Source organism: Hordeum vulgare, chromosome 5H (genome assembly GCF_904849725.1).
Source record: "Hordeum vulgare subsp. vulgare chromosome 5H, MorexV3_pseudomolecules_assembly, whole genome shotgun sequence".
In the NCBI taxonomy this organism is placed as follows: Eukaryota; Viridiplantae; Streptophyta; class Magnoliopsida; order Poales; family Poaceae; genus Hordeum; species Hordeum vulgare.
In genome coordinates, this window is record NC_058522.1 from 315,892,942 (window position 1) to 317,046,374 (window position 1,153,433).

At 44.5% G+C, this 1,153,433-nt stretch overlaps 2 protein-coding genes across 2 annotated transcripts; one reads left to right on the forward strand and one right to left on the reverse strand.

Annotated features, from left to right (window-relative positions):
- Positions 1 to 139,910: 139,910 nt before the first annotated feature.
- LOC123396655 lies at positions 139,911 to 142,117 on the reverse strand. Its single transcript, XM_045091527.1, has 3 exons — positions 141,342 to 142,117; positions 140,487 to 140,528; positions 139,911 to 139,920 (listed from the first exon to the last, which is right to left on the reverse strand). Exons 1-3 carry the CDS (start codon positions 141,941 to 141,943, stop codon positions 139,911 to 139,913), a joined length of 654 nt encoding a protein of 217 aa, XP_044947462.1. The 5' UTR covers positions 141,944 to 142,117.
- A 74,814-nt stretch (positions 142,118 to 216,931) lies between these two features.
- On the forward strand, positions 216,932 to 219,504 carry LOC123395088 (basic leucine zipper 19-like). The gene is made up of 4 exons (XM_045090020.1): positions 216,932 to 217,345; positions 218,217 to 218,307; positions 218,724 to 218,850; positions 219,108 to 219,504. Exons 1-4 carry the CDS (start codon positions 216,996 to 216,998, stop codon positions 219,260 to 219,262), a joined length of 723 nt encoding a protein of 240 aa, XP_044945955.1. The 5' UTR covers positions 216,932 to 216,995; the 3' UTR covers positions 219,263 to 219,504.
- Positions 219,505 to 1,153,433: the final 933,929 nt, after the last annotated feature.

Below are 1,153,433 nucleotides of genomic sequence, written 5' to 3' on the forward strand. Positions count from 1 at the left end.
AATCGTCAATTTTAAGTAGTTTTTCCTGTATGGACGCATTGAAAATCTTTTGAGAGTTGATGAACTCTTTGATATTACTCTCTAGATCAGAGGGTAATCTATTGTAATTTTTATGAGTATTGTTGTAGGAGTTGCCAAAGTTATTAGAGGAGTTACTAGGAAAAGGCCTAGGAACATAGTTTCCTCTAAAGGCATTGTTGTTGCCAAAATTATTCCTACCAACAAAATTAACGTCCAAGCTAGCGTTGCTACTCTCAATCAAAGAAGACAAAGGCATATCATTAGGATCCAAAGGAGCACTTCTACTAGCAACCAAATTCATTAACTCATCCATCTTAGCACTCAATGAGTTAATTTTTCTATAGTGTGTACCTTCTTACTAGTAGGTGACCTTTGAGTGTGCCACTGAGAGTAGTTTGTCATGATGTTGTCTAAGAGCTTTGTGGCTTCTCCTAACGTGATTTCCATGAACGTTCCACCTGAGGCGGAGTCCAAGGTATTTCTAGAAGCGAAATTCAAGCCAGCGTAAAAGATTTGGATAATCATCCAAAGACTCAAGCCATGAGCGGGACAATTTTTAATCATTAATTTCATTCTCTCCCAAGCTTGTGCAACATGTCCACGATCAAGTTGCTTGAAATTCATGATATCATTATGGAGAGAGATGATCTTAGCCGGCGGAAAATACTTGGATATATAAGCATCTTTGCACTTATCCCAAGAATCGATACTATTTTGGGGCAAAGAAGAAAACCAAGTTTTTGCGCGATCTCGCAATGAGAAGGGAAAAAGCTTCAATTTAATCACGTCATTATCCACATCTTTTTTCTTTTGCATATCGCAAAGCTCAATGAAGGTATTGAGATGGGATGCGACATCTTCACTAGGAAGGGCAGAGAATTGCTCTTTCATAACAAGATTCAGCAAAGCGGCATTGATTTCGTATGACTCCGCACTAGTTGCGGGAGCAATCAGAGTACTAATAAAATTATTATTATTAGTTTTCGAGAAGTCACAAAGTTTTGTATTTTCGTTCATGGTGACTTTAGCAAGCAAGCAAGCACACAAGCAAACAAAAAGTAGGCGAGAAAAAGGGCGAACGAAAAGGCGAACGAAAAAGGCAAATTGGTGAAGTAGGGGAGAGGAAAACGAGAGGCAACTAGCAAACAAATTAAATTCAAGAGATGAGTTTGCGACACCTACTTGGATGAGTTCTTGACTTGATCTTCCTCCCCGGCAACGGCGCCAAAAATTCTTCTGCTATCCCACACACAACAGCGCCAGAAGTTGACACATTGACAGAGGCTGGGCTTGCGTTGGTTCTTCCCTTAAAGAGGAAAGGGTGATGCAGCACAGGAGCAGTAAGTATTTCCCTCAATTTGAGAACCAAGGTATCGATCCATAAGGAGGGTCTCGTCAAGTCCAGAGTACCTGCGGAAACACAAACAAGCTGGCACCCAACGCTTCAAAGGAGTTGTCAATCCCTTCAAGATTGTTTTCAAAGTGAGATCTGAAGGCGGAAAGTGCAACGAAGTAAAAAGTGTAAGGCTGAAAATATGGTGTGGAGTAGACCTTGGGGGCCATAGTGTTCACTAGAGGCTTCTCTCAAAATATAAGTATCACGGTGGGTGAACAAATTACTGTCGAGCAATTGATAGAACCGCGGAAAGTCATGACGATATCTAAGGCAATGATCATGCATATAGGCATCACGTCCGAGACAAGTAGACCGATACTTTCTGCATCTACTACTATTACTCCACACATCGACCGCTATCCAGCATGCATCTAGTGTTTTGAGTTCATGACGAATAGAGTAAAGGGATAATCTCAAACCAATGATGAAAACCCCATCTTTTTACCATTGATGGCAACAACACGATGCGTGCCTTGCTACCCCTTCTGTCACTGGGTGAGGTCACCACACGGTGTGAACCCAAAACGAAGCACTTCTCCCATTGCAAGAATCATTGATCTAGTTGGCCAGACAAAACCCACAACTCGAAGAGAATTACAAGGATATGAAATCATGCATAAGAGAGATCAGAAGAAACTCAAATAAGATTCATAGATAATCTGATCATAAATCCACAATTCATCGGATCTCGACAAACACACTGCAAAAGAAAATTACATCGGATAGATCTCCATGAAGATCATGGAGAACTTTGTATTGAAGATCCAAGAGAGAGAACAAGCCGTCTAGTTACTAGATGTGGACCCGTAGGTCTATGGTGAAGTACTCATGCATCATCGGAGAGGTCATGGTGTTGATGGAGAAGCCCTCCGTGTCCGAATCTCCCCTCTGGCAGGGCACCGGGACGTGCCCTAGATGGGATATTGCGGAGACAAAAGCTTGCGGCGGCGGAAAAGCGATTGCGATGATCTCCTGATTTTTTGTGGAATTTATGGGATTATATAGGCGAAAGATCTAGGTCAGGGGACTTCCAGGGGGCCCACAAGCCTGGATGGCGCGCCCCCTAGCCGCGGGGTGGGGGCTTGTGGGGCCCCTGGAGCTCCTCTGGCTTGGCTCCCAAGTTCTCCGATCTTCTTCTGTTCCAAAAAAAATCTTTTCGGGGATTTTCTTCCATTTGGACTCCGTTTCAAAATCTCCTCTGAAAGGGGTCAAAAACATGGAAAAAAACAGGAACTGGCACTTGGCACTAAGTTAATAAGTTAGTCCCAGAAAATAAATAAAAAGCATGCAAAACATCCAAAGTTTGACAAGATAATAGCATGAAACCATAAAAAATTATAGATACGTTGGAGACACATCACACATTTCCTGACCTTTGCTAATATTACCTATTCTTTGACATTCGTCACAAGACAAGACAAACTTACGGGCATCCTTGAAGAGAGTGGGCGAATAGAAACCTGACTGCAATACCTTGTGTGCAGTTCTATCTCCCGCATGTTGTCCTCCGTAGGCCTCGGAGTGACACTTCTGTAGGATCTATCCCTGTTCATGTTCAGGTACACAACGTCTAATAACACCATCTACTCCTTCCTTATAAAGGTCAGGATCATCCCAAAAGTAATGTCTCAAGTCAAAGAAGAATTTCTTCTTTTGCTGGTACGTGAAACTAGGTGGTATCTATTTGGCAACGATATAGTTTGCATAATCAGCATACCACGATGCACTACGTGAAGCATTGATGACATTCAGTTGCTCATTGGGAAATCTATCATCAATAGGTTGTGGGTCATCAAGAACGTTCTCCAACCTAGACAAGTTATCTGCTACGGGGTTATCAGCACCCTTCTTCTCCATGCAAATCAAATTCTTGTAGCACGAGAACCCATCTGATAAGTCTAGATTTAGCGTCCTTCTTCTCCATGAGGTATTTAATAGCCGCGTGATCAGTGTGAATAGTGACTTTGGAATCAACTATGTAAGACCTAAACTTTTCACATGCAAACACGACTGCTAAAAACTCCTTCTCCGTAGTAGCATAGTTTCTCTGAGCACTGTCTAGAGTTTTACTAGCGTAGTGAATAACATTCAACTTCTTGTCAACTCTTTGCCCTAGGACAACACCAACAACATGATCACTAGCATCACACATGATCTCAAAAGGTAAGTTCCAATCAGGTGCTTGAACAATAGGTGTAGTTATCAAAGCCCTCTTAAGTATTTTGAAGGCTTCCTCACAATCATCGTCAAAAATGAAAGGAATATCCTTTTGCAAGAGATTGGTAAGAGGCCTAGAAATTTTAGAGAAGTCTTTAATGAACCTTCTATAGAAACCAGCATGACCAAGGAAACTTCTTATACCTTTGACATCTGTGGGGTATGGCATTTTATCGATTGCATCAACCTTAGCCTTATCGACTTCAATACCTCTTTCAGAAATTTTATGTCCTAAGCGATGCCTTCATTAACCATAAAGTGGCACTTCTCCCAATTCAAGACAAGATTGGTGTCTTTACATCTCTGCAAGACTCGATCAAGGTTGCTGAGGCAATCATCAAAGGAAGACCCGTAAACGGAGAAGTCATCCATGAAAACCTCGACAATCTTTTCAAAAAAGTCAGAGAATATAGCCATCATACATCGTTCAAAGGTGGCAGGTGCATTACATAAGCCAAAAGGCATACATCTATAAGCAAAGGTACCGAAAGGGCAGGTGAAAGTGGTCTTCTCCTGATGAGATTGTGCAACTGGTATATGGGAGAAACCAGAATAACCGTCTAGAAAGAAGAAATGTGTGTGTTTGGACAGCCTTTCTAGCATTTGGTCGATAAAAGGCAAAGGGTAATGATCTTTCCTATTGGCTTTATTCAGTTTCCTAAAATTGATTACCATCCTATAGCCAGTAATAATCCTGTGTGGGATCAATTCATCCTTATCATTAGGGACAACGGTAATGCCTCCCTTCTTAGGGACGCAATGCACCGGACTCACCCAATCGCTATGAGCAACAGGATAAATGATACCTGCTTCCAGGAGCTTTAGTATTTCTTTTCTTACTACTTCTTTCATCTCAGGATTCAATCTCGTTTGATGATCAGCAACCGGTTTGAAATCAGGATCAATTTTAATCTTGTGCTGGCATAGAGTAGGACTAATGCCCTTAAGATCATCAAGAGTATATCCTATAGCAGCACGGTGCTTCCTCAGAGTTTTTAGCAACTTCTTTTCTTCATGCTCTGAGAGGCTAGCACTAATTATAACAGGATATATCTCTTTTTCATCAAGATAGGCATACTTAAGAGTATCAGGCAACTGTTTAAGCTCGAACATAGGATCACCCTTTGATGGGGGTGGATCCCCAAGCAGTTCAACATGCAGATTATTCTTAAGGATAGGATATTGTTCTAAGACAACTCTATCTATCTCATCCCTTTCATCCATATGCATATCATTTTCATGCTCAAGCAAGTATTGCTCTAAGGGATCAGTAGGAGGCACGGCAATAGAAGCTAAGGCAATAGTTTCATCCCTACTAGGCAACTCCTTTTCATGAGGTTGTCTACCAAACTTAGACAAATTGCACTCATGTGACACACCTTCAATGCCAAAAGTGATAGTCTGCTTCTCACAATCAATATGAGCATTGACGGTATTGAGGAAGGGTCTGCCAAATATGATGGGACAGAAGCTATCTTGTGCGGTAGCAAGAACGAGGAAATCAGCAGGATACTTTGGTTTACCACACAAGACTTCAATATCCCTAACAATTCTCACAGGGCAGATAGTATCTCTATTGGCAAGATGAATAGTGACATCAATAGGCTCTATCTCAACAGGTGCAATCTCATCTTTGATTTCATCGTATAAGGATTGAGGTATTGCACTAACACTAGCACCCACGTCACATAAACCATGATAAAAATGATCTCCTATCTTAACAGAAACCTCAGGCATGCCAACAACAGGCCTATGTTTGTCTCTAACGTGAGGTTTAGCAATTCTAGCAACATCTTCACAGAAATGAATATTATGTCCCTCAACTTCTTCAGACAGAAGATCTTTGATAGTAGCAATGCTAGGTTCAACTCTAATTTTCTCAGGCGGTGTAGGTGTTCTAATGTAGCCTCTACGTATCATAGTTGAAGCTTTAGAATGATCCTTTATCCTAACCGGGAAAGGTGGTTTCTCAATGTAAGCACTGGGAACCACAGGATCATTATAGGCAATGACTTTCTCTTCAACTGGAGTGGGTTTAACTACATTGACTTCTAAAGGAGGATGGTATTTAAACCACTTCTATTTGGGGAGATCAATATGAGCAGCAAAAGATTCACACAATGAAGCTACTATCTCAGAGTCAAGTCCATACTTAGCGCTAAAATCACTAAAGGTATTTGTCTCAACATAGGATTTAACACAATCAAACGTGAAATTCATACCTGACTCCTTACATTCTTCAAGCTCCCAATCTTCAGAGTTGCGTGTAATTCTCTCCAATAAATTCCACTTGAAGTCAATATCTCTCTTCATAAAACAACCGGTACAAGAAGTGTCAAGCATGGTGCGATCATCATGAGAAAGCCGAGCATAGAAGTTCTGAATGATAATTTCTCTCGAGAGCTCATGATTGGGGCATGAATATAGCATTGATTTAAGCCTCCCCCAAGATTGAGCGATGCTTTCTCTGTCACGAGCCCAAAAGTTATAAATATAATTCCGATCACGATGTACTAAATGCATAGGATAAAACTTTTGATGAAATTCCAATTTCAACCGATTGTAGTCCCATGATCCAGTATCATCACATAGCCTATACCATGTCAGCGCCTTATCCTTCAAAGATAAAGGAAAGACCTTCTTCTTGACCTCATCCTCGGGCAAACCTGCAAGCTTAAATAATCCACAAACTTCATCTACATAGATTAGATGCAAGTATGGATGTGATATTCCATCTCCTGTAAAAAGATTAGCGAGCAGTTCCTCAAGCATACCCGAAGGAAATTCAAAGCAAATATTTTCAGTAGGTGTAGCAGGTTGAGGAGCAACTCTTTGTGCTTCTGTTCGAGGTGAAGATACCCCGAACAAGCCCCTCAAAGGATTAGTATCCATAGTGACAAGTGACAACAAATTTCAGCACACTATATGAATGTTTCCTTACCAAGTTCCACTTACCAAAGGCGCTTCACTCCCCGGCAACGGCGCCTGAAAAGAGTCTTGATGACCCACAAGTATATGGGATCAATCGTAGTCCTTTCAATAAGTAACAGTGTCGAACCCAATGAGGAGCCGAAGGATCTGACAAGTGGTTTTCAGCAAGGAAATATCTGCAAGCACTAAAATTGTCGGTAACAAGTGATTGCGTGGTGAGATGATTCGTAGCAAGCAACAACTAACAAAAGTAGAAATTGTACAGAAAAGTGGCCCAATTCTTTTTGTAGCAAGGGACAAGCCTGGACAAAGTCTTATAGGAGGAAAAACGCTCCCGAGGACACACAGGAATTTCTGTCATGCTAGTTTCATCATGTTCATATGATTCGCGTTCGTTACTTTGATAGTTTGATATGTGGGTGGACCGAAACTTGGGTACTGCCCTTACTTGGACAAGAATCCCACTTATGATTAACCCCTCTTGCAAGCATCCGTAACTACGAAGGAAGAATTAAGAAAAGTCTAACCATAGCATTAAACTAGTGGATCCAAATCAGCCCCTTACGAAGCAACGCATAAACTAGGGTTTAAGCTTCTGTCACTCTAGCAACCCATCATCTACTTACTACTGCCCAATGCCTTCCTCTAGGCCGAAATAATGGTGAAGTGTTATGTAATCGATGTTCACATAACACCACTAGAGGAAAAGCAACATACAACATATCAAATTACTGAACGAATACCAAATTCACATGACTACTATTAGCATGACTCATCCCATGTCCTCAAGAAACAAAGTAACTACTCACAAAGCATAATCATATTCATGACCAGAGAGGTAATGAGTAGCATCAAGGATCTGAACATAAACTCTTCCACCAAGTAATCCAACTAGCATCAACTACAAAGAGTAATCAACACTACTAGCAACCTTACAAGTACCAATCGGAGTCGCGAGACGGAGATTGGTTACAAGAGATGAACTAGGGTTTGGATATGAGATGGTGCTGATGAAGAAGTTGATGGTGACGAGTCCCCTCCAACGAGAGGAGTGTTGGTGATGACGATGTCGACGATTTCCCCCTCCGGGAGGGAAGTTTCCCCGACAGGATCGTCCTGCCGGAGCTCTAGATTGGTTCTGCTCAAGTTCCGCCTCGTGGCGGCGGCGAATCCACGAAAAAGCTCCTCCCTGATTTTTTCCTGGATGAAACGATCCATATAGGAAAAGAGGGGAGCAAGTGGGCCAGTGGGCTGCTCACAAGCCCTCGCGGCGCGGCCTGGGGGGGGGGGTGGCCGTGCCGTGTAGGCTTGTGGGCACCCCCTGGTGCCCCTCTGGCACTTCTTCGGCCCAGTATTTTTGATAAATCGGGAAAAAAAATCCTCGTTTATTTATACGGCGTTTGGAGTTGCGCAGAATAGGAATCTCAACTTTGCTCCACTTTCATGCCAGAATTCCAATTGCCGGTATTCTCCCTCTTCATGTAAACCTTGCAAAATAAGAGAGAAAAGGCATAAGAATAGTACCATGAAGTGAAATAACAACCAAAGAAGCGATAAATATCAACATGAAAACATGATGCAAATTGGTCGTATCATTATGTTAGTCCATCTAGATCCAACTTGTTTGCTCTGTGCTGGAAGCTCCCCTCATGGCTGGAGCAGCCCCTAGCCGTGCTACCATGTAGCTCATGCTCGAAAGTCCCAGGTCTATGTGTCGCCAATGTGTTTTTAATGCTAGAGCACAATGAAAATGTGCTAAGTTGGAACGTAAGAGGATTAAATGACCAGAAGCGCCATGTCACTATTTCAGAACAAGTCCTGCATCTTCTTGCCACATTTGTGTCTCCAAGAGACCAAATTGGCCGAGGTTGACCAATTTTGTGCTGCTTTTCTCGAAGGCAGCAGACTTCGGGGTTATGCACAATGACATGCTATTGGAACCATGGGAGGGATGCTGATGTTGTGGAATGACTCTCTTATGGAAGTTAAAGACATCTCCATCACTGCCTACTTCATATCTGCCATGGTCTGCTTTCTTGCTTCTGGAGTGACTTTCAAGCTCACAACTGTGTACGGACCGACCTCCTCTCAACACAGAGATGCTTTCTTCACTGAAATTCTTGGATCGAAGCCTAATGATGGTGTGATGTGGTTAGTGACCAGAGATTTCAACCAAATATACCGCGCCAGGGACAACAATAAGAGAAGTGTCAACCAAAGTCGTATTGCTCACTTTCGCCCAAATCTCCATAGTTGTGACTTAAAGTAAATCCATCTTTAAAACCGACGCTTCACGTGGACCAATGCGAGGGCCAATCCCATGATGAGAAAATTAGACTCTTTCTTCTGTAACGTAGAATGGGACATTCATTTCAACACGCATATCCTTCATGCCCTCTCTTCGTCCCTGTCGGACCATTGCCCCCTCCTACTTGCGGAGGAACATGGACTTCGAAGGCCTCACAATTTCAAATTTGAAAACTTTTGTATCTCGATGTTGGGATTCACCAACGTGGTTGAGAAGGCTTGGGAAGAGCCAAGCACACACGCTTACCGTAAAAAGTGCTACACCACAAGCACAAAAAAATGGGTACCACACTATCCGAGTGGAGCAAGAAGCTTTTCTTCGAAGCAAAAGTCCATCTTCATGCCGCACTGTTGATCGTCCTTCATATGGACATAGCCCAAGAAAGCCAAGCTTTATCATTGGAGGAGATGGACCTACGTAAGTGTGTTAAGTGGAGGGTGATCTCCTTATCAGTCATTGAGAGAGACAGAAAGCGTCCGTGTGCAAAAATGACAAATCTGAAGGAGGGTGACGTGAACACCAGGATCTAATATTGGAAGATCATTGCAAGACACCAAAAAAATCATATTCATCGACTCAAATTCAATCAAGGGTGGATCACCAAGAATGAGAAAAAATAGGAGCTCATTTTTATCATTTAGTGCGGTGCTAAAAAAGGGAAGCCATGGTCCCTCGACCTAAACTGGGACAAACTCAACCCTGAAAACAATGAGGCTCATGACCTCTTAGAGCTGGATGACACAATCACCCAAGAGGAGGTGAAAGCACCGATCAATGATTTGCCTTCAGACAAGGCTCTGGGTCCTTACGGATTCACCGGTATGTTCTTTAGAAAAATGTTGGTCGATAATAAAGGGGGATATGATGAGGGTGATCCGACTCTTTGATGATCTTCAGTGTGCCAACCTGCATTGGTTAAACTCGGCCAACATAGTTCTTCTGCCAAAGAAGGACGATGCAAAGGGGATTTCTGACTACACGCCAATCAGCCTAATCCACGACATCACAAAGATCATTACGAAAATCCTTGCAAACAGATTGCGCCATCACATGAATGACCTTGTATCCAGTGCACAAAGCACATTCATCAAGAGAAGGAGCATCCATGACAACTTCATGTATGTCACAAACCTCGCTCGTAGACTACGCAAGAGCAAAACTCCATCACTCCTATTCAACTTGGACATTTGTTAAGCCTTCGACTCGGTCAAATGGGAATACATCATAGACCTTCTTTAGAAGCATGGCTTCCCCGTCAAGTTCAGAAACTGGATCATGGCCCTGCTTTGCACCTCTTCTTCTAGGTTCCTCCTTAATGGGGTGTTGGGGCCTCCGATAATTCATGGTTGTGGTCTTCGCTAAGGAGACCCTGTTTCTCCACTTCTGTTTGTCCTAGCCATTGATCCGCTCCAGCAGCTTATAAACAACGCCACCTCAGAGGGCATCCTACCCAAGAATCGTGGTCGTGGTGCTACTATACGCACCTCTCTCTATGTGGATGATGCGGCGGTCTTCTTGGCTCCCATCAAGAGTGATGTTGACCGTCTAGCGCACATTCTACACTGCTTTGGCGAGGTCACGAGTGTCGCAACCAACTTCCAAAAGAGCATTGTCATTCCAATTAGATGTGGTCACACAAACCTAAGGTCTGTCCTTCACAACTTGCCGGCCAAAAGGTCCTCCTTCCCAATGAGATATCTGGGCCTGCCCCTCTCATTGTGGAAGTTGAAAAAAGTAGACTTTCAATTCTTGGAGGACAAGGTCATGGCTAAGCTCACCCCCTAGGATGGTGGAAACATCACAACCATTGGATGCACCTCCCTCGTCAAATCAGTTCTTTCCTCACAGGTGCTTTATTACGTTACGCCTCTTGTGGTACCCCCAAGCATGCTCCATAGCACCGGAAAAATTGAGAGAGCTTTCCTAGACTTTTGTCAGGCTTGGACAAGATAAGGGAGTGAAATGCAAGCTGAATTGGGACATGGTGTGCATGCCATACGACCGTGGATGCCTTGGAGTTCTCAACACAAGCAAGGTTGCACGAACTTTGCGTCTTCCATGGCCTTGGTTCTAATGCAAAGAACCATCCAACTTGTGGGTTGGTATGGGCAACCCCTCTGATGTGAAAGATCTTGACTTCTTATACACATCAACCATCATCACAGTTGGAGATGGAGCAAAAAATCCTTTTGGGGAGGCTCCTTGTATCAATGACACGAATGTAGGGGAACGTTGCAGGGGAAACAAAAAAATTCCTACGCTCACCAATATTTATCTATGGATATTGACGTCTACATACCCTTGTAGATTGCTAAGCGGAAGCGTATATAACGCGGTTGATGTAGTCGAACGCCTTCACGATCCAATCATGATCCGTCCCGCGATCTCTGTTGGAAATATGCCCTAGAGGCAATAATAAATTGGTTATTATAATATTTCCTTGGTCATGATAATCGTTTATTATCCATGCTATAATTGTATTGATTGGAAACTCAAATACATGTGTGGATACATAGACAAAACATTTAACCATAAAGTGGCACTTCTCCCAATTCAAGACAAGATTGGTATCTTTACATCTCTGCAAAACTCGATCAATGTTGCTGAGGCAATCATCAAAAGAAGACCCGTAAACAGAGAAGTTATCCATGAAAACCTCAACAATCTTTTCACAAAAGTCTGAGAATATAGCCATCATACATCTTTGAAAGGTAGCATGTGCATTACATAAGCCAAAAGGCATACGTCTGTAAGCAAAGGTACCGAAAGGGCAGGTGAAAGTGGTTTTCTCCTGATCAGTTGTGCAACAGGTATTTCGGAGAAACCAGAATAACCATCTAGAAAGCAGAAGTGTGTGTGTTTAGACAATCTTTCTAGCATTTGGTCGATAAAAGGCATAGGGTAATGATCTTTCCGAGTGGCTTTAGTCAATTTCCTAAAATCAATCACCATCCTATAGCCAGTAATAATCCTCCGAGGGATCAATTCATCCTTATCATTAGGGACAATGGTAATATCTCCGTTCTTAGGGACGCAATGCACCGGACTTACCCAATCACTATGAGCAAAAGGATAGATAATACCTTCTTCGAGGAGCTTTAGTATTTCCTTTCTTACTACCTCTTTCATCTTAGGATTTAATCTCCGTTGATGATCGGCAACTGGTTTGGAATCAGGATCGGTTTTAATTTTGTGCTGACATAGAGTGGGACTAATGCCCTTAAGATCATCAAGAGTATATCCAATAGTAGCACGGTGCTTCCTCAGAGTTTTTAGTAACTTGTTTTCTTCATGCTCTGAAAGGCTAGCACTAATAATAACATGATATATCTCCTTTTCTTCAAGATAAGCATACTTAAGAGTATCAGGCAACTGTTTAAGCTCGAACGCAGGATCACCCATTGGTGGGGGTGGATCTCCAAGAAGTTCAAGAGGCAAATTATTCTGAAGGATAGGATGTTGTTCAAAAATAACTCTATCTATCTCATTCCTTTCATCCATATGCATATCATTTTCATGCTCAAGTAAGTATTGCTCTAAAGGATCAGTAGGAGGCACAACAACAGAAGCTAGAGCAATAATTTCATCTTTACTAGACAACTCTTTTTCATGAGGTTGTCTACCAAACTTGGAGAAACTGAACTCATGTGACACTCCCTCAAAGCCAACAGTGACAATTTGCTTCTCACAGTCAATATGAGCATTGACAGTATTGAGGAAAGGTCTGCCAAATATGATGGGACAAAAGCTATCTTGTGTGGTAGCTAGAACGAGAAAATCAGCAGGATACTTTGTTTTACCACATAAGACTTCGACATCTCTAACAATTCCCAAAGGGCAGATAGTATCTCTATTGACAAGCTGAATAGTGACATCAATAGGTTCCATCTCAACAGGTGCAATCTTGTCTTTAATTTCATCATATAAAGATTGAGGTATTGCACTAACACTAGCACCCACTTCACATAAAACATGATAAGAATGATCTCCTATCTTAACAGAAACAACAGGCGTGCCAACAAGAGGCCTATGTTTGTCTCTAGTATGTGGTTTATCAATTCTAGCACCATCTTCACAGAAGTGAATATCATGGCCATCAACATTGTCGGACAAGAGATCTTTGATAATAGCAATGTTAGGTTCAATTCTAATTTGCTTAGGGGGTGTAGGTGTTCTAATGTATCCCCTACGTATCACAGTTGAAACTAGAGAATGATCCTTTATCCTAACAGGGAAAGGTGGTTTCTCAATGTAAGCACTGGGAACAATAGGATCATTATAAGGAATGACTTTCTCTTCAACTGGATTGGGTTTAAATACATAGACTTCTATGGGAGGATGATATTTAAACCACTTCTCTTTAGGGAGATCAATATGAGCAGCAAATGATTCACAGAATGAAGCTACTATCTCAGAGTCAAGTCCATATTTAGCGCTAAAATCACAAAAAGTATTTGCTTTGACAAAGGATTTAACGCAATCAAACTTGAAATTCATACCTGACTCCTTACCTTCATCAAACTCCCAATCTTCAGAGTTGGATTTAATTCTTTCCAATAAATTCCATTTGAAGTCAATATCTCTCTTCATAAAAGAACCGGTACAAGAAGTGTCAAGCATGGTGCGATTATCATGAGAAAGCCGAGCATAGAAGTTCTGAATGATAATTTCTCTCGAGAGCTCATGGTTGGGGCATGAATATAACATTGATTAAGCCTCCCCCAAGCTTGAGCGATACTTTCTCTGTCACGAGGCCAAAATTATAAATATAATTCTGATCACGATGTACCAAATGCATAGGATAAAACTTTTGATGAAGTTCTAATTTCAATCGGTTGTAGTTCCATGATCCAGTATGATCGCATAGCCTATACCATGTCAATGCTTTATCCCCCAAAGATAAGGGAAATACCTTCTTCTTGACCTCATCCTCGGGGAAACCTGCAAGCTTAAATAAACCACAAACTACATAGATTAGATGCAAGTCTGGATGTGATGTTCCATCTCCTGTAAAAGGATTAGCCAACAGTTTCTCTAGCATACCTGAAGGAATTTCATAACAAGTATTTTCAGTAGGTGCAAGAGGTTGAGGAGCAAGTCCTTGTGCTTCCATTCGAGGTGAAGATACCCCGAACAAGCTCCTGAAAGGATTAGTTTCCATAGTGACAAGTGACAATAAATTTCAGCACACTATATAAATGTTTCCTTACCAAATTCCACTTACCAAAGGCGCTTCACTCCCCGGCAACAGCGCCAGAAAAGAGTCTTGATGACCCACAAGTTTAGGGGATCTATCATAGTCCTTTCGATAAGTAAGAGTGTCGAACCCAATGAGGAGCAGAAGGATCTGACAAGTGGTTTTCAGCAAGGTAATCTCTGCAAGCACTGAAATTGTCGGTAACAGATAGTTGTGTGATAAGGTGATTCGTAGCAAGTAGCAAGTAAAAATAGTAAAAAAGGTGCAGCAAGATGGCCCAATCCCTTTTGTAGCAAGGGACAAGCCTGGACAAACTCTTATAGGAAGTAAAGCGCTCCCGAAGACATATGGGAATTTCGGTCAAGCTAGTTTTCATCATGTTCATATGATTTGCGTTCGCTACTTTGATAGTTTGATATGTGGGTGAACCGGTGCTTGGGTGCTGCCCTTACTTGGAAAAGCATCCCACTTATGATTAACCCCTCTCGCAAGCATCCGCAACTACGAAAGAAGAATTAAGACAAAGTCTAACCATATCATTAAACTAGTGGATCCAAATCAGCCCCTTACGAAGCAACGCATAAACTAGGGTTTAAGCTTCTGTCACTCTAGATACCCATCATCTACTTACTACTTCCCAAATCCTTCCTCTAGGACCAAATAATGGTGAAGTGTTATGTAGTCGACGTTCACATAACACCACTAGAGGAAAAACAACATACAACGCATCAAAATATCGAACGAATACCAAATTCACATGACTACTTATAGCATGACTTATCCCATGTCCTCAGGAACAAAAGTAAGTACTCACGAAGCATAATTATGTTCATGACCAGAGAGGTATTGAATAGCATCAAGGATCTGAACATATAATCTTCCACTGAGTAATCCAACTAGCATCAACTACAAAGAGTAATTAACACTACTAGCAACATTGCAAGTACCAATCGGAGTTGCGAGATGGAGATTGGTTACAAGAGATGAACTAGGGTTTGGAGATGAGATGATGCTGATGAAGATGTTGATGGTGATGAGTCCCCTCCTATGAGAGGAGTGTTGGTGATGATGATGGCGATGATTTCCCCCTCCGGGAGGGAAGTTTCCCTGGCAGGACAACCCTGCCGGAGCTCTAGATTGGTTCTGCTCAAGTTCCGCCTCGTGGTGGCGGCGATTCCTCCCGAAAGCCTACTCTTTATTTTTTCTGGAACGAAACCCTCCTTATAGCAAAAGAGGGGAGCCAGAGGGCCAACATGGAGCCCACAAGCCCCCTAGGCGCGGCCAGGGGGGTAGGCCGCGCCTAGCACGCTTGTGGCCTCCTCGTGGCTCCCCTCTCCTACTTCTTCCGCCCAGTATTTTTTATAAATTCCAAAATAATTCCTCATTTATTTTCATGGCTTTTGCAGTTGCGCATAATAGGTATCTCAAACTTGCTCCCTTTTCAGGCCAGAATTCCTGCTGTCGGCATTCTCCCACTTCATGTAAACCTTGCAAAATAAGAGAGAAAAGGCTTAAGTATTGTACCGTAAAGTGTAATAACATCCCATAAAGCGATAAATATCAACATAAAAGCATGATGCAAAATGGACGTATCACCTCACCAGCCCACTAACGGATGGTGCGCCACCCTAGGGCTACTAGGCTCACTCCCGGGTGGGTGGGCCCCTCCCGGTGAATATCCGGAACCCATTCGTTACTCCTGGTACACTTCCGGTAATGCCCAAAACCTTTCCGGTGACCAAATGAAACCATCCTATATATCAATCTTCATTTCTGGACCATTCCCGAAACCCTCGTGACGTCCGCGATCTCATCCGGGACTCCGAACAACCTTCGGTCACCAACACATATAACTCAACTATACTAAAACGTCACCGAACCTTAAGTGTGGTGACCCTGCGGGTTCGAGAACTATGCAGACATGACCCGAGACACTCCTCGGTTAATATCCAATAGCAGGACCTAGATGTCCATATTGGATCCGACATATTCTACAAAGATCTTATCGGTTGAACCTCTGTGCCAAGGATTCATATAATCCCGTATAACATTCCCTTTGTCCTTCGGTATGTTACTTGCCCGAGATTTGATCGTCGGTATCCATATACCTATTTCAATCTCGTTACTGGAAAGTCTCTTTACTTGTTCCATAATACACTCCAGTCTTGATCCATGCTAACTCAAAGGACACCTTTGGAGATACCTGTAGAGCACCTTTATAGTTAGCCAATAATGTTGTGACGTTTGATACACACAAGGTATTCCTCCGGTGTCAGTAAGTTACATGATCTCATGGTCATAGGAATGAATTCTTGACACGCAGAAAACAATAGCAACAAAATGACACGATCACATGCTATGTTCATAGTTTGTGTCTAGTCTATCACATGATTCTCCTAATGATGTGACCCAGTTATCAAGTGACAACACTTGCATATGGTCAGAAAACCTTAACCATCCTTGATCAACTGGCTTGCCAAGTAGAGGCTTACTAGGGACATTGTTTTTCCTATATATCCACACATGTATCTATGCTTTCATTTAATATAATTATACCATGGATAATAAACGATTATCTTGAAATAGGAAATATAATAATAACTATATTATTATTGCCTCTTGGGCATATTTCCAACAGTGTCCCACTTGCACTAGAGTCAATAATCTAGTCTCACATCGCTATGTGATTTACATTGGAATGAATCTAACACCCATACAGTTCTGGTGTTGATCATGCTTCGCTCGTGGAAGATGTTTAGTCAGAGGATCTGCTATATTCAGATCCGTGTGCACTTTGCAAATATTTACGTCCTCTCCTTCGACGTAGTCGCGGATGAGGTTGAAACATTGTTTGATGTGTCAGGTCTTCTTGTGAAACCTTGGTTCCTTTGCTAAAGCAATGGCACCAGTGTTGTCAGAGAACATAGTTATTGGATTTAGTGCGCTCGGCACAACTCCAAGATCCGTCATGAACTGCTTCATCCAGACACCCTCCTTAGCTGCCTCCGAGGCAGCCATGTACAACGCCTCACATGTAGAATCTGCTACGACGCTTTGCTTGGAATTGCACCCCCATTAAGAATAAATACGTATCCGGTTTGAGACTTAGAGTCATCTGGATCAGTGTCAAAGCTTGCATCGACTTAACCCTTTACGACGAGCTCTTCGTCACCTCCATAAACGAGAAACATTTCCTTAGTCCTTTTCAGGTACTTTAGAATATTCTTCACCGCCGTCCAGTGATCCACTCTTGGATTACTTTGAAACCTGCCTGCTATACTTATGGCCAGGCTGACGCCGGTCTAGTGCACAACATTGCATACATGATAGAGCCTTTGGCTGAGGCATAGGCGACGGTACTCATCTTTTCTCTATCTTCTGCAGTTACTCGACACTGAGTCTTACTCAACTTTATACCTTGTAATATTGGCAAGAACCCCTTCATGGACTGCTCCATTTTGAACTTCTTCAAAACTTTATCAAGGTATGTGCTTTGTGAAAGTCCTATTAGGCGCCTCGATCTATCCCTATAGATATTAATGCCTAATATGTAAGCAGCTTCTCCTAGGTCTTTCATTGAAAACCATTTGTTCAAGTAATCTTTTACGCTCTCTAAAAACGACACATTGTTTCCAATCAGCAATATGTCATCCACATATAATATTAGAAATGCTACAGAGCTCCCGCTCACTTTCTTGTAAATACAAGATTCTCCAACAACTTGTATAAACCCAAATGCTTTGATCACCTCATCAAAGCATTTATTCCAACTCCGAGATGCTTGCACCAGTCCATAAATGGATCGCTGGAGCTTGAATACTTTGTTAGCATTCTTGGGATCGACAAAACCTTCGGGTTGCATCATATACAACTCTTCCTTAAGAAAACCGTTAAGGAACGCCGTTTTGACATCCATCTGCCAGATTTCATAATCGAAAAATGAAGCTATTGCTAACATGATTCGGACGGACTTAAGCATCGCTACCGGTGAGAACGTCTCATCGTAGTCAACTCCTTGAACTTGTGAAAAACCTTTTTGCACAAGTCGAGCTTTATAAACGGTCACATTACCGTTTGCGTTCGTCTTCTTCTTAAAGATCCATTTGTTCTCAATAGCCTTGAGACCTTTAGGTAATACTTCCAAAGTTCACACTTTGTTTTCATACATAGGTCCTCTCTCGGACTTCATGGCCTCCAGCCATTTGTTGGAATCCGGGCCACCATTGCTTATTCATAATTCGCAGGTTCATTGTTAACTAACAACATGATAGATAAGACAAGATTATCGTACCACTCACGAGCTGTACGTGATCTTGTTGACCTGCGAGGTCCGACAGTAACTTCATCCGAAGCTTGATGATCATCATCATTAGCTTCCTCCTCAACCGGTGTCGCTTCGACATAGGTTTCCCCTGCCCTGCGCCAACATCTAGAGGGAGCAGAGGTTCGACAACCTCATCAAGTTCTATCTTCTTCCCACTCAATTCTTTCGAGAGAAACTCCTTCTCAAGAAAAGCTCCGTTCTTAGCAACAAACACTTTGCCCTCGAATCTGAGATAGAAGGTATACCCAACTATCTCCTTTGGGTAACCTATGAAGACGCACTTTTCTGCTTTGGGCTCCAGCTTTTCAGGCTGAAGCTTTTTGACATAAGCATTGCATTCCCAAACTTTAAGAAACAACAACTTTGGCCTCTTGCCATACCATAGCTCATATGGTGTCATCTCAACGGATTTTGATGGTGCCCTATTTAAAGTGAATGTAGCTGTCTCTAATGCATAACCCCAAAATGATAACATAAAATCGGTAAGAGACATCATAGATCGCACCATATCTAACAAAGTATGATTACGACGTTCAGACACACCATTACGCTGTGGTGTTCCAGGCGGTGTCAACTATGAAACGTTTCCACATTGTATTAGGTGAGCACCAAACTCGAAACTCAGATATTCCCCCTCTCGATCAGAACGCAGGAACTTGGTCTTCTTGTTACGATGATTTTCAACTTCACACTAAAATTGCTTGAACTTCTCAAACGTTTCAGACTTGTGTTTCATCAAGTAGATACATCCATACCTACTAAAATCGTCAGTGAAGGTGAGAAAATAACGTTATCCGCCATGCGCCTCCACACTCATTGGACCACACACATCAGTATGTATGATCTCCAACAAGTCACTTGCACGATCCATTGTTCCGGAGAACGGAGTCTTAGTCATCTTGCCCATGAGACATGGTTCGCACGTGTCAAGTGATTCAAAATCAAGTGACTCCAAAAGCCCATCGGTATGGAGTTTCTTCATGCGCTTTACTCCAATATGACCTAATAGGCAGTGCCACAAAAACGTGGCGCTATCATTGTTAACTCTACATATTTTGGTCTCAATGTTATGTATATGTGTATCATCACAATCAAGATTCAATATGAACAAACCTCTCACATTGGGTGCATGACCATAAAAGATATTACTCATAGAAATCTAACAACCATTATTCTCAGACTTAAATGAGTAACCGTCTCGCAATAAACAAGATCCAGATATAATGTTTATGATTAACGCAGTTACTAAATAACAATTATTTAAGTTCATAACTAATCCTGAAGGTAACTGAAGTGAGACTGTGCCGACGGCGATTGCATCAACCTTGGAACCATTTCCCACGCGCATCGTCACTTCATCCTTCGCCAGCCTTCGTTTATTCCGCAGTTCCTGCTTCGAGTTGCAAATATGAGCAGAACCGGTATCAAATACCCATGCACTACTACGAGAGTTAGTTAAGTGCACATCAATAACATGTATATCACATATACCTGATTTTTCTTTGGCCGCCTTCTTATCAACCAAATACTTGGGGCAGTTGCGCTTCCAGTGACCCATCCCCTTGCAATAATAGCACTCCATTTCCGGCTTAGGTCCAGCCTTGGGTTTCTTCGTCGGATTGGCAACAGTTTTGCCGCTCTTCTTGGAGTTACCCTTCTTGCCTTTGCCGTTTCTCTTGAAACCAGTGGTCTTATTGACCATCTTCACTTGATGCTCTTTCCGTAGTTCTGACTCTGTGACTTTCAGCATCGCGAATAACTCGCCGGGTGACTTGTTCATCCCTTGCATGTTATAGTTCAACACAAAGCTCTTATTGCTAGGTGGCGGTGATTGAAGAATTCTGTCAGGGATAGCCTCTTGCGGGAGTTCAATCCCCAGCGCAGGTTGACGGTTTGAGTACCCAGACATTTTGAGCAAATGTTCACTGATAGACGAATTCTCCTCCATCTTGCAAGCATAGTATTTATCGGAGGACTCATACCTCCCGATCCGGGAGTTCTTCTGAAAGATAAAATTCAACTCGTGGAACATCGCATATGCTCCATGACGCTCAAAACATCATTGAAGTCCCGGTTCTAAGCCATACAAGACTGCACATTGAACTACTGAGTAGTCCTCCTTACGCGATTGCCAAGCGTTCAAAACATCTTGGTCAGATGTAGCGGGTGGTTCATCTCCTAGCGCAGCATCAAGGACATAATTCTTTTTGACATCTTGTAGGATGAGCCTAAGATTACGTGCCCAGTCTACAAAGTTTCTTCCATCATCTTTCAACTTAGCTTTCTCTAGGAACGTATTGAAATTCAGGGTTGCTACTGCGTGAGCCATTGATCTACAACATAAAACATTGCAAAGTGGACTTAGACTACGTTCAAGACAATTAGAGTTTAACTAATCAAATTACTAATAAACTCCCACTCAAATAGACATCCCTCTAGTTACTTGAGTGTGGCATGATCCAAATTCACTAATTCAAGTCTGATCATCACGTGAGTTGAGTATAGTTTCAGTGGTAAACATCTCTATGCTAATCATATCAACTATACGATTCATGCTCGACCTTTCGGTCTCTTGTGTTCCGAGGCCATGTATGCACATGCTAGGCTCGTCAAGTTTAACCCGAGTTTCCGTGTGTGCAACTGTTTTGCACCCTTTGTATGTGAACGTTGAGTCTATCACACCCGATCATCACATCGTGTCTCAAAACGACGAACTGTCGCAACGGTGCACAGTCGAGGAGAACACAATTTTATCTTGAAATTTTAGTGAGGGATCACCTTATGATGCTACCGTCGTTATAAGCAAGATAAGGTGCATAAAAGGATTAACATCACATGCAATTCATAAGTGACATGATATGTCCACGATCTTGTGCTTCTTCATCTCCATCACCAAAGCACCGGCATGATCTTCTTGTCACCGACGCCACACCATGATATCCATCATCATGATCTCCATCATCGTGCCTCCATCGAGGTTGTCGTGCTATCTATGCTATTACTACTAAAGCTACAACCTAGCAATATAGTAAACGCATCTGCAAACACAAATGTTAGTTTAAAGACAACCCCATGGCTCCTGCCGGTTGCAAGTCTATATTAACTATTACAACACGATCATCTCATACATCCAATATATCACATCATGTCTTTGTCCATATGACATCACAAGCATACCCTGCAAAAACAAGTTAGACGTCCTCTAATTTGTTGTTGCATGTTTTACGTGGCTGCTATGGGTATCTAGTATGATCGCATCTTACTTACGCAAAAACCATAACGGAGATGTGCAAATTGCTATCTAACCTCTCTCCAAGGACCGCCTCGGTCAAATCCAATTCAACTAAAGTTGAAGAAACCGACACCCGCCAGTCATCTTTATGCAATGAGTTGCATGTTCGTCGATGAAACTAGTCTCTCGTAAGCGTACGAGTAATGTCGGTCCGGGCCGCTTCAATCCAACAATACCGCCGAATCGAGAAAACAATAAGGAGGGCAGCAAATAGAACATCAACGCCCACAAAAACTTTTGTGTTCTACCCGAGATAACGTCTATGCATGAACCTAGCTCATGATGCCACTGTTGTGGAACGTTGCATGGGAAACAAAAAATTTCCTACGCACACGAAGACCTATCATGGTGATGTTGATCTACGAGAGGGAGATCGGATCCACATACCCTTGTAGATCCCTAAGCGGGAAGCGTTAAGAAACGCGGTTGATGTAGTGGTACAGCTTCGTGATTCAAATCACCGTCATCCCACGATCCGTCCTGATCTAGCACCGAACGGACAACACCTCCGCGTTCAGCACACGTACAACTCGATGACGATCTCCGCCTTCTTGATCCAGAAAGAGAGACGGGGAAGTAGATGAGTTCTCCGGCAGCGTGATGGGCGCCGGTGAAGGTGATGATCTATTCCTGCAGGGCTTCGCCCCGAGCTCCGCAGAAATCCGATCTAGAGGAAGAACTACAGGGTATAGGTTTGAGTTGCACGTGGCAAAGTTGTGTCTCAAAAGACCTAAAACCACCAATATATATAGGAGGAGGGGAGGGGCTAGCCTTGGGGCTCAAGGGAGCCCCAAGGGCGCCGGCCGAGAGGAGGAGGTGGACTCCCACCCCAATTCGGTTTGGGGAAGGAGGAGTCCACTCCTTCCTTCCCACCTCCCTCTTTCCTTTTTTTTCTTTTTTTGGATTTTTCTACTTGTGGCGCCATAGCCCACTTGGGCTGGCCTCACCTGCCCACTAAGGGTTGGTGCACCACCCTAGGGCTACTGGGCTCACTCCCAGGTGGGTGGGCCCCTCCCGGTGAATATCCGGAACCCATTCGTTACTCCTGGTACACTGCCGGTAATGCCGGAAACCTTTCCGGTGACCAAATGAAACCATCCTATATATATCAATCTTTGTTTACGGACCATTCCGGAAACCCTCGTGACGTCCATGACCTCAACCGGGACTCTGAACAACCTTCGGTCACCAACACATATAACTCAACTATACAAAAACATCACCGAACCTTAAGTGTGCAGACCTTGCGGGTTCGAGAACTATGCACACATGACCCGAGAATCTCCTCGGTCAATATCCAATAGCGGACCTGGATGTCCATATTGGATCCTACATATTCTACGAAGATCTTATCGGTTGAACCTCTGTGCCCGTATAACATTCCCATTGTCCTTTGGTATGTTACTTGCCCGAGATTTGATCGTAGGTATCCCTATACCTATTTTAATCTCGTTACCGGCAAGTCTCTTTACTTGGTCCGTAATACAAGATCCCATGACTAACACTTGAGTCACATTGCTTGCAAGGCTTATTTGTGATGCTGTATTACCGAGTGGTCCCCGAAATACCTCTCCGTCACACGGAGTGACAAATCCCAGTCTTGACCCATGCTAAATCAATGGGCACCTTTGGAGATACCTGTAGAGCACCTTTATAGTCACCCAGTAACGTTGTGACGTTTGATACACACAAAGTATTCCTCCGGTGTTAGTGAGTTACATGATCTCATGGTCATAGGAATGAATACTTGACACGCAGAAAACAATAGCAACAAAATGACACGATCACATGCTACGTTCATTGTTTGGGTATAGTCCATCACATGATTCTCCTAATGATGTGACCCAGTTATCAAGTGACAACACTTGCATATGGTCAGAAAACCTTAACCATCCTTGATCAACTGGCTAGCCAACTAGAGGCTTACTAGGGACATTGTTTTGTCTATATATCCACACATGTATCTATGCTTTCATTTAATACAATTATAACATGGATAATAAACGATTATCTTGAAACAGGAAATATAATAATAACTATTTTATTATTGCCGCTAGGGCATATTTCCAACAGAAAGGTAACTTTAAGAAGAGTGGAAAATATGTTGCATCTCCCGTGAAGAAACCCAAGGCTGGGCCCAAGCAAGAAACTGAGTGCTATCATTGCAAGGGGACTGGTCACTGGAAGCGGAATTGCCCCTAGTATCTGGCAGATAAAAAGGAGACCAACGCCAAACAAGGTATATATGATATACATGTTATTGATGTGTACCTCACCAACTCTCGTTGTAGTGCTTGGGGTATTTGATATCGGCTCGCTTGCTCACATTTGCAACTCAAAACAGGAACTGCGAAATAGATGAAGGTTGGCGAAGGATGAAGCGATGATGTGCATGGGAAATGGTTCCAAGGTTGATGCGTTCGACGTCGGCACGCTCTCACTTCAGTTACCATCAGGATTAGTGATGAACCTGAATAACTGTTATTTAGTGCTTGTGTTAAGCATGAACATTATATCTGGATCTTGTTTACTGCGAGACGGTTACTCATTTAAATCAGAGAATAATGGTTGTTCTATTTATATGAGTAATATATTTTATGATCATGCACCCAATGTGAGGGGTTTATTCTTATTTAATCTCGATAGTAATGACACGCATGCTCATAACATTGATGCCAAAAGATGTAGAGTAGATAATGATGCTACCACTTTCTTGTGCCACTGCCGCTTAGGTCATATTGGTGTAAAGCACATGATGAAACTACATGTTGATGGACTTTTGGAGTCACTTGATTTTGATTCACTTGACACATGTGAACCATGCCTCATGGGCAAGATGACCAGAACTCCGTTCTCTAGAACAATGGAGCGAGCAAGTGACTTGTTGGAAATTATACATACTAATGTGTGTGGTCCAATGAGCATTGAGGCGAGCGGTGGATACCGTTACTTTCTCACCTTCACCGATGACTTAAGTAGATATGGATATATTTACTTAATGAAACACAAGTCTGAAACATTTGAAAAGTTCAAGCAATTTAAGAGTGAAGTGGAGAATCATCGTAACAAGAAGATCAAATTCCTATGATCTAATCGAGGAGGAGAGTATATGATTTATGAGTTTGGAACTCACTTAAGACAATGTGGAATTGTTTCACAATTGACACCACGTGGAACACCACACCCTAATGGTGTGTCCGAATGTCGTGATCGTACTTTGTTGGATATGGTGTGTTCTATGATGTCTCTTGCCGATTTGCCATTATTATTTTGGGCTTATTCCTTAGAGAGAACTGCATTCACATTAAATAGGGCACCATCAAAATCCGTTGAGACGACACCTTATGAGTTGTGGTTTGGCAAGAAACCAAAGTTGTCGTTTCTTAAACTTTGGGGATGTGATGCTTATGTCAAAAAGATTCAGCCTGAAAAGCTGGAACCCAATGAGGAGAAGTGCATCTTCATAGGATACCAAAAGATACAGTTGGGTACACCTTCTATCTCGAAACATTTCTTGAGAAAGAGTTTCTCTCAAAAGAAATGAGTGGGAGGAAGATGGAACTTGATGAGGTTGTTGAACCTTCACTTCAACCAGAGAGTAGTGCAGCACAGAAAGTTGTTTCTGTGGAGCCTACATCAATTGAATAGGAAGCTAATGATGATGATCATGAAGCCTAGGATCAAGCTGCTATCGAACCTCGTAGGTCAACAAGGGCATGCACCGATCCTAAGTGGTATAGTAATCATGTCTTAACAGTCATGTTGTTGGACAACAATGAACCTACGAGCTATGGAGAAGCAATGGTGGGACCGGATTCCAACAAATGGTTAGAGGCCATGAAATCCGAGATAGGATCCATGTATGAAACAAAGTGTGGACTTTGGAAGAATTACCTGAAGGGCGAAAGACCATTCATAATAAATGGATCTTTAAGAAGAAGACGGATGCCGACGGTAATATCACCGTTTATAAAGCTCGACTTGTGGCAAAGGGTGCTTAAGTCTGTCAGACTCATGTTAGCAATAGGTGCATTTTTCGATTATGAAATTTGGCAGATGGATGTAAGAACAGTGTTCCTTAACGGTTTCCTTAAGGAAGAGTTGTATATGATGCAATCGGAAGGTTATGTCAATCCAGAGAATGGTAACAAAGTGTGCAAACTCCAGCGATCCATTTATGGACTAGTGCAAGCATCTCGGAGTTGGAATAAGCATTTTGATGAGGTGATCATGGCGTTTGGGTTTATACATGTTTATGGAGAAGCTTGCATTTACAAGAAAGTGAGTGGGAGATCTATTGCATTTCTAATATTATATGTGGATGACATATTGCTGATTGGAAACAATATAGAATTTTTGGGAAGCATAAAGGATTACTTGAACAAGAGTTTTCCAATGAAGGACCTAGGAGAGGCTTCTTCCATATTAGGCATCAAGATCTATAGAGATAGATCGAGACGTTTAATAGGACTTTTACAAAGCACATACCTTGATAAAGTTTTGAAGAAGTTCAAAATGGATCAGTCCAAGAAAGGGTTCTTGCCTGTGTTGCAAGGTTTGAAGTTGAGTAAGATTCAATGCCGAGTGACTGCAGAAGATAGAGAAAAGATGAGTGTCGTCCCATATGCTTCGACCATAGGCTCCATCATGTATGAAATGATGTGTAGAAGACCTGATGTCAGCCTTGCCATAAGTATGGCGGGAAGGTTTCAAAGTGATCCAGGAATGGAACACTGGACAACGGTCAAGATTATTCTGAAGTATCTGAAAAGGACTAAGGAAATGTTTCTCGAGTATGGAGGTGATTAAGAGCTCCTCGTAAAGGGTTATATCGATGCAAGCTTTGACACTGATCCGGATGACTAAGTCGCAAACCGGATATGTATATATTCTTAATGCGCGTGCGGTAAGCTGGTGCAGTTCCAAGCAAAGCATGGTAGCTGATTCGGAATGTGAAATAGAGTATATAGCTGCCTCGGAGGCAGCTCAAGAAGGTATGTGGATACAGGAGTTCATGACATATGTTGGAGTTGTGCCAAGTGCACTGGACCCAATGACTCTGTTCTATGACAACACTGGTGCCATTGCTCTAGCCAAGAAAAAGGTTTCACAAGAGGACCAGACACATAAAGAGACGCTTCAATTCCATATGCGATTACATCAAAGGGGAGGACATAAATATTTTCAAAGTGCACATGGATCTGAATGTTGTGGACCCTTTGACTAAACCTCTTCCACGAGCGAAACATGATCAACACCAGAATTATATGGGTGTTAGATTCATTACAATGTAAATCACATTGCGATGTGAGCTAGATTATTGACTCTACTACAAGTGGGAAACTCTTGGAAATATGACCCAGAGGAAATAATAAAATAGTTATTATTATATTTCCTTGTTCAAGATAATCGTTTATTATCCATGCTTTAATTGTATTGATCGGAAATTCAAATACATGTGTGGATACATAGATAACACACTGTCCCTAGTAAGCCTCTAATGGACTAGCTCGTTGATCAAAGATGGTCAGGGTTTCCTGACCATAGACATGAGTTGTCATTTGATATAGGGATCACATCATTAGGAGAATGATGTGATGGACAAGACTTAAGCTATAAACGTAGCATATGATCGTGTCAATTTACTACTACTGTTTTCTGCATGTCAAGTATATGTTCCTATGACCATGAGATCATGCAATTCCCGGACACCGGAGGAATACCTTGTGTGTATCAAACGTCACAACATAAATGGGTGACTATAAAGGTGCTCTACACATATCTCCGAGGGTATCTATTGGGTTGGCGTGAATCGAGACTGGGATTTGTCACTCCGTATGACGGAGAGGTATCTCTGGGGCCACGTGGTAATATAACATCACAATGAGCTTGCAAGCAATGTGACTAAGGAGTTGGTCACAATATTTTGTATTACAGAACGAGTAAAGAGACTCTCCGGTAACGAGATTGAGCTAGGTATGGAGATACCCACCATCGAATCTCGGACAAGTAACATATCGATGCACAAAGGGAATAGCATACGGGATTGATTGAATCCTTGACACTGAGGTTCAACCGATGAACGATCCTCGTAGAATATGTCAGAATCAATATGGGCAGCTAGGTCCTACTATTGGTTATTGACTGGATAGTGTATCGGTCATGTCTACATAGTTCTCGAACCCGCAGGGTCAATACACTTAAGGTTTGGTGACGATATAAGCATAATTGAGTCATTGTGTTGGTGACCGAAGGTTGTTCAAAGTCCTGGATGAGATCCCGGATGTGACAAGGAACTCCGGAATAGTCCGGAGGTGAAGACGTATATATAGGATGAAGGTCATCGGAATAAGGAAGTGTTCCGGGGTGTACCGAGGGAATAACGGAGTGCCGAAAGGGGTTTCGGGAGGCCCCGACAATTGTTTGGGGACTTCATGGGCCAAGGAGAGGGGGCATCGCAGCCCACCAGGGGGCTGGGCGCAGCCCCTCTCCCCAACCCAAATCGGCTGAAGGGGAGGAGGGATCCTCCTTGGGGCAACGCCATCCCAACTTAGGTGGGAAGGCACCCAAGTGGGAGGGGCCACCCAACCCTAGCTATCGCCCCTTCCTTGGTCGCCGGCCCCTAGGGGAAACCCGAGGACACCCTCCCATCTCCCTTCCACTAGTGACCTAGAGAGCGGGCAGCCACACGAGAATCTTGCCGCGGCGTAGCACTTCCTTTCCCTCGTAGTTCTCTCTTCCAAACACCCCACGACAAAGCCGTGTTGAGCTGTGACCACCAACACCTCACCACGCCATCCTGCTGCGGGAGGAGACGGGCTGCTACTTCACCATCGCTCGGTGCATCGAGGAGGTGAAGGCGTCATGAAGTTGTACATGTGTTGAACGTGGAGGTGTCATTCGTTTGGCAGTTGATCGGGTGATCGCGGGACGGTTCATGATTGGATCGCAAAGACGTACCCCTACATCAATCACGTTCTTGAACGCTTCCGCCTAGCGATCTACAAGGGTATGTAGATTCAATCTCTCCTCTCGTAGATGGTCATCACCATGGATAGATCGTGTTTGTGCATAGGATTTTTTTCCAGGCAACGTTCCCCAACAGATGCCTCTAGGGTCTTTGGAAAATTAGAGAATTTATAGACGGGAGAAGTGAGCATGAGGAGCCATAGGGAGTCGACAGGGCATCTGAGCGTGTCGACACCCCTAGGCACACCCTGTTGCCTACGGCCTCCTTGTGCAGATCCACGTCTCCTACCAAAGCTTCCACGACTTCTTTTGGTCCAAAAAAATCATCAAAAGGTTTCATGGCAATTGGACTTCGTTTGGTACTGAAAACCCGATAAAAACACGTAGAAAACAGCAACTGGCCCTAAGCAGTAGGTTAATAGGTTAGTGCTTAAAAATAATATAAATTGGTGCATTATGACCCAAAAAGTATCTTAAGATGATAATATAACCATATGGAACAATCAAAAACTATAAATACGTTGGAGACGTATCAAGCATACCCAAGCTTAACACCTACTCGTCCTCAATTAGGTAAATGATAAAAATATAATTTTTTATGTGACATGCTATACAATATGTACTATTTTTCATGTATGCTCATTGAAAAATTATGAATTAAGAAACATCAACATAGTAATAATTATAAGCACAAGGGGCAAACTCATCAATCTTTGAGAGTATACGATCCTAAAAGAATGTTTACCCCCATCAATCTCATCGTATGGCAAGGCATGACTCCGTCTCCAGCACATTAATACATATTTCAAGCACCACGGTGCTCAAGTCACGCAATTGGATCATACTTTTTAAAAGTGAATCAGCTTTTTATTCTTCACGCAATACATGAGTGTGAGCCATGGACAAAGCATATGGTGGTAGATATCAAAGGGGTAAAAGTGGATAAGATAGTCTCACGTCAACTAGGCTTACCAATGGGCTATGGAGATGCCCATCGGTAGATGTCAATAGAAGGGGTAGGGATTGCCATGCAAATGATGCACTAGAGCTATACGTGTATGAAAGCTCAAATGAAGCTAACTCGGGTGTGCATCCAACTTGCTTGCTCATGTAGACCTCGAGCATTTGAGGGAGCTCGTCGGAAGAATATGCAAGCCAAGTTTACAACAATGGTAATATGATTCCCAATAGAATATGAAAATGACATATCATGAGACTTTGTACATGAGGAACATGGTGCCTCTTTGAGGCACAAGTGTGGTAAAGGATAGTAGCAAAGTCCCTTCTCTTTCTCTCTCATTCATTTTTTTCATTTTTTATTGGTGGTCTCATTTGGCCTCCCCCATATTTAGTTCCCATCTGGAGTCGCTTCCCAGCTTGTGGGGGAATCATAGTCTCCATCTTCCTTTCATCACTGGGAGAATGCTCTAATAATGATGATCATCACACTTCTATTTACTTACAACTCATTAAAGCTTGATATGACTCAGTATTAATGCCTTTGGCAATGTACCAGGATGTGCAATGATCTAGCATGACATGTGTTCAGCAATATTATGAATGTTGGATTTCCCACAAATGCTATGTCAGCTCTATATGATTATGCAAGCAATATGATGATGGATTAACTAGTCATATGATGTAACGGTGGAATTTGCATGGTAATATATCTCGGAATGGCTTTCGAAATGCCATCATAGGTATGTATGGCGGCTGTTTTGAGGAAGATAAAGAAAGTTTTATGTGTTACATAGCATATCATAACACGGGGTTTGGATGCACCGACGAAGTTCGCATTGATCCTCGAGGTGAGAATGGGCAATAGACGGTATTGAAGAGGCTAGCAAACTATGAGGAGGTGAGATTGTGTATGTCCATGGTTTGACAATAGTCATGAAGAACTCATATACTTATTTCAAAGTTTTTATTAGTTTCATCATTAAGCAAAGCACTAGTCGCATGCCTCGAGGGATACGGTTCGGAGGAGTTAACCATCGCGCGACTCCGACTCGAAACAACACTAGGATTTCAACAAGGAATAGAAATGCTCACACATCCCATCCATGCCCTTTTAATATTCATATAATCAAGGAATTATCATCTCTTAGTATTGCTACTCCTATGGATCAACAATGATGCAATCACACCTTTTTCATATTACGACATCAATATCATTAACCATATTTCTCTTTTATGTGCTACATGATGATTTTGATTATCACCCATTGAATACCTATTATTATTGGACTAGATTTATGACCCATGAAAATTACCACTACTATTTATTAATTATCAATTATATATAAGTGAAGGATGAGAATTCAAATATTTCTATAAAATCTACACACCACCATGCTCGAAAAGATATAAGTGAAGCACTAGAGTAATTGTTTAGCTCAGAAGATATAAGTGAATCACAAAGAGTATTCTAACAAATCTTGATAGATGTGTATCTCTCTCAAGATGGTGTGTCCCGAAAAATATGATAGTTTCAAACTAAAAATGAAAATAAATGATGCTCCAAGCAAACTCATATCATGTGATGAATATAAATATAGCTTCAAGTGAAATACCGATGGATTGAGGTAAAAGAGGGGGTGCCTTCTGGGGCATACCCAAGCTTAGACACTTGATTCTTCCTAGAATTTTAACTTGGGGTGCCTTGGGAATCCACAAGATTAGGCTCTTGCTTGTCCTTATGCCATTGTCCATCGCGATAACACCCAAAACATGAAAACTTCAATCACAAAAAACTCAACAAAACTTCGTAAGATCCGTTAGTATAAGTAACGTAACAAATACTAAGGTACTAATGTAAATTGATTCATATTTAATCATTCCATAATAGATACTATATTCTATATTATCCATGGATTATACCCCCCGATACAATCCATAGCATCATCAAAACAAGCAAACTATGCAAGAAAAAACATAATATGTCTATAGCAGAACAATTTGTAGTAATCTGTAAAGAACCTATACTTCTGTAACTCCAAAAATTCTGAAAAAATAGGAAGATTTGAGGAATTTCTACAGTAGTACTGTTGAAACAATTCAGTTGAAAAATACATTGCAGTAAAATCAGAGAAATTCTACACTTGACATCAAAGTTTGTTTTTTGTACCGTATCAATTATACTAATCAGCCAAGTCATCCCAAAGGTTTAACTTGGCACAAACACTAATTTAAACACAAAAACACAATCATTACAAAGAAAATAATCATGTAATCATAGATAAGCAGAAAGTAAAAAGGGAAAAAATTAGATAACTATTGGGTTATGCCCCAACAAGCGGTGTTGTTTTACTTGCTTAGCTAGGCATAATGCATATAATCAAGTGTTGGACCACTTCGTGTCTTCCAGAATTAATTTCTACAAAATTTTACTTAATAAATCACCTTTTTTAAAACTATTTGGAGTGCTCAAGTGTTCAAAGGGACTCATAAAATCATTACTCAAATCACTATTACCTAATTGTTCCTCATATAAGATATGAATTTCACCACTAATAGGTTCCCTAATAGATTTTTCTTGCAGATCCTCACTAAGCCCTTCATTAATTCCTTTAGCAATCCATTCAAATTTATCACAAGTGTGGAGGAACAAAGATTGTGTGAATTCTTCAGGGACCACACTACTCCTCATATTCATATGAAATCCATGTTAGTCATTAGATTCCAAACTACGCATAACGTCTTTGTTATGGAGGATTGCTTCTATGGGAGGACGTTCAGATTTTATTCCATAGAAGGCAAAAGATTCTTTTGCTTCACGCAAAATATAGTCAAATTCATGCATAAGAATAGTGATAGCAAATTTCTTAATCTCAGGATCATGCAAGCTAGGGTGTCCCAAAAATATATTCTGAAGCATGGGATGGAGATGCACATTTTTTCCATTTACATTATAAGCATGGTGATAGAATCCACATAACATATCGTTTCATCAAGTATATATCCTCTAATGAGAGGGGAAGCTAACGTATATTCAAAGAATTCTTGAATGACATGCTTTGCAATAATGTTCCCACAGCCAACATGATAAATTTTAGAATTTAGCGTCATGTGAGTGTCAGTAGTATGGAAATTGATCCATAGGGGGATCATGAGTGGAAGCAATAATTTCTATTTTCTCTTTATCCAAGTCACTAGTGCTATCTTTACTAGGTCTTTCAATTGTAACCTTTTCAAATTCAGACATGATAGCAATGTTCAAGAAACTACAGAGCGAAGATGCAAACTAGTAACAAGCTAAGGAAGCAAAGGTAAATATTTTTGTATTTTCGATTTTTTGAATAAGGAAAGACAAAACAGCAAATAAAAAGGAGAACAAGTGAATGATAATTTGTGTGAAGTTACTTGATAGTTGGTGATGATATTCCCCGGCAACGGCGCCAGAAATCCTTCCTATTTTTCGTGAAGAGGATTTTTCGTTGGTGATGATCTACGTTGGATTTTTCGTGATAGTTGGTGATGATCTACGTTGGATTTTTCGTGAAGAGGAACGGGTTATTGCAACACAATGAGGGTAAGTATTACCCTAGATTAATAAACCAAGGTTTATCAAACCAATAGGAATATCTATCCTCAACCATCTTTAGTGTCTCCACATGGAAGATCAAACAACTTGCACCCAACGTGGGCAAGAGGGTTGTCAATCCCCTTGTTCTTGTTATTTGCAAGCCAGTTCTGTAGATAACTGTTGAGAATAGTAACTCAAATCAAAGATAAAAGAAGGCAGGAAGGAAAATATAAGTTTTCTGAGTATATAAGTGAATAGACCCGGGGCCATAGTGTTCTCTAGTGGCATCTCTCATGAAAGCAACATATGGCGGGTAAACAAATTACTGTTGGGCAATTGATAGGATAGCGGGTAGTTATGCGATTTTCACGGCAATTATCATGTGTATATAGGCATCACGTCCATAAGAAAATAGGTCAACTCGTGCCTACACCTACTATTATTACTTCACTTCAGGAGTACTTCTATGATTTCCTCTCTATGTATTAAGTTCATGACAAACGAAGTAATGCTTGGAGAATGATGACATGATGTAGACAAAGTAAACTCAATCAATATGAATAAACCCCATAGTTTTATCCTTAGTGGTAGCAACAAAAAGACGTGACTTGTCCCATTCTATCATTAGGATATAGAAATTCGTCAGGTTGAACCCACTACAACACACATCTACCACCAAAGAAATATCGAAGTACTTGGCCAAAGAAATTCAATAGATCAGATAGATTTACGAAGCTATGATGATCATGCAAATAAGAGAAATAATAATTCATAGAAGATTCAAATACTTTTCATGAATAATTTGAACATAAGCCCGCAATTCATCGGGTCCCAACAAACACACCATACAAAATAATTACATCGAATAGATCAATGCGAAGATGCGATGATCATTGTATTGAAGATGAATAGAGAGAGAGAGAGATTGGCATCTAGGTACTGACTACAAACCTGTAGGTCTGAGGTGAACTACTCACACAACATCATGAGGTCACCGAGGTTGATGAAGAGGCCCTCAAGGATTGATCTCCCCTCTGACAGAATGTCGGAACGGAGCTCCGTATGGAATCGCCATGGAACACAGACTTGCGGTGGCGTAAAAAGTGTTTCGTGCATGCGTCTAGTTTTTTTTGGAATATTATAGAATTTATAGGCCAGAGAACGGGGAAAGAGGGGCCACAAGGAATCGACAAGGCATCAGGGTGTGTCGCCCCCCTCGGCCCACCCTGTTGCCTTGTGGGCTGCTCGTGCAGCTCCAGGTCTCCTCCCAAAGCTTCAAGATCTTGTTTTGGTCCACAAAAAGTCATCAAAAAGTTTCATGGAAATCAGACTTCATTTGGTATCGAAAACCTGAAAAACAAAAATCACGCACAAAACAACAACTGGCACTTGGCACTGGGTTAATACGTTAGTGGTGAAAAATAATATAAATTGGTCCATTATGACCCAAAAAGTATATTAGTATGATAATATAACAACATGGAACAATAAAAAATGATAGATACATTGGAGACGTATCAATGTATCAGCATCCCCAAGCTTAAGTCCTACTCATCCTTGAGTAGGTAAATGATAAAAATATAAATTTTCATGTGACATATTACCCAACATGTAATCTATTGCAGATTTGATTATTGTGAAATGGTGAATTAATAATCATCAACATAGTAATATTTATAAACATAAATAATATAATTATCAAGTATCAAAATATAGGATACTTAAGGAGCGTTCACCCCTATTCCTTTTATCATATTTGCATGGCATGGCTCCGTCTTCAACACATAAATACAAATGTGAAGCACCACGACGTCAAGTCACGCAATTGGATCGTACTTTTTAACGCACTTTATCTTTTTATTACTCACGCAATATATGAGCGTGAACCATGGATATAGCATAAAGGTGGAATAGAATATGGTGGTAGATTTCAAAGGGGTAGAAGTGGAGAAGAAAGTCTCCCATCATCTACGCGTATCAACGGGCTAATGATATGCCCATCAATAGATATCAATGCAAGGAGTAGGGTTTACCATGGAACAGATGCACTAGAGCTATAAGTGTATGAAAGCTCAACAGAAGCTAAGTGGGTGGGCATGCAACTTTCTTGCTCATGAAGACATCGGGCATTTTAGAAATCCTGTCATCGGAATATACAATCCAAGTTCTATAATGAAAAATTACCACTACCATATGGAAATGACAAACATGAGACTCTCTATATGAAGAACATGGTGCCACTTTGAGGCACTAGTGTGGAAAAGGAGGCAGTAGCACTGTCCCTTCTCTCTTTACTCTCATTTATTTTTTTACTTTATTTATTTTCTCTTTTCTTCCTTCTTTTATATATTTTTTATTTTTTTCCGTCTTGAGTCTCATCCCGTCTTGTGGGGGAATAATTGTCTCCTCCATTCTTTCCTCACTCACACAGTGCCCTAATAATGAAGATCATCACACTTTTATTTACTTACAACTCAATATAAAGACTCTATATAAATGCCTCTCATAGTATACGAGGATGTGCAATGATGAAGTGTAACATGTATAAAAAATGATGAATGGTGTCTTTGCTACAAATACTATATCAGCTTATATGATCATTCAAAGCAATATGACAATGGAAGTACTAGTCATATGATGTGACGGTGGAAATTTTATGACAATATATCTCGGAATGGCTATGTAAATGCCATGAAAGGTAGGTATGGTGGCTGTTTTGAGGAAGATATAATGAGGCTTATGTGAAAAAAAGCGCATCATGTCACGGGGTTTGGATGCACCGGTCAAGGTTGCACCGATCGTGGAGGTGAGAATGGGCAATGCACGGTACCGAAGAGGGTAGCAAATATGTGGTTGTGAGAGTACGTATATCCATGGATTCACATTAGTCATAAAGAACTCACATACTTATTGCAAGATTTTATTAGATTTCTCGAAGAAAATTACTACTCGCATGCCCCTAGGGAAGAGGTTGGTAGGAGTTAACCATTGATATGTCTCAAACGTATCTATAAGTTTTGATGGTTTCACGCTGTTATCTTGTCATCTTTGGATGTTTTATGTAACTTTTATATCTTTTTTGGGACTAACTTATTAATTCAGTACCAAGTGCCAGTTCCTGTTTTTTCTGTGTTTTTGACTCTTTTCAGATCTGATTTTCGAATGGAGTCCAAACGGAATAAAAACCCCGAAATGATTTTTTCCCGAACGGAAGAAGATCAGGGGGCCTCTGGGCCAAGCCAGGTGGGCTCCAGGGAGCCCACAAGCTCCCACCACGCCACCAGGGGGAGGCGGCGGTGTCACGGCTTGTGGCCTCCCTGGCCGCCCCCTGACCTAGATCTTTGGCCTATATATTCCCAAAAATTCAGCAAAAAATGAGGGGAGCCTCGAAAATACTTTTCCGCCGCCGCAAGCTTCCGTTTCCGTGAGATCTCATATGGAGACCCTTCCCGGCGCCCTGCCGGAGGGGACTTTGGAGTTGGAGGGCTTCTTCATCATCATCATCGCCCCTCCAATGACTCGTGAGTAGTTCACTTCAGACCTACGGGTCCGTAGTTAGTAGCTAGATGACTTCTTCTCTCTCTTGGATCTTCAATACAAACTTCTCCATGATCTTCATGGAGATCTATCCGATGTAATCTTCTTTGGCGGCGTGTTTGTCGAGATTTGTTGAATTGTGGATTTGTGATCAGATTATCTATGATATATATTTGAGTCTTTCCTAATTTCTTATATGCATGATTTGATATCCTTGTAAGTCTCTCCGAGTCTTGGGTTTTGTTTGGCCAACTAGATCTATGATTCTTGCAATGGGAGAAGTGCTTGGTTTTGGGTTCTACCATGTGGTGACCTTTCCCAGTGACAGTAGGGGCAGCAAGGCACACATTAAGTAGTTGCTATCAAGGTTAAAAAGATGGGGTTTTCATCATTGGTTTGAGATTATCCCTCTACATCATGTCATCTTGCTTAAGGCGTTACTCTGTTCTTATGGACTTAATACATTAGATGCATGCTGGATAGCGGTTGATGTGTGGAGTAATAGTAGTAGATGCAGAAAGTATCGGTCTACTTGTTTTGGACGTGATGCCTATAGATATAATCATTGCCACAAATATCGTCACGACTTTGCGCAGTTCTATCAATTGCTCGACAGTAATTTGTTCACCCACCGTCTACTTGCTTTCATGAGAGAAGCCACTAGTAAACACTACGCCCCCCGGGTCTATTCACATCCATCGTTTACACCTCCGATTTTACTTTCCTTTGTTATTTTGTTGCTTTCAGTTCTCACTTGGCAAACAATCTATAAGGGATTGACAACCCCTTCATAGCGTTGGGAGCAAGCTGTTTGTGTTTGTGCAGGATCATGTGATACTCCTCCACTGGATTGATACCTTGGTTCTCAAACTGAGGGAAATACTTACCACCGCTGTGCTACATCACCCTTTCCGCTTCGAGGGAACACCAATGCAAGGCTCCAAGGCCACGGGGGAAATCGTTTGCATACTTGCCTAGGAAGTCCCTTAAGGCATAGCCGCAGCAGAAGGATTCCTGTTGCCGTTGCCGAGGAGTATCAAGTTAAGTATTCTTCCGTCAACGTGCCTATTTCTGGCGCCATTGGAAGGTCTTTTGTTGCAGTAGGAGAAGTATTTCTAGCGCCGTTGCCGGGGAAGCTCAGCTGCATCAGAAGTATTTCCGGCGCCGTTGCCGGGGAGGAGAAATCAAGATCTATCCAAGTAGGTCTCACAAACTCATCTCTTGCATTTACTTTTGTTGCCAGTTGCCTCTCGTTCTCCTCTCCCCCACTTCACATTTGCTGTTTTCATTTTCCTTTCTCTTTTGCTGATTTCTTTTGCCCGTTTCACTCTCTCTTCCTGCTTGTTTGTGGGTGAGATAGTCCATCAATGGCTAGACCCACCACTCCAAACGACACCCCTGAAAATGAAGTTCTCAATTTCAGGCAGAATTAGAAAGAAAATTTGAAGGACGCTTGGTACAGGATTTGCAATGCTCAAAGTAGATCTACTCGCAAGCAATCCACTACCGTCCTCCTTCACAGTTTATATGTTGGAATTTCTCCTTGGAATAGGTATATCCTTGATACCATTGTAGGCGGAAATTTTTGGGGAGCCATACTGTTGACTCCTATAGAGCTATCATTAATTTGGTAGGCTCACCCCCGCTCATGGTTAATGGAACTATCTTGACCTTGGAACACGTGATGCAAAGGCCTGGCGCTATTAAAAATAAAATTGCCATAGTTGAATTTATTGAGGGTTTGGATAGAAAGATCCACAATCAAATTACTCAGTACGGATCCAAAGTGAGAAACTTTTTGAAAAATTTAAAGGAGAAGGAACTTATAGTTAATGATTCTTCTGGAATTGGCAAATTAGAAGATGTCATAACCAACTTGGGTTCCGCTTTTGCCGTTGTGCAAAATACTCCAAATCTTACTCTCAAAAAGATGGTCAAACCTGTTTTTGTTCTTAAAGCTAGTGGTGAGTCATCCAATAAAGATGAAAATCTTAAGATGATAAATGATCACACTACCTATGGTTTGAGCACCAAAGATGACTATACGTGATTCCATCACTTTTTGCCGAGCTAAGGGCGTTAAACAAAAGCACTTGTTGGGAGGCAACCCAACGAATCTATCCCTTTTCTTTCTTTTTTGTGTTTTCCGCACTTTCATAATTCTGTTATGATTGTGTTTTTTGTGTTTCTTTTTGCGTTTGTGCCAAGCAAAACCGTTATGATTAGTCTTGGGGATGATCGTTTGGTCATGCTGGAAAAGACAGAAACTTTCTGCTCACGAAAATAATTTTCATTTTTTTTCTGTAAGAGATTTTGAGTTGATTCTTTTTTTTTCAGATTGCTACGCAAATTATTCAGACTGTCGTAATATTTCAGAAGTTTTGAAGTACCAGAGGTATACGAAATATACAGATTTCTACAGACTGTTCTGCTGTTAATAGATTCTGTTTTTGTTGTGTTGGTTGCTTATTTTGATGAAACTATGGATAGTATCGGGGGGTATTAGCCATGGAATATTGAAATTACAGTAACCCAACATCAGCACAAGTAGAATTTAAGTTTGCTACAGTACCTAAGGAAGTGGTGGTTTGCTTTCTTGTACTAATTTTATCACGAGTTTCTGTTTAAGTTTCATGTTGTGAAGTTTTCAAGTTTTGGGTGAAGTTCTTATGGACAAAGAGATAAAGAGTGGCAAGAGCTCAAGCTTTGGGATGCCCAAGGCACCCCAAGAGATTCAAGGATGTCGTAAAAGCTTAAGCTTGGGGATGCCCCGGGAAGGCATCCCCTCTCTCGTCTTCAATCCATCGGTAACGTTACTTGGGGCTATATTTTTATTCACCACATGTTATGTGTTTTGCTTGGAGCGTCTTGTATCGTAGGAGTCTTTTATTTTTGGTTGTGTCACAATCATCCTTGCTGCACACCTAGAGAGAGGGACATGCACTCACCGTGATTTTGTCGAGCTTCACTTATATCTTTTGGTAGACAATTCAGCTCACATGTGCTTCACTTATATCTTTTGAGCTTGATACTTTTGCTCTATATGCTTCACTTATATCCTTTGGAGAACAGCGGTGCGTGGCTTGGTAGTTGATCTATGCTTTGAAAGTAGTCTCAAAAGTGGTAGTTATCCAAAGGGATACGAAAACTTCCACCTTCATGTGCATTGAATAGTTAGAGAAGTTTGATTCATCTCAATTAGTTTTGAGTTGTGGTTATGGTAATATTGAAGTCATGCTAGTAAGGTGTTCTGAATCTAGAAATACTTGTGTTGAAGTTAGTGATTCCCGTAGCATGCACGTATGGTGAACCGCTATGTGATGAAATCTGAGCATGATTAGTATATTCATTGTCATCCTTTCTGTGGCGGTCGGGATTGCGCGATGGTTTATACCTACCAACCCTTCCCCTAGGAGTATGCGTTGAATGCTTTGTTTCGATTACTAATAAAACTTTTGCAACAAGTATATGAGTTCTTCATGACTAATGTTGAGTCCATGGTTTAGGTGCACTTTCACCTTCCACCATCACTATCTTCTTAGTGCCGTGCAACTTTCGTCGGTGCACAAAACCCACCATTAGCCTCCCTCAAAACAGCCACCATACCTACCTACTATGGCTTTTTTCAAAGTCATTCTGAAATATATTTCCATGCAACTACCACCATGACATGTGCCGCCACGTCTACATTGCCATTACATGATCGTAAGATAGCTAGCATGATGTTTCCATTAATGTCTTTGCCATGCTAGATCAGTGCCACGGTACACTACCGAAGGCATTCCATATATAGTCATAGTTGCTCTAAGTTTTGAGTTGAAAGTATGATGGTCATCATTAATGGAGCATTGTCCCATGTGAGGAAATAAAAGAGGCCAAAGAAGCCCACCAAAAAAAGAGAGGCCAAAAAGCCCACCAAATAAAAAAATGAGAGAAAAAGAGAGAAGGGACAATGCTACCACTTTTTCCACACTTGTGCATATTAAGCACCATGATCTTCATGATTGAGAGTCTCTCGTTTTGTCACCACCATATAGCTAGTGGGAAATTTTCATTATATAACTTGGCTTGTATATTACAATGATAGGCTTCCTCAAAATTGCCTTAGGTCTTCGTGAGCAAGCAAGTTGGATGCACACCCACTAGTTTTCTTTAAGAGCTTTTACATACTCGTAGCTCTAGTGCATCATTTGTATGGCAATCCCTACTCATTCGCATTGATATTTATTGATGAGCATCTCCACAGCTCATTGATATGCCTAGTTAATGTGACTATCTTCTCCTTTTTGTCTTGCAACCTCCACCACATTCCACACCATCTATAGTGCTATAACCATGGCTCACGCTCATGTATTGCGTGAGAGTTGAAAAGGTTTGAGAAAGTAAAGGTGTGAAACAATTACTTGGCCAATACCGGGGTTGTGCATGATTTAAATTCGTTGTGCAATGATAATAGAGCATAGCCAGACTATATGCTTTTGTAGGGATAACTTTCTTTTGGCCTTGTTATTTTGAAAGTTCATGATTACCTTGCTAGTTTGCTTGAATTATTATTGTTTCCACGTCAATAGAAAACTATTGTTTTGAATCTAATGGATCTGAACATTCACGTCACATAAGAGGAATTACAAAGGACACCAATGCTAGGTAGCATGAAAGCATCAAAAATTCATTTTTTATCACTTCCCTACTCGAGGACGAGCAGGAGTTAAGCTTGGGGATGCTTGATACGTCTCAAACGTATCTATAATTTTTGATGGTTTCACGCTGTTATCTTGTCATCTTTGGATGTTTTATGTACCTTTTATATCTTTTTTGGGACTAACTTATTAATTCACTACCAAGTGCTAGTTCCTGTTTTTTCTGTGTTTTTGACTCTTTTCAGATCTGATTTTGGAACGGAGTCCAAACTGAATAAAAACCCCGAAATGATTTTTTTCTGAACGGAAGAAGATCAGGGGCCTCTAGGCCAAGCCAGGTGGGCGCCAGGGAGCCCACAAGCTCCCACCACGCCACCAGGGGAGAGGCGGCGGTGTCAGGGCTTGTGGCCTCCCTGGCCGCCCCCTGACCTAGATCTTTGGCCTATATATTCCCAAAAATTCAGCAAAAAATGAGGGGAGCCTCGAAAATACTTTTCCGCCGCCGCAAGCTTCCGTTTCCGTGAGATCTCATATGGAGACCCTTCCCGGCGCCCTACCGGAGGGGACTTTGGAGTTGGAGGGCTTCTTCATCATCATCATCGCCCCTCCAATGACTCGTGAGTAGTTCACTTCAGACCTACGGGTCCGTAGTTAGTAGCTAGATGACTTCTTCTCTCTCTTGGATCTTCAATACAAACTTCTCCATGATCTTCATGGAGATCTATCCGATGTAATCTTCTTTGGCGGCGTGTTTGTCGAGATTTGTTGAATTGTGGATTTGTGATCAGATTATCTATGATATATATTTGAGTCTTTCCTGATTTCTTATATGCATGATTTGATATCCTTGTAAGTCTCTCCGAGTCTTGGGTTTTGTTTGGCCAACTAGATCTATGATTCTTGCAATGGGAGAAGTGCTTGGTTTTGGGTTCTACCATGTGGTGACCTTTCCCAGTGACAGTAGGGGCAGCAAGGCACACATTAAGTAGTTGCTATCAAGGTTAAAAAGATGGGGTTTTCATCATTGGTTTGAGATTATCCCTCTACATCATGTCATCTTGCTTAAGGCGTTACTCTGTTCTTATGGACTTAATACATTAGATGCATGCTGGATAGCGGTTGATGTGTGGAGTAATAGTAGTAGATGCAGAAAGTATCGGTCTACTTGTTTTGGACGTGATGCCTATAGATATAATCATTGCCACAAATATCGTCACGACTTTGCGCAGTTCTATCAATTGCTCGACAGTAATTTGTTCACCCACCGTCTACTTGCTTTCATGAGAGAAGCCACTAGTAAACACTACGGCCCCCGGGTCTATTCACATCCATCGTTTACACCTCCGCTTTTACTTTGCTTTGTTACTTTGTTGCTTTCAGTTCTCACTTGGCAAACAATCTATAAGGGATTGACAACCCCTTCATAGCGTTGGGAGCAAGCTGTTTGTGTTTGTGCAGGATCTTGTGATACTCCTCCACTGGATTGATACCTTGGTTCTCAAACTTAGGGAAATACTTACCACCGTTGTGCTACATCACCCTTTCCGCTTCGAGGGAACACCAACGCAAGGCTCCAAGGCCACTGGGGAAATCCTTTGCATACTTGCCTAGGAAGTCCCTTAAGGCGTAGCCGCAACAGAAGGATTCCTGGTGCCGTTGCTGAGGAGGATCAAGTTAAGTATTCTTCCGTCAACGTGCCTATTTCTGGCGCCATTGGAAGGTCTTTTGTTGTAGTAGGAGAAGTATTTCTGGCGCCGTTGCTGGGGAAGCTCAGCTGACATCAACCATCGTGCGCCCCCGACCTAAACATCACTAGGATTTCAACAAGGAATAAAAATGCTCACACATCATCACCATGCCATAAAAATATTTATATGAATGGAAATTTATCAACCTCTAATTTATGACATTCTTATTAACCAATGATCATGCATTCATCGCTTTCACATTACCACATTAATATCATTAACCCAAAGTTTCTCTTTTATGTGCTACATGAAGGTTTTGATTATGCAGTCATTGAATAGCTATTATTGTTGGACTAGTATTGTAACCCATGCAAATTACCGTCACTTTTTATTAACTCTCAAACAAATATAAGTGAAGAACAAGAGTGTAATTATTTCTTTAAAATATATACGCCATCATGCTCTAAAAGATATAAGTGAAGTACTAGAGCAAGTGCTAAGCTCAAAAGATATAAGTGAAGCACAAAGAGTATACTAATAAATCATGGCGATCTTGTGTCTATATCAAGTGGATGTGTCCAGCAACCAATTATTGTGAGAAACTAAAGAAAAAGTTTTTCGGGAGGCTCCTAGGGTTTTTGGTATATATTGTAATTTATAGGACACAAAGGGACGTTGGGAGATGCAAAGAGGGCCGAGCACACATCAGGATGTGGCCACCCCCCGGGAGCGCCCTGTTGTGTGTTGCCAATCTTGTGTAGCCTCCAGTCTCCCCCGAAGCATCGAGGTCTTCTTTTGGTCCAGAAAAAATTGTCAAAAAGTTTTGTGACAATTGAACTTTGTTTGGTACTGTAATTCTGAAAAGCCAAAAACATGCAGAAACAACCACTGGGACTAGGCACTGGGTTAATAGGTTGGTGCTACAAAATAATATTAATTGGTAAATAAGCACCCAAAAAGTAACCTAGAATGATAATATTATAGCATGGAACAATAATAAATTATAGATATGTTGGAGACATATCATTAATCGTTAGAAGTTTTATGAGAAATGAGATGTTGTTTATGATATATAATGATGATATAAAAAGTTATTAAATTTATCTTTGATCAAACTTATGCACTATTCTAGCATTCACACTTATAAATCATTTCTTTTATCATTTGTCTACTCGAGGACGAGTAGGAATTAAGCTTGGGGATCCTGATACGTGTCCAATGATCGATAATTTATGAAGTATTCATATCATGTTTGCCATGATTTTATATGTTTTTTGTGCACTTTTATATATAATTTTTGGGACTAACCTATTAACCTAGTGCCCTCTGCTAGTTCCTAATTTTTGTGCGTTTTTGGCTTTTCACAAAATCTATACAAACAGAGTCCAAACACGACGAATATTTTTGATGATTTTTTTGGAACATAAGAAACACCTAAAGCTTCGTAGGTGGACCAGATGACCCACAAGGTGACCACAAGGGTGGAGGGGCGCACATGTTGGAAATATGCCCTAGAGGCGATGATAAATAGTTATTATTATATTTCCTGTTTAAAGATAATCATTTATTATCCATGCTATAATTGTATTGAATGAAAACATAGATACATGTGTGGATACATAGACAAAACAATGTCCCTATCAAGCCTCTAGTTGGCTAGCCAGTTCATCCATGATAGTCAAGGTTTTCTGACTATATGCAAGTGTTGTCACTTGATAACTGGATCACATCATTAGGAGAATCATGTGATGGACTAGACCCAAACTATGAACGTAGCATATTGATCGTGTCGTTTTATTTCTATTGTTTTCTATGTGTCAAGTATTTGTTCCTATGACCATGAGATCATAGAACTCACTGGCACCGGAGGAATACCTTGGGTGCATCAAACGTCACAACGTAACTGGGTGACTATAAAGGTGCTCTATAGGTATCTCCGAAGGTGTCCGTTGAGTTAGTATGGATCAAGACTGGGATTTGTCACTCCGTGTGACGGAGAGGTATCTCGGGGCCCACTCGGTAATACAACATCACACATAAGCCTTGCAAGCAATGTGACTAAGTGTAAGTCACGGGATCTTGTATTACGGAACGAGTAACGAGACTTGCCGGTAACGAGACTGAAATAGGTATGCGGATACCGACGATCAAATCTCGGGCAAGTAACATACCGAAGGACAATGGGAATGACATACATGATTATATGAATCCTTAACACTGAGGTTCAATAGATAAGATCTTCGGAGAATATGTAGGATCCAATATGGACATAGAGGTCCCGCTATTGGATATTGACCGAGGAGTGCCTCGGGGCATGTCTACATAGTTCTCGAACCCGCAGGGTCTGCACACTTAATGTTCGATGATGTTTTAGTATAGTTGAGTTATATGTGTGGTTACCGAATTTTGTTCAGAGTCCCGGATGAGATCACCGACGTCAAGAGGGTTTCCGGAATGGTTCGGAATCAAAGATTGATATATAGGATGGTTTCATTTGGTCACCGAAAAGTTTCGGGCATTTCCGGTAGTGTACCGGGAGTGACGAATGGGTTCCGGGAGTTCACCGGGAGAGGCCAACCCACCCTAGAGTGAGCCCAAGGCATTAGGGTGGCGCCACAAGTATTTAGTGGGCTGGTGGAGTCAACCCAAGGGGCCCATGGCGACACATAAGAAAATACCAAAAGAAAATAAAAGGAAAAAGGAAAGAGGGAGGTGTGAAGGAAGAGGAGGACTCCTCCTTCCCAAACCGAATTGGAGGAGGGGTCCTCCTCCACCCTTAGCCGGCGCACCCTTGAGGCCTTGTGCCTCAAGGCTATCCCTCCCCCTCCCTCCTATATATATTGGTGGTTTAGGGCTGATTTGAGACACAACTTTTCCACGTGTAACTCAGACCTATACCACTTAGTTTTACCTCTAGATCGGATTTCTGCGGAGCTCGGGCGGAGCCTTGCAGGAGTAGATCATCACCACCACCGGAGTGCCGTCACTCTGCCGGAGAACTCATCTACATCTCCGTCTTGCTTGTTAGATCAAGAAGGCAGAGATTATCGTCGAGCTGTATGTGTGCTGAACGCAGAGGTGCCGTCCGTTCAGCACTAGATCGAAACGGATCGTGGGACGGATCGCGGGACGGTTCGTGGGACGGTTCAAGGGACGTGAAGACGTTCCACTACATCAACCGCGTTTCTTAATGCTTCCTGTTGTGCGATCTACAAGGGTACGTAGATCCAAATCTCCTCTCGTAGATGGACATCACCATGATAGGTCTTCGTGTGCGTAGGAAATTTTTTGTTTCCCATGCAACGTTCCCCAACAGTGGCATCATGAGCTTGGTTCATGCGTAGATGTTATCTCGAGTAGAACACAAAAGGTTTTGTGGACGGTGATGTTCGATTTGCTCCCCTCCTTAGTCTTTTCTCTATCCGGCGGTATTGTTGGATCGAAGTGGCCCGGACCGACATAGCTCGTACGCTTACGAGAGATTTGTTTCATCGATTGACATGCAACCTCGTTGCATAAAGATGACTGGCGGGTGTCGGTTTCTCCAACTTTAGTTGAATTTGTTTTGACCTAGGCGGTCCTTGGAGAGGTTAAATAGCAAGTTGCACATCTCCGTTGTGGTTTTGCGTAAGTAAGATGCGATCATTCTAGATACACATAGCAGCCACGCAAAACATGCAACAACAAATTAGAGGACGTCTAACTTGTTTTTGCAGGGTATGCTTGTGATGTCATATGGACAAAGACATGATGTGATATATTGGATGTATGAGATGATCGTGTTGTAATAGTTAATATAGACTCACTTATGAATTGCATGTGATGTTAATCCTTTTATGCACCTTATTTTGCTTAGAACGACGGTAGCATTAGATGGTGATCTCTCACTAAAATTTCAAGACGAAATTGTGTTCTCCCCGACTGTGCACCGTTGCTACAGTTCGTCCTTTCGAGACACCACGTGATGATCGGGTGTGATAGACTCAACGTTCACATACAACGAGTGCAAAACAGTTGCACACGCGGAACACTCGGGTTAAGCTTGACGAGCCTAGCATGTGCAGACATGCCCTCGGAACACCAGAGACCAAAAGGTCGAGCATGAATCGTATAGTTGATATGATTAGCATAGAGATGCTTGCCACTGAAACTATTCTCAACTCATGTGATGATCATACTTGAGTTAGTGAATTTGGATCATGAACCACTCAAATGACTAGAGAGATGTGCTTTTTGAGTGGGAGTTTAGCAAGTAATTTTATTGGTTAAACTCTAATTATCTTGAACATAGTATAAGTCCACTTTGAAATATTTGTGTTGTAGATCAATGGATCACGCGACAGTCACCCTTACTTTTTAATATGTTCCTAGAGAAAGCTAAGTTGAAAGATGATGGAAGCAACTTTGTAAACTAGGCTCGTAATCTTAAGTTGCTCCTGCAAGCTGGGAAGAAGGATTATGTCCTTAATGCTGCGCTAGGAGATGAAGCACCCGCTACGGCGGACCAAGATGTTAAGAATGCTTGGCTAACACATAAGGAGGACTACTCAGTAGTTCAATGTGCAGTCTTGTATGGCTTAGAGTCGGGACTTCAACGTCGCTTTGAGCGTCATGGAGCATTTGAGATGTTCCAGGAGTTGAAGTTTATCTTTCAGAAGAACGCCCGGATCGAGAGGTATGAGACCTCCGATAAATTCTATGCTTGCAAGGTGGAGGAGAATTCGTGTGTCAGTGAACATGTGCCCAAAATGTATGGGTACTCAAACCGTCTAGCTGAGCTGGGGATTGAACTCCCGCAAGAGGCTAGCAATGACAGAATTCTACAATCATTGCCACCAAGCTACAAGAGTTTTGTGTTGAACTATAACATGCAAGGGATGAACAAGTCACCCGGCGAGTTATTCGCGATGCTGAAAGTCGCAGTGTCAGAACTCCGGAAAGAGCATCAAGTGTTGATGGTCAATAAGACCACTAGTTTCGAGAGAAACGACAAAGGCAAGAAGGGTAACTCCAAGAAGAACGGCAAGCCTGTTGCCAATCCGATGAAGAAACCCAAGGCTGGACCTAAGCCTGAAACAGAGTGTTATTATTGCAAGGGACTAGGTCACTGGAAGCGCAACTGCCCCAAGTATCTAGCTGATAAGAAGGCGGACAAGGAAAAATTAGGGATATTCGATATAGATGTTATTGATGTGTACTTAACCAACTCTCGTAGTAGTGCCTGGGTATTCGATACCGGTTCTATTGCTCATATTTGCAACTCGAAACAGGAACTGCAGAATAAACGAAGGCTGGCAAAAGATGAAGTGACGATGCGCATGGGAAATGGTTCGAAGGTTGATGCAATCGCCGTCGGCATAGTTTTATTTCAGTTACCATCAAGAATAGTTATGAACATTACATCTGGATCTTGTTTATTGCGAGACGGTTACTCGTTTAAGTCAGAGAATAATGGTTGTTCTATTTCTATGAGTAATATCTTTTATGGTCATGCACCCAATGTGAGAGGATTGTTCATATTGAATCTTGATAGCCATGATACACATATACATAACCTTGAGACCAAAAGAGTTAGAGTTAACAATGATAGCGCCATGTTTTTGTGGCACTACCGCTTAGGTCATATTGGTGTAAAGCGCATGAAGAAACTCCATTCTGATGGACTTTTGGAGTCACTTGACTTTGATTCACTTCACATGTGTGAACCATGCCTCATGGGCACGATGACTAAGAATCCGTTCTCCGGAACAATGGAGTGTGCAAGTGACTTGTTGGAAATCATACATACTAATGTGTGCGGTCCGATGAGTGTGGAGGCGCGCAACGGATATCGTTATTTTATCACCTTCACTGACAATTTGAGTAGATATGGTTATGTCTACTTAACGAAGCACAAGTCTGAAATGTTTGAGAAGTTCAAGCAATTTCAGAGTGAAGTTGAAAATCATCGTAACAAGAAGATCAAGTTCCTACGGTCTGATCGTGGGGGTGAATATCCGAGTTTCGAGTTTGGTGCTCACTTAAGACAATGTGGAATTGTTTCACAGTTGACACCGCCTGGAGCACCATAGCGTAATGGTGTGTCCGAACGTCGTAATCGTACTTTATTAGAGATGGTGCTATCTATGATGTCTCTTACCGATTTGCCGTTATCGTTTTGAAGTTATGCATTAGAGACAGCTGCATTCACTTTAAATAGGGCACCATAAAAATCCGTTGAGACGACACCATACAAACTGTGGTATGGCAAAAGACCAAAGTTATCGTTTCTTAAAGTCTGGGGATGTGATGCTTATGTCAAAAAGCTTCAGCCTGAAAAGCTGGAACCCAAAGCGGAAAAGTGTGTCTTCATAGGTTACCCAAAAGAGATAGTTGGGTATACATTCTATCTCAAATCCGAGGGCAAAGTATTTGTAGCTAAAAACAGAGATTTTCTTGAGAAGGAGTTTCTCTCGAAAGAATTGAGTGGGAGGAAGATAGAACTTGATGAGGTTGTCGAACCACTAATCCCTCTGGATGGTGGCGCGGGGCAAGGGGAAACCCCTATCATTGCACCGCCGGTTGAGGAGGAAGTTTATAATGATGATCACGAAACTTCGGATCAAGTTCCTATAGGACCTCGCAGGTCAACAAGATCACATACTGCTCCTGAGTGGTACGGTAATCCTGTCTTATCAATTATGTTGTTAGAAAACAATGAACCTGCGAATTATGAAGAAGCAATGGTGGGCCCGGATTCCAAGAAATGGCTGGAGCCCATGAAGTCCGAGATAGGATCCATGTACTTACGAGAACAAACTTTGGACTTTGGAAGTACTACCTGAAGGCCGCAATGCTATTCAGAACAAATGGATCTTTAAGAAGAAGACGGACGCAGATGGTAATGTGATCGTTTATAAAGCTCGACTTGTGGCAAAAGGTTTTTCACAAGTTCAAGAAGTTGACTACAATGAGACGTTCTCACGTGTAGCGATGCTTAAGTCCGTCTGAATCATGTTAGCAATAGCTGCATTTTTCGATTATGAAATCTGCCAGATGGATGTCAAAACGGCGTTCCTTAACGGTTTTCTTAAGGAAGAGTTGTATATGATGCAACCCGAAGGTTTTGTTGATCCAAAGAATGCTGACAAAGTGTGCAAGCTCCAGCGATCCATTTATGGACTCGTGCAAGCATCTCGGAGGTGGAATAAACGCTTTGATGAGGTGATCAAAGCATTTGGGTTTATACAAGTGGTTGGAGAATCTTGTATTTACAAGGAAGTGAGTGGTAGCTCTGTGGCGTTTCTTATATTATATGTGGATGACATATTGCTGATTGGAAACAACATGGAGTTTTTGGAGAGCATAAAGAATTACTTGAATGAAAGTTTCTCTATGAAGGACCTAGGAGAAGCTGCTTACATTTTAGGCATTAAGATCTATAGGGATAGATCGACACGCATGATAGGAATTTCACAAAGCACATACATTGATAAAGTTTTGAAGAAGTTCAAAATGGATCAGTCCTAGAAAGGGTTCTTGCCAGTGTTACAAGGTATAAAATTGAGTAAGACTCAGTGCCCAGCAACTTCGGAAGATAGAGAACAAATGAGATCCGTCCCCTACGCTTCATCCATAGGTTCTATCATGTATGCAATGTTGTGCAATAGACCAGACGTTAGCTTGGCCATAAGTATGGAAGGAAGGTTTCAAAGTAATCCAGGAGAGGATCACTAGACGGCGGTCAAGAATATTTTGAAGTACCTGAAAAGGACTAAGGAAATGTTTCTCGTTTATGGAGGTGACGAAGAGCTCGTCGTAAAAGGTTACATCGACGCAAGCTTTGACACCAATCCGGATGACTCTAAGTCACAAACCGGATTCGTCTTTATTCTTAATGGGGGTGCGGTAAGCTAGTGCAGTTCCAAGCAAAGCGTCGTAGCAGATTCTACATGTGAAGCGGAGTACATGGCTGCGTTGGAGGCAGCAAAGGAGGTTGTGTGGATGAAGCAGTTCATGACAGATCTTGGAGTTGTGCCGAGCGCACTAAATACAATAACTCTGTCATGTGACAACACTGGTGCCATTGCCTTAGCAAAGGAACCAAGGTTTCACAAGAAGACCATACATATCAAACGACGCTTCAACCTCATCCGCGATTACGTCGAAGGAGAGGACGTGAATATTTGATAAGTGCACACGGATCTGAATGTAGCAGGCCCGCTGACTAAACCTCTTCCACGGGCAAAACATGATCAACACCAGAACTGTATGGGTGTTAGATTATTTCAATGTAAATCGCATGACGATGTGAGGACTAGATTATTGACTCTCGTGCAAGGGGGAGACTGTTGGAAATTTGCCCTAGAGGCAATGATAAATAGTTATTATTATATTTCATGTTTAAAGATAATCGTTTATTATCCGTGCTATAATTGTATTGAATGAAAACATAGATACATGTGTGGATATATAGACAAAACAATGTCCCTAGCAAGCCTCTAGTTGGCTAGCCAGTTGATCAATGCTAGTCAAGGTATTCTGAATATATGCAAGTGTTGTCACTTGATAACTGTATCACATCATTAGGAGAATCATGTGATGGACTAGACCCAAACTATGAATGTAGCATATTGATCGTGTCATTTTATTGCTATTGTTTTCTGTGAGTCAAGTATTTGTTCCTATGACCATGAGATCATATAACTCACTGGCACCGGAGGAATACCTTGTGTGCATCAAACGTCACAACGTAACTGGGTGACTATAAAGGTGCTTTACAAGTATCTCCTAAGGTGTCCGTTGAGTTAGTATGGATCAAGACTGGGATTTGTCACTCTGTGTGACGGAGAGGTATCTCGGGGCCCACTCGGTAATACAACATCACACATAAGCCTTGCAAGCAATGTGACTAAGTGTAAATCACAGGATCTTGTATTACGGAACAAGTAAAGAGACTTGCCGGTAACGAGATTGAAATAGGTATGTAGATACCGTCGATCATATCTCGGGCAAGTAACATACCAAAGGACAAAGGGAATGACATACGGGATTATATGAATCCTTGACACTGAGGTTCAACCAATAAGATCTTGGAAGAATATGTAGGATCCAATATGGGCATCGAGGTCCCGCTATTGGATATTGACCAAGGAGTGCCTCGGGGCATGTCTACATAGTTCTCCAACCCGCAGGGTCTGCACACTTAAGGTTCGATGATTTTTAATATAGTTTTGTTATATGTGTGGTTAACGAACATTGTTCAGAGTCCCGGATGACATCACAGACGTCATGAGGGTTTCTGGAATGGTACGGAAACGAAGGTTGATATATTCATTTGGTCACCGGAAAGTTTCGGGCATTTCCGGCAGTTTACCGGGAGTGACGAATGGGTTCCGGGAGTTAACCAGGAGGGGCCCACCCACCCAGGAGTGAGCCCAAGGCATTGGGGTGGCGCCACAAGTCCTTTGTGGGCTGCTGGAGTCATCCCAAGGGGCCCATGGCTCCACATAAGAAAATACCAAAAGAAAAGAAAAGGAAAAAGGAAAGAGGGAGGTGGGATGGAAGAGGAGGGCTCCTCCTTCCCAAACCGAATTGGAGGAGGAGTCCTCCTCCTCCCTTGGCCGGCGCACCCTTGAGGCCTTGTGCCTCAAGGCTATCCCTCCCCCTCCCTCCTATATATATTGGTGGTTTAGGGCTGATTTGAGACTCAACTTTGCCACGTGCAGCTCAAACCTATACCACGTAGTTTTACCTCTAGATCGTATTTCTGCGAAGCTCGGGCGGAGCCCCGCAGGAGTAGATCATCACCATCACCGGAGTGCCTTCACGCTACCGGAGAACTCATCTACTTCGTCGTCTTGCTTGCTGGATCAAGAAGGCCGAGATCATCGTCGAGCTGTATGTGTGCTGAACGCGGAGGTGCCGTCCGTTCGGCACTAGATCGGAAAGGATCGTGGGACGGATAGCGGGATGGTTCGAGGGATGTGAAGACGTTCCACTATATGAACCACGTTTCTTAACGCTTCCTGCTATGCGATCTACAAGGGTACAGGCATCCAAATCTCCTCTTGTAGATGGACATCACCATGATAGGTGTTCGTGTGCGTAGGAAAATTTTTGTTACCCATGCAACGTTCTCCAACAGCGCACTTGGAGGTAGGAGGGGGCCTCCGCCCTTGTGGGGCTCTCGTAACTCTTGTTGGTGTGATTCCAATATTGAAAATTCCTATAAATCCATAAACCCAAGAAAGATAAACTAGAACTTATACTCCGCCATCGCAAGTCTCTATTTCAAAGTGATGTCATTAGGAGCCCTTTTTCGGTGTCGTGACGGAGGGGGAAATCATCACCGGAGGCCATGTTCATCATCTTGTCGGTCTTCATGACAAGGAGTGAGTAGCTCACCCTCGGGGCTAAGATATGTAAGAATAACTATGTGTTTGATCTCTCTCTCTATCTCTCTCTATGTCTCTCTCTTGTGATCTTGATAGCGCAAAATCTTGATGTACCATGAGCTTTGTTAATATATGGATCATACGGTGTTCTTCCTTCACTATCTTTGTTGTGATGAGTTGAGTGTTTCCTTTTTAGGTTTCATTGTTATTGGATTGAACATTTAGGATTTCAGATCACTTGATGTATTTATTGTACGTGGATACCCATGGTGACAATGGGAATTTTGTTGAGTCACCTGATGTATGTTTTGGTAATCAACTTTCGAATTCTCGAGGCAACATTGGGGTAATCTGGGCATAGAAGTTGATACATGTTTTCATCCTACTTTATGTGAGAGAAACTTGGGGCAATCTTTCAAGTTCTTTGTGTTGGATTGAATATTGTGAATTTTAAATTGTTTGATGCATATCGAATAATTAACTCACAGATACTTGTGGTTACGTTGGAGTATATAGGTGACATTAGAGTTAATTGACTTGTATCATATGGTGTTGTTGTAACATGATCTGTATGGTTGTTTGTGAGACTTACAAGGATTACCATTAGATTGACTGGAAAGATAAATTAGAGGTGGATTTTCTACCTACAACAATTTCATCTTATGTTCTCCGGTATTGATATGAACTTTCGAGTGATTCTTTGTCGAATGTTGAGGGATTGCTATATGATTCAATTATGTTTATGATGTTGAGAGATTGCACTAGTGAAAGTATGAACACAAAGCCTTGTTTACAAGCATTGAATACATTTTGGTCTCACTTTTTGCACTTGCTAAATTGCTGTTTTTATAACTTCAGATTGCAAAACCTAAATCTACTATCCATACTACACTTGTATCACCATCTATTTGCCGAACTAGTCCACCTATACAATTTTCCATTGTACTAGGTGTGTTGGGGACATAAGAGATTTCTGGTATTTGCTTGCAGGATTGTTTGAGAGAGACCACCTATTGCCGTCACCTCTCGCGGATTGATAAACCTTAGGTCATCAACTTGAGGGAATTTTTTTGTTGTCCTAGAAAACACTACGCTTGGTGGCCCGACAAAGTCTACAAGAATAAAGTTGCATAGTAGACATCAGGGCATAGCATCCTCGGGCCATTTCCCCATGCAATAGGGGGATTTGAATGTACGTACATCGCCATTGACTAATTCACAAAGTGTCCCGAGGTTGCCCTTTCAGGAAAGTCATTTCTCAGTCTGCAATCAAGTTCTTCATGGGAGTAGTTTGCCATTGAGGTGAGCCCAATCTCATGAGTATCAGTAAAGGCACCCCATTGATGAGTGAAACCTTCACAACATATAGTGAACAACTCAATACTTGAATATGTTATGCGTCGATTGCTCATCCAAGGAGCTACGCTCAAGCGGAGAGGGCTTATGTCGAGGTGTTGCGCTGGCTTAGAACCAGAACTTTTGATAGATTCAAGAAATGTGTTAGACGCTAGACTGATAATATTTGTAGGAACGAAGTAGTTTACTAGAGGGGGAAGGGTGAATGGGAGATTTAAAATATATTTCGGAAACATCAAATCTCTTGGAACCCAGCAGCGGAATGATAACACATAGAACTTAGAACGAATAACAATAGTCAAATGACAACTCACACGAGCGTTCGACAGTCAACCACATGATCAAACATAATTCACAATAGATATCGAATGTAAATAGAGTGAAGGAGTGGCCAGTGGTGTTCGATGGCGATCAAGGATTTGATAGAACAGTTCACTCTTCTACAAAAGGAGCACGTCTGGTTGGTAGGACTTGTGTTTGAACACAAAGGATATAGCATTTTTTTGAACCAGGGCAAAATATTTGCTTCATATATTAATTAAGAAGAGGAATATGATTTGTGTTACAAGACCTATAATGTTGAGGCCTCAGTCTCTCGGTACAATAGTTCCTAGATGCTTTGCTCCAACCATAACCGATAGTTTTATCTCACATCTAATACTGTTGAACCTGATGGATGTTGGAGTGCATTTGTGCTCAAAAACACGAGCATTCCGCTCCTTCTAGATGGTCCATTACATAAGCATTGCCAGAGACGCCATGGCCTTCCTATTTGGTGAACGATCATCGGATCTCTTGGACCACCATTCATGTCAGGGGGATAACCCCGGGGTAGGCTCATCAAGCCTGCTCCTTCATTTCCTGCCCAAAGGATATGAAAAAATACAGTTTCCCAAGGCCCAAGTCTTCTGGCCGGCTAGGCTGCACCTGCCCGCTCGAGGACGAGGCGGCCAACTCTCTGGCCGACCAGGCAACCCTTGCTGGCTAGAGTCGAGACGTCTACCTCTTCCTGACTGGCCTGGCCAGGCCAACCGGCTAGGAACGAGGCGGCCGTGCCCAAGCCGGCTAGCCAAGCAGGCTAGCCGGCCGGGGATCACAAGTCACATCAGATCGTAGGTCAGGATGAGACCTTACGATTAAAGGTAGCTACGCGTCAGCAAAGGTACTGGATCGGAGTGTCCGGCTGGTACGAGCGTCGGCGGCCACGCCGCTAACCTACCCCGGCTCTGATCCATCACCTAGCATAGTGTCGGACCGTCACACTCCCACTCCATTACTGCACTCGGCGTGGGGAACAGTGGAGGCAGTCGTACTACCTGCCCATGAAGAATCTCGCTGGACGACGCTCGACGTACAGCGCGTGCTCGGCGTCAACCTTGCGCGAGAACTTCATTCGCGAGCCGGCGGGTCCCACAGCCAAACGAGACCATGCAGCCGGTGGGCCCCTCAAGCGACAAGACAAGACTCTCGTGGGCCCCTAGTCAGCCGGCGAGGCTGCCAGCCGGGTCCCACTCTTGTACCCTTTATCCATATTGTAGGCCGGCGGGTTCGTCTATAAAACCCCCGGTCACCCTCCATGCAGGAGGACGGTCGAACAACACATCACACCCACCAACAACATAGAGAGAGGCAGAGACGAGCCAGCTGCTCCCCTCTTCCTCCTCCCAACACAGCTCCACGAGCAACCTTGTAATCCATCCATATACATCAAACACTCTGGCAGGACTAGGGGTCTTATCTCTACGGAGAGCCCTGAACCGGGGTAGATTGTGCGTTCTATGCTTGTACCAACCTCGTTCCCAGCGCCCTCCTTTGTTCCTGCGATTCTCACCGACTTTAGCCTACCTATGGCAAATGTTGTGAGTATTCACTGACATTTGGCGCCCACCATTGGGCCGATCGCGGCATCGGCTGGCTTTACACGCTGGGTGGGGCCCCGCACTTACGCCACCGGATGCATCGCGTCCGGATCGGTCTGCATGCCCGTGGAGCCCACTTTCGACGAGGCAACACCAATGATGATCAACGTCCCCGTCCACCATGCGGATTCGGACGTAGATTTTGATGACGAGGCGCTTCCTAGCGTCGTCGTCGCTGCTATGGAGAACCACAACGTTTTCTTTAGCGACTTACGTCTCAACGATGGTCCTCGCTACTTCGACGAGGACATCGACGTTGAGGCGCTCTGCGCCAGCTTCAGCAGGCTCTCTATCGCTGAGACGCCTGCATATGACGTGTACCCCAACAACATACTCGTCTTCGACGGCCCTCCACTGTCAGTGGGGTTCTTCACCCCATACCATGTCATCGCCATCTCCAACGTCGTGGAGGTGATGGCTATCACCGCTGGCACCAGCGCGACTCATGGCAGGGCGTCAGCAGACGCTGGTGAGCCCGCTGTTGCCACCGCTGATACTCTTCAGGACGCCATCTCTGTCCTGAAGACACCCATCGCTGCCTCTGCGAACCCTAAGGACGCCCGAGCCTCACTGGAGGAGGCTAGCAAGCATATATTGGAGGAGGGCATTGCCGTCGCCTCGGGAAAACATCGGATGGAGGCCATGCAGCGCGAGTATAACTCCGCGTACGGCCGCACTCCGATTTCCGAGGCCCCTAGCCGGCTTGGATCGGTCCGCAGCCGTGGCCGGTTCATTGCTGAGATCCTAGGCGACGATCAGCCCACATACGAGATCCCTACGGCAAACATGCCGGCAGCACAGGCGGCCATGGAAGAGATGGAAAGCTTGGAGGGCGAGGAGCGCGCCTTCCATGAGAAGCGGGTCAAGGATGTCCTTGACGCCGCCAACTAACAGCACACTCGACTTGACCCCGGTCAGGCCCATTCAGAGTCTCCGGGACCCAACTCCGGAGCACGCCGCAACCCTAGCGGTCAGCATCACACGGAAGGATCTTCCTCGCATCGCACTTCCGGCCGGAGGGGCGAGGGAAGCCGAGACCGGCGCTCCCAGCGCCAGAGCGAGCACACTTCAAGCAAGCGTCGTGGAGGCGACGAGAGCGATTCGGCGTGTGAGCTCCCTCACGCAGGGAGGACCCATGTTTCTGGTTCGCGAGGTGCCTCCCCTCTCTCTACTCGGATTGGCGCTCACACTCCCCACGATGATCGGCATGCCCGCAGGCGTCTCATCGGCCTGGCCCAGTCAGCCCTCCTGGAGGAGGACGGCCCCATTGGTCCGGCTTGCTTCGGCCCCCGGATCTGAGGGGAGCCATTTCCCCGAGGTTTCACCTTGCCTCGGTACACGCCCAAGTACAAAGGCACGGCCAAGCCAGAGGACTAGCTGATCGACTACACCAGAACCGTCGGCATTGCCAGGGGCAACAAGCGCGTAGCGGTCCGCTACGTGCCACTCATGTTGGCCGGCTCGGCTGTTAACAGCCTTCTGGCCGGCAGCGTCAACTCCTGGGTGGACTTCGAGGAGGCGTTCGTCCGCAACTTCACTGGCACCTACAAGCGCCCTGGCCGGTCTCGCGAACTCGCCATGTGCGTCGAGAGGCCCGACGAACCCCTTCGCGACTACGTCACCCGGTGGACGGAGCTCCGCAACTCCTGCGAGGGGGTGCATGAGGTACAAGCCATCCAGTACTTCATCAACGGTTGCCGAGACGGCACCCTCCTCAAGCACAAGCTTATGTGCTCCGAACCCACCTCTCTGGCGGTGCTCATGGCCAAGGCGGACAAGTACGCCACGGCCGACTCGGCGATGCGCATCAAGGTGACCGCCTCGGACAAGGCTGTCCCCACACCGGCTACTCCCAAGCCGGCTGGAGATGGCCAAGGTGGCCAGAACAACAACAAGCGCAAGGCGGATCAGATGGATTCGCGCTCCAACAGCAAGTTGGTAGCCAGCGTGGAGGGCGAGATGTCGGCTCCTCAAGCCAGCCCTCCGCGGAAGCGTTCCAACAGGAACAACGCCAACTGGCTGCCCAAGCAGTCCTTCGAGCAACTGCTCGACGCCCTCTACAAGATACATTCTGGGGCGCAGCCGTCTAACCACACCCTTCGAGAGTGCAACTTCGTACGCTGGCTGTCGCAAGGGGATGGCCTGCCGGCTCCCCCGGGTGCGCATGCGGCGCCTCATGCACCGGCTCATGGTCCTGCTCCGGCTCCATCGCCGCCGCCTCGCATCGACGGCCACCTCCACAACGACTACCCCCATAAAGATGGAGCATTCGTCGTCTTCACCAGTGAAGGCGACGACAAGCACAACCTGCGCCGGAGACGGCGCAAGGTGAATGCCACGGTTCCCCCGGTTCCCCAGTACATGCATTGGTCTGACAAACCAATCACATGGAGCCGGGTGGACCATCCTGCGGTGATGCCCAACCCGGGCTCATACGCGCTCGTCCTCGACCCCACCTTCGCCTCCAAGAGGCTCACCTGCTGGTTCTCCCGGGTGCTGGTCGACGGTGGTAGCAGCATCAACATCCTCTACCTCGACACTCTTCTCAAGCTCAGGCTCAAGGAGACGGACGTCCTGCCGACCAACACTATCTTCCACGGCATCGTGCCTGGGCAGTCATGCTCGCCTATCGGCCAAATCCAGCTCGACGTCCACTTCGGTGACAAAGCTCACTTCGGCCGAGCGTCCATATGGTTCGAGGTAGTGGACCTCAGCAGCCCGTATCACGCGCTGCTGGGCAGACCGGCTCTTGCCAAATTCATGGCTATTCCACACTACGCCTACCTAAAGATGAAGATGCTAGGTCCAAAGGGCATCATCACTATTTCTGGCGACAACAAGAAGTCGCTCGAGTGCGCCCAAGATAGCAGCCGACGCCCTGGTGATCGCTAAGGAGAAGCGGCAGATCGACCGGCTCGTGGCCCAGGCTATCGAGCAGCTGGCGATTCCTTCTCCTCCATCCGAGTTGGCCGGCGAGGGCTCTTTCAAGCAGGCCAAAGAGACCAAGCAGGTCCCACTCGACCCTGCCAACCCCAAGCAATGTGTCACCATCGGGTCTGGCCTCAGCCCAAAATAGGAAGGCGAGCTTGTCGACTTCCTCTGTGAGAATCGGGACATCTTCGCATGGTCTCCCAAAGACATGCCGGGTGTTTCGAGGAAGTACGCCGAGCACAAAATTCACGTGCGACCGGATGCAAAGCCGGTGAAGCAACCTTTGCGCCGCTTCGCCGAGGGGAAGCGGCGCACAATCGGAGAAGAGATCACCCGGCTCCTTGCAGTCGGCTTCGTCATGGACGTTTTCCACCCGGACTGGTTCGCTAATCCAGTCCTGGTGCTGAAGAAGAACAACACCTGGTGAATGTGTATCGACTACACTAGCCTGAATAAGGCCTGTCCGAAAGACCCTTTCGCGTTGCCTAGGATAGATCAAGTGATCGACTCCACTGCAGGCTGCTGATACGTCTCCGTCGTATCTACTTTTCCGAACTCTTTTTCCCTTGTTTTGGACTCTAACTTGCATGATTTGAATGGAACTAACCCGGACTAGCGCTGTTTTCAGCAGAATTGCCATGGTGTTGTTTTTGTGCAGAAATAAAACTTCTCGGAATGTCCTGAAATTTACGGAGATTTTTTCTGGAATAAAAGAAAAATACCTGCACAAAGATCCATCGGAGGGGGCGTGCGAGTGGGCCACAAGCCCACAGGCCGCGGCCAACCCCCTTGGCCGCGCCGTGAGGGCTTGTGGGGCCCACGTGGCACCACCGCCCCCAAACTCAGCTCTATATCTTCCGTCTCGCCAGGAAAAAAATCAGAGAGAAGGTTTCATCGCGTTTTACGATACGGAGGCGCCGCCACCTCCTGTTCTTCATCTCGAGGGCAGACCTAGAGTCCATTTGGAGCTCCAGAGAGGGAAATCGTCGCCATCGTCATCATCAACCTTCCTCCATCGACAATTCCATGATGCTCTTCATCGTTCGTGAGTAATCTCATCGTAGGCTTGCTGGACGGTGATGAGTTGGATGAGATCTATCTTGTAATGGAGTTAGTTTTTGACGGGGATGGATCCCTAGTATCCACTATGTTCTAGATTGATGTTGCTACTACTTGGCTATGCTTGATGCTTGTCACTAGGGCCCGAGTGCCATGATTTTAGATCTGAACCTATTATGTTGTCGCCAATATATGTGTGTTTTAGATCCTATCTTTCAAGTTGTAGTCACCTACTATGTGTTATGACCCGGCAACCCTAGAGTGACAATAGGCGGAACCACTCCCGGAGATGACCACAGTATGAGGAGTTCATGTATTCACCGCGTGTTAAAAGGAGAACCTTAATATCCCGTAGTTTCCATTAGGACGCCACTGCCACGGGAGGGATCGACAATAGATGTCATGCAAGTTCTTTTCCCTAAGCACGTATGACTATGTACGGAATACATGCCTACATAAGATTGACGAACGGGAGCTAGTCACTTATATCTCCGTGTTATAGTTGTTACATGATGAATCACATCCGTTATACTCATCCATCACCGATCCACTACATACGATTCTTTTACTACTGGTCCTTGCTACGTTACTTTGTCTAGGCTTGTTCCTTGCTACAAAAGGGATTGGGCCACTTTGCTGCTACTGTTGTTACTCAGCTCCTACTGTTGTTCCTTGCCACTTTGCTGTCACTTGTTGCAAGACTTTTTCGACACCGTTGCCGGGGAAGAATAGTTCCCCGTCCACGTGCAACTTACTGGCGCCATTGATACAACAGTTAGGAATAGTCTGCCGTCAACAGATCTGTTTTTTGCACCGTTGCTATCATACTACTTTGCTACTGATACTTTGCTTGCAGACACTAATCTTTCAGGTGTGGTTGAATCTGACAAACTCAGCCGTTAATACTTGAGAATATTCTTTCGTTTCCCCTTGAGGCGAATCAACAAATTTGGATCGAATACTCTACCCTCGAAAACTGTTGCGATCCCCTACACTTGTGCGTTATCAGCTGCGAATTGCTGTCGTTTCTCGATGCTTATTCAGTCTACCGTCAAACCAAGCTGGATCCAGCTGATCGCCTGAAGACCTCCTTCATCACGCACTTCGAGGCCTGCTGCTACACCACCATGACGTTCGGTCTGAAGAACGTTGGTGCGACGTTCCAACGCTGCATGCAGCAGTGCCTACTGCCACAGATCGGCAGAAACATCCACGTCTATGTGGATGACATCGTCGTCAAGACGAAGCAGCACTTCAGCCTCCTCGACGATCCGCGGGAGATGTTCGCCAACCTGCGCGAGTACAAGATCCGGCTCAACCCAGAGAAGTGCGTCTTTGGGGTTCCAGGCGGCAAACTCTTGGGGTTCTTCGTGTTCGCTCGTGGCATCGAGGCGAACCCTGAGAAGATCGGCACCATCGAGCGGATGGTGTGGCTGGCTTGAATCCTAGACGTCCAGAAGTTCGCCGGCTGCCTGGCGTCCCTTAGCCGGTTCGTCAGCCGGCTTGGCGAGAAGGCCCTTCCACTCTACGAACTCATGAAGAAGACGACAAAATTTGAGTGGAACGACCAGGCGGACGAAGCCTTCCGGGACCTCAAGCGGGTCATCTCGAGCCTGCCAATCTTGGCAGCGCCGGCAGAAAGGGATCCCATACTCATATATATTGCCGCGACCACTCGCGTGGTTAGTGTAGTGTTGGTAGTTCAACGCAAGGAGGAGGGCAAGGTACTGTTAGTGCAGCACCCTGTCTACTACCTCAGCGAGGTCTTGTCCGCCTCCAAGCAGAACTATCCCCATTACCAAAAAAATATGTTATGGTGTTTACCTTGCCGCAAAGAAGTTGAAGCAATACTTCCAAGAGCATGCGATCACTGTGGTGAGCACTTCTCCACTTTAAGATATCATGGGCAACCGTGATGCAACGGGTAGGATTGCCAAGTGGACCATCGCCATGGCGGACCATGATATTCGTTACGAGCCTCGCACCGCCATCAAATCTCAGGTGGTGGCCGACTTCTTAGTCGACTGGGCCGAGACCCAGTTTGAGCCGCCACCTCCGAACTCTACGCATTGGCGGATGCACTTCGACGGCTCGAAGATGTGGACGGGTCTGGGAGCCGGCATTGTCTTGACGTCTCCGAAAGGAGACCAGCTTAAGTATGCTCTCCAGATCCACTTCGCTGCCTCCAACAACGTCGCCGAGTATGAGGCACTGGCTCATGGCCTTTGGCTAGCCAAGGAGATTGACATCCTGCGGCTCATATGCTTCGGCGACTCAGACTTGGTGGTACAGCAAGTTTCTTGCGAATGGGACGCCAGGGACGCCAACATGGCAAGCTACCGCTTCCTCATCCAGCAGCTCAGCGGCCCCTTCAAGGGCTGTGAGTTCCACCATGTTCCAAGAGCAGACAATGAGGCGGCTGATACACTGGCCAAAATTGGCTCCATGAGACAGGCTATCCCAGCCGGTGTCTCCCTCGAGCAACTCCATAAGCCGTCTATCAGGCCGTCTCCGGAGTCGGCATTGATCTTCGTGCTGGTTGATTCTACGGTGCAAACGTCGTCGGCTCCACCAGCTACGCCGGCTATAGTTCCTGTGCCAGCAACGCTGGCCACGCCGACTCCAATAGCGGCACCGGCTGAATCTACGGTGCAGCACCGTCGGCTCCACCAGCTATGCCGGCTACAACTCCTATGCCGGCTATGCTGGCCATGCCGACTCCAATAGCGGCACCGGCTACAACAACAACCCCGGCTCCGCCCTACCTCGAATCTTGTCGTCTCAACACCCAGTGGGTGGACGTCATGGAGGTAGATGACAAGCCAGCTGCCACAGCAGAACCAGAGACACCTCGTCTCGAATCCGCGACCGCTGCTCCACCAAGCACGGGGGTTGCAGAAGACCCTAATAGCCAGGTCGAGGCAGAACCAACCCTTGTGTCGGCTCCGTCATGGGCTCAGTCTATCATGGCCTTCCTCCTTCACGGCGAGATTCCTCAAGACGAGGCAGAGGCAAGGCAGATCCAAAGCAGGTATGCAGCCTACGCCATCATTAATCGCGAGCTGGTAAGGCGCAGTGTGACTGGCGTGTTCCAGCGCTGCATCGAATCAGAAAAGGGACAGGAGATCCTCAAAGACATTCACCAGGGGGAGTGTGGGCATCATGCCGCCTCTAGAACACTGGTGGCCAAGGCATTCTGCCACGGATTCTACTGGCCCACGGCCCTCGAGGAGGCCGTGGATCTGGTTGACAAATGTGAAGGCTGCCAGTTCTTCAGTGCAAAGAGCCACATGCCGCCTTCGGCCCTCAAAACCATCCCCCTTTCATGGTCGTTCGCCGTCTGGGGACTGGACATGGTAGGGCCCTTCAAGACGGCTCGTGGTGGCATGACCCATCTCTTGGTAGCCGTCGACAAATTCACCAAGTGGATCGAGGCCAGACCTATCAAGAAGCTTGATCGCCCCATGGCTGTCAAGTTCGTCATGGACATCTTTGTTCGATATGGCGTCCCCCACAGCATCATCACCGACAACAGCACCAACTTCGCCAAAGGCGCTCTGGTGCTCTACTACTCCAAGGTAGGCATCCGGCTCAACTTGGCATCTGTGGCACATCCCTAGTCGAATGGCCAAGCGGAGAGCGCCAACGGCCTGATCCTGGCCGGCATCAAGCCAAGACTGGTGGCACCACTTGCCAGGTCGACCGGCTGCTGGATCAAAGAACTGCCAGCTGTACTATGGAGCCTCCGCACCACGCCCAACCGGTCGACCGGCTTCACTCCGTTCTGCCTAGTATACGGGTCCGAGGCTATTATCCCTACAGATATCGAGTTCGACTCGCCTCGGGTCACCCTATACACGGAAACGGGGGCGAAGGAGGCAAGAGAAGATGGTGTGGATCTCCTCGAAGAAGCAAGGGACTTGGCCTTGAGCCGGACGCCCATCTATCAACAGAAGCTGAGATACTACCACAGCAAAAAGATCAAGCCTCTCTCTTTCAGAGAGGGAGACTTGGTCCTCAGAAGAATCCAGCGCACTGCCGGCCAGCACAAGCTCTCATCCCCATGGGAGGGACCCTTCATCATCAGTAGGGCATTGCACAACAACACATACTACTTGATCGATGCCCAAAAGCCAAGGAAGCGCAAGAGGGACGACTCCGGCCAGGAGACGGAACGTCCATGGAACGCGGTGTTGCTTCGCCCGTTCTACTGCTAGAAGGCATGTACCAAACACGGAAAGAGCATGCACACATGTATCTTTCTCCCTCTTCAGGGATTCTCAATGAATACAATGAAAAGAGCATGCCTCATGCTTGTTTTTAAAATTCATATCTAGATTGCTCACTCTGCGACGCCCCTTGCCGGCTCTAAAAAGCTCGGGGGCTCGCTAGCCGCCCGAACTCCTTCCTAATGGTGTAGAAGAACACATAGTGTAACCCGGACTGATCCCTGGTCACCTCGTAACAGCTAGCAGACCGGCTCCGGCCGTCCCACTTGCGAGGCAACGCCAGGTAAGGCCGGATGCATGCAAAGTTCGACTACAAAAAGGTTGTCGGCTCGGGTTGGCTCGATCAATTTTACGATCTCATTCAGGTCGACCTCTGCTGATTTATGTCCGAATCTTTAAGTCTTGATGGCTTCGAAAAATCTAAGTCTTGTGTTCTAAGGCCAGAAACCTCGACCCAGTCATAGACCGGCTTCCGGCTGTCGGGCTGGCGGGGTGGAAACTTGGGAATACAGGGATTGGAGAAAAAGATGTCAACCAGGAATCAAAAGATACATATATAAAACAACACGCATGGCAATACGAATATAATGCTGAATACATACATTCGAAATGCATTGGCCCACGGCCGAGGTACATTACACCCCCACTGGGTGGAACTGTTGGACTGACAAGAAAATTGCAGACAACAAACAGGACCCCGGCTACGGGGCTGCGGCCTCATCGGTTGCCCCGACTGCTGCTCCTGAAGTGGTGGCTTCACCATCCCCGGCTGCTCCCGAGGTGGTTGCGCCGTCTCCTTCGATAAGGCTCCCGGCTCCATCCGCACCGGAGTCGGCGTACGCCGCACCGCTGGAGGCGGCAGAAGTATCCACACCGTGGGCCATCTCGTCGGAGCTGCCATCGGGGTCAGAGGGCTGAAGACCGTGTAGATCTTCAGCGATCACACCGCCATCTTCACCCCGCTCCAAAACGAGCTCGTCCCAAGCGGTGTACTCAGCGATGCCACTGGCCCTCACGCGTAGCGCCTCCTCCACAGCCTACAGCTCCGCCTCTGAGCCGTCGTGCTGAGCGACGAGCTTGCCCAAGTCCAGGTTTCGATACCAGGACTTGGCCAAGCGCAGGGCCATGTAGGCTCCAGCGCGCGGCTGAGGTGCGCCATGCATCAAGGCAATCATCGCCAGCTGCAAGCCGGCGGGCGAGTCGACTCATCGACGCCGGCTCCATGCCAGCTGGCCACAGGGCCGCCACCATCGACGAGCCTGCGACCTGGAGCCGAGCCACAGAATCGCCCTGGGCGTGCAGGAGGGCCCTGAGACCCACTCCGATCTCGTCCACGCTCCAGCCGGAGGTAGCATCTACCTCCTACCCAGCCACGCGGCGCTCGTCACGGGTCACCTCGACGGCCGTGTCGGCTGCGCCCTGGGTCTCAGGAAAGAGGCCTGAGACAGGAAAAGGGGCGTAGAAACAAGTAAGAAGAGGAGACGGCCAAGAAATCTCAAGACGAATCAAAGAAAGAGACTCACGATGGAAGGCCCATCGGTCTCATGGGCGCTCTCCAGGACCTCGCGCTCCCTCACCTTGCTCACTTGAGTAAGGCGGGAAACTTCCTCAAGGAGAGTCGCCGCACACTCCAGGGCCTTGATCAGCTGCGCCTGCTTCTGGACAAGGGCCTCCTCCTTCTCCCTCAAGGCGGCATCCTTGAGCTTCATCTCCTCGAGATGAACCGACGCGAGGCATTCCACGTGAGCAGAATAGGAGGCTTCCTTCTCCTACAGCATGCCACGCAGCTGCTCTAGCTCGACTCGGCTGGCCACCTCGAGCTCCTTCTTCTCTGTCTGGAGAAGAGCCAGTTGCTCCTGGAGCCGGTCGCCTGCGTCACAAAGGGTGTCCCGCTCCACGGCGACTTCACCCAGCCAAGCTTGGAACCCGGCAACCTGGCCATCGGCCGCCTGGTACTGATCCCGCAGCTCATTGTAAGCCTGCACCTGGGCATCATAAATATCCTGCAAAAAGCAAAGAAGAAGCAGGAGTAAGATTCGGCCTGGTTAAGTCATAACCAGCCCGATTCTCGGGGGCTACACCCAGTGGGTGCGCTACTGCGCCCCCACTAAAGGAGCAAAACAAGAAAAGAGGTTCAAGGAGACTCGGCCCGGCCGATGATCGACCGGCTAGATTCTCGGGGGCTACACCCAGTGGGTGTGCTCGTGTGCCCCAATGAAGCAAGAGGAAAAATTCAAGACAGGGATGAAGCACTTACCCTGGTGCAGGCCTCCAGGTTCTCCAAGTCGCTGCCCACCACGCGGGGCGACTGCTCCACCTTGGACCGGCTGCTGGAAAACAGCGACACCAGCTCTGGGACACCGGTGAGCGCAATGCCGGCACGCAGTCGCGCGCGCGCCAAGTTGGCCGCCCGCCACGACTTCATAGGCCGGCTCCCGACCCGGCCACCACCTCCCGGTGCAGCTGGACCGTGGTGGGGAACGACGATGGCGCCGGCTCCAGGAGCAGGCATGGCGGCCGGCTCCGTCGATATCCCGGCCGGCGCTGCCTCCTCAACAGGAGGTGGATGGGCCACATCCGGCGCATCCATGGTCACCCCTGGTGCATCAGGGGCCTCGTCCGGCACGTCCAGGATCAGTTCCTGCGCGTCGGGCGCCGCCTCAGCCCTGGGGGAGTCAGGGATCGTCTCCAAGTCCACCGGCGCTTGGACTGATCCTCAAGCTCCCTCTAGGCAGCATCGACTGCTGTCCAGCCAGCCCGCTCGGCTGCGGAGGCGGTATTTTCCACCACATCCTCCGCCTCCCTATCGAGCAACATTCTTAAGGAACAAAGCTTCTTACAAGACGAATGAGCAAAAGGGGGAGGAAATCTTACCCTGTGACCATAGGCAGCTGCCTTCCGCCGGCACCACGACACTTCTTGGCACCGCCTGCCCATGCTCGCCTGGAGGACCCGGCGCCGGGCGCTTAGGAGCTGGCCTGGAAGCTGTGGCACCCTTGCCCTTCTTCCCGGACATCTCGTCAGCAACGGTTGCCCCGACCCTTTGACGCTGACCGCGCGTCAGAGGCGGGCTGGTAACCTCCTCCACCCCGGCGGAGTCTTCCTCGAAGGCTGCATCAGAGAGGAATGAGTGAGTCTCATCGTCATCCATCCAGTCTGCGACGGAGGGCCGTGGGTACTCACCAGACGAATCTGTCCCTTCCGACTCCAACGCGTTCTCCAAGCCTGCGGAGGAGTCCGAGCGGGACTCAATCACGCCCTCGTCCTCGATCTCCGAGGCGTCAGACATGGCCACGTCGGGAGCGGGCGGACAGAGAGACGCCTGCAGCTTCTTGAACATCTACGAAAAAGGATTCTACAGCCGGCTCTGCGAGACGGACAGTCGCAAGACAAACAACAAAGAACAAAGAAACCACTTACCACCGGAGGCAGACGGGACCTGTTGAAGGGGGTCATCCCCCACAACGAGTTCCCGCTGTCGTCCATGCGGGCGGTGGAGGTCAGGTTCACCCTTCGCGCTACCGCGCTGGGGGTCAACCTCTTGGTGGACATCCTGCAGGGATCATGCCGGCCGCTCATCTGGCAGACCAGGTGCTGTCGCTTCTGCAGCGGCAGGATCCTACGGGTCACCATGGTGGTGAGCAGGTTGCGGCCAAGGAGGCTGCTCTTCTCCAGGATCTCGAGGTGGGCGCAAATCTGCGCCACCTCGGGAATCGGCTTGGGGGTCCTCGCCACCCAGTTCAACTACGTCGGCGGGTCAATGTTGAACGGGGGCCTGTTGAGGGCGACCTCGGCGTGGTCGGCGTTCTTCACGTAGAAGAAGCCCCTCTGCCACTGCTTCATGGACTCCTGCAGCGGTAGCTGGGGGAAGCCGGACTTCGAGCGGTGATGCACCAGTGCGGCTCCGCACGGCGTCATCGGGCGCGGTCCGACGAGCTTCTCTACCTCGGACTTCTCCATCGCGATGGACTGCTGCTTGAAGAAGAACAAGTTGCACCAGAGATCGACGCGGGGCTCGATCCCCACAAAGCCCTCGCACAGAACCATGAAGGCCGACAGCTGCAATATGTCGTTCGGCGCCAGGTGATGCAGCTGCAGGCCGAAGAAGTGGAGCCACTCGGAGAAGAAGGCACTCGCCGGGAGACCGAAGCCCTGGTAGAAGTGCTCGTTGAAGACCACGACCTCTCCCACGGCAGGTGTGGGAGCGGTCTCGGAGTCTGGGACTCACACCAGCACCTAGGAGGCTGGGGGCAGCAGCCGGTGATGGTGGAGCGCCTCGATGTGGCCTTCGCAGATCTCGCTGCCCAGCGAGGCTCCCTGCGATGAGGACTTCTGTGACGAAGACTTTTTCAAGGTGGAGCCGGCGGCCATGGTTGTGGGCGACTAAAGCTCGAAAGGGTTGGTGGCTCAGCGGCGACGAAGGCGATGAAGACGAAGAGGACGGGCTCTTTCTCTCTAGGCTCAGGGAGGAAGAGAGTGTCGATGCGGGGTGAGAATGGGGGGCGAATGGCCTCCTCGGAACCCCCGCATCCCATTTAAACCCCACGAATCGTCGTGGGGAGGGGATCCGGTGCGCGCGGGACCCCCACTAACCCCGTGTATTACGGGTGGTAGCGCTTCCCTAAGCCCAATCGTCACGGAGTAAATCCGCAGAGGATCTCCCGCGCGGAGGTCGAGGGGGCGTTGTGAAGGGACCCAGGGCCGAGGCCCGGTCCCATCACCAGTAATCACCATCATTACGTCACACGGGGCCTGGCATGTGGCGCCTTCTGAGCGACCTACGACGAAGCCGAGGCGTCGCTCGAAGCCAGCCGGTTTCGGAGTCGGCGCTCCCTGTCGCGGATGGCGGCAGAAATACCAAGAAAAAACATCAAGCCGGTGAGGCTGCCCGTCCGCAGACGGCGGGCCTCTCCAGCTTCGGGGACTAGTGTCGGGGGGATAACCTCGGGGTAGGCTCATCAAGCCTACTCTTTCATTTCCTGCCCAAAGGATATGAACAAATACAGTTTCCCAAGGCCCAAGTCTTCTGGCCGGCTAGGCTGCGCCTGCTGGCTGGAGGACGAGGCGGCCAACTCTCTGGCCGGCTAGGCAACCCCTGCCGGCTAGAGTCGAGACGTCTACCTCTTCCTGACTGGCCTAGCCAGGCCAGCCGGCTAGGAACGAGGCGGCCATGCCCAAGCCGGCTAGCCAAGCAGGCTAGCCGGCCGGGGATCATAAGTCACATCAGATCGTAGGTTAGGATGAAACCTTGCGATTAAAGGTAGCTACGAGTCAGCAAAGGTACTGGATCGGATTGTCCGGCTGGTACGAGCGTTGGCGGCCACGTCGCTAACCTACCCCGGCTCTGATCCATCACCTAGCATAGTGTTGGACCGTCACAGTCCCACTCCATTACTGCACTCGGCATGGGGAACAGTGGAGGCGGTCGTACTACCTACCCATGACGAATCTCCTTGGACGACGCTTGACGTACAACGCATACTCGGCATCAACCTTATGCGAGAGCTTCATTGGCCAGCCGGCGGGTCCCACAGCCAAACGAGACCATGCAGCGAGCTGGCCCCTCAAGCGACAAGACAAGACTCTCGTGGGCCCCTAGTCAGCCGGCGAGGCTGCCAGCCGGGTCCCACTCTTGTACCCTTTATCCATATTGTAGGCCGGCGGGTTCGTCTATAAAACCCCCCGGTCACCCTCCATGCAGGAGGACGGTCGAACAAAACTTCACACCCACCAACCACATAGAGAGAGGCAGTGACGAGTCCGCTGCTCCCCTCTTCCTCCTCCCAACACAGCTCCACGAGCAACCTTGTAATCCATCCATATACATCAAACACTCTGGCAGGACTAGGGGTCTTATTTCTATGGAGAGCCCTGAACCTGGGTACATCGTGCGTTCCATGCTTGTACCAACCTCTTTCCCAGCGCCCTCCTTTGTCCCTTCGGTTCTCACCGACTTTAGCCTACCTGTGGCATATGTTGTGAGTATTCACCGACAATTCACTAGCGGAGTTCTGGAGGTGCCAATCTGAAGTATCAAAGTCGATCAAAAGAAGCCAGTCATTGAGCAATTTCCATAGTCTGAGCGTGAACCAACATTTGTAAAAGAGGTGTGGGCTGGATTCCCGAACTTGTTCGCATAGCAGACATAGATCATAGTTTGGCCATCCATGCTTGGCCAGCCTATCGGTTGTCCTAATCCGATCTTGAGTCGCCAGCCAGGAAAAGAACTGTTGGAAATATGCCCTAGAGGAAATAATAAAGTGGTTATTATTATATTTCCTAGTTCAAGATAATTGTCTATTATTCAGGCTATAATTGTATTAACCGAAAACCATAATACATGTGTGAATATATAGTGCAAGATTATTGACCCTAGTGCAAGTGGGAAGCTCTTGGAAATATGACCGAGAGGCACTAATAAAATAGTTATTATTATATTTCCTTGTTCAAGATAATTGTACCATGCTTTAATTTTATTGATTGGAAACTCAAATACATGTGTGGATACATAGACAACACACTATCCCTAGTAAGCCTCTAGTGGACTAGCTCGTTGATCAAAGATGGTCAGGGTTTCCTGACCATAGACATGAGTTGTCATTTGATATAGGTATCACATTATTAGGAGAATGATATGATGGACAAGACCCAAACTATAAACGTAGCATATGATCGTGTCAGTTTACGACTACTGTTTTCTGCATGTCAAGTATATGTTCCTATGACCATGAGATCATGCAATTCCCGGACACCGGAGGAATGCCTTATGTGTATCAAATGTCACAACATAACTGGGTGACTATAAAGGTGCTCTACACATATCTCCGAGGGTATCTATTGGGTTGGCGTGAATCGAGACTGGGATTTGTCACTCCGTGTGACCAAGATGTATCGCTGGGCCCTCATGGTAATACAACATCACAATGAGCTTGCAAGCAATGTGACTAAGGAGTTGGTCACGATATTTTGTATTACGGAATGAGTAAAGAGACTCTCCAGTAATGAGATTCAGCTAGGTTTGGAGATACCCACGATCAAATCTCGGACAAGTAACATACCGCTGCACAAAGGGAATAGCATACGGGATTGATTGAATCCTTGACACTGAGGTTCAACCGATGAACGATCCTCGTAGAATATGTAGGAATCAATATGTGCAGCTAGGTCCTGCTATTGGTTATTGACCGAATAGTGTATCGGTCATGTCTACATAGTTCTCGAACCCGCAGGGTCTACACACTTAAGGTTCGGTGATGATATAAGCATAATTGAGTCATTGTGTTGGTGACCGAAGGTTGTTCGGAGTCCCTGATGAGATCTCGGATGTGACGAGGAACTCCGGAATAGTCCGGAGGTGAAGATGTATATATAGGATGAAGGTCATCGGAATAAGGAAGTGTTCCGGGGTGTACCGAGGGAATAACGGAGTGCCGAATGGGGTTTCGGGAGGCCCCGACGATTGTTTGGGGACTTCATGGGCCAAGGAGAGGGGGCATCGCATCCCACAAGGGGGCTGCGCGCAGCCCCTCTCCCCAACCCAATTCGGTTGAAGGGGAGGAGGGATCCTCCTTGGGGCAATGCCAGCCCAACTTAGGTGCCAATGCTCCCAGGTGGGAGGGGCCACCCAACCCTAGCTGCCGCCCCTTCCTTGGTCGCCGGCCCCTAGGGGAAACCCTAGGACACCCTCCCATCTACCTTCCCCTAGTGAGGTAGAGAGAGGGCAGCCACACGAGAATCTTGCCGCGACACAGCACCCCCTCTCCCTCGTAGTTCTCTCCTCCAAACACCCCACGGCAAAGCCGTGCTCAGCTATCACCACCAACACCTCACCATGCCATCCTGCTGCGGGAGGAGTCGGGCTGCTACTTCACCATTGCTCGCTGGATCGAGGAGGTGAAGGCGTCACGAAGATGTACATGTGTTGAACGTGGAGGTGTCGTTCGTTTGGCACTTGATCGGGAGATCGCGGGACGGTTCATGATTGGATCGCAAAGACGTACCACTACATTAATCGCGTTCTTGAATGCTTCCGCCTAGTGATCTACAAGGGTATGTAGATTCAATCTCTCCTCTCGTAGATGATCATCACCATGTATAGATCGTATTTGTGCATAGGAATTTTTTCCCCATGCAACGTTCCCCAACAGATGCCTCTAGGGTCTTTGGAATATTAGAGAATTTATAGACGAGAGAAGTGGGCATGAGGAGCCATAGGGAGTCGACAGGGCATCTGAGCGTGTCGACACCCCTAGGCACGCCCTGTTGCCTATGGCCTCCTCGTGTAGATCCACGTCTCCTCCCAAAGCTTCCATGACTTCTTTTGGTCCAAAAAATCATCAAAAGTTTTCGTGGCAATTGGACTTCGATTGGTACTGAAAACCCGAAAAAACACGTAGAAAACAACAACTGGCCCTAAGGAGTGGGTTAATAGGTTAGTGCTTAAAAATAATATAAATTGGTGCATTATGACCCAAAAAGTATCTCAAGATGATAATATAACCACATGGAACAATCAAAAATTATAAATACGTTGGAGACGTATCAAGCATACCCAAGCTTAATTCTTACTCGTTCTCAATTAGGTAAATGATAAAAATATAATTTTTTATGTGACATGCTATACAATATGTAATATTTTGCATGTATGCTCATTGAAAAATTATGAATTAAGAAACATCAACATAGTAATAATTATAAGCACAAGGGGCAAACTCATCAATCTTTCAAAGTATACGATCCTAAAAGAATATTTACCTCCATCAATCTCATCATATGGCAAGGCATGACTCCGTATGCACCACATTAATACATATTTCAAGAACCACGGTGCTCAAGTCAGGCAATTGTATCATACTTTTTCAAAGTGAATCAGCTTTTTATTCTTCACGCAATACATGAGTGTGAGCCATGGACAAAGCATATGGTGGGATAGAATATGGTGGTAGATATCAAAGGGGTAAAAGTGGATAAGATAGTCTCATGTCAACTAGGCTTACCAATGGGCTATGGAGATGCCCATCGGTAGATGTCAATGGAAGGAGTAGGGATTGCCATGCAAATGATGCACTAGAGCTCTACTTGTATGAAAGCTCAAATGAAGCTAACTCGGGTGTGCATACAACTAGCGTGCTCATGTAGACCTCGAGAATTTGAAGGAGCTCGTCGTCGGAATATGCAAGCCAAGTTTACAATAATGGTAATATGATTCCCAATAGAATATGAAAATGACATATCATGAGACTTTGTACATGAGGAACATGGTGCCACTTTGAGGCAGAAGTGTGGTAAAGGATAGTAGCAAAGTCCCTTCTCTTTTTCTCTCATTCATTTTTTCATTTTTTATTGGTGGTCTCATTTGGCCTCCCCCATATTTGTTTTCCATCTGGAGTCTCTTCCCAACTTGTGGGGGAATCATAGTCTCCATTTTCCTTTCATCACTCGGACAATGATCTAATAATGATGATCATCACACTTCTATTTACTTACAACTCATTAAAGCTCGATATGATTCAGTATTAATGTCTTTGGCAATGTACCAGGATGTGCAATGATCTAGCGTGATATGTATTCAGCAATATTATGAATGTTGGATTTCCCACAAATGCTATGTCAGCTCTATATGATTATGCAAAGCAATATGATGATGAATGAACTTGTCATATGATGTAACGGTGGAATTTGCATGGTAATATATCTCAGAATGGCTTTCGAAATGCCATTATAGGTAGGTATGGCGGCTGTTTTGAGGAAGATAAATAAAGTTTTATGTGTTACATAGCATATCATGCCACGGGGTCTGGATGCACCGACGAAGTTCGCATTGATCCTCGAGGTGAGAATGGGCAATACACGATATTGAAGAGGCTAGCAAACTATGAGGAGGTGAGATTGTGTATGTCCATGGTTTGACAATAGTCATGAATAACTCATATAATTATTGCAAAGTTTTTATTAGTTTCATCATTAAGCAAAGCACTAGCCGCATGCCTCGAGGGATACGGTTGGGAGGAGTTAACCATCGCGCGACTCCGACTCGAAACAACACTAGGATTTCAACAAGGAATAGAAATGCTCACACATCCCATCCATGCCCTTTTAATATTCAGATAATCAAGGAATTTTCATCTCTTAGTATTGCTACTCCTACGGATCAACAATGATGCAATCACACCTTTTTCATATTACCACATCAATATCATTAACCACTATTTCTCTTTTATGTGCTACATGATGATTTTGATTATCACCCATTGAATACCTATTATTATTGGACTAGATTTATGACCCATGCAAATTAACACTACTATTTTTAATTATCAATTTGATATAAGTGAAGGATGAGAATTAAAATATTTCTTTAAAATCAACACACCACCATGCTCGAAAAGATATAAGTGAAGCACTAGAGTAATTGTTTAGCTCAAAAGATATAAGTGAATCACAAAGAGTATTCTAAAATCTTGATAGATGTGTATCTCTCTCAGGATGGCGCATCCATAAAAATATGATTTTTTCAAACTAAAAATGAAAACAAACGACGCTCCAAGCAAAGTCATATCATGTGATGAATATAAATATAGCTTCAAGTGAAATACCGATGGATTGAGACAAAAGAGGAGGTGCCTTCTGGGGCATACCCAAGCTTAGACATTTTATTCTTCCTAGAATTTTTCCTTGGGGTGCCTTGGGCATCCACAAGCTTAGGCTCTTGCTTGTCCCTATTCCATTGTCCATCGCGATAACACCCAAAACATGAAAACTTCAATCAAACAAAACTCAACAAAACTTTGTAAGATCCGTTAGTATAAGTAACATAACAAATGCTTAGGTACTGTTGTAAATTGGTTCATATTTAATCATTGCATAATAGATAATGTATTCTAAATTAGTCATAGCTTATACCCCCGATACAATCCATAGCATCATCAATACAAGCAAACTATGCAAGAAAAAACCGAATTTGTCTATAGCAGAACAGTCTGTAGTAATCTGTAATGAACCTATACTTCTGTAACTCCAAAAATTCTGAAAAATTAGGAAGATATGAGGAATTTCTACAGTATTACTATTGAAACAATTCAGTTGAAAAATACATTGCAGTAAAATCACGGAAATTATGCACTTGACATAAAAGTTTGTATTTTGTATCGTATCAATTATACTAATCAGCCAAGTCATCCCAAAGGTTTAACTTGCCACAAACACTAATTTAAACACAAGAACATAATCATTAGAAAGGAAATAATCATGTAATCATAGATAAGCAGAAAGTAAAAAAGAACAAAAAAATTAAGATAACTATTGGGTTATGCCCCAACAAGTGGTGTTGTTTTATGTGCTTAACTAGGCATAATGCATATAATCAAGTGTTGGACCACTTCGTGTCTTTCAGAATTAATTTCTACAAAAGTGTACTTAATAAATCACTTTTTCAAACCTATTTGGAGTGATCAAGTTTTCAAAGGGACTCATAAAATCATTACACAAATCACTATTACCTAAGTGTTCCTCATATAAGATATGAATTTCACCACTAATAGGTTCCCTAATAGATTTTTCTTGCAGATCCTCACTAACCCTTCATTAATTCCTTTAGAAATCCATTCAAATTTATCACAAGTGTGGAGGAACAAAGATTGTGTGAATTCTTCAGGGAGCACACTACTCCTCATATTCATATGAAATCCTTGTTAGTCATTAGATTCCAAACTACGCATAACGTGTTTGTTATGGAGGATTGCTTCTGTGGGAGGACATTCAGATTTTATTCCATAGAAGGCAAAAAATTATTTTGCTTCACCCAAAATATAGTCAAATTCATGCATAAGAATAGTGATAGAAAATTTCTTAATCTCGGGATCGTGCAAGCTAGGGAGTCCCAAAAATATATTCTGAAGCATAGGATGGAGATGCACATTTTTTTCATTTACATTATAAGCATGGTGATAGCATCCACATAACAATTTGTTTCATCAAGTATGTATCCTCTAATGAGAGGGGAAGCTAACGCATATTCAAAGAATTCTTGTATGACATGCTTTCTAATAATGTTCCCACACCCAACATGATAAATTTTACAATTTAGCGTCATGTGAGTGTCATTAGTATGGGAATTGATCCATAGGGGGATCATGAGTGGAAGCAATAATGTTCATTTTCTCTTCATCCAAGTCACTAGTGTTATATTTACTAGGTCTTTCAACTGTAACCTTTTCAAATTCAGACATGATAGCAACATTCAAGACACTAGAGAGCGAAGATGCAAATTAGTAACAAGCTAAGCAAGCAAAGGTAAATATTTTTGTATTTTCGATTTTTTAAATAAAGAAAGATAAAACAGCAAATAAAAAGGAGAACAAGTGAATGATAATTTGTGTGAAGTTACTTGATAGTTGGTGATGATATTCCCCCGCAACGGCGCTAGAAATCCTTCCTCGTGCTTGTGATCTACGTTGGGTATTCCGTGAAGAGGAACGGGTTATTGCAACACAATGAGGGTAAGTATTACCCTAGATTAAGAAATCAAGGTTTATCGAACCAATAGGAATATCTAACCTCAACCATCTTCAGTGTCTACACACAGAAGATCAAACAAATTGCACCCAACGCGGGCAAGAGGGTTGTCAATCCCCTTGTTCTTGTTATTTGCAAGCAAGTGAGTTTTGTAGATAATTGTTGAGAATAGTAACTCAAATAAAAGATAAAAGAAGGCAGCAAGGAAAATATAAGTTTTCTGAGTATATAAGTGAATAGACCCGGGGCCATAGTGTTATCTAGTGGCATCTCTTATGGAAGCAACATATGGCGGGTAAACAAATTACTGTTGGGTAATTGATAGGATAGCGGATAGTTATGCGATTTTCATGGCAATGATCATGTGTATATAGGCATCACGTCCATAAGAAAATAGCTCAACTCCTGCCTACACCTACTATTATTCTTCACGTCAGGAGCACTTCTATGCTTGCCTCTCTATGTATTAAGTTCATGACAAACAAAGTAATGCTTGGAGAACGATGACATTATGTAGACAAAGTAAACTCAATCAATATGAATAAACCCCATAGTTTTATCCATAGTGGCAGCAACACGAAGATGCGACTTGTCCCATTCTGTCATTAGGATATACAAATTCGTCAGGTTGAACCCAAGACAACACACATCTACCGCCGAAGAAAGATCGAAGTACTTGGCCAAAGCAATTCAATAGATCAGATAGATTTACGAAGCTATGATGATCATGCAAATAAGAGAAATAATAATTCATAGAATATTCAAATACTTTTCATGAATAATCTGAACATAAGCCCGCAATTCATAAGATCCCAACCAACACACCATACAAAATAATTACATTGAATAGATCAATGCGAAGATGCGATGATCATTGTATTGAATATGAACATAGAGAGAGAGGGAGATTGGCATCTAGGTACTGACTACGAACCTGTAGGTCTAAGGTGAACTACTTACACAACATCACAAGGTCACCGAGGTTGATGAAGATGTCCTCCATGATTGATCTCCGCTCTGACAGATTGCCAGAATGGAGCTCCGGATGGGATCGTCGTGGAACACAGACTTGCGGTGGCGTAAAAACTGTTTCGTGCATGTGTCTAGTTTTTTTGGAATATTATAGAATTTATAGTCCACAGAACGGGGAAAGAGGGGACACAAGGAATCGAAAAGGCATCAGGGTGTGCCGGCCCCTCGGCCCTCCCTGTTGCCTTGTGGGCTCCTCGTGCAGCTCCAGGTCTCCTCCCGAAGCTTCGAGATGTTCTTTTGGTCCAGAAAAAGTCATCAAAAAGTTTCATGGAAACTAGACTTCATTTGGTATTGAAAACCTGAAAAACAAAAATCACGCAGAAAACAAGAACTGGCACTCGGCACTGGGTTAATATGTTAGTGGTGAAGAATAATATAAATTGGTGCATTATGACCCAAAAAGTATATTAAGATGATAATATAACAACATGGAACAATAAAAAATGATATATACATTGGAGACGTATCAACGAATCAGCATCCTCAGGCTTAAGTCCTACTCATCCTCGAGTAGGTAAATGATAAAAATATAAATTTTGATGTGACATATTACCCAACATGTAATCTATTGCAGATTTGATTATTGAGAAATGGTCAATTAATAAACATCAACATAGTAATATTTATAAACATAAATAGCATAATTATCTAGTTTCAAAATATAGGATACTTAAGGAGCGTTCACCCCCTATTCCTTTTATCATATTAGCATGGCATGGCTTCGTCTTCAACACAAAAATACAAATGTGAAAAACCACGACTTCAAGTCACGCAATTGGATCGTACTTTTTAATGCGCTTCAGCTTTTTATTACTTAGGCAATATATGAGCGTGAACCATGGATATAGCATAAAGGTGGAATAGAATATGGTGGTAGATTTCAAAGGGGTAGAAGTGGAGAAGAAAGTATCCCATCATCTAGGCGTATCAACGGGCTAATGATATGCCCATGAATAGATATCAATGCGAGGAGTAGGGATTGTTGGGGAACGTCGCATGGGAAACAAAAATTTTCCTACGCGCACGAAGACCTATCATGGTGATGTCCATCTACGAGAGGGGATGAGTGATCTACGTACCCTTGTAGATCGTACAGCAGAAGCGTTAGTGAACGCGGTTGATGTAGTGGAACGTCCTCACATCCCTCAATCCGCCCCGCGAACAATCCCGCGATCAGTCCCACGATCTAGTACCGAACGGACGGCACCTCCGCGTTCAGCACAGGTACAGCTCGACGATGATCTCGTCCTTCTTGATCTAGCAAGAGAGACGGAGAGGTAGAAGAGTTCTCCGGCAGCGTGACAGCGCTCCGGAGGTTGGTGATGACCTTGTCTCAGCAGGGCTCCGCCCGAGCTCCGCAGAAACGCGATCTAGAGGAAAAACCGTGGAGGTATGTGGTCGGGCTGCCATGGAAAAGTCGTCTTAAATCAGCCCTAAAACCTCCGTATATATAGGTGGGAGGGAGGGGACCTTGCCTTGGGGCTCAAGGAGCCCCAATGGGGTCGGTCGAGTCCAAGAGCGAAGGCTCCCCCCCCCCAAAACCGAGTTGGACTTGGTTTGGTGGGTGGGAGTCCTTCCTTCCCTTCCCCACTCCTCTTTTTTTTCTCTTTGATTTTCTTTGCTAGGCGCATAGGGCCCTTTTGGGCTGTCCCACCAGCCCACTAAGGGCTGGTGTGCCACCCTCAAGGCCTATGGGCTTCCCCGGGGTGGGTTGCCCCCCCCCCCCCGGTGAACTCCCGGAACCCATTCGTCATTCCCGGTACATTCCCGGTAACTCCGAAAACCTTCCGGCAAACAAATGAGGTCATCCTATATATCAATCTTCGTTTCCGGACCATTCCGGAAACCCTCGTGACGTCCGTGATCTCATTCGGGACTCCGAACAACATTCGGTAACCAACCATATAACTCAAATACGCATAAAACAACGTCGAACCTTAAGTGTGCAGACCCTGCGGGTTCGAGAACTATCTAGACATGACCCGAGAGACTCCTCGGTCAATATCCAATAGCGGGACCTGGATACCCATATTGGATCCTACATATTCTACGAAGATCTTATCATTTGAACCTCAGTGCCAAGGATTCATATAATCCCGTATGTCATTCCCTTTGTCCTTCGGTATGTTACTTGCCCGAGATTCGATCGTCAGTATCCGCATACCTATTTCAATCTCCTTCACCGGCAAGTCTCTTTACTCGTTCCGTAATACAATATCCCGCAACTTTCACTAAGTCACATTGCTTGCAAGGCTTGTGTGTGATGTTGTATTACCGAGTGGGCCCCGAGATACCTCTCCGTCACACGGAGTGACAAATCTGTTGGAATTATGCCCTAGAGGAAATAATAAATGTATAGTTATTATTATACTTCCTGTATCAAGATAATAGTTTATTATCCATGCTATAATTGTATTGAATGAAGACTCATTTACATGTGTGGATACATAGACAAAACACCGTCCCTAGCATGCCTCTAGTTGGCTAGCCAGTTGATCAATGATAGTCAGTGTCTTCTGATTATGAACATGGTGTTGTTGCTTGATAACTGGATCACGTCATTGGGAGAATCACGTGATGGACTAGACCCAAACTAATAGACGTAGCATGTTGATCGTGTCATTTTGTTGCTACTGTTTTCTGCGTGTCAAGTATTTATTCCTATGACCATGAGATCATATAACTCACTGACACCAGAGGAATGCTTTGTGTGTATCAAACGTCGCAACCTAACTGGGTGACTATAAAGATGCTCTACAGGTATCTCAGAAGGTGTTCATTGAGTTAGTATGGATCGAGACTGGGATTTGTCACTCCGTGTGACGGAGAGGTATCTCGGGGCCCACTCGGTAATACAACATCACACACAAGCCTTGCAAGCAATGTAACTTAGTGTAAGTTGCGGGATCTTGTATTACGGAACGAGTAAAGAGACTTGCCGGTGAAGGAGATTGAAATAGGTATGCGGATACTGACGATCGAATCTCGGGCAAGTAACATACCGAAGGACAAAGGGAATGACATACGGGATTATATGAATCCTTGGCACTGAGGTTCAAACGATAAGATCTTCGTAGAATATGTAGGATCCAATATGGGCATCCAGGTCCCGCTATTGGATATTGACCGAGGAGTCTCTCGGGTCATGTCTACATAGTTCTCGAACCCGCAGGGTCTGCACACTTAAGGTTCGACGTTGTTTTATGCGTATTTGAGTTATATGGTTGGTTACCGAATGTTGTTCGAAGTCCCGTATGAGATCACGGACGTCACGAGGGTTTCCGGAATGTTCCGGAAACGAAGATAGATATATAGGATGACCTCATTTGATTACCGGAAGGTTTTCGGAGTTACCGGGAATGTACCGGGAATGACGAATGGGTTCCGGGAGTTCACCGGGGGGGGGGGGGGCAACCCACCCCAGGGAAGCCCATAGGCATTGGGGGAGCCACACCAGCCCTTAGTGGGCTGGTGGGACAGCCCACAAGTGCCCAATGCGCCAAGAGAAGAAAAATCAAGAGGAAAGAAAAAAAGGGAAGGAGGTGGGAAGGGAGGGGGACTCCTCCCACCAAACCAAGTCCAACTCGGTTTGGGGGGGGGGGAGTCCTCCCCCCCTTGGCTCGGCCGACTCCTTGGGGGGTCCTTGGACCCCAAGGCAAGGCCCCCCTCCCTCCTCCTATATATATGGAGATATTAGGGCTGATTTGAGACGACTTTCTCACGGCTGCCCGACCACATACCTCCACGGTTTTTCCTCTAGATCGCGTTTCTGCGGAGCTCGGGTGGAGCCCTGCTGAGACAAGGTCATCACCAACCTCCGGAGCGCCGTCACGCTGCCGGAGAACTCTTCTACCTCTCCGTCTCTCTTGCTGGATCAAGAAGGCCGAGATCATCGTCGAGCTGTACGTGTGCTGAACGCGGAGGTGCCGTCCGTTCGGTACTAGATCGTGGAACTGATCGCGGGATTGTTCGCGGGGCGGATCGAGGGACGTGAGGACGTTCCACTACATCAACCGCGTTCTCTAATGCTTCTGCGGTACGATCTACAAGGGTACGTAGATCACTCATCCCCTCTCGTAGATGGACATCACCATGATAGGTCTTCGTGCGCGTAGGAAATTTTTTGTTTCCCATGCGAAGTTCCCCAACAGCCCAGTCTTGATCCATACTAACTCAACTAACACCTTCGGAGATACCTGTAGAGCATCTTTATAGTCACCCAGTTACGTTGCGACGTTTGATACACACAAAGCATTCCTCCGGTGTCAGTGAGTTAATGATCTCATGGTCATAGGAATAAATACTTGACACGCAGAAAATAGTAGCAACAAAATGACACGATCAACATGCTACGTCTATTAGTTTGGGTCTAGTCCATCATGTGAATTACATTGTAATAAATCTAACACCCATACAGTTCTGGTGTTGATCATGCTTTGGCCGTGGAAGAGGTTTAGTCAGCGGGTCTGCTACATTCATATCCGTGTGCACTTTGCATATATTTACGTCCTCTCCCTCGACGTAGTCGCGGATGAGGTTGAAGCGTCGTTTGATGTGTCTGGTCTTCTTGTGAAACCGTGGTTCCTTTGCTAAGGCAATGGCACCCGTGTTGTCACAGAACAAGGTTATTGGATTCAGTGCGCTTGGCACCACTCCAAGATCCGTCATGAACTACTTCATCCAGACACCCTCCTTAGCCGCCTCCGAGGGAGCCATGTACTCCGCTTCACATGTAGAATCAGCTGCGACGCTTTTCTTGGAACTGCACCAGCTTACCGCACCCCCATTAAGAATAAATACGTATCCGGTTTGCGACTAAGAGTCGTCCGGATCTGTGTCAAAGCTTGCATCGACGTAACCTTTTACGGCGAGCTCTTCGTCACCTCCATACACGAGAAACATCTCCTTATTCCTTTTCAGGTACTTTAGGATATTCTTGACCGCTGTCCAGTGATCCACTCCTGGATTACTCTGGAACCTACCTGCCATACTTATGGCCAGGCTAACATCCGGTCTAGTGCACAACATTGCATACATGATAGAACCTATGGCTGAAGCATAGGGGACGGAGCGCATATGCTCTCTATCTTCATCAGTTGCTGGGCACTGAGTCTTACTCAATCTCGTACCTTGTAAAACTGGCAAGAACCCTTTCTTGGACTGTTCCATTTTGAACTTCTTTAAAACTTTATCAAGGTATGTGCTTTGTGAAAGTCCTATCAGTCCCTATAGATCTTAATGCCTAGAATGTAAGCAGCTTCATAGAGAAACTCTTATTCAAGTAGTCCTTTATGCTCTCTAAAAACTCCACGTTGCTTCCAATCAGCAATATGTCATCCACATATAATATTAGAAACGCCACAGAGCTCCCACTCACTTTCTTGTAAATACAAGATTCTCCAACCACTTGTATAAATCCAAATGCTTTGATCACCTCATCAAAGCATTTGTTCCAACTCCGAGATGCTTGCACCAGTCCATAAATGGATCGCTCGAGCTTGCACACCTTGTTAGCATTCTTAGGATCGACAAAACCTTGGGGTTGTATCATATACAACTCTTCCTTAAGGAAACCGTTAAGGAACGCCGTTTTGACATCCATCTGCCATATTTCATAATCGAAGAATGCAGCTATTGCTAACATGATGCTGACGGACTTAAGCATCGCTACGGGTGAGAATGTCTCATCGTAGTCAACTCCTTGAACTTGTGAAAAACCCTTTGCCACAAGTCGAGCTTTATAAACGGTCACATTGCCGTCAGCGTCCGTCTTCCTCTTAAAGATCCATTTGTTCTGAATAGCCTTGCGGCCCTCAGGTAGTACCTCCAAAGTCCACACATTGTTCTCATACATGGATCCTATCTCGGACTTCATGGCTTCTAGCCATTTGTTGGAATCTGGGCCCACCATTGCTTCTTCATAATTTGCAGGTTCATTGTTGTCTAACAACATGATTGATAAGACGGGATTACCGTACCACTCTGGAGCAGCACGTGGTCTCGTCGTCCTGCGTGGTTCAACAGAAACTTGAACTGGAGTTTCATGATCATCATCATTAACTTCCTCCTCACCCGGCGTCGCAACGATAGAGGTCTCCCCTTGCCCTGCGCCACCATCCAGAGGGATGAGAGGTTCGACAACCTGGTCAAGTTCTATCTTCCTCCCACTCAATTCTCTCGAGAGAAACTCCTTCTCGAGAAAAGCTCCGTTTTTAGCAACAAACACTTTGCCCTCGGATTTGAGATAGAAGGTGTACCCAACTGTCTCTTTTGGGTAACCTATGAAGATGTACTTTTCCGCTTTGGGTTCCAGCTTTTCAGGCTGAAGCTTTTTGACATAAGCATCACATCCCCAAACTTTAAGAAACGACAACTTTGGCCTTTTGCCATACCACAATTCGTATGGTGTCGTCTCAACGGATTTTGATGGTGCCCTATTTAAAGTGAATGCAACTGTTTCTAATGCATAACCCCAAAACGATAACGGCAAATCAGTAAGAGACATCATAGATCGCACCATCTCTAATAGAGTACAATTACGACGTTCGGACACACCATTACGCTATGGTGTTCCAGGCGGTGTTAACTGTGAAACAATTCCACATTGTCTTAAGTGAGTACCAAACTCGAAACTCAGATATTCACCCCCACGATCAGACCGTAGGAACTTGATCTTCTTGTTACGATGATTTTCCACTTCACTCTGAAATTGCTTGAACTTTTCAAATGTTTCAGACTTGTGCTTCATGAACTAGACATAACCATATCTACTCAAATCGTCAGTGAAGGTGAGAAAATAACGATATCCGCCGCGTGCCTCCACGCTCATCGGACCACACACATCGGTATGTATGATTTCCAACAAGTCACTTGCACGCTCCATTGTTCCGGAGAACGGAGTCTTAGTCATCTTCCCATGAGGCATGGTTCGCACGTGTCAAGTGAATCAAAGTCAAGTGACTCCAAAAGTCCATCAACATGGAGTTTCTTCATGCGCTTTACACCAATATGACCTAAGCGGCAGTGCCACAAAAATATGGCGCTATCATTGTTAACTCTAACTCTTTTGGTCTCAATGTTATGTATATGCGTATCGCTATCAAGATTCAATATGAACAATCCTCTTACATTAGGTGCATGACCATAAAAGATGTTACTCATAGAAATAGAACAACCATTATTCTCTGACTTAAAAGAGTAACCGTCTCGCAATAAACAAGATCCAGATATAATGTTCATGCTCAACGCAGGCACTAAATAACAATGCTTTAAGTTCATCACTAATCCTGATGGTAACTGAAGTGAAACTGTGCCGACGGCGATTGCATCAACCTTGGAACCATTTCCTACGCGCATCGTCACTTCATCTTTCGCCAGCCTTCGTCTATTCCGCAGTTCCTGTTTCGAGTTGCAAATATGAGCAACAGAACCGGTATCAAATACCCAGGCACTACTACGAGAGCCGGTTAAGTACACATCAATAACATGTATATCAAATATACCTGATTTTTCTTTGGCCGCCTTCTTATCTGCCAGATACTTGGGGCAATTGCGCTTCCAGTGACCCATACCCTTGCAATAGTAACACTCCGTTTCAGGCTTAGGTCCAGCTTTGGGTTTCTTCATCGGATTGGCAACAGGCTTGCCGCTCTTCTTCGAATTACCCTTCTTGCCTTTGTCGTTTCTCTTGAAACTAGTGGTCTTATTCACCATCAACACTTGATGCTCTTTACGGAGTTCAGACTCTGCGACTTTCAGCATCGCAAACAACTCGCCGGGAGACTTGTTCATCCCTTGCATGTTGTAGTTCAACACAAAGCCTTTATAGCTTGGCGGCAGTGATTGAAGGATTCTGTCAGTGATAGCCTCTTGCGGGAGTTCAATCCCCAGCTCAGCTAGACGGTTTGAGTACCCAGACATTTTGAGCACATGTTCACTGACAGACGAGTTTTCCTCCATCTTGCAAGCATAGAATTTATCGGAGGTCTCATACCTCTCGATTCGAGCGTTCTTCTGAAAGATAAACTTCAACTCCTGGAACATCTCAAATGCTCCATGACGCTCAAAGCGACGTTGAAGACCCGGTTCTAAGCCATACAAGACTGCACATTGAACTATTGAGTACTCCTCCTTACGTGCTAACCAAGCGTTCTTAACATCCTGATCAGCCGTAGCGGGTGGTTCATCTCCTAGCGCAGCATTAAGGACATAATCCTTCTTCCCTGCTTGTAAGATTAGCTTAAGATTACGAGCCCAGTCTACAAAGTTGATTCCATCATCTTTCAACTTAGCTTTCTCTAGGAACGTATTAAAATTTCAGGATGACTGTAGCGTGAGCCATGATCTACAACACAAATATATTCAAAGTGGACTTTAGACTATGTTCAAGATAATTAGAGTTTAACTTAATCAAATTATTCGCTAAACTCCCACTCAAAAAGTAAATCTCTCTAGTCATTTGAGTGGTTCATGATCCACTTATACTAGCTCAAGTCCGATCATCACGTGAGTTGAGTATAGTTTCAGTGGTAAGCATCCCTATGCTAATCATATCATCTATATGATTCATGATCGACCTTTCGGTCTCATGTGTTCCGAGGCCATGTCTGCACATGCTAGGCTCGTCAAGCTTAACCCGAGTGTTCCGCGTGCGCAACTGTTTTGCACCCGTTGTATGTGAACGTTGAGTCTATCACACCCGATCATCACGTGGTGTCTCGAAACGACGAACTGTAGCAACGGTGCACAGTCAGGGAGAACACAATTTCGTCTTGAAATTTTAGTGAGAGATCACCTCATAATGCTACCGTCGTTCTAAGCAAAATAAGGTGCATAAAAGGATTAACATCACATGCAATTCATAAGTGACATGATATGGCCATCATCACGTGCTTCTTGATCTCCATCACCAAAGCACCGGCACGATCTTCTTGTCACCGGCGCCACACCATGATCTCTATCAACGTGTTGCCATCGGGGTTGTCGTGCTACTCATGCTATTACTACTAAAGCTACATCCTAGCAAAATAGTAAACGCATCTGCAAGCACAAACGTTAGTATAAAGACAACCCTATGGCTCCTGCCGGTTGCCGTACCATCGACGTGCAAGTCGATATTTACTATTACAACATGATCATCTCATACATCCAATATATCACATCACATCGTTGGCCATATCACATCACAAGCATACCCTGCAAAAACAAGTTAGACGTCCTCTAATTTTGTTGTTGCATGTTTTACGTGGTGACCATGGGTATCTAGTAGGATCGCATCTTACTTACGCAAACACCACAACGGAGATATATGAGTTGCTATTTAACCTCATCCAAGGACCTCCTCGGTCAAATCCGATTCAACTAAAGTTGGAGAAACCGCACTTGCCAGTCATCTTTGAGCAACGGGGTTACTCGTAGCGATGAAACCAGTCTCTCGTAAGCGTACGAGTAATGTCGGTCCAAGCCGCTTCAATCCAACAATACCGCGGAATCAAGAAAAGACTAAGGAGGGCAGCAAAACGCACATCACCGCCCACAAAAACTTTTTTGATCTACTCGAGAAGACATCTACGCATGAACCTAGCTCATGATGCCACTGTTGGGGAACGTCGCATGGGAAACAAAAATTTTCCTACGCACACGAAGACCTATCATGGTGATGTCCATCTACGAGAGGGGATGAGTGATCTACGTACCCTTGTATATCGTATAGCAGAAGCGTTAGAGAAGTGGTTGATGTAGTGGAACGTCCTCACGTCCCTCGATCCGCCCCGCGAACAATCCCGCGATCAGTCCCACGATCTAGTACCGAACGGACGGCACCTCCGCGTTCAGCACACGTACAGCTCGACGATGATCTCGGCCTTCTTGATCCAGCAAGAGAGACGGAGAGGTAGAAGATTTCTCCGGCAGCGTGACGGTGCTCTGGAGGTTGGTGATGACCTTGTCTCAGCAGGGCTCCGCCCGAGCTCCGTAGAAACATGATCTAGAGGAAAAACCGTGGAGGTATGTGGTCGGGCTGCCGTGGAAAAGTCGTCTCAAATCAGCCCTAAAACCTCCGTATATATAGGTGGGAGGGAGGGGACCTTGCCTTGGGGCTCAAGGAGCCCCAAGGGGGTCGGCCGAGTCCAAGGCGGAAGGCTCCCCCCCCCCCCCCAAAACCGAGTTGGACTTGGTTTGGTGGGTGGGAGTCCTTCCTTCCCTTCCCACCTCCTCTTTTTTTTCTCTTTGATTTTCTTTCCTAGCCGCATAGGGCCCTTTTGGGCTGTCCCACCAGCCCACTAAGGGCTGGTGTGCCACCCTCAAGGCCTATGGGCTTCCCCGGGGTGGGTTGCCCCCCCCGGTGAACTCCCGGAACCCATTCGTCATTCCCGGTACATTCCCGGTAACTCCGAAAACCTTCCGGCAATCAAATGAGGTCATCCTATATATCAATCTTCGTTTCCGGACCATTCCGGAAACCCTCGTGACGTCCGTGATCTCATCCGGGACTCCGAACAACATTCGGTAACCAACCATATAACTCAAATACGCATAAAACAACGTCGAACCTTAAGTGTGCAGACCCTGCGGGTTCGAGAACTATGTAGACATGACCCGAGAGACTCCTCGATCAATATCCAATAGCGGGACCTGGATGCCCATATTGGATCCTACATATTCTACGAAGATCTTATCGTTTGGACCTCAGTGCCAAGGATTCATATAATCCCACATGTCATTCCCTTTGTCCTTCGGTATGTTACTTGCCCGAGATTCGATCGTCAGTATCCGCATACCTATTTCAATATCATTCACCGATAAGTCTCGTTACTCGTTCCGTAATACAAGATCCCGCAACTTTCACTAAGTCACATTGCTTGCAAGGCTTGTGTGTGATGTTGTATTACCGAGTGGGCCCCGAGATACCTCTCCGTCACACGGAGTGACAAATCCCAGTCTTGATCCATACTAACTCAACTAACACCTTCGGAGATACCTGTAGAGCATCTTTATAGTCACCCAGTTATGTTGCAACGTTTGATACACACAAAGCATTCCTCCGGTGTCAGTGAGTTATATGATCTCATGGTCATAGGAATAAATACTTGACACGCAGAAAACAGTAGCAACAAAATGACACGATCAACATGCTACGTCTATTAGTTTGGGTCTAGTCCATCACGTGATTCTTCTAATGACGTGATCCAGTTATCAAGCAACAACACTTTTTTCATAATCAGAAGACACTGACTATCTTTGATCAACTGGCTAGCCAACTAGAGGCTTGCTAGGGACGGTGTTTTGTCTATGTATCCACACATGTAAATGAGTCTTCATTCAATACAATTATAGCATGGATAATAAACGATTATCTTGATACAGGAATTATAATAATAACTATATTTATTATTGCCTCTAGGGCATAATTCCAACAGGGATTACCATGGAACAGATGCACTAGAGCTATAAGTGTATGAAAGCTCAACAGAAGCTAAGTGGGTGGGCATGCAACTTTCTTGCTCATGAAGACCTCGGGCATTTGAGAAATCTTTTCATCGGAATATACAATCCAAGTTCTATAATGAAAAATTACCACTACCATATGGAAATGACAAACATGAGACTCTCTATATGAAGAACATGGTGCCACTTTTGAGGCACTAGTGTGGAAAAGGAGGTAGTAGCACTGTCCCTTCTCTCTTTTCTCTCCTTTATTATTTTATTTTATTTATTTTATCTTTTTTCCTTCTTTTTTATGTTTTCATTTTTTCATTTTTTATCGTCTCGAGTCTCATTCCATCTTGTGGGGGAATAATTGTCTCCTCCATTCTTTCCTCACTAACACAGTGCCCTAATAATGAAGATCATCACACTTTTATTTACTTACAACTCGATATAAAGACTCTATATAAATGCCTCTCGTAGTATACGAGGATGTGCAATGATGAAGTGTAACATGTATAAAAAATGATGAATGGTGGCTTTGCTACAAATACTATGTCAGCTTATATGATCATTCAAAGCAATATGACGATGGAAGTACTAGTCGTATGATGTGACGGTGGAAGTTTTATGACAATATATCTTGGAATGGCTATGGAAATTCCATGAAAGGTAGGTATTATGTCTGTTTTGAGGAAGATATAATGAGGCTTATGTGCAAAAAAGAGCATCACGTCACGTGGTTTGGATGCACCGGTGAAGGTTGCACCGATCATGGAGGTGAGAATGGGCAATGCACGGTACCGAAGAGGGTAGAAAATATGTGGGTGTGAGAGTACGTATATCCATGGATTCACATTAGTCATAAAGAACTCACATACTTATTGCAAGATTTATTATATTCTCAAAGAACATTACTACTCGCATGCCCCTAGGGGGGAGGTTGGTAGGAGTTAACCATCGTGCGTCCCCGACCTAAACATCACTAGGATTTCAACAAAGAATAAGAATGCTCACACATCATCACCATGCCATAAAAATATTTATATGAATGGAAAGTTATCACCCTCTAATTTATGACATTCTTATTAACCAATGATCATGCATTCATCGCTTTCACATTACCACATTAATATCATTAACCCAAAGTTTCTCTTTTATGTGCTACATGAAGGTTTAGATTATGCACTCATTGAATAGCTATTATTGTTGGACTAGTGTTATAACCCATGCAAATTACCGTCACTATTAATTAACTCTCAAAAAAATATAAGTGAAGAACAAGAGTGCAATTATTTTTTTAAATCCATACGCCATCGTGCTCTAAAAGATATAAGTGAAGTACTAGAGCAAGTGCTAAGCTCAAAAGATATAAGTGAAGCACAAAGAGTATACTAATAAATCATGGTGATCTTGTGTCTCTATCAAGTGGATGTGTCCAGCAACAAATTATTGAGAGAAACTAAAGAAAAAGTTTTTCGGGAGGCTCCTACGGTTTTTGGTATATATTGCAATTTATAGGACACAGAGGGACGTCGCGAGATCAGGATGTGGCCATTCCCTGGGAGTGCCCTGTTCTGGGTTGCCTATCTTGTGCAGCCTCCAGTCTCCCCCGAAGCATCAGGTCTTCTTTTGGTCCAGAACAAATTGTCAAAAAGTTTCGTGACAATTGAACTTTGTTGGTAATGTAATTCTCAAAAGCCAAAAACATGCAAAAAAAACCACTGGGACTAGGCACCGTGTTAATAGCTTGGTGCTACAAAATAATATTTATTGGTAAATAAGCACCCAAAAAGTAACCTAGAATGACAATAAAAAATTATAGATATGGTGGAGACGTATCATTAATCGTTAGAACTTTTATGAGAAATGACATGTTGTTTATGATATATAATGATGCTATAAAAAGTTATTAGATTTATCTTTGATCAAACTTATGCCCTTTCTAGCATTCACACTTACAAATCATTTCTTTTATCATTTGCCTACTTGAGGATGAGCAGGAAATAAGCTTGGGGATCCTGATACGTGTCCAATGTATCGATAATTTGTGAAGTATTCATGTCATGTTTGCAATGATTTTATATTGTTTTTGTGCACTTTTATATATTATTTTTGGGGACTAACCTATTAACCTAATGCCCTCTGCTAGTTCCTGTTTTTGTGTGTTTTTGGCTTTTCACAAATTCTATACAAACAAAGTCCAAACACGACGAATCTTTTTGATGATATTTTTGGAACATAAGAGACACCTCAAGCTTCGTAGGTAGACCAGGTGACCCACGAGGTGATCACAAAGGTGGAGGGCGCACACTGGGAGGTAGGAGGGGGCTCCGCCCTTGTGGGGCTCTAGTAACTCTTTTTTGTGTGAGTCCAATATTGAAAATTCCTATAAATACATAAACCCAAGAAAGATAACTTGGAACTTGTACTCCGCCACTGCAAGTCTCTGTTTCAAAGTCATGTCATTAGGAGCCCTTTTTCGGTGTCGTGCCAGAGGGGGAAATCATCACCGGAGTCCATGTTCATCATCTTGTCGGTCTTCATGAAGAGGAGCGAGTAGCTCACCATCGGGGCTAAGATGTGCAAGACTAACTATGTGTTTGATCTCTTTCTCTCTCTCTCTCTTGTGATCTTGATAGTGCACAATCTTGATGTACCATGAGCTTTGTTAATATATGGATCATACGGTGTTCTTCCTTCACTATCTTTGTTGTGATGAGTTGAGTGTTGCCTTTTTAGGTTTCATTATTATTGGATTGAACATTTTGGATTCCAGATCACTTGATGTATTTATTGCACGTGGATACCCATGGTGACAATGGGGTATTCTGTTGAGTCACGTGATGTATGTTTTGGTAATCAACTTTTGAATTCTCGAGGTGACATTGGGGTAATCTGGGCATAGAGGTTGATACATGTTTTCATCCTACTTTATCTGAAAGAAACTTTGGGGCAATCTTTCAAGTTCTTTGTGTTGAATTGAATATTGTGAATATTAAATTTTTTGATGCATATCGAATAATTAACTCACAGATACTTGTGGTTACGTTGGAGTATATAGGTGACATTATAGTTAATTGACTTGTATCATATGGTGTTGTTGTAATATGATCTGTATGGTTGTTTGTGAGTCTTACAAGGATGACCATTAGATTGACTGGAAAGATAAATTTGATGTGGATTTTCTACCTACAACAATTTCATCTTATGTTCTCTGCTATTGATAAGAACTTTGGAGTGATTCTTTGTCGAATGTTGAGGGATTGCTATATGATTCAATTATGTTTATGATGTTGAGGGATTGCACTAGTGAAAGTATGAACACAAAGCCTTGTTTACAAGCATTGAATACATTTTGTGCTCACTTTTTGCACTTGCTAACTTGCTGTTTTTATAATTTCAGACTGCAAAAACCTAAATCTACTATCCATACTACACTTGTATCACCATCTCTTTGCCGAACTAGTGCACCTATACAATTTTCCTTTATATTAGGTGTCTTGGGGATGTAAGAGATTTCCTGTATTTGCATTCAGAATTGTTTGAGAGAGACCACCTATTGCCGGCACCTCTCGCGGATTGATAAACCTTAGGTCATCCACTTGAGGGAATATTTTGTTGTCCTACAAAACACTGCGCTTGGAGGCCCGACAAAGTCTACAAGAATAAAGTTGCATAGTAGACATTAGGGTTGAGCATCCTCGGGATTTTCCCCATGCAATAGGGGGATTTGAACGTACGTACATCGCCATTGACTAATTCACAAAGTGTCCCGAGGTTGACCTTTCAGGAAATTTATTTCTCAGTCTGCAATCAAGTTGTTCATGGGAGTAGTTTGCCATTGAGGTGTGCCCAATCTCATGAGTATCAGTAAAGGCACCCCATTGATGAGTGAAACCTTCACAACATAAAGTGAACAACCCAATACCTGAATATGTTATGCGTCGATTGCTCATCCAAGGAGCAACGCTCCAGCGGAGAGGGCTAATGCTGAGGTGTTGTGCTAGCTTAGAACCAGAACTTTTGATAGATTCAAGAAATGTGATAGACGCTAGACTAATAATGTTTGTAGGAACGAAGTAGTTTACTAGAGGGGGAAGGGTGAATGGGAGATTTTAAATTTATTTCGAAAACATCAAATCTCTTGGAACCCAGCAGCGGAATGAAACACATAGTGAACTTAGAACGAATAACAACAGTCAAATGAGAATTCACACGGGTGTTCGAGAGTCAACCACATGATCGAAACATAATTCACAATAGATATCGAATGTAAATAGAGTGAAGGAGTGGCCAGTGGTGTTCGATGGCGATCAAGGATTTGATAGAACAGTTCACTCTTCTGCAAAAGGACCACGTCTGGTTGGTAGGACTTGTGTTTGAACACATAAGATATAGCATTTTTTTGAATCGGGGCAAAATATTTTCTTCATATATTAATTAAGAAGAGGAATAGAATTTGTGTTAGAAGACCTACAATTTGAGGCCTCACTCTCTCGGTACAATAGTTCCTAGATGCTTCGCCCCAACCGTAACCCACAGTTTTACCTCACTTCTAATACTGTTGAACATGATGGATGTTGGAGTGCATTTGTGCTCAAAAACATGATCATTCTGCTCCTTCCAGATGGTCCATTCCATAAGCATTGCCACAGACGCCATGGCCTTCCTGTTTGGTGAACGATCATCGGATCTCTTTGACCACCATTCACTAACGGAGTTCTGGAGGTGCCAATCCGAAGTATCAAAGTCGATCGAAAGAAGCCAGTCATTGATAAATTTCCATAGTCTGAGCGTGAACCAACATCTGTAAAACAGGTGTGGGCTGGATTCCTGAACTTTCTCGCATAGCAGACATAGATCATAGTTCGTCCATCCACGCTTGGCCAGCCTATCGGCTGTCCAAAACCGATCTTGAGTCGCCAACGAGGAATTGAACCGTTGGAAATATGCCCTAGAGGAAATAATAAAGTGTTTATTATTATATTTCCTAGTTCATGATAATTGTATATTATTCATGCTATAATTGTATAAACTGGAAACCATAATACATGTGTGAATATATAGTGCAAGATTATTGACTCTAGTGCAAGTGGGAAACTCATGGAAGTATGACCCAAAGGCAATAATAAAATAGTTATTATTATATTTCCTTGTTCGAGATAATCGTTTATTATCCATGCTTTAATTGTATTGATTGGAAACTAAAATATATGTGTGGATACATAGACAACACATTGTCCCAAGTAAGCCTCTAATGAACTAGCTCGTTTATCAAAGATGGTCAGGGTTTCCCGACCATAGACATGAGTTGTCATTTGATATAGGGATCACATCATTAGGAGAATGATACGATGGACAAGACCCAAACTATAAAGGTAGCATATGATCGTGTCAGTTTACGACTACTGTTTTCTGCATGTCAAGTATATGTTCCTATGACCATGAGATTATGCAATTCCCGGACACTGGAGGAATGCCTTATGTGTATCGAACATCACAACATAACTGGGTGACTATAAAGGTGTTCTACACGTATATCCGAGGGTATCAATTGGGTTGGCATGAATCGAGACTGGGATTTGTCACTCTGTGTGATGGAGAGGTATCGCTGGGCCCTCGTGGTAATTGCTACTTCTCAAACAACAAAGCCAAAAATTGACACGTTGACGGAGACTTGCTTGCGTTGGTTTTTCCCTTGAAGAGGAAAGGGTGATGCAGCACAAGAGTAGTAAGTATTTCCCTCAGTTTGAGAACCAAGGTATCAATCCAGTAGGAGAATCTCGTCCAGTCCAGAGTACCTGCGCAAACACAAACGAGCTTGCACCCAACTATATAAAGGGGTTGTCAATCCCTTCAAGATTGATTGCAAAGTGAGATCTGAAGGCGGAAAGTGCAACGAAGTAAAAGAGTAAGGCTGAAAATATGGTGCGTAGTAGATCCGGGGGCCATAGTGTTCACTAGAGGCTTCTCTCAAAATAGCCAATATTACGGTGGGTGAACAAATTACTGTCGAGCAATTGATAGAACCGCATAAAGTCATGACGATATCTAAGGCAATGATCATACATATAGGCATCACGTCCGAGACAAGTAGACCGATACTTTCTGCATCTACTACTATTACTCCACACATCGACCGCTATCCAGCATGCATCTAGTGTATTGGGTTCATGACAAACAGAGTAACGCCTTAAGCAAGATGACTTGATGTAGAGGGGAAAATATAAACCAATGATGAAAACCCCATCTTTTTACCCTTGATGGCAACAACACGATACGTGCCTCGCTACCCCTTCTGTCACTGGGTGAGGTCACCGCACGGTATGAACCCAAAACCAAGCACTTCTCCCATTGCAAGAATCATAGATCAAGCTGGCCAAACAAAACCCACAACTCGAAGAGAATTACAAGGATATGAAATCATGCATATAAGAGATCAGAAGAAACTCAAATAATATTCATAGATAATTTGATCATAAATCCACAATTCATCGGATCTCGACAAACACACCGCAAAACAAGATTACATCAGATAGATCTCAATGAATATCATTGAGAACTTTGTATTGAAGATCCAAGAGAAAGAAGAAGCCATCTAGCTACTAGCTATGGACTCGTAGGTCTATGGTGAACTACTCACGCATCATCGGAGAGGTCATGGTGTTGATGAAGAAGCCCTCCGTATCCGAATCCCCCCTCCGGCAGGGCACCATAACGTGCCCAGATGGGATCTTGTAGAGACAGAAGCTTGCGGCGGCGGAAAAGTACTTTCGATGATCTCCTGATTTTTTCTGGAATTTATGGGAATATAGGCGGAAAACCTAGGGCAGAGGAGGCCGAGGGAGCCTACAAGCCTGGGAGGCGTGGGCCCCCCTGGCCACGGCTAGGGGGTTTGTGGGGTCCCTGGACACCCCCTGCCTTGGTTCTCAAGCTTCCCAATCTTCTTCTGTTTCGGAAAAAATCTTTTTGGAAGTTTCGTTCCATTTGGACTCCGTTTAAAATCCTCCTGTGAAAAGGGTTAAAAACACGGAAAAAACAAGAACTGGCACTTGGCACTGAGTTAATAAGTTTGTCCCAAAAAAGATATAAAAGGCATACAAAACATCCAAAGTTTGACAAGATAATAGCATGGAACCGTAAAAAATTAGAGATACGTTGGAGACGTATCAAGCATCCCCAAGCTTAACTCCTGCTAGCCCTCGAGTAGGGAAGTGATAAAGACTGAATTTTTGATGTGGAATGCTACCTAGCATAGTTGTCCTTTGCAGCTTCTTTCGTGTGACATGAATGTTCAGATCCGTAAGATTCGAGACAATAGTTTGCTATTGACATGAAAACAATAATACTTCAAGCAAACTAGCGAGGTAATCATGAACTTCCAAAATAACAAGGCCAAGGAAAGTTATCCCTACAAAATCGTATAATCTGGCTATGCTCCATCATCCTCACACAACTATGTAAATCATGCACAACCCTGGTATTGGCCAAGTACTTGTTTTCGCACTCTTACGATATAACATGAGCGTGAGCCATGGATATAGCACTATAGGTGGAATAGAGTGTGGTGGTGGTTGTGAGACAAAGAGGAGGAGATGCTCACATTGACTCGGCATACCAAAGGGCTATGGAGATGCCCATTAATAGATATCAATGTGAATGAGTAGGGATTACCATACAAAGGATGCACTAGAGCTATAAGTATGTGAAAGCTCAAAAGGAGAACTAGTGGGTGTGCATCCAACTTGCTTGCTCATGAAGACCTAGGGCAATTTGAGGAAGACCATCATTGGAATATACAAGCCAAGTTATGTAGTAAAGATTCCCACTAACATAAGGTGGTGACGAAGCAAGAGGCTCTCAATCATGAAGAACATGGTGCTATTATGAAGCACAAGTGTGGAAAAAGATAGTAGCATTGTCCCTTCTCTCTTTTTCTCTTTTTTTATTATTTGGGCACTTAGGCCTCCTTTTTTCCCTTTTTTATTTGGGCTGTTTGGCCTCTTTTTTTTATTTCCTCACATGGGACAATGCTCCAATAATGATGATCATCACACTTTTATTTACTCACAGCTCAAAGCTTAGAACGATGCTGACTCTATAGGAAATGCCTCCGGCAGTGTACCGGGATGTGCAACGATCTAGCTTGGCGTATGACGTTGAAACATCTCGCTAGCTATCTTACGATCATGCAATGGCAATATGAGAGTGACGGCACAAGTCATGATACGAAACAGTGGGAGTTGCATGGCAATATATCTCGGAATGGCTATGAAAATGCCATAGTAGGTAGGTATGGTGGCTGTTTTGAGGAAGACATATGGTGGTTTGTGCACCGGCGAAAGTTGACCGGCACAAGAGATGCTAGCAATGGTGGAAGGTGAAAGTGCATCTATACCATGGACTCACATTAGTCATGAAGAACTCATATGCTTGTTGTGAAAGTTTTTATTAGTAATTGAAACAAAGTGCTAAACGCATACTCCTAGGGGAAGGGTTGGTAGGTGTTAACCATCGCGCGATCCCGACATCAACACAAAGGATGACAATCAATAGATCAATTATGCTCCGACTTCCTAAAATAGCGGTTCACCATACGTGCATGCTACGGGAATCACTAACTTCAACACAAGTATTTCTAGATTCACAACACCCTACTAACATAACTTTTAATATTACTAAATCCACGTCTCAAAACTAATTGAGAGGAATCAAACTTTTCTTTCTACTCAATGCACATGAAGATGGAGTTTTTGTATCCTCTTTGGGTACCTATGACCTTTGGGACTACTTTCATAGCACAAACCAACTACCAAGTCACGCACTGAGCTCTAAAAGATCTAAGTGAAGCACATAGAGCAAAATTATCTAGCTCAAAAGATATAGGTGAAACACGATGAGCATTCTTGCAAAATCACGATGAGTGCATGTCTCTCTCAAAAGGTATGCAGCAAGGATGATTGTGACACAACAAAAAGAAAATACTCCTACGATACTAGACTCTCCAAGCAAAACACATATCATGTGGTGAATAAAAATATAGCTCCAAGTAATGTTACCGATGGATTGAAGACGAAAGAGGGGATGCCTTCCCGGGGAATACCCAAGCTAAGGCTTTTTGGTGTCCTTTAATTTGGCTTAGGATGCCTTGGGCATCCCCAAGCTTGAGCTCTTTCCACTCTTTCCATTTGTCCATGAGAACATCACCCAAAACTTGAAAACTTCACAACACAAAACTTAAACAGAAACTCGTGATAACATTAGCACAAGAAAACAAACTACCACCTCCTTAGGTACTGTAGCAATCTTGATTTCTATTTATATTGGTGTTAGATTACTGTATTCTCACTTTTCCATGGCTAGTACCCCCCGATACTATCCATAGTTTCATCAAGACAAGCAACCAACTCAACAAAAACAGAATCTGTCAAAAACAGACCAGTCTGTAGCAATCTATATACTTCGTATACTTCTAGTACCTCAACAATTCTGAAAAATTACGACTACCTGGGCAAAAGGAATATCAACCATAAGCAAAAAGAATCACCTCAAAAGCTCTTTCTGGATAAAAATGAAAAATAATATCGTGAGCAAAAGTTTCTGTCTTTTTCCAGCAGGATCAAACAACCATCACCAAGACTAGTCATAAAGGTTTTGCTTGGCTCAAACAGAAAAAGAAACACAAAAGACACAATCATAACAGAATTATGATAGTGTGGACGCAACAAAACAGAAAGAAAAAGATAAATTCATTGGGTTGCCTCCCAACAAGCGCTATTGTTTAACGCCCTTAGCTAGGCAATAATAAATCAATGATGCTCACACAAAAGACAAGAATTGAAGCACAACAAGAGCATCATAAAGCATGTGAAAATCACATCCAAGTCTAACATACTTCTTATGCAAAGGCATTTTATAGGAGAACAAATTGGCAAGACAACCAATAGTTACCATGTGCAAGGAAGAAGAAAGAGACAATATCAATCTCAACATAACGAGAGGTAAATTAGTGATATGAAAGTTTCTACCACAATATTTTCCTCTCTCATAACAATTGCATGTGGGATCATCATCAAATTCAACAATATAGCTATCACATAGGATATTCTTTTCATGATCCTCATGCATGCAAAGTTGATGCTCTTCAAAAATAGTGGGATTATCATCACCTAAAGTCATCACTTCTCCAAACCCACTTCCAATATTATTGCAAATATCATATTCATCATGAGGCTTAAACAAATTTTCAAGATCATAAGAAAAATCATCGCCCTACTCATGATCATTGCAAAAAGTAGTGGACATAGCAAAACTAGCATCCCCAAGCTTAGGGTTTTGCATATTTTTAGCATGATTGTCATTAATAGAATTTGTAATGAAATCATTGCAATCATGCTTTTCATTCAAGGAGCCCTCGTGAATCACTTCATAAATTTCTTCATCATGATTTTCAGATTCACGCATCTCAAGGAAAACTCCATAGAGAAACTCAAGTGCACTCAACTCACTAGCAAATGGTTCAACATAATTGGGTCTCTTAAAGAGATTAGCCGGTAGATGAGGATCCATATCAATAGATTTTCAGCAAGCAAAGATGCAAGCATATTGAAGGCACATAGCATACAAGCCACAGAAAGCAAGCGGAAGAAAAGAGCGAACGAAAAAGGCAAGTATTTTTTTGTAAATTTTTGGTTTTTCAGAAGTGGGGGAGAGGGAAATGAGAGGCAAAAATGTAAAAGCAAGAGATGAGTTTGCGACACTTACTTGGATGAATTCTTGACTTGATCCTCCCCGACAACGGCGCGAGAAATTCTTCTGCTACGGCAACAAAAACCCTTCCTCGGCAACGGCGCCAGAAATTCTTCTTGCTACTTCTCAAACAACAGTGCCAAAAAGTGACACGTTGACGAAGACTTGCTTGCGTCGGTTTTTCCCTTGAAGAGGAAAGGGTGATGCAACACAGGAGCAGTAAGTATTTCCCTTAGTTTGAGAACCAAGGTATCAATCCAGTAGGAGAATCTCATCAAGTCCAGAGTACCCGCGCAAACACAAACGAGCTTGCACCCAACGCTATAAAGGGGTTGTCAATCCCTTCAAGATTGATTGCAAAGTGAGATCTGAAGGCGGAAAGTGCAACGAAGTAAAAGAGTAAGGCTGAAAATATGGTGTGGAGTAGACCCCGGGGCCCTAGTGTTCACTAGAGGCTTCTCTCAAAATAGCAAATATTACGGTGGGTGAACAAATTACTGTCGAGCAATTGATAGAACTGCGCAAAGTCATGACGATATCTAAGGCAATGATCATACATATAGGCATCACGTCCGAGACAAGTAGACCGATCCTTTCTGCATCTACTACTATTACTCCACACATTGACCGCTATCTAGCATGCATCTAGTGTATTGAGTCCATGATGAATAGAGTAACGCCTTAAGCAAGATGACATGGTGTAGAGGGATAAACTCAAACCAATGATGAAAACCCCATCTTTTTACCTTTGATGGCAACAACACGATACGTGCCTCGCTACCCTTTCTGTCACTGGGTGAGGTCACCGCACGGTATGAACCCAAAACCAAGCACTTCTCCCATTGCAAGAATCATAGATCAAGCTGGCCAAACAAAACCCACAACTCGAAGAGGATTACAAGGATATGAAATCATGCATATAAGAGATCAGAAGAAACTCAAATAAGATTCATAGATAATCTGCTCATAAATCCACAATTCATCGGATCTCGACAAACACACCGCAAAATAAGATTACATCGGATAGATCGCCATGAAGATCAAGGAGAACTTTATATTGAAGATCCAAGAGAGAGAAGAAGCCATCTAGCTACTAGCTATGGACCCGTAGGTATATGGTGAACTACTCACGCATCATCGAAGAGGTCATGGTGTTGATGAAGAAGCCCTCCGTATCCGAATCCCCCCTCCGGCAGGGCACCAGAACGTGCCCCAGATGGGATCTTGCGGAGACAGAAGCTTGCGGTGGCGGAAAAGTACTTTCGATCATCTCCTGATTTTTTCTAGAATTTATGGGCATATATAGGCGGAAAACCTAGGGCAGAGGAGGCCCAGGGAGCCCACAAGCCTAGGAGGCACGGGCCCCCTGGCCACGGCTAGGGGGCTTGTGGGGTCCCTGGAGACCCCGTGCCTTGGTTCTCAAGCTTCCCGGTCTTCTTCTATTTCGGAAAAATTATTTTTGGAAGTTTTGTTCCGTTTGGACTCCGTTTAAAATCCTCCTCTGTAAAGGGTCAAAAACACGGGAAAGACAGGAACTGGCACTTGGCACAGAGTTAATAAGTTAGTCCCAAAAAAGATATAAAAGGCATACAAAACATCCAAAGTTTGACAAGATAATAGCCTGGAACCATCAAAAATTATAGATACGTTGGAGACGTATCAGTAATACAACATCACAATGAGCTTGCAAGCAATGTGACTAAGGAGTTGGTCATGATATTTTGTATTACGGAATGAGTAAAGAGACTCTCCGGTAACGAGATTCAGCTAGGTATGGAGATACCCACGATCGAACCTCGGACAAGTAACATACCGCTGCACAAAGGGAATAGCACACGGGATTGATTGAATCCTTGACAGTGAGTTTCAACCGATGAACGATACTCGTAGAATATGTAGGAATCAATATGGGCAGCTAGGTCCTGCTATTGTTTATTGACCGGATAGTGTATCGGTCATGTCTACATAGTTCTAGAACCCGTAGAGTCTACACACTTAAGGTTCAGTGACGATATAAGCATAATTGAGTCATTGTGTTGGTGATCGAAGGTTGTTCAGAGTCCCGGATGAGATCCCGGGTGTGACGAGGAACTCCGGAATAGTCTAGAGGTGATGTATATATAGCATGATGGTCATCGGAATAAGGCAGTGTTCTGGGTTCTACCGAGGGAATAACGGAATGCCGAAAGGGGTTTCGGGAGGCCCTGAGAATTGTTTGGGGACTTCATGGGCCAAGGAGAGGGGGCATCGCAGCCCACCAGGGGGCTGCGCGCAGCCCCTCTCCCCAACCCAATTTGGCTGAAGGGGAGGAGGGATCCTCCTTGGGGCAATGCCAGCCCAACTTAGGTGGCAAGGCACCCAAGTGGGAGGGGCCACCCAACCCTAGCTGTCGCCCCTTCCTTGGTCGCCGGCCCCTAGGGGAAACCCTAGGACACCCTCCCATCTCCCTCCCCCTAGTGAGGTAGAGAGAGGGCAGCCACACGAGAATCTTGCCGCGGCGCAGCACCTCCTCTCCCTCGTAGTTCTCTCCTCCAAACACCCCACGGCAAAGTCGTGCTGAACACATAAGATATAGCATTTTTTGAACCGGGGAAAATATTTGCTTCATATATTAATTAAGAAGAGGAATAGAATTTGTGCTAGAAGGCCTATAATGTCGAGGCCTCACTCTCGCGGTACAATACTTCCTAGATGCTTCGTTCCATCCATAACCCATACTTTTATCTCACTTCTAATACTGTTGAACATGATGGATGTTGGAGTGCGTTTGTGCTCAAAAACACGAGCATTCCGCTCCTTCCAGATGGCCAATTCCATAAGCATTGTCACACACACCATGGCCTTCCTGTTGGGTGAATGATCATCGGATCGCTTGGACCACCATTCACTAACGGAGTTTTGGAGGTGCCAAACCAAAGTATCAAAGCCGATCAAAAGAAGCCAGTCATTGATCAATTTCCATAGTGTGAGCGTGAACCAACATTTGTAAAAGAGGTGTGGGCTGGATTCCTGAACTTGCTCGCATAGTAGACATAGATGATAGTTGGGCCATCCACGCTTCGCGAGCCTATCGGCTGTCCAAATCCGATCTTGAGTCGCCAGCCAGGAAAAGAACTCTTGGAAATATGCCCCAGAGGCAATAATAAAGTGGTTATCATTATATTTCCAAGTTCATGATAATTGTCTATTATCCATGCTATAATTGTATTAACAGGAAACCATAATACATGTGTGAATATATAGATCACAATGTGTCCCTAGTGAGCCTCTAGTTGTCTAGCTCGTTGATCAATAGATGATCATGGTTTCCTCATCATGGACATTGGATGTCAATGATAACGGGATCACATCATTGGGGAATGATGTGATGGACAAGACCGAATCCAAATAAGAGCACTAGATCGTATTGTTCGTGTGCTAAAGCTTTTCCAATGTCAAGTATCATTTCCTTAGACCATGAGATTGTGCAACTCCCGGATACCGTAGGAGTGCTTCGGGTGTATCAAATCTCACAACGTAGCTGGGTAATTATAAAGGTGCACTACATGTATCTCCAAAAGTGTGTGTTGGGTTGTACGAATCGAGACTGAGATTTGTGACTCCCTGTGAAGGAGAGGTATCCGTGGGCCCACTCGGTAATCCATCATCATAATGGGCTCAATGTGACTAAGGAGTTAGCCACAGGATGATGTATTACGAAACGAGTAAAGAGACTTGTCGGCAACGAGATTGAACAAGGTATAGGGATACCGATGATCGAATCTCGGGCAAGTATCATACCGGTAGACAAAGGGATTTGCATACGAGATTGATTGAATCCCCAACACAGTGGTTCATCCTATGAGATCATCGTGGAACATGCGGGAAACAACATGGATATCCAGACCCCGCTGTTGGTTATTGACCGGAGAGGTGTCTCAGTCATGTATGCCTGGTTCCCGAACCCGTAGGGTCTACACACTTATGGTTCGATGACGCTAGGGTTGTTATGGGAATAGTATACGTGGTTACCGAAGGTTGTTCGGAGTCCCGGATGAGTTCCGGGACGTCAGGAGGAGTTCCGAAATGGTCTGGAGGTAAATATTCATATATAGGAAGTGGAGTTTTGATCGCCGGAAGAGATTCAAAGTTCGTCGGTATTGTACTGGGACCACCGGAAGGGTTCCAGGGGTCCACCGGGAAGGGCCACCAGCCCCAAATGGGTACATGGGCTGAAAGTGGATGGGAACCAGCCCCTAAGTGGGCTGGTGCGCCACCCAAGCCAGCCCAGGGTGCACAAGAGGGAAGGGTGGGCTAACCCTAGGCGTGTTGGGCTTGCCTTGGGTGGCAAGCCACCTTAGGGCGCAACCTCCTCCGCCCTTGACCGTTGCCCCCTTGCCCATCAAGGGCTGCCGCACCACCTAGGGTGGAAACCGTAGGGGTGGGCACCCTCCTCCCTCTCCTCCTATATATAGTGGAGGGTTTTGGGGTTGCACACAACACAATTCCACCTCTCCATGACACAGCCCTACTCCTCGTCCTCCTTGTCCTCCATAGAGCTTGGTGAAGCCCTATCGGAGTACCATGCAGCTCCACCGTCACCGCGCTGTTGTGCTGCCGGAGCTCTTCCTCAACCTCTCCTCTCTCCTTGTTGGATCAAGGCATTGGAGATGTCATCGGGTTACACGTGTGTTGGAGATGTTCGGCGCTTAGTTCGGAATCCACCGCGATTTGGATCGTTGCGAGTACAACTCCATCAACCTCGTTCTAGTAACGCTTCCGCTTAGCGATCTTCAAAGGTATGATTATGCTCTACACCTTTGCTTGTTGCTGGTTTCTACTAGATAGATCCTTGTGAAGCGTAGGATTTTTTTTGAAATTACTATGTTCCCCAACAGTGGCATCCGAGCCAGGTTCTATGTGTAGATTCTATGCACGAGTAGAACACAAAAGTTGTGGGCAATGATTTTGTCAATTGCTTGCCATTACTAGTCTTATCTTGATTCGGTGGCATCATGGGATGAAGCGGCCCGGACCGACTTTACATGTACTCTTACATGAGACTCGTTCCACCGACCGACATGCACTTATTGCATAAGGTGGCTAGCGGGTGTCTATCTCTCCCACTTTAGTCGGATCGGATTCGATGAAGAGGGTCCTTATGAAGGGTAAATAGCATTGGCATATCAACGTTGTGGCTGTCACGTAGGTAAGAAGTGTTCTTTCTAGAAACCCAAATCAGCCAAGTAAAACTTGCAACAACAATTAGAGGACGTCTAACTTGTTTTTGCACGGTATGCTATGTGATGTGATATGACCAAAAGGATGTGATGTTACATATGTGATGTATGAGATTGATCATGTTCTTGTAATACGATTCACGACTTGCATGTCGATGAGTATGACAACCGGTAGGAGCCATAGGAGTTGTCTTAATTTATTGTATGAGATGCAACGCCATGTGATTACTTTACTTTATCGCTAACCGTTAGCTATAGTAGTACAAGTAATAGTTGGCGAGACGACTTCATGATGACACAATGATGGATATCATGATGATGGAGATCATGGTGTCATGCCGGTGGCAATGATGATCATGGTGCCCCAAAGATGGACATCAAAGGAGCAACATGATATTGGCCATATCATGTCACTATATAATTGCATGTGATGTTTATCATGTTTTTCATCTTATTTCTTAGAATGGCGGTAGCAAAGATAAGATGATCCCTCAATAGTTTTTTTGAGATAAGTATTCCCCTAAGTGTGCACCATTGTGAAGGATCATTGTCTTGAAGTACCACGTGATATCAGGTGTGATATATTCTAATGTTCGCATACAACGGGTGCAAGTGAGTTTATACACGCAAAACACTTAGGTTGACTCGACGAGCCTAGCATGTACAGACATGGCCTCGAATACGGGGGACCGAAAGGTTGAACATGAGTCGTATGGATGATACGATCAACATGGAGATGCTCACCATTGATGACTAGTTCATCTCACGTGATGATCGGACACGGGCTAGTCGATGTGGATCTTGTAACACTTGGATGACTAGAGGGATGTCCATCTAAGTGGGATTTCATTAAATAGTTTGATTAGATGAACTTAATTATCATGAACTTAGTCTAAAATTGTCTTTACAAATATTGTAGATCCCATGGCCAATTCAAAGGTCTCATTCAACTTCAACGCGTTCCTAGAGAAAACCAAGCTGAAAGATGATGGCAGCAACTATGCGGACTGGGCTCCTAACTTAAAGCTCATCCTCACTTCTTCCAAGAAGGCATATGTCCTTAATGCGTCGCTAGGTGACCCTCCCATTCCCGCGGCAACCCAGGTCGTTAGGAACGCCTGGCAGTCGCGAAGTGATGACTAATCTCTGGTTCAGTGCGGCATGCTTTACAGTTTAGAACCGGGGCTCCAAAGTGTTTTGAGCAACACGGAGAATATGAGATGTTCGAGGAGCTGAAACTAGTTTTTCAAGCTCATTCCTGGGTCGAGAGATATAAGGTCTCCGACAAGTTCATTAGATGTAAGATGGAGGAGAATAGTTCTGTGAGTGAGCACATACTCAGAATGTCTGGGTTGCATAACCGCTTGACTCTGCTGGGAGTTGAACTTCCGAATGAAGCGGTCATTGAAAGAATCCTCGACTCGCTTCCACCTAGCTATAAAGGCTTTGTGATGAACTACGACATGTAAGGGATGGAGAAAACCATTCCGGAGTTGTATTCAATGCTGAAATCAGCTCAGGCAGAAATCAAGAAAGAACATCAAGTGTTGATGGTGAATAAGACCACCAGTTTCAAGAAAGGCAAAGGTAAAAAGAACTTCAAGAAAGAAGGGAAAGCAGTTCATGCGCCTGATAAACCAGTTGCCGGGAAGAAGCCAAAGAAAGGACCCAAGCCTGAGACTGAGTGCTATTATTGCAAGGGAACCGGTCACTGGAAGCAGAAGTGCCCCAAATACTTAGCAGATACGAAGGCTGACAATGTCAAAGGTATATATGATATACATGTTATTGATGTGTACATTACCAGCGCTCGTAGTAGCTCCTGAGTATTTGATACCGATGTTGTTGCTCACAATTGCAACTCAAAACAGGAACTGCGGAATAAGCGTAGGCTGGCAAAGGACGAGGTGACGATGCGCGTCGGGATTGGTTCCAAGGTCGATGTGATCGCCGTCGGCACGCTACCTCTACATCTACCTTCGGGATTAGTTTTAAACCTTAATAATTGTTATTTAGTACCAGCTTTGAGCGTGAACATTGTATCGGGATCTCGCTTGATGCAAGATGGCTACTCATTTAAATCTCAAAATAATGGTTGTTCTATTTATATGAGTGGTATGTTTTAAGGTCATGCACCGCTGGTCAATGGTTTATTCTTGATGAATCTTGATCGTGATGTTACACATATTCATAGTGTGAGTACCAAAAGATGTAAGGTTGATAATGATAGTACCACATACTTGTGGCACTGCCGCCTTGGTCATGTCGGTGTCAAGCGCATGAGGAAACTCCATACAGATGAACTTTTGGAGTCTCTTGATTTTGAATCATTTGACACATGCGAACCATGCCTCATGGGCAAGATGACCAAGACTCCGTTCTCCGGAACAATGTAGCGAGCAACCAACTTATTGGAAATAATACATACCTATGTATGTTGTCCAACGAGCGTTGAGGCTCGCGGTGGCTACCATTATGTTCTCACCCTCACTCATGACTTAAGTAGATATGGGTATGTCTACTTAAAGAAGCACAAGTCTGAAACTTTTGAAAGGTTCAAGAAATTTCAAGGTGAGGTGGAGAATCAACGTGACAATAAAATAAAGTTTCTACAATCTGATCGTGGAGGAGAATATTTCAGTCATGAGTTTGGCACACACCTAAGGAAATGTGGAATTGTTTCAAAACTCATGCCGCCTAGCACACTGCAGTGTAACGGTGTGTCTGAACGTCGTAATCACACTTTATTGGATATGGCACAATCTATGATGTCTCTTACTGATTTACCGCTATCAGTTTGGGGATATGCATTGGAAACTTCTGCATTCACTTTAAATAGGGCACCGTCTAAATCCGTTGAGACGACACCGTTTGAATTATGGTTTGGCAAGAAACCCAAGCTGTCGTTTCTAAAGGTTTGGGGCTGCGATGCTTATGTGAAGAAACTTCAACTAGAGAAGCTCGAACCCAAAGCGGAAAAATGCGTCTTCATAGGATACCCTAAGGTAACGATTGGGTACATCTTATATCTTACATCCGGAGGCGAAATCTTTGTAGCCAAGAACTGATACTTTCTAGAGAAAGAGTTTGTCTCGAAAGAAGTGGGACGAAAATAGAACTTGATGAGGTAATTGTACCTCCTCTCGAACCGAAGAGTAGCGCATCACAAGAAAATGTTTCTGAGGTGCCTGCATCGGCTAGAGAAGAAGTTAATGATGATGATCATGAAACTTCAGATCAAGATGCTTTTGAACCTCGAAGGTCCACAAGGACACGTTTTGCACCAGAGTGGTACGACAATCTTGTCATGGAAATCATGTTGTTCGACAACAGTGAACCTTCGAACTATGAAGAAGCGATGGCGGGCCCGGATTCCAATGAATGGCTTGAAGCCATGAAATCCGAGATAGGATCCATGTATGAGAACAAAGTATGGACTTTGGTGGACTTGCCCGATGATCGGCGAGCCATAGAGAATAAATGGATCTTTAAGAGGAAGGCTGATGCAAATGGTAACGTGACCATCTATAAGGCTCGATCTGTTGCTAAGGGTTATCGACAAGTTCAAGGGATTGACTACGATGAGACCTTCTCAACCGTAGCGATGCTGAAGTCGGACCGAATCATGTTAACAATTGTCGCCTTTTATGATTATGAAATCTGGCAAATGGACGTCAAAACGGCATTCCTGAACGGCTTTCTTAAGGAAGAATTGTATATGATACAGCCAGCAGGTTTTGTCGATCCTAATAATGCTGACAAGGTGTGCAAGCTCGAGTGCTCCATCTATGGGCTAGTGCAAGCATCTCGGAGTTGGAACATTCGCTTTGATGAGGTAATCAAAGCGTTTGGGTTTGTACAGACTTATGGAGAAGCCTGTATTTACAATAAAGTGAGTGGGAGCTCTATAGCATTTCTCATATTATATGTGGATGATATATTGTTGATGGTAAATGATATAGAACTATTGGAAAGCATAAAAGCCTATTTGAATAAGTGTTTTTCAATTAAGGACCTTGGAGAAGTTTCTTCCATATTAGGCATCAAGATCTATAGAGATAGATCAAGACGCCTCATTGGTCTTTCACAAAGCACATACCTTGAAAAGATATTGAAGAAGTTCAATATGGATAAGGCTAAGAAGAGGTTCTTGCATGTATTACAAGGTGTGAGGTTGAGTATGACTCAACGCCCGACCACGGTAGAAGATAGAGAAAAGATGAGTATCGTCCCCTATGCTTCGGCCATAGGCTCTATTATGTATGCCATGTTGTGTACCAGACCTTATGTGAACCTTGCCATAAGTTTGGTAGGCGTGTACCAAAGTGATCCAGGAGTGGATCACTGGACATCGGTCAAGAACATCCTTAAGTACCTGAAAAGTACTGCAGATATGTTTCTCGTTTATGGAGGTGCCGAAGAGCTCGTCGTAAAGGGTTACGTCGATGCTAGTTTTGACACAGATCCGGATGACTCCAAGTCTCAAACCGGATGCCTGTATATTTTGAATAATGGGGCAGTCAGCTGGTGCAGTTGCAAGCAAAGCATCGTGGCGCCATCTACATGTGAAGTGGAGTACATAGCTGCTTCGGAACCAGCACAGGAAGGAGTCTGGATGAAGGAGTTCATCATCGACCTAGGAGTGATTCCCAGCGCGTCGGGTCCAATGACTCTATTCTGTGACAACACTGGTGCTATTGACATTGCCAAGGAGCCCAGGTTTCACAAGAAGACCAAGCACATCAAGCGCCGCTTCAACTCCATTCCTGGATACATCCAGGATGGAGATATAGATATTTGTAAAGTGCATACACATCTGAATGTTGCAGAACCGTTGACTAAACCTCTTCCACGAGCGAAACATGACCAGCACCAGAACTCTATGGGTGTTCGATTCATCACAATGTAACCAGATTATTGACTCTAGTGCAACTGGAAGACTGTTGGAAAATGCCCTAGAGGCAATAATAAAGTGGTTATTATTATATTTCCTAGTTCATGATAATTGTCTATTATTCATGCTATAATTTTATTAACTAGAAACCGTAACACATGTGTGAATATATAGATCACAATGTGTCCCTAGTGAGTCTCTAGTTGTCTAGCTCGTTGATCAATAGATGATCAAGGTTTCTTGATCATGGACATTGGATGTCATTGATAATGGGATCACATCATTGGCGAATGATGTGATGGACAAGACCAATCCTAAGCATAGCACTATGTCATATTGTTCGTCTGCTAAAGCTTTTCCAATGTCAAGTATCATTTCCTTAGACCATGAGATTATGCAACTCCCGGATACCGTAGGAATGCTTTGGGTGTATCAAACGTCACAATGTACCTGGGTGATTATAAAGGTGCACTACACGTATCTCCGAAAGTGTCTGTTGGGTTGTACGAATCGAGACTGGGATTTGTCACTCCGTGTGACGGAGAGGTATCGCTGGGCCCACTCGGTAATCCATCATCATAATAAGCTCAGTGTGTAAGGAGTTAGGCATGGGATGATGTATTAGGGAACGAGTAAAGAGACTTGTCCGCAACGAGATTGAACAAGGTATAGGGATACCGACGATCGAATCACGAGCAAGTATCATACCGGTAGACAAAGGGATTTGCATACGGGATTGATTGAATCCCCGACATCGTGGTTCATCCGATGAGATCATCATGGAACATGCAGGAACCAACATGGATATCCATACCCCATTGTTGTTTATTGACCGGAGAGGTGTCTTGGTCATGTCTGCATGGTTCCCGAACCCGTAGGGTCTACACACTTAAGCTTCAATGACGCGAAGGTTGTTACGGGAATAGTATACATCGTTACCGAAGGTTATTCGGAGTCCCGGATGAGATCCCTGACGTCATGAGGAGTTCTGGAATGGTCCAGGGGTAAAGATTCATATATAGTAAGTGGAGTTTTAATCACCGAAAGAGTTTCGGAGTTCGTTGGTATTGTACCGGGACCACCGAAAGTGTTCCAGGGGTCCACCGGAAAGGGCCACCAATCTCGAAGGGGTACGTGGGCTGAAAGTGGATGGGAACCAGCCCCTAAGTGGGCTGGTGCGCCACCCAACCCAGCCCAAGTTACACAAGAGGGAAGGGTGGGCTAACCCTAGGCCTGGTGGGCTTGCCTTAGGTGGCAAGCGACCCTTGGCCGCCGCCCCCTAGGGTGGAAACCCTAGGGGTGGGCACCCTCCTCCCTCTCCTCCTATATATAGTGGAGGGTTTTGGGGCTGCACACAACACAATTCCACCTCTCCACGGCGCAGCCCTACTCCTCGTCCTCCTCGTCCTCCGTAGAGGTTGGCGAAGCCCCGCTGAAGTACCACGCAGCTCCACCGTCACCACGACGTCGTGTTGTCAGAGCTCTTCCTCAACCTCTCCTCTCTCCTTGTTGGATCAAGGCATTAGAGACGTCACCGGGCTTCATGTGTGTTGAACGCGGAGGCACCATTGTTCAGCGCTTAGATCGGAATCCATTGCAATAAAAATCGCTGCGAGTACGACTCCATCAACCGCGTTCTAGTAACGCTTCTGCTTAGGGATCTTCAAAGGTATGAAGATGGTCTACCCCTTTGCTTGTTGTTGGTTTCTCCTAGATAGATCCTTGTGAATCGTAGGAATTTTTTTGAAATTACTACGTTCCCCAACAAGAACATGACCTCGGGAGGGGCCCAAGCTTTCCATATCATGTGCTCCATGGGCGAGTGAACCATTCCAAAGAATTGGGCGGCGTAGGCAGAAGTCGTAGAGTAGTGCCTGCTGGGTGTGTGCTTCCAAACAATGTCATCCTCAGCATGGTCATCAAGGTGAAGGCCTTGGATGAACGTCCAGAGGATCACAAACTGACGCATATGCTCCAAAGTGAAGTTTGCAGAGAGCTTTACCTTGCCCACCTAAGGATTGTTCTTCAACGCTTCTCTAACCTTGCAGTTTTGCGGGATGAAGCTTGATACGTCTCCATCGTATCTACTTTTCCAAACTCTTTTGCCCTTCTTTTGGACTCTAATTTGCATGATTTGAATGGAACTAACCCAGACGGACGCTGTTTTCGGCAGAATTGCTATGGTGTTGTTTTTACGCAGAAATAAAAGTTGTCGGAATGACCTGGAAATTTACGAGGAGTTTTTGTGGAATATATAAAAAATACTGGCGCATGAATCAACTGGAGACGTGGAGCGAGGATCCCAAAAGCCCAGGAGGCGCGGGCCCGCCTGGCCGCGCCTAGCAGGCTTGTGGGGCCCTCGGGGCTCCACCGCCTCCAACTCCAGCTCTATTTAGTCCCTTTCGCCCGGAAAAAAATCAAGAAGAAGAGTTCATCACATTTTACGATACGGAGGCGCCGCCACGACCTGTTCTTCCTCTGGAGGGCTGATCTGGAGTCCGTTCTGGCTCCGGAGAGGGGAGATCGTCACCGTCGTCATCATCAACCTTCCTTCATCGACAATTCCATGATGCTCTTCACCATTCGTGAGTAATCTCATCGTAGGCTTGCTGGACGGTGATGGGTTGGATGAGATCTATCATGTAATCGAGTTAGTTTTGATCGGGATTGATCCCTAGTATCCACTATGTTCTAAGATTGATGTTGCTACAACTTTGCCATCCTTAATGCTTGTCACTAGGGCTCGAGTGCCTTGATTTCAGATCTGAACCTATTATGTTTTCATCAATATATGTGTGTTCTTGATCCTATCCTGCAAGTTGTAGTCACCTACTATGTGTTATGACCCGGCAACCCCGGAGTGACAATAGGCGGAACCACTCTCGGAGATGGCCATAGTATGAGGAGTTCATGTATTCACTAAGTGTTAATGCTTTGTTTCGGTTCTCTATTAAAAGGAGAGCCTTAATATACCATAGTTTCCATTAGGACCCCGCTGCCACGGGAGGGATGGACAATAGATGTCATGCAAGTTCTTTTCCTTAAGCACGTATGACTATATACGGAATACATGCCTACATTACATTGACGAACTCGAGCTACTTACATATCTCTCCATGTTATAAATGTTGCATGATGAATGTCAACCGGCATAATTATCCATCACCGATCTAATGCCTACGAGTCTTTTCCTACTGGTCCTTGCTACGTTACTTTGCCGCTACTGCTGTCATTGCTGCTATTGTTACCGCTATTGTTGTCACTGCTGCTACTGTTACCGTTGCTACTATTACTATCACGCTACTCTGTTACTAAAACTTTGCTGCAGATACTAAGTCTTTCAGGTGTGTTTGAATTGACAACTCAATTGCTAATACTCGAGAATATTCTTTGGCTTCCCCTTGTGTCGAATCAACAAATTTGGGTTAAATACTCTACCCTCGAAAATGGTTGCGATCCCCTATACTTGTGGGTTATCAAGACTATTTTCTGGCGCCGTTGCCGGGGAGGCATAACACTATTCTCTGAGTCACTTGGGATTTACGTCTGTTGATCACTATGAGGAATCCGAGAGATCCAAAAACTAAAGTATTGCCCTCAACTACGAGGACAGGTAAGGAACTGCCATCTAGCTCTGCACTTGATTCACCTTCAGTTATGAGTAAGTTTGCGACACCACCTCCTGCTAGAAATCCTGATATGTCGCATGTGCTTGATGATGCTACTTCTGCTATCCATGATGCTTGTGATGATGCTTTGCTTGATACTGCTTTGCCACTAGGTGCATTCCTTGATGCACAAATTGCTAGAGTTGCTGCTGAATGTGATGATACTTCTGAAACTGTTGAGATTATTGAAGTAGAACCTGCTATTTCACCTGTTAGTACTAGCTCTCCTATATATGAATTGCCTGATATACCTCAGGGTTATGTTATGGAGGGAGAGATAGCTGAGGACTTTCTTGCTTGTAAGGATAGCTATGATCTTGAGAAATTACTATGCAAGTGGAAAGAAAAATCTCTGAACGCTAGGATGAAATACGATCCTAAGTTTGCTACTTCGCCTATCTTTGTGACCGATAAGGATTATGAATTCTCCGTCGATCCTGAGTTAATCACTTTGGTCGAATCTGATCCTTTTCATTGTTAGGAGTCTAAAACGGTTGTAGCACATCTTACTAAGCTGCACGATATAGCCACCCTATTCACGAGTGAGGAAAAGATCTGCCACTACTATATCCTTAAGTTATTTCCTTTCTCGCTAAAGGGTGATGCTAAGACTTGGTTCACTTCTCTTGCTCCTGGTTGTGTGCGTAGTCCCCAGGATATGATCTACTACTTCTCTAAGAAATATTTTCCTGCCCATAAGAAACAAGCTGCCTTGCAGGATATATATAACTTTGTGCAAGTTGAAGAAGAGAGTCTCCCACAAGCTTGGGGAGGCTTGTCCAGCTACTGAATGCTTTGCCTGATCACCCTCTTCAGAAGAATGAAATACTTGATATCTTCTATAATGGACTAACCGATGCTTCTAGGGACCACCTAGATAGTTGTGCTTGTTATGTTTTTAGGGAACAAACTGTGGAACAAGCTGAGATTCTATTGAATAATATCTTGTGCAATGAGAATGCTTGGACTATTCCCGAACCACCTCCAAAGCCAACTCCGAAGAAAAGAGGTATCATATTCCTCAGTCCTAAAGATATGCAAGAAGCCAATAAATCTATGAAAGAGAAGGGCATTAAATCTGAAGATGTCAAGAATCAACCACCTATCGAAGAAATAGATGGTCTTGATAACCCGACAGAGGCAGTAGAGGTAAATTTTGTTCGTAGATTCAATAAGAGTTATATTCCTTTTGATAAACGTGCTAGCTTATGCTTAGATGAATTTGATAACTTTGTTGCCAAACAACAAAGTTTCAATGATTATGTTAGCAGACAATTGGAACAGAATGCTCGTATGCTTAGTCATTTAAGTGCTTGTGTGGATAGAAACATCAATTATCTTAATCTTTTGAGTAAACATGCCTCTATGGTTACTACTCAAGTAGAACAAGTACTTAAGGCTAAAAATGACTTGCTCAATGAGCTGAATGACAAGTCTGTTAGAGTTATCACTAGAGGTGGTAGAATGACCCAGGAACATTTGTATCCTGAGACTCATCCTAAGAGAATTGAACAAGATTCTCAAGGAGTTAGCATCGAGGCACCTAGTCATCCTAGGAAGAAAAAGAAAGATGATAGGAACTTTCATGCTAGCAACCCTGCCGCTGTTACACATGAGAATCCAAATGATATCTTTGTTTCTGATGACGAAACACAATCTGGTGATGAACCTGAGCCTAATGATAATATAGATAGTGGTGCTCATGATGATGCTCAACCTAGCAATGATATGGATGTGGAGATTGAACCTAGTGTTGATCTTGATAACCCACAACCTAAGAATAGGAGATACGATAAGAACGACTTCATTGCTAGGAGGCATGGTAAAGAAAGGGAACCATGGGTTCAGAAACCCATGCCCTTTCCTCCCAAACCATACAAGAAAAAGGACGATGAGGATTTTGAGCGATTTGTGGAAATGATTAGACCTGTCTTTTTGCAAATGCGTTTGACAGATATGCTCAAAATGTCTCCTTATGCTAAGTACATGAAGGATATTGTGACTAATAAGAGGAGGATACCTGAGGTTGAGATTCCCACCATGCTCTCTAATTACACCTTCAAGGGTGGAACTCCTAAGAAACTAGGTGATCCCAGAGTGCCCACTATACCTTGCTCCATTAAAGGAAACTACGTTAGAACTGCTTTATGCGACCTTGGAACCGGTGTTAGTGTTATGCATCTCTCTTTTTATCGTAGACTTGAATTGGATAAGTTGACACCCACTGAAATCTCCTTGCAAATGGCCGACAAATCAACTGCTTTCCCTATCGGCATTTACGAGGATGTGCCTGTTGTGGTTGCTAACGTTACTATCCTAACGGACTTTGTTATTCTGGATATTCCTGAGGATGATGCCATGGCGGTCATCCTTGGAAGACCATTTTTAAACACCGGAGGGGCTGTTATTGATTGCAACAAAGGCAATGTCACTTTCCATGTCAATGGTAATGAGCATACGGTGCACTTTCCGAAGAAACAATATCGAGTACATTGCATCAATGCTATTGAAAAAACTTCATCGATTCTTATTGGGAGCTTTGAATGCCCTATACCGACTGTTAAGATGAAGTATGATTTGCTTGTTGGGGATACGCACATCCCCATTCAGGTAACCTAGTGACTATTCGAAAATTCTCCGTTTTTATGCGATTCAAAAAAAGTTTGTCAAGGAGACTCGATCAACCTCATTGACGGATTTCTTTTGATGACCATGAGATGGATGAATCTGAGGGTCACAACCTTCTTCCCCCAACGTTTACTTTCCGTTGTTTAGAAGAAAAATAATAGAGTTAGCTTTAGTTTTTCCCGTTTTCTGCTTTTTGCGTCCCGTAGAAAAGTGTCCCGAAAATAAAAGTTTTTCAATTGCCCTGAAAATCAAGTATGATTTTTTCTGGAATTTTTGAAAAATTCTGAGACAAAGAGCTAGTTAGGGGGATGCACTAGTGGGCCACAAGCCCAGGAGGCACGGGCACCCCCCTGGCCGCGCCTACCAGACTTGTGGGGCCCACGTGGTCCCCCTCCAGTTATTCCAGCTCCCATCTCCTTCTCCTACCTACAGAAAAAATCATTCCGCATCTCAAACCCATGTTCTTGCTCTTCTTGCTGCGATTTACGATCTCCTTGTGCAAAGCCCCTTTCACCAAACTGTTTTGGGGGAATTGTTCGTTGGTATGTGACTCCTCCATTGGTCCAATTATTTTTTGCTCTAGTGCCTTATTCGTTGCATATTATTGCTGCCTTGGTGACCCTGTTCTTGAGCTGTGGATGTTAACTTTAGTTGGTCCCAAGTAGTTTTGATGCATGATATGGCCTCTAGGCACTTGTAGGAGTAGTTGCTATGAGTTTCGTTGAGCCTTGTTCACTTTTCCTTTGAGTCACTAAAAATTTCAGAAAAAGGAAGATGTTCAGGAAAAACTATCATGGTGGTTCTTCAATCAAGAGGGGTCCCCGTCTCGCGATTCGGGAGCCCGATCCTTACCAACCGAGGAACGCATAGGTACAACCATGTGAATGGTCTTCTGATGAATTCATGATTGATGCAGGTTTCAAAGACGAGTTTGATACACTTGTTCACAACGCCGGACTTGAAGAATTCATCTCCAATAAATGTGAACAGTATACTTCTCTCACTGCCTCTTTTGTTCGTAGATTCAAATTTTCAGTTGGCCGTGACACATCCATACTGTTTGATCTCTATGACAAATCGTATGCCATGGATTTAGAGGACTTCAATAGAATTTGCAAGATACCTGATTGGGGTAGTCTCAATGATCCTCCTAAGTCTTCAGTTAGAGATTTTATCTCTAGTATAATTGTCGGAGAAACTAGAGATATTACGCGGGCTACCATGGGGAGCATTCATTTTCCTGTCTTGCATTATTTTGCCCTCTTCATAGGTAGGTGCATTAACGGCAAGATTGAGCATTGTCACCTCTGCGCACCTGACCTTAGTATTCTTAAGAGCGTAGTAACGGGTGATAGAAGTTTCAACATGGGAGCTATAATCGCGAGGAGGCTAAATAATAATGCTAATGAAGGGGATTTATTTGGTGGGATCTATGCCACTCGGATAGCAAATTTTCTTGGAGTACCCATCTGCGAAGGAGATCCCCCGCTCCATACAACTTTCCTTGATTGCGCCGCTATGACACGTTATCAGTTTTTGAGAGAGATAATTAATCCCTCCTATACCAGTTAATATTTAACCGGCAGCGTGTTTTCCATATTACCCTTCCTGCTCCTGCCTTCTTTGACTTTCAGGTAAAACGGAGATATTACATAACCAGAGGAGAGGTAGAGGAGTATGAGAGGGAGGCAAAGGCTGCTCGCCTCCGTGAGGCAGCTATTCACGCAGTGGCTGCCGCGCTCCCTACAACCCCCATTATGATTTTGGATATCGCCCGGACCAGCCATGGGAGTAGACCAACTTAGGCCAAAAGCCTAATCTTGGGGGAGTACGTGTTTCTCGCGACTTTATATTCATGTTCACACTTTCACTTTGTTAGTCGGTGTTCACACCTTGCCACTGCATCATCCATGCTAGTTTATTTCTTTTTGTCGTTTTCTTCTTGTGTGTTTGTCTAGTTTGAGAAAACCCAAAAAGATTTCTCGTTCTTTTTTTGCTTGTTGGGAGCTTTCCCGTGTAAATAGTTTTCTTTTTCTTAGGGTCAAGGTAGAAGACCATGGTTAAAATGTTAAGTGGCTCTCGCATGCATATGTGTTTATCTGTCAAAGAGCCATATTACTTTGTCTTCTCCTTTGTGTTTGCTTGCAGATTCCAGCTTAGTCCATTGCACGAACACTCCTATTATTGTTCACATCATTCGGTCATGTAAGTGAAAGGCAATAATGACGATATATGCTGAAGTGACCGAGCCTGGAAAATCTGGTATGAACTCGATCTATTTTGTTTTTGTAAATATGACTAGATCATCGTTCCTAATTCAGCTTTGTTGTGAGAGAAACATGTTTGCAATGACAACTTAGATATCATAGTATCTAATGCCATGCTTAATTAGCTAGGAGCTTATAATGGTTTGTCTTGGAAGCCAACATGAATTTCAAGATGATTATGATGTAGTATGATAGGATGGTATCCTCCTTTGAATGATTCAAGTGGCTTGACTTGGTGCATGTTTACGCATGTAGTTGAAACAAAATCAACGTAGCCTCTATGATATTCATGTTTATGTTGATTTATATCCTACTCATGCTTGCACTCAATGTTGGTTAACTTCAATCCATATTGATGATTGTTGTCGCTCTCTAGTTGGTCGCTTCCCAGTCTTTTGCTAGCCTTCACTTGTACTAAGCAGGAATACTGCTTGTGCATCCACTTCCATAAACCCAGGTTGTTCCATATGAGTCCACCATACCTACCTATATGCGGTATCTACGTGTCGTTCCAAGTAAATTTGCATGTGCCACTCTCTAAACCTTCAAGAAATAATCTGTTTTGTATGCCCGAACCGCTCATGTGGTGACAAGGGGCGGTCGGTATCTTCCATGCTAGGCGTGTTATCCTCGATACGTGTTTATTCGCTATCATTCATGAGAAAGGGGCCGGTAATTTGAATGCCCAGTTCCATGCTCAAATCAAAAAGATAATTGAAAACAAAACTCCCTTGGATTGTTGTTGGTATGGACGGCACCCGAGTATTCGGCTAGTCGTGGAGTGTGATTGATCGGTGGTGGGGGAGTCAAAACTTTACTTTTCTGTTTGGGAACCGCCTATAATATGTATAGCATGGAAGATGGTGAAAACTCTTGGTCATTACGTTGACAATGAAAGCATGCCACCCAAAATTATTTATCTCTGTCTTCAAAGCTTGAGCTCTCGCACCTATGCAAATCAATGCTTCCCTCTGCGAAGGGCTTGTCTATTTATCTTCCTGTTGAGTCATCCTCTTCTTTCAAAAAGCACCAATTAGAGAGCACCTACGTCATTTTTATGCTTTGCTTTTAATTGTTATTGAGTATGACTGTGACTGGATCTTCGTTGCCATGAATTACAATGTTCAGTCAGCCCTTTGTCTTTGAAGGTGCTGTGCATTTATGTTTTGCGGTCTCAGAAAGAGCTAGCGAGATACCATCTGTTCATATTGCTTCATGATTGTTTTGATTGAAGCGTTGAAGTTTGAAACTTATTATTATTGCTCGCTAGTTGATTATGCCATTGATATGAGTTTGCCATGAGACCTAAATGTCATTGCTTATGTGGTTAGCTTATGATCTTGCTGAAAATCTGAATATGAGTTAGACATAATTACAGCAACAAGATCAAACAGAGTTTGTAAAAGTTTTTCTTTTGTCTCTTTCAGTTTCTCAACTGAATTGCTTGAGGATAAGCAAGGCTTTATGCGTGGGGGAGTTGATACGTCTCCATCAAATCTACTTTTCCAAAGTCTTTTGCCCTTGTTTTGGACTCTAATTTGCATGATTTGAATGGAACTAACCCGGACTGACGCTGTTTTCAGCAGAATTGCTATGGTGTTGTTTTTGCGCAGAAATAAAAGTTCTCGGAATGACCTGGAAATTTACGAGGATTTTTTGTGTAAAATATAAAAAATACTGGCGCAAGAATCAACCGGAGACGTGGAGCGATGAGCCCACAAGCCCAGGAGGCGCGGCCCCCCTGGTCGCGCCTAGCAGGCTTGTGGGGCCCCCGGGGCTCCGCCGCCTCCAACTCCAGGTCTATTTAGTCCCTTTCGCCCGAAAAAAAATCAACAAGAAGAGTTCATCGCGTTTTACGATACGGAGGCACCGCCACCACCTGTTCTTCCTTTGGAGGGCAGATCTGGAGTCCGTTCTGGGCTCCGGAGGAGGGAGATCGTCACTATCGTCATCATCAACCTTCCTTCATCGCCAATTCCATGATGCTCTTCACCGATCGTGAGTAATCTCATCGTAGGCTTGCTGGACGGTGATGGGTTGGATGAGATCTATCATGAAATCGAGTTACTTTCGATGGGGATTGATCCCTAGTATCTACTATGTTCTAAGATTGATGTTGCTACTACTTTGCCATGCTTAATGCTTGTCACTAGGGCCCGAGTGCCATGATTTCAGATCTGAACGTATTATGTTTTCGTTAATATATGTGTGTTCTTGATCCTATCGTGCAAGTTGTAGTCACCTACTATGTGTTATGACGAGGCAACCCCGGAGTGACAATAGCCAGAACTACTCCCGGAGATGACCATAGTATGAGGAGTTCATGTATTCACTAACTGCTAATGCTTTGTTCCGGTTCTCTATTAAAAGGAGAACCTTAATATCCCTTAGTTTCCATTAGGACCCCGCTGCCACGGGAGGGATGGAAAAGTCATGCAAGTTCTTTTCCTTCAGCACGTATGACTATATACGGAATACATGCGTACATTACATTGACGAACTGGAGCTAGTTACATATCTCTCCATGTTATAACTGTTGCATGATGAATGTCATCCGACATAATTATCCATCACTGATCCAATGCCAATGAGTCTTTTCCTACTGGTCCTTGCTACGTTACTTTGTCGCTACCGCTGTCACTGCTGCTACTGTTACCGCTACTACTGTCACTGCTGCTACTGTTACCATTGCTACTGTTACTATCACGCTACTCTGTTACTAAAACTTTGCTGCAGATACTAAGTCTTTCAGGTGTGGTTGAATTGACAACTCAACTGCTAATACTCGATAATTTTCTTTGGCTTCCCCTTGTGTCGAATCAACAAATTTGGGTTGAATACTCTACCCTCGAAAACTGTTGTGATCCCTTATACTTGTGGGTTATCAAAGCTGCAAAAATGAGTGCAGCAATCTCCTTAGGCTTCCTTGTTGGAAATATGACCTAGATCCAATAATAAATTAGGTATTATTATATTTCCGTGTTCATGATAATCGTTTATTACCCATGTTATAATTGTATTGATTGGAAACTCAAATACATGTGTGGGTACATAGACAACACACTGTTCCTAGTGAGCCTCTAAGGACTAACTCGTTGATCAAAGGTTTCCTGACCATATACATGAGTTTTCATTTGATAACTGGATCACATCATTAGGAGAATGATGTGATGACAAGCCCAACCAAAAGCATAGCATTTGATCTTGTCTGTTTATTGCTACTGCCTTATCCATGTAAAGTATTTGTTCCTACGACCATGAGATCATGCAACTCAGTGACACCGAAAGAAAGCCTTGTGTGTAACTGTTGGAAATATGCCCTAGAGGCAATAATAAAATGGTTATTATCATATTTCCTTGTTCATGATAATCGTCTATTGTTCATGCTATAATTGTATTAACACGAAACAGTAATACATGTGTGAATGAATAGATCACAATGTGTCCCTAGCAAGCCTCTAGTTGGCTAGCTCGTTAGTCAATAGATGATCATGGTTTCCTGATCATGGGCATTAGATGTCATTGATAATGGGATCACATCATTGGGAGAATGATGTGATGGACAAGACCCAATCCTAAGCATAGCACTAGATCGTATTGTTCGTATGCTAAAGCTTTTCTACTGTCAAGTGTCTTTTCCTTCGATCGTGAGATTGCGCAACTCCCGGATACCGTAGGAGTGCTTTAGGTGTATCAAACGTCACAACGTAACTGGGTGACTATAAAGGTGCACTACGGGTACCTCTGAAAGTGTCCGTTGGGTTGGCACGAATCGAGATCGGGATTTGTCACTCCGCATGACGGAGAGGTATCTCTGGGCCCACTCGGTAGAACATCATCATGAGCTCAATGTGACTAAGGAGTTAGTCACACGATGACGTGCTACGGAACGAGTAAAGAGACTTACCGGTAACGAGATTGAACAAGGTATAGGTATACCGACAATCGAATCTCGGGCAAGTTCTATACCGAGAGACAAAGGGAATTGTATACGGGATTGATTGAATCCTTGACATCGTGGTTCATCCGATGAGATCATCGTGGAGCAAGTGGGAACCACCATGGGTATCCAGACCCCGTTGATGGTTATTGGCTGGAGAGGTGTCTCGGTCATGTCTGCCTGTCTCCCGAACCCGTAGGGTCTACACACTTAAGGTTCGATGACGCTAGGGTTATAGGGAATTGTTATACGAGGTTATCGAAAGTTGTTCGGAGTACCGGATGAGATCCCGGACATCACGAGGAGCTCCGGAATGGTTCGGAGGTAAATATTTGATATATAGGACGGATGGTTTCAGACATTGGAAATGTTTCGGGCGTCGCTGGTAACGTACCGGGACCACTCGGACCACAGGAAGTGGCCCCGGGGGTCCAACGGATGGGGGCCACCACCCGGGAGGCTAGATGGGCCAAGTGCGGGAAGGAACCATCCCCTAGGTGGGCTGGTGTGCCCCCCCACACTCAGCCCATGGCGCAAGAAGAGGGGAGAGGGGGGAAACCCTAGCGCAGGTGGGCCTAAGGCCCACCACAAGGGTGCGCCACCCCTCCTCCCCTCGTGGCCGCCGCACCTCCTCCCATCTAGGGCTGCCGCCCCTCCCAGGAGAGGGAAACCCTCAAGGGGGCGCAGCCCCTCCCTCCCCCTATATATAGTGGGCACTCTGGGCTGATGGAGACACGAATCTTCCTCTCCCTCGGCCCAGCCCTGCTCTTCCTTCTCCTCCTCTCTGCCGGTGCTTGGCGAAGCCCTGCCGGGAGACCTCGTCTCTCCATTGACACCGCGCCGTCGTGTTGCAGGAGATCTTCCCCAACCTCTCCCTCCTCCTTGCTGGATCAAGGTGCAGGAGACGTCACCGGGCTGCACGTGTGTTGAACGCGGAGGTGTCGTGGTTCGGCACTAGATCGGAATCACACTGCGATCTGAATCGCCGCGAGTACGACTCCATCAACCGCGTTCTAGCAACGCTTCCGCTTAGCGATCTTCAAAGGTATGAAGATGCACTCACCCCTCTCTTGTTGCTGGTCTCTCCATAGGAAGATCTGAATATGCGTAGGAAAATTTTTGAATTTATTCTACGTTACCCAACAGTATCAAATGTCACAACGTAATTGGGTGACTATAAAGGTGCTCTACAAGTATCTCCAAAGGTGCCTGTTGGGTTGGCATGAATCGAGACTGGGATTTGTCACTCTGTATGACAAAGAGGTATCTCTAGGGCACACTCGGTAATACAACATCATAATGAGCTTGCAAGCAATGTGACTAATGAGTTAGTCATGGGATTTTGTATTACGGAACGAGTAAAGAGACTTGTCGATAACGCGATTGAACTAAGGTATGGAGATACTAACGATCAAATCTCGGGCAAGTAACATATCGATGGACAAAGGGAACATTATACGGGATTCATTGAATCCTTGACATCGTGGTTCGACCGATAACTATCTTTGTAGAATATGTAGGAGCCAATATGGGCATCTGGGTCCCGCTATTGGTTATTAACCGGAGAGTGTCTCAGGTCATGTCTGCATAGTTCTCGAACCCGCAGGATCTGCACACTTAAGGTTCGATGACATTTCGGTATAGATGAGTTATGTATGTTGGTGACCAAAGGTTGTTCGGAGTCCCGGATGAGATCCCTAACATCACGAGGAGTTCCAGAATGGTCTGGAGACGAAGATTGATATAGAGGAAAGAGGTATACGGGTTCCGAAAAGGTTTCGGGCACTATCGGTAAAGTATCGGGAGTGACGAATGGGTTCCGGGGGTTCACTGGGAGAGGCAACCCACCCCGGGGGGGCACGTAGGCCCAATAGGTGGCGCACCAGCCCCTGGTGGGCTGGGTGGCCATCCCCTATGGGCCTATGCGCTGAAGTGTGAGGTGGGGAGGGAGTCCGAATTGGAGGAGGACTTCTCCCTAGCGCCTCCACCTCCCAATTGGAGGATGACTCCTCCTCTTAAGCACCACCCCTTCCCTCCCTCCTATATATAGTGGAGAGGTTAGAGGTAGCCATACCCGAAAAGGTTATGGCGCATAGTCGCACCCAATTAGGCCATGGCGTGCAACCGCACCCAATTAGGTCATGGCGCAGCTTTCTCTCCCTCCACTAGTTCGTCCCACCTCTAGATCAATTCAGTAGCGCACGTCGCAACAATGCCGGATCAGCTCCACCAACATCGCGACAATGTCATCATGCTGGCGGAGAACTCATCTACCTCTCCAGCCTCGGTTGCTGGATCAAGGAGGTGGAGATCGTCATCGAGCTGTATGTGTGTTGAACAAGGAGGTGCCGTCTCTTCGGCACTAGATCGGAATGGATCGTGATGGGATCGTGGGACGCATCATGATGAGATCGCGGGATGGATCATGATTCGATCACGAAGGCGTTCGACTACATAAACCACTTTATATACGCTTCAGCTTAGCAATCTACAAGGGTATGTAGATGCACTCCCCCCTCTCGTAGATGTTGGTCTCCATAGATAGATCTTGGTGAGCGTAGGAAATTTTTTGTTTCCCATGCAACGTTCCCCTACAGTTGTTTGAGAGCCTGATTTATGCGTAAATGACATCTCGAGTATAAAACAAAGGAGTTTGTGGGCGTTGATATTCAGATTGCTGCCCTCAGTCTTTTTTTGATTCCGTGTACGAGAGACCGGTTCCATCGACTCACATGCAACTTGTTGCATAAAGATGGCTGGCAGGTGTCTGCCTCTTCTACTTTAGTTGAATCAGATTTGACATAGGCTGTCCTTGGAGAAGGTTAATAGCAACTTGTATATCACCTTGTGTTTTTGCGTAGGTAAGAATCGTTCTTGCTAGCTTCCCATAGCAGCCACGTAAAACATGCAACAACAAATTAGAGGACGTCTAACTTGTTTGTGCACGGTATGTTGTGATATGATATGGAAAAGAACATGATGTTATATATTTGATGTATAAGATGATCATGTTGTAATAGTTAAATGTCGACTTGCATGTTGATGCTACGGCAACTGGCAGGAGCCATAGGGTTGTCTTTAATTTATTTTGGCGGTTGGTGATGCTTTACTTTATCGCTAAATCAGTAGCAATAGTAGTACAAGCGTAGATGGCGCGACAACCTTGATGGCAGCACAATGATATATGGAGACCATGGTGTTGTGCCGGTGACGATGGAGATCATGTCGGTACTTTGGAGATGGAGATCAAAAGCACAAGATCATGGCCATATCATGTCACTTATGATTTCCATGAGATGTTAATACTTTTATGCACCTTATTTTGCTCAGGACGACGGTAGCATTATAAGGTGATCCCTCACTAAAATTTCATGATAAAATTGTGTTCCCCCCGAGTGTGCACCATTGCGAAAGTTCATAGTTTCAAGACACCACATGATGACCGGGTGTGATATACTCTACATTCACATACAACTGGGTGCAAGACAGTTTTGCACACTCGGAACACTCGGGTTAAACTTGACGAGCCTAGCATGTACAGACATGGCCTCGAACCACGCGAGACCGAATGGTCGAACATGAGTCATATAGTAGATATAATCAACATAGACATGTTCACCATTGAAGCCACCTCATCTTGCGTGATGATTGGGCATGGATTGGTGAATTTGGATCATGTTGCCACAAGATACAAAGTTAGTAATGATAGTACCACTTACTTGTGGCACTGCCGTTTAGGTCATATTGGTATAAAACGCACGAAGAAACTCCATGTTGATAGATCTTTGGACTCACTCGATTTTGAATCATTTTATTGGTGTAAACACATGAAGAAACTCCATGTTAATGGATCGTTTGGACTCACTTTATTTTGAATCGCTTAAGACATCCAAACCATGCCACATGGGCAAGATGACTGAAGGCCTTGTTTTCTAGTGAGATGGAACGGGCAAGTGACTTATTGGAAATAATAAACTTTGATGTATGTAACCCAATGTGTGTTGAAGCATGAAGTGGATATCGTTATGTTCTTACTTCACAGATGATTTGGTTAGATAAGGGTATATTTACTTGATGAATCACAAGTCTGAAATGTTGACAACTTGAAGCAATTTCAGAGTGAAGTTCAAGATCGTCGTGACAAGAGGATGAAATTGTTGGGAAACGTAGCATAAATTCAAAAAAATTCCTACGCATATTCAGATCTTCCTATGGAGAGACCAGCAATGAGAGAGGGGTGAGTGCATCTTCATACCTTTGAAGATCTCTAAGCGGAAGCGTTACTAGAACGCGGTTGATGGAGTCGTACTCGCGGTGATTCAGTTCGTGGTGTGATTCTGATCTAGTGTTGAACCACGGCACCTCCGCGTTCAACACACGTGCAGCCCCGTGACGTCCCCCGCACCTTGATCCAGCAAGGAGGAGGGAGAGGTTGGGGAAGATCTTCGGCAGCACGACGGCGTGGTGTCGATGGAGAGACGAGGTCTCCCGGCAGGGCTTCGCCAAGCACTGTGGGAGAGGACGAAGAAGGGGGGCAGGGCTGCGCCGAGGGAGATCGAAAACTGTGCGCAAAACAGCCCCCGAAACCCCCACTATATATAGGAGGAGGGGAGGGGGGTTCCACCCCTAGGGTTCCCACCCTAGGTGGTGCGGAAGCCCCCCCAGATGGGAGGTGCGGCGGCCAGGGCAAGGGGGAGGGGTGGCGCACCCCTAGGTAGGCCTTAGGCCCACCAGCGCCTAGGGTTCCCCCTCTCCCCTCTTGCGCCTTGGGCCTCCTTGTGGGGGGCGCACCAGCCCACTTTGGGCTGGTTTCCCTCCCTCTTTTGGCCCATGCTACCTCTTGGGGCTGGTGGCCCCTCCCAGTGGACCCCCGGGGCCACTTCCGGTGGTCCCGGTACGTTACCGGCGACTCCCGAAACACTTCCGGTGTCCAAAACCATCCGTCCTATATATCAATCTTTACCTCCGGACCATTCCGGAGCTCCTAGTGACGTCCGAGATCTCATCCGGGACTCCGAACAACTTTCGGTAACCTCGTATAACAATTCCCTACAACCCTAGCGTCATCAAACCTTAAGTGTGTAGACCCTACGGGTTCGGTACACTTGCAGACATGACCGAGACACCTCTCCGGCCAATAACCATCAGCGGGGTCTGGATACCCATGGTGGCTCACACTTGCTCCATGATGATCTCATCGGATGAACCATGATGTCAAGGATTCAATCAATCCCGTATACAATTCCATTTGTCTGTCGGTATAGAACTTTCCCGAGATTCGATCATCGGTATACCTATACCTTGTTCAATCTCGTTAGTGGTAAGTCTCTTTACTCGTTCCGTAGCACGTCATCGTGTGACTAACTCCTTAGTCACATTGAGATCATGATGATGTTCTACCGAGTGGGCCCAGAGATACCTCTCCGTCACACGGAGTGACAAATCCCGATCTCGATTCGTACCAAGCTAACACACACTTTCGGAGGTACCCGTAGTGCACCTTTATAGTCACCCAGTTACGTTGTGATGTTTGATACACACAAAGCACTCCTACGGTACCCAGGAGTTGCACAATCTCACGGTCGAAGGAAAAGACACTTGTCATTAGAAAAGCTTTAGCATACGAACAATACGATCTAGTGCTACGCTTAGGATTGCGTCTTGTCTATCACATCATTCTCCCAATGATGTGATCCCGTTATCAATGGCATCCAATGCCCATGACCAGGAAACCATGATCATCTATTGACTAACGAGCTAGCCAACTAGAGGCTTGCTAGGGACACATTTGATCTATTTATTCACACATGTATTACTGTTTCCTGTTAATACAATTATAGCATGAACAATAGACGATTATCATGAACAAGGAAATATGATAATAACCATTTTATTATTGCCTCTGGGGCATATTTCCAACAGTCTCCCACTTGCACTAGAGTCAATAATCTAGTTACATTGTGATGTATCGAACACCCATAACATTATGGTGTTGATCATGTTTTGCTCGTGGAAGAGGTTTAGTCAACGGGTCTACAACATTCAGATCCGTGTGTCCTTTACAAATCTCTATTACTCCACTCTGGACATGGTCCTGGATGGAGTTGTAGCGGTGTTTGATGTGCTTCGTCTTCCCGTGAAACCTGGGCTCCTTGGCTATGGCAATGGCCCCAGTGTTATCACAGAAGAGTGTCATTGGACCCGACGCGCTTGGAACCACTCCAAGGTCGGTGATGAGCTCCTTCATCCAAATTCCTTCATGAGCTGCTTCTGAAGCAGCTATGTACTCCGCTTCACATGTAGATGCTGCCACGACTTCTTGCTTGCTGCTGCACCAGCTCACTTCCCCACCATTCAAAACATATAAGTATCCGGTATGTGACTTAGAGTCATCCGGATCTGTGTCGAAGCTAGCGACAACATAACCCTTTACGACGAGCTCTTCGTCACCTCCATAAACGAGAAACATTTCCTTAGTCCTTTTCAGGTACTTAAGGATATTCTTGACCGATGTCCAGTGTTCCATACCGGGATCACTTTGGTACCTCCCTACCAAACTTATGGCAAGGTTTATATCATGTCTGGTACACAACATGGCATACATAAGAGAGCCTATGGCTGAAGCATAGGGGACAGAATTCATCTTCTCTCTATCTGCTGTCGTGGTCGGCGACTGAGTCTTACTCAATCTCATACCTTGCAAAACTGGCAAGAACCATTTCTTTGAGTTTTCCATGTTGAACTTATTCAATATCTTGTCAAGGTATGTACTTTGTGAAAGACTTATGAGGCGTCTCGATCTATCTCTATGGATCTTGATGCCTAATATGCATGCAGCTTCTCCAAGGTCCTTCATTGAAAAACTCTTGTTCAAATAGGCCTTTATGCTCTCCAACATCTCTATATTATTCCCCATTAATAATATTTCATCCACATACAATATGAGGAAAGCTACAGAGCTCCCACTCACTTTCTTGTACAGATAGGCTTCTCCATAAACCTGTATGAACCCAAATGCTTTAATCACCTCATTAAAGCGAATGTTCCAACTCTGAGATGCTTGCACCAGCCCATAGATGGAGCGCTGGAGCTTGCACACTTTGTTAGCACCCTTCGGGTCGACAAAACCTTCTGGTTGCATCATATACAACTCTTCCTTAAGGTTCCCGTTAAGGAACGTTGTTTTGACGTCCATTTGCCAAATTTCATAATCATAAAAGGCGGCAATTGCTAACATGATTCGGACTGATTTTAGCTTCGCTACGGGAGAGAAAGTCTCTTCGTAGTCACTTTCTTGAATTTGTCGAAAACCCTTTGCGACAAGTCGAGCTTTATGAACGGTTACATTACCGTTTGCATCAGTCTTCTTCTTGAAGATCCATTTATTTTCTATGGCTCGCCGGTCATCGGGCAAGTCCACCAAAGTCCATACTTTGTTCTCATACATCGATCCTATCTCGGATTTCATAGCTTCAAGCCATTTGTTGGAATCCGGGTCCGCCATTGCTTCTTCATAGTTCGAAGGTTCACCGTTGTCTAACAACATGATTTCCATTACAGGGTTGCCGTACCACTCAGGTGCGGAGCGTACCCTTGTGGACCTTCGCGGCTCAGTAGTAACTTGATCTGAAGCTTCATGATCATTATCATTAACTTCCTCTTCAGTTGGTGTACGCGCCACAGGAACAACTTCCCGCACTACGCTAGTATCCTATTCGAGAGGGGTGTAATTACCTCATCAAGTTCTACCTTCCTCCCACTTACTTCTTTCGAGAGAAAGCCTTTCCCTAGAAAGGATTCGTTCTTAGCAACAAAGGTTTTACCTTCGGATCTAAGATAGAAGGTATACCCAATAGTTTCCTTAGGGTATACTATGAATACGCATTTCTCCGCTTTGGGTTCGAGCTTTTCTGGTTGAAGTTTCTTCGCATAAGCATCGCAGCCCCAAACTTTAAGAAACGACAACTTAGGTTTCTTGCCAAACCATAATTCATATGGTGTCGTCTCAAAGGATTTAGACAGTGCCCTATTTAAAGTGAATGCTGCAGTTTTTAATGCCTATCCCCAAAATGATAGCGGTAAGTCGGTAAGAGACATCATAGATCATACCATGTCTAATAAAGTGTGATTACGACGTTCAGACACTCCGTTGCGTTGCGGTGTGCCAGGCGGCGTCAGTTGTGAAACGATTCCACACTTCCTTAGGTGTGTGTCAAACTCGTGACTCAAGTATTCTCCTCCACGATCAGATCGTAGACACTTAATTTTTCTGTCACGTTGATTCTCGACCTCACTCTGAAATTCCTTGAACTTTTCAAATGTCTCAGATTTGTGCTTCATCAAGTAGATATACCCATACCTACTCAAATCATCAGTGAGAGTGAGAACATAACGATAGCCACTGCGAGCTTCAACGTTCATTGGACCACACACATCAGTATGTATTATTTCCAATAAGACGGTTGCTCTCTCCATTATCCCTGAGAGTGGAGTCTTAGTCATCTTGCCCATGAGGCACGGTTCGGATGTGTCAAATGATTCAAAGTCAAGAGACTCTAATAGTCCATCAGTATGGAGCTTCTTCATGCGCTTAACGCCGATATGACCAAGGCGGCAGTGCCACAAGTATGTGGGAATATCATTATCAACTTTACATCTTTTGGTATTCACACTATGAATATGCGTAACATCACGATCGAGATTCATCAAGAATAAACCATTCACCAGCGGAGCATGACCATAAAACATATCACTCATGTAAATAGAACGACCATTATTCTATGACTTAAATGAGTAGCCGTCTCGCATTAAGCAAGACCCTGATAAAATATTCATGCTCAAAGCTGGTACTAAGTAAAAATTATTAAGGTTTAAACCTAATCCCGACGGTAGATGTAGAGGTAGCGTGCCGACGGCGATCACATCGACCTTGGAGCCATTCCCGACGCGCATCATCACCTCGTCCTTGGCCAGTCTCTGCTTATTCCGCAGTTCCTGCTTTGAGTTGCAAATGTGAGCAACAACACTGGTATCAAATACCCAGGAGCTACTATGAGTGCTGGTAAGGTACACATCAATAACATGTATATCACATATACCTTTAACGTTGCCGGCCTTCTTGTCCGCTAAGTATTTGGGGCAGTTCCGCTTCCAGTGACCCTTTCCCTTGCAATAGAAGCACTCAGTCTCAGGCTTGGGTCCATTCTTTTTCTCCTTCCCGGCATCTGGCTTACCGGGCGCGGCAACGGCTTTGCCGTGTTTCTTGAAGTTCTTCTTACCCTTGCCCTTCTTGAAACTAGTGGTCTTGTTGACCATCAACACATGATGCTCTTTCTTGATTTCTACTTCTGCATACTTGAGCATCGAGTACAACTCGGGAATGGTCTTCTCCATCCCTTGCATGTTGTAGTTCAGCACAAAATCTTTGTAGCTTTGTGGGAGAGACTGGAGGATTCTGTCAATTATAGCATCATCCGGAAGCTCGACTCGAAGTGAAGTCAGACGACCGTGTAACCCAGACATTTTGAGTATGAGCTCACTGACAGAACTGTTCTCCTCCATCTTACCTCTAAAGAACTTGTCGGAGACTTCATATCTCTCGACACGGGCATGAGCTTGAAAAACTAGCTTCAGCTCTTGGGACATCTCATATGCACCGTGTTGCTCAAAACGCCTTTGGAGCCCCGTTTCTAAACTGTATAACATGCCACACCTAACCAGAGAGTAGTCATCACTCCGCGTTTGCCAGACGTTCAGAATGTCCTGGGCTGCTGTGGGAGTGGGAGGGTCACCTACCGGCACATCAAGGAGATAAGCCTTTTTAGCTGCTTCAAGGATGAGCTTCAAGTTGCGAACCCAGTACGCATAGTTGCTACCATCATCTTTCAGCTTGTTTTTCTCTGGGAATGCGTTGAAATTGAGGTTGACGTTCGCCATCTACAATATTTATAAAGAAAACTTTTAGACTAAGTTCATGACAATTAAGTTCATTTAATCAAATTAAGTATGAACTCCCACTTAAATCGACATCCCTCTAGTCATCTAAGTGATACATGATCCATGTTGACTAACCCATGTCCGATCATCACGTGAGACGGACTAGTCACCATGGTGAGCAACTTCATGTTGATCGTATTCAACCATACGACTCATGTTCGACCATTCGGTCTCTTGTATTCGAGGTCATGTCTGTACATGTTAAGCTCGTCGAGTCAACCTAGGTGTTTCGCGTCTGTAAATCTGGCTTACCCCCGTTGTATGCGAATGTTAGAATCTATCACACCCGATCATCACGTGGTGCTTCGAGACAACGATCCTTCGCAACGGTGCACACTTAGGGGAATACGTTCTCGAAATTTTAAGAGGGATCATCTTATTATGCTACCGCCATTCTAAGCAATAAGATGAAAAACACGATAAACATCACAATGCAATCATATAGTGACATCATATGGCCATTATCATCTTTGCTCTTTCGATCTCCATCTTCAGGCATCGCATGATCATCATTGTCACCGGCGTGACACCATGATCTCCATCATCGTGTCTCCGTGAAGTCATCACGCCAACTACTACTATCACTACTACTATAGCTAACCGTTAGCAATGAAGTAAAAGTAGTAAGCACATGGCGTTGCATCTCATACAATAAATTAAGACAACTCCTATGGCTCCTGCCGGTTGTCATACTCATCGACATGCAAGTCGTGAAACCTATTACAATAACATGATCATATCATACATCATACATGCAACATCACAACTTTGGCCATATCACATCACATGTCAAACCTTGCAAAAACAAGTTAGACGTCCTCTAAGTTTTACGTGGCTGATTTGGGTTTCTAGCAAGAACGCCTTCTTACCTACGTGACAGCCACAACGATGATATACCAAAGCTATTTACCCTTCGTAAGGACCCTTTTCATCAAATCCAATCCGACTAGAGTGGGAGAGACACACATCCGCTAGCCACCTTTATGCACGGTGTGCATGTCTGTCGGTGGAACCAGTCTCACGTAAGCGTACGTGTAAGGTCGGTCCGGGCCGCTTCATCCCACAATACCTCCGGAAAATAATAAGACTAGTAGCGGCAAGCAATTGAAAAATCATCGCCCACAACCTTTTGTGTTCTACTCGTGCATAGAATCTACGCATAGAAAACCTAGCTCGGATGCCACCGTTGAGAAACGTAGCATAAATTCAAAAAATTTCCTACGCATATTCAGATCTTCCTATGGAGAGACCAGCAACGAGAGAGGGGTGAGTGCATCTTCATACCTTTGAAGATCGCTAAGCGGAAGTGTTACTAGAACGCGGTTGATGGAGTCGTACTCGAGGCGATTCAGATCGCGGTGTGATTCCGATCTAGTGCCGAACCACGGCACCTCCGCGTTGAAGACACGTGCAGCCCGGTGATGTCTCCCGCACCTTGATCCAGCAAGGAGGAGGGAGAGGTTGGGGAAGATCTCCGGCAGCACGACGGCATGGTGTCGATGGAGAGACGAGGTCTCCCGGCATGGCTTCGCCAAGCAACGTGGGAGAGGAGGAAGAAGGGAGGCAGGGCTGTGCCGAGGGAGATCGAAAACTGTGTGCAAAACAGCCCCCGAAACCCCCATTATATATAGGAGGAGGGGAGGGGTGCCACCCCTATGGTTCCCACCCTAGGTGGTGCGGCAGCCCCCCAGATGGGAGGTGCGGCGGCCAGGGCAAGGGGGAGGGGTGGTGCACCCCTAGGTGGGCCTTAGGCCCACCAGCGCCTAGGGTCCCCCCCCCTCTCGCCTCCTGCGCCTTGGGCCTCCTGGTGGGAGGCGCACCAGCCCACTTTGGGCTGGTTGCCCTCCCTGTTTTGGCGCATGCTACCTCTTGGGGCTGGTGGCCCCTCCCGATGGACCCCCGGGGCCACTTCCGGTGGTCCCGGTGGTCCCGGTGGTCCCGGTACGTTACCGGCGACGCGCGAAACACTTCCGATGTCCAAAACCATCTGTAGTATATATCAATCTTTACCTCCAGACCATTTCGGATCTCCTTGTGACGTCTGGGATCTCATCCAGGACTCTGAACAACTTTCGGTAACCTCTTATAACAATTCCCTATAACCCTAGCGTCATCAAACCTTAAGTGTGTAGACCCTACGGGTTCGGGAGACATACAGACATGACCGAGACACCTCTGCGGACAATAACCATCAGCGGGGTCTGGATACCCATGGTGGCTCCCACTTGCTCCAGGATTATCTCATTGGATGAACCACGATCTCAAGGATTCAATCAATCTCGTATACAATTCCCTTTGTCTGTCGGTATAGAACTTGCCCGAGATTCGATCGTTGGTATACCTATACCTTGTTCAATCTCGTTATCGGTAAGTCTCTTTACTCGTTCCGTAGAACGTCATCATGTGACTAACTCCTTAGTCACGTTAAGCTCATGATGATGTTCTCCTGAGTGGGCCCAAAGATACCTCTCCGTCACACGGAGTGACAAATCCCGATCTCGATTCGTACCAACCCAACAGACACTTTCGGAGGTACCCGTAGTGCACCTTTATAGTCACCCAGTTACGTTGTGACGTTTGATACACCCAAAGCACTCCTACAGTATCCGGGAGTTGCACAGTCTCATGGTTGAAGGAAAAGACACTTGTCATTAGAAAAGCTTTAGCATACGAACAATACGACCAGTGCTACGCTTAGGATTGGGTCTTGTCCGTGACATCATTCTCCCAATGATGTGATCCCGTTATCAATGACATCCAATGCCCATGACCAGGAAACCATGATCATCTATTGACTAACGAGCTAGCCAACTAGAGGCTTGCTAGGGACACATTGTGATCTACTTATTCACACATGTATTACTGTTTCTTATTAATACAATTATAGCATGAACAATAGACGATTATCATGAACAAGGAAATATGATAATAACCATTTTATTATTGCCTCTAGGGCATATTTCGAACAGAAATGTCTATGATGTGATCATAGAGGTGAATATATGAGTTACGAGTTTGGCATACATTTAAGACAATGTGGAAATTGTTTCACAACTCATGGCACCTCGAACACCATAGTGTGATGGTGTGTTTGAACATCGTAGTCGTGCCCTATTGGATATGGTGCGAACTATGATGTCTCTCAGCGATATGCCTCTATCGTTCTGGGGTTATGCATTAGAGACAACCACATTCACTTTAAATAGGGCACCATATAATTCCGTTGAGATGACACTATATGAACTATAGTTTGCCAAGAAACCTAAGCTATCATTTCTTAAAGTTTGGGGATGCGATGCTTATGTCAAAAGGCTTTAGGCTGATAAGCTCGAACCCAAAGCATTCATCTTCATGGGATACCCAAAGGAAACAGGTGCGTATACCTCCTATCTCAAATCCGAAGGCAAAGTGTTTTGTTGCTAAGAACGGGTCATTTTTTGAGAAAGAGTTTCTCTCGAAATAATTGAGTAGGAGGATGGTGGAACTTGATGAAGTTATTGAACCGTCACTTCAACTAGAGAGTAGCAGGGCTCGGGAAGATGTTCATGTGGCGCCTACACCAATTGAATAGGAAGCTAATGATGGTGATCATGAAGCTTCAGATCAAGTTACTACCAACCTTGTAGGTCGAGAAGGACACATACTTCTCTAGAGTGGTACGGTAATCCTGTCTTGGAGGTCATGTTATTAGACAACAATGTACCTACGAGCTATGGAGAAGCGATGGTGGGACTTGATTCCGACAAATGGCTGAAGGACATAAAATCTGAGAAAGGATCCATGTATGAAATTTAAGTTTGGACTTTCAAAGAACTACTTGATGGTCCTAAGGCTATTAAGTACAAATGGATCTTCAAAAGGAAGACAGACGATGATGGTAAATGCCAGCTTTTAAAAATCTCAACTTGTCACAAAGAGGTTTCCGACAAGTTCAAGAAGTTGACTATGATGAGATTTTCTCACCCATAGCGATGCTATAGTTCATTGGAATTATGTTAGCAGTTGTTGCATTTTTCGATTAGGAAATCTCCACATGGATGTCAAAACATTGTTTCCTTAACAGTTTCCTTGAGGGAAGATTGTATGTGATACACCTAAAAGGTTTTGTTGATCCTAAGGATGCTAAAATGCATGTGATCTCCAATGATCCATTTATGGACTCGTGCAAGCATCTCAGAGTTGGAATCATAGCTTTGATGAATGATCAAAGCTTTTGGTTCATAGAGGGTTTATGAAGAAACTTGTATTTACAAGAAAGTGAGTGGGAGCACTATAGAATTTTTGATAAGTATGTGTGGTTGACATATTGTTGATCAGAAATGATGTAGAATTTTTGGAAAGCATAAGGGTTGTTTGAAAGGAGTTTTTCAAAGGAAAACCTAGATTAAGCTACTTAAACATCTTTCATCAAGATCTATAGATATAGATCAAGAAGCTTGATAAAACTTTCAATGAATACATACATTGACAAGATTTTGAAGGAGTTCAAATGGATCATTCAAAGAAGGAGTTATTGCCTATATTTCAAGGTGTGAGTTTGAGTAAGACTCAAAGCCCGACCACGGCAGAAGTAAGAGAAAGGCCGAAGGTCGCCCCCTACGCCTTAGCCGTAGGCTCTATAGTATGCCATGTTCTGTACAACACCTGGTGTGTGCGTTGCCATGAGTCTGTTAAGGGGTAAAAGAGTGATCGAGGAGTGGATCACTGGACAACGGTCAAAATTATCCTTAGGAACTTGAGGACTAAGGAAATGTTTCTCGATTATGGAGGTGATAAAAGAGTTCATCATAAAGGGTTATGTCGATGCAAGCTTTGGCACCAATCCGGATAATTCCGAGTAGCAAACCAGATTCATATAGTGCAGCAGTCATTTGGAATAGTTACAAGTGGAGCGTGGTAGCAACATCTACAGTATGACATGGAGATTTTTAAAGTACACACGAATCTGAATGTTGCACACCCGTTGACCGAAACATCTCTCACAAGTAAAACATGATCAAACCCAAGAACTTATTGGATGTTAATCACATGGTGATGTGAAATAGATTATTGACTCTAGTGCAAGTGGGAGACTGTTGGAAATATGCCCCAGTGGCAATAATAAATTAGTTATTATCATATTTCCTTGTTCATGATAGTCGTTTATTATCCATGCTATAATTGTACTGATCGGAAAATCAAATACATGTGTAGATACATAAACAACACTGTGTCCCTAGTGAGCCTCTACTAGACTAACTCGTTGATCAAAGATGGCTAAGGTTTCCTAGCCATAGACATGAGTTGACATTTGATAACGGGATCACATCATTAGGAGAATGATGTGATGGACAAGACCCAACCAAAAGCATAGCATTTGATCGTGTCAGTTTATTGCTACTGCCTTATCCATGTAAAGTATCTGTTCGTACGACCATGAGATCATGCAACTCACTAACACCGGAGGAATGCCTTGTATGTATCAAACGTCAAAACATAACTGGGTGACTATAAAGGTACTCTACAGGTGTAACGCCCAAGATGCGGTCCTATCCTTATTTTGGCACGAGGGCCTCGACAGGGATAGAAACGCATCTCGTTGTTTCGCAAGAATGGATATCGTTACAAGTACATGTACTGAAAAGATGAGTATACAGAGTTGGCTTACACTCGCCATAAGCTACATCAGAGTCATACAGTACAATACATACAATCATCATGATGAAGAGCACGGTCCGACTATGGAAGAAAACAAACGATAAAAGAACAACGTCCATCCTTGCTATCCCATGCTGCCAGCCTGGAACCCATCCTAGATCAAAGAAGAAGAACAAGAAACTCCAAATGAACAATCAACGCGCTCGCGTCAATGTAACTCTTTACCTGTACCTGCAACTGGTGTTGTAGTAATCTGTGAGCCACAGGGACTCAGCAATCTCATTTCCGAAGGTATCAAGACTAGCAAAGCTTAATGGGCGAGGTGTGGTTAAGTGGTGAGGCTGCAGCAAGCGACTAAGCATTTATTGAGGTGGCTAACTTACGAGTATAAGAATAAAACACAGGGATGATCTACGCATAGCGGACGTGAACTATTGATGATCAAATGAATGATCCTGAACACCTACTTATGTCAGACATAACCCCACCGTGTCCTCAATCGGAGAAGGAGCTCACGAAAGAGACAGTGACGGTTACGCACTCAATTGGCATATTTTGATTAATATTACTTCAAGTTATCTAGAACCGGATGTTAAACAAAGTTTCCAAGTTGCGACATAACGGCGGGCACGGCTTTCTGAAAGATTTAACCCTGCTGGGTGCTTTGACTAGTCCATCACAAATTACCACACGCTGCGCCGGAATGACCTCGATCAGGGGAAACCCGTGAGCTCCACGGGTTCCTATTGGAATACCTCAACCTCGAGATAACCCAAAGCATCCTCGGAATCCCACGCACAAGACGCTCGAGAAAGGTAAAACAATTCCAGCAAGGCCGCCCGGCGTGTCGACGATCCCGATAGGAGCCGCGTATCTCGTTCTCAGGACACGGTGGATGAGCACTACGTATGGTGGCCAGATAGACATACCCTGAGTTGCCTCGGGTGGCCCCGCAAGTGGCTCTGATTTTGACTAGCACCATCAGCACTAGCCCTCCCTTTATTATGTTGAATTACTCCTCGGGTTCATGACATCCTATGTTTTCAATATTAACGGAATTATTATGTTGGGCAAGTATAGTACCAATGTTGGGCCTTGCCAGACGAGTTTTTATCCAAAAACGACAATCTAGGGGGTCCCCATAATAACCCCAAGCATGTTAGGAGCGCTCATTTATGGAACATAACAACGGTAGCCGAAACTAAGGCGGCAAAGGTGGAACAAAACACGAGGCTAGAAAGTCTGAGCCTTCCACCTTTTACCAAGTATATAGGTGCATTAAATTAATTAGCAATAATATGGTGATATAACAAGGAACTCATGTTTGCACATGGAAGCAACTACACCTGCAACTAGCAACACTATCCGATGGTTAAGCAAGTGGTAACATAGCCAATCAGTGGTTTGCTAGGTTGTAGAAGGTTGAAGGTTTTCGTGCCAATGTTGGGTGGCTGATATTTAACATGTGGTAGGCAGCGAGACATACCGATAGAAACAAAACAACTAGCATGACAATGATAGTAATGGTATCTAGGGAAATGATCATCTTGCCTGAGATCCCTCTTGGAAGAAGAACGACTCCGTGAAGTAGACGAGCCGACGTAGTCGAACGGTTCCTCACATGCCGACACGCTTGCGCAACTCTATCGAGATGAAGCAAACCAGAAAAAAGAATCAGCACACGATATTCACCACAATACATGCATGACATGATGCACACCCTAACATGATGCATGATCAGTTTCAAATATGCAAGGCATGGCATGGTAATTCACACAGTCAAACACTACACATTAAGTGAAGCTCAATATGCAACGAGTTTCACATTGACGGAATTCAACATTTAATTATTTAGTTCACTACCATTTAGGTACACGTCTATATTAAAATATTGTTAACATGGCAATGGGTGAAGCACAAATAAACTACCTAACTAGGCATTTTAAATCAGGCCGGAAACAACATATAGCATCTCCGGAATAACCCCGCGCATTACATTCTAATTTTATCCAGATTTGTCCTAACCACATTTTTGTTTGTTAGACGGCAAATCAAAGTGGTTCACGTGATTCTACTCGTCGTTCCAGTCCATTTACTTATATGACTCATCTCCAACGGAGCTACGGTTAATTAACCATGACCTAAACCGTTTCTATCACGTCGACACGCAAACCGATGCAAACAGCACATCTAACAGTTTTCAATATGCATGGGAGTTGGAAAATCTTAATCTACGCGAAATTCTAATCACTTTACGTATATAACTCGTCGCGATCCGACGCACGGATTAAAACTTACGGGCATTTGAAAATCAATACAATTTTTATAATTAATAAATTCGCCAGAATAATAATAAAAGTATGGGCCGAATCTGGCTCAACTGGGCCAACATGACATGGGCGCCAAATAGCTAAACGTTGCCTGGGGCGGGGGATAGTGGGCTCAGGGGTGCTTACCTCGGGCTCATGGGCCGACTCGTGGGGAAGGAGGTAGGCCGGCCTGGCGGTTGGTGGAGGAGGCCGGACCTGGGCCTGATGTGCCAGGTAGGTCGGCGGTGCGGGCTCTGGGCCTGGAGTGCGCAGTAGAGCAGCTGGGCCGTATCTGGCGCTCTGCACGCGAGCACCTCGCTCGCTCGGTCAGTGTTGGGAGGGATCGAGCGCCTCCAACCGTCCTCCGCTCGAGGAAGGGGCAATGGCGACAGTAGGCGGCGCGAAGGCGTAGGGCGGTGCGGCTGGGGCTGGGCGACGACGGATCTGGCGAGGGTGCGGTGGATCCGAGCGCAGCCTGCCCGGATCTGGGCAGGGCGATTGCGGCGGATGGCGGCCGGAGACGGTAAAACAGCGGCGCGGATCGGGGCCTGCGCGAAGCTCCATGGCTGCGGTTGCACGGTGCTGGAGAAGGGCAGGCCGGCGAGGCTGCTCCGGCAACGGCCGGTGTCCCAACGGCGTGGGACGATGGGAACGAGTGCTGCGGGAGCCGCTGCACGGTGGAGCTCGGGCTCATCCATGGTTGCGGGAGGCTCTGGACATCCGAGCATGTCCAAGTTAGCAACGGACATGTCCGGTAGGTGGGGAATTGGGCTAATATAAGCTTTCGGATCAGAATCTGATGGCTAAAAATGGCTGGAGAAGCTAGGGCTGCGGGATTTGGAGGTGTGGACTTGCAAGTGGGGTTTTCTAGGGGGTGGCTGCAAAAATTGCTAGGGGAAACCCTAGTGGAGTGATAGAGGTCTCTCCATGGGGTGGTTATTATATAGGGTTTGGTCTATGGTGGGATGGACCTCGTCCGTCCGATCGCGATCCGATGACCACGAACGGAGGAAGTGGCAAGATAGGTCTAATGGGCTAGGTAGTTGGGATATGTAGGGATGAAAGGGAAATGGTGCGGCCTGTGGTAGAGTTTTTAAACACCGAACGTCCGACAATTAAACCGGCTATAGTGCCGCTATATAATAAATGGTACGGTTATCAAACGAACTCTGATTGCGATGAAATTTGGCAGGCAACCTACCTACACTATAATAAGTCTGCACTCCAACTTTCAACCCAATCCGAGAATATTTGTCCGACACATTTAAAAGCAATAATTTATCGATCCCGTGGGTGCGAGCGTGTGTTGTCGGGCTGAAAACGGTCAATGAAGAAAACGGAGAGAACCGGCAACTACTAACGGATGTAGGTTTTGAAAACTGGTGGCAACAGAGTGCCGGTGCAATGCATATGATGCGATGATGAATGCGACAAACAAATAATCATAGGGCGGTGCTTCTGTGTCAACAGACCTTCCCCTGCAACGGCACCAGAGGAATGCTGCTAGCACTCCCCGGCAACGAAACTAGAAGAACGTTGTTGATGGCCCACCAGCGCGTGGGTTCGCGGCAGTTTTCGAGGGTAGAGTATTCGACCCAAATTTGTTGATTCGCCACGTAGGAGGTTAGAGGATACTCTCGAGTATTAACAGCTGAATGTATCAGATTCAACCACAGCTGAAAGATTAGTATCTGTAAGCAAAGTATCAGCAGCAAAGTAATATGATAACAACGGTGTCAGAAACGATATGTTGACGGCAGAATATTCCTAACTATCGTATCAATGGTGCCAGAAGTTTCCCGTTGACGGAAATTGTGTTTTCCCGTCAACGCCAAGCGAACCAGAATTGTAGCAGGTAGCAGCAGTGTAACGAGTAACAGGAGTGGCAAGGAACAACAGTAGTGACAGCAGTAGCAAGTACCAACAGTAGTAAGCGACAGTAGTAACAGCAGTAGCAGGTAGCAACAGTAGCAAGCGACAGTAGTAACAGCAGCACAGCAAAACAAGTAACAGCAGAAGTGGGACAAACTCGTAGGCAATGGATCGGTGATTCGTTTGGAAGATATTCATCATGCAGCAGTTATAACACGGAGAGATATGTGGCTAGCTCCCGTTCATCAATGTGATGTAGGCATGCATTCCGTGTGTAGTCATACGTCCTTAGGGAAAAGAACTTGCATGACATCTATTGTCCATCCCTCCCGTGGTAGCGGGGTCCAAAAGGATACTACAGGATATTAAGCTTCTCCTTTTAATAAAGAAACGGAACAACGCATTAGCACTTGGTGAACACATGAACTCCTCAAACTATGATCATCACCGGGAGTGGTTCCGGTTATTGTCACTCCGGGGTTGCGGGGTCATAACACATAGTAGGTAACTACAACTTGCAAGATCGGATCTAAAACACACATATATTGGTGACAACATAATAATTTCAGATCTGAAATCATAGCACTCGGGCCCTGGTGACAAGCATTAAGCATGGCAAAGTAGTAGCAACATCAATCTCAGAACATAGTGGATACTAGGGATCAATCCCCGTCAAACTAACTCGATTACATGATAGATCTCATCCTACTCATCACTGCCCAGCGAGCCTACGAATAGATTACTCACGAACGATGAAGAGCTTCAAGGAATTGGAGAGGGAAGAAGGTTGATGATGACGATGGCGACGATTTCCCCTCTCCGGAGCCCAAAACGGACTCCAGATCTGTCCTCCAGATGAAGAACAGGATGTGGCGGCGCCTCCGTATCGCAAACGCGACGAAATCTTCTCTCCTGATTTTTTTCTGGGCGAAAGTGAATTTATAGAGCTGAGATTTGGGGCTGCAGAGCCACGTGGGCCCCACAAGCTTGGTTGCCACGGCTAGGGGGGTGGCCGCGGCAACAGGGCTTGTGGCCCACTGGCCCAACCCCTCTGGTGGATCTTTGCGCAGGTATTTTTCAAATTTTCTAGAAAAATTGTTCATAAATTTTCAGGACGTTCTGAGAACTTTCATTTCTGCACAAAAACAAACACCATGGCAATTCTGCTGAAAACAGCGTCAGTCCGGGTTAGTTCCATTCAAATCATGCAAATTAGAGTCCAAAGCAAGGGCAAAAGAGTTTGGAAAAGTAGATACGATGGAGACGTATCAAACTCCCCCAAGCTTAAAACCTTGCTTGTCCTCAAGCAACTTAGTTGACAAACTAAGAGAGAAAGAAAAACTTTGACAAACTCTGTTTGATCTTGTTGTTGCAACTAATATCTAACTCATAACCAGAATTTCAGCAAGGTCACAAGTTAACCACATAAGCAAGTGACACAAAGGTCTCACGGTAAACTAATATCAATGGCATAATCAGCTAGCGAGCAAATAATAATGAGTTTCAGATACCAACAATTCAATCAAAACAAGCATGAAGCAATATGAATAGGTGGTATCTCACTAGCTCTTTCTGAGACCGCAAAACATAAATGCAGAGCACTTTCAAAGATCGAGGGCTGACTAAACATTGTAATTCATAGCAACGAAGATCCAGTCATAGTCATACTCAATATCAATCAAAAGCAAAGCATAAAAATGACAGAGGTGCTCTCTAATTGGTGCTTATATAAGAAGAGGATGACTTAACAGGAAAATAAATAGACACGCCCTTCGCAGAGGGAAGCATTGATTTGCAGAGGTGTCAAAGCTCAAGCTTTGAAAACAGAGATAATAATTTTGGGTGGCATGCTTTCATTGTCAATGCAATGACCAAAAGTTCTCAATATCTTCCACGCTACTCATGCTATAGGCGGTTCCCAAACAGAAAAGTAAAGTTTTAACTCCCCCACCACCAATCAATCACACTCCATGGCTAGCCGAATCCTCGGGTACCGTCCATACTAACATCAATCCAGGGGGAGTCTTGTTTTACAGTTATGTTTTCGATTTAAGCGTGGAACTGGGTATTCCAATTACCGGCCCCTTTCTCGTGAATGACAGTGAATAAACACATGTCGAGGATAACACGCCTAACATGGAAGACATCAATAGCCCCCTGTCACCACATGAGTGGTTCGGGCACGCAAAACAGATTATTTCTTGAAGGTTTAGAGAATGGCACATGCAAATTTACTTGGAACGGCAGGTAAATACCCCAAATTGGTAGGTATGGTGGACACTCATGGAAAAACTTTTGGGTTTATGGAAGTGGATGCACAAGCAGTATTCCCGCTTAGTACAAGTGAAGGCTAGCAAAAGACTGGGAAGCGACAAACTAGAGAGCGACAACAGTCATCAGAATGCAATAAGTTTGACTAACATGGAATGCAAGAATGAACAGGATATAAATCACCATGAACACGAACATCATAGAGGCTATGTTGATTTTGTTTCAACAACATGCATGAACATGCGCCAAGTCAAACCACTTGAATCATTCAAAGGAGAATACCATCCTATCATACTACATCATAGTCATTTCCAAATCTATGTTGGCATTCAAGACAAACCATTATAAGCTCCTAGCTAAATAAGCGTGGCATCAGAAACTATGATCTCTAAGTTGTCATTGCAAACATGGTTCTCTCACAACAAAGCTGAATCTGGGATGACAAGCTAGTCATATTTACAAAAACAAAATAGATAGAGTTCATACCAGCTTTTTCAGTCTCAGTGACTTCATCATACATCATCATTATTGCCTTTCACTTGCACGATCGAACGATGTGAACAATAATAAGTGTGCTCGTGCATTGGACTAAGCTGAAATCTGCAAGCAAACACAAAGGAGAAGACAAAGTAATATGGCTCTTTGAAAGCTAAACAGGTATGCATGCAAGAGCCACTAAACATTGTAACCAATATCTTCTACCTTGACCCAAAGAAAAAAAGGAAAACTATTTACACGGGAGAGCTCCCAACAAGCAAAAGAAGAAAGTAAAATCTTTTTGGGTTTTCTCAAAAGGACACAAAGCAAGAAAACAAGAAAACGAAAATAAACTAGCATGGATAATACAGTGGCAAAGTGTGAACACCGACGAACAAAGTAAAAGCATAAGCATGAATGTAAGGTCGGGGAGAACACGTACTCCCCCAAGCTTAGGCTTTTGGCCTAGCTTGGTCTACTCCCAGGAACGGTCCTCGCGAAACCCAAAATCATAATCGGGGTTATACAGGAGCGCTGCAGCCACTGCCTGAATAGCTGCCTCACGAAGACGAGCAGTCGTCGCCTCCGTCTCTTACTCATGTGCCTCTCCTATGGTTATGTAGTATCCCCGTTTTACCTGAAAGTCAAAGAAAGCAGGAGCAGGAAGGGTAATATGGAAGACACGCTGCCTGTTAAATATCAATCTGTATAGGAGGGATTCATCATCCCTCTCAAGAAACTGGTAGCATGTCAAAGCGACGCGGTCAAGGAAAGTTGTATGGAGCGGGGGATCTCCTGCGCGGATGGGTACTCCAAGAAAATTTGCAATGCGAGTGGCATAGATGCCGCCAAATAAATTTCCCTCAATAGCGTTTTTATTCAGCCTCCTTGCTATAATAGCTCCCATGTTGAAGATTTTGTCACCAGTAACTGCGCTCTTAAGGATAGTAAGGTCGGATGCGCACAGGTGACAATGTTCAACGTTACCGTTAATGCATCTACCTATAAAGAGGGCAAAGTAGTGCAAGGCAGGGAAATGAATGCTTTCTATGGTAGCTTGCATGACGTCTCTAGTTTCTCCAACAGATATACTAGAGAAAAAAATCTCTAACCGAAGATTTAGCAGGATCTTTAAGATTACCCCCATCGGGTATTTTGCAAATCCTATTGAAATCCCCCAAATCCATGGCATCGGATTTATCATACAGATCAAATAGTATGGATGAGTCACGACCAACTGAAAATTTAAATCTACGCACGAAAGAGGCAGTGAGCATAGCATACTGTTCACATTTATCTGAGAGGAATTCTTCTAACCCGGCATTGCGGACAAGTGTATCAAACTCATCCTTGAAGCCTGCTTCGATCATGAACTCATTGGAAGGCCATTCACATGGTTGTACCGGTGCGTCCCTTGGTTGATAAGGACCGGGCTCCTGAAAAGAAAGACGGGGACCCTTCTTACTTGAGGAACCACCATGAAACTTCCTCCTGAACAAAATTAATCTTTGCTGAAATTTTGAAGTTCAAGAGAAAAGTGAATAAAGACCAACCACACCTTGTAGCAACTACTCCAACTAGTGCCTAGAGACCGTATCACATGCTAAAACTACTTGGGACCAGCTAAAATCAACATTTCAAGCTCAAGAACAGGGTCACCAAGGTAGCAAGAATACGCGAAGGATAAAGCACTAGAGAAAAACTAATGGACCAATGGAGGAGTCACTTACCAAGGAGCAATTTCCCCAAAACGGTTCGGAGAATGATGCTTTGAGCAAGGAGATCGAAAATCACAGCCAAATGAGCAAGAACACGGGTTTGAGCTGTGAAACAATTTTTTCTGGATGAAGAAGAAGAGGATGGGAGCTGGAGTGAGTGGAGGGGGCCCATGTGGGCCCCAAAAGCTTGCTCCCCGCGGCCAGGGGTGGCCCGCGGTGACAGGGCTTGTGGCCCACTAGGGTGGCCCCCAGGCCAGCTCTCTGTCCTAGTATTTTTCAAATATTCCAGAAAAAATCATACTAGATTTTCAGGACCATCGGAGAACTTTTATTTTCGAGGTATTTTTCTCCGAGACGCTAAAAGAGAAAACAGGGAAAACTAAACTAAATTTATCATTTTTCTTCTAACCAAAAGAAAGTTAAAGCTTTAAAAGAGAGGTATGTGACTCTTTGATTCATCCATTCCATGGTCATCGAAAGAAATCCATCAATGGGGTTGATCAAATCCTTATGTCAAAACTTTCTCGAATCGCAAGAGAGAACGGAGAATTTCCGAATAGCCACTAAGTCACCTCAATGGGGATATGTATCTCCCCAACAAGCAATTCATACTTCATCTTGACACGAGGAATAGGGCATTCAAAGCTCCCAATAAGAATCGATGAAGTTTTTTCGATAGCATTGATGCAATGTACTTGGTATCGTTTCTTCGGAAAGTGCACGGTATGCTCATTACCGTTGACATGAAAAGTGACATTGCCTTTGTTGCAATCTATAACAGCCCCTGAAGTGTTTAAAAAGGGTCTTCCGAGGATGACAGCCATGGCATCATCCTCGGGAATATCCAGGATAACAAAGTCCGTGAAGATAGTAACGTTAGCAACCACAACAGGCACATCCTCGCAAATGCCGACAGGGAAAGCAGTTGATTTGTCGGCCATTTGCACAGAGATTTCAGTAGGTGTCAACTTATCTAGTTCAAGTCTACGATAAAGAGAGAGAGGCATAACACTAACTCTGGCTCCAAGGTCACATAAGGCAGTTCTTACGTAGTTTCCTTTAATGGAGCAAGGTGTAGTGGGCACTCCGGGATCACCAAGTTTCTTAGGAGTTCCACCTTTGAAAGTGTAATTGGCAAGCATGGTAGAGATCTCAAGATCTGGTATCTTCCATTTATTGGTCACGATATCTTTCATGTACATGGCATATGGAGACATTTTGATCATATCAACTAACCGCATCTGCAGAAAGACGGGTCTTATCATTTCAATAAAGCTCTCAAAATCCTCATCATCCTTTTTCTTGGATGGCTTAGGAGGAAAGGGCATAGGTCTCTGAACTCATGTCTCTCTTTCTTTACCATGCTTCCTAGCAGTGAAGTCATTCCTATCGTATCTCTTAGGTTGTGGGTTATCAGGATTAACCGTAGGTTCAATCTCCACATCCTTATCATTGCTAGGTTGAGCATTATTATGAACATCGCTGTCCATATTGTCACCAGGTTCATGTTCATCACCAGATTGCGTTTCTGCATCAGACGCAGAAATATCATTTGGTTCTTCAGATGTGATAGTATTTGGTGAACTAACATGCAGGTTTCTATCATCCTTCTTCTTCTCCTCAAGATGACTGGGTGCATCTGCATTAATTCCTTGAGAATCTTGATCAATTCTCTTAGGATGACCTTCAGGATACAAAGGTTCCTGAGTCATTTTGCCTCCTCTAGTAATGACTCTGACAGAGTTGTCATTTAATTCATTGAGCAGGTCATTCTGAGCTTTAAGTACTTGTTCTACCTGAGTAGTAATCATAAAGGCATGTTTACTCAGGAGCTTCAGATCATTGACATTTCTGTCTACACAAGCACTTAAATGACTAAGCATACGAGTACTTTGTTCCAAATGTCTGCTAACATAATCATTGAAACTCTATTGTTTGGCAACAAAGTTGTCAAATTCATCAAAGCATAGGCTAGCAGGTTTATCAAAAGGAATATCACTCTCATCAAACCTAGAGAGAGAATTTACTTCCACTACCTGTATCGGGTTATCGAGACCATGGATCTCTTCGATAGGTGGCAGATTTTTGACATCTTCGGATCTAATGCCTTTCTCTTGCATAGATTTCTTGGCTTCTTGCATATCTTCGGGATTGAGGAATAGAATACCTCTTTTCTTAGGAGTTGGCTTAGGACGTGGTCCGAGAATAGTCCAAGCGTTATCGTTGATCAAGATGTTATTCAGTAGAGTCTCACCTTGTTCTACAGTTCGTTCCCTAAAAACACAACCGGCACAACTATCTGGATGGTCTCTAGAAGCATCGGTAAGTCCGTTATAGAAGATATCAAGTATCTCGTTCTTCTTAAGAGGGTGATCAGGCAAATCATTTTGTAGCTGGACGAGCCTCCCCCAAGCTTGTGGGAGACTCTCTCCTTTGAGTTGAGCAAAGTTGTATATTTCCTGCAAGGCAGCTTGCTTCTTATGGGCAAGAAATATTTCTCACAGAAGTAATAGACCATATCCTGGGGACTACTCACACATCCAGGAGCAAGAGGAGCGAACCAGGCTTTGCATCATCCTTTAGAGAGAAAGGAAACAACTTAAGGATATAGTAGTGGCGGATCTTCTCCTCACTAGTAAAAAGGGTGGCTATATCGTGTAGTTTGGTAAGATGGGCTACGAACGTCTCAGACTCATAACCGTGGAAAGTATCATATTCGACTAGAGAGATTATCTCAGGATCGACAAAGAATTCATAATCCTTATTGGTGATAAAGATAGGTGAAGTGGCAAACTTCGGGTCGTATTTCATCCTAGCTTTCAGAGATTTTTCCTTCCACTTGAGAAGTAATTTCTCAGCGTCATAGGCATCCTTACATGCAAGAAAATCCTCAGCTATCTCTCCCTCCATAACGTAACCCTCAGGTATATCACGCAATTCATATCTAGGAGAGCTAGATCTAGCAGGAGCAAAAGCAGGTTCTATCTCAATAGTATCGGCAGTTTTAGAAGCATCACGAGCATTGGCAGTAACTCTAGCAATATGAGCATCAAGGAATACCCCTAGTGGTATATCAGGCAAAGTAGTAACTCTAGCAGTATCAAGCATAGCATCATCAGGCAAAATAGCATCTCTAGCATCATCAGGCAAAGTAGTATCAAGTATAGCATCATGAGGCATAGCATCTCTAGCAGTATCAGGCATAGCATCTCTAGAAGTATCAGGCAAAGTAGTATCAAGCATAGCATCATGGATAGCAGTATCAGGCATAGCATCTCTAGTAGTATCAAGCATAACATCTCTAGCAGTATCAGGCATAGCATCTCTAGCAGTAGCATCATAAGCATCATCAAGCACATGCGACATATCAAGATTTCTAGCGGGAGGTGATGTCGCAAACTTACTCACAACTGAAGGTGAATCAAGTGTAGAGCTAGATGGCAGTTCCTTACCTCCCCTCGTAGTTGAGGGAAAGACTTTGGTTTTCGGATCCTTCAGATTCTTCATAGTGATCAACAGATATAAATCCCAAGTGACTCAGAGAATATAGCAATACCTCCCCGGCAACGGCTCCTAAAATTCTTCTTGCTACGGCAACAAAAGACCTTCCAATGGCGCCAGAAACACGTGCTGACGGGAGACTGTTCTTGTCTTGATACTCCTCAGCAACGGCACCAGGAATCCTTCTGCTACGGCTACGCCTTTAGGGACTTCCTAGGCAAATATGCAAAGGATTCCCGGCGGACTTGGAGCCTTACGTTGGTGTTCCCTCAAAGCGGAAAGGGAGATGTAGCGCAGCAGTGGTAAGTATTTCCCTCAGTTTTGAGAACCAAGGTATCGATCCAGTGAAGGAATATCACAAGTGCCTGCACAAACACAAAGAGCTTGCTCCCAACGCTATGAAGGGGTTGTCAATCACTTATAGATTGTTTGCCAAGTGAGAACTGAAAGCAACAAAGAAACAAAGCAAAGTAAAAGCAAAAGTGGAAACGATAGGTGTGAATAGACCCGGGGGCCGTAGTGTTCACTAGAGGAGACTATGGAGAACTTTGTATTGAAGATCCAAGAGAGAGAAGAAGCCATCTAGCTACTAACTACGGACCCGTAGGTCTGAAGTGAACTACTCACGAGTCATTGGAGGGGTGATGATGTTGATGAAGAAGCCCTCCAACTCCATAGTCCCCTCCGGCAGGGCACCGGGAAGGGTCTCCAGATGAGATCTCGCGGAAACGGAAGCTTACAGTGGTGGAAAAGTGTTTTCATGGACGCCCTGATTTTTCTGGATTTTTAGGGAATTTATAGGCCAAAGACCTAGGGCAGGGGGCGCCAGGGAGGCCACAAGCTTGGTTGCCGCGGCCTCCCCCCTGGTTGCGGCAACAGGGCTTGTGGGCTCCCTGTGGGCCCACTTGCTTGGCCCTCAAGCCTCCCGATCTTCTTCCGTTCTGGAAAAAATCATTTTGGGGATTTTATTCCGTTTGGACTCCGTTCCAAAATCAGATCTGAAAAGAGTCAAAAACACAGAAAAAACAGGAACTGGCACTTGGCACTGAGTTAATAAGTTAGTCCCAAAAAATATATAAAAGGTAAACAAAACATCCAAAGTTGACAAGATAACAGTGTGAAATCATCAAAAATTATAGATACGTTTGAGACGTATCAAGCATCCCCAAGCTTAACTCCTACTCGTCCTCGAGTAGGGAAGTGATAAAGAATGAATTTTTGATGCTTTCATGCTACCTAGCATAGATGTCCTTTGTAACTCCTCTTATGTGACGTGAATGTTCAGATCCATTAGATTCAAAACAATAGTTTGCTATTGACGTGGAAACAGTAATACTTCAAGCAAACTAGCAAGGTAATCATGAACTTTCAAAATAACAAGGCCAAAAGAAAGTTATCCCTACAAAATCATATAGTCTGGCTATGCTCTATCATCATTGCACAACGAATTTAAATCATGCACAACCCCGGTATTGGCCAAGTAATTGTTTTCACACCTTTACTTTCTCAAACTTTTTCAACTCTCACGCAATACATGAGCGTGAGCCATGGTTTTAGCACTATAAGTGGTGTGGAGTGTGGTGGAGGTTGCAAGACAAACAAGGAGAAGATTGTCACATTAACTAGGCATATAAATGAGCTGTGGAGATGCTCATCAATAGATATCAATGTGAATGAGTAGGGATTTCCATACAGATGATGCACTAGAGCTAGGAGTATGTGAAAGCTCTTAAAGAAAACTAGTGGGTGTGCATCCAACTTGCTTGCTCACGAATACCTAAGGCAATTTTGAGGAAGCCTATCATTGAAATATACAAGCCAAGTTATATAATGAAAATTTCACACTAGCTATATGGTGGTGACAAAACGAGAGACTCTCAATCATGCAGATCATGGTGCTTAATATGCACAAGTGTGAATAGGTGGTAGCATTGTCCCTTCTCTCTTTTTCTCTACTTTTTTTTTGGATGGGCTCTTTGGCCAATTTTTTTTTGGTGGGCATCTTTGGCCTCTTTTATTTCCTCACATGGGACAATGCTCCATCAATGATGATCATCACACTTACAACTCAAAACTTAGAGCAACGATGACTCTATATGGAATGCCTTCGGTAGTGTACCGTGACAATGATCTAGCATGGCATGGACATTAATGGAAACACCATGCTAGCTATCTTACGATCATGCAATGGCAATGTAGACGTGGTGGCACATGTCATGGTGGTAGTTGCATGGCAATATATCTTGGAATGACTTTGAAAAAGCCATAGTAGGTAGGTATGGTGGCTGTTTTGAGGGAGGCTAATGGTGGGTTTTGTGCACAGGCAAAAGTTGCACGGCACTAAAGAAGATAATGATGGTGGAAGGTGAAAGTGCATCTAAACCATGGACTCAACATTAGTCATGAAGAACTCATATACTTGTTGCAAAAGTTTTATTAGTAATCGAAACAAAGCATTCAATGCATACTCCTAGGGGAAGGGTAGGTAGGTATAAACCATCGCGCGATCCCGACCGCCACACAAAGGATGACAATCAATAGACTAATCATGCTCAGACTTCATCACATAGCGGTTCACCATACGTGCATGCTACGGGAATCACTAACTTCAACACAAGTATTTCTAGATCCACAACACCTTACTAGCATAACTTCAATATTACCATAACCACAACTCAAAACTAGTTGAGATGAATCAAACTTCTCTAACTATTCAATGCACATGAAGGTGGAAGTTTTTGTATCCCTTTGGATAACTACCCCTTTTGAGACTACTTTCATAGCATAGATCAACTACCAAGCCACGCACCGCCATGCTCTAAAATATATAAGTGAAGCACATAGAGCAAAATCAACTAGCTCCAAAAGATATAAGTGAAGCACATGTGAGCTGAATTGTCTACCAAAGGATATAAGTGAAGCTTGATAAAATCACGGTGAGTGCATGTCTCTCTATCTAGGTGTGCGGCAAGGATGATTGTGACACAACAAAAATAAAAGACTCATACGATACAAGACGCTCCAAGCAAGACACATAACATGTGGTGAATTAAAATATAGCCCCAAGTAACGTTACCGATGGATTGAAGACGAAAGAGGGGATGCCTTCCCGGGGCATCCCCAAGCTTAGGCTTTTACGACATCCTTGAATTATCTTGGGGTGCCTTGGGCATCCCCAAGCTTGAGCTCTTGCCACTCTTTATCATTTTGTCCATAAGAACTTCACCCAAAACTTGAAAACTTCACAACACGAAACTTTAAAAGAAACTCGTGATAACATTAGTATAAGAAAGCAAACCACCACTTCCTTAGGTACTGTAGCAAACTTGAATTCTACTTATGTTGATGTTGGGTTACTGTATTTTCAATCTTCCATGGCTAATACCCCCCGATACTATCCATAGTTTCATCAAAATAAGCAGCCAACACAACAAAAACAGAATATGTTAACAGCGGACCAGTCTGTAGCAATCTGTATACTTCGTATACTTATGGTACTTCAACAATTCTGAAAAATTACGGAAGTCTGAAGAATTTGCGTAGCAATAAGCAGAAAAAAGAATCAACTCAAAAACTCTTGCAGAAAAAAAATGAAAATTCTTTTCGTGAGCAGAAAGTTTCTGTCTTTTCCAGCATGACCAAACGATCATCCCCAAGACTAATCATAACGGTTTTGCTTGGCACAAACACAAAAAAGAAACACAAAAAACACAATCATAACAGAATTATAAAAGTGTGGAAAACACAAAACAGAAATAAATCAATGATGCTCACACAAAAGACAAGAATTGAAGCACAACAAGAGCATCATAAAGCATGTGAAAATCACATCTAAGCCTAACATACTTCCTATGCATAGGCATTTTATAGGAAAACAGATTGTCAAGACAACCAATAGTTGCCATATGCAAGTAAGAAGAAAGAGACAATAGCAATCTCCTCATAACGAGAGGTAATTTGGTAACATGAAAGTTTCTACCAAAATATTTTCCTCTCTCATAGCAATTACATGTGGGATCATATTAGAATTCTACAATGTAACTATCACATAGGATATTCTTTTCATGATCCACATGCATGCAAAGTTGACGCTCTTGAAAAATAGTGTGATTATCATCAACTAAAGTCATGACTTCTCCAAACCCACTTTCAATCTTATTGCAAATATCGTATTCATCATGAGGCTTAAAAAAAATTTCAAGATAATAAGAAAAATCATCGCCCCACTCATGATCATTGCAACAAGTAGTGGACATAGCAAAACTAGCATCCCCAAGCTTAGGGTTTTGCATATTTTTAGCATGATTGTCACTAATAGAATTTATAATGAAACCATTGCAATCATGCTTTTCATTCAAGGAGCCCTCGTGAATCACTTCATAAATTTCTTCATCACGATTTTCAGATTCACGCATCTCAAGCAAAAATCCATAGAGAAAGTCAAGTGCACTCAACTCACTAGCAATTGGTTCCACATAAGTGGATCTCTTAAAGAGATTAGCAAGTGGGTGTGGATCCATATCACTAGATTTTCAGCAAGCGAAGATGCAAGCATATTGAAGGCACATAGCACACAAGCGAACATAAAGCAAGCGAGAAAAAGGGCGAATGAAAAGGCAAACGAGAAAGGCAAACGAAAAAGGCAAAGGAGAAAGGCAAAAGAAAATGGCAAATGTGAAGTGGGGGAGAGGAAAACGAGAGGCAACTCGCAAAAAAGTAAATGCAAGAGATGTGTTTGTGAGACCTACTTGGATAGATCTCTCCTTCCCCGAAAACTGCGCCAGAAAAATGATGCTTCTGTGTCAACAGACCTTCCCCTGCAACAGCACCAGAGGAATGCTGCTCGCACTCCCCGGCAATGAAACTAGAAGAATGTTGTTGATGGCCCACCAACGCGTGGATTCGCGGCAGTTTTCGAGGGTAGAGTATTCGACCCAAATTTGTTGATTCGCCAGGCAAGAGGTGAGAGGATACTCTCGAGTATTAGCAGCTGAATGTATCAGATTCAACCACACCTAAAAGATTAGTATCTCCAAGCAAAGTATCAGCACCAAAGTAATATGATAACAACGGTGTCAGAAACGATCTGTTGACGGCAGACTATTCCTAACTGTCGTATCAATGGCGCCAGAAGTTGCCCGTTGACGGAAATTTTCTTTTCCCGTCAACGCCGAGCGAACCAGAATTGTAGCAGGTAGCAGGAGTGTAACGAGTAACAGCAGTGGCAAGGAACAGCAGTAGTGACAGCAGTAGCAACTAGCAACAGTAGTAACAGCAGTAGCAAGTAGCAACAGTAGCAAGCGACAGTAGTAATAGGAGCACAGCAAAACAAGTAACAGCAGCAGTGGGACAAACTCGTAGGCAATGGGTCGGTCATTCGTTTGGATGATATTCATCATGCAACAGTTATAACACGGAGAGATATGTGGCTAGCTCCCGTTCGTTAATGTGATGTAGGCATGCATTCGATGTGTAGTCATACGTGCTTAGGGAAAAGAACTTGCATGACATCTATTGTCCATCCCTCCCGTGGCAGTGGGGTCGAAAAGGATACTACAGGATATTAAGGTTCTCCTTTAATAAAGAACCGGAACAACGCATTAGCACTTGGTGAACACATGAACTCCTCAAACTATGATCATCACCGGGAGTGGTTCCGGTTATTGTCACTCCGGGGTTGCCGGGTCATAACACATAGTAGGTAACTACAACTTGCAAGATCGGATCTAAAACACACATATATTGGTGACAACATAATAATTTCAGATCTGAAATCATGGCACTCGGGCCCTAGTGACAAGCATTAAGCATGGCAAAGTAGTAGCAATATCAATCTCAGAACATAGTGGATACTAGGGATCAATCCCCGTCAAAACTAACTCGATTACATGATAGATCTCATCCTACTCATCACCGCCCAGCGAGCCTACGAATAGATTACTCACGAACGATGAAGAGCTTCATGGAATTAGAGAGGGAAGAAGGTTGATGATGACGATGGCGACGATTTCCCCTCTCCGGAGCCCAAAACGGACTGCAGATTTGTCCTCCAGATGATGAACAGGATGTGGCGGCGCCTCCGTATCGCAAACGCGACGAAATCTTCTCTCCTGATTATTTTCTAGGCGAAAGTTAATTTATAGAGCTGAGATTGGGGGCGGCAGAGCCACGTGGGCCCCACAAGATTTGTTGCCGTGGCCAGGGGGGTGGCTGCGGCAACAGGGCTTGTGGCCCACTGGCCCAACCCCTCTGGTGGATCTTTGCGCAGGTATTTTTCATATTTTCAGGACGTTCCGAGAACTTTCATTTCTGCACAAAAACAACACCATGGCAATTCTGCTAAAAACAGCGTCAGTCCGGGTTAGTTCCATTCAAATCATGCAAATTAGAGTCCAAAACAAGGGCAAAAGAGTTTGGAAAAGTAGATACGATGGAGACGTATCAGGCAGCAATGAAATAAAAGGGGAATCTTCTGGAGCGTCGGTCTCGGGCTGTCACAGCAGGTATCTCCGAGGGTGTATGTTGAGTTAGCTTGGATCGAGACTGGGATTTGTCACTCCGTATAACGGAGATGTATCTATGGGCCCACTTGATAATACAACATCACAAGTAGATTGCAAGAAATGTGACTAAGGAGTTAGTCACGGGATCTTGTATTATGTAATGAGTAAAGAGACTTGCTGGTAGCAAGATTGAACTAGGTATGGTGATACCGATGATCGAATCTCGCGCACGTAACATACACATGGACAAAGGGAACTGCATACGAGATTGATTGAATCCTTGACATCGTGGTTCGATCGATAAAGATCTTCGTTGAATATGTAGGAGCCAATATGGGTATCCAGGTACCGCTATTGGTTCTTGACTATAGAGGTGTCTCGGTCATGTGTGCATAGTCCTCAAACTTGTAGCGTCTACACACTCAACGTTCAGTGACGATTTGGTATTGTTGAGTTATATATGCTGGTGACCGAAAGTTGTTCGGAGTCCACTTGGGCCTTCTTGGGCTGTCCCACCAGCCCACTAAGGGCTGGTGCGCCACCCCCAAGGCCTATGGGCTTCCACGGGTGGGTTGCCCCCCCCCCCCCCGGTGAACACCCGGAACCCATTCGTCATTCCCGGTACATTCCCGGTAACTCCAAAAACCTTCCGGTAATCAAATGAGGTCATCCTATATATCAATCTTCGTTTCTGGACCATTCCGGAAACCCTCGTGACGTCTGTGATCTCATCCGGGACTCCGAACAACATTCGGTAACCAACCATATAACTCAAATACGCATAAAACAACGTCGAACCTTAAGTGTGCAGACCCTGCGGGTTCGAGAACTATGTAGACATAACCCGAGAGACTCCTCGGTCAATATCCAATAGTGGGACCTGGATGCCCTTATTGGATCCTACATATTCTACGAAGATCTTATCGTTTGAACCTCAGTGCCAAGGATTCATATAATCCCGTATGTCATTCCCTTTGTTCTTCGGTATGTTACTTGCCCGAGATTCGATCGTCAGTATCCGCATACCTATTTCAATCTCGTTTACCGGCAAGTCTCTTTACTCGTTCCGTAATACAAGATCCCGCAACTTACACTAAGTCACATTGCTTGCAAGGCTTGTGTGTGATGTTGTATTACCGAGTGGTCCCCGAGATACCTCTCCGTCACACGGAGTGACAAATCCCAGTCTCGATCCATACTAACTCAACGAACACCTTCTGAGATACCTGTAGAGCATCTTTATAGTCACCCAGTTACGTTGCGACGTTCGATACACATAAAGCATTCCTCCGGTGTTAGTGAGTTATATGATCTCATGGTCATAGGAACAAATACTTGACACGCAGAAAACAGTAGCAACAAAATGACACGATCAATATGCTACGTCTATTAGTTTGGGTCTAGTCCATCACGTGATTCTCCTAATGACGTGATCCAGTTATCAAGCAACAACACCTTGTTCATAATCAGAAGACCCTGACTATCTTTGATCAACTGGCTAGCCAACTAGAGGCTTGCTAGGGATAGTGTTTTGTCTATCTATCCACACATGTATATAAGTCTTCATTCAATACAGTTATAGCATGGATAATAAACGATTATCTTGATACAGGAATTATAATAATAACTATATTTATTATTGCCTCTAGGGCATAATTCCAACAGTCTCCCACTTGCACTAGAGTCAATAATCTAGCCCTCACATCATCATGTGAATTACATTGTAATAAATCTAACACCCATACAGTTCTGGTGTTGATCATGCTTTGCCCGTGGAAGAGGTTTAGTCAGCGGGTCTGCTACATTCAGATCCGTGTGCACTTTGCATGTATTTACGTCCTCCCCTTCGACGTAGTCGCGGACGAGGTTGAAGTGTCATTTGATGTGTCTGGACTTCTTGTGAAACCGTGGTTCCTTTGCTAGGGCAATGGCACCCATGTTGTCACAGAACAAGGTTATTGGATTCAGTGCGCTTGGCACTACTCCAAGATCCGTCATGAACTGCTTCATCCAGACACCCTCCTTAGCCGCCTCCGAGGCAGCCATGTACTCCGCTTCACATGTAGAATCTGCTACGACGCTTTGCTTGGAACTGCACCAGCTTACCGCACCCCCATTAAGAATAAATACGTATCCGGTCTGCGACTTAGAGTCGTGCGGATCTGTGTCAAAGCTTGCATCGACGTAACCCTTTACGGCGAGCTCTTCGTCACCTCCATACACGAGAAACATCTCCTTAGTCCTTTTCAGGTACTTCAGGATATTCTTGACCGCCGTCCAGTGATCCACTCCTAGATTACTCTGGAACCTGCCTGCCATACTTATGGCCAAGCTAACGTCCGGTCTAGTGCACACCATTGCATACATGATAGAACCTATGGCTGAAGCATAGGGGACGGTGCTCATATGCTCTCTATCCTCATCAGTTGCTGGGCACTGAGTCTTACACAATCTTGTACCTTGTAAAACTGGCAAGAACCCTTTCTTGGACTGTTCCATTTTGAACCTCTTCAAAAATTTATCAAGGTATGTGCTTTGTGAAAGTCCTATCAGGCGTTTCGATCTATCCGTGTAGATCTTAATGCCTAGAATGTAAGCAGCTTCTCCTAGGTCCTTCATAGAGAAACTTTTATTCAAGTAATCCTTTATGCTCTCCAAAAACTCTAAGTTGTCTCCAATCAGCAATATGTCATCCACATATAATATTAGAAACGCCACAGAGCTCCCACTCATTTTCTTGTAAATACAAGATTCTCCAACCACTTGTATAAACCCAAATGCTTTGATCACCTCATCAAAGCGTTTGTTCCAACTCCGAGATGCTTGCACCAGCCCATAAATGGATCGCTGGAGCTTGCACACCTTGTTAGCATTCTTAGGATCGACAAAACCTTCGGGTTGCATCATATACAACTCTTCCTTAAGGAAACCGTTAAGGAACGCCGTTTTGACATCCATCCGCCAGATTTCATAATCGAAAAATGCAGCTATTGCTAACATGATTCTGACGGACTTAAGCATCACTACGAGTGAGAATGTCTCATCGTAGTCAACTCCTTGCACTTGTGAAAAACCCTTTGCCACAAGTCGAGCTTTATAAACGGTCACATTGCCGTCAGTGTCCGTCTTCTTCTTAAAGATCCATTTGTTCTGAATAGCCTTGCGGCCCTCAGGTAGTACTTCCAAAGTCCATACTTTGTTATCATACATGGATCCTATCTCAGACTTCATGGCCTCTAGCCATTTGTTGGAATCTGGGCCCACCATGTCTTCTTCATAATTTGCAGGTTCATTGTTGTCTAACAACATGATTGACATGACGGGATTACCGTACCACTTTGGAGCAGCACGTGGTCTCGTCGACCTGCGTGGTTCGACAGGAACTTGAACCGGAGTTTCATGATCATCATCATTAACTTCCTCCTCAACCGGCGTCGCAATGGCAGAGGTTTCCCCTTGCCCTGCGCCACCATCTAGAGGGATGAGAGGTTCGACAACCTCATCAAGTTCTATCTTCCTCCCACTCAATTCTCTCGAGAGAAACTCCTTCTCAAGAAAAGCTCCGTTTTTAGCAACAAACACTTTGCCCTCGGATTTGAGATAGAAGGTGTACCCAACTATCTCTTTTGGGTAACCTATGAAGATGCACTTTTCCGCTTTGGGTTCTAGCTTTTCAGGCTGAAGCTTTTTGACATAAGCATCACATCCCCAAACTTTAAGAAACGACAACTTTGGCCTTTTGCCATACCACAGTTCGTATGGTGTCGTCTCAACGGATTTTGATGGTGCCCTATTTAAAGTGAATGCAGCTGTTTCTAATGCATAACCCCAAAACGATAACGGCAAATCGGTAAGAGACATCATAGATCGCACCATCTCTAATAAAGTACGATTACGACGTTCGGACACACCATTACGCTGTGGTGTTCCAGGCGGTGTCAACTGTGAAACAATTCCACATTGTCTTAAGTGAGCACCAAACTCGAAACTCAGATATTCACCCCCATGATCAGACCGTAGGAACTTGATCTTCTTGTTACGATGATTTTCAACTTCACTCTTAAATTTCTTGAACTTTTCAAATGTTTCAGACTTATGCTTCATTAAGTAGACATAACCATATCTACTCAAATCGTCAGTGAAGGTGAGAAAATAACGATATCCGCCGCGTGCCTCTATGCTCATCGGACCGCACACATCGGTATGTATGATTTCCAACAAGTCACTTGCACGCTCCATTGTTCCGGAGAACGGAGTTTTAGTCATCTTGCCCATGAGGCATGGTTCGCACGTGTCAAGTGAATCAAAGTCAAGTGACTCCAAAAGTCCATCGACATGGAGTTTCTTCATGCGCTTTACACCAATATGACCTAAGCGGCAGTGCCACAAAAATATGGCGCTATCATTGTTAACTCTAACTCTTTTGGTCTCAACGTTATGTATGTGTGTATCACTATCAAGATTCTGTTGGAAATATGCCCTAGAGGCAATAATAAATTAGTTATTATTATATTTCTTAGTTCATGATAATCGCTTATTATCCATGCTATAATTGTATTGATTGGAAACACAATACTTGTGTGGATACATAGACAAAACACTGTCCCTAGTAAGCCTCTAGTTGACTAGCTCGTTAATCAAAGATGGTCAAGGTTTCCTGGCCATAGGCAAGTGTTGTCACTTGATAACGGGATCACATCATTAGGAGAATCATGTGATGGACTAGACCCAAACTAATAGACGTAGCATGTTGATCGTGTCATTTTGTTGCTACTGTTTTCTGCGTGTCAAGTATTTATTCCTATGACCATGAGATCATATAACTCACTGACACCGGAGGAATGCTTTGTGTGTATCAAACGTCGCAACGTAACTGGGTGACTATAAAGATGCTCTACAGGTATCTCTGAAGGTGTTAGTTGAGTTAGTATGGATCAAGACTGGGATTTGTCACTCCGTGTGAACGGAGAGGTATCTCGGGGCCCACTCGGTAATACAACATCACACACAAGCCTTGCAAGCAATGTAACTTTGTGTAAGTTGCGGGATCTTGTATTACGGAACGAGTAAAGAGACTTGCCAGTAAACGAGATTGAAATAGGTATACGGATACTGACGATCGAATCTCGGGCAAGTAACATACCGAAGGACAAAGGGAATGACATACGGGATTATATGAATCCTTGGCACTGAGGTTCAAACGATAAGATCTTCGTAGAATATGTAGGATCCAATATGGGCATCCAGGTCCCGCTATTGGATATTGACCGAGGAGTCTCTCGGGTCATGTCTACATAGTTCTCGAACCCGCAGGGTCTGCACACTTAAGGTTCGACGTTGTTTTATGCGTATTTGAGTTATATGGTTGGTTACCGAATGTTGTTCGGAGTCCCGTATGAGATCACGGACGTCACGAGGGTTTCCGGAATGGTCCGGAAACGAAGATTGATATATAGGATGACCTCATTTGGTTACCGGAAGGTTTTCGTGCATTACCAGAAAAGTTTCGGGCTCATCGGTAGTGTACCAGGAGTGCCGGGAGGGGTGCCGGGGACCATCGGGAGGGGTGTCACGCCCCAAGGGGTCTCATGGGCTATGGGAAGAGATAAACCAGCCCCTAATGGGCTGGAATAAGTTCCCACTAAGGCCCATAAGGTTTGAGAAGGAAAAAACACAAGGTGGAAAGAGTTTCCAAGTGGGAAGGTGGAATCCTACTCCAAGTAGGATTGGAGTAGGACTCCTCCACCTCCAATTTCGGCCAAACCTTTAGGTTTTGAGGCTGCCTCCTCCCCTCCCTCCCACCTATATATACGGAGGTTTTAGGGCTGATTTGAGACGACTTTCTCACGGCTGCCCGACCACATACCTCCATAGTTTTTCCTCTAGATCGCGTTTCTGCGGAGCTCGGGCGGAGCCCTGCTGAGACAAGATCATCACCAACCTCCGGAGCGCCGTCACGCTGCCGGAGAACTCTTCTACCTCTCCGTCTCTCTTGCTGGATCAAGAAGGCCGAGATCATCGTCGAGCTGTACGTGTGCTGAACGCGGAGGTGCCGTCCGTTCGGTACTAGATCGTGGGACTGATCGCGGGATTGTTCGCGGGGCGGATCGAGGGACGTGAGGACGTTCCACTACATCAACCGCGTTCACTAACGCTTCTGCTGTACGATCTACAAGGGTACGTAGATCACTCATCCCCTCTCGTAGATGGACATCACCATGATAGGTCTTCGTGCGCGTAGGAAAATTTTTGTTTCCCATGCGACATTCCCCAACAGTGGCATCATGAGCTAGGTTCATGCGTAGATGTCTTCTCGAGTAGAACACAAAAGGGTTTGTGGGCGGTGATGTGCGTTTTGCTGCCCTCCTTAGTCTTTTCTTGATTCCGCGGTATTGTTGGATTGAAGCGGCTTGGACCGACATTACTCGTACGCTTACGAGAGACTGGTTTCATCGTTACGAGTAACCCCCTTTGCTCAAAGATGACTGGCAAGTGTCGGTTTCTCCAACTTTAGTTGAATCGGATTTGACCGGGGAGGTCCTTGGATGAGGTTAAATAGCAACTCATATATCTCCGTTGTGGTGTTTGCGTAAGTAAGATGCGATCCTACTAGATACCCTTGGTCACCACGTAAAACATGCAACAACAAAATTAGAGGACGTCTAACTTGTTTTTGCAGGGTATGATTGTGATATGATGTGGCCAACGATGTGATGTGATATATTGGATGTATGAGATGATCATGTTGTAATAGAAATATCGACTTGCACGTCGATGGTACGGCAACCGGCAGGAGCCATAGGGTTGTCTTTATACTAACATATGTGCTTGCAGATGCGTTTACTATTTTGTTAGGCTGTAGCTTTAGTAGTGATAGCATAAGTAGCACGACAACCACGATGGCAACACGTTGATGGATGATCATGGTGTGGCGCCGGTGACAAGAAGATCGTGCCGGTGCTTTGGTGATGGAGATCAAGAAGCACGTGATGATGGCCATATCATGTCACTTATGAATTGCATGTGATGTTAATCCTTTTATGCACCTTATTTTGCTTAGAACGACGGTAGCATTATGAGGTGATCTCTCACTAAAATTTCAAGACGAAATTGTGTTCTCCCCGACTGTGCACCGTTGCGACAGTTCTTCGTTTCGAGACACCACGTGATGATCGGGTGTGATAGACTCAACGTTCACATACAACGGGTGCAAAACAGTTGCACACGCGGAACACTCGGGTTAAGCTTGACGAGCCTAGCATGTGCAGACATGGCCTCGGAACACATGAGACCGAAAGGTCGAGCATGAATCGTATAGTTGATATGATTAGCATAGGGATGCTTACCACTGAAACTATTCTCGACTCACGTGATGATCGGACTTGAGATAGCGGATTTGGATCATGTACCACTCAAATGACTAGAGAGATGTACTTTTTGAGTGGGAGTTCTTAAGTAATATGATTAATTGAACTAATTGTCATGAACATAGTCTAATGGTCTTTGCGAATTACGATGTAACTTGCGCTATAGCTCTACTGTTTTTATATGTTCCTAGAGAAAATTTAGTTGAAAATTGATAGTAGCAACCTTTGCAGACTGAGTCTGTAAAACCGAGGATTGTCCTCGTTGCTACGCAGAAGGCTTATGTCCTTAATGCACCACTCGGTGTGCTGCACCTCGAGCGTCGTCTGTGGATGCTATGAACATCCGACATACACATTACTGATGACTACACGATAGTTCAGTGCAAGATACTTGATGGCTTAGAAGCAAGGCGCCGAAAACGTTGTAAAACGTCACGGAACATAAGTGATGTTCCGAAGAGATGCAATTGTGATTTCATGCTTGTGCCCTTGTTAAGAGGTACTAGACCTCCAACAAGATTCTTTGACCACAAAGTAAAGGAGAAAAGCTCAATCGTTGAGCATGTGCTCAGATTGTCTGAGTACGACAATCACTTGAATCAAGTGGGAGCTAATCTTCCAGATGAGATAGTGATGGTTCTCCAAAAGTCACTGCCACCAAGCTTTGAGAGCTTCGTGATGAACTATGACATATCAAGGATAGATACAATGATCCTTGAGCGATTCGCGACGTTTGACACTGCGAAAGTAGAAATCAAGAAGGAGCATCAATAGTTGATGGTTTGGAAAACCACTAAGTTTCAAGAAAGGCGAGGGCTAGAAGGGATACTTCGTGAAACGGCAAAACAGTTGCTGCGCTAATGAAGAGACCCAAGATTAAACCCAAACCCGAGACTAAGTGCTTCTGTAATAAGGGGAACAGTCACTGAGGCGGAGCAACTCTAGATACTTGGTAGATAAGAAGGCTGGCAAAAGTCGAAAGAAGTATATTTGATATACATAATGTTGATGTGTACTTTACTAGTACTCCTAGTAGCATGAGGGTATTGGATACCGGTTCGGTTGCTAAGTGATTAATAACGCGAAATGAAAGCTACGACATAAACGGAGACTAGCTAAAGGCGAGGTGACGATACGTGTTGGAAGTGTTTCCAAGGTTGATATGATCAAACGTCACACGCCCCCTTTACCATCGGGATTGGTGTTGAACCTAAATAATTGTTATTCGGTGCTTGCGTTAAGCATGAACATGATTGGATCGTGTTTATTGCAATACAATTATTCATTCAAAAGAAATAATGGTTACTCTATTTGCTTGAATGATCACCTTCAATGGTTTATTGAATCTCGATTGTAGTGTTACACATTGGTGCCAAAAGATACGAGTTAAATGATGATAGTACCACTTACTTGTGGCACTGCCGCTTGAGTCATGTTAGTATAAATTGCATGAAGAGGCTCCATGCTGATGGATCTTTACTCACCTGATTTCGAATCACTAGTGACATGCAAATCATACCACATGAGCAAGGCCTTGTTTTCATTGAGATGAAACAAGATAGTAACTTGTTGGAAGTGATACATTTTGATGTATGCAGTCCAGTGAGTGTTGAGGCACGCAGTGGATATCATTATGTTCTTACTTCACTGACGACTTGAGTAGATACAGGAGTATTTACTTAATGAATCACAAGTCTGAAATATTGAAAAGTTCAATTCTGTTTCAGAGTGAAGTTCGTCGTAACAAGAGGATGAACTGTCTACGATATGATCATAGAAATGAATATCTGAGTTACGAATTTTTGGTACACAGTTAAGACAATGTGGAAATTGTTTCACAGTTCATGCCACCTGGAACATCATGGTGTGATGATGTGTCTGAACGTCATAGCCACGCACTATCTGGTATGGTGCATACTATGATGTCTCTTATCGAATTACCACTATCGTTTATGGGTTATGCATTAGAGACAACCGCACTCACTTTAAATAGGGCACCGCGTATTTCCGTTGAGATGACACAGTATAGACTGAGGTTTAGAGAAATCTAAACTGTCGTTTCTTGAAAGTTTGGGGCTTCGAAACTTATGTGAAAAAGGTTTTAGTCTGATAAGCTCGAACCCAAAGCGGATAAATGCATCTTCATAGGATATCCAAAACAGTTGGGTACATCTCCTATCTCAGATCCGAAAGCAAAGTGTTTGTTTCTAGAAACGGATCCTTTCTCGAGGAAAGGTTTCTCTCAAAAGAATTGAGTGGGAGGGTAGTAGAACTTCATGAGGTTATTGAACCATCACTTCAACCAGTGTGTAGCAGGGCGCAGGAAGTTGTTCATGTGGCGCCTACACCAATTGAAGTGGAAGCTGATGATGATGATCATTGAGCTTCGAATCAAGTTACTACAAACCTCGTAGGTCGACAAGGTCGCGTACTGCTGCAGAGTAGTACGGTAATCCTGTCTTGGAGGTCATGTTGTTGAGCAACAGTGAACCTACGAGTTATGGAGAAAGCGATGGTGGGCCCAGATTCCGACAAATGGCTGGAAGCCATAAAATCCGAGAGAGGATCCATGTGTGAAAACAAAGTGTAGACTTTGGTAGAACTACTTGATGGTCATGGGACTATTGGGTAAAATGGATCTTTAAAAGAAGACAGACGATGATGGTGATAAGTCACTATTAAGAAAAGCTCGACTTGTCGCAAAGATGTTTTCGACAAGATCAAACAGTTGACTATGATGAGTCTTTCTCACTCGTAGCGATGCTAAAGGTCTGTTAGAATTATGTTAGTAGTTGCTGCATTATTTATGAAATATTGCACGTAGGATGTCAAAACATTGTTTCCTCGACGGTTTCCTTGAGCAAACATTGTATGTGATACAACCAGAAGGTTTTGTCGATCCTAAAGATACTAGAAAGTATGCAAGCTCCAGTGATCCTTCAATGGACTGGTGCAAGCATCTCGGAGTTGGAATAAGCACTTTGATGAGATGATCAAAGATTTTGGGTGTGTACAAGGTTTATGAGAAACTTGTATTTCCAAAGAAGTGAGTGGGAGCACTATAGAATTTCTGATAGGTATATGTGGTTGACATATTGTGGATCAGAAGTAATGTAGAATTTCTGTAAAGCATACAAGGTTGTTTGAAAGAAGTTTTCAAAGGAGTACCTGGATTACGCTACTTGAACGTTGAGCATCAAAGATCTATGGAGATAGATCGAAAGCGCTTAATAGAAGTTTCAACAAGATGCATGCCTTGACAAGTTTTTGAAAGAGTTCAAAATAGACCAGCAAAGAAGGAGTTCTTGGTTGCGTTGTGAGGTGTGAATTTGAGTAAGACTCAAAACCCGACCACGGCAGAATAAAGAGAATAGACGAAGGTCGTCTTCTATGCCTTAGCCGTAGAATCTAAAGTATGCCATGCTGTGTACCGCACCTGAAGTGTGCCTTGACTCAAAGTATGTTGAGAGGTACAGAGAGTGATCCATGATTGAATCACTAGCAGCGGTCGAAATTTATCCTTAGTAACTAATGGACTAAGGAATTTTTCTCGATTATGGAGGTCGTTAAAGAGTTTGTCGTAAAGGGTTACGTCAATGCAAGCTTTGACACTAATCCGGATAACTATGAGTAGTGAAACGGATTCGTATAGTAGAGTAGATATTTGGAGCATTTCCGAATAGCACGTAGTAGCAGCATCTATAAGATGACATAAAGATTTGTAAAGAACGCACGAATCTGAAAGTTTCAGAACCGTTGACTAAAACCTCTCTCACGAGCAAGACGTGATCAGACCCCATGACTATATGGGTGTTGGATTCGTTGGAATCACATGGTGATGTGAACTAGATTATTGACTCTAGTGCAAGTGGGAGACTGTTGGAAATATGCCCTAGAGGCAATAATAAATTAGTTATTATTATATTTCTTAGTTCATGATAATCGCTTATTATCCATGCTATAATTGTATTGATTGGAAACACAATACTTGTGTGGATACATAGACAAAACACTGTCCCTAGTAAGCCTCTAGTTGACTAGCTCGTTAATCAAAGATGGTCAAGGTTTCCTGGCCATAGGCAAGTGTTGTCACTTGATAACGGGATCACATCATTAGGAGAATCATGTGATGGACTAGACCCAAACTAATAGACGTAGCATGTTGATCGTGTCATTTTGTTGCTACTGTTTTCTGCGTGTCAAGTATTTATTCCTATGACCATGAGATCATATAACTCACTGACACCGGAGGAATGCTTTGTGTGTATCAAACGTCGCAACGTAACTGGGTGACTATAAAGATGCTCTACAGGTATCTCCGAAGGTGTTAGTTGAGTTAGTATGGATCAAGAGTGGGATTTGTCACTCCGTGTGAACGGAGAGGTATCTCGGGGCCCACTCGGTAATACAACATCACACACAAGCCTTGCAAGCAATGTAACTTAGTGTAAGTTGCGGGATCTTGTATTACGGAACGAGTAAAGAGACTTGCCAGTAAACGAGATTGAAATAGGTATACGGATACTGACGATCGAATCTCGGGCAAGTAACATACCGAAGGACAAAGGGAATGACATACGGGATTATATGAATCCTTGGCACTGAGGTTCAAACGATAAGATCTTCGTAGAATATGTAGGATCCAATATGGGCATCCAGGTCCCGCTATTGGATATTGACCGAGGAGTCTCTCGGGTCATGTCTACATAGTTCTCGAACCCGCAGGGTCTGCACACTTAAGGTTCGACGTTGTTTTATGCGTATTTGAGTTATATGGTTGGTTACCGAATGTTGTTCGGAGTCCCGGATGAGATCACGGACGTCACGAGGGTTTCCGGAATGGTCCGGAAACGAAGATTGATATATAGGATGACCTCATTTGGTTACCGGAAGGTTTTCGTGCATTACCAGAAAAGTTTCGGGCTCATCGGTAGTGTACCAGGAGTGCCGGGAGGGGTGCCGGGGACCATCGGGAGGGGTGTCACGCCCCAAGGGGTCTCATGGGCTATGGGAAGAGATAAACCAGCCCCTAATGGGCTGGAATAAGTTCCCACTAAGGCCCATAAGGTTTGAGAAGGAAAAAACACAAGGTGGAAAGAGTTTCCAAGTGGGAAGGTGGAATCCTACTCCAAGTAGGATTGGAGTAGGACTCCTCCACCTCCAATTTCGGCCAAACCTTTAGGTTTTGAGGCTGCCTCCTCCCCTCCCTCCCACCTATATATACGGAGGTTTTAGGGCTGATTTGAGACGACTTTCTCACGGCTGCCCGACCACATACCTCCATAGTTTTTCCTCTAGATCGCGTTTCTGCGGAGCTCGGGCGGAGCCCTGCTGAGACAAGATCATCACCAACCTCCGGAGCGCCGTCACGCTGCCGGAGAACTCTTCTACCTCTCCGTCTCTCTTGCTGGATCAAGAAGGCCGAGATCATCGTCGAGCTGTACGTGTGCTGAACGCGGAGGTGCCGTCCGTTCGGTACTAGATCGTGGGACTGATCGCGGGATTGTTCGCGGGGCGGATCGAGGGACGTGAGGACGTTCCACTACATCAACCGCGTTCACTAACGCTTCTGCTGTACGATCTACAAGGGTACGTAGATCACTCATCCCCTCTCGTAGATGGACATCACCATGATAGGTCTTCGTGCGCGTAGGAAAATTTTTGTTTCCCATGCGACATTCCCCAACAGATTCAATATGAACAATCCTCTCACATTGGGTGCATGACCATAGAAGATGTTACTCATAGAAATAGAACAACCAGTATTCTCTGACTTAAAAGAGTAACCGTCTCGCAATAACAAGATCCAGATATAATGTTCATGATCAACGCAGGCACTAAATAACAATGATTCAAGTTCATAACTAATCCCGATGGTAACTGAAGTGAAACTGTGCCGACGGCGATTGCATCAACCTTGGAACCATTTCCCACGCGCATCGTCACTTCATCTTTCGCCAGCCTTCGTCTATTCCGCAGTTCCTGTTTCGAGTTGCAAATATGAGCAACAGAACCGGTATCGAATACCCAGGCACTACTACGAGAGCCGGTTAAGTACACATCAATAACATGTATATCAAATATACCTGATTTTTCTTTGGCCGCCTTCTTATCAGCCAGATACTTGGGGCAGTTGCGCTTCCAGTGACCCATACCCTTGCAATAGTAACACTCTGTTTCAGGCTTAGGTCCAGCTTTGGGTTTCTTCGTCGGATTGGCAACACGCTTGCCGCTCTTCTTTGAATTACCCTTCTTGCCTTTGTTGTTTCTCTTGAAACTAGTGGTCTTATTCACCATCAACACTTGATGCTCTTTACGGAGTTCAGACTCTGCGACTTTCAGCATCGCAAACAACTCGCCGGGTGACTTGTTCATCCCTTGCATGTTGTAGTTCAACACAAAGCCTTTATAGCTTGGCGGCAGTGATTGAAGGATTCTGTCAGTGATAGCCTCTTGCGGGAGTTCAATTCCCAGCTCAGCCAGACGGTTTGAGTACCCAGACATTTTGAGCACATGTTCACTGACAGACGAGTTCTCCTCCATCTTGCAAGCATAGAATTTATCGGAGGTCTCATACCTCTAGATCTGAGCGTTCTTCTGAAAGATGGACTTCAACTCCTGGAACATCTCAAATGCTCCATGACGCTCAAAGCAACGTTGAAGTCCCGGTTCTAAGCCATACAAGACTGCACATTGAACTACTGAGTAGTCCTCCTTACGTGTTAACCAAGCGTTCTTAACATCCTGGTCAGCCGTAGCGGGTGGTTCATCTCCTAGCGCAGCATTAAGGACATAATCCTTCTTCCCAGCTTGTAAGATTAGCTTAAGATTACGAGCCCAGTCTACAAAGTTGCTTCCATCATCTTTCAACTTAGCTTTCTCTAGGAACGTATTAAAATTCAGGGTGACTGTTGCGTGAGCCATGATCTACAACACAAATATATTCAAAGTGGACTTAGACTATGTTCAAGATAATTAGAGTTTAACTTAATCAAATTACTCGCTAAACTCCCAATCAAAAAGTACATCTCTCTAGTCATTTGAGTGGTTCGTGATCCACATACACTATCTCAATTCCGATCATCACGTGAGTTGAGTATAGTTTCAGTGGTAAGCATCCCTATGCTAATCATATCATCTACATGATTCATGATCGACCTTTCGGTCTCATGTGTTCCGAGGCCATGTCTGCACATGCTAGGCTCGTCAAGCTTAACCCGAGTGTTCCGCGTGTGCAACTGTTTTGCACCCGTTGTATGTGAACGTTGAGTCTATCACACCCGATCATCACGTGGTGTCTCGAAACGACGAACGGTAGCAACAGTGCACAGTCGGGGAGAACACAATTTTGTCTTGAAATTTTAGTGAGAGATCACCTTATAATGCTACCGTCGTTCTAAGCAAAATAAGGTGCATAAAAGGATTAACATCACATGCAATTCATAAGTGACATGATATGGCCATCATCACGTGCTTCTTGATCTCCATCACCAAAGCACCGGCATGATCTGCTTGTCACCGGCACCACACCATGATCATCCATCAACGTGTTGCCATCGGGGTTGTCGTGCTACTCATGCTATTACTACTAAAGCTACATCCTAGCAAAATAGTAAACGCATCTGCAAGCACAAACGTTAGTATAAACACAACCCTATGGCTCCTGCCGGTTGCCGTACCATCGACGTGCAAGTCGATATTTCTATTACAACATGATCATCTCATACATCCAATATATCACATCACATCGTTGGCCATATCACATCACAAGCATACCCTGCAAAAACAAGTTAGACGTCCTCTAATTTTGTTGTTGCATGTTTTACGTGGTGACCATGGGTATCTAGTAGGATCGCATCTTACTTACGCAAACACAACAACGGAGATATATGAATTGCTATTTAACCTTATACAAGGACCTACTTGTTGGGGAACGTCGCATGGGAAACAAAAATTTTCCTACGCGCACGAAGACCTATCATGGTGATGTCCATCTACGAGAAGGGATGAGTGATCTACATACCCTTGTAGACCGTACAGCAGAAGCGTTAGAGAACGCGGTTGATGTAGTGGAACGTCCTCACGTCCCTCGATCCACCCCGCGAACAATCCCGCGATCAGTCCCACGATCTAGTACCGAACGGCCGGCACCTCCGCGTTCAGCACACGTACAGCTCGACGATGATCTCGGCCTTCTTGATCCAGCAAGAGAGACGGAGAGGTAGAAGAGTTCTCCAGCAGTGTGATGGTGCTCCGGAGGTTGGTGATGACCTTGTCTCAGCAGGGCTCCGCCCGAGCTCCGCAGAAACGCGATCTAGAGGAAAAACCGTGGAGGTATGTGGTCGGGCTGCCGTGGAAAAGTCGTCTCAAATCAGCCCTAAAACCTCCGTATATATAGGTGGGAGGGAGGGGGCCTTGCCTTGGGGTCCAAGGACCCTCAAGGAGTTCGGCCGAGCCAAGGGGGAGGACTCTCCCCCCCCCCAAACCGAGTTGGACTAGGTTTGGTGGGAGGGAGTCCTCCTCCCTTCCCACCTCCTCCCTTTTTTTTCTTTTCCTCTTGATTTTTCTTCTCTTGGCGCAGAGAGCACTTGTGGGCTGTCCCACCAGCCCACTAAGGTCTGGTGTGTCTCCCCCAAGGCCTATGGGCTTCCCCGGGGTGGGTTGCCCCCCCCCCGGTGAACTCCCGGAACCCATTTTTCATTCCCGGTACATTCCCGGTAACTCCGAAAACCTTCCGGTAATCAAATGAAGTCATCCTATATATCAATCTTCGTTTCCGGACCATTCCGGAAACCCTCGTGACGCCCGTGATCTCATCCGGGACTCCGAACAACATTCGGTAACCAACCATATAACTCAAATACGCATAAAACAACGTCGAACCTTAAGTGTGCAGACACTGCGGGTTCGAGAACTACGTAGACATGACCCGAGAGACTCCTCGGTCAATATCCAATAGCAGGACCTGGATGCCCATATTGGATCCTACATATTCTACAAAGATCTTATCGTTTGAACCTCAGTGCCAAGGATTCGTATAATCCCGTATGTCATTCCCCTTGTCCTTCGGTATGTTACTTGCCCGAGATTCGATCGTCAGTATCCGCATACCTATTTTAATCTGGTTTACCGGCAAGTATCTTTACTCGTTCCGTAATACAAGATCCCGCAACTTACACTAAGTTACATTGCTTGCAAGGCTTGTGTGTGATGTTGTATTACCGAGTGGGCCCCGAGATACCTCTCCGTCACACGGAGTGACAAATCCCAGTCTTGATCCATACTAACTCAACTAACACCTTCGGAGATACCTGTAGAGCATCTTTATAGTCACCCAGTTACGTTGCGACGTTTGATACACACAAAGCATTCCTCCGGTGTCAGTGAGTTATATGATCTCATGGTCATAGGAATAAATACTTGACACGCAGAAAACAGTAGCAACAAAATGACACGATCAACATGCTACGTCTATTAGTTTGGGTCTAGTCCATCACGTGATTCTCCCAATGACGTGATCCAGTTATCAAGCAACAACACCTTGTTCATAATCAGAAGACACTGACTATCATCGATCAACTGGCTAGCCAACTAGAGGCATGCTAGGGACGGTGTTTTGTCTATGTATCCACACATGTATATGAGTCTTCATTCAATACAATTATAGCATGGATAATAAACTATTATCTTGATACAGGAATTATAATAATAACTATATATTTATTATTGCCTCTAGGGCATAATTCCAACAGTCTCCCACTTGCACTAGAGTCAATAATCTAGCCCTCACATCACCATGTGAATTACATTGTAATAAATCTAACACCCATACAGTTCTGGTGTCGATCATGTTTTGGCCGTGGAAGAGGTTTAGTCAGCGGGTCTGCTACATTCAGATCCGTGTGGACTTTGCATATATTTACGTCCTCTTCCTCGACGTAGTCGCGGATGAGGTTGAAGCGTCGTTTGATGTGTCTCGTCTTCTTGTGAAACCGTGGTTCCTTTGCTAAGGCAATGGCACCAGTGTTGTCACGGAACAAGGTTATTGGATTCAGTGCGCTTGGCACCACTCCAAGATCCGTCATGAACTGCTTCATCCAGAAACCCTCCTTAGCCGCCTCCGAGGCAGCCATGTACTCTGCTTCACATGTAGAACCTGCTACGACGCTTTGCTTGGAACTGCACCAGCTTACGGCACCCCCATTAAGAATAAATACGTATCCGGTCTGCGACTTAGAGTCGTCCGAATCTGCGTCAAAGCTTGCATCGACGTAACCTTTTACGGCGAGCTCTTCGTCACCTCCATATACGAGAAACATCTCCTTAGTACTTTTCAGGTACTTCAGGATATTCTTGCCCGCCGTCCAGTGATCCACTCCTGGATTACTCTGGAACCTACCTGCCATACTTATGGCCAGGCTAACATCCGGTCTAGTGCACAGCATCGCATACATGATAGAACCTATGGTTGAAGCATAGGGGACGGAGCGCATATGCTCTCTATCTTCATCAGTTGCTGGGCACTGAGTCTTACTCAATCTTTTACCTTGTAAAACTGGCAAGAACCCTTTCTTGGACTGTTCCATTTTGAACCTTTTCAAAACTTTATCAAGGTATGTGCTTTGTGAAAGTCCTATCAGGCGTTTCGATCTATCCCTATAGATCTTAATGCCTAGAATGTAAGCAGCTTCTCCTAGGTCCTTCATAGAGAAACTTTTATTCAAGTAACCTTTTATGCTCTCCAAAAGCTCTACGTTGTTTCCAATCAGTAATATGTCATCCACATATAATATTAGAAACGCCACAGAGCTCCCACTCACTTTCTTGTAAATACAAGATTCTCCAACCACTTGTATAAACCCAAATGCTTTGATCACCTCATCAAAGCGTTTGTTCCAACTCCGAGATGCTTGAACCAGTCCATAAATGGATCGCTGGAGCTTGCACACCTTGTCAGCATTTTTAGGATCGACAAAACCTTCGGGTTGCATCATATACAACTCTTCCTTAAGGAAACCGTTAAGGAACGCCGTTTTGACATCCATCTGCCAGATTTCATAATCGAAAAATGCAGCTATTGCTAACATGATTCTGACGGACTTAAGCATCGCTACAGGTGAGAAAGTCTCATCGTAGTCAACTCCTGGAACTTGTGAAAAACCCTTTGCCACAAGTCGAGCTTTATAAACGGTCACATTACCGTCAGCGTCCGTCTTCTTCTTAAAGATCCATTTATTCTGAATAGCCTTGCGGCCCTCAGGTAGTATCTCCAAAGTCCACACTTTGTTCTCATACATGGATCCTATCTCGGATTTCATGGCTTCTAGCCATTTGTTGGAATCTGGGCCCACCATTGCTTCTTCATAACTTGCAGGATCATTGTTGTCTAACAACATGATTGATAAGACGGGATTACCGTACCACTCTGGAGCAGCACGTGATCTCGTCGACCTGCGTGGTTCAACAGAAACTTGAACTGGAGTTTCATGATCATCATCATTAACTTCCTCCTCAACCGGCGTCGCAATGACAGAGGTTTCCCCTTGCCCTGCGCCACCATCCAGAGGGATGAGAGGTTCGACAACCTCGTCAAGTTCTATCTTCCTCCCACTCAATTCTCTCGAGAGAAACTCCTTCTCGAGAAAAGCTCCGTTCTTAGCAACAAACACTTTGCCCTCGGATTTGAGATAGAAGGTGTACCCAACTGTCTCTTTTGGGTAACCTATGAAGACGCATTTTTCCGCTTTGGGTTCCAGCTTTTCAGGCTGAAGCTTTTTGACATAAGCATCACATCCCCAAACTTTAATAAACGACAATTTTGGCCTCTTGCCATACCACAGTTCGTATGGTGTCGTCTCAACGGATTTTGATGGTGCCCTATTTAAAGTGAATGCAGCTGTTTCTAATGCATAACCCCAAAATGATAACGGCAAATCAGTAAGAGACATCATAGATCGCACCATCTCTAATAAAGTACGATTACGACGTTCGGACACACCATTACGCTGTGGTGTTCCAGGCGGTGTCAACTGCGAAACAATTCCACATTGTCTTAAGTGAGCACCAAACTCGAAACTCAGATATTCACCCCCACGATCAGACCGTAGGAACTTGATCTTCTTGTTACGATGATTTTCCACTTTACTCTGAAATTGTGTGAACTTTTCAAATGTTTCAGACTTGTGCTTCATCAAGTAGACATAACCATATCTACTTAAATCGTCAGTGAAGGTGAGAAAATAACGATATCCGCCGCGTGCCTCTACGCTCATTGGACCACACACATCGGTATGTATGATTTCCAACAACTCACTTGCACGCTCTATTGTTCCGGAGAACGGAGTCTTAGTCATCTTGCCCATGAGGAATGGTTCGCACGTGTCAAGTGAATCAAAGTCAAGTGACTCCAAAAGTCCATCAGCATGGAGTTTCTTCATGCGCTTTACACCAATATGACCCAAGCGGCAGTGCCACAAAAATATGGCGCTATCATTGTTTACTCTAACTCTTTTGGTCTCAATGTTATGTATATGCGTATCGCTATCAAGATTCAATATGAACAATCCTCTCACATTCGGTTTATGACCATAAAAGATGTTACTCATAGAAATAGAACAACCATTATTCTCAGACTTAAAAGAGTAACCGTCTCGCAATAAACAAGATCCATATATAATGTTCATGCTCAACGCAGGCACTAAATAACAATGATTTAAGTTCATCACTAATCCCGATGGTAGCCGAAGTGACACTGTGCCGACGGCGATTGCATCAACCTTGGAACCATTTCCTACGCGCATCGTCACTTCGTCTTTCGCCAGCCTTCGTCTATTCCGCAGTTCCTGCTTCGAGTTGCAAATGTGAGCAACAGAACAGGTATCGAATACCCGGGCACTACTACGAGAGCCGGTTAAGTACACATCAATAACATGTATATCAAATATACCTGATTTTTCTTTGCCCGCCTTCTTATCTGCCAGATACTTGGGGCAATTGCGCTTCCAGTGACCCATACCCTTGCAATAGAAGCACTCTGTTTCAGGCTTAGGTCCAGCCTTGGGTTTCTTCGGCGGATTGGCAACAGTCTTGCCGCTCTTCTTCGAATTGCCCTTCTTGCCTTTGCCGTTTCTCTTGAAACTAGTGGTCTTGCTCACCATCAACACTTGATGCTCTTTACGGAGTTCAGACTCTGCGACTTTCAGCATCGCAAACAACTCGCCGGGAGACTTGTTCATCCCTTGCATGTTGTAGTTCAACACAAAGCCTTTATAGCTTGGCGGCAGTGATTGAAGGATTCTGTCAGTGATAGCTTCTTGCGGGAGTTCAATCCCCAGCTCAGCTAGACGGTTTGAGTACCCAGACATTTTGAGCACATGTTCACTGACAGACGAGTTTTCCTCCATCTTGCAAGCATAGAATTTATCGGAGGTCTCATACCTCTCGATCCGGGCGTTCTTCTGAAAGATAAACTCCAACTCCTGGAACATCTCAAATGCTCCATGACGCTCAAAGCGACGTTGAAGTCCCGGTTCTAAGCCATACAAGACTGCACATTGAACTATTGAGTAGTCCTCCTTACGTGCTAACCAAGCGTTCTTAACATCCTGATCAGCCGTAGCGGGTGGTTCATCTCCTAGCGCAGCATTAAGGACATAATCCTTCTTCCCAGCTTGTAAGATTAGCTTAGGATTACGAGCCCAGTCTACAAAGTTGCTTCCATCATCTTTCAACTTAGCTTTCTCTAGGAACGTATTAAAATTCAGGATGACTGTCGCGTGAGCCATGATCTACAACACAAATATATTCAAAGTGGACTTAGACTATGTTCAAGATAATTAGAGTTCAACTTAATCAAATTATATGCTAAACTCCCACTCAAAAAGTACATCTCTCAAGTCATTTGAGTGGTTCATGATCCACTTACACTATCCCAAGTCCGATCATCACGTGAGTTGAGTATAGTTTCAGTGGTAAGCATCCCTATGCTAATCATATCAACTATATGATTCATGATCGACCTTTCGGTCTCATGTGTTCCGAGGCCATGTTTGCACATGCTAGGCTCGTCAAGCTTAATCCGAGTTTTCCGCGTGCGCAACTGTTTTCACCCGTTGTATGTGAACGTTGAGTCTATCACACCCGATCATCACGTGGTGTCTCGAAACGACGAACTGTAGCAACGGTGCACAGTCGGGGAGAACACAATTTCGTCTTGAAATTTTAGTGAGAGATCACCTCATAATGCTACCGTCGTTCTAAGCAAAATAAGGTGCATAAAAGGATTAACATCACATGCAATTCATAAGTGACATGATATGGCCATCATCACGTGCTTCTTGATCTCCATCACCAAAGCACAGGCACGATCTTCTTGTCACCGGCGCCACACCATGATCATCCATCAACGTGTTGCCATTGGGGTTGTCGTGCTACTTATGCTATTACTACTAAAGCTACATCCTAGCAAAATAGTAAACGCATCTGCAAGCACAAACGTTAGTATAAAGACAACCCTATGGCTCCTGCCGGTTGTCGTACCATCGACGTGCAAGTCGATATTTCTATTACAACATGATCATCTCATACATCCAATATATCACATCACATCGTTGGCCATATCACATCACAATCATACCCTGCAAAAACAAGTTAGACGTCCTCTAATTTTGTTGTTGCATGTTTTACGTGGTGACCAAGGGTATCTAGTAGGATCGCATCTTACTTACGCAAACACCACAACGGAGATATATGAGCTGCTATTTAACCTCATCCAAGGACCTCCTCGGTCAAATCTGATTCAACTAAAGTTGGAGAAACCGTCACTTGCCAGTCATCTTTGAGCAAAGGGGGTTACTCGTAACGATGAAACCAGTCTGTCGTAAGCGTACGAGTAATGTCGGTCCAAGCCGCTTCAATCCAACAATACCGCGGAGTCAAGAAAATACTAAGGAGGGCAGCAAAACGCACATCACCGCCCACAAAAACTTTTGCGTTCTACTCGAGAAGACATCTACGCATGAACCTAGCTCATTATGCCACTGTTGGGGAACGTCGCATGGGAAACAAAAAATTTCCTACGCGCACGAAGACCTATCATGGTGATGTCCATCTACGAGAGGGGATGAGTGATCTACATACCCTTGTAGACCGTACAGCAGAAGCGTTAGAGAACGCGGTTGATGTAGTGGAACGTCCTCACGTCCCTCGATCCGCCCCGCGAACAATCCCGCGATCAGTCCCACGATCTAGTACCGAACGGACGGCACCTCCGCGTTCAGCACACGTACAGCTCGACGATGATCTCGGCCTTCTTGATCCAGCAAGAGAGACGGAGAGGTAGAAGAGTTCTCCGGCAGCGTGACAGCGCTCCGGAGGTTGGTGATGACCTTGTCTCAGCAGGGCTCCGCCCGAGCTCCGCAGAAACGCGATCTAGAGGAAAAACCATGGAGGTATGTGGTCGGGCTGCCGTGGAAAAGTCGTCTCAAATCAGCCCTAAAACCTCCGTATATATAGGTGGGAGGGAGGGGGCCTTGCCTTAGGGTCCAAGGACCCTCAAGGGGTTCGGCCGAGCCAAGGGGGAGGACTCTCCCCCCCCCCCCCAAACCGAGTTGGACTAGGTTTGGTGGGAGGGAGTCCTCCTCCCTTCCCACCTCCTCCCTTTTTTTTCTTTTCCTCTTGATTTTTCTTCTCTTGGCGCAGACAGCACTTGTGGGCTGTCCCACCAGCCCACTAAGGGCTGGTGTGTCTCCCCCAAGGCCTATGGGCTTCCCCGGGGTAGGTTGCCCCCCCCCCCCCCGGTGAACTCCCGGAACCCATTCGTCATTCCCGGTACATTCCCGGTAACTCCGAAAACCTTCCGGTAATCAAATGAGGTCATCCTATATATCAATCTTCATTTCCGGACCATTCCGGAAACCCTCGTGACGTCCGTGATCTCATCCGGGACTCCGAACAACATTCGGTAACCAACCATATAACTCAAATACGCATAAAACAACGTCGAACCTTAAGTGTGCAGACCCTGCGGGTTCGAGAACTATGTAGACATGACCCGAGAGACTCCTCGGTCAATATCCAATAGCGGGACCTGGATGCCCATATTGGATCCTACATATTCTACGAAGATCTTATCGTTTGAACCTCAGTGCCAAGGATTCGTATAATCTCGAATGTCATTCCCCTTGTCCTTCGGTATGTTACTTGCCCGAGATTCGATCGTCAGTATCCGCATACCTATTTTAATCTCGTTTACCGGCAAGTCTCTTTACTCGTTCCGTAATACAAGATCCCGCAACTTACACTAAGTTACATTGCTTGCAAGGCTTGTGTGTGATGTTGTATTACCGAGTGGGCCCCGAGATACCTCTCCGTCACACGGAGTGACAAATCCCAGTCTTGATCCATACTAACTCAACTAACACCTTCGGAGATACCTGTAGAGCATCTTTATAGTCACCCAGTTACGTTGCGACGTTTGATACACACAAAGCATTCCTCCGGTGTCAGTGAGTTATATGATCTCATGGTCATAGGAATAAATACTTGACATGCAGAAAACAGTAGCAACAAAATGACACGATCAACATGCTACGTCTATTAGTTTGGGTCTAGTCCATCACGTGATTCTCCCGATGACGTGATCCAGTTATCAAGCAACAACACCTTGTTCATAATCAGAAGACACTGACTATCATCGATCAACTAGCTAGCCAACTAGAGGCATGCTAGGGACGGTGTTTTGTCTATGTATCCACACATGTATATGAGTCTTCATTCAATACAATTATAGCATGGATAATAAACTATTATCTTGATACAGGAATTATAATAATAACTATATATTTATTATTGCCTCTAGGGCATAATTCCAACACTACTCGGTCAAATCCGATTCAACTAAAGTTGGAGAAACTGACACTTGCCAGTCATCTTTGAGCAACGGGGTTACTCGTAGCGATGAAACCAGTCTCTCGTAAGCATACGAGTAATGTCGGTCCAAGCCGCTTCAATCCAACAATACCGCAGAATCAAGAAAAGACTAAGGAGGGCAGCAAAACGCACATCACCGCCCACAAAAACTTTTGTGTTCTACTCGAGAAGACATCTACGCATGAACCTGGCTCTGATACCACTGTTGGGGAACATCGCATGGGAAACAAAAATTTTCCTACGCGCACGAAGACCTATCATGGTGATGTCCATCTACGAGAGGGGATATTCGATCTACGTACCCTTGTAGATCGCACAGCAGAAGCGTTACTGAACGCGGTTGATGTAGTGGAACGTCCTCACGTCCCTCGATCCGCCCCGCGAACCGTCCCGCGATCAGTCCCACGATCTAGTGCTGAATGGGCGGCACCTCCGCGTTCAACACACGTACAGCTCGACGATGATCTCGGCCTTCTTGATCCAGCAAGAGAGACGGAGAGGTAGATGAGTTCTCCGGCAGCGTGACGGCGCTCCGGAGGTTGGTGATGATCTTATCTCGGCAGGGCTCCGGCTGAGCTCCACAGAAACGTGATCTAGAGGTGAAACCATGGAGATATGTGGTCGGGCTGCCGTGGCAAAAATTGTCTCAAATCAGCCCTGAAACCTCCCCATATATAGGGGGAAGAGGGGGAGCCTTGCCTTGGGGTCCAAGTGTTGGAATTATGCCCTAGAGGCAATAATAAATATAGTTATTATTATAATTCCTGTATCAAGATAATCGTTTATTATCCATGCTATAATTGTATTGAATGAAGACTCATTTACATGTGTGGATACATAGACAAAACACCGTCCCTAGCAAGCCTCTAGTTGGCTAGCCAGTTGATCAATGATAGTCAGTGTCTTCTGATTATGAACAAGGTGTTGTTGCTTGATAACTGGATCACGTCATTAGGAGAATCACGTGATGGACTAGACCCAAACTAATAGACGTAGCATGTTGATCGTGTCATTTTGTTGCTACTGTTTTCTGCGTGTCAAGTATTTATTCCTATGACCATGAGATCATATAACTCACTGACACCGGAGGAATGCTTTTTGTGTATCAAACATCGCAACGTAACTGGGTGACTATAAATATGCTCTACAGGTATCTCCGAAGGTGTTAGTTGAGTTAGTATGGATCAAGACTGGGATTTGTCACTCCGTGTGACGGAGAGGTATCTCGGGGCCCACCCGGTAATACAACATCACACACAAGCCTTGCAAGCAATGTAACTTTGTGTAAGTTGCGGGATCTTGTATTATGGAACGAGTAAAGAGACTCGCCGGTAAACGAGATTGAAATAGGTATGTGGATATTGACGATCGAATCTCGGGCAAGTAACATACCGAAGGACAAAGGGAATGACATACGGGATTATATGAATCCTTGGCACTGAGGTTCAAATGATAAGATCTTCGTAGAATATGTAGGATCCAATATGGGCATCCAGGTCCCGTTGTTGGATATTGACCGAGGAGTCTCTCGGGTCATGTCTACATAGTTCTCGAACCCGCAGGGTCTGCACACTTAAGGTTCGACGTTGTTTTATGCGTATTTGAGTTATATGGTTGGTTACCGAATATTGTTCGGAGTCCCGGATGAGATCACGGACGTCACGAGGGTTTCCGGAATGGTCCGGAAACGAAGATTGATATATAGGATTATCTCATTTGATTACCGGAAGGTTTTCGGAGTTACCGGGAATGTACCAGGAATGACGAATGGGTTCCGGGAGTTCACCGGGGGGGGGCAACCCACCCCGGGGAAGCCCATAGGCCTTGAGGGTGTCACACCAGCCCTTAGTGGGCTGGTGGAACAGCCCAAAAGGGCCCTATGCGCCAAGAAGAAAAAAATCAAGAGAAAAGAAAAAAAAAGAGGAGGAGGTGGGAAGGAAGGGGGACTCCCTCCCACCAAACCAAGTCCAACTCGGTTTGGGGGGGGAGTCCTCCCCCCTTGGACTCGGCCGACCCCCTTGGGGCTCCTTGAGCCCCAAGGCAAGGTCCCCTCCCTCCCACCTATATATATGGAGGTTTTAGGGCTGATTTGAGACGACTTTTCCACCGCAGCCCGACCACATACCTCCACGGTTTTTCCTCTAGATCGCGTTTCTACGGAGCTCGGGCGGAGCCCTGCTGAGACAAGGTCATCACCAACCTCCAGAGCGCCGTCACGCTGCCGGAGAACTCTTCTACCTCTCCGTCTCTCTTGCTGGATCAAGAAGGCTGAGATCATCGTCGAGCTGTACGTGTGCTGAACGCGAAGGTGCCGTCCGTTCGGTACTAGATCGTGGGACTGATCGCTGGATTGTTCGCGGGGCGGATCGAGGGACGTGAGGACGTTCCACTACATCAACCGCGTTCTCTAACGCTTCTACTGTACGATCTACAAGGGTACGTAGATCACTCATCCCCTCTCGTAGATGGACATCACCATGATAGGTCTTCGTGCGCGTAGGAAAATTTTTGTTTCCCATGCGATGTTCCCCAACAGTGGCATCATGAGCTAGGTTCATGCGTAGATGTCTTCTCGAGTAGAACACAAAATTTTTTGGGGGCGGTGATGTGCGTTTTGCTGCCCTCCTTAGTCTTTTCTTGATTCCGCGGTATTGTTGGATTGAAGCGGCTTGGACCGACATTACTCGTACGCTTACGAGAGACTGGTTTCATCGTTACGAGTAACTCCGTTGCTCAAAGATGACTGGCAAGTGTCGGTTTCTCCAACTTTAGTTGAATCGGATTTGACCGAGGAGGTCCTTGGATGAGGTTAAATAGCAACTCATATATCTCCGTTGTGGTGTTTGCGTAAGTAAGATGCAATCCTACTAGATACCCTTGGTCACCACGTAAAACATGCAACAACAAAATTAGAGGACGCCTAACTTGTTTTTGCAGGGTATGCTTGTGATGTGATATGGCCAACGATGTGTTGTGATATATTGGATGTATGAGATGATCATGTTGTAATAGAAATATCGACTTGCACGTCGATGGTACGGCAACCGGCAGGAGCCATAGGGTTGTCTTTATACTAACGTTTGTGCTTGCAGATGCGTTTACTATTTTGCTAGGATGTAGCTTTAGTAGTAATAGCATGAGTAGCACGACAACCCTGATGGCAACACATTGATGGATGATCATGGTGTGGCGCCGGTGACAAGCAGATCGTGCCGGTGCTTTGGTGATGGAGATCAAGAAGCACGTGATGATGGCCATATCATGTCACTTATGAATTGCATGTGATGTTAATCCTTTTATGCACCTTATTTTGCTTAGAACGACGGTAGCATTATGAGGTGATCTCTCACTAAAATTTCAAGACGAAATTGTGTTCTCCCCGACTGTGCACCGTTGCTACAGTTCGTCGTTTCGAGACACCACGTGATGATCGGGTGTGATAGACTCAACGTTCACATACAACGGGTGCAAAACTGTTGCGCTCGTGGAACACTCGGGTTAAGCTTGACGAGCCTAGCATGTGCAGACATGGCCTCGGAACACATGAGATCGAAAGGTCGATCATGAATCATATAGAAGATATGATTAGCATAGGGATGCTTACCACTGAAACTATACTCAACTCACGTGATGATCGGACTTGAGCTAGTGTAAGTGGATCATGAACCACTCAAATGACTAGAGAGATGTATTTTTTGAGTGGGAGTTTAGCGAATAATTTGATTAAGTTAAACTCTAATTATCTTGAACATAGTCTAAGTCCGCTTTGAATATATTTGTGTTGTAGATCATGGCTCACGCGACAGTCATCCTGAATTTTAATACGTTCCTAGAGAAAGCTAAGTTGAAAGATGATGGAAGCAACTTTGTAGACTGGGCTCGTAATCTTAAGCTAATCTTACAAGCTGGGAAGAAGGATTATGTCCTTAATGCTGCGCTAGGAGATGAACCACCCGCTACGGCTGATCAGGATGTTAAGAACGCTTGGTTAGCACGTAAGGAGGACTACTCAATAGTTCAATGTGCAGTCTTGTATGGCTTAGAACCGGGACTTCAACGTCGCTTTGAGCGTCATGGAGCATTTGAGATGTTCCAGGAGTTGGAGTTTATCTTTCAGAAGAACGCCCGGATCGAGAGGTATGAGACCTCCGATAAATTCTATGCTTGCAAGATGGAGGAAAACTCATCTGTCAGTGAACATGTGCTCAAAATGTCTGGGTACTCAAACCGTCTAGCTGAGCTGGGGATTGAACTTCCGCAAGAAGCTATCACTGACAGAATCCTTCAATCACTGCCGCCAAGCTATAAAGGCTTTGTGTTGAACTACAACATGCAAGGGATGAACAAGTCTCCCGGCGAGTTGTTTGCGATGCTAAAAGTCGCAAAGTCTAAACTCCGTAAAGAGCATCAAGTGTTGATGGTGAATAAGACCACTAGTTTCAAGAGAAACGGCAAAGGCAACAAGGACAATTCAAAGAAGAGCGGCAAGCCTGTTGCCAATCCGACGAAGAAACCCAAGGCTGGACCTAAGCCTGAAACGGAGTGTTACTATTGCAAGGGTATGGGTCGCTGGAAGCGCAATTGCCCCAAGTATCTGGCAGATAAGAAGGCGGGCAAAGAAAAATCAGGTATATTTGATATACAAGTTATTGATGTGTACTTAACCGGCTCTCGTAGTAGTGCCTGGGTATTCGATACCGGTTCTGTTGCTCATATTTGCAACTCGAAACAGGAACTGCGGAATAGGCGAAGGCTGGCGAAAGACGAAGTGACGATGCGCGTAGGAAATGGTTCCAAGGTTGATGCAATCGCCGTCGGCACAGTGTCACTTCATTTACCGTCAGGATTAGTGATGAACTTAAATCATTGTTATTTAGTGCCTGCGTTGAGCATGAACATTATATCTGGATCTTGTTTATTGCGAGACGGTTACTCTTTTAAGTCAGAGAATAATGGTTGTTCTATTTCTATGAGTAAAATCTTTTATGGTCATGCACCGAATGTGAGAGGATTGTTCATATTGAATCTTGATAGCGATACGCATATACATAACATTGAGACCAAAAGAGTTAGAGTTAACAATGATAGCGCCATATTTTTGTGGCACTGCCGCTTAGGTCATATTGGTGTAAAGCGCATGAAGAAACTCCATGCTGATGGACTTTTGGAGTCACTTGACTTTGATTCACTTGACACGTGCGAACCATGCCTCATGGGCAAGATGACTAAGACTCCGTTCTCCGGGACAATTGAGCGTGCAAGTGACTTGTTGGAAATCATACATACCGATGTATGTGGTCCGATGAGCGTGGAGGCACGCGGCGGATATCGTTATTTTCTCACCTTCACTGACGATTTGAGTAGATATGGTTATGTCTACTTCATGAAGCACAAGTCTGAAACATTTGAAAAGTTCAAGCAATTTCAGAGTGAAGTGGAAAATCATCGTAACAAGAAGATCAAGTTCCTACGGTCTGATCGTGGGGGTGAATATCTGAGTTTCGAGCTCACTTAAGACAATGTGGAATTGTTTCGCAGTTAACACCGCCTGGAACACCACAGCGTAATGGTGTGTCCGAACGTCGTAATCGTACTCTATTAGAGATGGTGCGATCTATGATGTCTCTTACTGATTTGCCGTTATCATTTTGGGGTTATGCATTAGAAACATCTGCATTCACTTTGAATAGGGTACCATCAAAATCCGTTGAGACGACACCATACGAACTGTGGTATGGAAAAAGGCCAAAGTTGTCGTTTCTTAAAGTTTGGGGATGTGATGCTTATGTCAAAAAGCTTCAGCCTGAAAAGCTGGAACCCAAAGCGGAAAAGTGCGTCTTCATAGGTTACCCAAAAGAGACAGTTGGGTACACCTTCTATCTCAAATCCGAGGGCAAAGTGTTTGTTGCTAAAAACGGAGCTTTTCTCGAGAAGGAGTTTCTCTCGAGAGAATTGAGTGGGAGGAAGATAGAACTTGACGAGGTTGTCGAACCTCTCATCCCTCTAGATGGTGGCGCAGGGCAAGGGGAAACCTCTGTCCATGCGACGCCGGTTGAGGAGGAAGTTAATGATGATGATCATGAAACTCCAGTTCAAGTTTCTGTTGAACCACGCAGGTCGACGAGATCACGTGCTGCTCCAGAGTGGTACGGTAATCCCGTATTGTCAATCATGTTGTTAGACAACAATGAACCTGCAAATTATGAAGAAGCAATGGTGGGCCCGGATTCCAACAAATGGATAGAAGCCATGAAGTCCGAGATAGGATCCATGTATGAGAACAAAGTGTGGACTTTGGAGGTACTACCTGAGGGCCGCAAGGCTATTCATAACAAATGGATCTTTAAGAGGAAGACGGACGCTGACGGCAATGTGACTGTTTATAAAGCTCGACTTGTGGCAAAGGGTTTTTCACAAGTTCAAGGAGTTGACTACGATGAGACATTCTCACCCGTAGCGATGCTTAAGTCCGTCAGAATCATGTTAGCAATAGCTGCATTTTTCGATTATGAAATCTGGCAGATGGATGTCAAAACGGCGTTCCTTAATGGTTTCCTTAAGGAAGAGTTGTATATGATACAACCCAAAGGTTTTGTCGATCCTAAGAATGCTAACAAGGTGTGCAAACTCCAGCGATCCATTTATGGACTGTTGCAAGCATCTCGGAGTTGGAACAAACGCTTTGATGAGGTGATCAAAGCATTTGGGTTTATACAAGTGGTTGGAGAATCTTTTATTTACAAGAAAGTGAGTGGGAGCTCCGTGGCGTTTCTAATATTATATGTGGATGACATATTACTGATTAGAAACAATGTAGAGTTTTTGGAGAGCATAAAAGGTTACTTGAATAAAAGTTTCTCTATGAAGGACCTAGGAGAAGCTGCTTACATTCTAGGCATTAAGATCTATAGGGATAGATCAAAACGCCTGATAGCACTTTCACAAAGCACATACCTTGATAAAGTTTTGAAGAGGTTCAAAATGGAACAGTCCAAGAAAGGGTTCTTGCCAGTTTTACAAGGTACGAGATTGAGTAAGACTCAGTGCCCAGCAACTGATGAAGATAGAGAGCATATGCGCTCCGTCCCCTATGCTTCAGCCATAGGTTCTATCATGTATGCGATGCTGTGCACTAGACCGGATGTTAGCCTGGCCATAAGTATGGCAGGTAGGTTCCAGAGTAATCCAGGAGTGGATCACTGGACAGCGGTCAAGAATGTCCTGAAGTACCTGAAAAGGAGTAAGGAGATGTTTCTCGTGTATGGAGGTGAGGAAGAGCTCACCGTAAAAGGTTACGTCGATGCAAGCTTTGACACAGATCCAGACGACTCTAAGTCGCAAACCGGATACGTATTTATTCTTACTGGGGGTGCAGTAAGCTGGTGCAGTTCCAAGCTGTTGGAGCATATATTGAGCATATATCTCCATATGTGGTTTTGGTACTTGATGACAATTCCTATGGACTAATGGTTGCCTTAAGTTACATTTATAGGATTTGTCCATAGGCACTTCTTGAAGTCCATCTGTTGGGTTCAAGGAGTTTATATGATGACCAAGATGGTATTCAAGGTATTATCCAAAAAATGATCATAGAGACGCATGGTTGATCAAGATCTCAGACAAAGAGTAAATCAAGATGATCAACACACAAAGCCTACAAGATGTACCGAGAGGGATCAAGTGATCCCATGGTATGGATTTGTCCATAGGCACTTCTTGAAGTCCATCTGTTGGGTTCAAGGAGTTTATATGATGACCAAGATGGTATCCAAGGTATTATCCAAAGAATGGTCATAGAGAGACATGGTTGATCAAGATCTCAGACAAAGAGTAAATCAAGATGATCAACACACAAAGCGTACAAGATGTACCGATAGGGATCAAGTGATCCCATGGTATGGTAAGCATTGTCCATTACGTGTTTGTGTACTAACCCATGATCTTCGTGAGAGTTCTATGTGGGGGTTAGGTGTGTTTACATGGGCTTGCGTCAAAAGGAAGATCTCATACAACCCATGGAGTATGACGTCAAGTTGTGATCATCATCAATGGTTGATCAAGAGCTCAGACAAAGTGTAAACCAAGATGATCAACACACAAAGCGTACAAGATGTACCGAGAGGGATCAAGTGATCCCATGGTATGGTAAGCATTGTCCATTACGTGTTTGTGTACTAACCCATGGTCTTCGTGAGAGTTCTATGTGGGGGTTAGGTGTGTTTCCATGAGCTTGCGTTAAAGGGAAGATCTCATACAACCCATGGAGTATGACGTCAAGTTGTGATCATCATCAAGATTGCGACGTGCAAGTTCAAGTGGATTAGCACGAAGATAGCATGCTTGAAGCTTGCCGTCCATTATGGTGGCAATGGACTTGTGAAGATATGCTGAAGAGTGGCTCACCCATAGTGAGTATGGGGGAGCAATCAACTAGTATTCATCCAGCCAACACAATCAAGAAAGGTGGTCCATCTTGAGGAAGCCAAGATCATCATCATCTAGCTCAAGAGGATGAGGTGCAAGGTATAGGTTTGCCCTTGATAGGTTTTCTGGTTAGGATAGATTGTTGTTCTATCAAGGGGGGCTCTCAAGTGAGTAGCTTGATCGTATCGTTCGTTGAGAGCTCAAACCATTTGCATCCTTGCATCATACTTCTTGGTTCTTAGTTGGTGTTTCTCTTTGTGAGTTTTAGAGCTTATGGTCATCTTCATGACAAGCTCGAGTTCATCGAAAACGGAGTCCATATGCATCTACTATGATGTTTTCGATGTTGGAGTTTTTGCCGGTTCTTCATTCATAGAGATCTCACATCTCTATATCTTTGGCATATTCATAACCGCTGTTTGGATAGCCCTTGTCGTCCTGAATCCAACAAGCTTGGGTTTGCTCGATTCGGAGCTCGTATGCGAAAGTTATGGCTGTTTCAGTGGCGAGCGGTAGTACCGCTGGACCTAGCGGTAGTACCGCTAGAGTTGGCGGTAGTACCGCTGGCCCTAGCGGTAGTACCGCTGGCTCGCGGTAGTACCGCCCCTGGTCAGCGGTACTACCGCCCCAGGAGCTTAGTACCGCCTGCCTAGCGGTTGTTCGTGGACGGACCTTTTTGCGAAGACTTTCTTGGCGGTGGTAGTGCCTTTGCACTACCAGGGGCCCAGCGGTAGTACCGCTGGTGCCAGCGGTAGTACCGCTGGAGTGCCAGCGGTAGTACCGCTGGGGTGCCAGCGGTAGTACCGCTGCAGCCAGCGGTAGTACCGCTGGAGCTCGGGCAGAGAGTGGGGGTAACGGTCTGATTCTTCCCCTCACTATATAAAGGGGGTCTTCTTCCCCCTTGCCTTATCCATCCGTTGAGCTCTTGTTCTATCTCCATTGTTGACATTCTTAGAGCTTGATTACTCTCTATACCTCCAATGATTCTTGCTTGTTCTTGAGGGAAAAGAGAGAGGAGATCTAGATCCACATCTCCACCAATCACTTTCTCCTCTATGTGAGGGGAACCCCTTGGATCTTGATCTTGGAGTTCTTTGTGAGCTCCTTGTTCTTCCTCTCATATTTCTCCATAGCTTTTGTTGTTGGGGAGGGATTTGAATGTGAGGGACTTGACCACTTCGTGTGTTCTTGCCATTGCATTAGTTGCATCGGTTTGAGTTCTCCACGGTGATACGTGGAAGTGAGAAGTTGAGAAGCTTACTACCTTCGGTACTTAGTACCCTTGATATTGTTCTTCGTGGATGCTTTGGCGTCCTAGAAGCTTGGTGGTGTCTCGGAGCTCAATCATTGTGGTGTGAAGCTCCGGGAAGCGTCGGGGTCTCCAATAAGGTTGTGGAGATTGCCCCGAGCAATTTGTACGGGTACCGGTAACCGCCCCCAAGGGTTGCCACGTGTACGGGTTCGGTGACCGCCCCCAAGGGTTATCACGTGTACGGGTTCGGTGACCGCCCCCAAGGGTTGCCATTTGTACGGGTTCGGTGACCGCCCCCAAGGGTTGCCATTTGTACGGGTTCGGTGACCGCCCTCAAGGGTCCCTTAGTGGAATCACGGCATCTTGCATTGTGCGAGGGCGTGAGGAGATTACGGTGGCCTTAGTGGCATCTTGGGGAGCATTGTGCCTCCACACCGCTCTAACGGAGATTAGCATCCGCAGGGGTGTGAACTTCGGGATACATCATCGTCTCCCCGTGCCTCGGTTATCTCTTACCCTAACCCTTTACTTATGCACTTTACTTTGTGATAGACATATTGTTTATTGTAATATAGCTTGCTATCACTTAGTTGTTTATCTTGCTTAGCATAAGTTGTTGGTGCACATAGGTGAGCCTAGTTGTTTGTAGGTTTTGTGCTTGACATATTAAACGTTAGTTTTATTCCGCATTTGTTCAAGCCTAAACCTTAACTATTTTAAAGCGCCTATTCACCCCCCCCTCTAGGCGACATCCACGTCCTTTTCAATTGGTATCAGAGCTAGGTCTCTCTTTATCAGGTTTAACCACCTAGAGAGTAAGGATGTCGACTAGGGGTTTAGGATTCACTGACACTCTTAGTTTCGATGGCACAAATTTTGATGTTTGGGTAATTCGCATGCTTAATCACTTTAGGGTCATGGACCCAAATTTAGAGCGAATTGTAGATATGGGTTTTTCTCCTCCAAAGTATTCTCAAAGTATATCTTTAGAGGATGAGAAAAACTCTTATCTCAATGCTCAAGCTTCTAATGTGCTTTTTGATGCTTTGAGCAATGTAGTTATATTTCAACTCATGCCATTCCGGGATGCTCATGAGTTGTGGACAAAGCTTCAAGACAAATATGGTGTGTCCAAGATTTGCAGGGATGATTGTTCTCCCTCCACCTCCGGTCGTGTGGTCTTCTCAACTTCATCTACTTCACCTACATGTGGATTGCCACAAGGTAATGATATGGTGAGTAGTGGTGACCATTGCAATAATGAAAGTGGGTTTATTGTTGATGATCCCTCATCACTATATTATTGCAATGCTTCATCTTTGGGCGTTAACACTTCGAGCACTCTAAATGTTTCACATGCTTGTGTTGATAGTCCGTGCATATCATGTAAAAACTGCCTGTCTAAATCTCATGATGATATGCCTCCTATATCTTGTTGCCATGATAAAAATGTATATATTTCCTCGAGTTGTTGTGCTAACAATGTAGAGGAAATTCATCACTCCATGGAACAAGATGTGGCCTTGAATGATGCTTCAAGGGATCCTACATCATCATCTATTGTGACTCACTTTTGCCTTATGGCTAAGGCTTCAAAGGTATCTCCTACTTTGAATTCCAATATATCTCATGATGATGATGTTGATGATAATGGGGATGAGGATAATGATAAAGAGAGTGATAATATTGCATCCTTAAAAATTAAGGGTGAAATGATTTTTAAATCTCTTTATAAGAATAAACTTGCTTGTTCCAACTTCTTGGAAGTCATGTCTATTGCCACTGAGGGCAAGAAATACATTGAGGAGTTGGAAGCTCATCTTGAGGAGCATGAGGCCACCATTGAGACAATGCAAGGTCATGAGCGTGATTACGCTAATGAGATCGCAGAGCTATCTCAAGCTCTTGATAATGAACAAACCACCAAGGAATCTCTTGAGGAAACCTTTGCTCTAGAATTATCTAGATTAAAGGGATCCTATGATAGAGCTCTCGTGGTGGCTAATGATTTTCGAACTAAAAATGATAAGCTTCAAGTTGCACATGCTAAACTCCTTGAGGACTATGAGCACCTCGGAAATGGCTCAAGGGCTATTAAGAGCTCGCTCATCGAACTCACCGAGTCTCATGCTCAACTTGAAGCTTCATATGCTAAAGAGCTTGCCAAGGTGCCTTCTCCTCTTATTGCTATTAATGATGCTTGTGCTACTAACTCTACTTCTTGTGAAGCATCCATTTTAAAGGAGAATGTTGAGCTAAGGGCTCAACTTGAGTTGCTATCTAGCAAATATGGGAAATTGGAAGAAAGCCATGTAATGCTCACAAGCTCTCATGATGATCTTCTAGCATCCCATAATGTGCTAAAATTAGCTCATGAGGCTATTCCTACCAAGGTAACATCGAGTGAGCCTCATGTGGACATTAGCACTACTTCTAGTCAAAAAGCTATATTGCCATGTGCTAGTCCTTGTAATTCATCTACTCATAATGTTGCTACATCTTGTGATGAATTACTTTCCATGCCTTGTTGCTCTAACAATGAGGCTTATACTTCCTCTAGTACTTGTGTCGATACTAACCATGTAGAGGAAATCAAAGAGCTGAAGGCCCAAGTCACTTCCTTGAAGAAAGACTTGGAAAAGAGTCATGAAGGGATGTCCACACTCAACAATGTCGTGTGTGGACAAAAATCCCCAAATGATAAAAATGGACTTGGATTCAACTCCAACAAGAAGAAAAAGTCCAAAAGCTTCAAGAAGAAGGGCCAAGAACAAGTCAAGAATTTGGCCAAGATTATTTGCTTCAAGTGCAAAATTGAAGGGCACCATGTTAGATCTTGCCCACTAAAGAAGAAGCCCCAAAGTCACAAGCAACAAGGGAAGAGGCCACAAGTGCACTCACATACTCAACTACAAGTTGAAGAAAGGCCCGTTCCCAAGAAGACCCAATCCAACACTCCTCATGTTGAGAAATCAATAGGGAAGAAATTAAAGGGTAGATGTTGCTACTTATGTCGTCAGAAGGGTCACTTTGCTTCTTCTTGCACGAGAGGTAATTTATCCAACCCAATCATTATTGATGATATCTATTCTCTTGGGAAGGATAAGGTTGGCAATGTGTTTGCCAAGTTTGTTGGTACTCAAAGTGGTGTCAAGAAAAGTACCATTTGGGTTGCCAAGCCTATTGTGACTAACCTCTTAGGACCCAACGTGGTTGGGGACCAACAAGCTCAAACTTGATCAATAGGTGAATATGGAGGACATTGGAGACTTGGATACATAATGAAGAATTAAGGGGTCTTCATCATTCACATTATCTCAAGCCAAGTCATTTGGATTATCGAGTTTCTATCTTATATCCAATGTGCCTCCTTACGGTAACTTGTACTTAAACTATTTACATTGTTAGTTACTTGCCCCTTTGCATGTTGTGGTTTTGTACCTTGCATGTGTTTGTACATGTTATGCTCCCAACTTGCTTATGTTCAATAGCCAAGTCTGTGTATGTTGGTTTGCATATCATGTACATGTGAGTCTTGTATTGAGCCTTGTTGCACCTTGTTTGTATCTTTGATTGGCTCTTGTGAGAGATTAATGGATTATTTCACTATGGGGGAGTGATGTGTGTTGCACACCTCATGATCCTATAAATGTGTATACATGGGGAATACCACTTAGTATTGATATTTCAAGATTATCTAGTTTCTATGTGGTATGTCTTACTCATGAGAAATTCAATTTCTAAATGGTCCATTAATTATCTCTTGTTGGTTTTTCGTTTGCCACTTGTTAATATTGTTGGGTTATCACATTATGGGGGAGTAATATGCTATGTGCATATTACAAGCCTAGAGAATGTGTACATTTGAGGTATTGCCACTTAGTGTTGATATTGGAAATTATCTTGTTCCTAGGTGGCATGTTTGCTCTACAAGTGTCATTTGCTTGCGTTTTATGGGTAAAGATGATCTTGGATATATTTGCGATCTACCAATGAGTATCATTTCCAAAATACTTCTTGTCCTTGACAATTTGTATTCCCATCATGTGGTAGGAATTGCTAATCGTCTTTACATTGGATTTTGTGTTTCGTTTGTCTTCCTTGCCTCTTGTGGATCTATTTTAACTTGTCTAGTGTTTTTATAGATATAGTGAAAGTGATGATCCCATCTTGTGCATTTTGTATTTAAATGCAAATTCTATATGACGTACAAGCCTTGGGGGAGCTATCCTATTTTCTTTAGAACACTCTCTTTATTCGTCCATCAGAAAATCTTTTGGTCCCCATCAAGTGGATGTTGATGGGAGGCAAGTCTTGCTCTTTATGATGCTTTGTGCCATCATGAAAATTTGTCGAGGGTTTGGTTTGTTGGAACCTAGCTCTCTTTTGGAAACTAGATACCTCGTGTTTGTTTTCCTTCAATTGGTATCTTGTTTCCTTTTTATTTGGCATGTGTCAATGGATATCTCATGCCTTGTTGAATATTTTAGTTGATATCCCTCAAGTGATAGTTTTTCATTTGCTATCTTATCATCACTTGATACCTTGTCTTTTGGTATCTTATCAACTATATGTTGATTGGATTCTTGAAAGCCTTGAGCATGCATATTTACTATATGTTTTTCCTTTGGCATGCTTTCCTTCTTTGACCCAATATATAGGGGAAACTTCACCTTGTCATAAAATGGCTAACGTGTGCATGAAATTCAAATTCATATCTTTATGCACATATGTATGTGGAGTTTGTCCTATGTATTGTTGGTTTTCTAACTCTTTGGTCCCAATGAGTTTGGGCACCATTTTGTTTGTTTTGTTGTTCCAGGAACAATTGGAGATGCATTGGATGCTCGGCTCACCTATGAGAAAGGTGTTGAGACCATGTTATTATTGGAGCCAAGTTAGGATGATCAAAGAACAACTATCTACTACATCAATCCAATGTTGTCTCGGTAACAAGTATCTACTTCATGCATTCTTTTCTTGCAAAGGCCCCTGTTTTTTTTTCTTTACAGGGTGCATCATGGCATGAATCTCTTGATTTGTTCTTGTAGTACTTGTTTCCTTTCTCAAAGCATCCTAACGATGATGTCTTATTACTAGTTGGGATGTTTTTGATGTTCGTATGTTGGAAGTTCATATTGTACAATAAGAAAATATTAGGCCATGTGCTATGCTTCCAAGCAAAAGATCTTATTGATATATTTATGACTTCCTTTTGGATATCTAGTTTGTTCCTTCTTGTAACCATTTCGTGTGTACATTCTTCTTTGTGGATATATATCATCATGATTGTCTTCTACTTAGAATCTTTTACACATGAGAGAAGTTACATCTCTAATTGATATCCTCTTTTCTTTTACGTCCACCGTTGTATTTCCTTTTTCAGTTTTTGGTGGCTTCGTGAAAGGATTTGTCTTGAGTGCGTATCTTATTTTCCTACATCTTGATGCACTCTTTGGCCGTGAAGATAATTTTTCCTCATGCCTGTCTTGATGAGGGTTTTGCCATTTCGATTGGTATCCCTCCTCTCTTGACAAGGTTCTTATTTCCTATCTTCACCATGGGTTGTCACAAGCGTTGGTTCTTATTTTGTTTATTTGTAAGCTTGTGAACCCATTTTCTAGTAGGTGTGTGTGGGAATGATATGTCTTGCACTTTGTGTCTCATTTCATCAAGACTATGTTGATGAGTAATGTTCATCCTTATCTTAGTCTCCTCAAGTGCCTTGCCATGACTCACACACATTATTTTGGTTGAGCCTAATCTTAAGTTGCTTCTTTTACATATTGCTCAACCACTTGGTTTGTGCAAGAGATTTGCTTATTGTCTCATCTTTCTTCTTGCACCCGTTGTGTGTCTTTATTAATTTTGGGGGAGCAACGATCCTATTTTGTGCACTTGTATATCATATACAAAAATCTCTTATTAGTGCACAAATCATGGGGAGCTTCTCTAGTTTTGATAAAACACTCCGTTGCTTTTATCATAATATCTTTTATTCATGTGGTTCGAAGGACCATATGATTGTTTGTTCCATCCGGTATCTTTTGATTGCTTGCCTCTATTTTGGTATGTCCTTGTGGCATACGATTCCTTTATTTGCAATCTTTGGGTCCTCAATATAGTTTGTTTTCCTCCAACTACTTATCATTGTATTTGTGTATTTCTTTGCACTCATTTGCTCAGAAGTACACACTTTTTGGAGGCTACCAAATATATTGGCTTTCTAAACTTTTCGTCCATTTTGGCAATCGATGCCAATGGGGGAGAAGTTTAGAGAGTTTAGTTTACTTTGGATAAGTTTAGAGGGGTTTGCTTTTATTGCGTAAGCATTTACATCTTGCACACATGCATTATTGTTTTGTATGTGTGCGGTTGGTTATGCTTATTTCCTTATATAAACTCTCTTGAAGTAGTTGTCATCAATTACCAAAATGGGGGAGATTGTTGGAGCATATATTGAGCATATATCTCCATATGTGGTTTTGGTACTTGATGACAATTCCTATGGACTAATGGTTGCCTTAAGTTACATTTATAGGATTTGTCCATAGGCACTTCTTGAAGTCCATCTGTTGGGTTCAAGGAGTTTATATGATGACCAAGATGGTATTCAAGGTATTATCCAAAAAATGATCATAGAGACGCATGGTTGATCAAGATCTCAGACAAAGAGTAAATCAAGATGATCAACACACAAAGCCTACAAGATGTACCGAGAGGGATCAAGTGATCCCATGGTATGGATTTGTCCATAGGCACTTCTTGAAGTCCATCTGTTGGGTTCAAGGAGTTTATATGATGACCAAGATGGTATCCAAGGTATTATCCAAAGAATGGTCATAGAGAGACATGGTTGATCAAGATCTCAGACAAAGAGTAAATCAAGATGATCAACACACAAAGCGTACAAGATGTACCGAGAGGGATCAAGTGATCCCATGGTATGGTAAGCATTGTCCATTACGTGTTTGTGTACTAACCCATGATCTTCGTGAGAGTTCTATGTGGGGGTTAGGTGTGTTTACATGGGCTTGCGTCAAAAGGAAGATCTCATACAACCCATGGAGTATGACGTCAAGTTGTGATCATCATCAATGGTTGATCAAGAGCTCAGACAAAGAGTAAACCAAGATGATCAACACACAAAGCGTACAAGATGTACCGAGAGGGATCAAGTGATCCCATGGTATGGTAAGCATTGTCCATTACGTGTTTGTGTACTAACCCATCGTCTTCGTGAGAGTTCTATGTGGGGGTTAGGTGTGTTTCCATGAGCTTGCGTTAAAGGGAAGATCTCATACAACCCATGGAGTATGACGTCAAGTTGTGATCATCATCAAGATTGCGACGTGCAAGTTCAAGTGGATTAGCACGAAGATAGCATGCTTGAAGCTTGCCGTCCATTATGGTGGCAATGGACTTGTGAAGATATGCTGAAGAGTGGCTCACCCATAGTGAGTATGGGGGAGCAATCAACTAGTATTCATCCAGCCAACACAATCAAGAAAGGTGGTCCATCTTGAGGAAGCCAAGATCATCATGATCTAGCTCAAGAGGATGAGGTGCAAGGTATAGGTTTGCCCTTGATAGGTTTTCTGGTTAGGATAGATTGTTGTTCTATCAAGGGGGGCTCTCAAGTGAGTAGCTTGATCGTATCGTTCGTTGAGAGCTCAAACCATTTGCATCCTTGCATCATACTTCTTGGTTCTTAGTTGGTGTTTCTCTTTGTGAGTTTTAGAGCTTATGGTCATCTTCATGACAAGCTCGAGTTCATCGAAAACGGAGTCCATATGCATCTACTATGATGTTTTCGATGTTGGAGTTTTTGCCGGTTCTTCATTCATAGAGATCTCACATCTCTATATCTTTGGCATATTCATAACCGCTGTTTGGATAGCCCTTGTCGTCCTGAATCCAACAAGCTTGGGTTTGCTCGATTCGGAGCTCGTATGCGATAGTTATGGCTGTTTCAGTGGCGAGCGGTAGTACCGCTGGACCTAGCGGTAGTACCGCTAGAGTTGGCGGTAGTACCGCTGGCCCTAGCGGTAGTACCGCTGGCTCGCGGTAGTACCGGCCCTGGTCAGCGGTACTACCGCCCCAGGAGCTTAGTACCGCCTGCCTAGCAGTTGTTCGTGGACGGACCTTTTTGCGAAGACTTTCTTGGCGGTGGTAGTGCCTTTGCACTACCAGGGGCCCAGCGGTAGTACCGCTGGAGTGCCAGCGGTAGTACCGCTGCAGCTAGCGGTAGTACCGCTAGCTGGCGGTAGTACCGCTGGAGTGACAGCGGTAGTACCGCTGGGGTGCCAGCGGTAGTACCGCTGCAGCCAGCGGTAGTACCGCTGGAGCTCGGGCAGAGAGTGGGGGTAACGGTCTGATTCTTCCCCTCACTATATAAAGGGGGTCTTCTTCCCCCTTGCCTTATCCATCCGTTGAGCTCTTGTTCTATCTCCATTGTTGACATTCTTAGAGCTTGATTACTCTCTATCCCTCCAATGATTCTTGCTTGTTCTTGAGGGAAAAGAGAGAGGAGATCTAGATCCACATCTCCACCAATCACTTTCTCCTCTATGTGAGGGGAACCCCTTGGATCTTGATCTTGGAGTTCTTTGTGAGCTCCTTGTTCTTCCTCTCATATTTCTCCATAGCTTTTGTTGTTGGGGAGGGATTTGAATGTGAGGGACTTGACCACTTCGTGTGTTCTTGCCATTGCATTAGTTGCATCGGTTTGAGTTCTCCACGGTGATACGTGGAAGTGAGAAGTTGAGAAGCTTACTACCTTCGGTACTTAGTACCCTTGATATTGTTCTTCGTGGATGCTTTGGCGTCCTAGAAGCTTGGTGGTGTCTCGGAGCTCAATCATTGTGGTGTGAAGCTCCGGGAAGCGTCGGGGTCTCCAATAAGGTTGTGGAGATTGCCCCGAGCAATTTGTACGGGTACCGGTAACCGCCCCCAAGGGTTGCCACGTGTACGGGTTCGGTGACCGCCCCCAAGGGTTATCACGTGTACGGGTTCGGTGACCGCCCCCAAGGGTTGCCATTTGTACGGGTTCGGTGACCGCCCCCAAGGGTTGCCATTTGTACGGGTTCGGTGACCGCCCTCAAGGGTCCCTTAGTGGAATCACGGCATCTTGCATTGTGCGAGGGCGTGAGGAGATTACGGTGGCCTTAGTGGCATCTTGGGGAGCATTGTGCCTCCACACCGCTCTAACGGAGATTAGCATCCGCAGGGGTGTGAACTTCGGGATACATCATCGTCTCCCCGTGCCTCGGTTATCTCTTACCCTAACCCTTTACTTATGCACTTTACTTTGTGATAGACATATTGTTTATTGTAATATAGCTTGCTATCACTTAGTTGTTTATCTTGCTTAGCATAAGTTGTTGGTGCACATAGGTGAGCCTAGTTGTTTGTAGGTTTTGTGCTTGACATATTAAACGTTAGTTTTATTCCGCATTTGTTCAAGCCTAAACCTTAACTATTTTAAAGCGCCTATTCACCCCCCCCTCTAGGCGACATCCACGTCCTTTTCAATTGGTATCAGAGCTAGGTCTCTCTTTATCAGGTTTAACCACCTAGAGAGTAAGGATGTCGACTAGGGGTTTAGGATTCACTGACACTCTTAGTTTCGATGGCACAAATTTTGATGTTTGGGTAATTCGCATGCTTAATCACTTTAGGGTCATGGACCCAAATTTAGAGCGAATTGTAGATATGGGTTTTTCTCCTCCAAAGTATTCTCAAAGTATATCTTTAGAGGATGAGAAAAACTCTTATCTCAATGCTCAAGCTTCTAATGTGCTTTTTGATGCTTTGAGCAATGTAGTTATATTTCAACTCATGCCATTCCGGGATGCTCATGAGTTGTGGACAAAGCTTCAAGACAAATATGGTGTGTCCAAGATTTGCAGGGATGATTGTTCTCCCTCCACCTCCGGTCGTGTGGTCTTCTCAACTTCATCTACTTCACCTACATGTGGATTGCCACAAGGTAATGATATGGTGAGTAGTGGTGACCATTGCAATAATGAAAGTGGGTTTATTGTTGATGATCCCTCATCACTATATTATTGCAATGCTTCATCTTTGGGCGTTAACACTTCGAGCACTCTAAATGTTTCACATGCTTGTGTTGATAGTCCGTGCATATCATGTAAAAACTGCCTGTCTAAATCTCATGATGATATGCCTCCTATATCTTGTTGCCATGATAAAAATGTATATATTTCCTCGAGTTGTTGTGCTAACAATGTAGAGGAAATTCATCACTCCATGGAACAAGATGTGGCCTTGAATGATGCTTCAAGGGATCCTACATCATCATCTATTGTGACTCACTTTTGCCTTATGGCTAAGGCTTCAAAGGTATCTCCTACTTTGAATTCCAATATATCTCATGATGATGATGTTGATGATAATGGGGATGAGGATAATGATAAAGAGAGTGATAATATTGCATCCTTAAAAATTAAGGGTGAAATGATTTTTAAATCTCTTTATAAGAATAAACTTGCTTGTTCCAACTTCTTGGAAGTCATGTCTATTGCCACTGAGGGCAAGAAATACATTGAGGAGTTGGAAGCTCATCTTGAGGAGCATGAGGCCACCATTGAGACAATGCAAGGTCATGAGCGTGATTACGCTAATGAGATCGCAGAGCTATCTCAAGCTCTTGATAATGAACAAACCACCAAGGAATCTCTTGAGGAAACCTTTGCTCTAGAATTATCTAGATTAAAGGGATCCTATGATAGAGCTCTCGTGGTGGCTAATGATTTTCGAACTAAAAATGATAAGCTTCAAGTTGCACATGCTAAACTCCTTGAGGACTATGAGCACCTCGGAAATGGCTCAAGGGCTATTAAGAGCTCGCTCATCGAACTCACCGAGTCTCATGCTCAACTTGAAGCTTCATATGCTAAAGAGCTTGCCAAGGTGCCTTCTCCTCTTATTGCTATTAATGATGCTTGTGCTACTAACTCTACTTCTTGTGAAGCATCCATTTTAAAGGAGAATGTTGAGCTAAGGGCTCAACTTGAGTTGCTATCTAGCAAATATGGGAAATTGGAAGAAAGCCATGTAATGCTCACAAGCTCTCATGATGATCTTCTAGCATCCCATAATGTGCTAAAATTAGCTCATGAGGCTATTCCTACCAAGGTAACATCGAGTGAGCCTCATGTGGACATTAGCACTACTTCTAGTCAAAAAGCTATATTGCCATGTGCTAGTCCTTGTAATTCATCTACTCATAATGTTGCTACATCTTGTGATGAATTACTTTCCATGCCTTGTTGCTCTAACAATGAGGCTTATACTTCCTCTAGTACTTGTGTCGATACTAACCATGTAGAGGAAATCAAAGAGCTGAAGGCCCAAGTCACTTCCTTGAAGAAAGACTTGGAAAAGAGTCATGAAGGGATGTCCACACTCAACAATGTCGTGTGTGGACAAAAATCCCCAAATGATAAAAATGGACTTGGATTCAACTCCAACAAGAAGAAAAAGTCCAAAAGCTTCAAGAAGAAGGGCCAAGAACAAGTCAAGAATTTGGCCAAGATTATTTGCTTCAAGTGCAAAATTGAAGGGCACCATGTTAGATCTTGCCCACTAAAGAAGAAGCCCCAAAGTCACAAGCAACAAGGGAAGAGGCCACAAGTGCACTCACATACTCAACTACAAGTTGAAGAAAGGCCCGTTCCCAAGAAGACCCAATCCAACACTCCTCATGTTGAGAAATCAATAGGGAAGAAATTAAAGGGTAGATGTTGCTACTTATGTCGTCAGAAGGGTCACTTTGCTTCTTCTTGCACGAGAGGTAATTTATCCAACCCAATCATTATTGATGATATCTATTCTCTTGGGAAGGATAAGGTTGGCAATGTGTTTGCCAAGTTTGTTGGTACTCAAAGTGGTGTCAAGAAAAGTACCATTTGGGTTGCCAAGCCTATTGTGACTAACCTCTTAGGACCCAACGTGGTTGGGGACCAACAAGCTCAAACTTGATCAATAGGTGAATATGGAGGACATTGGAGACTTGGATACATAATGAAGAATTAAGGGGTCTTCATCATTCACATTATCTCAAGCCAAGTCATTTGGATTATCGAGTTTCTATCTTATATCCAATGTGCCTCCTTACGGTAACTTGTACTTAAACTATTTACATTGTTAGTTACTTGCCCCTTTGCATGTTGTGGTTTTGTACCTTGCATGTGTTTGTACATGTTATGCTCCCAACTTGCTTATGTTCAATAGCCAAGTCTGTGTATGTTGGTTTGCATATCATGTACATGTGAGTCTTGTATTGAGCCTTGTTGCACCTTGTTTGTATCTTTGATTGGCTCTTGTGAGAGATTAATGGATTATTTCACTATGGGGGAGTGATGTGTGTTGCACACCTCATGATCCTATAAATGTGTATACATGGGGAATACCACTTAGTATTGATATTTCAAGATTATCTAGTTTCTATGTGGTATGTCTTACTCATGAGAAATTCAATTTCTAAATGGTCCATTAATTATCTCTTGTTGGTTTTTCGTTTGCCACTTGTTAATATTGTTGGGTTATCACATTATGGGGGAGTAATATGCTATGTGCATATTACAAGCCTAGAGAATGTGTACATTTGAGGTATTGCCACTTAGTGTTGATATTGGAAATTATCTTGTTCCTAGGTGGCATGTTTGCTCTACAAGTGTCATTTGCTTGCGTTTTATGGGTAAAGATGATCTTGGATATATTTGCGATCTACCAATGAGTATCATTTCCAAAATACTTCTTGTCCTTGACAATTTGTATTCCCATCATGTGGTAGGAATTGCTAATCGTCTTTACATTGGATTTTGTGTTTCGTTTGTCTTCCTTGCCTCTTGTGGATCTATTTTAACTTGTCTAGTGTTTTTATAGATATAGTGAAAGTGATGATCCCATCTTGTGCATTTTGTATTTAAATGCAAATTCTATATGACGTACAAGCCTTGGGGGAGCTATCCTATTTTCTTTAGAACACTCTCTTTATTCGTCCATCAGAAAATCTTTTGGTCCCCATCAAGTGGATGTTGATGGGAGGCAAGTCTTGCTCTTTATGATGCTTTGTGCCATCATGAAAATTTGTCGAGGGTTTGGTTTGTTGGAACCTAGCTCTCTTTTGGAAACTAGATACCTCGTGTTTGTTTTCCTTCAATTGGTATCTTGTTTCCTTTTTATTTGGCATGTGTCAATGGATATCTCATGCCTTGTTGAATATTTTAGTTGATATCCCTCAAGTGATAGTTTTTCATTTGCTATCTTATCATCACTTGATACCTTGTCTTTTGGTATCTTATCAACTATATGTTGATTGGATTCTTGAAAGCCTTGAGCATGCATATTTACTATATGTTTTTCCTTTGGCATGCTTTCCTTCTTTGACCCAATATATAGGGGAAACTTCACCTTGTCATAAAATGGCTAACGTGTGCATGAAATTCAAATTCATATCTTTATGCACATATGTATGTGGAGTTTGTCCTATGTATTGTTGGTTTTCTAACTCTTTGGTCCCAATGAGTTTGGGCACCATTTTGTTTGTTTTGTTGTTCCAGGAACAATTGGAGATGCATTGGATGCTCGGCTCACCTATGAGAAAGGTGTTGAGACCATGTTATTATTGGAGCCAAGTTAGGATGATCAAAGAACAACTATCTACTACATCAATCCAATGTTGTCTCGGTAACAAGTATCTACTTCATGCATTCTTTTCTTGCAAAGGCCCCTGTTTTTTTTTCTTTACAGGGTGCATCATGGCATGAATCTCTTGATTTGTTCTTGTAGTACTTGTTTCCTTTCTCAAAGCATCCTAACGATGATGTCTTATTACTAGTTGGGATGTTTTTGATGTTCGTATGTTGGAAGTTCATATTGTACAATAAGAAAATATTAGGCCATGTGCTATGCTTCCAAGCAAAAGATCTTATTGATATATTTATGACTTCCTTTTGGATATCTAGTTTGTTCCTTCTTGTAACCATTTCGTGTGTACATTCTTCTTTGTGGATATATATCATCATGATTGTCTTCTACTTAGAATCTTTTACACATGAGAGAAGTTACATCTCTAATTGATATCCTCTTTTCTTTTACGTCCACCGTTGTATTTCCTTTTTCAGTTTTTGGTGGCTTCGTGAAAGGATTTGTCTTGAGTGCGTATCTTATTTTCCTACATCTTGATGCACTCTTTGGCCGTGAAGATAATTTTTCCTCATGCCTGTCTTGATGAGGGTTTTGCCATTTCGATTGGTATCCCTCCTCTCTTGACAAGGTTCTTATTTCCTATCTTCACCATGGGTTGTCACAAGCGTTGGTTCTTATTTTGTTTATTTGTAAGCTTGTGAACCCATTTTCTAGTAGGTGTGTGTGGGAATGATATGTCTTGCACTTTGTGTCTCATTTCATCAAGACTATGTTGATGAGTAATGTTCATCCTTATCTTAGTCTCCTCAAGTGCCTTGCCATGACTCACACACATTATTTTGGTTGAGCCTAATCTTAAGTTGCTTCTTTTACATATTGCTCAACCACTTGGTTTGTGCAAGAGATTTGCTTATTGTCTCATCTTTCTTCTTGCACCCGTTGTGTGTCTTTATTAATTTTGGGGGAGCAACGATCCTATTTTGTGCACTTGTATATCATATACAAAAATCTCTTATTAGTGCACAAATCATGGGGAGCTTCTCTAGTTTTGATAAAACACTCCGTTGCTTTTATCATAATATCTTTTATTCATGTGGTTCGAAGGACCATATGATTGTTTGTTCCATCCGGTATCTTTTGATTGCTTGCCTCTATTTTGGTATGTCCTTGTGGCATACGATTCCTTTATTTGCAATCTTTGGGTCCTCAATATAGTTTGTTTTCCTCCAACTACTTATCATTGTATTTGTGTATTTCTTTGCACTCATTTGCTCAGAAGTACACACTTTTTGGAGGCTACCAAATATATTGGCTTTCTAAACTTTTCGTCCATTTTGGCAATCGATGCCAATGGGGGAGAAGTTTAGAGAGTTTAGTTTACTTTGGATAAGTTTAGAGGGGTTTTCTTTTATTGCGTAAGCATTTACATCTTGCACACATGCATTATTGTTTTGTATGTGTGCGGTTGGTTATGCTTATTTCCTTATATAAACTCTCTTGAAGTAGTTGTCATCAATTACCAAAATGGGGGAGATTGTTGGAGCATATATTGAGCATATATCTCCATATGTGGTTTTGGTACTTGATGACAATTCCTATGGACTAATGGTTGCCTTAAGTTACATTTATAGGATTTGTCCATAGGCACTTCTTGAAGTCCATCTGTTGGGTTCAAGGAGTTTATATGATGACCAAGATGGTATTCAAGGTATTATCCAAAAAATGATCATAGAGACGCATGGTTGATCAAGATCTCAGACAAAGAGTAAATCAAGATGATCAACACACAAAGCCTACAAGATGTACCGAGAGGGATCAAGTGATCCCATGGTATGGATTTGTCCATAGGCACTTCTTGAAGTCCATCTGTTGGGTTCAAGGAGTTTATATGATGACCAAGATGGTATCCAAGGTATTATCCAAAGAATGGTCATAGAGAGACATGGTTGATCAAGATCTCAGACAAAGAGTAAATCAAGATGATCAACACACAAAGCGTACAAGATGTACCGAGAGGGATCAAGTGATCCCATGGTATGGTAAGCATTGTCCATTACGTGTTTGTGTACTAACCCATGATCTTCGTGAGAGTTCTATGTGGGGGTTAGGTGTGTTTACATGGGCTTGCGTCAAAAGGAAGATCTCATACAACCCATGGAGTATGACGTCAAGTTGTGATCATCATCAATGGTTGATCAAGAGCTCAGACAAAGAGTAAACCAAGATGATCAACACACAAAGCGTACAAGATGTACCGAGAGGGATCAAGTGATCCCATGGTATGGTAAGCATTGTCCATTACGTGTTTGTGTACTAACCCATCGTCTTCGTGAGAGTTCTATGTGGGGGTTAGGTGTGTTTCCATGAGCTTGCGTTAAAGGGAAGATCTCATACAACCCATGGAGTATGACGTCAAGTTGTGATCATCATCAAGATTGCGACGTGCAAGTTCAAGTGGATTAGCACGAAGATAGCATGCTTGAAGCTTGCCGTCCATTATGGTGGCAATGGACTTGTGAAGATATGCTGAAGAGTGGCTCACCCATAGTGAGTATGGGGGAGCAATCAACTAGTATTCATCCAGCCAACACAATCAAGAAAGGTGGTCCATCTTGAGGAAGCCAAGATCATCATGATCTAGCTCAAGAGGATGAGGTGCAAGGTATAGGTTTGCCCTTGATAGGTTTTCTGGTTAGGATAGATTGTTGTTCTATCAAGGGGGGCTCTCAAGTGAGTAGCTTGATCATATCGTTCGTTGAGAGCTCAAACCATTTGCATCCTTGCATCATACTTCTTGGTTCTTAGTTGGTGTTTCTCTTTGTGAGTTTTAGAGCTTATGGTCATCTTCATGACAAGCTCGAGTTCATCGAAAACGGAGTCCATATGCATCTACTATGATGTTTTCGATGTTGGAGTTTTTGCCGGTTCTTCATTCATAGAGATCTCACATCTCTATATCTTTGGCATATTCATAACCGCTGTTTGGATAGCCCTTGTCGTCCTGAATCCAACAAGCTTGGGTTTGCTCGATTCGGAGCTCGTATGCGAAAGTTATGGTTGTTTCAGTGGCGAGCGGTAGTACCGCTGGACCTAGCGGTAGTACCGCTCGACCTAGCGGTAGTACCGCTAGAGTTGGCGGTAGTACCGCTGGCCCTAGCGGTAGTACCGCTGGCTCGCGGTAGTACCGCCCCTGGTCAGCGGTAGTACCGCCCCAGGAGCTTAGTACCGCCTGCCTAGCGGTTGTTCGTGGACGGACCTTTTTGCGAAGACTTTCTTGGCGGTGGTAGTGCCTTTGCACTACCAGGGGCCCAGCGGTAGTACCGCTGGTGCCAGCGGTAGTACCGCTGCAGCGAGCGGTAGTACCGCTAGCTGGCGGTAGTACCGCTGGAGTGACAACGGTAGTACCGCTGGGGTGCCAGCGGTAGTACCGCTGCAGCCAGCGGTAGTACCGCTGGAGCTCGGGCAGAGAGTGGGGGTAACGGTCTGATTCTTCCCCCCCCTATATAAAGGGGGTCTTCTTCCCCCTTGCCTTATCCATCCGTTGAGCTCTTGTTCTATCTCCATTGTTGACATTCTTAGAGCTTGATTACTCTCTATCCCTCCAATGATTCTTGCTTGTTCTTGAGGGAAAAGAGAGAGGAGATCTAGATCCACATCTCCACCAATCACTTTCTCCTCTATGTGAGGGGAACCCCTTGGATCTTGATCTTGGAGTTCTTTGTGAGCTCCTTGTTCTTCCTCTCATATTTCTCCATAGCTTTTGTTGTTGGGGAGGGATTTGAGTGTGAGGGACTTGACCACTTCGTGTGTTCTTGCCATTGCATTAGTTGCATCGGTTTGAGTTCTCCACGGTGATACGTGGAAGTGAGAAGTTGAGAAGTTTACTACCTTCGGTACTTAGTACCCTTGATATTGTTCTTCGTGGATGCTTTGGCGTCCTAGAAGCTTGGTGGTGTCTCAGAGCTCAATCATTGTGGTGTGAAGCTCCGGGAAGCGTCGGGGTCTCCAATAAGGTTTTGGAGATTGCCCCGAGCAATTTGTACGGGTACCGGTAACCGCCCCCAAGGGTTGCCACGTGTACGGGTTCGGTGACCGCCCCCAAGGGTTGCCACGTGTACGGGTTCGGTGACCGCCCCCAAGGGTTGCCATTTGTACGGGTTCGGTGACCGCCCCCAAGGGTTGCCATTTGTACGGGTTCGGTGACCGCCCTCAAGGGTCCCTTAGTGGAATCACGGCATCTTGCATTGTGCGAGGGCGTGAGGAGATTACGGTGGCCTTAGTGGCATCTTGGGGAGCATTGTGCCTCCACACCGCTCTAACGGAGATTAGCATCAGCAGGGGTGTGAACTTCGGGATACATCATCGTCTCCCCGTGCCTCGGTTATCTCTTACCCGAACCCTTTACTTATGCACTTTACTTTGTGATAGACATATTGTTTATTGTAATATATCTTGCTATCACTTAGTTGTTTATCTTGCTTAGCATAAGTTGTTGGTGCACATAGGTGAGCCTAGTTGTTTGTAGGTTTTGTGCTTGACATATTAAACGTTAGTTTTATTCCGCATTTGTTCAAGCCTAAACCTTAACTATTTTAAAGCGCCTATTCACCCCCCCCCTCTAGGCGACATCCACGTCCTTTTCACAAGCAAAGCGTCGTAGCAGATTCTACATGTGAAGCGGAGTACATGGCTGCCTCGGAGGCGGCTAAGGAGGGTGTCTGGATGAAGCAGTTCATGACGGATCTTGGAGTGGTGCCAAGCGCACTGAATCCAATAACCTTGTTATGTGACAACACTGGTGCCATTGCCTTAGCAAAGGAACCACGGTTTCACAAGAAGACGAGACACATCAAACGACGCTTCAACCTCATCCGCGACTACGTCGAGGGAGAGGACGTGAATATATGCAAAGTGCACACGGATCTGAATGTAGCAGACCCGCTGACTAAACCTCTTCCACGGCCAAAACATGATCAACACCAGAACTGTATGGGTGTTAGATTTATTACAATGTAATTCACATGGTGATGTGAGGGCTAGATTATTGACTCTAGTGCAAGTGGGAGACTGTTGGAATTATGCCCTAGAGGCAATAATAAATATAGTTATTATTATAATTCCTGTATCAAGATAATCGTTTATTATCCATGCTATAATTGTATTGAATGAAGACTCATTTACATGTGTGGATACATAGACAAAACACCGTCCCTAGCAAGCCTCTAGTTGGCTAGCCAGTTGATCAATGATAGTCAGTGTCTTCTGATTATGAACAAGGTGTTGTTGCTTGATAACTGGATCACGTCATTAGGAGAATCACGTGATGGACTAGACCCAAACTAATAGACGTAGCATGTTGATCGTGTCATTTTGTTGCTACTGTTTTCTGCGTGTCAAGTATTTATTCCTATGACCATGAGATCATATAACTCACTGACACCGGAGGAATGCTTTATGTGTATCAAACGTCGCAACGTAACTGGGTGACTATAAAGATGCTCTACAGGTATCTCCGAAGGTGTTAGTTGAGTTAGTATGGATCAAGACTGGGATTTGTCACTCCGTGTGACGGAGAGGTATCTCGGGGCCCACTCGGTAATACAACATCACACACAAGCCTTGCAAGCAATGTAACTTAGTGTAAGTTGCGGGATCTTGTATTACGGAACGAGTAAAGAGACTTGCCGGTAAACGAGATTGAAATAGGTATGTGGGTACTGACGATCGAATCTCGGGCAAGTAACATACCGAAGGACAAAGGGAATGACATACGGGATTATATGAATCCTTGGCACTGAGGTTCAAACGATAAGATCTTCGTAGAATATGTAGGATCCAATATGGGCATCCAGGTCCCGCTGTTGGATATTGACCGAGGAGTCTCTCGGGTCATGTCTACATAGTTCTCGAACCCGCAGGGTCTGCACACTTAAGGTTCGACGTTGTTTTATGCGTATTTGAGTTATATGGTTGGTTACCGAATGTTGTTCGGAGTCCCGGATGAGATCACGGACGTCACGAGGGTTTCCGGAATGGTCCGGAAACGAAGATTGATATATAGGATGACTTCATTTGATTACCGGAAGGTTTTCGGAGTTACCGGGAATGTACCGGGAATGACGAATGGGTTCCGGGAGTTCACTGGGGGGGGCAACCCACCCCGGGGAAGCCCATAGGCCTTGAGGGTGTCACACCAGCCCTTAGTGGGCTGGTGGGACAGCCCAAAAGGGCCCTATGCGCCAAGAAGAAAAAAATCAAGAGAAAACAAAAAAAAAGAGGAGGAGGTGGGAAGGAAGGGGGACTCCCTCCCACCAAACCAAGTCCAACTCGGTTTGGGGGGGGAGTCCTCCCCCCTTGGACTCGGCCGACCCCCTTGGGGCTCCTTGAGCCCCAAGGCAAGGTCCCCTCCCTCCCACCTATATATATGGAGGTTTTAGGGCTGATTTGAGACGACTTTTCCACGGCAGCCCGACCACATACCTCCACGGTTTTTCCTCTAGATCGCGTTTCTGCGGAGCTCGGGCGGAGCCCTGCTGAGACAAGGTCATCACCAACCTCCGGAGCGCCGTCACACTGCCGGAGAACTCTTCTACCTCTCCGTCTCTCTTGCTGGATCAAGAAGGCCGAGATCATCGTCGAGTTGTACGTGTGCTGAACGCGGAGGTGCCGTCCGTTCGGTACTAGATCGTGGGATTGATCGCGGGATTGTTCGCGGGGCGGATCGAGGGACGTGAGGACGTTCCACTACATCAACCGCGTTCTCTAACGCTTCTGCTGTACGATCTACAAGGGTACGTAGATCACTCATCCCCTCTCGTAGATGGACATCACCATGATAGGTCTTCGTGCGCGTAGGAAAATTTTTGTTTCCCATGCGACGTTCCCCAACACCAAGGACCCCCAAGGGGTTCGGCCGAGCCAAGGGGGGCAACCCTCCCCTTCCAAACCGAGTCCAACTAGGTTTGGAAGGAGGAGTCCTTCCCCCTTTTCCACCTCCTCTTTTTCTTTTCTTTTCTCTTTGATTTTCTTCCTATGGCGCATAGGGCCTTCTTGGGCTGTCCCACCAGCCCACTAAGGGCTGGTGCGCCACCCCCAAGGCCTATGGGCTTCCCGGGGGTGGGTTGCCCCCCCCCCCCCGGTGAACACCCGGAACCCATTCGTCATTCCTGTACATTCCCGGTAACTCCAAAAACCTTCCAGTAATAAAATGAGGTCATCCTATATATCAATCTTCGTTTCCGGACCATTTCGGAAACCCTCGTGACGTCCGTGATCTCATCCAGGACTCTGAACAACATTCAGTAACCAACCATATAACTCAAATACGCATAAAACAACGTCGAACCTTAAGTGTGCAGACCCTGCGGGTTCGAGAACTATGTAGACATGACCCGAGAGACTCCTCGGTCAATATCCAATAGCGGGACCTGGATGCCCATATTGGATCCTACATATTCTATGAAGATCTTATCGTTTGAACCTCAGTGCAAAGGATTCATATAATCCCATATGTCATTCCCTTTGTTCTTCGGTATGTTACTTGCCCGAGATTCGATCGTCGGTATCCGCATACCTGTTTCAATCTCGTTTACCGGCAAGTCTCTTTACTCGTTCCGTAATACAAGATCCCGCAACTTACACTAAGTCACATTGCTTGCAAGGCTTGTGTGTGATGTTGTATTACCGAGTGGGCCCCGAGATACCTCTCCGTCACACGGAGTGACAAATCCCAGTCTCGATCCATACTAACTCAATGAACACCTTCTGAGATACCTGTAGAGCATCTTTATAGTCACCCAGTTACGTTGCGACGTTTGATACACACAAAGCATTCCTCCGGTGTTAGTGAGTTATATGATCTCATGGTCATAGGAACAAATACTTGACACGCAGAAAACAGTAGCAACAAAATGACACGATCAATATGCTACGTCTATTAGTTTGGGTCTAGTCCATCACGTGATTCTCCTAATGACGTGATCCAGTTATCAAGCAACAACACCTTGTTCATAATCAGAAGACCCTGACTATCTTTGATCAACTAGCTAGCCAACTAGAGGCTTGCTAGGGACAGTGTTTTGTCTATGTATCCACACATGTATATACGTCTTCATTCAATACAATTATAGCATGGATAATAAACGATTATCTTGATACATGAATTATAATAATAACTATATTTATTATTGCCTCTAGGGCATAATTCCAACAACTATGTGGAGGCCGCTAACGACCAGGAGTAGTTCAGGAGGCTCCCAGGCAGGAGGCCGCGCCTCGTTCGATCTATGTAACTTTGTGCTAGCCTTCTCTAAGGTATAACTTTTTAATATGTGTGTACTCGGATATTGTTGCTTCCGCTAACTCGTGTGTTTCCCGAGCTTATGTATTCGAGCCCTCAAGGCCCGTGCCTTGTAATATGAAGCTTGTATGCTTTTATTTGTATCTGGAGATCTCTTGTGATATCTTCAAGTGAGTCCATAATCTTGGCAGTACGCATTGTGTGTATGTTTAGCGTACGATCAAAATCGATGTAGTCTGCTCTACATATATCCCATCTATTTTTCAGCAGCCGGCGGCTGGGAGTCAAAGGAGACACAGAGAAGGGAAGAGAAAAGGAGATGGGGAGGGGGTGAGAGGAGACAGAGAGAGTTCACCGGAGGCCAACGAGGTAGGACGGAGGCGACCGTAGAGCAGGGCGGAGTCAGGGGCGTGCGCCGGAGGAATTTTTCTCCAAAAGGACCACTAGCTGACTCGATTCACAAGAAAGGACCACCTACGGAGCACATTGCGAGAAATGACCATGTACCATTCTGGTGGCAGGCGCACGAGGTGACGCGTGGCACCTTCCGCCATCGGGCGAGGCGACTGGGGCCTACCGCCACCGATCGAGCGGCCGGCCTGGAATCCCGTTGCAGCGCTGTTCTACGATGGAACGGACAGGAGCTGCGTGCCCTACCGCCACCAACCGAGGCGGACGGCACTAGCAAGTCACACACCATAGTTAATGTGTAGCTCACACTACACTTACAACATGATTAAAACGTTTTACACAGGAGGCAACTGTAACTCTGTCGGTTTTAGCAAACGTCGAGCTAGCGATGCTGTCATCGACTGGCACCGCGGCCGGGATGGGTTCTCTTGGTCCGGGGTCAAGTTAGGCGGCGACGAGGAGAGGTCGAGTTGTGCGGCGACGGGATGGGGTCGGCGGCGAGAGGGCCGTAACCCAACGGCGACGCAAGTAGGGTCGGACAACCAGCGTGTGCAATCGCAGCGGCACACGGGATCGAGTAGTTGCAGAAGAGAGAGAGGGGGAGAGAGAGACAAGATCGTTCAACTCAATGGAATTCTCTCCATAAATATCCCTCCAAATAGGGGTATTGTGTCTAAACGAAACGTTTTGTTTGGGGGAACTTATCAGAATTGCCACAATCGACCATTTTGCTCGATTCTGAGATACACTGCCGGTTCTGCTGATTCTCGGATGATTTTGAAGAAGCAAATTAAGTTCATTTTAGCTTTTGATTTTTCCAACCTCAATTCTTCATAACCGGACGAAAAGAACTGGGCCTAAGGCATGATTAGTAATGATGGTACATCATTGGGTAATCCCAGAAGGCAAGATGATGGAAAATAGAGGTGTTGACGTCATATGGATCCATTCCAAATCTGTTGGATAAATATGTTTCATAAACACATGACTTGACGTTATATGAAGGCTCCCTTATGATTCATAATTAAAGTTGCAACTACAACAATGATGATTTAATCTGCTGAATAAATATGTTTGTCGTATACATTTAGTTCCGCTCTAAATAAAATATAAATGTGCAGGAAACAAAATGGTAGGTTATTTGTCTAGATATTTTACCTCCTAATCAGATTTTGGGTATTCCACTCCAAAGGATCAAATTCCTTGGTATATATTGGGAGGTTGCTAATCCAACCAGGAAACATTTTAAGCTAACAATTGAAGAACTAAATAGTTGAAGAAAAAGAAGGCACACATGTGGCTCATAGGAGGATTCTGTATATGCTCGCGACGGCAGGCAGAAACTCAAACCCAAGACAGTATGAAAGGCTTGCTGCTACCACCCTGTGCCGAACGGTAAATCGGCCGGCGTATGGGTCGTGTGCGGCCTATGCTCACCGCGGCTAGCCCTTATCAGTTGGGAACTGGGTGGGAACTCCTGGTCGGCCGGCGTCGGAGGCAGAGGGGCAGAGCGGAGGCGGCCTTTGTTTGGTGCGTGGCTATGCTAGGCGTAGGGGACGGCAACGCGCAAGGCCAGGTGGCGTGCAAGGGCCGGAGGCGATGGCGCGGCTCGCAGAGGGCAGGCGGCGGCGCTCGCGGCGGTGCGGCTGGTGGAGGCGATGAGGCGCAAGGGTGGGAGGCGGGGCTGGCGAGGCGCAAGGGCAGGCGACAGGGCTGGCGACGGTGTGGCTGGCGGAGGAGGCGAGGCGTATGGGCAGGCGACAGGCAAGGGCAGGAGGCGGGGCTGTCAGTGACGCCGCTCGCGGAGCCGACGAGGTGCAAAGGCAGGCGACGGTGGCACAGGCGGCAGGGCTGGCAATGACGTGGCTGGCGGAGGACGCGAGGCGCAAGGGGAAGCGACGGGGCTGGTGGCGGTGTGGTTGGGACTCGGACCGGCGGCGGGGTGTGACATGGACCGGCGGGGCAATGGGTGGCGGCGGGGGCGATCGAACGTGGGGGGGGGGGAGTCGCTGCATGGGGGAACGTGGGTGGCGGATGCGAGTCTAGAACGTGGCGATTGTGTTTATTAGCGTTTTGTTAACGATTAACAAAAGCAATTTCATTAACTATGTTTTTAGGTCTTTGATTGTGTGATTAGACGCTTCTGATTTTAATTTGGATCTGTTATTTTTTTTAGTGGTAGTAGATATACAATATAGGATTGTTTGTAGTACAGTGTAAGAAGTGGGTTTTTTAGCTGGAGAGTAGAAACTATGTTGGCCTTCCTTTACATCATCGAATGGCAAACACCCCAAAACTTGCAGACACGGCAACAAGCTCTGACACGTTCGTCCGTACGTATCGTCCATGAAAAGGGGTAAGAGAAAATGGGTTCCATTGCTCCAATCAGTTCCCCGCTGGATCCATATGTGGAAACAAAAGTTAAAAAGACCCACCAATGCAATATCCACTGGATCTGAAATGTGGAGAGAGGGGAACAGCATCATCTGTCTGTCAGGGCCACTGAGTGCAGCACGTGGTAGCGGAGACCCCATGAAGCAGTTGCCAGCTGAATTCTGAATTCTGAAATCCACAAGCGAGGATAACTTCTCCCTGCAACTCTGTGATTAACTACTGGATCTCAAAATAATATGCAATATAGTATAACTCTCCAATCTACAATACTAGCACTGTAGGAGGACAACAGCACTCTCTCACTTAGCTGTTGCTAGCTATCTCCTTTCCGCCCATCATGTGACCTCCATGCTTGTTCCTACCTAGCTGCCACCTTTTTCCCCTTTTAAAAATTGGGACCTCTAACTAAGTATACCAAGTACTACTTGCACTAACTAACCACCATATCTCCTGCATGTTATTGATGCCAAAGTCGTAAACACATGCATGTTGCCACGAATAATGGCCATCAAATCACCAACTTATGTATAGCATCCATCTATCTACACTAATGCAACATGCCCCCACCTTGCATGTGATGTGCACCTACACACATACCTTGCATGTGACGTGCACCGAGAAACACAATATATACACCTCCACCTACTTGTAACCCACACACATGGTACATAGAACCCAGTGGTGCTAAGACTGCTTAGCTCAGGAAATGGCGCAGCTGCCCCCGAGAGCGCCGAGCGGGGTGGAGCAGGACTGGCCGGTGGCAGGAGAGTTCCTCGGGTTCGCTGCGGCCCGGCGGGGCGTGCACCGGCGCTCGGCCAGCGATTCGGCGGCTTTCCTGGAGGCCGTGCCAATGGACCACATCCTCAGCGGCGGCGGCGGCGGCGACGACGAGTTTGACAGGCTCGACGACGAGCAGCTCATGTCCATGTTCTCCAATGTCGACGGCGGGTGCGACAGGCCGGGCTTCATGGACACGGGAGAGGCGGAGGAGGGGACGCCCAGCGCGGGCGCAATGGCCGCCACGGACGGCTTCGGTGACCCCAAGAGGGTTAAAAGGTACTGCAAATTTATTTTTTCTTTTGAAGAGCAAAGTTAAACTTTTTTAGGGGTTCATGTATTATATTATACCAGAGTAAACTGTAGAAACACACTTATGTTTACTTTGTTTAAACATGGAGCTCGATTTGGCTGGCGATTCTCATACAGCAACTACGTGCATTTGTTTACTTACTATATCGAGCCAATAATTACCCATTACGTTGTCAGTGAATCAGTAATTTTGGTTTTACCCCAGTGAAAAAAAAAACAATTTGGGTTTCGTAAATCAAGAGTAGCTGTTCAAATTAACAAGTCTGCAATAAGTTGCCACGGTAACAGATTGTTATAAAAATACTTACACGCCGATTTAAACTGGAAATCTTGGTTCGACTCTGCCTCCCGGGTCGCTCTCGCCTCCTAACCGCCAGACCCTGCCATCGCCGTTGCCGGAGGAGGTCGCTGTGCTAAGCTTTGCGCGACGGTGTACGGCAGCGAGGCCATGCCCTCTCGCGTGCGAGCTCCCCTCCCCTCGAGATCCGCTTCTTCGACTGTTGCCACAACCCCTGCCGGTGCTCCGGCGCATGCTGCGCTCAGGCCATGCCCTGTTTAGGCGGCTGCTCCTCCCGACGGCTCGGCCCAACCAACCCTCTTGTTGCGTTGGCTAAGCTGGCCGGCGGAGCACGGAGGCTGCCAGGAGTACATTCCAAGTTTGGATCTCAAATTTCAGAAAACAATTGTTCAGGCGTAAATATTACTCCTCAAATGTGCATGCTTCGTTGTAAAGCAATTACCGAAATGCGCTTTCGCATTATACATTCATACCGTATCCCCTAGTAAGCTGAATACACCAAACTCTGCGAATCAAATTAGTTGGCAATTTTGTTTTCAGGATATTGGCGAACAGGCAGTCAGCGCAGAGGTCAAGAGTACGTAAGTTGCAATACATCTCAGAGCTTGAACGCAGCGTCACCGGTCTCCAGGTATTCACTTTGCTTCTCTCGTGTACTCTCGAAAAAAAACTTTGCTTCTCTCGTAAACAGACCTCAACCAAGAACTACAAAAAGATATCAAAAGAATCAAGAAAATAGTCCTGCGCATTCCCAACAAATAGTCCCCAATTTTGTGTGTGTGAAGAAATACTACACCTAGAACACTTACGCATTTTCCACGCCCATCTTTTTTTTTCAATATTGTTTGCCATTTGTTTTCAAATTTATTACTCGTACTATTCATTCGGGAGTAGATGAGGTCAGTATCCAAGAGCAATTACCGAGTTTTTACTATTACTGAGATAGTTCAGAGACAACAAAAAGACAATTTTCCCTGCAAAAAAGAAACAAAAAGAGAATTTTAACTATTGAATCCCGAAATTTGATTGGCCGTTTACTTGATTCAGATGGAGGTGTCAGCACTCTCTCCTCGCGTGGCCTTTCTAGATCATCAGCGGTCACTACTGACCGTCGGCAACAGCCATCTCAGGCAAAGAATTGCCGCCCTTGCACAAGACAAGATCTTCAAAGATGGTACCCGAACATTCCTGCCCATTTTAGCTAATTTATCCGGTTCTTTATGATAAATATGGGCTCCCGTGCCATTTTTTTTCAGTCAGCAACCGGCACACCAAAAGCCTCTGTTAATTCGAACAAAATGCAAATAATATCTTGATGCAAACAGAATTACTTAATGAAATAGACATTCTGCAAAATATTTTTTTAATTGACTCCTAGTTAAGCATAGCCATCGGGCGTCTTGTTAAACTCATCGCAAAGTTGCAATGCAGCTCATCAAGAGGCACTCAAAGAGGAGATTGAGCGACTACGGCAACTGTTCCACCACCAGAAGATCAAGGCCACAGGCGGCACAGACATGGCCACGGCCACCTCAATGCAGGCCAAGCAAGAGCTCCTTATGTGTGAGGGAGCCGCGATGCGATAGCACAACAAGGCGCAACCAGCCTTTTTGTGGTGATTTTCTTCATTCACTCATCTCGATTCATCGTGTGGAAACACACCAATGTTACTAGATTATTTGTGCAGTTTGACATGTTCATTGTTTTTGTTCATGTGATGTTCACTCATCCCTATCGATAATTGTGTTGGGATGGGAAATTGTCGTAGATATATATTGTTTGGACCATCCTTACATTTGTGTTGGTAAAGATATTTTCATTGCATTTATTCGGTCTCCAGTTTGTGGGAAACATATTTTCTTATAGAGGGCGCTTTTATTCACTCAAAAAGTGGCATCAAGATAACAAACAGAATGAGCACACACCAACCCATGCATAATTATGATGGCACAAAGAAAGAACGAAACAAAACACGAAAAACAAAAAAAATATGAAAAGTTCGTCGAAGCGAACTACATCATGTGACTATGGGAAAATACTTCAACGACGACGTCTCCAAAAAGGCAACGATGTGCGAGCCTCGTCATCGTCAAATCCACCCACAGAGGCTAGATCATGGTTTTCAGTTTTCACTCAGAAGAGGACGTCCAAACAGCTCGATACAATGCCTCCACAAGGGGATGATGTGGAACACCACCATTGCCTGGTTCAACCACTTCAGATCAGCCCTAAAGTTTTCACACGAGAGATGGGGACTCACGGTGCAGATTTCCGTCAGTATCCTCGGTTGGGTTCTTTGTGTGGCCCGAAGTACCGAGACGGAGTCCACACACATAAGTTACCCAGGTACTGGCCTCCGAAGAGTATACCCTACGTCCTGCTTGTTATTGTTATTTATGGTGGAAGATACCTCGTGTGATACAATGGAGTTAGAGCATATTTCTTCATATGTGGTTTTGGTAATTGATTACAATCCCTATGGACTAAAGGTTGCCTTAAGTTATATTGTAGGTTTTTTCCATAGGCACTTCTCGAAGTCCATGTGTTGGTTTCAAGGAGTTTATATGATGACCAAGGTGGTATTCAAGGTTTTATCCAAAGGTTGGTCATAAAAACACAAGTTTGATCAAGACTAAGTCAAAGAGTGAATCAAGTTGATCAACACACAAAAGCTTACAAGATGTACCGAGATGGATCAAGTGATCTCATGGTATGGTAAGCATTGTCCATTACGCTTTGTGTACTAACCCATGGTCTTCGTGAGAGTTCTATGTGGGGTTAGGTGTGTTTCCATGGGCTTGCGTCAAGAGGAAGATCTCATACATCTCGTGGAGGATGGAGTCAAGTGGGGATCGTCATCAAGATTGCGGTGTGCAAGTTTCAGTGGAGCATCACGAAGATATCATGCTTGAAGCTTGCCATCCATTGTGGTGCCAATGAACTTGTGAAGATGTGCTGAAGAATGGCTCACCCATAGTGGAGTATGGAGGAGCAGTTTACAAGCCAACGCAATCAAGAAAGGTGGTCCATCTTGAGGAGGACAACATAGTCATCATCTAGCTCAAGTGAATGATGTGCAAGATATAGGTTTGTCCTTGATAGGTTTTCTATTTTAGGATAGATTGTCGTACTGTTAAGGGGGGGGATCTCAAGTGAGTAGCTTGATTGTATCGTGCGTTGAGAGCTCAAACCATTTGCATCCTTGCATCATCTTTCTTGGTTCTTGTTTGTTGTTTCTCTTTGTGAGTATTAGAGCTTATGGTCATATTTATGACAAGCTCGAGTTCATCAAAAACGGAGTTCATGTGCATCTTCTATGATGTTTTCGATGTTGGAGTTTTTGTCGTTCTTCATTCATAGAGGTCTCACATCTCTATATCATTGGAATTTTTCTACTACCTCTTCTTGCTATAACCATTCGTTGTTTGGATAGTACTTGTCGTCTGCTATCCAACAAGCTTGATTTTGCTCAGTTCGGAGTTCGTATGCGGAAGTTATGGATGTTTTTGTCTTACCTATTTTTCACTCACATGTTGTACCGCCCCTAAGAGAGGTTGTACATGTCGACCGGTACAACCGGTGTTTGGAGCGGTTGTACCGCTCCAGAATTGTTTTGGAGATTGTACCGGCCATTTGTCGCACTACCACCGGACTAGGTTCTGTTTTGGTGCGGTTCTTGTGTGGTGGTTGGGCGGTTGTACCGCTATATTATGTAGCCCAGTAGTACCGCCCGTATCACCGGTTGTACCGCTATATTATGTAGCCAGGTGTTTCCGCCCGCATCACCGGTTGTACCGCCCCTGTGTTATTCCGCACGTAACGGGCACATTTGTGGGAGCTATTTAAGGTGGTCTTCTTCCCCAATGGTTCCCTAACTATTGAGCTTGTTTCCCCCCCATTGTTGACCTTCTTAGAGCTTGCTAACTCTCGATCCCTTCAATGATTCTTGCTCCTTTTTGAGGGAAAAGAGAAAGGAGACCTAGATCCACATTTCCACCAATGACTTTCTCCTCTACGTGAGGGGAACCCCTTGGATCTAGTTCTTGGAGTTCTTGGTGTTCTTCTTTGTTCTTCCTCTCATTTTCCACCATAGCATTAGTTGTTGTGGTGGGATTTGCGAGAGAAGGACTTGGGCACTCCGTGTGCCCTTGCCATTGCATTTGGTGCATAGGTTTGAATTCTCCACGGTGACACGTGGAAGTGCAGTGTGAGAATCTTATCACTCATGGGTGCTTGGTACCATAATGCTTGTTCTTCTTGGGTGCATTTGCATCCTAAAAGCTTGGTGGTGCCTCGAAGCTCAATCATTGTGGTGTAAAGCTTCGGGCAAGCCTCGGGGTCTCCAATTAGGTTGTGGAGATTGCCCCGAGAATTTGAGGTTACCTCGAAGCCATATTCCATTGCGGTGAAACTTCGTGGTCTTGTTGGGAGCCTCCAATTAAGTTGTGGATATTTCACCAACCTTGTTTGTACGAGTTCGGTGACCGCCCTCAAGGGTCCCTTAGTGGAATCACAACATCTTGCATTGTGCGAGAGCGTGAGGAGATTACGGTGACCTTAGTGGATTCTTGGGGAGCATTGTGCCTCGAGACCGCTCCAAACAAAGATTAGTATCTACAAGGGTGTAAACTTCAGGATACATCATCGTGTCTGCGTGCCTCGGTTATCTCTTACCCAAGCTCTTTACTTATGCACTTTACTTTGTGATAGCCATATTGTTTCTTGTTATATATCTTGCTATCACTTAGTTGCTTATCTTGCTTAGCATAAGTTGTTGGTGAACATAGGTGAGCCTAATTGTTTTAGGTTTTGTGCTTGACAAATTAAACGTTAGTTTTATTCCGCATTTGTTCAAGCCCAAACCGTAATTATTTTAAAGCGCCTATTCACCCCATCCTCTAGGCAACATCCACGTCCTTTCAATTGGTATCAAAGCTTGGTCTCTCATTAATAGATTTTACCACCTAGAGAGTAAGAATGTCAACTAGGGGATTAGGATTCTCTGACACTCTTAGTTTCAATGACAGAAATTTTGATGTTTGTCTAATTCACATGCTTAACCTCTTTAGGGTCATGGACCCAAATTTAGAGCGAACTGTATATATGGGTTTTTCTCCTCCAAAAGGATTCTCAAAACATATCTTTAGAGGATGAGAAAATTTCTTATCTCAATGTTCAAGATTCTAATGTACTTTTTGATGCTTTGGGAAATGTAGTTATATTTCAACTCATGCCATTCTGGAATGCTCATGAGTTGTGGACAAAGCTTCAAGATAAATATGGTGTGTCCAAGATTTGTGGGAATGATTGTTCTCCCTCCACCTCCGGTCGTGTGGTCTTATCAACTTCATCTACTTCACCTACATGTGGATTGCCACAAGGTAATGATATGGTGAGTAGTGGTGATCATTGCAATGATGATAGTGGGCTTATTGTTGATGATACTTTACTATATTATTGCAATGCTTCATCTTTGGGTGTTAACACTTTGAGCACTCTAAATGTTTTACATGCTTGTGCTGATAGCCCTTACATATCATGTAAAAACTGCTTGACTGAATCTCATGATGATATGCTTTCTATATCTTGTTGCCATGATAAAAATGTATCTATTTCCTCGAGTTGTTGTACTAACAACGTAGAGGAAATCCATCAGTCCATGGAACAAGATGTGGCCTTGAATGATGCTTCAAGGAATCCTACATCATCATCTATTGTTTCTCACTTTTGCCTTATGGCTAAGGCTTCAAAGGTATCTCCTACTTTGAATGCCAATATATCTCATGATGATGATGTGGATGATAATGAGGATGAGGATAATTATGAAGAGAGTGATAATGTTTCGTCCTTAAAAGTTAAGGGTGAAATGAATTTTAAAGCTCTTCATAAGAATAATATTTCTTATTCCAACTTCATGAAAATCTTGTCTATTGCCATTGAGGGCAAGAAATATATTGAGGAGTTGGAAGCTCATCTCGAGGAGCATCAGGCCACCATTGAGACAATGGAAGGTCATGAGTGTGATTACGCTAATGAGATCGCAGAGCTATCTCAAGCTCTTGAAAAGGAACAAACCACCAAGGAATCTCTTGAGGATACCTTTTCTCTAGATTTATCTAGATTAAAGGAATCCCATGATAGAGATCTCTAGGTGGCTAAAGATTTTGGAACTAAAAGTGATAAGCTTGAAGTTGCTCATGCTAAACTCCTTGAGGACTATGAGCACCTTGAAAATGGCTCAAGAGCCATTAAGAGTTCGCTCATCGAACTCACCGAGTCTCATGCTCAACTTGAAACTTCTTATGCAAAAGAGCTTGCCAAGTTGCCTTCTCCTCTTATTGTTAATGATGATGCTTGTGCTACTAACTCTATTTCTTGTGAAGCATCCATATTAAAGGAGAATGTTGAGCCAAGGGCTCAACTTGTGTTGCTATCTAGCAATTATGGGAAATTGGAAGAAACTCATGCAATTATCACAAGCTCTTATGATGATCTTCTAGTATCCCATAATGTGCTAAAATTAGCTCATGAGGCTATTACTACCAAGGAAACATCAAGTGAGCCTTATGAGGACATTAGCACTACTTCTAGTCAAAATGATATATTGCCATGTGCTAGTCCTTGTAATTCATCTACTCATAATGTTGCTACATATTGTGATAAATTAACTTCCTTGCCTTGTTGCTCTCATAATGATGCTTATACTTCCTCTAGTACTTGTGTTGATACTAACCATGTAGAGGAAATCAAAGAGCTCAAGTCCCAAGTCACTTCTTTGAAGAAAGACTTGGGAAAGAGTCATGAAGGGATGTCCACACTCAACAATATCTTGTGTGGTCAAAAATCCCCAAATGACAAAGGTAGACTTGGATTCAACTCCAATAATAAGAAGAAGTCCAAGAGTAACAATAAGAAGGGCTAAGAACAAATCAAGAGCTCAGCCAAGATTGTTTGCTTCAAGTGCAAGATTGAAGGGCATCATGTTAGATCTTGCCCATTGAAGAAGAAGCTTCATAGTGACAAGAAACAAGGGAAGCGGCAACAAGTTCAATCACATACTCAACTACAAATTGAAGAAAGGCCTCTTCCCAACAAGACCCAAGCCAACGCTCAAGTTGAGAAATAAATTGGGAATAAAGGAAAGGGTAGATGTTGCTAGTTATGTCGTGATAAAGGTCACTTCGCTTCTTCATGAACAAAAGGTAACCTATCCAACCCAATCATCATTGATGATATATATTCTCCTCGGAAGTATAAGGTTGGCGATGTGTTTGCCAAGTTTGTTGGCACTCAAAGTGGTGTCAAGAAAAGAACCATTTGGGTAGCCAAGCCTATTGTGACTAACCTCTTAGTACCCAACTTGGTTGGGGACAAACAAGCTCAAACTTGATCAATAGGTGTTGTTCGAAGGCATTGGAGACTTTGCTAAATTATGAAGAATTGAGGGATCGTCATCATTCATATTTTTTTGTCAAGCCAAGTCATTTGGATTAACGAGTTTCTATTTATATCCAATGTCCCTCCTTTTGGTAACTTATACTTAAATTGGTTACAATGTTAGTTACTTGCCCCTTTGCTTGCTGTGTTTTTGTACCTTGCATGTGCTTGTATATGTTGTGCTTACAAGTTGCTTATATTGAGTAACCAAGTATGTGTATATTTGTTTGCACATCATGTACATGTGAGTCTTGTGTTGAGCCTTTTTGCATATTGTTGTATCTTTGTTGGCTCTTTTGAGAGACTAATGGATTATCCCACTTTGGTGGAGTGATGTGCTTTGTGCACTTCACGATCCTAAATATGTGTGTACATGAGGAATACCACTTAGTATTGATATTACAAGATTATCTAGTCTCTATGTGGCATGTCTTGCTCATGTGAAATTCAAATTCTAAATGGTCCATTAATTATCTCTTATTGGTTTTCGTTTGCCACTTGTTAATAAAGTTGGTTATCACATTATGGGGGAGTAATATGCTATGTGCACATAACAAGCCTAGAAAATGTGTACATTTGAGATATTGCCACTGAGTGTTGATATTGTAATTTATCTTGTTCTTAGGTGGCATGTTAGCTCTACGAGTGTCATTTGCTTGTGTTTTAGGAGTAAAGACGATGTTGGATATATTTGAAATCTACCAATGAGAATTATTTCCAAATACTTCTTGTCCTTGACAATTGGTATTCCCTTCATGTGGTAGAAATTGCTATTCATCTTTACATTGGATTTTGTGTATCATTTGTCTTTCTTGCCTCTTGTGGATATTTTTGAACATGTCTAGTGTTTTTATAGATATATAGAGAAAGTGATGATCCCAACTTGTGCATTTTTCATTTAAATTCAAATTCTATAATGCACATCTCTTGGGGGAGCTATCCTATACACTCTCTTTATGTGTTTATCATAAAATATTTTAATCCCCATCAAGAATGTGTTGATGGGAGGAAAGTTTTGATCTTTATGATGCGTTTTGCAATCATGAAAATTTGTCGAGGGTTTGCTTTGTTTGGAACCTTGTTCTCTTTTGGGAACTAGATACCTCGTGTTTGTTTTCCTTCAATTCGTATCTTGTTTTTTTTTATTTGGAATGTGTCAATGGATATCACATTCCTTGATTTATATTTTAATTGGTATAGTGATATTTTTTGTTTGGTATTTTATTCTCACTTGATACCTTGTCTTTTGGTTTCTTATCAACTATGTCTTGATTTGATTCTTGTAAACCGCGATCATGCATATTTACTATATGTACAATATTTGGCATGCTTTCTTTCTTTGTCCCAATATATAGGGGAAATTCCACCATGTCATAATTTGGATAAAGTGCGCATGAAATTCAATTTTATATCTATTTGCACATATTTATGTGGTGTTTGTCCTACATATTGTTGGTTTCTAACTCTTAGGCCCCAATGAGTTTGGGAACCTTTTTGTTTGTGTTGTTATTCTAGGAATAATTGGAGATGCATTGGATGCTCGGCTCACCTACATGGAAGGTGTTGAAACCATGGACTTATTGGAGCCAAGCTAGGATGATCGATGAACCATTATCTACTACATCAATCCATATGCTACCTCGGTAACAAGTATCTACTTCATTCATACATTTCTTGTATTCAACCTTTTGTAGGTTGCATCATGGCATGCATTTCTTGATTCATTCTTGTGGCACTTGTTTCCTTTCTCAAAGCATCCCAACGACGATGTCTTATTGCTAGTTGTGATGTCTTTGATGTTCGTACGTTGGAAGTTCATTTATGTACAATAAGAAAAATATTATGCCATGTGCTATGCTTTGAAGCAAAGATCTTATTGGTGTATTTATAACTTCCGTTTGGATATCTTCTTCGTTCTTTCTTGTAATTATTTCGTGTGTACATCCTTCTTTGTGGATATATATCATCATGATTGTCTTCTACCTAGAATCTTTTACACATGAGAGAAGTTACATCTCTAATTGATATCCTCTTTTGTGTCATGTCCACCGTTGCATTTCCTTTTTCAGTTTTTGCTGGTTTCGTGAAAGTATTTGTCTTGAGTGCGAATATTATATTGGTGCACTCTTTGTTGGTGAAGATTAATTTTTCCTCATGCTTGTCTTGACGAGGGCTTGCCATTTCGATTGGTATCTCTCCTCTTAACAAGGCTATTATTTCCTTTCTTCACCATGGGTTGTCACAAGCGTTGGTTCTTAATTTGTTTACTAGTAAGCTTGTGAACCCATTTCCTAGTAGCATGTGTGGGAAGGATATGTCTTGCACTTTGTGTCTCATTTCATCAAGACTATTTTGATGAGTAATGCTCATCCTTATCTTAGTCTTTTCAAGTGCTCTGCCATGACTCACACACATAATTTTGATTGAGCCTATTCTCAAGTTGCCACTTTTTAATGATTGCTCAACCATTTGTTTTGTGCAAGTGATATACTTATTGTCTTATCTACTTGGTTGCACTTGTTGTCTGTTTTAATTAATTTTTGGGGAGCAACGATCCTATTTTGTGTACTTGTATCAAATACATTTTTTTATTAGTGCACAAATCATGGGGAGCTTCTCTAGATATCATAATATCTTTTATTCATGTGGCTTGAAGGACCATGTGATTGTTTGTTCCTAATTGGTATCTTTTGATTGCTTGCTTCTCTCTTTTGTATGTCTTTGTGGCTTACGATCCTTTTTGCAATCTTTGGGTCCTCGATATAGTTTGTTTTCCTCAAACTACTTATCATTGTATATGTGTATTTCTTTGCACTCTATTGTTGAGAAGTACACACTTTTTAGAGGACCACCTATTATATTGGCTTTCTAATCTTTTCGTCCATTTTGGCAATCGATGCCAATGAGGAGAAGTTTAGATAGTTTAGTTTGGAGATGTTTAGAGAGTTTTGCTTTTATTGCTTAAGCATTTGCATCTCGGACACATGCATTATTGCTTGGTGATACGTCTCCAACGTATCTATAATTTTTGATGGTTTCATGCTATTATCTTGTCAAACTTTGGATGTTTTGTATGCCTTTTATATCTTTTTTGAGACTAACTTATTAACTCAGTGTCAAGTGTGAGTTCCTGTTTTTCCATGTTTTTGACCCCTTTCAGAGGAGGATTTTAAACGGAGTCCAAACGGAACGAAACTACCAAAGAGATTTTTTCCAAAACAGAAAAAGATCGGGAAGCCTGAGAATCAGGGCAGGGGGCCACCAGGGACCCCACAAGCCCCCTAGCCGTGGCCAGGGGGGCCCGCGCCTCCCAGGCTTGTGGGATCCCTGGGCCTCCTCTGCCCTAGGTCTTTCGCCTATAAATTCCCTAAAATCCCAGAAAAAATCAGGAGATCGTCGAAAGTACTTTTCCGCCGCCGCAAGCTTCTGTCTCCGCAATATCCCATCGAGGGCACATTCTGGTGCCCTGCCGGAGGGGGGATTAGAATATGGAGGGCTTCTTCATCAACACCATGACCTCTCCGATGATGCGTGAGTAGTTCACCATAGACCTACGGGTCCATAGCTAGTAGCTAGATGGCTTCTTCTCTCTCTTGGATCTTCCATACAAAGTTCTCCATGATCTTCATGGAGATCTATCCGATGTAATCTTCTTTCGCGGTGTGTTTGTCGAGATCCGATGAATTGTGGATTTATGATCAGATTATCTATGAATCTTATTTGAGTTTCTTCTGATCTCTCTTATGCATGATTTCATATCCTTGTAATTCTCTTCGAGTTGTGGGTTTTGTTTGGCCAACTAGATCTATGATTCTTGCAATGGGAGAAGTGCTTGGTTTTGGGTTCATACCATGCGGTGACCTCACCCAGTGACAGAAGGGGTAGCGAGGCACGCATCGTGTTGTTGCCATCAACGGTAAAAAGATGGGATTTTCATCATTGGTTTGAGTTTACCCCTCTACATCATGTGATCTTGCTTAAGGCGTTACTCTGTTCGTCATGAACTCAATACACTAGATGCATGCTGGATAGCGGTCGATGTGTGGAGTAATAGTAGTAGATGCAGAAAGTACCGATCTACTTGTCTCGGGCGTGATGCCTATATGTATGATCATTGCCTTAGATATCGTCATGACTTTGTGTGACGCCCTCGATTTAATCGTACGCTAACCATACACGCAAAGGCGTACGATCAAACCCAAGGACTCACGGGAAGATATCACAACACAACTCTAGACACAATTAAAATAACATCAGCTTCATATTAGAAGCCAGGAGCCTCGAGGGCCAGAATACGAAAGCTCGATAAACACACGAGTCAGCGGAAGCAACAAATATCTGAGTACAGACATGAAACATGGGGTGCCTTAGAGAAGGCTAGCACAAAAGATACAACGATCGAACGAGGCGAGGCCTCCTGTCTGGGAACCTCCTAACTACTCCTGATCATCAGCGGCCTCCACGTAGTAGTAGGCACCGTCGGGGTAGCAGTCGTCGGCGGCGGGGACCTCCATCTCTTGGGCTCCATCATCTGGTCGCAGCAACGGATCAAGGGGACAAGGGGGGAGCAAAGCAGCGGTGAGTACTCATCCAAAGTACTCGCAAGTCTTACATCAGAACTATTCTAATTATGCATCAGTATCAAAGAAGGGGGTTATATGTGGACTGACTGCAGCAATGCGAGAATAGAGAGAGAAGGCCTAGTCCTATCGAAGGCTAGCATCTTCAGGGTCTTGCAGCAATAGACGAGAGTAGAAGAGGGGTAAAGCATTAATAGTCATATTGTTGCAGCAATATTAAAGTGAGGTCACGCCTAAAGATCCTCCCTCGACTCCCTGCGAGGAAGAAATCCCAAGGCAAACTAATTCCAGTTAAGTAACAATTGTAGTTGTATAAGATCGGGGCACAACTCCAAGTCGTCCTGTAACCGTGGACACGGCTATCCAAATAGTTAATTTTCATCCCTGCAGGGGTGCACCACATGTCCCGTCACGCTCGATAACACTCTGGCCGGACATACTTTTCTAGGTCCTGCCCGGCCTCAGAATATCGACACGTCGCAGCCCCACCTAAGACTAATCAGAGAGGCCAGCCCGCCGGTCTAAATCCTAAGCGCAAAGGGTTCATGGGCCCAGTTCTCCTTCGCGCTCCTGCACGTGGCTTGGGCGGCCGAGGTCAGTCCTAGCATCCCTTAATCACAAGCGCGATGCATCTCGGGACCACTCGGGCGCGCGCCGCTACATTGCTGGCATCTGAAAAGCTTCGGCTGATACCGCGACGCCGAGTACCCATAATTCTTCCCGCGTAGCCGGATTGTGCGAAAAGGTCTCCGACCAACCCAGATCAAATACCCAAATCCATTAACATTTTAATTAGGCCAACAACACAATCTCACGGGAATCCACCCGTCTTGCAACTAATCACCGAAGATCCCAGTAACATGGTCGAGTAACTGTGTGGTTGTAACATCGGGGGGGAATCCGAGGTATCACCCTCGTTGGATTCCAAACGATGTACCCGTCAAGGTGGGTTTAGAGGAATCACCCTCGGGGGTCCCACACTTGAGGGGTTGCACGACAGAGGCGTCATCGGGAATGGTGAAAGAGGAATCACCCTCGATAACCACGACCGACTAGCTATACTATAGAGATATCATCAGGAGTACTTAGCGAGGTGTCACCCTCGGTACCTGATAGTATCCCTATAGCGTCGTACAACGAAGGGGGTGTATGTGCTGTGTCGGGTCTGGCTCCTCGATCAGAGATCGAGATTTGAAAACAAGCGGGGCAACTGAACTACGGGGTCAGAGGGGATGACTGCTCCACCTATACCAGGCATTTTAAAGGTACATGACGGAAAGTAGCAGTTCATCAAAAATAGGCTATGCATCAGATATAGGAGCTAACTACAACAGTAGCAAAATACTAATGCAAGCAGTAGGAAGAAAGACATAGGCGATATAGGAATGATCAAGGGGGGTTTGCTTGCCTGGTTGCTCTGCAGACAAAACGGATCCTCGACCGGGAAGTAATCGATCACCGGATCATCATCGGTCTCGGGGTCTACCGGAAAGGAAATAACGAAGGGGAAACACAATAAATAAGAGAGAAAGCAAACACACCACAAGGCATGACAAGGTAATACGTCGTGCTAGGGGTGTCCTAACACAGTTTAAACGTTACAGACGAAGCGGAAAAATATCTCACGATATTTCTCGGGCCTTTGACTATTACCGAGCAGATGATCCTAACGCAAAATGTCCATATTCATCAAGCTAGAGGTATGTTACGGATAAACGAACAACGTATTCGGATTCGTGAGATTTTTCTAAACAACTTTCATGTATAAAATATTATCATCCGAGTTACGGATTATTTTCTATTAATTTTCAAAGTTTTAATGATTTTCTAAAATTTCTGGATTTATTTTAATTCGAGTTGACCCAGTCAACTTGACTAGTCAAATAGGGAGGGTGTGGCCTACATGTCATAGACATCAATTAAATTATGCTAGTTAATTAAATTAATTAGTGTGAGTTTACTTGGCATAGGCTAGTAGTTAAACTAACTAGTAATTAAGACATAGTACTAATTAACCCACTAAGCTACTAGGCCGGCCACACTCTCCCACGCACACTTACAAGCTCACACACTCACGGACACACACACACGCACACACTCAGGCTCCCCATGGCTAGCAGCAGCGTAGGCACAACAAGCAGCAAGCAGCTAGCAGGCCAGCAGCAGCAAAGCAGCAGACGGTTGCGGCAGCTGCGAGCAGCACATCGAGCAATAGCATGGCAGTGGAGCATCAAGTAGCAGGACAGAGTAGCGGCGATAGAAAGCTGCACGGGCAGCAACAGCGACATCGAGCAAGCAGCGGTAGGTCGCTGCGAGGCCTCGCGCGAGCACCCATGCACAACAGCAATAGCACGCACGCACGTACGCGTACATTCGGACGAGTTCGGGATGGCAACTACGGCGACGAATCGAGCACGGGAACCAGGGGAATCGGCAGAGGAGCTCACCAGGAGGCTCGTGGACATGGTCCAAAGGCACGGGGCGGCCGGGATGCGAAGAACTTGACGGTGAGGTGTGGCGGCCGTGGGCGAAGATTGCTGCGATGGCGAGCTTCTCATGCGCCCCTACTCGAACCGATGCGCGCAGGCGAAGCAGCCGACGACGAGGGAGCTCCTAGACACCTTCAAGCGACGAGGGAAGACAGGTGGCCACGGGATCGACGCGACGACGACGACGACGACCAGTAGGTTCAGGCGACGGAAAACGGCGGGGCCAATAAAATAGATAACGGGGGAGCTAGGGTTTGTCTCAGCGCGTCGTGGGGCTCTGATTTATCTCGATGGCTTATTGGATGATCGACACGACGACAGGAGCGACCAGGACGGTGTGGATGAAGGCAGCTCACATGTCTCTGCCTCCTCTCGTGTACATAGGTTAGGGAAAACTGTTTGTGGGCTGGGCCATGCACTGTAGCAGTGGGCTACAAGTGCATGGTATTCTATTTTTTGTTTCTTTATCCTATCATTTAGCTAGTGTTTTCTATTTAGTCTTCTTCACAAATGAATTTTGTTTCAGTTCAAACTTTGCACATAAATCATGCATAATATTGTGGGGTGGCACAAAAAGTTTCACCTCATTTGCAAACATTTAAAATTGTGTATATATTTAAATGGCTTGAATAATCGTTGTTTGCTACCGTTTGCAATATTTTAGGGCATTTAAAATACCAAGCAAAAAAATTTGGTTCTTATTTGATAAGTACTATCTGTATATTTTTAACCCAAACATGATTTTTGTTTTCTGGTTTGCAAAACTTGTAAATCCACTTTTCAAATAAATTTGAATTGCAAAAAAAACGAATTGGAAAAATGATTTCGGAATTGACCACACATGGATTAGCCAAAGCATTAGTTTAATATCGGTTATCACTGTAGCTTAATTACAATGATTACTGTAGCAGCAAATCCAGGACGTCACAACTCTCCCCTACTAACAAGAAATCTCGTCCCGAGAATTTAGAGGTAGAAGGAAAGAGCTCGGGGTATTCATCACGAACATGAGCCTCGCGTTCCCAAGTGGTTTCATCTTTAGAATGATTTGACCACTGCACTTTAAGAAACTTGCTGACTTTGTGACGAGTCTTACATTCAGCCTGGTCAAGAATACAGATCAGATGCTCTTTATAAGAGAGGTCTTGTTGCAGCTCAAGCATATCATGGTGCACTCCTCGGGTAGGATCCTTGAAGCAACGACGGAACTAAGACACATGGAAGACATCGTGAACCTGAGAAAGGTTCGCCGACAGTTCCAATTGATAAGCCACTTTTCCACGCCTTTCGAGAACAGTGAAATGACCAATATAGCGAGGAGCTAACTTGCCCTTGATTCCGAAACGATGTGCACCTCTCATTGGTGTGATGTGAAGATAAGCATTTTCGCCAGGATGATAGAGCATATCCCGATGATGACGGTCATACTGACTCTGCTGACGAGACTGAGCAGCCTTCAGATTCGCATGAAAAATGCGGACTTGATCTTTAGTAGGTTGGATAATATTCGGACCGAAGAGTGATTGGTCCATTGAAGGTGGCTCTGGAATTTCATACGAAGCCAAGTGTAAATGGTACCTTGGAAGTAAAGATGTACAGGAGAGTCAGGTTTCAATCATGTGGATCTTTGGGCTATGGGTCCACCATGTGGGCCGGGAGTAGGCAGAGGGGTGACATATTATACGGTCTTGGTAGCAAGACATGTCAGGGGTTAACCTGTTAGTTATGCTGGCAACAACGTCGATACCAAGGGCGGGGAACGAATAGAACCATTTTCCTGCTCGTTGAAACGAGGCGGGCCAATAGGCAAGGTTCTCGTCCACCGGCGGCTACCGGAATGTTATCCACAATAGTAACACGGTCTTACCGACAGAGTTGTACACCAAGGTTTATACCTAAACAGGGAATTAACACTGCTTAGATAAGTTATGCCACAAGAAAGGTCAAAAAGGCTGATGGGAATGAGAATGTGTTAACACACACAAGTATTAAAGTATACCATTTCTGAGGAAAACATAGGGTATGGTATGCATGATAGGTCATCCAGTACATAACCATTTTGATAAAGAGACAAGAAGAATCATGATGTTTACCCATACCATATGGTTTGGATAATTGATCAGGAACAATTTAGCATTGCGCTTCCAATGTTCCTGTTCAAATTTGAGGTACCACATCCGTGCTCCGAGGTAGCATCGACATGGTCATCAGATAAAGGTTGGATTTGGTTACACAAAGGATCCATCAGGAATAACTTATAAAATAAATCATACAATTTCCCCATGGAAGAACGGTTAATCTTACCAAGGAGGATAATATAACAACAGATCCCGCGGCCCGGTGTGCCAAACAAGACATCACAGTACCGGGTTATATAAGACCAAAGCTATAATTATGGGAAAATGTTCCAACCACCATATCTGCTCGAGATTCGGATCCGATTGGTGTCGAGACACCTCAGACTCTAGATGCGTGAGAAGAAAAGATGAAGATGCAAGATTCTCATGATATGAGCTACACAAGCAATTCTTGAATCATGAGTTCGATTGTAAGACATACGAACACAATGTCAAGACATTCGTGCCCACATAGAATTCTTACGTCAAAATGCAACTGAGTTCTCATTTGGAAACCATCATCGAGGATAACAAGGTTCCATGTGCAAATCTCGATTAGCTCTTATGAAGGAACTTATTTTCCCTTGATCAAATCAGTCAGTGGCTTGTGGTGCTAAGAGAAATTATGTGGAGTGAAGATAGCAAATCATCAAAACATATAACACTTCACACATGCGTGAATGACTTGGGGTGGCCAGAGAGGAAGTGGAATAAAACTTCCTCGTATTCATGGCGGTAAGAACATACATGAACTTTGGGAAAACATTCCTGCTATCAAACATATTATTCGTGAGGTAGGCACGAAGATAATGCTTTCAAAAGCTTCATCACGAACCATGGAGAACTTGAGGGTGCGGCCGATGGGCTCAACAACAATCCCATAAGATTTAGATAGGGATGAATTTCCAAATTTTATAATATCAAGGAGATAGCATTTGTCAAATCAAATGGTATAATGTCGTATGTTCAAGGGAACAACAACAATTAAACATTGGTTGAATGGTGCGCTCGGAAATACGGACGGAGCAGCACAACCAATGTCAAAAATGATGAGCCTACACCCAACACACTAAGAATGAAACAATCAATTCTTAACCTCAAGGCAAAAGGGTTGCCAGAAGTATTGGAATCACACATCAGGGTTCACTTGTTGGTATTCCGGTTTGAAACAACACGGCACCAAGAAATGAATCGTGATGGCGAGAAGTATTACTATATCAAGAATTCTTAAGAGGTGCACAATTCTCACGACATCCTTGACATAAAGATGGTAATACTCCAAGGTAGAAGATAACATAAGATGAATAGCAAGGAACTTAAGGGACAACACCAAATACGAACATGTTTGTGTTGGAGGGAAGGCAAAAAGGTTGTTGATGAAAACAGAAATCATCGAGGGGCAAGGATGGCATTTCTCATCATGCATCCGATCGGTGCCCTGGAAGAGCTCAGAATGCTAATGATGATCACGACACAATTTTCGAGAACTTCATGAAGATGTAATCAATCAACGACGACATCAAGCAAGGGAATGGTGAAGCAAGAGGTTGTCGGAATCACAGATAAGACTGCTAGCTTACAATTGAGATTGCCTTTCAGGACAACCAACATGATGTGGAAAGCTCGATGCAAGCTTAACACACAGTTGGAATTGTGTTCGAGGGATGAAGGGTATAGATAGCATGGTCGAGCTCCAACATGACGATGATGATGTAGCTTAGCAACTTGGAATGACATGATCGAGTACAAACTCGTAAACGAGGAAGATTACTAAAAATTGTTGAATCGTAATGCGTACTCGATTTAGTTATCGATGTACTCACGTGTCCAACAACTCAAACACGAGGCAACTGGAATTAAGGAAAATATCATAGTTGATGAGGAGCTCACAAGAAGTCCCATAGCTCTGCGATATTCTCGAGCTACAAGGAATAATACTCGAAGGTAGATCAACTTTAAGGTTTGGACCGGCGTGTTGATCTGAAGAAGACAAGTACTTTAACTCGTCTGAGAATGAAATCAAGGTAGGACAACATGGTCGGAACCATGATTGTAAAGGACAAGGCCACCAATACCAGATTTAAACCACAGAATGAATGATTATTGATACGAGAAGTCTATATGATAGGATCAACGTCGTTTCCATGGGCATGAACACAAAGTTCAAGGTCGACTCCCACTTCATAAATGCATCACCTGCCATTTACTCCTCGCCTTTGATCAGGTTAAAGCTTTAAAAATATATTCGGCAAAGCTCCAGAAGAGTAAGACTCATGAAAACTTTTCGAGTCATATTGATTTAGGAAGGCATAGGTTTCAACCAGTCGGGGCATATTAGGAACATATACCGCAAACTTCAAGAGTAATTAACACATGCTTGACAACAGAGCATGGCCGACAAAAGTATAGGATACAATTTATGAAAGGGAGAAGACACAATTTTACCAATGGCATCATGCGTTAGGGGGAGCAATCACAAGAATTTCCTAAAGCAAAAGGATGTCGTCGGATAATAACTCAAATGAGTCTGGCAATCCACAAATGATCTGATGTGAGTATCGGTACTCAATCAGAGGGGGGAGGGTAAAACGCAAGGCATCGGATTATAGAACATCTGAAAATTATCGATACTTAACTACCAAAGGAATTAAGATTTCCAGGTTGGTGTATCATAATCAAATGCTCCGATCAAGCACAAGTAAGTTGAAGGGACTTAGATGGACAATCAATCAAAGTTGATTTGTCGCGAACCAGTTCTATCTGGAAGGACGTCTAAGCTAGAAGATAATTCATAAGTATCAACAAATGATTGTGCGTATTCACAAAAAAAAGTAGAAACGATAAGACCAGAGGAATTTCACAAAGGAATTTAATGAATGCGGCTAGACATATGGATTTAACCCTAACACAAGCAAGTGAAAAAGGTCAAAAGCAATAGGCTACAGGGGATTCCGAAAGATCAATTAGTAATTCGAAGAACTCTCGAAACCCAAGACAACTGATGACGGACGGATCCCCGATAAGATACTTTGTTGCATCTCATAAAACAAGAGCAACTGGAGAAGAAAGTAAGAGCGACGTTTGTACGTAGTCATCCATAGTGATTGACGGAGGAAGGGAAGTCGCAAGAGCGATGGGCACAAGTTCTCGAGAGAAACATCAGAGAGTATCTTCGAAGTCTTCTAACGGATCAAGCCATCGTCTGAAATACGAGACTCCCAGGGAGGAAATATTTACGCGAACCTAATGTTAGAGTTAGTAAAATCTTTAACCTGAAAGAGAAGAGAGAGTAGAGCCCAGTGTATAGGAAAGGAGTAAAAGATACTAATACCACCCAATTGAGATGTGGGCCCGTAAGCCACAACATCAGTGTTAGTAAAGTTTTTCAAACACTAGACTCAACTTCGGCCAAGGAGTTGGAAAGGGGGCTACCAACAGGCAGTCGGCTCTGATACCAACTTGTGACGCCCTCGATTTAATCGTACGCTAACCATACACACAAATGCGTACGATCAAACCCAAGGACTCACGGGAAGATATCACAACACAACTCTAGACACAATTAAAATAACATCAGCTTCATATTACAAGCCAGGGGCCTCGAGGGCCAGAATACGAAAGCTCGATAAACACACGAGTCAGCGGAAGCAACAAATATCTGAGTACAGACATGAAACATGGGGTGCCTTAGAGAAGGCTAGCACAAAAGATACAACGATCGAACGAGGCGAGGCCTCCTGTCTGGGAACCTCCTAACTACTCCTGATCATCAGCGGCCTCCACGTAGTAGTAGGCACCGTCGGGGTAGCAGTCGTCGGCGGCGGGGACCTCCATCTCTTGGGCTCCATCATCTGGTCGCAACAACGGATCAAGGGGACAAGGGGGGAGCAAAGCAGCGGTGAGTACTCATCCAAAGTACTCGCAAGTCTTACATCAGAACTATTCTAATTATGCATCAGTATCAAAGAAGGGGGTTATATGTGGACTGACTGCAGCAATGCGAGAATAGAGAGAGAAGGCCTAGTCCTATCGAAGGCTAGCATCTTCAGGGTCTTGCAGCAATAGACGAGAGTAGAAGAGGGGTAAAGCATTAATAGTCATATTGTTGCAGCAATATTAAAGTGAGGTCACGCCTAAAGATCCTCCCTCGACTCCCTACGAGGAAGAAATCCCAAGGCAAACTAATTCCAGTTAAGTAACAATTGTAGTTGTATAAGATCGGGGCACAACTCCAAGTCGTCCTGTAACCGTGGACACGGCTATCCGAATAGTTAATTTTCATCCCTGCAGGGGTGCACCACATGTCCCGTCACGCTCGATAACACTCTGGCCGGACATACTTTTCTGGGTCCTGCCCGGCCTTAGAATATCGACACGTCGCAGCCCCACCTAAGACTAATCAGAGAGGCCAGCCCGCCGGTCTAAATCCTAAGCGCAAAGGGTTCATGGGCCCAGTTCCCCTTCGCGCTCCTGCACGTGGCTTGGGCGGCCGAGGTTAGTCCTAGCATCCCTTAATCACAAGCGCGATGCATCTCGGGACCACTCGGGCGCGCGCCGCTACATTGCTGGCATCTGAAAAGCTTCGGCTGATACCGCGACGCCGAGTACCCATAATTCTTCCCGCGTAGCCGGATAGTGCGAAAAGGTCTCCGACCAACCCAGATCAAATACCCAAATCCATTAGCATTTTAATTAGGCCAACAACACAATCTCACGGGAATCCACCCGTCTTGCAACTAATCACCGAAGATCCCAGTAACATGGTCGAGTAACTGTGTGGTTGTAACATCGGGGGGGGAATCCGAGGTATCACCCTCGTTGGATTCCGAACGATGTACCCGTCAAGGTGGGTTTAGAGGAATCACCCTCGGGGGTCCCACACTTGAGGGGTTGCACGACAGAGGCGTCATCGGGAATGGTGAAAGAGGAATCACCCTCGATAACCACGACTGACTAGCTATACTACAGAGATATCATCAGGAGTACTTAGCGAGGTGTCACCCTCGGTACCCGATAGTATCCCTATAGCATCGTACAACGAAGGGGGTGTATGTGCTGTGTCGGGTCTGGCTCGTCGATCAGAGATCGAGATTTGAAAACAAGCGGGGCAACTGAACTACGGGGTCAGAGGGGATGACTGCTCCACCTATACTAGGCATTTTAAAGGTACATGACTGAAAGTAGCAGTTCATCAAAAATAGGCTATGCATCAGATATAGGAGCTAACTACAACAGTAGCAAAATACTAATGCAAGCAGTAGGAAGAAAGACATAGGCGATATAGGAATGATCAAGGGGGGTTTGCTTGCCTGGTTGCTCTGCAGACAAAACGGATCCTCGACCGGGAAGTAATCGATCACCGGATCATCATCGGTCTCGGGGTCTACCGAAAAGGAAATAACGAAGGGGAAACACAATAAATAAGAGAGAAAGCAAACACACCACAAGGCATGACAAGGTAATACGTCGTGCTAGGGGTGTCCTAACGCAGTATTAAACGTTACAGACGAAGCGGAAAAATATCTCACGATATTTCTCGGGCCTTTGACTATTACCGAGCAGATGATCCTAACGCAAAATGCCCATATTCATCAAGCTAGAGGTATGTTACGGATAAACGAACAACGTATTCGGATTCGTGAGATTTTTCTAAACAACTTTTATGTATAAAATATTATCATCCGAGTTACGGATTGTTTTCTATTAATTTTCAAAGTTTTAATGATTTTCTAAAATTTCTGGATTTATTTTAATTCGAGTTGACCCAGTCAACTTGACTAGTCAAATGGGGAGGGTGTGGCCTACATGTCATAGACATCAACTAAATTATGCTAGTTAATTAAATTAATTAGTGTGAGTTTACTTGGGATAGGCTAGTAGTTAAACTAACTAGTAATTAAGACATAGTACTAATTAACCCACTAAGCTACTAGGCCGGCCACACTCTCCCACGCACACTTACAAGCTCACACACTCACGGACACACACACACGCACACACTCAGGCTCCCCATGGCTAGCAGCAGCGTAGGCACAACAAGCAGCAAGCAGCTAGCAGGCCAGCAGCAGCAAAGCAGCAGACGGTTGCGGCAGCTGCGAGCAGCACATCGAGCAATAGCATGGCAGCGGAGCATCAAGCAGCAGGACAGAGTAGCGGCGATAGCAAGCTGCACGGGCAGCAACAGCGACATCGAGCGAGCAGCGGTAGGTCGCTGCGAGGCCTCGCGCGAGCACCCATGCACAACAGCAATAGCACGCACGCACGTACGCGTACATTCGGACGAGTTCGGGATGGCAACTACGGCGACGAATCGAGCACGGGAACCAGGGGAATCGGCAGAGGAGCTCACCAGGAGGCTCGTGGACATGGTCCAAAGGCACGGGGCGGCCGGGATGCGACGAACTTGACGGCGAGGTGTGGCGGCCGTGGGCGAAGATTGCTGCGATGGCAAGCTTCTCATGCGCCCCTACTCGAACCGATGTGCGCAGGCGAAGCAGCCGACGACGAGGGAGCTCCTAGACATCTTCAAGCGACGAGGGAAGACAGGTGGCCACGGGATCGACGCGACGACGACGACGACGACCAGTAGGTTCAGGCGACGAAAAACGGCGGGGCCAATAAAATAGAGAACGGGGGAGCTAGGGTTTGTCTCAGCGCGTGGTGGGGCTCTTATTTATCTCGGTGGCTTATTGGATGATCGACACGACGACAGGAGCGACCAGGACGGTGTGGATGAAGGCAGCTCACATGTCTCTGCCTCCTCTCGTGTACATAGGTTAGGGAAAACCGTTTGTGGGCTGGGCCATGCACTGTAGCAGTGGGCTACAAGTGCATGGTATTTTATTTTTTTGTTTCTTTATCCTATCATTTAGCTAGTGTTTTCTATTTAGTCTTCTTCACAAATGAATTTTGTTTCAGTTCAAACTTTGCACATAAATCATGCATAATATTGTGGGGTGGCACAAAAAGTTTCACCTCTTTTGCAAACATTTAAAATTGTGTATATATTTAAATGGCTTGAATAATCGTTGTTTGCTACCGTTTGCAATATTTTAGGGCATTTAAAATACCAAGCAAAAAAAGTTGGTTCTTATTTGATAATTACTATCTGTATATTTTTAACCCAAACATGATTTTTGTTTTCTGGTTTGCAAAACTTGTAAATCCACTTTTAAATAAATTTGAATTGCAAAAAAAAAACGAATTGGAAAAATGATTTCGGAACTGACCACACATGGATTAGCCAAAGCATTAGTTTAATATCGGTTATCACTGTAGCTTAATTACAATGATTACTGTAGCAGCAAATCCAGGACGTCACACTTTGCACGGTTCTATCAATTGCTCGACAGTAATTTGTTCACCCACCGTAATATTTGCTATTTTGAGAGAAGCCTCTAGTGAACACTATGGCCCCCGGGTCTACTTCACACCATATTTTCAGCCTTACACTTTTTCTTCGTTGCACTTTCCACCTTCAGATCTCACTTTGCAATCAATCTTGAAGGGATTGACAACCCCTTTATAGCGTTGGGTGCAAGCTCTTTTGTGTCTGTGCAGGTACTCTGGACTTGACGAGATTCTCCTACTGGATTGATACCTTGGTTCTCAAACTGAGGGAAATACTTACTGCTCCTGTGCTTCATCACCCTTTCCTCTTCAAGGGAAAACCAACGCAAGCTCAACAGATGACAGAAGGTTTCTACCGACGTAGCAGAAGGATTTCTGGCGCCGTTGCCGGGGAGGATCAAGTCAAGAGCTCATCCAAGTAAGTGTCGCAAACTCATCTCTTGCATTTACTTTTTTTGCCTCTCGTTTTCCTCTCCCCCACTTCTGAAAAAAAATTACAAAAAAATCTTTGCCTTTTTCGTTTGCGTTTTTCGTTCGCCCTTTTTCTCGCTTGCTCTTTGTTCGCTTGTGTGCTTGCTTGCTTGCCAAAGTCACCATGACTGAAAAAACCAAACTTTGTGACTTCTGGAATACTAATAATAATAATTTTATTAGTACTCCTATTGCTCCCGCCACTAGTGCGGAGTCATACGAAATCAATGCCGCTTTGCTGAATCTTGTTATGAAAGAGCAATTTTCCGGCATTCCTAGTGAAGATGCCGCATCCCATCTTAATACCTTCATAGAGCTTTGCGATATGCAAAATAAGAAAGATGTGGATAATTATGTGATTAAGTTGAAGCTTTTTCCTTTCTCGTTGCGAGATCGAGCAAAAACTTGGTTTTCGTCTTTGCCCAAAAATAGTATCGATTCTTGGGATAAGTGCAAAGATGCTTATATATCCAAGTATTTTCCGCGGGCTAAGATTATCTCTCTCCGTAATGATATCATGAATTTTAAGAAACTTTATCATGAACATGTTGCACAATCTTGGGAGAGAATGAAATTGTTGATTAGAAATTGTCCCGCTCATGGCTTGAGTCTTTGGATGATTATACAAATCTTCTACGCTGGCTTGAATTTCGCTTCTAGAAATATCTTGGACTCCGCCTCAGGTGGAACGTTCATGGAAATCACATTAGGGGAAGCCACAAAACTCCTAGACAATATCATGACGAACTACTCTAAGTGGCACACTGAAAGGTCACCTACTAGTAAGAAAGTACACGCTATAGAAGAAATTAACTCGTTGAGTGCTAAGATGGATGAGTTAATGAATTTGGTTGCTAGTAGAAGTGCTCCTTTAGATCCTAATGATATGCCCTTGTCTCCTTTGATTGAGAGTAGCAACGCTAGCTTGGACGTTAATTTTGTTGGTAGGAATAATTTTGGCAACAACAATGCTTTTAGAGGAAACTATGTTCCTAGGCCTTTTCCTAGTAACTCCTCTAATAACTTTGGCAACTCCTACAACAATACTCATGGAAATTATAATAGATCACCCTCTGATCTAGAGAGTAATATCAAAGAGTTTATCAACTCGCAAATTCTTCTCAATGCGTCCATGGAGGAAAAACTACTCAAAATTGACGATTTGGCTAAGAGCGTTGATAGAATGTCTAGTGATATTGATGCTTTGAAAGTTAGATGTGCTCCTCCCAAGATCAATATGGATGAAACTTTGAAAGCTATGCATGTTTCCATGATTGAGAGCAAAGAAAGAACTGCCCAAATTCGTGCTAGACATGAATGGCTTAAAAAGGCGTGTTCTCGTGATAAAAATCACGAAGATCTTAAAGTGTTTGGTGTGACTCCCATTGAATCTTTGTTTTCTTGTGTCAAACCCAATGATGATGGTGCTGGATATGAATCCACTTTGGTTGAAAAACGCCCCAATGATTCGGAGTCCATCTATCTTGATGCTAAAAGCATTGAAAGTGGAGTAGAAGATATTAAAACTTTGAGTAGTAATGAAATTACTACTTTGGATTTCAAGGAATTCAATTATGATAGTTGCTCCTTGATTGAATGCATTTCCTTGATGCAATCCATGCTAAACTCTCCACACGCTTATAGCCAAAAGAAGGCCTTTACCGATCATATCGTCGAAGCTATGATAAAATCTCTTGAAGAGAAACTTGAATTGGAAGTCTCTATCCCTAGAAAGCCTCATGATAAGTGGGAACCTACTATCAAAATCAAAATCAAAACTATGAATGCAATGCTTTGTGTGATTTGGGTGCTAGTGTTTCCGCGATTCCAAAGTCTTTATGTGATGTTCTCGGTTTTAATGAGATTGAAGAGTGTTCTCTTAATTTGCATCTTGCAGATTCTACTGTCAAGAAACCCATGGGAAGGATCAATGATGTTCTTATTTTTGCAAATAGGAACTATGTACCCGTGGATTTCATTGTGCCTGACATTGATTGCAATCCTACATGCCCTATTATTCTTGGTAGACCTTTCCTAAGGACTATCGGTGCTATCATCGATATGAAGGAAGGGAATATTAGATTTCAATTTCCTTTAAATAAGGGCATGGAGCACTTTCCTAGAAAGAAAATAAGATTGTCTTATGAATCCATGATGAGGGTCACTTATGGTTTGAGCACCAAAGACGACGATACGTGATTCTATCGCCTTATGCCTAGCTAAGGGCGTTAAACAATAGCGCTTGTTGGGAGGAAACCCAATGAATTTATTTCTTTTTATTTCTGTTTTGTTGCTTCCACACCATCATAATTCTGTTATGATTGTGTTTTTTGTGTTTCTTTTTGTGTTTGAGCCAAGCAAAACCTTTATGACTAGTCTTTGTGATGGTTGTTTAATCCTGCTGGAAAAAGACAGAAACTTTTCGCTCACGAGATGATTTTTCATTTTTATTCAGAAAGAGATTTTGAGTTGATTCTTTTTGCTGCTGGTTTATATGACTTTTTCCCAGGCAGTCATTATTTTTCAGAATTTTTTGAGGTACCAGAAGTATACGAAGTATACAGATTGCTACAGACTGGTCTGTTTTTGATAGATTCCAGTTTTTGTTGAGTTGGTTGCTTGTTTTCATGAAACTATGGTTAGTATCGGGGGTACTAGCCATGGAAAAGTGAGAATACAGTATCCCAACACCAATATAAATAGAAATCAAGCTTGCTACAGTACCTAAAGTGGTGGTAGTTTGTTTTCTTGTGCTAATGTTATCACGAGTTTCTGTTTAAGTTTTCTGTTGTGAAGTTTTCAAGTTTTGGGTGATGTTCTCATGGACAAAGAGATAAGGAGTGAAAAGAGCTAAAGCTTGGGGATGATCAAGGCATCCCAAGCCAAATTCAAGGACACCAAAAAGCCTAAGCTTGGGGATGCCCCGGGAAGGCATCCCCTCTTTCGTCTTCAATCCATCGGTAACGTTACTTCGAGCTATATTTTTATTTACCACATGATATGTGTTTTGCTTGGAGCGTCTTGTATCTTAGGAGTCTTTTATTTTTGTTGTGTCACAATCATCCTTGCTGCACAACTTTAGAGAGAGACATGCACTCATCATGATTTTGCTAGAATGCTCATAGTGCTTCACTTATATCTTTTGAGCTAGATAATTTTGCTCTATGTGCTCCACTTAGATCTTTTAGAGCACGGCGGCGCGTGACTTGGTAGTTGGCTTATGCTATGAAGTAGTCCCAAAGGTGATAGGTACCCAAAGAGGATACAAAAACCTCCATCTTCATGTGCATTGAGTAGAAAGAGAAGTCTTGATTCCTCTCAATTAATTTTGAGACGTGGATTTGGTAATATTAAGAGCTATGTTAGTAGGATGTTGTGAATCTAGAAATACTTGTGTTGAAGTTAGTGATTCCCATAGCATGCACATATGGTGAACCTCTATGTTAGGAAGTCGGAGCATAATTGATCTATTTATTATCATCCATTGTGTTGAGGTCGGGATCGCGCGATGGTTAACACCTACCAACCCTTCCCCTAGGAGTATGCGTTTAGCACTTTGTTTCGATTACTAATAAAAACTTTCGCAACAAGTATGTGAGTTCTTCATGACTAATGTGAGTCCATGGTATATATGCACTTTCACCTTCCACCATTGCTAGCCTCTCTAGTGCCGCGCAACTTTTGCCGGTACACAAACCCACCATATGCCTTCCTGAAAACAGCCACCATACCTACCTACTATGGCATTTTCATAGCCATTCCGAGATATATTGCCATGCAACTCCCATCGTTCCGTCTCATGACTTGTGCCGTCACTCTCATATTGCCATTGCATGATCGTAAGATAGCTAGCGAGATGTTTCAACGTCATACGCCAAGCTAGATTGTTGCACATCCCGGTACATTGCTGTAGGCATTTCCTAGAGTCATTTCTAAGCTTTGAGTTGTGAGTAAATAAAAGTGTGATGATCATCATTATTAGAGCATTGTCCCATGTGAGGAAATAAAAAAAGAGGCCAAAGAGCCCAAATAAAAAAAAAGAGGCCTAAGAGCCCAAATAAAAAAAGAAAAAAAGAGATAAAAAGAGAGAAGGGACAATGCTACTATCTTTTTCCACACTTGTGCTTCGTAATAGCATCATGTTCTTCATGTTTGAGAGCCTCTCGTTTCGTCACTACCATATGCTAGTGGGAATCTTCATTATATAACTTGGCTTGTATATTCCAATGATGGGCTTCCTCAAATTGCCCTAGGTCTTCGTGAGCAAGCAAGTTGGATGCACACCCACTAGTTCTCCTTTTGAGCTTTCACATACTTATAGCTCTAGTGCATCCTTTATATGTCAATCCCTACTCATTCACATTGATATCTATTAATGGGCATCTCCATAGCCCTTTGATATGCCGAGTCAACGTGACCATCTCCTCCTTTTTGTCTCACAACTAGCACCACACTCTATTCCACCTGTAGTGCTATATCCATGGCTCACGCTCATGTATTGCGTGATAGTTATAAAAAGTTTGAGAAAGTAAGAGTGCGAAAACAATTACTTGGCCAATACCGGGATTGTGCATGATTTACATTAGTTGTGTGAGGATGATGGAGCATAGCCACACTATATGATTTTGTAGGGATAACTTTCCTTGGCCTTGTTATTTTGAAAGTTCATGATTACCTTGCTAGTTTGCTTGAAGTATTATTGTTTTCATGTCAATAGCAAACTATTGTTTTGAATCTTACGGATATGAACATTCATGTCACACGAAATAAGTTGCAAAGGACAACTATGCTAGGTAGCATTCCACATCAAACATTCAGTCTTTATCACTTCCCTACTCGAGGACGAGCAGGAGTTAAGCTTGGGGATGCTTGATACGTCTCCAATGTATCTATAATTTTTGACGGTTTCATGCTATTATCTTGTCAAACTTTGGATGTTTTGTATGCCTTTTATATCTTTTTTTGAGACTAACTTATTAACTCAGTGCCAAGTGCCAGTTCCTATTTTTCCATGTTTTTGACCCCTTTCAGAGGAGGATTTTAAACGGAGTCCAAACAGAACGAAACTGCCAAAAAGTTTTTTTTCGAAACAGAAAAAGATCGGGAAGCCTGAGAATCAGGGCAGGGGCCACCAGGGACCCCACAAGCCCCCTAGCCGCGGCCAAGGGGGCCTCACCTACCAGGCTTGCGGGCTCCCTGGGCCTCCTCTGCCATAGGTCTTTCGCCTATAAATTCCCTAAAATCCTAGATAAAATCAGGAGATCGTCGAAAGTACTTTTCCGCCGCCGCAAGCTTCTGTCTCCGCAAGATCCCATCTGGGGCACGTTCTGGTGCCCTGCCGGAGGGGGGATTCAGATACGGAGGGCTTCTTCATCAACACCATGACCTCTCCGATGATGCGTGAGTAGTTCACCATAGACCTACGGGTCCATAGCTAGTAGCTAGATGACTTCTTCTCTCTCTTGGATCTTCCATACAAAGTTCTCCATGATCTTCATGGAGATCTATCCGATGTATTCTTCTTTTGCGGTGTGTTTGTCGAGATCCGACGAATTGTGGATTTATGATCAGATTATCTATGAATCTTATTTGAGTTTGTTCTGATCTCTCTTATGCATGATTTCATATCCTTGTAATTCTCTTCGAGTTGTGGGTTTTGTTTGGCCAACTAGATCTATGATTCTTGCAATGGGAGAAGTGCTTGGTTTTGGGTTCATACCGTGCGGTGGCCTCACCCAGTGACAAAAGGGGTAGCGAGGCACGCATCGTGTTGTTGCCATCAAGGGTAAAAAGATGGGGTTTTCATCATTGGTTTGAGTTTATCCCTCTACATCATGTCATCTTGTTTAAGGCGTTACTCTGTTCGTCATGAACTCAATACACTAGATGCATGCTGGATAGCGGTCGATGTGTGGAGTATTAGTAGTAGATGTAGAAAGTACCGGTCTACTTTTCTCGGACGTGATGCCTATATGTATGATCATTGCCTTAGATATCGTCATGACTTTGCGCGGTTCTATCAGTTGCTCGATAGTAATTTGTTCACCCACCGTAATATTTTCTATTTCGAGAGAAGCCTCTAGTGAACACTATGGCCCCCAGGTCTACTCCACACCATATTTTCAGCCTTACACTTGTTGTTCGTTGCACTTTGCGCCTTCAGATCTCACTTTGCAATCAATCTTGAAGGGATTGACAACCCCTTTATAGCGTTGGGTGCAAGCTCTTTTGTGTTTGTGCAGGTACTCTGTACTTGATGAGATTCTCCTACTGGATTGATACCTTGGTTCTCAAACTGAGGGAAATACTTACTGCTCCTGTGCTGCATCACCCTTTCCTCTTCAAGGGAAAACCAACGCAAGCTCAAGAGACGACAGAAGGTTTCTGTCAACGTAGCACTTGGCATGTCTTTGCATGTCTGTGCTTGGTTATGCTTATTTCCTTACATAAACTCTCTTGAAAGTTGTTGTCATCAATTACCAAAATGGGGGAGATTGTTAGAGCATATTTCTCCATATGTGGTTTTGGTAATTGATGACAATCCCTATGGACTAATGGTTGCCTCAAGTTATATTTGTAGGGTTTTTCCATAGGCACTTCTTGAAGTACATGTGTTGGTTTCAAGGAGTTTATATGATGACCAAGGAGGTATTCAAGGTTTTATCCAAAGATTGGTCATTAAAATATAAGGTTGATCAACACTAAGTTAAAGAGTGAATCAAGTTGATCAATACCCAAAAGCATACAAGATGTACCGAGATGGATCAAGTGATCTCATGGTATGGTAAGCATTGTCCATTACGCTTTGTGTACTAACCCATAGTCTTCGTGAGTGTTCTATATGGGATTAGGTGTGTTTCCATGTTCTTGCGTCAAGAGGAATATCTCATACATCCCGTGGAGGATGACGTCAACTGGTGATCGTCATCAAGATTCCAGTGTGCAGGTTCAAGTGGAGCATCACGAAGATATCTAGCTTGAAGCATTATGTCCATTGTGGTGGCAATGAACTTGTGAAGATGTTCTCAAGAATGGCTCATCCATAGTGGAGTATTAGGGAGCAGTTTACAAGTCTTAATCGAGTCAGCTCAATCAAGAAAGGTGGTCCATCTTGAGGAGGACAACATAATGATCATCTAGCTCAAGTGGATGATGCACAAGGTATAGGTTTGTCCTTGATAGGTTTTCCATTTTAGGATAGATTGCCATACTGTTAAGGGGGGATCTCAAGTGAGTAGCTTGATCGCATCGTTCGTTGAGAGCTCAAACCATTTTCATACTTGCATCATCTTTCTTGGTTCTTGTTTGGTGTTTCTCTTTGTGAGTGTTAGATCTTATGGTCATCTTTATCACAAGCCCGAGTTCATCGAAAACGGAGCTCATGTGCATCTTCTATGATGTTTTCGATGTTGGAGATTTTGTCGTTTCTTCATTCATAGAGGTTTCACATCTCTATATCATTGGCAATTTTCAACTACCTCTTCTTGCTATAACCATTCGTTGTTTGGATAGTACTTATCGTCTGCTATCCAACAAGCTTGAGTTTGCTTAATTAGAAGCTTGTTTGCGGAAGTAATGGCTGATTTTGTCTTACCTGTTTTTCACTCACAGGTTGTACCGCCCATAATAAAGGTTGTATCGGTGGACCAGTACAACCGGTGTTAGGAGTGGTTGCACTGCTCTAGAATTGATCCGGAGGTTGTGCCGCCATGTGCCACACTACCACCGGACTAGGTTCTGTTTTGGTGTGGTTCTTGGGCGGTGGTTGGGCGGTTGTACCGCTATCTTATGTAGCCCTGGTTGTACCGCCCGCATCACCGGTTGTCCGCCCTTGTGTTGTTCTGCGCATAACAGGCATATTTGTGGGGACCTGTTTAAGGGTGTCTCCTTCCCCAATGGTTCCCCAACTCTTGAGCTCACTTCCCCCCCATTGTTTACCTTCTTAGAGCTTGCTAGCTCTCAATCCCTCGAATGTTTCTTGCTCCTTTTTGAGGGAAAAGAGAGAGGAGATCTAGATCCACATTTCCACCTATCGCTTTCTCCTCTATGTGAGGGAACCCCTTGGATCTAGTTCTTGGTGTTCTTCTTCGTTCTTCCTCTCATTTTCCACCATAGCATTAGTTGTTGTGGTGGGATTTGGGAGAGAAGGACTTGGGCAACGCGTGTGTCCTTGCCATTGCATTTGGTGCATAGGTTTGAGTTCTCCACGGTGATACGTGATAGTGAAGTGTGAGAAGCTTATTACTCTCGGGTGCTTGGTACCCTAATACTTGTTCTTCTTGGGTGCATTGGCATCTTAGAAGCTTGGTGGAGCCTCATTGCTCAATCATTATGGTGTAAAGCTCCGGGCAAGCGTCGAGGTCTTCAATTTGGTTGTGGAGATTGCCCCGGGCATTTGAGGTTACCTCGTAGCCATATTCCATTGTGGTGAAGCTTGGTGTTGTTGTTGGGAGCCTCCAATTAAGTTTTGGAGATTGCCCCAACCTTGTTTGTACGGGTTCGGTGACCCCCTCAAGGGTGCCTTAGTGGAATCATGACATCTTGCATTGTGCCAGTGCGTGAGGAGAAGACGATGGCCTTAGTGGCTTCTTGGGGAGCATTGTGCCCCCACATCACTCCAAACGGAGATTAGCATCTGCAAGGGTGTGAACTTTGGGATACATCGTCGTCTCTGCGTGCCTCGGTTATGTCTTACCTGAGCTCTTTACTTATGCACTTTACTTTGTGATAGCCATATTGTTTCTTGTTATATATCTTGCTATCACTTAGTTGTTTAGCTTGCTTAGCATAAGTTGTTGGTGCACATAGGTCATCCTAGTTGTTTTAGGTTTTGTGCTTGACAAATCAAACGTTAGTTTTATTCCGCATTTGTTCAAGCCTAAACCATAATTATTTGAAAGAACCTATTCACCCCCACTCTAGGAGACATCCTCGTCCTTTCAAATGATGTATAGAGAGATTTGTACTCAGAGTTATTCTAGAGAGATTGGATCCGGATGAGAGCTCATAGCTCCCCCTTATATATATGGTAGAAGCTAGGGTTTACATGATGGATATGCGATCTGTCCTGTCGCCCTCCTTGGCCTGGATTCCACGAAGGTCCCACAGACATTTATGGGTCGGCCTGGAGCCCCTTGTGTCTTCATATTCTAGCTGGGGCTCAAGGGCCCATAGCCAGGTTGGTCGTCGTGCTCCCCTTGGAGAAGAAACCCCCGGTGCGTGGCACCTATAGTAACCCCCGAGCCTGTCTAGAGCTTGAATTCTTTGAGAGCTCGCATGGGCTCATAGTTCCATATTTTGGTCCACACAGAGCTTAAAACTAATGGCTTCATCGCTTTTTGGGGCCCCATGTTGTTGACTTGTATAGCGGAGCTTCTTTCTCCATGGACTCCACGCAACTTGAAGATGTTGTGCCGTTTTGACCGGCCCTCCGCATGGAACGATGAAGTGAGCCGCCGAGGGCGACTTATACTTGTGATATGCGTTGGGTTTTCCATGAAGAGGAACGGGTCATTGCAGCACACTACGGGTAAGTATTTCCCTCGGTTAAAAAACCAAGGTTTATCGAACCAATAGGAATATCAATCATCAATTGTCTTCACCCGCTGCACACAAAAGAACAAACAACTTGCACCCAACGCGGGCAAGAGGGGTGTCAATCCCCTTGATCTCGTTATTTGCAAGCGAATGAGATGTGTAGATAATTGTAGATAGTTTTGACTTGAAAAATTAATAAAATACAAATAATAACATCAAGGAAATTCTAAGATTTATGAATATATAAGTGAATAGACCCGGGGCCATAGTGTTCTCTAGTGGCATCTCTCATGAAAGCAACATATGATGGGTAAACAAATTACTGTTGGGTAATGGATAGAAGAACAGATAGTTATGCGATTTTTAAGGAAATGATCATGTGTATATTGGCACCACGTCCATAAGAAATAGGTCGACTCCTATCTGCACCTACTTCTATTACTCCACCCACGGACCGCCATCGAGCATGCATCTAGAGTATTAAGTAAAACAGAGTAATGCTTGGGGAACAATGACATGGTGTAGAAAAAGTAAACTCAACCAATATGAATAAACCCCATCGTTTTATCCTTAGTGGAAGCAACACAAAGACACATCTTGTCCCTTTCTGTCACTGTGATATAGAAATTCACTAGGTTGAACCCACTACAACGCACATCTCCTACTTAAGAAAGATCAAACTAGTTGGCCAAAGCAATTTGATATATCAGATAGATTTAGGAAGCTATGATGATAATGAAAATAAGAATCATAAAACTCAGAGAAGGTTCAAATAGTTTTTATGAATAACCTGAACACCAACCCACAATTTATCGAATCCCAACAAACACAGCATACAGAAGACTTACCTCGGATAGATCAAAGCGAAGAAGTGGTGTTCATTGTATTGAAGATCAAGAGAGAGAGAGAGAGAGAGAGAGAGACTACAGGAATCTGAGAATTTGCCGTCTGCCATTGCTGATGGCAAAGGGGGGAACCCCGGACGGCAAAGGCTTTGCCTCCGTCAGCTGACGGCAAAGTAGACGGTAAAAAATATATCCGGTGAAGAGGTTATTTTCCGTCTACTTTTGTAAGGCGGACGACAAAGAATCTTTGCCATGAGGGGGCAGACGACAAATAAAATGGGACGACAGATCCACATACTGTCCCGTCAAGTGCTCATGGAAGGCTTCTCCTCTTTGCCGTCTGCCCTACCCTCTTTGCCTTCATCCATGTTTGTGGCCGACGACAAAGGGGGCACCCAGCCCCTCTGTGCCCTACCCCCTTTGCCGTCTGCCCTCCTCCCTTTGCCGTCAGCCATGTTTGAGGCCGACGGCAAAGGGGGCACCCAGCGCCTCTCTCCCTCCCCTCTTTGCCGTCTGCCCTCCTCCCTTTGCCATCAGCCCCCTCATGGCAAAGGGGGCACTGAGCCCCTCTCCCTCCACCTTTGCACCCATCCCCTCCCCCTTTGTTGTTTGCCCTAAGTCCTTTGCTGCCTGCCCCTTCATGGCAAAGGCTCAAAACAGCCCCTGTTTATTTTATTTTCTATTATATCCAGAAATTTTCACAATAATCAGGATATATATATATATATATATATATATATATATATATTTGACAGAAATAAATTTGGTTCCGTACTCATAACCATATTAAAATAACTTTCATCCATACTACATACATATTATGCAAGTTGTATCTGTACAAAAGCATATATTACACCAGTTTCATCCATGCATACTAAGTTTCATATATATCCATATACTAGAATAGTTTCAATACAAGCTTCCATGAAGCCATGGTACAAGAAATCATATTCAAGCATTCCATCAATATAATCCAAGCTTCGTGTGAAGTGAATGTAATCTGCAAAATGACAAATAAGAAAGTTAGAAGAAGAATACTAGATGAAGAAGAGAAGTATATATAGGTTATTTCAGAGAGAACTTAGCTAAGTATAGGCCATTTAATAGCTAAGTTAGGTGTAATAGGTCATCTTGGAGCTACATAGCCTTATTATGTCATTTAGGAGAGAACTTAGCTAAGTATAGGTCATTCTAGAGCTAACTTGGATAAAATATGTCATTTTGTAGCCAACTATGATTATTAATCCATTTTGACCTTATTATGTCATTTTGGAGCTAAATTAGTTATTTTAATGAGCTAACCAAGGTTCTTATGATGTTTTTACCTAACTATGCTAATTATGTCATTTTGGAGGATAATTAGCTAAGTATGTATTTGTTGGGGAAAATAACCTACGTAGAAGAAGAAAGAGAAGAAGCAAGAAGAGAAGAAGAAGGAGAAGAAAAATAAGAAGAAGAAGGAGGAGGAGGAGGAGAAGGAGGAGGAGGAGGAGAAGGAAGAGGAGAAGAAGAAGAAAAGAAGAAGGACAAGAACAAGGAGAAGAAGGAGAAGGAGCTTCTCTCCTCCTTCTCCTTCTTCTCCTTCTTCTTCCTCCTTCTCCTTCTCCTTCTTCTTCTCTTCTTCTTCTTCTTCATCTTTCTTCTTCCTTCTTTTCATTTTTCCTCTTTCTTCTCCTCTTGTCCCCTTCTTCGGGCTAAATTAGCTAATTATGCCTTTTTGCAGCTAATTATGTCATTTTGGAGGATAATTAGCTAAGTATATGTCATTTTTTTTATTAAATAGGCCATTTTGGAGCTAACTAAGCTAATTATGTCATTTAGGTGGAAGCCAAGCTAAGTATAGGCTATTCTAGAGCTAACTTGGGTAAAATATGTCATTTTGGAGCCAACTATGATTATTAAGGCATTTTGGAGCTAAATTGGCTAATTATGTCATTTAGGTGGAAGCCAAGCTAGGTAGATAATATTCATGAGCTAACCAAGGTTCTTATGCCAAATTGAGCTTATTATTTCATTTTGGAGCTAAATTGGTCATTTTAATGAGGTAACCAAGATTCTTATGATTTTTTCACCTAACTAAGCTAATTATGTTATTTTGTAGGATAATTAGCCAATTTAGTGTTTGTTGGATGAGTCTAAGCTACGTAGAAGAAGAAAAAGAGAAGAAGCAAGAAGAGAAGAAGAAGGAGAAGTAAAAGAAGAAGGAAAAGGAGGAGGAGAAGGAGAAAGAAGAGGAGAAGAAGAAGAAAAGAAGAAGGACAAGAAGAAGGAGAAGAAGGAGAAGGAGCTTATCTTCTCCTTCTCCTTCTTCTCCTTCTTCTTCCTCCTTCTCCTTCTTATTCTCTTCTTCTTGTCTTCTTCTTCTTCCTTCTTTTGATTTTTCCTCTTTCTTCTCCTCTTGTCCCCTTCTTCGGGCTAAATTAGCTAATTATGCCTTTTTGGAGCTCATTCTGTTATTTTGGAGGATAATTAGCTAAGTATATGCCATTTTTTATTAAATAGGCCATTTTGGAGCTAACTAAGCTAATTATGTCATTTAGGTGGAAGCCAAGCTAAGTGTGGCCATTCTAGAGCTAACTTGGGTGAAATATGTCATTTTGGAGCCAACTATGATTATTAAGGTATTTTGGAGCTAAATTGGCTAATTGTGTCATTTAGGTGTAAGCCAAGATAAGTATATAATATTCAGGAGCTAACCAAGGTTTGTATTCCATTTTGAGCTTATTATTTCATTTTGGAGCTAAATTGGTCATTTTAATGAGCTAAGCAAGGTTCTTATGATGTTTTCACCTAACTAAGCTAATTATGTCATTTTGTAGGATAATTAGCCAATTTAGTCTTTGTTGGATGAGTCTAAGCTACGTAGAAGAAGAGAAAGAGTAGAAGCAAGAAGAGAAGAAGAAGGAGAAGTAGAAGAAGAAGGAGGAGGATGAGGAGAAGGAGGAGGAGAAGGAGAAGGAAGAGGAGAAGAAGAAGAAATCAAGAAGGATAAGAAGAAGGAGAAGAAGGAGCTTCTCTCCTCCTTCTCCTTCTTCTCCTTCTTCTTCCGCCTTTTCCTTCTCCTTCTTCTTCTCTTCTTCTTCTCTTCTTCTTCTTCTTCTTCCTTCTTTTCATTTTTCCTCTTTCTTCTCCTCTTGTCCCTTTCTTCAGGACAAATTAGCTAATTATGCCTTTTTGCAGCTAATTATGTCTTTTTGGAGGATGATTAGCTAAGTATATGTCATTTTTTTATTAAATAGGCCATTTTGGAGCTAACTAAGCTAATTATGTCATTTAGGTGGAAGCCAAGCTAAGTATAGGCCATTCTAGAGCTAACTTGGGTAAAATATGTCATTTTGGAGCCAACTATGATTATTAAGGCATTTTGGAGCTAAATTGGCTAATTATGTCATTTAGGTGGAAGCCAAGCTAAGTATATAATATTCAGGAGCAAACCAAGGTTCTTATGCCATTTTGAGTTATTATTTCATTTTGGATCTAAATTGGTCATTTTAATGAGCTAACCAAGGTTCTTATGATGTTTTCACCTAACTAAGCTAATTATGTCATTTTGTAGGATAATTAGCCAATTTAGTCTTTGTTGGATGAGCCTAAGCTATGTAGAAGGAGAGAAAGAGAAGAAGCAAGAAGAGAAGAATAAGGAGGAGAAGAAGAAGGAGTAGGATGAGGAGAAGGAGGAGGAGAAGGAGAAGGAAGAGGAGAAGAAGAAGAAAAGAAGAAGGACAAGAAGAAGGAGAAGAAGGAAGAGAAGAACGAGATGGAGCTTTTCTCCTCCTTCTCCTTCTTCTCCTTCTTCCTCCTCCTCCTTCCTCTCCGTCTTCTTCTCTTCTTCTTCTTCTTCCTTCTTTTCATTTTCCTCTTTCTTCTCCTCTTGTCCCCTTCTTCGGGCTAAATTAGCTAATTATGCCTTTTTGGAGCTAATTACGTCATTTTGGAGGATAATTAGCTAAGTATATGTCATTTTTTTTATTAAATTGGCCATTTTGGAGCTAACTAAGCTAATTATGTCATTTAGGTGGAAGCCAAGCTAAGTATAGGCCATTCTAGAGCTAACTTTGGTAAAATATGTCATTTTGGAGCCAACTATGATTATTAAGGCATTTTGGAGCTAAATTGGCTAATTATGTCATTTAGGTGGAAGCCAAGCTAAATATATAATATTCATGAGATAACCAAGGTTCTTATGCCATTTTGAGCTTATTAGTTCATTTTGGAGCTAAATTGGTCATTTTAATGAGCTAACCAAGGTTCTTATCATGTTTTCGCCTAACTAAGCTAATTATGTCATTTTGTAGGATAATTAGCCAATTTAGTCTTTGTTGGACGAGTCTGAGCTACGTAGAAGAAGAGAAAGAGAAGAAGCTAGAAGAGAAGAAGAAGGAGAAGTAAAAGAAGAAGGAGGAGGAGGAGGAGAAGGAGGAGAAGGAGAAGGAAGAGGAGAAGAAGAAGAAAAGAAGAAGGACAAGAAGAAGGAGAAGAAGGAGGAGAAGAAGGAGAAGGAGCTTCTCTCCTCCTTCTCCTTCTTCTTCTCTTCTTCTTCTCTTCTTCTTCTTCTTCCTTCTTTTCATTTTCCCTCTTTCTTCTCCTCTTGTCCCCTTCTTCGGGCTAAATTAGCTATTATGACTTTTTGGAGCTAATTATGTCATTTTGGAGGATAATTAGCTAAGTATAGGTCATTTTTTATTAAATAGACCATTTTGGAGCTAACTAAGCTAATTATGTCATTTATGTGGAAGAAGGAGAAGGAGCTTCATGTAATTGGAGCTAAGTATGCTTAATAAACCATATTGGACAATTATGCGGTTGTTAAGCAAAACGCTAGAAATAACATACCATTATCGTCATCACTGCGGTGAAGCACGATGGCTCTCGCTTGTTTCACGTGAAGAAGGCTGCCCTGGAGAAGGCTCCATTGTAGAAGGGTCGGGCGATGCGTTTCAGGAGATATTCTGCACCAAACATCGTTTGCAATGTGTCATTAGCATGATGACACTCTTAAGATCACTGCATTGAAATGAAACTCACCATCCCCACCATGTTAATGACTGGCATCGCCGGAGGGACTTGGCCGGTCTTCTCGCACATAGACTGTACATTTGGTTTCGACAAGTCAAACTTTTTAGTTATTAATGAAACCGACATTAAAATGCAAGATTTGAAATAATATGAAGAAGAAACTTACCACGAAGAGCTCATATATGGCCCTGTTAGACGCATCATTCCGTGCCCTCTCTGCCTCCAGCAATGCAATCATCCTTTCCTCTAGCTCCTTCATCTCCTTATCCTTCTCCGCCAAAACTGCCTGCATTGCCTCTCTCTCTTTCAGAATAGCAGCCTGCAACACAACTCATTGTTAGCATTGTAATCATATTGGTTCCCACGCACAACATAATGCGGAAAGATAGTTTAGTCCATTAAACTAACCTCGATGGCGAGCTCGAATGGCCGTGGACGAGGTGTTATCTCAGGACAGGAGCTCGTTTGGCGTGCCTTTATCTGTCGAAGATTGCTAGGACAACGTATAAGGCCATCTCCAATGGCGATCGAGCCATGGGGCCTCCCGTTGCCAGCTATCATCACCAGCTCTGGATCAATAGGCCCCTCGCTCGAGTTAAAGTCCTCCCCTTTCCTCGCCTTCCCGTGATCTTTCTACTTCACGAGCTTGTGGTGGGAGGAGATGTTGGTGAAGTTTTCTGGATGCTCGAGGTCAGACTCAGAGAATGCCTTGACCTTCTTGTACGAGGCAGTATGGGCCATCGCATACATGTCGTACATCTGTGGCACCTCCGTCTTATTGTGACGCGCCTAAAAGAGAGAGAGAGGAAAATGTATTAGTAAAGGGCTCAAGATAGCATTAAGAATGAATTGCATGAGGCATGAAGCAAACCACATACCCAGTTCTTGCCAAATTGGATTAAGTTAACGCTCCCTTGATGGTGTGGCACACCAACCATTTTGCCACGCCTCTCCTTGGTGTTGTTGTGGCTGGCCTCCCACGTTTTGGAGCACCACTGATCCACCAAGGCGTCCCAACAATCCATCTTATCCACACACCATCTCGGGGGCACCTAAGTTAATAAAGAGAAATTTGAGCGCGTAAGAACCAAATCAAGGATACTAACTACAAAGCCTTAATAATATGTAATTACCTTCATGTAATGCTCCTTCTCCATCTTAGAATCGCGGCACTTCGCCTTGTCCTTCCTAATACGCCGTGAGGCATACTAGTCTCGAACAGCCTGCACCCGAGCCTTGTGCCGAAAGTTTTGAAGTAGGCGGCAACATTCAGTTTCGAGAACCTTTGCCGCATCCTCCTCATATCCCTCCTCACACCTGTAGTAGGTCTGCAAACGAGACAACACCGATTAGTACAATAACTAGCTATGGTTGATTTATAATTGTGTAAAGGAGAAGTTACCCAAAACTATCGGATCACCATGTCGGCCCTCATGTGGCACAAAACACCGTCGATCTCCACCTCCGGCGGGGCCAGGTGTGACAGCCCGATGCCGACGTTCCAGAAGCTTCCCCTTTTCTTTCCGTTTCCGTCGTGTGGGTATTTTCAGTTGCCGCATCATCATCGCATCATGCGCATCATCTGCATTGCATCGGCATCCCGTTGCCGCCCGTTTTCAAAACTTGCATCCGTTAGTAGTTGCCGGTTCTCGTCCTCGTCCGTTCTGAGTCCGACCGCACACGCACGCACCCGCGGCACCGTCGAAACCCTGTTTTTAAAGTGCGTTTAAAACTTCCTCTGATCGAGGTGAAACTTGGCACGCGGTCGCGATTAGATGTAGCTAGGCCGCATGTCGAATCTCGTCGCGATCGGAGACCGTCTGGTACCCGAACGGTCGACCGTAGCGGCACCGTATTCGGGCTACCGTCGGACGTCTGTCGGTGTTCTAAAATTCGTGCCGCGCCGCCCGTTCTCCCTCTCGTCTCCGGATATTCCCTCTACACGGCCCGTACCCATACCCGCGTTCGGAATCGTCCGAATCCGACCCCGCGGTTGGATCCGGAACGAAATTCCGGTTAACCGAACCCCCTTTTTTCGCTATAAATACCCCCCATGCCATTATTTAGACAGCCCCTCTCATCTCTCCTCGAAATCCGTGCCAAAGCCTACCCCTACCCCTAACCCTAGCCTCTCTCTCCTCCCCCAGCCGCCATGGGCCCGCCGAGCCCAGATCGGGCCCGGGCAGGCCCATCCGGCCGCCGTCGCCCGAGCTCGCCGGCCGCCTCGCGTCAGATCCGCGTTGCGCCTCCCCTGCGCCTGCGCATGCCGCCAGCCACCGCCGATACCTCGTCGGGGCCCCGCGTCTTCCTCCGGCCGCCAGGCGAAGCCCTGCTGCGCCGCCGCCTCCTGAGCGTCCGGCCTTCCCCTGCGCCGCCGGCCGGAGCCCCGTCCTCGCCCAGCCGTCGTCGGGAGCAGCTGCGTCCGCCCCCTGCTGCCTCCGCGGCGAGAAGGTCCGGCCGCCCCGGCCCCGGCCGCCAGATCCCGCCGGTGTCCGCCTCGGTTGCCGCGGTGGCCTCGTCGCCAGCCACGTCAGGAGCGCCGCTCGGCCCCGTGCCGATCCAGGGAGGTCGGGATCCCGTTGACCCTGCGCCGCTCGTCGCTCGCCCTGGCCGGCGCCGTCCGCGGTGGCCCAGTGCCCCGAGCCGCGGCCCAGCTGGCTAGGCGCCTCGGCCCAGCTCTCTTCCAGGCCGGCTCGGCCTCGCCCCGGCCGCGTGGGCCGTAGCAGCGCCGCCTCGGCCAGCTCGGCCTACCCCACCGACCAGGCCGGCCTCCTCTCGCCGGCCCAAGCCTCCTCCAGGCCGCCTCCTCTCCTGGCCCGTAGGCCCAAGGTGAGGTCCAGTGTCCCCGTTATTTGCCGCTCGTGCGAGATGTAGTTGTCCAGCGCCCACCAGATTAGGCCCGATAGACATTTAGTTTTATTTTTCCTTTTCGGTTTAGTTAATTCCAGGTTTAGCTAATTATTTTAAACGCCCGTAACTTTTGTTCCGTTAGTCGGATCGAGGTGATCTTTATATCGTTTTGGTGTAGAATTTCACGTAGAATATGATTTTGAGACTTGCATATTTATTTGACGCCGTTTAGAGTGCCTAATGCGTGGATTTACATGCTGTCTCCATAAGTAGGTGCCCACATTTATTTTCCTCGCGTGTTTGTTTTACTCGTGTGACGTAGAATAAATGTCCATGCTCTAGGGAGCTATTTTCCATGTAGTTTAGAGCGGTCAAGTGTATTTTTTTGCATGTAGGGATTGCCCGTTAGAGTATTTTTCGTGTCTAGGTTTAATTCTCCCGCATTATTGTGTAGCGTTATTTTGTATTGCAAACCCCACATATTATATATGTTTCCGGGGTAGAAAAATCCCACGGATTTTTCTGTGCAATTAGTTTTAGCTTTTGAGGAAGTTAGTTTGCGAGTTATTTTGACGTGAAGCCCTTTTGTTTAACCCGTAGGTTTTATTCCGGGCCTCGTTTGAATTAGTTGTCAACTAGTGATTTGATCTTGGATGTTTTGTGTAGCCTCTGGTATTTTTGGTTGCAATAGAAATGCATGTTTAGGTGTTGTTTGACTGCCCTCTAGTTGCTTGAATAGTGCTGTTTCAGAGGAGCTGAAATATTTCTAAGTCTGGAATCTGGTATTATTTTGTTGCTGTCTTGTCTTGCTTGCATCTTGTGTTCTGTAGCTCTTTTGAGGTTGGTCCAATGGAGTTAGTTGTACCCCTTATGTTTCTTTAGCATGCTGTTAAGTTTCATGCCATTTGGAGTCCTGTAGCTATAGGTTTTGCTGCTGTCAATATCGTAGTTTTCTTGTTTTGCTATGTGGCTGATTTGGGCAGATTGTAGTGTTTTCTTGTTTTGCTCGTAGTTTTCGAACCGTAGCTCCGTCTTGATCGTGTCCTACATGAAACTTGCTTAGAATCTTGTGTAGTTTCTTTGTCTCTTGCTGGTTGTTTGTTTTGAAGTGCTCGTAGCCCTCGTTGCACACATATTGCATTCATGCCATCATATCTTGCGGTGCTTGTATCTTTTGATCCGTAGCTCCGTTGGAGATGTTCTTTACGTGTAGGTTGCTTGACTTGACGCGTAGAATCACGTGAACCTATTTGTTTTGCTGTTTAACAACCAATTAAATGCATTAGTTCAGATCTGGACAGAATTGTAAATTAACATGTGAGGTCGTTTCGGAGGTGCTATATGTCATTTCCGACCTCACTTAAAATGCCTAGATAGGTAGTTTAACTTCCGCTTCACCTATTGCATGTTTGACAACATTAATATTGCCGTGTATATAACCGGGAGTGAACTAAATAATTAACGTGGAGTTTCGTCAAGATGCAACTCGTGCATATTGAACTTCACTTAATGTGTAGTGTTTGATTGTGTGATTTGTCATGCCGTGACTTGCATGTATTCAGTAGCTCATGCATCATATGTGTTGTGCATCGTGTGGTGAATATCGTGTGTTGATGCTTGTTTCCGGTTTTCTCGTCTCGTTAGAGTTCCGCGAGCGTGTCGGATGTGAGGACCCGTTCGACTACGTCGGTTCGTCTGCTTCACGGAGGCATTCTTCTTCCAAGCGGGATCTCAGGCAAGATGATCATTTCCCTAGATACCATTACTATCATTGCCATGCTAGTTTTACCGTTGCTACCGTTTATGTCTCGTTGCCTACCACATGTTAAATATCAGCCTCTCAACAATGCCATGATTACCATCAACCTGTTCGACCTAGCAAACCACTGATTGGCTATGTTACTGCTTGCTTAACCCTGTGTAGCGTTGCTAGTTGCAGGTGCAGTTGCTTCCATGTGAAAACATGGGTTCCTTGTTATATCACCATATTTAAATGCTATTTATTTTAATGCACCTATATACCTGGTAAAAGGTGGAAGGCTCGGCCTTTCTAGCCTGGTGTCTTGTTCCACCTTTGCCCCCTTAGTTTCGGCTACCGGTGTTATGTTCCATAATTGAGCGCTCCTAACACGATCGGGGTTGTTATGGGGACCCCCTTGATAATTCGTTTTAGATTAAAGCTGGTCTGGCAAGGCCCAACTTTGGTACTACATTTGCCTAATCACCTAATAAAATTGCATAGGGACTTCCCGGGCCCCGAGGATAATTTAATCAACCCCCGGGCCAGTGCTCCTCATGAGTGTTGGCCCCACCTGAGAGATGTCCGGCGCCCCTCTGGTCACCCGGAGGTTTAGCGATCCCGACGTCTAGCTCATCCGCCGTGTCCTGAGAACGAGGTACGCGACTCCTATCGGGATCGTCGACACGTCGGGCGGCCTTGCTGGAATTAGTTTTACCTTTGACGAGATATCTTGTGCATCGGGATTCCGGTGATGCTTTGGGTAATCTCAGAGTTGAGGTTTTCCACTAGGGAATCCGACGAGATCGCGAGCTTCGTGATTGAGGATTTCTATGCGGCTTGTGGTAATTTGTGATGGACAAGTTGGAGCACCCCTGCAGGGTTAAATCTTTCGGAAAGCCGTGCCCGCGGTTATGTGGCAACGTGGAAACTTTGTTTAACACTGGTTCTAGATAACTTGAAGTTAACTTAATTAAAACATGCCAACTGTGTGCGTAACCGTGACTGTCTCTTTCGTGAGTTCCTTCTCCGATCGAGGACACGGTGGGGTTATGTCTGACGTAGGTAGGTGTTCAGGATCATTCATTTGATCAACAGTAGTTCACGTCCGCTATGCGTAGAACTTCCCCTCTTATTTCTGGTAATCGTAAGTTTAGCCACCAAATATATGCTTAGCCGCTGCTGCAACCTCACCACCTAACCATACCTCACCCATTAAGCTTTGCTAGTCTTGATACCTTTGGAAATGAGATTGCTGAGTCCCCTGTGGCTCACAGATTACTACAACACCAGTTGCAGGTACAGGTAAAGGTTACGTAACGCGAGCGCGTTGATTGTCCAATTGGAGTTGCTTCCTCTTCTTCTTCTTCATCGATCTAGGATGGGTTCCAGGCCGACAGCCTGGGATAGCAAGGATGGACGTCGTTCTTCTTTTGTCGTTTATTTTCGTCCATAGTCGGACCCTGCTCTTACTCTTGATGATTATGTAATGTCCTGATGTGACTCTGATGTAGCTTGTGGCAAGTGTAAGCCAACCCTTTACATATCTCATCTTTTCAGTACATGTATTTGTAACGATATCCATTCTTGCGACAGGACGAGATGCGCTTCTATCCCTGACGAGGCCCCCATGCCAAATTGAGGATAGGGTCGCATCTTGGGCGTGACAAGTTGGTATCAGAGCAAGGATCGACCTAGGAGCCCCCTTGATTGATCGAACTTGGCCGAGTCGAGTCTAGTGAAAAACCGATTTGAGTCTAGTTATATATCGGACTGTAGGACTCTTTTTTCTCCTCTTCTATGCTCTGGTGAGGAATCTTGACGTAATAATTTATTCTACTCCTCTTCTCACTCAATTTTTTTTAGGATCACGCGGATATTTTTGGAATCTATATGATGCCGATGTGATGGAGTTCTGTCTTGGTGCCTCCTGTCTGACTTGATCTTCTTCTGGGGAGTTGAGCTCCAGGGGATTCTTGAGGACATCGTTATCATTCAGATTTCTTAGTATCTCAGGACGAAGGATGTTCGTAATTGCTTCAAAACTAGTAGTGGCGAGATAACCCCGACGTCCCCAGTACTAGTGCAGATTGTTCGGGAGTACTGCCATACTTTGTATCGTTGTGATCACGAGGGTCTGTAGTAGATTAAGGTCCGAGATTCTGGTCGTGTGTTGACGGATGTGATACAAGTGACGGGTTAGTATAGGAGTTGTCTGATTATTACTCCTTGTATCCGTGTACCAGATTGCATGACCAGATATTTCGGGAATTCAAGTAGTTGCTTATTGGACAATCTTCCAACAAATACATGATGTTAGGTTGGGGTTCGACATCTAGTGGATTCGTTTGTTCACGGTCGACTTACAGCGGTACACGTTGTGTCTTAAAGAGTCCTTGTAGCTTGCTATGACTCGGGGACACTTCGTATGTCAGGTGCACTGCCTTGCACTTGATGGCTTCTGTAAATCGTGCCCGTGCGATCCTGTCCATGAAAATATCGAACGAAAATCTTTCTCATGAGTTTGTTCTGGCTAATTGCAAGCCGCACCCTTTGTTTTGTTGGAATTTGGTAATTCAAGTTGCTTCGATGTCAAGTGGTGATTTCAGATCTTTCCTAAGAGGTGTTCTTATATTTTTATGTGAGAATGCAAATTCTTTTGTTCGTTCAATTGTTATGTCAACTCTTGTCAACCGGAGTCGTCATGTAAATTCTTTTCCAACCGGTGTGCTTCTCCTCTAGTGAATTCTATCATCTGTAATTTTGCAAGATCGTTCTCTCATTTTATTCCGGAGTTCATCTCATCCGTCCCAAGTTGCCTTTGTTTTTCCCCGCCCTCCCGCCCTTTTTCTTCAGTGATTGGATTTCATCCAACTGCATTTCATTTCAGTGATGCTTCCGCTATCTCTTCTTTCTTTCGTAACCAGTGATTCATCGTGAAGATTCTCAGGAGCTTCATGTTGATCTTTATTCATTCTTGTCATCCTTACCGGTGAATTCATTTCAGTTATCCATGGTCATCATATCCTTTTCAACCATTAAATTCTTTCGACGTTGGAAATTCTTTCAGCCTATCTTGCTTATTAATTCCTCTCTTTTTCTATCCGGAGTGTTAAAGATATTTCAGTAGTTTCTCGTTTTCAATTCTTTTAATTATTTCGAGGGTTAACCTCATCTAGTTCTCTTCATACCGGTGCAATATCTCTCTTTCTAAGCAATCTTTTCTAACGGTGGTTTCTTTGAGTGGGCCCATAACCCACAGGTTCTTCCCAGGATCTTACCTGGCTCTTTGGTCTTTTCCGGAGATCTTTAATCCTTTTCAACTATGACGTAAGAATGATTTCCATCAGTCATATTACTTCTTCAAGATCTATTTGAGTTAATTATCATATTTGGCTCAACCTTGCATTCTTCTTTATTCCGGAGTGTCTCAGCTATTCTTGGTGTTGTTCCTCGTCATTATTCTTAGCTTGCAAATTCGAAGGAGTGTTTCTCTCAATGTTGGTTCATTCTCTTGGAGAGCCGTCATTTCAGCTCTGTGCCATCATCTTGAATTATTCCCAATCATGAGTATCCCTTTCTTGCGATCCGGTGCATTTCTGAGTTGTTTTTATTTTTCAATCCTCCGAAGGCCATCATTTCAGAAGATTCTTCGTTCTCAGCTTTCAGCTTTCATCCTCAATTCTTCTCCATTGTTGTCTCTTCGTCGTCTCTCATTTATTTGGTGCCTTGTTCAAGTTTTCTCTCAGGTGGCTTATGATCTCTTCATTCTCATGTATCTCCAGTAATTCGTGGTGTTCCCATTTATTTGTGAATTCTTACCGGTGCGTCCTTCAATCATGCCTCAAGTGGTGCTTATCTCTCTATCTCTTCAAGGTTCTTTCAAGAAGAATATGTTGTATGCTAAATCCATTGATTGTCATCAGTTTAACTTGATGAAGGATAAGCATAACATAATTCTTATTCTTGTTAATAATGATTTCAATTCTTCTTCTGGAGTGGCTCTTGATATCAGTTATTTTCTCTAGCGCTTATCTTTCTTTTCCGGAGTTTCAAGTTCTTTTAAGTATCTCTTTGTGAATCTTCATTTAAATTTTGGCAAGGTCATAATCTTATCCTTTCTACCTTGATATCTTCGCATCATTCATTCATACGGAGGTCCTTCATGGCGGTTCATCATCATATCAATTCATTCTCAAAGTGTTCTTCAAGATTCTTGTTGGAATACCTCAAGTATTCTTTCTCGTGCATCTCCAATGCAATTGTTCTTCCTTTATCCTTTGAGGTGGTATTATAGCCTTCTTGTTAGTGTAGGAGCCTCGAAGAGTTTTCCTTTCAAGAATGAGATAATTAAACCCACCGATTCTATGATCATGAGATATTTGCAACCCATGATTTCTTCATTGGGCTATCTTGGTTTGGACTTCACCTAAAGCTTTTCCTATGGATTATGCCATCATGGTGCTTGTCATTAATACCAGTTCTCAATGCACCCTCTTGGTGTAAGAAGTTTTGATATCTTTGCCTTCAGCTAATCGTTGTTCCTTTTAGTGGTTGTTTGTCACCTCATATATGTTGAGTTGGTCTTCGTAAGCCCACTTCTATCTTGTTCTTTTCATTGTTGTTTTTCTAACAACTTCGTCCAATTCTTCTTGCAAGGATGTTTGTCAAGTTCATTAGAGTTAGTAGTTGTCATTCTTTTCTTCATACTCTTCTTCCGTATGAGCTAGTTTCTATTCTCTTGTTCCGGAGGCATTGTGATGTTGCTCTTTTGGGTCTGTCTTGTTGTTCTATCAAGATCATGGTGTTCCCTTGCTCTATTTCCTTGTTTGTTGTGATTATTGTCTATTTCTTCCACCTTTCCGAATTTGTTGTCCCTTTTTCCTACCGAAGTGCTGCCGAAATTTTCCGTGAATTCTGGCTTCTTTCTCATTTCATTCATCATCGCCTTGCAACCTTCAAGGATCGTTGGTTTCACTCGTTTTTCAAAGAAGCAACTAAATTTTTACCTCTTGCTTTCTCATCCCTTCCCCTTTCAATCTTGGATCTCGGGGCGAGATCCTCTTGTAGTGTAGGAGAGTTGTGACAGCCCGATGCCGACGTTCCAGAGGCTTCCCCTTTTCTTTCCGTTTCCGTCGTGTGGGTATTTTCAGTTGCCGCATGATCATCGCATCATGCGCATCATCTGCATTGCATCGGCATCCCGTTGCCGCCCGTTTTCAAAACTTGCATCCGTTAGTAGTTGCCGGTTCTCGTCGTCGTCCGTTCTGAGTCCGACCGCACAGGCACGCGCCCGCGGCACCGTCGAAACCCTGTTTTTAAAGTGCGTTTAAAAATTCCTCTGATCGAGGTGAAACTTGGCACGCGGTCGCGATTAGATGTAGCTAGGCCGCATGTTGAATCTCGTCGCGATCGGAGACCGTCTGGTACCCGAACGGTCGACCGTAGCGGCACCGTATTCGGGCTACCGTCGGACGTCTGTCGGTGTTTTAAAATTCGTACCGCGCCGCCCGTTCTCCCTCTCGTCTCCGGATATTCCCTCTACACGGCCCGAATCCAACCCCGCGGTTGGATCCGGAACGAAATTCCGGTTAACCGAACCCCCTTTTTTCGCTATAAATACCCCCCATGCCATTATTTAGACAGCCCCTCTCATCTCTCCTCGAAATCCGTGCCAAAGCCTACCCCTAACCCTAACCGTAGCCTCTCTCTCCTCCCCCAGCCGCCACGGGCCCGCCGAGCCCAGATCGGGCCCGGGCAGGCCCATCCAGCCGCCGCCGCCCGAGCTCGCCGGCCGCCTCGCGTCAGATCCGCGTTGCGCCTCCCCTGCGCCTGCGCATGCCGCCAGCCGCCGCCGGTACCTCGGTGGGGCCCCGCGTCTTCCTCCGTCCGCCAAGCGAAGCCCCACTACGCCGCCGCCTCCTGAGCGTCCGGCCTTCCCCTGCGCCGCCGGCCGGAGCCCCGTCCTTGCCCAGCTGTCGTCGTGAGCAGCTGCGTCCGCCCCCTGCTGCCTCCGCGGCGAGAAGGTCCAGCCGCCCCGGCCCCTGCCGCCAGATCCCGCCCGTGTCCGCCTCGGTTGCCGCGGTGGCCTCGTCGCCAGCCACGTCAGGAGCGCCGCTCGGCCCCGTGCCGATCCAGGGAGGTCGGGATCCCGTTGACCCTGCGCCGCTCGTCGCTCGCCCTGGCCGGAGCCGTCCGCGGTGGCCAGTGCCCCGAGCCGCGGCCCAGCTGGCTAGGCACCTCGGCCCAGCTCTCTTCCAGGCCGGCTCGGCCTCGCCCCTGCCGCGTGGGCCGCAGCAACGCCGCCTCGGCCAGATCGGCCTACCCCACCGACCAGGCCGGCCTCCTCTCGCCGGCCCAAGCCTCCTCCAGGCCGCCTCCTCTCCTGGCCCGTAGGCCCAAGGTGAGGTCCAGTGTCCCCGTTATTTGCCGCTCGTGCGAGATGTAGTTGTCCAACGCCCACCAGATTCGGCCCGATAGACATTTAGTTTTATTTTTTCCTTTTCGGTTTAGTTAATTCCAGGTTTAGCTAATTATTTTAAACGCCCGTAACTTTTGTTCCGTTAGTCGGATCGAGGTGATCTTTATATCGTTTTGGTGTAGAATTTCACGTAGAATATGATTTTGAGACTTGCATATTTATTTGACACCGTTTAGAGTGCCTAATGCGTGGATTTACATGCTGTCTCCATAATAGGTGCCCACATTTATTTTCCTCGCGTGTTTGTTTTGCTCGTGTGACGTAGAATAAATGTCCATGCTCTAGGGAGCTATTTTCCATGTAGTTTAGAGCGGTCAAGTGTATTTTTTTGCGTGTAGGGATTGCCCGTTAGAGTATTTTTCGTGTCTAGGTTTAATTCTCCCGCATTATTGTGTAGCGTTATTTTGTATTGCAAACCCCACATATTATATATGTTTCCGGGGTAGAAAAATCCCACGGATTTTTCTGTGCAATTAGTTTTAGCTTTTGAGGAAGTTAGTTTGCGAGTTATTTTGACGTGAAGCCCTTTTGTTTAACTCGTAGGTTTTATTCCGGGCCTCGTTTGAATTAGTTGTCAACTAGTGATTTGATCTTGGATGTTTTGTGTAGCCTCTGGTATTTTTGGTTGCAATAGAAATGCATGTTTAGGTGTTGTTTGACTACCCTCTAGTTGCTTGAATAGTGCTGTTTCAGAGGAGCTGAAATATTTCTAAGTCTGGAATCTGGTATTATTTTGTTGCTGTCTTGTCTTGCTTGCATCTTGTGTTCTGTAGCTCTTTTGAGGTTGGTCCAATGGAGTTAGTTGTACCCCTTATGTTTCTTTAGCATGCTGTTAAGTTTCATGCCATTTGGAGTCCTGTAGCTATAGGTTTTGCTGCTGTCAATATGCCTTCAGGCTGAAAACTGCACCTTCAGGAGGTGTTATTTTCACTAAGTCTGAAATAGTGTGTGAGATGCCATTTTGTGTCTTCTTTTCCTAGTGATCCATGATGCCATGCTAGTTGTTCTTAGTTGTTTGTAGTAGTGCTTCTTGCCCTCTTCCGTGCCATGCCTTGCTTGAGCTTATCGGAGTTGAGTAGCCGTAGTTGTGGGGCGTAGTAAATGCTATGTGGCTGATTTGGGCAGATTGTAGTGTTTTCTTGTTTTGCTCGTAGTTTTCGAACCGTAGCTCCGTCTTGATCGTGTCCTACATGAAACTTGCTTAGAATATTGTGTAGTTTCTTTGTCTCTTGCTGGTTGTTTGTTTTGAAGTGCTCGTAGCCCTCGTTGCACACATATTGCATTCATGCCATCATATCTTGCGGTGCTTGTATCTTTTGATCCGTAGCTCCGTTGGAGATGTTCTTTACGTGTAGGTTGCTTGCCTTGACGCGTAGAATCACGTGAACCTATTTGTTTTGCTGTTTAACAACCAATTAAATGCATTAGTTCAGATCTGGACAGAATTGTAAATTAACATGTGAGGTCGTTTCGGAGGTGCTATATGTCATTTCCGACCTCACTTAAAATGCCTAGATAGGTAGTTTAACTTCCGCTTCACCTCTTGCATGTTTGACAACATTAATATTGCCGTGTATATAACCGGGAGTGAACTAAATAATTAACGTGGAGTTTCGTCAATATGCAACTCGTGCATATTGAACTTCACTTAATGTGTAGTGTTTGATTGTGTGATTTATCATGCCGTGACTTGCATGTATTCAGTAGCTCATGCATCATATGTGTTGTGCATCGTGTGGTGAATATCGTGTGTTGATGCTTGTTTCCGGTTTTCTCGTCTCGTTAGAGTTCCGCGAGCGTGTCGGATGTGAGGACCCGTTCGACTACGTCGGTTCGTCTGCTTCACGGAGGCATTCTTCTTCCAAGCGGGATCTCAGGCAAGATGATCATTTCCCTAGATACCATTACTATCATTGCCATGCTAGTTTTACCGTTGCTACCGTTTATGTCTCGTTGCCTACCACATGTTAAATATCAGCCTCTCAACAATGCCATGATTACCATCAACCTGTTCGACCTAGCAAACCACTGATTGGCTATGTTACTGCTTGCTTAACCCTGTGTAGCGTTGCTAGTTGCAGGTGCAGTTGCTTCCATGTGAAAACATGGGTTCCTTGTTATATCACCATATTTAAATGCTATTTATTTTAATGCACCTATATACCTGGTAAAAGGTGGAAGGCTCGGCCTTTCTAGCCTGGTGTCTTGTTCCACCTTTGCCCCCTTAGTTTCGGCTACCGGTGTTATGTTCCATAATTGAGCGCTCCTAACACGATCGGGGTTGTTATGGGGACCCCCTTGATAATTCGTTTTAGATTAAAGCTGGTCTGGCAAGGCCCAACTTTGGTACTACATTTGCCTAATCACCTAATAAAATTGCATAGGGACTTCCCGGGCCCCGAGGATAATTTAATCAACCCCCGGGCCAGTGCTCCTCATGAGTGTTGGCCCCACCTGAGAGATGTCCGGCGCCCCTCTGGTCACCCGGAGGTTTAGCGATCCCGACGTCTAGCTCATCCGCCGTGTCCTGAGAACGAGGTACGCGACTCCTATCGGGATCGTCGACACGTCGGGCGGCCTTGCTGGAATTAGTTTTACCTTTGACGAGATATCTTGTGCATCGGGATTCCGGTGATGCTTTGGGTAATCTCAGAGTTGAGGTTTTCCACTAGGGAATCCGACGAGATCGCGAGCTTCGTGATTGAGGATTTCTATGCGGCTTGTGGTAATTTGTGATGGACAAGTTGGAGCACCCCTGCAGGGTTAAATCTTTCGGAAAGCCGTGCCCGCGGTTATGTGGCAACGTGGAAACTTTGTTTAACACTGGTTCTAGATAACTTGAAGTTAACTTAATTAAAACATGCCAACTGTGTGCGTAACCGTGACTGTCTCTTTCGTGAGTTCCTTCTCCGATCGAGGACACGGTGGGGTTATGTCTGACGTAGGTAGGTGTTCAGGATCATTCATTTGATCAACAGTAGTTCACGTCCGCTATGCGTAGAACTTCCCCTCTTATTTCTGGTAATCGTAAGTTTAGCCACCAAATATATGCTTAGCCGCTGCTGCAACCTCACCACCTAACCATACCTCACCCATTAAGCTTTGCTAGTCTTGATACCTTTGGAAATGAGATTGCTGAGTCCCCTGTGGCTCACAGATTACTACAACACCAGTTGCAGGTACAGGTAAAGGTTACGTAACGCGAGCGCGTTGATTGTCCAATTGGAGTTGCTTCCTCTTCTTCTTCTTCATCGATCTAGGATGGGTTCCAGGCCGGCAGCTTGGGATAGCAAGGATGGACGTCGTTCTTCTTTTGTCGTTTATTTTCTTCCGTAGTCGGACCCTGCTCTTACTCTTGATGATTATGTAATGTTCTGATGTGACTCTGATGTAGCTTGTGGCGAGTGTAAGCCAACCCTTTATATATCTCATCTTTTCAGTACATGTACTTGTAACGATATCCATTCTTGCGACACGACGAGATGCGCTTCTATCCCTGACGAGGCCCCCATGCCAAATTGAGGATAGGGTCGCATCTTGGGCGTGACACCAGGGCACCCAAGTAGTGCTCCCAGGTCATTCCTACCTCTCGCTCCCGACTGGGCAACGTAACAAACCCCGGGAAGTTTTGACGGCAAAGCACACAAGGACGTTGTTGGGCTTGCGAACACCCTTGGCAACAATCCAACCCTTGCAGTATGACAAATTAAAGCCAAAACATTAGATATTTGAGAAAACATGAAGGCAAAAGGTTAAATAAGAGTAAATTAACTTACTTGTCCCCATTTGGCTTAATCGACCACCTCTGATCGCGGGTCGCCGACACGAGCGGGAGCCCCGAACTACCACGCTCGTAGACGGTAGCCCCCTCACCCAGCTCCTCGTCGCTATCAGCATGGCCACCTGGCTCAGGCTGGGTCTCTGGGGACGTACCCTCATCCATGCTTTGCTCCAGAGTCGCCTGGAAGGAAGCCTCTAGGACACGAGTCTCGTGGGTCGAAGGCTCATCGACCTGAGGCTCGTGAACCGGAGACCGTGTAGCCTCCACCTCAGACGAATCCACCCTAGAAGTCCCGTGCTCAGGTGAATCATCTTGGGGTGGCGGCGAGGAAGGCGTGGCAGCCACCGCCCTACCTCTTCCGCGGCCACGTGTACCTTTAGTACAACATAAATACCAAGATGAGTAATAAAATGTATATAAATACCAACATGACTACAACATAAATACCAACATGACTACAACATAAATACCAACATGAGTAATACCTTTAGTACCTCTCGGCTTCGCGGGGGGTCGACCTCCTCTCACGGGGGGCGCGAGAGTCGAAGAAGCGGCCACTCCATGCAGAGTAGAGACCAACGCTCTCCGAAGAGGCGAGTCAGGAATGGAAGTACCCATCCCACCACCCGTCGACGAAGAAGAAGCCGCGGAGTGCTTTCGACCCTTTCTCACCATCTTTCAACACCTGTCATGACAAAGAGTAAATGAAATTAGTACAACATAAATACCAACATGAGTAATAAAATGTATATAATTTCAGTGTATCATTGTCATAAATACAAACATGACTAATAAAAATTGAATACCTAACATGAACTCAAAATTTATATATAGCAATAGTTGAATACCTGACATGAACTAATAACAATCGTGCTCGTCTATATATGCTTCGGGGTCAATAAATGCATCATGATCATCACTATCATACATAAATGCATCATCATCATCACTATCAGGAAGAACATGTGGAAGGCCACCATTACGTAATCGGTCAAGAAGTGACAGGTCATCCGCAGCAGTAACCTCTTCTTCTTCCGGCTCTTCCTGTTCGGGATCAGGGGTTAAGACGGATTCACTGTCGCTGTCTACTTCAATGTTCTAGGGTGAAGTAGAGTGGTTCTTGAAACGTTTCTTGGCCATACGTGCTTCTTGGACGAATTCTCATTCATATGTGTCTGGGTTAATGTGAGGTTCGTAATCCTCTTCATTGAGGGTAGGTGGTCTAAAATGTGGTGGCACTTCATAAACGACATCCCAACCTTTCAGATTTGGATCAGTTTGGCAGGCCCACGGTAGATAGAAAACTTATGTCGTCTGTTGAGCCGTAATATAGACATCGGGAACATCTAAGTGGGTGTTTTGGTTGGTATCGACTAGTCCTATATGTTCATGAGTCCTTCTAGTCTCCCTCGGCTCAAACCAATAACATTTGAAGACTACGACGCTCGGTGGGTTTTCACCATAGAATAGAAGTTCATAAATTGCTTCAACTCTTCCATAAAACTCGGTGCCTCCTTCGCCGATAGCAGAGATAGAACAATTTGTAGTCTTTAGGTCGGGCATAGATAGCTCTTTGCCAAAGGTAGGAAAGTGATACCCGTTGATGTTGTATTTGTCAAATGAACGGACCTTATAGTCAAAACCATTAGCGATGTGTCTCAACTCGGTGTCCATAGACTCTGCATCAGCCTACAAGTTTAATACAAAACAATTAATGGTAATTAGACCAAGAAATCAAATGGACCATTAATGGTAATTAATTACCCTTTGTTTGAACCAAGAGATGAAACCGGGATAGTCGCCTCCATGCTTTGCGAGAAGCTCATACTCTTCGACGGAGTCCTTTTCGATGACCGCTCCATCCGAGAATTCGGCGACCTATCGACTATATCAAATATCCGGGAATAAGAGTAGTTGAAAGGAATTAGAAGTTGCGGAACAATAATTTACCGAGAACTTACTCGATGTACGGCCGCACTTCTGTTAGGTTGGTGAAGATATACAATGAAATGGTCCGTCATTCTTCGACATCCAATGATTTCCCTTTCGAAGCACCGGATGGTGCGAGCTTCACTTTGAATAGGCAGAGGTTGGATCGATCTTTTTTTGTATCACCATCATTGTACTCAGGCTTCGGGTTATGCAAATGATGATTTTTGGCTTCGTAGTGTGCTGTCACGAAGTTTGCCGCCTCCTCAGTAATGAATGCCTCAGCCATCGATGCTTCTATTCTACATTTATTTTTACCCTTAGCTCGAAGCGTCTTTTGCATCCTCTCAGTTGAGTAGCACCATCGATTTTGAACGCCCCCCCAATCTTGCCTCGGTCGGGAGATGCAAAATCAAATGCTGCATTGGATTAAAGAAGCCTGTTGGAAAGATCTTTTCTAATTTGTAGATCAACTCCGGCGCGAACTCTTCCATTTCATCTAGCATGCTAGGCGATAGTTCTTTCGCACAAAGAGAACGGAAGAAATAGCTCAGCTCTGCCAGTACTAGCCATTCATCCTCAGGGATAAAGCCACGCAACATCACCGACTGTCAGGACCCCGATCCTGAGTCATAAGAACCCAGCGTGTAACACATCACATCACTTTGCGGCCTCACACAAGGTAAACTCCACGGTTGCCACCTTACCTTGGCCGGGACCGTTTGCGTCTTTTGGCTCACGTATATGAATATGTTGCTAGCGTTCAAACGACGAAGAACCCGGGTCGACATGACTAGTTATAAACCCAAGTGGTACATCCCTACAGGGACACGCATACATAACCCAGCAAGGCAAGTGTCGATCAACAGCGTGTGTAGACGAGTCGTAGCAAGCTACAAGGACTCCATTACACCACGTGACATTTCCCCGAGGGGACAGACACAATAGCAAAGAAGGATACGCTGGTCAATCAATGTGTCTAGAGCAGTAGCAAGCTACCAAGGCTCGATGGAAGCACAAAGAGGCATTTCCCTGTAAAGAGTACTACTAAAGGCACACAACTAGGTGTCGAATCCCACACATATAATGCATTTCATAACATACACACAATATGCACGATATGTGTAGATACAACATGGCATCACAACATAACTCTATGACTCAAGCCTTTATTAAGGACTCATAAGAACCAACATAGTTCGATATTACAAACAGGGGCCTCGTGACCCATCACTCAAGTCATACAAACATCTAGCGGAAGAAAATCATGTCTGGGTACAGACATCTGCTAAAAGTGGCTGGAAGAGCCTGAAAAGCTACTACGACCCTACCAAAGGAGCCAGACCTCTGTCCGGGATTCCCAAGATATTCCGGTCAAAATCGAACACATCGTGTAGAAACCTTTAGTGAGACTAAATTCTTCTCTGCAAAAACATAAATAAAGCAACCGTGAGTACAAAGGTACTCAACAAGACTTACATCAGAACTATCTACATATGCATCCCGTTTCAATTAAAGGATTGTGTTGTTTGATTGCAGCAAGCCAACTTTGACTCTTGGCTAACCTGTACTATGACTACAAGCTCCTTCTTTGAGGTGGGATGGCGCACACGAGTCCACATATTCACCAATCAATACACCACTATGGATTCACTCTCGTCTCCCTACGAGAAAGCCTTCCATAGCACTCACACTTATCTTGCATGTTTTAGAGTATCCATTTAAATTGTCTATGTACCACATAATGCTTCCAAGTAGTCCATATCCGAGGACGCGGCTATTCGAACAGATTGATTCACCCTGTAGGGGTATACTTCTTCACACATGCTCTCACCACTTAGCACCATATGCACGTCATGCATCTCGGCAACCTTCAAGCGAAAGCACTGGCGTGGGTGTCGGCCACGACCGTTAACCACACAAGACCCTAGTCCAGGTTTATCGCCTATTTGAGACTGAACCTGCAAGGAAGTCCGACCGAGGTTTCCTCTACGACCCCAAACGATGTGCGCAGGGTTCCCAAGCCCACCATCCGGGTGCCACTTGGTACACCGTGCCACTGTGTATCTACCGCAGAGAAGCCTACCCCGTCGGGTAGAGCTAAACACGGCCGCCAACACTTTTCCTACAAACACCAGAAACTAGTTGCAACTCCTGGACAGAGATCTAGGCGATTAATAAGCCAAGAGGGTCAATTAAGTATCCCAATGTGTGGTAGTATCTTGTCTTGGATAACATACACAGAACTCAGTTCTTAAGGACAGTCCCAATGAGACAACCCACCATGTACTCCTACATGGCCTCTCATCGCTACCTTTACCAAATCAGATTCACACTTTTGCTCTCACACTGTAGGACATGAACACAACCATTTTGATTCATCATCCATATGGATCAGACCCGCCACGACTCTAAGCATAGCAGGCATTGTAAGCAATCATGGATGAGTAAGCACAACAAGGCTCAAGCAGTTGCTACTCATGCTAAGTGGTTTCAACTATTTACTGCGACAAAATCAGGTCATGCAGAGGAATGGGTTCAACTTCCGATAACATATACAGTTGAATCGTGTTTGTCCTAATGCAGTAAAAGAGAGCAGGAGCGAGAGAGTGGGTTTATATCAATATGCTCAAGGGGGTTTGCTTGCCTGACACGTCTGAAGATAGCAATGAGTCTTCATCAATGTCAACGATCACATCATCGGAACCATCGTCTACCGGGAGGGAACAACACCGGCAAACAAGAAAGAATAATATTTACTTCACGGAAATGCAACACCATGATGCATGCTCATGACATGAAAATGAACGGTGGTAGGGCTAAAGTGTTTATCATCTCTTAAGTTGAAGTTGATTTGAATAACGATTCAAATATCACTTCAATCAAGGTATTTTCCCGAATACCCTTATAATTGATTCGACCTGATGCTCATGGATAATTTGTTTTAACATGCATGAGGATGGTATTTTGAGGTATTGATTTTCCTTGATTAATGTTTGGTCATATCAATTGAAGTGGAATTCAAATAGGTATCGAATTCCAACTCCAAACTAATGATTAAATTTATCCTATTCACCATTTGTCCTATTTGGTGATGTTAACTTTCTCAAACATGCATGAAAATTCCATAATCAGATTCTTTGGATTTTTCTGATCATTTTTCATATATAAATTATTTTCATAAGACTTACAGATTATTTTCTATGATTTTCTAAAGTTTTAGGCATTTTCTAGACTTATATTAAAACGGAATTAGTGTTTACTGCGTCAACACTGCATCATCATGGTCAAATGTGCCTCGGCTGGTCAAATTGACCGGTGGGGGCCACTTGTCAGCGTCACTGGGGCTAATCCCGCGCCGACCAGCCCCTAAGTGGGTTTGACCCACTCCTGGGGCCCACCGTCAGTGGCTAGGGGGGTGTTAGTGAGTTAATTAGGCTGGCCACGTCAGGGGCTGCCGGAGCCTGGCCGGCGGCGACCACGGGCGCGGCGGAGGCTCGAAGGAGATGCCTAACCGAGGCTACAGGGCACCAAATTGGGCGCAGTTTGCGGCTATGTGAAGCTGGCGAAGCAGCCGATCTTCCAGAGGTAAGCAGGGGGGCTGGAGGTGGCCGGAGAGGCGCCAGCGACGAGTCGAGGCGGCTGCCGGAGCTCGGCTTTGACGGGGATCAGGCAAGGGCACGAGAGAGCGAGGGGAAGAAGAGGGGAAACGATCCGGAGCTCACTGCGATTCCATTTTTGGCAATGGGAAGGTCGGAGAGGCCCGGTGGCAGCGGATCGACGGCGACGGATCTCGGGAACCGGAGGTTGAAGAAGACGATGGCATCGGCGATATATGGGCTTCGGCTCGAATCCTTTGATGGGGAGGTGCTGCTCGAGGAGGCGGAGCCAGGGAGAAGCTCAGCGAGGTGAGAGGTGGACGGAGGCCAGGGTGGCGAGCTCGAGCTCTAGGTCGGCAATGGCGGCAGGAGAGGAGAGCAGAGCAGAGGAGAGAGGTAGAAATGGAGAGGAGGAGGAGGAGATCGGGACGGCTCTGGGGTCTCATCCTCGTCGTCTTCGTACGCGGATAGGGATGGAGGAGGCGCCTCTAGCGCGAAGCAGGAGGTGGAGGCCTGAGCGCATGCCACGCCTCTCCTCCTGACGAGAGGAAGAGGACGACTGGCACTTGGGCCAGATGGGCTCCAAGTGTTGGGCCAGGGGGTGGGCGACACGTAAACAGATCTGCTCTCTCTCTTTGCCTTCTCTGTTTTATTTATTATTCTGTTTTGTTTTATATTACTGACATTTTTTTTATTTATATTTGGCTTCAGGCATAAGTAAAAATATTGAAATTGTTTTTAGGGTTTTGTTTCGAATATTTCCAAACCCATATAAAGTTTTCAACATTTTATAAAACTAGGAAGTGTTTGAAATCAATTAATTAATTGATTTCAGTGGCTTTTGAGTTTAAAATAAAATGCCCAAAGTATTTTTTAAAAAAAATCGACCCGTGAATTGTGTTTTCCAAAATGTATCAAAAATGATGGACTTTTGTGAAGGCCATTTTGGGTTCTTTGATTAGTCACAAGTTTGAATTGTTTTTGATTATAGAGTTGTTGGAGTTTTGCTTTGATTTCACTTCTTTCTTGAGTTCAATTCATTTACTTAGAATGCAAAGAAAGAAAACATGAGCTCACACTTTCTAGGCTCTACTAGAGATTTCAGGGATGTGACACCGACATTACCCGCTCAATCCGTATGTGCCAATCATGACTCTTGAGACCAAATATTTTCAATTTCTCAAGACTCACTCCCTTCTTTAGATTCGCACCATACCCATCGGGGAACATCACCCGCATTTTCGCCCACAATAGCATTTCCCTCATAGCTTGCCTTTCAAGATTGAACCATGCCTTTGGCTTCGCTAAGCTTTGCTTTCCTTTCTGTTGTCGCAAGTTTTGCAACAATCTATCACATAGAGCCTCCAGGTCGATTCTAGCCTTAGGACTATCTTTTGACTTCCCCTCTATGCCGAACAATGTACAAAAAATGGCCTCCGCAATATTCTTTTCAATGTGCATCACGTCGATGTTGTGTGGGCAAAGGAGGTCTTTGAAGTAAGGCAGATCCCATAAGCATGCCTTGTGAGTCCAGGCGTGTTCCGTATTATACCCTTTGAAGTATCCTGGACACAAAGGACCAGGCTCGAGAGTGTTTAACTAATCAAGGGTCTGTTGGCCTGTCAACGCAGCTGGTGTAGTGTTTTTGACAACTCTACCTTTGATGAAATTCTTCTTGTCTTTTCTGAACTTATGGTCAGGATCCAGGAATTGTCTATGCATGTCGAAGCAAGAAAACTTGTGACCAGCGTGCAGCCAACGGAACTGAAGAGCTGCCTTGCATGTGGTGCACGGGAACCTTCCATGCACACACCAGCCAACGAATAGTGCAAACGCCGGATAATCATGCGTCGAGTACATGTACCACACGTGCATTTTGAAATTTCTTTTGGTAGCCGCGTCGTAGGTCTTGATCCCATTATCCCAGGCTTCTTGCAACTAACTCATCCTTAAGCGGCTGCAGGTACACGTCAGGAAAATGTTCTTTCTTTTCATAATCTCTCCGGGTGGTAAATTGATTGGAATGAAAAATACAGGCCAACAACTGTATTGTGTTGCCGTCATACCATACACATTGAACCCATCCGTGCTGATGGCAACTCTAGGATGCCTTGGATCTTCCGATTTAGCCTTATGTAATGCTCGAAGTGCCTCCATGCAAAACCATCTGAAGTGTGTACCAGCATCTTGTTCCCATCCGCATCTAGTTCAATTCTTTTTCCCAATTTGTGCCATGTCATCTGTCTGGCCGTCTCTTCGACCATGAAAAGACGTTGAAGTCTTGGTACGATTGGCAGATACCGAAGAACACTAATGGGGATTTTGGTCTGATTCTTCTCACCCATACCGTTGTCTACCACAATATACCTGGAAGAATTGCAAATGGGGCAATAGTTCAAGGCCGCATACTCAAGCCTAAATAAGGCACATCCATTCTCACAGGCATGTATCTTCTCATAGGGCATCTTAAGTACACGGAGGATTTTCTCTGACTGGTACATGTTTGCAGGCAGTACATGGCCTTTGGGTAGAAAGTGTCCAAATATCGTCATCATCACGTCGTAGCATTCTCTGCCTAGGTTGAATTGAGCCTTCAGATCCATTACTAGCGCGATGGCATCCAGCTGACAAAGCTCAGTCTGCTCGTGGAGAGGACGTTTTGAAGACTCCAACATTTCATAGAAGGCCTTTGTAGATTCCTCCATCTCATCGTCCGAATCCCGAGCATCATCAAAGTCTTGCACCATGTCTTCGATCCCGGTACCATGCTCTTCGGTGCGACGACGAATCACCTCAGCTCTGGCATGTTGGTCAGACTCACCATGAAAAGTCCACACCGTATAATTAGGCGTAAAACCCCACTTCTACAGGTGTTTATCCATTTGAAACTCTGTCTGCTTTTTCCATTTGTCGCAGTTGGGACAAGGGCACCATGTTTTTTGGTGGCCATTTGCAAATGCGGCTCTCACAAACCCCCTGGTTTTTGTTAACCTTTCATTGGTCATGTTTTTTTGACTAGGGTGACCAGTGTACATCCAAGCACGATCACTCATGTTTCCTAGCTACCTATGGGTGCACAAGAAATAAATATATAATTCATCATCTATATTCATACCCTAATCAAGTTTGTCAGTTTTATTACGTCCATGCAACCTACACGCTAATAGGTAAAGATAGGTCCTAATCCCACCCGAGTATGTGTAGATTGGGTTCGTTTTCCCATGCATTGCTCCAGATGCGACGCAGAATTTCGGTAGCACCTCCCCGCTGTTCTCCTGATACACGTGTCGGCAATAAGCAAAGAGGATGTGTACCCGGAGAACAACACGGAGGCACTGACGAAATTCTGCATCGGATCCAAAGCACAACATACGGGAAAGCAAACCCAATCTACACATACTCGGGCTGCCCATGGATAACGTTGGACAGTTCGAAAGGATGGCGGTTATAAATATGCAAAGACATGCATTTTTATAGATGTCGCCCTTTCGAACGGGAGACACATGCTGGTCACGCATACTCATGATTGAAGAAACCTATAGCTAGCAAGTTCCATCAGCACGAAGACCGGAACAGAGAAAATTAAGGGGGTAGGAGGAGAAGTCATTTGTGCTCACCAACAAACGCAGGGTGGAGCTCATCCAACGCACATGGAGGTCGTCGAACAACTGCACATTGAAATTCACACGATCAACACAAATATGATGTCTTTATAATTAACATAACTATGTGACCTAACTCATAATTTACAAAACTATGACCCCGTCGGCTTAGTGGCGTCGATGGTCGGTGGTGTCGGGTGTCGGTGGCGTTGATGGTCGGTGGTGTCGGGTATCGGTAGCGTCGGATGTCGAGGGTTAGTTGTGTCGGTGGTCGGGGGTCAGTGTCGTCGGGGGTCGAGGGTCACTAGCGTCGGGGGTTGGGGTCTTTTCGGTCAACGAGAGGCCGAAGAGGTGTCGGGGCTCAGGGGTTGGGGGCTAGTGGCTTCGGGGGTCGGGGTAGGGGGTCAGGGGTCGAGGGTGAGTGGCATCGGGGGTCGGGAGTCGGGGGTCGAGGGTCAGTGGCATCGGGAGTCAAGGGTCAGTGGCGTCGGGCGTCGTGGGTCGGGGGTCGAGGGTCAATGGCGTCTCGAGTCGAGGGTCAATGGCGTCGGGCGTCGGGGTTCGGGGGTTAGTGGAGTCGGGGGTCGGGGGTCGAGGGTCGGGGGTCAGTGGTGTCGGGCGTCGGTGGTCGGGACTCGGGTGTCAGTGGCGTCGGAGGCCGGGGGTTGGTGGCGTCGGGCGCCGGGGGTCGGGGGTCGGGGTCCTCTTCTTTCTTCTTCTCCTCTCTCCTCTTTTTCTTCTTCTTCTTCGTCTTGATCATCTTATTATTATTATTCTTCGTCTTTTTTCTCCTCCTCCTCGTCCTCCTCCTCCTCTTCTTCTTCTTCTTCTTTCTTTTATCTTTCTCCTCCTCTCCTCTTTCTTCTTCTTCTTCTTCTTGTTTTTTCTTCTAGTTTATTATTCTCTTACTTTCTTCTAAGTTTTTTCTATCTATTTTTTCTACCTAATAAACTAACTATCTAATTTAACATAAAAAACAGAAAAAAACTAAACCTACCACTAAACTACATATTGTTCTTCTACTTTTTCTACTTTTTCTTTTTATTATTCGGACATTAACTAAGTTTCTTTATCTAGCTAAATTTACAGAAAATTATTCAGATAAAACCTAAGAACACTAACCTAATATTATCTACACTACATACATAATCTAATCTATCAATTAAACAAGAAAAAGAAGAAGAAAAAACAGGAACAAAAACAAAAAAAATAAGAAAAACACTAACCGGAGCGGAGGGCGCACGGGTCGCCGGCATGGGGGAGGTGTGGCTGGGGCGGTGACCGGGAGGGAGGTGTGAGCGGGGCGGCGGCCGGGAGGGAGGTGGGAGGGGGGCGACGGCCGGTAGGGAGGTGGGAGGGGGGCGACGGTCGGGAGGGAGGTGGGAGGGGGGCGGCAGCCGGGAGGGAGGTGGGAGGCGGTAGGAGCGGCCGAGAGGAAGGTGGGAGGGGGGCGGCGGTTGGGCGGGAGGTGGGATGGGGGGGGTGGGCGACCGGGAGGGAGGTGGGAGGGGGCGGTGGCGGCCGGAAGGGAGGTGGGATGGGGGGGGGGGGTGGGCGACCGGGAGGGAGGTGGGAGGGGGCGGCGGCGGCCGGAAGGGAGGTGGGAGGGGGGCGGCATCCGGGAGGGAGGTGGGAGGGGGCGGCGGTCGGGAGGGAGGTGGGAGGGGGGCGATGGCCAAGAGGGCGGCGGCGCGGGTGGTTGGGGAGGGGAGCTACGGCGGCGGGGGGTCGGTAGATCGACGGCGCGCGCGCGCGAGAGAGAGGGGGTAGGCGGGCAGGGCGTGGGTGGGGGTGGGAGCCGTTAGGGGAGGCGTGGGAGCCGTTAGGGCCATGTCCCCTTTGCCGTCTGCAAAGGGAGGTTGGCGGACGGCAAAGGGTCGGGGTGGGGTTTCGGTCGTTTGAGGGGGGGGGGGGGGCTTTGCCATCCGCATAGGGCTCCTTTGCCGTCCGCCAGCAGACGGCAAAGAGGTGGCCGAAGGGAAATAAAACCTTTGCCTTGAGCCACCTCTTTGCCGTCAGCATTGTGCCAGCTGACGGCAAAGAGTACCTTTGCCATGCGTCAACAAACGACAAAGGCAAGGCACACGACAAAATTCTCAATTCAAGTAGGGAGTGAGTGAGTGAGAGAGAGAGATAGATCTAGATACTAACTACGAACCCGTAGGTGTGTGGTGAACTACTCACACATCATCACGAGGGCACCAAGGTTAATGAAGAGGCCCTCCGTGACCTATCCCCCCTCCGACAGAGTGATGGTACGGAGGTCCAGATGGGGTCGCCGTGGAAGAAAGACTTGCGGCGGCGTAAAATGTGTTTCATGGATATCTTTAGGGTTTGTGAAATATTTGGGAATTTATAGGCTAGAGAATGATGCAAGAGGAGCCAGAGGGAGGCAACAAGGGATCAGGGCGTGACCACCCCCTGTCTGCTCCCTGTTGTCTTGTGGGCTCCTCGTGTGGCTTCTAGTCTCCTCCGAAAGCTTCCACGCCTTCTTTTGTTCTAGAAAAAATCATAAAAAATCTCGTGGCAACTGGACTTCATTTGGTACTAAAAACCTGAAAAACAAAAAGCAGGGAGAAAACAACAACGGACACTGGGCACTTGGTTAATAGGTTAGTGCTCAAAACTAATATAAATTGGTGCATTATGACCCAAAATGTATCTTATGATGATAATATAACAACATGCAACAGTATAAAATTATAGATACGTTGGAGATGTATCAGCGACCCAAGTGTCGTTATTGTTGACTTCTTGTTTCAACCTTCCATGTGTTGCCCCTAGTTTTGGCGTATTTCTTGGAAACCAACAAATTGTACCATCGCCTAGAGCCTTCCTCTTTATATATTTAGAGGAAATGAACGCCTTGACTATCCTGCATTTCCCCCTCTCAATCTACCAGACTTTCACCTATTGCCGCCCAATTCAATGAGTTTGTGATGGAGCCTGAGCAAAGCGAGACCGGCTCAATCTCTCGTACACGGCGCGCCTGATGAATCCAATTTATGTGATAGTTTTACTGCATATATTGTGCCTACATAGTAGGCTTTGTGGAAGCTTACCCCTTCACGCACTTATTTTTGTTGATAATCCTCTAGGTAATGTCTTTTGGATCAATTATCATTTAATGGAGAAAATCCTCAGAAACGGTAGCGGAATCACATATTTAATCTGATCATCACTTTTGGTAAAAGAATCAAGCAAGAAGGCCAAAGGAAGGTGCATCATCGTGCTTTCAGAGCGAAAGACGGTGTTCCGTACGACCGCGAGCACCCGTATGAGTGATCGTATGGTGCACCGCCGCAACCGTCGGATCAACTATTTCCACCCATGTCGAATCGGATAATGGATCAGTCGCCCAGAGACACCAGAAACTCATCAAGAAGGGAGAACGCTAGCCTCCGGAGCTCATCTGAAAGGGGGATCAACCAGGAGAAGGAGGGGATTCTTCCCACCACACGGAGGAGGACAACATCATCAGCAGCGTCATCATCGCCATCATCCACTTCGTCATCATCAGTCGCATCCTTATCATCTGCGACATCAAGAACCCTATTGGATCCTTTGGTGTATAACTTGACTCATAAATCTATGTATGCCATTATCATTGCCATGATGTTTGTTGTTCCTAGATATGTCTGCATTGTATCTATAATTTTTGATTGTTCCATGCAAATATATTATCAGTCTAGAATACTTTTTGGGTATTTATTTACCAATTTATATTATTTTTGAGCACTAACCTATTGACCTGGTGCTATTTTCTGCGTGTTTTTCCTTTTGAGGTTTTCCAGACCAAACGAAACCCAATTGCCCTGAAACCTTTTGGTGATTTTTTCTGAACCAAAAGAAGATCGAGGAGTATCGGAAGAAGGTAGGAGGCCATACGTGTCACGCCCAAGATGCGACCCTATCCTCAATTTGGCATGGGGGCCTCGTCAGGGATAGAAGCGCATCTCGTCGTGTCGCAAGAATGGATATCGTTACAAGTACATGTACTTAAAAGAGGAGATATATAAAGGGTTGGCTTACACTCGCCACAAGCTACATCAGAGTCACATCAGAACATTACATAATCATCAAGAGTAAGAGCAGGGTCCGACTACGGACGAAAATAAACGACAAAAGAAGAACGACGTCCATCCTTGCTATCCCAGGCTGCCGGCCTGGAACCCATCCTAGATCGATGAAGAAGAAGAAGAAGAAGAAGAAGCAACTCCAATTGAACAATCAACGCGCTCGCGTCAAGTAACCTTTACCTGTACCTGCAACTGGTGTTGTAGTAATCTGTGAGCCACAGGGGACTCAGCAATCTCATTTCCAAAGGTATCAAGACTAGCAAAGCTTAATGGGTGAGGCATGGTTAAATGGTGAGGTTGCAGCAGTGACTAAGCATATATTTGGTGGCTAACTTACGAGTACAAGAAATAAGAGGGGGGAGATCTACGCATAATGGAAGTCACTACAGATGATCAAAAGAATGATCCTGAACACCTACCTATGTCAGACATAACCCCACCGTGTCCTCGATCGGAGAAGGAACTCACGAAAGAGACGATCACGGTTACGCACACAGTTGGCATGTTTTTAATTAAATTAACTTCAAGTTATCTAGAACCAGTGTTAAACAAAGCTTCCAGGTTGCCACATAACCGCGGGCACGGCTTTCCGAAAGATTTAACCCTGCAGGGGTGCTCCAACTAGTCCATCACAAATTACCACAAGCCGCATAGAAATCCTCAATCATGAAGCTCGCGATCTCGTCGGATTCCCTAGTGGAAAACCTCAACTCTGAGATTACCCAAAGCATCACCGGAATCCCGATGCACAAGATATCTCGTCAAAGGTAAAACTAATCCAGCAAGACCGCCCGGCGTGTCGACGATCCTGATAGGAGTCGCGTACCTCGTTCTCAGGACACGGCGGATGAGCTAGACGTCGGGATCGCTAAACCTCCGGGTGACCAGAGGGGCGCCGGACATCGCTCAGGTGGGACCAACACTCATGAGGAGCACTTGCCCGGGGGTTGATTAAATTATCCTCGGGGTCCGGAAAGTCCCTATGCAATTTTATTAGGTGTTTAGGCAAATGTAGTACCAATGTTGGGCCTTGCCAAACCAGCTTTAATCTAAAACGAATTATCAAGGGGGTCCCCATAACAACCCCGATCGTGTTAGGAGCGCTCAGTTATGGAACATCACACCGGTAGCCGAAACTAAGGGGGCAAAGGTGGAACAAAACACCAGGCTAGAAAGGCCGAGCCTTCCACCTTTTACCAGGTATATAGGTGCATTAAAATAAATAGCATTTAAATATGGTGATATAACAAGGAACCCATGTTTTCACATGGAAGCAACTGCACCTGCAACTAGCAACGCTACACAGGGTTAAGCAAGCAGTAACATAGCCAATCAGTGGTTTGCTAGGTCGAACAGGTTGATGGTAATCATGGCATTGTTGAGAGGCTGATATTTAACATGTGGTAGGCAACGAGACATAAACGGTAGCAACGGTAAAACTAGCATGGCAATGATAGTAATGGTATCTGGGGAAATGATCATCTTGCCTGAGATCCCGCTTGGAAGAAGAATGCCTCCGTGAAGCAGACGAACCGACGTAGTCGAACGGGTCCTCACATCCGACACGCTTGCGGAACTCTAACGAGATGGGAAATCCGGAAACAAGCATCAACACACGATATTCACCACACGATGCACAACACATATGATGCATGACCTACTTAATACATGCAAGTCACGGCATGACAAATCACACAATCAAACACTACACATTAAGTGAAGTTCAATATGCACGAGTTGCATATTGACGAAACTCCATGTTAATTATTTAGTTCACTCCCGGTTATATACACGGCAATATTAATGTTGTCCAACATGCAAGAGGTGAAGCGGAAGTTAAACTACCTATCTAGGCATTTTGAGTGAGGTCGGAAATGACATATAGCACCTCCGAAACGACCTCACATGTTAATTTACAATTCTGTCCAGATCTGAACTAATGCATTTAATTGGTTGTTAAAAAGCAAAACAAATAGGTTCACGTGATTCTACGCGTCAAGGAAAGCAACCTACACGTAAAGAACATCTCCAACGGAGCTACGGATCAAAAGATACAAGCACCGCAAGATATGATGGCATGAATGGAATATGTGTGCAACGACGGCTACGAGCACTTCAAAACAAACAACCAGCAAGAGACAAAGAAACTACACAAGATTCTAAGCAAGTTTCATGTAGGACACGATCAAGACGGAGCTACGGTTCGAAAACTACGAGCAAAACAAGAAAACACTACAATCTGCCCAAATCAGCCACATAGCATTTACTACGCCCCACAACTACGGCTACACAACTCCGATAAGCTCAAGCAAGGCATGGCACGGAAGAGGGCAAGAAGCACTACTACAAACAACTAACAACAACTAGCATGGCATCATGGATCACTAGGAAAAGAAGACACAAAATGGCATCTCACACACTATTTCAGACTTAGTGAAAATAACACCTCCTGAAGGTGCAGTTTTCAGCCTGAAGGCATATTGACAGCAGCAAAACCTATATCTACAGGACTCCAAATGGCATGAAACTTAACAGCATGCTAAAGAAACCTAAGGGGTACAACTAACTCCATTGGACCAACCTCAAAAGAGCTACAGAACACAAGATGCAAGCAAGACAAGACAGCAACAAAATAATACCAGATTCCACACTTAGAAATATTTCAGCTCCTCTGAAACAGCACTATTCAAGCAACTCGAGGGCAGTCAAACAACACCTAAACATGCATTTCTATTGCAACCAAAAATACCAGAGGCTATACAAAACATCCAAGATCAAATCACTAGTTGACAACTAATTCAAACGAGGCCCGGAATAAAACCTACGGGTTAAACAAAAGGGCTTCACGTCAAAATAACTCGCAAACTAACTTCCTCAAAAGCTAAAACAAATTGCACAGAAAAATCCGTGGGATTTTTATTCCCCGGAAACATATATAATATGTGGGGTTTGCAATACAAAATAACGCTACACAATAATGCGGGAGAATTAAACCTAGACACGAAAAATACTCTAACGGGCAATCCCTACACGCAAAAAAATACACTTGACTGCTCTAAACTACATGGAAAATAGATCCCTAGAGCATGGACATTTATTCTACGTCATACGAGCAAAACAAACACGCGAGGAAAATAAATGCGGGCACCTACTTATGGAGACATCACGTAAATCTACGCATTAGGCACTCTAAACGGCGTCAAATAAATATGCAAGTCTCAAAATCATATTCTACGTGAAATTCTACACCAAAACGATATAAAGATCACCTCGATCCAACTAACGGAACAAAAGTTACGGGCGTTTAAAATAATTAGCTAAACCTGGAATTAACTAAACCGAAAAGGAAAAATAAAACTAAATGTCTATCGGGCCGAATCTGGTGGGCGCTGGACAACTACATCTCGGACGAGCGGCAAATAACGGGGACACTGGACCTCACCTTGGGCCTACGGGCCAGGAGAGGAGGCGGCCTGGAGGAGGCTTGGGCCGGCGAGAGGAGGCCGGCCTGGTCGGTGGGGTTGGCCGAACTGGCCGAGGCGTCGCTGCTGCGGCCCACGCGGCCGGGGCGAGGCCGAGCCGGCCTGGAAGTGAGCTGGGCCGCGGCTCGGGGCACTGGGCCACCGCGGACGGCGCCGGCCAGAGCGAGCGACGAGCGGCGCAGGGTCAACGGGATCCCGACCTCCCTGGATCGGCACGGGGCCGAGCGGCGCTCCTGACGTGGCTGGCAACGAGGCCACCGCGGCAACCGAGGCGGACACCGGCGGGATCTGGCGGCAGGGGCCGGGGCGGCCGGACCTTCTTGCCGCGGAGGCAGCAGGGGGCGGACGCAGCTGCTCCCGACGACGGCTGGGCGAGGACGGGGCTCCGGCCGGCGGCGCAGGGGAAGGCCGGACGCTCAGGAGGCGGCGGCGCAGCGGGGCTTCGCCTGGTGGCCGGAGGAAGACGCGGGGCCCCGGCGAGGTACCGGCGGCGGCTGGCGGCATGCGCAGGCGCAGGGGAGGCGCAACGCGGATCTAACGCGAGGCGGCCGGCGAGCTCGGGCGGCGGCGGCCGGATGGGCCTGCCCGGGCCCGATCTGGGCTCGGCGGGCCCGTGGCGGCTGGGGGAGGAGAGAGAGGCTAGGGTTAGGGTTAGGGGTAGGCTTTGGCATGGATTTCGAGGTGAGATGAGAGGGGCTGTCTAAATAATGGCATGGGGGGTATTTATAGCGAAAAAAGGGGGTTCGGTTAACCGGAATTTCGTTCCGGATCCAACCGCGGGGTCGGATTCGGACGATTCCGAACGCGGGTATGGGTACGGGCCGTGTAGAGGGAATACCCGGAGACGAGAGGGAGAACGGGCGGCACGGCACGAATTTTAAAACACCGACACGCGTCCGACGGTAGCCCGAATACGGTGCCGCTACGGTCGACCGTTCGGGTACCAGACGGTCTCCGATCGCGACGAGATTCGACATGCGGCCTAGCTACATCTAATCGCGACTGCGTGCCAAGTTTCACCTCGATCAGAGGAAGTTTTAAATGCACTTTAAAAACAGGGTTTCGACGGTGCCGCAGGCGCGTGCGTGTGCGGTCGGACTCAGAACGGACGAGGACGAGAACCGGCAACTACTAACGGATGCAAGTTTTGAAAACAGGCAGCAACGGGATGCCGATGCAATGCAGATGATGCGCATGATGCGATGATGATGCGGCAACTGAAAATACCCACACGACGGAAACGGAAAGAAAAGGGGAAGCTTCTGGAACGTCGGCATCGGGATGTCACAATACGAAGGGCCCACAAGCCAACAGGGCATGGACTAGGGGGCGCACCCTAATGGCTTGTGCCTCCCTCATAGCCCTCCGACTCCATTCTCTGGCTTATAAATTCTCTTATAACCTAAAACATCTAAAGGAGTCCCGAAACACTTTTTACGCCACTCCAAGTCCATGTTCCAATGGGAGGGCATCTAGAGCTACGTTCTGACACCCTGTCGGATGGGGAATCGTTCATCGGGGTGTCTTCATCAACTTTGCTGCCCTCATGATGATGTGTGAGTAGTTCACCACACACCTACAGGTCCATAGCCAGTACCTAGATGGCAATCTTCTCTCTTTGATCTTCAATACAATGATCATCATTTCTTCGCTTTGATCCACATGATGTAATTCCTTTTGTGCGGTGCGTTTGTTGGGATCTGACGAATCATGGGTTTATGTTCAGATTACTCATGATAAATATTTGAGTCTCCTGTGAATACTTATATGATTCTAGTGTGCATGATTATGCTAGCTTCATAAATCTCTACGATTTATTGAAATAGTTTGGCCAACTAGATCAATATTTCTTCAGTGAGAGGGGTGCGTTGTGGTAGGTTCAACATGGCGAAGTTTTTATGTCTCAGTGATAGAAGGGGACAAGATGTGTCTTTGTGTTGCTGCTACTAAGGATAAAACAATGGGGTTTATTCATGTTGCTTGAGTTTACTTTGTCTACATCATGTCATTGTTCTCCATGCATTACTCTATTTTACTTAATACTCTAGATGCATGCTGGATAGCGGTAAATGAGTAGAGTAATAGTAATAGGTGCACGCAGGAGTCGGCTTATTTGTTTATGTGCGTGATGTGTATATACACATGATCATTTCCGTGAATATCGCAAAACTATCCGCTTTTCTATCAATTGGCCAACAGTAATTTTTTTACCCACCGTATGCTATTTTTCATGAGAGATGCCATTAGGGAAAACTATGGCACCCCGGGTCTATGCAAAACATATTGATAAAACGTTCAATACCTTGCTTCCATTTACTTATTTTTATTTTATCTCGTTGCCTATAATTATCTACACACCCACGTGCTTGCAAATAGCAAGATAAGAGGATTGAAAACCCTCTTGCCCACATTGGGTGCAAATTGTTTGTTCTTTTGTGTGCAGCCGCTGAAGATGGTTGTGGTTGATATTCCTATTGGTTCTATAAACCTTGGTTTCATAACTGAGGGAAATACTTACCCACATTGTCCTGCGATAACCCGTTCCTCTTCACGGCAAACCCAACGTCAGAACTACCAAGTAACTCCACACAAAATTTCATTCACTTGTTCCTCTTTTTTTCCTAGTATATTTAGTTCGTCCAATAAAAAAATTATGAAAATATTTACATTTGCTTGTCACTAGTTTTCATCTTTGCTCTCTAATTTACTTGCCTAGCTATCTAATCTTTATCTTTGTCACACCAAAATAGAAAGTAAAATGCAAAGATTAAGATAAATGGATCCTCATCCACTAGCTAGTCTTTTCATAAGACATGTTTATGTTGAAACAATAGCAAGTGAGAGTGCACTGGATTATGTTATGAGGTCTTGCTTGAAAATCATGAATCCAAAAATTATGAAATTTATAAAGTGATGCATGATAGTTCCTTGAATGAAAAGCAAGATTACTATATTGTTGAATTTTAATATGATCCTACAAGTAATCATTATGAGAGAGGGAAAAATGGTTATAGAAATTTTCATGTTACTCACTTACCTCTCTTGATAGTCAAATTGTTAATGCTTCATTCTTCCTACTTGCTTATGATAGACACTTCTTGTCTTGATAAATTGTTTGCTTATAAAATGCCTATGAAAAGGTAGTATGTTTGACTTAAATTTTCTTATCACATGTTTTATCATGCTCTCTTTGTGATTCAGTTCTTGTCTTTTATGTGAGCACCATTGAAATTTCAAGCCTATCTTAATGGCTATAAAGAAAGTGCTTATTGGGAGACAACCCAATAGTTATCATTTTTTTGTATGTTTGTGATAACATGATTATTGAATCTTTAATGATTGTGTTTTTATTTTTTAGTTAGTGTTTTTTCCAGGTAAAGCCTTTGGGATGACTTGCATGATGAGTAGAATTGATACAATGCAAAAATCGAAACTTTGACGTCTAGTGAAGAATTTCTCTGATTTTACTTGAACGTCTTTTTAAGCTGAAGTTTTGTTCAGTTTTATGTGATTGAAGTTTTGAAGTTTTGGGTATTATCCCAATGGACAAAGGATTGAGGAGCGGAAAAAGCCTAAGCTTGGGGATGCCCAAGGTACCGCAAGGTAATATTCTAGGAATACTCAAGCGTCTAAGCTTGGGTATGCCCCGGAATGCATCCCCTCTTTTCGTCTCAATCCATCGGTGTGTCACTTGGAGCTATATATTTATACATCACAAGATATGAGTTTTGCTTGGAGCATCATGTATCTTAGGTTGTATTTCTTTTTAGTTTTCCACAATCATTGTTTGCTGGACACACCCACTTAAGAGAGACACATGTTCCCCATGATTTGTTAGAATACTCTATGTGCTTCACTTATAGATTTGAGCTTAGTCGTTGCTCTAGTACTTCACTTATATCGTTTTGAGCATGGTGGTGTGTAGATTTTATAGTAATATTATGCTCTCACTCTTCACTTATATTTGTTTCATAGCTGCATAAATAGTTACAGTAATTTGCATGGGTCATAAGGCTTGATAAAAAATAATGTGTATTCAATGTGTGATAATTAAAACCATCATGTAGCACATATAGAGAAATTCTGGGTTAATAATATGGTGATATGAAAAAGGTGTGAGTGCATTATGATAAATTCAGAGAGGTGTCGATATTAAGAAATGTTAAACTTCTTCTTCATCTAAAAAATTAAAAGGGCATGGTGATGATGTGTGAGCATTTCTATTTCTTGTTGAAATTCTACTGTTGTTTTGAGTCGGAGTCGCGCGATTGTTAATTCCTACCAACCGTCTCCCTCAAGACATGCGAATAGTACTTTGATTTGTGATAAAACCAATAAAACTTTGCAGTAAGTACATGAGTTCTTCATGACTAATGTGACACCATGGACATACGCAATCTCACCTTCTCATATTCGCTAGCCTCTTCGGTACCGTGCATCGCCCGTTCTCACCTTGAGGATCGGTGCAACTTTCGCCGATGCATCCAAACCCCGTGACATGACATGCTGTGTTGGACATAAACCTTTTTATATCCTCCTCGAAACAGCTAACATAAATACCTATCATGGCATTTCCATAGCCATTCCGAGAAATATTTTCATGCAAATGCCATTGTCACTTCACATGACTAGTTTGTTCATCCTCATAATGCTTTGCATGACCATATAGGACTGACATAGTATTTGTGGCAAAGCCACCGTTCATCATACTTTTTATACGTGTTATGCTAGATCTTTGCACATCCTAGTACACTGCCAGAGGCATTCATACATAGTCATATTGTCCTATTAGTTTTCATATTGAGTTGTAAGTAAACAAAAGTGTGATGATCATCATTATTAGAGCATTGTCTCTCTGGGGAAATAAAAATAGGGGAGGCCAAATGAGCCCACCATAATAAAAAAATGAATGAGAGAAAGGAGGTAAGGGACTTTGCTACTATATTTTACCACACTTGTGCCTCGAAGTGGCGCCTTGTTATTCGTATAGAGAGTCTCATGTTATATCATTCATATGCTAGTGGGAATCACATTTTCATAAACTTGGCTTGTATATTTCGATGATGGTCTTCCTCAAATGCCCGAGGTCTTCATGAGCAAGGAAGTTGGATGCACCCCCCCCACATAGCTTCAGTGGAGCTTTCATACACTTACGGCTGTTTTGCATCAGTTGCATGATAATCCCTACTCCTTGCATCGATACCTATCGACGGGAATCTCCATAGCCCGTTGGTACGCCTAGTTGATGTGAGCCTATCTTCTCTACTTTTACCCCTTTAAAACCTACCACCATATTCTATTCCACCTTTATGCTATGTCCAATGGTTGACGCTCATGTATTGCGTGAAGAATAACAAGTTGATGCATACTGAAAAAGTATGATCGAATTGCGTGACTTGGACACCGTGGTGCTTAACATTTGTATTAATGTGGTGAAGATGGAGCCATGCCTTGCTAATATAATACTCCCTTCGTCCCAAAATTCTTGTCTTATATTTGTTTAGATATGAATGTATCTAGTCAAGTTTTAGTATTTAGATACATCCATTTCTAGACAAAGCTAAGACAAGAATTTTGGGACGGAGGGAGTAGATGGATAGGGGTAAAACTATCTTTGAGGATAGTATACTTTTGAAAGATTCATGATTTTGCTTCTTATACCTATAACTATTGATGTGTTAATATTTGTTAATTCACCGTTTCTCAATGAGCATACATGCATGCGGTTACATCATGGATAGCATTTCACATCAAAAATCTGTTTTTATCATTTACCTACTCAAAGGTGAGCAGGAATTAAGCTTGGGGATGTTTGATACGTCTCGAACGTATCTATAATTTTTGATAGTTCATGCTAATATATTATCATTCTAAAATACTTTTGGGGGTATTTACTTACCAATTTATACTATTTTTGAGCACTAACCAATTGACCCAGTGCCTGGTGCCAGTTGTTGTTTTCCGCTTGTTTTTTACTTTTCAGGTTTTCCATACCAAACGAAGCACAATTGCCTTGAAATTTTTTGGTGATTTTTTCTAGACCAAAAGAAGACCAAGGAGTATCGGAAGAAGGTTGGAGGCTGCACGAGGGGCCCACAAGCCAACAGGATGCTGCGTGGGGGCGCCATGATGGCTTGTGCCTCCCTTGTAGCCCTCCCGACTCCGTTCTCTTGATTATAAATTATTTTATACCCTAAAACATCAAAAGGAGTCCATAAGCACATTTTATGCTGCCACAAGCCTCTATTCTGATGGGAGGCCATACAAAGCTCCGTTTCGGCACCCTGCCGGAGGGGGATTAATCACGGAGGGCCTCCTCGTGAACCTTCCTGCCCTCAGTATGATGTGTTACTAGTTCACCATAGACCTACGGGTCCATAGATAGTACCTAGATGGCAACCTCTCTCTCTATGTCTCTCTCTTTGATCTTCAATACAATGATCACCTCATCTTTGCTTTGATCCACATGATGTAATTCCATTTGTGCGGTGCATTTGTTGGGATCCGATGAATTGCGGGTTTATGTTCAGATTATTCATGATAAATATTTGAGTCTCCTATGAATACTTATATGATTTTATGTGCATGATTATGATAGCTTTGCAATTCTCTTAGATCTATTGAAGTAGTTTGGCCAACTAAATCGATATTTCTTCGGTGAGAGAGATGCGTTGTGCTAGGTTCCACCTGGCGAATTTCTACATCCCAGTGACAGAAGGGGACAAGATGTGTCTTTGTGTTGATTCTACTAAGGATAAAACTACGGGGTTTATTCATATTGCTTGAGTTTACTTTGCCTATGTCATGCCATTGTTCTTCATGCATTACTCTGTTTTACTTAATACTCTAGATGCATGGTGGATAGTGGTTGATGAGTGGAGTAATAGTAATAGCTGCAGTCAGGAGTTGTCCTATTTGTTTATGGATGTGATGCATATATACAGATGATCATTGACGTGAATATCACATAACTATCCGTTTTTCTGTCAATTGCCCAACAATAATTTGTTTACACGTCGTATGCTATTTTTCATGAGAGATGCCATTAGGGAAAACTATGCCCCCCCGGGACTATTCACAACATACTGAAAAAACCTTCAATAACTTGCTGCCATTTACTTGTTTTTATTTTATCTTTCTATCTGCAATTATCTACAAACCTCACTTGCTTACAAATAACAAGACAAGAGGATTGACAACCCTCTTACGCGCGTTGGGTGCAAGTTGTTTGTTCTTTTGTGTGTAGCCGTTGAAGATGGTTGTGGTTGATATTTCTATTGGTTCGATAAACCTTGGTTTCATAACTGAGGGAAATACTTACCCACATTATGTTGCAATTACCCATTCCTCTTCACGGAAACCCCAACGCAAATCGCAAGTATCATTCCCATGTGTGAGTAGACCCCTAGTTCTCGGGGATATGGATGAACCTTGTTATGTGTAGGATGTGGAATATTATTCAGGATATGAGATCCTCCGTTGAATTCTTAGCTTAATAACTTTGTGAATGTTATGAACGGAGCACACTCAACATTTTAGCCTTATGGACACGAAGTATATCACTGTCCTTGCAGAGGTCTAGGTTGTTGAGGTAATTCGAGGTGACAGTAAAAGCCTACTACTCCTAGCCTTTACAATTGACTGGGGAATTATGTGGAACCCTTAGAGAGACTTCGTCCATGGGGTAACCCTAAATAATCATGAGTTGTAACCCTCAAGAGTACCTTTGAGTTAAATGGTCACACCATTCCGACAAAGAAGCCACATGGGAACGTCAGAACCTTCTCCATTCCGAGTACCCTAAATTCTTTCAGTCCTAGATCTCGGGTCAAGATCCTCTTGTAGTGTGGGAGAGTTGTAACATCCTGATACGTCTTTAATGTATATACTTTTCCTAATGCTTTTCCTCTTGTTTTGGACTCTAATTTGCATGATTTGAATGAAACTTACCGGGACTGACACTGCTTTCAGCAAACCCACCATGATGCTAGTTTTGTGCAAAATGAAACTTCTCGGAATTGGAAGAAACTTTCTGGAAATTTTTTATGGAATATATAAAAATACTAGAGAAAAGATCCACTTGAAGGGGTCCACCAGTTCCCCACAAGGAAACAGGGAGCGTCCACCTCCCCCCTCTTGTCGCACCGAGTTGCCTTGTAGGGCCCGCGTGGATCCACTGACCCTAATATCAAGCATATAAATTCCTTTTCCATGAGAAAAAATAAGGGAGAATTTTTCATGGCATTTTACGAGATGAAGCCGCCGACACCTCTTGTTCTTCCTCGGGAGGGATGATATGGAGTCTGTTTGGAGCTCCGGAGAGGGGGATTCATCACCGTCGTCATCACCAACCCTTCTCCATCAACAATTCCATTATACTCACCACCGGGAGTGTAACGACCAAGATGCGGTCCTTTCCGATCTGGGGGTCGAGGCCCCGAATAGGAAAGAAGCGCATCTAAGTGTTTTGCAAGCAAGTAAACATAGCACATAATAATAAATAAAGTAGACAATCTGGGATTCAACTGTCTTCTTATTAATAATACAGAGTACAACGCAGATACAATCAATGTAGTTCCGGTACGGACTACAAAACAAGGAAGATGCTATGCTACCCGCTGCAGGCCAACGATCACGACCACGGCTCAGTCCTCTGGATAGTTCACGTAAATGCGATCTGTCTCCTCGTCGTACTGCCACGCCAGATGGGTGCCATCGGGATCATCTGCCTCTGGGGTACCTGTACCAGCTGGGAGTTTCGGAGGAATCCGTGAGCCACGGGGACTCAACAATCCAAGACCTTGGTGCCAGGACTAGACATGTGATTGGGTAAAGAAGGGGTGAGGTGTTTCAGGCTGTTGCAACCTAAAATAGAATAAGTGGCTAACTTACGCGAGAAGGAAGTAAAAGTGGTCTACGCTAACGATCGAGAATGCTTGATCAGTAAGTGATCCTGAACACCTACCTACGGCATTCATAACCCCACCGTGTTCCCGATCGAAAAGAGGACTTCGAAGGGACAGTCGCGGTTACACACATAGTTGGCATATTTTATTAGTTTATGTTTAAGTTTTCTAATACCGGATGTTAGCAAAATATTCCAAGTTGCCACATAACCGCGGGCACGGCTTTCCGAAAGATTAAACCCTGCAGGGGTGCTCCAACTAGTCCATCACAAACGAACACAGGCCGCAAAGGCATCCTCTATCACGAATCTCGTGATCTCGTCGGATTCCTTAGAGGAAAACCTCAACTCTGGGAAAACCACAGCTTCACCGGGATTCCTATACGCAAGATATACCGCTAAGGCAAGACAAGGCTAGAAGGACCTCCCGTTGTGTCGACGACCCTGATAAGAGCCGCGTATCTCAGTATCAGGACACGACAGATGAGCTAGACGTCGGGATGGCTAAACCTCTGGGTGACCAGTGGGGCCCCGGACATCGCTCAGGTGGGGCCAACACTCATGGGGAGCACTGGCCTGGGTTGTTGATTAAATTCCTCGGGGTAGCTATTCCCTATGCAGATTATTATGTGATTAGCAGGTTAAAACCAAAGTTGGGTCCTGCCGGACAAGCCTTAACACTACGCGATTTATCAAGGGGGTCCCCATAACAACCCCGAACGTGTTAGGAGCGATCATTATGGAATCAAACACCGGTAACCGGTAACTAAGGCGGCAATAACGGAACAAGACACCCGGCAAAAGGCTAGGCCTCCCGTCATTTACCAAATATATAGGTACATTAATTAAATAACAGAAATTAACATAATGATATCAAGCTCATGGCAACTTATGAGTTATAAACACCTGCAACTAGCAATGCTAACATTAGTAGCTGAGCAAGCCTACCTAGCCATGCAAGTTTGCTAGGAAAGAGTAAGGTGTTTAGGCCCATGGCACATGAAGAGGCAATATATTTTCAGTGGTAGGCAGCGAGCAATATAACGTGGAATCGAAACTAGCATAACAAGTCTAGATATGGGATCAAGGTCATGTCATCTTGCCTGTGATATCCTCAGCTTGGAAAGGTTCTGGATCGTCCTGCACGTACTCTCCTAACTCCACGTATTCGGTCTCCGCTCCCGGTGCTACCCAACACACGAATAACAGCCAATGAACAGCATCACCACAAAATGCAACAATCACATGATGCATGAGATGAAAGTTGAGCATGCACCACTATTTCTAACACTAGCACAAGCAAGATAAACTACAACAAGTTCCTGGACAGAACTTTGCACTAAACTATTTGGACATGAATGGGAATGATATGAACAGATGCATCTCGTGAAAACGGTGCAAAACCATGTAAAGAAATTTGCAAACGGAGCTACGGATCAACGGGAATCAACGAAACACGATATGAAGCCCTACGTGAAAGATTCATCACTACACACACAATTGGCACAAATCTGGTGTTCCCAGGTTGCCAAGACATATATTAACCCAACATGAATGAAATGGAGCAAGTTAGAACACCCCAACAACAATTGAACACAAACTTTGAACAAAATGTCAAGACTACGCAATCTGCCAGTTTCTGCATCTTAGCTGTTTGTGAGCCACATGCAACATTGCTACAGGTCTTTAAATATGACAAATAATATATGTGGCTGTTGCCAACCAAGAACACTACAATCTCCAGCCAGAATCACAGAAAAAGGAATTAAAATCTAGAAGATACAAGGCCACAAACTTTCCCAAAACCATCAGTTCTCAAGGACTTAGTGAAAGTTCCTGCACCTGAGTTTCTGTTTCTGTTCTGAAGCCTTTTGACAGCAACCACAACACAAGCTACTGGACTCCAAATGACTTGAAAATTGACAGGAAGCTTCAAAAACATCCCCGGTTCAAAACACTAGCACTGAACTAAGTCCTGTTCTCAACATAATGACCAGAACAACCTTATCTACAGGGGAAGAAAATGTTTTCAGCATTCCAGACTTAGTGAAATATTCAGAGTGCAAAAATCTGGAATTTCCCAACCACATGCCCACTTTGTCTAGGCATAGTTTGCACACACAAGTTCCCAAGAGGTGTTTGACACCACTATGGTATTGAGCACAAACCCCTACAACTAACACACCAAGATCCATGCCTTTGGGCTCCATCTATATCATGGAAACAAAGCCCAAACTTTCAACAAAATGAAAATGCAAATCCATAAGGTATGCTTCTAAGATTACAATTACATAGGTGAATCTTATGTGCACAATGACAAAGTGACATGGGGGTTTGAACCCCATGTTTGTGTCATACACATCAACAACACCAACACACATGAGCCAACCCCACACACACAATATGCCCTCTCTCATGTTAAACATGAGGAGGTGCACCACTTGTAAAGGTGGGGAGGTCCACACCACCCACATATCTAGCATGACACAAATCTAGTCCTACTAGAACTAGTTATAGCATACAATAGCTACACTCCCTAAATGAATCCAACACCACCACACACTACTACTCATGAGCACATCAATGCTCTTCATGCCTTGCCATGGGTGAGGCTCTCACACACATATCTATACTAGAGCTACCACAAGCTAATGCACACACATCACAATCTACTAGCCCCACATGGTGCAAGAGCCCACTCCAAGCACAAGGGAAACACACTCACATGCACATCTCTCACAAGCACAACCACACACACTACATCACCTAGCACAACTATAACAGCAAGGGAAAAAAATACATAATTCCATGGCCACCTTTGGTAGGCACAAGATCAGCAATAGTAAGAAGGGTGTTTTAAAAAAATGTAGCAGAAGAAAAAAAACAATAGGGAAAGAACACAATAGCAAGAGGGGTCACGATTTGAACCTTGAACCTCCTGATGCTCTCTACTGCACCCACCCACTCTGCTATGCCCATGGGGCTCGAAAGAGAAGGACCCAAACAGAGGTTAAACTCTGTTGTGCTGCCCTACTGCAAATCAGAAAGGAAATAGGCAAGATAAAAAGGGGGGTGCAACGCATGGGATTCGAACCCTGCACCTGACGATAACACAAACACACATCTACCACTGCGCTGCTGTTACTAATGTTAACAGGAGAAGGGAAAAAGGCAAGGTAATCTACCAGCAACATAAATCAAAACAAAATATCAAAAGGGCGCCGAGGGGGGACTCGAAACCTGGACCTCTCATCAGGCGCATGCATATGACGGAGAGATACTACCATCAGGCTACGATTCGGAGTCTGGCTATAACAGGAAGGAATGACAGAACAACACTCTCCACCGCAGGGGAGAGCTCCGCCGGCGGCCGGACCAGAAGGAGCTGGCGGCGCCACTCCCGGCTGCCACCGGCAGGGGGGGCTAACGGCGGGGGACGCGGGATCCCTAGGGGTCCCATTCCCGCCCTGAGCACGGGAAAAGACCTCCGCCTGGCTGCCCGGAACGCAGCGGTGTGCTCTGCCGCTGCAGCTGCTAAGTTGCACCGGCTAGCTGCTGCTGCTACTACTAGCGCCTACTACCAGCTGCTGCTGCTGCTACTACGCGTCGAACTGCTACCAACACCCTGCTACACCACTACGCCTCACCTCTCCTCTCGACAACGCACGCACAAACTCGGCACAGAACAGCCGCTACTGCTCCTCTAACCTGCTGCTGCTACGAACAGAGGAAGCATGCGCCCGACGGGACCGAGCCGGTCCGCAGCGGAGGAAGGACGGGGAGGACGCGGCCTCACCTTGGGAGAAGATGGGGCGCCGAACGGGGAGGAGGACGCCGAAGAAGCTCCTCCGACGTAGACCGAAGCAGGGAAGGAGACTCCCGGTTCGCCCCGTTGACGAGGACGAGCTCGACGGGGGGGGGGGGGGTGCTCCACGGGGTCCTAACGCCGGGAACGGGACACGGGGAGCCGCCCCGAGCCCCCGGACATGGCGGCCGGTGCCGGAGACGATGGATCGGCGGGTTGACAAAGGAGGCGCTGCACTCTCTCTCTCTCTCTGCTTCCTCTCAGAAACTTACCAGGGAAGAACGAGGGCAGGAGGAAACTGGCGGCGCTGGGGGGGGAACGGAGAGGGTACCCTAGGGCGGAGGAGGAGGGTCCCGGGCTCCTTTTAACGCCTCGGGAGGCGAGCTCGAGCTGCTGGATCAAGAAGAGAGCGATCGAGAGGTGGAGCGCAGGTCGTACAGGAGTGACGTCGGGAGGAAGAAGGAAACGCTCGCCCGTGGGCTGTGTCGCCGGGGTGGAGTCCAACTGGGCCAGCACGGGAGAAGGCTTAATGGGCTAGGGAAAGAATTAGATACACAAGAAGTTATCCAATTAGGTGAACAGAGAAACAATTGCACCCAGGGAAGGAAAGAAAAATATATTACCCAAAATAACTACTGGGTTAGAAAAATAAAAGGAAAATCCTGCTAGACCTAAGAAATAATGGCCCAATAGGGAAAAATAGACAAGCAATATTTGGAGATGTTTGAAATAAATGCAAAACAGTAATTAAGCTACTGTTTTGAGTTTATTTGCACCACTTAAATCAAAGAATCAAATCAGAAAAATTGCACCCCCTCATAAACACATTTTATCTAACCACTAGACATTTTAGAATCATCTTTGGGAAGAAGGAATTTTGACAAGAATAAAAATAGGAGGGAAAAGGAGTTTAGAAGGCAAGAGCTTAAAAAGACTAGCACTCACTCCTACTTCACACACACCATTATCACATGCATCACAAGGTAGTGCAAAACCACCACTTAATCCTAGCAAGATCACATGCACTCACAACACCACAACACTACTCCTATTAAACTCAAATGCAACATGATCATGGCATGCAATCATAAGTATGGCAAGGAATGATATGTAATTCATGCATGCAAGGGAAGTAAGCACTAGGGAACACACATGAATTCATGGCACAAAATGATATCATCAAGATCTCTGACAAGGTGGCCCCACATGGAAGGTTACAAAAAGGGAAAGTCCTACACTTGGGGCATTACAAACTCTCCCACACTACAAAGAAGATCTCGACCCCGAGATCTAAGACTGAAAGAAATCAGGAAATTCGGAACGGAGGTGATCCTCGCGTTCCCACGTAGCCTCTTTATCGGAATGGTGTGACCACTGCACTTTGAGAAACTTGACAGACTTGTTACGGGTCTTGCGCTCAGTTGCCTCGAGAACCGCAACTGGATGCTCGCGATAAGAGAGGTCAGGCTGGAGATCAATATCCTGAAGATGCACGGTGCGCTCGGGGTTCTTGAAACACCTCCGAAGCTGAGAAACATGGAACACATCATGGACATTTGCAAAGGTTGACGGAAGATCGAGCTGGAATGCGAGGTCGCCCCTCTTGCCAACCACTCTGAACGGACCAACGAAACGAGGCGCAAGCTTGCCTTTGATGCCAAAACGCTGCATACCCTTCATAGGCGACACCTTGAGGTAGACAAAATCATCAAGCTCATACGACATGTCACGGTGCTTGCTATCGTAATAGCTCTTCTGACGGGACTGTGCTGCTCTGAGGTTGTCGCGAATGATCCGACACATCTCCTCAGCTTCTTCTATCATATCATTGCCAAGGATCTGACGCTCGTCTGTCTGGGACCAGTTGAGCGGAGTACGGCACTTCCTGCCATAGAGAATTTCAAACGGAGCCTTGCCAGAGCTAGCTTGATAACTGTTGTTATACGAGAACTCCGCGAAAGGCAGACAATCCTCCCACTTCATGCCAAACGAGATAACGCAGGCTCTCAGCATGTCCTCAAGAACTTGATTCACTCTCTCCACTTGACCACTAGTCTGAGGATGGAACGCTGTGCTGAAGCGGATCTTCGTGCCCATAGCAGACTGAAAAGAGTCCCAGAACTTGGAAGTGAAGATACTCCCGCGATCTGATGAGATCATCATGGGTACACCATGCAACGAGACAACCCTCGAGGTGTACAACTCTGCCAGCTGAGCTGCTAAAATGGACTCCTTGACTGGAAGGAAATGCGCCACTTTACTCAATTTGTCGATGACGACAAAGATAGCGTCATTGCCCTTCTTGGACTTCGGAAACCCTGTGACGAAGTCCATCTCAATGTGATCGAACTTCCACTCGGGAATCGACAAAGGCTGCAAGAGGCCCGCTGGTCTTTGATGTTCTGCTTTCACCCTTCGACAAACATCACACTCATTAACGAATTGAGCAATTTCACGCTTCATACGGGTCCACGAGAACGACTGCCTCAAATCATGGTACATCTTAGAACTTCCCGGATGAATAGAAAGCAGAGAATTATGAGCTTCTTCCATGATCACCTTCCTGAGATCACCTTTCGGGACGACAAGGCGGTCCTCGAAAAACAAAGTGTCCCTGGCATCCACAGTGAAACACTTATACTTGGGAAGGCTCTTTCCCACACCAATCTTGACCTTCTTCACCATAGTATCAAGTAGCTGAGCTGCTCTGACCTGATCTTCCAAGGTAGGAGAGATCTGAAGGTTCGCAATAAAACCCTGAGGAACCAGCTGAAGATTGAGCTTCCTGAAAGACTCAGAAAGACCCGGCTGGAGAGGTTGCAGAATCAGACTGTTGCAATATGCTTTCCTGCTCAATGCATCTGCCACAACATTTGCCTTGCCTGGCGTATACTCAACACTCGGATTAAAATCCTGGAGCATTTCCACCCAACGTGTTTGTCGAAGATTCAAGTTAGGCTGAGTGAAGATATACTTGAGGCTCTTGTGATCGGTGAAAACTTCAACCTTACGTTCCAACAAGAGATGTCTCCAAGTCATCAAGGCGTGCACAACAGCTGCTAGCTCGAGATCGTGCACAAGATAGTTCTTCTCCGCAGGCTTCAGCTGCCTGGAGGTATAAGCAACCACCTTCCTATCTTGCATCAAGACTGCACCAAAACCCTGAAGAGAAGCATCGCAAAAGACCTGGTACGGCTTGGAATCATCCGGAGGAGCCAATACCGGAGTGGAGGTAAGCTTCTCTTTGAGTGTATCAAAAGCCAGCTGACACTCTGGAGACCACACATACTTGACACCCTTCTGAAGAAGACTAGAGAGCGGCTTGGCGATTTTGGAGAAGTTCTCAACGAATCTTCTGCAATATCCGGCAAGACCGAGAAAGCTTCGAAGCTGCTTCACATTCTGTGGAGGTTCCCATTCAACAATGGCCTGAACCTTGGATGGATCAACCTTAATGCCCTCGGCAGAGATAATATGCCGAAGATACACCACTTCTTTCAGCCAGAACTCGCACTTGGAAAACTTGGCATAAAGCTTGTATTCTCTCAGTTTATCAAGCACCAACCTGAGATGTTTCTCATGTTCGTCCTCATCCTCAGAAAAGACCAGAATGTCATCGAGATAGAGCAAGACAAACTCATTCTTGAATGGCGAGAAAATATAGTTCATCAATCGGCGAAAAGTCGGAGGAGCATTAGCCAGACCAAAAGACATGACCGTATACTCATAAGAGCCAAAACTGGTCCTGAAAGCCGTCTTTGGAATGTCTTCCTCACGAATGCGAATCTGATGATAGCCCATTCTGAGATCAAGCTTGGAGAATACTTTAGCACCTTTCAACTGCTCGAACAACTCATTTATGTTTGGAAACGGATATTTGTTCTTGATTGCCTTCTTGTTCAATGGGCGGTAATCGACACACAGTCGTTCCGTACCATCCTTCTTCTTGACAAACAGAACACCACATCCCCACGGAGACGAGCTTGGTCTGATCAAACTCAAACGCTCCTGCTCATCGAGTTGCCTCTTGAGTTCCTTCAACTCCTCTGGACCCAGCTTGTATGGCCGCTTGCACACTAGCTCTGTGCCTGGCTCAAGCTCAATGATGAACTCCACTTCACGGTGCGGAGGCATCCCTGGCAGCTCTTCAGGAAACACGTCCTGATATTCGCAGACTACTGGAACTTGCTCAATGGGATTGATCTCACCCTTTTCATTCAAGGAGAACAAGCAGACTGTGTCATCGCGTGCCGCGAATATGATCACATCCTCTGAAGAGTGGGTCAGCTTCACTTCTTTAGCTGCGCAATCAATTGATGCTTTGTTCATGGCCAACCAGTCCATACCAAGGATCAAATCGATGTCGGACTTGCCCAAGACATAGGGAGAGGCCAGAAAAGCACAATTGTCCAACTTGATAGAAACACCCGGAGCACGGGTACTAGCATGCATGAACTTTCCTGGAGAAACTACTGACAACGGACTAGGAAGCTCTTCCACAGGAACACTATGCTTGGATGCAAATGGAATGGAGAGGAATGAATGCGAAGCACCAGAATCAAACAAGACTTTAGCAGGAAAATCATTGACTAAGAGATTACCCATGATCACATCCGAAGAATTTTCTGCCTCAGCTGCATTCACCATGTTGACTCGAGCTGATCTGGGGTTGAACTTCACAAGAGCGTTGCTAGGAGGTTTGCCTGGAGGAGGAGGCGGCAGACGGAGCTGAGAAGTGCATTTGTTGGCATAGTGACCCTTCTGCCCACATTTGTGACAAGTGACATCTGCTGGCTGCCGGAACTGAATCTGAGGAGGTCCCTGCTTCTGATGTTGATATCTCTGCTGGAATCCAGGGTTGGGTGGGCGGGAAGAACCACGTCCACCTGAGTGCTTCAGCTACTGAGAGTGCCGAGGAGGAGGAGGAGAAGAAACCCAAAACCTCTGTTGCTTCTGAACCACCTGAGTCGAGGAAGAGCTGGAATCTCTGAAACATTTCTTGGAGTTCTCCACCCTGAGCAAGGCTGCCTCTGCTCTGAGACCTAAGTTATAGAATTTGTCAAACTCCTCAGGATCGTGCAAAGCGAGTGCTAACTGCAAATCCTCCTTCAAGCCACCCCTGAACTGGTATATCTTGCTCTTCTGATCCGGAACATCCTGCAATGCGTAACGGGCCAGCTCGTGGAACTCCACATTGTACTTGTACACCGAATGGCTGCCCTGCTTCAAGCGCCTGAACTTCTCACGCATCTCCTCAACAAAACTGGAAGGAATGTAGTGGGACCTGAAGTCACGACAGAACTCGTCCCAAGACATCACCCTGCCACCTCTGGAGTCCTTAAGCTGCTGCCACCAAATAGAAGCCTGCCCCTTCAAATGGAATGTTGCAAACTTGACATAATCCTCTGGACGGACATTGCTACACTCGAAATGCTTGTTCATATCACGGATCCAATCTTCTGCGTCAAACGGCTGGTCGCAAGAAGTGAACGTCCTAGGCTGGTTTGACAGGAACTGACTCAGACTGGCGAAGTGATTGCCACCCTGCTGGAAATGCCTTGCTGATGATTGGCTCTCTCCTGGATCAACTGCAACAGCATCTGAGTATTTGCATTGGTAGCTGCCATCATCGCCTGCCAGGCCTCTGCAGGAGGAGGCGGCGGCGGTGGCGGAGGAGGAGGTGGAGGCGGCATATCCTCACGCGCTGGGGTCTGACGAGTTGGTGGAGCCATCCTGAAGACGGACAACATATTAGTCCATAGAATATTTGAAGATAAGCTGAATCAAAAGACAGAATATCTGAATAGAACTTAGCATTGCACTCGAACAACATAGCAAGAGTGCATTCTCAAAGTAACAGACGACAAAATTCCGATAAGGCCACAGCAAACAAGTGTGAGCTAGAACTGCTCGGAACAAACATAAGATCGAGATTTCCCAAACCTCAATCAAGCGTCTGTAGGAAGATAGTCCTATAAGATACTACCAGATATCCCACCTGTGAATTCCCGAAATAACTGGTCATGCAATCAGGCACCCGGATACAAGGAGTATTTCACACAACTCCTAATCTAGACCCTCGCCTGTATCACATCCTTCAACAGACAACCAGCATCTCGGACCTTCGACTACAACAGATCCTCGTGATCACAACGGTACAAAGTGTGGTAGTACCCCCGAACAATCTACACCAGTACTTGGGACGTCGGGGTTATCTCACCACTACCCGTATTGAAGCAATAACGAACACCCTCCGTTCTTAGGTACTCAGAAATCTGAATGATGGCGATGTGCGCGATAATCCCTGGAGCTCAACTCCCCTGATACTTAGAGCAGACAGGAGGCACCAGGACATGATTCCGTCACATCGAAATCATATAGATTTCGCAAACACCCGCGTGATCCTAAAAATTTTTTGATCGAGAAAAGGAGTAGAGTGAAAGATTTCCTAAGACGGAAGCCTCACCAGAGCAAAGAAGAGGAGAAAAAATGAAACCTACTCTGCGATATAACTAAGACTCAAAACATTTACTAGACTCGACTCGGCCAAATACGATCACACAAAGGCTCCTATGGTCGTAAGGCTCTGATTACCAACTTGTAACGACCAAGATGCGGTCCTTTTCGATCTGGGGGTCGAGGCCCCGAATAGGAAAGAAGCGCATCTAAGTGTTTTGCAAGCAAGTAAACATAGCACATAATAATAAATAAAGTAGACAATTTGGGATTCAACTGTCTTCTTATTAATAATACAGAGTACAACGCAGATACAATCAATGTAGTTCTGGTACGGACTACAAAACAAGGAAAATGTTATGCTACCCGCTGTAGGCCCACGATCACGACCACGGCTCAGTCCTCTGGATAGTTCACGTAATGGCTATCTGTCTCCTCGTCGTACTGCCACGCCAGATGGGTGCCATCGGGATCATCTGCCTCTGGGGTACCTGTACCTGTTGGGAGTTTCGGAGGAATCCGTGAGCCACGGGGACTCAGCAATCCAAGACCTTGGTGCCAGGACTAGACATGTTATTGGGTAAGGAAGGGGTGAGGTGTTTCAGGCTGTTGCAACCTAAAATTGAATAAGTGGCTAACTTACGCGAGAAGGAAGTAAAAGTGGTCTACGCTAACGATCGAGAATGCTTGATCAGTAAGTGATCCTGAACACCTACCTACGGCATTCATAACCCCACCGTGTTCCCGATCGAAGAGAGGACTTCGAAGGGACAGTCACGGTTACACACACAGTTGGCATATTTTATTAGTTTATGTTTAAGTTTTCTAATACCGGATGTTAGCAAAATATTCCAAGTTGCCACATAACCGCGGGCACGGCTTTCCGAAAGATTAAACCCTGCAGGGGTGCTCCAACTAGTCCATCACAAACGAACACAGGCCGCAAAGGCATCCTCTATCACGAATCTCGTGATCTCGTCGGTTTCCTTAGAGGAAAACCTCAACTCTGGGGAAAATCACAACTTCACCGGGATTCCTATACGCAAGATATACCGCTAAGGCAAGACAAGGCTAGCAGGACCTCCCGTTGTGTCGACGACCCTGATAAGAGCCGCGTATCTCAATCTCAGGACACGACAGATGAGCTAGACGTCGGGATGGCTAAACCTCTGGGTGACCAGTGGGGCCCCGGACATCGCTCAGGTGGGGCCAACACTCATGGGGAGCACTGGCCCGGGTTGTTGATTAAATTCCTCGGGGTAGCTATTCCCTATGCAGATTATTATGTGATTAGCAGGTTAAAACCAAAGTTGGGTCCTGCCGGACAAGCCTTAACACTACGCGATTTATCAAGGGGGTCCCCATAACAACCCCGAACGTGTTAGGAGCGATCATTATGGAATCAAACACCGGTAACCGGTAACTAAGGCGGCAATAACGGAACAAGACACCCGGCAAAAGGCTAGGCCTCCCGTCATTTACCAAATATATAGGTACATTAATTAAATAACAGAAATTAACATAATGATATCAAGCTCATGGCAACTCATGAGTTATAAACACCTGCAACTAGCAATGCTAACATTAGTAGCTGAGCAAGCCTACCTAGCCATGCAAGTTTGCTAGGAAAGAGTAAGGTGTTTAGGCCCATGGCACATGAAGAGGCAATATATTTTCAGTGGTAGGCAGCGAGCAATATAACGTGGATTCAAAACTAGCATAACAAGTCTAGATATGGGATCAAGGTCATGTCATCTTGCCTGTGATATCCTCAGCTTGGAAAGGTTCTGGATCGTCCTGCACGTACTCTCCTGACTCCACGTATTCGTTCTCCGCTCCTGGTGCTACCCAACACACGAATAACAGCCAATGAACAGCAGAACCACAAAATGCAACAATCACATGATGCATGAGATGAAAGTTGAGCATGCACCACTATTTCTAACACTAGCACAAGCAAGATAAACTACAACAAGTTCCTGGACAGAACTTTTCACTAAACTATTTGGACATGCATGGGAATGATATGAACAGATGCATCTCGTGAAAACGGTGCAAAACCATGTAAAGAACTTTGCAAACGGAGCTACGGATCAACGGGAATCAACGAAACACGATATGAAGCCCTACGTGAAAGATTCATCACTACACACACAATTGGCACAAATCTGGTGTTCCCAGGTTGCCAAGACATATATTAACCCAACATGAATGAATTGGAGCAAGGTAGAACACCCCAACAACAATTGAACACAAACTTTGAACAAAATGTCAAGACTACGCAATCTGCCAGTTTCTGCATCTTAGCTGTTTGTGAGCCACATGCAACATAGCTACAGGTCTTCAAATATGACAAATAATATATATGGCTGTTGCCAACCAAGAACACTACAATATCCAGCAAGAATCACAGCAAAAGGAATTAAACTGTAGAAGATACAAGGCCACAAACTTTCCCAAAACCATCAGTTCTCAGGGGCTTAGTGAAAATTCCTGCACCTGAGTTTCTGTTTCTGTTCTGAAGCCTTTTGACAGCAACCAAAACACAAGCTACTGGACTCCAAATGACTTGAAAATTGACAGGTATCTTCACAAGCATCCCAGGTTCAAAACAATAGCACTGAACTAAGTCCAGTTCTCAACATAATGACCAGAACAACCTTATCTACAGGGGAAGAAAATGTTTTCAGCATTCCAGACTTCGTGAAATTTACTAGCCCCACAAGCTAATGCACACACATCACAATCTACTAGCCCCACATGGTGCAAGAGCCCACTCCAAGCACAAGGGAAACACACTCACATGCACATCTCTCACAAGCACAACCACACACACTACATCACCTAGCACAACTATAACAGCAAGGGAAAAAAATACATAATTCCATGGCCACCTTTGGTAGGCACAAGATCAGCAATAGTAAGAAGGGTGTTTTAAAAAAAATGTAGCAGAAGAAAAAAAACAACAGGGAAAGAACACAATAGCAAGAGGGGTCAGGATTTGAACCCTGAACCTCCTAATGCTCTCTACTGCACCCACCCACTCTGCTATGCCCATGGGGCTCGAGAGAGAAGGACCCAAATAGAGGTTAAACTCTGTTGTGCTGCCCTACTGCAAATCAGAAAGGAAACAGGCAAGATAAAAAGGGGGGTGCAACGCATGGGATTCGAACCCTGCACCTGACGATAACACAAACACACATCTACCACTGCGCTGCTGTTACTGATGTTAACAGGAGAAGGGAAAAAGGCAAGGTAATCTACCAGCAACATAAATCAAAACAAAATATCAAAAGGGCGCCGAGGGGGGACTCGAAACCTGGACCTCTCATCAGGCGCATGCATATGACGGAGAGATACTACCATCAGGCTACGATTCGGAGTCTGGCTATAACAGGAAGGAATGACAGAACAACACTCTCCACCGCAGGGGAGAGCTCCGCCGGCGGCCGGACCAGAAGGAGCTGGCGGCGCCACTCCCGGCTGCCACCGGCAGGGGGGGCTAACGGCGGGGGACGCGGGATCCCTAGGGGTCCCATTCCCGCCCTGAGCACGGGAAAAGACCTCCGCCTGGCTGCCCGGAACGCAGCGGTGTGCTCTGCCGCTGCAGCTGCTAAGTTGCACCGGCTAGCTGCTGCTGCTACTACTAGCGCCTACTACCAGCTGCTGCTGCTGCTACTACGCGTCGAACTGCTACCAACACCCTGCTACACCACTACGCCTCACCTCTCCTCTCGACAACGCACGCACAAACTCGGCACAGAACAGCCGCTACTGCTCCTCTAACCTGCTGCTGCTACGAACAGAGGAAGCATGCGCCCGACGGGACCGAGCCGGTCCGCAGCGGAGGAAGGACGGGGAGGACGCGGCCTCACCTTGGGAGAAGATGGGGCGCCGAACGGGGAGGAGGACGCCGAAGAAGCTCCTCCGACGTAGACCGAAGCAGGGAAGGAGACTCCCGGTTCGCCCCGTTGACGAGGACGAGCTCGACGGGGGGGGGGGGGGGGGGTGCTCCACGGGGTCCTAACGCCGGGAACGGGACACGGGGAGCCGCCCCGAGCCCCCGGACATGGCGGCCGGTGCCGGAGACGATGGATCGGCGGGTTGACAAAGGAGGCGCTGCACTCTCTCTCTCTCTCTGCTTCCTCTCAGAAACTTACCAGGGAAGAACGAGGGCAGGAGGAAACTGGCGGCGCTGGGGGGGGGGGGGGAACGGAGAGGGAACCCTAGGGCGGAGGAGGAGGGTCCCGGGCTCCTTTTAACGCCTCGGGAGGCGAGCTCGAGCCGCTGGATCAAGAAGAGAGCGATCGAGAGGTGGAGCGCAGGTCGTACAGGAGTGACGTCGGGAGGAAGAAGGAAACGCTCGCCCGTGGGCTGTGTCGCCGGGGTGGAGTCCAACTAGGCCAGCACGGGAGAAGGCTTAATGGGCCAGGGAAAGAATTAGATACACAGGAAGTTATCCAATTAGGTGAACAGAGAAACAATTGCACCCAGGGAAGGAAAGAAAAATATATTACCCGAAATAACTACTGGGTTAGAAAAATAAAAGGAAAATCCTGCTAGACCTAAGAAATAATGGCCCAATAGGGAAAAATAGACAAGCAATATTTGGAGATGTTTGAAATAAATGCAAAACAGTAATTAAGCTACTGTTTTGAGTTTATTTGCACCACTTAAATCAAAGAATCAAATCAGAAAAATTGCACCCCCTCATAAACACATTTTATCTAACCACTAGACATTTTAGAATCATCTTTGGGAAGAAGGAATTTTGACAAGAATAAAAATAGGAGGGAAAAGGAGTTTAGAAGGCAAGAGCTTAAAAAGACTAGCACTCACTCCTACTTCACACACACCATTATCACATGCATCACAAGGTAGTGCAAAACCACCACTTAATCCTAGCAAGATCACATGCACTCACAACACCACAACACTACTCCTATTAAACTCAAATGCAACATGATCATGGCATGCAATCATAAGTATGGCAAGGAATGATATGTAATTCATGCATGCAAGGGAAGTAAGCACTAGGGAACACACATGAATTCATGGCACGAAATGATATCATCAAGATCTCTGACAAGGTGGCCCCACATGGAAGGTTACAAAAAGGGAAAGTCCTACACTTGGGGCATTACAGGGAGTGAGTAATTTCTTCGTAGGCTTGCTGGACGGTGATGGGATTGGATGGTACTTATCATGTAATCGAGTTATGTTGATAGGGCTTGATCCCTGGTATCCACTATGTTCTGAGATTGATATTGTTATGACTTTGCGATGCTTAATTGTAATGTCCAAGATGCGACACTTTCCTTATTTGGGGACGAGGCCTCAAAAGGGAAAATAGGCACATCTAAGCGTTTCGCAAGAACGGTAAACATTGCATTACATACAAGAAGGGATGAGTATATGAGTTAGCTTACACTCGCCACAAATTAAGTCACAAATACACTCAGCATTTATTCAAGCATTCGTAAGACAAAGTTCGACTGTGGACAAGATAAACAAAAAAATAGCAATGTTCCCATCTCGCTAGGCCCAAGAGACGACCAAGGTCCTCTAGTCGTCGGGGTACGTCACGTACATACGCCCACTGCCCTCGTCGAACTCCTACTGCAACTTAGTAGCATCGAAAGCATGAGCTAAATCTCCACACGAGACTTCGTTGTATCAATTTAACATGGCATGAAAATAATTCCAGATTCTCAGGCTTAGTGAAAATCATAATGTGAAACTAGCAACAATTTATATCAGCATAACAACTTTGACACTGAATAAATCTATGATGCTAGACCCTATTGATAAAGTTCTGGCACCAAATTGTAGAGGATATCAAGCAAAACAAATCATGTCATTTGAGCAAACTAAAAGGAGCAACATATCCATGGGAACCATCATCACAACATGGGAAGAAAATAATAGACTCCAACACTTGGAAAAATCTAGCATGTGATTTTGCAATATTTTCTTAACTACTTAATAGCAAGAAACCCACTCATCTACAAGATTATCATGGCAAACAAAAATACCAAGGCCTAATACCCACAAAACCCTAGCACTTTCATGCTGACACTTTCACCAACGCATGCCTAGATAAAATACTATAAAATCCACAAAATGCACATCACCTCAAAATAGCAGTTTTGTAACCTTGCTCAAAAGTCAAATCTAACACCACTATTGGATTCCTTGGGAAATTCTACCCCAAAACCATTTGTCACATGCCTATATTCCTATGGAGAAATTCCCCACAAAACTGAAATGAAAATTCACATACAATCTCAATCCATTCATAAGTTGAAACCTGCCCCTTTGGGCCACTGCCAAATTTGGCAGGTCCATATTTGGAGATATTTCCAAATCTGGTAATTTCATAATACAACAAAAAAATACAAAAAAAAATCAATACCAACGCGCGTGCGGGGGGGGGGGGGGGGGGGGGTGGTCCCACTGGTAGTGACACCAGGGCCCCCCTTGAGGATGACTGATACGTCCATTTTGCATCATGCTTTTTATGTTGATATTTATCGCTTTATGGGCTGTTATTACACTTCACGGTACAATACTTATTTTGCAAGGTTTACATGAAGAGGGAGAATGCCGACAGCTGGAATTCTGGCCTAGAAAAGGAGCAAGTTTGAGATACCTATTATGCACAACTCCAAAAGCAGTGAAAATCAACGAGGATTTATTTTGGAATTTATAAAAAAATACTAGGCAGAAGAAGTACCATAGGGGAGCCACCAGGAGGCCACAAGCCTGCTAGGCGCAACCTACCCCCCTGGTCGCGCCTAGGGGGCTTCTGGGCTCCCAGTTGGCCCTCTAGCCCCCCTCTTTTGCACGGTCGTCCTGCCGGGGAAACTTCCCTCCCAGAGGGGGAAATCGTCGGCATCGTCATCACCACAACTCCTCTCATCGGAGGGGACTTATCACCATCAACATCTTCATCAGCACCAACTCATATCCAAACCCTAGTTCATATCTTGTAACCAATTTCCGTCTCGTGACTCCGATTGGTACTTGTAAGGTTGCTAGTAGTGTTAATTACTCTTTGTAGTTGATGCTAGTTGGATTACTCAGTGGAAGATTATATGTTCAGATCCTTGATGCTATTCAATACCTCTCTGGTCATGAATATTATTATGCTTTGTGAGTAGTCACTTTTGTTCCTTAGGACATGGGATAAGTCTTGCTATAAGTAGTCATGTGAATTTGGTATTCGTTCGATATTTTGATGTGTTGTATGTTGTTTTTCCTCCAGTGGTGTTATGTGAACATCGACTACATAACACTTCACCATTATTTGGGCCTAGAGGAAGGCATTGGGAAGTAATAAGTAGATGATGTGTTGCTAGAGTGACAGAAGCTTAAACCCTAGTTTATGCGTTGCTTCGTAAGGGGCTGATTTGGATCCACTACTTTAATGCTATGGTTAGACTTTGTCTTAATTCTTCTTTCGTAGTTGCGGATGCTTGCGAGAGGGGTTAATCATAAGTGGGAGGTTTTTTCAAGTAAGGGCAGCACCCAAGCACCGGTCCACCCACATAGCAAACTACCAAAGTAGTGAAGGCGAATCATATGAACATGATGAAAACTAGCTTGACAGAAATTCCCATGTGTCCTCGGGAGCGCTTTAAATCCTATAAGAGTTTGTCCAGGCTTGTCCCTTGCTACAAAAGGGATTGGGCCACTTTACTGCACCTTTGTTACTATTGTTACTTGCTACGAATCATATTATCACACAACTATCTGTTACCGATAATTTCAGTGCTTGCAGAGATTACCTTGCTGAAAACCACTTGTGAGATCCTTCTACTCCTTGTTGGGTTTGACACTCTTACTTATTGAAAGGACTATGATAGATCCCCTACATTTGTGGGTAATCAAGACTCTTTTCTCGCGTCGTTGCCGGGGAGTGAAGCGCCTTTGGTAAGTGGAATTTGGTAAGGAAATATTTATATAGTGTGCTGAAATTTATTGTCACTTGTCACTATGGAAACTAATCCTTTGAGGATCTTGTTCTTGGTATATTCACCTCGAACGGAAGCACAAGGAGTTGATCCTCAACCTGCTGTACCTACTAAAAATACTAGTTATGAATTTCCTTCGGGTATGCTTGAGAAACTGCTGGCTAATCCTTTTACAGGAGATGGAACATCACATCTCGATTTGCATCTAATCTATGTAGATGAAGTTTGTGGTTTATTTAAGCTTGCAGGTTTGCCCGAGGATGAGGTCAGAAGAAGGTCTTTCCCTTATCTTTGAGGGATAAAGCATTGACATGGTATAGGCTATGTGATGATACTGGATCATGGAACTACAACCAGTTGAAATTGGAATTTCATCAAAAGTTTTATCCTATGCATCTAGTACATCGTGATCGAAATTATATTTATAATTTTTGGCCTCATGACACAGAAAGCATCGCTCAAGCTTGGGGGAGGCTTAAATCAATGTTATATTCATGCCCCAACCATGAGCTCTCGAGAGAAATTATCATTCAGAACTTCTATGCTCGGCTTTCTTATGATGATCGCACCATGCTTGACACTTCTTGTACTGGTTCTTTTATGAAGAGAGATATTGCCTTCGGATGGAATTTATTGGAAAGAATTAAACGCAACTCTGAAGATTGGGTGTTTGATGAAGGTAAGGAGTCAGTTATGAATTTCAAGTTTGATTGCGTTAAATCCTTTGTCGAAGCAAATACTTTTTGTGATTTTAGCGCTAAATAGGGACTTGACTCTGAGATAGTAGCTTCATTGTGTGAATCATTTGCTCCTCATATTGATCTCCCTAAAGAGAAGTGGTTTAAATATCATCCTCCCTTAGAAGTCAATGTAGTTAAACCCAATCCAGTTGAAGAGAAAGTCATCGCTTAGAATGACCCTATTGTTCCCAGTGCTTACATTGAGAAACCACCTTTCCCTGTTAGGATAAAGGATCACTCTAAAGTTTCAACTAAGATACGTAGGGGAGACATTAGAACACCTACCTGAGCAAATTAGAGTTGAACCTAGCATTTCTATTATCAAGGATCTCTTGTCCGACAATGTTGATGGCCATGATATTCACTTCTGTGAAGATGTTGCTAGAATTGCTAAACCACATGCTAGAGACAAACATAGGCCTGTTGTTGGCACGCCTTTTGTTTCTGTTAAGATATGAGATCATTTTTATCATGGTTTATGTGACGTGGGTGCTAGTGTTAGTGCAATACCTCAATCTTTATATGATGTAATTAAAGACGATATTGCACCTGTTGAGATGGAACCTATTGATGTCACTATTCAGCTTGCCCATAGAGATACTATCTGCCCTTTGGGAATTGTTAGGGATGTTGAAGTCTTGTGTGGTAAAATGAAGTATCCTGCTGATTTTCTCGTTCTTGCTACCACACAAGATAGCTTTTGTCCCATCTTACTGGGCAGACCTTTCCTCAGTACTGTCAATGCTCATATTGACTGTGAGAAGCAAACTGTCACTGTTGGCTTTGAAGGCGTGTCACATGAGTTCAATTTCTCCAAGTTTGGTAGACAACCTCATGAAAAAGAGTTGCCTAGTAAGGATGAAATTATTGATCTAGCTTCTATCGTTGTGCCTCCTACTGATCCTTTAGAGCAATACTTGCTTGAGCATGAAAATGATATGCATATGGATGAAAGGAATGAGATAGATAGTGTTATCTTTGAAAACCATCCTATCCTTAAGAATAATTTGCCTGTTGAACTGCTTGGAGATCCACCCCCACCAAAAGGTGATCCTGTGTTCGAGCTTAAACAGTTGCCTGATACTCTTAAGTAAGCTTATCTTGATGAAAAGAGATATATCCTATTATTATTAGTGCTAGCCTCTCAGAGCATGAAGGTTACTAAAAACTCTGAGGAAGCATCGTGCTGCTATTGGATATACTCTTGATGATCTTAAGGGCATTAGTCCCACTCTATGCCAGCACAAGATTAAAACCGATCCTGATTCCAAACCAGTTGTTGATCATCAACGGAGATTAAATCCTAAGATGAAAGAGGTAGTAAGAAAAGAAATACTAAAGCTCCTAGAAGCAGGTATTATCTATCCTGTTGCTCATAGTGATTGGGTGAGTCTGGTGCATTGCGTCCCTAAGAAGGGAGGTATTACCGTTGTCCCTAATGATAAGGATGAATTGATCCCACAGAGGATTATTACTGGCTATAGGATGGTGATCGATTTTAGGAAATTGAATAAAGCCACTAGGAAAGATCATTACCCTTTGCCTTTTATCGACCAAATGCTAGAAAGACTGTCTAAACACACACACTTCCGCTTTCTAGATGGTTATTCTGGTTTCTCCCAAATACCTGTTGAACAATCTGATCAGGAGAAAACCACTTTCACCTGCCCTTTCGGTACCTTTGCTTACATACGTATGCCTTTTGGCTTATGTAATGCACCTGCCACCTTTCAAAGATGTATGATGGCTATATTCTCTGAATTTTGTGAAAAGATTGTTGAGGTTTTCATGGATGACTTCTCCGTTTACGGGTCTTCTTTTGATGATTGCCTCAGCAACCTTGATCGAGTTTTGCAGAGATGTAAAGATACCAATCTTGTCTTGAATTGGGAGAAGTGCCACTTTATGGTTAATAAAGGCATCGTCTTAGGACATAAAATTTCTGAAAGAGGTATTGAAGTCGATAAGGCTAAGGTTGATGTGATTGAGAAAATGCCATGGCCTACAGATGTCAAAGGTATAAGAAGTTTCCTTGGTCATGCTCGTTTCTATAGAAGGTTCATTAAGGATTTTTCTATGATTTCTAGGCCTCTTACCAATCTCTTGCAAAAGGATATTCCTTTTTTTATGGTGATTGTGAGGAAGCCTTCGAAATACTTAAAAAGGCCTTGATAACTGCGCCTATTGTTCAACCACCTGATTAGAACTTACCTTTTGAAATCCTGTGTGATGCTAGTGATTATGCTGTTGGCGTTGTTCTAGGACAAAAAGTTGATAAGAAGTTGAATGTTATTCACTATGCTAGTAAAACTCTAGACAGTGCCCAAAGAAACTATGCTTCTACTGAAAAGGAATTTTAGCAGTCGTGTTTGCATGTGAAAAGTTCAGATCTTACATAGTTGATTCCAAAGTCACTATTCACACTAATCACGCTCCTATTAAGTACCTCATGGAAAAGAAAGATGCTAAACCTAGACTTATCAGATGGGTTATCTTGCTACAAGAATTTGATTTGCATGTTGTCGATAGGAAGGGTGTTGAGAACCCAGTAGCAGATAACTTGTCTAGGTTGGAGAATGTTCTTGATGACCCACAACCTATTGATGATAGCTTTCCTGATGAGCAATTGAATGTCATCAATACTTCACGCAGTACACCGTGGTATGTTGATTATGCAAATTATATCGTTGCCAAATATATACCACCTAGTTTGACATACCAGCAAAAGAAGAAATTCTTCTTTGATTTGAGACATTACTTTTGGGATGATCCTCACCTTTATAAGGAGGGAGTAGATGGTGTTATTAGATGTTGTGTACCTGAATATGAACAAGGACAGATCCTACAGAAGTGTCACTCCGAGGCTTACGGAGGACACCATGCGGGAGATAGAACTGCACGCAAGGTATGGCAATCACGTTTCTATTGGCCCACTCTCTTCAAGGATGCCCGTAAGTTTGTCTTGTCTTGTGAAAAATGTCAAAGAATAGGTAATATCAGTAAACGTCAGGAAATGCCTACGAATTATTCACTTGTCATTGAACCATTTGATCTTTGGGGTTTTGATTAAATGGGACCTTTTCCAAAATCCAACGGGTATACTCATATCCTAGTTGTCGTTGATTACGTTACTAAGTGGGTAGAAGCTATCCCAACTAGTAGTGCTGATCGCAACACCTCTATCAGGATGCTTAAAGAAGTTATTTTCCCTAGATTTGGAGTCCCTAGATATCTAATGACTGATGGTGGTTCACATTTCATTCATGGTGCTTTCCGTAAAACGCTTGCTAAGTATGATGTCTACCATAGAATTGCATCTCCCTATCATCCTCAGTCCAGCGGTCAAGTAGAGCTAAGTAATAGAGAGATTAAACTAATTCTGCAAAAGACTGTCAATAGGTCTAGAAAGAATTGGTCTAAGAAGCTCGATGATGCACTGTGGGCTTATAGAACTGCTTATAAGAATCCCATGGGCATGTCTCCGTACAAAATGGTTTACGGTAAAGCATGTCATTTACCTCTTGAGCTAGAGCATAAGGCTTATTGGGCAATAAAAGAGCTCAACTTTGATTTCAAACTTGCTGGTGAGAAGAGGTTATTTGATATTAGCTCACTTGATGAATGGAGAGCTCAGGCATATGAAAATGCCAAGTTGTTCAAAGAAAAGGTTAAGAGGTGGCATGATAAAAGGATACAAAAGCATGAGTTCAATGTAGGTGATTATGCCTTGCTATACAATTCTCGTTTAAGATTTGTTGGAGGCAAGCTTCTCTCTAAATGGGAAGGTCGTTACATTGTTGAGGAAGTATATTGTTCCGGTGCCATCAAGATCAACAACACGCAAGGTAATTTTTCGAGAGTGGTGAATGGGCAAAGAATCAAGCATTATATCTCAGGTACACCCATAAATGTTGAAAGCAATATTATCAATACCATAACTCTGGAGGAGTACATAAGGGATATTTATCTGCCTGTTTCAGACTCCAAAAACGAAGAGGTATGTGATTCGGTAAGTAAACCGACTCCAAAACTTTTCCAGTAGGAATTTTTCTCTCTTTTGGAACTTTTAGAAAAATAGAAAAAATTAAAGTAGTCCGGAAAGCGCACGAGGAGGCGACAAGCCTGCCAGGCGCAGGCCACCCCCCTGGCCGCGCCAGGGGGGGCTTGTGACCACCTCGTGTGCCTCCCGGACTCCGTTTTCTTGCGGAGTACTCCTTCTGGTCAGAAAAAATAATTATATATTCTCCTGAAAGGTCTGACCCTCGTATCACACAATTTTCCTCTGTTTTCGTTTCGAGCTGTTGTGCAGACAGATCTAGATCGCTATTGCATGCCCAAAAGCTCCGAAGGACAAGTTCTTCGAGAAGGTCATCAATCCCTACCTCGCGGGAGTGCTGCAACACCCTCAATCTATCGAGATGTGTGAGGGGGTGTTGCACATTTGTGATGTTGAGGGGCCCAAGAAGACCGGAAGCATGGAGGCAAGGCTCGAAGCAATGGAGCAACAAGTCTTCAAGTGCCAAGGGATGGTGGAACGCGGACTCAACGCCAACCACATGATGATCATAGAGTTCACCAACAAGCACAATGTCGATGCCAATGACATCGGGAAACACCTCTCCAGGCTCTATGCCAGAATTTATCACCTCCAAGCCCAGATCTATGACCTGCATAACCAAAACTGTGTGTATGAGTATAGATTTAAATCAATACGGTTGGCTGCAGATTTGACGATTCCGGACACTCGATCATCTTTCCATGATGGAGCACCCATGCCTTGGAAGACGGAGGATCAAACCCAGGTTACAACAACTCCACCACCATCACCTCCAAAGGAAGACAACTAAGCACGGGTATGGGCAATCACCTTGGTTTGTGCAAAGCTTGGGGCAGTTGCCCCGATATCGTATCATCGTCACATCTTTTGCCTTTACCTTTTCTTAGTTTGATCCTTTTTGGTTTTATCTTTTTCTAGTAGAATAAAGTCCTTAGTGTTTTAGGCTTGAGTTTTGCCTTGTGTCACCCCCGATGTATTCGAGTTCATGAGTCATATAATAAAGAGTGTTTTAGTTAACGGCCTTGCTTAATGCCATGATATGAAAGAAAAGAATGATGAAAGAACAAAAGCATGAAAGATCATGTAATGATCTTATGGGAAGTGATGGCTTCACATATAAAAAGAATGTTGATTGAAACTTGTTGTGGGTGGACAAACGTAGACCTTGGTCATTGTTGCAATTAATAGGAAGTAATATGGAAAGAGAGGTTCACATATAAATATATCATATTTGACACCATCTTTGATTGTGAACACTCACTAAACTATTGCATGCTTAGAAGTAGATGTTGAACAAGGAAGACAACATAATGAATTATGCTTGCTTGGTTCCGAACAATGATTATATGACTAGAGATCCATTAGCATGTGAAGATTGCTTCCAACTCATATCAGCCAAAACTTCCGCACTTAGTAGAGATACTACTTGTGCATCCACAGACCTTCAACCCAGTTTTTCCATGAGAGTCCACCATACCTACCTATGGATTGAATAAGATCCCTCAAGTAAGTTGTCATTGGTGCAAGCAATAAAAATTGCTCCCTAAATATGTATGATCTATTAGTGTGTGGAAAATAAGCTTTGGACGAACCTGTGATGAGGAATACATAAAAGCGACAGACTGCATAATAAAGTTATTTATCAAGGAGGCAATATAAAGTGACGTTCCTTCACACTAAGAGGTCACACATCCAACCTGAAAAGCGCATGAAAACCTCTGCTTCCCTCTGCGAAGGGCCTATCATGTACCTTTACTTTTTGCCCTTGAAAGAGTCATGGTGATCTACACCAATTCCTTATTTCGCCTTTATCTTGGCTAACGTCATATGCTAGGGAAAGATCTATATTCATATGTCAACTTGGAAGTAAGTATTCATGAGTTATTATTTTTGATATTACCCTTGAGGTAAATAGTTGGGAGGCGAAACTATAAGCCCCTATCTTTCTCTGTGTCCGACTGAAACTTTGATCTCATGAGTACCACGTGAGTTGTATCAATTGTAGAAGACAAAAGGATGATTGAGTATGTGGATTTGCTTTACAAGCTCTTATTTGACTCTTTCCGATGTTATGATAATTTGCAATTGCTTCAATGAGTAAAGGCTATTGGTTGTTGATTCTCAATAAAGTTCTTGATCCATACTTTACTTTGTGAAGGAATTATCACTTTAGCATAAGAGATTATATGATGATATTATTGTTCTAATTATGATCTTGATGCGTGCATGTCCATATCTTGTTTTGTCGACACCTCCCTCTCTAAACATGTGGGCATATTTATTGATCTTGGTTTTCGCTTGAGGACAAGCGAAGTCTAAGCTTGGGGAAGTTGATACGTCCATTTTCATCATGCTTTTATGTTGATATTTATCGCTTTATGGGCTGTTATTACACTTTACGGTACAATACTTATGCCTTTTCTCTCTTATTTTGCAAGGTTTACATGAAGAGGGAGAATGCGGGCAGCTGGAATTCTGGCCTGAAAAAGGAGCAAGTTTGAGATACCTATTCTACGCAACTCCAAAAGCCGTGAAAATCAACGAGGATTTATTTTGGAATTTATAAAAAATACTGGGCGGAAGAAGTACTAGAGGGGAGCCACCAGGAGGCCACAAGCCTGCTAGGCGCAGCCTACCCCCCTGGCCGCACCTAGGAGGCTTGTGGGCTCCCAGTTGGCCCTCTGGCCCCCTCTTTTTCTATAACGAGGTTTTTGTTCCAGAAAAAAATCAGGAGGAGGCTTTCCGGAGGAATCGCCGCCGCCACGAGGCGGAACTTGAGCAGAACCAATCTAGAGCTCCGGCAGGGTCGCCATGTCGGGGAAACTTCCCTCCCGGAGGCGGAAATTGTCGCCATCGTCATCCCCAACACTCCTCTCATCGGAGGGGACTCATCACCATCAACATTTTCATCAGCACCATCTCATCTCCAAACCCTAGTTCATGTCTTGTAACCAATCTCCGTCGCGTGACTCCGATTGGTACTTGTAAGGTTGCTAGTAGTGTTAATTACTCTTTGTAGTTGATGCTAGTTGGATTACTCGGTGGAAGATTATGTGTTCAGATCCTTGACGATATTCAATACCTCTCTGGTCATGAATATTATTATGCTTTGTGAGTAGTCACTTTTGTTCCTCAGGACATGGGATAAATCTTGCTATAAGTAGTCATATGAATTTGGTATTCGTTCGATACTTTGATGCGTTGTATGTTGTTTTTCCTCTAGTGGTGTTATGTGAACGTTGACTACATAACACTTCACCATTATTTGGGCTTGGAGGAAGGCATTGGGAAGTAATAAGTAGATGATGGGTTGCTAGAGTGATAGAAGCTTAAACCCTAGTTTATGCGTTGCTTCATAAGGGGCTGATTTGGATCCACTAGTTTAATGCTATGGTTAGACTTTGTCTTAATTTTTCTTTCGTAGTTGCGGATGCTTGCGAGAGGGGTTAATCATAAGTGGGAGGTTTGTCCAAGTAAGGGCAGCACCCAAGCACCGGTCCACCCACATATCAAACTATCAAAGTAGCGAACGTGAATCATATGAACATGATGAAAACTAGCTTGACAGAAATTCCCATGTGTCCTCGGGAGCGCTTTACCTCCTATAAGAGTTTGTCCAGGCTTGTCCCTTGCTACAAAAGGGATTGGGCTACTTTGTTGTACCTTTGCTACTATTGTTACTTGCTACTTGCTATGAATCATCTTATCACACAACTATCTGTTACTGATAATTTCAGTGCTTGCAGAAATTACCTTGCTGAAAACCACTTGTCACATCCTTTTGCTCCTCGTTGGGTTCGAAAGTCTTACTTATCGAAAGGACTACAATAGATCCCCTACACTTGTGGGTCATCAATGACATGAGGGTCGAGGGCCCACTATCATAGCCTCAGCACAATTAACACAAAAAATGGGGTATATTGTCCGGAGGGGGTCGAACCCGTGACCTGCTGCACACACGCACGCACGTTGATCACTGGGCTACAGCTTGAGATCACTGGGCACTAACCTACCTATTTTGCAAAAGGAGCCGCATTTGTCGTGATGCAACACAGGCGCGGCGGCAATGGTGCAACTAAGGCAATGTGGCGCAGGGCGATACATGGCAGCGCTAGGCGCGGCGTAGCGATGCACGGGGGAGGCGTACTTGCAGTCGGCTCTACATGCAAGGGGCGATGCACATGTGCACATCTACTGCCATGCTGCGCCGAGGCCAGCGGAGCGACAATGACACTACAGCGAGGGAGGCACGACGACGCAGCTGCATGTAGAGAGAGAGAGAGAGAGGAGAAGGATGCGGAGCATGGCTCATAGCGGAATGGAGAGGAGAGGCTCAACGAAGGCTAGGGCGATGAAAACGATGGCTACATCCGCTTCAACTCCTCCCAAGTGACCGGAGACGAGGTTGACGAAGACGACGCGGTGGCGCTCGGTTCCGTGGCATGGACGACGCCGGCGAGGAGGAAGAAGACGCCGACGAGTCTCCCGCTACGCTCCCACGACTGCTGATTTCACGCGGGAGAGGATATCGAGCACCCTCCGACCATGGCGACGGCGACGGGCGAGAGGTCCCTTACGGCGCGAGAGGGGAGGAGGAACCCTAGAGCGCCATGGGATGCCTAAATAGGGGTCCTGGACTGCTCCCGGCCATCAAATTAGAGCACCGACTGACGTGGCACCGGCCGACGAGGAGCCGTACACAGGAGGATGAAGCATGCTGCAGGTGTGATGGGCTACGATGCTTTCTGGGATGGGCTGCTCTTGTGATGGCTGCTAGTTGGGTTGTACAGGGGGGAAGGGCCCAAGGGACCAGCCCCTCTCAAATAAAACCAGCATCTATTTTTATATTTTTAAACCTCACCAACAAAAGGAAAAATAACAAAGAAGAATTAAGGAAGGTTTTAACAAAACTAAAAATACCCCAGGTTCATAGAAATTTAGCCCACTTAGTAAAAAATAGATTTGACAACTTTGAAGCAACAAAATAAAAAACCACTTTATTAGTTGAACCAATATGTTTTTGCAAAAACACAAAGTCAAAATACCCACGCATCGCAATGGCCATTTCCTACAATTTTTAACACAAAACAACAGAGAGGTGCGACATTTTTAATTGGCCAAAAGAGCAACTTTCACCACACATCCTAATAATTGAAAAGAAAGAAGTTTTTCCTCTAGTTTTGAATAAACAAGGGTTTATCATAGATTGGCAAGGAGTTGAACTAGGGTTACCCATCACTTGCAAGCACACAACACACTTGCACACACTTACACTAGCATCACCCCAAGAGGGAAGCATTGGTGCAAAAGAATGATGACGTGCCATGATGTAAAATGATGTCATGAGGCAAAACTTATTAGTACCAAAGCACATATGGCAAAGTGGGAAGGGTTCACACATGGAAAATATTACATATTAGGCAAGGGGTTCATTTGGGATGTGATAACCCACAAGTATAGGGGATCACAACAGTTTTCGAGGGTAGAGTATTCAACCCAAATTTGTAGATTCGACACAAGGGGAGCCAAAGAATATTTGAAGGTATTAGCAACTGAGTTTTCAATTTAACCACACCTGGAGATTGATTTTCTGCAGCAAAGTGATTAGTAGCACAGTAATATGATAGTTTTGATGATAGTAGCAGTAGCAATAATAACGGTAATAGTGATAGCAGTGATTTTGTAGCAGTAATGATAGCAGTAACAACAGTAGTGACTTAGAAAGAACAATATAAGGTAATTTCGTAGGCATTGGATCGGTGACTCGTTCGATGATATTCATCATGAGATATTTATAACCTAGAGCGATATGACACTAGCTCGAGTTCATAAATATAATGTAGGCATGTATTCCGTAAATAGTCATACATGCTTATGGAAAGAACTTGCATGACATCTTTTGTCCTACCCTCCCGTGGCAACGGGGTCCTATTGGAAACTAAGGGATATTAGGGCCTTCTTTTAATAGAGAACCGAAACAAAGCATTAACACATGGTGAATACATGAACTCCTCAAACTATGGTTATCAGCGGGAGTGGTCCCGACTATTGTCACTCCGGGGTTGCCACATCATAACACGTAGTAGGTGACTATAACTTGCAATATCGGATCTAGAACATGAATATAATGGTCATAACATAAACGGTTCTGATCTGAAATCATGGCATCCGGGCCCAAAGTGACGAGCATTAAGCATGGCAAAGTCATAGCAACATCAATCTCAGAATATAGTGGATACTAGGGATCAGGCCCTAAAAAACTAACTCGATTACATGATGAATATCATCCAACTCCTCGCCGAGCAGCAAGCCTATGAAGGAATTACTCACTCCCCGTGGGGAGCATCATTGAATTGGCGATGGAGATGTGTTGGTGATGACGAAGATCGAAGATCCCCCTCACCGGAGCCCCAAACGGACTCCAAATCTGGCCTCCCGATAAAGAATAGGAGACGACGGTAGCTCCATCTTGGGAAACTCGATAATAATTTCTCTCCCATTTTTTCTGGAATAATGGGATTTTATAGCGTCGGTTTCAGGGTCATAGGGGCCACCAGGTGGGGACAACCCACCGGGGCACGCCTGAGGGGCTGGCGCGTTGTGGTGGGTTGTGCTCACCCAGGTGCCCCCCTTAGGTGGCTCTTGGCTCCAGAAATTATCTTTATTGATATAAAAAAATCCCCGCAAAGTTCCATTTCAGTCCGAGAACTTTTATTTCTGCACAAAACAACACAATGGTAGTTCTGCTGAAAACAGTGTCTGTTCGGGGTTAGTTTCATTCAAATCATGCAAATTAGAGTCCAAAAAAGAGGAAAAGCATTAGGAAAAGTAGATATGTTAGAGACGTATCAGGATGTTACAACTCTCCCACACTACAAGAGGATCTTGACCCGAGATCTAGGACTGAAAGAATTCAGGGTACTCGGAACGGAGAAGGTTCTCACGTTCCCAAGTGGCTTCTTTGTCGGAATGGTGTGACCATTTAACTTTGAGGAACTTGATGGACTTGTTGCGGGTCTTGCACGCAGTCTCTTCAAGAATTGCAACTGGATACTCATGGTAGGATACAACTGGCTGTAGGTCAATGTCTTGGAGGTCAACTGGGAGCTCGGGGGTCTTGAAGCACCTCCGGATGTGAGAGACGTGAAACACATCATGCACATGTGAGAAATTGGATGGAAGCTCTAACTAATAAGCAAGGTCACCTCTCTTGCCAACAATCTTGAAAGGACCAACAAAGTGAGGTGCAAGCTTTCCTTAGATTCCAAACAATTGAGTGCCCTTCATAGGAGACACTTTGAGATACACAAAATCATCGATCTAAAAAGTCAGGCCATGATGCTTGCTATCATAGTAGCTCTTCTGACGGGACTGAGCTGCTTTGAGATTATCCCGATTGACACGGCACATTCATTCTGCTTCAGTGATTATGTCATTCCCAAGAATCTGATGCTCTCGAGTCTCAAACCAATTGAGTGGGGTACCACACTTCCTGCCATATAGAATCACGAATTGGGCCTTGCCTGAACTTGCTTGAAAGCTGTTGTTGTATGAGAACTCGGCAAATGGAAATCAGTCTTCCCACTTCATGCTAAAATAAATCACACAAGCTCTGAGCATATCTTCAAGGATTTGATTGACTCTTCCCACTTGTCAACTAGTCTGAGGATGGAAGGCAGTACTGAAACGGACCTTGGTGCCCATCGTAGTGTGAAAGGAATCCTAGAACTTGGAAGTAAAAATGCTTCCACGATCTGAAGAAATGAGAATTGGAACACCATGCAAAGAAACTAACCTTGAAGTGTATAGCTCTACCAGCTGTGCCGCCGAGATAGATTCTCTAACCAGAAGGAAATGAGCAACTTTTGTCAACTTGTCGATGACCTATGGCCCGAATGCCATGATTTTAGATCTCAACCTATTATGTTTTCATGAATATGAGAGTGTTTTGGATCCTATCTTGCAAGTTGTATGCACCTATTATGTGTTATGATCTTTAGACCCCAAAGTGACAACAGTTGGGATCATCTCGGATAATGACTATAGTATGAGGAGATCATGTATTCACCATGAGCTAATGCTGAAAGAACATGCTACCCCATGTGTGGTTTTGGTAATTGGCGACCTTCTCTATAGACTAATGGTTGCCTTGAGTTATATTCAAAGGATTTGTACGTAGGCATCTCTTGAAGTCCATTTGTTGGTTTCAAGGATATTATGTGATGACCAGTGTGTTATTCAAGGAATTATGCAAAGATTGGTCATAGGGAAGACATGATACAATGCTGATCATGACTAGGTCAAAGACTGAATCAAGTTGATCAACACATGAAGCGTACATGATGTACCGAGAGGGATCAAGTGATAAGATGGTAAGGTTAGCATTGTCCATTACACTTTGTGTACTAACCCATGGTCTACCTGAGAGTTCTATGTGGGGTTAGATATGTTTCCATGGGCTTGCGTCAAGAGGAAGATCTCATACAACTCATGAAGGATGACATCAAGTGGTGACTGTCATCAAGATTGCAGTGTGCAAGTTCTAGTGGAGCATCACAAATAGATCATGCTTGAAGCTTGTCGTCCATTATGGTGATAATGGACATGTGAAGATGCGCCGGAGAAAGGCTCACCCATACTGGAGCATGGGGGGGGGGTCAATCTACTAATCTTTATCGAGCCGACGCAATCAACAAAGATGGTCCATCTTGAGGAGGAGAAGATTGTCATCATCTAGATCAAGTGGACTATGTGCAAGGCAAAGGTTTGCCCTTGATAGGTTTTCTATTTTACCGGCCGCATGGTGATAGTTGGGAGACCGTGTTATAGGATCGATTACCATACTATCAAGGGGGGATCTCAAGTGAGTAGCTTGATCGTATCACTCGTAGAGAGCTCAAACCTTTACATTCTTGTATCATATTTCTTGGTTCTTGTTTGGTTTTTCGTTGTCTGAGTTTTAAATCTTATGGTCATCGTCTTGACAAGCTTGAGGTCATCAAAGTTCATATGCATCTTCTATGATGTTTTTGATGTTGGAGTTTTTGTCGGTTCTTATTTCATAGAGCTTTCACATCTCTATGTCATTGGCATTTTTCTACTTCTACTTATTAATATAACTAGTCACAGCACTTGTCGTCCTCCATTCAAAAAGCTTGAGTTTGCTCAATTCAGAGCTCTTTTGTAGAAGTTATGGTAGTTCCAGTTTTATTGTATCCATCTATTTTTCTTGGGCTTCTTTGCAGCTCTCCCATGGTAGTACCGCTCTGGGAAGCGGTATTACCTCTTATAAGTGGTACTTCCGCCGACCAGTTCCACGGCAAATACTACTTCTTTTGGGGACTCAACTTTTCATGTCGGATTGCATGGCAGTTGAACGGTAGTGTGAGAGATAGTACCGCTTACAAGAGGTAGTACCACCCGCCCACTACCGTTCCACTTCCGCTTATCTAGGTGCTACTAAATCTACCGCGCTCTAAGTGGTAGTACGGTGGCAATGGGTGCATGGTACGACAGCTTATAAGAGGTAGTACCACTCACACTGGCTGGTAGTGCCGTTGTTGTGGTACCACTGCACTCCACTAGCCTTCCCTGTCTCCATAGGCCCGTGAGTTGCAACCCCAGCGGTAGTACCGCTAGGGTGACAAGTAGTGCCGCTCCGGTGGCACTACCACCTCGTGGCCCCTCGCCATTGCACTGCTTTGTGGGTACTACCGTCCAAGCAGTAGTACCTCTCTATAGAGTGGTAATACCGCTTATGTGCAGGTTGTGGGCATAACGGTTGGATTTGGGAGGGCCTATTTAAGGTGGTCTTCGTCCCCAATAGTTTGTATCCTTTGGGCTCATGTTTTCCCCCATTGTTGACCTTGTTCTGTCTTTCTATCTCTCAATCCATCCAATGATTCCAGCTAGTTCCTCAGGGAAAAGAGAGAGGAGATCTAGATCTACATTTCCACCAATCACTCTCTCCTCTATGTGAGGACAACCCCTTAGATCTAGATCTTGGAGGTCTTTGTGTTCTCTTCCTCGTTCTTCCTCTCATTTTCCTCCATAGCATTAGTTGTTGTGGTGGGATGTCGGAGAGGAAGACTTGGGCACTCCATGTTCCCATCCATTGCATTTGGTGCATAGGAAGTGAAGGTGAGAAGCTTATTACTCTTGGGCGTTTGGTCACCCTAGAGCTTGATTCTCTTGGGTGCTTTGCTGCCCTAGACGGTTGGTGTTGTGAAGCTCAATCATTGTGGGCAAAGCTTTAGGGAAAGCTTTAGTGTCTCCAATTAAGTTGTGGATATTGCCCCGAGCAATTTGTACGGGTCCGGTGACCGCCCCCAAGGGTTTCCAGTGTACGGGTTTGGTGACCGGCCCCAAGGGTTACCATTTCTACGGGTTCGATGACCGCCCTCAAGGGTCCATTAGTGGAATCACGACAACTTGCATTATGCGGGGGAATGAGGAGATTACGGTAGCCCTGGTGGTTTCTAGGGGAGCATTGTGCCTCCACACTGCTCCAAACGGAGATTAGTAGCCGCAAGGGTGTGAACTTCGGGATACATCATCGTCTTTGTGTGCATCAATTATCACTTAACCGATCCCTTTATTTATGGACTTTACTTTGTGATAGCCATATTGTTTCATGGTATATATTTTGGTATCACTTAGTTGTTTATCTTGCTTACCATAAGTTGTTGGTGCAATTAGGTGAGCCTAATTGTATTATGTTTTGTGCTTGAAATATTAGACGCTAGTTTTATTCCGCATTTGTTCTAGCCTAAACTATAATTATTTTAAAACGCCTGTTCACCCACCCCCTAGGCGACATCCACGTCCTTTCAAATGCTTTGTTTTGATTCTCAATTAAAAGGAGGCCTTAATATCCCTTAGATTTCCTTATGGACCCTGCTGCCACAGGAGGGTGGGACAAAAGATGGCATGCAAGTTCTTACTATAAGCACATATGACTATATACAAAATACATGCCTACATTACATTGATGAATTGGAACTAGTTATGTGTCGCTGTAGTATGTAACTTTCATAATGTTATATGATGAGTGTCATCCAACACAATTAAACATCATCGATCCAATGCGTGTGCTTTTTGCATATTGATCTTCCCTGAGTTATTTTGTATTATTGATGTTGTTCCAACCATCATAATTGCTACTGTTCATATTGCTCTTGTTACTTTGTTACTAAGAGTTTGTTGCATAAGTCCCTGGTGTGCTTGAATTGAGAACTCAACTGCTAGAACCAATAAATATTATTTGGCTCCCCTTGTGTCCAGTCAATAAATTAAGGTGTAATACTACGAGTGAATATTGTTTCGATTCCCTATACTTTTGGGTTATCAAGTCATTTTTTGGTGCCGTTGTCAGGGATCTTAACTCTATTCATTGAGTTCACTCGGGATTTTCACTTATCGTGCTAAAGACACTAAAAGACCATAAGACTAAGATCATACCCTATAGGACAGGGGAGATAAGAAACTGCCATCTAGGTCCGCATTTGATTCACCTTCTATTTGAACCAACTTATGACACATCCATGTGTTATTTAATATGATACTAACTCTACTATGGAGGATGTTAATGATGATGCTAGTACTATGCTAGATGAAACTAAAACTATGCCACTTAATGAATTACTTGATGCTCATATTGCTTGATCTAGAGAAATTGAAAATGGTGATACTAATGAAAACAATGATTCACCTATTATGCCTAGCTCTCCTACTAGAATTACTATACCTCATTTACCGGATGGTTATGTTATGGATGGGGAGATAGCTAGACACTTCTCTACTTCTAATGATAGAGATGATTTAAGGAAATTGCTATATAAGCTAAAAGAAAAATCCATGATGGAGAAATTGAAATATGATCCTAAGTTTGCTACTTCTCCTATATGTGTTGTTGATAATGATTATGAATTCTCTATTGATTGTAAGTTCATTACTTTGGTAGAGTATGATCCTTTTCATGGTTATGAAATTGCAACTCTGTGGCACATCTTACCAAATTAAATGATAATGCTACCCCATTTTCTAATGAGGGAAAGATCCATTATTATTATATACATAAGTTTTTTTTTCCTTTCGCACTAAAGGGTGATGCTAAGAGTGGTTTCACACTCTTGCTCCTTGTTGTGTGTGTAGTCCCCGGGATATGATATATTACGTCTCTGAAGTATATTTTGCTGCTCATAGGAAACACGTTGCTTTATAGGAAATATTAAACTTTGTGCAAACTGAAGAAGAGAATCTCCCTCAAGCTGAGGGAGTCTTCTGCAACTACTTAAAGCTTTGCATGATCATCCTCTTAAGAAAAATGAAATACTTGATATCTTTTACAATGGACTAACTAATGCGTCTAAGGATTACCTAGATAGTTGTGCTTGTTGTCTTTACAGGGAACAGAGTCTTGGACAAGGTGAAAAACTATTAAATAATATATTGAAGAATGTTGATGATTGAACACTTCCTGAACCACGACACGAACCTAGTTGAAAGAAGAGAGGTATTCTATTTCTTAGTCTAGAAGATATGCAAGAAGCTAAGAGATCTATTAAAGAAAAAGGTATTAAATCTAAAGATGTCAAGAATTTACCACCTATTGAAGAAATGCATGTACTCTATATCCCTACACACGTAGTAGAGGTAGATTCTCTGCATATATTTGATGAGGGTGGTATAATTTATAATAAAACTATTGATCCATGCATGGATGAATTTCATTATTATATTGTTATGCACGAACATTTCAATATGCCTGTTAAAAATCAATACAACGATATGCCATGATGATTAATCGTTTGAGTGACTTAATTTTTAGAACTGGCAATAATGTTAAAGGTCTAGGTAAATATGTATCCATGATTCATACTCAATTAGACCTAGTTGCTAAGTCACAAAATGAGTTGCTTGCACAAATGAATGATAAACTCAATGATCATGCTCTTAGAGTGATGACTAGAGGGGGTAGAATGACTCAGGTACCTCTCTATCCTAAAGGTCACCCTAAAATAATTGAACACGATTCTCATAGAGATAATGATCATGCACCCAGTCCATCTATAAAGAAAAATAAAAATAAAAATGATAGGACTTTGCATGCTTCTAGAGAACCTGTTATAGAAAAACCTATTGAGAATCATATGATGTTTTTATTTGTGATGCAGAGATACAACGTGTTAGCGAACATTCACCAAGTGACAATGATAATGATAATAATGATGTTCATGTAGATGCTCACCCAAATAATGATAAAGAACTTGATAATGATGTGGAAATAGAACATGCGGTTGATCTTGATAACCCACATCCCAATAATAAAAGTTATGATGAGATGGACTTTATTTTTAGGAAACGTGGTAAAAAAGAGAGCCATTGGTTTAGAAACCCATGCGCTTCCCTTGTAACACTTCTAAGAATAAGTACAAGAAGCATCCAGTTTAGGACTGGAGTTCAGTCAAGTCTAGTGTGGAGATGAGGACTAAACTTTGTGTCTAGAAATCTTCTAGATTCTGCTGCAGGTGGTACCTTTGTGAATGTGATCTTAGGAGAGGCCGCAGAACTTCTGGACAACATCATGAACAATTATTCTCAATGGCATACCAAGAGAGCTCCAACCGGTAAGGAGGTAAATTCTGTTGAGGAAATCACTACTTTGAGTGAACAACTGGATGCTCTTATGAATTTGGTTGCTAATAAAAATACTCATGTTGATCCCAATGATATTCCCTTGTCTACATTGACTGAGAAAAATAATGATGCTATTGATGTGAACTTTGTCTCGCAAAACAATTTCAACAACAATGCTAATAGGGGTAGTTTCAATGTTAGGCCATATCCTCATAATGTTCCTAATGGTTATGGAAGCTCTTATGGCCATTATTATGGAAAATCTTCTACAAATTGTAATAGGATACCCTCTGACCTTTAGAATACAATTAAGGAATTCATTAACTCTCATTTTTTTTAATACTATGGTATAAGAAAAATTGCATGTTGTTAATACTTTGGCTAAAAAATGGATAAAATTGCTCTTGGCATAGAAACTCTTAAAAACGTTTTGCCTCCTAATCATGATTTTAATGCTACTATTAAATGTATTCAAGTTTCTTCTAATGAAAGTAACAAGAGGACCGCTAAGTTGAAAGCTAAGCGGGAATTCCTAGAAAGCTCTTCCTCCTGGTTTTTATCAGAATCATGATGAAGATCTTAAAATCATTGGTATTTCTCCTATCGAATCTTTATTTACTTCTCTGAATATTAATGATAAAGGAACTAGAGATGAGTCAACTCTAGTAAAGGAGAGTCCTGTTTGCTTAGAGTGTGATGATTTTAACGCTAAAGCTGAAGATAATGGGTTTGGAGAGGTCAAAATTTTAACTAGTGATGTGCCCAGTATCTTGGATTAGAAAGACTTTAAGTATGAAAATTCCTCTTTAGTAGAATGTATTTCCTTTCTTCAATGCATTATTATCTCACCCAATGCTTATGAACAAAACAAATCTTTTACTCAACATATAGTGGAAGCTATGGTAAAAGCTTATGATGAGAAACTTGATCTTGAAGTTTATATTCTTAGAAAGTTGCATGATGAGTGGGAACCTACTATAAAAATTAAGATAAATAAATATGAATGCAATGCTTTGTGTTACCTTGGTGCTAGCGTTTCAACTATACTTAAAACTTCATGTGATGTGCTTGGTCTCACTAATATTGAAGGGTGTTCCCTAAACTTGCATCTTGCGGATTCTACCATGAAGAAACCCTTGTGTAGAATGAATGATGTGCCGATAATTGCAAATAAAAATTATGTGCCTATATATTTCATTGTGATTGATATTTATTGCAACGCTACTTGTCCAATTATACTTGGAAGAACCTTCCTACGAACTATAGGTGCAATCATTGACATGAATGAGGGAAATATAAGGTTACAATTTCCATTAAATAAAGGAATGGAACAATTCCCTAGGAAGATAATTAGACCACCAGATGAATCAATCATGATATCCACTTACGTATGGAGTGTCACAGATGACAACACATCAAACTATTCAATATGCCTAGCTAGGGGCGTAAAACAATAACGCTTGTTAGGAGGCAACCCAATAGTTATCTCTATTTTTGCTTTTCACTTTCTGTTAGTTTGTGATAACATGGTTATTTCCTCTGTAATGATTGTATTTTGTGTTTTATTTAGTGTTTGTGGCAAGTAAAACCTTTGGGATGATTTGCATGATGAGTAGAACTGATACGGTGCAAAAACAGAAACTTTGACGTCTAGTGCATAATTTCTTTGATTATAATGAAACGTCTATTTAAGCTGAATATTTTACACAATATTCCTATACAAATTCCTGAGGTATTCCTCATTGTTAAGAATTTTTGGATTTACACAAGTATATGTTCATTACAGATTACTACATATTTTTCTATTTTAATTAGTCAGATTCTCTTTTTGCTTGCATAGTTTGCTCATTTTGATGATGCTATGGATTTTATAGGGGGGTATAAGCCAAGGAGAAGTTAGAATACAGTAACTTCTGCTAAAATAAAATAAGAATCAACTTATAATAGTACTTAAAAGAATTTGAAATGTTCCTTATATTAACGGATCTCACGAAGCTTTGTTGAGTTTTATGTGATTGAAGTTTGCAAGTTTTAGGTAATATCCCGATGGACAAAGGAATGAGGTGCAACTAAAGAGTAAGCTTTGGGATGACCAAGGCACCCCAAAGTAATATTCTAGGAAGACTCAAGCATGTAAGATTGGGGTTGCCCCGGAAGGCATCCCCTCTTTCGTCTCAATCCATCGGTGTGTCACTTGAAGCTACATTTTTATTCATCATATGATATGATTTTTTTGCTTGGAGTGTCGTTTTCTTTTGTTTGCTTTTACTTTCAATTTTCCAGAATCATCATTTGCTAGACTGATACTTCCAACATATCTATATTGTTTTATTGTTCCATGATGATATATTATCATTCTAGAATACTTTTGGGGTATTTATTTACCAATTTATGCCCAGTGCGGGTTGTTGTTTTCTCCGTGTTTTTCAATTTACATGTTTTCCATACCAAACGAGGTCCAATTGCCATGAAACTCTTTGCGAAATTTCTCTGGACCAAAAGAAGACCAACGAGCTTCAGAAGAAGGGTGGAGGCCTCACGAGAGGCCCACAAGCCAACATGGCGCGGCCTCGGGGGCGCACCCTGATGGCTTGTGCCTCCCTCATGGCCCTCCCGACTCCATTCTTTGTCTTGTAAATTATCATCTACCCTAAAAACACTAGGGGACTGCTGCAACACTTTTTACGCCGCTGCAAATCTATGTTCCGATGGGAGGCCATCTGGAGCTCCGTTTCGGCACCCTCTCAGAGGGGGGGGGGTCAATCCCGGAGGGCCTCTTCATCAACCTTGCTGCCTTTACGATGATGTGTGAGTAGTTCACCACAGACCTACGGGCCCATAGTCAGTACCTAGATGGAAATCTTTTTCACTTTGATCTTTAATACAATGATCATCACATCTTCACTTTGATCCATATGATGTTATTCATTTTGTGCGATGCGTTTGTCGGGATGCGATGAATTGAGGGTTTATGTTCAGATTATTCATGATAAATATTTGAGTCCTACAAATACATACATGTTTCTTATGTGCATGATTATGATAGCTTCGTAATTATCTCCGATCAATTGAAATAGTTTGGCCAACTAGATTGTTATTACTTGGGTGAGAGAGGTGCATTGTGGTAGGTTCAACCTGGCGAATTTATATATCCCAGTCGTAGAAGGGGACAAGATGCATATTTGTTTTGCTGCTACTAAGGATAACACGATGGGGTTTATTCATATTGCTTGAGTTTACTTTGTTCTCCATGCATTACTTTGTTTTACTTAATACTCTAGATGCATGGTGGATAGCGGTCGATGAGTGGAATAATAGTAATAGGTGCAGGCATGAGTCAGCCTATTTTTTTGTGGACGTTATGCATATATACACATGATCATTACCGTGAATATCGCATAACTATGTGCTTTTCTGCCAAGTGCCCAACAGTAATTTGTTCACCCACCATAATGCTATATTTCATGCATGATGCCAATAGGAAAAGCTATAGCCCATGAGTCTATTCACAACATATTGATAAAATCTTTATTACCTTGTTGTTATTTACTTGTTTTATTTTATCTTGCTATCTACAATTATCTACACACCTCACTTGATTGAAATAACAAGACAAGAGGATTGACAACCCTCTTGCCCGCATTGGGTGCTAGTTGTTTGTTCCTTCGTGTGCAACCGCTGAAGGTGATTGTGGTTGGTATTCCTATTGGTTTGATAAACCTTGGTTTTATAACTTAGATTAATACTTACCCACTTTGTGTTGTGATAACCCGTTCCTCTTCACAGAAAACCCAATGCAGCTCGCGAGTACCACGAAGGATTTCTGGCGCCGTTGTCGGGGAGTATCATCACCAACTACTAAGTAAATCTACACAAAATTTCATTCGCTTGTTCCTTTTTTTATTTTTTGGTATTTTTAGTTTGTATCATAAAAAATAAAAATACAAAATTTGTTACCTTTGCTGGCTTAGCTTGTCACTAGTTTGCATCTTCGCTCTCTAGTTTAATTGCCTAGCTATGCTATCTTTATCTTTGTCACACCAAAGGAAAAATTAAAATGCAAAGATTGATAAATGGATCCTCATCCACTAGCTAGTATTTTCAAAAGATATGTTTATGTTGAAACAATTGCTAGTGAGAGTACACTAGATTATCGGTATGAGGTCTTGCTTGAAAATCATGAATCCAAAAACTGTGAAATTTATAAAGTGATTCATGATAGTTCCTTGAATGAAAAGCATGATTGCTATATTGTTGAATTTCAATATTATCCTATATGTAATAATTATGAGAGAGGAAAATATGGTCTTAAAAATTTTCATGCTACTATATTACCTCTCTTGATATTCAAATTGCTAAAGCTTCATTCTTACTACTTGCTTATGCTAGACACTTCTTGTCTTGACAAATTGTTTGCTCATAAAATGCCTATGCATCGGAAGTATGTTAGACTTAAATGTGCTTATCACATGTTTTATGATGCCTTCTTTGTGCTTCAAGTCTTGTCTTTTATGTGAGAACCATTGAAATTTCAATCCTATCTTAATGGCTATAAAGAAAGCTTCTTGGGAGACAACCCAATAGTTATCATTTATTTATGTTAGTGTGTGATAACATAATTATTGCCTCTCTAATGATTTTGTTTTTATGTTTTAGTTAGTGTTTGTGCCAAGTAAAGCCTTTAGGATAATTTTCATGATGGGTAGAATTGATACGGTGCAAAAATATAAATGTTGGCATCCGATGCAGAATTTCTCTTATTTTACTGAAACATCTTTTTAAGCTGATTTTTTTAAAAGTACGTCTATACAAATACCTCAGGTCGTCCTAATTTTTCAATAATTTTGGATTTACACATTGTACTGCTATACATATTGTTTCACTCAGATTCTGTTTGCGTATGTGTAGTTTGCTTGTTTTGATGATGCTATGGATTGTGTCGGGGGGTATAAGCCATGGAGAAGTTAAGATACAGTACCCTATGCTAAAATAAAATAAGAATCAATTTGTAACGTCACCTAAAAGTATTTGATATGTTGCTTATACCAAGGGATCTCATAAAGTTTTGTTGAGGTTTATGTGATTGAAGTTTTCAAGTTTTGAGTATTGTCCCGGTGGAAAAAGGATTGAGGAGCAGCAAAATCTTAAGCTTGGGGATGCCGAAGGCACCCCAAGGTAATATTCTAGGAATACTAAAGCATCTAAGCTTGGGGATGCACCGGAAGGCATCCCTGATGACGAGTTGATGTATATACTTCTCGCCCCTCGTTGGTTACCCCAAGTGGAAGGTGGAGATGTAGTCAGCAGCAAATTTCCCTTACACGGAGACTTTAAGTTTTATCGAACCAGGAGGACTCCTAGGCTCAACAAGTAGGTGTCTTCCACCCTGACGCTAGCAGAAGACTTGGACCTGCACACACAACAAATAACTTTGCTCCCAACGAGTACACAGAGGTTGTCAATCTCTCCGGTCTTGTAGTTTGCAAAGGATCAAAACACAAGCGGGAAGGTAATAGTTATTGCAACGGAAAAGTAAATGAAAGCCGTAAATGATGCAGGTGTAAACGATGATGGTGATATGGACCAGAGTCACATGATGTTCACTAGTGATGTCTCTCTCCCAAAAGACGATAAACAACTATGCTAGGGTAAACAAATCACAGTTAGGCAATTGACAGAATTATGATCGCACCGCAATGCTAATTATGCTCCTTGATAGTTAGAGGTTCAATAGTAATGGGCAGTAGGCACATCCCTTAGTCTCACGTTTCTATCACTCAAGCTAGACATCAAGGGGCCCGAACCCACAATCATGCAAAACGGTCCCTCTTGGAGTTACGATCTACTACTTGGCCAAAGCAATAAAAAAGCAACGGAGAACATGCATGAATCACTAAGGTACAAAATATAAAAGGATAATCAAATATATAACTCATAAAAATCTGAACATAATCTCATAATCCATCGGATCCCAACAAACCGAGCATAGCAAAAGCAAGAGAATTACATAGATGCCTTGATCATGTAGGGCAGCTCGCAAGGACTAACAATTGAAGCACAAGATTGGAGAGAAGACATCACGTAGCTACTGGTCATGGACTCATGGTCCAAGGAGGACTACTCACAGCACGTCAGAGAAGCGTCCATGGCGGTGGAGAAGCTCCCGGAGGTCAATCCTCCCTCCGGCAGGGTGTCGAGAAGAGGTCTCGTGATGCTCCCGATCTTGGAGGCGCTGCGACGGTGGAGCGATGGAGAAATTTGCGATTCCTGAAAGTGTGCGAGGGTTTCCTCACGGAACTCTAAATATAGGCCAAAGGAGGGCACCGGAGAAGGTGGGACCCACCCAAGCGACCTCCTAGCACGACCTAGGGCCTGGACGCGCCAGCAGACCGCCTGGGAGGCCCCTGGCCCTCCTTCTATGATCCGGAAGCTTCTATTTCGCTAATTTTTTATACAATTCTCTGGATTTTTTCGAGCTTCGGAAAATTGGGTAAAACCCCATGCAAAATAGACATCAGCAGACAGAAGCTGGCACTGGGTATACTAAGTTAGTAGGTTAGTCCAAATATGTGTAAAATGATATAAAAGTGTAGCAAAACATATAACAGTGTCACCCAAAAGATCATGGAACAAGCAGAAATTACAGATACGTTTGGGACGTATCAATCCCCTCTTTTCATCTCAATCCATCGGTATGTTACTTGGAGATATATTCTAATTCGTCACATGATATGAGTTTTGCTTGGATCATCATTTGCTTTTGTTCGCTTTTACTTTCAGTTTGCCGCGATCATTGTTTGATGGACAATCCTATTTGAGGGAGATACCACATCATCACAATTTGTTAGAATACTCTATGTGCTTCACTTATATCTTTTGAGCTTAGTAGTTGCTCTAGCACTTCACTTATATCTTTTTGAGCATTGTGGCGTGTAGATTTTATAGAAATATTATGCTCTCATTTTTACTTATATTTGTTTGATAGCTAGACAAATAGTGACAGTAAATTGCATGGGTCATAAAACCATATCAAAAATAACGAGTATCCAATGAGTGATGATAAAAACCATCATGTAGCACATATATAGAAATTGTAGGTTAATGATATATGATGTGGTGACATGAAAAGGTGTAAGTGCATTATTATTAATTCAGATATGTGTTGATATTATAAGATGTTAAACTTCTTGTTCATCTAATTTTTTTAAAAGGCATGGTGAGGATGTGTTAGCATTTCTATTCCTCGTTGAAATCCTTGTGTTGTTTGAGTTGGAGTCGCGAGATGGTTAATTCCTACCAACCCTCTCCCTTTGGGCATGTGAGTAGTACTTTCAATTGTGATAAAACTAACAAAACTTTGCAATAAGTATATGAGTTCTTCATGACTAATGTGACACCATCGACATACACAATCTCACCTCCTCATGTTTGCTAGCCTCTTTTGTACCGTGCATTGCCCGTTCTCACCTTGAGGATAGGTGCAACTTTTGGTGGTGCATCAAAACCCCGTGACATGACACACTCTGTTGCTCATAAACCTATTTCTATATCCACCTCAAAACATCCACCACACCTACCTATCATGGCATTTCCATAGCCATTCCGAGATATATTGCCATGCAAATGCCATCATCACTTCACATGACTAGTTCATTCATTATCATAATGCTTTGCATGATCAAATAGTGCTGACATAGTATTTGTGGCAAAGCCACCGTTCATCATGTTTTTTATATATGTCATGCTAGATCTTTTCACATCCTCGTACACTACCAGAGGCATTCATCGAGAGTCATATCGTCCTATCAGTTTTCATGATGATTTGTAAGTAAATAAAAGTGTGATGATCATCATTGTTAGAGCATTATCCGAGTGAGAAAATAAAAATGAGGGAGGCCAAATGAGCCCACGATATTACTATCCTTTACCACACTTGTGCCTCAAAGTGGCACCTTGTTTTTCATATATATATATAGTCTCATGTTATATCGTTAATATGCTAGTGGGAATCACTTTTTCATAAACTTGGCTTGTATATTCCGATGATGGACGTCCTCAAATGCCCGAGGTCTTCATGAGCGAGCAAGTTGGATGCACACCCCACTTAGCTTCAATGGATCTTTCATACACTTATATCTCTTGTGCATCATTTGCATGGCAATCCCTACTCCTCGCATCGATATCTATTGACATAGGTCTCCATAGCTCGTTGGTACGCCTAGTTGATGTGAAACTATCTTCTCCACTTTTACCCCTTTGAAACCTACCATCATATTCTATTCAACCTTCATCCTATGTCCAACGGTTCACGCTCATGTATTGGATGAAGAATAAAATGTTGATGCATATTTAAATAGTATGATCCAATTGCCTCACTTGATCACAGTGGTGCTTGACATTTGTATTAATGTGGTGAACATGGATACATGCCTTGCTAATATAATAAATATGGATGGGGGGTAAAATAATCTTTGAGGATCGTATACTTTGAAATATTAATGATTTGCTGCTTATACCTATAAGTATTGCTATGTTAATGTTTGTTCATTCATCGTTTATCTATGAGTATACATGCATAAGGTTACATCATGGATAGCATGTCACATCAAAATTGTTTTTTTATCATTTAATTACTCAAGGACGAGCATGAATTAACCTCGGGGGTGATTGATACTTCTCCAACATATCTCTAATTTTTTAGTGTTCCATGCTGATATATTATCATACTAAAGTACTTTTGGATTATTTATTTACCAATTTACATTATTTTTGAGCACTAACCTATCGATGCATTGGCGATTGCGAGTTGCTGTGTTCTATATTTTTTTCAATTTGCAGGTTTTCCACACCAAACAAGGTCCAATTTCCCTAAAACTTTTTGGTGATTTTTTGTGGACCAAAAGAAGAGTATCGAACATTGGTAGAAGGCTGGAGGACTCACGAGGGGTCCACAAGCCAACAAGGCGCGGCCTAGGGGCACCCTGATGGCTTGGGACTCCCTCATGGCCCTCCCGACTTTGTTCTTTGGATTATAGATTATCATATACCCTAAAAACACCAGGGGAGTCCCAAAACACTTTTTACCCCGATCAAAGCCTATGTTCCAACAGGAGGCCATCTGGAGCTCCGTTCTGGCACCCTGTCGGAGGGGGATCAATCTGTAGGGCCTCTTCATCAACCTTGATACCCTCATGATGATGTGTGATTATTTCACCACAGACCTACGGATCCATAGTCACTACCTAGATGGAAATCTCTCCCCCTCTTTCATCTTCAATACAATGATCATCACATCTTCGCTTTGATCCATATGATGTAATTCCTTTTGTGTGGTGTGTTTGTTGGGATCCGATGAATTGTGGGTTTATGCTCAGATTATTCATGATAAATATTTGAGTCACCTCTGAATACTTATATGATTCTTATGTGCATTATTATGATAGCTTTGTAATTCTCTGTGATCTATTGAAATAGTTTCGCCAACTAGATCGATATTTCTTTGGTGAGAGAGGTGCGTTGTGATTGGTTCAACTTGGCGAATTTCTACATCCCAGTGACACAAGGGTCCAAGATGCGCCTTTGTGTTGCTTCTACTAAGGATAAAACGATGGGGTTTATTCATATTTCTTGATTTTAATTTGTCTGCATCATGTCATTGTTCTACATGCATTACTTTGTTTTACTTAATACTCTAGATGCATGCTGGATAGCGGTTGATGATTGGAGTAATAGTAATACGTGCACGCAGGAGTCGGTCTATTTGTTTATAGATGTGATTGCTATACGCACATGATCATTGTCGTGAAAATCACATAACTATCCGCTTTTCTTTCAATTTCCCAACTGTAATTTTTTCACCCACCGTATGCTAGTTTTCATGAGAGATGCGATTAGGGAATGCTATGGCCCCCGGTTCTATTCGCAACGTATTGATAAAACCTTTATTACCTTGCTGTTATTTACTTGTTTTTATTTTATCTTGATATCTACAATTATCTACACACCCCACTTGCTTGCAAATAACAAGACTAGAGGATTGACAACCCTCTTGCCCGCGGTGGGTGCAAGTTCTTTGTTCTTTTGAGTGCAGCGGGTGAATACGGTTGTGGTTGATATTCCTATTGGTTCGATAAACCATGGTTTCATAACTGAGGGAGATACTTACCCAGTTTGTGATGTGATAACCCGTTCCTCTTCACAGAAAAATGAACGCGGATCACAAGTATCATGGACACACCTATTTGAGAGAGATACACCATCATCATAATTTGTTAGAATACTCTATGTGCTTCACTTATATCTTTTGAGCCTAGCAGTTGCTCTAGTACTTCACTTGTATCTTTTTGAGTAGGGTGGTATGTAGATTTTATAGAAATGTTGTGCTCTCATTCTTTACTTATATTTGTTTGGGAGTTGGAGAAATAGTGACGGTAATTTGCATGGGTCATAAGACTAGATAAAAAATAATGGGTATTCAACGAGTGATAATTAAAACCATCATTTAGCACATATAGAGAAATTGTGAGTTAATGATATTGACATGGTGATAAGAAAAAGGTATGAGTGCACTATTATTAATTCACAAAGGTCTCGATATTAAGAGATGTTAAAATTCTTGTTCATCTATTTTTTTTAAAAAGGTACGGTGATGACGTGTGAGCATTTCAATTCCTCGTTGAAAATCTAGTGTTATTTCGGGTTAGAGTCGCGCGATGGTTAATTCCTACAAACCCTCTCCCTCGGTGCATGTTAGTAGTACCTTGATTTGTGATAAAACTAAGAAAACTTTGCAATAAGTATATGAGTTCTTCATGACTAATGTGAAACCATGGACATACGCAATCTCACCTGCTCATATTTCCTAGACTCTTCGGTACCGTGCATCGCCCATACTCACGTTGAGGATCGGTGCAACTTTCACCGGTGCATCCAATGCCCATGTCATGACACTGTGTGTTGCACATAATCCTTTTTTATATCCCCCTCAAAACAGCCACCATACCTACCTACCATGGAATTTCCATAGCCATTCTAAGATATAATGCCATGCAAATGCCATCGTCACTTCACATGACTAGTTCTTTCATCATCGTAATGCTTTGCATGATCATATAGAGATGACATAGTATTTGTTGCAAAGCCACCGTTAATCATATTTTTGATACATGTGATGCTAGATCTTTGCACATCCTAGTACACTGCCAGAGGCATTCATACATAGTCATATAGTCCTATCAGTTTTCATATTGAGTTGTAAGTAAATAGAAGTGTGATAATCATCATTATTAGAGCATTGTCCTAGTGAGGAAATAAAAATGGGGGAGGCCAAATGAGCATAGTATAATTAAAAAATGAAAAAAATGATTGAGAGAAAAAGAGAGAAGGGCCTTTGCTACTATCATTTACCACACGTGTGCCTCAAAGTGGCACCTTGTTCTTCATATAGAGAGTCTCAAATGCTAGTGGGAATCACTTTTTCATAAACTTGGCTTGTATATTCTGATGATGGGCCTCCTCAAATTCCCAAGGTCTTCATGAGCAAGCAAGTTGGATGCACACCCCACTTAGCTTCAGTGCGGCTTTCATACACTTATAGCTCTTGTGCATCATTTGCATGGAAATCCCTACTCCTTGCATCGATATTTATAGACGGGCATCTTCATAGCCCGTTCGTACTACTAGTTGATGTGAGACTATATTCTCCACTTTTACCCCTGTGAAATCTACCACTATATTCTATTACAACTTTATGCTATGTATGATGGTTCATGCTCATGTATTGCGCCAAAAATAAAAAGTTGATGAATATTCAAAAATTATGATCCAATTGCCTGACTTGGACCGTGTGGTGCTTAAAATTTGTATTAATGTGGTGAAGATGGAGCCACGCCTTTCTAATATAATTAAGATGGATAGGGGTAAAACAATCTTTGTGGATCATATACTTTGAAAGAATAATGATTTTGTTGCTTATACCTATAAGTATTGATGTGTTAATAAATGTTAATTCATCGTTTCTCAATGAGTATACATGCATAAGGTTACATCATGGATAGCATGTCGTATTAGAAATTCTGTTTTTCTCATTTACCTACTCAAGGACGAGAAGGAATTAAGCTTGGGGATGCTTCATACGTCTCCAATGTATCTATTTTTTTTTTGATTGTTCCATGTTGATATATTATTGTTCTAGAATACTTTTGGGGTATTTATTTACCAATTTATATTATTTTTCATCACTAAGCTTTTGACCTAGTGCCCAGTGCCAGTTGTTGTTTTCTACGTGTTATTTTGTACTTTTGAGGTTTTCCATACCAAACAAAGTCCAATTGCCCTGAAACTTTTTGGTGATTTTTCTGGACCAATAGAAGACCAACGAGCATCGAAAGAAGACTAGAGACCTCATGAGGGGCCCACCAGCCAACAGGGCGTGGACGGAGGACGCGCCCTGATGGCTTGTGCCTCCCTCATGGCCCTACCGACTACGCTCTCCCGCTTATAAATTCTAACCTACCCTAAAAATCAGAGGGAGTCACGAAACACTTTTTACGCTGCTACAAGTCTCCGTTTTGACGGCAGGCCATGTGGAGCTCCGTTTTAGCACCTTGGCGGGGGGGGGGGGGTCGATCACGGAGTGCCTCTTCATCAACCTTGCTGCCCTCATGATGATGTGTGAGTAGTTCACCACACACCTACGGGTCCATAGCCATTACCTAGATGTCAGTCTCTCTCCGTTTGATCTGCAATACAATGATCATTGCATCTTTGCTTTGATCCATATGATGTAATTCCATTTGTGTATTGCGTTTGTGGGTTTATGTTCAAATTATTCATGATAAATATTTGAGTCTCATGTGAATACTTAGATGATTCTTATGTGCATGATTATGATAGCTTCATAATTCTCTCTGATCTATTGAAATAATTTGGCCAATTAGATCGATATTTCTTCTGAAAACCCATTGTGCTACGATAATCCATTCCTCTTCACGGAAAACCCAACGCAGATCACAAGTATCAGGGGTGTGAATAGACCACTTGAATATTTAAAACCTAGCCTTTCCAAATTTCAATAGTTGGCAGATTTTAGAATTTAGAACAACTCAATGACACCCTACACATGAAAATATATGAGTATATCAGCGGAAAGTAAAGACATGAACATTTAGAGTAAGGAGTAGAGTTTATAAAGATCAAACACAAAGATGGACACGATGATTTTTGGCATGGTTCCGATAGATGGTTCTATCGTACGTCCACATTGATGGAGACTTCAACCCACGAAGGGTAACACCATGTGAGTCCACAAAGGGCTCAACCTACGAAGGGTCCATGGAGAAGCAACATTGTCTATTCTATCAAGGCTTACATCCACGAAGGACTAGCCTCACTCGGGGTAGATCTTCATGAAGTAGGTGATCTCCTTGCATGTAACAACTTCTTGGTTCAACTCCACAACATGAAGTAGGAGGCTCCCAAGTGTCCCCTAACCAATCTAGGAGACACCACTCTCCAAAAGGTAATAGATGTAGTAGTACGATGAATTCCTTGCCCTTGTGCTTCAAAAGATAGTCTCCTCAACACTCAATAACTCTCTCATAGATTTGGCTTGCGTGGAAGAGATTTATTGGGTGGAAAGAAACTTTGGGAGGCTAGAGATCAATTTCAAATGGATGGATTGTAATATCTTGATCTCAACACATTTGTAGGTGGCTATCTCTTACAAAAATGGATATGGAAAGTGTATGTGTGTTCTGAGTGCTTCCTGTACGAATGAAAGGTGGTGGATGGGTATATATAGGCATGTCCCAAAATCCTACTATTACAACATTATTTCCCAACTCGTTGAAACCGAAGTGAAACTCGGTGGCACCGGCTTGTACAAAATGTGGCAACTTTTGCATTATCAGTGAGACCGATATAGAGTTCTCGGTGGTACTGATATAGTGACCTATGACAGTTTCCAAATCTCAGTGAGACCGATTCCAAAACTCGAAATTTCCGATTCTTGAAAATGACATACCAGAAACTTGGTCATTGGTTTCGGTGGCACCAAAAGGAATATTGGTGGTACCGAGACTCTATGGTTTGTCATTGCTTGTGCCGGTGGAAAACCGGTATGGATGGATGGAAAATCTTGGTGGCATCGGTTTTGATGTTTAGGCTTTGGACAGATAATTTTGTGGGAGAATGGATGCGTATTTTTGGTGGGTATCTCTAAGCACTTGAGCAACCAATTCATCATAGATACCCCATCCCCTTCTAATAGTATTAGCTTTCGTATGGACTCAAATGTGATTTCTCACAAATATGAAATGTAGAGTCTTATAGCTTGAATCTTGGCCAATCATATTCCTTTCCTTGCATCAAGGGGTTCTCCTCACAATCCTGTGCCAACACTTTGTGTGGACTGTATCTGCAATAAGTTAGATAAAACTATTAGTCCAAGAGACAATGTATGTTGTCATGAATTATAAAAACCATCAAGGGAGCATATGTGCTTTCAGTCTCCCCTATTTTTGTCGGGACCCCGATCCTAAGCCATAGGAATCCAGCCCGTAACACATCACATCTCTTTACGGTCTCACGCACGGTTAGCCAGGACCGTTTGCGCCTTTTGACTCACGTATGGAATTGTGTTGCTAGCATTCCAATGTCAAAGAACCCGGATCGACATGTCTAGTCATAAACCAAAGCGACAGTTCCGCACAGGGACATGCATACATGACCCAGCAAAGCAGGTGTCGATCACCAGCGAATGTAGAAGAGTCGTAGCAAGCTACAAGGACTCCATTACATCGCGTGACATTTCCCAAAGGGACAGACACAACAGCTAATAACGACACATGCCGGTCAACCAATGTGTCCGGAGCAGTAGCGAACTACCATGGCTCAATGGAATCACAAAGGGGCATTTCCCTGTAAGGAGTGCTACTAAAGCATACGACTAGGTATTCGAACGCCATACATATCAAGTACAACACACATATGCATGGCATACCGATATGCATAGATACATCGATGGCATCACAACATAACCATAAACATACGAACTTTATTTAGAAGGCTCGGAAGAGCCACACACATAATATTACACAGGTAGGGGTCTCACGACCCATCATCATAATTCATACACACCATTCTTACAAGCCAGCGGAAGATTAAAACTGTCTGAGTACAGACAAATGGAAAGATAAAGGCACATGGCGTGACTATCTACAGACCCATCCTAGGGCCAGATCGTAGCTGGGATACCAGCTACTCGTCATCGTCGATGTCTAGGTAGAACCCTCCATTAGGGTCATTAACAACCTCTGCAACAATTTATTAAGTAAACGTGAGTACAAAGTACTCAACAAGACTTTAGGATAAACTATCTACTCATGGAATGTATCAACAAGGAGTTGTGGGGTTTCTTGCAGAAAGCCAGCATTTGACTCTTGGCTAGACAACTTGCATTTTTAAATACTTTTGAAAACTTTGTTTCTCTCACACGAGTCCACTAACGCCACAACAATACTCCATCGTGGAATCATTCCGTCTCCCTACGGAAATGTCGTCCACGACACTCACGCTTATCTTGACAGTTTTATGAGTAGCCATTATAGTTATCTATGAACAACATATGCTTCCAAGTAGTCCATATCCGTGGACGCGGCTATTCGAATAGATCATAACCCTGCAGGGGTGTACTTCTTCACACACGCTCTCGCCACTTATCGCCATGTGCACGTCATGCACCTTGGCAACCTTCAAGCGGAAGCTTAGCGAGGGAGTCGGTCACGACCGTTAACCACGCTAATACTTAGTCCAGGTCTATCGCCTATGTGAGGGTAACCCGCACGGAAGTCCGGCCGAGGTTTCCGCCACGGCCCCAAACGATGTGCGTAGGTTCCCAAGCACACCATCCGGGTGCTACTTGGTACACCGTGCCACTGTCTACCACATCATAGCCCACCTCTAAGGTCAGCTCTACGCACGGCCTCCAGCATGACTATAAAAACCAGAAACTACTTGCAACTCCAGGACCGAGTACTAAGCGATTAATAAGTCGAGAGGGTCAATTAAGTATCCCAACATGTGGTAGTATATAGTCTTGGATTACATACATGGTACTCAGTTCCTAAGGACGGTTCCAATGAAACAACCCGCCATGCACTCCTACATAGCCTTTCACCAGTACCTTTACCAAATCAGGTTCAACACACCACCTTTACTTACTGAACACATTCTCACAATTCTGTTCATCACCCAGATGGCAGACCATACACAACTCTAAGCATAGCATGCATAGCAGGATAAGGCACATCATGGCTCAAGCATCTACCACGTATGCTAGGTTGCAAGGTTCAGCTATTTACTATGACAAGGACAGGTCATGCAAAGGAAGCGGGTTCAACTAACGTGGTAAAAGCATGGAAAGTATTTTGACCTAATGCAGTAAATAAGAGCAAGAGCGAGAACATGGGATTTATCGGGATGATCCAAATGGTTGCTTGCCTTGTTGCTCACCAGAGGGGTGATATCCGTTAGTTGGATAATCAGACGTATCCGGAGGGGCGGTGCCTACCGGAATAACAACAATCAATCAATATCAAACATATGCAACAAAATGATGCATGAAATGCAATATAGCATGGTTTGAAATGACTAGCAGAACCCTTTGGGGTGATCCTGATTTGAAATCATAATTCAAATATCATTCGAATTATAATTTATCAAATTCTTTTAATTGATTTGACCTGATGCTGTTTCCTAACTTCGTTTTTCATGCATGAAAATAGCACCATTGGATTCCTTGGATTTTTCTGATCCGTGTACATATATTATTTGTCAAATTTGGAGTTATATTCAATTTTCTATGAATTTCCAAAGTTTTGAACTTATTCTGGAATTATTTTTAAACAGAAAAGTCTTTATTGCATCAGCGTGACATGAGCAGGTCCAACTGGCCGTTGAAAGTTAAACCTGACCAGTGGGACCCATTGGTCAGTGACTCTGGCCAGTTTTTAGTTTAAATTTAACTTAATTAGTTAATTATCAGGGTTGGACCCACATGTTAGTGTCTGTTTAAGTTTTTGTTTATTTAATTATTTTTATTAAATTAATCCTAATTAGCCAGGGGGCTGACTCCACCCGTCATAGGCTCAGGGCGGTCATCGAAACAGGGGGCATCGTGCACGGGGCTGGGCTCCTACAGCACCTACGCGACGCAGTGAAGCCATTGGTGGCCTTAGATGGACCAGCCGATCACCGGAGAGCTACTAGGGACGAGGTCCCGCGGCGGATCTCGTTGGGCTCCAGTGGAATCGGGGCCTAGAGGAAGGGATCGAGGGGGAAAACATAGGGGAAAGAACCCTGAGCTAACGGGGAGTGCAGAGGCGTCGAGAGTGTGTGCGGGGATGGCCTGAGGAAGCTGAACGACGGCGGCGAAGCTTCGGTGACCCGAGGAGGAAAATGACAGCGTCACGGCGTCTCAGGGGTTCTCGGCGTCGAGCGACTAGCTGGAGAGCTTCAGGGGGTCACGACGAAGCTGTTGCGCGGCTTAGGAGAGAGGGAGAGGGGCAGGAGCGACGTCGAGCTCAAGCTTGACCTTGCGGTCATGGCGGCCGAGAGGGGGAGAGAGAACAGAGCGAATGGGGAGGGATGAGCTCGGGGAGGCCTTCCGGGAGCTTATCCCCGTTGCGCAAGCGCGACGCGGCGGCCAGGCAGACGCACAGGTGCGTGGCCGCGCCGGAACGAGCGGCGGCCACCTCGTGTTGCTCGCTGGCAAGGAAGACGACGGGGAGCTGCTGGGCCTGGGCAAGGTGAGCGACAGGTAATGGTTTTCCATTTTTCTTCTTTTCTGTTTTCTGTTTACTCTTTCTATTATTTTTTTTGTTTTATTTTTGTCTCCAAACTATTCCTATAAATATTTTGAAAAATACGAGAGTGTTAGTTGGAATATTTCCAACCACTCATAAAGTTTTCAACATTTTTGGAAACTTTAAATTATTTGAAATCAAATATATAATTGATTTCAGTAGCTTTTAACTTAAAATTAAAATGCCAAAAGTGGTTTGAAAATAAGTTTCATCTCTGATATCTTGTTTTCTATATTTATCAGAAAAGATGAACTTTTCTTAAGGCCATTTTGGGTTCATTGATTTGACATCAATTTTGAAATGCTTTTGAATGAGGGGTTGCTAGGGTTTTGCTTTGGTTTTCTTGCTTTGCTTTTGGGTTTTCATTTCATTTCCTTGGATGCAATGAAAGGAAACATGAGCACATCTTACTAAACCTAATAGGAATCAGGGATGTCACAACTCACCCCCACTCAAAAGAATCTCATCCCGAGATTTGGAAGTCGTCGGGAATAGCGCGGAGTACTCAAGTCGGAGACGATCCTCTCTTTCCCATGTTGCCTCCTTTTCGGAATGATTTGACCATTGAACTTTATGAAACTTGAGGTTTCGATGTCGAGTGGTACGCTCAGCTTGATCAAGAATACGCACAGGGTATTCTCAGTATGAAAGGTTATCTTGGAGATCAAGCGTTTCGTGGTCCACTTCACGGATAGGATCCGAAAAGCAATGCCTGAGTTGCGAGACGTGGATAACATCATGAACCTTGGGAAGATGCGGAGGAAGTTCCAATTGGTATGCAACTTCTCCTCGTTTGGCAAGAATGTGAAAAGGACCAATGTAACGAGGAGCAAACTTGCCCTTGATACCGAAACGATGGGTTCCCTTCAAAGGTGTAACCCGAAGGTAAGCCTTCTTGTCAACTTCAAAGGTCACGGCCTTATGATGACGATCATATTGGCTCTTTTGATGAGACTGGGCTGTTTTCAACTTTTCACGAATAATGCAAATTGATCTTCTGCATCCTGGATCATATCCGGACCAAAGAGTTGCCTCTCTCCGGTTTCTGACCAATTAAGAGGTGTTCGACATCTTCGTCCATACAGAACTTCAAAAGGAGCTTTTCCCAAGCTTGATTAATAACTATTGTTATAAGCGAACTCGGCGAATGGAAGGCACTTCTACCAATTCATACCGAACGATATAACACAAGCTTGGAGCATATCTTCTAGGATTTGATTCACTCTTTCTACTTGACCACTTGATTGAGGATGGAAAGCAGTGCTAAAAGATAAGTGAGTCCCCATGGCATTCAAAAAACTCTCCCAGAAGCGAGAAGTAAAGATACTTCCACGGTCTAAGTTAATCTCCAGAGGAACACCATGAAGAGACACAATTCGAGAGATATATAACTCTGCTAGCTGGCTAGCTGTTATACTCTCACGAACAGGAAGAAAATGAGCTACTTTGGAAAGATGGTCAATGACCACAAAGATAGCATTATTTCCTTTCTTGGTCTTGGGAAATCTGGTGAAGAAATCCATACTGACTTTATCCCATTTCCATTCAGGAATAGCTAAAGGTTGAAGGGTGCCAGCAGTCCTTTGATGTTCTGCCTTAACTCGACGACAAACGTGGCAGTTAGCAACGAACTCAGCAATTTCTCTCTTCATCCTAGTCCACCAAAACCTCTAGCGTAGGTCCTCATACATCTTAGTACTACCAGGATGAATGGTGAGAGGAGAATCATGAGCCTCCTTAAGGATCAATTGCCGTAGACATTTTCTCTTTGGAACCACTAGACGGTTCTGAAAGAACACAACACCTTGCTCATGGATAGAGAAATCTCTAGCGTTTCCGCTAGCAATATTCTCCTTGATCCGGGATATACCCTTATCATATGCCTGCATGGCTATGACTTGATACCTAAGAGTAGGTTTCGCCACCAGGGTAGAAAGGAATCCTTGAGGAACAATGTGAAGATTTAACTTCCAAAATTCCTCATAGTGACGTGGTTAACCTTGTTGTAGCATCAGATTGTTACAATAAAACTTACGACTTAGTGCATCAGCCATAACATTGGCCTTCCCCGGGGTGTAAGTTATCCCTATGTAGTAATGCGTGATCGACTCAAGCCACCATCTTTGCCTGAGATTCAAATCCGGCTGGGTGAAGATATATTTCAGACTTTGGTGATTAGTGAATATTTCGCAACGATTACAAAGAAGGTAATGTCGCCAGGTTTTAAGTGCATGGACTACTGCTGCAAGCTCAAGATCATGTGTGGGATAATTATCCTCATGTGGACGTAACTGTCTAGATGCGTATGCAATCACATGACGATCTTGCATGAGAATGCAACCTAATCCTTGTCGCAAGGCGTCACAGTAGATATCAATGTCCTTAGAGAAATCTTGTGGTAGCAACACAGGTGTGGAAGTCAAGCGTCTTTTCAGTTCCCGAAAACTATGCTCACACTATGGTGTCCACTCGAACTTTTTATCTTTCTTGAGGAGTTCAGTTAGAGGCTTTGCAACCTTGGAGAAATTCTCGACAAAGCGGTGACAATAGCTCGCTAGACCAAGAAAACTCCTAACTTGCTTAACCAATTCAGGTTGAGTCCAATCAAGGACAACTTGAACTCTCTCGGGATTGAAAACAATACCCTTACCACAGATTACGTGACCTAGATAGGTCACTTCTGGTAACCAAAATTCACATTTTGAAAACTTGGCATACAGGCGGTGCTCTCGAAGCTTCATCAATACCAGCCTTAGATGCTCGGCATGTTCTTGTTCTTTCTTCGAGTAGATGAGAATATTGTCGAGGTATACTACGACGAATTTAACCAAATACTCCATGAAGATTGAATTCATCAAGCGAGAGAAGGTGGTTGGGGCATTGGTTAAACGGAAGGACATGACGGTGTACTCGTATTGGCCATAACGAGTGACAAAAGCCGTTTTTGGAATGTCCCCGTTCTTGATCTTGATTTGATGGTATCCCAACCTCAAATCCATTTTTGAGAAGACTGGGGATCCAACGAGCTTATCATACAGATCGTTGATCCTAGGGAGCGGATACTTGTTCTTTATGGTGACCACATTAACTGGTCGGTAATCTACAACCATCCGATCCGTTCCGTCTTTCTTCTTGACGAAGAGGACGGGGCAAGCCCAAGGAGAAGATCTAGGACGAATGAAACCTTTATTTAAGGCCTCATCTAATTGCTTCTTAAGTTCGGCTAGCTCCAGGGGTGCCATCTTATAGGGTCTTCTCGGTATTGGAACGGTTCCCGGAACAAGGTCTATCACAAACTCTACATCTTTGTCAGGTGGAATTCCTGGCAGTTCCTCTGGAAAAACATCCGAGAAGTCACGGACTACTGGAATGTCTTCAAGTTCCGGAAGAGGGGTGGCATTGAGGGAATAGAGTTGGCATTTGGCAACTCGAGTAGAGACATTGACTATCTCACCCGAGGGATGGGTAAGCTGAACATTTCTAGAATGAGTATCAATCTTGGCATAATGAGCTGACATCCAGTCCATACCCAAGATGATATTGATATTCAAAGATTTCAGGGCTATCAAAGATGCTAGAGAAACTAGCCTGTCTACTAGAATTTCATTGTTATAGGTTATCCTGGAGGTTTGCCACTTACTACCAGGGGTTTGGACGACCAATGGGATCGGCATATCACAGAAAGACATGTTATGCAACTGTCCATAACTTTCTGAAATGAAGGAATGAGAAGACCTAGTGTCAAAAAGAACAGACGATGGGTGATGATTAACAAGGAGCGTACCCAGTAAGACGTCGGGATCCTCTGCAGCTTCTTCTGCTGAAACATAGTTCACACGACCACGTGCAGGAGTTGGCTTCACATAGTAAGCTTTGCCCGACTTGCCTTGCCCAACGGACTTTCCGGGTTACTTGGCACCCATATTCTAAGGACACTCTCGGGAATAATGCCCTGGTTCTCCACACTTGTAACATATCACATGATTGGCAGGTGGTGCAGCATTGCTAGCTGGACCACCATAGGTTTTTGCTGGGGGTTGGTCTGATTCGTCTGAGGCGCCCCATAGGATGGCCTCGGTGTGTATCTTGGCGGCAGAGAACTATTTGGAACCCACAACCTGCGTTTTGGGAACGCGGAACCAGATGACGAGCCAGAGTCACGGGAGTGCTTATTTGTGGCTTCATAGTCGGTATGACTAGTCTCGGCACTGATCGCCTTGTTAACAAGAGCTTGAAATCTTGTACATTCGTGGAGGCGCAAATCACGACGAAGTTTAGGGCTCAGACCCGTACGGAATCTTGCTTGCTTCTTGGCGTCAGTTGACACCTCCTCTGTTGCATAGCGGGCGAGGTTACCGAACTCGCGGCTATAGGCATCCACGATCAACTTTCCTTGGGTGAATGCACAGAACTCCTCTCTCTTTCTGTCCATCAGGCCCTCTGGAATATGGTGCACACGGAAGGCCGCACTAATGTGGCTGCTGGTCCGGTAGGACGCATAGCTTCAAAGTTCTCCCACCACAAATTGGAGGGTCCTTCCAGAAAGTACACTCCAAGGTCACCTTGTCGGCCTCAAAAAATTTGCAGCACGAATCTTGCGCGATATACTACACAGCCAATCATCATCGTCGATGGGATCGAGGGAGTGATGGAACTTTGGAGGTTTCAGCTTCACAAAGTCATTGAGGGACACTGCATCAGTCCTAGGCTGACGAGCCGTATTATGCTCAATACGCTCTAACAGACGGTTGGTCTCCCTTTTGTTTCTCTCTGCCTCAAGCATAACTTCCGCCAGAGAGGGCGGGTGAGGCAGTTCCTCCTGCGACGCTTGACTACCCTCTCCTTGCTCATGAGCAGGGGCACGGTTCAACCTGGTGAACACCATCCCGACAAACAAACTCACAGCTTAGACCAATATCAACATCAACACTAACTATGGATTAAGAATGCACTGAACACATGGAATGCGAAATGAACATCCGAACAACATGGTAACAAGCAACTGCCATATATACACCATGGTTCATACACACTATTACATAGTTCAGTACAACCTTAACCGAAGAGCAAACTACTGAAAACATGAAACTACTCATCAGAGGCTTCCAAGCTTCCTATACATTATTTATCTATGCCTCCGGAATTCATCTCACGACACAAGCATAGTTCACAAGTCACATAAGACTGTGGAAGTACAACTACTACCATACTATCCTTCCACTCACGGTTCAGGCATCCGCATAGAACATCTCATAAAGATTGCCTCCATGGCATGGAAGCTCAACCTGCGGATCAGGAAACACTCGAGCCTGAGACCCCTAGGAACCGTAAGGACATGGGTGTGGCCTTGGTCCCCTGACTGGTGGTAGTAGAGGTCCCCGAAGAGGGGTGACTCCTCCCATAGCAGGCCAGTCAACATGAGCCTGAAGATGGGTCCTAACAGGGTTCAGCATCTCCATATCTCCATACCCTGTCTGGACTACAGGTGCCAGCTATGTCAAAGCCGTCCATAGACGGGCACGTGTAGCATAGAGCTCCATACGAAGGGAACGAGCATCCCTGTCTCTATTCTCTAGCATCTCAGCAGTGGACTACAACAGTAGATCCTCCATAGTCGAGTCAAAGTAGACCCCACTGAGGTATCCTTCTTCTCCTCGCTGAGAGGCAGGAACATAGCAGAACTCTGAATTCTGCAGCAGTGCATGTCTAGCCCTCATGATGGTCAGCATTGAATATGCAGCATCTTGTACTGCCATGTCAACAGTGACCCCCAATCCATAAGACCAATGGATCGCCTCCTCAGCTCCAGGGTAATCTAGGAATACCCTAATAGTGCAGAGGTACTGACTCTGATTAAAATCCCGGTACTGCTCCTCCACTGTGTACTCTGGGTACAGCGGTAACCGGATTCTGACATCATCCTGACTAGCATGGCCGTATGACCTGGCACATCAATGCACCTAGTCAGACGGACCACCTGACGAGAAGGACGGCCAAGCATCTAAAAATAGAGAGCAATGCAAAAGCATTAGAGCTCTGAAGGCAAAAATTGGGCAGCATAACGGCTGTAAATGCTGAAAAACAATTTTGAGACAACCCACAAAGATAGGATAGCATAACCACTCAACTATCAAGTTCAATTCCATGGTCATCAAAACTTACTTTCTTTTCCTTGGAATAAAAGAACCCTGAAGTAACTCTCAACTTGTTGTACTATAATCTGGCGATCAGAAACACGAGCCTAAGATAAAGATAAGTAACCTAGTCCTTAATCCCCGCAGAAAAGACGAGGATGACCATAATAGAATAACTTGAGAAGAGAAGCAAGAGTTTTACGTTCCCTTCCAAAAACAATTCCCTTATGTGTAACTAAAGCAATTCTAGACTCAACTTCGACCAGTTTGGCTTACTAATCCTACAGTCAGTCAGGCTCTGATACCAACATTGTCTGGAACCCGATCCTAAGCCATAGGAATCCAGCGTGTAACACATCACATCTCTTTGCGGTCTCGCGCACGGTTATCCCCATGGCTATGGCCTTACCTTAGCCGGGACCGTTTGCGCCTTTTGACTCACGTATGCAACTGTGTTGGTAGCATTCCAATGTCAAAGAACCCGGATCGACATGTCTAGTCATAAACCAAAGCGGCAGTTCTGCACAGGGACAGGCATTCATGACCCAGCAAAGCAGGTGTCGATCACCAGCAAATGTAGACGAGTCATAGCAAGCTACAAGGACTCCATTACATCGTGTGACATTTCCCAAAGGGACAGACACAACAGCTAAGAAGGACACATGCCGGTCAACCAATGTGTCCAGAACAGTAGCGAACTACCATGGCTCGATGGAATCACAAAGGGGCATTTCCCTGTAAGGAGTGCTACTAAAGCATACGACTAGGTATTCGAACCCCATACATATCAAGTACAACACACGTACGCATGGCATGCCCATATGCATAGATACATCGATGGCATCACAACATAACCATAAACATAAAACTTTATTTAGAAGGCTCAGAAGAGCCACACACATAATATTACACAGGTAGGGGTCTCACGACCCATCATCATAATTCATACACACCAGTCTTACAAGCCAGCGGAAGATTAAAACTGTCTGAGTACAGATAGATGGAAAGATAAAGGCACATGGCCTGACTATCTACAGACCCATCCTAGGGCCAGATCGTAGCTGGGATACCAGCTACTCGTCGTCGTTGATGTCTAGGTAGAACCCTCTGTTTGTGTCATTAACAATCTCTGCAACAATTTATTAAGCAAGTGTGAGTACAAAGTACTCAACAAGACTTTAGGATAAACTATCTACTCATGCAATTTATCAACAAGGAGTTGTGGGGTTTCATGCAGAAAGCCAACATTTGTCTCTTGGCTAGACAACTTGCATTTTCAAATAGTTTTGACAACTTCGTTTCTCGCACACGAGTCCACTAACACCACAACAATACTCCATCATGGAATCATTCCGTCTCCCTACAGAAATGCCGTCCACGACACTCACGCTTGTCTTGACAGTTTTATGAGTAGCCATTATAGTTATCTATGAACAACATATGCTTCCAAGTAGTCCATATCCGCGGACGCGGCTATTTGAATAGATCATAACCTTGTAGGGGTGTACTTATTCACACACGCTCTCGCCACTTATCTCCATGTGCACGTCATGCACCTCGGCAAACTTCAAGCAGAAGCCCAGCGAGGGAGTCGGCCACGACCGTTAATCACGCTAATACTTAGTCCAGGTCTATCCCCTATCTGAGGGTAACCCGCACGGATGTCCGGCCGAGGTTTCTGCCACGGCCCCAAATGATGTGTGCAGGGTTCCCAAGCCCACCATCCGGGTGCCACTAGGTACACCGTGCCACTTCCTACCGCATCATAGCCCACCTCTAAGGTCAGCGCTATGCACGGCCTCCAGCATGACTATAAACACCAGAAACTACTTGCAACTCCTCGACCGAGTACTAAGCGATTAATAAGTCGAGAGGGTCAATTAGGTATCCCAACGTGTGGTAGTATCTAGTCTTGGATTACATACACGGAACTCAGTTCCAAAGGACGGTTCCAATGAAACAACCCGCCATGTACTCCTACATAGCCTTTCACGGGTACCTTTACCAAATCTGGTTCAACAAACTACCTTTACTTACTGAACACATTCTCACAATTCTATTCATCACCCATATGACAGACCATACACAACTCTAAGCATATCATGCATAGCAGGATAAGGCACATCATGGCTCAAGCATCTACCAGGTATGCTAGGTTGCAAGGTTCAGGTATTTACTGTGACAAGGACAGGTCATGCAAAGGAAGTGGGTTCAACTAACGTGGTAAAAGCATGGAAAGCATTTTGACCTAATGCAGTAAATAAGAGCAAGAGCGAGAACATGGGATTTATCGGGATGATCAAAATGGTTGCTTGCCTTGTTGCTCAGCAGAGGGGTGATATCCATCAGTTGGATAATCAGACGTATCCGGAGGGGCGGAGCCTACCGAAATAACAACAATCAATCAATATCAAACATATGCAACAAAATGATGCATGAAATGCAATGTAGCATGGTTTGAAATGACTAGCAGAACCCTTTGGAGTGATCTTGATTTGAAATCGTAATTCAAATATCGTTTGAATTATAATTTATCAAATTCTTTTAATTGATTTGACCTGATGTTGTTTCCTAACTTTGTTTTTCATGCATGAAAATAGCAACATTGGATTCCTTGGATTTTTCTGATCCATTTACATATATTATTTGTCAAATTTGGAGTTATATTCAATTTTCTATGAATTTCCAAATTTTTGAACTTATTCTGGAATTATTTTTAAACAGAAAATTCTTTATTGCATCAACATGACATCAGCAGGTCCAACTGGCCGTTGAAAGTCAAACCTGACCAGTGGGACCCACTGGTCAGTGACTTTGGCCAATTTTTAGTTTAAATTTAACTTAATTGGTGAATTATCAGGTTTGGACCCACACGTTAGTGTCTGTTATCTTGTCACCTTTGGATGTTTGATGGTTTCATGCTGTTATCTTGTCAAACGTATGTCCAAACGTTAGTGTCTGTTATCTTGTCACCTTTGGATGTTTGATGGTTTCATGCTGTTATCTTGTCACCTTTGGATGTTTTATGTACCTTTTATATCTTTTTTGGGACTAACTTATTAATTCAGTGCCAAGTGTCAGTTCCTGTTTTTCTGTGTTTTTGGCTCTTTTTAGATCTGATTTTGGAACGGAGTCCAAACGGAATAAAATCCCCGAAATAAATTTTTCCCGAACGGAAGAAGATCAGGGGGCTTGAGGGCCAAGGCAGGAGAGCTACAGGGGGCCCACAAGCCCTGTAGCCGCCACCAGGGGGCAGGGGCTACCAGGCTTATGGCCTCCCTGGCGCCCCCTGACCTAGCTCCTTCGCCTATATATTCCCTAAAATACATAAAAAATAGGGGAATCCACGAAAACACTTTTCCGCCGCCGCAAGCTTCCGTTTCCGCGAGATCTCATATGGAGACCCTTCCCGGTGCCCTGCCGGAGGGGACTTTGGAGTTGTAGGGCTTCTACATCAACATCATCGCCCCTCCAATGACTCGTGAGTAGTTCACTTCGGAACTACGGGTTCGTAGTTAGTAGCTAGATGGCTTCTTCTCTCTCTTGGATCTTCAATACAAAGTTCTCCATGATCTTCATGGAGATCTATCCGATGTAACCTCTTTGGCGGTGTGTTTGTCGAGATCCGATGAATTGTGGTTTTGTGATCAGATTATCTATGTTATATATTTGAGTCTTTGCTGATTTCTTATATGCATGATTTGATATCCTTGTAAGTCTCTCCAAGTCTTGGGTTTTGTTTGGCCAACTAGATCTATGATTCTCGCAATGGGAGAAGTGCTTGGTTTTGGGTTCATACCGTGTGGTGACCTTTCCCAGTGACAGAAGGGGCAGCAAGGCACGCATCGTGTTGTTGCCATCAAGGGTAACAAGATGGGCTTTTATCGTAGATATGAGATTGTCCATCTACATTATGTCATCTTGCTTAAGGCGTTACTCTGTTCATTTGGACTTAATACACTAGATACATGCTGGATAGCGGTCGACGTGTGGAGTAATAGTAGTAGATGCAGAAAGTATCGGTCTATTTGTTTTGGACGTGATGCCTATAGATATAATCATTGCCATAGATGACGTCACGACTTTGCGTGGTTCTATCAATTGCACGACAGTAATTTGTTCACCCACCATCTACTTGCTTTCATGAGAGAAGCCACTAGTGAACACTACGGCCCCCGGGTCTATTCACACCTATCGTTTTCACTTTCGCTTTTACTTTGCTTTGTTACGTTGTTGCTTTCAGTTCTCACTTGGCAAACAATCTATAAGGGATTGACAACCCCTTCATAGTGTTGGGAGCAAGCTCTTTGTGTTTGTGCAGGTACTTGTCATATTCCTTCACTGGATCGATACCTTGGTTCTCAAAACTGAGAGAAATACTTACCGCCGCTGTGCTACATCACCCTTTCCGCTTCGAGGGAACACCAACATAAGGTTCCAAGGCCACGGGGGAAATCCTTTGCATATTTGCCTAGGAAGTCCCTAAAGGCGTAGCCGTAGCAGAAGGATTCCTCGTGCGGTTGCTGAGGAGTATCAAGACAAGAATAGTCTCCCGTCAGCACGTGTTTCTGGCGTCGTTGGAAGGGCTTTTGTTGCAGTAGCAGAAGTATTTCTGGCGCCGTTGCCGGGGAAGGAGAGATCTATCCAAGTAGGTCTCACAAACTCATCTCTTGCATTTACCTTCTATGCCAGTTGCCTCTCGTTTTCCTCTCCCCCACTTCACATTTGCCGTTTTCAGTTGCCTTTCTCCTTTGCCTTTTCTTTTGCCCATTTCACTCTCTCTTCCTGCTCGTTTGTGTGTGAGATAGTCCATCAATGGCTAGACCCACCACTCCAAACGATACCCCTGAGAATGAAGTTCTCAATTTTAGGCAGAATGAGGAAGAAAATTTAAAGGATGCTTGGTACAGGATTTGCAATGCTCAAAGTAGATCTACTCGTAAGCAATCCACTACTGTTCTTCTTCGCAGTTTTTATGTTGGAATTTCTCCTTGGAATAGGTATATCCTTGATACCATTGTAGGAGGGAATTTTTTTGGGGAGCCATACTGTTGACTCCTATGGAGCTATCATGAATTTGGTAGGCTCACCCCCGCTCATGGTTAATGGAACTACCTGAACCTTGGAATACGTGATGCAAAGGCTTGACGCTATTGAAAACAAAACTGCCACAGTTGAACTTATTTAGGGTTTGGATAGAAAGATCCACAATCAAATTACTCAGTACGGATCCAAAGTAGGAAATGTTTTGAAAAAATTAAGGGAGAAGGAACTCATATTTAATGATTCTTCTAGAATTGGCAACCTAGAAGATGTCATAACCAACTTGGGTTCTTCTTTTGCCGCTATGCAAAATACTCCAAATCTCACTCTCAAAAAGACCGTCAAGTCTGTTTTTGTTCCTAAAGCTAGAGGTGAGTCATCCAATAAAGGTGAAGATCTTAAGATGATAAATGATCACACTACTTATGGTTTGAGCACCAAAGATGACTATACGTGATTCCATCAACTTTTGCCTAGCTAAGGGCGTTAAACAAAAGCGCTTGTTGGGAGGCAACCCAACGAATTTATCCTTTTTCTTTCTTTTTTGTGTTTTCCACACTTTCATAATTCTGTTATGATTGTGTTTTTTGTGTTTCTTTTTGCGTTTGTGCCAAGCAAAACCACTATGATTAGTGCCGTGGGTATAAGTCTGACAGTAGAAGTATGGGGTACGAAAGTATATGGGCAGAGCCTTAGCTACGGCGAGGATGTATGAGTTCAGGCCCCTCTACGTTGGAGGTAAAAGCCCTACGTCTCAGTGCTCTTGGGAGCTTTGTGTCGAGTGTATTGTGGGATTACAGCAAGTGCCAACCCCCGTACCAGTGGTGAAGGGCGGCTTATATAGAGTGCGCTGCCCTTCATAATGGCCCGGTGGACAGGAGTGGAGTAGTGGCGAGTAAACGCTGGCGTTACTGGTAACGTAAGCCTTAAATGCTAGTTATGGTGTATGAAAATGTATGACAGTTGCCCTCCTGGGAGGTTACGACGTACAGAGTGGATTCCAGACGGTACGTTAGATATGCACCGAGTGGATCGTCGCCGACTGGATGATGGGGGTGTCCTTAGTTCAGTCGGAACTGTCGAAGGGCCTTGTCCTCTATGAAGGGTAGTCCTTGGGTAGGACCTATAGGGCAGACCTATGACCCTACCGTGGGGCTATAACCCCATCATTAGTCCCCGAATGGATCGGGGTTGGAACGATGAAGTGATGTCCGGAGTTTGGAACCGACTGGTATTGAGGTGATCTTAGCGTTGTCTGCCTCGATCCATTTTATCTTTGCGGCTAGTGATTCGAGTGAATATGCAAGCGAAACGAACCGTGAGGGACCGATTGCTTCCGTGGAATCTTTCGACGTGACCGATCATACTCACAGCGCCGGATTTTCCGGGATCCTCAAATTTCGGTTGCCACGCGCTCAGCGGGGATGACGACATCGCCATCGAGTAGATTTCGCCTCCTCGATTACGGCGCCGCGATCTTCTCCACTAATCTTGCAGCAGCCGGTTGGGAGGATAAGATCTTGGGCCTACCTGTAGGTGACTCAGTCGGAGGCTTATTAAAGCCTTCCCGGCGGACCTTCCTGTTGCGCTGCTCATCCTCCTCCCATTGATCTCCCCCCCCCCGCAACTCCCTGCACACCTCAAACCACCTCCTTCCCCTCCTCCTCTGCGGATCCGTCGCCCTCGCCATGACGAAGGGGCAGACCAACAAGCTTGAGGCGAAGAAGAAGAAGAAGGGGGCGGCCTCCACTCAGCGGCGGCAGCGGGCCTTGCCCGCGGGCTGGATCCAAGGGGACTTCCTCCCCTCCACGGTGAGGGAGAACGATGTGTTGGAGCTGGTGGAGCACGACATGGTCGTCAACAAGTCTTGGAGGCTGCCGGAAGGCGAGATGGAGCCGGCGCCGAAGGAGGGGGAGCGTGTTCTGCTGCTCAGCCACGTGGCCAGAGGTTTCTCCCTGCCTCCTCATCCTTTCTTCCGAGGTATCATGAATTACTTTGGGGCGCAGCTCCATCACTTTCCGCCGAATGCGATAGCTCATCTTTCCGCATTCATCACCCTCTGCGAGTGCTTCATAGGATGTCCTCCCCACTGGGGGCTCTTCAAATATGTTTTCTCCGCTAGATCTCAAATTGTTAAGAAGCTTAGCCAGTCTAATGATAAGACCCACATCCTCCATCTCTGCGGGGGTTTAGGATTTCAGAAGAAAACGAAAATAAGTTATCCCTCCCTTCAGCTATCCGAGTCGGTTAGGAACTAGCAATCGTCCTGGTTCAATTTCCAGGACATTGCCTGCCCGAATGCTTCGAGTGGGTTACCACCCTTCAGTTTAGACCGTCCGGGCCCTCCGAGGAAGCTAGCACTCTCTAAGGGAGAAAGAACTCAGATCCATCCTTTGGTCGACGCGCAGATAGCCGTCGTCCGGAAGGGAGTCACCGGCATGGACCTGTTGGAGACTTTTCTGGGTCGACGCATCCAGCCGCTCCTGGCCCGAGACCACGCAATGTGGCATTACACGGGGCCTTCGGATACCACTCGGTCCCATCCTGAAGACGTGAGCGAGGAGACCGTGAGTGCGTGGGTCCGCAGCATCTCGGGCACATGTGATAACCCGGTGGGAGCTCGACGGGTGAAGGCCTTCCGCACCGAAAATCCTCGTCCGAATGAGGTGAGTACATGTTGTCGAGTGCTTTTAACCTTGTCAGTTTTATTGCTTTTGTTGTCTCGTTGACTGGCGTTGCCGACTGTGTTTTGTGCAGGAGTGGATGAACTGGTATTCTACAGTCTCAAATGGGAATCCGGTCGAGGAAGAAGAAGGCAACATGGAGGGTAGCGCGGGTAGTGCCGAGTACGTCTCTGATAGTAGGGAGACGGAGGAGGAAACATAAGAGGAGGAGGAGGAGAGTGAAGAGCAGAGCTCGTCACCCTCACCACCAGAACACCGAACCAAGCACCGTCATGACCCCGCTGCTCCGCCGGCTCCTCCCGTGGCCCCGAGTGCTCGGAGTGTGAAGAGAACCAGGGGTGCTTCTGCCGAGCCCGTGGATCAGCCGTCCAAGGTGGCTAAACCCAGAGGGTCTAAACCTCGGAAAGCTTTGCCCCGGATGAGGATCGCTGTTCCGGTCGCCTCAGCGTAAGTATCTTTGCTCTCCCATCTTCCTTCAGTATCCGATTGGACTCTTCTTTTTGGGAATTCATGTTTACCCGTCGAATGGATTTCACTCAACAGAGCTTCTACCTCCGCCACCTCTCTGCCGCGTCAGGGTGACGATCCCATGGTCACTGATAACGCCGCCACGTCCCAGCAAGGTACGTTGTCACGACTCCGAGAGCTGTATTACCGTTTCGCGTGTGCTGTCTTTGATCTTGATCTTTTTCTGTATTTTTATTTTGTTCAGTCGGGCTTCCTTCGGAGGTGATCCATCTAGACGACGACGACCAAAGGAGGTCGGAACGAGCTTTGGCACCTGTCCCTGGGGTTATCCAACCTGCTGCCAACCCCGCCATGAGTGTGCCGCCGACAGAGACGGTGGCCTTCATGGCGGAACCGACTGGAGCGGAGCTCGGGATGCCTAGGGAGCTCGGGATACCTAGTGCGCCTTCTGCCACGATGGGTCCGTCGAATGTTCAATATGATGCCCGACGCCTCCCGGAAGATCAAGTAGGAGCCGCCAAGGACGCCATGGTACAAGTGGAGCTGATGGTGGGCGAAGCCAAGGGAGCATATGACTCCATTGCATCCCTGTACAAGAAGAGCTTGGAGCTTCGGGATGATATCCGAGTAAGTGCGCTAGTAAGTGTTTACATTCCTCTTGGTGCCCACTGGGGGTTTCAGCGCGATACTCGGATACAGTAGGTTGATTTTCCAATGGGTTCACTCCGAGTGAACCCGGTGGGTGTAGTCCCCGAGACTTCTGCCGAGTGCTTGCACCGGCAGTTGTCTTTATATGTATTTTCCATAATCTCTACAGATCAGAGATGATCTGCCCTAATGGTACCAGTGGGGGCACGCCGAGTGCACCCACTGGGTGTAGTCCCCGAGAGTAGTGTTACTCGGGTCGAGTAATAGTAATCTCATAGTGTTGTTGGTTTGCTATGGAGCTCAATGGGACCGACCTGTTCGAGCTTCATACCAGTGGGGTCACTCTCAGTGAACCCACTGGGTGTAGTCCCCGAGACCGCTGTCGATTGCTTGCATCGGCAGGGGTCTGAAGAATCTTGAGTTTGGTTGTTTTGTCATATCTCTCTAGAATTTTTCTTTGTTGAATCTGGATGATCCTCCCTTTGTGCCTTTTTGACAGAAGACTTGTGAAATGGGATCGACCTATAATGCTCTCAAGGCTGAGAAGACTCAACTTGCTGCCGACTTGGAGGTAGCTGCGAATGATCTGGCTGGCATGAAGAAGGCTCTCGCTGAACCAGAAAAATATTTGGAGGAATCTCGGGAGACTAACAAGGCACTACTAGCCGAGGTAGAAAAAATGAAGAAGGAGAGATCTGAATGGATGGGCCAGCTGAAGTTAATGAACACTCGGTGCAGAGCACAGGAGAACTACGTCGGCGACTGGGCGAAGATGATGGTCGCACTGCTTGGTGGTAAGTTGCTTGCCGAGTGCTCTTTGACTATGGAGTTTACTCCGCGCTTATTTTCTCCCTGTCTTTTCTTTGCAGATGTCTGTCGGGACGTTGAAGCCGAAATTGAACAGTCGCTTGGGCAACCGAATGTTCCACTTGGTGATGAAGCTAACCGGGACATGTTCTGAGTGAATTCCCGCCTTAACAAGGTGGGTCCTTTCATTGGTCGCCTGAGAGGAGTTGTCGGCCGAATTGACAAAGAGCCGTGGCCTGAAGATGACTCCCGGAATGAGATAGAGGGGTTGATGACTCGACTGGAGGATGTTCCAAGCAGAGTGCAGGCATGGAAGAAGTCTGCCGCTCTGTTTGGCGAGGACGTGGCGCTGTCTCTGGTCCGAGTGCATTGTAAGGAAGCCCGCGAAGACAAGCTGAAGAAGTTGCAGGTCGCCAACACCAAGAAGCTTCGATTTGAAGACTTTATGGAGACCTTCCTCGACACGGCCACTCGGATTGCAGATGGGATCGACCTCGACACCTTCGTGGAGCCTACCAGCCCCGGCGATGCTTGATTGACTTTATGTTGAACGCGCATTTACCTTGGTATGCCGAGTGGAGTTTGTATTGAACTTTGGTCACTGCTGTTGGCCGGTACATTCGTGGCTCATTATGGATAAACTTGATTCACACCGAGCCGACTGATCGTTGAACTCAATTTGAATTTGAACCGGATCTTTTGCTCTTCTTTCGCTGAGTTTTTTTTGACACGATTTTGGCTCGTGGTTTTTGTTTAGGCGACTCAGCTAAGGCTCCGAGTGCAACTTGTGTGCCCACTCGGAGGAAGTTTTTTACTTAGGCAACTCTGGTTCGCAGCTAAGTCTTCGAATGTGACTTGAAATGCACACTCGCAGCAAGTTGTTTACTTAGGCGACTCTAAGTCGCAGCTAAGTCTCCGAGTGTGACTTTTGGTGCACACTCGGAGTTAGTTTTTACTTCGGCGACTCTGAGTCGCGGCTAAGTCTCCGAGTGTGACTTTTGGTGCACACTCGGAGCAAGTTGTTTACTTAGGCGACTCTGGGTCGCAGCTAAGTCCCCGAGTGTGACTTTTGGTGCACACTCGGAGCGATTTTTTACTTAGGCGACTCCGGGTCGCAGCTAAGTCCCCGAGTGTGACTTTTGGTGCACACTTGGAGCTAGTTGTTACTTAGGCGACTCTGGGTCGCAGCTACGTCTCCGAGTGTGACTTTTGGTGCACACTCGGAGCAAGTTTTTACCTAGGTGACTCTGGGTCGCAGCTAAGTCCCCGAGTGTGACTTTTGGTGCACACTCGGAGCGAGTTTTTACTTAGGCGACTCTGGGTCGCAGCTGATGGGGTCATAGTCCTAGGGTAGGGTCATAGGCCTGTCGTACATATCCTACCAGAGGACTACCTCACTCAAAGGACAGGACCCTAAGTCTGCCCCGACTGAATTAAGGAGTCCCCATCGTCCAGTCGGTAACAGGCCCTGAATCATCCAGTCGGAGACTAGCATTCGGAGGACATCAGGCCAACCGACTGGATACACTCGGTATGTCGTAACCTCTTTGGAGGGAAACTGCCGTACGTTTCCGGGTGCATTTATTAGCATTTAGAGCATACGTTACCTGTAACGTCCGCATTCAATCGCCACTACTCCACCCTTGAATCAGAACCATTGTGGAGGGCAGCGCACTCTATATAAGCCGCCCTCCCCCACTGGTAAAAGGGTTAGCGAATCATTGTACTCCATATTACACTCGGTAACAAGTTCCGAGAGCACTGAGACATAGGGCTGTTACCTCCACCGTAGAGGGGCCCAAACTCATACAACCTCGCCGTAGCTAGGACTCTGCCCATCTCATTCGTACCCTACACATCTACTGTCAGGCTTATACCCACGACAGTTGGCGCCCACCGTGGGGCAGGTGTCTAAGCGACTTCCCGCGAGTTTGTGACTACTTCCTTTCGTCATGTCGACTGATGGAGATTCGAGCATGGGTCACCAGATCCTCTTCGACGCTCTCTCCTTCACTGTCGACGGTTCGGCGTGGCTTCAGGAGGCGCCACTCGACGTCGAGGCGCTTCCCTGTCGCGGGGCCACGCACTTCCGTGCCGGCGCTCGCGGCGTTCTTCTTCTCCAACAATCGGCTCCATTGTCGGCGGGCACCTCCGTCATATGCCGCAGCAAGCGATCCCGCAATCCGCGTCTCCAACGTTGGGTGCAACATGCCCGAGCGCGTCAGATCACGTCCTCTCAAGTGGCAGTTCTGGAGTCTGTTGTGGTTGCCCCGCGTTCCCAGTGCTCGGGCTCGGTTCCGACTGAGCTCCCTTCCGAGTGCACGGGCCGCGGGCCTGCAGCAGAAGTACACATGGCCAACACCCATGAAGATCCCCATCAGGCCGGCCGGAGCGAGCGCAAAATCGGTGAAGCATCCGGTGCACGTCGTCCGCCTCGTCGTTCTGCCAGTCGGCACACCCGACAGAGCAACGTGGAGTTGTTCCGCACACCTCTCCTCAACTTGGCTGCAGCTGCCAAGATCGCCGATTCCCTCTAGCCGACTCATTCAGAGGCAGGAAGGGGAATCGAGCAGATCCGTGCTTTGTTGCATACGGCGCAGCAGCAGAATTCGGCAGTCTCCCAGTCGCACAATCGGATCCACAATAGTTCCGTCCATGCAAACACGCATCGGTCGGTTCACAGCCCTGGTTCCCATCAGCACCACAGGGGAAGCAGCCGTTCCATGATCCGTGAAGATCGCTGCCGTTCGCGCACCCCTCCGCGGGGTGGACCCTATGGGTCCCGACATCATGATGATCAATGTTCAGTCGGCGACACTTACGACCCAAGACCCGATGCAAGAGGGCGAATCGCCCAACGAAGAGTTGACAGGGGTCGAGCCCACCGCGATGGTCACGATCTGGATCGTCCAAGTGGCAGCAGGGCCATCGTGTCCGGCCCCGAGTGTTTTAGTCGAGCCATCCGTTCGGCTGACATCCCGCCCAACTTCCGATTGGCAGCGGGAATCGGTAAATTCACGGGGGAATCCAAGCCCGAAACATGGCTAGACGACTACCGAGTGGCAGTCCAGATCGGAGGAGGGGACGACCATGTTGCTATGAAACACCTCCCTCTGATGCTCGACGGCTCGGCGCAAGCTTGGCTGAACCAGCTGGCCCCCTCAAGCATTTACTGTTGGGCAGATCTGGCCCGAGTTTTCATCAGGACCTTTGAAGGGACATGCAAACGCCCTGCAGGCCTTGTGGAGCTTCAGCACTGTGTCCAGAAGCCGAACGAGCCCTTGCGCGACTTCAACCAGCGATGGACAACTCTCTACCACACGGTGGAGAACATTACTGAGCATCAAGCGGTCTGCGCATTCAAGGCAGGCGTACGGTACAGGGAGCTGTACCTAAAGTTCAGCCGGACAGGCGACATCTCCATGAGCAAGATGATGGAGATAGCAGCTCGCTATGCAAATGGCGAGGAAGAGGACCGCATCCGGAGTGGCAAACACAAGACAGTCGGCGATGCCGACGGGGGTAACACTCGGAAGCAAAAACTGAAAGTTCCGCCCACACCACTGGCAGAGGCTGGAGCTGTGACCAGCACCAAGCTCAAGGGCAAAGGGAAAGCGCAGTCTGCCCCCAAGAAGAAGCCGTTCAACCATCGCATCCTGGATCAGCATTGTCCGGTTCACACGAAGATGGACGAAGAAGGCAACCCCATATACGCGAAGCACACCACTCGGCAGTGTTGTCTCCTGATCCAGGGGTTCAGCGAAGGGCAACCGAGTGAGAAGAATCCTGAACAAGATGAGGAGGATAAAGAGGATCCGCTCCCCCAAGTCCATGCAACCCTCATGATTTTTGCTGACGTCGAAAGCAAGAGTCGATTGAAGTTGGTGAACAGAGAAGTCAACATGGCCGTTCCGACTGTTCCCAAGTTCCTTAAATGGTCTCAGACTGCGATCACCTTTGATTAGTCAGATCATCCAACGCATGTCCCCACCCCAGGAAGACAGGCTCTGGTCGTCGACCCGATGGTGGAGGGAGTCCGACTGCGCAAAGTCCTCATGGACGGCGGTAGCGGACTGAACATCATGTACGATGACACTCTCAAAGGAATGGGCATTCCGATGTCCAGACTCAACGAGAGCAATATGCAGTTCCACGGAGTCGTCCCCGGACGAAAGGCCAAGTCACTCGGCCAGATCGCGTTGGACGTCGTTTTCGGCTCCGACAAGAACTTTCGCAAGGAGAAGCTCACATTTGAGGTGGTGGATTTCCAGAGCGCTTATCATGCAATTCTGGGTCGCCCGGCATACGTTAGCTTCATGGCACGTCCATGCTATGTGTTCTTGAAGTTGAAGATGCCGGGCCCGAAAGGCGTGATTACTATCACGGGCAACCGTCAGCGAGCCGAAGAGTGTCTGCAGCATGGATCAAGAATCACCTAAGTAATCACCTCCTCCGAGTGTGCACTACATGTCGCACTCGGGGACTTAGCTGCGATCCTGAATCGCCTAAGTACTAACCCCCTCCGAGTCTGCAATACATGCCGCACTCGGAGACTTAGCTGTGATCAAGAATCACATAAGTATTACCATCTTCCGAGTGGGCACTACGCGTCACACTCGGAGACTTAGTTGTGATCAAGAATCACCTAAGTAATCACCTCCTCCGAGTGTGCACTACATGTCGCACTTGGAGACTTAGCTGCGATCCTGAATCGCCTAAGTACTAACTTCCTCCGAGTGTGCAATACATGCCGCACTCGGGGACTTAGCTGTGATCAAGAATCACCTAAGTACTCACTTCTTCCGAGTGCACACTACATGTCGCACTCGGAGACTTAGTTGCGATCCTGAATCGTCTAAGTACTAACTTCCTCCGAGTGTGCACTACACGCCGCACTCGGGGACTTAGCTGTGATCAAGAATCACCTAAGTATTAACATCTACCGAGTGTGCCCTACGCGTCACACTCGGGGACTTAGCTGTGATCAAGAATCACCTAAGTACTAACATCTTCCGAGTGTGCACTACGCATCACACTTGGGGACTTTGCTGTGATCAAGAATCACTTAGGTATTAACATCTTCCGAGTGTGCACTACGCGCACACTCGGAGACTTAGCGGTGATCAAGAATCACCTAAGTCTTAATCTTCTCCGAGTACGCACTAAGCGTGGCACTCAAAACAGCGTTCAAACAAAAGACTAAATGTTTTCATTCCGATTCCAAAAGTCTAGAAACGATAGCTGACTCGGTGCGGATCAAGCTTACCCGCACCGATTTAAAAGTATGACAGCCAACAGAAGTGGCCAGGGTATCTTACAGGTAAACACTCGGCATACCGAGGATAAAGTTTTATCATGCGTCAGCTGGGCCGGCGTCAGGACTGGAGGGCTCCACAAAAGTATCCAAGTCGATTCCATGAGCGATGCAGGTAGCAGTCTCAAGGAATGTCTCCATGAAGTCTTCGAATCGAAGCTTCTTCGTGTTGGCGACCTTCAATGTCTTCAGCTTATCTTCCCGCACCTCCTTGCAATGGACTCGAACCAAGGACAGCGCAACATCAGCAACGCAATGCGCTGCCGATTTCTTCCACGATTGCACTCGGTTCGGATTCTCCTCCAATCGCGCCATCAGGGTCTCCATCTCCTACCGCGACTCGTCTTCTGGCCAAAGTTCCTTGTCATTTCGGCCGACGACTTCTCTCAGTCGGCCGATGAAAGGACCCACTTTTTCTACGCGGATATGCGCCCGGAGCAGGTCCCGGTTAGTGTCCTCACCGAGTGGCACATTGTCCTTAATGGACTGCTCCACAGCCGCCGTTTCAGCCTCAGCGTCACCGCAGAAGTCTGCAACAAACGGGCAAGCAGACAATAAAAAACGAGTGTAGAGCACACGGTACAAGCACTCGGGAAGACATCAGACTTACCAGCCAGACGAGTCATCATCTGCACAGCCCAGTCGTTGACATACTTCTCCTGAGCTGTCCATCGTCTGTTCCGAGCGGCCATCTGATTGTGCAGTTCAGTCCTCTGTTTCTTCAGTCTCTCCACCTCTTCTATCAACGCCTTGTTCGCCTCCCGAGCCTCCTCCAAGGCCTTCTCTCGTCCCTCCAGCGCATCCTTCATGCCGGCCATGGCGAGCATAGCAGCATCAAGTTCGCTAGCGACCTGGTTCCTCTCCGCCCTCAGGGCCTCATAGGCAGTTCCCATTTCACAAGTTTTCTGCCACCAAGAAACAAAGGGGAATCAACAAGTTTGTCAGTTCACAGTCTAAGTTCTTCAGACCCCTGCCGACGCAAGCAGTCGACAGCGGTCTCGGGGACTACACCCAGTGGGTTCACTAAGAGTGACCCCACCGGCATGCACCTCAAGCAGGCCTGCCCTATCGAGATGCATGTTTTCACCGACGCCTCAGAGGCCAATACTACCCGACCTGCGTGCAACTTACTCTCGGAGACTCTTACCGCAAGAGCACTCCGACTGCAACAAGTACTCGCACTCGGCAATCTTATCTACAGACACAACCAAACTAAAGGCAAAATGTGTAAAGACAACTGTCGGTGCAAGCACTCGACAGAAGTCTCGGGGACTACACCCACTGGGTTCACTCTGAGTGAACCCATTGCAGAAAAAACAACAACACCCAGTGGGTTACAGGAGAAAAGCAAATACTTACTAGACTACTTACTCGGATATCATCGCGCAGCTCCAAGCTCCACTGGTACAAGGCCACAACGGAGTCATAAGCCCTCTTGGCTTCTCCAGCCATCAACTCCACCTGCACCATGGCCCCCTTGGCCGCTCCCATCTGCTCCTCTGGAAGACGCCGGATGCTGAATTCAGCATTCGACGAACCGGGAATCGTGGGAGGCTCCTGGGGCATCCCAAGGTTCGCCCCAGTCGGTTCTTCCCTCACCGGCACCGGTTCAGTCGGTGGAGGCGCTTCAGTCGGCGGAGCGTCGGCGGCAGGGGTGTCGGCAGGAAGAGCAGCCTCGGAGACATGCTCCAGGACAGGTTCCACGGCGTGGTCTGCTCTCCCCTGGTCGTCCTCGTCCAGGCAAGTCGCCCGTGACAAGCTGAATGACATGACGCCTCAGAAAAAGAAAGAATGGCACAGTCCGCGGGGATAAAACACCCGACTCTCCTACGACTCACCTGGCTGGGACGAAACGACGTTGTCCGTGTCCATGGGATCGTCCCCTTGGCGGGCCGGAGAGGTTGCAGAGGTGGCGACCCTGTCGAGTGAAATCCATTCGACTTATAAAGCAGGAGTTCACTCGGATAACAGAAAGAGCCAAAAGTTAGATTCACTTACGGGGATAGCAACCCTCATTCGCGGCAGAGCCTTCCGAGGTTTGGGCCCACTCGGCTTGGGCGTCCTCGAGGACTAGACTGCAGGCTCGGCGGCGGCGTCCCTGGCCCTCTTGGTACCTCGAACACTCGGGACCACCGGAGCAGCAGGCGGAGCACTCGACGACGCAGGAGGAGCTGAAGGGGCGGCGGGCTCGTGTTGGCGCTTGCTCCGATGCTCTGGCCGCGGAGGTGGCGAGTCTTGCTCTTCGTCCTCTTCCTCTTCCTCGCTGTCCTCCTCCTCCGACTCCCCGTTGTCGGATACGTATTCAGCGCTCTCCACGCTACCCTCCTGACTGCCTTCCTCCTCTTCCTCCTCCGGATTCCCGTTCGAGATGGGGGAGAACCAGTTGGTCCAGGCCTGCATGAAGTTCAGTCGGGAACATAAGGCATCACATGGAGATATAAGTAAGCGACTGGAATTAAGACAGTTCAATGCACTCGGCTAATGCCACTCACCTGATTCGGTGGAGGGTGGTCCGCGCTGTAAGGCTTCACTCGGCGAGCTCCTTTGGGGTTCTCACAGGGGCCCGTGATTTGGAGCACCCACGTGGTCACTCTCTCCTCGGGTACGCCAACCACGTTGGTCCGAGTGGAATCCTCGGGCCCTGTGTAGTGCCACATCGCGTGATCGTGAGCCTGCAGCGGCTGGATCCACCGACCAAGGAAGATTTCCAGCAGGTCTATCCCGGTGACCCCCCTCCTGACGATATCGACGAGTGCCTCGACCAAAGGCTGGATGTCGTTCTTCTCGGCCTTCGAGAGCGCGAGCTGCTTAGGTGGAGCGGGTCGGTCTAAACTAAACGGAGGCAGCCCAGTCGACGCATTCGGGAAGGCGATGTCCTGGCAGTAGAACCACGTCGACTGCCAGTTCCTAACCGACTCACTCAACTGGAGAGCAGGGTAGCTGCTCCGACTCTTTTTCTGTTATCCTAAAGCTCCGCAGAGCTGGAGGAGGTGCGTCTTATCGTCCGACTGACTAAGACGTTTGATAGTTTGGGATCGGGCGAAGAAGATGTGTTTGAACAAACCCCAATGGGGAGGGCAACCAATGAAACACTCGCACAAAACAATAAAGGCAGATAGATGGGCGATGGCATTCGGAGGGAAGTGATGAAGTTAAGCCCCGAAGTGATTCAAGATACCCTTAAAGAAAGGATGCGGGGCCAAAGTAAAACCTCGGTGGACATGGCTGAGGAGCAGGACGCGCTCCCCCTCCCGAGGCGCTGGCTCGACCTCGTCCTCCGCCGGCAGTCTCCATGACTTGTGCGCGAGCATTCCGTGCTCAACCAGCTCCAACAGGTCTCCCTCCGTCACCGACGAAGGGAGGAAATCTCCCTGGATCCACCCCGCCGGCAGTGGCCGCTGCCGCCGCTGAGCAGGCGCCGCCTTGCCCTTCTTCTTCCTCGCCTCCATCTTGCTGGTTTGACCCTTGGTCATGGAGGCGACGGCGAACCCTCGAAGAGGGAGGAGAAGGAAGGGAAGTAGGAGCGCTGAAGGTGGCGGGGAAGACAGGGCAGGCGAGAGCGAAAGATTCGGCAAGGCGTAACGGGGAAGCCTCGCCGCCCAGATTTAAATAGAGTTCCGACTGAGTCGCTGGCGAGCGGGCCCGAAATCTTATCCGCCCGACCGGCCACGGCGATATCAGTGGAGGAGTTGAAGGCGCGTAAATCGAGGCGTCAGGCGCTACTCGAGCGCGCTGGCGTCATCCCTGCTGAGCGCGCGGAACCCGAAATTTAAGATCCCGGAAAATCCGCTGCTGTGAGTTGATCGGTCGCGTCAAAAGATGCCGCAGAAGCACTCGGTTCCTGACAGTCTGTTTTGCAAGCACTTCCACTCGGAGCGCTGGTCAGGAGAGATAAAATGGATAGAGGCAAGCAACGCCCAAGCTGAACCTAGTCCAGTCGGGTCTGAACCTCAAGTACCTCTTCGGCATTTCAACCCCTATCCATTCGGGGACTAATGATGGGGTCATAGTCCTAGGGTAGGGTCATAGGCCTGTCGTACATATCCTACCCGAGGACTACCCCACTCAAAGGACAGGACCCTAAGTCTGCCCCGACTGAATTAAGGAGTCCCCATCGTCCAGTCGGTAACAGGCCCTGAATCATCCAGTTGGAGACTAGCATTCGGAGGACATCAGGCCAACCGACTGGATACACTCGGTACGTCGTAACCTCTCTGGAGGGAAACTGCCGTACGTTTCCGGGTGCATTTATTAGCATTTAGATCATACGTTACGTGTAACGTACACATTCAATCGCCACTACTCCACCCCTGAATCAGAACCGTTGTGGAGGGCAACGCACTCTATATAAGCCGCCCTCCCCCACTGGTAAAAGGGTTAGCGAATCATTGTACTCCATATTACACTCGGTAACAAGTTCCGAGAACACTGAGAAGTAGGGTTGTTACCTCCACCGTAGAGGGGCCCGAACTCATACAACCTCGCCGTAGCTAGGACTCTACCCATCTCATTCGTACCCTACACATCTACTGTCAGGCTTATACCCACGATAGCAGCTAAGTCCCCGAGTGTGACTTTTGGTGGACACTCGGAGCGAGTTTTTACTTAGGTGACTCTGGGTCGCAGCTAAGTTCCCGAGTGTGACTTTTGGTGCACACTCGGAGCGAGTTTTTACTTAGGCGACTCTGGGTCACAGCTAAGTCCCCGAGTGTGACTTTTGGTGCACACTCGGAGCTAGTTTTTACTTAGGCGACTCTGGGTCACAGCTAAGTCCCTGAGTGTGACTTCTGGTGCACACTCGGAGCGAGGTTTTACTTAGACGACTCTGGGACGCAGCTAAGTCTCCGAGTGTGACTTTTAGTGCACACTCGGAGGGAGTTGTTTACTTAGGCGACTCTGGGTCGCAGCTAAGTCCCCGAGTGTGACTTTTAGTGCACACTCAGAGCGAGTTGTTTACTTAGGCGACTCTGGGTCGCAGCTAAGTCCCCGAGTGTGACTTTTGGTGCACACTCGGAGTTAGTTTTTTAGATCGGAGTCTGCAAACGCGGAAGAATTTTGAATCGGCAAGAAATTAATCGGCTTTGTACTACTTCGATGCCATTTGTTCTTTACATTGTCTCTATCGGTGATTATGTGTAGAAGCGCTTCAGTAGATCTCCATTCCATGCTCGCGGCTCGTCCGTCTCCCTGTCGAGGTTGTAGAGTCGATACGCTCCGTTGTTCAGCACCTTAGAAATGATGAACGGTCCTTCCCAGGCGGGAGCCAACTTGTGTGGTCTCTGTTGATCCACTCGGAGCACAAGGTCGCCTGCTTGGAACGAGCGGCTCCTGACGTGCCGCACATGAAATCACCACAGGTCTTGTTGATAAATTGTTGAACGGATTAATGCCATCTCGCGCTCCTCTTCTAAAAGGTCTACTCCGTCTTGCCTGGCTTGCTCTGCTTCGGCTTCGGAGAAGAGTTTGACTCATGGAGAGTTGTGAAGAAAGTCACTCGGAAGGACCGCCTCTGCTCCTTAAACGAGAAAAAACGGGGATCGCCCTGTCTATCTATTCGGAGTTGTTCGGAGGCCCCACAGCACCGAAGGTAGCTCGGTGACCCATCCGCCGGCGGCATGTCCAACTTCCCGCAGGAGTCGAGGCTTCAACCCTTGAAGAATGAGTCCATTCGCCCGCTCCTCTTGTCCATTTGTTTGGGGGTGCGCAACGGATGCAAAATCCACTCGGATACCTTTGCCTGCGCAAAAACCTTTGAACCTGTCCGAGTCAAAGTTCGTGCCATTGTCGGTGATTATGCTGTGTGGAACCCCGTATCTGGTGATGATGTCTCTGATAAATTTGATGGCCGTAAGGGCATCAAGCTTCTTGATAGGCTTGGCTTCAATCCACTTGGTAAATTTGTCGACTGCTACCAGCAGATGGGTGAATCCTCCTTGGCCTGTTCTGAATGGTCCAACTGTATCTAATCCCCACACGGCGAATGGCCAAGAAAGGGGAATTGTCTTCAGTGCGGACGTTGTCTTGTGGGACTTGTTTGAATAGAACTGGCAACCCTCGCAACAGTCGACTATATCTTTTGCCATTTCATTCGCCTGCAACCAGAAGAAACCAGCTCTGAACTCTTTGGCGACGATTGCCCTTGAGGAGGCATGATGGTCGCAGGTTCCCGAGTGAATTTCTTCCAAAATTAACTGTCCCTCCTCAGGAGAGATACAGTGCTGAAGGATGCGTGTAACACTTTCACTGTATAACTGGTCATCAATGATGGTGAAGGACTTCTACCTCCGAACGATCTGCCTAGCTTAGACCTCGTCTTCCGGTAACTCTTGCCTCAGGATGTACGCAATGAATGGCACAGTCCATTCGGGAATAACAGCTAGAATCTCCATGACCTGGTCAACCACAGCGGGAACTTCGACTTCAGTCTGATCTGTTGAGCTCTTCGGTTGCACAGGCTCCTCTGTAAAAGGATCTTCTTTTACCGAGGGGAGGTGTAGGTGCTCGAGGCAGACATCACTCGGGACAGGTCTCCATGTGGATCCAAGTTTTGCCAATTCATCTGCTGCTTCGTTTTTCAGCCGAGGAACATGGTGAAGTTCTAGACCTTCGAACTTCTTCTCGAGCTTTCTTATTGCGTTGCAGTATGCAGTCATGGTGGGGTTCCTTACATCCCATTCCTTCATTACCTGATTAACCACTAGATCTGAGTCGCCATAGACCATCAGGCGACGGATGCCGAGTGTGATGGCCATGAGCAACCCGTAAAGGAGAGCTTCGTACTCTGCATCGTTGTTGGAAGAATCAAAATGGATCTGCAACACATACTTGAGTTTATCACCTTTCGGGGATATGAGTACTACGCCGGCGCCGAAGCCATTCAACATCTTGGACCCATCGAAGAACATGGTCCAATGAGCCGAGTAGATGTGAGTCGGTTGCTGTTGTTCTACCCATTATGCTATGAAGTCAGCAAGAGCTTGAGACTTTATAGCTTTCTTGGCTTCGAACTTGATGTCGCAGTATAGCATCTCCATTGCCCACTTTGCCACTCGGCCTGATGCGTCCCGATTGTGGAGAATTTCCGACAACGGAGCATCAGATATGACAGATACCGAGTGGAAATAATGAGCCACCTTCTTTGCAATCATGTAGATACCATAAATAAGCTTCTGATAATGGGGATACCTCTGCTTGGAAGGAGTCAGGACTTCGGAAACATAATATACTGGCTGCTGAACCTTGTACGCTTTGCCTTCTTCTTCGCGTTCGACTGTCAGAACGGTGCTGACGACTTGATTTGTAGCCGCGATGTACAGAAGAAGGGGTCCTTTACTGAGTGGGGCAGTAAGAACCGGCTGGGTGGAGAGCAGGGCTTTGAGGTCGTCGAATGCGGTTTGGGCTTCGTCTGTCCACTCGAAGGTATCCGACTTCTTCATGAGTCGGTACACAGGTAACGCCTTCTCGCCGAGTCGAGCGATAAACCTGCTCAAAGCCGCTAGGCAACCTGTGAGCTTTTGTACGTCATGTACTCTTACCGGCCGCTCCATTCGAACAATGGTCCCGATCTTTTCGGGGTTGACGTCGATCACTCGTTCAGAAACGAAGAAACCGAGTAACTTCCCACTGGGAACGCCGAATGAACACTTGGCTGGGTTAAGCTTGATATCGTACCTGCGTAGGTTGGCGAATGTTTCTGCCAAGTCAGTCAGCAGGTCGGAACCTTTGCGTGACTTGACTACGATATCGTCCATATATGCCTCCACATTTCGACCAATCTGGTCTACGAGGCATTTTTGGATCATTCGCATAAAAGTTGCTCCTGCATTCTTCAAACCAAATGGCATAGTGATGTAACAGAAGCACCCAAATGGGGTGATGAAAGATGTTTTTAATTCATCTGGACCATACAAACGGATCTGATGATAGCCCGAATAGGCATCAAGGAAGGATAAGCGCTCGCAACCCGCAGTCGAATCAACAATTTGATCAATGCGGGGGAGCGGGAAGTGGTCTTTCGGACAGACCTTATTAAGGTGCTTGAAATCAATGCACATACGGAGAGACTTGTCCTTCTTGGGCACCATGACCACATTAGCAAGCCACTCGGAGAGGTGTACCTCGCGAATGAAGTTGGCCGCCAGAAGTTTAGCTACCTCCTCTCCGATTGCTTTTCTCTTGTGTGCGGCGGACCGACGCAGGCGTTCTCGGACGGGCCGAGCGGCAGGATCCACATGCAGTCGGTGCTCAGCCAACTCCCTGGGTACACCTGGCATGTCAGCAGGCTTCCATGCAAAAATGTCCTAGTTCTCACGGAGGAATTGGATGAGCTCGGCTTCCTATTTTGAATCAAGGGTGGTGGAGATGTTTTTTGGGGCGGCGGTGGCATCCGTCGGGTGGACGCTTACTTCCTTCGTGTCTCCCACCGACTGGAATGCGGACTCGGAAGCTGGCTTCTATGAACGCATCAGGTCGGCGGGGTCGGCAGTCTTCTTGTACTCATCCAACTCGAGTACAGCCATCTGCTGGTCTGCAATTCTCGACCCCTTCTGCAGAAACTCCTCGGCCCGCTGCCGATTGCCTGTGACAGTAATCACGCCTTTGGGGCCAGGCATCTTCAGCTTCAAATATACGTAACATGGACGGGTCATGAAACGTACGTATGCCGGACGGCCCAGAATGGCATGGTATGCACTCTGGAAGACTACCACCTCAAATGTTAACTTCTCTTTGCGGAAGTTCTTGTCAGAGCCGAAAACGGCATCCAACGCAATCTGGCCGAGTGATTTGGCCTTTCTTCCCGGGACGACTCCATGGAATTGCATACTGCTCTCGCTAAGTCTCGACATCGGAATGCCCATTCCCTTGAGAGTATCAGCGTACATGATATTCAAGCTGCTGCCGCCGTCCATGAGGACTTTGCACAGCCTAACTCCTTCCACCACTGGGTCGACGACCAGAGCTTGCCTCCCTGGGGTGGGTACGTGTGCTGGGTGGTCTGACTGATCAAAGGTGATTGCAGTCTGTGACCACTTGAGGAATGTGGGAGTGGATGGGGTTGCCTTGTTTACCTCCCTGTTGACCAGCTTCAGTCGACTTCAGCAAAAATTGTTAACGTTGCATGGACTTGAGGGAACGGATCCTCCTTGTCCTCATCATCTTACTCGGTGTCTTTCTCACTCGGCTGTCCTTCACCGAATCCTTGGATCAGGAGGCGATACTGCCAAGTGGTATGTTTCGGCAATATGACATTGCCTTCTTCATCTGTCTTCGTGTGGATTGGACACGGTTGATCTAGGATGGAATTTCCTGACTGTTTCTTCTTGGGGGTGTACTGTGCTTTCCCCTTGCCTTTGAACTTAGCGTTTGTAACGACTGCCGCCTCTGCTTGCGGAGTGGATTGAGCTTTCTGTTTCTGCTTCCGACTGCTGTTCCCATCTCCATTGGTGACTGACTTATGCTTGCCGCTACGTATGCGGTCCTCCTCTTCGCCATTTGGATAGCGTGCGGCTATCTCCATCATCTTGCTCATGGAGATGTCGCCTGTCCGACCAAACTTCAGGTATAGATCTCTGTACCGGACGCCTGCCTTGAAGGCGCAGACTGCTTGGTGCTCTGTAACATTCTCTACCGTGTGGTAGAGGGTCATCCAGCGCTAGATGAAATCACGCAAGGGCTCGTTTTGCTTCTGGACACAGTGCTGAAGCTCTATGAGACCAGCAGGTCATCCAGTACTGGACACAGTACCCTCAAAGGTCCTGATGAAGACTCGGGACAGACCTGCCCAACTGTAAATGCTTGATGGAGCTAACTGGTTTAGCCAAGCTCGAGCCGAACCGTTGAGCATAAGTGGGAGATGTTTCATGGCGACATGGTCATCTCCGCCACCGATCTGGACCACCACTCTGTAGTCGTCTAACCAAGTTTCTGGTTTGGACTCTCGTGTGAATTTGCTGATTCCCGTCGCCAATCGGAAGTTGGGAGGGATGTCAGCTGAGCGGATGGCCCGACTGAAGCACTCGGGACCAGAAACAAGGGTCCTGCTTCCACTCGGACGGTCTCTATCGTGACCATCACGGTGGGCTCGACTTCTATCGACCTTCTTCTGAGTGATATACCCTCTTGTATCAGGCCTTTGATCATGCGCGCCACCGCCCGAACAATGATCATCGTAATGCCGGGGTCTGTAAGGCCCACTCCGCGGAGGAGTACGTGAACGACGATGATCTTCGGGATGAGACCAAATGGAAAGCGGATTCCGACTCGGGTCCCTGGAACGGTTGCCCCCTCTACGTCGCTGGTGAGAGTCGGGACTGAAAACCGACTGTGTTCGCTTGAACGGAACTGTTGTGGATCTTGTTGTGCGACTAGGAGACCGCCGATTTTTGCTGCTGCACCGTATGTAACAAGGCACGGATCTGCTCGATTCCTCTACGAGCCTCCGAATCAGTCGGGTGGAGAGAATCAGCTATCTTGGCGGCTGCAGCCAAGTTGAGGATGGGTGTGCGGAACACCTCGACGTTGCTGTGGCGAGTGCATCGACTGGAAGAACGAAGGTTCTGACGACGAGCGCCGGATGATTCTCCTAACTCACACTCGTTCCGACCAGTCCCGAGGGGACTTTCGTGGGAATCGGCCATGAGTACTTCGGCTGCAGGCCCGTGACCCTGATACTCGGAAGGTAGTTCAGTCGGAACTGACTCCAAGCACTAGGATGACAGCGGGACCACAACCGATTCGAGCACCGCCACTTGAGAGGACATGTTTTGTCGCGCTAGGGCGTGTCGCACCCAACGCTGGAGCCGCGAATGACCGGATCGCTTGTCGCGGCGCGTGACGGGGGCGAAGATCGAAACCGGGGTCGATGGCTGGAGAAGAAGAACGCCGCAGGAACTGGCACAGAAGTGCGTAGCGCCGCGACTCGGAAGCGTCTCGATGTCGAGGGGCGCATCTTGAAGCCATGCCAAATCATCGGCGATGAAGGAGAGTGCACCGAAGAGGATCTCATGACCCATGCACAGATCTCCGCCGGATGACATGACGAAAAGATGAAATCGCAAACTCGCCGGAAGTCGCTTAGACGCCTGCCCCAAGGTGGGGGCCAACTGTCGTGGGTATAAGTCTGACAGTAGAAGTATGGGGTACAAAAGTATAAGGGCAGAGCCTTAGCTACGGCGAGGATGTATGAGTTCATGCCCCTCTACGGTGGAGGTAAAAGCCCTATGTGTCAGTGCTCTTGGGAGCTTTGTGTCGAGTGTATTGTGGGATTACAGCAAGTGCCAACCCCCGTACCAGTGGTGAAGGGCGGCTTATATAGAGTGCGTTGCCCTTCATAATGGCCCGGTGGACAGGAGTGGAGTAGTGGCGAGTAAAGGCTGGCGTTACTGGTAACGCAAGCCTTAAATGCTAGTTATGGTGTATGAAAATGTATGACAGTTGCCCTCCTGGGAGGTTACGACGTACAGAGTGGATTCCAGTCGGTACGTTAGATATGCTCCGAGTGGATCGTCGCCGACTGGATGATGGGGGCGTCCTTAGTTCAGTCAGAACTATCTAAGGGCCTTGTCCTCTATGAAGGGTAGTCCTTGGGTAGGACCTATAGGGCAGACCTATGACCGTACCCTGGGGTTATAACCCCATCAATTAGTCTTGGGGATGATCGTTTGGTCATGCTGGAAAAGACAAAAACTTTCTGCTTACGAAAAGAATTTTCATTTTTTTTGTAAGAGCTTTTGAGTTGATTCTTTTTTCTGCTGATTTCTATGCAAATTCTTCAGACTATCGTAATTGTTCAGAATTTTTGAAGTACCAGAAGTATACAGATTGCTACACACTGGTCTGCTGTTAACAGATTCTGTTTTTGTTGAGTTGGTTGCTTATTTTGATGAAACTATGGATAGTATCGGGGGGTATTAGCCATGGAAGATTGAAACTACAGTAACCCAACATCAACATAAGTAGAATTTAAGTTTTCTACAGTACCTAAGGAAGTGGTGGTTTGCTTTCTTATACCAATGCTATCACGAGTTTCTGTTTAAGTTTCGTGTTGTGAAGTTTTCAAGTTTTGGGTGAAGTTCTTATGGACGAAAAGATAAAGAGTGGCAAGATCTCAAGCTTGGGGATGCCCAAGGCACCCCAAGATGATTCAAGGATGTCGTAAAAGCCTAACCTTGGGGATGCCCCGGGAAGGCATCCCCTCTTTCGTCTTCAATCAATCGGTAACGTTACTTGGGGCTATATTCTTATTCACCACATGTTATGTGTTTTGCTTGGAGCATCTTGTATCGTAGGAGTCTTTTATTTTTGTTCTGTCACAATCATCCTTGCTGCACACCTAGAGAGAGACATGCACTCACCATGATTTTGTCGAGCTTCACTTATATCCTTTGGTAGACAATTCAGCTCACATGTGCTTCACTTATATCTTTTGAGTTAGTTGATTTTGCTCTACGTGCTTCACTTATATCTTTTAGAGCACAGCGGTGCGTGGCTTGGTAGTTGATCTATGCTTTGAAAGTAGTCTCAAAAGGGGTAGTTATCCAAAGGGGTATGAAAACTTGCACCTTCATGTGCATTGGATAGTTAGATAAGTTTGATTCATCTCAATTAGTTTTGAGTTGTGGTTGTGGTAATATTGAAGTTATGCTAGTAAGGTGTTGTGGATCTAGAAATACTTGTGTTGAAGTTAGTGATTCCCGTAGCATGCACGTATGGTGAACCGCTATGTGATGAAATCTGAGCATGATTAGTCTATTGATTGTCATCCTTTGTGTGACGGTCGGGATCGCGCGATGGTTTATACCTACCAACCCTTCCCCTAGGAGTATGCGTTGAATGCTTTATTTCGATTACTACTAAAATTTTTGCAACAAGTATATGAGTTCTTCGTGACTAATGTTGAGTCCATGGTTTAGATGCACTTTCACCTTCCACCATCACTATCTTCTTAGTGTCGTGCAACTTTCGTCGGTGCACAAAACCCACCATTAGCCTCCCTCAAAACAAACACCATACCTACCTACTATGGCTTTTTCAAAGTCATTCCAAGATATATTGCCATGCAACTACCACCATGACATGTGCCACCACTTCTACATTGCCATTGCATGATCGTAAGATAGCTAGCATGATGTTTCCATTAATGTCTATGCCATGTTAGATCATTGTCACGGTAAACTACCGAAGGCATTCCATATAGATTTATCGTTGCTCTAAGTTTTGAGTTGAAAGTGTGATGATCATCAATGATGGAGCATTGTCCCATGTGAGGAAATAAAAGAGGCCAAAGATGCCCACCAAAAAAAAAGAGGCCAAAGTGCCCACCCAAAAAAAATGATGAGAGAAAAAGAGAGAAGGGACAATGCTACTATCCTTCCACACTTGTGCTTATTAAGCACCATGATCTTCATGATTGAGAGTCTCTCATTTTGTCACCACCATATAGCTAGTGGGAAATTTTCATTACATAACTTGGCTTGTATATTCCAATGATAGGCTTCCTCAAATTTTCCTTAGGTCTTGGTGAGCAAGCAAGTTGGATGCACACCCACTAGTTCTCTTTAAGAGCTTTCACATACTCTTAGCTCTAGTGCATCATTTGTATGGCAATCCTTACTCATTCACATTGATATCTATTGATGAGCATCTCCACAGCTCATTGATATGCCTAGTTAATGTGGTCATCTTCTCCTTGTTTGTCTTGCAACCTCCACCACACTCCACACCACTTATAGTGCTAAAACCATGGCTCACGCTCATGTATTGCTTGAGAGTTGAAAAGGTTTGAGAAAGTAAAGGTGTGAAAACAATTACTTGGACAATACCGGGGTTGTGCATGATTTAAATTCGTTGTGCAATGATGATAGAGCATAGACAGACTATATGCTTTTGTAGGGATAACTTTCTTTTGGCCTTGTTATTTTGAAAGTTCATGATTACCTTGCTAGTTTGCTTGAAGTATTATTGTTTCCACGTCAATAGCAAACTATTGTTTTGAATCTAATGGATCTGAACATTCACGTCACATAAGAGGAGTTACGAAGGACATCTATGCTAGGTAGCATGAAAGCATCAAAAATTCATTCTTTATCACTTCCCTGCTCGAGGACGAGCAGGAGTTAAGCTTGGGGATGCTTGATACGTCTCAAACGTATCTATAATTTTTGATGGTTTCATGTTGTTATCTTGTCATCTTTGGATGTTTTATGTACCTTTTATATCTTTTTTGGGACTAACTTATTCATTCAGTGCCAAGTGCCAGTTCCTGTTTTTTCTGTGTTTTTGGCTCTTTTCAGATCTGATTTTGGAACGGAGTCCAAACGGAATAAAATCCCCGAAATAAATTTTTCCCGAACGGAAGAAGATCAGGGGGCTTGAGGGCCAAGGCAGGAGAGCTACAAGGGGCCCACAAGCCCTGTAGCCGCCACCAGGGGGCAGCGGCTACCAGGCTTATGGCCTCCCTGGCGCCCCCTGACCTAGCTCCTTCGCCTATATATTCCCTAAAATACAGAAAAAATAGGGGAATCCACGAAAACACTTTTCCGCCGCCGCAAGCTTCCGTTTCCGCGAGATCTCATCTGGAGACCCTTCCCGGTGCCCTGCCGGAGGGGACTTTGGAGTTGGAGGGCTTCTACATCAACATCATCGCCCTCCAATGACTCGTGAGTAGTTCACTTCAGAACTACGGGTTCGTAGTTAGTAGCTAGATGGCTTCTTCTCTCTCTTGGATCTTCAATACAAAGTTCTCCATGATCTTCATGGAGATCTATCCGATGTAACCTCTTTGGCGGTGTGTTTGTCGAGATCCGATGAATTGTGGTTTTGTGATCAGATTATCTATGTTATATATTGGAGTCTTTGCTGATTTCTTATATGCATGATTTGATATCCTTGTAAGTCTCTCCGAGTCTTGGGTTTTGTTTGGCCAACTAGATCTATGATTCTTGCAATGGGAGAAGTGCTTGGTTTTGGGTTCATACCGTGTGGTGACCTTTCCCAGTGACAGAAGGGGCAGCAAGGAACGCATCATGTTGTTGCCATCAAGGGTAACAAGATGGGCTTTTATCGTAGATATGAGATTGTCCATCTACATCATGTCATCTTGCTTAAGGCGTTACTCTGTTCTTTTGGACTTAATACACTAGATGCATGCTGGATAGCGGTCGACGTGTGGATTAATAGTAGTAGATGCAGAAAGTATCGGTCTACTCATTTTGGACGTGATGCCTATAGATATAATCATTGCCATAGATGACATCATGACTTTGCGCGGTTCTATCAATTGCTCGACAGTTATTTGTTCACCCACCGTCTACTTGCTTTCATGAGAGAAGCCACTAGTGAACACTACGGCCCCCGGGTCTATTCACACCTATCATTTCCCCTTTCGCTTTTACTTTGCTTTGTTACTTTGTTGCTTTCAGTTCTCACTTGGCAAACAATCTATAAGGGATTGACAACCCCTTCATAGCGTTGGGAGCAAGCTCTTTGTGTTTGTGCAGGTACTTGTGATATTCCTTCACTGGATCGATACCTTGGTTCTCAAAACTGAGGGAAATACTTACCGCCGCTGTGCTACATCACCCTTTCCGCTTCGAGGGAACACCAACGCAAGGCTCCAAGGCCACAGGGGAAATCCTTTGCATATTTTCCTAGGAAGTCCCTAAAGGCGTAGCCGTAGCAGAAGGATTCCTGGTGTCGTTGCTGAGGAGTATCAAGACAAGAATAGTCTCCCGTCATCACGTGTTTCTGGCGCCGTTGGAAGGTGTTTTGTTGCAGTAGCATGGCTCAGGAGAGAGGGAGTGGGGCAGGAGCGACGGCGAGCTCAAGCTTGAGCTTGCGGTCATGGCGGCCGGGAGGGGGAGAGAGAACAGAGCGAATGGGGAGGGGATGAGCTCGGGGAGGCCTTCGGGGACCTTATCCCTGTTGCGCTAGCGCGATGCAACGGCCAGGCAGACGCAGAGGCGCGTGGCCACGCCGGAATGAGCGGAGGCCACCTCCTGCTGCTCGCTCGCAAGGAAGACGATGGGGAGCAGCTAGGCCTGGGCCTGGTGAGCGACACGTAACGGTTTTCCATTTTTCTTCTTTTCTGTTTTCTGTTTATTCTTTCTGTTATTTGTTTTATTTTATTTTTGGCTCCAAACTATTCCTATAAATAGTTTGAAAAATACCAGAGTGTTAGTTGGAATACTTCCAACCACTCATAAAGTTTTCAACATTTTTGGAAACTTCAAATTATTTGAAATCAAATATATAATTGATTTCAGTAGCTTTTAACTTAAAATTAAAATGCGAAAAGTGGTTTGAAAATAAGTTTCGTCTCTGATATCTTGTTTTCTATATTTATTAAAAAAGATGAACTTTTCTCAAGGTCATTTTGGGTTCATTGATTTGACATCAATTTTGAAATGCTTTTGAATGAGGGGTTTCTAGGGTTTTGCTTTAGTTTTCTTGCTTTGCTTTTGGGTTTTCATTTCATTTCCTTGGATGCATTGAAAGAAAACATGAGCACATCTTACTAAACCTAATAGGGATCAGGGATGTGACAATTTTGGTAATGGCTGACAACATACAATCAAAGCTTCAAATAGATACAAGCATTAGAATGTGACGGCTTTGAAAGATACATGACTAATACAAGGTCCCCCTAAATGTATGCAATCCCCTTTTAAGATATGTTTTCTTTGGACTGCATGGGCACACACATGGTAGAAGGGACAAGAAAAGTCGTGTAAATCTTGGCTATATGCATTAAAAATATGTGAATGAATGGTTTCCATGGTCAAGACTCACTCTTGTAAACAATATGTGCAGGAAACAAGAGATGATCCTGAACATGGATATGATGCATATACTTACCTTGAGGTTCTCGATCATCTTATCAGTAGGAGTACACTTGGGAAAACCGTTGTTAGATAACACAAGAGTAATCTATTGTAAAGATACAAAGAGCTTCAATAGTACCAATACATGGAAGACATATTGGGAATATGATTTGATGATAGATATGTCTCCGAGAATATTTACAACTTTCTCCCCTAAGTATGAATATGTAATATTTCCGCTCCCCCTAAATCATAACATGTAGGTACTGGGAGTAGGTAGGGTGATACAAGTTCATTCCAAAATCGGCAATATAAGGTGCAAATAAAACTTTATCTCCCTTAGGGTAAACATAATCTAAAATAACTCTTTGATATCTCTCCCCCGGAGGGATTTCTCCTCCTTTTTCATCTCTCCCCCTTAATGGTATCTCTCCCCCTCTATGTGCAAGCTTTCATATATCTCCCCTTTGGTAGAGTCTTTTAAAAGCTTTGATATGTCTCCCCCTTTGGCACTAATTTCCAAAAAGGTCAGAGGGTAAGGGTTCATTGAGAATAAGGGATCCTGGATTCTTCTTCTTGATAAGGGTTCCTTGATTCTTCTCCCCCTTGAGTAGGGATCCTAGATGATTCTCCCGCTTATATTGTGGAATCATTTGAAGTTTCTCCCCCTTGACAAATTGAGGGATCACAATAATACATACCCATTGGGCATAAATTTAGTAAAACCACTAAGAACGCAAGTTGCATTAATTCGGAGTCTCCGAGGAAAAGTGGTTCGGTAGAATCGAGAATGAATATTGGGCCTCTAGGAAAAATTAGTAGGACCCATTTTCCCAACTCGGAGAGACCAAGTCATAAATGAATGCTTTGCTTCAAGAAAATATGGGATTCCAATTGTGAAATGATTTTAAAAAACTTGCATAAATCCTCATACATTTGGCTAAAGCTCTCATATAGGGTTCAAATGATTTTCAAGGAATTTTTCAAAAGATTTATAAAGAATTTTTCACAACTAGATGAGAGTTGAATGGCTCCAAGAAAGTTTGCAACAAAAATTTGAACTATACATGATTCTTAATCTAGATGTTGGGCGATGACTATGTCACCTATATTAGAGTATATTGACTTGAGGAGCCAAGCAAGATTGCTTGATCATAGGTCATACTCATCGTTAAGCAAAAAATGGGGTTACCATTTTTCCTTAAGAATTTGAATGACTTCATATCACTTTAGTAGCTTTACCTCATGACTTGGTGTAAAGCTTTATAAAGGATATGAGTACATACCTTCGAATGATGTTGATGATGTGGTGTGTCGGTGAACTTGTTATGGAGGCTCAGTGTTGATGATGTTCATCTTGAGTTGGGAGCTTTCCTTGTTGTTTTGTTTCACTTTTGACCTACATGGGTTAGTCATGCAAGGAAGAACATAATAGATCCATACGACAAGAGTGAATTTATTAATCAAATAGTTGTCAAGGATATAATTTTATTGTCTTCTTCCTGCATCTTCGAAGAAGGGGTCGTTGATACTTGGCCATGACAAGATTTCTTTTGATGTGAGTTGATGGAAATCTTGTGAAGTGTAGTTCTTCCAAGTACCTACAAAAGGTTAGGTGCAACACAAGGGAGCATCATTTTCCAAGATATAAGATAGTGTCATATCAATAGCATCATGGAATTATCAAGTAAGCGCATGCCCTTGCATGCATGCGAGTGAGTCTAGCTCAAGTCGAATCATCAGTGATGTTCAACTCATTCCTCAGGTGAGAAAACACTTTTTCATCTGGTGTCTTGGTAAAGATATCAACCAATTGTTTGTCGGTACGAACATGCTTGAGATTAATATCTCGTTTACCAACATGATCATGAATTAAATGATGTCGCACTTGAATATGTTTAGTCCAAGAAGTTGCACGATATTATGAGAAATTTTAATAGCACTTTCATTGTCATACAACAATGGAACATGTTTCACATGAATTCCATAATCCTTAAGAGTTTGCCTCTTCCATAGTAATTGCGCACAACATGATACAGCAGCAACGTATTCCGTTTTTGTGGTAGACAAAGATTCCGAGTTTTGTTTCTAGGATGACCAAGTCACAATATATCTCCCATGAAATTGACCTGTACCCAAGGTGGATTTTCTATCAACCTCGTTATCAGCATAGTCCGAGTCAGAATAGCCAACAACATTCAAGGAAGATCCTTTGGAAACCATATGCCAAAGTTTTGTGTGTGTATCAAGTATCTCACAATTCTCTTCATAGCCTTTAGATGACATTCCTTAGGTGCCACTTGATATCGGGAACACATGCAAACACTTAACATGATATCGGGACGGGAGACACACAGATATGCAAACACTCAACGGTCCCCTTTTGCTGGTTTAGCGGGGAGAGGGGTCACGGGAAGAGCAGAACCAACATTCCGGGCCCAGCAAGATCTTTTTACCCAGGTTCGGGCCGCGTGGTGCGTAAAACCCTACTCCTGCATGCGTTTAGTTATTTATTTTGGGTTAGTGTAGATCTGTCCCCTTTCACAGCCTTTCAATTTAATAAAAAGCCAAAAGGCCTTACTACTGAGCCTCGAGCCTCCTTTTATAGACGAAGGGGTCACCACAGTGGCTTAGTGGGTGAACGGTGGGTTCACAGGTGAAGCAGCGCCGACCGGCAATTACAGTGTTACTCCCTTGTCAAAGGTGCAATAAATGATTCGACAGACTTCCCTCACCTCGTCAGGGGGGTTGGACATGTGCCCACACGTGGCAACTCCGGGAGTTGCGCTGGCATGCGGGCAGACGCGTGGCGCATGCATCGTCAGTGACGTGCTCGTCGGTTGAGTCATTCGCACATCGCGAGGCCGCCCTGGGCCCGCGCCTCTCCTCGGGCCTTTCTCTTTCCTCCCGGCAGGGTTCCCTTGCCGGTTCTCCTCTTGTTCCTCTCGGCAGGGAGGTAACGTCCTGCCGAGGCCTTGTCAGGCTTCCCGGCAAGGGTGGCTTGCCAGGGCTCAGTCTTTCTTCCTCGGCGGGAGGGTCTCGCCGTGGCACTGTCTATTTCCCTGGGAGGGAACTCCTGTCGGGGTCTCTTCTTCCTTCCCAGCAAGCGAGTGCTTGTCGGGGCTTGCAATATGTACTTGGTGGTTTCCGAGCCTTGCCTTCCCCCTAAGCCTCAGTGATGTGCCTTGCTGCTGCGGAGGGGCTGCCGGTGTCCGCGCACAAGTTTGCGGCACTGGAGACCCAAGTCTTTAGTGCATCAACACATGGGAGTTTTCATACCTTTGTACTCTTTCATGTCGAACTTCTTGATTAAGTCATTGGTGTACTTGGTTTGAGAGATAAATGTACGTTATCTCATTTCTTTGATTTGCAAACCAAGGAAGAATTTCAGCTCACACATCATGGACATCTCATACTTCTCGGACATCCGCCTTCCAAACTTCTCGCTAAAATATGGGTTAGTAGATCCAAAGATAATAGCGTCCACATAAATTTGGCAGACGAATAGATCGCCATTAACTCTTTTAGTGAATAAGGTTGCATCAATTTTACCAATTTCAAAACCCTTTTCAATGAGAAACTTTGTTAGGCATTTTTACCATGCTCGAGGGGCTTGGTTAAGACCATATATAGCTTTATGAAGTTTATAAAAATGATTAGGTTTCTTAGGGTTCACGAAGCTGGGAGGTTGTTTGATGTAAACTTCCTCCTTAATTTCATTATTTAGAAAAGCACTTTTGATATCCATTTGGTAAATAGTAATATCATGGTGATTGGCATAAGCGAGAAGAATACTAATGGATTCAAGTCTAGCAATGGGGGCGTAGGTCTCACCATAGTCCATACCTTCGACTTGCGTGCAACCATGAGCTATGAGGCGTGCCTTGTTGCGTACTACTTGGCCATCTTCATATTCTTTTTAGTACCAATGATGTTGTGCTCGTCCTTGGGTTTCTCCACAAGTGTCCAAACTTCATTCCTCTCGAAGTTGTGTAGCTCTTCGCGCATGGATTTTACCCAATCCGAATCTTTAAGTGCTTCTTCTACCTTAGGCTCAATACATAAAAGATAAGCATGAAAACCTATGTTGTGTTCTAGGGTGGAGTGGAGCGTGTTTCTCTTCCAAACAAGGTAGTCTAGGTTCCGACTTGTTTTGAAAAGCAAGCAAAACTAAAACAAACTAAAAAGTAAAGAGCGGGACGCTCCAAGCATAGCACATAACATATGAAGTGGTAAAAATATAGCATGGAGATGGACGAACTGATGATTGTTGATAGAGAAGGGGATGCATGGGGGCATCCCCAAGATTAGACGCTTGAGTCTCCTTGAATATTTCTTGGGGGTGTATGGGGGCATCCCCAAGGTTGAGCACTTGATACTCCTGGATCTTCTTTCATCATCTTCCATCGCATACTTGAACTCCCTTCATACGAAACTCATCATAAGCTTATTAGAGTGGTTAGTACCAATGATAAAGTAATTCATTACCTACTGGAAATAAAGATTTTCATGAAAAGCAACTGTTTCTCATGATTGCCAAAAGGTTTTTGCAAAGGAAAAGCAAGCTTAAGATTTGCAAAATGATGAAAAAACAAAACCTGGTAGAATCTGTGAAAAACAGAACGGCAGGTAGTAAATAATGTTTTCGGGGTACTTGTGCAACTCACATAAAAAAACTAAGAACATATGCCAGAAAGACAATTATATAGTGCATGTTGTCAAAACAATTCAGATCAAAAAGATGATGTTGTAATTTTTGGTGAATTTTTCCGTCACCACACAGAATCTGTTTCTGGACAGCATGTCACAACTTTTGAACTTTCTTGCAATCGGAGGCTAAAACTTGGCACAAAGCTTGAAAATAAAGATACAATGATGTTGCTACAGCAGTAGCACACATCAATACCACTAAAAACTGAAAGTAAAAACAAATTGGGTTGCCTCCCAAGAAGCGCTTTCTTTTATGCCTTTGAGCTAGGCATGATGCAAAAGGAGCACCAAAATTCACCAAAGTCATTGGAGTCATCAAAACCTTCAAACGGATCCTCAACAAGTTCATCCTTATTTTTCCTAGGGAATGGGTACGTACCTTTTGCTTTCCCACGTAAGCGTATGTGTCCTTTACCAATATCAGTGAAGCCTTTCATTGCTCGGAGGAAGTCCCTTCAAAGCACTATGTTTCCTTGGTTTGGCTTCATGATGAAGAAATCAACCGTTGCATTCCTTTTACAGAATGTAACCTCGACATATTTTACATTTCCCTGGATTTCAGAAATATCCCCATTAGCATGTTCATGATAAGAAGAAAATTTGTCTATGTTTAAGCTCAGAGAATCATAAACAACTTTTGGCATTGTAGAAACCATGGATCCGATATCACAATAAGCAAGAAGTCTTGGTTAGAGATGCTAATTCTAACAAAAGGCTCTCAATCATCATCTATTTTCAAAATATGTTTCTTATCAACCATGGGTTTCTCTCTTTCTCTTAAGTCTAGATCATCTATTCTTCTTTCAATGGCAGCAAGTCTATCTATGATAGCATCAAATCCACGACCATAATCAAGGTATTTAGAAAGACCATCTATAATATCAAGAGCTCTAGCCTCATCGCACTCTAAAAAAAATCTCCTTTAGCTATAATATCAAGAGAGTGTTTACACCAAATAAGAAGACTATGATAAAAATTTCTAAGCACAATTTTGATAGGTATCCAAGGCATAATTATTTTATGTGCTTCAGAAATTATATCCCAAGCCTCCTTAATATTTTCTTCATTCATTTGATGGAAATCAAGAACCTGAGATTCCCTCAAAGCATCAAACCCTAACATGCTAGAATAAGCAGAAAGGAGAACTAAAAGCAAATCAACTATTTTTTTGTAGTTTTTGGTATAAGACTCTAAAGAAAAAACTACAAAGCAAACTAACAAGACTAAAAATCAAAGGTAAAAGATAGCGTGTAACTCCCCTATCTTGAAGACTGGACTCCCCGGCAACGACGCCAGAAAACTTGGTTGATGACGAGATCGAGAATATACTTCTCGCTCCTCGTACGTTACACCAAGTACAAGGTGGAGATGTAGTTACCAGCAAGTTTTCCCTAACACGGAGACTGTAAGGTTTATGTGTTGGAGAACGTTGCATGGGAAACAAAAAAATTCCTACGCACACGAAGACCTATCATGGTGATGTCCATCTACGAGAGGTGATTAGATCTACATACCCTTGTAGATCGCTAAGCTGGAAGCGTTAAGGAACGCGGTTGATGTAGTGGTACAACTTCGTGATTCAAATCACCGTCGTCCCACGATCCGTCCCACGATCCGTTCCGATCTAGCGCCGAACGGCTCGATGACGATCTCAACCTTCTTGATCCAGCAAGAGAGACGGAGAAGTAGATGAGTTCTCCGGGAGCATGACGGTGCTCCGGTGGTGGTGATGATCTACTCCTGTAGGGCTCTGCCCGAGCTCCGTAGAAATCCGATCTAGAGGTAAAACTACGTGGTATAGGTTTGAGTTGCACGTGGAAAAGTTGTGTCTCAAAAGCCCTAAAACTACCAGTATATATAGGAGGAGGGGAGGGGCTAGCCTTGGAGCTCAAGGACCCAAAGGGTGCGCCGACCGAAGGGAGAGGAGGACTCCTTCTCCAATTCGGTTTGGGGAAGGAGGAGTCCTCCTCTTCCTTCCCACCTCCCTCTTTCCTTTTTTTCTTTCCTTTGGTTTTTTTTACTTGTGGCGCGATAGCCCTCTTGGGCTGGCTCCACCAGCCCACTAAGGGCTGGTGCGCCACCCCAGGGTTACTCGGCGCACTCCCGGTGAACACTCGGAACCCATTCGTCACTCCCGGTACACTGTTGGAATTGCCCGAAACCTTCCGGTGACCAAATGAAACCATCCTATATATCAATCTTCATTTTCGGACCATTACGGAAACCCTCATGACGTCCGTGATCTCATCTCGGACTCTGAACAACATTTGGTAACCACACATATAACTCAACTATACTAAAACATCATCGAACCTTAAGTGTGCAGACCCTGTGCGTTCGAGAACTATGTAGACATGACCCGAGACACTCCTCGGTCAATATCCAATAGCGGGACCTGGATGCCCATATTGGATCCTACATATTCTCCGAAGATCTTATCGGTTGAACCTCAGTGCCAAGGATTCATATAATCCTGTATGTTATTTCCTTAGTCCTTCGGTATGTAACTTGCCCGAGATTTGATCGTCGGTATCCGTATACCTATTTCAATCTCGTTACTGGCAAGTCTCTTGACTCATTCCGTAATAGAAGATCCCGTCACTTACACTTAGTCACATTGCTTGCAAGGCTTATTTGTGATGTTGTATTACCGAGTGGGCTCCGAGATACCTCTCTGTCACATGGATTGACAAATCCCAGTCTTGATCCATACTAACTCAACAGACACCTTCGGTGATACCTGTAGAGCACCTTTATAGTCACCCAATTACGTTTCTACTTTTGATACACACAAGGTATTCCTCCGCTGTCAGTGAGTTATATGATCTCATGGTCATGGGAATAAATACTTGACACGCAGAAAATAATTGCAACAAAAATGACATGATCGCATGATACGTTTATAGTTTGGGTCTAGTCCATCACATGATTCTCCTAATGATGTGATCCAGTTATCAAGTGACAACACTTGCATATAGTGAGAAAGCCTTGACCGTCCTTGATCAACTGGCTAGCCAACTAGAGGCTTGCTAGGGACATTGTTTTGTCTATATATCCACACATGTATCTATGTTTTCATTCAATACAATTATACATGGATAATAAACGATTATATTGAAACAAGAAATATAATAATAACTATTTTATCATTGCCTCTAGGGCATATTTCCAATAGTCTCCCACTTGCACTAGAGTCAATAATCTAGTCCTCACATCGCCATATGATTTACATTGTAATAAATCTAACACCCAGACAGTTCTGGTGTTGATCATGTTTTGCCCGTGGAAGAGGTTTAGTCAGCGGATCTGCTACATTTAGATCCGTGTGCACTTTGCAAATATTGACGTCCTCTCCTACGACGTAGTCGCGGATGTGGTTGAAGCGTCATTTGATGTGCCTGGTCTTCTTGTGAAACCTTGGTTCCTTTGCTAAAGCAATGGCACCAGTGTTTTCAAAGAACAGAGTTATTGGATTTAGTGCACTTGGCACAACTCCAAGATCCGTCATGAACTACTTCATCCAGACACCCTCCTTAGCTACCTCCGAGGCAGCCATGTACTCCACTTCACATGTAGAATCTGCTACGATGCTTTGCTTGGAACTGCACCAGCTTACCACACCTCCATTAAGAATAAATACAGATCCGGTTTGAGACTTAGATTCATCCGGATCAGTGTCAAAGCTTGCGTCGACATAACCCTTTATGACGAGCTCTTCGTCACATCCATAAACGAGAAACATTTCCTTAGTCCTTTTCAGGTACTTCAGAATATTCTTGACCGCCGTCCAGTGATCCACTCCTGGATTACTTTGAAACCTGCCTTCCATACTTATGGCCAAGCTGACGTCCGGTCTAGTGCACAACATTGCATTCATGATAGAACCTATGGCTGAAGCATAGGGGACGAAACACATTTGTTCTCTATCTTCCGCAGTTGCTGGGCACTGAGTCTTACTCAATTTTATACCTTGTAACACTGGCAAGAACCCCTTCTTGGATTGTTCCATTTTGAACTTCTGCAAAACTTTATCAAGGTATGTGCTTTGTGAAAGTCCTATCATGCTTCTCGATCTATCCCTATAGGTCTTAATGCCTAGAATGCCAGCAGCTTCTCCTAGGTCGTTCATAGAGAAACACTTGTTTAAGTAATCTTTTACGCTCTCTAAAAACTCCACATTGTTTCCAATTAGCAATATGTCATCCACATATAATATTAGAAATGCCATAGAGCTCCCACTCACTTTCTTGTAAATACAAGATTCTCCAACCACTTGTATAAACCCAAATGCTTTGATCACCTCATCAAAGCGCTTATTCCAACTCTGAGATGCTTGCACTAGTCCATAAATGGATCGCTGGAGCTTGCATACTTTGTTAACATTCTTTGGATCGACAAAATCTTTGGGTTGCATCATATACAACTCTTCCTTAAGAAAACCTTTAAAGAACGACATTTTTACATCCATCTGCCAGATTTCATAATCAAAAAATGCAGGTATGCCTAACATGATTCGGACAGACTTAAGCATCGCTACCAGTGAGAACGTCTCATCATAGTCAACTCCTTGACCTTGTGAAAAAACCTTTCCCAAAAGTCGAGCTTTATAAACAGTTACATTACCGTCCGCGTCCATCTTCTTCTTGAAGATCCATTTGTTCTGAATAGCCTTGCGGCCTTCAGGTAATACTTCCAAAGTCCACACTTTGTTTTCATACATAGATCCTATCTCGGACTTCATGGGCTCCAGCCATTTGTTGGAATTCAGGCCAACCATTGCTTCTTCATAATTCGCAGGTTCATTGTTGTCTAATAAAATGATTGATAAGAGAGGATTACCGTACCACTCAGGAATAGTACGTTATCTTGTCGACCTGCGAGGTCCGATAGGAACTTGATCTGAAGTTTCATGATCATCATCATTAACTTCCTCCTCAACCGGCATCGCTTCGACAGAGGTTTCCCCTTGCCCTACGCCACCATCTAGAGGGATTAGAGGTTCGATAACCTCATCAAGTTTTATCTTCCTCCAACTCAATTCTTTCGAGAGAAACTCCTTCTCAAGAAAAGCTCCATTCTTAGCAACAAACACTTTGACCTCGGACTTGAGATAGAAGGTGTACCAACTGAATCTTTTGGGTAACCTATGAAGACACACTTATCCTCTTTGGGTTCCAGCTTTTCAGGCTGAAGCTTTTTGACATAAGCATCACATCCCCAAACTTTAAGAAACGACAATTTTGGTCTTTTGCAATACCACAATTCGTATGGTGTCGTCTCAACGGATTTTGATGGTGCCCTATTTAAAGTGTTCGGACACAAAGTACGATTACGATGTTCGGACACACCATTACGATATGGTGTTCCAGGCGGTGTCAATTGTGAAACAATTCCACATTGTCTTAAGTGAGGACCAAACTCGAAACTCAGATATTCACCCCCACGATCAAAACGTAGGAACTTGATCTTCTTGTTACGATGATTTTCAACTTCACTCTGAAATTGCTTGAACTTCTCAAACGTTTCAGACTGGTGCTTCATCAAGTAGATATATCCATACCTACTCAAATCGTTAGTGAAGGTGAGAAAATAACGATATCCGCCGCGCGCCTCCAAACTCATTGGACCGCACACATAGGTATGTATTATTTCCAACAAGTCACTTGCACGCTCCATTGTTCCTGAGAACGGAGTCTTAGTCATCTTGCCCATGAGGCATGGTTCGCATGTGTCAAGTGATTCAAAATCAAGTGACTCCAAAAGCCCATCGGAATGGAGTTTCTTCATGCGCTTTACACCAATATGACCTAAGCGGAGTGCCATAGAAACATGGTGCTATTATTGTTAACTCTACATCTTTTGGTCTCAATGTTATGTATATGTGTATCATCGCTATCAAGATTCAATATGAACAATCCTCTCACATTGGGTGCATGACCATAAAAGATATTACTAGTAGAAATAGAACAACCATTATTCTCTGACTTTAATGATTAACCGTCTCACGATAAACAAGATCCAGATATAATGTTCATGCTTTACGCAGGCACTAAATAACAATTATTTAAGTTCATAACTAATCTTGATGGTAACTGAAGTGAGACTGTGCCGACGGCGATTGCATTAACCTTGGAACCATGTCCCGCGCGCATCGTCACTTCATCCTTCGCCAGCCTTCGTTTATTCCGCAGTTCCTGCTTTGAGTTGCAAATATGAGCAACAGAACCGGTATCAAATACCCAGGCACTACTACGAGAGTTGGTTAAGTACACATCAATAACATGTATATCAAATATACCTGATTTTTCCTTGGCCGCCTTCTTATGAGCCAAATACTTGGGGCCGTTGCGCTTCCAGTGACCCATTCCCTTGCAATAATAACACTCTGTTTCAGGCTTAGATCCAGCCTTGGGTTTCTTCGTCGGATTGGCAACAGGCTTGCCGCTCTTCTTGGAGTTACCCTTCTTGCCTTTGTTGTTTCTCTTGAAACCAGTGGTCTTATTGACCATCAACACTTGATGATCTTTCTGGAGTTCTGACTCTGCGACTTTTAGTATCGCGAATAACTCGCCAGGTGACTTGTTCATCCCTTGCATGTTATACTTCAACACGAAGCTCTTATAGCTAGGTCGCAGTGATTGAAGAATTCTATCATTGATAGCCTCTTGCGGGAGTTCAATCCCCAGCTCACCTAGACGGTTTGAGTACCAAGACATTTTGAGCACATGTTCACTGACAGACGAATTCTCCTCCATCTTGCAAGCATATAAATTATCGGCGGTCTCATACCTCTCGATACGGGCGTTCTTCTCAAAGATAAACTTCATCTCCTAGAACATCTCATATGCTGCATGACGCTCAAAGTAACGTTGAAGTCCCGGTTCCAAGCCATACAAGACTGCATATTGAACTAGTGAGTAGTCCTCCTTACGTGTTAACCAGGCGTTCAAAACATCTTGCCTAGACGTAGCGGGTGGTTCATCTCCTAGCGCAGCATTAAGGACATAATCCTTCTTCCCAGCTTGTAGGAGCAGCTTTAGATTACGAGCCCAGTCTACAAAGTTGCTTCCATCATCTCTCAACTTAGCTTTCTCTAGGAACATATTAAAATTCAGGGTTGCTACTGCGTGAGCCATTGATCTACAACACAAATATTGCAAAGTGGACTTAGACTATGTTTAAGATAATTAGAGTTTAACTAATCAAATTACTAATACACTCCCACTCAAAAAGTGCATCTCTGTAGTCATTTGAGTGGTGCATGATCCAAATTCACTAACTCAAGTCCGATCATCACGTGAGTTGAGAATAGTTTCGGTGGTAAGCATCTCTATGCTAATCATATCAACTATATGATTCATGCTCGATCTTTTGGTCTCATGTGTTCCGAGGCCATGTCTACACATGCTAGGCTCGTCAAGTTTAACCCGAGTGTTCCACGTGTGCAACTGTTTTGCACCCGTTGTATGTGAACGTTGAGTCTATCACCCGATCATCACGTGGTGTCTTGAAACGACGAACTGTCGCAACAGTGCACAGTCGGGGAGAACACAATTTCATCTTGAAACTTTAGTGAGAGATCACGTTATAATGCTACCGTAGTTCTAAGCAAAATAAGGTGCATAAAAGGATTAACATCACATGCAATTCATAAGTGATATGATATGTCCATCATCTTGTGCTTCTTGATCTCCATCACCAAAGCACCGGCATGATCTTCTTGTCACCGACGCCACACCATGATCTCCATCATTGTGCCGCCATCGAGGTTGTTGTGTTATCTATGCTATTACTACTAAAGCTACGACCTATCAATATAGTAAACGCATCTGCCAACACAAACGTTAGTTTAAAGACAACCCTATGGCTCCTGATGGTTACCATAGCATCAACGTGCAAGTCGATATTAACTATTACAACATGATCATCTCATACATCCAATATATCACATCACGTCATTGGCCATATCATATCACAAGCATACCCTGCAAAAACAAGTTAGACGTCCTCTAATTTGTTGTTGCATGTTTTACGTGGCTGCTATGGGTATCTAGTATGATTGCATCTTACTTACGCAAAAACCACAATGGAGATGTGCAAATTGCTATTTAACCTCTCTCCAAGGACCGCCTCGGTCAAAACCAATTCAACTAAAGTTGAGGAAACAGGCACCCGCCAGTCATCTTTATGCAACGAGTTGCATGTTAGTCGATGAAACCAGTCTCTCGTAAGCGTACGAGTAATGTTGGTCCGGGCGCTTCAATCCAACAATACCGCCAAATCGAGAAAAGACTAAGGAGGGCAGCAAATCGAACATCAATGCCCACGTCACTCCCTGTACACTCCCGGAATTGCCCGAAACCTTCCGGTGACCAAATGAAACCATCCTATATATCAATCTTCGTTTCTGGACCATTCCGGAAACCCTCGTGACATCGGTGATCTAATCCGGGACTCCGAACAACATTCGGTAACCACGCATATAACTCATCTATACTAAAACATCATCGAACCTTAAGTGTGCAGACCCTGCGAGTTCGAGAACTATGTAGACATGACCGGAGACACTCCTCGGTCAATATCCAATAGCGGGACCTGGATGCCCATATTGGATCCTACATATTCTCTGAATATTTTATCGGTCGAACCTCGGTGCCAAGGATTCATATAATCTCGTATGTCATTCCCTTTGTCCTTCGGTATGTTACTTGCCCGAGATTTGATCGTCGGTATCCTTATACCTATTTCAATCTTGTTTCCGGCAAGTCTCTTTACTCATTACTTAATACAAGATCATGTGACTTAGTCTTAGTCACATTTCTTGCAAGGCTTATTTGTGATGTTGTATTACCGAGTGGGCCCCGAGGTACCTCTCCGTCACATGGAGTGACAAATCCCAGTCTTGATCTATACTAAATCAACGGACACCTTCGGAGATACCTTTTGAGCACCTTTATAGTCACCCAGTTATGTTGCGACGTTTGATACACACAAGGTATTCCCCCTGTGTCAGTGAGTTATATGATCTCATGGTCATAGGAATAAATACTTGACACGTAGAAAACCATAGCAACAAAATGACACGATCACATGCTACGTTTATAGTTTGGGTCTAGTCCATCACCTGATTCTCCTAATGATGTGATCCAGTTATCAAGTGACAAAACTTGCATATAGTCAGGAAACCTTGACTATCCTTGATCAACTGGCTAGCCAACGAGAGGCTTGGTAGGGACATTGTTTTGTCTATGTATCCACACATGTATCTATGTTTTCATTCAATACTATTATAGCATGGATAATAAACGATTATCTTGAAACAAGAAATATAATAATAACTATTTTATCATTTCCTCTAGGGCATATTTTCAACATTATCAAACCATGAGGACTCCTAGGATCAACAAGTAGGTATCCCCTGCCCTGGCGCAAGCAGAAGACGTGGACCAGCACACACACAAATAACTTTGCTCCCAACGAGTACAGAGAGGTTGTCAATATCTCCGGCCTTGTAGTTTGCAAAGGATCAAAACACAAGCGGGAATACTGATAGTGATTGGAATAGAAAAGTAAATGAAAGCAGTAAATGGTGGTGATATGGACCGGAGTCACATGATGTTCACTAGTGATGTCTCTCTCCCAAAATACGATAAACAACTATGCTTGGGTAAACAAATTACAGCTGGGAATTGACAGAATTATGAACGCACCGCAATGCGAATTATTCTACTTGAAAGTTAGAGGCTCAATAGTAATGGGCAGTACGCCAAGATAAGTAGACCGTTTATTCATCAACATCTACTTACTAATCATCCACCTTGAGATATCTATCCAGAACATCTGGCTGGTATTAAGTTGCGAGCCCCACCCAAAGTGTAAACTCAAAGCAACGGGCAACTCCATTAACGAACTTTGCATAAGGTCAACAATCCTTGCAACCATGGTCACAAGCACCGTTGTTTTCTCCCTGGTGGCAACAACACATACCCTAGTCTCATGTTTCCGTCACTCAAGCTAGACATCAGGGGTCATGAACCCACAATCATGCATAACGCTCCCTCTTGGAGTTACAATCTACTACTCGGCCAAAGCAATACAAAGCAACAGAGCACATGCATGAATCACTAAAGAACATAATATAAAAGGATAATCAAATATATAACTCATAACAATCTGAACATAATCTCATAATCCATCAGATTCCAACAAACCGAGCATAGCAATAGCAGGAAAATTGCATAGATGCCTTAATCATCTAGGGCAGCTCACAAGGGCTAATCATGGAAGCACAAGATTGGAGAGAAGACATCACATAGCTAGTGGTCATGGACTCATGGTCCAAGGAGGACTACTCACGATACGTACGGGAAGTGTCCATGGCGGTGGAGAAGCTCCCGGAGCTCAATCCTCCCTCCGGCAGGGTGCCGGGAAGAGGTTTCCTGACGCTCCGATCTCGGAAGCCCTTCGGGGCGGAACGATGGAGGAATTCGCGATTTTGGATGTGACGGAAGGGTTTCCTCTCGGAGGAGTAAATATAGGCCAAAGGAGGGCGTCGAAGGAGGTGGGGCCCACCCAGCCGTCCTGTGGGTGCGGTCAGGGGCTAGGCCGCGTCGGGAGGTCGCCTGGGCAGCCCCTGGCCCCACTCTGGCCCATCTTCGGTGATCTGGAAGCTTCCGTTACGCTTATTTTTATATATTTTTCTCGGGATTTTGGGGGCTCCGAAAAATTGGGTAAAAGCCCGTGGAAAAAAGACATCGGCAGACAAAAACTGGCACTGGGTGCACTAAGTTAGTAGGTTAGTCCAAATATGTGTAAAAAGATATAATTGTGTAGCAAAACATATAAAAATTTCACCCAAAATATCATGGGACAAGCATAAATTATAGATACGTTTGGGACGTATCATATGTCATTGAAGATTTGATTCAATGGATGATTATTATCCACGTGTGCTCGAACTCGTGACGACTTTTTCTTGTTGGATGGTGGAGCTTCCTCATCATTATCTTCTTCTTCGTTGTCATTGAAGGTGTCATCTCCTTGAGGTGGTGGTGAAGAAGGTTGACGTGGATCATCATGATGTACTTATTCCTCCTCTTCATCATGTCGTGTATCACTTGCGGATGCCTCCATGTTGTTTTGTGGTTCACCTTGATGTGAAGTAGGAGATTCCACTTGTATTTATGAAGTACTTTCCTTCACCTCCTTGGGACGAATCTTGGCGATGCACAAGTCTTGAATGGCTTCTGAAGGTTTCTTATCTCCTACATCATTTAGCAATTGTTTGACTTGCGAACCATTAGATTCATCAAACTTCACATCTATTGTCTGTTCAACTTTCTGAGTGAAGTTGTTGTAGACATGGTAAGTGTGAGATTTTATCCGTGACAAAGTAGGAATACTTCATGAGATTTAGGAGCAAATTTAGAACGATGATGCTTATCGAGAATGTAGCACTTTGAGCCAAATACTCAAAAGTTTCCAAGTTGGGGTTTGTTATTGGTGAGTAGCTCATATGTTGTTTTACCGAGAAGCTTGTGTAAGTAGAGTCAGTTTGTGGCATGACAAGCTGTTTTCACGACTTCTACCAAAAAGTGTCTTAGTGTCTTGTATTTGTCTAGCATCGTTCTAGCCATCTATATGAGAGTTCGGTTCTTCCTCTCAACAACTCCATTTTGTTGAGGTGTGTATGTCGCTGAGAACTCATCTGAGATACCCTCTTCATCAATAAAAGTATCCACATTTGTGTTCTTGAACTCCGATCCGTTGTCGCTCCAAACTTTCTTGATCTTCACTTCAAACTGATTTTGGGCTTTCCGAGCGAAGTTCTTGAAGATCGTTTGTACCTGCGACTTGTCATCAAGAAATAATACCCATATAAATCAGGGAAAATCATGAACAATAACTAGACCAAGAGAATTTTCACCGAGGCTCTTGTAAGTGTTGGGACAAAGAGATCCATGTGAAGCACCTCGAGTGCCCTTCTAGTAGTCATGATGTTCTTCACGGGATGACTTCAATCGACTTGTTTCCCTGCTTGACAATCACTACAAAGTCTATCTTTGTGAAACATAACATCTTTAACACCAAGAATATGATCACCTTTGATAATCCTATCAAGATTACACATTCCAACGTGTCCTAGAGTTCTATGCCATAACCAAACTTTAGAAGATTTTGCAATAAGACATGTATGAGATTTGGATTTTCTAGTGAAATCGACAGTGTATAAGTCACCTCTATGAAAACCAGTAAAGACCATGTTATGATTATCTCGACGAAACACTTGGCAATGAACTTCCAAAAAAAGCACACTGAAATCAAAATCCGCTAATCTAGATATGGAGAGAAGATTTTAACCAAGGGATTCAACAAGCATGACATTCTGAATGGAACTATCATGAGATATGGCCACCTTATCAAGACCAAGTACCTTACCCTTGGAGTTGTCACCAAAAGTCACATACCTTTGTGGTCCATGGTTTGGTGTGGACTCATGAAACATGTCTTTATCTCCGGTCATGTGATCGATGCATCCACCGTCTAGTATCCACTCCTTTACTCCGGCCATGTAGTCTCTAATGTTTGCCATAAGACATAGGCTCCTCATGGTCTTCTCATACTCGTTGTCAAACTTCATGCCATCATCGTCGTAGTCGTGCACCACATTGTCATCGTCGAATGGAATATCCTCATCAGAAGAATCAAAAGATTCGTTAGAATTTTGATCTTAACAATGTTCAAGTTTATGAATGCAAATGGCTTCAACAATGATGTTATTAATGGTAATGACATATCATTTAGCACACATGAGGTCATGAAGCTAAAATAGATAGTTATCAAAATTAGGATCATTGGGCTTCATTTTGTGAAAGACAATAATATTTTGGAAAATGACATCAAGATTTTTCAAGGAGTAGTCGGGATATCTTTTCTCCAAATCTTTCCACATAGTATAAGCACACTCAATGTTCTTGATTAAGCACATTTCTTGATAGTCCTCTAATGATGAGATTAATAGTTTTAAGAATGCAAGGCATATTAACATCATCGTCATGAGAAGGATGCAAGGGATCAATGGAAGGTACATAGGGGTTTTCAACACATTTTCTCAAATTGAATTTACCAAATATATCAAGCATTTCACATTTCGATTATCTATAATACTCCCCATTGAGAATAGGCCCTCTACAACTAAGATTCCCCAGACTATACACATCCATCTTCCTCCAATGGTGATTAAACCAAGTCTATGGAGACCAAAGCACTCATACCAATCATGGGATCACTAAAAGGGGTGTCTCGAGGGGGCGTGAATAGAATACTTGAACATTAAAAACCTAGGCTTTTCTCAATCTTAATTGCTGGCAGATTTTAGCACTTAGAACAAGTCAATCACACCCTACACATGCAAATCTACGAGTATAGCATCGGAAAGTAAAGGCATGCACATGTAAAGTAAGGAGTAGAGTTTAGGAAGATCAAACGCAAAGATGGACACGGTGATTTTTGGCTTGGTTCTGATAGGTGATGCTATCGTACGTCTACGTGGATGGAGACTTCAACCCACGGAGTGTAACATCCACGCTAGTCCATGGAGGGCTCAACCCACGAACGGTCCATGAAGAAGCAACCTTGTATATTCCATCATGGCTTACGTCCACGAACTACTAGCCTCACTCAGGGTAGATCTTCACAAAGTAGGCGATCTCCTTGCCTGTACAAACTTCTTGGTTCAACTACACAAAAAGTAAGCGGCTCCTGACCGGCAACTAACCAATGTAGGAGACACCTGTCAGTGTCAAAATTGGCAGATCTCGGGTAGGGGGTCCCAAATTGTGGATCTTGGATCGATGGGTAACAGGGGACAAGGGAGACAATATTTACCTAGGTTTGGGCCCTCTTGATGGAGGTAAAACCCTATGTCATGCTCTTGTTTATATTGATGGTGGAGTATCGAATACAAAGTTGATCTACCTCGAGATCGTATGTTCTGACCTAAAAGCCTATGAGTAATGATCATAACTTGGCTCAATATGAGATAGTCTATCAACTAGCCTGTCCTCGGTTTATATAATGCACCATAGGCCTAGGATAACAAGAGTCTTAGCCGGCTACGTCGGTGTAGAGGAGTCCTTGTCTTAGTCACCAAGTCTTGTGGAATCTTCCTCGTATATGTAATTGGCTGCCCGAAGTGGCCCCTGAGTTTGACCCGTAGAGATAGGCCGGCGGCCTGAGAACCCCTTAGTCTCGGACTCCCTCAGTAGTGAAAGGGATCGAGATGGACCTAGAGGGGGTGAATAGGTACAATTAAAAAATTTAATCGTTACTTAGCAATTTTAGGCAATATTGCGGAATATGAAAGTAAGCCTAACAATTGCAAGGATGAAGGTTAAGCTATGTGTACCAAGCACGACAACAAGTAGGAGATAATAAAGCACAAGTAAGTACTCAAAGACAAGTAACAAGTAGGGCGTTGGGGTTAGGGATAACCGCAACTCCGAGAGACGAGGATGTATGTCGATGTTCACTTCCTTCGAGGGAAGCTACATCACCGTTTAGAGAGGTGGATATTACCACGAAGGCACACCAACGCTACGAAGGATCACTGTATTCTCTCCTTGAGACAACACCACGAAGGCGTTTCTCAACCACTAGAGGTAGGCCTTTGAGGTGGCCTCCAAAACCTCACAAAATTTCCCGGGGAAAGCACAAAGAGTTGATTCCTCTCTGAAGAACTCCTACCGCCTAGGAGTCTCCAACCTCCAAGAGTAACAAGATCATGGGAACTGCTCAAAACTTGCTCAAATCACAAATAGCTTTGGTTGAGAGGAGGAGAGGGAGACGATCTATATTTTGATTGGAACAACACTCAAAGGAACTCATAGATGCACTTGGGATCTAGGATTTGGTGTAGACAAATGGGAGTGAGAGAGAAACGTGTTCTTGGAATCTTTTGACTGTGTTGGACAACCCCCACACGCGGTGGGAGAAGACTATATATAGCGGTGATAGAAAAATGGTCGTTAGAGCCACTTATGCTCTACAGTTGCCGGACGTCCAGAAGTTCTCGGTCGTCCGAACAGCCATGAGGGGTCGGACGTCTGACACGGGTCGGTCGTCCGAAGAAACAGGAAGGAGCAGGTCACCACACCATTTGGTGGAAATAGTGAACAACATACGGACGTCCGGAGGACGTCAGCCATCCGGGGCACGGTCTTCTGGAAGGGGTCGCAAGTTTGACAATTTGGATCTCGTGAGTGGATATGGATTACCGACCGTACTTGAACGACCAGATGGACCGGAAATCCGAGGATTTGGATCTGATGACTGGCTCCGGATTTTCGAAGGACATGAGTTATCCAGCATCTGGATATCCGAGAACCATCGGTCGTCCGGACAAGAGCAGAACAACCATAAGGGAAATAGAGAGAGAGGTTTTTCCTAGATTTTAAGCAGGTTTCTTGTGAGACCTAGTGATCCCCTCTTAATTGTGCAGGGTCCCTATACTCAAGAATGATAAATTAAATGATAGAACGCTTCGTCTTGTTTTTTCGTTCTTAAGCATCCCAGACATGATAGTCACGATCCAACACAACAACTCTTGGGAACAAAACCTCACATACACTTGATGAAGATGATTAGTTTCCTATATGTATGTTGTGAGAAACATCAAAATATGATTAAAGGCATGATTTCACTTCCAATCTCCCCCTTTTTGGTAGTTGATGACAACATACATATAGCTCTCAAAAGTAAAGTAGGCTTATGTAACTTAGGAGAGATTTATTATATAGCTCCCGTTTATTATATGCACAGTAAAATAATTATGGTCGGGAGCTCCCCTTACTTGATAATGAGTGCATTGAAAATATCATATAGATCAATATGGAATTAGAATGTCTCATGATAATACATCACTCATATAAGGCATAATGATTCATCATCCATAAATAGCATTACATTAACGATAGCATCTCATAAAAGGGTCAGAGCACTAACAAGTCCAATACTAAGATAATATCCTTCCCCTTTGACATCAAGTACTCAAAAGGGAAGGACCAGGACAAGAAACCTTTTACTCAGAGATCACTGTCATCATCATCTTCACCATGGGTGCCACTGCCACCAGCCTCATCAAGGAAATCAGCCCACTCGGGGCGAGAAGGAAAACCAAAGTCGGAAGGAGGAGCGGTAGGAAGACCCTCATCCTCACTCACATCAATTGCTCCAGTATCTCTCAAACGAGCCTGCGGAGCATTCTTAGAAGATATCATGAGAGTGACCACATCGTGGTTTTGTGAGAACTGAGAAGTGAAAGCCTTCATCATGGCAGAATGGGCTTTCCCAAGAAAATGAGGAAAGCGACCGAAAGAGGCAAAGCTAGATGAGATAGAACGAGACCGAGCTGCAGCCCGTCGAGCAGGAGCGAATGAGGATTTCTTGGGAGCTCAGTCATCCGCCATGTGAAGGGGAATGACCGATTTGTGATGCACATGAGTTCAAGCAATGGAAAAGGGGGCCACATGCTCAATGATAGCCTGAATAAAATGAGCATGAGGAAAGGCTCGCGTGTATTGAAAACTAGCGAGGCGAATCTCATGCCATAAAAAGTGAGGAACTTTGTTTTTCCTTTAGGATGTTCATTAAGGTGAGTCACGAGATCGATGCAATATTCGCTACAAGTTCCCTTGTCACCCATCTTGGGATAGATGGTGTGAATGATGCAATGAAAAATAATGAAGAAAGGAGACCTCCAAATAGAAACTTGATTGAGATCCTTGCCCTTTTCCTCTTCATCAAGATCATCAATGCGTTTTAAAAGATATCCACATGCTTCATACACTCTAGGTGCATGATTTGGATCAGTCTTATGGATTTCAAAACCGATATCAGGAAAGCCAAGAGCGGCTACAAAATGAGCATAAGAGGTCGAGAGCTCGGTGTTGGAAGTCATCCAAGTGACGGTCTTATCCGGACCAAAGAAACAAGTGGCATAGAACTGATGAATGGCAGCATGATTGAAGCCATGTTTAAAAGCAAATGGTGCAGCAAGACGAGAAGACTCAATGAGAGTAATGGCACCCGGATATTTTGTCGGATGAGTGCGAATATGCTCTTAGTCAATATAGTGATGAACATACAGACCTTTGGGAACAATGAGAGTGGATAAAATGTCTGCCTGGACATTTTTGCAAAAATGAGAGTCCATGGAATCATGCAAAATAGAGAATTGATCAGTGTTGCAATGAAATTTTAGATAGGCATATGTAGGAACTTTGGTGAAATCCTTTATCATGCGACCAAGAGAGGGAGAGTGCTCATGAGAGATGCGACGAGCATCACCTTGTGGCTGATCCACAGGCGGAGGAGGAATGTATGACGGCCTCCGAGTACCGGGATTTGGAAAATTTGTGCGAATCCCAACAAAGTCAGACCGTTCTTCATACTCCATCTCTTCGTCGAAGTTGGAAGCCTCCGAGGATGAAACGGTTCCATGAACCGGACGCTTGGCAGGGCGCTTGGGAGGACGAGCCCATTCTTGGGAGTCGTCGGACCCCGCACCATGGGAGGCATGAGAGGACGAACCCACGGGGTTCTTGCGCACGGAGTGCTTGATCTTCGGCATAGTGCTACGGCGACAGAAATCTTCTTTCGTCTCTTGAGCTAGCATTGGCTTTTCCCTTGAAGAGGAAATGGTGATGCAGCACAGGAGCAGTAAGTATTTTCCTCACTTTGAGAACCAAGGTATCAATCCAGTAGGAGAATCACGTCAAGTCCAGAGTACTTGCACAAACACAAAAGAGCTTGCACCCAACGCTATAAAGGGGTTGTCAATCCCTTCAAGATTTATTGCAAAGTGAGATCTGAAGGCGGAAAGTGCAACGAAGTAAAAGTGTAAGGCTGAAAATATGGTGTGAAGTAGAACCGGGGGCCATAGTGTTCACTAGAGGCTTCTCTCAAAATAGCAAATATTACGGTGGGTGAACAAATTACAGTCGAGCAATTCATAGAACCGCGCAAAGTCATGACAATATCTAAGGCAATGATCATACATATAGACATCACATCCGAGACAAGTAGACCCATAGTTTCTGCATCTACTACTATTACTCCACACATCGACCGCTATCCAGCATGCATCTAGTGTATTGAGTTCATCACGAACAGAGTAACGCCTTAAGCAAGATGACATGATGTAGAGGGATAAACTCAAACCAATGATGAAAACCCCATCTTTTTACTCTTGATGGCAACAACATGATGCGTGCCTCGCTACACCTTCTGTCACTGGGTGAGGTCACCGCATGGTATGAACCCAAAACCAAGCACTTCTCCCATTGCAAGAATCATAGATCAAGTTGGCCAAACAAAACCCACAACTCGAAGAGAATTACAAGGATATGAAATCATGCATATAAGAGATCAGAAGAAACTCAAATAAGATTCATAGATAATCTGATCATAAATCCACAATTCATTGGATCTCGACAAACATACCGCAAAAGAAGATTACATCGGATAGATCTCCATGAAGATCATGGAGAACTTTGTATTGAAGATCCAAGAGAGAGAAGAAGCCATCTAGCTACTAGCTACGGACCCGTAGGTCTATGGTGAACTACTCACGCATCATTGGAGAGGTCATGGTGTTGATGAAGAAGCCCTCCGTATCCGAATACCTCCTCCGGCAGGGCACCAGAACGTGCCCCAGATGGGAACTTGCGGAGACAGAAGCTTGCGGAGGCAGAAAAGTATTTTCGTGGCTCTCCTGATTTTTTCTCGGATTTTAGGGAATATATAGGCGAAAGACCTAGGGCAGAGGAGGCCCAGGGAGCCCACAAGCCAGGGAGGCGCTCCCCCTGGCCGCGGCTAGGGGGCTTGTGGGGTCCCTGGTGACCCTCTGCCTTGGTTCTGAAGTCTCCCGATCGTCTTCTGTTTCAGAAAAATCTTTTTGGAAGTTTCATTCCGTTTGGACTCCGTTTAAAATCCTCCTCTCAAAAGGGTCAAAAACACGAAAAAAACAGGAACTGGCACTTGGCACTGAGTTAATAAGTTAGTCCCAAAAAAATATAAAAGGCATACAAAACATCCAAAGTTTGACAAGATAATAGCATGAAACCATCAAAAATTATAGATACGTTGGAGACGTATCAAGCATCCCCAAGCTTAACTCCTGCTCGTCCTCGAGTAGGGAAGTGATAAAGACTGAATTTTTGATGTGGAATGCTACCTAGCATAGTTGTCCTTTGTAAATTCTTTCATATGACATGAATGTTCAGATCTGTAAGATTCAAAACAATAGTTTTCTATTGACATGAAAACAATAATACTTCAAGCAAACTAGCAAGGTAATCATGAACTTTCGAAATAACAAGGCCAAAGAAAGTTATCCCTACAAAATCATATAGTCTTGCTATGCTCCATCATCCCCACACAACTAATGTAAATCATGCACAACTCCGGTATTGGCCAAGTAATTGTTTTCGCACTCTTACTTTCTCGAACCTTTTACAACTATCATGCAATACATGAGCGTGAACCATGGATATAGCACTATAGGTGGAATAGAGTGTGGTGGTGGTTGTGAGACAAAAAGGAGGAGATGGTCACATTGACTCGGCGTATCAAAGGGTTATGGAGATGCCCGTTAATAGATATCAATGTGAATGAGTAGGGATTGCCATACAAAGGATGCACTAGAGCTATAAGTATGTGAAAGCCCAAAAGGAGAACTAGTGGGTGTGCATTCAACTTGCTTGCTCACGAAGTCCTAGGGCAATTTGAGGAAGCCCATCATTGGAATATGCAAGCCAAGTTATAATAAAGATTCCCAGTAGCATATGGTGGTGACGAAACGAAAGGCTCTCAATAATGAAGAACATGGTGCTATTATGAAGCACAAGTGTGGAAAAAGATAGTAGCATTGTCCCTTCTCTCTTTTTCTCTCTTTTTTTGTTTTGTTTGGGCTCTTTGGCCTCTTTTTTTTTTGGTGGGCGTATTTGGCCTGTTTTTTTTATTTACTCACATGGGACAATGCTCTAATAATGATGATCATCACACTTTTATTAACTCACAGCTCAAAGCTTAGAATGATGATGACTCTATAGTAAATGCCTCCGACAGTGTACCGGGATGTGCAACGATCTAGCTTGGCGTATGACATTGAAACATCTCGCTACCTATCTTACAATCATGCAATGGCAATATGAGAGTGATGGCACAAGTCATGAGACGGAACGGTGGGAGTTGCATGGCAATATATCTCAGAATGGCTATGAAAATGACATAGTAGGTAGGTATGGTGGCTGTTTTGAGGAAGGCATATGGTGGGTTTGTGTCGGGACCCCGATCCTAAGCCATAGGAATCCAGCCTGTAACACATCGCATCTCTTTGCGGTCTCACGCACGGTTAACTCCACGGCTGCAGCCTTACCTTAGCCGGGACCGTTTGCGTCTTTTGACTCAAGTATGCAATAGTGTTGCTACCATTCCAATGTCAAAGAACCCGGATCGACATGTCTAGTCATAAACCAAAGTGGCAGTACCGCACAAGGACAGGCATACATGACCCAACAAAGCAGGTGTCGGTCATCAGCGAACGTAGACGAGTCGTAGCAAGCTACAAGGACTCCATTACGTCGCGTGACATTTCCCCAAAGGGGACAGACACAGCCGCTAAGAAGGACACATGTCGGTCAACCAATGTGTCCGGAGCAGTAGCGAACTACCAAGGCTCGTTGGATCACAAAGGGGTATTTCCTTGTAAGGAGTGCTACTAAAGTTCACGACTAGGTATTCGAACCCCATACATATCAAGTAAGACACACTTACGCATGGCATACCGATATGTATAGATACATCGATGGCATCACAACATAACCATAACCATACAAGTTTTATTTAAGAGGCTCGGAAGAGCCACACACATAATATTACACAATAAGGGTCTCACGACCCATAATAACAGTCATTCAGTTACAAGCCAGCGGAAGAGTTTTAAACTGTCTGAGTACAGAGAGGGCAACTAGAAGGCACCTGGCCTGACTATACTACAGATCCAACGTAGGGCCAGATCGTAGCTGGGACACCAGCTACTCGTCGTCGTCGATGTCTATGAAGAACCCTCCATTAGGGTCATTAGCAACCTCTGCAACATTTATTAAGCAAACATGAGTACGAAGGTACTCAGCAAGACTTTAGGAGAACGAACTACTCATGCAAGGTATCAAAGGTTATCGTGGGGTTTCATGCGGAAAGCCAGCATTTGACTCGTGGCTAGACAACTTGCATTTTGAAATTAGTTTTGACAACTTGATTTCTCGCACACGAGTCCACTAACACCACAACAATACACTATCGTGGAATCATTCCGTCTCCATACGGAAATGCCGTCCACGACACTCACGCTTATCTTGACAATTTTATGAGTAGCCATTGAAGTTATCTATGAACAACATATGTCTCCAAGTAGTCCATATCCGCGGACGCGGCTATTCGAATAGATCATAACCCTGCAGGGGTGTACTTCGTCACACACGCTCTCGCCACTTATCGCCATGTGCACGTCATGCACCTCGGCAACCTTCAAGCGGAAGCCCAGCAAGGGAGTCGGCCACGACCGTTAACCACACTAGTACCTAGTCCAGGTTTATCGCCTATCTGAGAGTAACCCGTACGGAAGTCCGGCCGAGGTTTCCGACACGGCCTAAAACGATGTGCGCAGGGTTCCCAAGCCCACCATCCGGGTGCCACTTGGTACACCGTGCCACTGCCTACCGCATCACGGCCCACCTCTCAAGTCAGCACCATGCACGGCCTCCAGCATTACTATAAACACGGTCTTGGATTACATACACGGAACTCAGTTCCTAAGGATGGTTCCAATGAAACAACCCGCCATGTACTCCTACACGGCCTTTCACCGGTACCTTTACCAACTCAAGGTCAACACACAACCTTTGCTCACCAAACACATTCCACAATTCTGTTCATCTCCCAGATGACAGACCATACACAACTCTAAGCATAGCATGCATAGCAGGATAAGGCACATCACAGCTCGAGCAACTACCAGGTATGCTAGGTTGCAAGGTTTGGCTATTTACTGTGACAAGGTTAAGTCATGCAAAGGAAGTGGGTTCAACTATCGTGGCAAAAGCAGTTGAAGCATTTGATCTTAGATGCAATAAATAGGTGCAAGAGCAAGAACATGGGAGTTATTGGGATGATCAAAGGGGTTGCTTGCCTTGTTGCTCAGAGGAGGAACGATATCCGTCAAACGGATATTCGGTGGAATCCAGGGATGCGGAGCCTACCGAAATGAATGGCAACATTCAATAACAATCATATGCACTCAAAATGATGCATGAGCATGGCATGATAATGCAAGGTGATAAGTTATTATTTTCAACATGTATTAGGTTTAGAGTTGATTTGAATCACATTCGAATAGCAATTCAAACGGGGTATTCTCGGATACCGGTTTAATTGATTCGACCTGATGCTCAGATCAACTTGATGTTAGCATGCATGAAATGTCATGTTATGGTACTGATTTGTAATTAGGGCAGTGTGTGATCATTGCATTCATAATGAAATTTGAATAATTTTCCAAATTCCATTTAAAAAGTAATTATAAGAATTGAATTATTCCTTATTCCACATTTTAGGGTTCTGTAACTTTTTCAAACATAGTTGAAAATAGCATATTCAGAATCCTTGAATTTTTCTGATACTTTTTCATATATAAATTATTTTCATTGGAGTTACAGATTTATTTCTATGAATTCTACAAGTTTTAGCAATTTCTTGGAATTATTTCTATACTGGAAACACTTTTATTGCATCAGCATGACATCAACAGGTCCATCTGGCCGTTGAAAGTCAAACCTGACCAGTGGGACCCACTGGTCAGTCTCTCTGGTCAATTTTAGATTAAGATTAAACTTAATTAACTGATTAATCTTGCTGGACCCACATGTCAGTGACTGATTAACTTATTTGATTTATTTTTATTAGTTTTAAACTTGCCACAGGCTGGCCCCACGAGTCAGTGGCAGAGGCCAGCCGAGATCCACCGGTGGCGAGGTCGTCCTCGTCGGCGGGGAGCCTCCAGCGACCACCAGCACGGCGGAGGGGCTCGGAAACGGAGCACAGGGGGCCAAATGCTGCGCGGAGAGCACCAGAGGAACGACACATCTCCCGCAGCTCCATTTCGACACTTAGCCGGGGCTGATCTGGCCGGAGATGACGCCGGCGACGAGCTTGGCGGTGGCCAAGGCTCGGGCGTCATCGGGGTCTTTGATTCAGAGGAAACTATGCTCGGTTCTTAGCTGCTACAACATCTACGCGTCGACCTGAAGCTGCTGGTGCCCTCGGAAGGACGAGCTGATCATCGGAGGGCTACCGGCGACGAGCGGCAGCGGCGGTCCTCGTCGAGCTCCGGTGAAACTAGAGCTAGAGGAGGGGATCGACGGGAAAAACTTAGGGGAAATGACCGCATGCTCACGGGGAGTGCAGAGCAGGGCTTAGACGGCTCGAGGAAGGCCTGGGGGCGACGAATCGACGGGAGAGGTCCGGCGGCCGGAGGTGGAAGACGATGGCGCCGCGGGCGTTGCAGGGCTCGGGGTGGCTTCGGCTTCTGTAGGGAGGACCAGACCGACGAGGCGGAGCTAATGGCGTGCTCTGGGAGGGGATCCTATGGCTAGGGGCACGGGCAGCTCGAGCTTTGCTCGGCTCCAATGGCGGCATCAAGGAGGAGGAAGAGATCCGGGAGGAGGGAGAGAGCCGATGCGGGGAATGGATAGGTGAGGCCTCGGGGAGCTTATCCACGGCCTTGCCAGCGCGAGGCGGCGGCCAGGCACGCGCACAGGTGCGTGGCCGCGCCGGAGGAGGCGGCGGCCACCTCCTGCTGCCTACTGGCGCGAGGGAGGGAACGAGCGAGGGAGATGGGCCGGGCCATGCTAGGCGACAAGTAAGGGTTTCCCATTTTTTTTCTGTTTTTGTTTTTCTGTTTTGCTAACTATTGTTTTGCTAATTATTTCAGCTCCAAAACAAAAAGTAAAAACTGTTTTAGACCTCCTGAAATATTGTTATAACATTCCCAACCATTTCCAAAGTTTCCAACATTTTTGGAAATTTATAGATTCTGATTTCAAATTTAAAACTTGAAACCAGTAGCCTTTTGCATTTATTTAAAATGCTTAAAGTGTCAAGAAAATAGTTTTCTCCAATGCTCATTTACTTTCATGATTTATCAGAAAGTTTGAACATTTCTCGAGGCCATTTTGGGTTCATTGATTTGAACTAGTTTGAGATTTTCTTTAATTGAAATAGTGGCTAGGGTTTTGAGTTTTTCCTTTGCCACTTTGTTGTTTTTGTTGAAACTTCTTAGATGCAAATGCAAAGAAGACATGAGCACAAGACTAACTTGCTTAAGGGTTAGGGATGTGACAACTCACCCCCACTCAAAAGAATCTCGTCCCAAGATTTAGAAGTCGTCGGGAATAACGCAGGGTATTCAAGTCGGAGACGATCCTCTCTTTCCCAAGTTGCCTCCTTTTCAGAATGATTTGACCATTGAACTTTAAGAAACTTGAGTTTTCAACGTCGAGTGGTACGCTCAGCTTGATCAAGAATACGCATGGGGTATTCTCGGTATGAAAGGTTATCTTGTAGATCAAGCGTTTCGTGGTCCAGTTCACGGATAGGATCCGAAAAGCAACGCCTGAGTTGCGAGACGTGGAAAACATCATGAACCTTGGAAAGATGCGGAGGAAGTTCCAACTGGTAGGCAACTTCTCCTCGTTTGGCAAGAATGCGAAAAGGACCAATGTAACGAGGAGCCAACTTGCCCTTGATACCGAAACGATGGGTACCCTTCAAAGGTTTAACCCGAAGGTAAGCCTTCTCGTCAACTTCAAAGGTCACAGCCTTATGATGACGATCATATTGGCTCTTTTGACGAGACAGGGCTGTTTTCAACTTTTCACGAATAATGCGAACCTGCTCTTCTGCATCCTGGATCATATCCGGGCCAAAGAGTTGCCTCTCTCTGGTTTCTGACCAATTAAGAGGTGTTCGACATCTTCGTCCATAGAGAACTTCAAAAGGGGCTTTGCCCAAGCTTGATTGATAACTATTGTTATAAGCGAATTCGGCGAATGGAAGGCACTTCTCCCAATTCATACCGAACGAAATAACACAAGCTCGGAGCATATCTTCTAGGATTTGATTCACTCTTTCTACTTGACCACTTGACTGAGGATGGAAAGCAGTGTTAAAAGATAAGTGAGTCCACATGGCATTCTGAAAACTTTCCCAGAAGCGAGAAGTAAAGATACTTCCACGGTCCGAGTTAATTTCCAGGGGAACACCATGAAGAGACACTATTAGAGAGACATATAACTTTGCTAGCTGGCTAGTTGTTATACTCTCACGAACAGGAAGAAAATGAGCCACTTTGGAAAGACGGTCAATGACCACAAAGATAGCATTATTTCCTTTCTTGGTCTTGGGAAATCCGGTAATGAAATCCATGCTAACTTTATCCCATTTCCATTCAGGAATAGCTAAAGGTTGAAGGGTGCCAGCAGGCCTTTGATGTTCTGCCTTAACTCGACGACAAACGTCGCAGTTAGCAACGAACTCAGCAATTTCTCTCTTCATCCTAGTCCACCAGAACCTCTGGCATAGGTCCTGATACATCTTAGTACTACCGGGATGAATGGTGAGAGGAGAATCATGAGCCTCCTTAAGGATTAACTGCCTTAGATGTGGGTTCTTAGGAACCACTAAACGATTCTGGAAGAACACAACACCTTGATCGTTCATGGAAAATTCTTTAGCGTTTCCGCTAAAAATATTCTCCTTGATCCGTGATATACCCTTGTCACGCTTTGGGCCAGCTATAATTTGATCCTTAAGAGTAGGCTTCGCCACCAGGGTAGAAAGGAATCCTTGAGGAACAATATGAAGATTCAACTTCCGAAAGTCCTCATGGAGATGTGGTTGACCTTTCTGTAGCATCAAATTGTTACAATAAGATTTACGACTTAGCGCATCGGCCATGACATTGGCCTTCCCCGGGGTGTAAGTTATCCCTAAGTCGTAATCCGAGATCAACTCAACCCACCGTCTTTGCCTGAGGTTCAAATCCAGCTGGGTGAAGATATATTTCAGACTTTGGTGATCAGTGAATATTTCGCAACGATTACCCAGAAGGTAATGTCGCCAGGTTTTTAGTGCATGGACCACAGCTGCAAGCTCAAGGTCATGTGTGGGATAATTATCCTCATGTGGAGGCAACTGTCGAGATGCGTATGCGATCACATGACGATCTTGCATGAGAATGCAACCTAATCCTTGTCGCGAGGTGTCGCAATAGATAACAAAGTCCTTAGAAAAATCTGGTGGTAGCAACACAGGTGCGGAAGTCAGGCGTCTTTTCAGTTCCTGAACACTATGCTCACACTGTGGTGTCCACTCGAACTTTTTATCTTTCTCGAGGATTTCAATTAGAGGCTTTGCAACCTTGGAAAAATTCTCGACGAAGCGGCGACAATATCTCGCTAAACCAAGAAAACTCCTAACTTGCTTAACCGATTCAGGTTGGGTCCAATCAAGGACAGCTTGAACTCTCTCGGGATTGACTGCAATACCCTTACCAGAGATTACGTGGCCTAGATAGGTCACTTCTGGTAACCAGAATTCACATTTTGAAAACTTGGCATAAAGGCGATGCTCTCGAAGTTTCATCAATACCAGCCTTAGATGCTCGGCATGTTCTTGTTCATTCTTCGAGTAGATGAGAATATCATCGAGGTATACCACGACGAATTTATCCAAATACTCCATGAAGATTGAGTTCATCAGCCGAGAGAAAGTGGCTGGGGCATTGGTTAAACCGAAGGACATAACGGTGTACTCATATTAGCCATAACGAGTAACAAAAGCCGTTTTTGGAATGTCCCCGTTCTTAATCTTGATTTGATGGTATCCCAACCTCAAATCCATTTTGGAGAAGACTGAGGATCCAGCGAGCTGATCATATAGATCGTTGATCCTGGGGAGCGGATACTTGTTCTTTATGGTGACCAGGTTAACTGGTCGGTAATCTACAACCATCTGATCCGTTCCGTCTTTCTTCTTGACGAAGAGGACGGGACAAGCCCAAGGAGAAGAGCTAGGACGAATGAAACCTTTGTTCAAGGCCTCATCTAGTTGCTTTTTAAGTTCGGCTAGCTCCAGGGGTGCCATCTTATATGATCTTCTGGCTATTGGGACAGTTCCCGGAACAAGATCTATTACAAACTCTACATCTCTGTCAGGTGGGATTCCTGGCAGTTCCTCTAGAAAAACATCCGGGAAGTCACAGACTACCGGAATGTCTTCAAGTTCCGGAAGAGGGTTGGCATTTAGGGAATAGAGTTGGCATTTGGCAACTCGAGTGGAGACATTTACTATCTCACCCGAGGGATGGGTAAGCTGGACATTTCTAGATTGAGTATCAATCTTGGCATAGTGAGCTGACATCCAATCCATGCCCAAGATGATATTAATATCCGAAGATTTCAAAGCTATCAATGAGGCTAGAAAAACTAGCCTGTCTACTAGAATTTCATTGTCATAGGTTATCCTAGAGGTTTTCCATTTACTACCAGGGGTTTGGACAACCAATGGGATTGGCATATCACAAAATGACATGTTATGCAACTGTGCATAACTTTCTGAAATGAAGGAATGAGAAGACCCAGTGTCAAAAAGAACGGACGCTGGGTGATGATTAACAAGAAGCGTACCCAGCATGACGTCGGGATCCTCTGCAGCTTCTTCTGCTGACACATAGTTCACACGGCCACGTGCAGGAGTTGGCTTCACATAGAACGCTTTGCCCGACTTGGCCTGCCCGACGGACTTTCCGGGTTGCTTGGCACCCACATTCTGAGGACACTCACGGGAATAGTGCCCTGGTTCTCCACACTTGTAGCATATCACCTGGTTGGCACGTGGTGCAGCATTGCTAGCTGGACCACCATAAGCTTTTGCTGGAGGGTTGGCCTGATTCGTCTGAGGCGCCACGTAGGATGGCCTCGGAGTGTATCTTGGCGGCAGAGAACTGTTTGGAACCCACAACCTGCGTTTTGGAAACGCGGAACCAGAAGATGAGCCAAAGTCATGGGAGTGCTTCCTTGTGGCTTCGAAGTGAGTATGACCAGTCTCCGCACTAATCGGCTTGTTGACCAGGGCTTGAAAGCTTGCACACTCATGGAGGCGCAGGTCACGATGGAGCTCAGGGCTCAGACCCTTACGGAATCTTGCTTGCTTCTTGGCATCGGTAGACACCTCCTCTGTTGCATAGCGGGCGAGGTTACCGAACTCGCGGCTATAGGCATCCACAGACAACTTGCCCTGAGTGAAGGCACATAACTCCTCTCTCTTTCTGTCCATCAGGCCCTCTGGAATATGGTGCAGACGGAAAGCTGCACTGAAATCTGCCCATGTGGCCACTGGTTCAGCGGGACGCATAGCTTCAAAATTCTCCCACGACAGATTGGCGGGTCCCTCCAGGAAATACGCCGCAAAGGTCACCTTGTCGGCCTCAGACACATTCGCAGAGCGAATCTTGCGTGAGATGCTGCACAACCAGTCATCAGCGTCGAGGGGATCGACGGAATGATGACACTTTGGAGGATTCAGCTTCACAAAGTCATTGAGGGACACTGCAGCATTCCTAGGCTGTCGAGCCGTATTCTGCTCAATACGCTCCAGTAGTCGATTGGTCTCCCTTTTGTTTCTTTCTGCCTCAAGCATCACTTCCACTAGAGAGGGTGGGTGAGGCAGGTCTTCCTGCGACGCTTGACTACCCTCACCTTGCTCATGAGCAGGGGCACGGTTCAACCTGGTGAACACCATCCTGACAAACAAACTCATAGATTAGACCAATATCATATCAATACTAGCTATGGATTAAGAATGTACTGAACACACGGAATGAGGAAATCAATATCCGAACAGCATGGTAATAAGCAACTGCTATATATACACCATGGTTCATACACACCCGTACATAGTTCAGTACACCCTTAACCGAAGAGCAAACTACTGGAATTGTGAAACTACTCATCAGAGGCTTACAAGCTTCCTATACATTATTTATCTATGCCTCTGGAATTCATTTCACAGTAAAACCATACTTCACAAGTCACGCAGAACTGTGAACGTACGGCTACTACCATACTATCCTTCCGCTCACAGCTCAGGCATCCGCATAGAACATCTCATAGAGATTACCTCCATGACCTGGAAGCTCAACCTGCGGATCAGGAAACACTCTAGCCTGAGATCCCTGGGATCCATAAGGACACGGATGTGGCCTTGGTCCCCTGACTGGTGGTAAGAGGGGTCCTCGAAGAGGTGTGACTCCTCCTATAGCTGGCCAGTCAACGTGGGCCGGAAGATGGGTCCTAACAGGGTTCAGCATCTCCATCTCTCCATACCCTGTCTGGACTACCGGTGCCAGCTGCGTCAAAGCTGTCCACAGACGGGCACGGGTAGCATAAAGCTCCATGCGGAGAGCACGAGCATCCCTGTTTCTGTTCTCTAGCATCTCAACAGTGGACTGCAGGAGTGGATCCTCCATAGAGGAATCAAAATAGACTCCACTGAGGTATCCCTCTTCACCAGACTTAGAGGCCGGAACATAGCAGAACTCTTAATTCTGCAGCAGTGCATGTCTCGCTCTCATAATAGTCAGCATTGAATAAGCAGCATCCTGTACTGCCATGTCAACGGTGACCCCCAACCCATAGGACCAATGGATTGGCTTCTCAGCTCCAGGGTAGTCTGGAAATACCCTAACAGTGCAGACGTACTGGCTCTGGTTGAAGTCTCGGTACTATTCCTCCACTGTGTACTCGGGGTACCAGCGGTAACCGCACACCGACATCACCCTGACCAGCATGGCCGTATGACCCGGTACATCAATGCACCTGGTCAGACGTACCACCTGACGAGAAGGACGGCCAGGCATATGTAAATAGAGAGTAATGCAAAAGCATTAGAGCTCTGAATGCAAAATTGGGCAGCATAACGGCTCTAAATGCTCAAAAACAAATTTCGAGACAACCCAAAAATGGAATAACGTAACCACTCAACTATCAAGTTCAACTCTCTGATCATCAAACTTACTTCCTGCTTCCTAGGAATAAAAGAAACCCAATAACTCTCGACCCGTAATCCTATAATCTACCGATCAGAAACACGGGCCTAGTAGAAGATGAGTAACCTAGTCCTTAATTCCCGCAGAAAAGACGAGGATGTCCAGAATAGAATAACTTGAGAAGAGAACAAGAGTCTTACGTTCCCTTCCACAAACAATTCCCTTATATATAACTAAAGCAATTCTAGAGTCAACTTCGACCAGTTTGTCTTAGTAATCCTACAGTCAGTCAGGCTCTGATACCAACGCTGTCGGGACCCCGATCCTAAGCCATAGGAATCCAGCCTGTAACACATCGCATCTCTTTGCGGTCTCACGCAGGGTTAACTCCATGGCTGCAGCCTTACCTTAGCCGGGACCGTTTGCGTCTTTTGACTCACGTATGCAATAGTGTTCTTAGCATTCCAATGTCAAAGAACCCGGATCGACATGTCTAGTCATAAACCAAAGTGGCAGTACCGCACAAGGACATGCATACATGACCCAACAAAGCAGGTGTCGGTCATCAGCGAACGTAGACGAGTCGTAGCAAGCTACAAGGACTCCATTACGTCGCGTGACATTTCCCCAAAGGGGACAGACACAGCCGCTAAGAAGGACACATGCCGGTCAACCAATGTGTCCAGAGCAGTAGCGAACTACCAAGGCTTGTTGGATCACAAAGGGGCATTTCCTTGTAAGGAGTGCTACTAAAGTTCACGACTAGGTATTCGAACCCCATACATATCAAGTAAGACACACGTACGCATGGCATACCGATATGTATAGATACATCGATGGCATCACAACATAACCATAACCATACAAGTTTTATTTAAGAGGCTCGGAAGAGCCACACACATAATATTACACAGTAAGGGTCTCACGACCCATAATAACAGTCATTCAGTTACAAGCCAGCGGAAGAGTTTTAAACTGTCTGAGTACAGACAGGGCAACTAGAAGGCACCTGGCCTGACTATACTACAGATCCAACGTAGGGCCATATCGTAGCTGGGACACCAGCTACTCGTCGTCGTCGATGTCTACGAAGAACCCTCCATTAGGGTCATTAGCAACCTCTGCAACATTTATTAAGCAAACATGAGTACGAAGGTACTCAGCAAGACTTTAGGAGAACGAACTACTCATGCAAGGTATCAAAGGTTATCGTGGGGTTTCATGCGGAAAGCCAGCATTTGACTCGTGGCTAGATAACTTGCATTTTGAAATTAGTTTTGACAACTTGATTTCTCGCACACGAGTCCACTAACACCACAACAATACACTATCGTGGAATCATTCCGTCTCCATACGGAAATGCCGTCCACGACACTCACGCTTATCTTGACAATTTTATGAGTAGCCATTGAAGTTATCTATGAACAACATATGTCTCCAAGTAGTCCATATCCGCGGACGCGGCTATTCGAATAGATCATAACCCTGCAGGGGTGTACTTCGTCACACACGCTCTCGCCACTTATCGCCATGTGCACGTCATGCACCTCGGCAACCTTCAAGCGGAAGCCCAGCAAGGGAGTCGGCCATGACCGTTAACCACACTAGTACCTAGTCCAGGTTTATCGCCTATCTGAGAGTAACCCGTACGAAAGTCCGGCCGAGGTTTCCAACACGGCCTAAAACGATGTGCGCAGGGTTCCCAAGCCCACCATCCGGGTGCCACTTGGTACACCGTGCCACTGCCTACCGCATCACGGCCCACCTCTCAGGTCAGCACCATGCACGGCCTCCAGCATTACTATAAACACCAGAAACTACTTGCTACTCCTGGACCGAGTACTACGCGATTAATAGGCCGAGCGGGGTCATATTTCAGGGCCCAGCATGTGGTAGTATCTAGTCTTGGATTACATACACGGAACTCAGTTCCAAAGGACGGTTCCAATGAAACAACCCACCATGTACTCCTACACGGCCTTTCACCGGTACCTTTACCAACTCAAGGTCAACCCACAACCTTTGCTCACCAAACACATTCCACAATTCTGTTCATCTCCCAGATGACAGACCATACACAACTCTAAGCATAGCATGCATAGCAGGATAAGGCACATCACAGCTCGAGCAACAACCAGGTATGCTAGGTTGCAAGGTTTGGCTATTTACTGTGACAAGGTTAAGTCATGCAAAGGAAGTGGGTTCAACTATCGTGGCAAAAGCAGTTGAAGCATTTGATCTTAGATGCAATAAATAGGTGCAGGAGCAAGAACATGGGAGTTATCGGGATGATCAAAGGGGTTGCTTGCCTTGTTGCTCAGAGGAGGAACGATATCCGTCAGACGGATATTCGGTGGAATCCGGGGGTGCGGAGCCTACCGAAATGAATGGCAACATTCAATAACAATCATATGCACTCAAAATGATGCATGAGCATGGCATGAGAATGCAAGGTGATAAGTTATTATTTTCAACATGTATTAGGTTTAGAGTTGATTTGAATCACATTCGAATAGCAATTCAAACGGGGTATTCTCGGATACCGGTTTAATTGATTCGACCTGATGCTCAGATCAACTTGATGTTAGCATGCATGAAATGTCATGTTATGGTACTGATTTGTAATTAGGGCAGTGTGTGATCATTGCATTCATAATGAAATTTGAATAATTTTCCAAATTCCATTTAAAAAGTAATTATAAGAATTGTATTATTTCTTATTCCACATTTTAGGGTTCTGTAACTTTTTCAAACATAGTTGAAAATAGCAAATTCAGAATCCTTGAATTTTTCTGATACTTTTTCATATATAAATTATTTTCATTGGAGTTACAGATTAATTTCTATGAATTTTACAAGTTTTAGCAATTTCCTGGAAATATTTCTATACTGGAAATACTTTTATTGCATCAGCATGACATCAGCAGGTCCATCTGGCCGTTGAAAGTCAAATCTGACCAGTGGGACCCACTGGTCAGTCTCTCTGGTCAATTTTAGATTAATATTAAACTTAATTAACTGATTAATCTTGCTGGTCCCACATCTCAGTGACTGATTAACTTATTTGATTTATTTTTATTAGTTTTAAACTTGCCAGAGGCTGGCCCCACCAGTCAGTGGCTCAGGCCAACCGAGATCCACCGGCGGCGAGGTCGTCCTCGCCGGCGGGGAGCCTCCGGCGACCACCAGCATGGCGGAGGGGCTCGGAAACGGCGCACAGGGGGCCAAATGCTGCGCGGAGAGCACCAGAGGAACGACACATCTCCCGCAGCTCCATTTCTGCACTTAGCCGGGGCTGATCTGGCCGGAGATGACGCCGGCGACGAGCTTGGCGGCGGCCAAGGCTCGGGCGTCATCGGGGTCTTTGATTCAGAGGAAACTACGCTCGGTTCTTAGCTGCTACAGCATCTACGCGTCGACCTTAAGCTGCTGGTGCCCTCGGAAGGACGAGCTGATCATCGGAGGGCTACCGGCGACGAGCGGCAGCGGCGGTCCTCGTCGGGCTCCGGTGAAACTAGAGCTAGAGGAGGGGATCGACGGGAAAAACTTAGGGGAAACGACCGCATGCTCACCGGGAGTGCAGAGCAGGGCTTAGACGGCTCGGGGAAGGCCTGGGGCGACGAATCGACGGGAGAGGTCCGGCGGCCGGAGGTGGCAGACGATGGCGCCGCGGGCTCGGTGTGGCTTCGGCTTCTGTAGGGAGGACCAGACCGACGAGGCGGAGCTAATGGCATGCTCTGGGAGGGGATCCTATGGCTAGGGGCACAGGCAGCTCGAGCTTTGCTCGGCTCCAATGGCGGCAGCAAGGAGGAGGAAGAGATCCGGGAGGAGGGAGAGAGCCGATGCGGGGAATGGATAGGTGAGGCCTCGGGGAGCTTATCCATGGCCTTGCCAGCGCGAGGCGGCGGCCAGGCAGGCGCACAGGTGCGTGGCCGCGCCGGAGGAGGCGGCGGCCACCTCCTGCTGCCTACTGGCGCGAGGGAGGGAACGAGTGAGGGAGATGGGCCGGGCCAGGCTAGGCGACAGGTAAGGGTTTCCCTTTTTTTCTGTTTTTGTTTTTCTGTTTTGCTAACTATTGTTTTGCTAATTATTTCAGCTCCAAAACAAAAAGTAAAAACTGTTTTAGACCTCCTGAAATATTGTTATAACATTCCCAACCATTTCCAAAGTTTCCAACATTTTTGGAAATTTATAGATTCTGATTTCAAATTTAAAACTTGAAACCAGTAGCCTTTTGCATTTATTTAAAATGCTTAAAGTGTCAAGAAAATAGTTTTCTCCAATGCTCATTTACTTTCATGATTTATCAGAAAGTTTGAACATTTCTTGAGGCCATTTTGGGTTCATTGATTTGAACTAGTTTGAGATTTTCTTTAATTGAAATAGTGGCTAGGGTTTTGAGTTTTTCCTTTGCCACTTTGTTGTTTTTGTTGAAACTTCTTAGATGCAAATGCAAAGAAGACATGAGCACAAGACTAACTTGCTTAAGGGTTAGGGATGTGACAGTTTGTGCAGCGGCGAAAATTGCGCGGTACTAGAGAGCCTAGCAATGGTGGAAGGTGAAAGTGCATCTATACCATGGACACACATTAGTCATGAAGAACTCACATACTTGTTGCGAAAGTTTTCATTAGTAATCGAAACAAAGTGCTAAACGCATACTGCTAGGGGAAGGGTTGGTAGGTGTTAACCATCGCGCGACCCCGACCTCAACACAAAGGATGACAATCAATAGATCAATTATGCTCCGACTTCCTAACATAGCGGTTCACCATACGTGCATGTTACGGGAATCACTAGCTTCAACACAAGTATTTCTAGATTCACAACACCCTACTAACATAACTCTTAATATTACCAAATCCACGTCTCAAAACTGATTGAGAGGAATCAAAACTTCTCTTTCTACTTAATGCACACGAAGATGGAGGTTTTTGTATCCTCTTTGGGTACCTATCATTTTTGGGACTACTTTCATAGCAAAAACCAACTACCAAGTCACACACCGCCATGCTCTAAAAGATCTAAGTGAAGCACATAGAGCAACATTGTCTAGCTCAAAAGATATAAGTGAAGCACGATGAGTATTCTAGCAAAATTACGATGAGTGCGTGTCTCTCTCAAAAGGTGTGCAGCAAGGATGATTGTGACACAACAAAAAGAAAAGACTCCTACGATACAAGACGCTCCAAGCAAAACACATATCATGTGGTGAATAAAAGTATAGCTCCAAGTAATGTTACTGATGGATTGAAGACGAAAGAGGGGATGCCTTCCCGGGGCATCCCCAAGCTTAGGCTTTTTGGTGTCCTTGAATTTGCCTTGGGATGCCTTGGGCATCCCCAAGCTTGACCTATTTCCACTCTTTATCCATTTGTCCATGAGAACATGACCCAAAACTTGAAAACTTCATAACAAAAAACTTAAACAGAAACTCGTGATATCATTAGCACAAGAAAACAAACTACCACCTCTTTAGGTACTGTAGAAATCTTCATTTCTATTTATATTGGTGTTAGATTTCTGTATTCTCACTTTTCCATGGCTAGTACCCCCCCCCCCCCCCCGATACTATCCATAGTTTCATCAAAACAAGGAACCAACTCAACAAAAACAGAATCTGTCAAAAACAGACCAGTCTGTAGCAATCTGTATACTTTGTATACTTGTGTTACCTCAACAATTCTGACAATTTACGACTGCCTTGTAAAAAGGCATATCAAACAGAATCAAAAAGAATCAACTCAAAAGCTCTTTCTGAATAAAAATGAAAAATAATCTCGTGAGCGAAACGTTTCTGTCTTTTTTCAGCAGGATCAAACAACCATCACCAAGACTAGTCATAAAGGTTTTGCTTGGCTCAAACACAAAAAGAAACACAAAAAACACAATCATAACAGAATTATGATGGTGGGGACGCAACAAAACATAAATATAAATATAAATTCATTGGGTTGCCTCCCAACAAGCGCTATCGTTTAAAGCCCTTAGCTAGGCATTGATAATTCAATGATGCTCACATAAAAGACAAGAATTGAAGCGCAGCGAGAGCATGATAAAGCATTTGAAACTCACATCTAAGTCTAACATACTTCCTATGCATAGGCATTTTATAGGAAAACACATTGTCAAGACAACCAATAGTTACCAAATGCAAGGAAGAAGAAAGAGAAATAGCAATCTCAACATAACGAGAGGTAATTTGGCACTTGGCACTGAGTTAATAAGTTAGTCCCAAAAAATATATAAAAGGCATACAAAACATCCAAAGTTTGACAAGATAATAGCATGAAACCATCAAAAATTATAGATACGTTGGAGACATATCACATAGCAAATCCCCTACAACCACGTTTGAGAAACACCTAAGATATGGAATTTGATGCATTTTGAGCACCCAGAGGAAAATCACGAGGAAGGAGTCAGTGGAAAATAGAGGGAAGGATGAGGTCTACCTCGGGACGCAAGAAGGGAGGAGCTTCGGCCGGAGAAGCAGCCGGAGGGAGCCCGGCGGCGGCCTGGCGACGCAAGGGAGGAGAACGAAAGGGGAGATGGCGCGGGGAGTTAGGTCAACTTCCCAGACCCGCGGGCCTCCAGATTTTATATGGGGGCCAAAACGTCGGGCGTCCGGACATCAACGAGGGGTCGGACAACCGAGAAACGTCGGACGTCCGAGAGGGAAAAATAGAAGACATAGGCAATCAGGGAGAATTTTCAGTTTTCGGTGACACCCATGACAGTGAGATGATGGAGGATAGCCTAACACATGTAAAACCCAAGATTGTGTCAAATAGCAATCACTCTAGCTAAACAGCTCTAGCAATGTTCATGAAAGGGGGGTGGTGGTTTAAGCCACCATGTTTGAGTAAACGTGGGATGGCACTGCGAAGATATGAACTTGAGCCCATCACCACAACTCCATCATTTAAAGCACCAAGTCACCAAAGTGAACAAAGTAAGTTTGAGAGTGTTGGGTTGATTTATGCATCATATATAGGGTGAGAGTACTCATGAATTAAATGTCTCCCCCTAAATACATGCCTACACCTAGACAAGACATGAATTAAGTGTATGCAGGTGTACAAGATTTCACATAATGTTATCAAGCTCCAATAAACCAAGTTCACGCCTAAGTTGACAAAACCTCGATTCATCCAATGGTTTTGTGAAGATGTGTGCCAGTTGGATATCTGTACCAACATGGGCAATATCAATGTTACCCTTCTGCACATGATCTCTCAAGAAGTGATACATAATATCAATGTGTTTTGTGCGAGGGTGATCAATAAGGTTCTCAGCAATCCTTATGGCACTTTCATTATCTCCTAAAAGAGGCACATGTCTATAGGTGCTACCATAATCCTTCAAATTTTGCCTCATTCATAGCAATTGAGTTGCACAACTTGCTGTTGCAATGTATTCAGCTTCGGTAGTGGAGAGGGAGACACAATTCTGCTTCTTCGAGGACCAACTTACCAAGGAGCATCCAAGAAACTGACATGCACTGGAAGTAGACTTCTGTTCCACTTTTTCATCGGCCCAATCCACATGTGTGTACCCAATGAGGTCGAACTTTGCATCCTTGGGTAACATAAACCCAACTTTTGGGTGTGAAAAGGTATCTAAGAATATGTTTAACCACCTTATGATGACTTTCCCTAGGGGAATCTTGAAATCTTGCACATATGCCTACACTTAACATGATGTTTGGTCTAGATGCACAAAGATAAAGCAATGAACCAATCATAGAGCGGTAAATAGATGGGTCAAAAGGAATACCATTGGTGTCTTCAGTGAGAACAAGTTTTGTGGGCATGGGTGTCTTACATGGTTTAGCATTTGTCTTGTCAAACTTCTCTAGAATATCCTTGAGGTATTTTGATTGACACAAGAAAATTCCTTCTTGAAATTTTTGTATTTGAAATCCGAGAAAGAACTTCAAGTCTGCATTGAGTGACATTTCAAAGGTCTTGGTCATGGAGGCCGCAAACTTCTGGCACAAATGAATGTTAGGAGAACCAAAAATGATGGCATAATATCAAGTCACCTTTATCCCTCTTAGTAAAAAGAGTAGGATCGATCACCCCTCTCACAAAACCATAATCGAGTAGAAACTTCTTAAGATGATCATACCAAGCACGCGGTGCTTGTTTGAGGACATATAAAGCCTTGTGAAGTTTATACACATATTCTTTGTGATCAGGGTCAACAAACCGAGGAGGTTGTGATACATATACTTCTTCTTGTAGAGGACCGTTAAGAAAAGCACTCTTCACATCCATTTGATGTAACGTAAAAACATTGAAAGCAGCATAAGCTAGTAAGATGCGAATAGACTCAAGACGAGCTACGGAAGCAAAGGTCTCACCAAAGTCCAAACCTTCAACTTGGGAGTACCCTTGTGCCACTAACCTTGCTTTGTTGCATAAGATTATACCATTCTCATCTTTCTTGTTCTTAAAAATCCATTTTGTTCCAATGAAATTGTGTTCCTTAGTTGGTCTTTTGACTAATGACCATACTTTGTTGCATTTAAAATTGTTCAACTCTTCTTGCATAGCAACGAGCCAATCATTGTCCCTCAGTGCACCTTGTACCTTGAGTGGATCCACAATAGAGACAAGAGAAAAGGGAGCACAAAAGTTTGTCAATTGTTTACGAGTGACTCTACCTTCTGATGTGTCGTTAAGAATTTGATCACCATATACACGACCGGCCACTCATGACATGATGGACATCAGGGGTTCACGAGGTTCAACTTCATTTCCATAATATACATCCTCAACATACGGATCATTAATGTGTGGTGGAAGATCTTCTTCTTCATGTTGCATTTGTTGAGGTTCATCATCAATGATTGCATTTTCGTGTTCTTGCTCTTAGTGATGATCTTGTTCTTGAGTGTGATCATGGTGAGGGACGTGTTCTCCTTCTTGATCTTGAGCAATGGGCATAGTTTGCACACTAGGATCTTGTGGAGGTGTGGATGTTGAAGTGACTTGAGGATGAGAGAAACTTACATCTTCTTCATTATCATCATGAGGTTCTTGTTCCATTAGAAGAAGAGCACCAACACCCATGGTCAAATTATCTTGAGAAGGATCTTCTTCACCTACATCACTTAGATCAACTTGCTCCACATGGGAGCCATTAAATTCATCAAACATCACATCACAAGTTTCTACAACACATCCATTGGATTTGTTGTAGACACTATAGGCGAGAGTGTTTGATCCATAACCAACAAATATCCACTCAATTGTTTTGGATTTGTTGAGGATGAAGGTACTTGACATTTGGCTTGTTCCTGGTTAGGAGTTCATATGGAGTCTTCTCCAATATCATGCGGAGAAAGAGTCGGTTTGATGCATGGAATGCTGTGTTGACACCCTTAGCCCAAAAACTATGTGGTGACTTGTATTCATCCAACATGGACCTTTCCATTTCCACAAGTGTACGGTTCTTCCTCTCGGCTACACCATTTTTTTGAGGAGTGCAGGGTGCATAATATTGATGCTCAATCCCCTCATCACTAAGCAAATCTTCCAAGGTGTAGTTCTCGAACTCAGAGCCATTATCACTTCTTATTACCAAGATTTCTTTGCCAAACTTGCGTTGGGCTTGCTTGGCAAAATCAATGAAGGTGATCTTCATCTCGTCCTTGGACTTGAGGAAAAACACCCATGTATATCTTGAGTAATCATCAACAATGACAAGTCCATACTTTTTCCCACCAAGACTATCCCATGATGGAGGCCCAAAAGGATCCACATGAAGGAGCTCCAAAGGCCTTGAAGTAGATACAATATTCTTGGGTGGGTGCTTTCATTGATGTTGCTTCCCGGCTATGCATACACTACACACACGATCTTTCTCAAAAGACACATTGGTTAATCCAAGGATGTGATTACCCTTTAAGAGATTTTGAAGATTTCTCATGCCGACATGGGCTAGCCGGCGATGCCATAGCCAACCCTTGTCGTCCTTAGCCATTAGACAAGTTGCATTGAATGTGCTCTCTTTCGAGAAATCAACCATGTAAAGGTTGCCATCCAACTCTCTAACAAAATCCACTTCGAGAGTATCTCTCTTAAATACTATCACATCCTTTAGTCCAAATAGTGTATCATAACGAACGGAAGCCAATTGGCGAATAGAAAGCAAATTGTATTTAAGTGATTGGACAAGCATGACATTTGCAAGAGACATGTCATTTGTGATAGCCACCTTGCCCAACCCGAGTACATGTCCATTTGATCCTCCACCAAACACAATGCTCATAAATGGTTGAATAGCTTCCATGAAATCAAAAAGTAATTTTCTATCTCCAGTCATATGGTTGGTTCATCCACTATCGATCACCCATTCGACTCCACTAGAGAAAGCAACCTACAGACAATTTATGACTTGGTTAGAGGCACCCATTTTGCAACTGGAGCTCTCAAGTTAGTCACAAGGGTATTAGGGACCCAAATAGCATAGAACTGGAATGCATTACGAGGACCAAATAATTTAGCATAAACCTCTCCATCCTTCGTTTTACAAAGTACATAGGATGGAGGTATGAACTCTTTTGGCTTGTTGAGAGTGGGCATGCCCCTAGTGACCTTCCCACTCACAACCTTACCTTTCTCCTTGTGCGCTTCTCATGCAAATGTTTCTTTGAGAGGGGTGGTGCACTTGTGAGAAGACGTCTTCTTCTTGCTTGTGCTTGGGTCAAACCCGAGCCCTTCCTTGGCAAACACCTCATTGTTTTGGCTTAGTACCTCATTAAGGTTATTTTTTCCTTGAGCACATGTCATGAGTCCTCTCTCGAGTTGTGCCTTTAGAAAACGGTTTTCCTGAAGAATAGATGTTAGGTCACCACTAGATTTATTAGTACAAGCATCAACATTGATAATAGGTGAGGAGTAAACCTTGGCTAGAGCTTCAAGATAAGTAAGTTTGAGCGTCTCAAAGCTCTGTGTAAGAAGAGTGAGCTCCTCTTCCTTAGTCTTGAGGGACACAGTTAGAAGTTCACAATCCTTAGAGAGAGAAGCATTAGATTCCACAAGCTTACTTTTATCATTTATCAACTCCTTTCACGAGTTCTTGGCCTTTTTCAAGGAGGCAAGATTTTTAGCATGATCAGCAATGTTTGCACCAATTTTTAAGCATAGTTCATCATTTCATGCTTCCTCATATTGGACTTTCCGCTCAAGGAGTTCGTACTTTTCCTTTCCTCGGTGACGAGGGTTTCGAGTTCCTTAATGGTATTGGTGTGCTTAGTCACCATATCCATAAGCATACGGAACATAGTGAGCTTCTTTCCTTTAAGGGAGCACATGAACTTATTCAGTTTAGCAAGCATAGAATCATTTATATCGCCATCATCATACTTATCCTTCGCATCAAGATACTCATCACAAGGAGTAGACGATAAAAGAGGGGGATTTGAACACATGAGTATCTTAATGGTATTGGTGTGAGAAAATAGCTTGATGTCTACTACACAACCTTCTCATTGTAGACATTGTTGGGCCTCCAAGTGCAGAGGTTTGTAGGACAGTAGCAATTTTCCCTCAAGTGGGTGACCTAAGGTTTATCAATCTGCGGGAGGCGTAGGATGAAGATGGTCTCTCTCAAGCAACCCTGCAACCAAATAACAAAGAGTCTCTTGTGTCCCCAACACACCCAATACATAGGTAAGTTGTATAGGTGCACTAGTTCGGCAAAAAGATGGTGATACAAGTGCAATATGGATGGTAGATATAGGTTTTTGTAATCTGAAATTACAAAAACGGCAAGGTAACTAGTAACAAAAGTGAGCACGAACGGTATTGCAATGTGTGGAAACAAGGCTTAGGGTTCATACTTTCACTAGTGAAGTTCTCTCAACAATGATAACATAATTGGATCGTATAACTAGCCCTCAACATGCAACAAAGAGTCACTCCAAAGTTACTAATAGCAGAGGACAAACGAAGAGATTATTGTAGAGTACGAAACCACCACAAAGTTATTCTTTCTAATCGATCTATTCAAGAGTACGTAGTAAAATAGCACGAAGCTACTATTTCCGTTCAATCTTTCATAGAGTTCGTACTAGAATAACACCTTAAGATACATATCAACCAAGACCCTAATGTCACCTAGATACTCCATTTTCACCTCAAGTATCCGTGGGCATGATTATATGATATGCATCACATAATCTCAGAATCATCTATTCAACCAACACATAGAACTTCAAAGCGTGCCCCAAAGTTTCTACCGGAGAGTCAAAACATGTGCCAACCCCTATGCATAGGTTCCCAGTGTCACGAACCCGCAAGTTGATCACCAAAACATACATCGAGTACTCACATGAATCAAACGTGTGCCAACCCATATGCATAGGTTCCCAATGTCACAAACCCGCAAGTTGATCACCGCAGATAGACACGTGCAAGACATACATCAAGTGTTCTCAAAGACTCAATCCGACAAGATAACTTCAAAGGGGAAACTCAATTCATTACAAGAAGGGACAGGGGGAAGAACATCATAAGATCCAACTAGAGGAACAAAGCCCGTAGTACATCGAGATCAAGACATCTCAAGAACACGAGAGAGAGAGAGAGCTCAAACACATAGCTACTAGTACATACCCTCAGCCCCGAGGGAGAACTACTCCCTCCTCGTCATGGAGATCGCCGGGATGATGAAGATGGCCACCGGAGATGGGTTCCCACTCCAGCAGGGTGCCGGAACGCGCTCCAGATTGGTTTTTGGTGGCTACAGAGGCTTGCGGCGGCGGAACTCCCGATCTAGGTTTCTTTTTGGGGGGTTTTGTATTTATAGGAATTTATGGCGGTGGAATTACATCGGTTGGGCCCACGAGGAGGTCACAAGCCTGGTAGGTGCGGCCTAAGGGAGTGGTCGCGCCTCCCGGGCTTGTGACTCCCTCGTGGCTCTTCTGGCCTTCTTCCAAACCTTCGGGGGTCTCTTTTGGTCCAAAAAAAATCATCGGAAAGTTTTATTCCATTTGGACTCCGTCTGAAAAAAGGTCAAAAACACGGAAAAAACAGAAACTGGCACTTGGCACTGAGTTAATAGGTTAGTCCCAAAAAAATATAAAATAGCCTATTCATGCATATAAAACATCCAAAGTTTGACAAGATAATAGCATGAAACCATCAAAAATTATAGATACAATGGAGACGTATCAAGCATCCCCAAGCTTATCTCCTTCTCGTCCTCGAGTAGGGAAGTGATAAAGACTGAATTTTTGATCTGGAATGCTACCTACCATAGTTGTCCTTTGTAACTTATTTCGTGTGACATGAATGTTCAGATCCGTAAGATTCAAAACAATAGTTTGCTATTGACATGAAAACATTAATACTTCAAGCAAACTAGCAAGGTAATCATGAACTTTCAAAATAACAAGGCCAAGGAAAGTTATCCCTACAAAATCATATAGTCTAGCTATGCTCCATCATCCTCACACAACTAATTTAAATCATGCACAACCCCGGTATTGGCCAAATAATTGTTTTCGCACTCTTACTTTCTCAAACCTTTTATAACTATCACGCAATACATGAGCTATGGATATAGCACTATAGGTGGAAATAGAGTGTGGTGGTGGTTGTGAGACAAAAAGGAGGAGATGGTCACATTGACTCGGCGTATCAAAGGGCTATGGAGTTGCCCATTAATAGATATCAATGTGAATGAGTAGGGATTGCCATACAAAGGATGCACTAGAGCTATAAGTATGTGAAATCTCAAAAGGAGAACTAGTGGGTGTGCATCCAACTTGCTTGCTCACGAAGACCTAGGGAAATTTTGAGGAAGCCCATCATTTGAATATACAAGCCAAGTTATATAATAAATATTCCCACTAGCATATGGTGGTGACGAAACGAGGGGCTCTCAATCATGAAGAACATGGTGCTATTATGAAGCCAAGTGAGGAAAAAGATAGTAGCATTGTCCCTTTTCTCTTTTTCTCTCCCTTTTTTTGTTTGGGCTCTTTGGCCTCTTTCCATATCTCTTTTTTTGGATCTTTGGCCTCTTTTTTTTTATTTCCTCACATGGGACAATGCTCTAATAATGATGATCATCACACTTGTATTTACTCATAGCTCAAAGCTTAGAACGATGATGACTCTATAGGAAATGCCTCCGACAGTGTACCAGGATGTGCAAAGATCTAGCTTACAATCATGCAATGGAAATATGATAGTGACGGCACAAGTCATGAGACGGGACGGTGGGAGTTGCATGGCAATATATGTCGGAATGGCTATGAGAATGCGATAGTAGGTAGGTATGGTGGCTGTTTTGAGGAAGGCATTTGGTGGGTTTGTGCACCTGCGAAAGTTGCGCGACACTAGAGAGGCTAGCAATGGTGGAAGGTGAAAGTGCATCTATACCATGGACTCACATTAGACATGAAGAACTCACGGACTTGTTGCGAAAGTTTTTATTAGTAATCGAAACAAAGTGCTAAACGCATACTACTAGGGGAAGGGTTGGTAGGTGTTAACCATCGCACAATCCCGAACACAACATAAAGGATGACAATCAATAGATCAATTATGCTCCGACTTACTAACATAGCGGTTCACCATACGTGCATGTTACGGGAATCACTAACTTCAACACAAGTATTTCTAGATTCCCAACACCCTACTAACATAACTCTTAATATTATAAAATCCATGTCTCCAAACTAATTGAGAGGAATCAAGAACTCTCTTTCTACTCAATGCACATGAAGATGGAGGTTTTTGTATCCTCTTTGGGTACCTATCATCTTTGGGACTACTTAATAGCATAATCCAACTACCAAGTCACGCACCGCCGTGCTCTAAAAGATCTAAGTGAAGCACATAGACCAAAATTATCTAGCTCAAAAGATATAAGTGAAGCACAATGAGCATTCTAGCAAATTCACGATGAGTGCATGTCTCCCTCAAAAGGTGTGAAGCAAGGATGATTGTGACACAACAAAAATAAAATACTCCTATGATACAAGACGCTCCAAACAAAACACATACCATGTGGTGAATAAAAATATAGCTCCAAGTAATGTTACCAATGGATTGAAGATGAAAGAGGGGATGCCTTCCCGGGGCATCCCCAAGCTTAGACTTTTTAGTGTCCTTGAATTTGGCTTGGGATGCCTTGGGAATCCCCAAGCTTAGGATCTTGCCACTCCTTGTTCCATAGTCCATCGAAACTCTACCCAAAACTTGAAAACTTCACAACACAAAACTTAACGGAACTTCGTGAGATGGGTTAGTATCATAACAAGCAAATCAATCACTTGGGTACTGTCAAAACAAGACTCGTAATTATTTTCACACAATTCCTACTGTATCTTACTATTTCCACAATTTATAATACTCAAAATAATCTATGGAAACACCAAAACAAGGAAACTATGCATTGAAAACAGAATCTGTCAAAAACAGAACAGTCTATAATGATTTGAATGCTAACAATACTTCTGGACCTCCAGAAATTCTGAACATTCACGACTGCCTGGGAAAAAGTCATATAAACCATCAGCAAAAAGAATCAACTCAAAATATCTTTCTGAATAAAAATGAAAAATAATCTCGTGAGCGAAAAGTTTCTGTCTTTTTCCAACAGGATCAAACAACCATCACCAAGACTAATCATAAAGGTTTTGCTTGGCTCAAACACAAAAATGAACACAAAAGACACAATCATAACAGAATTATGATGGTGTGGATGCCACAACACAGAAATAAAAATAAATAAATTCATTGGGTTGCCTCCCAACAAGCGTTATTGTTTAACGCCCTTAGCTAGGCATGATGATTTCAATGATGCTCACATAAAAGATAAGGATTGAAGCACAACGAGAGCATCATGGAGCATATGGCTAGCACATTTAAGTCTAACCCACTTCCTATGCATTGGGATTTTATGAACAAACAACTTGTTGGAGCAAGAATCAACTAGCATAGGAAGGCAAAACAAGCAGCTTCAAAAATTTCAACACATGGACAGGAAGCTTGATACTATTGCAATAAGTAGAAGCATATGATCTTCTCTCATAGTAATTTTCAGTAGCATCATGAATGAATTCAACAATGTAACCAACACCTAAGGCTTTCTTTTCATGATCTACAAGCATAGGAATTTTACTACTCTCCACATAAGGAAATCTATTCTCAAGAATAGTAGTGGGAGTATCGTAAAAGACTTGAGCACTACAAATTGTGTCCACAATGAAAAAGCAAGGTTTAGCAAAGGGGTTCTCGAGAGTATGACAAGTTTTATCATCCATCTTCTTTATAGCATAAGTATCCTCACAATAATAATGATAGATAGGGGGCATGCTTTCATCAAAATGATTTTGATCATTCAAAGTGGAAGAACTAAAAAGATCATCTTCATCAAATATAGCATCCCCAAGCTTGTGGATTTGCATATCATTAGCATCATGGGTATTCATAGAATTCATGCTAACAACATTGCAATCATGCTCATCATTCACATATTCTATGCCAAGCATTCTATGTAATTCTTCTTTCAGCACTTGAGCACAATTTTCCTTCCCATCATGCTCACGAAAGACATTGAAAAGATGGAGCATATGAGGCATCCTCAATTCCATTTTGTTGTTGTTGTTTTCTAGAGAAAGAACAAGAAACAAAAAGATTCGATTGCAAGATATAAATATATACCTTCAAGCGCTAACCTCCCCGGAAATGGCTACACAAAAGAGCTTTGTTGACGGGAGGTGAGTGCCGCTTACCTAGCCTCCCCGGCAACGGCGCCAGAAAAGATCTTGATGTCTACTACGCAACCTTCTTCTTGTAGATGTTGTTGGGCCTCCAAGTGCAGAGGTTTCTAGGACAGTAGCAATTTTCCCTCAAGTGGGTGACCTAAGGTTTATCAATCCGCGGGAGGTGTAGGATGAAGATGGTCTCTCTCAAGCAACCCTGCAACCAAATAACGAAGAGTCTCTTGTGTCCCCAACACACCCAATACAATGGTAAGTTGTATAGGTGCACTAGTTCGGTGAAGAGATGGTGATACAAGTGCAATATGGATGGTAGATATAGGTTTTTGTAATCTTAAATTACAAAAACAGCAAGGTAACTAGTAACAAAAGTGAGCACGAACGGTATTGCAATGCGTGGAAACAAGGCCTAGGGTTCATACTTTCACTAGTGAAGTTCTCTCAACAATGATAACATAATTGGATCATATAACTAGCCCTCAACATGCAACAAAGAGTCACTCCAAAGTCACTAATAGCGGAGAACAAACGAAGAGATTATTGTCGGGTAAGAAACCACCACAAAGTTATTCTTTCTGATCGATCTATTCAAGAGTCTGTAGTAAAATAGCACGAAGCTATTCTTTCCGGTCAATCTTTCATAGAGTTTGTACTAGAATAACACCTTAAGATACATATCAACCAAGACCCTAATGTCACCTAGATACTCCATTGTCACCTCATGTATCCGTGGGCATGATTATACGATATGCATCACATAATCTCAGAATCATCTATTCAACCAACACATAGAACTTCAAAGAGTGCCCCAAAGTTTCTACCGGGGAGTCAAAACGTGTGCCAACCCCTATTCATAGGTTCCCAATGTCACGAACCCGCAAGTTGATCACCAAAACATACATCGAGTACTCACATGAAGCAAACATGTGCCAACCCATATTCATAGGTTCCCAATGTCACAAACCCGCAAGTTGATCACCGCAGATAGACATGTGCAAGACATACATCGGGTCTTCTCAAAGACTCAATCCGATAAGATAACTTCAATGGGGAAACTCAATTTATTACAAGAAGGGAGAGGGGAAGAACATCATAAGATCCAACTATAGTAGCAAAGCCCGCTGTACATCGAGATCAAGACATCTTAAGAACACGAGAGAGAGAGAGAGATCAAACACATAGCTACTGGTACATACCCTCAGCCCCGAGGGAGAACTACTTCCTCCTTGTCATGGAGATCGCCGGGATGATGAAGATGGCCACCGCAGATGGGATCCCCCTCCGACAGGGTGCCGGAACGGGCTCCAGATTGGTTTTTGGTGGCTACAGAAGCTTGCGGCGGCGGAACTCCCGATCTAGGTTTCTTTTTGGGTGTTTCTACATTTATAGGAATTTATGGCGGTGGAATTACGTCGGTTGGGCCCACGAGGAGGTCACAAGCCTGGTAGGTGCGGCCTAGGGGGTGGTCGCGCCTCCCGGGCTTGTGACTCCCTCGTGGCTCTTCTGGCCTTCTTCCAAACCTTCGGGGGTCTCATTTGGTCCAAAAAAATCATCGTAAAGTTTTATTCCATTTGGACGCCGTATGAAAAAGGGTCAAAAACACGGAAAAAACAGAAACTAGCACTTGGCACTGAGTTAATAGGTTAGTCCAAAAAAAGATATAAAATAGCATACTCATGCATATAAGACATCCAAAGTTTGACAAGATAATAGCATGAAACCATCAAAAATTATAGATACGTTGGACACGTATGAGTGTGCTTACTCACCATCTCCATAAGCATACGAAACATAGTGAGCTTCTTTCCTTTAAGGGAGCACATGAACTTATCCAGTTTAGCAAGCATAGGATCATCTGTATCGTCATCATCATACTTATCCTCTGCATCAAGATACTCATCAAAAGGATTAGATGATAAAAGAGGGGGATTTGAGCGTGAGGTTACCTTGACCTTGCTAGGAGAGTTTTGGTCCTCTCCATCTTTTATGACGGACTTTTCCATTAAGCACTTGTGAGCGTTGCCCTTGTAGTCTTTCATATAGTTTAGGTGACAACATCACCACTCTTGTTGACTAACCTCAAGGTGATTTGTGAATCTTGAGCTACTCCGGCAACCCCACCAACATCATCTAGATCAGATTCATAGGAGTTTTGTGCAACCATTGCTTTCACGTCTCTCCTCTTAAGCTTGGAGTTCATAGGATTTGGTAACTTCTTCTTTGAAAATGTCTTGGGAACCCTTGGTTTACCTTCTCCTTGTCATAAGGGCAATCATTGGAGAAGTGGTTGGTTTCCTCACAGTTGTAGCATTTTCTCACTTTCTTCTTCTAGAATCTTCCCTTGAATTTTCCCGCGCTAAACTTCTTGACAAAGAGGGAAATGTCATCATATGAAGGGCTCTCATGAGAGTCAATCTCATCACCATCTTCATCATCGTCATCATCTTCTTCTTCTTCTTCACTTTGCTCTTCCTCACATACATGCTTGGCTTTCAAAGCAAGATTGATCTTTGATGTTGAGGTACCATGCATGGCAAGATGTTTTGTAGCATTTGCCTTTGACTCTTCGAATAGTTGGAAAGTGGATATGATGTCATCCGGAGTCATTTCCTTGAACCCATGATGTTGTCTTCTGTCCCACACCATTTGGTGATGATATGGATCAAGATCATGAAGTAGCTTGTCCACGAGAAATCTCTTAGTCAAGTTGAATTCATCTTGTGTCTTGCCACAGTCACAGGACTCAATGTCAGCGGTGAGAGTCATGAGACCCTGAGCTGCTTGGGTGATTCACCTTTTTCATACAAAATTCTTGCAATTGGCCATTGGCAATTTCATAGTGAGCGAGCCGGAGGGTGGAGGTACTGGTCTTGGTCCATACAATGATGTCCAATAATTCCTTGGCACTTGTGATGTGTATGTAAGGTATACGTTGCTTATCATTCATTCATTTTCTTATGCACGTGATTGTGGTGTCGTTGAGATGCTTGTCGCAAGTTTCTCTTGGAGTGAGATTCTTTGGGTCGACAGGGTGGTAGCCATGCTACAGAATGTCCAACATTTCATGATTGGCGTACCTAAGATAATCCTCCATACCAACTCTCCACAAAGCAAAGTCAGAACTGTCATCAAGCAAGGGAAGTTTTCCTCCATGATTACACTTAGGTTTCTCAACTTGAGGTCTAGCATAAAGCCATGGAACACTAGTTTGATCATTGCAAGAGGTTGTTGGCCAAGTGAAGGAATAGGCACAGTTGGCCTCGAGGCCGCACCACCTGGAGGTGATGCAATCATCGTGGATAATGTGGCTAATCTCATCTGGACCAAGGCCTCAAGAGAAGCATCATGCTCCTCCTTTTGCTTAGCAAAATCCCGTTCCAGATCCTTAGAACGGAAGGAGTTGACTTCTGTGGAAGTTGCGCCCTTATCCTTCGGATCTGCAACAAGGGGATTCACATCGGGGTTCATCTCGCTCTAGGACGGTTAAGCCACAAGAATAGAGCACGAGGCTCTGATAGCAATTGAAAGAGATCGAGATCGACCTAGAGGGGGGGTGAATAGGTACAATTACAAATTTTAATCGTTACTTAGAAATTTTAGGAAATATTGTGGAGTATGAAAGTGACCCTAACAATTGCAAGGATGAAGGTTAAGCTATGTGTACCAAGCACGGCAACAAGTAGGAGATAATAAAGAACAAGTAAGTACTCAAAGACAAGTAACAAGTAGGGAGTTAGGGTTAGGGATAACCGCAACTCCGAGAGACGAGGATGTATGCCAATGTTCACTTCCTTGGAGGGAAGTTATGTCACCGTCTAGAGAGGTGGATGTTACCATGAAGGCACACCAACGCCACGAAGGCTCGCCCTATTCTCTCCTTGAGACAAGACAATTAAGGCGTTTCTCATCCACTAGTGGTAGGCCTTTTAGGTGGCCTCCAAACCCTCACAAACTTTCAGGCGGAAATCACAAAGGTTGGATTCCTCTCCGAAGAATTCCTACCGCCTAGGAGTCTCCATCCTCCAAGACTAACAAGATCGTGGGAACTGCTCAAAACCTGCTCAAATCACAAATAGATTTGGTTGATAAGAGGAGAAGGAGACAGTCTATCTTTTGAATGGAACAACACTCAAAGGAACTCACAGATGCACTTCGAATCTAGGGTTTGGTGTAGACAAACGGGAGTGAGAGAGAAAGATGTTCTTGGAATCTTTTGACTGTGTTGGACAACCCCCACACGAGGTGGGAGAAGACTATATATAGTGGTGATAGATAAATGGTCGTTGGAACCAGTTATGTTGTGCAATTGTCGGACGTCTGGCAGTTCTGGTCGTCCGGACAGCCACGAGGGGTCAGACGTCCAACAGGGGTCGGTCGTCTGAAGAAACAGGAAGGAGCAAGTCAGCACATTATGTGGTGGAAATAGTGAACAACATACGGGCATCCGGAGGACGTCGATCGTCCGGGGCACGGTCATCCGGAAGGGGTCGGAAGTCCAACAATTTGGATCTGGTGAGTGGCTATGGATTACCAACCGTACGCGGACGTCTGGATCTCGGACGACCGGAGGGACCGAAAATCCGACGATTTGGACGGGATGGCTGGCTCTAGATTTCCGGAGGACGTCGGTCATCCGGCAACCACACATCCTAGAACCACCGGTCGTCCGGACAAGAGCAGAACAACCATAAGGGAAATAGAGAGAGAGGTATTTCCTAGATTTTTGAGCAAGTTTCTTGCGAGACCCAGTGATTCCCTCTTAATAGTGCATGGTCTCTATACTCAAGAATAATAAATAAAATGATAGAACACTTCGTCTTGTTTTTTCATTCTTAAGCATCCTGGACATGATAGTCATGATCCACACAACTGTAACGACCAAGATACGACACTTTCCTTATTTGGGGGCGAGGCCTCAAAAGGGCAAAAGGTCGCATCTAAACTTCTCGCAAGAAGGATAACAATGCCATTACATAAATAGAGAGATGAGTATAAGATTCGGCTTACACTCGCCACATGCTAAATTACAATCCACACAAGCATTCATTATTCATACATAAAGCAGGGTCCGAGTACGGACAAGATAAATGGAAAAATCATGCTATCCCATCTTGTTAGTCCCACGATCACGACCATGCGCCTCTAGTCCTCGGGATACGTCACATACAGCCTGCCACTGTCTTCATCGAACTCCCACCTCAACTCGTTATCATTGGTAACTCCTGCATCAGGGGTACCTATACATGTGGGTGTTTGTAGTAAACTGTGAGCCACGAAGACTCAGCAATATCATGACCTTGGTATCGAGTCTAACTAAGTTAAATGGGTGAGGTAGGTTAGGTGTTTGAGTTTGCAGCATCCTAAGCATGTATGGTGGCTATCTTATGATGAACAACAATTAAATATGGTGGTCTACGCAAGACGGTCGAAGACTAGGTTGATCACTAAGTGATCCTGAACACTAGCTTACGTCATTCATAATCCCATCGTGTTCTCGATCAGGGAAGGAGCTCTAAAAGAAATAGTCAGAGTTACGCACTCAGTTGGCCAGTTTAATTTGAATTACTTCAAGTTGTCAAGAACCGGATGTTAACAAAATATCCATGCTTGCCACATAACCGCGGGCACGGCTTTCCAAAATATTAAACCCTGCAGGGGTGCTCCAATTTTTCCATCACAAATTACCACAAGTCACATAGTAATCCTCTCCTCGGATTCCTTGGAGGAAAACCTCAACTCTGAGAAGACCCAAAGTCTCACTGGAATCCCAATGCGCAAGATATATCGCTAAGGTTAGACAAGTCCATCAAGACCTCCAGACGTGCCGATGAACCCGATAGGAGAAGCTTATTTTGTTCTCAGGACACGACGGATGGGAAAGCCTACGGGAAACCAGACCTCGAGTTTCCTCGTGGTGGCCCTGTAGTCTGCCCATTTTGGACCAACACTCATGAGGAGCACTAGCCCAGGGGGGTTGATTAAATTCCTCGGGGTAGTTATTCCCTATGATTTTTATTATTAAGTTATTAGCAAATTAACACCAAGGTTGGGTCCTGCCAGACAAGTCTTAACACTATACGATTTATCGAGGGGGTCCCCATAACAACCCCGAACGTGTTAGGAGCACTCAATTATGGAATAAAACAGTGGTAGCCGAAACTAAGGCGGCAACAACGAAACAAATCACCCGGCAAAAGGCTAGGCCTTCTATTATTTACCATGTATATAGGTGCATTAATTAAATAGCAGTATATATGATGATATCAAATGCCCATGTTATCACATGGAACAACTGACACGTGCAACAAGCAACGCTAACAATTAGTGGTTGAGTAAGCCTAACTTAGCCAAAAATAATTTGCTAGGAGGGGAGGTGTTTGAGGTTTCATCGCAATGTTTGATGGCCTATATATCATGTGGTAGGCAGCGGAGATGTAATGAAAGAAATGTAGCACGAAGCAAAACAAAGCTAGAAACGGTGTCAAGGTCACGATTATCTTGCTTGTGATTTCTTTAGAGTGTAACTGATCCTCATCTTCCTGCACGAACTCACCGGACTCTTCGAACTCATTTCCGGTCACAGTAGCTACCTGAAAGAAAACAAGCAAGAAATAAATACGAGCAAGAAGATGATGCCACAGACATAATGATGCAAGCATGCACAACCTCTAACCATGCACATGAACCACCCTACACCGATAAACTATTGCCACCTCACCACAAGGAGACTTTCTACAAAAATTCTCAAAACCAGAATCTAGTAACAATATTTGATTCCTTGGGATTTTCTACCCCAAATCCATATATTATACTGCCATGTTGCATTCAGGAGAACACTACAAACAAGAAAAGAAATTGCACATAGATTCCAATTCAACTGTAAGTCAATTCTTCCCTAAAGTGGAAACTTCCTAATCTGCCTATCTCACCACAAAGATTTTACCTAAGGAGGAAATGCACTCAAAACTACATCAAACACAAAAGAATGCATGGGGCTCAATGGTCATTGAACCATGGCCCCTAGTGAGTGTATGCAAGTGGGCCATGCCCACATACTCACACACACTCACTCTAGTCACATGCACACACACTCATGCACACATACCACGCATGTGCATGAGCACATTTCCCTCCATACTAGGGCACACACACACTCATACACACACAACACAGCAAAAAAAGGTGCAGAGGGATTCGAACCTGCACCCCTTGCTAACACTCACACATGCCTGCACCACTCCACTACGGCGCCAGATCTGGTCAGAGAGGGGGTGATACGTCCATTTTACATCATGTTTTCATGTTGATATTTATCGCTTCTTTGGCGTTATTTCACTTCACAGTACAATTCTTATGCCTTTTTCTCTCTTATTTTGCAAGGTTTACATGAAGAGGGAGAATACCAGCAACTGGAATTCTAGCCTGAAAGTGGAGCAAAGTTGAGATACCTATTCTGCGCAACTCCAAACGCCGTGAAAATCAATGGGGATTGTTTTCCCAATTTATCAAAAATACTGGGCCGAAGAAGTGCTAGAGGGGCACCAGGGGGTGCCCACAAGCCTGCACGGCGCGGCCACCCCCCCCCCCCCCGGCCGCGCCATGAGGGTTTGTGGGCAGCCCACTGGCCCACTTGCTCCCCTCTTTTGCAATATGGAGGGTTTCGTCCAGGAAAAAATGAGAGAGGAGTTTTTTCGTGGTTTCGCTGCCGCCACGAGGCGGAACTTGAGCAAAACCAATCTAGAGCTCCGGCAGGACGATCCTGTAGGGGAAACTTCCCTCCCGGAGGGGGAAATCGTCGCCATCGTCATCACCAACACTCCTCTCATCGGAGGGGACTCATCTCCATCAACATCTTCATCAGCACCATCTCATCTCCAAACCCTAGTTCATCACTTGTAACCAACTCCATCTCGCGACTCCGATTGGTACTTGTAAGGTTGCTAGTAGTGTTGATTACTCTTTGTAGTTGATGCTAGTTGGATTACTTGGTGTTATGTGGTGTTATGTAATTTGGTATCCGTTCGGTAATTTGATATGTTGTATGTTGTTTTTCCTCTAGTGGTGTTATGTGAACGTCGACTACATAACACTTCACCATTATTTGGGCCTAGAGGAAGGCATTGGGAAGTAGTAAGTAGATGATGGGTTGCTAGAGTGACAGAAGCTTAAACCCTAGTTTATGCGTTGCTTCGTAAGGGGCTGATTTGGATCCACTAGTTTAATGCTATGGTTGGACTTTGTCTTAATTCTTCTTTTGTAGTTGCAGATGCTTGCGAGAGGGGTTAATCATAAGTGGGATGCTTGTCCAAGTAAGGGCAGTACCCAAGCGCCGGTCCACCCACATATCAAACTATCAAAGTAACGAACGTGAATCATATGAACATGATGAAACTAGCATGACAGAAATTCCCGTGTGTCCTCGGGAGCGTTTTCCTCCAATAAGACTTTGTCCAGGCTTGTCCGTTGCTACAAAAGGAATTGGGCCACTTTGCTGCACTGTTGCTACTTTTGTTACTTGTTTCTTGCTACGAATCATCTCACCATACAATCACTTGTTGCCGACAATTTCAGTGCGTGCAGATTTTACCTTGCTGAAAACCACTTGTCAGATCCTTCTGCTCCTTGTTGGGTTCGACACTCTTACTTACTGAAAGGACTACGATTGATCCCCTATACTCGTGGGTCATCAAGAGTCTTTTCTGGCGCCGTTGCCGGGGAGTGAAGTGCCTTTGGTAAGTGGAACTTGGTAAGGAAACATTCATATAGTGTGCTGAAAGTTATAGTCACTTGTCACTGTGGATACTAATCCTTTGAGGGGCTTATTCGGGGTATCTTCACCTCGAACGGAAGCACAAATAGTTTCTCCTCAACCTTCTGCACCTACTGAAAATATTTGCTTTGAATTTCCTTCGAGTATGCTTGAGAAACTGCTGGCTAATCCTTTTACAGGAGATGGAACATCACATCCAGACTTGCATCTAATATATGTAGATGAAGTTTGTGGTTTATTTAAGCTTGCAGGTGTGCCCAAGGATGAGGTCAAGAAGAAGGTCTTTCCTTTATCTTTGAAGGATAAGGCATTGACATGGTATAGGCTATGTGATGATACTGGATCATGGGAGTACAATCGGTTGAAATTGGAATTTCATCAAAAATTTTATCCTATGCATTTAGTACATCGTGATCGGAATTATATTTACAATTTTTGGCCTCGTGACAGAGAAAGCATTGCTCAAGCTTGGGGGAGGCTTAAATCAATGCTATATTCATGCCCCAATCATGAGCTCTCGAGAGAAATTATCATTCAGAACTTCTATGCTCGGCTTTATCATGATGATCGCACCATGCTTGACACTTCTAGTACCGGTTCTTTTATGAAGAGAGATATTGACTTCAAATGGAATTTATTGGAGAGAATCAAATGCAACTCTGAATATTGGGAGCTTGAAGAAGGTAAGGAGTCACGTATGAATTTCACTTTTGATTGCGTTAAATCCTTTGTTGAGACAAATACTTTTTGTGGCTTTAGCGCTAAGTATGGACTTGACTCTGAGATAGTAGCTTCATTGTGTGAATCCTTTGCTGCTCATATTGATCTCCCCAAAGAGAAGTGGTTTAAATTTCATCCTCCTTTAGAAGTCAATGTAGTTAAACCCACTCCAGTTGAAGAGAAAGTCATTGCCTATAATGATCCTGTTGTTCCCAGTGCTTACATTGAGAAACCACCTTTCCCTCTTAGGATAAAGGATCATTCTAAAGCTTCAACTGTGATATGTAGAGGTGATATTAGAACACCTACACCCCCTGAGAAAATTAGAATTGAACCTAGCATTGCTATTATCAAAGATCTTTTGTCTGAAGAAGTTGAGGGTCATAATATTCACTTCTGTGAAGATGCTGCTGGAATTGCTAAACCTCACGTTAGAGACAAACATAGGCCTGTTGTTGGCATGCCTGTGGTTTCTGTTAAGATAGGAGATCATTGTTATCATGGTTTATGTGACGTGGGTGCTAGTGTTAGTGCAATACCTCAATCCTTATACGATGAAATCAAAGATGAGATTGCACCCGTTGAGATGGAGCCTATTGATGTCTCTATTCAGCTTGCCAATAGAGATACTATCTGCCCTATGGGAATTGTTAGGGATGTTGAAGTCTTGTGTGGTAAAACGAAGTATCCTGCTGATTTCCTCGTTCTTGCTACCGCACAAGATAGCTTTTGTCCCATCATATTTGGTAGACCTTTTCTCAATACCGTCAATGCTCATATTGACTGTGAGAAGCAAATTGTCACTGTTCGCTTTGAAGGTGTGTCACATGAGTTCAATTTCTCCAAGTTTGGTAGACAACCTCATGAAAAGGAGTTGCCTAGTAGGGATGAAACTATTGCCTTAGCCTCTATTGCCGTGCCTCCAATTGATCCCTTAGAGCAATACTTGCTTGAGCATGAAAATGATATGCATATGGATGAAAGGGATGAGATAGATAGAGTTGTCTTAGAACAATATCCTATCCTTAAGAATAATCTGCCTGTTGAACTAGTTGGGGATCCACCCCCACCAAAGGGTGATCCTGTGTTCGAGCTTACTCTTAAGTATGCCTATCTTGATGAAAAGGAGATATATCCTGTCATTATTATTGCTAGCCTCTTAGAGCAAGAAGAAAAGAAGTTCTCAAAACTCTGAGGAAGCATCGTGCTGCTATTGGATATACTCTTGATGATCTTAAGGGCATTAGTCCTACTCTATGCCAGCACAAGATTAAAACTGATCCTGATTTCAAACTAGTTGTTGATCATCAAAGGAGATTAAATCCTAAGATGAAAGAAGTAGTGAGAAAAGAAATACTAAAGCTCCTGGAAGCAGGTATCATCTATCATGTTGCTCACAGTGATTGGGTGAGTCCGGTGCATTGCGTCCCTAAGAAGGGAGGCATTACCGTTGTCCCTAATGATAAGGATGAGTTGATCCCACAGAGGATTTTTACTTGCTATAGGATGGTGATTGATTTTAGGAAGTTGAATAAGGCCACTAGGAAAGATCATTACCCTTTGCCTTTTATCGACCAAATGCTAGAAAGGGTGTCTAAACACACACTTCTGCTTTCTAGACGGTTATTCTGGTTTCTCCCAAATACCAGTTGCACAATCTGATCAGGAGAAAACCACTTTCACCTGCCCTTTCGGTACCTTTGCTTATAGACGTATGCCTTTTGGCTTGTGTAATGCACCTCCCACCTTTCAAAGATGTATGATGGCTATATTCTCTGACTTTTGTGAAAAGATTGTCGAGGTTTTCATGGATGACTTTTCCGTTTACGGGTCTTCCTTTGATGATTGCCTCAGCAACCTTCATTGAGTCTTACAGAGATGTAAACATACCAATCTTGCCTTGAATTGGGAGAAGTGCCACTTTATGAAGGCATCGTCTTAGGACATAAAATTTCTGAAAGAGGTATTGAAGTCGATAAGGCTAAGGTTGATGCAATCGAGAAAATGCCATATCCCACAGATATCAAAGGTATAAGAAGTTTCCTTGGTCATGCTGATTTCTATAGAAGGTTCATCAAAGACTTCTCTAAGATTTCTAGGCCTCTTACCAATCTCTTGCAAAAGTATATTCCTTTTGTTTTTGTCGATGATTGTGAGGAAACCTTCTAAATACTTAAGAGGGCTTTGATAACTGCACCTATTGTTCAACCACCTGATTGGAACTTACCTTTTGAGATCATGTGTGACGCTAGTTATTATGCTGTTGGTGCTGTTCTAGGGCAAAGAGTTGACAAGAAGTTGAATGTTATTCACTATGCTAGTATAACTCTAGGCAGTGCCCAAAGAAACTATGCCACTATGGAGAACGAATTTTTAGCAGTCGTGTTTGCATGTGAAAAGTTCAGGTCTTACATAGTTGATTCCAAAGTCACTATTCACACTGATCACGCTGCTATTAAGTACCTCATGGAGAAGAAGGACGCTAAACCTAGACTTATGATTTGGGTTCTCTTGGTACAAGAATTTGATTTGCACGTTGTCGACAGAAAGGGTGCTGATAACCCCGTAGCAGATAACTTGTTTAGGTTGGAGAACGTTCTTGATGACCCATAACCTATTGATGATAGCTTTCCCGATGAGCAATTGAATGTCATCAATGCTTCATGTAGTACACCGTGGTATGCTGATTATGCGAACTATATCGTTGCCAAATACATACCACCTAGTTTCACGTACCAGCAAAAGAAGAAATTATTCTTTGACTTGAGACATTACTTTTGGGACGATCCTCACCTTTATAAGGAAGGAGTAGATGGTGTTATTAGACCTTGTGTACCTGAACATGAACAGGGAAAGATCCTACAGAAGTGTCACTCTGAGGCCTACGGAGGACACCATGCGGGAGATAGAACTGCACACAAGGTATTGCAATCAGGTTTCTATTGGCCCACTCTCTTCAAGGATGCCCATAAGTTTGTCTTGTCTTGTGACGAATGTCAGAGAATAGGTAATATTAGCAAACATCAGGAAATGCCTATGAACTATTCACTTGTCATAGAACCATTTGATGTCTGGGGCTTTGATTATATGGGACCTTTTCCAAAATCCAATGGGTATACTCACATCTTAGTTGATGTTGATTACCTTACTAAGTGGGTAGAAGCTATCCCCACTAGTACTGCTCATCACAACACCTCTATCAAGATGCTGAAAGAAGTTATCTTCCCTAGATTTGGAGTCCCTAGATATCTAATGGCCGACGGTGGTTCACACTTCGTTCATGGTGCTTTCCGTAAAACGCTTGCTAAGTACGATGTCAACCATAGAATTGCGTCTCCCTATCACCCTCAGTCCAGTGGTCAAGTAGAGCTAAGTAATAGAGAGATTAAACTAATTCTGCAAAAGACTGTCAATAGGTCTAGAAAGAATTGATCTAAGAAGCTCGATGATGCACTGTGGGCTTATAGAATTGCCTATAAGAATCCCATGGGCATGTCTCCGTACAAAATGGTGTACGGTAAAGCATGTCATTTACCTCTTGAGCTAGAGCATAAAGCTTATTGGGCAATCAAAGAGCTCAACTTTGATTTCAAACTTGCCGGTGAGAAGAGGTTATTTGATATTAGCTCGCTTGATGAGTGGAGAACTCAGGCATATGAGAATGCCAAGCTTTTCAAAGAGAAGGTTAAGAGGTGGCATGATAAGAGGATACAAAAGTGTGAGTTCAATGTAGGTGATTATGTCTTCTATATAACTCTCGTTTAAGATTCTTTGCAGGCAAGCTTCTCTCTAAATGGGAAGGTCCCTATGTTGTTGAGGAAGTATATCGCTCCGGTGCTATCAAGATCAACAACACAGAAGGTAATTGTCCGAGAGTGGTAAATGGGCACAGATTCAAGCATTATATCTCAGGTACTCCCATAAATGTTGAAAGCAATATTATCAATACCATAACTCTAGAAGAATACCTAAGGCACATTTATCAGCCTGTTTCAGACTCCGAAAATGAAGAGGTATATGATTCGGTAAGAAAACAGAGTCCAAAACTTTCCCAATAGGAAATTTTCTCCGTTTTGGAATATTTGAAAAAATACAAAAATTAGAAGTAGTCCGGAAAGTGCGCGACGAGGCAACAAGCCTGCACGGCGCGGGCCCACCCCCTGGCCGCGCCGTGAGGGCTTGTGGCCACCTCGTGCGCCTCCCGGACTCTGTTTTCGTGCGGGGGACTCCTTCTGATCTGGAAAAAATAATTATATATACTTCCGTTTTGTCTAACCCCTACATCACGCAGATTTCCTCTGTTTTTCATTTCGAGCCTGTTTTCTGCCGCAGATCTAGGTCAATATGTCGTCCCAGGAATCTGTGGGGGAGAACAACCTCCGTCGAATCTATGGAGAAGTTCATGCTGATCTGAAAAGGATGGAGGTCATGGAGGCTAAGGAGAAGGATCAGGCACGGGATGAAGTGCAATCTGTGGTCAACAAGGAAGAAGTTGAAGAAGTGGATTTCCTCCAACCCTACCTCCACCTATTGTCTCCATCTTTGATTGAACTCTTGAGGTTTTGTGAAACAACTCGTGCTCGCAATACTTGTCTCACTCGTGAAGTTGTTTTGCTGGAAAAACATATCGTAGATCTCCAAGGTATAAATTAAAGATTAATGGCCCTCTTGGAGTCAAAGATTGCAACAACTCCACCACCATCACCACCAAAGGAAGACAACTGAGCATTGCTATGGGCAATCCCCTTGGCTTGTGCCAAGCTTGGGGGAGTTGTCCCCGTATCGTATCACCATCACATCTTTTGCCTTTACCTTTGTTTTAGTTTTCCTATTCAGTTTTCTTTCTCTTTCTCTAGTAGTTTAAAAGTCTTAGTGTTTTAGTCTTGGGTTTTGCTTTGTATCACCCCCGATGTATTCTTGCTCGTGAGCCATATAATAAAGAGTGTCTTAGTTGAAGGGCTTTTCCTCTTACCATGATCAAAAGAGTGAGAATAGAACAAAAGCATGAAAGATCATGTAATGATCTTATGGGAAGTGATGGCTTCACATATAAAAAGAATGAGGATTGAAACTTGGTGAGGGTAGGCAAACATAGACCTTGGTCATTGTTGCAATTAATAGGAAGTGATAAAGAAGGAGAGGTTCACATATAAATATATCATCTGTGACACCATCTATGATTGTGAATACTTACTAAACTATTGCATGCCTAGAAGTAGATGTTGGACAAGGAACACAACATAATGAATTGTGTTTGCTTGGCTCCGAACAATGTTATACGATTAAAGATCCCCTAGCATGTGACGATTGCTTCCACCTCATATTAGCCAAAACCTCCCGCACCAAGTAGAGATACTACTTGTGCATCCATAAACCTTCAAACCCAATTTTGCCATGTGCGTCCACCATACCTACCTATGGATTGAATAAGATCCCTCAAGTAAGTTGTCATCGGTGCAAGCAATAAAAATTGCTCTCTAATATATATGATCTATTAGTGAGTGGAAAATAGGCTTTGTACAAACCTGTGATGAGGAAGACATAAAAGCGACAAACTGCATAATGAAGTTCTTTATCACAGGGGGCAATACAAAGTGACGTTCCTCCGCACTAAGAGGACACGCATCCAAACCTCAAAAGCGCATGACAACCTCTGCTTCCCTCTGCGAAGGGCTTATCTTGTACCTTTAGTTTTTGCCCTTTAAAGAGTCATGGTGATCTTCACCAATTCCTTATTTTGCCTTTGTCTTGGCTACCATCACATGCTTGGGAAAGATCTATATTCATATGTCAACTTGAAGGTAGGCATAAATGAATTATTATTGTTGACATTACCCTTGAGGTAAGAAGTTTGGAGGCAAAACTATAAGCCCCTATCTTTCTATGTGTCCAGCTGAAACTTTGATCTCATGAGTACCACGTGAGTTGTAGAAATTGTAGAGAACGAAAGAATGATTGAGTATGTGGATTTGCTTTACAAGCTCTTATTTGACTCTTTCTGATGTTGTGATAAATTGCAATTGCTTCAATGACTAAGGGCTATCGGTTGTTACTTCTCGGTAAGGTTCTTGATCCATGCTTTACTTTGTGAAGGAATTATCACTTTAGCATGGGAGATTATATGTTGGCATTGTTGTTCTGATCTTGATCATGATGCATGCATCTTTGTATCTTGTTTTGTCGACACCTCTCTCCCTAAACATGTGGACAAGCGAGGTCTAAGCTTCGGGGAGTTGATACGTCCATTTTGCATCATGTTTTCATGTTGATATTTACCGCTTCTTTGGCTATTATTTCACTTCACGGTACAATTCATATGCCCTTTCTCTCTTATTTTGCAAGGTTTACATGAAGAGGGAGAATACCGGCAACTGGAATTTTGGCCTGAAAGTGGAGCAAAGTAGAGATTCCTATTCTGTGCAACTCCAAACGCCGTGAAAATCAACGGGGATTTTTTCCTAATTTATCAAAAATACTAGGCGGAAGAAGTGCCACAGGGGTACCAGGGGGTGCCCACAAGCCTGCATGGCGCGGTCACCCCCCCAGGCCGCGCCATGAGGGCTTGTGGGCAGCCCACTTGCTCCCATCTTTTGCTATATGGAGGGTTTTGTCTAGGAAAAAATCAGAGAGTAGCTTTTTCGTGGTTTCGCCGCCGCCACGAGGCGGAACTTGAGCAGAACCAATCTAGAGCTCCGGCAGGACGATCCTGCCGGGGAAACTTCCCTCCCGGAGGGGGAAATCGTCGCCATCATCATCACCAACACTCCTCTCATCGGAGGGGACTCATCTCCATCAACATCTTCATCAGCACCATCTCATCTCCAAACCCTAGTTCATCACTTATAACCAATCTCCGTCTCGCGACTCCGATTGGTACTTGTAAGGTTGCTAGTAGTGTTGATTACTCTTTGTAGTTGATGCTAGTTGGATTACTTGGTGGAAGAGTTTATGTTCAGATCCTTGATGCTACTCATTACCTCTCTGATCATGATTATGATTATGCTTTGTGAGTAGTTACTTTTGTTCCTGAGGACATGGGATAAGTCATGCTAATAGTAGTCATGTGAATTTGGTATTCGTTCGGTAATTTGATATGTTATATGTTGCTTTTCCCCTAGTGGTGTCATGTGAACGTCGAATACATAACACTTCACCATTGTTTGGGCCGAGAGGAAGGCATTGGGAAGTAGTAACTAGATATTGGGTTGCTAGAGTGACAGAAGCTTAAACCCTAGTTTATGTGTTGCTTCGTAAGGGGCTGATTTGGATCCACTAGTTTAATGTTATGGTTAGACTTTGTCTTAATTCTTCTTTCGTAGTTGCGGATGCTTGCGAGAGGGGTTAATCATAAGTGGGATGCTTGTCCAAGTAAGGGCAGTACCCAAGCGTCGGTCCACCCACATATCAAACTATCAAAGTAATGAACGCGAATCATATGAACATGATGAAACTAGCATGACAGAAATTCCCGTGTGTCCTCGGGAGCGTTTTTCCTCCAATAAGACTTTGTCTAGGATTGTCCCTTGCTACAAAAGGGATTGGGCCACTTTTCTGCATCGTTGCTACTTCTGTTACTTGTTTCTTGCTACGAATCATCTCACCACACAATCACTTGTTGCCGACAATTTCAGTGCGTGCAGATTTTACCTTGCTGAAAACCACTTGTCAGATCCTTCTGCTCCTCGTTGGGTTCGACACTCTTAGTTATCGAAAGGACTATGATTGATCCCCTATACTTGTGGGTCATCAGGGGGTCGAAGACCTCCTGTACTGAAGCCATGCCTCTGTTACACTACAAGTGACGAAAATGAAAAGGGGGCTAGGGGGATTCGAACCCACGACCCCCCTGGTTGGGCGCGACGCTCGCACCATTGGGCTACGACTCGGTACTTGACAGAAAGGCGGATTCAGCCCCAGATATCCTATCCCTCGGGGTTTCTCCTACCTCCAAGCCAAAACTAAAGAGAAGAAGGTTCGACATCGGCGAACTAGGAGGCGGCAACGGGCTAGGAGCTACCAGCGGGGAAAGCGGGAACCATGGGGGTTCCATGCCCGTGGCTATCACGGCGGGAGAGCGGCTGCTGCGGCGGCGTGACGGAGCTGTTGCTCCTGGCCATGGCAGAGCACAACGGCGGCGACGACCATGCACAGCGAGGGAACAAGCACGTGGGAGATGGGGAGAAGAATACGCGGCTCACCCAGGGGCACGAAGACGAGGACGATCTACTCGCGAGAGAGGAAGAAGAGGCTAGGCGATCCGCGTCGGAGTTGCACCCGCTCCGGCGACGGCGATGCGGAGACGATGCCAGGGAGGGGAATCTTCCCTCCTAGCGAAAAGAACGGGTCGAGGAAGGCTCTGCCATCCTCGTGGCCACCTTGATCTCCACGGGGTAATGCTGCCGGCGACGAGGGGACGTGGGGACAGCGGCGAAGTTCTGTGCTCTCTATCTCTGAACCTCTCTTCTCTACTAAACTACTTGAACTTACCTTTGAGAAGGGAAAGAAGGAGGGAGAAGAGGATGGTGGCGGAGGAGGAGGAATGCACGAATCCCTAGGTCATGTCGGGGCTTAAATAGGGTGCCACTGACGGACCTCGACGTCCGTGAGGTGCCACGCGGCAGCCTCTCTCTCTCACGCACTAGTCGTCTGACAGAAAAGGGAGGAGAAAAGGAGACGGTGTCGGAGAAAGGAGAGGGAGGTGGGCTGGCTCGCCAGAAGAGAAGGGAATGGGCCAGGAAGCCCACTGGCCTCTCACTCTCTCTCGAAACTATCTGGTATTTTTAAAGAAAAAATAAAACACAACCAGCTTTGGGGTTTTAGAGCTAGGGGAAAAGAAAAGAGTTTTTGTCAAAGTAAAAATACTTTTGGAAATATAAAATGAACCTCCTATTTATAAAAATAGGTGGGACATTTTAGAGGGAAGAAAAATAACATGTTTTATTTGAATGTGGCTCTGTTTTAAAATAAAACAAGAGGAAACATAAATTCAAATAAGTGTGTGTTTCCACCCACAAATCTTTGAAAGGGTTTTTAAATAACTTGAACATTCTTAATAGGCCAAAACAGAAACTTGAAATCTGCACTAAGCTATTTGAAAGGAGAGAGGGTTTCTCGACATGGTGCAACTAAGGTTTTTAAAGGGCTCTTGTTGCACCCACCACCAAACTTCACAAGATCAATCACAAGGACACATGCAATTACATACACCACCAAGTTGGGACCACAATACAAGATCAAACAAGAAGCAAAAGGAATATGGCATGCATGATGTAGGATGCACATGAAATGAGAACATCACCAAGTCTCTCATCCATTCACATTGCATCACAAAGTTGCCAAACATGGAAAGGAGTTACAAAGGAGGAAGGAAAAGCATTGGGGCTGTCACAACTCTCCCGGACTACAAGAGGATCTCGACCCGAGATCTATGACTGGAAGAACTCCGGGTACTCGGAACGGAGGTGGTCCTCGCGCTCCCAAGTGGATTCTTTGTCTGAATGATGTGACCATTGAACTTTGAGGAACTTGATTGACTTATTGCGGGTCTTGCACTCGGTCTCTTCAAGTATTGCTATCGGATGCTCGTGGTAGGATAGATCGGGCTGGAGGTCGATATCCTCGAGATCAACTGTGCACTCAGGTGTCTTGAAGCATCTCCGAAGCTGAGAGACGTGGAACACATCATGCAAATTGCAGAAGTTGGACGTAAGCTCTAACAGATATGCAAGATCGCCTCTCTTGACAACAATTCTGAAAGGACCAACAAAGCAAGGAGCTAGCTTTGCTTTGATGCCGAAGCGCTGAGTGCCCTTCATGGGAGACACTTTCAGATACACAAAATCATCGAGCTGAAAAGTCATGTCATGATGCTTGCTATCGTAGTAGCTCTTATGACGGGACTGAGATGCTTTGAGATTATCCCGAGTGACACGGCACATTTCTTCTGCTTCAGCAATCATGTCATTCTCAAGACTGCTTTCAGGACAAGCTTTGGCTCTTATGAGTACAAAGTGATGTATTTTGGTCTCGCCGATGCTCCACCGACCTTCTGTTAGATGATGAATTATATCTTCTCCCCATTCAAGAATGAAATTGTCTTGTTGTATCTTGATGACATTCTGGTCTTTTCTGAAACTGAGGAAGAGCATGAAGAACATCTCCGTCTTGTGCTTCATAAGCTAGGAGAGCATAAGTTCGATACCAACTTGTTACGACCAAGATGCGACACTTTCCTTATTTGGGGGCGATGCCTCAAAAGGGGAAAGGGTCGCATCTAAGCGTCTCGCAAGAAGGATAACAATGCCATTACATAAATAGAGAGATGAGTATAAGATTCAGCTTACACTCTCCACATGCTAAATTACAATCCACACAAGCATTCGTTATTCATACATAAAGGAGGGTCCAATTACGGACAAGATAAATGGCAAAATCATGCTATTCCATCTTGCTAGTCCCACGATCACGACCATGTGCCTCTAGTCCTCGGGATACGTCACATATAGCCTGCCACTGTCTTCGCCGAACTCCCACCTCAGCTGGTTATCATCGAGAACTCCTGCATCGGAGGTACCTGTACCTGTGGGTGTTTGTAGTAAACTGTGAGCCAAGAGGACTCAGCAATCTCATGACCTTGGTATCGAGTCTAAATAAGTTAAATAGGTGAGGTAGGGTACGTTTTGAGTTTGCAGCATCCTAAGCATTTATGGTGGCTATGTTACGATGAACAACAATTAAATATGGTGGTCTACGAAAGACAGTCCAAGACTAGGTTGATCACTAAGCGATCCTAAACACTTACTTACGTCATTCATAATCCCACCGTGTTCTCGATCAGAGAAGGAGCTCCGAAAGAAACAGTCACGGTTAAGAACTCAGTTGGCAAGTTTTATTTGAATTACTTCAAGTTGTCTAGAACCGGATATTACAAAATATCCATGTTTGACACATAACCGCGGGCAAGGCTTTCTGAATGATTAATCCCTCCACGGGTGCTCCAACTAGTCCATCACAAATTACCACAGGCCGCACAGTAATCCTCTACCACGAAACTCATGATCTCGTCGGATTCCTTGGAGGAAAACCTCAACTCTGAGAAGACCCAAAGTCTTACTGGAATCCCGATGCGCAAGATATATCACTAAGGTAAGACAGGTCCAACAAGACCTCCCGACGTGTCGACGAACCCGATAGGAGCCGCGTATCTCATTCTCGGGAAACGAATGATGGGAAAGCCTATGGGAAACCAGACCTCGAGTTTCCTTGCGGTGGCCCCGCAGTCTGCTACATCATAATTCGCAAAGACCTTTTGACTAAATTTTCTCTAGGGACGTATAAAAATAGTAGAGCTATAGCGCAAGCTACATCATAATTTGCAAAGAACTTTTGACTATGTTCATGATAATTAGAGTTTAACTAATCAAATTACTTAATAAACTCCCACTCAAAAAGTACATCTCTCTAGTCATTTGAGTAGTACATGATCCAAATTCACTAACTCAAGCTCTATCATCACGTGAGTTGAGTATAGCTTCAGTGGTAAGCATCTCTATGATAATCTTATCAACTATACGATTCATGCTCGACCTTTCGGTCTCTTGTGTTCCGAGGCCATGTCTGCACATGCTAGGCTCGTCAAGTTTAACTCGATTGTTCCGTGTGTGCAACTGTTTTGCACCCGTTGTATGTGAACGTTGAGTCTATCACACACGATCATCACGTGGTGTATCGAAACAATGAACTATCGCAACGGTGCACAGTCGGGGAGAACACAATTTCTTCTTGAAATTTTAGTGAGAGATCACCTTATAATGCTACCGTCGTTCTAAGCAAAATAAGGTGCATAAAAGGATTAACATCACATGCAATTCATAAGTGACATGATATGGCCATCATCTTGTGCTTCTTGATCTCCATCACCAAAGCACCGACATGATATTCATCGTCAACGGCGCCACACCATGATCTCCATCATCGTGCCGCCATCGAGGTTGCCTTGCTATCTATGCTATTACTACTAAAGCTACAACCTAGCAATATAGTAAACGCATCTGCAAACACAAACATTAGTTTAAAGACAACCCTTTGGCTCCTGCCGGTTGTCGTAGCTTCGACGTGCAAGTCGATATTAACTATTACAACATGATCATCTCATACATCCAATATATCACATCATGACTTTGGCCATATCACATCACAAGCATACCCTAAAAAAACAAGTTAGACGTCCTCTAATTTGTTGTTGCATGTTTTACATGGCTGCTATGGGTATCTAGTATGATCGCATCTTACTTATGCAAAAAGCACAACAGAGATGTGAAAATTGCTATTTAACCTCTCTCCAAGGACCGCCTAGTCAAAACCAATTCAACTAAAGTTGAAGGAATAGGCACCCGCCAGTCATCTTTATGCAACGAGGTTGCATGTCAGTCGATGAAACCAGTCTCTCGTAAGCGTATGAGTTATGTCGGTCCGGGCAGCTTCAATCCAACAATACCGCCGAATCGAGAAAAGACTAAGGAGGGCAGCAAATCGAACATCACCGTCCACAAAACCTTTTGTGTTATACTCGAGATAACATCTACGCATGAACCTAGCTCATGATGCCGCTGTTGGGGAATGTTGCATGCGAAACAAAAAAATTCCTATGCACACGAAGACCTATCATGGTGATGTTCATCTACGAGAGGGAGATTTGATCCACATACCCTTGTAGATCACTCAGTGGGAAGCGTTAAGAAACGCGGTTGATGTAGTGGTACACCTTCGTGATTCAAATCTCCATCGCCTGACGATTCGTCCCACGATCCATTCCGATCTAGCGCAGAACGGACGGAACCTCCGCGTTCAGCACACGTACAACTCGATGACGATCTCGTCCTTCTTGATCTCGCAAGAGAGACGGAGAATTAGATGAGTTCTCCAGCAGCATGACGGCGCGCCGGTGTTGGTGATGATCTATTCCTGCAGGGCTCCACCCTAACTCCGCAGAAATCTAATCTAGAGGAAGAACTACGAGGTGTAGGTTTGAGTTGCACGTGGCAAAGTTGTGTCTCAAATAGCCCTAAACCTCTAGTATATATAGGAGGAGCCAAGGGGTGGGGCAAAGCCCTAGGGCGCCGGCCAAAGGAGGCCTTCCTTGGGTCAGCCGAAGTGGGAGGGAGGAGTCCTTCTCCAATCCCACTTGGATTAGGACTCCTTCCTTATTTTTCCACCTCTTTTGGATTTTCCACTTTTTCCTCATGGGATTTCCTTGGATGACTTTGTCAGCCCGTTATACCTTATTGCACATCCAATAAACCCATGTGGACCCCTTGGGGCGTGGTGGGCCCACCCAGTGGGCCCCCGGAACCCATTCGTCACTCCCGTTACACTGCCGGTAATGCCCGAAAACTTTTCGGAATCCAAACACCAACTTCCTATATATCAATATTCGTTTCCGGACCGTTCCGGAAACCCTCGTGACGTCCGTGATCTCATTGGGGACTCCGAACAACCTCCGTTCACCAACACATATAACTCAACTATACTAAAAAATCATCAAACCTTAAGTGTGCACACCCTGCGGGTTCGAGAACTATGTAAACATGACCCAAGACACTCCTCGGTCAATATCCAATAGTGGGACCTGGATGCGCATATTGGATCCTACATATTCTATGAAGATCTTATCGGTTGAACCTCTGTGCCAAGGATTCATATAATCCCGTATAACATTCCCTTTGTTCTTCGGTATGTTACTTGCCCGAGATTTGATCGTCCGTATCCCTATACCTATTTTAATGTCGTTACCGGCAAGTCTCTTTACTCGTTCCGTAATACAAGATCCCGTGACTCACACTTGAGTCACATTGCTTGCAAGGCTTAAATGTGATGTTGTATTACCGAGTGGGCCCCAAAATACCTCTCCGTCACACGGAGTGACAAATCCCAGTCTTGATCCATGCTAACTCAACGGACACCTTCGGAGATACCTGTAGAGCACCTTTATAGTCACGCAGTTATGTTGTGACGTTTGATACACACAAGGTATTCCTCCAGTGTCACTAACTTACATGATTTCATGGTCATAGGAATGAATACTTGACACGGAGAAAACAATAGCTATAAAATGACACGATCACATGCTAGGTTCATAGTTTAGGTCTTGTCCATCACATGATTCTCCTAATGATGTGATCCCATTATCAAGTGACAACACTTGTCTATGGTCAGGAAATCTTAACCATCTTTGATCAACAAGTTAGTCGACTAGAGGCTTACTAGGGACAGTGTTTTGTCTATGTATACACACATGTATTTGTGTTTCCAATCAATACAATTATAGCATGGATAATAAACGATTATCATGAACAAAGAAGTATAATACTCCCTCCGTCCCAATATAACTGTCTCAAGCTTAGTATAAATTTGTATTAGAGCTAGTACAAAGTTGAGACACTTATTTTGGGACGGAGGGAGTAATAATTTATTATTGCCTCTAGGGCATATTTCCAATAGTGGTAGGCAGCGGAGATGTAACGAAAGAAACGTAGCACTAAGCAAAACAAAGCTAGAAACGGTGTCAAGGTCACGATCATCTTGCGTGTGATTGCTTGAGAGTGGAACTGATCCTGATCTTCCTGCGCGAACTCACCGGACTCTTCGAACTCATTTCCGGTCCTAGTATCTACCCAAAAGATAACAAGCAGGAAATAAATATCAGCAAGAAGATGATGCCACGGACATAATGATGCAAGCATGCACAACCTCTAACCATGCACATGAACGACCCTACACCGATAAACTATTGCCACCTCACCACCAGGAGACTTTCTACAGAAATGCTCAAAACCAGAATCTAGTAATAATATTGGATTCCTTGGGATTTTCTACCCCAAATCCATATATTATACTGCCATGCTGCATTCAGGAGAACACCACAAACAAGAAAAGAAATTGCACATAGATTCCAATTCAACTATAAGTCAATTCTTGCCTAAAATGAAAACTTCCTAATCTTCCTATCTCACCACAAGGATTTTACATAAGGAGGAAAAGCACTCAAAACTACATCAAACACAAAAGAATGAATGGGTCCCAATGGTCATTGAACCATGCCCCCTAGTGAGTGTATGCAAGTGGGCCATGCCCACATACACTCACACTCACTCCACTCATGCACCCATATGTCACATACCACACATGTGCATGAGCACATTGCCCTCCACACTAGGGCACACACATACTCATACACACACAACACAGCACAAAAAATGTGCAGGGGGGATTCGAGCCTCCACCCCTTGCTAACAATCACACACACCTGCACCACTGCACTACGATACCAGATCTAGTAAGAGAGGGTGTCGAAGACCTCTTGTACTGATGCCATTCCTCTGCTACACTACAGGCGACGAAAATAAAAAGGGGGCCAGGGGATTCGAACTACCGATCGCCCTAGTTGCGCGCTGATCTTGCACCACTGAGCTACGGCTCGGTACTTGACAGAAATGGGGGTTCGGCCCCAGATTTCCTATCCCTCGGGGCTTCTCCTACCTCTAGGCCGAAACTACAGAGAAGAAGGTTCGATGCCGGCGAGCTAGGAGGTGGCAATGGCGGCTAGGAGATACCGACGGAGAAAGCGGGAACCATGGGGGTTCCATTCCCGTGGCTAACACTGCGGAAGAGTGGCTGCAGCGTCGGCGCGATGGAGCTACTGCTCCTGGCCATGGCAGAGCACAACGGCAGCGACGACCATGCACAACGAGGGAATAGGCACGCGGGAGAGGTGGAGAAGACGCGGCTCACCCAGGGGCACGAAGACGAGGACGATATGCTCGCGGGAGAGGAAGAAGAGGCGAGGCGGATCCGCGTCGGAGCTGCACCCGCTCCGGCGATGGCGACGCGGAGACGACGCAAGGGAAGGGAATCAGCCCTCCTAGCGACGGTTACTGGTCGAAGGAGGCTCCGGCATCCTCGTGGCCACCTTGATCTCCACGGGGGAAGGCTGTCGGCGACGAGGGGACGCGGGGACGGCAGCGAAGCTCTCTGATCTCTATCTCTGAACCTCTCTGCTCTACTGCACTACTACAACTTGCCTTGGAGAGGGGGAAAGAAGGAGGGAGAAGAGGATGGCGGTGGCGGAGGAGGAACGCACGCATCCCTAGGTCACACCAGGGCTTAAATAGGGCGACGCTGACGGACCTCGACGTCTGTGAGGTGCCACGCAGAAGCCTCTCTCTCTCACGCACTAGCTGTCTGGCAGAAAAGGGAGGAGAGAAGGAAACAGCGTGAGAGAAAGGAGAGGGAGGTGGGCTGGCTAGCTAGAAGAGAAGGGAATGGGTGAGGAAGCCCACTAGCCTCTCACTCTCCGTCACAACTATCTGGTATTTTTAAAGAAAAAACAAAACACAACCAGCTTTAGGGTTTTAGAGCTAGGGGAAAATAAAAGAGTTTTTGTCAAAGTAAAAATACTTTTGGAAATATAAAATGAACCTCATATTTATAATAATAGGCGAGACGTTTTAGAGTGAAGAAAAATAACATGTTTTATTTGAATGTGGCTATGTTTTAAAATAAAACAAAAGGAAAAATAAATTCAAATAAATGTGTGTTGCCACCCACAAATATTTGAAAGGGGTTTTAAATAACTTGAACATTTTTAATAGGCCAAAACAGAAACTTCAAATCTGCCCTAAGCTATTTGAAAGGAGAGAGGGTTTTGGGACATGGTGCAACTAATGTTTTTAAAGGGATCTTGTTGCACCCACACCACACTTCACAAGATCAATCACAAGGACACATGCAACTACATACACCACCAAGTTGGCACCACAATACAAGATCAAACAAGAAACAAAATGAATATGGCATGCATGGTGCATGATGCGCATAAAATGACAACATCACCAAGTCTCCCATCCATTCACATTGCAACACAAAGTTGCCAAACATGGAAAGGAGTTACAAAGGAGGATGGAAAAGCATTGGGGTTGTCACAACAATACTATCTTGGGAACAAAACCTGAGATACACTTGATGACGATGATTAGTTTCCAATATGTATGTTATCAACAACATCAAAATATGATTAAGGTCTTGATTGCACTTTCAAGTAGTCCCCCGAACTGGACACCGATGTCGTAGTCTTGAGCCTTAGCATCTTCACACGTCTATAGTCTTCGGCTTGCAGGGCGAGTTTTTCTCCCTATCTATGTTCGGCCAACACCAATTCGTCCGCCGATGACTTCCTGATTTCCCAGGATAGGTATTCAAGTTGGGGAAGCTCCTAGATTCTTACGAACTGTTCTTTATCTTCGGTCGTCGGTCTTGAAAACTTGTTCAACAAATCTTCCCATCACTAATCTTGAGGATCGTCGAGGTGAATCCAAAGAGTTCACACGTGGGGCATCCGAGGAGCGCCTTTAAGTTACCGGCTTTTATTAATGCCTTGTAATTTTTCATGCCACACCTCGGGTTTGAAATGTTTCCCGTGTGGTGTTGTCCTCTTGCGTCCGAGCTCCCATGTCGAACTGCATCCGAGGTGTCTTTTTGTGTAGCCGAGCTCCGAGGATGGTCGTCATCCGAGGTGTCATAGATTACCTCGGTCATTAAAAGAGTAGAAGGAACTCAACCAAGCTTAATGCTGGAAATGCTTTCTATGAAGCCAGCCACTTGTGCCCGAGCTGTATGCTACACTGCTTCCGAGGTGGTGCACAACCTCAATCGTGGGCTGATCTTTGTAGAATTTATTTCCTATCGCGTAATTTATTTACTGCCGATATGTATGGCCAGTGTCCCTCAAGGTGTGTGTCGGTCCAAAACCCGAGTTGCACGTGAAGGAAAAAATAAAACCGCTAATCCCGGTAGCCCCCGAGACTCAAGTTGATTAGCAAAATCAGCGTGAGGATCAAGCTCTTCCTCGGCAACATACTTTAGGGACTCAAACACGGTTCGAAGTAGTTCCCGAGACTCAGGTTGGGTGTGGCCGACCAACGTGAGGATTGCATCTCGTTGGAAACCGTATTGCACTTTGAATTTGCTGCATTGAATAGGCAATGTTGTAGCCCCTGAGCCTTAATTTGGGCATGGGCGATGGAATTTAGGGGGTAAGCACAAGAGCTAGGAAACCCACACGTTTAATAATTCTATTGAATACAACGCTCGCATATTGAATACAAATGCTTTTATGATGTATGCTATTTTGTCTCCATTGTGATTGTTTAAAAATCTGAAAGTGACCCATCATCGGCTTCCACCGCTTTGTAGATACTATGCAGGGTGTTTTCGCACTAACAAGACAACCCTTAGCCAACGTCTCGGTGCCCAGAGGCGGTCTTGTTAGCAGAAACGAGGCAACCCGATATCTAGGTTATATACTGTCACGCCCATGATGCGACCCTATCCTCAATTTGGCACGAGGGCCTCGTCAGGGATAGAAGCGCATCTCGTCGTGCCGCAAGAATGGATATCGTTACAAGTACATGTACTGAAAAGAAGAGATATATATAGAGTTGGCTTACACTCGCCACAAGCTACATCAGAGTCACGCAATACATTACATAATCATCAAGAGTAAGAGAAGGGTCCGACTACGGACGAAAATGAACGAGAAAAATAAGAATGACGTCCATCCTTGCTATCCGAGGCTGCCCGCCTGGAACCCATCCTAGATCGATGAAGAAGAAGAAGAAGAAGCAACTCCAAATGAACAATCAACGCGCTCGCGTCAAGTAACCTTTACCTGTACCTGCAACTGGTGTTGTAGCAATCTGTGAGCCACAGGGGACTCAGCAATCTCATTTCCAAAGGTATCAAGACTAGCAAAGATTAATGGGTGAGGCATGGTTAAGTGGTGAGGTTGCAGCAGCGGCTAAGGATATATTTGGTGACTAACTTACGAGTACAAGAAATAAGAGGGGGAAGATCTACGCATAACGGACGTGAACTACTGATGATCAAATGAATGATCCTGAACACCTACCTACGTGAGACATAACCCCACCGTGTCCTCGATCGGAGAAGGAACTCACGAAAGAGACAGTCACGGTTACGCACACAGTTGGCAAGTTTTAATTAAGTTAACTTCAAGTTATCTAGAACCAGTGTTAAACAAAGTTTCCACGTTGCCACATAACCGCGGGCACGACTTTCCGAAAAGATTTAACCCTATAGGGGTGCTCCAACTAGTCCATCACAAATTACCACAAGCCGCATAGAAATCCTCAATCACGAAGCTCGCGATCTCGTCGGATTCCCTAGTGGAAAACCTCAACTCTGAGATTACCCAAAGTATCACCGGAATCCCGATGCACAAGATAAGGTAAAACTAATCCAGCAAGGCTGCCCGGCGTGTTGATGATCCCGATAGGAGCCGCGTATCTCGTTCTCAGGACACGACGGATGGAACTAGCCACGGGTGCCAAACCTCGAGTTTCCCCGTGGTGGCCCCGCAGGCAACCCGTTTGGGACCAACACCATCAGCACTGGCCACTCCTGTTTATGTAAAATTACTCCTCGGGTTCATGACGCCCTATGCATTTCAATATTAACAAAATTATTATGTTGGGCCTTGCCGGACCAGCTTTAATCTAAGACGAATTATCAAAGGGGTCCCCATAACAACCCTGATCGTGTTAGGAGCGCTCGTTTATGGAACATAACACCGGTAGCCGAAACTAAGGGGCAAAGGTGGAACAAAACACCAGGCTAGAAAGGTCGAGCCTTCCACCTTTTACCAAGTATATAGGTGCATTAAATTAAATAGCATTAAATATGGTGATATGAAAAGGAACCCATGTTATCACATGGAAGCAAATGCACCTGCAAGTAGCAATGCTAACAACAGGGTTAAACAGCGGTAACATAGCCAATCAGTGGTTTGCTAGGTCGAACAGGTTGAAATTTTCATGGCATTGTTGAGAGGCTGGTATTTAACATGTGGTAGGCAACGAGACATAACGATAGAAGCGGTAAAACTAGCATGGCAATGATAGTAATGGTATCTGGGGAAATGGTCATCTTGCCTGAGATCCCGATTGGAAGAAGAACATCTCCGAGATGTCAGCGAACCAACGTAGTCGAACGGGTCCTCACATTTCGACACGCTTGCGGAACTCTATCTAGACGGAGGAAACTAGAAACAAACATCAACACAAAATATTCACCACGGCAAATGCAAGACATGATGCATACCCTAATATGATGCATGATCAGATCAAAATGCAAGGGATGGCATGGCAATTCACCTCACACAAACCCTACACATTAAGTGAAGCTCGATATGCAACGGGTTACATATCGACGAAACTCCACGATTAATTATTTAATTCACTCCCGATTTTTTACACGGCAATGTTTAATTGTTGTTATCATGGCAAGGGGTGAAGCGGTGATCCTACATGGCATCCTAGACGGTATAACTCGCGGAACATAGAACGGAGCTACGGCACAAGAACATGCAACACAAGATGTATATGCCATGAATGCGTCATGCATGCGAGTTACAACATCACGGCAAGAAGAGAAAGAAGCAGGTGTCGCCACGGCGAGCGAAAGGGAAACTATGGCGGCAAGACGGAAACGATGCCACGACAATGTTCCTATCCCGATACTCAACGAGATATCGGTGCCACTATCTGGAAGCGTGCGCGGGAACGATAAATAAGATGGGGTGATCCTGGTTACCGGGTTCCCATGTGTCGAGGCACAACAAAAGAGGAACACAACGTGCCACGGGCAACATACGGTGCAACATACATTCAAATCATACAACACATTCGTTCGTTACATGACACGTCTCATCGGTATACCTTTGAAGCGTGCGATTCGAAGCGGATCGGTTCGTAGCGGATGTCGTGGAAGTCGTGGAAGTAGTCGTTCACTCGGCGTCGTGGTTCACGGTCTTCGGCGTAGGTCACAGTCTTCACACCGGTTGTCGAACACGTTCCGGTGGTTGTCGAGGACGTCGTGGTGCTCGTGAATCTAGTCGATGACCCACGACATCGGGGATGGTGCACGCGGCGACGGCACACGACACATCAGCAACTACAACTAGCAAAGCGTCAACTAGCACTAGCAACAATAACCTAGCCTAGCTACTACACCTAGCTGCATCTAACAAAGCCAGCAAGGCAAACAGCAACAGCACATGCAGGAAAGCAAGCACGGGCAAGCAGCAGCTACAGCAACTAGCTCCTACTAGCAATAGCAACTAGCAACTAGCTACGGCAAGGCACAGGGGACTCCAGTAGCTAGCACAACACACGGGATGGCACGCAGCAGCATGGCAGCAACAGCAAGCACAACAACAGCATGCAACGGCCAGGCTAGCTACAACTAGCAGCAACAACGAGCTATGGCATGCATCTAGCAAAGCAGCAGGATACGACACGCATCAGGCATATCGGGGCAAGCAACAACAACATCATCTACTCAGGCTTCAGCTAGCAGCAACGGCAACAGGCACAACCACAGGCACGGCAGCAGCTCGGCACAGCAACAGCAAGGCACGGGAAGGTTGCAGCAACACCGGGAGCAGCTAGCGCAGCAGCCAACAAGAGCACAGCCGGTCGGCACATCGCAGCAGCAGAACAGCATGGCAGCGGGGCTGGCTTGGCGGCGAGATGGGGCGCGCGTGGGGAACCGGTGCGGCTGGGCGGCGCATGCGGCAGCACCCGGTGGCCAGGTAGGGGTGACGACCTGGGTAGCAGGGGCGACGACCATGGCCATGGAGGCGGTGCATAGGGGCGAGGCCAGGGCTCGCGCGGGGCACGGTGGGGTGGAGCAGCCAAGGGAGGCACGGCTGCGGGGCGGCTCGGTTGGGAGGCCGGCGAGGCGCGGGGCTGGCGGCGAGGGAGAGGCGGCGGTGCTGGGTGGATGAATGGATTTGTTTGGAATCGGGGAGGAACCCGATGAAGGAGGAGACTGGTTGGGTAGCTGGGGATTCCAAGGCAAGCAGGTGGCGGCGGGATGAGGGATTGGACAGGGGTACACTAGGGTTAGGCTAGAATGGACATAAATACAATAAGTGGATTTGTGGAAGGGGTTGCCAAGACCCTCCGATTAAATCGAACGGACGAAATAAATAGGCTAGGGAGCCCAATGGACAAACCGATGACGTTTTGCGGTAAAACGGTGTTGATCCGGATCCAACGGTCACGACCGCCCGGTTCGGGTCCCGAGAGGTTTTCGGACTAGGCTGCGCATGGGGTCGATGCACTGTGCAGAAGGGCTAGGCGGAGATGAGAGGGAAAAGGGGCACCCGACAACATAATTTTTTAAAATACCGATAAACGTCCGACGGTAGACCGAATACGGTGCCGCTACGGTCGACCGTTCGGGTACCAGACGGACTCCGATCGCGACGAAATTCGACATGCGGCCTAGCTATACCTAATCACGACCGCATGTCAAGTTTCACCTCGATCAGAGAAAGTTTTACGCACACTTTAAAAACAGGGTTTGACGATGCCGAGGGCGCGTGCGAGTGCGGTAGGGCTCAGAACGGACAACGACGAGAACCGGCAACTAACAACGGATGCAAGTTTTGAAAACTGGCGGCACGGAGATGCCGATGCAATGCAGATGATGTGAATGATGCGACAAATGAAAATACCCACACGACGAAAACGGAAAGAAAAGGGAATCTTCTAGAACGTCGGCATCGTGCTGTCACAACTCTCCTACACTACAAGAGGATCTCGCCCCGAGATCCAAGAATGAAAGGAGGGAGAGGATGAGAAAGCAAGAGGTAAAACTTAGTCGCTTCTTTAAAAAACGAGTGAAACCAACGATCCTTCTGGTTGCAAAGCGATGAGGAATGATATGAGAAACAAGCAAGAATTCACGGAAAATTTCGGCAGCACTTCGGTAGGAAAATGGGACAAAAAATTCGATAAGATGGAAGAAATAGACAATATTCACAACAAACAAGTAAATAGAGCAAGGGAACACCATGATCTTGACAGAACACCAAGATAGACCCAAAAGAGCAACATCACAAAGCCTCCGGAACAAGAGAATATGAACTAGCTCATACGGAAGAAGAGAATGAAGAAAAGAATGACAACTATCATCCCAACAGAATTGAAGAGCCTCCGGATAGAGAATTGACATAGTACTTGGAAAACCAACAACGAAGAAGAAGATAGTAGTGGGCTTATGAAAATCATCTCAACAAATATAAGGTGACAACCAACCACTAAAAGAAACAAGGAAAGATTGGGAGCAACAAGATATGAACAATCTTACACCAAGAGGATACATTGAGAACTTGGATTAATGACAAGCACCATGATAGCAACAATCCATAGGAAAAGCTTTAGGTGAAATCCAAACCAAGATAGCTCAATGAAGAAATCATGGGTTGAAATATCTCATGATCAAAGAATTGGTGGGTTTAATTATCTCATTCTTGAGAGGAAATCTCTTCGAGGCTCCTACACTAACAAGGATGCTATAATACCACCTCAAATGATAAAGGACGAACAAATGCGCTTGGAAATGCAAGATAAGAAAACTTGAGGTTCTCCAATAAGAATCTTGAAGAACACTTGAGAATGGATTGAAACCTTGATCAACCACCATGAAGGACCTCCGTATGAATGATGCAACGATAAGAAGGTAGAAAAGAATTAGATTATGACCTTGCCAAGATTAAGATGAAGCCTCACAAAGAGATACTGATAGACTTGGAACTTCGGAAAAGAAAGATAAGAACACTTGAGAAAAGAATTGATATCATGAGCCACTCCGGAAGAAGAATTCAAAATACTACGACAAGAATAAGAATTATGTTATGCTTGTCCTTCATCAAATTAAATTGATGACAAGCAACGGATTCATACGACTTATTATTCTAGAAATGAATCCTGGAGAGACAGAGAGGAAAAACACCACTTGAAGCAAAATTGAAGGAAGCACCGGTAAGAATACACAATTGAATGGGAATACCAAGAATTAATGGAGATGCAAGATAACGAAGAGCTCATGAGCCACCTGACAAAAAACTAGAACAAGGCACCAGAATAATTGCGAGACGAACGAAGAGACAACAACTGAGAAGAATTGAGGATGAAAGCTGAAAGCTGAGAACGAAGAATCTTCTGCAATGATGGCCTTCGGAGAATCGAGAATGAAACAATTTAGAAATGCACCGGATAGCAGAAATAGATTCTCATGATTGGACACAAATTCAAGATGATAACACGAAGCTGAAATGATGAATCTCCAAGAGAATGGACCAAGATTGAGAGAAACACTCCTTCGAATTTGCAAGCTCAGAATGATGACGAGAAACAACACCAAGAACTACTGAGACACTCCGGAATAATGAAGAATCAAAGGTTGAACCATTATGAGAATTAATTCAAATTGATCTTGAAGAAGGAATATGACTGATGAAAATCATACTTACGTCATAGTTGAAAAGAATTAATGATCTCCGGGAAAAAGATTAAAAGAGCGAGGAAAGATCCTGGGAAGAACCTATGGGTTATGGGCCCACTCAAAGAAACCACAGTTGCAAGGATTTCTTAGAAGAGAGATATTGCATCGGTACAAATGAAAACTAGATGATGTTGAGCACCTCGAAATAATTGAAAAGATTGGAAACAAGAACTACTGAGATAACTTCAACACTCCGGATAGGTTAGAGAGAAATGAACAACAGGATAGGCTGACAAGAAACACCAACATAGGAAAGAATTAACAAAGATGAAAATGATACGATGAACACGGATAGCTGAATTAAATTCACCGGTAAGGATGACAAGAATGAATAAATATGACACGAATCTCCTGAGAATCTTCACAACGAAACACCGGGTAAGAGAGAAAAGAACGAACAGCGGAAGCACAATGAAAATAAAACTCTTGGATGGAAATTAAATCACTCAGAAAAAGGGTGGGAGGGCGGGGAAAACAAAAGACAACTTGGGCTAGATGAGATGAACTCCGGAAAGAATTGAGAGAATGATCTGCAAAAATTGGAGAGGATTGAATCCACTTGGAGAGAAACACACCGGTTGAATGAAATTGATATGATGACTCCGGTTGACAAGAATTGATATGACAATTGATTGAGTAAAAGAATTAGCATTCACATAAAAATATGAGAACACCTCTTAGGAAAGATCTGAAATCACCACTTGACATCAAAGCAACACGAATTACCACATTCAACAATACAAAGGGTGCGGCTTGCAATTAGCCAGAACAAACTCATGAGAAAGATTCCGTCCGATATTATCGTGGACAGGAATCCACTAGATGTCGAACCCCAACCTAACATCATGTATTTGTTGGAAGATAGTCCTATAAGTAACTACTTGAATTCCCACCTATGAATTCCCGAAATATCTGGTCATGCAATCTGGTACAAGGATACAAGGAGTAATATCACACAACTCCTATACTAACCCGTCACCTGTATCACATCCGTCAACACACAACCAGAATCTCGGACCTTCATCTACTACAGACCCTCGTGATCACAACGATACAAAGTATGGCAGTACTCCCGAACAATCTGCACCAGTACTGGGGACATCGGGGTTATCTTGCCACTACTAGTATTGAAGCAATTACAAACATCCTTCGTTCTAAGATACTAAGAAATCTGAATGCTAACGATGTGCTCAAGAATCCCCTGGAGCTCAACTCCCCTGAGACTTAAAGCAGATAGGAGGCACCAAGACAGAACTCCGTCACATCGGCATCATATAGATTCCAAAAATATCCGCGTGATCCTAAAAAAAATTGAGTGAGAAGAGGAGTAGAATAAATTATTACGTCAAGATTCCTCACCAGAGCATAGAAGAGGAGAAAAAAGAATCCTACTCTCCGATATATAACTAGACTCAAAGCAATTTTTTCACTAGACTCGACTCGGCCAAGTTCGATCAATCAAGGGGGCTCCTAGGTCGGTACTGGCTCTGATACCAACTTGTCACGCCCATGATGCGACCCTATCCTCAATTTGGCATGAGGGCCTCGTCAGGGATAGAAGCGCATCTCGTCGTGTCGCAAGAATGGATATCGTTACAAGTACATGTACTGAAAAGAAGAGATATATATAGAGTTGGCTTACACTCGCCACAAGCTACATCAGAGTCACGTCAATACATTACATAATCATCAAGAGTAAGAGCAGGGTCCGACTACGGACGAAAACAAACGAGAAAAATAAGAACGACGTCCATCCTTGCTATCCCAAGCTGCCGGCCAGGAACCCATCCTAGATCAATGAAGAAGAAGAAGAAGAAGCAACTTCAAATGAACAATCAACGCGCTTGCGTCAAGTAACCTGTACCTGTACCTGCAACTGGTGTTGTAGTAATCTGTGAGCCACAGGGGACTCGGCAATCTCATTTCCAAAGGTATCAAGACTAGCAAAGCTTAATGGGTGAGGCATGGTTAAGTGCTGAGGTTGCAGCAGAGCGGCTAAGCATATATTTGGTGGCTAACTTACGAGTACAAGAAATAAGAGGGGAAGATCTACGCATAACGGACGTGAACTACTGATGATCAAATGAATGATCCTGAACACCTACCTACGTCAGACATAACCCCACCGTGTCCTCGATCGGAGAAGGAACTCACGAAAGAGACAGTCATGGTCACGCACACAGTTGGCAAGTTTTAATTAAGTTAACTTCAAGTTATCTAGAACCAGTGTTAAACCAAGTTTCCACGTTGCCACATAACCGCGGGCACGGCTTTCCGAAAATATTTAACCCTGCAGGGGTGCTCCAACTAGTCCATCACAAATTACCACAAGCCGCATAGAAATCCTCAATCACGAAGCTCGCGATCTCGTCGGATTCCCTAGTGGAAAACCTCAACTCTGAGATTACCCAAAGCATCACCGGAACCCCGATGCACAAGATATCTCATCAAAGGTAAAACTAATCCAGCAAGGCCGCTCGGCGTGTCGACGATCCCGATAGGAGCCGCGTATCTCGTTCTCAGGTCACGACGGATGGAACTAGCTACGGGTGCCAAACCTCGAGTTTCCCCGTGATAGGCAGACCGTTTGGGACCAACACCATCAGCACTGGCCCCTCCTGTTTATGTAAAATTACTCCTCGGGTTCATGATGCCCTATGCATTTTAATATTAACAAAATTATTATGTTGGGCAAATGTAAAACCAATGTTGGGCCTTGCCGGACCAGCTTTAATCTAAAACGAATTATCAAGGGGGTCCCCATAACAACCCCGATCGTGTTAGGAGCGCTCGTTTATGGAACATAACACCGGTAGCCGAAACTAAGGGGGCAAAGGTGGAATAAAACACCAGGCTGGAAAGGCCGAGCCTTTCACCTTTTACCAAGTATATAGGTGCATTAAATTAAATAGCATTGAATATGGTGATATGACAAGGAACCCATGTTATCACATGGAAGCAACTGCACCTGCAACTAGCAACGCTAACAACAGGGTTAAGCAGTGGTAACATAGCCAATCAGTGGTTTGCTAGGTCGAACAGGTTGAAGTTTTCATGGCATTCTTGAGAGGCTGGTATTTAACATGAGGTAGGCAACGAGACATAACGATAGAAGCGGTAAAACTAGCATGGCAATGATAGTAATGGTATCTGGGGAAATGGTCATCTTGCCTGAGATCCCGCTTGGAAGAAGAACATCTCCGAGATGTCGGCGAAACAACGTAGTCGAACGGATCCTCACATTCCGACACGCTTGCGGAACTCTATCTAGACGGAGGGAACCGGAAACAAACATCAACACAAATATTCACCATGGCAAATGCAAGACATGATGCATACCCTAATATGATGCATGATCAGATCAAAATGCAAGGGATGGCATGGCAATTCAGCTCACACAAACCCTACACATTAAGTGAAGCTCGATATGCAACGGGTTACATATCGACAAAACTCCACGATTAATTATTTAATTCACTCCCAATTATTTACACGGCAACGTTAAATTGTTGTTATCATGGCATGGGGTGAAGCGGTGATCCTACATGGCATCCTAGACGGTATAACTCGCGGAACATAGAGCGGAGCTACGACACAAGAACATGCAACACAAGATGTATATGCCATGAATGCGTCATGCATGTGAGTTACAACATCACGGCAAGAAGAGAAAGAAGCAGGTGTCGCCACGGCGAGCGAAAGGGAAACTATGGCGGCAAGACGGAAACGATGCCACGGCAACGTTCCTATCCCGATGCTCAACGAGATATCGGTGCCACTATCTGGAAACGTGCGCGGGAACGGTAAATAAGATGGGGTGATCCCAGTTACCGGGTTCCCATGTGTCGAGGCACAACAAAAGAGGAACACAACGTGCCACGGGCAACATACGGTGCAACATACATTCAACTCATACAACACATTCGTTCGTTACACGACACGTCTCATCGGTATACCTTTGAAGCGTGCGATTCGAAGCGGATTGGTTCGTAGGGGATGTCGTGGAAGTTGTGGAAGTAGTCGTTCGCTCGGCGTCGTAGTTCACGGTCTTCGGCGTCGGTCACGGTCTTCACACCGGTTGTCGAACACGTTCTAGGGGTCGTCGATGACCCACGACATCGGGGATGGTGCACGCGGCAATGGCACATGACACATCAGCAACTACAACTAGCAAAGCGTCAACTAGCATTGGCAACAATAACCTAGCCTAGCTACTACACCTAGTTGCATCTAGCAAAGCCAGCAAGGCAAACAGCAACAGCACATGCAAGCAAGCAAGCACAGGCAAGCAGCAGCTACAGCAACTAGCTCCTACTAGCAATAGCAACTAGCTACGGCAAGGCAGAGGGGACTCCAGCAGCTAGCACAACACACGAGATGGCACGCAGCAGCATGGCAGCAACAACAAGCACAGCAACAACATGCAACGGCCAGGCTAGCTACAACTAGCAGCAACAACGAGCTATGGCATGCATCTAGCAAAGCAGCAGAATACGACACACATCAGGCATATCGGGGCAAGCAATAACAACATCATCTACTCAGGCTTCAGCTGGCAGCAACGGCAACAGCCACAGCCACACGCACGGCAGCAGCTCGGCACAGCAACAACAAGGCACGGCAAGGTTGCAGCAACACTGGGCAGCAGCTAGCGCAGCAACCAACAAGAGCACAGCCGGCCGGCACATCGCAGCAGCAGAACAGCATGGCAGTGGGGCTGGCTTGGCGGCGAGATGGGGTGCGCGCGGGGAACCAGTGCAGCTGGGCGGCGCATGCGCCGGCGCCCGGTGACCACGTAGGGGCGACGACCTGGGTAGCAGGGGCGACGACCATGGCCATGGAGGCGGTGCAGAGGGGCGAGGCCAGGGCTCGCGCGGGGCACGGCAGGGTGGAGCAGCCAAGGGAGGCACGGCTGCGGGGCGACTCGGTTGGGAGGCCGGCGAGGCGCGGGGCTGGCGGCGAGGGAGAGGCGGCGGTGCTGGGTGGATGAATGGATTTGTTTGGAATCGGGGAGGAACCCGATGGAGGAGGAGGCTGGTTGGGTAGTTGGGGATTCCAAGGCAAGCAGGTGGCGGCGGGATGAGGGATTGGACAGGGTGTCGGGACCCCGATCCTAAGCCATGGGAATCCAGCCTGTAACACATCGCATCCGTTTGCGGTCTCACGCACGGTTAACTCCACGGCTGCAGCCTTACCTTAGCCGGGACCGTTTGCGTCTTTTGACTCACGTATGCAATAGTGTCGCTAGCATTCCAATGTCAAAGAACCCGAATCGACAAGTCTAGTCATAAACCAAAGTGGCAGTACCGCACAAGGACAGGCATACATGACCCAACAAAGCAGGTGTCGGTCACCAGCGAGCGTAGACGAGTCATAGCAAGCTACAAGGACTCCATTGCATCGCATGACATTTCCCCAAAGGGGACAGACACAACAGCTAAGAAGGACACATGTCGGTCAACCAATGTGTCCGGAGCAGTAGCGAGCTACCATGGCTCGTTGGATCACAAAGGGGCATTTCCCTGTAAGGAGTGCTACTAAAATTCACGACTAGGTAATCGAACCCCATACATATCAAGTACGACACACGTACGCATGGCATACCGATATGTATAGATACATCGATGGCATCACAACATAACCATAACATACAAGCTTTATTTAAGAGGCTTGGAAGAGCCACACACATAATATTACACAGTAAGGGTCTCACGACCCATAATAGCAGTCATTCAGTTACAAGCCAGCGGAAGAGTTTAAAACTGTCTGAGTACAGACACGAGCAACTAGAAGGCACATGGCCTGACGATACTACAGACCCAACATAGGGCCAGATCGTAGTTGGGACACCAGCTACTCGTCGTCGTCGATGTCTATGAAGAACCCACCATTAGGGTCATTAGCAACCTCTGCAACATTTAAGCAAACATGAGTACGGAGGTACTCAGCAAGACTTTAGGATAACTATCTACTCATGCAATGTATCAATAAGGTACTGTGGGGTTTCATGCGGAAAGCCAGCATTTGACTCGTGGCTAGAGAACTTGCATTTTTAAATAGTTTTGACAACTTGATTTCTCGCACACGAGTCCAATAACACCACAACAATACTCCATCGTGGAATCATTCCGTCTCCATACGGAAATGCCGTCCACGACACTCACGCTTATCTTGACAATTTTATGAGTAGCCATTGAAGTTATCTATGAACAACATATGTCTCCAAGTAGTCCATATCCGCGGACACGTCTATTCGAATAGATCATAACCCTGCAGGGGTGTACTTCGTCACACACGCTCTCGCCACTTATCGCCATGTGCACGTCATGCACCTCGGCAACCTTCAAGCGGAAGCCCAGCGAGGGAGTCGGCCACGACCGTTAATCACATTAGTACTTAGTCCAGGTATATCGCCTATCTGAGGGTAACCCGCACGGAAGTCTGGTCGAGGTTTCCGCCATGGCCCCAAACGATGTGCGCAGGGTTCCCAAGCCCACCATCCGGGTGCCACTTGGTACACCGTGCCACTGCCTACCGCATCACAACCCACCTCTCAGGTCAGCACCATGCACGGCCTCCAGCATGACTATAAACACCAGAAACTACTTGCAACTCCTGGACCGAGTACTAAGCGATTAATAAGTCGAGAGGGTCAATTAAGTATCCCAACGTGTGGTAGTATCTAGTCTTGGATTACATACACGGAACTCAGTTCCTAAGGACGGTTCCAATGAAACAACCCGCCATGTACTCCTACACAGCCTTTCACCCGTACCTTTACCAAATCAGGTTCAACACACAACCTTTGCTTACCGAACACATTTTCACAATTCTGTTCATCTCCCAGATGACAGACCATACACAACTCTAAGCATAGCATGCATAGCAGGATAAGGCACATCATGGCTCAAGCAACTACCAGGTATGCTAGGTTGCAAGGTTCAGCTATTTACTGTTACAAGGATAGGTCATGCAAAGGAAGTGGGTTCAACTAACGTGGCAAAAGCATTTGAAGCATTTGATCCTAATGCAATAAGTAAGTGTAGGAGCAAGAACATGGGATTTATCGGGATGATCAAAATGGTTGCTTGCCTTGTTGCTCAGAGGAGTGACAATATCCGTCAGACGGATATTCGGTGGAATCCGAGGGAGCGGAGCCTACCGAAAGGAATGACAACAATCAATAACAAACATATGCAATCAAGATGATGCATGAGCATGGCATGAGAATGCAAGGTGATAAACTAATATAGCTAGCATGTATTAGGTTTGAAGTTAATTTGAATCAAATTCAAATATCACTTCAAATGAGGTATTCTCGGATACCATTTTAATTGATTCGACCTGATGCTCAGATCAACTTGCTTTTAACATGCATGGGATGACATGTTAGGTTGCTGGTTTGTAATTAGGACAGTGTTTCATCATGTCATTCGTAGTGAAATTTAAATATTTTCCAAATTCTATTTATAAAGTATTTATAAGAATTAACTTATTCATTAATCTACATGTTTGGGTTCTGTAACTTTTTCAAACATGTTTGAAAATGACATATTCGGATTCCTTGAATTTTTCTGATACTTTTTCATATATAAATTATTTTCATTGGAGTTACATTAATTTCTATGAATTTTAGAAGTTTTAAACATTTCTGGAATTATTTTTATACTCGAAAACCCATTTACTGCATCAGCATGACATCAGCAGGTCCAACTGGCCGTTGAAAGTCAAACCTGACAAGTGGGACCCACTGGTCGGTGACTCTCATTAGTTTTAGATTAGAATTATTATTAATTAACTAATTAATCCTGGTGGACCCACATGTCAGTGACTTATTAAATTATTTGGTTTTTTTATTATTCCTAAACTCCCAGAGGCTGGCCCCACACGTAAGTGGCTGAGGCCAGCTGAGATCCACCGGCGGCGAGGTCGTCCTCGCCGGCGGGGAGCCTCCGGCGACCACCAGAACAGCGGAGGGGCTCGGAAACGGCGCACAGGGGGCCAAACTCTACGCGGAGAGCACCAGAGGAACGACACTTCTCCCGCGGGTTCATTTTTGCACTTAGCTGGGGCTGATCTGGCCGGAGATGATGCCGGCGACGAGCTTGGCGGCGGCCAAAGTTCGGGCGTCATCGGGGCCATCGATACAGAGGGAGCTACGCACGGTACTCAGCTCCTACGGCATCTACGGGACGGCCTGAAGCTGCTGGTGGCCTCAGAAGGACGAGCTGATCACCGGAGGGCTACCGGCGACGAGCTGCAGCGGCGGATCTCGTCGGGCTCCGATGGAACTAGGCCTAGAGGAGGGTATCGACGGGGAGATCTTAGGGGAAAGATGCGCAAGCTCACGAGGAGTGCAGTGGTGGCGCTAGCTTGCTCGGGGACGACCTGGAGAGGAAGAACGCCGGCGACGAACTTCGGTGACCCGAGGAAGAAGACGACTGCGTCTCGGCGTTTCACTGCGTCTCGGCGTCGGGCTTGTGGCTAGAAAGCTTCAGGGAGTTGCGGCGGACCTATTGCGCGGCTCAGGAGGGAGAAGGGTAGGCTAGAATGACGGCGAGCTCGAGCTCTTCTCGGGCTCCAATGGCGGCAGAAGGAGGGAGGAGAGATCCCGAGAGGAGGGGGGAACTGGAGCTGGGGAACGGATAGGGACGGCCTCGGGGAAGATATCCCCGTGCTTGCCAGCGCGAGGCGGCGGCCAGCCAGGCGCACAGGTGCGTGGCCGCGTTGGAGTACGCGGCGGCCACCTCCTGCTGCCCACTGGCGGGGAAGGAAGACGACACGAAGATGTTGGGCCGGGCCAGGTGAGCGACAGGTAAGATTTTTCTCATTTTCTTTCTGTTTTGTTTCTGTTTTAATTACTGACATTGATTTACTAATTATTTCAGCTCCCAATTAGTTTGTAAAAACTATGTTGAACACCCCACAATATTTGTTGGAATATTTCCAACCATTCCTAAAGTTTTCAACATTTTTGAAAGCCTAAAGTTTCTGATTTCAAATTTAAAACTTGAAACCAGTAGCTTTTGCATTTATTTGAAATGCCAAGAGTATAAAATAAATGGTTTCCTTTATTGATTATTTGTTTCCAAGAATTATCAGAAAAATTGAACTTTTCTTGAGGCCATTTTGGGTTCATTGATTTTAACTAGTTTGAATTTTCCTTTATTTTGAGAAGTGGCTAGGGTTTTAGCATTTTCCTTCATCACTTGCTTTGTTCTTGTTGAAAATTTCCTAGATGCAATGCAAAGAAAACATGAGCACAAAGCTAACTTTCTTAAGGTGTTAGGGATGTGACAACTCACCCCCACTCAAAAGAATCTCGTCCCGAGATTTAGAAGTCGTCAGAAATAACGCAGGATACTCAAGTCGGAGACGATCCTCTCTTTCCCAAGTTGCCTCCTTTTCAGAATGATTTGACCATTTAACTTTAAGAAGCTTGAGGTTTCGACGTCGAGTGGTATGCTCAGCTTGATCAAGAATACGCACGGGTTATTCTCGGTATGAAAGGTTATCTTGGAGATCAAGCGTTTCATGGTCCACTTCACGGATAGGATCCAAAAAGCAACGCCTGAGTTGCGAGACGTGGAAGACATCATGAACCTTGGAAAGATGCGGAGGAAGTTCCAACTGGTAGGCAACTTCTCCTCGTTTGGCAAGAATGCGAAAAGGACCAATGTAACGAGGAGCCAACTTGCCCTTGATACCGAATCGATGGGTACCCTTCAAAGGTGTAACCCAAAGGTAAGCCTTCTCGTCAACTTCAAAGGTCACAGCCTTATGATGACGATCATATTGGCTCTTTTGACGAGACTGGGCTGTTTTCAACTTTTCACGAATAATGCGAACCTGCTCTTCTGCATCCCGGATCATGTCCGGGACAAAGAGTTGCCTCTCTCCGGTTTCTGACCAATTAAGAGGTGTTCGACATCTTCGTCCATAGAGAACTTCAAAAGGAGCTTTGCCCAAGCTTGATTGATAACTATTGTTATAAGCGAATTCGGCGAATGGAAGGCACTTCTCCCAGTTCATACCGAACGATATAACACAAGCTCGGAGCATATCTTCTAGGATTTGATTCACTCTTTCTACTTGACCACTTGATTGGGGATGGAAAGCAGTGCTAAAAGATAGGTGAGTCCCCATGGCATTCTGAAAACTTTCCCAAAAGCGAGAAGTAAAGATACTCCCACGGTCTGAGTTAATCTCCAGGGGAACACCATGAAGAGACACTATTCGAGAGATATATAACTCTGCTAGCTGGCTAGCTGTTATACTCTCACGAACGGGAAGAAAATGAGCCACTTTGGAAAGACGGTCAATGACCACAAAGATAGCATTATTTCCTTTCTTGGTCTTGGGAAATCCGGTAATGAAATCCATGCTAACTTTATCCCATTTCCATTCAGGAATAGCTAGAGGTTGAAGGGTGCCAGCAGGCCTTTGATGTTCTGCCTTAACTCCACGACAAACGTCGCAGTTAGCAACGAACTCAGCAATTTCTCTCTTCATCCTAGTCCACCAGAACCTCTAGCGTAGGTCCTGATACATCTTAGTACTACGGGGATGAATGGTGAGAGGAGAATCATGAGCCTCCTTAAGGATCAATTGCCGAAGACGTCTGCTCTTGGGAACCACTAAACGGTTCTGAAAGAACACAACACCTTTCTCATTGATGGAGAAATCCCTAGCGTTGCCGCTAGCAATATTCTCCTTGATCCGGGATATACCCTTATCATAAGCCTGCATGGCTATGATTTGATCCCTAAGAGTAGGCTTCGCCACCAGGGTAGAAAGGAATCCTTGAGGAACAATATGAAGATTCAACTTCCGAAAGTCCTCATAGAGATGTGGTTGACCTTGTTGTAGCATCAAATTGTTACAATAAGATTTACGACTTAGTGCATCAGCCATAACATTGGCCTTCCCCGGGGTGTAAGTTATCCCTAAGTCGTAATCCGAGATCAACTCAACCCACCGTCTTTGCCTGAGATTCAAATCCGGCTGGGTGAAGATATATTTCACACTTTGGTGATGAGTGAATATTTCGCAACGGTTACCCAGAAGGTAATGTCTCCAGGTTTTTAGTGCATGGACCACAGCTGCAGGCTCAAGGTCATGTGTGGGATAATTATCCTCATGTGGACGCAACTGTCGAGATGCGTATGCGATCACATGACGATCTTGCATGAGAATGCAACCTAATCCTTGTCGCGAGGCGTCGCAATAGATAACAAAGTCCTTAGAAAAATCTGGTGGTAGCAACACAGGTGCGGAAGTTAGGCGTCTTTTCAGTTCCTGAAAACTATGCTCACACTGTGGTGTCCACTCGAAATTTTTATCCTTCTTGAGGAGTTCAGTTAGAGGCTTTGCAACCTTGGAAAAATTCTCGACAAAGCGGTGACAATAGCTCGCTAGACCAAGAAAACTCCTAACTTGCTTAACCGATTCAGGTTGAGTCCAATCAAGGACAGCTTGAACTCTCTCGGGATTGACAACAATACCCTTACCAGAGATTACGTGACCTAGATAGGTCACTTCTGGTAACCAAATTCACATTTTGAAAACTTGGCATAAAGGCGATGCTCTCGAAGTTTCATCTATACCAGCCTTAGATGCTCGGCATGTTCTTGTTCGTTCTTCGAGTAGATGAGAATATCATCGAGGTATACCACGACAAATTTATCCAAATACTCCATGAAGATTGAATTCATCAAACAAGAGAAGGTGGCTGGGGCATTGGTTAAACCGAACGACATGACGGTGTACTCGTATTGGCCATAACGAGTAACAAAAGCCGTTTTTGGAATGTCCCCGTTCTTGATCTTGATTTGATGGTATCCCAACCTGAAATCCATTTTGGAGAAGACTGAGGATCCAGCGAGCTGATCATACAGATCGTTGATCCTGGGGAGCGGATACTTGTTCTTTATGGTGACCAGATTAACTGGTCGGTAATCTACAACCATCCGATCAGTTCCGTCTTTCTTCTTGACGAAGAGGACGGGGCAAGCCCAAGGAGAAGAGCTAGGACGAATGAAACCTTTATCCAAGGCCTCATATAGTTGCTTCTTAAGTTCGGCTAGCTCCAGGGGTGCCATCTTATATGGTCTTCTGGCTATTGGGACAGTTCCCGGAACAAGATCTATCACAAACTCTACATCTCTGTCAGGTGGAATTCCTGGCAGTTCCTCTGGAAAAACATTCGGGAAGTCGCGGACTACCGGAATGTCTTCAAGTTCCGGAAGAGGGTTGGCATTTAAGGAATAGAGTTGGCATTTGGAAACTCGAGTAGAGACATTTACTATCTCACCCGAGGGATGGGTAAGCTGGACATTTCTAGAATGAGTATCAATCTTGGCATAGTGAGCTGACATCCAGTCCATACCCAAGATGATATTAATATCCGAAGATTTCAAGGCTATCAATGAGGCTAGAAAAACTAGCCTGTCTACTAGAATTTCATTGTCATAGGTTATCCTAGAGGTTTGCCATTTACTACCAGGAGTTTGGACAACCAATGGAATTGGCATATCACAAAAAGACATGTTATGCAACTGTGCATAACTTTCCGAAATGAAGGAATGAGAAGACCCAGTGTCAAAGAGAACAGACGCTGGGTCATGATTAACAAGAAGCGTACCCAGCATGACGTCGGGACCCTCTGCAGCTTCTTCTGCTGACACATAGTTTACATGGCTACGTGCAAGAGTTGGCTTCACATAGTAAGCTTTGCCCGACTTGCCTTGCCCGACGGACTTTCCGGGTTGCTTGGCACCCACATTTTGAGGACACTCACGGGAATAGTGCCCTGGTTCTCCACACTTGTAGCATATCACTTGGTTTGCACGTGCGGCAGCATTGCTAGCTGGACCACCATAGGTTTTTGCTGGAGGGTTGGTCTGATTCGTCTGAGGCGCCACGTAGGATGGCCTCGGAGTGTATCTTGGTGGCAAAGAACTGTTCGGAACCCACAGCCTGCGTTTTGGAAACGCGGGACCAGAAGACGAGCCAAAGTCACGGGAGTGCTTCCTTGTGGCTTCAAAGTTAGTATGACCAGTCTCGGCACTAATCGCCTTGTTGACCAGGGCTTGAAAGCTTGCACACTCGTGGAGGCGCAGATCACGACGAAGCTCAGGGCTCAAACCCTTACGGAATCTTGCTTGCTTCTTGGCGTCAGTAGACACCTCCTCTGTTGCATAGCAGGAGAGGTTACCAAACTCGCGGCTATAGGCATCCACGGTCAACTTGCCCTGAGTGAAGGCACAGAACTCCTCTCTCTTCCTGTCCATCAGGCCCTCTGGAATATGGTGCAGACGAAAAGTTGCACTGAAGTCTGCCCATGTGGCTGCTGGTTCAGCGGGACGCATAGCTTCAAAGTTCTCCCACCACAGATTGGCGGGTCCTTCCAGGAAATACGCCGCAAAGGTCACCTTGTCGGCCTCAGAAACATTCGCAGAGCGAATCTTGCGTGAGATGCTGCACAGCCAGTCATCAACGTCGAGGGGATCGACGGAGTGATGAAACTTTGGAGGATTCAGCTTCACAAAGTCGTTGAGGGACACTGCAGCATTCCTAGGCTGACGAGCCGTATTCTGCTCAATACGCTCTAATAGTCGGTTGGTCTCCCTTTTGTTTCTCTCTGCCTCAAGCATAACTTCCGCCAGAGAGGGCGGGTGAGGCAGGTCTTCCTGCGACGCTTGACTACCCTCGCCTTGCTCATGACCAGGGGCACGGTTCAACCTGGTGAACACCATCCTGACAAACAAACTCACAGCTTAGACCAATATCATATCAATACTAGTTATGGATTAAGAATATACTGAACACACGGAATGCGGAAATGAATATCCGAACAGCATGCTAACAAGCAACTGCTATATATACACCATGGTTCATACACACCCTTACATAGTTCAGTACAAACTTACTCGAAGAGCAAACTATTGAAATTATGAAACTACTCATCAGAGGCTTACAAGCTTCCTATACATTATTTGTCTAGGCCTCCGGAATTCATTTCACATCACAGGCATACTTCACAAGTCACATAGGACTACGAACGTACGGCTACTACCATACTATCCTTCCGCTCACAGCTCAGGCATCCGCATAGAACATCTCATAGAGATTACCTCCATGACCTGGAAGCTCAACCTGCGGATCAGGAAACACTCTGGCCTGAGATCCTTGGGATCCATAAGGACACGGATGTGGCCTTGCTCCCCTGACTGGTGGTAAGAGGGGCCCCCGAAGAGGGGTGACTCCTCCTATAGCTGGCCAGTCAACGTGGGCTGGACGATGGGTCCTAACAGGGTTCAGTATCTCCATATCTCCGTACCCTGTCTGGACTACCTGTGCCAGCTGCGTCAAAGCCGTCCACAGACGGGCACGGGTAGCATAAAGCTCCATGCGGAGAGCACGAGCATCCCTGTCTCTGTTCTCTAGCATCTCAACAGTGGACTGCAGTAGTGGATCCTCCATAGAAGAATCAAAATAGACTCCACTAAGGTATCCCTCTTCACCAGGCTGAGAGGCCGGAACATAGCAGAACTCTGAATTCTGCAGCAGTGCATGTCTCGCTCTCATAATGGTAAGCATTGAATAGGCAGCATCTTGTACTGCCATGTCAACAGTGACTCCCAACCCATAGGACCAATGGATTGGCTCCTCAGCTCCAGGGTAGTCTGGAAATACCCTAACAGTGCAGATGTACTAGCTCTGGTTGAAGTCTCGGTACTGTTCCTCCACTGTGTACTCGGGGTACCAGCGGTAACCGCACACCGACATCACTCTGACCAGCATGGCCGTATGACCCGGTACATCAATGCACCTGGTCAGACATACCACCTGACGAGAAGACGGCCAGGCATCTGTAAATAGAGAGTAATGCAAAACCATTAGAGCTCCGACTGCAAAATTGGGCAGCATAACGGCTGTAAATGCTCAAAAACAAATTTTGAGACAACCCAAAATGGAATAGCGTAACCACTCAACTATCAAGTTCAACTCTCTGATCATCAAACTAACTTCCTTTTTCCTAGGAATGAAAGAAACCCAATATCTCTGGACTCGTAGTCCTACAATCTACCGATCAGAAACACGAGCCTAGAAGAAGATGAGTAACCTAGTCCTTAATTCCGGCAGAAAAGACGAGGATGACCAGAATAGAATAACTTGAGAAGAGAACAAGAGTCTTACGTTCCCTTCCACAAACAATTCCCTTATATATAACTAAAGCAATTCTAGACTCAACTTCGACCAGTTTGGCTTAGTAATCCTACAGTCAGTCAGGCTCTGATACCAACGCTGTCGGGACCCCGATCCTAAGCCATAGGAATCCAGCCTGTAACACATCGCCTCCCTTTGCGGTCTCACGCACGGTTAACTCCACGGCTGCAGCCCTACCTTAGCCGGGACCGTTTGCGCCTTTTGACTCACGTATGCAATAGTGTTGCTAGCATTCCAATGTCAAAGAACCCGAATCGACAAGTCTAGTCATAAACCAAAGTGGCAGTACCGCACAAGGACAGGCATACATGACCCAACAAAGCAGGTGTCGGTCACCAGCGAGCGTAGACGAGTTATAGCAAGCTACGAGGACTCCATTGCATCACGTGACATTTCCCCAAAGGGGACAGACACATCAGCTAAGAAGGACACATGCCGGTCAACCAATGTGTCCGGAGCAGTAGCGAGCTACCATGGCTTGTTGGATCACAAAGGGGCATTTCCCTGTAAGAAGTGCTACTAAAATTCACGACTAGGTAATCGAACCCCATACATATCAAATACGACACACGTACGCATGGCATACCGATATGTATAGATACATCAATGGCATCACAACATAACCATAACATACAAGCTTTATTTAAGAGGCTCGGAAGAGCCACACACATAATATTACACAGTAAGTGCCTCACGACCCATAATAGCAGTCATTCAGTTACAAGCCAGCGGAAGAGTTTAAAACTGTCTGAGTACAGACAAGTGCAACTAGAAGGCACATGGCCTGTCTATACTACAGACCCAACATAGGGCCGGATCGTAGCTGGGACACCAGCTACTCATCGTCGTCGATGTATATGTAGAACCCACCATTAGGGTCATTAGCAACCTCTGCAACATTTATTAAGCAAACATGAGTACGGAGGTACTCAACTAGACTTTAGGATAACTATCTACTCATGCAATGTATCAATAAGATACTGTGGGGTTTCATGCGGAAAGCCAACATTTGACTTGTGGCTAGACAGCTTGCATTTTTAAATAGTTTTGACAACTTGATTTCTCGCACATGAGTCCACTAACACCACAACAATACTCCATCGTGGAATCATTCCGTCTCCATACGGAAATGCCGTCCACGACACTCACGCTTATCTTGACAATTTTATGATTAGCCATTGAAGTTATCTATGAACAACATATGTCTCCAAGTAGTCCATATCCGCGGACACGGCTATTCGAATAGATCATAACCCTGCAGGGGTGTACTTTGTCACACACGCTCTCGCCACTTATCGCCATGTGCACATCATGCACGTCGGCAACCTTCAAGCAGAAGCCTAGCGAGGGAGTCGGCCACGACCGTTAATCACATTAGTACTTAGTCCAGGTCTATCGCCTATGTGAGCGCGTAACCCGCACGGAAGTCCGGCCGAGGTTTCCGCCACGGCCCCAAACGATGTGCGCAGGGTTTCCAAGCCCACCATCCGGGTGCCACTTGGTACACCGTGCCACTGCCTACCGCATCACAGCCCACCTCTCAGGTCAGCACCATGCACGTCCTCCAGCATGACTATAAACACGAGAAACTACTTGCAACTCCTGGACCGAGTGCTAAGCGATTAATAAGTCGAGAGGGTCAATTAAGTATCCCAACGTGTGGTAGTATCTAGTCTTGGATTACATACACGGAACTCAGTTCCTAAGGACGGTTCCAATGAAACAACCCGCCATGTACTCCTACACAGCCTTTCACCGGTACCTTTACCAAATCAGGTTCAACACACAACCTTTGCTTACCGAACACATTCTCACAATTCTGTTCATCTCCCAGATGATAGACCATACACAACTCTAAGCATAGCATGCATAGCAGGATAAGGCACATCATGGCTCAAGCAACTACCAGGTATGCTAGGTTGCAAGGTTCAACTATTTACTGTGACAAGGATAGGTCATGCAAAGGAAGTGGGTTCAACTAACGTGGCAAAAGCATTTGAAGCATTTGATCCTAATGCAATAAGTAAGTGTAGGAGCAAGAACATGGGATTTATCGGGATGATCAAAATGGTTGCTTGCCTTGTTGCTGAGAGGAGTGACAATATCCGTCAGACGGATATTCGGTGGAATCCGGGGGAGCGGAGCCTACCGAAAGGAATGACAACAATCAATAACAAACATATGCAATCAAGATGATGCATGAGCATGGCATGAGAATGCAAGGTGACAAACTAATATAGCTAGCATGTATTAGGTTTGAAGTTGATTTGAATCAAATTCAAATATCACTTCAAACGAGGTATTCTCGGATACCATTTTAATTGATTCGACCTGATGCTCAGATCAACTTGCTTTTAACATGCATGGGATGACATGTTAGGTTGCTGGTTTGTAATTAGGACAGTGTTTGATCATGTCATTCATAGTGAAATTTAAATATTTTCCAAATTCTATTTATAAAGTATTTATAAGAATTAACTTATTCATTAATCTACATGTTTGGGTTCTGTAACTTTTTCAAACATGTTTGAAAATGACATATTCAGATTCCTTGAATTTTTCTGATACTTTTTCATATATAAAATATTTCCATTGGAGTTACAGATTAATTTCTATGAATTTTAGAAGTTTTAAACATTTCTGGAATTATTTTTATACTGGAAAACCCCTTTACTGCATCAGCATGACATCAGCAGGTCCAACTGGCCGTTGAAAGTCAAACCTGACCAGTGGGACCCACTGGTCAGTGACTCTGGTCAGTTTTAGATTAGAATTAATATTAATTAACTAATTAATCTCACTGGACCCACATGTTAGTGACTTATTAAATTATTTGGTTTTATTTTTATTATTCCTAAACTCCCAGAGGCTGGCCCCACACGTCAGTGGCTCAGGCCAGCTGAGATCCACCGGCAGCGAGGTCGTCCTCGCCGGCGGGGAGCCTCCGGCGACCACCAGAACGGCGGAGGGGCTCGAAAACGGCGCACAGGGGGCCAAACTCTGCGCGGATAGCACCGGAGGAACGACACTTCTCCCGCGGGTTCATTTTTGCACTTAGCTGGGGCTGATCTGGCCGGAGATGACGCCGGCGAAGAGCTTGGCGACGGCCAAAGTTCGGGCGTCATCGGGGCCATCGATACAGAGGGAGCTACGCACGGGACTCAGCTCGTACGGCATCTACGCGACGGCCTGAAGCTGCTGGTGGCCTCAGAAGGACGAGCTGATCACCGGAGGGCTACCGGCGACGAGCTGCAGCGGCGGATCTCGTCCGGCTCCGATGGAACTAGGCCTAGAGGAGTGGATCGACGGGGAGATCTTAGGGGAAAGATGCGCAAGCTCACGAGGAGTGCAGTGGTGGCGCTAGCTTACTCGGGGACGGCCTGGAGAGGAAGAACGCCGGCGACGAACTTCGGTGACCCGAGGAAGAAGACGAATGCGTCTCGGCGTTTCACTGCGTCTCGGCGTCGGGCTTGTGGCTAGAAAGCTTCAGGGAGTTGCGGCGGACCTATTGCGCGGCTCAGGAGGGAGAAGGGTAGGCTAGAATGACGGTGAGCTCAAGCTCTGCTCGGGCTCCAATGGTGGCAGAAGGAGGGAGGAGAGATCCCGAGAGGAGGGGGAACTGGAGCTGGGGAACGGATAGGGATGGCCTCGGGGAAGATATCCCCGTGCTTGCCAGCGTGAGGCGGCGGCCACCTTCTGCTGCCCACTGGCGGGGAAGGAAGACGACAGGAAGATGCTGGGCCGGGCCAGGTGAGCGACATGTACGATTTTTCTCATTTTCTTTCTGTTTTGTTTCTGTTTTAATTACTGACATTGATTTACTAATTATTTCAGCTCCCAATTAGTTTGTAAAACCTACGTTGAACACCCCAGAATATTTGTTGGAATATTTCCAACCATTCCTAAAGTTTTCAACATTTTTGAAAGCTTAAAGTTTCTGATTTCAAATTTAAAACTTGAAACTAGTAGCTTTTGCATTTATTTAAAATGCCAAGAGTATAAAATAAATGGTTTCCTTTATTGATTATTTGTTTCCAAGAATTATCAGAAAAATTGAACTTTTCTTGAGGCCATTTTGGGTTCATTGATTTTCACTAGTTTGAATTTTCCTTTATTTTGAGAAGTGGCTAGGTTTTTAGCATTTTCCTTCATCACTTGCTTTGTTCTTGTTGAAAAGTTCCTAGATGCAATGCAAAGAAAACATGAGCACAAAGCTAACTTGCTTAAGGTGTCAGGGATGTGACACAGGGGTACACTAGGGTTAGGCTAGAATGGACATAAATACAATAAGTGGCTTTGTGGTAGGGGTTGCCAAGACCCTCCGATTAAATCGGACGGACGAAATAAATAGGCTAGGGAGCCCACTGGACAAATCGATGACGTTTTGCGGTAAAACGGGGTTGATCCGGATCCAACGGTCACGACTGCCCGGTTCGGGTCCCGAGAGGTTTTCGGACTAGGCTGCGCATGGGGTCGATGCACTGTGCAGAGGGGCTAGGCGGAGATGAGAGGGAAAACGGGCTCCCGGCAACATAATTTTTTAAAACACCGATAAACATCCGACGGTAGACCGAGTACGGTGCCGCTACGGTCGACCGTTCGGGTACCATATGGACTCCGATCGCGATGAAATTCGACAGGCGGCCTTGCTATACCTAATCACGACTGCATGCCAAGTTTCACCTCGATCAGAGAAAGTTTTATGCAACTAGCTACGGCAAGGCACAGGGGACTCCAGTAGCTAGCACAACACACGGGATGGCACGCAGCAGCATGGCAGCAACAGCAAGCACAGCAACAGCATGCAACGGCCAGGCTAGCTACAACTAGCAGCAACAACGAGCTATGGCATGCATCTAGCAAAGCAGCAGGATACGACACGCATCAGGCATATCGGGGCAAGCAACAACAACATCATCTACTCAGGCTTCAGCTAGCAGCAACGGCAACAGGCACAACCACAGGCACGGCAGCAGCTCGACACAGCAACAGCAAGGCACGACAAGGTTGCAGCAACACCGGGAGCAGCTAGCGCAGCAGCCAACAAGAGCACAGCCGGTCGGCACATCGCAGCAGCAGAACAGCATGGCAGCGGGGCTGGCTTGGCGGCGAGATGGGGCGCGCGCGGGGAACCAGTGCGGCTGGGTGGCGCATGCGGCAACACCCGGTGGCCAGGTAGGGGCGACGACCTGGGTAGCATGGGCGACGACCATGGCCATGGAGGCGGTGCATAGGGGCGAGGCCAGGGCTCGCGCGGGGCACGGCGGGGTGGAGCAGCCAAGGAAGGCACGGCTGCGGGGCGGCTCGGTTGGGAGGCCGGCGAGGCGCGGGGCTGGCGGCGAGGGAGAGGCGGCGGTGCTGGGTGGATGAATGGATTTGTTTGGAATCGGGGAGGAACCCGATGAAGGAGGAGGCTGGTTGGGTAGCTGGGGATTCCAAGGCAAGCAGGTGGCGGCGGGATGAGGGATTGGACACGGGTACACTAGGGTCAGGCTAGAATGGACATAAATACAATAAGTGGATTTGTGGTAGGGGTTGCCAAGACCCTCCGATTAAATCGAACGGACGAAATAAATAGGCTAGGGAGCCCAATGGACAAACCGATGACGTTTTGCGGTAAAACGGTGTTGATCCGGATCCAACGATCACGACCGCCCGGTTCGGGTCCCGAGAGGTTTTCGGACTAGGCTACGCATGGGGTCGATGCACTGTGCAGAAGGGCTAGGCGGAGATGAGAGGGAAAAGGGGCACCCGACAACATAATTTTTCAAAATACCGATAAACGTCCGACGGTAGACCGAATACGGTGCCGCTACGGTCAACCGTTCGGGTACCAGACAGACTTCGATCGCGACGAAATTCAACATGCGGCCTAGCTATACCTAATCACGACCGCATGCCAAGTTTCACCTCGATCAGAGAAAGTTTTACTCACACTTTAAAAACAGGGTTTGACGATGCCGCGGGCGCGTGCGAGTGCGGTAGGGCTCAGAACGGACAACGACGAGAACCGGGAACTAACAACGGATGCAAGTTTTGAAAACTGGCGGCACGGAGATGCCGATGCAATGCAGATGATGTGAATGATGCGATGACGATGCGACAAATGAAAATACCCACACGACGAAAACGGAAAGAAAAGGGAACTTCTGGAACGTCGGCATCGGGCTGTCACATATACCTTTCACTTAGTCATAAGAGCTTAAAGTTGGTTGCATACCTTTCACTTAGTCATAAGAGCTTAAAATTCGGGAGGCTAGTGACTAACCCCCAGTTAGTGTTCAACATCAGCCGAGGTCAAGCCATTAACACTTCGGCCAATTTTATGAAAGGCTTATGGGGTAACCTCTATCGGTCTATAGTTTGATAGAGTCATCGGAACACTAGCAAGCTTTGCGCACATTGTGACAGTCAGTTTTTGGCTTTCTCCATAGAGGTACTAGACGAGTTAAATCACAAGTACAATTGTACTGGTTCTTCCTTTGCACACCTAGCCGAACAAAATGTAATGTAGGAGGCAATCATAGGAGCCGGTTAACCCAACTATTGACCGGAGACACAATTCAAAACTGATGCATATAAAGCAATATCCGAGAACATTTTGTCGAGGACTCCTCGGAGTACCTTCGATTTTGTTGGGTTTGGCTCTAGTTGCAGTCCCCTGTTGATATTGTCGATACTTTAAACATACTGCAAGAGTTATGCTTAAGACACATATTATCCCTCGAGACTCAGGTTGGGTGTGGCCGACCAACTTGAGGATCGAATCTCCTCGGGAACTAGTCCAGATGTCATGTGCATTTCGCCAATGACGAGGTGTAGGTCAGCAGGAAAAATGTCGAGCTGCGGGTCGGAAAAGATCTCCTGAGCTGAATTATTACGCACGGCACCTCGGTCATGAGGATGTCTTGCCTCTTTAAAAGAAAAACATGCAAATAGCTTAAAAGTCCCATAAGCTCGAAAATCCAAAAAAACTTATGTTAAAACCTTGATGTCCGAACTAAATCAAGTTTTTTTTGTGCCAATTCGAAAATTAGTCTTAAAATTAGTTTGTGTTTCTGTCGTGCTTTAACATGACACATCCGATCTCAAAATTCAAGCGGGTCGGCCTTTGGCTTGAGCCTCCATATCCTGAAGGAGAAGTTTTTCTCGAGGCCAGTTTAGCAAACTAAACTCGGGAGTCTTTAGAAAGAAACCAGGCTATCCGGCGATGACCACACACTCGAGTCGAGAAAGGAGCGGTAGAAAAAGAATTTACAACGACCAAGAAGAAAACACGTATTATAAAATGGTTCATATAAATTTAAGAGCCCCTAGGTAACATGGGAAAAGGAAGTGTTTCAAACAAACAATGCTTTGAACAAGCTAAGTTTTTAACAAACAAAATTCTTGTTTAACACAAATATAATGCTCGGTTGAACCGAACAAAAATAAAAAATAGAAAAAAGTTGCGCATGAAAGGGACTTACCTGGTTAACATGCTCCATGTTGATGAAAGGGTTCGAGCGACGGCAGGACAAGGTCCCAGCCCCCAAGCCAGTCACGAGGTAGACCACAAAGAGATCGGCTTGATGAAGTAACAACACAACACTTCAAAGGGGACAAGGCGAAACCCGTGGCCCAGCCGAGGATACGGAGTAGTCTAGTGGTGTGACGGCGAAGCCCCCACATCAGTCGACCCTGTCAATGATGCTATTTGGTTGATGGAAATGGGACGATGATGTTGGCACACCGAGGTGACCACATAATGCACTCGAGGTCAATTACGTGTGCACACAATATAGTGCGAGCCAAGAGTAATAACAAATATATGTAATAAAGAAATTCTTCTACTTAATTAATTTTAAGTGAAGTGAAGATTAAGAAAAATATGGCATGAGCATCATGGTCGGTCCAACGGAGTACGGTGCGAAGAGGCGGCACAGGGACAAGCGCCGAGGTGACACCACAACTCTATCGACACACGGAGGACGATGACATTGATTTCCGAGATGGTGGCGTGTCGTAGTTGAGGTCGATCACTGCAAGCATGAAATAAGCCAAATAATTCTAATAAAAATGAATAAATATTCTTTACATAATTATTTATGTGAGGTAAATGATTGGACGAGATGTGTCCTGGCGTGGGGCCGATGCTGCAAGGCGAAGTCGCCGATCCAACTAACATGACGAAGCTGGTTGGTTGGTGAAGTCGAAGTCCCTGGAGCTGGTTGATGAAGAGATCGCAAATCCCCCTGTGTAGCCGAGGTGACAGAGCAGGTCGGCATGTAGAATTTGGAACCCCCATGCCAGCTGACGTGCCAAAGCAGGACGACATTTTGAAATATCAGTTTGAAGACAACGACGGTGCGGTGATGCCGATGCGAATAGGAATTTGTGACGCAATCAATGCTGGCATGATGAAGCAACATGCCCGACCTGTGAAACACGTGGGTGATGATGTTCTCTTAATGATTATTCGGCCCTCGCGATGCCGAACTCTTGGTCGGCTCGTCGAGGTGATGATTTGAGGTGGTAGTCGTTGGCTCGATGGAGGGACAACGCATTCGATGCTGGTGCAGCTCGGAGGCCATAGAGCAACATTGTCAAGCTGGTTTGATACCGGCGAGATGGTGAAAATTGCCTTGGAAAAGGCTCAAAAATTATGAGCACGTGTTTTATAACAACACATAATACCTTTAAAAAAGTCCTCCAAAAAGGATGTCCAAAACCCCATTCATGAACAAACATGAACTCGAGTCGGATTCGTTTTCGCGGAGAAAACAGATCCGAAAAATTGATGCACTCATCGGACGTTTGCCGGAGTTTGAACGGTCGGATCGAGCTGAAATTTTGAGGCGTGATCGATATAGGAAATCCGCAGCTAATGAATGGTTTGACACCTCGCCTTAAACTCATCCAGATTCCCGTCCAGATTCTACAGGGATCGGGTACTGATACGTCTACAACGTATCTATAATTTTTTATTGTTCCATGCTATTATATTATATGTTTTGGATGCTTTATATGCATTAATATGTCGTTTCATATTATTTTGGGACTAACCTATTAATCTAGATCCTAGTGTCAATTTATATTTTTTCCTCATTTTTGAATATTGCGGATAAGGAATATTAAACGGAGTCCAAATGGAATAAAATCTTCGAAAAGTATTTTCTTGGACCAGAAGACACACAACAGACTTGGAGTAGAGGGCAAGACAATTGGCAGGAGGCCACAAGCCTGCAGGGCGCGCCCTAGGGGGTGGCCAAGCCCCCCTCGCTTGTGGCCCCCTACAGGTCTTCTAACCCTAATTCTTGACCTATAAATTCCTAAATATTCCCGTATCGCCAAAAAGAGCAACGAAAATACTTTTACGCCGTCGGGAGCCTCTGTTCCCGAAAGATCCAATTAGGGAGCCTTTTCTGGTAATCTACCGGAGAGGGAATTGATCACGGAGGGCATCTACATAAACTCCATTGCCCCTCCGATGATGTGTGAGTAGTTCACCACGGACCTAAGGGTCCATAGCTAGTAGCTAGATGGCTTCTTCTCTCTCTTTGATCTTCAATACCACGTTCTTCATGATTTTCATGGAGATCTATCCGATCTAATACTCTTTTGCGGTGTGTTTGTCGAGATCCGATGAATTGTGAGTTTATGTTCAGATTATCCATGAATATTATTTGAGCCTATTTTGAATTATTACATATATGATTTCATATCTTTGCAAGTCCCTTCGAATTATTTGTTTGGTTTGGCCAAATAGATTGGTAATTCTTGCAACGGGAGAATTGCTTAGTTTTGGGTTCAATCTTGCAATGACCTCACCCAGTGACAGTAGGGGTAGCAAGACACGTATTGTATTGTTGCCATCAAGAATAAAAAGATGGGGTTTTCATCATATTGCTTGAGTTTATCCCTCTACATCATGTCATCTTACTTAATGCGTTACTCTGTTCTTCATGAACTTAATAATCTAGATGCAGGCAGGAGTCGGTCGATGTGTGGAGTAATAGTAGAAGATGCAGAATCGTTTCGGTCTACTTGATACGGACGTGATGCCTATATGCATAATAATTGCCTTGGATATCTTCATAATTATTTTATTTCCTATCAATTGCTCGACGGTAATTTGTTCACCCACCGTATTATTTTCCTTTATGAGAGAAGCCTTTAGTGAAACCTAATGCCCCGGGGTCTATTTTCCATATCATACTTTCAGATCTATAAACCAAAAATACCAAAAATTCTTTGCTGCAATTTATTTACTTTATTTTTACTTTCAGATCTATCAAAATTTTACACCTATCCCTATCAGATCTCATCCTTGCAAATAACTCTGAACGGATTGACAACCCCTTTATGGTGTTAGGTGCAAGTGTTTGATTATTTGTGTAGGTACTACTATTGGAGCCTTGGTTGTTCCTCCTACTGGATTGATACCTTGGTTCTCCACAAACTGAGGGAAATACTTATCTACTTCGTTGCATCACCCTTTCCTCTTCAAAGGAAAACCAACGCAATCTCAAGAGGTAGCAAGAAGGATTTATGGTGTCGTTGCCGGGGAGGATGCATAGCAAGATTACCAAGTACACATCACAAACTCATCTCTTGCATTTAATTTATTTGCCATTTGTCTGTCGTTTTCCTCTCCCCCACTTCTAAAAATACTTTCAGAAAATACCAACAAGATTTGCCTTTTTATTCGCCCTTTTTCCGTTCATCTTTTTTGTTTGCTCGTTTCCATGGCTCAACCCCAAAGTTTTGATCCACATCTTGAGAAGTTACAAGATATTGAAAAAAATGCTAAGGGGTTTATGTCACTTCAATTTGACCAAAATAGTTTCTTTTAGAACGAGCTTAAAGAACAAAAATGTATGCTTGATTTCATGAATAAAGAGCTTGATGCTATGGCCAAGAAATTTTATGGTTTCAAATCTCAGTTCGCTCACCTCAAAAATTTATTAGGATAGATTTCTGACAAACAAGCCACTTTAGTTAATAAAATGGCCGCAAATCCGGAATCTTTAAGCATTGATGAAGATCTAAAAGTGATTGGTGTGACACCTATTAATCTTTGTTTTCTAGCATAATTCTTGAAAAAGATGGGTCTGAAGATGAGTCAACTTTAGCTAAAAGGCGTCCCAATGATTCGGAGTTCATAGATCTTTGTGATAAGATTGATAAAAGTTGGATGGAAGAGGTCAAAACTTTAAATAGCAATGAGCCTACTCTTTTGGTTTTCAAGGATGTTAAATTCTCCACATGCTTATATTCAAAATAAAGCTTTTACTAAACATATTGTGGATGCCATGATGAAATCTTTTGAAGAGAAACTTGATTTGGAGGTCTCTATACCTAGAAAACTTTATGATGGGTGGGAACCTACCATTAAGATTAAAATTAAAGATTATGAGTGCTATGCTTTGTGTGATTTGGGTGCTAGAGTTTCCACAATTCCAAAACGATTATGTGATGTGTTAGGATTCCATGAATTCGATGATTGTTCTCTAAATTTGCATCTAACGGATTCCACAATTAAGAAACCTGCAGGAAGGATTAATGATGTTCTTATTGTTGCTAATAGTAATTATGTGCTCATAGATTTCATTGTTCTTGATATAGAATGCAATCCTACATGTCCTATTATTTTTGGTAGACCTTTCCTTAGAACAATTGGTGCAATTATTAAAATGAAAGAAGGTAATATTAGATTCCAATTTCCATTAAGGAAAGGCATGGAGCACTTTCCTAGAAATAAAATAAGATTACCTTATGAATCTATTATGAGAGCTGCCTATGGATTGCATACGAAAGATGATAATACCTAGATCTATTGCATTATGCCTAGCTAGGGGCGTTAAACAATAGCGCTTGTTGGGAGGCAACATAATTTTATTTGTTTTGCTTTTGTTTTTGTTTCTGTTTTTGTGTGTTTCACATATTATTACCTCCATAAGAATTGTGTGTTCTTGTTTTCATTAGCGTTTGAGCCAAGTAAGACCTTTGGGATGTTCTATGGTGTTTGCAAGTTGATTTTGCTGAAAAACGGAAACTTTCGATCTCAGTCCAGGAATTTTATAAATTCACTGGAACGTGATTTTTATCTGAATTTTTTACACAAGATTTTCTTACAAATTTCCCAGATTCTCCAAATGTTTCAGAATTTGTGGCGTTACGTAATTATTCGAAGTAAACAGATTGCTACAGACTGTTCTGTTTTTGACAGATTCTGTTTTCTTTGTGTTGTTTGCTTATTTTGGTAAATCTATGGGTTGTATCAGGGGTATGAACCATGGATAAGTTGGAATATAGTAAATATTACATCAATATAATTAAACAATTAGTTCATTACAGTACCTAAAGCAGTGATTTATTTTTCTTATACTAACGGATCTCATGAGTTTTATGTTGAGTTTTGTGTTGTGAAGTTTTCAAGTTTTGGGTAAAGATTCGATTGACTATGGAATAAGGAGTGGAAAGAGCCTAATCTTGGGGATGCCCAAGGCACCCCAAGCCATATTCATGGATACCAAAGAGCCTAAGCTTGGGGATGCCCCGGAAGGCATCCCATCTTTCGTCTTCAATCTATCGATAAATTTACTTGAGGGCATATTTTTATTCACCATATGATATGTGTTTTGCTTGGAGCGTCTTGTATGCTATGAGTCTTTAATTTTTTGTTTTCCAGAATCATCCTTGCTGAACACATCTTTTGAGAGAGAGACACACACTGAATCGTGAATTTATTAGAATACTCTTTATGCTTCACATATATCTTTGGAGCTAGGCAATGTTGCTCTAGTACTTCACATCTATCTTTTAGAGCACGACGGTGTTGTGGAATTATTAAACTCTCTTACCTCACTTATATTATTTTGAGAGTTCTTTAAACATCATGGTAATTGGTTTAGGTTATGAATTTAGTCCTAATATAATATGCATCCAAGAGGGATATAATAAAAACTTTCATATTAAGTGCATTGAATATGATGAGAAGTTTGATTCCTCGCATATAGTTTTGAGATGTGAAGATGGTAATATGAGATTCATGCTAGTAAGTAATTGTGAATTATAAAAAATACTTGTGTTAAAGCTTGTGATTCCCGTAGCATGCACGTATGGTGAACCGTTGTGTGATGAAGTCGCAGCATGACTTGTTTAATGATTGTCAACCTTTGTGTGGAGGTCGAGACCACGCGATGGTTAACTCCTACCAACCCTTCCCCTAGGAGTATGCGTCTAATACTTTGTTTCGATAACTAATAGGCTTTTGCAATAAGTATGTGAGTTCTTTATGACTAATGTTGAGTTCATGGATTATACGCACTCTCACCCTTTCACCTGTGCTAGCCTCTATAGTACCGCGCAACTTTCGTCGGTACATTAAACCCACCTTCCTCAAAACAGCCACCATATATTTTCCTCAAAACATCCACCATACCTACATATTATGGAATTTTCATAGCCATTCCGAGATATATTTCCATGCAACACCACCGTACCGTTTTTATGACACACACCATCACTTCCATATTGCTTATAGAGTCATACTTTTGTTCTAGCTATCGAGTTGTAATCTTTGAGTTGTAAGCAAATAAAAGTGTGATGATTTGCATTATTAGAGCATTGTCCCGTGTGAGAAAAGTATGATGGAACCTATGATTCCCTCACAAGTTGGGATGAGTCTCTGCACTTTACAAAAATAAATAAAAGAGACCAGTGAAGCCCATAAAAAATAAAAGAGGCCATAGAAGCCCATCCAAAAAAGAGAAAAATATGGGAGAAATAGAGAAGGGACAATGTTACTATCTTTTTCCACACTTGTGCCCCAAAGTAGCACCATGTTCTTCATATAGAATCTCCTACGTTGTCACTTTCATATAACTAGTGGTATACATCTTTTGCACAACCACTTAGTTTTCTTTTTGAGCTTACATACACTTAGAGCTCTAGTGCATTTGTTGCATGGAAATCTCTACTCACTCACATTAATATCTATTAATGGGCATCTTGATAGCCCGTTGATATGCCTAGCTGATGTGAGACTATCTTCTCCCTTTCTTTTTGCAACCTTCACCACACTCTATCCCACCTATAGTGTTATATCCATGGCTCACACTCATGTATTGCGTGAGAATTGAAAAGATTTCAAAACATAAAAGGTGTGAAACAATTGCTTGATTTTAACCGAGGTTGCGCACGATTTAGATACTTTGTGTGGTGAAGACGGAGCATAGCCACACCATATGATTTGGTAGGGATAACTTTCTAAGACCATGCTATTTCGAAAGGAAGCAATTACCTTATTAGTATGCTTGAAGTATTATTGTTTTTATGTCAATATGGACTTTTGTTTTGAGTCTTATGGATCTGAATATTCATGCCACATTAGATAATACTACATGGATAAATATGTTAGGTAGAATTCCACATCAAAAATTCTGTTTTTATCATTTACCTACTCGAGGACGAGCAGGAATTAAGCTTGGGGATGCTTGATACGTCTCCAACGTATCTATAATTTTGTATTGTTCCATGCTATTATATTATATGTTTTGGATGTTTTATATGCATTTATATGTTGTTTTATATTATTTCTGGGACTAACCTATTAATCTAGAGCCTAGTGCCAGTTTCTGTTTTGTCCACGTTTTTGAATATTGCATATAAGGAATATTAAACGGAGTCCAAACGGAATAAAATCTCAAGAAAGATTTTTTTTTGGACCACAAGACATGCAACACGCTTGGAGTAGGGGTAAGGCAATTGTCGGGAGGCCACAAGCCTGCAGGGCGCGCCCTGGGGGGGGGGGTAGACGCGCCGCCTGGCTTGTGGCCCCCCTGCAGGTCTCCTAACCCTAATTCTTGGCCTATAAATTCCCAAATATTCCCGTGTCGCCAAAAAGAGCAACCAAAATACTTTTACGCCGCCGGGAGCCTCTGTTCCAGATAGATCCAATCTGGGAGCCTTTTCCGGTAATCTGTCGGAGAGGGAATTGATCACGAAGAGCATCTACATCAACTCCATTACCCCTCCGATGATGTGTGAGTAGTTCACCAAAGACCTATGGGTCCATAGCTAGTAGCTAGATGGCTTCTTCTCTCTCTTTGATCTTCAATACCATGTTCTTCATGATCTTCATGGAGATCTATCCGATCTAATACTCTTTAGCGATGTGTTTGTCGAGATCCGATGAATTGTGAGTTTATCTTTAGATTATCCATGAATATTATTTGAGTCTCTTCTAAATTATTATATGCATGATTTCGTATCTTTGCAAGTCCCTTCGAATTATTTGTTTGGTTTGGCCAACTAGATTGGTATTTCTTGCAATGGGAGAAGTGCTTAGTTTTGGATTCAATCTTGCGGTGTCCTCACCGAGTGACGGTAGGGGTAGGGAGGCACGTATTGTATTGTTGCCATCAAGGTTAAAAAGATGGGGTTTTCATCATATTTCTTGAGTTTATCCCTCTAAATCATGTCATCTTACTTAATGTGTTACTCTGTTCTTCATGAACATAATACTCTAAATGCAGGCATGAGTCGGTCGATGTGTGGAGTAATAGTAGTAGATGCAGAATCATTTCGGTCTACTTGATACGGGCGTGATGCCTATATGCATAATCATTGCCTTGGATATCTTCATAATTATTTGCGTTTCTATCAATTGCTCGACAGTAAATTGTTCACCCATCGTATTATTTTCCTTTATGAGAGAAGCCCCTAGTGAAACCTATGGCCCCAGGTCTATTTTCCATATCATATTTTTAGATCTATAAACCAAAAATACCAAAAATGCTTTGCTGCAATTTATTTACTTTAGTTCTACTTTCAGATCTATCAATATTTTATACCTATCTCTGTCAGATCTCATCCTTGCAAATAACTCTGAAGGGATTGACAACCCCTTTATAGCGTTGAGTGCAAGTGTTTGATTATTTGTGTAGGTACTACTATTGGAGCCTTGCTTGTTCCTCCTACTGGATTGATACCTTGGTTCTCTACAAACTGAGGGAAATACTTATCTACTTCGTTGCATCATCCTTTCCACTTCAAGGGAAAACCAACAGAAGCTCAAGAGGTAGCATGTACATCGGACATTGTCGGAGATTCCTCCATCGAAACACGACAAAATTTTACAGGGTTGTTGTAGATAAAATTCTGCACAATTCCACCGAAGCAATCGTCAGAGAGACGCTCGAGGAAACAGAGACGAAGAACATGATCCCGCTGTCTAGAAATAACTGCAATCTGCACACGAGCCTTCAATCCTTTGGGGACCGCACGGCGGAACTCTCAATGAAAGCACCAATGTCGATGTCAAAACCGGCAGATCTTGGGTAGGGAGTTCCGAATTGTGGATCTTGGATCAATGGGTAATAGGATACAAGGGAGACAATGTTTACCCAAGTTTGGGCCCTCTTGATGGAGGTAAAACCCTACGTCCTACTCTTGTTTATATTGACGGTGGAGCATCGGATATAGAGTTGATCTAGCTCAAGATCGTATGTTGTGGAGTTTATATAATGCATCATAGGCCTAGGATAATAAGAGTCCTAGTTGGCTACGTCGGTATAGAGGAGTCCTTGTCTTGATCACCAAGTCTTGTGGAATCTTCGTCGTATATGTCATCGGCTGTCCGAAGTGGACCATGAGTCCGGCCCGTAGAGACAGGTCGGCGGCCAGAGGACCCCTTAGTCCCAGGCTCTCTCAACACCACTCTCCAAAAGGTAATAGATGTGGCAGTATGATGAACTCCTTGCTCTTGTGCTTCAAAATATAGTCGCCTCAACACAAATCACTCTCTCACAGATTTGGCTTGTGTAGAATAGATTGATTGGGTGGAAAGCAACTTGGGGAGGCTAGAGATAAAGTATTTAATAGATGGAATGGAATATTTTGATCTCAACACATGATTATATGGTTCTCTCTCACAGGAAAATTGATATGCCAAGTGTATGTGTGTTCTAAGTGCTTCCTCTACAAATGGCAGGTGGTGGATGGGTATATATACGCATCTCCAAAAATCCAACCATTACAACATTATTGCCCAACTCGGTAAAACCGAAGTGAAACTCGGTGGCACCGGCTTGTACAAAATGTGGCAACTTTTGAATTCTCGGTGAGACCGATATAGGAATCTCGGTGGTACCGATATAGGTGACCTATGTCAGTTTTCAAATCTCGGTGAGACCGATTCCAAAACTCAGAATTTCCAATTCTTGAAAATAACATACCAGAAACTTGTTCACTAATTTAGGTGGCACCAAAAGGAATGTTGGTGGTACCAAGTCTCTACGATTTTTCATAGGTTTTGTCCGACGGAAAATCGGTATTGCCGAATGGAAATTCTTGGTGGTACCGATTTTGATGTTTAGGCTTTTGACAGATAATTTTGTGGGAGAATGGATGAGTATTTTTGGTGGCTATCTCTAAGCACTTGAGCAACCAATTCATCATGGATACCTCATCCTCTTTTAATAGTATTGGTTTTCCTCTGGACTCAAATGTGATTTCTCACAAATATGAAATGTAGAGTCTTGTAGCTTGAAGCTTGGCCAATCCTATTCCTTTCCTTGCATCTAGGGATTCTCCTCGCAATCCTTTGCCAACACTTTGTGTGGACTGTATGTGAAATAAGCTAGATAAAACTATTAGTCTAAGAGATAGTGTATATTGTCATGAATTATCAAAACCACCAAGGGGGCATATGTGCTTTCAGTATGTAACTCCACCATTGCTCCAATTAGTTTTTCTTTTAGTGGATTATATTTTGCATATTTTTATGCTATTTGTTCTGCTAAAAATGAGCTTGGATGTTGAATTATTTGAGTTCCAAGTAATTTGAATGCTTGATATAGTCTCTAGACATCCATATGAGTAGTTTCTATCAATATTATAAAGTTTTGTTGACATAATTTTGTGGTCCAACAATTTTAGAAATTTGTTCTTAGGAAAATTAACTTCTTCGAGAGAGGTTCTTTGAGGAAGAGTGCCAAGGAAATCATTGGGGATTCCCAGGACCATGACCTTAACATTTTGCATAGGACGGAGGTTCGGCCGTGTGAGTGGCCACAAAATGCCTGCATGATCAAAGTCAGGGTTCACCAAGAGTTCATGCAATTCATTGCAAATGTCAAGCTAATCAACTTTCTTGCAGATGAGTGTGATCAATACCACACCCTTACAAATTGCTTTGTGCAAAATTTCCATTTCTTGCATAGGCTCGATATTCCCATGGTACACTTTGATTTTATGTTGAACATCATGAGATACCATTTACTATGTTCTGCCAGGGATGTTTGATTCCCTTTTATGGGGAATTAAGAGAGCCACAATTATAGGAGTTCGAGGAATTTCTCTGTACTTTAACTATGGCAGAATGTAGGGGAGTGTTGAGGCCAAAGCTACTAGTTTGCATTTTCCTGTTGTGCACTACTTTGTTTTATTCATAGGGAAATGTTTGAATGCTAGGGAAGAAGCTGGCACACTAAGTGCCCCTCAGCTCGCCATTTTACGACGAGCTATTTTCAATGACAACACATATAGCTTCGGAGTTACCATTGCACACTACCTGCACACTAACAAGACTAGGGGTAAAGTTCATGGTGGTAGTTATGCTACTCGCTTGGCAAGACGTTTTAATATTGATATATGCTACAGCGATTACTTGATGTCAAAGGTTTATCTGGATCACCACGCTATGATAAAACACCACTTTATTGATTACCCTGAGCCTCCTCACCACATTCGCTATAACTTGGTATTTAGCGAGAATACTCGTAATATTATTCTATTGTGTGCACCATATTTGTTTGAATATCATGCCACGCATAGATATATCATCATGCCACTAGACATCATCACTTATTGAAAGGAGTTGACCGCAGAGGAAAACGAGGCCATGCTTGGGATGCTTGAGTGCCTCTGCTCAGCCAGTTTCCTACTAGACCCGATGACTACTGCGGCTGGTGATTACCAAGCTAGGTCTAAAGCCTAAGCTTTGGGGAGTATGTTTTTCACCAACATTACAGTCATGTTCACACATTTCATTCCAATTGTCCATGTTCATCTTTTTCATTGTATATCCATGTTAGTTGTATTTTCTCTTTTCTTTTGTGTGTGTAAAAAACTTTCAGAAAACCCATAAATATTTCTCGCTTCTTTTCTTTTTTTATTTCTAGTTTTTCTAGTTTGTGGTATTGAAAATAAAACCCCAAAATAATTATCGTCTCTTATTTTTCTTGTTTGGATCTTTCCCGTGTAAATATTTTTTCTCATTCTTGTTTTTTCCTTTTGCTTTCTTCAGAATAACGAAAATCTCCAAAAATATTTTAGTGTGTTTGTTAGAAATTCTCTTCTCTTCTTTGCGTCGTTAAAAAGAGAAGACCACAATAAAAATATTGAGTGGCTCTCATATGCATTAATTTTTAGTCAAATGAAGAGCCAATATTACCTTACCTTCTCCTTTGAATAAATTGTTTCGTAGATTGTAGCTTAGTGCATGGCACACTTGCACTGTTATCATTTTCATATCATTCGGTCGTGCAAGTGAAATGCGGTAATGATGATGATTTAACATAGTGATCGTGGTAAAGGAAGCTGGTATGAACTCTTGTTGTTTCCATTTTTGTAAATATGTTCTGCTCGTTCGATCTTGATTCAACATATTATGAGTAAACATGTTTGGGATGACAAATAGAGATTGTAGTTTCTCATGTCATGCTTAAATAGCTAAAAGTGGATAATGCTTTATCTTGTGTGTCAACATGCATTAAAATGGTTGTGACATAGTATATTAGTGTGGTATCCTCCCCTAAGTAATTCGAGTTGCTTGACTTGACACATGTGCAAACATGTAACTGATTCAACACCAATGCAACCTTCATGATATTTATATTTGGAGTGTTGTTATCCAACTCATGCTAGCGTTCAATGTTAATTATTCTCAATGCATGATTATGTACGTTTTCGCTCTCTAGTTGGTCGCTTCTCAATGTATTTGCAAGCATTCAGTTGTACTAAGCGGGAATACTATTTGTGCATCCAAATCCTTAACCCCAAGTTGTTACAAATGGCTACCTATATGCGGTATTACCCTTTCATTCCAAGTGAATTTGCAAGTGTCATCTCTAATCATTCAAATGAACATCTGTTTTGTGTGCTCGTACCGCTCATGCAGCGACGGAGTGGTTAGTATCTTCCATGCTAAAGAGGGTTATTCTTGTGACATCCTCGGCTTTTGCTACAGTAATGTATGTACTTAAGCTACAGTGATCCCACACTAATGATGCCACGTCACCGTGATTTCTATCGTCAATCTTGTGTTAGTTCGAAACCGAGTCAAATTCCAAATTTAAAGTTATGTCAAACGAGGAAAGTTTCGAATGCAAAAATAAAAATGTCGGTTGAGTTACAAATATTCCCTAATGATTTATGAAGTTGAATCGGGCATTTTTAGAAATGATTTAGAGCCTCTAAATGAATAAAACATAAACTATAAAAAAGTAACTAATGAAAATATATATATTAAAGAAAGATAATAAAAGGAACTAAAGCCCCCTCCCCCCTGGCCCTAGGCCCAACCTGTCTTACCCTAGCCAGCCGGCCCACCCCAACTCCCCTGGGGTACTTAACCCCACTACGAAACTCTAGCGCCCCCCACTCCCTCCTGCCGCCGCCAGCAGACAGGGGAGTCCTTCCCTCGCCACCTACCACCCACATCGCCCCGTCACTCTCTCCCCCTGTCCCATCGCTCGCCCCTGTGCCTCCCACGATCTCCCTGACCCCCGTTGCCCCGGGATCCCCGATCCCACGCGCCCCTTCCCCAGCGCGCCCCCGCCGCGTCCCCCCATCCACTACAGGAATCAGAGACTTTGTCGTCTGCCATGGCAGACGGCAAAGGGGAGCACCCCGGACGGCAAATCCTTTGCCGTCCGTGAGTAGACGGCAAACTAGACGGAAAAAATATATCCGGTGAAGGGGTTCTTTGCCGTCTGCCTTGGGCGTACGGACAGCAAAGAACCTTTGCCATGGGAGGGTGGGCACACGGCAAAGAACATGGGCCGACAGATCCACGAGGCACCTCCGTCAAGTTTTAAAGGCAACCTGCTGGGCCCACCAACCCTTTTCCATCTGCCCTTGCCCCCTTTGTCGTCTGCCATGCTGGTGGGAAGACGGCAAAGGAGGCACCCAGTCTGCTTCAGCCCAGGGCTTTGGTCCCTTTGTCGTCTGATGTGGGGCGGCCCTTTGCCGTGTGCTCGCAGATGTCAAAGAGCCTGTATTGCTCCTTTTTTGTCTATTTTATTTTATTTCCCTACATTTTCATAGTATATGTATAGTTTCAGACATCTTCAACACATATATTTCACAGCATATATATTTCCAACATCTTCATGAAATATTTAACAAGCTAGAGAACACATAGGCTAGCACAATACTTAGTTTCACATAGTTCATCCATATATATACATACATAAGTTTTACATTGTTCGTCAATAGAAATGAAAAAACTAAACACTAACAATCCATCAATGCCAGCTTCCATGAAATGAATCAAATCTACAAAAACAGGAGTAATTAAGAAAGTTAGAAGAAGTAGAAGAAGAAAAAAGACTAAAAGAATAAGAAGTAAAAGATGAAGAAGAAGTAGAAGGTGCATATATGTGGGAATGTTCACTGCATATATGTAGACAACTTGTTAAGGCCTGACAAAAAAATACTAATGTTACAAGAGGCATCTAATGTGAAAATCAATGAGATAACATCTGCTTTCAACATACAATCAATGAAAGAGGACTACCCAACAGATTATGAAATGGATGCAAACTATATGTAGTGTTGTATCTGTGTTATGACAAGTGAACCTGCTACTCAAGATATATATGCATTGATCCAAAATCAAGGTGAAGAAATAGATGACCTTAACAATCTTATCAGGGAACTTCTTTTCAAGATCTTCAATGCTCGTTCCTACCTGGGCACAAGCTATAATGAGCTGGAAAAAAATAAGAACCTTAGCAATCAGCCCTAGAAAAAAACTCACAAAGCAGGAGTCTCTGCAAATGAAACAGGGGAGAATGGACATTATGTAGCTACAAGTTTGATTGATAATGTACATTTTTAGCTGGATAAAGTACATTATAGGATTTAGAAAAAGCAAAACGGCCAAAACAACTAAGAACGCTCGAGGACTAGGTCGCATCACCCCAAATGTTCAGTTCATACCTATATCAAAACAAATACAAAAGTAGAAAGTCTGTGATATGTTCATATTTTAGATAACTATTGAGCTGAGAATATCTTTCCATGTGTTCTCTTCAAAATGATCCCTTATTTTAGAAGCTCGAGTAATTAGCTCTGTTTTATATGGCTGACAAGGTATCACATTCTTCTCCTGCAGCTATAATCAGGATTCATGGTGTGAACGATGGCTCATCTTTGTGCAGCTATATTGCTTCCAAATCAAACCTTGAGGATGAAAGTATATTATGTAGTATAATCCTGGAGCCTGTTCAAACTATAGGTTCTGTTGTGGAACATTATCAACCTATTTGTAAAAAAAATCTCCTTTTTCCTTTTCGTTCTTAGCTAATGTTGTGTTAAAAAGTAAAATAAAAATATAACAACTTGATTTGGCTCTTATAAAACTATAAAATAAAAATGTGCATATTGTTGATCCTCTTTTGCAATAAAAATGTGCACATGAGTCTATATGTTAATCTGTATAGTCATTTGATAGAGTAGTAGAAAAAAAGATGGAGTCATTCACCCTGTGTGAAAACGATGCATAGTTGTAGGATAAATTCGTCCTATACTTCTACTTGATTCACTATGTGATCATGTTGATAGTCTTCGGACTTTTTTTCTCATAAGGAGCTTTTTCAGACTTTAATATGGTTGGTTGTCAAAAAATCGGCTAGAATTCAAAGACAAATCATATGTCATTTATTTGCTAATTTAATCAACCAGATCCAGAGATCCTCACCCATCAAACTTACAAATTGGAAGGGGGTTCAACTTAGAAATTGAGGTTGTTGGAGGGAGATGCTCCACTGGGATGTCCCTCTCCCCGACGTCAAAGATTGTTGTGGCGGCGACGATGATGGCATTGCGGTTGGAAGTGGCTGCTGCTCCTCAACACCGAGAGCGGGAAGTTGCTGCTGCTCCTCTCCAGCGGCGACGGGAACAACAGTAGGGGCGGACAACTCATCCATGGGCGTGGGGAGATCTGGTCCCAGCGGCTCCCTGGCTTGGTTCATCAGGCCGCACCGCGCCGCCGGCCTCGACGGAGATGCTGCCAAAGGCCATGGACTTGAGGCGCTCCAGGTCAGCGCCCGCGGCCTCCACCAAAACCATGTCAACTTAAGCAGGTCAGCTCGCATATTATTACATAAATAGGACCTTCAGATCATATTGATACTACCACAACACTGTGCGTCTTACAACAAATAGTGGCCGGAAGAAATAGTAAACAAATATGAAAGATTCAACCAATGTTGTTTGAAAACCGAAGGTTACTGTTTACCAATTTCTGAGTTCAGAAAATAACAACTAAAAAATAGGAAACCATGGTCTTCTAAAAAAGTTATCCTGATAGCTGGCAATACTACAAATGCTTCTAACTGAGGCAAGCATATCAATCATAAATGGTGACCAACAAATACAATTTAACCCTCAACACAGACTAGGAAAATGCATCAACTACAGTCACATGGGCTGCTTGGCCGTGTCTACCATTTGCATAGCCATGGAAAATTGATAGCATATCTATTTCTGAACCATGTCCACAAACAAACAAAATGCTTCACAATAGCACTAGGAAACTACAAATGCCGCACATGGTGAACAAGCTAGGAGCTAATAGGAACTAACAAGCCAGGGGCATTAAAGGCAGATGGTGGACAAGCTAGGAGCTTGCGGATGTGACTCAAGAATCTGATGGTGCAGGAGCATTGTGATGATTTACATAAGCACCAGAGTGACTCAAGAATAAGCTAGGAGCTGGCAGCAGGAGCTGATTTACATAATCTGATGGTGGGAAGAATATTATCGCTATTAAAGCCACATGTCAAGCCCACAAAGAAGCTGATGGCCACTGTGAAGACACCAAGCAACAGCAGGTTAACTCGGCGCTTCTAGTGGTAGATGGACACCAGGCACATCACTGCATGCAAAACATTAAGCAGCATTTTAGTAACAGATTATGCTCCAGGTGTAATTCATAGAGCAACCACATACCATTCTACAGTAGTAAAGCAAAATTAAGAGCGCATGAGACATTCCTGCAAAAATAAAGAATTCATAAAGCTTTTGTGGGGACGAGAATGCAAAGAACACAAAGGGAAAGTTAGTCCTGACCTGTCACCAAGGCCCTCAAAATCATACATAATGGAAGTTTTTTTTGCAGGAAGGACATGATGAAATGACACTCATCAAACTAGCAGTATCAAGTATAAATTCGTCGGGATACCCGGAACGACCTTTTATTTTCAAGTGAATCACTCCAAGTGTTTATGCTTGCACGCATGAATTCAGGGAAGATCTCAAGTGGCTAGTTCATTCAGAGAGCAAAATAATAATCTTCATCAGATCCCCAAATTGGGTGCAACATAGTATTTGTTTTTAGGCACCAAAAATGCACTTGTTGTATGTTGTACTCTGTTGTTAAAGAAACAGTAGAGCCACCACCACCCGTAGGTTGACGCGTTCTCCTCTCTCTCTCTCGCTGAAATGGCCCTTGCTCAGATGATCTGATCACTCAGCTCACTCTCTCGGCCAAGGCAGGAGAAAATGGATCCATCTCCCCTCCTCTCCGATGATCGATCCCCTTCATCCTAGTCGAAATCTGCCTATGTCCGACGGCCCATGTCTGAAAAAGCTCACTAACGAGGCGACTGGAGAAGAGGAAGGGTAAAGGGAACGAGGGTTACCCCACTGCGCGTCGGCGGTGGGTGTCGCCTCCGTGGGGAGCGAGGCACCGGAGGGCGGTGGGAGGGGCGCATGCAGTCCTGTCTGATACGTCTCCAACGTATCTATAATTTTTTATGGTTCCATGTTATTATCTTGTCAACTTTGGATGTTTTGCATGCATGAATATGCTATTTTATATCTTTTTTGGGACTAACCTATTAACTCAGTGCCAAGTGCCAGTTTCTGTTTTTTCCGTGTTTTTGACCTTTCTCAAAGAAGAATATTAAACGGAGTCCAAACGGAATAAAACCTGCGGGATGATTTTTTCCATAACAGAAGATATGCAAGGGACTTGAGAACAAAGGTAGAAGACCCCGGGGAGGTCACAAGCCCCCTAGCCGCGGCCTGGGGGGCGCGCCTAACAGGCTTGTGGGCCCCATGTGGCTCCTTTGTCCTACTTCTTTCGCCTATAAATTCTCTACAAATCCAGAACCACCAGAGAGAGCCACGAAAATACTTTTCCGCCGCCGCAAGCTTCTGTGTCCACAAGATCCCATCTGGGGACCGTTCTGGTGCCCTGCCGGAGGGGGATTCGGACACGGAGGATTTCTTCATCAACACCATTACCTCTCCAATGATGCGTGAGTAGTTCACCACAGACCTTCGGGTCCATAGCTAGTAGCTAGATGGCTTCTTCTCTCTTGGATCTTCAATACAATGTTCTCCATGATCTTCATGGAGATCTATCCGATGTAACCTTCTTTTGCAGTGTGTTTGTCGAGAACCGATGAATTGTGGATTTATGATCAGATTATCTATGAATATTATTTGAGTCTCCTCTCATCTCTTATATGCATGATTTCGTATCCTTGTAATTCTCTTCAAGTTGTGGGTTTCGTTTGGCCAACTTGATCTATATTTCTTGCAATGGGAGAAGTGCTTGGTTTTGGGTTCATACTCTGTGGTGTCCTCACCTAGTGACATAAGGGATAGCGAGGCACGCATCGTGTTGTTGCCATCAAGGGTAAAAAGATGGGGTTTATATCTATTGCATGAATCTATCCCTCTACATCATGTCATCGTGCTTAAGGCGTTACTCTGTTTGTTATGAACTCAATACACTAGATGCATGCTGGATAACGTTCGACGTGTGGAGTAATAGTAGTAGATGTAGAAAGTACCGGTCTACTTGTCTCGGACGTGATGCCTATATGTATGATCATTGCCTTAGATATCATCATGACTTTGCGCGATTCTACCAATTCCTCGATAGTAATTCGTTCACCCACCGTAATACTTGCTATTTTGAGAGAAGCCTCTAGTGAACACTATGGCCCCCGGGTCTACTTCACGTCATATTTTCAGATCCACAAAATTACTTTGTTGCACTTTTCACCTTTCAGATCTCACCTTGCAAATAATCGTGAAGGGATTGACAACTCCTTTATAGCGTTGGGTGCAAGTTTGTTTGTTTTTGCATAGTTACATTCGTGCCTCATCTTGATACTCCTACTGGATTGATACCTTGGTTCTAAAACTGAGGGAAATACTTATTGCTACTGTGCTGCATCACCCTTTCCTCTTCAAGGGGAAAACCAACGTAAGCTCAAGAGGTAGCAAGAAGAATTTCTAGCGCCGTTGTCGGGGAGAATTCAAAGTGAAGCTTATCCAAGTAACTATCGCAAAATCATCTCTGCATTTACATTATTTGCCTTTTGCCTCTCGTTTTCCTCTCCCCCACTTCTGAAAAAACAAAATTTACAAAAATATTTGCCTTTTTCATTTGCCTTTCCTTTGCTTGTGTGCTATGTGCCTTCAATATGCTTGCATCTTCGCTTGCTAAAAATCTATTGATATCGATCCTCATCCACTTGCTAATCTTTTCAAGAGATCCAATTATGTTGAGCCAATTGCTAGTGAGTTTTGCGCACTAGATTATCTTTATGAATTTTTGCTTGAGATGCGTGAATCTGAAAATTGTGATGAAGAAATTTATGAAGTGATTCATGAGGGCTCCTTGAATGAAAAGCATTCTTGTAATGGTTTCACTATGAATTCTATTAATGTCAATCATGCTTAAAATATGCAAAACCCTAAGCTTGGGGATGTTAGTTTTGCTATGTCCACTGCTAGTTGCAATGATGATGATTAGAGCAATGATTTTTCTAATGATCTTGAAAATATGTTTAAGCCTCATGATGAATATGATATTTGCAATAATATTGAAAGTGGGTTTGGAGAAGTCATGACTTTAGTTGATGATAATCCCACTATTTTTGAATAGCGTCAACTTTGCATGCATGTGGATCATGAAAAGAATATCCTATATGATAGCTATATTGTTGAATTTTATTATGATCCCACATGCAATTGTTATGAGAGAGGAAAATATTGTGGTAGAAACTTTCATGTTACTAAATTACCTCTCGTTTTGTTGAGATTGATATTGTCTCTTTCTTCTTCCTTGCATATGGTAGTTATTGCTTGTCTTGATAATTTGTTTCCCTATAAAATTCCTATGCATAGGAAGTATGTTACACTTAGATATGTTTATCACATGTTTCATGATGCTCTCTTCGTGTCCGACTACTACTTTTTGTGTGAGCATCATTGAATTATCAATGCCTAGCTAAAAGGCTTTAAAGAAAAGCGTTTGTTGGGAGGCAACCCAATGAATTTATTTTTTCTTTTTAATTTCTGTTTTGTTGTGTCCACACCATCATAATTCTGTTACGATTGTGTTTTTTCTGTTTTAGTTAGTGTTTGTGCCAAGTAGAACCCTTATGACTAGTTTTGGTGATGGTTGTTTGATCATGCTGAAAAAGACAGAAACTTTGCGCTCACTAAATTAATTTTAATTCCTATACAGAAAGAGATTTGGAGTTGATTATTTTTTCTGCTGGTTTATATGCAAATTGCCCTAATTGTAATAATTTTTCAGAATTTGTGGGATAACATAGGTATACGAAGTATACAGATTGCTACAGACTAGTCTATTTTTGACAGATTCTGTTTTTGTTGTGTTGATTGCTTATTTTGATGAAACTATGGATAGTATCGGGGGGGGGGTACTAACCATGGAATAGTGAGAATACATTAATATAACATCAATATAAATATAAATAAAGTTTTCTACAGTACCTAAAGAGTGGTGGTTTGTTTTCTTATGCTAATGATATCACGAGTTTCTGTTTAAGTTTTGTGTTGTGAAGTTTTCAAGTTTTGGGTGATGTTCTCATGGACAATGGGATAAAGAGTGGAAAGAGATTAAGCTTGGGGATTCCCAAGGCATCCCAAGCCAAATTCAAGGACACCAAAAAGCCTAAGCTTGGGGATGCCCTGGGAAGGCATCCCCTTTTTCGTCTTCAATCCATCGTTAACGTTACTTGGAGCTACACTTTTATTCACCACATGATATGTGTTTTGCTTGGAGCTTCGTGTATTATAGGAGTCTTTTCTTTTTTGTTTTGTCACAATCATCCTTGCTTCACACCTGTTGAGAGGGACATGCACTCATCGTGAATTTGCTAGAATACTCATTGACCTTCACTTATATCTTTTGAGTTAGGCAATGTAGCTCGCATGTGCTTCACTTATATCTTTTGAGCTAGATAACTTTGCTCTAGTGCTTCACTCAGATCTTTTTAGAGCACGGCGGTGTCATATTTTGAAGAAATAAGAACTCTCGATCTTCACTTATATCTTTTTGAGAGTGCGCTCTATAAGTAACTTGGTAATTGGCGTGTGCTATGAAAGTAGTCCTAAATATGATAGGCATCCAAAGAGGATATAATAAAAACTTCTATATTCAAGTGCAATGACTAGTAAAGAGAAGTTTGATTCCTCTCAATTAGTTTTGAGATATGGATATGGTAATATTAGAGTTATGTTAGTAGGGTCTTGTGAATCTAGAAATACTTGTGTTGAAGTTGGTGATTCCTGTAGCATGCACGTATGGTGAACCGCTATGTTAGGAAGTCATAGCATAATTGATTTATTGATTGTCATCCTTTGTGTGGCGGTCGGGATCGCGCGATGGTTAACACCTACCAACCCTTCCCCTAGGAGTATGCGTTTAGCACTTTGTTTCGATTACAAATAAAACTTTCGCAATAAATATATGAGTTCTTCATGACTAATGTGAGTCCATGGTATAGATGCACTTTTACCTTCCACCATTGATAGCCTCTCTAGTGTCGTGCAACTTTCGCCGGTGCACAAACCCACCATATACCTTCCTCTAAACAGCCACCATACCTACCTATTATGGCATTCTCATAGCCATCCCGAGATATATTGCCATGCAACTCCCACCGTTCCGTCTCATGACATGTGCCGTCACTTTCATATTGCCATTTTATGATCATAAGATAGCGAGTGAGATGTTTCAACGTCATACGCTAAGCTAGATCGTTGCACATCCCGGTACACTGTCGGAGGCATTTCCTATAGAGTCATCACTGTTCTAAGTATTGTGTTCTAAGTAAATGAAAGTGTGATGATCATCATTATTATAGCATTGTCCCATGTGAGGACAAAAAGAGGCCAAAGATGCCCACCAAAAAATGAAAAAAAGAGGCCAGAGAGGCCAAACAAAAAAATGATGAGAGAAGGCACAATGCTACTATCTTTTTCCACACTTGTGCTTCAAAATAGCACCATGTTCTTCATGATAGAGAGTCTCTCATTTTGTCACCTCCATATACTAGTGGGAATTTTCATTATATAACTTGGCTTGTATATTCCAATGATGGGCTTCCTCAAAATTGCCCTAGGTCTTCGTGAGCAAGCAAGTTGGATGCACACCCACTAGTTTTCCTTTTGAGCTTTCACACACTTATAGCTCTAGTGCATCCGTTGCATGGTAATACCTACTCATACATATTGATATCTATTGATGGGCATCCCCATATCTACGCCGAGTCGATGTGACCATTGATATGTCTCCAATGTATCTATAATTTTTGATGGTTTCATGCTATTATCTTGTCAAACTTGGGATGTTTTGCATGCCTTTTATTTATTTTCTGGGACTAACTTATTAACTCAGTGCCAAGTGCTAGTTCCTGTTTTTTCCATGTTTTTGACCCCTTTCAGAGGAGATTTTGAAACGTAGTCCAAACGGAAGAAAATCCCTGAAAAGATTTTTTCTGGAACGGAAGAAGATAGGAGAGCTTGGGGGGCCAAGCCAGAAGAGCCCCAGGGGCCCCAGAAGCCCCGACCCCGCGGCCAGGGGGGCCGCGCCATGCAGGCTTGTGGGTCCCCTGGAGGTCCCCTGACCTAGATCTTGCGCCTATAAATTCCCAAATATTCCCAAAAAAATCAGGGGAGCATCGTCATCACTTTTCCAACGCCGCAAGCTTCTGTCTCCGCAAGAACCCATCTGGGGCACGTCCTGGTGACCTGCCGGAGGGGGGATTTGGACACGGAAGGCTTCTCCATCAACACCATGACCTCTCCGATGATGCATGAGTAGTTCACCATAGAACTACGGGTCCATAGCTAGTAACTAGATGGCTTCTTCTCTCTCTTGGATATTCAATACAAAGTTCTCCATGATCTTCATGGAGATCTATCCGATGTAATCTTATTTTGCGGTGTGTTTGTCGAGATCCGATGAATTGTGGATTTATGATCAGATTATCTATGAATCTTATTTGAGTGTCTTCTGATATCTCTTATGCATGATTTCATATCCTTGTAATTCTCTTCGAGTTGTGGGTTTTGTTTGGCCAACTAGATCTATGATTCTTGCAATACGAGAAGTGCTTGGTTTTGGGTTCATACCATGCGGTGACCTCACCCAGTGACAGAAGGGGTAGCAAGGCACGTATCGTGTTGTTGCCATCAAGGGTAAAAAGATGGGGTTTTCATCATTGGTTTGAGATTATCCCTCTACATCATGTCATCTTGCTTAAAGCGTTACTCTGTTCGTCATGAACTCAATACACTAGATGCATGTTGCATAGCGATCGATGTGTGGAGTATTAGTAGTAGATGCAGAAATTATCGCTCTACATGTCTCGGACGTGATGCCTATATGCTAGATCATTGCCTTAGATATCGTCATGACTTTGCGCGGTTCTATCAATTGCACGACATCAATTTGTTCACCCACCGTGATATTTGCTATTTTGAGAGAAGCCTCTAGTGAACACTATGGCCCCCAGGGTCTACTCCACACCATATTTTCAGCCTTACACTTTTCACTTCATTGCACCTTCCGCCTTTAGATCTCACTTTTGCAAACAATCTTGAAGGGATTGACAACCACTTTGAAGCATTGGGTGCAAGCTTGTTTGTGTTTGCTCAGGTACTTTGGACTTGACGAGGCCCTCCTTTTGGTTCGATACCTTGGTTCTCAAACTGAGTGAAATACTTACTGCTCCTGCGCTGCATCACCCTTTCCTCTTCAAGGGAAAAACCGAGGCAAACTAGAGAAGTAACAAGAAGAATTCCTACGCGCCAGGGAAGGAGTTTTGTTGCCGCAGCAGAAGAATTTCTGGCGCCCTTGCCGGGGAGGAAGATCAAGTCAAGAACTCATCCAAGTAAGTGTCGCAAACTCATCTCTTGCATTTACTTTGTTTGCCAGTTGCCTCTCGTTTTCCTCTCCCCCACTTCACCAATTTGCCTTTTTCATTCGCCTTTTCATTCGCCTTTCTCGTTCGCCCTTTTTCTCGCCCGCTTTTTGTTTGCTTGTGTGCTTGCTTGCTTGCTGAATTCACCATGAATGAAAACACCAAGCTTTGTGACTTCTCGAATACTAATAATAATGATTTTATTAGTACTCTGATTGCTCCCGCAACTAGTGCGGAGTCATACGAAATCAATGCCGCTTTGCTGAATCTTGTTATGAAAGAGCAATTCTCTGGCCTTCCTAGTGAAGATGCCGCATCCCATCTCAACACCTTCATTGAGCTTTGCGATATGCAAAAGAAAAAAGATGTGGATAATGACGTGATTAAATTGAAGCCTTTTCCTTTCTAGTTGCGAGATCGCGCAAAAACTTGGTTTTCTTCTTTGCCCAAAAATAGTATCGATTCTTGGGATAAGTGCAAAGATGCTTATATATCTAAGTATTTTCCACCGGCTAAGATCATCTCTCTCCGCAATGATATCATGAATTTCAAGAAACTTGATCATGAGCATGTTGCACAAGCTTGGGAGAGAATGAAATTAATGATTAGAAATTGTCCCGCTCAAGGCTTGAGCCTTTGGATGATTATTCAAATCTTTTACGCTGGCTTGAATTTCGCTTCTAGAAATATCTTGGACTCCGCCTCAGGTGGAACGTTCATGGAAATCACGTTAGGAGAAGCCACAAAGCTCTTAGACAACATCATGACGAACTACTCTTAGTGGCACACTGAAAGGTCACCTACTAGTAAGAAGGTACACGTTATAGAAGAAATTAACTCGTTGAGTGCTAAGATGGATGAGTTAATGAATTTGGTTGCTAGTAGAAGTGCTCCTTTGGATCCTAATGATTTGCCTGTGTCTTCTTTGATTGAGAGTAGCAACGCTAGCTTTGACGTCAATTTTGTTGGTAGGAATAACTTTGGCAACAACAACGCCTTTACAGGAAACTATGTTCCTAGGCCTTTTCCTAGTAACTCCTCTAATAATTTTGGCAACTCCTACAACAATACCCATGGAAATTACAATATATAACCGTGTGATCTAGAGAGTAATATCAAAGAGTTCATCAACTCTCAAAAGATTTTCAATGCGTCCATAGAGGAAAAACTACTCAAAATTGACGATTTGGCTAAGAGCGTTGATAGGATTTCTTGTGATGTTGATGCTTTGAAAGTTAGATGTGCTCCTCCCAAAATAAACATGGATGAAACGTTGAAAGCTATGCTTGTTTCCATGATTGAGAGCCAAGAAAGAACCGCCCAAATTCGTGTTAGACATGAATGGCTTAAAAAGGCGTGTTCTCGTGATGAGAATCACGAAGATCTTAAAGTGCTTGGTGTGACTCCCATTGAATCTTTGTTTTCTTGTGTCAAACCTAATAATTATGGGGCTGGATATGAATCCACTTTGGTTGAAAAGTGTCCCAATGATTCGGAGTCCATCTATCTTGATGCTAAAAGCGTTAAAAGTGGAGTAGAAGACGTTAAAACTTTGAGTAGTAATGAAATTACTACCGTGGATTTCAAGGGATTCAATGATGATAGTTGCTCCTTGATTAAATGCATTTCTTTGATGCAATCCATGTTAAACTCTCCGCATGCTTATAGCCAAAACAAAGCCTTTACCGATCATATCGTCGAAGCTATGATAAAATCTCTTGAAGAGAAACTTGAATTGGAATTCTCTATCCCTAGAAAGCTTCATGATGAGTGGGAACCTACCATCAAAATCAAAATTAAAAACTATGAGTGCAATGCTTTGTGTGATTTGGGTGCTAGTGTTTCTGCGATTCCAAAGTCTTTATGTGATATTCTGGGTTTTAATGAGATTGAAGAGTGTTCTCTTAATTTGCATCTTGCATATTCTACTATCAAGAAACCCATGGGAAGGATCAATATTGTTCTTATTATTGCAAATAGGAACTATGTACCCGTGGATTTCATTGTGCTTGACATTGATTGCAATCCTACATGCCCTATTATTCTTGGTACACCTTTCCTAAGGACTATCGCTGCTATCATCGATATGAAGGAAGGGAATATTAGATTTCAATTTCCTTTAAGGAAGGGCATGGAACACTTTCCTAGAAAGAAAATAAGATTGCCTTATGAATCCATGATGAGGGCTACTTATGGTTTGAGCACCAAAGACGACGATACGTGATTCTATCGCTACTATGCCTATCTAAGGGCGTTAAACAATAGCGCTTGTTGGGAGGCAACCCAATGAATTTATCTTTTTTATTTCTGTTTGTTGCGTCCACACTTTCACAATTCTGTTCCGATCGTGTTTTTTGTGTTTCTTTTTGTGTTTGAGCCAAGCAAAACCTTTATGATTGGTCTTGGTAATGGTTGTTTGATCTTGCTGGAAAAAGACAGAAACTTTTCACTCACAAGATGATTTTTAGTTTTTATTTAGAAAGAGCTTTTGAGTTGATTCTTTTTGCTACTGATTGATATGCTTTTTCCCTATACCGTTGTAATTTTTCAGATTTTTTGACGTACCAGAAGTATACGAAGTATACAGATTGCTACAGACTGGTCTGTTTTTGATAGATTCTGTTTTTGTTGAGTTGGTTGCTTGTTTTGATGAAACTATGGTTAGTATCGGGGGTACTAGCCATGGAAAAGTGAGAATACAGTAGCTCATCATCAATATAGATGGAAGTCAAGTTTCCTACAGTACCAAAAGAAGTGGTAGTTTGTTTTCTTGTACTAATGTTATCACAAGTTTCTGTTTAAGTTTTGTGTTGTGAAGTTTTCAAGTTTTGGGTGACGTTCTCATGGACAAACAGATAAGGAGTGGAAAGATCTCAAGCTTTGGGATGCCCAATGTCCCCCAAGCCTAATTCAAGGACACCAAAAAGCCTAAGCTTGGGGATGCCCCGGGAAGGCATCCCCTCTTTCGTGTTCAATCCATGGGTAACATTACTTGGAGCTATATTTTTATTCACCACATGATAAGTGTATTTCTTGGAGCGTCTTGTATCAGAGGAGTCTTTTCTTTTTGTTGTGTCACAATCATCCTTGCTGCACACCTTTTTGAGAGAGAGAGACATGCACTCATCGTGATTTTGTTAGAATTCTAATTGTGCTTCACTTATATCTTTTGAGCTAGATACTTTTGCTCTAGTGCTTCACTTATATCTTTTGAGCTAGATACTTTTTCTCTAGTGCTTCACTTATATATTTTGAGCTAAATACTTTCGCTCTTGTGCTTCACTTATATCTTTAGAGCTCGACGGTGCGTGATTTGGTAGTTGGCTTATGCTATGAAAGAAGTCCCATGTGCTAGGTACCCAAAGAGGATGCAAAAACCTCCATCTTCATGTGCATTGGGTAGAAAGACAAGTTTCGATTCCTCTCAATTAGTTTTGAGACACGGATTTGGTAATATTAAAAGCTATGTTAGTAGGGTGTTGTGAATCTAGAAATACTTGTGTTGAAGTTAGTGATTCCCGTAGCATGCACGTATGGTGAACCGCTATGTTAGGAAGTCGGAGCATAATTGATCTATTGACTGTCATCCTTTGTGTTGAGGTCGGGATCGCGTGATGGTTTACACCTACCAACCCTTCCCCTCAGAGTATGTGTTTAGCACTTTGTTTCGATTACTAATAAAAACTTTTGCAACAAGTATGTGAGTTCTTTATGACTAATGTTGGGTCCATGGTATAGATGCACTTTCACCTTCCACCATTGCTAGCCTCTCTAGCGCCGCGTAATTTTCGCCGGTGCACAAACCCACCAAATTCCTTCCTCAAAACATCCACCATACCTACCTATTATGGCATTTTCATAGCCATTCCGAGATATATTGCCATGCAACTACCACCGTTCCGTTGACTTGTGCCGTCACTTTCATATTGCCATCGCATGATCATACTAGATCGTTGCAAATCCCGGTACACTGCCGGAGGCATTTCCTATGGACTCATCATCATTGTGATCTTTGAGCTTTGAGTAACTAAAAAGTGTGATGATCATCATTATTAGAGCATTGTCCCATGTGAGGAAATAAAAAAAGGAGGCCAAAGAGCCCAAAAACAAACAAAAAAGAGAAAATAAAATAAGAGGCCTAAGAGCCCAAATAAAAAAAAGAAATGAGAGAAAAGAGAGAAGGGACAATGCTACTATATTTTTCCACACGCTTCATGTTAGCACCATGTTCTTCATGATTGAGAGCTTCTTGCTTTGTCACTACCATATGCTAGTGGTATTCTTCGTTTCATAACTTGGCTTGTATATTCCAATGATGGGCTTCCTCAAAATTGCCCTAGGTCTTCATTAGCAAGCAAGTTGGATGCACACCCACTAGTTTTCCCTTGAGCTTTCACATACTTATAGGTCTAGTGCATCTCTTGTATGGCAATCCATAGTCATTCACATTGATATCTATTAATGGGCATCTCCATAGCCTATTGATACGCCGAGTCAATGTGACCATCTCCTCCTTTTTTGTCTAACAACCACCACCACACTCTATTCCACCTATAGTGCTATATCCATGGCTCGTGCTCATGTATTGCGTGATAGTTACAATTTCTTTTGAGAAAGTAAGAGTGTGAAAACAATTACTTGGCCAATTCCGGGGTTGTGCATGATTTACATTAGTTGTGTGAGGATGATGGAGCATAGCCAGACTATATGATTTTGTAGGGATAACTTTATTTGGCCTTGTTATTTTGAAAGTTCACGATTACTTTGCTAGTTTGCTTGAAGTATTATTGTTTTCATGTCAATAGAAAACTATTGTTTCGAATCGTACGGATGTGAATATTCATGCCACGTGAAAGAAGTTGCAAAGTACAACTATGCTAGGTAGCATTCCACATCAAAAATTCGTTCTTTATCACTTCTCTACTCGAGGACGAGCAGGAGTTAAGCTTGGGGATGCTTGATACGTCTCCAACGTATCTATAATTTTTGATGGTTTCATGCTATTATCTTGTCAAACTTGGGATGTTCTGCATGCCTTTTATTTATTTTCTGGGACTAACTTATTAACTCAGTGCCAAGTGCGAGTTCCTGTTTTTCCATGTTTTTGACCCCGTTCAGAGGAGATTTTGAAATGGAGTCCAAACGGAAGAAAATCCCCAAAAAGATTTTTTCTGGAATGGAAGAAGATCTGAGAGCGGGGGGCCAAGCCAGAAGAGCCCAAGGGGCCCCACAAGCCCCCACCCCGCGGCCAGGGGTCGCGCCATGCAGGCTTGTGGGCCCCCTGGAGGTCCCTGACCTAGATCTTGCACCTATAAATTAACAAATATTCCCAAAAAATCGGGGGAGCATCGTAATCACTTTTTCACCGCCGCAAGCTTCTGTCTCCGCAAGATCCCATCTGGGGCACGTCCTGGTGCCCTGTCGGAGGGGGGATTTGGACACGGAAGGATTCTCCATCAACACCATGACCTCTCTAATGATGTGTGAGTAGTTCACCATAGACCTACGGGTCCATAGCTAGTAACTAGATGGCTTCTTCTCTCTCTCTTGGATCTTCAATACAAAGTTCTCCATGATCTTCATGGAGATCTATCCGATGTAATCTTCTTTTGCCAGTGTTTGTCGAGATCCGATGAATTGTGGATTTATGAGCAGATTATCTATGAATCTTATTTGAGTTTCTTTTGATATCTCTAATGCATGATTTCATATCCTTGTAATTCTCTTCGAGTTGTGGGTTTTGTTTGGCCAACTAGATCTATGATTCTTGCAATAGGAGAAGTGCTTGGTTTTGGGTACATATCGTGCGGTGACCTCACCCAGTGATAGAAGGGGTAGCGACGCACGTATCATGTTGTTGCCATCAAGGGTAAAAAGTTGGGGTTTTCATCATTGGTTTGAGATTATCCCTCTACATCATGTCATCTTCCTTCAAGCGTTACTCTGTTCGTCATGAATTCAATACACTAGATGCATGCTGGATAGCGGTCGATGTGTGGAGTAATAGTAGTAAATGCAGAAAGTATCAGTCTACTTGTCTTAGACGTGATGCCTATATGCTAGATCATTGCCTTAGATATCGTCATGACTTTGCGCGGTTCTATCAATTACTCGACAGTAATTTGTTCACCCACCGTGATATTTGCTATTTTGAGAGACGCCTCTAGTGAACACTATGGCCCCCAGGGTCTACTCCACACCATATTTTCAGCCTTACACTTCTCACTTCGTTGCACTTTCCGCCTTCAGATCTCACTTTTGCAAACAATCTTGAAGGGATTGACAACCCCTTCGAAGCGTTGGGTGCAAGCTTGTTTGTGTTTGCGTAGGTACTTTGGACTTGACGAGGCCCTCCTTTTGGTTCGATACCTTGGTTCTCAAACTGAGGGAAATACTTACTGGTCTGTGCTGCATCACCCTTTCCTCTTCAAGGGAAAAGCCGAGCAAACCAGAGAAGTAATAAGAAGAATTCGTACGCGCCAGGGAAGGACTTTTGTTGCCGCATCAACCATCTCCTCCTTTTTGCCTCACAACCTCCACCACACTCTATTCCACCTATAGTGCTATATCCATGGCTCACGCTCATGTATTGCGTGAGAGTTGAAAAAGTTTGAGAAAGTAAGAGTGCAAAAACAATTACTTGGCTAATACCGGGGTTGTGCATGATTTAAATTCTTTGTGGGGGATGATGGAGCATAGCCACACTATATGATTTTGTAGGGATAACTTTCTTTGGCCTTGTTATTTCAAAAGTTCATGGTCACTTTGCTAGTATGCTTGAAGTATTATTGTTTTCATGTCAATAGTAAACTATTGTTTTGAATCTTACAAATCTGAACATTCATGCCACAAGAAAGAAGTACAAAGGACAAATATGTTAGGTATCATTCCACATCAAAAATTTGGTCTTTATCACTTCCCTACTTGAGGACGAGCAGGAGTTAAGCTTGGGGATGCTTGATACGTCTCCAACGTATCTATAATTTTTTATGGTTCCATGTTATTATCTTGTCAACTTTGGATGTTTCGTATGCATGAATATGCTATTTTATATATTTTTTTGGGACTAACCTATTAACTCAGTGCCAAGTGCCAGTTTCTATTTTTTCCGTGTTTTTGACCTTTTCAGAGAAGAACATTAAATGGAGTCCAAACGGAATAAAACCTGTGGGATGATTTTTTTCCATAAGAGAAAATACGCAGGGGACTTGAGAACCAAGGCAGAAGACCCCGGGGGAGGTCACAAGCCGCTTAGCCGCGACCTGTGGGGCGCGCCTAGCAGGCTTGTGGGCCCCACGTGGCTCCTTTGCCCTACTTCCTTCGCCTATAAATTCTCTAAAAATCCAGAACCACCACAGAGAGCCGCGAAAATACTTTTCCGCCGCGGGAAGCTTCTGTCTCCGCTAGATCCCATCTGGGGCCCATTCTGGTGCCCTGCCGGAGGGGGATTCAGACACGGAGGGCTTGTTCATCAACACCATTGTCTCTCCGGTGATGCGTGAGTAGTTCACTGCTATCCCACAGACAACAGCGCCAGAAATTGACACGTTGACAGAGGTTGGGCTTGCGTTGGTTCTTCCCTTGAAGAGGAAAGGGTGATGCAACACAGGAGAAGTAAGTATTTCCCTTAGTTTGAGAACCAAGGTATCGATCCAGAAGGAGGGTCTCGTCAAGTCCAGAGTACCTGCGCAAACACAAACAAGCTTGCACCCAACACTTCAAAGGGGTTGTCAATCCCTTCAAGATTTTTTGCAAAGTGAGATCTGAAGGCGGAAAGTGCAATGAAGTAAAAAGTGTAAGGCTGAAAATATGGTGTGGAGTAGACCCTGGGGGCCATAGTGTCCACTAGAGGCTTCTCTCAAAATAGCAAGTATCACGGTGGGTGAACAAATTACTGTCGAGCAATTGATAGAACCGTGCAAAGTAATGACGATATCTAAGGCAATGATCATGCATATAGGCATCACATCCGAGACAAGTAGACCGATACTTTCGGCATCTACTACTATTACTCCACACATCGACCGCTATCCAGCATGCATCTAGTGTATTGAGTTCATGACGAACAGAGTAACGCTTTAAGCAAGATGACATGATGTAGAGGGATAATCTCAAAGCAATGATGAAAACCCCATCTTTTTGCCCTTAATGGCAACAACACGATGCGTGCCTCGCACCCCTTCTGTCACTGGGTGAGGTCACCGCACGGTATTAACCCAAAACCAAGCACTTCTCCTATTGCAAGAATCATAGATCTAGTTGGCCAAACAAAACCCATAACTCGAAGAGAATTACAAGTATATGAAATCATGCATAAGAGAGATAAAAAGAAACTCAAATAAGATTCATAGATAATCAGATCATAAATCCACAATTCATCGGATCTCCACAAACACACCGCAAAAGAAGATTACATCGGATAGAACTCCATGAAGATCATGGAGAACTTTGTATTGAAGATCCAAGAGAGAGAAGAAGCCATCTAGCCACTAGCTCTGGACCCGTAGGTCTATGGCGAACTACTCACGCATCATCGGAGAGGTCATGGTGTTGATGAAGAAGCCCTCCGTGTCTGAATCCCCTCTCCGGTAGGGCACCACGACGTGCCCCAGATGGGATCTTGCTGAGACAGAAGCTTGCGGTGGCAGAAAAGCGATTGCGATGATCTCCTGATATTTTCTGGAATTTATGGGATTATATAGGCGAAAGACCTAGGTCAGGGGACCTCCAGGGGGGCACAAGCCTGGATGGAGCGGCCCCCCTGGCCGCGGGGTGGGGGCTTGTGGGCCCCCTAGGGCTCCCCTGCCTTGGCTCCCAAGTTCCCCGATCTTCTTCCGTTCCAAAAAAAATCTTTTCAGGGATTTTCTTCCGTTTGGACTCCGTTTCAAAATCTCATGTGAAAGGGGTCAAAAACATGGAAAAAACAGGAACTGACACTTGGCACTGAATTGATAAGTTATTCCCAAAAAATATATAAAAGGCATACAAAACATCCAAAGTTTGACAAGATAATAGCATGAAACCATCAAAAATTATAGATACGTTGGAGACGTATCAAGCATCCCCAAGCTTAACTCCTCCTCGTCCTCGAGTAGGGAAGTGGTGAAGAATGAATTTTTGATGTGGAATGCTACCTAACATAGTTGTCCTTAGCAACTTATTTCACGTGACATGAATGTTCAGATCCGTAAGATTCAAAACAATAGTTTGCTATTGACATGAAAAAAGTAATACTTCAAGCAAACTAGCAAAGTAATCATGAACTTTCAAAATAACAAGTCCAAAGAAAGTTATCCCTACAAAATCATATAGTATGGCTATGCTCCATCATCCTCACACAACTAATGTAATTCATGCACAACCCCGGAATTGGCCAAGTAATTGTTTTCACACTCTTACTTTCTCAAACTTTTTATAACTATCACGCAATACATGAGCGCGAGCCATGGATATAGCACTATAGGTGGAATAGAGTGTAGTGGTGGTTCTGAGAAAAAAAGGAGGAGATAGTCACACTGACTCAGTGTATCAATAGGTTATGGAGATGCCCATTAATAGATATCAATGTGAATGAGTAGGGATTGCCATACAAGAGATGCACTAGAGCTATAAGTATGTGAAAGCTCAAGAGGAGAACTAGTGGGTGTGCATCCAACTTGCTTGCTCACGAAGACCTAGGGAAATTTTGAGGAAGCCCATCATTGGAATATACAAGCCAAGTTATAAAACGAAGATTCCCACTAGCATATGGTAGTGACAAAGCAAGAAGCTCTCAATCATGAAGAACATGGTGCTAACATGAAGCACAAGTATGGTAAAACATAGTAGCGTTGTCCCTTCTCTCTTTTTCTCTCTTTTTTCATTTGGGCTCTTAGGCCTCTTTTTTCCTCCTTTTTGGGCTCTTTGGCCTCTTTTTTTTCTCACATGGGACAATGCTCTAATAATGATGATCATCACACTTTTATTTACTCACAACTCAAAGATCACAATGATGATGACTCCATAGGAAATGCCTCCGGCAGTGTACCGGGATGTGCAACAATCTAGAATGGCGTATGACGTTGAAACATCTCGCTAGCTATCTTACGAGTATGCAATGGCAATATGAGAGTGACGGCACAAGTCATGAGACGGAACGGTGGGAGTTGCATGGCAATATATCTCGGAATGGCTATGAGAATGCCATAGTAGGTAGGTATGGTGGCTGTTTTGAGGAAGGAATTTGGTGGGTTTGTGCACCGGCAAGAATTGCGCGGCACTAGAGAGGCTAGCAATGGTGGAAGGTGAAAGTGCATCTATACCATGGGCTCACATTAGTCATGAAGAACTCACATACTTATTGCGAAAGTTTTTATTAGAAATCGAAACAAAGTGCTAAATGCATACTCCGAGGGGAATGGTTGGTAGGAGTAAACCATCGCGCGAGCCCGACCTCAACACAAAGGACGACAATCAATAGATCAATTATGCTCGGACTTCCTAACATAGAGGTTCACCATACGTGCATGCTACGGGAATCACTAACTTCAACACAAGTATTTCTAGATTCACAACACCCTACTAACATAACTCTCAATATTACCGAATCCACGTATCAAAACTAATTGAGAGCAATCGAAACTTCTCTTTCTACTCAATGCACATGAAGATGGAGGTTTTTGCATCCTCTTTGGGTACCTAGCTTATTTGGGACTACTTTCATAGCATAAGCCAACAAATCACGCACCGTCGTGCTCTAAAGATATAAGTGAAGCACAAGAGCAAAAGTGTCTAGCTCAAAATATATAAGTGAAGCACTAGAGCAAAAGTATCTAGCTCAAAAGATATAAGTGAAGCACTAGAGCAAAAGTATCTAGCTCAAAAGATATAAGTGAAGCACTATGAGCATTCTAGCAAAATCATGATGAGTGCATCTCTCTCTGTCTCAAAAAGGTGTGCAGCAAGGATGATAGTGACACAACAAAATGAAAAGACTCCTAAGATACAAGACGCTCCAAGCAAAACACATATCGTGTGGTGAATAAACATATAGCTCCAAGTAATGTTACCGATGGATTGAAGACGAAAGAGGGGATGCCTTCCCGGGGCATCCCCAAGCTTAGGCTTTTTGGTGTCCTTGAATTTGTCTTGGGATGCCTTGGGCATCCCTAAGCTCGAGCTCTTTCCACTCCTTATCTCTTTGTCCATGAGAACATCACCCAAAACTTGAAAACTTCACAGCATCAAACTTAAACAGAAACTCATGATAACATTAGTACAAGAAAACAAACTACCACTTCTTTTGGTACTGTAGCAAACTTGATTTCTATCTATATTGCTGATGGGCTACTGTATTCTCACTTTTTCATGGCTAGTACCCCCCGATACTAACCATAGTTTCATCAAAACAAGCAACCAACTCAACAAAAACAGAATCTGTCAAAAACATACCAGTCTGTAGTAATCTGTATACTTCTGGTACCTCAAAAAATCTGAAAAACTACGACGTCCTGGGAAAAAAGCGTATCAACTACAAGCAAAAAGAATCAACTCAAAATCTCTTTCTGAATAAAAACTAAAAATCATCTCATGAGCGAAAAGTTTCTGTTTTTTCCAGCAGGATCAAACAACCATTACCAAGACTAGTCATAAAGGCTTTGCTTGGCTCAAACACAAAAAGAAACACAAAAAACACAATTACAACAGAATTATGAAAGTGTGGACGCAACAAAACAGAAAGAAAAAGATAAATTCATTGGGTTGCCTCCCAACAAGCGCTATTGCATAAAGCCCTTAGCTAGGCATTGATGATTCAATGATGCTCACATAAAAGATGGCAATCGGACATGAAGAGAGTATCATGAAACATGTGACAAACACATCTAAGTCTAACATACTTCCTATGCATAGGCATTTTATAGAAAACAAATTGACAAGACAACCAATAGTTACCAAATGCAAGGAAGAAGAAAGAGACAATTTCAATCTCAACATAACGAGAGGTAATTTGGTAACATGAAAGTTTCTACCACAACATTTTCCTCTCTCAAAACAATTACATGTGGGATCATATTCGAATTCAAGAATGTAACTATCACATAGGATATTCTTTTCTTGATCCACATGCATGCAAAGTTGACGCTCTTCAAAAATACTGGGATTATCATCAACTAAAGTCATGACTTCTCCAAACCCACTTTCAATAATATTGCAAATATCATATTCATCATGAGGCTTGAACAAATTTTCAAGGTCATAAGAAAAATCATCACCCCAATCATGATCATTGCAACTAGTAGTGGACATAGCAAAACTAGCATCCCTAAGCTTAGGGTTTTGCATATTTTTAGCATGATTGTCACTAATAGAATTTATTGTGAAACCATTGTAATCATGCTTTTCATCAAAGGAGCCCTCGTGAATCACTTCATAAATTTCTTCCTCACAATTTTCAGATTCACGCATCTCAAGCAAAACTCCATAGAGAAAGTCAAGTGCACTCAACTCTTTAGCAATTGGATCAACATAAGTGGATCTCTTAAAGAGATTAACAAGTGGATGAGGATCCATATCACTAGATTTTCAGCAAGCGACGATGCAAACATATTCAAGGCACATAGCACACAAGCGAACAGAAAGCAAGCGAGAGAAAAGGAGCGAATGAAAAGGCGAACGAAAAAGGAAAATTGGTGAAGTGGGGGAGAGGAAAACGAGAGGCAACTGGCAAACAAAGTAAATGCAAGAGATGAGTTTGCGACACCTACTTGGATGAGTTCTTGACTTGATCTTCCTCCTCGGCAACGGTGCCAGAAATTCTTCTGCTATCCCACACACAACACCGCCAAAAATTGACACGTTGACAGAGGCTGGGCTTGCATTGGTTCTTCCCTTGAAGAGGAAAAGGTGATGCAGTATAGGAGCAGTAAGTATTTCCCTTAGTTTGAGAACCAATGTATCGATCCAGAAGGAGGGTCTCGTCAAGTCCAGAGTACCTGCGCAAACTCAAACAAGTTTGCACCCAATGCTTCAAAGGGGTTGTCAATCCCTTCAAGATTGTTTGCAAAGTGAGATCTGAAGGCGGAAAGTGCAACGAAGTAAAAAGTGTAAGGCTGAAAATATGGTGTGGAGTAGACCCTGGGGGCCATAGTGTTCACTAGAGGCTTCTCTCAAAATAGCAAGTATCATGGTGGGTGAACAAATTACTGTCGAGCAATTGATAGAACCGCGCAAAGTGATGACGATATCTAAGGCAATGATCATGCATATAGGCATCACGTCCGAGACAAGTAGATCGATACTTTCTGCATCTACTACTATTACTCCACACATGGACCGATATCCAGCATGCATCTAGTGTATTGAGTTCATGACGAACACAGTAACGCTTTAGGCAAGATGACATGATGTAGAGGGATAATCTGAAACCAATGATGAAAACCCCATCTTTTTACCCTTGATGGCAACAACACAATGTGTGCCCCGCTACCCCTTCTGTCACTGGGTGAGGTCACCGCACGGTATGAACCCAAAACCAAGCACTTCTCCCATTGCAAGAATCATAGATCTAGTTGGCCAAACAAAACCCACAACTCGAAGAGAATTACAAGGATATGAAATCATGCATAAGAGAGATTAGAAGAAACTCAAATAAGATTCATAGATAATCTAATCATAAATCCACAATTCATCATATCTCGACAAACACACCGCAAAAGAAGATTACATCGGATAGATCTCCATGAAGATCGTGGAGAACTTTGTATTGAAGATCCAAGAGAGAGAAGAAGACATCTAGCTACTAGTTATGGACCGGTAGGTCTATGGTGAACTACTCACGCATCATCGGAGAGGTCATGGTGTTGATGAAGAAGCCCTCCGTGTCCAAATCCCCCCTCCGGCAGGGCACCAGGACGTGCCCCAGATGGGATCTTGCGGAGACAGAAGCTTGCGGCGGCGGAAAAGCGATTGCGATGATCTCCTGATTTTTTCTGGAATTTATGGGATTATATAGGCGAAAGACCTAGGTCAGGGGACCTCCAGGGGGCCCACAAGCCTAGATTGCGCCCCCTGGCCGCGAGGTGGGGGCTTGTGGGGCCCCTGGGGCTCCGCTGCCTTGGCTCCGAAGTTCCCTGATCTTCATCCCTTCCAAACAAAATCTTTTCGGGGATTTTCTTCCATTTGGACTCCGTTTCAAAATCTCCTCTGAAAGGGGTCAAAAACATGGAAAAAACAGGAAATGGCACTTGGCACTGAGTTAATAAGTTAGTCCCAAAAAATATATAAAAGACATACAAAACATCTAAAGTTTGACAAGATAATAGCATGAAACCATCAAAAATTATAGATACGTTGGAGACGTATCATTCACCACAGACCTTTGGGTCTATAGCTAGTAGCTAGATGTCTTCTTCTCTCTCTTGGATCTTCAATACAAAGTTCTCCATGATCTTCATGGAGGTCTATCCGATGTAACCTTCTTTTGCGGTGTGTTTGTCAAGATCCGATGAATTGTGGATTTATGAGCAGATTATCTATGAATCTTATTTGAGTTTCTTTTGATCTCTCTATGGCCCCGGGTCTACTTCACCTCATATTTTCAGATACACAAAATTACTTTGTTGCACTTTTCACCTTTCAGATCTCACCTTGCAAATAATCGTGAAGGGATTTACATCCCCTTTATAGCGTTGGGTGCAAATTTGTTTCTTTTTGCGCAGGTACATTGATGCCTCATCTTGATACTCCTATTGGATTGATACCTTGGTTCTACACTGAGAGAAATACTTATTGCTACTGTGCTGCATCACCCTTTCCTCTTCAAGGGGAAAACCAACGCAAGCTCAAGAGGTAGCACTGTCTAATTCAATCAGGGGGAGATGAGATCTTCACTCCACCGTCATGTAATGCCCCAAGTGTGTATCTTTCCCTATTTGGAACCTTCTCTATGTGGGTCCAACCTGTCATTGATATGGTAGCCATATGTATGTGTTATTTCATGTGTGACACCTTGCCATGTCTTCCTTTGCATGCATGCATCACTATCATTTCATGTCCTTGTGTTGTTGCTTTGTGATCATATGTGGTGTGTGATGATATGAGTTGTGATGTGATGTTGATAAGTGGAGTGAGGTGGATGTGGTTGGATAGTAGGAAGCTATGTGGTTGAAATAGGTTTTATAAAATAATTCCCTTTATCTATTTATCTCAAGGTCAAGTTTCACTTGTTCTTTTCCTATTACTAAAATGCCCATGTTTTAGAATGTTTGGTGGTGGATATGAAGATGAGAATTTCCTGTTTTGAAAAGGTGTTTTAGTGGTGCAAATAGTTACAAAACATATCCATTAATATTGTTTTGTAAATATTTAATTGCTCCAAATATTTCTTTTCCATTTTATTCAAATAGGTCATAATTTCTTATGACGAGAGGTATTTTTGATTTAATTTTAGCTTTATCTGTTTAGCATGTGCATTTGTTTTCTTTGTCTGGTCTTGGTTTAATTAATAAACCCCAGGGTTTTATTTTCCCTCTTATTTGGCGCCACTCGTGGGCTTCCTCCCCCTGGTTGACCCATCTCCTTATGTGTTCCAGCGAGAGCCCACCTTGCGCGCTCCTTCTTCTTCTTCAGACGACATCCCCCCCCCAGTGCTGCTTTCTGTCAGGGCAACCGAGACAAAGAGAGCGAGAGAGATGACGGCGCTGTCTCGTCGAGGCCTCTTATAAGCCTTGGCGTCCGTGCTCACTTCCCCTAGGGTTCCGCGCGTCCCTCTTTGCGCCGCCACCTTCTCCCTCCATCTCCTCCTTCCCCTGGTAAGTTCTCTGTAGATAGGTGCAGAGAGAGAGAGGTAGTAGCCGCCGTCGTCCTCCGCGCATCCACCGCTCCGGCGCCGGCCACCATGTCCGGGGGCTCGAGGAGGATGCCCGTGCACCATTCCCACTGTTGTTGAAGTCGGGGAGCGACCACAGCGACGGGCAGGAGCTCGTCTACGGCATGCACCCGGCGACCTTATTCCTCTACTTCGGTTTTCCATCCAGGACATCTCTAGGCTTCGTCAGATCGCCTTCGTTCCTCTCCAGCCTGCCTCCTCCTCCGATCGGCCCTCTCCCTCCTTCCCCTCAGTGAGACCTAGCTCCTCCCTCCTCCCCGTCGGTAGATGCGCAGTAGGGCTCGTCGCCGTGCCTCTGTCCCGAGAGGAGTTCGGCAGATGTGTGCATGTGTGATTTGTGCACTATGTGCTCGGGCTTGTGTAGGTAGTCGAGCAGTAGTGGTAGCGTAGGTGTACTCCCCCCTTCCCTGCGGGCGTGGCAGTAGCGGTAGTAGAGGCCAAGCTCCGATGAGCTTCTCTGTCGATGCCTCTCTGTGTTCAGAGCAGAGCAGGGCGGCCTGGTAGAATATCTTGTTAACCCCCTGTGTTCAGTCGAGTTCCGTAGCGCAGCACAGTGGTACCATGCATGTGTGTTGATCAGGCGGTCGAGGGATCGATTCCCCGTGGCGCCACACCCTCCTTTTTGATTTTGTTTTACACCGTATCACAGTAGCTGCAGGTAGTAACCTTACCTTGCATTATCCTCTCTGTTCTGTCGAACTAATGACAGTAGCAGAGTGGTATGAGTTGCAGGTGGTGTTTAGGGGCTCTGGGGTTCGATCCCCCCGAAACCTTTTATTTATTTTTGTCTTTTTCTTTTCTGTTTTGCTTGGTTCACTTGCTTACTTGCATGTGGTAGGCTTGGCACCTTGTGGTATTTTACCTCTCCTCACATCAGCATGTTAATCCTAGTAGTTTGCTACCTATGTTAATATGTATGTAAAGGACCTTGTGTGCATAGGTGTAATGTGAGTTTGCTAATGTTTGAGAGTGAGTTAGCATGTGCGTAGTGTAGTGGTTATGTGTGTGTGGGGGGGGGGTGTTCTTGAGCACTAGTTAGTGCAAGTGTGATGTTATGTGTGTGTGGGTCCCCCCCCACATACCTTGTGTGTGTGCAAGTGTGATTGTGTGTGTTTGTGTTTCACACATGCCCAAGGCATGAGGTGCCTTGGAGAGCATATGAGAAAGTTAGGTGTGTAGGTGAAGACATGCTTATGTGAGTGTAAGTTAGCTGTGAATTCTGTTTAGCATGTGTAGGTGATTTTTATGCTTGTGCTTGTTGTATGTGTGTGGGAATGGTGATGTGCTATGGCACACATACATGAGGTCTAAACCCTCATGTCACCATTGGATATGTGAGAGTGTGCAAGTGCTTGTGTAGGAGGTGTTCTAGTGAGAGCACATGTGATGATTCATTATTCACCTCTATGTGATTCCATGTAGATTTTCTTTTCAAGTTTGTGCCCATTTGTTCCATGCAAGTGACTATGTATTATATATGTTTTTCGGGTAGAATCATCCCAGGAATCCAATGGTGGGATCAGATTCCACTTTGGAACACTTTCTGGAGATGTCATATTTTAGATTTGTTCAATGTTTAGAGCTTGGTTCCATGTGATGTGATGAGCCCAAGAGGTTGATTCTTTCTTGTGGCAGTAGAGGGTGAACCCCTCTACCACATGTAGGTTTTGTTTCATGCTTAGGAGTTCATGTGTGCAAGTCGTGCCTAGTCAAAGTAGGCATGTCGCTGAAATTCCAGTTTAGTGAAATCTGTGATTTTCACAAAGTCTAAGAATCTGCTTATATTTTCTTCTCCTGTTGTTGTGCTTGTAGAGGTCCATGTGTTGGGAATCAGCCTTTGCTACCAACAGGAAAGTTGTAGCTTTTGTGTTTGTCTAGCTCTGTGTCAATTTTCATTCCATTTGGAATCTTGTAGCTATTGTGGGTGCTGTCAAAATGCTTCACACCATAAACAGCTAGTGAGAATCTGGAATTTTCGCTAAGGTCCCTGAAAACTGATATTTTTTCCAAGTTAGCAGCTGTCTAACTTTCTGTGTGGAACTCCTTTGAATTAGCCTTTTGCTCATGCTTGTAGTAATCTTGGATAGCTTCTGCCACATATCCTATTTGGCATATTTGGGTGGCTATAGGTGCTTTGCATGTAGCTCTCAAACTGCTATGATGTTGTTTATGGCAGATTGTGTAATTTTGGTGTTTTGATGCTTGTGAGTGCATAGATGATGTGGTGGTGATGTTTCTTGCACCACCCCATCCATTCTTGTTTGTTTTGTGATTTGGCAACCTGGGAATACCAGAAGTACGCCATTGGAGTGTGTTGTGATGATTTTGATACGTAGGACTTCATTTCTTGTTTCGTTGTTTCCCGTTGATCCGTAGCTCCGATCGTTACGTTCTTTATATGTTTTTGCATCGTTTTCACGTGAAAAATCTGTTCATGTCATCCTCATGCATGTCAAGATAGCTTAGAGTACAGTTCTGTTGAGGAACTTGTATTATCTTCTCATGCTTGTGCTAGTAGCTAGAATAGATATGCATGTTCATTTCATCTCATGCATCATGTGCTTGTTGCATCTTGATGTGCTGTTGTTCATTGGATGCTATTTTTATGTTGGGTAGCACCGAGATCGGAGAACGAGTACGTGGATCCGGGAGAGTACGTGCAGGATGAACAAGAGCAGTTTCAAGCTGAGGACATCACAGGCAAGATGATATGACCTTGATTCCATCTCTAGACTTGTTATGCTAGATTCACGTTTCTTTCGTCATATGATCGCTGCCTACCACTGAATTAATTGCCTCCTGATATTGCCACGAAACCCAAACACTTATCCCTTCCTAGCAAATCTTGAATGGCTAAGTAGGCTTTGCTAAGCTTCTAATGTTACCGTTGCTAGTTGCAGGTGCATTGTCTCATGTGATAACATGAGTTTGATATCATTATGTTAAATCTGTTATTTAATTAATGCACCTATATACTTGGTAAATAACGGAAGGCCTAGCCTTTTGCCGGGTGTTTGTTCCGTTATTGCCGACATAGCTTCCGGCTACCGGTGTTTGATTCCATAACTGATCGCTCCTAACACGTTCGGGGTTGTTATGGGGACCCCCTTGATAAATCGTGTAGTGTTAAGACTTGTCCAGCAGGACCCAACCTTGGTGTTAATTTGCTAATCACTTAATAATAATCTGCATAGGGAATGGCCTCCCCGAGGAATTTAATCAACAACCCGGACCAGTGCTCCTCATGAGTGTTGGTCAAACCCAGAGTAGCTTATTACGCTCCCTGGGGCAACTTGGTGTTTTGGCGTGGTAACCATCGCTCATTCGTCATGTCCTGATACTGAGATACGCGGCTCTTATCGGGGTCGTCGACACGAGGAAGGTCCTGCTAGACTTGTCTTACCTTAGTGATATATCTTGCGTATAGGAATCCCGGTGAAGCTTTGGTTCTCCCCAGAGTTGAGGTTTTCCTCTAAGGAATCCGACGAGATCACGAGATTCGTGATAGAGGATTACTTTGCGGCCCATGATCATTTGTGATGGACTAGTTGGAGCACCCCTGCAGGGTTTAATCTTTCGGACAGCCGTGCCCGCGGTTATGTGGCAACTTGGAATATTTGTTAACATCCGGTTATAGATAACTTAAACATAATCTAATAAAATTGCCAACTGTGTGCGTCACCGTGACTGTCCCCTTCGAAGACCTCTCTTCGTTCGGGAACATGGTGGGGTTATGATTGACGTAAGTAGGTGTTCAGGATCACTTAGTGATCAGCTAATCATCGACCGCTAGTGTAGATCACCTTCAAAACATGTTCTATGTAAGTTAGCCACCATATATGCTTAGGATGCTGCAATCTAAATACTCCACCTTCCTTACCCAATAACTTGACTAGTTCTGGCACCGAGGACATAGATTGCTAAGTCCCCGTGGCTCACAAATTCCTTCAAAACACCAACAGGTTCAGGTACCCCTGAGACAGGTGATCCCGACGGCACGCAGATGGCGTGGAAGTACGATGAGGAGAACGACCGCCAGTACATGTACTATCCAGAAGACTGAGGCGTGGTCGTGATCGTGGGCAAGCATGCAGGGTAGCATAGTCATTTCTCATGTTTTGTAGTCCGTAGCGGAACTACCTTGTTTGGATGTGTGATGTAACTCTGATATATTTATGAGATGGCAGTTGAATCCCTAATTGTCATTCTATTATTATTTTGTATGTGGTATGTTACCGTGCTTGCGAAACGCGTAGATGCGCTTCTTTCCAATTCGGGGCCTCGTTCCCTAAATCGGAAAGGACCGCATCTTAGTCGTTACAAGTTGGTAATCAGAGCCTTACGACCATAGGAGCCTTTGTGTGATCGTACTTGGCTGAGTCGACTCTAGTAAAATGTTTTGAGTCTTAGTTATATCGGAGAGTAGGATTCTTTTTTCTACTCTTCCATGCTCTGGTGAGGTTCCCGACTTAGGAAATCTTAATTCTACTGCTCTTCTCGCTCAAAACAAATTTAGGATCACGCGGGTATTTTTGAAATCTATATGATATCGATGTGACGGAGTTCAGTCTTGGTGCCTCTTGTCTGCCTTGATTTCTTCCGGGGAGTTGAGCTCCAGGGGATTCTTGCGCACATCGCCATCATTCAGATTTCTGAGTATCTAAGAACGAAGGATGTTCGTTATTGCTTCAATACTAGTAGTGGCGAGATAACCCCGATGTCCCCAGTACTGGTGCAGATTGTTCGGGAGTACTGCCATACTTTGTAACATTGTGATCAGGATGGTCTGTTGTAGATGAAGGTTTGAGATTCTGATTATGTGTTGACGGATGTGATACAGTGAACGGGTTAGTATAGGAGTTGTGTGAATATTACTCCTTGTATCCGTGTACCAGATTGCATGACCAGATATTTCGGGAATTCATAGGTGGGATATCAAGTAGTAACTTATAGGACAATCTTCCTACAGATGCATGATGTGAGGTTGGAATTCGATATTCAGTGGGTATGTTTGTTCACGGTCGTCTTACGGCGGTTCTCATTGTGTCTTAAAGAGTCCTTGTAGCTCGCTACGACTCGGGGATACTTCATAAGTCGTGTGCACTACCTTGCACAGGATGGCTACTGTAAATTCGAGGCCGTGCGATCTTGTCCACGAAGATATCAGATGAAATCTCGATCATATGTTTGTTCCGAGCAGTTCTAGCTCATACTTGTTTGCAAGTGGTCTTAATCAGAATTTTGTCGACCGTCACTTTGAGGAAGCATTCTTACTATTTTGTTCGAGTGCAATTGCTTATATTCCTGTTCAGATATTCCTGTCATTTTGATTCAGCTATATCTTCAATTTATTCTGTGGGCTAATGTTCTTGTCCGTCTTCAGGATGGCTCCACCAACTCGTAAGAATCCAGGTTGTGAGGATGTGTCGCCACCACCTCCTCCTCCAGAGAATCCTCCTCCATGCCGCCTCCTCTTGTAGAGGCTTGGCAAGCGGTGATGGCTAGTACAAATGCAAACACTCAGATGCTGCTACAGTTGTTGCAAGAGAGGGGTAATCAGCAGCAAGGCAATTTCCAGCATGGTAGCAATCAGTTTGCTAATCTGAGTCAGTTCCTGTCAAATCAGCCGAAGACTTTCACTTCCTGTGACCAGCCGTTTGATGCTGAGGATTGGATCTGTGACATGAACAAGCACTTTGAATGCAGCAATGTTCGTCCTGAGGATTTCGTCAAATTTGCAACGTTCCAGCTGAAGGGGCTAGCATCTATCTGGTGGCAACAGTTGAAGGATTCCAGAGGTGCTAGAGTGATCACTTGGGATGAGTTCTGCCGTGACTTCAGATCCCCCTACATTCCGTCCAGCTTCATGGAACAAAGGCGTGAGAAGTTCAGGCGCTTGAAGCAGGGTGGTAACTCCGTCTACAAGTACAATGTCGAGTTCCATGAGCTAGCCCGATACGCCTTGCAGGATATCCCTGATCAGAAGAGCAAGATTTATCAGTTCAGAGGTGGCTAGAAAGAAGATTTGTAGTTAGCTCTTGCTTTGCACGATCCTGAGGAGTTCGATAAGTTCTACAACTTAGCTCTCAGGGCTGAGGCAGCTTTCCTGAGGGTGGAGAATTCTAAGAAGAGCTTCAGAGATTCTAGCTCCTCTTCCTCTACTCAGGTGGTTCAAAAGCAACAAAAGTTTTGGGTGTCTCCTCCTCCTCCTCGGCACACGCAGCAGTTCAAGCATTCTGGTGGCCGTGGTTCTTCCCACCCACCCAACCCAGCCTTTCAGCAGAGATTCCAGCAACAGAAGCAAGGGCCTCCTCAGACACTGTACCGTCAGCCAGCAGCGGTTACTTGTCACAAGTGCGGGCAGAAAGGTCACTATGCCAACAAGTGCACTTCTCAGCTCCGTCTGTCGCCTCCTCCTCCAGGCAAACCTCCAACAAATGCTCTCGTGAAGTTCAACCCCAGGTCCGCTCGAGTCAACATGGCGAATGCAGCTGAGGCAGAAAACTCGTCAGATGTGATCATGGGTAACCTCCTCGTTAATGATATTCCTGCTAAAGTGTTATTTGATTCTGGTGCATCGCATTCCTTCATCTCCAAGCCTTTCATTGCTAAGCATGATATTCCTGCAATTCACTTGGATAGTCCCTTTCGTGTGGTTTCTCCGGGCATGCGCATGAGTTCTCACATGTTGGTTCCGGATGCTTCTGTCAAGATAGGCAGCTATTCTTTTCTGGCGTCTCCTATTGTCTTGGGAAATTCCGACATTGATTTGATCCTTGGTATGGACTGGTTGGCAATGAACAAGGCATCGATTGATTGTGAAGCTAAAGAAGTGAAGCTTACTCACTCTTCGGAGGACGTGATTATATTCGTGGCGCGCGATGACACAATCCATATGATCTCGTTGAATGAAAAGGGTGAGATTAATCCTATTTTGCATGTCCCAGTGGTCTGCGAATATGTAGATGTGTTTCCAGAAGAGCTGCCAGGAATGCCTCCGCATCGAGAAGTTGAATTTGTCATTGAGCTTGAGCCAGGTACTGAGCCTGTGTGCAAACGGCCGTACAAATTGGGTCCAGAAGAGCTGAAGGAACTTAAGAGGCAACTCGATGAGCAGGAGCGTTTGGGTCTGATCAGACCGAGCTCGTCTCCGTGGGGCTGTGGAGTTCTGTTTGTCAAGAAGAAGGATGGCATGGACCGGTTGAGTGTCGATTACCATCCATTGAACAAGAAGGAAATCAGGAACAAGTATCCACTTCCGAACATAACTGAGTTGTTCGATCAGTTGAACGGGCCTAAGATCTTCTCCAAGCTCGATCTCAGAATGGGCTATCATCAAATTCGCATTCGCGTAGAGGATATTCCGAAAACTTCTTTCAGGACTAGTTTTGGCTCATATGAGTATACGGTCATGTCTTTTGGTCTGGAAATGCTCCTCCGACATTTTGTCGATTGATGAACTACATATTCTCTCCGTTCAAGAATGACTTTGTCTTGCTTTATCTCGACGATATTCTGGTCTTTTCTGAAACTGAGGAAGAACATGAAGAATATCTCAGATTGGTTCTTGATAAGCTGAGGGAGTTCAAATTGTATGCCAAGTTTTCCAAGTGTGAATTCTGGTTGAAAGAAGTCGTCTATCTTGGTCACATTATCTCTACCGAGGGCATCAACGTTGATCCGTCGAAGATGCAGGCCATTGTTGAATGGGAGCCTCCGCGGAATGCGAAGCAGCTTCGAAGCTTTCTCGGGCTTGCAAGCTATTGTAGAAGGTTCGTTGAGAACTTCTCCAAGATTGCTAAGCCGCTCTCAAGTCTTCTTCAGAAGGGTGTGAAGTATGCTTGGTCTCCAGAGTGTCACTTGGCCTTTGACACACTCAAAGAGAAGCTCACCTCTACTCCAGTCTTGGTTCCTCTGGATGATTCCAAACCCTACCAGGTGTTCTACGACGCCTCTCTTCAAGGTCTTGGTGCAGTTCTCATGCAAGAGAAGAAAGTGGTTGCTTACACCTCCAGGCAGTTGAAACCAGCGGAGAACAATTATCATGTGCATGATCTTGAGCTAGCAGCTGTGGTTCACGCTCTGATGACTTGGAGACACCTCTTGTTGCAATGAAAGGTTGAAGTGTTCACCGATCACAAGAGTCTAAAGTACATCTTCACCCAACCTAACCTGAATCTCCAGCAAACTCGTTGGGTGGAAATGCTCCAAGATTTTAATCCGAGTGTTGAGTACACGCGAGGCAAAGCTAACTTCGTGGCAGATGCTTTGAGCAGGAAGGCTTACTGCAACATTCTTATTCTCAAACCTCTCCATCCTGACCTTTGTGAGTCTTTCAGAAAGCTCAACCTTCAGTTAGTACCTCAGGGATTTCTTGCAAACCTTTAGATCTCTCCTACCTTGGAAGATCAGGTCCGAGCAGCACAGCTTCTTGATGCAATGGTGAAGAAAGTCAAGATTGGCGTGGCAAAGGGTCTTCCCAAATATAAGTGCTTCAGTGTTGATGCCAGAGACACGTTGTTCTTTGAGGATCGTCTTTTCGTTCTGAAAGGTGATCTCAGAAAGATAATCATGGAAGAAGCTCGTAACTCCTTGCTCTCAATACATCCTGGAAGCTCCAAGATGTATCAGGACATGAAACAGACCTTCTGGTGGACTCGCATGAAGCGTGAGATTGCTCAGTTCGTAAATGAATGTGATGTATGTCAAAGGGTGAAAGCAGAGCATCAACGTCCTGCAAGTCTTTTGCATCCTTTGCCCATTCCCAAGTGGAAGCTCGATCATATTGAGATGGATTTCGTCACCGGGTTTCGAAGTCCAAGAAGGGTAATGATGCCATCTTCGTCGTCATCGACAAGTTGAGTAAAGTGGCTCCTTTTCTTCCAGTCAAGGAATCCATCTCCGCAGCTCAGCTTGCAGAGTTGTACACTTCCACGATAGTGTCTTTGCATGGCGTGCCTATGATGATCTCTTCGGATCGCGGAAGTATCTTCACTTCCAAGTTCTGGACTCTATTCAGTCTGAGATGGGCATGAAGATACGCTTCAACACAGCTTTTCATCCTCAGATTAGTGGTCAAGTGGAGCAAGTCAATCAAGTTCTTGAGGATATGCTGAGAGCTTGTGTTATCTCTTTTGGCATGAAGTGGGAAGATTGCCTGCCTTTCGCTGAGTTCTCGTACAACAACAGTTATCAAGCTAGTTCAGGCAAAGCTCCATTTGACATTCTCTATGGCAGGAAGTGTCGTACCCCGCTCAACTGGTCCGAGACCGGCGAGCGGCATGTTCTTGGGAATGACTTGATAGAAGAAGATGAAGAGATGTGTCGGGTCATTCGAGATAATCTCAGAGCAACTCAGTCCCGTCACAAGAGCTATTATCATAGCAAGCATCGTGACATGTCTTATGAGCTTGATGACTTCGTCTATCTAGAGGTGTCGCCTATGAAGGGTACACAACGCTTTGGCATCAAAGGTAAGCTTGCGCCTCGTTTTGTTGGTCCGTTCAGAGTTCTTGGCAAGAGAGGCGACCTTGCGTACTATCTCGAGCTCCCTTCAAACTTTGCGAATGTGCATGACGTGTTCCATGTCTCTCAGCTCCAGAGATGCTTCAAGACCCCTGAGCGCACTGTTCATCTTCAAGACATCGACCTTCAACCTGACCTATCTTATCGTGAGCATCCAGTTGCGGTTCTCGAGGCGACTGAGCGCAAGACCCACAACAAGACTGTCAAATTTTTCAAAGTGCAGTGGTCACACCATTCCGATAAAGAGGCTACTTGGGAACGCGAGGATCACCTCCGTTCTGAATTTCCGGAGTTCTTTCAGTCTTAGATCTCGGGGCGAGATCTTTTTCTAGTGTGGGAGAGTTTGTAATGCCCCAAGTGTGTATCTTTCCATATATGGAACCTTCTCTATGTGGGTCCAACCTGTCATTGATATGGTAGCCATATGTATGTGTTATTTCATGTGTGACACCTTGCCATGTCTTCCTTTGCATGCATGCATCACCATCATTTCATGTCCTTGTGTTGTTGTTTTGTGATCATATGTGGTGTGTGATGATATGAGTTGTGATGTGATGTTGATAAGTGGAGTGAGGTGGATGTGGTTGGATAGTAGGAAGCTATGTGGTTGCAATAGGTTTTATAAAACTATTCCCTTTCTCTATTTATCTCAAGGTCAAGTTTCACTTGTTCCTTTCCTATTACTAAAATGCCCATGTTTTAGAATGTTTGGTGGTGGATATGAAGATGTGAATTTGCTGTTTTGAAAAGGTGTTTTAGTGGTGCAAATAATTACAAAACAGATCCATTAATACTATTTTGTAAATATTTAATTCCTCCAAATATTTCTTTTCCATTTACTCAAATAGGTCATAATTTCATATGACAAGGGGTATTTTTGATTTAATTTTAGCTTTATCTGTTTAGCCTGTGCATTTGTTTTTTGTCTCGTCTTGGTTTAATTAATAAACCGCAGGGGTTTATTTTCCCTCTTATTTGGCAACACTGGTGGGCTTCCTCCCCCTGTGTGGCCCATCTCCTTCTCTGTTCCAGCGAGAGCCCACCTTGCGCGCTCCTTCTCCTTCTCCAGACGGCGTCCCCCCCACTGCTGCTTTCCGTCAGGGCAACCGAGAGAGAGAGAGCGAGAGAGATGACGGCGTTGTCCCGTCGAGGCATCATATAAGCCTTGGCGTCCGTGCCCCTTCCCCTAGGGTTTCGCGCATCCCTCTTTGCGCCGCCACCTTCTCCCTCCATCTCCTCCTTCCCCCTGGTAAGTTCTCTGTAGATAGGTGTGGAGAAAGAGAGGTAGTATCCGCCGTCGTCCTCCGCGCGTCCGTCGTCTCCGGCGCCGGCCACCATGTCCGGGGGCTTGAGGAGGATGCCCGCGCTCCATTCTCGCCGTCGTTGAGGTCGGGGAGTGACCACAGCGACGGGCAGGAGCTCGTCTAAGGCATGCACCCGGTGACCTTCTTCCTCTACTTCGGTTCTGCATCCAGGACATCTCCATGCTTCGTCAGATCACCTTCGTTCCTCTCTAGCCTGCCTCCTCCTCCGATCGGCCCTCTCCCTCCTTCCCCTCAGTGAGACCTAGCTCCTCCCTCCTCCCCGTTGGTAGATGCGCAGTAGGGCTCGTCGCCGTGCCTCTGTCCCGAGACGAGTTCGGCAGATGTTTGCATGTGTGATCTGTGCACTGTGTGCTCGGGCTTTTGCAGGTAGCCGAGCAGTAGTGGTATCGTAGGTGTACTCCCCACTTCCCTGCGGGCGTGGCAGTAGCGGTAGTAGAGGCCAAGCTCCGATGAGCTTCTCTGTCGACGTCTCTCTGTGTTCAGAGCAGAGCAGGGTGGCCTGGTAGTATATCTTGTTAACCCCCTCTGTTCAGTCGAGTTCCGTAGCGTAGCATAGTGGTACCATGCATGTGTGTTGATCAGGCGGGCGAGGGGTCGATTCCCCACGGCGCCACACCCCCCTTTTAGATTTTGTTTTACACAGTATCACAATAGTTGCAGGTAGTAACCTTACCTTGCATGGTCCTCTCTTTTCTGTCGAACTAATGACAGTAGCAGAGTGGTATGAGTTGCAGGTGGTGTTCAGGGACTCTGGGGCTCAATCCCCCCCCCAAGCTTTTATTTATTTTTGTCTTTTTCTTTTCTGTTTTTCTTGGTTCACTTGCCTGCTTGCATGTGGTAGGCTTGGCACCTTGTGGTATTTTACCTCTCCTCACATCAGCATGTTAATCCTAATAGTTTGCTAGATATGTTAATATGTATGTGAAGGACCTTGTGTGCATAGATGTAATGTGAGTTAGCTCATGTTTGAGAGTGAGTTAGCATGTGTGTAGTGTAGTGGTTATGTGTGTGTGTGTGGGTGGTGTTCTTGATCACTAGTTAGTGCAAGTGTGATGTTGTGTGTGTGTGGGTTCCCCCCCACACACATACCTTGTGTGTGTGTGCAAGTGTGTGAGTGTGTGTGTTTGTGTTTCACACATGCCCAAGGCATGAGGTGCCTTGGAGAGCACATGAGCAAGTTAGGGGTGTAGGTGAAGACATGCTTATGTGAGTGTAAGTTAGTTGTGAATTCTATTTAGCATGTGTAGGTGATTTTTATGCTTGTGCTTGTTGTATGTGTGTGGGAATGGTGATGTGCTATGGCACACATACATGAGGTCTAAACCCACATGTCACCGTTGGATATGTGAGAGTTTGCAAGTGCTTGTGTAGGAGGTGTTCTAGTGAGAGCACATCTGATGATGCACTATTCACCTCTATGAGATTCCATGTAGATTTTCTTTTCAAGTTTGTGCCCATTTGTTCCATGCAAGTGCCTATGGATTATATATGTTTTTGGCGTAGAATCATCCTAGGAATCCAATGGTGGGATCAGATTCCACTTTGGAACACTTTCTGGAGATGTCATATTTCAGATTTGTTCAATGTTTAGAGCTTGGTTCCATGTGATGTGATGAGCCCAAGAGGTTGATTCTTTGTTGTGGCAGTAGAGGGTGAACCCCTCTACCACATGTTGGTTTTGTTTCATGCTTAGGAGTTCATGTGTGCAAGTTGTGCCTAGTCAAAGTAGGCATGTTGCTGAAATTCCAGTTTAGTGAAAATCTGTGATTTTCACCAAATCTGAGAATCTGCTTTTATTTTCTTCTCCTGTTGTTGTGCTTGTAGAGGTCCATTTGTTGGGAATTAGCCTTTGCTATCAACTGGAAAGTTGTAGCTTTTGTGTTTGTCTAGCTCTATGTCAATTTTCATTCCATTTGGAATCCCGTAGCTATTGTTTTGGGTGCTGTCAAAATGCTTCAGAGCATAAACAGCTAGTGAGAATCTGGAATTTTCACTAAGTCCCTGAAAACTGATATTTTTGTCCATCTTAGCAGCTGTGTAACTTTCTGTGTGAAACTCCTTTGAATTAGAATTTTGCTCATGCTTGTAGTACTCTTGGATAGCTTCTGCCACATATCCTATTTGGCATATTTGGGTGGCTGTAGGTGCTTTGCATGTAGCTCTCAAACTGCTATGATGTTGTTTATGGCAGATTGTGTAGTTTTGGTGTTTTGATTCTTATGAGTGCATAGATGATGTGGTGGTGATATTTCTTGCACCACCCCATCCATTCTTGTTTGTTTTGTGATTTGGCAACCTGTGAATACCAGAAGTATGCCATTGGAGTGTGTTGTGATGATTTTGATACGTAGGACTTCATTTCTTGTTTCGTTGTTTTCCATTGATCCGTAGCTCCGATCGTTACGTTCTTTATATGTTTTTGCATCGTTTTCGCGTCACGCATCTGTTCATGTCATCCTCGTGCATGTTAAGATAGCTTAGAGTAAAGTTCTGTCCAGGAACTTGTATTATCTTCTCATGCTTGTGCTAGTAGCTAGAATAGAGATGCATGTTCATTTCATCTCATGCATCATGTGCTTGTTGCATCTTGATGTGCTGTTGTTTTTTGGATGCTATTTTTATGTTGGGTAGCACTAGGATCGGAGAACGAGTACTTGGATCCGGGAGAGTACGTACAGGACGAACAACATCAGTTCCAAGCTGAGGACATCACACGCAAGATGATATGACCTTGATTCCAACTCTAGACTTGTTATGCTAGATTCACGTTTCTTTCGTCATATGCTTGCTGCCTACCACTGAAATAATTGCCTCCTGATATTGCCATGAAACCCAAACACTTATCCCTTCCTAGCAAATCTTGAATGGCTAAGTAGGCTTTGCTAAGCTCCTAATGTTAGCGTTGCTAGTTGCAGGTGCATTGTGCCATGTGATAACATGAGTCTGATGTAATTATGTTAAATCTGATATTTAATTAATGCACCTATATACTTGGTAAATAACAGAAGGCCTAGCCTTTTGCCGGGTGATTGTTCCGTTATTGCCGCCATAGTTTCCGGCTACCGGTGTTTGATTCCATAACTGATCGCTCCTAACGCGTTCGGGGTTGTTATGGGGACCCCCTTGATAAATTGTGTAGTGTTAAGACTTGTCCGGCAGGACCCAACCTTGGTGTTAATTTGCTAATCACTTAATAATAATCTGCATAGGGAATGGCCTCCCCAAGGAATTTAATCAACAACCTGGACCAGTGCTCCTCATGAGTGTTGGTCCAACCCAGAGCAGCTTATTACGCTCCCCGGGGCAACTCGGTGTTTTGGCGTGGTAGCCATCGCTCATCCGTCGTGTCCTGAGACTGAGATACGCGGCTCTTATTAGGGTCGTCGACACGACGGGAGGTCCTACTAGACTTGTCTTACCTTAGCGATATATCTTGCGTATAGGAATCCCGGTGAAGCTTTGGTTCTCCCCAGAGTTGAGGTTTTCCTCTAAGGAATCCGACGAGATCATGAGATTCGTGATAGAGGATTACTTTGCGGTCCGTGACCGTTTGTGCTGGACTAGTTGGAGCACCCCTGCAGGGTTTAATCTTTTGAAAAGCCGTGCCCGCGGTTTTGTGGCAACTTGGAATATTTTTTAACATCCGGTTATAGATAACTTAAACATAATCTACTAAAATTGCCAACTGTGTGCGTAACCATGACTGTCCCCTTCGAAGACCTCTCTTCGTTCGGGAACACGGTGGGTTTATGATTGACGTAAGTAGGTGTTCAGGATCACTTAGTGATCAGCTAATCATCGATCGCTACTGTAGGCACCTTCAAAACATGTTCTACGTAAGTTATCCACCATATATGCTTAGGATGCTGCAACCTAAATATTCCACCTTCCTTACCCAATAACTTGACTAGTTCTGGCACAGAGGTCGTAGATTGCAGAGTCCCCGTGGCTCACAGATTCCTTCAAAACACCAACAGGTTCAGGTACCCCCCGAGACAGGTGATCCCGATGGCACACAGCTGGCGTGGCAGTACGATGAGGAGAACGACCGCCTGTACGTGAACTATCGAGAAGACTGAGGCGTGGTCTTGATCGTGGGCAAGCATGCAGGGTAGTATAGTCATTTCTCATGTTTTGTAGTCCGTAGCGGAACTATCTTGTTTGGATGTGTGATGTAACTCTGATATATTTATGAGATGGAAGTTGAATCCCTAACTATCATTCTATTATTATTTTGTATGTGCTATGTTACCGTGTTTGCGAAATGCTTAGATGCGCTTCTTTCTAATTCGGGGCCTCGTTCCCTAAATCGGAAAGGACCGCATCTTAGTCGTTACACGTCACATCGCCTCCAAATGGAATCTGGTCCAGCCTTTGCAGGAACCCATTCATTGCCGAACCTGCGAGGGAACACGCGCACACGTCCTTCGTGAGCAGGAAGGAAGGAAGCGCTAGTTGGCGAAACCCTAGCGGGGGAGGGGTGGGGTCAGATGCAGTTAGCGAGGGGGATGACGCAGCCGGAGAGGGCATCAGAGAGCCCGCGGGAAGAGTGGTCCGCGTGAGTAAGCACCTCGGAGAGGGATTCGTGGGGAAGGGGTGGCGCGCTGGTGGTGGTGCGGGCGGCGCGGGAGAGACAGAGAGGTGGGGAGTGGGGGGAGAGATAGAGGTCGGGAGTGGGGAGAGAGAGAGGTGGGAGATGGGGTGGGAGGGACCGAGCGCTGCCGTTATGTGGCCATCCCCTTTGTCGTCTTCTAGCAGACGGCAAAGAGGGAGAGGCATATGGCAAAGATGGAGCTGACGACAACCATCTTTGATGTCTGTCTACCGCATCTTTGCCGTCAGCCGGCAAATGACAAAGAACGCACTGATGGCAAACAATATCTTTGCCATGAGTGTGTTCTTTGTCGTCCGTTTTTTGCAAGCTGACGGCAAAGAGTTTCTTTGCCATCTGCCAGCAGACGGCAAAGACTAGGCACATGGCAAATTTTCTGTTTCCAGTAGTACATCATTCCCCTCACCGGTCACCCTCGCCTCTCCCTGGTGTGATCGACGAGAGCCCCTTGATCCCGTCGCTCCACTCCCTGCGCCCTAGATCCCATCGCCCCTGCGCCAGCCACTCCTCCCCTCGGCGCCTCCTACTCCCTCCCCTGGTCCTTGATAACCCACAGGTGTAGGGGATCGCGACAGTTTTCGAGGGTAGAGTATTCAACCCAAATTTGTTGGTTCGACACGGGAAGCGAAAGAATATTCTCGAGTATTAGCAGCTGAGTTTGTCAGATTCAACCACACTTGAAAGATTAGTGTCCGCAAGCAAGGTATCAGTAGCAAAGTAGTATGATAGCAACGGTATCAGAAAAAGATCTGTTGACAGCAGACTATTCCTAACTTGTTGTATCAATGGCGCCAGAAAAGTGTTCCAGCAGGTAACAACAAAGTAGCAAGTAACAACAGTAGTGACAGCAGTAGCAAGGAACAGCAGTAGCAGCAAAGTAGCAAGTAACAGCAGTAGTGACAGCAGTAGCAAGGAACAACAGTAGCAGCAATAGCAAATAATAGCAGTAGCAACAGAGTACCAACAGCAGCAGTAACAACAGTAGCAGCAAAGTAACGTAGCAAGGACGAGTAGTAAAAGACTCGTAGGCAGTGGATCGGTGATGGATGAGTATACCGGATGTGATTCATCATGTAACAACTATAACACGGAGAGATAAGTAACTAGATCCCGTTCGTCAATCTAATGTAGGCATGTATTCCGTATGTAGTCATACGTGCTTAGGGAAAAGAACTTGCATGACATCTATTGTCCATCCCTCCCGTGACAGCGGGGTCCTAATGGAAACTACGGGATATTAAGCTTCTCCTTTTAATAAAGAACCGGACCAACGCATTAACACTTGGTGAATACATGAACTCCTCATACTATGGTCATCTCCGGGAGTGGTTCCGGCTATTGTCACTCCGGGGTTGCCGGGTCATAACACATAGTAGGTGACTACAACTTGCAAGATAGGATCTAAAACACACATATATTGGCGACAACATAATAGGTTCAGATCTGAAATCATGGCACTCGGGCCCTAGTGACAAGCATTAAGCATAGCCAAGTAGTAGCAACATCAATCTAGAACATAGTGGATAATAGGGATAAATCCCCGTCAAAAACTAACTCGATTACACTCGCTAGCTCTTTCTGAGACCGCAAAATGATACGTCCATTTTGCATCATGCTTTCATGTTGATATTTATTGCTTTATGGGCTGTTATATTACCTTGTGGTACCATATTTATGCATTTTCTCTCTTATTTTGCAAGGTTTATTTGAAGAGGGAGAATTCAGGCAGCTGGAATTCTCGACTGGAAAAGGAGCAAATCTGAGTCCACTATTCTGCACATCTCCAAATGCCCTGAAAAGTTACGTCGAATGTTTTAGGATTATATATAAAATACTGGGCGAAAGAAGTACCAGAGGGGGGCTACCAAGGCGCCACAAGCCCTGCCACCGCCACCCCCCTGGTGGCGGATGGGAAGCTTGTGGGCTCCCTGACGGCCCACTAGCCCCCCTCTTTTGCTATATGAAGGGTTTCGTTCCAGAAAAAATCAATCGGGAGCTTTTTCGTGGTTTCGCCGCCGCCAAGAGGCGGAACTTCAGTAGATCCAATCTAGAGCTCCGGCAGGACGATCCTACCGGGGAAACTTCCCTCCTAGAGGGGGAAATCGTCGCCATCGTCATCACCAACACTCCTCTCGTCGGAGGGGAGGCATCTTCATCAACATCTTCATCAGCACCATCTCCTCTCCAATTCCTAGTTCATCTCTTGTAACCAATCTCCGTCTCACGACTCCGATTGGTACTTGTTAGGTTACTAGTAGTGTTGATTACTCTTTGTAGTTGATGCTAGTTGGATTACTTGGTGGAAGAGTTTATGTTCAGATCCTTGATGCAATTCATTACACCTTTGATCATGATTATGATTATGCTTTGTGAGTAGTTAATTTTGTTCCTCAGGACATGGGGTAAGTCATGCTGATAATAGTCATGTGAATTTGATATTCGTTCGGTATTTTGATATGTTGTATGTTGTCTTTTCCTCTAGTGGTGTTATGTGAACGTCGACTACATAACACTTCACCATACTTGGGCCTAGAGGAAGGCATTGGGGAGTAGTAAGTAGATGATGGGTTGCTGGAGTGACAGAAGCTTAAACCCCAGTCTATGTGTTGCTTCGTAAGGGGCTGATTTGGATCCACTAGTTTAATGCTATGGTTAGACGTTGTCTTAATTCTTCTTTTGTAGTTGCGGATGCTTGCGAGAGAGGTTAATCATAAGTGGAATGCTTGTCCAAGTAAGGGCAGTACCCAAGCGCCGGTCCACCCACATATCAAACTATCAAAGTAACGAACGCGAATCATATGAACATGATGAAACTAGCATGACAGAAATTCCCGTGTGTCCTCGGGAGCGTTTTTCCTCCTATAAGACTTTGTTCAGGCTTGTCCCTTGCTACAAAAGGGATTGGGCCACTTGCTGCACTGTTGCTACTACTTGTTACTTGTTACTTTTCACTTGTTACGTTTCACCTCGCTACACCATCACTTGTTACCGCTACTTTCAGTGCTTGCAGTAATTACCTTGCTGAAAACCGTTTATCACATCCTTCTGCTCCTCGTTGGGTTCGACACTCTTACTTATCGAAAGGACTACGATTGATCCCCTATACTTGTGGGTCATCAAGACTCTTTTCTGGCGCCGTTGCAGTGGAGTGAAGCGCCTTTGGTAAGTGGAAATTGGTAAGGAAACATCTATATACTGTGCTGAAATTTATTGTCACTATGGAAACTGTTCCTTTGAGGAGTTTGTTCGGGGTATCTTCACCACAAATGGAAGCACGAGGAGTTGTTCCTCGACCTGAGGTACCTTTTGAAAATATCTTTTATGAAATTCCTTCGGTTATGCTTGAGAAATTGCTGGCTAATCCTTTCATAGGAGATGGATCTTCACATCCAGACTTGCATCTGATCTATGTAGATAAAGTTTGTGGTTTATTTAAGATTGCAGGTTTGCCCAAGGATGAGGTAAATAAGAAAGTATTTCCTTTATCGTCGAAGGATAAGGCGTTGACATGGTATAGGCTATGTGATGATACTGGATCATGGGACTACAATCGGTTGAAATTGGAATTTTATCTAAAGTTCTATCCTATGCATTTAGTACATCGTGATCGGAACTTCGTTTATAACTTTTGGCCTCGTGACAGGGAAAGCATAGCTCAAGCTTGGGGGAGGCTTAAATCAATGCTATATTCATGCCCCAATCATGAGCTCTCGAGAGAAATCATCACTCAAAACTTTTATGCTCGGCTTTCTCATGAAGATCGTACCATGCTTGACACTTCTTGTACCGGTTCTTTTTTGAAGAAGGATATTGACCACAAGTGTAATTTATTGGAAAGAATCAAACGTAACTCTGAAGATTGGGAGCTGGAGGAAGGTAAGGAGTCAGGTATGAATTTCCAGTTTGATTGCGTTAAATCTTTTGTTGAGACAAACACTTCTAGAGATTTTAGCGCTAAGTATGGACTTGACTCTGAGATAGTAGCTTCTCTATGTGAATCTTTTGCTGCTCATGTTGATCTTCCCAAAGAGAAGTGGTTTAAGTATCATCCTCCTGTAGGAAGCAACATAGTCAAAACCAATCTAGTTGAGGAGAAAGTCATTGCTTTTAGTGATCCTGTTGTTCCTTGTGCTTACATTGAGAAACCACCATACCCTGCTAGGATAAAGGATTATTCTAAAGCTCCAACTGTGATACGTTAGGGTTACATTAGACCACTTGCACCCCCTGAGGGGATTAGAGTTGAACCTAGTGTTGCTATTATCAAAGATCTCTTAACCGAAGACGTAGACGGGCATGTTATCAAATTCTGTGAGGACTCCGCTAGAATTGCTAAACCTCATGCGAAAGACAAATACGGACCTGTAGTTGGCCTTCCCGGTGTTTCTGTTAAGATAGGAGATCACTGTTACCATGGTTTATGTGATATGGGAGCTAGTGTTAGTGCAATACCCCGATCCCTATATGATGAAATCAAAGATGAGATTGCACCTTCTGAGTTAGAACCCATTGATGTCACTATTACGCTAGCTAATAGAGACACTACTGCCCTGTGGGAATTGTGAGAGACGTAGAAGTCCTGTGTGGTAAGACGAAGTATCCTACTGATTTCCTTGTCCTTGGTACTGCACAAGATAGCTTTTGTCCCATCATATTTGGTAGACCCTTTGTCAACACTGTCAATGCTCACATAGATTGCATTAAGCAGACTATCACAGTTAGTTTCGAGGGTGTGTCTCATGAATTTAACTTCTCCAAGTTTGGAAGACAACCCCATGAAAAAGAGTCGTCTGGTAGGGATGAAATCATTGCTCTTGCTTCTATTGTCGTACCTCCTACGGATCCTTTAGAGAAATATCTGCTTGAGCATGAAAATGATATGCATATGGAGGAAAGAGATGAGATAGATAAAATTGTCTTAGAACAATATCCTATTCTCAAGAATAATCTGCCTATTGAACTGCTTGGGGATCCTCCCACACCAAAGGGTTATCCTGTGTTCGAGCTTAAACAGTTGCCTGATACTCCTAAGTATGCCTATCTTGATGAGAAGGAGATATATCCTGTTATTATTAGTGCTCTCCTCTCAGAGCACGAAGAGAACAAGTTACTAAAAACTCTGAGGAAGCACCGTGCTGCTATCGGATATACTCTTGATGATCTTAAGGGTATTAGTCCCACTCTATGTCAGCACAAGATTAAAACCGATCCTGATTCTAAACCAGTTGCTGATCATCAAAGGAGATTTAATCCTAAGATGAAAGAGGTCGTTAGAAAAGAAATATTAAAGCTTCTGGAAGCAGGAATCATTTATCATGTTGCTCATATTGATTGGGTAAGTGCAGTACATTGCGTACCTAAGAAGGGAGGTATCACCGTCGTTCCTAATGATAAGGATGAACTAATCCCACAAAGGATTATTACCGGCTATAGGATGGTGATAGACTTCCGGAAACTGAACAAGGCAACCAGGAAAGATCATTATCCTTTGTCGTTTATCGACCAAATGCTAGAAAGGCTATCAAAACACACACACTTTTGCTTTCTAGACGGCTATTCAGGTTTCTCGCAAATATCTGTTGCACAATCTGATCAGGAGAAAACCACTTTCACCTGCCCCTTCGGTACCTTTGCTTATAGACGTATGCCTTTTGGCTTATGCAATGCACCTGCCACCTTTCAAAGATGTATGATGGCTATATTCTCTGACTTTTGTGAAAAGATTGTCGAGGTTTTCATCGATGACTTCTCCGTTTACGGGTCTTCCTTTGATGATTGCCTCAGCAACCTTGATCGAGTCTTACAGAGATGCGAAGATACCAACCTCATCTTGAATTGGGAGAAGTGCCACTTTATGGTTAATGAAGGTATCGTCTTAGGACACAAAATTTCTGAAAGAGGCATTGAAGTTGATAAGGCTAAGGTTGATGTAGTTGAGAAAATGCCTTGCCCCACAGATATCAGAGGTATACGAAGTTTCCTAGGTCATGCTGGTTTCTATAGAAGGTTCATTAAAGACTTCTCTAAGATTTCTAGGCCTCGTACCAACCTCTTGCAGAAGGATGTTCCTTTTGTTTTTGATGAGGATTGTGAGGAAGCTTTCGAAATACTTTAGAAGGCTTTGATAACCGCACCTATTGTTCAACCACTTGACTGGAACCTGCCCTTTGAAATCATGTGCGACGCTAGTGATTATACTATTGGTGCTGTTCTAGGACAAAGAGTTGACAAGAAGTTGAATGTCATTCACTACGCTAGTAAAACTCTAGACAGTACCCAAAGAAACTATGCCACTACGGAAAAGGAGTTTTTAGCAGTCGTGTTTGCATGTGAAAAGTTCAGATCTTATATAGTTGACTCCAGAGTCACTATTCACTCTGATCATGCTGCTATTAAGTACCTTATGGAGAAGAAGGACGCTAAGCCTAGACTGGTCAGATGGGTTCTCCTGCTACAGGAATTTGATTTGCACGTCATTGACCGAAAGGGTGCTCATAACCCTGTAGAAGATAACTTGTCTAGGCTAGAGAATGTCCTTGATGATCCACGACCTATTGATGACATCTTTCCTGATGAGCAATTAAATGTCATCCGCACTTCACATAGTGCACTGTGGTATGCTGATTACGCAAACTATATCGTAGCCAAATACATACCACCCAGTTTCACCTATCAGCAAAAGAAGAAATTCTTTTTTGATTTGAGACACTACTTTTGGGATGATCCTCACCTTTATAAGGAAGGAGTAGATGGTGTTATTAGACGTTGTGTGCCTGAACATGAGCAGGGACATATCTTGCAGAAGTGTCATTCCGAAGCCTACGGAGGACACCACGCTGGAGATAGAACTGCCCATAAGGTATTGCAATCAGGTTTCTATTAGCCCACTCTCTTCAAGGATGCCCGTAAGTTTGTCTTGTCTTGTGACGAATGCCAAAGAATAGGGAACATCACTAAGTGTCAGGAAATGCCTATGAACTATTCACTTGTCATTGAACCATTTGATGTCTGGGGCTTTGATTATATGGGACCCTTCCCGATTTCCAATGGGTACACTCACATCTTAGTTGCTGTGGATGACGTCACTAAGTGGGTAGAAGCTATCCCCACTAAAAATGTTGATCACCACACCTCTATTAAGATGCTTAAAGAAGTCATTTTCCCAAGATTTGGAGTCCCTAGATATTTGATGACTGATGGCGGTTCACACTTCATTCATGGTGTTTTCCGCAAGATGCTCGCTAAGTATGATGTCAACCGTAGAGTTGCATCTCCTTATCATCCTCAGTCTAGTGGTCAAGTGGAGTTGAGTAATAGGGAGATCAAATTGATCCTACAAAAGACCATCAATAGATCTCGAAAGAATTGGTCTAGCAAACTTGACGATGCATTATGGGCTTATAGGACTGCTTATAAGAATCCCATGGGCATGTCACCGTATAAAATGGTTTACGGTAAGGCCTGTCATTTACCTCTTGAGCTGGAACACAAAGCTTATTGGGCAATCAAAGAGCTCAACTTTGATTTCAAACTTGCCGGTGAGAAGCGGTTGTTTGATATCAGCTCGTTAGATTAATGGAGGGCCCAGGCATATCAGAATGCCAAGTTGTTCAAGGAAAAGGTTAAGAGATGGCACGATAAACGAATACAGAAACTAGAGTTCAATGTAGGTGATTATGTCCTTCTATACAATTCTCGTTTAAGATTCTTCGCAGGCAAGCTTCTCTCTTAATGGGAAGGTCCTTATGTTATCGAGGAAGTATATTGTTCCGGTGCCATCAAAATCAATAACACGGAAGGAAATTTTCCTAGAGTGGTAAATGGGCAAAGAATGAAGCATTACATCTCTGGTACTCCCATAAATGTTGAGACCAATATCATCAATGTCATAACTCCAGAGGAGTACATAAGGGATGCTTATCATCCTGTTTCAGACCCTGAAAACGAAGAGGTATCTGTTTTGGTAAGAAATTGGACTTCGATGCTTTTCCAATAGGAATTTTCCTCCGTTTTGGAATTTTTGGAAAATTAGAAAAAGAAAAAGCAGTCCGGAGAGCGCACGAGGCAGCCACAAGCTTGGAAGCCACCACCTACCCCCTGGTGGCGGATGGAGGGCTTGTGGGCACCTCGCGTGCCTCCCGAACTCCGTTTTCTTGCGGAGCACTCCTTCTGGTCTAGAAAAAATCAATATATATTCGCCCGAAGGTTTTGATCTCCGTATCGCGCAGTTTTCCTCTGTTTTCGTTTCGAGCTTGTGGTATGCCGCAGATTTAGAGCAAAGATGTCTCAGGAATCTGTTGGGGAGAATGATCTTCACCAAGTTCATGAGGAAGTAGATGCTGATCTGAAAAGGGTAGAAGTCACGAAAGCCAGGGACCAAGCTAAGGAGAAAACCCAAGCTAGGGAGGAAGTTCAACCTATGTTCAACATTGAAGACGTTGAAGGAGTAGATTTTCTCCAACCCTTCCTCCACGTGTTGTCCCCATCCTTGATTGAACTCTTGAGGTTTTGCGAAACAACTCGTGCTCGCAATATTTCCCTTTCTTGTGAAGTTGTTTTGTTGGAAAACCATGTCACAGATCTCAAAGGTATAAACCAAAGATTGATAGCTCTCCTGGAATCAAAGGCAACAACTCCACCACCATCACCACCAAAGGAAGACAACTAAGCATTGGTATGGGCAATCCCCTTGGCTTCTGCCAAGCTTGGGGGAGTTGCCCTAGTATCGTATCACCTTTATATCTTTTGCTTTTACCTTTGTTTTAGTTCTTTCCTTTTCAGTTTTATTTCTTCTCTTAGAGGAACTAGTCTTTAGTATTTAGTTTGAGTCTTTTGCTTTTGTCTCTCCCCCGATGTATTCGAGCTTGCGAGCTATATAATAAAGAGTATCTTAGTCAAGGGCTTTGCTTTGTGCCATGATCAAAAGTATGAAAAGAACAATAGCATGAAAGATCATGAGACGATCTTATGGAAAGTGATAACTTCACATATGACACGTATGATGATTGAAACTTGTTGAGAATAAATCAACATAGACCTCAGTCATTGTTGCAATTAATAAGAAGTAATAAGGAAAGAGAGTTTCACATATAAATATATCATCTTAGACACTTTTTACAATTGTGAGCACTCACCAAACTATTACATGCTTAGGAGTAGATGTTGGACAAGGAAGACAACATAATGAATTGTGTTTGCTTGGTTCCAAACAATGTTATATGATTAGAGATCCCTTAGCATGTGACCATTGCTTCCACCTCATATTAGCCAAAACTCCCGCACCAAGTAGAGATACTACTTGTCCATCCATAAACCATCAACCCAGTTTTGCCATGAGAGTCCACCATACCTACCTATGGATCGAATAAGATCCTTCAAGTAAGTTGTCATCGGTGCAAGCAATAAAAATTGCTCTCTAATATGTATGATCTATTAGTGTGTGAAAAATAAGCTTTGTACGAACCTGTGATGAGGAAGAAATAAAAGCGACAGACTGCATAATAAAGTTCTTTATCACAGGAGGCAATATAAAGTGACGTTCCTCCGCACTAAGAGGACACGCATTCAAACCTCAAAAGCGCATGACAACCTCTGCTTCCCTCTGCGAAGGGCCTATCTTGTACCTTTACTTTTTTCCCTTGTAAGAGTCATGGTGATCTTCACCAATTCCCTATTTTTGCCTTTGTCTTGGCTACCGTCACATGCTTGGGAAAGATCTATATTCATATATCAACTTGGAGTTGAGTACTTATGCTTTATTATTGTTGACCTAACCCTTGAGGTAAATCGTTGGGAGGCAAAACTATAAGCCCCTATCTTCCTCTGTGTCCAGCTAAAACTTTGACACCATGAGTACCACGTGAGTTGTAACAATTGTGGTAAACAAAAGAGATGATTGAGTATGTGTATTTGCCTTACAAGCTCTTATTTGACTCTTTCTGATGTTGTGATAAACTGCAATTGCCTCAATGACTTTGGACTGTTGTTGGTTACTTCTCGGTAAGGTTTCTGCTTCATGCTTTGCTTTGTGAAGGAATTGTTACTTTCCCATAAGAATCTTTATGATGTATAGATGTTCTATGTGTGATCATGATGCCCTCATATCCGTATTGTGTTTTATCGACACCTTCGTCCCTAAACATGTGGACATGTTTATGGAACTTGGTTTTCGCTTGAGGACAAGCGAGGTCTAAGCTTGGGGGAGTTGATACGTCCATTTTGCATCATGCTTTCATGTTGATATTTATTGCTTTATGGGCTGTTATATTACCTTGTGGTACCATATTTATGTCTTTTCTCTCTTATTTTGCAAGGTTTATTTGAAGAGGGAGAATTCAGGCAGCTGGAATTCTGGACTGGAAAAGGAGCAAACCTTAGTCCACTATTCTACACATCTCCAAATTCCCTAAAAAGTTACGTGGAATTTTTTGGGATTATATAAATTCCCTGCTGGCGGATGGCAAGCTTGTGGGCTCCCTGAAGGCCCACTAGCCCTCCTCTTTTGCTATACGAAGGGTTTCGTTCCAGAAAAAATCAATCGGGAGCTTTTTCGTGGTTTCGCCGCCGCCACGAGGCGGAACTTGAGCATATCCAATCTAGAGCTCCGGCAAGACGATCCTGCCGGGGAAACTTCCCTCCCGGAGGGGGAAATCGTTGCCATCGTCATCACCAACACTCCTCTCGTCGGAGGGGAGGCACCTTCATCAACATCTTCATCAGCACCATCTCCTCTCCAATCCCTAGTTCATCTCTTGTAACCAATCGGAGTCGTGTAAGGTTACTAGTAGTGTTAATTACTCTTTGTAGTTGATGCTAGTTGGATTACTTGGTGGAAGAGTTTATGTTCAGATCCTTGATGCTATTCATTACACCTCTGATCATGCTTATGATTATGCTTTGTGAGTAGTTACTTTTGTTCCTGAGGACATGGGGTAAGTCATGCTGATAATAGTCATGTGAATTTGATATTCGTTCGGTATTTTGATATGTTGTATGTTGTCTTTTCCTCTAGTGGTGTTATGTGAACGTCGACTACATAACACTTCACCATACTTGGGCCTAGAGGAAGGCATTGGGGAGTAGTAAGTAGATGATGGGTTGCTGGAGTGACAGAAGCTTAAACCCCATTCTATGCGTTGCTTCGTAAGGGGCTGATTTAGATCCACTAGTTTAATGCTATGGTTAGACGTTGTCTTAATTCTTCTTTTGTAGTTGCGGATGCTTGCGAGAGGGGTTAACCATAAGTGGGATGCTTGTCCAAGTAAGGTCAGTACCCAAGCGCTGGTCCACCCACATATCAAACTATCAAAGTAACGAACGTGAATCATATGAACATGATGAAACTAGCATGACAGAAATCCCCGTGTGTCCTCGAGAGCGTTTTTCCTCCTATAAGACTTTGTTCAGGCTTGTCCCTTGATACAAAAGGGATTGGGCCACTTGCTGCACCGTTGCTACTACTTTTTACTTGTTACTTTTCACTTGTTACGTTTCACCTCGCTACACCATCACTTGTTACCGCTACTTTCAGTGCTTGCAGTTATTACCTTGCTGAAAACCGTTTATCAGAGCCTTCTGCTCCTCGTTGGGTTCGACACTCTTACATATCGAAAGTACTACGATTGATCCCCTATACTTGTGGGTCATCACAAAACATAAATGGAGAGCACCTTCAAAGACCAAGGGTTGACTAAACATTGTAATTCAAGGCAATGAAGATCCAGTCATAGTCACACTCAACACAGTTAAAAGCAAAGCATAAAAATGACAGAGGTGCTCTCTAATTGGTGCTTTTGTAAGAGGAGGATGACACAACAGAAACATAAATAGAAAGGACCTTCGCAGAGGGAAGCATTGATTTGCGGAGGTGCCAGAGCTTAAGCTTTGAAAACAGAGATAATAATTTTGGGTGGCATGCTTTCATTGTCAACGCAATGACTAAGAGTTCTCAACATCTTCCACGCTACACATGCTATAGGCGGTTCCCGAACAGAAAAGTAAAGTTTTGACTCCCCCACCACCAATCAATCACACTCCACGGCTAGCCGAGTCCTCCGGTACCGTCCATACCAACATCAATCCAGGGGGAGTTTTGTTTGCAATTATCTTTTCGATTTGAGCATGGAACTGGGCATTCCAATTACTGGCCCCTTTCTCGTGAGTGATAGTGAATAAACACATATCGATGATAACACGCCTAGCACGGAAGATACTGCTAGCCCCCTGTCAATACATGAGCGGTTCGGGCATGCAAAACAGATTATTTCTTGAAGGTTTAGAGAGTGGCACATGCAAATTTACTTGGAACAGCAGGTAGATACCGCATATAGGTATATATGGTGGACTCATATGTCACAACTTTTGGGTTTATGGGAGTGGATGCACAAGCAGTATTCCCGCTTAGTACAAGTGAATGCTAGCAAAATACTGGGAAGCGACCAACTAGAGAGCGACAACGGTCATCCAAATGCATTGAGATTAACTAGCATTGAGTGCAAGCATGAGTAGGACATAAATCACCATGAACATGAACATCATAGAGGCTATGTTGATTTTGTTTCAACTACATGCTTGAACATGCGCCAAGTCAAGCCACTTGAAACATTCAAAGGAGGATACCATCCTATCACACTACATCATAGTCATCTCAACATTCATGTTGGCAACCAAGACAAACCATTATAAGCTCTTAGTTAAATAAGCATGGCATAAGCAACTATGATCTCAAAGTTGTCATTGCAAACATGTTTCTCTCACAACAAAGCTGAATCAGGTATGATGATCTAGTCATAATTACAAAAACAAAATAGATCGAGTTCATACCAGCTTTTCCAGGCTCGGTCACTTCATCATATATCGTCATTATTGCCTTTCACTTGCACGACCGAACGATGTGAAAAATAATAAAAGTGCTCGTGCATTCGACCAAAGCTGGAATCTGCAGGCAAACACAAAGGAGAAGACAAAGTAATATGGCTCTTTGAAAGCTAAACAGGTATGCATGCAAGAGCCACTAAACATTGTAACCAATATCTTCTACCTTGACCCAAAGAAAAACAAAACTATCTACACGGGAAAGCCCCGAACAAGAAAAAGAAGAAAAAGAAAATATTTTTGGTTTTTCTCAAACTAGACAGACACACGAAAAGAAAACGAGAAAAGAAAAGAAAATAAACTAGCATGGATGATACAGTGGCAAAGTGTGAACACCGGCTAACAAAGTGAAAGCATAAGCAAGAATGTAAAGTCGGTGAGAACACGTACTCCCCCAAGATTAGGCTTTTGGCCTAACTTGGTCTACTCCCAAGGAGGGAAATAACCAGCTCCGGGATACTCCGAAGTGGACTGAGGATGCCACTGCTGTGTGAGCTCCTCCGGCTCCCACTGATAAACTGGCGTCTTGTACTCGACTGGTGGCTCGGGCACGGGCACGTGTGGTTGGGCTAGGCCCCAATATCCGTAGATGTCCGAGTGCATAACAGTGTACCTGCATGCATGAAGATTGAACAAAGAAGGAGCAGGCAAAGTAATAGTCTCACGAGTACCGTGACTAAATACCAGGTTATAAATCATCCTTCTATTTATATCTCTATCAAGAAAGTCATGGCGAACCATGCTATCGTAATCCAGATATCTCTCGGGAAGAAGAATCTCTTCGTCCTCCTCCAGTCTAATAGGTATCTCAAAGTGTCTGGCAAGATGGGTAGCATAGATACCTCCATAGACAACACCTTTAGAACGGTTCAGGTTCAACCGTTGAGCTACTATAGCGCCCAAGCTATAAGTTTTATCATTATAAAGGCCTTCGCGCAAGACCGCAAGATCTGGGGAACTAAGTGACCCAGATTTCCCACGGCCAATCAAACATTTTCCCACAAATGATGAGAAGTACCGAAGCACGGGAAAATGAATGCTAGCAGCTCTAGTGCAAGACACTCCTCTCTCCTCCCCTACAGCAATTGTATCGATGAAAGCTTCCAAGTCCCGTGGACGAGGTTCATGAATATCCCCAACATAAGGTAATTTGAAAACATTGCAAAAATCCTGGAGTGACATGCGCTAGGGGATATCATAAAGTTTGAACTCAACCATAGGAGGATTCTTCCTCGGATAGAAGTTAAAGCTTTGTACGAATATATTAGTGAGGAGGAGGTATTGTGGACACTTATCTTCAACGAAGGCGGTAAGGCCTGCGTTCTCCACCAAGTGAAAAAAGTTCTCATAAATTCCAGCAGCGCGTAAGAACACGTCGCTTGGCCACTCGCACGCTCGAACTTCTGCGACTCGAGGGACCAGATACTTGGGCTTCTTCTCACTCCCATCATCCTTGGGGTCACGGCTTGACGAGCCTCTTAAGAACCTCCTCGTCTTTTCCCTTTTCTATCTCTGAAAATGTCTGAAATTTTTATTGATTCTAAGGAAAAGTGAATCAGGCTCAACGAAACTCGTAGCAACTACTCCAACAAGTGCCTACAGGCCGTATTACGCATCAAAACTAGTTGGGACCAGCTAAAATTAGCATGCAAAGCTCAAGAATATGGTCACCAAGGCAGCAAAAATACGTGGAGTATAAGGCACTAGATCAAAAACTAATTGGAACAATGGAGGAGTCACTTACCAAGGAGTAATTTCCCCAAAACAGTTCAGAGAATGGTGCTTTGAGCAAAGAGATCGAAAATCCCAGCAAGAGGAGCAAGAACACGGGTTTGAGCTGTGAAACGGTTTTTTCTGGAGGTAGGAGAACCAGATGAGAGCAAGAATGAGTAGTGGGTGTGCTTGTGGGCCCCACAAGCCTGGGTGGCGCGGCCAGGGGGGTGCCCGCGCCCCTAGGGCTTGTGGCCCACTGGTGTGGCCCCCAGACAAACTCTTTGTCCCAGTATTTTTCAAAAAATCCAGAAAAAATCATACTTGATTTTCAGGATGTTCGGAGAACTTTTATTTTCGGGGTACTTCTCTACTGGACGGTAAAACAGAAAACAGGGAAAACTAAACTAAATCTATCATTTTTCTTCTAAGCCACTGAAGGTGAAAGTTTGGAACAGAGGTTTGTGACTCCTCGATTCATCCATCTCATGGTCATCGAAAGAAATCCGTCAATGAGGTTGATCAAGTCTCTTTGACAAACTTTTTCGAATCACAAAAGAGAACGGAGAATTTCTGAATAGTCACTAGGTCACCTCAATGGGGATGTGTATCTCCCCAACAAGCAAATCATACTTCATCTTGACACGAGGAATAGGGCATTCAAAGCTCTCAATAAGAGTCGATGAAGTTTTTTCAATAGCATTGATGCAATGTACTCGATATTGTTTCTTCGGAAAGTGGACCGTATGCTCATTACCGTTTACATGGAAGGTGACATTGCCTTTGTTGCAATCTATAACAGCCCCTGCAGTGTTTAAAAAGGGTCTTCCGAGGATGACAGCCATGGCATCGTCCTCGGGAATATCCAAGATAACAAAGTATGTTAAGATAGTGGTGTTAGCAACCACAACAGGCACATCCTCGCAAATGCCGATAGGAAAAGCAGTTGACTTGTCGGCCATTTGCAGAGAGATTTCAGTGGGTATCAACTTATCCAGTTCAAGTCTACGATAAAGAGAGAGAGGCATAACACTAACACCGGCTCCAAGGTCGCATAACACAGTTCTAACGTAGTTCCCTTTAATGGAGCAAGGTATAGTGGGCACACCGGGATCACCTAGTTTCTTGGGAGTTCCACCCTTGAAAGTGTAATTGTCAAGCATGGCGGAGATCTCAAGATCAGGTATCCTCCTCTTATTAGTCACAATATCTTTCATGTACTTAGCATACAGAGACATCTTGAGCATATCCATCAAACACATTTGCAGAAAGACAGATCTGATCATCTCAACGAATCGCTCAAAATCTTCATCATCCGTTTTCTTGGATGGTTTAGGAGGAAAGAGCATCGGTTTTTGAGCCCAGGGCTCCCTTTCTTTACCGTGCTTCCTAGCAGTGAAGTCATTCTTATCGTATCTCTTATTCTTAGGTTGTGGGTTATCAAGATCAACAGGGTCAATCTCCACATCCTTATCGTTGCTAGGTTCAGCATCTTCATGAACATCACTATTGATATTATCATTAGGCTCATGTTCATCACCAGATTGTGTTTCAGCATCAGAGAGAGAGGCATCGTTTGGTCTTTCAGGGGTAGCAGCAACAGGGTTGCTAGTGTGCAGGTTCCTATCATCTTCCTTCTTGTTTCTAGGATGACTAGGTGCATCAGTGCTAACTCCTTGAGAATCTTGTTCAATTCTCTTCGGATGACCCTCGGGATACAGAGGTTCCTGGGTCATTCTACCGCCTCTAGTAACGACTCTGACAGAATTGTCATTCAACTCATTGATCAAGTCATTTTGAGCTTTAAGTACTTGTTCTACCTGAGTAGTAACCATAGAGGCATGTTTACTCAAAAGCTTAAGATCATTGACATTTCTGTCCACACAAGCACTTATATGACTGAGCATACGAGCATTCTGTTCCAATTGTCTGCTAACATAATCATTGAAACTTTGTTGTTTGGCAACGAAGTTATCAAATTCATCCAGGCATAAGCTAGCAGGTTTATCAAAAGGAATATCACTCTCATCAAACCTACGCAGAGAATTTACTTCTACTACCTGTATCGGGTTATCAAGACAATGGATCTCTTCGATAGGTGGTAGATTTTTGACATCTTCAGATTTAATGCCTTTCTCTCGCATAGATTTCTTGGCTTCTTCCATATCTTCAGGACTGAGCAATAGAATACCTCTTTTCTTTGGAGTTGGCTTAGGAGGTGGTTCGGGAATAGTCCAAGCATTCTCATTGCACAAGATGTTATTCAGTAGAATCTCAGCTTGTTCTACAGTTCGTTCCCTAAAAACACAACCGGCACAACTATCTAGGTGGTCTTTGGAAGCATCAGTAAGTCCATAATAGAAGATATCAAGTATTTAATTCTTCTCAAGAGGGTGATCAGGCAAAGCATTCAGCAGCTGGATAAGCCTCCCCCAAGCTTGTGGGAGACTCTCTTCCTTAGCTTGAGCAAAGTTGTATATTTCCTGCAAGGCAGCTTACTTCTTATGGGCAGGGAAATATTTTTCACAGAAGTAGTAGACCATATCCTGGGGGCTACGCACACAACCAGGAGCAAGAGAAGTGAACCAGGTCTTAGCATCATCCTTTAGCAAGAAAGGAAACAGCTTGAGCATATAGTAGTGGCGGATCTTTTCCTCACTAGTGAATAGGGTGGCTATATCGTGCAGTTTGGTAAGATTGGCTACAACCGTTTCAGACTCATAACCATGAAAAGGATCAGATTCGACCAGAGTGATTAACTCAGGGTCGACAGAGAATTCATAATCCTTATCGGTCACAAAGATAGGCGAAGTAGCAAACTTCGGGCCGTATTTCATCCTAGCGTTCAGAGATTTTTTTTATTTCCACTTGTGCAGTAGTTTCTCAACATCATAGCTATCCTTACACGCAAGAAAGTCCTCAGCTATCTCTCCCTCCATAACATAGCGCGTATCAGGCATAACAGGCATAGTAGCAGGTTTTACTTCAATAGTATCAGCAGTTTCAGAAGTATCATCACGTCTAGCAGCAACCCTAGCAATATGTGCATCAAGGGCACGAAGTGGCAAAGAAGTATCAAGCATAGCATCATCAGGCATAGTATCAAGCATAGCAGCATCATAAGCATCATGGACAGCAGAAGTAGCATCATCAAGCACAGGCGACATATCAAGATTTCTAGCAGGAGGCGAAGTCGCAAACTTACTCAAAACTGAAGGTGAATCAAGTGCAGAGCTAGATGGCAGTTCCTTACCTCTCCTCGTAGTGGAAGGTAGGATTTTAGTTCTTGGATCTTTCGGATTCCTCATAGTGATCAGCAGACGTCAATCCCAAGTGACTCAGAGAATATAGTTGTGCTTCCCCGGCAACGGCGCCAGAAAAAGCCTTGATAACCCATAGGTGTAGGGGATTGCAACAGTTTTCGAGGTAGAGTATTCAACCAAAATTTGTTGGTTCGACAGGGGAAGCGAAAGAATATTCTCGAGTATTAGCAGCTGAGTTTGTCAGATTCAACCACACCTAAAATATTAGTGTCTTCAAGCAAAGTATCAGTAGCAAAGTAGTATGATAGCAACGGTGTCAGAAAAATATCTCTTGACAGCAGACTATTCCTAACTTGTTGTATCAATGGCGCCAGAAAAGTGTTGCAGCAGGTAACAGCAAAGTAGCAAGTAACAGTAGTAGTGACAGCAGTAGCAAGGAACAGCAGTAGCAGCAGTAGCAAGTAACAGCAGCAGCAACAGAGTAACAACAACAGTAGTAACAGCAGTAGCAGCAAAGGGACGTAGCAAGGACCAGTAGTAAAAGACTCGTAGGTAGTGGATCGGTGATGGATGAGTATACCGGATGTGATTCATCATGTAACAGCTATAACACGGAGAGATAAGTAACTAGCTCCCGTTCGTCAATCTAATGTAGGCATGTATTCCATATGTAGTCATACGTGCTTAGGGAAAAGAACTTGCATGACATCTATTGTCCATCCCTCCCATGGAAGCGGGGTTCTAATGGAGACTACGAGATATTAAGGTTCTCCTTTTAATAAAGAACTGGTACAACGCATTAACACTTGGTGAATACATGAACTCCTCATACTATGGTCATCTCCGGGAGTGGTTCCGGCTATTGTCACTCCGAGGTTGCCGGGTCATAACACATAGTAGGTGACTATAACTTGCAAGATAGGATCTAGAACACACATATATTGGCGACAACATAATAGGTTCAGATCTGAAATCATGGCACTCGGGCCCTAGTGACAAGCATTAAGCATAGCCAAGTAGTAGCAACATCAATCTAGAACATAGTGGATACTAGGGATCAATCCTCGTCAAAAACTAACTCGATTACATGATAGATCTCATCCAACTCATCACCGTCCAGCAAGCCTACGATGAGATTACTCATGAACGATGAAGAGCATCATGGAATTTTCGATGGAGAAAGGTTGATGATGACGATGGCGACGATTTCCCCTCTCCGGAGCCCGAAACGGACTCCAAATTTGCCCTCCAGATGAAGAACAGGATGTGGCGGCGCCTCCGTATCGCAAAACGCGATGAAACCTTCTCTCTGATTTTTTTTCGGGCGAGACGGAAGATTTAGAGTTGAGTTTGGGGGCGATGGAGCCACGTGGGCCCCACAAGCCCTCACGGCGCGGCCAGGGGGGTGGCCGCGGCCTGTGGGCTTGTGGCCCACTGGTCCACCTCCTCCGGTGGATCTTTGCGCAGGTATTTCTCTTTTATTCCAGAAAAAATCTCGTAAATTTTCACGACATTCCAAGAACTTTTATTTCTGCACAAAAACAACACCATGGCAATTCTGCTGAAAACAATGTCAGTCCGGGTTAGTTCCATTCAAATCATGCAAATTAGAGTCCAAATCAAGGCCAAAAGAGTTCAGAAAAATAGATACGACGGAGACGTATCACTCCTCCCCGTCGCCCCACACCACCGCGCCTTTCTCCGCCTCCCTGTGTCTCCCCTCGGCGCCTCCCCCTCCCTGCGCGTCACCCCGCGTCGGTCGAGCCCTTCCTCCAACACCGACGCCCGTGTGCCTCCCCCTCACCGGATCCATCGGGCCTCCTTTAGGAACCGGCGCCCTCGGTTGGGAGGCCTCCTCCTTGGGCCGACCCCGTCGGGCCTCCTTCAACAACCGACGTCCTCGGTCGGGAGGCCTCCTCCTCGGGCCGACCCCGCCAGCCTCAACCGACCCGCCGCCACCGGCGCCCGCGCCTCGTGGCGCCACCTCCCGTCCGCATTGGCCCTCTCCTGCCGGAACCGCCACCGCGGCGTTACCGTCCGACGCCCCCACCACCCTCCTCGTCATCTCCTTCACCGACTTCCTCACCCTTCCCCAACCGGCTCCACCGAGCCTCGCCGCCCCGATCCCCGGCAACGCCAGTGAGCTTCGGGCTCCACCACCCCTTCCTTCCTTTCCCCGCTCCGGTTCCATTCCGGCACTTATCATCCCATTACGGCACCGATGATTCCTTGTTGGAGGAGGTGGAGTTTGCCTCTGTCTCTCTCTGTTGAGAGAGACGAACATGGAACATACAGAGTTAGCACAGAGATGTGTGAGAGAAAAGAAAATAAGAAGAAAAAGATAATGTATATATGTATGTATGTATGTATATATTAATGTATGTATGTATGTATTGCGTATGTATGCATGTATGTAGAAAAAACAAAAAGGAAAAATATATATATATATATATAGATATATAAAAATATATGCGTGTTTTATTAACAAAATAAATAAATAGTAATTAGATATATTATTTAATTAATTATTTAATTAATTAAATAGATAAAATAGTAATCTGTTAATATAGATAAATGATTATCTTATTAGAGTATGACACGTGGGTCCCCCACTAAATTAATCTGATTAATTAATATTTAACCTTAATTAATAAATTGTGTCAATTACACGTAGGACCCACTGGTCAGTTGACCAGTCAACTGCTGATGTCAGCATGACATCATGCTGATGTCAGCATGACATCATGCTGATGTCATAATAGTATTTAAATAATTAATTAAATCTGTTTTTAATTCTTAATCATTCAATAAAACTTTAAAAATTAATATTAAATAAACCATACGTGAGATCAAAATATTTTCAACATGAAAGTTGATCAGCGGAACGAGACAACCCGGATACGCAGTCCATTCGTGTGTCACGCGTCCCTAGCATAGCAAACATGGAACTTTTCCATCGTTTTCAATGTGACCGGTAGTAGCCAAAGACCCGGGAAATATCATCTGATATTCTTCCGACCCGTCTATGACGGATGTTATTGCGTTAACTCATGCCTAGCCTGGATATTGCCATGTCATGCTTACTGTTGCACCTGTTGCTGTTATTTATTGTTTCTCCCCCCTCTTCTTACCGGTAGACCCCGAGACTGACGCTGCTGCCGGGTACATCTACGATTCTGCCGACCAGCCCTTTGCCGCAGAGAAACAAGGCAAGCAAACCCCCCTTGATCATTCCTATATCGCCTATGTCTTTCTTCCTAGTGCTTGCATTAGAATGTTGTTACTGTTGTAGTTAGCTCCTATATCTGATGCATAGCCTATTTTTGATGAACTGCTACTTCCAGTACTGCACTTTAAACTGTTTAGTATAGGTGGAGCAGTCATCCCCTCTAAACCCGTAGTCCAGTTGCCCCGCTTTGTTTTCAAGTATCGATCCCTGATCGACGAGCCAGACCCGGCACAACAATTACACCCCCCAGTTGTGTGATGCTATAGAAATACTATCGGGTACCGAGGGTGACACGTGCTTGCGTTGGTTTTTCCCTTGAAGAGGAAAGGGTGATGCAACACAGGAACAGTAAGTATTTCCCTTAGTTTGAGAACCAAGGTATCAATCCAGTAGGAGAATCGCGCCAAGTCCAGAGTACCTGTGCAAACACAAAAGAGCTTGCACCCAACGCTATAAAGGGGTTGTCAATCCCTTCAAGATTGATTGCAAAGTGAGATCTGAAGGCGGAAAGTGCAACGAAGTAAAAGTGTAAGGCTGAAAATATGGCGTGAAATAGACCCGGGGGCCATAGTGTTCACTAGAGGCTTCTCTCAAAATAGTAATTAATATGGTGGGTGAACAAATTACTGTCGAGCAATTGATCGAACCATGCAAAGTCATGACTATATCTAAGGCAATGATCATAGATATAGGCATCACGTCCGAGACAAGTAGACCGATACTTTCTGCATCTACTACTATTACTCCACACATCGACCGCTATCCAGCATGCATCTAGTGTATTGAGTTCATGGCGAATAGAGTAACGCCTTAAGCAAGATGACATGATGTAGAGGGATAAACTCAAACCAATGATGAAAACCCCATCTTTTTACCCCTGATGGCAACAACATGATGCGTGCCTCGCTGCCCCTTCTATCACTGGGAGAGGTCACCGCACGGTATGAACCCAAAACCAAGCACTTCTCCCATTGCAAGAATCATAGATCAAGTTGGCCAAACAAAACGCACAACTCGAAGAGAATTACAAGGATATGAAATCATGCATATAAGAGATCAAAAGAAACTCAAATAAGATTCATAGATAATCTGATCATAAATCCACAATTTATCGGATCTTGAAAAACACACCGCAAAGAAGATTACATCAGATAGATCTCCATGAAGATCATGGAGAACTTTGTATTAAAGATCCAAGAGAGAGAAGAAGCCATCTAACTACTAGCTATGGACCCGAAGGTCTATGGTGAGCTACTCACGCATCATCGGAGAGGTCATGGTGTTGATGAAGAAGCCCTCCGTATCCAAATCCCTCCTCCGGCAGGGCACCAGAATGTGCCCCAGATGGGATCTTGCGGAGACAGAAGCTTGCAGCGGCGGAAAAGTATTTTCATGGATCTCTCTCGCAATTTTGGAATTTTTCTGAATTTATAGGCGGAAGAGGTAGGGCAGACGAGCCTCAAGGGGCCCACAAGCCTGTTAGGCGCTGGCCCCCCTGGCCGCGCCTAGGGGCTTGTGGGGTCCCCTGGTGGCCCCTGCCTTGGTTCTCAAGTCTCGTGCGTATCTTCTGTTCTGGAAAAAATCTTTTCGGAAGTTTTATTCCGTTTGGACACCGTTTAAAATCCTCCTATGAAAAGGGTTAAAACACGGAAAAAGAAGGAACTAGCACTTGGCACTTAGTTAATAAGTTAGTCCCAAAAAAGATATAAAAGGCATACAAAACATCCAAAGTTTGACAAGATAATAGCATGGAACCATTAAAAATTATAGATACGTTGGAGATGTATTGACTCTGTGACAACAGACCTTCCCCTGCAACGGCAACAGAAGAATGCTGCTAGCACTCCCCAGCAACGAAACTAGAAGAATGTTGTTGATGGCCCACCAACGCGTGGGTTCGCAACAGTTTTCGAGGGTAGAGTATTCGACCCAAATTTGTTGATACGCCAGACAGGAGGTGAGAGAATACTCTCGAGTATTAGCAACTGAATGAGCCAGATTCAACCACACCTGAAAGATTAGTATCTGCAAGCAAAGTGTCAGCAGCAAAGTAGTATGATAACAACGGTGTCAGAAACAATCTGTTGACGGCAGACTATTCCTAACGATTGTATCAACGGCGCCAGAAGTTGTCCGTTGACGGAAATTGTTTGTTCCCGTCAACGACCAGCGAATCAAAATTGTAGCAGGTAGCAGCAGTGTAACGAGTAATAGAAGTGGCAAGGAACAGAAGTAGTGACAGCAGTAACAAGTAGCAACAGTAGCAAGCGACAATAGTAACAGCAGTAGCAAGTAGCAACAGTAGTAACAGCAGTAGCAAGTAGCAACAGTAGTAACAGCAGTAGCAGCAGAGCAAGACAAGTAACATCAGTAGTGGGACAAACTCGTAGGAAATGGGTCGATGATTCGTTTCGATGATATTCATCATGCAACAGTTATAACACGGAGAGATATGTGGCTAGCTCCCGTTCGTCAGTCTGATGTAGGCATGCATTCCGTGTGTAGTCATATGTGCTTAGGGAAAAGAACTTGCATGACATCTATTGTCCATCCCTCCCATGGCAGCGGGGTCCAAAAGGATACTACAGGATATTAAGGTTCTCCTTTTAATAAAGAATCGGAACAATGCATTGGCACTTGGTGAACACATGAACTCCTCAAACTATGATCATCACCGGGAGTGGTTCCGGTTATTGTCACTCCGGGGTTGCCGGGACATAACACATAGTAGGTAACTACAACTTGCAAGATCGGATCTAAAACACACATATATTTGTGACAACATAATAATTTCAGATCTGAAATCATGGCACTCGGGCCCTAGTGACAAGCATTAAGCATGGCAAAGTAGTAGCAACATCAATCTCAGAACAAGTGGATACTAGGGATCAATCCCTGTCAAAACTAACTCGATTACATGATAGATCTCATCCTACTCATCACCGCCCAGCGAGCCTACGAATAGATTACTCACGAACGATGAAGAGCTTCATGGAATTGGAGAGGGAAGAAGGTTGATGATGACGATGGCGACGATTTCCCCTCTCCGGAGCCCAAAACGGAATCCAGATCTGTCCTCCAGATGAAGAAAAGGATGTGGCGGCGCCTCCGTATCGCAAACGCGACGAAATCTTGTCTTCTGATTTTTTTTCTGGGCGAAAGTGAATTTATAGAGCTGAGATTAGGGGTGGCAGAGCCACGTGGGCCCCACAAGCTTGGTTGCCGCGGCCAGGGGGGTGGCCGCGGCAACAGGGCTTCTGGCCCACTGGCCCACCCCCTCTGGTGGATCTTTGCACAGGTATTTTTCATATTTTCCAGAAAAAATCTCCGTAAATTTTCTGGACGTTCCGAGAACTTTCATTTCTGCACAAAAACTACACCATTGCAATTCTGCTGAAAACAGCGTCAGTCCGGGTTAGTTCCATTCAAATCATGCAAATTAGAGTCCAAAACAAGGGCAAAAGAGTTTGGAAAAGTAGATACGATGGAGACGTATCACGTATCAAGCATCCCCAAGCTTAACTCCTGCTCGTCCTCGAGTAGGGAAGTGATAAAGACTAAATTTTTGATGTGGAATGCTACCTAGCATAGTTGTCCTTTGTAACTTCTTTTATGTGACATGAATGTTGAGATCCGTAAGATTCAAAACAATGGTTTGTTATTGACATGAAAACAATAATACTTCAAGCAAACTAGCAAGGTAATCATGAACTTCCGAAATAACAAGGCCAAAGAAAGTTATCCCTACAAAATCATATAGTCCGGCTATGCTCCATCATCCCCACACAAATAATTTAAATCATGCACAACCCCGGTATTGGCCAAGTAATTGTTTTCGCACTCTTACTTTCTCAAACCTTTTTCAACTCTCACGCAATACATGAGCGTGAGCCATGGATATAGCACTATAGGTGGAATAGAGTGTGGTGGTGGTTGTGAGACAAAAAAGGAGGAGATGGTCACATTGACTCGTCGTATTAAAGGGCTATCGAGATGCCCATTAATAGATATCAATGTGAATGAGTAGGTATTGCCATACAAAGTATGCACTAAAGCTATAAGTATGTGAAAGCTCAAAAGGAGAACTAGTGGGTGTGCATCCAACTTGCTTGCTCACGAAGACCTAGGGCAATTTGAGGAAGACCATCATTGGAATATAAAAGCCAAGTTATAAAATAAATATTCCCACTAGTATATGGTGGTGAAAAAACGAGAGGATCTCAATAATGAAGAACATGGTGTTATATTGAAGCACAAGTGTGGAAAAGATAGTAGCATTGTCACATCTCTCTTTTTCTCTCTTTTTTTTATTTGGGCCCTTTGCCCTCTCTCTTTTTTTCTCTTTTTTTTATGTGGGAAACTTTGGCCTCTTTTTTTCCTCACATAGGACAATGCTCTAATAATGACGATCATCACACTTTTATTTACTCACAGCTCAAAACTTAGAACGATGATGACTCTATAGGAAATGCCTCCGGCAGTGTACCGGGGTGTGCAACGATCTAGCTTGGCGTATGACGTTGAAAAATCTCGCTAGCTATCTTATGATCATGCAATGGCAATATGAGAGTGACGGCACAAGTCATGAGACGGAACGGTGGGAGTTGCATGGCAATATATCTCGAAATGGCTATGAAAATGCCATAGTAGGTAACTATGTTGGTTGTTTTGAGGAAGGCATATGGTGGGTTTGTGCACTGGCAAAAATTGCGCGGTACTAGAGAGGCTAGCAATTGTGGAAGGTGAAAGTGCATCTATACCATGGACTCACATTAGTCATGAAGAACTCACATACTTGTTGCGAAAGTTTTTATAAGTACTCGAAACAAAGTGCTAAACGCATACTCCTTGGGGAAGGGTTGGTCGGTGTTAACCATAGCGTGATCCCGAACGCAACACAGAGGATGAAAATCAATAGATCAATTATGCTTCGACTTCCTAACATAGCGGTTCACCATACGTGCATGTTACGGGAATCACTAACTTCAACACAAGTATTTCTAGATTCACAACACCCTACTAACATAACTCTTAATATTACCAAATCCACGTCTCAAAACTAATTGAGAGGAATCAAACTTCTCTTTCTACTCAGTGCACTTGAAGATGGAAGTTTTCGTATCCTCTTTGGGTACCTATCACCTTTGGGACTATATTCATAGCACAAACCAACTACCAAGTCACGCACCGTCGTGCTCTAAAAGATCTAAGTGAAGCACATAGAGCAAAATTATCTAGCTCAAAGGATATAAGTGAAGCACGATGAGCATTCTAGCAAATTCACGATGAGTGCATGTCTCTCTGAAAAGGTGTGCAGCAGGGATGATTGTGACACACACAAAAAAGACTCCTATGATACAAGACGCTCCAAGCAAAACACGTATCATGTGGTGAATAAAAATATAGCTCCAAGTAATGTTACCGATCGATTGAAGACGAAAGAGGGGATGCCTTCCCGGGGCATCCCCAAGCTTAGGCTTTTTGGTGTCCTTGAATTTGGCATGGGATGCCTTCGGCATCCCCAAGCTTGATCTCTTTCCACTATTTATCCATTTTTCCATCAGAACATCACCTAAAACTTGAAAACTCCACAACACAAAACTTAAATAGAAACTCGTCATATCATTAGCACAAGAAAACAAACTACTGCCTCTTTAGGTAGTGTAGCAATCTTGATTTCTATTTATATTGGTGTTAGATTACTGTATTCTCACTTTTCCATGGCTAGTACCCCCCCCCTCCCCGATACTATCCATAGTTTCATGAAAACAAGCAACCAACTCAACAAAAATAGAATCTGTCAAAATCAGACCAGTCTATAGAAATCTGTATACTTCGTACACTTCTGGTACCTCAAAACTTCTGAAACATTACGACTGCCTGGGAAAAAGGCATATAAACCAGCATAAAAAAGAATCAACTCAAAATCTCTTTCTTAATAAAAATGAATAATAATCTCGTGAGCGAAAATTTTCTGTCTTTTTCCAGCAGGATCAAACAACCATCACCAAGACTAGTCATAAAGGATTTGCTTGGCTCAAACACAAAAAGAAACACAAAAGACACAATCATAATAGAATTATGATGGTGTGGACGCAACAAAAAAGAAAGAAAAAGATAAATTCATTGGGTTGCCTCCCAACAAGCGCTATTGTTTAATGCCCTTAGATGGGCATAAGGCGATAGAATCACGTATCGTCATCTTTGGTGCTCAAACCATAAGTAGCGTGATCACTCATCATCTTAAGGTCTTCATCTTTCTTACTAGATGATTTACCACTATTTTTAGGAACAAAAACAGACTTGGTGGCCTTATTGTGGGTAAAATTTGGAGTATTCTGCACAGCGGCAAAAGCGGAACCCATGTTGGTTATAACATCCTCTAGTTTGCCAATCCTAGCGGAATCATGACCTAGTTTTTCGTTAACTGTGGGTTCCTTATCCTTTAAATTTTTCAAAACCATTCCCACCTTGGATCCGTACTGTGTGATTTGATCGTGGATCTTTTTATCCAAATTCTCAATGAGTTCGATCGTAGCAACTTTATTTTCAATGACGTCCAACCTACGCATCACATGTTCCAGAGTTAAGGTAGTTCCATTAACCATGAATGGGGGTGAGCCTACCAAATTTGTTACTGCACCGTAAGAATCAACGGTATGGCTACCCAAGAAATTTCCGCCTACGATGGTGTCAAGAATATACCTATTCCAAGGAGAAATACACACATAAAAACTGCGAAGCAGGACAGTAGTAGATTGCTTACGAGTAGATCTACTCTGAGCATTTTGTTTGAAATTGAGAACTTCATTCTCGAGAGTATCGTTCGAAGCGGTGGGTCTAGCCATGAGGATAGGTAGACTATCCCACACAAACGAACAGAAAGCAAGCGAGAGAAAAGGGCGAACGAAAAAAAGGCAAATATTTTTTGAATTTTTTGTTTTTCAGAAGTGCGGGAGAGGAAAACGGGAGGAAAAAAAGTAAATGCAAGAGATGAGTTTGCGACACTTACTTGGATGAGTTCTTGACTTGATCCTCCCCGGCAACGGCGCCAGAAAATCCTTGTGCTGCCTCTTGAGCTTGCGTTGGGTTTTTCCCTTGAAGAGGAAAGGGTGATGCAGCACAGGAGCAGTAAGTATTTCCATCAGTTTGAGAACCAAGGTATCAATCCAGTAGGATAATCGCGCCAAGTCCAGAGTACCTACGCAAACACAAAATAGCTTGCACCCAACGCTATAAAGGGGTTGTCAATCCCTTCAAGATTGATTGCAAAGTTAGATTTGAAGGCGGAAAGTGCAAAGATGTAAAAGTGTAAGGCTGAAAATATGGTGTGAAGTAGACCCGGGGGCCATAGTGTTCACTAGAGGCTTCTCTCAAAATAGCAAATAATACGGTGGGTGAACAAATTACTGTCGAGCAATTGATAAAACCTCGCAAAGTCATGATGATATCTAAGGCAATGATCATACATATAGGCATCATGTCTCAGACAAGTAGACTGATACTTTCTGCATCTACTACTATTACTCCACATCTCGACCGCTATCCACCATGCATCTAGTGTACTGAGTTCATGACGAACAGAGTAACGCCTTAAGCAAGATGAAATGATGTAGAGGGATAAACTCAAACCAATGATGAAAACCCCATCTTTTTACCCTTGATGGCAACAACACGATGCGTGCCTCGCTGCCCCTTCTATCACTGGGAGAGGTCACCGCACGGTATGAACCCAAAACCAAGCACTTCTCTCATTGCAAGAATCATAGAACAAGTTGGCCAAACAAAACCCACAACTCAAAGAGAATTACAAGGATATGAAATCATGCATATAAGAGATCAGCAGAAACTCAAATAAGATTCATAGATAATCTGATCATAAATCCACAATTCATCGGATCTCGACAAACACACCGCAAATAAGATTACATTGGATAGATCTCCATGAAGATCATGGAGAACTTTGTATTGAAGATCCAAGAGAGAGAAGAAGCCATCTAGCTACTAGCAATGGACCCGAAGGTCTATGGTGAACTACTCACGCATCATCGGAGAGGTCATGGTGTTGATGAAGAAGCCCTCCGTATCCGAATCCCCCCTCCGGCAGGGCACCAAAACGTGCCCAGATGGGATCTTGCGGAGACGGAACTTGCGGCAGCGGAAAAGTATTTTCGTGGATCTCTCTCGCAGTTTTGAAATTTTTCTGAATTTTTAGGCGGAAGAGGTAGGGCAGACGAGCCTTAGGGGGCCCACAAACCTGCTAGGCGCGGGCCCCCTGGCCGCGCATAGGGGGCTTGTGGGGTCCCCTGGTGGCCCCTGCCTTGGTTCTCAAGTCTCATGCGTATCTTCTGTTCCGGAAAAAATCTTTTCGGAAGTTTTATTCCGTTTGGACACCGTTTAAAATCCTCCTCTGAAAAGGGTCAAAAACACGGAAAAAACAGGAACTCGCACTTGGCACTGAGTAAATAAGTTAGTCCCAAAAAAGATATAAAAGGCATACAAAACATCCAAAGTTTGACAAGATAGTAGCATGGAACCATCAAAAATTATAGATACGTTGGAGACGTATGAACACCTCGCGAAGTACTCCTGATGATATCTCTGTAGTACAGCTAGTCGGTCGTGGTTATCGAGGGTGATTCCTCTTTCTCCATTCCCGACGATGCCTCTGTCGTGCAACCCTCAAGTGTGGGACCCTCGAGGGTGATTCCTCTAGGTCCACCTTGATGGATACATCGTTCGTAATCCAATGAGGGTGATACCTCGGATTCCCCCTAATGTTACAACCACACGGTTACTTGACCATGTTACTGGGATCTTTGATGAATAGATGTTAGGCGGGTGGATTCCCGCGTGTTTGTGTCGATGACTTAATTCAAATGATAATGGATTTCGGTATTTGATATGGGTGGGTCGGAAGGCCTTATTACGCACTAACCGTCTGCGTGGGAAGAATTATGGGTACTCGACGTCGCGGTATCAGCCAAAGCTCTTCAGATGTCAGAAATGTAGCGGCGCGCGCCTGAGTGGTCCCGAGATGCATCGCTCTTGTATTAAGGGGTGCTAGGACTGACATCGGCCGCCCTCGCATCATGCAGGAGCGCGGAGGGAAAGTGGGCCCATTAACCCTCTATGCTTAGGAGTTAGACCGACGGGTTGGCCTCTTTGCTGAGCTTAGGTGGGGCTGCGACGTGTCGATATTCCGAGGCCGGGAAGGGCCCAAAAAAGTGTGTCCGGCCAGAGTGTTAAGCGCGTCGGCGAATATGTTGTGCACCCCTGCAGGGAAGAACTTATATATTCGAATAGTCATGTCTACGATTACAGGACGACCTGGAGTTGTGCCCTGATCTTATACAACTACAATTGTTACTTAACTGGAATTAGTTGCCCCGGGATTGCTTCCTCACAGGGAGTCGAGGGAGGATCTCTGGGCGTGACCTCATATTAATATTGCTGCAACAATATGACTATATACTTGTGTTACCTTGCTCTACTCTCGTCTATTGCTGCAAGACCCTGAAGGTGCTAGTCTTCGATAGGACTAGGCCTTCTCTCTCTATTCTCACATTGTTGCAGTCAGTCCACACATTAACCCCTTCTTTGATACTGATGCATATCTTAGCATAGTTCTGATGTAAGACTTGCGAGTACTTTTGATGAGTACTCACCGTTGCTTTGCTCCCCTTTGTCCCCTTGATCCGTTGCTGCGACCAGGTGATGGAGCCCAGGAGATGGAGTTTCTTGCCCATGCCTGCCACCCCAATGGTGACTTCTTCGTGGAGGTCGCAGCAGACCATGAGTAGTTTAGGAGGTTCCCGGGCAGGAGGACTCGCCTCGTTCAATCGTGTTTCTTTTGTGCTAGCCTTCTCTAAGGCACCCCATGTTGTACGTCTGTACTCAGATATTGTTGCATTCGCTGACTCGTGTGTTTATCGAGCTTCTGTATTCTAGCCCTCGAGGCCCCTGGCTTGTAATATGAAGCATGTATTGTTTTATTTGTGTCTAGAGTTGTGTTGTGATATATTCCCGTGAGTCTTTGAGATTGTTCGTACGCATTTGCTTGTATGATTAGAGTACGATTAAATCGAGGGCATCACAAGTTGGTATCAGAGCCGACTGACTGTAGGTAGCCCCCTTTCCAACTCCTTGGCCGAAGTTGAGTCTAGTGTTTGAAAAACTTTACTAACACTGATGTTGTGGCTTACGGGCCCACATCTCAATTGGGTGGTATTAGTATCTTTTACTCCTTTCCTATACTCTCGGCTCTACTCTCTCTTCTCTTACGGGATAAAGATTTTGCTAACTTTAACATTAGGTTCTTGTAAATACTTCCTACCAGAGAGCCCCGTATTCCATACGATGACTTGATCCATCAGAAGACTCCGAACATACTCTCCGATGTTCTCTCAAGAACTTGTGCTCATCACTTCTGTGATTTCCCTTCCTCCGTCAACCCCTATGGATGACGACATACAAATATCATCCATACTTTCTTTCCAATTGCTCTTGTTTTACGAGATGCAACGAATTATCTTATCGGGGATTCGTCCGTCATCAGTTGTCATGGGTGTCGAAAGTTCTTCGAATTGCTATTCGATCTTTCGGAATTCTCAGTAACCTATTGCTCTTGACCTTTCTCACCTGCTTGTGTTATGGTTAAATCCATATGTCTAACAACATTCATTAAAGTCCTCTGTGATTTCCTATGATCTAATTGATTCTACCTTTGTGTGAATGCACACAATCATCTGCAGATACTCATGAATTATTTTCCGGCTTAGACGTCCTTTCAAACAGAGCTAGTTCTCGACGATTCAACTTTGGTTGGTTGACCAGCTAAGTCCATTCAGCTTACCTCTATTTGATCGGAGCATCTGATTATGATACACCAACCAGGAAATCCTAATTCCTTTGGTAATTAAGTATCGGTATTTTTTCTATGTTCTATAACCCGATTCCTTGTATCCTATCTCCCTCTAATTGAGTATCGATACTCACATCAGGTCCTTTGTGGTACTGCCAGACCCATTGTTGGGTTATTATCCGACGGAATCCCTTACATCCAAAATTCTTATGGTATTGTTCCCCTGATGCATAATACCATTGGTAAATTGTGTTTTCTCCCTCTGACAAATTGTATCCTATGCTTTTGACCGCCATGCTCTGTTGTCAAGCATGTGTTAATTACTCTTGAAGTTTGTGGTATTTGTTCCTAAGATGCCCCGATGGGTTGAACCTATGCCTTCCTGGAACAATATGATCCGACGGGTTTTCATGAGTCTTACTCTTCTGGTGTTTTGCTAGATAACCTTTCAAAGATACAACCTGATCAAAGGCGAGCACTAAATGGCAGGTGATGCACTGATGAAGTGGGAGTCGACCTTGAACTTTGTGTTCATGCCCATGGAAACGACGCTGATCTTATCATAGAAGCTTCTCTTATCAATAATCTTTCATTATATGATTTGATCTGGCATCTATGATCTTGTCCTTTGCAATCGTGGTTCCGACCATGTTGTCCTACCTTGATTTCATTCTCAGACGAGTTAAAGTACTTGTCTTTTTCATATCAATACATCGGTCCAAACTTTAATGTTGATCTACCTCCGAGTATTGTCCCTGGTATCTCAAAAATATCTTGGAGCTATATAACTTCTTATGAGCTCCTCATCGACTATGACATCTCACTGATTCCAGTTTCCTCGTGTTGTGGGTCGTTGGACATGCCAGTACACCGATAACTGAATCGAGTACGCATTGTGATCCAACAACTCTTAATAATCTTCCTTGATTATGAGTTGTACTCAATCATGTATTTCCAAATTGTTAGGCTACATCATCATCGTCATGCTAAAGCTTGACCATGCTAAATATGTCTTTCATCCATGGGACACATTTCCGACAGTGCACTGAGTTTGCATCGAGATTTCCACATCATGTCGGTTGTCTTGAAAGGCAATCTCAATTCTAAGCTCGCGGTCTTATCTATAGATCTGACAACCTTTAGCTTCACCATTCCTGTAGCAACCCGACTCAAAACGAGTCAAGCCTCTGTGTGTCTGTGCCATCCCTGGATTACTATGCTGGCACACATAGTACATAAATGTATATATCAAAGTGCAATCACATGTAAATAACGTTAAATTGATATATACCTCAAGAAATCTCAGCGGAAACTGTCAAAGGGAGTGGAGTCCCAATAAACACCAACGGCAGGTTGAGTGCGGACCGTAACCCTGAATCGTACTCTTACTCGTCGAAGAAAGTATCTACTCGTCAAAGAAAGTATCTGCAACATAAGATGTTGCAGCCGTGTAGGTCAGCATATTGAATATGCCGGCAAGTCACAAAAGAGAGGAGTGAAAATATAATCTATACTATATGCATATATGGAGGTGGGGTGTAGTTTAAGTTTTGCGTAAAGCAAATTTTCCTACAACAAGAGAGAGGGTAAAAGCAAAATTTACTACATGGTTGGTTGTTAATGAGAAGGTTCCACCAACCATTTCTCATACCCAAGTTATAAATATTACCCACATCAATAATAAATGGTGTTGAGAATTCCTGATAACTTCAGTTCCTTCGGCTCAAGTTGTACATGACCGTGGACATGGCTAATTGATTAGGTTTAAGTACTCTGTAGAGTTTTGCACACGTTCCCCATAAGATTCTATCGCCTCTGTTGAAGTCCTCGCACTTCAGGGTGTTTAAGAACCGGATGATCAAAACATGGTCTTTCGACGGGTTCCTCTGAGCCTCTGTCGGTGCCCATCCAATCCTATCGTTCTTCTACATCTCGTAGCACCGCCCGTCCAGAGTCACCACGTTGTCCAACCAAGCCAGAGCCCATAATGACTTGTGGCTATGCAGGTAAGCCTTGGGTCTTGAAATATCCATTCATCTCTTTGAGCCTAGGTGAAGCTTTCCGCAAGATGTCATGGCGTTTCTCCATGCATCCCGGGTCGTCCACTGGTTTCCCAGGGAGCCCATCTAAACCATCCTTCACCCAGAGGTATATTTCGTTCTGAGGTCTTGCAAGTCTTTCATTCTTCAGGTCTTGATTATTAAGTTCTCGCAACACTCATGATAAACACTCAACCAAACCCCGTCTACTAGGAGCACAGCACAATAACGTCCCGGCCAAAGTAACAAGGGTGATGGATGCCTACCACATGATACTACATCAAGATCCAAATTTCCATGTACCTACTTTGCATGCAATTGGGTGAAGAAGGTAGAACTACTATGCATATAAAACATAGGTAGAATATGATCAACGTGACTTGCCTTGCTGACGATTGTCAGACTCGAGCGCGTCTAGATAACAAGCTTTGCACTCTGGATAATCTATCGACACAAACAAATTCCCACAATAAGCACCACAATGACAAGTAATCAAAATAAAGCATCTAATAAGAAAATAGCTATAGCACACGGTGAAAATTTGTCTTCCATAACCAAATCAGAATCTGTTTTGGTGATAACCCCAAGATAAAATATCTCCAAAATTCTGAAATTAACCTACGGATAACTAAGATCAATAGTGATCAGTAGCAAAAAGAGTCAATTAAAAAGCTATTTGTAAACTCCCGGTATAAGCAAAACAAGATTTAAACCAAATCTGTTCTAACTCAACTTTTATAAATTCAAACATAGTCAAATTATATATTTTCGGAAACTACAAGAAATTTGTGATCTAACGCAAAAAGAATCACCTTAATTGGATATGTAGATTAAAATCTATAAGGAAAACAAAAACAGAACTAATTCTGTTACAGAATTAAAATAGAAAAGAAAAACAGTGACGTGGCAAGATCTGATTGGCTAGGGGGTGTGCGCTGCGTAGGCTAACTAACAAACGGCCGCTATGTAGGAAAAACAATTCGGTTCACTTAACTGGTTGACCGGTTCTTTAAGGAAAACCGAAGGTGTAAGTTACTTTAATTCTACACCCTACGATCTAGATCTAACGGTGTAAATAAAAGAAAGAAGGAAGGGAAAGAAAACAAAAAAACAAAAGGTTATCCTCACCGTGGCTGGAAGGTTGGCCATGGCTGGGAGGTTGGCCGGCGAGGTGGAGCTTGCTACGGCGGGGGGGAAGGGGTGCGGCAGGGGTATGGGGGTGGAGGGGTAAGGGGGTGTGGGGGTGCGCATGAGGGGGTGGGGGCGCTGGAGGAGGGGGTGGGGCGCTCGAGGGAGCTCGTGTAGATGCTGCAGGGGGCTGACTCCGTCGAGGTGAGGGGGTGGTGCACGAGGCAGAGGTTCGAGATGGTGATGGGGAAAATGGAACGAGGAGGGGCGGGGCTTTATATAGAGGGGCTCGGGAGGCGTCGGGAAGGAAGGGAGAGGGAGATCGGGAAGCTGGAGATTCCCTGTCTCCATTGCTATGGAAGGTCCTGAGCATGGGAATGACGAGAGGAAGGAGAAGATACTAAACGGGCTAGATTTGGAAACTCCTTAATGGGCCAGCGAGATATTTCCTATTAAACGCGATTTTTTTCCTTTTTTCAAAAACGGGAAACTAAAACGATAAAAGGAAACAAAATATTACTCGGAATATAGGGTTATTATATATTAAAATTAACAGAAAAATAAACTCCAAAAGATGGACATTTTTCCACAGCCAAATTAAATACTTCAAAAAAAATATTTTTCCAGAAAAATCCCTAAATAATTTATTTTCTTTTTGCAAATATTTTTCAAATAAACCTTGGGTTTTATGGTTCAAATATTTCAAAGGAATATCCCGGGTTTGGAGGGTCATGTTCCTTCTCTCTTTTTCTTGCTTGGCAAGGTATTGTTCCCGGCATTCCATGAGTGAAGAAAAACAAAATGCAGAGCAAAATCGAAAGAAATTCAAATGCCACCTTGATTCAAATTCTTTATAGTTGAAGAAGTCATGCTATCTCCTCTTGCTGATTTTAAAAAGATGAATTTGAATTTACAGGAAAAGGGGAAAGTCATTTTATTCCCTCTCATTCAAAAGTTTTAAAAAGTTTCAAACTTCACTCAAGTTTCAATCACTCAAACAACCAAACAGTCAATCTAATAATTATATTAACATTCCAAAATTTGGGATGTTACAATTCCCTTGCTTGATGTCATCGCTAAGAGATTACACCTTCATGAAACTTCTCGACAAAAGTATCGTGATCATCATCAACACTCTGAGCTCTTGCAGGGAATCGATCGAATGCATGATGAGAAATACCATCCTTGCCCCTCGATGATCTGTGTTATCATCGACAACCTTCTTGCCTTCCCTCCAACACAAATTTGTTCTTGTTTTGTGTTGTCCTTTGAGTTCCTTGCTAATTCAGCTTATGTTATCTTCTACCTTGGAGTATTACTATCGTTTATGTCGAGAATCCTATGAGCATCATTGCACCTCTTAAGAATTCTTGATATAGTGATGCTTCTCGCCATCACCATTCATTTCTTGGTTCCGTGTTGTTTCAAACCTGAAAACCAACAAGTGAACTCTGATGTGTGATTCCAATACTTTTGGCAACCCTATTGCCTTGAGGTTAACAACTAATTTATTCATTCTTAGAGTGTTGGGTGTTGACTCATCATTGATGACATTGGTTGTGCTACTCCGTCCGTATTTCCGAGTGCACCTTTTCACCAAACTTTAATTGTTGTTGATCCCTCGAGCATACGACATTATATCATTTGATTGAAAAATAATATATCCTTGATGCTATAAATTTGGAAGTTCATCCCTGTCAAAATCTTGAGGGTTTGTTGTTGAGCCCATCAGCCACACCCTCAACTTATTCATGGTGCGACGGTGAAGCTCATGAAAGCATTAGCCTTGTGCCTAGTTCATGAAGAATATGTTGATAAAAGAAGTATTTTTCCCAAAGTTTACGTGCATTCTTGCCACCGTGAATGTGTGGAAGTTTTGCTTTGCTTCCTCTAGGATCTTCCCAAGTCATTCACGCATGTGCAAAGTGTTATATGTTTTGAAGATTTGTTATCTTCACTTCATATAACTTTCTTGTAGCACCCCAAGCCACTGATTGATTTGATCAAGGGAAAAGAAGTTCCTTCATAAGAGCTAATCGAGGCTTACTCAAGGACCTCGATATCCTCGATGAGGGTTCTCAAATCAGAACTCGGTTTCATTTTCTTGTAAGAATTCCACGTGGGCATGAATGTCTTGACATTGTGTTCATGTGTGTTATAGTCCAACTCATGATCCAATACTTGCTTCCATAGTTCATATCCCGGGGATCTTGCATTACCATATCGTCTGTTTTTGGTGGTCCTCTTTTCCGCTCAGGCACCCTAAGTCTGAGGTGTCCCGACACCAATTAGATCTGAATCTCGGGCAGATATGATGGTAGGAACATTTCCCTATAATTATAACTTTGGTCTTATGTAACCCGGTACGGTGATGTCTTATCTAGCACACCGGGCCGAAGGACCTATTGTTATAAATTCTTCCATACGTAAGATTCACCATTCTTCCATGCGGGAACTATATGACTTCTTTCATAAGTTCTGCCTCATGGATCCTTTTGTATATCCTAAGTTCAACCTTACATGATAACCATGTCGATGCTACCTCGAAGCACGGATGTGGTACTTCAAATTTCAACAGGACATTGGAAGCGCAATGCTAAATTGTTCCTGATCAATTATCCAAACCGTATGGTATGGGTAAACATCATGATTCTTCTTGCCTCTCTATCATAATGGTTATGTACCGGATGACCTATCATGTATACCATACTCTATGTTTTCCTCGGGAATGGTATACTTTAATACTTATGTGTATGAACACATTTTCCTTCCCGTTGGTCTTTTTGACCTTTCTTGTGCCATAACTTATCTAAGCAGTGTTAATTCCCTGCTTAGGTAATACATTGGTATACAACTCTGTTAGTAAAACCCTGTTACTATTATGGATAACATTCCGGTAGCCGTCGGTGGACGAGAGCCTTGCCTATTGGTCTGCCTCATTGTAACGAGCAGGATTATGGTTCTATTCGTTCCCCGCCCTTGGTACTGACGTTGTTGCCAACATAACTGTCCGGTTCTCCTCTGACATGTCTTCTTACCAAGACAGTATAAGATGTCGTCGCTGTGCCTATTCTTGGCCCACATGGTGGACCCATAACCCAAAATTCCACAGGATTGAAACCTAGCTCTCCTGTACATCTTTTGGCTCCAAATTATCCTTTGCACTTGGCTTCGTATGGAATTCCCGAGCCACCGTCCAATGGAACGATCACTCTTCGGTCCGGATATTATCCAGCATTCTAGAGATCTAGTCCGTAGTATCCATGACAATCTGAAGGCTGCTAAGTCTCGTCAGAAGAGTCAGTATGACCGTCATCATCAAGATATGGTCTATCAACCTAGCGAAAAGGCTTATCTTTGAGTCACACCAATGAGAGGCGCACACCGTTTTGGGATCAAGGGCAAGTTTAGCTCCTCGCTACATTGGTCCTTTCAATGTTCTCGAAAGGCGTGGACAAGTGACTTATCAATTGGAACTACCGGCGAACCTTTCTCACGTTCACGATGTCTTCCATGTGTTTCAGCTTTACCGCTGCTTCAAGGATCCTATTCGAGAAGTGGCTCATGATATGCTTGAGCTGAAACAACACCTCTCTTATAAAGAGCATCCGGTCCGCATTCTCGACCAGTCTGAACGCCAGACTCGTCGCAAAGTCACCAAGTTCCTAAAAGTGCAATGGTCAAATCATGCTGAAGATGAAGCCACTTGGGAACGCGATGATCATCTTCATGATGAATACCCCGAGCTCTTTCCTTCTACCTCTTAAGTTTCGGGATGAGAATTCTTGTTAGTGGGGGAGAGTTGTGACATCCTCAGCTTTTGCTACAGTAATGTATGTAATTAAGCTACAGTGATTCCGCACTAATGATGCCACTTCACCGTGATTTCTATCGTCAATCGTATGTTAGTTCGAAACCGAGTCAAATTCCAAATTTAAAGTTATGTCAAATGAGGAAAGTTTCGAATAAAAAAATAAAAATGTCGGGTGAGTTACAAATATTCCCTAATGATTTATGAAGTTGAATCGGGCATTTTTAGAAATGATTTAGAGCCTCTAAATGAATAAAACATAAACTATAAAAAATTAACTAATGAATATATATAAGATAAAAAAAGGAACTAAAGCCCCCTCCCCCCCTGGGCCGAGGCCCAACCTGGCTTACCCCAGCCGGTCGGCCCACCCCAACCCCCCTCGGGTACTTAACCCCACTACCAAACCCTAGCGACCCCCCACTCCCTCCTGCCGCCGCCAGGAGACAGGGGAGTCCTCCCCTCGCCACCTACCACCCCCATCACCCCGTCAATCTCTCCCCCTGTCCCGTCGCTCGCCCCAGTGCCTCCCACGATCTCCCTGTCCCCCGTTGCCCCGGGATCCCCGATCCCACGCTGTAACATCCCAAAATTATAAATTTTGGAATGTTAATATAATTATTAGATTGATTGTTTGTTTGTTTGAGTGATTGAAACTTGAGTGGAATTTGAAACTTCTTTAAAAAATAATTAATTAACGAGAGGGAATAAAATGACTTTCCCAAAATTTTCTATTTTGAATCCCTATTCTGTTTTTGAGTTTGAATATTTTCCAAACCACCTCATAAAAAATCAAAAGAGAGGAGGAAAATTACACTCCAAAAATCAGAGACAATGTCTTCATTCAAATTTTAAGTATTCGCAATTTATTTGAAATTCAAAATCCTTTTCATTTTATAGTTATTGCAAAAAAATAAATTTTTATAAAGTATTTCATTTGGTCTTGAAAATATGTTCATGTTGTAGGAAATTTTATTCTGAAAATTTTTATATATAATATGCCTATATAAAATATTCTCTTAATGTCGTTTTATATTTTTTCGCTGTTTACTTTCAAAAATAAAAAAATTCACTATTCACTACGAAACTTTGTTCATCCAAAGTTAAAAAAAACAAGGCTGGCCGATTTTGGCCCATGCGGCTGGCTGATTTCTTTTGGCCCATGCGGCTCCTCTCCCTCCTTTTCTCCTCTTTTCGTCTATGTTTAGTCCCAATTGCCTACCTAATGACTTTTAGACCTTCTTTCCACCTATAAATATAGATCCATAGGAGCATCCAAAATCATCTACTTCGGGTTAAATCAATCTTTTGGTTTGACTAGATTTATTAAATAAAAATGTTTTCTTCTCTTCGGCGGGATTTCTCGAAGTCTTCTCCTCTTCGGAATTATCTCTTCTTTGCATTCTAAAGGTATTTCTCTTCGTATTTTTTATACTCCCGTAGTTTATTATTTCTAGACTAGTATTCATACACTAGTATACGATAGAGTAATTAGATTTATCAATTAGTCTATGTATTTACACATTAGTTCTAGAATTCTTTTAGACATAGCACTTTTCTTCCGTAAAACCGCTTGTCCCTGATTTTTCAAATAGCCATAACTTTTTACTCGTTTATCTGAGTTAGATGAAACCAACGCCTAGAGTTTCGTCTTGATCCCACCTACCCGGTGAACATATCATATCAACTTTTTTGAATTTTTCAGATTTCGAAATTTGTTCACGCTCATATTCAAACTTCTTTTGATCATATCTTTTTATCCGTAACTCCGTTTTAGATGAATCCAATTGCATCGGATTCGTATCAAAGTAATCTTTTTGTTAGTATCAATTAGTGTTATCTTTCCAACGTATAATTTCGATCATAGACATTACTCCACTAGCTTTTGCGTTACTCTCTATTTACAGATGTCTGGCCGTCCTTCTCGTCAGGTGGTACGTCTGACCAGGTGCATTGATGTACCGGGTCATACGGCCATGCTGGTCAAGGTGATGTCGGTGTGCGGTTACCGCTGGTACCCCGAGTACACAGTGGAGGAACAGTACCGAGACTTCAACCAGAGCCAGTACATCTGCACTGTTAGGGTATTTCCAGACTACCCTGGAGCTAAGGAGCCAATCCATTGGTCCTATGGGTTGGGAGTCACTGTTGACATGGCAGTACAAGATGCTGCCTATTCAATGTTGACCATTATGAGAGCGAGACATGCACTGCTGCAGAATTCAGAGTTCTGCTATGTTCCGGCCTCTCAGTCTGGTGAAGAGGGATACCTCAGCGGAGTCTATTTTGATTCTTCTATGGAGGATCCACTACTGCAGTCCACTGTTGAGATGCTAGAGAACAGAGACAGGGATGCTCGTGCTCTCCGCATGGAGCTTTATGCTACCCGTGCCCGTCTATGGACGGCTTTGACGCAGCTCGCACCGGTAGTCCAGACAGGGTACGGAGATATGGATATGTTGAACCCTGTTAGGACCCATCTTCCGGCCCACGTTGACTGGCCAGCTATAGGAGGAGTCACCCCTCTTTCGGGACCCCTCTTACCACCAGTCAGGGGACCAAGGCCACATCCGTGTCCTTATGGATCCCAGGGATCTCAGGCTAGAGTGTTTCCTGATCCGCAGGTTGAGCTTCTAGGTCATGGAGGTAATCTCTATGAGATGTTCTATGCGGATGCCTGAGCTGTGAGCGGAAGGATAGTATGGTAGTAGCCGTACGTTCACAGTCTTGCGTGACTTGTGAAGTATGCCTGTGATGTGAAATGAATTCCGGAGGCCTAGGTAAATAATGTACAGGAAGCTTGTAAGCCTCTGATGAGTAGTTTCATAATTTCAGTAGTTTGCTCTTCGGATAAGGTTGTACTGAACTATGTAAGGGTGTGTATGAACCATGGTGTATATATAGCAGTTGCTTGTTACCATGTTGTTCGGATATTCATTTCCGCATTCCGTGTGTTCAGTACATTCTTAATCCATAGCTAGTATTAATATGATGTTGGTCTAAGCTGTGAGTTTGTTTGTCTGGATGGTGTTCACCAGGTTGAACCGTGCCCCTGCTCATGAGCAAGGCGAGGGTAGTCACGCGTCGCAGGAAGACCCGCCTCACCCGCCCTCTCTGGCGGAAGTTATGCTTGAGGCAGAGAGAAACAAAAGGGAGACCAACCGACTGTTAGAGCGCATTGAGCAGAATACGGCTCGTCAGCCTAGGAATGCTGCAGTGTCCCTCAATGACTTTGTGAAGCTGAATCCTCCAAAGTTTCATCATTCTGTCGATCCCCTCGACGCTGATGACTGGCTGTGCAGCATCTCACGCAAGATTCGCTCTGGAATGTTTCTGAGGCCGACAAGGTGACCTTTGCAGCATATTTCCTGGAAGGACCCGCCAATCTATGGTGGGAGAACTTTGAAGCGAAGCGTCCTGCTGAACCAGCAACCACATGGGCAGACTTCAGTGCAGCCTTCCGTCTGCACCATATTCCAGAGGGCCTGATGGATAGAACGAGAGAGGAGTTTTGTGCTTTCACCCAGGGCAAGTTATCCGTGGATGCCTATAGCCGCGAGTTCGGTAACCTCGCCCGCTATGCAACAGAGGAGGTGTCTACTGACGCCAAGAAGCAAGCAAGATTCCATAAGGGTCTGAGCCCTGAGCTTCGTCGTGATCTGCGCCTCCACGAGTGTGCAAGCTTTCAAGCCCTGGTCAACAAGGCGATCAGTGCCGAGACTGGTCATACTGACTTTGAAGCCACAAGGAAGCACTCCCGTGACTTTGGCTCGTCTTCTGGTTCCGCGTTTTCCAAACGCGGGCTGTGGGTTCCGAACAGTTCTCTGCCGCCAAGATACACTCCGAGGCCATCCTACGTGGCGCCTCAGACGAATCAGACCAACCCTCCAGCAAAAACTTATGGTGGTCCAGCTAGAAATGCTGCACCACGTGCCAACCAAGTGATATTCTACAAGTGTGGAGAACCAAGGCACTATTCCCGTGAGTGTCCTCAAAATGTGGGTGCCAAGCAACCCGGAAAGTCCGTCGGGCAAGGCAAGTCGGGCAAAGCTTACTATGTGAAGCCAACTCCTGCACGTGGCCGTGTGAACTATGTATCAGCAGAAGAAGCTGCAGAGGATCCCGACGTCATACTGGGTACGCTTCTTGTCAATCATCACCCAGCGTCTGTTCTCTTTGACACTGGGTCTTCTCATTCCTTCATTTCATAAAGTTATGCACAGTTGCATAACATGTCTTTTTGTGATATGCCAATTCCATTGGTTGTCCAAACTCCTGGTAGTAAATGGCAAACCTCTAGGATAACCTATGACAATGAAATTCTAGTAGACAGGCTAGTTTTTCTAGCCTCATTGATAGCCTTGAAATCCTCGGATATTAATATCATCTTGGGTATGGACTGGATGTCAGCTCACTATGCCAAGATTGATACTCATTCTAGAAATGTTCAGCTTACCCATCCCTCGGGTGAGATAGTCAATGTCTCTACTCGAGTTGCCAAATGTCAACTCTATTCCCTAAATGCCAACCCTCTTCCAGAACTTGAAGACATTCCGGTAGTCCGCGACTTCCCGGATGTTTTTCCAGAGGAACTGCCAGGAATTCCACCTGATAGAGATGTAGAGTTTGTGATAGATCTTGTTCCAGGAACTGTTCCAATAGCCAGAAGACCATATAAGATGGCACCCCTGGAGCTAGCCGAACTTAAGAAGCAACTAGATGAGGCCTTGAATAAAGGTTTCATTCGTCCTAGCTCTTCTCCTTGAACTTGCCCCGTCCTCTTCGTCAAGAAGAAAGACGGAATGGATCGGATGGTTGTAGATTACCGACCAGTTAATCTGGTCACCATAAAGAACAAGTATCTGCTCCCCAGGATCAACGATCTGTACGATCAGCTCGCTGGGTCCTCAGTCTTCTCCAAAATGGATTTGAGGTTGGGATACCATCAAATCAAGATCAAGAACGGGGACATTCCAAAAACGGCTTTTGTTACTCGTTATGGCCAATACGAGTACACCGTCATGTCCTTCGATTTAACCAATGCCCCAGCCACCTTCTCCCGTTTGATGAATTCAATCTTCATGGAGTATTTGGATAAATTCGTCGTGGTATACCTCGATGATATTCTCATCTACTCGAAGAACGAACAAGAACATGCCGAGCATCTAAGGCTGGTATTGATGAAACTTCGAGAGCATCGCCTTTATGCCAAGTTTTCAAAATGTGAATTTTGGTTACCAGAAGTGACCTATCTAGGTCACGTAATCTCTAGTAAGGGTATTGCTGTCAATCCCGAGAGAATTCAAGCTGTCCTTCATTGGACTCATCCTGAATCGGTTAAGCAAGTTAGGAGTTTTCTTGGTCTAGCGAGCTATTGTCGCCGCTTTGTCGAGAATTTCTCCAAGGTTGCAAAGCCTCTAACTGAACTCCTCAAGAAGGATAAAAAGTTCGAGTGGACACCACAGTGTGAGCATAGTTTTCAGGAACTAAAAAGACGCCTGACTTCCGCACCTATGTTGCTACCAGCAGATTTTTCTAAGGACTTTGTTATCTATTGCGACACCTCGCGACAAGGATTAGGTTGCATTCTCATGCAAGATCGTCATGTGATCGCATACGCATCTCGACAGTTGCGTCCACATGAGGATAATTATCCCACACATGACCTTGAGCTTGCAGCTGTGGTCCATGCACTAAAAACCTAGCGACATTACCTTCTGGGTAATCGTTGCGAAATATTCAGTGATCACCAAAGTCTGAAATATATCTTCACCCAGCCGGATTTGAATCTCAGGCAAAGACGGTGGGTTGAGTTGATCTCGGATTACGACTTAGGGATAACTTACACCCCGGGAACAGCCAATGTTATGGCCGATACACTAAGTCGTAAATCTTATTGTAACAATTTGATGCTACAACAAGGTCAACCACATCTCTATGAGGACTTTCGGAAGTTGAATCTTCATATTGTTCCTCAAGGATTCCTTTCTACCCTGGTGGCGAAGCCTACCCTTAAGGATCAAATTATAGCTGGCCAAAAGCGTGACAAGGGTATATCACGGATCAAGGAGAATATGTTTAGCGGAAACGCTAAAGAATTTTCCATGAACGATCAAGGTGTTGTGTTCTTCCAGAATCGTCTAGTGGTTCCCAAGAACCCACATCTAAGGCAGTTAATCCTTAAGGAGGCCCATGATTCTCCTCTCACCATTCATCCCGGTAGTACTAAGATGTATCAGGACCTACGCCAGAGGTTCTGGTGGACTAGGATGAAGAGAGAAATTGTTGAGTTCGTTGCTAACTGCGACGTTTGTCGTCGAGTTAAGGCAGAACATCAAAGGCCTGCTGGCACCCTTCAACCTCTAGCTATTCCTGAATGGAAATCGGATAAAGTTAGCATGGATTTCATTACCGGATTTCCCAAGACCAAGAAAGGAAATAATGCTATCTTTGTGGTCATTGACCGTCTTTCCAAAGTGGCTCATTTTCTTCCCGTTCATGAGAGTTTAACAGCTAGCCAGCTAGCGGAGTTATATAACTCTCGAATAGTGTCTCTTCATGGTGTTCCCCTAGAGATTAACTCGGACCGTGGGAGTATCTTTACTTCTCGCTTCTGGGAAAGTTTTCAGAATGCCATGGGGACTCACTTATCTTTTAGCACTCCTTTCCATCCCTAATCAAGTGGTCAAGTAGAAAGAGTGAATCAAATCCTAGAAGATATGCTCCGAGCTTGTGTTATATCGTTCGGCATGAATTGGGAGAAGTGCCTTCCATTCGCCAAATTCGCTTATAACAATAGTTATCAATCAAGCTTGGGCAAAGCTCCTTTTGAAGTTCTCTATGGACGAAGATGTCGAACACCTCTTAATTGGTCAGAAACCGGAGAGAGGCAACTCTTTGGCCCGGATATGATCCAGGATGCAGAAGAACAGGTTCGCATTATTCGTGAAAAGTTGAAAACAGCCCAGTCTCGTCAAAAGAGCCAATATGATCGTCATCATAAGGCTGTGACCTTTGAAGTTGACGAGAAGGCTTACCTTCGGGTTACACCTTTGAAGGGTACCCATTGATTCGGTATCAAGGGCAAGTTGGCTCCTCGTTACATTGGTCCTTTTCGCATTCTTGCCAAACGAGGAGAAGTTGCCTACCAGTTGGAACTTCCTCCACATCTTTCCAAGGTTCATGATGTCTTCCACGTCTTGCAACTCAGGCGTTGCTTTTCGGATCCTATCCGTGAAGTGGACCACGAAACGCTTGATCTCCAAGATAACCTTTCATACCGAGAATACCCCGTGCGTATTCTTGATCAAACTGAGCGTACCACTCGACGTCGAAACCTCAAGTTTCTTAAAGTTCAATGGTCAAATCATTCTGAAAAGGAGGCAACTTGGGAAAGAGAGGATCGTCTCCGACTTGAGTATCCTGTGTTATTCCCGGCGACTTCTAAATCTCGGGACGAGATTCTTTTGAGTGGGGGTGAGTTGTCACATCCCTGACACCTTAAGCAAGTTAGCTTTGTGCTCATGTTTTCTTTGCATTGCATCTAGGAAATTTTCAACAAGAATAAAGTAGGTGGTGAAGGAAAACTCAAAACCCTAGCCACTTCTTAAAATAAAGGAAATTTCAAACTAGTTAAAATCAATGAACCCAAAATGGCCTCAAGAAAAGTTCAACTTTTCTGATAATTCTTGGAAACAAATAAGCAATGAAGAAAACCATTTTCTTGACACTTTTGGCATTTTAAATAAATGCAAAAAGCTACTGGTTTCAAGTTTAAAATTTGAAATCAGAAACTTTAAGCTTTCAAAAAAGTTGAAAACTTTAGGAATGGTTGGAAATATTCCAAAAAATATTCTGGGGTGTTCAGCATAGTTTTTACAAACTATTTGGGAGCTGAAATAAATAGTAATTCAATGTCAGTAATTAAAACAGAAACAAAATAGAAACAAAATGAGAAAAGCCCTACCTGTCGCTCACCTGGCCCGGCCCAGCTTCTTCCTGTCGTCTTCCTCCCCCGCTAGTGGGCAGCGGGAGGTGGCCGCCGCGTACACCGGCGCGGCCATGCACCTGTGCGCCTGCCTGGTCGCCGCTCTGCACTTGCACGCGAGGGGATAAGCCTCCCGAGGCGTGCCCGAGCTCATCCTCTCCTCATTCTCCCCCTCTGCCTCGTTTCTTTCTGCCGCCATTGGATCCCGAGCAGAGCTCGAGCTCGACGTCATTCTAGCCTACCCTTCTCCCTCCTGAGCCACGCAATAGGTTCGCCACAACTCCCTGAAGCTTCCTAGCCACGAGCCCGACGCCGAGATGCAGTGAAACGACGAGACGCAGTCGTCTTCTTCCTCGGGTCACCGAAGTTCGTCGTCGACGTTCTTCCTCTCCAGGCCATCCCCGAGCAAGCTAGCGCCACCACTGCACACCCCGTGAGCTTGCGCAGCTTTCCCCCAAGTTTCCCCCTTCGATCCCTTCCTCTAGCCATGATTTCACTAGAGCCCGACGAGATCTGCCGCGGGAGCTCGTCGCCGGTAGCCCTCCGGTGATCAGCTCGTCCTTCTGAGGCCACCAGCAGCTTCAGGCCGTCGCGTACATGTCGTAGGAGCTGAGTCCCGTGCGTAGCTCCCTCTGTTTCGATGACCCCGATGACGCCCGAACTTTGGCCGCCGCCAAGCTCGTCGCCGACGTCATCTCCGGCCAGATCAGCCCCGGCTAAGTGCAAAAATGAACCCGCGGGAGAAGTGTCATTCCTCTGGTGCTCTCCGCGCAGAGTTTGGCCCCTGTGCGCCGTTTCCGAGCCCCTCCGCCGTTCTGGTGGTCGCCGGAGGCTCCCCGCCGGCGAGGACGACCTCGCCGCCGGTGGATCTCAGCTGGCCTGAGCCACTGACGCGTGGGGCCAGCCTCTGGGAGTTTAGGAATAATAAAAATAAAATCAAATAATTTAATAAGTCATTGACATGTGGGTCCTGTGAGATTAATTAGCTAATTAAGATTAATTCTAATCTAAACCTGACCAGAGTCACTGACCAGTGGGTCCCACTGGTCAGGTTTGACTTTCAACGGCGAGTTGGACCTGCTGATGTCATGTTGATGCAATAAAGGGGTTTTCCAGTATAAAAATAATTCCAGAAATGTTTAAAACTTCTAAAATTCATAGAAATTAATCTGTAACTCCAATGAAAATAATTTATATATGAAAAAGCATCAGAAAAATTCAAGGAATCTGAATATGTCATTTTCAAACATGTTTGAAAATGTTACAGAACCCAAACAAGTAGATTAATGAATAAGTTAATTCTTATAAATACTTTGTAGATGGAATTTGGAAAATGTTTAAATTTCACTATAAATGACATGATCCAACACTGTCCTAATTACAAACCAGCAACCTAACATGTCATCCCATGCATGTTACATCAAGTCGATCTGAGCATCAGGTCGAATCAATTAAAATGGTATCCGAGAATACCTCGTTTGATGTGGTATTTGAATTTGATTCAAATCAACTTCAAACCTAATACGTGTTAGCTATAATAGTTTACCATCTTACATTCTCATGCCATGCTCATGCATCATCTTGATTGCATATGTTTGATATTGGTTGTTGTCATTCCTTTCGGTAGGCTCCGCTCCCCCGGATTCCACCGAATATCCGTCTGACGGATATTGTCACTCCTCTGAGCAACAAGGCAAGCAACCATTTTGATCATCCCGATAAATCCCATGTTCTTGCTCCTGCACTTACTTATTGCATTAGGATCAAATGCTTCAAATGTTTTTGCCACGTTAGTTGAACCCACTTCCTTTGCATGACCTATCCTTGTCACAGTAAATAGTTGAACCTTGCAACCTAGCATACCCGTAGTTGCTTGAGCCATGATGTGCCTTATCCTGCTATGCATGCTATGCTTAGAGTTGTGTATGGTCTGTCATCTGGGAGATGAACAAAATTGTGAGAATGTGTTCGGTAAGAAAAGGTTGTGTGTTGAACGTGATTTGGTAAAGGTACCGGTGAAAGGCTGTGTAGGAGTACATGGCGGGTTGTTTCATTGGAACCGTCCTTAGGAACTGAGTTCCGCGTATGTAATCCAAGACGAGATACTACCACATGTTGGGTGAAATATGACCCCGCTCGACTTATTAATCGCTTAGTACTCGGTCCAGGAGTTGCAAGTAGTTTCTGGTATTTATAGTCATGCTGGAGGCCGTGCATGGTGCTGACCTGAGAGGTGGGCTGTGATGCGGTAGGCAGTGGCACGGTGTACCAAGTGGCACCCGGATGGTGGGCTTGGGAACCCTGCGCACATCGTTTGAGGCCGTGGCGGAAACCTCGGTCGGACTTCCATACGGGTTACTCTCAGATAGGCGATAAACCAGGACTAGGTATTAGTGTGGTTAACGGTCGTGGCCGACTCCCTCGCTGGGCTTCCGCTTGAAGGTTGCCGAGGTGCATGACGTGCACATGGAGATAAGTGGCGAGAGCGTGTGTTATGAAGTAGACCCCTGCAGGGTTATGATCTATTCGAATAGCCGCGTCCGCGGATATGGACTACTTGGAGACCTATGGTGTTCATAGATAACTTAAATGGCTACTCATAAAATTGTCAAGATAAGCGTGAGTGTCATGGACGGCATTTCCGTATGGAGACAGAATGATTCCACGATGGTGTATTGTTGTGGTGTTAGTGGACTCGTGTGCGAGAAATCAAGTTGTCAAAATTATTTAAAAATGCAAGTTGTCTAGCCACGAGTCAAATGCTGGCTTTCCGCATGAAACCCCACAATACCTTATTGATACATTGCATGAGTAGATAGTTATTCTAAAGTCTTGCTGAGTACCTCCGTACTCATGTTTGCTTAATAAATGTTGCAGAGGTTGCTAATGACCCTAATGGAGGGTTCTTCATAGACATCGACGATGACGAGTAGCTGGTGTCCCAGCTACGATCTGGCCCTATGTTGGGTCTGTAGTATAGTCAGGCCATGTGCCTTCTAGTTGCACCTGTCTGTACTCAGACAGTTTTAAACACTTCCGCTGGCTTATAACTGAATGACTGCTATTATGGGTCGTGAGACCCTTACTCTGTAATATTATGTGTGTGTCTCTTCCGAGCCTCTTAAATAAAGCTTGTATGTTTATGGTTATGTTGTGATGCCATCGATGTATCTATACATATCGGTATGCCATGCGTACGTGTGTCATACTTTATATGTATGGGGTTTGATTACCTAACCATGAACTTTAGTAGCACTCCCTACAGGGAAATGCCCCTTTGTGATCCAACAAGCCATGGTAGCTCGCTACTGCTCCGGACACATTGGTTGACTGGCATGTGTCCTTCTTAGCTGTTGTGTCTATCCCCTTTGGGGAAATGTCACGCGATGTAATGGAGCCCTGGTAGCTTGCTACGACTCGTCTACATTCGCTGGTGACCGACACCTGCTTTGTTGGGTCATGTATGCATGTCCCTGTGCGGTACTGCCACTCCGATTTATGACTAGACTTGTCGATCCGGGTTCTTTGACATTAGAATGCTAGCGACACTATTGCATACGTGAGTCAAAAGACGCAAATGGTCCCGGCTAAGGTAAGACTGCAGCCGTGGAGTTAACCGTGCGTGAGACCGCAACGGGATGTGATGTGTTACAGGCTGGATTCCTATGGCTTAGAATCGGGGTCCCGACAGCACCCATCACCCTTGTTACTTTGGCCGGGATGTTATTGTGCTATGCTCCTAGTAGACGGGGTTTGGTTGAGTGTTTATCATGAGTGTTGCGAGAACTTAATAAATCAATACCTAAAGACTCAAACACTTGCAAGACCTCAGAACAAAATATACCTCTGGGTGAAGGATGGTTTAGATGGGCTCCCTGGAGAAACCAGTGGACGACCCGGGATTCATGGAGAAGCGCCATGACATCTTGCGGAAAGCTTCACCCAGGCACAAAGAGATGGATGGATACTTTAAGACCCAAGGCTTACCTGCACAGCCACAAGTCATTAGGGGCTCTGGCTTGGTTGGACAACGTGGTGACTTTGGACAGGAGGTGCTACGAGATGTAGAAGAACGGTAGGATTGAATGGGCACCGTCAGAGTCTTAGAGGAACCCGTTGAAAGACCATGTTTTGATCATCCGGTTCTCAAACACCCTGAAGTGCGAGGACTTCAACGGAGGCGATGAAATCTTGGGGGGGAACGTGTGCAAAACTCTGCACAGTACTCAAAACTAATCGATTAACCGTGTCCACGGTCATGGACAACTTGAGCCAAAGGAACTGAAACTATCAGGAATTCTCAACACCATTTATTATTGATGTGGGTAATATTTACAACTTGGGTATGAGAACTGGTTGGTGGAACCATCTCATTAACAACCAACAATGTAGTAATATTTTGCTTTTAGCCCCTCTCTTGTTGTAGGAGAAAACTTTGCTTTCCGCTAAAAAACTTACAGCCCCACCTGCCATATATGCATATAGTATAGATGATATTTTTACCCCTCTCTTTTGTGACTTTCCGGGATATTCCATATGCTGACCTACACGGCTGCAACGTCTTATGTTGCAGATATTTTCTTCGACGAGTAAGAGTACGATTCAGGGTTACGGTCTACACTCAACTTGTCGTTGGTGTTTATTGGGACTCCACTCCCTTGACTGTTTCCGCTGAGATTTTAAGGTATATATCAGTTTTACGTTATTTACATGTGATTGCACTTTGATATATACATTGATGTACTATGTGTGCCAGCATACTGATCCAGGGATGGCACAGATACACAGAGGCTTGACTCGTTTTGATTCGGGTCGCTACAGATATGGTATCAGAGCACAGGTTGACTGTAGGACGTGACCCTAGAAACTGGAAATCCCTTAGGAAAGGAACTCTCAAAAAAAATTATTTTCAAGAACATCCTTTACTTCTCATCCTTTCTGATTTCATCGAATGTTCTCTCTCGCCTCAAAAAGTCAGACAATACATTTTCCCCTTTGAACACATGAAGGATCAACGGAGTCCCACTTCAAAATAAAGAGAATTTCACCATGCATTTGAAGAATTGAAGCTGCACCAATTGAAGACTCGAAGAATTCGAAGACCCTGAAGATTTCGAATATTTATATGACCATTAGAAGTCCAAACCCCTGTTATATACCCACGTTAGATACGATGATTTGTGAGCCGTCATTGGTGTGTGTTTTCCGACAGCCACAAATAAAACCTATTCTCAAAAATATTGTGTGTATTGTGTGTATCTCCCTCTCTCTCTTACCCATCTCATCTCCAAAACCTCAACCCTACCAGATGGAGTATGAAGCTGGACTTGTAATCGCTGGACCAATGACCCAGCTGGAAGCTGAAATATGGATTCAGGAGATGGAGAACCACTTCGGGAGCAATTTGATTTCAAGGAAATATGAAGTGGCACACCATCTTCAGTATTTTACCCAAAGTGCTGCTATATGGTGGAAAATGCATCATGTCGTACAAGGATTTAGTGGAGTAGAAACCTGGGACGGATTCAAGAAGACTCTGTTAAGATCCCGTCTCATTCATAAGAGCTATGATAATCCGTTGAAGAAGCCTTGTGCATGCAAGATCTGTGGAGAAATAGGACACACCCAGGAAGAACACAAGGATGGATGCCCTCATTGTGAATAAAATCACTCATCAGAGGAATGCCCAACTAGTCAGGTGACTTGCTTCTTGTGTGAAGGAACCACCCACTATCCAGCTCAGTGTCACATTTACCCCAAGGTGCAACAACTTGTCAAGAAGCAGAAAGAAGTAATGAAGGAAACGCTCAAGAACAAGATTTTAGAAGAACATGTGATGAAGGAAAATCTGGAAGACCCTGATGGACAAGGCCTAACCAGATTTTTCTCCAATGCTTGTTACTCATGTGGAGAAGAAGGACATTTCTCAAAGGATTGCACGAAGGAAAGCCATAAATATCTGGGAACTTCCCGACAGAAAAAGTAGAGTTTAATCCATATGAAATGGAAGTACTAACCAGAATGAAGCAGTCCAGCAAGAAGAGAAAGTACACCAGCCAGAGTCAAATCCCAACACATAAAGACCTGAGTCGTATCGGATGTTTCAAGTGTATGGAATTTGGCCACTACAACGATATGTGCCCAAGAAGGAAGCAGGAAAACCAAGGAGTAATAGCAAACACCAAGAAGCCCCGGGACTTGTCGGAACTCATTTGTTTTCATTGCAAGGAAGAAAGACATTATGCTGGTAATTGTCCACAGGGGAAGAAAGCTGAAGATGGAGTCATTAAGTTTTGACAATGGCAATAAGTGTAACATGAAGCACTCTTGTTTCATGAGATTATGGAGTTGAATTTTGTAACGGAAGTCTCTCAGAATGTAATAACTTCATGAATCAATAAAATTTATTGTGTCATGATTTCCTATGTTGAAGTTGTATGAGTTGTTTCTCTGTGAACAAAGATCTCTGAACATTTATGAGGATATGAGAAAATATGGTCTATGCAGGCATCAGTACATTTCATTTTAAGTGTGGTAGTAATCGGTAAACCCATAGGATCCAATGAGTAGGAAGGTACCATGCATACCAAGGAGCCAAACCCACTAAATACCATTGAAGGAAATGTTGGACCATATCAAACTATGTGGGTGACAACATTTGTAACCAAGTACTTTTGAAGTGGAATTTCGAGAATAGAATAAGGTGAAATAAAGGAATTATTATGAGGAACCAGTACCTGAGGATAAACAGACCAATGGAAAGGAAAATGAGTTCAAGGAATACAACATGTACCAAGGATGCATCTCAAGATTTCATGAAGGTTGCCCCAAGAGCATGAAGGAAGAAGCTATGATGGATCATCAAACGTTTTTAGGAGGATACGAAAAACCCGAGAGTTGTGAAGAATACGATAGATGTTTTGTTGAGCTTGCAGAATCTATGGATTATCCGAACTCTGTTCGTGGATAAAAGAAATTCTGCAACGCTTGTGAGTACGCCCCAGTGTTAGAATACGAGATTCACTAAACCTTATACAAGGTAATGATTTTAGTGTGACATGGCTTGGCCACCATGACGACTTACTCTTATCATTCTCTTGCTATTCGGAATGGTAAATCTGAGAGACTTACCCATAGAGAGAGACGACGTTCTTTGAAGCTTTTTTTAAGCCTTAGAATGGTATATTGGACGCCCATGTACATGGCAATCGTTGTCACGCGTAGGACATTTTATGGTGAGGGTGAAGCCAAGACCCTTCTCTCTGCAGGATAACCACAAATGGTAAACCACCATGAGAATCATCGATAGGTTATTTAGAATGGCCACGAGACTTCTCAGTTAAGAAGACCCAGTGACGGAAGAAGCTTATATCAACAGAAGAACCCTCGATTTTGATGGAAACATTATGAGTATAATGGATGATCATCACCAAAGGAGTTAGTATGAAGAATGTGAGGAGTCAGATGCCAAGACCCCAGAGGATAGTTAACACATTTTGAGGGACTCGTAATCCCCATTTTAAGTGTGGTAGCACCCCACCCTGCAGGAGTTTGAATTTGTTAGAAAACCACCAAACCCTAACCTTTTCTTTCTAGCCTCTTCGAATCTCGTGGACGAGATTCATTTTAAGTGTGGTAGTTTGTAACATCCCAAAATTATAAATTTTGGAATGTTAATATAATTATTAGATTGATTGTTTGTTTGTTTGAGTGATTGAAACTTGAGTGGAATTTGAAACATCTTAAAAAAAATTAATTAACGAGAGGGAATAAAATGACTTTCCCAAAATTTTCTATTTTGAATCCCTATTCAATTTTTGAGTTTGAATATTTTCCAAACCACCTGATAAAAAAATCAAATGAGAGGAGGAAAATGACACTCCAAAAATCAGAGACAATGTCTTCATTCAAATTTTAAGTATTCGCAATTTATTTGAAATTCAAAATCCTTTTCATTTTAAAGTTATTGCAAAAAAAATATTTTTATAAAGTATTTTATTTGGTCTTGAAAATATGTTCATGTTGTAGGAAATTTTATTCTAAAAATTTTGATATATAATATTCCTATATAAAATATTTTCTTAATGTCGTTTTATATTTTTTTCGTTGTTTATTTTCAAAAATAAAAAAGTCACTATTCACTAAGAAACACTTTTCATCCAAAGTTTAAAAAAACAAGGCTGGCCGATTTTGGTCCATGCGGCTGGCTGATTTCTTTTGGCTCATGCAGCTCCTCTCCCTCCTTTTCTCCTCTTTTCGTCTATGTTTAGTCCCACATTGCCTACCTAATGACTTTTAGACCTTCTTTCCACCTATAAATATAGATCCATAGGAGTATCCAAAAATCATCTACTTGGGTTAAATCAATCTTTTGGTTTGACTAGATTTATTAAATAAAAATGTTTTCTTCTCTTCGGCGGGATTTCTCGAAGTAGTCTCCTCTTTGGAATTATCTCTTCTCTCCATTCTAAAGGTATTTCTCTTCGTATTTTTTTATACTCCCGTAGTTTATTATTTCTAGACTAGTATTCCTACACTAGTATACGATAGAGTAATTAGATTTATCAATTAGTATCTGTATTTACACATTAGTCCTAGAATTGTTTTAGACATAGCAGTTTTCTTCCGTAAAACAGCTTGGCCCTCATTTTTCAAATAGCCATAACTTTTTACTCGTTTATCCGAATTAGATGAAACCAACGCCTAGAGTTTCGCCTTGATCCCACCTATCCGGTGAACCTATAATATCAACTTTTTTGAATTTTTCAAATTTCGAAATTTGTTCACACTCATATTCAAACTTCTTTTGATCATATCTTTTTATCCGTAACTTCGTTTTAGATGAATCCAATTGCATCGGATTCATATCAAAGTAATCTTTTTGTTCGTATCAATTAGTGTTATCTTTCCAACGTATAATTTTGATCATAGTCATTACTACACTAGTCCACACTAGTGTTGCCACACAACGTTCTAACTAGATTCAGTGACATATTGAATTACTTATATCTTTTGATCCGTTATTCGAAATCTAGTAATTCTTTTTTCTACATGTTCATATTGACCTCCCGTTTGCAGTAGCTTCATTAGTTTGAACCTTTGAACCTTTCAAATTTGAGCGATCCAAATTCGAATTCGAACCTTCGTTTGATCATACCTTGCAAACAATAACACCTTTTCCATTGATTTCTTTGCCCTTAAACACTCGTGTTATGTACTTTCTATTCGTAAAAACCATGATGCAATTCAAATACTTTTGACATTTATGGAATTCAAATTCAATTCATACTTCAATTTGCTATAACTTGCGTTGTAGTGCTCCATTTCAAGAAATTCTTTCTACAAATAAATTCTTATGTCTTATACTATTTGTCAAACAGCATTCATGTTGTTCTCCCAATATTTTTTATCATCTCCCATAGTGTATGCAAGTCGAGCTTATATAGCGATAGTTGATCATCCTTTGACTCTTTTGAGTTGACCCCTTTCACCTTTTCTTTTACAACACCATAAGGCCCTATATTTTCTTATTAAATCTTGGTATGTTGTTATTTTGCACCAAGACATGTTTTGTTCTTATGTTCTTTTGGTTCTTCCTTTTTGCATGAAGGTTTATTGAATGCTATTTCATTTACGATAGATTGCTCGGAGTGTGACGAGTAGAATTATAGGGATTATGAGAATGGCCATCTTCATCAAGTGATACCAGGCAAGTTCACATTGATCATATTTTATCCATGGTTTTATTGCATTAGTTTAAACATTCTTCACCCAATTGCATGCAAAGTAGGTACTTGGAAATTTGGATCTTGATGTAGTATCATGTGGTAGGCACCCATCACCCTTGTTACTTTGGCCGGGACGTTATTGTGTTATGCTCCTAGTAGACGGGGTTTGGTTGAGTGTTTATCATAAGTGTTGCGAGATCTTAATAAATCAAGACGTGAAGACTCAAAGACTTGCAAGACCTCAGAACAAAATATACCTCTGGGTGAAGGATGGTTTAGATGGGCTCCCTGGAGAAACCAGTGGATGACCCGGGATGCATCGAGAAGCACCATGACATCTTGCGGAAAGCTTCACCCAGTCACAAAGAGATGGATGGATACTTCAAGACCCAAGGCTTACCTGCACGGCCACAAGTAATTATGGGCTCTGGCTTGGTTGGACAACATGGTGACTCTGGAGAGGCGGTGCTACGAGATGTACAAGAACAGTAGGATCCGATGGGCACCGTCAGAGTCTCAGAGGAACCCGTTGAAAGATCGTGTTTTGATCATCCGGTTCTCAAACACTCTGAAGTGCGAGGACTTCAACGGAGGCGATCAAATCTTTTGGGGAACGTGTGCAAAACTCTGCAGAGTACTCAAGCCTAATCGATTAACCGTATCCATGGTCATGGACAACTTGAGCCAAAGAAACTGAAACTATCAGGAATTCTCAACACCATTTATTATTGATGTGGGTAATATTTATAACTTGGGTATGAGAACTGGTTCGTGGAACCATCTCATTAACAACCAAGAATGTAGTAATATTTTTCTTTTAGCCCCTCTCTTGTTGTAGGAGAAAACTTTGCTTTCCGCTAAAAAACTTACAGCCCCACCTGCCATATATGCATATAGTATAGATGATATTTTTACCCCTCTCTTTTGTGACTTGCCGGCATATTCAATATGCTGACCTACACGGCTAAAACGTCTTATGTTGCAAATATTTTCTTCGACGAGTAAGAGTACGATTCAGGGTTACGGTCTGCATCAACTTGCAGTTGGTGTTTATTGGGACTCCACTCCCTTGACTATTTCCGCTGAGATTTTAAGGTGTATATCAGTTTTACGTTATTTACATGTGATTGCACTTTGATATATACATTGATGTACTGTGTGTGCCAGCATACTGATCCAGGGATGGCACAGATACATAGAGGCTTGACTCGTTTTGAGTCGGGTCGTTACAAATGCGCCCCTTCCCCAACGCGCCCCGCCGCGTCCCCCCATCGTTCCCCTCACCGGTCACCCTCGCCTCTCCCCTGGTGCTTTCGACGGGAGCCACTGGATCCCGTCACTCCTCTCCCCGCGCCCTGGATCCCATCGCCCCTGCATCAGCCACTCCTTCCCTCTGCGCATCCTACTCCCTCCCCTAGTCCTCCCCGTCGCCCCACACCACTACGCCTCTCTCCGCCTCCTTGTCTCTCCCCTCGGCGCCTCCCTGTCACGCCCAAGATGCGACCCTATCCTCAATTAGGCACGAGGGCTTCGTCAGGGATAGAAGCGCATCTCCTCGTGTCGCAAGAATGGATATCGTTACAAGTACATATACTGAAAAGAAGAGATATATATATATATAGAATTGGCTTACACTCGCCACAAGCTATCCCAGGCTGCCGGCCTGGAACCCATCCTAGATCGATGACGAAGAAGAAGAATAAGAAGAAGAAGAAACTCCAAATGAACAACCAACGCGCTCGCGTCAAAGAACCTTTACTTGTACCTGCAACTGGTGCTGTAGTAATCTGTGAGCCACAGGGATCTCAGCAATCTCATTTCCAAAGGTATCAAGACTAGGAAAGCTTAATGGGTGAGGTACGGATAAGTGGTGAGTTCGCGGCAGCGGCTAAGCATATATTTGGTGGCTAAACTTACGAGTACAAGAAAATAAGAGGGGGGAAGATCTACGCAAAACGGACGTGATCTACTAATGATCAAGTGAATGATCCTGAACACCTACCTACGTCAGACATAACCCCACCGTGTCCTCGATCGGAGAAGGAACTCACGAAAGAGACAGTCACGGTTACGCACTCAGTTGGCAAGTTTTAATTAAGTTAACATCAAATTATCTAGAACCAGTGTTAAACAAAGTTTCCACGTTGACACATAACCGCGGGCACGGCTTTTCGAAAGATTTAACCCTGCAGGGGTGCTCCAACTAATCCATCACAAATTACCACAAGACGCATAGAAATCCTCGATCACGAAACTCGCGATCTCATCGGACTCCTTAGTGGAAAACCTCAACTCTGAGATTACCCAAAGCATCACCGGAATATCAATGCACAAGATATCTCGTCAAAGGTAAAACTAATCCAGCAAGGCCGCCCGGCGTGTCGACGATCCCGATAGGAGCCGCGTATCTCGTTCTCAGGACACGACGGATGAGCGACACGTATGGTGGCCTGATAGAAATCACCCAAGTTGCCCTGGGTTGGCCCCGCACAGTGCTCTGTTTTGGACCAACACCATCAGCACTGGCCCTCCCTGTATTATGTGAAATTACTCCTCGTGTTCATGACGCCCTATGCTTTCAGTATTAACAAAATTATTGTGTTGGGCAAATGTAGTACCAATGTTGGGCCTTGCCAGACCAGCTTTAACCTAAAACGAATTATCAAGGGGGTCCCCATAACAACCCCGATCGTGTTAAGAGCACTCAATTATGGAACATAACACCGGTAGCCGAAACTAAGGGGCAAAGGTGGAACAAAACAGCAGGCTAGAAATGCCGAGCCTTCCACCTTTTACCAAGTATATAGGTGCATTAAATTAAATAGTATTAATATGGTGATATAACAAGGAACCCATGTTGTCACATGGAAGCAGCTGCACCTGCAACTAGCAACGCTAACAAAATGGTTAAGCAAGAGGTAACATAGCCAATCAGTGGTTTGCTAGGTTGAACAGGTTGAAAGTTTCATGGCATTGTTGAGAGGCTGATATTTAACATGTGGTAGGTGACGACACATAATCGATAGCATCGAAATAACTAGCATGGCAATGATAGTAATGGTATCTGGGGAAATGGTCATCTTGCCTGAGATCCCGCTTGGAAGAAGAATGACTTCGTGAAGCAGACGAACCTATGTAGACGTACGGTTCCTCACCATCCAACACGCTTGCGGAAATCTAACGAGACGAAGCAAACCGGAAACAAGTATCAACACACGATTTACACCACACGATGCACGACACATATGATGCATGAATAGCTGAATGCAAGCAAGTCACGGCATGTCAATTCACGACAAACAAACACTACACATTTAGTGAAGTTCAATATGCAACGAGTTGCATATTGACGAAACTCCACATCCGAGTTATTTAGTTCTATCCCGATTAGGTACACGGCAATTTTAAATGTGGTTACACATGGAAAGAGGTGAAGCGCAATTAATCTACCTATCTAGGCATTTTAAATGCGGTCGGAAATGACATATAGCATCTCCGAGACGACCTCACATGTTAAATTACAATTCTGTCCAGATATGAACTAACACGCTTAATTAGTTGTTAAACAGAAAAACAAATAGGTTCACGTAATTCTATGTGTCGTTACAAGAAATTTACACATAGAGAACATCTCCAACGGAGCTACAGTTCAAAAGATACGGACACCGCAAGATATGATGGCATGGATGCAAAATGTGTGCAACGACGGTCACGAGCACTTCAAAACATACAACCAGAAAGATAAAATGAAACTACACGAGATTCTAAGCAAGTTTCATATAGGACACAATCAAAACGGAGCTACGGTTCAACAACTACGAGCAAAACAAGAAATCACTACAAACTGCCAAAAACTGCCACATAGCATTTTCTACACCCCACAACTACGAGCTACACAAACCCAATACGCTCAAGCTAGGCATGAGACGATAGAGGGCAAGAATCACTACAACATATAACTAACAACAACTAGCATGGCATCATGGATCACTAGGAAAAGAAGTCACAAAATGGCCTCTCACACACTGTTTCAGACTTAGTGAAAATAACAGTTTATGAAACTGCAGTTTTCGAACTGAAGGCATTTTGACAGCAGCAAAACCATAAGCTAGAGGACTCCAAATGGCATGAAAATTCATAGCATTCTAGAGAATCCCAAAGTCTACAACTAACTCCATTGCACCAACCTCAAAAGAGCTACAAATCACAAGATAGAAGGAAGACAAGACAGCAATACAATATAACAGATTTCAGACTTAGAAATATTACAGCATCTTTAAAACAACACTATTTCCTAGCAAGTAAAGAACAACCAAACCACACTTCGACATGGATTTCTATTGCAACCAAAAATACCAGGGGCTAGACTAAGCCTCCAAGGGCAAAACTCTAATTGACAACTCCTTCAAACGAAGCACGGAATAAATCCTACGAAATAGACAAGATGGCAACATGGCAAAATATCGTGCGAACTAACTTGCTCAAAAGCTAAAACTAATTGCACAGATAAATCCTATGGATTTTTCTACCCCGAAAACATATAAAACATGTGGGGTTGCACAACAATAATATCGCCGCACGTAAATGCGAGATAATGTCCTAAACACGGAAAATAAACTAGTGACAAATCTCTACACACAAAAATACCAATGAATACTCTAAAATACATGGCAAAGGGGTTCCTAAAACATGAACATTTATACTACGGAGTTCGAACAATCCGGACACACACGAAAAAAATAACACGGGACACAAACATAATAGACAGCACACGTTTCTAGGCATTCGGCACGCTAAACTACGTCAAACAATTATGCAAGTTGCCAAATCGTCTTCTACGCGAGATTCTACAAAAAATCCATATACTACTCGCTCCGATCCGACACACGGTTATTAAACTACGGGCGTTTGAATAAACGTCTATACCCTGAAAAAGAAATAAAAACAAAGTAACAATAAACACCTACGCGGGCCGAATCCTGTGGCGCGGTTTAGCTAAGACGTGCGCCAGCATAAAATAGAGGGGTCTGGTGGTGTTCTCACCTCGGGTCGGCCCGGGTTGGATGAGGAGGAGACCGAGGCCTGGTTGGCGGCGTTCCTGGGCCAGGGAGCCATCGGGGAGGCCCAGGAGTGGGGCGGGGAGGCGGCCCATGAAGAGGCACTGGCGAGCGGGAGGGGCGATGCCTCCAACTAACCCCGTCGTCCTCCTTCGCAGGAGCCCTCGGTGGCGGCGGCAGGGACCCGACGAAGGGCTCCGGCTACAGGGCGGTCCACCAACAACGACGGGAGGCCGGAGGGCGGCGGCGCCTCGCGGATCTAGCACGGGAGGCTCCGAGCGGCTGCTGACGAGGCTAGCGGCGAGACGAAGCTGCTGCAGGCGGCGTCATGGCGAGGTGGGGGTCCAGCGGCGGCGGCTCCAGCCGGTGATGGTGCTCCGGCAAGCCGCTGCGGGGGCCGGCGACGCCGAGGCGGCCGGAGGGAGGAGGTGCCGCGGCTCTCGGGTCAGGAGGCGCGCGCGGGAGGAGCTCGGGGCAGGGAGGAGCTCGGGCCAGCGGAGGCGGCGGCTCGGGCGTGCGTGTGTGGTCTGGCTCAGAACGGACAACGACGAGAACAGGCAACTACCAACGGATGCAAGTTTTGAAAACTGTCGGCAACGGGATGCCGACGCAATGCTGATGATGCGCATGATACGATGATGATGCGACAAATAAAAATAACCACACGACGGAAACTGAATAGAAGGGAATCTTCTGGGGCGTCGGTCTCAGGCTGTCACAACTCTCCTACACTACAAGAGGATCTCGCCCCGAGATCCAAGAATGAAAGGGGGATAGGATGAGAAAGAACAAGAGGTAAAAACTTAGTCGATTCTTTCAAAAACGAAGGAAACCAACGATCCTTGAAGGTTGCAAAGAGATGAGGAATGATATGAGAAACACGCAAGAATTCGCGGAAAATTTCGGCAGCACTTCGGTAGGAAAAGGGGACAAAAAATCGATAAGATGGGAGAATTAGACAAGATTCATAACAAACAACTAAATAGAACAAGGGAACACCATGATCTTGATAGAACAACATGATAGACCCAAAAGAGCAACATCACAAGCCTCTGGAACAAGAGAATAAAACTATATCATTGGGCTCAAAGAATGAATAAGAGAATGACAAGTACTATCACAAGAATCTTGAAGAACACCTAAGAATGGATTGAAACCTTGATGAACCACCATGAAGGACCTCCATATACAAATGAATGATGCAAGATATGAAGGTAGAAAGAATAAGATTATGACCTTGCAAAGATTTAGATGAAGCCTCACAAAGAGATACTTAATAGAACTTGGAACTTCGGAAAAGAAAGATAGCACTTGAGAAAAGAATTTATATCATGAGCCGCTCTGTGATGCCCTCGATTTAATCGTACGCTAACCATACACGCAAATGCGTACGATCAAACCCAAGGACTCACGGGAAGATATCACAACACAACTCTAGACACAAATAAAATAACATCAGCTTCATATTACAAGCCAGGGGCCTCGAGGGCTAGAATACGAAAGCTCGATAAACACACGAGTCAGCGGAAGCAACAAATATCTGAGTACAGACATAAAACATGGGGTGCCTTAGAGAAGGCTAGCACAAAAGATACAACGATCGAAGGAGGCGAGGCCTCCTGCCTGGGAACCTCCTAACTACTCGTGATCATCAACGGCCTCCACGTAGTAGTAGGCACCGTCGGGGTAGCAATCGTCAGCGACGGGGACCTCCATCTCCTGGGCTCCATCATCTGGTCGCAGCAAACGGATCGAGGGGACAAGAGGGGGAGCAAAGCAGCGGTGGGTACTCATCCAAAGTACTTGCAAGTCTTACATCAGAACTATTCTAATTATGGATCAGTATCAAAGAAAGGGGGGTTATATGTGGACTGACTGCAGCAATGTGAGAATAGAGAGAGAAGGCCTAGTCCTATCGAAGATTAGCATCTTCAGGGTCTTGCAGCAATAGACGAGAGTAGAACAGGGGTAAAACATTAATAGTCATATTGTTGCAGCAATATTAAAGTGAGGTCACGCCTAAAGATCCTCCCTCGACTCCCTGCGAGGAAGCAATCCCGAGGCAAACTAATTCCAGTTAAGTAACAATTGTAGTTGTAAAAGATCGGGGCACAACTCCAAGTCGTCCTGTAATCGTGGACACGGCTATCCGAATAGTTAATTTTCATCCTAGCAGGGGTCCACCACATGTCCCGTCACGCTCGATAACACTCTGGCCGGACATACTTTTCTGGGTCCTTCCCGGCCTCGGAATATCGACACGTCGCAGCCCCACCTAAGACTAATCAGAGAGGCCAGCCCGCCGGTCTAACTCCTAAGCACAAAGGGTTCGTGGGCCCAGTTCCCCTTCGCGCTCCTGCATGTGGCGTGGGCGGCCGACGTCAGTCCTAGCATCCCTTAATCACAAGCGCAACGCATCTCGGGACCACTCGGGCGCGCGTCGCTACATTGCTGGCATCGGAAAAGCTTCGGCTGATACCGCGACGCCGAGTACCCATAATTCTTCCCGCGTGGCCGGTTAGTGCGAAAAGGTCTCCGACCAACCCAGATCAAATACCCAAATCCAGTAACATTTTAATTAGGCCAACAACACAGTCTCACAGGAATCCACCCGTCTTACAACTAATCACCAATGATCCCAGTAACATGGTCGAGTAACTGGGTGGTTGTAACATCGGGGGGAATCCAAGGTATCACCCTCGTTGGATTCCGAACGATGTACCCGTCAAGGTGGGCTTGGAGGAATCACCCTCAAGGGTCCCACACTTGAGGGGTTGCATGATAGAGGCGTCATCGGGAATGGTGAAAGAGGAATCACCCTCGATAACCACGACCAACTAGCTATACTACAGAGATATCATCAGGAGTACTTAGCGAGGTGTCACCCTCGGTACCCGATAGTATCTCTGTAGCGTCGTACAACGAAGGGGGTGTATGTGCTGTGACAGGTCTGGCTCGTCGATCAGGGATCGAGATTGAAAACAAGCGGGGCAACTGGACTACGGGGTCAGAGGGGATGACTGCTCCACCTATACTAAGCATATTAAAGGTACAGGACTGAAAGTAGCAGTTCTTCAAAAATAGGCAATGCATCAGATATAGGAGCTAACTACAACAGTACCAAAAATACTAATGCAAGCAGTAGGAACAAAGACATAGGCGATATACGAATGATCAAGGGGGGGTTTGCTTGCCTTGCTGCTCTGCGGCAAAGGCCTGATCGACAGGGTCGTAGATGTACCCGGCAGCAGCGTCAGTCTCGGGGTCTACCGGTAAGAAGAGCGGCAAGAAACAATAAATAATAGCACCGATGCAACACAAAGCATGACATGGCAAGATGCAGGCTAGACATGAGATAACGCAGCAACATCCGTCATAGGCGGGTCGGAAGAATATCTGACGATATTTTCCGGGTCTCGGGCTACTACCGGTTATACTGGAAACGATGGAAAAGTTCCATGTTTGCTATGATAGGGACGCGTGACAGATGAACGGGCCGTGTATCCGGGTTCGTCTCGTACTGCTCATCAACTCTCATGTTGAAAATATTTTGATCTGACTTACGGATTATTTAATATTAATTTTTAAAGTTTTATTTAAAATTAGGAATTAAAAACAGATTTAAAAGACTTGATAAAAAGCTATTATGACATCAGCATGATGTCATGCTGACATCAACAATTGACTGGTCAACTGACCAGCGGGTCCCGAACGTCATAGGCACAAGTTTTAATTAAGATTAAATATTAATTAATCAGATTAATTTAGTGGGGGACCCACGTGTCATACTCTAATTATTCTAATTATCCAATTAATTAATTTAACTAATATATCTATTTATTTATTTAATAAAAACATTAACATTATTTTTATTTATTTTAATTATCGCGTGGGGCCTCCCTGTCATAGACAGCGGATGCGTTGGCCCCACCGGTAAGTGACCTTAGGCCAAATACTCGATTTTATTCACAGATACATAATCATGTAAATATCGTATTCCTCCAAATATCTATATACGCAAATACATACATCGCATCTCATACATACATACATACATACATACATACGGCATCTAATACATATTTTGTTTTATTTTCATTTAACCCTTAGCACTCTCATCTCTCTCTGTGTTAACACACAGACACAGAACAACTCTCTGCTCTAACTCAACATAGAAGAACACCTTCTTCAAATCCTCCTACCGGTCACTACCGTCGACGGATCGAAGTCCCGTTTGCCGGAACGGAACCGGGACGGTGAGGGGAACGCGACGGTGGGAGGAGCCCGAGGAGGGGCTCACCAACGTTGATGAGACGGCCCGATGAAGCCAGAGTTCGCGGGAAGCGGAGGTGACGGCGAGGAGGAGGACGAGGCGGTGACGGTGACGGCGCGGTTCCGGTGAGGATGGTCGCCGGAGAGGTCGCCGAGAGGGGCCCCGGTGAGGAGGGCCCCCAGAGATGGAGCCGCCGAGAGGGCTCCGGCCGGCGAGATGGAGTTCCCGGAGAGGGAGGCCGACGGGGGTGAACCAGCAGAGCTCGGCCGGCGGGGCTCCTCGGGGACTGGGAGGCGAGGTGGGGCTCGGTCCCTCCGGTGGGAGGAGGAGCCGAGGGAGAGGACGGGTCTGGGGGGCCGACGGGGTTGGGTCAACGGGGTAGGCGGGGAGAGGTGAGGCCGAGGGGAGGAGGAGGCCGGCGGTGGGGGGGAGCTCGCCGGCGGGAGGAGGCAGGAGAGGGGCTCGCCGGTCGGGGTGGGGCGAGGTGGAGAGGAGGGCTCGGGGGGGAGAGGGAGATCGTGGGGGGTCTGGTGCGTGGGGGTCTCGGTGGGGGAGGGGCTCTGTCGTGGGGAGGGGAGACGAGAGAGGAGGGCTGTGGGTGGGGGGTGGGGCCCCCCACGAGGGAAAGGGGTTCCCTGGCGGCGGCGCAAGGGGGAGGGAGGGAGCGAGGCACGGAGGGGCTCCCTCGCCTAGGGTTTGAGGGGAGGCGCGGGGTGGGCTGGCTCGGCTGGGCCACTTTGGCCCAGTCGGCCAGGGGGGTGGGGGGTTTCCTCTTTTTCTTTTTTTTTCTTTTTGTTGTTTTGTTTTATTTTGCTTTTTCCTTTTCTATTATTTCTTCTTTCTAATTTCTTTTTTTTTGTCTTTTTAATTTCTTTTCTTTCTTTTATCATTATTATTTTTAATACTTTCTTTCTTTAATAGTTAATATGAATTTATAAATATAATTATCTTTTGTTTTCAATTTCTGAATCGAGATAGAAATTCAATGCGGGTCATCGACGGTAATTCTCAATGATGTGGCATCATTTGCGGGTGATCACTATAGCTTAATTACAATATTTACTGTAGCAAAAGTCGAGGATGTCACAATTCTCCCCTGCTAACAAGAATTCTCGTCCCGAGAATTAAGAGGTAGAGGGGAAGAGCCCGGGGTATTCATCACGAAGATGATCCTCGCGTTCCCAAGTGGCTTCATCTTCAGAGTGATTTGACCACTGCACCTTAAGGAACTTGGTGACCTTGCGACGAGTCTTACGTTCAGCTTGGTCGAGAATGCAGACCGGATGCTCTTTATAAGAGAGGTATTGTTGTAGCTCAAGCATATCGTGATCCACTGCTCGAATAGGGTCCTTGAAGCAGCGACGGAGCTGAGAAACATGGAAGACATCATGAACCTGAGAAAGGTTCGCCGGCAGTTCCAATTGATAAGCCACTCTTCCACGCCTTTCGAGAACAGTGAAAGGACCAATATAACGAGGAGCTAACTTGCCCTTGATTCCGAAACGGTGTGCACCTCTCATTGGTGTGACACGAAGATAAGCCTTTTCGCCAGGTTGATAGGCCATATCTTGATGATGACGGTCATACTGACTCTTCTGACGAGACTGAGCAACCTTCAGATTCTCATGAATAATGCGGACTTGATCTTCGGCATGTTGAATAATATCCGGACCGAATAGTGATCGTTCCCCAGTTTCTGACCAATTCAGAGGACTTCGACACCTTCGCCCATACAATACTTCAAAAGGGGCCATCTTCAGACTAGCTTGATAGCTATTGTTGTAAGAGAACTCGGCATACGGGAGAGATTCCTCCCATTTCTTACCGAAAGAAATGACACAAGCTCGAAGCATGTCCTCGAGAATTTGGTTGACTCGTTCAACTTGTCCCTGGGATTGAGGATGAAATGCAGTGCTGAAGGACAGATGAGTCCCCATAACCTTCTGAAAACTTTCCCAGAATTTTGAAGTGAACAAGCTGCGACGGTCCGAACTGATTACCAACAGAATACCGTGAAGTGAAACAATTCTTGACATATAAAGATCTGCCAGCTGACTAGCATTAATCGTTTCCTTGACGGCCAGGAAATGTGCAACTTTGGACAGTCGATCAATGACGACAAGAATAGCATCATTACCTTTCTGAGATCTAGGAAAACCAGTGACAAAGTCCATTTCAACATGGTCCCATTTCCACTCAGGAATAGAGATAGGCTGCAGAGTTCCAGCAGGCTTTTGGTGTTCTGCTTTGATACACCGACATATATCACATTCTGCCACATAGCATGCAATGTCTTGTTTCATATTGGGCCACCAGAATCTTTGCCGGATGTCTTGGTACATCTTGGTACTACCCGGGTGAATAGACAATGGTGTGTCATGAGCTTCTTCCATCACCTTCCCAGTCATCCTGAGATTTTCCTTCTTATTTGGGACGAATAGGCGACCCTTGAAATACAAGGCGCCACCTTCATCAACAGTGAAAAAGGAGGGTTTACCCTTCGCAATATAGCTCTTAATCCTATCGACATCATCGTCAAAGTCTTGCAGATTCTTTATGGAGCTCACAAGATCTGGTTCAACCACTAGGTTACTGCGGGAACCCTGATTAACAACACGAAGGTTCATCTTTTGACACTCTTCAGGAGGGGGAACAAGGTAACCCTGAGGAACAATGTGGAGGTTCAGCTTACGGAACTCCTCTTGTAGACGATCGTGAACCTGATGAACCTGGAGGTGGTTGCAGTATGACTTGCGACTCAAGGCATCAGCCATTATGTTAGCCTTGCCAGGGGTATATGATATACTACAGTCAAAATCTGCTACACGCTCCATCCATCTTTGTTGACGCAGGTTCAGCTCTGGTTGAGTGAACAAGTACTTCAGACTTTGATGGTCGGTGTAGATTTCATAGCGATTACCGACAAGGTATTGTCGCCATTCCTTCAATGCATGAACGACTGCGGCAAGCTCGAGATCATGAACTGGGTAGTTCTCTTCATGAGCACGCAGTTGACGTGAAGCATAAGCGATCACCTTGCGATCCTGCATTAGGACACAACCTATCCCTTGACGAGAAGCATCACAGTATATGACAAAATCCCTTTTCGTATCTGGAGGAGCAAGTACTGGAGCAGACGTCAGTTTGTCCTTGAGTGCCTGGAAACTTTCCTGGCATTTATCAGTCCATTCATACTTAACACCTTTGTGAAGCAGGTTGGTTAAGGGCTTCGCAATCTTGGAGAAGTTCTCGACGAATCGACGGCAATAGCTGGCAAGTCCGAGAAAACTTCTGACTTGCTTGACATTCTTCGGGGGAGTCCAGTCAAGAATGGCTTGAATTCGTTCGGGGTTGACTGCAATACCATACTTGGAAATCACATGACCAAGGTAAGTCACTTCGTCTAGCCAGAACTCACATTTGGAATACTTTGCATAGAGTTTATGCTCCCGAAGCTTATCCAGTACAAGACGAAGATGTTCAACATGCTCTTCTTTGTTCTTCGAAAACACCAGAATATCATCCAGATATACCACGACAAATTTGTCGAGGTAGTCGATGAATATATAATTCATCAATCGAGAGAAGGTTGCCGGTGCATTGGTTAAGCCGAAGGACATGACGGTGTACTCGTATGATCCATATCGAGTAACGAAGGCAGTCTTTGGAATATAGTCCTTGCGAACACGGATTTGGTGGTATCCTAATCTCAAGTCGAGCTTAGAGAAAACGGTGGAACTAGCAAGTTGATCATACAAATCATTTATCCGAGGGAGAGGATATTTGTTCTGAATAGTGGCCTGGTTGATAGGACGATAGTCTTGGACCAATCGATTTGTCCCATCCTTCTTCTTAACAAAGAGAGAAGGTGCTCCCCAAGCAGAGGAACTCGGACGGATGAAACCCAGACGGAGCGAGTTGTCAATTTCTTGCTTAAGTTCAAGGAGTTCATGTGGTGGCATTTTATAAGGACGCTTGGCAATAGGAGTGGTACCGGGTACCAAGTCAATGACAAACTCGACAGCTCGAGCAGGGGGAATCCCCGGAAGTTCTTCTGGAAAGACATCTTGAAATTCTCGGACCACTGGAATGTTTTCAATCCCTTCAAGAGGCGACGCATTTAATGCATTCAAAGCATACAGCCGTGCCTCAGCATTACGGACGAGATGAGCATGGTAGCTTACTAGTTCATCTAAAGGGTGTAGGAGGTGGACGGTTTTGGTGGTACAAACGATCGATGTCGTATGAGCTTTCAACCAGTCCATCCCCAATATAAGATCAATGTTGGATGACTTTAGTAGGATGGGGTTGGCAAGGAATTCTAATCCTTCAATTTCAACTGGAACATGGGGGCAAACCACAGAGGTTCGGCATTCGCCCCCAGGGGTGTTTAGCACTATCGGGATGTTCGTCTCTTCGCTCCTAATGTCAAGCATGTATGCAAAATTTTCCGACATAAAGGAATGCGATGCTCCTATATCAAACAATACAGAATCAGGTACTGAGCTAACGAGAAGTGTACCCATCACGGTAGCAGGCTGGTCTTGAGCTTGACCCATATCAATGTTGTTGGCCTGACCATGAACATAAGCAGGCTTAGCGTTGAAGTTGCGGTTCTGGTTGTTGCCACTGCCTGTTGCGGGAAGTGTCAGCTGATTCAGATTCTGCCTGCAGTCTCTAGCACTGTGACCTGGACGGCCACACTTGAAGCACAGCCCATCCTCAGGACGGGAAGGAGGAACTCGAGGCAGAGGAGCTGGAAGCCTCGGTTGCCTAGGTGGCGGAGGAGGCAGGCGAGGTGCAGCATAGGACAGCCTCGGAGCAGGAGCAGGTGCATGGTACATGTTGTTGGGAATCCAGATCTTCCGCTTTTGTGCAGATGAGCCCGAAGATGAGCCCATGTCACGGTTGTGCTTCCTGCTATCTTTGTATTCCCGCAGACCAGTCTCAACCGGAATAGCCTTGTTCACCAGGGTGGCGAAATCAGCATAGTCCTGAACGAGGAGTGTCAGCTTGATATCAGGGTGGAGGCCTTCACGGAACTTCTCCTGCCTGCGTGCATCAGTCGCAATGTCTTCTTCGGCATAGCGAGATAATTCCAGAAATTCCCGCTGATAAGCATCCACAGTCTTGTTGCCCTGGACCAAGTTGTGGAACTCACGCTTCTTCCGGTCCATGATTCCCTGGGGAATGTATCGAGCACGGAAAGCAGCCTTGAACTCTGCCCAAGTGATGATAGTTCCATCGGGCTGAGAGCGCCTGTGGCTGTCCCACCATTGAGCAGCAGGACCCTTCAGAAAGTAGGCGGCAAAGTTGACATAGCTCGCCAGGGGCACATTGGCAGACTCCAGCTCATAAGAAATGTCACGGAGCCAGTCATCAGCATCAAGAGGCTGAGTTGAGCTGCGGTAGATCGCAGGGTTGAGACGGCAGAAGTCTTGCAGTGTCACGCCTTGCGGTTGGTTCATGTTCGGCCTTTGGAACTGATACATGAGCCCTTGCATAAATTGGCAGTTCAGCTCAAACTGTTGGATCATCCCCGCCATATACTCAGGAGGCGGGGTGGTGCATCGTTGGCAGGGGCACGCGGGCGGCCAGCTGGTCTAACCATCCTGTTAAGTATTTAGCAGGGGTAGTTCAGCTTAAAGTAATTGCAAAGGCATTGCACGCATTCATGAAGTAATTAAGCATAATGAAAGGGAAATGCGATAGATACTCCATAGTAGTTGAGTTCGACATACAGACCCATACATAAGTTCGATTACGGACTAACGAATACAAATTCGAAATTTGGCGATAGCCCGGACGCATTAGACGATACCCTGGACTCACTAGGCGGCGCGCAGGCACGCGGTGGAAGAGTACCACAACGAGATGTAGCGATAAGGCTGCATCAACGTCGGAGAGGACGATCGAATCCTGGTACCTGGCGGTGATAGAAGGTAGGGGAAGGACCCTGTGTCCCGTTGTGACTCTCGTGAGGGTACCGCATCCAGTCGAGGAGCTGAGGTCCAAGTGCAGGGGTTCTACCCCCAACATCAGTCCACTCGAGAGCTGATGGTAGCTCTGTCTTGCTCGGCTCGCGGATGCGCATAGGGGGAACCCTCGGGCAGTGTGATGGCTGCAGCTCTGTCAACGTGTCGTAAAGACGAGCGCGCGTAGCATACAGCTCCACAGTCAGAGCTCGGAAAGCACGATCCATTGCCTCAGTGTACTGCACTAGAACCCGCGCGTCGTAGCGACGCGTCACGTAGGGGGCGCAGACAGCAACGTAGGAACGGTCGCAGCGCTCCCGAACGTCAGAAGCGTAGGCAGTGAGATCAGACCCAGTCTCATCCCCAGCAGGAGCATGCGGGATGTATCTGAAAGGGCTCTCCTCCAGGTGAGGGTACGCTCCACGGAGACGGGTGATGGCGACGTAGGCCGCATCATGGACGGCCATCTCGACCGACACTCCAATACCACAGAACACGTGGCGCTCGAGGGTCTCGCCGCCCCTCTGGTCGAAGATGCGAACTTCAGCCTGGTACTGGTACTGGTTGTACTCGCAGAAATCCTCGAACACAGTGTACTCGGGGTACCAGCGATATCCCAGCCTGGTCAGGAGGTCGACCAAAATGGCCGGGAACCCAGTCGTCTCAGTGGCCTGTGTCAGGCGCACGTGCTGTCTTGCGGGACGCATCTGAAAACAAGATTGACGGATGTCAATGACAGTGTGTGTAATACATATTCAGGAGAAGAAGAGTAGATAGTCCAGCGCTTTGGGTCGATGTGATTCGAGAACCTAATGTTAGAGTTAGTAAAATCTTTGACCCGAAAGAGAAGAGAGAGTAGAGCCCAGAGTATAGGAAAGGAGTAAAAGATACTAATACCACCCAATTGAGATGTGGGCCCGTAAGCCACAACATCAGTGTTAGTAAAGTTTTTCAAACACTAGACTCAACTTCGGCCAAGGAGTTGGAAAGGGGGCTACCTACAGGCAGTCGGCTCTGATACCAACTTGTGACGCCCTCGATTTAATTGTACGCTAACCATACACGCAAATGCGTACGATCAAACCCAAGGACTCACGGGAAGATATCACAACACAACTCTAGACACAAATAAAATAACATCAGTTTCATATTACAAGCCAGGGGCCTCGAGGGCTAGAATACGAAAGCTTGATAAACACACGATTCAGCGGAAGCAACAAATATCTGAGTACAGACATAAAACATGGGGTGCCTTAGAGAAGGCTAGCCCAAAAGATACAACGATCGAACGAGGCGAGGCCTCCTGCCTGGGAACCTCCTAACTACTCCTGATCATCAGCGGCCTCCACGTAGTAGTAGGCACCGTCCGGGTAGCAATCGTCGGCGGCGGGGACCTCCATCTCCTGGGCTCCATCATCTGGTCGCAGCAAATGGATCGAGGGGACAAGAGGGGGAGCAAAGCAGCGGTGAGTACTCATCCAAAGTACTCGCAAGTCTTACATCAGAACTATTCTAATTATGCATCAGTATCAAAGAAAGGGGGGTATATGTGGACTGACTGCAGCAATGCGAGAATAGAGAGAGAAGCCTAGTCCTATCGAAGACTAGCATCTTCAGGGTCTTGCAGCAATAGACGAGAGTAGAACAGGGGTAAAACATTAATAGTCATATTGTTGCAGCAATATTAAAGTGAGGTCACGCCTAAAGATCCTCCCTCGACTCCCTACGGGGAAGCAATCCCGAGGCAAACTAATTCTAGTTAAGTAACAATTTTAGTTGTAAAAGATCGGGGCACAACTCCAAGTCGTCCTGTAACCGTGGACACGGCTATCCGAATAGTTAATTTTCATCCCTGCAGGGGTGCACCACATGTCCCGTCACGCTCGATAACACTATGGCCGGACATACTTTTCTGGGTCCTGCCCGGCCTTGAAATATCGACACGTCGCAGCCCCACCTAAGACTAATCAGAGAGGCCAGCCCGCCGGTCTAACTCCTAAGCACAAAGGGTTCATGGGCCCAGTTCCCCTTCACGCTCCTGCATGTGGCGTGGGCGCCCGACGTCAGTCCTAGCATCCCTTAATCACAAGCACGATGTATCTCGGGACCACTCGGCCGCACGCCACTACGTTGCTCGCATCTGAAAAGCTTCGGCTGATACCGCGATGCCGAGTACCCATAATTCTTCCCGCGTGGCCGGTTAGTGCGAAAATGTCTCCGACCAACCCAGATCAAATACCCAAATCCATTAACATTTTAATTAGGCCAACAACACAGTCTCACGGGAATCCACCCGTCTTACAACTAATCACCAATGATCCCAGTAACATGGTCGAGTAACTGGGTGGTTGTAAGATCGGGGGGAAATCCGAGGTATCACCCTCGTTGGATTCCGAACGATGTACCCGTCAAGGTGGGCTTGGAGGAATCACCCTCGGGGGTCCCACACTTGAGGGGTTGCATGATAGAGGCGTCATCGGGAATGGTGAAAGAGGAATCACCCTCGATAACCACGACCGACTAGCTATACTACAGAGATATCATCAGGAGTACTGAGCGAGGTGTCACCCTCGGTACCCGATAGTATCTCTGTAGCGGCGTACAACGAAGGGGGCGTATGTGCTGTGACAGGTCTGGCTCGTCGATCAGGGATCGAGATTGAAAACAAGCGGGGCAACTGGACTACGAGGTCAGAGGGGATGACTTCTCCACCTATACTAAGCATATTAAAGGTACAGGACTAAAAGTAGCAGTTCATCAAAAATAGGCTATGCATCAGATATTGGAGCTAACTACAACAGTAGCAAAAATACTAATGCAAGCAGTAGGAAGAAAGACATAGGCGATATAGGAATGATCAAGGGGGGTTTGCTTGCCTTGCTGCTCTGCGGCAAAGGACTGATCGGCACGGTCGTAGATGTACCCGGCAGCAGCGTCAGTCTCGGGGTCTACCGGTAAGAAGAGGGGGAAGAAACAATAAATAATAGCACCGATGCAACACAAAGCATGACATGGCAAGATGCAGGCTAGACATGAGATAACGCAGCAACATCCGTCATAGACGGGTCGGAAGAATATCTGACGATATTTTCCAGGTCTCGGGCTACTACCGGTTATACTAGAAACGATGGAAAAGTTCCATGTTTGCTATGCTAGGGACGCGTGACAGACGAACGGGCCGTGTATCCGGGTTCGTCTCGTTCTGCTGATCAACTTTCATTTGAAAATATTTTGATTTGACTTACGGATTATTTAATATTAATTTTTAAAGTTTTATTTAAATTAGGAATTAAAAACAGATTTAAAAGACTTGATAAAAAGCTATTATGACATCAGCATGATGTCATGCTGACATCAACAGTTGACTGGTCAACTGACCAGCGGGTCCCGAACGTCATAGGCACAAGTTTTAATTAAGATTAAATATTAATTAATCAGATTAATTTAGTTATTCTAATTATCCAATTATCCCGAACGTCATACTCTAATTATTCTAATTATCCAATTAATTAATTTAACTAATATATCTATTTATTTATTTAATAAAAACATTAACATTATTTTTATTTATTTTAATTATCGCATGGGGCCTCCCTGTCATAGACAGCGGGTGCGTTGGCCCCACCGGTAAGTGACCTTAGGCCAAATACTCGATTTTATTCACAGATACATAATCATGTAAATATCGTATTCCTCCAAATATCTATATACGCAAATACATACATCGCATCTCATACATACATACATACATACATACATACATACATACATACATACATACATACGGCATCTAATACATATTTTGTTTTATTTTCATTTAACCCTTAGCACTCTCATCTCTCTCTGTGTTAACAGAGAGACACATAACAACTCTGTGCTCTAACTCAACATAGAAGAACACCTTCTTCAAATCCTCCTACCGGTCACTACCGTCGACGGATCGAAGTCCCGTTTGCCGGAACGGAACCGGGACGGTGAGGGGAACGCGACGGTGGGAGGAGCCCGAGGAGGGGCTCACCAACGTTGATGAGACGGCCCGATGAAGCCGGAGTTCGCGGGAAGCGGAGGTGACGGCGAGGAGGAGGACGAGGCGGTGACGGTGACGTCGCGGTTCCGGTGAGGACGGTCGCCGAGAGGGGCCCCGGTGAGGAGGGGCCCCAGAGATGGAGCCGCCGAGAGGGCTCCGGCCGGCGAGATGGAGTTCCCGGAGAGGGAGGCCGACGGGGGTGAACCAGTAGAGCTCGGCCGGCAGGGCTCCTCGTGGACTAGGAGGCGAGGTGGGGCTCGGTCCCTCCGGTGGGAGGAGGAGCCGAGGGAGAGGACGGGTCTGGGGGCCGACGGGGTTGGGTGAACGAGGTAGGCGGGGAGAGGTGAGGCCGAGGGGAGGAGGAGGCCGGCGGTGGGGGGGAGCTCGCCGGCGGGAGGAGGCAGGAGAGGGGCTCGCCGGCCGGGGTGGGGCAAGGTGGAGAGGAGGGCTCGGGGGGAGAGGGAGATCGTGAGGGGTCTGGTGCGTGGGGGTCTCGGTGGGGGAGGGGCTTTGTCGTGGGGAGGGGAGACGAGAGAGGAGGGCTGTCGGTGGGGGGTGGGGCCCCCCACGAGGGAAAGGGGTTCCCTGGCGGCGGCACAAGGGGGAGGGAGGGAGCGAGGCAGGGAGGGGCTCCCTCGCCTAGGGTTTGAGGGGAGGCGCGGGGTGGGCTGGCTCGGCTGGGCCACTTTGGCCCAGTCGGCCACGGGGGTGGGGTGTTTCCTCTTTTTCTTTTTTTATTTTTTTTGTTGTTTTGTTTTATTTTGCTTTTTCCTTTTCTATTATTTCTTCTTTCTAGTTTATTTTTTTTTCTTTTTAATTTCTTTTCTTTCTTTTATCATTATTATTTTTAATACTTTCTTTCTTTAATAGTTAATATGAATTTATAAATATAATTATCTTTTGTTTTCAATTTCTGAATCCAGATAGAAATTCAATGCGTGTCATCGACGGTAATTCTCGATGATGTGGCATCATTTGCGGGTGATCACTGTAGCTTAATTACAATATTTACTGTAGCAAAAGTCGAGGATGTCACACGCTCGGGAAGAAGAATTGAAATCACTATGAACAAGAATACGAATTATGTTATGCTCATCCTTCATCAAATTAAATTGATGACAAGCAACGGATTTAGCATACAACTTATTCTTCTTGGAAGAATCTTGAAGAGACAGAGAGATAAGCACCACTTGAAGCATAATTGAAGGAAGCACTGGTAAGAATTCACAATTGAATGGGAATACCAAGAATTAATGGAGATACATGAGAATGAAGAGATCATGACACACCTGAGAGAAAACTAGAACAAGGCACCGGATAAACGAGAGACGATCGAAGAGGCAACAATTGAGAAGAATTGGGGATGAAAGCTGAAAGGTGAGAACGAAGAATCTTCTGAAATGACGGCCTTCGGAGGATCGAGAATGAAAAAAAACTCAGAAATGCACTGGATAGCAAGAAAGGGATTACTCATGAATGACAACAATTAAGATGATGGCACAAAGCAGAAATGATGAATCTCCAAGAGAATGGACCAAGATTGAGAGAAACACTCCTTCGAATCCTCAATGGAGAAAATGAAGAGAAGAACCTCACCAAGAATAACTGAGACACTCCAGACTAAAGAAGAATGAAAGGTTGATCCGAATATGAGAATTAATTCAAATTAATCTTGAAGAAGGGATATGACTGATGAAATTCATACTTGTGTCATAGTTGAAAAGAATTAAAGATCTCTGGAAAGATTACAAGAACTATAAAAGATCCTGGGAAGAACCTGTGGGTTATGGGCCCACTCAAAGAAACCACCGTTGAAAAGATTGCTCAGAGGGAGAGATATTGCACTGGTATGAAGAGAACTAAATGAGGTTAGCACCTCGAAATAATTGAAAGAATTGAAAACAAGAAACTAGTGGGAAATCTTCAACACTCCGGATAGAAAAGAGAGGAATGAATAAACAAGATGACTTGATAAGAATTTCCAACATAGGACAGAATTACAAGGATGAAAAGGATATGATGAACACGGATAGCTTGAACTGAATTCACTGGAAAAGAACAAAATGGAGAAATGATGAACTCGACTCCTGAGAATCTTCACAATGAACCACCGGATAAGAGAGAAAATAAAAGATCGCGGAAGCAACAATTAAAAGACACTTGGATGAAAATTGAATCACTGAAGAAAAGGGTGGGAGGGCGGGAAAAACAAAGATAACTTGGGACAGATGAGATGAACTCCGGAAAGAAATGAGAGAATGATCTTGCAAAATTGGAGAGGATTGAATTCACTTGAAGAGAAGCACACCGGTTGGAAAAGAATTAACATGACGACTCCGGTTGACAAGAATTGATAAGACAATTGATTAAGCCAAAGGATTAACACTATCATATGAATATGAGAACACTGATTAGGAAAGATCTGAAATCACCACTAGACATCAAAGCAACTCCAATTACCATATTCCAACAACACAAAAGATGAGGCTTGCAAATTAGCCAGAACAAACTCATGAGAGAGATTTCCGTTTGATATTTTCGTGGACAGGATCGCAAGGGCTCGAACCTTACAGTAGCCATCATGTACAAGGCAGTGCACACGACATACAAAGCGTCCCCGAGTCGTAGCAAGCTACAATGACTCTTTAAGACACAACGAGAATCGCTGTAAGATGACCGTCAACAAACGAATCCACTAGATGTCGAACCCCAACCTAACATCATGTATTTGTTGGAAGATTGTCCTATAAGTAACTACTTGAATTCCCACCTAAGAATTCCCGAAATTTCTGGTCATGCAATCTGGTACACGGATACAAGGAGTAATATTTCACACAACTCCTATACTAACCCGTCCAATGTATCACATCCGTCAACACATAACCAGAATCTCGGACCTTCATCTACTACAGACCCTCGTGATCACAATGATACAAAGTATGGCAGTACTCCCCAACAATCTGCACCAGTACAGGGGACATCGGGGTTATCTCGCCACTAATAGTATTGAAGCAATTACGAACATCCTTCGTTCTGAGATACTCAGAAATCTGAATGATAACGATGTGCTCGAGAATCCCCTGGATCTCAACTCCCCGGAAGAAATCAAGTCAGACAGGAGGCACCAAGACAGAACTCCGTCACATCGGCATCATATAGATTCCAAAAACATCCGCGTGATCCTAAAAAAAATTGAGTGAGAAGAGGAGTAGAATAAATTATAACATCAAGATTCCTCTCCAGAGCATAGAAGAGAAGAAAAAAGAATCCTGCTCTCCGATATATAACTAGACTCAAAGCAGTTTTTCACTAGACTCGACTCGGCCAAGTTCGATCAATCAAGGGGGCTCCTAGGTCGGTACTGCTCTGATACCAACTAGTCACGCCCAAGATGTGACCCTATCCTCAATTAGGCACGAGGGCCTCGTCAGGGATAGAAGTGTGTCTCGTCGTGTCGCAAGAATGGATATCATTACAAGTACATGTACTGAAAAGAAGAGATATATATATAGAATTGGCTTACACTCGCCACAAGCTACATGAGAGTCACATCAGTAGAATATATAAACATCATGAAGAAGAGCAGGGTCTGACTACGGACGAAATCAAACGAGAAATAAAGAATGACGTCCATCCTTGCTATCCTAGGTTGTCGGCCTGGAACCCATCCTAGATCGATGAAGAAGAAGAAGAAGAAGAAGCAACTCCAAATGAACAACCAACGCGCTCGCGTCAAAGAACCTTTACATGTACCTGCCACTGGTGTTGTAGTAGTCTGTGAGCCACAGGGGACTCAGCAATCTCATTTCCAAAGGTATCAAGACTAGCAAAGCTTAATGGCTGAGGTACAGATAAGTGGTGAGGTTGCGGTAGCGTCTAAGCATATATTTGGTGGCTAAACTTACGAGTACAAGAAAATAAGAGGGGGAAGATCTACGCAAATCGGACGTGATCTACTGATGATCAAGTGAATGATCCTGAACACCTACCTACGTCAGACATAACCCCACCGTGTCCTCGATCGGAGAAGGAACTCACGAAAGAGGCAGTCACGGTTACGCACTCAGTTGGCAAGTTTTAATTAAGTTAACTTCAAGTTATCTAGAACCAGTGTTAAACAAAGTTTCCACGTTGCCACATAACCGCAGGCACGCCTTTCCGAAAGATTTAACCCTGCAGGGGTGCTCCAACTAATCTATCACAAATAACCACAAGCCGCATACAAATCCTCGATCACAAAACTCGTGATCTCTTCGGACTCCTTAGTGGAAAACCTCAACTCTGAGATTACCCAAAGCATCACCGGAATCCTGATGCACAAGATATCGCGTCAAAGGTAAAACTAATCCAGCAAGGCCGCCCGGCGTGTCGTCGATCCCGATAGGAGCTGTGTATCTCGTTCTCAGGACATGACGGATGAGCGACGCGTACGGTGGCCTGATAGAAATCACCCAAGTTGCCCTGGGTTGTCCCCGCACAGTGCTCTATTTTGGACCAGCACAATCTGCACTGGCCCTCCCAGTATTATGTGAAATTACTCCTCGGGTTCATGACGCCCGATGCTTTCAGTATTAACAAAATTATTATGTTGGGCAAATGTAGTACCAATGTTGGGCCTTGCCAGACCAACTTTAACCTAAAACAAATTATCAAGGGGGTCCCCATAACAACCCCGATCGTGTTAGGAGCGCTCAATTATGGAACATAACACCGGTAGCCGAAACTAAGGGGGCAAAGGTGGAACAAAACAGCAGGCTAGGAAGGTCGAGCCTTCCACCTTTTACCAAGTATATAGGTGCATTAAATTAAATAGTATTAATATGGTGATATAACAAGGAACCCATGTTGTCACATGGAAGCAACTGCACCTGCAACTAGCAACGCTAACAACATGGTTAAGCAAGCGGTAACATAGCCAATCAGTGGTTTGCTAGGTTGAACAGGTTGAAAGTTTCATGGCATTGTTGAGAGGCTGATATTTAACATGTGGTAGGTGACGAGACATAATCGATAGCATCGAAATAACTAGCATGGCAATGATAGTAATGGTATCTGGGGAAATGGTCATCTTGCGTGAGATCCCGCTTGGAAGAAGAATGATTCCGTGAAGCAGACGAACCGATGTAGACGTACGGTTCCTCACCATCCGACACGCTTGCGGAACTCTAACGAGACGAAGCAAACCGGAAACAAGTATCAACACACGATTTACACCACACGATGCACGACACATATGATGCATGAACAGCTGAATGCAAGCAAGCCACGGCATGTCAATTCACGACAAACAAACACTACACATTAAGTGAAGTTCAATATGCAACGAGTTGCATATTGACGAAACTCCACATACGAGTTATTTAGTTCTATCCCGATTAGGTACACGACAATTTTAAATGTGGTTACACATGGCAAGAGGTGAAGCGCAATTAATCTACCTATCTAGGCATTTTAAATGAGGTCGGAAATGACATATAGCATCTTCGAGACGACCTCACATGTTAAATTACAATTCTGTCCAGATATGAACTAACACATTTAATTAGTTGTTAAACATAAAAACAAATAGGTTCACGTGATTCTACGCGTCGTTACAAGCAATTTACACATAGAGAACATCTCCAACGGAGCTATGGTTCAAAAGATACAGACACCGCAAGATATGATGGCATGAATGCGAAATGTGTGCAACGACGATCACGAGCACTTCAAAACATACAACCAACAAGATAAAATGAAACTACACGAGATTCTAAGCAAGTTTCATATAGGACACAATCAAAACGGAGCTACGGTTCAACAACTACGAGCAAAACAAGAAATCACTACAACCTGCCAAAAACAGCCACATAGCATTTTCTACACCCCACAACTACGAGCTACACAAACCCAATATGCTCAAGCAAGGCATGAGACGATAGAGGGCAAGAAGAACTACAACATACAACTAACAACAACTAGCATGGCATCATGGATCAGTAGGAAAATAAGTCACAAAATGGCTTCTCACGCACTGTTTCAGACTTAGTGAAAATAACAGTTTATGAAACTACAGTTTTCGAACTGAAGGCATTTTGACAGCAGCAAAACCATAATCTACAGGACTCCAAATGGCATGAAAATTCAAAGCATGCTAGAGAATCCCAAAGTCTACAACTAACTCCATTGCACCAACCTCAAACGAGCTACAGATCACAAGATAGAAGCAAGACAAGACAGCCACAAAATATAACAGATTTCAGACTTGGAAATATTTCAGCATCTCTAAAACAACACTATTTTCTAGCAAGTAAAGAACAACCAAACCACACCTAGACATGGATTTCTATTGCAACCAAAAATACCAGGGGCTAGACTAAGCCTCCAAGGGCAAAACTCTAATTGACAACTCCTTCAAACAAAGCACGGAATAAATCCTACGAAATAGACAAGAGGGCAACATGGCAAAATATCGCGCGAACTAACTTGCTCAAAAGCTAAAAATAATTGCACAGATAAATCCTGTGGATTTTTCTACCCCGAAAACATATAAAACATGTGGGGTTGCACAACAATAATATCGCCGCACGTAAATGCAAGATAATGTCCTAAACACGGAAAATAAACTATCGGCAAATCCCTACACACAAAAATACCAATGACTACACAAAAATACATGGCAAAGGGGTTCCTAAAACATGAACATTTCTACTACGGAGTTCAAACAATCCGGACATGCACGAAAAAAATAACACGGACACAAACATAATAGACAGCACACGTTTCTAGGCATTCGGCATGCTAAACTACATCAAACAATTATGCAAGTTGCAAAATCGTATTCTACACGAGATTTTATACAAAATCCATATACTACTCGCTTCCATCCGACACACGGTTATTAAACTACAGGCGTTTGAATAAACGTCTATACCCTGAAAAAGAAATAAAAACACAGTAACAATAAACACCTAAGCGCGCCGAATCTTGTGGCGCAGTTTAGCTAAGACGTGCACGGGCGTAAAATAGAGGGGTCTGGTGGTGTTCGCACCTCGGGTCGGCCCGGGTTGGTTGAGGAGGAGACCGAGGCCTGGTCGGCGGCGTTCCTGGGCCAGGGAGCCATCGGGGAGGCCCAGGAGCGGGGCACGAAGGCGGCCCACAAGGAGGCACTCGCGAGCGGGAGGGGCGATACCTGGATCTGACCCCGTCGTCCTCCTTCGCAGGAGCCCCCGACGGCGGCAGCAGGGACCCGATGAAGGGCTCCGGCTATAGGGCGGTCCACCAACGACGACGGGAGGCCGAAGAGCGGCGGCGCCTTGCGCATCTGGCACGGGAGGCTTCGGGCGGCCGGTGACGGGGCTAGCGGCGGGACAAAGCTGCTGCAGGGGGCGTCATGGCGAGGTGGGGGTCCAACGGCGGCGGCTCCAGCCGGCGATGGTGCTCCGGCGAGCCGCTGCGGGGGCCGGCGACGCCGAGGCGGCCGGAGGGAGGAGGTGTCGCGGCTCTCAGGTCAGTAGACGCGCGCGGGAGGAGCTCGGGGCAGGGAGGAGCTCGGGCCAGCGGCGGCGGCGGCTTGGACCTGAGCGGGCTCCAGATGGGCCTGGGCGGGCCCGTGGCGGCTAGAGGAGGGAGGGAGGAGAGAGAGAGAGAGTGGGTTAGGGTTTCGGGGAGGCACGGTTTTCGAGGAGAGAGGAGAGGGGGATGTCTAAAAATAGGAGGAGGTCTATTTATAGAAAAAGGGGGGCTAGGTTTAGCGGAATTTCGTTCCGGATCCAACCACGCGGTCGGATTCGACTAATTCTGAATGCGGGAACGGGTAAGTGGCCGTGTAGTGTAGTTATCCGGAGACGAAAGGGAAAACGGGCGACCCGGCAACGTATTTTTATAACACCGAAAGACGTCCGACGATAGACCGACTATGGTGCCACTACGGTCGACCGTTCGGGTACCAGACGGACTCCGATCGCGACAAAATTTGACAGGCGGCCTACCTATATTAAAATAAGACCGCACGTCAAATCTCAACCCAATTAGAGAAATTTTTACGCACACTTTTGAAAACAATATATTGACGGTGCCACGGGCGCGTGCGTGTGTGGTCGGGCTCAGAACGGACAACGACGAGAACTGGAAACTACCAACGGATGCATGTTTCGAAAACTGGCGGCAACAGGATGCCGACGCAATGCTGATGATGCGCATGATGCGATGATGATGCGACAAATAAAAATAAGCACACTACGGAAACTGAATAGAAGGGAATCTTCTTGGGCGTCGGTCTCGGGCTGTCACACTCCCCCTCCCTGCGCGTCACCCCGCCTCGGCCGAGCTCCTCCTCCAACACCGACGCCCATGCACCTCCTCCTCACCGGATCCACCAGGCCTCCTTCAGCAACCGGCGCCCTCGGCCGGGAGGCCTCCTCCTCGAGCCGACCCCGCCGGGCCTCCTTCAGCAACTGACGCCCTCGGCTGGGAGGCCTCCTCCTCGGGCCTACCCCTCCGGCCTCAACCGAGCCGCCGCCAGTGGCGCCCGCGCCCCGTGGCGCCACCTCCCGTCCGCGCTGATACGTCCATTTTGCATCATGCTTTTATGTAGATATTTATCTCTTGATGGGCTGTTATTACACTTCACGGTACAATACTTATGCCTTTTCTCTCTTATTTTATAAGGTTTACATGAAGAGGGAGAATGCCGGCAGTTGGAATTCTGGTCTGAAAAAGGATCATGTTTGAGATACCTATTATGCGCAACTCCAAAAGCCGTGAAAATCAACGAGGAATTATTTTGGATTTTATAAAAAATACTGGGCGGAAGAAGTATATCGTTCTGGTGCCATCAAGATCCTTACATTGTTGAGGAAGTATATCGTTCTCGTGCCATCAAGATCAACAACACGGAAGGTAATTTTCCGAGAGTGGTAAATGAGCAAAGAATCAAGCATTATATCTCAGGTACTCCCATAAATGTTGAAAGCAATGTTATTAATACCATAACTCCGGAGGAGTACATAATGGATATTTATCAGCCTGTTTCAGACTCCAAAAACGAAGAGGTATGTGATTCGGTAAGTAAACCGACTCCAAAACTTTTCTAGTAGGAATTTTTCTCCGTTTTTGAATTTTTAGAAAAATAGAAAATTTTAAAGTAGTCCGGAAAGCGCACGAGGAGGCAACAAGCCTGCCAGGCATGGCCTACCGCCCTAGCCGCGCCTGGGGGTCTTGTGAGCACCTCGTGTGCCTCCCGGACTCTGTTTTCTTGCGGAGTACTCCTTCTGGTCGGGAAAAATTCATTATATATTCTCCCGAAAGGCCTGACCCTCGTATCACGCAATTATCCTCTGTTTTCGTTTCGAGCCTGTTTCTGCTGCGGATTTAGGGCAAGGATGTCGTCTCAGGAATCTGTCGGGGACAACCATCTCCTTCAAGTCTATGAAGGAGTAAATGCTGATCTGAAAAGAATGGAGGTCGTGGAGGCCAAGGAAAGGTTGCTTGAATAAACTAAGGGCAAAATTAAGGAGGAGAATCCGGCATTGGACGAAGGGTGATCTGTGCTCAACAAGGAAGAAGCTGAGGAAGAGGATTTTCTTCAACCCTATCTCCACCTTTTACCTCCATCCTTAATCGAACTCTTGAGGTTATGTGAAATAACTCGTGTTCATAACACTTATCTCACCAGTGAAGTTGTTTTGCTGGAGAAACATATCACAGAACTCCAAGGTATAAATCAAAGATTGATGGCCCTCTTGGAATCAAAAGACAGGACAACTCCACCACCATCGCCTTCAAAGTAAGAAGATTAAGCACGGGTATGGGCACTCCCCTTGGCTTATTCCAAGCTTGGGGGAGTTGCCCTGGTATCGTATAACCATCACATCTTTTGCCTTTACCTTTTTCATAGTTCGTTCCTTTCTGGTTTTATCTTTCTCTAGTAGAATAAAGTTCTTAGTGTTCTATGCTTGAGTTTTGCTTTGTGTCACCCCCAATGTGTTCGAGCTCGTGAGTCATATAACAAAGAGTGTTTTAGTTAAGGGCCTTGCCTCATGCCATGATCTAAAGAAAAGAATAGTAAAAGAACAAAAGCATGAAAGATCATGTAATGATCTTATGGGAAGTGATGGCTTCACATATAAAAAGAATGTTGATTGAGACTTGTTGTGGGTGGACAAACGTAGACCTTGGTCATTGTTGCAATTAATAGGAAGTAATAAAGAAGGAGAGGTTCACATATAAATATATCATCTTGGACACCATCTATGATTGTGAACACTCATTAAACTATTACATGCTTAGAAGTAGATGTTGGACAAGGAAGACAACATAATGAATTATGTTTGCTTGATTCCGAACAATGTTATATGACTAGAGATCCCTTAGCATGTGACGATTGCTTCCACCTCATATCAGTCAAAACTTCCGCACTAAGTAGAGATACTACTTGTGCATCCATAAACCTTCAACCCAGTTTTGCCATGAGAGTCCACCATACCTACCTATGGATTGAAGAAGATCCTTCAAGTAAGTTGTCATCGGTGCAAGCAATAAAAATTGCTCCCTAAATATGTACGATATATTAATGTGTGGAAAATAAGCTTTGTACGAACATGTGATGAGGAAGACATAAAAGCGACAGACTGCATAATAAAGTTATTTATCACAGGAGGCAATATAAAGTGACGTTCCTTCACACTAAGAGGTCACACATCCAAACCTCAAAAGCGCATGACGACCTCTGCTTCCCTCTGCGAAGGGCCTATCTTTTACCTTTACTTTTTGTCCTTAAAAGAGTCATGGTGATCGACACCAATTCCTTTTTTCGCCTTTATCTTGGCTAATGTCATGTGCTAGGGAAAGATCTATATTCATATGTCAACTTGGAAGTAAGTATTCATGAATTATTATTGTTGACATTACCCTTGAGGTAAGTAGTTGGCAGGTGAAACATAAGCCCATATCTTTCTGTGTGTCCGACTGAAACTTTGATCTCATGAGTACCACGTGAGTTGTAGCAATTGTAGAAGACGAAAGGATGATTGAGTATGTGGATTTGCTTTACAAGCTTTTGCTTGACTCTTTCCGATGTTATGATAAATTGCAATTGATTCAATGACTAAAGGCTATTGGTTGTTAATTCTCAATAAGGTTCTTGTTCCATACTTTACTTTGTGAAGGAATTGTCACTTTAGCATAAGAGATTATATGACGTTATTTCTGTTCTAATTACGATCATGATGCATGCATGTCCGTATTTTGTTCTTTCGACACCTCTATCTCTAAACATGTGGGCATATTTATTGATCTCGGCTTCCGCTTGAGGACAAGCAAGGTCTATAAAAGCCGTGAAAATCAACGAGGAATTATTTTGGATTTTATAAAAAATACTGGGCGGAAGAAGTACCAGAGGGGAGCCACCAGGAGGCAACAAGCCTGCCAGGCGCGGCCCACCCCCCTGGCCGCGCCTAGGTGGCTTGTGGGCTCCTTGTTGCCCCTCTGGCTCCCATCTTTTTCTATAAGGAGGGTTTCTTTCAAGAAAAAATCAGGAGCAGGCTTTCGGGAGGAATCGTTGCCACCACGAGGCGGAACTTGAGCAGAACCAATCTAGAGCTCCGGCAGGGCCGTCCTGCCGGGGAAACTTCCCTCTCGGAGGGGGAAATCATCGTCATCGTCATCACCAACACTCCTCTCATCGGAGGGGACTCATCACCATCAACATCTTCATCAGCACCATCTCATCTCCAAACCCTAGTTCATCTCTTGTAACCAATCTCCGTCTCGTGACTCCGATTGGTACTTGTAAGGTTGCTAGTAGTGTTAATTACTCTTTGTAGTTGATGCTAGTTGGATTACTCGGTGGAAGATTATATGTTCAGATCCTTGATGCTATTCAATACCTCTCTGTCATGAACATAATTATGCTTTGTGAGTAGTTACTTTTGTTCCTGAGGACATGGGATAAGTCTTGCTATAAGTAGTCATGTGAATTTTGTATTCGTTCGATATTTTGATGCGATGTATGTTGTCTTTCCTCTAGTGGTGTTATGTGAACGTCGACTACATAACACTTCACCATTGTTTGGGCCTAGAGGAAGGCATTGGGAAGTAATAAGTAGATGATGGGTTGCTAGAGTGATAGAAGCTTAAACCCTAGTTTATGTGTTGCTTCGTTAGGGGCTGATTTGGATCCACTAGTTTAATGTTATGGTTAGACTTTGTCTTAATTCTTCTTTCGTAGTTGCGGATGCTTGCGAGAGGGGTTAATCATAAGTGGTATGTTTATCCAAGTAAGGGCAGCACCCAAGCTCCGGTCCACCCACATATCAAACTATCAAAGTAGCGAACGTGAATCATATGGACTTGATGAAAACTAGCTTGACAGAAATTCTCATGTGTCCTCAGGAGCGCTTCACCTCCTATAAGAGTTTGTCTAGGCTTGTCCCTTGCTACAAAAGGGATTGGGCCATCTTGCTGCACCTTAGTTACTATTGTTACTTGCTACTTGCTATGAATCATCTTATCAAACAACTATCTGTAACCGATAATTTCAGTGCTTGCAGAGAATACCTTGCTGAAAACCACTTGTCAGATCCTTTTACTCCTCGTTGGGTTCGACACTCTTACTTATCGGAAGGACTAGATAGATCCCCTACACTTGTGGGTCATCACGCGTCGACCCTCTCCTGCCGGAACCGCCACGGCGTGGGCGCCCTCCGACGTCCCCACCGGCCTCCTCGTCATCTCCTTCACCAACTTCCTCACCCTTCCCCCAACCGGCTCCACCGAGCCTCGCCGCCCCGATTCCCGGCAATGCCGGTAAGCTTAGGGCTCCTCCCACCACCCCTTCCTTCCTTTCCCCGCTCCGGTTCCGTTTCGGCACTTATCATCCCGTTCCGGTGCTGATGATTCCCTGTCTGAGGAGGTGGAGTTTGCCTGTGTCTCTCTCTCTCTCTGTTGAGAGAGAGAAACAAGGAACAGAGAGATATAGCAGAGAGATGTGTGAGAGAAAAGAAAATAAGAAGAAAAGATTATGTATATGTGTATGTATGTATGTATGTATGTATGTATGTATGTATGTATTTATTAATGTATGTATGTATGTATTGCGTATGTATGCATGTATGTAGAAAAAACAAAAGGACAATATATATATGTGTGTGTGTGTGTGTGTTTTATTAATAAAATAAATAAATAGATAATTAGATATATTATTTAATTAATTAGTTAATTAATTAATTAAATAGATAAATTAGTAATTTGTTAATATAGATAAATGATTATCTTATTAGAGTATGACATGTGGGTCCCCCACTAAATTAATCTGATTAATTAATATTTAACCTTAATTAATAAATTATGTCAATGACACGTACGACCCACTAGTCAGTTGACCAGTCAACTGATGATGTCACCATGACATCATGCTGATGTCATAAAAGTATGTAAATAATTAATTAAATCTGTTTTTATTTCCTAATCATTGAATAAAACTTTAAAAATTAATGTTAAATAAACCGTAAGTCAAATCAAAATATTTTCAACATGAAAGTTGATCAGCAGAACGATACGAACCCGGATACGCGGTCCATTCGTCTCTCACGCGTCCCTAGCATAGCAAACATGGAACTTTTCCATCGTTTTCAGTGTGACCGGTAGTAGCCAAAGACCCGGGAAATATCATCTCATATTCTCCCGACCCGTCTATGCTGGATGTTATTGCGTTAGCTCATGCCTAGCGTGCATATTGCCATGTCATGCTTAGTGTTGCACCTGTTGATGTTATTTATTGTTTCTCCCCCATCTTCTTACCGGTAGACCCTGAGACTGACGCTGCTGTCGGGTACATCTACGACCCTGTCGACCAGCTCTTTGCCGCAGAGCAACAAGGCAAGCAAACCCCCCTTGATCATTCCTATATCGCCTATGTCTTTCTTCCTACTGCTTGCATTAGAATTTTGCTACTGTTGTAGTTAGCTCCTATCTCTGATGCATAGCCTATTTTTGATGAACTGCTACTTTTAATACTGCACTTTAAACTGTTTAGTATAAGTGGAGCAGTCATCCCCTCTGACCCCGTAGTCCAGTTGCCCCGCTTTGTTTTCAAGTCTCGATCCCTGATCGACGAGCCAGACCCGGCACAACACTTACACACACCCCCAGTTATGCGACGCTACAGAGATACTATCGGGTACCGAGGGTCACACCTCGCGAAGTACTCCTGATGATATATGTGTAGTACACCTAGTCGGTCATGGTTATCGAGAATGATTCCTCTTTCATCATTCCCGACGATGCCTCTGTCGTGCACCCCTCAAGTGTGGGACCCTCAAGGGTGATTTCTCTAGGTCCACCTTGATGGATACATCGTTCGGAATCCAATGAGGGTGATACCTCGGATTCCCCCTGATGTTACAACCACACAGTTACTTGACCATGTTACTGGGATCTTTGATGAATAGATGTTAGGCGGGTGGATTCCCGCGTGTTTGTGTCGATGACTTAATTAAAATGATAATGGATTTGGGTATTTGATCTGGGTTGGTCGGAAGTCCTTATTACGCACTAACCGTCTGCGTGGGAAGAATTATTGGTACTCGACGTCGCGGTATCACCTGAAGCTCTTCAGACGTCAGCGATGTAGCGGCGCGTGCCCGAGTGGTCCCGAGATGCATCGCTCTTGTATTAAGGGGTGCTAGGACTGACATCGGCCGCCCTCGCATCGTGCAGGAGCGCGGAGGGCAAGTGGGGCCATGAACCCTCTGTGCTTAGGAGTAAGACCGGCGGGTTGTCCTCTCTGCTGAGCTTAGGTGGGGCTGCGATGTGTCGATATTCTGAGACCGGGCGGGACTGAGAAAAGTGTGTCCGGCCAGAGTGTTATCGAGCATGTCGGGGAATATGTTGTGCACCCCTTCAGGGAAGAACTTATCTATTCGAATAGCGTGTCCACGGTTACAGGACGACTTGGAGTTGTGCCCTGATCTTATACAACTACAATAGTTAGTTAACTGGAATTAGTTGCCCCGGGATTGCTTCCTCGCAGGGAGTCGAGGGAGGATCTCTGGGCGTGACCTCATATTAATATTGCTGCAACAATATGACTATATACTTGTGTTACCTTGCTCTACTCTCGTCTATTGTTGCAAGACCCTCAAGATGCTAGTCTTCGATAGGACTAGGCCTTCTCTCTCTATTCTCGCATTGCTGCAGTCAGTCCACACATTAACCCCTTCTTTGATACTGATGCATATCTTAGCATAGTTCTGACGTAAGACTTGCGAGTACTTTGGACGAGTACTCACCGTTGCTTTTCTCCCCCTTTGTCCGCTTGTTCCGTTGCTGCGACCAGATGATGGAGCCCAGGAGATGGAGTTTCCTGCCGATGCCTGCCACCCTGATGGTGACTTCTTCGTGGAGGCCGAGGAAGACCAGGAGTAGTTTTGGAGCTTCCCGGGCAAGATGCCTTGCCTCGTTCGATCATGTTTCTTTTGTGCTAGCCTTCTCTAAGGCACCCCACGTTTTATATCTTTACTCAGATATTGTTGCTTCCGCTGACTCGTGTGTTTGTCGAGCTTCTGTATTCTAGCCCTCGAGGCCCCTGGCTTGTAATATGAAGCTTGTATTGTTTTATTTGTGTCTATAGTTGTGTTGTGATATCTTCCCGTGAGTCCTTGAGTTTGATCGTACGCATTTTTGTGTATGATTAGCGTACGATTAAATCGAGGGCGTCACAATTCTCAAGATGGGCGTTTAAATTAAACAAACTCCCCTCTAAAGTTGAATGCTGGAGGGCACCCGTGGATTCGTTAGCCATGGCTTGTGTATGTATGGTGGATGAGAGTAAACTTTACATTTCCTCTTGGGAACCGCCAATAATTTGTTTAGCATGGAAGATATTGAAATATCTTGTCATGACGTTGGCAGGAAAAGCATACCACCCAAAATTACAATCTCATCTCAGTTTAAACCTCGAGCTCTCGCACCTCTACAAATCAATGCTTCCCTCTCCAAAGGGCCTTTCTATTTACTATCATGTTATTTATCTTTTTATTAACTCATCACCTTCTCATCAAAGCACCAGACCTCAGAGCACTATTTTCATTTTTATGCATTGAGTCTAGTTAATGTTGGATGTGAACATCATTGGATCTTTTCTACCTTGAATAAAAATGTTTATTCGTTGCTTGAACCTCAAAGGTGCTTTGCATTTATGTTTTGCAGTCTCGGAAAGGGTTAGCAAGATACCATATCATCATATTATATCATGATTGTTTTGACCAATTGTTTGCATATGAGATATTTTATTATTTCTCACTAGTTGGTTATGTTATTGTCATGAGTGAATATAATGCTTAATTGTTATCATTAATATAGTTAGTTATGATCTTTGCTAATAACCCCAACACTAGCTAAGTATGTATAAAGCAATGAGAACAAAAGAGTTCGTAAAAGTTTTCTTTATCACTTTCAGTTTGTCAACTAAATTGCTTGAGGACAAGCAATGAGTTAAGCTTGGGGGAGTAGATAGGTTTCCGTCGTATCTACTTTTTCAAACACTTATGCTCTTGTTTTGGAAACAAATTTGCATGTTTTAGATGAAACTAACCCGGATTGGCGTTGTTTTCAACAGAACTACCATAGTGTTATTTTTGTGCATAAATAAAAGTTCTAGGAATTGGAAGATTCTCGAGATTTTTTTATGGAATATATAAAATATACTCGAGTGAAGATCCACTTGAGCGGGCAGGTAGTTACCCACAAGGCAACATGGCACGACCACCACCCTAAGTGCGCCAGTTGCCTTGTGGGGCCCACATGGCTCCACTGACCCTAAACTCAAGCGTATAAATTCCCTTTTCCTTGAGAAAAAAAAGAAAGAAGTTTTCATCATGTTTTACAAGACGGAGCCGCGGTCACCTCCTATTCTTCCTCGGGAGGGATGTGTGGAGTCTGTTTGGAGCTCTGGAGAGGGGGATTCATCGCCATCGTCATCACCAACCCTTCTCATAGACAATTCCATGATGCTCACCAGAGGGAGTGACTAATTCCTTCATAGGCTTGCTCACCAGTGATGGGATTGTATGAGATTTATCATGTAATCGAGTTATTTTAATAGGTCTTGATCCCTAGTATCCACTATGTTCTAAGATTGATTTTGCTACGACTTTGCTAATGCTTGTCAATATGGCCCGACTACCATGATTTCACATCTGAATCTATTATGTTTTCATGAATATGAGAGTGTTTTGGATCCTATCTTGCAAGTTGTAAGCACCTATTATGTGTTATGATCCGTAGACCCCAAAGTGATAATAGTTCGGAACATCTCTGGTGATGATCGTAGTATGAGGAGTTCATGTATTCACCAAGCGTTAATGCTTTGTTATGGTTCTATATTAAAACAAGGCCTTAATATCCCTTAGATTTCCTTATAGACCCCGCTTCCACAAGAGGGTAAGACAAAAGATGTCATGCGGTTCTAACTATAAGCACGTATGACTATATAGGAAATACATGCCTACATTACATTGATGAATTGGAGCTAGTTCTGTGTCGCTCTAGTATGTAATTATTATATGATGAATGTCATCCAACACAATTATCCATCACCGATCCAATGCCTACGATTTTAGCATATTGATCCTTGCTAAGTTACTTTTACTATTGGTGTTGTTACAACCATCATAATCGCTAATGTTACTGTTCCTATTGCTCTTGTTAATTTGTTACAAAAACTTTGCAGCATAAAGAAATCCCAGGTGTGGTTGAATTGTCAACTCAACTGCTAAGATGAGTAAATATTAGTTGGCTCCACTTGTGTCAAATCAATAAATTAGCGTTTAATACTAGTACTTGTAAACTGTGTTGGATTTTTATCCCCAAAGAGGAGAGGATGATGCAGCACAGTAGAGTAAGTATTTCCCTCAGTTGATAAACCAAGGTTATCAATCTAGTAGGAGAACCAAGCAACACCAGCACCTTCACACACAACGCAAACCTTCGCACCCAACCCAGATGAGAGGTTGTCAATCTCTCAACGGTCAAGAAACGAGATTAATATATATGATAGATTGATAAATAAATAAAAGATAAAAAATGCAGCAAGTATTTTTGGTATTTTTGTATAAGTAAACAAGATTGATCTTATAATAAAAGTAGACCCGCGGGGCGTAGGATTCACTAGTGGCATCTCTATCAAGAAAATAGCATATGGTGGGTAAACAACTTACTGTTGGGAAATTGATAGAAAAGAAAACAATTATGTTGCTATCCAAGGCAATGATCATGATATAGGCATCACATCAAAATCAAGTAGACCGACTCCTGCCTGCATCTACTACTATTACTTCACACATCAACCGCTATCCAGCATGCATCTAGTGTATTAAGTTCATAAGAACGAAGTAATGCATTAAGAATGATGACATGATGTAGTCAACACAAAAGCATATAAGAATTCATGCGAACTTGTTATCCTTAATGGCAACAACACATGTGTATCAACTACCCTTCTATCACTAGGACTGAACACCGCAAGATCAAACCCATTACCGAGCACCTTTTCCGATTGCAAGAAGATCTAATCTAGTTGGCCAAATCAAACCAAAACTTCGGAGAAGAAATACAAGGCTATACTAAATCATGCATAAAAGAGATCAGCAAAGAACTCAAATAAAACAAGGATAGATCTGATCATAAACTCACAATTCATCGGATCCCAACAAACACACCGCACAAAGTCATTACATCGAATGGATCTCCATGAAGATCATGGAGACCGTTGTATTGAGATACAAAGAGAGAGAGACACACACATCTAAATACTACCTACGGAACCATAGGTCTGTGGTGAACTACTCATGCATCATCGAAGAGGCGACAAGGTTGATGTAGAGCCCCTCCATGATGAGTTCCCCCTCCGACGGAGTACCGGAGAAGGCCTCCAGATGGGATTTGGTGAAACAGAGACTTGCGGCGGTGGAAAAAGTATTTCGTGGACTCCCTTGAAGGTTTTGGAATATTGATGAATTTATAATGGAGGGAGTAGGGAAAATGGAGCGTGGAGGGACCCACACAACATGAGGGCGCAGCCCCCTGGGGCACGCCGTGGTGTTGTGTGGAGCCCTCCTGCAAGATCTTCCCTAGCCTCCAAGTTTGACGCGATCCTTATCTTCAATAAAAAATCCTCAAAAAGTTTCGGGATGATTTGATCTTATGTGATATTGATTTCCTGCGAAACAAAAAGAGGGCAGAAAACATGAACTCGCACTTGGCACTAAGTTAATAAGTTAGTCCCCAAAAATGATATAAAAAAGTATAAAATGATAATAAAAACATCCAAGAATAATAATATCATAACATGGAACAAGAAAAATAATAGATACGTTGGAGACGTATCAAGCATCCCCAAGCTTAACTCCTGCTCGTCCTCGAGTAGGAAAGTGATAAAACATATTTTGATTGTGGAATGCTACCCAACATACTTAAAGTTATTTTCATAGCATAGACATGAGGACTTAGATGATTCAAAATAACAATGCTAAAGTAAATTATCCCTAGCCCATTATGCTCAATCATTGATCCATTCATGATGCACACTCGAATATCAATCATACTCCATGCACACACATGACCACATGACCCCCTAGTTGGTGCTTTTAAAGAGAAGGATGAGACTCAACATAAAAATTAAATAGAAAGGCCATTCGTAGAGGGAAGCATTGATTTACAAAGGTGCGAGAGCTCAAGTTTTAAAATAGATGAAAATTTTATTTTCGGTGACATGCTTTTATCGTCAACGAGAATGACTTAAGGTTCCCAACACTTCTCACATTGGATACATCATAGGCCGTTCCCACACAGAGTAAATACTTTTTGTATCGCTATTCCCTCATCATTGTTTCAGTGTCATCAAGACTTTGGTCTTTCTACTGTCACATTCAAGAGAATATATTTTTTGTTTCGACCATTACTTTTCATAATCCATGGCTAACCGAATTCACGGGTGCCTTCCATACCATCAGATTCCATTTATTTTTGGGATTGGGCATCCCTTTTACCGTCACACTCTCGTGCAATGACAAGTGAATAAACACTCATCATGAGAATGACGTATCCAACACAAAAAATATTGGCCACCCCTCACCACTTCATGAGCGATACGGTCATACAAAAGAGAAAATGTTTTTGAGATTTTTCTAGAGATGGCACATGCAAATTTACTTGGAAGGGCACTGAAATACCTCATATAGGTAGGTATGGTGGACACAAGTGGCAAAACAAGGTTTAAGGATAATAGATGCACAAGCATTATTCCCGCTTAGTACAAATGAAGGCTAGCAAAAAGATTGAGAAGCGCACAACTAGAAAATCATAATGATGTACATGCATCCATAAAACATAACCAACATTGAAAAATACACCACAAGTAGGATATAACTTCATTGCATAATTATTGACTTTTTGTGCTTGCATAGGGAATCATAAACCTTAACATCAATATTCATACTATACCAAAGTTAACTCACTAACATAACTCACATATCATCATCTACATATCTCAAACTATTACAAAGAATCAAGTTTTTCATGTCCCATATATGCTAGTTTTCATTATTCTACTTGAATATTCATCACAAAGGGACCAACCATCACATCTTGTACCAATTAACAAGACTATTTTCACACTCTCAAAATGATATAAGTGAAGCAAGAGAGTGAATTTCTTCAAAATTTTCTAACATTCTCAAAAAGATATAAGTGAAGCAAGAGAACAAGTTTATTCAAAACATATAGCATTCTCAAAAATATATAAGTGAAGCATGAGAACAAGTTTCTTTGAAACATTCGCACCACCATGCTCAAAAAGATATAAGTGAAGCACTAGAGCAACCGACTGGCTTAACAAATTTAAGTGAAGCACAAGAAGAAATTCTAACAAATTGTGATGACGTGAGGCCATCTCAAGAAAATGTGTTCAGAGGTTATAATTGTGAAAAATAATAAGCAAAGACTCATATCATACAACACGCTCCTAGCGAAACCCATATCATGTGACGAATAAAAATATAGCCTCAAGTGTGTTACCGATAGTCGTTAGAAGAAAGAGGGGATGCCTTCTAGGGCATCCACAAGCTTAGACGATTGAGTCTCCTTATATATTTCCTTGGGGTGGCTTGGGAATCCCAAAGCTTTGGCTTTTGCATCTCTTCATTCTTTCATCCATCGATGTGACACCCAAAACTTGAAAACTTCAATCACACAAAACTCAACAAAACCTTCGTGAGATCCATTAGTATAACCAAGAAAATTACTACTATAAGTACTGTTGCAAACCTATTCAAATTTTGTAATTGCATTATAGGTATTGTATTCTAACTTCCACATGGCTTTCACCCCCCAATACAATCCATAGATTCATCAAAATAAGCAAACAATGCAACAAAAACAGAATCTGTCAAAAAACAGAACAGTCAATACTCTTGACACTCCATAAATTCTGAAAAATTAGTACAACATGGAAAATTTGTATATCAATCACATGCAAAATATTCATACACATGCGATGCTCTTATGAATTTATAAAATTCCTGGACTCGGCGTCAAAGTTTCTATTTTTCACAGAATTGCATTCACAAGCATCCATATCATCCCAAAAGTCTTACTTGGCACAAACACTAATTAAAATATATAAAACCAAGTCAAAACATATGAAAATAAACGAAAATAGAAAGAACAGAAATGAAAAGTAAAAAAAATATTTTATTCATTGGGTTACCTCCCAACAAACGCTATCGTTTTACGCCTTTAGCTGGGCATGTTGATTTAAATGATGCTCGCATAAAGGTAAAGAATTGGAACATAAAGAGAGCATCATAAATCACATGGAAATCATATTTAAGTCTAACCCAATTCCAATGCATAGCGATTTTGTGATCAAACAAATTATGGGAACAACAATCAATAAGCATAGGAAGGAAAAACAAGTGTAACTTCAAAATTTCCAACACACACAGAAGAAACTTGATATTATTGCAATATGTAAAATCATATGTTCATCTCTCATAGTAATTTTCAGTAGCATCATGAATAAATTCAAAAATATAAATATCACATAAAGCATTATTTTCTTGATCCGCATGCATAAAAGTCTTACAATCTTCCAAGGTAGTGGGATTAACATTAACTAAAGTCATGACCTCTCCAAACCCACTTTTATCAAAAAATTCATAAGATTGAGCACTCTCCAAATATGTGGGATTATTTTTACCTAAAGTTGACACTCTTCCAAACCCACTTTAGATACTATTGGAAACATTATTATCAATAACATATTCATCATGAGGATTAAATAAATTTTCAAGATCATAAGAAGCATCACGCCAATCATGATCATCACAATGAGTAGTGGACATGACAAAATTATCATCCCCAAGATTGTAGATTTGCATATCATTAACATAATTGACATTAATGTAATTTATAGTAACATCATTGCAATCATGCTTTTCAACCAAGGAGCTATCATGAATCACTTTATAAATTTGTTCTTTCAACACTTCATCCAAATTTTCAGATTCATGATTTTGAAACAAAACTTCATAGAGATAATCAAGTAAACTCAACTCACTAGCAATTGGTTCATAATAATTTGGTATTTTGAAAAGATTAGAAAGTGGATGAGGATCCAGATCATTAGATTTTTAGCAAGCGAAGATGCAAGCAAATAGAAGGCACATGGCAACACAAGAAAAGATAGAAAATAAGCAAAAAGGCAAACGAAAAAGAGGGCGAATAAAACGGAATTTTTTTGTGAAGTGGGGAGATGAAAACGAGAGGTAAATGGAAAATAAAGTAAATTCAAAGATCAGAGTTGATAGTGTATGTACTTGGTAACGCCGCTACAGATTGGCAAGTTAATGATGTTGGCTTGATCCTCCCCGGCAACGACGCTAGATATTCTTCCTGTTACTTGTAAACTGCATTGGATTTTTATCCCCGAAAAGGAGAGGATGATGCAGCACAATAGAGTAAGTATTTCCCTCAGTTAAGAAACCAAGGTTATCAATCCAGTAGGAGAACCAAGCAACACCGGCACCTTCACACACAATGCAAACCTTCACACCCAACGCTGACAAGAGGTTGTCAATCCCTCGGCGGTCAAGAAGCGAGATTAAAAGATATATGATATATTGGTAGATTTATAAATAAATAAAAGATAAAAAATGCAGAAAGTATTTTTGGTATTTTTGTATACGTAAACGAGAATGATCTTATAATAAAAGTACACCCGGGGGCCATAGGATTCACTAGTGGCATCTCTCTCAAGAAAATACCACACGGTGGGTAAACAAATTATTGTTGGGCAATTGATAGAAAAGCAAATAATTATGACACTATCCGAGGCATTGATCATGATATAGGCATCACATCCAAATTAAGTATACCGACTCCTGCGTGCATCTACTACTATTACTTCACACATCAACCGCTATCCAGCATGCATCTAGTGTATTAAGTTCATAAGAACAAAGTAATGCATTAAGAATGATGACATGATGTAGTCAAGACAAAAGCATATAAGAATTCACCCCAACTTGTTATCCTTAATGGAAATAACACATGCATATCAACTCCCCTTCTGTCACTAGGACTAAACACCGCAAGATCGAACCCATTACCAAGCACCTCTTCCCATTACAAGAAGATTTAATCTGGTTGGCCAAACCAAACCAAAAATTCGAAGAAGAAATACAAGGCTATACTAAATCGGGCATAAAATAGATCAGCAAAGAACACAAATAAAACAAGGATAGATCTGATAATAAACTCACAGTTCATCGGATCCCAAGAAACACACCGCACATAGTCATTACATCGAATGGATATCCATGAAGATCATGGAGACCGTTGTATTGAGATACAAAGACACACACACACACACATACACACACAGAGAGAGAGAGAGAGATCTAGCTACTACCTATGGACCCGTAGGTCTGTGGTGAACTATTCACACATCATCGGAGAGGCTGCAAGGTTGATGTAGTGCCCCTCCATGATGATCTCCCCCTCCGGGGGAGTACCAAAAAAGGCCTCCAGATGGGATCTGGCAAGAGGAGAGGCTTGCGGCGGCGGAAAAGTATTTTGTGGGCTCCCTTGAGGGTTTTGGAATATTGCTGAATTTATAATGGAGGACGTAGTGCAAATGGAGCATGGAGGGGCCCACAAAACATCACGACGCCCCCCTAGGACGAAACCCGGTGTTGTGTGGGGCCCTCCGGCAAGATCTTCCTTGGCCTCCATGTCCCAGGTGATCCTTATCTTTAATAAAAAAAATCCTCAAAAAGTTTTGAGACAATTTGATCTTATGTGGTATTGATTTCCTGCGGAACAAAAACAGGGCAAAAAACAGGAACTCGCACTTGGCACTAAGTTAGAAATGATATAAAAAGGTATAAAATGATAATAAAAACATCCAAGAATAATAATACCATAGCATGGAACAAGCAAAAAATAATAGATGCGTTGGAGACGTATCAAGCATCCCCAAGCTTAACTCATCTTCGTCCTCGAGTAGGAAAGTGATAAAACATATTTTTGATTGTGGAATGCTACCCAACATACTTCAAGTTATTTTCATATTATAGACATGAGGACTTAGATGATTCAAAGCAATAGTTTCTATTTTACATGAAGACATAGATACTCAAGTGATGCTAACAAGCAACCATGCCTTTCAAAATAACAATGCTAAAGTAAATTATCCCTAGCCCATTATGCTCAATCATTGATCCATTCATGATGCAAATTCGAATATCAATCATACTACATGCACACACATGACCACATGACTCCCTAGTTGGTGCTTTTAAAGAGAAGGATGAGACTCAACATAAAAATTAAATAGAAAGGCCCATAGCAGAGGGAAGCATTGATTTATAGAGGTGCGAGATCTCAAGTTGTAAAACAGATGAGAAATTTATTTTGGGTGGCATGCTTTTCTCGTCAACGAAAATGACTTAATGTTCCCAACACTTCTCACATTGGATACATCATAGGCGGTTCCCACAGAGAAAGTAAATATTTTTTGTATCGTTATTCCCTCATCATTGTTTCAGTGTCATCAAGACTTTGGTCTTTCTACTGTCACATTCAAGAGAATTTTTTTTTGTTTCCACCATTACTTCTCACAATCCATGTCTAACTGAATTCATGGGTGCCTTCCATACCATCACATTCCATTTATTTTTGGGACTCGGCATCCCTTTTACCGCCACACTCTCGTGCAATGACAAGTGAATAAACACTCATCATGAGAATGATGTATCCAATACAAAAACATTGGCCACCCCTCACCGCTTCATGAGCGATACGGTCATATAAAAGAGAAAATATTTTTTAGATTTTTCTAGAGATGGCACATGCAAATTTACTTGGAACGGCACTGAAATACCTCATATATGTAGGTATGGTAGGCACAAGTGGCAAAACAAGATTTAAGGATAATGGATGCACAATTAGTATTCCCTCTTAGTACAAATGAAGGCTAGCAAAAAGATTGAGAAGCGCCCAACTAGAAAATCATAATGATATACATGCATCCATAAAACATAACCAACAACGAACAATACACCACAAGTAGGATATAACTTCATTTCAAAACTATTGACTTTTTGTGCTTGCATAGGGAATCATAAACCTTAACATCAATATTCATACTAGAGCATAATTGACTCACTAACATAACTCGCATATCATCATCTACATATATCAAAACTATTACAAAGAACCAGGTTTTTCATGTCCCATATATGCTAGTTTTCATTATTCTACTTGAATATTCATCACAAAGGGACCAAACATCATATCTTGTACCAATTAACAAGACTATTTTCACACTCTCAAAATGATATAAGTGAAGCAAGAGAGTGAAATTTTTCAAGATTTTCTAACATTCTCAAAAAGATATAAGTGAAGCAAGAGAACAAGTTTCTTAAAACCATACAGCATTCTCAAAAATATATAAGTTAAGCATGACAACAAGTTTCTTTAAAACATTCGCACCATCGTGCTCAAAAAGATATAAGTGAAGCACTAGAGCAACCGTCTAGCTTAACAAATTTAAGTGAAGCACAAAAAGAAATTCTAACAAATTGTGATGACGTGAGGCCATCTCAAGAAAATGTGTTCATAGGTGATGATTGTGAAAACTAATAAGAAAAGACTCATATCATACAAGAAGCTCCAAGTAAAACACATATTATGTGATGAATAAAAATATAGCCTCAAGTGTGTTACCGATAGTCATTAGAAGAAAGAGGGGATGTCTTCTGGGGCATCCACAAGCTTAGACGCTTCAGTATCCTTAGATATTATCTTGGGGTGGATTGGGAATCCCCAAGATTTGGCTTTTGAGTCTCTTTATTCTTTCATCTATTGACGTCACACCCAAAACTTGAAAAATTCAATCACACAAAACTCAACAAAACCTTCGTGAGATCCGTTAGTATAACCAAGCAAACTACTACTATAAGTATTGTTTCAAACCCATTCAAATTTTATAATTTCATTATAGGTACTGTATTCTAACTTTTCCATGGATTGCACCCCCCCCCCCCCCGATACAATCCATGGATTCATTAAAATAAGCAAACAATGCAACGAAAACATAATCTGTTAAAAACAGAACAGTCTTTTTCCATCTGTCGAACATTCATACTGTTGAAACTCAAATAATTCTGAAAAAATAGGAAAACGTGTAAAATTTGTATATAAACCACATGTAAAAAATTCAGACACATTTGATGCTCTGATGAATTTATAAAATTCCTGGACTGGGCGTCAAAGTTTCTATTTTTCACAGAATTGCATTCACAAGCATCCATATCATCCCAAAGGTCTTACATGGCACAAACACTAATTAAAATATATAAAACCAACTAAAACAGCAGAAAATAAAGGAAAATATAAAGAACAAAAACTAAAACTAAAAAAATTATTTTATTCGTTGGGTTGCCTCCCAACAAGCGATATCATTCTACGCCCTTAACTAGGCATGTTGATTTAAATGATGCTCGCATAAAGGTAAAGAATTGAAACATAAAGAGAGCATCAACAATCACACGACAAGCATATTTAAGTCTAACCCACTTCCTATGCATAGGGATTTTGTGATCATACAAATTATGGAACAACAATCAATTAGCATAGGAAGGCAAAACAAGTATAACTTCAAAATTTTCAACACATAGAGAAGAAACTTGATATTTTTGCAATATGTAAAAGCATATGTTCCTCTCTCATAGTAATTTTCAGTAGCATCATGAATAATTTCAACAATATAAATATCACATAAAGCATTATTTTCATGATCCACATGCATAAAAGTCTTACAATCTTCCAAGGTAATGGGATTAACATTAACTAAAGTCTTGACCTCTCCAAACCCCCTTTTATCAAAAAAATCATAAGATTGAGAACTCTCCAGATATGTGGGATTATTTTTACCTCTCCAAACCCACTTTCTATACTATTTCAAACCTTATTATCAATAACATATTCATCATGAGGATTAAATAAATTTTCAAGAACATAAGAAGCATCATCCCGATCATGATCATCACAATGAGTAGTGGACATGACAAAATTATGATCCCCAAGCTTGTAGATTTGCATATCATTAACATAATTGAAATTAATATAATTTATAGTAACATCATTGTAATCATGCTTTTCAATCAAGGAGCTATCATGAATCACTTTATAAATTTCTTCTTTCAACACTTCATCCAAAATTTCAGATTCATGATTTTCAAACAAAAGATCATAGAGATAATCAAGTGAAATCAACTCACTAGCAATGGTTCATCATAATGTGGTATCTTGAAAAGATTAGCAAGTGGATGAGGATCCATATCATTAGATTTTTAGCAAGCGAAGATGCAAGAAAATAGAAGGCACGTGGCAACACAAGCAAAGATAGAAAACAAGCAAAAAGGCAAACGGAAAAAAGGGCGAATAAAACAACAAATTTTTGTGAAGTGGGGGAGATGAAAACGAGAGGAAAATGGCAAATAAAGTAAATGCAAAGATAAGTGTTGATAGTGCAGGTACTTGGTAACGGCGCCAAAGATTGGCAAGTTGATGGTGTTGGCTTGATCCTCCCCGGCAATGGCGCTAGAAATTCTTCCTGTTACTTGTAAATTGCATTGTATTTTTATCCCCGAAGAGGAGAGGATGATGCAGCACAGTAGAGTAAGTATTTACCTCAGTTAAGAAACCAAGGTTATCAATCTAGTAGGGTAACCAAGCAACACCGGCACCTTCACACACAACGCAAACCTTCACACCCAACGCAGACGAGAGGTTGTCAATCTCTCGGCGGTCAAGAAGCAAGATTAAAAGATATATGATATATTGATAGATTGATAAATAAATAAAAGATAAAAAAATGCAGCAAGTATTGTTTTTATAAGTAAACAAGATTGATCTTATAATAAAATTAGACCGGGGGGTCGTAGGATTCGCTAGTGGCATCTCTCTTACGAAAATAGCATATGGTGGGTAAACAAATTACTGTTGGGCAATTGATAGAAAAGAAAATAATTATGACACTATAAGGCAATGCTCATGATATAGGCATCACATCCAAATTAAATAGACCGACTCCTTCCTGCATCTACTACTATTACTTCACACATCGACCGCTATCCAGCATGCATCTAGTGTATTAAGTTCATAAGAGCGAAGTAATGCATTAAGAACGAAGACATGATGTAGTCAAGACAAAAGCCTATAAGAATTCATACCAACTTGTTATCCTTAATGGCAACAACACATGCGTATCAACTCCCCTTCCGTCACTAGGACTAAACACCGCAAGATCGAACCCATTACTGAGCACCTCTTCCCATTGCAAGAAGATCTAATCTAGTTGGCCAAACCAAACCAAAACTTCAGAGAAGAGATACAAGGTTGTACTATATCATGCATAAAACAGATCAGCAAAGAACTCAAATAAAAAAAAGGATAGTGAAAGGATCGATATGGTTGACTAGAGGGGGGTGAATAGGCAACGACCACTTTTTAATTAATCTTAGCAAGATAGGGTAAACAACATACGGGTTCACAAATATGACAACAATGGGGTGAACCGTAATGAAGCTAGCAACGATAGCTACTAAGACAAGTAAGGTAAAGACAACAACATAAGCATACACAAAGTAAAGGTTAGAGATAACCACAAGTGGAACCAATGAAGACGAGGATGTGTTACCAAAGTTCCTTCCCTTTGACAGGAAATACGTCTCCGTTGGAGCGGTGTGGAGGCACAATGCTCCCCAATAAGCCACTAAGGCCACTGTATTCTCCTCACGCCCTCGCACGATGCAAGGTACCGTGATTCCACTATAGGTGCCCTTGAAGGCGGCGACCGAACCTTTACAAACAAGGTTGGGGCAAACTCCACACAAAGCTTGGAGGCTCCCAACAAGACCACGAAGCTTCACCACAATGGAATGTGGCTTCGAGGTGACCTCGACCGTCTAGGATGCTCAAACACCCAAGACTAACATGATCCGCAAGGGATTGGTGGGGGAATCAACTTTTCTCTTGGTGGAAGTGTGGATCTAGGCCTTCTCAACCAATCCCTAAAGAATCAACAAGTTTGATTGGCTAGGGAGAGAGAACGGGAACTTTTGAGCTTAGGGAGCAACAATGGATCTTGGGAGGGTAAGAGATAGGGATCCACAGCTAGAAGAACCCTTTATATAGTGGGGGGGGAATCCAACCATTTTTCCCACTCACAGCCCGTGCCTAGTGGTACTACCGCTGGATGCAGCGGTACTACCGCTGGCACTCCAGCGGTACTACCGCTCACACTCCAGCGGTACTACCGCTCGTTGCAGCGGTACTACCGTTGGGCCCCTGGTAGTGCATAAGCACTACCACCGCCAAGAAAGTCTTCGCAAAAAGGTCCGTCCACGTACAACCGCTAGGCAGGTGGTACTAAGCTCCTGGAGCGATACTACCGCTGACCAGGGGTGGTACTACCGCCAGCTAGCGGTACTACCGCTGGATGCAGCGGTACTACCGCTAGCACTCCAGCGGTACTACCGCTAGGGCTAGCGGTACTACCGCTAAGTCCAGCGGTACTACCACTAGGCCCAGCGGTAGTACCGCTGGGGACCCTTTGCAAAGATGAAGGAAACACTACGGCGGGAGCCACTCCAAAGTTGCCGGCAAGGGGGAAAATATGTGAAGTGTGCGCGTGCAAGATTGATTTCATCCAAACCTTTCCACTACGGTTCCCCTCTTAATAGTACGGCTTTCCTATGACTCAAATAAAGAGAATCGTAGGGAACACCGTGCTCTGTTCCACGAAAGAGGAGGCGAGTCGTCTTGTGCCGTTGACGTGTGTTATCTGAAATCTTAATACACACTGTTAGTCCTTTGCGGTACTGTCATCAATCACCAAAATTACTTAGGCATAAACTATGCCCCAACAATCTCCCCCTTTTTGGTGGATTGATGACAATACCGGGTTTGCACAGAGAATAATATGAGAATAGAAAGATAGAGATATATGAAAATAAAGAACATATGACTCACAGCATATGATGGAAATAAATCTCACATAAGTTCATGTCTCACGAAAGATAGCAAAATAGAAACAAACCAAGTTCAAAGCAAAACACGAAAGATAAGCAAAGCTAAGCAAAGTTCAACTCTCAAAGCAAATCCAGCTCCTAGACTCTCTCCCCCTTTGGCACAAGACACCAAAAAGGACACACCTAACGCCACAGGTGGTTACTCCTCATCCTCAGCATCGCCAGACTCGTTCGTACCCTCTGGATCGTCCTGATCCTCTTCATTGTCCTCTTCCTCCTCAGCGCCAGACCACTGGTAACCTTGAGCCTGCATCCAAGCAGCCTCTGGAGTGATGTCGTGCTCTGATCCGCTGGAGATGTCCACATCAAGTGTCCTCAGGACACGCTTGTGCCTCTGGCGGTTCTCCTTCTGAGCCACGTGCGTCTGATACTAGCCCTTAGCCTGCATACAGAAGAGAGTCTTCATCTTATCTTGCAGCTTCATGGCCCAAGATGGCATGGTAGAAGAGCGGGACTGAGAGGCGGTCCCTCTGTCAGCAGCAGTCTCTGTGTCAGTGTCCATGTGCTGAGATGAAGTTGATGGGTTGGCTCATTTGTCCTTGACGTGAAGCTTGACAGGATCGTGCACAATGTAGTCAGCCTGAATGTATAACTCCTCCTGCGGATAGGTGTCTTGCCACTTCTGACGGATATAAGCAAACAAGTAGGGCCCGTAGATGGGAACCTTGCGCATCATGATGCAGTTCTAGAGCTCAGTGAACATCACATCAGAAATATCAAGAGGAGCAGACTCCTTAGTCATAGCCTCCTCATAGAGCAGTAGCATCTCAGCTAGAGAGCCATGTACCTCGTCGAAGTTGCCAATGCGAGGAAAGAGGGTGTTGCGGAAGATCCGATGCATGACGTACAGATGCCTCGGGAGCACACCCTTCTTCACATAGAGTAGCTGCAATCTATCCTTGGTGGAGGCCCTATCAGTGGGAGCTATAGCATGAGGACGCGACCCAAGTGGAGTGTCAGCTCCCTGGAAATCAACCTTAAGGAATGCCATGAATTCACGCCAGGAACCGGTCATCTTCTGAGTCCCAGTCATCCACACCATGGAGCGCTCGTCATCAGGAGAGAAGTGAACCGTGACATAGAACTGGGCAACAACATTGGGGTCAAAGTCTGTCTTGAAAGAGATGATCTCCTTGATGCCTAGTTTGTCAATCAGAGAGAGAGCATCACCAAAGTAGTCCAAGTTCCGCTGAAGGTGAGCAAGGTCAATCCACTGAACGGGGACAAAGTTCTTCTTGAAATGGTTGATGATATCATAGTAGATCCTGCAGTGATCCCTTGTCCACACATGCTCGACATTCTTGATCACAGCCCGCTCTTGGAGATAGTGGTTTTGGGTGAGGAACCGCAGAAAATCCTTAGGGGGCATGGTGCGAACGTTGAGCCCCTTGTCCTTGTGAGCAGTCTTCTTGAAGGCCTGCTTTTTGGGTTGCAGACCTGAAGTGGCGGAGCCCTCTGGAGCCTCTGGGTTGCGATAATGCTTTGACTGCGTGTCCCGTGGGGGGTTCGAGCGGCGAGCACCACCTGTGACACAAAACACACACCGAAAAAGAGCGACAAAAGGAGTCAAGGCAATGAACAAGAGAAGGAAGAAAAGTAAACACACATTGCCAAGCACATGAAAAGAATACACAGAGAATCCTCCTGGCGGTAGTACCGCTACCCCTGGCGGTAGTACCGCTGGGGTCCTGGCGGTAGTACCGCTACCCCTGGCGGTAGTACCGCTGGGGTCCTGGCGGTAGTACCGTCGGGGTCCTGGCGGCAGTACCGCTACCCCTGGCGGTAGTACCACAGGGGTTTGATTTTTCAGATCTGAAATATGAATAGAACCCATAGAGATGGCTACATGCATTTGACGAGAGCTATGGGCTGTGTATGAACACTAAGAACTCCACCATAGCCCTAATCACATGAGGATCACAAGTACCATCTAAATAAGCACATTCCTAGTCAAGAGAGAGCAAGTTTTAGATCTAATCCAAACATAGTCCAAGTGCTTGATCTAAAACATTTAAATCCTAGGGCATGGCAAAATAAAAGCAAAGATTCATAGGACCTACACTCCCCTTGAACATCTCCTTCATGCCATCCAAGAACAAGGCACAATATCAAAGACATGGATCCAAACCACCAATGCTCCTAACCCTAGAACAAGAACAACAATCAAGAGAAGAAGGGGAGGAGCTTTACCGGGATCCATGGCACTTGGAGGAGGAAGGAGAAGTGGAGCAAACCCTCCAATTCAACGGAGAGAAGGGGCTCCACGAATAGAGATCGAAATCGGGGGAGTTCGAGGTTGGGGAGGGAGGAGCCGTGAGGAAGAAGAAGGAGGCAGAAAAACGGGCTCCCCCTCCTTTATATAGCCCAAGGGGTACGGGCCAGCGGTAGTACCGCTGGTGTCCTGGCGGTAGTACCGCTACCTGGTGGTAGTACCGCTGGCTGCAGCGGTAGTACCGCTTGGGTCCTGGCGGTAGTACCGCTCCCCCTGAGACAGCCCTAAAAATGTCCTAGTTAGGTCGTGGTAGATTGGGATCCTGGCGGTAGTACCGCTATCCCTAGCAGTAGTACCGCTGGGGTCCTTGCGGTAGTGCCGCTACCCCTGGCGGTAGTACCGCTCGGGTCCTGGCGGTAGTGCCGCTACGCCTGGCGGTAGTACCGCTGGGGTCCTGGCGGTAGTACCGCTACCCCTGGCGGTAGTACCGCTGCCAATGTCACCACGGGGCCTAGGATAAGAGAAGAACGTGGGAAAATGACAAGTGAGTGAAAAATAAGATAGCACCAGCAAGATATACTGACTTGTCATTTTATATCCTTCCTTCTATATGAGAGAAAGGTGGGGGGCGGTGGCCGAGGCCACCTATGTTTGAGACAAAATTATGATACCGCGAAGAATTATCCTTGGGTTCATGACCAATGCTCGTCTTTGAAGCACAAGTGCCATTTGACAATGGCTAAAGTGAAAGACTAGATCGATTTATGCAAAATGGGGGGAGGAAAAGTTCATTGAGAGAACAACACTCCCCCTATGTCCATGCCTACATCTAGAACAAGATAGAATGCATAGTGAGGTGCAACGTGCCTAGCTTCAATCCACATTACTTGAATCAATGATATTTAGCTCATGCCTTAACTCCCGGAACCTTGCTTCATCTAGGGGCTTAGTGAAAATATCTGCAAGTTGCTCTTCAGTGTGGATGAAATGAACCTCAATATCACCTAGCTTGATATGTTCACGAATGAAGTGATGGCGAATATCAATATGCTTGGTTTTGCTATGTTGCACTGGGTTGAGGGAAATCTTGATAGCACTTTGATTGTCACATAGAAGAGGCACTTTGTCACAAGTGACACCGTAATCCTTTAAAGTTTGCCTCATCCATAGCAATTGTGCACAACAACTTGCAGCTGCCACATACTCAGCTTCGGTGGATGATAGAGAGACGCAATTCTGCTTCTTTGAAGACCAACTTACCAATGAGCGACCAAGGAATTGGCATCCTGCAGAAGTTGACTTCCTCTCCACACAATCTCCTACCCAATCTGAGTCAGAATAACCAACTAGATTGAAGTTTGCTCCTTTGGGATACCAAAGGCCAAAGTTTGGGGTATGAGCCAAATATCAAAAGATTCGCTTAACAGCCATATAATGACTTTCTTTTGGTGCGGATTGAAACCGTGCACATATCCCTACACTCAACATAATATCCGGTCTAGATGCACAAAGGTAAAGGAGGGATCCAATCATGGAGCGATATACCTTTTGATCCACTGCTTTACCATTGGGATCACTGTCAAGCTTGCATCTTGTTGGCATGGGGAACTTGACCGGTTTGACATCTTCAAGCTCGAACCGTTTGAGCATGTCTTGAGTGTACTTGGCTTGTTTGATGAAGGTCCCTTCTAGGCCTTGTTTAATCTCAAACCCGAGGAAGAACTTCAACTCTCCCATCATGGACATCTCAAATTTCTCAGTCATTAGTGTAGCAAATTCTTCATTGAAGGAAATGTTAGGAGAGCCAAAGATAATATCATCAACATATAGTTGGCATATGAACAAATCCCCTTTAACCCTCTTAGTAAAAAGAGTGGGATCTATCTTCCCAATTTCAAACCCACGATCTTGTAACAACTCAGTAAGATACTCATACCACACACGTGGGGCTTGTTTAAGGCCACAGAGTGCCTTATTAAGTTTGTACACATGATTGGGGAGCTTGGGATGTTCGAATCCCGGGGGTTGTTTGACATAGACCAAATCATTTAAAGGACCATTAAGAAAGGCACTTTTCACATCCATTTGTTGTAATTTTAAGTTATGATGAGAAGCAAATGCAAGCAACATGCGAATAGATTCTAGACGAGCAACGGGGGCAAAGGTTTCACCGTAGTCGATACCCTCGACTTGGGAGTAGCCTTTAGCCACCAATCTTGCCTTGTTTCGAATCACAATCCCATTGGCATCTTGCTTGTTGTTGAATATCCATTTGGTCCCGATGACATTATGTTCCTCCGTTGGCCTTGGCACTAAATCCCAGACTTGGTTGCGCTCGAAGTTGTTAAGTTCTTCGTGCATGTCCATAAGCCAATCCTCATCATCGAGCACTTCCTGTACCTGTTGAGGTCCACAATACGAAACAAACGCGTGATGCTCACAATAATTTCAAATCTGTTGACGGGTGGATACTCCCATTTTTAAACTGCCAAGTACATTCTTCATAAGATGTGACTTGACTCTCAGCTTGTTCGCAATCTTGGCTGCTCGACGCTCCAAGAGTTCTTCATTGGATAGCGGGGGAGCATCGACTTGTTTACTTTGCTTTCCCTTGCGTCTTGAGCCTCCCTTGGCACCGGTTGTTGGTGCTGCAGAAGGGAATTGTGAGACAGTATCCTGATCATCTTGACTTTCGACTTGAGCAGGTTCACTAGTTTGATCTTGTATTTGTGGTTGCCCTTGATCTTGATCTTGTGCTTCTACTCGGTCTGGATCTCGTGTTTGCACTTTATCTTGATCATGAGCCGGTTCAGAGTCTTGGGTGAGTGCTTGAATATCATGAGACACATCATCGTTGTTGGGCAATTTATCTTGACCTTGAGCTTGTTCATTTTGTTGAGAGTCTTATCTTTGTTCATCGGAAGCGTGTGGGGCTTGTGGAGGTGATGGCTCCACTTTAGTAGAGCATTGTCCTTCTCCTTCGGCCACAAGGGGTTCCTCAATGGGGAGTATTTGACCAATCCCCATTCTTCTTATGACTTGGGGAGGAATTTCATCACCTATATCACAAAGACCACTTTGCTCCACTTGGGAGCCATTATTTTCATCAAACTCCACGTTACATGTCTCCTCAATGAGTCCAGTGGACTTGTTGAGGACACGATAAGCATGAGAGTTTGTAGCATAACCAACAAAGATGCCCTCATGAGCTCTAGAATCAAATTTAGCTAAACGTGCACCTTTCTTGAGAATGAAACACTTACAACCGAATACCCAGAAGTACTTGAGATTGGGTTTGTTTCTAGTTAGAATCTCATAAGGAGTCTTGTTCAAGCCTTTGTGGATATAGAGCCGATTGGACGCATGACATTCTGTGTTGATGGCCTCTGCCCAAAAGTTATATGGAGATTTGAATTCCGCCATCATTGTTCTTGCAGCGTCTATCAAGGTCCGGTTCTTCCTTTCTGCCACGCCGTTTTGTTGAGGGGTATATGGTGCTGAATATTGATGTTTTATTCCCTCATCACCTAGAAACTCATCCAAGGTGTAGTTCTTGAACTCGGTGTCGTTGTCACTTCTAATCATCAAGATCTTTGCTTCATGTTGACATTGAGCTTCATTAGCAAAGTTGATGACAGTTTGTTGAGTTTCACTCTTCCTTTTGAAGAAATATACCCACGTGTATCTTGAGTAGTTGTCAACAATCACCAATCAGTACTTTCTGCCTCCAAGACTATCAAATGATGGAGGGCCAAACAGATCCATATGGAGGAGCTCCAATGGCCTCTTAGTGTAGATGAGAGTCGTTGGACGATGAGCAGTTTCATGAATCTTTCCTTCAATGCAGGCACTGCAAACACGATCTTTAGCAAAACTCACATTTGTTAGTCCACGGATATGGTCCCCTGTTAGAAGACTTTGCAAAGATCTCATATTGACATGAGCTAAATGGCGATGCCAAAGCCAGCCCACATCAACTTTAGCCATTAAACACGTCGCGGTCTTAGTGGGTCGCTTTGAGAAGTTCACCACATAAAGACCATTTTCGACATATCCAACATAGGCTACTTTAAGAGTCTTGCTCCATAGGAGGACCACGGTATCAAGATTAAAGAATGTGGAAAAACCCATAATTGCAAGTTGACGAACCGAAAGTAAATTGTAGGCAAGTGACTCAACAAGCATGACCTTCTCAATAGATAAATCTTGAGAGACGACCACCTTACCAAATCCCAATACCTTTGACGAGGATGCATCGGCGAATTGGACATGGGTGGGCATAGATGGAGAAGGATGCACATCCTCCACTAAGTCCTTGCTTCCGGTCATATGATTTGTTGCTCCACTATCGAGCAACCATGACACCCCACCGGAAGCAAACTCCTGCAATAGATCAAGGCTTGGCTTTAGGTACCCATTTTTTAATGGGTCCTTTCATGTTAGAGACAAGGGTCTTAGGAACCCAGATAGCCCATTCAATGTACTCATCGTAGGAACCAACAAATCTGGCATAAACATGCCCATCACTAGCACGACATAAGACATAAGAAGAATTGAGTTGGTCGGTTGTGTTAGTAGGAATGGTGTTGCCCTTCTTGTGGTTTCCATAGTCCATCTTGTTCCTGTTCACCTTCTGAGTCCCCTCACCCTCTTTGACAAAGATGTCCACGAGGGTAGGAGATCGTTTGTTCCTGTTTCTCCTTTTACCTTTTGACTTGGAGGTAAGTCCAAGTCCCTCCTTCTCTACAACACCTTTTTGAGTGCTCAAGAGATTGTTCAGGCTCTTCTCACCTTGTATGCATGCCACAAGGCCCTTCTCAAGTTTCTCCTTTAACTTGGCATTTTCCTCCACAAGATGTACATGCTCACAACAGGGATTAGTTGCACAAGCATTATCAATTAACACAAAGGGAGGACAAGTAGAGATCTCCTTGGTAAGCTTTGCTTGGAGTTGATCATGAGACTCTTTTAGAGACAAATGAACACCTTTCAAGACCTTGTGGGCCTTTTCAAGTGTGTCAAACTCCACTTTGAGTCTGTCATGGCCAACCCCAAGAGCATACTTTTCAGACTTAAGCATACGAGTAAGAATGACATCATGATCAATTTTCTTTTGCATTTTAGCGCAGTCATCGTTATATGACTCCTCAAGAGCCAAACGAAGAGTGCGCTCCTTTTCTAGAGCAATAGACAATTCAGCAATTTCATCGGCATAGTCACGACTGTGTCCCTGAAGCTCAGAGACGATCTCCTCATGAGACTCAATGAGGTTAGTGGCCTCACCCAGTTGTTCCAAGAGAGCAACAAAGTGCTTCTTGGATTCTCCCTTAATAGTGCACAGAAACTTGTCAAGATCGTGCTCATTAAGTTCCCCAACATCACTATCATCAACACAATTTAACAATGAAGGAGCAGTAGCGATGTTGGTCTTAATGATGGGAGTTACCTGATTGATACCTTTTGCCATGAGGCACTTGGTGATGTGGTTCTCGTTGGGGGCGTTGAAGAGAGACACCTTCTGGGGAGAGGTAGTGGCAATAGCAACAGTTGTCGTTGCCACTGCATCATCATCATCATCATCGGAAGGGTACTCTTCAAGGCCCACCATCCCTTTTGGGTGAGGTTTCTTCACAAAGTTGTTCTTGATTGGAAATGATTTGGTTTTGTCTTTGCGAATGAGCTTGCCCCCGTTGTCTTCCCTTTTTTCATAGGGGCATTCGGCCACGAAGTGGCTCACGTTACCACAGTTATAACATGTCCTCACTCGTTGCTTGGGTTTGAAACCACTCGAGTTGTTCTTGGTGAAGGTGGGTCTTGAGTTCCTCTTGTTGCCCCAGAATTGCCTTGACGCAAGAGCCATGTGCTCATGATAGGCATACTTTGTGTCTTCAGGGCAACTCTCCTCTTCCTCATCCTCTTCTTCTTCTTCAAACATTGCTTTTTCTTTTAGTGCAAGGTTGGGTGAAGTTGTCTTTGAGCGAACACGAGCAAGTGCATTGTCGGTTGTTTCGTTCATGATTGACATTGCAATGAATTCATCCAACACCTCACTGGAAGACAAGGAGTGGAAGTCTGGCCGCTGACGAATGACAGATGACATGGCTTCGTTGAAAGGCATGATGGCTTTGAGAAACTTGCGCTTGACCCATGTATCATCCACATCCTTGCTCCCATGATCCTTGAGTGCCACAGCAATAGCAGTCACCCTCCGATAGAGTTCACGAGGGTCCTCGTCTTCTTTCATCACAAACTCATCGGCCTTATCAAGGATCACTTCATAGTTGGATCGTTGAATGCTTGAGCTTCCCTTGTAAAGCACCATAATATGCTCCCAACAATCTTTGGCCAAAGTGAAGGGACGCAAGTGAGGAAGATCTTCAGGTGGCACTGCAGACTAGAGAATAAACAAGGCGGAGTGATTGTATTGATTGTCTGCATATTCTCTTGGAGTGAGGTTGCTTGGGTCATGGGGATAATATCCTTGCTTGATGATTCTCCACAAGTTGGTTGAGCTGTGATTCAAATGAGACTTAATAGAAAATACCCAGTTAGCAAAGTCACCTTTCACAAGCTTAGGAGGAGGGCCAACAGGATTAAGACACGGTGCGGGAATGGATCTTCCATAGACCATGGGGGGTGGAACTGAGGCATATGTTCCAGTCCCATCCTTTTCGTGAGATGAGGAAGGTGGCATACCTTTAGCCGCTTCCTTAGAGGAATTGGCCTCCGAATCGGTGTTGGTGGGTTTAACCACTAATGCCGGTTCGGGTGGACTTTTAAATCACTCAATTAACTCTTTAAGCATGATCTTGACTTCGTTCGTCAAGGACGTTTTGAGGGCGGCCATAGCCATATTCAAGTCGTCCCTTGTGACCGAAGTCAAGTCCATGGCCTCGGGTTGCCCATGGTTAATTCCCTCTTCACCTTCCATACTCTTCGGGTGGTGAAACCCTTAATAAAGAGACGTGGCTCTGATACCAATTGAAAGGATCGATATGGTTGACTAGAGGGGGGGTGAATAGGCAACGACCACTTTTTAATTAATCTTAGCAAGATAGGGTAAACAACATACGGGTTCACAAATATGACAACAATGGGGTGAACCGTAATGAAGCTAGCAACGATAGCTACTAAGACAAGTAAGGGAAATATAACAACATAAGCATACACAAAGTAAAGGTTAGAGATAACCACAAGTGGAACCAATGAAGACGAGGATGTGTTACCGAAGTTCCTTCCCTTTGACAGGAAGTACGTCTCCGTTGGAGCGGTGTGGAGGCACAATGCTCCCCAATAAGCCACTAAGGCCACCGTATTCTCCTCACGCCCTCGCACGATGCAAGGTACCGTGATTCCACTGTAGGTGCCCTTGAAGGCGGCGACCGAACCTTTGCAAACAAGGTTGGGGCAAACTCCACACAAAGCTTGGAGGCTCCCAACAAGACCACGAAGCTTCACCACAATGGAATGTGGCTTCGAGGTGACCTCAACCGTCTAGGATGCTCAAACACCCAAGAGTAACAAGATCCGCAAGGGATTGGTGGGGGAATCAACTTTTCTCTTGGTGGAAGTGTGGATCTAGGCCTTCTCAACCAATTTCTAAAGAATCAACAAGTTTGATTGGCTAGGGAGAGAGATCGGGCACTTTTGAGCTTAGGGAGCAACAATGGAGCTTGGGAGGGTAAGAGATAGGGTTCCACAGCTAGAAGAACCCTTTATATAGTGGGGGGGAAATCCAACCGTTTTTCCCACTCACAGCCCGTGCCTAGCGGTACTACCGCTAGCACTCCAGCAGTACTACCGCTGGCTGCAGCGGTACTACCGCTGGCACTCCAGCGGTACTACCGCTTGCTGCAGCGGTACTACCGCTAGGCCCCTGGTAGTGCATAAGCACTACCACCGCCAAGAAAGTCTTCACAAAAAGGTCCGTCCACGTACAACCGCTAGGCAGGCGGTACTAAGCTCCTGGAGCGGTACTACCGCTGACCAGGGCGGTACTACCGCCGACTAGCGGTACTACCGCTGGATGCAGCGTTACTACCGCTAGCACTCCAGCAGTACTACCGCTAGGCCCAGCGGTACTACCGCTGGGGGACCCTTTGCAAAGATGAAGGAAACACTACGGCGGGAGCCACTCCAAAGTTGCCGGCAAGGGGGAAAATATGTGAAGTGTGCGCGTGCAAGATTGATTCCACCCAAACCTTTCCACTACGGTTCCCCTCTTAATAGTACGGCTTTCCTATGACTCAAATAAAGAGAATCGTAGGGAACACCGTGCTTCTGTTCCACGAAAGAGGGGGCGAGTCGTCTTGTGCCGTTGACGTGTGTTATCTGAAATCTTAATACACACGGTTAGTCCTTTGCGGTACTGTCATCAATCACCAAAATTACTTAGGCATAAACTATGCCCCAACAGATAGATCTGATCATAAACTCACAATTCATCGGATTCCAACAAACACATCGCAGAAAGTCCTTACAATGAATGGATCTCCAGGAAGATCATGGAGACCGTTGTATTGAGATACAAAGAGAGATAGAGACATCTAGCTAATACCTACGGACCCGTAGGTCTGTGGTGAACTTCATGCATCATCGGAGAGGCGGCAAGGTTGATGTAGAGCCCCTACATGATGAGTTCCCCCTCCGGTGGAGTACCGGAGAAGGCCTCGAGATGGGATCTGGCGAGAACAGAGACTTGCGGCGGCGGAAAATATATTCTGTGGACTCCCTTGAGGGTTTTGGAATATTACTGAATTCATAGTGGAGAAGGTAGGGCAAATGGAGCGTGGAGGGGCCCACACAACATCACCCCCCCCCCTAGGGCAGGCCCTGGTGTTGTGTGGGGATCTCCGGCAAGATCTTCCATGGCCTCCATGTTCCATTTGATCCTTACCTTCAATAAAAGTCCTCAAAAGTTTTGGGACGATTTGATCTTATCTCATATTGATTTCATGTGAAACAAAAATAGGGCAGAAAACAGGAACTGGCACTTGACACTAAGTTAATAGGTTAGTCCCCACAAATGATATAAAAAGGTATAAAATGATAATAAAAACATCCAAGAATAATAATATCCTAGTATGGAACAAGAAAAAATAATAGATATGTTGGAGACGTATCAAATACTACCGTAAAGAATGATGCGGTCCCCTATACTTGTGGGTTATCACGTGATGTCTACTATGCAACTATTCTTGTAGACGTTGTTGGGCCTCCAAGTGGTAAGTTTTGTAGGACAGGAACAAATTTCCCCAAGTGGATGACATAAGGTTTATCAATCCGTGGGAGGTGTAGGATGAAGATTGTCTCTCTCAAGCAACCTTGCAATGAAATACAAGAAATCCCTTGTGTCCCCAATACACCCAATACAATGGCAAATTGTATAGGTACACTAGTTCGGCAAAGAGATGGCGATACAAGTGTAGTATGGATAGTAGAAATAGATTTTTATAATCTGAATAAATAAAAATTCCAAGGTAACAACTAGTAAATAGCATGCAAAACGGTATATTAATGCTTACAAACAAGGCCTAGGGCCCATACTTTCACTAGTGTAATCTCTCTACAATGTTAACATAATAGAATCATATGACCTCAACATGCAGCAAAGAATCACTCCGAAGTTCATATCCAGTGGAGAACATAATATGGAATTGTTGTCGGCTACGAACCACCTCAAAGTTATCCTTTCTGATCAATCAATTGAGCTATTCCTATAAGTGGCACAACACAGCCCTAGAGTTCGTACTAGAATAACACCTATGATACATATCAATCAACCCTAATGTCACCTAGATACTCCAATGTCACCTCAAGTATCAGTAGGTTAATTATTCAACATGCATCAATCAATTTCAGATTCATCATATTCAATCCAAGACAAAGAACTTCAAAGAGTAACCCAAGATTTCTATCGAAGAAAGTAGGACAAGAACGTGCATCAACCCCTATGCATAGATTACCCCAATGTCACCTTGGGAATCCGCGAGTTGAGTACCAAAACAAATATCTAGTGAATCAATAGAACACGCCATTGTTACCACGGGTATCTACATGCAAGACATACATCAAGTGATCTCAAATGTAATATTCAATCCGACGTAAAAAATCTCAAAGGGAAAGATTCAATTCATCACATCAAGATAGCAAGGGACGAACACCATATGATCCAACTGTATTAACAAAGCCCGTGATACATCAAGATCGGGACATCTCAAGAACACGAGAGAGAGAGAGAGAGAGAGAGAAAGATATCAAACACGTAGCTACTGGTACATACCCTCGGCCTCGAGGGTGAACTACTCACTCCTCGTCATGGCCTCCGTCGGGATGATGAAGCTGGCCAGTAGTGATGATTTACCCCTGTCGCGGGGTATCGAAAATGCTCCAGATGGGTTTTTCTTTGATACAGATATTTGCGGTAGCAGAGCGGAAGTCCTAGGTTAACTTTCGGGGGATTATGGATTTATAGGAATTTTCAGCGTTGAAATCACGTCAACGAGAGGCACGTGGGCCCCAAGAGCTAACAGGGCGCACCCTGTTGGTTTGTAGCCAATAGGTGGCCCCCTCCTATGGTTCTTCGCTCCAGTATTTCTTATTTTCTCTAGAAAAAATCATTAAAAAGTTTTGAGTGATTTCGGGAACTTTTATTTTCTGCACAAGAAACAACACCACGATAATTCTGGTGGAAACAGCATCAATCCGGGTTAGTTCTAAATAAATCATATAAAGTGCATCAAAACCATAGAAAAATATTGTAAACATAGGCAAATATCGCATGAATACGTCATAAATTATCAATACATTGGAGACGTATCATCAGGTACCTAGGTTTACATAAGGTCAGTTGCGACCATACAACTAGGACTATCTTGGCCCATAAGGACAAAACAACCCGGGCTTATACCCCCTAATCCGGACACCCTCAGTATCCCCTGACTTAGTCTCCAACACTTGATGTGACCATACAACTAGGACTATCTTGCACTTGACGTCTTTGTCTTGGCGGCAAATTCTTCCTTAACTGAGAGTGTCCACACCCGAAGTCTTCAGGATTGCTTAACCTCAAAGGCTTTCCATGTAAGTGTGAACGGTCATTTTTGTCTCACAACTTTTACCGAGCCACCTCCGCCCATAAAGCGATTTAAGCTAGTTATAGAAAATCCAATCGCATTCCGAGGCAGTTTTTTCATTGGCACGTGTTATCAATGCAGAGATCGTGATCCATTTTTTAAGGGGTGTCATCAACAGATTCTTTCAACCGATGCGGGCTTAATGGCATGATGGGTTGAAATGTGACGATTTGTGCAGTGTAGTGAGGCGACTCTTGGTCTTTCAATGTATATTAAGAGCACATGGGGCAAGACATCTTTCACCCACGCCTTCCTCTGTGGCGCCATTGCTTACAATCTATGGATATCTAGCACCCTAGATCCATTCTCGAGATTTTATTCAGTTCGCCATCCCACCTTTTGGCCTTGCCTATAAGGGCAAGTGGGTGGCTTCCAACCCATCCTCACTCCCAAGCAAGGGGAAACGGTGGTATTCGTCCCCCACCTCATCTGAGGTCTCTGGTTTCCTCTCCACCCCTTCGTGAGGGGGTTGTTATTCTTCTACGGGGCTAGATTTCCACCAGCTAGCCCCAAATTCAATTATTCACATCACCACCTTCATTACCATCTTTGAGGCATTGCTCTGTTGAGCCACACTTCGGCATATGGCTGAAGGTCTTTTGCATCATCCTGAAGAGCAACTGCTCCCAACTTGCAGAGTGTGGCGGGGCCATGGTGAGTAAGATCCAAAAGGTGACCTTGACGAAAGGCACCTTTGTGGAAACCATCAAGGTCTGGCAGCGGGAGTGGTTCTACTTAACTCAGATGCTTGCTAAAGGCCGGACCGAGGTCCCTGCTTTCAAGGCTGCCCCTCGAAGAGGGTAGTCTCCTGGACAGAGAAAGGCCTTGACTAGGGAAATGTATAGGAGGTGAAGGAGCTCCAAAAGAGTATTAAATCCATGGTTGAAAACACAATCGAGCTGGTGGGCGTGATTCAGGTCATGCTTCATCGCTGCTATCTCCCCCTCCAACTTTAGGCCACCCCGATGTGGTGTATAAGCGCGAAGGCGACGCCCCATGCGAAACTTCTTCCGTGTGGGACTTGTCGAGATGTGGACGATGCTTTATAAGCCGTCCAAGAATACCTTCCCCAAAGTGGGGGAAGACTGTGGCGTCAATGCCGAGAATGGCCCATCGAGTAAGGCAGTCCGCACACCCTTAGATATTCCAATATATTTACACCTTTCAAACAAGGCAAACAGACTCCTCTCCTCATAATCAGCATTGGTGCTCCAAGGCCGAGCAGATGAATTGCTCGACACCATTGCCTGAAGCAGCCCAGACTCCTCGGGTCAAGGCATTATTGGTCGAGGAATCGTACATGGTTATGGCCAAGAAGGAGCCAAAGAAGAAGAGGGAGGGCCTAAGGTTCCGGTGCTCCTCGGATGCCAAGTCCGAGGACATCCGCACCTCTTCCGTTCATGAGGAAGAGGGGAAAGAGGAGAAAGGGGGAGAGGGGGGATAGGAGGCCTTTTCCCAAAAGAGGAAAAGGGCGGCTTTCGAGTGTTCCGAGGAGGACGACCCTTCCCGCGTCCGTAAAAGGCTTCGGTAAGCCTCCGCACACCAGATTGGCAGGCCCTCTGTTCAGGTGGTATCCCTAGCCCATCACGGTTCAGGTCCTCGTGCTCGCATTATTCCTAGATTTATTTTAGGATTTCCGATGATACGCATTCAGTGAGAGGAGTCGTTTTCATCGAAGACGAGGCGCCTACAATGACTTAGTAAACCTCAAGATGATATGTCGGCTCAGTCTCTCGAAGATACTCATAGAGGTAAGATATACGTGTGTGTGTTCATAGGGTTGAGTGCATGCGTGTTTATATGAGTGCTTGCATGTGTACTATGTTCATAAAAACACCACATGCATTTTTTTACATTCAACAATATTTTTTCATGAGCATATTTTTGGATACACGTGATCGCTTTTTAAAACTATGGTAATATTTTTTATACCGCTTTCATATTTTTTAAGTTCAATATTTTTCAAAGTTGGTCGAATTTTTGGAATATATGTGTTTTAGAATATTTTGGAAAATATTAACAAAGAAAAAACAAATGAATGAGAAAACAGAGGGAAAAATAAACAAACCTGGGTCGGCCCATAGCAACGGGAAGGCAATCGTGAACATTTTTTATTTATGGATGACCATTTTTCAATTTTGCAAACATTTTATAGAAATTCCTAAAGATTTTATAATAGTTAATATTCTTTGAATTAACATACATTATTATTTTTAATTGTGAACTGGTTGAACCATTGCTAATTTTTTGAATCAACAAACATTTTATTTAACCCATGGACATGTTTTGTTTGGCAAACATTTTTATGCAGTCCATGAGCATTCTTTATAATACATAAAAATTATTTTAATCACAAATATTTTTTGAATCAATGATTATTATTGTATTTCTCGAGCATTTTTTGTGAAAACTTTCAAAAATACTTCATTAAATGTCCTCAATGTGTGAACATTTATTCAAAAACGTCTTATCGAACATTTTTCGAAATCATAAACTTTTTCTCAATTAAGAGAACAATTTTTGGACTCTAAAATATTTACTAAACTCACAAACATTTTTCGAATTCGTGAAAAAAATCAAACTCAAGGATATTTTTTAGAATCCCGCCCTTAATTTGAAATGTAGTATTGTTTCTAAATACCGAACAATTTTATAAAGGAAAACTCTCAGCGTCAACTGACGGATTTTCTCTTCCTCATCCGCCGCCTCGCACAGGAGACGCGTGTCCAAGTGGGGCAGCACACCGCTTCGCATCCTGCCTTATCTTCTCGCTCGATTACTTCCAGCCACATCTTTTTTCCTTGCTTTCTTCCTTTCTTCAAGGCACGCCGTCCACAAACTGCACTGCTCGTCGGCCCACCTCCGCAAGGCACGCCGTTGCCGTTGTACAGTTTCTGCAACATTATCTTTGTTGCACAAATTTTCTGCAACATTATCTTTGTTGTATAATTTTTTTACAATAAAGCATTTGTTACAAAAAAAAATACACACATTTCTGCAACATGATTTCTACTGTAAAACAATTTTACAAATATTTCTGTAACATGACCTTTGTTGCAGAAAATATTCTATAACAAATTTTGTTGAAAAAAATCTACAAATGTTTTTGCAACACGATCTTTGTTGCAGAAAATATTCTACAAGTGTTTCCACAAAAATTTAGACAACTAGAGATTCCGCAACAAGAGTCTTGTTGCAAAAAATTAGAAAAAGTATTGTTGCAAAAATTAGATAAAAAAGATTCCACAACAAGGATCTTGTTGCAGAAATTAGAGAAAAAAAGATTATGCAACAAGAACATTGTTACAAAAATAAGAGAAGAGGAACTGACGGCTCATGCATACACAATCGGAGGGCTCGTCATCCGAATGATCTTTTTAAAAGATCAGCTAGCGGACGCGTAGCAGCCCCTTTTTAGAAAACTAAAAAGAGAGACAACAATAATAAAGTGAAAAATAAAACAGGGCTGCCCATATAGGCTTGTTGAAATGCACACGGTAAGGTCCGTTGTAAAGTGGAATCTTCTATTTAGCGCTCCATACGGCAGGGAATCGAGCAAACACACAGGAGAAGGGAGCGCGGGGGGGGGTGGTTATTTTAATGAACTGGCCCATTAGCATTTCACTGATCCCAGTTATGGGAACCTTTAGAGGTTTTCAGACGGGTTTTTTCGGTTTTGGGAAAAAAAATAAAAAGGTTTTTTTTATTTTCTTTCTTCTTTATTTTTTTATTTATTTTACGTTTCTGTTTTAAAAAATGTTTTGGATTATTAAAAATTGTCTTATTCAAATAGAAAAATATTTTTGCTTTTTTAAAAATGTTCTAAATTCCAAATAGTTCTCGTTTTACAAAACATGCACAACTTCAAAATGTGTTCAAGATTTTAAAAAGATGTTGGTTTTTACAAAATAATGTCCGGTCTTTTAATAAAATATACGATGTTTTTAAAAAATGATCAGTATTTTCAAAGAATGTTCAAAATAATATTCAATGTTTTAAGAAAATGTACTGTTTTTAAACTAAGTTCATGTTCGAATACTCTTGTTAATTTTTGTTAAATGTTCACAAATTTATAAAATGTTAGAAATTTCAAAAAAATCGTTTTAAGCAATGTTTAATAACTTAAAAAATATTATGTATTTTCATAAAATGTTCTTGCTTTCCAAAAAAAACTTGTCTTCTAAAAAATGTGCGTGTTTTCAGAAATTGTTCGCGTTTCTGAATTTGCTTAGTATTTCCAAAAATGTTCATATTTTGAAAAGAAATCGCAAGATTATAAAATGTCCGTGCTTTAAAAAAATATTCGCGCTTCCAAATTTGTTTGAGGTTTTTAAAAATTGTTCTCTATTTTAAAATTTTGTTCTCAAGATTAAAAGAATATTCATGCTTTAAAAAATTGTTCGCGCTTCCAAATATGGTCAAGATTTTTCAAAATTGTTCTTGATTTTAAAATGTGCTCTTCAGATTCCAAAAATGTTTCTGCTTTAAGAATCTGCTCGCGTTGTTCTTTGTTTTAAAAAATGTTCTTATTTTTATAAAATAATTGGGAAATTCAACATTTGTTTGTTGTCATAAAAAAGAAAAAAAAGGAATCAAAAAATCTATATCTATATCTATATTGGGAAAATCTAACCAGAGGCGCCGCACCGCGGACTTCCTGTGCAGCGTCTCGTCATGATTCGCGCAAAAAATCATGCGGCTGCACGCGTCGCGAGCGACCGCCCACCGGTTACTGTTTAAATTTCAACATTTTTTTTACTAGCGACGAGTTCCCTCGTTCCCCTGCCACGCCCATTCCTCTCCCACGCATTTTTTTTACTAGCGACGAGTTCCCCCGTTCCCCTCCCACACCCATTCCTCTCCCACGCGCCTGTGAGCTTAATCCCGTGCGACGAAGGCGCCTGCTCAATCCCGCGCAATGAAGGGAGGATCTCGCGAGCTCAACCCCGCGCGACGAAGGGCGGATCCGCGGCGGCGCCGACGCCGGCGCCCGACAACTCCGGTGAGTCCACTCTCTTGTTCCCCCTTGCGGAGATGGTCGGTTGGGCGGGGTCGATCCGGTCGATCTGGTCGCCAGCTGCAGAGGGGTGGGGCGGGGTTGCATAGGGGGGATCCGCCGTTCGTCGCAGTTGGTGTTGCGCGGTTCCAGATCTGATTGAGAAATGCTAATTGCGTTCCATATATTCTGCTTGATCTGTTCTTGGTGTGCATCCTTATTCAGTTCTGGAACACAAATCGATTGAAGAGGCGTGGAGGCGAAGCAGTTCTAGGGTTTACGTGGAAGGAGAGATAGGGGCGGCGGGTCGGCATGGGGTTTGGGTGGCGGCGGTTGTTTCCTTATCGCCGGAGCAGTGGCGTCCTGTTAGTTTCGTACCAGTTCCATAGGGATAAGGTTGGCGGCAATGGTTCCTGTTGCCAGTGGAAGCTTAGTGGCAGATCGTGAGAAACTTGAGAGTACAAAGTCGATGAGCGATCTGGACTTGTTCAAGGGAGAGGCCGGAGTGGGGGCCTAGTCAGAAACCAGACACTGAGCACGAACAGCAGCAGCAACAGCTTGGTTGTTGTGTAACCGACTACTGTCGTGGCTGGAGGGCATCATGATTGCCTCCTCCACCGACGAGCGAGCAGAATATCCCGGAGCATATGGCTGCTCCTCCTCCCCGCCTCCCCGGCGGTCTCGGCCGTCCTTCCATGTTGTCGTACCCGGCCCAGGGAGACCGATGTCATCATCATGGCCAGGCAGAAAATGTTTAGTTCCTGATTACAGTAGTCCAGGAGTCAGAGATGCTGTGTTGCAATGCACTCGCACTTTGCCTTGGAAAAATAATGGTAGCCTATTGCTATTCGCAAACTTTTGTAGCTGCGCTTTTGGCCCTTTGGCTTGATGCTTTCCACTTCAGACGTTTGTATATTGGATTGGATGATCACTCTGGCTAGGCTAGGAGAGTCTTCCTTCACCGTCAAGAACTTGTAGTAATTCCAATGCTTGTATACAACCATATACTTCAGCTCGATGCTAGCTAGTAAATCCGACAATCTTAACCTGAACCTGGTAACTATGCATGCTTAAATCTGACAATTAGTGTATATATATCTAACAATTATGTGTATTTGAATCTGGCAATCAGTTTTCATGTAACTTGATCGTGTCTTCTATCTCTTTTGCACCCACAACTAAGGTTTCATATTTGGAATTTTCTGACAATTAAACTTACTAATTTCTGGCAACAATGTGTATATGGTAACCACACTCGCCAAAACCTCGTAACTATGCATACTTAAATCTGACAATCAATGTATATATATATGGCAACTATGTGTACTTGAATCTGGCAATCAGTTTTTCACTCATTGTGTCTTGTATCTCTTTGCACCCACAGCTAAGGTATCTTGATGCTTTGGATTGCGACGGCATGGAGCCTAAGTTACCTGACACCCCGTACACAGTGAACGCATGGTCCAAGACTCATCGTTTGGCAAGTATATTCAATTTTATTTTCCGGTAATAAGGGTCTTTTAAATCTGAAACATCGTGGCAAGCAGGTTCAATCTTGTTTGGTAGCTAGGGCACTGTTTTTTCTGATAACTAGTACATATATAGCGGCAACCAGGGCTTTTTTATCTGGAAACTACACTGGAAGTAGTTAACAACATGAAAACTAGGTTCGATCTATTTTTGGTAGCTAAGGCGTTTTTCAGGAAACTAGTACATATATAGTGGCAACCAGGGTATTTTTATTTGGAAACTATACTGAAAGTAGTAAACAACAACCTGACAACAAGGTTCAATCTATTTGGGTAGTTAGGGCGGGGGGGTTTCTTGCAACTAGTAAATATATAGTGGCAACCAAGGCATTTTTTATCTGAAAACTGGTCTGGAAGTAGTAAACAACTTGGCAACTAGGGGTCAGTTACATGAAGCTCTGTTGAAACAGCATGTCAACCAAACCATCAACTAGCAGGTGGACTGGGTGTAATTGTTATGTTAGTGATTAGGCTTGAAGGCTTTTTTTTCTGGAAATAAGGTAGCAGCAAAAACACAACTAGAACTAGGCTTTTTGTGGAAGGATGGTGGTGGCACAAATAAAATGGCAACTGTATGGTGGGACAAACATGTGTCATGAGCATCAACATTAACTGCAGCCAGAAACTGAGAATCCATTTTATGTGTCCTCTTCCTTTGTTGTTTCTTGGGAAGCCTTTGTTTTCTTTTCCTGCACGTTTTATGTGAGATGTAGAATATATATCAACTAATTTTTTTTCCAACTTTTTTGTTTTGGAACAGGGATTGGAGAGTAAATCAGATGCTGAAGAAAAATTATGCAGTTTTTGTCCTCACACATGCGTCTAAAAGAGGTGCAGATCTGGGGGAGAAAGAGAGGTGCAGATCTGGGGGAGGGCAGAATAAAGAGGTGTTGTTCTGGGGAAGAAAGAAGAGATTTCTCTGTAGGATTTTCTTTTGTACAAAACATCAAGTTTGTAAATAGATTCATGTTTCTTGCAAGGGACCTGGGACTATGGTCCTGGGTACCTGTGATTTATGCTTTTTTGTCAGTTGGTAACTTGGATCAGTGGAGATGCCATCCTTTTGCTCCTTGTTATGTTGTTTTTTCCATCTTTGGATCTTGTTTCTGACAGTGGAGGCTATGAGGAATAGTTTTTCTAAGGGAGGAAGAAGACGGCAGGGTCTATGGGATGGGGATTTGGGGTGGTTGTGGGATTCAGATGAGTATGAAAGATATTTATTTGCAGATCCACATTGAAAACGTTGTCTCATGAAAAAAAAGCTAGGATCAGCTGATGGATGAGTATGGAAAGATATTTTATTGCAGACCCATGTGAAAAATGCTGCATGAGAGAAAAAAACTGATGGAATCAAGGGAAGGGACTGGAAAGCTGACGTAATCAGCCGCCGCACGCGAGCGCGTCTGTGCGGTGCCGCTACGTAGCGTGGTCCATCTATATTTCTCATAATAAAGTAAATAGTGCTTCTGGTCGTACATCATTCAAATTACCCCCAACATTGTATTAATTAACCCATCATGCCACCCATAAGTGAGGAAAACGATTCGGTTTCTTTTCTTCAAAGTCATCGTTCAAATTGGTACTTAAAGCTTGAAACCTTAGAAAACATTGATGGCTAGCAAGGCGTACTGGCTAAAGCGCTCCTCCTCCACCACCTTGACCTGGTAGTCCCAGGTTCGACTCCTGAACTTACATTACACCTTTTTCAACCAATTTTCTGTTTCATTGATTCAATTTATTTTTTCCTGCTTTAAAGTAATTCAGAATTTTTCAAAATGTTCATGGATTCAAAAAATGCTGATGATTTCAAAAAGATTTTGAGTTTTGAAAAGATATCCTCATGAAATCATAAAATGTTGAGAATTTAAAAAAAGGTTCAGAAAATTAGAAACTGTTCACTCATTCAAAAATGTGATGATTTGAAAAAAATGTTGCATGTATTAAAAGAATTCAGAATTTTCAAAAATATACACATAAAATATAAAACATCCATGATTTGAAAATGATCATGTATTCTAAACATAGAAAAAATGTTCATGAAATCATAAAATGTGTAGGAATTTAAAAGAAGGATCAGGAAATCATAAAATGTTTGCGGGTTCAAAATTGTTTATGATTTTCAAAAAAACTTTTTGCATATTATAAAAGAATTCACAATTTCGACAAATATATTCTGAAAAATATAACCAATTTTCTGTTTCATTGATTCAATTTATTTTTTCCTGCTTTAAAGTAATTCAGAATTTTTCAAAATGTTCATGGATTCAAAAAATGCTGATGATTTCAAAAAGATTTTGAGTTTTGAAAAGATATCCTCATGAAATCATAAAATGTTGAGAATTTAAAAAAAGGTTCAGAAAATTAGAAACTGTTCACTCATTCAAAAATGTGATGATTTGAAAAAAATGTTGCATGTATTAAAAGAATTCAGAATTTTCAAAAATATACACATAAAATATAAAACATCCATGATTTGAAAATGATCATGTATTCTAAACATAGAAAAAATGTTCATGAAATCATAAAATGTGTAGGAATTTAAAAGAAGGATCAGGAAATCATAAAATGTTTGCGGGTTCAAAATTGTTTATGATTTTCAAAAAAACTTTTTGCATATTATAAAAGAATTCACAATTTCGACAAATATATTCTGAAAAATATAACCAATTTTCTGTTTCATTGATTCAATTTATTTTTTCCTGCTTTAAAGTAATTCAGAATTTTTCAAAATGTTCATGGATTCAAAAAATGCTGATGATTTCAAAAAGATTTTGAGTTTTGAAAAGATATCCTCATGAAATCATAAAATGTTGAGAATTTAAAAAAAGGTTCAGAAAATTAGAAACTGTTCACTCATTCAAAAATGTGATGATTTGAAAAAAATGTTGCATGTATTAAAAGAATTCAGAATTTTCAAAAATATACACATAAAATATAAAACATCCATGATTTGAAAATGATCATGTATTCTAAACATAGAAAAAATGTTCATGAAATCATAAAATGTGTAGGAATTTAAAAGAAGGATCAGGAAATCATAAAATGTTTGCGGGTTCAAAATTGTTTATGATTTTCAAAAAAACTTTTTGCATATTATAAAAGAATTCACAATTTCGACAAATATATTCTGAAAAATATAACCAATTTTCTGTTTCATTGATTCAATTTATTTTTTCCTGCTTTAAAGTAATTCAGAATTTTTCAAAATGTTCATGGATTCAAAAAGTGCTGATGATTTCAAAAAGATTTTGAGTTTTGAAAAGACATCCTCATGAAATCATAAAATGTTGAGAATTTAAAAAAAGGTACAGAAAATTAGAAACTGTTCACTGATTAAAAAATGTGATGATTTGAAAAAAATGTTGCATGTATTAAAAGAATTCAGAATTTTCAAAAATATACACATAAAATATAAAACATCCATGATTTGAAAATGATCATGTATTCTAAACATAGAAAAAATGTTCATGAAATCATAAAATGTGTAGGAATTTAAAAGAAGGATCAGGAAATCATAAAATGTTTAAGGGTTCAAAATTGGTTATGATTTTCAAAAAAAACTTTTTGCATATTATAAAAGAATTCACAATTTCGACAAATATATTCTGAAAAATATAAAATGTTTCTTATTTCAATTTGTTTTTCTTTTATAAATTAATTCGGTATTTTTCAAAAATCTATATTTTAAAAGTTTCGAGTTTTGGAAAAACAAATCATGAAATCGTAAAATGTTTGGTAATTTAAAAAAACTCAGGAAATCAGAAAATGTTCACGGACTCAAATATGTTGATGATTTTATAGAACTGCTCGGATACCATAAAATAATTCACAGTTGTGAAAAATATATTTAGCAAATATAAACCATTCATGGAATCATAAAATGTTTTGTAATTATAAAAAAGTTTCAGGAAATAATAAAATGTTCACGGACTCAAAAATGTTGATGATTTTATAGAACTGTTCGGATATCATAAAATAATTCACAGTTGTGAAAAATATATTTAGCAAATATAAACCGTTCAGGATTTTGAAAATGATCATTTATTCAAACATATCCGTGAATTCAAAGAAAATGTGTGTGAAATTTAAAAAATGTTCACAGAAACTCAAGAAAATGCGAATAAAAAAAATTGTACTCAATTTACAAAAAAGTTCATCGATTCAGAAAATGTTCACTGGGTAAAAAACTGTCCATGCATTTCACAAAAAAAAGATAAGTGGACATCAATCAGAAAAATTTAATAAGATGGACACCGCGGCCATCATCAGTGAGGGTGGCAAAAAGATAAGTGGTAATATGATGGGCATCGTGGTAAAATAGAAAAATAGAGGACGCTTATATGTCAGGGTATTGAGCCATACTTATTTGGCTACGACGTAATATTTTTGTTTCCCATTGCAACGCACGGGCATATTTGCTAGTAATATTAAAGAAAATAAGTAAAAAAAAGGAAAAAACAGAAAAAACAATTGGGTCGACCCAGTTGGACGACCATCCTGTGCGCCCGAGCGACTGCCGCATAATGCGGCAGCTAGGAGCTCTCTAAGGCCTTGTTTGACACGGGAGGTTTTCAAGCCCAAAGGGGTTGGGGATTTTGGGTGATTTGGTGAATCCCTTCCCTTGACCAATCCCCTTCAATCCCTTACATTCCCTCCCATCTCCAGCCCCAATATTCCCTTTCACATTAAATTGTTGTTTGGTAGGTGGGTCAATATCCCCAACCTTTACCCTCAAAAAGTAATATCCCATGCCTTTGAGTCTAACCAGAATAAAAGGTGTTTTTTATCACACAAACAACAACAACAACAAAACACCAATTTTTTGATAGGTTCATCACAACAATACAACAAAATAAAAAATATTATTTGGCAGGTTATCACGGTAAAATAATCATCATGTTGCAAGACTTTGAATGAAATAAAACAAGAATGTGTCATCTGGCAAAAGAAAGAGAATTGTGACAACAATTTATAACAGTTCACGCCACAAGTTCATAATATATTTTTATCATTTTGAGTGGAAACACTCAAAATCATCATCTCTATCCATCAAAAGTGCAACAGACAGTGCATCAACACTTTCTTCTTCTTTGGTCGCACAAGCGGCGTGTGCATGTCAGCCATGGATGAAGGTTGACTTATGAAATGGAAATAATACAAAGAGAAGTTAGCTAAGCCATGATATAATATAACAATAACATCAAAGCATATCCAGGACAAATTCTACACAGGAACAACGAAAAATAATAAGAGCAACAGTAATAAGAAAAATAATATATGATGGCTGCCAAGACACAACCATCCCGGTTCCATTTTGTATCGATATAATGTGCTAAGAAACTAAGTGAAAATGATGCAGAAATATGTATGAGCACATTCATCATAAACACATGGACCAACATTTAGGAAATAAATAATTAAAAGTAGTAGTTTCGGTAGCAATGGATGGTATGCTATGCTGGACACACAGACAAGCACATGCGGCGTGCATCAAAAGTCTTGTCTACAAGAATGTTTCTTCTTGAGGATGGACTGTGTGTGTGGCGGCGATGGTGGCGTGGATCGAGCCAAGCTTGAGGCTGCGGTGGATGCCAGCTTCGCGGGATCCATGGCGAAGGCTGCGGTTGGCACGGGCGTGGAGGCGAAGGCGCACGCGATGGCAGCGGTGTGGAGGCGGAGGCAACAACGATGGCGGCATGGAGGTCTGAGTCTGGAGGAAGGAGGAGGAGTGTCCGGGGCCAAGAAACCGCCCGATCTACCTCGATGCGCAAAATCCCTGTCGATCGGGGGGGGGGGGGGGGTCACGGGATCTAACGGGGGTGGCCGAGTCAAGCCCGTGCACCAAACAACTGTTTGGGGATTTTTCGGTCTTTCCAACCCAACAGGGAAAAGCCTCTAGAAGCCCCCTCAATCCCGCGTAACAAACAAGGCCTAATAGATAACTCGTATTCCCTCCTCTCAACGACATTTAGGAAATCAAAATGGCAAGAAAAAAGTTGCCACGTTCTGATCGCTATTATGTGGAAGTGTGATTCCCACACGTACACCAACGTCAACGGCCATAACTAGGCCTTGGAGAAACAGCTACAAAAGCGATTTTACTTTCCTGTATACTATCAGGAAATAGTGGTATTTAACCCTTCATTTAGTACACAAATTGAAATATTTTATGTACCTCAGTATAAATTATTTGAAAAAAATGTAAATACTAACACTTGAAAAGAGAATACCCAAAAATTTAGAAACCCACCAATTTGAAAAAAGTTCAAAAAGTAACTATAAAAGTTTTGTACAAAATTAAACAGTTCATGAATTCGAGTAAAGTTTCGAATTGGAAAAGGTTTGTACAAACTAAAAAAGTTCATGAGTTTTAAAAAAGTTCATGAATTTGATAAAAATTCAGTACTTCAAAAAAATCTCACGAAATGGCGAAAAAGGTCAAATCATTTTAAAGAAGTTAGTAAATATGAAAAAGTTTATCAATGTGAAAAATTGCACAAATTTGAATTTTTTTTTCAAAATATGAAAATATTCTTGATTTGAAAAACGAACATGCAAAAGAGTATGTGTATTCAGAAAAAGTTCACGAATTAGAAAAAGTTCATGTATTGCAAAGCATTGTGAATTTCAAAAAGCGCATGAAATTGGAAAAAAATCAATAATTTAGGGGGGATCATAGTTTTCAAATATAGTTCATGAGTTTGAAAAAGTTCATGAAATTTGGAAAAGCATCACGAATTTGAAAAAAAAAATCAAGCAGTTGTAGAAAAATGAAAAGAAACGACAAATAAGAAACAAAATTTGGTTTGGAAAAATCAGGAACGAAAAGAAAAAACAAGACCTCTACCTGCATTACATGGGATGCACAACGACAAGGTAAAAAAGGGGAAAATTTAAGTACAGCAGGTAAACTTTCTAAGTTAGCTACTAGGCGTCGTGCTAAAACATGAGAACTTTAAAGTGAAGTTAATGGGCTGGCGTCCACGTCGGAGGGGTTTGTGCGTCGGCTGGCTAAATGGGCAAATCCTATTTGAAGCTGCAGGCGCTGGTTAAAGTGCATTTTTCTTAACGGACGCCTGCAGCGCTCGGTCATGGGCCGCCCAGGTGTTTTTACGTAAAAACAAAAGAGCGCTAGTGATATTCGAACCAGCGATCTCTCAGAGATATTCTAGTGTTGCAACCACTCCGCCACCAAACGGTATGTGATGAAAATGAACCTTTTAGTTTCTTTATTCTTTATTGTCCCTTTTTATTATTATTGTTAGTCGTTTTCCTTTTTTCCTTTTCATGCTGGTTCATTGATTTTTTTTTTGGAAATATGTAAATTTACTTACAAATCGATTATTTTAGGAAATTTGTTGGAATCTTTTTTAATTGGTGAACTTTTTTTCAAATCGATGAACTTTTTTTCGAAAATGGTGGACATTTCTTAAAATCCGTGAACATGATTTAAAATTTGTGAACGTTTTTATAAATCGATGAACTCTTTTTGAAAATCGGTGAACATATTTTAAAATTCGCGAACTTTTTCCAAAATCGATTAACTATTTTTTAAAATTGATGACTGTTTTTTTCGAAATCGGTGATCTTCTTTTGAAAATCGGTGAACATATTTTCAAATTCGTGAACTTTTTTGGAAATCAATAAACAATTTCTAAAATATTACGATTTTTTTTCTGAAATCGTTGAACTTCTTTTGAAATTCGGTGGACATATATTTAAAATTCATGATTTTTTTCTAAATTCAATGAACTATTTTTAAAACTTTTTTTAAAAATCTGTGAACATATTTGAAGATTCGTGAACTTTTTGACAAATATTGAACTATTTTAAAAAATTTATGAATCGTTTTACCAAATTCAATGATTTTTTCGAATTCTGTAAACTTTTTGAAAATCCATGTACATATTCTAAAAAACTGTGATTTTTTTTGCATAATCATTGAACTTTTTTCAAATCTGATTCAGTGCTTTTTAATTCAATAAAATTTAATGTATGTTTTGTAATTAACGTTTTAAGAAATCAATGAAATTTTTTAGGACCTGCAGCAGGGCGTCAGGAGATGTTTTATGGGTCGGCCCAAGGGGGGCGCTGCAGGCGCCAGAAGCAGGAACCTGCGCCTGCAGCGCCGTATAGGAGCTCCCGGCTAAATAGCCTACTTAAGGGGCAAACCATATTTAACGTTGTAGGAGTCGGTTTTTCCCTTTATTGCAAACCGACGCCTGCATCCATGCTTGTTGGGCTTGGCCCAATTACATATTTTCATGTGTTTCAAAACCCCAAAAAATTAGAGAAAGAAAGTGCGTGCATCAGCGATCGAATTGACGACATCTTTCTTCTAAACTAACTGAACTAACCACTACACGAACATCACCTCAGGTACTTTCTTACTTCCTTTTCTCATTTTATACGTAGACAAAATGTCTGATGTGTTTCCTACATTTTTTTTTCTTTTTTTTCATTGTTTATTTTTTATTTAATGCGTGAAATGTTTCGCAATGGACGATATTCTTTCCCAATTTTTGAATTTTTTCTTTAAAATGATGAACTTTTAAAAACTTAGATGAATGTTTTTTCAATTGGAAGATTTTTTTCAAATTCGATGAACTTATTTCAAATTGAATGAATTTTTCCAAAAATTTGATGAACTTTTTCAATATAGATGAACTTATTTGAAATTCAATCAACTTTTTTAGAAATTTGATGAACTTTTTTCAATATAGATGAACTTATTTCAAACTTGATGAACTTTTTAAAAAATTCCTGAACTTTTCTGAAGATTGATGGACCTATTTTCAATATTGATGAACTTTTTTTCAAAGCAGATGAACTTTTCTTTCAAATTGGTGAACTTTTTTAAAAGTCGTTTAGATTTATTAAAATACGTGAACCTTTTTGAAAATTAGAAGAATTGGTTTTCAAATTCGATGAACTCTTTTTCAAATTAGTGAACTTTTCTTCAAAGTCGATGATCTTTTTTTTCAAATTGGTGAACTTTTTTTAAAAGTCGATGAACTTTACACAAATATGTGAACCTTTTTGAAAAATCGATGAACTATTTTTTGAATTCGATGATCTTTTTTCGAAGTCGATGAGCTTTTTGTCAAAATCGGTGAACGCTTTTCTAAATCGATGAACGTTTGAAGAACTTTTTCAGATTCGATGAACCTTTTTTCAAATTCAATGAATTGTTTTCAAATTCACAAACCTTTTCCATTTTTACTAATTCTCTTAATTGGTACTGACCTTTTTCAAAATTTTGGTTTCTTTCGATTCCTGGTTTTTGTGAATGCTTTTTCAAATGTATGTTTTCATAATTTATAGTTGGTATATAATATTATTAGGGGGCTGCTACCAATCCACCGGTGGATATTTACTAAAAATCCATCACCTCCACAGTCGTTCGATCTCGCCCATAGCCGTCCGATCCGCTCCTGATTTAATTCCTGAAACGACGTTCGAGTTGCAGAAACAATCACTTTGTTGCAAAAAATAAACTTTGGATCAATTAAATCTTGAAACAACGGTCGAGTTTCAGAAACAATTGCTTGTTTCATGAAAAAAATTGTTCGTCTTTCTGCAAACTTAGGTGCTGTTGCGGAAGAATTTTTTGCAACAAAGGTCATGTTTCAGGAATTTTTTGCAGCGGGCAGGGATGGGGCCGCGCTACGGCGGTGCGGGGCGACGGGCGGCGAGGCGTCTAGCCCCCTGGTTGCGGGAGCTTGCCGGCGTGGCCGAGGGGCTACGGCGGAGCCGAGAGCGGGCTGGGACGCCGCAGCACTCCGGCGGTGTGGGCGACGGGCGGCTGGCCCTGGCCGCGTGAGGCGAGGCAGCTGCCCCGTGGTCGCGGGAGCTCGCCGACGGGGCCGGGAGCAGGGCGGGGAAGGCCATGGCAACGGCGGCAGCTCCGGCGAGGCTGAGCAGGCCCGCAGCGGCGAGGTCGTCGGGGCCGCAGCAGGCCAACGGCGGAGGGGCGACGGGACCGCAGCAGGCCGGCGGCGAGGTCGTCGGGGCCGCAGCAGGACGACGACGGAGGGGCGACGGGGCCGCAGCAGGCCGGCGGCGGCAAGGTCGTCGGGGCCGAGGCGGAGGCGAAGGCACGTACCAGGCAGCTTTGTGAAACACCTGCCCAGTTTCTGAAACACCGATCCAGTTTCGAGATTTAACGGACGAGCAGGGCGACGGATGGATTGGGCGGATCGGCTGGTGAAAGATAATTTTTTCCCATCAAATAAAGATGTTTCTAGCTGTTTTATACCTGTAAAATATAGAGACCTTGATTAGTCGTTTTGTTTCTCAACTGGAATTCAGATACGACCGGTGAGATACACGTGTAAAAAAATACATGTGTATACGAACGGTTACCACATCGCCTTGGGGGAGCGCGGCTGAGAGACGCGAGGTGTGCGTGTGGGTCTCGCACACCGTAGCAACTTCATCCAGTTAGCCACAGGACAAAAGTATACCTGCGTGTCTGAAGAAAACGAACACAGTAAACAGATGTCAAAATCAGCAGATCACAATCACCGAACCTTCTTTATATCATGGCAAACATAAACATCGCTGACAAGAATCAAACAGATAACCGGTGCACAATTACTCCAGCAGATTTTATGCACGCTGACAGCGATAGTAGGACCGGAGATACCCTGGCCTCCCAACCCCAATGATTAGACAGGCACTGCTAGCAAACAGGAGCAACGGACACCTTAATCATACCCTAAGATGATACATTAGCTCCACTTAGCATTATTAATTTTGTTGCAGGTCACATCATGCTTACCTGAATCGGAGTTGTAATGTCAGGAGAAGGCACCAACTACCACTGATTGATTAGCATTCATACAAAGATTGCATGGGCATGTCTCAGCTTTAGCTCGTGGGTTAACTAATTAGCAACTGGATGGTGGTCAAGGGGTGTTTCTTTTCAGAGATTTTTTGGTGTAGGGACTAAAAAAAGTCCCTTTTAGTCCCAAGTGAAAGAAACAGGAGGGACTTTTAGGGACTAAAAGGGGGTATTTGGGACTAAAGGAAAAAGTCTCTATGGGAGGGACTTTTTGGGACTTTTTGACACTTTTTCCAACAGTGCCCCTACTTTTAACATGTCATTTAATAACTTATAATACATTACTAGGGGTAACATGGTCTTTTTGCATGTCATTTAATGACTTCTAGTCCATGTTTAGTCCTTGGAAAGAAACAGGTAGGGACTAGAGACTTTTTAGTTGGGACTAAAAAAAGTCCTAAGACTTTTTAAAGAAACAGGGCCTAAGAGCATCTCTACCTGCACCCCCAAGAGGCCCCATGACGTGTTTTTTTTTTCGCCGGCGTCCAAAAATCGTCATAGTCGCGTTTTCAGGACACCAATTTTCATCGGTTGGGCTCATTTTTAGGCCCGACGATCTCAGGCCGAACCCAGCGTGCTGGGGGCGCTTGGGGGCTTCGACGCAAAGGAAAACGACGGGTGGGCTGGTACTGTCACGCGAAAAACGGTTTTTCATCTCGAGATCAGCCCCCCGCGCGCACTACACCTTTTGCCGTCGTGTCGATCCCGACGCCACCCACCTACCTACCGCCACTACAAAAACCATCTCCCCGGCGAGAAAGGGAGGGTTCGCCGCGGCTTCGCCTCCCTGCTTCTTGGTGAGTTTTTCCGACGCTCTGGCCACGCATGCTGCTGCACGTCTGCCACGCCCGCCAGGTGTTCGGCAATTTGTCTCGGCAATGGACTCCAACGACGAGGAGCGTTCACGGCTCTACTGGAGGAGGAAGCCGATGCCGACGCCCAGGACGAAGAGCACCTCATGGTCCTCGCCTCTTTGGCTGGCCTGTTCGCGAGCAACGCAAAACCGTGGCGAGGTGGCACGACGCTGGGCCGGCTGAAGGCAAAGTAGAGGCATCGACTGGAAGGTTATTGCTTGCTCTACACCGACTACTTCGCCAACGCTCCTGTGCACGGCGATAAAGTATTTCAGTGCCGTTATCGGATGAGCTGAAAGCTCTTCCTCAGGATTGTGAATTCCATGATGGAGTTCGGCAGCTACTTCAAGTACAAAAAGGATCGCACTAGCACACTTGAATTCACCTCACTCCAGAAGTGCACGACAGCTATGAGGATGCTTGGATACGGAGGTCCCGGTGATATTTTAGAAGACTATGGACGGATGTCCGAGTCCACCACGATTGAGTGTTTGTACAAGTTTTGCAGGGGAGTGATGGTAGTGTTTTGCAGAGGATTTCCTGGGATGCTTGGAAGTATCGACTGCATGCATTGGAAATGGAAAAACTATCCATTTGCTTGACATGAGATGTACAAAGGCGCCAAAGGAGGTTGTAGTGTGGTACTTGAGGCAGTGACCACACATGACCTATAGATTTGGTACTCCTTCTTTGGTATGCGAGGAACTCATAATGACGTCAACGTACTACAATGCTTGAATGTCTTTGTCAAGCTTGTTGAAGGTCATGCTCCTCTGGTTAACTACAAGGTCAATAGGCACCACCACAACAAGGGATACTACCTAGCACATGGTATATATCCGAGATGGTCCAGATTTGTGGAGACTATCTCAAACCCTGCGCCAGGAGGCAAGAACTCCTACTTTGCCAAGCGTCAAGAAGCTTGCAGGAAGGATGTCGAGCGGGCATTTGGTGTGCTTCAACCTCGATTTCCTGTTGTCCGGTACCCCGCCCAGACCTGGTCGAAAGATCAAATGTGGGAAGTCATGAATTGCTGTGTCATCTTGCACAACATGATCATTGAGAGCGAGCAGGAAGAGCTAGTGTTTGACACCGAACCATATTACAGGCAGGGTCCTCTTGCCCAAGTTGATCACGAACTACCGGCAACCTGGACTGCATTTGTGACAGCCCGATGCCGACGTTCCAGAAGATTCCCCTTTCTTTACGTTTTCGTCGTGTGGGTATTTTCATTTGTCGCATCATCATCGCATCATGTGCATCATCAGCATTGCATCGGCATCCCGTTGCCGCTAGTTTTCGAAACTTGCATCCGTTGTTAGTTGCCGATTCGTGTCGTTGTCCGTTCTGAGCCCGTCCGCACATGCACGCGCCCGCGGCATCATCGTAACCCTGTTTTAAAAGTGTGTTGAAAACTTTCTCTGATCGAGGTGAAACTTGGCACGCGGTCGTGATTAGATATAGCTAGACCGCCTGTCGAATTTCGTCGCGATCGGAGTCCGTCTGGTACCCGAACGGTCGACCGTAGCGGCATCGTACTCGGTCTACCGTCGGACGTTTGTCGGAGTTTTAAAATTTGTTGCCGCGCCGCCCGTTTTCACTCTCGTCTCCGGTATACCACCCTACACGGCCACTTACCCGTTCCCGCGTTCGGAATCGTCCGAATCCGACCGCACGGTTGGATCCGGAACGAAATTCCGCTAAACCTAGCCCCCCTTTCCTAATTTAAACAGACCTCCCCTTCCATTTTTCAACCTCTCCCTAACCCTGCCTCAAAATCCGTGCCCCCCATCAAACCCTAGCAACGCCCCTCTCTCCTCTCAGATCTGATCTACCCTCTCCACGATCTCGACCGTCAGATCGGAGATCCAACGGCCGAGATCCCTCCTGCCTCCTCCCTCAGATCTCCCCGTATATCCTCTCCCCCATGCCCGAGCTCCCGAGCTCGCCGGCCCGCAGCTGGCCTCGCCCCGCTGCTCCCGAGCGCGCCGCACCCTATGCCCACCGCCACCGGCCAGCAGCCGCCGCTGCCGGAGCGCGCCCCGCCGTTGTGGCCTACATCACCAGCGCCACCGCCAGCCGCCGCCTCCCTGACCCCGATCTGAACCGATGCCGCGTCGCCCTCTACTGCAACGCCGGGATCCGGCCTCCCCTCGCCCCCGTCGCCGGCCGGATCCGGGTCGGAGGGCCCCGTCTCTGGCCTCCCTTGCCGCCAGGGAAGGCTGCCGCCACCGCAAGTCTGGTGCCTCGTGCAGAGGCACGAGGAGGACGAAGCCACGCTCGCTGTCCCGTTGACCAAGCCATCGACACCACGTCGGCCGCCCCAGCTCGCAGGTGGGCCGCAACTCGCCTCCAGTAGGCCTCGGCCTGCTCCTCCTGCGCCTAGGCTAGGCCCAATAACTAGGTGAGCCACCCTGCCCTTATCCCTTGCACCCGGCGTGGTTTAGTTGTATACGTGCTCGTTGCCTGTTAGGCCCGTTAGGGATTTCGGCCCGGTAGAATTACTTTAGGTTTATTCGGATTTGTTTAATTTCAGAATTAGGCTATATTTCAAACGCCCGTAGTTTATTAACCGTTAGTCGGATTGAGACGTATTTTATATGGTTTTGGGGTAGTTTTGCGAGTAGAACACGATTTCACAACTTGCATATTTATTTGACGTTGTTTGACGTGTCGTATGTCTAGTTTAGTGTGCTGTCTTGATGGGTTTATTGTCGTAGTTATTTTTCGTGCGTGCCCGAATAGCTCGAATGCCGTAATAGAAATGCCCATGTTTTAGGAACCTTTTTTTCATGTATTTTAGAGCAGTCATTTGTATTTTTACGTGTAGGGGATTGCCGCTAGTTTATTTTTTCCGTGTATAGGTTATTTTCTCGCATTTTCGTGTGGCGTTATATTGTTGTGCAACCCCACATATTTTATATGTTTTCGGGGTAGAAAAATCCATTGGATTTTCTGTGCAATTAGTTTTAGCTTTTCAGCAAGTTAGTTCGCGCGATATTTTTGCCATGTTTCCCTCTTGTCTATTTCGTAGGATTTATTCCGTGCTTCGTTTGATTAAGTTGTCAACTAGGGAGTGGTTCTTGGATGTTTAGACTAGCCCTTGGTATTTTTGGTTGCAATAGAAATGCGTGTTTAGGTGTGGTTTGATTGCCCTCAAGTTGCTAGAAATAGTGCTGATTTGGAGGTGCTGAAATATTTCTAAGTCTGGAATCTGTTATATTTTGTTGCTGTCTTGTCTTGCTTCTATCTTTTGATCTGTAGCTCTTTTGAGGTTGGTCCAATGGAGTTAGTTGTAGCCCTTGAGTTTATCTAGCATGCTGCAAATTTTCAGGCCATTTGGAGTCCTGTAGCTTATGGTTTTGCTGCTGTCAATATTGCTTCAGATCGAAAACTGCACTTTGATGAGGTGTTATTTTCACTATGTCTGAAATAGTTTGTGAGATGCCATTTTGTGTCTTCTTTCCCTAGTGATCCATGATGCCATGCTAGTTGTTGTTAGTTGTTGGTAGTAGTGCTTCTTGCCCTCTTTCGTGTCATGCCTTGCTTGAGGTTATCGGAGTTGTGTAGCCCATAGTTGTGGGGCGTAGAAAATGCTATGTGGCTGATTTTGGCACATTGTAGTGATTTCTTGTTTTGCTCGTAGTTGTTGAATCGTAGCTCCGATTTGATCGTGTCCTATATGAAACTTGTTTAGAATCTCGTGTAGTTTCATTTTCTCTTGCTGGTTGTATGTGTTAAAGTGCTCGTGACCGTCGTTGCACACATATTGCATTCATGCCATCATATCTTGCGATGCTTGTATCTTTTGAACCGTAGCTCCGTTGGAGATGTTCTCTACGTGTAGATTGCTTGTAATGACGCGTAGAATCACGTGAACGTATTTGTTTTGCTGTTTAACAACCAATTAAATGCATTAGTTCAGATCTGGACAGAATTGTAAATTAACATGTGAGGTCGTTTCGGAGGTGCTATATGACATTTCCGACCTCATTTAAAATGCCTAGATAGGTAGTTTAATTGCGCTTCACCTCTTGCCATGTTTACCAACATTTGATATTGCCGTGTACCTAATCGGGATAGAACTAAATAATTAATGTGGAGTTTCGTCAATATGCAACTCGTTGCATATTGAACTTCACTTAATGTGTAGTGTTTGAGTGTTGTGAATTGTCATGTCGTGTCTTGCATGTTTTCAGCTGCTCATGCATCATATGTGTTGTGCATCGTGTGGTGAATTTCGTGTGTTGATTTGTGTTTCCGGTTTGCTTCGACTCGATAGAGTTCCGCAGCGTGTCGGATTGTGAGGACCCGTTCGACTACGTCGGTTCATCTGCTTCACGGAGGCATTCTTCTTCCAAGCGGGATCTCAGGCAAGATGACCATTTCCCAGATACCATTACTATCATTTCCATGCTAGTTTTGTCGTTTCTTTCGCTATGTCTCGTTGCCTACCACATGTTAAATATCAGCCTCTCAACAATGCCATGAAAACCTTCAACCTGTTCAACCTAGCAAACCACTGATTGGCTATGTTACTGCTTGCTTAACCCTATGTTAGCGTTGCTAGTTGCAGGTACAGTTGCTTCCATGTGATAACATGGGTTCCTTGCTACATCACCATATTAAATGCTATTTAAATTAATGCACCTATATACTTGGTAAAAGGTGGAAGGCTCGGCCTTTCTAGCCTGGTGTTTTTTCCACCTTTGCCCCCTTAGTTTCGGCTACCGGTGTTATGTTCCATAATTGAGCGCTCCTAACATGCTCGGGGTTGTTATGGGGACCCCCTTGATAATTCGTTTTAGATTAAAGCTGGTCTGGCAAGGCCCAACTTTGGTACTACATTTGCCTAATCACCTAATAAAATTGCATAGGGACTTTCCGGACCCCGAGGATAATTTAATCAACCCCCCGGGACAGTGCTCCGCATGAGTGTTGGTTCACCCACCTAGCAGTCGGCGGTGCCACCTCGGGGCAAATCGAGGTTTGGCTACCGTCCACTATGCATAGATGGTGTGTCCCGAGAACGAGATACGCGGCTCCTGCCGGGTTCGTCGACACACCGGGTGGCCTTGCTGGTTTAGTTTTACCTTTGACGAGATATCTTGTGCATCGGGATTCCGGTGATGCTTTGGGTAATCTCAGAGTTGAGGTTTTCCACTAGGGAATCCGACGAGATCGCGAGCTTCGTGATTGAGGATTTCTATGTGGCTTGTGGTAATTTGTGATGGACTAGTTGGAGCACCCCTGCAGGGTTAAATATTTTCAGAAAGCCGTGTCCGCGGTTATGTGGCAACGTGGAAGCTTTGTTTAACACTGGTTCTAGAAAACTTGAAGTTAACTTAATTAAAATATGCCAACTGTGTGCATAACCGTGACTGTCTCTTTCGTGAGTTCCTTCTCCGATCAAGGACACGATGGGGTTATGTCTGGCGTAGGTAGGTGTTGAGGATCATTCATTTGATCATGAGTAGTTCACGTCCGTTATGCGTAGATCTTCCCCCTCTTATTTCTGATACTCGTAAGTTAGCCACCAAATATATGCTTAGCCGCTGCTGCAACCTCACCACTTAACCATACCTCACCCATTAAGCTTTGCTAGTCTTGATACCTTTGGAAATGAGATTGCTGAGTCCCCTGTGGCTCACAGATTCTACAACACCAGTTGCAGGTACAGGTAAAGGTTACTTGACGCGAGCGCGTTGATTGTTCATTTGGAGTTGCTTCTTCGTCTTCTTCATCATCGATCTAGGATGGGTTCCAGGCCGACAACCTGGGATAGCAAGGATGGACGTCGTTCTTCTTTTCTCGTTTGTTTTCGTCCGTAGTCGGACCCTGCTCTTACTCTTCATGTTTATGTAATGTACTGATGTGACTCTGATGTAGCTTGTGGCGAGTGTAAGCCAATTCTAAATATATATCTCATCCTTTCAGTACATGTACTTGTAATGATATCCATTCTTGCGACACGACGAGATGCGCTTCTATCCCTGACGAGGCCTTCGTGCCAAATTGAGGATAGGGTCGCATCTTGGGCGTGACAAGTTGGTATCAGAGCAGTACCGACCTAGGAGCCCCCTTGATTGATCGAACTTGGTCGAGTCGAGTCTAGTGAAAAACTACTTTGAGTCTAGTTATATATCGGAGAGTAGTATTCTTTTTTCTCCTCTTCTATGCTCTGGTGAGGAATCTTGACGTAATAATTTATTCTATTCCTCTTCTCACTCAAATTTTTTTTAGGATCACGCGGATATTTTTGGAATCTATATGATGCCGATGTGACGGAGTTCTGTCTTGGTGCCTCCTATCTGCTTTGAGTTTCAGGGGAGTTGAGCTCGAGGGGATTATCGGGCACATCGTTATCATTCAGATTTCTTAGTATCTCAGAACGAAGGATGTTCGTAATTGCTTCAATACTAGTAGTGGCGAGATAACCCCGATGTCCCCAGTACTGGTGCAGATTGTTCGGGAGTACTGCCATACTTTGTATCGTTGTGATCACGAGGGTCTGTTGTAGATGAAGGTCCGAGAGTCTGGTTGTGTGTTGACGGATGTGATACAGGTGACGGGTTAGTATAGGAGTTGTGTGATAATTACTCCCTGTATCCGTGTACTAGATTGCATGACCAGATATTTCGGGAATTCACAGGTGGGAATTCAAGTAGTTACTTATAGGACGATCTTCCAACAAATTCGTGTTGCTTCGATGTCAAGTGGTGATTTCAGATCTTTCCTAAGTTGTGTTCTCATATTTTTATGAGAGTATTAATTCTTTTGCTATACCAATTGTCATGTCAATTCTTGTCAACCGGAGTCGTCATGTTAATTCTTTTCAACCGGTGTGCTTCTCTTCAGTGAATTCAATCCTCTCTAATTTTGCAGATCATTCTCTCAATTCTTTCCGAAGTTATCTCATCTGTCTCAAGTTGTCTTTGTTTTTCCCCGCCCTCCCGCCCTTTTTCTTCAGTGATCGGATTTTCATCCAAGAGTTTTTCTTTTCATTGTTGCTTCAGCTATCTTTTATTAAGTGTCCTATCCGGTGATTCGTTGTGAAGATTATCAGGAGCGTCATGTTCATCTTTATTCAACTGTGTTATCTTTTCCAGTGAATTTAATTCAGTTGTCCCTGTCATCATATCCTTTTCATCCTTGTAATTCTTTCCTATGTTGGAAATTTTTATCAGTCTATCTTCTTGTTGTCATTTCTCTCTATTCTATCCGGAGCGTTGAAGTTATCTCAGAATTCTTGTTCTCAATTCTTTAATTATTTCGAGATGCTAATCTCATCTAGTTTCATTTGTACGGTGCAATATCCCTCTTTCTAGCAATCTTTTCAACGGTGATTTCTTTGAGTGGGCCCATAACCCACAGGTTTTCCCAGGATCTTGTCTAGCTCTGTAATTTTTTCCGGAGATCTCTATATCTTTTCAACTATGACGTAAGTATGATTTTCATTAGTCATATTCCTTCTTCAAGATCAATTTGAATTAATTCTCATATTTGGCTCAACCTTTCATTCTTCATTATTCCGGAGTGTCCCAGTATTCTTGGTGTTGTTCTCGTCATCATTCTCAGCTTGCAGTCTGAAGGAGTGGTTCTCTCGAATTTTGGTTCATTCTCTTGAAGATTCGTCATTTCAGCTTCGTGTTATCATTTTGAATTTGTTTTCAATCATGAGTATCCCTTTATTGCTATCCGGTGCATTTCTGAGTTGTTTTCATTCTCGATCCTCCGAAGGCCATCATTTTAGAAGATTCTTCGTTCTCAGCTTTCAGCTTTCATCCTCGATTCTTCTCAATTGTTGTCTCTTCGTTCGTCTCTCGATTATCCGGTGCCTTGTTCAAGTTTTCTGTTAGGTGGATCATGATCTCTTCATTCTCATGTATCTCCATTAATTCGTGGTGTTCCCATTCAATTGTGAATTCTTACCGGTGCTTCATTCATTTGTGCCTCAAGTGGTGCTTATCTCTCTATCTCTTCAAGATTCTTTCAAGAAGAATAAGTTGTATGCTAAATCCGTTGCTTGTCATCAATTAAACTTGATGAAGGATAAGCATAACATAATTCTTATTCTTGTTCATAGTAATCTGAATTCTTCTTCCGGAGTGGCTCATAATATCAATTCCTTTTTCTCAAGTGTTCTTATCTTTTTTTTTCAGAGTTCCAAGTTTCTCAAGTATCTCTTCGTGAAGCTTAATCAAAGTCTTTGCAAGGCTTCAATCTTATTCTTTCATCCTTCTTATCTTTGCATCATCCTTTTGTTACGGAGGCTCGTCATGGTGGTTCTTCAAGGATGTGATTCATTCTAAAGTGTTCTTCAAGATTCTTGTTGGAGCACCTCAAGTATCTTTTCTCTTGCATTTCTATGTGCAATTGTTCTCCTTTATTCCTTGAGGTGGTATTATAGCATTCTTGTTAGTGTAGGAGCCTCGAAGAGTTTTCCTTTCAAGAATGAAATAATTAAACCCACCAATTCTATGGTCATGAGATATTTCAACCCATGATTTCTTCATTGAGCTATCTTGGTTTGGATTCACCTAAAGCTTTTCCTATGGATTGTTGCTATCATGGTGCTTCCCAATAATCCTAGTTCTCAATGTACCTTCTTGGTGTATGAAGTTTTCTTATCTTTGCTTTCAACTATCCTTGTTTCTTTTAGTGGGTGGTTGTCACCTCATATTTGTTGAGATGATTTTCATAAGCCCACCACTATCTTGTTCTTTTCATTGTTGGTTTTCCAACTACTCCGTCTATTCTTCTATCCGGAGGCTCTTCAATTCTATCGTGATAGTAGTTGTCATTCTCTCTTCATTCTCTTCTTCCGTATGAGCTAGTTCCTATTCTATTGTTCCGGAGGCTTCGTGATATTGCTCTTTTGGGTCAATCTTGTTGTTGAAAAGGACGTGGATGTCGCCTAGAGGGGGAGGGGTGAATAGGCGCTTTAAAATAGTTAAGGTTTAGGCTTGAACAAATGCGGAATAAAACTAATCGTTTAATATGTCAAGCACAAAACCTACAAACAACTAGGCTCACCTATGTGCACCAACGACTTATGCTAAGCAAGATAAACAACTAAGTGATAGCAAGATATATTACAATAAAGAATAAGTCTATCACAAAGTAAAGTGCATAAGTAAAGGGTTCGGGTAAGAGATAACCGAGGCACGGGGAGACGATGATGTATCCCGAAGTTCACACCCTTGCGGATGCTAATCTCCGTTAGAGCGGTGTGGAGGCACAATGCTCCCCAAGATGCCACTAAGGCCACCGTAATCTCCTCACGCCCTCGCACAATGCAAGATGCCGTGATTCAACTAAGTGACCCTTGAGGGCGGTCACCGAACCCGTACAAATGGCAACCCTTGGGGGCGGTCACCAAACCCGTACACGTGGCAACCCTTGGGGGCGGTTACCGGTACCCGTACAAATTGCTCGGGGCAATCTCCACAACCTAATTGGAGACCCCGACGCTTGCCGGAGCTTCACACCACACTGATTGAGCTCCGAGACACCACCAAGCTTCTAGGATGCCAAAGCATCCACGAAGAACAATATCAAGGGTACTAAGTACCAAAGGTAGTAAGCTTCTCAACTTCTCACTTCCACGTATCACCGTGGAGAACTCAAACCGATGCAACTAATGCAATGACAAGAACACACGAAGTGGTCAAGTCCCTCACACTCAAATCCCTCCACAACAACAAAAGCTATGGAGAAATATGAGAGGAAGAACAAGGAGCTCACAAAGAACTCCAATATCAAGATCCAAGGGGTTCCCCTCACATAGAGGAGAAAGTGATTGGTGGAGATGTGGATCTAGATCTCCTCTCTCTTTTCCCTCAAGAACAAGCAAGAATCATTGGAGGGATAGAGAGTAATCAAGCTCTAAGAATGTCAACAATGGAGATAGAACAAGAGCTCAACAGATGGATAAGGCCAAGGGGGAAGAAGACCCCCTTTATATAGTGGGGGGAAGAATCAGACCGTTACCCCCACTCTCTGCCCGAGCTCCAGCGGTACTACCGCTGGCTGCAGCGGTACTACCGCTCGCACTCCAGCGGTACTACCGCTGTCACTCCAGCGGTACTACCGCTAGCTGCAGCGGTACCACCGCTGGGCCCCTGGTAGTGCAAAGGCACTACCACCGCCAAGAAAGTCTTCGCAAAAAGGTCCGTCCACGAACAACCGCTAGGCAGGCGGTACTAAGCTCCTGGAGCGGTACTACCGCTGACCAGGGGCGGTACTACCGCGATCCAGCGGTACTACCGCTAGGGCCAGCGGTACTACCGCCAACTCTAGCGGTACTACCGCTAGGTCCAGCGGTACTACCGCTCGCCACTGAAACAACCATAACTTTCGCATACGAGCTCCGAATCGAGCAAACCCAAGCTTGTTGGAAATCTTAAGACCATGCGGTTATGAATATGCCAAAGATATAGAGATGTGAGATCTCTATGAATGAAGAACCGGCAAAAACTCCAACATCGAAAACATCATAGTAGATGCATATGGACTCCGTTTTCGATGAACTCGAGCTTGTCACGAAGATGACCATAAGCTCTAAAACTCACAAAGAGAAACACCAAAAAAGAACCAAGAAGTATGATGCAAGGATGCAAATGGTTTGAGCTCTCAACGAACGATACGATCAAGCTACTCACTTGAGAGCCCCCCTTGATAGAACAGCAATCTATCCTAACCAGAAAACCTATCAAGGGCAAACCTATACCTTGCACCTCGTCCTCTTGAGCTAGATGATGATGATCTTGGCTTCCTCAAGATGGACCACCTTTCTTGATTGTGTTGGCTTGATGAAGACTAGTTGATTGCTCCCCCATACTCACTATGGGTGAGCCACTCTTCAGCATATCTTCACAAGTCCATTGCCACCACAATGGACGGCAAGCTTCAAGCATGCTATCTTCGTGCTGATCCACTTGAACTTGCACATCGCAATCTTGATGACGGTCACAACTTGACGTCATACTCCATGGGTTGTATGAGATCTTCCTTTTGACGCAAGCCCATGGAAACACACCTAACTCCCACATAGAACTCTCACGAAGACCATGGGTTAGTACACAAACACGTAATGGACAATGCTTACCATACCATGGGATCACTTGATCCCTCTCGGTACATCTTGTACGCTTTGTGTGTTGATCATCTTGATTTACTCTTTGTCTGAGATCTTGATCAACCATTGATGATGATTACAACTTGACGTCATACTCCATGGGTTGTATGAGATCTTCCCTTTGACGCAAGCCCATGGAAACACACCTAACCCCCACATAGAACTCTCACGAAGACCATGGGTTAGTACACAAACACGTAATGGACAATGCTTACCATACCATGGGATCACTTGATCCCTCTCGATACATCTTGTACGCTTTGTGTGTTGATCATCTTGATTTACTCTTTGTCTGAGATCTTGATCAACCATGTGTCTCTATGACCATTCTTTGGATAATACCTTGAATACCATCTTGGTCATCATATAAACTCCTTGAACCCAACTGATGGACTTCAAGAAGTGCCTATGGACAAATTCATACCATGGGATCACTTGATCCCTCCCGGCACATCTTGTACGCTTTGTGTGTTGATCATCTTGATTTACTCTTTGTCTGAGATCTTGATCAACCATGTGTCTCTATGACCATTCTTTGGATAATACCTTGAATACCATCTTGGTCATCATATAAACTCCTTGAACCCAATAGATGGACTTCAAGAAGTGCCTATGGACAAATCCTATAAATGTAACTTAAGGCAACCATTAGTCCATAGGTATTGTCATCAAGTACCAAAATCACATATGGAGATATATGCTCAATATATGCTCCAACAGTTGTTCTATCAAGATTGTGGTGTTCCCTTGTTCTATTTAGTTGTTTGTTATGAATATTGTCTATTTCTTCCATCTTATCGAATTTTTTGTCCCATTTTCCTACCGAAGTGCTGCCGAAATTTTCCGTGAATTCTTGCTTCTTTCTCATATCATTCCTCATCACTTTGCAACCTTCAGGGATCATTGTTTCACTCATTGTCAAAGAAGCGACTAAAGTTTTACCTCTTGTTCTTTCTCATCCTCTCCCCCTTTCGTTCTTGGATCTCGAGGCGAGATCCTCTTGTAGTGTAGGAGAGTTGTGACAGCCCGATGCCGACGTTCCAGAAGATTCCCCTTTCTTTCCGTTTCTGTCGTGTGGGTATTTTCATTTGTCGCATCATCATCGCATCATGTGCATCATCAGCATTGCATCGGCATCCCGTTGCTACCAGTTTTCGAAACTTGCATCCGTTGTTAGTTGCCGGTTCGTGTCGTTGTCCGTTCTGAGCCCGACCGCACATGCACGCGCCCGCGGCATCGTCGTAACCCTGTTTCAAAAGTGTGTTGAAAACTTTCTCTGATCGAGGTGAAACTTGGCACGCGGTCGTGATTAGATATAGCTAGGCTGTCTGTCGAATTTCGTCGCGATCGGAGTCCGTCTGGTACCCGAACGGTCGACCGTAGCGGCACCGTACTCGGTCTACCGTCGGACGTTTGTCGGAGTTTTAAAATTTTTTGCCGCGCCGCCCGTTTACCCTCTCATCTCCGGTATACCACCCTACACGGCCACTTACCCGTTCCCGCGTTCGGAATCGTCCGACTCGGACCACACGGTTGGATCCGGAACGAAATTCCGCTAAACCTAGCTCCCCTTTCCTAATTTAAACAGACCTCCCCTTCCATTTTTTAACCTCTCCCTAACCCTGCCTCGAAATCCATGCCCCCCATCAAACCCTAGCAAATCCCCTCTCTCCTCTGAGATCTGATCTACCCTCTCCACGATATCGACCGTCAGATCGGAGATCCAACGGCCGAGATCCCTCCTGCCTCCTCCCTCAGATCTCCCCGTATCTCCTCTTCCCCATGCCCGAGCTCCCGAGCTCGTCGGCCCGCAGTTGGCCTCGCCCCGCTGCTCCCGAGCGCGCCGCCCCCTATGCCCAGCGCCACCGGCCAGCAGCCGCCGCTGCCGGAGCGCGCCCCGCCGCCGTGGCCTACATCACCAGCACCACCGCCAGCCGCCGCCTCTCTGACCCCGATTTGAACCGCGGCCGCGCCGCCCTCTACTGCAACGCCGGGATCCGGCCTCCCCTCGCCCCCGTCGCCGGCCGGATCCGGGTTGGAGGGCCCCGTCTCTGGCCTCCCTCGCCGCGAGGGAAGGTTGCCGCCGCCGCAAGTCTGGTGCCTCATGCAGAGGCACGAGGAGGACGAAGCCCCGCTCGCTGTCCCGTTGACCGAGCTGTCGGCACCGCGTGGGCCGCCCCAGTTCACAGGTGGGCCGCAGCTCGCCTCGAGTAGGCCTCGGCCTGCTCCTCCTCCGCCTGGGCTAGGCCCAATAACTAGGTGAGCCGCCCTGCCCTTATCCCTTGCACCCGGCGCGGTTTAGTTGTATATGTGCTGGTTGCCTGTTAGGCCCGTTAGGGATTTCGGCCCGGTAGAATTATTTTAGGTTTATTCGGATTTGTTTAATTTCAGAATTAGACTATATTTCAAACGCCCGCAGTTTATTAACCGCTAGTCGGATCGAGACGTATTTTATATGGTTTTGGGGTAGTTTTGCGAGTAGAACACGATTTCACAACTTGCATATTTATTTGACGTTGTTTGACGTGTCGTATGTCTAGTTTAGTGTGCTGTCTCGATAGCTTTATTGTCGTAGTTATTTTTCGTGCGTGCCCGAATAGCTCGAATGTCGTAATAGAAATGCCCATGTTTTAGGAACCTTTTTTTCATATATTTTAGAGCAGTCATTTGTATTTTTACGTGTAGGGGATTGCCGCTAGTTTATTTTTCCCGTGTATAGGTTATTTTTTCGCATTTTCGTGTGGCATTATATTGTTGTGCAACCCCACATAGTTTATATGTTTTCGGGGTAGAAAAATCCATTGGATTTTTCTGTGCAATTAGTTTTAGCTTTGAGCAAGTTAGTTCGCGCGATATTTTTGCCATGTTGCCCTCTTGTCTATTTCGTAGGATTTATTCCGTGCTTCGTTTGATTAAGTTGTCAACTAGGGAGTTGTTCTTGGATGTTTAGACTAGCCCCTGGTATTTTTGGTTGCAATAGAAATGCGTGTTTAGGTGTGGTTTGATTGCCCTCAAGTTGCTAGAAATAGTGCTGATTTGGAGGTGCTGAAATATTTTAAGTCTGGAATCTGTTTTATTTTGTTGCTGTCTTGTCTTGCTTCTATCTTTTGATCTGTAGCTCTTTTGAGGTTGGTCCAATGGAGTTAGTTGTAGCCCTTGAGTTTCTATAGCATGCTGTGAATTTTCAGGCCAGTTGGAGTCCTGTAGCTTATGGTTTTGCTGCTGTCAATATTGCTTCAGATCGAAAACTGCACTTTCATGAGGTGTTATTTTCACCAAGTCTGAAATAGTGTGTGAGATGCCATTTTGTATCTTCTTTCCCTAGTGATCCATGATGCCATGCTAGTTGTTGTTAGTTGTTGGTAGTAGTGCTTCTTGCCCTCTTTCGTGTCATGCCTTGCTTGAGGTTATCGGAGTTGTGTAGTCCGTAGTTGTGGGGCATAGAAAATGCTATGTGGCTGATTTTGGCAGATTGTAGTGATTTCTTGTTTTGCTCGTAGTTGTTGAACCGTAGCTCCGATTTGATTGTGTCCTATATAAAACTTGCTTAGAATCTCGTGTAGTTTCATTTTCTCTTGGTGGTTGTATGTGTTGAAGTGCTCGTGACCGTCGTTGCACACATATTGCATTCATGCCATCATATCTTGCGATGCTTGTATCTTTTGAACTGTAGCTCCGTTGGAGATGTTCTCTATGTGTAGATTGCTTGTAATGACACGTAGAATCACATGAACCTATTTGTTTTGCTGTTTAACAACCAATTAAATGCATTAGTTCAGATCTGGACGGAATTGTAAATTAACACGTGAGGTCGTTTCGGAGGTGCTATATGACATTTCCGACCTCATTTAAAATGCCTAGATAGGTAGTTTAATTGCGCTCCACCTCTTGCCATGTTTAAAAACATTTGATATTGTCGTGTACCTAATCGGGATAGAACTAAATAATTAACGTGGACTTTCGTCAATATGCAACTCGTTGCATATTGAACTTCACTTAATGTGTAGTGTTTGAGTGTTGTGAATTTTCATGCCGTGTATTGCATGTTTTCAGCTGCTCATGCATCATATGTGTTGTGCATCGTGTGGTGAATTCCGTGTGTTGATTTGTGTTTCCGGTTTGCTTCGGCTCGATAGAGTTCCGCAGCGTGCCGGATTGTGAGGACTCGGTCGACTACGTCGGTTCGTCTGCTTCACGGAGGCATTCTTCTTCCAAGCGGGACCTCAAGCAAGATGACCATTTCCCCAGATACCATTACTCTCATTGCCATGCTAGTTTTGTCGTTTCTGTCGCTATGTCTCGTTGCCTACCACATGTTAAATATCAGCCTCTCAACAATGCCATGAAAACCTTCAACCTGTTCAACCTAGCAAACCACTGATTGGCTATGTTACTGCTTGCTTAACCCTGTGTTAGCGTTGCTAGTTGAAGGTGCAGTTGCTTCCATGTGATAACATGGGTTCCTTGCTACATCACCATATTAAATGCTATTTAAATTAATGCACCTATATACTTGGTAAAAGGTGGAAGGCTCGGCCTTTCTAGCCTGGTGTTTTGTTCCACCTTTGCCGCCTTAGTTTCGGTTACCGGTGTTATATTTCATAATTGAGCGCTCCTAACATGCTCGGGGTTGTTATGGGGACCCCCTTGATAATTCGTTTTAGATTAAAGCTGGTCTGGCAAGGCCCAACTTTGGTACTACATTTGCCTAATCACCTAATAAAATTGCATAGGGACTTTCCGGACCCCGAGGATAATTTAATCAACCCCCCGGGCCAGTGCTCCGCATGAGTGTTGGTCCACCCACCTAGCAGTCGGCGGTGCCACCTCGGGGCAACTCGAGGTTTGGCTACCGTCCACTATGCATAGACGGTGTGTCCTGAGAACGAGATACGCGACTCCTATCGGGTTCGTCGACACACCGGGTGGCCTTGCTGGTTTAGTTTTACCTTTGACGAGATATCTTGTGCATCGGGATTCCGGTGATGCTTTGGGTAATCTCAGAGTTGAGGTTTTCCACTAGGGAATCCGACGAGATCGCGAGCTTCGTGATTGAGGATTTCTATGCGGCTTGTGGTAATTTGTGATGGACTAGTTGGAGCACCCCTGCAGGGTTAAATATTTTCAGAAAGCCGTGTCCGCGGTTATGTGGCAACGTGGAAGCTTTGTTTAACACTGGTTCTAGAAAACTTGAAGTTAACTTAATTAAAATATGCCAACTGTGTGCATAACCGTGACTGTCTCTTTCGTGAGTTCCTTCTCCGATCAAGGACATGGTGGGGTTATGTCTGGCGTAGGTAGGTGTTGAGGATCATTCATTTGATCATGAGTAGTTCACGTCCGTTATGCGTAGATCTTCCCCCTCTTATTTCTGATACTCGTAAGTTAGCCACCAAATATATGCTTAGCCGCTGCTGCAACCTCACCACTTAACCATACCTCACCCATTAAGCTTTGCTAGTCTTGATACCTTTGGAAATGAGATTGCTGAGTCCCCTGTGGCTCACAGATTCTACAACACCAGTTGCAGGTACAGGTAAAGGTTACTTGATGCGAGCGCGTTGATTGTTCATTTGGAGTTGCTTCTTCTTCTTCTTCTTCTTCATCGATCTAGGATGGGTTCCAGGCCGGCAGCCTGGGATAGCAAGGATGGACGTCGTTCTTGTTTTCTCGTTTGTTTTCGTCCGTAGTCGGATCCTGCTCTTACTCTTGATGTTTATGTAATGTATTGATGTGACTCTGATGTAGCTTGTGGCGAGTGTAAGCCAATTCTAAATATATATCTCATCCTTTCAGTACATGTACTTGTAACGATATCCATTCTTGCGACACGACGAGATGCGCTTCTATCCGTGACGAGGCCTTCGTGCCAAAATGAGGATAGGATCGCATCTTGGGCGTGACAGCATTCCTCAACATGAGACAGGAGACCCGAGACCCACAAATGCATCAACAATTGCACGATGATTTGGCGGAGCACCTATGGAGGCTCAAGGGCAACGCCTAGATCGATGTATGATGAATTATGAGTTTTTATTTCTTGAACTATTTTGATTTGTATTGATTCCCGTGATGAACTATGTGATAAAAAATAAAGGATTTGTTCAATTTGTGTTGAACCGCGTCGAATATGCGCCAATTTTGCGTCGAAAGTGGGCCGATTTGCACCGATAGTGGGCCGAAATCGGCGGCTGGGGGCGACCTTGGGGGGCCTGGGAACCCGAGCCCCCTTACGTCGATTTTTTCGTCGACGTGCCCCGAGGAGGCGCTATTTCATGCCCCTAAGGGACCGAACGATTGGAGATGCTCTTACGTGCGTGCGCGGTGGGGGCGGGTTTGGCTAGCAGCCAGAAACCCTAGCTGCCGCCAAGAGAGCCAACTTTTCGGCGGCTCTCCTCCGTCGCTGATCTTTTGGTCGTTGGTCGTGAGGGGAGTCCTCGAATCTCGTGCGTGTAGTTCGTTTTTGTTTTAGGTTTTAGGGTCTAGTAGCTTAGATTTTTGGATCGTCCGACGTCATGGCTTCGGCGGTGGCGGCGACGATGCTGAATAAACAAGCCTAGGATCATTCCCCAACGAGGTGATCGTCTCTATGGCCGGTTTTGGATTTGAGAACCAGCCTGTTCAAGAGGGGATATCGCGGCGGCGACGGCATCCTTGCGGTGGACTTGTGTCCTCGGGCCCGTCCTTGCGACGGCGCCTGCTCCAGCGTTGACGTGGAGTTTGGGAGGTAGTCCAGGAACGGATGCAGATTGTGGTCTGCATCGATGACATCTGAAAGACGGAACATGTCCTGGTTTTGTGGTTGATGGATGCGAGGTATGGTCTACTCCTTCGGCGTCTTAGTCATGGTGGGGTGTCGGATCTGAAGTTTTATTGTTTATCCGGGATGTTGCCCGGTGTGATTCGTTTAACGGCAACGACTTCATTTTTGATGAGCCATCTTGGTGGTTTGTAAAGTTGCATATCACCGATGGACCATGTTGAGTTTGGGTGATGAGGTGATTTTTTTTTTCTTTGATGGCTGCTATGGTGGTGCCAAAGGCACTTACCTGATGTTCGTGTCAAGCTTAACGATTTTTCGTTATCTTTTTAGTTTTGTCATGTCAATTTTTACGTTATTTATAATTTAATCTTTATATATAGGATATAAACGAAAAATTATTACAATGTAAAAAAAACTGGATGGTGGTTTCAGGACTAAGTGGACTCCCATTTTTAGCTCGTCGGCCTTAACAAGTTTGATAGAAAAAGCACCAGCTCGATCAGCAGTTGAGCAATCTGTTGTTATCTCTGGGGCCCAGGGCATAATAATGTAGCCTTATCCACTGTGAATTGTGTATAACGATAGATTGTGAACGGTGTGCGGCTTTTTGGTTGTTGATGAAAACAGACAGCGCGTAACAAAATCGAGAGAAATTTAGCTGTATTCTGGCCCCACGTGATCATCGGGGGCTAATCAAGATGCTTATCTGAACAATTTAAACAAAATTGTGGCACCGCTCTCCTGGATGCTCTCTTTTAGAGTATATTGAACTTGCCCTACTGGATAGTGTCAAACGATTTTAGGCAGCTAGTGGTATTTGTTTATTCAGATGTCATGTCACTACCAAAAGAGGTCAGATGCAAATGGAGTTGTCTCATCGATTTGACTCAAGTCTGCAAGTGCACAAAAAAAAGTAAAAAATTGACAGGTATACTCAAGTCTACAAGGATCATCTTTTACATGAAGAATTTATAGGCATTTAAAGAACATAAATACTTCTTCCGTGTTAAAGTAGGTGTAGTTGTTTTATATTAAATTTATACTAATTTAGTAGTATTTCTTTTGTTATGGTTTAGAAGACGCGGTTTCGTTTACACGTATTTTTAAAATAAAACAAAATTAAGACGTGTGATATTTACTATTTGGTTAGTTTTATTTAGGAAACTAGTTGGTTAGTTAGGATACTAGTAGGCTCATGCACTCCTCGTTTAGTCGTTATGTGAGTTATTGTGCATTATTTTCTTAAATAATTAGGCAGCATGCGATTACTCTGTGAGCACTTGTAAAAAAATTAGAGGCAATCAAGATTCACCTTCACCCTAGAGATCGTTCACGAGCGTTTTCTAAACCGTGAGGGAGGGAGTATTCAATTTAGGATGCTAAAAGAGCGGCACTTATTTTAAAACGACGAGAGTATTTAGGCCCTCTTTCATTTTAGGATTCAAAATGCAGGAATTTAACTCTAGGATTCTTAGAGTAACTCTAGTCGACTCCTTATATCGTGGATCTTTATAATGTGTTTACGTTTCACAAAAAAATGCGTTTTGTTGGCTCGTGCGGGCTGCGACCGACGGCCGCAACATGCGCATGTTCGCAAACTGAAAAAGTCAAATTAACATCAATTCCAAGTATTGGCTTCAAATTTGAACAATAAAACATAGTTTGTGCATAAATTAACCATAGTTTTCAAAAAAGACGCAAAGGAACATCATGCAAAAACAACCAACACCTTCACCACTATCTTCATCATCCTAATCTCTCTCCACCTCCATAAAAGAACTTTATGCAAAAGCCATCATCACCTCCGTGACCATCATCGTCAACATCATCACTCACCACCATCGTCATCCGTTCCCTCGCCAACACCAAAGCCATCAGACCATGCGGCTATCATGCTTATTTTTAAGATCTCTCTCCTTGACCCATTCTTGGGTGATATCGTCCATTTCATTGCGGTTCATAGTCATGATCTTGTTCTCCCCGGCACGAAGCTTAGCCAAGGCCTTGTTCTCCTCCGCAATGGCTTAGCTCTCCTCAATGACGACCTTGCGCAACCCATGTTCCTTGAGTAATTGTCATTTTTCTTGCTTATCTTGCGCTTTCTTCTCGGCTAACTCCTTCCTTGCCTCCAATGTCTTGGCCACCATCAACTCATTTTGCGTCATGGCATTTATCTTGTCACACAAGCTTGATGCCTCCAATTCCCTCTTGATCTTGTCCTTGTCCTTCTTGTTTCCATCCGACTTGTTTTTATTTCTTGGACCGTCATCATCATCCGTCTCGGTGAGTGAACCTCTCTTCGGTGGGGATTCTTTATCAATCAACTCCCATTTTTGACTATGTTGAAGCAATTTCCAACAATGCTCTAGGTTGAATGACCTATCACAAGAAGTTTTCATGTACTTGTACCTTTCTTGCGCAATTTTGTCCTACGAAACAAAAACAATGTCAAATATATGACACATGCTACAAAACATTTGCACTACAATGTGGAAAAAAAATCACATAGTCAGATTCAATGGTGCCCTTGGAGGTGCATTGCGGACTTGCTCCAAGCAAGCAACCCAATGGCTACAAACCGGCTTGATCATGTCCCAACAACCTTGAAGTGACCTAAAGGTGTGTGATGTTCTATTGGGATACTTTGCCATCATGCAAAAGAACCGATCCTCTATCCTTTGTCAACACCGCTTCGTGGTTTGGACAGTGTCGGTGCACACATCAAGAGACACAACTTCCCAAGCCTTGATCAAGGTTTGATCTTCCAAATGTGTGTAGTTCTTTGATCTTGCACGAGTTTTTTCTTGCTCTTGGTCGAACACCCCCTTTTCAACCTCCTTCACGCAATCCTCTTCCTCACCGTGACCGTGCAAGCGACCATCCAACTCATTGTAACCATAATCACTGATTGAGGCTTGATCAATGTCGATTGTGTTGTCGTCCAACAAGTGCACAAACTCGGTAGTCGCATCATGCAAGCCATCGCTACAATTATGCTTAATAAGTCACTAGCAAGCGCAGTGGCGAATAAAGAAACAAGTAAAGAAATAAAAGTTTCATACTTTGCGCCTATTCGTCAAACACATTGGCGCCGGTGGCAGCATCGTCGACGGGCATCCTCGGGGTTGCTCTTGCTGATGCAATTAGAGGAGCTGTTGGCGGGGTAGCTCTTGCGGTCACCTTATTGCTTTCACACCCACCACCTTGCATTTCTGGGTCGGCATCGTACGACCAGGATTTGTAGCGGGGGCGGACTGCGTGCATGCCTTCCTGGTGGGGGCTGCGGAAGCGCCGCCCTGGACGATGACGTTGCCCTGCCGCTTGCGGGGTTGCGTGGTGAAGGGTTGAACGACGACGGGAACGACATGGTCGACGACAAGATCTAGAGGAGGGGTTGGCACGTGGATGACTTTGACAATGACAGGCGATGGCTCGGAGGCTTTCATGGCGGCGACGGGCAGCCGTGGATGGTGGTCTCGAGCGGGCAAAGGGGGATCAATGGTAGCAGAGGGGAGGGGAAGCGAGAACGGCCGCCCGGAAATGTCCCTCCCACCAAAAATCGCTCTTGGTATGGGTCAAGCTCTGATCGACCTCCCAACCCGTGAATCAAAAGGTTGAGGGCGAAGTTTTATTGCACCCCGCAATTTTTTTACCGTTCGACGTCCGATATAGGGTCTATTCAGGTCACTTTTCAACGTGAATCCGTAAACTCACAGTTATTTTATGGGTCGGTCCGATATAAAGGGCTTGCAAGAGTTGCTCTTATTATGCAGAATTAGATGAAAATACATGATTGAAATGTCATGCACTCTTAAATTTTATAGGATTGGAAATCTTAAGAAAACTAGTGTTTAATGTAAAAGGAACAAAAGAAATTAAGAAACTGTTTAAGTGGATTGAAATTTTCCTCAAAATTGGTATGCATAGCAGTCATTAGGATTTTTTTCATAAGGATTCTGTTTGTGTGAATCACACGACCTATGTATGAGAAATTCAACTCCATACCCTACATTTTTTTTTTCTGAATTCCTAACATATTTTTTGTAAAAAGAGTCTTAGTTCAGTGGTTGGCCATGCAGTTGTGTAGTCTAACTATTCGACTTTAATTTTTAGAACTGACAAATGATACGCAAAGGGTTTTCTTTAATTTATTGAGAATCAAGCTTATTGTGTGGTGGAATCGCTAACCAAGGAATAGTTTGATACTCATCTAAAAAATTCTAAGAATCATGTTTATCTTGGTACTCATATCAAAATGGCCGTATATACCCCTAATTGATGCCGAGGCCGGAAAGTAAAAATCTCTCCCATTAAGAAAAACATATTTAGGCTTTTGTCTTATTTTTCAAGAAGGAAAAAGATCCTTCTATATATAAAATACTTCTTAAACTAGTGAATTGAACTATGGAATTTCTATACATTACATTCCTTTCCTAAGGCTCTAGTGTATTTATTTATCGTGCAAACCTCTAATTTATGTGTTCGTCAAAATCTGTACATTCTTTGTTCTATTTATATTACTAATAAACAAGCAAACAAGAATGTTGGAGCATATATCTCCATATGTGGTTTTGGTACTTCATGACAATTCCTATGGACTAATGGTTGCCTTAAGTTACATTTATAGGATTTGTCCATAGGCACTTCTTGAAGTCCATCTGTTGGGTTCAAGGAGAATATATGATGACCAAGATGGTATTCAAGGTATTATCCAAAGAATGGTCATAGAGACACATGGTTGATCAAGATCTCAGACAAAGAGTAAATCAAGATGATCAACACACAAAGCGTACAAGATGTACCGAGAGGGATCAAGTGATCCCATGGTATGGATTTGTCCATAGGCACTTCTTGAAGTCCATCAGTTGGGTTCAAGGAGTTTATATGATGACCAAGATGGTATTCAAGGCATTATCCAAAGAATGGTCATAGAGACACATGGTTGATCAAGATCTCAAACAAAGAGTAAATCAAGATGATCAATACACAAAGCGTACAAGATGTACCGAGAGGGATGAAGTGATCCCATGGTATGGTAAGCATTGTCCATTACATGTTTCTGTACTAACCCATGGTCTTCGTGAGAGTTCTATGTGGGGGTTAGGTGTGTTTACATGGGCTTGCGTCAAAGGGAAGATCTCATACAACCCATGGAGTATGACGTCAAGTTGTGATCATCATCAATGGTTGATCAAGATCTCAGACAAAGAGTAAATCAAGATGATCAACACACAAAGCGTGTTGGAATTATGCCCTAGAGACAATAATAAACGTATAGTTATTATTATAATTCCTGTATCAAGATAATAGTTTATTATCCATGCTATAATTGTATTGAATGAAGACTCATTTACATGTGTGGATACATAGACAAAACACCGTTCCTAGCATGCCTCTAGTTGGCTAGCCAGTTGATCGATGATAGTCAGTGTCTTCTTATTATGAACAAGGTGTTGTTGCTTGATAACTGGATCACGTCATTGGAAGAATCACGTGATGGACTAGACCCAAACTGATAGACGTAGCATGTTGATCGTGTCATTTTGTTGCTACTGTTTTCTGCGTGTCAAGTATTTATTCCTATGACCATGAGATCATATAACTCACTGACACCGGAGGAATGCTTTGTGTGTATCAAACGTCGCAACGTAACTGGGTGACTATAAAGATGCTCTACAGGTATCTCCGAAGGTGTTAGTTGAGTTAGTATGGATCAAGACTGGGATTTGTCACTCCGTGTGACGGAGAGGTATCTCGGGGCCCACTCGGTAATACAACATCACAACACAAGCCTTGCAAGCAATGTAACTTAGTGTAAGTTGCGGGATCTTGTATTACGGAACGAGTAAAGAGACTTGCCGGTAAACGAGATTGAAATAGGTATGCGGATACTGACGATCGAATCTCGGGCAAGTAACATACCGAAGGACAAAGGGAATGACATACGGGATTATACGAATCCTTGGCACTGAGGTTCAAACGATAAAGATCTTCGTAGAATATGTAGGATCCAATATGGGCATCCAGGTCCCGCTGTTGGATATTGACCGAGGAGTCTCTCGGGTCATGTCTACATAGTTCTCGAACCCGCAGGGTCTGCACACTTAAGGTTCGACGTTGTTTTATGCGTATTTGAGTTATATGGTTGGTTACCGAATGTTGTTCGGAGTCCCGGATGAGATCACGGACGTCACGAGGGTTTCCGGAATGGTCCGGAAACGAAGATTGATATATAGGATGACCTCATTTGATTACCGGAAAGTTTTTCGGAGTTACCGGGAATGTACCGGGAATGACGAATGGGTTCCGGGAGTTCACCGGAGGGGGGCAACCCACTCCGGGGAAGCCCATAGGTATTTGGGGGGTCACACCAGCCCTTAGTGGGCTGGTGGGACAGCCCACCAATCCCCTATGCGCCAAGAAAGGAAAAATCAAAGGAAGGAAAAAAAAAGAAGAGGAAGAAGTGGGAAGGGGGAAGGACTCCCTCCCACCAAACCAAGTAGGACTCGGTTTGGGGGGGGGAGAGTCCTCCCCCCTGGCTCGGCCGACCCCTTGGGGATCCCTTGGACCCCAAGGCAAGGTCCCCCTCCCTCCTCCTATATATATGGGGCTTTTAGGGCAGATTTGAGACGACTTTCTCACGGCTGCCCGACCACATACCTCCATAGTTTTTCCTCTAGATCGTGTTTCTGCGGAGCTCGGGCGGAGCCCTGCTGAGACAAGATCATCACCAACCTCCGGAGCGCCGTCACGCTGCCGGAGAACTCTTCTACCTCTCCGTCTCTCTTGCTGGATCAAGAAGGCCGAGATCATCGTCGAGCTGTACGTGTGCTGAACGCGGAGGTGCCGTCCGTTCGGTACTAGATCGTGGGACTGATCGCGGGATTGTTCGCGGGGCGGATCGAGGGACGTGAGGACGTTCCACTACATCAACCGCGTTCTCTAAACGCTTCTGCTGTACGATCTACAAGGGTACGTAGATCACTCATCCCCTCTCGTAGATGGACATCACCATGATAGGTCTTCGTGCGCGTAGGAAAATTTTTGTTTCCCATGCGACGTTCCCCAACAGTGGCATCATGAGCTAGGTTCATGCGTAGATGTCTTCTCGAGTAGAACACAAAAGGTTTTGTGGGCGGTGATGTGCGTTTTGCTGCCCTCCTTAGTCTTTTCTTGATTCCGCGGTATTGTTGGATTGAAGCGGCTTGGACCGACATTACTCGTACGCTTACGAGAGACTGGTTTCATCGTTACGAGTAACCCCCTTTGCTCAAAGATGACTGGCAAGTGACGGTTTCTCCAACTTTAGTTGAATCGGATTTGACCGAGGAGGTCCTTGGATGAGGTTAAATAGCAACTCATATATCTCCGTTGTGGTGTTTGCGTAAGTAAGATGCGATCCTACTAGATACCCTTGGTCACCACGTAAAACATGCAACAACAAAATTAGAGGACGTCTAACTTGTTTTTGCAGGGTATGATTGTGATGAGATATGGCCAATGATATGATGTGATATATTGGATGTATGAGATGATCATGTTGTAATAGAAATATCGACTTGCACGTCGATGGTACGGCAACCGGCATGAGCCATAGGGTTGTCTTTATACTAACATATGTGCTTGCAGATGCGTTTACTATTTTGCTAGGATGTAGCTTTAGTAGTGATAGCATAAGTAGCACGACAACCCCGATGGCGACACGTTGAGGGAGATCATGATGATGGAGATCATGGTGTGGCGCCGGTGACAAGAAGATCGTGCCGGTGCTTTGGTGATGGAGATCAAGAAGCACGTGATAATGGCCATATCATGTCACTTATGAATTGCATGTGATGTTAATCCTTTTATGCACCTTATTTTGCTTAGAACGACGGTAGCATTATGAGGTGATCTCTCACTAAAATTTCAAGACGAAATTGTGTTCTCCCCGACTGTGCACCGTTGCTACAGTTCGTCGTTTCGAGACACCACGTGATGATCGGGTGTGATAGACTCAACTTCACATACAACGGGTGCAAAACAGTTGCGCACGCGGAACACTCGGGTTAAGCTTGACGAGCCTAGCATGTGCAGACATGGCCTCGGAACACATGAGACCGAAGGGTCGATCATGAATCATATAGCTGATATGATTAGCATAGGGATGCTTACCACTGAAACTACTCTCGACTCACGTGATGATCGGACTTGGGATAGTGTAAGTGGATCATGAACCACTCAAATGACTAGAGAGATGTACTTTTTGAGTGGGAGTTTAGCATATAATTTGATTAAGTTGAACTCTAATTATCTTGAACATAGTCTAAGTCCACTTTGAATATATTTGTGTTGTAGATCATGGCTCACGCAAGTGTCATCCTCAATTTTAATACGTTCCTAGAGAAAGCTAAGTTGAAAGATGATGGAAGCAACTTTGTAGACTGGGCTCGTAATCTTAAGCTAATCTTACAAGCTGGAAAGAAGGATTATGTCCTTAATGCTGCGCTAGGAGATGAACCACCCGCTACGGCTGATCAGAATGTTAAGAACGCTTGGTTAGCATGTAAGGAGGACTACTCGATAGTTCAATGTGCAGTCTTGTATGGCTTAGAACCGGGACTTCAACGTCGCTTTGAGCGTCATGGAGCATTTGAGATGTTCCAGGAGTTGAAGTTTATCTTTCAGAAGAACGCCCGGATCGAGAGGTATGAGACCTCCGATAAATTCTATGCTTGCAAGATGGAGGAAAACTCGTCTGTCAGTGAACATGTGCTCAAAATGTCTGGGTACTCAAACCCTCTAGCTGAACTGGGGATTGAACTCCCGCAAGAAGCTATCACTGACAGAATCCTTCAATCACTGCCGCCAAGCTATAAAGGCTTTGTGTTGAACTACAACATGCAAGGGATGAACAAGTCTCCCGGCGAGTTGTTTGCGATGCTGAAAGTCGCAGAGTCTGAACTCCGTAAAGAACATCAAGTGTTGATGGTAAGCAAGACCACTAGTTTCAAGAGAAACGGCAAAGGCAAGTAGGGCAATTCGAAGAAGAGCGGCAAGCCTGTTGCCAATCCGCCGAAGAAACCCAAGGCTGGACCTATGCCTGAAACAGAGTGCTTCTATTGCAAGGGTATGGGTCACTGGAAGCGCAATTGCCCCAAGCATCTGGCAGATAAGAAGGCGGGCAAAGAAAAATCAGGTATATTTGATATACATGTTATTGATGTGTACTTAACCAGCTCTCGTAGTAGTGCCTGGGTATTCGATACCGGTTCTGTTGCTCACATTTGCAACTCGAAGCAGGAACTGCGGAATAGACGAAGGCTGGCGAAAGACGAAGTGACGATGCGCGTAGGAAACGGTTCCAAGGTTGATGCAATCGCCGTCGGCACAGTGTCACTTCAACTACCATCGGGATTAGTGATGAACTTAAATCATTGTTATTTAGTGCCTGCGTTGAGCATGAACATTATATCTGGATCTTGTTTATTGCGAGACGGTTACTCTTTTAAGTCTGAGAATAATGGTTGTTCTATTTCTATGAGTAACATCTTTTATGGTCATGCACCGAATGTGAGAGGATTGTTCATATTGAATCTTGATAGAGATACGCATATACATAACATTGAGACCAAAAGAGTTAGAGTAAACAATGATAGCGCCATATTTTTGTGGCACTGCCGCTTGGGTCATATTGGTGTAAAGCGCATGAAGAAACTCCATGCTGATGGACTTTTGGAGTCACTTGACTTTGATTCATTTGACACGTGCGAACCATGCCTCATGGGCAAGATGACTAAGACTCCGTTCTCCGGAACAATGGAGCGTGCAAGTGACTTGTTGGAAATCATACATACCGATGTGTGTGGTCCAATGAGCGTGGAGGCACGCGGCGGATATCGTTATTTTCTCACCTTCATTGACGATCTAAGTAGATATGGTTATGTCTACTTGATGAAGCACAAGTCTGAAACATTTGAAAAGTTCAAGCAATTTCAGAGTGAAGTGGAAAATCATCGTAACAAGAAGATCAAGTTCCTACGGTCTGATCGTGGGGGTGAATATCTAAGTTTCGAGTTTGGTACTCACTTAAGACAATGTGGAATTGTTTCGTAGTTAACACCGCCTGGAACACCAGAGCGTAATGGTGTGTCCGAACGTCGTAATCGTACTTTGTTAGAGATGGTGCGATCTATGATGTATCTTACTGATTTGCCGTTATCATTTTGGGGTTATGCATTAGAAACAGCTGCATTCACTTTAAATAGGGCACCATCAAAATCCGTTGAGACGACACCATACGAACTGTGGTATGGCAAAAGACCAAAGTTGTCATTTCTTAAAGTTTGGGGATGTGATGCTTATGTCAAAAAGCTTCAGCCTGAAAAGCTGGAACCCAAAGCGGAAAAATGCGTCTTCATAGGTTACCCAAAAGAGACAGTTGGGTACACCTTCTATCTCAAATCCGAAGGCAAAGTGTTTGTTGCTAAGAACGGAACTTTTCTCGAGAAGGAGTTTCTCTCGAGAGAATTGAGTGGGAGGAAGACAGAACTTGACGAGGTTGTCGAACCTCTCATCCCTCTGGATGGTGGCGCAGGGCAAGGGGAAACCTCTGTCATTGCGACGCCGGTTGAGGAGGAAGTTAATGATGATGATCATGAAACTCCAGTTCAAGTTTCTGTTGAACCACGCAGGTTGACGAGATCACGTGCTGCTCCAGAGTGGTACGGTAATCCCGTCTTATCAATCATGTTGTTAGACAACAATGAACCTGCAAATTATGAAGAAGCAATGGTGGGCCCAGATTCCAACAAATGGCTAGAAGCCATGAAATCCGAGATAGGATCCATGTATGAGAACAAAGTGTGGACTTTGGAGATACTGCCTGAGGGCCGCAAGGCTATTCAGAACAAATGGATCTTTAAGAAGAAGACAGACGCTGACGGTAATGTGACCATTTATAAAGCTCGACTTGTGGCAAAGGGTTTTTCACAAGTTCCAGGAATTGACTACGATGAGACTTTCTCTCCCGTAGTGATGCTTAAGTCCGTCAGAATCATGTTAGCAATAGCTGCATTTTTCGATTATGAAATCTGGTAGATGGATGTCAAAACGGCGTTCCTTAACGGTTTCCTTAAGGAAGAGTTGTATATGATGCAACCCGAAGGTTTTGTCGATCCTAAAAATGCTGACAAGGTATGCAAGCTCCAGCGATCCATTTATGGACTGGTGCAAGCATCTCGGAGTTGGAACAAGCGCTTTGATGAGGTGATCAAAGCATTTGGGTTTATACAAGTGGTTGGAGAATCTTGTATTTACAAGAAAGTGAGTGGGAGCTCTGTGGCGTTTCTAATATTATATGTGGATGACATATTACTGATTGGAAACAACGTAGAGCTTTTGGAGAGCATAAAAGGTTACTTGAATAAAAGTTTCTCTATGAAGGACCTAGGAGAAGCTGCTTACATTCTAGGCATTAAGATCTATAGGGATAGATCAAAACGCCTGATAGGACTTTCACAAAGCACATACCTTGATAAAGTTTTGAAGAGGTTCAAAATGGAACAGTCCAAGAAAGGGTTCTTGCCAGTGTTACAAGGTACGAGATTGAGTAAGACTCAGTGCCCAGCAACTGATGAAGATAGAGAGCATATGCGCTCCGTCCCCTATGCTTCAGCCATAGGCTCTATCATGTATGCAATGCTGTGCACTAGACCGGATGTTAGCCTGGCCATAAGTATGGCAGGTAGGTTCCAGAGTAATCCAGGAGTGGATCACTGGACGGCGGTCAAGAATATCCTGAAGTACCTGAAAAGGACTAAGGAGATGTTTCTCGTGTACGGAGGTGACGAAGAGCTCGCCGTAAAAGGTTACGTCGATGCAAGCTTTGACACAGATCCGGACGACTCTAAGTCGCAAACCGGATACGTATTTATTCTTAATGGGGGTGCAGTAAGCTGGTGCAGTTCCAAGCAAAGCGTCGTAGCAGATTCTACATGTGAAGCGGAGTACATGGCTGCCTCGGAGGCGGCTAAGGAGGGTGTCTGGATGAAGCAGTTCATGACGGATCTTGGAGTGGTGCCAAGTGCACTGGATCCAATAACCTTGTTCTGTGACAACACTGGTGCCATTGCCTTAGCAAAGGAACCAAGGTTTCACAAGAAGACCAGACACATCAAACGACGCTTCAACCTCATCCGCGACTACGTCGAGGAGGAGGACGTGAATATATGCAAAGTGCACACGGATCTGAATGTAGCAGACCCGCTGACTAAACCTCTTCCACGGCCAAAACATGATCGACACCAGAACTCTATGGGTGTTAGATTTATTACAATGTAATTCACATGGTGATGTGAGGGCTGGATTATTGACTCTAGTGCAAGTGGGAGAATGTTGGAATTATGCCCTAGAGACAATAATAAACGTATAGTTATTATTATAATTCCTGTATCAAGATAATAGTTTATTATCCATGCTATAATTGTATTGAATGAAGACTCATTTACATGTGTCAAAGAGTAAATCAAGAATGGTCATAGAGACACATGGTTGATCAAGATCTCAGACAAAGAGTAAATCAAGATGATCAACACACAAAGCGTACAAGATGTACCGAGAGGGATCAAGTGATCCCATGGTATGGATTTGTCCATAGGCACTTCTTGAAGTCCATCAGTTGGGTTCAAGGAGTTTATATGATGACCAAGATGGTATTCAAGGCATTATCCAAAGAATGGTCATAGAGACACATGGTTGATCAAGATCTCAGACAAAGAGTAAATCAAGATGATCAATACACAAAGCGTACAAGATGTACCGAGAGGGATCAAGTGATCCCATGGTATGGTAAGCATTGTCCATTACGTGTTTCTGTACTAACCCATGGTCTTCGTGAGAGTTCTATGTGGGGGTTAGGTGTGTTTACATGGGCTTGCGTCAAAGGGAAGATCTCATACAACCCATGGAGTATGACGTCAAGTTGTGATCATCATCAATGGTTGATCAAGATCTCAGACAAAGAGTAAATCAAGATGATCAACACACAAAGCGTGTTGGAATTATGCCCTAGAGACAATAATAAACGTATAGTTATTATTATAATTCCTGTATCAAGATAATAGTTTATTATCCATGCTATAATTGTATTGAATGAAGACTCATTTACATGTGTGGATACATAGACAAAACACCGTTCCTAGCATGCCTCTAGTTGGCTAGCCAGTTGATCGATGATAGTCAGTGTCTTCTGATTATGAACAAGGTGTTGTTGCTTGATAACTGGATCACGTCATTGGGAGAATCACGTGATGGACTAGACCCAAACTGATAGACGTAGCATGTTGATCGTGTCATTTTGTTGCTACTGTTTTCTGCGTGTCAAGTATTTATTCCTATGACCATGAGATCATATAACTCACTGACACCGGAGGAATGCTTTGTGTGTATCAAACGTCGCAACGTAACTGGGTGACTATAAAGATGCTCTACAGGTATCTCCGAAGGTGTTAGTTGAGTTAGTATGGATCAAGACTGGGATTTGTCACTCCGTGTGACGGAGAGGTATCTCGGGGCCCACTCGATAATACAACATCACAACACAAGCCTTGCAAGCAATGTAACTTAGTGTAAGTTGCGGGATCTTGTATTACGGAACGAGTAAAGAGACTTGCCGGTAAACGAGATTGAAATAGGTATGTGGATACTGACGATCGAATCTCGGGCAAGTAACATACCGAAGGACAAAGGGAATGACATACGGGATTATACGAATCCTTGGCACTGAGGTTCAAACGATAAAGATCTTCGTAGAATATGTAGGATCCAATATGGGCATCCAGGTCCCGCTGTTGGATATTGACCGAGGAGTCTCTCGGGTCATGTCTACATAGTTCTCGAACCCGCAGGGTCTGCACACTTAAGGTTCGACGTTGTTTTATGCGTATTTGAGTTATATGGTTGGTTACCGAATGTTGTTCGGAGTCCCGGATGAGATCACGGACGTCACGAGGGTTTCCGGAATGGTCCGGAAACGAAGATTGATATATAGGATGACCTCATTTGATTACCGGAAAGTTTTTCGGAGTTACCGGGAATGTACCGGGAATGACGAATGGGTTCCGGGAGTTCACCGGAGGGGGGCAACCCACTCCGGGGAAGCCCATAGGTATCTGGGGGGTCACACCAGCCCTTAGTGGGCTGGTGGGACAGCCCACCAATCCCCTATGCGCCAAGAAAGGAAAAATCAAAGGAAGGAAAAAAAAAGAAGAGGAAGAAGTGGGAAGGGGGAAGGACTCCCTCCCACCAAACCAAGTAGGACTCGGTTTGGGGGGGGGGGGAGAGTCCTCCCCCCTGGCTCGGCCGACCCCTTGGGGATCCCTTGGACCCCAAGGCAAGGTCCCCCTCCCTCCTCCTATATATATGGGGCTTTTAGGGCAGATTTGAGACGACTTTCTCACGGCTGCCCGACCACATACCTCCATAGTTTTTCCTCTAGATCGTGTTTCTGCGGAGCTCGGGCGGAGCCCTGCTGAGACAAGATCATCACCAACCTCCGGAGCGCCGTCATGCTGCCGGAGAACTCTTCTACCTCTCCGTCTCTCTTGCTGGATCAAGAAGGCCGAGATCATCGTCGAGCTGTACGTGTGCTGAACGCGGAGGTGCCGTCCGTTCGGTACTAGATCGTGGGACTGATCGCGGGATTGTTCGCGGGGCGGATCGAGGGACGTGAGGATGTTCCACTACATCCACCGCGTTCTCTAAACGCTTCTGCTGTACGATCTACAAGGGTACGTAGATCACTCATCCCCTCTCATAGATGGACATCACCATGATAGGTCTTCGTGCGCGTAGGAAAATTTTTGTTTCCCATGCGACGTTCCCCAACAAAGCGTACAAGATGTATCGAGAGGGATCAAGTGATCCCATGGTATGGTAAGCATTGTCCATTACGTGTTTGTGTACTAACCCATGGTCTTCGTGAGAGTTCTATATGGGGGTTAGGTGTGTTTCCATGGGCTTGCGTCAAAGGGAAGATCTCATACAACCCATGGAGTATGACGTCAAGTTGTGATCGTCATCAAGATTGTGATGTGCAAGTTCAAGTGGATCAGCACGAAGATATCATGCTTGAAGCTTGCCGTCCATTGTGGTGGCAATGGACTTGTGAAGATATGCTGAAGAGTGGCTCACCCATAGTGAGTATGAGGGAGCAATCAACTAGTCTTCATCAAGCCAACACAATCAAGAAAGGTGGTCCATCTTGAGGAAGCCAAGATCATCATCATCTAGCTCAAGAGGACGAGGTGCAAGGTATAGGTTTGTCCTTGATAGGTTTTCTGTTTAGGATAGATTGCTGTACTATCAAGGGGGCTCTCAAGTGAGTAGCTTGATCGTATCGTTCGTTGAGAGCTCAAACCATTTGCATCCTTGCATCATACTTCTTGGTTCTTATTTGGTGTTTCTCTTTGTGAGTTTTAGAGCTTATGGTCATCTTCATGACAAGCTCGAGTTCATCGAAAACGGAGTCCATATGCATCTACTATGATGTTTTCGATGTTGGAGTTTTTGCCGATTCTTCATTCATAGAGATCTCACATCTCTATATCTTTGGCATATTCATAACCGCATGGTCTTAAGATTTCCTGAATCCAACAAGCTTGGGTTTGCTCGATTCGGAGCTCGTATGCGAAAGTTATGGCTGTTTCAGTGGCGAGCGGTAATACCGCTGGACCTAGCGGTAGTACCGCTGGAGTTGGCGGTAGTACCGCTGGCCCTAGCGGTAGTACCGCTGACTGGCGGTAGTACCGCCCCTGGTCAGCGGTAGTACCGCTCGAGGAGCGCCTGCCTAGCGGTTGTTCGTGGACGGACCTTTTTGCGAAGACTTTCTTGGCGGTGGTAGTGTCGTTGCACTACCATGGGCCCAACGGTAGTACCGCTGGGTCCAGCGGTAGTACCGCTGGAGTGCCAGCGGTAGTACCGCTGGAGCTCGGGCAGAAAGTGGGGGTAACGGTCTGATTCCTTCCCCCACTATATAAAGGGGGTCTTCTTCCCCCTTGGTCTTATCCATCCGTTGAGCTCTTGTTCTATCTCCATTGTTGACATTCTTAGAGCTTGATTACTCTCTATCCCTCCAATGATTCTTGCTTGTTATTGAGGGAAAAGAGAGAGGAGATCTAGATCCACATCTCCACCAATCACTTTCTCCTCTATGTGAGGGGAACCCCTTGGATCTTGATCTTGGAGTTCTTTGTGAGCTCCTTGTTCTTCCTCTCATATTTCTCCATAGCTTTTGTTGTTGTGGAGGGATTTGAGTGTGAGGGACTTGACCACTTCGTGTGTTCTTGCCATTGCATTAGTTGCATCGGTTTGAGTTCTCCACGGTGATACGTGGAAGTGAGAAGTTGAGAAGCTTACTACCTTTGGTACTTAGTACCCTTGATATTGTTCTTCGTGGATGCTTTGGCGTCCTAGAAGCTTGGTGGTGTCTCGGAGCTCAATCAGTGTGGTGTGAAGCTCCGGGAAGCGTCGGGGTCTCCAATTAGGTTGTGGAGACTGCCCCGAGCAATTTGTACGGGTACCGGTGACCGCCCCCAAGGGTTGCCACGTGTACGGGTTCGGTGACCGCCCCCAAGGGTTGCCATTTGTACGGGTTCGGTGACCGCCCTCAAGGGTCCCTTAGTGGAATCACGGCATCTTGCATTGTGCGAGGGCGTGAGGAGATTACGGTGGCCTTAGTGGCATCTTGGGGAGCATTGTGCCTCCACACCGCTCTAACGGAGATTAGCATCCGCAAGGGTGTGAACTTCGGGATACATCATCGTCTCCCCGTGCCTCGGTTATCTCTTACCCGAACCCTTTACTTATGCACTTTACTTTGTGATAGACATATTCTTTATTGTAATATATCTTGCTATCACTTAGTTGTTTATCTTGCTTAGCATAAGTTGTTGGTGCACATAGGTGAGCCTAGTTGTTTGTAGGTTTTGTGCTTGACATATTAAACGATTAGTTTTATTCTGCATTTGTTCAAGCCTAAACCTTAACTATTTTAAAGCGCCTATTCACCCCCCCCTCTAGGCGACATCCACGTCCTTTTCAAAGAACCTTTTTATGTACACCCAATAAAACGTACACGGATCTATTATCACCGCATGATTAGGCCCACTAAATTCAATCTAATGGCTAGCCTTAACCTAATCCATTCTGTGTGTGCACTTAACAATTTGCATTGACCGACCGTGCTCCACCGCGAAGAAAAATATGAAACTCCACGCCCGATTAATTAGGAAACTATAATCACGATGACGTCTTATTAGGAAACTAATGACGATCGCGTCTTATTAGGAAACTAATTGGGTATTCGCACATATTGACACGTCCATCACCTCAACCTGATCCCGACTGCGGCGGCGGGGAAGGAGATGGGGCGCGCTTCCTACATCCGGATCAAGCACGAGGAGGAGCGGCGCGAGGCGTCCTAGGACTGGGAGAAGCCCAAGGGCCAGGTCTTCTCTGCCACGAAGGACACCGATGTCGCCGCTCGCCTCGTCGAGCTCCGCAATCAGATCCTCATTGGCAACGCCTCCTTCGCCAACCTCGTCGCTGCTCCTCCGTGAGATGCGGCGGCGACCTAGGTACGCCTCCACCTGTCCTGCCTACGCGCTTTGCATGCTTCTAGGTAGGGTCTTCGATCGTGTCGAACTGGAAGCACCAGCCAAGGAAGAGCTCGACGGCGCGGAGGTCCACTCCAGCCAGGACTGCGTTACCAGCCCGAGATCCACCGCGAGGCAGACACTTCTTCGTCCTTTTTGTTCTTCTATTACCCGACCAAACCAATTTTTTTGAGAACAATCTTATCTGGTTAGGACCAACACATGAACCTACAACACAAATAATGGGGGAGCGACTACGATAGAAGATGAACCCGTGGTTTCTCTCTGGCTCTTTTCTTCAAAACAATCTGAGAAAGGGTACAAAGGAAACTATATTTTATTCCTGAGAGAGCAATTTTATATGAAATATAGTGTTGTGTTTGTGCGTCCTCATTTGGCAAGAGTTCATATTACTATTTGTGTCTGTATGGAAGTTCTCACATTAGTTGATGCAGAATATGTCTATATTTTTACCAAGGGGTTCTAATGATTCGAAGACTGCGATATGTGCAGATCTAGAAACTCTTTCTTCCCATGATGGGCAATGGGCCAAGCCGATCTGTTGTTACCTTTGAAAGTGCACATGCATTGCTTCTATACAGTACTAATTATTAGAGGATTATGGAGCTGTTTGGACAAGAGCCAAGGGTTGTCCAACCAAAGTTTTGGCCTTGACCAGCGTGTTGGCGGATGTTTGGATCAGCTCCAAATATTTGCATCGCCCCGAGCCCATCAGCTCTTCATGTTGATTAAGTAGCCAAAATATTGGTGAGACCGTGGCGGCTGAATTGTCCGTCAATTTTTGGCGTGCCAATGGTTGGCAGGGCCACCACGAGCAGCAACCAAACAGGCCCTATATTTTGCAAGGATCCATTTTTTATGGTCACGTCAACCATGATCGACTTTGCAAAAAGCCAAGGTTAGTGACAATTGTCTTTCATTTCCTCACAAAGGTGTGTGCATGTGTGTTGAATATCATATTTCACTTTTTAGTTGGAGGTAGTGTAGTCAGTAACAAGGTCCTTTTGTACTTATGACCAGGTGTTAGGTACAGATCAACTTAATGTTTATATTTGAACAAATACGGAATTGTGCTTGATCTTCAAATAGAGGCACCGATTTGGAGGTAACTCACACTACTCTAAACACCTTATGCTTATGGTATAGCCATATATAACACATTTTGCACAAGGAGATCACATATCTTGATTCACATGCATTTCTTACCACACGCATAATAGGAAACCTTGGTATGTATGATGGGGACCCTGGAACATAAGGTGGATAAATACAGTAGGGTATGGACATATCGGGAAGGTGTTCATCACATTGATTTCTCTCAATGGATTCATATTAAGGCCCGGGTGTATCTGAATGCGCAACATATTATGTGGCTTCAACTGTACGTCAGGGAGTTATAGTTATCTCAAAGCTAATGGCAGGCCAAATTGTTTTGAGTGTTCGCATCTCAAAGGATGAACACATTTGCCATGACCTCCGGATTATGAGTAAGCGTGGTTCTACCGTCAACGAGTTCCACGAGTGGTTTCACGTGTACGGTGTACCTGACATTGCTTGGACAGACGCAAGATGTCATATTGATGCAACTTGATGGTTTGCTTCTGTATGAACTAGCAATATTCTGTTTCTTACATGTACAAACTTGTATCTTGAAAATTTGATTAAATCTGTCATTTGGTCGACTTATATATGGATTTCCATTGGAGTGTGGACGTACTGAACCCATGGGCATATGAACCCGTTTTCTAAAAATGCATTTTAAACGTGTTTTAAAATGTTAACATTTTGAAACAAAATTCCACACATACATCTTCACAACCTGTGTGCGTGGCACAAAGTTTTATGAAAGAATGTCTTTTTATTATGCCTTCGTAGAAAAGACAAATTTCAAGGATGCTAAATAACGTTTCATTACATATTCCACAAAATTTCCTGTGCATGCATAAAATGTGAAGATGTATACGTGAAACATTTTTCAGAAATTTTAGGCAATTAAAAATGAATTTTTCAAAATGGGTTCATATGCCCATGGATTCATCCATGACTTTTCCTTTCCATCGCCTCTATACACACACACTTGCATATCTTTCTTTCCTGATGCTTATTGGCAATGGCCCATTCGTAGGTTCCAACTAGAAGAAAAATAAGATTAAAGATATATTTAGTTCAGTGTGGATACAATGATGACTAAGTTCTGAATAATAGGTGAAGTACGTAAGTTATATAATTTAAGAGGTCATCTCTGCGATATATGACAAATAGTTATGTTTGCGATACAGGACAAAGACCTATATTTTTTAACATAAGTACAATCAAAATCGCTCATATACATGTATACACACACATTCCTATGAACGCACGCACGCACACCTTATTCATATGAGCATCTTCGAGAGACTGAGCCGACGAGGTGTTGCGATTGTGTTGGTTGACGAGATACACACGCTGGGGGGGGGGGTGTTAGTGGATTGATATTCTATCAGTTAGTTAATGATCTTTGTTAGTTTCTAAGCAATGGATGTGGTCATGTTGATTTATAAAGCACAATATTTTTAATCATTTGTATGACTTGGAAATTAGGAGTCAGATGTTGTTTGTATGAGATTTTAAGTTTTTCAAGTAGATTTATGTTATATAAGAGTCATCATCATTATATTGTAGAACAATATCTTGATTTAGGATGATAAAACATATTTTAATTGAGACGTGTGTTGCACGCGCATGCTTACTAGTTTTAACCAAATGATTAATCGAATGTCCCACAATTTTGTGTGTCCAGCAAACCCTTATTTCCTACTTGCAATCTTGCTAAATTTCTATTGAGCAGTTGGGCAGAGACATTTCATTTGCTGCTTAGCTGGTGAGCATAGCTACTTCACCAGCACATGAACATGGGACTTTTACTGTGTTACTATGATCTTACGGGAGATCTCACTACGTATACGGGCTCCAACCCATTGATGCCATGGGACTGAAAAGTGAAAACAGTTATTAGTTGGAACTGTAAGTAATGCCATAGTACGTTCTCATCTGGGACACGGGTCAGTCCGCGGACATGGATATGAAAGACTGTCCAACGCTAATAGTACACATTTTAAGAACATTTTAAACAAATCGGACGAAATTCGTGTAAACATGACAGATTTCATATAAAACGGATTAAGTTCATTTAAACTAGGATGATTTTTACATAAAACCGGACGATATTCTGTCGAGTGAACTAAAAAAATAAAACTATAACCCTAAACTACAATATACTTGACGGTGACCTCGTAGGCCATGTCGACGTCGGGCTTCGGGCAGCAGAAGGTGGTGAGGTCGCAGCAGGGCTTCCCGGTAGCCGCGTGATGCTCATGGGTGATCCTCTCCGCTTCCTCCTGCGTCGTGCGCAATACGGCAGCGGCCACTGACGACGTGGGCGTGGGAGGGGGGGGGGGGGAGGGAGGAGAGAGGGCGGCGAGCCTTGAAGGAGGCGACGATCTTGCTGAGAGACCACTCCTTGCCGTACTTGGCCATCTCCTCGGCGAGGAGGAGAGACGGTCCTTTTCCATCTGTGACATCGTCACACAACGGTCCAGGGCCAAGGTGTACGCCATGTCAAAATCCGTCGTGATGTGCGGTGGAGGACGTCGGAGCGTGCGATCGTGGACGGGCGTGCCGCCTTGCGCCTGTCCTGCTCACGCTGCTCCCTTTCGGCATACTCGTGCACCGTCATGGAACTCTAGGATGACAAATAGCTACCACCGCCCAGTCGTCGAGGTAATGAAGAATGTGACATGCGCCTTCACCGCGATCGCATTGGGCAGGGGCGGTGCCGCGAGCGCCACTCCTCCTTGACGCTCCGGGGTGGCGGAGAGACCTGTACTTTTTTCTTCACTTGTGGAAACCCCGGGACGAGAAGTAGTAGGATTGGTTCTCATAATTATCACATAATTAAAAAAAGGAATTTGTTGAAATTTTTATTTTTTTTATTTTTGAATAGTGCCAAATCAAATTAAAAAAATGGTCCTCCTTAACGCGTCGGGGCAGCGGCAAGAGGCACTCCTCCTTCACGCGTCGGGACGGTGGTGAGAGGCACTCTTCCTTCACGCTACATCCGATTTGGATGTTACGGTTGCGCGGCAGAGAGCGTCAAGGGGATGCCGGCTTAGGCTTCACGGGAGGAGCGTCCCCGGTGGCGGAAACGGTCCGTTTAGGTGGAGCATGGAACGGAGTATCAACTCCATCTGCTGCTCGTACTCCACATTTGTGGCAGTGTACACCTGCTCCTCCATCACCGATGCGGATTGCTGTTGCTGCAGTCGCTGGTCCTCCTCGTCTCTAGAGTATATGATGATCTTTGCCTTCATCAAGAAGCAGCCTGCCAATGGGGACAATGGCGACGGAGTTCAAGAGCGGCCTCGACATGATCTGTTGGAGCCCATCTCGGAACCACCGCCTACTCATACGTCTCCAACGTATCTATAATTTTTTATTGTTCCATGCTGATATATTATCATTTTATAATATTTTTGAGATATTTATTTACCAATTTATATTAATTTTTAGCACTAACCTATTGACCCGGTGTCCAGTGTCACTTGTTGTTTTTTGCACGTTTTTCACATTTCAGGTTTTCCATACCAAAAGAAGTCTGATTGCCCTAAAACTTTTTGGTGATTTTTTTTGTACCAAAATAAGACCAACGAGCATCGGAAGAAGGTTGGAGGCCTCATGATAGCTTGTGTCTCCCTCATGGCCCTCTCGACTCCGTTCTTTGGCTTGTAAATTCTCATCTACCCTAAAAACATCAGAGAGAGTCCCTAAACACTTTTTACGTTGCTACAAGTCTCTGTTCTGACAGGAGGCCATCTGGAGCTCTATTCCCGCACCCTCTCGGAGGGGGATTGGTCACGGAGGCCCTCTTCATCAAACTTGTTGCCCTCACGATGATATGTGAGTAGTTCATCACAGACCTACGGGTCCATAGCGAGTACCCAGATGGCAATCTCTCTATGTCTCTTTGACATTCTATACAATGATTATCAAATCTTCGCTTTGATCCATATGATGTAATTCCTTTTGGGCGATGCGTTTGTTGGGATCCGATGAATTATGGGTTTATGTTCAGATTATTCATGATAAATATTTGAGTCTCCTCTGAATACTTATATGATTCTTATGTCCATGATTATGATAGCTTCAAAATTCTCTTTGATCTATTGAAATAGTTTGGTGAACTAGATCGATATTTCTTGGATAAGAGAGATGTGTTGTGGTAGGTTCAACCTGGCAAATTTCTATATCCAGTGACAGAAGGAGACAATATGTGTCTTTGTGTTGCTGCTACTAAGGATAAAACGATGTGGTTTATTCATATTGCTTGAGTTTACTTTGTCTACATCATGGCATTGTTCTCCATGCATTACTCTATTTTACTTAATACTCTAGATGCATGTTGGATAGACGTCGATGAGTGGAGTAATAGTAATAGGTGCAGACAGAAGTCGGCCTGTTTGTTTATGGACGTGATGCCCATATACACATGATCATTGCCGTGAATATCACATAACTATCTGCTTTTTCGTCAATTGTCCAACAATAATTTGTGTACCCACCGTATGCTATTTTTCATGAGAGATAACATTAGGGAAAGCTATGGCCCCCAGGTCTATTCACAACATATTGATAAAACCTTCAATACCTTGTTGTTATTTACTTTTTTACTTTATCTTGCTATCTATAATTATCTACACACACCTCACTTGCTTGCAAATAACAAGACAAGAGGATTGACAATCCTCTTGTCCGCGTTGGATGCAAGTTATTTGTTCTTTTGTGTGCAACCGCTGAAGACGGTTGTGGTTGACATCCTATTGGTTCGATAAATCTTGGTTTCATACCGAAGAAAATACTTACCCACATTGTGTTGCAATAATCTGTTCCTCTTTACAGAAAACCCAACGCAGATCACAAGCATCACCTACTGGCGTTGAGGCCCACGACTTGCCCATCATTGGAATTATGGAGGGAGACGGGTGGGCATAGGGGAGGAGGAGTAGTAGGAGGAGTAAGAACAAATAGATTGCTATTTGGACGACGGCGGAGTGCGGCTTAAATAGACACGAGTGGGTCATGAGAAGTGTTGATGAACCGCTTCAATGCAGCGCAGCGGCCAGGGTTGGTTCCTTGGGAAGCTACGTCTGCATTGAAGCTGCGGCACCCGAGTGGTCGTTTCGGTTAGCGTCGCCCTCCCTTCGGTAAAATCACATCACGACATCGATGTCGGCAGTTGCATGCTCTGGGCCAGCATGAATGCGACACGATAAGTGCCGTGTGCATAGGAAGGAAAGCGTGAGAAGTGTCAGATGGGGTTCTTAGGGTGGGCCAGGGCGATCAGACGCGAGCTTGGGAGCATTCCGAATGGCTGCAAAGCCCCTTCCTCATGTTTGACTTCGGTTTGCGGGCGCGGCAAGGACTTATGCAGGCGGTTTGCGGTTTACCGTTGGAGATGCCCTAAGATCAAAGAAACATTGTCAAGATTATATATGTATGGGGTTCTTTACATTTTTATTAAGATTTTTTTCGATAAAGCACATTTCATTGAATTGATATATCAAGGTGATAGAACCACATCGAAAGAATGCCCGACCTTTACATAGCGAGATGCACACAACTAAAAAGTCCAATATACCTAAAAATAAAAAATATTTTATAGTAAAAATAAATCAATCCAACCTAGGGTGCGACAGTTCCTGTACGGAGATTACACCGACATTCATGGAGAAAGAACCCCCCCCCTTTTGTATGCCATAGCCGTGGAGACGTCATCATAGAAATGTCTTTGTCCTCCACCCTCAACAAGATAGACCAAATACAGATCGATCGCGTGCATGCATGAAATAACCTTCTCATGAGATGAAACACATTTATTGTTAAAAATCAGATCATTCATTGTAAGCCATAATGTCCAACATAAGGCACCGTCCCCATAAGAATATGTGCAGAATTTTTTTATCATTATCCTGCAACAAATTATCAAACATGTTACGTGCACTATACACGAGTACGGGGTATAGATTAGAAATATCCATTTTTTCTTTCTAAAACATGTTTGATCGTGATTAATTTATGTCTAACAATCCTATAAAATACTCCCTCTCTACCTAACACAACAACAATTATTTAGGTACATAGGAAGTACTTCCTCTGTCCTAAAATTCTTGTCTTACATTTGTCAAGATATGAATGTATCTAGTCATATTTTAGTATTTGGATACATTTATTTTTAGACAAACCTAAAACTATTTCTTTAGGATGAAGGAAGTAGAAGCTAGGGTATTGCATGGTGGGGCCTTCAATCAGGTGTCTTTTCAGAATCAAACTTGAGAACCGTTTCTAACCGAGAAAGTGACAAAGTGCCAAATTAGAGAATATATATATATGGGATGGTCGAGAAATGAACGTCCTAGACTGGAAAGGTAAACGCTTGGCCGAACGGTTCGGCCGGTCGCGCGCGCTGGCGTGTCAGTCCATGCAATATTTTTTGTCCAAATTTATTATAATCGCGATAAAATTTGCTACAATCGTTTTCTATTTTTGTTACAATATGTTCATTAAAAAAGCTACATCTACGTTTGGTTGCAACTCGAGTTCGTTGGATTTTTTTGCTACAACCGTGTTAATTTTTGTTATAATCGGCATCATTTTTTCTACAATCATTCACTAAAAAGGTTGCATACACATTCGTTAAAGTTGTAACCCGAGTTCACCGGATTGTTTTGCTACAACCCTTATTTTGTTTTGCTACCACGTATCATCAGCTTCGTTTTTTTGCTACGTTTACGTAGATATTTTTTTTGCTACAACTATATTTTTCTTGCAACCGTTGTCGAAAATTGATGCATCGTAGACTAAATTTATTGCATTGGAAAAAATTGATACATGAATAAATCTAACGGTACGCCTGTAGATCTGACGGCCGCGCTGCGTAGCCGAGTACCGCCCGACCTGAAATGACGAGCGGGTTGAGGTGGAGCGTGAGAGCGACTTAACACATTGTCTCCGAGTAAGACAAGGTTGTTACGTTGCGTCGGACATCCTAACACAAATTAAGTCAGGTGCAATTCGACGATCGACTGCCTATTAACTATGCTCGCCTATCCAACCTCGCTATTCGTTAAGAACCCGCTTCTCTTCTCTCTCCTCCTCTCTCTCCTTCAACTAAGCAAAGATATAATATTTTAATTTTTATAGGCTGCTTATGTCACTATATTGTACATGCTCTTTATGTATGCCTGAAATAGTAATTCAATTTGGTACACCAAACATCATAAATGAATAGTATTCAAACGTCATAAATGAATAGTGTTCAGCATTGCCAACCATAGGTCTCCATTCGTACTTGTGTGTACTGCAATACATGGTTGCGGTTGTAGCCAACGATGGATGCAGAACCGAAGAACAACAGATCATGGCATCCACTGAATAATGCGCATAAAATTCTCCATCGCATTAGCTCTTATGCCATGTGCATACCTAATTATATAAAGTTTGATTTGAGAAAGGTTAGAGCATCTACAGCCGGACCTTGTAAACCCGGTTCCTTTAATGTCCGCGGACGCGTCCAGTCAGTGACTGAACGTGACCCCTATTTATCCGTTTGCGCAGCCATATTTTTTACTTTTCCTCATATGATCAGTCACTTGCACGTGATTGATGAAGAAGAAGTGAGAGAAAGAAAAAAAAGATGATCTGGGATGGAGTCGCGTCCTATGCACTAGTGGGGACGGGGCCTTTAGCCCCGGCCCGTAAGGGGCTTTAGTCCCGGTTCACCAACCGGGACTAAAGGGGCGGGACTAAAGGCCTAACCTTTAGTCCCGGCCCTATTCCAAGCCGGGACTAAAGGTGCTCCACGTGGGCGCCTCGTAGCGCCCCAGGGGCAGGCCCTTTAGTCCCGGTTCGTTACACGGACCGGGACTAAAGAGTTTCAGATTTTGTTTATTTTTAGGTTTTTTTTGAATGAAATTATTTTTGGGTTTTAAGGTTTTAGGGTTTAGGTGTTCAGGAGATTAACGTGATGCCTCGTTTGATGTTCGGAAATTAGTTTTCATATAATTTAAATAGAAATAATTATGCATATATATATAAGATTAACTTATCTTACAAGCGAGCATATATATACAATTATATGGAGATGTGAATTATCGGGACTAGAGCCCGTCTATTCGATTACATGGACGAACATCAGTAATGGCCCCTAGCTACACTAAATCGTCCTTTGTCATCTATAGCTTCCGTCCTCAGAAAGGTTGCAAGCTCCTCTGCAACAGCAATCGCGCGTTGCTCTGGTAGGACCTTCGTCCTCATGGACGTGTACTATATAAGAAGAGGAGATGAATATGAATATCAATCATGATAACAAAGAATGACGGGTAAAAATAGAGGTGTGAATGTTCATTGCTTACGTCGAATCTGTGATCCTTGTGCTCAGAGATAAACGTGCGAATGGTCTCGCAAACATAGTATCCGCATAGATGCGTTCCCCATGGCTGCTGGTCGCACTTTACGAGAATAGAATATATATAATCAAAATAATAATCTAGCATCATAAATGTATTGAAAATAGAAGTATATCATACTACTACTTACCTGAGCCGCTCTAAAGGTCAGCTTCTCAGGAAAGATACCGGGAGTCACGGACTTGAACCGCTTCCAAACCTTGCCCGACAAGGATAATGATTTGCTAAGTTTTTCATTAATTGATATATCAGAAAATCATCGAAAGAGACCGATAGAGCGCAAGAATGATTGAAATTACCCTTGGAGCATGTCCTGCAGGCTTTGGAACTGTTCCAAGGGTCTCGATAATGGGTCGAAGGCATCAACTCTTCCCTTATCAATTTGAATGTCCAACAGAATCCAATGAAAGCTGCACATGTATATATATATATATGTGTGTGTGTGTGTGTGTGTGTGTGTGTGTGTGTCAGTAACTTATCAATTACACTTATAAGTGAATGGACACAACAGAGTAAAGACCCTCACCTGAAGTTGTATGGAAACAGTATGTGGTCACATAAATTTTGATCTGTTAGAAACCTTAGAAGGTTTTCCTCCGTCTCCTTGGGTTTATCAGTTAGCGTCGCTATATGTATTTTATCTGGGTCAATAAACCCAATATTTAGGATGTTCTTACTTTTACAATCCAGAATCTTCATTCTGCATAATAGAGTACAAGTTATATATAGACAATGAATTGAAATAACTAAACAAGTTATATGTAGACAACGAATTGAAAACTTACAGACAATAGCAACTCATAAGCGATTTGTCGAGGGCGTCGCCATTGTACATCTGGAAGAGTTCATCAAAGTCGATATGGATTTCTTCGGGGCGGCCGTAGTACTCCCGTGGGACACTCACCACGATCATCGTTCTCCCATTCTTTGATTCACTTAAGTACCATGTATGCAAGTAATGCATATTTGTTGGGACATCATCTTTGCTGACCAAAGGCTCTCCCATGACAAACTGTGGCTTAGGGGCTACCACAGCCTTGGGTAACCTGTCGTCTTGGGAAGCCAGAACATCTTCAACCGAGACACCCCATTCAGCCGCCCACTTCTTTGCTAATTCAAAATCTTGCCCCTGCACTGGAGGGGGAACATTCTCGGTTAACACCTTGAGGAGTGGGATCGACTGTTTGGCCTGTTGTCCAAGCTGAGGAACGTCTGATTTTTTGTTGCTTGTAGTTGAACTTGATTTGCTCCCACTTGCACTTGCACGTGATCTGCACTTTTTCACTTCCTTCTGCAATGTGCGTGTATAGTCATCAGGCTTATGGTGTAAGTCATACTGTGATGGAAGGGTCGTGAAGTATTTTGCAAATGCTATTTGCTTCTCGGTGTATTCCGGGCGGGGCTCGGGTTCCTTCTTTTTCATCTGCGCATCATGATGTTCCTTTGCTATCCTGGCGTTTTCCTCAGGGGTACGATCATAAGGTCTGATAGGAAGCTTAGCATGAGGTACCTTTGGGAGGGGCGACCGTTTGCGCTTTGGGGGGCTCCGTCGCTTAGAAATCATTGGCGGAGCGTTCTTGGTGTCACGCTTCCGCTTAGTATCCTGTGCGGGCGGCGGCGGAGACGGACGACCCAAGTCTGGCGGCGGTGATCGAGATGGACTCGTGTTGTGCTGGCCGACGTCATGTGGAGGGCTTGGAGGTAATGGAGGTGTAGGTGACCTGCGACGACTCGGAGGCGGTGTTGTCCTTGTGGCCGAGCCTGGAAGCTTGATGTAGTTCTTGTCCCATAGGATGACTCCACCCAGTACTTCTCCGAGTGTCCTCTCATCTTCGGGTCCAGCTATGTCGAGCTCCATATCATGAAACCCCGCCATGATTTCATCCACCCCGACTTTAGCAAAGCCAGCTGGAATCTCACGGCCATGCGAGCGTGCATCAGGGCCAGAAGGTAAAGCTTGTCCGACGGCCACCTTCATGGATATTTTCTTGAATTTCTGATGGAGTTCACATGATGTTGACTCCTTGATTCCATCCACGGGGTAGCCAGGACCGCCCTCTATCATTCTTCGTGCATCGTCGGGCGGGGCCTCAGATTCAGCCACGCTGCTTTTCCGCTTAGATGGGGCGCCGGTAATATCAAGTGCAGGATCTTCCTGGCGCGCTACTCCTCTAAGCTCATCAATCTGCTTCTGTTGCTCGTTAATCCTGGCAAGCAACTGGTTGAACTTGTCATTCTCCTCATCCTGCTGCCGCTTCTTTGCTCTCTCTTGGCTTCTGTAAGTGTCTTGGTCTCTGGCAAACCCAAGCCACCACGGGTAAGAAGGACCGAAGCCTCGCGTTCGTCCTCCATGTTCGTCATTGCCGAGGACCAGTGTGAGCAAATCTTTCTCTCTATCTGCAGTGAACTTTCTTTTTCCCTCCTTAATTTCTTTCACTATCCTTTTCCAATTCTCCCTGGGTATCCTAAGACCGTCACTTCAGATGAGGTCCCCTGTTTCTTCGTCGTACGAACCACCATGCGCAAGGAACCAATTTCTTGCTCTCAATTCCCACTCATCACGGAGTTGTTCAGGTACGATGCCTTTATCTAGAAGATCTTGCTCTTTCTTATCCCACTTTGGGATGGCAGTCTCATAGCCCCCTGGCCCCAGCTTGTGGTGATATTTCTTCTTGTCGGCATTTATCTTGTTCTTTTCTGATAATGCTTGGGCATCTTCTGACTCCTTGTACTCTTGAAATGCCTTCCAGTGATTCGCCTGCTTGGCTAGATACCCCTCGAATACTGGTACTTTCTTTGTCTTCAGATAGTTTTTCCCTAGCTTCTTCTTCCAGCTACGGAACAGTTCGGCCATCTTCTTTAGAGTCCACTGCTTGACTTTGGCCCTCAGTTTGCCTGCGGCGTCTTCATTCTCACATTCTGGCAGGTTGAAATGTGACATGAGATCATTCCAAAGATTATCTTTGTACCTTTCGGCGACATAGTCACTATCGGCTGCCCCTTTGCGCTTATTCCACTCCCGAACGCTGATTGGGACGTGATCCCTAACGAGAACTCTGCATTGCTTCTTGAATGTGTCAGCATCATTCTTAGGAAGCTTGGGTTCGCCCATAGGCAATATCACCTCAAAGGTGTAATGCGTCCGTGCATCCAACTTTCTAGTCGGGCCACGTTTCGTAGCTTTGCTCGATGTGGAGGCCTAAGAGGGATAAACATTCGTCAAATGAATGTATATGTATACAATATAGAGTGTCGTGGGTATAAGCCTGACAGTAGATGTGTAGGGTACGAAAAGGATGGGCAGAGCCTTAGCTACGGCGAGGTTGTATGAGTTCAGGCCCCTCTGCGGTGGAGGTAATAGCCCTACGTCTTAGTGCTCAGGGAGCTTGTTGTCGAGTGGAAATATGGAATACAATGAGTTGCTAACCCCTCTACCAGCGGGGGAGGGTGGCTTATATAGAGTGCGCTGCCCTCCACAACGGTTCCGGTACACGGGTGGAGTAGTGGCGATTGAATGCGTACGTTACAGGTAACGTACGCCCTAAATGCTAATAAATGCACCTGGAAACGTACGACCGTTTCCCTCCAGGGGGGTTACGATGTACCGAGTGGTATCCAGTCGGTTAGCTTGATATCCTCCGAATGCTAGTCTCCGACTGGATGATCGAGGACCTGTTACCGACTGGATGATGGGGACTCCTTAATTCAATCGGAGCTGACTAAGGGCCTTGTCCTTTGTGAGGGGTAGTCCTTGGGTAGGACCTACAGGGCAGGCATATGACCCTACCCTAGGACTATAACCCCATCATTAGTCCCCGAATGGATTGGGGTTGGAACGACGAAGCGATGTTTGAAGTTTGGATCCGACTGGAGCGGACTTGTCTTGGGTGTTGCTTGCCTCGATCCATTTTATCTTTTCTGACCAACGATCCGAGTGGAAATCTCCGTGGAACAAACTGTCGGAAACCGAGTGTATTCAGGGTATCTCTTGACGCGACCCGTCAACTGACAACAGCGGATTTTCCGGGATCTTCAAATTTTGGTTTCCGCGCGCTCAGCGGGGATGACGCCAGCGCGCTCGATTAGCGTCTGACGCCTCGATTCTCGTGCCTTCAACTCCTCCACTGATATCGCCGCAGCCGGTCGGGGGATAAGGTTTTGGGGCCACCTGCCAGCGACCCAGTCGGAACCTTACTTAAATCCCGGCGGCAAGGGTTTTTCGTTACGCCCGCCGGATCTTTTGCTGTTGCTTCGTCCTCCTCGCCTCCTCCAGCGCACCTAACCTCCCCACTCCTCCTCTCTCTCCGGAACTCGCAACTTCCGCCATGACCAAGGGTCAAACTAGCAAGATGCAGGCGAGGAAGAAGAAGGGGAAGGCGGCGGCTCCTGCTCAGCGGCGGCAGCGGCCGTTGCCGGCGGGGTGGATTCAAGGCGACTTCCTCCCCTCTACGGTGACGGAGGGGGATCTGCTGCAGCTGGTGGAGGACGGGATGATCGTCCACAAGTCTTGGAGGCTGCCGGCTGAGAACGAGGTCGAGCCGGCACCCCGGGAGGGGGAGCGCGTCTTGCTGCTCAGCCATGTCTACCGAGGTTCCTCCCTGCCCCCGCATCCTTTCTTTAAGGGCATCATGAACCACTTCGGGGCACAGCTCCACCACTTTCCTCCGAATGCTATTGCCCATCTCTCTGCTTTCATCGTTATGTGCGAGTGTTTCATCGGCTCCCCCCCATTGGGGGTTGTTCAAACATATATTCTCTGCTAGATCTCAGACTATCAAATGACTCAGCCAGTCGGATGATAAAACGCATCTTCTCCAACACTGCGGAGGTTTAGGTTTCCAGAAAAAGAGTCGGAGTAGTTATCCTGCTCTTCAGTTGAGCGAGTTGGTCAGGAATTGGCAGTCGACATGGTTCTACTGCCAAGACGTTGCCTGTCCGAACGCCTCTTCAGGGTTGCCCCCTTTTAGCCTTGATCGTCCCGCTCCACCTAAGCAGCTCGCGCTCACGAAGGCGAAGAAGCTCGACATCCAGCCCTTGGTCGACGCACTCGTAGACGTCGTCAGGAGGGGAGTCGCCGGCATGGATTTGCTGGAGACTTTCCTTGGTCGGCGCATACAACCACTGCAGGCTCGCGACCACGCCATGTGGCACTACTCGGGGACCGAGGACTCCACTCGGACTAACGTCTTGAGCGTGACCGGGAGAAGGTGGCGTCATGGGTGCTCCAGATCACACGCGCCTGCGAGAACCCCAGAGGGTCTCGATGAGTGAGGGCTTTCAGCGCGGACAATCCTCCTCCGAATTAGGTGAGTACCATTTGTCGAGTGCACGTATCTGTTTTAGTTTTATCGCTTGCTTGAATCTCTGTGTGACGTCTGATGTCGCCGACTGAATTTTATGCAGAAGTGGACCAACTGGTTTTCTCCCGTCTCGAACGGGAACCCGGCCGAGGAGGAGGAGGAAGGCAGCGAGGAAGGCAGCGTGGAGAGCGCTGAGTATGTCTCCGACAGCGGGGAGTCGGAGGAAGAGACTAGCGAGGAAGAGGAGGAAGACAAAGAGCAGGACTCGCCGCCTCCGCAATTAGAGCATCGGACCAAGCGCCGACACGAGCCTGCCGTTCCCTCGGTCCCTCCGGCATCTTCGAGTGCTCCGCCCACTGCCCCAGTGGTCCCGAGTGCTCGGAGCACCAAGAGGGCCAGGGATGCTGCCGCTGAGCCTGCGGGTCAGTCTTCCAAGGCGGCCAAACCGAGTGGGCCCAAACCTCGGAAGGCTCTGCCGCGGATGAGGGTTGCTGTCCCCGTCACCTCCACGTAAGTGTATCGATCTTGTAATTTCTTCTGATATCCGAGTGAACTCCTGTTTATTGGTCGAATGGATTTCACTCAACAGAGTCGCTACTTCTGCCACCTCTCCGGCGCGCCAGGAGGATGACCCCATGGACACGGACAACGTCGTCTCGTCCCAGCCAGGTGCGTTGTAGTGACTCCGAGTGTTTTATACTATCGCGTCTCGAATTCTATCATAGGATCCGCCTCTTTCTTTTTCTGAGATCTCGCGCCGTTCGGTCTATCAGGGGAGATTTGCGTGGACGAGGGTGATCAGGGGAGAGCTGAACAAGCTGCGGAGCCTGTTCTTGAGGCTGCTCCGCCTGTTGCTGCTCTCGCCGCCGACGTGCTGCCGACTGAGGCGCTGCCGCCGACTGAACCGACGCTGGTGGTTGAAGAGCCGACTGGAGAGGACCTTGGGATGCCTCAGGAACTTCCGACGATGCCAGGCTCGTCGAATGTCGAGTTCAACATCCAGCGTCTCCCGGAGGAGCAGGTGGGAGCGGCCAAGGGAGCCATGGTGCAGGCGGAGCTGATGGCTGGGGAAGCCAAGAGGGCCTACGACTCCGTCGCATCCTTGTACCGGCGGAGTTTGGAGCTGCGGGAAGATATCCGAGTAAGTGGGCTAGTAAGTATTTACTTTTCTCTTGTAACCCACTGGGTGTTCTCGGATATCGGATGATGTTTGCAATGGGTTCACTCTGAGTGAACCTAGTGGGTGTAGTCCCCGAGACTTCTGTCGAGTGCTTGCACCGGCAGTTGTCTTTATGCATATTGTCTTTGACTTGTTCATATTCGTGGATAATATAGTCGACTGCTAACAGTTGGGTACTCGGAGTACACTTACTGTAAGAGTCCCCAAGAGTAAATTTACTCGGGTGGGGTAGTATTAGCTTCATAGGCTTAGGTGTTGTCATGTAGCTCAATAGGGCGGACCTATTTGAGTTTCATGCCAGTGGGGTCACTCTCAGTGAACCCACTGGGTGTAGTCCCCAAGACCGCTGTCGACTGCTTGCGTCGGCAGGGGTCTGAAGAACTTAGACTTGGTATTGTTGGATTTATCTGATCGTCGCTTGGCGCTGACTGGCAAAAAACTTGCGAGATGGGGACAACATATGAGACTCTCACGGCAGAAAAGGTGCAATTTGCTGGTGAGCTGGATGCGGCCCTGCTTGCAATGGCTGGTATGAAGGAGGTTCTGGCGGAAAGAGAGAAGTCGCTGGAGCAGGCTCGTGAAGCGAACAAAATGCTAACTGAGGAAGTTGAAAAGATGGGGAAACAAACGAGTGCTCTGATGGGACAAATGGACGTGTTGAACAAACGGTGCAGAGCGCAGGAGCAATACGTCAGTGACTGGGCTCGGCAGATGATGACGCGTCTAGCTGGTAAGTCCTGCTTTTTCCGAGTGCTTGTGGTATGTGTGTCACACTCGGCGCTTATTGTTTGCGTGTCCTGTTGTCGCAGATTTTTGCATTGACGCCGAAGCTGAAGCAGCTGATGTGGAGCGGTCGATTCGCGAGAACGTTCCACTCGGCAAGGACGCCAATCGAGATCTGCTCCGAGCGCACATCCGCGTGGGCAAAGTTGGCCCTTTCATCGATCGACTGAGAGAAGTCGTCGTCCGGATCGACAAGGAGCTTTGGCCTGAGGATGAGTCGCGGCAGAAGATGGAAAACTTGCTGAGTCGACTGGAGGAGGTCCCCGACCGAGTGCAGTCATGGAAGAAATCTGCGGCTCGTTGTGGTGCAGATGTCGCTCTGTCCTTGGTCCGAGTTCATTGCAAGGAGGTGCGCGAGGAGAAGCTGAAAGCGTTGAGGGTCGCCAACACGAAGAAACTTCGATTCGAAGACTTCATGGAAACCTTCCTTGAAAGTGCCACCTGCATCGCCGACGGAATCGACCTGGACACCTTCGTGGAGCCCTCCAGTCCTGGCGCTACTCCAGACGACGCGTAAGAAAACTTGATCCTCGGTATGCCGAGTGTTGATTTGTAAGAAACTTTGGCCACTGCTATTGGCCGTCACATTCTTGTTTCGGTGTGGGTAAGCTTGATCCACACCGAGGCACAATCTTTGGTTGAACTTGGAATCTAATCTTTTGCTCTTCTGTTGCAATTTTGACTCGAGTTTTTGTTTGGCGTTTCTAGGTGAAGCCAAAGGCAAACATTTGGAACATGTCAGTTGTCTTGACATGTGCATGAGCCTCATTGAGGGTCCGTGGAATTTCCGATTGGATCTGTATTGTCACCGAGTGGATCGGTAGGATCGCCGCTAGGTTGTCGAGTGCGACTATCAGGTCGCACTCGGGGCGAGTTGGTACTGATGTAGTTGTCAGTTGTTTTGACATCCACATGAGCCTCAATGAGGGTCTGCAACTCATGTAGATGTCAGTTGTTTTGACCTCCACATGAGCCTCAATGAGGGTCTACAACTCATGTAGATGTCAGTTGTTTTGACCTCCACATGAGCCTCAATGAGGGTCTGCAACTCATGTAGTTCTCAGTTGTTTTGACATCCACATGAGCTTCAATGAGGGTCTGCAACTCATGTAGTTGTCAGTTGTTTTGACCTCCACATGAGCCTCAATGAGGGTCTAAAACTCATGTAGTTGTCAGTTGTTTTGACACCCACATGAGCCTGAATGAGGGTCTGCAACTCATGTAGTTGTCAGTTGATTACCCGAGTGTACCTGTAGGATACAGTCGAAGGCATGTGGGTGCTTAGGCGATTCTGCATCGCATCTAAGTCTCCGAGTGTGGCGTTAAGTGCACGCTCGAAGAAAGTTAATACTTAGGCAATTCGTGATCGCAGCTAAGTCCCCGAGTGTGACGTTAAGTGCACACTCGGAAAAAGTTCATACTTAGGCGATTCTGGATCGCAGCTAAGTCCCCGAGTGTGGCGTTAAGTGCACACTCGGAGAAATTTCATACTTAGGCGATTCTGGATCGCAGCTAAGTCCCCGAGTGTGACGTTAAGTGCACACTCGGAGAAAGTTCATACTTAGGCGATTCTGGATCGCAGCTAAGTCCCCGAGTGTGACGTTAAGTGCACACTCGGAGAAATTTCCTACTTAGGCGATTCTGGGTCGCAGCTAAGTCCCCGAGTGTGACGTTAAGTGCACACTCGGAGAAAGTTCATACTTAGGCGATTCTGGATCGCAGCTAAGTCCCCGAGTGTGACGTTAAGTGCACACTCGGAGAAATTTCATACTTAGGCGATTCTGGATCGCAGCTAAGTCCCCGAGTGTGACGTTAAGTGCACACTCGGAGAAATTTCATACTTAGGCGATTCTGGATCGCAGCTAAGTCCCCGAGTGTGACGTTAAGTGCACACTCGGAGAAAGTTCATACTTAGGCGATTCTGGATCGCAGCTAAGTCCCCGAGTGTGACGTTAAGTGCACACTCGGAGAGGGTTAATACTTAGGCGATTCTGGATCGCAGCTAAGTTTTTTTTGAGACCGGAGTCTGCGACCGTGGAAGAACTTTGAACCTGCAAAAAACTCAATCTGCTTTATATTATTTCACCAATACTTGTTCTTTACATTGCTTCAGTCGACGGTCACGTGTAGAAGCGCTTCAGGAGGTCTCCATTCCATGCTCGCGGCTCGTCTATCTCCCTGTCGATGTTGTAGAGTCTGTATGCTCCATTGTTCAGCACCTTTGAGATGATGAAAGGTCCTTCCCAGGCAGGAGCCAAGTTGTGAGGTCTTTGCTGATCCACTCGGAGCACCAGGTCGCCTGCTTGGAACGTACGACTCCTGACGTGTCGCGTGTGAAAATGCCATAGATCTTGTTGATAAATGGTTGAGCGAGTCAGTGCCATCTCGCGCTCCTCCTCTAGAAGGTCCACTCCGTCTTGCCTTGCTTGTTCAGCTTCAGCTTCGGAGAAGAGTTCGACTCGTGGAGCGTTGTGAAGTAAGTCACTCGGAAGGACTGCTTCTGCTCCGTAGACGAGGAAGAACGGTGATCGCCCTGTAGATCTGTTCGGGGTTGTGCGAAGACCCCAAAGCACTAAAGGTAGCTCGGTGACCCACGCACCGGTGACATGTCCCACCTCTCGCAGGAGTCGGGGCTTCAAACCTTGCAGAATAAGTCCATTCGCTCGCTCTTCTTGTCCATTGGATTGGGGATGTGCTACAGAAGCAAAATCTACTCGGATACCTTGGCTTGCATAGAAAACTTTGAATCGGTCCGAGTCAAAGTTTGTCCCGTTGTCGGTGATTATGCTGTGAGGTACACCGAATCTGGAGATGATGTCCCTGATAAACTTGACGGCTGTTGAGGCGTCGAGTTTCTTGATGGGCTTGGCTTCGATCCATTTCGTGAACTTGTCGACTGCCACCAACAGATGTGTGTATCCCCCTTGGCCTGTCTTGAATGGTCCGACTGTATCTAATCCCCAAACTGCAAACGGCCACACAAGAGGGATTGTCTTGAACGTAGATGTCGGCTTGTGGGACTTGTTGGAGTAGAACTGACAGCCCTCACATCGGTCGACCATATCTTTAGCCATCTCGTTTGCCTACAGCCAGAAAAAACCAGCACTGAATGCCTTGGCGACGATTGCTCTCGAAGAGGCGTGATGACCGCAGGTCCCTGAGTGAATATCTTCCAGGATCAGCTGCCCCTCCTCTGGGGAGATGCATCGTTGGAGAACGCCTGAAACACTCTCCCTGTACAATTGGCCATCAATGACAGTGAATGACTTCGACCTGCGGACTATCTGCCTGGCCTGGACTTCGTCTTCTGGTAGTTCCTGTCTCAGGATATATGCAATGATCGGCACAGTCCAATCGGGGATGACAGTAAGAATCTCCATGACCAGATCAACCACAGCAGGTACATCGACTTCAGTCGGATCTGTTGAACTCTTTGGTTGTACTGGTTCTTCTGTAAAAGGATCTTCTTTGACTGAAGGGAGGTGAAGGTGCTCGAGGCAAACGTCACTCGGGACCGGTCTCCGAGTGGATCCGAGTTTCGCCAATTCATCAGCTGCTTGGTTTTTCAGTCACGGAACATGGTGGAGTTCCAGACCTTCAAACTTTTTCTCGAGCTTCCTCACTGCATTGCAATATGTGGTCATGGTGGGGTTCCTGACATCCCACTCTTTCATCACTTGATTGACCACCAAATCTGAATCGCCGTAGACCATCAGGCGACGGACGCCGAGTGAGATGGCCATGCGCAATCCGTAGAGGAGAGCTTCATACTCTGCCTCGTTGTTGGAGGAATCGAAGTGTATCTGCAGCACGTACTTGAGTTTGTCTCCCTTTGGCGATATGATCACAACGCCAGCGCCGGAGCCATTCAACATCTTGGACCCATCAAAGAACATTGTCCAATGGGCCGAGTAGATGTGGGTCGGTTGCTGTTGTTCTACCCATTCTGCTATGAAGTCAGTCAGAGCTTCAGACTTAATAGCTTTCTTGGCCTCGAACTTGATATCACAGTACAACATCTCCATTGCCCACTTCGCCACTCGGCCTGATGCGTCCCGATTGTGGAGAATTTCCGACAACGGAGCATCAGAAACGACAGACACCGAATGGTCTTGGAAATAATGAGCCACCTTCTTCCCAGTCATGTAAATCCCGTAGATAAGTTTTTGATAGTGGGGATACCTCTGCTTGGAAGGAGTCAGGACCTCGGAGACGTAGTACACTGGCCGCTGAACTTTGTATGCTTTGCCTTCTTTTTCTCGTTCGACTGTAAGAACAGTACCGATGACTTGATTTGTAGCCGCGATATACAGAAGAAGGGGCTCTTTACTGAGCGGAGCAGTAAGAACCGGCTGGGTGGAAAGTAGGACTTTGAGGTCGTCGAATGCGACTTGGGCTTCGTCTGTCCACTCGAAAGTATCTGATTTCTTCATGAGTCGGTATAGAGGAAGTGCTTTCTCGCCGAATCGACTGATGAACCTGCTCAAAGCCGCTAGGCAACCTGTGAGCCGTTGAACATCGTGTATTCTGACCGGCCTCTCCATTCGAACGATGGTCCCGATCTTTTCGGGGTTGACATTGATCCCTCGTTCGGAAACGAAGAAACCGAGTAACTTTCCGCTGGGAACGCCGAATGAGCATTTGGCGGGGTTGAGCTTGATATCGTACCTACGAAGGTTGGCGAATGTTTCTGCCAAGTCAGTCAGCAGGTCGGAACCTTTGTGTTACTTGACTACGATATCATCCATATATGCCTCCACATTCCGACCGATCTGGTCGAGAAGGCATTTTTGGATCATGCGCATAAAGGTAGCTCCTGCATTCTTCAAACCAAATGGCATAGTGATGTAGCAGAAGCACCCGAATGGGGCGATAAAGGCTGTCTTTAACTCATCGGGACCATACAGAAGGATCTGATGATAACCCGAATAGGCATCAAGAAAAGACAGACGCTCGCAACCCACAGTCGAATCGATAATTTGATCTATGCGGGGGAGCGGAAAATGGTCTTTCGGGCAGAGCTTATTGAGATGCTTGAAGTCGATGCACATTCGGAGCGACTTGTCCTTCTTGGGCACCATGACAACATTGGCGAGCCACTCGGAGTGCTGAACCTCGTGAATGAAGTTGGCTGCCAGCAGCTTGGCCACCTCCTCCCCGATCGCTTTCCTCTTATGTGTGGCGGACCGGCGCAAGCGTTTTCGGACGGGCCGAGCGACGGGGTCCACATGCAGTCGGTGCTCAGCCAACTCCCTGGGTACACCTGGCATGTCAGAGGGTTTCCATGCGAAGATGTCCCAGTTCTCACGGAGGAATTGGGTGAGCTCGGCTTCCTATTTAGGATCGAGGGTGGTGGAGATGTTCGTCAGGGCAGCAGTGTCGTCCGTCGGGTGAATGCTGACCTTCTTCGTCTCTCCCGCCGACTGGAATGCGGATTCAGAAGCTGGCTTCTTTGAGCGCATCAGGTCGGCGGGGTCGACTGTTTTCTTGTACTCGTCGAGCTCGAGGACGGCCATGTGCTGGTCGGCGATTCTTGATCCCTGCTGCAGGCACTCTTCGGCTCGCTGTCGATTGCCCGTGATGGTGATCACGCCTTTCGGGCCTGGCATCTTCAGCTTCAAGTATACATAACATGGACGGGCCATGAAACTCACATACGCTGGGCGGCCCAGAATTGCGTGGTAAGCGCTCTGGAAATCCGCCACCTCAAACGTGAGCTTTTCCTTGCGAAAATTCTTGTCGGAGCCGAAAACGACGTCCAACGCGATCTGGCCGAGTGACTTGGCCTTCCGTCCAGGGACGACTCCATGGAACTGCATGCTGCTCTCGCTGAGTTTGGACATCGGAATGCCCATCCCCTTGAGAGTGTCGGCGTACATGATGTTCAAACCGCTCCGCCGTCCATGAGGACTTTGCGCAGTCGGACTCCTTCTATCACCGGGTCGACGACCAGAGCTTGTCTTCCTGGGGTGGGTACATGTGCTGGATGATCCGACTGGTCAAAGGTGATCGCAGTCTGAGACCATTTGAGGAACTTGGGGCTGGCAGGGGTGGCCATGTTCACCTCCCTGTTCACCAACTTCAGTCGACTCTTGCTCTCGACGTCAGCAAAAGTCATGAGTGTCGCATGGACTTGGGGGAACAGATCCTCCTTATCCTCCTCATCTTGTTCATTGACCTTCTCACTCGGTTGCCCTTCACCGAACCCTTGGATCAGGAGGCGACACTGTCGAGTGGTATGCTTTGGATATATGGGGTTGCCCTCTTCGTCCATCTTCGTATGAACCGGGCATGGCTGGTCCAGGATGGGATTATTGAACTGCTTCTTCTTGGGGGTAAACTGCGCCTTCCCTTTGCCCTTGAACTTGGCATTGGTCACGACTGCAGCTTCTGCCTGCGGAGTGGATGGAACTTTTTTGCTTTTGCTTCCGAGTGTTGCTTCTATCTCCGTCGCCGACTGTCTTGTGCTTGCCGCTTTGGATGCGGTCCTCTTCCTCGCCATTTGCGTAGCGAGCTGCTATCTCCATCATCTTGCTCATGGAGATGTCACCTGTTCGGCCGAACTTTAGGTACAGATCCCTGTACCGCACGCCTGCCTTGAAGGCGCAGACTGCTTGATGCTCGGTGACGTTCTCCACCGTGTGGTAGAGAGTTGTCCAACACTGAATGAAGTCACGCAGGGGCTCATTCTGCTTCTGGACGCAATGCTGGAGCTCCACGAGGCCTGCAGGGCGCTTGCACGTCCCTTCGAAGGTCTTGATGAACACTCGGGCCAGATCTGCCTAACTGTAGATGCTTGAGGGGGCCAACTGATTCAGCCACGCTCCCGCCGAGCCGTCGAGCATCAGAGGGAGGTGCTTCATGGCGACATGGTCGTCCCCTCCTCCGATCTGGACCGCCACTCGGTAGTCATCTAGCCATGTTTCCGGCTTGGACTCTCCTGTAAACTTGTTGATTCCCGTCGCCAATCAGAAGTTGGGCGGGATGTCAGCCGAGCGGATGGCTCGACTAAAACACTCGGGACCAGACACGATGGTCCTGCTTCCACTTGGACGGTCCATATCGTGACCATCGCGGTGGGCTCGGCCCCTGTCGACCCTTCGTTGGGCGATACGCCCTCTTGCGTCGGGCCTTGGGTCCTAAGTGTCGCCGACTGAACGCCGATCGTCATGATGTCGGGACCCGTAGGGCCCACCCCACGAAGGGGTGCGTGAACGGCGGCGATCTTCGTGATTCATGGAACGGCTGCCTCCCCTGTGCTACTGATGGGAACCAGGGCTGTGAACCGACCGATGCATATTCGCATGAACAGAACTATTATGGATCCTGTTGTGCGACTGGGAGACCGCTGAATTCTGTTGCTGCACCGTGTGCAACAGGGCTCGGATCTGCCTGATCCCTCTACCAGCCTCTGAATCAGTCGGCTGAAGGGAATCGGCTATCTTGGCAGCCGCAGCCAAGTTGAGGAGGGGTGTGCGGAACAACTCCACGTTGCTCCGCCGAGTGTGTCGACTGGCAGAACGGCGAGGTGGACGGCGCGCGCCGGACGTTTCGCCGACCTCGCGCTCGCTCCGGCCAGCTTGACGAGGATCTTCATGGGAGTTCGCCATGTGTACTTCTGCTGTGGGCCCGCAACCCGCATACTCGGAAGGAAACTCAGTCGGAACCGAGTCCGAGTGCTGGGACAACGGGGCAACCACAACGGACTCTAGAACCGCCACTTGTGAAGACGCGTTCTGGCGCGCCTGGGCGTGTTGCACCCAATGCTGGAGCCGCGGACGGCGAGACCGCTTGCTGCGCCGCGTGATCACGGTGCAGGTCGACACCGGAGCCGACTGTTGGAGAAGAAGAATGCCGCGGGCGCCGGCAGGGAAGTGCGTAGCCCCACGACGGGGAAGCGCCTCGACGTCGAGAGGAGCATCCCGAAGCCACGCCGAATCGTCGATGATGAAGGAGAGAGCGCCGAAGAAGATCTGGTGACCCATGCTCGAACCTCCACCGGACGACATGACGAAAGGAAGTAGTCGCAAACTCGCCGGAAGTCGCTTAGACGCCTGCCCCACGGTGGGCGCCAACTGTCGTGGGTATAAGCCTGACAGTAGATGTGTAGGGTACGAAAAGGATGGGCACAACCTTAGCTACGTCGAGGTTGTATGAGTTCAGGCCCCTCTGCGGTGGAGGTAATAGCCCTACGTCTCAGTGCTCAGGGAGCTTGTTGTCGAGTGGAAATATGGAATACAATGAGTTGCTAACCCCTCTACCAGCGGGGGAGGGTGGCTTATATAGAGTGCGCTGCCCTCCACAACGGTTCCGGTACAAGGGTAGAGTAGTGGCGATTGAATGCGTACGTTACAGGTAACGTATGCCCTAAATGCTAATAAATGCACGTGGAAACGTACGACAGTTTCCCTCCAGGGGGGTTACGATGTACCGAGTGGTATCCAGTCGGTTAGCTTGATATCCTCCGAATGCTAGTCTCCGACTGGATGATCGAGGACCTGTTACCGACTGGATGATGGGGACTCCTTAATTTAGTCGGAGCTGACTAAGGGCCTTGTCCTTTGTGAGGGGTAGTCCTTGGGTAGGACCTACAGGGCAGGCCTATGACCCTACCCTAGGACTATAACCCCATCATAGAGCTATCTCCAATACTTTCACATATTACAAGTGATTGTCGAACTCCATATGTATACCTCACCGGACTTTATTATTTCTTCACCGGCTTCTCCATCAGTGGAGCTATCAGCTTCTCCGTCATTGGACCTATCTCCTGCCCCATCGGCTTCATCTTCGTGTCGCTCAACCTCCATTCCATATCCGGAGGGGTTTAGATATGACGACGGAGATTCAGCTGGTTCAACGTCGGGGCCGTCTTTGATTATATCTTCGAGAAGTTCTTCCTCTTCGTGGTTCCTCATATGTGGATCCATAGTTCTGCAAAAATGGACATTTGATTAACTAATAAACTAATAAACTATTATCAATAGCAAAATTAGCCCAGTCCCGGACACTTAAGCATATACAATAGCAAAATTAAACTAGTTCTATTAATTTTCTTGCTAAAAATAAACTATTAACACTTAAGCATATACAATAGCAAAATTAAACTATTAACACTTAAGCATATACAATAGCAAAATTAAGCAATAATATAAGAAACACTATTAACACTTAAGCATATACACTATACAATAGCAAAATTAAATGACAAAAAATATATTTCTTCTTCTTGTAACCCTAAACTAATTTTTCCTCTTCTTCTATTTCTCCTCTTCTTCTACTTCTTCTTCTACTTCTACTTCTCCTCTTCTTCTACTACTTCTCCTCTTCTCTTCTTCTACTTCTCCTCTCCTCCTCTTCTAATTTTTTCTCTTCTTCTACTTCTCCTCTTCTTCTATTTTTCCTCTTCTTCTCCTCTCCTCCTCTTCTTATTCTCCTTTTTCTTCTTTTCTTCTCCTCCTCTTCTTATTTTCCTTTTTCCTAATTCTAATTATTACTAACCCTAATAATCTAGCACAAACCTAATAACAATAGGAATTAAATGAAAAAAAAATCTTTTTCTTCTTTTCTTCCCTTTTTCTTCCTTTCTTCTCCTTTTTCTTCCTTTCTTCTCCTTTTTCTTCCTTTCTTCCCTTTTTCTTCTTTTCTTCTCCTTTTTCTTCTTTTCTTCTCCTTTTTCTTCTATTCTTCTCCTTCCCTTTTTCTTCTTTTCTTCTCATTTTTCTTCCTTTCTTCTCCTTTTTCTTCCTTTCTTCTCCTTTTTCTTCCTTTCTTCTCCTTTTTCTTCTTTTCTTCTCCTTTTTATTCTTTTCTTCTACTGGCCGGAGTGTTGGGGAGGAGGGGGTGGGGGGCTTACCGGCCGGAGGTGTCGACGTCGCGCGGCGAGGAGGAGGGCGGCGCGCGGCGAGGAGGGCGGCGGGCGGCGAGGAGGACGGCGGCGGCGAGGAGGACGACGGCGACGGCGAGGAGGACGGCAGGCGGCGGCGAGCAGGACAACGGGCAGCTTGAGGGCGTCGTCGAGTTCGTCGCTGTGCCGCGCCGGGCAGGAGAACGAGGAAGAAGGAGAGAAGGAAATGCGATTTGGGTTGGAAATTTTCTAACTCCCGCTTATATAGGTGGATCTTTAGTCCCGGTTCGGTGCTTGATCCGGGACTAAAGACCCCCTTTAGTCCCGGGTGGAGCCACGACCCGGGACTAAAGGCCCTTTTTCGGCAGACCAAAAGGCGGGAAGCACGGGCCTTTAGTCCCGGTGCGTGGCTCCACCCGGGACTAAAAGGGGTCTTTAGTCCCGGGGCGTGGCTCCACCCGGGACTAAAGCCCCTCCTCGGCTGCACGATAAGTATAGTCCCACCTCGCCCAGCGAGGGGGACTAACACTTGTTTATAAGCCCCGTCGCAGCTACTCCATCGAGCTCCTCTCTAAAGCAGGCTTACGGGCCTAAACTGACTTAAAAAATTGAAACTATATTTGAAATTGTGGAAAAACTTAAACCTGAATTCAAAGTGACATATAGTTTCATTTTTTTTTTCTATTTTCAATTAAAAACTATGTTTTATTAAAATTCTTTTTGCATATTTGAGAATTTTACAAAACTATGATAATGAAAAGTGTTTGAAATTGAATAAATAATTCAAAACTATTTTCTGTTTTCAAAAGTAACTATTTTGACTATCCAAACTATTAATATTTTGTTATTTTCAATTAAAACCTATGTTTATTAAAATTCTTTTTGCATATTTGAGAATTTGACAAAACTATGATAATGAAAAGTGTTTGAAATTGAATAAATAATGCAAAACTATTTTCTATTTTCAAAAGTAATTATTTTGACTATCCAAACTATTAACTTATTTTTTTTGAGCTAGTTGACCCTGAAATTGAAAAGCAATACAAATGAACTCTGAAAATGTTGAAAGTTGGCATGCTATCATCATTTCACCCACATAGCATGTGTTAAAAAGTTGAAAGGGCCACGACAAAAACTAGATGCACTTCATGTACAAAACGGACAATCTCTCTCGAAGTATTAGGGTTTCGAACGAGAACTCATCTCTTACAAAGGGATTTCATTTTTTGAACATATTTGAACTCCATACTTTTTGTGTGTTCAAAATGCACCATTCAAAGGCACATCACAAAATTTCAACAATTTCTCACTTCATTTGGTATTCTTCGTGCATTTACTTATCTTTTTTTGAGCTAGTTGACCCTGAAATTGAAAAGCACTACAAATGAACTCTGAAAATGTTGAAAGTTGGCATGCTATCATCATTTCACCCACATAGAATGTGTTAAAAAGTTGAGAGGGCTACGACAAAAACTGGATGCACTTCGTGTACAAAACGGACAATCTCTCTCGAAGTAACAGGGTTTCGAACGAGAACTCATCTCTTACAAAGGGATTTCATTTTTTTGAACTTATTTGAACTCCATACTTTTTGTGTGTTCAAAATGCACCATTCAAAGGCACATCACAAAATTTCAACAATTTCTGACTTCATTTGGTATATTTCGTGCATTTACTTATTTGTTTTTGAGCTAGTTGACCCTGAAATTGAAAAGCACTACAAATGAACTCTGAAAATGTTGAAAGTTGGCATGCTATCATCATTTCACCCACATAGCATGTGTTAAAAAGTTGAGAGGGCTACGACAAAATTGGATGCACTTCGTGTACAAAACGGACAATCTCTCTCGAAGTATCAGCGTTTCGAACGAGAACTCATCTCTTACAAAGGGATTTCATTTTTTTGAACTTATTTGAACTCCATACTTTTTGTATGTTAAAAATGCACCATTCAAAGGCACGTCACAGAATTTCAACAATTTCTGACTTCATTTGGTATTCTTCGTGCATTTACTTATTTTTTTTGAGCTAGTTGACCCTGAAATTAAAAAGCACTACAAATGAACTCTGAAAATGTTGAAAGTTGGCATGCTATCATCATTTCACCCACATAACATGTGTTAAAAAGTTGAGAGGGCTACGACAAAAAGTGGATGCACTTCGTGTACAAAACGGACAATCTCTCTCGAAGTATCAGCGTTTCGAACGAGAACTCATCTCTTACAAAGGGATTTCATTTTTTGAACTTATTTGAACTCCATACTTTTTGTGTGTTCAAAATGCACCATTCAAAGGCACATCACAAAATTTCAACAATTTCTGACTTCATTTGGTATATTTCTTGCATTTACTTATTTGTTTTTGAGCTAGTTGACTCTGAAATTGAAAAACACTACAAATGAACTCTGAAAATGTTGAAATTTGGCATGCTATCATGATTTCACCCACATAGCATGTGTTAAAAAGTTGAGAGGGCTACGACAAAAAACTAGATGCACTTCGTGTACAAAACGGACAATCTCTCTCGAAGTATTAGGGTTTCGAACGAGAACTCATCTCTTACAAAGGGATTTCATTTTTTTGAACTTATTTGAACTCCATACTTTTTGTGTGTTCAAAATGCACCATTCAAAGGCACATCACAACATTTCAACAATTTCTGACTTCATTTGGTATATTTCTTGCATTTACTTATTTTTTTAGCTAGTTGACCCTGAAATTGAAAAGCACTACAAATGAAGTCTGAAAATGTTGAAAGTTGGCATGCTATCATCATTTCACCCACATAGAATGTGTTAAAAAGGTTAGAGGGCTACGACAAAAACTGGATGCACTTCGTGTACAAAACGGACAATCTCTCTCGAAGTATGAGCGTTTCGAACGAGAACTCATCTCTTACAAAGGGATTTCATTTTTTTGAACTTATTTGAACTCCATACTTTTTGTATGTTCAAAATGCACCATTCAAAGGCACGTCACAGAATTTCAGCAATTTCTGACTTCATTTGGTATTCTTCGTGCATTTACTTATTTTTTTTGAGCTAGTTGACCCTGAAATTAAAAAGCACTACAAATGAAGTCTGAAAATGTTGAAAGTTGGCATGCTATCATCATTTCACCCACATAACATGTGTTAAAAAGTTGAGAGGGCTACGCCAAAAACTGGATGCACTTCGTGTACAAAACGGACAATCTCTCTCGAAGTATCAGCGTTTCGAACGAGAACTCATCTCTTACAAAGGGATTTCATTTTTTGAACTTATTTGAACTCCTTACTTTTTGTGTGTTCAAAATGCACCATTCAAAGGCACATCACAAAATTTCAACAATTTCTGACTTCATTTGGTATATTTCTTGCATTTACTTATTTGTTTTTGAGCTAGTTGACCCTGAAATTGAAAAGCACTACAAATGAACTCTGAAAATGTTGAAATTTGGCATGCTATCATCATTTCACCCACATAGCATGTGTTAAAAAGTTGAGAGGGCTACGACAAAAAACTAGATGCACTTCGTGTACAAAACGGACAATCTCTCTCGAAGTATCAGGGTTTCGAACGAGAACTCATCTCTTACAAAGGGATTTCATTTTTTTGAACTTATTTGAAATCCATACTTTTTGTGTGTTCAAAATGCACCATTCAAAGGCACATCACAAAATTTCAACAAATTCTGACTTCATTTGGTATTCTTCGTGCATTTACTTATTTTTTAGCTAGTTGACCCTGAAATTGGAAAGCACTACAAATGAAGTCTGAAAATGTTGAAAGTTGGCATGCTATCATCATTTCACCCACATAGAATGTGTTAAAAAGCTTAGAGGGCTACGACAAAAACTTGATGCACTTCGTGTACAAAACGGACAATCTCTCTCGAAGTATCAGCGTTTCGAACGAGAACTCATCTCTTACAAAGGGATTTCATTTTTTTGAACTTACTTGAACTCCATACTTTTTGTGTGTTCAAAATGCACCATTCAAAGGTACATCACAAAACTTAAACAATTCCTGACTTCATTTGGTATTCTTCGTTTACTTATTTTTTTTGAGCTAGTTGACCCTGAAATTGAAAAGCACTACAAATGAACTCTGAAAATGTTGAAAGTTGGCATGCTATCATCATTTCACCCACATAGCATGTGTTAAAAAGTTGAGAGGGCTACGACAAAATTTGGATGCACTTCGTGTACAAAACGGACAATCTCTCTCGAAGTATCAGCGTTTCGAACGAGAACTCATCTCTTACAAAGGGATTTCATTTTTTGAACTTATTTGAACTCCATACTTTTTGTGTGTCCAAAATGCACCATTCAAAGGCACATCACAAAATTTCAACAATTTCTGACTTCATTTGGTATATTTCCTGCATTTACTTATTTGTTTTTGAGCTAGTTGACCCTGAAATTGAAAAGCACTACAAATGAACTCTGAAAATGTTGAAAGTTGGCATGCTATCATCATTTCACCCACATAGCATGTGTTAAAAAGTTGAGAGGGCTACGACAAAAAACTGGATGCACTTCGTGTACAAAATGGACAATCTCTCTCGAAGTATCAGCGTTTCGAACGAGAACTCATCTCTTACAAAGGGATTTAATTTTTTTGAACTTATTTGAACTCCATACTTTTTGTATGTTCAAAATGCACCATTCAAAGGCACGTCAAAGAATTTCAACAATTTCTGACTTCATTTGGTATTCTTCGTGCATTTAGTTATTTTTTTTGAGCTAGTTGACCCTGAAATTAAAAAGCACTAGAAATGAACTCTGAAAATGTTGAAAGTTGGCATGCTATTATCATTTCACCCACATAACATGTGTTAAGAAGTTGAGAGGGCTACGACAAAAACTGGATGCACTTCGTGTACAAAACGGACAATCTCTCTCGAAGTATCAGCGTATCGAACGAGAACTCATCTCTTACAAAGGGATTTCATTTTTTGAACTTATTTGAACTCCATACTTTTTGTGTGTTCAAAATGCACCATTCAAAGGCACATCACAAAATTTAAACAACTCCTGACTTCATTTGGTATATTTCTTGCATTTACTTATTTGTTTTTGAGCTAGTTGACCGTGAAATTGAAAAGCACTACAAATGAATTCTCAAAATGTTGAAATTTGGCATGCTATCATCATTTGACCCACATAGCATGTGTTAAAAAGTTGAGAGGGCTACGACAAAAAACTGGATGCACTTCGTGTACAAAACGGACAATCTCTCTCGAAGTATCAGGGTTTCGAACGAGAACTCATCTCTTACAAAGGGATTTCATTTTTTTGAACTTATTTGAACTCCATACTTTTTGTGTGTTCAAAATGCACCATTCAAAGGCACATCACAAAATTTCAACAAATTCTGACTTCATTTGGTATTCTTCGTGCATTTACTTATTTTTTTAGCTAGTTGACCCTGAAATTGAAAAGCACTACAAATGAAGTCTGAAAATGTTGAAAGTTGGCATGCTATCATCATTTCACCCACATAGAATGTGTTAAAAAGCTTAGAGGGTTACGACAAAAACTGGATGCACTTCGTGTACAAAACGGACAATCTCTCTCGAAGTATCAGCGTTTCGAACGAGAACTCATCTCTTACAAAGGGATTTCATTTTTTTGAACTTACTTGAACTCCATACTTTTTGTGTGTTCAAAATGCACCATTCAAAGGTACATCACAAAATTTAAACAATTCCTGACTTCATTTGGTATTCTTCGTGCATTTACTTATTTTTTTTGAGCTAGTTGACCCTGAAATTGAAAAGCACTACAAATGAACTCTGAAAATGTTGAAAGTTGGCATGCTATCATCATTTCACCCACATAGCATGTGTTAAAAAGTTGAGAGGGCTACGACAAAAACTGGATGCACTTCGTGTACAAAACGGACAATCTCTCTCGAAGTATCAGCGTTTCGAACGAGAACTCATCTCTTACAAAGGGATTTCATTTTTTGAACTTATTTGAACTCCATACTTTTTGTGTGTTCAAAATGCACCATTCAAAGGCACATCACAATATTTCAACAATTTCTGACTTCATTTGGTATATTTCTTGCATTTACTTATTTGTTTTTGAGCTAGTTGACCCTGAAATTGAAAAGCACTACAAATGAACTCTGAAAATGTTGAAAGTTGGCATGCTGTCATCATTTCACCCACATAGCATGTGTTAAAAAGTTGAGAGGGCTACGACAAAAAACTGGATGCACTTCGTGTACAAAACGGACAATCTCTCTCGAAGTATCAGCGTTTCGAACGAGAACTAATCTCTTACAAAGGGATTTCATTTTTTTGAACTTATTTGAACTCCATACTTTTTGTGTGTTCAAAATGCACCATTCAAAGGCACATCACAAAATTTCAACAATTTCTGACTTCATTTGGTATTCTTCGTGCATTTACTTATTTTTTAGCTAGTTGACCCTGAAATTGAAAAGCACTACAAATGAAGTCTGAAAATGTTGAAAGTTGGCATCCTATCATCATTTCACCCACATAACATGTGTTAAAAAGTTGAGCGGGCTACGAGAAAAACTGGATGCACTTCGTGTACAAAACGGACAATCTCTCTCGAAGTATCACCGTTTCGAACGAGAACTCATCACTTACAAAGGGATTTCATTTTTTTGAACTTATTTGAACTCCATACTTTTTGTGTGTTCAAAATGCACCATTCAAAGGTACATCACAAAATTTAAACAACTCCTGACTTCATTTGGAATTCTTCGTGCATTCCATGGAGAATTTGACAAAACTATGAAAATGAAAAGTGTTTGAAATTTAGTACATTCCATACATGCATTACATAAAAGGTTTAATACATTATTACATTATTGCACCAATATTCCTATCTATTATTTCTGTTTTCTTCTGGGTCGTAGCCATGGAGAATCTTCATCATTTAGTAGGATGCTTGGGTCAGTTTTCAGTTTGAAGGGCGGAATTTCATGAAAGTTATTATAATCTTCTGACATGTGTGTCTTGTCATCTAGTCCCACGATGTTTCTTTTCCCTGAAAGAACTATGTGGCGTTTTGGCTCATCGGACGGTATCTTCTTTTGCTGATTTCTTTTTCTCGTTTTTGTAGACATGTCCTTCACATAGAAAACCTGAGCGACATCATTGGCTAGGACAAATGGTTCGTCCATGTACGCAAGATTGTTAAGATCCACTGTTGTCATGTCGTACTTTTGGTCTACAACTACCCCGCCTCCTGTCAGCTTCACCCATTTGCACTGAAACAAAGGGATCTTAAAAGTAGATCCATAGTCAAGTTCCCATATCTCTTCTATATACCTGTAATATGTTTCCAAACAGTGCCCATTCTCGTCTGTTGCATCAAAGCGGACACCACTATTTTGGTTGGTGCTCTTTTTATCTTGGGCAACCGTGTAAAATGTATTCCCATTTATCTCATACCCTTGGAAACTACATATAGTCGAAGATGGTGGCCTGGCCAAACAGTACAGCTGATCTCCAACGGTGTCGTCATTCATGAGATGTGTCTGCAACCAACTGCCGAAAGTCTTCTCGTGTTCCCCTTTAATACAAGAGTCAGCCTTCCCCGGGTTTTCGGAGCGTAGAATATTCTTGTGGCTCACGATATACGGAGCCACCACGGTGGAATTGTGTAGAACTGTGTAGTGTGTTTGAGAGAAAGAATGCCCGTCCATACATACTTTTTCTTTCCTTCATAGTGTGCCTTTTCCTGTCAGCCTACCCTCATACCGAGATTCAGGAACACCAATCGGCTTAAGGTCAGGAAGAAAGTCCACACAAAACTCAATGACCTCCTCTGTTCCATAGCCCTTGGAGATGCTTCCTTCTGGCCTAGCACGGTTACGAACATATTTCTTTAAGACTCCCATGAACCTCTCGAAGGGGAACATATTGTGTAGAAACACAGGACCGAGAATTCTAATCTCTTCGACTAGGTGAACTAGGAGGTGTGTCATTATATTGAAGAAGGATGGCGGGAACAACAACTCAAAGCTGACTAGACATTGGACCACATCAATCTGTAACCCTGATAGACTTTCTCGATCGATTACCTTGTGAGAAATTGCATTGAGGAATGCACATACCTTCACAATTGCCAGGCGAACATTTTCCGGTAGAATTCCCATCAATGCAACCGGAAGCAATTGCGTCATAAGCACGTGGCAGTCATGAGACTTTAGGTTTTGGAATTTTTTGTCTTTCATATTTACGATTCCCTTTATATTTGACGAGAAGACAGTCGGGACCTTGATACTGAAAAGGACTTCAAAGAAGATTTCCTTCTCTTCCTTAGTAAGAGCGTAGCTGGCATGCCCTTGAAACTGCCCTGGATGCATGCCATCTCTTCCTTTATGACGTTCCTGGTCCTCCCGTGCTTCCGGTGTATCTTTTGACTTCCCATACAAGCCTAGGAAGCCTAGAATATTCATGCAGAGATTCTTCTTCAGGTGCATCACGTCGATTGCCGAGGGGACCTCATGGACTTCTCAGTAGGGTAGCTCCCAAAATATAGATTTCTTCTTCCACATGGGTACGCGCTTATCAGGGCCGTTAGGAACAGGTTGGCTGCCAGGACCCTTTCCAAAGATTACTTTTAAATCTTTGGCCATATCAAATACTTCAGCACCAGTACGGATGACAGGCTTCCCCCGGGTTCTGCCTTGCCATTGAAATGCTTGCCTTTTTTCTTTAAGGGATGCTTGGGCGGAAGAAAACGACGATTGTATGGGTACACATTCTTCCTACATTTGTCCAGATATATACTTTCTGTCTGATCCAAATAGTGCGTGCATGCATTGTATCCCTTGTTTGACTGTCCTGAAATGTTACTAAGAGCAGGCCAATCATTGATGGTTACGAAAAGCAACGCTCGAAGGTCAAATTCCTCTTGTTTGTGCTCGTCCCACACACGTACACCTGGTTTGGCCCACAGCTGTAAAAGTTCATCAACTAATGGCCTTAGGTACACATCAATATCGTTGCCGGGTTGCTTTGGACCTTGGATAAGCACCGGCATCATAATGAACTTCCGCTTCATGCACAACCAAGGAGGAAGGTTGTAGATACATAGAGTAACAGGCCAGGTGCTGTGACTGCAACTCTGCTCCCCAAAAGGATTCATGCCATCTGTACTCAGACCTAACCATAAGTTCCTCGAGTCAGCTGCAAATCTCGGGAACTCTCTCTCGATTTTTCTCCACTGCCGACCATCAGCGGTGTGCCTCAACTTATCGTCTTTCATACGATCTTCCATGTGCCATCGCAACAACTTTGCATGATCTTTATTTCTGAACAGACGTTTCAACCGTGGTATTATAGGAGCATACCACATCACCTTGGCAGGAACCCTCTTCCTGGGTGGCTCGCCCTCAATATCACCAGGGTCATCTTTTCTGATCTTATAACGCAATGTAGTGCATACCGGGCATTTATCCATATTCTCGTACTTCTCACCGCGATAGAGGATGCAGTCATTAGGGCATGCATGTATCTTCTGCACGTCTAATCCTAGAGGGCAGACAAGCTTCTTTGCTTCGTACGTGCTGGCGGGCAATTCGTTCTTTCTTGGAAGCATCTTCTTCATCAGTACCAGCAACTTTTCGAATGACGAGTCAGTCACACCGGTCTCTGCCTTCCACTTCAGCAATTCCAGTGTGCTACCCAGCTTCTTCTGGCCATCTTCACAAGTTGGATACAACAATTTGTTGTGGTCCTGTAACATCTGCTCGAACTACAACCTCTCCTTTTCTGTGTCGCAACCTCGCCGTGCATCAGAAATGACCCGGCCAAGATCATCAACGGGCTCATCTGGTTCCCGTTATTTATCCTGATCTTCTTCTTCATTGTCTTCCATTGCGGTATCAGCATACTCAGGGAACATAGATTGGTAGTTGTCATCATCGTTCTCTTCTTCTTCATCGTCGTCTTCCATCATAACCCCTCTTTCTCCGTGCTTGGTCCAAACAAACACCTCTAGTGCATCAAAAAAAAGTGGAGAGCTAGCACACACCCACAATCTTCCATCCAAGAAAAATGCAAGGAAGAGGGGAGAGGGGGGCTGTGCTATATATAGGCAGAGGACTTTAGTCCCGGTTTGAGACACAAACCAGGACTAAAGGTGGCGCACATGTGGGCTGCCCACCGCATAGCCCTTTAGTCCCGGTTTGGGACACGAACCGGGACTAAAGGCTCCTTACGGGCCGGGACTAAAGCCTCGAGGGAGGCATTCAGAATTGGGGCGACGTGGCCGGGCCTTTAGTCCCGGCCCAGAGGCAGGCCGGGACTAAAGGGTCCCGGCCAAAGGCCCGTTTTCCACTAGTGATGTGACAGACTCGACGCGTCCGGGCGCGTTCGCGATACCCCTTCTTATATCCGAGATGGATATAAGGGTTCGCGGACTGCCCCAGCGTACAGGGATGATATGAAGGGTTCGATTGGATCTTTTTTTATTCTCTCTCCTATCCGATCATTGACTTGTCATGTTCACGGTGTATGAGGGATGGTTTAAAGCGTCCAGCTGTACATGCTTTTAGTCGTGACATTTGTTGTATTTGATATCATGACATGTTACTGATATTGGAAATACTTGAATCTGTAATAAATGTTGTTTGGTTGTGCCACAAGGGAACACATTAATCATTCTGAAGAATTAGGTCTAAAGCCCGATTATCATCGGAACAAAAGACCCTCTCATTCCACGAAGTAGATCGTATGAAAAATCTTACGGTTTTCATCCACACAAATCAAACAAACATCATAAGAGCATCTACAATCGGACCCTTTAAATAATTTCTCATACGTTTACGGTCATGTCCGGACAGGAAAGAAAAAGAAAAAAGTGATCCAACCGGATCCCTCATATCATTTTTATACCTTCATATTCATCTCAAGTATGGAAACAATACGAGGGCTCGCGGACGCCCCCGGGCGCGCACGCTCGACGCGCCCGAGCGCGCACGGTCAATCCGCCACATAGGGTGTTATCTCATCCCGGACCACCTTTTATCGTTTCTTTATTCAATCTTTTATTTCTCTCTCTTCCTCTCCACCAATCATGTGCAAGTGACCGGACATATGAAGAAGAAAATGAAGAATGCGGTTGCGCGGACAAACAAATAGTGGACACGCTCGATTACTAACCGGGTGCGTTTGCGGGCGTTTGAGGGACCATATTTGCAAGTTCCGACTCTAGATGTCCTAAGTAAAAGATACTCAAAAGTTCCGATGAAACTCTTTTGAACCAAATGGACCAGAAAATACGAGGAAGTGGAAGTCTGCCGGAAACCATTTTATTTCTTTTGCTTGGAAATTTGAGATTGAATTATTGGCAAAGTTACGGACCCCAGTTTGATTCGAGAGTACGGGAAAAAGGGTTTCCCCTCGCGTTGTATTACACAGCAACCATCCAAAACATCCATTGATAGGTGTTGGGACGGAAACAACACACTCACTTCAAAAATGAATGACAAAGGAAATACAAAAGAAACAAATGCCGACGCTGGCGGGTTGAGAAAAATGCAAAGGACGCGCGATCGCTGTGCCCACCAAGCTCCAGGACTCCAAAGCGTCGGTACCCGTCAACACCTCCAAGAAGGATTGCGACGATGACGACGCTGCTGCCAAGGGTTTCCCCCGGTACCCGACGAGGCGCGAGGAAGGGTAGCTCTCGACGCCCTCCAGAACGGTTCGGCGACACCCAAAGGCGTCACCGCGTCGGCGTCAACCGGATCGACACGGGTTTCCCCCGATCCCAACCTACACCTTGGGCGCTCCGAAGCCTGCCACCAAACCGAACTTCACCCTGCACCAATACGGTCTTGAGGCCCCCGCGCCGTCTCACCATGGCACCGTAAGGAGAGACCTATACTGCAACGAAAAGGAGCCGGGACTAGGAGCAGCAGCACCGTCGGCACGCGGGAGGGCTCAACCTCCACCGCCAACGATGCTAGCCGACCAGACGCAAAAGCAGGAGCATACCATGCCCGTGGGCCCATAGGCCCAGCCGGGACCTTGCCCGTAAAGCTCCCATCCAAGCTTGCCCGAGGCGCTGCAATAGGCATGCCATTGGCGACGCTGGCCCCATCCAAGCTGCTCCTCCTCACCATCACACAAAAGACAACGCAACCACGTCGGGTGCAGGCCCGCTAGGACCCAGATGGGCCCCTTAGGGCCCAGATCTGGGTCGGGGCGCGCTGCCGGCCACCCCGCACCATCACGCCGCCCTATCGCCAAGGAGCAGCGCCACCACCTCACCCGCTGCCGGCCACCACCGCCGAGTCGTCGGACCACAACCAGGCCGAGTTGCACTGCCGCCGCCCCTACCCGGGAAGGGGAGCGCACGGGCGGGGAGAGGAGATCCCGCCGCCGTCGACACCACCCGGGCCAGAGCCGGGGGCGCCCGGCGGTGACGGCGGGTGGGGAGGAGGGAGGAGGGGCCGACGAAGAGAGGAGCCCCGATTGCCTCCCGGGAAGGCGGTGCTAGGGTGGGAACTAGAAATGCGAAGGGGCAAGGGGGCGGCGGCGGCCGGCGGCGGCGGGGTGAGGGCCGACGAAGGCGGGGTGGGGGCGGGGGGAACCCTTGCGGGGTGGGGTGGAGCACTCTCTCCAACCTTGATTTGTCAGTTCAGGGCTACTTCTATTCTATTGTAATACGGTCGAAAACGAATGAGTAATTTGAGAACGAATATTATAGTTGACGCGAACTATTTTTGTTTCTTTGCAATACAATCTGAACAAATGAACATAAAAAACTAAAATTGCAGTTTAAAATAAGACTATAGTTGAGGTATCCATTTCACTAATTAACTCGTCTCATGCTTTGCAAGGGTTTCTTTGGTTCAAAGGATTTCTCATAGGTATTTTTTAGTATCATGATCCTTGATTATTATTTTTCCTAAATGAATTGCTTGATCTATAGGATTTAGTTGTATAAGAATAATTGTCAAGGGTTGTTTTGCACTGTCCACTTAGAGCATCTGTAACCACGTATAATAAATATATAGCCCTCAAACAACATGGCACCTGTAGGGTTTGGGTATGGGTATTATGTGCCTAAATTCATACCCGGCTCAAAAATTTCTACCCATACCCGTACCTGTACCGCACCCGGGTTTTAGAATGTTCCCGTACCCGTATCCGACCGGGTGCAGGTAATACCCGCGGGTAAAATACCCGTGTTTATTTCAATATTTTTACACATAAACATTTCAACATATATACATCATTTCATCACAAATATAGAACATTTCAATATATATATACAACATTTCAACACATTTCTACAATATTTTGAGCACATTATACAACATTTCAACACATTTATATAACATTTCAGCATATATGCACAACATTTCAGCACATAACACAAAAGTAGGGAGTGTGTCATTTTGGATCAGGAATTCGGAGGGTGAGGGTGTGGCTGGGTGCCTCGTTAGCTTAGATTTTTTCCAATCCATGTCAATGACATAGGGGACTTACTTGACATGGTGTTTTATTACACGAGTTTGCGGGTATGGGTATTGCCATCCTGTACCCCCTACCCACTTTACCAGTTGGATATAATCTTTTCCTATTTAGAAACCCATGGATATTTTTATTTCCCATACCCTTATACTAATGGGGTTTTTACCTGTTGAGTTTGCGGGTATCGGGTACCCATTGCCATGTTGAACTCAAATGCCCACGGACATGTCCGGGAGCGTCCGCGGGCACTGACCGGGCGTACTTTATTTTTTGCCTTCCACATCCGCATCATATGAACCCTCATATCCATATAAACACATGCAATGCTACGTAAAACAAGAGAACAACATCTTCCATCCGATCGGATTGCTTCAACGAACAAAAGGATCATAGTTCATCGAATTTCATCGGCAAATTCATACTAGAAACTACTTAAGATAATTAAAATGTACACAACATGGGGAAGGGCGGAGGAAATCACCATTTACTCGACGCCCCCTTCCCCTTTCGGTCCTCCACGCAACTGTGCCCATCCTTCGTGTAAGCGTCGGCGTGTGGTGGAACGTCATCGTTGTTATCAGGACCGGAGGTGGAGGTGTCGCTATCGTCATCGCATCCTTGTTAGAGTTGGAGAGCATGCCCGACAGCGTGTGTAGTAGGCGGGCCTGCTCCTTGGCGTGGCGAGCCGCTTTCACCTTCGTCGCCGCCTCCTGCGTTGCCTCGCGCTCCGGTAACTAGATGGCCAGTTGGAGTGCGTCGGCATTCTTGCGGCGGAGGCGGCGTGCATCCGACTCCACCGTCATCAGCGAGCGACACAGGACACCCGTGAGGAGCGTGTCCTCGGGGTCGACCGACGCGCTCAAGGTCGAACGCCGCACGACCAGCGCCTCCCCCCTCTCCCTCTCCTGCTGCCGCTCGCGGCGGGCTCCACGCGCCTCGGACTCCGACGTCCTGGTATGCCCCATGCCCTACGCGGGTACGAGGACCCAGCGTTGGTCGGGCACCACTTTAGGAGGATATCGTAGTGTAGGTGGGCGGCATACCTGAGATGGAGCGGACCGACCGGAACGGGAGCGACTAGAGATGTGCGCCTCACGGGAAGGGCAAGCGACGTCATTAGCGCTCCGTCGGCGTGTGACGGGCCCGGAGGATGCAGATCCACCATCGTCGGGGCCGCCTTGGTCCTGTAGCGACCGATGCAACGTGATGTGGAAGGCCACCTCCTCCACATCGACGTTGTATCTGTCGGAGCTGCTTCCATCGGCAGCCATCGAGTCGGGTGGGGGATTGGAAGTGGAGTGGATGGAGAGTGAGCTGCCAAATGTCTAGGGTTTCCGGATTGGGGTATTTAGTGGGTCCGTGGTGGGCCGGGCTGACATGACGGTGGGGTCGACGGAGGGCCATACCTGTCTAGCGGGCATGCGTGGCCGTGCGCAGGCTCCCCCATATCCGCCCTATATTTGGGCTGGATACGATGGGCGCCGGTGAGCCCGGGTGTTTGAGGCCGGTTTGAAAGGCCTCCCCGGGTCAAAGTTTTGTGACTGGGAAGTGATCGGATGGCCTCTCCGGGTGTTTAGGAGCGTATGAGGTGTCCGGGTATAGATGCTCTTAGCGTCTTCTAAAGAATTCATTGTATCTCCTACTTACTCCCTTCGACTCGAATAAGTGTACATTTAGCAATCGAAATTCATCCAAAAAGGTGTATTTTTATCTTTCAAATGTACTTTAAAATAGAAAAATGTTTATCTTCCATCACACAAGAATCAAGCCTAATAACATTCGACACATGATCTCCTCAATTTTGACAGACATTTAGCTCATTAGTGGTGAGGTAATTAAAGAGAAGAGAGATACTAGCTTGCACTTTATGATGAAGACATCACTACCACAATTATACCCACAAACCCTGTTGCTACACATATTGGACGAATTACTGGAGCTCGCGCACGCCAATTTAAATATGAGGTACTTCTGTTTCATGGTAATGATTGTAATGTTCATGAGGATATCATGTTGTCTATATTATATACATTTGTGTTTCTTACGAATGAAGGGTCTAGCATGAACAAGAAGGATGAACTTGGGGCATGGTCAAACATGAAGAACACGTGCGTGAAAGGAACACAAATGGAGTTTTCAATGAATATTTGAGCATTTTGAAGCCACCATGATTACATACAAGAAGATGGTCAAAACATACAAAATGCCCTTTCATAAATTAGTTCTTAGCTTTATTTAGGTGTTGCACTACCTTATTTTTGGGCCACGCTCATTTAATTTCGAAATACTTCTTATTAGACTGTTTTTAGAGTCTATATTGTAGGGGAAATGACTCTAGGGGTGTATCAATCCCACCTTGACAAGGATGGGCGAAATCCTCTCTCTTTTCCCTTATAAATACAACTCTTAAGGCACCATTTAGACTAGAATTTTGTTAAGATTGGAATTTTCCATAGTTGCAATTCACGTCATTCGTTCATTTCAACGACCAAACCAACACGCCATAGAACCCCACTTGATTAGTAAAGCTTTCCTATTAAATTCGCAATATTCAGATTGCAATATCAGTTTCTTACTTATTTTTCGTTCGCGTGCAGGAAATAGACCCTCGTGATCAGGTTGATCGTTCTCCAGCGTGGTCAATAACCTCTCGGAGTTGGTTTAACAATTGCCAAGGCGCGACGTCCTCGATTGTTCATAATCAGATCGTCAAAGTCGATTTCCAACGAAAACAATAGCTACCTCTCATCGAAACATCGGGACACCTTCGCCTCTATCACCCCGTTAGTGCATTTTTTACCCCACTCCATATTCTTTCTAAAAAAAATTATATGCACACTTATTTGAGGACGGAGTGAGTACATTGCAATCTTTTGGTTTTGCTGTTCATGCACTTTTAGGAATCTTATGAATGGAAGTGCCCAGGGCATGTGCCTCTTTGGTTTGTTGGATTCTAAATCGTTGAAATAGGAAAAAAATAGGATCCATATGCTAATCCTACTAAAAATATGCACGTATAGCTACAATTGTTTTTCTTGCACCATGCAAATTTCAGAAAACTATTGTTAAGAACAAGGTCAATACCTAAAGTAAATCTTCTTTTGCAAGTGCATGAAAAGTGGACCATAGAAAAATCACTTATGGTATCTAATTGTTAAAACCAAAGAAACAATAAAAGATACAAATTGTAAGAAATAGGACCCTCCGATATCCCTATGATATCCTTTGAAGTAAATGGGCCTTGAGTGGTAGTGCCACAAATGAAGACGATCATATTTGATTATTTATCAGTTTAGTGTTTCTTCTATTTTTATACTCTTTTTGAGACAAAAAAGTGTTACCTTAAATAATTTTACAGTTCAGATTGTTTCCATACCTCCAATCCATAAATTGTTTGTCCATCAAGTTTCCAAACCATCAAGATTTCTCCATTCGCTCATTAAAAATGGTTTAAGGATCGTGCGGTGGCAGTTTTGCACATGCGGCACCTAACATAGTAAAAAAATTGGGAAAAACACTAAATAGGGGAAACTTATTTCTTTAGAGAAGTTATTTATTTGCAAAAATATAACTATTTTGAAGAAAAAATGAGCCAAAATTTATGTGCACTAACCATACATCAATTTTTTTTATAAAAGATAAAAATGTATTGTAAATGAAGATTGCAAAAAAGTTAAATAATAGGTAACTAAGGAGAATTAAACATATTCAAAAAGGGAATTTTAAGTTGACATAAGTTTGACAAGAAAACACCGAGTAACTACACTAGATCGAGACAAATAACTTCTTTAAAAAGTGCATTTTACCTTTTTACAATTTCCAAATGTTCCTTAAGACCCGTGGAGTACCCTTTTTCCTTTGAGATATGGATATAAAATTTGGTTGCCCAATATATCTTTTCTAAAGCAATTTTGTGATCAATGGTATGCTACTTGGGCAAAATAGACATCAGAATGAAGCAAAAGACCGAATATGTCTAGCTTTTCACACTTCTGGGACCAAAATAATTAATACTCCGGATGAGAGGCGAAACTTGAATTTTAGTTATGAGAAATAATTTGCTACCCATGATGGTAGCTACACATGGCCCCAGTTTCTATCTCTAATTAATGTAATAAATTATTTTGAAATATGAAAAATAACTCTATGGCGAAAATATCATGTTTTAATCTAGCCAGGCAAGAAAACATGTAATTATGCCAAAAAGGCAAGGAAAAAAGACTGAGAGAAGTAAGAAATGCCCCTTCTACACAATGAAAAGACAATTATATCAAAAATGTGATAAAAAAGACAAATAAAAGTGAGAAAAGGTCATTCATACAGAACAAAAACGCACTTGTGCCAATACCATTGAAACCCAACACCCCGTATATCAAAAAAACACTTATACCAAAGGATGTGTAGCTACCATCATGCATAGGGAATCGCCTCTCGTTTAGTTATACTCAAGAGTGACCAAAACATGTGGTTTTCATTATTTATTATAACAAAACAGCGGCTCTCATGGACCCGGCTCATGATATCCAGGATTATAGTTTATTTTGAATATAACGAGTTAAGCCAATATGAAGCTTTAGTACATGAGGCTACACAACAATATGTTAAGAGTTAATGAAGGCATCGAGGACCCCCATAACCAGACCATTAAAAGAAGAAGAAAAAAGTTAAACCAACCTCTGATTGAATGGTTATGAGGATATGGCTATACTCAGCCCACGAGAGTTAAGTCCTAGTGATCATATTTATCCTGGATTTATTAAAAAAAATATTGATGCACGTTTAGAGGGAGGAGACGTTTTCGCCGACTACGAGACGCCTACGGTGATTTCTGAAAATCTCAAGATGATATATCGGCTCCGTCTCTCATACGTGTTTATAGGGATAGGATGTGCGTGTGTCCGTTTATAGAGATGACTAGATGCACGTTTATATGAGCGCTTGTGATAGTATTGTTTCAAAAGAATAAGAAAAAAACGAAAAGAAAAAGACATGACCCCAAGGCAGATTATTTTTATTTAAACTTGTCATGATTCTATACATTTGAGTTGTCATGTCAATGAAGAGGCTTAAAAATAAAAAATGTCATCTCTTAATAAACGAAAAATGACATCTAAAAAACAACTTGACTTGTAATAAGAATGTTTAAATTCTCATGTAACATATTTCAATAAATAATGAAACAACCATGGCAATTTTTCTACCCCCTCCTTTGTTTCTAAATACATTTTTTCTAAAGTTATCACTATAAATTATATATGAATGTAAATAGATAAATTTTAAAATGTATATTTACTCATTTGGTTTTATATGTAGTCTATATTGTAATTTTAGAAAGACTTACATTTAGAAGAAACGAAGGAAGTAGAAAATTGCAATGTACCTAAGCGAGGAAAGGAGGGGCTTGAAAAGTTAGACGTTTTAGCGTATACCAAACTAGTTTCACAAGAGGATACTGGTTCCATTGCTCTAGCCAAGGAACCAAGGTTTCACAAAAGGATCAGACACATAAAATGACGCTTCAATGCCATCCGCGATTACATCAAGGAGGAGGACATAAATATTTGCGAAGTGCACACGGATCTGAATGTTGCACATCCGTTGACTAAACCTCTTCCACGAGCAAAGCACGATCAAGACCAGAACTGTATGGGTGTTAGATCCATTACATTGTAAATCACATAGAGATGTGAAGCTAGATTATTGACTCTAGTGCAAGTGGGAGATTGTTGGAAATATGCCCTAGAGGCAATAAAAATAGTTATCATTATATTTCCTGTTTTAAGATAATCGTTTATTATCCATGCTATAATTGTATTGGATGAAAACATACATGCATGTCTGGATATATAGACAAAACAATGTCCCTAGTGAGCCTCTAGTTGACAAGCCTGTTGGTCAAGGATGGTTAAGGTTTCTTAGCCATAGACAAGTGTTGTCACTTAATGGTGGGATCACATCATTAGGAGAATGATGTGATGGACAGGACCCAAACTATAAATGTAGCATATGATCGTGTCATTTTTTTGCTATTGTTTTCTACATGTCAAGTATACATTTCTATGACCATGAGATCATGTAACTCACTGGCATCGGGGGAATGCCTTGTGTGTATCAAACGTTGCAACGTTACTGGGTCACTATAAAGGTAGTCTACAGGCATCTCCGAAGGTGTCCGTTGAGTTAGCATGGATCAAGACTGGGATTTGTCACTCCGTGTGACGGAGAGGTATCTCGGGGGCCCACTCGGTAATACAACATCACAAACAAGCCTTGCAAGCAATGTTACTAAAGAGTTAGCCACGAGATCTTGTATTACGGAACAAGTAAAGAGACTTGCCGGTAACGAGATTGAAATAGGTATGGCGATACCGACGATCGAATCTCGGGCAACTAACATACCGAAGGACAAAGGGAATGATATACGGGATGGTGTGAATCCTTGACATAGAGGTTCAACCGATAAGATCTTTCTAGAATATGTAGGATCCAATATGGACGTCCAGGTCCCGCTATTGGATATTGGCCAGAGAGTTTCTCGGTCATGTTTACATAGTTCTCGACCCCGCAGGGTCTGCACACTTAAGGTTCGGTGACGTTTTCGGTATAGTTGAATTATTGATGTTGGTAACCGAATGTTGTTCGGAGTCCTGGATGAGACCCCGGACGTCACGAGTGTCTCTGGAATGGTCCGGAAACGTAGATTGATATATATATGATTGTTGCATTTGGCTTCCGGAAAGATTTCAGGCATTACCGGTAAGGTACCGAGAGAGTTGAATGGGTTCCCGGGTTTTACGGGAGGGGCCACCCACCCGGGAGAGGACCTAATAGGCCAATGGAAGGTGCACCTGTGGGGAACGTCGCATGGGAAACAAAAAATTTCCTACGCGCACGAAGACCTATCATGGTGATGTCCATCTACGAGAGGGGATGAGTGATCTACGTACCCTTGTAGATCGTACAGCAGAAGCGTTAGTGAACGCGGTTGATGTAGTGGAACGTCCTCACGTCCCTCGATCCGCCCCGCGAACAATCCCGCGATCAGTCCCACGATCTAGTACCGAACGGACGGCACCTCCCCGTTCAGCACACGTACAGCTCGACGATGATCTCGGCCTTCTTGATCCAGCAAGAGAGACGGAGAGGTAGAAGAGTTCTCCGGCAGTGTGACGGTGCTCCGGAGGTTGGTGATGACCTTGTATCAGCAGGGCTCCGCCCGAGCTCCGCAGAAGCGCGATCTAGAGGAAAAACCGTGGAGGTATGTGGTCGGGCTGCCGTGGAAAAGTCGTCTCAAATCAGCCCTAAAACCTCCGTATATATAGGTGGGAGGGAGGGGACCTTGCCTTGGGGCTCAAGGAGCCCCAAGGGGGTCGGCCGAGTCCAAGGGGGAAGGTTCCCCCCCCAAACCGAGTTGGACTTGGTTTGGTGGGAGGGAGTCCTTCCTTCCCTTCCCACCTCCTCCTTTTTTTTCTTTTCTCCTTGATTTTCTTCTCTAGGCGCACAGGGCCCTCTTGGGCTGTCCCACCAGCCCACTAAGGGCTGGTGTGCCACCCTCAAGGCCTATGGGCTTCCCCAGGGTGAGTTGCCCCCCCCGGTGAACTCCCGGAACCCATTCGTCATTCCCGGTACATTCCCGGTAACTCCGAAAACCTCCCGGTAATCAAATGAGGTCATCCTATATATCAATCTTCGTTTACGGACCATTCCGGAAACCCTCGTGACATCCGTGATCTCATCCGGGACTCCGAACAACATTCGGTAACCAACCATATAACTCAAATACGCATAAAACAACGTCGAACCTTAAGTGTGCAGACCCTGCGGGTTCGAGAACTATGTAGACATGACCCGAGAGACTCCTCGGTCAATATCCAATAGCGGGACCTGGATGCCCATATTGGATCCTACATATTCTACGAAGATCTTATCGTTTGAACCTTAGTGCCAAGGATTCATATAATCCCGTATGTCATTCCCTTTGTCATTCGGTATGTTACTTGCCCGAGATTCGATCGTCAGTATCCGTATACCTATTTCAATCTCGTTTACCGGCAAGTCTCTTTACTCGTTCCGTAATACAAGATCCCGCAACTTACACTAAGTCACATTGCTTGCAAGGCTTGTGTGTGATGTTGTATTACCGAGTGGGCCCCGAGATACCTCTCCGTCACATGGAGTGACAAATCCCAGTCTTGATCCATACTAACTCAACTAACACCTTCGGAGATACCTGTAGAGCATCTTTATAGTCACCCAGTTACGTTGCGACGTTTGATACACACAAAGCATTCCTCCGGTGTCAGTGAGTTATATGATCTCATGGTCATAGGAATAAATACTTGACACGCAGAAAACAGTAACAACAAAATGACACGATCAACATGCTACGTCTATTAGTTTGGGTCTAGTCCATCACGTGATTCTCCTAATGACGTGATCCAGTTATCAAGCAACAGCACTTTGTTCATAATCAGAAGACACTGACTATCTTTGATCAACTGGCTAACCAACTAGAGGCTTGCTAGGGACGGTGTTTTGTCTATGTATCCACACATGTAAATGAGTCTTCATTCAAGACAATTATAGCATGGATAATAAACGATTATCTTGATACAGGAATTATAATAATAACTATATTTATTATTGCCTCTAGGGCATAATCCAACAGTCTCCCACTTGCACTAGAGTCAATAATCTAGCCCTCACATCATCATGCGAATTACATTGTAATAAATCTAACAGCCATACAGTTCTGGTGTTGATCATGCTTTGGCCGTGGAAGAGGTTTAGTCAGCGGGTCTGCTACATTCAGATCCGTGTGCACTTTGCATATATTTACGTCCTCTCCCTCTATGTAGTCGCGGATGAGGTTGAAGTGTCGTTTGATGTGTGTGGTCTTCTTGTGAAACCGTGGTTCCTTTGCTAAGGCAATGGCACCCGTGTTGTCACAGAACAAGGTTATTGGATTCAGTGCGCTTGGCACCACTCCAAGATCCATCATGAACTACTTCATCCACACACCCTCCTTAGCCGCTTCCGAGGCAGCCATGTATTCCGCTTCACATGTAGAATCTGCTACGACGCTTTGCTTGGAACTGCACTAGCTTACCGCACCCCCATTAAGCATAAATATGTATCCGGTTTGCGACTTAGAGTCGTTCGGATCTGTGTCAAAGCTTGCATCGACGTAACCTTTTGCGGCGAGCTCTTCGTCACCTCCATACACGAGAAACATCTCCTTAGTCCTTTTCAGGTACTTTAGGATATTCTTGACCGCTGTCCAGTGATCCACTCCTGGATTACTCTGGAACCTACCCGCCATACTTATGGCCAGGCTAACATCCGGTCTAGTGCACAACATTGCATACATGATAGAACCTATGGCTGAAGCATAGGGGACGGAGCGCATATGCTCTCTATCTTCATCAGTTGCTAGGCACTGAGTCTTACTCAATTTCGTACCTTGTAAAACTGGCAAGAACCCTTTCTTGGACTGTTCCATTTTGAACCTCTTCAAAACTTTATCAAGGTATGTGCTTTGTGAAAGTCCTATCAGGCGTTTTGATCTATCCCTATAGATCTTAATGCCTAGAATGTAAGCAGCTTCTCCTAGGTCCTTCATAGAGAAACTTTTATTCAAGTAATCCTTTATGCTCTCCAAAAACTCCACGTTGTTTCCAATCAGCAATATGGCATCCACATATAATATTAGAAACGCCACAGAGCTCCCACTCACTTTCTTGTAAATACAAGATTCTCCAACCACTTGTATAAACCCAAATGCTTTGATCACCTCATCAAAACGTTTGTTCCAACTCCGAGATGCTTGCACCAGTCCATAAATGGATCGCTGGAGCTTGCACACCTTGTTAGCATTCTTAGGATCGACAAAACCTTCGGGTTGTATCATATACAACTCTTCCTTAAGGAAACCGTTAAGGAACGCCGTTTTGACATCCATCTGCCAGATTTCATAATCGAAAAATGCAGCTATTGCTAACATGATTCTGACGGACTTAAGCATCGCTACGGGTGAGAATGTCTCATCGTAGTCAACTCCTTGAACTTGTGAAAAACCCTTTGCCACAAGTCGAGCTTTATAAACGGTCACATTGCCGTCAGCGTCCGTCTTCCTCTTAAAGATCCATTTGTTCTGAATAGCCTTGCGGCCCTCAGGTAGTACCTCCAAAGTCCACACTTTGTTCTCATACATGGATCCTATCTCGGACTTCATGGCTTCTAGCCATTTGTTGGAATCTGGGCCCACCATTGCTTCTTCATAATTTGCAGGTTCATTGTTGTCTAACAACATGATTGATAAGACGGGATTACTGTACCACTCTGGAGCAGCACGTGGTCTCGTCGACTTGCGTGGTTCGACAGAAACTTGAACCGGAGTTTCATGATCATCATCATTAACTTCCTCCTCAACCGGCGTCGCAACGACAGAGGTTTCCCCTTGCCCTGCGCCACCATCCAGAGGGATGAGAGGTTCGACAACCTCGTCAAGTTCTATCTTCCTCCCACTCAATTCTCTCGAGAGAAACTCCTTCTCGAGAAAAGCTCCGTTTTTAGCAACAAACACTTTGCCCTCGGATTTGAAAATAGAAGGTGTACCCAACAGTCTCTTTTGGGTAACCTATGAAGACGCACTTTTCCGCTTTGGGTTCCAGCTTTTCAGGCTGAAGCTTTTTGACATAAGCATCACATCCCCAAACTTTAAGAAACGACAATTTTGGCCTTTTGCCATACCACAGTTCATATGGTGTCGTCTCAACGGATTTTGATGGTGCCCTATTTAAAGTGAATGCAGCTATTTCTAATGCATAACCCCAAAACGATAACGGCAAATCAGTAAGAGAAATCATAGATCGCACCATCTCTAATAGAGTACGATTACGACGTTCGGACACACCATTACGCTGTGGTGTTCCAGGCGGTGTTAATTGTGAAACAATTCCACATTGTCTTAAGTGAGTACCAAACTCGAAACTCAGATATTCACCCCCACGATCATACCGTAGGAACTTGATCTTCTTGTTACGATGATTTTCCACTTCACTCTGAAATTGCTTGAACTTTTCAAATGTTTCAGACTTGTGCTTCATCAAGTAGACATAACCATATCTACTCAAATCGTCAGTGAAGGTGAGAAAATAACGATATCCGCCGCGTGCCTCCACGCTCATCGGACCACACACATCGGTATGTATGATTTCCAACAAGTCACTTGCACGCTCCATTGTTCCGGAGAACGGAGTCTTAGTCATCTTGCCCATGAGGCATGGTTCGCACGTGTCAAGTCAATCAAAGTCAAGTGACTCCAAAAGTCCATCAGCATGGAGTTTCTTCATGCGCTTTACACCAATATGACCTAAGCGGCAGTGCCACAAAAATATGGCGCTATCATTGTTAACTCTAACTCTTTTGGTCTCAATGTTATGTATATGCGTATCGCTATCAAGATTCAATATGAACAATCCTCTCACATTAGGTGCATGACCATAAAAGATGTTACTCATAGAAATAGAACAACCATTATTCTTTGACTTAAAAGAGTAACCGTCTCGCAATAAACAAGATCCAGATATAATGTTCATGCTCAACGCAGGCACTAAATAACAATGATTTAAGTTCATCACTAATCCTGATGGTAACTGAAGTGAAACTGTGCCGACGGCGATTGCATCAACCTTGGAACCATTTCCTACGCGCATCGTCACTTCATCTTTCGCCAGCCTTTGTCTATTCCGCAGTTCCTGTTTCGAGTTGCAAATATGAGCAACAGAACCGGTATCGAATACCCAGGCACTACTACGAGAGCCGGTTAAGTACACATCAATAACATGTATATCAAATATACCTGATTTTTCTTTGGCCGCCTTCTTATCTGCCAGATACTTGGGGCAATTGCGCTTCTAGTGACCCATACCCTTGCAATAGTAACACTCTGTTTCAGGCTTAGGTCCAGCTTTGGGTTTCTTCGTCGGATTGGCAACAGGCTTGCCGCTCTACTTCGAATTACCCTTCTTGCCTTTGCCGTTTCTCTTGAAACTAGTGGTCTTATTCACCATCAACACTTGATGCTGTTTACGGAGTTCAGACTCTGCGACTTTCAGCATCGCAAGCAACTCGCCGGGAGACTTGTTCATCCCTTGCATGTTGTAGTTCAACACAAAGCCTTTATAGCTTGGCGGCAGTGATTGAAGAATTCTGTCAGTGATAGCCTCTTACGGGAGTTCAATCCCCAGCTCAGCTAGACGGTTTGAGTACCCAGACATTTTGAGCACATGTTCACTGACAGATGAGTTTTCCTCCATCTTGCAAGCATAGAATTTATCGGAGGTCTCATACCTCTCGATCCGGGCGTTCTTCTGAAAGATAAACTTCAACTCCTGGAACCTCTCAAATGCTCCATGACGCTCAAAGCGACGTTGAAGTCCCGGTTCTAAGCCATACAAGACTGCACATTGAACTATTGAGTAGTCCTCCTTACGTGCTAACCAAGCGTTCTTAACATCCTGATCAGCCGTAGCGGGTGGTTCATCTCCTAGCGCAGCATTAAGGACATAATCCTTCTTCCCAGCTTGTAAGATTAGCTTAAGATTACGAGCCCAGTCTACAAAGTTGCTTCCATCATCTTTCAACTTAGCTTTCTCTAGGAACGTATTAAAATTCAGGGTGACTGTCGCGTGAGCCATGATCTACAACACAAATATATTCAAAGTGGACTTAGACTATGTTCAAGATAATTAGAGTTTAACTTAATCAAATTAATTGCTAAACTCCCACTCAAAAAGTACATCTCTCTAGTCGTTTGAGTGGTTCATGATCCACTTACACTAGCTCAAGTCCGATCATCACGTGAGTTGAGTATAGTTTCAGTGGTAAGCATCCCTATGCTAATCATATCATCTATATGATTCATGATCGACCTTTCGGTCTCATGTGTTCCGAGGCCATGTCTGCACATGCTAGGCTCGTCAAGCTTAACCCGAGTGTTCCGCGTGCGCAACTGTTTTGCACCCGTTGTATGTGAACATTGAGTCTATCACACCCGATCATCACGTGGTGTCTCGAAACGACGAACTGTAGCAACGGTGCACAGTCGGGGAGAACACAATTTCGTCTTGAAATTTTAGTGAGAGATCACCTCATAATTCTACCGTCGTTCTAAGCAAAATAAGGTGCATAAAAGGATTAACATCACATGCAATTCATAAGTGACATGATATGGCCATCATCGCGTGCTTCTTGATCTCCATCACCAAAGCACCGGCACGATCTTCTTGTCACCGGCGCCACACCATGATCTCCATCAACGTGTTGCCATCGGGGTTGTCGTGCTACTCATGCTATTACTACTAAAGCTACATCCTAGCAAAATAGTAAACGCATCTGCAAGCACAAACGTTAGTATAAAGACAACCCTATGGCTCATGCCGGTTGCCGTACCATCGACGTGCAAGTCGATATTTCTATTACAACATGATCATCTCATACATCCAATATATCACATCATATCATTGGCCATATCTCATCACAATCATACCCTGCAAAAACAAGTTAGACGTCCTCTAATTTTGTTGTTGCATGTTTTACGTGGTGACCAAGGGTATCTAGTAGGATCGCATCTTACTTACGCAAACACCACAACGGAGATATATGAGTTGCTATTTAACCTCATCCAAGGACCTCCTCGGTCAAATCCGATTCAACTAAAGTTGGAGAAACCGTCACTTGCCAGTCATCTTTGAGCAAAGGGGGTTACTCGTAACGATGAAACCAGTCTCTCGTAAGCGTACGAGTAATGTCGGTCCAAGCCGCTTCAATCCAACAATACCGCGGAATCAAGAAAAGACTAAGGAGGGCAGCAAAACGCACATCACCGCCCACAAAACCTTTTGTGTTCTACTCGAGAAGACATCTACGCATGAACCTAGCTCATGATGCCACTGTTGGGGAACGTCGCATGGGAAACAAAAATTTTCCTACGCGCACGAAGACCTATCATGGTGATTTCGATCTACGAGAGGGGATGAGTGATCTACGTACCCTTGTAGATCGTACAGCAGAAGCGTTTAGAGAACGCGGTTGATGTAGTGGAACGTCCTCACGTCCCTCGATCCGCCCCGCGAACAATCCCGCGATCAGTCCCACGATCTAGTACCGAACGGACGGCACCTCCGCGTTCAGCACACGTACAGCTCGACGATGATCTCGGCCTTCTTGATCCAGCAAGAGAGACGGAGAGGTAGAAGAGTTCTCCGGAAGCGTGACGGTGCTCCGGAGGTTGGTGATGACCTTGTCTCAGCAGGGCTCCGCCCGAGCTCCACAGAAACGCGATCTAGAGGAAAAACCGTGGAGGTATGTGGTCGGGCTGCCGTGGAAAAGTCGTCTCAAATCAGCCCTAAAACCTCCGTATATATAGGTGGGAGGGAGGGGACCTTGCCTTGGGGCTCAAGGAGCCCCAAGGGCGTCGGCCGAGTCCAAGGGGGAAGGTTCCCCCCCAAACCGAGTTGGACTTGGTTTGGTGGGAGGGAGTCCTTCCTTCCCTTCCCACCTCCTCCTTTTTTTTCTCCTTGATTTTCTTCTCTAGGCGCATAGGCCCCTCTTGGGCTGTTCCTCCAGCCCACTAAGGGCTGGTGTGCCACCCTCAAGGCCTATGGGCTTCCCCAGGGTGAGTTGCCCCCCCGGTGAACTCCCGGAACCCATTCGTCATTCCCGGTACATTCCCGGTAACTCTGAAAACCTTCCGGTAATCAAATGAGGTCATCCTATATATCAATCTTCGTTACCGGACCATTCCGGAAACCCTCGTGACGTCCGTGATCTCATCCCGGACTCCGAACAACATTCGTTAACCAACCATATAACTCAAATACGCATAAAACAACGTCGAACCTTAAGTGTGCAGACCCTGCGGGTTCGAGAACTATGTAGACATGACCCGAGAGACTCCTCGGTCAATATCCAATAGCGGGACCTGGATGCCCATATTGGATCCTACATATTCTACGAAGATCTTATCGTTTGAACCTCAGTGCCCAGGATTCATATAATCCCATATGTCATTCCCTTTGTCATTCGGTATGTTACTTGCCCGAGATTCGATCGTCAGTATCCGTATACTTATTTCAATCTCGTTTACCGGCAAGTCTCTTTACTCGTTCCGTAATACAAGATCCCGCAACTTACACTAAGTCACATTGCTTGCAAGGCTTGTGTGTGATGTTGTATTACCGAGTGGGCCCCGAGATACCTCTCCGTCACACGGAGTGACAAATCCCAGTCTTGATCCATACTAACTCAACTAACACCTTCGGAGATACCTGTAGAGCATCTTTATAGTCACCCAGTTACGTTGCGACGTTTGATACACACAAAGCATTCCTCCGGTGTCAGTGAGTTATATGATCTCATGGTCATAGGAATAAATACTTGACACGCAGAAAACAGTAGCAACAAAATGACACGATCAACATGCTACGTCTATTAGTTTGGGTCTAGTCCATCACGTGATTCTCCTAATGACGTGGTCCAGTTATCAAGCAACAACACTTTGTTCATAATCAGAAGACACTGACTATCTTTGATCAACTGGCTAGCCAACTAGAGGCTTGCTAGGGACGGTGTTTTGTCTATGTATCCACACATGTAAATGAGTCTTCATTCAATACAATTATAGCATGGATAATAAACGATTATCTTGATACAGGAATTATAATAATAACTATATTTATTATTGCCTCTAGGGCATAATTCGAACAGCACCAGCCCTTAGTGGGCTGGTGAGTCCAACCCAATAAACCTATTTCGGTCAAATCCAAAAAAAAGAGGAAAAAGAAAAAAAGAAGAAGGAAGGAGGTGGACAAGATAGGAAGGAGTCCTCCACCAAACCTAATTGGAGGAGGACTCCTCCCTCCTTGGTTCGACCGAAGCCTCCTCCTTGGAGTAGGAGGCAAGGCACCCTCCCCTTGGTTCCGCCTATATATAGTGGAGGTTTAAGAGGGTCTCTCTCCCTCCACTACTTCGTGACACCTCGTAGCTAGATCAGTACGGCACGGCGAAGCCGTGCCGGAGTAGCTCCACCATCATCACCGCCACGTCGTCGTGTTACTGGAGAATTCAGCTACCTCTTCGTCTCTCTTGCTGGATCAAGGAGGCGGAGATCGTCATCGAGTTGTACGTGTGCTGAACGCGGAGGTGCCGTCCGTTCAGTTCTAGATCAGGACGGATCGTGGGACGGCGATGATTTGGATCGCGAAGACGTTCCACTACATCAACCGAGTTTATTAACACTTCCCGCTTAGCGATCTACAAGGGTATGTGTATCCGATCTCCCTCTCATAGATGATCATCACCATGATAGGTCTTCGTGTGTGTAGGAATTTTTTTGTTTCCCATGCAACGTTCCCCAACAGTGCAAGGGATGAATAAGTCCCTGAGCCGAACTCCCGTAAGAAGCTATCACTGACAAAATTCTTCAGTAACTGCCACCTAGCTATAAGAGCTTCGTGTTGAACTATAACATGCAAGGGCTGAATAAGTCACCCGACGAGTTATTTGCGATGCTGAAAGTCGCTGAGTTGGAAATCCAGAAAGAACATCAAGTGTTGATGGTTAATAAAACCACTTGTTTCAAGAAAAACGTCAAAGGCAAGAAGGGTAATTCCAAGAATAGTGGCAAAGTTGTTGCCCCTCCGACGAAGAAACCCAAGGCTCTACCTAAGCAGGAAACTAAGTGCTATTATTGCAATGGGACTGGTCACTGGAAGCGCAACTGCCCCAAGAATCTGGCCGATCAGAAGGCGGCCAATGCCAAACAAGGTATATATGATATACATGTTATTGATGTGTACCTCACCAGCTCTCATAGTAGTGCCTGGGTATTTGATACCGGTTCTGTTGCTCAGATTTGCAACTCGAGATAGGAACTACGGAATAAACGAAGGCTGACGAAGGATGAAGTGATGATGCGCGTGGGAAATGGTTCCAACGTTGATGCGATCGCCGTCGGCACGGTCTCACTTCAGTTACCATCGGGATTAGTGATGAACTTAAATAATTGTTATTTAGTGCGTGCACTGAGCATGAGCATTATATCTGGATCTTGTTTATTGTGAGAAGGTTACTCATTTAAGTCAGAGAATAATGGTTGTTCTATTTATATGAGTAATATCTTTTATGGCCATGCACCCAATGTGAGGGGTTAGTTCATACTGAATCTCGATTGTGAAGACACTCATATCCATAACATTGAGACCAAAAGATGTAGAGTTAACAATGATAGCATCACTTTCTTATGGCACTGCCTCTTAGGTCATATTGGCGTTAAGCGCATGAAGAAACTCCATGCTGATGGACTTTTGGAGTCACTTGATTTTGAATCACTTGACACATGCGAACCATGTCTCATGGGCAAGATGACTAAGACTCCGTTCTTTGGAACAATGGAGCGTGCAAGTGACTTGTTGGAGATCATACATACTAACGTGTGCGGACCAATGAGCATAGAGGCACGTGGCGAATATCTTTATTTTCTCACCTTCAGTGACGATTTGAGTAGGTATGGCCATATCTACTTGATGAAGCACAAGTCTGAAACGTTTGAAAAGTTCAAGCAATTTCAGAGTGAAGTTGAAAATCATCATAGCAAGAAGATCAAGTTCCTACGATCTGATCGAGGTGGTGAATATCTGAGTTACGAGTTTGGTGCTCACTTAAGACAATGTGGAATTGTTTCACAGTTGACACCGTGTGGAACACCACAGCGTAATGGTGTGTCTGAACGTCGTAATCGTACTTTATTAGATATGGTGCGTCCTATGATGTCTCTTACCGATTTGCCATTATCATTTTGGGGCTATGCATTGCAGACAGCTGCATTCACTTTAAATAGGGCACCATGAAAATCCATTGAGACGACACCATATGAGCTATGGTATGGAAAGAAGCCAAAGTTGTCGTTTCTTAAAGTTTGGGGATGTGATGCTTATGTCAAAAGGCTTTAGCCTGAAAAGCTGAAACCCAAAGCGGAAAAATGCGTCTTCATAGGTTACCAAAAGAGACAGTTGGGTATTGATGGGGTTATAGTCCTAGGGTAGGGTCATAGGCCTGCCCTCTGGGGCCTACCCAAGGACTACCCTTCATAAAGGACAAGGCCCTTAGTCAGTTCCGACTGAATTAAGGACTTCCCATCATCCAGTCGGTGACAATTCCTCCATCATCCAGTCGGAATGAGCATTCGGAGCGACTCAAGCATACCGACTGGATTCCACTCTCTACATCGTAACCCCCCTGGAGGGCAAGGTCATACATTTCCATATACCTTTATTAGCATTTAAGACATACGTTACCTGTAACGTACGCAGTTATTCACCACTACTCCACCCTGTGCATCGAACCGCTGTGAAGGGTAGCGCACTCTATATAAGCCGCCCTTCCTCACTGGTGCAGGGGTTAGCAATACACTGTAATCCATATTCCACTCGACAACAAGCTCCCAAGAGCACTGAGACGTAGGGCTTTTACCTCCATCGTAGAGGGGCCTGAACTCATACAACCTCGCGTAGCTAAGGCTCTGCCCATCCTTTCGTACCCTACACATCTACTGTCACACTTATACCCACAACAGTTGGCGCCCACCGTGGGGCAGGCGTCTAAGCGACTTCCGGCGAGTTTGCGACTACATCTTTTCATCATGTCATCCGGTGGAGATTTGAGCATGGGTCACGAGATCCTCTTCGGCGCTCTCTCCTTCATCATCTACGATTCGGCATGGCTCCGGGATGCCCCTCTCGACGTCGAGGCGCTCCCCAGTTGCGGGGCTACGCACTTCCGTGCCGGCGCCCGCGGCGTCCTTCTTCTCCAGCAGTCGGCTCTGGTGTCGACCTTTGCCCCTGTCACGCGCCGCAACAAGCGGTCTCGCCGTCCGCGGCTCCAGCGTTGGGTACAACACGCCCACGCGCGCCAGAGCGCGTCTTCGCATGTGGCGGTCCTCGAGTCGGTTGTAGTTGCGCCGCCGTCCCAGTGCTCGGATTCAGTTCCGACTGAGTTCCCTTCCGAGTACGTGGGTCGCGGGCCTGCAGCCGAAGTGCACATGGCCAACTCCCATGAAAGCCCCCGCCAAACCGGCCGGAACAAGCACGAGGTCGGCGAAACCTCCGGCGCTCTTCGTCAACCCCGCCGTTCTGCCAGTCGGCACACTCATCAGAGCAACGTGGAGGTGTACCGCACACCCGTCCTCAATCTGGCTGCCACCGCCAAGATAGCCGATTCCCTCCAGCCGACTGATTCAGAGGCTGGCACAGGGATCGAGTAGATCCGTTCCCTGCTGCACACGGCGCAACAGCAAAATTTGACGGTCTCCCAGTCGCACAACAGGATTCACAATAGTTCTGTTCGTGCGAACACACATCTGTCAGTTCACAGCCCCGGTTCTCATCAGCGACACAGGGGAGGCAGGCGTTCCATGAATCCCGAAGATCGTCGCCGCTCACGCACCCCTCCGTGGGGTGGACCCTACGGGCCCCGACATCCTGATGATCGGCGTTCAGTCGGTGACACTTATGATCCAAGGCCCGACGCAAGAGGGCATATCGCTCAGAGGAGGGTCGATAGGGGTCGGGCCCACCGCGATGGTCATGATATGGACCGTCCGAGTGGAAGTAGGACCATCGTCTCTGGTCCCGAGTGTTTCAGCCGAGCCATCCGTTCGGCTGACATCCCTCCCAACTTCCGATTGGCGACGGGGATCAGCAAGTTTACAGGAGAATCCAAGCTAGAAACGTGGCTGGACGACTACCGAGTGGCAGTCCAGATCAGAGGAGGGGACGACCACGTCGCCATGAAACACCTTCCTCTGATGCTCGACGGCTCGGCACGAGCGTGGCTGAACCAGTTGGCCCCCTCAAGCATCTACAGCTAGGCAGATCTGGCTGAGTCTTCATCAGGACCTTCAAAGGGACGTGCAAACGCCCTGCTGGCCTCGTGGAGCTCCAGCAGTGTGTCCAGAAGCAGAATGAGCCCCTGCGCGATTTCATTTAGCGTTGGACGACCCTCTACCACACGGTGGAGAACGTCGCAGAGCACCAAGCAGTCTGCGCCTTCAAGGCAGGCGTGCGGTACAAAGATTTGTACCTGAAGTTCGGTCGAACATGCGACATCTCCATGAGTGAGATGATGGAGATAGCGACATGCTATGCAAATGGCGAAGAAGAAGACCGCATTTGGAGCGGCAAGCACAAAGCAGTCGCCGATGGAGATGGGAACAACACTCGGAAGCAGAAGCAGAAAGCTCCGTCCACTCCGCAGGCAGAGGCCACAGCCGTTACCAATGCCAAGTTCAAGGGCAAGGGGAAGGCTCAGTTCACCCCCAAGAAGAAGCAGTTCGGAAATCCCATCCTGGACCAGCCATGTCCGATTCACATGAAGATGGATGAAGAGGGCAACGCCATATATCCGAAGCATACCACTCGGCAATGTCGCCTCCTGATCCAGGGGTTCGGCGAAGGGCTGCCGAACGAAAAGGGCAATGAACAGGATGAGGAGGACAAGGAGGATCTGTTCCCCCAAGTCCATGCAACACTGATGATTTTTGCTGACGTTGAGAGCAAGAGTCGACTGAAGCTGGTGAACAGGGAGGTGAACATGGCCACGCCGACCAACCCCACGTTCCTCAAATGGTCTCAGACTGCGATCACCTTTGACCAGTCGGATCATCCAGCACACGTACCCACCCCAGGGAGGCAGGCTCTGGTCGTCGACCCGGTAGTGGAAGGAGTCCGACTGTGCAAAGTCCGCATGGACGGCGGCAGTGGTTTGAACATCATGTACGCTGACACTCTCAAGGGGATGGGCATTCCGATGTCCAAACTTAGCGAGAGCAGCATGCAGTTCCATGGAGTCGTCCCTGGATGGAAGGCCAAGTCACTCGGCCAGATCGCGTTGGACGTCGTCTTCGGCTCCGACAAAAAATTCCGCAAGGAAAAGTTGAAGTTCGAGGTGGTGGACTTCCAGAGTGCGTATCCCGCAATTCTGGGCCGCCCGGCGTATGCACGTTTCATGGCCCGTCCATGTTACGTGTACCTGAAGCTGAAGATGCCAGGCCCGAAAGGTGTGATCACTATCACAGGCAATCGGCAACGGGCCGAGGAGTGTCTGCAGCACGGATCGAGGATCGCCGATCAGCAGATGGCTGTCCTCGAGCTTGACGAGTACAAGAAGACAGTCGACCGCGCTGACTTGATGCGTTCAAAGAAGCCAGCTTCGGAATCCGCATTCCAGTCGGCGGGAGAGACGAAGAAGGTCAGCATCCACCTGACGGACGACACCGCTGCGCCTACGAACATCTCCACCACCCTCGATCCTAAATAGGAAGCCGAGCTCATCCAATTCCTCTGTGAGAACTGGGACATCTTTGCATGGAAGCCCTCTGACATGCCAGGTGTACCCAGGGAGTTGGCTGAGCACCGACTGCATGTGGATCCCACCGCTCGGCCTGTCCGAGAATGCATGCGTCGGTCCGCCGCGCACAAGAGGAAGGCAATGAGAGAAGAGGTGGCCAAGCTTTTGGCAGCCAACTTCATTCGCGAGGTACACCACTCCGAGTGGCTCGCCAATGTTGTCATGGTGCCCAAGAAGGACAAGTCGCTCCGAATGTGCATCAACTTCAAGCATCTCAATAAGGTCTGCACGAAAGACCATTTGCCGCTATCCCGCATCGATCAAATTGTCGATTCGACTGCGGGTTGCGAGCGTTTGTCATTTCTTGATGCCTACTCGGGCTATCATCAGATCCATCTGTATGGCCCGACGAATTAAAAACAGCCTTCATCACCCCATTCGGGTGCTTCTGCTACATCACTATGCCATTTGGTTTGAAGAATGCAGGAGCAACCTTTATGCGCATGATCCAAAAATGCCTCCTCGACCAGATCGGTCGGAATGTGGAGGAGTATATGGATGATATTGTAGTCAAGTCACGCAAAGGTTCCGACCTGCTGACTGACTTGGCAGAAACATTCGCCAACCTTCGTAGGTACGATATCAAGCTCAACCCAGCCAAGTGTTCATTCGGCGTTCCCAGCGGAAAGTTACTCGGTTTCTTCGTTTCTGAACGAGGGATCGATGTCAACCCCGAAAAGATCGGGACCATCATCTGAATGGAGCGGCCGGTCAGAATACACGATGTTCAAAGGCTCATAGGTTGCCTAGCGGCTTTGAGCAGGTTTATCAGTTGACTCGGCGAGAAGGCGCTTCCTCTGTACCGACTCATGAAGAAATCAGATACTTTCGAGTGGACAGACGAAGCCCAAGTCGCATTCGACGACCTCAAAGTCCTACTTTCCAGCCAGCCGGTTCTTACTCCTCCGCTCAATAAAGAGCCCCTTCTTCTGTACATCCCGACTACAAATCAAGTCGTCATCACTGTTCTCACAGTCGAACGAGAAGAATAAGGCAAAGCATACACGGTTCAGCGGCCAGTGTATTATGTCTCCGTAGTCCTGACTCCTTCCAAGCAGAGGTATCCCCACTATCAAAAACTTATCTACGGGATTTACATGACTGCGAAGAAGGTGGCTCATTATTTCCAAGACCACTTGGTGTCTGTCGTTTCTGATGCTCCGTTGTTGGAAATCCTCCACAATCGGGACGCATCGGGCCGAGTGGCGAAGTGGGCAATGGAGATGTTGTACTGCGACATCAAGTTCGAGGCCAAGAAAGCTATAAAGTCTCAAGCTCTGGCCGACTTCATAGCAGAATGGGTAGAACAACAGCAACCGACCCACATCTACTCGGCTCATTGGACAATGTTCTTCGATGGGTCCAAGATGTTGAATGGCTCCGGCGCTGGCGTTGTGATCATATCGCCAAAGGGTGACAAACTCAAGTATGTGTTGCAGATACACTTTGATTCCTCCAACAACGAGGCAAAGTATGAAGCTCTCCTTTATGGACTGCGCATGGCCATCGCATTCGGCGTCCGTCGCCTGATGGTCTATGGCGATTCGGATTTGGTGGTTAATCAAGTGATGAAGGAGTGGGACGTCAGAAACCCCACCATGACCACATACTGCAATGCAGTGAGGAAGCTCGAGAAAAAGTTTGAAGGTCTAGAACTCCACCATGTTCCGCGATTGAAAAACCAAGCAGGTGATGAGTTGGCAAAACTCGGATCCACTCGGAGACCAGTCCCGAGTGACGTCTGCCTCGAGCACCTCCACCTTCCTTCAGTTAAAGTAGATCCTTTCACAGAGGAACCAGTACAACCAAAGAGCTCCACAGATCCGACTGAAGTCGAAGTACCTGCTGTGGTTGATTTGATCATGGAGATTCTTGCTGTCATCCCCGATTGGACTGTGCCGATCATTGCATACATCCTGAGGCAAGAATTACCAGAAGACGAAGTCCAGGCTAGACAGATCGTCCGCAGGTCAAAGTCGTTCACTGTCATTGACGGCCAGTTGTACAAAGAAAGCGTTTCAGGCGTCCTTCAATGATGCATCTCCCCTGAGGAGGGACAGTTAATCCTGGAAGAAATTCACTCGGGAACCTGCGGTCATCACGCCTCCTCGAGGGCAATCGTCGCCAAAGCATTTAGAGCTGGCTTCTTCTGGCTGTAGGCGAATGAAATGGCCAAAGATATGGTCGACCAGTGTGAAGGCTGTCAGTTCTACTCTAACAAGTCCCACAAGCCAACGTCTGCGTTGAAGACAATTCCTCTTGTTTGGCCGTTTGCAGTATGGGGATTAGATACAGTCGGTCCATTCAGGACAGGCCAAGGGGCATTCACACATCTGTTAGTGGCAGTCGACAAGTTCACAAAGTGGATTGAAGCCAAACCCATTAAGAAGCTCGACGCCCTTACGGCTATCAAGTTTGTCAGGGACATCATCTCCAGATTCGGGGTACCTCACAGCATAATCACTGACAACGGAACAAACTTTGACTCGGACAGATTCAAAAGTTTCTGTACAGGCCAAGGTATCCGAGTGGATTTTGCATCTGTGGCGCATCCCCAAACAAACGGGCAAGCAGAGCGGGCGAATGGGCTTATTCTGCAAGGTTTGAAGCCTCGACACCTGCGAGAAGTGGGACATGCCGCCGGCGCATGGGTCATCGAGCTACCTTCGGTGCTTTGGGGTCTCCGCACAACCCCAAATAGATATACAGGGCGATGCCCGTTCTTCCTCGTTTACGGAGCAGAGGCAGTCCTTCCGAGTGACTTGCTTCACAATGCTCCACGAGTTGAACTCTTCTCCGAAGCTGAAGCAGAGCAAGCAAGGAAAGACGGAGTGGATCTCATAGAGGAGGAGCGTGAGATGGCACTGACACGCTCAACCATTTACCAACAAGATCTGCGGCGCTTTCACGCGCGACACATCAGGAGTCGTACATTCCAAGTAGGCGACCTGGTTCTCCGAGTGGATCAGAAGAGACCTCACAAGTTAGCTCCCGCCTGGGAAGGACCCTTCATCATCTCCAAGGTGCTGAACAACGGAGCATACCGACTCTACAACATCGACAGGGAAATGGACGAGCCGCGAGCATGGAACGGAGATCTCCTGAAGCACTTCTACACGTGACCGTCGACTGAAGCAATGTAAAGAACAAGTATCGTTGAAGTAATACAAAGCAGATTGAGTTTTTGCAGATTCAAAATTCTTCCGCGGTCGCAGACTCCGGTCTCAAAAGAAAAAAAAACTTAGCTGCGATCCAGAATCGCCTAAGTACAAACTTTCTTCGAGTGTGCACTTAATGTCGCACTCGGAGACTTAGCCCTGATCAAGAATCGCCTAAGTACAAACTTTCTCCGAGTGCACTAAATGTCGCACTCGGAGACTTAGCCGCGATCAAGAATCGCCTAAGTACAAACTTTCTCCGAGTGTGCACTAAACGTCGCACTCGGGGACTTACCTGCGATCCAGAATTGCCTAAGTATTAACTTTCTCCGAGTGTGCACTTAACGTCGCACTCGGAGACTTAGCCGCGATCAAGAATCGCCTAAGTACAAACTTTCTCCGAGTGTGCACTAAATGTCCCACTCGGAGACTTAGCCGCGATCAAGAATCGCCTAAGTACAAACTTTCCCCGAGTGTGCACTAAACGTCGCACTCGGGGACTTAGCTGCGATCCAGAATTGCCTAAGTATTAACTTTCTCCGAGTGTGCACTTAACGTCGCACTCGGAGACTTAGCCGCGATCAAGAATCGCCTAAGTATTAACTTTCTCCGAGTGTGCACTTAACGTCGCACTCGGGGACTTAGCTACGATCCAGAATCGCCTAAGTATTAACTTTCTCCGAGCGTGCACTTAACGTCGCACTCGGGGACTTAGCTGCGATCAAGAATCGCCTAAGTACAAACTTTCTCCGTGTGTGCACTAAACGTCGCACTCGGGGACTTAGCTGCGATCCAGAATCGCCTAAGTATTAACTTTCTCCGAGTGTGCACTTAACGTTTAAGTGCACTCGGGGACTTAGCTGCGATCAAGAATCGCCTAAGTACAAACTTTCTCCGAGTGTGCACTTAACGTCGCACTCGGGGACTTAGCTGCGATCAAGAATCGCCTAAGTACAAATTTTCTCCGAGTGCGCACTAACCGTCGCACTCGGGTACTTAGCTGCGATCACGAATCGCCAAAGTACAAACTTTCTCCGAGTGTGCACTAAACTTCGCACTCGGGGACTTAGCTGCGATCCAGAATTGCCTAAGTATTAACTTTCTCCGAGTGTGCACTTAACATTTAAGTGCACTCGGGGATTTAGCTGCGATCAAGAATCGCCTAAGTACAAATTTTCTCCGAGTGCGCACTAACCGTCGCACTCGGGGACTTAGCTGTGATCACGAATCACCTAAGTACAAACTTTCTCCGAGTGTGCACTTAACATCGCACTCGGGGACTTGTTTGCGATCAAGAATCGCCTAAATAGAAAGCTTCCTTCGAGTGTATCTCTCAGATCCACTCGGAGGCTTAGGAGACCCTCATTGAGGCTCATGTAGATGTCAAGACAACTGACAATTACATGAGTAGCAGAACCTCATTGAGGCTCATGTAGATGTCAAGACAACTGACAATTACATGAGTAACAACTCGCTCCGAGTACGACCTGACAGTCGCACTCGAAGACTTAGCCGCGATCACGAATCGCCTAAGTACTCGATTGCCTTCGAGTGTATCCTCCAGATCCACTCGGAGATTCAGCAGACCCTCAGTGAGGCTCATGCAGATGTCAAGACAACTGACAATTACATGCTCCGCATGTTTGCCATTGGCTTCACCAAGAAACACCAAACAAAAACCACGAGCCAAAATCGTGTCAACAACTCTTTGGCAAAACAAGAGCAAAAGATTCGAATCAAATTCAAAGTTCATCTAAAGATAGTCGGTTCGGTGTAGATCAAGCTTATCCACACCGAACCACGAATGTGACGGCCAACAGCAGTGGCCAAATTTTCATACAGCTAACACTCGGCATATCGAGGTAAAAGTTTTCTCAAACATCGTCAGGACTGGGACTGGCAGGCTCCACGAAAGTGTCGAGGTCGATCCCGTCTGTGATGCGAGTGGCGCTCTCAAGGAAGGTCTCTATGAAATCTTCGAATCAACGCTTTTTTGTGTTGGCGACTTGCAACGCCTTCAGCTTCTCTTCGCGAGCCTCCTTGCAGTGCACTCGGACCAGCGACAGCGCCATGTTCGCACCACAGCGAGCCGCAGACTTCTTCCACGCCTGCACTCGGTTCGGGACCTCCTCCAGCCGCGTCATCAAACCTTCCATCTCTTGCCGAGACTCGTCTTCAGGCCAAAGCTCCTTGTCAATTTGGCCGACGACCTCACTCAGTCGACTGATGAAAGGTCCCACTTTGCCCAGGTGAATGTGCGCTTGGAGCAGGTCTCGATTCGCGTCCTCGCCGAGTGGAATGTTCGGAAGAACCGACCGCTCAACGTCAGCTGCCTCAGCCTCAGCGTCCATGCGAAAATCTGCACAGACAGAACGAGCAAAAAATAAGCATAGAGTGAAATACACAGTCAAGAAGCACTCGGAAAAACAGAACTTACCACCGAAAAGCGCTATCATCTTCTTCGCCCAGTCACTGACGTAATTCTCCTGCGCTATGCACCGCCTGTTCAACACCTGCATCTGTCCCATCAGCTCGGTCCTTTGTTTCCCCATTTTCTCCACTTCAGCCGCCAATGCCTTGTTTGCCTCACGGGACTCCTCCAAGGACTTTTCTCGTTCAGATAGAACATCCTTCAGACCAGCCAAGGCGAGCATTGCTGCATCCAGTTCCGCAGCAAACTGAACCTTTTCAGCCCTCAGAGTCTCGTACGCTGATCCCATCTCGCAAGTCTTCTGCAAGTCAGCGCCAAGAGACTATCAGACAAATTCAACAAGGACAATAATACAAATTCGAAGTTCTTCAGACCCCTGCCGACGCAAGCAGTCGACAACGGTCTCGGGGACTACACCCAGTGGGTTCACTAAGAGTGACCCCACTGGCATGAAGCACAAACAGGCCCGTCCTATTGAGATACATAACAACAAAAAAGCCTATGAGGTTACTACTACCCGACCTGAGTAAAATTAATCTCGGGGACTCATACAGTAGGAGCACTCGGAGTGCCCCCACCGGTAACATTCGAACAGATTAGTTTCGAACTGATCAAGTTAAAGAAAATGTATATAAAGACAACTGCCTATGCAAGCACTCGACAGAAGTATCGGGGACTACACCCACTGGGTTCACTAAGAGTGAACCCACTGCAAAATAATCATACTGTATCCGAGTACATTGCTTAAACACCCAGTGGGTTACAAGAGGAAAGTAAATACTTACTAGCCCACTTACTCGGATATCGTCCCGGAGTTCCAAGCTTCGCTTGTACACAGACGCGATGGAGTCGTACGCTCTCTTGGCGTCACCCGCCATCAACTCCGCCTGCACCATGGCCTCCTTGGCAGCTCCCACCTGATCTTTCGGGAGGCGCCGGGCGGCGTACTGGACAGTCGACGGACCTAGCACCACAAGAGACTCCTTGGGCATCCCAAGTCCCGCTCCAGTCGGTTCAGCAGCGATAAGTGCCGTTTCAGTCCTCAGAGTCTCAGTCGGTGGCGCGTCCATGGCAGGAGTAGTAACCGGTGGAACAGCCTCAAGGACTGGCACCGTAGCTTGCTCGGGCCTCTCCTGTTCATCCTCCTCCACGGGAATCACCTCTGAAGGAAACCCGACCGAACGACGTGAGATCACAGGAAAAAAGCAAGACCAAAGACAGAATTCGTGATGCAATAATGTAAAGCTCTCGGAATCGCCACGACGCACCTGGCTGGGATGTGACAACATTGTCCATGTCCATGGGATCGTCCCCCTGGCGTGGCGGAGAGGTGGCGGAGGTGGCAGCTCTGTCGAGTAAAATTCATTCGACCAGTAAGCATGAGTTCAATCAAATACTGGAAGAAGATAGAAGAACAATGCACTTACGTTGAGGTGACGGGAACTGTGACCCTCATCCGCGGCAAAGCCTTCCGAGGCTTAGATCCACTCGGTTTGGCCACCTTAGAGGGTTGGCCCGCGGGCTCAGCAGCAGAGTCCCTGGTCCTCTTTGTTCTCCGAGCACTCGGAACCACGGGAGCAGCTGGCGACGCACTCGGAACCACATGAACGGCTGGCGGAGCACTCGAGGCCGCTGGAGGAGCCGACGGAGCCACGAGTTCGTGGCGGCGTTTGGTTCGAGGCTCTGGAGGTGGGTGTGGCGAGTTCTGCTCCTCATCTTCCCCCTCTTCTTCTTCGGACTCCTCCTCCGTCTCCCCACTGTCGGAGACGTACTCGACGCTCTCCACGCTGCCCTCCTGGCTGCCTTCCTCCTTCTCGGCCGGATTTCCGGTCGAGACAGGAGAAAACCAATTGGTCCATGCCTGCACGAGATACAGTCGACAACATCAGACGTCAGACAGTAATACAAGAAAAAGCGATAAATCTAAGACAATTGGGTGCACTCGACAAGCTATACTCACCTCATTCGGAGGAGGGTTGTCCGCGCGGAAGGGCTTCACTTGCCGGGATCCTCTGGGATTATCGCAGGCGCCTGTGATGTTGAGGACCCACGACGCCACCAGCTCCCCGGTCACGCACTCGGGGTTAGTACGAGTGGAGTCCTCAGGCCCCGTGTAGTGCCACATGGCGTGGTGTCGAGCTTGCAGAGGCTGGATACGCCGACCCAGAAAAACCTCCAGCAAATCTATGGCAGTGACTCCCTTTCGGACAACCTCTACAAGCGCTTCGACCAGAGGCTGGATCTGGATCTTCTCCATCTTCGTGAGCGCGAGTTGCCTAGGCGCAGCCGGTCGGTCTAAGCTAAAAGGTGGTAGTCCAGTGGTGGCATTCGGACTAGCAACGTCCTGGAAGTAAAACCAAGTCGACTGCCAGTTCCTAACAGATTCAGACAGCTGAAGAGCGGGTAGCTACTTTTACTTTTCTTTTGAAAGCCTAAGCTTCCGCAGAGCTGGAGGAGGTGAGTTTTGTCATCCGACTGGCTCAGCCTTTTTATGGTTTGGGATCTAGCAGAGAAGATGTGCTTAAAAAGCCCCCAATGGGGAGGACAGCCGATAAAACACTCGCACAGCACGACGAAGGCAGAGAGATGGGCTATTGCGTTGGGAGGAAAATGGTGGAGCTGCGCCCCGAAGTGGTTCAATATACCTCTGAAGAAGGGATGAGGAGGCAGAGAGAAACCTCGGTGCACGTGACTGAGCAGCAAGACGCGCTCCCCCTCTTAGGGCGCCGGCTCAGTCTCGCCCTCCGCCGGCAACCTCCACGTCTTGTGCTCGATCATGCCGTGTTCCACCAGCTCCAGCATGTCCTCCTCCGTCACCGTGGAGGGGAGGAAATCCCCATGGATCCAACCCGCCGGCAGTGCTCGCTGCCGCCGCTGAGCAGGAGCCGCCGCCTTCCCCTTCTTCTTTCGCGCCTCGAGCTTGCTCATCTGCCCCTTTGTCATGGTGGAGGCTGCAGACCCGCAGGGAAGAAGGAGAAGGAAAGAGCTTGTGATGCGCAGGAGGTGGCGAGAGAAGCGGGGCAAGTGCGAGCTATCAGGCGAGTACAACGAAAAACCCTCGCTGTAGAGGTTTAAATAAGGTTCCGACTGGGTCACTAGCAGGTGGCCCCGAAATCTTATCCCTGACCGGTCGCTGCGATATTAGTGGAGGAGATGAAGGCGTGGAAATCGAGGCGACAGATACTACTCGATGACGATGTCGTCACCCCCGCCGAGCGCGCGACAACCGAAATTTGAGGATCCCGGAAAATCCGTCGTTGTCAGTTGACTGGTCACGTCAAAAGATACCACGGAAGCACTCGGTCCCTACAAATACATCCACTCGGATCACTGGTCAAGAAGATAAAATGGATCGAGGCAAACAACGCCAAAGTCGCATCCGTGCCAGTCGGATCCGTACTCCAAGCATCGCTTCCTCGTTCCAACTCCAATCCATTCGGGGACTAATGATGGGGTTATAGTCCTAGGGTAGGGTCATAGGCCTTCCCTGTGGGGCCTACCCAAGGACTACCCTTCATAAAGGATAAGGCCCTCAGTCAGTTCCGACTGAATTAAGGACTTCCCATCATCCAGTCGGTGACAATTCCTCCATCATCCAGTCGGAGATGAGCATTCAGAGCGACTCAAGCATACCGACTCGATTCCACTCTGTACATCGTAACCCCCCTGGAGGGCAACGGTGATACATTTACATATACCTTTATTAGCATTTAAGACATACGTTACCTGTAACGTACGCAGTTATTCACCACTACTCCACCCCTGTGCATCGAACCGTTGTGAAGGGTAGCGCACTCTATATAAGACGCCCTTCCTCACTGGTGTAGGGGTTAGCAATTCACTGTAATCCATATTCCACTCGACAACAAGCTCCCAAGAGCACTGAGACGTAGGGCTTTTACCTCCACCGTAGAGGGGCCTGAACTCATACAACCTCGCCGTAGCTAAGGCTCTGGCCATCCTTTCGTACCCTACACATCTACTGTCAGACTTATACCCACGACATGTATACCTTCTATCTCAGATCCGAGGGCAAAGTGTTTGTCGCTAAGAACAAAGATTTTCTTGACAAAGAGTTTCTCTCAAAAGAATTGAGTGGGAGGAAGATATAACTTGATGAGATTGCGGAACCTCTGCTTCAACAAGATGGTGGCGCAGGGCAGAAAGAATTTTTTGTCGAGGGAACACCGGTTGAAGAGGAAGCTAATGATGATGATCATGAAGCATTAGATCAAGTTACTGTCGGACCTCGCATGTCGACAAGAGCACGTACTGCTCCTGAGTGGTACGGGAATCCTCTCTTGTCAATCATGTTATTGGACAACAATGAGCCTGCGAATTATGGAGAAGAAATGGTGGGCCTAGATTCCAACAGATAGTTAGAAGCTATGGAATCCGAGATATGATCTATGTATGAAAACAAAGTATGGACTTTGGAAGTATTACCTGAAGGTCGCAAGGCTATTCAGAACTAATAGATCTTTAAGAAGAAGACGGACGCAGACGGTAATGTGACCGTTTATAAAGCTCAACTTGTGGAAACGGATTTTCACAAGTTCAAGGAGTTGACTACGATGAGACATTCTCACCCGTAGCGATGCTTAAGTCCGTCTGAATCATGTTAGCAATAGCTGCATTTTTCGATTATGAAAATCTGGCAGATGGATGTCAGAACGGCGTTCCTTAACGGGTTTCTTAAGGAAGAGTGGTATATGATGCAACCCGAAGGTTTTGTCGATCCAGAGAATGCTGACAAAGTGTGCAAGCTCCAGCGGATCCATTTATGGACTGGTGCAAGCATCTCGGAGTTGGAATCAACGCTTTGATGAGGTGATCAAGGCGCTTGGGTCTATACAAGTTTTTGGAGAAGCTTGTATTTACAAGAAAGTGAGTGGGAGCTCTATAGCGTTTCTAATATTATATGTGGATTACATATTGTTGATTGGAAACAATGTAGAGTTACTGGAAAGCATAAATGATTACTTGAATAAAAGTTTTTCAATGAAGGACCTAGGAGAAGCTCCTTACATATTGGGCATAAAGATCTATAGAGATAGGTCAATGCGCCTAATATCTCTTTCACAAAGCACATACCTTGATAAAGTTTTGAAGAAGTTCAAAATGGTGCAATCCAAGAAGGGGTTCTTGCCTGTGTTACAAGGTATAAAGTTGAGTAAGACTCAATGTCCAGTAACTACAGAAGATAGAGAAAATATGACTGTCGTCCCCTATGCTTCAGCCATAGGGTCTATCATGTATGCAATGTTGTGCACGAGACCGGATGTCAGCCTAGCCATAAGTATGGCAGGCAGGTTTCAAAGTGATCCAGGAGTGGAACACCGGGCGGCGGTCAAGAATATTCTGAAGTACCTCAAAAGGACTAAGGAAATGTTTCTCGTTTATAGAGGTGACGAAGAGCTCGTCGTAAAGTGTTACGTCGATGCAAGATTTGACACTGATTTGGATGACTCTAAGTCTCAAATCAGATACATATTTATTCTTAACGGGGGTGTGGTAAGCTAGCGTAGTTCCAAGCAAAGCGTTGTAGCTGATTCTACATGCGAAGCGGAGTACATAGCTGCCTGAGGGGCGGCTAAGGAGGGTGTCTGGATGAACCAGTTAATGTCAGATCTTGGATTAGTGCGAAGTGCACTGCATCCAATCAATCTGTTCTGTGACAACACTGGTGCCATTGCTCTAGCCAAGGAACCAAGGTTTCACAAGAGGACCAGACACATAAAGCGACGCTTCAATGCCATCCGCGATTACATCAAGGAGGAGGACATAAATATTTGCAAAGTGCACACGGATCTGAATGCTGCAGATCCGTTGACTAAACCTCTTCCACGAGCAAAGCATGATCAACACGAGAACTGTATGGGTGTTAGATTCATTATATTGTAAATCACATAGAGATGTGAAGCTAGATTATTGACTCTAGTGCAAGTGGGAGATTGTTGTAAATATGCCCTAGAGACAATAAAAAAATAGTTATTATTATATTTTCTGTTTCAAGATAATCATTTATTATCCATGCTATAATTGTATTGGATGGAAACATAAATGTATGTGTGGATATATAGACAAAACAGTGTCCCTAGTTAGCCTCTAGTTGACTAGCCTATTGGTCAGGGATGGTTAAGGTTTCCTAGCCATAGACAAGTGTTGTCACTTGATAACGGGATCACATCATTTGGAGAATGATGTGATGGACAAGACCCAAACTATAAACGTAGCATATGATCATGTCATTTTGTTGCTATTGTTTTCTACATGTCAAGTATACATTCCTATGACCATGAGATCATGTAACCCACTCACACTGGAGAAATGCCTTGTGTGTATCAAACGTCGCGGCGTTAGTGGGTCACTATAAAGGTACTCTACAGGCATATCCAAAGGTGCGCGTTGAGTTAGCATGGATCAAGACTGGGATTTGTCACTCCGTGTGACGGAGAGGTATCTCGGGGTCCACTCGGTAGTACAACATCACAAACAAGCCTTGCAAGCAATGTGACTAAAGAGTTAGCCACGAGGTCTTGTATTATGAAACGAGTAAAGAGACATGCCGGTAACGAGATTGAAATAGGTATGGCGATACCGACGATCGAATATCGGGCAAGTAACATACCGAAGGTCAAAGGGAATGATATACGGGATTGTGTGAATCCTTGACATAGAGGTTCAACCGATAAGATCCGATCTCCCTCTCGTAAATGATCATCACCATGATAGGTCTTCGTGTCCGTAGGAATTTTTTTGTTTCCCATGCAATGTTCCCCAACAATATTTATCCTGGATTTATTAAAAAAATATTGATGAGCGTTTAGTGAGAGGAGACGTTTTCGTCGACTACGAGGCGCCTACGGTGATTTCTTATAATCTCAAGATGATATATCGGCTGTGTCTCTCGTACGTGTTTATAGGAATAGGATGTGCGTGTGTCAGTTTATAGAGATAACTAGATGTGCGTTTATATGAGCGCTTGTGATAGTATAGTGTCAAAAGAATAAGTAAAAAAGAAAAGAAAAAGACATGACCGCAAGGCGAGATTATTTTTATTTAAAACTTGTCGTGATTCTATATATTTGAGTTGCCATGTCAACGAAGAGGCTTAAAAATAAAAAAATGTCATCCTTAATAAACAAAAAATGACATCTAAAAAACAACTTGACTTGTACTAAAAATGTTTAAATTATCATGTAACATATTTAAATAAATAATGAAACAACCATGACAAATTTTCTACTCCCTCCTTCGTTTCTAAATACATTTTTTCTAAAGATTCTACTATGAATTATATATGAATGTAAATAAACATATTTTAAAAGGTATATTTAATCATTTGATTTTATATGTAGTCTATAGTGTAATTTTAGAAAGACTTACATTTAGAAGAAACGAAGGAAGTAGAAAATTGCCACGTACCTAAGCGAGGAAAGGAGGGCCTTGGAAAGTTAAACGTTCGCTTATTTTTAGCGTATACCAAACTTTTTTCAGAATTTATTATGGCTTACTATGCCGAGGGGGTGTTGGGAGTTATAAAAAATACTATTTACATAGAATTACGTGTCTCATTTATATTATAAGGATCATAACATAAGTCATGTGCACATAGATTTGGTAAAACTGAATGCTTAGGAAAACGTTAGTCTTTGCACAAAGAAACACTAGTCAAGAAGTACAATTATAAATAAGACCCAAAAAACCTCTCAGTACAATTATAAATAAGACCCAAAAAAACCTCTCAGCTTGACAACAACGCTTATCACGTACGTGTGGCACCACCACAATAGACATCAAAGGAAATAATGACGGATCACCTTCACACGTGAGCTCGACGCGGCTCCATCACTAATATGCAGTTTTGCGGATCTTCATGGTGGCTCGCCAAAGGAGAAACTATTACCGTTGAACGAATCAGACCGGGAAAACACTCCGGACACGCCATCGAACTCCAGAACTGGCACCCCACGTGACTAAGACATCGGAAGAGGAAACCATACCTGCCATCCACGTACCACGAACCCAACACACGATCCACCATCTTCCACATGTCGTGGATGCAGATCACAATCTACATCCGCTCCTGGACTACCTCCCAAGCTCTGCATCGGCGCTGGAGTAAACATTGTTGCAACGGCGGAGCCTGAGAACACATGTCCACCAAGAAGATGTTGCCGCTGCTGCACCATCCTTAATTGAACAGACTGGATTCCATATCCATCCTCAATCATAGGACCGATCGCCTTGTCGAAGTAGGATCAGATTAAACTTTATTCAGCACCACCATCGTCGTTGTCGAAGCCAAGACAATGAACAACCTAATAACTAAGTTACTTTGGACTAAAATTATCAACACGGGTGACCCCGACGACCCACCTCACCACCGACGTTCGAGGTCTTCGGTGGAGGAGAGCCGCCGGAGGATGGCGTTAGAAGGTTGGCCTCTCTTGGCAGCTAGGGTTCCAGGCGTGATGGAGAGGAAAAGAATACCATCAATAGTTGAGTTTAAAGAAACTGACGAAGGCCAGACATAACATTTTCGAGAAAAAAAAAGTATCTACGCAGTTAGGCCAACTCCAACGAAGATGTGTTCGTTCTGGTCTAAATAGATAGACGACGCAGCCCAACACATGATCACATCCGTAAAAAGGTTTGTTTCATGTGTGGTCTATCGTATTTTCGGAGCAAATTTGCTCCTGGTTTGCGTCTAGATGGACGACGAACGGACGTGCACGAGTTTGCCCCTTGTCCATTTCGGACCTGTGTGGCGGCCATTCACCTACCTCTTGCCGTTCAAATTAACTACACATGCGTGAGGGGACTGCTTGTTAGCTACCTAGCTGTCCCGGTCCTCGTCCTTCTGAATGTGGAAGCCGTGGATCAACCAATCCACAAATTTCACTTTTGAGCCCGCCTGCCTCCTCGTGTCCCGACACGAGCGAAACCCAAGCTAGCCGCTCTTTCACTTCCTCCCCTACCTCTTTGTCGACGGGCATGTGGGAAAGGGGCCATCAGGACGACAAGGGGAAAAATGACCATGAGGTTGGGTCGTCCTCCGGTTGCCGCTGCTCCACCAGGTTCGTACCATCCTTTTCATCCGCGTTTGCCATCTCACCGCCAAGGTAACCTGAGCCGTCCTCACCACACGCGGAGGTGGTGCAGGCGCCTCCGTCCAGGCAGCCATCGTAGGGCCACCCGACCACCTCTCAATGCCATAGATGTACGTCGACCTCACCATGGACGACAACGAGGTGGACGGGGCGTGTGAACATGGCGATGGCATCGATGATGGCCACGGTGGTGGTGGCATTGAAGTTTTTTAATATTTAAGTTATATTTAAATGAGCGTTTGGGACTTTTTTGAGCTCTTTTAAATTTTAATAAAGTTTGATTGAGTTTGATTTGTGTTTTTTAAATGTGTGATTGTTTTTTATGTAATGCAAACAAGTTACGATGCGGTCGCGTGTTGGATACATTGACCAGCGGATTGCTAAAATCGAACACGGCTTCTTGTATTACCTCCCCGAATGGATAGAATTTGAGCCAAATGGAATTTCATTTTGGATTGATCGTTGGAGGCAAAAATCGTGTTTTGACCTTTTTACAAAAGTTAGATCAAAATGTGACCCTGGTTTGTAAAAATTTGAGGACCTGACTCTTTTCCTACCGTCGGGGTCCATGACAGTAGGATATAATAGTCTAACGCCAAGTTCCTGGCACTAGGAAACTTGTCCACGTTAGCGCGACGCACCCCTGCTAGTGCCAAATAGGTTTGCAGCAGTCCTTACAACCTACCGTCAAGGTCTCCGACAGTAGGTGCGAACACACGTATTCGATACTTAGATTTTTTTTACGATAGGACATCCACCCTTACCGTTAGTGTCCTCAACGGTAGGCTCTTAAAACTCCAGCTGTTCAGCCTCCCAAGGGCCTAAAAATAGCGCCACTTTGTTGGAAATATGCCCTAGAGGCAATGATAAATAGTTATTATTATATTTCCTATTTAAAGATAATCGTTTATTATCCATGCTATAATTGTATTGAATTAAAACATAGATACATGTGTGGATACATAGACAAAACAATGTTCCTAGCAAGCCTCTAGTTGGCTAGCCAGTTGATCAAGGATAGTCAAGGTTTTCTGACTATGTGCAAGTGTTGTTGCTTGATAACTGGATCACATCATTAGGAGAATTATGTGATGGACTAGACCCAAACTATGAACGTAGCATATTGATTGTGTCATTTTATTGCTATTGTTTTCTGCGTGTCAAGCATTTATTCCTATGACCATGAGATCATATAACTCATTAGCACCGGAGGAATACCTTGTGTGCATCAAACGTCACAACGTAACCGGGTGACTATAAAGGTGTTCTACAGGTATCTCCGAAGGTGTCTGTTGAGTTAGTATGCATCAAGACTGGGATTTGTCACTCCGTGTGACGGAGAGGTATCTCGGGGCCCACTCGGTAATACAACATCACACACAAGCCTTGCAAGCAATGTGACTAAGTGTAAGTCATGGGATCTTGTATTACGGAATGAGTAAAGAGACTTGCCGGTAACGAGATTGAAATAGGTATACGGATACCGACGATCGAATCTCGGGCAAGTAACATACCGAAGGACAAAGGAATGACATACGGGATTATATGAATCCTTGACACTGAGGTTCAACCGATAAGATCTTCGGAGAATATGTAGGATCCAATATGGGCATCCAGGTCCCGCTATTGGATATTGACCGAGGAGTGCCTCGGGGCATGTCTACATAGTTCTCGAACCCGTAGGGTTTGCACATTTAAGGTTCGATGATGTTTTAGTATAGTTGAGTTATATGTGTGGTTACAGAATGTTGTTTGGAGTCCTGGATGAGATCACGGACGTCACGAGGGTTTCCGGAATGGTCCGGAAACGAAGATTGATATATAGGATGGTTTCATTTGGTCACCGCAAAGTTTCGGGCAATTCTCACAGTGTACCGGGAGTGACGAATGGGTTCCGGGAGTTCACTCGGAGGGGCCCACCCACCCGGGAGTGAGCCCAAGGCACTAGGGTTGTGCCACAAGTCCCTAGTGGGCTGGTGGAGTCAGACCAAGGGGCCCATGGTGCCACATAAAGAAATACCAAAAGAAAAGAAAAGGAAAAGGGAAAAAGGGGAGGTGGGAAGGAAGGGGAGGACTCCTCCTTCTCCAAATCGAATTGGAGGAGGAGTCCTCCTCCTCCTCCTAGCGCTGGCACACCCCTTGAGGGCTTGTACCTCATGGCAAGCCCCTCCCCCTCCCTCCTATATATAGTGGTATTTTAGGGATGATTTGAGACAACTTTTGCCACGTGCATCTCAACCCTAGACCACATAGTTCTACCTCTACATCGGATTTCTACGGAGCTCGGGCGGAGCCCTGCAGGAGTAGATCATCACCACCACCGGAGCATCGTCATGCTGCCGGAGAACTCATCTACCTCTCCGTCTTGCTTGGTGGATCAAGAAGGCCAAGATCATCGTCAAACTGTAGGTGTGCTGAACGCGGAGGTGCCGTCCGTTCGGCACTAGATCGGAACGGATCGCGGGACGGTTCGTGGGACGGTTCGAGGGACGTGAAGACGTTCCACTACATCAACCGCATTTCTTAACGCTTCCTGTTGTGCAATCTACAAGGGTACGTAGATCCAAATCTCCTCTCGTAGATGGACATCACCATGATAGGTCTTCGTGTGCGTAGGAATTTTTTTGTTTCCCATGCAACGTTCCCCGACAGTGGCATCGTGAGCTAGGTTAATGCGTAGATGTTATGTCGAGTAGAACACAAAAGGTTTTGTGGATGGTGATGTTCTTTGTGCTGCCCTCCTTAGTCTTTTCTCGATTCGGCGGTATTGTTGGATGGAAGCGGCCTGGACCGACATTACTCGTATGCTTACGAGAGACTGGTTTCATCGACTAACATGCGACCTCGTTGCATAAAGATGACTGGCGAGTGTCGGTTTCTTCAACTTTAGTTGAATTGGTTTTGACCGAGGCGGTCGTTGGAGAGGTTAAATAGCAATTTGCACATCTCTGTTGTGATTTTTGCGTAAGTAAGATGTGATCATACTAGATACCCATAGCAGCCACGTAAAACATGCAACAACAAATTAGAGGACGTATAACTTGTTTTTGCAGGGTATGCTTGTGATATGATATGGACAATGACGTGATGTGATATATTGGATGTATGAGATGATCATGTTGTAATAGTTAATATCGACTTGCACGTCGATGCTACGACAACCAGCAGGAGCCATAGGGTGGTCTTTAAACTAACATTTGTGTTTGCAGATGCGTTTACTATATTGCTACGACGTAGCTTTAGTAGTAATAGCATAAGTAGCACGACAACCTCGATGGCAACATGTTGATGGAGATCATGGTGTGGCGCCGGTGACAAGAAGATCGTGCCGGTGCTTTGGTGATGGAGATCAAGAAGCACAAGATGATGGCCATATCATGTCACTTATGAATTGCATGTGATGTTAATCCTTTTATGCAACTTATTTTGCTTAGAACGACGGTAGCATTATGAGGTGATCTCTCACTAAAATTTCAAGACGAAATTTTGTTCTCCCCAACTGTGCACCGTTGCTACAGTTCGTCGTTTCGAGACACCACGTGACGATCGGGTGTGATAGACTCAACGTTCACATACAACGGGTGCAAAACAGTTGCACACGCGGAACACTCGGGTTAAGCTTGACGAGCCTAGCATGTGCAGACATGGCCTCGGAACACATGAGACCAAAAGGTCGAGCATGAATCGTATAGTTGATATGATTAGCATAGAGATGCTTACCACTAAAACTATTCTCAACTCACGTGATGATCGGACTTGAGTTAGTGAATTTGGATCATGTACCACTCAAATGACTAGAGAGATGTACTTTTTGAGTGGGAGTTTAGCAAGTAATTTGATTAGCTAAACTCTAATTGTCTTGAACATAGTCAAAGTCCACTATGAAATATTTGTGTAGTAGATCAATGGCTCACGCGACAGTCACCCTGAATTTTAATACGTTCCTAGAGAAAGATAAGTTGAAAGATGATGGAAGCAACTTTGTAGACTCGGCTCGTAATCTTAAGTTGCTCCTGCAAGCTGGGAAGAAGGATTATGTCCTTAATGCTGCGCTCGCACATGAACCACCCGCTACGGCTGAATAAGATGTTAAGAACGCTAGGTTAACACGTAAGGAGGACTACTCAGTAGTTCAATGTGCAGTCTTGTATGGCTTAGAGCCGGGACTTCAACGTCGCTTTGAGCGTCATGGAGCATTTGAGGTGTTCCAGGAGTTGAAGTTTATCTTTCAGAAGTACGCCCGGATCGAGAGGTATGAGACCACCGATAAATTCTATGCTTGCAAGATGGAGGAGAATTCGTCTGTCAGTGAACATGTGCTCAAAATGTCTGGGTACTCAAACCGTCTAGCTGAGCTCGGGATTGAACTCCTGCAAGAATCTATCACTGACAGAATTCTTCAATCACTGCTGATACGTCTCAAACGTATCTATAATTTTTGAGGGTTTCATGCTGTTATCTTGTCATCTTTGGATGTTTTATGTACCTTTTATATCTTTTTTGGGACTAACTTATTAATTCAGTGCCAAGTGCCAGTTCCTGTTTTTTCTGTGTTTTTTGGCTCTTTTCAGATCTGATTTTGGAACGGAGTCCAAACGGAATAAAAACCCCGAAATGATTTTTTCTGAAATGGAAGAAGATCGGGGGGCTTGTGGGCCAAGCCAGGAGGGCTACAGGGAGCCCACAAGCCCCTCTCCGCCACCAGGGGCGGCGGTGGGCGGGCTTGTGGCCTCCCTGGCGCCCCCTGACCTAGATCCTTCGCCTATATATTCCTTAAAATACAAAAAACAAATCAAGAGATCCACGAAAATACTTTTTCGCCGCCGCAAGCTTCCGTTTCCGCGAGATCTCATCTGGAGACCCTTCCCGGTGCCCTGCCGGAGGGGACTTTGGAGTTGGAGGGCTTCTACATCAACATCATCGTCCCTCCAATGACTCGTGAGTAGTTCACTTTAGACCTACGGGTCCGTAGTTAGTAGCTAGATGGCTTCTTCTCTCTCTTGGATCTTCAATACAGAGTTCTCCATGATCTTCATGGAGATCTATCCGATGTAATCTTCTTTGGCGGTGTGTTTGTCAAGATCCGATGAATTGTGGATTTGTGATCAGATTATCTATGATATATATTTGAGTCTTTGCTGATTTCTTATATGCATGATTTGATATCCTTGTAAGTCTCTCCGAGTCTTGGGTTTTGTTTGGCCAACTAGATCTATGATTCTTGCAATGGCAGAAGTGCTTGGTTTTGGGTTCTTACCATGTGGTGACCTTTCCCAGAGACAGTAGGGGCAGTAAGGCACACATCGTGTAGTTTCCATGAAGGGTAACAAGGTGGGCTCTGTCGTAGATATGAGATTGTCCATCTACATCATGTCATCTTGCTTAAGGCGTTACTCTGTTCTTTTGGACTTAATACACTAGATGCATGCTGGATAGCGGACGACGTGTGGAGTAATAGTAGTAGATGCAGAAAGTATTGGTCTACTTGTTTTGGACGTGATGCCTATAGATATAATCATTGCCATAGATGACGTCACGACTTTGCGCGGATCTATCAATTGCTCGACAGTAATTTGTTCACCCACCATCTACTTTCTTTCATGAGGGAAGCCACTAGTAAACACTACGGCCCCCGGGTCTATTCACACCTATCGTTTCCACTTTTGCTTTTACTTTGCTTTGTTACTTTGTTGCTTTCAGTTCTCACTTGGCAAACAATCTATAAGGGATTGACAACCCCTTCATAGCGTTGGGAGCAAGCTTTTTGTGTTTGTGCAGGCTCTTGTGGTACTCCTTGACTGGATCGATACCTTGGTTCTCAAATTGAGGGAAATACTTACCACGGCTGCGCTACATGACCCTTTCTGCTTCGAGGGAACACCAACGCAAGGCTCCGAGGCCTCGGGGGAAATCCTTTGCATATTTGCCTAGGAAGTCCCTTAAGGCGTAGCCATAGCAGAAGGATTCCCGGGGCCGTCAACACACCTATTTCTGGCGCCGTTGGAAGGTCTTTTGTTGCAGTAGCAACTGCCACCAAGCTACAAGAGCTTTGTGTTGAACTATAACATGCAAGGGATGAACAAGTCACCCGGCGAGTTATTCGCGATGCTGAAAGTCGCAGAGTCAGAACTCCGTAAAGAGCATCAAGTGTTGATGGTGAATAAGACCACTAGTTTCAAGAGAAACGACAAAGGCAAGAAGGGTAATTCCAAAAAGAGCTGCAAGACTATTACCAATCCGACGAAGAAACCCAAGGCTGGACCTAAGCCGGAAATAGAGTGTTATTATTGCAAGGGACTGGGTCACTAGAAGCGCAACTGTCCCAAGTATCTAGCTGATAAGAAGTCGGCCAAGGAAAAATCACGTATATTTGATATACATGTTATTGATGTGTACTTAACCAGCTCTTGTAGTAGTGCCTGGGTATTTGATACCGGTTCTGTTGCTCATATTTGCAACTCGAAACAGGAACTGCGGAATAAGCGAAGTATGGCGAAAGATGAAGTGACGATGCGCGTGGGAAATGGTTCCAAGGTTGATGCAATCGCCGTCGGCACAGTTTCACTGCAGTTACCATCAGGATTAGTTATGAACTTAAATAATTGTTATTTAGTGCCTGCGTTAAGCATGAACATTATATCTGTATCTTGTTGAAAGTGCGTTATATCGACTAGAGGGGGGGTGAATAGGAGATTTTTAGAATTTCATCACTAAGGAAATTCCTTTTGAGGAAATTCATCATTGATGACTAACTTACAGCGGAAACAGTAAAGGATCAGACGTGCAAATGTTCACAACAGCAGTATTTCAGAGTGAAGAATGTGAAAACAGATTGCACAGTAAGCAGGCACGCAGAATACAGATGAAGATTAACTATCGTGAAGAATCTGGGGTTGAGGAAATTCAGAGAAAGTCTTCAACAAATTCTTCAAACAGTCACAGTGAAAGTCATCAACACACAATACAAGAAAAGTAAAGAGTTGAGGATAGAACCCGTTTCTCAGTGAAGACTGTTGTTGATGACCCAGTTCCAACTGCTGTGACAGTTGTACATCTGGTTTGGAGCGGCTTGGTATTGAAACCAAAGGACACCCAGTCCCGGGACACACAGTCCCTACCGTATTCTCCTTGAGCTAAGGACACACAATCCTCGCCCAACACTCGTGGTAAGTCTTCACGGCAGACTTCCAAACCCTCACAGACTTGGTCACCCGGCGATCCATAATTGACTGCTGGATTGCTCTAGACCATGACGCCTACCCATCTGGAGGATGCACGGTCCTCAAAGGTAAAAGGCTTCAGTCCCACACAGGAACAACTTCTTCAGTGATGCTCAATCACTAGGTTTGGTTTGTGGTTTCGGTGGGTGGTGTATTTCCTCACTGATGATTTACTCTCGAATGCTCTCAGGAATTTGGGTTGCTCTTATGACATGTGTCAGTTTCTAACGGAGCAGCCAACCAGTTCGTGGTTATGGGGGGTGGCTATTTATAGCCTAGGAGTATCCCGACATGATTTGACAGTAATGCCCTTAAATAATATGACCGTTGGTGTGGATAAGACCAATGATGTGGCGTGGCTATCAAAATGGTCGGAACCCTCAACTGTGAGAGTCCTCATGTCACTCGTATTCCTCACTTGAGGCTTTTGGTAGGATTAGGCTTGGGTTGAGCATCATGAAGAAATTCATTCCAAAGTGTAACTTCGACCCCCTTTAACAGTACGGTGTTCCTATTACTCAAATGCAAAGAAAGTAAAACAGAAAGTGTAAATCTTCATGCTTCAAATTCTTGAGAATGATTTTCTTCGGGAACCACCGGACTTCTCACTATCAGTATCTTCATGAGGAATATCAATTTCATCGCAGATTCCTTGCGATTCATTTCTTCAGCTTCAGACCAATTTCTTCAACTGAAGATATATATTTTTAGGGGTCGATATTCTTCAAATATCTCAAACTTCTCAATGACTTATAGATCTTGTGTATACTCACAAACACATTAGATACCTAACCTATAAGTCTTCAAACCACCAAAATCACTAAGAGGCACTAGATGCACTTACAATCTCCCCCTTTTTGGTGGTTGATGAAAATTAGGTTAAGTCTTCAACAGGGAATAAAAATATGAAGTGCAAATACTCATTTGAGGAATTTGAAAACAAGATTCAGAGAGACTCCCCCTGAAGATGTGCATATCTTGAGGATTTTGCTTTTCACAGCAAATGCACATTGATGATTTATATCATGGAGATCTCCCCCTGAGTCTTGTAAGTCATGCATACATCTAACATATCATATGAAGAAAATGAAGATGCATAATGGCAAATGGTATCTGACGAATTCCAACATGCGTGCATTAAAACTTGAGGAATAAGCATGCGAAGAAAAACGTTCAAAAGCGTCAGAGTACCATCGGGCTTAAGTTACAACTCATTACATAAAAACTTCAGAAGAGCCAAGAGTTTGTAACTTAAATATAGTTTATAAGCCCCAAAAATATCCCGCTTGAAGACTAACTCTCGAGTTTCTCCCCCTTTGTCATCAAGTGACAAAAAGGGACAAAATGAGGACTAATGCCCGTGAAGACTTCATTTCTTGGCGGTCGAGGAAGAGCCGTGATGCTTCTTGGGAGCAGTCTTCTTCCTGGGGCCGGTTGCAGTATCGAGCTGTTCTTCATCAGATTCAGCAGTGCGGAATGAAGAAAAGGAGCTGTCTTCAAGGTCTGGCACTGGAATGGGCCTGGACTTCTTCTTGGGAGGCCACGACCAGTCAAAGTCTCGCTCAAAGTGCATTTCTTCAAGCTCAGTCTGAGTCTTCAGATGTGCAAGTGTAGCCCAGGTGCGATCAAAAAACTCATGCAGATAGTGATGGTTAATCTTCATAGAGTTCTGTGTTTCAGTGAGGGTTTTCACAATGGCACCAAACTGGCGTTTGACCCATTTGTGGTTGCGATCCACCTTCTGGTGAAGACTGAGGAGGAGGTCTCTGGTGTTCAGCACGCGAGGAGGAATTGGGCTTGCTCGACGAGTCTCAGTATCGTCCCATGAAGAATAAGCTTCTGGCTCTTTGAACTGGCCATCAAGGGGCCTGCTGCCTTCTTCAATCACAGATTTTCCTTTTCCTTCAATGGGCTCGAAAGTCTTCTTGTTGACCCGGATAGGAGGCATATAATCCATGTGGTTTTGGAAATCAGCGTGGAAGTTGATGCCTGTCCTTGTCCTGATGAATCTCATGATCCACGGGGCATATATCTTGTGATCAAAGGGGCACATGGCATTGTCGGCCAAAGTCCTCAAGAAGAAATCATGGATATTAATAGGAATACCGTGAATGATGCTGAAGAGGATATTCTTCATGAGGCCTACAACATCTTCTTCATCATCATGGCCTTTGATTGGCGCGAGCACACTGCAGAGGATTCTGTAGACAGACCGGGGTGTGTACTTGAGCTCGTGGACGAGGAAGTTTGTTTTTGAAGATTTGCTTGCAGCCAAAGGCTTCATGAGGACTTCCATCATTCCATTTGGCAGCTCACGCTCACCATAAAGCTTCACTGCCCCATCTAAGGGAATTGGTACGGGCAGTTCTCTGAGGAGTTCAGAAGCAGGAGCCTTGTAGTGAGTGTTTTGGGTCATCCAATCAAACACCCAAGTGTTGATGTCTTCAGGGTTGCCAGATATATGAAGAGTGGCATAGAACTGAAGAATAAGCTCGTTGTTCCAGTCTGATATATCTGAGCACATTGGGAGCAAACCTGCATCGTGGAGTACACTGAGGACTGGCTCTAGGCAAGGTATTGCTTCAAGCTCAACATGAGGAATATGCCTGTGCTGGAAAATCTTGTTGCGTCCACAGAACACAGAGGCATAGTAGTTCATCTGGGTCCTTGTCCAAAACTTCAGATGCCTCATTTGAGGCTTGTCATAAGGGTTCTCTCCGATGAAGTACATGCGTTCCTCAAAGAAATTTTCTTTCTGAAACTTTGGACGCTTGGAGAATGGCTGACGCTGAACTAGCTGAAGATTTTGCTGAGGAATAGGGGAGGAGACAACCATAGCAGTCTTTGGGTTAAGCACAATGAATGCATTGTCTTGGGCGGGTACATTTTCTTTAGCATTTTCCTCAAGGTGAGGAATTTCATCAGCTGGTACTTCATGCTGAGGAGATGGTGCTTTCTCGGACTGAGCTTCAGGCTGAGGAATTTCGGCTTCTTTCTCACTTGGAGGAGTCTGATCAGCCTGTTCCTCATCTTGAGGATTTTGCTTAGAGTTTTGGATTTCTTCGGCTTCAGGATTTTCAGCTTGTTTTTCCTCAGCTGGTTCTGTGGCAGAGGCAGTTTCATCAGCTGGTGCAGCTGATGCTTGAGCAGTTTCTGTCTGAGGAATATGAGGTTTAGGACTGTCGTCAATCTGTATTTCCTCATCAGTGTATTCCTCAGGAGCGACATCCTTCATTTCCTCATCTGCCTTCGTAGCTGGGTCATCAATGACGATCATCTCATAGGAAGGGGCGACATTGAGAGGCACCGGGTCTAGAGGAGCAGTTTCCTCAATTTCTTTGAGGCGCTTTGCCTCTGTTTCATCTACTGTTGAGGAGGCTTTTCTCTTCTTGGCTTCCTTTTCAGCAGCCCTTGTTTTCTTCACGTCTGATGCTGACGGAATTATCTTCTTCACCTTTGAAGCTTTTGGTGAAGCTGTTCTCTCTTCAGTTTCTTCAGCTGGTATTGAGGAACCAGCTGGAACAGAGTCATCAGCCTACTTTGATGAAGCAGCTGGATCAGTAGCAGTCTCATCAGTGGCAGCAAGTTCATCAGTTGGAGTTTCCATGATGAGTTCTTTAATGGCCGGTTCATCAACACGGCGCTCTTGGTGTACTTCCTCAGCTTGAGGAGTTTCCTCCTCCTGAGGAGATTCATCTGCTGGCTCCTCAGCCAAGGGCTGAGGGGTTGGTGCTGGGGGTGCGGTTCTCTTGTTGTAGTCATCAACAGCACTAGTGGCCAGCTTGATGAAATTGCTCTTAAGGCTTTTACAATCTGACAGCTTGGTGTACTTGTTAGTCAATTTCTGCAGCTCTGCCTGTGTAGTTACCAGTGCATCAGGAGTCAGTTTGAGAAGATTCTGCCTGAGGAATTTGTCCTTTTTGATCTTTGCAACCTTTGCCTGCCTGGCCTCCTGTTCTTTCCACTTGGCTTCGTTTATGAAGGTGGCCACCATGTGGCTGATGCCAGGAGGAAGCTTCAAATCATCAATAGGAGTGTTTGGATCCTCATACCAGATATTGATGTAGTCAAGGAGGACCTTGGGGTCCATGGCCAGAGGAATAGCACTGCCTGATGCTTGTGCTACCCTTTCTTGCTTGTTTCTGATGATGGCTTGCAGGGTTTCATCATCATATTCATCACTTCCCTCTGATGCAGATGGGACTGCGATGATTTTGCTGGGGCTGGGCAGAGGTGCACGTTCAGCAGTTGTGGAAGTCTTTGCAGGAGGTGTTGAAGACTTTGCCTCCGAGCTAGTTGCAGATGGGAGTGAGGAGCTGGAGCTGGCGGTCGTAGGCTTCACGACATGCTTCGGTACTGGTTTCTCTTGAGGTTTTGGGGTTGGAGCTGAGGATTTTGATACTCAGGAGATTGGTGCTGAGGGCTTTGGCGCTGATGGTTTTGGTGTTGAAGGTTTTGGTAATGAGGGTTTTGGTGCTGAGGGTTTTGTGACAGAAGCCTGAGCGGACTTCTCTTGAGGCTTTGGAGCCTTTGGCTTTGATGGCGCAGACTGCATTTGAGGAATTTCTGAGCCTGAGGTTTCTGCAGCTGAGGAATGAGCAGCACCGGAGGCAGCAGCTGAGGATTCATTGAATTTCCTCACTGCAGCTTCTGCTTGCCTCTTGAGCTTGGCCAGATGCTTTTCCTTTTCATCTGGATAGTCATCAATGGTCTTGAGGCTTGATGGATGTGCTACTTGATGATCCTCAAGTGGGGCCCTTCTGCCAGGAGGCTTCAAAGCGAATTTCTTCGCATATTTGGGAGTCACAAACCTGTACTCCTTCCATTCCTTCGCCCATCGGCGTTCAATCTTCTGCAGCCGTATCTTTCTCTTGGCCATTGTCTCATGTTCATCAGGCGTGCAATAGTCTAAGTAAATGTCCTCAGGGATATCAGCAGCTGTGTTTTTCTCAAGTTTCTTTCCTCCCTTCTATTTTCTGTCTTCCTCCATTTTCCTCGGTTGAGGATTTTGCTGATGATTTTGAACTCTTGAGGATTCTAATGAGCCTAGAAGAGTTTCTTCCAGAAATGCTGCAAATGAGTTAATGTGATGAGAACCGAGAGATTCATCAGCTGACATGTGTGTACCTGTGAACAGAGTATAGTTGCGAGGAATTTGGAGAGGTCATATGCGTTCTCAGATTTGAAGAAAATGAAAAAGTTTGACAGTTTGAGGAATATAACCAGTAGTTGAGGAATTTGCCTAATCATACTGTTCTCGGGTTCCAGAGTTGTACAGATCCGAAAATTCACACAATTGAGGAATCTCATGATAATCTTAGATGCTTAGTATAGTTCATCAATGATTGTGGTGATATGTAGTGTTTGAGGAATCAAGTGCGCATCGTATCTTGAGGAGAAACAGATTTCACATAGAGGAAGTAAAATTTTAGATCTAACTTGCTGTAAAAAGGGATATATTTACCCTGGAAGGTGCGCACGAAGAACACAGAAAGTTGTGTGTGGAGAGGCTCTTCGTTCGAGTGTCCAATGCACCCTAACTTGGCGACAGAGGACGTCTACGGTGGCGGGGGACGAAGATGATCCGACTCCGGCGTGGTTCTCGCGACGAAGAAGTCGAGGCAGTGAAGCTCTTCCTCACCGGCGACGAGACTACCAGCGGTGGCGCTAGGGTTCGGTGGAGTGTGCTGTGGCAGGAGAGCGATGAGGCGAAGAAGAGGATGCCGAGGGGGGGATAAGGACATATTTATAGCCAGAAGTTACTATTTGGCACGAAAATGTCGGACCAAATAGCCCCTGCCTCTACGTCTCCGTAGGACACGTGTAGCTCCCGTACGATGCGGTGGAGATAGTGGAGATCGTGGTTATACGATCGTGGGAAGTGGGGGTTCAGTTACTGTGTCTTTACAGAAACAATTTTTGAAGATTTGAGGATTTTCGTTACAAAATCATCAGCTGACAAGGACGCAGTGAGGATTTCGAACAAAGTTGCAAATAGAACGCATATGAAGAATTGAATAGACTAGATAAGTATAGCATAGAGGGAAAGTAGGGTCCGATCACATTCACTTAGCAGAAACATCAACTTGAAGAAATAGCCATAAGTGAATGTTGTTGAGGACTAGAAATCGCAGTCTACCTAGTCAAATGAAAGTCATCAAGTGTTTTTGAAGATTTTGTAATATATCATCACAATGAAGAACAGTTGTTTTGAACAAAAATGCATTGTGAGGAAATTGATCATTTGAATAAAATCAACTTGAGGAATTTCATAGTGGGTGGTGGCGTTACCCACCATATAAGAATGTTGATTACAGACGCCGCGTACAATTGTCATAGGGCCCTGAAAATCAATTTCTTTGTTAATTTCTTCACATTCAGAGTGACATTCTTCATCAGTTGACGAAAATCGATTCATCATGTGTTGCACATCTAAGTCATCAACTTTGCATAAGTGTTAGGATGTGTGCATGTTTTTACAAAACATTTGAAGATTCTAAGATATTTAGCTCACACCGCAAACCTTTTCTCATCCAAGGGCTTAGTGAAGATATCTGCCAGTTGATCATCAGTCTTCACATGGTCGATGAGGATATTGCCCTTAAGGACATGGTCCCGAAGAAAATGATGACGAATCTGGATGTGCTTGGTCTTCGAGTGTTGTACTGGGTTGTATGCAATCTTGATAGCACCCTCATTGTCACAGTAGAGAGGTACATTCTTCATGTCGATGCCGTAGTCCCTGAGGGTTTGCTTCATCCATAGCAATTGAGCACGGCAAGAACCAGCAGCAATATACTCGGCTTCGGCAGTGGAGAGTGATACGCAGTTCTGCTTCTTTGAGGACCAACAAACTAGTGATCTTCCGAGGAAATGACATGTGCCAGAAGTTGACTTGCGATCCACACGGTCACCAGCATAGTCTGAATCAGAATACCCTACGAGATGAAGATTGGAGCCCTTGGGATACCATAATCCTAGTGTTGGTGTGTGAGCTAAGTATCGAAGAATATGTTTCACAGCCTTATGGTGTGATTCCTTCGGTTTTGCTTGAAAACGTGCACACATGCAAACACTAAGCATTATATCTGGCCTAGATGCACATATATACAATAAGGAGCCAATCGTAGAACGACATACCTGCTTATCGAAATCTTTACCATTTTCATCAGTGCCGAGGTGGCCGTTGGTAGGCATTGGATTCTTGGCACCTTTGCATTCGTGCAGGTCGAATTTCCTCAGAACATCCTTGAGGTATTTCTCCTGTGATATGAAGATTCCATTGCTTTGTTGACGAATTTGAAGACCTAAGAAGAATTTCAGCTCCCCCATCATGGACATCTGATATTCTTCACTCATCATGTAGGCAAATTCATCACTGTATCTTTTGTCAGTACAGCCAAATATGATATCATCGACATATATTTGACATACAAACAGCTCATTATCATAGGATTTTGTGAAAAGAGTTGGATCGAGTGAACCAGGTTTGAAGCCTTTCTTCATGAGGAATTCCTTCAATGTATCATACCATGCCCAAGGGGCTTGCTTGAGGCCATACAGAGCCTTTTTGAGTCTAAAGACTTTGTCTGGATTCTTTGGATCCTCAAAACCTGGAGGCTGAGCAACATATACTTCTTCCTCAAGCTTACCATTGAGGAATGCACTTTTCACATCCATTTTATATAAGGTGATGTTATGATGATTAGCATAAGCAAGTAATATTCGAATAGCTTCAAGTCTAGCAACAAGTGCAAAAGTTTCATCGAAATCTATTCCTTCAACCTGGGTGTAGCCTTGGGCTACAAGTCGTGCCTTGTTCCTCACCACTTGACCGTCCTCATCTTGCTTGTTTCGGAAAATCCACTTGGTGCCGATGATGTTGTGCTTGCGAGGATCTGGTCGTTTGACGAGCTCCCATACGTCATTCAGCTTGAATTGAAGAAGTTCGTCTTGCATAGCTTGGATCCACTCCGGTTCCAGAAAAGCCTCAGCAACTTTTGAGGGTTCTATGATAGATACGAAGGAGAAATGCCTGCAAAAGTTAACAAAGTGTGAAGCTTTTGAGCGAGTGAGAGGACCTGGCGCGTTGATGTCGTTGAGGATTTTGTCAAGTTCTACTTCGTTTGCAATCCTCGAATGAGCTGGTTGAGGATTTTGTCTGGGCTGAGGAAGTGGTGCTGATGCAATTTCCTCAGGAGCATCTTCTTGGTTTTTATCAGAGATGGGGATCGTTTCTTCATCAATTTCCTAAGATGGGACAATGTCTTTAGTAGGCTTGAGCTTTATTGCTTCCTCAGGAGACAGCTTATCTGGATCAGAAGGCAATTGCTCTCTTTGCGAGCCATTAGTTATATCGAACCGCACATCTACAGTCTCAACAACTTTGTTGTGATAGTTGTTGAAGACTCTGTACGTGTGCGAGTCCTTTCCATAACCGAGCATAAAACCTTCATGTGCCTTAGGTGCAAATTTTGAGCTATGGTGAGGATCTCTAATCCAGCATTTTGCACCGAAGACTTTGAAATAACTTACATTGGGTTTCTTGTCAGTGAGGAGTTCATATGAGGTTTTCTTGAGGAATTTGTGAAGATATACCCTGTTGATGATATGGCATGCAGTGTTGATTGCTTCAGGCCAAAAGCGTCGAGGAGTCTGATATTCTTCAAGCATGGTTCTCGACATTTCAACCAGAGTCCTGTTCTTCCTTTCGACGACACCATTCTGCTGAGGAGTATAAGGAGCAACCAATTCGTGAGTAATACCAAGTTCATCAAGATAATCATCAAGACCAGTGCTTTTGAACTCGGTTCCATTATCACTCCTGATATGTTTGATCTTGATGCCAAACTTCGTCGAGGCCCTTGAAGAAAATTGTTTGAAGATTTCCTGCACTTCAGTTTTATACACTATGATATGCACCCAAGTGTATCTGGAATAATCATCAACTATGACGAAGCCATATAGAGATGTTGCATTGGTTAGTGTGGCATAGTGAGTAGGTCCAAATAAATCCATATGAAGCAATTCGAATGGACGTGTAGTGGTCATGATGGTTTTGGAGGGATGCTTGGATCTGGTCATTTTCCCAGATTCACAAGCACCGCAGAGATGATCCTTGAGGAATTTGACTGATTCGATGCCGATGACATGCTTCTTCTTCGCGAGCGTGTGCAAATTCCTCATGCCTGCATGACCTAGTCTTCGGTGCCACAGCCATCCTTCTGAGGTTTTTGATAGCAAGCAAGTGGCTGGTTGAGGACCTATAGAGAAATCAACAATGTACAAATCCCCTCTTCTTACACCTTCGAAGACTTTGGATCTGTAAGATTCCATGATGACTACACATCTATATCTACCAAAGATAACAATCATATCAAGATAACAAAGCATCGAGACTGATATAAGGTTAAAACCAAGGGATTCAACAAGCATCACTTTGTCCATATGCCTATCCTTGGAAATAGCCACTTTGCCAAGTCCCAATACCTTGCTTTTACCTTTGTCAGCATATGTGATTTGCTTCAGAGGTGATGGAGTTAGTGGCATATTCATCAGTAAGCTTTTATCACCAGTCATGTGATGTGTGCAGCCACTATCAAGAACCCACTCAGTATTCTTGGGTTTGTCATCCTGTAGATGAATTAGTACTGCTTACCATCTCGTATGCTTCAGATTTGAAGAATATGATACTAATTTCATCAGATCAGTAATTTCATCATAACAGAAATGTAAGGACGAGTGAAATATCTCTATTTCATCAATCATTAGCTTGCGTCCTATCAAGCATTTCCTCAGGTCTCCAACAAATTCTTTAGATGATGATTTTCATCTGGAGACCTGTCCTGCAGAAGTGATTAGTTTGATTTCTTCACCACCCACATCTGAAGGGGTGGCAAAGCGTTCATCATCCTGCGAGCACCATATGAGAGAGGTGGCATTGAAGCCAATGCACTTCTCTTAGAAGTAGGGGGATTAAAGTACTCATATGAATATGCAGAGAACTGGTTTGAGGATTTATGAACATAATGATTTCAGGAGTAACGTTCATATTCATATTCCTTGTAATTTCCCTGAATGTTAGACGCATAAGCACGGGTACGAGCATAGTTTTGACCAGTTGAGGATTTTGATCCTCTTGAAGACTTTGGTCCTCCTGAGGAATTTGGTCTGGGGTTCAGATTCTTCAGTGGTGGTGTCTGTTGGGGAACGTCGCATGGGAAACAAAAAATTTCCTACGCGCACGAAGACCTATCATGGTGATGTCCATCTACGAGAGGGGATGAGTGATCTACGTACCCTTGTAGATCGTACAGCAGAAGCGTTAGATAACGCGGTTGATGTAGTGGAACGTCCTCACGTCCCTCGATCCGCCCCGCGAACAATCCCGCGATCAGTCCCACGATCTAGTACCGAACGGACGGCACCTCCGCGTTCAGCACACGTACAGCTCGACGATGATCTCGGCCTTCTTGATCCAGCAAGAGAGACGGAGAGGTAGAAGAGTTCTCCGGCAGCGTGACGGCGCTCCGGAGGTTGGTGATGACCTTGTCTCAGCAGGGCTCCGCCCGAGCTCCGCAGAAACGCGATCTAGAGGAAAAACCGTGGAGGTATGTGGTCGGGCAGCCGTGAGAAAGTCGTCTCAAATCAGCCCTAATTGCTCCATATATATAGGAGGAGGGAGGGGGGCCTTGCCTTGGGGTCCAAGGACCCCCAAGGAGTCGGCCGAGCCAAGGGGGGGAGGACTCCCCCCCCCAAACCGAGTTGGACTTGGTTTGGTGGGAGGAGTCCCCCTCCCTTCCCACCTCCTTCCCTTTTTTTTCTTTCCTCTTGATTTTTCTTCTCTTGGCGCATTGGGCACTTGTGGGCTGTCCCACCAGCCCACTAAAGGCTGGTGTGGCTCCCCCAATGCCTATGGGCTTCCCCGGGGTGGGTTGCCCCCCCCCCCCCCCCGGTGAACTCCCGGAACCCATTCGTCATTCCCGGTACATTCCCGGTAACTCCGAAAACCTTCCGGTAATCAAATGAGGTCATCCTATATATCAATCTTCGTTTCCGGACCATTCCGGAAACCCTCGTGACGTCCGTGATCTCATCTGGGACTCCGAACAACATTCGGTAACCAACCATATAACTCAAATACGCATAAAACAACGTCGAACCTTAAGTGTGCAGACCCTGCGGGTTCGAGAACTATGTAGACATGACCCGAGAGACTCCTCGGTCAATATCCAATAGCGGGACCTGGATGCCCATATTGGATCCTACATATTCTACGAAGATCTTATCGTTTGAACCTCAGTGCCAAGGATTCGTATAATCACGTATGTCATTCCCTTTGTCCTTCGGTATGTTACTTGCCCGAGATTCGATCGTCAGTATCCGCATACCTATTTCAATCTCGTTTACCGGCAAGTCTCTTTACTCGTTCCGTAATACAAGATCCCGCAACTTACACTAAGTTACATTGCTTGCAAGGCTTGTGTGTGATGTTGTATTACCGAGTGGGCCCCGAGATACCTCTCCGTCATACGGAGTGACAAATCCCAGTCTTGATCCATACTAACTCAACTAACACCTTCGGAAATACCTGTAGAGCATCTTTATAGTCACCCAGTTACGTTGCGACGTTTGACACACACAAAGCATTCCTCCGGTGTCAGTGAGTCATATGATCTCATGGTCATAGGAATAAATACTTGACACGCAGAAAACAGTAGCAACAAAATGACACGATCAACATGCTACGTCTATTAGTTTGTGTCTAGTCCATCACGCGATTCTCCCAATGACGTGATCCAGTTATCAAGCAACAACACCTTGTTCATAATCAGAAGACACTGACTATCATTGATCAACTGGCTAGCCAACTAGAGGCATGCTAGGGACGGTGTTTTGTCTATGTATCCACACATGTAAATGAGTCTTCATTCAATACAATTATAGCATGGACAATAAACTATTATCTTGATATAGGAATTATAATAATAACTATACTTTTATTATTGCCTCTAGGGCATAATTCCAACAGTCTCCCACTTGCACTAGAGTCAATAATCTAGCCCTCACATCACCATGTGAATTACATTGTAATAAATCTAACACCCATACAGTTCTGGTGTCGATCATGTTTTGGCCGTGGAAGAGGTTTAGTCAGCGGGTCTGCTACATTCAGATCCGTGTGCACCTTGCATATATTTACGTCCTCCTCCTCGACGTAGTCGCGGATGAGGTTGAAGCGTCGTTTGATGTGTGTGGTCTTCTTGTGAAACCTTGGTTCCTTTGCTAAGGCAATGGCACCAGTGTTGTCACAAAACAAGGTTATTGGATCCAGTGCACTTGGCACCACTCCAAGATCCGTCATGAACTGCTTCATCCAGACACCCTCCTTAGCCGCCTCCGAGGCAGCCATGTACTCCGCTTCACATGTAGAATCTGCTACGACGCTTTTCTTGGAACTGCACCAGCTTACTGCACCCCCATTAAGAATAAATACGTATCCGGTTTGCGACTTAGAGTCGTCCGGATCTGTGTCAAAGCTTGCATCAACGTAACCTTTTACGGCGAGCTCTTCGTCACCTCCATACACGAGAAACATCTCCTTAGTCCTTTTCAGGTACTTCAGGATATTCTTGACCGTTGTCCAGTGATCCACTCCTGGATTACTCTGGAACCTACCTGCCATACTTATGGCCAGGCTAATATCCGGTCTAGTGCACAGCATCGCATACATGATAGAACCTATGGCTGAAGCATAGGGGACGGAGCGCATATGCTCTCTATCTTCATCAGTTGCTGGGCACTGAGTCTTACTCAATCTCGTACCTTGTAAAACTGGCTAGAACCCTTTCTTGGACTGTTCCATTTTGAACCTCTTCAAAACTTTATCAAGGTATGTGCTTTGTGAAAGTCCTATCAGGCGTTTTGATCAATCCCTATAGATCTTAATGCCTAGAATGTAAGCAGCTTCTCCTAGGTCCTTCATAGAGAAACTTTTATTCAAGTAACCTTTTATGCTCTCCAAAAGCTCTACGTTGTTTCCAATCAGTAATATGTCATCCACATATAATATTAGAAACGCCACAGAGCTCCCACTCACTTTCTTGTAAATACAAGATTCTCCAACCACTTGTATAAACCCAAATGCTTTGATCACCTCATCAAAGCGTTTGTTCCAACTCCGAGATGCTTGCACCAGTCCATAAATGGATCGCTGGAGCTTGCACACCTTGTCAGCATTTTTAGGATCGACAAAACCTTCGGGTTGCATCATATACAACTCTTCCTTAAGGAAACCGTTAAGGAACGCCGTTTTGACATCCATCTGCCAGATTTCATAATCGAAAAATGCAGCTATTGCTAACATGATTCTGACGGACTTAAGCATCGCTACGGGTGAGAAAGTCTCATCGTAGTCAACTCCTGGAACTTGTGAAAAACCCTTTGCCACAAGTCGAGCTTTATAAACGGTCACATTACCGTCAGCGTCCGTCTTCTTCTTAAAGATCCATTTGTTCTGAATAGCCTTGCGGCCCTCAAGTAGTATCTCCAAAGTACTCCGCTTCACATGTAGAATCTCCTTAGCCGCCTCCGAGGCAGCCATGTACTCCGCTTCACATGTAGAATCTGCTATGACGGTTTGCTTGGAACTGCACCAGCTTACTGCACCCCCATTAAGAATAAATACGTATCCGGTTTGCGACTTAGAGTCGTCCGGATCTGTGTCAAAGCTTGCATCGACGTAACCTTTTACGGCGAGCTCTTCGTCACCTCCATACACGAGAAACATCTCCTTAGTCCTTTTCAGGTACTTCAGGATATTCTTGACCGTCGTCCAGTGATCCACTCCTGGATTACTCTGGAAACATCTCCTTAGTTTCTGAAGCTTTTCCAGAGCAGTTTGTTGTTTAGTGGCAATGATAGCAAGTTTACTGTAACTGGGTTTCTTGTAATCATTAGGTCCACAGTCACTTGAATCAGAGGAGGAGGCATTATTTGATACCTTTGAACCTTTTGCCGTGAAGCAATAGGTTGGAGCGATGTCATCAGCATAGTCATCAGTATGGATGGTGCAATCATTTTCTTCAAGATTGAAGATTGACTTGCTGTCGAAAGTGGTTGCTAGTCTAAGACTAGCCTGTCCGGATTCTGAGTCTTCATCAGGACCCTCTTCTTCATCACATTCCTCTGATTCTGCCTCAGAGTCCATTTCCTTGCCAATAAGTGCCCGAGCCTTTCTGAAACTGGTCTTCTTGTGCGATGAGGGCTTTGAAGATGAGGATTTTGAAGATTTCTTCTTCTTCTTCGAGTCATCAGAACTGTCTTCCTTGTATTTCTTCTTCTTTGATTCCTTTCCCCAACGGGGACAATCAGCAATGTAATGACCTGATTTCTTGCACTTGTGACACGTTCGTTTCTTGTAGTCCTCAGATGAAGATTCTGATTTCCTCATGTCTCTTCTTGAAGATTTACCGAACTGACCACGTCGTGTAAATCTCTGGAATTTCCTCACGAGCATTGCAAGCTCCTGTCCAAATTCTTCAGGGTCACAAATGATGTCATCTGTGTCTTCGTCTTCAGATGAAGAAATTGCTCTAGCCTTGAGTGCACGTGGTCTGGAATAGCTTGGTCCATATAGATCTCTCTTTTCTACTAGTTGGAATTCATGAGTGTTCAACCTTTCTAGTATATCAGCTGGATCAAGCATCTTGTAATATGGTCTTTCTTGAATCATCAGAACTAAAGTATCAAATGAAGAATCCAAAGATCTCAGCAGTTTCTTCACAACTTCGTGATCAGTGATGTCTCGAGCTCCCAGTGCTTGCAGTTCATTTGATATGTCAGTGAGGCGATCAAAGGTGTCTTGGCATCTTTCATTGTCATGTCTCTTGAAGCGATTGAAGAGATTGCGAAGAATATCAACACGAGAGTCACGCTGGGTTGATACTCCTTCATTTACCTTGCATAGTCTCTCCCAGATCAGTGTTGTAGAGCCCAAAACACTTGCTCTTCCAAACTGGCCTGGGCTCAGATGGCCACAGATGATGTTCTTCGCTTGAGAATCGAGTTGCTTGAATTTCTTCACATCAGCCGCAGTGACACTGGCAGAGATGATGGGGACACCATTTTCCACAATATACCAGAGATCATTATCAATAGCTTGTAGATGCATTTGCATTTTGTTCTTCCAGAAGGGAAAGTTCTTTCCTTCGTAGGTAGGACATGCTGCAGTCACCTTAAACATGCCTGCAGTCGACATAACTAAAACTCCAGGTGGTTAAACCAAAATCACACAGAACAAGGGAGTACCTTGCTCTGATACCAATTGAAAGTGCGTTATATCGACTAGAGGGGGTGAATAGGAGATTTTTAGAATTTCATCACTGAGGAAATTCCTTTTGAGGAAATTCCTCACTGATGACTAACTTACAGCGGAAATAGTAAAGGATCAGACGTGCAAACGTTCACAACAGCAGTATTTCAGAGTGAAGAATGTGAAAACAGATTGCACAGTAAGTAGGCACGCAGAATACATATGAAGATTAACTATCATGAAGAATTTGGGGTTGAGGAAATTCAGAGAAAGTCTTCAGCAAATTCTTCAAACAGTCAAAGTGAAAGTCATCAACACACAATACAAGAAAAGTAAAGAGTTGAGGATAGAACCCGTTTCTCAGTGAAGACTGTTGTTGATGACCTAGTTCCAACTGCTGTGACAGTTGTACATCTGGTTTGGAGCGGCTTGGTATTGAAACCAAAGGACACCCAATCCTGGGACACACAGTCCCTACCGTATTCTCCTTGAGCTAAGGACACACAGTCCTCGCCCAACACTCGTGGTAAGTCTTCAGGGCAGACTTCCAAACCCTCACAAACTTGGTCACTCGGTGATCCACAATTGACTGCTGGATTGCTCTAGACCATGACGCCTAATCGTCTGGAGGATGCACAATCCTCAAAGGTAAAAGGCTTCAGTCCCACACAGGAACAACTTCTTCAGTGATGCTCAATCACTAGGTTTGGTTTGTGGTTTCAGTGGGTGGTGTATTTCCTCACTGATGATTTACTCTCGAAGGCTCTGAGGAATTTGGGTTGCTCTTATGACATGTGTCAGTTTCTAACGGAGCAGCCAACCAGCTAGTGGTTGTGGGGGGTGGCTATTTATAGCCTGGGAGCATCCCGACATGATTTGACACTAATGCCCTTAAATAATATGACCGATGGAGTAGATAAGACCAATGACTTGGCGTGGTTATCGAAACGGTCGGAACCCTCAACTGTGAGAGTCCTCATGTCACTCATATTCCTCACTTGAGGCTTTTGATAGGATTAGGCTTTGGTTGAGCATCATGAGGAAATCCATTCCATAGTGTTACTTTGACCCCCTTTAACAGTACGGTGTTCCTATTACTCAAATGCGAAGAAAGTAAAACAGAAAGTGTAAATCTTCATGCTTCAAATTCTTCAGATCGATTTTCTTCGGGAACCACCGGACTTCTCAATATCAGTATCTTCATGAGGAATATCAATTTCATCGCAGATTCCTTGCGATTCATTTCTTCAGCTTCAGACCAATTTCTTCAACTTAAGACATATATTTTTAGGGGTCGATATTCTTCAAATATCTCAAACTCCTCAATGACTTATAGATCATGTGTATACTCACAAACACATTAGATACTTAACCTATAAGTCTTCAAACCACCAAAATCACTAAGGGGCACTAGATGCACTTACACTTGTTTATTGCGAGACGGTTACTCGTTTAAGTCAGAGAATAATGGTTGTTCTATTTCTATGAGTAATATCTTCTATAGTCATGCACCCAATCTGAGAGGATTGTTCATATTGAATCTTGATAGCGATGATACACATATACATAACGTTGAGACCAAAAGATTTAGAGTTAACAATGATAGCGCCATGTTTTTGTGGCACTGCCGCTTAGGTCATATTGGTATAAAGCGCATGAAGAAACTCCATTCCGATGGAATTTTGGAGTCACTTGACTTTGATTCACTTGACACGTGCTAACCATGCCTCATGGGAAAGATGACTAAGATTCCGTTCTCCGGAACAATGGAGCGTGCAAGTAACTTGTTGGAAATCGTACATACCAATGTGTGCGGTCCGATGAGTGTGGAGGCGCGCGGCGGATATCGTTATTTTCTCACCTTCACTGACGATTTGAGTAGATATGGTTATGTCTACTTGATTAAGCACAAGTCTGAAATGTTTGATAAGTTCAAGCAATTTCAGAGTGAAGTTGAGAATTATCGTAACAAGAAGATCAAGTTCCTACGGTCTGATCGTGGGGGTGAATATCTGAGTTTCGAGTTTGGTGCTCACTTAAGACAATGTGGAATTGTTTCACAGTTGACACCGCCAGGAACACCACAGCGTAATGGTGTGTCCGAACATCGTAATCATACTTTGTTAGAATGGTGCGATCTATGATGTCTCTTACCGGTTTGCCGTTATCGTTTTGGGGTTATGCATTAGAGACAGCTGCATTCACTTTAAATAGGGCACCATCAAAATCCGTTGAGACGACACCATACGAACTATGGTATGGCAAAAGACCGAAGTTGTCATTTCTTAAAGTTTGGGGATGTGATGCTTATGTCAAAACCTTCAGCCTGAACAACTGGAACCCAAAGCGGAAAAGTGCGTCTTCACAGGTTACTCAAAAGAGACAGTTGGGTATACCTTCTATCTCAAATCCGAGGGCAAAGTGTTTGTTGCTAAAAACGGAGCTTTTCTTGAGAAGGAGTTTCTCTCGAAATAATTGAGTGGGAGGAAGATAGAACTTGATGAGTTGTCGAACCTCTAATCCCTCCGGATGGTGGCACATGGCAAGAGGAAACCCCTGTCATTGTGATGCCCGTTGAGGCGGAAGTTGTTGATGATGATCATGAAACTTCGGGTCAACTTCCTATCGGACATCGCAGGTCGACAAGATCACGTAGTACTCCTGAGTGATACGGTAATCCTATCTTATCAATTATGTTGTTAGACAACAATGAACCTGCGAATTATGAAGAAGCAATGGTGGGCCCGGATTCCAACAAATGGGTGGAGGCCATGAAGTCCGAGATAGGATCTGTAAGTGCTTCTAGTGCCCCTTAGTGATTTTGGTGGTTTAAAGACTTATAGGTTAAGTATCTAATGTGTTCATGAGTGTACACAGGATCTATAAGTCACTAAGGAGTTTGAAATATTTGATGAATATCGACCCCTAAAAATGTATATCTTCGGTTGAAGAAATTGGTCTGAAGCTGAAGAATTGAATCGCGAAGAATCAGCGGTGAAATTGATATTCCTCATGAAGATATTAAAATTGAGGAATTTGGTGTGTCCTGAAGAAAATCATTCTGAAGACTTTGAAGCATGAAGATTTATTCTTTCTGTTTTGTTTTCTTCACACTTGAGTAATAGGAACACCGTACTGTTAAAGGGGGTCGAAGTTACACTTTGGAATGAATTTCCTCATGATGCTCAACCCAAGCCTAATCCTACCAAAAGCCTCAAGTGAGGAATACGAGTGACATGAGGACTCTCATAGTTGAGGGTTCCGACCATTTTGATAGCCACGCCACATCATTGGTCTTATCCACACCAACGGTCATATTATTTAAGGGCATTAGTGTCAAATCATGCCAGGATGCTCCGAGGCTATAAATAGCCGCCCCCCACAACCATTAGCTGGTTGGCTGCTCTGTTAGAAACTGATACTTGTCATAAGAGCAACCCAATTCCTCAGAGTCTTCGAGAGTAATTCATCATTGAGGAAATACCCCAAACACCAAACCACAAATCGAGAACCAAGTGATTGAGCATCACTGAAGAAGCTGTTCCTGTGTGGGACTGAAGCCTTTTACCTTTGAGGATAGTGCATCCTCCAGACGGTTAGGCGTCATGGTCTAGAGCAATCCAGCAGTCAATTGTGAATCGTCGGGTGACCAAGTTTGTGAGGGTTTGGAAGTCTGCCCTGAAGACTTACCACGAGTGTTGGGCGAGGACTGTGTGTTCTTAGCCCAAGGAGAATACGGTAGGGACTGTGTGTCCCGGGACTGTGTGTCTTTTGGTTTCAATACCAAGCCGCTCGAAACCAGATGTACAACTGTCACAACAGTTGGAACTTGGTCATCAACTACTGCCTTCACTGTGAAACGGGTTCTAATTCCTCAACTCTTTATATTCCTCAGATTATGTGTTGATGACTTCCACTATCACTGTTTGAAGAATTTGCTGAAGACTTTCTTTGAAATTCCTCAACCCCAAACTCTTCACACAAGTTAATCCTCATCGGTTTTCTGCGTGCGTGCTTACTGTGCAATCTGTTTTCACATTCCTCATACTGAAAAACTACTGTAGTGAAACTTTGCACTCCTGATCCTTTACTCTTTCCGGTGTGAGTTAGTTATCAGTGAGGAATTTCCTCAAAAGGAATTTCCTCAGTGATGAAATTCTAAAAATCTCATATTCACCCCCTCTAGTCGATATAACGCACTTTCAATTGGTATCAGAGCGAGGTACTCCCTTGTTCTGTGTGATTTTGGTTTAACCACCTGGAGTTTTACTTATGTCGACTCCAGGCATGATTAAGGTTACTGCAGCATGTCCTACTTTCGAAGGAAAGAAATTTCCCTTCTGGAAGACCAAGATGCAGATGCATCTATAAGCTATTGACAATGATCTCTGGTATATTGTGGAACATGGCGTCCCCATCATCTCTGCTAGTGTCTCTGCTGCTGATCTGAAGAAATTCAAGCAACTTGATTCTCAAGCGAAGAATATCATCTGTGGCCATCTGAGCCCAGGCCAGTTTGGAAGAGTGAGTGCTTTGGGCTCAGCAACACTTTTCTGGGAGAGACTATGCAAAGTAAATGAAGGAGTATCAACCCAGCGTGATTCTCGAGTTGATGTTCTTCGCAATCTCTTCAATCGCTTCAAGAGGCTTGACAATGAAAGCTGCCAAGATACCTTTGATCGCCTCACTGACATATCAAATGAACTACAAGCACTGGGAGCTCGAGACATTACTGATCCCGAAGTTGTGAAGAAACTTCTAAGATCTTTGGATTCTTCATTTGATATTTTAGTCCTGATGATTCAAGAAAGACCATATTACAAGATGCTTGATCCAGCTGATATACTAGAAAGGTTGAATACTCATGAATTCCAACTAGTAGAAAAGAGAGATCTATATGGACCAAGCTATTCCAGACCACGTGCACTGAAGGCTAGAGCAATTTCTTCATCTGAAGATGAAGACACAGATGACAGCATTTGTGACCCTGAAGAATTTGGACAGGAGCTTGCAATGCTCATGAGGAAATTCCAGAGATTTACACGACGTGGTTAGTTCGGTAAATCTTCAAGAAGAGACATGAGGAAATCAGAATCTTCATCTGAGGACTACAAGAAACGAACCTCTCACAAGTGCAAGAAATCAGGTCATTACATTGCTGATTGTCCCTGTTGGGGAAAGGAATCAAAGAAGAAGAAATACAAGGATGACAGTTCTGATGACTCGAAGAAGAATAAGAAATCTTCAAAATCCTCATCTTCAAAGCCCTCATCGCACAAGAAGACCAGTTTCAGAAAGGCTCGGGCACTTATTGGCAAGGAAATGGACTCCGAGGCAGAATCTGAGGAATGTGATGAAGAAGAGGGTCCTGATGAAGACTCAGAATCCGGACAGGCTAGTCTTGCACTAGCAACCACTTTCGTCACCAAGTCAATCTTCAATCTTGAAGAAAATGATTGCACCATCCATACTGATGACTATGCTGATGACATCGCTCCAACCTATTGCTTCATGGCAAAAGGTTCAAAGGTATCAAATAATGCCTCCTCCTCTGATTCAAGTGACTGTGGACCTAATGATTATAAGAAACCCAGTTACAGTAAACTTGCTATCATTGCCACTAAACAACAAGCTGCTCTGGAAAAGCTTCAGAAACTGCTAGACAAGAGTGATGATCTGTTGAATGATGAAATGAACCTTTCCCAAATCCTCACTGATGACATGAAAAGTCTTCAGTCTAGATTTGATAATCTTCAGGATCGTTATGATACACTCCTCGCTGATCATGAGAAGCTTTCCTATGAATTTCTTCAAAGGAAACTAGATCTTGAGAAGCTGAGGATGTCTCATGATGATCTTCGTATGGAAAATGATTCATTACTAGCTCAACAGATCAGCGCTGCTCAAGCTGAATTCATTCCTCCATGTCTTAAATGCATTGAACGCGAAACTGCTAATTCTTCACGAGAATCATCAAATGCTTCTATTGCTAGAAATTCTTCAACTACTCCTGTAGTGTCAAATTCCTCACTTGAGGAAAACACTAATGTCACTGATGAAAATGCAGGGCTGAAGGAATTGTATGTGACAGGCATATACGAAAGTCTCAAAGGACATCAAACCCTTTGTGATGTGCTCAAAAAGCAGATCTTGAACAGGAACCCGAGGAAAGAAGGAATTGCCTTTGAGAGGAAATTGAATGCTGATGGATCTTATTGGAAACCTGAGCAGTATCCCAAAACCTCATGGGTTGCTGCTACTGGGCCTCCTTTTGATCCATCCAATCTAACTGGATTTTCATGTGAATTATCCTATTCCTCAGATGAGTCATTTGACTCCAACTATAAACTGTTCAAAAATCAAGCTGGTGAAGTATTTGCTCGATATGTTGGAACTAACTGCAGGAATGGCCCTCCCCTGAGGAAAATCTGGGTTCCCAAAAGTTGTCTTGAAAATCTTCAGGTGAATGTCCTCATGACACCACCAATGAAGAATCTGAACCCGAGATCAAATTCCTCAGGAGGACCAAAGTCTTCAAGAGGATCAAAATCCTCAACTGGTCAAAACTATGCTCGTACCCGTGCTAATGCTTCTAACATGCAGGGAAACTACAAGGACACTCTTCAAATCATTATGTTCATAAATCCTCAAACCAGTTCTCTGCATATTCATATGAGTACTTTAACCCCCCTACCGCTAAGAGAAGTGCATTAGCTTCAATGCCTCCTTTCTCATATGGTGCTCGCACGATGATGAATGCTTTACAGCCCCTTCAGATGTGGGTGGTGAATAAATTGAACTAATCACTTCTGCAGGACAGGTCTCTAGATGAAAATCATCATCTGAAGAATTTGCTGGAGACCTGAGGAAATACTTGATAGGACGCAAGCTAATATTGATGAAATAGAAATATTTCACACGTCCTTATAATTCTGTTATGATGAAATTCCTATCTAATGAAATTGATATCATATTCTTCAAGTTTGAAGCATATGAGATGGTAAGCTGTACTAATTCATCTGCAGGATGACAAACCCAAGAGTACTGAGTGGGTTCTAGATAGTGGCTGCACACATCATATGACTGGTGATAAAAGCCTGCTGATGAATATGCCACTAATTCCATCACCTCTGAAGCAAATCACTTATGCTGACAAAGGTAAAAGCAAGGTATTGGTACTTGGCAAAGTGGCTATTTCCAAGGATAGGCATATGGACAAAGTGATGCTTGTTGAATCCCTTGGATTTAACCTCATGTCAGTCTTGATGCTTTGTGATCTTGATATGATTGTTATCTTTGGTAGATATAGATGTGTCCTGGTCATGGAATCTGACAAATCCAAAGTCTTCGAAGGTGTAAGAAGAGGGGATTTGTACATTGTTTATTTCTCTACAGGTCCTCAAACAGCCACTTGCTTACTAGCAAAAACCTCGCAAGGATGGTTGTGGCACCGAAGACTAGGTCATGCAGGCATGAGGAATTTGCACACGCTCGCGAAGAAGAAGCATGTCATCGGCATCGAATCAGTCAAATTCCTCAAGGATCATCTCTGCGGTGCATGTGAGTCTGGGAAAATGACCAGATCCAAGCATCCCTCGAAGACTATCATGACCACTACTCGTCCCTTCGAATTGCTTCATATGGATCTATTTGGACCTACTCACTATGCCACACTAACCAATGCAACATCTTTATATGGCTTCGTCATAGTTGATGATTATTCCAGATATACATGGGTGCATATCATCTTATATAAAACTGAAGTGCAGGAAATCTTCAATAGATTTTCTTCAAGGGCCTCGACGAACTTCAACATCAAGATCAAACATATCAGGAGTGATAATGGAACAGAGTTCAAAAACACTGGTCTTGATGATTATCTTGATGAACCTGGTATTACTCACGAATTATCTGCTCCTTATACTCCTCAACAGAACGGTGTCGTCGAAAGGAAGAACAGGACTCTGGTTGAGATGGCTAGAACCATGCTTGAAGAATATCAGACTCCTCGTCGCTTTTGGCCTAAAGCAATCAACACTGCATGCCATATCATCAACAGGGTATATCTTCACAAATTCCTCAAGAAAACCTCATATGAACTCCTCACTGATAAGAAACCCAATGTAAGCTATTTCAAAGTCTTCGGTGCAAAATGTTGGATTAGAGATCCTCACCATAGCTCAAAATTTGCACCTACGGCACATGAGGGTTTTATGCTCGGTTATGGAAAGGACTCGCACACCTACAGAGTCTTCAACAACTATCACAACAAAGTTGTTGAGACTGTAGATGTGCGGTTCGATGAGACTAATGGCTCGCAAAGAGAGCAATTGCCTTCTGATCCAGATAAGTTGTCTCGTGAGGAAGCAATAAAGCTCAAACCTACTGAAGACATTGTTCCCACTGAGGAAATTGATGAAGAAACCATCCCCATCACTGATGAAAATCAAGAAGGTGCTCCTGAGGAAATTGCTCCAGAACCACTTCCTCAGCCCAGACGAAATCCTCAACCACCTCATCCGAGGATTGCAAATGAAGTAGAACTTGACAAAATCCTCAATGACATCAACGCGCCAGGTCCTCTTACTTGCTCAAAAGCTTCACACTTTGTTAACTTTTGCAGGCATTTCTCCTTCGTATCTATCATAGAACCCTCAAAAGTTGCTGAGGCTTTCCTGGAACCGGAGTGGATCCAAGCTATGCAAGACGAACTTCTTCAATTCAAGCTGAATGACGTATGGGAGCTCGTCAAACGACCAGATCCTCGCAAGCACAACATCATCGGAACCAAGTGGATTTTCCAAAACAAGCAAGATGAGGATGGTCAAGTGGTGAGGAATAAGGCATGACTTGTGGCCCAAGGCTACACCCAGGTTGAAGGAATAGATTTCGATGAAACTTTTGCACCTGTTGCTAGACTTGAAGCTATTCGAATACTACTTGCTTATGCTAATCATCATAACATCATATTATATCAAATGAATGGGAAAAGTGCATTCCTCAATGGTAAGCTTGAGGAAGAAGTATACGTTGCTCAGCCCCCAGGTTTTGAGGATCCCAAGAATCCAGACAAAGTCTTCAGACTCAAAAAGGCGCTCTATGGTCTCAAGCAAGCCCCTCGGGCATGGTATGATACATTGAAGGAATTCCTCATGAAGAAAGGCTTCAAACCTGGTTCACTCGATCCAACTCTTTTCACTAAATCCTATGATAATGAGCTATTTGTGTGCCAGATATATGTCGATGACATTATATTCGGTTGTACTGACAAACGATATAGTGATGAATTTGCTTACATGATGAGTGAAGAATATGAGATGTCTATGATGGGGGAGCTGAAATTCTTCTTAGGTCTTCAAATTCGTCAACAACGCAATCGAATCTTCATATCACTGGAGAAATACCTCACGGATGTTCTGAGGAAATTCGACATGCATGAATGCAAAGGTGCCAAGACTCCAATGCCTACCAACGGCCACCTCGGCACTGATGAAAATGGTAAAGAATTCGATCAGCAGGTATATCGCTCTATGATTGGCTCTTTATTGTATCTATGTGCATCTAGGCCAGATATAATGCTTAGTGTTTACATGTGTGCACGTTTTCAAGCAAAACTGAAGGAATCACACCATAAGGCTGTGAAACATATTCTTCGATACTTAGCTCACACACCAACACTAGGATTATGGTATCCCAAGGGCTCAAATCTTCATCTCGTAGGGTATTCTGATTCTGACTATGCTGGTGACCGTGTGGATCGCGAGTCAACTTGTGGCACATGCCATTTCCTCGGAAGATCACTAGTCTGCTGGTCCTCAAAGAAGCAGAACTGCGTATCTCTCTCCACTGCCGAAGCTGAGTACATTACTGCTGGTTCATGCTGTGCTCAATTGTTGTGGATGAAGCAAACCCTCAAGGACTACGGCACCAACATGAAGAATGTGCCTCTCTACTACGACAATGAGAGTGCAATCAAGATTACATACAACCCAGTACAACACTCGAAGACCAAGAACATCCAGATTCGTCATCATTTTCTTCGGACCATGTCCTGAAGGGCAATATCCTCATCGACCATGTGAAGACTGATGATCAACTGGCAGATATCTTCACTAAGCCCTTGGATGAGAAAAGGTTTTGCAAGTTGCAGTGTGAGCTAAATATCTTAGAATCTTCAAATGTTTTGTAAAAACATGCACACATCCTAACACTTATGCAAAATTGATGTCTTAGATGTGCAACACACGATGAATCGATTTTCTTCAACTAATGAATAATATCACTCTAAGTGTGAAGAAATTAACGAAGAAATTGATTCTTAGGGCCCTACGACAATTGTACGCGGCGTCTGTAATCAACATTCTTATATGATGGGTCACGCCACCGCCCAACATGAAATTCCTCAAGTTGATTTTCTTCAAAGTTCCATTTCCTCAAAATTTGATTTTCTTCAAAACAGTTGTTCTTCATTGTGACGATTTATCACAAAATCCTGAAGTTAGTCAAATCTTCAAAAACACTTGATGATTTTCGTTTACCTAGACAGACTATGATTTCAAGTCCTCAACAGCATTCACTTATAGCTATTTCTTCAAGTTAATATTTCATCTAAGTGAATGTGATCGGACCCTACTTTCCCTCTATGCTATTCTCATCCAATCTATTCAATTCTTCATATGTGTTCTACTTGAAACCTTGTTTGAAATTCTTACTGCGTCCTTGACAGCTGATGACTTTGTAACAAAATCCTCAAATCTTCAAAAATATTTTTAAAAATGAACAGTAACGGAACCCCACTTTCCTCGTTCGGATAACCACGATCTCCACCGCTCTGCCCGCAAGCTACACGTGTCCTGCGGAGACGTAGAGGCAGGGGCTATTTGGTCCGATTTCTTCGCGCCAACAGTAACTGCTTGGCTATAAATATGTCTCCATCCCCCTCGGTAAAACACTTCTTCGCTCCATCGCACTCCTGCTACAACAAAAGCACCGAACCCTAGCGCCACCACTGGAAGTCTCGTCGCCGGCGAAGAAGAGCTTCACTGCCTCGACTATTCCGTCGCCGAAACCACGCCGGAGTCAGACCATCCTCGTCCGCTGCCGCCGTAGACGTCCCGTGCTGCCGGGTTAGGGCGCATTGGACACGCACCGAAAGAGCTTCTCCCTTCAACTCTTCTCTGTTCTTCGTGCGCGCCATCTAGGGTAAATAAAAACCCTATTTTTACAGCAAGTTTGATCTACTATTTTACCTCTGAGATGTGAAATCTGTTTTTCCTCAAGAATCCATATGCATCTGATTCCTCAAACACTGCCTATCACCACACCATTGATGAACTTCACTAAGCATCTAAGATTTTCACGAGATTCCTCAATTGTGCAAATTTTTGGATCTGTACAACTCTGGAACCCAAGAACAGTATGCTTAGGCAAATTCCTCAACCACTGGTCAAATTCCTCAACTGTCAATTTTTTTCATTTTGTTCAAATCTGAGAACGCATATGACCTCTCCAAATTCCTCGCAACTATACTCTGTTCACAGGTACACACATGTCAGCTGATGAATCTCTTGGTTCTCATCAAATTAACTCATTTGCAGCATTTCTTGAAGAAAATCTTCAAGTCTCATCATAGTCCTCAAGAGTTCAATCTCATCAGCAAAATCATCAGCTGGAGAAAATGGAGGATGATAGGAAGCGAAAGGGAGGCAAGAAACTTGAGCAGAATATAGCCTTAGACATCCCTAAGGATATATACCTGGATTACTGCACCCCTGATGAACATGAAACTATGGCCAAGAGAAAGATTCGGCTTCAGAAGATAGAACGCCGATGGGCTAAGGAGTGGAAGGAGTACAGATTCGTCACTCCCAAATATGCGAAGAAATTCGCTATGAAGCCTCCTGGCAAACGGGCTCCACTTGAGGATTATCAAGAAGCACATCCCTCAAGCCTCAAGACCCTTGATGACTATCCTAATGAAAAGGAAAATCACTTGGCAAAGCTCAAGAAGCAGACAGATGCTGCTGTGAGGAAATTCAACGAATCATCTGCTGCTGCTTCAACTGCCGCTACTTCCTCTGCTGCTGAGACTTCTGGCTCGGCAATTCCTCAACAGAAGTCAGTACCATCAAAACCAAAGGCTCCAAAGCCTCAAAAGAAATCAGCTCCAGCATCAGCTACAAAACCATCTGTGCCAAAACCCTCAGCTCCAAAATCCTCAGCACCACCACAGGCTTCAAAACCTGAACAGAAGCCGATAGTGAAGCCACCGCCAGCTACCTCCAGCTCCTCACTCCCAGCTGCAACCAGGTCGGAGACAAAGTCTTCACCAACTCCTCTAAAGACTAAGGTGACTGCTGGGAGAGGAACAAGACCCAGCCCAAGCAAAATCATCACGGTCCCTTCTGCATCAGAGGGAAGTGATGAATATGATGATGAAACTTTGGAAGCAATGATCAGAAACAAGCAGGAGAGGGTAGCTCAAGGTTCTGGCAGCTCCATTCCTCTGGCCATGGACCCAAAAGTCCTCCTATACTACATCAATATCTGGTATGAGGACCCCAACACTTCGCTTGATGATTTGAAACTTCCCCCTGGCATCAGCCACATGGTGGCCACATTCATCAATGAGGCCAAGTGGAAGGAGAAGCAAGCTAAACAGGGCAAGGTGGCTAAGCTCAAGAAGGAGAAATTCCTCAAGCAGAATCTCGTCAATCTGACACCTGATGATCTTGTATCAACACAGGCAGAGTTGAAGACTTTGACAGATAAGTACTCCAAGCTTTCTGATCGTCAAAGTCTCAAAAGCAATTTCATCAAACTTGCTACTCAAGTTGTTAATGACTACAACAAGAAAGTTGCCCCTCCAGTACCAACTCCTCAGCCTCTGATTGAAGAACCAGCTGATGAAACTCCTCAAGCTAAGGAAATCCCTCAAGAAAGCCGTGTGGATGAACCGGTAATTGAGGAAATCACGACTGGCAATCCAGCTGATGAATCTGCTACAACTGGTGAGACAGACCTTGCTCAAGCTGCTGCTTCCAAGCCAGCTGATGAATCTGTTCCAGGTGCCGCTTCAAAGAAAGCTGATGACTCTGCTCCAGCTGGTTCCTCAAAGCCAGCTGATGAATCTGTTGAGAAAACACCTTCACCAAAAGCTTCAAAGGTGAAGAAGATGACTTCGTCTGCATCAGACGTGAAGAAGACAAGGGCTGCTGAAAAGGAAGCCAAAAAGAGAAAGGCTTCTTCAGTTGAAGAACACACTGAGGCCAAGCGCCTCAAAGCACTTGAAGAAAATGCTCCACTGGACCCTGTGCCTCTTAACATCGCTCCATCTTATGAAATGGTCACCTTTAAAGACCAGGAGAAAGGGCCAGATGAGGAAATGAAGGATGCTACATCTGAGGAACATACTAACGAAGAAATTCGCATTGACGACAGTCCTCAGCCCTCCATTCCTCATGAAGGAACTGCACAAGGATCAGCTGCACCAGCTAATGAATCTGGCTCTGTCACCAAGCAAGATGAGGAAGAACAAAGTGAAAATCCTCAAGCTGATGAAATTCAGAGCCCTGAGCAAAATTCTCACCCTAAGGATCAGGCTGACCCAACTCCTCGTGAGCAAGATCCTCAAACTAAGGCTCAGGGTGAACCCATTCCTCCTTCGGAGCAAAACCCTCAACAGGATGCTCCAGTTGACGACATTCCTCGGCCTGAGGCTCAGCCAGATCACATTCCTCAGCCTGAAGCACAACAAGAGCATGCTCCTCAGCCTGAAGCTCAAGCTGATGAAATTCCTCACCTTGAGGACCATGCTGAGGAAAATGCACCAGATCAAGACAATGCTTTCGTTGTGCTCAACCCAGAATCTGCAATCGTTGTATCCCCTCAAGTCCCACAGCAAAATCTTCAACCAATGCAGCGTCAGCCGTTCTCCAAGCGGCCAAAGTTTCAAAAGGAGAACTTCTTTGAAGAACGCATGTACTTCATCGGAGAAAATCCCTATGACAAACCTCAAATCAGGCATCTGAAGTTTTGGACGAGGACACAACTCAATTAATATGCCTCTGTGCTGTGTGGAAGAAACAAGATTTTCCAGCACAGGCATATTCCTCATGTTGAGCTTGAAGCAATACCATGCCTAGCTCCAGTCCTCAACATCCTTCATGAAGCTGGACTTCTTCCAATGTGCTTAGATATCTGTCATTGGAACAGTGAGCTCATTCTTCAATTTTATGCCACTCTTCACATATCTGGGGATCCAGCAGATATCAACACTTGGGTGTTTGACTGGATGACGCAAACAACACACCACAATGCTCCTACCATTGAGCTTCTGCGTGAACTGCCAGTATCAATTCCTTCAGAACAAGCAGTGAAGCTTTATGATGAACGTGAGCAGCCCAACGGGATGATGGAAGTCCTCATGAAGCCTTTGTCTAAAGGGAAACCACCAAGAAAAACCTTCCTCATCCACGAGCTCAAATATGAACCAAGGACTGTTTACAGAATCCTCTGCAGCGTCCTTGCGCCAATCAAGGGACACGATGATGAAGAAGATGTTGTAGGCCTCATGAAGAATATCCTCTTCAACATCATTCATGGTATTCCTATCAACATCCATGATTTCTTCTTGAGGACTTTGGCCGACAATGCAATGTGTCCTTTTGACCACAAGATCTATGCTCCATGGATCATGAGATTCATCAGGAAAAGGACATGCATCAACTTTCACGCTGATTGCAACAACCATGTTGGTTACATGCCTCCTATCATGGTCAACAAGAAGACTTTCGAGCCTGTTGAAGGCAAAGGCAAGTCTGTCATTGATGAAGGCAGTAGGCCCCTTGATGGCCAGTTCAGAGAGCCTGAGCCATATTCTTCATGGGATGATACTGAGACTCATCCTCCTAGCCCTGTTGCTCCTCGCGTGCTGAATACCAGAGAGCTTCTCCTCAGTCTTTGCCAAAGGTGGATCGGAATCACAAGTGGGTCAAACGCTAGTTCGGCGCCATTGTGAAAACCCTCACTGAAACACAGAATTCTGTGAAGCTTAACCATCACTATCTTCATGAGGTTTTTGATCGCACCTGGGCTACACTTGCTCATCTGAAGACTCCGGCAGAACTTGAAGAATTGGAGTTTGAGCGAGACTTTGACTGGTCGTGGCCACCCAAGAAGAAGTTCAGGCCAATTCCAGTTCCATACCTTGAAGACAGTTTGTTTTCTTCATTCCGCACTGCTGAATCTGATGAAGAACAACAAGACACTGCCACCGGTCCAAGGAAGAAGACTACTCCCAAGAATCCTCACGCGTCTTCATCAACTGCCAAGGAGTGAAGTCTTCACGGGCGTTAGTCCTCAGTTTGTCCCTTTTTGTCACTTGATGACAAAGGGGGAGAAACTTGAGATTTAGTCTTCAAGCGGGATATTTTGGGGCTTATGAACTATATTTAAGTTACAAACTCTTGGATCTTCTGAAGTGTTTATGTACTGAGTTGTAACTTAAGCCCGATGGTACTCTGACGCTTTTGAACGTTTTTCTTCGCATGCTTATTCCTCAAATTTTTAATGCACGCATGCTGAAATTCGTCAGATACCATTTGTCATCATGCATCCTCAATTTCTTCATACTATATGTCATATGTATGCATGATTTACAAGACTCAGGGGGAGATCTCCATGATATAAATCATCAATGTGCATTTGCTGTGAAAAGCAAAATCCTCAAGATATGCACATCTTCAGGGGGAGTCCCTCTGAATCTTGATTTCAAATTCCTCAAATGAGTATTTACACTTCATATTTTTATCCCTATTGAAGACTTAACCTAATTGTCATCAACCACCAAAAAGGGGGAGATTGTAAGTGCATCTAGTGCCCCTTAGTGATTTTGGTGGTTTGAAGACTTATAGGTTAAGTATCTAATGTGTTCATGAGTGTACACAGGATCTATAAGTCACTGAGGAGTTTGAAATATTTGATGAATATCGACCCCTAAAAATGTATATCTTCGGTTGAAGAAATTGGTCTGAAGCTGAAGAATTGAATCGCGAAGAATCTGCGATGAAATTGAATTTCCTCATGAAGATATTGAAATTGAGGAATTCTGCGTGTCCTGAAGAAAATCATTCTGAAGACTTTGAAGCATGAAGATTTACTCTTTCTGTTTTGTTTTCTTCACACTTAAGTAATAGGAACACCGTACTGTTAAAGGGGGTCGAAGTTACACTTTGGAATGAATTTCCTCATGATGCTCAACCCAAGCCTATTCCTACCAAAAGCCTCAAGTGAGGAATACGAGTGACATGAGAACTCTCACAGTTGAGGGTTCCGACCGTTTCGATAGCCACGCCACATCATTGGTCTTATCCACACCAACGGTCATATTATTTAAGGGCATTAGTGTCAAATCATGTTGGGATGCTCCGAGGCTATAAATAGCCGCCCCCACAACCATTAGATGGTTACCTGCTCCATTAGAAACTGACACTTGTGATAAGAGCAACCCAATTCCTCAGAGTCTTCGAGAGTAATCCATCATGGAGGAAATACCCCAAACACCAAACCATAAACCGAGAACCAAGTGATTGAGCATCACTGAAGAAGGTGTTCCTGTGTGGGACTGAAGCCTTTACCTTTGAGGAATGTGCATCCTCCAGATGGTTAGGCGTCGTGGTCTAGAGCAATCCAGCAGTCAATTGTGGATCGCCGGGTGACCAAGTTTGTGAGGGTCTGGAAGTCTGCCCTGAAGACTTACCACGAGTGTTGGGCGAGGACTGTGTGTTCTTAGCCCAAGGAGAATACGGTAGGGACTGTGTGTCCCGGGACTGTGTGTCTTTTGGTTTCAATACCAAGCCGCTCCAAACCACATGTACAACTGTCACAGCAGTTGGAACTGGGTCATCAACTATTGTCTTCGCTGTGAAACGGGTTCTAATTCCTAAACTCTTTATATTCCTCAGATTATGTGTTGATGACTTTCACTATCACTGTTTGAAGAATTTGCTGAAGACTTTCTCTAAAATTCCTCAACCCCAAATTCTTCAGGCAAGTTAATCCTCATCTGTTTTCTGCGTGCCTGCTTACTGTGCAATCTGTTTTCACATTCCTCATACTGAAAAACTGCTGTAGTGAAACTTTGCACTCCTGATCCTTTACTATTTCCACTGTGAGTTAGTCATCAGTGAGGAATTTCCTCAAAAGGAATTTCCTTAGTGATGAAGTTCTAAAAATCTCCTATTCACCCCCCTCTAGTCGATATAACGCACTTACAGGATCCACGTAGGAGAACAAAGTGTGGACTTTGGAAGTACTACCTGAAGGTCGCAAGGCTATTCAGAACAAATGGATCTTTAAGAAGACGGATGCAGATGGTAATGTGACCGTTTATAAAGCTCGACTTGTGGCAAAGGGTTTTTCACAAGTTCAAGGAGTTGACTACCATGAGACGTTAGCGATGCTTAAGTCCGTCCGAATCATGTTCGCAATAGTTGCATTTTTCGATTATGAAATCTGGCAGATGGATGTCAAAATGGTGTTCCTTAACGGTTTTCTTAAGGAAGAGTTGTATATGATGCAGCCCGAAGGTTTTGTCGATCCAAAGAAAGCTAACAAAGTGTGCAAGCTCCAGTAATCCATTTATGGACTGGTGCAAGCATCTCGGAGTTGGAATAAGCGCTTTGATGAGGTGATCAAAGCATTTGGGTTTATACAAGTAGTTGGAGAATCTTGTATTTACAAGAAAGTGAGTGGGAGATCTGTGGCGTTTCTAATATTATATGTGGATGAAATATTGCTGATTGGAAACAACGTGGAGTTTTTGGAGAGCATAAAGGATTACTTGAATAAAAGTTTCTCTATGAAGAACCTAGGAGAAGCTGCTTACATTCTAGGCATTAAGATCTATAGGGATAGATCGAGACGCCTGATAGGACTTTCACAAAGCACATACCTTGATAAAGTTTTGAAGAAGTTCAAAATGGATCAGTCCAAGAAAGGGTTCTTGCCACTATTACAAGGTATAAAATTGAGTAAGACTCAGTCTCCAGCAACTGCGAAAGTTAGAGTACACATGAGTTCCGTCCCCTATGCTTCAGCCATAGGATCTATCATGTATGCAATGTTGTGCACTAGACCAGACGTCAGCTTGGACATAAGTATGGCAGACAGGTTTTAGAGTAATCCACGAGTAGATCACTGGACGACGGTCAAGAATATTCTAAAGTACCTGAAAAGGACTAAGGAAATGTATGTCGTTTATGGAGGTGACAAAGAGCTCGTTGTAAAAGGTTACGTCGACGCAAGTTTTGACACCGATCCGGATGACTCTAAGTCGCAAACCGGATACGTATTTATTCTTAATGGGGGTGCGGTAAGCTGGTGCAGTTCTAAGCAAAGCGTCGTAGCAGATTCTACATGTGAAGCGGAGTACATGGCTGCCTCGGAGGCAGCAAAGGAGGGTGTCTAGATGAAGCAGTTCATGACAGATCTTGGAGTTGTGCCGAGCGCACTAAATCCAATAACTCTGTTATGTGACAACACCGGTGCCATTTGCTTAGCAAAGGAACCAATGTTTCACAAGAAGACCAGACACATCAAACGGCGCTTTAACCTCATCCGCGACTACATTGAGGGAGAGGACGTGAATATTTGCAAAGTGCACACGGATCTGAATGTAGCAGACCCGCTGACTAAACCTCTTCCACGGGTAAAACATGATCAACACCAGAACTGTATGGGTGTTCGATTTATTACAATGTAAATCACATGGCGATGTGAGGACTAGATTATTGACTCTAGTGCAAGTGGGAGACTGTTGGAAATATGCCCTAGAGGCAATGATAAATAGTTATTATATTTCCTGTTTAAAGACAATCAATTATTATCCATGCTATAATTGTATTGAATGAAAACATAGATACATGTGTGGATACATAGACAAAACAATGTCCCTAGCAAGCCTCTAGTTGGCTAGCCAGTTGATCAAGGATAGTCAAGGTTTTCTGACTATGTGCAAGTGCTGTTGCTTGATAACTGGATCACATCATTAGGAGAATCATGTGATGGACACGACCCAAACTATGAATGTAGCATATTGATCGAGGCGTTTTATTGCTATTGTTTTCTGCGTGTCAAGTATTTATTCCGAGTCGTTTTATTGCTATTCTTTTCTGCATGTCAAGTATTTATTCCTATGACCATGAGATCATATAACTCACTGGCACCGGAGGAATACCTTGTGTGCGTAAAACGTTGCAATGTAACTCGGTGACTATAAAGGTGTTCTACAGGTGTCTCCAAAGGTGTCCGTTGAGTTAGTATGGATCAAGACTGCGATTTGTCACTCCGTGTGATGGAGACGTATCTCGGGGCCCACTCGGTAATACAACATCACACACAAGCCTTGCAAGCAATGTGACTAAGTGTAAGTCACGGGATCTTGTATTACGGAACGAGTAAAGAGACTTGCCGGTAACGATATTAAAATAGGTATACGGATACCGACGATTGAATCTCGGGCAAGTAACATACCGAAGGACAAAGGGAATGACATACAAGATTATATGAATTCTTGACACTGAGGTTCAACAGATAAGATCTTCGGACAATATGTAGGATCCAATATGGGCATCCAGGTCCCGCTATTGGATATTGACCGAGGAGTGCCTCGGGGCATGTCTACATAGTTCTCAAACCCGCGGGGTCTGCACACTTAAGGTTCGATGATGTTTTAGTATAGTTGACTTATATGTGTGGTTACTCAAAACCCACAAGGTTAGAGGATCAATTGTAGCCTTTCTTGATAAGTAAGAGTGTCAAACCCAACGAGGAGCTAAAGGTAGGACAAATATTCCCTCAAGTTCTATCGACCACCGATACAACTCTACGCACACTTTACGTTCGCTTTACCTAGAACAAGTATGAAACTAGAAGTACTTTGATGGGGTTATAGTCCCAGGATAGGGTCATAGGCCTGCCCTATAGGTCCTACCCAAGGACTACCCTTCATAGAGGACGAGGCCCTTGGACAGTTCTGACTGAACTAAGGACTCCCCCATTATCCAGTCTGTGACGAGCACTCGGAGCATATTTAACGTACCGACTGGATTCCACTTTGTACATCGTAACCTCCAAGGAGGGCAACGGTCATACATTTTCATACACCATTATTAACATTTAAGGCTTACGTTACCTGTAACGTAGGCATTTATTCGCCACTATTCCACCCCTGTCCACCGGGCCATTATGAAGGGCAGCGCACTCTATATAAGCCGCCCTTCCCCACTGGTGCGGGGGTTGGCTTTTACTATAATCCTATATTCCACTCGACACTAAGCTCCCAAGAGCACTGAGACGTAGGGCTTTTACCTCCACCGTAGAGGGGCCTGAACTCATACATCCTCGCCGTAGCTAAGGCTCTGCCCATCCTTTCATACCCTACACTTCTACTGTCAGACTTATACCCACGACAGTTGGCGCCCACCGTGGGGCAGGCGTCTAAGCGACTTCTGGTGAGTTTGCGATTTCATCTTTTCATCATGTCGTCCGGCGGAGATCTGTGCATGGGTCACGAGATCCTCTTTGGCGCACTCTCCTTCATCGTCGATGATTCGGCATGGCTTCGGGATGCGCCCCTCGACGTCGAGGCGCTCCCCAGTCGCAGGGCTACGCACTTCCGTGTCGGTTCCCGCGACATCCTTCTTCTCCAGCCATCGGCCCTGGTGTCGATCCTCGCCCCCGTCACGCATCGCAACAAGCGATCCCGTCGCCCCCGGCTCCAGCGTTGGGTGCGACACGCCCAGGCGCGGTAGAGCGCGTCCTCTCAAGTGGCGGTGCTCAAATCGGTTGTGGTCGCGCCACCATCCCAGTGCTTGGACTCAGTTCCGACTGAGCTACCTTCAGAGTACTTGGGTCGCGGGCCTGCAGCCGAATTTCTCATGGCCGATTCCCATGAAAGTCCCCTCCGGACTAGTCGGAACGAGCACGGGGTCGAAGAATCATCCGACGCTCGTCATGAACACCGTAGTTCTGTCAGTCGACGCACTCGCCAGAGCGACGTCGAGGTGTTCCGCACACCCATCCTCAACCTGGCTGCGGCTGCCAGGATAGCCGATTCTCTCCAGCTGACTGATTCAGAGGCTCGCAGAGGGATTGAGAAGATCCATGCCCTGTTGCATACGACGCAACAGCGAAATTTGGCGGTCTCCCAGTCGCACAACAGGATCCACAACAGTTCTGTTCACGCGAACACGCATCGGTCGGTTTTCAGCCCCGACTCTCATCAGCGACGCAGACGGGGCAGCCGTTCCAGGAATCCCGAAGATCGTCGCCGTTCACGCACCCCTCCGCGGGGTGGGCCCTACGGACCTCAGCATCACGATGATCGTCGTTCAGTCGGCGACGCGCATGATCCAAGGCCCAACGCAAGAGGGTACATCGCCCAGAAGAAGGTCGACAGGAGTCGAGCCCACCGTGATGGTCACGATAGAGACCGTCCGAGTGGAAGCAAGACCGTCGTCTCCGGCCCCGAGTGCTTCAGTCGGGCCATCCATTCAGCTGACATCCCTCCCAACTTCCGATTGGCCACGGGAATCAGCAAGTTCACGGGAGAGTCCAAGCGAGAAACGTGGTTGGACGACTACAGAGTGGCGGTCCAGATCGGTGGCGGAGATGACCAGGTCGCCATGAAACATCTCCCCCTGATGCTCGACGGCTCGGCACGAGCTTGGCTGAACCAGTTGGCTCCGTCAAGCATCTACAGCTGGGCAGATCTGTCCCGAGTCTTCATCAGGACTTCGAAGGCACGTGCAAACGCCCTGCTGGTCTCGTGGAGCTCCAGCAATGCGTCCAAAAGCAGAACGAGCCCTTGTGCAATTTCATCCAGCGCTGGACGACCCTCTACCACACGGTGGAGAACGTCACGGAGCATCAAGCAGTCTGTGCCTTCAAGGCAGGCGTGCGGTACAGGGATCTGTACCTGAAATTCGGTCGGACAGGCGACATCTCCATGAGCAAGATGATGGAGATAGCCGCACGCGATGCAAATGGCGAAGAGAAGGACCGCATACGTAGCGGCAATCATAAGTCAGTCGCTGATGGAGATGGGAACAGCAGTCGGAAGCAAAAGCAGAAGGCTCAATCCACTCCGCAGGCAGAGGCAGCAGCCGTTACAAATGCCAAGTTCAAAGGTAAGGGGAAGGCTCAGTACACCCCCAAGAAGAGGCAGTCAGGAAATTCCATCCTGGATCAGCCGTGTCCAATCCACACAAAGATGGACGAGGAAGGCAACGCCATAATCCCGAAGCATACCACTCGGCAGTGTCGTCTCCTGATCCAAGGATTCGGTGAAGGGCAACCGAGTGAAAAGGACACCGAGCAGGATGATGAGGACAAGGAGGATCCGTTCCCCCAAGTCCATGCAACGCTGATGATTTTTGCTGATGTGGAAAGCAAAAGTTGACTGAAGCTGGTGAACACGGAGGTGAACATGGCAACCCCAACCACCCCCACGTTCCTCAGGTGGTCACAGACTGCGATCACCTTTGATCAGTCGGACCATCCAGCACACGTACCCACCCCAGGGAGGCAAGCTTTGGTCGTCGACCCAGTGGTGGAAGGAGTCCGACCGCGCAAAGTCCTCATGGACAGCGGCAGCGGTTTGAACATCATGTACGCCGACACTCTCAAGGGAATGGGCATTCCGATGTCCAAACTTAGCGAGAGCACTATGCAGTTCCACGCAGTCGTCCCAGGATGAAAGGCCAAGTCACTCGGTCAAATCGCGTTGGATGTCATCTTCGGCTCTGACAAGAACTTCCGTAAGGAGAAGCTGACATTCGAGGTGGTGGACTTCCAGAGTGCATACCACGCGATTCTGGGTCGTCCGACGTATGCGCGTTTCATGGCCCGTCCATGTTACGTGTATTTGAAGCTGAAGATGCCAGGTCCCAAAGGTGTGATCACGATTACAGGCAATCGGCAGCGAGCCGAGGAGTGTTTGCAGCAGGGGTCGAGGATTGCCGATCAGCAGATGGCTATTCTCGAGCTGGATGAGTAAAAGAAGACCGCCGACCCCACTGACCTGATGCGTTCAAAGAAGCCAGCTTCCGAGTCCGTGTTTCAGTTGGCGGGCGACACAAAGAAAGTCAGCATCCACCCGACGGACGACACCGCCGCCCCGACGAACGACACCGCCGCCCCGACGAACATCTCCACCACCCTTGATCCAAAATAGGAAGCCGAGCTCATCCAATTCCTCCGTGAGAACTGGGAAATTTTCGCATGGAAGCCCGCTGACATGCCAGGTGTACCCAGGGAGTTGGCTGAGCACCGACTGCATGTGGATCCTGCTGCTCGGCCCGTCCGAGAACGCCTGCGTCGGTCCGCCGCGCACAAGAGGAAGGCAATCGGAGAGGAGGTGGCTAAACTTTTGGCAGCCAACTTCATTCGCGAGGTGCACCACTCCGAGTGGCTCGCCAATGTGGTCATGGTGCCCAAGAAGGACAAGTCTCTCCGTATGTGCATCGATTTCAAGCATCTCAATAAGGTCTGTCCGAAAGATCACTTCCCGCTCCCCCGCATCGATCAAATTGTCGATTCGACTGCGGGTTGTGAGCATTTATCCTTCCTTGATGCCTATTCAGGCTATCATCAGATCCGTCTGTATAGTCCGGATGAATTAAAAACAGCCTTCATCACCCCATTCGGGTGTTTATGCTACATCACTATGCCATTCGGTTTGAAGAATGCAGGAGCAACTTTTATGCGCATGATCCAAAAATGCCTCCTTGACCAGATCGGTCGAAATGTGGAGGCATATATGGACGATATCGTAGTCAAGTTGCGCAAAGGTTCCGACCTGCTGACTGACTTGGCAGAAACATTCGCCAACCTACGTAGGTACGATATCAAGCTCAACTCAGCCAAGTGTTCATTCGGTGTTCCCAGCGGGAAGTTACTTGGTTTCTTCGTTTCTGAACGAGGGATCGATGTCATCCCCGAAAAGATCGGGACCATCGTCCGAATGGAACGGCCGGTAAGAATACATGATGTTCAAAGGCTCACAGGTTGCCTAGCGGCTTTGAGCAGGTTTATCGCTCGACTCGGTGAGAAGGTGTTACCTCTGTATCGACTCATGAAGAAATCAGATACCTTCGAGTGGACAGACGAAGCCCAAATTGCATTCGACGACCTCAAAGCCCTTCTTTCCACCCAGCCGGTTCTTACTGCCCCGCTCAGTAAAGAATCCCTTCTTCTGTACATCGCGGCTACAAATCAAGTCGTCAGCACCGTTCTGACAGTCGAATGCGAAGAAGAAGGCAAAGCGTACAAGGTTCAGCGGCCAGTATATTATGTCTCCGAAGTCATGACTCCTTCCAAGGAGAGGTATCCCCATTATTAGAAGCTTGTTTATGGGATCTACATGACTGCAAAGAAGGTGGCTCATTACTTCCAAGACCACTCGGTGTCTGTCATATCTGATGCTCCGTTGTCGGAAATTCTCCACAATAGGGATGCATCGGGCCGAGTCGCAAAGTGGGCAATGGAGATGCTATACTGCGACATCAAGTTCGAAGCCAAGAAAGCTATAAAGTCTCAAGCTCTGGCTGACTTCATAGCAGAATGGGTAGAACAACAGCAACCGACTAACATCTACTCGGCCCATTGGACTATGTTCTTCGATGGGTCCAAGATGTTGAATGGCTCCGGCGCTGGCGTAGTGATCATATCCCCAAAGGGTGATAAACTCAAGTATGTGTTGCAGATACATTTCGATTCCTCCAACAACGAAGCAGAGTACGAAGCTCTCCTTTATGGGTTGCGCATGGCCATCACACTCGGCGTCCGTCGCCTGATGATCTATGGCGACTCAGATCTGGTGGTTAATCAAGTAATGAAGGAGTGGGATGTAAGGAACGCCACCATGACTGCATACTGCAACACAGTAAGGAGGCTCGAGAAGAAGTTTGAAGGTCTGGAACTTCACCATGTTCCTCGACTGAAAAACCAAGCAGCAACTGAATTGGCAAAACTTGGATCCACTTGGAGACCGGTCTCGAGTGATGTCTGCCTCGAGCACCTACATCTCCCCTCGGTGAAGGAAGATCCCTTTGCAGAGGAGCCAGTACAATCAAAGAGCTCAACAGATCCGACTGAAGTCGAGGTCCCCGTTGTGGTTGATTTGATCATGGAGATTCTTGTTGTCATCCCCGAGTGGACTGTGCCGTTCATTGCGTACATCATGAGGCAAGAGTTACCAGAAGACGAAGTCCAAGCTAGGCAGATCGTCCGCAGGTCGAAGTCCTTCACCGTCATTGATGGCCAGTTGTACAGGGAAAGTGTTTCGGGCGTCCTTCAGCGGTGTATCTTCCCTGAGGAGGGACAGTTAATCTTGGAAGAAATTCACTCGGGAACCTGCGGTCATCATGCCTCCTCAAGAGCAATGGTCGCCAAAGCATTCAGAGCTGGTTTCTTCTGGTTACACACGAATGAAATGGCAAAAGATATGGTCGACCGATGCGAAGGCTGTCAGTTCTATTCGAACAAGTCCCACAAGCCAACGTCTGCGCTGAAGACAATTCCTCTTGTTTGGCCATTCGCCGTGTGGAGATTAGACACAGTCGGACCATTCAGAACAGGCCAAGGAGGATTCACTCATCTGCTAGTAGCAGTCGACAGGTTTACCAAGTGGATCGAAGCCAAGCCCATCAAGAAGCTCGACGCCCTTACGACCATCAAGTTTATCACAGACATCATCGCCAGATTCGGGGTTCCGCACAGCATAATCACCGACAATGGCACGAACTTTGACTCAGACAGATTCAAAGGTTTTTGCAAAGGCCAAGGTATCCGAGTGGATTTTGCATCCGTGGCGCACCCCCAAACAAACGGGCAAGCAGAGCGGGCGAATGGACTTATTCTTCAAGGGCTGAAGCCTCGACTCCTGCGAGAAGTTGGACATGCCGCCGGCGCATGGGTCACCGAGTTGCCTTCGGAGCTGTGGGGCCTCCGCACAACTCCGAATAGATCTACAGGGAAATCCCCGTTCTTCCTCGTTTATGGAGCAGAGGCAGTCCTTCCGAGCGATTTGCTTCATAACTCTCCACGAGTCGAACTCTTCTCCGAAGCCGAAGCAGAGCAAGCCAGGCAAGACGGAGTGGATCTTCTAGAAGAAGAGCGCGAGATGGCACTGACTCGCTCAACAATTTATCAACAAGATCTGCGGCGATTTCACGCGCGGCACGTCAGGAGTCGCACATTCCAAGCAGGCGACCTGGTGCTCCGAGTGGATCAGCAGAGACCACACAAGTTGGCTCCCGCCTGGGAAGGACCCTTCATCGTCTCTAAGGTGCTGAACAACGGGGCATATCGACTCTACAACCTCGATAGGGAAACGGACGAGCCGCGAGCATGGAATGGAGATCTCCTGAAGCGCTTCTACACATAACCGCTGACGGGGGCAATGTAAAGAGCAAGTATCATTGAAGTAATACAAAGCAGATTAATTTCTCGCCGATTCAAAATTCTTCCGCGTTTGCAGACTCCGGCCTAAAAAACTCGCTCCGAGTGTGCACTAAAAGTCGCACTCGGGGACTTAGCTGTGACCCAGAATCGCCTAAGTACAAACTCGCTCTGAGTGTGCACTAAAAGTCGCACTCGGGGACTTAGCTGCGACCCAGAATCGCCTAAGTACAAACTCGCTCCGAGTGTGCACTAAAAGTCGCACTCGGGGACTTAGCTGTGACCCAGAATCGCCTAAGTACAAACTCACTCCGAGTGTGCACTAAAAGTCGAACTCGGGGACTTAGCTGCGACCCAGAATCGCCTAAATACAAACTCGCTCCGAGTGTGCACTAAAAGTCGCACCCGGGGACTTAGCTGCGACCCAGAATCGCCTAAGTACAAACTCGCTCCCAGTGTGCACTAAAAGTCGCACTCGGGGACTTAGCTGCGACCCAGAATCGCCTAAGTACAAGCTCGCTCCGAGTGTGCACTAAAAGCCGCACTCGGGGACTTAGCTGTGACCCAGAATCGCCTAAGTACAAACTCGCTCCGAGTGTGCACTAAAAGTCGCACTCGGGGACTTAGCTGCGACCCAGAATTGCCTAAGTACAAACTCGCTCCGATTGTGCACTAAAAGTCGCGCTCGAGGACTTCGCCGCGACCCAGAATCGCCTAAGTACAAACTCGCTCCGAGTGTGCACTAAAAGTCGCGCTCGGGGACTTAGCTGCGACCCAGAATCGCCTAAGTACAAACTCGCTCCGAGTGTGCACTAAAGGCCGCACTCGGAGACTTAGCTGCGATCCAGAATCGCCTAAGTACAAACTCGCTCCGAGTGTGCACTAAAAGTCGCACTCGGGGACTTAGCTGCGACCCAGAGTCGCCTAAGTACAAACTCGCTCCGAGTGCTCGCTAAAAGACATGCTCGGAGACTTAGCTGTGATCCAGAGTCGCCTAAGTAAAAAAGCTTCCTCCAAGTGTATACTCGAGATCAACTTAGAGGCTTAGCAGACCCTCATTGAGGCTCATGTGGATGTGAAGACAACTCACAACTACATGAGTATCAACTCACTCCGAGTGCGCACGAAAAGTCACACTCGAGGACTTAACTACGACTCAGAGTCGCCTAAGTAAAAAAGCTTCTTCCGATTGTGTACTCGAGATACACTCGAAGGCTTAGCAGACCCTCATTGAGGCTCATGTGGATGTGAAGACAACTGACAACTACATGAGTAACAACTCACTTCGAGTGTGCACGAAAAGTCACACTCGGGGACTTAGCTGTGACTCAGAGTCGCCTAAGTAAAAAGCTTCCTCATGTTCGCCATTGGCTTCACCAAGAAACGCCAAACAAAAACCACGAGCCAAAATCGTGTCAAAAAAAACTTGGCGAAAGAAGAGCAAAATATTCGATTCGAATTCAAAGTTGGAACTACGATCAGTCGGCTCGGTGTGAATCAAGCTTATCCACACGGAACCACGAATGTGACGGCCAACATCAGTGGCCAAAGTTTGATACAGATACCACTCGGCATACCGAGGTAAATGTGTGTTCACCATCAAGTTTTTTTTTCAAGCATCACCGGGACTGGCAGGCTCCACAAAGGTGTCAAGGTCGATTCCGTCTGCAATGCGAGTAGATGTGTCCGGGAAGGTCTCCATGAAATCTTCGAATCGAAGCTTCTTGGTGTTGGCAACCTGCAACGTCTTCAGCTTTTCTTCGCGAGCTTCCTTGCAGTGCACTCGGACCAGAGATAGCGCCACGTCCGCACCACAACGAGCGGCAGACTTCTTCCATGCCTGCACTCTGCTCGGGACGTCCTCCAGCCGAGTCATCAACCCATCTATTTCTTGCCGAGAATCGTCTTCAGGCCACAGCTCCTTGTCGATCCGGTCGATGACTTCTCTCAGGTGGACAATGAAAGGTCCCACCCTGCTAAGGCGAATATGCGCTCGGAGCAAGTCCCGGTTGGCTTCGTCGCCGAGTGGAACGTTCGGAACAACCGACCGTTCAATATCGGCTGCTTCAGCCTCAACGTCCCGACAGAAGTCTGCAAAGAAAAGACAAGCAGAAAGTAAGCGCAGAGTGGACTCCAAAGTCAAGAAGCGCTCGGCAAAAACTTACCACCAAGCAGTGCAACCATCTTCCTTGCCTAGTCGCTGACGTACTTCTCCTGCGCCATGCACCGAGTGTTCATCAACTTCAGCTGGCCCATCCATTCGGATCTTTGACTCTTCAATTTTTCAACTTCGTCTAGCAATGCCTTGTTGGTCTCCCAAGACTCCTCCAAAGACTTCTCTCGGTCAGCAAGAGCCCCCTTCACACCAGCCAGGTCATTCACATCCGCTTCCAAGTCCGCAGCAAGCTGAATCTTCTCAGCCTTCAGAGCATTGTACGCACACCCCATTTCGCAAGTCTTCTGCACAAAGGGAAGATCAGACACATTCAACAAGGAAAACAATCAAAGCTCAAAGTTCTTCAGACCCCTGCCGATGCAAGCAATCGACAGCGGTCTTGGGGACTACACCCAGTGGGTTCACTAAGAGTGACCCCACTGGCATGAAGCTCGAACAGGTCAGCCCTATTGAGCTACATGACAAACAGACAAATCTATGAGAGTACCATTACCCGACCTGAGTAACACTACTCCCGGGGACTACACCTAGTGGGTGCACTCGGAGTGCCCCCACTGGTACCATTCGGGCAGATCAGCTCTGATCTGTTCAGGTCACGGAAAATACATATAAAGACAACTCCCGGTGCAAGCACTCGACAGAAGTCTCGGGGACTACACCCACTGGGTTCACTCGGAGTGAACCCACTACAAAATCATCCTACTGTATCCGAGTATATCACTGAAACCCCTAGTGGGTGACAAGAGGAAAGTAAACACTTACTAGCGCACTTACTCGTATATCGTCCCGGAGCTCCAAGGTTTTCTTGTACAAAGACACGAAGGAGTCGTATGCTCCCTTGGCATAACCCACCATCAGCTCCACCTGCACCATGGCGTCCTTGGCGGCCCCCACCTGGTCTTCCGGGAGATGTCAGGCGTCATATTGAACGGTTGACGGACCCGGTGCGACAGAAGACTCCCTGGGCATCCCGAGCTCAGATCCAGCCGGTCCCGCTGTGAGGGGTACCGTCTCAGTCGGCGGCACCGTCTCGGTCGGCGGCACGTTCATGGTGGGAGCAGCAGTAGATGGGACAACCTCAAGGACAGGCGCCAAAGCTGGCTCCGACCCCCTTTGGTCGTCGTCCTCCAGATGGATCACCTCCGAAGGAAGCTTGACTGAACAAAATGAAATTACAGAAAAAGGTCAAGATCAAAGACAGCACTTGTGAATCAATAATACAAACTCTCGGAGTCGTGACAACGTACCTTGCTGGGACGTGGCAGCGTTATCCGTGTCCATGGGGTCATTGTCCTGGCGCGGCAGAGAGGTGGCAGAGGTAGCAGCTCTGTTGAGTGAAATCCACTCGACACGTAAGCATGAGTTCAATCAGATACTGAAGAAAGATAGAAGAACAAGACACTTACGCTGAGGCGACTGGAACAACGATCCTCATCCGAGGCAAAGCTTTCCGAGGCTTAGGCCCACTGGGTTTGGCCACCTTAGACGGCTGGTCCGTGGGCTCGGCAGCCGCGTCCCTGGTCCTCTTAACACTCCGAGCACTCGGAGCCACGGGTGAGGCTGGCGGAGCACTCGGGGCCGCTGGAGGAGCCGGCGGGGCAGCAGGATCGTGACGGCGCTTAGTTCGGTGCTCTGGTGGTGGAGGTGGCGAGCTCTGCTCCCCTTCCACTTCCTCCTCCTCCTCTTCCGACTCCTCCTCCGTTTCCCCACTGTCGGAGACGTACTCGGCGCTATCCGCGCTGCCCTCCTGGCTGCCCTCCTCTTCCTCGGCTGGATTCCCGTTCGAGACAGCAGAATACCAGTTAGTCCACTCCTGCACAAAACACAGTCGGCAACGTCAGTCAGTAGGACAAGAAAAGTAATAAATCTAAGAAGATTAAAAGCACTCGACAAGATGCTCTTACCTCATTCGGAGGAGGATTGTCGGCGCGGAAGGGCTTCACCCGCCGAGCTCCTTCGGGGTTATCACACGCGCCTGTGATGCCGCGGACCCACGCCCTCACAGTCTCCCCGGTCACGCACTCTGGATGAAACCGAGTGGAGTCCGAAGGCCCCGCGTAGTGCCACATGGCGTGGTGTCGGGCCTGCAGTGGCTGGATGCGCCGACCCAGAAAAGTCTCCAGCAGGTCCATGCCGGTGACTCCCTTGCGGACGACGGCTAACAGTGCGTCGACCAAATGCTGGATCTGGATCCTTTCCCCCTTAGAGAGCGCGAGCTTCCTGGGAGGGCCCGGACGGTCTAGGCTAAAAGGTGGCAACCCACTCGAGGCATTCGGACAAGCAATGTCCTGCCAATAGAACCAGGCCGACTGCGAGTTCCTAATTGACTCGGACAACTGGAGGGGGGGTAGCTACTCTTTGTTTTCTTCTGGAAACCTAAACCCCCGCAGAGCTGGAGGAGATGGGTCTTATCGTCCGACTGGCTAAGCTTTTTGACGGTTTGGGATCTAGCGGAGAAGACGTACTTAAAGAGCCCCCAGTGAGGGGGACATCCAATAAAGCACTCGCAAAGGGTGACGAATGCAGCAAGGTGGGCTATTGCGTTTGGAGGAAAATGATGGAGCTGCACCCCGAAGTAGGTCATGATACCTCGGAAGAAGGTGTGGGGAGGCAAGGAGAAGCCCCTGAACACATGGCTGAGCAGCAGAACGCGCTCCCCCTCCATCGGCGCCGACTCCGTCTCGCCTTCCGGCAGCCGCCAGGACTTGTTGACGATCATGCCATGCTCCACCAACTCCAGCAAGTCATCCTCCGTCACCGAGGAGGGGAGGAAATCCCCCTGGATCCAACCCGCCGGCAGCGCCCGCTGCCGCCGCTGGGTAGGAGCCGCCCCCTTCTTCTTCTTCTTCTGCGACTCAAGTTTGCTGGTCTGCCCCTTCGTCATAGCGAAGGCGGCGGATCCACGGAGGAGGAGGGGAAGGAGGAAGCTTGGGGCGTGCAGAGAGCTGCGGGAGGAGCGGGATTAATGCGAGGAAGATGAGCAGCGCAACAGAGAATCCCACTGGAGAGGCTTAAATAAGCTTCCGACTGAGTCACTAACAGGTGGACCCGAAATCTTATCTCCCCAACCGGCTGTTGCGATGTTAGTGGAGAAGATAAAGGCGCGGTAATCGAGGCGGCAAAACCTACTCGATGGCAATGTCGTCATCCCCGCTGAGCGCGCGGCAACCGAAATTTGAGGATCCCGAAAAATCCGACGCTGTCAGTTTGACCAGTCACGTCGAAAGATTCCGCGGAAGCACTCGGTCTCTGACAGTTCGTTTCACCGATACCTTCACTCGGATCACTGGTTGAAAGGACAAAATGGATCGAGGCAAACAACGCCAAAGTCACCTCCATACCAGTCGGATCCATACTTCGGACATCACTTCATCGTTCCAACCCCGATCCATTCGGGGACTAATGATGGGGTTATAGTCCCACGATAGGGTCATAGGCCTGCCCTATAGGTCCTACCCAAGGACTACCCTTCATAGAGGATGAGGCCCTTGGACAGTTCCGACTGAACTAAGGACTCCCCCATCATCCAGTCGGTGACGAGCACTCGGAGCATATTTAACGTACCGACTGGATTCCACTCTGTACATCGTAACCTCCCAGGAGGGCAACGGTCATACGTTTTCATACACCATTATTAACATTTAAGGCTTACGTTACCTGTAACGTAGGCATTTATTTGCCACTATTCCACCCCTGTCTACCGGGCCATTATGAAGGGAAGCACACTCTATATAAGCCGCCCTTCCCCACTGGTGAGGGAGTTGGCTTTTACTGTAATCCTATATTCCACCCGACACTAAGCTCCCAAGAGCACTGAGACGTAGGGCTTTTACCTCCACGGTAGAGGGGCCTGAACTCATACATCCTCGCCGTAGCTAAGGCTCTGCCCATCCTTTCGTACCCTACACTTCTACTGTCAGACTTATACCCACGACATACTTTGTAGGTGTGATAGGATAGGCTTGCAAGAAAAGAAAGAACACGCAAACAAAAACTAGGAGCTGGTTAGATAAAGAAAAAATTACGTTAGTCTAACGAGTGTGGAAACTGGTGGTAGGAGTTGCGGAATTGTCCCTAAGCAATTGACTACATACTAGACCGATAGCAAGTTTTATGTGGGAGAGGCCACTGCTAGCATGTCATCCCTTACTTGGAATTCTATGCTTTTATGATTGGAACTATTAGCAAGCATCCGCAACTACTAACGTTCATTAAAGTAAAACCCAACCATAGCAATAAGATATATTGGTCCCCCTTCAATCCCATATGCATCAATTTCGATGCTAGGCTGAAGCTTCTGTCATCCTTGCCCTCCAATACATAGTCCTATCAACATACTACTAACCCTATGGTGTGATCCACGCGCGCACTCATATGATGGGCACCAAAGGACAGCAACATAATCACAAGCAAATTAAACCAATCATAGCAATTTATCAATCACCGATAGGAAAACGAAAATCTACTACGACATCATAGGATTGCAACACATCATTGGATAATAATATGAAGCATAAAGCATCATGTTCAAGTAGAGGGTACAGCGGGTTGCGAGAGAGTGGACCGCTGAATATAGATGGGGGAAGGTGATGGAGGTGTTGGCGAAGATGACGGAGGTGTTGGTGTAGATCGCCGTCACACGATGATGTCCCGGGCGGCGTTCCGGTGCCGCCGGGAGAGAGGGGGAGAGGGCCCCCCTTCTTCTTCTTCTTCTTCTTCCTTGACCTCCTCCCTAGTTGGGAGAAGAGTTTCCCCTCTGGTCCATGGTCTCCATGGTGGCGGAGGGGCGAGAGCCCCTCCAAGATTGGATCTCTCTGTCTCTGTGTCCTTGTGTTTCTGCGCTCCCAGATTCTGTCTTTCACTGTTTCTTAAATTCCCGGAGATCCGTAACTCCGACTGGGCTGGAACTTTAACACAATTTTCTTCCGGATATTATCTTTCTTGCAGAAAAAGACGGACCCCAATCGCCTTAGGGATTGGTCACAAGCCTGCCAGGCGCGGCCCCACCCCCAGGCCATGGCTAGGGGGCTTGTGACCCCCTCGGGCATCGTTTTGCGTTGATTCTTCTTCCCAAAAATCATAAATATTCCAAAAAAATTGCCGTAGGTTTTTTATTGCGTTTGGAATTAGTTTGGTAAGGGTAATCTGCGAAAAAAACATGCAACAAACCGGAACTGGCACTTGGCACTGGATCAATATGTTAGTCCCAAAAATAGTATAAAAAGTTGCCAAAAGTATATGAAAGTTGTAGAATATTGGCATGAAACAATCAAAATTATAGAGACGACGGAGACATATCAACATCCCGAAGCTTAATTCCTGCTCGTCCTCGACTAGGTAAATGATAAAAAAGATAATTTTTGATGTGGAATGCTACCTAGCATAATCTTGATCATATAATCTAATCATGGCATGAATACTAAAACACAAGTGATTCGAAGCAATAGTCTATCATTCGACATAAAGACAATAATATTTCAAGCATACTAACAAAGCAATCATGTCTTCTCAACATATCATGGCCAAAGAAAGTTATCCCTACAAAATCATATAGTCTGGTTATGCTCCATCTTCCCCACACAACGTATTTAAATCATGCATAACCCCGGTTTTAGCCAAGCAATTGTTTCATACTTTAGTGTTCTCAAACTTTTTCAACTTTCATGAAATACATGAGCGTGAGCCATGGACATAGCACTATAGGTGGAATAGAATATGGAGGTTGTGGAGAAGACAAAAAGGAGGAGATAGTCTCACATCAACTAGGCATATCAACGGGCTATGGAGATGCCCATCAATAGATATCAATGTGAGTGAGTAGGGATTGCCATGCAACAGATGCACAAGAGCTATAAGTGTATGAAAGCTCAAAAAGAAACTAGTGGGTGTGCATCCAACTCGCTTGCTCACGAAGACCTAGGACAATTTGAGGAAGCCCATAATTGGAATATACAAGCCAAGTTCTATAATGAAAATTTCCCACTAGTATCAAAAAGTGGCAACATAGGAGACTCTCTATCATGAAGATTATGGTGCTACTTTGAAGCACAAGTGTGGTAAAGGATAGTAGCATTGTCCCTTCTCTCTTTTCTCTCATTTTTTGGTGGGCTTCTTTGGCCTCTTTTTTTATTTGGGCTTCATTGGCCTCTTTTATTACTTCCTCACATGGGACAATGCTCTAATAATGATGATCATCACACTTTTATTTACTTACAACTCGATAATTAGAACAAAATATGACTTTATATGAATGCCTCCGGCGGTGTACCAGAATGTGCAATGATCTAGCGTAGCAATGACATCAAAAAACGGACAAGCCATGAAAACATCATGCTAGCTATCTTATAATCATGCAAAGCAATATGAAAATGATGGCGCGTGTCATAATAAACGGAACGATGGAAGTTGCATGGCAATATATCTCGGAATGGCTATGGAAATGCCATAATAGGTAGGTATGGTGGCTGTTTTGAGGAAGGGTATATGGTGGGTGTAATGCACCGGCGAAAGTTGCGCGGTACTAGAGAGGCTAGCAATGGTGGAAGGGTGAGAGTGCGTATAATCCATGGACTCAACATTAGTCATAAAGAACTCACATACTTATTGCAAAAGTCTATTAGTCATCAAAACAAGGTACTATGCGCATGCTCCTAGGGGAAGGGTTGGTAGGAGTTAACCATCGCGTGATCCCGACTTCCACTCAAAGGATGACAATCAATAAATAAATCATGCTCCGACTTCGTCACATAACGGTTCACCATACGTGCATGCTACGGAAATCACAAACTTAACACAAGTATTTCTACGAATACACAATTACTCACTAGCATGACTCTAATATCACATCTTCATGTCGCAAAACTATTGCAAGGAATCAAACATATCATATTTAGTGATCTACAAGTTTTATGTAGGATTTTATGACTAACCATGTGAATGACCAACTCCTGTTAACTCTCTAAATAGGTATAAGTGAAGCATGAGAGTTTAATTCTTTCTACAAAATATATGCCCCGCTCTAACAAATATAAGTGAAGCAAAAGAGCATTCTACAAATGGCGGTTTTCTATGTGTAGGGAAACAGGCAATCCAAACTTCAAATGATATAACTGAAGCACATGAAGCATTCTATAAAGACATACTCAAAAGATATAAGTGAAGTGCAAAGAGCATTCTGTAAATCAACCAAGGACTATCTCATACCAGCATGGTGCATAAAAGAAAAAGGAAAAATAAACACAAAGGACGCTTCAAGCATTTGCACATATCATGTGACGAATAAAAATATAGCTCCGAGTAAAATTACCGATAGATTGTAGACGAAAGAGGGGATGCCTTCCGGGGCATCCCAAAGCTTAGACGCTTGAGTCTTCCTTGAATATTACCTTGGGGTGCCTTGGGCATCCCCAAGCTTAGGCTCTTCCTCTCCTTATTCCTTCATCCATCGTGATCTCACCCAAAACTTGAAAACTTCAATCACACAAAACTCAACAAAACCTTCGTGAGATCCGTTAGTATAATAAAGTAAATCACCACTTTAAGAACTGTTGTGAACTCATTACAAATTCATATTAGCATTATATCTACTGTAATTCAACTTCACCATGGTTCATACCCCCCGATACTACCCATAGATTCATCAAAATAAGAGAACAATGCATAGAAAACACAATCTGTCAAAAGCAGAACAGTCTGTAGTAATATGATTATACCATACTTCTGATACTCCAAAAATTCTGAACAATTATGAAAATTAGGGCAATTTGCATATCAATCAGCATCAAAAATAATCAACTCAAAATCTCTTTCTGGATAGGAAATAAAAATAATTTCGTGAGCACAAAGGTGTTGTGTTTTTCGGCATGATTAAACAGTTATCACCCAAACTAATCATAAAGGCTTTACTTGCCACATTATTTTTATAATACAATGGAATTGTACAAGGGTATAATTATTTTTGCGAGAAACTTCCATGAAAAATTCTACATTGTTTCCATGAGCATGAACACAAGTGTTCAAGGTCGACCCTCACTTCCGCAATGCATCACCTTTCAATCGCTTCTCCTTTTGAAAAAGTTTTAAGTTTCCCTCTATATTTTTTTACTTTTAAAATATATAAAAGCACTCAACAGAAATAAATTACTCTCTAAAACTTCCGGGTTGTCTCCCAGACAACGCTTTCTTTAAAGCCATTAAGCTAGGCATAAAATGCTCAAGTAATGGATCCACCCGGATCCCAAGGTATATCAAAGACAATTTTAATTAACAATGATTTGTAATTTAGTAGTGAGCACAAGGTAACATATATCATGCAATGACGAAGTCTAACTCTCTTCCTATGCATTGGCATGTTATAAAAGAACAATTCATGCACATCAAGTAAAGGCCAATACATAGCATAAGCAGTTTCTTGCAATTTTATCGTATTGGAAACATAGAGAGGTGGAGATTTAGTTCCTATCTCATAATAATTGCAAGTAGGAGCAGCAAGCACATGCATATTATATTCATCAAAATCATCATGTGTAATAGTAGAAGGCAACCCATCTATGTAATCCCTAATAAGAGCAAACTTCTTCGATATAGTGTAGTTGAGAGAGTTCAAAAAGATAATCGGACTATCATAAGTGGGTGCGATAGCAACAATTTCATGCTTAAAATAAGGAACTATAGCAAGTTCATCTTCATAAGCATCATTCATATTGGCATCATGGCCACAAGAATAGCAAGCATCAAGTTCATCAAAAAGGGATATTTCAAACGAATCCAATGGATCATAGCAATCAACATAGCATTCATCCTTCGGTAAGAACGAAGGGAAATTAAACAATGTATGAGTTGAAGAGTTACTCTCATTAGAAGGTGGGCACGGGTAGCTAGTCCGCTCTTCCTCCTTTTGTTCTTCGCTCTCCTCGTCATCTTTTTCATCTAATGAGCTCAAAGTTTCAGCATTTTCTTCTTCCATAGTTTCCTGCAAAATATTAGTCTCTTCTTGGTCAGCATGGAATTTCTCCATAAATTGATAAATATGGGCATTATATTCATAATTAGTATAACAATAACGAAGCATAACTAAATTTTCAGATCGGTAAGCAGCATCATCATTATCATCACACCTTTTAAACAGAGCTTCAATTTCATAAGCACCCATAAAAGCGAAAAATTCTTCTATTTGTTCCACATCATAGTAATCATATATACCATTAGCATAAGAAGCCAAGGATTCATTAGCATTAAATTTACAAGAAAAGGGAAGGTGTTGAGCCTTCATCCTAGAGCAACAAGTAATATCATATCTCGAGCATAGCTCCCAAGCATACCATTTCAACAAATGAATTTGATCCCATAATAGTTTTCCTTTTTGAGTCAAGCGATAATCCCTAAAGTATTCACGTTGATCCAACGTGTATCCCATTATATAATTTAATGGGGTTTTCTCATGATTATTAAAGAAGTGCATAATATTTTCCACATAACGAGCATCGAGGGTTTTAGGAGGTTCCCCATCTCTATGAGTAGCAAGTACACCTAATTTTTTTGGTATTTCGTGTTCCATATCCATAACTAAGATAGAGAACAACTTAGAACAGCAAATAAATCTACTTAGTGGTAAAGAAAACAAGCACACACGAGAATATTCACCCCATGCTATTGCTCCCCGGCAACGGCGCCAGAAAAAGGTCTTGATAACCCACAAGTATAGGGGATCAATTGTAGCCTTTCTTGATAAGTAAGAGTGTCGAACCCAACGAGGAGCTAAAGGTAGGACAAATATTCCCTCAAGTTCTGTCGACCATCGATACAACTCTACGCACACTTTACGTTCGCTTTACCTAGAACAAGTATGAAACTAGAAGTACTTTGTAGGTGTGATAGGATAGGCTTGCAAGAAAATAAAGAACATGTAAACAAAAACTAGGGGCTGGTTAGATAAAGAAACAATTACGTTAGTCTAACGAGTGTGGAAAAGTGGTGCTAGGAGTTGCGGAATTGTCCCTAAGCAATTGACTACGTTACTAGACCGATAACAAGTTTTATGTGGGAGAGGCCACTGCTAGTATGTCATCCCTTACTTGGAATTCTATGCTCTTATGATTGGAACTATTAGCAAGCATCCGCAACTACTAACGTTCATTAAGGTAAAACCCAACCATAGCAATAAGATATATTGGTCCCCTTCAATCCCATATGCATCAATTTCTATGCTAGGCTAAAGCTTTTGTCACCCTTGCCCTCCAATACATAGTCCTATCAACATACTACTAACCCTATGGCGTGATCCACGCGTGCACTCATATGATGGGCACCAAAGGACAGCAACATAACCACAAGCAAATTAAACCAATCATACCAATTCATCAATCACCGATAGGACAACGAAAATCTACTTAGACATCATAGGATTGCAACACATCATTGGATAATAATATCAAGCATAAAGCATCATGTTCAAGTAGAGGGTACAACGGGTTGCGAGAGAGTGGACCGCTGAATATAGATGGGGAAGGTGATGGAGGTGTTGGCGAAGATGACGGAGGTGTTGGTGTAGATCGGCGTCACACGATGATGTCCCGGGTGGCGTTCCCACGCCGCCGGGAGAGGGGGGGAGAGGGCCCCCTTCTTCTTCTTCTTCTTCCTTGACCTCCTCCCTAGTTGGGAGAAGGGTTTCCCCTCTGGTCCATGGTCTCCATGGCGGCGGAGGGGCGAGAGCCCCTCCGAGATTGGATCTCTCTCTCTATGTCCCTTTGTTTCTGCGCTCCCAGATTCTCGCTTTCACCGTTTCTTAAATTCCCGGAGATCCGTGACTACGATTGGGCTGAAATTTTAACACGATTTTCTTCCGGATATTATCATTCTTGCGGAGAAATAAGGCCCCAACCGCCTTAGGGATTGGTCACAAGCCTGCCAGGCGCGGCCCCACCCCCAGGTCGGGGCTAGGGGGCTTGTGACCCCCTCAGCCATCGTTTCGCGTTAATTCTTCTTTACAAAAATCATAAATATTCTAAAAAATCCCCGTAGGTTTTTTATTGCGTTTGGAGTTTGTTTGGTAAGGGTAATCTGCGAAACAAAAAACATGCAACAAACAGGAATTGGCAGTGGGCACTGGATCAATATGTTAGTCCCAAAAATAGTATAAAAAGCTGCCAAAAGTATATGAAAGTTATAGAATATTGGCATGAAACAATCAAAATTATAGATACGACGGAGACGTATTAGTTACCGAATGTTGTTCGGAGTCACGAATGAGATCAAAGATGTCACGAGGGTTTCCGGAATGGTCCAGAAACGAAGATTGATACATAGGATGGTTTCATTTGGTCACTAGAAAGTTTCGGGAAATTCCGTGAGTGTACCGGGAGTGACGAATGGGTTCCGGGAGTTCACCGGGAGGGGCCCACCCACCCGAGAGTGAGCCCAAGGCACTAGGGTGGCGCCACAAGTCCCTAGTGGGCTGGTGGATTCAGCCCAAGGGCCCATGGCGCCACATAGAGAAATACCAAAAGAAAAGAAAAGGAAAAAGGAAAAAGGAAAAAGTGGAGGTGGGAAGGAAGGGGAGGACTCCTCCTTCCCCAAACCGAATTGGAGGAGGATTCCTCCTCCTCCTAGCGCCGGCACACCCCTTGAGGGCTTGGCCCTCAAGGCAAGCCCCTCCCCCTCCCTCCTATATATAGTGGTATTTTAGGGCTGATTTGAGACAACTTTTGCCACGTGCATCTCAACCCTAGACCACATAGTTCTACCTCTAGATCGAATTTCTGCGGAGCTCGGGCGGAGCCATGCAGGAGTAGATCATCACCACCACCGGAGCGCCGTCACGCTGCCGGAGAACTCATCTACTTCTCCGTCTTGCTTGCTGGATCAAGAAGGCCGAGATCATCGTCGAGTTGTACGTGTGCTGAACACGGAGGTGCCATCCGTTCGGCACTAGATCGGAATGGATCATGGGACGGATCGCGGGATGGTTCGTGGGACGGTTCGAGGGACGTGAAGACGTTCCACTACATCAACCGCGTTTCTTAACGCTTCCTGCTGTGCGATCTACAAGGGTATGTAGATCAAAATCTCCTCTCGTAGACGGACATCACCATGTTAGGTCTTCGTGTGTGCAGGAAAATTTTTGTTTCCCATGCAACGTTCCCTGACACGCTTGGGGGCGAACCGACGCTAAAATCGGCTTAGGAGGGCTCCGGTTCCCAACCGCTACCCCAAGGTCGGCCCCGAGACGCCATTTTCAAATTAAATTTGGACCAAATTCGAAGGAACTAACTCGATTTTAGACGAAATTTTGGCGATTACATTCAAATTTGTACAAACTTAAAGAAGTGCATAAAAACATAAAAACTACGTCGTCGCCGCTGTCGTCGTGCCGCCACTAGTCTAGTTCATGCCGAGGAGCACGCGATGTAGTCGTCGTCGTCGTCATCTTCGTCGCCGCCATTGCCGTCGCCGTCCTAGGCGCTGTCGTTCTTACTGCAACCCTGCCCTGGATCGTCGTTGCGGATGGAGGCGATCCGCGCCGACGTCTCCTCGTTGGCGTCGGAGAGGACGATGACGTCGCCCTATTTGCGACTACGGCGCCGCGCGGCGATCTCCTTCACAGTGCGGCGTTGGCACTCCATCTCCTCTTGGACGTAGTCGTCACGCGACCACTTCAGGCCGATATCTAGGTCGGTGGCCATCTCGGCATACTCTTGCTTGTCGACCAGCGGCATCACCGGCTCCTTCTTTAGCCTTACCAGGCGAAGGTGGCCGTGGGGAGGTGAAGCTTGGCGGCGACCCTCATTTATAACGAGGTTGCCGACACGACTGCAACGACGCTCCGACATCTCCTCAGGCTCGGCCTTCACGGTGAGGAGCGACGTCGTCGTGCCGGAGGAGCGAGGGGAGGGGGGACGAGGAGAACCCCGTCATTCGCCTCGGCAGCGAGGAGCTCCCGCTTTGGAGCGAGAACGACGACGTCGGGTACTCCAGCGGCGGCTCGTTGCCGCCCTCGATGTGCTCAAGGAGGGCATGGAGCGTGCGCCCCGGGATGCCCCACCACTGATGGCGGCCATTGAAGTTGTGCCGCTCCCTTGGAGCCGGTGCGTCGTTGATGTAGGCGAGCTGGTCGATGTGGCGACGCTGGAAGTATGTCGTCCAAAGAGGGAGGTTGTCGGCGACGTACCTTTCTTCCCACATGCGTGCGATCTCGCCGCGGCGTTCCACGGTGGATGACGGAGGGGGCACACGGACGCCTCGGACGCTCAACCACCAGGCGCGTGGCACGCGCATGTCTCGCGGCCCGGGGTAGTTAGCCTCGTGAAGGACGTGCCCCTCCCACTCGTGTAACGACTGACGGCCGAACTAAGAAATCGCACCGCCATGGACTGGGGAAGTTTTCCGACGATGGAGGCAAGAGAGATGGGAGAAGAGGATAAAGGGGCAAGTGTGCGGCGAGCGGCGGTGACTCACGACTTTTATAGCGGGGAAGGGGGCGGGAGCGGTGTGCACGCGTGGTAGGAAAGGGCGGGACTCGCGGCGGCTTCCCATCACTGCGCCACGAGACCTTGGAATTGGGTGCATTGAATAGGCACGGGACCCAAGGCGATGAAAAGGATGAAGGTTCTCAGCGACGCCCAGTTTCGATGACTCGGGAGGTCCATGCGGGAGGAATTTGGCGTGATTTTTCTTCGCGCCAAATTTCTTTCCCCGGTGCCCAAGGCCCCCCCCCCCCCACCCTCCCGCGCGTTGGGTTTGGACTGGGTCCGTCGATGCCAATTTCGACCTAAACCGACGAAAAATGAGGTCCTACAAACGTAACTTGGTCAATTTTTAGCATCGACGATAAAAAAAGTCTCTAGGCGTGTTGAAGACCCGGTCGAAGATGCTCTTATACTCTATTGCCATATACCGAGCAATAAAAAAAGAGTCAGATCCGAATTTTTTTATAAATTAAGATTAGACCTCAATCAACTTTCGTAAAATGATCGAAACACAAAATTTTAACCACGATTGGAGTCTTACACAGCGCGATCATATAGGCAGTGCAGCCGAGCAACGGAACACAGCACCCACGCCACACGTCCACGACCACGACCATCACCACGACCACGGCGGTCCGCGCACGTACGGTCGCAGGCGTTGCTCCCTAGCAGGAGGAAAGGGCTGACTGCTGTCCCTGGCAGGTGGCTCCCGCCACGCACATACGCTGTCCCTCCTCTGCGCAACGCCTCGTGGGTCGCCGTGCGGAGTTGACAACTGGGTTCGGGCTTTTCCCTGTCCCCGGCGCCTCAATCCTGCGGCCCTTATCCACTTGGACCGTGGCCCGGCGCACCACAAGACCCCAGACGTTCACTGTCACGTGGGCCATTAGCACTTGGAGGCCGCCATGTCAGTCACCTGATAAGACCCATCGTCAGACTCCCTTGTGAGCGTAGCGAGAGGACAACCGGAGGACAGGCGGAGGTGGGCACTGCTGCCATGTGACCGGGCCCGAGGCACTGCAGGCGCACGCGCACCCTGGTCCAGCGAGATACTGTCGCGCACATCGGGGCCCAGCGCTTGCCGGTCCCATCACTCAGCCTGATGCGTCAGCTTGGAATGCTGTGAGGGACCGATGGCGCATGCCATGTGAGGGGCACTGACAAGGAGCGTACCCGCCTCCTCCCCAAACGAGGAACTGAGCAACGCAGCCGCGCAGGGTGGTGGGACCACCGCCCAGTCTTCCATGTATGCATGTATGCATGCGGGTGAAAGTAAGAAAAATGGAGCAGCACTGGTGCCATAGCAGCAAGGGAAAAGTAGCCCGGACGGGGGCACCCGTGTAAATAAATAAATAAACAATTCAGTCAGGAGTGGTATAGTGTGTTTTCTGTTGTTCCCAGAGTGCAGCAGCGAGCAGGTCATCTTAAACGGTTTGTTGGATAGCTTGTTGGTAAAATATGTCATGTCATCAATTAATATCTTAATATACAACTATGTTAATGGGATGTATCTAGTTTGTTAGATAAAATATCGGTAATAAATAAGGTGCTCTCTCATTCTACATTAAAGCTTGTGCAAGGATGCTGGTTAATTTACATACAACCTTACTTTTTTTTTATTAATTGCAATAGACGTCATCAAAAATCTTATGTGTTAAAATTACTCACAACTATCTTACAATCATTGAAGATGCCGTAAGGCGAATCCGTACGAACACACGAAAGGTTCTCGGCTGTTTGTGCTTTGCTGCCCCAGCCAGTCATGCGTGTCGCAGTGGAGTTGATGTGCATGATGAAAATTGAGGAGTTAAATACGTAGCGGGTTCTTTAGCTTGTCTATTACGGTTGATTTAGTTAACTTGTAAAATACATAAAACTGATGCCATAATTTGTGTACATATATGATGCCTCGGCATGTATACTGCCGTTGTGTTGTCCGTGTAGCGTGATAGCTGGTGGCTTGCTCACATGTCACTGAGTGTAAGCGTGAGTGAAATATATGGATTTTTTTTTAAAAACCGCATGAGGTTTAGTTAAACATTATAAATAAATCCGTGCTTTGTATGTTAATAACAGCGGAAAAATAAAATACATCATTTTTAGGTGAATAGAATACGCCATTGAAAGGATATCCAACATGCTATCTTTTTGTTAAATACTACGCACACTAACCACATAGACTAACAGTAAGTACTTTATGTACAACAGTTAGCTAGAAACTTATATAGTCAACATGTCGTTCTAGAAATGTAATAATAATCTTACACAATAAACTTTAATACATGCTGAATATTGTATGAAATAGATGTTGTAATTTTTTGAAATGCATTACGAACACTTTTTGGAAACACGTTTACAATTTGTTAATACAGGTGAGAAATTTTTGGATTGAATTTTTAAAAATGCACTAACACTTCTAAAGTCTATGTAAGGTAATATGTTGAATAGCTCTCTCTTTTTCAAATGTGAGAATTTCTTAGTATTGTTTTTGAATATCTACTCTGAAGAACTATTTTTGTTCTAATGGTTATAACATGTGTGCAGATTGTATGCCCATTTACCAGGTTCGAACCTTGCGAGCACGCCCTTTCGTTCTTATTATTATTTCATCCAACATGGTGACATGCGGGACCAAGACATGCCATGTGGGATCAATGCAGTTTGGCAAATTTAAATAAAATGTGAGGGCCTTTTTCAAAATTTATTTAAAGTATAGAGAGTTTTTTTATAAAACAACCATCAAAGTCATCTCACAGCTACAGAATGTGGGCCAACGCCATGCTGGCATGCCATGTGGGAAGTTCGTATGCATGGATACGGATAGAGGCACCATATTTGAATGTTCACAGAAGTTACGACACTAGCTTCATATATTTTACAAGTTTAGAAACCAAACTGATCGCTTCGAACAAGTTAAGGCACCCGTGGTGCATTTATCTCAAAATTGAGTTAAAAGCATTCCAAGTATAGAGTTGTCGGCCACTAGCGTGTTGGTTTTGATCACAGATGAATCCTCCACGTGGAGGCTAGCTGACTGCCACATCCAGTTCGACCGAGGTTGAGGCATATTTTTCTTGTGTTTCTCGAGGACTCTATGCAAAGCATAGCCATGTAGGTTTTTTTCCTTGGTTGTTCTCGCGGGTTTTTCTTTCTTTCTTCTTTGTTTTGGTGTGCTACGATCGCTGTTTTCGCTCGTGTACTTCGCCTTTGGGCAACTCCTTCTAAAAGTAGTTTCCTTGTTAACTTTCAAATAAAAAATACTAGCCATGGCAATCCGGCCCGGACTGCCCGACCTAACCTGGCCAAAAAATCCCGGGCCGGGCCGGGCCTAAACTTGCCATCGGGCTGGGCTCGGGCGTGGAATTTAAGCCCGGTGGTCGGGCCGGGCCGTGCTCGGGCTTGAGCAATATCGATTTTAAGTCGCGGTTAGGACGAGATGATCGGGCGAGTCAGGCTTTTCGGACTCGAGCCGGGCTCGGGTCTGGTTTTTCAGCATCGGGCTTTTTTGGCCCCGTGTGAAGAATGTCGAGGTATAATTCCAAGTCCTACAACTTGCTGAGAATGTGATAATTTGATCCAAATTATAAAAGTCGATCCCGTCATTCTCAAACTTCTTGTATATGTGACTATTTAGCCATGGGCCAATCACAAACAACCAATTGGCAGCCATGTGGATGGGCCAGTCATCGCGTGTAGATTTGCATAAAACCCGTGTTGTTTTATCTATTTCACCCGCAGTACCCGTACACTTATCCACCAGAATTAAATCGGTCTCCTCGCATCTGGTTGGCTTATCCCCCTTATGTGTGTCCCAGCCGTAGCTCCCAGCTCCCCACCGTCTTCAAGCTCGCCGCTCGCCATGGTATCCTTGAACGATGTGCCAAGCTCCCACTCAGACAACGATTCAGTCACGAGTCCGTTAAGTGCTCTAAATCACGCAGCTAGGGTTAGATTTTAGATGAGGATTTTTTTACTGAACTGCACCACCACCATTTCTTTTAGGCACCTGCCACCATTAACTGTTATGAATGGAGTGTCCTTGCTAAAGAACTTGGTTCTAGATTTGACCAGCTAGGAGTGTGTGAGAACAGGGTGGATTTTGAATCGGTGGATAGTGGCAAGAGGTTCCTAGGGTGTGGACGGAAGGTTAGTAGCATTTTTGTATAGGTAGTGCCCATGATTCAGTTATGCCCATGCTCATGATTCAATTGGAAAAGGTTGATTTTGTGAAGCTCATGCTCATGGTTTTGCGCTCATGGTCATGGTCATTGAAAGGACATGGATGTCGCCTAGAGGGGGGGGGGGGTAAATAGGCGCTTTAAAATAATTATGGTTTAGGCTTGAACAAATGCGGAATAAAACTAAAGTTTAATTTGTCAAGCACAAAACCTAAAATAACTAGGCTCACCTATGTGTACCAACAACTTATGCTAAGCAAGATAAACAACTAAGTGATAGCAAGATATATAACAAGAAGCAATATGGCTATCACAAAGCAAAGTGCATAAGTAAAGGGTTCGGGTAAGAGATAACCGAGGCACGCGGAGACGATGATGTATCCTGAAGTTCACACCCTTGCGGATGCTAATCTCCGTTTGGAGCGGTGTGGAGGCACAATGCTCCCCAAGATGCCACTAAGGCCACCGTAATCTCCTCACGCCCTCGCACAATGTAAGATGCCGTGACTCCACTAAGGGACCCTTGAGGGCGGTCACCGAACCTGTACAAACAAGGTTGGGGAAATCTCCACAACTTAATTTGAAGCTCCCAACGACACCACGAAGCTTCACCACAATGGAATATGGCTTCGAGGTAACCTCAACTGCTCGGGGCAATCTCCACAACCTAATTGGAGACTCCGACGCTTGCCCAGAGCTTTAAACCACGATGATTGAGCTTCGAGGCACCACCAAGCTTCTAGGAGGCCAAAGCACCCAAGAAGAACAAGCTCTAGGGCACCAAGAACCCAAGAGTAATAAGCTTCTCAAACTACACTTCTACAAATCACCGTGGAGAATTCAAACATATGCAACTAATACAATGGAAAGAACACACAAAGTGGTCAAGTCCCTCACACTCAAATCCCTCCACAACAACAAAAGCTATGAAGGAATATGAGAAGAAGAACAAGAAGCTCACAAAGAACTCCAAGATCAAGATCCAAGGGGTTCCCCTCACATAGAGGAGAAAGTGATTGGTGGAAATGTGGATCTAGATATACTCTCTCTTTTCCCTCAAGAACTAGCAAGAATAATTGAAGGGATTGAGGGTTAGCAAGCTCTAGGAATGTCAACAATGGGCGAAGAACACGAGCTCAACAAATGGATTAGATCCAATGGGGAAGAAGACCCCCTTTATATAGTGGGGGAAATAATCCAACCGTTACCCCCACTCACACCCTGAGTAGAGCGGTACTACCGCTTCTAGGAGTGGTACTACTGCACGGTAGGTTCACCAACCATGGTAGTAAAAAATTACTTCCGTGCCTACCACGCCGAGGCTGCGGTTGTGCAAAAGTCCGACGGCACGGTAGTAGCAGACGGTACTACCGCCAGAGACTGGTAGTGAAAAACTACTACCGCTCCAAGAGCGGTACTACCGCCGGAGAGCGGTATTAAAAAACTACTACCACTCCAAGAGCGGTACTACCGCTGGCCACCTACGGTACTACCGCCGGCCACTGAAACTACCATTACTTTTCCATACGAGCTCTGAATCGAGCAAACTCAAGCTTGTTGGATTCAGGATCTAAGATAGAAGGTATACCCAATAGTTTCCTTAGGGTATCCTATGAATACGCATTTCTCCGCTTTGCGTTCGAGGTTTTCTGGTTGAAGTTTCTTCACATAAGCATCGCAGCCCCAAACTTTTAGAAACGACAGCTTAGGTTTCTTGCCAAACCATAATTCACACGGTGTCGTCTCAACGGATTTAGACATTGGCCTATTTAAAGTGAATGTTGCAGTTTCCAATGCGTATCCCCAGAATGATAGCGGTAAGTCGGTAAGAGACATCATAGATCGCACCATATCTAATAAAGTGCGATTACGACGTTCAGACACTCCATTACGTTGCGGTGTGCCAGGCGGCGTCAGTTGTGAAACGATTCCGCATTTCCTTAGGTGTGTGCCAAACTCGTGACTCAAATATTCTCCTCCACGATCAGATCGTAGACACTTTATTTTCTTGTCACGTTGATTCTCAACCTCACTCTGAAATTCTTTGAACTTTTGAAATGTTTCAGACTTGTGCTTCATCAAGTAGATATATCCATACCTACTCAAATCATCAGTGAGAGTGAGAACATAATGATAGCCACCACGAGCTTCAACGTTCATTAGACCGCATACATCAGTATGTATTATTTCCAATAAGTCGGTTGCTCTCTCCATTACTCCTGAGAACGGAGTCTTAGTCATCTTGCCCATGAGGCACGGTTTGCATGTGTCAAATGATTCAAAATCAAGAGACTCTAACAGTCCATCAGTATGGAGTTTCTTCATGTGCTTGGCACCGATATGACCAAGGCGGCAGTGCCACAAGTATGTGGGACTATCATTATCAACCTTACATCTTTTGGTATTCACACTATGAATATGTGTAACATCACGATCGAGATTCATCAAGAATAAACCATTCACCAGCGGAGCATGACCATAGAACATATCACTCATATAAATAGAACAACCATTATTCTCTGACTTAAATGAGTACCGTCTCGCATTAAGCAAGACCCTGATACAATGTTCATGCTCAAAGCTGGTACCAAATAAAAATTATTAAGGTTTAAAACTAATCCCAAAGGTAGATGTAGAGGTAGCGTGCCGACGGCGATCACATCGACCTTGGAACCATTCCCGACGCGCATCGTCACCTCGTCCTTGACCAGCCTCCGTTTATTCCGCAGTTCCTGCTTTGAGTTGCAAATGTGAGCAACATCACCGGTATCAAATAGCCAGGAGCTACTACGAGCACTGGTAAGGTACACATCAATAACATGTATGTCATATATACCTTTGAGGTTGCCGACCTTCTTATCCGCTAAATACTTGGGGTAGTTGTCGGTGAATACTCACAACATATGCCATAGGTAGGGTAAAGTCGGTGAGAACCGAAGGGACAAAGGTGGGCGCTGGGAACGAGGTTGGTACACGCATGGGACGCACGATGTACCCAGGTTCAGGGCTCTCCGTAGATATAATACCCCTAATCCTGCCGGAGTGTTTCATGTATATGAACAGAGTACAATGTCGCTCCTGGAGCTGTGTTGGGAGGAGGAAGAGGGGAGCAGTCGGCTCGTCTCTACCTCTCTCTTTGTGGTTGGTGAATGTGTAGTGTTGAATGACTGGTGAATGATCGCCCCCCTGCATGGAGGGCGACCGGGGGGTTTTATAGACGAACCCGCCGGCCTGCAATATGGATAAAGGGTACAAGTGTGGGACCCGCCTGGCAGCCTCGCCGGCTGGCCAGGGCCCCACAAGAGTCTTGTCTTCTCGCTGGGGGGCCCGCCGGCTGCATGTCTCGATTGCTTGTGGGACCCACCGGCTGGCCAATGAGGCTCTCGCGTAAGGTTGACGCCGAGCACGTGCTGTTCGTCAAGCGTCGCCCCGCGAGATTCTTCATGGGCAGGTAGTACGGCCGCCTCCACTGTTCCCCACGCCGAGTGCAGTAATGGAGTGGGAGTGTGACGGTCCGACACTATGCTAGGTGATGGATCAGAGCCGGGGTAGGTTAGCGGCGTGGCCGCCGACGCTCGTACCTGCCGGGCGCCCCGATCCAGTACCTTTGCTGACGCGTAGCTACCTTTAATCGTGTGGTCTTATCCTGACCTATGATCTGATGTGACCTGTGATCCTCGGCCAGCTAGCCTGCTTGGTTAGCCGGCTTAAGTGTGGCCGCCTCCTCCCCAGTCCGGCTGGCGGGACCAGGCCGGCTCCGAAGAGGAGGCCGCCTTGATTCTAGCGAGCAGGGGTTGCTTGGTCGGCCAGAAAGATGGTCACCTCGTCCTCTAGCCGGCAGGTGATGCCTAGCCGGCCAGAAGACTTGGGCCTTGGGAATCTTCATACGTTCATGTCCATTGGGCCGGAAATGAAGGAATAGGCTTGATGAGCCTACCCCGGGGTTATCCCCCCGACAGTAGTCCCCGAAGCTGGCGAGGTCTGCCGCCTGCGGGCGGGCGGCCTCACCGGCTTGTTGATTTGTCTTGATACTTTGGCCGCTATTCACGATGAAGGATGCCGGCTTCGAAACCGGGTGGCTTCGAAGCGACGCCTCGGTCTAGTCGTAACTGGCTCGGAGAACGCCACATGCCAGGCCCCGCCGGGCGTAATGATGGCGATTACTGCTGACGGGACCGGGCGTGGGCCATGGGTCCCGCCACGACGCCCCCTCGGCCTCCGCGCGAGAGATCCTCTACGGATTTACTCCGCGACGGTTGGGCTTAGGAAGCGTTACCGCCCGTAATACATGGGATTAATGCGATCCGGTGCGCACCAGATCCCCTCCCCACGACGCTTCGTGGGGGTTTAAATGGGATGCGAGGGTTTTGAGGAAGCCATTCGCCCGTATTTTCGCCCCGCATCCGCGCTCTCTACCTCCCTACGCTCTGAGAAGAAGAGCTCGCGCCCTTCGTCTTCTTCATCTTCACCATCGCGACATCGCCGACTACTTCGAGCTCTCGTCGCCCGCAGCCATGGCCGGCGGTTCTTCCTCGAAGAAGTCGTTGGCGCAGAAGGCGTCTTTGCAGGGAGCCTGGTTGGGCAGCGATGTCGACGAGGGGCAGATCGATGCCCTTCGTCACCATCGACTGCTGCCCCAGCCTCCCAAGTACTCGTGCGCCTACCCAGTGCCAAGATCGCTCCCGCACCCGCCGCGGGAGAGGTCGTGGTCTTCATCGAGCACTTCTACCGGGGCTTCGAGCTCTTTTTTCGCCGAATGGCTCCATTTCTTCGGCGTGCAGCCGCATCATCTGGCGCCGAACGCCATACTGCAGCTGGCCGCCTTCATGGTCCTGTGCGAGGGCTTCGTGGGGATCGAGCCTCGCGTCGATCTGTGGTGCAGCCTGTTCTTCTTCAAGCAGCAATCCATCGTCATGGAGAAATCCTAGGTGGAGAAGCTCAAGGGGCCGCGCCCAATGACGCCGTGCGGGGCCGCGTTGGTGCATCACCGCTCGAAATCCGGCTTCCCCCAAATGCCTTTGCAAGAATCCATCAAGCATTGGCAGAAGGGCTTCTTCTACGTGAAGAGCGCCGACCCAGCCCAGGACGCCCTCAACATGCCCCCGTTCGCCATCGCACCGCCGACGCGGCAAAACTGGGATACGAAGACTCCCAAGCCGCATCCTGAGGTGGCGCTTATCTGTGCCCACCTCGATATTTTGGAGAAGAGCGGCCTCCTCGGCTGCGACCTTCTCACCATCATGGTGGTCCGTCGGATTCTGCCCCTGCAGAGGCGGCCGCATCTGGTTTGCCAGATGGGCGGCCGGCATGATCCATGCCGGCTATCCACCAAGAAGTTCACCCCGGGCGGTGTAGCGCGAAGGGTGAACCTGATCTCCATCGCCTGCATGGATGAGAGCGGGGAATGGATGTGGGGGATGTCCCCGTTCAACACGGCTCATCCGCCTCCGGTGGTAGGTGGCCTTTTCCTTCTGTGTTCTTTTGTTTTGGAGCCGGTTGCGTTGCTGAGCCTTCGGTTGAACTCTTTTCTGTAGTTATTGGAGACCCTGCACGGGTCCCTCCGTCAGCCCGCTCCCGATGTGGAGGTGTCCGACGCCTCGGAGATCGAGGACGAGGGCGTGATGGAATCCCGCTTAGCCTCCTCCGCCGGCTCGGAGGATCCCCTGGAGTCGGAAGGGAGCGAGCCGTCTGGTGAGTACGCACGGCCCGCCATCACAGACTGGATGGACGACGACGAGATAGCCTCATTCTGTTCTGGTGCAGCCTTCGAGGAGGGCTTTGATGAGGTGGAGGAGGTCACCAGCCCACCACTAACGCGCGGCCGACGTCAAAGGGGCGGAGCGACCGTTGCTGACGAGGCCGCGGGAAGAAGGGCAAAGATGCCACAGCTTCCCGGCCGGCTTCTAAGCGGCCGGCGCCGGGTCCTCCAACCGGACAGCGGGCAGGCGGCGTCAATAGACGCCGCGGTGCTGGCCGGAGGCAGGTCCCTATGGTAGCGGGGTAAGATTTCCTCCTCTTTTCCTTTGTCCATCTCGTGATGAGCTTTGTTCCTTAGGAGTCTTGCTTGACAGGGAGGCGGAGAATGCGGATGAAGACACCGCCTCCGCAGCCAAGTGGGATGGCTGGACAGCAGCTGATGCTGCCCAGAGGGAGCTTGAGACGGAGTCCAAGCGCTGGTGGGACACGGCTGCGGGGAAGGCCGCCGTGGGTCAGCCTCGCCCCGGCCGGGTCGAGCAGCCGGCGGAGAAGCGTGCGAAGGCTAGACATGACCCCTCCGCACATGCTCGTGCGGAGGAGCCAGCTAGCGAGGCTGCCTCCAGGCCAGCCCCAAGGGCCGAGGGGGCCCAACCACCAGAGCCGGAAGCCTCGTCGCAGGTGGACCTGGAGACGATCCCTGACTCTCCCAGGGCCGAGGCGGCACCCGACGCGCCGGAGCTGGACTTGGCTGCGCCGGACGCGACCCCTGACGCCCCAGAGGCGACCATGGATGCGCCGGACGTGACCCATCCGCCTCCTACGGAGGAGGTAGCGCCGGCCGGGATTGCGCCCGAGCCGGCTGTCGAGCCGGCACCAGGAGCCAGCGCCATCGTCGTCCCTTAGCACGGCCCTGTTGCGCCAGGAGCCGAGGGCCGGGCTGGGAGCCGGCCCATGAGGACATGGCGGGCGGCGAACCTGGCCCGCCCGCGACTGCCTGCCGGTACCGTGCTTTCCGGCGTACCGGAGCTGGTGACGATGTTTTCCAGCAGCCGATCGAAGGTGGAGCAGTCGGCCCGCGTGGTATGCAGCGATATGGAGCGCCTGGAGGCCCGCACCCAGGTAGGTCTTGCCTTCTTTGGTTTTTTATACTTTTTTCTCTTCTCTTGGCGTTAGTGGGAGCGCGACAGCGCACCCACTAGGTGTAGCCCCCGAGAATTGGGCGGGTCGATTGTTGACCGGTCCGAATCTCTTGGAGGCCCTTTTCCTTGCATAGTTCTCTTCACTGGGGGCGCGCTAGCGCTCCCACTGGGTGTAACCCCCGAGAATCGGGCTGGTTAGGTCTTAACCAGGTCGAATATTAATTCTGTTCCCTTTTTTGCTCTTTTGCACGCGCTTTATGATGCTCAGGTACAGGCATACAACGAGCTATGGACCCAACACCTGGGGGCCGATAGCCGGATTGCCGAGCTTGAAGCCCGGCTCGACGAGGTCGCCTCGGAACGTGACGCCCTGCGTAACGCCGGCGGCCGGCTCCAGGAGCAGCTGGACCTTCTTCAGGCGGAGAAGAAGGAGCTCGAGGCAGTCGGCCGGGTCGTGCTGGAGCGGCCGTGGGCCACGTTGCTGTAGAAGGAGACCTCCTACTCTGCCGATGTGGACCTCCTCGCGTCGCTTCACCTCAAGGAGGTGGACCTCAAGGACACCGCCTTGAGGGAGAAGGATGAGGCCCTTGCCCAGAAGCAGACGCAGCTGGCCAAGGCTTTGGAGTCTGCGGCGACTCTCCAGGAGAAGTTGCCCGCCTTACTCATGCGAGTAAGGTGCGGGAGCGCGAGGTCCTTGAGGTCTCCCATGAGACCGACGGCGCCTTCCATCATGGGTCTCTCTTTCTTGTCTTATGATTGGTCTTTTTGGCCGTCTCCTCCTTTTGTTGTGCTCTTACGTCCTAGTTGCCGTCACTCCAGGTCTCTTCCCCGAGACTCATATCGCTCCCGACACCGCCGTCGAGGTGTGTCGTGAGGAGCGCCGCGCGGCCGGGCAGGAGGTAGACACTACCTCCGGCTGGAGCGTGGAGGAGATTGGGGTGGGCCTTCGGGCCCGCCTGCACGCCCTGGGTGAGTCTTTGGCTCAACTCGAGATCGCAGGCTCGTCGATGGTGGCGGCCTTGTGGCCGGAAGGCGTGGAGCCGGCGTCCATGAGCCGCCTCGCCCGCTGGCTTGGAGTGGGTGGAGAGCGCTTGGACGCTTGGCGTGCCTGTGCCGCGCGGTCTGGGTCTTACATGGCCCTACGCTTGGCCAAGTCCTGTTATCGGAACCTGAACTTGGGCAAGCTGGCTGCCCAGCGCGACGGCTCGGAGGCAGAGCTGCAAGGCATGGAGGAGGAGCTTCGCGTGAGGGCCAGCGCTGTCGCTGAGTACGCAGCCTGGGACGACTTTGTTTTGGAGCGGGATGAAGACGGCGGTGTGATCGCTGAAGATCTGCACGGCCTTCAACCCTATGACGCCGACGGCAGCTCCGACGAAGCGGTCCGGGCTGCGGAATCTGCTGCCGCCTCCAGCGGTGCGGCGTACGCCGACTCCGGTGTGGACGGAGCCGGGAGCCTCGGCGAGGGAGACGACGCAACCACCTAGGGAGCAGCAGGAGATGGTGATGATACCACATCAGGAGCAGCGGCCGGGACGACCGATGAGGCCGCAGTCCCGTAGCCGGTGTCCTTTAGTGTTTTTTCTACCCCCGGAGGGATGTAAAGAACATGGGCCGTGGGCCAATGCTTTTGTGAATGTATACATTCAGCATTATATTCGTATGCCAAGCGTGTTGTCTTATGACCTTGTCTTTTGATTCCTGGTTGACTCCTTTTTTCGAACCCATCAAGACTTAAAGAACAAGACATAAGCCAATCAGAGGCCGACTTGAATGAGATCGTATATATGATCGAGCCAGCCAGAGCCGGCGACCCGGTTGTAGCCGAACTTTGCATGTATCCGATTTGACCTGGCGTCACCTTGCAAACCGAGCGGCCGGAGCCAGCCCGCAGGCTCGTACGAGGTGACCAGGGATCAGCCGGTATACTATGTGTTCTTTTACAAGGGAGGGCGTCCGAGTGGCTAGCGAGCCCCCGGGCTTGTTAAAGCCAGCAAGGGGCGTGCGCTGCGTAGCCTCCGAGCTTGATTAAGCCAGCAAGAGGTGTACGCGGTGTAGCCCCCGAGCTTAATGAAGCGTGTCAGAGGGCGTACCCTGAGTGAAAACTCTCAATAAAAAGAAACATGAGGCATGCTCTTTTTGTTGTTGTTCCTTGAAGAGGGATAAAGATACATGTGCATGCCCCTTCCTTTGCTTAGCTTTTGCCTTTTAGCAATAGAACGGGCGAAGCAACGCCGCGTTCCATGGACGTTCCGTTTCTTGGCCGATGTCGTCCCTCTTGCGCTTCCTTTGCTTTTGGGCGTCAATCAGTTAGTAAGCGTTGTTGTGCCGCGCCCTACTGATGATGAAGTGGCCCTCCCATGGGGATGAGAGCTTGTGCTGGCCGGCAGTGTGCTGGATTCTTCTGAGGACCAAGTCTCCCTCCCTGAAAGAGAGAGGCTTGATCTTTTTGCTGTGGTAGTATCTCAGCTTCTGTTGATAGATAGCCGTCCGGCTCAAGGCTAAGTCCCTTGCTTCTTCGAGGAGATCCACACCGTCTTCTCTGGCCTCCTTTGCCTCCGTTTCTGTGTATAGGGTGACCCGAGGCGAGTCGAACTCGATATCCGTGGGAATAATAGCCTCAGACCCATATACCAGAAAGAATGGAGTGAAGCCGGTCGACCGGTTGGGCGTGGTGCGGAGGCTCCATAGCACAACCGACAGTTCTTCAATCCAGCAGCCGGCTAACCTGACCAGTGGTGCCACGAGCCTTGGCTTGATGCCGGCTAGAATCAAGTCGTTGGCCCTCTCTGCTTGGCCGTTCGACTGAGGGTGTGCCACTGAAGCCAAGTCGAGCCGGATGCCTACCTTGGAACAATAGAGTGCTAGGGCATCCTTGGCGAAGTTGGTGCCATTGTCGGTGATGATGTTGTGGGGAACGCCATATCAGACAGAGTTCTCTGTGATGAACCTGACGGCCGTGTGGCCGTCAAGTTTTTTGATAGGTCTGGCTTCGATCCACTTGGGGAATTTGTTGACGGCCACCAAAAGATGTGTCATCCCTCCGCAAGCCGTCTTAAAGGGCCCTACCATGTCTAGTCCCCAGACGGCGAATGGCCATGATAGGGGAATGGTTTTGAGGGACGAAGGCGGCATGTGGCTCTGCGCGCTGAAGCGTTGGCAGCCTTTACACTTGTCAACCAGATCCACGACCTCCTCGAGGGTCGTGGGCCAGTAGAATCCATGACGGAAGGCTTTGGCCACCAGGGTTCTGGAGGCGGCGTGATGCCCACGCTCCCCCTGGTGGATGTCCGTGAGGATCTCTTGCCCTTTTTCTGATTCGACGCAGCGTTGGAACACCCCGGTCGCACTGCGTCGAACCAGTTCGCGATTGATGATGGCGTAGGCGGCGGATCTGCGCTGGATCTGTCTCGCCTCCGCCTCGTTCTGAGGAAGTTTGCCGCGAAGAAGGAAGGGCAGAATAGATTGAGCCCATAATGGAGCCGACACAAGGGTCGCCTCCGCTTTGTCTTGACCGTTGGGGGCTTCTGCAGCCCCCGAGCTTGATGGTATCTCTGGTGTTGTCACTGCAGCCGGCTCACCGTCTACCTCCATGACATCCACCTACTGGGAGGATTCGAGCCCGGGCAGAGCCGGGGTTGCTGTTGCAGCCGGCGCCGCTATTGGAGTCGGTGGGACCAATGGAGCCGGTATAGGAACCGCAGCCGGCGTAGTTGGTGGAGCCGACAGCGCTTGCACCATGGATTCAGTCGGTGCCGCATTTGGAGTCGGTGCCACCAGCGCAGCTGGCGTGGGGTTCGCAGCCGACGTAACTGACAGAGCCGATGATGCTTGTATCATAGAGTCGGCCGGTACAAAGATTGATGCCGACTCAGGAGATGGCTTGATAGACGGCTTATGGAGTTGCTCGAGGGAGACGCCGGCTGGAATGGCCTGTCTCGTGGAGCGGATCTTCGCCAGTGTATCGATTGCCTCATTTTCCGCCCTGGGAACGTGGTGGAAGTCACAACCCTCGAAAGGACTACTGAGCTGCTGGATGAGGAAGCGGTAGCTCGCCATGTTGGCGTCCCTGGCATCCCATTCGCCAGAGACCTGTTGGACCACTAAGTCTGAATCGCCGAAGCATATGAGCCGCCGGATGCCGATCTCCTTGGCAATCCGGAGGCCATGATCCAGTGCTTCGTACTCGGCGACGTTGTTGGAGGCGGCGAAATGGATCTGGAGAGCGTACTTGACCTGGTCCCCTTTCGGAGACGTCAAGACAATGCCGGCTCCCAGTTCTGTCCGCATCTTCGAGCCGTCGAAGTGCATTCGCCAATGCGTAGAGTCTGGTGGCGGTGGCTCAAACTGGGTCTCGGCCCAGTCGACTAAGAAGTCGGCCACCACCTGCGATTTGATGGAGGTGCGAGGCTCTTACCGAATATCATGATCCGCCATAGCGATGGACCATTTGGCAATTCTGCCTGTGGCATCACGGTTGCCCATGATCTCTGAAAGTAGAGCAGTGCTCACCACAGTGATGGCATGCTCTTGGAAGTATTGCTTCAATTTCTTTGCAGCAAGGTAAACACCATAACACATTTTTTGATAATGTGGGTCGTTCTGCTTAGAGGCGGACAAGACCTCGCTAAGGTAGTAGACAGGGCGCTGCACTGGCAGGGCCTTGCCTTCCTCTTTATGCTGAACTACCAACACTACACTAACCACGTGAGTGGTCGCCGCGATGTATATGAGTATGGGTTCCCTTTCAGACCGGGCTGCCAAGATTGGCAGGCTCGAGATTACCCGCTTGAGGTCGCGGAAGGCTTCGTCCGCCTGGTCGTTCCACTCAAACTTTGTCGTCTTCTTCATGAGCTGGTAGAGTGGAAGGGCCTTCACGCCAAGCCGGCTGACGAACCGGCTGAGGGACGCCAAGCAGCCGGCGAACTTTTGGACGTCGAGGATCCGAGCCGGCCGCTCCATCCGCTCGATGGTGCTGATCTTCTCAGGGTTCGCTTCGATGCCGCGGGCGGATACGAAGAACCCCAAGAGTTTGCCGCCTGGGACCCCGAAGACGCACTTCTCAGGGTTGAGCCGGATCTTGTACTCGCACAGATTGGCGAACATCTCCCATAGGTCGTCGAGGAGACTGAAGTGCTGCTTCGTCTTGACGACAATGTCATCCACATAGACGTGTATGTTTCTACCAATCTGTGGCAGTAGGCACTGCTACATGCAGCGTTGGAGTGTCGAACTTGCGTTCTTCAGACCGAACGTCATGGTGGTGTAGCAGTAGGCCCAGAAGGGCGTGATGAAGGAGGTTTTCAGGCGATCAGCTGGATCCAACTTGATTTGATGGTAACCTGAATAAGCATCCAGAAACGACGGCAGTTCGCAGCCTGCAGTGGAGTCGATCACTTGAACTAGCCTAGGAAATGCGAAGGGGTCTTTCGGACAGGCCTTATTCAGGCTAGTGTAGTCGATACACATTCGCCATGTGTTGTTCTTCTTCTGCACCAGGACTGGGTTGGCCAGCTAGTCCGGGTGGAAAACCTCCATGATGAAGCCGGCTGGGAGGAGCCGGGTGATTTCTTCTCCGATCGTGCGCCGCTTCCCCTCGGCGAAGCGGCGCAGGGGTTGTTTCACCGGCTTCGCATCCGGTCGTACGTGAAGTTTGTGCTCGGCGTACTTCCTCGGAACACCCGGCATGTCCTTGGGGGACCATGCAAAGATGTCCAGATTCTCATGGAGGAACTCGACGAGCTCGCCTTCCTATTTGGGGCTGAGGCCGGCCCCGATGGTGACGCACTGCTTCGGGTTGGCACGGTCGAGTGGGACCTGCTTGGTCTCTTTAGCCGGCTTAAAAGAGCCCTCGCCGGCCGATTGGGACAGAGGAGAAGGAATCGCCAGCTGCTCGGTAGCCTGGGCCACGAGCCGGTTGATCTGCCGCTTCTCCTCAGCAATCACCAAGGCGTCGGCGAGGTGGCTGCTATCTTGGGCACACTCGAGAGACTTCTTGTAGTCGCCAACAACAGTGATGATGCCCCTGGGACCCGACATCTTCATCTTTAGGTAGGCATAATGCGGAATAGCCATAAACTTGGCCAGAGCCGGTCTTCCCAGCAGCGCGTGATACGGGCTATTGAGGTCCACTACCTCGAACCATATGGACTCTCTGCGGAAGTGGGCTTTGTCGCCGAAGAGGACGTCTAGCTGGATCTTGCCGATAGGCGAGCAGGACTGCCCAGGCATGATGCCATGGAAGACAATACTAGTTGGTAGGACGTCCGTCTCCTTGAGCCCGAGCTTGAGGAGAGTGTCGAGGTAGAGGATATTGATGCTGCTGCCGTCGTCGACCAGCACCCGGGAGAATCGGCAGGTGAGCCTTTTGGAGGCGAAGGTGGGGTCGAGGACGAGTGCCTATGATCCCGGGTTGGGCATCACCGCGGGATGGTCCACCCGGCTCCATGTGATTGGCTTGTTAGACCAATGCATGTACTGGGGAACTGGGGGGACTGTGGCGTTTACCTCGCGCCGCCTCTGGTGCAGGCTGTGCTTGTCGTCACCTTCGCTGGTGAAGACGACGAACGCTCCGTCTTGATGAGGGTAGTCGTCTTGGTGGTGACCATCATCGCGAGGCGGCGGCGGCGGAGCCGGAGCGTGGTTGGGAGCCGGCGCGCGAGGGGCCGCCTGCGCACCTGGAGGAGTCGGCAAAACATCTCCTTGCGACAGCCGGCGCACAAAGCTGAACTGTTGAAGGGTGTGGGTAGACGGGTGCGCCCCACAATGTATCTTGCAGGGGGCGTCGAGCAGCTGCTCGAAGGATTGCTTGGGCAGCCACTTGGTGTTGCTCCGGTTGGGACGTTTTCGTGGAGGGCCGGCTTGAGGAGCCGACGCTTCGCCCTCCACATTGGCCACCAACTTGCTGTTGGAGCGGGGATCCGTCTGATCCGCCTTACGCTTGTAGTTGTTCTGGCCGCCTCAGTTATCAGCAGGCTTGGGAGTAGCCGGCGTGGGCACAACCTTGTCTGAGGCGGTCACCTTGATGCACATTGCGGAGTCGGCCGTGGCGTCTTTGTCCGCCTTGTCCATGAGCATCGCCAGAGAGGTGGGTTCGGTGCACATGAGCTTGTGCTTGAGGAGGGTGCCATCTCGGCAACCGTCGATGAAGTACTGGATGGCTTGTACCTCATGCACCCCCTCGCAGGAATTGTGGAGCTCAGTCCACCGGGTGTCGTAGTCGCGAAGGGGTTCGTCGGCCTTCTAGACGCGCATGGCCAGCTCGCGGGGCCGGCCAGGGTGCTTATAGGTGCAAATGAAGTTGCGGACGAACGCCTCCTCGAAGTCCACCCAGGAGTTGACGCTGCCGGCCGGGAGGCTGTTAAGCCAAGTCCGGGCCGAGCCGGTCAACATGAGTGGCACGTAGCGGACCGCTACGCGCTTGTTCCCCCTGACGATGCCGACGGCCGTGGTGTAGTCAATCAGCCAGTCCTCTGGCTTGGCCGTGCCATTGTACTTTGGCGTATCCCTAGGTAAGGTGAAACCTCGGGGGAATGTCTCCCCTCGGATCCGGGGGCCGAAGCATGCCGGACCGACATGTTTCCTCTAGGAGGGCTGACTGGGCCAGGACGATGAGACGCCGGCGGGCGTCCCGCTCATCCTGGGTGGCGTGAGTGCCAGCCCTGGTGGCGAGAGGGGAGGCTCCTCGTGAGCCGGAGACGTGGGTTCTCCGCGGGGGGGGGGGGGATCCCATACTCCGGATCGCCCTCATCGCCTCCGCGACACAATCCCGAAGTGTGCTTGCTCTGGCGTTGAGAGCGTCGGTCGGGGCTGCCCTCGCCCCTCCGACCGGAAGGGCGATGCAAGGAAGATCCTTCTGCATGATGCTGGCCGCTAGGGTTGCGGCGTGCCGTGGAGTTGGGTCCAGGGGACTCCGACTGAGCCTCACTGGGGTCAAGCCGAGCATGTTGCTGGTTGGCGGCGTCAAGGAGGTCCTTGATTCGCTTCTCCTAGAAAGCGCGCTCCTCGCCTTCCAGGCTTGCCATCTCCTCCATGGCTGCCTGTGCCACTCGCATGTTGGCCGCAGGAGTCTCGTAGGTGGGCAGATCACCGCCTAGAACCTCGACGATGAACCGTCTGCGGCTGCGGACTGATCCAAGCCGGCTAGGGGCCTCGGAAATCGGAGTGAGACCGTATGCGGAGTTATACTCGCGCTGCGTAGCCTCCAACCGACGTTTCGCCGAAGCTACGGCGATGCCCTCCTCCAAGATACGCTTGCAAGCCTCCTCCAGCGAGGCCCTGGCGTCAGTAGGGTTGGCCGAAGTGGTGACGGGTATCTTCAGGCCGGCGATGGCATCCTGAAGAGTATCAGCGGTGGTAGCAGCGGGCTCGCCAGCGCCTGTGGAGGCCTTGCCGGGAGCCGTGCTGGTGCCGGCGCCGATAACCATCACCTCCACGGTGTTGGAGACGGCAGCAACGTGGTATGGGGAGAAGAACCCCACCGACGGCGGAGGGCCGTTGAATATGAGAACGTTACTCGGATATACGTCGTGGGCAGGCATCTCAGCGATAGAGAGCCTGTTGAAGCTGGCGCAGAGTGCCTCGACGTCGAAGTCCTCACCGAAGTAGCGCGGGCCGTCCTTGAGATGAAGGTCGCTGAAGAGAACGCTGAGGTTCTCCATAGCAGCGACGACGATGCTAGGGAGCGCCTCGTCATCAGAATCTTCGTCCGAATCCGCATGGCGGACGGGGACGTCGATCATCATGGGTGTCGCCTCATCGAAAGCGGGCTCCACGGGCATGCAAACTGATCTAGACGCAATGCATCCGGTGGTGTAGGTGCGGGGCCCCGCCCAGCGCGTAAAGCTAGACGATGCCGCAATCGGCCCCACGGTGGGCGCCAAATGTCGGTGAATACTCACAACATATGCAATAGGTAGGCTAAAGCCGGTGAGAACCGAAGGGACAAAGGTTGGCGCTGGGAACGAGGTTGGTACACGCATGGGACGCACGATGTACCCAGCTTCAGGGCTCTCCATAGAGATAATACCCCTAATCCTTCCGGAGTGTTTGATATATATGAACAGAGTACAATGTCGCTCCTGGAGCTGTGTTGGGAGGAGGAAGAGGGGAGCAGCCGGCTCGTTTCTACCTCTCTCTTTGTGGTTGGTGAATGTGTAGTGTTGAATGACTGGTGAATGATCGGCCCCCCTGCATGGAGGGCGACCGGGGGGTTTTATAGACGAACCCGCCGGCCTACAATATGGATAAAGGGTACAAGTGTGGGACCCGGCTGGCAGCCTCGCCGGCTGGCCAGGGGCCCACAAGAGTCTTGTCTTGTCGCTCGGGGGCCCGCCGGCTGCATGGTCTCGATTGCTTGTGGGACCCGTCGGCTGGCCAATGAGGCTCTCGCGTAAAGTTGACGCCGAGCACGCGCTGTACATCAAGCGTCGCCCCACGAGATTCTTCATGGGCAGCTAGTACGGCCGCCTCCACTGTTCCCCACGCCGAGTGCAGTAATAGAGTGGGAGTGTGACGGTCCGACACTATGCTAGGTGATGGATCAGAGCCGGGGTAGGTCAGCGGCGTGGCCGCCGACGGTCGTACCTGCCGGGCTCCCCGATCCAGTACCTTTGGTGATGCGTAGCTACCTTTAATCGTGTGGTCTTATCCTGACCTACGATCTGATGTGACCTGTGATCCTCGGCCCGCTAGCGTGCTTGGTTAGCCGGCTTAAGTGTGGCCGCCTCCTCCCCAGTCTGGCTGGCAGGACCAGGCCGGCTCCGAAGAGGAGGCCGCCTTGATTCTAGCTGTCATGGGTTGCCTGGTCGGCCAGAAAGATGGCCGCCTCGTCCTCTAGCCGGTAGGTGATGCCTATCCGACCAGAAGACTTGGGCCTTAGGAATCTTCATACGTTCATGTCCATTGGGACGGAAATGAAGGAATAGGCTTGATGAGCCTACCCCGGGGTTATCCCCCCGTCAGCAGTTCCGCTTCAAGTGACCGGTTCTCTTGCAATAGTAGCACTCAGTCTCAGGCTTGGACCATTCTTTTTCTTCTTCCTGGGAACTGTCTTACCGGGCACGGGAACAATTTTGCCATCTTTCTTGAAGTTCTTATTACCCTTGCCCTTTTTGAAACTCGTGGTCTTATTGACCATCAACACTTGATGCTCTTTCTTGATTTCTACTTCTGTAGATTTCAGCATCGAGTACAACTCGGGAATGGTCTTCTCCATCCCTTGCATGTTGTAGTTCAACACAAAACCCTTGTAGCTCAGTGGGAGAGACTGGAGGATTCTGTCAATTACAGCATCATTCGGAAGTTTGACTCCAAGCCGAGTCAGATGATCGTGCAACCCAAACATTATGAGTATATGCTCACTAACAGAACTGTTCTCCTCCATCTTACAGCTAAACAACTTGTCGGAGACTTCATATCTCTCGACCCGGGCATGAGCTTGAAAAACTAGCTTCAGCTCCTAGAACATCTCATATGCTCCGTGTTGCTCAAAACGCCTTTGGAGCCCCGGTTCTAATTAAACTGTATAGCATGCCACACCTAACCAGAGAGTAGTCATCACTCCGCGTTTCCGAGACGTTCTGAACGTCTTGGGATGCCGCGGGAACAGGAGGGTCACCTAGCGGCGTATCAAAGACATAGACCTTCTTGGATGAAATGAGGATGAGCTTCAAGTTACGGACCCAGTCCACATAATTGCTACCATCATCTTTCAGCTTATTTCTCTCTAGGAACGCGTTGAAATTGAGGTTGACAGGTGTGTTGGCCATTGGATCTACAATATTTGTAAAGACAACTTTTAGACTAAGTTCATGATAATTAAGTTCATCTAATCAAATTATGTATGAACTCCCACTTAAATCGACATCCCTCGAGTCATCTGAGTGTTACATGATCCATGTTGACTAACCCATGTCCCATCATCACGTGAGACGGACTATTCGTCGATGATGAGCATCTCCATGCTGATCGTGTCAACCATACGAATCATGTTCGACCTTTCGGTCTCTCGTATTCGAGGTGATGTCTGTACATGCTAGGCTCGTCGAGTCAACCTAAGTGTTTTGCGTGTGTAAATCTGGCTTACACCTCTTGTATGCGAATGTTAGAATCTATCACACCCGATCGTCACGTGGTGCTTCGAGACAACGATCCTTCGCAACGGTGCACACTTTAGGGGAATACATTCTCGAAATTTTATGAGGGATCATCTTATTATGCTACCGTCATTCTAAGCAATAAGATGAAAAACATGATAAACATCACATGCAATCATATAGTGACATGATATGGCCATTGTCATCTTTGCTCCTTTGATCTCCATCTTCGGGCATCGCATAATCATCATCGCCACCGGCGTGACACCATGATCTCCATCATCATGATATCCATCATTTTGTCTCCGTGAAGTTGTCACGCCAACTATTACTAGTACTACTACTTCACCTAACCGTTAGCAATGAAGTAAAAGTAGTAAACACATGGTGTTGCATCTCATACAATAAATTAAGACAACTCCTATGGCTCCTGCGGGTTGTCATACTCATCGACATGCAAGTCGTGAATCCTATTACAAGAACATGATCGTCTCATACATCACACATGTAACGTCACATCCTTTGGCCATATCACATCACATGTCATACCCTGCAAAAACAAGTTAGACGTCCTCTAATTGTTGTTGCAAGTTTTACGTGGCTGATTTGGGTTTCTAGCAAGAACGCCTTCTTACCTACGTGACAGCCACAACGTTGATGTGCCAAAGCTATTTACCCTTCATAAGGTCCCTTTTCATCAAATCCAATCCGACTAGAGTAGGAGAGACAGTCACCCGCTAGCCACCTTATGCACCATGTGCATGTCAAGCGGTGGAACCTGTCTCACTTAAGCGTACGTGTAATGTTGGTCCGGGCTGCTTCATCCCACAATACCACCAGAAAGGAATAAGACTAGTAGTGGCAAGAAATTGACAAAAATCAACGCCCACAACCTTTGTGTTCTACTCGTGCAAAGAATCTACGCATAGAAAACCTGGCTCTGATACCACTGTTGGGTAACGTAGCAAAAATTCAAAATTTTCCTACGCCATACATGGATCTTCCTATGGAGAAACTAGCAACAAGAGAGGGGTGAGAGCATCTTCGTACCTTTGAAGATCGCTAAGTGGAAGCGTTGCTAGAACGCGGTTGATGGAGTCGTACTCGTTGCGATTCAGATCGTGGCGTGTGATTCCGATCTAGTGCCGAACCACGACACCTCCGCGTTCAACACACGTGCAGCCCGGTGAAGTCTCCCGCACCTTGAACCAGCAAGGAGGAGGGAGAGGTTGGGGAAGAGCTCCGGCAACACGACGGCGTGGTGGCGGTGGAGCTACGAGGTCTCCCGGCAGGGCTTCAACAAGCACCGTGGGATAGGAGGGAGAGGAGAAGCCGGGCTGCGCCGAGAGAGAAAGAATTGCGTGTGCTCAAAACAGCCAAAATCCTCACTATATATAGGGGAAGGGGAGGGGGGCGCACCCTTTAGGGTTCCCACCCCAAAGGGTGCTGCAGCCCTAGATGGGAGGTGCAGGGTGGTGGCCAGGGGAGGAGAGGGGGTGGCGCACCCCTAGGTGGGCCTTAGGCCCACCAACGCCTAGGGTTTCCCCTCCTTCCCCTCTTGTGCACCTTGGGCTGGGTGTGGGGGGGGGGGGGCGCACCAGCCCACCTAGGGGCTGGTTCCCTCCCACACATGGCCCATGTAACCTCCCGGGGCTGGTGGCCCCTCCCGGTGGGCCCCCGGAACCCTTCCGGTGGTCCCGACACATCGCCAGTGGTGCCCGAAACATTTCCAGCTCCCAAACCCATCCATCCTATATATCAATCTTTACATCTGAACCATTCCGGAGCTCCTCGTGACGTCCGGGATCTCATACGGGACTCCGAACAACCTTCGGTAACCTCGTACAACAATTCCCTATAACCCTAGCGTCATCGAACCTTAAGTGTGTAGACCCTACGGGTTCGGGAGGCATGCAGACATGACCGAGACACCTCTCCGACCAATAACCATCAGTAGGGTCTGGATACCCATGGTGGTTCCCACATGTTCCATGATGATCTCATCGGATGAACCATGATGTCAAGGATTCAATCAATCCCGTATACAATTCCCTTTGTCTATCGGTATAGAACTTGCCCGAGATTCGATCGTCGGTATCCCTATACCTTGTTCAATCTTGTTACCGGCAAGTCTCTTTACTCGTTCCGTAGCACATCATCCCATGACTAACTCCTTAGTCACATTGAGCTCATTATGATGATGTTCTACCGAGTGGGCCCAGAGATACCTCTCCGTCACATGGAGTGACAAATCCTGATCTCGATTCATACCAACCCAACAAATACTTTTGGAGATACCCGTAGTGCACCTTTATAGTCACCTAGTTATGTTGTGACGTTTGATACACCCAAAGCACTCCTACGGTATCCGGGAGTTGCACAATCTCACGGTCGAAGGAAAATATACTTGACACTAGAAAAGCTTTAGCATACGAACAACACGATCTAGTGCTATGCTTAGGATTGGGTCTTGTCCATCACATCATTCTCCTAATGATGTGATCTCTTTGTCAATGACATCCAATGTCCATGATCAGGAAACCATGATCATCTATTGATCAATGAGCTAGCCAACTAGAGGCTTTCTAGGGACACATTGTGATCTATTTATTCACACATGTATTACTGTTTCCTGTTAATACAATTACATCATGAACAATAGACGATTATCATGAACAAGGAAATATGACAATAACCATTTTATTATTGCCTCTAGGGCATATTTCCAACAATCATTTGATCCCTCTCGGTACATCTTGTACACTTTGTGTGTTGATCATGTTGATTTGCTCTTTGCTTAGTCTTGATCAACCTTGTGTTTGTATGACCAATCTCTGGATAATACTTTGAATACCACCTTGTTCATCATATAAACTCCTTGAAACCAATAGATGGACTTAAAGAAGTACCTATGGAAAAATCCTTCGAATATAACTCAATGCAACCATTAGTCCATAGGGATTGTCATTAATTACGAAAACCACATACAGAGAATTATGCTCTAACAGTCATGGTGAAATCTGAATATATGTAGTTCATGAATGCTCGTAGATGAGTGATGAATGTAAAGTTAATGTTTTAGTGAAGTTTCTATTAGCACTGAACTGAATGTTTTGTTTGTTGACGATTTTTTTTCAATGAACTAAATGGTAGAACTGAACTGTGATTTTTTCACTGAACTAAATGTTAACAATGAACTAAAAGTTAGCATTTAACTAAATGTTCGCATTGAACTAAAATTTATGCAGTTAATTTGCCTTTTTGCACAATTTTGCCTTCACTCTCTACTGCTTTATATTTAAGTTGCCACAAAGGGTCAAAATGCAGCTATGTGTGGTGGGTTGATAATGGGTGGCCTGCTCAATTGAAGATGACTTTAGCTACATCTGGGACATGTATGAAGATGAGAAGAAGTGAGGCTCGGGAAACTGTTGTTAATGCTGAAGAAAAGTTTAAGATCCTGAAAGAGAAGGAAAATATGGGAAAAGGTCTGAGGTTTTTCAAGGTTAATTTTGCTAAGATGGTTGCTGACAAGGAGCACGCATTGGAACAGCTAGACACCACACATAATGCACTCACTCACCTAAAGGAAGAGCTTGAGAAGAAGAAGATTTGTGATAGGTCTGCCACAAACGTTCATCAGGTGGTTAGGGCAAAGGAAGAGAAAGAGAGGGACTTGATGAAGAAAGAGAGGGACCCGATGAAGCAGGAGATGGACAAACTCATGTAATATAGGGATAAATTGGTGCAAGAGAGGGATAATTTGTTGTTAGAGAGGGATCAGTTAAAGCAAGAGAAGAAGTTGGAGTACATGATTGGTGACCTCTTCAAACATAAAGAGCACACCAAGTGCAAGATAAGGAAAATGAAGGAGATCATTGATGAATTTGAGTGATGCATTGGTGTTGTATTGCTCACACAATATGTAGTAGCTTTAATTTCATGCACTTGAGGTGATTTCAATAATTTGTGTACTCGAGTATGCGTGAACTTGAAGGTCTTTGATCTTCTTTGTGTACTGAAGTATGTGTGAAGTTTAAGTGATTTGAGTTATTTGTGTGAGAGATATTTATTTAATATTTTTGTTGCAATTCAAGTGTTGTCGTTATTTTAATTAAATGAATTTTTTGTATAGTTTAGTGAAGTTTTGTTGTTGATTAACTCAAGCAGTTTTAGATATTACTTCATTTGTTGAAGTGGGAATCATTTAATTAACTGAAAAGTTTACTACATGATTAATTCAGTATATTTTACTGAACGTTTTGAGTGTTATAACATGATTTTTAACTTAATTGAGCTAAGATGGTTTACTTAATTTGTTTAACTTAAGTTGTTTTATTGAGATTTTGTAACAACATTTATAGAACCAGGATGTTTAACTGAGATTGTTCAACTCAATTTGTTTTGATTAACTGAATGCATGCTATATATGGTCCAATCATGGATGCTACATATGGGCTATTTTTTGGCAAGTACTACATATGGTCACATGTTGTAACACATTAGCGATCTAATTTCTACAACAGCAAAACAAAGCTCCACAATAGCGGTCAAATGCTTAACAACAGCGAAGCAATGTACACTACATGAAAGTAATTGCAGCACACAACAACAAACCCTAGAATTTTACAGCGTAGCTTGTACTTCATAACATAGTGGACAACTTCAAGCTAGCAAGTTCAGTTGACAAAGCATAGAACTTACAGATAACTTAGGTGCTTCTAGCAACACACCTAAACAAAGTACTTCAGTTCTTGAGTACTGCTAACTTATAGATAACGTATATGCCAAAATCTATAACTAATCAACATACCTAACTGCTCACTTCTTCAGTTCTTGAGTACTGCTAACTGCATCTATAGATTTGCGTACTACATCTTCAGTTCTTCACGTTCTTGAGACGTTCTCAGCGGCGTACCTCCCCTGCAACAGGCTTTTGGACGGCTTTCTTCCTTTTCTTCTTGGCATCCACCATAGCCTAGTCCTCCTGAACCTCAGGCTTGACGATGTTGGGCAATTCGAGCAGTTCCTCCACATCAATTGGGAGGTGCTTGTCTCCCTCCTTGGCGTTGATGATAGGTGCAAACATGTGCACCTCCTGCTCCTCCCGCTCGACGTCGGAGATGACAACAACATCCCGCCTCTCCTTGCTAAAATGACTCGCCTTTTGGCAGGTAGCTAGAGTCGTCATCACATTGGTACTCCAAGGAGGAGGACTAGTCATCCGACCAAGCATTGTGGTGGAGCAGGTTTGACTGGAATCGATTCAAGTAGGCGGTGTTGATGGGCGGACGAATGGCGAGGACGACGTCCTCGAGGTGCTTCGCCCTCGATTCAATGCGGTTCGGGTCCGACATGGCGGCGGAACGGTACATCCACCAACGGGCGTGCTGGCTTGGGTGGTCCAACCGCGTCCCTGATACGTCTCCAACGTATCTATAATTTTTGATGGTTTCATGCTATTATCTTGTCAAACTTTGGATGTTTTGTATGCCTTTTTTATCTTTTTTGGGACTAACTTATTAACTCAGTGCCAGGTGCCACTTCCTGTTCTTCTGTGTTTTTGACCCTTTTCAGAGGAGGATTTTGAACGGAGTCCAAACGGAATAAAACTTCCGAAAAGATTTTTTCCGAAACAGAAGATGATCGGGAGACTTGAGAACCAAGGCAGAGGGTCACCAGGGACCCCAAAAGCCCTCATGGCGCGGCCATGGGGGCCCGCGCCTCCCAGACTTGTGGGCTCCCTGGGCCTCCTCTGCCCTAGCTCCTTCGCCTATATATTCCCTAAAATCCCAGAAAAAATCAAGAGATCATCGAAAGTAATTTTCCGCCGCCGCAAGCTTCTGTCTCCACAAGATCCTATCTCGGGCACGTTCTAGTGCCCTGCCGGAGGAGGGATTCGGATACGGAGGGCTTCTGCATCAACACCATGACCTCTCCGATGATGCGTGATTAGTTCACCATAGACCTACGGGTCCATAGCTAGTAGCTAGATGGCTTCTTCTCTCTCTTGGATCTTCAATACAAAGTTCTCCATGATCTTCATGGAGATCTATCCGATGTAATCTTCTTTTGCGGTGTGTTTCTCGAGATCCATGAATTGTGGATTTATGATCAGATTATCTATGAATCTTATTTGAGTTTCTTCTGATCTCTTATATGTATGATTTCATATCCTTGTAATTCTCTTCGAGTTGTGGGTTTTGTTTGGCCAACTTGATCTATGATTCTTGCAATGGGAGAAGTGCTTGGTTTTGGGTTCATACCGTGCGGTGACCTCACCCAGTGACACAAGGGGTAGCGAGGCACGCATCGTGTTGTTGACATCAAGGGTAAAAAGATGGGGTTTTCATCATTGGTTTGAGTTTATCCCTCTACATCATGTCATCTTGCTTAAGGAGTTACTCTGTTCGTCACGAACTCAATACACTAGATGCATGCTGGATAGCGGTCGATGTGTGGAGTAATAGTAGTAGATGCAGAAAGTATCGGTCTACTTGTCTCGGATGTGATGCCTATATGTATGATCATTGCCTTAGATATCGTCATGACTTTGCGCGGTTCTATCAATTGCTCGACAGTAATTTGTTCACCCACCGTAATATTTGCTATTTTGAGAGAAGCCTCTAGTGAACACTATGGCCCCCGGGTCTACTTCACACCATATTTTCAGCCTTACTCTTTTACTTCGTTGCACTTTCCACCTTCAGATCTCACTTTGCAATCAATCTTGAAGGGATTGACAACCCCTTTATAGTGTTGGGTGCAAGCTCGTTTACGTTTGCGCAGGTACTCTGGACTTGACGAGATTCTCCTACTGGATTGATACCTTGGTTCTCAAACTGAGGGAAATACTTAGTGCTCCTGTGCTACATCACCCTTTCCTCTTGAAGGTAAAAACCAACGCAAGCTCAAGAGACGACAGAAGGTTTCTGTCGCCGTAGCAGAAGGATTTCTGGCGCCGTTGCCGGGGAGGATCAAGTCAAGAACTCATCCATGTAAGTGTCGCAAACTCATCTCTTGCATTTACTTTTTTTGCCTCCCGTTTTCCTCTCCCCCACTTTTGAAAAACAAAAATTTACAAAAATATTTGCCTTTTTCGTTTGCCTTTCCTTTGCGTGTGTGCTATGTGCCTTCAATATGCTTGCATCTTTGCTTGCTGAAAATCTAGTGATATGGATCCTCACCCACTTGCTAATCTCTTTAAGATATCCGCTTATGTGGAACCAATTGCTAGTGAGTTTAGTGCACTTGACTTTCTCTATGGAGTTTTGCTTGAGATGCGTGAATCTGAAAATCGTGATGAAGAAATTTAATAAATGATTCACGAGGGCTCCTTGAATGAAAAGCATGATTGCAATGATTTCATTATAAATTCTATTAACGACAATCATGCTAAAAATATGCAAAACCCTAAGCTTGGGGATGCTAGTTTTGCTAGGTCCACTACTTGTTGCAATGATATTTGCAATAATATTGAAAATGGGTTTGGAGAAGTCATGACTTTAGTTGATGATAATCCCACTATTTTTGAAGAGCGTCAACTTTGCATGCATGTGGATCATGAAAAGAATATCCTATGTGATAGCTATATTGTTGAATTTGATTATGATCCCACATGTAATTTCTATGCGAGAGGAAAATATTGTGGTAGAAACTTTCATGTTACCAAATTACCTCTCGTTATGTTGAGATTGCTATTGTCTCTTTCTTCTTCCTTGCATTTGGTAACTATTGGTTGTCTTGCCAATTTGTTTTCCTATAAAATGCCTATGCATAGGAAGTATGTTAGACTTAGATGTGATTTTCACATGCTTCATGATGCTCTCGTTGTGCTTAAATTCTTGTCTTTTGTGTGAGCATCATTGAATTATCAATGCCTAGCTAAGGGCGTTAAACAATAGCGCTTGTTGGGAGGCAACCCAATGAATTTATCTTTTTCTTTCTGTTTTGTTGCGTCCACACCATCATAATTCTGTTATGATTGTATCTTTTGTGTTTCTTTTTGTGTTTGAGCCAAGCAAAACCTTTATGACTAGTCTTGGTGATGTTGTTTGATCCTGCTGGAAAAAGACAGAAACTTTTCGCTCAGAAGATTATTTTTAGTTTTTATTCAGAAAGATCTTTTGAGTTGATTCTTTTTGCTGCTGGTAGATATGACTTTTTACGTGTCAGTCGTAATTGTTCAGAATTTGTGAGGTACCAGAAGTATACGAAGTATACAGATTGCTACAGACTGATCTGTATTTGACAGATTTTGTTTTTGTTGAGTTGGTTGCTTGTTTTGATGAAACTATGGATAGTATCGGGGGGGGGGGGGTACAAGCCATGGGAAAGTGAGAATACAGTAATCTAACACCAATATAAATAGAAATCAAGTTTTCTACAGTACCTAAAGAGGTGGTAGTTTGTTTTCTTGTGCTAATGATATCACGAGTTTCTGTTTAAGTTTTGTGTTGTGAAGTTTTCAAGTTTTGGGTGATGTTCTCATGGACAAAGGGATAAAGAGTGGAACGAGATCAAGCTTGGGGATGGCCAAGGCATCCCAAGCCAAATTCAAGGACACCAAAAAGCCTAAGCTTGGGGATGCCCCGGGAAGGCATCCCCTCTTTCGTCTTCAATCCATCGGTAACATTACTTGGAGCTATATTTTTATTCACCACATGATATGTGTTTTGCTTGGAGCGTCTTGTATCGTAGGAGTCTTTTCTTTTTGTTGTGTCACAATCATCCTTGCTGCACACCTTTTGAGAGAGACATGCACTCATCATGATTTTGCTAGAATGCTCATCGCGCTTCACTTATATCTTTTGAGCTAGATAATTTTGCTCTATGTGCTTCTCTTAGATCTTTTAGAGCACGGCGGTGCATGACTTGGTAGTTGGTTTGTGCTATGAAAGTAGTCCCAAAGGTGATAGGTACCCAAAGAGGATACAAAAACTTACATCTTCATGTGCATTGAGTAGAAAGAGAAGTCTAATTCCTCTCAATTAGTTTTGAGACATGGATTTGGTAATATTAAGAGTTATGTTAGTAGGGTGTCGTGAATCTAGAAATACTTGTGTTGAGGTTAGTGATTCCCGTAACATGCACGTATGGTGAACCGCTATATTAGGAAGTTTGAGCATAATTGATCTATTGATTGTCATCCTTTGTGTTGCGGTCGGGATCGCGTGATGGTTAACACCTACCAACCCTTCCCCTAGGAGTATGCATTTAGCACTTTGTTTCGATTGCTAATAAAACTTCCGCAACAAGTATGTGAGTTCTTCATGACTAATGTGAGTCCATGGTATAGATGCACTTTTACCTTCCACAATTGCTAGCCACTCTAGTGCCACGCAATTTTCGCCGGTACACAAACCCACCATATGCCTTCCTCAAAACAGCCACCATACCTACCTACTATGGCATTTTCATAGCCATTCTGAGATATATTGCCATGCAACTCCCACCGTTCCGTCTCATGACTTGTGCCATCACTCTCATATTGCCATTGCATGATCGTAAGATAGCTAGCGAGATGTTTCAACGTCATACGCCAAGCTAGATCGTTGCACCTGCCGGAGGCATTCCTATAGAGTCATCATCGTTCTAATATTTGAGCTGTGAGTAAATAAAAGTGCGATGATCATCATTATTAGAGCATTGTCCCATGTGAGGAAAAAAAGGAGGCCAGAGAGCCCAAATAAAAAAAAGAGAGAAGAGAAAAAAAGAGAGGCCAAAGAGCCCAAATAAAAAAGAGAGAGAGAAAAACAGAGAAGGGACAATGCTACTATCTTTTTCCACACTTGTGCTTCATAATAGCACCATGTTCTTCATGATTGAGAGCCTCTCGTTTCGTCACCACCATATGCTAGTGGGAATCTTTATTATATAACTTGGCTTGTATATTCCAATGATGGGCTTCCTCAAATTGCCCTAGGTCTTCGTGAGCAAGCAAGTTGGATGCACACCCACTAGTTCTCCTTTTGAGCGTTCACATACTTATAGCTCTAGTGCATCCTTTCTATGGCAATCCCTACTCATTCACATTGATATCTATTAATGGGCATCTCCATAGCCCTTTGATACGCCGAGTCAATGTGACCATCTCCTCCTTTTTGTCTCACAACCACCACCACACTCTATTCCACTTATAGTGCTATATCCATGGCTCACGCTCATTTATCGCGTGATAGTTATAAAAAGTTTGAGAAAGTAAGAGTGCAAAAACAATTACTTGGCCAATACCGGGGTTGTGCATGATTTAAATTAGTTGTGTGGGGATGATGGAGCATAGCCAGACTATATGATTTTGTAGGGATAACTTTCTTTGGCCTTGTTATTTCGAAAGTTCATGATTACCTTGCTAGTTTGCTTGAAGTATTATTGTTTTCATGTCAATAAAAAACTATTGTTTTGAATCTTACAGATCTGAACATTCATGTCACATGAAAGAAGTTACAAAGGACAACTATGCTAGGTAGCATTCCACATAAAAAATCCAGTCTTTATCACTTCCCTACTCGAGGACGAGCAGGAGTTAAGCTTGGGGATGCTTGATAAATCTCCAACGTATCTATAATTTTTGATGGTTTCATGGTATTATCTTGTCAAACTTTCGATGTTTTGTATGCGTTTTTTATCTTTTTTGGGACTAACTTATTAACTCAGTGCCAAGTGCCAGTTCCTGTTTTTCCTGTTTTTGACCCTTTTGCGAGGAGGATTTTGAACGGAGTCCAAACGGAATAGAACTTCCGAAAAGATTTTTTTCTTAAATAGAAGACGACCGGGAGACTTGAGAACCAAGGCAGAGGGTCACCAGGGACCCCACAAGCCCTCATGGCGCGGCCAGGGGGCCCGCGTGTCACGCCCAAGATGCGACCCTATCCTCAATTTGGCACGAAGGCCTTGTCAGGGATAGAAGCGCATCTCGTCGTGTCGCAAGAATGGATATCGTTACAAGTACATGTACTGAAAAGAAGAGATATATATACAGAGTTGGCTTACACTCGCCACAAGCTACATTAGAGTCACATCGGTAAAATACATAAACATCAAGAGTAAGAGCAGGGTCCGACTACGGACGAAAACAAACGAGAAAAATAAGAACGACGTCCATCCTTGCTATCCCAGGCTGCCGGCCAGGAACCCATCCTAGATCGATGAAGAAGAAGAAGAAGCACTCCAAATGAACAATCAACGCGCTCGCGTCAAGTAACCTTTACCTATACCTGCAACTGGTGTTGTAGTAATCTGTGAGCCACGGGGACTCAACAATCTCATTTCCAAAGGTATCAAGACTAGCAAAGCTTAATAGGTGAGGTGTGGTTAAGTGGTGAGGTTGCAGCAGCGGCTAAGCATATATCTGGTGGCTAACTTACGAGTACAAGAAATAAGAGGGGGAAGATCTACGCATAACGGACGTGAACAACTGATGATCAAATGAATGATCCTGAACACCTACCTACGTCAGACATAACCCCATCGTGTCCTCGATCGGAGAAAGAACTCACGAAAGAGACAATCACGGTTATGCACACAGTTGACATATTTTAATTAAGTTAACTTCAAGTTATCTAGAACCAGTGTTAAACAAAGTTTCCACGTTGCCTCATAACCGCGGGCACGACTTTTTGAAAGATTTAACCCTGCAGGGATGCTCCAACTAGTCCATCACAAATTACCACAAGCCGCATAGAAATCCTCAATCACGAAGCTCACGATCTCGTCGGATTTCCTAGTGGAAAACCTCAACTTTGAGATTACCCAAAGCATCACCGGAATCCCGATGCACAAGATATCTCGTCAAAGGTAAAACTAATCCAGCAAGGCCACCCGGTGTGTCGACGAACCCGATAGGAGCCGCGTATCTCGTTCTTAGGACACACCGTCTATGCAAAGTGGACGGGAACCAAACCTCGAGTTGCCCCGTGGTGGCACCGCCGACTGCTAGGTGGGTGGACCAACACTCGTGAGGAGCACTGGCCCGGGGGTTGATTAAATTATCCTCGGGGCCCGGGAAGTCCCTATGCAATTTTATTAGGTGATTAGGCAAAAGTAGTACCAAAGTTGGGCCTTGCCAGACCAGCTTTAATCTAAAACGAATTATCAAGGGGGTCCCCTTAACAACCCCGATCGTGTTAGGAGCGCTCATTTATGGAACATAACACTGGTAGCCGGAAACTAAGGGGGCAAAGGTGGAACAAAACACCAGGCTAGAAAGGCCGAGCCTTCCACCTTTTACCAAGTATATAGGTGCATTAAATTAAATAGCATTTAATATGGTGATATAACAAGGAACCCATGCTTTCACATGGAAGCAACTGCACCTGCAACTAGCAACGCTACACAGGGTTAAGCAAGCGGTAACATAGCCAATCAGTGGTTTGCTAGGTCGAACAGGTTGAAGGTTATCATGGCTTTGTTGAGAGGCTGATATTTAACATGTGGTAGGCAACGAGACATGATCGATAGAAACGGTAAACTAGCATGGCAATGATAGTAATGGTATCTGGGGAAATGGTCATCTTGCCTGAGATCCCGCTTGGAAGAAGAATGCCTCCGTGAAGCAGACGAACCGACGTAGTCGAACGGGTCCTCACATCCGACACGCTGCGGAACTCTATCGAGATGAAGCAAACCGGAAACACAAATCAACACACATAATTCACCACACGATGCACAACACATATGATGCATGAGCAGCTGAATATATGCAAGTCACAGCATGACAATTCACACAATCAAACACTACACATTACGTGAAGTTCAATTTGCAACGAGTTGCATATTGACGAAACTTCACGTTAATTATTTAGTTCTATCCCAATTAGGTACACGGCAATATTAAATGTGGTTAAACATGGCAAGAGGTGAAGCGCAATTAAACTACCTATCTAGGCATTTTAAATGAGGTCGGAAATGACATATAGCACCTCCGAAACGACCTCACAAGGTAATTTACAATTCTATCCAGATCTGAACTAATGCATTTAATTGGTTTTTAAACAGCAAAACAAATAGGTTCACGTCATTCTACGCGTCATTTCAAGCAACCTACACATAAAGAACATCTCCAACGGAGCTACAGTTCAAAAGATACAAGCACCGCAAGATATGATGGCATGAATGCAAAATGTGTGCAACGACGGGCACCAGCAAGAGAAAAATGAAACTACACGAGATTCTAAGCAAGTTTCATGTAGGCCACGATCACAACGGAGCTACGGATCCACATCTACGAGCAAAACGAGAAATCACTAGAATCTGCCAAAAACAGCCACATAGCATCTTCTACACCCCACAACTACGGGCTACACCACTCCGATAAACTGAAGCAAGGCATGACACAAAAGAGGGCAAGAAGCACTTCTACGAACAACTAACAACAACTAGCATGGCATCAAGGAGCACTAGGAAAAGAAGACACAAAATGGCATCCCACACACTATTTCAGACTTAGTGAAAATTACACGTCATGAAAGTGCAGTTTTTGATCTGAAGCTATATTGATAGCAGAAAAACCTATAGATACAGGACTCCAAATGGCATGAAACTTCACAGCATGCTAGAGAAACACAAGGGCTACAACTAACTCCATTGGACCAACCTCAAAAGAGCTACAGATCACAAGATGCAAGCAAGACAAGACAACAACAAAATATAACAGATTCCACACTTAGAAATATTTCAGCTCTTCCAAATCAGCACTATTTCTAGCAACTTGAGAGCAAGCAAACCACACCTAAACATGCATTTCTATTGCAACCAAAAATACCAGGGGCTAGCCAAAACATCCAAGATCAACTCTCTAGTTGACAACTTCGTCAAACGACGCACGGAATAAATCCTACGAATTAAACAAAAGGGCAACATAGCAAAATATCGCGCGAACTAACTTCCTTAAAAGCTAAAAATAATTGCACAGAAAAATCCATGGGATTTTTCTACCCCGGAAACATATAAAATATGTGGGGTTGCAACACAAAATAAAGCCACACATTAATGCGGGAAAATAACCTATATACGGGAAAATAAACTAGAGGCAATTTCCTACACGCAAAAATACAAATGACCGCTCTAAAATGCATGAAAAAATGGTCCCTAAAACATGGGCATTTTACCTAAGGCACTCGAGCAATCCGGACCGCAAGAAAAATAAATACGGGACATTCCCCTATTGGGACAGCACGCTAAACTAGGCGTTCGACACGTAAAACTACGTCAAACAAAAATGCAAGTTGCACCAACGTATTCTACACGCAAAACTACGCGAAATCCATATGCTACATGCCTCAATCCGACTTACGGAAAAAAGATACGTACGTTTGAAAATATGACATTTTTCTGAAAACAGAATAAATCACAGGGAAAATAACTAAACATCTAAAGCCTAAATGTGCCGAAAGCGCAGGCGCAATATAACAAACCAGTGCATGGGCGTTATATAAAGGGGCTGGGGGGAGCCTCACCTTGGGCCGGAAGGCTGGCTGGGCCGAGGGGGAGATGCTGGGGAGCTGCTAGCGCTGGCGGTGGGGAGGCCGACCTGGCCTTGGGCCGGCCTGGTCGGGCGGCCAAAGCTGGGCCTGGCTGCGGCCCACGCAGCTGGCGAGGGGGCTGCCCGTTCGTGTCGTCTTTCTCTTGGAGCACGGGGAGGACGACCTCCAGCGACGTAGGGCATGGTCAACGGCGGCCGGCGACAGGGCTCGGCGAGGGGGCTGCCCGGATCTGGCAGTGGCGGATGGATCCGGCCTTAAGACCGCCGGATCTGGGCATGGGACTAGTGCTGCGACGGCTAGGCGACGGGAACGCATGGCGGCGCTGACAGGAAGAGGCGGCGACGAGGACGCGAGGTCCAGCGGCGACGGGGATGGCCGGATCCGAACTGGACCGGACCGGGGCGAGGCATGAAACTTCACAGCATGCTAGAGAAACACAAGGGCTACAACTAACTCCATTGGACCAACCTCAAAAGAGCTACAGATCAGGAGGAGCGCGAGAGGAGGCCGCCACAGGAGGTGCTCGGGAGCAGGAGAGACCATGGGGAGAGGGCGCGGCGGCTTGCGGGCAGAGAGAGAGGCGGCGGCGCGATGGGCTCGGTGGGCCGGGTGCGGGCTCGGCGGGCCCGGCGGCTGGTGGGTGGGAGGAGAGGCTGGGAGGCTAGGGTTAGGGGCGCGGATTTCGAGGCGGGTTAGGGTTTGCTGTCTAAAAATATGATGGAGGGGGGTATTTATAGACATATGGGGGGCTAGGTTACCCGGAATTTCGTTCCGGGTCCAACCGTGCGGTCGAATTCGGACGATTCCGAACGCGGGAATGGGTACGCGGCCATGTAGAGGGGATATCCGGAGACGAGAGGGAGAACGGGCGGCGCGGCAACGATTTTTAAAACACCGACAGACGTCCAACGGTAGGCCGAATACGGTGCCGCTACGGTGGACCTTTCGGGTACCAGACGGACTTCGATCGCGACGAAATTTGACAGGCGGCCTACCTATATATAAATAAAATTGCACGACAAATTCCAGCTCAATCGGAGAAAGTTTTATACACGCTTTAAAAACAGAGTTACGACGGTGCCGCGGGCGCGTGCGTGTGCGGTCAGGCTCGGAACGAACAACGACGTTAACCGGCAACTAACAATGGATGCAATGTTGAAAACTGGCGGCAACGGAGATGCCGATGCAATGCAGATGATGCGAATGATGCGATGATGATGCGACAAAATAAAACAGACACACGACGAAAACGGAAAGGAAAGGGAATCTTCTGGAACGTCGGCATCGGGCTGTCACACTGCGTCTCCCAGGCTTGTGGGCTCCCTAGGCCTCCTCTGCCCTAGCTCCTTCGCCTATATATTCCCAAAAATCCCAGAAAAATTCAAGAGATCATCGAAAGTACTTTTCCGCCGCCGCAAGCTTCTGTCTCCGCAAGATCCCATCTGGGGCATGTTCTGGTGCCCTGCCGGAGGAGGGATTCGGATACGGAGGGCTTCTTCATCAACACCATGACCTCTCCGATAATGCGTGAGTAGTTCACCATAGACCTACGGGTCCATAGCTAGTATCTAGATTGCTTCTTCTCTCTCTTGGATCTTCAATACAAAGTTCTCCATGATCTTCATGGAGATCTATCCGATGTAATCTTCTTTTGCGGTGTGTTTGTCGAGATCCGATGAATTGTGGATTTATGATCAGATTATCTATGAATCTTATTTGAGTTTCTTCTGATCTATTATATGCATGATTTCATATCCTTGTAATTCTCTTCGAGTTGTGGGTTTTCTTTGGCCAACTAGATCTATGATTCTTGCAGTGGGAGAAGTTCTTGGTTTTGGGTTCATACCGTGGGGTGACCTCACCCAGTGACAGAAGGGGTAGCGAGGCACGCATCGTGTTGTTGCCATCAATGATAAAAAGATGGGGTTTTCATCATTGGTTTGAGTTTATCCATCTACTTCATGTCATCTCGCTTAAGGAGTTACTCTGTTCGTCATGAACTCAATACACTAGATGCATGCTGGATAGCGGTCGATGTGTGGAGTAATAGTAGTAGATGCAGAAAGTATCGGTCTACTTGTCTCGGACGTGATGCCTATATGTATGATCATTGCCTTAGATATCGTCATGACTTTGCGTGGTTCTATCAATTGCTCGACAGTAATTTGTTCACCCACCGTAATATTTGCTATTTTGAGAGAAGCCTCTAGTGAACACTATGGCCCCTGGGTCTACTTCACACCATATTTTCAGCCTTACTCTTTTACTTCATTGCACTTTCCGCCTTCAGATCTCACTTTGCAATCAATCTTGAAGGGATTGACAACCCCTTTATAGAGTTGGGTGCAAGCTCGTTTGTGTTTGCGCAGGTACTCTCGACTTGACGAGATTCTCCTACTGGATTGATACCTTGGTTCTCAAACTAAGGGAAATACTTACTGCCTCAGTGCTGCATCACCCTTTACTCTTCAAGGGAAAAACCAACGCAAGCTCAAGAGACGACATAAGGTTTATGTTGCCGTAGCAGTCCCCCGCATTGCGAATCGTAGGATTGCCACAGGAGGCAAATCGTAGCCATCTAGGAACACACACGCCTTCTCGTTGTCCGTCATGGCCTTGACCAGACCGTATGCATGGTATTCATCATCCGGAGGCTTGGGAACTATCGCGTGATCTCCTTGAGCTTGGCGTGGGCAACATGGTCATCTCCGCCCATATATTCGAGAACCCTTTGCCATCCAAGGCTGATAACAATGCCATCAACGACGCTGTGGAGCTCGGCCAGGGTTTTATGCACTATAGTAGGAGTTGGGAGATGGGAGTGGGAGGTGGGGAGCGGGAAGGCCGAGGCGTCATGAGTGGTGTTGTAATGGGAGTGGGAGCGTTGGGTGGTATCTTAAAGTGGTGGGGACTGTAACGCCCGAAGAAATTAGCACGCATCAATAAGTAGATGCTTTATGGTTAGTAAACTCAACCACTAGAACTATTCCACTAGCATTGCACTCACCATGCTTAACAGTGGGCCTTGGGTTCGAGTCCCACGCCAACCCATTTTTTAATTTTTAAAATTTTCACTCAAGTGATGTGTTTGCAGATTCAGTTAAGATCAAAATTTAGTTAACTAATTTTTTATTTAGTTAAAACAAACCTTTCAATTACTCAAAATTTTGTAAATTCAGTTAAATTCAACATTCAGTTAACTAATTTTTTTAGCACATTTAGTTAAAAGAAACATTTACATTACTCAAATGTTTGCAAATTTAGTTAAATTCAACATCCACTTAACAAATTATTTTAGCACATTTAGCTAAGACAAACATTCAATGAACTAAAGTGTTTACAAATTTAGTTAAAATCAACATTTATAATAACAAGTCAGTTAAGAAGAACATTCACTTAACTATTGAGAACAACATTAAGTGAAGTACTAATCGTGAAGAAATTGATAAAATTTAGTTACAAAAAAGGCATTTTATGCTAGTGTTTGCCATCAAAAAAGGACTATGCATGCTAGTGTTTTCCATCAAAAGGGCAATGTGTAAAACTGTTCGCCATACAAAAAGAGGCCAACCAATGAGTTACAAAATGATTATTATAAATGTTGTTCTCAAAATGATTATTACAAAAAAGGCATTTTATGCTAGTGTTTGCCATCAAAAAAGGACTATGCATGCTAGTGTTTTCCATCAAAAGGGCAATGTGTAAAACTGTTCGCCATACAAAAAGAGGCCAACCAATGAGTTACAAAATGATTATTATAAATGTTGTTCTCAATATTTATAATAACCAATGAGAACAAAATTATAAAATCAACATTACAAAAATGGCAGTGCAAATTTTCACCAAATCAGAGATCACGTGCATCGTGTGAGACATGCAACTCTTCAAGAGGGGCATTCAAATCACGAATTTTGGTTGGGCCTTGATACGTCTCCAACGTATCTATAATTTTTATTGTTCCATACTATAATATTATCATCCTAGAATACTTTTTGACTGTTTATATACCAATTAATATTATTTTTAAGCACTAACCTATTAACCCGGTGCCCACTGCGAGTTGTTGTTTTCTCCATGTTTTTGGCTTTTTATGTTTATAGTGCCAAACGAAGTTCAATTGCCCCAAAACTTTTGTATGATTTTTTCTGTACCAAAAGAATACCTCGAAGCTTCCGGAGGAGACCGGAGGCCACACGAGGGATCCACCACACAACATGGTGCGCCCAGGGGGGTGGCGACGCCCTTTTGTGTGGTGCCCCCCCGAGGCGCCTTTTGACATCCCACTTCGTTCTACAAATCCGCAATTAACCAAAAAACCTAGGGATCCTCCCAAAAAACTTTTTCTGCCACCACAGGTCTTTTATCCGCCGTGTGCCCATCTAGAGCCCTTTTCCGGTGTCGTGTGAGAGGGGGATCGATCATAGAGGACCTCTACATCAACCTTGCATCTCCTATGGTGAAGTGTGAGTAGTTTACCATAGACCTACATGTCCGTAGTTAGTACCTAGATGGCTATCTCTCTCTCTTCAATACAATGACCATCACATCTTCGCTTCGATTAATTCGATGTAATCCTTTTGTGAAGTGCGTTTGTTGGAATCCGATGAATTGTGGGTTTATGTTCATATTATTCATGATAAATATATGAGTTTCGTATGAATTCTAATTACGATTCTTATTTGCATGATTATTACAGATTCGTAAATCTCTCTAATCTATTGAAATACTTTGGCTAACTACATTGATATTTCTTGAGTGAGGGAGGTCCTTTGTAGTGGGTTCAATCTGATGGGTTTCTATATCCCACTGATAGAAAGGGACATGATACACTTTTGCATTGTTGCCACTAAGGATAAAATGATGGGGTTAATTTATATTGATTGAATTCTCTTTGTCTACATCATGTCATTGTTCTCCAAGCATTATTCTGTTTTACTTGATATTCTAGATGCATGCTGGATAGTGGTCGACCGGTGGAGTAATAGTAATAGGTGCAGGCAGGAGTCATCCTATTTGATGATGGACACGATGCGTATATATACATACATACATACATACATACATATATATATATATATATATATATATAATCATTGCCACAAATATCACATAATTATGCACTTTTCTATCAATTGCCCAACAATAATTTGTTTAGCCACTGTATGCCTACTATATGAGTGATGCCATTAGGGAAAACTACACCCCGGGGTTTATTCACTTATAAGGTTTCAAATGCTACAATTTCGTCCCTACCATTATTTACTTTTAATTTCCTTTGCAATTATCAACTTTCATCTACACACTTTACGTGCTTGCAAATAACGAGTCCAAGGGGATTGACAACCCTCTTGCCTGCGTTGGGTGCAAGTGTTTGTTTCTTTATGTGAAGTTGCTAAAGAAAGGGAATGGTTGTTACTCTTATTGGTTCGATAAACTTTGGTTCTCTACTGAGGGAAATACTTACCTATATTGTGTTGCATCACCCGTTCCTCTTCACGAAAAACCTAACGTAGATCACAAGTATCATGAAGGATTTCTGATGCCATTGCGGGAGAGTATCACCAACCTACTATCAAGTAACTTCACACAAAGTATCATTCACATGTTCTTATTTTTATTTGCTGTTATATTTAGCTTTCTTCATAAAAAACAAGAAATACAAAAATATTTATCCTTGCTTGTCATAAGTTTACTTCTTTGCTTGCTAGTTTCCCTGTCCTGCTTATTACTTTGCTTGCTCGGTTGCCATGTCTCAAGATACTAAGTTGTGTGACTTATAAAATGCTAATAACAATGATTTTATTAGTACACCCATACCAACCGCCACTAGTGCAGAGTCTTATGATATAAATGCTGCATTGCTGAATCTTGTGACGAATGATCAATTTTTGGGAGGTCCTAATGAGGATCCTGTTGCTTATCTTAATACCTTTGTTGATTTTTTTGATATGCAAAAGAGAAAGAACATGGATAATTATATTGTTAATTTAAAATTATTTCCTTTTTCTTTACGAGATAAAGCTAAATCTTGGTTCTCGTCTTTACCACGTAATAGTATTTGAACATCGGATAAGTGTAAAGATGCCTTTATTACCAAGTATTTTCCTCGTGCTAAGATCATCTCCCTCAGAAATGAAATTATGAATTTTAAATAACATGACCAAGAACATTTTGCACAAGTTTGGTAGAGGATAAAAACAAGGATTAGAAATTGCCCTACTCATGGGTTAAAACTTATGGATGATTATTCAAACTTTCTAAGTTGGGCTAAACTTTATATCTAGAAACCTTCTAGACTCTACTATAGGTGGCACCTTCATGGAGGGGACCTTAGGAGAGGCCACCAAACTTCTATGAAACATCATGACAAACTACTCTCAATGGCATACCGAAAGAACTCCAACTCGTAAGAAGGTAATTGTGTTGAGAAAATCTCTACTTTAAGCAAAAAAGTTGATTCTCTTATGAATATGGTTGCTAGTAAAAATGCTCATGTTGATCCTAATGACATGCCTTTGTATACTTTGGTTTGAGCAAAAGTATAATGCCATTGATGTGAATTTTATCTCACGAAACAATGTTAACAACAATGCCTATAGGGGTAATTTCAATGCTAGGCCATATTCCGGTGACACCTCTAATAGTTATGGCAACTCTTATGGAAATTTTTATGGAAATCCTACTACCAATAATAATAAGTTATCCTATGATCCTGAGAACACCATTAAAAAATCATTAGTTCTCGAGAAGTTTTCAATACTATGGTAGAGGAAAACTTGCATAAAATTGATGATTTATTACTCTTGATGTAGAAATTCTTAAAATTAAACCCGTGCCATGATACGTCTCCAACGTATCTATAATTTTTGATTGTTCCATGATGTTATATTATCATTCTTGGATGTTCTACAATCATTTTATAGCAACATAGTGCCTAGTGACAGTTATTGTTTTCGCTTGTTTTTAGCTTCGTAGAAAATCAATATCAAACGGAGTCCAAATTTCACAAAACTTTTTGGAGATTTTTTCTGCCGAGAAGACATCCAAAGGACCAAGGATGCAAACCAGAGGAGGCCCAGGCTTCCCACTAGGCACAAAGCGTGCCTACCCCCCTCGTGGCCCATCTTGGTGTGATTATAATGCCCAAAAATCCTATGAATGGAGAAACCTCCAGGATTAACCCTAGATCGGAAGTTCCACCGCCGCAACTCTCTGTATCGATGAAAACCAACCAGGAGCCCGTTTCGGCACCCTGTCGGAGGGGGAAATCATCTCTGGTGGCCATCTTCATTATCCCGGTGGAGGCCATGACGAAGAGGGAGTAGTCCACCCTCGGGGCTGAGGGTTTGTACCAGTAGCTATGTGTTTAATCTCTCTCTCATGTTTTTGATATGTCATGATCTTGATATATCACGGGCCTTGTTAATATGTATATGGATCATATGGTGTTTGTCCCATGCTATAGTTGTGATGAATTGAGTCTTTCACTTTAAGATCTCATTATGTTGGATTGAATATTCACTCTTGAGAGCACATGATGTATGTCTTGCATGAGGATACCCATAGTGTCATTGGGGTATTCAAGTGATTCACTTGATATATGTTGTGGCATCAACTTGTGGATTCCGGTGACCTTGGGGATCTATGCATAGGGGTTTATTGCATGTTTCATACTATGTTCTTCGATAGAAATATTGTGGTTCTCCTTGAAGTTCTTTTTGTTGGATTGAATGTTAAGAATCTAAATTTTTTTGATGCATGTCGTATAATTAGCCCACAGATACTGAGGTGACATTGGAGTATCTAGTTGACATTAGGGTTGATTGATATGTATCAATGGTGTTATTTTAGTACAAACTCTTGGATAGATCGATCGGAAAGGATAACTTGTTATTTTAGTACGAACTCTTGGTAAGATTGATCGAAAATAATAACTTTGAGGTGGTTTCGTATCCTACAAACAATTTCTTCTTATGTCCTCTACTAGATAGGAAATTTGGTGTGATTCTTTGTCGCACGTTGAGGGATTGTTATGTCATCCAATTATATTAGCATTTTTGGGAGATTGCACTAGTGAAAGTACGGACCCTAGGCCTCATTTTCAAGCATTGCAATACCGTTTGTGCTCACTTTTGTTACTTGCTACCTTGCTATTTTTATTGTTCCTATTACAAAAATAAATATCTACTATCATTACTACACTTATATCACCATATCTTCGCTGAACTAGTGCACCTATACAAGTTACCATTCTATTTGGTGTGTTGGGGACACAAGAGACTTTTTATTATTTGGTTGCAGGGTTGTTTGAGAGAGACCATCTTTATCCTATGCCTCCCACAGATTGATAAACCTTAGGCCATCCATTTCAGAGAAATTTGCTACTATCCTACAAAACTCTTCGCTTGGAGGCCCAACACGAGTCTACAAGAACAAGTTATGTAGTAGACATCAAGCTCTTTTCTAGCCCTGTTGTCGGGGAGGTGAGTGCTTGAAGGTATATCTTTATATCTTACAATTGAATCATTTATTTTGTTGTTTTATCACTAGTTTGGTTTATAAAAAGAAAATTGCAAAAAATGGAATTGAGGTGGTCTCATATTGTTCATATTTACCATGTCTTTCTTGAAAAAGATGGAAAGGAAAATTGTGCTCAATTGTTGGAGTAAGAATTTATGAAAATGCTTAATCTGAAATCCTTGAATGACGAGCATGATAGAAATATTGTTAGTATGAATTCTCTGAATATCCATTATGCTAATGTTATGCAAAGCCACAAGCTTGGGGATGCTATGTTTGATGAATATGATATTTTGTCCCCCCAAGTTTTGATAAGCAAATTTATTATGATGAAAGCATACCTCCTATTAATGATGATTATAGTGATGAAAGTGGATTTGGAGGAGTGTCAACTCTAGGTACTAATGATCCCACTATTTTGGACGGTGTTGAATCTTTTCATAATGATGAAAGTGAATTTGGAGAGGTCATGAGTTTCTTTAATGACGAGTCCACTATTTTGGAAGAGGCTTCAATTGACTATGTGTCGGGACCCCGATCCTAAGCCATAGGAATCCAGCATGTAACACATCGCATCCCTTTGCGGTCTCACGCACGGTTAACTCCACGGCTGCAGCCTTACCTTAGCCGGGATCCTTTGCGTCTTTTGACTCACGTATGCAATAGTGTCGCTAGCATTCCAATGTCAAAGAACCCGGATCGACATGTCTAGTCATAAACCAAAGTGGCAGTACCGCACAAGGACAGGCATACATGACCCAACGAAGCAGGTGCCGGTCATCAGCGAGTGTAGACGAGTCGTAGCAAGCTACAAGGACTCCATTACATCGCGTGACATTTCCCCAAAGGGGCAGACACAACAGCTAAGAAGGACACATGCCGGTCAACCAATGTGTCCGGAGCAGTAGCGAACTACCAAGGCTCGTTGGATCACAAAGGGGCATTTCCTTGTGAGGAGTGCTACTAAAGTTCACGACTAAGTAATCGAACCCCATACATATCAAGTACGACACACGTACGCATGGCATACCGATATGTATAGATACATCGATGGCATCACAACATAACCATAAACATACAACCTTTATTTAAGAGGCTCGGAAGAGCCACACACATAATATTACACATTAAGGGTCTCATGACCCATAACAGCAGTCATTCAGTTACAAGCCAGCGGAAGAGTTTAAACTGTCTGAGTACAGACAGGGCAACTAGAAGGCACATGGCCTGACTATACTACAGATCCAACGTAGGGCCAGATCGTAGCTGGGACACCAGCTACTCGTCGTCGTCGATGTCTACGAAGAACCCTCTGTTAGGGTCATTAGCAACCTCTGCAACATTTATTAAACAAACATGAGTACGAAGGTACTCAACAAGACTTTAGGATAACTAACTACTCATGCAAGGTATCAAAAGGGTATTGTCGGGTTTCATGCGGAAAGCCAGCGTCTGACTCGTGGCTAGACAACTTGCATTTTTAAAGAATTTTGACAACTTGATTTCTCGCACACGAGTCCACTAACACCACAACAATACACTATCGTGGAATCATTCCATCTCCATACGGAAATGCCGTCCACGACACTCACGCTTATCTTGGCAATTTTATGAGTAGCCATTGAAGTTATCTATGAACAACATATGTCTCCAAGTAGTCCATATCCGTGGACGCGGCTATTCGAATAGATCATAACCCTGCAGGGGTGTACCTCGTCACACACGCTCTCGCCACTTATCGCCATGTGCACGTCATGCACCTCGGCAACCTTCAAGCGGAAGCCTAGCGAGGGAGTCGGCCACGACCGTTAACCACACTAGTACCTAGTCCAGGTTTATCGCCTATCTGAGAGTAACCCGTACGGAAGTCCGGCCGAGGTTTCCGCCACGCCCTCAAACGATGTGCGCAGGGTTCCCAAGCCCACCATCCGGGTGCCACTTGGTACACCGTGCCACTGCCTACCGCATCACGGCCCACCTCTCAGGTCAGCACCATGCATGGCCTCCAGCATTACTATAAACACCAGAAACTACTTGCAACTCCTGGACCGAGTACTAAGCGATTAATAAGTCGAGAGGGTCAATTAAGTATCCCAACGTGTGGTAGTATCTAGTCTTGGATTACATACACGGAACTCAGTTCTTATGGACGGTTCCAATGAAACAACCCGCCATGTACTCCTACACAACCTTTCACCGGTACCTTTACCAAGTCAGGTTCAACACACAACCTTTGCTTACCGAACACATTCTCACAGTTCTGTTCATCTCCCAGATGACAGACCATACACAACTCTAAGCATAGCATGCATAGCAGGATAAGGCACATCAAGGCTCAAGCAACTACCAGGTATGCTAGGTTGCAAGGTTCGGCTATTTACTGTGACAAGGTTAGGTCATGCAAAGGAAGTGGGTTCAACTAATCGTGGCAAAAGCAGTTGAAGCATTTGATCCTAATGCAATAAATAAGTGTAGGAGCAAGAACGTGGGATTTATCGGGATGATCAAAAATGGTTGCTTGCCTTGTTGCTCAGAGGAGGGACAATATCCGTCAGACGGATATTCGGAGGAATCCGGGGGTGTGGAGCCTACCGAAATGAATGGCAACAATCAATAACAATCATATGCAAACAAGATGATGCATGAACATGGCATGAGAATGCAAGGTGATAAACTAATATAATCAACATGTATTAGGTTTAGAGTTGATTTGAATCACATTCGAATATCAATTCAAACGAGGTATTCTCGGATACCGATTTAATTGATTCGACCTGATGCTCAGATCAACTTGATGTTAGCATGCCTGAGATGTCATGTTAAGGTACTAGTTTGTTATTAGATTAAGGTTTGATCATGTCAAGCATAATGAAATTTGAATATTTTCCAAATTCCATTTATAAAGTATTTATAAGAATTGGCTTAATCATTAATCTACATGTTTGGGTTCTATAACTTTTTCAAACATGATTGAAAATAGCATATTCAGATTCCTTGAATTTTTCTGATACATTTTCATATATAAATTATTTTCATTGGAGTTACACATTAATTTCTATGAATTTTTGAACTTTTTAAACATTTCTGGAATTATTTCTATACTGGAAAATACTTTTATTGCATCAGCAGGTCCAACTGGCCGTTGAAAGTCAAACCTGACAAGTGGGACCCATTGGTCAGTCTCTCTGGTCGATTTTTGGATTAGGATTAATCTTATTTAGTTAACTAAACCCGCTGGACCCACATGTCAGTGTCTTATTATTTTTACTGATTTATTTTTATTATCTTTAATCTTGCCAGAGGCTGGCCCCACCAGTCAGTGGCTCAGGCCAGCCGAGATCCACCGGCGGCGAGGTCGTCCTCGCCGGTGGGGAGACTCCGGCGACCACCAGCACGGCGGAGGGGCTCGTGAACGGCGCACAGGGGGCCAAACGCTGCACGGAGAGCACCTGAAGAACGTCACATCTCCCGCAGCTCCATTTCTGCACTTAGCCGGGGCTGATCTGGCCGGAGATGACGCCGGCGATGAGCTTGGCGGCGGCCAAGGTTCGGGCGTCATTGAGGCCATCGATACAGAGAGAACTACGCATGGTTCTTAGCTCCTACAACATCTACGCGACGGCCTGAAGCTGTTGGTGCCCTCGGAAGGACGAGCTGATCACCGGAGGGCTACCGGCGACGAGCTGCAGTGGCGGATCTTGTCGGGCTCCGGTGGAACTAGGCCTAGAGGAGGGGATCGACGGGGAGATCTTAGGGGAAATGACCGCATGCTCACGGGGATTGCAGTGGTGGCGCTATTCTGCTTTGGGACGGCCTGGAGAGGGAGAACATCGGCGGCGATCTTCGGTGACTCGAGGAAGAAGACGATAGCTGCTCGTCGATTCACTGTATGTGGGCGTCGGGCTCGTGGCTAGGAAGCTCCAGGGGGTTGCGGCGGAGCTAATGCGCGGCTCAGAGGGAAGGGAGGTCGGCTAGAACGACGACGAGCTCGAGCTCTGCTCGGGCTCCAATGGCGGCAGAAGGAGGTAGCAGAGATCCGAGAGGAGGGGGAGAACTGGCACTGGGAATGGATAGGGGCGGCCTCGGGGAGCTTATCCCCGGCCTTGCCAGTGCGAGGCGGCGGCCAGGCAGGCACACAGGTGCGTGGCCGCGCCGGAGAACGCGGCGGCCACCTCCTGCTCCTACTGGCGCGGGGGAGGAGATGACTGAGGGACATGGGCTGGGCCAGGCTAGGCGACAGGTAAGAGTTTTCCATTTTTTTTGTTTCTGTTTTAGCTACTTCATAATTTGCTATTTGTTTCAGCTCCCAAATAATTTGTGAAATTTATTTGAAGCACCCTAGAATATTTGTTGGAATATTTCCAACCATTCCTAAAGTTTTCAACATTTTTGAAAGTTTGAAGTTTCTGATTTCAAATTTAAAATTTGAAACCAGTAGCTTTTTGCATTAATTTAAAATGCTTAAAGTGTCAAGAAAATGGTGTTCTTCATTGCTCATTTACTTTCATGATTTATCAGAAAGTTTGAACATTTCTTGAGGCCATTTTGGATTCATTGGTTTTAACTAGTTTGAGAATTCCTTTATTTAAAGAAGTGGCTAGGGTTTGAGTTTTCCTTCACCTCTTTCTTTGATCTTGGTGAAAATTCTTAGATGCAAATGCAAAGAAGACATGACCACAAGACTAATTTGCTTAAGGTGGCATGGATGTGACACTATGACAACAAAGTTGCTATCTATGATGATTATTCTGATGACATATATGCTATAAATAATAATGATAACCATGAAACTTGTCATCATGATTTTATTTTTAAATTGGATTATGCCAATCAAGTGTCTCATGATAGATATTTTTTTGAGTTTGCTCCCACTATTATGAACGAGAAGAAATTTGATTATGTGGAGAGTAGTAAAAATTATATGCAAGTGCATCATGAAAATAATGCTGAATGTGATAGTTATATTGTTGAATTCCTTCACGATCCTACTCAAAATTATTGTGAGGGAGGAACATATGCTTATAGCCATTGCAATAATATAAAGTTTCCTCCCTATGTGTTCAAACTTTTGAAGTCATGCTTGTTTTGCCTTCCTATGCAAGTTGATTATTGTTACAATAAATTGTTCTCTTACAAAATCCTTATGCATAGGAAGTTGGTTAGACTTAAATGTGTTTATCATTTGATTCATGATGCTCTCTTGCATGCCTCAATTCACTACTTTTCAAATGAGCATCATTAAAATCATTCATCCTAGCTAAAAGGCATTAAAGATAAGCGCTTGTTGGGAGACAACCCAAAATTTTTTACTTTATGTTTTTGTGTGTTTAGTTGATTAATCTACTGTAGTAATCAGGTTTTGTGTCTTTTATTTCAATAAAGTGCCAAATAAAACCTTTGGGATAGTGTGGATACTTGCTTATTTGATTCTATGCAAAAACAAAAAACTTTTACATCGAGTGCAAAATTTATCTGATTTTACTAGAGCTTCCAAAAATTCCAAATTTTTTACACGGTTTGGGATGCAAATTCTGTGTGCTGTCCTAATTTTAAAGAAATTCTAGAGTCAAGGAAGTATGGGTTTCATTCAGATCTTCACAGACTATTATGGTTTTGACTGATTCTGTTTCGCGTGCATAGTTTGCTTGTTTTAGTGTTTCCATAACTTATATTGAGTGATATAAATTATGGTCATGATATAATACAATAGGTATTATGTGATAAAAATAATGAATCTTGTCTTGGTAGTACCTATGTGAATGATGTATATTTATCATACTAGCCCATCTCACGAAGTTTCGTTAAGTTTTCAATGAATGAAATTTTCAAGTTTTGGGTGAGATACCAATATGAGGAGAATAAGGAGCAGAAAGAACTTAAGCTTGGGGATTCCCAAGGCACCCAAAGGTAATATCCAAGGAAGACTGAAGCGTCTAAGCTCGGGGATGCCCCGAAAGGCATCCCATCTTTCATCTCCAGTATTATCGGTATATCTTACTTGGAGCTATATTTTTATTCGTCACATGCTATGTGTTTTGCTTGGAGCATCATTTTATTTTTTTTGTTCTCTATTAGATGTTATTTGTAATCTTGTTTTCCAATAAAAAGTTCCAAGAATTGCCTTTAGAATGCTTGAATTGCATGGGCGATGTGTGCTATACAAAAACACAAACTTTTGCTGTAGTATTTGAATTATCAGATTTACTGGAATGGGGAAAATTTTTGAACTTTTTACATAGTACTGTCATACAAATTATTTATGAGTTCCTAAATTTTCACAATTTGTTGAGATACGGAAGTTCAAGTTTTAAGTAGATTGCTACACACTGTCCTATTTAGACAGATTGCTGTTATAATTTTGTTATCTACTTATCATATAGTTTCCATAGCTTATATTGGTAGATATAAATTTTGGAAATAATAGTATATAGTGCCTAATGTTCGAAAATTATTATGCAACTTGTCTTGGAAGTACATGAAGTGTTTATTTATACTTATGTGTACTAACTTATCTCACGAGTTCTTTTCAAGTTTAGTCTGGATGAAATTTTTGAGATGTAGGTGAAACCGTGATATGGGAGGATTGAACAAGATATAAAAGCTCAATATTGGGGATACCCAGGGCACCCCAAGTAAATATTTCAAGAAGTCTCAAGCATTTAATCTTGGGGATGCTACGCATCCCACCTTTCTTCATCAACAACTATCGGTTAGCCTAATTGAGCCTAAATTTTTATTTGTCCACATGATATGTACTATTCTTGGAGTGTCTTTTTTTTACTTTCTTGTTGAAATAAAATATTATATCTGAAAATCCTCATTGATAGAGAGTCCTCACATAGCTACTTAGTTGTTTGACTACTCATTGATCTTCAATTATATATTTTGAGAGTAGTTTGGTTGAATTGCTCTAGTACTTCACTTATATCTTTTTGAGCACGGTGTTGCTGCTATTTTGAACAAATATGTTCTCATGCTTCACTTAGGTTATTTTGGGAGTTAGTAGAAACTTTTAAGAAATCCTCTCTTGCTTCAATAATATTATTTTGAGAGTTGAAAATTTTAGAGAAACTTGTGCTCTCGTTCTTCACTTATATTTGTTTGAGAGCTTGTTATTAGCAATGGTAATTTTGATATAAATGAAATTGGTCCCAAATTGATAAATATGCAAGGGAGATATAATAAAAACTTACATGAAGACAACTGGATGTTAAACTTGATTCTTTGCAATAGTTATGCGATATGAAGATAGTGATATGTGAGTTGTGTTGATGAGTAATTATGATTTAGTAAGAATATTGGTGTTAAGGTTTGTGATTCCATATGCATGCATAAGAAGTCAATAATTATGCTATGAAATAAATCCTACTTGCGTTGCATTATTCGGTGTTAGTTGTGTTTAATGTTTGCTTATGATGGTTTTAATTCCTTGGTTGGGCGCTTCTCAATCTATTTGCTAACCTTCACTTTTTCTAAACGGGAATGCTGCTTATGCATCCAAATCCTCAACCCAAAGTTGTGCGAAATGAGTCCTCCATACGAGTTTGCCATACTTACCAATATGCAGTATTTCAGTGTTGTTCCAAGTAAGTTTGTATGTGCCAACTCTAATGTTCAAAATAAACTTCTATCTTGTGTGCCCGTACCGCTCATGGAGCGGCGAGGGGTGGCCGGTATCTTCCTTGTTAAATAGTATATTCTCAAGATGAGTGTTTATTCACTTGTCATTGCATGAGAGTATGGCGGTAATAGGGATGCCCAGTCCCAAAATGCAAAGTAAATTTATTTTATGTTGTCATATAATAAATTCCTTGGAAAGTGTTGGTATGGACGGTACCTATGGATGCGCCTAGCCGTGGAGTGTGAAAGAATGGTGGAAAAGGAATAAAGTTTATTTTCAGTTTGGGAACTGCCTATGATTTGTTTAGCATGGAAGATATTGAAAACTCTTAGTCATTTTCATTGATAGGAAAAGCATGCCACCCAAAATAATTTTATCTCTCAATTTAAGCTTTGAGATCTGGCACGTCTACAAATCTCTGCTTCCCTCTACGTAGGGCCTATCTATTTACTGTTATGCAATTTTTATTTTTTATTTGAGTCTCCATCTTCTCTTATAAAGAACCAACTACAGAACACTACTATCATACTTGAGCATTGGATGTAGCTAATATTTGGGTGTGTTGCATGAATGGATAAATGATTGAGCATGATGGGCTAGGGATAGCGTTCTTTAGCGTTGATATTTTGACAGACTTCATTGCTATTTGATATGCTTGAGTATTAAAGTTTTCTTGTCAAATTATGGACTATTGCTTTGGATCATCTAAAAGTTCATATGTCCATTTATAAAGAAAAGAATATGATGAACATGTTAGGCAACATTCCACATCAAAAATTCTATTTTTATCATTTACATAGTCAAGGACGAGCAGGAATTAAGCTTGGGGATGCTGATACGTCTCCAACGTATCTATAATTTTGATTGTTCCATGCTATTATATTATCATCCTTGGATGTTTTACAATTATTTTATTGCAACTTTATATCATTTTTGGTACTAACCTATTGACATAGTGCCCAATGCCAATTGTTGTTTTTGCTTGTTTTTATACTTCGGAGAAAACCAATACCAAACGGGTCCAAATGTCATGAAATTTTATGGAGATTTTTTCTCCCAAAAAGACATCCATAAGATCAAGGAAGCAAACCATAGGAGGCCCAGGCTGCCCACTAGGCACCAGGGCGCGCCTGCCGCTGCCTGGTACCTGGTGAGCACCTCGTGGCCCATCTTAGCATGATTCCAACGCCCAAAATTCCTATAAATAAAGAAATCTATAGAAATTACCCTAGATTGGAAGATCCATGGCCACAACTTTGTGTATCGATGAAAACCTAATCAGGAGGCCGTTCTGGCACCATGCCGTTTGAGGGATCGATAGAATATGTGTCTAGACGGGGGGGGGGGGGGAGTGGTGAATAGACTACTTCTTAAGATAAAATTTCTAGCCTAACCCAATTTCTAGGAGGGCAGAAATCTAGTAGTTCTAACAAGTCTAGGCACCCTACACAAGCCATGTTGTCTATAAGGTTAGCCATAAGACTGAGATTCTTCAAGGTCTTCTCATACTCGGTGTCGAAGTCCTCATCATCATCGTAGTAGCCACGTTCCGCATAGTCATCATCAGATGAATTTTCCTCGTAAGAGACAAATGTTTCATCAGAAATTTGACTATTACAATATTCAAGTTTATGCATTCGAATGGCTTCAACAATGATGTTGTTGATGGTAATGACATCTCCTTTAGCAAGCATGAGGTCACGAAGCTCAAATAGGCATTTATCGAAGTTCAGATTAATTGGCTTCATTTTATGGAAAGCAATGTATTTGCGAACAATGATATCAAGATTTTTCGAGGAATAATTTGGATATATTTCCTCTAAGTCTTTCCACAAAGTATGAGCATGCTCAAAGTTTTGCAACTCATTAAGCACGTTTCTTGGTAAACCTCTAATGATAAGATTGACAGTGTTGAGGTTGCCAAGCATGTTAACTTCATCATCATTAGAAGGACGTATGGGGTCAATGGGAGGCGCATAGGGATAATATATATACTTGCGCAAGTGGAACTCATCAAATATAACAAGCATTTCATCTTTACATTGTCTAAAGTACTCCCTATCAAGAATAAGCACGCTACAACTAAAAAACTAGGAACTAGTCACATTCATCTACCTCCAATGGCTGTTAAACCAAGGTTTTGGAGACCTTGCTCTGATACCAATTGAGGGATCGATATAAGATGTGTCTAGAGGGGGGGGGGGTTGAATAGACTACTTGTCAAGATAAAATTTCAAGCCTAACACAATTTCTAGGAGGGCAGAAATCTAGCAGTTCTAACAAGTCTAGGCACCCTACACAAGCAGTTCTAAGAGTATAGTAGCGGAAACTAAAACATGCAAGTGTAATGTAGAGGAGTAAGGTAAGGGAAATCAAACACATGAGGTTGACACGGAGATTTTTGGCATGGTACCGACAGGTGGCACTATCGTACGTCCATGTTAGTGGAGACTTCAACCCACAGAGGGTAACGGCCGCGAGAGTCCACAAAGGGCTCCACACATGGAGGGTCCACAAAGAAGCGGCCTTGTCTATCCCACCACGGCTTACGTCCATGGAGTACTAGCCTTACTCACGGCAGATCTTCATGAAGTAGGCGATCTCCTTGCCCTTACAAACATCTTGGTTCAACTCCACAACACGAAGTAGGAGGCTCCCAAGCGACACCTAACCAATCTAGAAGGCACCACCCTCCAAAAGGTAATAGATGCGGTCGATCAATGAACTCCTTGATCTCGTTCTTCTAAATATAATCTCCTCAACACAAATCTCTATCTCACAAAATATGCATGGGTAGGAGAGGTTGATTTGGTGTAAAGCAATTTGGGGAGGCTAGAGATCAAGATTCAAATGATAGGATTGGAACATCTTGGCCTCAACACATGAGTAGGTGGTTCTCTCTTAGAAAATGCATCTGGAAATGAAGTGTGTGTTCTGAGTGCTTCTCTCACGAGTGAGAGGTGGGAAAAGGGGTATATATAGTCAGCAGCCAAAATCCAATTGTTACACACAAAAGTGCAAACTCGGTGACACCAAAGTGGACAACTCGGTGACACCGAAGTGGACAACCCGGTGGTACCGATTAGCTCAAAGGTGTGAATTTTTGAATCTCGGTGAGACCGATATATAGAACTCGGTGGCACCGAAAAGGTGACTAACGGTTAGATGGCCAAATCGGTGGCTCCGATACTCGAATTCGAAAATTCCGATTTTTTGTATCTGGGCAACAAAATGTTGGTTGCCCAAACTCGGTAGCACCGATGCAGTTTCGGTTGCACCGATTTGGTGGGAATGGCTAGGGTTCTGTCTTAGGTTCAAACTCATTGGGTCCGATATGGCAATGTTGGTGACATCAAATTTTTGTATGTGGAACTTGACACAGTGGAAATGTGGGGAAAAATGACTAAGTGTTTTGGTGTCTAACTTTGAGCATTGGAGCAGTTAGTTCATTTTACTACCTTACCCCCTTTTAATAGTATTGACTTTCCTATTGACTCAAAAGTTATTTCTCACAAATATAAAATGAAGAGTCTTCTAGCTCCAAGCTTGAGCCAATATTATTCCTTTCTTGCATCCAAGGGCATCTCCACATAAACCTTAAGCCATAGCTCTTTGTGGACTAAACCTGAAATATCTAGGTCAAAGAGTTAGTCCAACAGGCAATGTATGTTGTCATGAATTATCAAAATCACCAAGGGAGCATATGTGCTTTGAATCTCCCCCTTTTTGGTAACTGATGACTGATACGTCTCCAACGTATCTATACTTTTTGATGGTTTCATGCTATTATGTTGTCAAACTTTGGATGTTTTGTATGCCTTTTATATAATTTTTGGGACTAAATATTAACTGAGTGCCAAGTGCCTTTTATATGTTTTTTTCCATGTTTTTGACCCCTTTCAGAGGAGATTTTGAAATGGAGTCCAAACGGAATAAAATCCCCGAAAAGATTTTTTCCGTAATGGAAGAAGATCAGGAGACTTGAGAGGCAAGGCAGGGGGGCGCCACGGGCCCCACAAGCCCCCACCCCGCGGCCAGGGGGGAGACCGCGACCCTCAAGGTTGTGGGCCCCCTGGACCTCCTTTGACCTAGGTTTATCGTCTATATATACCCAAAAATTCCACAAAAAATCAGGAGATCATCGAAAGTACTTTTCCGCCGCTGCAAGCTTCTGTCTCCGCAAGATGCCATCTGGGGCACTTTTTAGTGCCCTGCCGGAGGGGGGATTCGGATACGGAGGGCTTCTTCATCAACACCATGACCTCTCCGATGATGCGTGAGTAGTTCACCATAGGCCTACGAGTCCATAGCTAGTAACTAGATGGCTTCTTCTCTCTCTTGGATCTTCAATACAAAGTTCTCCATGATCTTCATGAAGATCTATCCGATGTTATCTTCTTTTGCGGTGTGTTTGTCAAGATCCGATGAATTGTGCATTTATGATCAGATTATCTATGAATCTTATTTGAGTTGTGGGTTTTGTTTGGCCAACTATTTCTATGATTCTTGCAATGGGAGAAGTTCTTGGTTTTGGGTTCATACCGTGGGCGATCTCACCCAGTGACAGAAGGGGTAGCGAGGCACGCATCGTGTTGTTGCCATCAAGGGTAAAAAGATGGGGTTTTCATCATTGGTTTGAGATTATCCCTCTACATCATGTCATCTTTCTTAAAGAGTTACTTTGTTCGTCATGAACTCAATACACTAGATGCATGCTGGATAGCGGGCGATGTGTGGACTAATAGTAGTAGATGCAGAAAGTATCGGTCTACTTGTCTCGGACGTGATGCCTATATGTATGATCATTGCCTTAGATATCGTCATGACTTGGCGTGGTTCTATCAATTGCTCGACAGTAATTTGTTCACCCACCGTGATATTTGCTATTTTGAGAGAAGCCTCTAGTGAACACTATGGCCCCCAGGTCTACTCCACACCATATTTTCAGCCTTACAATTTTTACTTTGCTGCACTTTCCGCCTTGAGATCTCACTTTGCAAAAATTCTTGAAGGGATTGACAACCCCTTTGAAGCGTTGGGTGCAAGCTCGTTTGTGTTTGCGTAGATACTCTTGACTTGACGAGACCCTCCTACTGGATCGATACCTTGGTTCTCAAACTGAGGGAAATACTTATTGCTCCTGTGTTGCATCACCCTTTCCTTTTCAAGGGAAAAACCGACGGAAACAAGAGAAGTAGCAATAAGAATTCATGGCGTTGCCGGGGAAGAACTTTTGTTGCCGTAGGAGAAGAATTTTTGGCGCCGTTGCCGGGGAGGATCAAGTCGAGAACTCATCCAAGTAAGTGTCGCAAACTCATCCCTTGCATTTACTTTGTTTGCGAGTTGCCTCTCGTTTTCCTCTCCCCCACTTCACAATTTGCCCTTTTCTTCGTTTGCCCTTTTTCGTTTGCCCTTCCTTTGCTTGTGTGCTTTGTGCCTTCAATATGCTTGCATCTTCGCTTGCTGAAAATCTAGTGATATGGATCCTCACCCACTTGCTAATCTCTTTAAGATCTCCACTTATGTGGAACCAATTGCTAGTGAGCTGAGTGCACTTGACTTTCTCTATGGAGTTTTGCTTGAGATGCGTGAATCTGAAAATTGTGATGAAGAAATTTATGAAATGATTCAAGAGGGCTCCATGAATGAAAAGCATGATTGCAATGATTTCGTTATAAATTCTATTAATGAAAATCATGCTAAAAATATGCAAAACCCTAAGCTTGGGGAATCTAGTTTTGCTATGTCCACTACTTGTTGCAATGATATTTGCAATAATATTGAAAGTGGGTTTGGAGAAGTCATGACTTTAGTTGATGATAATCCCACTATTTTTGAAGAGCGTCAACTTTGCATGCATGTGGATCATGAAAATAATATCCTTTGTGATAGCTAATTTTTTGAATTTGATTATGATCCCACATGTAATTGCTATGAGAGAGGAAAATATTGTGGTAGAAACTTTCATGTTACCGAATTACCTCTCGTTATGTGGAGAGTGCTATTGTCTCTTTCTTCTTCCTTGCATATGGCAACTATTGGTTGTCTTGACAATCTGTTCTCCTATAAAATGCCTATGCATAGGAATTATGTTCGACTTAGATGTGATTTTCACATGCTTTATGATGCTCTCATTGTGCTTCAATTCTTGTCTTTTGTGTGAGCATCATTAAAATCCTTATGCCTAGCTAAGGGCGTTAAACAATAGCGCTTGTTGAGAGGCAACCCAATGAATTTATCTTTTTTCTTTTTGTTTGTTGCGTCCACACCACCATAATTATGTTGTGATTGTGTTTTTTGTGTTTCTTTTTGTGTTTGAGCCAAGCAAAACCTTTATGACTAGTCTTGGTAATGGTTGTTCGATCTTGCTGGAAAAAGACAGAAACTTTTCGCTCACGAGATGATTTTTCATTTTTATTCAGAAAGAGCTTTTGAGTTGATTCTTCTTGCTGCGGGTTGATATGCGTTATTCCCACGCAGTCATAATGTTTCAGAATTTTTGAGGTACCAGAAGTATACGAAGTATACAAATTGCTACAGACTGGTCTGTTTTTGACAGATTCTGTTTTTGTTGAGTTGGTTGCTTGTTTTGATGAAACTATGGTTAGTATCGGGGGGTACTAGCCATGGAAAAGTGAGAATACAGTAGCCCAATACCAATATAGATAGAATTCAAGTTTGCTACAGTACCAAAAGAAGTGGTACTTTGTTTTCTTGTGCTAATGTTATCACAAGTTTCTGTTTTAGTTTTGTGTTGTGTAGTTTTCAAGTTTTGGGTGATGTTCTCATGGACAAAGAGATAAGGAGTAGAAAGAGCTCAAGCTTGGGGATGCCCAAGGCATCCCAAGCCAAATTCAAGGACACCAAAAAGCCTAAGCTTGGGGATGCCCCGGGAAAGCATCCCCTCTTTCGTCTTCAATCTATCGGTAACATTACTTGGAGCTGTATTTTTATTCACCACATGATATGTGTTTTGCTTGGAGCGTCTTGTATCGTAGGAGTCTTTTCTTTTTGTTGTGTCACAATCATCCTTGCTGCACACCTTTTTGAGAGAGAGAGACATGCACTCATCGTGATTTTGCGAGAATGCTCATAGTGCTTCACTTATATCTTTTGAGCTAGATACTTTTGCTCTATGTGCTTCACTTATATCTTTTAGAGCATGACGGTGCGTGACTTGGTAGTTGGCTTATGCTATGAAAGTAGTCCCAAATGTGATAGGTACCCAAAGAGGCTGCAAAAACCTCCATCTTCATGTGCATTGAGTAGAAAGAGAAGTCTTGTTTCCACTCAATTAGTTTTGAGACGTGGATTTGGTAATATTAAGAGCTATGTTAGTAGGATGTTGTGAATCTAGAAGTACTTGTGTTGAAGTTAGTGATTCCCGTAGCATGCACGTATGGTGAACCGCTATGTTAGGAAGTCGGAGCATAATTGATCTATTGATTGTCATCCGTTGTGTTGACGTCGGGGTCGCGCGATGGTTAACACCTACCAACCATTCCCCTAGGGGTATGCGTTTAGCACTTTGTTTCGATTACTAATAAAAACTTTCGCAACAAGTATGTGAGTTCTTCATGACTAATGTGAGTCCATGGTATAGATGCACTTTCACCTTCCACCATTGCTGGCCTCTCTAGTGTCACGGAATTCTCGCCGGTACACAAACCCACCATATGCCTTCCTCAAAACAGCCACCATACCTACCTACCATTACCTACTATACCTATCATTATTAGAGCATTGTCCCATGTGAGGAAAAAAAGAGGCCAAAGAGCCCAAAAATAAAAAAAGAAAAAAGAAAAAAGAGAGGCCAAGAGCCCAAATAAAAAAAAGGAGAGAAAAAGAGAGAAGGGACAATGCTACTATCTTTTTCCACACTTGTGCTTCATAATAGCACCATGTTCTTCATGATTGAGAGCTTCTTGCTTTTTCACTACCATATGCTAGTGGGAATCTTCATTATATAACTTGGCTTGTATATTCCAATGATGGGCTTCCTCAAATTGTCCTAGGTCTTCATGAGCAAGCAAGTTGGATGCACACCCACTAGTTCTCCTTTTGAGCTTTCACATACTTATAGCTCTAGTGCATCTCTTGTATGGCAATCCCTACTCATTCACATTGATATCTATTAATGGGCATCTATATAGCCCTTTGATACGCCGAGTCAATGTGACCATCTACTCCTTTTTGTCTCACAACCACCACCACACTCTATTCCACCTATAGTGCTATATCCATGGCTCACACTCATGTATTGCATGATAGTTATAAAAGGTTTGAGAAAGTAAGAGTGCGAAAACAATTACTAGGCCAATACCGGGGTTGTGCATGATTTACATTAGCTGTGTGAGGATGATGGAGCATAGCCAGACTACATGATTTTGTAGGGATAACTTTCCTTGGCCTTGTTATTTTGAAAGTTCATGATTACCTTGCTAGTTTGCTTGAAGTATTATTGTTTTCATGTCAATACCAAGCTATTGTTTCAAATCTTACGGATCTGACCATTCATGTCACGTGAAAGAAGTTGCAAAGGACAACTATGCTAGGTAACGTTCCACATCAAAAATTCATTCTTTATCACTTCCCTACTCGAGGACGAGCATGAGTTAAGCTTGGGGATGCTTGATACGTCTCCAACGTATCTATAACTTTTGATGGTTTCATGCTATTATCTTGTCAAACTTTGGATGTTTTGTATGCCTTTTATATATTTTTTGGGACTAACTTATTAACTCAGTGCCAAGTGCCAGTTCCTATTTTTTCCATGTTTTTGACCCCTTTCAGAGGAGATTTTGAAACGGAGTCCAAACGTAATAAAATCCCCGAAAAGATTTTTCTGTAACGGAAGAAGATCACGAGACTTGACAGCCAAGGCAGGGTGGCCCCACAAGACCCCACCCCGCGGCCAGGGCGAAGGCCGCGGCCCTCAGGCTTGTGGGCCCCCTGGACCTCCTTTGCCCTAGGTTTTGCGCCTATATATCCCCAAAAATTACACAAAAAATCAGGAGATCATCGAAAGTACTTTTGCGCCGCCGCAAGCTTCTGTCTCCGCAAGATCCCATTTGGGGTACGTTTTGGTGCCCTGCCGGAGGGGGATTCGGATACGGAGGGCTTCTTCATCAACACCATGACCTCTCCGATGATGCGTGAGTAGTTCACCATAGACCTACGGGTCCATAGCTAGTAACTAGATGGCTTCTTCTCTCTCTTGGATCTTCAATACAAAGTTCTCCATGATCTTCATGGAGATCTATCCGATGTAATCTTATTTTGCGGTGTGTTTGTCGAGATCCGATGAATTGTGGATTTATGATCAGATTATCTATGAATCTTATTTGAGTTTCTTCTGATCTGTCTTATGCATGATTTCATATCCTTGTAATTCTCTTCGAGTTGTGGGTTTTCTTTGGCCAACTAGATCTATGATTCTTGCAATGGGAGAAGTGCTTGGTTTTGGGTTCATACCATGCGGTGACCTCACCCAGTGACAGAAGGGGTAGCGAGGCACGCATCATGTTGTTGCCATCATGGGTAAAAAGATGGGGTTTTCATCATTGGTTTGAGATGATCCCTCTACATCATGTCATCTTTCTTAAAGCGTTACTCTGTTCGTCATGAACTCAATACACTAGATACATGCTGGATAGCGGTCGATGTGTGGAGTAATAGTAGTAGATGCAGAAAGTATCTATCTACTTGTCTCGGACGTGATGCCTATATGTATGATCATGGTCTTAGATATCGTCATGACTTTGCGCGGTTCTATCAAATTCTCGACAGTAATTTGTTCACCCACCGTGATATTTGCTATTTTGAGAGAAGCCTCTAGTGAACACTATGGCCCCCGGGTCTACTCCACACCATATTTTCAGCCTTACACTTTTTACTTTGTTGCACTTTCTGCCTTCAGATCTCACTTTGCAAACAATCTTGAAGGGATTGACAACCCCTTTGAAGTGTTGGGTGCAAGCTCGTTTGTGTTTGCGCAGGTACTCTGGACTTGACAAGACCCTCCTACTGGATCGATACCTTGGTTCGCGAACTAAGGGAAATACTTACTGCTCCTGTGCTGCATCACCCTTTCCTCTTCAACGGAAAAACCGACGCAAACAAGAGAAGTAGCAAGAAGAATTCTTGGCGTTGCCGGGGAAGGACTTTTGTTGCCGTAGCAATGACAACATACAAAAAAAGCTTGAAATAAAGATACTCATAAGAATATGACAACTTTGACGGCCATATGACTAGTACAAGCTCCCCCTAAATGTGTGCAGTCCCTTTAAAGGATAGTTTCTTTGGAATGCATGTGCACACACAAGGTAGTAGGACAAGATAAGTCATATGGATCTTGGCTATATGCATCAAACATATGTGAATAAAGGACTTCCATGTTCAAGGCTCCCTCTTGCAAACAATATGTGGAAGAAACAAGAGGTCATCATGAACAAGGATATGATGCATATACTTACCTTGAGAATCTTGAGCTTCTTGACATAGAAGTACACTTGGGAAAACAAATGTTGGATAACACAAGAGTACCCTGTTGTAAAGATGCAAAGAACCTCAAAAGATACCAAGAAATGGAAGAAATATGTCTTCAATAAACAAGAACTTTTCTCCCCTAAACATAAATATGTAAAGTTTCCTCTCCCCTTGAATCATAACATGTAGATATAGGTAGTAGGCAAGGAAAACAAAAGTTCAAACCAATAAAGCCATGCTTATCTCTCTCCCCCTTAATGTGTAAGGTTTGATACAAGTATCTCCCCTTAATGTTGATTCTCCCTCTTTTGTATAAGCTTCGTGATGATATGTCTCCCCTATAATAGGTTCATTGAATGGAAGCTTTGATGATATTTCTCCCCCTTTGGCATAATTACCAAAAGGAAGGCAGAGGGTAAGGGGTCATTGAGAGATATGGATCCTGGATACATCTATCTTTTGTAAGGGTTCCTTGAATTTAGCTTTTCTCCCCCTTAGTTATGGATAAGAGGTCCTTGAATGATCTCCCCTATGGTAGGGATCCTTGATAATTCTCCTTTTTATATTGCATGGGATCACTCAGATTTTTCTCCCACTAGAGAAGTTGTCTCCCCTAAGACAATAGTCCGCAAGAAATTTATCAGAGCAACAAAGTCAGAAAAATCGGATTCACTGAGGCATAATGATTCAGTAGAGCCGAGATTGATATTTGGGCCTATGGGAGAAATCGGTTGGACCGAGTTTCCCTATCCGGTGAAACCGAGTTGCAATGATAGTTAACTCTTTAAGATAAACTAGGTTGATCGAAAGTATTGTTTCAACTGAGGCAGTTAAACAAAACAAAAAATGATGATTCTTCTTCTCTTTTTGAAAATACACACATATAGATGAGAGAGGGATTGTTCTAAGAATGTGAAAGATCAAATGTGAACCATACGATATTCTCCATCTAGATGTGGGGCGGTGACTAGGTCACCTATATTAGAGTATTTGACTTGAGGAGTCAAGCAAGGATGATTGATCATAGGTCATACTCATCGTTAAGCTCGAAATGGGGTTACCATTTTTTGATTAAGCATTTCGATGTCTTCATATCACTTGAGTTACTTTACTCCATTAATTGGTGTAGAGCTTTATCAAGGATATGAGTACATACCTTCGAATGATGTTGTTGACGTAGCATGTAGGTGAACTTGTTGTGGATGCTCAAGGTTGATGAAGATCATCTTGTGTTGGGAGTAATCCATGTCGTTTTGGTTCAGTTTTCACCTACAATGGTTAGTCACACAAGGAAGAACATAATATATCCAAATGACATGAGTGAAATTCATAATCATAGTGTTGTCAAGGATATGATTTTGTTATCTTCTTCCTTCATCTCCGAAGAAATAGGTTGTTGATACTTGGCCCTGTCAAGATTGCTTTTGTTTGGAGTTGGTTGCAATCTTGTGGAATATATTTCATCCAAGTACATACAAAAGGTTAGATACAATACAAGGGAGCATAGTTTCCAAGACATAAGATGGTCATATCAATGGCATCAAGGAATAGCCAGTCAAGCTCATGCCCTTGCATGCATCCGAGTGAGTCTAGCTCAAGTTTGAAGCATCAATGATGTTCAACTCACTCCTCAAATGAAAAAAACACTTTCTCATCAGGTGGTTTGGTGAAAATATCAGCCAACTGTTTGTTAGTACGAACATGCCTGACATCAATATCTCCTTAGGCATCATGATCACGGATGAAATGATGTCTGATGACCCACAATTATAGGGGATCAATCGTAGTCTTTTCGATAAGTAAGAGTGTCGAACCCAACGAGGAGGAGAAGGATCTGACAAGTGGTTGTCAGCAAGGTAAAATCTGCATGCACTGAAATTGTCGGTAACAAGTGATTGTGTGGTGAGATGATTCGTAGCAAGCAACAATTAACAAAAGTAGCAACGGTGTAGCAAAGTGGCCCAATCCCTTTTGTAGAAAGGGACAAACCTGGACAAAGTCTTATAGGAGGAAAAACGCCCCGAGGACACACGGGAATTTCTGTCATGCTAGTTTTCATCATGTTCATATGATTCGCGTTCGTTACTTTGATAGTTTGATTTCTGGGTGGACCGGTGCTTGGGTACTGCCCTTACTTGGACAAGCATCCCACTTATGATTAACCCCTCTCGCAAGCATCCGCAACTACGAAAGAAGAATTAAGACAATGTCTAACCATAGCATTAAACTAGTGGATCCAAATCAGCCCCTTACGAAATAACACATAAACTAGGGTTTAAGCTTCTGTCACTCTAGCAACCCATCATCTACTTACTACTTCCCAATGCCTTCCTCTAGGACCAAATAATGGTGAAGTGTTATGTAGTCGACGTTCACATAACACCACTGGAGGAAAAACAACATACAACACATCAAATTACCAAACGAATACCAAATTCACATGACTACTATTAGCATGACTTATCCCATGTCCTCAGGAACAAAAGTAACTACTCACAAAGCATAACCATATTCATGACCAGAGAGGTAATGAGTAGGATCAATGATCTGAACATAAACTCTTCCACCAAGTAATCCAACTAGCATATACTACAAAGAGTAATCAACACTACTAGCAACCTTACAAGTACCAATCGGAGTCGCGAGACGGAGATTGGTTACAAGTGATGAACTAGGGTTTGGAGATGAGATGGTGCTGATGAAGATGTTGATGGTGACGAGTCCCCTCCGGTGAGAGGAGTGTTGGTGATGACGATGGCAACGATTTCCCCCTCCGGGAGGGAAGTTTCCCCGGCAGGATCGTCCTGCCGGAGCTCTAGACTGGTTCTGCAAAAGTTCCGCCTCGTGGCGGTGGCCAATCCACGAAAAAGCTCCTCCTTGATTTTTCTGGACGAAACCCTTCATATAGCAGAAGAGGGGGGGTCAGTGGTCCAGCAGGTTGCCCACAAGCCCTCATGGCGCGGCCTAGGGGGGTGGCCGCGCTGTGCAGGCTTCTGGCCAACTCCTGGCGCCCCTTTGGCGCTTCTTCGGCCCAGTATTTTTTATAAATCTGGAAAAAAATCCTCGTTGATTTTTATGGCGTTTGGAGTTGCGCATAATAGGTATCTCAACTTTGCTCTACTTTCAGGCCAGAATTCCAGCTGCCGGTATTCTCCCTATTCATGTAAACCTTGCAAAATAAGAGAGAAAAGGCATAAAAATTGTACCGTGAAGTGAAATAACAGCCCAAGAAGCGATAAATATCAACATGAAAACATGATGCAAATGGACGTATCAACTCCCCCAAGCGAAAGCCTAGCTCAATAAATATGTCCACATGTTTAGGGAGAGTGGTGTCGACAAAACAATATACGAACATGCATGCATCATGATCATGATCAGAAGAGAAATACCAACATATAATCTCTCATGCTAAAGTGATAATTCCTCACAAAGTAAAGCATGGATCAAGAACCTTACCGAGAAGTAACAACCAATAGCCTTTAGTCATTGAAGCAATTGCAATTTATCACAACATCAGAAAGAGTCAAATAAGAGCTTGTAAAGCAAATCCACATACTCAATCATTCTTTCGTTCTCTACAATTGCTACAACTCACGTGGTACTCATGAGATCAAAGTTTCGGCTGGACACAGAGAAAGATAGGGGCTTACAGTTTTGCCTCCCAACTTCTTACCTCAAGGGTAATGTTAATAATAATAATCCATGAATACTTACCTCCAAGTTGACATATGAATATAGATCTTTCCCAAGCATATTACGTTAGCCAAGATAAAGGCGAGATAAGGAATTGGTGAAGATCACCATGACTCTTTCAAGGGCAAAAAGTAAAGGTACAAGATAGGCCCTTTGTAGAGGGAAGCAGAGGTTGTCATGCGCTTTTGAGGTTTGGATGCGTGTCCTCTTAGTGTGGAGGAACGTCACTTTATATTGCCTCCTGTGATAAAGAACTTTATTATGCAGTCTATCGCTTTTATGTCTTCCTCATCATAGGTTCGTACAAAGCTTATTTTCTACACAATAATAGATCATACATATTAGAGAGAAATTTTTATTGCTTGCACCGATGACAACTTACTTGAGGGATCTTATTCAATCCATAGGTAGGTATGGTGGACTCACATGGCAAAACTGGGTTGATGGTATATGGATGCACAAGTAGTATCTCTACTTAGTGCGGGAGGTTTGGCTAATGTGATGTGGAAGCAATCGTCACATGCTAAGGGATCTCTAATCATATAAAATTGTTCGGAGCCAAGCAAACACAATTCATTATGTTGTCTTCCTTGTCCAACATCTACTTCTAGGCATGCAATAGTTTAGTGAGTGTTCACAATCATAGATGGTGTCAGAGATGATATATTTATATGCGAACCTCTCCTTCTTTATCACTTCCTATTAATTGCAACCATGACCAAGGTCTACGTTTGCCTACCCTCAACAAGTTTCAATCTTCATTCTTTTTATATGTGAAGCCATCACTTCCCATAAGATCATGACATGATCTTTCATGCTTTTGTTCTATTCTCACTCTTTTGATCATGGCAAGAGGCAAAGCCCTTCAACTAAGAAACTCTTTATTATATGGCTCATGAGATCGAATACATCGGGGGTGACACAAAGCAAAACTCAAGACTAAAACACCAATACTTTTAAATCTACTAGAGAAAGAGAAAACTGAAAAGGAAAACTAAAACAAAGGTAAAGGCAAAAGATGTGATGGTGATACGATACCGGGGCAACTCCCCCAAGCTTGTCACAAGCCAAGGGGATTGCCCATACCAATGCTCAGTTGTCTTCCTTTGGTGGTGAAGGTGGAGGAGTTGTTGAAGCGGTCTTGAGCTTGTTTAATTTCCACTTGAGCATAAATTTCTGCTCCCTCAGATCATCATTTTCCTCTTCAAGCTTTAACACCCTTTGGCATAATTCCTGCTTACTCTCCTGCAAGAAACGAGAAGGGATAAACAAGGTCTATGGCTTATTCCTTGAGTCAGGGAGGCTCGACTTCTTGAACTCCACATGCGTGTGTCCAGGTTGAGGTAGAGGAGCCTCCTCTTCATCAGAACTTGTTTGTTCCTTCCCCTTGGGATCATAGTCTTCGTCCTCATCGGTGGTCCAGCCATATGGATCAAAGTCCCCATAGACCTTGGGGTTAGCAAGGAAATCAGCCACATACCTCCCCCCTCTGAATCCTGAGAAGACATCTTGACCTAGATCTGCGGTAGAAAACAGGCTCGAAACGAAAAATAGAGGAAATATGCGTGATGCAGGGGTCAGACCAAACATGAGTATATATAATGATTTTTTAGACCAGAAGGAGTACCCTGCACGAAAACGGAGTCCGGGAGGTGCACGAGGTGGCCACAAGCCCTCACGGCGCGGCCAGGGGGTGGGCCCGCGCCGTGCAGGCTTGTCGCCTCCTCGCGCACTTTCCGGACTACTTCCAGTTTTTGTATTTTTTTCAAATATTCCAAGACGGAGAAAATTTCCTACTGGAAAAGTTTTGGACTCTGTTTTCTTACCGAATCACATACCTCTTCGTTTTCGGAGTCTGAAACAGGCTGATAAATATCCCTTAGGTATTCTTCCGGAGTTATGGTATTGATAATATTGCTTTCAATATTTAAGGGAGTACCTGAGATATAATGCTTGATTCTCTGCCCATTTACAACTCTCGGACAATTACCTTCCGTGTTGTTGATCTTGATAGCACCGGAACGATATAATTCCTGAACAACATAGGGACCTTCCCATTTAGAGAGAACCTTGCCTGCAAAGAATCTTAAACGAGAGTTATATAGCAAGACATAATCACCTACATTGAACTCACACTTTTGTATCCTCTTATCATGCCACCTCTTAACCTTCTCTTTGAACAGCTTGGCATTCTCATATACCCGAGTTCTCCATTCATCAAGCGAGCTAATGTCAAACAACCTCTTCTCACCGGCAAGTTTGAATTCAAAGTTGAGCTCTTTGATTGCCCAATAAGCTTTATGCTCTAGCTCAAGAGGTAAATGACATGCTTTACCGTACACCATTTTGTACGGAGACATGCCCATGGGATTCTTATAGGCAGTTCTATAAGCGCACAGTGCATCATCTAGCTGTAACATCCCAATTTTCCTAGTTGGGAATGTTTTACAATTGTAGCTAAGCATCTATGCATATTGAATGGCACTAAAGATTTGCATTTGAATTCTTTCAAATTTTGCTTTTGCATTTCTATTTGTTTTCTTCGTGCAAGAAGTGCCGAGAAATAATTTCTTGCAAGCAAGAAAGAGCGGAGGAAAATGACCCTCCAAAGTTGTGAGGCATTTTTGAAATATTTTGAGCCAAGAAAACCAAAGTTGTATTGAGAAAATAATTGCAAAATAAAACAAAGCTTTTAGGGTTTTTCTGAAAAAAAAACATTTTTTAAAAGTTTTTATTTTGGTCTTGGAAAAATGATAAACGAGTAGGAAATATTTTTCTGAAAATTTTGGTATATAATACCCCTATTTTAGGATTTTATTTACTTGCCTTTTATTTTGATTTACTTTTTTTTTTTGAAAAAATAGAAAAATCGGGAATGTTTTGTTTTATTTGGAAAGCGCCCTCGGCGCTTTATAACCCTGCCGGCCGAGTTCCCCCCTTAGCCGAACCGAATACCTTAGGATCTGGCCGACCGACCTTCGCGCTCCCCCTCTCTCTCTCTCTCTCTCTGCCCAGTGGGAACCGCGTCCGACCCCTACCCCGAGCCAGTCTTCTCCCTCTCTTTCCTTCTCTCTCTCCTCTCTCCTTCCTTCTCTCACCCGATCGGCCACCATGGCCGGACCTTCCTTCTCTCGCCCTGATTCCCTTCCCCCTCGTTTACCCCCTCTCCCCTATAAATAGCCGGCCCCCGACCCCTTCTCTCGCCCCGTTCCACCGCCCCGCCGCCCCTGCCCAAGCTCCACGCCGCCACCTCACCGGAGCCGAGCTCCACCTGACCACCCCGGCGCCCCGGAACTCACATCACCGCCTCCCTCGCCTAGCCACCGCCACCAATCGCTGGAGGAGACTCGCCACCGCCTCCCCGACCCGTCGCCACCGCCGAAGGGTCACCGGAGCCCGCCCCGACCACCACCTCCTCTCGGCCTTGCCGGAGAAGAGGAGCACGCTGGCAACCTCTCTGTAAGCCTCCTCTTCCCCCCTGGACCGTTGGATTGGAATCAGACGCATAGGATTAGATGCGCATACCCCTTCGGGTTTTACAAAAAAACCAGATCGGTTATTTCTGTCATTTAAACTGAGCTGAGTCGTTTTAGCTATACTGGGGCCGTGTGCTAGTTTTCCCCGCAGCAAACGAACCCGCAACCAATCACGGGCTGCCACGTGTACCCCCTGTCCGTTAGAATCAGTTTCTCTTTTTCTGTTTAAATTCCAAAACAGAGAAACTTTCAAAATTGTTTTGATCATAAATTTTGATCTAGAGATCCAATGAGGTTTATTCGTTTTCCAGTAGATCACAATTTTCCTGTAGTTTTTAAAAAGATATAATTTGTCTATTTTAGATATTTTCAAATTTGAATTAGATCAGATTTAGTTTAAACCTTGTTTTGCTTATTCCAGGAGTTTAAAAAATGATTTTTATTTGATTATTTTTGCTACTGCTTCCTAGTGATTATATCTTACTGTAGTATAAGTTTCAGTTTTTTTTAAATATTTTTACTTGGGGTTTTAACAGAAACAATTTCTGCCGTAGTTAGGTGAATTGAATTGTTTCACTTTATGCCATAGCTACTTTATGCTTGTGATGTTATTTTGCTTGTTGATGATTATAGTGCTTATGGTGTGTATTTGTTTGTATCGGTAGATCACCCGGAGTGCGAAGCTTGTTACTTAGAAGTGCTCGATCAAGACAACTATCATCAAGGCAAGTCATTTTGATCATACTATCTCCTATGTTTTCTATGCATGGTAGTTTCACCTTTCTTTGCCCAATTGCATGCTGAGTAGGTACTTGGAAATTTTAGTTATAGGTTGTAGTATCATGTGGTAGGCACACAACAACCCCGATACTTGGCCCGGGATGACAAATTTCATAATGCTATGCTTGAGTAGACGGGATTCTGGTTGAGTGCATAACACGAGTGATGCGAGGATAATTAAATAACAAAGACCGGTTAAGTCAAGATTTTCAAGACCTCGTGAAGCAATGCAACTCTGGGTGAAGGACGGTTTGACGGGCTCCCTGGAGAAACCAGTGGACGACCCCGGGATGCTGGAGACGTGCCATGACATCTTGCGGAAAGCTTCACCCAGGCTCGAAGAGACTGATGGAGGCTTCAAGACCCAAGGCTTACCTGCACAGCCACAAGTCATTATGGGCTCTGGCTTGGTTGGACAACGCGGCGACTCTGGACAGGCGGTGCTAGCAGACGTACAAGAACGGTAGGAATGGATGGGCACCGACAGGGGTTCAAAGGGACCCGTTGAAAGACCATGTTTTGATCATCCGGTCTTCAAACACCCTGAAGTGCGAGGACATACTCGGAGGCGATCAAATCTTGTGGGGAATGTGTGCAAAACTCTGTAGAGTGCCCAAACCTAATCGATTAGCCGTGTCCACGGTCATGGACAACTTGAGCCGAAGGCATTGAAATTTTCCCTGAACTCTCGACACAACTTAATAATGATGTGGGAATTAACAACAACTCGGGTACGAGAATTGGTTGGCGGAACCATCTCGTTAACAACAAACAATGTAGTAATATTTTGCTTTCAGCCCTCTCTTGTTGTAGGAGAAAATTGGCTTTATGCAAAACTTATAGCCCCGCCCGCGAAATATGCATGTAGACTTAGTTGGTTATTATTTCCCCCCTCTCTTTGATGACTTGCCGGCATATTCCATATGCTGACCTACACGGCTGCAACGTATCATGTTGCAGAGTACTTTTCCGACCAGGAGTGAGGCTACGATCTACACTCAACGACATGCCCTGGAGTCGGATGGACTCGTCTACCTGATGCTTCTGCTAGTCTTCGTTAGATATCTCATGAGATGGCCTTCAGCCACTTTATTGTAATTCATTATTGTAATAAAGTACTCGATATGAGATTTCAATTAATAAAGCTGTGTGATTGAACTCTTGATATATACATTGATGTACTGAGTGTGTACCAGCATGATCTTGGGATGGTACGGAAACACCAGAGGCTTGACTCGTATTGAGTCGGGTCGCTACAGAAATGGTATTCAGAGCACACGCTGACCGTAGGACATAACCTCTAGGAATGGAAAAGTCTTAGGAAGAAAACTATTTTCTTATGTCTATAAATCCTCTATTTCCTCTTTTGATCATTTCTGACTTCTCTCTGATTTTCCAATGTTTTAGATGGCCACCTTCATCCCCGTTAAGTTCACGGAGTTTTGCCAGCCCGACGCCACTATGCCTTTCGGAAAGGAGCTGATACAGATCACCAAGGACTTGAGGATTGCTCTGCCGACTATCACAGGGAAGCCTACTTCATCTTACCCGGAGGCTTCATGCTACAGAATTGAGGTGCACGTTCCCGGAAGGACATTCGAGCCGCGCACTGAGCCTGTGGACTTCAAGTTCATCGCACCCAACTGGATTCTCGGAAGGGACATGACGGTCCATTGTGCACTCAGACGTATCAAGGAAGTGTACAGAGGCTGCCCTATTTCACCTGACCTATTCACGGTATCCCGGAGAGGAGAACATGGGGAAATCATCTCAAGCAAGACCAAGGACGCTCTCCTGTCCTATGCCCAGACCTTGGAGAAGCACAGCGGGACTCTAGAGCATCGTGTGATCAAGGACGCCAGGAAGATCAAGCAACTGTCGCTCCGCGAACTCGAACTCGAAGAAGCAGCACGGGAAGCCCACTATGAGCACAAATTGGAGGTGAAGGACTTTCTGGAGAGGATCGAGAAGCTGAAGACTCGAGTCGCATACCTGGAGGAGGAACTTGACATGGGCGAGAACCTTCATCCCGAAGGAGACGTAGCCCCCTTGATCAACAATGAGGAGGACTATGAAGAAAGCTCCACCGAAGGACCCACCACCATGCTTTTATAAGGAGGACACTTAGACTAGACCACCAAATTTATCTTATCGTTAAACGCTTAGGCCGATGTTTAGGTTATCGAATTTTGTATCCCCGTGTGTGTACCTTTTGTGATGGCATTGAATAAAATGTGTGGTGTGATACTTTGTTTGTTGCATTTCATATGGGTAGTGTAATTACTCTTAGACCATTGTTCTATGCTAATCTCACCCCTCTACAAACACCAGATGCCTCCGAGACGTGCCCCTGCTTCCAACTTCCCGCCGGAACTCACTCAGTTGATTCAGCAACAGAATACCCTGATGCAGCTGATCATCCAGAACTAGAACAATAACAACAACCATCATACACCCCAGGCCGACAATCTCACCCGTTTCCTGAGGTTGAACCCTCCGACTTTCTCCAGCAGCATTGAGCCCATTGTGGCAGATGATTGGCTCCGCAAGATGGAGCGGGAACTTATCACTGCTGGTTGTACTGAAGCTGAGAAGGTGCGCTTTGCCGCGCATCAACTTGAAGGCCCTGCAGCTGCATGGTGGGAGAACTACACCACCACATACCCCATTGCTGGAGTCACTTGGGAGCAGTTCAAGCATGCCTTCCGCACCGCACATGTCTCAGCTGGTGCAATGAGTCTGAAGAAGCGTGAGTTTCGCAACTTACGCCAGGGAAATCTCTCTGTGGCTCAGTATGTCGATGAATTCAGCTTGCTCGCCTGTTATGCACCTGGAGATGTGGCCAATGATGCGGCCAAGCAGGAAAAGTTCTTGGAGGGACTCAATGATGAGCTGAGCATTCAGCTGACTGTAGCCAACTTCAACAACTACCAGGAGCTGGTAGATAGGGCCCTCATCTTGGAGGGGAAACATCAGCAGATGGAGAACCGTAAACGGAAGTATGGCAATGGAAAGTTCAACTCTGGCACTCAGCAGAAGCCTCGCTACACCCCCTATTCACGGAATACCGGGACTGGATCCGGTAAGTTTGGAGGACACGTCCAGCATAACCACCCAGTGCACAACCATGGAGGCCACAACCATGGAGGAAATGGGAACCACCGCAACAACAACAACTTCAAGAATGGCGGAGCCGGCACTCAGCATCATTCAGCTCCAGCTCAGAAGGATCTGAATCACATCACCTGCTTCTAGTGTCAGAAGACGGGACACTATGCCACTGAATGTCCCCAGAACAAGCAGGGAAATGGAAACGGCAACGACAACTCTACAGCAAAGAAGCCCAATCCTTTTCCTCGAGCTCAGGTGAATCACATTGATGTTGAAGAGGTCTATGATCACCCAGATACTGTGGTTGGTAAGTTTTTGCTAAATTCACGTCCAGTATTGGTACTTTTTGATTCTGGTGCAACGCATTCATTCTATCAAGCGTAGTTGTGGAAAAGTATAGTTTGCCAACTAGAACCCTCAGCCAGCGTATTAAGGTCAGTTCCCCAGGAGGCATGATGATAGCCGGGATAGGATGCCATGCTTTGAGTCTCAACATCGGGAACCATAAGTTTCCCACCGACCTCATCGTGTTAGAGTCTCAGGGATTGGATGTAATCCTAGGCATGGATTGGTGGCCAGGTACGAAGGGAATATTGATTGTGCCCTTAAGTCTATTTTGCTCACCACCCCCGGGCAAAAGCAGATTAAGTACGTGTCTCAGCGCCCGACACGGAGTAAGCGAGTAAACTCTCTCACGGGAGTAGTCTAGGAGGAAGTACCGATTGTACAAGAATACCGAGATGTATTTTCGGAGGAATTGCCGGGCATGCCACCTGATAGAGAGATTGAGTTCCTGATTGAGCTATTACCCGGAACAACCCCGATATCCAAGAGACCCTATCGGATGCCCGCAAATGATTTGGTAGAAATCAAGAAGCAAATTAAGGAGTTGTTGGACAAAGGGTATATTCGACCGAGTTCTTCACCTTGGGGAGCCCCAATGCTCTTGGTTGAAAAGAAGGATAAGTCCTTGAGAATGGTAGTCGACTATCGTGCATTGAACGAGGTGACCATCAAGAACAAGTATCCCTTGCCGATGATCAATGATCTATATGACCAGTTAGTTGGAGCCCAAGTATTCTCCAAGATCGATCCTCGATCCGGGTATCATCAGTTGAAGATTCGTGAACATGATATACCCAAGACAGCCTTGACCACTCGGTACGGCTTGTACGAGTACACGGTCATGTCATTTGGACTGACTAATGCTCCGGCATATTTTATGAATCTGATGAACAAGGTATTTATGGAATACTTGGACAAGTTTGTCGTGGTGTTCATCGGTGACATATTGATATTCTCCAAGAACGAGGAGGAACACAAGGAACATCTGCGTCTAGTTCTGGAGAAACTTCGAGAGCATAAGCTGTATGCAAAGTTTAGCAAATGTGAGTTTTGGTTGAAGGAAGTCGGATTCCTCGGACACGTCATCTCAGGAGAAGGAATAGCAGTGGACCTTGCCAAGGTCGCAGCAGTCACCGAATGGGTAGCACCCACTTCAGTCAAGGAGATCCGTAGTTTCCTCGGACTTGCCGGATATTACCGGAGGTTCATTGAGAATTTCTCAAAGGTCGCCAAGCCCATGACAGAGTTTTTGAAGAAGGAGTCCAAGTATGTTTGGACCGAGGAATGTGAATCCAGCTTTCAAGAGTTGAAGAAACGTCTGGTTACAGCCCCAGTGCTGATATTGCCGAACATTCGGAAGGATTGCCAGTTTTACTGTGACCCTTCTCGTCAAGGACTCGGAGGAGTGCTCATGCAAGAAGGTAAAGTTGTAGCCTATGCATCCAGACAGCTCAGGCCCCATGAGTTGAATTATGCCACGCATGACTTGGAGCTAGCAGCCGTAGTGCAAGCTCTCAAGACCTGGAGACATTTCCTGATCGGAAATAGTTGTGATGTTTACACTGATCACAAGAGCCTGAAATATATGTTCACGCAGAAGGAGTTGAACCTCAGACAAAGGCGATGGCTAGAATTGATCAAGGACTATGACATGAGATTGCATTATCACCCAGGCAAGGCAAATGGTGTAGCCGATGCGTTGAGCCGCAAGAGTTATGTGAACACACTCATAGCAGGAGGGTCACCCCAGGAGTTAGCCGATGACCCGCGAGAGCTCAAATTGCAAATAGTTCCAAGAGGATTTGTTGCCACACTAGAAATTCAGTCCACTTCGACAGAAAAGATCCGCGAAGCACAGAAATCAGACAAGGAGATAGCTGAGATTAAGCAGAAAATGAAAGACGGGAAGGCTAAAGGTTTTCGTGAGGATGAACACGGAACTTTATGGTTTGAGGATCGCATTTATGTGCCCAATGATCCCGAATTCGGGAAGTTGATACTTCAGGAGGCCCATGATTCCCCGTACTCGATACACCCCGGCAACACTAAGATGTATCTGGATCTGAAAGAAATTTTCTGGTGGACAGGAATGAAGAAAGACATTGCCAAGTTTGTAGCAATATGCGATGTTTGTCAGCGAGTAAAAGCCGAGCATCAGAAGCCAGCAGGTTTGCTTCAACCTCTGCCGATACCCGAGTGGAAATGGGAGAAGCTTGGTATGGACTTCATCACAGGATTACCCAGGACCCGTTCTGGCTATGATTCTATTTGGGTTGTGGTCGATCGTCTGACCAAGGTAGCTCACTTCATTCCCGTGAAGACTACTTACACGAGTGCCAAGCTAGCCAAGATATATATGACCAGGATCGTATGTCTGCATGGAGTACCGAAGAGTATTCTGTCAGATAGAGGGACTCAGTTCACATCAAATTTTTGGCACCAACTGCATGAAACCTTGGGAACGAGGTTGGAGTTCAGTACAACTTTTCACCCACAGACAGATGGACACACCGAGAGAGTCAATCAAATTCTGGAGGACATGTTGAGAGCTTGCGCACTAGACTATGGGTCTAGTTGGGATGACACTTTGCCTTATGCCGAGTTCTCATACAACAACAGCTATCAGACCAGTCTGAAGATGGCCCCTTTCGAAGCTCTATACGGAAGGAGATGCAGAACACCGTTGATGTGGGATGGAGTTGGAGGCCGACAACTTTTTCGTCCCGACCTTATCCGAGATTATGAAGAGAAGGTCAAGCTGATTCGTGACCGACTCAAGATAGCTCAGTCCAGGCAGAAAAGTTATGCTGACAGCAAACGCAAGGAAGTAACATACGAAGTGGGAGACCGAGCATATCTTCGGGTGTCTCCACTTCGAGGAATCACGAGATTTGGTGTGAAAGGAAAGTTAGCACCCCGATTCATTGGCCCCTACAAAATTCTTGAACGTAGAGGCGAAGTTGCTTATAAACTGGAACTGCCGGAAGGATTGTCCGGAGTTCATGATGTCTTCCATGTTTCCCAGTTGAAGAAATGCCACGCTGAGATGGCTGATGTTCTGTTGAGAGATACAGTGCCCCTAGAGGCCATACAGCTTGACAGTGATCTGACGTATGAGGAGAAATCCGTCAGGATTCTCGAGACTGCCAACAGAATTACCCGCGGCAAGATCATCAAGTTCTGCAAGGTGTTGTGGAGCCACCACACCAAGGAAGAAGCCACCTGGCAACGAGAAGAAGATCTTCGCCGAGACCACCCGCACCTATTTTCTAGCCAACCCGAATCTCGAGGGCCATATTCATCTTAAGGTGGGTAGGTTTGTAACATCCCAATTTTCCTAATTGGGAATGTTTTACAATTGTAGCTAAGCATCTATGCATATTGAATGGCAATAAAGATTTGCATTTGAATTCTTTCAAAATTTTCTTTTGCATTTCTATTTGTTTTCTTCGTGCAAGAAGTGCCGGGAAATAATTTCTTCCAAGCAAGAAAGAGCGGAGGAAAATGACCCTCCAAAGTTGTGAGGCATTTTTGAAATATTTTGAGCCAAGAACACCAAAGTTTTATTGAGAAAATAATTGCAAAATAAAACAAAGCTTTTAGGGTTTTTCTGAAAGTTTTTTAAAAGTTTTTATTTTGGTCTTGGAAAAATGATAAACGAGTAGGAAATATTTTTGTGAAAATTTTGGTATATAATACCCCTATTTTAGGATTTTATTTACTTGCCTTTTATTTTGATTTACTTTTTTTTTTTTTTGAAAAAATAGAAAAATCGGGAATGTTTTTTTTATTTGGAAAGCGCCCTCGGCGCTTTATAACCCTGTCGGCTCAGTTCCCCCCCTTAGCCGGACAGAATCCCTTAAGATCCGACCGACCGACTTTCGCGCTCCCCCTCTCTCTCTCCGCCCAGTGGGGCCCGCGTTCGGCCCCCACCCCGAGCCGGTCTTCTCCCTCTCTTTCCTTCTCTCTCCTCTCTCCTTCCTTCTCTCACCCGATCGGCCACCATGGCCGGACCTTCTCTCGCCCCGATTCCCTTGCCCCTCGTCTACCCCCTCTCCCCTATAAATAGTCGGCCCCGACCCCTTCTCTCGCCCCGTTCCACCGCCCCGCCGCCCCTGCCCAAGCTCCACGCCGCCACCTCGCCTGAGCCGAGATCCACCCGGCCACCCCGGCGCCCCGCAGCTCACAGCGCCGCCTCCCTCGCCTAGCCACCGCCACCAATCGCCTGAGGAGACTCGCCGCCGCCTCCCCGACCCGTCGCCACCGCCGGAGGGTCACCGGAGCCCGCCCCAACCACCACCTCCTCTCGGCCTCGCCGGAGAAGAGGAGCACGTCGGCAACCTCTCTGTAAGCCTCCTCTTCCCCCCTGGACCGTTGGATTGGAATCAGACGCATAGGATTAGATGCGCATACCCCTTCGGGTTTTACAAAAAAACCAGATCGGTTTTTTCTGTCATTTGAACTGAGCCGAGTCGTTTTAGCTATACTTCGTCCGTGTGCTAGTTTTACCCGCAGCAAACGAACCCGCAACCAATCAGGGGCTGCCACGTGTACCCCCTGTCCGTTAGAATCAGTTTCTCTTTTTCTGTTTAAATTCCAGAACAGAGAAAGTTTCAAAATTGTTTTGATCATAAGTTTTGATCTAGAGATCCAATGAGGTTGATTCTTTTTCCAGTAGATCAAAATTTTTCTGTAGTTTGTAAAAACATATAATTTGTCTATGTTTGATATTTTCAAATTTGAATTAGATCAGATTTAGTTTAAACCTTGTTTTGCTTATTCCAGGAGTTTAAAAAATGATTTGTATTTGATTATTTTTGCTACTGCTTCCTAGTGATTATATCTTAGTGTAGTATAAGTTTCAAATTTATTTAAATATTTTTACTTGGGGTTTTAACAGAAACAATTTCTGTCGTAGTTAGGTGAATTGAATTGTTTCACTTTATGCCATAGCTACTTTATGCTTGTGATGTTATTTTGCTTGTTGATGATTGTAGTGCTTATGGTGTGTATTTGTTTGTATCGGTAGATCACCCAGAGTGCGAAGCTTGTTACTTAGAAGCGCTCGATCAAGACAACTATCATCAAGGCAAGTCATTTTGATCATACTATCTCCTATGTTTTCTATGCATGGTAGTTTCACCTTTCTTTGCCCAATTGCATGCTGAGTAGGTACTTGGAAATTTTAGTTATAGGTTGTAGTATCATGTGGTAGGCACAGAACAACCCGTTACTTGGCCCGGGACGACAAATTTCATAATGCTATGCTGGAGTAGACGGGATTCTGGTTGAGTGCATAACACGAGTGATGCGAGGATAATTAAATAACCAAGACCGGTTAAGTCAAGATTTTCAAGACCTCGTGAAGCAATGCAACTCTGGGTGAAGGACGGTTTGACGGGCTCCCTGGAGAAACCAGTGGACGACCCCGCGATGCTGGAGACGTGCCATGACATCTTGAAGAAAGCTTCACCCAGGCTCGAAGAGACGGACGGAGGCTTCAAGACCCAAGGTTTACATGCGAAGCCACAAGTCATTATGGGCTCGGGCTTGGTTGGACAACGCGGCGACTCTGGAGAGGCGGTGCTAGCAGATGTAGAAGAATGGTAGGAATGGATGGGCACCGACAGGGATTCAGAGGGACCCGTTGATAGACCATGTTTTGATCATCCGGTCTTCAAACACCCTGAAGTGCGAGGACATACTCGGAGGCGATCAAATGTTGTGGGGAACGTGTGCAAAACTCTGCAGAGTGCCCAAACCTAATCGATTAGCCCTGTCCACGGTCATGGACAACTTGAGCTGAAGGCATTGAAGTTTTCCCTGTACTCTCGACACAACTTAATAAGGATGTGGGAATTAACAAGAACTCGGGTACGGGAATTGGTTGGGGGAACCATCTCGTTAACAACAAACAATGTAGTAATATTTTTCTTTCAGCCCTCTCTTGTTGTAGGAGAAAATTGGCTTTATGCAAAACTTATAGCCCCACCTGCCAAATATGCATGTTGACTTAGTTGGTTATTATTTTTCCCCTCTCTTTGATGACTTGCCGGCATATTCCATATGCTGACCTACACGGCTGCAACGTATCATGTTGCAGAGTACTTTTCCGACCAGGAGTGAGGCTACGATCTACGCTCAACGACATGCCCTGGAGTCGGGTGGACTCGTCTACCTGATGCTTCCGCTAGTCTTCGTTAGATATGTCATGAGATGGCCTTCAACCACTTTATTGTAATTCATTATTGTAATAAAGTACTCGATATGAGATTTTGATTAATATAGCTGTGTGATTGAACTCTTGATATATACATTGATGTACTGGGTGTGTACCAGCATGATCTTGGGATGGTACGGAAACACCAGAGGCTTGACTCGTATTGAGTCAGGTCTCTACACTAGCTTCTTAGACCAATTCTTTCTAGACCTGTTGACAGTCTTTTGCAGAATTAGTTTAATCTCTCTGTTGCTTATCTCTACTTGACCACTAGACTGAGGATGGTAGGGAGACACAATTCTATGGTTGACATCGTACTTAGCAAGCATTTTAAGGAAAGCACCATGAATGAAGTGTGAACCACCATCGGCCATTAGATTTCTAGGGACACCAAATCTAGGGAAAATAACTTCTTTCAGCATCCTAATAGAGGTGTTGTGATCAACACTACTAGTGGGGATAGCTTCTACCCACTTAGTGACGTAATCAACAGCAACTACTATATGAGTATACCCATTGGATTTTGGAAAAGGTCCCATATAATCAAAGCCCCAGACATCAAATGGTTCAATGACAAGTGAATAGTTCATAGGCATTTCCTGACGTTTGCTAATATTACCTATTCTTTGACATTCGTCACAAGACAAGACAAACTTACGGGCATCCTTGAAGAGAGTGGGCCAATAGAAACCTGATTGCAATACCTTGTGTGCAGTTCTATGTCACGCATGGTGTCCTTGGAGTGACACTTCTGTAGGATATGTCCCTGTTCATGTTCAGGTACACAACGTCTAATAACACCATCTACTCCTTCCTTATAAAGGCGAGGATCATCCCAAAAGTAGTGTCTCAAGTCAAAGAAGAATTTCTTCTTTTGCTGGTACGTGAAACTAGGTGGTATGTATTTGGCAACGATATAGTTTGCATAATCAGCATACCATGGTGCACTACATGAAGCATTGATGACATTCAGTTGCTCATCGGGAAAGCTATCATCAATAGGTCGTGGGTCATCAAGAACATTCTCCAACCTAGACAAGTTATCTGCTACTGGGTTATCAGCACCCTTTCTGTCAACAACGCGCAAATCAAATTCTTGTAGCAAGAGAACCCATCTGATAAGTCTAGGTTTAGCGTCCTTCTTCTCCATAAGGTACTTAATAGCAGCATGATCAGTGTGAATAGTGACTTTGGAATCAACTATGTAAGACCTGAACTTTTCACATGCAAACACGACTTCTAAAAATTCCTTCTCCGTAGTAGCATAGTTTCTTTGGGCACTGTCTAGAGTTTTACTAGCATAGTGAATAACATTCAACTTCTTGTCAACTCTTTGCCCTAGAACAGCACCAACAACATAATCACTAGCATCACACATGATTTCAAAAGGTAAGTTCCAATCAAGTGGTTGAACAATAGGTGTAATTATCAAAGCCCTCTTAAGTATTTCGAAGGCTTCCTCACAATCATCGTCAAAAACAAAAGGAATATCCTTTTGTAAGAGATAGGTAAGAGGCCTAGAAATCTTAGAGAAGTCTTTAATGAACCTTCTATAGAAACCAGCATGACCAAGGAAACGTCTTATACCTTTGATATTTGTGGGGTATGGCATTTTCTCGATTGCATCAACCTTAGCCTTATCGACTTCAATACCTCTTTTACAAATTTTATGTCCTAAGACGATGCCTTCATTAACTATAAAGTGGCACTTCTCCCAATTCAAGACAAGATTGGTGTCTTTACATCTCTGTAAGACTCGATCAAGGTTGCTGAGGCAATCATCAAAGGAAGACCCGTAAACGGAAAAGTCATCCATGAAAACCTCGACAATCTTTTCATAAAAGTCAGAGAATATAGCCATCATACATCTTTGAAAGGTGGCAGGTGCATTACATAAGCCAAAAGGCATACGTCTATAAGCAAAGGTACCGAAAGGGCAGGTGAAAGTGGTTTTCTCCTGATCAGATTGTGCAACGGGTATTTGGGTGAAACCAGAATAACCGTCTAGAAAGCAGAAGTGTGTGTGTTTAGACAGCCTTTCTAGCATTTGGTCGATAAAAGGCAGAGGGTAATGATCTTTCCTAGTGGCTTTATTCAGTTTCCTGAAATCGATCACCGTCCTATAGCGAGTAATAATCCTCTGTTTGATTAATTCATCCTTATCATTAGTGACAACGGTAATGTCTCCCTTCTTAGGGATGCAATGCACCGGACTTACCGAATCGCTATGAGCAACAGGATAGATAATACCCGCTTCGAGGAGCTTTAGTATTTCTTTTTCTTACTACTTCTTTCATCTTAGTATTCAATCTCCTTTGATGATCAACAACTGGTTTGAAATTAAGATCATCAAGAGTATATCCAATAGCAGCACGGTGCTTCCTCAGAGTTTTTAGTAACTTCTTTTCTTCATGCTCTGAGAGGCTAGCACTAATAATAACACAATATATCTCTTTTTCATCAATATAAGCATACTTAAGAGTATCTGGCAACTGTTTAAGCTCGAACACAGGATCACCCTTTGGTGGAGGTGGATCCCCAAGTAGTTCAAGAGGCAAGTTATTCTTAAGGATAGGATATTGTTCTAAGACAACTCTATCTATTTCATCCCTTTCATCCATATGCATATCATTTTCATCTTCTAGCAAGTATTGCTCTAAGGGGTCAGTAGGAGGCACGACAATAGAAGCTAAGGCAATAGTTTCATCCCTACTAGGCAACTCTTTTTCATGAGGTTGTCTACCAAACTTAGAGAAATTGAACTCATGTGACACACCTTCAAAGCCAACAGTGATAGTTTGCTTCTCACAATCAATATGAGCATTGACGGTATTGAGGAAGGGTCTGCCAAATATGTTGGGACAAAAGCTATCTTGTGCGGTAGCAAGAACGAGGAAATCAGCAGGATAATTCGTTTTACCACATAATACTTCAACATCCCTAACAATTCCCACAGGGCATATAGTATCTCTATTGGCAAGCTTAATAGTGACATCAATAGGCTCTATCTCAACAGGTGCAATCTCATCTTTGATTTCATCGTATAAGGATTGAGGTATTGCACTAACACTAGCACCCACGTCACATAAACCATGATAGCAATGATATCCTATCTTAACAGAAACCACATGCATGCCAACAACATGCCTATGTTTGTCTCTAACGTGAGGTTTAGTAATTCTAGCAGCATCTTCACAGAAGTGAATATTATGTCCCTCAACATCGTCGGATAGAAGATCTTTGATGATAGCAATGCTAGGTTCAACTCTAACTTGCTCAGGGGGTGTGGGTGTTCTAATATAGCCTCTACGTATCACAGTTGAAGCTTTAGAATGACCCTTTATCCTAACAGGGAAAGGTGGTTTCTCAATGTAAGCACTGGGAACCACAGGATCATTATAGGCAATGACTTTCTGTTCAACTGGAGTGGGTTTAACTACATTGACCTCTAAAGGAGGATGATATTCAAACCACTTCTCTTTGGGGAGATCAATATGAGCAGCAAAAGATTCACACAGTGAAGCTACTATCTTAGAGTCAAGTCCATACTTAGCGCTAAAGTCACAAAAAGTATTTGTCTCAACAAAGGATTTAACGCAATCAAACGTGAAATTCATACCTGACTCCTTACCTTCTTCAAGCTTCCAATCTTCAAAGTTGCGTTTAATTCTCTCCAATAAATTCCAAGTCAATATCTCTCTTCATAAAAGAACCGGTACAAGAAGTGTCAAGCATGGTGTGATCATCATGAGAAAGCCGAGCATAGAAGTTCTGAATGATAATTTCTCTCCAGAGCTCATGATTGGGGCATGAATATAGCAATTATTTAAGCCTCCCCCAAGATTGAGTGATGCTATCTTTTTCACGAGGCCAAAAATTATAAATATAATTCCGATCACGATGTACTAAATGCATAGGTAAAACTTTTGATGAAATTCCAATTTCAACCGATTGTAGTCCCATGATCCAGTATCATCACATAGCCTATACCATGTCAACGCCTTATCCTTCAAAGATAAAGGAAAGAACTTCTTCTTGACCTCATCCTCGGGCAAACCTGCAAGCTTAAATAAACCACAAACTTCATCTACATATATTAGATGCAAGTCTGGATGTGATGTTCCATCTCCTGTAAAAGGATTACCAGCAGTTTCTCAAGCATACCCGAAGGAAATTCAAAGCAAATATTTTCAGTAGGTGTAGCAGGTTGAGGAGCAACTGTTTGTTCTTCCGTTCAAGGTGAAGATACCCCAAACAAGCCCCTCAAAGGATTAGTATCCATAGTGACAAGTGACAACAAATTTCAGCACACTATATGAATGTTTCCTTACCAAGTTCCACTTACCAAAGGCGCTTCACTCCCCGGCAACGGCGCCAGAAAAGAGTCTTGATGACCCACAAGTGTAGGGGATCAGTCGTAGTCTTTTTGATAAGTAAGAGTGTCGAAACCAACGAGGAGCAGAAGGATCTGACAAGTGGTTTTCAGCAAGGTAAAATCTGCACGCACTGAAATTGTCGGTAACAAGTGATTGTGTGGTGAGATGATTCGTAGCAAGAAACAAGTAACAAAAGTAGCAACGGTGCAGCAAAGTGGCCCAATCCCTTTTGTAGCAAGGAACAAGCCTGGACAAAGTCTTATAGGAGGAAAAACGCTCCCGAGGACACACGTGAATTTCTTTCATGCTAGTTTTCATCATGTTCATATGATTCGCGTTCGTTACTTTGATAGTTTGATATGTGGGTGGACCGGCGCTTGGGTACTGCCCTTACTTGTACAAGCATCCCACTTATGATTAACCCCTCTTGCAAGCATCCACAACTACAAAAGAAGAATTAAGACAAAGTCTAGCCATAGCATTAAACCAAATCAGCCCCTTACGAAGTACCGCATAAACTAGGGTTTAAGCTTCTGACACTCTAGCAACCCATCATCTACTTGCTACTTCCCAATGCTTTCCTCTAGGCCCAAATAATGGTGAACTGTTATGTAGTCGACGTTCACATAACAACAGTAGAGGAAAAACAACATACAACACATCAAATTACCGAACGAATACCAAATTCACATGACTACTATTAGAATGACTTATCCCATGTCCTCAGGAACAAAAGTAACTACTCACACAGCATAATCAAATTCATGACCAGAGAGGTAATGAGTACCATCAAGGATCTGAACATAAACTCTTCCACCAAGTAATCCAACTAGCATCAACTACAAAGAGTAATCAACACTACTAGCAACCTTACAAGTACCAATCGGACTCGGGAGACGGAGATTGGTTACAAGTGATGAACTAGGGTTTGGAGATGAGATGGTGCTGATGAAGATGTTGATGGTGATGGGTCCCCTCCGATGAGAGGAGTGTTGGTGATGACGATGGCGATGATTTCCCCCTCCGGGAGGGATGTTTCCCCGGCAGGATCGTCCTGCCGGAGCTCTAGATTGGTTCTGCTCAAGTTCCGCCTCGTGGCGGCGGCGAATCCACAAAAAGGCTCCTCCTTTGTTTTTTTTCTGGATGGAACCCTTCATATAGCAGAAGAGGGGGGCTAGTGGGCCAGCAGGTTACCCACAAGCCCTCATGGCGCGGCCTTGGGGGGGGGGGGGGGGTGGTGGCCGCGCCGTGCAGGCTTGTGGCCAACCCGTGGCGCCCCTCTGGCGCTTCTTCGGCCCAGTATTTTTTATAAATCCGGAAAAAAACCTCATTGATTTTTACGACGTTTGGAGTTGCGTAGAATAGGTATCTCAACTTTGCTCCACTTTAAGGTCAGAATTCCAGCTGCCGGTATTCTCCCTCTTCATGTAAACCTTGCAAAATAAGAGAGAAAAGGTATAAGAATTGTATCGTGAAGTGAAATAACAGCCCAAGAAGCGATAAATATCAACATGAAAACATGATGCAAAATGGACGTATCAATGTCGCACTTGGATGTGCTTAGTTCTAGAATGTTGCAAATGATTATATGCAATCTTAATAGCACTTTCATTGTCACACAACAATGAAACTTTTCTAACATGAATGCCATAATCCTTAAGTGTTTGAGACATCCATAGTAATTTAGCACAGCATGATCCAGCGACAATGTATTCAGCTTCGGCAGTTGATAAGGATACCGAGTTTTGTTTCTTGGATGTCCAAGAGACAAGAGATCTCCCAAGAAATTGATATGTACCCGAGGTGGATTTTCTATCAACCTTGTCTCCAGCATAATCCGAGTCGGAATAGCCAACAAGATCAAAAGAAGATCCCTTGGGATACCATATGCGAAAGTTTGGTGTATATATAAGGTAACTTGTTGGAAATATGCCCTAGAGGCAATGATAAAATAGTTATTATTATATTTCCTGTTTCAAGATAATCGTTTATTATCCATGCTATAATTGTATTGAATGGAAACATAGATACATGTGTGGATACATAGACAAAACAATGTCTCTAGCTACCCTCTAGTTGGCTAGCCAGTTGATCAAGGATGGTCTAGGTTTTCTGACCATATGCAAGTGTTGTCACTTGATAACTGGATCACATCATTAGGAGAATCGTGTGATGGACCAGGCCCAAACTATGAACGTAGCATGTGATCATGTCATTTTGTTGCTATTGTTTTCTGCGTGTCAAGTATTTATTCCTATAACCATGAGATCATATAACTCACTGGCACCCGAGGAATACCTTGTGTGTATCAAACGTCACAACGTAATTGGGTGACTATAAAGGTTCTCTACAGGTATCTCCGAAGGTTTCCGTTGAGTTAGTATGGATCAAGACTGGGATTTGTCACTCCGTGTGACACAGAGGTATCTCGGGGCCCACTCGGTAATACAACATCACAAATAAGCCTTGCAAGCAATGTGACTAAGTGTAAGTCAGGGGATCTTGTATTATGGAACGAGTAAAGAGACTTGCCGGTAACGAGATTGAAATAGGTATACGGATACCGACGATCGAATCTCGGGCAAGTACCATACCGAAGGACAAAGGGAATGACATACGGGATTATATGAATCCTTGGCACTGAGGTTCAAACGATAAGATCTTCGTAGAATATGTAGGATCCAATATGGGCATCCAGGTCCCGCTATTGGATATTGACCGAGGAGTCTCTCGGGTCATGTCTAAATAGTTCTCGAACCCGCAGGGTCTGCACACTTAAGGTTCGACGTTGTTTTATGCGTATTTGAGTTATATGGTTGGTTACCGAATGTTGTTCGGAGTCCCGGATGAGATCATGGACATCACGAGGGTTTCCGGAATGGTCGGGAAACGAATATTGATATATAGGATGACCTCATTTGATTACCGGAAGGTCTTCGGAGTTACCGAGAATGTACCGGGAATGACGAATGGGTTCCGGGAGTTCACCGGGGGGGCAACCCACCCCGGGGAAGCCCATAGGCCACTAAGGGAATGACATACGGGATTATATTAATCCTTGGCACTAAGGTTCCACCGATAAGATCTTCGGAGATTTTGTAGGATCCAATATGGGCATCTAGGTCCCGCTATTGGATATTGACCGAGGAGTGTCTCAGGTCATGTCTACATAGTTCTCGAACCCGCAGGTTTTGCACACTTAAGGTTCGATGATGTTTTATTATAGTTGAGTTATATGAGTGGTTACCAAATGTTGTTTGGAGTCCCGGATGAGATCACGGATGTCACGAGGGTTTCCGAAATGGTTCGGAAACGAAGATTGATATATAGGATGGTTTCATTTGGTCACCAGAAAGTTTCGGGCATTACCAGCGGTGTACCGTGAGTGACAAATGTATTCTGGAAATTCATCAGGAGGGGCCCACCCACCTGGGAGTGAGCCTAGAGACCCTAGGGTGGTGCACCAGCCCTTAGTGGACAGGTTAGGCCAGTCTAATAGGCCATGGCGCCAGAAGTTAAAATACCAAAGGAAAAAAGGAAAGAGGGAGGTGGGAAGGAAGAGGAGGACTCCTCCTTCCCCAAACCGAATTGTAGAAGGAGTCCTCCTCTCCCTTCGGCCGGCGCACCCTTGGGTCCTTGAGCCCCAAGGCTAGACCCTCCCCTCCTCCTATATATACTGGTCGTTTTAGGGTTTTTGATACACAACTTTGCCACGTGCAACTCAAACCTATACCACGTAGTTTTACCTGTAGATCGGATTTCTGCGGAGCTCAGGCGGAGCCCTGCAGGAGTAGATCATCACCACCACCGAAGCATCGTCACGCTGCCGGAGAACTCATCTACTTCTCCGTCTCTCTTGCTGGATGAAGAAGGCCGAGATCGTCATCGAGCTGTACGTGTGTTGAACGCGAAGGTGTCGTCCATTCGGCGCTAGATCGGAACGGATCGTGGGACGACGGAGATTTGGATCAAGAAGCTGTACCACTACATCAACCGCGATATTTAACGCGTCCCGCTTAGAGATCTACAAGGGTACGTAGATCTAATCTCCTCTCGTAGATGGACATCACCATGATAGGTCTTCGTGTGTGTAGGAATTTTTTTTGTTTCCCATGTAACGTTCCCCAATAGTGGCATCATGAGCTAGGTTCATGCGTAGATGTTATCTTGAGTAGAACACAAAAGGTTTTGTGGATGTTGATGTTCGATTTGCTTCCCTCCTTAGTCTTTTCTCGATTCGTCGGTATTGTTGGATTAAAGTGGCCCGGACCAACATTACTCGTATGCTTACGAGAGACTGGTTTCATCGACTAACATGCAACTCGTTGCATAAAGATGACTTGCGGGTGCCTGTTTCTTCACCTTTAGTTGAATTGGTTTTGGCCGAGGCGGTCCTTGGAGAGAGGTTCAATAGAAATTTGCACATCTCCGTTGTGGTTTTTGCGTAAGTAAGCTGCGATCATACTACATACCCATAGCAGCCACGTAAAACATGCAACAACAAATTAGAGGACGTCTAACTTGTTTTTGCAGGTATGCTTGTGATATGATATGGCTAATGACGTGATGTGATATATTGGATGTATGAAATGATCATGTTGTAATAGTTAATATCGACTTGCAGGTCGATGCTACGGCAACCGACAGGAGCCATAGGGTTCTCTTTAAACTAACATTTGTGTTTGTAGATGCGTTTACTATATTGCTAGGTCGTAGCTTTAGTAGTAATAGCATAGATGGCATGACAACCTCGATGGCGGCACGATGATGGAGATCATGGTGTGGCGCCAGTGACAAGAAGATCATGCCGGTGCTTTGGTGATGGATATCAAGAAGCACAAGATGATGGCCATATCATGTCACTTATGAATTGCTTGTGATGTTAATCATTTTATGCATCTTATTTTGCTTAGAACGACGGTAGCATTATAAGGTGATCTCTCACTAAAATTTCAAGATGAAATTGTGTTCTCCCCGACTGTGCACCGTTGCGATAGTTCATCGTTTTGATACACCACGTGCTGATCGGGTGTGATAGACTGAACATTCACATACAATTGGTGTAAAATAGTTGCACACACGAAACACTCGGGTTAAATTGACGAGCCTAGCATGTGCAAATATGGCCTCGGAACACATGAGACCTAAAGGTCGAGCATGAATCGTATAGTTGATATGATTATCATAGAGATGCTTACCACTGAAACTATTCTCAACTCACGTGATGATCGGACTTGAGTTAGTGAATTTGGATCATGTACCACTCAAATGACTAGAGAGATGTACTTTTTAGTGGGAGTTTGTCATTAATTTGATTAGTTAAACTCCAATTATCTTAAATATAGTCTAAGTCCACTTTGCAATATTTGTGTTGTAGATCAATGGCTCACGCAGTAGCAACCCTGAATTTGAATACGTTCCTAGAGAAAGCTAAGTTGAAAGATGATGGAAGCAACTTTGTAGAGTGGGCTCGTAATCTAAAGTTGCTCATCCAAGCTGGGAAGAAGGATTATGTCCTTAATGCTGCGCTAGGAGATGAACCACCAGCTAAGTCTAGCCAAGATGTTTTGAACGCCTGGTTAACACATCAGGAGGACTACTCAGTAGTTCAATGTGCAGTCTTGTATGGCTTAGAGCCGGGACTTCAACGTCGCTTTGAGCGTCATGGAGCATATGAGATGTTCCAAGAGTTGAAGTTTATCTTTTAGAAGAACGCCCATATCGAGAGGTATGAGACCTCCGATAAATTCTATGCTTGCAAGATGGAGGAGAATTTGTCTGTGAGTGAACATGTGCTCAAAATGTTTGGGTACTCAAACTGTCTAGCTGAGCTAGGGATTGAACTCCTGCAAGAGGCTATCACAGACATAATTCTTCAATCACTGCCACCTAGCTATAAGAGCTTTGTGTTGAACTATAACATGCAAGGGATGAACAAGTCACCCGGCGAGTTATTCGCGATGCAGAAAGTCGCAGAGTCAGAACTCCGAAAAGAGCATCAAGTGTTGATGGTCAATAAGACCACTGGTTTCAAGAGAAATAGCAAAGGCAAGAAGGGTAACTCCAAGAAGAGCGGCAAGCGTGTTGCCAATCCGATGAAGAAACCCAAGGCTGGATCTAAACGTGAAACATAGTGTTATTATGGCAAGGGACTGGGTCAGTGGAAGCGCAACTGGCCCAAGTATTTGGCTGATAAGAAGGCGGCCAAGGAAAAATCAGGTATATTTGATATACATGTTATTGATATGTACTTAACCAACTCTCGTAGTAGTGCCCAGATATTCGATACCAGTTCTGTTGCTCATATTTGCAACTCGAAGTAGGAACTGCGGAATAAACGAAGGCTGGCGAATGATGAAGTGACGATGCGCGTGGGAAATGGTTCCAAGGTTGATGCAATCGCTGTCGGCACAGTCTCACTTTAGTTACCATCAGGATTAGTGATGAACTTAAATAATTGTTATTTAGTGCCTGCTTTAAGCATGAACATTATATCTGGATCTTGTTTATTGTGAGACGGTTACTCGTTTAAGTCAGAGAATAATTGTTGTTCTATTTCTATGAGTAATATCTTTTATGGTCATGCACCCAGTGTGAGAGGATTGTTCATATTTAAATCTTTATAACGATGATACACATATACATATCACTGAGACCAAAAGATGTAGAGTTAACAATGGTAGTGCCATGTTTTTGTGGCACTGTAGCTTTGGTCATATTGGTGTAAAGCACATGAAGAAACCCATTCCGATGGGCTTTTGGAGTCACTTGATTTTGAATCACTTGTCACGTGCGAACCATGCCTGATGGGCAAGATGACTAAGACTCCGTTCTCGGGAACAATGGAGCGTGCAAGTGACTTGTTGGAAATCATACATACCGATGTGTGCGGTCCGATGAGTGTGGAGGCGCGCGGCGGATGTCGTTATTTTCTCACCTGCACTGACGATTTGCGTATGTATGGATATATCTACTTGATGAAGCACAAGTCTGAAACGTTTGAGAAGTTCAAGCAATTTCAGAGTGAAGTTGCAAATCATCGTAACAAGAAGATCAAGTTCCTACATTCTGATCGTGAGGGTGAGTATCTAAGTTTCGAGTTTGGTGCTCACTTAAGACAACGTGGAATTGTTTCACAGTTGACACCACCTGGAACACCACAGCGTAATGGTGTGTCCGAACATCGTAATCGTACTTTGTTAGAAATGGTGCGATCTATGATGTCTCTTACCGATTTGCCGTTATCATTTTGGGGTTATGTATTAGAGACAGCTGCATTCACTTTAAATAGGGCACCATCAAAATCCGTTGAGACGACACCATACGAGCTGTGGTATGGCAAAAGACCAAAGTTGTCTTTTCTTAAAGTTTGGGATGTGATGCTTATGTCAAAAAGCTTCAACCTGAACAGCTGGAACACAAAGTGGAAAAGTGCATCTTCATAGGTTACCCAAAGGAGACAGTTGGGTACACCTTCTATCTCAAATCCGAGGGCAAAGTGTTTGTTGCTAAGAACGGGGCTTTTCTTGAGAAGGAGTTTCTCTCGAAAGAATTGTGTGGGAGGAAGATAGAACTTGATGAGGTTGTCAAACCTCTAATCCCTCTAGATGGTGGCGCAGGGCAGGGGGGAACCTGTGTCGAAGCGATGCTGGTTGAGGAGGAAGTTAATGATGATGATCATGAAACTTCGGATCAAGTTCCTATCTGACCTCGCAGGTCGACAAGATCACGTACTGCTCCTGAGTGGTACGGTAATCCTGTCTTATCAATCATGAGGTCAGACAACAATGAACCTGCGAATTATGAAGAAGCAATGATGGGCCCGGATACGAACAAATGGCTGGAGGCCATGAAATACGAGATAGGATCTATGTGTGAAAACAAAGTGTGGACTTTGGAAGTATTACCTGAAGGCCGCAAGGCTATTAAGAACAAATGAACCTTTAAGAAGAAGACAGACGCGGACGGTAATTTGACCGTTTATAAAGCTCGACTTGTGGCAAAGGGTTTTTCACAAGTTCAAGGAGTTGACTAGGATGAGACGTTCTCACCGGTAGCGATGCTTAAGTCCGTCCGAATCATGTTAGCAATAGCTGCATTTTTTGATTATGAAATCTGGCAGATGGATGTCAAAACGGCGTTCCTTAACGGTTTTCTTCAGGAAGAGTTGTATATGATGCAACCCGAAGGTTTTGTCGATCCAAAGAATGCTAACTAAGTATGCAAGCTCCAGCGATCCATTTATGGACTGGTGCATGCATCTCAGAGTTGGAATAAGCGCTTTGATGAGGTGATCAAAGCATTTGGGTTTATACAATTGGTTGGAGGATCTTGTATTTACAAGAAAGTGAGTGGGAGCTCTGTGGCGTTTCTAATATTATATGTGGATGACATATTGCTGATTGGAAACAATGTGGAGTTTTTGGAGAGCATAAAGGGTTACTTGAATAAAAGTTTCTCTATGAAGGACCTAGGAGAAGTTGCTTACATTCTAGGCATTAAGATCTATAGGGATAGATCGAGACGCCTCATAGGACTTTTACAAAGCACATACCTTGATAAATTTTTGAAGAAGTTCAAAATGGAACAGTCCAAGAAGGTGTTCTTGCCAGTGTTACAAGGTATAAAATTCAGTAAGACTCAGTGCCCAGCAACTGCGGAAGATAGAGAACAAATGAGTTCCGTCCCCTATGCTTCAGCCATAGGTTATATCATGTATGCTATGCTGTGCACTAGACCGGACGTCAGATTGGCCATAAGTATGGCACGCAGGTTTCAAAGTAATCCAGGAGTGGATCACTGAACGGCGGTCAAGAATATTCAGAAGTACCTGAAAAGGACTAAGGAAATGTTTCTCGTTTATGGAGGTGACGAAGAGCTCGTCGTAAAGGGTTACGTCGTCGCAAGCTTTGACAGTGATCCAGATGACTTTAAGTCTCAAACCGGATACGTATTTATTCCTAATGGGGGTGTAGTAAGCTGGTGCAGTTCCAAGCAAAGCGTCGTAGCAGATTATACATGTGAAGCGGAGTACATGGCTGCCTCGGAGGCAGCTAAGGCGGGTGTCTGGATGAAGCAGTTCATGACGGATCTTGGAGTTGTGCCGAGCGCACTAAATCCAATAACTATGTTATGTGACAACACTGGTGCCATTGCTTTAGCAAAGGAACCAAGGTTTCACAAGAAGACCAGGCACATCAAACGACGCTTCAATCTCATCCGCGACTACGTCGAAGGAGAGGCCGTAAATATTTGCAAAGTGCACACGGATCTGAATGTCGGAGATCCGCTGACTAAACCTCTTCCACGAGCAAAACATGATCAACACCAGAACTGTATGGGTGTTAGATTTATTACAATGTAAATCACATGGCGATATGAGGACTAGATTATTGACTCTAGTGCAAGTGGGAGGCTATTGGAAATATGCCCTAGAGGCAATGTTAAAATAGTTATTATTATATTTTGTGTTTCAAGATAATCGTTTATTATCCATGCTATAATTGTACTGAATGAAAACATATATACATGTGTGGATACATAGACAAAACAATGTCCCTAGCAATCCTTTAGTTGGCTAGCCAGTTGATCAAGGATGGTCAAGGTTTTCTGACCATATGCAAGTGTTGTCACTTGATAACTGGATCACATCATTAGGAGAATCATGCGATGGACTAGACCCAAACTACGAACGTAGCATGTGATCGTGTCATTTAGTTTCTATTGTTTTCTGTGTGTCAATTATTTATTCCTATGACCATGGGATCAGATAACTCGCTGGCACCGGAGAAATACCTTGTGTGTATGAAACGTCGCAACGTAACTGGGTGACTATAGAGGTGCTCTACAGGTATCTCCGAAGGTGTCCGTTGAGTTACTATGGATCAAGACTGCGATTTGTCACTCCGTGTGACGGAGAGGTATCTTGGGGCCCACTCGGTAATAAAACATCACATATAAGCCTTGCAACCAATGTGACTAAGTGTAAGTCATGGGATCTTGTATTACGGAACGAGTAAAGAGACTTGCCAGTAACGAGATTGAAATAGGTATACGGATACCGACGATCGAATCTCGGGCAAGTAACATACCGAAGGACAAAGGGAATAACATACGGGATTATATGAATCCTTGGCACTGAGGTTCAACCGATAAGATCTTCATTGAATATGTAGGATCCAATATGGGCATCCAGGTCCGGCTATCGGATATTGACCGAGGAGTGTCTCAGGTCATGTCTACATAGTTCTCGAACCCGCAGGGTCTGCACACTTAAGGTTCGATGATGTTTTTACGTAGTTGCGTTATATGAGTGGTTACCGAATGTTGTTTGGAGTCCCGTATGAGATCACGGACGTCACGAGGGTTTCCGGAATGGTCCGTAAACGAATATTGATATATAGGATGGTTTCATTTGGTTACTGGAAAGTTTCGGGCATTATCGGTAGTGTATCGGGAGTGACGAATGGGTTCTGGGTATTCACCGGGAGGGGCCCACCAACCCAGGAGTGAGCCGAGTGACCCTAGGGTGGCGCACGAGTCCTTAGTGGGCTCGTGAGGCCAGCCCAATAGGGCCATGGCGCCACAAGGGAAAATACCAAAGGAAAATGAGAAAAAAGGAAAGAGGGAGGTGGCAAGGAAGAGGAGGACTCCTCCTTCCTCAAACCGAATTGGAGAAGGAGTCCTCCTCTCCCTTCGGCCGGCGCACCCTTGGGGTCCTTGCGCCCCAAGGATAGCCCCTCCCCTCCTCCTATATATACTGGTGGTTTTAGACACAACTTTGCCACATGCAACTCAAACCTATACCACGTAGTTTTACCTCTAGATCGAATTTCTGCAGAGCTCGGGCGGAGCCCTGCAAGAGTAGATCATCACCACCACCAGAGCGCCATCACGCTGCCGGAGAATTCATCTACTTCTCCGTATCTCTTACTGGATCAAGAAGGCCAAGATCGTCATCGAGTTGTACGTGTGCTGAACACGGAGGTTTCGTCCATTCGGTGCTAGAGCGGAACATACCGTGGGACGGATCATGGGACGATGGTGATTTGAATCACGAAGCTGTACAACTACATCAACCGCATTTCTTAATTCTTCCCGCTTAGCAATCTACAAGGTTACGTACATTTAATCTCCTCGCATAGATGGACATCAACATGATAGGTCTTCGTGTCCGTAGGAATTTTTTTGTTTCACATGCAACGTTCCCCGACATATCTCACTATCCTTTTCACTAACAATAGATGACATTGTTTAGGTGCTGCTTGAAGTGGGCACACATGCAAACACTTAGCATGATATCAGGACGAGAGGCGCATAGATATAACAACGATCCTATCATTGATTGATAAACCTTTTGATCAACGGGTGCATCATCCTTAGTGAGGTCAAGATGTCCAGTAGTAGGCTTGGGGGTTCTCATATCTTTGCATTCCTGCATGTTGAACTTCTTGATCAAGTCCTTGGTGCACTTGATTTGAGAGATGAACGTACCTTCTCTCGACTGTTTGATCTGTAATCCAAGGAAGAAATTTAGTTCACTCATCATCGACATCTCCTACTTCTTTGACATCAGCTTTCCAAACTTTTCACTAAAATGTGGGTTAGTAGAACCAAATATAATATCATCCACATATATTTTACAAACAAATAGTTCGCCATTTACTCTTTTAGTGAATGACATTGCATCAATGTTGCCGATCTCAAAACGTTTTCAATGAGAAACTTAGTTAGACATTTGTACCAAGCTCTAGGTGCTTGTTTAAGGCCATATAAAGCTTTGCGAAGTTTGTAAACATGATCAGGTTTCTTAGGGTTCACAAAACCAGGACGTTGTTTAACATAAACCTCCTCTTCAATTTCTCCATTGAGAAAGACACTTTTAATATCCATTTGGTAGAGAGTTATATCATGTTGATTGACATAAGCTAGAAGAATATGAATAGCTTCGAGTCTAGCAACAAGAGCATAAGTCTCACCATAGTCCATACCTTCGACTTACGTGTATCCTTGGGATACGAGATGTGCTTTTTTTGTACAACTTGTCCGTGTTCATCTTGCTTGTTCCGAAACACCCATCTTGTACCAATGATATTCTGCTCGCCTTCTGGTTTTTCAACAAGTGTCCAAACTTGGTTACTCTCGAAGTTGTGTAGCTCTTCATGCATGGCATTCACCCAATATGGATCTTGGAGAGCTTCTTCTACCTTCAAGGTTTCAATGCTAGATATGAAAGAATAATGTTCACAAAAGTTAGCTAATCAAGATTTAGAGCGAGTGATTCTCCCATTATTTATGTCACTGTAGATTTGTTTCAGCAGAAGATCTTTTTCCACTCTTGCTCTAACTTCTGACAACTTCTTCTTGTTTGGTGGAGGAGCTTCTTCTACTTCATCATCATCTTGAGCATTGTCGTTGGCGGATCTTCTCCTTGAGGTGGTGGTGAGGAAGGTTGATGTAGATCATCACGATGTACTTCTTCCTCTTCTTCATCATGTCATGTTCTGCTTGTGGATGCTTCCATGTCATTTTGCGGTGCGCCTTGATGCAAAATAGGAGCTTCCACTTGAGTTGATGAAGTGCTTCCTTCACCTTCATGGGACGAATCTCGCCAATGGACAAATATTTGATAGCTTCCGAAGGTTCCTTATATCCTATATCAATTGGTAATTTTTCGACTTGTGAACCGTTAGTCTCATCAAACTTCACATCTACCGTCTCTTCAAATTTTCGAGTGAACTTGTTGTAGACACGGTAGGCGTGAGAGTTTGATCCGTAACCAAGAAGGAAACCTTCATAAGATGTAGGTGCAAATTTAGATCGACGATGCTTATCAACAATATAACACTTAGAGCCGAATACTCGAAAGTATTCAACTTGGGGTTTGTTACGGGTGAGTAGCTCATATGCCGTTTTACCAAGAAGCTTGTGCATGTAGAGTCGGTTTATGGCATGGCAAGTTGTTTCCACGGATTTTGCCCAAAAGTGTCTTGGAGTCTTGTATTCGTCAAGCATCGTTATCGCCATCTCAATGAGCGTACGGTTCTTGCTCTCAACAACTCCATTTTGTTGATGTGTGTACGTCGCCGAGAACTCATGTGAGATACCTTCTTCATCAAGAGAAATATCCACATTAGTGTTCTTGAACTCCATTCCGTTGTCGATCCAAACCTTCTTGATCTTCACTTCAAACTGGTTTTGAGCTTTGCGAGCGAAGTTATTGAAGATCATTTGTACCTGCGACTTATCATTGAGAAAGAACACCCACGTAAATCTGGAAAAATCATCAACAATAAATAGACCATAAGAATTTCCACCGAGGCTCTTGTAAGCATTGGGACCAAAGAGATCCATGTGAAGCAGCTCGAGGGGTCTTCTTGTGGTCATGATGTTCTTCACGGGATGATTTCCTCCAACCTGTTTTCTGCTTGACAGGCACTCCAAAGTCTATCTTAGTCAAATATAACATCTTTAACACCAAGAATATGATCACCTTTGATAAGTTTGTGAAGATTACACATACCAACATGTCCAAGCCTTCTATGCCATAACCAACATTGAGAAGATTTGGCAACAAGGCATGTACGGAGTTTGGAAATCTTAGATAAATCAACAATGTATAGATCACCTCTAGGAAAACAAGTAAAGACGATGTTATGATTGTTGCTACGAAACACTCTACATTCAACTTTCGTAAATAGCACATCAAAACCGAAGTCTGCTAGTCTAGATACGGAAAGTAGATTGTAGTCAAGAGATTCGACTAGCATAATATTCTGAATAGAATTGTCATTTGATACGGCCACCTTACCAAGACCAAGTACCTTGCCTTTGGAGTTGTCTCCAAAAGTCACATACTTCCGTGGTCCACGGTTTGGTGTAATCTCATTGAACATGTCTTTATCTCCGGTCATGTGATATGTGCATCCACTGTCGAGAACCCACTCCTTACCACCAACCATGTAGTCTTTAAGGTTAGCCATAAGACTGAGATTCTTTATGGTCTTCTCATACTCGGTGTCGAAGTCCTCATCATCATCGTAGTAGCCACGTTCCGCATAGTCATCATCGAATGAAGTTTCCTAGTAAGAGACAAATGATTCATCAAAAATTTGACTGTTACAATATTCAAGTTTATGCATTCGAATGGCTTCAACAATGATGTTGTTGATGGTAATGACATCTCCTTTAGCAAGCTTGAGGTCACGAAGCTCAAATAGACATTTATCGAAGTTCGGATCGGTTGGCTTCATTTTATGGAAGGAAATGTATTTGTGAACAATGATATCAAGATTTTTCAAGGAATAATTTGGATATCTTTCCACAAAGTATGAGCACACTCAAAGTTTGCAACTCATTAAGCACGTTTCTTGGTAAACCTCTAATGATAAGATTGACAGTGTTGAGGTTGCCACGCATGTTAACTTCATCATCATGAGAATGACGTATGGGGTTAATGGGAGGCGCATAGGGTAATCAATATACTTGCGCAAGTGGAACTCATCAAATATAACAACCATTTCATCTTTACATTGTCTAAAGTACTCCCCATCAAGAATAGGCACTCTACAACTAAAAATCTCGGAACTAGTCACATTCATCTTCCTCCAATGGCTGTTAAACCAAGGTTTTGGGGACCTTGCTATGATACCAATTGAGGGATCGATAGAAGATGTGCCTAGAGGGGGGGGTTGAATAGACTACTTGTCAAGATAAAATTTCTAGCCTAACCCATTTTCTAGGAGGGCAAAAATCTAGGAGTTCTAACAAGTCTAGGCACCCTACACAAGCAGTTCTAAGAGTATAGAAGCGGAAAGTAAAACATGCAAGTGTAATGTAGAGGAGTAAGGAAAGGGAAATCAAACGCATGAGGTTGACACAACGATTTTCGGCATGGTTCCGATAGGTGGCGCTATCGTACGTCCATCTTAGTGGAGACTTCAACCCACAGAGGGTAACGACTGCGAGAGTCCACGAAGGGCTCCACCAACGGAGGGTCCACAAAGAAGCGGCCTTGTCTATGCCCCCACGGCTTACGTCCACGGAGGACTAGCCTTACTCACGGCAGATCTTCACGAAGTAGGCAATCTCCTTGCCCTTACAAACATCTTAGTTCAACTCCACAACATGAAGTAGGAGGCTCCCAAGCGACACCTAACCAATCTAGGAGGCACCACCCTCCAAAAGGTGATAGATGGGGTTGATCAATGAACTCCTTGCTCTTGTGCTTCTAAATATAGTCTCCTCAACACAAATCTCTCCCTCACAGAATATGCATGGGTAGGAGAGGTTGATTTGGTGGAAAGTAGTTTGGGGAGGCTAGAGATCAAGATTCAAATGATAGGATTGGAATATCTTAGTCTCAACACATGAGTAGGTGGTTCTCTCTCCGAAAATGGATCTGGAAATGAAGTGTGTGTTCTGAGTACTTCTCTCACGAATGAGAGGTGGGTGAAGGGGTATATATAGGCAGCAGCCAAAATCCAACCGTTACACACAAAAGTGCAAACTCGGTGACACCGAAGTGGACAACTCGGTGGTACCGATTAGCTCAAAGGTGTGATCTTTTAAATCTCGGTGAGACCGATATATAGAACTCGGTGGCACCGAAAAGGTGACTAACGGTTAGATGGCTAAACTCGGTGGCACCGATACTCAAACTCGGAAATTCCGATTTTGTGTATCTGGGCAACAGAATGTTGGTCACCCAAACTCGGTAGCGCCGATGCAGTTTTAGTTGCACCGATTTGGTGGGAATGTCTAGGGTTCTATCTTAGGTTGAAACTCGGTGGGTCCGATATGGCAATGTTGGTGACACTGAATTTGTGTATGTGGAATTTGATAGAGTGGAAATGTGGGAAAAAATGACTCAGTGTTTTCGTGGCTAACTTTGAGAATTTGAGCAATCAGTTCATTTTACTACCTGACCCCTTTTAATAGAATTGACTTTCCTATGGACTCAAAAGTGATTTCTCACAAATATAAAATGAAGAGTCTTCTAGCTTGAAGCTTGAGCTAATATTACTCCTTTCTTGCATCCATAAACCTTAAGCCATAGCTCTTCATGGACTAAACCTGAAATATCTAGGTAAAAGTGTTAGTCCAAGAGGCAAAGTATGTTCTCATGAATTATCAATATCACCAAGGGAGCATATGTGCTTTCACCGATGGAGGCCATGACGAGGAGGGAGTAGTCCACCCTCGGGGCTGAGGGTTTGTAGCAGTAGCTATGTGTTTCATCTCTCTCTCTCTCTCTCTCTCTTGTGTTCTTGAGATATCATGATCTTGGTATATCACGAGACTTGTTAATATAGTTGGATCATACGGTGTTTGTCCCATGCTATTGTTGTGATGAATTGAGTCTTTCACTTTAAGATCTCGTTATGTTGGATTGAATATTCACGTTTGAGAGCACATGATGTATGTATTGCATGAGGACACCAGTAGTGACATTGGGGGTATGCAAGTGATTCACTTGATATATGTTGTGGCATCAACTTGCATATTCCGGTGAACTTGGGGATCTACGCATAGGGGTTGATTTCAGGTTTTCATACTATGTTCTCCGATACAAATATTGGGGTGCTCCTTGAAGTTCTTTGTGTTGGATTGAATATGAAGAATCTGAAATTGTTTGATGCATGTCGTATAATTAGTCCACGGATACTTGAGGTGACATTGGAGTATATAGGTGAAATTAGGGTTGATTGATATGTATGAATGGTGTTCTTATAGTACGAGCTCTTGGATAGATCGATCAGAAAGGATAACTTGTTATTTAAGTATGAACTCTTGGAAAGATTGATCGGAAAGAATAACTTTGAGGTTGTTTCGTACCCTAAAAACAATTTCTTCTTATGTTCTCCGCTAGATAGGAACTTTGGAGTGATTCTTTATCGCACCTTGATGGATTGTTATGTGATCAAATTATATTATCTTTGTTGAGAGATTGCACTAGCAAAAGTACAGACCCTAGGCCTCATTTCCAAGCATTGCAATACTGTTTGTGCTCACTTTTGTTACTTTCTACCTTGCTGTTTTTTATTATTCCTATTACAAAAATCAATGTCTACTATCATTACTACACTTGTATCACCATCTCTTCGCCGAACTAGTGCACCTATTCAAATAACCATTGTATTTGTTGTGCTATGGACACAAGAGACTTTTTATTATTTGGTTGCAGGGTTGTTTGAGAGAGACCATCTTCATCCTATGCATCCTACGGATTGATAGACCTTCGGTCATCCACTTCAAGGAAATTTGCTACTGTCCTACAAAACTCTGCGCTTGGAGGCCCAACACGAGACTACAAGAACAAGTTGTGTAATAGACATCATGCCACCAAAGCATTACTTTAATGATACTACTAAATCTATCCAAATATATATCAATGAAAGTACGGAGAGGTCCGCTAAGTTGAAAGCTAAGCAGGAATTCCTAGAAAAGGCTCTTCCACCTGGTTTTTACTGGAATCATGATGAAGATCTTAAAGTGCTAGGTACTCCTCCTATTGAATCTTTCTTTACCAATATAAAAATTGAAGATAAGGGGACTGTAGATGAGTTGGCTTTATCTAGAGAGCATCCCAATTTCTTGGAGGGTGATGACTATAGTGATAAAACTTTAAAAAGTGGGTTTGGAGAGGCTTAAACTTTAACTAGTGATGTGCCCACTATCTTGGATCTCAAAGATTTTAACTATGATAATTTTTTAGTAGAATATATTTCCTTTCCTTAATCCATCATTATCTCACCTAATGCTTATGAATAGAATAAAGATTTTACCCAACATATAGTAGAAGCTATGCTAAAAGCTCATGATGAAAAACTTTGAGTTAGAAGTCTCTATTCCTATAAAGTTGCATGATGAGTGGGAACACACTATTAAAATTAGAATCAAAGAATGTGAATGCAATGCCTTGTGCGGCCTAGGTGTTAGTATTTTAAATAAACCTAAATATTTATGTGATGTACTTGGTCTTACTAATATTCATGAGTGTTCTCTTAATTTACATCTTGCAGACTCTACTATTAAGAAACCTATGGGAATAATAAATGATGTTCTCATAATTGCTAATATAAATTACGTGTTTGTATATCTTATAGTTCTTGATATTGAATGCAACCCATCTTGTCCAATAATATCTAGGAGACCTTTTCTACGAACTATCGGTGCATTAATTGATATCAAAGAGGGAAAATACGATCATAATTACCATTAAATAAAGTGATGGAACACTTCCCAAGGAAGATAATCAAACCACCTTATGAATATATAATGAGGGCTACTTATGGGTGGAGTGTCAAAGATGACAACACTTGAACCGTATGCATTATGCCTAGCTAGGGGCATAAAACAATAGCGCTAGTTGGGAGGCGACCCAATAGTTATCTTATTATTTTTGCTTTTACTTTATGTTTGTGTGTGATAAGATGATTTTTGCCTTTGTAAATATTGTGTTTTTATGTTTAAATTAGTTTTTTTTCCAAGTAAAGCCTTGGGGATGATTTGAATGATAGTAGAATTGATGTGGTGCAAAAACAGAAATTTTTGCATCCAGTGCGTAATTTCTCTGATTTAAATCCAATGTCTTTTAATCAGATTTTTATAATATATTTTTATACAAATTCCTCAGGTTCTCATAATTGTTCAGAAATTTTGGAGTTACATAAGTATTGTACTTAACTATATCATTATATATTGTTCTGTTTTAGACAAATATTGTCTTTGCTTGCATAATTTGCTTGTTTCGATGATGCCCCTGGATTGTATCAGGGGGGGGGGTATAAGACACAGAGAAGTTATAATATAGTACCTTATGCAACAATACAATATGAATTCATTTATATTAGTACCTAAAGTATTTGATATGTATATTATACTAACGAATCTCACAAAGTTTCTATTGAGTTTTGTGTGCTGAACTTTTTAAGTTTTGTGTGTTATCACGATAGTTGAAGGAATAAGGAGTAGAAAAATCCTAAGATTGGGGATTCCCGGGGAACCCGAAGATCATATTCTAGGAAGACTCAAGCATCCAAGATTGGGGAATGCCCCGGATGGCATCCCCTCTTTCGTCTCTATTCATCACTATGTTACTTGGAGCTATATTTTTATTCATCGCATGATATAAGTTTTGCTTGGAGCATCATTTGCTTTAGTTTGTTTTTGTTGAAGTTTTCCATAGTCATTGTTCTATGAATACACCCACTCCAGGGAGACATGAGATCACCATTTATTAGAAAACTCTATGTGTTTCACTTATATCTTTTGAGTTTAGTAGTTGCTTTAGTGCTTCACTTATATATTTTAGAGCATGGTGGCATATAAATTTTAAAGAAATAATTGCACTCTCGTTATTCAGTTATATTTGTTTGAGAGTTAATAAACAACAATGGTAAGTTGCATGGGTTATAATACTAGTCCAAAAATAATAAGTATTCAATGAGTGCATAATCAAAGCCAGATGTAGCACATAAAACACAAATCATGGTTAATGATATTAATGTGGTAATGTGAGAAGTATGAGTGCATGATCATTTGTTAATATAGGTATCATTAATTATAGTTTTTTATCTTGTTGTTCATCCAAAATTTTCTATGGCATGGTGATGATGTTTGAGCATACTTATTCCTCGTTGAAATCCTAGTAATGTTTAAGTCAGGGGTGTGCGATGGTTAAATCCTACCAACCTCCTCTCTTGGGGCATGCAAGTAGTGCTTTGCTTCGATAGAGCTAATAAAGTCTTGCAATAAGTATGTGAGTTCTATATGACTAATTTGAATCCATGGATATACACACTCTTACCTCCATATATTTGCTAGCCTCCTCGGTATCGTCCATTACCTATTGTCACCTCAAGGATCGTTATGACCTTCGCTGGTGCATCCAAAACCCGTGACATGATATGCTCTGTTACACATGAACCTCATTATATCAACCTATCATGGTCCATAGCCATTTTGAGATATATTGCCATGCAAATTCCACCATCGCATCATATGACTTGTACTCCCATTGTCATATTGCTTTGCATGATCATATACAATGACATAGTATTTGTGGCAAAGACACTGTTATAGTTGTTACACTTGATCATTGCACATCCTGGTACACTGCCCACAGCCATTCATATAGAGTCATATTACAAATTTTTATGTTGATTTGTAAGTAAATAAAAGTGTGATGATCATAATTATTTGGGCACTCTCGTAGTAAGGAAAGGATGATGGATACAATGATTCCTCCACAAGTCAGGATGAGACTCCGGATGAAAAAAGAAAAAGAGAAATAAAAAATGGGAGATAAAATAAAAAAATAAAAAAAGAGAAAGAAAAAATGAGAGAAAAGAGAGAATGGACAAAGCTACTACCTTTTTTTCATACTTGTTCCTCAAAGTGTCACCATGTTCTTCATATAGAGAGTCTCATGTTTTTACACTTCCATATGCTAGTGGAATTTTTCATTGTAGAACTTGGATTGTATATTCCGACGAAGGGATTCCTCAAATGCCCGAGGTCTTTAGGAGCAAGCAAGTTGGTTGCACACCCACTTAGCTTCAATTGAGCTTCCATACACTAATAGCTCTAGTGCATGTGTTGCATGGCAATGCCTACACCTCGGATTCATATATATTAATGTACATCTCCATAGCCCGTTGATATGCCTAGTTGATGAAATACGTTATTCTCCACTTTCACTTCTTTGAAACCTACCACCATATTCTATTCTACCTTTATGCCATATCCATGGTCAACGCTCATATATTGAGTAAGTAATAAAAAGTTGAAGCGCGTTAAAGAGTACGATCAAATTGCATGACTTGAAACTGTGGTGCTTAAAATTTGTACTTGTGTGATGAATACGGATCCATGCTATACTTATATGATAAAATGAACAGGGGTGTACATTCTTTAAGGATCATATATTTTGAAACTTGATGATTATGTTGCTTATGTTTATGGATATTACTATGTTAATGTTTATTAAATCATCATTTCTCAATGATCAAAGCTGCAATACATTACATGTTAGGTAGCATGTCACATCAAAAATTCTATTTTTATCATTTACCTACTCGATGACGAGCAGGAATTAAGCTTGAAGATGTTGATACTTCTGCAACGTATCTATAATTTTGGATTGTTCCATGCAATAATATTATCATCCTAGGATACTTTTTGGGTGTTGATATACCAATTAATATTATTTTTGAGCACTAATCAATTAATCAAACGAAGTTCAATTGCCTTGAAACTTTTTTATGTTTTTTCTGGACAAAATAAGACCTAGAAGCTTCGGGAGGAGACCAAAGGCCACATGTGGGAGATAATACACAATAGGGCACGCCCAGGGGGAGAGTGAGCCCTGATGTGTGGTGGGCCCCCACACGCTGATTAATACGTCCATTTTGCATCATGTTTTGTTACTTTTATATATAATGTTTTTATACATTTTGCCACTTGGTGGAGTAATTCTAATGCATTTTCTCTCATAAAATGCAAAGTTTACATGAAGTAGGAGAATGCCGGCACATGGAATTTTGGTCGTGAAAAAGCTATGTTGGAGATATCTATTCTGCACATCTCCAATTGGGCTAAAAATTTACTGAGCTTTATCTTATAATAAATAAAAAAATACTGCTACGAAGAAATACCGAAGGTGGGCCACCAGGCGGCCACTAGACACGAGGGCGCGCGAGGAACCCCTAGCGCGGCCTGATGTCTAGTGGGTCACCTCGCCAACCTCTGGTGCACATCTTCTGGTATAAATTCTCCTTCGAAGTGAAAAAATTAGAGAGAGTACTTTTAGGATGAAGCGACGCCGTCTCGAGGCAGAACCTGGGCAGGAGCACTTTTGCCCTCCAACGGAGCGATTCAGCTGGGGCAACTTCCCTCCCGAAGGGGGAAAATGAGGCCATAGTCATCACCAACAACCCTCTCATCTTGGGGAGGCCAATCTTCATCAAAATATTCATTAGCACCATTTCCTCTTAAAACCCTAGTTCATTTGTTGTACTCACACTACTAGGGAAAACCCCAGTAGTAGGGCGGGTTAATGACCTATTAGTAGTGCGGGGGCCCATGCTAGTGCTACGTCGCTACAACTAACTTTTAGTAGTAGCGCGGGTCCTACCCGCACTACTACTACTTTTGCTAGTAGTAGTGCGGTTGCAACCCGCGCTACTACTACTTAGCTGTAGCGCGGGTGAGGGTCCCACACTACTACTAAGTAATTAGGAATTGAAATACATAATTTCATCCAAGGCTGCTGCTGCTGCTGGGCGTCAACGTCCTCTCCATCCAGGGCTGATGCTGGTCCTCGAGGGGATGAAGTCATCCATGGTGATGGTGTTTCAACACCCAACTCATCCTCACGCCTCTCCTCTGGTGCTACTACAAAAGAAGAGAAAACAAAGAAAGAGAGAGAGAGAGATTGACATTAGTAGGAAGAGCAACTAACCGGTGGTTGTGTCCATGGCGGATCTCACGGCCGCCATGGATGGCGCTCTGCTTGATCTCCCCCTCCTCTAATAGCAGAGAAGGAGGAGGAAGGAGGGGGAGGGGGCTGCGGTGGGAGTGGAGGTCAACGGATTTGGGCGAGGCGATGAGGTGTGAGGCTGGCGGTGGCAGTGGGTGTGGAAGGGAATCACGGGTGGGAGGGAGAAGCGGAATGAGGAGAGTGTGGGTTTCGATTTGGGACTCGTTGGGCGCCATGGAGGAGGAGGTGTGCTTGGGAGGAGCACCATGGGAGAGCCTATGTGGAGAGGGGGAGACCGAGGGAGAGAGGAGGGATTCGGCCGAGGATATGTGGACTTCACCTACCTTGTACTTAGTCGGAGCGAGGGGTATAAAACCACGCTACTACGATCAACTTAGTAGTAGCGCTAATTTATACCCCACGCTACTAGTATTGTATGTCCTGGGGGGCATCGTTGAGACCACTTAGTAGTAGCGAGGGGTAAAACCCCGTGCTACTACTATCAACTTAGTAGTAGTGAGGGGTATGAACCCGCGCTACTAGTAAGTACCAGTAGCGAGGAGTAAAAACCCGCGCTACTAGTAAGCGTTTGTCTATAAGCTTTCCCCTAGTAGTGTCAATCTTGCACCGGAACCTCGGATTGGTACCTCGGGTGTGTCTAGTACTGTTGATTACATCTTGTACTTGATGCTTTATGGTTTATTTAATGGAAGATCATATGTTCAGATTCATTATGCTATTTAATACCTCTCTGGTCATGAACATGTCTACCACTTGAGTAGTTAATTTTTTTCTTGAGGCCACGGGAGAAATCATGTTGCAAGTAGTCATGTGAAGTTGATATTCGTTCCATATTTTGATAGTATGAATGTTGTGATTCCATTAGTGTTGTTATGTGAACGTCGACTACATAACACTTCACCATCTTTGGGCCTAAGAGAATGCATTGTGGAGTAGTAATTAGAGGGTTGGTCGCGAGAGTGACAGAAACTTAAACCCCAGTCTAGGCACTACTCCGTAAGGGGCTGATTTGGATCCCTTTGTTTAATGCTATGGTTAGAAATTATTCTGAATACTTTTCTCGTAGTTGCGGATGCTTGCTATAGGGTTAATCATAAGTGGGAGGCTGGTTCAAGTAAGAGAAGCACCCAAGCACCGGTCCGCCCACATATCAAATTATCAAAATACCGGACGCGAATTAACCCAAAATGAGAAAAGGGACTAGATGAAATTTAAGAATGCTTTGCCTATTATAAGAAATTGTTTCAGCATCTTCTTTTACCACAAAAGGATTGGACTACCTTGCTGCACCTATTGTTACCATTGCTACTTGTCACTTGTTACAGTTATCTTGCTATCAAATAACTTGTTACCGCTATTTCAGTCCTTGCAGAAATTACCTTGTTGAAAACCGCTTGTCATTTCCTTCTGCTCCTTGTTGGGTTCGACACTCTTACTTATCAAAATGACTACGATTGATCCCCTATACTTGTGGGTCATCAAGACTCTTTTCTGGCGCCATTGCCGGGGAGTGAAGCGCCTTTGGTAAGTGGAATTTAGGATGGGAAAATTTATATTACATGCTGAAATTTACTGTTACTTGTCACTATGGAAAGTAATCCTTTAAGGGGCTTGTTTGGGGTATATTAACCTCGACCGCAAACACCAAGAGTTGTTCCTCAACCTGCTGAACCTACTGAAATTCCTTTGGGAATGATAGAGAAACTGCTAGCTAATCCTTATGCTGGAGACGGAACAAAACATCCCCATATGTACCTAATCTATGTTGATGAAGTTTGTGGATTATTTAAGCTTGCAGGTTATCCGGAGATGAATTCAAGAAGAAGGTTTTCCCTTTATCTTTGTGGTAAAGGCATTGCCATGGTATAGCCTATGTGATGATACATGATCTTGGAACTGGAATCAATTGCAATTGGAGTTTCACAAAAAAAGATTATCCTATGCATCTTGTTCATCGTGATCACAAATTTATCTATAATTTCTGGCCTCGTGAATGAGAAAGTTTCGCTCTAGATTGGGGGAGGCTGAAGTCAATGTTATATTCTTGCCCCAATCATGAGCTCCCAAGAGAAATTATTATTTATAATTTTATTCTCGACTTTCTCGTAATGATCAAACCATGCTCAATACTTCTTGCTCTGGTTCTTTTATGAAGAAGAATATTGAATTCAGGTGGGATCTTTTCGAAAGAATTAAACACAACTCTGAAGATTGGAGCTCGATGAAGATAAAGAGCCAGGTATAAAACTTAAGTTCGATTGTGTTAAATCTTTTATGAAGACCAATGTTTTCAATGAGTTTAACACTAAGTATGGACTTGACTCTGAGATAGTAGCCTCAATTTATGAAACCCCTTCGCTGCTCATGTTGATCTCCCTAAGGAGAAATGGTTTAAATATCATCCATCTATTAAGGAAAAATTGAAGAACCAATTAAGGTTGAGGTGAAACTGTAATTTATAATGTTGACCCAGTTCTGCCTACTGTTTATATTGAGAAACCACATTTCCCTGTTAGGATAAAGGAATATGCTAAAGCTTCAATTGTGGTTAGCAAAAGTTATGTCAGAACAACCAAACCCTGTGAGCAAATCAAGGCAGAACCTAGTACTTATATGGTTAAGGATATCTTTGTAGGGAATATTTATGGGCATGTTATTTATTTGTGTAATGAAGCTGCTAGAATTGCCAAACCTGATACTAAAGATAAGAATAGACCTGTTGTTGGCATGCCTGTCGTATGAGTCAAAATAGGAGATCATTGCTATCATGGTTGATGTAATATGGGTTCTAGTGTAAGTGCTATTCCTTTTTGTTAGAGCATATTTCTCCATATGTGGTTTTGGTAATGGATGACAATCCCAATAGACTAATGGTTGCCTTGAGTTATTTTGAAAGGATTTGTCCATAGGAATTTTTTGAAGTCCATCTGTTGGTTTCAAGGAGTTCATATGAAGACCAAGGTGGTATTCAAGGTTTTACCAAAACGCCGGTGACAAAGACAAAAGGTTAATCAAGACTAAGTCAAAGAGTCAATCAAGTTGATCAACACACAAAGAAAACAAGATGTACAGAGAGGGATCAAGTTATCCCATGGCATCGTAAGCATTGTCCATTATGCTTTGTGCACTAGACCATGGTCTTCGAGAGAGTTCTATGTGGAGTTAGGTGTGTTTCCATGGGCTTGCGTCAAGAGGAAGATCTCATAAGACCCATGGAGGATGACATCAAGTGGTGATCATCATCAAGATTGTGGTGTGGAAGTTCAAGTGGAGCATCATCAAGAGATCATTCTTGAAGCTTGCCATACATTATGGTGACAATGTACTTTTGAAGATGTGCATAAGAGTGGCTCACCCATAATGAGTATGGGGGAGCAATCAACTAGTCTTCATCGAGCCAACACAATCAAGAAAGGTGGTCCATCTTGTGGAAGTCAAGATCGTCATCATCTCGCTCAAGTGTACTATGTGCAAGGTATAGGTTTGCCCTTGATAGGTTTTATATATTACTAGTCTCATGGTGGTAGTTGAGAGACTAGGTTATAGGATAGATTGCCATACTTTCAAGGGGGGCTCTCAAGTGAGTAGCTCAAACCATTTGCATCCTTGTATCATCTTTCTTGGTTCTTGTTTGGTGTTTCTCTTTGTGAGGTTTACATCTTACGGTCATCTTCATGACAAGCTCGAGTTCATCGAAAAAGAAGTCCATATGCATCTTCTATGATGTTTTCGATGTTGGTGTTTTTCCGGTTCTTCATTCATAGAGGTTTCATATCTCTATCACATTGGCATTTTCATAACCGCTGTTTGAATAGTACTTGTCGTGTGTATTCAACAAGCTTGAGTTTGCTGAATTCGAAGCTCATATGCAAAAGTTATGGCACTTCTGTTACTACATATTTTCTTGCCAGCGGTTGTACCATTGCCTGTGGGCGGTTGTACCACTCGCAATCCTGGAGTGTAGCTTCGGGCGGTTGTACCACCCTGTACGTCCATCCAACCGTCAAGTCTCTGTTTTGATGCGGTACTTGGGCAGTGGTGGCCCGGTCGTTCTGTTCAACACTTTGAGCGGTTGTACCGGTGTCCAAAGTTGTTGTACTGCTCAAGACTTTGCTACCACTCGTGCTCTGTCCTGGCGGTTGTACCGGCTCCTATAGCGGTTGTACCTCTCCTATGTTTTTCTGCACATAAGAGGCATATTCATGGGGGTTCTTCTTCCCCAATGGTCCCCAACTCTTGAGCTCGTGTTCTTGCCCCATTGTTGACATTCCTAGAGCTTGCTAACTCTCAATCCCTCCAATTATTCTTGCTAGTTCTTGAGGGAAAAGTGAGAGGATATCTAGATCCACATTTCCACCAATCACTTTCTCCTCTATGTGAGGGGAACCCCCCGGATCTTGATCTTGGAGTTCTTTGTGAGCTCGTTTTTCTTCTTCTCATATTCCTGCATACCTTTTTTTGTTGTGGAGGGATTTGAGTGTGAGGGACTTGACTACTTCGTGTGTTCTTGCCATTGTATTAGTTGCATCGGTTTGAATTCTCCACGGTGATTTGTGGAAGTGTAGTTTGAGAAGCTTATTACTCTTGGGCGCTTGGTACACTAGATCTTGTTCTTCTTGGGTGCTCTGGCATCCTAGAAACTTGGTGGTGCCCCGAAGCTCAATCATTGTGGTGTAAAGCTCTAGGCAAGCGTCGGGGTCTCCAATTAGGTTGTGGAGATTGCCCCAAGTAGTTGAGGTTACCTCGAAGCCATATTCCATTGTGGTGAAGCTTCGTGGTGTTGTTGGGATCTTCCAATTAAGTTGTGGAGATTGCCCCAACCTTATTTGTACAGGTTCGTTGATTGCCCTCAAGGGTCCCTTAGTGGCATCACGACATCTTGCATTGTGCGAGGCCGTGAGGAGATTACGGTGGCCCTAGTGGCTTCTTGGAGAGCATTGTGCCTCCACGTATCTTCAAACGGAGAGTAGCATCCGCAAGGGTGTGAATTTTGGGATACACCGTCGTCTCCGCGTGCCTCGGTTATCTCTTACCCGAGCCTTTTACTTATGCACTTTACTTTGTGATAGCCATATTGTTTCTTGTTACATATCTTGCTATCACCTAGTTGGTTATCTTGCTTAGCATAAGTTGTTGGTGGACATAGGTGAGCCTAGTTGTTTTAGGTTTTGTGCTTGACTAATTAAACGTTAGTTTTATTCCAAAAAATTTCAAGCCTAAACCGTAATTATTTTAAAGCACCTATTCACCCCCTTTAGGCGACATCCACGTCCTTTCACTTTTACTTTATATCAAGAAATTTTGCATGAGATAGCACCCAATGAAATAGAAAACATAGATGTTACCATTAACTTGCTAATAGAGACACCATCACACTACTTGGGATTGTTAGAGATGTTGAAGTCTTGTGTGGAAAAGTAAAATACCCTACTAATTTTCTATTATTTGGCGCACCACAAGATAATTTTGTCCCATAATATTTGGTAGACCCTTCTTGAACACTCTCAATGCTCAAATAGATTTCAAAAAGGAAACCATCAGTGTTAATTTTGGTGGTATGTCTCATGAGTTTCATTTCTCCAAGTTTAGTAAGCAACCCAATGATAAAGAATTTCCTAGTAAAGATGAAGTAATTGGTCTTGCTTCTATTGCCATTCCTCCCACTGACCCATTAGAACATTATTTTCTAGAGCATGAAAATGACATGCATATGCATGAAAGAAATGAATTAGATAATATGTTGTGTGAGCAAAAGTCTATCCTTAAACAAAATTTGCTTGTTGAAACTCTAGGAGGTCCTCCTCCACCCAATGGCGATCCTGTGTTTGAACTAAACAAATTAACTGACACTTTGAAATATGATTATCTTGATGAAAAGAAGATATATCCTGTTATTATCAATGCTAACATTACAGAGCATGAAGAAGAAAGATTGTTAAAAACTTTAAGGAAGCACCAAGTAGCTATTGGGTATACTCTTGATGATCTTAAGGGCATTAGTCCCACTCTGTGTCAGCACAAGATTAATATCGAACCTGATGCTAAACCCGTTGTTTATCACCAACGAAGAGTCAATCCGAAAATGAAAGAAGTGGTAGAAAAATGAAATATTAAAGCTTCTCGAAGCAGGTATAATTTATCCCATAACTGATAGTAGACGGTAAGTCCCGTTCACTGTGTTCCTAAAAAAGGAGGTATTAGTGTTGTTCCTTATGATAAAAAGTGAACCCATTCCACAAAGAATGGAGACTGGCTATAGAATGGAAATTGATTTTAGAAAATTAATTAAAGCTACTAGAAAAGATCATTATCCTTTAACTTACATAGACCAAATTCTATAAAGATTATTGAAGCACACACATTTTTTCTTGTTAGATGGTTATTCTGGTTTCTCTCAAATACGTGTGTCACAACATGATCAAGACAAAACCACCTTTACTTGTCCTTTTGGAACCTATGCTTATCGATGTATGCATTTTGGATTATGCAACGCACCTGTACCTTTGAAAGATGTATGACTGTTATATTATCTGATTTTTGTGAAAAGATTGTTGAGGTCTTCATGGATGATTTTTCTACTTACGGAACCTCTTTTGATGATTGCTTAAGCAACCATGATCGAGTTTTGCAAAGATGTGAGCAAACTAACCTTGTCTTCAATTGGGAGAAGTGCCACTTTATGGTAAAGGAAGGTATTGTCTTGGGCCATAAATCCCCCAAACAAGGTATTAAGGTGGATAAGGCTAAAGTTGATGCAATTGAGAAGATGCCATGTCCTAAAGATATTAAAGGCATTTGTAGTTTCCTTGGTCACATTGGTTTCTATACGAGATTTATTAACGACTCCTTAAAATTTCTAGGCCGCTTACTAATTTATTACAAAAGGATGTTCCTTTCATTTTTTGATGATGATTCGGTAGAAGCTTTTGAAACACTTAATAGTGCCTTAACTTCTGCACCTATTTTTCAACCACATGATTGGGACTTGCCTTTTGAAATTATGGGTGATGCTATTGATTATGGTTTTGGTGCTATTCTAGGACAAAGGTTTGATAAGAAATTAAATGTTATCCATTATGCTAGTAAAAGTCTGGACAGTGCATAGATAAATTATGCTACCACTAAAAAAGAATTCTTAGTAGTTGTATCTGCTTGTGATAAATTCAGATCTTTCATTGTTGATTCTGAAGTAATTGTTCACACTGATCATCCTTCTATTGAATATCTTATGGAAAATAAAGATGCTAAGCCTAGACTTATTAGGTGCGTTATTTTACTACGAGAGTTTGATTTGCATATCATTGATAGGAAAGGAGCTGACAATCCCGTAGGTGATAACTTGCCTAGGTTAGAAAATATTCTTGATGACCCACTACTTATTGATGATAGCATTCATGATGAACAACTAGACGTGGTCAGTGTTTCTCATAACACACCGTGGTTTGCTGATTATGCTAATTACATTGTTGCTAAATACATACCACCTAGTTTCACCTATCAACAAAAGAAAAAAATTCTTTGATTTAAGACATTACTTTTGGGATGACCCACATCCTTATAAAGATGGAGTAGATGATATTATTAGATGTTGTATACCTGAGGATGAACAGGAACAAATCCTTCAGAAGGGTCACTCCGAGGCCTATGGAGGACACCATGCGGGAGATAGAACTGCACACAAGGTATTACAATCTGGATTTTATTGGCCTACTCTTTTTCAAAGATGCTCGTAGGTTTGTTCTCTCTGGTGATGAATGTCAAAGAATTGGTAATATAAGTAGATGTCATGAAATCCTATGAATTATTCACTTGTTATTGAACCATTTGATGTTTGGGGATTTGATTATATGGGACCTTCTCCTTCCTCTAATGGGAATACACATATTTTGGTTGCTGTTGGTTATGTAACTAGATGGGTAGAAGCTATTCCAACCAATAGTGCTGATCATAACACATCTATTAAAATGATTAAGGAAGTTATTTTCCCACGTTTTGGAGTCCCTAGATACTGAATGACCGATGGTGGTTCACACTTTATGCATGGTGCTTTTTGTAAGTTGCTTGCTAGATATGATGTTAACCATAGAATTGCATCTCCCTATCTTCCTGAGTCTAGTTGTCATGTAGAATTAACCAATAGGGAAATAAATTTAATATTGGAAAATACTGTTAATAGGTCCCGAAAGAATTGGTCTAAGAAATTAGATGATGCATTGGCCTACATGATAGCTTATAAAAATCATGTGGGTATGTCTCCTTAAAAAATGGTTTATGGGAAAGCATGTCATTTACCTCTTCTCTTAGAACATAGAGCTTATTGGGCAATTAAAGAACTCAACTATGATTCCAAACTTTCTACTGAAAATAGGTTATTTGATATTATATGATTAGATGAATGGAGAACCCAAGCTTATGAAAGTGCCAAACTATTGAAAGAAAAAGTTAAAAGATGGCACGACATAAGATTCCAAAAGCAAGAATTCAAAGTTGGTGAATGTGTTCTTTTATACAATTCTCGTCCTAGAATTTTTGGAGGAGAACTTCTCTCCAAGTGGGAAGGACCATATATCATCGAAGAAGTTTATCGGTTTGGAGCTATTAAGATCAATAACTCCAAAGGCACTAATCGGAAGGTGGTCAATGGACGCAGAAAAACGCATTATATTTCAGGTACACCAATTAATGTTGAAACAAATATTATCCAAACCATGACACGAGAGGAGAACATTAGGGAGACCTTCCAGAACACTCCATAACCCTTAAAAGGAATAGGTATGTGATATGATAAGTAAACAGACTCAGAAAAATCCACAAAAATATTTTCCGTCGGTTTTGGAATATTAGAAAAAATAGGAAAGTGAGAAACATACGGGAAGGCAACCCACGTGTCAACTAGACACTAGGACGTGCAAGACCCCCTTGGCGTGGCCTGATGTCTAGTGGGCCCCAAGAACACCTTCCTGACTCTGTTTTCTTGTGCGACACATATTTCCTCGTATAAAAATTATCTATATATATCTCCAGATGATTTGAGCCCAGTACCACGGAGAAATCCTTTGTTCTTGTTTCGAGTTGTTTTTCCTCGCAAATCTGAAACCATTTTGGAGTCCCTAGATACTTAATGACTGATCATAACACATCTATTAAAATGCTTAAGGAAGTTATTTTCCCACGTTTTAGAGTCCTTAGATACTTAATGACTGATGGTTGTTCACACTTTATTCATGGTGTTTTTCGTAAGTTGCTTGCTAGATATGATATTAACTATAAAATTGCATCTCCCTATCATCCTGAGTCTAGTGGTCATGTAGAATTAACCAACAGGGAATTAAATTAAATATTGGAAAAGACTGTTAATAGGTCCCAAAAGAATTGGTCTAAGAAATTAGATGATGCATTGTGGGCCACCATGAGAGCTTATAAAAATCCAGTGGGTATGTCTCCTTACAAAATTTATTTATGGGAAAGCATGTCATTTACCTCTTCAGTTAGAACATCAAGCTTATTGGGCAATTAAAGAACTCAACTATGATTTCGAACTTGCTAGTGAAATTAGGTTATTTTATATTATATGATTAGATGAATGGAGAACCCAAGCTTTTGAAAATGCCAAACTATTCAAAGAAAAAGTTAAAAGATGGCACGATATAAGATTCCAAAAGCGAGAATTCAAAGTTGGTGAATCTGTTCAATTATACAATTCTCGTCTTTGATTTTTTGCAGGAGAACATCTCTCGAAGTGGGAAGGACCATATATCATTGAAGAAGTTTATCAGTTTGGAGCTATTAAGATCAATAACCCCGAAGGCAGTAATCGGAAGGTGGTCAATGGACAAAGAATAAAGCATTATATTTCAGGTAAACCAATTAATGTTGAAACAAATATTATCCAAACCATGACACGAGAGTAGCACATTAGGGAGACCTTCTAGAACACTCCGTAACCCTTAAAGGGAATATGCATGTGATATGATAAATAAACAAACTCAGAAAAATCCACAAAAATATTTTCCGTCAGTTTTGGAATATTAGAAAAAATAGGAAAGTGAGAAACACACGAGAACGCAACACAGGTGTCAACTAGACACTAGGGTGTGCCAGACCCCCTTGCCATGGCCTGCTATCTAGCGGGCCCCTCAAACACCTTCCTCACTCTATTTTCTTGTGGGACACATATTTCCTTGTATAAAAATTATCGATATATATCTTCCGATGATTTGAGCCCAGTACCACGGAGAAATCCTTTGTTCTTGTTTAGAGCTGTTTTTCCTAGCACATCGGAAACCCTAAGGTCTACGAAGAGGTGGATCACTACGGATAGATTACGGAGGAGGAGGAATACGAGGATATGAAGGAAGCAAATGGGGATAGCTTCAGGAAGAGGAAGATCCACTTCCTCAAGCGGGAGATATGGACATGGAATTCAAGAAGTCAAGCCTCCCCAACAAGTACAAACCTAAGTTCCCATTTATCCCTTCCCGTTTTCTGCAAGAGAGCAAAGCGGCATTTTGTGAAAAGATATTAAAGATGGTGTTGGAGAATGAGGGTCCAAGGGAGGATAGTTTCAGCCTCAGATGCAAGTTGGAGAAGAAAAAACATCACCACTACCATCGTCTTTACCACCAAAGAAGGAGACTTGAGTATACGGGTATGGGCACTCCCCTTGGTTTGTACCAAGGTTGGGGGAGGCGCCCAGGCATCACATCACCATCACTTTTATTTTCTTTATCCACCTTAGTTTGATCTTTAGCTATTTTGAAATTTAGTCAAATAAAAGTTTAGTTCAATCCTTTTCTTTTGAGTGCTAGTGTCGTGATCTAGCTATCTATTTATGTAATTGAGTGAGAGTTATATAATAAAGTTGGTTTGAGTTATTTTGCTTCTTTTTTTCTTGCTGCAATAAAAATAAAATAAAATGATGAAAAATATTATATGCCAATCTTATAGTAAGTAGTGTCATCACATAAGGAAAAGTCTAACTGGTAAAAATTGTTGAAGGTTGACAAACATAGCATTGGTTGGTGATGCATCACATGAAAGAATTAATAAGGGAAGAGAAGATTTACATGCAAATACACTATCCTTAACATCTTTTATGATTGTGAGCCTCCATTAATTATAATATGCCAAAACTGTTGCCATTGGACAAGGAAGACAACATAATGATTTATGCTTGTTCACATTCACATAGAAGTTATATTGTTATAGATCCTCTAATATGAGGTGCTTGCCCAATACCTTTGCTAGCCAAAAATCCGCACTAAGTAGAGATACTACTTGTGCATCCAAAACATTAAACCCTAATCCATGTTTCAAGAGTCCACCATACCTACCTATGGATTGAGTAAGATCCTTCAAGTAAGTTGTCGTCTGTGCACAAAGCAATAACGATGGATTCTAAACATGTTCGATCATTTAGTGTAAGAGAAATTAACCGTTGTACAAACTTGTGATGGCGATAATACAAGTGACAAACTGCATAATAATGGTTGCCATCACAAGGGGCAATATAACGTAACGTTCCTTTGCACTAAGAGATTTATCATACAACCAAAAAGCGCATGACAACCTCTTCTTTCCTCTGCGAAGGACCTATTTTTACCTTTATGTATTTACTTTTGTGCAAGAGTGAAAGTATTTTTCTCTACTTCTTTTATATTCTCTTTGGCAACCATCATGTGATGGGGAAAGATATAGACATATATATCCAGTGTAACATCCCAAATTTTGGAATGTTAATATAATTATTAGATTGATTGTTTGTTTGTTTGAGTAATTGAAACTTGGGTGAAGTTTTGAAACTTAAAAAAAACTTTTTTTCAATGAGAGGGAATAAAATGACTTTCCCCTTTTCCTGTGAATTCAAATTCATCTATTAAAAATCAGTGAGAGAAGATAGCATGACTTCTTCAACCATAAAGAATTTGAATAAAGTTGGTATTCGAATTCTTTCGATTTTTGATTTGCAATTCTATTTTATTCACCCGAGGAATGCCACGGAAACATACTTTGTCAAGCAAGAAAAAAAGAGAGGAGGAACATGACCCTCCAAACCCGGGGATATTCTTTGAAACATTTGAGCCATGAAACCCAAGATTTATTTGAAAAATATTTTCAAAAATAAATAAATCATTTAGGGAATTTTCGGGAAAAAACATTTTTTTTGAAGTTTTTATTTTGGCCGTGGAAAAATGTCCATCATATAGATTTTATTTTTCTGATAATTTTTTGTATATAATAACCCTATATTTCAAATTTATTTGGTGTCCATTTTATCGTTTACTTTCCGGTTTTTGAAAAAAAGGAAAAGATCTCATTTAATTGGAAATAGATCGGTGGCCCATTAAGCACCTTCCAAAAAAAAACTGGCCCGACAAGCACCTTCTTCTTCCTCACGTTCTCCCTCCTCCGAGGACCTTCCATAGCCATGGTGACAGGAAATCCTCCTTTCCCGATCTCCCTCTCCTTCCATCCCGGCGCCTCCTGAGCCCCTCTATTTAAAGCCACGCCCTTCCTCGTTCCATTCTCCCCAACACCACGACCACCCCCTGCCCCACGTTGTCGCGCCGGCCGCCCCAAATCTCGCCGGAGACGAAGCTCCGGGAGCCTTTTGGCCGCCCCTGCCGCGCCACTCCAGCGCCCCCTGGTACTCGCCGCCACCTCCTACCCCTGTCGCTGCACCCCACGTCGCCCCCCGTACCCCGTCACCCTTTGCCTACAGGATTCCCCACCGCCGGCGCCCCACTGCCAGGCTCCACGAGCTTTTCCAAGAGGTCCAAGGGACACCCAGCAAACCCCCTCCTCGCCCCATGACTCCCGCGCCCCTCCCCAAGCGCCGATCCCCTCCTCCGCCATCCCCATCCCCGCCGGCGACCTCCCCACCTCGCCGGAGCAGCCCACCTCGCCGGAGATAGCCTCTTCTCTGCCACCAACGGTGAGAAGCTCTCTCACCTTTGTGTTCTTTTTTTAGTTGTTACCGTTAGATCTTGATCCTAAGGCCCCTATTAGATCACTTAATAGCCGAACCGTTTTCTTCTAATGTGCGGTCGTTTTTTAATTTACACCGAACACGCACCGTCTAGATGAATCACATCATGCCACGTGTACCCTGTTCGTTAGAATAGATTTTCTCTTTTTCTGTTTTTATTTCCGTAACAGAACCAGTTCTGATTTTGTTTTCCTTATATCTTTTCATATACAAATCCAATGAAGTTGATTCTTTTTGCGTTAGATCACAATTTTCTTGTAGTTTCTGAAAACATATAATTTGTCTACGTTTAAAATTACTAATTTTGAGTTAGAACAGATTTGGTTTAAATCTTGTTTTGCTTATACCGGGAGTTTAAAAATAGCTTTTTAATTAATTCGTTTTGATACTGATCGCTAGTGATCTTATTTATCAGTAGATTTAATTTCATAATTTTTAGAGTATTTTATCTTGGTGTTTTTAGCAAAACAGATTCTGATTTGGTTATGAAAGACAATTTTTCACCGTGTGCTATAGCTATTTTCTTATTAGATGTTCTATTTTATTTCTTGTCATTGTGGTGCTTGTTGTGTGAAATTGTTTGTGTCGATAGATTATCCGGAGTGCGAAGCTTGTTATCTAGATGCGCTCGAGCTCGACAACCATCAGCAAGGCAAGTCACGTTGATCATATTCTACCTATGTTTTATATGCATAGTAGTTATATCTTCTCGACCCAATTGCATGCAAAGTAGGTAATTGGAAATTTGGATCTTGATGTAGTATCATGTGGTAGGCACCCATCACCCTTGTTACTTTGGCCGGGACGTTATTGTGCTATGCTCCTAGTAGACGGGATTTGGTTGAGTATTTATCATGAGTGTTGCGAGAACTTAATAATCAAGACCTGAAGACTCAAAGACTTGCAAGACCTCATAACGAAATATACCTCTGGGTGAAGAATGGTTTCGATGGGCTCTCTGGAGAAACCAGTGGACGACCCGGGATGCATGGAGAAGCGCCATGACATCTTGCGGAAAGCTTCACCCACGCACAAAGAGATGGATGGATACTTCAAGACCCAAGGCTTACCTTCATAGCCACAAGTCATTATGGGATCTGGCTTGGTTGGACAACGTGGTGACTCTGGACAGGCGGTGCTACGAGATGTAGAAGAACGGTAGAATTGGATGGGCACCGTCAGAGTCTCAGAGGAACCCGTTGAAAGACCATGTTTTGATCATCCGGTTCTCAAACACCCTGAAGTGCGAGGACTTCAACGGAGGCGATCAAATCTTGTGGGAACGTGTGCAAAACTCTACAGAGTAATCAAACATAATCGATTAGTTGTGTTCACGGTCATGGACAACTTGAGCCAAAGGAACTGAAACTATCAGGAATTCTCAACACCATTTATTATCGATGTGGGTAATATTGATAACTTGGGTATGAGAACTGGTTGGTGGAACCATCTCATTAACAACCAACAATGTAGTAATATTTTGCTTTTAGCCCCTCTCTTGTTGTAGGAGAAAACTTTGCTTTCCGCTAAAAACTTATAGCCCCACCTGCCATATATGCATATAGTATAGATGCTATTTTTACCCCTCTCTTTTGTTACTTGCCGGCATATTCAATAAGCTGACCTACACGGCTGCAACTTCTTATGTTGCAGATATTTTCTTCGACGAGTAAGAGTACGATTCAGGGTTACGGTCTGCACTTAACTTGCCGTTGGTGTATATTGGGACTCCACTCCCTTGACTATTTCCGCTGAGATTTTGAGGTATATATCAGTTTTACGTTATTTACATGTTATTGCACTTTGATATATACATTGATGTACTGTGTGTGCCAGCATACTGATCCAGGGATGGCATAGATACACAGAGGTTGACTCGTTTTGAGTCGGGTCGCTATAGATATGGTATCAGAGCACATGTTGACTGTAGGACCTGACCCTAGAAACTGGAAATTTATTAGGATAGGATCTCTCTAAAATTTTATTTCCAAGAACATCCTTTACTTTTCATCCTTTCTAATTTCATCAAATGTTCTCTCTCACCTCAAATAGTTAGACAATACCCTTACCCCTTTGACCACATGAACTGAGTCCCACTTCAAAGTAAAGAGGATTTCATCATGTATTTGAAGAATTGAAGCTGCGCCAAATTGAAGACTCTCAAGACCCGAAGAATTCGAAGACCTTGAAGCGTTTGAATATTTGTATGAACATTAGAAGTCCAAACCCCTGTTATATACCCACATTAGATACGATGATTTGTGCGCCGTCATTGGTGTGTGTGTTCCAAGAGCCACAGATAAAACCTATTCTCAAAAATATTGTTTGTATTGTTTGTATCTCCCTCTCTCTCTTACCCATCTCATCCCCAGAACCTCAATCCTACCGGAAGGAGTATGAAGCTGGACTTGTAATCTCTGGACCAATGACCCAGCTGGAGGCTAATATATGGATTCAGAACACGGAGAACTACTTCGGGACCAATTTGATTTCAAGGAAATATGAAGTGGCACACACTCTTCAGTACTTTACCCAAGGTGCTGCTATCTGGTGGAAAATGCATCATGCCATACAAGGATTTAGTGGAGCGGAAACTTGGGACAAATTCAAGAAGACTCTGTTAAGATCCCGTCTCATTCAGAAGAGCTATGATAATCCGATGAAGATGCCTTGTGCATGCAAGATATGTGAAAAAATAGGACACACCCAGGAAGAACATAAGGAAGGATGCCCTCATTGTGAAGAGAATCACCCAGCGGAGAAATGCCCAACTAGTCAGGTGACATGGTTCTTGTGTGAAGGAACCACCCACTATCCAGCTCAATTTCACATTTACCCCAAGGTGCAACAAGTTGTCAAGCAGCAAAAAGAAGCAATGAAGGAAACACTCTAGAAGAAGATTTTAGAAGAACCTGTGATGAAGGAAAATATAGAAGACCCTGATGGACAAGGACTAACTAGATTTTTCTTCAATGCATGTTACTCATGTGGAGAAGAAGGACATTTCTCAACGGATTGCATGAAGGAAAGCCATAAATATCTGGGAAACTTCCCGACGAAAAAAGTAGAGTTTGATTCACATGAAATGGAAGTACTGGCTAGAACGAAGCAGTCCGGAAAGAAGAGAAAGTACCCTCGGAAAAGCCAAATCTTTGCAGATAAAGAGCTGAGTCATATCAGATGTTTCAAGTGCATGGAATTTGGACACTACAAAAATATGTGCCCAAAAAGGAAGCAGGAAAACCAAGGAAAAATAGAAAACTACAAGAAGCCCCGAGACTTTTCGGAACTCATTTGTTTTCCTTGCAAGGAAGCAGGACATTATGCTAGTAATTGTCCATAGGGAAAGAAAAGTTAAAAGGGAGTAGTTAAGATTTAACAATGGCAATAAGTCTAACCTGAAGCACTCTTGTTTTTCATGAGATTATGGAGTAGAATTTTTGTAACAGAAGCCTCTGAGATTGTAATAACTCATGAATAAAAAAAATTGTTGTGTCATGATTTCCTATGTGAAACCGTATGTGTTGTTTTCTCTACGAGCAAAGATCTGTGAACATTTATGAGGATATGAGAAAATATGGTCTATGCAGGCATGATATAATTCATTTTAAGTGTGGTAGTATCGGTAAAACCACATGATCCAATGAGTAGGAATGTACCATGCATACCAAGGAGACACATACATTCCTCTCAGTACCCATTTTTCTGACACCTGCAGATCACAACCCTCTACGAGTCCTTCCTTAAGGGCCCAGAAACGATCATGACCATGACTAGTGATCATGATTACCCAAAAATCCTGAAGGACATGATGAAGCACATTCATCTTGAAGGAGATGCAGTCTACAAAGGCTTCCCATTCATGGAAAGTGGAGTGGAACTTTGGTATGTGGAAGTACACCTCCACCATGTGAAAGGAGTTTGTCCAAAGACTATGGGGCAATACTTTTACATTCACGTGTACCACGAGCAACCTTCTATGATGCTGTCCGTGAACCTGCCATGGAAGCCATGCATCATATTGGAGAAATACTTGAAGCAAGACTCCGTCATACCCATGAATACCTGAGTGAAGTGCATGCGGAGATGATGGAGATGAAGCTCATAGCCACCATGGTAAAACAAAAGATGGATGATTTCAAGGAGCACCTCGGAAAGTTCTAGTGGGACTAAAGTATCTCCAAGGGAAACAAATGAATAAAGTTGGCAGAAATGCTTGACCATGCCGAACAATGTGGATGGCAGCATTTGTAATAAAGTACTCTTGAATTTGGAGTTTTTCAGAAGAAATTAAGGATGTAATAAAGGATTGAATATGAAATGAATATGATTTATGGATGAACTAATACCTTTTCATGGTAAACACACCAATGGAATGAAACATTGACTATCCCACAGAGTGGAGTGTGTACCGAAAATAAGTCTAAGGATTATTATTATATGATAGTTACCCCAAGAGTATAATGGAATGAAACACTATAGAATTTAAAGGCGGAGTAATTCCAAGTATGAATTAAAGTGGGTGCAAACCACAGACCGCGGGACTAATAAGGATCAATCACTACCTTTATGAAGAAAGAAACTTGGAGAAGCTATGATGGATCAACAAACATTTTCTTAGGAGCATGCGTAACACTGAGAGTTGTAAAGATACGATAGATGTTTTGTTCAGCTTGCAGAACCAGTGGATTATCCGAACTACATTTGTGGACAAGAGAAATTCTGCAACGCTTGTGAGGATGCCCAAGTGTTAGAATGCGAGATTCGCTAAACCTTATACAGAGAAATGATTTGGGTGCGGAATGGATTGATCTCCATGATGACTTACTCTTATCATTCTCTTGGTATTCGGAATGGTAAATCTGAGAGACTTACCCATAACGAGAGACGACGCTCTTTGAAGCTTTTGTTTAAGCCTTAGAATGGTATGATGAAAGCCCATGTACATGAAATTTTTTGTTACGCGTAGGAAATTTTACGGTGAGGATGAAACCAAGACCCCCCTCTCTGCAGGATAACCACAAATGGTAGACCACCATGAGAATCATCGATATGTTATTTAGAATTGATCACGAGAGTATCACTTAATGAGACTCAATGACGGAAGAAGCTTATATCAACAGAAGAACCCTCGATTTTGATGGAAACGTTATGAATGTAATGAAAGATGCATCACCAAAGGAGTTAGTATGAAGAATGTGAGGAGTTAGATGCCCAGACCCCAGAGAATTGTTAAAATTTTGAGGGACGAGTAACTCTCATTTTGAGTGTGGTAGCATCCCACTTTGCAAGAGATTGTATTTGATATAAGACCCCCAAACCCTAACCTTTCTTTCTAGCCTCTTCGAATCTCGAGGATGAGATTCATTTTAAGTGTGGTAGGTTTGTAACATCACAAATTTTGGAATGTTCATATAATTATTAGATTGATTGTTTTTTTGTTTGAGTGATTGAAACTTGGGTGCAGTTTTGAAACTTTCAAAAAAAACTTTTTTGAATGAGAGGGAATAAAATGACTTTCCACTTTTCTTGTGAATTCAAATTCATCTATTAAAAAACAGTGAGAGAAGATAGCTTGACTTCTTCAACCATAAAGAATTTGAATAAAGGTGGCATTCGAATTCTTTCGATTTTTCATTTGCAATTCTATTTTCTTCACCCGAGGAATGCCGGGGAAAAATACTTTGTCAAGCAAGAAAAAAAGAGAGGAGGAACATGACCCTCCAAACCCGGGGATATTCTTTGAAACATTTGAACCATGAAACCCAAGATTTATTTGAAAAATATTTGCCAAAAGAAATAAAACATTTTTTTGAAGTTTTTATTTTGGTCGTGGAAAAATGTCCATGATATAGATTTTATTTTTCTGATAATTTTAGTATATAATAACCGTATATCCCAATTTATTTGGTTTCCTTTTTATCGTTTAGTTTCCGGTTTTTGAAAAAAGGAAAAGATCTCATTTAATTGGAAATAGATCGGTGGCCCATTAAGCACCTTCCAAAAAAAACAGGCCCGACAAGCACCTTCTTCTTCCTGAGGTTCTCCCTCCTACGAGGACCTTCCATAGCCATGGTGACAGGAAATCCTCCTTTCCCGATCTCCCTCTCCCTTCCATCCGGACGCCTCCCAAGCACCTCTATTTAAAGCCACACCCTTCCTCGTTCCATTTTCCCCAACACCACGACCACCCCCTGCCCCACGTCACCACGCCGCCCGCCCCAAATCTCGCCGGAGCCGAAGCTCCGGGAGCCTTTTGGCCACCCCTGCCGCGCCACTCCAGCGCCCCCTGGTACTCGCCGCCACCTCCTACCCCTGCCGCTGCACCCCACGTCGCCCCCTTACCCCGTCACCCTTTGCCTGCAGGATTCCCCACCGCTGGCGCCCCACTGCCAGGCTCCACGAGCTTTTCCAGGAACTCCGAGGGACACCCAGCAAACCCCCTCCTCGCCCGAGGACGCCCGTGCCCCTCCCCAAGCGCCGACCCCCTCCTCCGCCGTCCCCATCCCCGCCGGTGACCTCCCCACCTCATCGGAGAAGCCCACCTCGCCGGAGATAGCCTCTTCTCTGCCAGCAACGGTGAGAAGCTCTCTCACCCCTCTGTTCTTTTTTTTAGTTGTTACCGTTAGATCTTGATCCTAAGGCCCCTATTAGATCACTTAATAGCCGAACCGTTTTCTTCTAACGTGCGGTCGTATGTTAGTTTACACCGAACACGCACCGTCTAGACGAATCACAGCATGCCACGTGTACCCTGTTCGTTAGAATAGTTTTTCTGTTTTTCTGTTTTTATTTCCGTAACAGAACCAGTTCTGATTTTGTTTTCCTTATAACTTTTAATATACAAATCCAATGAAGTTGATTCTTTTTGCCTTAGATCACAATTTTCTTGTAGTTTCCGAAAAGATATAATTTTTCTATGTTTGAAATTACAAATTTTGAGTTAGAACAGATTTGGTTTAAATCTTGTTTTGCTTATACCGGAAGTTTAAAAATAGCTTTTTAATTAATTCGTTTTTCTACTGATAGCTAGTGATCTTATTTATCAGTAGGTTTAATTTCAGAATTTTTAGAGTATTTTATCTTGGGTTTTTCGCCAAAACAGATTCTGATTTGGTTATGGAAGACAATTTTTCACCGTGTGCTATAGCTATTTTCTTATTAGATGCTTTATTTTGATTTCTTGTCATTGTGGTTCTTATTGTGTGAAATTGTTTGTGTCGGTAGATTATCCGGAGTGTGAAGCTTGTTATCTAGACGCGCTCAAGCTCAACAACCATAGTTTATGCTTCATACTTCGATGTTGTGATGAATTGATACTTGTTTATAAGAAGCCTTTATGATAAAAGTCATATGATGAAAATGATGTGATGAAGTATTTTATAAAGTTTAATTTCTCTTATAATAATGATCATGATGCTGCTATGTCCGTATTTTGTATTTATCGACACCTCTCTCCCTAAGCATGTGGTTATGACTTTCGTTATGCGCTCTCGTTTGAGGACAATCGAGGTCTAAGCTTGGGGGAGTTGATACGTCCATTTTGCATCATGTTTTGCTACTGTTATTTATAGTGTTTTATGCATTTTTCCACTTGTTTGAATAATTCTAATGAATTCTATCTCATAATATGCAAGGTTTACATCAAGTGGGACAATGCCGGCAGATGGAATTCTGGACCTGAAAAAGCTACGTCGGAGATACGTATTCTGCACATCTCCAATTGGGCCAAAACTTTACGGAGATTTATTTCATAATAAATAAAAATACTAGAGCGAAGAAGTATCGGAGGGTTGGTACGAGGCACCCACTAGACACCAGGGCGCGCAAGGCCCCCTAGCGTGGTCTAATGTCCAATACCCCATATTCCACCACTCGCGATCATCTTCTGGTATAAAATTCTTTTTACCCTTAGAAAAGTTAAGAGAGGACTTTCGAGACGAAGCGCTGCCGTCTCGAGGCGGAACCTGGACAGGAGCACTTTTGCCCTTCGACGGAGCAATTACATCGGAGGAACTTCCCTCCCAAAGGGGGAAATTGAGGCCAACGTCAGCACCAACAACCCTCTCATCTTGGAAGGCGAATCTTCATCAACATCTTCATAAGCACCATCTCCTCTCAAAACCCTAGTTCATCTCTTTTACTCAATCTGTACTGGAACCTTGGATTTGTACATGAGTGTGTATAGTAGTGCTGATTACATCTTGTAGTTGATGCTTTATGGTTTATTTGGTGGAAGATCATCTATTCAAATTCATTATGCTAATTAATACCTCTCTGGTCATGAACATGTGTATCACTTGTGAGTAGTTACTTTTGTTCTTGAGCCACGGGAGAAATCATGTTGCAAGTAGTCATGTGAAGTTGATATTCGTTCGATATTTTGATAATACGAATGTTGTGATTCCCTTAGTGCTGTTATGTGAACGTCGACTAGATAACACTTCACCATCTTTGTGTTGGAAATATGCCCTAGATGCAATAATAAAATAGTTATTATTAAATTTCCTGTTTCAAGATAATCGTTTATTATCCATGCTATAACTGTATTGAATGGAAACATAAATGCATGTGTGGATATATAGAGAAAAATGTGTCCCTAGTGAGTCTCTACTTGACTAGCCTGTTGATCAAGGATGGTTAAGGTTTCCTAGCGATAGACAAGTGTTGTCACTTGATGAAGGGATCACATCATTAGGAGGAGGATGTGATGGACAAGACCCAAACTATGAACGTAGCATATGATCGTGTCATTTTTGTTGCTATTGTTTTCTGCATGTCAAGTATTCATTCCTATGACCCTGAGATCATGTATCTCACTGACACCGGAGGAATGCCTTGTGTGTATCGAACGTTGCAACGTTACCGGGTGACTATAAAGGTACTCTACAGGCATCTCCGAAGGTGTCCGTTGCGTTAGCATGGATCAAGATAGGGATTTGTCACTCCGTGTGACGGAGAGGTATCTCGGGGCCCACTCGGTAATATAACATCACATATAAGCCTTGCAAGCAATGTGACTAAATAGTTAGTCACGGGATCTTGTAATATGGAATGAGTAAAGAGACTTGCCGGTTATGAGATTGAAATAGGTATAGAGATACCGATGATCAAATCTCGGGTAAGTAACATACCGAAGGAGAAAGGGAATGGTATACGGGATTATATGAATCCTTGGCATAGAGGTTCAACCGATAAGATCTTCGTAGAATATGTAGGATCCAATATGGACATCCAGGTCTCGCTATTGTATATTGAGCGGGGACTGTCTTAGGTCATGTCTGCATAGTTCTCGAACCCGCAGGGTCTGCACACTTAAGGTTCGATGACGTTTCGGTATAGTTGAGTTATAGGTGCTGGTGACCGAATTTTGTTCCGAGTCCCGGATGAGATCCTGGACGTCACGAGGGTTTCTGGAATGGTTCAGAAACAAAGAATGATATATAGGCAGTTGGTATTTGGATTCCGGACGGATTTCGGGCATTGCCAGCAGTGTACCGGGAGCCCACCAGGTGGGCCCACCACTCGCCAAGAGGGCCACGTGGACTGATGGTAGCGCAATAGCTCTTAGTGGGCTGTCTAGTCAACCAAAGAAAGCCCATGTGTAAAAAGGTGGAAAATCCAAAATAGGTATACAATTTAGGAAGGAGTCCTAATCCAAGTAGGATTGGCGGAGGACTCCTCCCTCCTTTGGTTCGGCCGACCCCAAGGGGTTTCCCTTGGTGGGCAAGGCTGCCTCCTCCCTCCTCCTATATATACTAGAGGTTTGAGGGTTTTCGAGACAGAATTTCAACCACGTGCAACCCTCTCCTCTAGTTCGTAGTTCTTCCTCTAGATCGGATATCTGCGGTGCTTAGGCGAAGCCTTGGAGGAATAGATCACCACCACCACGGGAGCGCCTGCACGCTGCCGGAGAACTCATCTATTGCCCAGTCTCTCTTGCTCGATCAAGAAGGCAGAGATCGTCATCGAGCTGTATGTGTGCTGACCGCGGAGGTGCCGTCCGCTCGGTACTAGATCAGGACGGGTCGTGGGACAGCGACGATTTGGATCGCGAAGACATTCCACTACATCAACCGTGTTTCTTAAAGCTTCCCGCTTAGCGATCTACAAGGGTATGTAGATCCGATCTCCCTCTCGTAGATGATCATCACCATGATAGGTGTTCGTGTGCGTAGGAATTTTTTTATTTCCCATGCAACGTTCCCCAATAGTGGCATCATGAACTAGGTTCATGCGTAGATGAAATCTCGAGTAGAACACAAAAGTTTTTGTGGGCGTTGATGTTCTATTTGCTACCCTCCTTACTCTTTTCTTGATTCGACGGTATTTTTGGATTGAAGCGGACTGGACCAACCTTACTCATACGCTTATGAGAGACTGGTTTGATCGACTAACACGCAACTTGTTGCATAAAGATAACTGACAGGTGTCGTTGCATAAAGATGACTGGTGGGTGCCTGTTTCTTCAACTTTAGTTGAATCGGATTTGACCGAGGCGGTCCTTGGAGAAGTTTAAATAGCAATTTGCATATCACCGTTGTGGCTTTGCGTAAGTAAGATGCGATCATACTAGATACCCATAGCAGCCATGTAAAACATGCAACAACAAATTAGAGGACGTCTAACATGTTTTTGCAAGGTATGCATGTGATGTGATATGGCCAAAGACTTGATGTGATATATTGGATGTATGAGATGATCATGTTGTAATAGTTAAATATTGACTTGCATGTCGATGCTACGGCAACCGGCAGGAGCCATAGGGTTGTCTTTAAACTAACATTTGTGATTGCAGATGCATTTACTATATTGCTAGGTAGTAGCTTTAGGAGTAATAGCATAGATAGCACGGCAACCTCGATGTCGGCACAATTATGGAGATCATGGTGTGGCGCCGGTGACGATGAAGATCATGTCGGTGCTTTGGTGATGGAGATCAAGAATCACGGGTGCTTCTTGATCGGGTGTGATAGACTCAACGTTCACATACAACGGGTGTGATAGACTCAACGGTCGCATACAACGGGTGCAAAACAGTTGCACACGTGGAACACTCGGGTTAAACTTGACGAGCCTAGCATGTACAGACATGGCCTCGGAACACAAGAGACCGAAAGGTCGCGCATGAATCATATAGTAGATATGATCAACATGGAGATGTTCACCACTGAAACTATACTCAACTCACGTGATGATCAGACTGGAGTTAGTGAATTTGGATCACGCGACACTCGAATAACTACAGGGATGTCTATTTGAGTGGGAGTTTATTAGTAATATGATTAGCTAAACTCAATTGTCTTGAACATAGTCTAAGTAATCTTTGCAAAATTTTATGTTGTAGATCAATGGCTCGCGCAACAGCAACCCTGAATTTCAATACGTTCCTAGAGAAAGCTAAGCTGAAAGATGACGGTAGCAACTTTGTATATTGGGCTCAAAATCTAAGGCTTATCCATCAAGAAGGAAAAAATAATTATGTTCTTGATGCAGCGCTAGGAGATGAACCACCCGCTACGGCTAACCAAGATGTTTTGAACGCTTGGCAAGCTCGTAAGTATGACTACTCACTAGTTCAATGTGCAGTTTTGTATGCCTTAGAACCGGGACTTCAAAGACATTTTGAACGTCATGGAGCATATGAGATGTTCCAGGAGTTGAAGTTTATCTTTGAGAAGAATGCCTGGATCGAGAGGTATGAGACCTCCGATAAATTCTATGCTTGCAAAATGGAGGAGAATTCATCTCTCAGTGAACATGTGTGTTCAAAATGTATGGGTACTCAAACCGTATAGCTGAGCTGGGGATCACTCTCCCGCAATAAGAAATCACTGAAAGAATTCTTCAATCATTGCCACCTAGCTACAAGAGGTTCGTGTTGAACTATAACATGCAAGGGATGAATAAGTCACCTAGCGAGTTATTCGTGAAGCTGAAAGTCGCTGAGTCAGAAATCCAAAACGAACATCAAGTGTTGATGGTCAATAAGACCACTAGTTTGAAGAAGAACGACAAAGGCAAGAAGGGTAACTCCAAGAAGAGTGGCAAAACTGTTATCACTCCGACGAAGAAACCCAAGGCTGGGCCTAAGCCGGAAGCTGAGTGCTATTATTGCAAGGGGACTGGTCAGTGGAAGCGCAACTGCCCCAAGTATCTGGCCAATAAGAAGGCGGCCAACGCCAAGCAAGGTATATTTGATATACATGTTATTGATTTGTACCTCACCTACTCTCGTAGTAGTGCCTGGGTATTTGATACCGGTTCTGTTGCTCACATTTGCAACTCGAAAAAGGAACTGCGGAATAAACGAAGGCTGGCGATGCATGAAGTGACGATGCGCGTGGGAAATGGTTCCAAGGTTGATGCGATCACCTTCGGCACGGTCTCACTTCAGTTACCATTGGAATTAGTTATGAACTTAAATAATTGTTATTTAGTGCCTGCGTTGAGCATGAACATTATATCTGGATCTTGGTTATTGCAAGACGGTTATGCATTTAAGTCTGAGAATAATGGTTGTTCTATTTATATGAGTAATATCTTTTATGGTCATGCACCCAATGTAAGGGGTTTGTTCATATTGAATCTCGATTGTGATGACACTCATATCCATAATATTGAGACCAAAAGATGTGGAGTTAACAATAATAACACCACTTTCTTGTGGCACTTCCACTTAGGTCATATTGGTGTTAAGCGCATGAAGAAACTCCATGTCGATGGACTTTTAGATTCACTTGATTTTTAATCACTTGACACGTGCGAACCATGCCTCATGGGCAAGATGACTAAGACTCTGTTCTCTGGAACAATGGAGCGTGCAAGTGACTTATTGGAGATTATACATACTGATGTGGGCGGACTAATGAGCATAGTGGAACGCGGCGGATATCGTTATTTTCTCACCTTCACTGACAATTCGAGTAGGTATGGCTATATCTACTTGATGAAGCACAAGTCTGAAACGTTTGAAAAGTTCAAGAAATTTCAGAGTGAAGTTGAAAATCATTGTAGCAAGAAGATCAAGTTCCTATGATATGATCGAGGAGGAGAGTATCTGAGTTACGAGTTTGGTGCTCACTTAAGACAATGTGGAATTGTTTCACAGTTGACACCGCCTAGAACACCACAGCGTAATGGTGTGTCTGAACGTCGTAATCCTACTTTGTGAGATATGGTGCAATCTATGATGTCTCTTACCTATTTGCCATTATTGTTTTGGGGCTATGCATTAGAGATACCTGCATTCACTTTAAATAGGGCACCATCAAAATCCGTTGAGACGACACCATATGAGCTATTGTCATTTCTTAAAGTTTGGGGATGCGATGCTTAATGTCAAAAAGCTTCAGCCTGAAAAGCTGGAACCCAAAGCGGAAAAGTGCGTCTTTATAGGTTACCCAAAAGAGACAGTTGGGTATACTTCTATCTTAGATCCGAGGGCAAAGTGTTTGTCGCTAAGAACGGAGCTTTTCTAGAGAAAGAGTTTCTCTCGAAAGAATTGAGTGGGAGGAAGAAAGAACTTGATGAGGTTACAAAACCTCTGGTTCAACAAGATGGTGGCACAGGGCAGAAAGAAATTTCTGTCGAGGTAACACCGGTTGATGAGGAAGCAAATGATGATGATCATGAAGCTTCTGATCAAGTTACTATCGGACCTCGTAGGTCGACAAGAGCATGTACTGCTCCCGAGTGGTACGGGAATCCTGTCTTGTCTATCATGTTGTTAGACAACAATGAGCCGACGAGTAATGGAGAAGCAATGGTGGGCCCAGATTCCAACAAATGGTTAGAGTCCATGAAATCTGAGATAGGATCTATGTATCAAAATAAAGTGTGGACTTTGGAAGTATTACCTGAAGGTCGCAAGGCTATTCAGAATAAATGGATCTTCAACAAGAAGACGGACGCAGACGGTAATGTGACCGTTTATAAAGCTCTACTTGTGGCAAAGGGGTTTTCACAAGATCAAGGAGTTGACTACGATGAGACATTCTCACCCGTAGCGATGCTTAAGTCCGTCCTAATCAGGTTAGCAATAGCTGCATTTTCGATTATGAAATCTGGGAGATGGATGTCAAAACGGCGTTCCTCAATGGGTTTCTTAAGGAAGAGTTTTATATGATACAATACGAAGGTTTTGTCGATCCAGAGAATGCTGACAAAGTATGCAAGCTCCAGCGATCCATTTGTGGACTGGTGGAAGCATCTCGGAGTTGGAATAAGCGCTTTGATTTGGTGATCAAGGCGTTTGGGTTTATACAAGTTGTAGGAGAAGCTTATATTTACAAGAAAGTGAGTGCAAGCTCTATAGCGTTTCTAATATTATATGTGGATGACATATTGCAGATTGGAAACAATGTGGAGTTTTTGGAGAGCGTAAAGGATTACTTGAACATAAGTTTTTCAACGAAAGACATAGGAGAAGCTGCTTACGTATTAGGCATTAAGATCTATATATATAGATCGAGGGACCTAATAGGACTTTCACAAAGAACATACCTTGATAAAGTTCTGAAGAAGTTCAAAATTGAAAAATCCAAGAAGGGGTTCTTGCCTGTGTTACAAGGTATAAAGTTGAGTAAGACTCAGTGTCCAGTAAGTGCAGAAGATAGTGAAAAGATGAGTGACGTCCCCTATGCTTCAGCCATAGGGTCTATCATGTATCCAGTGCTGTGCACAAGACCGTATGTCAGCCTGGCCATAAGTATGGCAGGCAGGTTTCAAAGTGATCTAGGAAGTGGAACACAGGGCGGCGGTCAAGAATATTCTGAAGTACCTGAAAAGGACTAAGGAAACATTTCTCGTTTATGGGGGTGATGAAGAGCTCGTCGTAAAGGGTTACGTCGATGCAAGCTTTGACACTGATCCAGATGACTCTAAGTCACAATCCGTATACATATATGTTCTTAATGAGGGTGCAGTAAGCTGGTGCAGTTCCAAGCAAAGTGTCATAGCTGATTCTACATGCGAAGCGGAGTACATATCAGCCTCGGAGGCGGCTAAGGAGGGTGTATGGATGAAGCAGTTCATGACAAATCTTGGAGTTGTGCCAAGCGCACTAAATCCAATAACTTTGTTCCGTGACAACACTGGTGCCATTGCTCTGGCCAAGGAACAAAGGTTTCACAAGAGGACCAGACACATCAAATGACACTTCAACCTCATCCGCGACTTTGTTGAAGGAGAAGACGTAAATATTTGCAAAGTGCACACGGACCAGAATGTTGTAGATCCGCTGACTAAACCTCTACCACGAGCGAAGCATGAAAAACACCAGAACTGTATGGGTGTTAGATTCATTACATTGTAAATCACATGAAGATGTGTGACTAGATTATTGACACAAGTGCAAGTGGGGGACTGTTGGAAATATGCCCTAGAGGCAATAATAAAATAGTTATTATTATATTTCCTGTTTCAAGATAATCGTTTATTATCCATGCTATAACTGTATTGAATGGAAACATAAATGCATGTGTGGATATATACACAAAACGGTGTCCCTAGTGAGTCCCTAGTTGACTAGCCTATTGATCAAGGATGGTTAAGGTTTCCTAGCCATAGACAAGTGTTGTCACTTGATGACGGGATCACATCATTAGCAGAATGACGTGATGGACACGAGCCAAACTATGAACGTAGCATATGATCGTGTCATTTTGTTGCTATTGTTTTCTGCATGTCAAGTATTCATTCCTATGACCATGAGATCATGTAACTCACTGACACCAGAGGAATGCCTTGTGTGTATCAAACGTCGCAGCGTTACTGGGTGACTATAAAGGTACCCTACAGGCATCTCTGAAGGTGTCTGTTGAGTTATCATGCATCAAGACTGGTATTTGTCACTCCGTGTGACGGAGAGGTATCTCGGGGCCCACTCGGTAATTCAACATCACATATAAGCCTTGCAAGCAATGTGACTACACAGTTAGTCACGGGATCTTGTACTACGGAACGAGTAAAGAGACTTTCAGGTAACGAGATTGAAATAGTATAGAGATACCGACGATCAAATTTCGGGCAAGTAAGATACCGAAGGACAAAGGGAATGGTATACGGGATTATACGAATCCTTGGCATAGAGGTTCAACCCATAAGATCTTCGTAGAATATGTAGGATCCAATATGGACATCCAGGTCCCGCTATTGGATATTTACCGTGGAGTGTCTCAGGTCTTGTCTGCATAGTTCTTGAACCCATAGGGTCTGCACAGTTAAGGTTCGGTGACGTTTCGGTAATGTTGAGTTATAGGTGCTGGTGACCGAAGTTTTGTTCGGAGTCCCAAATGAGATCCCGGACATCACGAGGGTTTCCGGAATGGTCCAGAAACGAAGATTGATATGTAGGAAGTTCGTATTTGGATTCCGGAAGGATTTCGGGCATTGCCGGCAATGTACCGGGAGTGACGAATGGGTAACGGGGGCCCACCAGGTGGGCCCACCACTTCCCAAGAGGGCCACGTGGACAATTTGGGAAGGAGTCATAATCCAAGTAGGATTGGCGGAGGACTCCTCCCTCCTTTGGTTCGGCCAACCCAAAGGGGTTTCCCTTGGTGGGCAAGGCTATTAACACTCAGAATAGTCCCCGGTGCCAGAAATTGACACGTTGAAGGAAGACTATGTTGGAATTATGTTCCCCAACAGACTATGCTTGACTTGATACTCCCCAGCAACGGCGCCAGAAATTGGCACATTGACGGGAGACTATTCTTGACTTGATCCTCCTCCCCGGCAACGGTGCCAAAAATTCTTCTTGCTACCTCTTGAGCTTGCGTTGGTTTTTCCCTTGAAGAGGAAAGGGTGATGCAACACAGTAGTAGCAAGTATTTCCCTCGGTTTGAGAACCAAGGTATCAATCCAGTAGGAGTATCAAGGCAAGTCTCCAGAGTACCTGCGCAAAAACAAACAAACTTTCACCCAACGCTATAAAGGGGTTGTCAATCCCTTCACGATTGATTACAAGGTGAGATCTGAAGGCGGAAAGTGCAACAAAGTGAAAGTTTAGAGCTGAAAATATGAGGTGAAGTAGACCCGGGGGCCATAGTGTTCACTAGAGGCTTGATACGTCCATTTTGCATCATGTTTTCATGTTGTTATTTATCACTTCTTGGGCTGTTATTTCACTTCATGGTACAATTCTTGTGCCTTTTCTCTCTTATTTTGCAAGGTTTACATGAAGAGGGAGAATGCCGGCAACTGTAATTCTGGCCTGAAAGTGGAGCAAGTTTGAGATACCTATTCTGCGCAACTCCAAACGCCGTAAAAATCAACGAGGATTTTTTTCCTGATTTATCAAAAATACTGGGCCGAAAAAGTGCGAGAGGGGCGCCAGGGGGTGGCCACAAGCCTGCACGGTGCGGCCACCCCCCCCTCGGGCCGCGTCATGAGGGCTTGTGGGCAGCCCACAGGCCCACTTGCCCCCCTCTTTTGCTATATGAAGGGTTTCATCCAGGAAAAAATCAGGAGGAGCTTTTTCGTGGTTTCGCCGCCGCCACGAGGCGGAACTTAGGCAGAACCAATCGTCGCCATCATCATCACCAACACTCCTCTCATCGGAGGGGACTCATCTCCATCAACATCTTCATCAGCACCATCTCATCTCCAAACCCTAGTTCATCACTTGTAACCAACCTCCGTCTCGCGACTCCGATTGGTACTTGTAAGGTTGCTAGTAGTGTTGATTACTTTTTGTAGTTGATGCTAGTTGGATTACTTGGTGGAACAGTTTATGTTCAGATCCTTGATGCTACTCATTACCTCTCTAGTCATGAATATGATTATGCTTTGTGAGTAGTTACTTTTGTTCCTGAGGACATGGGATAAGTCATGCTAATAGTAGTCATGCGAATTTGGTATTCGTTCGTTAATTTGATATGTTGTATGTTGTTTTTCCTCTAGTGGTGTTACATAACACTTCACCATTATTTGGGCCTAGAGGAAGGCATTGGGAAGTAGTAAGTAGATGATGGGCTGCTAGAGTGACAGAAGCTTAAACCCTAGTTTATGCGTTGCTTCGCAAGGGGCTGATTTGGATCCACTAGTTTAATGCTATGGTTAGACTTTGTCTTAATTCTTATTTCGTAGTTGCGGATCCTTGCGAGAGGGGTTAATCATAAGTGGGAGGCTTGTCCAAGTAAGGGCAATACCCAAGCGCTGGTCCACCCACATATCAAACTATCAAAGTAACGAACGCGAATCATATGAACATGATGAAAACTAGCATGACAGAAATTCCCATGTGTCCTCGGGAGCATTTTTCCTCCTATAAGACTTTGTCCAGGCTTGTCCCTTGCTACAAAAGGGATTGGGCCACTTTTTTGCACCGTTTCTACTTTTGTTACTTGTTGCTTGCTACGAATCATCTCACCACACAATCACTTGTTACCGACAATTTCAGTGCTTGCAGATATTTCCTTGCTGAAAACCACTTGTCAGATCCTTCTGCTCCTCGTTGGGTTCGACACTCTTACTTATTGAAAGGACTACGATTGATCCCCCATACTTGTGGGTCATCAAGACTCTTTTCTAGCTCCGTTTCCGGGAGTGAAGCGCCTTTGGTAAGTGGAACTTGGTAAGGAAACAGACATATAGTGTGCTGAAATTTATTGTCACTTGTCACTATGGATACTAATCCTTTGAGGGGCTTGTTCGGGGTATCTTCACCTCGAACGGAAGCACAAAGAGTTGGTCCTCAACCTGATGCACCTATTGAAAATATTTTCTTTGAATTTCCTTTGGGTATTCTTGAGAAACTACTGGCTAATCCTTTTACAAGAGATGGAACATCACGTCGAGACTTGCATCTGATCTATGTAGATGAAGTTTGTGGTTTACTTAAGCTTGCAGGTGTGCCCGGGGATGAGGTCAAGAAGAAGGTACTTCCTTTATCTTTGAAGGATAAGGCGTTGACATGGTATAGGCTATGTGATGATACTGGGTCATGGGACTACAATCGGTTGAAATTGGAATTTCATCAAAATTTTTATCCTATGCATTTAGTATATCGTGATCGGAATTATATTTATAATATTTGGCCTCGTGACAGAGAAAGCATCGCTCAAGCTTGGGGGAGGCTTAAATCAATGCTATATTCATGCCCCAATCATGAGCTCTCTAGAGAAATTATCATTCAGAACTTCTATGCTCGGCTTTCTCATGATGATCGCACCATGCTTGACACTTCTTGTACCGGTTCTTTTATGAAGAGAGATATTGACTTCAAATGGAATTTACTGGAGAGAATTAAACGCAACTCTGAAGATTGAGAGCTTGAAGAAGGTAAGGAGTCAGGTATGAATTTCACGTTTGATTGCGTTAAATCCTTTGTTGAGACAAATACCTTTAGTGATTTTAGCGCTAAGTATGGACTTGACTCTGAGATAGTAGCTTCATTGTGTGAATCCTTTGCTGCTCATATTGATCTCCCCAAAGAGAAGTGATTTAAATATCATCCTCCTTTAGAAGTCGATTTAGTTAAACCCACTCCGGTTGAAGAGAAAGTCATTGCCTATAATGATCACGTTGTTACCAGTGCTTACATTGAGAAACCACCTTTCCCTGTTAGGATAAAGGTTCAACTGTGATACGCAGAGGCTATATTAGAACACCTACACCCCCTGAGCAAATTAGAGTTGAACCTAGCATTGCTATTATCAAAGATCTTCTGTCTGAAGAAGTTGAGGGACATAATATTCACTTCTGTGAAGATGCTGCTAGAATTGCTAAACCTCATGCTAGAGACAAACATAGGCCTGTTGTTGCCATGCATGTGGTTTCTGTTAAGATAGGAGATCATTGGTATCATGGTTTATGTGACGTGGGTCCTAGTGTTAGCGCAATACCTCAATCCTTATATGATGAAATCAAAGATGAGATTGCACCTGTTGAGATAGTGCCCATTGATGTCACTATTCAGCTTGCTAATAAAGATACTATCTGCCATGTGGGAATTGTTAGGGATGTTGAAGTCTTGTGTGGTAAAACGAAGTATCCTGCTGATTTCCTCGTTCTTGCTACCGCACAAGATAACTTTTGTCCCATCATATTTGGCAGACCTTTTCTCAATACCCTCAATTCTCATATTGATTGTGAGAAGCAAACTGTCACTCTTGGCCTTGAAGGTGTGTCACATGAGTTCAATTTCTCCAAGTTTGGTAGACAACCTCATGAAAAAGAGTTGCCCAGTAAGGATGAAACTACTGCATTAGCTTCTATTGTCGTGCCACCTACTGATCCCTTAGAGCAATACTTGCTTGAGCATGAAAATGATGTGCATATGGATGAAAGGGATGAGATATATAGAGTTGTCTTAGAACAATATCCTATCCTTAAGAATAACTTGCCTGTTGAACTGCTTGGGGATCCACCCCCACCAAAGGGTGATCCCGCATTCGAGCTTAAACAGTTGCCTTATACTCTTAAGTATGCCTATCTTGATGAAAAGGAGATATATCATGTTATTATTAGTGCTAGCCTCTCAGAGCATGAAGAAAAGAAGTTGCTAAAAACTTTGAGGAAGCACCGTGCTACTATTGGATATACTCTTGATGATCTTAAGGGCATTAGTCCCACTCTATGCCAGCATAAGATTAAAACTGATCCTGATTTCAAAGCAGTCGCTGATCATCAAAGGAGATTAAATCCTAAAATGAAAGAAGTAGTGAGAAAAGAAATACTAAAGCTCCTAGAAGCAGGTATTATCTATCCTATTGCTCATAGCAATTGGGTGAGTCCGGTGCATTGCGTCCGTAAGAAGGGAGGCATTACCGTTGTCCCTAATGATAAGGATGAGTTGATCCCATAGAGGATTATTACTGGCTATAGGATGGTGATCGATTTTAGGAAATTAAATAAAGCCACTAGGAAAGATCATTATCCTTTGCCTTTTATCGACCAAATGCTAGAAAGGCTGTCCAAACACACACATTCTACTTTCTAGACGGTTATTCTGGTTTCTCCCAAATACCAGTTGCACAATCTGATCAGGAGAAAACCACTTTCACCTGCCCTTTCGGTACCTTTGCTTATAGACGTATGCCTTTTGGCTTATGTAATGCACCTGCCACCTTTCAAAGATGTATGATGGCTATATTCTCTGACTTTTGTGAAAATAATGTTGAGGTTTTCATGGATGACTTCTCCTGTTACGGGTCTTCCTTTGATGATTGCCTCAGCAGCCTTGATCGAGTCTTGCGGAGATGTAAAGACACCAATCTTGTCTTGAATTGGGAGACGTGCCACTTTGTGGTTAATGAAGGCATCGTCTTAGGACATAAAATTTCTGAAAGAGGTATTGAAGTCGATAAGGCTAAGGTTGATGCAATCGAGAAAATGCCATACCCCGTAGATATCAAAGGTATAAGAAGTTTCCTTGGTCATGCTGGTTTCTATAGAAGGTTCACTAAAGACTTCTCTAAGATTTCTAGGCCTCTTACCAATCTCTTACAAAAGGATATTCCTTTTTTTTGATGATGATTGTGAGGAAGCCTTCGAAATACTTAAGAGGGCTTTGATAACTGCACCTAGTGTTCAACCACCTAATTGGAACTTACCTTTTGAGATCATGTGTGACGCAAGTAATTATGTTGTTGGTGCTGTTCTAGGGCAAAGAGTCGATAAGAAGTTGAATGTTATTCACTACGCTAGTAAAACTCTAGACAATACCCAGAGAAACTATGCTACTACAGAGAAGGAATTTTTAGCAGTCGTGTTTGCATGTGAAAAGTTCAGGTCTTACATAGTTGATTCCAAAGTCACTATTCACACTGATCATGCTGCTATTAAGTACCTCATGGAGAAGAAGGACGCTAAACCTAGACTTATCAGATGGGTTCTCTTGCTACAAGAATTTGATTTGCACGTTGTCGACAGAAAGGGTGCTGATAACCCAGTAGCACATAACTTGTCTAGGTTGGGGAACGTTCTTGATGACCCACAACCTATTGATGATAGCTTTCCCGATGAGCAATTGAATGTCATCAATGCTTCACGTAGTGCACCGTGGTATGCTGATTATGCAAACTGTATCGTTGCCAAATACATACCACCTAGTTTCACGTACCAGCAAAAGAAGAAATTCAATCTTTGACTTGAGACACTACTTTTGGGATGATCCTCACCTTTATAAGGAAGGACTAGATGGTGTTATTAGACGTTGTGTACCTGAACATGAATAGGGACAGATCCTACAGAAGTGTCACTCCGAGGCCTACGGAGGACACCATGCGGGAGATAGAACTGCACACAAGGTATTGCAATCAGGTTTCTATTGGCCCACTCTCTTCAAGGATGCCCATAAGTTTGTCTTATGTTGTGACGAATGTCAAAGAGTAGGTAATATTAGCCAACGTCAGGAAATGCCTATGAACTATTCACTTGTCATTGAACCATTTTATGTTTGGGGCTTTGATTATATGAGACCTTTTCCAAAATCCAACGGGTATACTCACATCTTAGTTGCTGTTGATTACGTCACTAAGTGGGTAGAAGCTATCCCCACTAGTAGTGCTGATCACAACACCTCTATCAGGATGCTGAAAGAAATTATCTTCCCTAGATTTGGAGTCCCTAGATATCTAATGATCGACGATGGTTCACACTTCATTCATGGTGCTTTCCGTAACACCCTTGCTAAGTACGATGTCAACCATAGAATTGCGTCTCCCTATCACCGTCAGTCCAGTGGTCAAGTAGAGCTAAGCAATAGAGAGATTAAACGAATTCTGCAAAAGACTGTCAACAGGTCTAGAAAGAATTGGTCTAAGAAGCTCAATGATGCACTATGGACTTATAGAACTGCCTATAGGAATCCCATGGGCATGACTCTGTACAAAATGGTGTACGGTAAAGCATGTCATTTACCTCTTGAGCTAGAGCATAAAGCTTATTGGGCAATCAAAGAGCTCCACTTTGATTTCAAACTTGCCGGTGAGAAGAGGTTATTTGATATTAGCTCGCTTGATGAGTGGAGAACTCACGCATATGAGAATGCCAAGCTATCAAAGAGAAGGTTAAGAGGTGGCATGATAAGAGGATACAAAAGTGTGAGTTCAATGTAGGTGATTATGTCTTGCTATATAACTCTCGTTTAAGATTCTTTGCACGCAGCTTCTCTTTAAATGGGAAGGTCCCTATGTTGTTGAGGAAGTATACCGTTCCGATGCTATCAAGATCAACAACACAGAAGGTAATTGTCCGAGAGTGGTAAATGGGCAGAGAATCAAGCATTATATCTCAGGTACTCCCATAAATGTTGAAAGCAATATTATCAATACCATAACTCCGGACGAATACCTACGGGACATTTATCAGCCTGTTTCAGACTTTGAAAACTAAGAGGTATGTGATTCGGTAAGAAAACAGAGTCCAAAACTTTTTAAGTAGGAAACTTTCTCCGTTTTGGAATATTTGAAAAAAATACAAAAATTGGAAGTAGTCCGGAAAGTGCGCGAGGAGGCAACAAGCCTGCACGGCGCGGGCCCACCCCCTGGCCGCGCCGTGAGGGCTTGTGGCCACCCCGTGCGCCTCCCGGACTCCCTTTTTGTGCAGGGTACTCCTTCTGGTCTGAAAAAAATCATTATATATACTCCCGTTTGGTCTGATCCCTGCATCATGCAGATTTCCTCTATTTTCGTTTCGAGCCTCTTTCTGTTTCAGATATAGATCGCTATGACTTCCCCAAATGCTCCGAAGGACAAGATCTTCGAGAAGGTCATCAATCCCTACCTCACGGGAGTGCTGCAACACCCTCAATCTATCGAGATGCGTGAGGGGATGTTGCACATCCGTGATGTTGAGGGGCCTAAGAAGACTGGAAGCGTGTAGACGAGGCTCGAAGCAATGGAGCAACAAGTCTTCAAGTAACAAGGGATGGTGGAGCATGGACTCAACGCCAAACACATGATGATCACGGAGTTTACCAACAAGCACAGGATTGATGCCAATGACATTGGGAAGCATCTCTCCAGGCTCTATGACAGGGTTGATCAACTCCAGGGCCAGATCTATGACCTGCAGAACCAAAACTGTGAGTATGAGTATAGATTTAAATCAATACGGTTTGGCTGCAGATTTGAGGATTACGGAGACCCGTTCATCTTTCCATGATGGAGCACCGATGCCCTGGAAGACGGAGGATCAAACTCATGTTGCAACAACTCCACCATCACCGCCAAAGGAAGACAAACTGAGCATTGGTACGGGCAATCCCCTTGGCTTGTGCCAAGCTTGGGGAGTTGCCCCGGTATCGTATCATCATCACATCTTTTGCCTTTACCTTTGTTTTAGTTTTCCTTTTTAGTTTTCTCTTTATCTAGTAGATTAAAAGTCCTAGTGTTTTAGTCTTGAGTTTTGCTTTGTGTCACCCCTGATGTATTCTTGCTCGTGAGCCATATAATAAAGAGTGTCTTAGTTGAAGGGCTTTGCCTCTTCCCATGATCAAAAGAGTGAGAATAGAACAAAAACAAGAAAGATCATGTAATGATCTTATGGGAAGTGATGGCTTCACATATAAAAAGAATGAGGATTGAAACTTGTTGAGGGTAGGCAAATGTAGACCTTGGTCATTGTTGCAATTAATAGGAAGTGATAAAGCAGGAGAGGTTCACATATAAATATATCATCTCTGACACCATCTATGATTGTGAACACTCACTAAACTATTACTTGCCTAGATGTAGATGTTGGACAAGGAAGACAACGTAATGAATTGTGTTTGCTTGGCTCCGAACAATGTTATATGATTAGAGATCCCTTAGCATGTGACGATTGCTTCCACCTCATATTAGCCAAAATTTCCGCACCAAGTAGAGATACTACTTGTGCATCCATAAACCTTCAAACCAGTTTTACCATGAGTGTCCACCATACCTACCTATGGCTTGAATAAGATCCCTCAAGTAAGTTGTCATCGGTGCAAGCAATAAAAATTGCTCTCTAATATGTATGATCTATTAGTGTGTGGAAAATAAGCTTTATACAAACCAGTGATGAGGAAGACATAAAAGCGACAAACTGCATAATAAAGTTCTTTATCACAGGAGGCAATATAAAGTGACGTTCCTCCGCACTAATAGGACACGCATCCAAACCTCAAAAGCGCATGAAAACCTTTTCTTCCCTTTGCGAAGGGCCTATCTTGTACCTTTACTTTTTGCCCTTGAAAGAGTCATGGCGATCTTCACCAATTCCTTATTTTGCCTTTGTCTTGGCTACTGTCACATGCTTGGGAAATATCTATATTCATATGTCAACTTGGAGGTAAGTACTCATGAATTATTATTGTTGACATTACGCTTGAGGTAAGCAGTTGGGAGGCAAAATTGTAAGCCCCTATCTTTCTTTGTCTCCAGCTGAAACTTTGATCTCATGAGTACCATGTGAGTTGTAGCAATTGTAGAGAACGAAAGAAAGATTGAGTATGTGGATTTGCTTTACAAGCTCTTATTTGACTCTTTTCTGATGTTGTGATAAATTGCAATTGCTTCAATGACTACAGGCTATCGGTTGTTACTTCTCGGTAAGGTTCTTGATCCATGCTTTACTTTGTGAATTAATTATCACTTTAGCATGAGAGATTATATGTTGGTATTGTTGTTCGGATCTTGAACATGATGCATGCATGTTCGTATCTTGTTTTGTCCACACCTCTCTCCCTAAACATGTGGACATATTTATTGAGCTCGGCTTTCGCTTGAGGATAAGCGAGGTCTAAGCTTGGGGGAGTTGATACGTCCATTTTGCATCATGTTTTCATGTTGTTATTTATCGCTTCTTGGTTTGTTATTTCACTTCACGGTACAATTCTTATGCCTTTTCTCTCTTATTTTGCAAGGTTTACATGAAGAGGGAGAATGCCGGCAACTGTAATTCTGGCCTGAAAGTAGAGAAAGTTTGAGATACCTATTCTGCGCAACTCCAAACGCCAAAAAATCAACGATGATTTTTTTCCCGATTTCTCGAAAATACTGGGCCGAAGAAGTGCCAGAGGGGCGCCACGGGTGGCCACAAGCCTGGACGGCGCGGCCACCCCCCAAGCCGCGCCATGAGGGCTTGTGGGCAACCCACAGGCCCACTTACCCCCTCTTTTGCTATATGAAGGGTTTCGTCCAGGAAAAAATCAGGAGGAGCTTTTTCGTGGTTTCGCCGCCGCCACGAGGCGGAATTTGAACAGAACCAATCTAGAGCTCCGACAGGACGATCCTGCCGGGGAAACTTCCCTCCCGGAGGGGGAAATCGTCGCCATCGTCATCACCAACACTCCTCTCATCGGAGGGGACTCATTTCCATCAACATCTTCATCAACACCATCTCATCTCCAAACCCTAGTTCATCACTTGTAACGAATCTCCGTCTCGCGACTCCGATTGGTATTTGTAAGGTTGCTAGTAGTGTTGATTACTCATTGTAGTTGATGCTAGTTGGATTACTTGGTGGAAGAGTTTATGTTCAGATCCTTGATGCTACTCATTACCTCTCTGGTCATGAATACAATTATGCTTTGTGAGTAGTTACTTTTGTTCCTAAGGACATGGGATAAGTCATGCTAATAGTAGTCATGTGAATTTGGTATTCGTTCGGAAATTTGATATGTTGTATGTTGTTTTTCCTCTAGTGGTGTTATGTGAACTTCGACTACATAACACTTCACCATTATTTGGGCCTAGAGGAAGGCATTGGGAAGTAGTAAGTAGATGATGGGCTGCTAGAGTGACAGAAGCTTAAACCCTAGTTTATGCGTTGCTTCGCAAGGGGTTGATTTGGATCGACTAGTTTAATGCTATGGTTAGACTTTGTCTTAATTCTTCTTTCGTAGTGGCGGATGCTTGCGAGAGGGGTTAATCATAAGTGGGATGCTTGTCCAAGTAAGGGCAGTACCCAAGCGCTGGTCCACCCACATATCAAACTATCAAAGTAACGAACATGAATCATATGAACATGATGAAAACTAGCATGACAGAAATTCCCGTGTGTCCTCGGGAGCGTTTTTCCTCCTATAAGACTTTGTCCAGGCGTGTCCCTTGCTACACAAGGGATTGGGCCACTTTGCTGCACCGTTGCTACTTTTGTTACTTGTTGCTTGCTACGAATCATCTCACCACACAATCACTTGTTACCGATAACTTCAGTGCTTGCAGATATTTCCTTGCTGAAAACCACTAGGTCAGATCCTTCTGCTCCTCGTTGGGTTCGACACTCTTACTTATCGAAAGGACTACGATTGATCCCCTATACTTGTTGGTCATCAAGACTTCTCTCATGAAAGCAAGTATTACGGTGGCTGAACGAATTACTGTCGAGCAATTGATAGAATCGCGCAAAGTCATGATGATATCTAAGGCAATGATCATACATATAGGCATCACGTCCGAGACAAGTAGATCGATACTGTTTGCATCTACTACTATTACTCCACACATCGACCGCTATCCAGCATGCATCTACTGTATTGAGTTCATAACAAACAAAGTAATGCCTTAAGCAAGATGACATTATGTAGAGGGATAAATTCATGCAATATATATACACCCCATATTTTTACCCTTGATGGCAACAACATGATGCGTGCCTTGCTACCCCTTCTCTCACTGGGTGAGGACACCGCACGGTATGAACCCAAAACCAAGCACTTCTCCCATTGCAAGAATTATACATCAAGTTGGCCAAACGAAACCCTCAACTCGAAGAGAATTACAAGGATACGAAATCATGCATATAAGAGATCAGAGGAAACTCAAATAATATTCATAGATAATCTGATCATAAATCCACAATTCATCGGATCTCGACAAACACACCGCAAAAGAAGATTACATCGGATAGATCTCCATGAAGATCATGGAGAACTTTGTATTGAAGATCCAAGAGAAAGAGGAAGCCATCTAGCTACTAGCTATGGACCCAAAGGTCTGTGGTGAACTACTCACGCATCATCAGAGAGGCAATGGTGTTGATGAAGAAGCCCTCTGTGTCCGAATCCCGCCTCCGGCAGGGCACCAGAAAGTGCCCCAGATTGGATCTTGCGGAGACAGAAGCTTGTGGCGGCGGAAAAGTATTTTCGTGGCCCTCTACCGTGGTTTCAGATTTTTAGGGAATTTATAGGCGGAAGAAGTAAGGCAAAGGAGCCACAGGGGGGCCCACAAGCCTGCTAGGGGCCCCCCAGGCCGCGCCTAGGGGGCTTGTGACCTCCCCCGGGGTCCTTTGCCTTGGTTCTCAAGTTCCGTGCGTATCTTCTATTATGGAAAAATCATTCCGAAGGTTTTATTCGGTTTGGACTCCGTTTAATATTCTCCCGTGAAAAGGGTCAAAAACACGGAAAAAACAGGAACTGGCACTTGGCACCGAGTTAATAGGTTAGTCCCAAAAAATATATAAAATGCATACAAAACATCCAAAGTTGACAAGATAATAGCATGGAACCATAAAAAATTATAGATACGTTGGAGACGTATCAAGCATCCTCAAGCTTAACTCCTGGTCGTCCTCGAGTAGGGAAGTGATAAAGACTGAATTTTTGATGTGGAATGCTACCTAGCATATTTGTCTTTTGTAACTTCTTTCATGTGACATGAATGTTCAGATCTGTAAGATTCAAAACAATAGTTTGCTATTGACATGAAAACAATAATACTTCAAGCAAACTAGCAAGGTAATCATGAACATTCAAAATAACAAGGCCAAAGAAAGTTATCCCTACAAAATCATATAGTTTGGCTATGATCCATCATCCCCACACAACGAATTTAAATCAAGCACAACCCCGGTATTGGCCAAGTAATTGTTTTCGCACTCTTACTTTCTCAAACCTTTTTCAATTCTCACGCAATATATGAGCGTGAGCCATGGATATAGCACTATAGGTGGAATAGAGTGTGGTGGGGGTTGTGAGGAAAAAAGGAGGGGATGGTCACATCAACTCGGCATATCAACGGGCTATGGAGATGCCCATCAATAGATATCAATGTGAATGAGTAGGGATTTCCATGCAACGGATGCACTTATAGCTATAAGTGTATGAAATCTCAAAAGGAAAGCTAGTGGGTGTGCACCCAACTTGCTTGCTCACGAAGACCTAGGGCAATTTTGAGGAAGCCCATCATTGGAATGTACAAGCCAAGTTATATAATGAAAATTCCCACTAGTATACGGAAGTGTCAAAACAAGAGACTCTCTATCATGAAGTACATGGTGCTATTGTGAAGCACAAGTGTGGAAAAAGATAGTAGCATTGTCCATTCTCTCTTTTTCTCTCATTTTTTTTGTTTGGGCTCTTTGGCCTCTTTTCATTTTTTTTGGTGGGAAACTTTGGCCTCTTTTCATTTTTCCTCACATGGGACAATGCTCTAATAACGATGATCATCACACTTTTATTTACTCACAGCTCAAGGCTTAGAACAATGATGACTCTGTAGGAAATGCCTCCGGCAGTCTACCGGGATGTGCAACAATCTAGCTTAGCGTATGATGTTGAAACATCTCGCTAGCTATCTTACGATCATGCAATGGCAATGTGAAAGTGACGGCACAAGTCATGAGACAGAACGGTGGGAGTTGCATGGCAATATATCTCAGAATGGCTATGAAAATGCCATAATAGGTAGGTATGGTGGCTGTTTTGAGGAAGGTATATGGTGGGTTTGTGCACCGGCGAAAGTTGCGCGGCACTAGAGAGGCTAGCAATGGTGGAAGGTGAAAGTGCATCTATACCATGGACTCACATTAGTCATGAAGAACTCATATACTTATTGCGAAAGTTTTATTAGTAATCGAAACAAAGTGCTAAACACCTACTCCTTGGGGAAGGGTTGGTAGGTGTTAACCATCACGCGATCCCGACCGCAACACAAAGGATGACAACTCAATATATCAATTATGCTCCGACTTCCTAACATAGCGGTTCACCATACATGCATGCTATGGGAATCAGTAACTTCAACACAAGTATTTCTAGATTCACAACACCCTACTAACATAACTCTAATATTACCATATCCATGTCTCAAAACTAATTGAGAGGAATCAAACTTATCTTTACTAATCGATGCACATGGATATGGAAGTTTTTATTATATCCTCTTTGGATGCCTATCATCTTTAGGACTACTTTCATAGCACAAGCCAATTACCAAGTTACTCAGAGAGAGCACTCTCAAAAAGATATAAGTGAAGATCGAGAGTTCTTATTTCTCCAAAATATGACACCGCCGTGCTCTAAAAAGATCTAAGTGAAGCACTAGAGCAAAGTTATCTAGCTCAAAAGATATGTGAAGCACATGCGAGCTAAATTGCCTAACTCAAAAGATATAAGCGAAGCTCAATGAGTATTCTAGCAAAATCAGGATGAGTGCATGTCTCTCTGAAAAAGGTGTGAAGCAAGGATGACTGTGACACAACAAAAAATAAAAGACTCCTATAATACACAATGCTCCAAGAAAAACACATATCATGTGGTGAATAAAAATATAGCTCCAAGTAATGTTACCGATGGATTGAAGACGAAAGAGGGGATGCCTTCCCGGGGCATCCCCAAGCTTAGGCTTTTTGGTGTCCTTGAATTTGGCTTGGGATTCCTTGGGCATCCCCAATCTTGAGCTCTTTCTACTCTTTATCCCATTGTCCATTAGAACATCACCCAAAACTTGAAAACTTCACAACACAAAACTTAAACAGAAACTCGTGATATCATTAGCATAAGAAAACAAACCACCACCTCTTTAGTTACTGTAGAAAACTTGATTTATATTTATATTGGTGTTAAATTATTGTATTATGACTTCTCCATGGTCGTACCCCCCGATACTATCCATAGTTTCATCAAAATAAGCAATCAACACAACAAAAACAGAATATGTCAAAAAAAGACCAGTCTGTAGCAATCTGTATACTTCGTATACTTCTGGTATCTCACAAATTCTGAACAATTGTGAAAATTAGGGAAATTGGCATATCAACCAGGATAAAAAAGAATCAACTCAAAAGCTCTTTTTGGATAGGAATTAAAAATAATTTCGTGAGCGTAAAGTTTCCGTCTTTTTCAGCAAGATCAAGCAACCATCACAAAAACTAGTCATAAAGGTTTTACTTGGCAAAAACACATAAAACACAATCATAACAGAATTATGATGGTGTGGACACAACAAAATAGAAAGCAAAAGCCAAAGATAAATTCATTGGGTTGCCTCCCAACAAGCGCTATTTTTTAACGCCCTTAGCTAGGCATTGATAGTTCAATGATGCTCACATAAAAGATAGCAATCGGACACGAAGAGAGCATCATGAAACATGTGACAAACATATCGAAGTATAACATACTTTCTATGCATAGGCATTTTATAGGAAAATAGATTGTTAAGACAACCAATAGTTACCAAATGCAAGGAAGAAGAAAGAGACAATAGCAATCTCAACATAACGAGAGGTAAATTAGTAACATGAAAGTTTCTACCACAATATTTTCCTCTCTCATAACAATTACATGTGGGATCATATTCAAATTCAACAATATAGCTATCACATAGGATATTCTTGTCATGATCCACATGCATGCAAAGTTGATGCTCTTCAAGAATAGTGGGATTATCATCAACTAAAGTCATGACTTCTCCAAACCCACTTCCAATATTATTGCAAATATCATAATCATCATGAGGCTTAAACAAATTTTCAAGATCATAAGAAAAATCATTACGCCAATCATGATCATTGCAACAAGTAGTGGACATAGCAAAGCTAGCATCCCCAAGCTTATCGTTTTGCATATTTTTAGCATGATTGACATTAATAGAATTCATAGTGAAACCATTGCAATCATGCTTTTCATTCAAGGAGCCCTCGTGAATCACTTCATAAATTTCTTCATCACGATTTTCAGATTCACGCATCTCAAGCAAAACTTCATAACGATAATCTAGTGCACAAAACTCACTAGCAATTGGATCAACATAATTGGATCTCTTAAAGAAATTAGCAAGTGGATGAGGATCCATATCAATAGATTTTCAGCAAGCGAAGATGCAAGCATATTGAAGGCACATAGCACACAAGCAAAGGAGAGGCAAACAAAAAAGGCAAATATTTTTGTAAATTTTGTTTTTTCAGAAGTGGGGGAGAGGAAAATGAGAGGCAAAAGGCAAAACAAAAATGCAAGAGATGAGTTTGCGACAGTTACTTGGATAACCTTCACTCAGAATAGTCCCCGGTGCCAGAAATTGACACGTTGAAGGAAGACTATTCTTGACTTGATAATCCCCGGCAACGATGCCAGAAATTGGCACGTTGACGGGAGACTATTCTTGACTTGATCCTCCTCCCCGGCAACGGTGCCAGAAATTCTTCTTGCTACCTCTTGAGCTTGCGTTGGTTTTTCCCTTGAAGAGGAAAGGGTGATGTAGCACAGTAGCACTAAGTATTTCCCTCAGTTTGAGAACCAAGGTATCAATCCATTAGGAGTATCAAGGCAAGTCTCCAAAGTACCTGCGCAAAAACAAACAAACTTGCACCCAACGCTATAAAGGAGTTGTCAATCCCTTCACGATTGATTGCAAGGTGAGATCTGAAGGCGGAAAGTGCAACAAAGTGAAAGTCTAGAGCTGAAAATATGAAGTGAAGTAGACCCGGGGGCCATAGTGTTCACTAGAGGCTTCTCTCATGAAAGCAAGTATTACGGTGGGTGAACGAATTACTGTCGGACAATTGATAGAATCGCGCAAAGTCGTGATGATATCTAAGGCAATGATCATACATATAGGCATCACGTCTGAGGGAAGTAGATCGATACTGTCTGCATCTACTACTGTTACGCCACATATCGACCGCTATCCAGCATGCATCTAGTGTATTGAGTTCATAACAAATAGAGTAACGCCTTAAGCAAAATGACATGATGTAGAGGGATAAATTCATGCAATAGATATAAACCCCATATTTTTACCCTTGATGGAAACAACACGATGCGTGCCTCGCTACCCCTTCTGTCACTGGGTGAGGACACCGCACGGTATGAACCCAAAAGCAAGCACTTCTCCCATTGCAAGAATTATAGATCAAGTTGGCCTAACGAAACCCACAACTCGAGGAGAATTACAAGGATATGAAATCATGCATATAAGAGATCAGAGGAAACTCAAATAGTATTCATAGATAATCTGATCATAAATCCACAATTCATCGGATCTCGACAAACACACCGCAAAAGAAGATTAGATCGGATAGATCTCCATGAAGATCATGGAGAACTTTGTATTGAATATCCAAGAGAGAGAAGAAGCCATCTATCTACTAGCTATGGACCCGAAGATCTATGGTGAACTACTCACGCATCATCGGAGGGGCAATGGTGTTGATGAAGAAGCCCTCCATATCCAAATCCCCCCTCCGGCAGGGCACCAGAATGTGCCCCAAATGGGATCTTGCGGAGACAGAAGCTTGCGGCGGCGGAAAAGTATTTTTGTGGCTCTCTCCCGTGGTTTCAGATTTTTAGGGAATTTACAGGCGGAAGAAGTAGGGCAAAGGAGCCACGAGGGGCCCACAAGCCTGCTAGGCGCGACCCCCAGGCCGCGCCTAGGGTGCTTGTGACCTCCCCCGGGGTCCTTTGCCTTGGTTCTCAAGTTCCTTGCGTATCTTCTCTTATGGAAAAATTCATTCCGCAGGTTTTATTCTGTTTGGACTCCGTTTAATATTCTCCTCTGAAAAGGGTCAAAAACACGGAAAAAACAAGAATTGGCACTTGGCACTGAGTTAATAGGTTAGTCCGAAAAAAGATATAAAATGCATACAAAACATCCAAAGTTCACAAGATAATAGCATGGAACCATCAAAAATTATAGATACGTTGGAGACGTATCAGACGTCAGGAAAGGACACACGAGTAGCAGCTGGCAGGAAGGGACAGTTTCCCCTTTGGTGCAAAGGAGGCTGGAGCGTACTAGTTTTCGAAAGGCATCTTCCAAAGGTTTCCCCTCTGGGGCAACAAAGCTGCAGCCTCCCACCAGTAAGGCAAACGTCATCCACGGACCCGTCTCTGTTGCGCGGACATTTACTTTGCCGGTGAAGACCACCTTTGGGTAGGGGAGCATGTTCCCTTGTTCGCCTTCACAATTGGCTGATGAGGGATCCCTTCCCGCCGAAGCTATGAGGGAAGAGGACCCGGGCCTCCGCTATAAATTGAGAGGGTAGGATACTTGAGAGGGGGAGTTCATTCGGACGGTAGAATAATACACCTAGTCGCTCGGCCTTCGGAGGCCCAAGAACACTGTACTAATTCATCCACCACCTCCGTGAGAGGCAATCCACCAAAAGTAGGTGTAGTGTTTTACGCTTCGCAGCGGCCTAAACCTGGGTAAACTGTTGTATTCTGTGTTTCCCTCGTCGTCGAGTGAGTCCTTCATCATTTCCATCGAATAGTGGGTTAGGAGAGGCGAAGGAGGAAGAGACCTTCGTACACGCCCCAGTGTTCGAATCTTTAGGGTTTTGCGGAGCCCAAAATCCGACATTTGGCGTGCTAGGTAGGGGCGTGTCGAGGTTTCCTCCAAGCTCTGCCCTCACCAAGCTCCACGGCTCCGATGGCTGACGCTCACCGGGTTCCCGTAGAACGCCGCGCCACCCGCATCGCTAAGAACGCGCCCGTCGGTGCCGCCGGCGCGCGCCGGTCGCCGTCACCCGTGGTGAACGCTGCCACTGGCCCCGAAGCTCAAGAGCAACAGGGCTCCTCCCAGCCGGCGACCGAGCCGGTCGACGGTTGCATCGCCACGTTGTCGATCGCGCGATCTTCGGGGTCGGCATCGTGCACTCGGCCAAAGATGCCCCACGGCTGCCGCGCGCTTGCCATGGCCACCGAGCTGCTCCGTTACCGGCCCGCTCCATACCACCACCACGACTGGCTCCATCACATCGAGGAGATCATCGTCGCCGCTGATGACTCAGCGGTGCTCTCTTGCTCGCTCCGGCACCAGCCATCCCTGCTGAACAACGAGGAACAAGATGCGTCGCCTCTACCCCCGCGGCGTGTCGCAGACCCCGAACCCGGGCAGGAAGCGCGACCCCGCTCCCAGCCTCGTGAACCCAGGGCGGGGCCCGGGGATGAAGCGAGCTGCCAGATGATTCCCCAGCCCCGCACCAACGTGTGCGCTCCCCCGACGTTGCAGATCCCGCGTCAGGAGCGTGCCCCGCTCAAAGCTAACACTATGGAGCAACAAGACCCGGCAGCCCCAGTGTGTACCGTGCCCGTTGGACTCGTGGGGTGCTTCGCCATCGCCCCCGAGCTCTACCTCGTCACGTGGCCCTGCATGTTCAAGCCCGACCTTCCCCCACGTTACGATGGCACCCAAGACCTGGTTGAGTTCCTGCAACTCAACATGCTGAGCGTCAGGGTGGCAGGAGGAGGCGACAAGATCATGGCGTGCTGGTTCCCGAAGGCGCTCAAGGGCGCCGCACTCTTGTGGATCCTCAATCTCCCGAAGGCGTCCATCACCTCCAGGGACGGCCTTCGTGAGCGCTTCATCGCCAACTTCCAAGGCACCCATGTCCGCGCTACCACCATGAATGACCTGCGGTGCGTCAAGTAGCAGGAGGGAGAGACCCTGTAAAAGTCCATACAACGTTTCACGGTCAAGCGCCTCAAGATCCCCAAGGCGTCGGACGAGGCCGTCCTCTCGGCTTTCTTCGACGGAGTCACTTACCTCAAGATGAAGGAAGAGCTCGCCATGAACGATGAAATGAGCACCGCACTGGAGATGTTCAACTTGGCAAGCAAACGCGCCAAGGCAGAAGAAGGACGCATGTCGCTCCGCGGGCCCTAGGTGGCGGACCCAGAAGAGAAGAAAGCCAAAGCCAAGGAGGTGAAGTGCAAGGCCCCGGCGGTGCTCGCCATGAAGCTTGAGGCGAAGCATACCCAAGGGGGAGAACGCCCATCCGGAGGGGGGCCGACGTGCATCTTCCATGGCACCAGCGTCCATGACACCTCTGAATGTCAAGAACTCCGTTTGGTTCATGCCGAGGACTTCAACAACCCCCCGAACGGTTCGACAGAAGCCCTTTGCGCGGAGGAGGCCACAATGGGGGCCGCTGGGATGACCTTGAGCCGCGTTAGGGGTGGCATGAACAGCCTCAGGAGGACCCCTGGCATGGCCAACTTGAGGAGGACCGCTGGCATGATAATCCTCATGAGGGGCAGCGACGCGGCCAACCTCATGAGGCTCGCCCTCGGGAGGCCGGGCTGCCCCCGTTGCCTGTGCAGCCCATGAGGAGGGATGAAGAAAGGCAGGATGACGGGGCTGGGGGCTTCCAGTAGGCCAGGGCAGTGGCTTCGATCCTGCACGGCGCCCAGACCCCAGCCTCCAACCGCGCCTTCAAGCAGGCCTGAAGCGATGCGTCCCCTCAACTAGTCCCAGACCACCATTGCTTTCGACCCAAGCGACCAGCTCAGGTGCTCGTTCATGGCCGGTGATACGTCCATTTTGCATCATGTTTTCACGTTGATATTTATCGCTTCTTGGGATGTTATTTCACTTCACGGTACAATTCTTATACCTTTTCTCTCTTATTTTGCAAGGTTTACATGAAGAGGGAGAATGCCGGCAACTGGAATTCTGGCCTGAAAGTGGAGCAAAGTTGAGATACCAATTCTGCGCAACTCCAAACGCCGTAAAAATCAACGAGGATTTTTTTCCGGATTTATAAAAAATACTAGGCCGAAGAAGCACTAGAGGGGCGCCAGGGGGTGGCAACAACCCTGCACGGCGCGCCCCCCAGACCGCGCCATGAGGGCTTGTGGGCACCCTGCTGGCCCACTGGCCCCCCTCTTCAACTATATGAAGGGTTTCGTCCAGAAAAATAAATAAAGGAGGAGCTTTTTCGTGGTTTCGCCGCCGCCACGAGGCGGAACTTGAGCAGAACCAATCTAGAGCTCCGGTAGGACGATCCTGCCGGGGAAACTTCCCTCCCGGAGGGGGCAATCATCGCCATCGCCATCACCAACACTCCTATCATCAGAGGGGACTCGTCACCATCAACATCTTCATCAGCACCATCTCATCTCCAAACCCTAGTTCATCACTTGTAACCAATCTTTGTCTCACGACTCCGATTGGTACTTGTAAGGTTGCTAGTAGTGTTGATTACTCTTTGTAGTTGATTCTAGTTGGATTACTTGGTGGAAGAGTTTATGTTCAGATCATTGATGCTACTCATTACCTCTCTGGTCATGAATATGATTATGCTTTGTGAGTAGTTACTTTTGTTCTTGAGGACCTGGGACAAGTCATGCTAATAGTAGTCATGTGAATTTGGTATTCGTTCGGTAATTTGATGGGTTGTATGTTGTTTTTCCTCTAGTGGTGTTATGTGAACGTCGACTACATAAAACTTCACCATTATTTGGGCCTAGAGGAATGCATTGGGAAGTAGTAAGTAGATGATGGGTTGCTAGAGTGACAGAAGCTTAAACCCTAGTTTATGCATTAATTCGTAAGGGGCTGATTTGGATCCACTAGTTTAAAGCTATGGTTACACTTTGTCTTAATTCTTATGAACATGATGAAAGCTAGATGATGGGCGCCGGTCCACCCACATATCAAACTATCAAAGTAACGAACGCGAATCATATGAACATGATGAAAACTAGCATGACATAAATTCCCGTGTGTCCTCGAGAGCGTTTTTCCTCCTATAAGACTTTGTCCACGCTTGTCCCTTGCTACAAAAGGGATTGGGCCACTTTTCTGCATCGTTGCTACTTCTGTTACTTGTTGCTTGCTACGAATCATCTCACCACACAATCACTTGTTACCGACAATTTCAGTGCCTACGGATTTTATCTTGCTGAAAACCACTTGTCAGATCCTTCTGCTCCTCGTTGGGTTCGACACTCTTACTTATTGAAAGGACTACGATTGATCCCCTATACTTGTGGGTCATCAGCCGGCAAGCTCCCAATGATGTGCACCCCAACCATCAGCAACGCCCTCGTCACCAAGACCCTCATTGACAGTGGAGCTGGGCTCAACGTCCTCTCAGTCGAGACCTTCGAGAAACTCCAGCTGCCATATGAGCAGCTCAGGCCGAGCAAGCCCTTCTCAGGGGTAACAGAGGGATCCACCGTACCCATTGGGCAAGTGCATCTGCCCGTCACCTTCGGTGAGCACCAGAACTACCACACTGAGATCACCGTATTCGACGTTGCGCACATCCACCTGCTATACAACGCCATCCTCGGGTACCCAGCGCTCGCCAAGTTCATGGCAGTGGTCCACCATGGATACAATGTCCTCAAGATGTCGGGGAGCGGCAGTGTCATTACCATTCCCTGTCACAAGAAGGATGCCGTCTGTGCACTGGAGCGAGCGTACCGCACGACGGTGGCGGAACGCTCAAACGATGAAGGCGACGAGCTGCCTCGTGAGGGCCCACGCAAGAATAAGAAGGAGCTCATCCCCACGGAGTGCCTGAGTGCCTCGGTCTCCATGACCGGGGACGGAGCCTTGCCCCCCATCTCATAGGGATGCGTGCTTGACGCCCCTCTTGAGTCAGAGTTGGGGGCTCCCACCGGGGAGGCCCCTAGCCTGATCGGTGAGGCAGAGGCGCCGTTTGAGCACATCCCGAGGGCGTGCTCTAGAGCACGTCCGACTAGCTCTCGCGAGTCCGTCATCAGAGAAATCCAAGAACTTCATGAGGCCTAGGCCATGCGACGGGGTGACTGCTTATGGCAATCCCCGGCAATGGCGCGAGAAAAATGCTGATGGAAATCTCTAGCAATGGCTAGACGACTGCTATTCTCGTTGCTCAAAAATTAGAAATTGTCTTGCAATAACCCACCAGCGCGTGGGATCGAGGCAGTTTTCGTGGGTAGAGTATTCAACCCAAATTTGTTGGTTCGCCAATAGGAAGTGAGAGGATACTCTCAAGTATTAGCAGTTGAATGTGTCAGATTCAACCACACCTGAAAGATTAATATCTGCAAGCAAAGTATCAACAGTAGCAAGTAACAGCAGAGCAAGTAACAACAGCAGCAACAGTAGTAACAGCAGCAGAGCAAAACAAGTAACAGCAGCTGTGGGACAAACTCGTAGGCAATGGGTCGGTGATTTGTTTGGATGATATTCATCATGCAACAGTTATAACACGGAGAGATATGTGGCTAGCTCCCGTTCGTCAATGTGATGTCGGCATGCATTCCGTGTGTCGCCATACGTGCTTAGGGAAAAGAACTTGCATGACATCTATTGTCCATCCCTCCCATGGCAACGGGGTCCAAAAGGAAACTACGGGATATTAAGGTTCTCCTTTTAATAAAGAACTGGACCAACGCATTAGCACTTGGTGAACACATGAACTCCTCAAACTATGGTCATCACCGAGAGTGGTTCCGGTTATTGTCACTCCGGGGTTGCCGGGTCATAACACATAGTAGGTAACTACAACTTGCAAGATCGGATCTAAAACACACATATATTGGTGACAACATAATAATTTCAGGTCTGAAATCCTGGCACTCGGGCCCTAGTGACAAGCATTAAGCATGGCAAAGTAGTAGCAACATCAATCTCAGAACATAGTGGATACTAGGGATCAATCCCCGTCAAAACTAACTCGATTACATGATAGATCTCATCCTACTCATCACCGCCCAGCGAGCCTACGAATAGATTACACACGAACAATGAAGAGCTTCATGGAATTGGAGATGGAAGAAGGTTGATGATGACGATGGCGACGATTTCCCCTCTCCGAAGCCCAAAACGGACTCCAGATCTGCCCTCCAGATGAAGAACAGGATGTGGCGGCGCCTCTGTATCGCAAACGCGACGAAATCTTCTCTTCTAATTTTTTTGGGGCGAAAGTGAATTTATAGAGCTGAGTTTGGGGGCGGCAGAGCCACTTGGGTCCCAAAAGCTTGCTAGCCGCCACCAAGGGGGTGGCGGCTACAGGGCTTGTCGCCCACTGGCCCATCCCCTCCGGTGGATCTTTGCGCATGTATTTTTCATATTTTCCAGAAATATTCTTCATAAATTTTCAGGACGTTCTGAGAACTTTCATTTCTGCACAAAAACAACACCAAGGCAATTCTGCTGAAAACAGCGTCAGTCCAGATTAGTTCCATTCAAATCATGCAAATTAGAGTCCAAAACAAGGGCAAAAGAGTTTGGAAAAGTAGATACGATGGATACGTATCAACTCCCCCAAGCTTAAAACATTGCTTGTCCTCAAGCAACTCAGTTGACAAACTGAGAGAGAAAGAAAAACTTTGACAATCTCTGTTTGATCTTGTTGTTGCAACTATGTCTAACTCATAACCAGAATTTCAGCAAGATCACAAGTTAACCACATAAGCAAGTGACACAAAGGTCTCATGGTAAACTAATATCACTGGCATAATCAGCTAACGAGCAAATAATAATGAGTTTCAAATACCAACACTTCAATCAAAACAAGCATGAAGCAATATGAATAGGTGGTATTTCGCTAGCTCTTTCTGAGACCGCAAAACATAAATGCAGAGCACTTTCAAAGATCAAGGGCTGACTAAACATTGTAATTCATAGCAATGAAGATTCAGTCATAGTCATACTCAATATCCATCAAAAGCAAAGCATAAAAATGACGGAGGTGCTCTCTAATTGGTGCTTATACAAGAGGAGGATGACTCAACAGGAAAATAAATAGACATGCCCTTCGCAGAGGGAAGCATTGATTTGCAGAGGTGCCAGAGCTCAAGCTTTGAAAACGGAGATAATAATTTTGGGTGGCATGCTTTCATTGTCAACGCAATGACCAAGAGTTCTCAATATCTTCCATGCTACTCATGCTATAGGCGGTTCCCAAACAGAAAAGTAAAGTTTTAACTCCCCCACCACCAATCAATCACACTCCACGGCTAGCCGAATCCTCGGGTACCCTCCATACAAGGGGGAGTCTTGTTTTACAGTTATGTTTTTGATTTAAGCGTGGAACTGGGCATTCCAATTACCGACCCCTTTCTCGTGAATGACAATGAATAAACACATGTCGAGGATAACACTCCTTGCATGGAAGATACCAATAGCCCCCCGTCACCACATGAGCTGTTCGGGCATGCAAAACAGATTATTTCTTGAAGGTTTAGAGAGTGGCACATGCAAATTTACTTGGAATGGCAGGTAGATGCCACAAATAGGTAGGTATGGTGGACTCTCATGGAAAAACTTTCGGGTTTATGGAAGTGGATGCACAAGCAGTATTCCGCTTAGCACAAGAGAAGGCTAGCAAAAGACTGGGAAGCGACCAACTAGAGAGCGATAAGAGTCATCAAGATGCAATGAGTTTGACTAACATTGAATGCAAGCATGAACAAGATGTAAATCACCATGAACACGAACATCATAGAGGCTATGTTGATTTTGTTTCAACTACATGCATGAACATGCGCCAAGTCAAGCCACTTGAATCATTCAAAGGAGAATACCATCCTATCATACTACATCATAGTCATCTCAAAATCTATGTTGGCATTCAAGACAAACCATTATAAGCTCCTAGCTAAATAAGCATGGCATCAGAAACTATGATCTCTAAGTTGTCATTGCAAACATGGTTCTCTCACAACAAAGCTGAATCTGGGACGACAAGCTAGTCATATTTACAAAAACAAAATAGATAGAGTTCATACCAGCTTTTCCACTCTCAGTCACCTCATCATATATCATCATTATTGCCTTTCATTTGCACGATCGAACGATGTGAACAATAATAAGAGTGCTCATGCATTGGACTAAGCTGAATCTGCAGGAAAACACAAAGGAGAAGACAAAGTAATATGGCTCTTTGAAAGCTAAACAGGTATGCATGCAAGAGCCACTAAACATTCTAACCAATATCTTCTACCTTGACCCAAAGAAAAAGAAAACTGTTTACACGGGAAAGTTCCCAACAAGCAAAAGAAGAAAGAACAATATTTTTGGGTTTTCTCAAAAGGACACAAAACAAGAAAACGAAAATAAACTAGTATGGATAATACAGTGGCAAAGTGTGAACACCGACGAACAAAGTAAAAGCATAAGCATGAATGTAAGGTCGGTGAGAACATATACTTCCCCAAGCTTAGGCTTTTGGCCTAGCTTGGTCTACTCCCATGGATGGTCCTAGCGAAACCCAAACTCATAATGGGTGTTATACGGGAGTGTTGCAGCCACTGCCTGAATAGCTACCTCACGAAGTCGAGCAGCCGTCGCCTCCCTCTCACACTCCTCTACCTCTCCTATGGTTATGTAGTATCTTCGTTTTACCTGAAAGTCAAAGAAAGAAGGAGCAGGAAGGGTAATATGGAAAACACGCAGCCGGTTAAATATCAAGCGGTATAGGAGGGATCCATGATCCCTCTCAAGGAACTGGTAGCGTGTTAGAGCGACACGATCAAGGTAGGCTGTACGGAGAGGAGGGTCTTCTGAATGGATGGATACTCCCAGAAAATTTGCTAAGCGTGTAGCATAAATTCCACCAAAGAAATCCCCCTCAATGGCATTATTATTCATCCTCCTTGCTATTATAGCTCCCATGTTGAAGCTCTTGCCACCTGTTACTGCGCTCTTAAGGATACTAAGGTCAGAAGCGCATAGGTAACAATGTGCACCCTTGCCGTTAATGCACCTACCTATGAACAGTGCAAAGTAGTGCAAGGCAAGGAAATGGATGCTTCCTATGGTGGCTTGCGTGATATCTCTGGTTTCTCCAACAGTTATACTGGAGACAAAGTCTCTAACCGAAGACTTAGAAGGATCATTAATACTACCCCCATAGGGTATCTTGCAAATCCTATTGAAATCCTCCAAATCCACGGCGTAGGATTTATCATACAATTCAAACAGTATGGATGAGTCACGGCCAACTAAAAATTTAAATCTACGCACGAAAGAGGTAGTGAGCATAGCATACTGTTCAAATTTATCTGAGAGGAATTCTTCTAACTCGGCATTGCGGACAAGTGTATCAAACTCATCCTTAAAACCTGCTTCGATCATGAACTCATCGGAAGGCCATTCACATGGTTGTACCGGTGCGTCTCTTAGTTGATAAGGTTCAGGCTCCCGAAAAGAAAGACGGGGACCCTTCTTACTTGAGGAACCACCATGAAACTTCCTCCTAAACATAATTTCCTTTTGCTGAAATTTTTGAAGTTCAAGAGAAAAGTGAATGAAGACCAACCACACCTTGTAGCAACTACTACTACTACTAGTGCCTAGAGACCGTATCACGCGCTAAAACTACTTGTGACCAGCTAAATCAACATTTCTAGCTCAAGAACAGGGTCACCAAGGTAGCAAGAATACGCGAAGGATAAAGCACTGGGGAAAAAACTAATTGGACCAATGGAGGAGTCACTTACCAAGTAGTAATTTCCCCCAAAACGTTTTGGAGAATGGTGCTTTGAGCAAGGAGATCGAAAATCACAGCCAAATGAGCAAGAACATGGGTTTGAGCCGCGAAACAATTTTTTCTGGAGGTGGAAGAAGAGGATGGGAGCTGGAATGAGTGGAGGGGGTCCCTGTGGGCCCCACAAGCTTGCTAGCCGCCACCAGGGGGAGGGCGGCGGCTACAGGGCTTGTGGCCCATTGTTCTGGCCCCCAGGCCAGCTCTCAGGCCCAGTATTTTTCAAATATTGCAGAAAAAATCATACTAGATTTTCAGGACCGTCGGAGAACTTCTATTTTCGGGGTACTTTTCTCCGGGACGCTAAAACAGAAAACAGGAAAAACTAAACTAAATCTATCATTTTTTCTTCTAAGCAACAGAAAATGAAAGCTCAAAACAGAGGTATGTGACTCTTTGATTCATCCATTTCATTGTCATCGAAAGAATTCCATCAATGGGGTTGATCAAGTCCTCATGACAAAACCTTCTCGAATCGCAAAAGAGAATGGAGAATTTTTGAATAGCCAGTAAGTCACCTCAATGGGGATATGTATCTCCCCAACAAGCAAATCATACTTCATCTTGACACAAGGAATAGGGCATTCAAAGCTCCCAATAAGAATCGATGAAGTCTTTTCGATAGCATTGATGCAATGTACTTGATATCGTTTCTTCGGAAAGTGCACGGTGTGCTCATTACCGTTGACATGGAAAGTGACATTGCCTTTGTTGAAATCTATAACAGCCCCTCCAGTGTTTAAAAAGGGTCTTCCGAGGATGACAGCCATGGCATCGTCCTCGGGAATATCCAAGATAACAAAGTCTGTTAATATAGTGGTGTTAGCAACCACAACAGGCACATCCTCGCAAATGCCGATAGGGAAAGCAGTTGATTTGTCGGCCATTTGCAGAGAAATTTCAGTGTGTGTCAACTTATCCAATTCAAGTCTACGATAAAGAGAGAGCGACATAACACTAACACCGGCTCCAAGGTCACATAAGGCAGTTCTTACGTAGTTTCCTTTAATGGAGCAAGGTATAGTGGGCACTCCGGGATCACCATCTTTCTTAGGAGTTCCACCTTTGAAAGTGTAATTGGCAAGCATGGTGGAGATCTCAAGATCTGGTATCTTCCGTTTATTAGTCACGATACCTTTCATGTACTTGGCATACGGAGACATTTTGAGCATATCAGTTAACCGCATCTGCAGAAAGATGGGTCTTATCATCTCAACGAAGCGCTCAAAATCCTCATCATCCTTTTTCTTGGATGGCTTAGGAGGAAAGGGCATAGATCTCTGAACCCATTGCTCCCTTTCTTTACCATGCTTCCTAGCAGTGAAGTCATTCTTATCGTATCTCTTAGGTTGTGGGTTATCAGGATTAACCATAGGTTCAATCTCCACATCCTCATCATTGCTAGGTTGAGCATTATTATGAACATCACTGTCCATATTGTCACCAGGTTCATGTTCATCACCAGATTGTGTTTCTGCATCAGACGCAGAAATATCATTAGGTTCTTCAGGTGTGATAGTATTTGGTGAACTGGCATGAAGGTTTCTATCATCCTTCTTCTCCTTAGGATGACTGGGTGTATCAGCATTAATTCCTTGAGAGTCTTGATCAATTCTCTTAGGATGACCTTCAGGATACAAAGGTTCCTGAGTCATTTTGCCTCCTCTAGTAATGACTCGGACAAAGTTGTCCTTTAATTCATTCAGCAGGTCATTCTGAGCTTTAAGTACTTGTTCTACATGAGTAGTAATCATAGAGGCAAGTTTACTCAGAAGCTTCAGATCATTGACATTTCTGTCTACACAAGCACTTAAATGGCTAAGTATGCGAGTACTTTGTTCCAAGTGTCTTCTAACATAATCATTGAAACCCTGTTGTTTGGCAACAAAGTTGTCAAATTCATCAAAGCATAGGCTAGAAGGTTTTTCAAAAGGAATATCACTCTCATCAAACATACGCAGAGAATTCACTTCTACTACTTGTATCCGGTTATCGAGACCATGGATATCTTTGATAGGTGGTAGATTTTTGACATCTTCAGATATAATGCCTTTCTCTTGCATAGATTTCTTGGCCTCTTGCATATCTTCGGGACTGAGGAATAGAATACCTCTTTTCTTAGGAGTTGGCTTAGGAGGTGGTTTGGGAATAGTCCAAGCATTATCATTGATCAAGATGTTATTCAGTAGGGTCTCAGCTTGTTCTACAGTTCGTTCCCTAAAAACAGAACTGGCACAACTATCTAGGTGGTCCCTAGAGGCATCGGTAAGTCCGTTATAGAAGATATCAAGTATCTCGTTCTTCTTAAGAGGATGATCAGGCAAAGCATTCTGTAGCTGGACGAGCCTCCCCCAAGCTTGTGGGAGACTCTCTTCTTTGAGTTGAGCAAAGTTGTATATTTCTTGCAAGGCAACTTGCTTCTTATGGGCAGGGAAATATTTCTCACAGAAGTAATAGACCATATCCTGGGGACTACTCACACATCCAGGAGCAAGAGAGGTGAACCAGGCTTTAGCGTCATCCTTTAAAGAGAAAGGAAACAGCTTAAGGATGTAGTAGTGGCGGATCTTCTCCTCACTAGTGAAAAGGGTGGCTATATCGTGTAGTTTGGTAAGATGGGTTACGACCCTCTCAGACTCATAACCGTGGAAAGGATCAGATTCGACTATAGAGATTATCTCAGGATCGACAGAGAATTCATAATCCTTATCGGTGATAAAGATAGGTGAAGTGGCAAACTTCGGGTCGTATTTCATCCTAGCTTTCAGAGATTTTCCCTTCCACTTGAGAAGTAATTTCTCAGCGTCATAGGCATCCTTACACGCAAGAAAATCCTCAACTATCTCTCCCTCCATAACGTAACCCTCAGGTATATCAGGCAATTCATATGTAGGAGAGCTAGATCTAGCAGGAGCAAAAGCAGGTTCTATCTCAATAGTATCGGTAGTTTCAGAAGCATCACGAGCATTGGCAGTAACTCTAGCAATATGAGCATCAAGGAATACCCCTAGTGGAACATCAGGCAAAGTTGTAGCTCTAGCAGTATCAAGCATAGTATCATCAGGCAAGGCTGTATCAGGCATAGCATCTCTAACAGTATCAGGCATAGCATCTCTAGCATTATCAGGCATAGCATCTCTAGCAGTATCAAGCAAAGCAGTATCAGGCATAGCAGCATCATAAACATCATCAACATAGGCGACATATCAAGATTTCTAGCAGGAGGTGATGTCGCAAACTTACTCATAACTAAAGGTGAATCAAGTGCAAAGCTAGATGGCAGTTCCTTACCTCCCCTCGTAGTTGAGGGCAAGAGTTTGGTTTTCGGATCCTTCAGATTCTTCATAGTGATCAGCAGATATAAATCCCAAGTGACTTAGAGAATATAGCAATACCTCCCCAGCAACGGCGCCAGAAAAATGCTGATGGCAATCCCCGGCAACGGCGCCAGAAAAATGCAGATGGCAATCTCTCGCAATGGCTAGACGACTGATATTCTCGATTGCTCAACAATTAGAAATTGTCTTGCAATAACCCACCAGCGCGTGGGATCGAGGCAGTTTTCGAGGGTAGAGTATTCAACCCAAATTTGTTGGTTCGCCAATAGGAAGTGAGAGGATACTCTCAAGTATTAGCAGTTGAATGTGTCAGATTCAACCACACCTGAAAGATTAATATCTGCAACCAATGTATCAACAGTAGCAAGTAACAGCAGAACAAGTAACAGCAGCAACAACAGTAGTAATAGCAGCAGAACAAAACAAGTAACAGCAGAAGTGTGACAAACTCGTAGGCAATGGGTCGGTGATTTGTTTGGATGATATTCATCATGCAACAGTTATAACACGGAGAGATATGTGGCTAGCTCCCGTTCGTCAATGTGATGTAGGCATGCATTCCGTGTGTCGTCATACGTGCTTAGGGAAAAGAACTTGCATGACATCTATTGTCCATCCCTCCCGTGGCAGCGGGGTCCAAAAGGAAACTGCGGGATATTAAGGTTCTCCTTTTGATAAAGAACCGGACCAACGCATTAGCACTTGGTGAACACATGAACTCCTCAAACAATGGTCATCACCGAGAGTGGTTCCGGTTATTGTCACTCCGGGGTTGCCGGGTCATAACACATAGTAGGTAACTACAACTTGGAAGATTGGATCTAAAACACACATATATTGGTGACAACATAATAATTTCAGATTTTAAATCATGGCACTCGGGCCCTAGTGACAAGCATTAAGCATGGCAAAGTAGTAGCAACATCAATCTCAGAACATAGTGGATACTAGGGATCAATCCCCGTCAAAACTAACTCGATTACATGATAGATCTCATCCTACTCATCACCGCCCAGCGAGCCTAAGAATAGATTACTAACAAACGATGAAGAGCTTCATGGAATTGGAGAGGGAAGAAGGTTGATGATGACGATGGCGACGATTTCCCCTCTCCGGAGCCCAAAATGGACTCCAGATCTACCCTCCAGATGAAGAACAGGATGTGGCGGCGCCTCCTTATCGCAAACACGATGAAATCTTCTCTTCTTATTTTTTCTTGGACGAAAGTGAATTTATAGAGCTGAGTTTGGGGGCGGCAGAGCCACGTGGGCCCCACAAGCTTGCTAGCCACCACCTGGGGGGTGGCGACTATAGGGCTTGTGGTCCACTGGCCCATCCCCTCCGGTGGATCTTTGCGATGGTATATTTCAAATTTTCCTGAAATATTCTGTGTAAATTTTCAGGACGTTCTGAGAACTTTCATTTTTGCACAAAAACAACACCAAGGCAATTCTGCTGAAAATAGCGTCAGTCCAGGTTAGTTCCATTCAAATCATGCAAATTAGAGTCCAAAACAAGGGCAAAAGAGTTTGGAAAAGTAGATACGACGAAGACGTATCAACTGCCCTGCACCACCAATCGCAGTCGCCGTCATCGGCACGGTTGACCGACCTGGCATCTGCATCAACGCATCTGCAACCAACATAGCCGTGGCACATGACCCCTTCTGGCCTACGCTGACTGCCTACCGGTGGGAGTACCCCGGCGCCAACGCCTTCATGCCCTTCGGGCTGGGGAATGCATTTGCCACTTACCAGAGGATCCAGCAGGCCATGCTCGTACCCCGCCCGCTGGGGCGCCACGAGGAGGAGGAGGAGATGCTCGGGCCAAGCGAAGGCCCCGAGCCTCAGGAGGCGGAGAACCCGTGAGGGTCGCGACCGCGGAGACAAGTGATCAAGCGACAACGGAGCCTTTGACACGTCAGCGGCTCGGCTGCCAGGTGACTTTTTGTTGGCCGCTGCCAGGTAACTTTTTGGTTCACACCGTCCGAGGGCATCCTCGGGGGCATGCGTCCGCCCCAGCTCCATACATTCCTCAGTTACTACTTTCGTTTATGCATCATTTTGTTGTTCAATTTCACCTGTTTGGCACCCTAACGTTCTGCCTTGGTTATATTGTCGGGCGGTCGGCCCCCCGCTTGGGGGCTCGGATCAAAGTTTGTCCATGCAGATACGCAGCCTCGCTCCCAAAGAAGAAGAAGTCAACATGGTTTTGCCAATGACCCAAACCAAGTCAAGTCAGTGCACCAATGACTCGGGGGTAGGGACACTTACGAGGCCATAGCATCCTCACGACCTCCCATATACACCCCAGTGCGACACTCTCATGTAATAACGAGCCGAGGCTGTATGCGCCCAGGGCCCCCCGAGGACACGGTCTAGTCCATCCCATGCCTAGCTAGTGCCAGCCCTACGCTCCGTGCTGGGGAGAAGATCAGGCCCCAATGCCTCTGGGGTAGGGACACTAGAGAGGCCAAAGCGTCCTCGCGACCTCCCACATACACCCCCACCGTGACACTCTCATGTAATAACAAGCCAAGGTTGTATACGCCCAGGGCCATAGCGTCCTCGCAACCTCCCATATACACCCCCACCGTGAGACTCTCACGTAATAACGAGCCGAGGTTGTTTACGCCCAAGACGCCCCGAGGATGCGGAGGGGTACATCATATGCCTAGTGTCAGCCCTACGCTCCGCGCTGGGGAGAAGATCAGGCCCCAATGCCTTAGAGGTAGGGCGGGCTCTGCCGACGCAGAGTCTAGTGCGCTCGACAGATCGCTTCGGATCCCTTAGGAAGAACGTTCGAGTCACTCATACTTCAAGGGGAGTCCTAAGCACTGCGACTCAGGAGCCTGAAGTGCGCCCGTAACCCCTTTCCCTTTTGAGTTGTTCTTTTTCGGTCGGTTCAACCACAGGGAGGTACGCGCGGGGCGGGCCCTGCAGACGCAGAGTGCTGAAGGAGTTCGAGAGTCTTATATCATCGGTTTCTTAGGAGGAGCATCGGAGTCGCTCGCACGTCAAGGGGGACCCATGAATATCGCGACTCAGGGGCCTAACTTTGCTCGTAGACCCTCCCCCCTTTGGGCCGTCCTTGGTTTCCGGTCGGTTCAATCGTGGGGAGGTACGCGCGGGGCAGGCCCTGTCGACGCGGAGTGCTGAAGGTGTTCTGAGTTTCGGAGTCTTCGTCACGTTCTCCTCATGAGGGCAGCTCGCGCATCAAGGGGAGGCCTAACTGCGCTCATAGCCCCTTCCCCCTTTGGGTCGTCCTTGGTTTCTGGTCGGTTCGATCACGGGAAGGTACGCGCGAGGGGGGCCATGCCGACACGGCGTAACACAACAAATATGACAGGAACAAGGCGGGGAAAACATTCAAGCATTCAAATATTACAGACCATGACCCAGTTCATAAAAATGCAAATAAGATTAACGTCTCCACGAGGCACGATGCGCATCGCAGGAAGATAATAGGTATAAGGGATTAGGAGGAGTCGCCGCGTGTCACCCCCTCCACAGGGGGCTGGTCGTCGATGTCAGAGGCATCGCCTTCCCCGTCATCGGCTCCACCGGTACCTGGAGACAAAGGGGACGCAACACGGGCAAACCTCCTCACCAGCGCCTCCACATGACCCTTCACCGCCTCCGTGACGCGGTCGCGGGCCTCGGCAGGGACCGACATGATCACGGATCTCAGATCGAACCCGGGGACACGAAGATGAAGGTGACTAAAGACGCGAGTCACAGTCGCGAAGAAGAGATCGCGACACTCGCTGTCCAAGATCTTGTCCATCTACTTAACGGCAGCCTCCAGCGCCACGACGAGCCCCTTCACGAGCATGGCAAAGCCGTCCTCTGGGGTGGTCAGAGGCTCGTCATACTCATCCCGGCAGAGGGAGTGGAGTGCCTTGCAAAGCCCGAGCTCGATATCAGGGAAGCAAGCCAGCTCGACGACCTTTCTTTTCTTGGCCGCGCCGAGAGCTTTGTCTTGGACCTCAAGGAGAGCCTTCCTTGTGGTGGAATCCTTCTCCCGCTCCTTCAAGTGCACCTATTCCATGTCCAGGAGGCTCGCCTTCCGGGACAGTTATTCTTCCCGGGTGGTGAACTTGGCCTCGCAGGCCTTAAGTTCCTCTTCCTACGAGCGGGGTTGCCCGACCAGCTCGGCATGTTCCCCTTGGAGGGCGTTCGGGCAGGCTTCCACCTATTCGCAGCGCTCGACAGCCGCCTTGGCCTCCTTCAGCACCCGCTCATGCGTGGCGCGGGCGGCCACGGCCTCTTCCTGGACCTTCCTCATCTCAGCTGTGAACTAGTCAGGGCGGGGAAGGCTGCATCCAGTATGCATCGGGGGAGCACCGAGGCCTTCTGGACCCCCTTCGGAAGAGTCTCCAACACTCGCACAGGTGGTGCTATCGGAGGAGCAGCGCCACGAAGAACAAGGGACCCCGAAGACTGATCAACAATTGCGGGCGTCAACACCTCCGTAGCATGAGGATCCTTGCACGCCTGTCCACCGGGCAGCGGCATCCCCACGGTCGCCTCATGATGCTTCGCTGGCTCGGGGGATTGGCGACCAAGGCCAGGGAGGCCGCCCCACGAGCCTCCTCCTCCCCACCCGTAGACGGCGACGTCCCGACGAGAGCAGGAGGAGCGTCGAAAGCCGCCTTTGGCTTCATGATTGTCTTTTTCCTCTTCGCCCCCGACGATATGACATCCCTAGGCGCCATGCAAAAAGGAATAAATCAGCTAAGCGCGGACAATACACACACAAGGCACGCCGAAGCAGGAAACTTACTCCACGACATCGCGCCATATCTTCCTCTTCTCCGCGTCGGCGTCGGTGGAACAAACGGGGCACCCCATGGAGGGAGGCGAGCTCGCCGCCTTGGATCCCCGGCCGACAGAGGCGGGGTGCACCAGGAACGGTTCAGCCCCGAGCTTCCGGGAAGCGTGCACGCATGCAGACCGCATGGCCCGTGAGGTTGGCACAAGCCCCGTGGCGGCCCTCGTCGGGCGCAAGGGGGTCCTGACGGAGGTATCATATGTGGCGCCATCATCCTCGAGCTCATGCAGAAGGACGGATTGTGACGGGAGGGGCACGCTCACCGCACGGTCGTCGACGGTCTTCTCCAAGCCCCTTCACCGGAGGTGTCACCGGAAGACACCTCCACCGGACCGAATCCTTTAGCCGGAAGATGCCCCTACTCGTTGAAGACGGGCATTGCGGCGACCAGATCGGTCCGGTCGTCACGACGATATAGCGGACCCAGGGCCTTGGGAAGGTCGCAAGGGTCACCGCCCAGCAAAATCACCAAGACCCTTCTCAGGTCCTTTGAGGGAAGGTCCAGGGACTGAAGCCGGAGTTCATCGTCGCCAGCCCGGTACTCCCATGGGGGCCTGGAATGTGTATGGAGGGGCGCCAAGCGCTATGCTAGGAACTCCTTCACTATCATTTCCCGGGTTGGAGAGCTTCGCCGAGCTCCATGCGGAGGTCTTCTCCGGCAACCCCTTCGGTTCTTCCTGCCGGGGGTTGGCATCCTTGAGACACATGAGGACCCATCGGTGCCTGTAGTTCTCCACCTTCTTCCCGGCCTTCAAGAGCTTGTTGCCGCTCTGGGCTGCCACAAAGGAAACGCATGCCGACAAGTGAGTGCCGTCATGCAGGCGCAGGCTGAAGAAGTGGCGGAGGAGGATAACTGAAGGCTGCACGCCAATGAAGGCCTTGCAGTAGAAGGCAAAGACGGATAAAAGCAAGATAGAGTTGTGTAGGACATGAAGGGCTTGGATCCCATAGTGGTCCAAGACAGCGCTGAAGAATCAAGAGACAGGCGGCACCATCCCAGCATAAAAGTCATGAAGGAAGAAGGGGTATACCGCCCCGGGCGTGGGCCGTTCCTCTATGGCGCCAAGCCAAATCAGGGTCGCCCGTGCTCGCTGGACTCGGCCGCGGTCCATGGAAGCACTGGGACGAGATCCGCATCCTTGGAGAGGGTGCAATCCACGAGAAGAGAAGCCGGGGCCAGACCATGCCCCTCTGGCTTGTGCTTGCCGGCGGGCGCCATTGTTGGACTAGCAAGGAACTATGCAGCATTGGGTCTGGGAGGCGCCGCTTGGAGTCGAAGACTTAAGAAGAAAGGGGAGTGTAGAAGAAGGAACTCAATAAGGCACCAAAGCTACAAGCAAGGCACCTTATAAAGGGGGCAGATATAGAGGACAAGGAGGACCAAAAACCAGCCGCGTGACGCGCGCTGGCCTGGCCCACATGCATTGGAGGGCCCACGGCATCTCGTGCCCCCCCGAGGCTCCGCCCTGATGCCAACACGAGCACGCTGCAGGACCGGGTGCTACTGTCGGCGTTCTGGGATTGGGGGTACCCAGACCTACCTAAGTGTGGCCCATGGCGGGCCCACCTCATCGGAGCAAACCAACGGGCCCGACACAGTTCAAGGAAAGGCCCTCATGAGGGTCCAAGCCTCACGAGGAGGAGCAACATCAAGAACCGCAGGGGGCCTCCTGAGGTCCCTTTTGGAGCAGCGGATATTCCGAGGCAAGGCCGGCCTCAGGAGTCCAGAAAGGACAGACAATCAGAGATGACAGGACGGGACAGTTCTGTAGCGACCCGACTCAAAACGAGTCACGCCTCTGTGTATCTGTGCCATCCCTGGATCAGTATGCTGGCACACACAGTACATCAATGTATATATCAAAGTGCAATCACATGTAAATAGCGTAAAACTGAGATATACCTTAAATATCTCAGCGGAAGCAGTCAAGGGAGTGGAGTCCCAATAAACACCAACGGCAAGTTGAGTGTAGACCGTAACCTTGACTCGTACTCTTACTCGTCGAAGAAAATTATCTGCAACATAAGATGTTGCATCTGTGTAGGTCAGCATATTGAATATGCCGGCTAGTCACATATGAGAGGGGGTAAAATAATAATCATCTATTCTACATGCATATATGGCAGGTGGGGCTATAAGTTTTTGGCGAAAAGCAAGTTTTCTCCTACAACAAGAGGGGCTAAAAGCAAAGTATTACTAAGCTGTTGGTTGTTAATGAGATGGTTCCGCCAACCAGTTCTCATACCCAAGTTATCAATATTACCCTCATCAAATATATGTAATGGTGCTGAGAATTCCAGATAACTTCAGTTACTTTGGCTCAAGTTGTCCATGACCGTGGGCACGGCTAATCGATCAGGTTTGAGTACTCTGCAGAGTTTTGCCTCCGTGTATGTCCTCGCACTTTAGGGTGTTTCAAGACCAGATGATCAAAACATGGTCTTTCAACGGGTCCCTCTGAATCCCTGTCGGTGCCCATCCAATCCTACCGTTCTTCTACATCTGCTAGCACTGCCTGTCCAGAGTCGCCGCGTTGTCCAACCAAGCCAGAGCCCATAATGACTTGTGGTTGTGCAGGTAAGCCTTGGGTCTTGAAAATATCCGTCCGTCTCTTTGAGCCTGGGTGAATCTTTCCGCAAGATGTCATGGCCGTCTCCAGCATCCCGGGTCATCCACTCGTTTCTCTAGGGAGCCAATTAACCGTCCTTCACCCAGAGTTGCATTGCATCATGAGGTCTTGAAAAGTCTTGACTTAACCGGTCTTGGTTATTAAATTATTCTCGCATCACTCGTGATAAACTCTCAACCAGAATCTCGTCTACTCAAGCATAGCAATATGAAATTTGTCGTCCCGGGCCTAGTAACGGGGTTGTTGGCTGCCTACCACATGATACTACAATATGTAACCATAATTTCCAAGTACCTAGTCAGCATGCAATTGGGGATAGGATGGTAGAACTACGATGCATAAAACATAGGTGATACATGATCAAATGTCTTGCCTGACGATGTTGACGAAGAAGAATTTCTCGTGAAATAACTTGATAGACTACTCGTCACTCTCCGATGAAATCTATAACAAACATATCATTCACATAAGCACTCATACTAGCAATCATTCTAGCAATCAAAACAAAGGAGAGAGTGAATAAGAATCTGAAGGAAACTTCAAATAAGACTAGGGAGTCTTCTTCTACATCAAACACTAAATAGTTTTTGTCTAATGAAACTTAACAACAAAATAAAACAATAAAATAGAGAAAATAACAGAAAACAAAATATAAAATAACTAAGATAACAGAAGTAAAATATACAAAACAATATTATTTTATAAGTATTTCCAAAATAGGGAATCAAACTAGCAATGCAATCAATTCGCAAGTTAGTATAGAACTAGAATTGATTCCATGCAAACAAATAAGAATAAATAAAATAAAATTTTGTTGTTGTTGAAAAGTTACTCGTAAATATCAGAAAACAAAATATAACTTGTCACAATTACAAAAAAAAATTAAGAACAATTAATACAAAAGAAATAGCAAGAAAACAAAAAAAAGCTAAAACAGAATCTATTTTGCTTAAAACCCTAAGTTCAAATATCCTAAAAATTCTGAAATTAAACCTACTGATAAATAATATCACTTGTGATCAGTAGCAAAAAGAATTAATTAAAAATATATTTTGAAACTCCCAGAATAAGCAAAAGAAGGTTTAAACTAAATCTGATCTAATTCAAATTTGAAAATTTCAAACATAGGCAAATAATATGTTTTCGAACCTGCAAGAAAATTGTGATCTACTGCAAAAAGAATCAACTCCACTGGATCTATCGAATAAAAGTTGTAAAGAAAACAAAATTGAAACTGTCTCTGTTTTGAAATCTAAAATAGAAAAAGAAAAACTAACCTAACGAACAAAGGGGGTACGTGGCAGCTCCTGATTGGTCAGGGAGTGTGTGCTGCGGTGAATAATGGGCGAACGGCCGCATTGTAAACAAAAGTTCTCTGGCTAAAATCAAGTGGAGAAAACAGTTCGGTTTTTATCTAAAAACCGAAGGGGTACACAGGTTCTAATCTAACGCGCACGTTTAAGATCCAACGGCTACGGGGTGATAGGGGAGATGCTCGAGGGGGGCTGCCGGTGTGCTCTACTCCGGCGAGGCAGAGAGGAGGTGGTGCTCGGGGAAGGGGCTCCGCCGATCCCTGGCGTTGTCCGAGAGTTCCAGCGGGTGGAGGCGGTGCTCCAGTGTCGCTTGGTGGTGACGGCGAGGCGAGGAGGGTCGGGGCGAGCAGCAGGAGACCAGGGAGTGTCGGCTCCTGGTCGGAGCTCCGGCGGCGTGGGGCGGTGGAGCTTGTGGCCTTGGGTGGAAAACAGGGTGCGGGGGTGGGGGGTAGCTCCTGGCAGCGGCAGGTGGCGTGGGGGGGCGCGGCAGCGAGCTGTAGTAGCTCAGGGAGCTCCCGCTCCGGTGAGGTGCAACAGGGGCAGTTGGGGCGGCGAGACGGAGTGGTGGCGAGGGGATTGGGGTGCGGAGGAGGGGTGGGGTACTTATTGGGGGAGGAGAGGGCTCGGGAGGGAAGGAGGAGAGAGATTCGGGAGGGAATCGGCTGGCTCCGGTGAGGCAGGAAGGGTATCGGGCTCGGGGAAGGAAGGGAGCGAGCGAGAGGAAGGGGGTGGCCGGGGCAGGGTGTCGGTCGGCAGTGGGGCCGCTGGCTAGAGAGAGAGAGAGAGAGGTGGTGGGCTTCGGTCGGTTGACCGATCCGGTTGGGAACCGGATCCCGGGTGGGGGGGTCGGCCCAGATCTGCTATAAAGCGCTCAAGCGCTTTCCTAAATAAAGAAAAAGTTTCGTTTTCTATTTTTTTCAAAAAAACAGAAAGTAAAAATAATAAAAAGGAATAAAATAAAATCCAAATATAGGGGTATTATATACCAAAATTATCAGTAGAAAAAATAGAATTTATTTAACATTTTTCCACGACCAAAATAAAAACTTAAAAAAAATGTTTTTCAGAAAATCCCCTAGATGCTTTATTTCTTTTTGCAAATATTTTTCAAATAAACCGTGGGGTTTTATGGTTCAAATACTTCAAAGGAATATCCCCGGTTTGGAGGGTCATGTTCCTCCTCTCTTTCTTGCTTGGCAAGAATTATTTTCGGGGTATTTCTCGGGGAAGAAAAATATAGAAGCGAGGGCAAATATTTGAAAGGATTCAAATGCAAACTCCGTTCAAATTCTTTATAGTTGAAGAAGTCATGTCATCTTCTCTCTTTGCTTCTAAATGATTGAATTTGAATTCACTGGAGAAGGGGAAAGTCATTTTATTCCCTCTCATTCAAAAGTTTTGAAAAGTTTTCAAATTTCACTCAAGCTTTCAGTCACTCAAGCAACCAAACAATCATTCTAATAATTGTATTAACATTCCAAAATTTGGGATGTTACAAACCTACCACACTTAAAATGAATCTCGTCCTCGAGATTCGAAGAGGCTAGAATGAAAGGTTAGGGTTTGGGGGTCTTCTAACAAATCCAATCTCCGGCAAGGTGGGATGCTACCACACTTAAAATGAGAGATACTGGTCCCTTAAGATTTTAACAATCCTCTGGGGTTTTGGCAACTGACATCCCATAGTTTTCATACTAAATCCTTTGGTGATGCTCTCCCGTTATATTCATAATGTTTTCCAACAAAATCGAGTGCTCTTCCGTTGATATAAGCTTCTTCCGTTACTGGGTCTTCTTAACTGACAGTCTCGTGGCCAATTCTAAATAACATATCGATGGTCCTCATGGTGGTCTGCCATTTGTGGTTATCCTGCAGAGAGAGGGGTCTTGGTTTCATCCTCACCGTAAAATTTCTTATGTATGACACAAATGCCATGTACATGGGGCTTTCATCATACCATTCTAAGGCTTAAACAAAAGCTTCAAAGAACGTCGTCTCTCACTATGGCTAAGTCTCTCAGATTTACCATTCCGAATAGCAAGAGAATGATAATAGTAAGTCGTCATGGTGGCCAAGCCATGTCCCACTGAAATCATTAGCTTGTATAAGGCTTAGTGAATCTCGTATTCTAACACTTGGGCATCCTCACAAGCGTTGCAGAATTTCTCTTGTCCACGAATGAAGTTCGGATAATCCATTGGTTCTGTAAGCTGAACAAAAAATTTATCGTATCTTCACAACTCTCTGGCTTTCGTATGTTCCTAAGAAAAGGTTTGCTGATCCATCATAGCTTCTTCCATAAATCATATTCATTTCATATTCAATCCTTTATTACATCCTTGCTTTCTTCAAAATTCTAACTCAAAAGTAATTTATTACAAATGCTGCCATCCACATTGTTCGGTATGGTCAAGCATTTCTGCCAACTTTATTCATCTATCTCTCTTGGAGGTACTTCAGTTCCACTCGAACTTTCCGAGGTGCTCCTTGAAATCATCCATCTTTTGCTTCATCATGGTGGTCATGAGCTTCATCTCCATCATCTCCGCATGCACTTCACTCGGGTATTCCTGGGTATGACGGAGTCTTGCTTCAAGTATCTCTCCAATCTGACGTATGGCTTCCATGGCAGCTTCACGAACAGCATCAAAGAAGGTTGCTCGTGGTACATGTGAAATGAAAAAGTATTTCCCCATAGTCTTTGGACAAACTCCTTTCACACGGTGGAGATGTACTTCCACATACCAAAGTTCCACTCCACTTTCCATGAAGGGGTAGCCTTTGTAGACTGCATCACCTTCAAGATGAATCTTCTTCATCATGTCCTTCAGGATTTTCAGGTAATCATGATCACTGGTCTGGGTCATGATCGTTTCTGGGCCCTTGAGGAATGACTCGTAGAGAGTTGTCATCTGCAGGTGTCAGTAAATAGATACTCAGAGGAATGTATATGTCTCCTTGGTAGTTTATGGTACATTCCTACTCCTTGGATCCTGTGGGTTTACCGATTACTACAACACTTAAAATGAATTATACTCATGCCTGCATGGACCATATTTTCTCATATCCTCATAATTGTTCAGAGATCTTTGTTCGAAGAGAAACAACGCATACAGTTTCAACATAGGCAATCATGAGACAATAAATTCCATTTATTCATGATGTTATTACAATCTCAGGGACTTCTCTTACAAAATTTAACTCCATGATCTCATGAAAAACAAGATTTCTTCAGATTACCCTAATTGCCACGGTCAAAACCTAACTACTCCTTGTTAACTTTCTTCCTTTGTGGAGAATCGCTAGCAAAATGTCATGCTTCCTTGCAACGAAAGAAAATGAGTTCTGACAAGTCTCGAGGCGTCTTAGTGTTTGCTTTTGCTCCTTGGGTTTCCGGCTTCCTTCCTGAGCACATGTATTTGTGGTGGCCAAATTCCATACACTTGTAACATCTGACATGACTCAGGTCTATATCTGTGGAGATTTGACTCTTCCGAGGGTACTTTTTTTTTTCTTTCCGGACTCCTTTATTTTGGCCAGTTCTTCTATTTCAAGTGGATCAAACTCCACTTTTTCTATCGGGAAGTTTCCCAGATACTCTTGGCTTCCCTTCGTGCAATCCTGTGAATAATGTCCTTCTTCTCCACATGAGTAGCATGCATTGGAGAAAAATCTGGTCAGACCTTGTCCATCAGGGTCTTCAATATTTTCGTTCATCGCTAGTTCTTATAGAATCTTCTTCTTTAGTGTTTCCTTCATTGCTTCTTTTTGCTGCTGGACAACTTGTTGTACCTTGGGGTAAATGTGACATTGAGCTGGGTAGTGGGTGGTTCCTTCACAAAGGAAACAAGTCCCCTCACTACTTGGGCACTCCTCAGCTGGGTGATTTTCTTCACAATGAGTGCATCCATCCTTGTGTTCTTCCTGGGTGTGTCCTATTTCTCCACAGATCTTACATGCACAAGTCTTCTCCTTAGGATTATCATAGCACTTCTGAATAAGACGGGATCTTAACAAAGTCTTCTTGAATTCGTCCCAGGTTTCTGCTCCACTAAATCCTTGTATGGCATGATGCATTTTCCACCAGATTGCAGCACTTTGTGTAAAGTACTAAAGAGCGTGTTCCACTTCATACTTCCTTGAGATCAAGTTGCTCCCGAAGTGGTTCTCCATGTTCTGAATCCATATCTCAGCTTCCTGCTGGGTCATTGGTCCAGAGACTACAAGTCCAGCTTCATACTCCATCTGGTAGGGTTGAGGTTTTGGGGATGAGACGGGTAAGAGAGTTAGGGAGATACACACAATACAAACAATATTTTTGAGAATAGGTTTTAGTTGTGGCCGTCGGAAAACACACACCAATGACGGCTCACAAATCATCGTATCTAACGTGGGTATATAAAAGGGGATTGGACTTCTAATGGTCATATAATTATTCGAACACTTCAGGGTCTTTGAATTCTTCGGGTCTTAAGAGTCTTCAATGGGTGTAGCTTCAATTCTTCAAATGTATGGTGAAATCCTCTTTACTTTGAAGTAGAAGTCCGTTGATTCTTCAGGAGGTCAAAGGCATTGTCTAACTATTTGAGGTGAGAGAGAACATTCGATGAAGTCAGAAGAGAAGAGAGGTAAAGATTGTTCTTGGAAATTAAATTTTAGAGAGATCCTTTCCTAAGAGATTTCCAGTTTCTATGGTCACGTCCTACAGTCAACATGTGCTCTGATACCATTTCTGTAGCGACCCGACTCAAAACGAGTCAAGCCTCTCTTTATCTGTACCATCCCAGGATCAGTATGCTGGCACACACAGTACATCAATGTATATATCAAAGTGCAATCACATGTAAATAGCGTAAAACTGATATATACCTTAAATATCTCAGCGGAAGCAGTCAAGGGAGTGGAGTCCCAATAAACACCAACGGCAAGTTGAGTGTAGACCATAACCCTGAATCGTACTCTTACTCGTCGAAGAAAATTATCTGCAACATAAGACGTTGCAGCCGTGTAGGTCAGCATATTGAATATGTCGGCAAGTCACATATGAGAGGGGGTAAAATAATAATCATCCATTCTACATGCATATATGGCAGGTGGGGCTATAAGTTTTTGGCGAAAAGCAAGTTTTCTCCTACAACAAGAGGGGCTAAAAGCAAAATAGTACTACGCTGTTGGTTGTTAATGAGATGGTTCCGCCAACTAGTTCTCATACCCAAGTTATCAATATTACCCTCATCAAATATATGTAATGGTGTTGATAATTCCAGATAACTTCAGTTCCTTTGGCTCAAGTTGTCCATGACCATGGGCACGGCTAATCGATTAGGTTTGAGTACTCTGCAGAGTTTTGCACATGTTCCCCACAAGATTTGACCGCCTCCGTGTATGTCCTCGCACTTCAGGGTGTTTCAAGACCGGATGATCAAAACATGGTCTTTCAACGGGTCCCTCTGAATCCCTGTCGACGCCCATCCAATCCTACCGTTCTTCTGCATCTGCTAGCACCGCCTGTCCAGAGTCGCCACGTTGTCCAACCAAGCCAGAGCCCATAATGACTTGTGGCTGTGCAGGTAAGCCTTGGATCTTGAAAATATCCGTCCGTCTCTTTGAGCCCGGGTGAAGCTTTCCGCAAGATGTCATGGCCGTCTCCAGCATCCCGGGTCATCCACTGGTTTCTCCAGGGAGCCGATCAACCGTCCTTCAACCAGAGTTGCATTGCATCATGAGGTCTTGAAAAGTCTTGACTTAACCGGTCTTGGTTATTAAATTATTCTTGCATCACTCGTGATAAACTCTCAACCAGAATCCCGTCTACTCAAGCATAGCAATATGAAATTTGTCGTCCCGGGCCAAGTAACGGGGTTGTTGGGTGCCTACCACATGATACTACAATATGTAACCATAATTTCCAAGTACCTAGTCAGCATGCAAGTGGGCATAGGATGGTAGAACTACGATGCATAAAACATAGGTGATACATGATCAAATGACTTGCCTGGCGATGTTGACGAAGAAGAATTTCTCGTGAAATAACTTGATAGACTAATCATCACTCTCCGATGAAATCTATATAACAAACATATCATTCACATAAGCACTCATATTAGCAATCATTCTGGTAATCAAAACAAAGGAGAGAGTGAATAAGAATCCGAAGGAAACTTCAAATAAGACTAGGGAGTCTTCTACTACATCAAACACTAAATAGTTTTTGTCTAATGAAACTTAACAACAAAATAAAACACTAAAATAGAAAAAATAACAGAAAACAAAATATAAAATAACTAAGATAACAGAAGTAAAATTTACAAAACAATATTATTTTATAAGTATTTTCAAAATAGGGAATCAAACTAGCAATGCAATCAATTCGCAAGTTAGTATAGAACTAGAATTGATTCCATGCAAACAAATAAGAATAAATAAAAATAATTTTTTTTCGTTGTTGAAAAGTTACTGGTAAATATCAGAAAACAAAATATAACTTGTCACAATTACAAAAAAAGAACAATTAATACAAAAGAAATACTAAGAAAACAAAAAAAGGCTAAAACACAATCTGTTTTGATTGAAACCCTAAGTTCAAATATCCTAAAAATTCTGAAATTAAACCTACTGATAAATAATATCACTAGTGATCAGTAGAAAAAAGAATTAATTAAAAATCTATTTTTAAACTCCCAGAATAAGCAAAACAAGGTTTAAACTAAATCTGATCTAATTCAAATTTGAAAATTTCAAACATAGGCAAATAATATATTTTCGAAAACTTCATGAACATTGTGATCTACTCCAAAAAGAATCAACTCCATTGGATCTATAGAATAAAAGTTATAAAGAAAACAAAATTGAAACTGTCTCTGTTTTTTAAATCTAAAACAGAAAAAGAAAAACTAACCTAACGAACAAAGGGGGTACGTGGCAGCTCCTGATTGGTCAGGGAGTGTGTGCTGCGGTGACTAACGGGCGAACGGCCGCATTGTAAACAAAAGTTCTCTGGCTAAAATCAAGTGGAGAAAAACCGTTTGGTTTTTATCTAAAAACCGAAGGGGTACGCAGGTTCTAATCTAACGCGCACGTTTAAGATCCAACGGCTACGGGGTGATAGGGGAGATGCTCACAGGGGGGCTGCTGGTGTGCTCTACTCCGGAGGTGGTGCTCGGGGAAGGGGCTCCGGCGATCCCTGGCGGTGTCCGAGAGTTCCAGCGGGTGGAGGCGGTGCTCCAGTGTCGCTTGGTGGTGACGGCGAGGCGAGGAGGGTCGGGGCGAGCAGCAGGAGACCAGGGAGTGTCGGCTCCTGGTCGGAGCTCCGGCGGCGTGGGGCGGTGCAGCTCGTGGTCTTGGGTGGAAAACAGGGTGCGGGGATGGGGGTAGCTCCTGGCGGCGGTAGGTCGCGTGGGGGGCGCGGCAGCAAGCTGTAGTAGCTCAGGGTGCTCCGGCTCCGGTGAGGTGCAGAAGGGGCGGTTGGGGTGGCGAGACGGAGTGGTGGTGAGGGGATTGGGGTGCGGAGGAGGGGTGGGGTACTTATAGGGGGAGGAGAGTGCTCGGGAGGAAAGGAGGAGAGAGATTCGGGAGGGAATCGGCTGGCTCCGGTGAGTTAGGAAGGGGATCGGGCTCGGGGAAGGAAGGGAGCGAGCGAGAGGAAGGGGGTGGCCAGGGCAGGGTGTCGGTCGGCCTGTGGGGCCCGCTGGCCAAAGAGAGAGAGAGGTGGTGGGCTTCGGTCGGTTGACCGATCCGGTTGGGAACCGGATCCCGGGTGGGGGGGTCGGCCCAGATCTGCTATAAAGCGCTCAAGCGCTTTCCTAAATAAAGAAAAAGTTTACTTTTCTATTTTTTTCAAAAAAACAGAAAGTAAAAATAATAAAAAGGAATAAAATAAAATCCAAATATAGGGGTATTATATACCAAAATTATCAGCAGAAAAAATAGAATTTGTTTAACATTTTTCCACGACCAAAATAAAAACTTAAAAAATATGTTTTTCAAAAAATCCCCTAAATACTTTATTTCTTTTTGCAAATATTTTTCAAATAAACCATGGGGTTTTATGGTTCAAATACTTCAAAGGAATATCTCCGGTTTGGAGGGTCATGTTCCTCCTCTCTTTCTTGCTTGGCAAGAATTATTTTCGGGGTATTTCTCGGGGAAGAAAAATATAGAAGCAAGGGCAAATATTTGAAAGGATTCAAATGCAAACTCCGTTCAAATTCTTTATAGTTGAAGAAGTCATGTCATCTTCTCTCTTTGCTTTTAAATGATTGAATTTGAACTCATCGGAGAAGGGGAAAGTCATTTTATTCCCTCTCATTCAAAAGTTTTGAAAAGTTTTCAAATTTCACTCCAGCTTTCAATCACTCAAGCAACCAAACAATTATTCTAATAATTTTATTAACATTCCAAAATTGGGGATGTTACAGTTTCCCCTTTGGTGCAAAGGAGGCGGGAGCGTACAGGTTTTCCAAAGGCATGTTCCAAACGTTTCCGTTCTGGTGCAACAAAGCCGCACCCTCCCACCAGTAGAGCAAACGTCATCCACGGGCCCGTCCCTGCGGTGTGGACAGTAACTTTGCAGACGAAGACCACCTTTGGGCAGGGGAGCATCTTCCCATGTTCCCCTTCAAAGTTGGCCGCTGTGGGATCCCTTCCCGCCAAAGCTATGAGGGAAGATGACCCGGGCCTCCGCTATAAATAGGGAGGGTAGGATACTTGAGAGGGGGAGTTCATACGGACGGTAGAACAATACACCTAGTCGCTCGGCTTCCGGAGGCCCAAGAACACTGTACTAATTCATCCAGCACCGCCGTGAGAGGTAATAAGCACGAGTAGGGTTTTACTCTTCGCAGCGGCTCGAACCTGGGTAAACTGTTGTGTTCCGTGTTACCATCGCCGTCGAGTGAGTCCTTCACCGTTTCTATCGAATAGTGGTTTAGGTGAGGCGAAGCAGGGAGAGACCTTCATACATGCCCGAGTGTTCGACTCTTTAGGGTTTTGCGGAGCCTGGAATCCGGCAATATTATATAGATATGTGGAATAGACGTGGGCCACAAAATTTTCACTAGAGGCATGTCTCTCAACAACATAGCATACGTGGGTAGACAAATTATTGTCGGGAAATTGATAGAAAAGCGCATAGTTATGACGTTATTTCTGGCAATGATGATGCATATAGGAATCACGTCTATGACAAGTAGATCTAAACGATTCTGCATCTACTACAATTACACCACTTCAAGTGTGCTTCTATGCTTGCATCTCTAGGTATTAAATTCATAACAAACAGAGTAACACATTAAGTAAGATGTCATAATGTATACAAAGTATGACAAGCAATATGTTCAGACCTTGTCATTTTATCCTTAATGGCGACAATACAAATATGTGCCTCGCTACCCCTACTTTACTTGGGTGAGGATACCGCAAGATGGAACCCACTACTCTACACCACTCCCTCTGAAGATCTAATCATCCAATTGGCCAAAGAAGACTCACATACGAGAAAGCATACATATCTATAACAATCATGTATAATAAAGTTTGGAAAATACTCAATTACTTTCAATGAATAATATGATCATAAACGGGGTGTATTCATCGGATCCCAACATACACAACGCAAAATAAGATTACATCAGATAGACCCCCAAGGGAATCAAGGAGACAATGGTATTGAAGATCAAAGCGAGAGAGAGAGAGAGCCATCTAGATACTAGCTGTGGACCCGTAGGTGTGTGGTGAACAACTCACACGTCATCATGGAGGCACCAAGGTTGATGTAGATGGCCTCCGCGATCGATTCCCCCTCCAAGAGAGTACCGAAAATGCCTACATATGTTATCAGGGGAGAACAGAGACTTGTGGTCTGATTCGTCTTAAACGTATATATAATTTTTGATCGTTCCATGCTATTATATTGTGTGTTTTGGATGTTTTATATGAATTTATATGTTGTTTTATATTATTTTTGGGACTAACCTATTAATCTAGAGCCTAGTGCTAGTTTCTGTTTTTTCCACGTTTATGAGTATTCCAGATAAGGAATATTAAACGGAGTCCAAAAGGAACAAAATCTCCAGAAAGATTTTTCTTGGACCAGAAGACACCCAGCATACTTGGAGTAGGGGGTAGGTGATCTACCGGGAGGCCACAAGCCTGCAGGGCGCGCCCTAGGGGGTGGCCGCGCCCCTGGCTTGTGCCCCCCTGTGGGTCTCCTAAGCCTATTCTTTGTCCTATAAATTCCCAAATATTCCCGTATCGCCAAAGGGAGCCACGGAAATACTTTTACGCCGCCGGGACCCTGTGTTCCCATGAGATCTAATCTGGGAGCCTTTTCTGGTAATCTTCCTGAGAGGTAATCTGCCTGGTAATCTACATCAACTCCATTGCCCCTCCGATGATGTGTGAGTAGTTCACCATAGTCCTACAGGTACATAGCTACTAGCTAGATGGCTTCTTCTCTCTCTTTGATCTTCAATACCATGTTCTTCATGATCTTCATGGAGATCTATCCGATGTAATACTCTTTTGCGCTGTGTTTGTCAAGGTCCGATGAATTGTGAGTTTATGTCGAGATTATCAATGAATATAATTTGAGTCTCTTCTGAATTCTTATATCCATGATTTCATAACTTTGCAAGTCTCTTCGAATTATTGGTTTGGTTTGGCCAACTAGATTGGTAATTCTTGCAATGGGAGAAGTGCTTAGTTTTGGGTTCAATCTTGCGGTGTCCACACCCACTCACATAGTAGGAGTAGCGATGCACAAATTGTATTGTTGCCATCAAGGATAAAAAATGGGGTATTCATCATATTTCTTGAGTTTATCCCTCTACATTGTGTCATCTTACTTAATGGTTACTCTGTTCTTCATATACATAATACTCTAGATGCAGACAGGAGTCGGTTGATCTATGGAGTAATAGTAGTAGATGCAGAATCGTTTCGGTCTACTTGACATTGACGTGATACCTATATGCATCATCATTGCCTTGGATATCTTCACAATTATTTTCTTTTCTATCAATTACTCGACAGTAATTTGTCCACCCACCGTATTATTTTTCTTTATGAGAGAAGCCTCTAGTGAAACCTATGGCCTCCGGGTCTATTTTCCGTATTATATTTTCACATCTATAAACCAAAAACACCAAAAATACTTTGCTGCAATTTACCTACTTTTGTTTACGCAATATTTTATGTCTATCTCTATCAGATCTCATCCTTGCAAATAACTCCGAAGGGATTAAAAACCCCAGTATAGCGTTGGGTGCAAGTGTTTGATTGTTTGTGTAGGTACTACTATTGGAGCCTTGCTTGTTCCTCCTGCTAGATTGATACCTTGGTTATGAACAAACTAAGGGAAATACTTATCTACTTCGCAGCATCACCCTTTCCTCTTCAAGGGAAAACCAACGCAAGCACAAGAGGTAGCATGGTCGCGAAAAAAGTGTTTTTGGTCTCCCTCTAATGTTAGTGGAATATTTGAGAATATATAGAGGTGTGATTAGGTCAAGTGGGGCTACGAGGGAGTCACGAGCCCACGGGTGCGCCCTACACCCCACGGCACGCCATGTGAGCTTATGGCTCTCCTCCGGAACCTTATAGGGTCCTTTCTTGTCCAAAACAATCATCATAAAGTTTCATGACGTTTGGACTCCGTTTGGTATTGATTTTCTGGAAAATGAAAAAACTAGCAAAAACACGAAGTGACACTTGGAACTGGGTTAATAGTTTAGTTCCCAAAATTGATATAAATAACCTCAAAGTATATAAGATTGATATAAAAGTAGCGTGAACCAATCAAAATTTATAGATACGTTGAAAACGTATCAAGCAAACCAAAGCTTAATTCGTGCTCCTCCTCGAGTAGGTAAATTGTAAAAATAGAATTTTTGATGTTGAATGTTTCCTAGCATGTGTATCATGTAATCTATTTGTGGTATAAATGTTAAGAAACGATGACTTATAGATAACAAAACGATAATAAAGATGAATGCTCGCAAATGATGATTGCTTTTCAAAATAACAACACTAAAGAATGTTATCCTAATTCATTTATTCTTGTAGGCAATGAGATAACTTTGCCTTCCTAACGTCAAGTATAAATTAGGGTGAACCTGGTGCCTAACCAAGCATCTGACTCGAACTTTCTGACGCACTTCATAATTTTCAACTTTACGATCAATACCCGAGCGTTAGCCATGGACTTCCAGCACTTGGGTGGAATAGAATGATGATAGGGACAAACAAGGGAAGAAAAAAGTATGGGTAGTCTCACACAAACTAGGCAGAGTGTTAGGCTATGGAGATGCCTTCCAATCGTATCGGTGAGAGGAGTAGGGAGTGCACTAGATTTGTAAGTTGAAGAAAACTCTCTATTGAAACTAAGAGGGATGTGCAGCTAACTAGCTTGATCAAAACATCGGGCATTTGAGGAAGCCCATCAACAAAATATTCAAGACAAGTTCTACAAGGTAAAATTCCCACTAGTATATGAAAATGACAAAACATGGAGACTCTCTCTATGATGAACACGGTGCTACTTTGAAGCACAAATGTAACAAAGAATAGTTGCATTCCCCCTCTCTCTTTTCTCTCCCTTTTTCTCTTTTTTCCTTTTCCCCCTTTTTTCTTCTTTGTTTTTTTTCTCTATTTTCTTTTTTCTCTTTAAGTCCGTAATCTCATCCTCATTATTTGAAGGAATGATTTGCCTCCAACATCCTTTTTCCTCACTAGGGCAGTGCTCTAAAAATGATGATCATACATTTCTATTTAGTTTACAACTCGGTAAAACTGAATAGACCATATGACTACATATGAACGCCTCATGTAGTGTACGAGGATGTGCAATGATACTAGGGATAACCCACAAGTGTAGTGAATCGTTTGTAGCCTTTTTTGATAAGTGAGAGTGTTGAACCCAACTAGGAGGTAAAGGTAGAATTAATATTCTCTCAAGTTCTATCAACTACCGAGACAACTCTACGCATGCTAACACTTACTTTACCTAGAACAACTATGACACTATTTTGTGGGGCGAAAACTAGAAGTACTTAGTAGGTGTAATAGATAGTTTTGCAAGCTAATAAATAACAAGTAAATAAAAGTTAGGGGTTGTATAGGTAAATATTAATTAAGTTAATTGTTTTGTAGAAAGCTTTTTTGTGTAACGCAAGAGAAAGATTGTCCATAGGCAATAGAATATAACATGATAGATACTTATAATTTGCAATGAGGGGGTGGGATACGCTAACACACTTTTCGTACTTAGATCGTATGCACTTATGATTGGAACTCTAGCAAGCATCCACAACTACTAAAGATCATTAAGGTAAAACCCAACCATAGCATTATATGGTATCAAGCCCTCTTTACTCCCATATGCAACAACCCACCTACTCGGGTTGATGCTTATGTCACTCAAGCAATCCACCATAGGCAAATCATGAACACATTGCAACACCCTACAACGGGGATCCCTCGTGCTTGCTTGACATGGAGAGCACCATAGGACAACACCAATAATTGAACATGCAACTCAAACCAATCATGATCATCAATCAACCCATAGGACAAAATGTAACATCCCAATTTTCGTAAATTCGGATGTTAATAGATCATTCATTTGCATTCCATATTTTATGCATCATTGCGTTCCTCTGAAAAAAATTTATCGTTATGTGACTGCGGGCAATTTATCGGAGTGGAGATAATATGACTTCTCCCCTCTGAGTTAAAGTCACCATTTTTGGTTTTGCAAATTTTCTAAACTCCGAAGTATTTTTTTTGTTGAGTTTTTCGATTGAGTTGTGTGACCTATTGCATAAAACTTTTTTTTAGAAGTTGCATTAGGTGGAACTAGGATTCCTATATAAATTATATATATATATATTAGTTGTATATGTTATTTTGTTTTCTCCTAAGTTCTAGTGCATATATGTATATTAGTTCCTACTTTTTATTAGCTAGGAATATATATATTTTTTTTTACTGTTTTGGTTTTCTTTCTTTTCTTTTTTTTGCTGCTGTTAGTTTGTTTTAAAAAAATATATATATATATAGAACTGCCAGGCCGAGCCACAAGGGCTCAGCCCAGCCCCCATGCATGCACGCATGCAATTTCCATGCATGCACTCCCTCCCCACGTGAGTCTTCCCTCCCCTTTCCTTATTTCTCTCCTTCCTTCTTTCTCTCCCTCTTTTCCTTTTACTCCCCACGTTCACCTCTCCCTCTCCTTCCTATTTTCTCTCCCATGATCTCCTTCCCAAAGTTCTCCCTCTCCTTCCTTCTACTCCCCTCCCCTAAGCCTATATAAACCCCCCCCCCCACCGTCACCTCTCCCCAACCCTAGCCGCCATCTCCACCGCCGCCTCCACAAGCCGCCGCCGGCGCCTCACCCCACCGCCGCCCTAGCCGCCGCCGCGAGCAGCGGCAGCAGCCCGAAAGCTGCTGCACCTCGGCCTCGCCGCGGAGGAGGAGCCCTCCCCGAACTCTCTCTCCACCGCCGCCTCTTCCCCGCGGAGGAGGAACCTCACCGCCGCCGCCCGACGCCCCACCGCCCGGAGCTACTCCCTCCTTCCTCGCCGGCCATCTCCTTTCTTGCCGGTGCAACACCTCCAGAAGCAGGTAGCAACCTCTCTCTCTCTATTTCATGCACTCCATCTCAGCCATTAGAAGCTTGCCACGTGTGCCTCTCATTAGCACTAGCAGTTTCGTAATTTCTGTCCAGATTTCGAAAACAGAAACTTTCAATCTTGTTTTGATCACAACTTTTTATCCCTACGTCCAATGACATTGATTATTTTTCCAGTAGCTCACAAATTTCCTGTAGTTTTTACAAATATATAATTTTTCTGTTTTGGTAATTTTCAAATATAAGTTAGAGCAGATTTAGTTTATACACTGTTTTGCCTATTCCAGGAGTTTGAAAAATGATATTGAGTTGATTCTTTTTGCTACTGTTTTCTAGTGATAAAACCTTACTGTAGTAGAATTTTCAGAATTTTACAAGTATTTTTACTAGTGTTTTCAACAGAAACAAGTTTCTGTCCTACCGACGCGCGATAAAATTCTTTTGCGTAGTCGTTTGCCAATCATTGCATGTGATGTTATTTTTACTCGTGGCATGATTGAATTGCTTATAGTGTGCTTTGTGTTTGTATCGGTAGATCATCCGGAGTGCGAAGCGTGTTACTTAGAGAAGCTCGAGCAGGACAACTATCATCAAGGCAAGTCATCTTTGATCATGTTATTTTACCTATGTTTTCAATGCATAGTAGATCACCTTCTTTGCCCTATTTGCATGCTGCCTAGGTACTTGGAAACTTTAATTCTAGTTGTAGTATCATGTGGTAGGAACACAACAACCCCGACACTTGGCCCCGGGACGACAAAGTTATATATATGCTATGCTCTAGTTGACGGGTTATCGGTTGAGTGTATTCCACGAGTGATGCGAGGTTGATATAATAATCAATACCGGACTAAGACAAGATTTTCAAGACCTCGGACGCAATGCAACACTGGGTGAAGGACGGTTGATCGGCTCCCTGGAAAACCCAGTGGATGCCCGGGATGCTGGAGAGGCCATGTCATCCTGCGGAAAGCTTCACCCAGGCTCAAAGGGACGGACGGAGACTTCAAGACTCAAGGCTTACCTGCATAGCCACAAGTCATTATGGGCTCTGGCTTGGTTGGACAACGCGGCGACTCTGGACAGGCAGTGCTAGCAAATGTAGACGAACGGTAGGAATGGATGGGCACCGACAGGGATTCAGAGGGACCCGTTGAAAGACCATGTTTTGATCATCTGGTCTTCAAACACCCTGAAGTGCGAGGACAAACCCGGAGGCGATCAAATCTTGTGGGGAACGTGTGCAAAACTCTGCACAGTACCAAACCTAATCGATTAGCCGTGTCCACGGTCATGGACAACTTGAGCCGAAGGCATTGAATTTCCCCTAAACTCTCAACACAACTTAATAATGATGTGGGTGTTAACAACTATTCGGGTACGAGAATTGGTTGGCGGAACCATCTCGTTAACAACAAACTATGTAGTAATATTTTGCTTTCAAACCCTTTTGTTGTAGGATAAAACTAGCTTTATGCAAAAACTTAGCTCCACCGGCCAAATATGCATGTAGAGATAGTGATTATTATTTTACTCCCTCTCTTCATGATTTGCCAGCATATTCAATATGCTGACCTACACGGCTGCAACGTATCATGTTGCAGAGTACTTTTCCGACCAGGAGTGAGGCTACGATTCTAGGCTCAGCGACATGCCCTTGGAGTCCGATGGACTCGTCTACCTGATGCTTCCGCTTAGTCTTCGTTAGATAATCTCATGAGTTTGGCCTTCAGCCACTTTATTGTACTCCGTTATTGTAATAAAGTACTCTTTATGAGATTTCGATTAATAAAGCTGTGTGATTGCACTCTTGAATATATACATTATGTACTGTGTGTGTACCAGCATGATCTTGGGATGGTACAGAAACACCAGAGGCTTGACTCGTTGAGTCGGGTCGTTACACAAAATGGATCTACTCAAACATCATAGGATAACCATACATCATTGGGAAATAATATATAGCGTTGAACACCATGTTTAAGTAGAGATTACAGTGGTGAGAAAAGGTGTTGAACCACTGCATAGAGGTGGAGAGAGTTGGTGATGACGGCGGCGAAGTTGTTGGTGTAGATCGACGTCATGATGATGGCCCCGACGGTGTTCCGGTGCCACCGGGAGAGAGGGGGAGAGAGCACCCCTCCTCCTTCTTCTTCCTTGGCCCCTAGATGGGGGGAGGGTTTCCTCTCTAGTCCTTGACCTCCATGGTGGCGGAGGGGCGAGAGCCCCTCCAACATTGGACCTCTCTCTTTGTTTCTTTGTGTTCCTGCATTTTTCTACGTTCCAGATTTTGGTGTTTCAACATTTCTTATATTCCCGGATATCCGTAACTCCGATTGGGCTGAATTTTTAACAAGATTTTATCTGGATATTAGCTTTCTTGCGGCAAAAGAAGGGCACCAACCGCCTTATGAGGTGACCACAAGCCAGCTTGGCGCGCCCTACCCCCAGGTCGTGCCCCTGTGGCTTGTGGGCCTCTCGGGCACTGCCTTCTGTTGATTCCACTTCCCAAAATTCACATATATGCCAAAAAAATCTCCATAATTTTTGTCCCGTTTGCACTTCGTTTGATATGAATTTTCTGCGAAACAAAAAATATGCAACAAACAGAAACTGGCACTAGGCACTGGATCAATACGTTAGTCCCAAAAATATTATAAAAAGTTGCCAAAAGTATATGAAAGTTGTAGAATATTGCCATGAAACAATCAAAAATTATAGATACGATGGAGACGTATCAAGGAGCGGATGGAAATGACAGACCGTTTTCGGCAAGGTAATTTCTTCAAGCACTAAAATAGCGGTAACAAGTTGTTTGATAGCAAGATAATTGTAACAAGTGAGAAGTAGCAATATTAATAATAGGTGCAGAAAGGTACACCAATCCTTTTGTTATAAAAGGACAGGCTCAAACAATTTCTTTTAATAGGAAAAGGGTTGTTGATGGCGCACGGGGATTTCATCTAGTCACTTTTTTCATGTTGGGTTAATTCGCGTTCGATATTTTGATAATTTGATATGTGAGTGAACCGGTGCTTGGGTCCTGCTCTTAGTTGAACAAGCCTCCCACTTATGATTATCCTCTAGCAAGAATCCTCAACTATGAGAAAAGTATTAAGAATAAATTCTAACCATAGCATTAAACATAGGGTTCAAAAGTAGCCCCTTACAGAGTAGTGCCTCGACTGTGGTTTTAGTTTCTGTCACTCTCTCAACCCACCCTCTAATTACTACTCCAAAAATCATTCCCTTAGGCCCAAAGATGGCGAAGTGTTAAGTTGTCGACGTTTACATATAACCACTAAGGGAATCACAACATTCATATCATCAAAATATAAAACGAATATCAACTTCACATGACTACTTGCAACATGATTTCTCCCGTGGCCTCAAGAACAAAAGTAACTACTCACAGATAGAAATGTTCATGATCATAGAGGTATTATATAGCATAATGAATCTGAACGTATGATCTTCCACCAAATAAACCATAAAATATCAACTACAAGATGTAATCAACACTACTAGACACACCGCTTGTACCTATCCAAGATTCCGGTACAAGATTGAGTACTAGAGATGAACTAGGGTTTTGACAAGAGATGGTGTTGATGAAGATGTGGATGAATATTGGCCTCCCCAAGTTGAGAAGGTTGTTGGTGATGACGATGGCCTCGATTTCCCCCTGCGGGAGGGAAGTTCCTCCGGTGGAATCGCTCCGCCGGTGGGCAAAAGTGCTCCTGCCCATGTTCCGCCTCGAGACTGCGACGCTTCATCCCAAAAGTCATCCTCTTAATTTTTAATGGTAAAAGGGATTTTATACGAGAATATGATCGCGAGAGGTGGGCCAGGCGGCCCATTAGACACCAGGCCGCGGTAGGGGGGCTGACCCGCCCTAGTGTCTAGTGTGCGCATGGTAGGCCCCCTCTGATACTTCTTCACTCCAGTATTTTTTATTTATTATAAAATAAATCTCCGAAAAGTTTTAGCCTAATTGTAGATGTGCGGAATAGGTAACTCTGACGTAGCTTTTTCACGACCGTAAATCCATGTCCAGGCATCCTCCCACTTGATGTAAACCTTGCATACGTTAAGAGAAAAGGCATTAGAATTACTCTACCAAGTGGAAAAATGCATAAAACACTATAAATAATAGTAAAAACACATGATGCAAAATGTATGTATAACCGCCCTCCTCCTCCTTCTTCTTTGGTCTCCCCCTAGGTGGGAAGAGAGTTTCCCGTCTGGTCCATGGCCGCCATGGCTTGTGGACGCCAGGAGCCTCTACGAGATTGGATCTATCTCTGTGTTTCGATTTTGTTTTCGATTTTGTTTTCTAGACCTTCACCGTTTCTTATATATTCGGAGATCCGTAACTCCGATCGGGCTGAAATTTCGAGGGATTTTATCAGCAAATTACCTTTATTGAGGCGAAAGTAGGGCCCCAACTGACTTAAGGGGGAGCCACGAGCTAACAGGGTGCGGCCACCCTCCTGGCCATGCCCGGTTGGCTTGTGGCTCTCCCGGGCACCATGTTGCATTGATTTTCCTTCCCAAAATTCACATATAGTCTAGAACAAACCTCTATATATTTTTATCGCGTTTAGACTTTGTTTGATATGGAATTTCAACAAAATAAGAAACACACAAAGAACACGAACTAGCACTGGGCACTAGATAAGTAAGTTAGTCCAAAAAATAATATAAATTGTTGCCAAAAGTATATGAAAGTTGTAGAATATTGGCATGAAACAAGCTAAAATTATAGATACGATAGAGACGTATGAGCCTCCCCAAGCTTAATTCCTGCTCGTCCTCGAGTAGGTAAATTAAAAAAGACAATTTTTGATGTGGAATGCTACCTAACATAATCTTCAACAAATATCTAATGAGGGCATCAATATTAACATACAAGTGATTCCACGCAATAGTCTATCTTTTGACAAAAAGACATCCATGCATACTCAAGTGTACTAGCAAACAATCACGTCCTTTCAAAATAACAATGCTAAAGATTGATATCCCTACAAAATCATATAGTCTGTCATGCTTGGTCTTCCTAGCATAAAGTATAAATCATGATCACCCTCGTGTCAAACCAAGCAATTGGATCGTACTTTTTAACGCGCTTCAGCTTTTTATTACTCACTCAATACATGGGTGTGAACCATGGATATAGCATAAATGTTGAATCAAATATGGTGGTCGTTGGTTTCAAATAGGTGAAAGTGGAGAATAAAATCTTGCATCAACTAGGCGTGTCAATGGGCTATGGAGATGCTCATCAATAGCTATTAATGCGAGGAGTAGGGATTGACATGCAACAAATGAGCTAGAGCTATAAGTGTATGAAAGGTCAACTTAAGCTAAGTGGGTGTGCATCTAACTTGCTTGCTCATGAAGACCTTAGGCATCTAAGGAAGCCTGTCATCGAAATATACAATCCAAGTTCTATAATGAAAAATTCCCACTAGCATATGAAAGTGACAAAACAAGAGATTCTCTATATGAAAAACATGTCCCTTGTCTCTTTCTCTCACTGTCCCTTGTCTCTTTCTCTCATTTTTTTATTTTTCTACCTTTTATATTTTTTGTTCTTTTTCTTTCTTTGTTTTTCTCTTTTTTTATTTTTCTCTTTTTTCTATTATTTTTTGTTCGGAGTCTCATCCCGACTTGTGGGGGAATCAATGTCTCTGTCATCCTTTCCTCACCGAGATAGTGCCCTAAATGATGAATGTCTCCGTCTCCATAACCTTGGTTTAAACACCATTGGAGGAAGATGAATGTGCCTAATTTGGGTAATATTAGTTGTAGAGTGCCTATTCTCCATGGGAAGTTTTATAGACAATGGAAAGATGCAATTCTTGATATATTTGATGAATTCAATTTACGCAAGTATGTTGAATATCCCTATGAGCCTCCCATTGACCCCTTACATCCTTCTCATGATGAAGATCTTGATATGCTTGGTGATCTTAAAACTGTAAATCTCATCATCCGAGAAAAGATATCCCGACTGCCAAGAAATGTGCTTAATAAATTGCAGAATTTCAAGTGTGCTCTTACCTTGTGGAAAAACTTAGAGAAAAGAGATCCCGACTATTCCTTGTGAAAACTTGATACCATTTTCCATAAATGCATTGCCTTTCACAAAATGAAGCCAACTAATCCTAATTTTGATAAAAGCCCATTTGAGCGTCGTGACCTCATGCGTGCTAAAGGCGATGCCATTACCATTAACAATGTCATAGTTGAAGCCATTCGTATGCATAAACACGAACATTGTCATACTCAAAATTCTGATGAAATTCTTGATTGTTATGACAAGGACATTACATCTAATGATGAAAATGTGCAGCATGGCTACTACAATGAAGATGAAGAGTTTGACATCAAGTATGAGAAGACTCTGAGGAACCTTTGTCTTATGGCGAACCTTAGAGACTACATCGCCGGAGGAAAAGAGTGGATACTCGACACTGGATGCACCGATCACATCACCGGAGATAAATACATGTTCCATGGGATCACACCAAACCGTGGACCTCGAAGGTATGTGAATTTTGGAGATAACTCCAATGATAATGTACTTGGTCTTGGTAAGGTGGCCATATCTCATGACAGTTCCATTTAAAATGTCATGCTTGTTGAACCCTTGGCTAAAATCTTCTTTCCGTATCTAGAGTAGCACATATTGGTTTAAATGTGCTATTTATGAAGGTTGATTGCCAAGTGTTCCATCGTGATAATTATAACATGGTCTTTACTGGTTTTTGCAAAGGTGATCTATACATTGTAGATTTGTCTAAAAAATCCAAACCGCATAGATGTCTTTTTGCAAATTCTTCTAAAGGTTGGTTATGGCATAGAAGGCTAGGACATTTTGGTATGCGTAACCTTGACATGCTTATCAAAGGTGATCATATTTTGTGTGTTAAAGTTGTTATCTTTGACAAAGATAGACTTTGTGGTGCTTGTCAAGCAGGAAAGCAAGTCGCTGGAAGTCATCATGTGAAGAACATCATGACTACAAGAAGGCCACTAGAGCTTCTTCACATGGATATCTTTGGTCCGAATGCTTATAGAACCTCGATGAAAATTCTTATGGTTTAGTCATTGTTGATTATTTTTCCAGATTTATGTGGGTCTTCTTTCTTGATGACAAGTCACATGTACAAAAGATCTTCTAGAATTTTGCTCGGAAAGCTCAAAATCAATTTCAAGTGAAGATCAAGAAAGTTCAGAGTGACAATGGAATGGAGTTCAAGAACTCTATTGTGGATACTTTTCTTGACGAAGAAGGTATCTCACATGAGTTGTTGGCAACGTACACACCTCAGCAAAATGGAGTTGTTGGGAGGAAGAACTGAACTCTCGTAGAGATGGCCAGAATGATGCTTGGAAAATAAAAGACGCCATGGCACTTTTAGTCACAAACCGTGGAAATAGCTTGTCACGACATAAACCGACTCTACTTGCACAAGCTTCTCGATAAAACAACACAGGAGCTACTCGCCGGTAACAAACCTCAAGTTGTATACTTTCGAGTATTTGGCTCTAAGTGCTACATTATTGATAAGGACGGTCGCTCTAAATTTGCTCCTAAATCTCATGAAGTTTTCCTACTTGGTTACGGATCAAACTCCCACACTTACCATGTCTACAACAGCTCCACTCGAAAAGTTGAAGAGTCGGTAGATGTGAAGTTTTATGAATCTAATGGTTCGCAAGTCGAACAATTGCCAAATGATGTAGGAGATAAGGAACCTTCAGAAGTCATCCAAGATCTACCTATTGGCAAGATTCATCCCATGGAGGTGAAGGAAAGTATTTCATCAACTCAAGTGGAAGCTCCTACTTCATGTCGTAGAACCACAAAACGACATGGATGCCTCCACAACCGGTACACAACATGATAATGAAGAGGAAGAAGTACATTGTAATGATCCACCTTAACCTTCCTCACCACGACCTGAAGGAGATGACACCATCAACGACAACAAGCAAGATGATGATGAAGATGAAGCTCCACCATCCAACAAAAAGAAGTTGTCATGAGTTCGAGCAAGAGTGGACAAAGATCATCCGCTGAATCAAATCTCCGGTGACATACAAACCGGGAGAATCACTTGGTCTAAATATCGTTTAGCTAATTTTGCGAGCATTATTCATTTATCTCTAGCATTGAGCCTATGAAGGTAGAAGAAGCCCTTCAATACCTGGATTGGGTGAATGCCATGCACGAAGAGCTACACAATTTCGAGAGGAATCAAGTGTGGACGCTTGCTGAAAAGCCCGAGGACGAGCAGACCATTATCGATACAAAATGGGTGTTTCGAAACAAGCAATATGAAGATGGTCATGTTGTATGCAACAAGGCACGTCTTGTAGCCCAAGTATACATGCAAGTGAAAGGTATTGACTATCGTGAGACCTATGCCCCCGTTGCTAGACTTGTAGCCATTCATATTCTTCTCTATTATGCCAATCACCATGACATTACTCTTTACCAAATGGATATCAAAAGTGCTTTTCTATATGGTGAACTTGAGGAGGAGGTTTATGTTGAACAACCTCCCGACTTTGTGAACCCCAAGGAACCTAATCATGTTTACAAACTTCATAAAGCTTTATATGGTCTTAAACAAGCCCCTAGATCTTGGTACAAATGCCTAACGAAGTTTCTCATTGAAAAGAGTTTTGAGATTGGTAAAATTGATGCAACATTATGTACTAAATGAGTTAATGGTGAACTATTTGCATGCCAAATATATGTGGATGACATTATCTTTGGTTCTACTAACCCACATTTTAGTGAGAAATTTGGAAGGTTGATGTCCCAGAAGTATGAGATGTCTATGATGTGTGAGATGAAATTCTTCCTTGGATTGCAAATCAAACAATCGAGAGAAGGTACGTTTATGTCCCAAACCTAGTACACCAAGGACTTATTCAGGAAGTTCAACATGCAAGAGTGCAAAGGTATGAGAAACCCATGCCTACTAGTGGACATGTTGACCTTACTAACGAGGACAAATCGGCTGATCAAAAGGTCTATCGATCCACGATCGGAGCATTGTTATATTTATGTGCCTCCCGTCCTGATATCATGTTGAGTGTTTGCATGTGTGCCCGATATCAAGCGGCACCTAAAGAGTGTCATCTATTGGCTGTGAAAACAATCGTGAGATACGTGATACATACATCAAACTTTCGCATATGGTATCCCAAGGGATCTTGTTTTAATCTTGTTGGCTATTTCGACTCGTACTATGCCGGAGACAAGGTTAATAGAAAATCCACCTTAGTTCCATGTCAAATTCGTAGGAAATCTCTTGTGTATTACTCATCCAAGAAACAAAACTTGGTATCTTTATCTACTGCCAAAGCGGAATACATTGCTGTCGAATCATGTTGTGCACAATTACTATGGATGACTCAAACTCTTAAGGATTATGGCATTCATGTGAGACATGTTCCATTATTGTGTGACAATGAAAGTGCTATTCAAATTTCCTGTTATATTGTCCAATATTCTCGTACATAACATATTCAAGTGCGACATCATTTCATTCCTGATCTTGTTGGTAAAGGAGATATAGATCTCAAGCATGTTCGTACTAACAAACAATTAGCTGATATCTTTAGAAAAATACTTGATGAGAAAATGTTTTGTCATTTGAGGAGTAAGTTGAATATTATTGATGCTTCAAACTTTAGCTAGACTCACTCGGATGCATGCACGGGTATGTGCTTGATTATCTATTTCTTGATGCCATTTATTTGATACTATCTTATATCTTGGAAACTATGCTCCCTTGTATTGCATCTAACCTATTGTAGGTACATGGAAGAACTAAACTCCACAAGATTGCCATCAACTCACATCAAGAGCAGTCTTGTCATAGCCAAGTATCAATAATCTTTTCTTCACAGATGGAGGAGAAGACAACAAAATCATATCCTTGATAACTATATGATGACGAAATTCACTCATGTCATTGGGATATATTATGTTCTTCCTTGCATTACTAAACAATGTAGGTGAAAATTGAACCAAAACAAAAAGGATAGCTCCCAACTCAAGATGCTCTTCATCAACTTTGAGCATCCACGACAAGTTCACCTACATGCCATGTGATCAATATCATTCGAAGATATGTACTCATATCCTTGGAAAAGCTTTGCACCAAGTCACGAGGTAAAGCAATTCAAGTGATATGAAGACATTAAAAAGCTTAATTGAAAAATGCTAACCCCATTTTGCGCTTAACGATGAGTATGGCCTATGATCAAGCATTCTTGTTTGACTCCTCAAGTTAATATACTCTAATATAGGTGACCTAGTCGCCGCCCCATCTAGATGGAGATTCTTGTATGGTTCACATTTTTCATTGCATGCTTTCTTGGAACCATTCAACTCTCATCTATATGTATGTATATATTTTCAAACAAAAAAACAAAAATGTTTTCTCTTGTTTCATTTTTAATCTTTGGATATTTCCTTTTTCAAAGTTTGTGGATATTTTATGTCTATTTTCAGTTAAGGAGTTGATTTACATTACAACTCGATCTCACTTATCTAGGAAATTCGTCCTAACCGATTTCTCCCACAGGCCTCCTATCATTCTCAATTCTAACGAACCATATTGCCTAGGCGACTCCAAAATTTTCCGGATTTTTGACTTAGGGGGAGAAAGATTGTCAATGATCCCAAGATTTATTACCTCCTAAGCTCTTATTGAAAATTTCCATTTTTTCCATAGGAGGATATAATCTTGCATCCCAAATTTTTTGGGGGGTTGAAAAATTCTCTAGGGGGAGAGAAATCATCGGTGATCCCACAATACAAGAGGGAGAAACATCTAGTATCCCTAACATAGGTTGAGATACTTCAAGGAACTCTTAACAAATTCTTAAGGTGGAGAAATGTCAAATTCAAGGAGCCCTTATCAAAGAGAGAAGAATCAAGGATCCCTTTCTCTCAATGAGCCCATACCGTGTGACCTTTTTGGAAATTAATGCCAATGGGGGAGAGATATCAAAGCTAAGCTTCAATCAAAAGGGGGGATATATGTTCCTAAGGGAAGGTGTGCCTAAGGGGAGATCTACCAAAGGGGGAGATATGTCAAACCTTACATACTCAGGGGGAGTAATACCATTAAGGGGGAGAGAGGTATAATGGTTATAATTGTTTTATTACCATCTCGTGATTGAACTTGTCTCTCCCTACCTTCTCCAAATATCTACATGCTATGATTCAGTGGAGAGGAAACTCTTACATATTCATCCTTAGGGGAGAAAGTTCTAAATTATCTTGGAGACATATCTATCATCAAATTCTATTTTCCACATGTATTCAATATCTAGCTACTTTTGAAGCTCTTTGCATCTTTACAATAGATTACTCTTGTGCTATCTAAAATTTATTTTCCCAATTGTACTCCTACTGCTAAGATGCTCAAGAACCTCAAGGTAAGTATATGCATGATATCCGTGGTCACGATGATCTCTTGTCTCTTGCACATATTGTTTGCAAGAGTGAGTCGTTAACATGGAAGTTCTTCGATCAGCTATGTTTGATGCATATATCTAAGATTTATATGGCTTGTCTTGTCCTTCTACCATGTGTGTGCCCATGCAGTCCAGAGCATCTATCCTTTAAAAAGGGATTTCACACAATAGGGGGAGCTTGTACTAGTCATGTATCTTTCAAAGTTGTCATATTCTAATGCATATCTTTAATTGAAGCTTTGATTGTATGTTCTCATCAATTACCAAGAAGGGGGAGATCGAAAGCACATATTCTCCCTTGGTGGTTTTGATAATTCATGACAACATACATTGTCTCTTGGACTAACACTCTTACCTAGTATATTTCACGTATACTGCATGGAGAGCCTTGGCCAAAGGATTGTGAGCAGAAGCCCTTGATTCAAGGAAAGGAATATGATTGGCTCAAGCTTCAAGCAAGAAGACTCTACATTTTTCATTAGTGAGAAATCACTATGAGTCCATTGGAAAGCCAATACTATTAAAAGGTGGTGAGGTATTATGATGAATTGTTTGCTCAAGTGCTTAGAGGTAGCCCCCAAAAATACTTACTCATTCTCCCAGAAAATATCTCTGTGCAAAGCTATATCAGCAAAATCAGTGCCACCAACTATTCCAACTCGGTCCTGCCGATTTTCCACCAAACAAATCCTATGCCAAACCATACCATATCGGTACCACCAACTTTCACATCGGTGCCACCCTGATTCAGTGACCAACTTTCTATTGAGAAGATTTCAAGAATTGGAATTTTCGAGTTTGAAATCGGTCTCACCGAAATTTCAAAACTGTTCTAGGTCATCGTACCGGTACCACCGAAATTCCTATATCGGTCTCACCGAGAATTCAAAAATTGCCACATTTAGTGCATCTCTGTACCACCGAGATCCGTTTCGGTGTCAATGAGTTGGGCATTAATGTTGTAACGGTTATATTTTGGGGGATGTCTATATATATCGCTCCACCTACTCTCATTCATAGAGGAAGCACTCAGAACACACTTACACTTTCTAGATCCATATTTTTGAGGGAGAGCACCCTACTCAGGTGTTGAGATAAAGAGATTTTAGTCCAACCAACCTTGATTTCTAGCATCCCCAAGTTTCTTTCCACAAGATCAATCTCTCCTACGCATGCCAAATCTATGAGAGTGTGATTGAGTCTAGAGGAGACTATCTTTTGAAGCACAAGAGCAATGAGTTCATAGTTCTACCGCAACTATTACCTTTTGGAGGGTGATGGCTCCTAGATTAGTTAGATTTCGTTTGGGATCCTCCTACTTCGGGTTGAAGAGTTGAACTAAGAATTTCGTACGGGCAAGGAGATCGCCTACTTCGTGAAGATCTACAGCGAGTGAGGCTAGTCCTTTGTGGACGGAAACCATGGTGGAATAGACAAGTCCGCTTCTTCGTGGACCCCTTGTGGGTGGATCCCTCCATGGACTCTCGCAGCTATTACTCTCCACGGGTTGAAGTTTCCACTAAAATGGACGTACGATAGCACCACCTATCGAAACCATGCCAAAAAAACCGTGTCAATTTTCTTTGCATTTGATCTTCTTAAATTCTACTCCTTACGACATGTGCAAAGACTTTACTTTACACTGCCACTTTTGTTGACGAGCATGTGTACGATGCACTAGACTTGTTAGATCGCTAAAATATTCCAACCATTAAAATTAGGAAAAGGCTAGGATTTTAATTTATGTAAGTATTCTATTCACCCCCCCCCCATCTAGACACCCGTTCTATCAATCCGATACTAACGGATCTAACGAAGTTTCATTGAGTTTTGTGTGATTGAAGTTTTTAAGTTCTGGGTGTTATCGCGATGGACAATGGAATAAGGAGCAGCAAGATCCCAAGCTTGGGGATTCCCAAGGCACCCCAAGGTAATATTCCAGTAAGACTCAAACTTCTAAGCTTGGGTATGCCCTCGAAGGCATCCCCTCTTTCGTCGCAATCCATCGATACGCCACTTGGAGCTACATTTTTATTCGTTACATGATATGTGTTTTCCTTGGAGCATTGTTTGCCACAATAATCATTTGCTGGACACACCAACTTGAGAGAAACACACATTCAACATGATTTGTTAGAATACTCTACGTGCTTCACTTATATCTTTTGAGCTAAGTAGTTGCTCTAGTACTTCACTTATATCTTTTTGAGCACGGTGGTGTGTAGATCTTATAGAAATATTTCTCCTGTTGTTCACTTATATTTGTTTGATAGTTAATAAACAAAAAGCGGTAATTTGTGTGGGTCATAAAGCTAGACCAAAAATAGTAGGTATTCAATGAATGATAATCAAAACCATCATGTAGTACATAAAGAGAAATTGTGGGTTAATGATATTGATGTGGTCATATGAAAAAGGTGTGTGTGCATCATTGTTGATTCATAGAATTATCAATATTAAGAGGTGTTAATTTCTTGTTTGTTTGAATATTAAAAAGGCATGGCAAGGATGTGTGAGCATTTCTATTGCTTCTTAAAATCCTAGCATTGTTTCGAGTCAGAGACGCGCGATGGTTAACTCCTCCCAACCCTCTCCCTCGGGGCACGCGTGCAGTGCTTTGATTTGTGATCAAACTAAAAAAACTTTGCAATGAGTACATGAGTTCTTCATGACTAATGTGAAACCATGGACATACGCAATCTCACCTCCTCATATTTCGCTAGCCTCTTCGGTACCGTGTATTTCCCATTCTCATATCGAGCATCGGTGCAATCTTTGCTGGTGCATCCAAATCCCATGGCATGATATGCTCTATCACACATAAATGCTCCTATATCTTCCTCAAAACAGCCACGATACCTACCTATCATGGCATTTCCGTAGCCATTCTGAGATATATTGACATGCATATTCCACCATTACATCATATGACTAGTCCATTCATGATCATATTCCTTTACATGATCATATAGAGATGACATAGCATTTTGGCAAAGCCACCATTCATCATAGTAGTGATACATCTCATGCTAGATCATTGCACATCCTGGTACACTATCAGAGGCATTCATATTGAGTCATAGTTATTTGTATCATGATTTCACGAGTCGTAAGTAAATAAAAGTGCGATGGTCATCATTATTCGAGCATTGCCCCAGCGAGGAAAGGATGATGGACACTATAATTCACCCACAAGTTGGGAAGAGACACCAGATGGAAAACAAAAATGGTGGAGGCCAAATGAGCCCACCATATCTAAACAAAATGATGAAAAAAATGAATGAGATAAAAAGAGACAAGAGACTTTGCTACTATATATCCTTTACCACACTTGTGCCTCAAAGTGGCACCATGGTCCTCATATAGATAGTTTCATGATATGTCATTTTGATATGCTAGTGGGAATCATATAATCATTATTATAAACTTGGCTTGCATATTACGATGATGGACTTCCTCAAATTCCTGAGGTCTTCACGAGCAAGAAATTTGGATGCACACCCCACTAGGCTTCATTTGAGCTTTCATATAATTATAGTTCTAATGCATCATTTGCATGGCAATCCTTACTCCTTTCATTGACATCTACTAATGAGCATCTCCATAGCTTGTTGGTACGCCTAGTTGATGTGAGACTATCTTCTCCACTTTTTACCCCTTTGATATCTACCACCATATTCTATTCCATCCTTATGCTATGTCCATGGCTTACACTCATGTATTGCGTGAAGAATAAAAAATGATTCACTTTGAAAAAGTATGATCCAATTGCCTGATTTGGACATCGTGGTGCTTGACATTTGTATTAATGTGGCGAAGACGGAGCCATGCTTAGCTAATATGAAAGATGAATGGGGGTAAACATTCTTTTAGCATCATATACTTTGAAAGATTAATGATTTTTTTACTTGTGCTTATAATTATTACTATATTGATGTTTTTTAATTCATAGTTTCATAATGAGCATACATGCAAAATATTACATATTAGGTAGCATGTCACATCAACTTTTTTGTTTTTATCAATTACCTACTCGATGACACGTAGGAATTAAGCATCGGGATGCTTGATAGGTTTCAGTGTATCTATAATTTTTTATTGTTCCATGTTGTTATATTATCATCATAGGATACTTGTTTCGTCATAATTCATCAATGTATATTAATTTTGACCACTAACCAATTAACCCAATGCCCAGTGCCCGTTGTTGTTTTCTGCATGTTTTTGTTTATTCAGGTTTTCAGTACCAAACGAAGTCCAATTGCCACATAACTTTTTTATGAATTTTTGTGGACCAAAAGAAGACTTGGAAGCTTCAGGAGGATACCTGAAGCCACGCGAGGGAGGCACAAGCGAACAGGGCGCGAGGAGGGGGTGGTCGTCCCCTAATGGCTAGTCCCTCCCCGGTGGCCCCTCTTCCTCCATTATCTAGGCTATAAATTCACATACATTGTAGAAACCTTAAAACTAAGAGAGAAACACGTTTTCCGCTGTTGCAAGTATCTTTTCCATGTCGACCTCATCTGGAGTTCTGTTTTGGCACCCCGCCGGTGGGGGGATCGATCACGGAGGGCCTCTTCATCAATCATGTTGCCCTCGTGATGATGTATGAGTAGTTCAGCATAGACCTACGGATCCGTAGTTAGTATCTACACGGATCTCTCTCTATATATATCTTGATCTTCAATAAAACAATCATCACATCTTTGCTTTGATCTATCCGATTAAATTATTTTGTATGATGTGTTTGTTGGGATCCGATGAATTGTGGGTTTATGTTCAGATAATTCATGAAAAGTATTTGAGTCTTTTATGAAATTATTATGATTCTTACTTGCATGATAATCATAGCTTTGTAATTCTCTCTGATGTGTTGATTTCCTTTGGCCAAGTTGTTTTGTATTTCTTCAGTGAGAGGGGTGCATTGTAGTGGGTTCACCCTGGCGAGTTTCTATATCCCGGTGAAAGAAGGGGACATGTTGCGTCTTCGTGTTGCTGCCTCTAAGGATAAAATGATGGGGTTTATTCATATTGGTTGAGTTTAATTTGTCTAAATAATGTCATTGTTCTCCTAGCATTACTCTGCTTTACTTAATACTCTAGATGCATGCTCGATAGCGGTCGATGAGTGGAGTCATAGTAGTAGGTGTGGGAAGGAGTCGGCCTATTTGCTTATAATTGAAGCACTTAGTCTCGGGTTCGGGTTCAACCTTGGGTTTATTCACTAGAGTGGCAACTGGTTTGCTATTTCATAAAGTATCCCTTTTAAACCTTACCCTTCTCGAAACTAGTGGTTCTACTAACCATCAACACTTGATGCTCCTACTTGATTTCTACATTCGCAATGTCAAACAACGCAAATAGCTCAAGGATCATAAATTCTATTCATGGCATGTTATAGTTCATCACGAAGCACTATAGCTTGGTGGTAGTGACTTTGGAGAACCATGTCAGTCACTATCTTATGTGCAAGATCAACTCCCACTCGATTCAAGCGATTGTAGCACCCAGACAATCTGAGCACATGCTCAACGGTTGAGCTTTTCTCGCTTACTTTGTAGGCCAACAATCGTGTCGAAGGTCTCATACCTGTCAACATGGGCACGAGCTTGAAATCCTAATTTCATCTCTTGGAACATCTCATATGTTCCGTGACGTTCAAAACGTCTTCGGCGCCTTAATTCTAACCCGTTAAGTATTACGCACTGAACTATCACGTAGTCATGTGTCACACCCTGTTTTTGCTATCACCTGTTAGTGTTGTAAAATTCTGAGCTTGTTAAAACTTTTTCAAAACTAATGTTGTGAGTGCCATGATTGACATTGTATGCTTGTATGTTTGATCATATGAGGTTTAAAACCCTAAAAATCCTTTTTGGTATTTTTCTGATTTTCAAAAACCTTTGATAACCAAAGTAAAAACCACCTTGAGTTGCACTACATGTCCTTGATAACCAGCAGTGCTTCCACTCATATTTGGTAATCTGATTTTTACCTATCTTTATAATTCAAAACCACAAAAATAATTATTTTTGTGAGTATTTTCCCAATTAAATAACCTGTCCATTTCTAAGGTCAGAATTGGTATTCCAACATGGAAAAATACTTTTCTGCTTTGGAAAAATCTGATTAAATTTAGAGATGATCAAAAGGACATATATTTTCCATACATAGGATTCTAAACCCCATTTTATATTATATTTATTGATTAAAACTATAAAAGCTATTTCTGTCTGTTTTGGCATTTTGAAATATTTCCAAAGGAAATATTCTCAATAAATTCTTAGAAAATTCCAGTGATGCCCCTAAGCCTTGTTTGGTGTCCACATAAAGTTTCACCTTGATCAAAGGTGTGTAAGGACCCCAAATAACCCTAAAACCCTGTCTGTCCAGAATCAAGTAAGAGCATCTCTACATAGCAAAGGTTGCCCTATAAAGCTAAAACTTTGCAGGAGTGCCTAATACCTCAAATGAGGGTTCTGCATGAAATGGGATTTGTGGGACTTAGTTTGCCCACACTCCCTTTGGAAGGTACATATCTGGTCATATTGGAGTGATTGCAAGTTTACAAAGCTAAACTTGTCCAATGGAGCTCAAATTTGGTGGAACTCCACGGTTTATCCCCAAAACCAAACCTGTTAAGTCTCAGCACCAGTGGTGGGGTGCAACCCCCTGTGACCACTGTTGAACACCTTCTCACAAAGCGGAAAAAGCTACCTTAGCCACAGTTAAACCGAACTCCTTTGCTTCAAACTCTTAGATTAAGTAGCCAGCACCAGTAGCTAACCCCAGTCAACTAGCCCCTTACTGGTTCAAAGTGGAAAGGCCAAAAACCCCAATCTAGGCATCAGTTCAGGATTGACAGCACTAGTATTTCTTGCCTCCTTTGACTAGACGAAGCTCCCACTAGAACCAAACGTCTAGCAACACCCCCAGCAAGTGCCAGGACATGCTAGACACGTCCAAAGTGCCTCAGAGCGCACCAGCATGCCATGGCATTACAAAACTGCGCTCCGGGCGCGCTACAGGGAGTCTCCAAGGTGGGGGCGACACCCTCGGCTAGTCCCAGCCTCCCCCGAGATGTCCAACCCCTTCCCCAACAACCCCTCTGCGTCGGGCAAGCCTCAGGGCCTCTCCTCTCTCGCGCAAGAGCTCTGACGATGCGTGCCCGCGCGCTCCTGATTCGGCCAAGCTTGCGCGGCCACGAATGCAACACTCCTCTCCCTCTCTCTCTCTGCAGTAGACGGTTCAGGCAGTCCAATACCATGTCTTGAGACCGTGGTTTCAACCCCAACGTCTCTCTGCACCCCCATGCGCGCCATGGTGAGTCACCGGCGCACCCGAGTCTGCTCACCGTCGCGGGCCTATAAATAGCCCTCCCCCTCGCTCCAGCACCCCTCGGATAGCTTCGCCGCATCCACTAGCACCTCCCATGCCACCCCAGCAACCCAGCAGAGCCCCGATGCTCGAGAACGACCACGTTACCCTTTATGGGACGGGGCTCTGTTAATTACTCTGGTCGGTGCTAGCAAAGAGCCACATTACTAGTGGCGGGAGGGATTGTAGTCACTCTCGTGATGGGGTCGTGCCGGGTAGGACGACTATGCCATTTTTATGAGTTCCAGTCACACCGTTGGTCCCCGCATGGTCGGTACGGTCCAGAGTTGGTGCTCGTAAGATGTACGACATGTGGGTTGGGTACCAAAAAAGTGGACCTCTTTGTCTAGTATCATCAGGGGAAAGGCATTGATCGGGTACTTACCTCGGGTATGTGATATACCGCGAGTCGTGGATGACACGGAAGTTTCCCGGATCTCGTGGGTCCAGCGTACTACCTGTGCAGAGTGTAAACTATTTGAATAGCCGTGTCCACAGTCAAGGACAATTGGGTAATCCTGCTTAAACTATGTCCTGATATTTCTGAATAAACCAAGTGTGCGTGAGTTGTGTGTGTGATGTTGAGAAAGATGTTACTATGATAGCAAGGATATGACCAAGTTCGGTGACTTGGCATATAGGGTGAACCCGGATGGTTCCGCCCTCGGCAGATATATTGTATCTGTAACCTGTTCTTCAAGAGTAATTCTTTATCTTGATGCATATTCATGATCACTCCATCTAGATGAGTTATACTAGAAAATGCATGATATTGTTATCCTTCACTTTCATTGTTCATATCATGGGCTGTTTGCGAGTACATTCAGCGTACTCATTGGCTTGCCACTGGTTATGTTATTGACCACACATGGAAGGACCGGAGTTTGGAGATGAGTACGTCTTCGGCGACGCCCCTGCAAACTAGGACACTTCCGAGTCAGAATACCTGTCGGTGTAGGCTTGATGGCATGGGCACCCGCTTAGCCCTGTGTTTCTGCTATTAGTGTATTTGTGTGAATTGGCGTTAGGCATGTCTTATGGACTTGCCCCTTTGGTCACGTGTTGTAATAATCGGTACTTGGATGTAAGACTCTTTATTCAGTATCTGTGTTCGGTGAGCATTGATCTCTGGGATCACTGAGCACGGCGATTCTCGACTAGTAAGTCGGGGTCCCCACAGAGCTGGTATCAGAGCCATCCTGACTATAGGAAGCCTTAGGTAGCATGGACGGTAGCCGAACAATTAGTGCACCTAGAGTGACCCGAGAACCGCACCCACTTTATATTTCTAACCCTCTCCTCTACACCTTGTAGATGGCTGCCGTACCCGAGACGCTTCTAGAAACGGACTTTCCACTGCTTTTGAGTGATAGCCTCGAGAAGTGTCAAGTGCGTCGCATGCCCGTCTTTCTTTACCACGAACACTGGGTCAACGCCGACACTAAGGAGTATCACGTGGACGTGATAGTGAAGGCCAATGACTCCCCGACTAGCTGGTTCTTTGAAGGGCCGCAAATGGAGGATCTGATGTTGGCCGTGGAGACTGCAGCACGAGAGGCACTTGTGCGACTCCGCGACATCCTTCCTGAGATGGCGAACGAACACGCTACTCGTCACATACCTTTTGTTAAGGATAAGATAGACGGAAGCTGGACACTCAACCCCTCATCTGAAGGCGGGATGCCATTATGGTTTTAGACCTACTTCAGCCTCTCCTCAGACACCTTGACGCATCTCTTGATCAAGGAGTCAGCTAGGATTCGCCAAGAGCTGCACCAAGTTCAGGACCTATTTCTTACGGAGAAGATGAAGAACAGCAAGGTGAAGAAAGAAGGAGCACCTGTGATATAACCTGGTTTTTCTTTCCGAGGAGGAATACCCCCGCTTCAGGTCGTTCCTCTTCAGAGTCGACGTTTAACCGCAGAAGAGTACACCGAGCTTTTCGCTACCTCACCAACCAAGAGACGTCGAGATGGTTCACTCCCTTACCCTACCCCTTCAAGGAAGGGAAGCACTAATGAAGATGAGGACAGAGATGAAGATGAAGACGAAGATCCCACAGAGCCGGCTTATGAGACCGCGCAGTCGATCGCGTAGTAGCGTAGGATGTTCCGAGCGTAGAAATTATTGTATTAGGATTTTATAACCCGAATGTTATGTGAACCTGTTGGATGCAAGTCGCATTCTGCCTTGAGCAGCATGTGAGCGACTGCATCGCTTGCTTTTAAATTAATGCAGTAGTTTCTTTCAAAAACCTTGTCATAAAACTTTGCACACTAGCACGCAGACCCCCTCCTTATTAGAACGTCATCCCTTTCGAGTGCAACCGGTTGAGCAGAATTGGACCTGTCTACTCCCCTGATAGGATAGTGAATGCAACTCGCAATAGCACCTTTGGCAACCCCGGCTCTGCCTCTTCAGGACAGCAGCAGGGAACCGGAGGGGAAACTCAAGCTGGAGATCACCATGTGCTGCAAGACGATGTTCCTCCGCCACCGCCTCCCCCTGAAAGCTTGACCATGGCTCAGTTCCTTCAAGCTCTTCGGGAGGAGCGCCAAGCCAACAATGCCGTTATCCAGCAGCTGGCTCAAACCTTGGTGAACCACCCGCCGCAGAACGGGAATGGCAACGGTCGCTCAACTCTCTCTGAGTTTATGAGGACTACGCCGCCCATATTCACGGAGACGACTGAGCCCTTGGATGCTGATGACTGGATCCGCACTATGGAAGACATTCTCGCGTTGGTCAAGTGCACTGACGACAATGAAAAGTTCTCTATGCAACCCACCGTCTCGGAGGCACAGCCAGAGCTTGGTGGGATGGATTTCAGATCATGCGGGCCGGGCAAGTCATCACTTGGGTCGTGTTCAAGGATGGATTCCGCGCCGCTCACATCCCTCCGGGGATGATGACCATTAAGAAGCGGGAATTCCGAGCCTTAAGGAAAGGCAGTGGATCAGTCAAGGAATATTTGCAGAAGTTCAACCTTCTATCAAGGTATGCACCTGAAGATGTCAACACTGAGGCTGCCAAAGTAGAGCGCTTTATGGAAGGACTACAGAAATCACTTCAGTATCAACTGGTTGTTTGTGAATGTCGGACCTTCAGTGACCTCGTTAACAAGGCTCTTATATTGGAAGACAAGCGTCGTGCAATGGACGACACCCGTAAGCGCAAGCCAATGGGTAGTGGAGGACCGATCAACTCGAAAGCACAACCATGGCAGTCAGCCCCAGCAAGACCCAACTATCAGCAGTAGCAGTACAGGCACCCAACATTTCGCCAGAATTATCAACCTCAGCAAGTCAGCATCAAGCCAGCAAGCACACCGCCGAGCAACAGTGGGAGCAAGACCAATCTTCCAGCGCAAGTTACCTGTTTCGGGTGTGGACAACTAGGGCACTATTCCCGGCAGTGCCCCAATAAGAAACCCGATGTTCCGCGCCCCAATGCGCCAAATCCAGGCCAAGGAGCACCAGGCAGGAACCAGGCTCCCTTCAATCAGCAGTACCACAGCAAAGGGCGGATTAATCATATTTCCGCCAAAGAGGCACAGGAAGACCCGGACTGCATTCTGGGTACGTTCCTCGTCAACTCTACCCCGGCAACATTATTGTTTGATTGTGGTGCTTCGCATTCCTTTGTTACATAAAAGTTTGTGGAAAAATGTGGACTAGAACCTACCTTGCTTCGTGTGCATATGGCAATTCAGACCCCGGGAGCAGTTTTGAGAACCAACCTAGGGTGTAGAAAGGTTGGGATAGTTATCAATGGGGCGAGCTTCTCAGCGGACCTCATTGTGCTTAAGTCACGAGGCCTAGAAGTAATCCTCGGTATGGACTGGTTGGCCAAGCATGAGAGTATCTTGGACTGTGCTAACAAGGCCATTACCATGACAAGTGACCAAGGGGTCAAAGTCAAGTATGTCTCTGAGTCAGTACCCACTCGAGTGCCACGAGTTAAGATCCTCTCAGAGGAAGGACTTGATCGAGTGTTGATAGTCTATGAATACCCGAATGTCTTTCCTGATGAGCTACCAGGGATGCCTCCTGACCGAGACATCGAGTTCCTCATTGAACTCATGCCCGGATCAAGGCCCATCTATAAGAAGCCTTACAGGATGGGATCCGTAGAGCTAGCGGAGTTTAAGAAGCAACTGGATGAGCAACTCAGGAAAGGATTCATTCGTCCAAGTGCGTCACCTTGGGGATTGCCTGTTCTCTTCGTGTCCAAGAAGGATGGGACAATCCGACTTTGTGTCGATTACCGTTCGCTCAATGAGGTCACGATCAAGAACAAGTATCCACTCCCCAAGATTGAAGACTTGTTCGACCAGCTTAATAGAGCAAATGTATTCTCCAAGATCGACCTCCGATCTGGATATTACCAACTAATGATTCGACCTGAAGACACCTGAAGACGGCATTTGTGACCCGGTACGGTCTGTACGAATGCACTGTCATGTCCTTCGGATTGATGAATGCCCCAGCTTACTTCATGTACCTCATGAATAAGGTCTTCATGGAATATTTGGACAAGTTTGTCATCGTATTCATCGACGATATATTAATCTTTTCCAAGTCTGAAGAAGAGCATGAGCAACACTTGAGGTTAGTACTGGAAAAGCGTCGAGAGCACCAACTGTATGCCAAGTTCAGCAAATACCAGTTTTGGCTGAACGAAGTTGGATTCCTAGGTCATACCATGACGGCAAGTGGATTGGCAGTTGATCCCTCTAAGATTACCACGGTAACCAACTGGGAATCACCAATCGACGTGAAGGAAGTCAGGAGTTTTCTCGGACTCGCAGGGTATTACCGCAAGTTCGTAGAAGGATTCTCCTGCATTGCGCGACCTATGACTCAGCTCTTGAAGAAGGGAAAGAAGTTCGAATGGACGCTAGAATGTGAGGCAAGCTTCCAAGACTTGAAGAAGAGGCTAACCACCGCCCCGGTATTGGCCACTCCAGATATCAGCAAGGAGTTCGTGATATATTGTGATGCCTCTAGGACCGGGCTAGGTGGAGTTCTAATGCAGGATGGCAGGGTCGTGGCATACTTCTCGCGGCAACTACGCCCACACGAGGATAAATATGCCACCCATGATCTAGAGTTGGCAGAAGTAGTGCATGCCCTGAAGACATGGCGACATTACCTTCGGGGGAAGCGATGCGAAATATACACCGACCACAAGAGTCTGAAGTATATTTTCACCCAAAGGGAATTGAATATGACGCAACGGAGATGGTTGGAGTTAATCAAATACTACGACCTCAGCATTCAATATCACCCCGGTAAGGCAAATGTAGTGGCCGACGCCTTGAGTCGGAAGACCAGCACCTTAAACGTCATGCTTAAGGAAAGCCAGCCCGCCTTATATGAAGAATTGGAGAACTTCGGATTGGAACTAGTGGAACCAGGATTCCTGGATAATCTCGAGGTCAAACCAACGTTGGAAGACGAGATCAGGGAGGCCCAAAAGGGTCACAAGAGTATCGAAGGTATCAAGAAGAAGATTCCAGAAGGCAAGGCCCTAGGATTTTTGGTGGATGATCAAGGAGTGGTGTGGTTTGGGAAACGTTTATGCGTACCCAACAAGGCCGAGCTCAAGGAACTCATCCTACGGGAAGCTCATGATGTACCCTACTCCATTCACCCCGGCGGTACCAAGATGTATCAAGACCTCCGAGAAAGATTCTGGTGGCACGGCATGAAGAGGGAAATCGCGTCGTATGTGGCCAGGTGTGATGTGTGTCAGCAAGTTAAGGCTAAGCATCAGCGACCCGCAGGACTGCTACAACCTCTCCAGGTGTCGGAGTGGAACTGGGACAAGGTAGGGATGGATTTCATTACTGGTCTACCAAGGTCTAGCCAGGGACATAACTCGATATGGGTTGTTGTCGACCATTTCACCAAGGTGGCCCATTTCATCCCTGTCAACACCACTTATGACGGGAACAAGTTGGCCAGTCTCTACATCGAGCGCATAGTAAGCCTTCACAGAGTTCCCAAGGAGATTGTATCTGACCGAGGCACGCAGTTCACCTCAAGGTTTTGGAGGAAACTTCAGGAAGCCCTCGGTACCAAGCTGTCTTTCAGCACCGCCTTCCACCCGCAGACGAGAGGACAGACGGAAAGGGTGAATCAGATACTCAAAGATATGCTTCGCGCATGCGTTCTAGCGCATGGAGCCAAATGGGAAGACTGTCTGTCGTTCGCTGAGTTTTCATACAACAACAGGTACCAGTCTAGTCTCCAGATGGCCCCGTTCGAGGTGTTGTACGGATGGAAATGCCGCACCCCGCTCAACTAGTCAGAAACCGGAGATGGGCTGATTTTCGGACCAGAAGTTTTGCACCAAGCAGAAGAGAAGGTGCAACTAGTCCAAGAAAATCTAAAAGCAGCCAAGTTGCGACAAAAGAGTTATGCGGACTCTCGCCGCAGGAATGTGGAGTTCATTCCCGGAGATCTGGTGTACCTTCGAGTCACACCTCTCAAGGGAACCAAGCGATTCCACGTTAAAGGGAAACTCGCTCCAAGGTTCATTGGGCCATTCAAGATCACGACAAGGCGTGGCGAGGTCGCTTATCAGTTAGAGTTACCTCCAGAGCTTTCGGGTGTGCACAACGTGTTCCACGTGTCACAGCTTCGGAAGTGTCTCCAGACGCCAAGTCGTTCCGATCCTTATAAGGACATTGATCACCAGGCCATTGACCTTGAGTCTGATCTCACCTATCGCGAGAGGCCAATCCGCATTCTGGATGAAGCAGAGCGATGTACTAGAAGCCGCACCCTCAAGTATTTCAAGGTTCAATGGAGCAACCACACCGAAGCCGAAGCTACATGGGAGCGTGAAGACTATCTCCGATCTGAGTTTCCAGACCTTTTTAGCACCTAGCTTAGGAATCTCGGGGACGAGATTCTTGTAAGGGGGATAGGTCTGTCACACCCTGTTTTTGCTATCACCTCTCAGTGTTGTAAAATTCTGAGCTTGTTAAAACTTTTTCAAAACTAATGTTGTGAGTGCCATGATTGACATTGTATACTTGTATGTTTGATCATGTGAGGTTTAAAACCCTAAAAATCCTTTTTGGTATTTTTCTGATTTTCAAAAACCTTTGATAACCAAAGTAAAAACCACCTTGAGTTGCACTACATGTCCTTGATAACGAGCAGTGCTTCCACACATATTTGGTAATCTTATTTTTACCTATCTTTATAATTCAAAACCACAAAAATAAATTTTTTGTGAGTATTTTCCCAATTAAATAACATGTCTATTTCTAAGGTCAAAATTGGTATTCCAAAATGGAAAAATACTTTTCTGCTTTGGAAAAATCTGATTAAATTTAGAGATGATGAGAAGGACATATATTTTCCATACATAGGATTCTAAACCCCATTTTATATTATATTTATTGATTAAAACTATAAAAGCTATTTCTGTCTGTTTTGGCATTTTGAAATATTTCCAAAGGAAATATTCTCAATAAATTCCTAGAAAATTCCAGTGATGCCCCTAAGCCTTGTTTGGTGTCCACATAAAGTTTCACCTTGATCAAAGGTGGGTAAGGACCCCAAATAACCCTAAAACTCTGTCTGTCCAAAATCAAGTTAGAGAAACTCTACATAGCAAAGGTTGCCGTATAAAGCTAAAACTTTGCAGGAGTGCCTAATACCTCAAATGAGGGTTCTGCACCAAAAATGGGATTTGTGGGACTTAGTTTTCCCACACTCCCTTTGGAAGGTACAGATCTGGTCATATTGGAGTGATGCCCAATAAAGCTAAAACTTTGCAGGAGTGCCTAATACCTCAAATGAGGGTTCTGCACCAAAAATTGGATTTGTGGGACTTAGTTTTCCCACACTCCCTTTGGAAGGTACAGATCTAGTCATATTGGAGTGATTTCAAGTTTACAAAGCTAAACTTGTCCAATGGAGCTCAAATTTGGTGGAACTCCATGGTTTATCCCCAAAACCAAACCTGTTAAGTCTCAGCACCAGTGGTGGGGTGCAACCCCCTGTGACCACTATTGAACACCTTCTGACAAAGAGGAAAAAGCCACCTTAGCCACAGTTAAACCGAACTCCTTTGCTTCAAACTCTTAGATTAAGTAGCCAGCACCAGTAGCTAACCCCAGTCAACTGGCCCCTCACTGGTTCAAAGTGGAAAGGCCAAAAACCCCAATCTAGGCATCAGTTCATGATTGACAGCACCAGTATTTCTTGCCTCCTTTGACTAGCCGAAGCTCCCACTAGAACCAAACGTCTAGCCACACCCCCAGCAAGTGCCAGGACATGCTAGACACGTCCAAACTGCCTCAGAGCGCATGAGCATGTCGTGGCATGCCAAAACTGCGCTCTCGGCGCGCTACAAGGAGTCTCCGAGGTGGGGGCGACACCCTCGGCTAGTTCCAGTCTCCCCCGAGATGTCCAACCCCTTCCCCGACAACCCCTCTGCGTCGGGCAAGCCTCAGGGCCCCTCCTCTCTCGCGCGAGAGCTCGCACGACGCGTGCCCGCGCGCTCCAGATTCGGCCAAGCTTGCGCGGCCACGAATGTAGCACTCCTCTCCCTCTCTCTCTGCAACAGACAGTTCGGGCGGTCCAATACCATGTCCTGAGACCGTGGTTTCAACCCCAACATATCTCTGCACCCCCATGCGCGCCACGATGAGTCACCGGCGCACCCGAGTCTGCTCATCGTCGCGGGCCTATAAATAGCCCTCCCCCTCGTTCCAGCACCCCTCAGATAGCTTCGCCGCATCCACTAGAACCTCCCTAGCCACCCCAGCAACCCAGCAGAGCCCCGGTGCTCGAGATCGACCGAGGCCCCTCCACCTCGGAGCTCCGGTCGATCTCCGGTTACACGACGGCTCTTGCGCCACTCGACCCACCAAACTGACCACTTGACCCCAGGAAGCTTTCCCCCAACTCTCGTGAGCTTTCCCGTGTCTCTAGCAACCTCCTCGACCACTTCCCGAAACCCCTCCGCCACGGCCTCCCCGTCGCCGGTGAACCCCTGCCTCCCCGTCGTTGTTTCAACCACCAGCAGGTAGGCGACGATCAGGCGAACCCATTCCCGTGCTCATTGGAGCTTGAGTGCGTCGGCAAACATGTCGGCGTCCTCCTCCTCCTCTCTGGCTGGAGGTAGGAGACGACTCCGACAGGTGTGCCCCACCTGTCGGCGGCCCAGCCTCCTCCCCCGCGCTGGCCTCGGCCACTGACTGCAGGGCCCCGTGCGTCAGGTTCAAACCTGACGGCGCGCGCGCGCCTGGGCAGGCCGTCGGCAGGCCATGGGACAGCCCAGCTCTGGGCCGAGCCTGGCCAGGAGTTGGCCTCTGTTTTCTTTTATTTTAAAACCTGGACTTCTAAGAATGTAGTATTTAAAAATATAATTCAACCACTGTTATTTTTCTAAAAATGTGTAGTATTTAGTGTTAAAATATAATTCTTCCACTGTTATTTTCTAAAAATGTGTAGTATTTAGTGATATGATTAGATGAATTTTTCCAGCAACTAATCTATTTTGCAATATTAAAAGGACTAAAATGGAATAGTTTTGCTTCTGTTTGGTTGATTTCAAAAATATTCCTTCAAGGAAAATTAAGGCAATCATTTTTTTAAATGATATCTTAGATTTATCAGTAATAGGGAACATTTTTAAAATGACTTTGTGGACTGTTTCTGTGTGAGCTATTTCTTATTTATTGCTTTATCGACGATAGAAAACCCGTGTGATGAGGGAATCAGAGCGGAAGACCTCGAAGACCCCGGATACTTAGCTGACCAAGGCAAGCAGCCCTTTGACCATGACTGAGCACATGATTACTTTGCATGTTATATAGCAAGTATTTCCGTTGCATATGATCATAAGTGTCGGTACTCCTTATGGGATGTTACAGAAGGCTCCTCCCGGAGCACATGCATTGAGCTTGACTCTACCCCTTAGGGTCATGCTAATACCATGTTGACAAGTAAAGATAGCAGCGGTATCATCATGAGCATGATGTTATCATAAAACAAGATTTTATGAAAACCCCGTCGGGTGCCACTAATGCCCGAGGGTGATGATGAGTTGGTGGTCACTTTTGGTGAAGTGATGCACCCGGTATTTGTGTGAGTAAGGTTTCGGAAATGGGATTAGATTTATGATGTGTCGACCGTACCAACCTTACCAGTACGACCATGTTACCCCTTATGGGACGGGGCTATGTTAATTACTCTGGTCGGTGCTAGCAAAGAGCCACATTACTAGTGGCGGGAGTGATTGTAGTCACTCTCGTGATGGGGTCGTGCCGGGTAGGACGACTATGCCATTTTTATGAGTTCCAGTCACACCGTTGATCCCCCCATAGTTGGTACGGTCCAGAGTTGGTGCTCGTAAGACGTACGACATGTGGGCTGGGTACCAAACGAGTGGACCTCTTTGTCTACTATCGTCAGGGGAAAGGCATTGATCGGGTACTTACCTCGGGTATGTGATATACCGCGAGTCGTGGATGACACGGAAGTTTCCCGGATCTCGTGGGTCCAACGTACTACCTGTGCAGAGTGTAAACTATTCGAATAGTCGTGTCCACGGTCAAGGACAGTTGGTTAATCCTCCTTAAACTACGTCCCGATATTTCCGCATAAACCAAGTGTGCGTGAGTTGTGTGTGTGATGTTGAGAAAGATGTTACTATGATAGCAAGGATATGACCAAGTTCGGTGACTTGGCATATAGTGTGAACCCAGATGGTTCCGCCCTCGGCAGATATATTGATATATGTAACCTGTTCTTCTAGAGTAATGCTTTATCTTGATGCATATTCATGATCACTCCATCTAGATGAGTTATACTAGAAAATGCATGATATTGTTATCCTTCACTTTCATTGTTCATATCATGGGCTGTTTGCGAGTACATTCAACGTACTCATTGGCTTGCCACTGGTTATGTTATTGACCAGACATGGAAGGACCGGAGTTTGGAGATGAGTACGTCTTCGGCGACGCCCCTGCAAACTAGGACACTTCCGAGTCAGAATGCCTCTCGGTGTAGGCTTGATGACATGGGCACCTGCTTAGCCTTGTGTTTCCGCTATTAGTGTATTTGTGTGCATTGGCCTTAGGCCTGTCTTGTGGATTTGACCCTTCGGTCACGTGTTGTAATAATCGGTACTTGGATTCAAGACTCTTTATTCAGTATCTGTGTTCGGTGAGCATTGATCTCTGGGATCACTGAGCACGACGATTCTCGACTAGTAAGTCGGGGTTCCCACATCATGAAAAACGTGTATGTGAGATGTTCGCAACATCCAAAGACGACGCTCGAGGTTCAGCACACCGAGCGGTGCATTAAGTACATAATCCTTTTGTACAGCAATGAGGACAATCCTCAGTTTACGGACCCAATCCGCATAATTGCTACTATCATCTTTCAACTAAATTTTCTCTAGGAACATATCTAACAACAGTAGAGCTACAGCGCAAGCTACAAAATAATTTGCAAAGTCCTTTTGACTATGTTCATGATAATGAGTTCAATTAATCATATTACTAATAACTCCCACTCAAATAGACATCCCTCTAGTCATTCGAGTGGCGCATGATACAAATCCACTAACTGAGGTCCGATCGTCACGTGAGTTGAGTTTAGCTTCAGTGGTGAACATCTCCATGTTGATCATATCAACTATATGATTCATGCTCGACCTTACGGTCTCTTGTGTTCCGAGGACATGTCTGTACATGCTAGGCTCGTCAAGTTTAACCCGAGTGTTCCGCGTGTGCAACTGTTTTGCACCTGTTGTATGTGAACGTTGAGTCTATCACACCCGACCATCACGTGGTGTCTCAAAACGATGAACTATCGCAACGTTGCAGAGTCGGGGAGAACACAATTTTATCGTAGGATCACCTGATAATGCTACCGTCGTTCTAAGCAAAATAAGCTGCATAAAAGGAGTAACATCACATGCAAATCATAAGCGATGTGAGATGGTCATGTTCTTGTGCTTCTTGATCTCCATCACCAAAGCTGCAACATGATCTCCATCGTCACAGGCGCCGCACCATGATCTCCATCATCGTGCCGCAGTCGAGGTTGTCGTGCTATCTATGCTATTACTACTAAAGCTACTGCGTAGCGATATAGTAAGAGCATTTGCAAACACAAATGTTAGTTCAAAGACAACCCTATGGCTCCTGCCGGTTGCCGTAGCATCGACGTGCAAGTCGATATTTAACTATTATAACATGATCATCTCATACATCCAATATATCATATCATGTCTTTGGACATATCACATCACATGCATACCCTGCAAAAACAAGTTAGACGTATTCTAATTTGTTTTTGCAATTTTTACGTGGCTGCTATGGGTATCTAGTATGATCACATCTTACTTATGCAAAGCCACAACAGTGATACGCAAATTGCTATTGAACGCTCTCGAAAGACCGCCTCGGTCAAATCCAATTCAACTAAAGTTGAATAAACAGACCCCCGCGAGTCACCTTTATGCAACAAGTTGCATGTGAGTCGATGAAACCGGCCTCTCGTAAGCGTACGAGTAAAGTTGGTCCGGGCCGTTTCAATCCAACTATACCGCTAAATTAAGAAAAGACTAAGGACGGCAGCAAATTGAACATCAACGCCCACAAACTCTTTTGTGTTCTACTCGAGATATCATCTACGCATGAACCTAGCTCTTGATGCCACTATTGGGGAACATCACATGGGAAACAGAAAATTTCCTACGCACACGCAGTACCTATCCATGGTGATGATCATCTACGAGAGGGGAGAGTGCATCTACATACCCTTGTAGATCGCTAAGCGGAAGCGTGTATAATGCGGTTGATGTAGTGGAACATCTTCGCGATCCAAATCGCAGCCCGTCGCGTGATCTCATCACGATACGTCCCGCTATCCCATCATGATTCATCCCGATCTAGTGCCGAACGGACGGCACCTCCGCGTTCAGCACACGTACAGCTCGATGACAATCTCCGCCTTCTTGATCCAGCAAGAGGGGCGAAGAGGTAGATGATTTCTCCAGCATGGCGGCCTGGTGTCGGTGGTGCTGGAGGTATTCCAGTAGGGCTTCGCCTAAGCACCGCTGAACCAGGACTAGAGGAGAAACAAATTTAGAGAGAGAGGGCAGCACGTGGCTGTTTTTCTATATCTCAGAAACCCTCAATACCTCTAGTATATATAGGAGGGATGGAGGGGAGGAGGCAGCCTCAAACCCTCAAGGTTTGGCCAAATTGGAGGTGGAGGAGTCCTACTCCAATCCTACTAGGAGTAAGATTCCTCCTTTCCACCTTTTCCACCTTTGGCTTATTTGCCTCTCAAACCGCATGGGCCTTAGTGGGAGCTTATGTCAACCCACTAGGGGCTGGTTTGTATCGTCCCACAGCCCATAAGGCCCCTCGGGGCGTGACACCCCTCCCGATGGTCCCCGGTACCCTCCCAGCACTCCCGGTACACTACTGATGAGCCCAAAAATTGTCGGTAACAATTGATTGTGTGGTGAGATGATTCGTAGCAAGTGATACGTCTCAAACGTATCTATAAATTTTTATGGTTTCAGGCTGTTATCTTGTCAACTTTGGATGTTCTGTTTACCTTTTATATCTTTTTTGGGACTAACTTATTAATCCAGTGCCAAGTGCCAGTTCCTGTTTTTTCTGTGTTTTTGACTCTTTCCAGATCTGGTTTTGGAACAGAGTCCAAAAGGAATAAAATCCCCGAAATAAATTTTTCCAGAACGAAAGAAGATCGGGAGGCTTGAGAGCCAAGGCAGTGGGCCCACAGGGAGCCCACAAGCCCTGTTGCCGTGGCCAGGGGGAGGCCGCGGCAACCAGGCTTGTGGCCTCCCTGGCGCTCCCCTGCCCTAGCTCTTTGGCCTATAAATTCCCTAAAATCCCAAAAAAAATCAGGGCATCCACGAAAACACTTTTCCGCCGCCACAAGTTTTCGTTTCCGCGAGATCTCATCTGGAGACCCTTCCCGATGCCATGACGGAGGGGACATTGGAGTTGGAGGGCTTCGACATCAACATCATCGCCTCTCCAATGACTCATGATAGTCCACTTCAGACCTACGGGTCCATAGTTAGTAGCTAGATGGCTTCTTCTCTCTCTTGGATCTTCAATACAAAGTTATCCATGATCTTCATGGAGATCTATCCGATGTAATCCTCTTTGGCGGTGTGTTTGTCGAGATCCGATGAATTGTGGATTTGTGATCAGATTATCTATGAATTATATTTGAGTCTTTGCTGATTTCTTATATGCATGATTTGATATCCTTGTAAGTCTTTCCGAGTCTTGGATTTTGTTTGGCAAACAAGATCTATGATTCTTGCAATGGGACAAGTGCTTGGTTTTGGGTTCATACCGTGTGGTGACCTTTCCCAGTGACAGAAGGGGCAGCAAAGCACGCATCGTATTTTTGCCATCAAGGGTAACAAGATGGGCTTTTATCGTTGATATGGGATTGTCCATCTACATCATGTGATCTTGCTTAAGGCGTTACTCTGTTCTTTTGGACTTAATACACTAGATGCATGCTGGATAGTGGTCGACGTGTGGAGTAATAGTAGTAGATGCAGAAAGTATCGGTCTACTTGTTTTGGACGTGATTCCTATATATATAATCATTGCCTTAGATAACGTCACGACTTTGCGCGGTTCTATCAATTGCTCGACAATAATTCGTTCACCCACCGTCTATTTGCTTTCATGAGAGAAGCCACTAGTGAACACTATGCCCCCCGGGTCTATTCACAACTATCGTTTCCACTTTCACTTTTACTTTGCTCTGTTTACTCTTTGCTTTCAGTTCTCACTATGCAAACAATCTATAAGGGATTGACAACCCCTTCATAGCGTTGGGTGCAAGCTCTTTGTGTTTGTGTAGGTACTTGTGAACACTCCTCCTACTGGATAGATACCTTGGTTCTTAAAACTGAGGGAAATACTTATCGCCGCTCTGCTACATCACCCTTTCCTCTTCAAGGGAACACCAACGCAAGGCTCCAAGGCCGCGGGGAAATCCTTTGCATATTTGCCAAGGAAGTCCCTATAGGCATAGCCGCCACAGCAGGATTCCTGGCGCCGTTACCAGGGAAGGTGTGTTGTCGCAGTAGGAGAAGGATTTCTGGCGCCGTTGCCGGGGAGGAGATCTATCCAAGTAGGTGTCACAAACTCATCTCTTGCATTTACCTTTTTTCCAGTTGCCTCTCGTTTTCCTCTCCCCCACTTCACATTTGCCTTTTTCGTTTGCCTTTTTCGTTTGCCCTTTTCTCTCGTTTGGCTTTCCGTTGATTGTGTGCTATGTGCTTCAATATGCTTGCATCTTCGCTTGTTGAAAATCTAGTGGTATGGATCCTCATCCACTTGCTAATCTTTTTAAGAGATCCACTTATGTGGAACCAATTGCTAGTGAATTGAGTGCACTTGACTATCTTTATGGAGTTTTGCTTGAGATGCGTGAATCTGAAAATCGTTATGAAGAAATTTATGATGTGATTCACGAGGGCTCCTTGGATGAAAAGCATGATTGCAATGGTTTCACTATAAATTCTATTAGTGACAATCATGCTAAAAATATGCAAAACCCTAAGCTTGGGGATGCTAGTTTTGCTATTTCCACTACTTGTTGCAATAATCATGATTGGGGTGATGATCTTTATTATGATCTTGAAAATTTGTTCAAACCTCATGATGAATATGATATTTGCAATAATATTGAAAGTGGGTTTGGAGAAGTCATGACTTTAGTTGATGATAATCCCACTATTTTTGAAGAGCGTCAACTTTGCATGCATGTGGATCATGAAATGAATATCCTATGGGATAGCTATATTGTTGAATTTGAATATGATCCCACATGTAATTGCTATGAGAGAGCAAAATATTGTGGTAGAAACTCTCATGTTACCAAATTACCTCTTGTTATGTTGAGATTGCTACTGTCTCTTTCTTTTTCCTTGTATTTGGTAACTATTGGTTGTCTTGCCAATTTGTTTTCCTATAAATTGCCTATGCATAGGAAGTATGTTAGACTTAGATGTGATTTTCTCATTCTTTAGGATGCTCTCGTTGTGCTTCAATTCTTGTCTTTTGTGTGAGCATCATTGAATGCCTAGGTAAGGGTGTTAAACAATAGCGCTTGTTGGGAGGCAACCCAACGAATCTATCATTTTTCTTTCTGTTTTTTGTTTTCCAAACTTTCATAATTCTGCTATAATTGTGTTTTTTGTGTTTATTTTGCGTTTGTGCCAAGTAAAACCGTTATGATTAGTCTTGGGGATGATCGTTTGGTCATGCTGGAAAAGACACAAACTTTCTGCTCACGAAAAGAATTTTAAATTTTTTCTGTAAGAGCTTTTGAGTTGATTCTTTTTGTTGCTGATTGCTACGCAAATTCTTCAGGCTGTCGTTATTGTTCAGAATTGTTTAAGTACGAGAAGTATACGAAGTATACAGATTGCTACAGACTGGTCTGCTGTTAACACATTCAGTTTTTGTTGAGTTGATTGCTTATTTTGATGAAACTATGGATAGTATCGGGGGTATTAGCCATGGAAGATTGAAAATACAGTAACCCAACATCAACATAAGTAGAATTTAAGTTTGCTACAGTACATAAGGAAGTGGTGGTTTGCTTTCTTATACTAATGTTATCACGAGTTTCTCTTTAAGTTTCGTGTTGTGAAGTTTTCAAGCTTTGGGTGAAGTTCTTATGGACAAAGAGATAAAGAGTGGCAAGAGCTCAAGATTGGGGATGCCCAAGGCACCCCAAGTTGATTCAAGGATGCCGTAAAAGCCTAATCTTGGGGATGCCCCGGGAAGGCATCCCCTCTTTCATCTTCAATCCATCGGTAACGTTACTTGGGGCTATATTTTTATTCACCACATGTTATGTGTTTTGCTTGGAGCGTCTTGTATCATAGGAGTCTTTTATTTTTTGTTGTGTCACAATCATCCTTGCTTCACACTTAGAGAGAGAGAGACATGCACTCACCGTGATTTTGTCGAGCTTCACTTATATCCTTTGGTTAGACAATTCAGCTCACATGTGATTCACTTATATCTTTTGAGCTAGTTGCTTTTGCTCTATGTGCTTCACTTATATCTTTTAGAGCACGGCGGTGCGTGGCTTTGTAGTTGATCTATGCTTTGAAAGTAGTCTCAAAAGGGGTAGTTATCCAAAGGGATATGAAAACTTCCACCTTCATGTGCATTGAATAGTTAGAGAAATTTGATTCATCTGAATTAGTTTTGGGTTGTGGTTGTGGTAATATTGAAGTTATATTAGTAAGGTGTTGTGGATCTAGAAATACTTGTGTTGAAGTTAGTGATTCACGTAGCATGCACGTATGGTGAACCGCTATGTGATGAAGTCTGAGCATGATTAGTCTATTGATTGCCATTCTTTGTGTGGCGGTCGGGATCGCGCGATGGTTTATACCTACAAACCTTTCCCCTAGGAGTATGCGTTGAATGCTTTGTTTCGATTACTACTAAAACTTTTGCAACAAGTACATGAGTTCTTCATGACTAATGTTGAGTCCATGGTTTAGATGCACTTTCACCTTCCACCTTCACTATCCTCCTTAGTGTCGTGCAACTTTCGCCGGTGCACAAAACCAGCTATATAGCCTCCCTCAAAACAGCCACCATACCTACCTACTATGGCTTTTTCAAAGCTATTCCGAGATATATTGACATACAACTACCACCATGACATGTGCCACCACTTCTACATTGCCATTGCATGATCGTAAGATAGCTAGCATGATGTTTCCATTGATGTCTATGCCATGGTAGATCATTGTCACGGTACACTACCGAAGGCATTTCATATAAAGTCATCATTGCTCTAAGTTTTGAGTTGTAAGTGTGATGATCATCATTGATGGAGCATTGTCCCATGTGAGGAAATAAAAGATGCCAGCGAAGCCCATTTACAAAAAGAGGCCAAAGATGCCCACCAAAAAAAAAGAGGCCAAAGAGCCCACACAAAAAAAGAGAAAAAGAGAGAAGGGACAATGCTACTATCTTTACACACTTGTGCTTATTAAGCACCATGATCTTCATGATTGAGAGTCTCTCGTTTTGTCACCACCATATAGATAGTGGGAAAGTTTCATTATATAACTTGGCTTGTATATTCCAATGATACGCTTCCTCAAAATTGCCTTAGGTCTTCGTGAGCAAGCAAGTTGGATGCACACCCACTAGTTTTCTTTAAGAGCTTTCACATACTCTTAGCTCTACTGCATCATTTTTATGGCAATCCCTGCTCATTCACGTTGATATCTATTGATGAGCATCTCCATAGCTCATTGATATGCCTAGTTAATGTGACCTTCTTCTCCTTGTTTGCCTTGCAACCTCCATCACACTCCACACCACTTATAGTGCTAAAACCATGGCTCACGCTCATGTATTGCGTGAGAGTAGAAAAAGTTTGAGAAAGTAAAGGTGTGAAAAAAATTACTTGGCCAATACCAGGGTTGTGCACGATTTAAATTCGTTGTGCAATGATGATAGAGCATAACCACACTATATGATTTTGTAGGGATAACTTTCTTTTGGCCTTGTTATTTTGAAACTTCATGATTACCTTGCTAGTTTGCTAGAATTATTATTGTCTCCACGTCAATAGAAAACTATTGTTTTGCATCTAATGGATCTGAACATTCACGTCACATAAGAGGAGTTACAAAGGACATCTATGCTAGGTAGCATGAAAGCATCAAAAATTCATTCTTTATCACTTCCCTACTCGAGGCCGAGCAGGAGTTAAGCTTGGGGATGCTTGATACGTCTCAAACGTATCTATAATTTTTGATGGTTTCACGTTGTTATCTTGTCAACTTTGGATGTTTTGTTTACCTTTTATATCTTTTTTGGGACTAACTTATTAATCCAGTGCCACGTGCCTGTTCCCGTTTTTCTGTGTTTTTTACTCTTTTCAGATCTGATTTTGGAACGGAGTCCAAACGGAATAAAATCCCCGAAAGAAATTTTTCCAGAACGGAAGAAGATCGGGAGGCTTGAGGGCCAAGGCAGTGGGGCCACACGGAGCCCACAAGCCCTGTTGCCGCAACCAGGGGGAGGCCGCGGCAACCAGGCTTGTGGCCTTCCTGGCGCTCCCCTTCCCTAGCTCTTTGGCCTATAAATTCCCTAAAATCCCAGAAAAAATCAGGGCATCCACGAAAACACTTTTCCGCCGCCGCAAGCTTCCGTTTCTAAGAGATCTCATCTGGAGACCCTTCCCAGTGCCCTGCCGGAGGGGACTTTGGAGTTGGAGGGCTTCTACATCAACATCATCGCCTCTCCAATGACTCGTAAGTAGTCCACTCCAGACCTACGGGTCCGTAGTTAGTAGCTAGATGGCTTCTTCTCTCTCTTGGATCTTCAATACAAAGTTCTCCACGATCTTCATGGAGATCTGCCCGATGTAATCCTCTTTGGCGGTGTGTTTGTCGAGATCCGATGAATTGTGGATTTGTGATCAGATTATCTATGAATTATATTTGAGTCTTTGCTGATTTCTTATATGCATGATTTGATATCCTTGTAAGTCTCTCCAAGTCTTGGGTTTTGTTTCGCCAACTAGATCTATGATTCTTGCAATGGGAGAAGTGCTTGGTTTTGGGTTCATACCGTGTGGTGACCTTTCCCAGTGACAGAATGGGAAGCAAGGCACGCATCGTGTTGTTGCCATCAAGGGTAACAAGATGGGGTTTTATCGTAGATATGAGATTGTCCATCTACATCATGTGATCTTGCTTAAGGCGTTACTCTGTTCTTTTGGACTTAATACACTAGATGCATGCTGGATAGCGGTTGACGTGTGGAGTAATAGTAGTAGATGCAGAAAGTATCGGTCTACTTGTTTTGGACGTGATGCCTATAGATATAATCATTGCTTTAGATAACGTCACGACTTTGCGGGTTCTATCAATTGCTCGACAGCAATTCGTTCACCCACCGTCTATTTGCTTTCATGAGAGAAGCCACTAGTGAACACTATGGCCCCCGGGTCTATTCACAACTATCGTTTCCACTTTCACTTTTACTTTGCTCTGTTTACTCTTTGCTTTCAGTTCTCACTTTGCAAACAATCTATAAGGGATTGACAACCCCTTCATAGCGTTGGGTGCAAGCTCTTTATGTTTGTGCAGGTACTTGTGAACGCTCCTCCTACTGGATTGATACCTTGGTTCTCAAAACTGAGGGATATACTTACCGCCGCTGTGCCACATCACCCTTTCCTCTTCAAGGGTACACCAACGCAAGGTTCCAAGGCCGCGGGGAAATCCTTTGCATATTTGCCAAGGAAGTCCCTATAGGCGTAGCCGTAGCAGCAGGATTCCTGGCACCGTTACCAGGGAAGGTCTGTTGTCGCAGTAGCAGCAAGCAACAAGTAACAAAAGTAGCAACGGTGCAGCAAAGTGGCCCAATCCCTTTTGTAGCAAGGGACAAGCCTGGACAAAGTCTTATAGGAGGAAAAACGCTCCCGAGGACACACGGGAATTTCTGTCATGCTAGTTTTCATCATGTTCATATGATTCGCGTTCGTTACTTTGATAGTTTGATATGTGGGTGGACCGGCGCTTGGGTACTGCCCTTAGTTGGACAAGCATCCCACTTATGATTAACCCCTCTGGCAAGCGTCCGCAACTACGAAAGAAGAATTAAGACAAATTCTAACCATAACATTAAACTAGTGGATCCAAATCAGCCCCTTACGAAGCAACGCATAAACTAGGGTTTAAGCTTCTGTCATTCTAGCAACCCATCTTCTACTTACTACTTACCAATGCCTTCCTCTAGGCCCAAATAATGGTGAAGTGTTATGTAGTTGACGTTCACATAACACCACTAGAGGAAAAACAACATACAACATATCAAATTACCGAACGAATACCAAATTCGCATGACTACTATTAGCATGACTTATCCCATGTCCTCAGGAACAAAAGTAACTACTCACAAAGCATAATCATATTCATGACCGGAGAGGTAATGAGTAGCATCAAGGATCTGAACATAAAATCTCCTACCAAATAATCCAACTAGCATCAACTACAAAGAGTAATCAACACTACTAGCAACCTCACAAGTACCAATCAGAGTTGCGAGACGAAGATTGGTTACAAGTGATGAACTAGGGTTTGGAGATGAGATGGTGCTGATGAAGATGTTTATGGTGACGAGTCCCATCCGATGAGAGGAGTGTTGGTGATGATGATGGCGACAATTTCCCCCTCCGGGAGGGAAGTTTCCCCGGCAGGATCGTCCTGCCGGAGCTCTAGATTGGTTCTGCTCAAGTTCCGCCTCGTGGCGGTGGCGAAACCACGAAAAAGCTCCTCCCTGATTTTTCCTAGACGAAACCCTTCATATAGCAGAAAAGGGGGGCTAGTGGGCCAGTAGGGTGCCCACAAGCCCTCATGGCGCGGCCTGGGGGTGGTCACGCCGTGCAGGCTTGTGGCCACCCCCTGGCGCCCCTCTGGCACTTCTTCGGCCCAGTATTTTTTATAAATCCGGAAAAAAAATCCTCGTTGATTTTTACGGCGATTGGAGTTGCGTAGAATAAGTATCTCAACTTTGCTCCACTTTATGGCCAGAATTCCAGTTGCCGGCATTCTCCCTCTTCATGTAAACCTTGCAAAATAAGAGAGAAAAGGCATAAGAATTGTACCGTGAAGTGAAATAACAGCCCAAGAAGCAATAAATATCAACATGAAAACATGATGCAAAATGGACGTATCACCCCCAGGATATGGTCTACTACTTCTCTGAAAAATATTTCCCTGCCCATAAGAAGCAAGCTGCCTTGCAGGAAATATACAACTTTGCTCAAGCTGAGGAAGAGAATCTCCCACAAGCTTGGGGAGGATCATCCAGCTACTGAATGCTTTGCCTGATCACCCTCTTGAGAAGAATGAAATACTTGATATCTTCTATAATGGACTTACCGATGCTTCCAAAGACCACCTAGATAGTTGTGCTGGTTGTGTTTTTAGGGAACAAACTGTAGAACAAGCTGAGATTCTACTGAATAACATCTTGTCCAATGAGAATGCTTGGACTATTCCCGAACCACCTCCTAAGCCAACTCTGAAGAAAAGAGGTATTCTGTTTCTCAGTGAAAAAACCTCGATGACGCCTAGAGGTGGGGTGAATAGGCTATTTAAAAACTTCTTCAGATTTGGCTTGAACCTAATGTGGAAATAAACTAAGAGGGTACTTGTCAAGCACAAATCCTAAATGCACTAGGCACTGCAACGTGTATCAACAACACGATCTACCAAGATGGACACAATGCAGTTACTAACAAGCACAAGTAAGTTACACAAACTTACTTGAGCTATATCACACGACAAGTAGGTGAACAACACAAGATACTAGATCACACTATATCACACGATATATCAAGGGCTGCAAGTATGTACGTGTGGATATAGAGGGTATGCTTGAATGATTAATCTTGTACAAGAAATAGCCAACACAATATAATTAGCACAAACAATATGCAATGTATGTATGCTCAAGTAACACAAGTAAACCACAAGTAAGGAGTTAGGGTTAAGGATAACCAAGGTCACTGAGACGAAGATTTATCCCGATGTTCACTTCCTTGGAGGGAAGCTAGTCACCGTTAGAGAGGTGGATGTTACCACGAAGGCACACCAACGCCACGAAGGCTCACCCTATTCTCCCTTTGAGATAACACCACAAAGGCGTTTCTCAACCACTAGTGGTAAGCCTTTGAGGTGGCTTCCAAACCCTCACAAACTTTTCCGGGGGAAATCACACGGATTGATTCCTCTCCGAAGAACTCCTACCGCCTAGGAGTCTCCAACCTCCAAGAGTAACAAGATCACGGGGAATGCTCAAAACTTGCTCAAATCACAAATAGCTTGGGTTGAGAGAAGGAGAGGGACACGATCTATCTTTTGATTGGAACAACTCTCAAAGGGGCTCACAAATGCTCTTGGGATCTAAGACTTGGAGTGAGAAAATGTGTGTGAGGTGGAAATGTGTTCTTATGAGGATAAGGCTGTGTTGGGCAACCCTCTCACGAAGTGGGAGGGGGGGTATTTATAGTGGGGAGAGAAATACAGTCGTTGGGGATACTTTAAGTCACACAGGGTCCGGACGTCCGACAGTTGTCGGAAGTCCGGGCGTCTGCGAGGGGTCGGACGTCCGACAGGGGTTGGTCGTCCGAGGCCTGTAGATACGACTGAAACTATTTTGAATTACAGAGCGACCGGACGTCCGGAGAGGACCAGAAATCCGAGTTATACAACTCAACTTCTACTGGTGGTAGGTTCCGGATTTCCGACGAGGCTCGGATGTCCGGCCCTCGGACGTCCGGAGGGAGCCGGAAATCCGAGTTATAGAGCTCATGTTCTTCTGGTGCAGGGCTCCGGATTTCCGAAGCCTGTCGGTCGTCCGAGCCTTGACCGGCCCTCGGACGTCCGGAGGGAGCCGGAAGTCCGAGTTATATGGCTCAAGTTTCTCTGGTGCATAGTTCCAGAATTCCGAAGCTGGTCGGCTATCCGGGCCTCGGACGTCCGGAGAGAGCCGGAAGTCCGAGTTATATGGCTCTGATTTCTCTGGTATAGGATTCCGGATTTTCGAGGCTGTCGGTCGTCCGGCCCTCGGACGTCCGGAGGAGGCCGGATGTCCGAGGCACTGGTTCTGTTTTGAGATAACAGCAGAGCAGTGGAGATGTGGTATGAACAGAAAGTGAAGATGTAGTTTGAGCAAGTTCATCGCAAAACCTGTGATCCCCTCTTAATAGTGCGGGATCCCTAAGGACTCAAGAATCATAAAAGAGTACCAATGATCCATACTTGAGTGTATACTTTTATTCGCTGATCATTACTCCGCACCACTAACGTCAAAGGAACAGATACCTTTGAGTTAGCCCTTTCACCTGAGCTTGATGTTGTTGTTCCTTCTTGGCTCAAGTTGAAAGCAAGACATGATGAAGTCTTCAAGTAGCTTTCCCATACACAATGCGGAAAGCCTAGCTTATGTATTCATCTTCATTTGTCCACCATGTGAACATCCACAAGAATCAAGCATGAAGTTCTCAAGAATGCTTATCTTGATCTTGTCCTGTCCACCATGTGAACATCCACGAGAATCAAGCATGTAGTGCTCAGGAATGCTTATCTTGATCTTGTCCTTGTTAGCACATGAGGTTGTCCTTGTCAGCACATGATCATTGACAATAGTTTCAATGATATATTCGTGCTGATCCGCTTGAACTTGCACACCACAATCTTGATGACGATCACCACTTGACGTCATCCTTCATGGGTTGTATGAGATCTTCCTTTTGACGCAAGCCCAATGGAAGCACACCTAACCCCCACATAGGAGTCTCACAAAGACCATGGGTTAGTACACAAACACGTAATGGACAATGCTTACCATACCATGGGATCACTTGATCCCTCTCGGTACATCTTGTACGCTTTGTGTGTTGATCATCTTGATTTACTCTTTGTCTGAGATCTTGATCAACCTAGTGTTTCTATGACCATTCTTTGGATAATACCTTGAATAACATCTTGGTCATCATATAAACTCCTTGAACCCAAGAGATGGAATTCAAGAAGTGCCTATGGACAAATCCTATAAATATAACTTAAAGCAACCATTAGTCCATAGGAGTTGTCATCAATTACCAAAACCACATATGGAGATATATGCTCTAACAATCTCCCCCATTTTGGTAATTGAAGACAACCACTTCAAGAGAGTTTATATAAGGAGATAAGCATAACCAAGCGCACACATACAAGGTGATAATGCATGTGTGCAAGATGTAAATGCTTACGCAATAAAAGCAAAGCCCTCTAAACATATCCAAAGTAAACTCTCTAAACTTCTCCCCCATTGGCTCGATTGCCAAAATGGACGAAAAGTTTAGAAAGCCAATATAGTAGGTGGTCCTCCAAAAAGTGTGTACTTCTCAGCAAATGAGTGCAAAAAAAACACAAATACAATGATAAGTAGTTCGAGGAAAACATACTATATTGAGGACCCAAAGATTGCAAATAAAAGGATCATATGCCACAAAGACATACAAAAATAGAGGCAAGCAATCAAAAGATTCCTGATGGAACAAACAATCATATGGTCCTTCGGACCACATGAATAGAAGATATTATGATAAAGGCAACAGAGTGTTTTATCAAGAAAACTAGAGAAGCTCCCCATGATTTGTGCACTAATACGAGATTTTTGTATTTGATACAGGTGCACAAAATAGGATCGTTGCTCCCCCAAAATTAATAAAAACACACAACGAGTGCAAGAAGATAGATGAGACAATAAGCATATCGATTGCACAAAGAAAATGGTTGAGCAACATGTAATAGAAGCAACTTAAGAATAGGCTCAAACAAAGTAATGTGTATGAGTCATGGCAAAGCACTTGAGAAGACTAAGATAAGGATGAGCATTAATCATCAACATAGTCTTGATGAAATGAGATACAAAGTGCAAGACATATCATTCCCACACACACATACTAGAAAATGGGTTCACAAGCTTACTAATAAACAAAATAAGAACCAACGCTTGTGACAACCCATTGTGAAGATGGGAAGTAAGAACCTTGTCAAGAGGAGGGATACTAATTGAAAATGGCAAAACCCTCATCAAGACAAGTATGAGGAAAAATAATCTTCATGGCCAAAAAGTGCATCAAGATGTAGGAAAATAAGATACGCACTCAAAACAAATTCTTTCACAAAGCCACCAAAAACTGAAGAAAGGAAATGTAACGATGGACGTGAAAGAAAAGAGGATATCAATTAGAGATGTAACTTCTCTCATGTGTAAAAGATTCTAAGTAGAAGACAATCATGATGATATTTATCCACAAAGAAGGATATACACACAAAATGGTTACAAGAAGGAACAAACTAGATATCCAAAAGGAAGTCATAAATATATCAATGAGATATTTTGCTTGGAAGCATAGCACATGGCCTAATATTTTCTTATTGTATAATATGAACTTCCGACATACGAACATCAAAGACATCCCAACTAGTAGTAAGACATCATCGTTCGGATGCTTTGAGAAAGCAAACAAGTACTACAAGAACGAATCAAGAGATTCATGCCATGATGCAACCTAGAAAAGAAAAGACAGGTTGGGTCCTTTGCAAGAAAAGAATGCATGAAGTGGATACTTGTTACCGAGACAACATTGGATTGATGTAGTAGATAGTTGTTCTTTGATCATCCTAACTTGGCTCCAATAATCACATGGTCTCAACATCTTCCTTATAGGTGAGCCGAGCATCCAACGCATCTCCAGTTGTTCCTGGAACAGCAAAACAAACAAAATGATGCCCAAACTCATTGGGACCAAAGAGTTAGAAAACCAGCAATACATAGGACAAACTCCACACACATATGTGCATATAGATATGAATTTGAATTTGATGCACACTTTAGCCAATTTATGACAGGGTGGAGTTTCCCTTATATATTGGGTCAAAGGAGGAAAGCAAGCAAAAGAAGTTATATATAGTAGCTAGATACGCATGCTCAAGACTCTCAAGAATCAACTCAACACAAAGTTGATAAGTCACAAAAAGACAAGGTATCAAGTGATAATAAGATCCTAAAACAAAAGAACTATCACTTGAAGGATATCAATTAAAAGATACCTCAAGGAATGAGATATCCATTGACACATGCCAAATAGAAGGCAACAAGAAACCAATTGAAGGAAAACAAACACGAAGTATCTAGTTTCCAAGAGAGAGCTAGGTTCCAACAAACAAAGCCCTCTGCAAATTTTCATGATGGCACAAAGCATCATAAGGAGAAAGACTTGCCTCCCATCAACACACACTTGATGGGGATCAAATGATTTTATGATGGGTGAATAAAGAGAGTGTTTTAAAGAGAATAGGATACCTCCCCCAAGGGACGTGCATTATATAGAACTTGCATTTGAATACAAAACACACACGATGGGATCATCAATTTCTCTATATCTATAAAAACACTAGACATGTTAAAAATAGATTCATAAGAGGCAAGGAAGACAAACGAAACACAAAATCCAATGTAAAGATGATTAGCAATTCCAATCACATGATGGGAATACCAATTGTCAAGGACAAGAAGTATTTTTGAAATGATACTCATTGGTAGATCACAAATATATCCAAGATCATATTTACCCATAAAACGCAAGCAAATGACACTTGTAGAGCTAACATGCCACTTAGGAACAAGATAATTTACAATATCAACACTAAGTGGCAATACGTCAAATGTACACATTTTCTAGGTTTGTAATATGCACATAGCATATTACTCCCCCATAATGTGATAAACCAATAACATTAACAAGTGGAAAATTAAAACCAACAAGAGATACTTAATGGACCATATAGAATTTGAATTTCTCATGAGTAAGACATACCACATAGACACTAGATAATCTTGAAGCATCAAAACTAAGTGGTATTCCCCATGTATACACATTTATAGGATTGTGAGGTGTGCAAAGCACATCACTCCCCCACAATGGGATAGTCCATTAATCTCTCACAAGAGCCAACAAAAATACAGACAAGATGCAAATAGGCTCAATACAAGACTCACATGTACATGATGTGCAAACCAACATACACATACTCGATTACTCAAGATAAGCAAGTTGGAAGCACAACATATACAAACGCATGCAAGGTACAAAACCACAACATGCAAAGGGGCAAGCACCTAACAATGTAAACAGTTTAAGTATAAGTTACCGCAAGGAGGCACATTGGATATAAGATAGAAACTCGATAATCCAATTGACTTGGCTTGAGATAATATGAATGATGAAGACCCCTTAATTCTTCATTATGTATCCAAGTCTCTAATGTCCTCCAAAGTCACCTATTGATCAAGTTTGAGCTTGTTGGTCCCCAACTACGTTGGGTCCTAAGAGGTTAATCACAATAGGCTTGGCAACCCAAATGGTTCTTTTCTTGACACCATCTTGAGTACCAACAAACTTGGCAAACACATTGCCAACCTTATCCTTCCCAAGGGAATAGATATCATCAATAGTGATTGGGTTGGATAAGTTATCTCTTGTGCAAGACGAAGCAACATGACCCTTCTCACGACATAAGTAGCAACATCTACCCTTTGCTTTCTTCCCAGTTGATTTCTCACCTCGGGGAGTGTTGGCTTGGGTCTTATTGGGAAGAGGCCTTCCTTCAACTTGTAGTTGAATATGTGATTGAGTTTGTGGCCGCTTCCCTTGTTGCTTGTGACTTTGAGACTTCGTCTTCAGAGGGCAAGATCTAACATGGTGCCCTTGAACTTTGCACTTGAAGCAAATGATTTTGTCCGAATTCTTGACTTGTTATAGGCCCCTCTTGTTCTTGTTTGAGTTTACTCCAAACTCATTTTTGTCATTCGGAGATGTTTGCTCACGCAGGACGTTGTTGAGTGTGGGCATCCCTTCATGACACTGTTCCAAGTCTTTCTTCAAAGAAGTGACTTGGGCCTTGAGCTCTTTGATTTCCTCTGCACGGTTAGTATCAATGCAAGTACTAGAGGAAGTGTAAGCTTCAATGTTAGAGCAACAAGGCAAGGAAAGTAATTCATCACACGAGGTAGCAACATTATGAGTAGACGAATTACGAGGACTAGCAGATGGAAATATAGTACTTTGACTAGAAGTAGTGCCATTGTCCACATGAGGCTCGCTTGATGTTACCTTGGTGATGATAGCCTCATGTGCTAACTTTCGCACATTATGGGATGTTAGAAGATCGGCATGAGAGCTTGTGAGCATTACATGGTTTTCTTCCAACTTCCCATAATTGCTAGTTAGTAAATCAAGTTGAGCACGTAGCTCAACATTCTCCTTCAATGTTGATACTTCAAATGAGGTAGAGTTAGATGTACAAGTATCATCAACAATATGAGAGGAGTAAGTAGCAAATAGAGACTTCTCATGAGTAGATTGAAGCTCCTCATAGATCTTAGAGGTTTTGATGAGCTCTCCCTTGACAATATTGCATTCAAGGAGAAGGACCTCAAAATCCTTTTTAAGTTTATCATGAGCAACTTCAATCTCTCCTTTTGAAGATCTTAAGTCTCTACATGCTTGATGACTCTTCTCAAGTTCATGTTCAAGTTGTTCACTTTTAGCTTGTTCATGATTAAGTGAATCATTACAATTTTCAAAGTAAGCAAGAACATCTTGGAATCTTTGAAGAGCGTTAGTTTTAGCTTTATGAAAATTTTTATTGATCACATAGATATTTTCAGTCAAGTCATCATCATCATCCTCATCGCAAATATCATCGTTATTGCACAGGGAAGATGATACCTCATTATTACCTCTTGCCAAGAGGCACATGTGAACTGGAGGAGTTGATGATGATTCTTTTGGTGAATCAGATTCTTCATTAGTCAAAAGTACTTCATATTTCTTGATATCCCCTAAATGATTAGTCATAGAGCAACTAGGGAGAAACAAGATATTTTGATAAAGAGGACACGAGGAAGCACGCATATCACCACAGACATTTGTCAAGGAATCTTTAGGTGAAATGCATGACCTATCAGCACAATAATTTACACTATGTGTGGTGCTAGATATGCTCGTGTCCATAGAGGCTATGAAATTTTCATCAACATATATTTCTTGACTCACCATGTCATTACCTTGTGAGATTGAAGCTGCTTTGGTGTGCAAGCAATCGGATATGGAAGTAGTGGTGGACTCTTTAAGATCGAAAAGAGTGAAGAGTTCATGCACCAACTCCTTCATCATATTACCGTATTCATCAAGATTGGACCCACCATATATATCTTCAAGTTTAGTCCAAACTTCATGAGCTGACTTGCAAGTCGAGATAGACTTAAACACTTCAGGACTTATGGTTCGATGAATGGCAAGAAAGGCCTCACAATCAAGATACATTTCATTGGTAGATGAAGATGCATCATCCTTTTTGTCGGCAATCCCTACAAGAACAATTCGTAAAGTATTTGGGCCCATGGCCTGAAAGTGATGAAGCATACGAATTCTCCATAGGGTATAATTTGTGCCATCAAAGTCAAAGATGCCATTGTGCACTAACCCGATAGTCGACATCGATACTCTCTAGGTCGTGAAACCTAATTAAAGAGAGACCTAGCTCTCATACCAATTGAAAAAACCTCGATGACGCCTGGAGGGGGTGAATAGGCTATTTAAAAACTTCTTCAGATTTGGCTTGAACCTAATGCGGAAATAAACTAAGAGGGTACTTGTCAAGCACAAATCCTAAATGCACTAGGCACTGCAACGTGTATCAACAACATGATCTACCAAGATGGACACAATGCAGTTACTAACAAGCACAAGTAAGTTACACAAACTTACTTGAGCTATATCACACGACAAGTAGGTGAACAACACAAGATACTAGATCACACTATATCACACGATATATCAAGGGCTGCAAGTATGTACGTGTGGATATAGAGGGTATGCTTGAATGATTAATCTTGTACAAGAAATAGCCAACACAATATAATGAGCACAAACAATATGCAATGTATGTATGCTCAAGTAACACAAGTAAACCACAAGTAAGGAGTTAGGGTTAAGGATAACCAAGGTCACTGAGACGAAGATTTATCCCGATGTTCACTTCCTTGGAGGGAAGCTAGTCACCGTTAGAGAGGTGGATGTTACCACGAAGGCACACCAACGCCACGAAGGCTCACCCTATTCTCCCTTTGAGATAACACCACGAAGGCGTTTCTCAACCACTAGTGGTAAGCCTTTGAGGTGGCTTCCAAACCCTCACAAACTTTTCCGGGGGAAATCACACGGATTGATTCCTCTCCGAAGAACTCCTACCGCCTAGGAGTCTCCAACCTCCAAGAGTAACAAGATCACGGGGAATGCTCAAAACTTGCTCAAATCACAAATAGCTTGGGTTGAGAGAAGGAGAGGGAGACGATCTATCTTTTGATTGGAACAACTATCAAAGGGGCTCACAAATGCTCCTGGGATCTAAGATTTGGAGTGAGAAAATGTGTGTGAGGTGGAAATGTGTTCTTATGAGGATAAGGCTGTGTTGGGCAACCCTCTCATGAAGTGGGAGGGGGGTATTTATAGTGGGGAGAGAAATACAGCCGTTGGGGATACTTTAAGTCACACAGGGTCCGGACGTCCGACAGTTGTCGGAAGTCCGGGCGTCCGCGAGGGGTCGGACGTCCGACAGGGGTCGGTCGTCCGAGGCCTGTAGATACGACTGAAACTATTTTGATTTACAGAGCGACCGGACGTCCGGAGAGGACCGGAAATCCGAGTTATACAACTCAACTTCTACTGGTGGTAGGTTCCGGATTTCCGACGAGGGTCGGACGTCCGTCCCTCGGACGTCCGGAGGGAGCCGGCAATCCGAGTTATAGAGCTCATGTTCTTCTGGTGCAGGGCTCCGGATTTCCGAAGCCTGTCGGTCGTCCAAGCCTTGACCGGCCCTCGGACGTCCGGAGGGAGCCGGAAGTCCGAGTTATATGGCTCAAGTTTCTCTGGTGCATAGTTCCGGAATTCCGAAGCTGGTCGGCTATCCGGGCCTCGGACGTCCGGAGAGAGCCGGAAGTCCGAGTTATATGGCTCCGATTTCTCTGGTATAGGATTCCGGATTTTCGAGGCTGTCGGCCGTCCGGCCCTCGGACGTCCGGAGGAGGCCGGATGTCCGAGGCACTGGTTCTGTTTTCAGATAACAGCAGAGCAGTGGAGATGTGGTCTAAACAGAAAGTGAAGATGTAGTTTGAGCAAGTTCATCGCAAAACCTGTGATCCCCTCTTAATAGTGCGGGATCCCTAAGGACTCAAGAATCATAAAAGAGTACTGATGATCCATACTTGAGTGTATACTTTTATTCGCTGATCATTACTCCGCACCACTAACGTCAAAGGAACTGATACCTTTGAGTTAGCCCTTTCACCTGAGCTTGATCTTGTTGTTCCTTCTTGGCTCAAGTTAAAAGCAAGACATGATGAAGTCTTCAAGTTGCTTTCCCATACACAATGCGGAAAGCCTAGCTTATGTATTCATCTTCATTTGTCCACCATGTGAACATCCACAAGAATCAAGCATGAAGTTCTCAAGAATGCTTATCTTGATCTTGTCCTGTCCACCATGTGAACATCCACGAGAATCAAGCATGTAGTGCTTAGGAATGCTTATCTTGATCTTGTCCTTGTTAGCACATGAGGTTGTCCTTGTCAGCACATGATCATTGACAATAGTTTCAATGATATATTCGTGCTGATCCGCTTGAACTTGCACACCACAATCTTGATGACGATCACCACTTGACGTCATCCTTCATGGGTTGTATGAGATCTTCCTTTTGACGAAAGCCCAATGGAAGCACACCTAACCCCCACATAGGAGTCTCACAAAGACCATGGGTTAGTACACAAACACGTAATGGACAATGCTTACCATACCATGGGATCACTTGATCCCTCTCGGTACATCTTGTACGCTTTGTGTGTTGATCATCTTGATTTACTCTTTGTCTGAGATCTTGATCAACCTAGTGTTTCTATGACCATTCTTTGGATAATACCTTGAATAACATCTTGGTCATCATATAAACTCCTTGAACCCAATAGATGGACTTCAAGAAGTGCCTATGGACAAATCCTATAAATATAACTTAAAGCAACCATTAGTCCATAGGAGTTGTCATCAATTACCAAAACCACATATGGAGATATATGTTCTAACACTCAGTCCTGAAGATATGCAAGAAGCCAAGAAATCTATGCGAGAGAATGGCATTAAATCTGAAGATGTCAAAAATCTACCACCTATCGAAGAGATCCATGGTCTTGATAACCCGATACAGGTAGTTATTCTCTGCTTAGGTTTGATGAGAGTGATATTCCTTTTGATAAACCTGCTAGCTTATGCCTGGATGAATTTGATAACTTTGTTGCCAAACAACAGAGTTTCAATGATTATGTTAGCGGACAATTGGAACAGAATGCTCGTATGCTTAGTCATTTAAGTGCTTGTGTGGACAGAAATGTCAATGATCCTAAGCTCGTGAGTAAACATGCCTCTATGGTTACTACTCAAGTAGAACAACTACTTAAAGCTCATAATGACTTGCTTAACGAGTTGAATGACAATTCTGTCAGAGTCGTTACTAGAGGCGGTAGAATGACCCAGGAACCTTTGTATCCTGAGGGTCATCCTAGAAAGAAGAAGAAAGATGATAGGGATGTGCACGCTAGCAACCCTGTTGCTGCTACACCTGAGAGTCCAAATGATGCCTCTATCTCTGATGCTCAAACACAATCTCGTGATGAACATGAGCCTAATGATAATATCAATAGTGATGTTCATATTGATGCTCAACCTAGCAATGATAAGGATGTGGAGATTGAACCTGTTGTTCTTGATAACCCACAGCCTAAGAATGGAAGATACGATAAGAATGACTTAACTGCTAGGAAGCACAGTAAAGAAAGGGAACCAAGGGTTCAGAAACCCATGCCCTTTCCTCCCAAACCATCCAAGAAAAAAGATGATGAGGATTTTGAGCGCTTTGTTGAAATAATCAGACCTGTCTTTCTGCAAATGCGTTTGGCAGATACGCTCAAAATGTCTGTGTATGCTAAGTACATGAAGGATATTGTGACTAATAAGAGGAGGATACCTGAGGTTGAGATTTCCACCATGCTTGCTAATTACACCTTCAAGGGTGGAACTCCTAAGAAACTAAGTGATCCCGGTGTGCCCACTATACCTTGCTCCATTAAAGGCAACTACGTTAGAACTACTTTATGCGATCTTGGAGTCGGTGTTAGTGTTATGCCTCTCTCTCTTTATCGTGGACTTGAACTGGATAAGTTGACACCCACAGAGATCTCTCTGCAAATGGCCGACAAATCAACTGCTTTCCCTATCGGCATTTGCGAGGATGTGCCTGTTGTGGTTGCTAATGTCACTATCTTAACAGACTTTGTTATCTTGGATATTCCTGAGGACGATGCCATGGCGGTCATCCTCGGAAGACCCTTTTTAAACACTCCAGGGGCTGTTATAGATTGCAACAAAGGCAATGTCACTTTCCATGTCAACGGTAATGAGCATACGGTGCACTTTCCGAAGAAACAATATCGAGTACATTGCATCAATGCTATCGAAAAAACTTCATCGATTCTTATTGGGAGCTTTCAATGACCTATTCATCATGTCAAGATTAAGTATGATTTGCTTGTTGGGGAAATACACATCCCCATTGAGGTGACCTAGTGACTATTTGAAAATTCTCCGTTCTCTTTTGCGATTCGAAAAGGTTCGTCGAGGAGACTTGATCAACCTCATTGACGGATTCCTTTCGATGACCATGAGATGGATGAATCGAGGAGTCACAAACCTCTATTCCAAGCTTTCACCTTCGGTTGCTTAGAAGAAAAATGATATATTTAGTTTAGTTTTCCCTGTTTTCTGTTTTAGCGTCCAATGGAAAAGTACCCCGAAAATAAAATTTCTCCGAACGTCCTGAAAATCAAGTATGATTTTTTCTAGAATTTTTGAAAAATTCTGAGACAAAGAGCTTGTCTGGGGGCTGTACCAGTGGGCCACAAGCCCTGACGGTGCGGGAACCCCCCTGGCCACGCCACCCAGGCTTGTGGGGCCCACAGGCACCCCCTCCACTCATTCTTGCTCTCATCTGGTTCTCCTACCTCGAGAAAAAATCGTTTTGCAGCTCAAACCCGTGTTCTTGCTCCTCTTGCTGGGATTTTTGATATCTTTGCTCGAATCACCATTCTCAAAACTGTTTTGGGGAAATTACTCCTTGGTAAGTGACTCCTCCATTGGTCCAATTAGTTTTTGCTCTAGTGCCTTATACTTCGTGTATTTTTGCTGCCTTGGTGACCATGTTCTTGAGCTTTGCATGCTGATTTTAGCTGGTCCCAAGTAGTTTTGATGTGTAGTATGGCCTCTAAGCAATTGTTGGAGTAGTTGCTATCAGTCTTATTGAGCCTTGTTCACTTTTCCTTAGAGTCACTAAAAATTTCAGAAATTTTCAGAGATAGAAAAGGGAGAAGATGAGGAGGTTCTTAAGAGGCTCGTCAAGCCGTGACCCCAAGGATGATGGGAGTGAGAAGAAGCCCAAGTATCTTGTCCCTCGAGTCGCAGAAGTTCGAGCTTGCGAGTGGCCAAGCGACGTGTTTTTACGCGCCGTTGGAATTTATGAGGACTTTTATCACTTGGTGGAAAACGCAGGCCTTACCGCCTTCGTGAAGATAAGTATCCGCAATACCTCCTCCTCACTAATATCTTCGTACAAAGCTTTAACTTCTATCCGAGGAAGAATCCTCCCATGGTTGAGTTCAAACTTTATGATATCCCCCAGCGCATGTCACTCCAGGATTTTTGCAATGTCTGCAAATTACCTTACGTTGGGAATATTCATGAACCTCGTCCATGGGACTTGGAAGCTTTCATCGATACAATTGATCTAGGAGAGGAGAGAGGAGTGCCTTGCGCTAGACCTGCTAGCATTCATTTTCCCATGCTTCGGTACTTCTCACTTTTTGTGGGAAAATGTTTGATTGGTCTTGGGAAAGCTGGGTCACTTAGTTCCCCAAATCTTGCGGTCTTGCGCGAAGCCCTTTATAACGATAAAACTTATAGCTTGGGCGCTATAGTAGCTCAACGGTTGAATCTGAACCGTTCTAAAGGTGTTGTCTATGGAGGTATCTATGCTACTTGCCTTCCTAGACACTTTGAGATACCTATTAGACTGGAGGAGGAAGAAGAGGTTCTTCTTCCCGAGAGATATCTAGATTACGATAGCATGGTTCGCCATGACTTACTTGATAGAGATATAAGTAGAAGGATGATTTATAACCTGGTGTTTAGTCAGGGTACTCGTGAGACTATTACTTTGCCTGCTCCTTCTTTGTTCAATATTCATGCAGGCATGTACATTATTATGCCCTCGGACATCTACGCATATTGGGGCTTAGCCCAGCCATAGGTGCACGTGCCCGAGCCACGAGTCGAGTACCAGACGCCAGTTTATCAGTGGGAGCCGGAGGAGCTCACACAGCAATGGCATCCTCAGTCCACTCCGGAGTATCCCGGAGCTGGTTATTTCCCTCCTTGGGAGTAGACCAACTTAGGCCAAAAGCCTAAGCTTGGGGGAGTACGTGTTCTCACCGACTTTACATTCTTGCTTATGCTTTCACTTTGTTAGCCGGTATTCACGCTTTGCACTGTATCATCCATGCTAGTTTATTTCTTTTTCTCGTTTCCTTTTCGTGTGTGTATCTAGTTTGAGAAAATCCAAAAAGATTTTCTTTTCTTCTTTTGCTTGTTGGGAATTTTCCTGTGTAAATAGTTTTATTTTTCTTTGGGTCAAGGTAGAATATATTGGTTACAATGTTTAGTGGCTCTCGCATGCATACCTGTTTAGCTCTCAAAGAGCCATATTACTTTGTCTTCTCCTTTGTGTTTGCCTGCAGATTCCAACATAGTCCAATACACGAGCATGCTTATTATTGTTCACATCGTTCGGTCGTGCAAGTGAAAGGCAATAATGACGATATATGATGAAGTGACTGGGCGTGGAAAAGCTGGTATGAATTCGATCTATTTTGTTTTTGTAAATATGACTAGCTCATCATGCCTGATTCAGCTTTGTTGTGAGAGAAACATGCTTGCAATGACAACTTAGAGATCATAGTTGCTTATGCCGTGCTTACTTAGCTAGGAGCTTATAATGGTTTGTCTTGGATGCACACATGAATGTTGAGATGACTGTGTTGTAGTATGATAGGATGGTATCCTCCTTTGAATGATTCAAGTGGCTTGACTTGGCGCATGTTCACGCATGTATTTGAAACAAATCAACATAGCCTCTATGATATTCATGTTCCTAGTGATTTATGTCCTACTCATGCTTGAACTCAATGTTAGTTAATCTCATTGCATTTTGATGATTGTTATCGCTCTCTGGTTGGTCGCTTCCCAGTCTTTTGCTAGCCTTCACTTGTACTAAGCGGGAATACTGCTTGTGCATCCACTCCCATAAACCCAAAGTTGTTCCATATAAGTCCATCATACCTACCTATTTGCGGTATCTACCTGCCGTTCCAAGTAAATTTGCATGTGCCACTCTCTAAACCTTCAAGAAATAATCTGTTTTGCGTGCCCGAACCGCTCATGTGGTGACAGGGGGCTATCAGTATCTTCCATGCTAGGCGTGTTATCCTCGATATGTGTTTATTCACTATCATTCACGAGAAAGGGGCCGGTAATTGGAATTCCCAGTTCCATGCTCAAATCGAAAAGATAATTGCAAAAAAAACTCCCCCAGGATTGATGTTGGTTTGGTCGGTACCCAAGGAATCAGCTAGCCGTGGAATGTGATTGATTGGTGGTGGGGGAGTCAAAACTTTACTTTTCTTGTTTGGGAACCGCCTATAGCATGTGTAGCATGGAAGATGTTGAGAAATCTTAGTCATTGCGTTGACAATGAAAAGCATGCCACCCAAAATTATTATCTCTGTTTTCAAAGCTTGAGCTCTAGCACCTCTGCAAATCAATGCTTCCCTCTGCGAAGGGCATGTCTATTTATGTTCCTTTTGAGTCATCCTCCTCTTATAAAAGCACCAATTAGAGAGCACCTCTGTCATTTTTATGCTTTGCTTTTAACTGTGTTGAGTATGACTGTGACTGGATCTTCTTTGCCATGAATTACAATGTTTAGTCACCCTTGGTCTTTGAAGGTGCTCTGCATTTATGTTTTGCAGTCTCAGAAAGAGCTAGCGAGATACCACGTGTTCGTACTGCTTCATGTTGTTTAGATTGCAGTGTTGACGTTTGAGACTTATTATTATTTTCTCGCTAGTTGATTATGCCATTGATATGAGTTTACCATGAGACCTAGATGTCATTTACTTATGTGGTTTGCTTGTGATCTTGCTGAAATTCTGGTTGTGAGTTAGACATAGTTGAAACAACAAGATCAAACAGAGTTAGTCAAAGTTTTTCTTTTATCTCTTTCAGTTTGTCAACTGAATTTCTTGAGGACAAGCAAGGCTTTAAGCTTGGGGGAGTTGATACGTCTCCGTCGTATCTACTTTTTCGAACTCTTTTGCCCTTGTTTTGGACTCTAATTTGCATGATATGAATGGAACTAACCCAGACTAACGCTGTTTTCAGCAGAATTGCCATGGTGTTGTTTTTGTGCAAAAATAAAAGTTCTCGGAATGACCTGAAATTTTACGAAGAATTTTTCTGGAATTAATGAAAAACACATGCGCAAAGATACACCGGAGGGGGTGAGCCTGTGGGCCACAAGCCCACTAGCCGCGGTCACCCCCCCAGGCCGCACCAACCAGGCTTGTGGAGCCCACAGAGCTCCACCGCCTCCAAACTCAGCTCTATATATTCCGTTTCGCCTGGAAAAAAAATCAAGGAGAAGGATTCATCACGTTTTACGATACGGAGGCCCCGCCACCCCCTGTTCTTCAACTGGAGGGCAGATCTAGAGTCCGTTCTGGGCTCCGGAGAGGGGAAATCGTCGCCATCGTCATCATCAACCTCCCTCCATCGCCAATTCCATGATGTTCTTCACCGTTCGTGAGTAATCTCATCGTAGGCTTGCTGGACGGTGATGAGTTGGATGAGATCTATCATGTAATCGAGTTAGTTTTGACGGGGATTGATCCCTAGTATCCACTATGTTCTGAGATTGATGTTGCTACTACTTTGCCATGCTTAATGCTTGTCACTAGGGCCCGAGTGCCATGATTTCAGATCTGAACCTATTATGTTGTCGCCAATATATGTGTTTTTTAGATCCTATCTTGCAAGTTGTAGTCACCTTCTATGTGTTATGACCCGGCAACCCCGGAGTGACAATAGCCGGAACCACTCCCGGAGATAACCATAGTATGAGGAGTTCATGTATTCACCACGTGTTAATGCGTTGGTCCGGTTCTTTATTAAAACGAGAACCTTAATATCATGTAGTTTCCATTAGGACCCCGCTGCCATGGGAGGGATGGACAATAGATGTCATGCAAGTTCTTTTCCCTAAGCACGTATGACTACATACGGAATACATGCCTACATTAGATTGATGAACGGGAGCTAGTTACTTATCTCTCCGTGTTATAGCTGTTACATGATGAATCACATCCGGCATACTCATCCATCACCGATCCACTACCTACGAGTCTTTTACTACTTGTCCTTGCTACGTTACTTTGTTGTTACTTGCTACAACACTTTTCTGGCGCCATTGATACCACAAGTCAGGAATAGTCTGTCGTCAACAGATTCTTTTCTGGCACCGTTGCTATCATACCACTTTGCTACTGATACTTTGCTTGCACACACTAATCTTTCAGGTGTGGTTGAACTGACAACTCAGCTGCTAATACTTGAGAATATTCTTTCGCTTCAGCTTGTGGTGAATCAATAAATTTGGGTTGAATACTCTACCCTCGAAAACTGATGCGATCCCATACGCTTGTGGGTCATCACCCATCGCACTACTAGTCCCAATGGACCTATTAATGGTGATGCTAATACCTCAACTATAGGACAAGAAGGTCCTTTGAATTTAGAAACTACCAAAAGAATTAGCTTAGATGACATTAGTACCACTTTAATTAATGGTAGTAATCTTGATTTTGACAACTGTAGTCTTTCTGAAGTTATCACCTTTTTGCAAAGAATGGCTAAAGACCCCCACACTATTACACATAATATTGCCTTCACCGAGCATATTACCAATGCTCTTATCAAAGCTAGGGAGGAGCAGCACAAGCTAGATACTGCTATTCCTAGAAAACTAGAAGATGGTTGGGATCCTATGGTCAAGATTAAATTGAATAATATCTCTTGCTTTGCTTTATGTGATGTTGGGAGCTAGTGCTTTCGTTATGCCCAAAAGAATGTATGATATGCTTGATTTGAAACCTTATGATCAATGTTCTTTTGGTGTTCGTCTTGTTGATTATTCCATAAAGAAACCTTAAGGGAGAATTTATGATGTACTTATTATTGTCAATGATAATTATGTTCCCATTGATTTTCTTATTATGGACATTGAGTGTGATCCCTCATGTCCAATTATTTTGGGACGTCCTTTTTTCCGCACTGTTGGTGCTATCATTAACATGAAAGAGGGGATCATTAAATTCCAATTCCCCCTTAAAAAGCGAATGGAACACTTCCCTATAAAGAAGGTTAAGTTACCTTATGAGTCCATTATTCGGGTAAGTTATCCTTTTGGAGTTGATAACACTTGATCTTCTTGCGTTATGCCTAGCTCAAAGGCATAAAAGAAAACGCTTGTTGGGAGGAAACCCAACTTATTTTTACTTTCAGTTTTAGTGGTCTTGATGCTTGTTACTACTGTAGCAACATCATTGTATTTTTATTTTTAAGCTTTGTGCCAAGTTATAGCCTTTGATTGCAAGAAAGTTCAAAAATTGTGACATGCTGTGCAGAAACGGATTCTGTCTGCGTGACGGAAAAATTCACCAAAAATCGCCACTTCATCTTTTTTATCTTATTTTTTTGACAGAATACTCTATATCATTTCCTTTATGGCATATGTTCTGAGTATTTTTTATTTGAGTTGCAGAAGTGCCCCGAACAAATTATTTACTACCTGATGTTCTGTTTTTCACAGATTCTGCCCTGTCTTGCGCTTTCATTGTTTTGCAAATCCTAAGCTTACTTTTTATTGGCAAAAACATTTTGGCAATCATGATAAACAGTAGATATTCATGAAAATTTTATTTCAAGTAGGTAATAAATTATTTTATCATGGGTACTAACCACTCTAATCAACTTATGATGAGTTTCGTATGAAGGGAGTTTTCAAGTATGCGATGGGAGATGATGAAAGAAGATACAGGAGTGTCAAGCGCTCAAACTTGGGGATGCCCCCATGAACCCCGAGAAATATTCAAGGAGACTCAAGCGTCTAAGCTTGGGAATGCCCCCGTGCATCCCTTTCTCTATCAACAATCATCAGTTCGTCCATCTCCATGCTATTCTTTTATCACTTCATATGTTATGTGTTATGCTTGGAGCGTCCCGCTATTTACTTTTAAGTTTGTTTTAGTTTTGCTAGCTGTTCATAACAAGTCGGAACCTACCCTACATTGTTTGGGAGAGAAACACGCTCCATTCCACTCTAGAACACAACATAGGTTTTCATGCTTATCTTTTTTGTGTCTTCTTTATCTTTCCATAGTTGCTCTCATGCTTAGCTCTTAGTTTTCATTCTTATATTTTTAAGAGATTTTATTTAGATTGATTTTGGACCTCTCTAGAGTTATCATGCTTATCTTGTTTAGAGAGTTGGCCTGTTGCACTGAGTTCTATGTCTTGCATAAGTAGGTAACTGAGGTTGCTATTTAAGTATAGTAGTAACTTGCAATAGTTTTGAGGTATTGATTTGAGTAATGTTTGGACTACTGGTGCCAAGAGCTTGAGCGTATTAGTGATATGTGTCGTATTTTGGAAAATCCGAGTGTTTTTCAAAAACTAAAAATTAGTTGAGAACTCTAGCTACTAAATTGATCGCTGAACTCTGGAGGGGTTGGAATATATAGAGTACCCTCACGTTACCATGAGTCAAGGATGCACAAGGATAACCAAACCCCCAAACACTCCTCCTCGGGGTACTTGTCTTTTTGTGAATTTCCTAACTAGATAGAGAGTTACCGATAATAAGTGTATGAGTTCTTCGGACAAATGTGAGTATTCAATTGTTGGCACTTCCACCATCCATATTTTGCTAGCCTCTTCGGTACCGTGTGTTGGGGATATTACCCGCGGTATAACCCGCCCTATTGTGTCGGGTCAGGTGCATGACGATTCAACATTCATAATCAAGCTAGGCCTTGGTCCAGGGTGTGAGAGGTGCAAGGATAACTTTAATGAAGAGTCGGTCGGGCCCATGAACCTAGATGGCGGTTCAAGACCTATAGAGAAGATGAGTCGCCGTGGCCGTTTCCTTGCTTGGAAGACACGGCGGGTTAGAGATATGGCAGACCACGATTTGTAATGTGGCCTGGACTTTTGTAAAACCTAGGACCTCGACCTGTATATAAAGTCGAGTCCCTAGGGCAGATAGATTAAGTTACAATCCATCAAGAGCTAGGTCAGGCGAGCTACGCCCTCCTTGTAATCAATTCCACCATCAATATACACAAAGCAGAACATAGGGTTTTACCTCCATCAGAGCGGCCGAACCTGGGTAAACCCGAGTCTTGCTTCCGCTCAACCCCTTTGATTCGCCACCAAGGTGCGATGGCTCCATCACTAAGTCCTTTCACGAGGACATCTGCCATGACAAAACCACGACAGTTGGCGCCCACCGTGGGGCAAGCGCACGGTGGAGTTGAGTTCTCAAAGGGAGACCTTCCGGGGTTTGGGAGATACGCGGTCGGCCTCATGACTAAGAGCCGCAGTGGAAAGTACTACATCGACAACACTCAGTGGGGGCCTGATGCCGATCCAATCGAGTCTAGATACAGGGTCCCCGTCGGCAAGATTCATGTCTTCATTGGCAAGTTTGGGGTCCCGTACCTAAGCCGGACACCTTCACCGACATCATAGAGCCAGCCTGGTACGCCCATCCTGCGAAACATCAGGTCAGGAAGCACCACGCCTTCGTTGGTTTTACGCATGGAATCGACCTACCGGATGAGCCGGTGATCCAGGAGAACACCCCTGTTAACACGGACGACCAGTCGTCCATAGGCGACATAGATTCGATATATCCTCTCCATCAATGGCGGCTCGGGGGATTGCCTGAGGCGGCAATCTCCGAGGATGTTGAAGGACCCCATCGTCAGGTCACCATCTACATGGGAGGAGTAGCGGCACCTCAGCCAACCGTAGCTAGCAACAACGAAGCCGTCGGATCAGGGAAGACTCCGGCTCAAGCCATTGCGGATTTGGTAGCAGAGATGGCCAAACTCATGGCGATTACTATGACGGCAGAGAACCAAGAACACGTCAACGACGAGTTAGCGAAACTAAGGGAGGAGATGGACAAGATCCAATGCGACATTGAAGGTGAAGCCGCCAGGATGGCAACCCATCAGGCCCAGATGGCCATGGAGACAGATCGACTAAGTGTTGAGCGATGGCGGCTTGAACGACAACAGCGCGCTTCCGATGCGATACACCAGAGGAGGCATCGCAATCGTCTGCCAGCCGATGTGAACCCAACTCGACTCTTCGTTAGCCCACACACACCTGGGATGGAGCCTAACCGTCCATGGCATGTTACACAGTGCATTGACCCGATGCAGCCGCCGCCTAACCCACAGGCGCCTCAGCTGGAACCGGCTCAAGCACCACGCTTTCACACGTCGCGGGGTCACTTTTCAAACCCTGTTGATAACGTGTTGGTGGCGACCCGCAACCTCGAGTCTCTTCCCATCCATGGAAATTCTGTGGCTGAGGTAGAGGCAAGGAACGCCAATGAGATGTTGAAAATGGCGGCGGTCCAACAGGCGCAGTATTCATATAGCCGCGAGCGGCTACACTCCACACCTCAAGCAAGTCACACGAGGAGCCTTCATGATGACCCGCCCGCGGTGTCCAGCAGTGAACTGCGAGGGCCTCCGCAAATCAACCCGCCCGGGATACCTGACATCTGGGATCAAGACCTCGTGGATGCAGCACGAGCCACCCGCCTGATGGAGACGGCGGCCGCGACGGGTCAAGGCTATCCGGCTTATGTGCTACCTTCCCCCAGGCAGGCCGAGTCAAGTGGTAGGAACATTGGGATACCCTGTCTATCAGCCACCTTCCGCAACGAGCATATGCCGAAGGATTTCAAAGGCCCGCGCAAGGTTCCCAATTACAAGTCGGATCTAGAGCCAAGGGCGTGGATTGAAAGCTACGAGCTTGCAATGGATATGCTTGATGTTAACGAAGAAGTATGTGCCAAGTATTTTACAATGATGCTTGAAGGGACGGCGGGCACTTGGATTAAGAACATGCCTCCCAACTCCATCAACACCTGGGCCTATTTGAAGGAACGTTTTGTCCAAAACTTCAGAGGGACTTGCAAGCGCCCGATGACTATTGTCGACTTATAGCACTGCATCGAGCGCCCAGATGAGTCGGCCCATCATTGGACGCGGCGGGTTGCAGAGGTGGTCCACTCATTGGATCGCATTTCGGCGGCTCAGGCCGTGCTAATCTTGGAGAAGAACTGTCACTACCAGCCCTTGGTGTTGAAGCTTGGGCGACTAAAGCGCAAAGTGCAAGATATGGGGGAAGTGATGGACACATTGACTAGGTATGGGGAATCAGACGATACCAAAGATCCCAGGGAGGATGATGACAAAACCAGAACCGCCAGAAGGGGGAGTCATCCAGAGGCCAGTCTCAGTTTCAGGGGCAAGGCAACCACAACCCCGTGGGTCAAGGGAAGAAAAAGGTAGCAGGAAGGCGCCACCAATTTCGTTGCCAATACTAACACTGGGAACGGGTACCAACGTCAGAAGAAAAGGGGCTTCAGTGGAAAAAACCATGCAACTATCACGAGATGCTCAAGGGCCCCTGCCCACAACATACCACAGCCGAAGGTCCATCCGCCCATTCTTGGGAAGACTGCTATGTGATGCAGGAGTTTCGTGCCGAGGCACTCAAAAACAACCAAGGAGATAATCATGGCGGACGTCCGAATCAGTTTGGGTCCGACGGCCCACACAAAAATCCATTTGGTGGTTTTCCTAACCCAGGTCCACAGGGCGGGTCGCACGCTAATGTTGGGCAGTATCAAGTCTAGAATAGCCAGGAGTATAACGCGCAGGGCGGTTTTCAGCAGCAACTTCAACAAGGCGGCTCACAACAGCAGCATGACATCGGCGGCTTCCAGAACAATCCTAAGCAGTTGAACAGTGGGTTGTATCATGCGTTCACCACCAGTACTTGCAAAAGGGACAAAAAAGTCAAACACACAACCTTCAGCGTCATTGAGCCGACGCTCCCCAGGTATCTCAATTGGTCCGAACAGCCCATTATCTGCAGCAGGGAGGATCACCCGCCCCGGGTTGATAACCCTGACGACTTAGCATTGGTCGTGGCGCCACATGTAGGGGGCTATACACTCTCCAAGGTCCTCATGGACGGAGGCAGCAACATCAACATCTTATACTACGACACCTTCCGAAGAATGAATTTCTCGGAAGGCGATTTGATGCCATCCTCCACGGTCTTCCATGGCATTGTCCCGGGTAAGTCGGCATACCGTGTGGGGCGGATTAAACTTAATGTGGCTTTTGGCACCAAGTCTAATTACAGGAGCAAGTCCCTCATGTTTGAGGTGGTCAACATCAAGAGTCCTTACCACGCGCTTTTTGGTCGGCCGGCTTATGCCTGTTTTATGGCCCGCCCATGTTATGTCTACATTAAGCTCAAGATGCCATGCCCTAAAGGAACTATCACGATCAGTGGAGACCGGAAGATAGCTCAGGAATGCGAAGAGGGAGATGCGGCTTATGCTGAGTCGGCCTGTGCAGCTGAGGAACTCAAGTTTCATTAGGCCAATGTCGACCCGGCGTACATGACTCTGCTCAACAAGCCCACGGTTGATTCAGAGCCGCCCCTTAAGTTCAAACCAACAGATGCACTAAATTGGTGGATTTCACGCCCGGCGACTCTTCCAAGCAATTCATCATTGGGACGGGTCTGGATCCCAAATAGGAAAGCACGCTCATCAAATTCATCCGTGAGAATCGGTACATCTTTGCATGGAAACCTTCTGACATGTTGGGTGTACCGAGAGAACTCGCTGAGCACCACTTAACATTGATCCCAAGATGAAGCCGGTTCGGCAATATCTTCGCCGGTTTAATGAAGAAAGGCATAAGGCAATAGGGGAGGAAGTAGCCCGGCTCTTGGCCGCTAGTTTCATTGTGGAGGTTTTTCATCCAGAGTGGTTGGCCAATCCGGTTTTGGTATTCAAGAAGAATGGTACCTTCGGTATGTGCATTGACTACACCAACCTCAACAAAGCTTGCCCAAAAGACCCTTTCGCCCTCCCTTGTATTGATCAAATCATTAATTCTACGGTGGGTTGCGAGCGGCTGTGTTTTTTGGATCCATACTCAGGTTACCACCAGATCAAAATGGCTTTGGAGGATCAGGAGAAGACGTCGTTCATAACTCCCTTTGGTGCCTTTTGTTATGTGTCTATGCCATTTAGGCTCAAGAGCGCAGGGACGACTTATCAACACTGCATCTAGAATTGCCTACATAGTTAAATTGCGCGCAACGTTCATGCCTATGTTGATGACATAGTGGTGAAATCCCAGAAGAAAGAGTCACTCTTGGAGGATCCTAAGGAGACTTTTGACAATCTGCACGTGTATCAGATGAGGCTTAACCCGACCAAGTGTGTTTTTGGCGTTCCTGCAGGGAAGTTATTGGGCTTCTTGGTATCTGAGCGAGGCATTGAGGCTAACCCGGACAAAATCACGACAATTAATTCACTTGGCAAGTCGGCCAATATCAACCAAGTTCAGCGCATGGCGGGTCGTATTGCGGCTCTAAGTCGTTTCATAAGTCGCCTTGGGGAGAAGGTCATCCCTCTTTATTAGCTGCTCAAGAAAACATACCGTTTTGTCGGGACGGATGCGTCCAATGAAGCTTTTGAGGCCTTGAAGAAACAACTGGCTGAGCCGCCTGTTTTAGCCGCTCATGTTGACAAAGAGCCTATGCTCATGTACATTGCTGCCAACTCTAAGGCAGGAAGCGTTGCAGTGGCTGTCGGGTGCAACGAAGAAGGAAAGGAATATCCGGTCCAAAGGCTGGTATACTTTGTCAGCGAAGTCTTAACATTCTCCAAACAACGTTATCCACACTGGTAGTAGTTGATTTTTGGAATCTTCATGGCGAGTCGGAAAATGAAGCACTACTTCCACGAGCACCCGATCACGGTAGTCAACTCTGTGCCACTTGGCGACATTATACAAAACCGTGAGGCAACCGGGCGAATTGCTAAGTGGCCAATCGAGCTTGGTCCTCACCATATGAAATATACGCCCAGCACGGCCATCAAGTCTCAGGCCTTAGTGGATTTCATCAACGATTGGACCGAGCTGCAAATTCCAGAAGATAGACCTGATCACACGTATTGTACTATCCATTTTGACGGGTCTAGGCAGCTGGAAGGCTCGGGGGCTGGCGTGGTACTAAGTTCACCTCAAGGTGACAAGTTTTGCTATGTCCTCCGACTCATGTTTCCATGTACTAACAATGCGGCGGAATACGAAGCTTTGCTCCATGGGTTTAGAATCACCAAAGAGATGAACCTCAGTCAAGTCAGATGCCTGGGCGACTCATATCTGGTGGCTCAACAAGTCTCTGGAACATGGGATTCCAGGGATCCTTTAATAGCGGCTTACAAGCGTGCTGTGTCAGACGTGGCGGGTCACTTTCATGGTTATCAGGTTGATCATATTGATCGTTGACTCAAAGAAGCAGCTGATGCTCTTTCACAACTCGGGTTGCAGCGTAAGCCGGTACCCCCTAATGTCTTTTTGGATATTTTGCATAACCCTTCGGTGAAATTGCCTTCTGAGGAGGATATAGCAGTTCCTGACCCCGAGTCTCAACTCGTGGCAGCTATCCATGCCACTCCGGATTGGGCGGTCCCTTACATGGCGTATCTGGCGCGAGACGAGTTACGTGCTGATGATTTGCTGGCCCGCCAAAATATCCGGCGATGCAAATCCATGGTTATAAATAAAGGCGAGTTGCACATACGAAGCACTTCTGGAATTTTTCAAAGGTGCGTCTCATCTGAAAAAGGGTGTGCGATTCTTAATGAGATCCACACTGGCGACTGTGGTCATCACGTCGGGTCGCGGTCTTTAGTGTCGAAAGACTTTAGGCATGGATTCTACTGGTTAACGGCTCAAGCACACGCTGAGGACATAGTGCGCAAATGTGACGGATGCCAGAAATTTGGACGTCAGATGCATGTGCCGACTCAGGAATTGCGGATGATCCCAATTATATGGCCTTTTGCGGTCTGGGGGCTGGACATGGTTGGCCCCTTCAAGGTGTCCTCCAACAAAAAGGCTCACCTACTAGTGGCGGTCAGTAGTTGCGATGCAGACACGGCCGCCAAGTTCCTCAAGAAGTTGATTTTTTGCTTCGGGTATCCTCATAGTATCATTACTCACAATGGCACTAATCTATACAAAGGCTCCATGCAAGAATTTTGCGAAAAAGACCACATCCGGCTTGATGTCTGTGCAGTTGCAGACCCCCAATCCAATGGACAAGCGGAGAGGGCGAATCAAGAAATTTTGCGGGGGATCAAGCCCCGACTTATGGTTCCTCTGGAACGTACCCCGAGATGTTGAGTTGAAGAGCTTCTTTCTGTTCTCTGGAGCATCAGGACTACCCCTAATCGATCCATTGATTACACGCCCTTCTTCTTGGTTTACGGAGCTGAGGCGGTGTTACCAAGTGGCATCAGGCACGACTCTCCACGAGTCACCGCTTATGTTGAGGAAGACAACGAGCTGACGCGTCAAGATTCGTTGGATGCTTTGGAGGAGGAGCGTGATGTGGCAGCATCACGGTCGGCGATTTACCAGCAAGACTTGCGACCCTATCATAGCCGCTGAGTCAAAAGTCGAGTCTTTCAGGAGGGCGACTTAGTGCTCCGTTTGATTCAGGATCATACTTTTATGCATAAGTTATCCCCTCCATGGGAGGGACCGTTTGTCATCAGCAAAACTCTTCATAATGGTTCCTACTACCTGGTGGATCTTCGCCCAGATAGGCCAACTAGAGAGGTTGAAACAACCCAGCCTTGGAACATTGCCCACTTGCGGCCTTATTATACTTAGAGCAACTGGCTCCTTATCATTGTACATAGTTTAGTCATTGTACTCTCTTTCTATATATATATAGCAATAAAGTCGGCGCCCATGAACTTCGGGGTCTCTGCCGTTTCAGCTTCTTGAGAGCATGAGTCTTTATTGTTTCATAAGCCGTCCAAGCATGGACGCTATCAGTATCAAATAGCATAAGTCGCCATGCTGCACTTATTTCAAAACTGAATACTGGTACGCCAAAGAGGACCAAAGTTGCCACGTTGCACGGTTCAAACATAGGCACCCTATATGGTTTTGAGAATCAAGTCGGCTTACTTGGGGGCTACTAGCTCCCAAGTCGTTTTGCAGTAAGAGCTTAAACACTTCTACAATCCTATGTCTGACTTTTTCCCTAATCATAGGTCACTTGGGGGGGCTTCTACCCACTGAGTTCAGCCTGAATACCCTCTCGGCTAGCCAAAAATTAACGCATTACAATGGTTATACTGGACTGTGTGTTTGGTGACTCGCCCTATGGTCCCATGTACTCATGGCGTGTCAATCCACTTTTTGGACCCTGAACTTGCCTAGGTTAAAACATGAAGGGTGCTAGCGGGAGCCGACATATGGAAAATAGACAAACCATCGGTTCACTGAACCTACTACACTGAAGCTTGACTCCTGCCTAATCAGCCGGTCTAAACAACTCAGGTTGTTGCAAAAGCCTTCCTAGGGTAGCACTAGATCCTTGCAAGCTCGTCCTACCCTGCCGTGACTCAATGAGCCGCCAACCATTATGACTACAAAGTATCTTTGTAGTGTAGCTAAGGGTTTTATAAAAATTCATTCTAAATTGCCGCGTCTCACTGAGCCCGCTTATTATTTCTTTTCTGACAAACAGGGGGAGTAATTATGTGGCAAAGACATGGCAAAGGCGCCTAGTAAAGGCGACTCATATTAATGAAAAGGGGAGACTTCAAAGTCAGCAAAAGGTACACGTGTAAAATAATGTTGTTTTCGTCTCTAGCCTATTACATGGCTCTGAAGGCCATAAAAAATTACATAACCCAGCATTGGATTTTTAAATTGATCTACGCGGGCGATCTTCAAGTAACTCCTGGTTGAGGGTGCCTCCGGATTATCCTGCCTCGAGATTTCGCCATCTTGGATCTGTAAGTCGCCCAATTTCCAATTGCAATTGGTCAAGGCATGGAACTCATCCTCGTAAGTCAAGATGGTGGACAGGTCGGCATCAGAGTCAAAAGGATGCTTACGGCGCTGCCGAGTCAAAGCGGTGATTTCATACGAGGGAGAAGTAACCCGCTTGTTGTGCTCATCATAAGCCGCCTGATACTTGGTTAAGTCCAGGTCGGCTTCCAGTTGGGTCGCCGCAAAGCAAGATTCCTTCACACAGCGATGGTAATCTTCTTCGGTAAACTCTGAACCGTCGTCTTTATACTCTGGAAATCCCCCAGTCACTTCTTGCGGGTTAAGCTCTAGAGCATAGGCCAAGCACTAGCTCGGGTTGGTCAGTGCTCCTTTCTGGGCAGCTGACCTTTTCAGCTCTTCTATTTGGGGTGTCACATGGACAAGCATCCCAACATATACTTGATTGATTTTATGGGCTCTTTGTCGCCCATAACGGCCTTCATAGTCATGACACCACCAGTGTACAGTTGCTCTGTCAAGGTATAGATTGCCTTCAATTCTAAAATACGATCATCCTGAAGAGTGGAGGCTCGAGGACCTGCAGTAAAGATGCACGATCATAAGTCACTGGAAGCTCTTACAAACACGACTTTAGAAGGAAATGGTGGAGACTTACCAAACACAGCATTGGCCATTTTTGAGATATGATGTTTTAACCCGGACATTTCCTGCACGGCGGCTTTCATCTGCTCCTCGGCCTGTTCTGCCCTTTTCAGTAAGTCGGCTCATTGTGTGTCGGCCTTGTTTTCAAGCTCTTTGTGCTCTGGCTTCATTTTTTCCATATCAGCCAGTGCAAGGCGAAGCTTCTCTTCAAATTTAGCTCGAGCGTCTTGCTTCTCAGCCAAACTTTGCTTCAAGCCAGCCATAGTTGAGTCAGCCCGAGTCAACGATTCCTGCAAAACATCAGGGCAAAGCAAGTTTCATGCACATTGCAAGCAACATCCCTCACACTTGGGGGCTAATGTATGATTCATTTTTTCTAAGGTAATACCTTAAAGCAAGACCCGACTCATCTTTAAAAATATGAATCGGCCCTTGGGGGCTATAGGTTGAAGCTTTCTTCAAATATATGCTAAAGACCCAACTCATCTTTAAAAAGATGACCCGACCCTTGGGGGCTACAGCTTGAAGCTTTCTTCAAATATATGCTAAAGACCCGGCTCATCTTTAAAAATATGACCCGGCCCTTGCGAGCTACACGTTGAAGATTTCTTCAAGTGCAAACTAAAAGATCCGGCTCATCTTTAAAAAGATGACCCGGCCCTTGGGGGCTACAGGTTGAAAGTTTATACAAAGCGTGATTCGTCATAGATGACTCACCCTTTGGATGGCTAATGGGAGGACATGACAAGAAGGTTAACACGTATCATACCTCATGTTTTCTTTGCATCATGTTAACCAAGCTTTTTTCCATTTCATGGCTCGTCTCCAGGTGACTCACAAAGCCATAGTACAGTTATTCAAACTCAAGCGTCTCAAAATTGGGAAGTTTCAGTTTGGTCAAGTCCTTCTCTGGAAAGACTCGGGCATCTTTGGGTGCATGCTTGGTTAAAACCGCGGATGCAGGTTTGGAAAAACCGGTACCAACGACGACTACTGGATCTGGGTCAGGCATCACATCTTCAGCCGCCTTGTGAGAACTTGGCGGATTGAGGTTTTCAGTTGACTCCTTCTGGGGACTTGGAAGCTCGTCCCGATGTCAGTGAAATCATCAAAGTCCTCGGCATGAGTCTCAGTCGGCTCGTCTTGAGCTTCTGAGATGGAAGTACTCATTCCAAATATTTCAGCCGCGTTAGGAGCGGATGATGACTCGCCGGTTTTCCTCTTTCTTCGCTTGAGCCCTGCGGAACAATGTTAAATATGTTAAAATAGAAACATTGGCACCCAAAAGAGCATGTTGATGAAAGAACCTACCCCTGAAGGCAGATCAATGGGAGAAGAGCTGAGGCAGCTGAGACGCCAGATAAAGGAGGTGAAACCTGTTGGATGTACGATTTAAAGATTGAGTAAATCATGAGAATGATTTGCACAGGAAGGAAGGACGTTAAATAAAAATGTACCTCGCTCTATCGTTTACGGCTAGCCATTTTCTCGAGCAAGCCGGACAAGAGGTCCCCAGAGTGGCTTCGAGTATGAAGTTTGGGCGTAAAACTCGCCTTCTTCAAAAGGAAATCGGGATCCAGATAAGCATCCAGGTGAGACAGGGGAACTTTCCTACAAATTCGCCTTGTCGGCTTGGGGGAGAAGAGTTTGAGTCAGAAGAAATGAAAATTACCTCGACGTCTTGATCTTGGCTCTCAGTGTCATCATCCTATAAATAGAAGCGGCAAAGCATGAGTACAAGTCAGATTAAAATAATAAAGACAAAGAGAATATACCTCTGATTGTTCCTCAGCGATTCAATACTCGCCCACAACGGATAAATCCTTTGTGGTGGCCTTGCCCCTGGTTTTCTTCTTCTTTGGGGTGGGTTCCGGTACTTTCTTGATGACAGTTTCGGGTCTTCGGTTCTAGAAGGCCGAACCCCTCTAATTGACATAATTATAGCCGAGATCATAGACATGCCCGAGTATATTAAAAGCTAGAAAGGCGAGTTGGGATGTTTTACCTCTAGAGCCGGATTAGAAACGCACAAAGGTTTTAACCCGATCTTGGATAAGTTTTCAACAGGCTCGCCACTTAACTTCTTCACAATTTCAACAATGTCTTCTTCTTCAAGCCTCGCGTTGTAGAAGCATTGTGGGTGGTTTAAGTCGCCATTGAACTCACACATTAAGTCGTCTCGGCGGCTCAAGGGCATAATTCTCCACTCCACCCAACAGTGGATCAGATCAATGCCGCTAAGATAGTTGGGGGTTAAGGCCCTCAGCTTTGCAAAGACAGTTAGCTTTTCAGGCAGCTTGAAATCCATGGGCAGACGTTCCTGCCTAAAACCTGGTAAAGGGTTCTCATTGGATGGAGAGGAGTCACGGCAGTTTTTGCCCAACCCTTGGCGTGACTGGGCAGGGCAGCAGCCAGGAACCCGCATTCTCGTCGCCTCTGGATATTAACTCCTACAAGCTCTAGGCAGGGCCTGTTGGCAAACTCCGTTTGGCGGTTCAAATAAAAGAACTTCCTAAACAAAAGTAGAGTAGGCTCTATCTGCAGATAAGCCTCGCAGAATACTTGGAACTCGCAAAGGTTGTTGATGGAGTTTGGGCCTAAGTCTTGGGGATGGAGGTCTAAGAAATGCAAGGCGTCCTTGAAGAACTTTGAGTCGGGTTGTATAAAGCCTCGCTCGAGGTGATCAGCAAAAACGACTACCTCCCCTTCGGCGGGTTGCGGGCGTTGCTCTCCTAGGGCGGTTCACCAGCCGATCGTTTCTTGCGGCGCAAGATTGCCCACTTTCACGAAGTTCGCAAGGTAGGCATCGTCAACTTCTGTTGGTAACCAGTTGCATTTAGAGATGGAGCCCATGATTGCAAGCTTAAAGGATGGGGACGGAGATCTGCATAAGAATGATTGGCGGGTCGTAAGGACCTACAAAGAGGTGACTCGCCAGCCAACAACTTGAAAAATATCTAAAAGGACATTGTGAGTCGCCATTGCACTAAGGACGGGTTACGTTTCTAAAATTTCCCTTAGAAGATTTCTGGTCGAGGATAAATGCGTTTCCAATACCATGACAAAGTTCACGGATCTACAGGTGATTTTATTGAGGAAAATAACTTGCCAAAATAAAAGTGCTAAGAACACAGGGACACTGTGGAGTTGTGTGGTGGTCCTATGAAACAATGGGGGGACCAACAGATCTACCGAGGAGTGTTGACGGGACTACCGTAGTTCTTTGCTAAAATACAAGATCTAAAAATAGTGCCTATGCAGATCGATGGTGCAATATGCAAATGCCTGAGGAGCTCCGATGCTGCCCTAAGAACTGGGGAAGTTCGAGATTTGGATCTACTGGAAGAGAAAGAGTTACCTGTTGAATGGGGGCGACGACGGAAGTAGGCCGCGGAGGTTTGCGTCGAAGGAGTCGTTCCGAAGCGGAGGTTCGATGACGGCGCGACGTTCTTGGCGCGAGCTCGAGGAAGAAGACGTAGTGGGGGCGATGGAATAGAGGTAGGTGGGGATACCCCTTTCCCGCTACGGCTATTTAAAGTCTTAGGGCAAAAATTGAAACGGCAGGCGCGGGAGTCAAGGAGGCGCATTGAAAATCGGAAATGATGGCGCCTAGATTCTCGGGGTGACAGGATAAGACGAAAGATCCGTCGGAAATGACATCATCAAGATCCCTGGAATAGTGGAGAAGATGACACCACCAATAAAAGACCTGGCGATTCAGGCGAATCATGAAGATTGGCGGCTTGTCACTCGTTGAAGGTGGGAGATCATGTGTGAGTCGTCGTAGACAGGTATGAAAGTTTATTGGCGTGAATGATTTCAAGTCAATCTGGCGCCTAATGTTGGGGATATTACCCGCGGTATGACCCGCCCTATTGGGCTGGGTCAGGTGCATGGGGATTCAACATTCAAAATCAAGATAGGCCTTGGCCCAGGGCCTGAGAGGTGCAAGGAGAACTTCAACGGAGAGCCGAACGGGCCCATGAACCTAGATGACGGTTCAAGACCTACGGAGAAGATGAGTCGCCGTGGTCGTTACCTTGCTTGGAAGACACGGCGGGTAAGAGATATGGCAGGCCACGATTTGTAATGTGGCCTGGACATTTGTAAAACCTATGACCTCGACCTGTATATAAAGGCGAGTCCCTAGGGCAGATAGATTAAGTTACAATCCATCGAGAGCTACGTCACACGAGTTACGCCCTCCTTGTAATCGATTCCACCATCAATATACACAAAAGTAGGACGTAGGCTTTTACCTCCATCAGAGGGGCCGAACCTGGGTAAACCCGAGTCTCACTTCCGCTCAACCCCTTTGAGTTGCTACCAAGGTGCGATGGCTCCATCACTAAGTCCTTTCACGAGGATATCTGCCGTGACAAAACCATGACACCGTGTGTCGTGGTTTTGTCACGGCAGATGTCCTCGTGAAAGGACTTAAAGATGGAGCCATCGCACCTTGGTGGCGACTCAAAGGGGGTGAGCGAAAGTGAGACTCAGATTTACCCAGGTTCGGCCCCTCGTGAGGAGGTAAAAGCCTACGTCCTGCTTTGTGTAGATTGATGATGGTTTCGATTACAAGGAGGGCGTAACTCGCCTGACCTAGCTCTCGATTCTCTCTAACTCGCCTCACCTTTTCCTCGGACTCGCCTTTATATACAGGTCGAGGCCCTAGGGTTTACAAAGTCCCGCTATCCTACACTTGGTAGTTTTCCTTATCTCTAAGTCGGCGTGCTCCCCACGACCAGGAGCTTCCTTGACGTCCATCATCCGCATGATCTTCTTGAACCGCCCCAAAACTCCTGGGCCACTCGACACATGGCCAAAGGTGAGTCGCCCCTTTGGTGACCCGGCCCATTAAGGGTGGGTTACCAACAGGTAACATCCCCAACATTAGGCCCTAGATTGTCATGAATTCATTCGTGTCAATAAACTCCCTTCAATCTTGGGGCGACTCTCCTCATTTCCAGCCTTCGGCGAGCGCTGAGCCGCCATTCGTGGCGCTCTAACCTGAGTCGCCATACAGTATTAAAGGGTGTCGCCTCATCTCCTCAGTTCAAGTCCCCAAACACTGTAACTGTCAGCGAATCTTTCGCCCATAATTGTTTATCCCAAAAACCTAGGTGCCATCATTGCTTTTACTGACTTGTCGCCTCGATTCCCGCATTGATAGCCTCATTTCCCGTTCCTGCTCCTTAAATAGCGAGAGAAATGGGGAGAAGAGAAACCTCGTCACCTACCCCCATTCCACCTTCGTCTTCGTCTTCGTCTCTGCGCATCGGCCTCCCGACACCGTCTCCGAGCTCCAGCGTCCCGGCGTCGTCCTCGGCTCCAGCGCCCGGCGTCATCCCCGGATCCCGGTGTCTTTCTCCATCGACCGTGGCTCTCCAGGCGGCAAGGAACACGAAGCCCCGAGCCTCCGTTCCCCACGGCGATGCCCTGTTGTCAGGTACACTCCTTCCCTCTCTTAGGTGTAGACCAAGAACTCCATGGCCGTAGCTTTCTTGCCAGCCAGCTCCATAGTAGGATAAACACCTCGAGATATGTTAGATCTGCTCCCCGTTGCCATGATTAGCCTCAGATTGCAATAGGCATCGACCATTTTAATCTCAACCTCCCGCTAGTTTAAACCCATGTTATGTTGACCAGCTCTGTAGTTGTACTATACGTGCAGTCCATTGCCATTACCTCAAATGATATTTTCTTATTTTTTACCTGTCCGTAGATCCATAGCTTTCCGCCTGTCCATAGAAACATGTTTTTCACCCATTGAAAATATCTCTAAGGACAAGAACATTTCCGAGAGTCGCCTTTTAACTTCAGCCTTCATGGCGACTCAGTTTAATTACTGTAGTCAGGACGCCCCTTCTTTCAGTTTGGCAGGCGATTTACCAAACCCTTTTGTGAACACCATAGACCCGTACGAGCGGGTTAGATTACTTTCTAATCTTTGCTGAGTCACCCCACACTGTGTTTGTTTGTAGTCATGACCATCACGAAGTGTGACTGGTTGCCAACCAAAGTCGACGATGCCACACTCGAGAAATACGTCGAGGCAGGTCTCCTTGATAGCAAGGAGACTAATGGTTGGAGAACCGCCCCGGGCAAGTTGATTCCCAACCCAGCTCCAAGGGAAGTGGTGATCTTCACTGACTACCTCGAACGTGGATTCAAGCCGCCTGGATCAAAGTTTTTCTGAGACGTCCTGCACTTCCTCAACCTTCATCCTCAAGACCTAGGACCCAATTCCATCACCAATCTATGCCAGTTCCAGGTCTTCTGTGAAATGTACTTACAGAAAGAACCCTCGATCCCTTTGTTCTGGAACTTCTTCCACTTAAACCGACAGACCGAGTTCCCCAACGGTCCCAACCATGAGCTTGGAGGAGTCAACGTTCAGAGACGCCGTGAGCGTGGATTCCCAGCAGTTCTCTTGCCCAGACACCCCAAAGGATGGGCCGAGTCATGGTTCTACTACCAGAACACTGCTCCACCAGGCGAGAACCCTCTTCCGGGTTTCAGAGCAGACCGCTTGCCAATGGATTTCAAATTTCCTCACAAGCTTACCGAAGAAGAAGAGTTGGAGTTCATTTCGCTCTTTTTAGATCTGAAATTCCTGTACAACAATGGGCTCATCGGGATCGACCTGTTCCGCTGCTGGATAGAGTGGACCATCCTTCCCTTGAGCCGCCGCGCCGGGTTGACGTATGATTATGATGGCACTTTGGAGCATCCACAGCGCGCCAGTCGCCGCCAACTTTCAGAGAGCGAAATCGTTGGAGTCATCAAGAGATTAACCTGCGAGTCTCTCGAAGAATGTGCCAAGATCGGCCTTAAAGGCTTCTGCCGTGCCAACCCGGTGCCACCAGTAAGAATCTAAGCCGCCATTTGTCTTGTTTATACTTAGCAACCCTTCGTGGTTAAAGACTTGCCTCTTTTTATCAGAAAACCGATGTGTTTTGGCGGAGGGGTCCCAAAACCGTCCCCCCAAAGTCCACCAAGGTGCCAACCAAGAAGAAGAAGACGGTGAGTAGGAAGAAAACCGCCACCAAAGATTCATCTTTTGTTGGCGACTCTCACGCAAACGAGGCAAATTCTGAGGTAAGGCTTTTCCCTCGTCCCTTCTCTATATGTTCCCACTTAAGCTTATACCATATTATCTTTACATGTAGGGTGATGACGATGAAAGCAAGAATGATGCAGCCGAGGTAATTTCCATTTCTTCCGACTCACCTTCTTCTTCCCCTAGACCAGCCAGGAGGATTTGTGGAAAAGTGCCCATATATCATCCTTATGCTTATATGGACCCTGATTTCCTTTTGAAGAAAGCAAAATTCACCCCCTCTCACAAGACCCGCAGTCGCTCTAGCGACTTGGTTACTGGACTTCCCGAGAAGACGACCGGTCGGAAACGGACCAGTGAGGTACACTTTTGTCTTGTTATATCTTTTGCCGTGTGAAATATAACCCGCCATTTTTGTGACCTTTCAAGTCTTTGTCCTCTCAGACTTCTCCTCCCACATCTCACGACTCGGCTATCTCTGCTCTCCCGCCGATGGTTCGTGTGCAAGGGTAAGTCTTCATTGTTAACCCAAGCTTCCTAAACAATAACATGCGCTTTTAACCTTGGCGCTTCATCGCAGGGCACAAGCAAAGAAGAGGAAGACCGGCGACTCTCCTTCTGCGCAACAAACATCTGATGCCTTAGGCACAGGCACATCTGTTCCTGAAGCTGAAAGGGAGCAAAAGGCGGCTTGTGATATTCCTGCAGGCGATATTCCCAGTGCCCGGGATGACTCGCCTATCATTTTGAAAGAGACCGCTGGCCAAAGTAACCCGCCGAGCCCTGTGAAGGCAACCGATGACCCAGACGTCGTGGTTACCGGCTTTGGCTACTCTACCCCTCCAACTGCCGCGCTCTCTAAACATACCTCGAAGGCAAGTCGCCTTTCCCCTGATGGCGACTCAGAACACCTCAAACTTTCCCAATGCGAGAAGCTGGAATTCGACCAACTATGTTCCGGCTTCACAACTCACCTGGGGAAGGATTTTGAGCTGAACAAAAGCCTGCTCCGCCTTATGAGGACCAAACACGAGGTATGCGGATATACATTCCTATACTCATTAGCCTTCCAAGGGCCGGGTCATCCTTTTGAAGATGAGCCGGTTCTTTGCAGTAGAAAAACTTCAACTTGTAGCCCCCAAGGGCCGGGTCATCTTTTTTGAAGATGAGCCGGGTTTTGTAATAGAAAACTTCAACCTGTAGCCCCCAAGGGTCGGGTCATCTTTTTTGAAGATGAGCCGGGTCTTGTAATAGAAAACTTCAACCTATAGCCCCCAAGGGTCGGGTCATCTTTTTTGAAGATGGGCCAGGTCTTGTAATAGAAAACTTCAACCTGTAGCCCCCAAGGGTCGGGTCATCTTTTTTGAAGATGGGCCAGGTCTTGTAATAGAAAACTTCAACCTGTAGCCCCCAAGGGCCGGGTCATCTTTTTTGAAGATGAGCCGGGTCTTGTAATAGAAAACTTCAACCTGTAGCCCCCAAGGGTCGGGTCATCTTTTTTGAAGATGAGCCGGGTCTTGTAATAGAAAACTTCAACCTGTAGCCCCCAAGGGTCGGGTCATCTTTTTTGAAGATGGGCCAGGTCTTGTAATAGAAAACTTCAACCTGTAGCCCCCAAGGGTCGGGTCATCTTTTTTGAAGATGAGCCGGGTCTTGTATGTGGTAGACTTTTTGATAAAAAATCATACATTATCCCCCAAGTGTCAGGAGTATTGCTTCCAAAAATTCTGAGACTTGTCTCCCCAAATATTATGTGCAGGAGTCTATGGCCCAGAGTGAGGCAGCGGTAGCCGACTTAAAGAAGAATTTGACTGGTCAACAGGATGCTTACTCTGGGCTGGAGGCTAAATTCCGCTTGCTGCAGGCCGAGTTAGAAAAAATGAAGGCTAACCAGGAGAAGTTTGAGAAGAAAGCCAACGCCGACCAAGCCGCCATCTTGAAGCGTGCTGAACAAGCAGAAGAAAAACTGAAAGCCGCCCAACAGGAGTTGACTGGCTCGAAAAAGCATATATCCAATATGATAGTCGCCATGTTTGGTAAGTTTGATCGCTGAACTTCTTTTGATTAACCAGGTTGGGATCAAAAATCTCCAAATACTTATGCCCCTGTTGCAGGTGCCCGAGCCGTCAAGCTGCCAGACGACTGTATGACTAAATTGAGAGCCATATACACCTTTGCTGAGCAGCTGTACATGGGAGGCGTGTTATCAATCAAGGCAGTGATGGGCAGTAAGGAACCAACAATGACCATCAAGCAAATGCTCGGTTTCTTGTCCATGCTGCCTCCTCAAGTAGAAGAATTAAAGAGATCAGCCGCCCGAACAGGTGTGTTGAACACCCTAAGTCGGTGCCTTGCGTAGGCCTCGGAGCTCAAAACCAAGGAAATAGTCGTCGGCTACCGTGAGCTGAAGGTTGATGGCACAGAATTCACCGAAGTGGGTTATAAGCGGACCATCGTAGAATCGCGCTATGCGACGACTCAACTGGCGGCGAGTTTTGACTTGAAGAAGTATCAAGCGGCCTATGATGAAAACAAAAAGAAAGTGACTCCTCCTTCATATCAGATTGCTAGCTTGGTTCCCAGCCGCCCCAGGAATCCTTTTAATCTTGACTTGGACTTGTCTCACTTCCTGGATGAGGAGGATGAGTTCATCGCCTTGTCCAAGTGTAACTAGAAACTGGGCAACATACGAATTGAAGGCGGAGAAAGCTCAAGGCAAGGTGACTCGACGGTGGCTTGACTCACCCATGGGTTCTTCCTTTGCTGGGGAATGATGCCCATTTTTGGCCATGAGAGCCATGTAATTATCTTGCTAGTGTGTGTGAAACACCAAACATGCCATATTGTCTTTTGGATGGAACCATTTGTAGTCCCTGAACCTTTTCATGACTCGCCTGCAACTTTTGCATGAACCAAGCAATGGTTCCAAATTTGTCCTAGTCTGTTAGGAAAACAATAACTTTATTTCAGCAAGTGTATGTCCAGGAATAAACCAGCCCCCTGAATCATGGCGAGAGATAAATCAGCCCCCGGGTTAGGGAAAAACATGAACCATGGCAAGTTATAATCAAGACCAGTTCAAAAGAAAAGTTTATCGACTCAATGAGTTTCAATAGGATAAGACGAGTCTGTATAACTCTATGTTACCCTTGGGAAGCTTTTCAAAAAAGCTTTGTTATTTTAGACCGGCTGATCAGGCGTGAGTCAAGCTTCTGTGAAGCGGGTTCAATGAACCAATGGTTTCTCTATTTTCCATGTGTGACTCTGGCTAGTACCTTTTATGTTTTAACCAAGACGAGTTCAGGGTCCAAATAACAGATTGACTCGCCTTGAGTACATAGGTCCATGTGGCGACTTGTTCAACACATAGTCCAGTATAACCATTTGTAATGCGGTAATTTTTCGCTAGCCAAGAGGGTATTCAGGCTGAACTCAATGAGTGGAAGCCCCCAAGTGACCTACGGTTTAGGAAGAAACTAGGCATAGGATCAAGGAAGCGTATACGCTCTTACTGCAAAACGACTTGGGGACTAGTAGCCCCCAAGTAAGCCGGTTTACTTCTCAAAAAACCATATAAGGCGCCTATGTTTGAACCGTGCGATATGGCAACTTTTGGTCCTCTTTGGCTTACCAGCATCCAGTTTTGAAATAAGTGCAGCATGACAACTTATGCTCTCTGATGCTGATAGCGTCCATGTTTGGGCGACTTATAGAACAATAAAGTCTCATGCTTTCAAAAGATGAAACGGCAAAGGACCCCGAAATTCGTGGGTGCCGGCTTATTGCTTTCATAATTCATAGATTACAAAAAACTTTATAAAAGAGAGAAAGGGAGCTCATGGCTCTATATATAGTAAGGCCGCAGATGGGCTATCTTCCAGGGGCGAGTTGTCTCAACCTCCGTAGTTGGCCGATCTGGACAAAGATCCATCAAATAGTAGGAGTTGTTCCGAAGATTCTTGCTGATGACAAACGGTCCTCCCACGGAGGGGACAACTTATGCATACCTGTATGATCTTGAATCAAACGGAGTACTAAGTAGCCTTCTTGGAAAGCTCGGCTCTTGACCCGGCGGCTATGATAACAGTGTAAATCCTGTTGGTAAATCACCGACCGTGACGCGGCCAAGTCACGTTCCTCCTCCAAGGCGTCCAGCGAGTCTTGTCGTGCTGACTCGTTGTCCTGCTCCATGTAAGCGGCGACTCGCGGAGAATCATATTTGATGTCGCTTGGTAACATCGCCTCCGCCCCATACACCAGAAAGAAAGGAGTAAAACCCGTGGAGCGGTTTGGAGTCGTCCTGATACTCCACAGAACTGATGGCAATTCCTCAACCCTACATCCTGGCGTGCCTTCCAAGGGCACCATGAGTCGGGGCTTAATCCCCCGTAATATTTCCTCATTCACCCTCTCTGCCTGTCCATTAGACTGGGGGTGCGCCATCGTGGAAACATCAAGTCGGATATGCTCTCGTGAGCAGAACTCTTGCATTGCACCTTTGGAAAGGTTGGTACCATTGTCTGTAATGATACTATGTGGATATCCGAACCGGAAAATTAGCTTCTTCAAGAATTTGACAGCCGTCTCACCGTCACAACTGCAAACAGGTTCTGCTTCCACCCATTTGGTAAATTTGTCAACCGCCACCAACAAATGAGTCTTTTTATTAGACGACATTTTGAAAGGGCCAACCATATCGAGCCCCCACACTGCAAATGACCAAGTGATTGGTATCATCCGCAATTCCTGAGCAGGCACATGTGTCTGACACCCAAACCTTTGGCAGCCATCACATCGGCGAACGATTTCCTCCGCATCTGCGTGAGCCGTCAACCAATAAAACCCGTGCATGAAAGCTTTAGAAACCAAGGATCGGGATCCAGCATGATGACCACAGTCGCGTGCATGAATCTCATTGAGGATTATACAACCTTCTTCAGAAGAAACGCATCTTTGAAATACTCCTGAGGTGCTTCGCTTATGTAACTCGCCATTATGTATGACCATAGATTTGCACCAGCGGACAATTTGGCGAGCTAGCAGCTCGTCGGCAAGTAACTCGCCTCTGGTAAGATACGCCATGTAGGGAATCACCCAATCCGGAGTAGCGCGAAGAGCCGCCACGAGTTGAGACTCGGGGTCCGGTACCGCCAGGTCTTCTTCCGAAGGAAATTTTACTAACGGGTTATATAATATATCCAAAAAGACATTGGGGGGAACCGGCTTACATTGCGAACCAAGGCGGGAAAGAGCGTCCGCTGCTTCGTTAAGCCGTCGATCGATGTGATCCACTTGATAGCCACTGAAATGACCCGCCACATCCGACACAACCCGTCTGTAAGCCGCCATCAAAGGGTCTCGTGAATCCCAAGTGCCAGAAACCTGCTGCACCACCAAATCGGAATCGCCCAAGCATCTCACTCTCGTGAGGTTCATCTCCTTGGCGAGTCACAGACCATGAAGCAGGGCTTCGTATTCTGCTGCATTGTTAGTACATGGAAACATGAGTCGGAGGACATAGCAGAACTTGTCACCATGAGGCGAAGTTATCACCACGCCAGCCCCCGAGCCTTCCAACTGTCTGGACCCGTCAAAGTGAACAGTCCAATATGTGAGATTTGGTCTTTCCTCAGGGATTTGTAACTCGGTCCAATCGTTGATGAAGTCCACGAGCGCTTGAGACTTGATAGCTTTCCGAGGTGTATACCGAATTTGATGAGGACCCAGCTCGATGGCCCATTTAGCAATCCGTCCAGTGGCCTCTCGGTTATGTATGATATCGCCAAGGGGAGCGGAGCTGACGACCGTGACCGGGTGCTCCTGAAAATAATGCTTCAACTTTCGACTCGCCATGAATACCCCAAAAACAAGTTTTTGCCAATGCGGATAACGTTGCTTGGAGAGGGTAAGTACCTCGCTGATGAAATACACCGGCCTTTGAACAGGGTATTCCTTCCCTTCCTCCTTTCGTTCGACAACTATTGCCACGCTAACTGCTCTGGAATTGGCCGCAATGTACATAAGCATAGGCTCTTTGTCTGCCGGAGCCGCTAGCACCGGCGGGTGAGCTAATTGCTGCTTCAAGGCTTCGAAAGCATCGTTCGCCTCATCTGTCCATACGAAACGATCGATCTTCTTGAGCAGCTGATAGAGAGGGATGGCCTTCTCCCTAAGGCGACTTATGAAACGGCTCAAGGCCGCGATTCGACCCGCCATGCGCTGTACTTGGTTAACGTTGGCTGGTTTCCCAAGCGCAGTAATCGCTGCAATCTTTTCCGGGTTGGCCTCGATTCCTCGTTCTGACACCAAGAAACCCAATAGCTTCCCCGCGGGGACACCAAATACGCACTTGGTGGGATTAAGCCTCATCTGATAGACACGCAGGTTGTTGAATGTTTCTTTGAGATCCTCCAATAGCGTCTCCTTGCGGTGAGATCTAACCACAATGTCGTCCACGTAAGCATGGATGTTACGGCCTATCTGGCTGTGTAATCAGTTTTGGATGCAGCGCTGGTAAGTCGCCCCCGCGCTCTTAAGCCCAAATGGCATGGACACATAACAGAAAGCTCCGAACGGGGTTATGAAGGATGTCTTTTCCTGATCCGCCACCGCCATTTTTATCTGGTGGTATCCTGAGTAAGCGTTCAAGAAACACAGACGTTCGCAACCCGCCGTCGAGTCAATGATTTGATCAATGCGAGGAAGGGCGAACGGATCCTTTGGGCAGGATCTATTAAGGTCCGTATAATCGATGCACATGCGGAAAGTGCCGTTCTTCTTGAGGACCAAGACCGGGTTAGCCAGCCACTCCGGGTGAAAAACCTCGATGATGAACCCGGCGGCAAGGAGCCGGGCCACTTCTTCTCCAATCGCCTTACGGCGCTCTTTGTTAAACCGGCGGAGGTACTGCCGTACCGGCTTTACCTTGGTGTCAGTATTGAGGTGGTGCTCAGCGAATTCTCTCGGCACACCCGGCATGTCAGAAGGTTTCCATACAAAGATGTCTCGATTCTCACAGATGAATTCCATGAGCGCGCTTTCCTATTTGGGGTCAAGACCCGCCCCAATAGTGAACTGCTTGGTGGAGTCGCCCGGCGTAAAATCAATGACCTTGGTGTCGTCTGCTGGTTTAAACTTGAGGGGCGACTCAGAATCAATAGTCGGCTTTTTGAGCGGCGTCATGTCTGTCGGGTCGACGCGGGATTGGTGAAATTTAAGCTCCTCGGCCGCGCAAGCTGACTCGGCATAGGCGACATCTCCTTCTCGCATTCTTGGGCTATTTTCCTGTCGCCGTGGACGGTGATGGGACCCTTGGGTCCATGCATCTTGAGTTTGAGATAAACATAGCACGGGCGGGCTATGAACTGGGCGTAAGCCGGTCGTCCAAACAGCGCATGGTATGGGCTCTTGATGTTGACTACCTCGAACAAGAGAGACTCACTCCTGTAGTTTGATTCCGTGCCAAAAGCCACATTAAGTTTGATCCGCCCAATGGGGTATGCCGACTTACCAGGCACAATACCGTGGAAAACCGTGGATGATGGCATCAGGTCCTTCTCGAGGAGGTTCATCCGCTGGAAAGTGTCGAAGTACAAGATGTTGATGCTGCTGCCCCCATCCATAAGGACTTTGGAAAGGGTGTATCCTCCGACTTGGGGAGCCACGACCAGGGCTAAGTCGCCAGGGTTGTCGACTCTGGGTGGATGGTCCTCCCGGCTCCATGTTATGGGTTGCTCTGACCAATGAAGGTATCGAGGAAGCGCCGTCTCAGCTACAAAAGTTCTATGCTTTACCTTGCGGTCCCGTTTACAGTCGTTAGTGGTGAACACGTGGTACTGCCCGTTGTTCAACTGCTTGGGGTTGTTTTGGAACCCGCCTCGGTCCTCCTGTCACTGGGGGTCTCCTTGCGGGGGGGGGGGGGGGGGGGGGTTGTTGGAATATTCCCGGCGGGTGATATTGTTGGTTATGAACTTGGTATTGACCAGCATTGTGCTGCGACCCGCCCTGTGGTCCTTGATTGGGGAAACCCCCGAATGTGACCTGTCGCGACCCGGACGGGCTGGGTTGCTCCTGCCGCTGGCCCTGCTCGCTGCCTTGGCTCCTTTTGAGCACCTTAGCCCGGAACTCTTGCATCACATAGCAATCTTCCCATGAGTGAGTCGCCGGTCCATCAGGTGTGGCGTGCTGCGCGCACGGGCCCTTAAGCATTTCATGGTAGTTACGCGCTTTCTTCCCACTGAAGCCCCGTTTCTTCTGACGCGGGTTCGTGTTGCCAATATTAGTATTGGCTACAAATTCCATAGGACCCTCCTGCTGTCGTTTCTTGCTATGCCCGCCATGGTGGTTATTTCCCCGGTTCTGAAACTGGGATTGGCCCTTCTGTAACTCGCCCTTGCGGATAGCTCCAGTTTTATCGTCGCCCTCCCCGGGATCCTTAGTGTCATCCGACTCAGCATATCTGGTGAGGGCGTCCATCAGCTCGCCCATGTCTTGTACCTTTCGCTTAAGTCTCCCTAGTTTCAGCACCAGAGGCTCGTAGTGGCAATTTTTCTCCAAGATCAACACCGCCTGAGCCGCCGAAATACCTTCCAACGAATGAATGACTTCCACAACTCGCCGGGTCCAGTGGTGGGACGACTCATCCGGCCGTTGAATGCAGTGCGGTAAGTCGACGATGGTCATCGGGCGTTTGCAGGTCCCTCTGAAGTTCTTGATGAAGCGCTCCTTCAGTTCCGCCCAGGTGTTGATAGAGTTGGGCGGCAGATTTTTCAACCAAGTGCATGTCGTCCCTTCGAGCATCATCGTGAAGTACTTCACGCAAACCGCCTCGCTAACATTCAGCATATCGACCGCGACTTCATAGCTCTCGATCCATGACCCGGGCTTGAGATCTGGCAAGTAGTTGGGAACCTTCCTGGGTCCTTTGAAGTCCTTTGGCATGCGCTCGTTGCACAAAGCCGGCGCGAGACACGGTACTCCAATGTGTTTGCCTCCACCATACAAGGGCGCGGGCGTCGGTGGTACGTAGGCCGGATAGACCTGACCCGCCATGGCCATTGGCTCCATGTGCCACGCGTCTCGTTCTGCGTCCACAATATCCTGGGCTCGTGTGTCGGGCATCCCAAGTAGATCATGTTGGGGGAGCCGTCGCGGCCCACTAGTCACTGTGCAGAAATCCCCGTGGCGACTTCTGGTGTGGCTCTCCTGAGGCGTAGAGTGGAGCCGATCAAGGCTATGGGAATACTGCGCGTGCTGGACCACGGCCGTTTTCTGCATCTCGATGGCGTTTCTAGCTTATATCTCGGTCGGGGTGTTTGCATAAATCGGAAGAGACTCCAGGTGGCGGGTTGCAACCAGCAAGTTGTCGACGGGGTTTGAGAAGTGACCCTGCGGTGTCTGGAATCGAGTCGCGTGAGCGTCCATGGGCTGATCCGGCGGCGGATTGGGTGGTGGAATCAGTCCTCCCCTTGTGGCGGCTTGCAGAGGCCGATCAGGACCCGCCCCAGGGGTGCGTGGAGTTTCAAAGAGGCGAGTGGGGTGTAAGTCGGCCGAGAGGCGCCCGCCGTGTCTCCTTTGGTGGACGGCGTTGGACGCGCGTTGTTGTATCCCGAGCTGCCAGCCTTCGGTGTTAAGCCGGTCGGTCTCTGCAGTGACCGCAACTCGCTGTGTCTCGATTCTGGCGGCTTCTATTTCCATGTCGCCCTGTGCTTTGGCCATTGCCTCCCGCAGTTTGGCTAGCTCAGCATTGACCGACTCCTGATTCTGAGACGTGACTGGGGTTGCCATAAGGTTGGCTATCTCCGCTTCCAGTTCCGTCATGGTTTGCGCTGGGGGTTTGGACGTTCCTCTGGTCTCATTGTTGTCAGTCGGGTTCTCAGGAAGCTGTGTTGATCCCGCCATGTAGATGGCGATTTGCCGGTGAGATCTCTCGAGGACTTCGGGATCCATCGCCAGTGATAGCCCCACGAGCTGCCCTTCCTCAAGGAGGTGGATCGACGCCGTCTCGCCCATGGATGACTCGCCATCGGAATTGACGAGGGTGACGTCCTGGCCCGCCTCTTCATCTTGCGAGTCGCCTCCCTGCGTAAAGCCGACGAAAACCGGGCGGCTCTTATTCTGCCGTGTGAAGGGGAGGACGTACCTGGCCGGCTCGACGATGTCGATGGAGGTGTTCGGCTCAGGAACAAGCGTCCCGATCATGCCGATGAAGATGTTGATCCTGCCGAAGGGGACCCGTAGCCAGATTCGACAGAATCGGCTTGTGATTCCCATAGTGAGTTGTCGATGTAGTACTTCTCACGGCCACTCTTGGTCATGATGCCGACCGCGTAGCTTTCTAACCCTGATAGGGCTCCCTTCGAGAACTTAACTCCACCGTGTGCTAGCCCCACGGTGGGCGCCAACTGTCGTGGTTTTATCACGGCAGATGTCCTCATGAAACAACTTCAAGATGGAGCCATCGCACCTTGGTGGCGACTCAAAGGGGGTGAGCGAAAACGAGACTCAGATTTACCCAGGTTCGGCCCCTCGTGAGGAGGTAAAAGCCTATGTCCTGCTTTGTGTAGATTGATGATGGTTTTGATTACAAGGAGGGCATAACTCGCCTGACCTAGCTCTCGATTCTCTCTAACTCGCCTCACCTTTTCCTGGGACTCACCTTTATATACAGGTCAAGGCCCTAGGGTTTACAAAGTCCCGCTATCCTACACTTGGTAGTTTTCCTTATCTCTAAGTCGCCGTGCTCCCCACGACTAGGAGCTTCCTGGACGTTCCATCATCCGCACAATCTTCTTGAACCGCCCCACAACTCCTGGGCCACTGGACACATGGCCAAAGGTGAGTCGCCCCTTTGGTGACCCGGCCCATTAAGGGCGGGTTACCCATAGGTAACATCCCCAACACCGTGCATTGCCCTTTCTCATCTTGAGAGTTGGTGCAAACTTCGCTAGTGCATCCAAACCCATGACATGATACGCTAATTATATCTTTCCTCAAAACAGCCACCATACCTACCTATTAAGGCATTTCCATAGCTTTTCCAAGATACATTGCCATGCAACATCCACCATATCAAGACTTGATCCTCATGTCGTACATGCTTTTTCTTGATCAAGGAGCCGCGTGATAGTTGGGCCTTGCCCAAATTATTGCTACATGACGTGCTAGTATCATTGCATATCCTGCTACACTGGTTGAGGCATACATTTGCATACATCATGATAGTTTTCATTTGTCTTTATGTGAGTACTTCTTATAAAGTGTGATGATCTTTTTATTCATGTAAAACATAGAGTGTTTCCCTTAAGTGAGGGAAAGATCCCAAAGAGGACAAAACAAAAGATACCGACGAGGACAAATGAGAGATAAATAGAAAGAGCCAAAGAGGCCACAAAAAATAATAATAAAATAAATATAAAGAGAGAAGGGGGCAACATTTCTATTCCATTTGAAAGATCCACACTCGTACTCCATTGCTATATTTGTACTACATAGAGATTATAATTCATGCATAACTATGTGGGGACCCTTACACTATAGAACTTGGTTTGCATATTCCAATGATGAGCCTCCTCAATTGAGCTCTAGGTCTTCATGAGCAAACAAGTTGGATGCACCCCCACTAGTTCCATTGGAGAGCTTACCTTAGCTCATATGTGCATTGTTATATGGAAATCCCTGCTCCTCACATCATATCTATCATTTGGCTTTCTCTCTCCTATGGATGTCCTCATTGATGTGAGCCTTTCACGGCCTTTTTTCTTCCTTCCACGTCATTATTCTATTTGACATCCTAAGTGCCAACATATCTTGCTTACATTCATCAATTGCATGAGTGCTCAAATTCGAAAGGGAGAGGATCATTTTAACTTGTGCCTGACTAGTGGTGTGGGATGAGTCCAAATAAGATTTTGAAGGAGACCAAGGTGAAATTTTAGTAGTTTGAGTTCTCAATTAAAAAATATTTTATGATCTTCTTGCATGCAAACACCATTTGGAGACATTCGAGCCACGGACAGCGAGAGCTCTTGCACCTTTATGTTCTTACTTTGCTAAACTCAATAATAGATACAGACTCTTGCTTGTTATTGTCTTGACTTGAATTGCATATCTTACTTCTTTACTTTGAAGTTCTTATATGTGTGTTAACATGTCACCAGAGAAATTATTTGTGTTATCATTTACCTACTCGAGGATGAGCACAAATTAAGCTTGCGGATGTTGATACGTCCCAAACGTATCTATAATTTCTGCTTGTTCCATGATCTTTTGGGTGACACTGTTATATCTTTTACTACACTTTTATATCATTTTACACATATTTAGACTAACCTACTAACTCAGTGCACCCAGTTCCAGTTTCTGTCTGCTGATGTCTATTTTGCAAGGGCTTTTACCCAATTTTCCGAAGACCCAAATATCCCGATAAAAATATATAAAAAATCAGCTTAACGGAAGCTTCCAGATCACCGAAGATGGGCCATAAGGGGGCCAGGGGCCGTCCAGGCGACCTCCTGGCATGGCCTACCCCCTGGCCGCGCCCAAAGGCCGCTTGGGTGGGTCCCATGCCCTCTGGTGCCCTCCTTCGGCCTATATTTACCTCTCCGAGGGGAAACCCTTCCAGAATATCCAGAATCGCGAATTTCTCCATCGTTCCGCCGCCGTAGCGCTTCCGAGATCGGGAGCACAAGAAGACCCCTTCCCGACAACCTGCCGGAGGGAGGATTGACCTCCGACAGCTTCTCCACTGCCATGGGCGCTTCCCAGACCTGCCGTGAGTAGTCTTCCTTGGACCATGAGTCCATGACCGGTAGTTATGTGATGTCTTCTCTCCAATCTTGTGCTTCCATGATTAGTCCTTGTGAGCTTCCCTACATGATCAAGGCATCTATGTAATTCTCTTGCTATTGCTATGCTCCGTTTGTTACGATCCGATGGATTATGAGATTATGTTCAGATTGTTATGACTTATATATTTTATTATCCTTTTATATTATGTTCCTTAGTGATTCATGCATGTTCTCCGTTCGTATTTATTGCTTTGGCCGAGTAGTAGATTGTAACTCCAAGAGGGAGCGTTATGCATGATTGTGGGTTCATGCCCCTCGATGTCTACCTTGAGTGACAGAAATATGAGACTAGGGGATGTGTTGTTGCCACCAGGGAGAAAACAACGGTCCTTCTGACCACGGTTGCAATGATTGTTTACCTTACGCATAGTTTGTTAATGCAGTTGTTCGTTGCTTTGAGTTTACACTTTGTGTGGGGCTCGCAACTTAATATCGGCGAGATGTTATGGATAGATATCTCAAGGTGGATGATTAGTAAGTAGATGCTGATAAATAAACGGTCTACTTGTCTTGGCGTACTGCCCATTACTATTGAGCCTCTAACTATCTTTTGGGGAACATTGCACGGGAAACAAAAAGTTTCCTACGCACACGAAGACCTATCATGGTGATGTCCATCTACGAGAGGAGATTAGATCTACGTACCCTTGTAGATCACTAAGCGGGAAGCGTTAAGAAACGCGGTTGATGTAGTGGTACAGCTTCGTGATCCAAATCACCGTCGGCCCACGATCCGTTCCGATCTAGCGCAGAACGGACGGCACATCCGCGTCCAGCACACGTACAGCTCGATGACCATCTCAACCTTCTTGATCCAGCAAGAGAGATGGAGAAGTAGATGAGTTCTCCGGCAGTGTGACGGTGCTCCGGTGGTGGTGATGATCTACTCCTGCAGGGCTCTGCCCGAGCTCCGCAGAAATCCGATCTAGAGGTAAAACTACGTGGTATATGTTTTAGTTGCACGTGGCAAAGTTGTTTCTCAAAAGCCCTAAAACCACCAGTATATATAGGAGGAGGGGAGGGGCTAGCCTTGGGGTTCAAGGAGCCCCTTGGTGCGCCGGCCGAAGGGAGGAGGTGGACTCCCACCCCAATTCGGTTTGGGGGAAGGAGTCCACTCCTTCCTTCCCACCTCCCTCTTTCCTTTCTTTCTTTCCTTTGGTGTTTTTCCACTTGTGGCACCATGGCCCTATTGGGCTGGCCTCACCATCCCACTAAGGGCTGGTGCGCCAACCTAGGGTTACTGGGCTCACTCCGGAGTAGGTGGATCCCTCCCGGTGAATACCCGGAACCCATCCGTCACTCCCGGTACATTGCCGGAAATGCCCAAAACCTTCCGGTGACCAAATGAAACCATCATATATATCAATCTTCGTTTCCGGACCATTCCGGAAACCCTCCTGATGTCCGTGATCTCATCCGGGACTCCGAACAACATTCGGTAACCACACATATAACTCAACTATAATAAAACATCATCGAACCTTAAGTGTGCAGACCCTGCGGGTTCGAGAACTACGTAGACATGACCCGAGACACTCCTCGGTCAATATCCAATAGTGGGACCTGGATGCCCAAATTGGATCCTATATATTCTCCGAAGATCTTATCGATTGAACCTCAGTGCCAAGGATTCATATAATCCCGTATGTCATTCCCTTTGTCCTTCGGTATGTTACTTGCTCGAGATTCGATCGTCGGTATCCGCATACCTATTTCAATTTCCTTGCCGGCAAGTCTCTTTACTCATTCCGTAATACAAGATCCCGTGACTTACACTTAGTCATATTTCTTGCAAGCCTTGTTTGTGATGTTGTATTACCTAGTGGGCCCCGAGATACCTCTCCGTCACATGGAGTGACAAATCCAAGTCTTGATCCATACTAACTCAACGAACACCTTCGGAGATACCAGTAGAGCACCTTTATAGTCACCCAGTTACGTTGTGACGTTTGATACACACAAGGTATTCCTCCGGTGCCAGTGAGTTATATGATCTCATGGTCATAGGAATAAATACTTGACACGCAGAAAACAATAGCAACAAAATGACACGATCACATGCTACGTTTATAGTTTGGGTCTAGTCCGTCACATGATTCTCCTAATGATGTGATCCAGTTATCAAGTGACAACACTTGCATATAGTCAGAAAACCTTGACTATCCTTGATCAACTGGCTAGCCAACTAGAGGCTTGCTAGGGACATTGTTTTGTGTATGTATCCACACATGTATCTATGTTTTCATTCAATACAATTATAGCATGGATAATAAACGATTATCTTGAAACAAGAAATATAATAATAACTATTTTATCATTGCCTCTAAGGCATATTTCCAACAGTCTCCCACTTGCACTAGAGTCAATAATCTAGTCCTCACATCGCCATGCGATTTACAATGTAATAAATCTAACACCCATACAGTTCTGGTGTTGATCATGTTTGCCCGTGGAAGAGGTTTAGTCAGCGGATCTGCTACATTTAGAGTCGTGTGCACTTTGCAAATATTTACGTCCTCTCCTTCGACGTAGTCGCCGATGAGGTTGAAGCGTCGTTTGATGTGCCTGGTCTTCTTGTGAAACATTGGTTCCTTTGCTAAAGCAATGGCACCAGTGTTGTCATAGAATAGAGTTATTGGATTTAGTGCGCTTGGCACAACTCCAAGATCCGTCATGAACTGCTTCATCCAGACACCCTACTTAGCTGCCTCCGAGGCAGCCATGTATTCTGCTTCATATGTAGAATCTGCTACGATGCTTTGCTTGGAACTGCACCAGCTTACTGTACCCCCATTAAGAATAAATATGTATCCAGTTTGAGACTTAGAGTCATCCGGATCAGTGTCAAAGCTTGCGTCGACGTAACCCTTTACGACGAGCTCTTCGTCACCTCCAGAAACGACAAACATTTCCTTAGTCCTTTTCAGGTACTTCAGAATATTCTAGACCGCCTTCCAGTGATCCGCTCCTGGATTACTTTGAAACCTGCCTGACATACTTATGGCCAAGCTGACGTCTGGTCTAGTGCACATCATTGCAAACATGATAGAACCTATGGCTGAAGCATAGGGGGCGGAACTCATTTGTTCTCTATCTTCCTCAGTTGCTGGGCACTGAGTCTTACTCAATTTTATACCTAGTAACACTGGCAAGAACCCTTTCTTGGATTGTTCCATTTTGAACTTCTTCAAAACTATATCAAGGTATGTGCTTTGTGAAAGTCCTATCAGGCGTCTTGATCTATCCCAATAGATCTTAATGCCTAGAATGTAAGCAGCTACTCCTAGGTCCTTCATAGAGAAACTTTATTCAAGTAATCCTTTACGCTCTCCAAAAACTTCCACGTAGTTTCCAATGAGCAATATGTCATCCACATATAATATTAGAAACGCCACAGATCTCCCACTCACTTTCTTGTAAATACAAGGTTCTCCAACCACTTGTGTAAACCCAAATGCTTTGATCACCTCATCAAAGCGTTTATTCCAACTCCGAGATGCTTGCACCAGTCCATAAATGGATCGCTGGAGCTTGCATACTTTGTTAGCATTATTTTGATCGACAAAACCTTCGGGTTAAATCATATTCAACTCTTCCTTAAGAAAACCGTTAAGGAACACCGTTTTGACATTCATCTGCCAGATTTCATAACCGAAAAATGCACCTATTGCTAACATGATTCGGAAAGACTTAAGCATCGCTACCGGTGAGAACATCTCATCGTAATCAACTCCTTGAACTTGTGAAAAAACCTTTGCCACAAGTCGAGCTTTATAAACGGTCACATTACAGTCCGCGTCCGTCTTCTTCTTAAAGATCCATTTGTTCTGAATAGCCTTGCGGCCTTCAGGTAATACTTCCAAAGTCCACACTTTGTTTTCATACATAGATCCTATCTCGGACTTCATGGCCTCCAGCCATTTGTTGGAATCCGGTCCCACCATTGCTTCTTCATAATTCACAGGTTCATTGTTCTCTAACAACATGATTGATAAGACAGGATTCCCATACCACTCAGGATTAGTACGTGATCTTGTCGACCTGCGACGTCCGATAGGAACTTGATCCGAAGTTTCATGATCATCATCATTAACTTCCTCCTCAATCGGCGTTGCTTCTACAGAGGTTTCCCCCTGCCCTATGCCACCATCTAGAGGGGTTATAGGTTCGACAACCTCATCAAGTTCAATCTTCCTCCCACTCAATTCTTTCGAGAGAAACTCCTTCTCAAGAAAAGCTCTGTTCTTAGCAACAAACACTTTGCCCTCGGATTTGAGATAGAAGGTGTACCCAACTGTCTCCTTTGGGTAACCTATGAAGATGCACTTTTCCGCTTTGGGTTCCAGCTTTTCAGGCTGAAGATTTTTGACATAAGCATCACATACGCAAACTTTAAGAAACGACAACTTTGGTCTTTTGCCATACCACG

Excerpts from the sequence above, each read along its gene's own strand:
- LOC123395088 (XM_045090020.1), top strand. The coding sequence starts at position 216,996 with ATGGCGCAGCTGCCCCCGAGAGCGCCGAGCGGGGTGGAGCAGGACTGG. Across the intron at positions 218,308-218,723 it reads GCAGCGTCACCGGTCTCCAG|ATGGAGGTGTCAGCACTCTC; the intron begins GTATTCACTTTG and ends TACTTGATTCAG. Across the intron at positions 218,851-219,107 it reads AGACAAGATCTTCAAAGATG|CTCATCAAGAGGCACTCAAA; the intron begins GTACCCGAACAT and ends GTTGCAATGCAG.
- LOC123396655 (XM_045091527.1), bottom strand. The coding sequence starts at position 141,943 with ATGTCCGTTGCTAACTTGGACATGCTCGGATGTCCAGAGCCTCCCGCA. Across the intron at positions 140,529-141,341 it reads AGTCGGCCCATGAGCCCGAG|AGTTGCGCAAGCGTGTCGGC; the intron begins GTAAGCACCCCT and ends TCATCTCGATAG.